This window comes from Chrysemys picta, chromosome 2 (genome assembly GCF_011386835.1).
Source record: "Chrysemys picta bellii isolate R12L10 chromosome 2, ASM1138683v2, whole genome shotgun sequence".
Lineage (NCBI taxonomy): Eukaryota > Metazoa > Chordata > Testudines > Emydidae > Chrysemys > Chrysemys picta.
Window position 1 is genome coordinate 174,040,057 of NC_088792.1, and position 1,153,433 is coordinate 175,193,489.

At 43.4% G+C, this 1,153,433-nt stretch overlaps 7 protein-coding genes and 4 long non-coding RNA genes across 27 annotated transcripts in view; 3 read left to right on the forward strand and 8 right to left on the reverse strand.

Moving 5' to 3' along the window:
- RPP40 (ribonuclease P/MRP subunit p40) overlaps positions 1 to 3,877 on the reverse strand; it is an 18,306-nt gene extending 14,429 nt beyond the window's left edge. Inside the window, exon 1 of one of the 2 annotated variants that reach the window (XM_005305977.5) lies at positions 3,608 to 3,877. In XM_005305977.5, coding sequence (XP_005306034.2) covers positions 3,608 to 3,733 — 126 coding nt within the window. In that variant the 5' untranslated portion in view covers positions 3,734 to 3,877. The remainder of the gene's footprint in view (positions 1 to 3,607) is intronic. The other variant, XM_042860575.2, reaches the window with a different exon arrangement.
- A 35,177-nt stretch (positions 3,878 to 39,054) lies between these two features.
- PPP1R3G (protein phosphatase 1 regulatory subunit 3G) lies at positions 39,055 to 48,693 on the forward strand. Its single transcript, XM_065584919.1, has one exon. It carries the CDS (start codon positions 39,777 to 39,779, stop codon positions 40,761 to 40,763), a length of 987 nt encoding a protein of 328 aa, XP_065440991.1. The 5' UTR covers positions 39,055 to 39,776; the 3' UTR covers positions 40,764 to 48,693.
- Positions 44,749 to 198,917, reverse strand: LYRM4 (LYR motif containing 4). Of its 5 annotated transcripts, none has more exons than XM_065584908.1 (4): positions 198,783 to 198,917; positions 161,528 to 161,648; positions 133,246 to 133,319; positions 50,993 to 51,363 (listed from the first exon to the last, which is right to left on the reverse strand). In XM_065584908.1, the coding sequence occupies exons 1-3, from the start codon at positions 198,866 to 198,868 to the stop codon at positions 133,311 to 133,313; spliced, it is 216 nt and encodes a 71-aa protein (XP_065440980.1). In that variant the 5' UTR covers positions 198,869 to 198,917; the 3' UTR covers positions 50,993 to 51,363; positions 133,246 to 133,310. The 5 variants fall into 5 exon arrangements, with proteins under 5 accessions (XP_005306033.3, XP_065440980.1, XP_065440979.1 ...); XM_065584907.1 differs by having other exon boundaries at positions 133,196 to 133,319; XM_005305976.4 differs by lacking the exon at positions 133,246 to 133,319 and having other exon boundaries at positions 44,749 to 51,363.
- FARS2 (phenylalanyl-tRNA synthetase 2, mitochondrial) lies at positions 198,261 to 578,347 on the forward strand. Of its 8 annotated transcripts, none has more exons than XM_065584913.1 (9): positions 198,262 to 198,463; positions 201,294 to 201,387; positions 210,398 to 210,533; positions 292,569 to 293,204; positions 316,831 to 316,990; positions 334,348 to 334,479; positions 422,168 to 422,328; positions 463,231 to 463,382; positions 570,324 to 578,347. In XM_065584913.1, exons 3-9 carry the CDS (start codon positions 210,528 to 210,530, stop codon positions 570,460 to 570,462), a joined length of 1,386 nt encoding a protein of 461 aa, XP_065440985.1. In that variant the 5' UTR covers positions 198,262 to 198,463; positions 201,294 to 201,387; positions 210,398 to 210,527; the 3' UTR covers positions 570,463 to 578,347. The 8 variants fall into 8 exon arrangements, with proteins under 8 accessions (XP_065440987.1, XP_065440985.1, XP_065440986.1 ...); XM_065584912.1 differs by lacking the exon at positions 198,262 to 198,463 and adding an exon at positions 199,004 to 199,139; XM_065584914.1 differs by lacking the exon at positions 201,294 to 201,387.
- On the reverse strand, positions 297,730 to 318,815 carry LOC135981620 (uncharacterized). Its single transcript, XR_010598736.1, has 3 exons — positions 318,778 to 318,815; positions 304,024 to 304,153; positions 297,730 to 303,698 (listed from the first exon to the last, which is right to left on the reverse strand). It is a non-coding gene; the product is annotated as an uncharacterized LOC135981620 (long non-coding RNA).
- LOC135981619 (uncharacterized) lies at positions 425,800 to 437,420 on the reverse strand. The gene is made up of 3 exons (XR_010598735.1): positions 437,298 to 437,420; positions 435,465 to 435,637; positions 425,800 to 427,185 (listed from the first exon to the last, which is right to left on the reverse strand). It is a non-coding gene; the product is annotated as an uncharacterized LOC135981619 (long non-coding RNA).
- LOC101940359 (uncharacterized) lies at positions 437,637 to 443,094 on the reverse strand. Its single transcript, XR_509885.3, has 3 exons — positions 442,904 to 443,094; positions 439,740 to 439,896; positions 437,637 to 439,505 (listed from the first exon to the last, which is right to left on the reverse strand). It is a non-coding gene; the product is annotated as an uncharacterized LOC101940359 (long non-coding RNA).
- A 114,620-nt stretch (positions 578,348 to 692,967) lies between the features above and the next one.
- Positions 692,968 to 700,147, reverse strand: LOC135981621 (uncharacterized). Its single transcript, XR_010598737.1, has 2 exons — positions 696,480 to 700,147; positions 692,968 to 693,378 (listed from the first exon to the last, which is right to left on the reverse strand). It is a non-coding gene; the product is annotated as an uncharacterized LOC135981621 (long non-coding RNA).
- A 751-nt stretch (positions 700,148 to 700,898) lies between these two features.
- On the reverse strand, positions 700,899 to 711,320 carry NRN1 (neuritin 1). Of its 2 annotated transcripts, none has more exons than XM_042860574.2 (3): positions 711,083 to 711,320; positions 705,629 to 705,773; positions 700,899 to 702,063 (listed from the first exon to the last, which is right to left on the reverse strand). In XM_042860574.2, exons 1-3 carry the CDS (start codon positions 711,279 to 711,281, stop codon positions 701,832 to 701,834), a joined length of 576 nt encoding a protein of 191 aa, XP_042716508.1. In that variant the 5' UTR covers positions 711,282 to 711,320; the 3' UTR covers positions 700,899 to 701,831. The 2 variants fall into 2 exon arrangements, with proteins under 2 accessions (XP_042716508.1, XP_005306032.1); XM_005305975.5 differs by lacking the exon at positions 711,083 to 711,320 and adding an exon at positions 710,367 to 710,567.
- A 55,678-nt stretch (positions 711,321 to 766,998) lies between these two features.
- Positions 766,999 to 1,067,637, reverse strand: F13A1 (coagulation factor XIII A chain). Of its 4 annotated transcripts, XM_065584922.1 has the most exons (17): positions 1,067,515 to 1,067,637; positions 1,025,648 to 1,025,794; positions 1,021,753 to 1,021,887; positions 865,005 to 865,184; positions 853,158 to 853,346; positions 827,647 to 827,898; positions 816,319 to 816,437; positions 811,580 to 811,687; positions 808,718 to 808,892; positions 803,457 to 803,595; positions 796,132 to 796,235; positions 793,165 to 793,253; positions 792,088 to 792,241; positions 788,938 to 789,225; positions 783,585 to 783,745; positions 775,204 to 775,340; positions 766,999 to 769,842 (listed from the first exon to the last, which is right to left on the reverse strand). In XM_065584922.1, exons 3-17 carry the CDS (start codon positions 1,021,754 to 1,021,756, stop codon positions 769,689 to 769,691), a joined length of 2,253 nt encoding a protein of 750 aa, XP_065440994.1. In that variant the 5' UTR covers positions 1,021,757 to 1,021,887; positions 1,025,648 to 1,025,794; positions 1,067,515 to 1,067,637; the 3' UTR covers positions 766,999 to 769,688. The 4 variants fall into 4 exon arrangements, with proteins under 4 accessions (XP_065440994.1, XP_065440993.1, XP_065440995.1 ...); XM_065584921.1 differs by lacking the exons at positions 1,021,753 to 1,021,887; positions 1,025,648 to 1,025,794; positions 1,067,515 to 1,067,637 and adding an exon at positions 895,980 to 896,107; XM_065584923.1 differs by lacking the exons at positions 1,021,753 to 1,021,887; positions 1,025,648 to 1,025,794; positions 1,067,515 to 1,067,637 and adding an exon at positions 868,904 to 868,971.
- On the forward strand, positions 1,003,112 to 1,041,623 carry LY86 (lymphocyte antigen 86). Its single transcript, XM_005305973.5, has 5 exons — positions 1,003,112 to 1,003,373; positions 1,028,767 to 1,028,853; positions 1,029,904 to 1,030,032; positions 1,035,695 to 1,035,747; positions 1,040,081 to 1,041,623. Exons 1-5 carry the CDS (start codon positions 1,003,253 to 1,003,255, stop codon positions 1,040,162 to 1,040,164), a joined length of 474 nt encoding a protein of 157 aa, XP_005306030.1. The 5' UTR covers positions 1,003,112 to 1,003,252; the 3' UTR covers positions 1,040,165 to 1,041,623.
- Positions 1,067,638 to 1,153,433: the final 85,796 nt, after the last annotated feature.

The window sequence follows — 1,153,433 nt, forward strand, 5'->3', positions numbered from 1 at the left end:
GGAACAAAGAGGTCAGTGCTCTTTGCATCTATGAACAGTGGATCTCCAACCAGATGGGTTGATGATGCTGAGAAGTAGCTGTAGGTGAGAAAACTGCTTTAGACAAAGCATGGAGCCTGCTAAGGTTATATATAGCTCAGAAACATGTTATACTTTTGTTTCATTTTTAACCATTTTCTGTTTCTATTATCTCTGCTTAATTTCACTTAAATCTCTGGTCTTAATAAACTTACTTTTGCTTTATTATAAATTCATCTCAGTGCTGTTATAATAAAGAGAGGTGTGCATCCTCAGCAGAACCAGCAGGCAGGTGTGTAGTCTGTCTCTTTGGTGGCAGCAGAGTTGGTAGTTCTGTCAGCATCCAGTGACAGGGGCTGGATGCTGCAGAGAGATGCTTCTAGAGAGTTTGAGAATTGTAGTACACCAAGGATTAATTTGCAAGGCACAGTCTTGGGTGGCAGAATCCTAAGGAGTTTTTTTGGCTAGCTAACAGGAGACTGTGGTGGCAGGGAACTGTCACACAGAATAACACCAACCAAACCTTCTTTTGCTAAGGCAGAAAGAATAACAGGTGACTTATAGTTCTGGACCACTGTAACTCCATTCCTAGGACCCTACCCCCTACCTGTCCCCTGACTGCCCCGACCCTTAACCACACCCCTACCCCCAGACAGACCCCCAGGACTCCCATGCCTATCCAACCACTCCCCGTCCCCTGACTGCCCTCAAGACCCTCTGGCCCATATCCAACCCACCCGGCCCAGCCCCCTTACCACGCCACAGCTCAGAACAGAGTCCCCATCAAATCCCACCCCCTGGACATCCTCTTGACCAATGGCGTGATGGCACTTACAGGGCGGGCGCAGAGAGCGCCAACCAAGCTGGAGCGCAGTGGTGGAAGAGTGCTATGACTGATGTAAGTCAACAAAGGTCATGTGTAGCACTGGGGAGGCGGTGATTGGCTGGGCGGGGGTAAGAGGGTTCTGTGTGGGGCAGTCTGGGTGCAGGCAGCTCAGTGGGGGATCTGGATGTACAGGGAGATTCCAGGTGTAGGGGTAATGGGAGTCTGCAGGGGGACCAAGTGAAAGTGGTTGGAACTCAGCGGGGGCGGGGGGGAGATGTCTGGGTGCAGGGGAGGTGGGGTTCATTTGGGTGGGAGTCTGGTGTAGGTGGTTGGGGCTCAGTGGGGAGGGTGTCTGGGGGTGGCTCATCAGGGTGGTACAGATGCAGGGGAGGTGGGGCTTGTCAGAGTGAGGGTTTGAGGGGCCTGCTTAACAGGGGAGCCCCAGCTGCTGCCAAGGGGATCTGCACGCTGGGTCCCCACTTCCCCTATCCCCTTCTCTTCCCCATCCCATGCCCCTTCCCCACCGTTCCATCTCCTCCGCATCCCACCCCCTTCTTTCCCCCCTGCCTCTTTTCCCCTGCCCCACAACTCACTGTTGTACAAAATGAAGGATGGCTCCCAGCACACTGAAGGGAGCTCAACCAGCCCTAGGACCCAGAAGGTGGTGTCCAGCTGCAAAGTCCAGGGAGCTGAGCAACACCTTCTTTTTTTCAGCGGGGCTGCAGCAACTCTGTGTTCACAGAAATGGGGGGGGGGGGGGAGAATGGCGTGACCTTGCACCCCATGTAGCCCCCCACCCCTCACCTCTATTTGGGGGGTAATGCCCCCAAACTATGCCATGAACATTACCAATCACACACCCCTGTTTCTCCTTCATTTTCTGCAGGGAAGCAAAGAATGCTGCAGGAGGGGGACCTGGACTGTTTTCATTCCCCCTGGGGCCCAGGAGTACCCCACACAGACCCCCACTGCCCAGCACCATCCCCAGAGACCCAGTGCCCCCGCCTGCCTGCCCCCCAGCCACACTCACTGGCCTGCTGGGCGGGGGCTATTTGCCTTGCCTGGGCTGAGCCAGCGTCACAGCTGGGGTTAGTGGGGGAATCTGAGTGGGAGGGGCCTGCCCCCCTCATAACCCTCTTGCCTGGGGCCCAGACGAGCCCTCCCCCCATGCTGGCCGAGAACGACCCGGCCCCTGCACTGGTCCCAGGTGGCTCAGTCCTGGGAGGTGGGGAGGCATGGTCTGGGAGTTCTAGCGCCGCCCCCCCACAGCTCCCATTGGCCGGGGTTCCTGGCCAATGGGCTGGCAACCGGGTCAGCGCTGGGAGGGAGGCAGCGGGCAGTGTTGCCTCTGCTGAGACTCTCCCTGCATGCAGGGACGCTGGGGAGGGGGGAGCTGCCCCCGAAGTGAGAGCACCCCGGCCCAACCCACCCTGCTCCCTGTCCCCCGACTGCTCCCGCCCCTTGTCCAACCCCCCTCAGGCTCCTAGTAGCGTCTGGCTCAGCGTGGAGCCATACACACAGCCCCGAGAGAGCACGCAGCCCCGCCCCCACAGCTCTGACTGCCCTGCATTAGGGTGTGCACGGGCACACCTGGCACACCCCGTGCGCATGCCTATGTCTGGATTGAAAATCTATCAAGTTTTGGAGTTTTTCCCTCTTTGCTTTAAAAATCCAGCACTCTGCAAAGAAAAAAAAAAAGGAGGGGGGGGGAAATAGTCACACAACTTTATTCATCTATCTGTGAAGAACTGTCCCAAGAGCTGAGCTGAACTGAAATAATCAATGGAGCAGATGTACATGGAAAAATTGGCAATACAAACCTTTATACAAAAAAGAGGCTGTTGCTCAGCTATTTTAATTTTAGATTTTTTTTATTTTTGGAAGAGGAAGGGAAAAAGAGATCATCGTGTACACCACTTAGTAGATTTTGGGTTGTTAGTATTTCAGTCTAAGGCCATGTCTACATTACAGAGACTATAGCAGTATAGTTGTCACTGGAACTAGGCCAGCATAACCTGTAACATAAATGCAGCCAACACCAACTAAAAGGGTTTTTCCCTTTGGTGTAGGAACTCCACCTCCCCACAGGACAGGAGCGAGGTTGACGGGCACCTTCCGAGTGGTGTCTACACGGGGGTTAGGTCAGCGTAGCTATAGGCTCGGGATTGTTCACACTCCTGAGTGCCACAGCTGTACCACCCTAAATTTTAAGTGCAAGCCAGGCCTGAGCCCTTGTCTACACTAGACAAGTGCACCAGCCCCACGAGCAGCCTTACAAACTGAGCAGAAACAAGGCGCCCTCGTGGCACCTTAGAGACTAACAAATTTATTTGGGCATAAGCTTTAATTTGTTAGTCTCTGGGGTGCCGCAAGGACTCCTGGTTGTTTTTGCTGATACAGACTAACACGGCTGCCACCCTGCAACTGAACAGGTCAAACTGGGGATGACCCCTAATGTCGGCCTACGCTTATAATTCAGGTTGCCTGCCCTACAGTCCCTGTACCGCAGATGGGGCAGCAGAGCCGCGTCTACACCAGGGGCTTGCCCCAGCAGAGGGGTTTCTAAGTCTGCTCCATGAAACCGGGGCACATTTGTAGCCAAGGGCCAGGCAGCTCACAGGGTGCAACTAGGAAGTCGGCCCCTGACAGGCACCCGGAAGCGGGGCTGGGAGGGAGACACCGAGCCAGGTGGTGAGGGGGCCCCTCCCGCTCGCTCGCAAAGAACCCCCGCACCCCAACAGCCACCAACCGCCCCGCACTCACGCGGCAGTTGTAGGCGTGGCTTCGCACGTGCGCCGCGTGCCGGGAGCGCTCATGGCGCAAGTGGCTTTTCTCGCACACCAGTAGGTGCCGCGGGGTCTCGCGGAGCCGCCGCAGAGGAACCGACATCCCGAATCCACGCGCCGCGCAGTAGCCGCCAATAAGGAAGCAGCCGGGAGCCACCTCGCCTCCCCCCCACGTCACGCAGCGGGAGGGGCCAGGCAGGCAGGCGCAGGAAGAGGTGGGGCAGTGCGCTTACTTCCGGCCGCCTCCCAGATGCAGAGCAGCTGTTTCCCGTGTAGCCTCAGCTCCTGCTACCCGTGTAATTAGTGAGCGAGAGGATGCGCATGCGCAGTAATAGCAGGCGAAGCTGCTGCTGCCCTCTCCATGTGCAAAATGGGATAAAATAGGGGCAGAGGGGTCAGAGCAGGGAGAGCAGGGTTGGGGTACTTGGATGCTGTAGCTGGGTGCAGTAACCCACATAGGGCTGGGCATGTAAGGCACAATGTAGCCCAACATCTAGATCAGGAGTCAGCAACCTTTCAGAAGTGCTGTGCTGAGTCTTCATTTATTCACTCTACTTTAAGGTTTCGCGTGCCAATAATACATTTTAACGTTTTTAGAAGGTCTCTTTCTATAAATCTATAATATATAACTAAACTATTGTTGTATATAAAGTAAATAAGGTTTTTAAAATGTTTAAGAAGCTTCATTTAAAATTAAATTAAAATGCAGAGCCCCCCGGACCGGTGGCCAGGACCCGGGCAGTGTGAGTGCCACTGAAAATCGGCTCGCGTGCCGCCTTTGGCACCCATGCCATAGGTTGCCTACCCCTGACCTAGATAATCTGTGTCAGAAGCTGCTTGCTGAAGAGCCTATTCAGGGCCTGTCCTACCTGTCCCCCAAGGTTTAAACATTTTTGGATCTGGTGTTGGTGTTTGCAGCCTTGCCAGCCACTAGTATTTAAGAATCACAACAGGCTGAAAGAATCATGAGATTTGCTTTACAGTCGTGAGATTGTTATTTTTTAAAAACGGTGTTCTTTTTGTCATCTGGTTTGTGAGCTTTTAAGGTGGACTTGGGTCATGTTTTCAAGGATTTCTTTGCAACTATCAGCCTTAGAAACTTCCTTTTTGCAAGATGAAAGTTGAGATTTTCACAGAATGACTTGACTCCAGCATCTGGAGGTTTAAGAAGAAAAATACAAAATATTGCAAAAGTTGTGATAAAAATTGCAAGCATTGGCAACAGGGAGTTAATATTTTCACTTAAAAAATTAGGAGTCCTTGTGGCACCTTAGAGACTAACAAATTTATTTGGACATAAACTTCTGTGGACTAGAACCCACTTCATCAGATGTATGAAGTGAAAAATACAGGAGCAGTTATAAATACATGAAAGGATGGGGGTGCTTTACCAAGTGTTAGGTCATCCTTTCATATATTTATACCTGCTCCTGTATTTTTTATTTCATACATCTGATGAAGTGGGTTCTAGCCCAGGAAAGCTTATGCCCAAATAAATTTGTTAGTCTCTAAGCTGCCACAAGAACTCTTCGGTTTTTTTTTTTTGTTCTTTTTTTTTTTCTGATACAAAATAACACGGCTACCACTGAAACCTATTTTCACTTAATCACTGACTCCAGGAGTTGAAGCTTTAAGAAAAACACAAACTATCTTAAGACTCACAATAAAATTATTACAGCAGGTTTTAGCAACCTGCTAAAGAGTTGATTCAGTATAGAGTTAAACATTTTCACCTGTGGTTTTGATGTTTAAAAAAATTGTGTCATCAGTTTTAAAGGGGACAAAAAGCTAATTGTCTCACCAAATGCAAAACAGAGAAGTGAAAGGGATTGGCATGCTACTGGGACAATGCATCAAAATCCATCCATGATCAATGTGTCATTTGTATTTTTAGACCTGATTCTCCATTGCACCTTCTGTAGTCATTTATATCAGTGCAATGTGAATTCAAAGTGGGTGTATTATGCTGTCCCATAATCAATTTTGCATTCATGTCACAGTGGGGTAAATCACTACATATGGTATGGGGTAAAGGAAAAATCAGGTCCCCAGCATGAGTGACTGCTACACTGACAACTTAGGCCACATCACTACCACCTCCAATTTACATCCTCCTAAACACTGGATATATAGTTGAAGCCTCCAAAATGTGTAGCAAATGGCTAATGTGCCTATTTTGTGCCACACTGACATAAAATTGTATGGTTACAGCTCTGAAATGATACACAGAGTGAGGTGAGAAAGATGACACGTTAAGTGGCATTTTAGCTAGAGTGGAGCAGCAAATGGGGAGAAACAAAGGAGCATAATACTGCTATGAGAGATGGTGAACCTGCAGACAAAGGAGTGGTAAGTGTAAAGAGAAAGAGAGAGCACCAGGACTACGGATCAGACACTTGATGACAGATTGGATATGTGGGAAATAACTGAGGAGCATCATTGTGGAACCCCACCCCCTACACATCATTAATAGTGGTACATGTCATATACCCCCCTTCACACACATATAAGTCCCCATTGTTGACAACTGTACATTGCATAGGAAATTGCCCTCATACAGACCCATGCATTGATAATGGTACAATCCACAGGAAGCCATACTGGCACTAAATACATCCTATAGCAGAGTTTCTCAGACAGGGGTCTGTGAGGGTATTTCAGGGGGTCCACAAGTCATGTCCAGGGCCACCGGCCCTGCTGATCAACTCTTCTCCCTCCCTCCCAGTGCCTCCTATAAGCCGCGGAACAGCTGTTCAGCCACATGCAGGAGGCGCTGGGAGGGAGGGGGAGGAGTGGAGACAGAGCACACTCAGGGAGGAAAGAGAGGGGCAGGGGTGGGGCCTGGGACTGAGCAGGGGGCTTGGAAGTCCATGAAAAAAATTAAATAAAAATGGGGGTCCTCAGGTTGCTAAAGTTTGAGAACCGCTGTCCTATAGGATTCCCCAGTCCCCCAAACCACAGATACAGGAACATAGAAACCTCTCTCTCTACACTGATAGTGGTAGTCTGTTCCCCCACCCTCTCATGCTCATAGACTTTAAGGTCAGAAGGGACCATCAAGATCAGTCTGACGTGCTGCACATTGCAGGCCACAGAATCTCACCCACCCACTCCTGTAATAGACCCATAACCTCTAGCTGAGTTACTGACGTCTTCAAATCATGATTCAAAGACTTCTCTGCAGTAAGCACAGTGGTAGTGCTACATAGCACTCCTGCTCCAAACACACACTGATAGCAGTGAAGCCTGCAGGACAACTCCCTCATTAGCAATATGTTCTAAAGAGCAAATGGGGAGTGGCAATTGGCTGTAGAATGCTTAATCTGGGCAGTTGCCTTCTATCAGCTTTGTCCTCCCTCCCCCCGTCCCCCAGGATTCCCACCATGTGCTAGTAAAAATGGCTGGATAATTTAAAAAGTATTTGTATTCTATGTGACACTTGTCAGCCTCCTGAGGGATGTGGCAGGACCCCACTGAAGTGCTGAGCAAACAGTGGTCATGTGAGGCACTCACAGCATATATTGGCACCATGTGGGATGTTTTGGGGACTATGGACACCTTGAGGGATATGTCAAGCAAACAGGGATGTTTCAGGGTCCTGCTGGATGTGTTAGGCACCTAATGAGATGTGTCAAGCACCTTGTCACTGTGGCAGACACCTCACAACCCCGCAGAGGAAGTATCTGGATCCCGAGGCCAGGGCCAGCTCCAGGTTTTCTGCCGCCCCAAGCGGGGAAAAAAAAAAAGCCGCGGCAGCGCGATCGCGCCACTCCACTCTTTGGCGGCAATTCAGCGGCAGGTCCTTCGCTCCCAGAGGGACTGAGGGACCCACCGCCGAATTGCCGCCGAAGACCCCGGACGTGCCGCCCCAATAGTGGCTGGAGTGCCGCCCCTTGGTACTGGCTGCCCCAAGCACCTGCTTCTTTAGCTGGTGCCTGGAGCCGGCCCTGCCCGAGGCGCTGTCCAGTGTGTTGGAACTGCATGAGACAGGCCAATATGCATTGGGACTCTGTTCAGGTGTGTCAGAATCCTGTGGAGACTTATCAGGACTCTGCGTATTAACATGCCTCCAGTTTTTGCAGGATTTTACAAATAACAATGCATTTCCATTTTCCTGGTCTCACACCCTCAATAGGGTTACTCAGATGGTAAGCACAGTGTTTGATGGCAAGTGTTTGCAGCATTAGGCCATCAGTTTTGGCTTTTCTTAGATCCTTTAATGATGGAGAATATGTAAAAACCTTGCCTTTTCTATCTGCTCCCTGCTCACCCTTGCTCACTGTATCTCCCTTGTCCCCTGGCTTGCTGTCCCCTCATTCACTTTAGAACAGTACAAAATAGCAAATGAGACCATATCCATAGGTACCAAGTCAACCTTGCTGCTGTTTATGCATGTGCAAGGCTATCAAATTTATATAGCACCGTTTACTTAAAGTGGCTCACAGAGCTTTCCAATACATAAATAACAGAAAGAGGACACAGAAGACTGTGTCTTGACATAAATCCAGTAAGCTGTAAAAGCTGAGTTTGGAAGAAGCCTGAGCTTTTATATCAGTTCAACAGCACTAGCTCCTGAGCTAACCAAAAGCATATGTGAGATGACTGGTCTAGCAGCATTAGCATGCTGGGCTGTTACTCTGTGAAGGTCATGGCTCAGCATCTCTGGCTTTTTTGGCTACTGTCCAGGCCAGGACTATATGAGATTGGTTCCTCAGCCCCTTTAGCGGGGCTAAGGGAAAAGTTCCTTCAGCTTGCTGGACTGATTTTAAGACACAGACCACAGTTATGTCATTTGCTCAGCAGCTGTAGTGTGCTGGATATATGTAAAGGGCCAAGTTTCTGAGATTTCACTAGTTCACCAGCTTTAGCTTGTTGGACTGATGTAAATAGTTAGATTTCTTTAAGTTCACTAGCTCAGCATCTCTAGCTTGCTGGATTGTGATGACAAACCACAGGCCTCTGGGAGCTGACTGGCTGTGCAGTTCTACGGTACTGGGCTGGTACCAAGATACAGGACTCTGTTAGGGTCACTGGCTCAGCACCTCTAGCTTACTGGTCTCATGTCAAAAGTAGGCCTGTGTGACATCCTTGGCTCAGCACCATTAGCTAGCAGGACTAATATCCAGGCGTAAACTTCTTTGAGGTAACTACCTCAGGATCTATAGCTGTTAGACTGATGTGCAGGCTCAGGTCTCTGAAATTACTAACTCATCAGCTATAGCTCGTCAGACTGATGCCAAAACTCATGCCTCCTTAAGGTTAGTAGCTCAGCATTCTTAACTTACAGAATTTATATCAAGCCTCAGCCCTCTGTGACATGAGTGACTGTGCTCCATTACTATGTCAGGCTAGAGTGTTCTGTGGTTATGGTAAGGTCTAGGTCTCTGAGATATCACTGGCTCAACACCTATAGCTTGCTAGGTGATGTAAAGAGGCAGGTCTTTGTGAGGTCTGTAATACAGGAACTTTAGATTACTGGTCTGATGGTAAGGGAGAAACCACTGTGAAGTCACTAGCTCAGCATCTCTGGCCGCCTAGGTTGATTTTATGGCACTCATTTCTGTTATCTTGCTAGTCTGATGACAAGGCTGTGAGCTCACTGGCTCAGATCATCTGGCTTGATAGGCTTTTGTTAAGATACAGACCTCTGAGGTCAGTAGCTCAGCAACATATTTAAAGGAAGTCTGAGATTTGCACCTACATTGACTGTATAGTTATCGCAATTGCTTGTACAAATTTTGTAATTATACACAAAAATGGATATTTAGGCATCCAACCACTCGCATGTGTAATCACAGTGGTTTTCTAATTTAAAAATTGTACCAATTACATTTGTCACTGGCTAATTCACAAAGTCTTTTAAAAATACAAAAAATAGTTGATTATTAATGTCAACTATACAGAGAGACTCCACTGCAAAATTCAACTATATGCACAGAGATAGCCCATTATCAACCCCACAGGCAAAACCTGCATGAACAAATAGGCTTTACATTATCCCATGAAGATCAATGGACGTGGGCTGTGAGAAAATTCATGCCTCTGAGTCAAATAATCTCATTGCACCAGAGGAGAAATCTACCTATCTGCAGCACAATCCATAGTCTTGTGTTTTTTTTCCTTTCCCCTCAGTTCACCAGACAAATGGACTGCATTAAAAAGTAGGTATTTGCAACAGTTACCATACAGTGGTCTCCAAGATACCATAGTATTTACCTATGCTTAAATAGGCTATATTGGTGCATGGAAATTGGTGAGAAATGTTGAGTTTTTAATGGCTATTACTATATTTCTGTATTTAATTAGTGTGAGGTTTCTGTGTATTGTGAAAATGGACATTTTCTTATCTTAAAAGTTAAATAATTTAAACCGCTCAACACTCAGAAATCCACGCCAATCTCCCTAGGGATCTCAATCCACGGTCTGGGTAATGCAGTTATACAGCAATTCAATTTGTTATGTTTGAAGAAAATTATAGGCTGTAGGCAAGAGGAAATGCCTTGAGGCAACATCCATGGTAATAGCTTGGAGTAAGGTGGGATTTGTGAAACGTTGCCTGGCACTGGTGAAAAGTTGATTCTGTTTTCTATAAAGATGACTGGATTTGGAAATAAAAGCCCGATCTTCACATTATATGGAAACATTTTTTTTGTTGCAGAAGCCAACTGCCTCTTCCATATATTTTTTCATCTTTGAAAACAGATCTTTATTTGGTTTTTCAAAGCTGGAGAACAGTGAATGTGTGAGGCTGCAATATAGAACAGAAAATGGGTTTAAAAGGTGACATGCACTTTTTAATTTCTGTGCATTCTGGAGTATCTTCTGTGATCAAAAGTCATATATATATATAAAAATCCTAAAATTAAACCTTACAAATTATTTTCCATGTTTACTTTGAATCTGGTGTATGTTTCTAAGCTGCCATCAAAACATTCTTGCTTCCAGTCAATGTTTTTCTCTCTCTCAAATATTGTTGACTGAAAAAGAAAAGGAAGGAAGTTGCCTTGAATCTTCTAACCTTGGCCATCATTAGTGGTGTTTCTAAAGAAAACATCTTGTTTTGCATTTCTGTATAAGCTCTGCTATACTTCATAAAACAGTTACAGACCAATACATCAGGCTGCCTAAGACTGTTAGCTAAAAGGAATAAAATATGAAAAATCCATCTTTGGTTTTTCCTTTTGAGATTTTGAAACTGAAAAATGGCATTTCACTCGATCATGGTACATTTTCTTCAGACTCCTTACTCACTTCTTCAGAGGCTTTTCTAGGAATTCTTGAGGAAGTGGGAGGAATTGAAAAATGGCTAAGCCTTGGTTTCCTTTAATACTCTCAGACTCAAATGTTCAGCTCAGTGACAGATTGTGAAAATGGCCTCACTGTTCACCATTTTCTAGCAGGTTGCAACTCGATGCTAAAGAGTTGGGATCTGTACAGTTAATGTACTCAAGGAACCTAAGAGGTGTTGGTAAATAACCATAATTTTTTGAACTTTTGCTGACGCCAACAAAAACATTTTCTCAAGCCTGGAAGAGTAGTTAACACTAGCTAACCATGGGATGCATTGCCTTTGTTAATTTCACTGTGACTTGGGAGTTAGAATAAAGAGAAAGGAGCTGTCTGGCTAGGAAACCTCTCACTCTGACCTTGTGACCCTTGATCAGTGGTGAGCAACCTGTGACCTGTCAGGGTAATCCGCTGGCAGGCCCTGAGACCGTTTGTTTACATTGACCGCCCACATGCACAACCGCCCGCAGCTCCCAGTGGCTGCGGTTTGCCGTTCCCGGCCAATGGGAGTTGCGGGAAGCGGCCGCAGGGACGGTCAATGTAAACAACTCCCATTGGCCAGGAATGGCGAACCGCAGCCACTGGAAGCTGCGGGCGGCCGTGCCTGTGGATGGTCAATGTAAACTGTCTCGTGGCCCATCAGCAGATTACCCTGACAGGCCGCAGGTTTCCCACCACCGCCCTCGACAGAGTAAGAAAGCAGAAAATGGGGAGGAGGTTATCAGACAAAATCCATTCACAGGAGAGTGGGAGTGCTTGTGATCTATCTTTGTGTAGAAATCTCGGCCTCCATCTGTCTTTAAAGGGTGAGATTGTGGTTGGTCTTTACTGGGCATGGTGGTTGTCAAGGCTGAATCCCCATTCTGGCACTTTGAGTACAGAAGGTGGGGGCCTGCAAGGATTCTAAAAATTAATACTTGCCTCTCCAGGCTTGTATTAAACTCCCAAGGTTACAGCTTTTCTCTGACCTTGGCTTGGTAAACGCTGCCACCACTCAAATGCAAAAAAAACCCCTGAGACCCAGGAAGGAGCATTTGGGAATTTCTCCCTGTGGGGTACCCTCAAGCCCTTTCACCCCCCCTCCGGGGAAAAGCTGAGAAAGAAAACAAAGGAAATTAGCAGTTGCTACCAGCTAATTAAACAACATATGCACAAGCCTTTTAGGACACCAAAAATCCAATCCTGTTCTTAAAAAAGGTAAATTTTATTAAAAAAAAAAAACATTTGGAACTTAAGCGTTTGCTAGATTTTAAAAGAGCAATTCCAAAAATTAAGCACCCAAAATAGCTTTTGGGGATTCAGCTTAAAGGTTACAAGCAAACAAAAGCATCTGGGGTTAGCACAGAGGAGATCCACAAGCCAAAAAAAAAAATAACAACAACCTGATTGGGTCTACCTAAACATTCCATATCCCAGGGGTGGCCAACCTGTGGCTCTGGAGCCACATGAGGATCTTCAGAAGTTAATATGCGGCTCCTTGTATAGCCACCGAGTCAGGGGCTGGAGCTACAGGCGCCAACTTTCCAATGTGCCGGAGGGTGCTCACTGATCAACCCCTGGCTCTGTCATAGGCCTTGCCCCCACTCCACCCCTTCCCGGGAGGGGGAGGCACTGATCGGTGGGTGGCTGCTAATGTATTTCTGTGGCTCTTTGGAAATGTACATTGGTAAATTCTGGCTCCTTCTCAGGCTCAGGTTGGCCACCCCTGCCATATCCCAATAAGTCCTGCTAGGTATGGAAAATAATTTTTCATACCTGGTTTAAACCTTACACAGCATTCATATTTATAGCATTGCTGCTCTGTGTCCCTGCAGCCCAAAGAGACCAACAGACAAAGGGAAAGTTTCTTCTTCCATTTTAAAAAGTTCTAGCCTTCCCATTGGCTCTTTTGGTCAGGTGTCCACTTTTTTTCTTTACCTGGGGGACTTTTTAACCCTTTACAGGTAAAGCAAGTAAAGAACAGCTATCAAAAGGGATTTTACAGCTAACTGGGTGGCTGGGTGTCAATCAAAGGGAGCAAACCCCCGCCCCCTTTATTTATCACAGTGGTGGTAGAGAGTTGCAAGTCACCTGCCTTTCACAGCACAGTTGCATGCAGTCCCTGCATTCAGGGTAGCACAAGGCAGGGGGAGGGATAGCTTAATGGTTTGAGCATTAGCCTGCTAAACACAGGGTTGTGAGTTTAATCCTTGAGTGGGCCACTTAGGGATCTAGGGCAAAATCAGTACTTGATCCTGCTAGTGAAGGCAGGGGGCTGGACTCAATGACCTTTCAAGGTCCGTTCTAGGAGATAGGATATCTCCATTAATTTAATTTAAGTTTACACCTTCAGTGTGCCCTTAGATACAAGTTGTCGCGGAGGAGGTAGGACTATGGCTCTATTCTTCCACATTGCCTTGGGAGTGGGATCAGCACACAGGGAGCAGTGTACTGCATCTCACAATGGGGTGGAATAGCAGCTATGCTTCCCTTGTACACCAGGAGGCTCTGAAAGACATTCTGTAAGATGCCTCCTGGTGTTCCACCAGGGCAGTACACGGCAGCCCTTAAATGGCACTATGGAGCCCAAAGCAGACCAAAAATAAAATAATGCTACATTTCCTCCTCTGCACACATTTTTAAAATCCATGTTCAAATGTAAACAGCATTCAAAACTATGTGCTTTTCCTGCTGAAAGAGTTATTTTCCATCTCAGTTAATCACATTTTTAGCATCCTTAGGGAAGATACCAGCTTCCAGTAAGTCATCTAATGCCATTAAAATGTTGCAATTCCTGCATCTATTGCTTTAATAATGCTTGTTATGCTGAGATCTATTTTTAATAAATATTTTGAGAGAAAAACACTGACATTTTCCTTTAATAATCTATTGTGTTACATTCCAAAAACATTCAGTTGTTCATAAAAGGCCCATTACTGCAGTTCTTTCTCATGCAAAGCTCCTATTGGTGTAAGAGACGTATTTTGAATGAGTACGGACTGCAGGATTTGGCCTAAAAATTTTAGCAGGGTTTTTGAAATACTGTTTTTCAACGCAATGCCAAGATCATGTTGCTGCATATCTCCATCAGAGCAATACTGAAAATGCTGCCAGCAGAGTAAGAAAGCCATAGAGACAGAGGAGTGTGGTTTCTCAGCCAATAAGAAACCTTTACACTTGTATTTTGGACTTAGTTCCTTCACTATTGGTATGCACAGCTTTCCTGAGTTATCTAGCCTGCTGTCCGTGGCTATGTGGTGCCCAGGTATTAAAAAAGCAATAGGTGTGGAGTTTCTTGAGACCTGAATTCCAGTCATCTCTCTTCATGTTAACCTTAAAACCTAAGAAGTAACTACAAAGCAATCCAGAACTTGTAATAATTTAGTACAGCAGCTCTCAAACTTCATTGCACCGTGACCCCCTTCTGACAACAAAAATTACTACACAACCCCAGGACGGGGGACTGAAGCCCGAACCAGCCCATCGCCCCGCCACCCTGGGCTGGGGGGCCAAAGCTGAAGCCCAAGGGCTTCTGCCCTGGGCAAGGAGCATGTAACCTTAGCCCACCTGCCTAGGGCTGAAGCCCTCAGGCTTCGGCCTCAGTCCTGGGCCCCAGCAAATCTAACACCAGCCCTGGTGACTCCATTAAAATAGGGTCCCGACCCACAGTTTGAGAACCCCTGATTTAGGGGAACAGGCCCTCGTCTAAGATGAGCAAAGCAACACTTTACCAGTCTATTTTAGGTTTTCAAAAGCACCTAATGGATTTAAGATCCTAAGTCCCTTTTTCAAACATATCTTAGGCACTTAGGTCTTATTTACTCTTAATGAGACTTAGGGCCAAACCTGAATGGTTCTGTGACCCAGAGCAGGGAATTGGGCTTAGCCCCATGGGACAGGAGTCACTGCTGCTGCGGGAATGCGGGAAAGGCTTACTCTCCAGCCCTGTGTGAAAAGACACCACGCATACACCTGAAATTCACTGGAGGCAGACAGGGTGGTCACCCCTTCAGCCACACTACTGTATTTAGGCACTGAAGGGTGGGATTTTTCAAAAACCCCTAGGTAACTTAGCACAAGCCCCACTGATGTTAGGACCTGGGTTTCTAAGTCACTTAGGCACTTTTTAAAATCCCACCCTTAGGTGCTTAAACATGAACTTTGGAGCCTAACTGTAGGCTCCTTTTTAAAAAAAATGTTGGTCATGGTCTGTATACAAAACCACTGATGTTTAAGGCTTAAAGCATCTTATATACACATATGTTCTTGAAAGGGACCCTCTATGCACGCATCTCCTGCCGTCAGCTTTTAAGTAAGGGGATTGTTGCCTCCACAGCACCATCACCCCCTCCCTATGTGAGGAAGGGATTCCATGGGTATTTAGGGCTTAGGGGTAAGGAACAGGGAACTGGCTACATTTAATGGCATTGTTCCATGTAGAGCCACTGAATTTTCATGTGGAAATGTGGCAGAGAACTAATATAGCTGGGAATTGTATTGATTTCCCCTGGGTCCGCCCCCCCTACAAAGGCCACTGAGCAGCCACATAGGATCCAGTTAGTGGAAGCAAAGCTTCTATAGGGACTGTGATGCCATGGGAGGGGGAGCCATGGAGCAGTGCAGAGGCAGAAGTCCCACAGATGGTAGGGTCCTATATCCACAGGGCTGGGTTGCCCTGTCCCTCCAATCCCCAAGATCTATCAGACAGGGAAGTGTCCCAAATGCCTTTCTCTTAGGGGATGCTTAGTGAGAAATAATGTGAGGGGACTGTTATGGAGTTTTCCTATCTCTCTGGTCCCTTTCAGCAGAGAAATCTAGGGGGTGTGCATTTGTAGTTTTATTTCATTCTTGTTTTACTTCTATTTGTTCCCAGTTTGAATGTATGGTGTTTGTGTTTCTTATCCCTTTATGCCGTTTATAGTGATGATTAAACTACTAAAAATCTTCCTGAGAACAAGCAACTTGTAAATTTGGGTACTTAGAACAAACACGTTTCCTGTAATTGGATTTAGTCCAAATAGCTGAGTCAATCACAAAATTTCCTCTGGGATATTTCCCATGGCAAAGCGTTGTCTGAGAACAACAATAGCATAGAAGCTCTGATTGTATTGTATAAATCATCTCCTTACCTGAGGCTCCCACAGCTCCCACATCACCTGACCTTGAAACATAATCTTCTTCTGGTAAAACAGTTGCCAATTGGCACGTGGTGCAAATTTAGTATTTGTTTTTTCAGTCTGAGTCCTCACATTTTGTCTGCTAGCAGAGCTGTGTTCAGCTCTTGCCAATCTTGCTATTTCAGGCCAAACATTTTGGGGAACAGGCAATTCTTTGTATGTGCCCAGAGGATTTTTTGTTTGTTTGTTAGTTTTATGAAGAAGCTAGACAAGAAATGAACTGCACCATCCATCCATCCAAGAAAGCAAGATCCAGCAGTTCAGATAAGCTTTTTGAAATGTAATGGGAAGATTCAGAACCATCTAAGTGGAATGTTGAAAGTTCACTATATTACTGTATTTACCTACTGTGCAGGTACATTGTAAAGTTTGACAACTCATTGCAATTCAGTGCCAATAGTTTGTCCCTCTCTATTGTTTAAAATGAAACAATATTAAATAGGGAAATGGCAGACACTTTGGATCAACCAATGAAACAGAATAATCAGAGAACCCATTGAAAATGTGGCAGAGAACATGTGTAGAGTTTGATACGATTTGAAGGCATTAAGCATCTTTGAATTTGAAAGGAAGGCAGCCTTATAGCTTAGTGGAAATGCTCTATGTTAGACCCAGGATAACCTTTTGCTCTTGGATTGGAAATAAGGAAGCTTGGGCTGGTAATCGTGTTCATCTCCTGTGAAAGGTCTAGTGTGTGTCATTGAACAGTGACTTCTACAGCTAATTAAGAGATAGCATTTAAGATTAAGCAAGTCCATTTGGTCTTCTGGAGTGAAAAGACGGTCATGACATGAGATGAGATCTTGAGCACAGAGGGCACAAAGAGAAAATGGGAATGAGAAGACATGATTCTGCTTGACAGATAGGGATATGGAGGAAATAAAATTGTAAAGCAAACTTTATTTTAAAAAATTTGCTGCAGTGTCTGTAGAAGCTACTGTAATAGCACAGTGAAGAAAATGTGCACACCAGCACAGCCACATGGGCAAATTTGCTGCACTCTCAAATTAAATGGAGTTTGGAGAGTCATAGAGGCTGCACAAACTGGATGGTTTTCTGTGCACTCTGGTGGGGTTTAGGACATATGCAGAACTTCAAAAATGTTGTTTAATTGTCACAATCCACCTATAAGGGAGATCCACCATTTTACGGATGTGGTAAAATGAGGTACAGAGAGGTTCAGGTGATTATTTTCAAACATGGGCATATAAGCCTAGGCATCCAAATAAAAGTGGTCTGATTTTTAGAGGAGCTGAGCCCCCGGTGATCCCACTAAAGTTAATGGATGCTGCTGGGGCTCAGCTATACATTCAGTTACCTAACATCTAAAAATGTTGGCTACTTACCTTGAGCAAAGCCACAGAACTGGAGCTGGGATTAGTTCATTGCTCTCAGACCTTTACTCAATAAATAAGAGCATGATGCCTCTCATACTTTAAACTGCCCTCCCTGGGACTTAGAGGAACTAATTATACAAATAAGTGCGCACCAACATCAATAAGGGCTCCACAATCTGGCTGTAGGACCCTAGTGTAGACCAGGCCTAAGCTTACTACCCTTACTCACGTTGAATTGTCTCATGCTCCACAAGTAGCCCTCTGATTTCAAAGGGACTACTTAAGTAGTACTAGGACTGTTAAGCGATTTAAAAAAATTAATCATGATTAATCACACTGTTAAAATAATAATAGAATACCATTTATTTAAATATTTTTGGATATTTTCTACATTTTCAAATATATTGATTTCAATTACAACACAGAATACAAAGTGTGCAGTGCTCACTTTATATTTATTTTTGATTACAAGTATTTACACTGTAAAAAAACAAAAGAAATAGTATTTTTCAATTCACCTAATACAAGTACTGTAGTGCAATCTCTTTATCATGAAAGTTGAACTTACAAATGTAGAATTATGTACAAAAAAACTGCATTCAAAAATAAAACAAATGTAAAATTTTAGAGCCTGCAAGTCCACTCAGTCCTACTTCTTGTTCAGCCAATCGCTCAGACAAACAAGTTTGTTTACATTTGCAGGAGATAATGCTGCCCGCATCTTCTTTACAGTGTCACCTGAAAGTGAGAACAGGCATTCTCATGGCACTGTTGTAGCTGGCGTCACAAGATATTTATGTGTCATTTGTGCTAAAGAGTCATATGTCCCTTCATGCTTTAACCACTATTCTGGGGGACATGCATCCATGCTGCTAACAGGGCTGCTAACAGGGGAGTTTGAGTGGGAGTTTGCAGGGGGAGGTGAAAGGGGAGGCAGGAGGGCGCAGCGTGTTGTGTGCTCTGTGTCCCCAGGAGCTGTGGGCAGAGACCGCGGCAGCCATGAGCCAAGCAGCAGCAAACAGAATGCAGATGGCTGCATGTGGAAGCTGTGGTATGTATATAGTTCTAGCAGGTGAGCCGGAACAGAGGTATGTGTGCATGAAGTGCCGCCTAATAGCGTTACTGGAAGAAAAGATTAAGGGGTTGGAGATGCAGGTAGATACCCTGGTGGAGTTTAGACGGGGGTTCGAGCAGCTGATGGAGGACAGACAAGGAGGGACTGAAGGGGAATGCTCAGGGGTGCAGGTGGAAGCAGAGGTAGAGGACTGTGAGGGGGGAATGTTAAGGGGAGAACAAGGGCAGTGGAAGCATGTGACCGTGAGAAGCAGGCCAAGGAAAAGGAGGGCTAGTGAGGGGGAAATAGAACTCAGGAACAGGTTTGGGTGTTTGGATAACGAGGAGGGGGGGCAGCAGGTGGTGACTGAAGGTGGGAGGGTGAGGAAGAAGAGAAGAGCAGCTAGTCCAATAGAGACAGGGGAGGAGTTGATGGAGACAGCATCAAATCTGGGCCCCCAGAGGATTCAGGAAGGCACAAGGGGGAGTATAAGGGAAGATAGGAACAGACACAGGTTAGGACTAGAGGGATCAGAGAATAGATTAGTAGATCGCACTGTTGCCAGGCGACGGCAGGTGTATGTGATTGGGGACTCTTTACTGAGGAGATTAGACAGGCCTGTGACCAGGGCGGACCCAGAAAACAGAAGGGTGTGCTGTCTACCGGGCGCAAAGATACGCGATGTGGACCTGCGGTTGAAAAGGATACTAAAAGGAGCAGGTAAGAACCCCTTGATAATCCTTCATATAGGAACGAATGACACGGCTAGGTTCTCGTTAGAGAGAATCAAGGGAGATTATGCCAGGCTGGGTAAGACGCTCAAGGAGATAGAGGCTCAGATTATCTTTAGTGGGATTCTGCCTGTTCCTAGAGAAGGGCAGCAAAGGGCTGATAGGATTGTGAGAATAAATAGTTGGCTAAGGGAGTGGTGCTATAAGGAGGGCTTTGGAATGTATGGCCACTGGGAGGCTTTCGGGGACAGACAGCTGTTCTCACGGGATGGACTTCACTTGAGTAGAGAAGGAAATAGACTTCTGGGAGGGAGGCTGGCTCATCTCATCAAAAGAGCTTTAAACTAGGAAGTTGGGGGAGACGGTTGGGAGATGTACAGTTAATATCCACGCCAGATTCCAACATTGAAAAGGCGAGTGATGAGATAAGAGGAGATATAGCCGGGGGGATGGGATTGGACATAAGAAGGAGAGGGGGGATGAACAGTAAGGGGTCTGTAACAAATTGCATTACTAATGGGAGACAGGCTAAACGGCATACATTAGGATGTTTATACACCAATGCGAGAAGCCTAGGTAACAAAATGGAGGAATTGGAGCTCCTGGTCCGAGAATTGAAACCGGATATCGTAGGAATAACTGAAACGTGGTGGAACGGCAGTCACGACTGGAATACAGGTATGGAAGGGTATGCGCTGTTTAGGAAAGACCGAGACAAAGGTAAAGGTGGGGGGTGGCATTGTATGTCAATAATGAGATAAACTGTAAAGAAATAATAGTTGATGGAATAGATAAGACGGAGTCTGTCTGGGCAATACTCACACTGGGTAAAAGAACTACTAGAGCCTCTCCAGGGATAGTGCTTGGGGTGTGCTATAGACCGCCGGGATCAACCCAGGATATGGATAAAGAACTATTTAATGTGTTTAGGGAAGTAAATACTAATAGGAACTGTGTAATTATGGGGGACTTTAACTTCCCAGATATAGATTGGGGAACAAATGCTAGTAGCAATAATAGGGCTCAGATGTTCCTAGATGTGCTTGCTGATCAATTCCTTCATCAAGTGGTAGCTGAACCGACGAGGGGGGAGGCCATTTTGGATTTGGTTTTGGTGAGTAGTGAGGACCTCGTTGAGGAAGTGGTTGTAGGGGACAACTTGGGCTCCAGTGATCATGAGCTAATTCGGTTTAAACTAAATGGAAGGAGTAACAGAATTAAATCAAAGACTAGGGTTTATAATTTTAAAAAGGCTAATTTTAACAAATTAAGAGGACTGGTAAGGGAAGTGGATTGGGCAAACATATTAATGGATCTAAAGGCAGAAGAAGCCTGGGATTATTTTAAGTTAAAGCTGCATGAGCTGTCGGAGGCCTGTATCCCGAAAAAGGGAAAAAGGTTAGTAAGCAAGAGATTTAGACCGAGCTGGATGAGCGACCGTCTCAAAGGGGCGATTAGGAAAAAACAGAAAGCGTACAAAGAGTGGAAGAGGGGAGGGATCAGTAAGGAAACTTACCTTAGTGAGGTCAGAGCATGTAGAGATGGAGTGAGAAAGGCCAAAAGCCGTGTAGAGTTGGACCTTGCGAGGGGAATTAAAAGCAATAGTAAGAGGTTTTACAGCCATATAAATAGGAAGAAAGCAAAGAAAGAAGAAGTGGGACCGCTGAAGACTATAGCTGGAGAGGAGATTAAGGATAATCTAGGCGTGGCACAATATCTAAACGAATATTTTGCATCGGTGTTCAATGAGGCCAATGAAGGGATTAGGAATATTAGCAGCGTGACAGAGGGGGATACAGGAGGGGGGATTACCGTGTCCGAGGTAGAAACCAAACTTGAACACCTTAATGGGACTAAGTCGGGCGGACCGGATGATCTTCATCCGAGAATATTGAAGGAATTGGTGCGAGAAATAGCAGGACCCTTAGCGATAATTTTTAATGAATCTGTAAACTCGGGGGTTGTTCCGTTAGACTGGAGAATAGCTAATGTGGTTCCTATTTTCAAGAGAGGGAAAAAAAGTGACCCGGGTAACTACAGGCTAGTCAGTTTAACATCTGTATGTGCAAGGTCCTGGAGAAAATTCTGAAGGAGAAAGTAGTTGAGGACCTTGAGGTCAATGGCAATTGCAACAAATTACAACATGGTTTTACCAAAGGCAGATCGTGCCAAACCAATCTGATCTCCTTCTTTGAGAAAGTAACGGACTTATTAGATAAGGGAAATGCGGTGGACCTAATATACCTTGATTTCAGTAAAGCGTTTGATACTGTACCGTATGAGGAATTATTGGTTAAACTGGAAAAGATAGGGATTGATATGAAAATCCAGAGGTGGATAAGGAACTGGTTAATGGGGAGACTGCAGCGGGTCGTATTGAAGGGTGAACTATCAGGTTGGAGGGAGGTCACCAGTGGAGTTCCTCAAGGTTCGGTTTTCGGACCCATTTTATTTAATCTATTTATTACTGACCTCGGAACCAATTGTAGGAGTGGGCTGATAAAGTTTGCGGACGACACAAAGCTGGGAGGTATTGCCAATTCAGAGGAGGATTGGGATATTCTGCAGGGAGACTTGAATGACCTTGTGAATTGGAGTAACAGAAATAGGATGAAATTTAATAGTGAAAAGTGTAAGGTGATGCATTTAGGGATGACTAACAACAATTTTAGTTACAAGCTGGGGACGCATTGGTTAGAAGTAACGGAGGAGGAGAAAGACCTTGGGGTCCTTGTAGACCGCAGGATGACTATGAGTCGACAATGTGACGTGGCGGTGAAAAAAGCCAATGCGGTCTTGGGATGCATTAGGCGAGGTATATCTAGTAGGGATAAGGAGGTGCTGCTTCCGTTGTACAAGGCACTGGTGAGACCTCATTTGGAGTACTGTGTGCATTTCTGGTCTCCCATGTTTAAAAAAGATGAACTCAAACTGGAACGGGTACAGAGAAGGGCCACTAGGATGATCAGAGGAATGGAAAACCTGTCGTATGAAAGGACACTCGAGGAGCTCGGGTTGTTTAGCCTGACCAAACGAAGGCTGAGGGGGGATATGATTGCTCTCTTTAAATATATCAGAGGGATAAATACCAGGGAGGGAGAGGAATTGTTCCAGCTCAGTACTAATGTGGACACGAGAACGAATGGATATAAACTGGCCGTGGGGAAGTTTAGGCTTGAAATTAGACGAAGGTTTCTGACCGTCAGAGGGGTGAAATATTGGAACAGCCTTCCGAGGGAAACGGTGGGGGCGAAGGACCTGTCTGGTTTTAAGATTAAGCTAGATAAGTTTATGGAGGGAATGGTTTAATGGGATAACATGATTTTAGTCAAAGGAACAGCGTGCCATCGCTGGTAAATAGTATAATGGCTAATGAGGGTCTGGCTGGAGAATCTTGCCTACGTGCTCGGGGTTTTACTGATCGCCATATTTGGGGTCGGGAAGGAATTTTCCTCCAGGGTAGATTGGCAGAGGCCCTGGAGGTTTTTCGCCTTCCTCCGCAGCATGGGGCAGGGATCGCTAGCTGTAGGATTCTCTGCTAATTGAAGTCTCTAAACCACAGGATTTGGGGACTTCAACAGCAGAGTCAAGGGAAAGGGTAGGGACGGCTTTGTGGCCTGCATCATGAGGGAGGTCAGACTAGATGATCATAATGGTCCCTTCTGACCTTAAAGTCTATGAGTCTAGGAGTATGCTGATGACGGGTTCTGCTTGCTAACAATCCAAAGCAGTGTGGACCGACACATGTTCATTTTCATTATCTGAGTTAGATGCCACCAGCAGGTTGATTTTCTTTTTTGGTGGTTTGGGTTCTGTAGTTTCCACATCGGAGTGTTGCTCTTTTAAGGCTTCTGAAAGCATGCTCTACACCTCGTCCCTCTCAAATTTGGAAAGGCACTTCACATTCTTAAACCTTGGGTCAAGTGCTATAGCTATCTTTAGAAATCTCACACTGGTACCTTCTTTGTGCTTTGTCAAATCTACAGTGAAAGTGTTCTTAAAATGAGCAACATGTGCTAGGTCATCATCTGAGACTGCTATAATATGAAATATATGGCAGAATGTGGGTAAAACAGAGCAGGGGACATACAATTCTCCCCCAAGGAGTTCAGTCACAAATTTAATTAACACATTTTTTTAACGAGTGTTGTCAGCATGGAAGCATGTCCTCTGGAATGGTGGCTGAAGCATGAAGGGGCATATGAATGTTTAGCATATCTCGTGCTTAAATACCTTGCAATGCTGGCTACAAAAGTGCCATGCAAATGCCTGTTCTCACGTTCTGGTTACATTGTAAATAAGCAGAGGGCAGCATTATCTCCTGTAAATGTAAACAAACTTGTTTGTCTTAGCGATTGGTTGAACAAGAAGTAGGACTGAGTGGACTTGTAGGTGCTGAAGTTTTACATTGTTTTGAGTGCAGTTATGTAACAAAAAAAAATCTATTTTTGTAAGTTGTACTTTCACGACAAAGAGATTGCACTACAGTATTTGTATGAGGTGAATTGAAAAATACTATTACTTTTATAATTTTTACAGTGCAAATATCTGTAATAAAAATAATATACACTTTTATTTCAATTACAATACAGAATACTATATGAAAATGTAGAACATCCAAAATATTTAATAAATTTCAGTTGGTATTCTATTGTTTAACAGTGCGATTAAAACTGTGATTAATTTTATTAATTGTGATTAATTTTGTTGAGTTAATCGCATGAGTTAACTATGATTAATCGACAGCCCTAGTAGTAACTACTCATTGTGAGTAAGGATGGCAGAATCAAGCCCTGTTATTCTAGATCAGGGGTAGGCAACCTATGGCACGCGTGCTGATTTTCAGTGGCACTCACACTGCCCGGGTCCTGGCCACCAGTCTGGGGGGCTCTGCATTTTAATTTAATTTTAAATGAAGCTTCTTAAACATTTTAAAAACTTTATTTACTTTACATACAACAATAGTTTAATTATATATTATAGACTTAGAGAAAGAGACCTTCTAAAAATGTTAAAATGTATTACTGGCACGTGAAACCTTAAATTAGAGTGAATAAATGAAGACTCGGCACACCACTTCTGTAAGGTTGCCGACCCCAGTTCTAGATATAGACAGTGATCCAGGTTACACTGGAACTTCGTTAGGGAAATTGGAACTACTTTTATCAGGCAGGCTTATACACTTAAATGAGTAACAGTAGTTTCATGATAGACAATAATTTGCTGAAGAATTTAAATGGTGACTGCCTTTTATTCTATTAGTTTTTGATTGAGTACAAAAATACATGATGAGTGAGGGAGAGAGAGACTTGTGATCAATAATGTATTATCAAATCGCTGGCTTCAGGTTTGCTTAAAATAATACTCAAATTGTCAGTACTGAAGCTGCCAATTCAGTTGCCAAAGGACTCTGCAGTTTATTATTTTAATTAAAAGACTCTCAGCCATGTTCTGCTTTCATTTACAACTGTGTAAATCTGGAGTAGCCCTGTTAATGTCAGGAGAGTTATTCAGGATTTAAACCAGTGTGACTGGAGTAGACTATGGCCCTCTGATGTTGCAAACATGTCACTAGTATAGAACAAAAACCAACAGACCAGTTGTTCACTGTAACTGTTTCTTTATGCATCTAAAGTGTGTGCATGTGTATGTGTGTGTGAGAGAGAGGGGCATGAAACTTTTCTTGTTGGTGTGCTATCTCGCTTTGAAAAAACGAAGTTATTTCTGGGCTCCATGCAATATGGCCTCTTCTTGAAACAGTCCTATAATACAACAGGCTTAGTTGTTCAGTTTAAAGCAGGTAAAAGGTAAACAGACCAGTTTTGGCATGAGTATGCTCCATTTATAAGGGAGATTTCTGAATCTGTCATGTTAATATATTATGGATAGATTAGAAAGAATCTACTGAATGACTGCAGCACCAGCTGTTGCTATTAGTCTTATCAGTTAAAGTAAAAAAGAAATAGGAAGAAATATTGGTGTCATTTTCTTTTTAAATTAGGTGTGTGTAAGGCGCTTGCAGATGTCCCTTCGTCCGTCTGGAAGGGAGATCATGCCCCCTCGCTACAAGTCCTCTGGACGAGCACAGTTCAGGGGCGAATTAGCATTGGGGGCTCTGCCACTTGGCAGGGTTACACAGTACTGAGCCTAGGGGCCCTGGTCCTCTGACCAGACAGGGCACCGAACAGTTAGGGGGCTCTAGCCTACATTCAGGATAGAGCAGCAGTGTCTATAAGCCCTGACCCTCCAGCCAGGCAAGGCAGCAAGCAGTTAGGTGGCTCTGGCTGGTATTCAGGACAGAGCAATAACAAGTCTATTAGCCCAGGCCCTCAACGAGGGCAGAGCAGCAAAGTCAGGGAGCTCAGGCCTGTACTCAGGACAGAGCGACAATGAGTCTCTAAGCCCAGGCTCCCAAACAGGGTGGAGCAGCAAACAGTCAGGGTCCTGGCTCTGATGGACCCAGTGGTGAGCTGGAGCTGGTTCGCACCGGTTCACAAGAACTGGTTGTTAAATTTAGAAGCCGGTGTAGAATCAGTTCCTAAAGGGGCGGGTGAGCGAGCAAACTCCGGTCCGCAGGCCACATCCAGCCCGCGGGACTGTCCTGCCCAGCCCGCCTGAGCTCCCAGCAGGGGAGGCTCCCCTGCCCCCCCCCCCGCTTCTCCCCCTCGCAGAGCCCCAGCACGCTGTGCTGCCGGCACCAGCGTGCTGGGCAGCTCTGCAGCTCCTGCCGCTTTGAGCGGCATGGTTAGGGGGTGGGGCTGCAAGCCCCAGCGGCCGCGCGGCATCCTTACACAGCAGCATGGTAAGGGGGCCGGGCCAGGGTTGGGAGGAGGGGTTAGATAAGGGGCAGGGAGCGGTGGGAGGGGATGGGGGTTCTGGGAGAGGCGGTCAGGGGACGGGGGGCGGGTTGGGTAGGCATGGGAGTTCCGGGGGTCTGTCGGGGTGGTGGAAGGGTTGGGGCAGTCAGGGGACAGGGAGTGGGGCGAGTTGGGTAGGGGGTGTGGTCCTGGGGGGCAGTTAGAGTGGGGGGTCTTGGGAGGGGGTGGTCAGGGGACAAGGACCCGGGGGGGGGGTTTGATGGGTTGCGGGTTCTGAGGGGGGCAGGATGTGGGTTGGGGTCGGATGGGTGGGCGGGGGGGAGACAGGCATGTAGGGCTTGTACTCACCGCGCGGTTCCCTACCGGGTCTTCGGCGGCACTTCGGCGGGGGGGGGGTCTTCACTCGCTCCGGGTGAAGTACCTGCCCCCGAAATACTGCCGAAAACCCGGAGCGAGTGAAGACCCCCCCCATCGCCGAAGTGCTGCCGAGGACCCGGTAGGGAACCGGTTCTTAGGATTTTGGGAGCTCATCACTTGGATGGACCACCGACAAATGAAGGCCTCTTTGTCTGTGGTGGATCAGGCTGCCATGCCAGAGGTGGGATAGTAGGATACGGGGACGTAGGCCCACCCGACTCCACTGCATCCTAGCCCAGGGCCCTAACTGTGGCAGAGTGGTCTGCCACTGGGTAAGCAGTGAAAACTGGCCGCAACACGCTGGCCAGCTGTCAGTCTATATTCGAACTATATTCGGCTCCCCTGGGCTACTTCCTACACTCCCATTTGAGAGGGGTCCCAGGGTCGCAGTCTGCCTCGCTGGGATAAACAGCTAACAGCAGTCGCAGCAACTCCTTAACGTCGCCAGCAACCAGCAGTTCTGGCAGTCCCTCCAGATCTCGGGGGCTGCAGTGGTTGCTGTCGGGTCCAAGCTCCAGCAGTGGGTGAGAGACGTTGTTCTCCTCTGGCAGCTCCTCTCCAGCTGAGTGAGCCGGCCTTTTATATTTCCAGGTCCTGTCCCACCCCTCTGCTTCCGGAAGGGCAGATGTGGGTGTCCCGGCTCTGCCCACCAGCTCGCAGTGTCCGTCTGGGAGAGAGGCCACGCCCCCTCGTTACAGTGCAAAAATGCATTCTAATTTTCAGACGCAAGCAGAAAAGCGGGACCAATGAGGACTAATATTAGCTCAGGACCAGCAAGGGGAATATATTTTGTAAAATATATTATCAAATTTTTATTGTAGACATATAAACCTGATGTAAAATATATCTTCTCTCTATATGGCTAACGAAGGTTTAGTATATGCATAATACTTTGCACTTCTGTAGAGTTTTCCTCCATAGATCTCAAAGCATTTTGTAAAGGTAGGTAACATTATCTCCATTTTACAAATGGGAAAACTGAGGCATATAAAGGTGAAGTGACTTGCCCAGAGTTAAACAGCATGTCACTGGCAGATCAGGGGATGAAACACAAGTCTTCTGATTCTCGGGTCTATGCTTTTCCCACTTAACCATTTAATCAAACAAATAAATAAATAAATAAATTGTATACTGAATAAACCAGGTTCCTATACATATGTACTGCATAATAAATTAACAAAACAGATAGCTATGAATATAATCCATATAGTTTATATATACAATATATATCTATATCTATTTTTATTGTTCTCTCAAAGTGACATGTTTGTGATATTTAATATATTTTGCATAAATTACAATATTTCTTTACAATAATTTTCTTCTATATAATAAGCATCAGTCTGGCAAATGTATGGCCCTTTCCCCCCAACTTGCGTAAACAAGAGTGCAAGGGCATTTTTGCCTAAATTAGTGGTGTAATTTCTACACTAGTTTAGGTAGTTTTGAATGCTCTTTTCAGCTGCTTTTCTTACTTCATGACCCCTCCTACCAGCTTCATGCCCTTACACTTAAGCCTCCTCAATGAAACTGCCTATATTCCGCTGAGTGTAAAAGAACAACTTCAGCTCATTGATCCAATTTCCTTGCACCTAGGCAGGACAAGGTTGAAGGGCCACCTAATTGAATATACTTTCGCTCAGTGAGTTATTTTTCTGACGACGGGATTTAGTCCTATATTGTTCCCTCTTTGAGGGAGGGGCTGTCTTAATATTATTTGTTGTTATAGTGCCTAGTACAATAGGGGCCTTATTTCTGATTGGGGACCTTCAGTGGTACTATGATAGAAATAAGTTATTGTAGGTGGGACTGGTAGCACAACATATTATTAAGATTGTCCAGTACTTCCCATTATAGACCCTGTTTTCGGATGCTTATTACTTCACAAACTTTAACCTGTGGGGAAAAATTTTCCATGGTGGCTGTCTGCCTCATGATGATTTTGTTTGGAACATTTCAGCTAAAATAGTTCAATCAGTGGGGAACGGGAGCCAGTGGGGATGGGGAAGGCAGGCAGGAGGATTGACTGGAGGCCAGGAGAGAGAGAGACAAATCAGATGGGGAGCAGGCAGTGGGGATTGGGAGTAGCTGGGCAAGGAGATGAGGACCGGGAGATGGATCTTGGGAGTCTGGAGGGGTTAGGCTAGGACTTGCTGGGCAAGGAGACTGTAATGAGAAGTCTGAGGAATGGAGACTGGGACTGCCTAGGTGAGGAGACTGAGACTGGGATAAGGGGCCAATAGAGATAGGCAGCAAGGAAAAGAGTGAGATTTGTGGATAAAATTGGGTCAGGATTGAGTACTGTGACTGCTGAGCTTATGGAGACCTTTAAGCTTCTGGGGTTAAAAGCTGCTTAGAATCAATCTATTGCTGAAGACAATCACAATAATATTCTATTGCCATAATCCGTCAAATACTGCCTTCAATCACACCTATATGTACCCACACTGAAATCATTAAGGTTGCACTGGCATAAGTGAGGGCAGAATTTGGCCCAATATTTTCTTCATTATTGTCAAAGAAAATTTACAAAACATAATACAACCAATATATTACAGTTGCATCTACGATGAATACATGTTTACCAAGGCCATGAAGCATCATAGCAGTTAAAATGTAAATACAATAATGAGTCCATCTACCTATAAGGGCAGATATGTAACCCAACAGAGGACATATCTCATCACTGCATAGATCATCACTTTCTATTTAAGATTTATCTTCAGTATTTAAACTTTCCTTATAAAATAGCTTCATTTAAAGCTGTGATCTCTCTGAAGAGGGTTCCAGGCCAGCGAAAGAGTCTTCAAGCATATATTAGAATTCTACTTCCATTTCAACAAGACGTTTCTGCTACTCAAAACATTTTCCATTTAATGCCTTTCTTCTATACTTTTCCCCATCTTAGGTTTGGAAACCACCTGGGGAGAGATTTTTCCTTACACTAAAAACTATTTATGATCAAAGAAGGGCCCATGACAGTAGCTCTCACTGCTAGCACCACAATTCTTACTGGGCATGTTGCGTACTTCTGCTTGTTAGAGGCCGTCACTGGGGAAGGAGCCCAATCTTGGAGCTGAATGTGTGGGGATCTTGGTCCCCAAACTGGTTCTTGCTCCCTCACAACCTCTTGAACAAGAGAGGACAGGGGAATTTTTACACCCCTGTTAGTCTGGCTTCTTTAACTGGCCATTACTGTTCATCCTCACACCAGCTAAATCCTGATTATGATCCTTTAACAGCACTTCAAACAGGTCATCTTCCCTTTGAACTCTCTATCACCACAAGCTAGTGCGGACACAGGGACTGCTGTGACATGGCCCTGCAATGGAAGAGAACATGGATGGCTGGGGTTATGATTCTACATTGGCCTAGCTTGATCATAGTTACCGTACTTTCTAAAATAAATTCTTTGCACATTAGAAATGTATGGGCTACTGACAACAGATCTTCTCCCATATTTATCCTGATACGCTCCTCAGGACGCGGGCTCGTAAACCCATTAATCTATCCAAAATTCTACCTCTAACTTCATTGAGGAGTTGAGTGGGTGGTGAAGATGATATCTTTAAAATTAACTAATTGAATGTTCAAGCTGCTTGGAGTCCAAACACATCCCCCTTTGATGCTCTGCCCCGAGCTGTCTGACTCAGCAGGTAGTTTCTACTTCAAAAGTGCTCCACTACCATGGTTGCTGTTCTTTGTAATAGTGGGAGCCTTTGAAATGCATGTGGCTCTGTGACAGCATGTCAGAAAGCAGCATTTAAAAAAAAATCCTCCTATGCTGAAAACATTTTTTCAGTAGTTGAGTGTATTTTTTTTTGCCAGTCACTCTGACAGACCTTGTCATAGAGCTGTGCCCTTTTCAAAGGCTCCTGCTACTTGCACAAAACTTCATGAACACAGCTGCAAATCTCCACCAGAAGGAGTCATTTTTACATAGATATTTCTCTGACCACAATCACATTAGCTGATTGAAAAGTCTGACAAGCATGACTTAAACAAATAAGGTTTTTAATATGCTACGTACATGGGAAAGTTTAAATAAATATCTCCCAAAACACAGATACATAACACTGCAATTTAACACCACTAAAATAATCCAAATATGCATAAAATTGTAGTGAAATTAAGATTTGTGCAAAAGCTATTTTTGTTAAATTTCAGTCAAATTCTGTTCTTAGTTTAATTTTCCCCAAAGTGCTTGGAATCTGTTGCACACTGTTTTTGGGAAACAAAGGATAATGTGATAATTCCCCTTTTTATTATGTATTTGTTCAGCACAAACAGTGTGCTCAGTTATGTGCAAGACACAAGGAGAAATCCCATTGGACTTCAAGAGGGTCAGGATTTCACTCAAAATGAAGAGATTCCTTGCCCTATTGCCACATACATGGCACAAATAACAGAAGATTTAGAATCACCACATCATTATGGGAAACGCAATCATTGCCATGAATCAGAGAAATAGGATATTCATAAATTCAAAGTACTGTATCTCCATTTCTCACATATCATTGTTAATGTGAGTCACTAGTTAAAGATGGATGGAACACTTCATAATACTTGGCAGCCCTAAAGGATGAGAGATTTCTGCCATTGTCTGAAGGGCTCCAGTAAAATTTATGAGGTTTTGTCTCCTGAACATCTGGCAGAAATTCAGATTAAATCCCTCTCAGTCCCTTTGGAAACTGTAACAGTTTCTGCTATGCCTCTTAAGGCATACTGAACACTTTTTAAGTTCAATACCCGCTTCTTCAAGAACAAAACCAATCTGTGACTTTATGTATTAGAGCTATTCAATTTTGTTTAATACAGAAGAAAACTAGTTTAAAAATAAGAAAATGTTCTAATAAACTCTCTGTATAAGCTTCAAAACAGGAAGGAATACACATATATTTAAATAATCTCTAATCAAACAGTATAACCTGGAAAGATCTGTGATACAGGTTTTACACTGGAATATAGCAGAAACTCATAATCTGATGGAATCTTTACATCCAATACTTGGAAATCCTCACAGACTGATAAAACTGAAACCCTAGAATCTTAGCAAAGATACAAAGATGCTAGCTTTGCAGATAACATTCCCATAGGACATGAAGCATTAATAGTTTTAAAATAATTTAAGAGGATATTAATATCCCCACATGCCATCTACATAGGAATGACAGATCTGTTAAAATTAGCTGTCCTGAAAACAAGAGTATTCATGACACAATTTTATCTCTGGAAAACCAGCTTAATGCAAAAGCATACATTTTCAAAGTTGAAATCCCAAGCCTTAGTTAAATATGGATAAAAAAACAGTTCAGAACTAATGCTGGAAGAATCTGAAGTGAGATGTGGGAAGAATTTGAAGTCAGATTTGAATATTCATTCTGGGCACAAACTCTCTCTCTCTCTCTCTCTCTCTCTCTATACACACACACACACACACTTCACCAGGACTTCTCTCATATGTATGTTAATATTACACAATAGTTATCTCATTAATGTTTTCTGATAAGCCTCTGTCATTAGGGATTTCCTTAGACAAGATGTTAGGGGGGAATTGGTGAGGTCACTGAAGAGATTTGAGTCTTTGTAACCTGTATGTTTATTAATAGAATATCTTCCTTGGGACTGCTGGGAAATCTATCAATTTAGGATGTGGAGATTGAAGCCATGATTGAAATGGTTATAGAGGAATAATCAACAGGCTGCTTCAATTGACTCCTGATTAAATTGGATGGTTATCTGAATCAGTGGCAACTGAGTAAGCAAATTTAATTTTCCAGTCTAGATATAGCTCATCCCTTCTCCAGGGATTTGAAGCTGGATGACTGTAGACAAACAATTTTGTCTTCCTTTTGTGTTCATGTGGTGGTTACTGATTCAAACAGATTTAACTGTTTGTTAAACCACACATCCAACTGCAGTGCTGCCTCCCAAAGGACTGGGCCTCTGGACAGGGCATCTGCAATAAAGTTTTACTTTCATGGAATAATGTAACCGATTCAGAGATCAAACATCGTGGGCTACTGAAAATAGAATTCCTAATGACAGTTCTGAAACGAAAGAACTTCTCATATTTTCCTTTCATCAGTACATAAATTACCTTCATTCTGTTGTCTGGAATAAAATGTATGGTACACGTTAGCCCTGAGATGGCTACAGTATGAGGGAATTAACTGAAGCCACTCCAGACTGTTAACAGGCTGTTTCTATTCTCCATTTTTTCTCCTAAACCAAAATAAGCTTTGTCTTGGAAAAGAGACACACAGACATTGAGGCAATAAGATAAATGAAAGGTAAAGTGAATATGATATTTTGAGTCCATCCCTCCAATTGTAAAAGGGCTTCTTAAAGCAAGTTTACCAGACTCCCCGCCCCCCACCCCAAGGGTTTATAGATGATTTTCCCTCTTAAGGCAAGTTTACCAGACTTTTCGCCCCAAGGTTTATTGATTCCCTCTCCCCTCCCCAGTGCAATAGTAAATGTTGCAAGATACTATTATATAACATTTCAGCTGAATAGGCTGGCAACAAAGCCACTAAGTAACTTACTATAACACAATGGCTAGGTCCCACTGAAATCCCCTATCCCACTTTAATACTTTCAGATGATTTTCTTTTCTCTGTTGGATTCACTGATGGAGAACTGGATATATTTTTACTATCCCTTAACATGAAAACTGGAGCAGTCAAGAGACAATGTTACAATCCAAATAAAAATAAATTAATTAATGGGGATATCCCATCTCCTAGAACTGGAAGGGACCTTGAAAGGTCATTGAGTCCAGCCCCCTGCCTTCACTAGCAGGACCAAGTACTGATTTTGCCCCAGATCCCTAAGTGGCCCCCTCAAGGATTGAACTCACATCCCTCTCCCCCCTCCAGCCACTGCCAGGACGTCAAGTTTTGTAAGGGTAAGTGATTTGGTTGGGCCGACAGAGGGAGACACAAAAACATTAAGCCCTGATCCCTAACTTCAGTGGGCCTGCTTCATGGTAGTAAAGTTAAGTATGTGCCTTAGTGTTTGCAGGACTGGGGAGGCTTAGTTTGCAAATATTTTCCAAACAAGCCAATTTAAGTTTTTTAATCTCAAAGGCTATGATTCAGCACTGCACTTAAACACATGAATTTTCCCACTGTGTTCAGTGGATGAAAGTTAAGCAGTTGCTTACTTTCTTTGCTGAATCAGGGCCATAAAGTACTAAGTTTGTTTTTTCCAAGAACAGATAATAGTTGCCAATGAGAACTTTAAAAATGCAAAAGCATGAGGGGTTTTTATATTTCACTTCCAACGAGGGAGGGGGAGGAAAACTGTGTTCTGAATCAGCCTTATTGTAATTATTTATTTGTATTTCAGTAGTGCCTGGAGCCTCCAAACAAGCTTGGGCTCCATTGTGCTGGGCACTGTACAAACAGAGTATGAGGTAGTTCCTGCCCTGACAAGCTTGCAGTCTAAGGCCCCAATCCAATAAATGCTAACCATATGTTTAATTTGACTCAAATGCTTCAAGTGAAGTATGCAACTAAGTGTTTGCAAGATCAGGGCTTAAACAGATAGACAAAGGAAATATTGCTATTGCCATGTTACAGATGGAGAACTGAGGCACTGCCAGATAAATGACTTGCCCAAAGTCTGTAGCAGAGGCAGGAACTGAATCAAGATCACCTGAGACTCAGTCCAGTTCATTAATCATAAGACTCTTCTTCCTCTCAAACTTCATAGTGCAACCTCCATTGCTATTGCTCTCTATGACGTTGTTCAGATAATAGACAAAAATGAATCACCTTCAATGACAAAAATTCTCCAGCTGAACCAAAGATTTTACAAAAATAATTTGATGAATGAGTAGGCTTTGAAAAACCATTGATCAGATTTGTTTATGCTCTTGAACAATCTAGTCTTGTGAACTATCACTTCTAAAATTTTTATTTCAAAGAGTCCATTTGGAAATGTTTTGAATAGAGAACATATTAAAGGCCTGGGGGCAGATCCTCACAGTTCTAGCAGCTATGACAATTTACATCAGCTGAGGATATAACCCTTATACTTAAGAGTTCAAATTCTACATGCTTTGGGAATACTAACAAACAACTTACCCAGCCCTCAGAATTTTTAAATTCCCAAGCTCTCCATAACTACCTGATTGAATGCTTAAATAGATTTTGATCCAATATTAATTCCTACTGCCTTACTGCTTGCACAAAATTCTTATGAATGGCAATGCTCTTTGCAGACCAATTTAGCACAGTCATGGGGATATTATTAGGAGAAATATAGATTATTCATTTCAATATGCATTACCCTGCATTTATCAGAATTAAAATTCAGCTGCTATTGTACTATCCTGCGTTTGGTTAGATTTTTCTGGAAGTTTTTCCTACAATCCTCTCTATTTTTTTTACTAATCTAAATAGTTTTGTGTCATCAGCAAATTTCACCGCTCCTTCCCCTAACAAATCATTAACAAACATATTAAATAACATGTAGCGCAGCGAAGGCAGAATGCTTTTGTGGAATAAGCATAAAATGAGGAGTTAGGGAGGTAGGTCTAGACACAGATCCACAAATGAGTATTTAAGTATTTATCCGCAGTGGAACAGTCATTGGGCCACACAGAGAGAAAGACTCTGTAGTCCAGTAGTTAAGGAACCCACTTGGGAAGTGGGAAACCCAGAGTCCAGTCCCCCTCCTCACATCACTCTTTCATTATTTATTCATAGTGGAACACTTCAACAGGAGATACTGAGGGAGTCTCATATCAGATTATTCCATATCTGGTTGGAGCACTCTCCAAAGAGGTAGGAGACCCCTGGTCTTTCTCCCCCTCTAGCAGAGAGGGGAGAATTGAACCTGGGTCTTCAACATTCCAGGAAATGTTCTAGCCATTGGGCTAAAAGTTATAAGATGGGTAGCACTGCCGCCACCACCTCCTCCTCTGGTGACCAGATTGTGAATGAAACCCAAACCAATAGGTGGCCTCTGAACACTCCTACCGGATCTGGCCCAGCATGTGTCTGTCTTCCCCCGGTTTGTGAATTGCTCTGGAGTTTGGGGGGAGATAGACATCTGGACAACTACAGTAAGGAGGCAGTGCACATGCTCACAGACAGAAACATAGGCACTGGGGAACTTTTACCCTGAAAACTTGGGCACCTACAGGGTTTGGCAGGAGCTTTCTGGATTGCAGTGGTGCCTAAAAAAACAGAGATTTTGGCACCTAAATCTGGGTGCCTAAGTATCTTTGTGGATCTCACCATCTCTAAAATGGGATAATACTTTTTTGATTCATAGTGGTATTCTGAGAATTAGTTACTCTGTACAGAATTTTTAATTTACAAATAGCATTATTATTATTATTATTATTATTATTATAAAATTGTTCTTTAGGTCCACCAATAACTTCCCAGCCTATATTCATTTCCCTTTACTCAGATTAGTAGGACGTAGTTTTATCCACAATTCAATATTACCAACCCCAGGTGTTCAAAAATCATGAGTCAGGACCCCCAAAATCGTGAGATTTTTTAAACCTCAAGATTTAAGCCAAGTATATAATAATTTGGGGATCTTTTTATTTGCCTTTGTTATTTGAACCTTTAAAGATAATGGTTTATAACTTTTCTCCATAACCATGATATCTAGAAATTTACTTTTGTTTAAAAATGAAAGCTGAGTCTTACGTTATCACCTGACTCCAGAAACTGGAATTTTAAGAAAAAAAAACATCAAATACTGTGAGAGTTGGCAACACTGCAATAGGATTTTCTCCTTTATCCTGTGTTTCCCCCCAGAAACAGTCTCCCTTTCTTGGGAGACCTTGTCAAAAGCTGTTTCAAAATTCAAACAACAGAGCCAGTATTTTATTTTCGCATCTCTTTCAGAGAATTCTAACAGTAAATCAGCACAAATTTAGCCTTACAGAAGCTATATTGATCTGACCTTACTGAATATATGTATAGTATGTATAATATTCCATACCTCATTATTTAGACACATTTTATTCACTCCTTGTTACTTTGGTTTTGCTCTTCAGCACACACACTATCACTGCCTTGAATATAGTGTTTTTGAACAGCCTTCAGATAGATTCTATGGATTATGGCCCAATCCTGCAAGCATTTACATATATGCTTAACTTTATGCACAAGAGTTATTCCATTGACTTCAGAGGGACTTCTTAAGTGTGTAAAGTTAAGCATGTCTGAAAATGTTTTCAGGATCAGGGTGTAAAGTGTGTCTTAGATACATTTTCAATGGTGTAACTACACTGTAGTTGCACATGTAGTACACTGGTATAAATCCTTAAGGTAACTAAACTGCACTGGTGCAGACTGGGGTTTGCACCAATATGACTTAACCTGATCATTTCAGTATTTTAGTTTGCCTTTCAGCCTATTTTTAACAGTTTATCAGCCTTTCAGAAGAAAAAACTCCACTCTTATATGTTACGGTGTTGTCCATTGCTGACTCCCATTCTTAATCCATGATAGCCAAACAATGTATCCTGAGCAACAGTGACCATCTGTTTTTCTAGTTATTCTCTGAACCAGTTCCTGTGTCACACACAAGACTAGGTTGAGAATTAGTTCTTTCTTGCATGCTCCAGAATTAGTTACTGGTAAAAGCTGATTACAATGACAGAAGTTACAGAAGGAATCAGGTTATTGGGAAATTTTAAATAACTTATCTTAACATTAGTGGTTCTAATCTTCAATAGCACAAGCTTGCACTCTTATTCTTGTGGAAATATCCTTTTAAATGAATGAACTATCTAGCCCTGCTAGATGACTGCTGCTAAGACAGTTAATATTTCAATGGTGTCCATTTGTCTTTAATACCAGATGAGATGAATGGGAGCAGTTTGCCTCTCTCTGAGAGACAGACTGCCCACAAAGTAGAATAGTATCTCATCAGTTCACCTTTGGAAGGTTATTTTTGCAACTGAAATGAAATTGAATTAAAAATAAATCTTCATTTCTTCAGAAAATTATCTTGATAACAGAAATCTATTGAGAGAACCTAAATCTCCAGAAAGTGATATTACTTGCATGTGGATTTCTAGTTTCTCTGTCCTGAAAAAGGTGGGGTGGAGGAGAGGAATTGTACGTTCACCAACAGAACTATCTAAAGATGACAGCTGTAACATGTACTAAGTACACGTTTAATTTTGGAAAACTTCTCAGATATGCAAGGGTATTGACTCCAAAAATCCTACTCAAGTCCTTATTGTGGTGCTGTCATTTAACATGCAGCATTCAGCTAAAAATGGCCTACAGGGGGGAAAAATGTTTGTACTGTTTTTGATGAAATCAAACTTTTTCTGTTTTTTTTTTTTTTTAACATTATAAACTTAGAAAACACTATGACTAAATTTTCAAAAGGGGCCTGTGCATCTTCAGACTCTTTGGGCATAGTTTTCACAGGAGCACAGTATTGCCAACACTAAGGCTCATTTTCTCAAAGGCTCCTAACTTCTATTGATTCCAGTGGAAATTAGGAGCCTAAATGCTTTTAAGGATCTGGGTAAGTGTTATTTAGTGTTAGTAATTATGAGGATCTAGAAACTTTCTTAAAAAAATGAAAGCAGAGGTTTCCATATAATCACATGCCTGTAAAAGAAAAACATCAAATATCATGAGACTTGTGATAAAATGGTAAAAGTTGGCAGCACTGGAAGCACCTGCTACTCATACAGACTTCAACTGGACCTGCAGGGGCGCGGCACTTTTGAAAACCAGGCCCAAGAGATCTCCAGCTGGGCACCCAAAATCAAAGGCCATTTTTGAAAAATTTTGGCCCAAGCATTAGTGGAGAACTGGCAGGATTCTGACAGTGTTCCACAGAAGTGAAGTATGTGGTTAAGTTCCACAACTTAACTGAAGTAGGAAATCTGTTTTAAATGTTTTGATTCTATTTCTATTTTACTCAAATGGCCTGATGACAAAAGTTTTTGTTAAAGATTCAACACTCTCTTCAATTAAGGCCAGCAGAAAGATCCGAATTAATACCCCCAGTAAGTTCTCTGGCAAAAAATCAGGAAAACTAGATGTACCCGTCCTGATATTTCTACATTAAAAAAATCATAAATAAAAACTTTAAAAAGCAGTAACAGCAAATCCCTTCCCCCAGGCCTCTGTGTATCACAAAGGCAAAAAAAAGGACACCTTTAAATTGCTTTTTGCCAAGACACTTTTAATGTCCTTGCCAAGAAGCTGCTGCATTTACTGTATTGAGGTCAATCACCTATGCAGAGAGCCTGTTGCAGGACCAGATCTTAAATTATTTTTGCCTCCCCTATGGTAGCATCATAGATTCCCTGAAGTAGTATCAAATCTGGTATCTGGAATGTGAGACTAACTATGGGGTAGCTTGGACCATTGTGCCCTTGTTTTATACAGGCAATGGCCTAGGGCAGTGGCTCTTAACCTTTCCAGATTTCTGTATCCCTTTCAGGAGTCTGATTTGTCTTGCATACCCCCAAGTTTCACTTCACTTAAAAACTCAGACATAAAAATACAAGTGCCACAGCATACTATTACTGAAAAATTGCCTACATTTTTACCATATTATAAAATAAATCAGTTGGAATATAAATATTGTACTTACATTTCAGTGTATGGTATATAAAGCAGTATAAACAAGTCATTGTCTGTATGGAGTTTTGGTAGGCCTGACTTCACTAGGGCTTTTTATGTAACCTGTTGTAAAACTTGCCAAATATGTAGATGAGACCTGCATACCCCCCCCAAACACATACCCCTGGCCTAAGACACTGCAATAATGACAATAACATTACAGCTGCATGGGGTGAAGGGCATTACTGGTTGACCCTGACAGCTCTAGAGGGGCTCGTGCTTGGGAGCAGGAAGCAAATCACAAGACATCTCAGCGCCCTGCAGGGAAAACTCGGTGGGACGCTCCTCTCTCTGATACCACTTTTGGACTCCTCCTGTAGCTTCTGCTGTGGAGACGGCAGCGCCACCCCCTGGCTTGGAAGCCGCGGATGGGCGGGCAGCGCCTCCCGCCGAGGTGGGCGTGTTCGGCCAAACACACTACGCATGGAAACTTCTCCGAGCCTGTCCGCGGCGCTGGGTCCGCTCTGCCCCTTCGCCCCCTGGCTCTGGCAGGGCTGGGGACGTGGCTGGCAGCCCGCGGCTTAATTTCTCCCGAGGGTCCGTCCCTGCCGCCAGGAGCTCATGGGGGGACACGGTCGCGCCCCCCACCATGACTCCGCTGCAAGGCAAAGGCGATAAAACGACCCCACCGCCTTAGCCAGAGCAAGCCCCGGCCGGGAGAGGGCCAGCAGCAGCCGCGGAGTCTCCCGGGGAGGGGGGCGAGGGCGACATGCCATGGAAGGCCGGGACTCCGGACTGCTGGGCTTGGAGCAAATGCTAGCGCCTTTCGGGGGCCACCAGCAAGAGAGGACGGCTCGGCTGCTCCCGCGGGACCCCTGGCGAGGCAGCTCCGCAGAGCAAGAGCAAGAGGGGGCGGCGGCTGCGCTGCCTCTGCAGGAGCCCTGGGGCGAGCCGCAGCGGGCCGGAGCCTCTCCCCCGCCGGAGGATGGGGAGCTGCTGCTGGGGCTGCGCCGCCGCGGCGGGCGGTCCCTGTCGCTGCCCGCTAGCCCCAGCCTGGCAGCCGCCGGGCTCTTCCCGCCGCCGGAGGAGGGCAGCCGGGACTGCTGCACCAAGTGCAAGAAGCGGGTGCAGTTCGCGGACGCGTTGGGGCTGAACCTGGCCAGCGTGAAGCACTTCAGCGCGGCGGAAGACCCGCAGGTGCCGCCCGCTGTGCTCTCCCGCCTGCGGCGCCTGCCCCGGGAGGAGTTCAGCGCCGCGCTCGGCCTGGGCTGCAGGGCCCTCAGGCCGCCTCCCCCCCTGCAGCTAGTGCCCGACTTCCAGCCCGCCGGGGAGGTGGCAGCGGCCGAGCGGCTGCGGCGGGAGCGGGTGTGTCTGGAGAGCCTGGGCCGCCCCGCGGCGGCCCTGGATGTGCGGGGCACCGTGCGGGTGCTGAGCTGCCCGGGCCCCAAGGAGGTGACGGTGCGCTACACCTTCAACGAGTGGCGCTCCTTCCTGGACGCAGCGGCCCAGCCCCTGCCCGGCCCCGAGGGGAGCGACCCCCCTACCGAGCGCTTCCACTTCAGCCTGTGCACCCCGCCCGGCCTGCTGGAGGGCTCCGCCGTGCACTTCGCCGTCTGCTACCGCAGCCAGCAGGGCGAGTACTGGGACAACAACGGGGGCAGCAACTACACCCTGCGCTGCTGCCGCCCCGCCCCCTGGGGGCTCCCCGCAGCGCCCAGCACAGACACCGGCCAGGGCGACCCCACCGGGCCCCTCTACTGAGCGCCGCCTGGGACAGCCGTGAACCACACCAGCATTCCCCAGCCTGGGGCAGCTCCTGCCTTCAGCTTAGCTCGGCAGCAAACCAGCATTACCCAGCTTGGGAGCAAAAGCAGCGCCTTACTCTGAGCCTAGCTTGGGGGCAAACAAATTGCAGGGAGCCTGGGGCCAGCCACCCATTGTGCCGAGCCTGCGGTGGGTGGGGTGTGGTAACAAGCAGCCAGCTATGAATGTCCTGCCCTTGAACACAGAAAGGGAACACTCTGTGCCAAGCCAAGCCTTAGCTGTCAGAGACCACTGCAGTGTGTCCCATCCCTTGTACTTGCACCCTAGAACAACTCAATACCACTTTCCTGCTGCATAGTCACTGGTTTCTGAGCCTTCCATTAGACTGTGGCTTGTTTTGTTTAATTAAAAAGCTGACTGGGGCAGGGGCCTCCTACCATTAACCTTAAAGTTGTAGAAAAAGTGAGGTCTGACCTGTTGGTTTCGGTATTGTTAATTCACTATTTTTGTAAAGGAAATGAACTCTCAGGAGCTGCAAGAAATCAGCACAGTTTCCTCCCACAGACTATTCTCTTTAAAGTTGGTTAAAGAGAACTGGAAACAATCTTTTTGTGATTTATTTTTTTAAAAATATTTGTGTCTAACTTGAAGATGGTGCCTTATATGAAGTTTCCTATTTAATACACTGAATTTAAAGAGAACTTTAAATCCAGTGTTGTGACTGTGCTATGTTTATGCATTAGGCATTTCTCTTTAGAATGACAGATAATGCATGCACTTTCCCTTTTATGGGTATGTAGGCATTTCCTAGAAACAGGGACAGATGTAGGCAAAAACGGAGTTGTTATTATGACTTGCAGAAATCCAACTCTTTTTTGAGAGGGAGAACTGGGTGAGGGTCAGTCCCCAACCCCCCTAATTCTTAAGTCTTGATTCTGCAAACACACAGGTTCAAAAAAGAATTGGATAAATTCATGGAAAATAGGTCCATCAATAGCTATTAGCCAGGATGGGATGCCATCCCATGCTTTGGATGTCCCTAGCCTCTGATTGCCAGAAGCTGGGAGTGGATGACGGGATGGATCACTTGATGATTGCCTGTTCAGGTCATCCCCTCCGATGCACCTGGCATTGGCTGCTGTCGAAAGACAGGAGGATACTGGGTTAGATGGACTATTGGTCTGAACCAGTATGGCTGTTCTTATGCTTAACTTTATTCATGGGAGTAGTCAATGAGGCTACTCAAGCACTTAAAGTCAAGCACCTATGTTGTTGCCTGACCATGGAGGAACTTAAAGGCTTAAGTTCAGTCAGTAGTCTTCACATATTCAAATGAGGGGCCTAATTCTTTCACCCCTTTCCAAAAACAACATAATATGACAGCAGTCTTCCACCCTATTTTTAATTTAATGGAGTCCATAATATAACTTTCATGTGTGAACACTTTCTGGTTTACTTGTGTCCCATCTTTGCTGTAGGTTTGGAGGCCCCGAATGACTTCTTTCCTTGTAAGTTAGTGCACTTTAACATTGTTCAATGGCTAATGCAGTTCCCACGTACCACAGCCTTGTTTTATAAAATTCATGTGTAGCTCTGGCTAATCTTTGTTAAATAGAGTCTTGCCTAACACACACACACACACACACACACACACAGGAGTTGCTTTTTCTTTCTAATGAAAGATCTAGACATTTAAAATAGTGATGGTTTTTCTAACGGTATGTCTATGCTACAGGTACTAGAGCAGCACAGTTGCAGCGCTGCAGTTACACCTCTGTAGCACTACAGTGTAGGCCAGGGGTGGCCAACCTGTGGCTCCGGAACAACATGCAGCTCTTCAGAGGTTAATATGCGGCTCCTTGTATAGGCACCGACTCTGGGGCTGGAGCGACAGGCGCCAACTTTCCAATGTGCCAGGGGGCTGCACACTGCTCAACCCCTGGCTCTGCCACATACCCTGCCCCCACTCCAGCCCTTCCCGCCCCCTCCCCTGAGCCTGCCATACCGTCACTCCTCCCTCTCTCTCATCCCTCCTGCATGCCACGAAACAGCTGAACGGGAGGTGCGTGGAGGGAGGGGGAGGCACTGATCGGCAGGGATGCCGGTGGGTGGGAGGCGTTGGGAGAGGGGTTGGGGAGCTGATGGGGGGGCTGCTGTTGTATTACTGTGGCTCTTTGGCAATGGACATTGGTAAAGTCTGGCTCCTTCTCAGGCTCAGGTTGGCCACCCCGGTGTAGGCACTACAGTGAAGAAAGGAGTTTCTGTTGCTGTAGTAAATCCACCACCCTCAAGGGGCACTAGATAGGCTGACGGAACAATTCTACTGTCAATCTTGCTGTGCCTACAGAGGCGGTTAGGTTGACCTAACTACATCACACAGGTGTGAAATTTTCAATAGTATGATGCCCAGTTGTTACATGGATTTTTGTACAATTTGGCATGGGTAAATATTTTTGTTACGGATGACTACCCGAGGAATAGTTTTATGAAGTAGAGTCAGGTCTTCATTTATTTTCACTCATTAGTGAGGCTCATGGAAAATTGTTTCCTTCAGCCCTCTTCATGCTATATTCATGTAGGTATTTATAGTACCTTATTCTGTGTAGTATGAAAGTATTGTTCTAAGTGTCATTTGTCAGTACACATTTGTAAGAGACCCCATTCGCTAACATCTAAGTTAGTGGTGTAACAAGCCGGGCTTTGGAGCTGTGCTCTGGCTGCAGGCAAAAACCTGCAGCACCATTGCTCGGGAGCTGCTCCACGCTCCAGCTCCGGGCTCCGCTCCAAAGCCCTGGTAACAAGATAAGTAGCATGGAAAAGTATAACTTTTTACATTTAGATGACTGATATATGTTGTTTAAGTGCATGGAGCTGTAATGTATAGAACTGGATGCTCCAAGGCTTGTCTACATTATGGAAAGGTAACTTTAATGGAATACTCAATTACAACGTGATAGTGCCCCCTAAAGGTTAAAACAGTTATATTTTGCAGTGTAGACAGGGTCAGACTCTGTTAGTGAATCACACTATAACCTTGAACTTTGCAGGTCTGTGAGCAGCATTCATGGTTAATTGCTAAAACATGGTTTAATCCTGTCTGAGCCACAGGAATAAATCGTGGTTCACCTATGTTAGGGCACTACAATATTGTAAGTACATACAATGACACATTAGACTTTCAGTGTGTATGAGGCCTTTTTAGCATAACGAAAACACCAATTTTCAATGGAATTAATTGGGAATGTTTAATTACTCAACTCGACCTATATTCTTGTAATACTGTACAGTACTTCAAAATGTGTTTGAGGTTGTACACAATAAGTTGTATAAATATAAACTGAAAGAGAAATCCCAGTAGTAATTCTACAAGTTAAGTATATACTCCCCCCAGATATGCACCGAGTCCATATATTTTAAAAAGGAAAATAGTGAAATGGTTTACTGTCTCCAATACATTAACTTCTTTAAAAAATATGTAGTATAAACAGGATACTACATAGGAAAATGTGAGCTGATCTAGTTTCTTAAGATGGTAAAGACATAAAACATTAGATTGTTACTACTTGAAATTTATGCTATTACAGCTGAGGTATGATGCTAAAAGTATTGAGCCCAATTCTTCACTGAATTACATTATAAAAAGAATAATTAAAAATATATTTTTTTAAACTGACTATTAAAGGTTAAATCTATCCCAAGCTGGGGGGGAGAGAGAGAGAGCGAGCAGAGATGCTAGCTGGTATGTCCAAGAATCCTGCTGTCAGGGCAAGATTATTCACAGCAAGTCAGAATGTTCTCTGGTATGCAACAAACTCTGGCGAAGTTTTGCGGAGTTGGTCTCCAAAATGGCAGAACTTTCCAGAACATTAACTTAACATCCCATACCTTATACTTATTCAAATAGGAAAAGATAGGTATTCTTGATCTGTTCTTCCTTGGTTTTGCTGAGGTCTGAGATACAGAACTGTCTCAACTCCCAAGAAAAGCAGTTAGGGTGCTGAATGAGTTATAGATATTAACAAGCATTTAAAAAGTATGAATATAAATGACTTACCCTCTAAATTAATGATGTTTCACATCCATGGTATATGTGATATGAGCTCACCAGTTGCCCAGTCATCCCTATAGCCTTTCAGGAAAAACGGTAGAGTGTAACTGTTTAAAAAAAAAAAAAAAAAAAAAAGCGGAGACTTTTTTGTTTTCCTTTTAAACATCATAAAGGACCAAGTCAAGAAAGCTGTTCTTTACCTTTGCTGGTCACCTTTAGAGTAAAAATCCCCACCCCGCCCAAGCAGTCTAAAAGTTCAAGATGTGAGCAGCACTGTTCTCCATGGCTAAAATGCTAAATATTTAAAAGTACTTTTTAAATTACAGCTAGCATATCTATACCTACCTACAATCTTGCTGACACTACTACTAAAAAAAATTCTCCTGTTTTGACAATAGACAAGACACCTTTTTCAATATTAAATGCTAAAGTGCCTTTTTTTTTTTTTTTTTTTTAAAAAGCACAAATAGGATGGGGACTTTCTCTTTACTGAGTCACACATGCTCAATTTTCAGCAAGACAGTATGTTGCACTTCTTTCAGCTGTAGATTTCAAAGCACTTTTCAAAGATTCCATCAGCATGATTCTAAGCATTCTCACAGATGAGGTAACTGAGGCCTACAGAGATATAGTGACTTGCCAAAGATTTCCCAAGAAGTCAGCGTCAAAACCAGAGTTAGACTCCATGTCTGAGTGCTAGAACCTATGCGTAATCCACTAGACGCTAGTGCTGCTGGTATATGTAATAAGTTCAGACTGGATAGATATGTTTATTAAAAATCAAGTATTTCTAACACCATAAACTGATGGTGGGACTAAGCAAAATGATAACTGGGTTGACACATTGTATCACCTTAAAATATCTGTTGCAGTATGTGAAGATTTTCTAAAAAACTAATTGAAAACATGAAATCTTAAAGGTTGTAAGAATGTTTGGAAAAACTCCAGTTCTGTGGCTCTTCAGTATGTGCAGATTTCTATGGTCCCTGTGGATTACACAAGGTTTTCTAGGATTAAAGGAAGAAATATAACCAAAGGCTTTTATAGACATTTGTAAAACAACAAATAGTGCATCTGAACTTTTTTTTTTTTTTTTTTTTTAAATTAAAGGGTTAGATTAAATTGCTTGGGCATGAAGGAAACCAAACTAACACACGTTAAATTTGGTTTAAGCAATTTGATTTTTGCAGCATATAGGAAACATTTATTGTTCTTTCTTTGTATATTTAAACACACGCAATAGGAAACTTCTCTCTAATAGTTGTACATGATCAAGATGGGTTGATAGAAGAGTAGGAATTTCAGAAAGATAGTGTGAAGTTAAATATAGTTTAGTGCTGTCAAGGTCTACAAAGTTGCATGTAAATTACACTTGCTGCCTTTAAAGTATCAATTTTGAAAGGCCTGGGATTTCAATCTGAACTCTTAAGGCTGGATTCTGCTCCTATTTACGTCAGTGGGACCTGGAACTGGACCAGTGTATTGAATGAAGGTAGTGGAGGTGATCTGGACCAGAATTCTTAGTTAAAATTTGATTACCTGTTTGGTCTATTTGAAAATTGCTCCCCAATGCAGGTCTATGGCAATACAGAATTGTCATGAAAATTCACCTGTCCAAGCACAAAATGTATTTGCTTGCCCTTCAGCATGATAATGAAAGACCTTTAATACTTGTCTGTTTTAAAAAAAAAAAAAAAAAAAAAAAAAAAAAGCTTGTTCTCAGTGAGAAGAATTTCCAAAGGCTGGTATAAATATTTTATGTACTTTTTTTCAAAAGAAGTCTTGTAAATTCCTCAGTGGTCTTCATAGTTCTCTTATACTGGATGTAGAACAGTAATTGTTTGAATCCATGATTTAGCACTGTGGTATCTAAGCACTGTACAATTTTGAGAGTTCCAAATCTTTTCTTTAGATTAGTGGAATATGTTCATTTTAAGGAGGAAGTGGATTTATTTCTTCTTTTGCCCTCAGATTGAGCAACTCTGGCCCATATTCTCTCCTCCCCCCCCCCTTTTTTTTTAAATATGTAGAGGGGAAAAAAAGCAACGTGTTCTAATTGGGTGAAAGAATTCTTTTCTTCCACTGGAATGGCCAGTGGGGTTGCAGCCCTAAATTAATGGCTCTCCCAAGATCTGTGGAGATTCTGCTGCCCTGCTAGCTGTCTGCTCCAGGCAGCATGGTTCTTCCCTCCCCTCTTCCTTCCCGGTGGCTGCACAGTAGCACCTCCTAGGTGGAGCTCACAAGTGCTAATGCTGCTTCCAGTAGCATTAACATTCACCCTAAGAGTGAAATCCTGCATCATTTCAGTCAATGGGCATTTTGCCACTGATTTAAATGAGGCCAGGATTTCACCCTAGATATCTATGGAGTGAGCAGGGGAACATTCAGAGATTAGCTGGCCACTCCCTCTCAGTTCTGTCCTACATACCTGTGGAGAAATGGAGATCCTTGCCAGAAGTTTAGTGGAGGTGCTTCTGCGAAGTGTTAAGGAGGTATGGGAGTGTGGCAGGAAGTGTGCTGTGGAGCTGGTGCTTCTAGCCTTCCACAAAAACATGCTCTCCTGTGTGTCTTACATATTAGGAGGCACAAGTAATGTTGTTAATGACACGCACTAGGCTAGAAATAGTTGGTACAGTTTTGCTAGAGCAGAGTCAGTTTAACATCCCTATGTTGATGGCATGTTTAAACAAGAACAGTATATGTGATCAGCAGGTAAAAACCTCGGGTCTGCTTCACCTCACCATGGCCATACTGCTGGTAGTTCCAGGCCTTTTAAAATAATCCTCTAAATGTAGTAGGACTATCTAATCAGATGTCAACAGGGTTGTAGAACTGCCTGTCCTTTAGACAGTTATTCATGTTAGGGCAGTTCAGAGGTTGTCTTCTGCTCTTTCAGAATACTGTTTGCATTTTTCTATTAAAAGCTCTTATTTGACCTTTGATATATGTAAACAGCCAAATTTTGGAGCATGATAACTGAGCCATATCATTTCCAAATCACTAAAGTCAAAGGTTGCTGAGATCAGGGACAGCTGAAGGTACATGTGTGAAGCAAATGATCTTTCAGTGTCATGCTACAAAAATTAGTATCTTACTAAGTAATTTTAAGAATTATTATTACAGAATTAGTAAGAGTTCTTAACATTTTCTTCTGCTGTAAATCAAAAACAAATATCCCTTTTGGAATAGGGGAACATGAAATTAAATCACTGGGAACCCTTTTACCGACAATGTTCACATATTTATATTGTTTCCATTGCTCAGACAAAAATCCAGTAAACAATTTCATTGATAACCAGTGAAAATAGAATATCAAAAAAGGGTATTTTTAAATGAGCAGTGGGAAGTACAGTAGTACATTTTCATTCCATAGTTGATAGGATTACTTTCATACAGTATTTGACAATAGTTTTCATATACAGGGGATATGTTATCTCAACAAATGCAATACTAAGCATTATGCATTTAACAGAGAATATTAATGGGTCTCTTGTTCCAGTCACATGTAATAGATTTGCACATGCTACTATCATTAATATTAATAGAAGATACACAGACTGTGCATCAGTGGGGGAAACATTCTTGTTGTATACACCTGCTCCAAGGAGCATCCTTAAATGCACTAATTGTGTTGCAATTTACAAGTAATCATTGTACTAGATTATTTCATTTTCTAACTTTGCACCTTATTAAATAAAATAAGTTTATATCTTTTGTATAACTGAAGTTGGTTAGTGCTTAAGGACTGAACAGTCTCCTTAGGTAAGCTTAGAAACTAAGCAATGTAGCCATGCTGTATAAGAAGCCCATGGATAACTTCTTGAAGTCTTATGTAACTGATTCCTCAAATGAAAAAATAAAATGAGCCTTCTCAACCTACTTTGTATTACACATTTCTATGCACAGAGGCCTCCGCTCTGGCATATCATATGTACAATATGCATCCTTAAAACTAAAAGTGCCCCTTTGCAGGCTAAGGAAAATTTGACTGATGAGAGACGTAAGGTAGGTCTATACTGCAGTTAGACACTGGCGGCTGGCCCGTGTCCGCTGACTTGGGCTTACAGGGTTTGGGGTAAGGTGCTGTTTAATTGCAGTGTAGAAGTTTGGGCTGCAGCCCAAGCTCTGGGACCCTCCCATCTCACAGAGTCCTGGGCCCAGGCTCCAGCAAGCCAGAAGGTACACAATGCAATTAAAAAAGACCCTCCGCACGAGCCCTGTGACCCCAATTCAGCTGGCATGGTCCATCTGCGGGTTTAATTGCAGTATAGACATACCCTTAGAAGGGTTGTAGTAACATTATACATGTATCTATACTGTGTCTCACAAAAGACACTTGTATAATTTTTATTAGCAATGCAAATGCTATTAAATGCTTTAGTGGCACTTAAATCTGTCCCCCCTTGTCCTTTTACCATCAATGCTAGTGTTCTAATTAGCTTGGTTAGGTGTATTTTAGGATTTTAAAGTGTTAGTGCCTTGTTTTTAAACTGTAGTCCATGGCATTCTGCCTAGTTTAAAAAAATCTATTTTAATAAAATGATATATTAATGCTGTAGCAAAGTGATCTATTTGCTGTATTTATGTATCTAACAAATGCAGAAATACTACAGTATCTGCTTTCCATGTGAAAAGCAGTATTAAGGCAGGTTTGTAGTCTTAAATACAGTAGTGGCACTTTATTTTGCATACTCTTTGCATAGTTAACAGAATGCTATATTAAAATACAGGTAATTCTACAAAATTTTATAAATAAGTTTTGGGAATTAGTACTTCTAAACTAATCACTTACATGCTTAGTTCTGTCATTTCAGTTTGATACTCTCTCTTTAGTTTACAAAAGAAATAGAAAGTATGCCCCTTTGCCTCCACAAATGCAGTTTCTTTAAAGGTAACAGGCATGGTCCTAGTTTAAAGTTCTGTCTACTTCATATAAAGCTCTCGCTGTACATTGTGCTGAAGCTTTATACTGAGTAATTTTGCTGTACATTCTAGTGGAAAACATAATAGCAAACTCGGAGCACTAAAGTGAATAAAACTTGATTTTAAAAAAGATTCCATTCTCGTTTAGCACGCTGTCTTAACAGGTGTAATTTACTTTTCAAATAAATTAAAAAAAAAAAAGGGGGGGGGGGCATTTTAAAGCAGTTCAGGAATTTTCTCTCCTGTAGAGCTCAGGAACATTGCAAGAAAGGGGAATCTTAAGGTGAAGCTACTGAGTTGTTGGCTTAGGAGAATCTCTTAAGAAACCCCACCTCTTTCAATATGCTACTCAATATGTGCATTGAATGAGGCCCATAAATAATTACAGAAAGCTTTAGAAATGTCTGTTTGCTATTGGCTGTATTTATTCAGTTTAACAAATGGATGTTTTTAAAAATTACTTTTTTTGTGGCATTACTGTAAGTAAGTGAAGGTGACTAGAATGCAATAAGCAAACCACCTTGGGACTTTCACTGGATCTAGTACAGAATGGGCATAAAGACTGAACTGCCTTCAGCCTCTAGAGATAGTCCCTGGAAAACAGGCATGAGACACTGAGCCAGCGTGTAGAAACTTGCACTCTCAACAGAAATTAGAAAATATTTGTATGAATTCTGAATTAAATATACCAACCTCACCATTCACACTCAATTATCTAACTTTCCAAGTATCTGTAATGAGGGTAATATACAAAATTTTTGTATAACAAAATATACTTTGTTCCTTTATATTGCCAGTTGCAGTTTAGTATATTAAAATAAGGAACAGTGATGAAATTTTATTTTAAAAATTCTGAAGTCTCAGTAACATGAGGCTTAAATTCTATTACTAAGCTATTAACTGAGAAGTGAGATGAGACTGGTTTTAAATGAAAACACACAATCTAACCTTTGATATTTGTAGGTGTTGAGGTCCAGGATATAACAAAATATCTTTGTTGTACTTAAAGGCCTCTATCAAATTTCACATGGCTTTAATGAATAAATTATTTAACACGAATTTACCCACACCAGGTCCATACAAATTCAGCTATTTAGTTCATTCACTGTAGGCTGCGTATTTCTATATTAACTGGGGCTCAATGTAAAAAGTAATTTTAAACAATTGTATCATTGGTTGAAACATAATTGGTATCCTTTATGAGCCAGGTAAGTTAGCAAGATCACTGGGAGAAGAAAATATCTTATTACAAGTATTCGGTTCATGGAATTTTATTGTCAAATAAGGCCAAGAAACAGTCTCATTACACATGAAATACTAGCAACGCGGATATTAGGAATACATTACACGCTATTGTAGGCTTAGCAGTACATTTTAGTGCATGAACCATGAGAAGAGAAATTCTAGACTGTTTTGGTTGCCAAAACTGAGCATTTCCAAAGCTTTATCTTTTACTAGACAGATAAGTTTTTCAAACTCAGGCAGGGTGCATACACACTATGTTGGATGTGCAGCACTACAGAATGCTGAGGATGGTCCAACGGTGCTAGATGATCAGATTATCTCTGTGTTTTCTGGACTCTCAATAACAAGTTTCTGGGTTGAATAGAGTTGACCAATGGTAACCTGAAATAAAACAAAAAATATTTCAGAAATGACAGGCTTGGAGGGCCAATGGGGCATTGCTTCAGCTCTGTAAGGGAAGTAAAAATGCACAACTGAGAACAAAAGTGAAAGTAGGCAGTCTGTATTCTTTCCGCAACATTGTTCGTCAGCATCAACCCAGCCAGCAAAAAATGATAATGCATAAAATAGCCACATACTTAAATTCTCAACACAGTATTGACAATGTAAGGAAAAAGATATGCATATATATATATATATATATACACACACACACACAATAACTACAGAGAAAGGAAATGCAAAATATACTTAGACAAATAGAAGGGAACATTATAAGAATTTTTTTGGGTGGAGACTAATGCACAGTAGTTTGTTTATCCCTTTGGTATTCACAAATTAATTTGCCTTAAAATTAGTTGAGGGGGATAGGGTCCCCTGCACAATTTGTACATCAGTAACATATAATGGGTAGAAATAGCTTCTTGTTCATAACATGCTGTTCATAACATGCTATTCATACCCAGGATCTCTGTGCTTTATAGTTAAGTAGTAAAACATTACAGACAATGCTAAATTGATTTTCGGGGGGGGGGAACTTTGTCCATCTGCCACTCACCCATAGCTCTCACCACACCCCTCTTCTGCAACATAGCATCCACCCTCCTCCTCCTCTTTCCCCCATCCTTGTTAACATCATCCTACTAGTATTCCTACCTGCTCCTTCCAGATTGCTCCCTATTCCCAGTGACCCCATCCCCTGATCTCTCTCGCACCCACTCTCATCTCCTCCCTTACTGTTCTCCATAACCTCCCCCCTCCTCTAGCTTTTCCCTCTCAATACAAACACACTTTAATTTCTCTCATCTGGAAAAAAAACACTCCTTGACCCCATTTGCTTCTCTAACTACAACCCCATCTCCAAGCTCATTGAATGTGCTGTTTACAATCATTGCTTGGAGTAGTTCTCCTCTAATTCCATCCTAGACTCTCTCCATTCCATCCTCCACCCCTTGCACTCCACTGAAATCACTTTAGACAAAGTCTCCAATTACCTCTTCCTAGCCAAATCTCAGAACCAGTTCTCCATCCTCATCCTCCTTAACTTGTCTGCCACCTCTGACACAGTCATCCATGGTCATCATCTTGAAATCTCATCCTCCCTTGGTTTCTGTGATTTTGTTCTCTTCTAGTTCTCCTACCTCTCTAATCACTCATTCAGTATGTCCGAGGGAGGACTGTCCCTCCTCCAACTTTCTGTGTGATTCCGCAGGGCTCTGTCCTGGGTTCCCTTTCTCTTCTCCCTCTGCCATTATCTCTTGGTGATCCTATCCATAAACACAAATTCAACTATTTTCTCTATACTGACAACTCACAGATCTTTCTCTCTCTCGTCCTGTCCAAAATAAAATCTTGGCCTATTCCTCTGACATCTCCATATGGATGTCTAGTGGTCAGCTCAAGCGCCACATGGCTAAAACCGAGCTCTTAATTATCCCCCCTAGTTCTTCTCTGCTTCCTCTAACACAACAGACAACACTACCATCTTGCCTGTCACTCAGGCCAGTAACCTGGGTGTCATCTTTGACTAGGACCTCTCTCTGGGTCCTCACTTCTAGACTATGTCTAAATCTTGTTGATTCTGTCTGCGTAAGATCTCTAAAATACAGCCTTCCCTATCCAAATGACAAATGCAGCCATGCCCTGCTTATATCCATTAAAAAAGTTGCTGCAATGATCATTTTCCTAGCCTGTCGCTTTGACTCCTTTGCATCACTCCACTGACCCCTCTTCTCTATTGCATCAAACACAAGCTACTTGTCATCACTTTCAAGGCCCTTCATGGCCTATCCCCACCCCTCCCTATCATCTCTCATTCACTACTGAGATGTCAACTCTCACCTGTGACTGGCCCAGAGTGCCAGCCTCCATCACCCATTTGTTAAATTCTTGAACATGCTTTCTCCCATGCTGCCCCTTATGTTTGGAAGGAGCTCCCTCCCCCCATCAGCAAAGCTAACATTATCCTCCTTCAAACCCCATGTTGCCATGATGCCTACACAATTAGGCTGTTGGTATACTGAGACCACTGCCTGTTAATATTGTTTGTTTCCTTGTACTCTCCTGTATGTCTGCATCCATATGTTGTCTTGTCTCATTCTTAGACTAAGCTCTTTGGGTGCAGGGTGTGTTTGTACAGCACCTAGCACAGTGGGTTCATGGTCCACGAATAGGACTCCTAGCCGCTACAGTAATCCAAATAATAAACTTTCTCCCTATTGTTTTATGTGTTAATTACCTTTGAGCTTGCTTTATAAACTCTGCATACAGTCCCAGTGAATCACAGCCACCAGTGGGACAGAGGGTAGCAACCAACTGACATACAGAACAGTTAAGGGGTAGAGGAAGTTTAGGCTAAAGAAAGCAGCAGAGGCCAAGATTCTTTTTAAAAGGAGTTTACAGTTTGGCTTCTAAATCCATATTCAGCCAACTAAATAAGTGTCCTGGTTTTCATAAGACAGGACACCCATTCGCTCCCATTGAACTATTAACGTAGAAAAAAAAAAAAAAAAAAAAGCTCAGCTTGTGGTTACTGAAGTAGGACGAAAAAGATGGCATAATTTATAAACACCATTTACACCTATGTAGAGAGTATTACATAGAATCTGATATATTACAAAGTATAATTGACTGCATTACTTGTGACAGTGCCTCAATGCAGCATGAATCTAAAGAGCAATATAAAAGTCAAAGTTCAATGTTTTAAACTTGTATTAGCTTACTTAAAAAAGAAAAAGCTAGCAGCTATTAAGTTATATTTTGCTATCCACTCCCCATACTGTCACAAATGCATCTTTGCATACATGTTGCCCTTCTAAAAAATGAAGAGTCTCCTCTTGATAGATAGCCTGGTCTGAAACTTGTAAAGCACTGGATTTTAGACTGACTATTCACTGAAGGGAAGATTAATGTGTTGTTCTTAAAGGAATAGCAGCACTTCTCGGCAGCAAACATTCCACTCCCTTAGCATACAGAATTAAGTCAACAAAAGCCCATGAACAACACTGATTAACAGGGAGTAGATGTGGTATATAGAGTATATGAAAAGAGAAACCGATTACGCAATTTAGGAAAAGCCATATTATTTCACAAAATGAAAGAAAAATTAGACCCCTAACAAATGTAACTTATATCAGGCAGACCACGCAACATGTGAGTTATGTGGCAGGCTGCAGAGTAGTAATTATTGCTATATTATAAACCATGCCATGACATTTAACTAAATTAATATAGTTGAATATTTTAGGCCAAAATGTTCAGACTTGAGGGGTCTAAAATTAGGCTCTGAAATCTATATTCAGGCTCTCACCTAAGTGGCCTGTTTTTTGGCAGCTCCTGCTGATTTACAATGTGCTTATCAGCATGAAATTAAATACCTAACAAGCCTTAAAAAAATGTTTTGCAACTAACATATCTGTCCTGGAAGAAAGGAGAGTCCTACACTTGACCAGAGCTCAAAGAGCCGGGAATTCTACATGAACTCAATGTTGTTCATTGGCAGCCATCCAGCACAACAGGCAGTCCAACAAAGTTGGTCCAATGAAAGATATTATCTCACCTACCTTGTCACCTTGCACAACAGGGGAATTTTAAAGTTCTAGGACAGTATAAAGAATCTGTTTTCTTACTTACATCAATTTTGGGGAATGGAGATTTCATCCTGCCATGAAGAAAAGCAAGGGGGATGAATTCCCAGCTGATCCGTGCTGCAATTTCAGCTTTGGAGGCCTCCTTAGTTGACACAAATCCCCCCACTAACTTCAGCCTTCCCTCCACTTTGCTGAATCAGGTTTTCAAGAGGCAGCACTTACTGCTATGTCAGTGACTTCTACCAGATGGTTCAATTCAGCTTTGTAAGAGATGTTTGGTTTTAAAGTAGCGGCCTGGGGAGCTTTAAATATTAACATTTGTGTTTGTATCACTTGGAGGTGGGGGAAGGGGAAGAGAGAATGGACTGTTAAATCCCAACCAAATCTACAGTAGATGTTTTTGAGGTTAGTTAAATAAACTGGAGAAGAATTTCTCATTATAGCTTGGTCACAGGTTCAGCCATTACAACTTATTTTTTAAACTGTCAACAGATCACTCATTTTCTGTTCTGGTTTTGAGATGAGATTTGCTGTCTCTCTGAGCTCATATCTAAAACCTTGCACTGCATTTTTAAAATAATCTCTGTATGCTGTCATGGATTTAAAGGCTCTTATTATATACAAGGCAAAGTTTGTTTTTTCCCTCTCAAAAAGGTTAATTCCTCTTCTGCTTGTGTCTTATATTTGGATACCAGGCCCTCCTCTTCCCTCATTTTATTAGAGGACTTTGTCAAGATCTTTGTACAATCTGGATGGCGATGTCCCAAGGCTGAACTGCAGTTTTTCCTTTGTTTCAAAGGAAGAGGCAGGGGAGGTTGAACGTCTGACTACTGAGTCAGGCAAACATCTAAGGTCTTGGCCACGTGGAGCATATTCTGTTTCCAGCATTCACTGGCCAGCCGTGCATGTAACTGCACTGGTGAAAACCTCTTATGTAGAGATGGGAAGTTGTGATATTCACTGGCACCCCAGAGGACTGCCACTGTAGCATGTTGTGGCTTCCTTTGCTTACACTAGGGATTCGTACTGGTGGTGCTATTCTGGTGGCTAGCAACTCAGGAAAATACCCAATGTATACATGACCTAAGATTCAATATTCCCCTTCTACTCTCTTGGGGAATAAGAAAGCTAATAAATTAAAGCTTAAAAAAATTCACTAAAAAGTTAAAAAACAATATTTCTGCTAAGCAGAGCTCTTCTACCTGCTAGAGCCTGGAAGTGAAGTAGTGTGTTCAGGCAGGGCAGGCTTCTTTGCAGGAGGAGAATGTCAAAAATGTAGTTCTTTTCTGTTCACCTGTGGTAAGAGGTTATCTTATCCACTGTTGGAATGGCTGATTTGGATATATGAAAATCTCCATTTAAGACATACGTGTTGACTCATTTTCCCAATAAATGTACACAGACACACATTTTAGTGTGCACTCAGCCCTAAACACTATGCCACTGCATCTTCAATAATCTGCCTGCACTTTGTATGATTTTCTTGTGGTTCCAGAATTTATTTCAGAATATTTTAGGTTAAACTTCTAAACCTCAGTTCTTCAACCACTGTTAGCCTTGAACTTCCAATAAGATGATTAAAACTTTGTACACCTCTGATCACATACACTTTAGACAGAACAGACACAAATTCCTTTTATACTTGCTGAAAAATTAAGATGCTCCCCCCTCCCCCCACCAATATATCAGCAGGACTGCAAGAGAGTGTTTAAACATATCAGTTTTAATTCATTAATTCGTAAGGTCCCAATAACTTCTTCTACAAAGATATTCTGTTGTGCCGATTCTAATGAAAATGTTTTACTAGTGTTATGTTATTATCGCACACTGATTCTCACAAAGCATGAAAGAGTTAAATGGCTATTTACTGAGCTCTTTCTTCACCAAGCATGTTTGTAATTTATACACAATGAGACATTTACTCCTTTGGTAAATGGCTGGAAGCCAATGTACAGAGGTCAATGTCACAGTATTTTCATCACAGTTCATTTACCACAAGCGATGTTTGCCTAGAAAATCCAACCATTTGCTCCACAAACCTCCCTTCAGTTTTTTTTTCCCTTTGTATAACTGGTGGTATAATTTACACTTTAGTCCTCCAAGAAAAGTTATAGAATAAAAAGCATTTATGAAAGTATCTGTGGGAATAGAAGACCAAAGTGATGGTAGAGATACACTTCAGATCTGAATGAATTACTTGATGTTTAAATATTTATATAGTGCCAATAATGTGCTATGCACTTTATCAACAAGTACGATGACAGCCTCTCTACCCAAACAGTTTACAATATAGAACTGGGCCACCATTCAGTGTGATTACACAGGATTATTTTATCCTTCTCCCCAAATATTTGTAGTTAGTTAGTGTGAGGGATATATTATCTTGAAACAGTTTAATCAATGAAAAAACAAAATCAGTAAGGATGACCACAGTAGTTAGAGATGAAAAATATCTACAGCATCAAGTTCTTTCCGTTGCATATGCAAGATATAGTCCCTGACAGAGGACAGATCAGATATAAGATAGTATGAAACCATACTTGATTTTCCCCCCACACCAGCAGATTTGGCAAGTGCTGTAACGTAAGTAGTATGGGGCTAGGGTAAAAAGACTTATCAATGGGCAAAACTGACAGTAAGAAAAGGAAAGAAAGTTGCTGAATAGTAAGAATTGATTGAATCTCTCCTTCCTATAACTCCCAAACCATTCACAGATCATTTGGGTGTAGCAGAATAAAAGCAAGAAACTTTCTTACTATTCCTGGTTCACTTGAACACTGATCTCTCCCTCAATCACAGCTGGCTACAATGATAAGAGGAGGACCTAGTGTGGAATGTTTCACAGCTATAAAAAAGGTTTAGTAGGATAAATTTTTCTCAAAAATAATAGAATTCTAGAAGAAAAGTATCTTAAAACAGAGTTAAGTATAAAAATATATTGTCACAGAAAACACCATTAGTAGAATGCTGTAGTTTTTAATACTCTGAAAACTAGAAATTCAGAAAACCTGTTTAAGGTGCCAACAATATCTTAACTCTACCCACTCCAAAGAAGATATTTTTTGTTTAGTGAGACTGTGGACCTGAAAGTCAAATGGTTACAGTTCTAATTCCAATTTTGCCAAAGTCACTTTACGGTGCAATTCTCTGAAAAGTGACTACTTCAAAAATGGCACCTTACTCAACAGTCCTGTGTATATTCAAAATGTCCATTAACTTTAGTCATTACAACATTTTTACTCTCTTAGTTCTGCAGAGCCAACACAGCTGAGAGGGTGAACTGGATTCTATTGTTCATTAGAGTTGTAACTGATTGGAACTTAGGAAATAATTGTGCAAAATGTCACTAGTGTCACAGATAATATAACTTGGACTGTAGAATCTATCTTATTGGTGGTGATACGAGAGAAGAAAAAAAAAACAGCTTGACTCTCAGATTTGAGACAAAACTGCAGAGTTGGAAATTAGACATCTCACATGTAAGCTGAGTGTATTTTTATGTAAACCACTGAGTTTGCTGACAAACAACTGCACAGTGCCATTTTTAGTCATTTTTCAGAGCAAAAATCACACCTTTAAGAGCCCTACCTGGGAAACTTACTGGAGTACAGGAAAATATCTTTTCCCCACTGATTAATTTCTTTTATTGCCTATCTCCCTGCCTGCAGCATCATTAATGCCCATAGAGCTCCCCCAGCGCTCTTTATTTTCCATCCCGTCCCCAGCTAAATTAATGCTAATGCACTCAAAGATGTTTTGCTCCTGTTTAAGACAGTGAGAGAGGGACTCATCCGTTTCTGGATGTTACCAGCACTGCTATAGAAAGTTAAGGGAAATAATAAGCTCTGGGGACACAAACAGGACATCCAGACTTAGAGGGAACCCTTCGTGGAAAGGATATGAGGATTCAATAAACAGGAGGGAGAGCTAGCTAAGAGCACTAAGAGCATGTATGTATAGGGTTCATTAGCCCTTTTCAGTTTGGGATTTTGTATCAGGGTTTGCTACTGAGAGGGGTTTACTGGCCACATTACTGATGTGTGGAGAGATCTTCCTTGGAGAAAGCATTCAAACTCATGCACTACCAGAGCCCTATGGAGGAGACGGTGTGGGAGAAGTGTCTTTCAATTCTTCTGGGCCCTTTTGGCAAAGCCTTGAAGGCTTCACAGCCTTGGGCTGAGAGCCCTTCCCTAACACATGGAAGGCATTTTTCATTCTTCTCTGATGTGAGGATCATAGCGATGTAAGAGGAACATTTGGCATTTTCCCAAGCAGATCTGCCAACTTTAAAAGTGACCCAGAAACAGACATTGCAAACAATAAACAAAGACTTTTGAGTTTATACTATAACTATTAAACTACCCAAGGACTATTTACAACTAAACAACTACATGTAAAACTAATATGAATGTGAAAAGGAAAGGTTGGCTCCATGACTTCACCAACAGATTGAAAGTGAGGAATTAACAGACCATTAAAGTGAGCACGGTATTTAAATCCCTTGGTCTACAGACCGCTGGACTTGAGGGACATGTGTTTTACACCCAGCTGGTAACTGTGATGTTGTGCAGTCTATATGGTTTTATAAAAACTTGATAATAAGTCAATATAATGTAACTGAGCTGGTTTTAGAGAAAATACGGTAATAAGTGAATGTAACGTAACTGGGATATGCTTCATGCAAAAGGTCTCTTGTAAGGTATCATTACAAAGCTTATAATCTACTGAGTGTGATCATCTGATTTGTATAAATGTACCACTCTTGTATCTAAAACTAGAAATATAAAATGTAACTCTGAGGGCCTATTGTAATTGTGTAAAGTGTGGACCATTAATGATGGTTTGGAATCTTGATGACTCCCATTGTCTGCAGATGGCTGTATTTACCTGTGAGTCTTCCTGTATATGTGTGTGCTGGCAAGTGAGTAATGAAGTCTTGCAGTGACATGTGATCATGTCACCTGAACTGGAATCCATCTTTAACCTGGTGCTTTTCCAGTGAGGGGGGGTGGAAACCCAGAGAGACAAAGAGTTCCCGCCTTATGCAAAAGATATATAAAGGGGGGAAGAGAAGAGAGAGGGGGAGAAGCCATCATGAAGAATCCCCTAGCTACCACCTGAGCTGCAACAAGAGCTGTACCAGGGGAAAGAATTGTGCCCAGGCCTGGAAGGTGTACAGTCTGAGAAAAACTTACTGAAACATCTCTGAGGGTGAGATTATCTGTATTTAGTTTGATTAGGCATAGATTTGCGCATTTTATTTTATTTTGCTTGGTGACTTACTTTGTTCTGTCTGTTACTACTTTGAACCACTTAAATCCTACTGTCTGTATTTAATAAAATCACTTTTTATTTAGTAATTTACTCAGAGTATGTATTAATACCTGGGGGAGCAAACAACTGTGCATATCTCTCTATCAGTGTTATAGAGGGCGAACAATTTATGAGTTTGCCTTGCATAAGCTTTATGCAGGGTAAAACGGATTTATTTGGGTTTAGACTCCATTGGGAGTTGAGCATCTGAGTGCTAAAGACAAGCGCACTTCTGTAAGCTGTTTTTAGGTAACCTGCAGCTTTGGGACAGGAGATTCAGACCCAGGGTCTGTGTCTGGAGCCAGACGGGAGTGTCTGGCTCAGCAAGACAGGGTGCTGGAGTCCTGAGCTGGCAGGGAAAACAGAAGCAGGGGTAGTCTTTGCACATCGGGTGGCAGCTCCCAAGGGGGTTTCTGTGATCCAACCCGTCACAGTAACTACTGCTCAAAAAGGTTCTGTGGCCACATGACTATGTGTCCAGCACCTACAGCAGGGCTCTGAGGAGCCAATATTTTTGGAGACCAAGCTACTGCTGGTAAAGAACCCCTTTCCCCCAAACTCACTTATAAGACAGCATTTTAAAACTGTATTGTTAAAATTAAGAAAAATAAAGCAAAGACTATCAAATAACTTGAAATAACCATTAAGTTTCTCTCCCTGTAAATGTTACTTCTTGTTATTCATACGTGGTTTGAATATTAAAATTTACTGTAGATGGCATGTCTGGAATTTAAAACCAAAACCCAACATCAACTCACCCCAAGCAACTAACTATTTGCTTATGGAATAATGCAAGTAATCGAATCTGTGACATATGGGTACATTTGCTATATATTTTACTTAATTAATAAACAAATTGCATTAAAAATAGCTCCCAGACATAGTTAGAACGTTTCCTTTCTGTCCACACAGGCAAAAAAGGAACCTTATTACAATAAGTACTTATTACAGTTGTGTTCAAACATGGCTATTTCTCAAGCATAGGAAAGTAGAGGGGAGGGCAGACAGGGAAGGGAAATAAATGAATTATCAACTCTGGGTCATTTTATTAGTCAAGACAACTAACATATAAATGAGGACAGGAGCAGAACAGTGTAGAAATATGAGCAATGCCATAAAAAAAACGGTTACCTACCTTTTCGTAACTGTTGTTCTTCAAGATGTGTTGCTCATGTCCATTCCATTCTAGGTGTATGCGCGCCCAGGTACAGAGTCAGAGATTTTTGCCTTAGCGGTATCTGTAGGGTCGGCAGTAGTGCCCTCTTGAATGCCGTGCTCATGCGTTGGTATTTTAGGCGCCGCCGACCTTATGCCCCCTCAGTTCCTTCTTGCCAGCAACTCCAACAGATGGATAGGACGATGGGTAATGGAATGGACATGAGCAAAACATCTCGAAGAACAGTTACGAAAAGGTAAGTAACCATTTTTAATTCTTCAAGTGCTTGCTCATGTCGATTCCATTCTAGGTGACTCACAAGCAGTATCCTCAGAGGTGGGCTTGGAGTTCACAGTCTAGCAGCTTGCATTAATGCTCTCTGAAGCCAGCATCACCCAGCAGGCCTGGGACAAGTACATAATGGGATGTGAACGTATAGGCGGATGACCAGGTGGCCACCCTACAGATGACCTGGATAGCCATTTGGGCTAGGAAAGCTGCCGAGGAGGCTTGTGCCCTGGTTGACTGGGTCGTTACAATCGCTGGAGGTACCACCCTTGCCTGATCGTAACAGCAGCGAATGCAGGCAGTGATCCAAGAATAAATTCTTTGAGCGGACACTGGACAACCTTTCATCCTGTCGACCACCATGACGAACAATTGCGCCAACTTGCGGAATGGCTTGGTCCTTTCAACGTAGAAGGCTAGCACCCTCCTGACGTCTAGCACCTTGGCCAGGTCCGTCGCCCAGCTTAGCATCTTCAGTGCTGGTCGGCCTACTTGCTCTTTGGCCGCTGGGCCCGCTTCGGGCAAAGATGACTCTACTAGGGTCTGGGACCCCATACTGCTCCCAGGAGTCGGAGGAGGATCCCTAGCTGGGCTAGGAGGTCCGACCGCAGCAGTACTCCCAAGCAGCTCCGGGGAAGGCATGTGGCCTGACACAGGTCCTTTGCCTGAAGCCCCCTTTTTCTGTGGTGCCGATGGGCCTGTTGACTTCAACCGCTTCTTAGGCACCACGGAGGGGGAACGGTGCCATGTGGGTTCCGGTGCCAGTGATTTGCTGCGCGCTGCCACAGAGGTGCTGGGTGTGGAGTCTGATCGAGAGGGCTCCGAGGCAGGATGAAGCACAGCCTCCATGAGGAGGATCCCGGATATCCTGCTCCTTCTGAGTTCAAGGGTGAAAGTTTTTGCAGATCCTGCATTTGTCCTTTCTATGCACTCCCCCAAACAGCTCTCGTGGGTAGTGGCGGGTTTAGAGTTAGTGGGGCCCTGTGCGCAGCTTCATTTTTGCCCCCTCCCCCACCCCAGGACCCAGTCAAGAAAAAGAACATTCTCTCTTATCTCCCTCCCCCATTTTTCATTCTTTTTTTCTTCATCCTCCTCCTATATTATAAGTAATATGAAGTAAATGAAAATAAAGTGAGGTACCTTGATTGTTTTTGTAGTCTAACTTTTTTTTCACAGACCACTTGAAAATTGTTGAGGGTCGTGGTAGACCACTTAGTGATCTTTCCAAATGTTGTTTGTACCATTAGCTAACTATTGTAAAGTGCTTTGGATAAGAGCGCTTTATAAAAAAAAAAAACCTTAATAACCTTTCCTCGGTCCACCTGAATGGAGTTCTTGGACCATAGTTTGAGAACTTATGGTCTAGATGAAAGCTTGTATTTGCATTATGCTAAAGTGAAAAATGTGTACAAATAAAAAGCATAGATGACACATGAATGGAAAAATAAAAGTTAACTTCCTCTGAAGAAACTTATTCAATTTGAATTTTTTTTTCAGATATCTTTGTTTCTACACTTTTTCTATACAAAATCGTCACGTAAGTCATCGTAAGTAATATTTTGTAAAGAGGCACTTTCAATTGTCAATATTGCCGAACTTGTCAAATGTTCCTGACTCATTGTATTTCGCAAATAATTTTTAACTTGTTTCAATACAGAAAAAGAAGGTTTACCAGAAGCATTTGTGACAGGTATCGTTAAAAATATTTTCAGAATGGTTTCTACATTTGAAAAGATTGACTGCAAATCGTCACGTAAAAGTCTATACAAATCAACTGGTGATCTTGAAGCACAGACCTCATCATTTTCAATAAAATGAATTAAATGTTTCACTTTATCTTCAAAAAGATTTGTGTCTATGTTCTCTCAGTCGAATTCACTTAATTTCTTACTGTAGTGACTTTTTGCATTTTTGTCCATACTGCTGTCAAAAAAGACGCAAAATAAATCAACAGTTTTCTTTAGAGATTCACCTCTACTCTGCAATTGCACTATTATTGTGTCACAAATAACAGTGACTGTCTCAACAATGATCTTCTCTTTCCCTTTTAAATTGATTTCATTGTCTCTAGTTTCACCGAAAAATAACTTCCTGCTTTCTTTACGCTTCTCACCAGATATATCAGATAAACCTATATTTTCTGTTAATGTTAGTGCCTCTGCTTCCACCGAGCTATAGTCATTTTGAACTTCCATGACAAAACTTTTAACTGAAGCTAACAATTGTGCAGCATTCATAAATTTGTATCAATCTTTTGCAGCAATTTGCTGATGGCATTAATTCTTTGAAGTAAACAGCTCCACAAAAAAGTAAAAACAGCAATATCATACTTTTCAAACTTTTCTGCTAAGGATTTTGCTTCAGTTTTCACACACCGTTTTTCAGAATTTGATGTGGCTATGTCTAATAAGGTTTTTTTAATATCATCATAGCTCATTTTCAAAGCCAAAACAGCATCTGCACGAGCAGACCACCTGGTGTCACAAATTCTTTTGACTGTCAAATGTTTTTTAATTTGTCTGCACCAAGCGTGATTGTAGCATACTCCACCGATGCATGGAAACTAAAAAAAGGCATACACGTTTTGAACTAAGTAAAAAAAATGTGTAGATCCCACACAAGATTTGGCTGCAGCGTTGCAGATTAAATTTAAGGAATGGCTGGAAAATGGTATGAATAAAGCAGAGGTGCTTGCATTGCTCAGTCTTGCCTGTAGACCTGAATATTTTCCTGCCATATTTGCGGCATTATCAAAGCTTTGCCCATGACAACTTTTGATGTCCAAACCTAAATTTGCAATGATTTCTAAAACAGTTGTCTCTAGACCAGGGGTGTCAAACTCAATTGCACAGGGGGCCAAAACTCAAAACTCGCGGGCCGAACAGTATAACCATTTATTTAACAGACTAAATATTTATGTTTTTTAACCATTAATATGAACCAAAATACAGGATATCATTCCAAAATAAATACATTTCAACTTAAAATATTTTGCTCTTCATAAAAAAATATCCTGTCAATACAATACATTCAAAATCTGTACATGCTGGAATATTAAAAAATCTGAAAATATAAATAAAAAATTGAATTTAAAGCAAAAGTATAATCATAACAAATCATAACATTCCATTTTCTTGTCCTATTTAGTCAGAGCCTGATACTTGGAGTCTTTTCTTTGCAACAAGTTCGTTTATGTTTGGGGTTAGGTTCTGTGTTGTGAAGATTCTCAGGATCGATTGCAGGTGTTCATCAGTGAGGCGACTCCTGTGTGACGTTTTGTTAATTTTCATCACAGAGAACAGCTGCTCGCACAGATATGTGCTGCCAAACATGGACAGGATTCGAGCCGCATGTTGGCGGAGCTGCGGCATCGCTTCAGGAATGAAGCGAGTGAACTGTGCTGGCCCCGCAGTGTCGTACTTTGCCTTCAGTGTCCCGTTACATTGCAGTTCTATCAGCTCCATCTGCATTTCTACAGGTGCGGTTTCCACATCGACTGCAAATGGGTTGCGAAGCAGCTCGAAGTTACTTTTCTGTGCCTCAAAGTCACTGAAGCGCCGTGCGAACTCAGTGCGCAGCGCGCTGAGTTTTTCAGCAAAGGTGGCATTTGGGAAAACTGTGGCACTTTCTTGGTTCCGTATTACTTGGCAACAGGGAAAGTGAGACAAGTTGCATTGGTGCATTTGTGTCTCCCATAAGCGCAGCTTCACTTGAAATGCCTTCACTGCATCATGCATATCGGTTATTATGTGCTCCCGTCCCTGGAGTTGAAGGTTTAAAGCGCTAAGATGCGACGTTATGTCAGCCAGGAACGCCAACTCACATTTCCACTTTTCATCCCGCAGAACTGTGCAGTCTTTCCCCTTACTGTCCATGAACTGGCAGATTTCCTCTCGCAGCTCAAAGTGTCTTTTGAGAACTTTTCCCCGACTTAGCCACCGGACCTCCGTATGATATGGCATATCGCCAAACTCGCTATCTATTTCCCGCAGAAAAGACTGGAATTGGCGGTGATTTAAACCGTGGGCTCTGATAAAGTTGACGGTTTGTGTTACAGTGTTCATCACATGATCCATTTTTAGGACTTTATCACTCAGCGATTCCTGGTGTATGATGCAGTGATACACTGTCAACTCACCGGCACAGTTCTCCTCCCGCATCTTTGAGCGCATCCTTCCCACCAGTCCATTTTTTTCACCACACATAGCAGGTGCGCCATCTGTTGTAAGTCCAACGAGTTTTTCCCACGGCAGTTTCATGTCGGTTACACTTTGAAATACATTTCCAAAGATGTCTTCTCCTTTCGTTGTCCCGTGCATCGATTTAATGTCCAGTATTTCCTCTGTTACGCACAAATTGGAATCCACACCACGGATAAATATCGCCAGCTGTGCAGTGTCAGTCGCGTCAGTAGTTTCATCCACGGCAAGGGAGTATGCAACAAAATCTTTTGCTCTTTCAATCAACTGTGTTTTCAAATCAGTCGCCATCTCACAAACCCGATTAGCAACAGTGTTTCTGCTGAGGCTTACATTTGCAAACGCTCGCGTTTTATCTGGACAAAGGACGTCGCACACTTTCATCATACAATTCTTTACGAATTCCCCCTCGGTAAACGGCCGTCCTGATTTGGCGATCTCTTCGGCCACAATGAAACTTGCTTTCACAGCAGCTTCACTTTGTGATTTTGCTTTGGTGAAAAACGTCTGCTGGGATGTCAAATTCTTCTTCAACTCCTCTACCTTTTGTAGCTTCTGTCCTGCGCTCAGGTTTTTGAATTTGTTCTCATGTTTCGTCTCGTAGTGCCGTCTTAGGTTATACTCCTTCATTACAGCGATATTACTCCCGCAAAGGAGACACACTGGTTTACCTGCAATTTCAGTAAACATATACTCATTCTCCCACCGGCTTTGAAAGCCTCGGTTTTCAGAATCAATTTTTCTCTTGGCCATTGTTGGGGTCTAGCTTTGATTTGATATTAGCGTTGTATACATCAACAAAAACAACAAGGAGTCTGGTGGCACCTTAAAGACTAACAGATTTATTTGGGCATAAGCTTTCGTGAGTAAAAACCTCAGCGATGCATCCGAAGAAGTGAGGTTTTTACTCACGAAAGCTTATGCCCAAATAAATCTGTTAGTCTTTAAGGTGCCACCAGACTCCTTGTTGTTTTTGTAGATACAGACTAACACGGCTACCCCCTGATACTATACATCAACAGACTGCGAACTTGAACCACGGCTTGCCGTTGGCAGCAATTGCACTGCATCATGGGATTTGTAGTGTGTGTTATTGGGGCGTCATATCACAGGGCCATTAAAAACAGATATATAAAACGATTTCGCGGGCCGGATATAATTGTATGGCGGGCCGGATGTGGCCCGCGGGCCTTGAGTTTGACACATGTGCTCTAGACATTCAGAAGTGTGGAATTTTAGCGGGACAAAACAAAGAAATTGCTCTACAACTTCACCATTGCCGGTCACATATCTTAAAATTAATGTTAATTGGTCTACATGGCTCACATCTGGTGTTGAATCACCTTTTACGGAATAGTACTTGGCATCCTTTATTTCATCAGTGAATTGGTTTCTGAGCTGCTCTGCTATTATAGCGATGAATTCATCGTAGGTTTGGTGCGTTAAAAAGTTGGTCTTCTCTGAGCCATAATACTGATAATTTTTCAAATGTTCTTTGAGAAAATCATCAAATTCACTAAAATATTCAAGGTAGGTTAAAAATTACCTTTTTGATTTGACAATGACTTATGTCTTCTTACAGGTAGTCCCAAAGAAGACAGAGTTTGACCGTGGCAACAACATGTCTCAGCACTTTCCTCCAATAAGAACACTCCTTTTCAAACTGAGCCTATAACACAGAATCAATTCTTCCAGATAATTTACACCTTTGAACGAACTTACACATAGCATTAATATGAGCTTTGGAAGTTTCATGATCAGCAACATGTCTTGCAACATTTCTCCAATTAGAGTGCCCATCGACGAATGTTTGTTTTCCTTTACTATGGTCAGGGAATAATTTGCAAACATAACAATAGACTGCCTTAAGGATTTCTGAAAAAAAATCAACCAAATTCTCACTTCTGTTGTACCATTTTTCTGCATCTTCAGAAAATGGGACTCATGAAGACCTTTAAATTGCTTTCGTCCTGCAATCTCATAGACTCAGAGATTTTAAGGTCAGAAGGGACCATTATGATCATCTAGTCTGACCTCCCGCATGATGCAGGCCACAAAAGCTGACCCACCCACTCCTGGAATAATTCTCTCCCTTGACTCAGCTGCTGAAGTCCCCAAATCATGATTTAAAGACTTCAAGTCGCAGAGAATCCTCCAGCAAGCGACCCCTGCCCCATGCTGCGGAGGAAGGCGAAAAACCTCCAGGGCCTCTGCCAATCTACCCTGGAGGAAAATTCCTTCCCGACCCCAAATATGGTGATCAGCTGAATCCCGAGCATGCGGGCAAGATTCTCCAGCCAGACCCTCCAGAAAAAGTTCTCTGTAGTAACTTTTAATATCCCATCATTGACCATTGTTACTAATTACCAGCGATGGCACGTTATTGACCTATTGACTAAAGTCACGTTATCCCATCAAACCATCCCCTCCATAAACTTATCAAGCTTAATCTTAAAGCCAGAGAGGTCTTTCGCCCCCACTGTTTCCCTCATACTCTTTGCTCAAATTTTCCATATTACCTACATTTTTCGGTTTATTTACTAAGAAATATTCTATCATATCCAATTAAACAAATTTTGGCCATAATGCAATGTCTTCAGGGTAGGTTTCTTCCCTTACTTTGACAAAATTATCAATATTTTGTAGTTCCATTGTCACTTCAGAGTCCACTTGTTCAACTTTTGCAGTCGTTGTGGTATCCCCACAAGTCAGCAAGTGATCAGATAATTCAGGTGTTTCCTTGCCCATACTTTGTGATGAATGTCCACTACTCAATACTTCAAGCTTTTTAAAATAAGTGACAAACTGCCTTTTTGCTTAGCTTTGTCTTCTTTGTCTTTTTGACTGCCAGACTCAATGTGTCGCTTCATTACTGCTAAAAAACTGACTTTGATTTTAGGTAGATTAAAAATGTGTGAAAGAGCAAGGGCGTAGCCAGGGGTGGGCTTGGGACCACCCAATTAGATTTAATGCAGTTAATCCCGCATTTTTATCAGGATCTGTAAAAACGGGATTTTGAACCATTACATACTAGTGACAAATCACGGGCACTGTTGTAAAGTGCGGGGGAGGGTGCTTTTGTTCAATTGGATAGTTGTTCAAGCAGACAGACTTTGCTTGGCAAATGACGATTTCCCTTAGTTGCTGTTATGTTATTGCCGAGACAGCGAAAAAACGGTGAAGCAAAATTCTTTGCTAGATTATTTCAAAAAACCACATTTAGAGCACAGTTTGTAGAATGCAGAAAGCCTGGACCGCTTCATGACTTGCAACGCTTATTAAATTCAGTCATTTGTCAGATTTGTCCTGCATTCTGGGGCCCCCTATCATTGGGGGCCCTGTGCCACCACATAGTTTGTTTCACAGTAAATCCGCCACTGTTCGTGGGGGTGACTAATGGGTATTGGCCTGCTGCACGATGAGCCATGGCTTAAAGCCTGGGGACGGGACATGTCCTGCTCCGAGGTGAAGTCCCAGCTGGGACTTTTACTCCTAAACAACTACTCTAACTCTTAAATTAAAGGTTTGACCAAGTACCTATCAACTAACAACAAAGGAGACAGACCAATGGACTGTAAGAACCACTAACATTCTTGCGATGCAAGACAAGGTGCTCCGACGAACCGTCACTGGCAGTAAGAAGGAACTGAGAGGGCGTAGAGCTGGCAGCATCTAGTATACCGACGCATGAGCACGGCACTCAAGAGGGCGCTACAGCTGATCCTACAGATACCACTAAAGCAAAAATCTCCTACAACTGTGCACATCAGCGCGCGCACACCTAGAATGGAATCGACATGAGCAAGCACTCAAAGAAGAAAATAACTTCCTTTGGCTCTCCTGATTTTGTATTTTTAAAAACAATTTGCTGAAAAATGCCATCTCATGAGGGATAACAATCTTTTCTATGAATTGTAGATGATGAGCTGAAATTAATTGATGAGTAACAGATGGTTTAACACATTAGAACACTTCTTTCTGCATTCAAATGCAAAAGCGTTTAATCCTTTTCTTTTTAACCCTATAGTAAATGTGCAGCAAAAGAGGGAAAAGCAGGATAGCCTCCTCTTGGTACTAGAATCTGAGGTCATTTAATTTATGTCCTTTTATGCCTCTTTATGATGTATAAAAAGACCTTAATGAGGATGTGTATTTAAAAATAGATTTTTACATTTTTTTACATTAAAAAAGTCAGGTTTGTCTATTCTGCTAGTTGTAGGAGACTCCATAGATGATTAAAGAACTGATATTTATATCAGAGGAATCACACAATTAAAACTTAATTGAAAGGGAAAACTCTGAAGCCAGTTCACTTGCACCTGCATATGGCTCTGGTGAATTTGGCCCCAAGCCTCATATAAAAAAAATTCCTATAAAAAGATTATCCCCCCAAAATTTAATGTAGAATCCAATTTTCTTTTATTAAAAATCTCTCTCCTTCTCTCTCTCTCTCTCTCACACACACACAATAGTAATGTACAATGAAAGTTGATATATGAACTAATTACTAAGACACATCAGAATAATCTATTTACTTTTAAGATCAAGAGACAGTTATTTATAACCTATACCCAGTATCTCTCCTATTTGACTGTATTTGCCAAATGCTTATATAAAACATATGTGACAATGGATTTTATCATTGCATATTTGTTTTAAAAAAGTAATAATTCAAAGTATTATTTTCCCTCCCTGAAATTAGATATACGGTGCACAAATATATGTTCAGAATGAATATTACTCACAATTTCTGTACGTCTGTTTAATGTAATTCTGTATTCACTGGATGAAAGCAATAATTTTCTAAATACCTAATATCCATTTCTGATGTGAAAAAGAAGATATACACATCAAGTTTAACACACACTAAGTTGGCCAAAAGCAGCAAACCAGAAGTTCAGCAGAGACTGTTCAGTGATTTGCCAAGTTTCAGTTTGTGTTGATGTTAAATATGTTTCAAAAACACAGACTTGTTTTTATTTGCTTAGCAAAGAAAAACATCCCTGAGCTAAAACCAAATGTTATCAGAAGAGGTGTGAGTGGGCATTTGCATACATAAGTTATGCCAATTTAGTAGAATTAGAATACTTTTGAAACATTTATGATCTTGAAGACCCTTTCCTCATTTCCGGTGATTCCATTTCTGTTTCTGTGGGAATGGAAACGGAAGTGAAGGAGAGCCAGAAGCAGAGAAGTTAGAATAGAACTCTTGTAGGTTTTTAGTAGCTGAGGCTGAGTGCTACAAATGCTGTCTTCCTTGCCAGAAGCACATACAGGCATTTGGAGCCAAAAAAACTGTTTAAAGCTTTCCGGCAAGAGGTAGGACAAACTATAATAAAAAAGAACTACTCCAATATGTTTTTCTCCCAATTCCTAGATGTAATGATCTAAAAGAAAGTAAACAGGCTAACAAGTCCAGACTTGCTATTTAAGTGCTAAGTATTATATTTACGTAGTTATACAGGACACCTAAGCAGCTATAACCTTCATGAGGCAATCAGATGCTGAATTACATAATACCCATTTAATGCTTGAATCAGACCTTTTGCAGTAACAACAAATAAATCGCTCAACTATTGTACCTGAACAGTTGTATGTAATATCTGTACACAGTGAACTAGGACATCAGTGCTTTTACCCTGAAATATTGATTGTTTCATAGAAACAGAGGCTGGAAATGGAGAAGTATTTCTTTTTTAAGCACCCAGAAATGTGCTAGCATCCTCACAAACAGAGACACGGCCTCTGCTCCAAATTAAATCTAACATGATGCAACAAATGAGGGTGAAATAGAGAAAGAAGAGCAGCAGAGAGATAAGGAGACAAGATTGTAGGGTCACGCAGTAAAAGGCATGTGTCAATCCTGATGGTTCAGCTCCTTTATTCTTATTATTTGCTAGTTACATTTCCTTCCTTCACATCTTGTAGGCTTTTTGGCATAAATCCTTAGATACTACAGTGATGGGAGTTATAAAAAAAATCCTAAAACTGATAGATGGAATGTGGTAAGGGAGGTGGCTTAACAAATAGGTTTTGGGAGATTCTTTAAAGCATAAAGGACAGAATAGGGCAGAGGTTCTGGAGTTTGCCTGCTGGAGGGAGAAAAAGCATGGGCGCAGTTTGGAGGAAGGATGGGGCGGGGGTCATTGCCCACCCCCCTCCCCCACTGCAAGCCTGGGACAGGCATGGAATTTGCCCCGGCATGTGCAGCCCGTTGGCCTGACTGGTGCTGCCCCCCGAAAATACAGAGGTCAAACTACACTTATGAGAAAAAGAGGCATCCATTGATGATGTGAAGGAGGATAATCTTTAAAACAAGACCAGATAGCAGGTCAAATATAAACAGGGACTGAGTGAAGTTCGGCCTCAGCAGCAAGAATAAGTAGTTTAAATTTGATGTACATCTGCACAGGGAGAAGATCCATCTACAGAGAAAACTTTGCCCCTTTAAGATCTCTTCATCCCTTCTTCACTTTCCATATCTCTCTCCTTTGTTCCTATTTGCATGTTTCATTCAAAAATGAGAGAGTGTAAGAGCTGAAGCTGGGTGAAGCCTGCCTTCACAGAGCAGCTCGATTCCTTCAGAAACCCACAACTCATTATAGGCAGGCTGTCACTAAGTGACCAATCCCATCTGGGAAAAGGGAGCATCTTACGGTAGGCTTCAATCCATTGAACATAAAATATGGAACAAAATAATAACTTGGCTGTGCAGCAGGGTATAGCAAAAACTATACAAAATATGGAGTGCCTCCAAAATATGGAGGAAGCTGGGGGTAGCACCCTTTACAAGCTCTCAGATAACACGATGAAGAATGCAGTATAACAGGTACTCAGATAAAACTGAGGAGTGTAATGTAAATGCCTTGATAAATTATATACAGAGGAACCTGTGTGTTCGAATACCAATACAACAAGATTAATGAATGACAATGGGGATGCCTTACTTTTGTGAATTTGCCTATTCATCATTTTATTCAAATAATACATTTGTATATATTGTAAAATACACCCTAATGTATTCTGCACTGTGACTAGCTGAATACTATATGAGAATACAGTCACGGTACATACACATCCTAAGTTGGCATCCTAACAGGAAAATGATTCAGCCCCAAGTAATGTCTCTCTAGACCATTAATTATGACAGACTATTTGGGTATGAAACATTGAACAAAATCCAGTCTTTGGGGATTTGTGTAAATAAATAATAAATATGCTTATGCTTTTGGAGAAGAGAGAGAAAGTAATTTCATAGCACTAAAAGGCATTCACATACGGTGAGCCACTATGGATCTGAAAGGAACTGGCACTTTCACAGTGAATAGCACTCAAAATGTAAAGACTTTCTTTTGACAACATTTCTATTTGAAGTCAGATATTAGAAATGCGGTGTACTGGAAGGATCAATTTCTCTATCCTTTTCCTCACTCCCTTCTATGTGATAAAAGGAAGAAGCTGATTGCTGGTGAGGGCTGCAAACCTGAGCTATGAAGTCCATTCACACAGCAAAACAGGCTGCATGATGATTTGTGTGGAGTCACTGTCATCCAAGACATTTTCATGACTATGTTTTATTTCTCCTCTTACCTCAATTTTACTGCATACCTTATATTCATCCCTGTCTAGTTTCAGGAAACGTCTGTAAAATACCCCATTTTGAGGGTTATCCCAAACCTTCTCAACTCATGAAACACAGCTGGCCTTGAAAGTCTCCACAGAATCCACATGTGAACTGTTCACTATAGAACATCATATCCCCCTTAAGTTTTAATGTGTCCCCATTCAACAACACACAGGACAATCTGATTATCCCAAACAATAAAAGACTTTAAAATAAGTTTAATAACTGTTTCTTCCCCATCCAGATTTGCTGCTTTATTTCCACTCCAACAAGAAATAGCTGAAAATGCCTTGCATCAAATAGATCTGGGCATAGTTTATGGATTATGACGACTACAAAGCAATTACATTCAGTTTATCCTCAAAAATGTGGTAGGCATAGCAGCATGTTTATGACAGCAATAAAATATCTTCATCATCACAGTCCAATCCTACCATCATTGAAGTCAATGGGAGTTCTGATGATCCAACGCTTATTCAGACTTCTCTGATTCAATATGAATTAAAATAAACTTTAATTTCATTTTCACGTCATTTTTAGGAAGTGAGGGGCATTAATATTGATGGCTCTTCACAGCAGATAATTACAGTACTTAGAACATGTTCTTGTGTATATCCCCTCCCCCAATCACACACACACAAAACTGTACAGTGAGACAAAATATTTTTTTTAACAAAACCCCACAAATACATAAGAAGTGGAATGAAAGCTCAAACAGCACACAAATAATATTGGGTGCAATCCTCCAACATATTCGCATACTCACTTCTTACTGAAGTCAGTGGGAGTTGAAAGCACTCAGCTCGTTGAAGGATCATACCCATAATCCAATAAATAGCATACAGGTAACAGAAATATATCTCTACCCTGATATAACATGAATTCGGATATAACGCAGTAAAACAGCGCTCCGGGGGGGGGGGGGGGGGGGGCAGGGCTGCGCACTTCGGTGGATCAACGCAAGTTCAATATAACGTGGTTTCACCTATAACGCGGTAAGATTTTTTGGCTCCCGAGTACAGCGTTATATCGAGGTAGAGGTGTATAGAGTACAGTAGAACCTCACAATTACGTACACCAGAGTTACGAACTGACCAGTCAACCAGATACCTCATTTGGAACCGGAAGTACACAATTAGGCAGCAGCAGAGAGCAAAAAAAAAAAAAAAAAAAGGCAAATACAGTACTGTGTTAAATGTAAACTACTAAAAAAATGAAGGGAAAGCAGCATTTTTCTTCTGCATAGTAAAGTTTCAAGCTGTATTAAGTCACTGTTCAGTTGTAAACTTCTGAAAGAGCAGCCATAATGTTTTGTTCAGAGTTACAAACATTTCAGAGTTATGAACAAACTCCATTCCCGAGGTGTTCTTAACTCTGAGGTTCTACTGTATACACTACAGAATTGTTAGATTTCTATATGGTTAAACAAAATGATTAACCGGGGCTGGGGGGGAAGGGGTATGTGAAAGCTACTGACTCAACAATCGTGATAGGTTCATGTCGCCTTTACTTAATCAGCTTCTAAATAAAACTAGTATAAGCATATTTAAGGCAAATGTATTTCCTTTCAGGAAGAAACTGTTTGCTAGTTTTATTTCTGGTGGTGCAAGTCATTATTGAATAACTAAACTGAAGTATCTATTTAAAAAAAAAGAAGGAAACATTTAGATTTAATTTTAATTGTCTTGAATCTTATCTGACAAACTCATTATACATAAAAGGTAAGAAAAAAATCCAGGTAGCCCAAGAAACCATTATATGTTGCTAGAAATTCACATTCTCTGTCTTTCATGACTGGCATCTAAGCTCCTAGAATATTTCACAAGAAACATTTTGTGTCAATATTGATGATGGCATACTCTGAGGACAAAGATATGCAATGAGCTATCAATTATTATAGAAATGTGTGTGTTTGCCAGAAATTAATTTGGGCACATGCATAAAATCCTGAGCAAGATACACAGACCCATAATGGAATCTCTTTAAATAAATACACTTAAAAAAAAATCTTCTGCTTGTTATGTATTTAAAACTTCACATTGTTCTACTCTGTGATCATCTGTGCCTCTTTTATTATAGAACAAGACTACCATTTATTACCAGGACACACAACAAAGGCTTCTCACTATGTAGGAGTAACAAAAACTTTCAAAGTTTGTTTAAAAGAAAAAATAGTCAAGAATCCTCCTACAATATATACGCTTTTCCAAAATCTAGGGCATTAGAAACTCCCCTTTTTCCTTTCTTCAGAAAAGTAGAGGCCTGGATAGAGCGAGAGATTAAATTGGATTTTAAAACGTAATACTATTTATAAAGTTTCAGTCACTCTCTCTCTCTGGAGTAATGTTGCTAAACCAAACGTCCCTTTCATATTTAATTACAAGTTTGGGCTTTTCCCAATGCAGATTCAAATTCTCTCTCGACATATTACAAAATTAAATTAGAAAAAGAAAAAAAAACAACTAGCATTGTTTGTCTTAAGAAAATACAGACTCTAGCCATCTTCCCGTTTCCAAAGCTGAGGCTTGCGTTAACTCATGTAGACTCTGACAGATTTGTATCTTTAAAAAAAAATTATGTCTGTAAGGGTCTCCATTCAAATATTTTCAGATCAAATCACTGCTGTTGTGGCTACTACAGTATTTGGCTGATCTGCAAGTATGTTAGGAATGAAATCAAGTTTAATTTCAGTGTAAAACAGACTTCTTTTTTTTTGTGTGAAAACAGATTAACAAGCCCTGGTCATCTGGTCCCTACATATTCACACATGAACAATTTTCTTCTTTATCTGGATTTGCATGATGTATGACAGATGATTTTCTTTGCTCATATTTCACTCTCATTTTAATATTACTAAATCCTATTTCTGAAAAATGACATGAGCCAAAATGTGCTCTTCAAGCAGAACTAAGGAGTAAAACTTTGGAAAACAGACCATATCCTTACTTTCGTGTTCTCAGAGAGAGACAGACTCAGGTAACCTCATTTACCCCTTTGGAACTAAAGACTGTCATATTTGGAATTTCCATTAGGAAAAAAATAGTGCCTGGGGTTTCTAGAAGTTATCTGTATACGTAAGATTCTTCAAAATCCCAAACAAGGAACAAATGAAAAGAAGATACATCTGTAGAGCTCAGGACATCAGTTCAAAACCAGACCGGGGTTAGAGACTAAAAGTTGTCACCATATGATGACCGTATTCTGGAGGATGTGAGATGACTTTGCTGGTCTCAGTCCAGTTCCCAAAGACACATGCCCACATCTCAGAAAGCATTACTACACGTGTCATGCTTTATTGGCAGCCTCAGCAGAGGCCAATGACTTGATCAACATGGAAACTGAACTGTCTTTTCGCTTCCTGAGACACTCCAGGTCAGGGAGGTGGCACCTGTGCATTTATCTATCTACAGTACTCATATGAGCCCACAAGCTGCAATGTCCTCACAACACCCTTGTGAGGAAGAGATTATCTCCATTTTACAGAGAGGAAACTGAGGCACAGAAAGACTAAGTGACTTGCCTAAGATCACAAAGGAATCCTGTGCTGAAGGCATGGAGGATGAACCTGGAGTCCTTAGCCCCCGGGAACCAAACTAGCCACTAGACCATTCTTCACTGAGGGAAGCTTACACTTGTCCTGTTCTATATCTGTTCCATGCATATATTACTTCATTTTCCAGTGCTGTCTTCCCAGCTCTTTTCATGGACATTAAAAAAATTAATGAGAGAAAAAATAACTATTTGCAAATCCTCCAGCTTTTGAGCATGGAGATGTCAGTGTTTATGTGGATATAGGGTATAAATTATATTAACATGACTAACTGGAATAAACTATAACAGCACTTTTTCTTCATTTTTTTGGCTGCAATTAAATTGTTGGGTTTCACACAGCTGGTTAGAGCTAATTCTGTACAAGGAGTTCTTTTGGATAGTGTAGGTGGGAAACATTCAGTGATTGGTTTAATTAGTCTTTCCTCTCTTTGGAAGAGCAGAGGCTAAAAGAAGAGGGCTTGTTTCAAGAGAGAAATACAGCACAGGGAAAGACTTTTTATGAAGGTTGCCCTCTTCACTATACTGGTTTTCCCAACTCTTCCATACTTAGTCTCACACTGGAATATAGACCTGCCTTGGAATTTCCCAGAGCAGGTTGCAACTGAAAATGAGAGATTTGTGAGTATTTGGAGTAAGGCTGGGAAATAATCTTATTCAGTGCAGAAAATAATGTAGCATTCTAATTGGAAAAAACTCCCACATGATTGTGGGAGTGCTGATGAGGGTTTTTGTTTCTGTGCACCCATCTGGTGGGATGTGGGTGGATTCTTTGGAAATTACTGAAAAGTCTGAACGTAATGAGGCAGGTTCAAGAATACAATATTATTGACTTCTTATAGGTTACATTACAGCTGCCACCTAGGATCATTTAAACATTACTGTTCTTAATATGCCGAGTGTCAACCAGGGTTTAATAACCCAAAATGAAATCTAAATAGAAACTTTAAAAATTAGCTTTAAGGAAGAAACCTTTCAGTAACATCCTGCCAAATGGACTAGGCTTTTCGAAGATCATGAACATGGAAGTACAAACACCTTATTCCTAACTATGCAGTAAAAGTGTGGTTTGCAAGATACACATGACCTTCCCAATATCAGTGAGATAAAAGGTTAAAAGGTCTCGAAGGCCCAGACATTTTATATTTACTCACACTACACAAAGTCTGGAATAACAGCTGGAGCTTTTTAAACACACTCCCTTTGGATTTATTACAGTAACAATAAAATCAGCAATTAACCCCCCCACACACTATACAACATCTAATGAACATGTCACACACCCCGCCACCAATTTTGCCATAGGAAGGCAGAGATAGAGAGAGGGTACCATTAAATGACCCACAGGGAAGTTGATAAAAAAAAAAAAAAAAAACAAGAATGAAAATCTAAACTTGGCAAGTACTTTAAAAGGAATTAGGAGAGACGTGAATTAGCCAATTAGTGGGGGGGAACTGTGTTTGAACTTGAGGAAAAGAAGCAGTTGTAAGCGTAAATGGGCATAGGTTTTCTCATTCCCACAGTTCTTATTATTTAGGAAAACATGCATAATGATTTTTATACGTGTCTATGGATTATTTTTTTGGCAGCAACATATGCAATGTAGGATTGTTTCTATGGACAATGTTAATGGTGACTTTAGCCCTGTGCTCAAGTCCTAAAGGAAGTAGTGCTGGAACCCCATAGATGGGGGAAGCTTGCTCTGAGTGGGGGAGGGCTGAGGTGCCTACTAGGGGGAGCAGTGGGAGGCCTCAGGAGGGAGCTGAGGGGACAAGGGCAAGCTAGAGTTAGTGGGGTGAACTGGGAGGAATATAGATGCAGTGGTGGAGCTGGGAGAGGCCCAGGGGAGCAGTGGGGCAACTCCCCGAAGAGCCCCTTCAATCCTCACCTCCCCGCACCTATGCCTGGTGTGTGTGTGTGTGTGTGTGTGTGTGTGTGTGTGTGTGTGTGTGTGAGTGAGTGAGTGAGAGGGGGACTCTGATGTCTGTGTCCCTGCTACTGGGCTCCAGCTCCTTCCCATGTGTCCCCAGCTCCCTCCTTGCTGATCTGCTGCTAAGTGCCCACCACCTGAGCCCTGCATCAGCACCTGACGGCTCAGAGGAGGCTCTGCAGCCAGGGAGAGGAAAGGGGCTGGTGCAGACCAGCTCACTTCAGAGGGGCCCTGGCATCAGGGCCCAACTCCTCCCACGGAAGCTGGGAAGCAGTTAGAATTAGCAGAAGTACCAGAACAACAGCTCCCAAAAAGGTGCTGGAACAGTATTCCAGAACATTCCAGCATGATTCGAATGCTGCTTTAGCCCATGTTTTGTCAAACATATTTGAGGAAATACCCAGTTTAAGTAGTCAAAACTTCCCATAACTGTCCTCATTCCCTGCTCACAGGGACGTTGTGAGGATAAATACATGAAAGATTGTGAAGCACTTTGAGATTTGTTGATGAATTTTCTATACAAGAGATACGTATTATTATTTTCCAGTGATATCAGTGGTTTAATGTCAAGGATCAGATTGAAGATATATGTATGTGACACAGCTAACATTAAAAACAGCCTATGCTGGAGGCCAAATAGTATCACTAACAAAACACCCCTTCAGAAATCTTACATTATAATAACCCTCACATCATTAGAATTTGTGAATCCACTGATCAGCAGTCTGCCATCAGAAAAAAACAAAGCATGTCACAGGGCCTCTTAAAATATTTATCATCATTCTATTCTTCTTTGCTTTTATTCTGTACCTTTGGAGTCTATTCTGAGTAATCACAAAAACACACCGTAGAGTATTCAAAATGCACTCTAACAGTAACTGCCCCCAACATCAGCTACAACATACAGGTTTAAATATTCAAACAGCTGTGTGTATTTTTTATCTGTATAACTGACTGACATACATTGAAATTATATGGCTAAGGAACACCTTAGTGTTCGAAAACATTAGTCACTGATGCTATTGCAAGATACTATGTATTGTAATACAGAAAAACACACATACAAATGCTTCTCTGTGCGTATTTGTTTAATGTATATAAACAATGGACTCTACATATAATTTAACTCTATTCATAGCACTGTGAAAGGGAAAAATATGCAGACTCTGTCAATGTACAAATTGCAATTCTGGCTACAGTGAGGCTGTTCTATAGAACATGACTTCATACTATAAAATATTTCTCTCTTTTTCGATGCATCCTTATTCCCTATGCAGAATACATATGTTTAGGGGACAATTTCCCAAATGTATGCATGCACATACATTTGCATATGCCTGATGTATGCACACATACTCAATACATGAACACAAATTAGGGTTGCACAGATAACTTAGATAGCTACAAATATAGGAATGCATCTAACTTTGAAAATTTGGCCCAGTGTAGAATAAAACACGCCTATGCCGCACATACACAGACATGTACTTGCAGTGAGACTCTGATACATTTAAAAAAAAATTAAAGTAGATTCAAAGACACCTGCCCCAGACACCGCTGCCAATTTTTGTCTTTACAATCACATCTCCTAGATATTTTTTAAAAAATGGCTCTCTCCTCCCCCCCCATTTTAAAAAAACCCATAAATAACATAGTAAACTGACCATGAACAAAATGCTGTCAAATGCACAAAATAAACAGAAGAGATAGAGTTTTTTCCTCTAATTTCTTTCAGTGTTAGTAATCTTTGGTGTTACTTACAATAGTGGGTTAAAAATTATTGGACACAACTTTACAGTGTTTCTTTAAACTATTTAGGCACAGTGTACGGAATTATATATAAGGAATATACTTTTTAACAAATATTTAGCAAGGAAATGGGTACCTATTAAATGCCTGGCTGGCCCATTAAGAGTCAAATGGCTGACCCATTAAGAGTTCTTCTTTGGTTAATCTGGACTGACCCAACCTTAAAACCTATTTAACAACATTACATAGCTCTGCACATACTCAAGCAAAAGTCATCAATGGGGAAAATATAAAAAGGCTTAGCCAGTAGATGGCAGTGTGGCACTTTCCAAGTCATTCCAGCAAATCCTGCTTAGAAATAATAAGAGAGTAGGTAGCTGTTTAACTGGTTAGTAGGGTTGCCAATCCTCCAGAAGTGTCCTGGAGTCTCCAAGGAATTAAAGATTAATCTTTTATTAAAGATTATGTCATGTGAGGAAACCTCCAGGAATAAGTCCCACCAAAATTGGCAACCCTACTGGTTATTGTATAACTGAGGTATGTATTTGGCTACAGCTCAATGCTACATATGCACAAACGAATAAATAAAACATACACGGTGTATTTGCATTATCATCCCAGCTCTATGAGTCTTCCCTGCTCTGCTTTCCAAATCCAATCAGCTCCTCATAGTAGAGTTACAACCCTGTGTTTTACAAGATGTGCTTTATTTGATGACTAATGTCCCATATCCAGCAAGGAGATACTAGAAAGCATATGATTAGTTTAAAAATATTGAGGTCCCTTCTAGTCCTATACTTCTATGATTCTTTGACTTTCATGGCACTGAAAGCTGCAGCAAACTTCATGAAACTATATGGTGGCAAGCAATACACAAGCAAACATTCAGGAAATCAGCTTTCTTTATTTAATTATACTCCCTACACACTCCCAACTTAATTAAACTGAAGTTAAGGTTACATAGATCAGAGGTTAGACTATTATTTTTCAAGAATGGCAATGTGAAAAAATCAAAAAACCCTCAAATGTTGCACAACTAATAAATGTAGAATTAAGTTGTACCTCTCAGGCAAGATACCAGTTACCTTAACTCCACCCATCTTAATGATGCCAGCCCACTATCTTCTTTTTTTGCATGAAGAGTATTGTTTCATTCATACGTGTCTCCCATACTAATTTGTCATCACAATAGTTTTTGCTTTTTTCACACAAGTGCTCTAAAAGCACGTTCATGACCTGTGATATTTATATATATTTATTATTTGCTAGCTCTGTGTCTCATGATGAAAAGTCTGCTTTCAGTATGGAATTTGTCTATTCAGAAATTTACAGAATTCTCGCAGCACAGCAAAGAAAGTTATAAGCAGCTTAACGACTATGAGACTGAAGCAGTCTGGTTGGTATTTTTTTTTTGTTCCCCTCGGACCTCCCCAGCAGCTGCAGTTCCCCGCATGCCCTGAGGGACGGAGGTGGCAGCACGCAGGAAACTCAACACAAGCCTGGGACTGAGTGTTTCTCCCTGTGGATCCCTGAGCTCTGAGGGGTAGGGAGTGTCTGGACTAAGGGGGGCCCATGGCTGGGCTCTGGGGCTGGAGGAGATTCACGTGTATTAGCAGGGTGGGCCCACGACTGGGCTTGGGGGGAAGGGGCAGAGAAACAGGAACTGGGTTGTCATAGGGGTTTCTTTAACTCTCTACTTCTGGAGGAATTTTTGTGTCTGTATTGTTACAGAAATACTTGCTGACAGGTATTTTGAAATAAATTACCAAAATCACTGAAAATGGTATTTTTATATTGTGTTATTTTGACAAATAAAATTTTCAGAATTTTGCAGAATTTTAAAATATTGTGTGCAGAATTTTAATTTTTTTGGTGCAGAATTAAAAAAAAATTTTTTTTGCGAGAATTCTCCCAGAAGTAATGCAAATACACTGCAGTATGTGCCTGCAGCTAACTTTACTTTAACGAAGGTTTTAGTGAGTGAAATTCCTTAGTTTTTTTAAAATCACCGTAACACAGTATGCAGGAGCAAAGGAAACTTATGATGTGAGCTTTCCCCTCTCTTTTCTAAAGTCTGCAGGACATAAATTACTGGACATTTTCTTTCTACAACAGAGGGGACCATGTGGCAGTGGAACAGGGGAAAGCAAAAAAAATAACTACCCGTAGTTGCAACTAGTGCAACCCACAGAGGAGCACAGAAGACCTTCTAGGAAGCGGAACTGGGTGAGAGCTGGGCTTAGGGAAGGAGAACACCCTTCTTCTCTTTTCTTGTGGGCTCCCTCAGTTCTGCAGGAGGAAAAACCCAGAAAACTCTAGGTTTCAGAGTAGCAGCCGTGTTAGTCTGTATCCGCAAAAAGAAGAACAGGAGTACTTGTGGCACCTTAGAGACTAACAAATTTATTAGACTACAGTCCACGAAAGCTTATGCTCTAATAAATTTGTTAGTCTCTAAGGTGCCACAAGTACTCCTGTTCTTCTTTTTGAGAAAACTCTAGCAGGCTCACTCGGGGATCTCACACCTTTATGAGTCTTAGGAGGATTGGTAGCCATCCTTGCAAGCCTTCAGATAGAAAAATGACATTGCTCCATTAATAAGTCTCCCTATAGACTGGGTTACATTTTGAGCTCCGTCTATGACAGACAAAGCCTGAGGCCCAGATTTTTAAAGGTATATAGTTGTTGCTGCCCTCAGCATTGCAATACCTAACTAATTTAGGAACCTAAATCTAATTTTCAAAAGGATTTTGGCACTTAGGATTCTAAACCCCATTAACTGTTGAGGGAATTTAGGCTATTAAGTGCCTAAAACCTTTTTGAAAATTAGATTTAGGCTCCTAAATCAATTAGGCATTGCGACACTGAGGGTAGCAATGACCAAATACCTTTAAAAAGTTGGGCCCCCAAGAATTACTTATTAGGTTTCCAGCAGTTATCTGACATGCTATACTAAGCTTGCCAGAAATGACATTCCCCAGAGACGTTGCTAAAAAAAGTATTAATAACTTCTGTCAGTTCATATTAATCAACTAAATTTTGGCACTGGTCATTAGCTAGGAGACTTCAGTAAAAATAGCTTCTCTCTCTCTTCTTTCTTCCTTTTTATTTTTTTGGTGACAAGTAGCAAATATAGTTAGACTTTTGCAAATGTGTTTAACAGCTAATTTTACAATATAGTAATTCAGGAATTCCTTGTTCAATTTGTTTTAAATTTTTAAGAAAAATTCAGCTAGGAATCTAACCTTCCCATTCTGAGACCAAAATTGGGCTTATACCAGAAGCTCTGTAGCAATCTTAACTATGGAACAACTTCTGCCCACACTTTTAGTGAAGGAGAAGCTGCACCAGAGCAGAGATTCAATCCCATAGTTCCACGAGGGGAGGGCAGCCCTAAAATCCAGTCAGGAGAAGCATTAAACTGCCAATTGTCCCAGGCCTTTTTTAACAACCTGACCACACCTCCTCTCTGACCAGGCACCTGGGTAGACGTAAGCTGTGCTGATGGATCCCAAAAAATAAACCAAATCTGTAATCTCTGATTGTGGAATTCCAGACTATGGGGCCTTGTTTGTATCACAGATATTTTTTGGCTCTGAACAGTGGATTTTTAGAGCTGAAACGCTCCATACTGATACATTCAAACAGTAGTTTTTCAGAAAACATGTTATCTTGAAACTACTGCATCTGCAATTTTCTCCATAATTCCAATTAATTAGCAGACAAAATTATGGAATTACTGACTTCTTCCTGCCACTTCTGAAAGCAGTTTGTCAGATTTTTGTGGGATCACTACAGCAATGCTATGCCAGGACAATAACGTCTAGAGCCCACCAGTCAAAAACCCTCAACTTAGCAAAAATGATAGAAAAGGTGTTTATTAAAAAAAAAAAAATGAAGAAAAATTCATAAATTGATGCACAGGATCTTCTACAGATCTCCTATAGGATCTTTCTCACCTTGTCGGAAGCTTACAAAGAACAAGAACTAGAGTCCTTTAGTCTGCAAGTATTTTGTCAGATATCATGGGCTTCATCCTAATGTTATGACAGATAATGTGACAAGTGGGATTTATGTGCCTGTTTTGGGGGAGGAGGTAAGTGCTGCCAACATGAATAGCAGCAGCTGTGGAGGAAAGCATGACTTATTCTGCTACCCTGAAGCTGAAATTAATCAGCAACCCTTCCACCAAGGCAGCAATACCCAGGCTACAAAATGCCATCTATGGAGTACCAGAAGTCATTAAAACAAACAGCCCACCACTAAAAAGTGTTAGATTTGCCAGGAACCTTGGATTTCAAACTAATTAGACCATTCATTGGTCTGGGCTTATTGTTGTTTTTTCTTGTTTTGGAAGAAAGAGGTAAGATATTCATTAGAAGTCTGAGGCAGATGGATGTTCCATTTCATGAAGGATTTCAAAATTTAGAAAATTTGCTCTGTTCCCCTGATAGGAACAAAACGAGATATTCCAAAACTCTCCACGAAGGAAAATTCAGAAAATGATTTTTGTTCTGGGTCAAAACATTTTGCTTTGACACAGCTGAAATGGTTTGTTTTGATTTCTATTTTTTCAATTTTCTATTATCATACATACAAAAAAATTTGAAACAAAGTCTTTTCAAAATGTTTCATTTGGACGTTGTTGGTACTTCTCTAAATTTTTTTCTGAAGAGAAATTCTGCCAAAATAGACCCGATTTCAAAGTGTTTCCATTCCGATGAAGTATGGTTTCCTGGAAGCCACTCTGACCAGTTCTACCATTAACTGCCTAAGGCGAAATTAAAATAATTTCATTTCAATGTGGCTTCAATGCACTCCTTATGGAAAAACTTCAGCAGGCATTATCTCCCCAAATGAGAAGGGAAGAAGCATTTGATGTATATCAATCACCACACCAACAAGGACAGCAATACTTGGAGACTACTGGCCAAATTCTGCCCACAGATACATGCAGAAGCTCCCCAATGACTTCAGTTAGTGCCATATCAGCTCTCATCCCCTAACGCCCCTATTCTACTTGCGCTACATTGATGACATCTTCATCATCTGGACCCATGGAAAAGAAGCTCTTGAGGAATTCCACCATGATTTCAACAATTTCCATCCCACCATCAACCTCAGCCTGGACCAGTTCACACAAGAGATCCACTTCCTGGACACTACAGTGCTAATAAGCGATGGTCACATAAAAACCACCCTAACTGCTATACTTACCTACATGCCTCCAGCTTTCATCCAGACCACACCACACGATCCATTGTCTACAGCCAAGATCTAAGATACAACCACATTTGCCCCAACCCCTCAGATAAACACCTACAAGCTTACAACTACAATACCCACCTGCTGAAGTGAAGAAACAGACTGACAGAGCCAGAAGTCTCCTACTACAGGACAAGCCCAACAAAGAAAGTAACAGAACGCCACTAGCCATCACCGTCAGCCCCCAACTAAAACCTCTCCAGTGCATCATCAAGGATCTACAACCTATCCTGAAGGACGATCCCTCACTCTCACAGATCTTGGAGACAGGCTAGTCCTCACTTACAGACAGCCCCCCAACCTGAAGCAAATACTCACCAGCAACCACACACCACATAACAAAAACACTAACCCAGGAACCTATCCTTGCAACAAAGCCTGTTGCCAACTCTGTCCACATATCTATTCAGGGGACACCATCATAGGCCCTAATCACATCAGCCACACTCTCAGAGGCTCGTTCAGCTGCACATCTACCAATGTGATATATGCCATCACGTGCCAGCAATGCCCCTTTGCCATGTACATTGCCCAAACCGGACAATCTCTATGCAAAAGAATAAATGGACACAAATGAGATGTCAAGAATTATAACATTCAAAAACCAGTCGGAGAACACTTCAACTTCCCTGATCACTCGATTACAGGCCTCAAAGTCGCAATACTCCAACAAAAAAACTTCAAAACAGACTCCAACGAGAAACTGCAGAATTGGAATTAATTTGCAAACTGGATACCATTAAATTAGGCTTGAATAAAGACTGGGAGTGGATGGGTCATTACACAAAGTAAAACCTATTTCCCCATGCTAATTTCCCCCCTACTGTTACTCACACCTTCTTGTCAACTGTTGGAAATGGGCCATCCTGATTATCACTACAAACGTTTTTTTTTCTGCTGCTGATAATAGCCCACCTTAACTGATTACTCTCGTTATAGTTAGTACGGCAACACCCATTTTTTCATGTCCTCTGTGTATATATATCTTCCTACTGTATTTTCCACTGCATGCATCTGATGAAGTGGATTTTAGCCCATGAAAGCTTATGCTCAAATAAATTTGTTAGGGCTTGGCGACACTGGCACTTTATACCGCAATAAAGCCTCCCAGAGCGCTCTACCTTACTCCCCGTCCACACTGGCAAGGCACGTAAAGCGCTCTGACTCCCTCGCTAGAGCGCTCCTGGTACTCCATCTCCACGAGAGTGATAACAGTTGTTGCGTATTGGCTGAGATGCCCCAGGGCCAGTGTAAATGGGGAGTTAAGTTACAGCGCTATGAGTGACCTCCAGAAACGCCCCATAATCCCCTTAAGTCAAGTGGCCTCTCTTCTCTTTGTTGTGAAATCGGCTGAGGAATGCGGAAGTGCCTTTTCAGAGCTCTGTTTCAGACAGCGGCTGCTTATCTGCAACGGGGCAAAGCAAACGTTTACTGAGTGAGTGAGTGAGAGGCAGGTGGGCTAGGGGGATCTGAACTTACAAGATAGCGTGCTGACACACTCTCAGCACTCCAAAAAACCCACTCTCTCTCTCCCCCCACATACAAACAACACACTCCACCCCACCCCCCTCATTTGAAAAGCACGTTGCAGCCACTTGAACACTGGGATAGCTGCCCATAATGCATCGCTCCCAATGCCGCTGCCAGTGTGGACAGACTGGAGCATTTCCCGTAGTGCGCTCTCCGAATGCTGGTTTAACCCAAAGCACTCTACAGCTGCAAGTGTAGCCATGGCCTTAGTATCTAAGGTGCCACAAGTACTCCTCGTTCTTTTTGCTGATACAGACTAACACGGCTACCACTCTGAAACCTATAGACTATACACTTATCCCTGGCTTCCAGGAGATTCATGAAGGCAATGTTAAGCAGTGTCCAAAGAGGAATCTTCTCATCCATATGCAATTTCCTCAAGGACAATTGTATGTAGTATTTACATTATGCACATTTTTGAAAAGAAGATGATTTGCTAGTTGATAATTTGCTGTAAAGGGAATGGCGTTTCAAGGGAGAAGGCTTGGACCCTAAAAGGAAAGTAGCACTGATGTGTTTATTAACGTCATCCACAAAGAATTCCCGAATGACAGCAATGTTCCTATTTGAGGTGTTCTTTCCCCCTTGCTAGTCTCTTTTGGAACTCCAGTTTTCTCTAAAGGCATTAGTAAAGTCAAAGGCCTTTAAATATACATGGAGTATCTGTACAAAAGACCTATGCTTATCCAGTCATTCTTCTTCCTTTTTGTGCATGTAGGGAGTGTAGAAGTCATGAGTTAAAATGGCACACTGGATCCTGCAGGAGAAGTTCCTTGTGTATAAGAAATGAGTCGAACATTGAAAGAATCATAGGAACAAGTTTGCTTCAAGTTTTGGGGCAATTCTAATATTATCTGAACTGGTCTATCCCTCCTTGCTTGCACATTAGAGGGCACAGCATTAAATAAAATAAATTCTGTGGCTCAGGAATGCTCTTAGTCAGCCTTGTGAGAGGACCAGTGATCTGAAAACAAATAGCTAAGTAGGTTTTATATAGCAAGATGGCTAGGGGATAATGTAGATGAACCAGTGGCTCTCCCTCAATTTTTGTCACCTAAATAAGAATTTTACATTTTCACTACACAAATCTAAACACAGACGTATGGTGGAAAGTTAGAACTCCTCAGATGAGCAGGCTGGGAAGTACCCAGAGAAGTAGGAAACTTTCAGTAATTACTCAGCCCAAATCAGATCGCAGTGATGATCATGAGAAGGTCATCCTTTCTGAATCAAAATTACTGCCTATTTCAAGTGAAATAATTGTATGAACCTTCACTTATTTTAGTATCAAGAACATGAGAAACTATATCTTTGTTCATCTTCACAAGAAAAATAGAAAGTAACTATACTTTAATTACAGTAGGAAGGAAAATTCTGGAGCTGAATTTGCCATTGAACCAAGAAATATATATATAATACAGTTAAGTTAAAAGGTTGTGCATTAACTAAGTGATGAGTCTTGGGTCTGAACGTTCCCCACATGGGCTCCCCACCCCAGGTCCGACGCGTCGGACACCAGCTTCACGGATGGGGGTCGGCCCCTGAACGGAACCCCGTGGAACATGCTCCCCGGGGAGGACCACCATCACAGAGAGGCGATCACCAGTTTGGGCACAGTGAGGACCTTGTCCATCCTGTCTCTGGACTGGGAGAACACTAAGGCCAACCAGAGCTGCAGGGGCTGCATCCTGAGTCTGGCATGGCGAACCACATATGTGCACGCCAACATATGACCCAGGAACTGCAAGCACGCTCTGGCTGTGGTCACAGGGAACCTTGTGACCGTGCTGATGAGCTCCCTTAAGGTTTCAAACCTGTCCGGTGGGAGGGAGGCCCTGGCCGACGCTGAGTCCAGAATTGCCCCAATAAACTCTATGTGCTGCACCGGGACTAACGTGGACTTGGTGTCATTTACCAACAGGCCAGAGTGGCGCATGTGGACAGGAGGAGCGCCACGTCATTCTGCACCTGCGACCTGGAGCTGCCCTTGACTAGCCAGTCACCCAGATGGGGAAGATCTGGATCCCCCGACATCTGAGGTAGGCCGATATCACAAACATATACTTTGTGAATACCTTGGGGACATTGGACAGGCCAAACGGGAGAACTGTAAATTGGTAGTGCTCCTGCCCAACCATGAAACGGAGGAAATGTCCGTGTCCCTCGAATATATGAATGTGGAAGAACGTGTCCTGCAGATCGAGGGCGGCGTACCAGTCCCTGGGATCAAGGGATGGGATGATGGAAGCCAGAGAGACCATGCGGAACTTGAGCTTTACCATGTACTGGTTCAGGCCTCGCAGGTCCAGGATGGGCCTGAGCCCCCCTTTGGCCTCCGGGATGAGGAAATAACGGGAGTAGAACCCCTTGTGTCTGAACTCCGCTGGCACCACTTCCACTGCTCCTAAGCCAAGGAGCTGCCCCACCTCCTGCTTGAGCAGGGCCTCATGAGAGGGGTCCCTGAGGAGGGGTTGGTGGGGTAGAGGTAAACTGGAGGGTGTAACCCCAGGAGATGGTGTTCAGGACTCTTTGGTCTGATGTCAGCTGCGAACACTCCAGGACAAAAGCACACAACCGGTTGGAGAAGGGAAGCTTTATTGTGGGTGGATCCCTGGTATGAACTGGTAAGTCGCCCCTGGGCATCCCGTCAAAACTGACACTTTCCCACCTGTTTACCTTTGGAGGCCCCAGGTTGGGGTGCAGACTGGGATTGCCTCTTTGGGCGTTTTTTTAGTCCCTTGACTTTTTATAAGGGGGCTCATATTTAGAGTGGGTGGCCTGAGTGGGAGCCTGCTGCGGTTTAAATTTGGTCCTGGCTGGGGCCAGGACATAGAGACCAAGGGTCTTCAGTGTTGTGCGAGAATCTTTCAGGCCGTGCAATTTCATGTCCATCTGTTCCGCAAACAGGGCCTTGCCATCGAATGGAAGGTCCTGTAAGGAGGTCTGCGCTTCGCTGGACAACCCAGACTGCAGGAGCCACGACGCCCTCCTCATGGACACCGCAGACACTCATAGACGTTGCAGCCATATCTGCGGCATCCGAGGCAGCCTGAAGGGCCGCCCTGGCAGCAGCTCTACCCTCTTCCACCAGAGCCTTGAACTCTTTTTTGTCATGCTCTTGGAGGGAGTCCTTGAATTTGGGCAGAGAGCCCCCAAAATTGAACTTGTATCTCACCAGCAGGGCTTGGTGGTTCGCCACCCTCAGTTGGAAACTCGAGGATGAATAAACCTTTCTACCGAATAGATCCAGTCTCCTCAAGTCCTTATTCTTAGGACTAGGGGCTGGTTGGCCTTGACTCTCCCTGTGGTTGATCGACTCGACCACCAGGGAGTTGGGGACAGGGTGGGTGTACAGGTATTCATGCCCCTTGGCGGGCACAAAGTACTTCCGCTCTGCCCTCTTAGAGATGGGGGGCAAGGAAGCTGGGGTTTGCCACAAGGCCACCAGGGCTGGTGCTGGAAACAACTTCCAGACACTTAAAACAAAGGAAGCTTAACTATCTACTATTAAGAAGTGCTAACTACTGATAACTGCTAACTTACTAATGACTGCTACAACTGTGCTAAGGGATCTGCGGAGCCAATAGTGGCGGTGCCCCTGGTACCGGCAGAGACATAACATCCTGGGCTGCTTGCAGGGCCTCCGGTATGGAGGGCACCTGAACGTCTGGGGAGGTCGGCTCAGAGTGGGCTGGGCTACTCCGCTCAACTTGAGTCGGAGGCCAGGAGGCCGCTGGGGACTGAGAGCTGCCCAACGCAAGTCTGGTCTCTCCCCCGGTCTTGCTCCGGTGTCTCAGCGGAGAAGACCTCTTCTTAGCCTTTTTGGAGTCTCCTGTGGATGGGGAGTGGTGCCGGCTGGTGGAAGGCACCGAAAGGTCACTGCACACCGACGCCGTGGAGCTTGGTACTGACTTGGAACAGCGCAATGGTGTCGGGGCCGAGTCCATCAAAATGGCTTGGAGCCGAATGTCCCACTCCTTCTTGGTCTGAGGCTTGAACGATCTACAAATCACAGGCATCGGCTGCTTGCAAGTGTCGCACAACTTAAAACCCGGGGCACGCCCCGTCCCGGGCGCACTAAACTAACTCTAAACTAAACTACTTCTAACTACAGGTACTACTAAGAACTAACAGAATCCAAGAGGGAAGCTACAGCAAAGCTGGAGCAAAGCAGTTCCAATGCACCTTCACTGGCAGCAAGAAGGAACTGAGGGTGAGGGGAGCACACAGTGCCCCTTATACCGCGCCACTCCAGGGGCCACTAGGGGCGCTCTCCTACGGGTACTGCTAGGAGAAAAACTTCCGGCACCAGTGCATGTGGCGAGCATGCACACCTATTGTGGAATGCACATGAGCAATCACTTGAAGAAGAACTAGAGGGAATATTCTTTCCTATTCTAGTATTCTTTGCCTCCTCTCCTGGAAACATGGAAGCCAGCACATAGCTCTCTGGTTCTAACTCCTTTTTTTTCTTCCAGAGCCTCCTTTTTCTGGATCAGAAGAGAAAGTAAGATACAAAGTATAGGGATGAGGAGAGGAAGGGTCTGGTGCATGGGAGGCCAGAGGCCAAATCCACGCACCTGTACCCTACATCAATCTGGGCAGGTTCACAGCAGCAAGAGAAGTCTGGAGAGCATGTTCCAGGATATCCTAGGCTCACTGACAGGGCAGATCTGCAGGAACTTGTTTCCATTCTCAAAAGGAATAATAGCTGTGCATATCAGATTCCTACCCTCTCCAACCTCACAGACTTGATTGTCTACAGCTGGTCTCCATTTTTGAAAATTTGCCCTTCTTTTTCTGCATTTTTTTTTTAATTCCTCTAGTGAAACTACTGTATAGTATCCAGAAACTCCAAACATACATAATTTGAGAGCATCTTTTCTGTAGGCCATTTTTTAACATTCAAAATTAAAAACAAAACATTTAAAAAGCTGTAATAGGGAAGAAGGAGGGCAGGGATATTGAGCGTGGGGTGAAAATGTGGCCTAGTGAATGGTTGGGAGCATGGAGGGCAGCATGAAGGCTAATGGGGTTCTCATGGGGAATATGGGGGAAGAGAACAGCTCTGCAGAGGCTAGAAGGGGACACTTCTAGCCATACAAGATCCAAGATATTGAGACCATAAAATTGTCAATTTTAAATATAGAAATGATTTTTTAGGTAATTTTTGAGGGTTTTAATTGCTTTCAGAAAGCCCTTTACAGTTGGACCTATGGTAAACAAGGCAAAGAATCACCAATACATTTTTGTAAGTTATCTAAAACTGGTCAGTTAGTTTCTCTATAACATATGTGGCATATACCAAATGCATGATGGTGTGGTGAAGTAAAAAGACTTTACTGACAGAATTCTTTTTAAAGGCCATAAACAAAGTTGACTATTTTCCTATCCTTTTTTGTTTGTTTGTATTTAATAGTGTGGTATATTTCTGTAATTACAGATCTATAAGGAACATTTTTTAAAATAAACCATGTTGATGTGTCTGTCCTTTAGACACTTCTTGGCACTGGACGTACTCAGCTAGTGAGTGTACCCAAAGCATGTTGTACAGTAGTATACAGTAACTCCTCACTTAACATCCTCCCGCTTAACGTTGTTTCGAAGTTACGTAGCTGCTCCATTAGGGAACATGCTCGTTTAAAGTTGTGCAATGCTCCCTTATAACGTCATTTGGCTGATTTTATAAGGGAGCACTGCACAAGTTCCTCTTCTCTGCCTCCTCCCCCTCCCTCCCTTCCAGTGCTTAGGACTTTCTGGAAGGGCGGGAGGGAGGGAGCGAGGAAGCTGCTCCCCCCCCCCCCCCCAGGCAAGCAGGGCCACTCGGAACACAGGGGCTTTAGGGGCAGCAGGGCCCTAGGCTAAGGGGGGCACAGGGCCCTGGCCTGCAGCTCTAAAGCCCCTTTCGGAATGTAGCCCTGCGAGCACAGGCTGGAGGACTCAGGAGGAGCAGGGGCAGCCACGCAGCCAGCGGCCGGAGAGAAGCGGCGCTTTCCCCTTCAAAGACGGCCAGAGAGAAGCGGCGCTTTCCCCAGTTGGAGAACACTTCAATCTCCCTGGTCACTCGATTACAGACCTAAAAGTCACAATATTACAACAACAAAAATTCAAAAACAGACTGCAGTGAGAGACTGCTGAATTGGAATTAATTTGCAAACTGGACACCATTAAATTAGGCTTGAATAAAGACTGGCAGTGGATAGGTCATTACACAAAGTAAAACTATTTCCCCATGTTTATTCCCCCCACCCCCTCCACGGTTCTTAACACCTTCTTGTCAACTGCTGGAAATGGGCCATTTTGATTACCACTACAAAAAGTCCCCCCCTCCACCTGCTGGTAATAGCTCACCTTAACTGATCACTCTCGTTATAGTGTGTATGGTAACACCCATTGTTTCATGTTCTCTGTGATATATATATCTTCCTACTGTATTTTTCACTGCATGCATCCGATGAAGTGGGTTTTAGCCCATGAAAGCTTATGCTCAAATAAATTTCTTAGTCTCTAAGGTGCCACAAGTACACCTGTTCTTTTTGCGGATACAGACTAACATGCCTGCTACTCTGAAACCTCTCTTACTAAGGGTCCCTTCTCCCCAACTTGGCACTGACAACTCAAGTCCATAATAATGTCAAGTTCCCTTTCACTATCAAATGTCTGAAGGGCTACAGAATGAGTCTTAAGCAAACTGGTCTTGAACTGGGTCATGGAGGAGCATGTCACAAAGGCATCACTCTCCCCATGCGCAAGTTTTGGGCTCTTAATGCATGTTTTCCTGCTCCTTTGCTTTCTTGCCAACATAATTTATACAAGGAGTTTGAAAAAGAATCTTGATAAAATATTAACAACTGTTATGTTCCTGCACTGCAGGGACGTTGGGCCAAATTCAGACCTAGAAAAATTGGATGCAACTCTACTGACTCTTCACACATGCACGAAGGGTATCAGTCAGTCAGGAGAGGTGAAGTCAGGTAGGAACTATTTTATGTGGTATGCTCTCTCAGCAGCCCTGCCCATGAAGTTTCATCCTCTTACAACACATCTGAATAGTGACTTCATAAAGGACGTGTGCCAAGATGGGAGCAACATTACACCAGTGTGGGGTGTTATTAGAGGGCCCTAGATTGCTTTAGTAGGGACCCTAAAGCAAAAATGAAGCCAGTATAGTCTAAACGACTGCGTTCAATAACAACAAAGGCCCATCTGCCTCCATGAGTTAGGTAAACATTTCTCCATGAACAAAAACAAAGGCAGGGATTTTGAGGAGGGGGGGAAAACTGCGACTGAAGAGGAAGAATCCCAGTTGCTTACTTAATGCACCATCATCAAATTATTATCAACACTTCTTCAGCAACAATAAGTTTATTAGCACAACCAGAAGTATAAACATAATGAATATTTTAAAAAGGGCAATTTAGACAATGTTTTAATAAAATGGAGAACAAATGGTAATTAAAAAAAATTCTGATATAAAAAGATACCAGCACAAATGTCCAGTAAATTTGAAATGACCCACTATCCCAAAACAGGAAGATCCTTTGAAGGAGGACCCAATGGTTGGAGGGGTTTAACCAGTAGCAAAGAAAATACTGCACTTAAATGCTCGGGAATATTTGACATTAATGTTAATGCCATTATTTTATATCCACCAAGAACTATCTCCCTTGTGTCATAAATGCAGAGAATCAGTTTTTAGAGAACATCGAACGTATTTTGCTTCTCCTATAAAACAAACAAAAATCTCTATAGTAGAGAGTTCAGATCTTCAAACCAATATTTTTAGTCAATATACATATGAAAGTTTGAAATGACTTTACAATGCCATTTGGTCTTTCCACCACCCAAAAAAACTTAATTAGCAGGAATATCGATTTTATTCTATACCATTCAATCTTATGAGCTTATGAAATATGAGCCCATCAACTTAGCACTAACCCCACCACGACCACCCACCCACTCACACACACACTTTAATAATGAAATAGCAACAAAGGGGGAATGTATTCCCACATCTACATTTGGTCTCAGTAAAGTAATACTTTGAATTTTTAGCTGGATTTTTGCTGAGCCAGTCATTTATTGTATCTTATCTTGCCACATGAGCCACCAAGCACTCCTTGAGATGACATGGTTTTATTGGCACCACTGAGGAAGACTGCCTGGTTCAAAATATGCTGCCTGGACTATAACAGAGTCTGGGCGTAAAGCAAACAGTATACAAGATCTGACAGTCTTAGGGTTACCAGCCCTCCAGGACTGTCCTGGAGTTTCCAGAAATTAAAGACTAATCTTTAGTTAAAGATTGTCATATGATGAATGCGCCAAATTGGCAACCCTAGACAGTCCTTCCATTTCAAGGGGTAAAGCAGCCTAGGCTGGATGCAATTTTTAGAAAAAATGATAGAAAGATAGTCCCTGTTCACTCAGAACACACCAAAATATTGTCCATAATGGTTTGCAATTATTGCAATAGTATTGGAACTGTCTAGCTCTCTTCTTCTCCTTCTCTTTTACATTTATAGGAAACGTTGAGTGCCTTCACATTCTTAGAAGACATGATAAATTCACATTAGAAGCGTAATCATTACAGTTAGCAGTAAGTGGCCATCTGTTAAAAAGTTTTAAAAAAAATCTTCCTTAACATTAACGGTTACAAATTCAAATTCATAGATTTGAAGGCCAAAAAGGATCATTGTGATCATCTAGGGTACGTCTACACAGCCCAGGTCAACAGACATGGGTTTCTGCAAGTTGCATTAGCACTCTAAAAATAGCTGTGTAGACAGTACTTTGAAGTTGTGGCTCAGGCTGGCGCTTGGGCTCTGAACCCACCCCCTTCACGAGGCTTCAGAGCCTGAGCTCCAGCCTATGGTGCAACTGTCTCCACAGCTATGTTTAGCCTGGCAGTGCGAGTCTGAATCTGTTAACCTGGGGTTAGGAGGCACACTGCCACAGGCTGTGTAGATGTAACAAAAGTCTTCAAAACAGAGACCCTAAATTCCTGCAACAAACCCATAGCTTCTGTTTCAGCGATAGCAGATCTTTTAGAAATGCTGTATTTGCAACTGTTTATTTGTATTAGAAAAAAGAAAAAAAGGTTGTCTTTCAATCACACATTTAATAATTAAAAATATTTTCCCCCATTTCTCTAATGGATCAGCATTTTAGTACATTTAGAGAGTACTAGTGAAGACTGCTCACATTTTATAAAAACACATTTAACGTGTTCTTCCAGGGTTGTTTTTTTCCCAGGAAAAACTAGTTTAGGACAGGGCTCTGGTAAATACAGGCTTAAACGGGAAACTGCGAAAAATAATAGAGTAAGTGTCCAACAAATTCAGCAAGCAAAGAAGAAATCTTTTCAAACTTTGGATACATCCATTCAAAACTGAGGAACAGGCTCCGCCTATCCACTAAATCAAAGTTGATCTTCTGCTACAGAATGTGGCATGGCCAAATGGACCTGGATTGGTAATCTGCAACTGCACACTCTGATTACTTAATGCTTCAAGCCTATGACTACGCCTTATTGTCATTTTCATAAACTGAAATGTGTTTGACTTTTGTTTATATAATATTGAAAACTGAAATGAGTCATGACATGTATACTTTCCTTTAGAAAATACTGAACCAAAATGTACACGACATTCCAACTTTCAGTATTAGAATTACATATTGTAGTACTACACCTCCGGCAGTTTTACTTTTCATTTGCACAACCCTAAATTAATCTATGAATCTACTGCCTTATGTAATCACAATTAGAATATGTAACAAAAACTAAGTGTAATGTGGTGTGCATTAACAAAATGATTTTAAAAATAGAAAATGCCTTAAACGGACTAACTAATTTTTCCCAAGGTGATAAGAAAAGACGGTTACTCACCGTTGTAACTGTTGTTCTTCGAGATGTGTTGCTCATATCCATTCCATTAGGTGTGCGCGCGCCGCGTGCACGATCGTCGGAGAATTTTCTACCCTAGCAACACCGGCGGGTCGGCTGTGGAGCCCCCTAGAGTGGCGCCTTCATGGCGCCCCCTCAGTTCCTTCTTGCCGGCTACTCCGACAGTGGGGAAGGGGGGCGGGTTTGGAATGGATATGAGCAACACATCTCGAAGAACAACCGTTACAACGGTGAGTAACCGTCTTTTCTTCTTCGAGTGCTTGCTCATATCCATTCCATTAGGTGACTCCCAAGCCCAACTTAGGTGGTGGGGTCGGAGTGAGACTTTGCTGTGTGCAAAACCACTGATCCGAATGCAGCATCGTCCCTGGACTGCTGCACTAGTGCATAGTGAGCTGTAAATGTGTGGACTGATGACCAAACCGCAGCTCTACAAATGTCCTGGATCGGAACTTGCGCCAGGAAAGCCGTCGAGGAAGCTTGGGCTCTCGTGGAGTGAGCAGTGAGGTGCGGTGCTGAGACACCTGCCAGGTCACAGCAAGTCCGGATGCAAGACGTAATCCAGGAGGATAGGCGTTGTGAGGAGACCGGTGAGCCTTTCATTCGGTCGGCCACTGCAACGAAGAGTTGCGTCGTCTTTCTAAAGTGCCTTGTGCGGTCAATATAGAAAGCCAGGGCCCTGCGTACGTCCAGAGAATGCAAACGTTGATCCTGGCGAGTAGCATGTGGTTTAGGATGAAAGACCGGGAGAAATATATCCTGGTTGATATGAAATGGAGAAACCACCTTAGGGAGAAAGGCAGGATGTGGACGAAGCTGCACTTTATCCTTATGGAAAACTGTGTAAGGGGGCTCGGATGTAAGCGCCCTGAGTTCAGAAACGCGCCTTGCTGAGGTGATGGCTACGAGGAAGGCTGTCTTCCAGGATAGGTACAGAAGTGAACAGGTGGCCAGTGGCTCAAATGGAGGACCTGTGAGCTTGGCGAGAACCAGGTTGAGGTCCCACGTCGGAACGGGTTGACGTTGTTGTGGGTACATCCGGTCTAAGCCCTTGAGGAATCTAACGACCATCGGGTTAGAGAATACCGAGGATGCGAGTTCCCCTGGGTGAAAGGCTGATATAGCGGCCAGGTGAACTCTAATTGAAGATATTGCCAACCCCTGCTGTTTTAGGGAGAGGAGATATTCCAATATGAGAGGAATAGGTGCCTGTAACGGGGACGTGGCTCGTTGTTCGCACCAACAGGAGAACCGCTTCCACTTGGCCAAGTACGTGGCTCGTGTTGAGGGCTTCCTACTGCTCAACAGAATCTGTTGGACCGAGAGTGAGCATTGTTGCTCTGCCTGGGTGAACCATGGAGCAGCCACGCCGTGAGGTGAAGAGATTGCAGGTCGGGGTGACGCAGCCGGCCGTGGTCCTGAGAGATGAGATCCGGACATAATGGAAGCGGGATCGGTGTCTGAACCGAGAGTTCCAACAGTGTGGTGTACCAATGTGGTCTCGGCCACGCTGGAGCGATCAGAATTACCTGTGCCTGGTCTCTGCGCAATTTGAGCAGTACCTTGTGGACCAGAGGAAACGGAGGGAAGGCATAAAACAGGTGGTCTTTCCAAGGAAGGAGAAACGCATCCGAGAGGGAGCCCGGAGCTCGACCTTGCAGGGAGCAGAACACGTGGCACTTCCTGTTGTCTCGAGATGCAAACAGGTCTATCTGGGGAAACCCCCACTTCTGGAAGACGGAATGTATGATGTCCGGACGGATAGACCACTCGTGCGTCTGAAAGGACCTGCTGAGTCGGTCCGCTAAAGTGTTCTGGACTCCAGGGAGGAACGATGCCGTGAAATGGATTGAGTGGGCGATGCAGAAGTCCCACAGGCGAATGGCCTCTTGGCATAGAATTGACGAACGTGCTCCTCCTTGCTTGTTGATGTAAAACATGGCCGTGGTGTTGTCGATGAGAACTAACACACAGCGGCCACGTAGGAGATTGAGAAATGCCTGGCACGCCAGGCGCACCGCCATCAGTTCCCGAACATTGATGTGCAGGGCTAGCTGGGGTGCAGTCCACAGGCCCTGGGTATGGTGTTCGTTGAGATGGGCGCCCCAACCCAGAGATGAAGCGTCTGTGACCAGGTGCAGAGAGGGTTGTGGGGCGTGAAATGGCATCCCCTCGCAAACCACACTGTGATCTAGCCACCAGGTGAGGGAGGTCAGGACCGAGTTCGGGACCGTGACCACCATGTTCAGGCTGTCCCGATGTGGGCGGTATATCGATGACACCCAGGTCTGGAGTGGGCGAAGCCGAAGTCTGGCATGCCTGGTTACGTACGTGCAGGAAGCCATGTGACCCAGCAGGGTGAGGCACGACCTCACCGTGGTAGTTGGGAAGGCCCTGAGCCCTTGAATAAGGCTCGTGATGGTACAAAAGCGGTTGTCTGGCAGGATGGCTTGTGCACGTCTGGAGTCTAGGACTGCGCCGATGAATTCTATTCTCTGGGTAGGTTCTAGAGTGGATTTGTCCTTGTTGAGTAGGATGCCCAACTCGTTGAATGTGTGCACTATTATGTGGACGTGAGCTCGAACTTGCTCTTTGGTGCGACCGCGTACCAGCCAGTCGTCTATGTACGGGAACACCTGTATCCCTTGCCGACGAAGGTATGCTGCCACGACAGCCATACATTTCGTGAACACTCTTGGGGCCGAGGATAGGCCGAAGGGCAGGACTGCAAATTGGTAGTGCACCTTGCTTACCATGAATCGCAGGAAGCGTCTGTGAGGCGGGTAAATTGCGATATGAAAGCATGCGTCTTTCATGTCGAGGGGGGCGAACCAGTCTCCAGGATCGAGGGAAGGGATAATGGCCCCCAAAGAGACCATGCGGAACTTCAACTTTACTACGAATTTGTTGAGTCCGCGCAAGTCCAAGATGGGTCGCAGACCCCCTTTGGACTTGGGGATCAGGAAGTAGCGGGAATAAAATCCCCTGCCCCTTAACTCTAATGGAACCTCCTCTATGGCCCCCGTCAATAGGAGCGTGGAAACCTCCTGTATAAGAAGTTGCTCGTGAGAAGGGTCCCTGAAGAGGGACGGGGAGGGGGGGTGGGAGGGGGGGAATGAAGAAAACTGGATAGCGTATCCTCTCTCCACCGTGCGAAGGACCCAACGGTCCGAGGTTATAAGGGACCAAGCACGGTGGAAATGGGAAAGGCGATCCCGAAAGGAGGGGGCTGGATCCTGGGGGATGACTGGGGCGCCGTCCTCGACCGCACCTTCAAAAGTTCTGCCTGGGGCCTGAAGGTGGCCTTGGTGGCCCCTGGTTCTGACCGGGTTGAGGGCCAGTCCACCTTCTCCTACCACCTCGCCCCCGCATTCTGGCAGAGTCCTGTCTCTGACGAGGCGGGTAGAAACGTTGAGGCTGGGGCCTAAATGGTCTGCGCTGGGGACCCGCAACATGCATCCCCAGGGAGCGCATGATTGTTCTCGAGTCCTTGAGGCTCTGCAGACGAGAGTCCGTCTTGTCTGAGAACAATCCATGTCCTTCAAAGGGCAGATCCTGTAGGGTTTGCTGCAGCTCCGGAGGCAAACCCGAAACCTGAAGCCAGGAGATCCTCCGCATAGCGATACCTGAAGCCAGGGTTCTCGCAGCCGAGTCCGCTATGTCCAAGGAGGCCTGCAAGGAGGTCCGAGCCACCTTCTTACCCTCCTCTACCAAGGCCCCAAACTCCTCCCTGGAGTCTTGGGGAACCAATTCCTTGAACTTCCCCATGGAGTTCCAGGAATTAAAGTTATAGCGGCTCAGGAGCGCCTGCTGGTTCGCCGCTCTAAGTTGCAGCCCTCCGGCTGAATAAACTTTACGGCCAAACAAATCGAGGCGCTTAGCCTCCTTCGATTTGGGCGCTGAGGCCTGTTGACCGTGGCGCTCCCTTGCATTCACTGATGACACCACCAGTGAACACGGCTGGGGATGGGTATACAAGTACTCATAGTCCTTTGAGGGGACAAAGTACTTTCTTTCCACCCCTCTCGCTGTGGGTGGGATAGAGGCAGGAGTTTGCCAAATCGTAGTGGCGTTAGCCTGGATCGTGCGGATCAGAGGCAACGCCACTCTGGATGGGGCATCCGCAGAGAGGATGTTCACAATGGGGTCTTGCACCTCCACTATCTCCTCCGCCTGAAGGTCCATATTACGTGCCACCCTACGTAATAGGTCCTGGTGTGCCCGGAGATCAATCGGGGGTGGACCCGAGCTCGTTGTGCCCGCCACTGCCTCATCTGGGGAAGATGAGGAAGATGCCTCAGGTGGCAAGGGATCCAAGGGCGGGGCCTGGTCCAATGAGCCTTGGAGCGGAGCATCACCTGCCCCTGGGTCCAGGACGTCAGGTGGTGTGGGCACAGAAGCCTCCATGTCCCCTGGAGGAGGGCGAGAGATGGTGGACTCTGGGGCCCTTCGCTCAGAGTGCACCGAGCGAGAGGCTGATGGTGGTGGGGCCCCTTGCGCTTGGTGGTACTCCCACGGGGTCCAAAATGACCAGTGCGAAGGTCCCTGAGCGGGATCCTCCGCTACCTCCTGCCAGTGGCCCATGTCCGGATCATCGGCCTGTCCCTGAGGGGGGTATGCCGATCTCGATGCCCCATCGGAGGAGCGGGACACTGATCGAGATGGCCATGGCGGTGCCGACCGCGCCGAGACGAGCTCCGGACGGTACGGTGCCGTACGGTGCCGGTCCAGAGATGAACGGTCCCTGTGCGGTGCCGGCGAACGGTGCCGAGATCGGGATCGGTGCCGATGACCGCGTCGGTGCCGGGAGTCCGACCTGGACCTGGAATTGGATCTTGAATAGGCCCGGTGCCGGGAGCGGCCTCTCGACGTCGAGCGTCGATCGTATCGGTGCCGAGAACTACGTCTCGATGTCGATCGGTGCCGACGATCATAGCGGTGCCGAGACGTAGAGCGGTGCCGCGACGATGATCTTGGCCGCGAGTACGACCGGTGCCGAGGTGATATCCGGCGCCGGGACTGCGAGCGGCGTGGGGACCTGCTTCGGGACCTGGACCGGTGCCGTGGTTCCAGCCCCTGCGATGGAGGGCGCATCAAGGCAGGTTTCCCCCTGGATTGGACCGGACGAGTCAACGGTGCCGACGGTGCCGGTGGTTGGGGCGGTGCCGGCTCCGTGAGATCGATCAAGTCTCTCGCCGTCGCGAAGGTCTCTGGGGTCGACGGGAGGCACTGTATCACCGCCGGTCGCGGTGGTGACCCTGTCTGCACCGGACTCAACGGCCTCGGAGCCGGAGTCGACGGTGCTGGAGGCACCTGTTTTCGGTGCTCCACAGGCGGACGTGGCTCTACCCCCGGCACCGGGGGAGCCGGCGTCTTTGGCACGGCAGTCCCCGTCTTATGGGATTTTTTATGTCCCGGGGATGATGAGCGGCGCCGAGGCACTTGTTGTGAGTGCGGTGCCGACGAGGTCCGGTGCCGTGGAGGCTTGTCCGACGTGGTCGGAATGGTCGGTGCCGCCGGGGCACTGCGCACCAAGGTGCTAGGTGCCGGGGCCTGACGCGCCGATGGAGCGTCCGGGCTAAGTGCCACCTCCATAAGGAGTTGCCGGAGCCGAAAGTCCCGCTCCTTCTTGGTCCTCGGTCTGAAGGCCTTACAGATCTTGCACTTATCTGTCTGATGGGACTCTCCCAGGCACTTCAGACACGAGTCGTGCGGGTCACTCGTTGGCATAGGCTTAGCGCAGGAGGCGCACTGTTTGAAGCTGGGAGCCTTGGGCATGGGCCCGGCTACGCGCAGGGGGAAAAAAGGGGGAGACAACCCCCTTAATCCCCTTTAACTATATAACAACTATTAACAAAGTGAATAAACAACTATCTAACTATATACAACTAGAACTATAACTATAACTGTGAATAACGGATAAGCTAGGGAGAGTGGAGAACAGCTACGCCGCGCTCCACAGTTCCAACGACCGTCAGGGGCGGTAAGAAGGAACTGAGGGGGCGCCGGGTCGGCTGGGGTATATATTCAGCGCCATGAAGGCGCCACTCTAGGGGGCTCCACAGCCGACCCGCCAGTGTTGCTAGGGTAGAAAATTCTCCGACGATCGTGCACGCGGCGCGCGCACACCTAATGGAATGGATATGAGCAAGCACTCGAAGAAGAACCATGATTTTAGCTGGTAAAAACCACCTCTGGTAAATACTGAGCCATCTCTGCTTGAAACTGAATGTATCTTTCAGTTTCATAGAGCAAAAAAAAAAGCATGAGTTGGATTTAAATAAGTCCTATGTAAAGAACTTAAAGTAACTACCAAAATCCTGGCTAATATTTGACAAGATACTGCATGGAACCACCTCACTGCTGTTCAATGATAACGGCAAAATATAACATTTGAAAACTGTAAGCCTCATGATTATTAAACTATCAGACAGCATGTCAACTGTTAGGGATTAAAAATCAGCAGCCAACATAATTAAAACACACCAATAGACCTACAACCACAGTGTTAAATTAAAAAATGAATGCCACAATTGTCAACAGTGGATGCTTAAAAACAGGATTCAAGTCCTTATTTTGGCACCTAAACAAACAGCCTGATTTTCAAATGTATTGAGCCACTGAACTTAATGGGAGCTACTGGGTGTTCAGTTCAGTACACGGTGTTTATTTGGGATCCAATTTTTAAAGCACACACGTTTGAAAATCTTAGCATTAATAGTTGATTAGGGACACAAGCCTGCATTCCTTGTGCATCTGAAACTCCTACCGAAGCCAATTAGAAGTTGGGTGTACAAGGAATGCTGATTGGGTACTAGAACAATATTTCAGGCAAGAATCAGTAAGTGCATTACACCAAAATACTTCCTTCCTCTACTGGAATGCATGACATTCTTTTCTGATCTCTTAATTTTTTGATAAAGCACTGAACAAAATAAATTATGAGCCAGAATGAAAACAGTTCACTGAAATGTTAAAGAACAATTTTAGAATATACAACAGTATGTGCAACAGGTAGTAGTCATTACAATGAATCTAAAAACCAGCACAGCTATGTCCAAGTTGATAAGAGGGCATAACATTTTTATCTGAATACTGCTCCTGAAAGAGGCTTTCATTCTTAGATTATTCTTCAATGCCCCCGAGGGAACACAATGGGATCACTGATTCTTAGCCTCCTCTGTATACAGTAACTCGGGTAATTGTACAAAAAAATAAATGGCAGTATCACTTGTAGAGTCTAGTTGTTGGCTTTTGAGTTGAGGGGGAATTTCATCAAGTAACATCCATTTTAAAACATGATGGCTTGCATTAAGTGAAGCATATAGTAAGCGCCTCATTTGCTGAATTGCCAGACTACAGCCCTTCGTACACTTTGGGTTGCCAACTTTCTACTCGTACAAAACCAAACACCCTTGCCCCGCCCCTTCTCTGAGGCCCTGCTGGGATCGAGGGGTTTGGAGGGCAGGAGGGGAATCAGGGCTGGGGCAGGGGGTCGGGGTGTGGGAGGGGGTCATGGTGCAGGCTCCAGGTGGTGCTTACCTCAAGCAGCTCCCGGAAGTAGCAGCATGTCCCCTCTCCAGCTCCTATGCGCAGGTACGGCCAGGCAGCTCTGCGTGCTGCCCCATCCATGGGCTCCGCCCCCACAGCTCCCATTGGCCACAGTTCCCAGCCAATGGGAGCTGTGGAGCTGGCGCTTGGGGTGGGGGCAGCATGCAGAGCCCCATGGTTTCCCCTACCAGTAGGAACCGTAGTGGGGACATGCCACTGCTTCCGGGAGCTGCATGGAGCCAGGGAGCCTGCCTTAATTAGCCCTGCTGAGCTGCTGAACAGACTTTTAACAGCCCGGTCAGCAGTGCTGACCGGAGCCGCCAGGGTCCCTTTTTGACCGGGCATTCCAGTTGAAAACTGGACACCTGGCAACCCTATCTAAACTAAGGGCATTTTCTAAAAACATCCCACTACTGCCAACGCTGATTCAATTTCACTCGTGTTAGCAACACTGCTGGGCACCTGAATGGGCCACTGGCGGTGCTGCTGTTGCTATTATAAACACCATCTTGACTGGACCTCCCCTAAGCAGGGCTATGTGACAAGTGGTAGTCAGTGTCTCACACACACCAGGGATCCCAGTATTGCTAACAATTGTGAACCTGAGCAAGTGTTAGCAAAAGTGGGAGATTTATTTTTTTTAAAAAAAGGCCCTAGCACAGACATGGCCATTTGACACGTTTCTTAGAAGCAGTGTTTGAAGTCACAGTGCAAGATAGCAATGTGATACCATCAAACACTTCTGTCAGGTTGTTTCAGTATTTAATTTTATTTCATTTCTTCTAAGTATATTTTTCCCCTCTTTTTTTATTCACTGCATTGTGAAAGTTAATTCTGAATGCTGGACCTATAAGAACTTGCTCCTTTATGTGATTTATACCTTTAGGGTTCATTTTAGGCCTGGCAATGGAGTCATTAAGGCTGCTAATTGTCTCTTTAGCTCCTAATAGCTGTATTTGAATGGATGTAACATGCTGCTTGTACTGAATCTTACAGCCATTTACCAGTGAAACTCTAACGTATGCATCTCAATTAGTAGAATATACCATGAAATTAATATGTAGGACATGTATCTTCATGGACCTAATTAACAAGCCAGCAAATAATGCAAACACAGATCATACATTACTTCGTTATAAAAATAAACAAAAGCACCTACTAAACAAACAGCCTTTAGCTTGGCATTGACATGTAAATATTTCTTAATCTTCTACACTTGCCATTTAACAAGCATTACCAGTTTCAGCAGCAGCCAACACAGAAAATTCAAAAATTCATAATTTGGAAAAATAATAATACCTCTCAGCTTTACAATATTATCTTTCATCAGAAGATTTTAATGTACTTTACAACATTAAGAAGGCCCTACGTTTTCAGTTTTTCTTGTGTTTAAAGTTTCCTGGGAATTTATCAACGTTTAATACAAAAATTAAAAAAACAGTATAAATTTAATGCAAAAATCAACTCCAGAGTTTTCTGGGTAAATATCAGAGTTAATATGGGGGGACCGGCAGACAGGGAGAAAAAAACACCAATAGAGAAAAGTAAGTGCACTTCTGACCCAGCTCCTGGCTCTGGAAGAAGAGATGATGGCTCAGTAAACTGGGCAGCCCAGGTTATTGAACCACCTTCTCTTCTCCCAGTTTGGGCCTGGAAGAGGCGGAGGAGGTGAGGTGCTATCTCCTCATGCTGTCTCCTCCACGTCTTCTGCTTACAGCCTGCTCCAGAAGAAGAGATGGCAGCTTGGTTACTCTGGCCACCCAGGTTACAAAGCTGCCATCTATCCTCCTGGAGAGGGGAGCCGAGTCTGGGGAGTTCACTGATGTGCACATATGCATGTGCGTGTGTGAAAGTGTAGACTAATTTATTATTAACATAAACAGCGAACTAATGTAATGTATTGGATTTTCTAACATATAATGAGTATTTTCACGTACTTGAGTGGTCCAAAACTGGGATGACAACTTGTAAAAACCAAACCACAGTTTTTGTAAAACCCAGACATTTTTCGGTAAAAATCAGTAAAGAACAAAAATGTGCGAAGGGCCTTGAACATTAATTAGCCTTGCCTCACAATAATGCTGTGAGGTTGGGGAGTACATAAGAACACTTTAACTGCTCCTCAATAAACTTTCTTGTAGAAAACCTGAATACCTGCACGTAAACAAAAAGTAACTTTTATAGGCAGGTCTGCTTGACATTGATAAGAATGTTGTCAGCATCATGAGCTACTTTTAGTTCCTGCTGATCAAATCCTTATTCCAGTCGCAGAGTCAGGAAACACAGGGCGGACAGATACAGTTTGAGAACTGCAGCAGAGGACCACAAGGAACACACAAATGAAGGTAAAATGTTATTAATTTTCCTAAAACAATAATTACTGATTGAGGATTTTGTCCTTGCAACTCCATCTGTAGACTTAGTCCATTATCAATAGTACAGAAAAAGAACAGCACAAGAGACAGACTAAAAATTTCTAACTTATATACTGTTACACTTTCTCCTGACATGCAAATAACTTGCATATTAATAACAATTAAACATGCAAAAGGAAAATAAACCCATCAAAACGCTGGCCAAATTTTACAAACTTGAACCTAAAGTTAGGCACCTAAATCCATATTCGGCACCTACACAAGGAGCCTGATTTCAAAGGTATTGAATACTCATAGCTCTTACTGTGGTCAAAGGGAGTTATGGATTCACATCACCTGTGAAAATCAAGCAGTTTTATTTAGATTTCCCAACTGTAGGCATCCAAATGTAAAAATTGTGTTCAACAGGAACTGAGGGAACATATCTCCTCAGAGGAGCTGTTCTGCCTCACAAAATGTACTTTTCCAGGCAGCATTTACACAAGCAAAGTGAGCAGCTGGATATCTAACTATCAGATTTCCATCTTCAAATCCAAGTTCTTGGGTGTGAAAATGTGCATGTTTGAAGCTAGTGCACATAACCAGATAGGCAACTTTGGATATTTGGTCATTAAATAACCTGTCTTGGTTGGAATTTATTGATATAAGCTTTTATTAGTCTCTCAAATAGGTAACTGCTGGCTGTATAAAGGGGTACCACTGCATGGCTCTGTTGTTTTGTCAAGGCATCTTATTGCTGGAAGTTTTTTTGCATTTTAGTAAAATATGTTACAAAAATTCTAGCACTTCAAAATTAACATGTTTTCTAAGTCAAAATCTTAATTAAGCAAAAGGAAATCCAATGTAAAATTATGATTATGCATTTTATTCTAAATTAAAATAAATAGTACTTTTCAGCTATACATTATCTTCCATGCAATCACACAGCCATTTACAAATTTTAATAAATGATTCCTCATGATCACCCTGTTTTACAGATGGGGAAACTGAGTCTCAGAGAGGTCAAGTGGCTTGCCCAAGGTGACACAGGAAGACTCTTGGAGAGCTGGGAGCAAAATCCAAATTTCCTCACTCTGAGTTCTGTGTCACCATAACCACTTTCTACCTAGCCTTCCTCTCAACATGCAAAATGTATGAACCAAACATAGAACTGGAGGGGAGAATACTTTATGGAGACAGAAGGAGAAGTATTAAACATGATCCACAATATTTAATTTTCTCACATTGGGCCAAATCTAGCATATGTTAAAACCAGTGCTTAATTTGTAATGAAAGAGGTGCCGGGGCTCAGCCCAGGCACAAATTAAGCACTGATGCACCCTTATCCCACAACCAATACACCCAACCCTGCTTATCCCTCATCCCGCACGCACTCCCAACCCTGCCTATCCCCCATGTACCCCACAACCCATACGCCATCACAAACCCCCGTGTTCGGGGGGTGGGAGCTGGTGCTTTGGTTTCCAAATTGGGCAGGGGACGCGGGAGAGCAGTGCTGCCCTCCTCAACCTCAGCCATTCCCATTGCTCTTTCAATGCGTGTGTGTGTGTGAATTTTCTGCCCCACCCGATCCATTATTCCTGTACAAAGAGGCTGTGGGCCCCGCCACCTGAACCTGGATTGCTCGGCTCTCAGCCTGGATCGGGGCACCTGCCCAGCTGAAATCCTCTGAGCACCCCACCCCCACGCAAGGGGGTCCAGGATCGGGCCCAGCTCCCACCTCCTCCTGGTGAGGGTCCCCTGAGGGGGATGGGCCAGGCAGCGCCCGTCCCGCCAAGCACAGCTGCTGCTGGGGGCTGTGGTAGCCAGGATTGTGGGCACGATGGGGGGACAGTGACCCCTGGCTGGAGTGCAGTGCTGCCTTCCTGCTGGGTGCATCTTGTGCACCCCACTCTAGCTGCTCTGCCTCCCCCGGCGGGGCCCTGCCAGCCTCCTAAAACTACTGCCCTCCTGCTTTGGTGCCCAGCTCCCCTGTCCTGCTCTGTGCCCTGGCTGCATGGTCATTACCCCAATGCCTAATGCCTCACCTCTCTCCTCACTGCCAGCACTGGGGAGTTGCTGCCTCTCCTGGGCCTTCCAGAGGGCAGCAGCCTGCTCGTGGGAGCTCCCCACAAAGTGAAGGAGGCGCTGGTGCTGGCGGAAGCACTGCTGGGGGGTGGCATCCCTGGACCTGAAGGACTCTGCTGTCCATGATGTGGGAGCTCAGTTTGTGCCAATTTAGCTGCAGCTGCACTTGCTGGGTGTCAGGCAGGCTCAGTGAGCTGCTGGCCTTGCACAGGGTATGTGGGCGAGGCGGTGGCACTGGAGCCTGAGGGAGAAGCGACTGCAGCCCCCGGGCAGAAAGTGCGCTCTGTGGCCAGCATGAGCCTCTTGCTGCCTGTGCCAGGACCGGTAACTGACCTGGCAAGCCCAGAGATGCCAGGGCTCAGATCTGGCACAAATTAAGCACCGGTTAAGGCGAATAAGGCTTCTCCTTTGAACCTACACTAGCAAAACCTGGACTCCACTAGTGGTAGGAACAGTGGAAGTGCTTGTGTACATTAGATTCACGCATTTTAAGAAAGTGTTGTCCAAGAGATATGGATTCAATAAGACCGTTAACTTGATAGACCAGATGTTATTTTGTAATGGTTATTCAATGTAGAAAATTCCTGTTCTCATGTAATAGTGACAGCTCTCTGAGATCCATCAAGAGCATGTCCTGTTATTATTTTGTAACCCTCCTGATTTACACTGACTTGCGGAGCTGAAGTAAACAGCAAATTGAATTTTGTATGGTTAATATAGGCTAGTTATCACTACACAGGTTCTGAATGCATTGCATCAGTGTTCAACATTATTATTTTTTAAAAGAATATTCTCTACCATGTAATTAAATATTTATAGGTTCAATTTTAGAGTCCATACCAAAGGTTACACCACTGTAATTACATCATCATGAATTCAAGTGCTTCAGAATGTACAGAAATGTTTAATAATTTTACAAAGTAATATTATTAGATCTGCCATGCCAGCCACAACAAATATAAAACATTTTTCTTTTATTGATTTTTTGGTTCAAGTTCTTACAGACCTTGCTTCCTTCATTCTAATGTGACCATTAAGGCCCTTAATTTGCACAAGACTTTTTGAAAGGAACAAGGAGGAATTCTGCCACCTCAAACACAGCTGATATGGTGCTTTTGGTAACAATTAGGGCTTTCCTGCTGCTTCTAAGCACACCTATTTGAAATGAGCTCAAGCAATAATGGAGGCAGCAAATGTTTGTAGCTGCTCTAGTTTTCTTAAAATGAAATTAATAGATTCTTAAAAGAATGGGTTAATCTAATCCCAAATGGAAAGGAAGTATCTTGTACTATACACTAAACAAAGAGCAAAATTTACTAGAATCATCCGAAGAAGTCCACGAAAGCTTATGCTCTAATAAATTTGTTAGTCTCTAAGGTGCCACAAGTACTCCTGTTCTTCTTTTTAATAAATGATAAGTAAAATGTACCTTCTCTTTTCAGGATGGGTTCTAAGATTTCTGGTCCTAAGCCTTCATACCACACACTTGTCATAACTTGACAAAAAATGTTCTTTATTGTCTTCATTCTTAAAGACTGCCTCTTATAAAGAAAGAACACTTGTTTATGTGGATTGTTATTTGCTGGCTCTGTTCCACATTCTCTGTGGAAATCCATCTCTGTAGAAGTGCTGTGCATTTCATTCCTGTCCTTGAAAGGAGTATGTAGGAAATGTACATAGACAGAGATTTGTTTTTAAACACTTGTCATTTATGACCAAGAATTATAGTAACTGAGAAAGAAAGAAAGAAAGAAAGAAAGAAAGAAAGAAAGAAAGAAAGAAAGAAAGAAAGAAAGAAAGAAAGAAAGAAAGATCAGAGTTACTGTCTTCTTAATACTTCAGAAAAAAAATGTCAAAGCCAGAAAGATCAAGAGCCTTGCTATTTGAAATTTTTTAAATGATTTACTGGAGTCATGGTTTGACAAGCATTTTAAAAAATCTATGCCCTGCTTTGTATTAATAATACTTTTTTTTTGGTGCTGGCTATAAAAATGGCAGTATGCATCCTGCTATAAGACAGTAAATCCTGTATAATCAAAAATAACTTTCCTCTATTGGTCTGCGCTGTTGGTGTTGTGACAAAAAATATCACAGTATTCTGTTACCCCCATACTGGACAAAGTTTTTCACTTCTGCAAAAAGCACAGAAACAGCTTGTACATTTTTGGATTGCATAGTAGAAGGAAGTTGAGCAACAGCTAGGAGTCTACCAGAGTACTGCAGAAAAAGGAGTGAGAGGCTGAGGAGATTGAGTGAAGAGAAGAATATTCATTATAAATATCTTCACATCCATCAGAGGATGGAAGATTATGTAGGAAATCAAAGCTGAAATAGAGGGACCATAAAATAGTATGGAGGCAAAATGCATGCTATTTAAGACTGGTGGAAGAATGATCATGAAACACGAAGGCTAGGAGAGAGGTGGAATTGTCTGATAGGAATATTATAGTGTCTATAGGCAATCTGGTTTTAATAACTCTCTCACCTATCAAAGGCAAACTTGTGAAAAATCTGTTTTTATCAATAATTTCTAGGCTACTCTGAATTATTTACATGAATGTAACATCTATTTGATATTCTTTTTAAAAATACTATAAACTAACAAATTATAGTATGTGAACTTTCATTAAAAAAGTTAAAAGGGAACTGATGAGAAAATCACAGTTCTTGTTATGACTATTAGGTAACAATGAGAAAATTATTATCCCAAACTTGAGAAGAAATTGATCATAACCTCAGCTTCAATGCTGCACATAATGAGCAATTTCAGGAAATCATGAAGCATTTCACACTAGATATTCTGCTTCAGAGAGATTTAATCTCACAGGTCCACAACTAGGCCTTGACTTCACTAGGGAAAAAGTTTTTCTTTTTAAACATGTGGTAGCTAATGTGGTAATTCACATGTGGTAACATCCTAGTGGACAGCTATAGTCTTCACATGTTAGTAGGGTGAGGAAAACCGTCAAAAAGTTACAAGCAATCTGCTAATGACTATAAGCATCTATATGAAAAATGATCTGTTAATGACAACAAAAACCCTTACAGGGAAAACTGCCATTGCCAATTAGTGCTATTGACTTTGTCTGAAAACTACTAAGTATTATGTCCAAGTTACCGCAGATGACTTCCCAAAAAAATGAAGAAAAAAGTATGACAAGGAGGCCATTGCCATTTGCTCAGACAATCAACAGGAAGTGAAAAAAAGTGAGAGAACTGCTCAAGTGCACTTACCTTGAAATTCTGATGTCTGGCTGTTCAGCACACACTATTTAAATTTTGTTGAGAAAGAATTAACACTTAACTATCCTCAAGCACATTGTGAAAGTTCAAAAATTCTTTCTCAGACATAATCAGGTTTGTGGTTGCTGATTTAAAAAGGAAGATTGTTACCACAAGCTTCCCACTGGTAGAATACTCAGGAAGACTGATTATATTTGCATCTATCTATTATAAGTATGTTGAAATTTGCCCTTAGCAGGAAGAAGTCTTTGGCTGAAATATAACAAACAGCTTACACAAGGCACTCTGTAGAGCTACTAACACATGACTCCATTTGTGGGCTTTTTCACTTTTCTTTTCCAAGTGACTTTTTTCAGAAAACATACAGTTTTTCCAACTGACCGAAAATCAGAATAGCCCTGCCCTAAGGTGCACAAATAGGAGATTTCACTCAGTTTATTAGTTACCAAGGTCTTCTTCCATAGCTACTGGTCCTGAAATCTGTCAGATGCATTATTTTAATGACGCTTTCATCAGTATTACCAAAATTCCATTGCGTTGAGCATGGACAAAGGAAGCAACAATAGTTTGCTAATGCAACATGTGAGGAAATGAGAGTATACTGGACAAAAGCTCACAAATATCAGTTGCGTTTTAACTCTACTGTACCCCTAATTTACAACTTTGGCTGCATCTTGACAGTGAAAATGATGTGTGTGTTTTGTTTGTTTAAAGGGTACATCTTCACTATCCGCTGTATCAGCGGGTAGCAATCGATTTATTCGGGATCGATATATCACGTCTTGTTAAGACGTGATATATTGATCCCCGAACGTGCTCACCGTTGACTCCGGAACTCCACCAGAGTGAGCGGCGATAGCGCAGTCGATGGGGAAGCCGTGGCTGTCGATCCTGCGCCATGTGGACTCCAGATAATTTGATCCAAGATACTTCGACTTCAGCTACGCTATTCGCGTAGCTGAAGTTGCGTATCTTGGATCGACTCACCCTCCCCCCCCAGTGTAGACCAGGCCAAAGAAATAGCTAACATAAGATCTCTATCTTGTAAAATCCTAGCAAGAAAAGGCAAGTGGTAGTTTTATCTCAATATAGCTGGTCGAGGAAAACCCAAATGTAAAACTACCACTTGTCCTTTTACTAGTGAAGACTCAGCTACAGGCCAAATCTTGTCCCCTTAAAGTCAGCTACAAAACCACCACTGACTTCAGAATGAGCGAGCTTTGCTTATGGATTTTTTTTAATTTAATTTTTAATTTGGGTTATGGATTTTTTTTTAAATTTCTTACATCATTTTTGGTTAAGATTTATAGGTGCAAAACCACAAAGCAAAATGCGATCACTCAACTTATCTTGTTTGGCTCATATTTACTAGAAGCACACATCCACCTCAGTTGAGTCAAACTGTGTACTTCAAAAAATATACAGGTGCCTAGAAAATAAATGTAATCCAAGGGAGAATTCATATGGAAGTTTCTGATTTAGGAACTTGCCTATTTGCGGCAGTTTATAGTTCTATTTTTGAAGAGCCAAAAAAAGCAACTACAAAATAAACAAACCCCGCCACAATCATACTAATAAAAAGAGTTCTTAAGCGTGAAAAGGGAGGGATTTCAATCAGTAAGACTGCATTTCCACCTTTTCATGCTCTCTGTATGTGTATATATATCTCCTCAACATATGTTCTATTCTATGCATCCGAAGAAGTGGGCTGTAGCCCACGAAAGCTTATGCTCAAATAAATGTGTTAGTTTCTAAGGTGCCACAAGTACTCCTGTTCTTTCTTCACTTAGCTTAACAATCTATGTATTATTCTGATGGCTGATCATTGCTACATAGCTCTGCCACGTAGTGCAATATAGTCAGCCTTTTAATCCTGCAGACAAAAAATGTAGGGAGTTTTCGCTTCTTTGTTATAAAGGTAGCTTTAAGAAACGTTCAGAAATACATCCAAAATTAATCAATAACTAGTAATATAATGGATTGTAAATCATGAATGCTTGAATTAAGCTCAAGGTTGAAAGTAATACACAACACACACATACCACAGGATGAAAAGAGGTTCAAATATTATTCACTAACTATAAAAGGCTGTATTTAACCAGTTGCTTCTTATAAGTTATTTTTGCATCACAGAAATAGGTCAAATTCTGATACTTTGGTCTTCTAGCTAAAAATTCTCTTCTCATCTGGGTTTACTGTATGCTTCAAATCAATACATTGGGTTTGTGATATAACTTTATAAGATTGCATTTTGGCAGTGGTGGCCAAAGACAACAGTAGTGTTGCTAGTTGCTTACTGTGGGTGGCTGGCAAAAGACAAAGCCATTGAGAATAAATGTGTAAACTTGGATTGCATCTTCTTTATTGCTGATAACCTCATTTCATAACTGCAGAAATACATGTTGGTATTCGGCAACAGTTCCATTTAAAAACAAAAGTATCATTGTTGTAATGCATATTACAGAAACGTGACTCCCCAGGTGAATCTGATGCATTAATAACAACTATAGAGGCTGTCTAATGATTTTTGCAGACATGTAATGCTATTTTCAGCCATCTGTGCTACTCTTTCTTTCAGTACAGGTTTGCCAAAGCTGTAACAACATTTTCTGTGCTTTATGCCATTACACGTTTGTTAATACCAACACACCAATGAAGCATAACAGTGGTGTCACAAATACTGACTGCTGAACTATCATATTGGAAGGCACACAACTGTCTTTTATATAGCTGTAGAAAGCTGGAGTCTTCTGGCAGTGAGATACTCTTAGGCTATTCTCCTTCTCAATCTCATGGTTTTCTCTTTAGTAATAAAGATGATTCAGGAGGAAGCATGTCTAAGTGATTAGGAGCTGGGGTGCAATTCCCTTCCATGCTCTGGCCCATACTCCCTTTAGGACCTTCAGCAAGTCATTTTCTCTTTATGTACCTCACTTCCCCTTCTGATCTTCCCTTCTGCACTGGGGTGTTGTGAGGACAAATAGATTAAGATAGCAAATGCTGAGATAGTAGGGCCTCGTAAGTATATAAGATAAATAGATTTACAATATGCTGATTATCGGGTCCCGGATCTGATTCAGAAAAGAGCAGGAAAAAATGGGCATAATATACACTGAAAATGTGAGAACAAAGGTCAACATTTTAACCATAAGACTGCCAGGAATAATTCATAGAGGAAAAATGTAGAGATTTCCCCATAGGAACAGATCATGATTGATTGACAGGTTGCGTGTGAACTGAAGTTGACACACCAGTCCTCCTGATTTTTTTTCCTCAATTGATGAACAAAATGAACAGCAGTTAAAGCAAGAGAGAGAGAGAATACAGAGCATGGTTTAAATATGTTTATCCAGATCAACAATGTTCATATGAAATAATGCATCCAATTTTAGTTGCCTATCTAAAAATAAGACAGCTGAGAATTACAAGGTCCAAAGAAGGATAACACAGATGGCCAGAGGTGTATTGGGATTTACATATGAAGAATTCTGCATTGCAGAAGGATAGGATTAGTTAGCCTGGGAAGGAGAAGTGTTAAAGGGCAAGAGATTGAGGCATTTATGGAGGATACAGTTAAAAATGATCAGTTCTTCCTTTCTGCACTGTCCCATAATAAGATAACTCAATAGCTTGAATGGCAGGTGAATTTAAAATTAATAAATAGAGTTCACTTCTTCAAAAAGAGAGCTTTGTAATTCACAGTAGCAAGTGCTCAGATCTAATGCTGTAGGGGTCATGAAAGAACACCACTGCCATTATGTCTCTAATCAATTATACAATGTACATAACTGTATATTATGTACGAGTATTTTGGGGTGGGGGAAGAGTAAAGGGGGGATAAAGCACCAGGCAAGATACTGGACTTGATGGACCACTGGTCTTCTAGGGAAAATCCCATGTTTGTATTACATACGGTACTGGAAAATTTTGTTAATTGAATAATGCCTATGTTGAGTGCTTTTTTAAAAAGTTGTACAGCAGGATTTTTAGTAATATAACAGTATACATGTCAGAAAGGGTAAATCTTCTTGAAAATGATTACCTGCATGAGCTCTCACCATATGTGATAGAGGGGGCATGAGCTTGAAACTTTCTGGATGGTGCTGCGATTGTAAACTACTTATGTCCTGGTACCCCAGCCAAGAACATATGTGCAGTGCAGCCTGAAATGCAACTGTGTCTGTGGTCCAGAAGATGTGACCTCAACGTGTCAGAGATAGAGACAAGTTTCCATGATGTCAGCTGCATCCTAGCAACTTTCTCCATAGATTCTCCACCGACTATTTGGAAGATGAAGATGCTGACAGTTTGGAAGATGCCATTCTAAAAGGGCCACCACAATCATTCTCTCCTTTGGATGACTCAGTTACCAAGTCTGTGGTGATTTAAAGAATGATGAGGATTTTCTGGGTAGACTTACCAAAGCTCTGGACCTGGAATTGTCAGAGGTGTCACAGCCGCATATCTACTAGGTCCCCCACACAAGGGGTCCAAGTACTTTCATACTCCCCTGTCACAGTTTTCTTAATGCCTTGGCAGCCCATGACACAAGATGGTTCCCCTTGCTCATTGGCAAAGTAAGTGGCCCTCCTGAATGTAAAATAATTCCTGTCTGGTTACCCTTCAAAAGTGTAAAGCTAGTTACCAAGCTGTGCTTGCCAAGTACACCTTCCTTTCTTGAGACATACAGCTCCTTTGCATGATCAGCCATTACATGAACTTCTTGGCTGAGAGCTTCTAGCTTACCAGTTTAGGCACAGAAGTTAGTTGAAGATTTATCATTTGAGAGTCAAGACCTGTTTAGTGGGAAAGCAGGCGTCTCCACAAAAGCTGAAAGACTCAAATGCCATTTTAAAATTCCCAGATCCATATACTACTTTAGCCACAAAATCCTTAAAGCATCTTCTGGCCCCAGAGGTCAGAATGCCTTCCCAGCCAGAAGCACACATACCAGTAAACTGAACTCCTTGAACCCAAAAGGGCAGGATCTTTCACCAGAGATGAGCATCTATATTTGGTGCTTCAGACTCTGCCACATTGGGTACAAGCACTACCTTTCAAAGACTCTCAAATCAACCTATTTCAGAACACATTTCAAGCCATCAAGCTGCTCTTTTTACATATAAAAGTTTGTGATTCTCCTTGTGTTACTGGAAAACTAAAAAGCCTCTCCTTATGTTGATGGTCACCAATGATTTCTGCTACCAGTAACAATGTTTGTTTGTTTGTTGGTTTTTTTTTGGTCCTATGCTCATCAGGTTGCAAAGTCCCCTTTCTCTATCATCACTTATATTTGAGCCCTTCTAGTTTATTTGGTAGGTCTAAACAATCTAATAAGTGAGTAATCTGTTACACCAATGCTCCAAAACTAGCCTTCTTCCTCCTTGGGCAGACTGAGCACCTGTCCTGAACTGTTGAGTTGTCTTGAAGACCTGCACAACAACGGTGCATTTCCTTGGTCAATTAATTGATCCCTATGTAGCGATCAAATTTCTTTTTATGCCTACAAAGTGCTTTGGGATCCCTTGAGAGGAAAGGCGCTATCAGGTAGTATTATTATTAACTTCAACTCCATTCAAATCATGAGAGGAAAAATCATTTTACCAAAAATTGTTAGTCTTCTAAAAAGCAATCAGAAACAATAGACAGTAACATAGAAAAATAAGAGTTACTGAACAGGTTCCTTCTAATGTGATGAGGTTTTTTCTTTCAGAAATGTGGTTCCAAATTGTAATGGTTCCATACAGCTCCTGTCCCATATGTTCTGCAAATACTGATAAGTAATGTACAATACTTGTCTCCAGGTGAATGTTTTTCTTTTTAGTCAGTAGCAGGTGCTTCTCTGCATTTTCTGCTATTCCAGATCCCAATTAGTGGAACAGACATTAATTAAAAGCAGAAACCACATTCTATGGCCTTCTAACATGTGGGGAGATCTGTGTGGAAAGGACTATTGTATAATGCCATTAGAGCTTCCTGTGCATTTTTGTAGGGTTTCTTCAGATCACCACAGGCCATTAACATTTCACTTCAGGTGAGTAATGAACAATGACTTCTCCAACCAAGAAGTACAAATGTGTTACTAATGGCAACCTCACCTTTAAATACAAGCACCAATCTCCTGAGCACCCCCCCTTATTTTTTTTAAATCAATTATCAAGATTTGTAATAAGAAAGGTTCTCTCTGGCATCACCTTGAGCTGTTAATGAATTAAGCCAAAGTGAAGTGCTACTCAGTGAAGTTTTCATGAGGAGCTCTGCTTAAAAATAAAAATGAAATCTTTACTCAGGAAGCAAGATATATTGCTTCGTGCTTTTCTTTACCAGAACATTTCTCATAATTGGAATAGTGCTAATTGGATATACATTTTGGATTCCAATTTTCTTTAGTTTCCCACAGAGGCCGTACCATTACATATGTATTTTGTCACTATAATTGATCAACACTACAATGCTGACCTGTAAAGTCAACATAGGAACCTTAGTTACACTAATGGAAATAGCATGAAAAACCATGAAAAAGTGCACCTCTTTCAAATCAGCAAACTAAGCAGCAGAAGCTAATGTATCTCCTTCAAGCAGAAATGCATCTCTATGGCCCATGCTTAAAAACACCACTCTCATTTATTAGCTTCTAAACCATTCCAGGATGGGCGAAATTGATGCAGCTCTGACCATCCACCTTTACCTCCAGTATAGTATTTATATAGCACCAGAATGATCTAATATCTATACTGAACCCTGAACTATAATATATCCATAATTTATGCCCGGCTTCTAAAGGAACAGGGCATGTTATTTCACAAAGGAGAAAGTAATAAAAGCTTAAATAGTTTTGTATAGCAGGCTACTCGAAACAAACTCAATTTATATTGATGTACAGCAATGACTAAAAGGCAAAGGCTAAAGGGAAAAGAGCCCTATTCATGGGAAATGTCTTATAGCATGCGGTGATAATAAAAAATACAAAAGATCTTTAGGCCCCAAGATCAATTTATTTTTAAAGCGGTTATGGGATTACTAAAGAAAAAGTCAAACTACAGTGGAATGTTTCATTTCCATCCCTGCCCTCCTCTCTGCTCTCATTTCTCACCACTGCCTACTTCATTCTACCAATTAATCCAACCTCATCCCTACTCCCTTTTAATTTCTTATCCTCTGTCTTCCATTCTTCCTCCCACTATATCCCCCATCTCCAGAGCTTCGTCCTCACTGCAATCATCAGGTACCCACCAGTATTCCCTCTAAGCCTGCATGTCTGCACAAGAGGCCATCAAGGGCTGATTAGTGCAGATGCGCACACAGAGGCGTAGCCACAGGGGGTGGGGGAAGTGGGGTAAGGTGGGGGGACAGTGATGGGGAAGCTTGGGGGTGCAGGGCTACGGTGGGGAATGACGCCTCTCTCCCCCAGCCCCGGGGTTGCGGCAGGGGAGTCCTCTCTCCCCGCTGCAGCCCCGGGGCTGGAGGAGTCCTTGGGAGTCAAGAGACTTTGGCTCTGCCATTGAGTTTGTGTGTGGCCTTGGGAAGTCACCTCACCCACACTGTGCCTCAGTTTCCCTATTTTCCAAATGGGAATAAAGATACTGACATTCCTCTATAAAACACTGAGATTTATAAATGAAAAGCACTAAATATTGTTGGCTTTTAGATTTGTGTTTTAAAAGGAAATTACCAAAACTAGGACTAATGGAAATATTTTTGTGACTGTTTTTGTCTGATTTCCAATTACAATTCCCTGTTATGGATTTAAACCTCCCCTAGCAGTGTTTGAAAAGCTTTTTGTGGGCAGGAAGACACGTGGTTTATCTAGGGGCTTGACCCTGAAAAGTATTATTCATATAGCTGTTATTTATGTGAGCGGCCTCATGAAATGAAGTGAGAGAACTTCATGTCAAGTTAAAGTTTGTCTGAGCCCACGTTTGTAAAGTGCTGTGTAAATTTACAGGGCTATGTGTGTTTCACTGTAATAACCAAGACATTGGAACACTGTATGTGTGCCTGAAAATCTGAAGGTGAACTTGACTGTGCTACTTTAATTGTCCAAGTAAAAATATAAACAACATGAAGGTTGAATAGTCTATAAACCTTTTAAAATGCTTTGCACTGTTAATACAAGATGATGGTAGTAAGGGGAATTTGAGTGTTTTTAAAAATGATTTTGAGCCTTAAGGTCCTGATTTAAAAAGAAACATTTATTTTGATTTCAAATATTGCAGTATTATATTTTACATTCAGATGAGACCTTTACAGATGAAGCCCTGTCTGAACATTAAATATCTCAAGCATTTTGCGTAAGAGGAAAAGATTCTTCCTATCCAAAATTCCCCTTCTTTTTCCAAACTACTGCACAATGCTCTCGGCCTAGCTGGCTGCTGACTTTTCTCCTCAGATATGGCTGCATCTCGGTGATGCATTTATATGTATAGTTTACGAAGCATGTACTGATCCTTGTGGAAGGAGGCTGTAGGAATGAACAGATAGGTACTGCAGACGTCACCTGAAGACAGACCTTCCTTAAGACCCAGCTAGGTACTAGCAGTAGGACATTGTGACATCTTGGTGGGATAAGGGCTGCTGTGAAAGCACAGAGGTGATGGCGCACATCACCTCGATATCGGTGCTGCACATAACAAAATTCATTCCACACATGGATGGAAAAAATTAGAGGGAACATTGGTACCCATTGCCTCTTTTTCAGGCTCTCCCCAAATCTGACTTCTTCCATGAAGCCAACAAACACTAACTCACCATAATGCTGTAACTATCCTATGAGAGGCAGGGGAGAAGAAGGGAGATCTATCTAGGTAAGAATCATCTCCACCTGTCTCCTAGTGTGTTTACTGCTGTTCATCTATTTATATTTTAAACTCTCAGTGGCAAGAACACATTTTTCCCTGGGTTTTATGCACCCTAATACTTTCCACCAATTCCATGCATTGCTATTTACCACTACTTTTTGCTTATGGGTTTTAAAGGAATTTTTAGATAGGACAGTGTTCCGATCTACGCCAACATGAATTATTTTTTCAAGTCAAAATTTGAGACACAGTATTATAAGATGGCATAAAGTATGAATGTATTACATCTATACATTTGCTTCAATCATTAATATTGTAAGAAATTCTGTGCTCAGAAGAGAATCTGGCAAGAAGTTTGTTACCCAAATTGTTGATGGATGGAATTGTTTAGCTGCGTACTGCCTCAAAGAAGGTTTAGAAATTCATAATAAAAGGGCTCAGGAGGTCAGAAAGACTGTTGTTCCCATTTGACATGGAAAGACAGAATCAGCAGACTTCTGATTCTAGCAGAGTAAGATGCATTAGTTGAGAAAGCTCTCTTACCTATTTATTAAATGGAAGAACAACTGTAAATGCAATCTTAACATTGCATTGTTAAAATCACAATAAGTCAGGAAATGCAAGTGTCAAAGTTTTAATAGCAATGTAAATCAAGCACCTTAAACATTTTGCATGTTTTTAGTTTTTCAGTGCAGTTGCAACTAATTTTGTTTAAATTAATCTCTTACTCTAAAAAATATATGGTTTATTTCCAGTACATGCAGCAGGAATTAAATGTTTACCAAGCACTATTCTGCATTTTCCTCCACTACTTTTAAGATCATATTTTACCCTTGATCTTTGGGCTGGTCTACACTGGAGGGGGAGGGGGGGAAGGGGGTCGATGTAAGATACGCAACTTCAGCTACGAGAATAGCGTAGCTAAAGTCGACATATCTTATTTCGACTTACTTCGGGTCCTCACGGCAGGGGATCGACAGCCGCGGCTCCCCTGTTAACTCCGCTACAGCCACTCGCCCTGGTGGAGTTCTGGAGTCGATGGGAGCGCATTCGAGGATCGATATATCGCGTCTAGACAAGACGCAATATATCGATCCCCGATAGATCGATTACTACTCACCGATTCGGCGGGTAGTCTGGACGTACCCTTAGTGTGAGACCCCCACTGGCATCAAAGGAAGTTCTGCATGCACAAAAAGAACTGAAAATGGACTTTACAGTGCAATATAAACAGACTTCGTGGTGTACACGGAAAACATATTGTCCAACAGATAGATAACCTACATATTCACATTAAATACCTGTTTAAATACTGAGAAATATATATTTTATTATTTAATTAAAAAAAAAAAACAGACCGGGTCTATACAAATGTAAAAATTAATCAGTGGACAAATGTGGATCTGGGGTTTAGTATGGTTATTTTGTGGCCGTAGTGATCCATTTCCCACAATAAACAGACTTCAGCACCAAATGCATTAAACATTATTTCCAGTTACAATCTCACATTTTTGCCAAGCTTCATGACAAAACATCAACTGACAACATATAATCCTCTCTCCCCACCACTATGCAACAAGGGATTGATCACTTACAAAGAATAAGTTCTTTGCACTAATTTTGACAATAAATTTTCAGTTACTTAGTGATCTTAAAATGTAAAAAAATTCCTCTCTATACAACTTTAGATAATTGCTATGTCTGGAACAGGAAGGGTAAATATGCAGGTTAGGAAAACACCAACACTGTCTTAACTGAAGGGAGTAAACCTGAAAGAATATGATCCTGCAATGTGTGCCTTTATTGATATAATAGGTGCTCATTTTAAGTGTTAGTCACTGCTAAAATAATTATTTGTAGTGCTGAAGGTTAGACTCACTGAGAAACTCAATCAGTAAAATCTTACATTACATTTGTCTTCCGGTAACTAGTCCATTGCATCTTCCTCTAGAATTACACCTCTGATCTATTTTCTGGGACCTCAGCAGGGTGTTTTCATACTCAGGCTATGAAAGTGCTTATACAGCAATGATTGATGCCCTTATAGAGAGCTCTTACAGAAGCACTTTGATTTGTTTAGGATTTTTTGGTTTGGTCATTCAGCTCTAATGATCCTCTTGAAGTAACTTGATGATGCTTTATAACCACAATTCACTGACACACAAGTACTTTTATGCCAACATGATGACCATTAGTGTGAAGAACGCTTGTTTAATTTACATCCAGAAACAATCACAGGTTTTACTGCAGGAATCTTAACATGCCATTCCAGCCCCCTGAACCCTCGCCCACTCAGTTTAAAGCATATTTTATTTAAGTCTGGAGAAACTTTTTAGAGCTGGTTGCCAACTGCCATATTAGAACTCACCATGTTACTTCATCCATTAACTAAAAAATTACCCAGATATCATTAGGTGTTAATGTAGCACTGGTATAGAAATTGGCTTTCAAAGTCAACACTGTATGGATTCACTGGGTCCTGATGCATTCAGATTTAGCCTGTTCAGCATTATAATGGGAAGACTGGGCCAGGTAGGATAATGTTGTTGGAAACTTATTGTTCATTGTCAGTTACACACTTGAGCCACAGGAGAAGCCTTGAGTTGTTATGCATGGAGAAAGCAGGGAATCATCTCAGCAGAATAGTCTAAAAGCAAGGGGCAGGGACCCAAATGTTTGTAAAAGGCCACATATCTGTACTGCTGTGGAGACAACAAAATCAGAAATAACTAAATACAATGGTGTATATTTTTGTCTCTAGGCACAGAACATTGTTCTATTAGAATTAATGAGAATGTGATACGTATGTTGTAAAGGAGAATCTGTTTTGCGGTTTAAGAACTACAGATGACACATATAACTGAGTGTACGGCTGATTAATATCTCAAAGCTGCCAGTCATCCTTATCCACCCTACCACATTGGCAATGGAGAATGGCATGGTGGAGGAGCACATGGTACGTAGTCTTGCTCAAAGCACATCTAATCTAAAACAGTGCTGTGAATGCCTGTGCACCATTAGGAAAATCTGTGTGTATGGGTATGAGATGTGTTACAGGTGTGCCAAGGGAAATCAAATGGTAGTAAACACAGCAAGTTTCTTTGGAGTAAAAATTGCCACAGCATCTTCATAAATATTTGCAGGGAGTTATTGAATGGACTATTGACTACACTATTTTTTCTCCCCTTCTGTATCCCATACCAAACATCTTTGCATCTTACCTAACTCTCTTTGGATGCAGAAGTTAGAATTTTCTCACACTAAATACTAGGGAGGGCCCCAGCATCAGGGTACAAAAGCTGCACTTCACACTTACTCTCTTTGAAGAGGCTTTCCTTACTTCTGCTTATGTTCGAAGAGTTTGGTCCACAATCTGACACATGCTTTGAGATTCTTTATGTGAAAGACACTCTAAAAATCTAAAGTTATAACATTTTTAGGATACTAAATCTATTCCAAGACCGACTTTTTTGTATTCACTGTATACTTTTTCGAAGAACATTCTGGGCGGATAAGAGAATTAATCCATTAATGTATTAAACAGAACTGGTGTAATCAATAGTCGTACACTCACTGAATATTAGAAAAGTAAAGATTATTCACCTTATGCAGTAAGTGGAGTTCTTCAAGATGTGTCTCCTTGTGGAGGCTCCATTTCAGGTGCATCCCTTGGGCGTCTAATCATAGATTTTCGGTAGCAGTGCCTGTTTGGCCATGCATACACCCTACACATCCTCGTCCCATGCACCAAGGTTATTTAGAGCTATGTGGGTGAACTGCCCTCAGTTCCTTAGCCACCGCAAAGTCCCTCAGAGGAAACTCCTAAGCAGAGGGGAAGGAAAGCAGGTAGAGGAACACCCCTCTCTAAGAACTCCAGTTACTGTACAAAGTGAGTAACCTCTCCTTCTTCGAGTAGTGTCCTGATGGGTGCTCCACTTCAGGTGATTACTGAATAGTACCCTCAGTTGTAGTGGGGGGAGCTTCAGAGCAGAGTCAAAAACTGAAGACAAGAGTGCATTCCCAAAGGCAGCCTCTGAGCTAGAAAAATGGACCATGATATAATGTTCGCTAAAGCTATGTACTGAAGTTCAAGGTGCAGCCTTGCAAATCTCCACAATGGGAACATGCTTAAGCAATGCCACAGAAGTAGAAAAAGACCCTGTGAAATCAGCTGACACCCAAGGAGGAGGCTGTATATCAGCAGATTCAAAGCAAGAAATAGTACATCCAGAAAGCCGTCAGGTGAGTCTCTGGATAGAGACTGCAGACCCTTTGAACCAGTCAGCAACTGAAATAAACAGTCTGGGAGACTTTTTAAATGACTTGGTTCTGTCCAAATATAAAGGTAATGTCCAAGGTGTGTAAGGCAGCACCTCACAGGTTTGATGTGATTTCAGAAAAAAAATCTGGAAGTTGGATGATTTGGCAGATGTGAAATTCTGATGACACTTAGGGAGAAATTTAGATTGTGGACGTAAAGCAAACTTGTCCTTGAAAAACTCTGTAAAGGGTGGGTCTCCCATTAAAGCCCCCCTTTCCTTAACTCTTTGGGCAAAAGTAATGGCCCCCAAAAGGCTGTTTTAATGAATAGGTTAAGAAGAGAATACGTAGCCATCAGTTCAAAGGGAGATCTTATTGGATCCCATGCAGGGATGAGTTCTCTAATCTGAGGAAAACAGTTTCCCAACTCCTTTGGTAAATATTACTGTAATGGGATGAGCAAATACTGAGAATTTCTTCTCCGAGAAATGGAGGGCCGTAACATCCAATAAGTGAACTCTGATAGAACTCATAGATAATCCTACTTTTTTAAAAAATTCCAGGATATAGTGCAGGACAGAAGAGAGAGAGAGAGAGAGGAAAGAGCAGATGAAAGATGCTACTGGTCACACCAATGGTGGAATCTCCTCCATTTTTGAATTCCTTGTAGAATTTTTCCTACTGTTGTACAGCAGCTGCTGTACCTCTGCAGAACAGGAAGTCTCTATTCCTGTGAACCATTAAGGAACCAAGCCTGGAGGCAGAGAATTCCCAGATTGGGATGGAGAGTCTGACCAGCATCTTGTGAGAGGGAATGAGGAATGGACAGAAGACTGATCACTGGACAAAGGTCAAGGTGAATTAGGTAAGGGTACCAGGCCTGTCTGGGCCACATTAGGACTATTAGTATGACTGTGGCCAAACTCCACTCTTGAGCAAAACTGTCTGCACTTCCTGTTGGTGGCAAAAAAGTCCACCTCTGGAAACCCCCGGGTCAGAAAAAGATGATTGAGAGTCCAGAAGTATAAGCCCCACATGTATCTTGGGAGAAGTGCCTGCTGAAAGCCTCAGCTGTGGTGCATTGTATGCCGGGAAGGTAAACTGTTGAAATGAGGACATGATTGTCCAGACAGCAGTTCCATAGCTTTATTGCTTTGGCACAAAGAGAAGAGGATCTCACCACCTGCCCTCCCCCTTGTTGATGCTCCCACACTATGGGGCTGACCTAACAGATTCTAGTTTTAGGAAGCAATTGTGTACATTCTGCAGGCAGGCTCGGGAATATGATTGGCACTGGCTGTAGAGGAAGTTATACTGTCATTTCTCTCCTCCGATCAAAAGCAGCAAATGTTTGCTTTTCTACAGCTATTGAGACACAGAGGAGACTCAGGAGATTAAGTATAACTGGTGAAAAGCAGCAACAACCAGTGTTCTCGTTGAGTTGTGTTTCCCCTTCCCTCCCACCGTATAAGATAACAAAATACAGATCAGTATGGATGCTAAATACTGGCTAGAAATACAGATTGGAATAATATTCAAAGTGAAATGAAGAAAGCCAGATCTAATAATTGCTGTCACTTAGTGTTATATCGAGGTAGAGGTGTATAGGAAACACTTGGCCTCAGCAGTAAGCTCAGTTGCTTCTCTCGTATCCCTGTGCAGCCTCTCAGTTTGATTCCTGACTCCTTTTCCCATGCATGAATGACTAAATTACAACTTGATATAGAGACCATGTTTGACAGTTTGCAAGCAGATTTATTCCCCATGGTTAAGATTCATCAGTCCAATTCCTCTTTGAAATAACTAATAATTCAAGTCTCTGACATCAGAACCATCTCACCCAATATAATCTTGTTGAGATCATAGCCCTGAACTATTAAATTGTAATTTATCACTAGTCAACACAGAGCATTGATTACTGTAACTTGTAGGAGAGTCTGAGGGAAGATGGAAAGTAATTGTAAAATAAGCAAATACTTTTTATCATTCCAATATATTTGTTTAAACAGTGGTAGAACAAATATGCACAATGAGAAGGAAATTCCTACTGTTATTTCAGGAATGCTCTAAAACTATTACTTACGGTGTTAATGTGGACATACGCCAGTTTAGATAGGATATAAACCACTGCTCTCTAATTTGCTCTTTTCTTCAATGTTTTAAGTTAATTTAGTATTCTTGAAAGGTGCTTTATATCCCTGGGGACTAAAGTCCTCTTTTTATTCACAGAATAATTACACTACTGGCAGTAGCATCATAAATTATTCACATTATCCTGACAATGTATTTATAAACCTGATCTGGAGGAACCAACTCAGTGTGAGAGGTGAAATTAGTTTTTATGCTTGATAATTAATAATACTTAGTTTTTATATAGCTCTTTTATTTCTTTGTATTTGTTAAGTATTTAAGTAGAAAATTTAAAATTGACATTTCAAAAGGTCAGTGAAAAACATGAAATTAAAACCTCCAATCTGTTTTTTCTGCTTACTGAGCATGCACTTTGAAATGCTAGGAGAAAAGTGTATGTGTTTGTGTGACTTATTTCACTGAGGTAGGGCCTGGCTGGAGCCAGCTGGCTTGTTCTGGGAAAAAGCAGCAACCAGACTGGTATAGTCCTGGCTGTGACAGTGATGTGTGGCATTGAAAGTGCTACAATATCAACTTGGTTAGCTTGTCAAAGGCATCCTGGCACTGCTATAATGTATACATAACTTCCTTCAAACTGTAGGGTCCCAGCTGGCATCTTCGCTAGTAGTTTCAACAGAATGAATGAATGGTGTGTTGGGTGGAAAAGATGGATTCTGAACCCAAACTCCTGGGCTGCAACATGTGGTAGGGGTGACCTGATGGATCTACTGGTACATAAAACCAGTGCTTAGATAGTGAATACATGTTATATACGTTGGCATTTATTATAACAGGCACTTGGTTATACAGTAGTTACGGTTGCAGAATAGTTTCATTAGAACCCCTTCCCTTCCTCCCTCACTAATAACTTTTATAAATATTCACCATTTTGGTTGACAAATTTCAGACTTGATCTGTTCTCAAAGGAATAAGTCTAAGAAAGAAAAGAATAAGAATCTGTTCTCAAAGGAATAAGTCTAAGAAAGATCCATTCAGACATTTCCAAGTACAGCAAAAACAAAAAGCAAACGATAGAAGAACACTTTCCCCATTTAAAAAAGTTTGCAACCACACACACACACAAAAAAAGGACTATAGCAATTATGGTTGAAATATGAAACTTGACATGTATACAGATCCTCCCTGAGAACTAGATAATGTCACTTGAATGTATTACCCTTTGTTATTAATAGGTACTATAGAATATACTGGATGTGCAATGTGGACAAATTAATACAGCTGCAGCAATCTTTAAAAAAAACAGGAAGTACATCGCTACCTCGATATAACGCAACTCGATATAACACGAATTCTGATATAACACGGTAAAGCAGTGCTCCCGGGGGGGGGGGGGGGGGTGTGGCTGCGCACTCCGGTGGATCAAAGCAAGTTCAATAGAACGCGGTTTCACCTATAACGCAGTAAGATTTTTTGGCTCCCAAGGATAGCGTTATATCGAGGTAGAGGTGTACTAGAAGTTGAGTGTGTGATCTCAATATCCTGATGTGGTATTATTAACACTAGCTTTTTTCAATGTAATTACATTTAAGGGGGAAGCAAAGTTTCTGTTTAAGTTTATTTGATTACATGACAATAAAGGGACACTGTCAACTTGAAATCAGTTTTTTAAAAAGTTAAAAACCATACCAGGCACTACTCTTAAGTCGCCCTGCCAATTTTTAAAATAATACATTTTTTTTTAGTTTCTCTCTCTCAGCTGTTGCAGTGTGAAAGATCCACACAATAACACAGGAAGCCAGCTGAATGAAACTGAAAACAAAATATTGTCAAACGCAGAAAGAAAAACATTTTAAAAAAATAGATAAAATTTTTCTTTAACCTCTTTGTTATTTTAATTGTAACAGTCACAAAGGTAAAAAAAAAGTCAGAAATTTGATTTAAGTTAATGCTGTTGCTTTAACATTTTTGTTGATCAGTATTTATCTATAAACGTAATGCGCAAAAGCCTCTGAAATACCCTCTCTCCATGCTCTTGGCAACTGTGTTTACCCACATTGCCAACAGATGCCAAGCTACAAGGTTGCTTTCTGAACATTACTGCTAATAAGATGACATGATTATAACTATGTATATGACCAGTATACATAGTAGACACTGACAATTTAATATTCTGCTTTTATATGTCTACATTTGGTAACGCACCAGTAAGACAGGTGAATCAAGAGTCAAAGCCCATTATTCACCACCTGTACAAACCATGAGCTAACTGCATCAACATCATGCAAATCAAGACTTGATCCTGCACACTGGTGTCTTAAAAAATGCCAGCTTAAACAATAACCCCCTGTATTAAGCTAAATTTAATCATAAAAAGTGTGTCAAATTAACTTTTTCCAATACTTAAAACTCATCTGTTAAATCTCCCCTTTAAAAGCATTTTAAGTATACTTTAAATATAACGATACTGTAATTTTCCAACACATGAGTAAAGTTTCATTAATACTACTGATTTGAATGCATTGCTGAGAAGAGCAGGTTTTAGTTCTGTACATCACTTTTAACAACCAGATAGCTGACGATGCTTTTTGATGTGATTCCCAGTGATTCTAGTAATCAGAGTCAGGTAGATTTAGGAGATTTTCAGATCAGTCATCAACAGGATGAAGATTACACTACTCCAGGAGCAATTCATCAAAAATTAAAAATTCTGCACACAATATTTTAAAATTCTGAAAATTCTGCATATTTTATTTGTCAAAATAACACAATATAATCATGCCAGTTTCAATTATTTTGGTAATTTATTTCAAAATACCTGTTGGCAACTATGTCTGTAACAATATAGACAACAAAAAAGGGCCAGGAAATGTTTTTTGACAAACAGATTCCTTACTAGGCATATTAATACAGAACTCTGAGTAATAATTCATTTAAACTACAATACAGAACTGTACTTCCCGGACCCCTCAGAAGCAGTGCAAACGCTTGGGGGAGTCAGGAGTAATGAAGGAATGGAGGGACAGGAAAGTAATTGCTGGAAGGAGTCTGGGTGTGAATTTGGAGGGTCGTTGGGTGTGGGTAGGAGAAGTATGGAACAGGGGTTTTTTGGGCGGGGAGGGATTGTTAGGGAGCCTCCATCATACAGATCCTGTCTGATCCCTGACCTCTTTCATTCAGTCAGGCACATCTGCCCCTGACCCCATGTGTCCCTGCACCAAGGGTGCCAGAGCCTTCCCAAACATGGGGGCACTGGGGCCACCCGCCCTCATGAGGCCCTGCCCTTGCCCCTCCTCTCCCCCCGGAGTTCCCTCCTCAGCCAAGCTGAGCTGGGGAGCCTGCTCCTCCCACCTGGGGTGGCCAAAAGCAGGCCCCACACCCAGGGCAGGTGGAGGGACCAAGGCTCCCCACAGCTGCTCTCTGAGCTCTGGCCAGGGGTCGGGTGGCCTTGGAGCCGAAGCCCGGCCATGATAAGAGCCACGTGGGCAGCTGTGGGGAAACGTGGCGGACCCTTCGAGCAGCCCCCGGGCTGTGTCCTCGCCTCCCCGCCCAGGGCAGGTGGAGGGTACGCAGCTGCCGTGGAGTCTCGGACCCTCCACTTGCCCTTGGCTAGGCGGGAACACGGGGTGGGGGCAGCTCTCAGCCCCCCTGCACCACGGGCACGTGGAGGATCTGTGTGCGGGGCTCCCATATCTACCCGGGCTCCATGCTGGCATGACCGGGGGGTGGGACCTCTGGGGAAGAGAGCAGGCCCTGCTCCAGCAAAAAGTGGGAGGGCCAGGCCCGTCCACTTTCAAAAAGTGGGAGGGCTCTGCCCGCCCCCCCAGTTCCGGTGCCCCTGCCTGCACCCCCGATCCCTATGTGTCCTTGCACCCCCACTCAGCCACCCTACCTCACCCCATCCCCATGTATCCCATCATCCCCTCTCCAATCCCCATATGTCCCTGCACCTCCCTCCCCGTCCCCATCTGTGTCTGCACCCCCACTCCCATTCAGCCTCTGCTTCAGTCCATGCCTCCCCCAACTATCCCTTCTGAACAGTGGCGTAGCCAGGTTCTAAGAGCATGGGGAGCGAACACATAAAAAAAGACGCCACCCACTGCGAAGCAGCGAAGAAGAAAAAAAAAAGAAAAAAGAAAAAAACAAGTCTTGCCGCCGAAGACTGAAGAACCCGCTGCGCCGAATTACCCACCGCCGAATTGCCACTGAAGACCCGGAGCGACTGAAGCACCCGCTGCTGTATTGCCGTCGAAGACCCAGAGCTGCTTGTGGGAAACCCGTGCTGGATTAGTCCTCAGCCAAGCGCAGCCGGAGTCGCAAGGTAGCAGGCACCCGACAATGGGCACAGGGAGGAGTGTCACCCAGCTGCCACAAAGCGAGGGCGGGGGGAGCAGGAGAAGCACCGGCCGCAGGAGCCGCCGCCGCAAGATGCACGCAGCGGAGCCCAAAGTGAATGCCGCCAAAGACCCGGACACACTGGGATGTGCCGAGTGAGTGCTCAGGGGAGTGGCCGCTCCCCCAACTCCCTCCCTAGCAATGCTACTGCTTCTGAACCCCAGTTTGTGATCCTGTAACAGCCCCATGTGCGCCGTGCTGTCCATTCCCCCATATACCATGCCTCCTGACCTAGCCCAATGGACAGGGTGCTGTGAGAAAGGCAGCCGCTTTGTCTTTCCTATCCCCAGCTGGGGCTGCTCCTATCTGGGAGCAGCTGCTCTCTGTTCTGGCACCATACTGGCCCCTGGTGGATAAAAGGAGTAACTGCAGCACCATTCTGACAATATTTTCTGTTGGGGGGAAAAAATTCTGTGCGGCACATGAATTCTGTGCATGCGCAGTGGTGCAGAATTCCCCCAGTAGTATTGCATTCAGCAGGACTAACACAGCCTTTGATAACTTGAAACAGCAAAGCTCAATGTTCATAAACAACCAACCCCATAAATTGACCAATGGCAGGAAGAATCCCACTTCTAGCTCATTTCTTTGCTCTGGTTGTGTGAACAGCCCTAGTATTAAAAAATAAATTAATTTTGCAATAGCCCTTCTATATACAAATAACTTTTTTCTTTAAAGTCCTTTTCTCATCATACCCGGCTAGGTGCCTCAGTGTGCATTGTGCTGGATGATGTCAAAACCACCATGCAATTTTCCTTGGTCATGGAGTAGGTCTGATAAGTGGCTTTTTAATATTATATTGCGCTTTTCCCCCTAAATTTATTTTATAAATATTTTATATGGTGTTGAATATGAAATAAATTAAAAGCTGTGCAATATAATAAAGAAAAATGCCACTTACCTAACCTCTCATAACGTAGTCTACAGAGTTCAGAGAGGTCTGTCTCTCACCAGCATGCTAACATGCTGGGGTGTCGGAATAGACCAATGAACCAGTCATGAGACAATGAAGAATGTCATGTAACCTAAAAGGAAAAAAAAATATATAAAGGTCTTTAAAAAAAAACAAAGGGGTAAAAATAAGTGGGCGGATTCTTGGGGGTTGTTATAATAATTAAATTATAAATTAAAAAATGAATTATAAGTTATAAATTAATACAACTGGGCATTCATCATACATACATTACTGAAGTTGATATTTTAGCAATGTCATTTGTGGTTCACCTTGAATAATTCTACTTTTATTAGTTCAGTGTTTTATTTTTCCTTTTAGTGAAGCAGAAAAAAGGTTTAATTTTCTAAATCAACACAATTCCTGCAACATTTTCTTAAGTGAGCTCTTCACGAAGAGATGTTTTTCTAAATGTGGCTATAAGTTTCCCAGTGATCAAAAGAGCAAAACCAAGCAGTTTGATGATTCCAATATATTCATTTTTAATCCATCTACATCTCATCTAAGGGGAAGATTCTATCAAAGTAAGGCGTCAAAAACAATTAAGCTGGGCTACCAAAAAAATTTGATTGTAAATCTAAGTGTGTTCTGACCTGAAAGATTCTTTGTAGTGACCCCTTAACTCCTGGAGGAATTCGGTGCATCTGCAGATGTGCATAATTCATCTTTCCCCCATAATTTCCCCTCCCCCCGCCAGGATAAAATACATTCTGTACAAGAAGTGCTGCAGTTCTGCCTTTTGCCCACCAGAGTCTGCTGTGGCGCCAGAACAGCAAACTGAATGAACACAGATGGCTGTTTTGGTGCCACAGTGGCCTCTGAGGGGCAAAAGGCGGAACTGCAGAACTTCTTGGACGGAATGTATTTTGTGTGTGGGGAAAAATTTTTTCTATGCATGCCCAGTGTTGCAGAATTCCCCCAGGAGTAGAAATTCATCACAGCACCCTGCCCATGGAGCCTGGTTAGGACAGAGTGGGAACACAGAGCTGCTAGGGAGTCACAGACTGGGGTTCAGAATGGTAGTAGGGGGACAGACTGGAGTTTGGGTGTGTGGGGATGGGGTAGATGTGTCTGATTGAATGGGAGAGGCTTGGTGTTAGCCAGGGTGTGCATGGGGGAAGCTTCCCAACTCCCTAACAACGCATCCCCCCCCCCCCAAAAAAAAACAAAAACAAAACTTCTCCCACCCACACCCACCAGGTTCACTCCCAGGCTCCTTCCCTCTCCCTCAGCTCCTCTGTTACCCCTGACCCCCCAAACCTTTGCACTGCTTCTGACAGGTGCAGGAAATACAGCTCTGTACTGTAATTTAAAAGAATTACTCAAAGTTCTGTATTAATATGCCTAGTGAGGAATCTATTTGTAAAAAAAAAAAAAAAAAAAAAAAAAATTGTCAGAATCTTTTTTTGTCTGTATTGTTACAGACATACTTGCTGACAGATATTTTGAAATAAATTACCAAAATAATTGAAATTGGAATGTTTATATTGTGTTATTTTGACAAATAAAATATGAAGAATTTTGCAGAATTTTCAAATATTGTGTGCAGAATTTTTATTTTTTTGGTGCATAATTCCCCCAGGAGTACCCCTTTGACACTATTTATGTGTTCAAAGATGCCATAGTAAAAATTAAAATTTCATTTAGATAGTGTCCCAGCCTCAAAGGCTTGTGGGTGTTTAATACAATACAATAAATAAAATCTACTAATAAAAGACAACATGGCCCAATAGCTGCAGAAGAGAGGAGTGCAGGCAGAGACAGAAAACCATGTCTTATCACACGCCCTAGACTGCTTTTTTACATAAAAATTATGTATTGGAAAAACAAAAATCACACAATACAATATTCAATCATCTTGACAAACAACAATATAATATGCGGTATCGTTAGTGCTATAAAAACAAAGCTGTTGGGAGATCTGGTTCAAGTTTGCCTTCTTAAGTATAGCCAAACCATCCTTGAATTGTATTCAGTAATCATGCTCCACAGGCCTCTAAAGCCCAAGACATCATTTGGCAAGATGTTAAAAACTACTACATTCCTTCCATCCATATTCTAACTATACTATAATCTGTTAGTTCCAACAAGGCAGGTCTGTCTGTCTCGTCTTTATTTCAAGTGTTCACAAGAACTAGAACAACAATTAAGCAATCAGCAATTGTGAACAACGTTATTATGCAGGAAGAACCTCAAGGATCCAAAGATCTCATTGCACAGCTAGTATCACACCAGCAGTCCTAGACTCTTTTTTTTATTTACACCAGCTGAAAATCCGGCTTTGATGGCCACTTAAATGGTAGAATTATGTTACTATATCTATGGTTAGGTCCCGTGATGGTGCTGCTGGTGTAGATATGCTTAAGGTTGGCAGGCTGTCTGTGGGCGAGGACTGGCCTGCCTCCCAAGGTCTGTGAAAGTGAGGGATCATTGTCCAGGATGGGTTGTAGATCACTGATGATGCGTTGGAGAGGTTTAAGCTGAGGACTGTAGGTGATGGCCAGTGGAGTTCTGTTGGCCATCACCTACAGTCCTCAGCTTAAACCTCGCCCACAGACAACCTGCCAACCTTAAGCATATTCTCACCAGCAACCACGCACCACACCATAACAACTTTAACTCAGGAACCAACCCATGCAACAAACCTCGATGCCAACTCTGCCCACATATCTACACCAGCAACACCATCACGGAACCTAACCAGATCAGCTACAACATCACCGGCTCATTCACCTGCACGTCCACCAATGTTATATATGCCATCATATGCCAGCAATGCCCCTCTGCTATGTACATTGGCCAAACTGGACAGTCACTACGCAAGAGGATAAATGGACACAAGTCAGATATCAGGAATGGCAATATACAAAAACCTGTAGGAGAACACTTCAACCTCCCTGGCCACACAATAGCAGATGTAAAGGTAGCCATCTTATAGCAAAAAAACGTCAAGACCAGACTCCAAAGAGAAACTGCTGAGCTCCAGTTCATTTGCAAATTTGACACCATCAGATCAGGATTAAACAAAGACTGTGAATGGCTATCCAACTACAGAAGCAGTTTCTCCTCCCTTGGTGTTCACACTTCAACTGCTGGCAGAGCACTTCACCCTCCCTGATTGAACTAACCTCGTTATCTCCATACTGATTTATACCTGCCTCTGGAAATTTCCATTACTTGCATCTGAAGAAGTGAGGTTCTTACCCACAAAAGCTTATGCTCCCAATACTTCTGTTAGTCTTAAAGGTGCCACAGGACCCTCTGTTGCTTTTTAAAGATTCAGACTAACACGGCTACCCCTCTGATACAAATAACTTGTTCAACATCATAAAGCCTGGCAAAGCTGAGATGAAAACTTGGTGGTCGGACTTCCAGTCCTCTTTTCGACTACATCACCTGGCATAAGTAAGTGAACCCAATACAATCATTTCAAGTAGCAAGAGCTTCCACTGGGGGGAGGGAGAGGAATTCAGTGGCAGGGAAATTGCATCAGCTTGATATCCATAACACTAGCTTAATTTTATCAAAGCTATATAAGTGGTTTTCATCCTCAAAGGATGAATACTTTCCACTATTATGTTCTTCACATTTATTTTTTAGCAATGGTAATTGTGTTCTGTGCATCTATTATTTTATGTTGGCATTTAGCATAGATTGCTTCAGGAATATGACCACTGGGTGTACACAGATTCCAGAATTCCTAATAAAAAGACAGAAGACTGTGCCATGGGCTACCTGAGCCACTGGGGGAGAGGGGGGGAGAGTGGGAGGGGAATGAAACAGAATCAAGAGGCACGTTAAATGGAAAAATTATTACCAAAAATAAACACAGAACTACTTTACCAATTTCTTCACTGCAGCAGTGAGGGCCTTAAAAGAAATACATTCAGATGAGGAAGGACCACAAGCAAATGATGAACTCGATTTTAACAAACTGCCAAAGCCTTTGCGAATACTCAGGAAAAGGTGCAGTAAATTTAAAGCACACAGGTACTATTGCTCACTGATTCTTCCCTTTGTATACATACATATGACCATCCAATAAGGTGCATTATATTGGCCAGATTTATTGTCCAAAAATATTACTGTGGAAAACATGTCTCTGTTTAGTTAATATGGACTCCAGATTAAATAAAACCAACCAGGGAGTCATTATCCACTGTAATTTTTCAAGATCTGGTTTTAGAAAATGATGACTGAAAACAGAGAAAATGTCCAGGTAGGTTTGTTTAAAGTGACTTAGAATTCATGTGGTGTTCATGCTTTCCGCTTATATCACTGCATATTTATGCTTTCTTTGGTTCACTTCTTGGTGGCCCATAGTAGAAGGGAGACAAAGTAGCCTGTGTGGCTACACACTATGGAAAGATGGAATGCAAACATTAATTGACACCGCTGGATTTTTTTTTCCCTGGAACTTTCTTTTACTTATGAATTTCACTGCTAATTATTCCACTGATTTATCTCTAACTGTATGCAGTCACAATCCAAATAAACCTTCAAAAGTCAAATAAACCTTCCCTCCCCACTCCCCGAAGTTACTATGTGCTAATATAACTACAAATAAACATGGATGAGTAAAAAAACAACAACCAGAAACCAAAACCTGAATTCAACTCAAAGTTCTAAAAGTAGACTATGATTTCTACAAGATGTGCGTTTCTAAAGAATGATCACAAACTTCAGTTTGCAACAGTACTCCGTAGTGTTTTTATTATGAATATGTGTTTTCTACAACATGGGTTTTGGAAACAGCATCTCAGCACGATTATAATCACAGGTTTCTGAACATTATAAGAGAGCATAGGAATATTGATATCAAATGTGTCATCATGTCAGACTCCTCTTCTCAGGGTCTGAATCTCCCCAAGTATGTTGCTGCCCTGTTAGGTCCACAAACACATTTATATGTGGCCTGGAGACATAAGCTGGGGAAAACTGCCAACTGGATTGAGGCAGATGTGGCTTTACCAGGTCTTATAGCGATTTGTCTCTTAGAGCATTGTTTCTGAACCTGAGTTCTTGAGTCTGTTTTCTAAAACTTGACTTAAGGAACAATAAGCTCGTGCTTTCCTAAAGAGAAGAAAGGGGAGCAGACTACTTCGACAACTGTGTCAACTAATAGTGCTACCATTTTCCACTCTTGGGTATTGTGTCTTTTCAGGCTTGAACTAAGATGATTAGAGGATGGAAAATTTTGGAGGAAAACAGAAAAAGAAAAGGCTGACCATACATAAGAGGCTCTGGGTGAATTAATACACAGCACAGAGTGAAGAAAGAAGAAAATGCCGAGTCTGAGAGAAATATGTACAATGATTTAGGCATGCAGATAGGGCAGAAAAAGTAGCTCCTTTAGGCATGCAATACTTGAACATGCAGACTTTTCTGAGGCCTTGGCTACACTTACCGGCAAGTTCGACGGCTGGAAATCGAACTTCTGGGTTCGACTTATCGCGTCTAGTCTGGACGCGATAAGTCGAACCCGGAAGTGCTCGCCGTCGACTGCGGTACTCCAGCTCGCCGAGAGGAGTACCGCGGAGTCGACGGGGGAGCCTGCCTGCCGAGTGTGGACCAAGGTAAGTTTGAACTAATTCGAAATAAGGTACTTCGAACTTCAGCTACGTTATTCACGTAGCTGAAGTTGCGTACCTTAGTTCGAATTAGGGGGGGTAGTGTAGACCAAGCCTGAGTTTGAGTAGGAGCAGAGGGCTGCACTAAAGCAGATGGAATTTTCACAATTTCATTTGCAGTCCACCTTTAAACTGATCAAAGGGTGAATTATGATCCCATGAAAGACCAACACAAAATTCCAGTGGACTTCTACAGGGCTTGGATTTGGCCCTCCTTTCACCAGTCCAATGATCTATTTTATTTTACTATTTGGTATAACTGCACTTGATTCTTTTAACAACAGAATTGTTCCCATAACAGAGATCATTTAAATGCGCTCCAATTACATATAGCAATTTTCCTAATTTTGATTTATACTGACTGCCCTGTTAATAAGCAATTATCAAGCAGTACAGTGCCTGTATTGCATTCATTTTTAATCTGAAGATACAATATTTTTAAAGGAAGATTCAATTTACCAAAACCAAGAGGTCAAAACTGGGCTCAGCGGGTGGGGGAGGGGGGCAGAGAAACAGAAACTAGGTTGTCATAGAGGTTTCTTTAACTCTCTACTCCTGGGGAAATTTGTGTGTGTGTCTGTATTGTTACAAACATACTTGTTGACTGGTATTTTGAAAGAAATTACCAAAATAATTGAAACTGGTGTGATTATATAGTGTTATTTTGACAAATAAAATTTGCAGAATTTTAAAATATTGGCACAGAATTCCCCCAGGACTAATATTTGTATTAAGATACAGGGTCATATTCCTTTATGAGTTTGAATTTAATTATGAGAATACTTAGAGCTTGGATAGGCTTTTTAAAATATTGAATCCAGGCAAATAAAACAAATGATTGGTAGGCCTTCCACCTAAAGGGAGGATGTGTTTCATTGATGTTATTAGACTTTGTATAATGCTTTGGGAATTTTCAGAATAAAGATGATAGAGATATGTAAGTTATGATGATTGGGATGCAACAGTCAATCTATCCTTATTGTCAAAACTCCTTTTAGGATCTATTTAGGAATAACCAAACTATCTGTAAGAAGATGTGCAAGCGAGATACTGAGATATTGAGCTCTCAGGTGCAGGGGCTAGGTCTAAATTGTTTAAATTTGGGCCCGAAAGTTGGGCTCCTAAATCCTTATTTAGAAATTTAAATAAGTGGCCTAATTTTCAGAAGTGCTGAGTGGTTTTCATTCAGGTCAAACATTAGACACAGCTAGCTTCAGAATAATGGACAAATGCATCATCTGAAATCCTGCAAGAGGGCTGAAGGAAGGGTCCTGTCAGGAAACTATTTAAAACAATATGTGCTAAATAGCATCTTAATCAAGTAATTTGTTTAGCTTAACAAAGGATAGCATGATTGATATTTTTATGGTTAATACAGCAAAAGCTCTTTTATCTGGCACTTCACCAACTGGCAAGCTCTATAAACCAGCATTTCTGATCTGCACTGAAAGTCTCGTTTATAATGTGGTTGGTGTGGGGCTAGCAGGGGGCTGGGCTGTGGGAGAGGCTGCGGGTGAGCTCTTGAAGGGAGTTTGGGTCCTGGAGGGGGCCTAGGGCACGGGGCTTCTGGGTTCCGGATGGGGGGGGGCGCTCACCTCCGGTGGTTCCCCATCCCCACTGTTGCTGGCGGAGGCACAGCCAGATGGCTCTGCAGGCATGCTGCCTCCCTCCCCCCTCCCCGAGTGCTGAATCTGCAGCTCCCAGTCCATTGGCCGGGAACCGTGACCAATGGGAGCTGCAGGGGGCAGCTCCTGCAGACGGAGGCAGCGTGTCTGCTTGCAGAGCCGCCTATCCGTGCCTCCGCCAGGAGCAGCAGGGACGGGAAGCCGCTTGCAGGGAGCCACTGGAGATGAGTGCCCCCCCATCTGGCACCCTAAGTCCCCTCCCATGCCCCAACCCTCCTCCCAGACCCAAACTCCCTCCCAGAGCCCGTGCCCCGCAACCCCTCCCACGCCCCGCCGGATCCCTCCCCCCCACTCCAAACCCCTCCCTCTGAGTTAACCAGCACCCCCCGTGCCCGCAGCATGCCCGTTAAAAAAGCTTTTACTGTATGTAGTCCAATGGATTTTTCAACATTCAGGTTTACTTTAGAATGACCTGACTCAGCCAGAGGGAAAACTGGTTTGGAAAATGTGAGTTCTTTAGCCTATATTGCTGTAATCTCAATACTGAACTTCTGAAGTGTAGAATCAATCAAAAATGTTAATTTAAATAGAAATTCTGTCACAGCAATGCTTAATTATTAAATTCACAAAGCAACAACTTGATCATCTGCCATGCTGATTCAGGGGAATCTTAACATGTCTTAGACTCCAACCACAGTAGGGTTCCAAATCAACCTTCTTGAAGTTTTTTGGGTCAGTAGCGTCCTTTCATCTTGGAGGCATACTGCTTTTACTAGTCGTATCACATCTCTACTACCAAAAATGAGTACCCCCAAGCAGCAACAGGAATTATAAATTAAAATGTGTATGCCATAAATAAGAGCAATAAATAGTTATTGATCAGGAGTGATCTCAAGATGCTTGTCTCTTTGCTGGCAGAAACTTCAAACACAGTGAAAGTGATGATTTTGATCACTGGGAGTTCATCCAACATGCAGGCACTGCAGTGTACTTTGTACCAGTAGGGTATGATCCATGACCAAGAGTGTGGGACAAGAGTAATTTTTAAAAGTGTGTGGGAGGGTGAAGAGAAATAATAAGCAATACAGAAATAGGGTGAAAAAGTGACAAATAAGTGTGCTCTTTCCTTACTACTAACAAAAGTCTGATGCAGTGGTGTAAGCAAAAACCTTCATTTTAAATTTCAAAACTCACTGCATATTCAGAATCCGGGTGTAACACAGGGAGGTTCTAACAGATGAAGGGTGCAGTTAGGGAAGGACAGATTGCAGGCATTTTGGATCAAGGATTGTATTTGTAAAACATCTTTGTTTGATGCCGAGAAGAATGGGAGACTGATATTTCATTGAAGGTCCCGAGTGCTACTGTAATAAAATAATCATAATGTAATGCAAATACAGTATTTTAAAAAAATCTCTGCAATAGATGAAAAAAGCTGGCTACAACGTGGGCAGCCTGGCATACAACACTGCATGTTACCCATATCAACCAAATCTGTATGTTTATTTAAGACTGCATGTTAGAGGAAGGAGAGGAGAAAGTTGTATCTGGGAATTAGGATCCAAACAACAGTGCCCTAATTATGGACACTACAAACAAAAATAAGTGAAACCAAATTCATGTTAACACGTATGTATCAACTTACAGTTGTATAACATATGCAAAGAGCAATGATCACAGTGTTTCTGTGCAGCCATTTATTCACTGCAATGGTCTATGCCCAGACTAATATTCTACTAGTAGATTCATGAATGTCAAACATAAACTTGCTTTCCACAGGACAAGAAATATCAAATTAATTATTCTACCAGGCTTGGCATGGATAGCAATAATTTACAGGAATAGGACAACCAGGTATGTCTCAATATGCAGAAGAATGTTTGTGAAACACATTATTATTTTAGCTGGTTTCCCATGACTATCCCATCCTCCACACCCTTACAGAAACTCTTGAAATATCTGTCAATTTGCTACGCTCGGAGAGTCAAACCGACATGAGATGAACCAAGCCCTTTGTGTTTAGAAATAACATCCTTTACTTAAGAACTTAAAGGCAGGATCCAGTGCTCAAAGGTTGGAGCAGATTTAAAGAAAGGAAATAAAAGTCTCCAATTATTCCACAAGAAGTCTAACTTATCTTTTATTTCTTTCGCTGCAAAGGATTCAGGAAAGCATCACTGTAAAAGCATTTTAAATGAGAGGCAAATGGCATTTAAAACAGCTTCATTTCCTATTTAGGGTGGACTTGAGAGACGAGGGGAGGGAGTATGTAGGAAGGAGCGCGGTTGAAGAGAGAACTAAAAGCACAGTAGCTGGCACTTCTGTGCAATAATACTACCAGCCTGCTGAGAGCAATTACAATAACACAGACAGCACTCGCTTTATTGTGACCTTATTGAATTAACTTTGAGGGGAAAAAACCCTGAGATTCAGCAGGGAATTTATTAGAAAATTTTAATGCCAACTTAACTTTGATCCAAAGGCCTCAATATTAAAGGTCATATCTATTACTATACTGTGGGAAACTTTGGGTCTCTGCTCCTGTGTTCTACCCTTCCCTATCCTTGTTTTCTTTTATAAAAATAGGTCAGAACTCTCTCTCTCTAAGTTTCATGACACTTTTATATTAGAAACACAGTATCAATGTCCGTGTTTTACAGTAAAAGCCAGGAAGTAAAATAAAGAAGTCTAATTTTTACAATTTCAAATGAAATCTTAAGCAAGCAAGCAGCAAATAAGAACTGAAAAAATTAAGAAACTAAATGAACACTTTCAGTACTCTGAATTCATTACTGCTGTTTAGGTACACAGTTTTTAAAAAAATTCAAATCAATTAACTGGCCATAAATAATGAACCATATTCTTCCAGTACTCACAGTAAACTATCATGTATCACTTGTGTCAAACCCCTGTGGACTTCAATAGGAATGGTAAATGCTCTGCACTAAATCTAAAGATCAAACCCTTTATCTGGTAAACTGATACAATTACCCCACCCCCACCCCTCAAAAAAAAAGTTGGGAATAGGTATACTTAAAGTCTGTGAATATGAGTTTTTCAAAGGTTTGGAACAAGAACTGTCTTTTTGTTCTGTGTCTGTACAGCGCCTAGCACAATTGGATTCTTGTCCATGACTGGGGCTCTTATGGAGATATACCTATCTCACAGAGCTGGAAGGGACCCTGAAAGGTCATCAAGTCCAGCCCCCTGCCTTCACTAGCAGGACCAAGTACTGACTTTGCCCCAGATCCCTAAGTGGCCCCCTCAAGGATTGAACTGACAACCCTGGGTTTAGCAGGCCAATGCTCAAACCACTGAGCCATCACAGACATTTTGTACGCTACTGCCATGCAAATAAATAGTATCACCTCCCACAACATCATGATGGGAACTGCAGGTACTCAGAACCTCTCTCAGGTCATGCATGTATTGGGCTGCTTACATGTTACCCCCTAGAACAACTACTGCTGATAGATCTGCAGGGCTGATGGGTATTTACTTGAAAAGAAAATACTCAGCTTTTCAGCCTGAGAGTATGGAAGAGACAGAGAGATGGTCTGTGCTTTTATTAATGGGTATCAAAAGGCGGTGAGAAACAAGAAGCCTGCTGTTACATTGTGCCGCTCCATTTCAAATGAGTGTGTGCATTAATAAAATGGGAAATGGTGGTACACTGAATCAAGCAAAGAGGCTTCATCATTAATGTAGGGAAGGGAAGTCTAGAGTATTACTAAGAAAAGGGTAAAATGTGCAAGCGCCTAAGTGATTTAGGAAGTTAAATATCATTGACTCTGAATGTAACATGGGCTCCTAAGTGTCCAAGTCACTTTTGAAAGTAGGACTGACACATTTCTGAAAATTTCACTCAAAAGCATGAAGCACCAATACTGGGTGAGTACCAGTGTATGGCTTGTAGCACACTTTGGGGCAAGAGACTCATGTTCACTTCTTAGCCTGCAAGGCGGTATGCAATGATATTTGTTACAGATTCTCATTTCTCAGCAGCCTCTATGTCATCTCTTAATACAATTAAAAAACCAGGTCCAAGCACAATATTCCGACTAACTCGGGCTTCAAAACATGTTAATACATCAGGAACAAAAACTATTGTTATTATTTAGGACCTGCCTATACTGTACTGAAAAACATACTTGCTGAACTGGTTTAAAACGAAGTTCATGCTACTTTGATTTTAAACAGTGCTTTAGTAGCCAATGTGTGAAATACTGTTTTTAAACTTAATTTAAATAAGATTTCACCTTCTTCGTTCCAGCCACACAAAGCATGTTTAAGATAAATTAGTCTCACATTTAATCTGAGTCAATCTGAAGGGTTTAACATGTTTCAAACCAATTTGGTAAACACCATTTGAGCCCTACTGTGAATACAGGTCCTTATTTTCCAGCTGAGAGATACATGCCTTTGACTCTAGATCTGCTTTCTCCACACAAGGTCCCCACAACACATCCTTCTGTACAGCCAAGAAATATACATAATCTGCCATGATACAGTAAATGTCAACTCCTTTGCTTTCTAATTTGCTTTACTCTTGATAAAAAGATTGATTAAACATCTAGGTTTTAATGGGCTTTGATGCAGTAACCATTATAATTTAGTTCCTTGGAAGGCTGTCTTGCCAATGCCCTCTCATTTGAAAAAGACGGATTCTTTTTATTCACTATTTTGAACATTTGTGTAAAAGTACAACAAGCCAGCAGAATGGCTGCCAGAATAGTAAACTGAACTTTACAAGATTTTACCATTTAGTCTTATGTTCTTTATGCTATTTAACAGCCTCTTTTGATAACAGAAACCTTTTAACATTATAGTGCATTAACAGTAAAATCTCTTGCTCTCCCCAGAGTGGGTTGTGTGTGCCATTCTTTAGAGAGTTAGAAGAGAATATTGAATACAGGAACTGGAGTCCCAGTTTTCACATTGATTCAATCATGATAGGTGGGACATGCCAGGCCTCCACAATAATATTCAGTTCACTATGATGGCAGCTGTTTTGTCGTTTCGGTTGTCCATATGTTCAAACTAGTAAATAAAAAGAATCTATCTAGAACCAATATTTTTCAAATGAGAGAACCTTGGTGTTACACTTCAGGATTCTGAGGAACTAACATTACAATGGTTACTGAGTCAAAGCCCATTAAAGCCTGGGGGACCTGTTCCTGTATCACTGAAATCAGTGGGAGCTCTGCCACCGATTCCATAAAAATCATTGCCCCTAGTGAGAGTGGTCTAATCTCTCACCCCGGTGAGTGTAACTGTCTCTTCTCTGCCCTCTATGACTCTCACCCAAAATGCCAGTGTGTGCTCTGACCACCCACTAAACTTTCCACTTCCTCTCTGCCCCTTACTAAATGAAATCCCTCATCTACAGGGACCTAGATAATCTTGATATTTCCTACTCTTTCCAATACTTTCATCTTACTCCTTTCCCATTGTCACTTTTTCTACTCAACTTTGTGCCTTTTATCAAGCTGCCACTATGTCTAGAACAGTCTCCCTGTTCTCATCCACAGTATACTCCCCTTCTCTGCTCCTTCAAAGAAGAGATCTTCCTGCAACCTCCTTTCCCCCTTTTTGTCATCATTAATAATCTCCTTCTTTCACTCCTGAATCACTGTCTCATGTCCTGGCTTATGCATTTGTTGTTTTAGTTTGATTTAGATAGTCAGATCTTTAAGGGAATGAATACCTCTCTCTTGCGCTGTGTAAAGAACCATTTAAATCCATAGCACTACAAATGATTTATAAATAACAAAATAATGAACAATATCTTCTATGAGACATGGAGAACCCTGAACTCCGGTCTTACTTACTTTTTTTTAAAGTTTGTAGTTTTAAAGTCTAATAGCAACATATTCTGTTAATGATTAGGATCTTGATTGTTTTTTGTATATATTTACCTTAAAATCTCTAGTTTACCTTTAAAATCATATGAGCTAAATAAAAAAAATCATGAAGCATAAAATTAAGAAGGAAGTAAATAGCTGCTTCATTGGCGCTATTTTTCCTCCTACTTGGTGCTCCATGTTATCGTCTTGTCAAGTGTTCAACCTTCTTCACCTCTTTCCCCCATTTCTTTTTTTCCATTCTCATTAGACATGTCTTTAATTTGGTAGCTGTCCTCAGGACAGCATTTTGCCAGGTCTCTCATTCAGATGATTGTCCTATGTGCAGCTTATTACTGCATGAAGCTAGTGGGGATAGAAGAAAGAGAATGGATGGCCTTAAGATACGAGACTGGGACTTGGGAGATTTTGGTTCAATTCTCAGCCCTGCCAGAAGCTTCTTATGTGACCTCAGGCAAGTTACTTAAGCCCCAACTCAGGAAAGCACTTAAGCATATGCTTAATCATAAGCACGAATGGTCTCATTCATTTAAATAAGACATCTCACATGCTTAAAGTTAACTGTGTGTTTATCTGCTTATCTGGATCCAGTCCTTAATCTCTCTGAGCCTTATTTCCCATGTGTAAAATAGGAATAATAATTCCTTTTCCCCAGCCTTTGTCTCACCTAGTTTATAAACTTTTCAAGGCAGGGACTTTCTCTTACTATGTTTATGTACAGCACGTAGCACAATGGGTTCAAAATCTTGCTTGGGGCCGTTAAACTAGCCCTTAAAACATTTGCTTCCTCCTTCCTCATAATAGTATATAATGTCTACGGCAAAAACCATCCTACTGCCATTTCAATGGATTGGTTCTTTAATGTTATTTATTCTACAGTACATGACTTTACATACCAATTTTTGGACCTCTTCCCACACAGCACATACAAATCACACCACAGCAATTTACAATATATCAAATTGCTTAAGGAGACTTTTAAAAGTCTAATGTGTGAAGTTCACCATTGGCGTGATTTATTATTGATGTTCCACTGTTATAACTTGACAATTAAGAAATATTGATAAATGTAAACACATTATTGATGTCAATTAAAAAGCACAAGATTGATTAACCTCCCAGAGGTGCACTGGCACAAGCAGTTGGAGAGTAATGACCATCAATAAGCATTCACTACTGAGAAATGCACAGGGAAATTAGGTTGCTGGGAGACAAGGTACTTTTGATTAAAATTAAAATCATTAAAACAGACAAGGTGAGCATTGGGTCAACATTAAAAGTAAGCAAAGCACAAACAAGGTGCTGTAGTATTAACATGAAAGGTTAACTGGTCAGGTCATATGGTGCTCTGAGTAACCATATTACCTGACAAAATGGTTAAAATAACCCAGATCAATGCATTTGGATATAAAATATGCACATCTTGTGTGTGTGCACATGTGCCTATTTACATTTATTGTGTACACACATGACAGTATATGTACACACTATCTAGCTGGCCAGGGAAATAATAATAACTGTTCACATTCCTCATGTGAACTCACCGTTTAGATGATGTATATACACAGTGTACATACAGGACAAAAATGTACACATCTGACATACCTGACAGAGACATGAATGTGACCCAAGCAACACAGAATTTAAATGTGACCAGAGTAATTTGGACTCCATTATTCTTTGTTTTTTTTTACCTGCTTTTGGAAATAAGGTACTGGCCTAATGCCTTCCATCAAGATGAAGGGCATTGCAGCTATTGCTTGTAATGATCAAAAAAAGAGCACACCTCACTAGATGCAGAGCTGAAAAGAGAAGCAGTGCAGCATTACCCAGGAGATTGTGTCAGTATTAATTAAACTTCTTCCTGTACTACAAGTTATTTGGAAGAGTCTTCCTTGGTTAGAGTTTCAAAGGTGAGAGACTGACATACAGATATTAAAAACTGATGGCTTTCTTCCCCAGACCTCTACCTTCATCACAATACAACATCAGATAAAACACATTTGATTAATTTCCTACCACTAGTAAGGTAGCACATACTCTCTCCGTTTTCAGCCACTGCTAACAAATGACAGAGATCAAACAGAATTTGGATTATTTTATAAATTATAAAATTACAACGAAGAAGGGTGATAATTGAGGGTGATAATCGAGGATGTGTTGTCCGATAGATTTTTATGGAAAAACACTGCCAAAATGAAGCCCTTTTTAACCGAAATCTAACTAACTACATATCCTGCTTTTTTCTTTTTCTTTTTAACTGGTTAATGTTTATGGGTTTCATACAAGAAATTAGCTTTGTATAGAGATTTTAAAATAAGGCATTGGTACCTAGTATACTGGGATAGGGAGGATGTTCCAGGCAGAGGGGGAAGCAGCAAAGGCATGAAAATAGGAAGGCAAGAAAGGGAAGGGTGAAGCTGAATTCACTGATAATGCAAACAAGGCAAGGGAGATGTTGTAAGAAGTGATGTAATTAGAATAAACTTGTGCATAGTCTTGAAGGCACAATCAAAACTCTTGGACTTGCTATGTTAGCAATGGGAGAAACAAATGGAGTGAAGAAAAGGATTTTAGTGACTATATTCTGGATGGACTGGAGGGGAGTGAAATGAAAGTTGAGGGAGGGGAGCACAGCTATTGAGGTGGGAGAGAACTAAGACAAGGATAAGCATTTTTAGCCATAAAAACCGAGAGGAAAGGTTGTAATGTTGAGCTGCAGGGAGGCTGGATGCCTGAATGTATGGGGAGAAAGAAAAGAAAGTTATTAAAAAAAAAAAAAAAAAACACTCCAAGTTTGCAAGCCAAGGTGACTGGGGGGATAATGATTGTGTCAACAACTTCAGCCTGAATCACAGATTGAAGTTCAGGAGTGATACAATACTGTCCCAGAAAATCTGAAGCCCTGGATAAATGCATTTTTAAATCTGATTCTGGAAAGAAACATCTTTGATCAGTTTACGATACCACCAAGCCTGAGCCTGCTTTCTTTCAATCACCAATTTTAAAAAAAGACCAAGCCCTACTCCCCCACCCTCACAGAACTCCAAACCAAACCAAAAAAAACCCCACCATATCAGTAGAGAAACATAGCAAGTTCCATTTTTCCAGCAAGGACTTATACAATGTTTTATCCCCAAATATATTATTGAAAAATTATGACCAGGTCAGATTCATATTCAGGTATGAATATAACTTATAATATAAATGTGAGCCTTGTGCAGAGGCTTTTTTCCCCATTAGCAACAAAAACAAATCACCACCCCACCTCTTTCTTCTTGGCTACTCTTGGTGTGACGTGGCAGTCTATATGATTTTATAAAAATATGCTAATGAGTGAATATATTGTAACTGGAATATGCTTCACGCAAAATGTCTCTTGTAAGGTATCTTTACAAAGCTTATAATCTACTGAGTGTGTTCCTCCTATTTCTATAAATTTATCACTCTTGTATCTAAAACTAGAAATATGAAATATAACTATAAGGGCCTACTGTAAGTATGCAAAGTGTGGGCAATTAATGGTGGTTTGGAATCTTGATGGCTCCCATCAACCAGGACAATTGACTGTGGATGGCTTTGTTTGCAGGCAAGCCTTTCTGTGAGTCAGGCTGGGAGGAATGAAGGCTTGGGGTCTTACAGTGACATGTGATCATGTCACCTGCACTGGTATCCATCTTTAACCTGGTGCTTTTCCAGTGAGGAAGGGTGGGAACCCAGAGGGACAAAGGATTCCCGCCTTATGCAAAAGATATACAAGTGGGCGGAACAGGAAAAAAAGGGAGCCATCATGAAGAATCCCCTAGCTACCACCTGAGCTGGAACAAGAGCTTTACCGGGGAAAGAATTGTGCCCAGGCCTGAAAGGTGTCCAAACTGAGGAAAAAAAACTTACTGAAGCATCTCGAAGGGTGAGATTATCTGTATTCAGTTTGACTAGACATAGATTTGTGTGTTTTATTTTATTTTGCTTGGTGACTTTGTTCTGTCTGTTACTACTTGGAACCACTTAAATCCTACTTTCTGCATTTAATAAAATCACTTTTTACTTATTAATTAACTCAGAGTATGTGTTAATACCTGGGTGGGCAAACAGCTGTGCATTTCTCTCTATCAGTGTTATAGAGGGTGAACAATTTATAAGTTTACCCTGGTAAAACAGATTTATTTGGGTTTGAACCCCATCGGGAGTTCGGCATCTGAGTGTTAAAGACAAGAACACTTCTGTTAGCTTTCAGGTAAGCCTACAGCTGTTAGGGGACGTGGTTCAGACCTGGTCTGGGTTTGCAGCAGGCTAGCGAGTCTGGCTCAAACCAGGAAGGGCACTGAAGTCGTATGCTTATGGGGCAGGAAAGCAGGAGCAGAAATAGTCTTGGCGCATCAGTTGGCAGCTCCCAAGGGGGGATTCTGTGATCCAACCCGTCACAACCACTCCACCTCTTTCTTCTTGGCTACTCTTGGGAGTTGACTTGTGATTGATAAATCCAAAATTCTCCCATAAACACTCTGCTCTGCTGAAGGGCTGGCCCCTCTCATACGCCACACATTAAAAGGTGAGAATGCTCAGCTTTAAGATGGACACAGTTCAACATCAGAAATTCAGCTTTACAAATCAGAACCACCTATTCCAACATAAAACTGGATAGTCAGATTAAAACATGGTACAAACATAGTGAACTGTAACGAACAGGAGTTATTTCTACCTACTATTCCTCTGAAAAGTTTTATATTTAAATTGAGTTATGAGTGCAACTCCCACTGGTGGTTTCATTTGGAAGTAATCCAGATGAAGTGCTGCTGCAGCAAAAGGCTGGAAGTTGTATTTATCTGCATCTTGACACTGGACACAGCTAAGTAGGAAGTACAAGGGGATAACAGGTAGACAATCGTACCACCAAAAAGTAGAAATGTGCCTATTTTCATGGCCTGTCCTGCTTGTAATTTACAAAAATGGAATTCTCCACGGATTCCAGCCATCTTGAAGAGCCACCGGCCTGCTGAGCTGGTGAAATTTAGAGCTGGCTAAGTGCAAGCATGCCTCTAGTACCAACACTAACTTCCTCCACCAACACATTGCCAAACTCACTTCCTCTCTCCAAAATGAGCCACTTTCCTATAGACAGTCCTCTCTCGCACACACGATCAAAGGCTCACTGACTCTGTATAGTGCTATGTTGTTATTATTCATCTGTATTGTGGAAGTGCATAGAGGTCCTAGGCCCACTGAGCTAGGTAGAAATATATATGAAAAATGATGCTTGCCCTAATGATCTTACCATTGAAGTATAAAGGTGAGACAACAGACGGAGGAGCACAAGGTAAACCAGAAACAACAGTGGTCCGCATGACAGGCAGCGGTCTCGCCACACCAGCTGCCTAACCACGGTCCAGTTTTTTGCAGGCATCATGGCCAAGGAGAGTTTTAAGGAGGACGAGGTTGCTTTGTGGATTTTGATTGCAAGAGGAAAGGCGGAGTAGTGGGACACTTATTTTCTCCTTACCTCCCAAAAGCCAAACTCTCCTTGGTACATCTCCCTCATACCTACCACCACCAGGCTTTGCTGAACCCTTCTGTGAGTGTGTACCCTCCCCACCACCTTGAAAATCTGGTCACCTTAGTAAGCGAAGTTGTGTATGTCCATAAAATGTTCAAAGCACTTTTATATTATTGTAAACAATCTTTTTAAAAGGTCAAAATTATACATTTTACAAGCAGCTGGTGCAAAAACAGTCTCATTTTTCATAGAAATATTTGTTACAGATGTAAAGTGCTTGTTTTCAAAATAGGCATTTCCATTGTAACACTTATTTTGGATGGACTGGATTTCACCCTTTAACTCTGAATTGCCCTTGTCTTTGATGGCTGGTGTCACAACCTAAAGGTTACTTCAATGTAGGGTCTGTTTTTGTTTTTAATAAATATTACATATAGAATCTGTCACTTTGAGTTTAGTCACAGAACAAACTGCAGCAAATCATTTGTGATAATACAACCTTGTCTTCCATCAAGAGTGTCAGATTGAAAGCCTAAAGACTAACATTGCCCTGGAGACTGGAACAGGTGTAACCTAGAGAGCGATATCACCTGAAGAGGGGTATAATGTCTGTTACACTTCCTGCACATTCAGATGTTTGAAATTAAACTGTAGTGACAGCTCTGGGCTTTTGCATCTGTTACAATATTGCATATTCTCTAATGCTATACTATATGCCAAGATAAAAACTATTTGAGAAGACTGGTCGGAAGTAGATCTCACCTTGCTAATAATGTTCTGTGACGGACCAAACATTAATCCCTCTGGATTTTTGTTCAAAGTTATCAAAGCATGTTCAAAGTTACTCTTACTTCAGTTCACTTCCTGTATCCCACCCTACCCCTTTTTTCCAAAGCTATGACCAGCTAAAAGACAAAAAATGTGCATATTCTTACATTATAATACAAAACACTATTGTAGCTATATATCTAATCTCTCCCCATTTTAACTTCAGGTTCCCTTTTCTCCTCTTGCAAAATTCTAGAATTAGATTTGTTTTGCCTTACTCCTCTTTCCAAGGGACAATATTGAAAATTTAGCCGTTACAAGGCTTTTAGTCACTTTTTCATTCTATGCCTCCCTGTCTCACTGGATGCTTCTAGGGTGCCTGCATAAAACAAGGGCAGTTGCATTTCAGACAGATCTGTATCTCTTGCGTTTTCTTTTCAAATGAACTCAAACTTAAGTGCAATTTGAATGAAACAAACAAGTTTTGCTCGGTTTCAAATAAAAATCATCACAAGCTTGAATATGTAAAAAAAATCAAAGACAGGTGAGCCACATTAATTGCAAACCAAGAGGAAGATTGGTCTTGCAATTAAAGCATTGGACTGGGACTCAAGAGATCTGGATTCAACTCCCAGCTCTAACACAGACTTCCTGTAAGACCTTGGGAAAGTCTCTTAATATCTCAGTTTCTCTTCTGTGAAATGTGGATATTGTCATTCACCCCCCCCCCCCCCCCCTCCAGTGATTTGTCTATTTATACTGTAGGCTCTTTGGCGCAGAGACTGTCTCTACTGTAATAGAAATAAATAACAAATCTCTGACAACAAAAATCATAGGTAAAGTGGTAATGAACTGCCAAGAGAGGAAAGCCATTAGTCAATATAGTGGAGAAAAGCAGACACACTTTTTTAACTCCACTGAGATCCACAGGGCTGGGAGAGCTATCCAAAAGAACAGAATAGAAAAAAGTAATAAATATTAGGCTTTAGAAAAAGCCGATAGGGATGGGTTAGCATGTTGGTATGCAGGAGAGCTGGGTTCAGGATGAAGTTTGGGGGCTTCCATTTCCCAGGCCAGCAGAGCTAGGGAAATATGCTGAGTCACCCTCAAGAGAAACGGTGGAAGCTTACTGACTATGGCTCTGCTTGCTGACTTGCAGAAAGGCTCTTGGAGAGAGCAATGTGCTTTTGTTTCTGGGTTCCACATAAGGAGATAAACAACATACATGGTTCTGAGGAAAGGGCAGAGAAAAAGAGGGAGCGGGGAAACGATGAAGATGAAAGTCAAACATAAGCTTAGAAGAAAATAAACAAATAAATGCCCACTCCCTTCCCCGGAAATATACTCCATCCAAACTGTAGATTATCTGGAATAACAGGGGAAAGCAGGTTTTCCATTCAGAGATACAGAATTTACGTTAGCAATCTTATCACTCTATGTTGCATGGAGTTTTTAAATTCCAGGGAGATAATTACAGGCACACTGAGATATGTTTCTTTGTACAGTTTAGAATTATGTGCAAGAGTTAAAACGTTAAAATAAAATCAATTCAGATGAGCCTGTTGAAGCAAGCAGTAAATTCATTTGCCATCTTTACATGTTTTTTCCAAGTAGCAAATCTGATAAAATGAAACCTCATTTGTGTACAAAGATAATTTGCTGTCAGTAGGAACAGAAACGTTCAGATTTTTGGTTCATGAACCCCCAGCATCAACAGTAATCAGTGCAAAATTTTCAAAAATGTTGTGGGTGTTCAAACAACCTTTTGAATGTGGGGTTCAAGGCTCTCTCCAACTATGCTGTGCTCTTGGCTACACAATTGCCATTACATAACCAAAGATATTATATAATTTTGCAACTCTCAACTAACAAGGGGGAAAAAAAAACAATGTTTGTCTTATTTATAGCCTTAAATTAAAATTACTAGCAAGAAGTTTCATAGTCAAGATTCTGCTGCTAAGTGCATTCTGTCTCTAATGCTTAGTAGTCTAAGGGCTTGGCTACACTTGCAGCTATAGAGCGCTTTAAGTTAAACCAGCCTTTGGAGAGCGCACTATGGAAAGTGCTACAGTCCGTCCACACAGAGCTGAAAGCGCACTGGCGGGGCCACATTTGCAGCTGCATTGGGAGCGGTGCATTATGGGCAGCTATCCCAGCGTTCAAGTGGCTGCAACGTGCTTTTCAAATGGGGTGGTGGTGGTGGAGTGTGACAGGGAGTGTGGGGAGAGAGAGAGAGAGTGGGTTTTGGGGTGCTGAGAGTGTGTCAGCACGCTGTCTTGTAAGTTCAGATCCCCCTTCCTCCCCTGCCTCTCTCTCATTCACTCAAAGCAAACATTAGCTGTTTGTTTCTCAGACCAGATAAGCAGCCAGCACTCCAAAACGGACCTTTGAAAGGGCACTTCTGCGTCCTGAGTTCACAACAAAGACAAGAGAGGCCACTTCAGTTAAGGGGATTATGGGACATTTCCGGAGGTCAATTAGAGCGTTGTAATGTTACTTCTCGTTTACACTGGCACTGAAGAGTCTCACCCAATACGCAACAGCTGTTAATCCTCTCCGGGAGGTGGAGTACCAGGAGCACTCCAGCCAGGGAGTCAGAGCGCTCTACGTGTCTTGCCAGTGTGGATGGGGAATGAGGTAAAGCGCTCTGGGAGGCTTTATTGTGGTATAGTGTGCAAGTGTAGCCAAGGCCTAAGTAGCTCTCTTGGAGGGTGAGAAGGTCTATATGATGGTGAACTCCAAATCCATTAAAGATTTTGTAGACTGGACCCAGCACTCTGAATGCTTAAAAAGTACATGCCCACTTCTGCCTAAAATATTTTACCTGCCACGGCTGCAAGTAAAACTAAGATTATTAGAACTGAAAGTTCAGAGGGGAAAAAAACCCTCATTTCTCTGTTATATTAGTTTGTGTCTGTATGATGATTGTTCCCCCCATATAGTCAGCCAGCCAGCCCCGTTTGTGTAAAACAACAGGAAAATGTGGTAAAACCACAAAAAATTGTCAGTGGGATCCAAAAGCAAGTGCAGTAGCTAAGCAAAATTTAGTTTTTGCTTTTCAAACTGACTACACTTCAAATTGTCTGCACCCCTCTAACAGTCTCTAAGAACCCGTGAACATTAAAAATAAAATGTTGAATACAACAGCACATACAGTACTAAAAGATTGCCATTTAACCAAAACACTTAGGAGGTGCTGAAAGAACGAAAAGATTCAAAATATTCTATGTTTCATTTTTTATGCTGGAGATATATTATTACTTTCGTAATAATACTAGTGCTGTTCTAGTACATTCATCAGCCATAACTTCTGGTAACACCAAGTCGGTGCTTGCATCCATAACACTGCTAAGGAGACATTTTGGCAATGACTGAGTCAAGAAGGTCAAGCACTCTGGATATGCCCTACTGCACTGGATATAATGTGACTCAAAAACCAAACCATTAATCCAGGAGAATTGTTCTAACAGTAGAGTATACACAAACAGAGGTTCTAACATGAAATATACTTGTCAACTAATTGCAGTAAATTGCAATGGAAAAACCAAGACTGTTACAAGATTAAGACAGGTGTGGCAAAACCACATGACTGGGAGATAGGAACTCCTGAGTTCTAATACAGGATCTGACAGTGACTTTGGCTGTATCACTCAACACTGCTTCAGTTTTCATCTCAATGAAATGGGGATAATGCTTACCAACCCCAAAGAATACTGCAAGGATTAGAAAAGGTTCATAATATGCTGTGAATGTGAAAAATATTTTAAGCGTTTTGTACTTAGTATTATAAGCACAGCCCATTAAATAGAATTGTCATAGCTCATAAACGTTCTTCTTACAGTTCCATTCATATACATAAGAAAGGAAAGTCAAACAATTCAAATGATATTAAAGAGAGGAGTCATCACTGTCCATCTGTTCACTCAGAGCATGGCTATACCTGGAAGACAAGTTAGCACTAATCAGGGAAACCCTCACATAGTGCTCCTCCAGAAGTTTATGATGTATTGTTGGTCACCCTGCAAAAGAATCTTCTGTATAAAGCACAATTCTCCTCAGTTTGGACTACTTGAAAGAACAACAAAAGCAATGAGGCGTCAAAACCTTTTTACTGAAGGGTATTTCAGTGATATGATGTCAAAACAAGAATGATTGGTACTGTAGTCTTCATATCTGTTGGGAAATCCAGAATAATTCCTTCTTAAATGTAGAGCTAAAAGACTAAAGCCTTCCAGTTTCAGTCTAAGGCTAAAAAGAAGTATTTTGTAGGATGAAAACAAATAATAATAAATAGCTTTGTGTATTAAAATAGGCATTTAACCAAAACACACTGGTCCCATACAGATTTTCATTTTGGTGCAGTGAAAATCAAAGGCTGTTGTGATGTCATTAAGAGAACTAGCTAGGACTTGAACACATACAACACAAATGAGCTTCAAAGTGGCTTGTATAAACCCTCAATCTAAACAAAAACAATATTTTTTCAGGGAAGCGTCTCCAATCCCCCTCCTGTTCAAACAGTAGTAATAGTTCTTCAGAGAAGTCATGGGAGCATAAACAGAAACAGTTTGATAAGCGAGTGGCAGACACCATATCACACTAGTGGTGACAGTAGAACTCATTCTGTCTCAATAACCACATACAAAGGATTTTACATTAAAGTTACCCTGCTTGTCTAGAGCTGACTATATGCTGGCATTAACAGCTGCAACTTTTCCACTCTTTTAATGATGACAATACGCTGGTCACAGTGTATAATCCCCTTCTCTGCTGTTAGCACACTAGATACAAGAAAAACCTCCATACCATGTGCTATGGGCAGAAAAGAATCTGTGATCTGCTCCCTCCCTTACCCATCCTATTTTCAAATCAAACCAATAACTAGGAAAGTGTGGGAAGACAGAGGTTGAGATTAATGTTCCTCCATGCTTTTTAGCTTTATAAAGCTCCTTTTAAAACATTCAGGAAAATACTGTGGTAACTGACATGAAATGACAGTAATCTGTCACTATTTCACATTTCCCACTAGACTGATTCAAATTGTTATTTATGAACCTTATACTTCAGTGGTCACTTTGATGACTAAACCATAAATTAGCATGTAAATTTGATTTCACAGTAACAACAAATTGTCAGCAAGCTGGGATATTATTTAATTTCTATCGACATGCAATGAAAAAGTCAGCAACACCAGATGTGCTATATTATAATAAATCCCCAAACTTACAAAAATGCACACTACATCTAATATTTGCTTCATTGCTTTTGTGTTTAAAAACAAAAACAATTTGTATATGTTTTATGGTTGGTTTTAAATATAAACCCATTATTTTATGTCAGTTCACGCCATTAATTAAATTGTTCAATTAAAATAAGACTGAAAATAAACAATCAAGATGTTAGAGAAATGTGAGTCATGCAAAAATTGTGTTTTTCATGGAACAGATGATTGTAAGTGCAACACAGAATGGAAGAGACTCTAGGAGGTCTCTTGTACTTTCACCTAATTTACATGTGTACTTTAGGACAAGGCAGAGACTTGTTTCATAATATTTTGAGCTTGCTTTATAGATGAAGTGCTGCCAGCATTGAAGTATATAATTTGTTCCACAAAAGAACACTGACAATTACTTTTGCTTATTTAGAAATACATTTTTCATTTGGTATAGAGACTAATTCAGCTTCAGTTATCCCAAATATCAACATTCAAAGCCCCCCAAAGCTCAGACATCTCTGAAATTCACTTGCTAAACTCATTTCCTTCTATTAGATTATGTTTTTAAAGAGAAGCCTCACCACATACCATCTGCTATTATTTTTATTCCAATAAAAATATATCTATATATAGATACATAGGCACCCTTTGACAGTCAGACTTAGAGAGATTCTATCTTGTCTAAAAGAAGAAAAAATCTAAAAGGGTGACCAAAGAAATGCTTAGATAAAATTAACACTTCCAAAATAGTGAAAATATTCCATATCTGACAAGAATTTTCCCTTCCATTTCTACAAAATCCCCTGCTTTTTAAATATATTTTCCCATGAAATTTTACACAGAGTGATTTCAAAATGCAATCGAATTTTTGAACCAGGAGGTTGGCTTAGAACATGAAAGAAACCCCTTCGAGAGTAAAAGCGCTTAAAAGCTATAGACTTAGCAACTGACTTAGGTCTTCCTATAGCAAATGTAAAGGTGAAGATAGTCAAGACAAATTAAAGAACAAAATTGAGAAACAGACAAATGGTTTTGGAGAAGAGAAAAATATAGATCTCTAAATGATCTTGCTGATTTACAATGCATTTAAGTTATGTGTATCAAACCATTACAAATTAAGAATATTTTTAAATTTAAATATAAAGAGGGAGATTTTCAAATGTGAAAATCCAAATTGAAAATCAGTGGGAGTTGAGTGTAAAGCTACGATTTAGTGGCAGAAGTCACTGCCCGTGGAATCATGGAGTTGCGAGGTATCCCCGCCACCTCTGGCAGTCCCTGGAGCTCCAAGCTGCTGTAGGCGGCAGGGTACCCCGCAGCTCCCGGCTACCGCAGGCAGTGGGGGCCCCGGAGCTGCCAGTGGTGGGGGAACCCCTGAGCTCCTGACCACTGCAGGCAGCGGGGAACCCCCTGAGCTTCTGGCCGTGGGGAATCCCCACAGCTCCTGGCTGACACCAGAGGCGGGGGAACCCCACAGGCAGCGGGGACCTCCTGGAAATGCAGGCAGCAGGGGTACCCTGCAGCCCCAGTGTAGCTGCCCTGCTTCAGGCAGTGTGGGGACCTGCAGATCCCCATTTTGTCAGGGATATTTTTAGTAAAAGTCACGGACAGGTCACGGCTTCTGTGAATTTTTCTTTTTTGCCTGTGGCCTGTCCGAGACTTTTACTAAAAATATCCATGACAAAATCTTAGCCTTACCTATGTGCCATTTGTGCCTTTGGAAATTTCCCTACAGGTGGAATTGTGTCTTTATATGCCTGAGCCATTTTCACTGGGATCTGCATGTTCATAGCTGAAGGCAAAATATGGCCCTACAGGATTATTTCTAGATTAAATTAATTTTTTGTGAATACTTCAGAGCAACAAGGTGAACAATATTAATGGATTAAAATGGTTCTGTTGATGTCATGACAACAGTCATAACCATGTTCTGAGTAAACTTTAAACACATGTTTTCATAGATCCAAACAAAGACTGGATGTTCGTGCTGTGACAATGTCACTTAAAAAAATATAACAACTGTATTTGCTAGTGGCTATCTGGTCCCTATTATTTTATAAACAGGACCAAAAGAGATAGTGGGAATGTAGAACAGAGATTAACCGAACTTTCCACTGTTATCTCCCTGCTCCTTTTTTTTTTAGGCATCAAAACAACAAAAGTACACATTGAAGGACCTAACCAATTTTGTGTGTTCTTTCATCAGCTAGGTTAGAAAAAGTGCTTTCTTCCTTTCCCCACCATGTCAACTGACATGAAATAAAACCCAAGACCCAATTCTGCAAAGCCCCATTGAGATTTTGGAGGACTGGTCACATAAATATTATATGGTTGAAGTACAGGACTCAGAATAAGGAGAGCTGGGTTTTATTCCAAGCTCTGTAACAGACGTACTGTGATACCTTAGACCAAATCACTTAGGAACAAATTTTCCCAAGAATGGCCTCTAAACATAATTGCCTCAATTTGAGGACATTGAACTTGACATAGGCAGAACCTGAGCACCAACAGTTCCACTTAGGTTAATGGGACCAGTGAAAGTGGGGTCATAGGTGTGTCAAGTTGGATACCTAAATGTTAAGGCATCCAAAATTAGAAGACACTTTTGAATTTGAACTAGTTGCGGCTTGCTGGCGCCAAACAGCAGGTCATATGAGTGGGACATCTTTCCCCCCCATGCTTTTAAAGACCAAACCTTCTTTCAACAAATAATATTAGAAGTATTCTTCTGCTGTTATTGAATGGTTAATGGTTGACTCCACTTAGCAAGCGGTCTTCCAGCTTTTTAATTTAGGGCTGTCCTTTGGCTCCATAAAGCCCGCAGCCTCAGACCCTCCCTAAAAATAAATTTGGGAGAAATAAATTTGAAGAATTTCCTTTCCTTGCAAAGAAAGCCAACAAAATGTAAACAAATGTAAAACAATCATGAGGCTTGAAAGAAAATGCTAAGCTAGGCTCCATTTCTGAAGTAAGAGGCTAGGGGGAACTTAAAGATAAAACTTCTTAAAATACATTATGTATAAAATTAATCAGTTAAGTTTGATGTGTGTTCCAAAGTATCATCTCGCTACCCTCCTTAGCCCTGTGCACAGTGGTGTGAACACAGTGGACAGGAATCAATAATATCCGGAGTGCAAACAAGCAAAAAATATTTTCACAAACTTATTCAAAAATGTTAAGATTGGATATGCTTCTGTTTCTACACCCTACTGGACTGTGCTTCAAATTGGGCAAAAACAGAGTAAAGAAAGCTTAAGCTACTGGCACTCCCCTGAGCATATTAACATGCCAGTGATGAGGGAAGGAAGAAAAGAAGGGATGAGGAGATGGACATAGAGCAAGAGAAAACACAACACAGGGAAAAGCAAAGACAAAACACATGGCAACAGAGGACTGAAGAGCAGAAAAAAGAGGGACAGCAAAGGAGTTTAGAGAACAGTATGTAGAATCCATTAGTACTAATGGGACTCATGTTTAAATCCTTCCAATCAAGGAGAACTGAATACTGTGCCAGTCACTCACTCCCTCACTCTGCCTCCCCACCATTTGTGAACAATAATACTTGTACAGGATCTCTCTCCCCATTCCGTAAACTGGCATGGGACTTATACCCTTAGAGGAGAAGAACATGTCATTCAGCATTTTACAATTCTTAAGTAAAAGAGATGAACTAAAGTATGCTTACCTGCCGATGAATAATCTCTAGGTTTGTTCTTGCTTTATTCACTAGTGTTTGTATTTCTTCTGAATCCTTTAAATGTTTGTTTTCTCTGAAGGCATCTCTTATCCTTCTGATGGCATATGTTCTAGACATTATTAAAAAAAGCATCCGTAAGTGTTTTGACATCAAAACAATTTTTAAAGTGTTTGGCTACTGAAGTAAATGCTGTTGAGGATATTTACAAACAGCTGTACACACTAATCGTCCATTTATCTGCTTCAAACTTTATATTCTCTCTCTCTGTTCAGGTTAAATCCCATCATGCCCTAGTAAATACTATAAAGCAATGGTCAGGGCCTTGAACTGTAGAACCAGCTTTACTAGAACTTAATGTGGAAGAACTTTGTGCCTCATATACTTCAATTTTCTTCATGTCTACGTCATCTCTGAGATGTATAAACATTTCTCTATGCCAACAGACTGGGAATGTTATTATAGATTATAAACATATTGTGGAATCACAAATAAACTGTAGAATTACTCCTCTACACACCCTTACCTAATGTGTGGAAAGAAAGATGGTGGTTTCATCACTGGAAACAGAATCATTAACAATACCACAGAGAAACACAGAAAGCCCCATGTTGTCTAAACTTTCTTCACCAAGGCAGTTTTTGTTTGTTTGTTTGTTTGTCTGTTTTCTTTAAAGTTAAGTACAACTACCTGGAGGGTCTTATTACATGCTCTCTGTTTACTTTTTTTAATACTAAAGGTCTCCTTGTAACAATATGAGTAGCCATAAGAAAAGTCCAATCATTATTGCTTTGCCTGTTACTGCTATTAAGATGCAGCACTGCTTGGCACTACAAAAAAAAAGCCTGAAGTAGCACAACAGCACTACTTCTGCTGGAGGCTAGTTATGAGTGCTACAGAGCACAAGGATATTTCAATCATCTCTTTTCTTGTCATATGAACCACAAGAGTGATTTGAATCAGTGCACTGATTCTTGTTCCTGGCATTCCAAGGGTCATCAGGCACAATGCTAACCACTGCATACATCAATTTGTAACCTGAAAGTCACCAAAGGTGAGCTGTTGAATCAGCCATTCAAAAAGGTGTTTTATTTTTCTCAACGTGCATTTTGCTTTCCACTCGAGGAACAGTGCCCCTAGTCCCACTAACAGGTGGGAAAGAGGATGTGGCCTCCACCCTTGCAAGGCAACATAGAAAAGTGTCCAAAACTTTAGGTCCCAAGGACCATTAGAAACACAGATTAGAATTCTCTCTCCTTATTTAAAAGCCAACAAATAATCTTGGTACAATCTGCAATGAATCCCTTAACAAACACTAGATGGATTTCATTTTTGTTAAAATACACTCCCAATTGACAGTAGATATTTTTATGAGAGGCCAGCTTATAAAAGGTATTTGGTGCATGCTGATCCTTTTCAGGTATCTTTGTAATTCACACTAATATTGTCTATCACCATTTAAAATGCCTCACACCAATAAAAAGAACAGGAGTACTTGTGGCACCTTAGAGACAAACAAATTTATTAGAGCATAAGCTTTCGTGGACTACAGCCCACTTCTTCGGGTTCTTTTTGCGGATACAGACTAACACGGCTGCTACTCTGAAACCTGTCACACCAATAAACATATTTATCTCAAACTTAAACATTTTGCTCAGAAAGAAAAAAACAATGAAAACCACTCCAATAGCTTAATATTTTCAAAGATTACTTTTCATCTCATACAAAAGCGAAAAGCAAGCTTCAGGTCCAACATGAAAATGTTGGAAATCTGATCATTAACCCCTTCCTCCACCCCAAATATATATATCTAGAGAGAGCAAAGAGAATATTCTTAAGAAAAAAGATTAACAACCTGCTTCACTACCATACCATTAGATGGTGCCATCCAGCTCTTAACGCAGTTTCCATGAGGTAAGTGACATATTTTTGTAAGAGCTCATAAATAATACATTTCAATCACAGGAACCAGGGGTGCTTATGGAGTGCTACCCTGCTGCCACAAACCAGCAGATGGTGTGTGCTTTTAATTAGGGCCTGTTCACCTATAATGTGACATGGATGTGTGTGTAGTTAATAGAATTTATTAAATATGGAAGCTCATTCTTATTTGCAGCTGGTGTCCTAGAAAGATTTTGAGGGGAAGCTGCTTAGTTATTCTGGGGCAGACAACCAAAAAATGTTGAGATTTCGTTTAATTTTGTTGCTTGATAATGAATGACTGGATAAGGAAAATGCTCTTCATCCGGGGTGCGTGTGTGTTTAAATATACTCTATTTCTTAAAAGGAAAAAAAAAAAAATCAGTGGCTGTTTCCTGGAAGATATACAATCCTAACGTACACTTTCTATTTTTTTAAAAACTGGTGTTCGTTATCCAGCTTTATTCTGCAAACACTCATGTGAGTGACTCTACCAAGGTGAGTAGGCCCCATTGGTTTTAATGGGAGTAATCACATGCATGTCTGTCAGTTTGGCCCCAGATTGCTTTTGCTCTTTTATATGTACGATGGATTTATTATCCATTTTCTAGTTTTTCACTCAATACACCAAACACAGTTGTTTAGAAAGAAAATTGATGTATTTAAGAACTGGCACAACAGTTCACATTTACTGTCTAAACACTGTGTATGGCAAGAAATAAACATGTATGGGCAGCAGACTCAGGGCCATCCTTACCCATACACAAAGTACGCAGCTGCCTAGGGCACCAGAAAACTTGGGGCACCAAATTTCCTGGTGCCCTGCCCAGCTGCGTGCTGCTCCAGCCTCTGCCCCGCCTCTTCCCCAGGCCTCCCACCTCTGCCCCCCGCGGAGGCCTGGGCCCTCCCCCCCCCACACACAGGGGGGCTGCGTAGGGCCCCACAATAGCTAGGGACGGCCCTGAGCAGACTTGACTAAAGGATTACCCAGTGTTATCTTTTCCTTCTCTAATTTCTACAAGCCTGTAAATCTGTTAGCTGCTGTTTTATATCCCAATCCTGCAAAGACTTATGGACATGCTTAACTGTAAGCATGTGAGGAGTTCCAACTAATCAACTGGACTATTCACGTGCTTAAAATTAAACATGTACTTAAGCTTTTGCAAAATTGGGGCCTAACCTAAACATGCAAATACCTGTAGTAGGAAGACAAAATTTTGTTGCAATTTACTATTATTAAAACTTTCTATACATCCTTGGATGGAAAGTGCTATATCTCAGTGCACTCTACAAAAATTAGTTAGCTTCACAATACCTCTGTAAGGCACTGAGGAAACAGAAGTAGAGAGTTCAAGTGGCTTGCCTTAAGTCACACATGAAGTCTGTGGCAAAGCCAGGTACAGAACCTGTATCTCTTAACATCCAATCCTGTATGTTAACCATAAGCTCGTCCTTTCTTCCTTTTTGGGAGGTATAAGGTAAACATAGTTTCCAAACCCAATCTATTCTACTCTTCCAACATTTGTGTTAAAAAAAAAAAAGTTAACATATATTTTAGCCCTTCTCAATGTAACATCTTCTACAAAAGATAAAAACTGATTGTTTTGTACAGCCTCAGTTCTGAATCTTTATCTTCTTCTCATGCTTCTAGGTCTTAACAATGCTTATACAAAAAGCCACCAGTAACACTATGGCTGCAGTACCTCTGCAGGTCTCTGAACAACAGAGCCCTCTTAAAATTATAGCAACTCACATACTGTACGTAGCAAGAAACAAGGATATGCAGAAACATGGATAGCATATGCCCTCTCTTGCACACACTTGTTTTTCTCTTGAGAATAGCTACTCCAAGGAAATCCCTTTGTTTGGCTCATAGTGAGTTGCAGACTGACTACTAATTATCATGATTACATTGATTCTCAGCACAGCACAAATTCATCTGTATTCTCATATGGTACAGGATTTACAAGTGAGAGGGTAGAGTCTCTGTATAACCTTTAATAAATAAAAATAAAAATAAACTCATCCAGGCATAATAGTTATTTGTAGATATAATACCTTACACCTTTTGCTCCTGTTGATTCAAATGGGTCTTGCAGTATGTGCTACATTGTCAGCCAGAGCAAGCAGGTTTCAGAAATGACACAGTTGCTGCAACAAAAATAGCAAGCTAACTGCAGTGCAATCTCTTGCATTAAAATTATCATAATGGGTGTTGGAAACCATCACAATAAATTAATGCAAAAGGCCAGGAGAACAAGAAACAAAAAATATAGGGGGTTGGGGGAGGAGGAAGGGGAGGAAAGCAGAATTTGTCCACAGCAATTGCTGAGAGTCTATTCTAGGTAAATTACACAAGGACAGAATTTTAACTCTCCCCTGGAGTCTTTTTGGGATGTCCTTTATGGCCAGATTTTTAAAGCTTTGATTTTTGCCCATGCCCTACAGACCACTGAAATATTAAGCCTGATGCTTTGGGGAGCAATGCTGCTTTACTACTCACACTGTTGTCCTTAGCCTGGTTACTGCTTGCAATTTTATTATGTTTTTACCTTTGGGAAACTCATACCCTCCTCCCCCTCCCTGAACTACTTATCCTCCAGGAGCGAATCTCCACTACAGATGGCCACTTTAGAAGAGCTGGTTGGAAAATACCAATTATTTTTTGTGGGAAATTTCAACCTTTTTTTGTTTTTGTTTTCAAAATTTCCCACATAAAAAGTTTGTTTTTGAAGTAAAACTGAAACTGAAATGAGTTTTCAGTTAAAACATTTCAGTCAGCTCCAATGCTCACAGAAGGGAAAAATTAAATAACTTCAATGCAGAATTAGAAGGTATTTTCATGCAGAAATTTCGGTCGCTCACTTCCCCTCACAGTTTGTTGGGGAGCCCTTCAGAGAGAGCGTTTATCATACACCTTGATGATTATTGTTCTGCCTTTTTGAGGCATTCGTTTGTCAACCATTCTGTTTTCCTGGGGATGTCTTCTCTTTCTGCCATATCAGGAACTGATTGGAAGGTTACGCACTGGGGTACTGCATAACTACCAGAATTCATGCTCTTACCTCACACCACTAACTAAAAATAACCTTTTTAGAGCTTGGGAAGTTGCACCAACATGTCAGGACCAAGCAATGAGAATTATGAAAAAAGATTTCTTTAGAGAAGTAGAATTACAACATATGTAATTTTTCCTTAACCACTTCTGTATAGTTCTTTGAGATCCTTGACAAAGAGGTATTATATTAGTGACAAGTATTTACTAACAAACAACCAGGAGCAGCGGAAACTCAATCTGCACTTCCAGGAATGGGAAAAAGTAGGAGACTATGAAAGCAGTTTTCAGGTAATTTTTCAGTGTCTTATTGAAATCATTTTATCATCCAAGTGTAGCACCATTTTAACAGAAACTGTCCTCCCTTCTACTTTACTGCAGATATTGTCTGGAATTGTTGAACACATACAGTTAGTTGGTAACCACAAACCCAGAATAAAAATCTGTATTAAATGTAGTCCCTGTGCTCTATTCTGCATGCACACCTTCCCTGAACCACCTTCTGCGATCTCTGCTTATCTGCATCTGTCATGCAATTAACATCCAATTAAACCAAAAGTATAATGTAGATGGTTAATAGTTTCAGTACAGAGATTTGAGGCCAAAGGCACTGCAGCTACATGGCTACACAAGGTGTTAATCAGGTAGCAGCTGCACATAAGTAGAAAACATCGAAGGTGGTTGTGGTTAATGTGGAAAACAGTTCCTGTGCAAATGCATTTCAAGATACAATGTCATAGGCAATGGGCACTAGCTACCAGCTTTTCAAATCTTGGACAGTACTGGCCAAAAACACTAATAAAAACAATAGTTTTCTCCTAATGCACACAAATTTACCTTAAAACTAACTTTTAAAACTTCGGCTTTTGCTATTCCCTAAAATGCAGCTCAAGTATCCTTCAATTTTATTAGGGTAACCATTTGTCCGGATTCTGCCGGACATGTCCGGCTTTTTTGAGTTAAAATTGCGTCTGGGGGGAATTTGTAAATGTCTGGATTTCCCCCCCCATGCAGAGCGCGCGCGGCTGACAGGGCAGCCGGCTGGATCATGCCACTCGCACGGGGCTCTGGCAGCCAGAGCCCCTGCTCCGCTTCCCCCTCCTCTCCTCTGCAACTTGAGATCACTCCCCTCCTCTCCCCCCCTCCCTGCATTCGCAGATCGCCGGCCGGCCGTTCGCCTCGGGCCTCCGGCAGTCTGGAGCTCCTGCCCCTGCTCCTACTCCCCCTCCCTTGCTGCCCAGCGCGCCGCTCCGCAGCACTCTGTTCTGAGTGGCACGGTAAGGGGGCCAGGGGGTGAGAGAAGGGGCAGGGAGGTTCTGGAGGGAGCAGTCAAGAGACAGGGAGCAGGGTTGGATGGGTCGGGAGTTCGGGGCGGGGGGCTGTCTGGGGGTGTAAGGTTTTGGGCAGTCAGGGTACAGGTAGGGTCCTAGGGGGGCAGTTAGGGTGGGGGGGTCTCAGGAGGGGGCAGTTAGGGGACAAGGAACAGGGAGGTTTAGGTAGGGGGTGGGGTTCTGGAGGGCAGTTAGGAGCAGGGGTCCCAGGAGGGGGCAGTCAGGGGACAGGGAGCAGAGGGTTTTAGATGGGTTGGGAGTTCGGGGGGGGGGGGCGGGGAGTGGTTGGATGGGGTGTGGGAGTCCCTGGTGTCTGTCTGGGGGTGGGGGTGTAAATAAAGGTTGGGGCAGTCAGGGGACAGGTAGGGGGTAGGGTCCTAGGGGGCCAGTTAGGATGGGGGGAGGGTCTTAGGAGGAGGCAGTCAGGGGACAGGTAGGGGCTAGGCTCCTAGGGGTCCAGTTAGGATGGTGGGAAGGTCTCAGGAGGTGGCAGTCAGGGGACAAGGAGCAGGGAGGCTTAAGTAGGGGGTGGAGTCCTGGGGGGCAGTTAGGGGCAGGGGTCCCAGGAGGGGGCAGTCAGGGGACAAGGAGTGGGGGGGAGGATTGGGGGTTCTGAGGGGGGCAGGAAGTGGGAGGGAGTGGAAGGGGCAGGGGCAGGGCTAGGGCAGGACGGGGGCGGGGCTCCTCCCGTCCTCTTTTTTGATTGTTTAAATATGGTAACCCTAATTTTACTGTGTGTCAATTCCTCTCAAAATAGCAACTTCCAAGGAGTGAAGTCTGAACCATTGCCTGCCATAGAAATACTGAAATTGCAACAGGTATAGATCAGAAAATAATTGCTGTTTTGGGATTCAAATATTCTTATTAGAAAATACTCATGCAAGGTCAAATTTACATATATAAAATCACTGCAGTTTTTCTTTAAGTCTTAGGTACAAAAGATAAAAGAACTATTTGTTAAAATGGAGTGCAAAAAATGAGTTGAAAACACTGTGCATAGGCACACTTGTTTTTACTACACAGCACTTTTCCTTCAAAATAATTCTGGTCAAGTAATAATGTTAGAGAGTCTCAACATTTTGCATTTATCAGTACTCAAAACTTGCTAATGGTTTAAGTCATCTTCCAAAGGAGGCCTTATAAATGTGCTGACATTTCCCCATATCTATTATTGTGAACAAAAATAATGTCTTAATGGAGCATATCACAGTTATAAGCCAACAGACTGCTAAAGATAATGGCACAGCTATTACAGATTGTTATTTAGGATGATCCAAAACACTGGGGAAGAAGCAGTGATACAGAATCCGAACAAACAAAAGAGACAGATCACATGGGAAGAGGCCTGAAGGTTAGAGAGTACTGAAGGCTTCATCAATATATGAAAAAAGAGAGAACACAAAATTACATTTCTCTATCAACTAAAGTTGTGGTGAATAATAAGTTATGTACTGTAGTATCTCACGTATAGGAAATCCACTCTGGCGAACAATTATAAAATAAAAAGATTTTCCAATTTTATCATGCTTTGACTTAGGGAGACGAGGCGCAGTGTGATGTAGAGAGAGGATGAAACATTTACTAATTCAGCAAAGTCTCCCTTCTAAAAAAACTACTGTTAACTTCTTCCATTTATAGTTTGATTCTCTTTTTCCCCCTCACTGATACCTATGGTCTTGATTTACTAAAAGTACTAGCTGCCAGGATCTCAGTTCATATGGGCAAAACATGAACTGGAGGGAATATGCTCAGCTATATTTACATTCTAGAACAACATCTAGTTCAAAAACTGAAAGCCTCAGGGACAAAAAGTCTGCTGAAGATTCATTTTAAGTTACCTGAAACTTTTATTGCTTGGCCAGATATCAGTGCAGACTTGAAATATAACAAATTACTCCAAAGGAAAGGAATATCTCTTTTTAATATGTTTTATATTTCATAATTCTTTAAAGTCTCATTAGAAGTCACCAACAAGGGTCAAACAGAAACTTTTAACAAACAAATATAACAGTTACCCTATGCAGACATTTTAATGTAAAGTTAAATTTGAGAACTTAATATAAACAGAATCCTAGTCAGGCCAGTAACCATATCTAGCTCTCCCCAAGTACTCATACTTCACAGTTAGGGATGGCGTAGTGTCTTGTGGAATTTAATCCAGGAGCGAACAGAATGGTGTAGGTGTAATGTTGTTTTATTATTATTTATTATTAGCAGAGCTCCAGCTCACAAAGCTCCCACACTAGACAAACTTCTAACAGTGCCGGGGCTCTCAAATTACAATACAGTAAAGATATCTGGCTGTAATATAAAAGTCCAGGTCTACTCATTGAACAAAGACTTGGGGAAAAAATCCTCTTTTGACCAGTACGTGGATAAATTTATATGGCAAGTTTGGGGTTTTCATCTAAAATAAAATCAGCATCAGTTTCTAGTCCTTGTAATTCCGAAGATATGTGGATTGTAAACGTGGACTGTAAATCAATGCATGAGAGCCTTCCTGAATTTACTAAGAGAGGACACCTTCAGTGCCTTTTTTTTTTTTTTTTTTTTTGGCTGCTCCTGCTGGGGAAGGTTCTGAGGAGCAGCAGAGACAAGCACTGCAAATATTTCATAGAAGAACAGGCTGGGAAAGGGGTAAAGCAGAGAATACCTGATTCCTCACAGCAGCCATGAGATGGAGTGGGAGATAAGTGACAGACTTGCGTCTTCATTCTTTGAACAACAAAGCATTTAGTTTTTCAGACACCCACCAGCCAGAGGTAGACATCAAAGACAAAGTCCGTAGGCCAGGCCCAGGGGGGGCAAAACCCTGGTAGGCATCCCAGCATCTTCCTCCCTCCATCTTTTCAATCTATTCTGGTCAGTAGTTTTAGAACTCCAAACCTCTCCTAAAATGTCTTGCTTTTGGGTGATTGGTGGTGAAATCTGTCTACAGAACATCATTTGAAAGAATGCTTGGTCAAAAAACAAACAAACAAAACCCTCTCCCCTTCTAATGGTAAGCTAGTATCAAATACTAGATGATCAATAGGATATTAAGAGATGTATTTGATGCACATTACATCATAAATCGAGACCCACTATATATCATAATATGCATCAATATGACCGAATTTACGTAGCAAATGCTAACAAGTTTGAACATAAGAACAGCCATACTGGGTCAGACCAAAGGTCCATCTAGCCTAGTATCCTGTCTTCTGACAGTGGCCAATGCCGGGTGCCCCAGAAGGAATGAACAGAACAAGTAATCATCAAGCGATCCATCCCCTGTTGCCCATTCCCAGCTTCTGGCAAACAGAGGCTAGGGACACCATCCCTGCTCATTCTGGCTAATAGCCATCTGAAAACTAAAAACCTTCTGATTTCTAAAGCAAATCTTGTTACTTTATTATGTTCTATTTCTCAGGTTTATTAGATCAATTAAAAAGTTTGAACTTTTAAAAGTATCCTGTCCAAGTTGAGAGAGCAAAAAAAGAAAAGTGAGAAGACTTTTCTAACGTTTATATTTTTATAGCACCATAACTCTGAAACAGCTTCCCTGAATTTTCTTTTATTTTTCTAAAAAACTGAAAACTCCTCCTCCTACTTGAACAAGTTCAGTGTCTGGCGAACCCAGGGGAAGGACTATTTTTTTAGGCTAAATGGTTGCCTGTTTTCAATTTCAATAAAGAGAACACCAAATACTATCTGATCAATACTGCCCATTCTATTCATAGCTGGACTGCTCCAATTTGGGGAATCCTCTGAAACAACTTCTAAAACATAAATTGTTGATTGCTATACTTAATTATTTTTAAAGAATGAAATTATCACTGAACTAAGACTGTGCTGAAACTTTTTATGCTTAAAGAGAGTGCTTTTGAGAAAGTTAAAATCGAGAAAGTAGGAAATAAAATTTCAGAATAGAAGGACTCCTTTAATTTTAATTGGAGTTGCTACTGTAACTCTGTATTGTAAAGGTGGAAAAGAAAAATGCTTTACTAGCACAGGACCCAAGTGAACATGTCATTCAGTTAATGAGGCACCAGTCTGGGAACTGCTGCAGGGGCTAGAAGTACAATTTGCCACAGATGAAAAGTGTCCTTATGGCCTGAAATGACAAATAGCTCCAAACTAAGGTTTCGTTGGCACAGATGCTGACAGGGCATGGGATAGCTTAGTGGTCTAATTATCAGGTTTGGAATATCTAGAGTCCTGGAACTACAAGTTCAAATCCTGGTAAGACTGATTCATCCCTTCATCCTTCTGAGGCACAGGAATTAATATCATTCAGTTTGCATGTTCATCTTTCTGATGAGTCCTTGAAAACAGAGGTCCAATCTGCTGTACATTGTCATTAAAAATTCCATTATGCTTTTTGTAAGAACAGAATTTTACCCGGATGTCAGACAAAATTTTCCTCTTCCACAGTTGCATACTCTGCGCTGCCAGCTGCCACTCTCCATCCTAGAGGTGGCTGCATTTCAGCGGTGATTTATAAACATCATATAGCTGGTAAAGCTCTTTGGGATACTTTGGGATGAAAGGAACTATGTAACGTAAAATAATAACATAACACATTTCATAGTCTGCTCACAGACATCATGCAAAAATTTATTTGGAGGAAGGGAACTTCTCCTCAAACTCCTTTCTCCTGTCCCCTCCCATCCTACCCTCTACCCCGACCTTAAAAATCAGACAATGAGCAGAGATGAAAAATCATGGAAGCATGCCCTCTGGAATGGTGGCCAAAGCATGAAGGGGCATACAAATGTTTAGCATATCTAGCACGTAAATACCTTGCAATGCCCGCTAAAAAAGTGCCATACAAATGCCTGTTCTCACTTTCAAGTGACACTGTAAATAAGAAGCAGGCAGCATTATCTCCTGTAAAGGTAAACAAACTTGCTTACCTTAGCGATTGGCTGAACAAGAAGTAGGACTCGTATGCTCTAAAGTTTTACATTGTTTTGTTTTTAATGCAGTTATGTAACAAAAAATAAATCTACATTTGTAAGTTGCACTTTCACGATAAAGAGATTGTATTACAGTACTTGTATGAGGTGAATTGAAAAATACTATTTCTTTTGTTTATCAGTTTTACAGTGCAAATATTTTTAATAAAAATAATATGAAGTGAGCACTGTGTATTCTGTAATTTAAATCAATATTTGAAAAAGTAGAAAAACATCCAAAAATATTTGATAAATTTCAGTTGGTAGTCTATTGTTTAAAAGTACAATTAAAATTGTGATTAATTTTTTGAGTTAATCGTATGAGCTAACTGCGATTAAGTGACAGCCCTAATTATCACCAGCTATGTAAGTTAGGGAAGTATTTTACAGACAGAAGAACTGAAGCACAAAAAGGTTATTACAGTAACTCCTCGCTTAACGTTGAAAAATGCGACTTAAGCGAAACGATGTAAACTAATCCAATTGCCTCATAAGAATTAATGTAAATGAGGGGGTTAGGTTCCAGGGAAATTTTTTTCACCAGGCAAGCAGGAGGCTCCCGGGAACAGCTCCAAGGCAGAGGGCAGGAGCAGCACATAGCAGTGGGGGGAGGGACAGCTGAACTGCCGGCAACTCATAGCCTGCTGGGCGGCTGCCGCACAGGGAACTTAGGCTAGCGGGGAGCTAATGGGGGGCTGCCGGTCCATCCTGGTTCCAAGCCCCCACCAGCTAGCTCCAACGGGCTGCTCTTCCTGCAAGCAGTGGACAAAGCAGGCGGCTGCCAAAGAACGTTTTATAACAGAGCATTGCACAACTTTAAATGAGCATGTTCCCTAATTGATCAGCAACGTAACAATGAAATGTTAACCAGGACGACTTTAAGTGCAGCACATGTTAACCAGGACGACTTTAAGTGAGGAGTTACTGTATTTGTCCATGGTCACACAAATGAATCAGTGGTAGGGCTAGGACCAGAACCCTGACTCGTGACTATATCCCATGTTCTAACTGCTGGTCCTTGCCCTGCATGTCCAGACTAAAAGGGTTAACCATTCAAATTCGTATCCGCATATTATCAACATTATTAATAATAAGAATTACGGCCAAGATTTTTCTTTAAATCTCTATTTCAATGGGAGTTGCATGGTCAATACTTTTGAAAGTTGGGACACTTATTTAGATGCCTAAAACTGAATTTAGGAATTTGCTTTTCAGAACCCATTACTCAAAATCTTGGCTAATTTTTTTATGTTAATCTTTGTTGTAAATTAATCATCAGTGAAAATTTTCACATTGTAAGTTGTTCAGGGCAGGTAAGATATATTGTATCTATAATCTCTGTAAGGCACCTAGTTTATATGGACATTACAAATAAATAATACTTGTAATTTCTCATTAAACCATTCACCTTCAAGCCCATATATATTTAATGAGAAATTACAAGTATTATTTATTTGTAGTGTCCATATAAACTAGGTGCCTTACAGAGATTATAGACATAATATATTTTACCTGCCCTGAACAACTTACAATGTGAAAATTTTATATATATATATATATATATATATCTGTAAGAAAATCATGGGCCATGATTTTGTTGTGGAACCGCAATTTTTAACACACACTGCAACTTTTTATATTTGTTGCAAATTTGAGTGGCATTTTGAAGCCATGCGCCAGGTCAAAATGCCACTCACTCAAATTTGGCCCAGCCATCCCTCAGAGGGATTGGGGGGGGGGGGGGTGGAGGAAGGGAGCAAATTTGAGTGAGAGGTATACTGACCTGGCACACAGGGTTGCAACATCATTCACCCTCAATTTTGTGACTGAACTTTTTGAAAAACTCCCATTTTGCATGTATGTTATGCCTTTATATTTTGCTGCATTTTTTCACAAGCAATGCAACATGTCTAAAATGTTTTACTTCAAATGATTACTTGCCAAACTGTGATAAGGAGGGGCTGTTTTGAATTATACAAATGCTCTGATACTCTATTGGCATTTTTTTTAGTATTTTCTATTTTTGTTCTTGAATAGATACTGTAAATCCATTTTGAAAGCAACTCAATAAATGAAATATGTCAGTGTTACTAGAACTGACTGCACCAAAACCAAAACTTTAACAAACTGTGGTCACATCTTTTGAAGCAAGAAGTCATGACTTTCTTATAGCCTTACCTAAGTATTTTATGATTATAAAATTACTAGTAATTACTTGGCTTAGAAAAGTATTACAATATTCTAGATAAGAGAGTGAGTTGCAAGATATTTCCTGAAACTGTCACTTTCAGATATTAGTTTCAAGACCAATTCGGGATGCTTCCTGCTGACATCCAGAACATAATTCAAGATGAAATGCACTAGGAAGTATTGTGGTTTGTACTATGTCCTAAGCACTTCAGCCGAGCTTTATTGACCTAAAATGTTTTCTGGAAAGGAAGCAATCCAAGATAGCTTAGATAAATGAACTGTACTGATTACACGAGAAGACACATGCTGATTTATGAAAGGATTCTTCCAAAAAATCTAGGTGGAGATTCAGATCAAAAATATATCAATTAATATGACAGTCTCCTAGTAGAAAAAGAAAAAACAAAAACAAAAACAAAACTTGGATCGGCTGCTCTCAAAAGTGATTAATCCATGCCAATAAATGACAGCTTCTGAACCTTCTGCTACTCTTGCATTGCTCTTCAAACACTGTCTACAGAAAAGCATTTTAATGCAACAGATAGAGAACATGTAAAAATCACTGGGTATACTAAGGCCTTGTCTACACTAAAAAGGTTTTGCCAGTGTAGCTATACCAGCAAATGGTTCTGGCAGAAGACAATTCGACAATTCTACTGTACAGGTGCTACCAGATACCAATGCACAAAAATATAGGAGATAAGTAAGTGTGGTAGTACCTTCAAACTCATAATGGCAGATGTGGTTGAGAGAAACCAATTACTGAGAGCAAGTAAAACAACTAGACAGTCTTGAAAAAAAGGAAGAAAATTCATGTTACCAGATGTACCTTGAGCAGCCCAATGTTGGAGAAGAGATCAAGAAAGATTTTTTGAAAAGAAATGAAGGGTGTTGTTTTTATAGATAGGCAAAATGAGTTTAAATTAAAAGGTGAAATGGATATGCTCTTGGAAGACACAGCTGTCCAAAACATGCTACCCAAAATGAAAACTGAGTCTCAGCTAGAAAGTTCAGAAGAGATGTTAGAATAATACAAGTGTCACGTAGGGAGAATGCTTTGGAAAAAAACTTTCCCATTTCTGAACATCTGTTAGTTTAGTATTGTTAACTACTATACTTGCCCCCCAGCATGATCAAGTTTAAAAGCCTTTATAATAGAACAAAGCTTGGGGCAGTATTCTGAAGGAACTAATAGCTTAGTAGTAAAATACAGATTGAAAGTGCATCACACAATGTGTTGATAAGCAACGATCACCCTCAATGATTCATGGTTACAAGAGATAGCAGCAAAATTTTGGAATTTAAACTTTAATAAACTAAAGAGAGCATCTACAGATATTTGCACCTTCCTCTCAACCTAGGGCCAAATTCAGCACAGCACTTAAGCCCACTCTACTCTGCCTTGTTAGGTCTCAGCTGGAGTATTGTGTCCAGTTCTGGGCACCGCATTTCAAGAAAGATGTGGAGAAATTGGAGAGGGTCCAGAGAAGAGCAACAAGAACGATTAAAGGTCTTGAGAACATGACCTATGAAGGAAGGATGAAAGAATTGGGTTTGTTTAGTTTGGAAAAAGAGAAGACTGAGAGGGGACATGATAGCAGTTTTCAGGTATCTAAAAGGATGTCATAAGGAGGAGGGAGAAAACTTGTTCACCTTAGACTCTAAGGATAGAACAAGAAGCAATGGGCTTAAACTGCAGCAAGGGAGGTTTAAGTTGGGACATTAGGAAAAAGTTCCTAACTGTCAGGGTGGTTAAACACTGGAATAAATTGCGTAGGGAGGTTGCAGAATCTCCATCTCTGGAGATATTTAAGAGTAGGTTAGATAAATGTCTATCAGGGATGGTCTAGATAGTATTTGGTCCTGCCATGAGGGCAGGGGACTGGACTTGATGACCTCTCGAGTGAATCTATGAGCAAAAGGATGCCTGAAACAGAGAAGAAGGCATCTCTGATGAGCTCAACCTTAGAGGGACATAACATGTTACTTTCGCAGGTAATTCAAACCAAATGAAGTCTCAAAAATAAATGAGATTGTATGAACTTCAACAATATTAAGTTAGCAGTCACGTCAAGTAATTTAGTTATGGATACTACTATAGACAGAACAGCTGCAGGGAGGACCGTGAAGTTTTCTAAAGCAATGAAGACCTGAAAATAATAATTAAAAACCCATTGTCTGGGACAGACAGAAAACAAATTAACTTTCAGTGTCTGAGGGTGGGGGAGGGACACTTCTGCTTTCTGCTACATTATTGAAGATATCCCCTAAAATACATTTTTAAAAAGTTAACATCAAAACTTTAGGAACTTGTTAGCCCTGAAGGAGTACAAGCATTATTTTACAGATATCAAAGACAAAAGCAACAAAGAATATACAGCATCCTCTCCATATATTGCTGCCATAGGTCTTTTGCAGATAAACAATGAACCCAAAACTAAAATGAAAAACACTTTTAAAAATAAGACACAGATTTGTATAGTGATGCCTACATAAAATTAGTTGAAATGTGGCAGAAAAATTATATCTATATAAATTCTTAACCGAGTGAATACTGTACTTTTGGACTGTATATACTTATTAAGAAAGCATATGCTCTATCTATGATCTTAACAGCTGTGGAATGATGATGATATGCCTCTGTATGAGCTAATAAATTAGAAATGGACCTGAACCAAAATCATGGGTCTGAAAAGCCCCAAAACTGGGTGGGTGGACTCAGAATCCAAACTCACATCAGGATCAGAATTTTGCAAATGATTCATATTTTTGTAATGGATTCAGTCAAAACACATAATCTGAATATATTCAAACTTTCGGGTGCTCAATGTCCACATAGAGATTTTGAAGCTCAGGCTTATCTCTATATAATATTTACAACATTATATTATTTCAATGCCATTTCACTGTGCATGGAAACAACCATTCTGAATTTCTGTCAACTAAAAACAAAAACAGATCAACCAGATCATCTTTCCATTAAGTTCAAGACACAAAGTCAGTGTAACTCAACAGACACTAATTCACAAGAAGTCATACTAACAAAGCTGTGATGCATCCCATCTTCCACACTGATTTGTCCATCTATTTAACCAGCAGTTTTCATAGAACAATAATTTGGAAAGGTCAGAAGACCTGAACCTCTAGGTACCGTATTTTTTACACATGCACTTAAATTCTACTTTATTTTGTATTTGGGCTCTTCTCAGTTAGTAGACTACAACACTATGTTATCCGTTGCCAGTTATCAAAAGAAAGATACAAAAAAACCCCACCATGATAAAGGAAACAGCCTTGCATACCACTTCGTAACAAGCATTATCTGACTTTCCTTCAATACCTAATATATTCTTAGCCCGTGTATGCTAGCCATCCCTGGGACACAGCCAATTCATTGCACGGGGCCCAACTAAAGTTTCCTTAAGGTTTATTTTAAGGTTTTTTTCACTGCAGACAACCAGTTTTCAGAAAGTAGGTGTATATACAATCCCTTCATTATATCATATTAAACACTAAACTGTGCACTGAGAAAGTAATTAATAAAAGCTTTTTAAAAGGGGGGAAAGCAATAAAATGTAGTGGGGAAAAAATAAGAGTAGAAAAAAAGCCAAGTTTCCATAGATCCAAAAATTGGGGATACTTCAGCCAGAAGGGAACCTTCAGAATGATTTGTGGCTTCCTCATTCTGATCTTGTCAAGGAGCTTTGATATTAAGGGGAGTGGGTGAAATACCCTTAAACTTCATATAATGGCTCAAGAAAGCATCCTTCCCCTCAGTTGAGGCTGGAGCGGCAGGGAGTGGGGAAGATCATGGGTCCTGAAACAGAATGCAGAAAGTGTGGCTGGCATCCTGTGTGCAAGCCAAATCAGTGGCGGCGCAAATATTCACATACCCATAAGAACACCAAGAAAATAAATTCCATTTTTCTCATCTCAGCTCCTATTGGTGGAGACAACTAACCAGAGTTGTACTTCTCTTGTAGCCAGAGTTCAAAGGGACAGGATTGGATCTAACCAATGAGCAAAGGACCACAGTTGGCCAATCCTGGTGCACTCTGCCATCTTGCATGCTGGCACAAGTTACTGTTGGCCTGCTTTTCTAATGGATCTAAACATGCTAACTGAGCAGGTTGGACTCCATAGACAAATCTTTTTCTTCTTCAGAGAATTATGAGCTGTCTCATCATCTTAGGAAGATCCCTGGAATCAGGTTATAACCCACTGCTTAATAAGTAAATCAGTTCAATCATTTTTCTGAGTGCAGCAGAATACAGAAGGGGAGCTTCAGGCTCTGAAAGTGAGAAAATGAAAACTAACCACATACCACAGAAGAATGCAGGGTGAGGAAGGGGAGTGAAGTTGATCTTTCAATGTTGCAGAGCTATCACTACATTACAAAGTACTTCTCATCTATTAGAAATTATACAGATATCGCTATTTACACAAATCTGTGCCAAAAGCGGTGATTTTCTATTACCCTCATTAGTTCTCAAACTCTACCTCTAATTAAATTTTACATTAAAAAAAAAAAAATGTTCAACTGTGCTATGTAAAGAAGGTAAATAGTGTTTCAGATTACAAACATATCAGATTTCCTTGATTTGGGAGCCTTACTAAAATAACAAAGTCAATTATCAGTCCCCAGAGAAAAACCCACTTCATTGTTTTCAAATTATAGCTAACCATTTCTATTTTTCAAAGGTTTGGATCCCATTTTGTTTTTCCAAATTACTACCATAAATATTTTAGGTTCCTCTCTGTCCCAGTGAAATTCTGTAAACTTGCCAAAGCAGAAGTGTGAATGTGTTTTCATTTGGTTTTTAAAGAGAAATATATTTAATTTTACAAGGAAAGGATAAAGGTATTGGAATGACATTCAATGATGCCTTGAAGTCCAAGGAAATGGGTCCTGAATAGAACAGATTGATGGAACCATTTTCTGTTGGAAAAGCATAGGGGCTGGAGGAGGAAAAGCAACACAGAACATGTAGGACCTTACATAAGGTTTCTGCAGAAGGGCAATGACTGCGAAATTTGTTATCACCTCTGTTCAAGGAAATATGCCATGAACATTTTGTAACTAAACAAATTACACGAAGAAAAACCTAGGTTTGCATCAATGATTTCTGTGCCAAACGGGAATAGGACCTGGGAGGGCCCCAAAATCTACCACTGCTTGGAAAGAGGCAACAATATATGTAGAGAAGGAAACTAAAGAAAAACAAACAAAAAATACCACACATCCCTCATTTGATTACCTATCTTTATTGCACTGCAAATTGTTCAAACAGCAGGAAAAGTATTAAATCACAATATTTCATTGTCATGGTACAGCTAGATTTCTGGGGTGGATAAGTCAAAATAATACTGTGGGAGCAGAATTGACAACTCCCCACTTTCTAGCTTCCTCAACTCAGTTATAAGACTACCTGAAGACAGAATACAACACATTCCTGAAAATGCCATGTTTCAGATACATTTTTAACATCTCCATGGATCACATTTTGTTCTAAATGTACAGTATCATGCTGCTGACAGCAGGGAAGATCTTGTCAATCACAATCCCATTTAGGACAACCAGCAAGCAAAATGTATAGCACTACTCATCCAGCACGGATGTGTCACAGATGAAGCCTTTGTGCAGTTGTTAATCTAGACTGGGGATAAAAGGTGAAAAAGAACAAGTGAACAGAGATTCCAGTTTGTCAGTGCCTAACAATAAAGCAAGATGTTTCACTTTAGCTGATCAAATCTTACAGCTTGGGGGGTAGAGGGGATGAAATGCAATTTGAATACTATTTTTAAAAGGGAAAGGGATTGGGGGAAATGAGGTAATAAATAGGCCAGCAATGGTCACAATATTTTTGAAACAATATATACATTTATTTGAAGGATTGTTTAAAGGTAGAAAGAGATTTGTTAAAGGCCAGCAGTGATTTCAACACCCATCTGCCAACTTACAGCCTGTTGTACATTTGAAAAGTTGCTAATTGATGACAATTGGTGTCAACAACAGGTGCTGCGGAACCAGTTATTAACTGATTTAGCCCTAAGTTCAGAACCAGTTCTGAACATGAGCTTTCCAGGTCTAAACACCATTTTCTGGTTTCAGTCATAGCTCTTATTTATCTAGATATGTCAGACACTACATAAATATCCGAATGCCTCATAATCTTAAATGTATTCATCTTCACCACACCTCTGCAAGGTAGCAGGAGGTATTATCCCCATTTTATAGAGTTAGGGAACTGCTGCACAGGGAACCAGCGTGCCCAAGGTCACAAAGGAAGTCTGTGGCAAAGCAGTGAATCAAATTCAGGTCTCCCAAGTCCCAGTATAGCACCCTAACCATTGGACTATCTCTTCACCTCTGCATAAAATCCTTGTACACTATAGCAGACCCCAGTCTTCTATGCTCTTTCTTTTTCCACATGAACTCCAGATGTTTCAACTCACACAAATGATCTTTAAACTACAACACTCTCAAGGCCCAAGAGACAACTAGACTGCAGTGAGAAGCTAAGGAATCTAAAGCCCATTCTAATGTATAACAGCTGTCAGTGAGTTTATCAAATTCCTAACTGCAAGGGGAATTGTTTCATATTTCTTTTTACTAGTCAAGTTTGTTAAAAAGGTTACATTTTTGTAGTGCAGCTAGTTAAACTCAGCCTAGACTCTAAAAGCACTTACTGTGATCTTTCTGCATCTATATAACCAGAGAGACAAAGGAGCTGAGGCAATTTATTTTATTGGACCAACTTCTGTTGTGTTGTTTTTTTTAATTTGATACACACTTTTTTTTTGTTTTTAGATAAAATACAAACATATAACACAACCAAAACATATATAAACACATACACAATATGTGTACCACTATATACCTTGCAAAATTCAATGTTCATTATTTGTAAAACCTGGAAAAACAAACAAACAAAAAATCTGCAGCCACAGAGGTCATGCAGGGCATCAATTGTTGAAGTGACTAAACAGATAAATAAGTGAGAACATAACCTATGAATATCAGGATACTAAACTGCAAAAGTATGCAATAGTTTCATGTGTGATTAGACATACTAATATTTTTTCCAAGCATTTCTATTAGATAGTCATTTTTTCCATTAAGGTAATAGTACAGAGCTCACTAAGACAGTCTGTGTATGAAGAATTGCAGATTTCCATTTTCTCAAAATAACTCTTTGGCCACTAAAATAGTTACTGCAATCCATTTCTTCATGTTAACTGGTAATACCAACTCATCCAGTACCCCTAAAATACAGAAGCATGGAGAAGGAGAATAGATGGAGAATAGCAACACTTCAAGCTTTTGAGAGAGAACTAAATATGGTATTCCAGAACATACACATTTTTTGACAGGTATAGAGAATGTGTGAAAGGTTGGCATGGGGCTGTTTGTATTTCCAACATTCACTGTGTGTTGCTAATCTAGCCTTAAACAAATGTCCTGAAGTCCAGTAATAGTTAATATGTTCTGGAAGAATTGCAAGGATAAAGAACTAGAAGAATCTTTCACACTAAGCCAGATATCCTCCAAGGTTTCTGTTGTGATAGCAAGGTGAAGTAATTTTCCCCATTTTTCTTTGAGACTGAGATTTTGAGGGTAATGCAAAGCATTAAGCCATCTATAATATTTCTTAACAAGTTCTTTTAGAGGTGAGACCAATTTGTCCCCTCTCCTTGCATGAATCCTTGAGCATAGCTGCTGAAAGACCGAACTGACACATAGCGGTAGTTGATATTTTTTGCATATGTAATTGGAGTCCAGTCTATCATCTTGTATTATATATTTATTTTTTTGTTAATCTTTTTTCTATCCAAATTATCTTAAGTGTAGGGCTGGTTTGATCCTAAGGCATGGGTTATCCCATAGTGATTCAAGAAGAGAATTAGTAAGAGTGAATGCTGTAATCATCTTAATGCATTGTAGTATGCCCCATGTAGATACAAAGATTGGATTTTTTCCTTAATGGTATTGGTAGCATCTTAAGGTATATAAAAGAAGAGGGGGAACCAAATGGCATATCTAACCTTTTTTTTTATCTCAAACCAGGCTGGTGTACACAGTTACTGGAGGGGAACCATGTTACTATAGGATGCATTTGGAATGCTAGATAATATAGACACAAATTGGGCAACCCCACATCTCCAGTTGCCCAGGATTTTTTAAGGTCCTTCTGTGACAAGCAAAGTTGTTTTTTATCCCATATAAATTGCATAACCCTATTTATTTGAGCAAAGAGAAAGGTAGAGACTTTGAAAGACAAGAGGCACTTTTGCTGGTAAGATTAAGAGAGACAAGCTTTTGACAAAAGCTTGTCTCTCTCACCAACAGAAGTTGGTCCAATAAAAGATATTACCATGCCCACCATGTCTTTCTAATATATAATCCATATTTATCAAAACAATTTTGGGAAGATTAGGACAAATTTTAACACCCAAATAAGTTATTTCCTTGCATATTTGAACAGGAAAATTCTGAAACTAAGAAGGATCTGGTCTTTTGAATATATTCATTGCTCGTGATTTATTCCAGTTAATGCAAAAACCAGAGATCTTTCCAAAAACATCAGCTGCATTCAATAATGATGGGATTGATGAGAATGGATTCTTCAATTGTACAAAAATGTCATCAGAATATAAAATAATTTTGTATTCTTTCCTGTTTATAGTTACACCTTCAGGGGCTGAGTGCTGACGTATGTACATTGCCAGTGGTTCAACGACGACATTAAAAAGGAAGGGTGAGAGGGGACAGCCCTGTTGTTGAAATGTGGGAGAAATAATTCCATTAGCTGACACTGAAGCGAAGGGAGATTGTATAATGCACCTGACCCAGTTATTGGTCCAAATCTGAATTTTTTTTTAGGACAGCCATTAGATCAGGCCATTCAAGCCTATCAAAGGCTTTCTCTGGGTCTTCAGAACATCTGGCATCTGAGCTTGCTGGACAAAGTGAGAGATTTTTCTCATATTATCAGCAGCCAATCTTCCTTTAATGAAACCAATCTGATCTGTTGGTGTATAATTGATGGGATGATGGCATTCAGTTGTGTCACCAAAACGTTTGCAATTATTTTGAATCTGTGCTCAATAGAAATATGGGATAGAAGTCGCCACAGTTGCAACCATCTTTGTTCTTAAGATAGTTGATTACAAAATGTTTTGTAGAAATCTGCTGGAAAGCCATCCATCCCAGGAGCCTGGCTGGAATTCATATATTTTTTTAATTGACTGTTTTATCTCGTGTTGTGCTAGCTTTGTCCATAAACAACACTTGTTCTGAAGTTAGGGTAATAAAGGTAGGCCTTCAACGAAATTATCAAATTTATTAGTCAAATTGGTTGTCTGATTTATATAAAGCTTGATAGAACTGCTTAAATTATTTATATTTATTGGTTCAAGGATGGCATTCCTGCCTTCATGTAATAAGGAGGAAATGTTGTTGGCTAGTTCCATGTTAAGTCTTCTGGCAAGTAGTTTACTTGCTTTATCTCCCATTCATAATATCTTTGATTGACCCTGTTGAGTTTAAATTGGACTTGGCTGGATAAGCATTCATTATATTTATATTTTGTGTTGATTAGAGAATGTAGGATCATTATTTGGGTCAGTCTTATGCTTTCTCTGCAACTCATCTATTTCCTTATCCAGAAATTCTAGTAACTTGAGTCTCTTTCTTTCTTCTTTAGGGAGGCATATTTTATACATTCACCCTTTACAGTAACTTTCATAGCTTCCCACAAGATGGTATCTGAGGTAACTCAGTGCTTATTTTCTTGTATGAAGTTAGAGATGACTGAAACAACTGTGGAACAAAACTTTGCATCTTTTAATAGCAGAGTGTTCAGCTTCCACCTGTAAGACTTCAATGATGTGTAACCTGCATCTATGTTAATCATAATTGGCGCATGATATTAAATTAATATATCATCAGGAGCTGCTTCTGGGCACGCTGGAATCAATTCTGAAGACACACAAAAAAAGTCAATTCTGGAGTAAGATGAATAGTCATGCTCCTTAGGGTGTCTCGATCGCCGTATCCCTTTTAAAATTAAGTTCATTCATTAATCATGAGGGTTGGCCTATTGTGTTTTGAGAACTCAGTATCATGCAATTGGAATACTATGCTAGTTAGACACCTGGATAAATCCAATCACCTCCCAATATTAGAGGAATGTCTTTTTTTATTAGAAAGAATGTATGCAATGTCTTTGAAAAAATCAGAATTACCTTCACTTTGATTATACATGCTTCCTAGAATTAACTCTTGATTTGAAACAGCCTTCAAGACGAACATATCTTCCTTCAGGATCAGACCAAGACTATATGCATTGAAAATTTATACTTTAATGAATTAAGATGGATATGCCTCTGCTCTTAGAATTCAATGAGGAATGAAACTCAACACCCATCCACATCTTCTTGATTCTACTGACATCTATTTGTGCTAGATGAGTTTCCTGCAATAAAGCAACTTTTTTTGATCTGAGGTGTCTCAGGATTTTAATTCTTTTGGAAGATTGATTAAGTCCCCTGACATTCCAGGAGCACACACTAAGAACATTCATGGCACAATTTTAAAAAGATATATTAAGGTATATAACCTTAAGATACATATTTCCTCATTGATATTTAAAACCACATCTGTAGGATATGGTCTGTATTTATAAATATTAGATACTGGTTAGTTTTGAATGATTTTATGCCTTTAATTGAGCATCTATGAGTGTCAGATATACAAAAAGATCTGTAATTAGATTTCATATGTCTTCCAAAATATATTTGCAACAGAACACACACAAAAATTAACAGACTTAAAACAAGCCAGTGTGGGCATGTTCAGATCCTTGATGGCTTCAGTTCCATTTGCTCCTCCTCTCCCTATATTATCGAATAATAGTCTAAACATCTCTAAATACAAATTATTTGAAGTCAAATATTACCTTGTAAATACCATTCGGTATTCTAGAAGATGTATAATGTATTCCTATGTACAGAAGATTTTATGTACATTTGCCAATATGTATATGCAAATACATAGACTCATCACATGTAAGTTTACAATTGATTTGTTAAATCAAATATAAATTGGTAAAAAAATCTTAATATGAAAAATTCAATATAAAAATCATATTCATAATATTTCAAATGCCCTGCACAAATTGAATAAAAACGAGTGCAATTTAAGGTTTAGGTTACAGTCTACAAATCAGAAATGTTGACTGTTCCATATGACCTGTGGCCACCAAAACACAATCTATCAGAGACAGAGCTAGTGAAGAGACTGTCTATCCATGCAAATTGTGATGGTTAGTGCAGCTAATACATCAGTCAGTAGATGGTGCTATAAACCCCAGCTTGGTTTTAAACTGTTACTCTATGCATTGCAGTACTATACAGTTGTTGTTATTATTGTATTGCTCAGTTCCAAAGGAGATCAACAGAAGAGTTCAATCTATCTGGTTATCTGCTAGGAGCTGGAAGATTATATAAGTGAATAATACCATATCTACAAGGATGCATAGAAAAAACTGATTTTTAAACTTGTTGAGGTATGTTTTTCATGATGAAAAAAACCATACTGCTATTTTTGGTCAAATCTTATCTGTCTTTGAAATGTCTGCCAAGCTTCAGAGGGGGTTTCGCAAAATCTTGTGGCGCCTGCTAAATTTATAGTGAAAGTGGATGGGTACTTGATGCTGTATCTGACATTGGTCCCCTCAGGATTTGCTTTATGCCACTGAATGCAGCCTTCTTTTTGTTAAGCTCAGCTGAGAAGTCTGAAAAAAGAAATTTTGTGGACTTTGTAGGTCAGGATTTCAGCTTTTCTGGTAGCATTCATTAACATTATTTTATCATTAAACTTCAGCAACTTGAAGACAGGTCTGGGCTTGCCAGACTGCTGCCTTCTAGTACCAGGCATTCAATGAGCCCTTTCAATATCTACTGGGGGCAGCTGGGGGTCCAATTTAAGTACGTCAGGGAGCAGCTTCTGAAGAAAGCTGGTAATATCCTTCCTCTCTAGACCCTCAACAATACCCAAGAGGCAAAAGTTGTTTCTTCGAGATCTGTTTTCTAGGTCATCCTGTTTTTCTTCCAGTTGGTGTAGTCTAAGAATTAAGGAGGCAGTTTCTTCTTTAATTTCCCTGATTTCAATTGCAGTCTTTGGTAGCTCATTTTCCAAGTGAGCTATTCAGGATGCTATGTCACATACATCTTTAGGCCTTGGCTATACTCGGGACTTCACAGCGCTGCCGTGGCAGCGCTGTGAAGCGCAAGTGTAGTCACGCCGCCAGCGCTCTATCGCAGCGCTGTATGTACTCCACCTCTCCGAGGGGAACAGCGTGCAGCGCTGCAAGCTCAGGGGTGTGTGTGTACAGCGCTGCAACTTGCTGCGCTCAGGGGTGTGTTTTTTCACACCCCTGAGTGCAGCAAGTTGCAGCGCTGTACACCGCCAGTGTAGCCAAGGCCTTAGAGAGGACACAAATATCTTTTGAGATAGAATTCCTCACAGACCAACTGGATTCATTCAGTGCTGTGATATCCTGGTCTAGATTCTGCTGTGGCGTCCTTCAGCTGCTTAGATGATTCAGGCTTAGGTCTTTTGTTGTCCACCATTTTTTTCACTGAAATCCATAGTCAATAGTTTGAAGTTTATCCAGGGGAATAATTTAAACTTTTATGACAGAAATTTATTGCCAAGTTTCTAGGAAAGTAATTATTAGAGTTGAATTGATATGTGGGGAGTGAGGAGGTCCAAAATTAGGAAACAAGCTTCTTCAGCTCTGTGTAGCTTAAAAGTTTGTCTCTTTCACCAATAGAAGTTGGTCCAATAAAAGATTACCTCATCCACCTTGTGTCTCTAATATTCTGGGACCAATGCAACAACAACACTGCAAACATCTATATAACTAGGGCCCTACCAAATCCACGGCCATGAAAATCGCATCACAGACCATGAAATCTGGTCTCCCCCCATGAAATCTGGACTTTTGTATGCTTTTACCCTATACCAATCAGATTTCATGGAGGAGACCGGTGTTTCTCCTGACTCAAAAGGGAGTTGCAGGGGGGTCACAAGGTTATTTGGGGGGGGGTCACGGTATGCCATCTAGCTCTGAAGGCAGTGCCCCACCAAGAGCAGCACAGAAGTAAGAGTGGCAATACCATATTATGCCACCCTTACTTCTGTGCTGCTGCCTTTGGAGCTGGGTGGCTGGACAATGGCTGCTGCTGACTGAGGGCCCCACGCCGCAGGTAGCAGCGCAGAAGTAAGGGTGGCAATACCATACCATACCATCCTTACTTATTCACTGTTGCTGGCAGCAGCTCTGCCTTCAGAGCTGGGCTCCTGACCAGCAACTGCAGCTCTCCAGATGCCCAGCTCTGAAGGTAATGCCGCCGCCAGCTGCAGCACAGAAGTAAGGACAGCAATACCGCACCCCTCCTACAATAACCTCGCTACCCCGCTGTGACACATGGCTAGAAAGGGTTAAACATCCTGCAAAATAAATTACTCAAATTCAACCCCTAAAGACATGTGGGGAGAAAATGTTTGTGTTTTTGTGTATTTACGTATATATGGGTAATGGTCAACAATGTAATCAACAGTCCCTGTCTATGCTGTATTCTGATAATTCAGAGATCAAAAGAACATCCTAGCATTTAAATTAATTGTAAACACAGGATCTCTCTGTATCAGGGTGGATAAAAAATCAATTATTTTTTTTTTAATAAAAAAATTGATTTTTTAAATTTAAATAGGATTTTTTTTGATAAAATGCTTTTTGAGGAAAAAACCTTTCTAGAGATAGTTTTAATTAAGATACATTATAGCTCAAAGATATCTCATCATGGAATAGGGATTATAAATTCTATAGTATGAGAGAATATATTCATGTAATGTTTAAGAAAAGTTTTGTAAATGAGTTCCAATAGTTCATGGATTAGGGACTCAATTTTATGGGGTTCCAGGGGCTTCTGTATAGATTATTTAGCTTAATCTTTCTATCTACCCAGTGGGACTCAGTGCTAAGTCTAGAAGATACCATCAGAGATTCTTAGTTTTGGTGTTCTCAAACTGTGGATACGTGTCTCCAGAGATAACATGCTTGTTAACAGCAAAAATGTTTTTAAATAAATAAATAAATATATAGGGGTGAGAAATAACAGACCGTAACCTATTGTCCCTCTGCAAATTTGTGTACACAGAGTCAGTCCCTTATCTCTCTCTAAAAGTGCAAAGTTTCAAAAAGTTCAATGAATAGAAGATTGTTGGGGGCGGAATAGATCTGGACAAGGAGAAGAAGTCTTGAGATAAATGTGAGAAGGGAGGGACAGGCAGTAGAAACAAAAGTGAAACTGTTTGAGCAGCAAGTCTTGAGGTCTTTCTGAGTCTAGCCTTCATTGATTTGAGATCTACCATACCATTCTCTCACTAGAAGGGAAAACCTATAATGGCAGCAGGCCATAAAAAAAAGAGACCCAGTTTGGGTCTCATCTATCTCTGAGTTGTGAAGAATATGTATTAAGGTTAAAACAACCAACAAGAATGCACTTTTATGTAGAAATCCATGATTAAATTGAGTCTTCTTCAAATCCACCCTGCTCTATATTCATCTCTCTTTGAAATGTATATCAAATCATCAGTGAATGGTGGAGGAACAGGCAGTTGTCTCATGTCTTATATTAATTCGTATAGCTAAGTATCGGTGATGGACCCATTTCAAATACGCCCTGCTTACCTATTTGTTCCAAGAGAGACTTCAACTGGTCAAGGAAGACCTGAAATTGTATAAAAGATCCTTGGGGCCTGATCCTTTTTTATCTCAGATCTGACTGAGGTTTCATGCAGGGGAAGCCTAAGCCACAAGGACTGAGATTACAGTTCTGACTGGACCACCTGAAATATAAACATTGTACTATAACCTATGGACTATTTCTGAAAGAACTCTTTGCAACTACAAAGCTCACCATCTCTGCTATGAATCTGAACCTCAAGAATTGAACTCACGTCTGTATGTATACTGATCTTTTAACCATACTCTCTCTCTCTCTCGTTTTTTAATAAATTTTAGTTTAGTTAATAAGAATCGGCTGTATACATGTATTTGGATAAGATCTGGAAGATTCGTTAACCTGGGAGGTAATGTGTCTGATCCTTTGGGATTGGTAGAACCTTTTCTTTTATATGATGAAATAAGATTTTCAGAAATCTTATTTCATCATATACATTTTATATGATGAAATGATAAAATTTATCATATTTGATTTGGGTATTTGGATGGAGGCCTGAGGCTGGGTTACTTCAAGGGAACTGTGGTGTTGGCTTCTGGGCAACCAGTGAGGTAACAAAGAAGCTGTTTTATGCTGTCTTGGTAAATCTAAGTATTTAAAATATCCACCAGCTTTGGGGAAGCAAGACGAAGACCTAGGACAGAGTACGCCCGTTACTCAATGAGGGGGAAAGACAGTAACAGAAAATGTGAAAATGGCAGAGGTGCTAAATGACTTCTTTGTTTCAGTTTTCACCATGAAGGTTGGTGGCAATTGGACGTCTAACATAGCGAATGCCAGTGAAAATGAGGTAGGATCAGAGTCTAAAACAGGGAAAGAACAAAAATGACTTAGGGCTTGGCTACACTTGTGCTTTACAGCGCTGCAACTTTCTCGCTCAGGGGTGTGAAAGAACACCCCCCTGAGCGCAGCAAGTTACAGCGCTGTAAAGCGCCAGTGTAAACAGTGCCCCAGCGCTGGGAGCCGGGCTCCCAGCTCTGTAAGCTAATCCACTTGTGGAGGTGGAGTACCTGCAGCGCTGGAAGAGCTCTCTCCAAGCGCTGGCGTGTGACCACACTCAGACTTCAAAGTGCTGCTGAAGGGGCACCCCCGCGGCAGCACTTTGATGTTTTGAGTGTAGCCATGGCCTTAGACAAATTAGATGTCTTCAAATCAGGAGGACCTGATGAAATGCATCCTAGAATACTCAAGAGGCTGACTGAGGAGATATCTGAGCTATTAGCAATTATCTTTGAAATTTGCAAACACCTAGAAGATAATAAGGTGATAAACAACAGTCAGCATGGATTTGTCAAGAACAAATTGTGTCAAACCAACCTGATAGCTTTCTTTGACAGGGTAACAAGCCTTGTGGATGGGGGGAAGCGGCAGATGTGGTATATCTTGACTTTAGTAAGGCTTTTGATACTGTCTCCAATGATCGTCTCATAAACAAAGTAGGGCAATACAACCTAGATGGAGCTACTATAAGGTGGGAGCACAAACTGCAATTTGCAAACACCTAGAAGATAATAAGGTGATAAACAACAGTCAGCATGGATTTGTCAAGAACAAATTGTGTCAAACCAACCTGATAGCTTTCTTTGACAGGGTAACAAGCCTTGTGGATGGGGGGAAGCGGCAGATGTGGTATATCTTGACTTTAGTAAGGCTTTTGATACTGTCTCCAATGATCGTCTCATAAACAAAGTAGGGCAATACAACCTAGATGGAGCTACTATAAGGTGGGAGCACAACTGGTTGGAAAATCATTCCCAGAGAGTAGTTATCAGTGGTTCACAGTCATGCTGGAAGGGCATAACAAATGAGGTCCCACAGGGATGGGTTCTGGGTCTGGTTCTGTTCAATATCTTCATCAATGATTTAGATAATGGCATAGAGAGTACACTTATAAAGTTTGCAGACAATACCAAGCTGGGAGGGGTTGCACATGCTTTGGAGGATAGGATTAAAATTCAAAATGATCTGGACAAACTGGAGAAACGGTCTGAAGTAAATAAGATGAAATTCAATAAGGACAAATGTAAAATACTCCACTTAGGAAGGAACAATCAGTTGCACACATACAAAAGGGGAAATGACTGCCTAGGAGGGAGTACTGCAGAAAGGGATCTGGGGTCATAGTGGATCACAAGCTAAATATGAGCGAACAGTGTAATGCTGTTGCAAAAAAAGCAAACATCATTCTGGGATGCATTAGCAGGAGTATTGTAAGCAAGACACAAGAAGTAATTCTTCCGCTCTACTCCGCGCAGATTAGGCCTCAACTGGAGTATTGTGTCCAGTTCTGGGCGCCACATTTCAGGAAAGATGTGGACAAATTGGAGAAAGTCCAGAGAAGAGCAACAAAAATTATTAAAGGTCTAGAAAACATGACCTATGATGGAAGATTGAAAAAGTTGGGTTTGCTTAGTCTGGAGAAGACAAGACGGACACGGGACATGATAACAGTTTTCAAGTACATAAAAGGCTGTTACAAGGAGGGAGAAAAATTGTTCTTCTTAACCTCTGAGGATTGGACAAGAAGCAATGGGCTTAAATTGCAGCAAGGCGGTTTAGGTTGGACATTAGGAAAAACTTCCCAACTGTCAGAGTGGTTAAGCACTGGAATAAATTGCCTAGGGAGGTTGTGGAATCTCCATCATTGGGAATTTTTAAGAGCAGGTTGGACATATACCTGTCAGGGATGGCCTAGATAATACTTAGTCCTGCCTTGAGTGCAAAGGACTGGACTAGAGGACTTCTCGAGGTCCCTTCCAGTTCTATGATTTCTACGATTATCTACCCCGTTCTTTGCAGTTTGTCCTAATTGAGTGACCTCAGCTGGCCCCCACTCAGACCCCGGTCAACCCCCCCCCCCAACTCCTTTATGGGTCAGGACCCTTAAAATTGCACCACCATTAAATTTCAGATTTAAAAAGCTGAAATCATGAAATTTATATTTTTTAAAATCCTATGACTGTGAAATTGACCAAAATGGACTGTGAATTTGGTAGTACTCTCTATATAACCAGGAATAAAGATATTGTAGTCTTTATTATGGCTTACAGTTCTGTTGATGCATGAAAAGAAACTGGCTCACTCTTTCATTAGATTCATGAGCTTGTGCACTGATACATACAAATTGATGGCCAGGCCACTATTAGGGATAACCCAAATATCCAAGTCTTTCAGCCTAAATCCAAAGATGAGAACAGGCACATGAACAGCTCTACTCACCACCAGAATTTGTGTTAGGCCTTTGGGGCACTAGAAATGGCCAACTGCTCAAATAAATTAGTGTCCATTGTTGGCTACGGGATTGAAAGCAAGATAAAAATATCACTAATTTCTCAGCACTTTTTTCTGCACAAGTTGATGGATCATTGACATACTGTGCTGGTACCAGCTGTTTCAACACAGAATTGATGTCATCATCGAAACGGGACCCAGTGATACATTAGATACAAGCAACATTCCATGATCAACTCAAGAACATTAGCCTTATTCACAGGAGATCTGGCACTAGCCAATCAAAACTTACTCAGGAGAAAGCTGAATGACAAATTCCACTTTCCAAAAACAAATACAAGTCTCACAACATCCTGGTGAAGTAGGTGAATATATCACCTTTAGAAATGGGTAAATTGAGGCACAGACAATTAAGTAATTTGCCCAAACTGGAATCAGTGGAAGAACCAGGAATAGAACCTGGAGAACTTAACTTCACTAACCTCCCATGTATCAGAAACCTAGAGAACATCTAAATCAGAGGAAGTCCATAAACACAGTCTCAATTTAATCTCTTGATGTTATAAAATCAGCCTTTTTAAAAAATAAAAAAGTCAAAGATTAGCAGATCAAATTCTGGTAAACTGATTGACAAGGCTGATCCACAGAATGGAGAAATCTAAGTCCCAGTTTTCCAGTTTACCTTGAATGATATACCAAGTGTTCACCAAGAGGAGATATAATTGACTGATTTTAGATACTTAATTTATCCCCATTATTCACGTAGGGTCAGAAAGATTTACTACATATAAACAATGGATCAACAGATAGCTTGTGGCATTCTGTTTTTGCATTATCAGTTTTAGTCTATATCAGACTATTTTACAAAACAGAATAAAACCAAGGTCTGTAGCACTTGTATCTAACCAACAGGGGAGAAAGTAAAAAGTAATTGCTAAAATATGCAAACATGTCAGACACTGATGCTACAGATAGGAGAAAAGGGATAACAAAAACACCAGGAGGATAGGCTGGAAGCACAAAGAAAGGAGGAGGAATGGGGAGATGGAGATATTAAAACAGATGCAAAATGTGACGACTTATTATGTTTCAAAAAACAAAACAACACAAAAAGAACCAAAACAACTGGCAGTTTGCTTGGAGCAGAATCAGAAATTTTAGAACATCCAACCAGAGGTAGATTATTGATTTAAACAACATTCAAACAGAATGCTACAACAATTTTCTCTCATAAAAACATTTTTCTATAGCATGAAAAAAAAGCAAGATTATTAGTTATTTGAGAGAGTACAGAAGAATTTTTTTTAATATAATCTGTATGATCAATTTATTACCACCACCCAATTCTATGTTTTAGCTGGCAGAATCTGATAGCCTCCTTGAGTAAGTGCATGTGGATTCATGCTTTTCATTGATTGAGAACTGGTTAAAAGACAGGGAACAAAGGGTAGGAATTAATGGTAAATTCTCAGAATGGAGAGGGGTAACTAGTGGTGTTCCCCAAGGGTCAGTCCTCAGACCAATCCTATTCAACTTATTCATAAATGATCTGGAGAAAGGGGTAAACAGTGAGGTGGCAAAGTTTGCAGATGATACTAAACTGCTCAAGATAGTTAAGACCAAAGCAGACTAAAGAACTTCAAAAAGTTCTCACAAAACTAAGTGACTGGACAACAAAATGGCAAATGAAATTTAATGTGGATAAATGTAAAGTAATGCACATTGGAAAAAATAACCCCAACTATACATACAATATGATGGGGGCTAATTTAGCTATAACAAGTTAGGAAAAAGATCTTGGAGTCAATCGTGGATAGTTCTCTGAAGATGTCCACGCAGTGTGCAGAGGCGGTCAAAAAAGCAAACAGGATGTTAGGAATCATTAAAAAGGGGATACAGAATAAGACTGAGAATATATTATTGCCCTTATATAAATCGATGGTATGCCCACATCTCGAATACTGCGTACAGATGTGGTCTCCTCATCTCAAAAAAGATATACTGGCACTAGAAAAGGTTCAGAAAAGGGCAACTAAAATGACTAGGGATTTGGAACGGGTCCCATATGAGGAGAGATTAAAGAGGCTAGGACTCTTTAGCTTGGAAAAGAGGAGACTAAGGGGGGATGTGATAGAGGTATATAAAATCATGAGTGATGTGGAGAAAGTGGATAAGGAAAAGTTATTTACTTATTCCCATAATACAAGAACTAGGGGTTACAAAATGAAATTAACAGGCAGCAGATTTAAAACAAATACAAGTAAGTTCTTCTTCACACAGCGCACAGTCAACTTGTGGAACACCTTACCTGAGGAGGTTGTGAAGGCTAGGACTATAACAGCCTTTAAAGAGAACTGGATAAATTCACGGTGGTTAAGGTCCATTAATGGCTATTAGCCACGGTGGGCAAGGAATGGTGTCCCTAGACTCTGTTTGTCAGAGGATGGAGATGGATGGCAGGAGAGAGATCACTTGATCATTGCCTGTTAGGTCCACTCCCTCTGGGGCACCTGGCACTGGCCACTGTCGGTAGAGAGGATACTGGGCTAGATGGACTTTTGGTCTGACCCGGTACAGCCGTTCTTATGTTCTCAAGGCTGTTTATTATTTGTTTTTCACAATTTGGGGGTCACAGTAAATCTTTATCTACTCTCAAATTCCCCACCAAAGACTACTTCCTTCCTTCATTTCTCCTATCTACACTAGGCAGGAAAGGTGTGATCTTTTGTTTTATTTTTGGCATGCATAAGAAAACCCCTCAGCAAGATTAATTTTTATAATATGCAAATCTGTAGGGAGCCCATGATATCAGCTGATAATTTCAGTAAATGTTTACAAAGCAAATGGACACCCACCTCAAGTTTAATATAATAAACTATGAACAAGTTCCTCTGATCCTTCTGAACTTTGGGATGCAGGGCCTCAAAAATCTGTAAGCAGTTTCTTTGGACTACTCTCTTTACTCTGGTCTTATGCCTGCAAATGGTCTCAGAGTGCAGCAATTTAACCCTCAATCCTTCATTCTTGGCCCATCTGGCACCTTCTATAAAGGACCAGACTTTTAGGGGGAGAGCAGGAAGCACAATGTTTTCCTTTTATAAGATCTTTATGTTAATTAAGACATTTTTAGTTCTTCAGTGTTTTCCTGTTCTTCTACAGGTAAACCCTGATTCTCCAGATCTTGAATTTATCCAAATTTGAACTAAAATCAAAAACTATATTTTACACTTGTTGCAAGTGTCTGCTGAGACCTTTGTAATATTGATGTTTATTTTTTACTTAAAACCCAAGAAAAACACACCTATGCAACAAAAGAAGTAATTTACCAAATAAAAACACACAGATGCTTCTTATCAAGTGTATTGCTATTAGACACCTCAACATCACCTTCCACCTTCTGATTCTTTTCCTACCATCTTAAATCACACTTTATTCTTTAGACCACATGCATGTGTAATACAGCAGACTAGCAGACATGAAATTACTTACTATCTACTAAATTATCTCCTGCTATTAAAACATGGCCCACATATCTGGGCTTCAGAGCACTCCATAATTTTTATTGCCAGACTCTGGAGATGATCCTGTGCATTATTAGTCTAAAGCCTATCAGTAGCAAGCTCTGTAACTCTGAAACTAACATTACCCTTCACAGTGATGGCAGCAAAATAACTGTGGATTCAGAGAAGGAACTGTGGTATCGGGAGACCAAGTACAGAATATGTTTATGAAAACATTTACATTGCCATTCATAAATAGGCAAGACAGAAGAAATACAAAAATATTCGACTCCATGTTTGACTCTAAATGTAAATATTTCGGAAAAAAATTTAAGACTGTAAAATAGGGAGACAGTAGCAGACGATTCATACTCTGTGCATAGACTCATAAGCAATAGTATATGTGCTTAAAAAATCCTCCCACTAAATCCATGAAACAGTGAGTTTAACTTTTATCATTTTGCCCTTCAGAATAAATGTAATTCCTTATGAAGTTTGTGCTAAGATACCAACCACAACACCACATTATGTGAGCCCTAAAGATGCTGTAGAACTGTTTATCTTAGAACAGAAGAAACTACCAACACATTAATTTTCGTTACGTGCTCATATACTTCATTGATGGGTGTCTTATAAAAAAAAAACCCAGCAGGTAGAATTGTTTTCTTGTTCCCAGATGGTCTGCAGGCAAGTGCTGCTGTTTGCGTATTCTGAGAAGTTGCCATTATTTTTAGTGTTTTCAAACTCATAAATATAGCAAAAATTGTATTTAGACAATATTTTCCATTTTACAGTATTTAGAGACAGACTCATCAAAATCAAGACATTTCACTGAAGAAAGGGAAAGATTTCATCTCTACATGAAAACTTCCAAGAATCCAATATAAGTGCACATCTTATCATAATTTCTACGCTTTAAAATGGTTAACATAAGGGTGATACATGAAAGTAGGAAGGACCAGAATTGAAAGTCTTATCTAAAATAAAGCAACAATTCCATTTAGCTTCATATCATCATTGCTATATAGCAGAGGTGGGCAAACTACGGCCCGCGGGACTGACCTGCCTGGCCCCTGAGCTCCTGGTCGGGGAGGCTAGCCCCCGGCCCCTCCCCTCCTGTCCCTCCTCCCCCGCAGCCAGCGCTCTGGCCCGCCGCTCCTGTCAGGCAGTGCGGGCGGCAGGGCTGCGAGCTCCTGCTGCACTGAGCAGCGTGGTAAGGGGGCGGGGAGCAGGGGGGGTTGGGTAAGGGGCAGGGAGTCCGGGGGGGGCAGTCAATGGACAGGGGGGGTTGGATAGGGGGTGGGATCCTAGGGGCGGGGGTCCCAGGAAGGGACCGTCAGGGGTCAAGGAGCAGGGGGGGGGGGTTGGATGGGTCAGGAGTTCTGAGGGGGGCAGTCAGGGGGTGGGAAGTGGGAGGAGGCAGATAGGGGACAGGCTATTTGGGGAGGCACAGCCTTCCGTACCTGGCCCTCTATATAGTTTCGCAACCACAATGTGGCCCTCGGGCCAAAAAGTTTGCCCATCCCTGCTATATAGTCTTATCATCAGTACTGCTGAGGAGCAGCCCTATATATTTAGTAAATGAACTGGATAACTATAAGCAATATCAGGCATACAGCTAGCCAGTTGTGCCCTAGTAATCTAGACATGCCCTCTTGGTGGAATGCCAGGGTCTGAGGGACCTGGCGTCAAGCCTTCCCATAAACCCCATACAAGGGGGGGGAGGGGGGGTAGAGAAACAGCCACATGTCCAACACGTGGGGTGGAAAAAAAGTGGCTCAAAGGATGGAACCGAATCTGTGTGCCCTTACTCTGAGAAATACAGGGGGCTCAGATATGCCTGAGAGAACCTGCCCTCTGCTCCCACCCAATGCAAGGATGAGGCTCCCACTGGAGTAACAGGTGTTGAGTTCGGAACCCAGCTGTGCTCCTCACACCCAGTAAAAGTAAGTGGGCCTTATACAGGAAAAACTGGTTTGTCCCACCCTAATGCATAAGGCCCGAGGAAGAGAACCTGGCCTGTACCTCCAGCCCAATAGAACGGATGCGTGGAGCGGGGGCGGGAACTAGCCTGTAGCTGCCCCCCCGGGGGGGGCCTGGAACCTGAGCTGTGCCCCCCGCCACAGAACACAGATCGGGGGGGGACGGGACAGAACCTGGCCTAGGGCCTCCCGCTCCTCCAAAACCCAGGGACCTGGGGGGACCCCGGCCTCCCCCACCCCCCAGCAGGTTCCCGGGCACGTGTCTCCCCCGGCCGGGGCCCACCTGTAGCCGTAGGCGGTGAAGCCCTGGCTCTCCCGCAGCAGGGCCCGGTACAGCCGCAGCACCTGGGCCCGGCTGGACGCTGCCATGTTGCTGGCACAGTCGGGTCCTCCCGCGAAGGCCCCTTCGCCCACCCGCCCGCGCAGGAGCCTGAGCTCAGGGCGGCCGCCTCAGCCCCGGGCGGGGGCGCGGGGACCCCGGGGCGGGGCGGAGACCAGGGCCGCCCCCTGCCCGGGTGCGGCTCTGCCGCTCGGCACCCAGCGCTTCGGTCCCGGCCGGCGGCCTCCGCTCGCGGCGTGTCAGGCGGGGCTCGGGCAGCTACAGCGGCAAGCCCGCGGGTCGAGAGAGCCGAGGGGGACGGTGAGTGGCGGCTGGGAGGGCCCCCGCGGGGCCCCACGTGGGGATACGGTGCGGGGCGGGGGGGACAGCCGCTGCAGGGGCCAGAGGCGCTTCCCAGGCTCGCTGCCGCCGCGTGGTTCCCCGATGTGCAGCCCTGCCTCTAGCGGGCTGCCTACCGGCCATGGGGATGGGCGTTCACAGCCTCCCATGGGGGGCTGCTCTGGGCCTGAGACATCCCCAATCTCCCACCCCACCTCGCGTTATGAATATTACTGTGTTCCTTATTGATTTATTTAGGGACTAAGAGGGTGTTCACCCCAGATTGCACAGTGAAGTGCTCAGAACAAAGACCCTTTACTCTGCCCCCTGCCTGCCTCCCAGAGGGTTAAAGTGGGTGGAAGCTGTGTTGTTTTTGTGGATACGGACTAACACGGCTACCCCTCTGATACTTGTGTTAAGTGAAAAGTTTTCTGATGAATAGTGAGCATATTCCCCCCACACATACACACACCTACCAGTTCAGGAAAAACTGGTCACCTCTTTGACCTTTTTGCTATTTTTTTCAGGCAGTATGATGTTTTTATCCATTTTATAAATTATAACTCCTATCGAAATTGTGTTTCAAGGTGCTGTCTAACATTCTCATTGCTAAAAGTTCAGTGACTATTTTGATCAAGATTTTGGCTAAAAATATGTGGTTTTTTTTGTTTTAAAAAGTCTCAAAGTTTCATGGAAAACTGGTTCCTGCAAAATGGAAGCTTTCAAAATATCCCACAAAATCTTTTCCATTTTTCAACCAGCTCTACAATCTTCATTGTACATGTTCACTTCCTGTTAAGCAAATGTTACATAGTGTTTGCTAAGTCCTTAGAAACCAGAACGATCTGTTCCATGCACATTATTAATCCTGCAAACAAAATATTGAAAAGAGAGACTTTCCCCTGCACATTTTTGGAGCGCCTAAAACACCCTATTTTTGTGCTTTTACTGCTTATTTACTAATGCACATCAGATTTATTCTGCTGTAACTCTAGTGATACTACTCTTGATTTGTACTGGTGGGAGACCACAGCGAAGCCTACAGGCCCTGTCAATAGTGAGGAAATTTTCCTGAAAAATTAAACCAGCTTTAAATTTGGTTCAGCAAGGGTCTGACTGCAAACCTGATTGCGGGATTGGGGCAGTCTTGCAAACATTTATACATATGTGTAAATATTTGCAGGATTGAATCCTTACTCATAATTATTTGTAAGTTTCCTCCTTTAGATCCCAATCCTGCATTGAGAACCATGCAGGTTGACCCCTGTGCCCACCCGGCACTCCATTGACCATAGGTGCTGAAACTAGGGGTGCTGGAGTGCTGTCGGTGGTTGCCATCATATACAGGGTTTACAGTTTGGATCAGTTTGGCTCAGCACCTCCACTATACAAATTGTTCCAGCACCTTTGCCACTAACCTCAACAGGAGTGTGTCTCTCTGGTTCTCAGTGCAGAATCAGTGTCTTTAAATGGCTTGTGGTAGACTTCTCCGTCACATATTTTAAGGGTACTTCTTAACCAAAACATAATATCCTGCATTTGGAAAGTTGAACCTAATTAGACTTTTAGAATTGTTAAAGTTAAACGCATGTCCTAAGGCAGTGGCTCTCAACTTTTCCAGACTACTGTACCCCTTTCAGGAATCTGATTTGCCTTGTGTACCCCCCAAATTTCACCTCACTTAAAAACTACTTGCTTACAAAATCAAACATAAAAATACAAGTGTCACAGTACCTATTACTGAAAAATTGCTTACTTTTTCATTTTTACCATATAATTATAAAATAAATCAATTGAAATATAAATATTGTACTCACATTTCAGTGTATAGTATATAGAGCAGTATAAACAAGTCATTGTCTGTATGAAATTTTAATTTGTACTGACTTCACTAGTGCTTTTTATGTATCCTGTTGTAAAACTAGGCAAATATCTAGATGAATTGATGTATCTCCCCTGGAAGACCTCTGCATAGTCCCAGGGGTACGCGTACCCCTGGTTGAGAACCACTGTCCTAAGGCTCCAATGCTGCAAACACTTGCACACCAGAATAACTTTATGAAAATAAGTAGCCCTGTTGAATTTAATAGGACTGCTGTCATGCATAAAATTTCTTGTGTTCTTAAATGGTTGCAGACTTGAGTCCTTAACAGACAAACCCAGAAAAAGTGCAGGGGAAAGGGTGTAACATTCATACCACATGGACAGACTGTTGGCAGCCAGAAGTCAGGTTAGTTCTTCGTATTACAAACCCATAGGGGCTCTTTGGGTTGAAGTTGGGAAGAGGAAGGGATTATTGAAGTGAAAGTTGAGAAGGCAATGTGAGAGGGAGAGGTTGGGCAGTTGAAAGGTTGAGTGGTAGGAGAGGGGCAGGATGATCCTGAAGTCAATAACTAATATCAGTCCAATATTACTTGTACTTCTTTGAACTGCTCCCAAAGTTCAGTAATTTCAATCATAATGGCCTATGGCTGATTCAGACAATGTTGCCAAACCTACAGTCACAGGAAGGCTCCACATTGTAGGAACACCCCAGATTATGGGCATATTTGGTCATATGTCGCCGAATCAATTTGCTGTTATTGCAGGACCCTTTGGGCATTGCTGGCACCTTGGTCTCTCCTCTTCTCCGTTTATTGCACACAGTTTAGTTTCATGAGGACTGAAATGCTTTGGTCTAACTAAAGTTGCGCATCCTGGGATGCATAAACCAGGGAATCTTGAATAGAGTAGAGGTTATTTTAGTTCTGTATCTGGCACGGTGTGACCCCTGCTGGAATTCTGTATCCAGTTCTGGTGCCCACAATTCAAGGTTATTGATAAATTGGAGAGGGTTCAGAAAAGAGCCACAAGAATATTAAAGGGTTAGAAAACATGCCTTTATGTCAGAGCTCAATCTATTTATCTTAACTAAGAAAATGTTAGGGAATAACTTGATTACAGCCAATGAGTATCTACATAGGGAACAAATAATTAATAATGGGCTCTTCAGTCTAGCAGATAAAGATACAGCATGATCCAATGGCTGGAAGTTGAAATTAGACAACTTCAGATTGAAAATAAGGTGTAAATTTTTGGCAGTGAGGGTAATTAACCATTGGGAAATTTACCATGGGTCCTAGTGGATTCTCTATCACAGACAATTTTTAAATCACGATTGGATGTTTTTCTAAAAGGTATGTTCTAGGAATTATTTTGGGAAAGTTCTATGGCCTGTGTGGTACAGGAGGTCAGACTAGATGATCATAATGGTCCCTTCAGGCCTTGAAAACTATGCATTCTTTGGGCTTAATATGGGGATAGTGAAATGTAATGGCCTGTGATGTGCAGGAGGTCAGATTAGATGATTGGATGATCCCTTCTGGCCTTAGCCTGCATGAATCTATTAAGTTATGATAATGTGATGACTCCTGCTTGTGGTCTGGTGTCACGTGTTGTTGAGTATGATTTGCTTTGTGCTGTTTGAGAGCTTTGAGGCAGGGTGATAGCACAAGGACTCTTGGGGGAAAAATGTCCCTGGGAAGTGTAGCAAAGGTTTCCCTCTGTCTCTTTCTGTTTAACAGGTAACTTCCATCCACCATTTTCCTCATTCTTTCCACAAGGACATACACCCTCTCCTGCAACTGAGTTTACATGGGAGTTTGATAGGTGAAGAGAGGTCATGCATTTCATCTTGCAGTTGTGGGCCCAAGATTTTGCAAGAGGCCCCAGCTTTGTTGGAATTGGCTCTGACAAAGGGTATATGTTACCTGTTGTCTGCACACACACAGCTCCTGGACAGCATATGGCTCATGGAATAAACAGTTAACTGTGAATTATGAGGTTATAATTCAGTTAGTACGTTCTCCTCGTTTATTTAATAAATGTTAGATTTACCCTCCTCTGCTCTATGGGTTATCACTCCTTTACCACAGCTGCACCATCAGCCTCCAGTTTTCTCCCATCTGTATTGTAAGCATCCAGATTTTTCCAGACCTGCAAATAAAATGGCTCCAACTTCCAGCTCTGCTGGTAGTTTTGTCACTACTAACGTAAGGTTGGCATCGTAGTTCATATCACACCAGTATCGATGATTGATTTTTTTTTAATATAATATCACCAATATGTATTATTTGGTGTAGCAGTGTTTCTAACATTACAGTGTATCTATTATATGCTATTTAAATAGTGAGTTTGTCTTCAGAAAAGGTGTATTTGTGGTGCACCATTTTCACTGATTAAACTGATATTTAACTGCACCTGTGCTTGAGTTTTTTTAATTCTATCAGCTACATTTCTGATCCAGTTTACAGTGTGTTTATAAAATAATGCGTTGTGTGTAAATAATACAGATAAATACCACAATATTGACTGGAGAATAATCTTTCTGTGTGTATAATTTATACACTGTACACACACAAGTTGTTTTATTTTGGCTATCCTTTGGGTCTTGTGGAAAGCAAGCAAGCAATTTAAAATAAATTTCATTTTTGTTTAATTACATATAGCACCTTCTCAAACATTCTTCTTTGTTAAAAACAAAATTAAAATTGTTCTAAGAAACTTTAAATTGTTCTACAGAAATGCAATTAACTGAACTTTCATGGCCAGCACCATACTCCTTGGGGCTTCCTTGGTAGCTGTAGGTCACAGAATGAGGCATTGTAGGCTGGTTGTGTGAATTAAGGGAATATGAATAGAAGAAACGAAGGATTTTTATTGTCTTTGTGCCATATACCTCTCTTGTTCTGGGCAACGGGGACACTAAACACATTTAAAATGGAATTTTCCATTTTTATTTGCAGATTCTTTATAACATTCTTCCTAAAATTCTCAGAGACAACCACACTTTTTGTTTCTTTATTCATATATTTTAAGGAATCCTAAAAAAAACCTGCAGTCTTCATTTAGCCAGTAAAATCTAGTTTCGAAGGCTTGGGAAAGGTTAGGTAAGTAAAAGTAGATTTACAGGCTAGTGCAGTGATGACTCCATCTCAGTTTAGTTTCCTTTCAGTCATTGGAACTAGAGCATTGGTCACTAAGCTGTGGGGTGTGCCCCCTAGGGGGGTACAGAGGAACGTTTTGGGGGGTGAATGGCCGGACCGGAGTCAGCCCCACGGGATGCAAGGAGGGAACATCATCTAGCCCAGCTCCGGCTCCAGCCGCAGCTCCACTCCACCAGGGCCGCCCAGAGGATTCAGGGGGCCTGGGGCAAAGCAATTTCGGGGGCCCCTTCCATAAAAAAAAGTTGCAATATTCTAGAATACTATATTCTTGTGGGGGCCCTTGCGGGGCCTGGGGCAAATTGTCCCGCTTGCCTCCCCCCCCCAGCTCAGCCCCAGCTGCAGCTCCACTCTGCTCCCTCTCCTCCAGCTCCGCCCTCATTCCTTCTCCATGCCCACGCCAGCTCCGCCTCTAGCCCCAGCTCCTCCCCCATCCTCAGTTCTCCCTCCAGCTCTGCCTTCAGCCCAAGCTCCTCTGCTGAGCCAACTGTGCAGTAAAGGGGAGGAGGGTGTGGACAGATTCCATTATGGGTAAGAGGGGGTGTGCCAGGAAAAGTTTTGGCACCATTGTACTAGAGGTTCTATTGCTGTCATATTGATCTCCAAAATATGAAAGAATTATGAGGAAGAAGGCAAAATATATTAAAGCAAACCTTGTTTACAGGAACGCTGTCAGTTTGAAATCTAATCTAGTCATTAAATAAATTATTTTAAAATAATTTCAGGTACTACCCGTGCTCCCGAGTCCAACTGATAATTTTTGTGGTTTTACAATCACATGCCCTATTTTTAAAATGTATTTCATTTTCCTGTGTCAGTATGAAAGCCACACATATATGCAAAACAAACAAAAGACAAGTCAGAAGAAAGTGATGCAGAAAGTGCAGTCAACTGCAAAAGTAAACTAAAAAAGGCCATTTCCCCCCTTTTATTTCGGTTATAGTAATTGTAGATGACTTGAATCAAGCAGTAGGAACAAGATTCAGACAGAAGTGTGTTTTCTTTTTTAAGTTGATGGTATTGTTGGATAGAGTGATTAATTTTATAAATTTGTTTTGCTTTTGCTTTTCTTGGAAGCCATGTATTGCACAAAAATAAGTGCTGCTCATCTTCAACATATGGGCCCTGATTCTTATCTTACTCAGCTCACAGATTTAAATGGGACCAAGACTGGTCCACTTGTGTGTTTATATAAACTGTGCTTTTGCTTGCTTGCTTGTTTATGTGCAAATATGGGGGCAAATTTAGTGGTGTGCATAAAATCCTTAGCCTAAAAAAACCTAGGCAAATTTCTAGGTTTTCTGAACATTGTTGGTTGATACCTTGATGGTGTTTTATTGTTATATATTATTTAGACAGCAGTCTTTGCTGCTTGTGTTCAGGTTTGGAAGAAGGAAACCTGGCTGGCCCTCTCTTTGCCTTATATCTTAAGATAAATGAGCAATTTGAGAATGATGTAATAACATAAGCATCTGGCGTACTTGATAATATTCTAAATCTGTAGTAGCAGAAAAATGAATTTGAACAAAATACCTGCCGAGACTATAGAACTGTGTGAAATGGAACAGCTGTTACATTCTCCAGGGCATATTTGTAGCTTTGTCATATGCTGCCTAAATTATTCTTTTCGGTATATCATTTCAGCTTTATGACATGGCACTCAACACTTTGAGAGAGCATGTGCTTTCCTGTTATATTGTTATTCATGTTGATTATTTTTCTTTTGGGGTTGGAATGATAATTGATTGTCATGATATTATCATCTTTTTTAATTACTGTTTTTCAACTTCTAAAAACTTGATAACCTCTTTTCCCTCCTGCTGCTGCTCTGATTCTCCTAAATCTTAATCACTCTTGCTTCTTGATCGCAATGATAGACAGTTCCACTCAGAGTTAGGTTCTGCCCTTGTTTGGATTCTATATCACCCATTGAAAATTAGGAATGCAAATCAAGGCAGAATTTGGCTCTCAGCCAATATTATCATAGTTGATTATAATTTAAAAAGTGTTTTTCTGTTGCCCACACTGGGTAGGATTATTTCCTCATAACAAATGGGTGTTCTGAATAACTCTGTTTCTAAAGTTAGTAATTTCTTTATATCCCTGTAATTGCCTACAGAAACAGAACTGAATGGGGGTGGGGGTAGCTTTCAGAAGCACTTAAGTGACTTAGGAGCACAAGCACCTTTGAGTTTCAATAGTAGTTTTGATCCTAAATCACATAGGCACTTCTGAAAATCCCACCCTAAACTTTTTACATTGGAAGAAATAACAAGAGAAAACTCTTCCATCTCTCTGATCCCACAGGAGAAGTTCTATTTATGTATGAATCCTATTGCAGGATGTTGATCACGCTTTTTCCTGCTTGCCTTGTTTGGTTTTTTTATTTTTTAATTGTTCTGTAATGTGCTGGGTTAGACTTGTGGTCCATCTTGTTCAATTTACTGGCTCCAACAATGGCCAGCTTCAGAGGAAAATGCGTGAAACCCCAAAGAAGTCAAATGTGGGAGAATCTCCTCCCATGAAACCAACTATTTCAAAATCTCCTCCCTAAAACCTAATCTTCAAAGATTGGATTACAACCTGAAGCATGAAGCTTTATATCCCTTTCAAAGTGCTGGCATTTGTTTATTGGAAACCATGAGCAGGGGCTTGAACTCCTAGCTTCCATGGCCCTGCCCTATACCCTTACCATGAAGCTACCATCACTGTCTCTATTAAGTGAAATTCCACTTGGGTGCACAGGACCCTCTGTTGCTTTCTATTAAGTGAATATGTGCTGAAGATTGGGCTCTTAAAATCTTGCACCAAAGTAGGTTTTCCCATGGCACAGGCATTTCTGCAGGAAATTAACTGGGTCTTGATGTCTGTCTGTCAAGTGCTTTGCAATCCTTGAATTAAAAGTGCTAGAGATAGTTTTGTGGTGAAAGGATTACACTGGAACTCAGGACATCAGAAGATATATATTAGCATATTTGCAATCCTTAAGGATGCTCACTTTGTAGTATCTTTAAGACTAACAGACGTATTGGAGCATAAGCTTTCGTGGGTGAATGCCCACTTCATCAGAAAGTCTCCAGGTTGGAGAGCTCTTTCTTGATGTTTTTCTGTTTGCTGTATAGGATGCTGATCAGGTGGTTCCTCAGTTTCTTTGATAGTGTATGGCATAATCTCTCACTGTGGTCTGTGCAGTATGTAGATAGCAATGGATTTTTCACCTTCAGTCCATTTGTCACCTCCAGTCCTCGCCCACAGACAACCCGCCAACCTTAAGCATATTCTCACCAGCAACCACGCACCGCACCATAACAACTCTAACTCAGGAACCAACCCATGCAACAAACCTCGATGCCAACTCTGGCCACATATCTACACCAGCAACACCATCACAGGACCTAACCAGATCAGCTACAACATCACCGGCTCATTCACCTGCGTCCACTAATGTTATATATGCCATCATGTGCCAGCAATGCCCCTCTGCTATGTACATTGGCCAAACTGGACAGTCACTACGTAAGAGGATAAATGGACACAAGTCAGATATCAGGAATGGCAATATACAAAAACCTGTAGGAGAACACTTCAGCCTCCCTGGCCACACAATAGCAGATGTAAAGGTAGCCATCTTACAGCAAAAAAACTTCAGGACCAGACTCCAGTTCATTTGCAAATTTGACACCATCAGATCTGGATTAAACAAAGACTGTGAATGGCTATCCAACTACAGAAGCAGTTTCTCCTCCCTTGGTGTTCACACCTCAACTGTTAGCAGAGCACCTCACCCTCCCTGATTGAACTAACCTCATTATCTCCATACTGATTTATACCTGCCTCTGGAAATTTCCATTACTTGCGTCTAATGAAGTGGGCATTCACCCACGAAAGCTTATGCTCCAGTACTTCTGTTAGTCTTAAAGGTGCCACAGGACCCTCTGTTGCTTTTTACAGATTCAGACTAACACGGCTACCCCCTGATATTTGACACTTTGTAGTAAATCTGAGAGATACCACTAACCTTAATACTGGTATTGTTTCAGATATTTTTTGTGGACAGAAACCCTGCAGGCAATGAGGGTATTTTCATTGCATAGTCATTTGGCATAATGAAATCTTGATGACAAACTTAATTATAGAAATCGGAGATGGACTTGGCTTGTTAGGTGTTCTAGTCTGTCACTGCATCAATTCAGAACTGTTTTCTATGTTATACTTTTTAGTGTTTTGTCCAGTCATGAATAACCTTCCCTTCCCTTGAGGAGAATATTCCCCTGTATAACAGATCTCACCGTTAGGGAATGTTTTCTCATATTTAGCCTAAACCGTCTCCTTTTCTAATTTAATCGCATTACCTCTAGTTATATCCTTCAGAGACAATCTATAAACGATTTCTCTCTCTCCTTGGTGATTTACGCTATCATCATATTTTTCCATAGTTGTCATTCAGCCAAGCTAACATATTTAGTTAGTTTCATTTTTCTTCCTATTTTCTTCCTATTTCTTCCTGATGTTGAGATTTAGAATAGAAAGCAAACTATAGTTCTGGAAAACAAGAAATGATACTTTATTTCAGAGTGACTGAATTTGAATTTTGCTGTGGCTCAGAGCCACCACTTTATTCTTGGCTCACTCAGAATATCTGACCCAGAAGTTAATCACAAGTAGGATCACAAATCTTTAAAAAATGCTGCCGTGATTGCAGTTTAAAAAAACTCTTGCTATACAATTTTTTTTAAAAAGCTTCACTTTTGCCATGGACGTTAGTTACTCTATGATATGTTTCTCTCCAGGCTTTTGTCCTGTTTGTTGGCATCCATTTCCTATAGGTGTAGCTGATGAGTTTCAGGGACCATATTTTCATGCTCTAGTTGATTCAGTGATTCTCTAGGCAGACCAGACAGTACTATGCCCACCTACAATGAGAAAATCAAAAAGTGTAATACTTTTCTGTCATCTGACCCACAACCAGTATCTGACCCACAACCAGGATCAAAACTTCATTTTATTTAAAAAAAATCAACAATATATTGTATTCCATACATTCAGGGAATTATAATAACAATAGACTTCCAGCAATAACTTATTTGCAGTCTTTCTGGAATTGGTATTCTTTCACTATTCTATACAATATCACCTTTCATGACTGCAATGCCTGTGGCCATGGAACCTGCAGTATCCACAGTCAGGACATTAGTGGAAGACATGCAATTTAGTAGAAATTCCTGAGGGTCTGGGAAGTCTCTCAGAAGCATAAGGGTAGACGGGTGTGGGTAATACTCTCTATATCAGGCCTGCACAACTTGTAAAGCGGCGAGGGCCATATTACTCCAAAGAAAACAGCTGAGGGCTGAACCCCCCCCAGCGCTACCCAGCCCCCCTGAAACACAACACCGCCCACAGTGCCGCCCGCCCCGCGGAAACAAGCCCCAGCACTGCCCAGACCCCCCGAAACTCCCTCCCTCAGCGCCGCCCGCCCCGTGGAAACAAACCCTCCTTCCCCAGCACCACTGGGGAAGCGGGGGAGGGATAGCTCAGTGATTTGAGCATTGGCCTGCTAAACCCAGGGTTGTGAGCTCAATCCTTGAGGGGGCCACTTAGGGATCTGGGACAAAAATCAGTCCTTGGTCCTGCTAATGAAGATAGGGGGCTGGACTCAATGATCTTTCAAGGTCCCTTCCAGATAGGATATCTCCATTAATTTAAAAAACAGCAGTATTGAACCTTTGTAATATGTTATAGTGGGCTCCTAAGGTAGTATAATTAAGGTAAAAGAAAAATGTCTTTTAGCTAGAAGTAGAATAAGATCTTCCCCCCACTTTGTAATCAGTTGCCCTGTTGAATGAATGAGGAAGGCATGGAAGGCAGCACCTACAGACAGCTGCAACCCTTGGAGAGGGGATGGGAGCCAGACCAGATCAGTAGATCAGGTCAGCCATCAAGTCCCTGCTTGCCTCCTCAACCTCCCTCCCCCACCGCCGGGTCACCTGCAACCCCGCCACTGCCTGCCCGCTCGCCTCCTCAGTCCCCACCCCCTCGGCTCACCTACTCACCCCCCACCACTGCCCACTCGCCTCCTTGGTCCCCCCCCCACCCGCCACTTGCCTACTCACCCCCCGCGGGCCGCACAGTGAGCCCACCTACTCACCTCACACGGGCTGCACAGTGAGCCCACATGGGCCGCATGTTGTGCAGGCCTGCTCTATATATTCACTATCACCTCAAAAAGGACGACTTTTTTTCTTCTTCTCCTCTCCCTAGGCTTTTATCCGCAGATGATACTGAATTTGTGTCTCAAGCCTTCTGAAGGAAAGGCAAGACCAGAACAGTAGGTTGACCAAAGCTTACGGACAAAGGAAAGGAATTAGAACTGAGAAGAGGACACCTCTTGATGCAAGTAAGTATTTAAATTCACACAGAAATTGAGCTTTCTACTACTCCTTTTCCTCAGCTATCAGCCATTTAGCATGAGTATTCTTGCCTTCAGGAACACACTTTCTCAGATTCTTCTTTTAAAATAGAAAACTAAGTCTGTTTTCATATTTGGAGTACCATGCCAGACTCCTGCCTTTGGCCTTCTTATAGTGTTAATGATTTCTTCATCCCTAATACTTTATCAAAGGAAGTAATGGGATTCAGGGTAGTGGAGGTACATAGGTAAGGGACAGATTCTGCCACATTTACTCATGTTGATTTGTATCTTTCTCATCAAATGGTCCTATTAAAATCAAAGAAACTACTTGATGAATAAGTGACTCAACATGAGAAAGGATAGCAGAATCTGGTTCTAAGTCAGAGGTGGGCAAACTACTGCCCGTGGGCCACATCCAGCCCATGGGAGTGTCCTGCCCAGCCTCCGAGCTCCTGGTCCTGGAGGCTAGCCGCCGACCCCTCCCCTACTCCCTCCCCCCCCATCCCCCCGCAGCCTCAGCTCACTCGCTTTGCCACCGGTGCAATGCTGTGGGCGGCGGGCTGTGAGCGCCTGGGGCAGCGCAGCTTCAGAGCCCGGCCTGACCCAGTGCTCTGTGCTGTGTAGTGGTGGCGGCATGGCCCTGCTCCATCCGGGCGGCGCAGCTGAAGCGCTGCCAGCCACCAGTGCTCCAGGCAGCGTGGTAGTGGGGCAGGAGGGGGGGGGGGTTGGATGGGCCAGCTGGGAGCAGTCAGGGGCAGGGGTTCCAGGGGCAGTCAGGAGACAGGGAGAAGGGGTGGTGGGATGAGGCAGGGGACCTGGGGGGCCGTCAGGAATGAGAGGAGGGGTTGGATGGGGCAGTTGAGGTCTGGGTGCGGTCAAGGGACAGGGAGCAGGGGTATGTGGATAGGGCAGGGTCCCAGAGGGGCCATCAGGGAATGGGGGGGGTGGGGGCAGGTAGGAGCTGGGGCCGGGCCACGACCCTCTCCCCTAACCAGCCCTCCATACAATTTACGAAACCCAATGCGGCCCTCAGGCCAAAAAGTTTGCCCGCCCCTGTTTGCCCGCCCCAATCAGTAAGTGATTGACTGACAAACCATAACAGATACAGCAGTTAGAATTTAATGTAGGATTCTCTAGGGAACATTGGAGAGAATTGAGACTTTCTGCTTCAGAAACGTTGGGGTGTGGGGTATTTTTTTTCCCAAGTATGCTTCCAAGATCTATCTTGACATCAATTTTTGGCATTATACTTATTTTGTTTTTCCTTGCTTCTTAGAATTTTTCTTACCTACAACTTACAATTTTTATGCAAGTGATTTGCACACTTATTTTCCTTTTATCTCTTTTGGAGATGCTGCCTTGTGATGGGTCTATGTTTTTTAGAATCTATAAAATCAGATGCAGAGTGAAAATAACCAAATCAAGATTTTTTGTAAAATTTTCATCTATGTTTACAAAATGAAATACAAAATTTCTATTGAACTTTTTATTTTTATTTCTTGGGTCTGGAAGGGTATTTATAGTGCTTTCATCACTAAAGTTTCTAAGCACCATACTATATAGCTTATTGCTTTTTCTTTTGCTTTCATTGTAAAGCATATCTTTCTAGAAATGTTGGCATTCGTTCACTTTTATTTTAACTTATTAATGGCTGTCAGTGGGCACTGAGCCATTACAAACATAAAAGAAGACAGAGTCCCTTCCTTGTGGAGTTCATGATCTACAGATGGACAGATACAGCATACAGATCTCAAAATAGGAGGTGACCAGGAAATGGTCAAATATCTAATCTATATGGAAGTTATTTTAAATATGAAAAGCTACCTGTTTCTTACATTGGCATCACGGAGGAAGTGCATTATGAACAGGGAGGGGGATGCTGCTTGGTGAAGAAAGATTGGGTGGGAATTTCTATATGTTTTTGCTGTTCGTGTTTACAGTGTAGTTTATTCTCTTCCTTCCCCATCCAGTCCTTTTTTCAGGAAGGCCGGTGAAATCTAAACTCTCTCTCACTGTGGTATAGACATTTTATTCATGCATTTTTTTTTTTAGTCAATTACTATAATATCCAAGCTATAATTAATGGAAAAATCCATTGATTGAACTAAGACTTGCACTAAGGATAGGGAAACATACTTATTCTGATTTCTTTTCCCAGACTGCCTGTGTAGTATTTTTTTATTGATTTTAAATGAATACTGTTTAAAGCCTTACAAGGTCTGACTTCTCGTTATTAAAGTGATTTACTTTTTTTCCTTATTATCTCCTCTGTTCATTTGACCCTGGTCGTCTTATTGTTCTCACTTCTCATTTCAAAACCCCTGGTGATTGAGCCTGCAGGCTGTGTGTGGAAGTTGATTCTTAAACATGTCACAGACTGCAGTTCCCCAAATGGTTATAAAGAAAAAGCAAGAGGCAAATCTTACTCTTTAGCTCAGATTGTTCTAGTACATAAAGAAATGCAATGTTTATTGATTGTACTTGTATCATAGGGAGCCCAAGGCATAATGACACTAAGTGCACTTCATTAATAATAAAGGATGGATTCTTTGATGTTATATTCTGCTTTTCTTGGCCTACTGTATCTTCTGTCAGCCAGCAAGGGACATTTATCTTGGCTGGAAATGTGTTCTTTTTGTTTTTGTTTTGTCAAGAAAATGTCTCCAAGTACAGTTGCTTTTTTGTAAAGATAAGTATGTTGAGTTCCTCTCATATTTTTCACTAATGCTGGCATTGGAAGTAAATATTATTTTCTGGCATCTGGGGCATAGAAGAGTTCTCTGAGATGATTAAAGTGTGTTGTTTCCTGGAAGCCTTTCAAGCAAAAGTTCTTCTAGGGTGTTTCATTCTCTGTGCTGTTCCTGGAGGAAGCAAATCAGTGTTATCAAGCCCTCTAGGGTTTGATGCAGGACTAGCATTATGGACAAATAAGACAAGCATCTATTTTGGGAGTCTTGGAACTCATGGGTTAAGATGTATTATCTTTTCCAATAGCAGGTACAAAGGTAGAGGAAACTATTATTATTATTTGTATTGCAATTACTTCAGACTTTTCTACACCCTTTGACAGCAGGACCAGAAGGACAAATGACTTCTGGCCCTATTTCTTATAATCTTTCTCTGCTTTGGTTGGGACCTCACACATCACTGGGTTGGCCCTGCTTTGAGAAAACTAAAGAGATATAAGGCCCCTTTAACATGTTAAGTTTGATAGTGTTCAAACATGTTTAAAAACAATATTGTCGTGACCATGCTATAACAATTTGAACTTGCATGGATGAATGAGACCACACTATGCTCTAGCCTTGACCTGTTATAGAACCAAAGTACAGTTGCTTCATGTAATTAGAACAAGACTTGGTCCCATTGATACAGGTAAGACCAATTCATATTATATCTTGGCCTGTGTTTAATAGTGTAGATGGAACTTTACTTTGAATAATTTTATAAAATGCCTGATGGACCTTTTCTCAACAACGTAATTTCTAGCAGCACGTTATGACTTCCACTTGGAAACTCTCTGAAGAAAATCATATTTCTTATTATAGTTTTTATCCTCCCTAGATAGGCCAGAAGTGTAATTCTGCAGTTTCTTTAATGCAAACATGACAAATATTTCAATAATCTAAACAGAATATTTATAACACTGCTACTCTATCTGTGGTAACCGTGTTTTCCCCATCAGAGTTTAAAACTGGGGAATATTTTATGGGAAATTGTTATATTTTGCTCATGGGAAATTGCTTACACAATGCATGAAGATATATTTTCTGAATTATTTTTAAAAAGTGAATATTAAGGCCCTGATCCTGCAATTTACAACGTACAGGAAGACTCCTTAACTGGTTCAGAGCGTTATTAAAGTCAATGGGGCTCTGTGGAGGTACAACCACCTTGCCAACCTGTTGTAAATTGCAGGTTCTAATGAAATATGAACTGAATAGTTAAGAAATACGATAAATAAGTTTATTAAAAAGGCTGAAATAAAAGAAAACAAACTGGAAACGTTCAGCAGTGGAATCTCATTTTGTTTTTATTTTGCCTTGTGAAGTTTTATATTGCCATGAGACTGACTTTATTGAAATAGATATTGTGATTATTCGAGCCTTGTTGACAGAGCCATTCTACTGCTTGTGAATCTTTATATGTTTCCAACTTCTGATACTGGTGGAAGGGAGTGGAATGAACTCTCAGTTGGAAAACCTGCCTTGCTTATCTCCTTATTGACTACTGCACTTTGGATTAATACATTTGCCCTTGTAAAGGTATTTTCTCTGCCTGGTTAGCAGTTTGGGATGGAATATGAATTACAGTAGAGACTCTTTAAATAGATCCATTTTGCTTCAGCATACTGTGTATATACACTATTTGTGTAAGTCATCAGGTTTGATTTTTCTCCTTGTGGAATGAAGAGCTCTTTATGCTTGTACCTCACATTAGAAGAAATGGAAGACAAATGCCTGAATTACTTGCATGTTGATGGGAGAAGACATACCTAGTATTGCATTAGTTTTCAATTCACTGAGTCAACAGAAAAAAGGCACACTATCAAAAATGGGGAATTATGCTCAAACACTAAAGCCTTCTTGTATTATGTTAAAAAAAGTCAAAGTAAATTTAATTTTAAAATTATGACTATATATTTGTTTAGTACAAGTTATGGGCATCGCTCTAAACGTTTCAGCTACATGGACTTCTATTAAGCAGAGGGTGAACCAACAGCATGTTAAAAACTAGGTGAGTCATACAGACTATCATAGCAACAATCATAGCTGGATGAACTTATGGGAATCATTCACGATTCCTAAGCAATAGTGTGTAGCTCATCTACATCTTACTCAACATTGTTTCATAGCCTCATATACAGTGGGCTAGCAGCTGAGTTTAAAAACAGTGTTTAAACCTGGTTTCAGTATAATTAGTTTTTAACACACTTTTTAAAGAAGGCCTTAATGTTGGGCTGGATCACCTCTGCATGCAGAAACACTCACAGGAGAGGGTGTGATGAAGGGGTTTTTCCCCTTGTTGTGTTGTATGTATGTGAGTCTTACTGTTTTGCATGAATACTGCGTGTACCTCAGTTTCCTGGTGTATTACACCAATGCCTAGGTAGTGGGAATAAGGGTGTATGACTTTTGCTGAGACCCCCAGGGGCAGGTGAGACTGCTCAAGCTGCCTGCACGTAAGCAATGGACGGTGCCCTTCGTAACCTGAGAAGGGTTAGGGATAGCTCAGTGGTTTGAGCATTGGCCTGCTAAACCCAGGATTGTGAGTTCAATCCTTCAGGGGGCCACTTAGGGATCTGGGGAAAAATCAGTACTTGGTCCTGCTAGTGAAGGCAGGGGGCTGGACTCGATGACCTTTCAAGGTCCCTTCCTGCTCTAGGAGACAGGATATCTCCATTAATTTTAATTTAACCAGGAGGTGGATGCGACCAGGTGACACATTGCCCAGGAAGCAAGAAAAAGACTACAAGAGAGGCAGTGGGCGTGTTGGAGGTTGGGCCGCTGGAAGCGGGTCAGTATCCTGTTGGGAAGCCGGAGGGGGCACCCAGGGGGGACCAGGCCCTGGGTTCCCCCAAGATGGTCTTTGGTGAATGGTCCTGCTTTCTGTTCTAACAAGCTCTGTTCTACACTGTGTTCCTGTCAACTAATACACGTTCTGTTTTACATGCTGGCTGAGAGTCACTGCTGACTGCGAAGTTGGGGTGCAGGGCCCTTCCAGTTTCCCTAGGGGTCCCATCCAGGTGGACCCGCTGCGGGAAGTGCATGGTGAGAACAGGGGTGCTGAATGCTCTGATGTCAGATCCAAGAAGGCCATAGCCAAAAAGGCTTCTTGCCCTGGACAGCGTGCCCTGAGGGGTGTCATGCTACCCCAGAGGCCTGTCTGGCTTCATACAGAGCAGTTCCAGAGCATCGGACCTGTGACACTGTGACAGAGGGCTAAGTAGGAGGAAAATACACCTCTACCCCGATATAACGCTGTCCTCGGGAGCCAAAAAATCTTACCGCGTTATAGGTAAAACCGCGTTATATCGAACTTGCTTTGATCCACCGGAGTGCACAGCCCCATCCCCCTGGAGCGCTGCTTTACCGCATTATATCCAAATTTGTGTTATATCGGGTCACGTTATATCGGAGTAGAGGTGTAGTGCAAGGTTCTTTCAGAATTTTCCTACCACTATTCTCTTTGCCATGAGATGAGGATTGGGGGAAGCAGAGTTTGGAAGTCACTCCACCTTTTGTCATTGTGGATCTCAAGAATCTCTGATGAAAGCACTTGCCTCCTTCATGGAGACAGGAACCTTTAGGAACAGCTGCTTCTCTGCTAGTGCCTGTCTGTCTGGCAGCATTGTCCTTACTGCAGCTGCACAGCCATTGCCTTCTGTTTCTCTGAGTAGCTGCTGAAGAGGAGACCAAGAGTGACATCATACAGGATATAGTAGTATTATCTCCTTCTGAGTTTTTCACTTGCTGCTCTGGGTTCTCGGATGAAAGAAGCATTTCATCTGTTTTTCACCCTTGCCCCAGCTCCACCTCCAACCCTTTCTGGAGTTCCAGTTGACAGTCATCCATATATCATGAGGAGAGAGGAGACAATACAACCGGGAAGGCATTCTTTTCTCCTCAACATTTTTGATATTTTCCTGGAGTGCGGAAAGACGCACACTGGTCAGCCAAACTGTTTTATAAAGTTTTGTTGGAACTGTATTTAAACACCTTTTTTCAATTTAGATCATGGCCTACTGTAGATGGAATACAAGGTTTTAGACAACAAAAACAACATCCTTCCTGTCATGAGTTGACAATTGCTGTGCTTACATAGCTAAGAATCTTGCTTCATTTAAGAGACAACAGTGTTTTGGTATGAATTTCCTATGCTATGCTCATTAGGCTTTGACACTGTTTTCTGTTGAGTGGTAACAGATACTGGTGGTGCTGAATGCCTAAATAGAGATTTGACTAGAGTTTCAATGGGAGCCTTCGTGTTGACTTGAATTGGATCAGACCCTAAGGCTATGTCCACTACCAGAGTAAGTCAACCTAAGTTATGCTACTCCAGCTATGTGAATAATGTAGCTGGAGTCAACGTAGCTTAAGTAGACTTACTGTCTACACTGTGCTGGGTTGATGGGAGATGCTCTCCCGTCAACTTACCTTACTCCTCTCATTACCGGTGGAGTGTACTGGAGTCAACAGGAGAGTGCTCTGCTGTCGATTTAGTGGGTCTTCACTAGACCTGCTAAATCAACTCCGGATGCATTGATTACAGCAGCATCGATCCCGTGGTAGTGTACACATTGCCTAAGTAACTAGGTAGCCATGTCAAGAACTGACGAACTCACAGAAATACAGCAATGAGAACTGAATCTCTCCTATTTTTAAGGTTCTGAAACTAGATGATGTCTTGATTCTTAACCTATGTCACCATTAATGAAAAATTAGTGTGAATAAAAATTGAATAGATGATAGAATTCAATGGTGTTTTAAAAGTTTAATTGAGATAATAGGAGTCTTTTAATTGACTACAGTGGGCTTTGGATGAGGCCCTTATACATGTGATTTAATTAGGGGCAAGCTTTTGCTTTGCTGGTAAGTTTCTTTTCTGGTGGCCCAACTAAAGGTGAAAATACCATCTGTATAGGTGGAATAATGGCTGGCAACTGTAAATGGAACATATTTATATTATAATTATATTATATTATATATGATATTCCTATGATATTACAACATAACTAGAAATATCCTACGACTGTGCCTACTTTAAATTTAGGTTAGTGTATGTCTACATCTATTTTTTGTATTGCTTGCTGATTAAATATTAACCAGGGAGACTATTAAGTCACATGTGGCAATATTTCACTGACACAAGGAGCTATTTTATGCTAAAGGACGGGGCAGTTAAACAATGTGACTTTATTCTGGACCACTTATTAATAGTTAGAAATTTTCCATACTGAACTTAGATCTGACCTCTCAAGAAAACAATAACTCCAAACCAAGAGATAGTTTCAAGATGCTGAAATGGTTCCCTGTTTTATTAACCTTATCCAAGAGCAAAGCAACAACAAACATATTATAAACAGTAATGCTGACAGTTATATTTAACTTATACTGTGATGTTCTTGCCTAAGGGTAAAAAGGAAGTCCTCTAATACAAAATGCCCATTGTATTGTGTGTGCATTCACCAGGGAGCAGGTTACATTTATCCTGCATAGTGTTGTAATCTTTTTTTCTGTTTCTTATTTAGATTATCTTGAGCAACATAACACCACATTTGGAAGATGAGTAGTTTGGTTTGAATTAAGGAGACAACTTTAAAAATAATCTTAACTGCCATATAGCATGGAACATATGCTATTTCTGAGGAAGACATTATCTTTCAAAATAAAAAGACATGCACACTAACCACTATGATAGGTGAATGTCTATCATTTGCAGTGATTTGGAGGGGCATGTGATAACATACAAATATTTTCACATGCTTTAGGACAGCGGTTCTCTCCAGGGGTCTGAGCCCCCCAGGGGCCGCGAGTAGGTTTCTGGGAGTCAGTCAAAATAAACCAGAGAGCAGGGCCAGCATTAGATTCACTGGGGCCCAGGGCAGAAAGCCAAATCCCGAGCTCTGCTGCCCCGCTGACGAGTAACTTAGCTTCATGGGACCTCCTACAGCATGTGGGCCTGGCAAGTGCTCTGCTTGCTACCCCCTAACGCTAGCCCTGGCTTTTAATTTACTGAAAAACAGTTGTTGTGGCACAGGTGGGCCAAGAAATTTTTATAGCATGTTGTGGGAGGGCTTCAGAAGGAAAAAGGTTGAGAACCCCTACTTTAGGGAACAATTTAGGACTAGCAGGAAAGATAGATTAGGTGACCTAATTGCTCTCTGCTTTCTCTGAATTCTGATTCATTAGCGTATATCGGTCCTAGTTCTGCATGTGCTTTTAGGAGGTGGGCAGGGCAGGCAAATTATTAATTTCTCACTTGCTTTTATGTTTTAGTGCAAATTATGAACTTTTTAAAATTGAAAATTCTGTTTCTATCAGGCATGGGGTAGAGAAGTAAGGGAGAACTTGAGTGCGTTCCTTCAGGCCAATGTTTGGGTGTTAGATGAGGATAAAACAAAACAGCAATATATTGTTTAATTTAATTGTTTAATTCACTGGGGTTCTAGTAGCTGCTGAAGTGAGCTATAAGTATTACCTTGAGACTACCTTGAGGCAATGTGCTCAAATGGACAGGACAGTAGGAGTCAGGGGAGTTGTGTTCTAGTCTGGTCTCTGTCACTAACCTAATGTGTTACTTTGGCAAACTTTTTCACCTCCCCATGCTTTGGTTTCTCCAGCTGTGAGATGGAGATAACGGATCAGATTTTCAAAGGCACAAATGGAAGTTAGGCATCCAATTTCCATTGGGATAGGAGTCATGCACCTAACTGCCCTTTGTGCCTTGGAAAATTTCCCCCAATGATACTTACCTTCCTTTATAAAGTGCTTTGGGATTAACAGATGAAAATCACTGAATAACTGAAATATCTATTATTATTATTATGATTGTTACCTTAATTAGTTAATGGAACAAATTCAGTATAGCTTAAGCATTGGTTATTCCCCCTTTCAGAAAAGTAATTTGTCCCAGGTGGAAAAGTCATCCCTGTGGAGTTGCCCAGCTACCCCTCCTCGCCCCACTGTTTGTTTGTTTGTTTATTGCGCCAAAATCTGAAACATTTTCAAGTTTGGGGTTTTCAATGAAAATCCAAACAATTGTAGTAAACTTTTGATGAAAATGAAAGCCATTGTGGGAGAAAAAATAAACAAAACCAACCACCCCACAAAAATCCATTTGTGACCTGCTCTTGTAGATAGAATGTTTGGTTGATGTGTGATTTAATTAATGGGACTTGTCCGCCCCTGGTACCTTTGCATCCTCTAGTGCCAACGTGATATATCTGAGTTAGGGAACAAGGGCATACTCTTAATATGAAGGTACTAAGAACGTGACCATGCATTACTGAAGTTAATGGGAGTTTTGACATTGATTTAAGCAGGAGAAGGCCCTAAACTTAACATTTTACCCAGAAAGCAGATGTATGGCTGATATTGGGAAAGGGGGCTCTAATAACCAGACACCTTTGTAGAACAAGACTACATATTGTAAGGATTTACTTTGCTGGGCTACTCAGGAAGACCTACAGGAACTCCAGCAGTAATTAAGATTAGAAACATCCTTGCAGTGGTCATAAATATAATGGGAAGAGAGGGTATACAGTACATGCTTAAAGTCAGTGAAAAATCTATATGTGTCCAACACACAAGAAAAATTTGTTGAAAAATACATTTATCTTTGTGGAAAAGCAACACCGTCGTTCACTAAGATCAATGACGTTTATGGCCATCTTCTATGTGAGTGTCAGTTGCACAAGTGAAAACTGCTTGGGAGAAATATATAGTTTTAAATTGTACAATCAATTCTTCTAAGATTTATAGGAGGCAGGGAATGTAGAGAATTGCGTAACAATACATACTTACGGACTCATTCTTCCCTTGGTTTGTACATGGTCCATCCTCCTTCATAAATGTGGCAGATTTCCTCAGCTGTGCATCCTATGTAGTAGTGCAGGGAATTACCATTAGTCTTTTGAACTGGCTAACCATATCCTCCTAAAATCATTTTGGAAATATAAATCCAAAGTTCTGTGTTTTAAAAAATAAAGTGTTGATGCTTCCTACAGTTACTAATTATTATTGCTACTGATATGGTATGTGCTTCCAAATGTGAACTTATGGCATTATTGTACTTAAAGGAAATTGTTGTGAAGCCCTGCCTGACCCATATAAATATTTTAAACAAATAGATCTGCTGAAAGCATGTGAGTAGAGCTAAGGGAATTCTATTCTTTTATATTCTCGTAATGAAGGAAGGAAATTTATTAGGGTTAGCCAGATGGGCACTACTCATTTTTGGCATTCAGAGATAAGTCTGAAACACCTCCAGACTCTACAAAAAATGATAACACCATGGCAGTGCTCCAATTTTATTTTTATTCCTCTCAGACTAGTTAGTCACCTGTCTTTATTCTCATTTAGAACCATCTGCTGGCTTTTTTTGCTGCTTGCCTAGGTTCTTTGGGTGCTCATCATTCTAAAGTCAACAAGGGGACCTCCACAGGAGACTAATGTAGAGTCTTTGTGTGCTTGGTGTTTATAGGACACATGGAGATCTTGTTTTTGTGTGATTCTCTCTTCTGTTTCTGGGTTTATCTGCCCCAGATTGCCCTCGTGATGTCATGCACAATACTCAACTGCACTGAAATTCGTTCTTCAGGTTTGCTTTCACCTTTTAGCTGGTGGTCACAAGACAGCAGGAAAATATCAGATTTTCATTCAAAAGTGATGTACCACACATTATTTAAAGACACTTGTATAAGTCCATTCAACAATGCATTTCTTCTGTGAGGGAAAAAGTCATGTTTATTAGGAAAATCTAATATTGTGAATGTGCAATATAGAAATATAGAATATATAATAGCTAATTGTGTAGCATCAACCCACACCTTTCTCAAAGTTGTGAGTGTGAATTTTTCAACCAAGTCAATAGTTCTTTCTCAGACAAAGTTTGATGCCTTTTCAATAAATAGTCCATAAAGTGGATTGTGTGGTTGACTCAATTTAGCATGGGGTTGACCTCTTAATCAGGGTTTATTATTCAAATATAACAGAAAATGTGAATCACCTATTTTTCTTCTTTTTTGAATTTTATTTATGAAGATCATTCTTTTAAACAGAAATCTTATAAACCTTGTTTTACAATTTAAATAAAAATACTTGGTATATATGCAAACACACAATTCTAAATTGGTCTGTGTAAATCCCTAATGTTGTATTGAGGAGGCTTGCTACCAGTCACTTTCTTCAACTTTGTGGTCTTAATCACATATTGGGATTGATGCTCTCCTACTCTTCTTCTCCCTCTTTTTTCATATCAGTTGATGATATCAGTTAGTCTTTTATTATCTCATGTTTAGGTCCAAATTTCTGTCCTAGATTTTTTTACTAGATTGTCCTGAAAACTCTGTGTCTTATAAAAGTCCTACAGAACTGATCACTCATCTCCTGGTTCTTCTAGAATTACCATAGCAAGGTGGCGGAAGGGGAATGACTCCCTTCAGACTATTGACTGATATGAAGAAATTTGAGAACTTTTTTTGACTACTGATGGAGAAACCCCTTCAACGATAGTCAAAATAAAACTTGAAATTCAGATATTAAAATAAGGAAAATAGATCGGAGAAAACAGGATAAAAAGCTTGCAGAACTTTTCAATGGGGAGATAACAGGTTAAATGCCTAATCTGTTCTATTTTGACTGAGTGCTAATTAGGATTTGGTGTTATCCATCAGATTTCTAGTCTGACTGTTTTTTGTAATAGTGCTTAATGTTTGGCAAAGCCAGTCCTCCCTTTTGCCATGACCTTTGTAAAGTAGATTGCTTAATCCTGGGTTTCTTATTTTCCCAAATGAATTCGTTTCTCGAGGATTGCCATTATCTAAGAGACTCCCTGGACTAAAACACTGCTCTACAGCCAAAATGCTTCTGAAATAAATGTAGTCAAACTTTACTAATTCTGGGTCACTGAGAATGAAAATGATGCTTAAAATTGTTGATTGGCTCTAGTTTTCAAGATATGCTATTGGGTCAGTGTATATACGACCCTTGACTTGGGAATGGCGGAGGATAAGTGAGTTATAAAGGGAAGGGATCTCAATTTAAACCAGAAATGACTAAAATACATCTTTGACTGGATCTATGAATAAATCTATGACTGGGTTTGGACAGTACTTGCTTTTTAGGCAAAACAATGAATGATGCAAGCTGAAGCTGGTATTGCATCATACATTATATGAATTGCATCATGTTATTCCTAGAAGTCATGGATGATGCAATCATAACGAAGCTTACATCACTCTGCTGAACAAAGTGCCCTATATCAGCTCTAGAAATCATACAGTGTCATGCTCTCTTATTTGTCAGTGTTTGATTTTTGCAAAGGGACACATTTCTGTTTAGCCAAAGTGAGCAGAGATGCCTCGTACTTGTGTGAACAGTGCAGATAACTTCACTGTTGTTGTGAAGTGACTTTTGCATCACAAAAGCGCAGTATAACCACTATGGTTAAGAAAGCCTATCACCTTTATTTTGGCTGCAAAATTGGAGATCAGGACAAGAGGTGGGCCCCACACATATGCTGCAACACTTATGCAACAAATCTTCGCCAGTGGTTGAACAGGAAAAGGAAATCTATGCCTTTTGCAGTGCCAATGATTTGGAGAGAGCCAACAGATCATACCAGCAATTGTTACTTCTGCGTGGTGCCTCCAGTTGGGAAAGGCGTGTCAAAGAAGAAAAAGTGGACTGTGCATTATCCAAACATTCCATCAGCTATACGCCCAGTACCCCACGGAGAAGGACTGCCGGTTCCTGATGCACCAGAATCATTCTCACTTGAGTCAGACGAGGAAGAGGATGAAACTTCTGGCCCTCAACCATCAATGTCACAGGACCCACATTTTCTCCCATCCTCCTCCTCTGAACCACACCTCATAACACAAGGTGAACTGAATGACCTTGTCAGGGATTTGGAACTACCCAAGAGTAAGGCAGAGCTGTTGGGCTCCAGACTACAGTAGTGGAATCTCCTGGCAGGTGATGTTAGGGTTTCCATGTTCCGTGACCATCAACAGGAGCTTGTCCCATTCTTCTTCATGGAAGGTGATCTTGTAGCCTGCAACAACATCGATGGTGTGATGGCAGCCCTCAACATCGTTCACGATCCAGATGAGTGGAGACTGTTCATTGATTCATCGAAGACGAGTCTTAAAGCTGTTTTACTGCATAATGGCAATGTTTTGCCATCAATTCCAGTTGGTCATGCAGTCCATATGAAGGAAACCTATGACAACATGAAACAACTTTTGCGGTGCATAAACTATGACCAACATCAGTGGCAGCTTTGTGGCGATTTGAAGGTTGTTGCTCTCTTGCTTGGTCTGCAGACTGGATACACAAAGTACTGCTGTTTTCTATGCGAATGGGATAGTCATGCAAGAGATTCCCACTACATCAAGAAAGATTGGCCACTCCGACAATCATTGGAGCCTGGGAGGAAAAGTGTTCAGCATCCACCACTTGTTGAATCAAGGAAGATTTTGTTACCACCCTTACACATCAAGCTGGGTCTGATGAATAACTTTGTCGAGGCCATTGACAAAACACAAGCAGCTTTCAAGTACCTCCATGGAAAATTTCCATCGTTAAGTGAAGATAAAGGAAGGTTGGTCCTCAGATTCGTGAACTTCTTTGAGATGATGCATTTGACCATGCATTGCGTGGCAAGGAAAAGACGGCATGGAAAACCTTCCAGTTAGTGGCAATAAATTTTCTCGGAAACAACAAGGCAGACAACTACAGGATGTTGGTGGAAAACCTCCTCAAGGCATACAAAAGCCTTGGTTGCAACATGTCACTAAAGATACATTTTTTGCACTCTCATCTAGATTTTTTTCCACCGAACTGCGGAGCAGTGAGTGACGAGCACGGCGAGCGATTTCACCAGGACATTGCAACAATGGAGAAACGCTATCAGGGCAAATGGAGCCCATCAGTGCTTGCAGACTATTGCTGGACAGTGACAAGAGATGCTCCATTTAATGAATACAAGAGACAAGCCAAGAAGCACCGAGTAGACACTGAATAGGACTAAACTATGTACATAATAGTTTTTTGCCTTTTGTTTCATAATAAATTTTATTTATATAACCCTTTTGCTGATTTTTAAAGTGTTACATAAACAGGAGAGGTGAAATATTATCATGTAAAGCAACCATAAACACATGAAAAGACCTAGGTTTACAATTTATGATTAAAACTCTACTATCTACACAATATACATAGACATAAAATGTAAAAACTTAAATATCTTAGAAACAGTAGCCAATCAGTTGTTTTAATTGTCATATTTGAATTCAGCACATCAAAATACATAATAAATAGCACATTTTATCTCTGAAGCAGACGACTTCTCAAAAATTGTAGACCAGTGAAACCTGAAGTGTTTGGAAAAGGAAGTGATTTCATTTTAGTGAAAGTGAAGTCATTTTAACTGCTGCAGTTTTGCCCAACCATTAAATTTTATATTTTGACCTGTTTTTCCAGATCTGTTTTGATTTTCTTAATCAAAGGAGTATAATTAATATTATATAAGTCTTGTGTGAATTACCTAGTTTCAAACAGGAATAACTGGAGCCATATAATGAGACTGTTATACTCTCCACACAAAAGGAAAAGGGAATTGTAATTAAATTGTCTGATTTCTTGTGACTGCATTAGTTTGCGTCCTGCTCCTGCACCCATTGAAATCAATGGGAGTTTTGCTATTTACTTCAGCAGGACAAGTGTTAATCTATTAGTTGCTTGCATATAACAGTTTATTTTGAAGTTTCTCTCAGACTCACTTCAGGTTGTGTGTGATGGTTGACTTACCCTGACTCTGTGTCTGAATGTCAGCATCTTAATTTCCTCTCTGTTGGTACCACAAAGTGTGCCCCCTCCACATGTTGCAGTGTAGGTCCTCTTTCTTGGGGCTGTTTATTGGAACATAATATAAAGGTACTCAGCACTTGACATTAGAGCAGGGTATCCCAGGACATTTTAGTTCTTCTTAAATCTTAATTTCCCTTGTGTCAAGAAGTCCATTTGCTCCCTTTCCCAAGCTTCCTTCCCAATTACCCTTGTGTCAGGGCTTTAGGTACTAGTTCTCTTGGGCTCTCAGCCATATGCACACACACTCGCTCTCTTATGCCTGTAATTTCTTTAGAACCTTGCTGGGAGATTCTGGAATGTCCTGCTCCTCCTGTTTCTCTCCTAAGTCTCCCAACAGCCCTTTCCTGGGCTCTTGCCCCCAGTTCCCTCTGGGCATCTCTCCTCGTCCCAGTTCAGACCTATGGAGAGCCCTAAACCGGATCTGTCTCATCCCCTAGCCTCCCCAAAGTGAGCAACAGGCCTGCCTTTTGTTTCTTGCCTTGGTCATAGATAAGACATCTCCTGTCTTTCTCACTGGTTACAAACAACTGCAGCCAGCAGAAGGGTTAACTCCTTCCATTCCACTCCAAGGATTGGGTCAATACACCCCACCACATTTGCTGTATTCAGTCACTCATTCTTCTCTTCATATGTATCCTGGTGTTTGTTTCTGCTGCAGTGTTTTAACAAATAGCCATTGTCAGCAGTGCAGAAATGGCTATTGTAAATGTCAGAAGACAGGTTTGAAGAGATAAAGGGTTCAGTGGAATTACAGTTCTACAGGTTTTTGTTTTGTTTTTTTAACAGTAGGATAATGCCTACCTAGGGGCTTATACTAACAGTAGATCACTGTAATCTGTTCAATCAGCAGTGGCTTGAGACCCTTGGGAACTGATGTAAACCTTAGTAAGTTGTCAGCAGTTACAGCTACTGGGTAATCAAGTATGAAATTTATAGATATTTACCTTTTAGAGGGTTTTTGTTGTGTTTTTGCAACTTTTCTGCAGACCAATTTGCCCTTGGTGAATGATGTATTCTACCTGTGAACTCCTAATAACAGCGTCTTTCTCTGCAAAGTCGTTCTGTTTGAATGCTTTGTAGAGACTTATGTTGTGTGAGAGTTTAAACTACGGTAAATAGACTTCAGCACTGACTGCAATGGTATATCATTTGTGGTGGAAAACCATATCAATTTAGTTGTACTCAGTTTGATCTCCAGTGGTATTTTTCTCAATGTCAGTGCAAACAAATTACCGTACATTTTCCCTTGCCTCCAAGAAAAACTTCCATAAAGAGAGAAATGTTAAACGAGCCCAGGCTTAAACATTAAAGCTCTGAACCTGCAAACACCTATATATGTGCTTAACTTTAAGTATGTGAATAGTTCCACTGATATCAGTGGGACTACTCAAGCATATATCTATGTATTTCAGGATTGGGTCTTAAATGAGTCTGTATTTCATTAGTTTGCTGTAAGTTCTTCTATCATGTTTGCTAAGGCCTTGGCTACACTTGCAAGTTAGAGCGCATTAAATCAGCCCCGGGCTCCCTAACTCCTGAGGTGTCCACACTGGCAAGACACTTAGAGCGCCTGGACTCTGCAGCTGGAGCGCTCCTGGTAATCCCCCTCCACAAGAAGCATAAAGCTTTCTGTGCCCTGGCTGAAACGCCTGGGTGTCGGTGTTGACGACATGTTGCATTACTGCACTGTGATTGGCCTCCGGAAACATCCCATAATCCCTTGAAGTCAAGTGGCCACTCTGGTCATTGTTTTAAACTTGGCTGCAGGCGTGTGGATATCCCCTTTCAAAGCTCTGTTTCTGACAGCTGGCATGCTTATCTGCTGCAGGACAAAGCAAACCATTACTGTGGAATGCTGCTGCTGCTGAGGAAGGTGTGTGTGTGGGGGGGAGGGGGCCTGATGTCAGGGTTTCCCCTGCTCCTGTCTGAACTTACAAGACAGCATGCTGACACACTCTCTGCCCCCCAAAACACAGTCTCTCCCGCCACATAAACGCAACACACTCCCTCTCACACTCCACACACACCCCTTTGAAAAGCACGCTGCAGCCATTTGCACACTGGGATAGCTACCACAATGCACTGCTCTCTGTGGCATTGCAAGAGCTGCTAATGTGGCCATGCCACTGGTCTTGCAGCTGACAGTGTAAACACATGGCAGCGCTTTCCCTGCTGCTGTCTCCGAGGGCGGGTTTAACTCCTGGCACTCTACATCTGCAAGTGTAGCCGTACCCTAAGTATTCCTGCCTGCTTGTAAACTGTGGAGAAGTTTGGATTCAGACTTTATGACTTGCCTCTACCTCTGTAATGGGTCTGAACAAGACTCATGACATGAATCTTTGAGAACATTTAGTTTTTTATTTACATCTGAGCTTTGCAGCCTATAACTCTAGTAAGAATCACATGTTATTTTTCACTTCATCAAGTGATCCAGCCTCTGTCATCCAGTCCAGCTTCTGGCAATCAGATGTTTAGGGACACCCAGAGTATGGGATTGCACCCCTAGCCATCTTGGCTAATAGCTGTTGATGGAGCTAACCTCCATGAAATTATCTAATTCTCTTTTGAATCCAGTTATACTTTTGGCCTTCACAACATCCCCTGGCAATGAGTTCCACCAGTTGACTGTGTGTTGTGTGAAGAATTACTTCCTTATGTTTGTTTTAAACCTGCTGCATATTAATTTCATTTAGTGACTCCTAGCTCATGTGTTATGTAAAGAGGTAAATAACACTTCCTTATTCAGTTTCTCTGCCCCACTGATGATTTTATAGTTCTCTATCATATCTCCCCTCAGTCATCTCTTTTCCAAGATGAACAGTCCCAGTCTTTATAATCTCCCCTCATATAGAAGCTGTTCCATTCCCCTAATCATTTTTGTTGCACTTCTCTGTACTTTTTCCAATTTTAATATATCTTTTTTGAGATGAGGTGACCAGAACTGCACACAGTGTTCAAGGTGTGGGCGTACAATGGATTTATATAGTGGCATTATGATATTTTCTGTCTTATTATCTATCCCTTTCCTAATGATTCCTAACATTCTGTTTGCTTATTTGCCTGCTGCTACACATTGAGCAGATGTTTTCAGAGAACTAGCCACGATGACTCCAGCATCTCTTTCTTGAGTGTAACAGCTAATTTAGAACCCATCATTTTGTATGTATAGTTGGGATTATGTTTTCCAATATGCATTACTTAGCATTTATCAGCACTGAATTTCATCTGCCATTTTCTTGCCCAGTTACCCAGTTTAGTGAGACCTCTTTGTAACTCTTCACAGCCAGCTTTGAACCCAGCTATCTTGAGTAATTTAGTATCATCTGCAAACTTTCCACCTTACTATGTATCCTTTTTTTCCAGATTATTTATGAAGATGTTGAACAGCACTGGTCCTGGAGGTGGGGGGCACTATTTACCTCTCTCCACTGTGAAAACCGACCATTTATTTCTGTCCTTTGTTTCCTATCTTTTAACCAGTTACTGATCTATGGGAGGACCTTCCCTCTTATCCCATGACTGCTTAGTTTGCTTATGAGCCTTTGCTGAGGAACCTTGTCAGAGGTTTTCTGAAAGTCCAAGTACACAGCCTTATGTCTAGTGATTGATATTGCTGACTGCTGTAAATTGTAATTCCTATTTATTCTTCAAGGCAAGGTCCCATTTCAGGAAAGTATCCCAAATTTACAAACCCCAAGCATTCAAAAATCATCAGTCAGGCCCCTAAAAATCATGAGATTTAAAAAATAATACATTTGGGTCGTCTTATTTGCCTTCTGCTTTTTGAACATTTAGGGTTCATAATTCAAGCCTTTCTTCACAACGCTGAGGGCCAGAACTTTGTTTAAAAAAAAAAAACAGACTTAAGCTGAGATTCTCATGTTATCCCGTAACTCCAGGAGCTGGGGATTTAAGTAAAACACCAAATATTATGAGACTCTCAGTAAAATCGTGAGAGCTGGCAACACAGGAAGCACATAAACATGTGCTGAAATTCAAGCTTGTGCTGGATTGAGTTAATTATGTGCTTAAGTATTTTTCTGAATCAGGACCCAGTGGAGGGCTGAGCAAGCTCCCACTTCATTTTCTGGTCCTCCGGTGAGACCTCCAGCAAAAACAGAGAAGGCAAACATTTATATTCCTGATATTTCTAAGGTTTAAAAAAAGTGGTAGGAAAAAACCTCTTTAAAAAAATACTTTTTTATAGAGAAGAAGCAGCAAAAAAGGGCCCCAAACCAATTGATTTTTCTTACTTTTGAAGTTCACCTATCAAAATCTTGTGCGTGTCAGCACTCTTTGTAGTTCTATAACTTTAGAGGTACTTTCTCTGAAATAATTAGTGACAGTTTATGGAGTACATGCACAGCTACTTAAACATGGGTATTATAATGTAAAACACTGCTATTAAAGTTTATGGTGTGAAGATAAAATGGGTTGTATGGTTTTCAATTCACTTTTTGAAGTATTAAAGCATTACAGCTTTTGTACCTCCCATGTGAGAGGTGAAAAATGAAAACCTGTTCATTAGACATGGATATTATTTAAGAATGAGAAGTAACTGCACATTCTCATTTCTTCTGAAATCACTGATTGCTTGCAGATTTTTCATAGTTTGTTAAATGACAAAAGGAACAAGAATTAAGCTGGAACTGCAAGATGGGTAGTGAAGCAAACCAAAGTAGGTCTTATGACACTGGGAGAATAGACGGAGTAGTGTGAAGTTCACTCTAGTTATGGGATGTATGTGATACCTATTTAAGGGCTGACTGGGGTGGGAGGACAATAACAACAAAAGTTAATCTGGAAACGATGTCTTGTCCTCAAGGTGAGAACGGCCAATGAGTGTGTTTTGGTGATGTCTTGTTTCTAATTTGTTTTTTCAGTGAGTGCATTGTCACTTAATGAATAGTTTTAGATAGGAATTCAGTAGAATCGGGTAAAAAAACCCTTATTTAGACGCCCTGAACACCTTCCTGATCCCACGCATCTTATTCACCCTAAGAGGATTTGCTGTGGCAAAGGTGCCCCTCAGCAAGGCAGACAAGATCGTCTGGAAGCTGGTGAAGAAGTGGCTGTTCCTTCCCCAGAGAGCCAGCAACGAGCTGGTCTACATCGCCCACAGGCATGGCGGTGCCAATGTCCCCCGCATGGGTGACCTGTGCGACGTCATGGTGATCACCCACGCCTTCCGCCTGCTGACATGTCCCGAGGAGCTGGGAGTCCGGGTGCCGCACATCAGATCCGACGACAACACCATCATCACCCCGAGCGCCAGGGGCTTACTGGAGAGGACTCTGAAGGCCGCCATCCACTCGCTGTACGTGGAAACCCTGAAGCGTTAACCAGACCAGGGTAAAGCCTTTGAGTTGACCAGCAAGTGGGACACCTGCAACCATTTCCTCGCTCAATGGAGCTGTCCGCCACGGGAACCAAGACAAGCGTTGCAGGAAGTGCGGCTACTCCGAGACCCTGCCCCACATCCTGTGCAGCTGCAAACCCCACTCCAGAGCCTGGCAGCTGCGCCCCAACGCCATCCAGAACCACCTGGTGAAAGCCATCGCGCCACGCCTGGGGGAGATCTCCGTGAACTGCACCATCCCCGGTACCGACAGCCAGCTACGAGGCCCAGAAAAAGATCATCCTCGTTGATGTCACGGTCTCCTTTGAGAACAGGACCCTGGCATTTCGCGAAGCCCGAGCTCGTAAGCTGGAAAGTACGCCCCGCTGGCTGACACCCTGAGAGCGAAGGGCTACGAGGTGCAGATGGATGCCCTGATTGTCGGAGCCCTGGGCACCTGGGACCCCTGCAATGAGCGTGTGCTGCGGACCTGCGGGATCAGTCGATGCTACGCACAGCTCATGCGGCGCCTCATGGTCTCAGACACCATCTGATGGTCCAGGGACATCTACATCGAGCACATCACTGGCCACCGACAGTACCAGGAGGCGTGAACCAGAGTGACATCGTTCTCCCACTACGAGAAAGGGACCAAGTGACCTTCTCCGTTGGATCATATGAACTGGAACCATAAACTCCCTGAACATTAAATCTCACCAAATGAGGGTTAATCCATCCTCATCATCATATCCACTCATTATACTCCACACCCGAACATAGCCACTCTATGAACTTCATACCGTCGTATCTCAATGCCTGTACTTTGACCCATCAACCTTTTACCCCCAATCGGGGATATTGCAGATTATGTATTCCTTATGCCACCTGATCTTAAACCAAACTTTGCACCCTCAATAATCTGTACGTTATCCCCTGTTAACCAGAAACTTCTATGCTCAAACTCTGTTCACTTTTTTTAACATCATCTTAATAAAATTTTTAATTCTAGAATGAAGGGCTCAGTCCTGCAAGGTGCTGAGCACTCTGGTCCTGATCTAGCCAGCAGCTTAAATATGTGCTTAATTAAAACACAATGGGACTACTCCCAGGCTTAAATGATTCAGTGCCACAGTGCTCGACATTTCAAAACGGAGGAACTAGGAAGTGGCAGAAAGTAGAGTGAAAAGAAGACCCTACACAATGTTTGAGTGGATAGTAAAGAAGGTCATCAGGGAAAGAGGGTAATTTGAGTAAAGTGGACCACAGAGAGAGAGAGAAGTTTAGCAAAGTGATGATGCTAGCTGTGAGGAAATTGTGAGTTGTGTGTGTGTTTACTGGCTAGTGAGGAAGGAAAATTATGAAACGCACATCAAATTAAAACTTTGAAGAGAAAAGAAATGATAAAAGAAGAGAAACAGGTAAAACTTAAATGAGAATTTGATTACTAAAAAGATTCTAGGGGAAAAACAGTGTGGAGATGCACTTAAATGTGTCTGTGGAAGAATATATAATAAAGATACAGGGAGAGAGAATAAAATAAAAAGGAGGTAGCATAGAAAGTGAGTTTGTTTTTACTTTGTAGAAAGTCTGGTAGAAATAAATGAGGACTCTGTTTATCTCCCTGTCGTGCAATGTTGGGTTTTCTTCATTCGTATTCACACTTCTGGCACTGTTTGCTGACACTCTCTGGGTGGAGGTGGGGATGGGGGCATTAGCATGATGAGCTTTTTTTTCCCCTTAACGTGACTCAAGATTTACATTCTATATGGCAGTTTTTTATGACAACGTGTTGGCATCTACGTAGGTGGTGTTTGAGTTAGTATTTATTTAAACATTTAAATGAAGAAACCAAATACAGCCATGGAGAAAATGGTATATTATCCCTCATTGGAAACAGGTGGTCAGTTACTTGAGTGCATATCCTACAGCTCCTTTTTACACCATAAGGAATGGTGACCACAGGTCAGGGCATTTTGTGGGAAGATGAATCGTAGTTGGATTACAAAATCTGTGACTTGATCTTTGTTTATGAGTATGCCACAAAGGCCGGGCATGGTGGTTAGAGGTACTTCAGGCCCTTGGTTCCACACTGTTCTTAAGTAATCTAGCACAGTTTAACGTCACCACAACCATTCTCTGGTTAAGCAGAATGAATACAACCCTGAGGAAAACTTTAATTCCATGCCTGATCTGGCAGCAGTTGCAACTGCTGAGCGTTGTAAGGGCTCACCTCTGTGTATAGGAACCGAGTGCACCATGGCAGTATTTGTGGCTTGTTATATGCAGGATTCTGAGTCCAGAATTGGAAATTGATTCAGTCCATTATTTTGTTTTTCTTCTCTTAACTTAAAATATTTACTAGGCAGTAGTCATGTTAAAGGAACATTACAAGGGATGGAGTTAACTAGCTCAGAGCTACCCCTTTAAACACTGTATTGTAAAACTTCCAGAAGTCCACATAACATATGGCATTATCACTTTAGTCTTTAGTACACCGTGGGCACAGGCTTCTTCTTTTCACTTTTGGATTAGATTAAATATAACGTTGCACATGCTTGCATCAGCCAGGCATGATTATTTCCAGAGTAAACGATGGCAAGCAGAAAAGGTTGAATCCTGAATTACCACTGTGACAAGCTGAAACCCTGGGACATCACCTGGTGTGCTGGGATGCCACTGAGTCAGACTATTCTGCCAGGCTGGGTCCCCTTTACCAGGCCTTGCTGGGTTAGGCTCCCCAGCCTTTTCCAGCCAAGCACACAGGTAGGGCCACACCCAGCTGCAGAGAGAGACAGAGATCCGCTCTGGGAAGATGTCCCCCCCCCCTTGGAGTACAAACCAAAACTTATATGAAATTCGCCTCTTCCCTCAATGTGGAGGAGGGTGTACACAACTTCTTCCCCCCCCCCCCCCCCCCCGTTAAAAATCATATAAACTGGGTTATATTGTAAACCAGAAATAAATGTATTAACTATAACAGGTATTTTTAAAGTAGTTAAGGAGATAGCAGACAGAACAAGGCAGATTACTAAGAAAATAAAACGGAGCATGTAAACTAGGCTTAATACACTAAAGAAACTGATTACATGCAAGTTCTCACCCTAAACGTGGTTCTAATAATCTTCTTCACAGGCCAGACACCCTTCCAGCCTGGGTTCAGTTTTTTCCCCCAGTTCAGCCTTAGTTGTTTCCAGCAGTCATCTTGGATGGGGTAGCAGGGGAGAATTGAAGACCTGGATTACCTCACTCCTCACCCTTAAATAGGATTTGCATAAGGCGGGAGTCCTTTGTTTCCTAGCTTCCACTCTTCCCCCCCAGCTTCTCGTGGAAAAGTACAGAATTCAAGGTGGGTCCAGTATCAGGTGATATGGTCACCTGCCTCTGTAGGGCCCCTGTAGCCATTCTTCACAGGCTGACCCAGATGTTCACAGGAAGACTAAGCTCTTTTACAGTCCATTGTCTCTTGCTGATGGGCCATCAGCTCTGTCTGGCTTTTTCATTGCTGTACCTTAAGTGTTAGCAGTGGGCGTCACCCAAAGTAGCATAGTTGAAATACAGATACATAGGCAATATTCCTAATTTCAGTTACAGAAAAGATACATGCATTCAAATAGGATAATCATATTCAGTAAATTATAACCTTTCCAATGATACCTTACAAGAGTTATATTGCATAAAGCATACCTTAGTTATCCTACCACAAGCATATTTTCATAAAGAATATGGAGTATGTCACAACCACATTAATGCAAACACGTTTTCATAAGACCGTGGGTCTATCTCTGCTCCTGTTGAACACCATGACAAAACTCTCACTGGGGACAGAATTGGGCCTGTTTCCCAGATCGTGGTGGCTCATCATTGTAGCATGTGATACATGGGTCTCTGTGGTTAGTACGTTGAGCAAATGGATACTTAAATCTATATAATTTACAATAGCATTTTCCAAACTTCTGAAAGCTGAGCCTTTCTTCAGGAAAATGAAATCGGTAGTGTCACTTTTCAACCCCTCCATGTTGTTGACAGAGCAGCATGGGGGAAGCTTGGAATACGACTGTTCCATTTCTCTTCCTTCCCCCTAGCCCTCCACTGGACAAGCAATTGATCAGGACACACCATACACTTTGGGAAAGGTTGATAAAGTATCACATTATCATAGTCTCCAGATCACTTTAAGTGGTGCACCGCATTTATGTAAGTTTTATAGAAGTTTTATTTTTCCCCACTGTATAATGGAGTATAGAAAATGACCACTTAATAATTACTGTCTTCCTAGCAGGGCAGAATCTTATCCTATGTATTTAGTATGGTGGATATAGATAAATGTAGCAGCATGTTACCCAAACTACTCAGCGATGCTTGGCATGTATCTCAGATTAGAATTTAAATAAATACAGTACTGATCCCAAAAGTCCCATTACTCTTTGTTATGAGTAAGGCCGTTAATCCTTAGGGCTGCAGGAAATAATGAACAGGTATTTCCTACCATCACTGTCTTCTGCTACATTTATTTATTCAGGTCTGTCCTGTGTGGGAATGAAAGTACCCCAATATTTTTTCCCCTTAGTTTGCTAGCTATTGATCACATTCCTTTATGGTGATACTGTGTCCCGGGAAATGAATGTGCCGATTGTCATTGTTTCTGGTTGAGGCATTCCTTCTAAGGCACTGGTTAATCTCATGTATCGAAACCAAGGGATAGAAGGCGGGGGAGGGATAGCTCAGTGGTTTGAGCATTGGCCTGCTAAACCCAGGGTTGTGAGTTCAATCCTTGAGGGGGCCACTTAGGGATCTGGGGCAAAGTCAGTACTTGGTCCTGCTAGTGAAGGCAGGGGGCTGGACTTGATGACCTTTCAAGGTCCCTTCCAGTTCTAGGAGATCGGATATCTCCATTAATTTAAGTTAAGAATCCACACTCATAAGAAAGCTTAATTGTCCCTTGCATCTGAAGAAGTGAGGTTCTTACCCACAAAAGCTTATGCTCCCAATACTTCTGTTAGTCTTAAAAGGTGCCACAGGACCCTCTGTTGCTTTTTACAGATTCAGACTAACACGGCTACCCCTCTGATACTGTCCACATATTGTTATTCATGTAGTGCACCTCTAGAAAGCTGTGTTGTTCTGCTGTTGTTAGCATCCAGTCACCCAATAAACCCTGCTTTTCCTGTGGTAATATACTCACACCCACACCCACAGTATCCTGCAATAAGGTACATAGTACTTCTCAGTCACAGTTCTCAATGAAATTTATTATTCCCATTCCCATTCCACAGATGCAGTAACTGAGACATGGAGAGTTAAATGGCTTGCAAAGAGTACAGAGCAAATCAGTGTCTGAGTCATGAATAGATTACAGGTTTCTAGCTTGCCCTTTGTTCGATGAATTTTAGCTTCAATATTCCTAGAGGTACTTTTAATTTGGATGCTACAAGTATGAGAATACTGTACCATGGATTTAATTTACCAAGTGTTAGTCAAGTCTTGACCCTGAAGTTGTGTGAAGGTTAAGTGGGTATTGAATATGAGAGAGAAGCTAAATGAAAAGGAGAATACAGTACCCCTGCTTGAAATTGTTTTTTCCTTCCACTTGCTTAACCAGCCCCAGCCCAGGTTAATTGAGAATGAGAACTCCAGATTGTGAGCTTTACAGCGCAATCATCTCTCCTGAGAGCACCTTGAGGAGGCTGATGGGGAAGTCACTAATAGAAGCATTCCTACTTGGTGAATGGGGGGAGTGCATGAGAAATCAATAAGATGAGGTAAAGTACTTGCTACGTCATCAGGCTGAAGCTCAACCATGTGTTCACGAAAATAAGACAATGCAGTAGTGCTGGAGAGAACGGAACAAGGCTGCTGCTTGTTCTACAGTAGATTGTCAATGTCGTGACTTATGAAGAGGCTCTTGCTCATATTATCCTCATCATGACTACCATGACCCTTCTGTGAGCAAAAATTGAAATTAATGTCTCCTGAAAGAAGAGGTGCAACTGTTCCCAGTCTGACAAGGCATTTGGAGAGTTTTACTGAGGAAGGCATGCATGAACATAAGAACGGCCATATTGGGTTAGACCAAAGGTCCATCCAGCCCAGTATCCTGTCTGCCGACAGTGACCAATGCCAGGTGTCCCAGAGGGAGTGAACCTAACAGGTAATGATCAAGTGATCTCTCTCCTGCCATCCATCTCCACCCTCTGACAAACAGAGGCTAGGGACACCATTCCTTACCCATCCTGGCTAATGGCCATTAATGGACTTAACCTCCATGAATTTATCTAGTTCTCTTTTAAACACTGTTATAGTCCTAGCCTTCACAACCTCCTCAGGCAAGGAGTTCCACAGGTTGACTGTGCGCTGTGTAAAAAAAAAAGAACTTCCTTTCATTTGTTTTAAACCTGCTGCCCATTAATTTCATTTGGTGGCCCCTAGTTCTTATAGTATGGGAACAAGTACTTAACTTTTCCTTATTCACTTTCTCCACACGACTCATGATTTTATATACCTCTATCATATCCCCCCTTAGTCTCCTCTTTTCCAAGCTGAAAAGTCCTAGCCTCTTTAATCTCTCCTCATGTGGGACCCATTCCAAACCCCTAATCATTTTAGTTGCCCTTCTCTGAACCTTTTCTAATGCCAGTATATCTTTTTTGAGATGAGGAGACCACATCTGTACGCAGTATTGAAGATGTGGGCGTACCGTGGATTTATGTAAGAGCAATAAGATATTCTCCATCTTATTCTCTATCCCTTTTTTAATGATTCCTAACATCCTGTTTGCTTTTTTGACTGCCGCTGCACACTGCATGGACCTCTTCAGAGAACTATCCACGATGACTCCAAGATCTTTCCTTATTAGTTGTAGCTAAATTAGCCCCCGTGGAAGTCAGCGGCCTCTGATCTTTGACATGGTGCAGTGCATGCTTATATCACCAATCTAAGCTTTGGGAGAAAGCAGTTCTAAACCTGTGATTTACTCAATAATTAAATAGTCCCAGATGTTAAAAACCAGTTTTGCTGTGTAAACAGTTGAAAGGAACCCAGCTTCTTTCTTTAAGTGCTGGTTTGTGCTGAAGATTTAAAAAAGATAATACTTGAAAATAAATTAACTTATATTGTCAAAAGACTGAGGGGAAAATGGGTATAATGATTTCCTCTAGCTGTCTTCTGTTGATTTTTTTTTTGTTTATTTAGATTATAAGATCTTTGGGGCATGGACTATATGTATGTGTAGTGCCTAGCACAATGGGACCTTGATCTAGGTTTTGGCTTTTAGCTATTATTGTAATGTAAATAATAATGCTAATAAACGATTCTGTGTGAAGTGAGGAATATAGGCCACATAGTATGCCTTGGGTACATATCCGTACTTTTATTTAAATATCTGTCCACAAGCTATTATGTCACATATGTATGGCTCACCTAGGGTGGCCTGGGTCGAGGTTACAAAAGCTAATATGCTTGTCACATCACAGAAGTCAGTAATCATCAATTCAAATGATTATTGTTACAGGTATTACTCCATTGACTTCAGTGGAGTTTCATCCACTTATGCCCATGTTGCATGGGTGCAAATCAAGAATTATGGACTACATTATGAACACATGACACAATAAATTTAATCCTGAGTGTTTACAGTGTTTGGAAGGGTAATACAATATGTAATAATTACTACAGTCCTTGCCAGCTCATATGGTGAAGTGGCTACTACAAGTTAATTCATCCAGTAGAGGTATAGAATATGATCTGCTAAAACTTTGGACACATCATGGGTAGGGCCCTACCGAATTCATGGCCGTGAAAAACACATCATGGACTTTTGTGTGCTTTTACCTTATACTACACAGATTTCCTGGGGGAGACCAGCGTTTCTCAAATTGGGGGTCCTGACCCCAAAGGGAGTTGCAGGGTGGATCACAAGGTTATTCTAGGGGGTTGCAGTATTGCCACCCTTACTTCTGCGCTGCCTTCAGAGCTGGGTAGCTGGAGAGCAACGGCTGTTGGCTGGGCGCCCAGCTCTGAAGGCAGCACCCTGCCAGCAGCAGCGCAGAAGTAAGGGTGGCAATACCATACCATGCCATCCTTCTGCGCTGCTGCCTTCAGAGCTGGGCAGCTGGAGAGTGGCGGCTGCTGACTGAGGGCCCAGCTCTACAGGCAGCAGCACAGAAGTAAGGGTGGCAATACCATACCATGCCATCCTTCTGCGCTGCTGCTGGCGGCGGCTCTGCCTTCAGAGCTGGGCTCCCGGCCAGCAGCCTCCGCTCTCCAGCTGCCCAGCACCTCTGCCAGCAGCAGTAGTGCAGAAATAAGGGTAGCAGTACTGCAACCCCCTCTACAATAACTTTTCAACCCCACCCCCACAACTCCGTTTTGTGTCGGGACCCCTACAATTGCAATACTGTGAAATTTCAGATTTAAATAGCTGAAATCATGAAATTTACGATTTTTAAAATCCTATGATGGTAAAAATGACCAAAATGGACTGTGAATTTAGTAGGTACCTAATTATGGACTTGTATGTTAGAGAGACAAGGTGAGTGAGATAATATCTTTTATTGGACCAAGTTCTGATGGTGACAGAGACAAGCTTTTGATCTTACACAGAGCTCTTCTTCAGGTTTTCAGGGCTTATATGTTGTGAATCTAGGTCAAAAATACATCAAATGGATAATCTAAGGATTTCAGATCAGGTTCTGGAATACGTAAGAAGAATACCTTTGTCATCTTGTTATTGAATGATCTTATTCATAGCCTACCAAGGTAGAAATGTAGGATGATAGGTGGCTGGAAAGGAAAATATGGCTGTTCAGTTACTGACCCTTCCCTTTCCAGCAGAAGCACTGCTCCGTGCCTAAATACATGTGGCTTAGAATTAGTGAGTTAGTGATTGCTGTTGAAGCTGAATTTTGTCAGCAAAACAGTGAAAACTTTCTCAAAAACCAGCAGCTCACCTTCCCTTTGCGATAACAAATTCACTAACTTCTGAGTGACCTTGCTCCTCTGTGTGTGTTTGTGTATATAGGAATGAAGGGAAACTGAGGGAAAGGATGACTTGCTTTGGGAAGTTATTCTCAGAAATTTGTTGACAGGTGGCCTCTACATTATTTAAGAACTTCATGCATGTTGCTTCCTCTTCAATCAGATGCTCTCTGGCTTTACTGAGTGTATTTATGAATCCATTAATAGCTACTACTTAAATCTTCATGTCTCACACATGCATATTGAATATTGATGTTACTGCTGTGGCCAAAGCTGACACGTAGGAAAAATTGATCTAATTAAATGAACAGATGTCATTCAGATGGTGAAAGACTTTTCTAAACTCAGCTCTGACCGTTCTGAACAAATACTTGCAAAGGGAAATTAACATTTTTATTGACAAGTAGTTATTTATCTTTTAATGTGACCTGTTAGTGTTCTGCAGTATTGCTACTACTGCTGCTTCATCTTCTGTCTGATATAATTGGAGGGCCATATCCTTTTAGCCTTACACATTTCAATAATGTTATTGAAGTCAATAGAACTATGCAGACTGAGGGAGAAAATATGACAAAAGGAAAAAGGTGCAGTGTGCGCTTGTATGTATAGTGTTTTATTAATCAGATGAGCCTATATGGAATTTTATCTCCTTTTATCTCTCTCATATTCTTGCCCTGATTTTAATGTGATTTTACTGTGTGAGAAGCACTAAAAGAAGTGTTTTGATCAAACTTTGTTCTAATTATTGCAAGCAGTCCTAATACTTTAATTACTGAGAAATCCTGTGTGAATTCTCCTGTCTAGCAGTCCTCCACCCCACAAAGCCTGTGTACCACTTAAGTTAATAAATAAGAGATTATTTCCTTTCTCAACACCCCCCCCGCCCCCAAAACAAACAAAAAACCAACTCTATCTTCATGAAAGGCTTCATCCTGCAAAGTGCTGAGTGTCTCCTGGGACATGGTAAGTATCCTCTGCTCTCCCTGCAAAGTTTGTTAAACATGCTCAGGACTGCAGGCTTTGGCTGTAAAAGTGGAAATGCTATCGGAAGTTGACCCAAGTCAGTCATGACTTCTCACATTGTGTACGAAAACCTGTTAAAAGGGTCAGGCATTTTAAACTGAGATAGTCTTTGACCAAAATTCTCAGGTAAGAATACCTTTCCCCCTACCTCCCCCCAAACTTGAAGGTAATTCAGATCTGGACCAGAACTCTGTAAGTGATATCTGTCTTTCTAGTGGGCAAATCAAACCCCTGGATTCAAATACCACCACAACTATGGGATAATTTTGTCTGGATCTGAACTTTGTGGAGTGGACCTTCTCTACAGATTATGTGCTTAGCTCCTGATGCAGTAAAGCACTTACAAGTGTGCATGTCTTTAAGCATGTGAGCAGTACCATTGACTTGTACTGGACTACTCACATGCTTAAAATTACACACATGATTAAGGCTCCAGAAGGAAATTCAGGAAAGCATCCCTATTCAGGAAAGCACTTGGTTAGCTTCAAGCACGTGCTTAAATTCCACTCAAGTCAAGAAATGGATTTCAATGCATTTAAATCAGTGGAAAAACTCTCATCGACACGGGCTTTGAATGAGGCCCCAACTGGTTCACTAGGGCCTTAGTAAGTTGTGTACTTGAGCCACATGAAACTTTTGTAGTGAAACCCACAGCCAGACTAATCTTGCCTGGTATTGGGCTTTGCTGCAAACCTGACATTGGGGCTAGCTTCACAGAGATCTGAAATGCTAGACTGAGTTTTGTCAGTTTGTTTTTGGACAGAGACAGCGTAAAACTGAGTAATTTTGAATTGAAGCCAGGCAAAACTTGGCAGTTTCAGCTTAGTTTTGCTTTGTGTTTTTCGGAGAGGTTGTTAATAAAAAAACAAAAAACAAAAAAATCAAAGTGAAATTCAGAGGGGTTTAGGTCACATGAACTCCTGTGAGCTCAAATCCCAGAACTTCAGAGTTCTAGTTGTACAATATTAAATTTCAGCCATGAAGAACAATGCATATGTCTGCTCCTTTTTGAATGTATAAAGAAAACATTTAGAATATAAGTGAGCAGAATAGATAGATGGTATATATGGTTTGATAGAAAAGTTTTATTGGTGCTTTTTTGGAATAGTCTGCATAAGCATAAGAACCTTCACTACCTGTGAGTAATAGGTGGCCATCACAAACTTTGGCTGATAAAACCTTTATACCACACCTCTACTGTCGTATATTCTATATACAGCATACCACATATATTTTACAGGTAAAAAAGTATTTAGAATGTTTTATACTTTTTTATTGGTACTATTTTTCATTTCCCTCCACTTGTAAATCAGATTCCCTTAGTTACTGTGAGTTCAGTTGTATATGGAAAAAAGGAAGAAATAACATACCAAGTAGAAACCTCTAAAAATTACCTCAAATACATTTTCAATGTCTAAACATGTTGATTTTAAGAGCTAATGTCTTGGAAATTTACAGGTGTTAGAAGTGCTGTATGTAGAAGCTTAGAATGCACCCATTCCCCAATGTTAAAAATATTTTATTTCTAGTAGCACTATGAGATGCATGTTACAGAGTCAGCATTTCACAGATTCAGAACTGCGAATTGCACATCCTGCCCCCCAGACCAGGGTAATTCTGGGGGAGTGTGATGGAGTGGACTAGGTCCGGAGGCTCCCTGCTGGAGGCCTCGTGGCCCTGCTTCATCCTGCCCCAGAAAAGAGCAGAGGAGAAGTCCTCCAGGCAGCCAGTCAGGGGCCAGAAGGGCCATAGAAAAGGAAGCAGCAGAGGCAGAGCAGTCAGTTGCTTCCTGGAGCTTGAAGAGGGAAAACCGAGTGCCTGGCTGGCTGGAAGAGCAGCAGGACTGCAGACAGCTCACTGCAGGGAGGCTGAGCCAAGGGGACTGAGTACAGAACCTAGCCGGACAAGGCAAGGGTACCATGATGGGCCCTGCTGGTCTGATTGAAGACCGAGCCCAGGCAAGGGCTGATGAAAGGACACCAACTGAGGGTACCAAGATGGGCCCTTGTTGTGCCTCCGGGGAGGAAGCCTTGGTGCTATGGCCCCATATCAGGTGACTGTATACCCTGGAAGGGGGGACAGTATGTGTGACTTGGCCCGAGTGCTGAGTCACTGAAGACCTGCTGAACTACCATCAGCCAGGGGGCGCTTGTGAGAGGCAGGTGCTACCCCATTGTAAGAACAGCAAGGAAAGCAGACTCGCACCCAACCAGAAAGAGGGCACCCACGAGAGGTGAGTGCCAATGCTGTTACTGGAAGGAAATTCCTCATTTTGTGTAAAGAGATGAAAGCCAAGAGATTCTATCTGGTCCAGACATTTGCATTATATGATTAATTTATTTGTATCTGTGACAGGAAGGCCCTTAACTGAAGCACTGTAGGAGGATTTGGAAATATTGCATGGTTAGTTGGCTTCCAAAAATCAAAAATTAGGCCATATCTACGCTACAAACTTTGGTCGATGCAAGTGACATCAGCATAAAGCCTCCATGCTTGTGGGCATGCATACTTGGTTCCTTGGTCGGTTCTGTGTATACTCACCAGGAGTACTTGTGTCGTTGCACAGTGTGGTGCACCACGGGCAGGTATCCCAGTGAGCAACCTGTCACTGTCCAGCACACTGTCTTTTTGGGTAGTTTTGGAAATGCATGGTGCGACAGAAACGAGCTGTGCAGGTGTGACTCGGAGCAAGGGGTCAACTTCCCAGTGTGCAGCTGTCTCCATCCTCTATTGTCATCTATATCCCATAATTTTTGTGCCTTTTTACAAATCCCAAGAAACCGCGCAACCCATCCACTGATAGATGCATAGAATCTGCACAGTTCTGTACTATTGTCATAAGTCTTGCAAGCACAAGATGCACAATCCTCTGGTATTTGCAGAGCCTTAAGAAGAACCGAATTGGTGGGGGACATGATGATTCCTTGGAGGACAGATTGCTGTGGGTCATAGTGAGAACCAATTCAAGGTTGTTGGTGGTGTTCATGGAGCAGCTGCAGATGGTGGAAAGCTGCTTCTGGGCCTGAGGAAACAAGCTCTGACTGGTGAGATCATGCAGGCTTGGGACTATGCACAGGGGCTGCAGAACTTTTGGATGCACAAGGCCACATTCCTGGATCTTTGTGCCAAGTTCTCCCCAGCCCTCTAGCAAAGGGACACCAAAATAAGAGCACCACTGAGAATGAAGAAGTGAGTGGCGATAGCATTGTGGAAACTTGGAATGCCAATTTGCTACCAGTCAATGGGAAATCCTTTTGGAGTTGGGAAATCCACTGGAGGGGCCACTGTCATGCAAGCATGCAGGGCCATTAATTGTCTCCTGCTACGCAGGACTGTGACTCTTGGCAATGTGGACGACATAGTGGATGGATTTGCAGCAATCGGGTTCCCAAATTGCTGTGGAACAATAGATGTCACACGCATCCCTATTTTGGCACCAGAGCAGCTTGCCAAACAGAAAGGGCTACTTTTCTATGGTTAGGTAAGCATTGATAGATCACTGCAGTTTCTTCACTAACATCAGTGTGGGCTGGTCAGGGAAGGTGCATGATGCTCATATCTTTAAGAACACTGGACTGTTCAGAAAGCTTCAAGCAGGGACATTCTTTTCTGATCAGAGCATTACCATTGGCAATGTTGAAATGCCAATAGTGATCTTGGGGGACCCAGCCTACTCCTTGCTCCCCTGGCTCGTGAAGCTGCACACCACACCTTGACAGCACCAAGGAAAGATTCAACTGCCAGCTCAGCATGTGCAGAGTCACTGTTGAATGCACTTTTGGTCGGTTGAAGGGACGCTGACATTGTTTACTCACAAGATTGGATCTCGGTGTAAAAAACCTCCCAATGGTAAAAGTTGCCTGCTGTGTACTGCATAATATCTGTGTAGCCAAGGGGGAAAAATTGCCGCTGGGTTGGAGGGCAGAGGAGAAGTGGCTGTTGACTGAGTTTCAGGAGCCAGAAACAAGGGCTATTAGAAGAGCTTATGCAGCTGAGGGAGCCTTTGAAAGAGCATTTTAACAGTGAGCCACAGTAATGTATTTTATACTGTGCTCTACCTCGCCCTGCTGTTTTGGGGCCTGTTAAGAATTGTGTGGTGCTTGGTGTACATTGATGATTATAACACTGTCCATGCTCTTATTAATTTTGAGGTGCTTGCTGTAAATTTATTATTATTACACTGTGTTTGTCACTGATCCTGTAAGTTGTGTCAAACTGTACAATAACAAGTAAGTGGGTGCTTTCAGCAGTGCTAGGCGTTCTGCAGCATATGTGGTGAACTAATAAAGATTAATCATTTTCAAAATATAGGTAATAGAATTTTATTCAGTAACAAAACCAGTGCAAATTAAAATCTGTGCAATTTAAAAGCAAATATGATAAAACCTTAATAAATTAATGGAACAGAACAAGGGGAAAGAGTGTTCATGTCCATTTTTAGCTACACATATGGCAACTGTGGCTTTCACAGGTCAGTGCATATGAAGCTGTAGTTGTCCCTAATGTCCCTAGGAGTACAGTGGTGGGGGTAGGGATGCAGCCCCTGATGACACATGGAATGTTGAAGGGGGGTGAAGAGAGGTGCTGTAATGCTGGTCTCCATGGACTGCAAAGGGAGGCAAGCCTGTGACTGTTGAACATGTAGATCCACAAGAGGCTGTAGCACGGGGGGAGGGATAGCTCAGTGGTTTGAGCATTGGCCTGCTAAACCCAGGGTTGTGAGTTCAATCCTTGAGGGGCCCATTTAGGGATCTGGGGTAAAAATCTGTCTGGGGATTGGTCCTGCTTTGAGCAGGGAGTTGGACTAGATGACCTCCTGAGGTCCCTTCCAACCCTGATATTCTATGATCTGTGCTTGCTGCCAGAGAAGCCCCATTATGCCCTGGTGTATCTCCCTTCTGGGTCTCCTGGGACTTTCTCCTGTCTGCTCTTTCCTTCTCTAGGCTGTCTAAAGTGTTCACCCTCTAGGCCCTCTGCTCACAATCTGATGCAGCACTGGATTGCAGGATCTCACTGAACATGTCATCCCAAGTCCTTTGCTTTCTCTTTATCTGGCTCAGGTGCTCTGCAGATGTGGAAGGGGGACCCCTGAAGGCCACAACAGTAGCAGCTGCAGATAAACATTCAGAAGTGTCATAGTCAGTATAGTCACAACAGAAAATGAACTCCCTTTGCTTTTTCCCCTAAAGTTTTAAACAAGACATGCTTATTGACACTTACACTTTGGAGTGCTTGTGCACCATTTTTCACAGGGGAAGATTATTTTAGCTGATATCTCACTCCTGAGGGTAACAAAGGCACAGAGAGCAGCTGATGTGGTGTCCCGAAGCCACCCAGACCCATATGCTGCTAGCCTGTGTACTGCAATGGTGTCTGCTGAAGTTATCACTGACTGGCATGGGAAAGTGTCCTACTGCGGAGGAAGAAATAAGGCTTCCATGGCTAGAAATCTTTAGGAGAGGATTGCAGAGTACCTTCCTGAAAGTTTCATTGAGATCTCTCAGGAGGATTCAAGGGACATCCCTGTGTACATAAACAAATTGCTCCGCATGGACTCCTTTGCTATGGGCAGCAGATATCGCAGGCCAGTGGAGGCTAAACCTCGTCAAAGAGCCAGTCATGGCCCTGCCCACACTCCGACCCGAGGCCCCCTCCTGCCTCCCACTCTCCACCCCCCCCCCCCCCCCCCCGAAGCATGGCATGCAGTTCTTGTAAAAGCAGCAAGTCTGCAGCTCAGCACTGGATCGACTGTTGTCTCCCTAGCCTTCTCATATTCCTGATGAAATTCTTTTGCTTTCATGTGGCACTGCTGCTGGTCCCTGTCAGACCCCTTCTCCTGCATCCCCTGTGCAGTCTGCTCGTAGATGTCCATGTTTCTGCAGCTGGTCCGTAGCTGTGCTTGCACAGCCTTTTCTCCCTACAAGCCCAGGAAATCCATTATCTCCTGTCTGTTCCAAGCTGGAGCACGTCTGGAGTGTGTAGCAGACAGTCAACTGGGCAGTTGCCACAACAAGGGAGCACGGCTACGTGTGCTCCCCAAGCTGGACAGTCAGGAAAAGGCATTTCAACAATTCACTGGAGCTTTAAAGGGGAGGGGGATCTTTCTGTCTCTGTGACCCTGGGAAGAGGAGTTCACAGCTGTGACCAGAGCAGTCAGTGTTGGGCATTGTGGGACAGCTGCTGGAGGACGTTAGAGTCAACGTAAGTAATGCAGTACCTTCCAGTACCTAGGAAAGAAGAAGAATTAGAGGAAACAAGAATACAGCCTAGGGAGATACAGACAGGAAGCTGCTGCTTGTCAAGTAATTGCTTACCTGTCATCTGCCTGTGAGACTCTTGAAAGGGGATTTCCTACTTCAGGGAATTGATGAAGAGAGAAGTTCTGTTTCAGTTGTTTCTTGATGGTGTCTGTTTTATCAGCTTAGTATACCCTCTATCTTTTATATGGCTGAGGCAGTGTGTTTTGGGGAGGTGACCCTCATGACACCCAGGAGGTGGTGTTCATGCCTTGTTTCCAATAGAAATGGCTTAATTCAGTACCTTAAGGGAGGGTGTAGGCCATGCCATTTATTAAATTATATTTTACCTCCAGGCCTTTCTTCCTTTGAACTCTGTCCCTTCTTTGAATCAGTTTCACATACAACCACAACAGATCTTTTCTGCTCTATTTTGAAACAAAGTTTAATCTTCCCTTTTCCCAGCAACTATGCTGACACCTTTTTTTATACAGTTCTATCAAAAGTAAAGTTGCTTTGTGAAAGGAGTACAACTGTTTATTTTTAAATAAGTTTATATTTTTTTAAAATTACAGAACAGCAAAACCTTCTAAATAACTATTTGTTGATAGACTGTAATAGAATAATCAAAGAAGTCCCTTGTCTTTACTGTGTATTGTTTCTGTTCTAGTGCTGGGATATTGTTATATTTCCCCATTCTTATGGCATCATGTATCTACCTGAAGAAAAAACAACAACAAAAACCTTCCTTTAGGGAATTTATGCTGTTTTCCACCCCCTCCCTCCCATAACCCTTCTTATGGTTCACAGTGGTCACATGACTGCTAGCAGCCAACTAATAATTAAAATAGAACTGTTAATTGATTCTGGAATCATACAGAGTTTGAAAATGCTTTTTCTTTGAGCACACCACATTATGTGCTGCAGTAAAATTTCAAAATTTCAGCTATCTAAGGGTACGTCTTCACTACCCGCCGTATCGGTGGGTAGCAATCGATTTATCCGGGATCGATATATCGCGTCTCGTTAAGACGCGATATATTGATCCCCGAATGCGCTCCCCGTCGACTCTGGAACTCCACCGGAGCAAGCAGCGGTAGCAGAGTCGACGGGGGAGCCGCGGCCGTCGATCCCGTGCCATGTAGACTCCAGGTAAGTCGATCTAAGATACTTCGACTTCAGCTACGTTATTCAGTGTAGACCAGCCCTAATCTTAGGTTTTTCAATTTCTGTAGTATCTGAGTGTTGCCTTTTGGATATGTTTCTTTTTTAATTAATAAAATAAATGACTGTGTATCTGACATTTATTTGCCTTTTGCGTGGGAACAAGATCAATTTATGTAACATCTGTCTCTTGTGATAGTGCTATATATAACATTAGTTAAGTTAAAATAGCTAAATTAGATTTCTTAAATACTAGATGCAGGAGTAGAAGGAGTTACCTCCTTCTCCCTTTTAGAGGTGTTCTAGGGAAGCACCCTAATTTCTATAAAAAGCAACAGAGGGTCCTGTGGCACCTTTAAGACTAACAGAAGTATTGGGAGCATAAGCTTTCGTGAGTAAGAACCTCACTTCTTCAGATGCAACTGACTCAAGACGAGCAGTGCAAATTTATTAATTGGTTCACCACTTCATCAAAGGAAAGTAGATATAAACCAGCCTTTGCAAAACCTGAGCAGATTTACCGCACACTTCAGACAAACTCACTGGTAAAGAGAAACCGTTAAACAAATGTATTGACTCCAAAAGATTGACTTTTTGCCTATCACTTAAAATCTGAGTTAGTTACCAAAATAAAATAAAATATAAGGATGCAGTTTAAACTCTCAACCCTATTAGACTGGGCAACATCTAGATTAAGCAGTTTTTCTCACCCCACTGGATATTGCAGTCCTTAATATACGGGTTTGTCCTTAAACCTGAAAAAAAAGAACAAGGAGTCTGGTGGCACCTTAAAGACTAACAGATTTAAGGTGCCACCAGACTCCTTGTTGTTTTTGTAGATACAGACTAACACGGCTACCCCCTGATCCTTAAACCTGGTCCAGTCTCCTCTGTTGGAGTCTTGTCTTCTTCTGAGGGTCTTTGTTGCTTGCAGCATAGCTGAGGGCAGGAGAAAGGCCAAGCCTGGACCCTCAGTGTTCAGTTTTATACCCTGAGTCCCATGTGTTTGGGGAACACACAAGTCCAGGCATGTCTGGTGGGCATTACTGAGGCCTTGTGTACACTGGCAAGTTTCTGCTCAGTAAAGCAGTTTTCTGCAGTGTAACTCCTGAGGTGTACACACTGCCAAGCCACTTAGTATGCAGAAACCGTGCAGTTGCAGCGCTGTAAGAATACCACCCCAACAAGAGGCGTAGAGCTTTCTGCGCCCGGGCTACAGTGCTGCGGTGCCAGTGTAAACACCCTGGTAGATTACAGCGCTGCTATTGGGCCCCGGGAGGTGTCCCACAATGCCTGTTTTCGCCTCTTTGGTCATCAGTATGATCTCTACTCCCCTGCCCTCAGGTGACCAACCATCATCCCCACCCGGTAAATTCCTTTGGAATTTTGAAAGTCCCCTTCCTGTTTGCTCGGTGACACGTGCAGTGATCTCCATGCATCTTTCCAGGTGGCCATGCCTGCTCCACGCATCAGCAATGCTGAGCTGCTGGACCTCATCGGCATTTGGGGAGAGGAAGCTGTCCATTCCCAACTGCACTCTAGCCGCAGGAATTATGATACCAGTGGACAGATTTCATGATGCATGACAGAAAGGGGCTATGACTGGAACACACTGCAGTGCAGGGTCAAAGTGAAGGAGCTGCGAAATGCCTACCACAAGGCGCAAGAGGCAAACTGCCGCTCTGGTGCTGCACCCACAAGCTGCCGGTTCTACAAAGAGCTGGACGCGATACTCGGCGGCAACCCCACCTCCACTGCGAAGGCCACTGTGGATATGTCTTTCCCCATTAACGGTAACTTTCCTGTGCCACTCTGTTATCACTGGGAGGCGGCGGGAGGAAGAGGGGAGGACCATTGCTGCACACAGGCGAGCCGCATCAGTGTCAGATTCCCTGCTCACCCTCAGCAGGAAGATATCTTCCATAATGAACACAGCCTGTGGAAAATGTGGGGACAGTAATGATTATAAGGCGCCCCCCCCCACAGTGCTGGCTCTCCCCAAGAGCCAAGTGCCCAGTATACAGTATGGCCCTGGAACACTGATTTCCCCTACCCCTGCGGTTACTCACCATTTTGGGGGTCTTGAGGCTCCTGTGTGCTTGCCTGGGGTCAGCCAGTTAGTGACAGGTGTGTGAATAGTGGCTATGTTTTAAATCACTGAATCAATGGTCAGTGTGTTGCAAACAATACTGCTTCTGTAAAATGTTGCATTTTGGCTTCACAGATATGACCTTGGGAGCCCAGCCTCCCTCTTTGTTATCACCGGCTGAACGGTTGTGCAGAATTAGAAAGCGACCACAAAGAACTAAAGAGGACTTTCTGTGTGATGTCATGATGCACTCTGCGGCTGAAAAACAAGAATTGAACGAGTGGCGGGAGACAGCGAGAAGAGGGACCGAAAGGAGAATGCGGCGCACCAGAACGAAGCCATGGAGCAGTTCTTAAACGTTATGGAGCGCCAAGCGGACACGCTCCAGGAGCTACTAGCATTGCAAACCGAGAAGCTCTGCGCCCGCCCTCCCCTGCAGCCGCTGTTGCAGAACTCTTTCCCATGCACCCCCCACCGCCAACACACTCTTATCAACCTCCGGGCTCCAGGCTGTACCCGCTGCATTCCACTTCTCCCCCGTCACAGTCCAGCCCTGTGGACTTCCAGTACCGACTGCACTCAACACCTGTCCCTCTGCTGTTTAGCCCTGCTGAAGTACAGTCCCCGCTGCACTGTACTCCAAAGGACAAGGTTGCATATGATACCTGGACATACACAAATCTTTAACCATCCTGGGACCCCACCTCCTCCTGGGACCCTCCCTTCCCTCATCCCCCACAGTGCTAATGTGTTTTTTGTTTGTCTCTCTCCTCAGGTTGTTATTTTTTAATAAAAGAATTATGTTGGTTTGAAAGCAATCTTTATTCCATTAAATGAAAGCAAACAGAGCTCTGCAAAGCAACACGCAATTTTCTTAAATTATCATAGTGCATCATCTGCACCAATCACCATCACCTCCTAGCATTACAAGTACTGCACTCCCGAACATAGAAACAAATTTTAGTGGCTTTCAGCTTCGGATTGCTGCCTCAAGGCATCCCTGATCCTTAGGGTCCCGTTCTGTGCCCCTCTAATAGTCCTGGTCTGTGGCTGTTCAAATTCAGCCTCCAGGCACTCAGCCTCAGCAGTCCAGCCCTGAGTGAAGCTTTGACCCTTCCCCTGACAAATATTATGGTGTGTACAGCACATGGCTATAAGCATAGGAATATTGTCATCGGCCAGGTCCAGCCTCCCATATAGGCAGCGCCAGCGGGCCTTTAAACGGCCAAAAGCACACTCAACAGTCATTCTGCACGTGCTCAGCCTCTTGTTGAACCACTCCTTGCTGCTGTCAAGGATCCGCATGTATGGCTTAATAAGCCACAGCATTCAGGGGTAGGCAGGGTCTCCCAGGATCACAATGGGCATTTTGACTTCCCCTACGGTGATCTTCTGACCTAGGAAGAAAGTCCCTGCTTGCAGCTTCCTGAACAGGCCAGTGTTCCGAAACATAAGTGCGTCATGCACCTTTACGGACAGCATGCGTTAATGTCTGTGAAATGCCCACGGTGATCCACAGTGCCTGGAGAACCATAGAGAACTACCCCTTCAGATTAATGTACTTGGTGGGTAGGCGGTCTGGTGCCAGAATTGGAATATACGTGCCATCTATTGCCCCTCCGCAGTTAGGGAAGCCCATTTGTGCATAGCCATCCACAATGTCATGCACGTTGCCCAGAGTCACAGTCTTTCGGAGCAGGATGCGATTAATGGCCCTGCACACTTCCATCAACACACATCCAACAGTCAACTTTCCCATTCCGAAGTGGTTAGCGACCGATCAGCAGCAGTCTGGAGTAGCCAGCTTCCACAGTGCAATCACCACGCGTTTCTCCAATGGCAGGGCAGCTCTCATTCTCATGTCCTTGCACTGCAGGGCTGGAGCGAGCTCATCACACAGTCCCATGAATGTGGCTTGCTTCATCGGAAAGTTCTTCAGCCACTGCTCGTCATCCTAGACGTGCATGACGATGTGATCCCACCACTCAGTGCTTGTTTCCCAAGCCCAAAAGCAGCATTCCACTGTGGTCAGCACCTCCGTGAATGCCACAAGAATCTTGTGTCGTAGCTATTACATGTGGCGAGATCAATGTCAAACTGTTCTTGCCTTTGTAGTTTAAGGAATAACTCCACTGCTATTTGTGACATGTTAGTAAGAGTGAGCAGCATATTGGTCAACACTGTGGGATCCATTCCTGCAGACCGAAGAGGCAGAGCACACAGTACACAAACCACTGAAAGATGGTGCAAAATGCGGACGGAAGCATGGGGATTGCTGGAATGCAAAGCAATGCATCATGGGGTATTGGGACAGAACCCGGGATGCACCGCGACCCTCTCTGCCCTACAAGTCTTAGTGGCAGAAGAGGAAGAGATGTTCTGTGGGATAGCTGCCCAGAGTGCACTGCGCCGAATACTGCTGCAAGTGTCACAAGTGTGAACACACAGACAGCTGACAGTGTGAGAACACAACAGTGGTTTCCCTTCAGTGCTCTCTGAGTGGTGCTGTAACTGCCGGTGATGTAACTTTGCCAGTGTAGATGTTATACCAATATTATAAAAACAAGCAGGATCTTATTAAGAGGGATAAGGCAAAGATGCCACATTTATTGTAAATATACTGATAAAGCAAAAGATAAAAGTAAACAATGTTGTTTGACTACTTATTTCTTATACACACACACACACACACACACATATATATATATAGAGAGAGAGAGAGAGAGAGGTTCATTCACACAATCATTCATTCAAGTTCTGTATAGGTGTTATAGTTACCAGCCTAGAAGTTGCTCATGCCAAGTTACTGGCCAGGTATCTTGATCATGAGGATGGAGCCAAGTCTGTGTCAGATGCACCTGATGCTCCTGGAGGTTGGCAGCAGAACCAGAGACTCAGTCATCAGTCTGTAGAGTCCATTCTTATAGGAATTAATTCCTATGTTAGTCAATGGGAGCTGTTTCATCCTGCTGTTGCTGACTCAATCAGCAGATGGCACATTCCTGTCCAAAGTGGCACATTCCTGGTGGCTCCACACTGTCCAAAGTTTGTGTTTCTCTCCTTCCAGGTGATGGGGTGGATCCCAGTTTACCCTCTGGGGGTTTCTGGTCATCCACTTGACACATTCTTCGGCCGATGGATACTCCTTTTCTAGGCTGGCACCTCCCTAACCATTTATGAACATCAAGCATTCATCAACATACATTCCATATCTTAACCATATTTTAATTTACTGTCTCCACCACTTTCGGGGTGTGTGCTAATTCATTTGAAGCTCCCGGCCCTTTAATCACAGAGGGTGGGGGTCTGTCCTAGCAGCCATTGAATGAAGTGAAAGTCACTTAACAGCTTATAGTGTTTGTTTACATTGTATCAATTACTTCAAGAACAAAGTCAATTAACTTGTTTGTAAGTTTTACATAGTAATAAAGTATATTTCACAGGATAGATATAATCAATGGTTTCTACAGACAGTAGCTTACAAGTTTTAACAGAAGACCCAAGAGATTTTTGTACTTGGTGAAACTGTTGGATTTTAAAGTGTGGGGGACAAATTATGAGGGGGTCACTGTCACTTGGGGGAATCACTGTTAGTACCTTCTTTAATATCCCTACATAGACATAGCCTAGCAAGGTTGAGCAATTCCCCTGGTGTGGCCTCATGCAAGTGAGTCATTGAATTGTAGCTCCCCTGCTGGACAATGGGTTGTTGATGGGTTGTTTAACACCCCGCTTGGGTGTTGGTAACTTTCCTTGATGTTGCCTCAACTGTTTTTATTATGAAGAGCAAGTTTAAGCTTTGTTTTCACATTCATTGTTTGCCTGGACTGCTCAAGACCTGAATGCTTGTGTAGGAGGAATGCTTTGAGCTGGCTTCTTAAATACCTTCATGCTGTTTCACATCTGACACTCCTTGATGAAACATAGGAGCCTTGTCTTATAACAGGCTTATTCAGAGTGATACAGGCTACAAAAGTGAGATCTTGGAAGAGTGTTGCCGTTTTCATAATGTAATTAAAATACTGTAATGATAAATAATAATAATAAATAGTGTGTAATAGGCATGTCATAAAAACAAATGTGATCTTTCCAAGATCACTGCTTTTATAATTTATACTCAGGTAAAGGAGACAATCCCTGAAAATATTCATTTTTAGGAGGGGGTTCGCAAGACTTGACATTTTAGTGAAAGGGGTTCACAGATTGTTAAAGTTTGGGAACCACTGCTCTATACTCATTTTGTGCTTCTGTCCCTTTTTCCTCCCCAGTTATCTTTTGTTTTAATTATTTTCATTACAATTTGTTTGAATGCCGTTAGCCAAAACTTTCAGAAGTGCCCATTAATTCTGGCTTCCTCAATTTTTGTGTGCCCAGTTTGATACTACTGTGTCAGCGTTCAAGTCAGTGGGATTCATGGATGCCCAACAATTCTGAAAATTAGGTCCTAGTCATTGCAAGTTCCATACCCAGCATTTAGTGGATGCTTCTGAAAATTTGCATCAGAATAGCTAGAGAGAACACAGCTCAGGTACAGGTCTTAATGATTCCAGAGCTTGGGGTTGTTTAGTTCCTGGGATTTGGCTGAGGTCCCTCTCTTGTCAGTTGTATATTGTAATAAAGTATACTTAATATGTACTATTCAGATCTCCAAAAAAGCATACAGGATACATTAAATTGTACTCTCTTTATATATTTAATTATGTAATGGAGAATAATTTACAATGCAGTAACATTTCATTCATTGCGGGAGGAGCTAAATCTAAATACAGTTGCACTACTATGGCGCACACACGCTCGCTCTCTCACACACACACACACACACACACACACAGACACACACACACACACTCCCCCTGTGTCGTCCCCCAGCCAAATGTCAAACCCAATGGCTTTGAAACAAATGCTACTCAAAGTCTGCTGGTAACTACAATAATGTACCTAGTAGAGTGCTGATTAATTTACTAGCAATTTTGAGAAAGATGGTAGAGGTTAACATTGTGTAGGCTATACTGATTATATTGAATCTGACTCCACACACCTGGTGGGACTTACTTGAATATATGATGTATGTACAGTAGTTACTTCAGAGGTTAGTGTGATACTCTTTGAATCACGATTGCATTCAAGAGAACTATATGGAAACTTGAATGTATTTTAAACACTGATGTATGAATGTACCTTGAACTTAGTATTTTAGAATGTGACTCTTCAGAATATATGAATACAAATTATGAGCCTGAACCCTGCAAACTCTTAATACTAGGTGAAATTTATCCCTGTGCAGAGGAACAGCAGAATGTCTATGTGACTCTACTTCACTTGTTTGACTAGCCCTGTGGGTAAGCTCCCTGTCTTTCTACAGTTTAATGCTCAATTTACTGCCAAGTTAGCAAAGGCTTAGCAAAAAATGCAACAGGGTAAATGGCCAATTTAAATACCTTTGTTTTATCTGCAAAATGTTTCACTTTACTTCAATATAAATAACATTGAAGTAAATGAAAGAACATAGAAAACATTTGACATATTAAAAATATTTAACAAAAGAGAAAGTTGTGGTTTGTAGTTTCAATTGGAATAATGTTATCTGCTATGTAAAGTAACCTGACTTTTAAAACAACGGGATAATAATTTCCTTTCTGCCCTGTACACTAGTGGATCTTATTTACTCTTTTGAATTACTCTCTCAAATGAATGTAATACTATAAAAAACAGAAGGCCTGAAATGAGTATAACATGAACAGTAATAATGCAAGCTTCTCACTTTACCCTGCCTATGGACTTATAGTCTGAGCAAGTAAAATCACCTCTGGGAATGAGAGACTACTTCAATTTTCTATTTATACATGTTTGATGTTTGGCTTCTCCAGTATGATTGTGCATGAGGTGCCAGTTGTAGTGATGGTTTGTGAGAGGTCATTTTGCAATGTTTTGGTTTGTGATTCAAATTTTCTTCCCCGGATCCAGTTCTTTTTGTAACTGACACTGAAATTTTAACGTGTCTCTTTACTGTCTTTTCCTTTGAGCTTGTGCTGGGTTCTTAGAAATTGTCTACAAAGGAGATGAGCATTGAATCAGTTTCCACTTTCCTTAAATTGTAGAGTCTGCACATATCGCTTCTAAACTTTATTATGCCATAGCTGACTAAACATTTTATTCAAATAACTTGCCTTTAAAAAAAAAAAAAGAGAAGAGTTCATTTTCAAACATTGCTTTTTAACTTTGTAGAAACAGATTTAGACAGGTTCATCTAGTCTGTTGATCATTATTTAGCAAGCCTTCCCTCCGTGGAGTCAGGGAGTAAACTACACACTGAAAGCAATCAGCAACATCTGTAGTCAATCTAATTACTTTATTCTGCCTCTCTTCAGATGACAGAAAGAAGAATTGGAGAAAGAGAGTTTTCAGTTCAGATGCCATTTTGTATGCATGTATTAGAATGGCAGAAAATTAAATACCATAAAGATGCAGGAAAGTGGCTTGAACTTTAAAAATTCCAACCATTTCATCTTGGACTTTCATTCTTGCTGTAATTATCTTAGTGATTTTATTGTAGTATTTCCCAGCAGAATTAAATTCTCTGACCATGTCCACATAAATGACAAAGACAGCCATTCTACCTGCAGTCTTTTATGGGTGATTATAGGGGAAATAGTCACATAATTTAGATCAAGAGATTTATGAATTTAGGGCCAGATTTTCAACTCTTTATTTACATTGGTGAGGAGTTATTCATTCAAGTAGCCCAGTGGCTTCAGCTGAGTAATTTCTTACCAGTGTGTTTAAGGGGTTTGTAATCTGTCCCCAACTAATTTATGACCAAAAATAAATTATAAAATGTAATTACGCAATTACTGAGCTGTCATGGTGTGGGGTCTGGTGTAAGAACATGAATGGGACAGAACAGAATTCTGCAAACACTAATCCTCTTACCAAGCATATTAGATCTTAAACCATTGATTAGTCCTGCTGATTTCAATGGGACTGAGCTTGATAGTGTTTGTCTGATTGCACCTTCTAGTATAGTAATTTGGGACCAGATTCTGAAGCCCTTCCACTGAGTAGTACATTACTTCACAGTTGGGCCCCTTTGTTTGCGTGGGACTATTTACAGAATAAAATGCTACACTATTGGTAGCAGTGTCAGAATCTGATCCTACCTGGGCCCAGAGACTTTGGTAACAGATTCTTTAATATATTGAAAAAATAAATTATATTAATAGACATGTTAAAACTTTAAAACATTAAATAAAATTAACTATTTTCCTACAGTGATGGAAACCCAAATGCATTAGCACTGTGGTAGCATGGAAAAACTATTGATTAAAATTGGCTATTAATAAAAGTGAACTCTTGAAAATCGACTAGACTAGTGACAAGTCTACTTTCACTATTCAAGCTGAGTGAAGTGAAAAAAAGTAAACAAAGAGCATACATTACATGGTGAAAAAAGTACATTAAATTAAAAATGGGGTGGAGGGAAGGTTTAATCATCTGAATTGCTTCAATAATAAAGATAAAATTGCTTTGACAATATGGAAACAAGTTTGCAAATATAGATATGCATACCTAACTCGAGAGCTCACAAATTCCCAATTATTAGGTACCTGTCTAATATATGCATGCATAAGTTAAACATTTGAGAATGTGTATATCTAACTTTGAAGGTCTGGTTATGTGTTCTTGTATAAATTCCCAGCCTGTATATGAACATTCAGCATTTTCATCCATAAGTTAGGTGCACACGAAATGGATTTATGTGGTTTTTCTCAGTTAACTTTAAAATAACACCCACGATTCATATCTTGACAATTACGGTACCACAAGCAGGTGGGGGAGAGGGAAGAGGGAGCGTTTTCTGGCTTGCTGGGGGAAGCAGTATATCGCTTTAAGGGTGGGGAGGCGCGAGAGGCACAAATGCTGCTACAAAAGCAGAGTGGGTCAGAATTGCAATGCTGACTTATACCCCAGGGACCAGAAGGGCTGGGAAGTTGATAAAAGGCAAGCCTGGTAGAAGCCCCTTTTCCCTGGGCCACGCAGAGCAGCACCCAGCCTTGGAAGTGGCAAAATACCAGGTTTGGATCAGGACCTGCTGTGGGCATTGCACTAGCTGCTTCTTTCTTGGGGGGCTGAAAGGAATTTTTCCTTCACCGCCAGATTGGCCAAGATGCAGTATGTGTGTGGAGGGGTCACCTTCCTCACAGCAGGCTCGGGGGTGTGGTTGTTACGGTGAGTAGGGAAGAGCATTAGGCTATGATGTCACAACTCATTCTGTAAGTGTAGGGCAGATGTCCAGTGCAGGCACTCTCTAGGGAAGGGACACAGTAACTGGATAAATGGCCTGTTAAAGGAGTGGAACAGAGGCGGGAGTGGTGGTTCAGAATGCCTGTGACTGGTGCAGCATGGAGCCTGCCGGCTGCCTTCTTTTATAGCCCACCTTAACCCTCATTTGAGGTGGGGGGATGGTAAGGTCCCAGTAATGCTGGGGACCAATGAAAAAAGAGGGGGCTGGCCGAAGCCTCCAGGTAGATATTGAAATGATCATGGAGTTACCTGCACTGTACACTTTTATCTGCCATGTAGTCCCAGACATCTAATAATAAAGTTGCAGCCTGATTAAACCATATCCAGTGTCTCCTGTTCTTTTTCCAGTATAGCTGGACAATGTCCCGTAGGATACAGTATGTGTTTGATAGGCCAGATGCTGTTATAACAAGTAGTGAACTACACAGATTTTCTCTAATACTTTTGATATAGTATTTATTGTGAACACATATAATGGTGTAACAGCATGAAAATGAAGATGATTTTTTTAAAAATAAACAGGATGATGACAATACAAATATAGAGGCCTTTCAGGGAGAAGGGAAAAGCAGTAAATTTAAAAGAATTCACCGTGAATATGTCTATAGTGTGGTATCCTGTGCCTAGGTTATAACTTATAAATCAAGGTGTATAGTGAGTAAAACAATTCTAAAATGTCACTTCAGTGTAATAGGTCTAGGCAATAGTGCTTGGCACTTCAGGAGCTTATAATGTTCATATTCCTATTGCTGTCAAAATCTGCATTGCTGCATGCTATTTAGGCAATGGTTATATTTTCCTTTCTTGGTCTGGATTCTGTACCCCTTACTCACATTGAGTAGTACCTCACTCCACAGTAGCCTACTGCTTAATCATAATTGAGGGTGCCAGATTCTGTCCACTCCCCTCCCCCTAGTTTAAAAACAAAATTTTCGATGTGTTTCCCAAGACCCAGCTTTCTTCTTTCTAGTATGGGCAGAATGCCATTGCTGGACTTTTCACACATACAAGGAACTGCAACCATTATCTCCCCAATTCTCACATAACTTTACTGGCTCCCCATTCATTTTAGGATTTAGTTCAATATTGTGCTCTTGCCTCATCCTCTGGTCCTAGCTAGGATTATTACTTAGTATTTGTTTAGCACTAACAACAAATATCTCTCTCCACTACCCTCCCAGTTTCTTCTGTTCATCTACAGTAGCTGCAGTATATGTAAATGTTATGATTTTATCCTCTCAGTACTATATATTTACATTTCTAAGGCAGTCTGCCTGGATGCAAAGGCAGTTGCCATTTTGTGAGGCAGAGTTAATGCATCTTTTACAGAGGAGTCACCCTCTCCACTCTTTTATTCCATTTGTTCAGTTTCGGGTTCTCTTTATTTTAATCTAAGGACTTGATCTTGCAAACTTCTGAGCACTCTGGAATCCATCAAAGCACTTAAGCACATTCAACCTGCTCTGCTGTATCAACGCCAGAATACTGAGCACCATGAGGGATCAAACCCTAACACTGATAGCCTATGGTTGTGGTTTGACTTTGTCTACACCAGGAAAACGGGAGTGTTCTCATCTTGAATTAGTTAACTTGAGTTAACTAACGCGAGGTAAAATTCTAGCAAAGACGAGGCAGCTTTTAGTTTTCACATGAGTTAGCAGGTTGAGTTAAAGACTCGGTGAGGCATAAATAACACTAGCAGTGTTCTCCTCTATGTCATTTCACACAATTTTGCTATTCTTGATGTGAAAGCCTTCTGCACAGCAGATAATCAACTTGGAATATCCTTCTTATACCTATCTGCCTCAGCAGCTCTCCATCTCTCTTCACTTCTCATCTCAAAGCATATTTCTTTTTCACTAAAGTGTCTTTTGATTTATTTCTCAAGCTCATGTCTCTTGATGGTACTAAGTAAAAAATAAGAATAATAAAATTTAAGTCTGTGAATTTTTGGGGGATGAAATTTGAGTCTGACCCTGCAGTCCTTGCATGCCTTGCCTGAGGAATGTACAACTGGGCCTTAAAAATTATATAAAGCCTAATACATTATGTTAAGTGCAAGAACTTGTACGTGGAAGGCTGCTTCATCCATAACACTGCAGTATTCCCTATTTGTCCAGGACAGTTCTTAATAGTCAGCTTAGTCAAGCTACTTTAAACCACTTCAATTTCATCGAGAGTAGCCATTATTCTTGTTAAATTGTTTCTAGTTTAAAATACTTTTAGATGATTGTTCACATCATTATTTTTCATTAACCAAGCAATTTCTTTCGTCGAAAAGTCATTCAAATTTAGGTTCACTGTGAAGTTTTTTTTTTAAAATGCTGACATGAATAGTTGGTAAGAATGACATTTAAGATTAAAGAAAAAACATTCTGAGCATTTGAAAGAGAGGAAATTAATTGAAAACCAGTTGGAAACAAACAACAAATGAAAAACGACATGTTGAAATACAAGGTGAGTGAGGTAATATGTTTTATTGGACCAACTTCTGTTGGTGAAAGAGACAAGCTTTTGAGCTATGCAGAGCTCATCTTCATGTATGATGAAATACAATATTTCTGAACTGGAAGCTGATGTACCTGATGGGTATAAATAATATACTTTCCTCATAAGGCAGAGTTTCTTAAAGTGGGGGCGCCACTTGTGTAGGGAAAGCCCCTGGCAGGCCGGGCCAGTTTGTTTACCTGCTCCATCAGTAGGTCGGGCTGATCGCGGCTCCCACTGACCGCTGTTCACTGCTCCAGGCCAATGGGAGCTGCTGGAAGTGGCGCGGGTCAAGGGACTGACTGGCCGCTACTTCCAGCAGCTCCCATTGGCCTGCAGCGGCGAACTACGGCCAGTGGGAGCCGCAATCGGCCGGACCTGCGGACGGGGCAGGTAAACAAACCTGCCCGGCCCGCCGGGGGCTTTCCCTACACAAGCGGCGACCCCAGTTTGAGAAACACTGTCATAAGGCATTGCAAGGCTTAATTAGTTAATGGTTGCAAATCACTTTGAAATCCTCAGGCAAAAGGTGCCATGTAAGTGCAAAGTATTACTATTAATAATAATAATAATACTCTAAGAGATCATAAATAATGTCTGTGACTACCACCCATTGCAATCAATGGGAATTAAACCAGTGAATCAACACATATTTGAGTCTTTCAGAATATGACACGGGGATCAGTTTAAGTTGCACACAAATATGGCTACATTTGTCTGGATAAACTGGTATTCATTAATACATTTTGTCTTCCAGCAGTATCTTTTTCTGAATGAAATGAAGGGTTGCATGAAAGGAATACCATATCTGTTTTTTTTCCGATAACACAAAATCCTTTCTCATTTGTAAATTTTCCTTGTAAAAAAAAAATATTTTGAAGCTCCTGACTAATTTAATTTCCATGTGCATCTGTTTAGTTTCAGATTTTAATCTTCTGATTTGACACAGCAGACATCATTTTGCCTATTACAAATGCATTATGATTTGTGAGAAAACCATTCAAAAATGGTATTTTTTCCATTTGTATTTCTGGCCAACATGGGATATTTTTCTTATGTTCTGTGGGTTTTCAATAATCAAACAGCTTTTGACATGACAAAACATCTTTCATCTCACATTTGTGGAATGTAGTATAGTAATTTATTTGCAAAAATATCATTAGTAGTCATTTCTTAATTGAATCGATTATGAAATCTCATCTTGTATTCTGAGTGAGTGGGTTGTGGGGGTCTTTTCTTTTGTAGATAATACCTGCAATTATAAATGCCGAATTTAGTAAGCACTTGTTTGTCAATTCTCTCATTAATTTATTTATTTACTTTTCCCAAAGCATTCTTTACAAAGGTAGTAGTTTCCGAACACAGACCAGACAGTCAGTGATTTTTTTTTAGATCCTAGTGCATGATTTTGTATCTCATATTGCTTGCCTCTTTGTGCAACTGCCAAGCTTTCTTGCATAATTTTCTTGACAAATGGCTTACTCATTAATATTTCAGTCCCACTCTTACCGACCCATAGAAGCTGTATGCCCCAGGCAGGGAAATACAGTTCCTTCTGGAAGAACATTCTAATGTTTTTTTTAAACACATTGTCAGAACCTATGACAGATAAATAGGGCTGGTACTGTTCAAACTAAAGATGGCTTCTTTTTACATATGTGATCGTACGTTTACTAACTGAGTGATACTGTACCTCGGCAGCAGCAGTAGCATCTCTGCTGCAAATGTTTATATGTTCTGTGCTGCTTCTACTCTGAAGCCTGTTAGATTTATCGATTCTAAAATAAAATCCATAGAGAAATGTGGTTGTTGAAATATACATAGTCCTAGTAAATGCTCTGTCCATTCACAGATTTTCATTATTTCCATAATAGAGATGGAGAAAGGAGCAATGTTGGAGCAGGGTTAAAGTTAGGAAGTTGAGATCAAAGATGCATTAGCGCTAGTGCTGTGGTTTGGCTCAATGGTGAGATTTTGGTTCAAAATGGCAGCAAGTACAGGAGCTCAATTGATATGAGAATTCTACCATCTTGAATGGTACAATTTTCCCATTGGGCTACAATTGGGCTTAAATCTGACAATGAATGGGTATTCTAATGAGATTTTGACTGCATCCCAGTTGGTACCAGGGAAGAGATCCCTTCCTGTTTTAAATCCCAATAGGAGCCAGAGCTGAAGGGGCAGGTCCAAATTCCGGGATTTGAATTTAGATTTGGCTCAACTCTTACTTCTAAGAATTGTATATTATGAAAATAATATTGGCATATGTGTGGTTAAAGCCTGGGTGTGTAGGATGGGGGGGGGGCAGAGCCAGCTGTGAGTTAATTAATTCCCCATCATCATAGAAAACACAGACGACTGAGTGAGTTGGGAGGCGATTGAGAGAGACTAGGAGCTGAGAGAGTGAGTTGGGAGGCTATTGGGAGAGAGCAGGAGCGAATAGAAAATCAGAAGGCATTTCTTCAGGTTCCTGGCAGACTTGATGAATACGTGCAAAGCTGCATCTCTACTTTGTCCCAGCTGAATTAAGCTGCACTTTAGGTGTGTTTGGGGACAGGGTGCGACCGGTACCAGGGTTACCCAGGGTTGTGAGGCACCTCACCACCACGTGCCCTTAGCCTTGTCTGTGTCTGCTGTGGATCAGCTCCCTGAAATCACCAGCCTCTGGTAACACAAGCTCTGCCCTCCAGGGCTCCGCAGGCCTTGCTCTCTCTGTACAGGTAGTTCAGAGGCACACACCAACCTCTGAATCCTCTGAGTGTCCCTCTGCCGGGCTTAGCCCCTGTTCCATTGAGCACTCACAAAACTCCTAGATCCACTATTCCCAAAGGACTAGTACACACCAGCCGCAAGAGTCAACTCAGGATCACCTCTCTGGTTAGCACCACAGCACTTAGATATATTTATAGTGAAAACAAGGATACGTGTATTATCGAACAGAGATTCAAGTGCTAGTAAGACTATTGGAAACAAATGGTTACATATAAAACAAAATTGGTTTCTAGTGACTAGACTAAACTAAAAAGTTGTCCCCTGTCTCAAGAAGCTTATCTCACTCAAAATTCTCTCCTCCAGGGGGGGAGGAATAGCTCAGTGGTTCAAGCATTGGCCTGCTAAACCCAGGGTTGTGAGTTCAATCCTTGAGGTGGCTGTTTGGGGATTTAGTTGGGGATTGGTCCTGCTTTGAACAGGGGGTTGGACTAGATGACCTCCTGAGGTCTCTTCCAACCTTAATAATCTATGATTTTCAGCCAAATCTGTCTGAGACCCTTCTTTCATGAATCAAACTGTCTGTCTGTTTATTTCCTAGGTGAAGGGTGCCAGAATGACCTCTTTGTCCCCCAAATATACCAGAACAGACCTTTGATCTGCACCTCAAAAGAGGGCTCCTCCTCACCCCTACTGTTTTTCTCTTTTTGTTTTTCTCTGAAATTTTCACAATACTTCATTAGCAGTTGGTTTAGAGTTGGGAGTGGAGGCCTATTTTGAACCATACAATATGTAGTTAATGTATAAACAGATGAATAAGTAAACATTTTGTGCCTAAAAGAAAAACTGTTTTTCACTTTTCCTGGTGACCGGTTCCTATACACAGACTTTAACATAATTTTTAATCTATATACCAGGAATGGCCAACTTACTGACCCTCCAAGCCACATATGACAATCTTCAGAAGTTTGAAAGCCAGAGCGCGCCTGCTGGGGCTCGGAGCTTCAGCCTTGCTCCTGCTGAAGCCCTGAGCCCCAGTAGGTGTGCATTGTGGGGCTGAAGCCCAGAGACCCCTCTCCCCACTAAGCAGAAGCTCCTACCCCACCACCCCGCTGCAAGGCAGAGGTCCCGAGCTCCCCTCCCCCAAGTCTGTTATGTGGACAGTGAGGGATGTGCCACACTTTAACTGTAAAAGAGCCACATGCGGCTCACAAGCCATGGTTTCGCCACCCCATATATGTACGTAACTCCTTACACAGCTGTACATGTTTTTTGCAGTGTTATCGATGACCAGAATGGCACCGGCTTTTATTTGAGACCTCACATGACACTCACTTTGGTGAATTAGAATGTACATACCAGACCCAGGGGATTCCTGTAACTCATCTGCATCCCTTATGACCTTTGCCACTTGGCATCAAGAGGTCTCTGGGTCACACTGGGCTAGAATATTTTTTACATTTCAGATTTTGTGGTAAATTTCACTTCCCAGGTGTATGAATTTTATTCAGGCAGGTGAATCTATCGTGGACTAAACCCCCATAGACTAACCTGTCACAGTACCCCTGATCTGGAAAAAGACCTCAGTGTAATTGAAAAATAATGTTTTGCACAGATAGGAAATGTTGTATTAATGTAGTTTCAATAAATGGGCCAAAGGTGTTAATGTAATTCCATCACCAGCCAACATTAATCAGTGTTAAACAGGGCCTGGGGTTTGCTATATAGATACCTCAGCCTGCTTAGTATCATGGCAAACATCCTTTTAACTTTTTATTAAAGATAAAGAAAAGAAGGAAAAAACAGTTAAAACGTTTGAAAAGTAAAGTATTAAATAAGGCTTTGATTTTAACAACATCCCTTGTTCCCTTTCCCCTTAGTTGGAGAGAGATTTTACAAGCAAAACCCCATTGTTTGACAGTCTCTTAGATGGTATTAAAGATGGCAATAGCTGTCCTTTTGGGGAAAAGAGAAGTTAGTTGAGATGGACTAGAGCTGTTACTCTCGTTTTTAAAATCCGATCCCATTTTATTCCATGTGGTGGTTGGGATTCAGCTGGAGCTGGTAGAGGTGGTGATGTTATCTGGATCTCACTTTCTGCTCTGGTCTGGTCACGGCATCTCTCAGAATTAGGATGATGAAGGCTTGGGGTCCCATGAGATGGTGGGAATGGCAGGCATCATGGCGAAGCTTGCTTCAGTTGCCTCTGTCTGTTCTTTCCTGTTTCCTCATCCAAAGTGTCTCTCTTTAAGGATGCAAAATAGGAGTGATAGGTGGAATAGCCCATCCCCCCATTATTTTGTCCACCAATGAGGCCTAGTATCCGACACATCAATTTTGATTCATTAATTTCCAGTTCCACAACATCTGTTTTTACCAGGCATGATTTTAACGTAGTTCTTGAACCATATCTGTAGTCGCTTTTGTTTAGACTAATTCAGCCTTTCTGTCTCTTTTTCATACCTTTTCCCATCAACATTTGTTGTTACGAGTTTTATGATATGATATATGAACTTTCACATAATTTTTACAGTTGAGCTCATATTTAGAGTAAATTTGTAAGCCTAATTATCACAATAGAACTGAGACTCAACGTATTTGCAAGGCTAAGATAGGCTTTATGGGGCATTTATGATACCTCTGTCCTCCTCTTGTTGTCCTCCTCCCCTGTCCATTATAAATTTAATAATGTAGTAAGGATTTTTTAAAATGTTGATTGTATCTCTCTCCCCCATTCTTTTCTTCTTAGGTCTCAATCCTGCAAATTGATCCATGAGGGAAAATCCCTGTGCCTGAATAGAGTCCCATTGACATATCAGTTTATAAGATGTGGCCTTAAATTGTAAACTCTGTAGTCAGGGAGTATGTCTTTTTTTGTATTTTTTACAGTGCCTAGCAGTATGGGGTGAAAATTAATGAAATATGCCACTGCACATTGAGATGACTAGTGTCTAATTCCTAAATAAAGTAAATTAATTTTTGCCCATATAAATGCTTCACAGTGGAAACTTACTCTTTTTGCTTAACAAATACATCAGGATAACATAGTTGAATTTCAGATGTTGAGAAAATGTGCCTGAAAAGATGATAATTTTGCAGGTAGACTTTATGGCCACTTCAGCTGCATATTTACTAAATAACAGTTCAGATCTGAAGAACATTTATTCAAAGAGAGCAAACTAGATATAGTCTGGATTAAGGGTGGTGAGAGAATAATAATAATAAAGTACTAGAAAGACAATGCTCCCCCATCAGACAAGGAATGAAGGGCTAGCCTTGTTCAGGATGCGTTTCTTGAAAGAGTGACGTATCAAAGGCAGGACACAGGAGATGTGTTTGAGAACGCGTAGGAACCATTTATGAATCATCTTGTTGGATATGAGATCAGTGTGTGAGAATATGTAATACTATTATGTATGTTGAGAATATAGCTATATAGTAAAGATTTAACATTAAAATACGCACTTTACTTTCAACCATTTTTGAGTTTTGGGATTGGTATTTCTGATATTCAGATAATTCAAAACCAGATGGTTTTTACATAAATCATATAGGTGCTCTTGAAAGTCCCCCTCTAAAGCTCCAAACTTGGAATGTAGCTAGTCTTCAATGAAGAACAGACTCTATTTAGTTTAGGGAAAAATTCAAGGAATAATTTCCATTTTTAGCAAAAGAAAATTGCTTACTGTGCATTTGGGGTAAGAGATTTTTCTTAACAGTTTAAGCTATTCAAGAGAACATTTAAGCCAGTTTCTGCATTAATGCTCTGCTGTTCTGAATCTGTGCATTCTCTCCATTTATTTCAAATATTGCATCAGGAGGGGACCTGAAGATTTTGGGGCCTTTCTGCTGGGGCCTAAATTTTTTAATTTCACAGATTATAGAGCTTGATACCTTTATTGTATTGTACTGGGTGCTGGAGTATGCACAATTTGAATTTGTGGCGATCTGCTGGTTGACTTCTGATGCCATTTGAAAGGTGATCGTTTCTGCCTGTGCCCCCCTTGCCCTCTGTTTCAAATTTGACACTCTCTAAATGGTACAACAAATTAGATGTGACTGTGTAGTTTGATGAACACAAATTCCAGTGTACCAGCTCCACTTTCCCAGCTGCTAAAACATACTTTATTTAGCTCATGTAATTCATTTAGAACCAAACATTGTCAATATTTGAAATGTAGATTTAATGCAGCTAGAGTTATAACAGAATTATAGAACTTGTGGCCCTTTTGACCACACTGGAAATGGATTTTAATTCAGCTGAAACATGAGAAGCAATTGAGAAATGTTATCTATTTAAATTAATGTGCTTTAATTTATGGATAAACCAGAACACCTAAATGATGTGAATAACTGGTGGACTGTAGCTGTCCTAGGTATGCTTGGTGGATAGCATCAGGAACGAAATAATGGAACCTGCAGAATAATCCAATATGATATGAAGAGGACACTTGAATTGTCATCAGTTATAGTATCCTACCTGAAATTATATGGAGTTTGTACTTCTTACTTTAACATTGTAATATACAACTATTGGTGCCCATGCAGTGCTCTTGCAGAACAATGTTCTGTTCTCCCAGGAGATGCTGCACCATAGGGTTTGACCTCACATGGTGCAACTTTCTTGTAGTTGAGGAGGATGGTGGTGGAGGAAAGCGAGCTTGAGATACATGGGCCACTTTCTCTGTGCCTCTCAATGTTGATGTGTGTAAAACAGACATAAAAATACTAAACTTTGCTAAGGAATTAGACAACTGGATTAGTTACAAGAGATGGTTTGATTATTCTATTCCAAACTTTAAATAGTTCTTACACATAACAGCAAGGAGAAATATGATGGTTGTTAACCTTATCCAAGAAAACATTTTATAATTTTCCTCTTTCAATATTGCAAATGTTTCCAGTGGTATCATCATGATTAATGTGGCACTATAGGAAAACAGACAACAAACTACCCTATAGCATCTTGTTTTGGTTACAGAAACTGCAAAAAGGGGATTTTGTGTGTTCCTTACAATTTATGGCTGCAAGTCTATACATAGACTGTTAAGGAGATGAACTCTGAGTACATGAAAGAATTAAGTCTTTTTTAAAAATCATTTTATCCTGCCTTCTTCCCATACTTTAATACAATTTTTTGAAGAGCCATGGGAAATGTTAGATGTCCTCAGTAGGATCTGAGGGTGCTCACCACCTGATAAGATTGGAGCCTAAGGGTATGTCTACACTACGAAATTAGGTCAAATTTATAGAAGCCGGTTTTATAGAAATCGGTTGTATACAGCCGATTGTGTGTGTCCCCACATAAAATGCTCTAAGTGCATTAAGTCAGCGGACCGCGTCCACAGTACTGAGGCTAGCGTCGACTTCCGGAGCGTTGCACTGTGGGTAGCTATCCCACAGTTCCCGCAGTCTCCGCCGCCCATTGGAATTCTGGGTTGAGATCCCAATGCCTGAATGATGCAAAACAGTGTCGCGGGGGGTTCTGGGTACATGTCGTCAGGCACCTTCCCGTCCATGAGAGCAACGGCAGACAATCGATTCGCGCCTTTTTACCTGGTTTACCTGTGCAGACAACATACCACGCCAAGCATGGAGCCCGCTCAGCTCAGCTCACCGTCACCATATGTCCTCTGGGTGCCGGCAGACATGGTACTGCATTGCTACACAGCAGCAGCTAATTGCCTTTTGGCAGTAGACAGTGCAGTATGACTGGTAGCCTTCATCGGCGATCTGGGTGCTGGCAGACTTGGGGCTGGCAGACGTGGGGCTGCATTGCTACACAGCAGCAGCCCCTTGCCTTTTGGTAGAAGATGGTATATTACGACTGGTATCCGTCGTCGTCGTACTGCAGTGGCTGTCAAACATGGGCACCTGGGCAGTCTCGACGATGATGGCTATCAGTCGTAGTATGCTATTTTCTGCCAAGCACCCAGAAGATGCCGAGGGCTATCAGTCATGCTGCACCGTCGTCTGCCAACTTAAGATGTAAAAAATAGATTTGTTCTGTATTCATTTGTTTCCCCCTCCATCCGTGAAATCAACAGCCTGCTAAACCCAGGGTTTTGAGTTCAATCTTGAGGGGGGGGGTCATTCTGTGTGACCGTTGTTTGTGTTTCTCCCTGATGCACAGCCATCTTTGTTGATTTTAATTCCCTGTACCTGTATGCCATGTCATCACTCGCCCCTCCCTCCTTCCCTCCGTCCGTCAGATACTAGTTTCGCGCCTTTTTTCAGACCAGACGCCATAGCACTGGGATCATGGAGCCCACTCAGATCACCGCGGCAATTATGAGCACTATGAACACCACGCGCATTGTCCTGGAGTATATGCAGAGCCAGGACATGCCAAAGCAAAACCAGGACCAGCCGAGGAGGCGATTGCAGCGCGGCGACGAGAGTGATTAAATTGACATGGACATAGACCTCTCACAAGGCACAGGCCCCAGCAATGTGCAAATCATGGTGTTACTGGGGCAGGTTCATGCCGTTGAACGCCGATTCTGGGCCCGGGAAACAAGCACAGACTGGTGGGACCGCATCGTGCTGCAGGTGTGGGACGATTCCCAGTGGCTGCGAAACTTTCGCATGCGTAAGGGCACTTTCATGGAACTTTGTGACTTGCTTTCCCCTGCCCTGAAGCGCCAGAATACCAGGATGAGAGCAGCCCTCACAGTTGAGAAGTGAGTGGTGATAGCCCTGTGGAAGCTTGCAACGCCAGATAGCTACAGGTCAGTCGGGAATCAATTTGGAGTGGGCAAATCTACTGTGGGGACTGCTGTGATCCAAGTTGCCAGGGCAATGAAAGACCTGGTGATATCAAGGGTAGTGACTCTGAGAAACGTGCAAGCCATAGTGGATGGCTTTGCTGCAATGGGATTCCCAAACTTCGGTGGGGTGATAGACGGAACCCATATCCCTATCTTGGCACCGGAGCACCAAGCCACCGAGTACGTAAACCGCAAGGGGTACTTTTCAATGCTGCTGCAAGCCCTGGGGGATCACAAGGGACGTTTCACCAACATCAACGTGGGATGGCCGGGAAAGGTACATGATGCTCGCGTCTTCAGGCACTCTGGTCTGTTTCGAAAGCTGGAGGAAGGGACTTTCTTCCCGGACCAGAAAGTAACCGTTGGGGATGTTGAAATGCCTATCGTGATCCTTGGGGACCCAGCCTACCCCTTAATGCCATGGCTCATGAAGCCGTACACAGGCAGCCTGGACAGTAGTCAGGACCTATTCAACTACAGGCTGAGCAAGTGCCGAATGGTGGTGGAATGTGCATTTAGCTGTTTAAAAGCGCGCTGGCGCAGCTTACTGACTCGCTCAGACCTCAGCAAAAAGAATATCCCCCTTGTTCTTCTTCGAGTGCTTGCTCATATCCATTCCATTAGGTGTGCGCGCGCCGCGTGCACGATCGTCGGAAAATTTTCTACCCTAGCAACACCGGCGGGTCGGCTGTGGAGCCCCCTAGAGTGGCGCCTTCATGGCGCTGAATATATACCCCAGCCGACCCGGCGCCCCCTCAGTTCCTTCTTACCGCCCCTGACGGTCGTTGGAACTGTGGAGCGCGGCATAGCTGTTCTCCACTCTCCCTAGCTTAGTTAGTTATTCACAGTTATAGTTATAGTTCTAGTTGTTTATAGTTAAATAGTTTTTAAAAAATTGTTCATTTGTTCTAGTTTAATAGTTCAAGGGGATTAAGGGGGTTGTCTCCCCCTTTCTCCCCCGGCCGCGGGGCCGGGCTCATGCCCAACGCTCCCGGCTTCAAGCAGTGCGCCTCCTGCACTAAGCCTATGCCCACGAGCGACCCGCACGACTCCTGTCTGAAGTGCCTGGGAGAGTCCCATCAAACAGATAAGTGCAAGATCTGTAAGGCCTTCAGACCAAGGACCAAGAAGGAGCGGGACTTTCGGCTCCGGCAACTCCTTATGGAGGCGGCACTTAGTCCGGACACTCCATCAACGAGTCAGGCCCCGGCGGCACCGGCCATGCCGACCACGCGAGTGGCGTCGGACAAGCCTCCCCGGCACCGGACCTCGTCGGCACCGCAAGCACAACAAGTGCCTCGGCGCCGGTCATTATCCCCGGGGCATAAAAAAGCCCATAAGACAGGGACCTCCGTGCCGAAGACGCCGGCTCCCCCAGTGCCGGGGGTAGAGCCGCGTCCGCCTGTGGAGCACCGGAAACAGGTGCCTCCAGCACCGTCGACTCCGGCGCCGAGGCCGTTGAGTCCGGTGCAGATAGCGTCTCCACCGAGACCGGCGGTGATACAGTGCCTCCCGTCGACTCCAGAGACCTTCGCGGCGGCGAGAGACTTAATAGCTCTCACGGAGCCGGCACCGCCCCAACCACCGGCACCGTCGGCACCGTTGACTTGTCCGGTCCAATCCAGGGGGAAACCTGCCTTGATGCGCCCTCCATCGCAGGGGCTGGAACCACGGCACCGATCCAGGTCCCGAAGCAGGTCCCCACGCCGCTCGCAGTCCCGGCGCCGGATATCACCTCGGCACCGGTCGTACTCGCGGCCAAGATCTTCGTCGCGGCACCGCTCTACGTCTCGGCACCGCTATGATCGTCGGCACCGGTCGACATCGAGACGTAGTTCTCGGCACCGATACGATCGACGCTCAACGTCGAGAGGCCGCTCCCAGCACCGGGCCTACTCAAGATCATCTTCCAGGTCCAGATCCGACTCCCGGCACCGACGAGGTCATCGGCACCGGTCGCGGTCCCGGCACCGATCGCCGGCACCGCGTAGAGATAGAACATCTCCGGACCGGCACCGTGCGGCACCGCAGCCCACGGGATTCGCCTCGACGCTCTCGGCACCGCCATGGCCATCGAGATCGGTGTCTCGCTCCTCTGAGGACCTATCGAGATCGGCATACCCCCCTCAGGGGCAAGCCGAGGAACAGGACTTGGGCCATTGGCAGGAGATAACAGAGGACCATACTCATGGCCCATCTCACTGGTCGTTCTGGACCCCGTGGGCGTACCATCAGGCGCAAGGGGCTCCAATAGCTTCGACCTCTCGCTCGGGCCACTCCGTTAGAAGGGCCCCGGAGTCCACCATCTCTCGGCCTCCGCCAGGGGGCATGGAGGCTTCCGTGTCCGCACCACCTGACGTCCTGGACCCAAGCGCAGGTGATGCTCCGGCCCAGGAGCAGGGAGACCAGGACCCTCCCTTGGATCCTGTACCACCGGAGGCATCTTCCTCTTCCTCTCCGGATGAGGCAGTGGCGGGCACATCGTGCACAGGTCCACCTCCAATAGATCTTCGGGCTCACCAGGATCTCCTGCGTAGAGTGGCCCGTAATATGGACCTGCAGGCGGAGGAGATAGTGGAGGTGCAGGACCCCATCGTGAATATCCTCGCAGAGGATGCCCCATCGAGGGTGGCGTTACCCCTGATCCGCACGATACAGGCGAATGCAACTACGATATGGCAAACTCCTGCCTCCATCCCACCCACAGCGAGAGGGGTGGAAAGAAAGTACTTTGTCCCCTCCAAAGACTACGAGTACTTGTATACCCATCCCCAGCCGTGTTCACTGGTGGTGTCATCAGTGAATGCAAGGGAGCGCCACGGTCAACAGGCTGCAGCGCCCAAATCGAAGGAGGCTAAGCGCCTCGATTTGTTTGGCCGTAAAGTTTATTCAGCCGGAGGGCTGCAACTTAGAGCGGCTAACCAGCAGGCGCTCCTGAGCCGCTACAACTTTAACTCCTGGAACTCTATGGGGAAGTTCAAGGAGTTGGTTCCCCAAGAGTCCAGGGAGGAGTTTGGGGCCTTGGTAGAGGAGGGTAAGAAGGTGGCTCGGACCTCCTTACAGGCCTCCTTGGACATAGCGGACTCGGCTGCGAGAACCCTGGCTTCGGGCATCGCTATGCGAAGGACCTCCTGGCTCCAAGTTTCGGGTTTGCCCCCTGAATTACAACAAACCCTGCAGGATTTGCCCTTTGAAGGACAGGGGTTGTTCTCAGAGAAGACGGACTCTCGCCTGCAGAGCCTCAAGGACTCCAGGACAATCATGCGCTCCCTGGGGATGCATGTTGTGGGTCCTCAGCGCAGGCCATTTAGGCCTCAGCCTCAGCGCTTCTACCCCCCTCCGCCTCGTCAGAGACAGGACTCGGCCCGGAGGCGAGGGCGAGGTGGTAGACGAAGGTGGACCGGCCCTCAACCCGGTCAGAACCAGGGGCCACCTAGACCACCTTCAGGCCCCAGGCAGAACTTTTGAAGGTGCGGTTGAGGACGGCGCCCCAGTCATCCCCCAGGATCCAGCCCCCTCCTTTCGGGATCGCCTTTCCCATTCCCACCGTGCTTGGTCCCTTATAACTTCGGACCGTTGGGTCCTTCGCACGGTGGAGAGGGGATACGCTATCCAGTTTTCTTCAATCCACCCCTCCTCCCCCCCCTTCCCCGTCCCTCTTCAGGGACCCTTCTCACGAGCAACTTCTTATACAGGAAGTTTCTACGCTCCTTGCTATGGGGGCCATAGAGGAGGTTCCAGTGGAGTTAAGGGGCAGGGGATTTTATTCCCGTTACTTCCTCATTCCCAAGTCCAAAGGAGGTCTGCGACCCATCTTGGACTTGCGCGGACTCAACAAATTCGTAGTAAAGTTGAAGTTCCGCATGGTCTCTCTGGGGGCCATTATCCCTTCCCTCGATCCTGGAGACTGGTTCGCCGCCCTCGACATGAAAGACGCATACTTTCACATCGCAATTTACCCACCTCACAGACGCTTCCTGCGATTCGTAGTAAGCAAAGTGCACTATCAATTTGCAGTCCTTCCCTTCGGCCTATCCTCGGCCCCAAGAGTGTTCACGAAATGTATGGCTGTCGTGGCAGCGTACCTTCGTCGGCAAGGGATACAGGTGTTCCCGTACCTAGACGACTGGCTGGTACGCGGTCGCACCAAAGAGCAAGTTCGAGCTCACATCCACATAATAGTGCACACATTCAACGAGTTGGGCATCCTACTCAACAAGGACAAATCCACTCTAGAACCTACCCAGAGAATAGAATTCATCGGCGCAGTCCTAGACTCCAGACGTGCACAAGCCATCCTGCCAGACAACCGCTTTTGTACCATCACGGGCCTCATTCAAGGGCTCAAGGCCTTCCCAACTACCACGGTGAGGTCGTGCCTCACCCTGCTGGGTCACATGGCTTCCTGCACGTACGTAACCAGGCATGCCAGACTTCGGCTTCACCCACTCCAAACCTGGGTGTCGTCGATATACCGCCCACATCGGGACAGCCTGAACATGGTGGTCACGGTCCCGAACTCGGTCCTGACCTCCCTCACCTGGTGGCTAGATCACAATGTGGTTTGCGAGGGGATGCCGTTTCACGCCCCACAACCCTCTCTGCACCTGGTCACAGACGCTTCATCTCTGGGTTGGGGCGCCCATCTCAACGAACACCATACCCAGGGCCTGTGGACTGCACCCCAGATAGCTCTGCACATCAATGTTCGGGAACTGATGGCGGTGCGCCTCGCGTGCCAGGCATTTCTCAACCTCCTACGTGGCCGCTGTGTGTTAGTTCTCATCGACAACACCACGGCCATGTTTTACATCAACAAGCAAGGAGGAGCACGTTCGTCAATTCTATGCCAAGAGGCCATTCGCCTGTGGGACTTCTGCATCGCCCACTCAATCCATCTCACGGCATCGTTCCTCCCTGGAGTCTAGAACACTTTAGCGGACCGACTCAGCAGGTCCTTTCAGACGCACGAGTGGTCTATCCGTCCGGACATTATACATTCCGTTTTCCAGAAGTGGGGGTTTCCCCATATAGACCTGTTTGCATCTCGAGACAACAGGAAGTGCCACGTGTTCTGCTCCCTGCAAGGTCGAGCTCCGGGCTCCCTCTCGGATGCGTTTCTCCTTCCCTGGAAAGACCACCTGTTTTATGCCTTTCCTCCGTTTCCTCTGGTCCACAAGGTACTGCTCAAATTGCGCAGAGACCAGGCACAGGTAATTCTGGTCGCTCCAGCGTGGCCGAGACAACATTGGTACACCACACTGTTGGAACTCTCGGTTCAGACACCGATCCCGCTTCCATTATGTCCGGATCTCATCTCTCAGGACCACGGCCGGCTGCGTCACCCCGACCTGCAATCACTCCACCTCACGGCGTGGCTGCTCCATGGTTCACCCAGGCAGAGCAGCAATGCTCGCACTCTGTCCAACAGATTCTGCTGAGCAGTAGGAAGCCCTCAACACGGACCACGTACCTGGCCAAGTGGAAGCGGTTCTCCTGTTGGTGCGAACAACGAGCCACGTCCCCGTTACAGGCACCTATTCCTCTCATTTTGGAATATCTCCTCTCCCTAAAGCAGCAGGGGTTGGCGATATCTTCAATTAGAGTTCACCTGGCCGCTATATCGGCCTTTCACCCAGGGAAACTCGCGTCCTCGGTATTCTCTAACCCGATGGTCGTTAGATTCCTCAAGGGCTTAGACCGGATGTACCCACAACAACGTCAGCCCATTCCGACGTGGGACCTCAACCTGGTTCTCTCCAAGCTCACAGGTCCTCCATTCGAGCCACTGGCCACCTGTTCACTTTTGTACCTATCCTGGAAGACAGCCTTCCTCGTAGCCATCACCTCAGCAAGGCGCGTTTCTGAACTCAGGGCGCTTACATCCGAGCCCCCTTACACAGTTTTCCATAAGGATAAAGTGCAGCTTCGTCCACATCCTGCATTTCTCCCTAAGGTGGTTTCTCCTTTTCATATCAACCAGGATATATTTCTCCCGGTCTTTCATCCTAAACCACATGCTACTCGCCAGGATCAACGTTTGCATTCTCTGGACGTACGCAGGGCCCTGGCTTTCTATATTGACCGCACAAGGCACTTTAGAAAGACGACGCAACTCTTCGTTGCAGTGGCCGACCGAATGAAAGGCTCACCGGTCTCCTCACAACGCCTATCCTCTTGGATTACGTCTTGCATCCGGACTTGCTATGACCTGGCAGGTGTCTCAGCACCGCACCTCACCGCTCATTCCACGAGGGCCCAAGCTTCCTCGACTGCCTTCCTGGCGCAAGTTCCGATCCAGGACATTTGTAGAGCTGCGGTTTGGTCATCAGTCCACACGTTTACAGCTCACTATGCACTAGTGCAGCAGTCCAGGGACGATGCTGCCTTCGGATCAGCGGTTTTGCACACAGCAATGTCTCACTCCGACCCCACCACCTAAGTTGGGCTTGGGAGTCACCTAATGGAATGGATATGAGCAAGCACTCGAAGAAGAAAAGACGGTTACTCACCGTTGTAACTGTTGTTCTTCGAGATGTGTTGCTCATATCCATTCCAAACCCGCCCCCCTTCCCCTCTGTCGGAGTAGCCGGCAAGAAGGAACTGAGGGGGCGCCGGGTCGGCTGGGGTATATATTCAGCGCCATGAAGGCGCCACTCTAGGGGGCTCCACAGCCGACCCGCCGGTGTTGCTAGGGTAGAAAATTTTCCGACGATCGTGCACGCGGCGCGCGCACACCTAATGGAATGGATATGAGCAACACATCTCGAAGAACAACAGTTACAACGGTGAGTAACCGTCTTTTATTGCTGCTTGCTGTGCGCTTCACAATATCTGTGAGAGTAAGGGGGAGACATTTATGGTGGGGTGGGAGGTTGAGGCACATCGCCTGGCCACTGATTACGCGCAGCCAGACACCAGGGCAGTTAGAAGAGCACAGCAGGGCGCGGTGCACATCAGAGAAGCTTTGAAAACGAGTTTTGTGACTGGCCAGGCTACGGTGTGAAACTTCTGTTTGTTTCTCCTTGATGAACCCTCCGCCCCACCCCCCCACCTGGTTCACTCTACTTCCCTGTAAACCAACCACCCCACCCTCTCCTCCCCCTTCGAGCACCGCTTACAGAGGCAATAAAGTCATTGTTACTTCACATTCATGTATTCTTTATTAATTTATCACACAACTAGGGGGATAATTGCCAAGGTAGCCTGGGATGGGTGGGGGAGGAGGGAAGGAAAAGGACACACTGCAGTTTAAAACTTTAACTCTTATTGAAGGCCAGCCTTCTGATGCTCGGGCAATTATCTGGGGTGGAGTGACTGGGTGGCCGGAGGCCCCCCCACCGTGTTCTTGGGCGTCTGGGTGAGGAGACTATGGAACTGGGGGAGGAGGGCAGTTGGTTACACAGGGGCTGTAGCGATGGTCTCTGCTCCTGCTGCCTTTCCTGCAGCTCAACCATACGCTGGAGCATATCAGTTTGATGCTCCAGCAGCTGGAGCATCGACTCTTGCCTTCTGTCTGCAAGCTGACGCCACCTATCATCTTCAGCCCGCCATTTGCTCTGTTCATCCTGCGATTCAGCCCGCCACCTCTCCTCTCGTTCATACTGTGCTTTTCTGTAGTCTGACATTGACTGCCTCCACGCATTCTGCTGTGCTCTTTCAGCGTGGGAGGACATCTGGAGCTCCGTGAACATGTCATCCCGAGTCCACCGTTTTCTCCTTCTAATCTTCAGTAGCCTCTGTGAAGGAGAAACATTTGCAGCTGGTGGAGGAGACGGGAGAGGTGGTTAAAAAAGACACATTTTAGAGAACAATGGGTACACTCTTTCACGTTAAATTTTGCTGTTCACATTACACAGCACATGTGCTTTCGTTACAAGGTCGCATTTTTCCTCTTATATTGAGGGCCTGCTGGTTTGGTGTGAGAGATCACTCACGCAGTGCCAGGCAACAGATTTCGACTTGCAGGCAGCCATGGTAAGCCACAGTCTTTTGGCTTTTTTAACCTTCTTAACATGTGGGAATGGTTTCAAACAGTAGCGCCCTCAATTTCCCATACCAAGCACCCGTTGGGTTGGCCATTTAAAATGGGTTTGCAATGTAAAAGGAGGGGCTGCAGTTTCCGGGTTAACATGCAGCACAAACCCAACTAAATCCCCTTATTGGGGATGATCACTTCACCCCTCCCCCCCCCCCCCACCGCGTGGCTAACAGCGGGGAACATTTCTGTTCAGCAGAGCAGGAAGGGGCACCTCTGAATGTCCCCTTAATAAAATCGCCCCATTTCAACCAGGTGACCGTGAATGATATCACTCTCTTGAGGATAACAAAGAGCGATAAGGAATGGATGTTGTCTGCATGCCAGCAAACACCGGGACCATACGCTGCCATGCTTTGTTATGCAATGATTCCAGACTACGTGCTACTGGCCTGGTGTGGTAAAGTGTCCTACCATGGTGGACGGGATAAGGCAGCCCTCCCCTGAAACCTTTTGCAAAGGCTTTGGGAGTACATGAAGGAGAGCTTTCTGGAGATGTCCCTGGAGGATTTCCGCTCCATCCACATACACGTTAACAAACTTTTCCAGTAGCTGTACTGGCCGCGATTGCCAGGGCAAATTAATCATTAAACACGCTTGCTTTTAAACCATGTGTAATATTTACAAAGGTACACTCACCAGAGGTCCCCTGTGTGCCCTCAGGGTCTGGGAGCACGCCTTGGGTTAGTTCGGGGTTACTGGCTCCAGGTCCAGGGTGATAAACATATCCTGGCTGTTGGGGAAACTGGTTTCTCCGCTTCCTTGCTGCTGTGAGCTGTCTACATTATCTTCATCCTCATCTTCCTCGTACCCCGAACCTGCTTCCCTGTGCTCCAGTGACGGAGTCATAGCACACGGTTGGGGTAGTGGTGGCTGCACCCCCTAGCATGGCATGCAGCTCCGCGTAGAAGCGGCATGTTTGCGGCTCTGCCCCAGACCTTCTGTTTGCCTCTCTGGCTTTGTGGTAGGCTTGCCTTAGCTCCTTGATTTTCACGCGGCACTGCTGTGCGTCCCTGTTATGGCCTCTGTCCTTCATGGCCTTGGAGACCTTTTCTAATATTTTGCCATTTCCTTTACTGCTACGGAGTTCAGCTAGCACTGATTCATCTCCCCATATGGCGAGCAGATCCCGTACCTCCCGTTCGGTCCATTCTTGAGCTCTTTTGCGATCCTGGGAGTCCATCATGGTTACCTGTGCTGATGAGCTCTGCATGGTCACCTGTGCTCTCCACACGGGGCAAACAGGAAATGAAATTCAAACGTTCACGGGGCTTTTCCTGTCTACCTGGTCAGTGCATCTGAGTTGAGAGTGCTGTCCAGAGCGGTCACAATGAAGCACTGTGGGATAGCTCCTGGAGGCCAATAACGTTGAATTCCGTCCACACTACCCCAATTCCGACCCGCTAAGGCCAATTTTATCGCTAATCCCCTCGTCGGAGGTGGAGTAAAGAAACCGGTTTAAAGGGCCCCTTAAGTCGAAAGAAAGGGCTTCGTCGTGTGAACGTGTCCAGGCTTAATTCGATTTAACGCTGCTAAAGTCGACCTAAACTCGTCGTGTAGACCAGGCCTAAGTGTGTGCATGAAGTACAGTCTATTTCAAAAGTCTTTGTTGTATAACAAATTTGATGTTTCTGGTAGGACTGCAGGCCTGTTTTGGAGTTTAACAAGATGTCTGTGTTCTAAACACAGGGTTTAGTTTGAAAAAGCATTCAAACCGCCAATATTACGGCACTATAAACCACTTCGATGGTGTCCTATTGTAACCAGTGGGGAAAAAATACAGACATGGTCATGGCTAAAACAGTGAGAGTTGCTGTTGTATGCCTGCACAGTTTTCAAAACTAAAATGCAGGGCTTTGCTAAATTGCTAAGCAGACTGGTAAATGTCCAATTTTAGCAACATAGCATATGTTATAATTTTTATTTTAGCATATGCTGTGTTAGTGGAACTCCCCTCCCCACACATACTGTACACAAAAACTGTCAGATCACAAGATGGTGGCAGTCCAACTTTTCTAATATTTTCCATAGCACTTCAGAATTTTTCATTAATTAAATATTCTTGGACAGGAGGCAGGATAAAAGAGCTTTAAAGATTTTTGGTTTAAAACCTTTCATGTACTCAGAGCTTATATACTTACTAGCTCATCTGTATTCCTGTAGCCCAGGGGTCGGCAACCTTTCAGAAGTGGTGTGCCGAGTCTTCATTTATTCACTCTGATTTAAGGTTTCGTGTGCCAATAATACATTGTAATGTTTTTAGAAGGTCTCTTTCTATAAGTCTATAATATATAACTAAACTGTTGTTGTATGTAAAGTAAATAAGGTTTTAAAAATCTTTAAAAAGCATCATTTAAAATTAAATTAAAATGCAAAGCCCCCCGGACCGGTGGCCAGGACCCGGGCAATGTGAGTGCCTCTGAAAATCAGTTCGCGTGCCATCGGTTGCCTACCCCTGCTGTAGCCACAAGCTGTAAGACAGGTCATACAGGGTGTGAGGTCAAAGGGAGCTGTAAGGGACTGGGGAATTGGTGATCTGACCAAGTGGTCACAGCTGGGCTGGTGTCCACAAACCATGGATGGCCACAAGGCGCTAGTCAGCGAGCAGGGATAAGAATTATTGTTAGAGCTGGGATTGATAAACAAGAGTCACAATCAGGCTGGGTGTGATGGGGTGGACTAGGCCCTGAGGCCCCCTGCTGGAGGCCTTATGGCCCCGCCACACCCCGCCCCAGATCAGGGCAATAGAGAGGTCCTCCAAGCTGCCTAGAGTGGCTGTGTGGGAAGCAACCAATCAGGGCCCAGCAGGTCAGTATAAGAAGAATTGCAGGGCCAACGGGAGTTCAGTTCCTTGCTAGAGCAAGCTAGCTGAGGGAGCTGAAGGACCTCGGACGAGGTAGTGTTGCCAGAAACCAGGGAAAGCAAGAAAGAGCTCTGAGCTAGTTGTGGGGACTCGATCAGGACAAAGCTCTGAGGTAAGGGTGAAGACGGCGCAGGGAATTAGAGCAGCAGTGTGACTTAGATAAAGGGACACAGGGACAGCTGCTATCTACAGGGTCCCTGGGCTGGGACCCAGAATAGTGGGCGGGCCTGGATCCCCCCTAAGCTCCCATTAGCAACAGTGGGGTAGTGGCCTGGACATTGAGGCACCCCAAGAGGGGGGAACTGAACTGCAGCAGCCCCGCTCGAGAGTTGTCTGGAAAGGCCCTAAGTGGGAGAAAACATTGCTTCCAGGGAAAGAGCCCTGGGGCACTGCTCTATTCTGGAGCAGGGACAAACATTACAGAGGGCAGACTGTGCATGACTTGGCTGGAGGGCTGTTGGTGAAGGCCCACCACAAACAGGTAGAGAGAGAGTGCAGGTTGTGACATGAAAACACGTGTTTCTACAGTGTGACAATATGATCCCATCAGCCCACCAAATTGTTCATTGGACATACTCCAAAATCCCTGTTGTGTTGTTATATTCTGCCTGCCTATATTCTCCTAGTTGTTGAGTTCGTGTCTGTGGTGTGCTGCTGTTGTGTTCTGTTAAAAGCCTTACATGTTGCAGTATGGGGATGGTTGTTTTCAATGGTGGATGGACGGTGACTCCTTCATATGCAAGTCTAGATTGTGCCTTGTGTGGTATGGGTATGCAAGGGAAGGGGAGAGGGTGCAATGAGCATCTTCCCCTTGATTTTTAAAAGAGGGGCCAGGTACAGTCTCAATGTTTGTGCTCTTAGGTCTTGATCCAGAGCCCACTGAAGTCAACAGGACTCTGTCCATTGACTTCAGTGGGTTTTTGATCAGGTCCCTGGTGTGCAAGGACCCAAGGGTTCTAGCCTCAACAGCAGTACTAAAAACCTCAACATGGGGGGCAGGATGTGAGAACCGGCCCATGGCCTTGACCTCCCTCCTTCCACATCAGCCAGAAGAGCTGGTCTAGCAACAGCTTTTTTTCACCTACAAGACTGTTATTGTTTTGCTTGCCATGTTTGTTAGTTGACAAGCAGTCTTTTGCTGTCCCTAAAGCATTGTCCCTTATTTTCCATGTGGTTTCCCTTATTTACAGCTAACAAACGTGGTCAACCTATGCGTGCCCCTACTCCTCAGAACCCATGTTAGAAAAGCTTGATATTATTTAAAAAAAAAAAAAAGAGAGAGAGACTCACTCCTTCTCTCTATGTTGGGTGCCCAGATATTTAAGGACACTTGAAAAAGGAGGTGGCAAGGGGAATGGAGGTATTGTCAATTTAGTGCAGTATGCATAGAAATTAGCTCTGAACTGCTGTTGAATTCTGAGCACTGTGGATAGGTAGCTAGAAAAAGAAAGCTAGATATTTAAACTATATTTTTCCTGAACTCTATCTAGAATGCTACTAGAAATAACAGTCTATTGATTACAATTGAAAACAATTACGGTAATTAGAGCGTCTTTAACATTAGATATTTGTTAGTGCTAAGATAAGGAGATTTCTTATTTTCCAGTCATGCTGCCCATCTTTGTGGACATTTCATTTGGGTTTTTGTTCATAGACATTGAATGATTTAACACTTCCCCCTCCCACTCCTTTTTCCCAAATGTCACTTAGCCACAAAATGAAATTCAGTGAAACCAGAAATCTGCACACTTTTATTTGTCTAAATTAATTTTATAAGTAGTGGAGACAAACTGGGGACCAATAACATTTTTCTGCTATATCAACCATCCTACTAGCTGAGAGCTAATGGAAGACATCTAACTGTGTTTGTGCATGCGCGTGTATGTGTGTGGTGTGTGAGAGAGAGAGAATAACTGCTTTTAAAGCCAGCTATGTACTTGTCCAGTGATCACCCTAAAAAACTTTCAAATTGTGTAATATAATGTCATAGGTCCTCATCCTGCAACTTGTTGCTTGCAGAGGTCTGTCCGGGTGTTGTAAATTGCAAGATCGGATTTTTAGATAATTAAATAACTTTCTTTACCTCAGTGTTCACAATAATCTAGGAATTATTGCCTATAGTAAGTATAAGGAAATTTAGGTAATTTTGCATATACCTAGGTAATTTTTTCTACTTATCTAATGCAAAAACAATATGTTCTTCTTCAAGTGATGGTCCCCATGTTTATTCCACTGTGGGTGTGCATTTGCTCCATGCATCTGAGACTGGAACATTTTTGCTAGTGCTGTCCATTGGTCCACACCTCTGCCTTTCTCCTCCTCATGCTCCGAGCCAAGGGCATAAGGATTGTGCAGATTGATTGCCTTTCCAGTTATTTTCTGCCAGGTTTGATCTCCGACAGAATCCTTCAGTGTTCTCAGCATTTGTTACCTTCTTCAGTATTTTACCTGTAAGTAATTGTAAGTAGTCTTTATTAGTTTGTTTTAGTTAAAGTACACTATCCCTGAGGATATCACCATTATCCTGGATCCGGAGTCTCTCATCTTCTCAGACCCAATCCTCAGGAGAGACCCTGACAACACTGGTCCAGGACCACACAAAGGAGAGAGTCACTCTCTGGTTCCTTCAACCAGCCGTGGCATCACATGATCCATGATGCTGATGGCGCCACCTAGGGAGTTGAAACCTATCTTTTTTTCCTCTGGTGAATCGGACATTAGCAAGAGAGCATCATCATTTCCGCCAAGGCAAGAGGTTAGCTCAGGTAGAGGATCCAGAGTCCCTTGGGCTCCCTCCTGATCTTCTAAGAGATACTCCTGGGGGAATTCTGCACCAAAAAAATTAAAAATTCTGCGCCAAAAATTTTAAAATTCTGTGCACAGTATTTTAAAATTCTGCATATTTTATTTGTCAAAATGACAATATAATTAGGGCTGTCAAGTGATTAAAAAAATTAATAGCACGATTAATTGCATTGTTAAACAATAATAGAATACAATTTATTTAAATATTTTTGGATGTTTTGTACATTTTCAAGTATATTGATTTCAATTATAATACAGAATACAAAGTATACAGTGCTCACTTTATATTTATTTTTGATTACAAGTATATACACTGTAAAAAAACAAAAGAAATAGTATTTTTCAGTTCACCTAATACAAGTACTGTAGGGCAATCTCTTTATCATGAAAGTTGAACTTACAAATGTAGAATTATGTACAAAAAAACCTGCATTCGGATGTGCGAAAGATTTGTATGTCCCTTCATGCTTCAACCACCATTTCAGGGGACATGCATCCATGCTGATGGCGGGTTCTGCTTGATAACAATCCAAAGCTGTGCAGACCAACGCATGTTGATTTTCATTATCTGAGTCAGATGACACCAGCAGAAGGTTGATTTTCTTTTTTGGTGGTTCAGTTTTGTAGTTTCCGCATCAGATTTTTGCTCTTTTAAGACTTCTGAAAGCATGTGCCACACCTCGTCCCTCTCAGATTTTGGAAGGTACTTCAGATTCTTAAACCTTGGGTTGAGTGCTATAACTATTTTTAGAAATCTCACATTGGTACCTTCTTTGCATTTTGTGAAATCTGCAGTGAAAGTGTTCTTAAAACGAACAACATGTGCTGGGTCATGTGAGCATCCGAGATTGCTATAACATGAAATATATGGCAGAAAGCCGGTAAAACAGAGCAGGGGACATACAATTCTCCCCCAAGGAGTTCGATCACAAATGTAATTAACACATTATTTTTAAGGAGCGTCATCAGCATGGAAGCATGTCCTCTGGAATAGTGGTTGAAGCATTAAGGGGCATACGAATGTTTAACATATCTGGCACTTAAGTATCTTGCAATGCCAGCTACAAAAGTGCCATGCAAATGCCTGTTCTCACTTTCTGGTGACATTATAAATAAGAAGAGGGCAGCATTAACTCCTGTAAATGTAAACAAACTTGTTTGTCTTAGCGAGTGGCTGAACAAGAAGTAGGATTGAGTGGACTTGTAGGCTCTGAAGTTTTACATTGTTTTGTTTTTGTGTGCAGTTATGTAACAAAAAAAAATCTACATTTGTAAGTTGCACTTTCACGACAAAGAGATTGTATTACAATACTTGTATGAGGTGAACTGAAATACTTTCTTTTATCATTTTTACAGTGCAAATATTTGTAATAAAAATAATATACACTTTGATTTCAATTACAACACAGAATATAATATATATGAAAATGTAGAAAAACATCCAAAATATTTAATAAATTTCAATTGGCATAATATTGTTTGACAGCGCAATTAAAATTGCGATTAACTGTGATTTTTTTTTTAATTGCGTGAGTTAACTGCGATTAATCGATAGGCCTAGTGATAATATTATATACCCTGTCAAACTCAGAGTTGTTTGTGAACACCAAACTTCTTCATCTTCTTGGTTACTGATATACCTATAGTTGCTTCAGTAGATAAATTACTGGAGATAATTCCGGAACAAGCCTGAAGAAACGATAAAGAATATGGAAATATTGAGATTTAAATAAATTCTATATTGTCTTCTGCAGAGCTGGTTTTGGGGTTGTGTAACCCAGGCCCCTCTTGATTTTAGGAACATCATAAAGAACAATCATAGCTTTTATTTAGTTATTTTTAAAGTTGGTTTCTAGTCCTTTTTCCCTGGAAAGGTAGACTTGAAAGTGTAAAGCAGTTGCTAAGACTGAAAGATTTTTCATAAAGATCATGGTTTACTTATTAATTCCCACTACAGCAACAGTCTCACAGGACTGGTCTTAGTGCTTATAAAACCTGTGGCCCTGTATTCACTACATCTTAAGGGAACACAGACCAATTAATGGTTTTGGTGCCACCTGGGGTGCTTCTAATGGAGTCAGTGTCAACACAAACTCTCTCCTAGCTACCTTCCTGCTGTTGAGCCAGCTCCTCTACTGATCAGCCAGGGTAGCCTCTGGCCACAAGAGTCAGCTTGATCTAGTGTTCAGAGTTTTAGACTTGAATACTGTCTTTGACACAGACTCCCTTTGTGCCCGTACCCAAGTCTCTTAACCTTAATATCTTTGTGTCCCTCTTCTTACAATGGAGACAGTGGTGCTTACTTACCTCACAGGAGTCTTGTGATAATGTTTGTAAAGCACTACTAATGGTATATAAGTGCTAACATTTCCATGAATGAGCACAGAAACTTAGGGTATGTCTACACTACGAAATTAGGTCGATGTAATAGAAGTTGATTTTTTAGAAATCGATTTGATACAGTCGATTGTGTGTCCCCACTAAGCGCATTAAGTTGGCGGAGTGCGTCCACAGTACCGAGGCTAGTGTCGACTTTCAGAGCGTTGCACTGTGGTAGCTATCCCACAGTCTCCGCTGCCCATTGGAATTCTGGGTTGAGCTCCCAATGCCTGCTGGGGCAAAAACATTGTCGCGGGTGGTTCTGGGTACATGTCATCAGGCCCCCCCCTTCCTCCCTTCTTCCCTCCCTCCGTGAAAGCAATGGCAAAAAATTGTTTCTTGCCTTTTTTCCTGGGTTACCCGTGCAGATGACATACCATGGCAAGCATGGAGCCTGCTCAGCTCACTGTCACCGTATGTCTCCTGGGTACAGCTGATAGATGTGGTACTGCATTGCTACACAGCAGCAGCTCCTTGCCTTTGCAAGTTAGCTAAGACGGTTAGCAGCCATATTGCACCGTCTGCTGCTGTCTCCTGGTTGCTCCTGGCCGGCCTCGGTGAGGTCAGTTGGGGGTGCCTGGGCAGACATGGGTGTTCATGGCCGGTGTCGGTGAGGTCAGTCGGGGGCGCCTGGACATAAATGGGAGTTACTCTAGGTCATTCTCTTCTTTAAGTTTCGTCTAATGAAGATTCAGTCCTGCCTGGAATATCATGCGAGCTGGAGGCTTTTGCCTCAGGCTGCTCTCCCAGCCGGCAGCACTGCGCGGTTGCACCTACCCCAGCCTATGCCTTCCTCCCATGGCTCATGAAGCCTGGATAGTAGTAAGGAGCAGTTCAACTATAGGCTGAGCAAGTGCAGAATGGTGGTAGAATGTGCCTTTGGACATTTAAAATCTCACTGGCACTGTTTGCTGACTAGGCTGTTTGCGAATAGAAGAGCACAGCAAGGCGCGCTGCGCATCACAGAGGCTTTGAAAACCAGTTTAATGACTGGCCAGGCTTCGGTGTGACAGTTGTGTTTCTTCTTGATGCAAACCCGCCCCCTTTGTTGATTTTAATTCCCTGTAAGCCATGTCGTCAGTCGCCCCTTCCTCCGTGAGAGCAACTGCAGACAATCGTTTCGCGCCTTTTTTCCACGGAGATGCCATACCACAGCAAGCATGGAGCCCGCTCAGATCACCACGGCAGTTATGAGCACTGTAAACACCACGCACATTATCCTGCAGTATATGCAACACCAGAAACTTCAAAAGCAGGCGAGGCGGCAACGGCAGCGCGGTGATGAGAGCGATGAGGACATGGACACAGACTTATCTCAAAGCACGGGTCCCAGCAGTTTGGACATCATGGTGGTAATGGGGCAGGTTCATGCCGTGGAACACCGATTCTGGGCCCGGGAAACAAGCACAGACAGGTGGGACCACATAGTGTTGCAGGTCTGGGATGATTCCCAGTGGCTGAGAAACTTTCGCATGTGTAAAAACACTTTCATGGAACTTTGTGGCTTGCTTTCCCCTGCCCTGAATCGCAAGAATACCAAGATGAGAGCAGCCCTCACAGTTCACAAGCGAGTGGCAGTAGCCCTCTGGAAGCTTGCAACGCCAGACAGCTACCGGTCAGTTGGGAATCAATTTGGACTGGGCAAATCTACTGTGGGGGCTGCTGTGATCACTGAGCTGCTGCTATCAAGGGTAGTGATTCTGGGAAATGTGCAGATCATAGTGGATGGCTTTGCTGCAATGGGATTCCCTAACTGTGGGGGGGCGATAGATGGAATGCATATCTCTATCTTGGGACTGGACCACCAAGGCAACCAGTACGCAAGGGGTACTTTTCAATGGTGCTGCAAGCACTGGTGGGTCACAAGGGATGTTTCACCAACATCAACGTGAGATGGCCGGGAAAGGTACATGACGCTTGCATCTTCAGGAATTCTGGTCTGTTTGAACAGTTGGCGAAAGGGACTTACTTTCCAGACCAGAAAATAACCATTGGGGATGTTGAAGTGCCTATAGTTATCCTTGGGGACCCAGCCTACCCCTTAATGCCGTGGTTCATGAAGCCATAAACAGGCACCCTGGACAGTTGTCAGGAGCTGTTCAACTATAGGCTGAGCAAGTGCAGAATGGTGGTAGAATGTGCATTTGGACATTTAAAAGCATGCTGGCGCAGTTTACTGACTTGGTTAGACCTCAGCAAAACCAATATTCCCTTCATTATTACTGCTTGCTGGGTGCTCCACAATATCTGTGAGTAAGGGGGAAACATTTATGGCAGGGAGTGAGGTTGAGGCAAATCACCTGGCCGCTGATTACGCGCAGCCAGACACCAGGGTGGTTAGCAGAGCACAGCAGGGCACACTGCGCATCAGAGAAGCTCTGAAAACCAGTTTCATGACTGGCCAGGCTACGGTGTGAAAGTTCTGTTTGTTTCTCCTTGATGAAAACCCGCCCCCTTGGTTCACTCTACTTCCCTGTAAGCCAACCGTTCTCCCCTCCCTGCTTTGATCTCCGGTTGCAGAGGCAATAAAGTCATTGTTGTTTCAAATTCATGCATTCTTTATTAATTCATCACACAAATGGGGGGGATAACTGCCAAGGTAGCCCCGGGAGGGGTGGGAGAGGAGAGAGTCACCGGGTGGGTGATGGAGGAGAGGAGGAGGGAAGGACAAGGCCACACTGCACTTCAAAACTTATTTATTGAATGCCAGCTTTCTGTTGCTTGGGCAGTCCTCTGGGATGGAGTGGTTGGGTGGCCAGAGCCCCCACTACCACGTTCTTGGGCGTCTGGGCACAGTCTTTTGGCTTCTTTAACCTTCATAACATGTGGGAATGGTTTCAAACAGCAGCGCCCTCATTTCACATACCAAGCACCCGTTGGGTTGGCCATTTAAAATGGGTTGGCCATTTAAAAGGAGGGGCTGCAGTGTTTGGGTTAACGTGAAGCACAAACCCAACTAAACCACCACCCCCAATTCTCTGGGATGATTGTTTCACCCCTCCCCCCACTGCATGGCTAACAGGCTTTGGGAGTACATCCAGGAGAGCTTCATTGAGATGTCCCTGGAGGATTTCCGCTCCATCCCCATACACGTTATCAGATTTTTCCAGTAGCTGTACTGGCCACGAATGCATCCCAAGTCTTCAGGGCAAATTAATCATTAAATACGCTTGCTTTTAAACCATGTATTATATTTACAAAGGTACACTCACCAGAGGTTCTTCTCCGCCTTCTAGGTCTGGGAGCCCGCCTTCGATGGGTTGGGAGGGTACTAGATCCAGGGTGAAAAACAGTTCCTGGCTGTCGGGGAAATTGGTTTCTCCGCTTGCTTGCTGTGCACTATCTTCAACCTCTTCCTCCTCATTATCTTCCTCGTCCCCAAAATCTGCATCCCTGTTGCGTGAGAATCCATTGACGGAGTCCACGCACAGGGCTGGGATAGTTGTAGGGGCACCCCCTTGAATGGCATGCAGCTCATCATAGAAGCATCATGTCTGGGGCTCTGACCCGGAGCAGCCATTTGCCTCTCTGGTTCTTTGATAGGCTTGCCTGAGCTCCTTAAGTTTCACGCAGCACTGCTGCAGGTCCCTGTTATAGCCTCATGCCCTTGGAGATTTTTTTCAAATGTTTTGGCATTTCGTCTTTTGGAACGGAGTTCTGATAGCACGGATTCCTCTCCCCATACAGCGATCAGATCCAGTACTTCCTGTTCGGTCCATGCTGGAGCTCTTTTGCAGTTCTGGGACTCCATGGTCACCTGTGCTGATGAGATCTGCACGGTCACTTCTGAGCTCGCCAGACTGGCCAAACAGGAAATGAAATTCAAAAGTTTGTGGAGCTTTTCCTGTCTACCTGGCCAGTGCATCTGAGTTGAGAGTGCTGTCCAGAGCAGTCACAATGGAGCACTCTGGGATAGCTCCCAGAGGCCAATACCGTCCAATTGCGTCCACACTACCCCAAATTCGACCCAGCAAGGTCAATTTCAGCGCTGATCCCCTCGTCGGGGAGGAGTACAGAAATCGATTTTAAGAGCCCTTTAAGTCTATAAAAATGGTTTCGTCGTGTGGACGGGTGCAGGGTTAAATCGATCTAACGCTGCTAAATTCGACCTAAACTCGTAGTGTAGACCAGGGCTTAATCTCTAGAGGCATTACAGCCCTCAGAATCCTTGTTTGTTGACGAATTATCTCTTTAAACACTTCAACGTACAGCAGTTATGTCTGAACCCAGCACAATAAGGCTCTGCTACTGCAACCAGAGAAAGCGAGGGATAGCCAATGATACTGCTTTTATATAGATTTAGTCATTTATATTTGACATCACCACCAAACCCCCCCATCCCCAGCAAAATCTTCCATTTCACTGACCTTCTCCAAAATCGTAAGGCCTACCCTCTGCATAGTGGTATAATCGGCATGGACAAGAGTCATTTGCATTAGAGTGGGTTTGGAAACTTGTTTTGCAGATTTTCCCAAAAATGCTAAGACCAGTTCTGTCCATGTGGAATTTGTATAGAGAACCTTAGATAGTGTTCCATTATGAATTTAATATGTTGGTTGTCTGACCTTACACAGTTGCATAATTGGTATGACTGGTCAGACTGCCTTTTTTTGTTTTCTGTTAAATAGAAAAAATATGTACAAAAGTATAGTTTGTAATGCATATGTTACGTTTGTATGCTATGCTGTGAAATGACCTAGGTTTCATCTCTAGACTCCTTATAGGGGACAACATTTTGTTATAAACAGTGCAAAATATTACATTTGCTTCTTGTTTGTTGTGCTGCTGCTGTTTAATCCTGTAGTTTGTTTTGAGAATGTACAACAATATGTTAGCACATGGAATATTATTATAAATGAATATCTGATTGACAAACATATTAAAATTTACCACAATTTCTCCTGTATAATATGTTGAGTTATTGGGGTGGGGGGTTAAATTGAATATAAAGAATATTAAATAAAAGGCCTATATTGCTTTTATTTAAGGTACTTTAAAGACTACCGTCATCTTTAATGGGGACAGAATCAGGCCCCAAATCATTAATACAAGGGCAGGGTTGGTGGTGGTTGGAGAAGATAATCTAGCTGGAATTGGGTCATAAGATTTTTCTGTAAAGTAGTGGACTAAAAACTGGACTTCTGTCCTATTTAACAAATTGATGTTTCGCTTTTCATTATCATTAGACTGTTTTCAATTCCTACCGCAAGTCTTGACTATTATTATTTTTTTTTTTGCCTTTTTTCTAGAGCCTCGGAGGTATTGTGATGGCAGCATCTTGGAATTTCATGAGAGTAGTTCATTATTCCAAAACTGTTTTGTCACAGGGAGTCCAGATAGGAGGAATCACCAGTGATTTGGGGCATGCCTTGTCCAGGACTATAACTTCAAGTTTTGTTGTCAAAACACCCACATCAAATACAGTGGAACTGCTTGGTAAAGCATACCCTCGAGATGACTACAGCAATGTCACAGAAAAAATTCTCTCCAAGGTGGGAAAGAACTTGCACAACCAACGATACCACCCTTTGTGGCTGATCAAAGAGCGAATAAAGGATCATTTTTACAAGCAGTATATAGGACGCTTTGGGACCCCACTCTTTTCTGTTTATGATGATCTGTCCCCGGTGGTTACAGTGGAGCAGAACTTTGACAGATTGCTTATCCCACAAGACCACCCCAGCAGGAGGAAAGGGGAAAACTACTACATGAATCACATTCACATGCTAAGAGCACATACGTCGGCTCACCAGTGGGACTTGATGCACTCAGGGCTGGATGCCTTTCTAGTTGTGGGAGATGTCTACCGCCGCGATACGATTGATAGCAGCCACTACCCAATCTTTCACCAGATGGAAGGAGTGCGGCTCTTCTCCAATCATGAGGTAGGAACTATTCACAATGCTTAGCATGACTCTAACAAGCAAGGAGTTTCACGGGTCCCTCCATTTGGCTAGTATCACTTTATTTGTACTGTAACTGCAGCCTGTCAAGGAATTTCCCCTTTCCAAAGGGTTATTGTTTCTAGCCCTCATACACTGCAGAATGATGGGCCTTACAACCATGCCATGATGACATATGGAAAAGCTATATTAGGCAATTTGTAGAGATTTCTAAAGTGTATTATTTATAATATTTTCCTCCAAGGCTGTTCAGTTTTCCTTTGTGTGCCAAAGGAATCTTATTTTGGCAAAGGAATCTTGTTTTACTGGTGAAGAGGTTAAAAAATCAACCCAATGTCGACAAATATTTTAAAGAACATTTCTAAATATAGTTGTTTCTGTAAAATATGTGGCATACACATGCCAGCTTGGTGTGGTATAAAGATTTTATCAAAACTGTCTTGGAATAACTCGCAACTAGAATTTTAGTTTAATTTTTTTAAAAACAAAAAATGGTCTTTTTAAAAGAAAAATCATGAAAATCTTTTTTTTAACCTTCTGTTTTAGTTTATGGTTTTCAATGTCAGGGTTTGGAGATTTTTTTTTTTTTTTTCGTATTTCCAATTTTGATTAGTCAGCCCAGTCACATGGTAGAGTTTTTCAGAACTGAAACAATTAGATAAAAAGTTTTGATTTTGAAATAAATAATTCCTTTTTCAAACATTCAGATTTTTTTAAAATAGAAAAATTCAATAAAAAATCCACATGAAATTTTGAAAAATGAAAAAAAAAATCCTATTTGAAAACTAGCAAAATGAAATGGTCTTTGGAAATAAAAAATAAATAAATAAAGGAGAGCAACTAGCTTTACTTACGACCTGCATAACTCAGTTCATCCATGCCAAACCCATGTTGAGAACATGTTTTTACCATCCGCTTTGTTTCATTCACACGCTCAATCAATATGTCAGTAATTTAGGGCAGTAATTGTTACAGCTAAAATTGAAATGCATTTTCTGTTCTAACCATCACCTTTTCTGAGTTGCTTCTAACTTTCTCAGAAAAATTCCTTTTGTACTGTAATTTTCTATTCCTAGTCTCGTCCCAAAGCCATGTTAAGGATGGCTCTGTACAGCTGACACTGCTACAAGCTTGTGATGCTTATACAGTAAGCTCAGCAGGGCGCAGAAATGCCAGTCAGCAAGCCTTTAGCAAATGTCTGAGATTCCTGAGTTTATATATTTCACTGGCAAAGCTTATACACACTGTGCATGCTTAAGTGCCATTGATAAGTAATATATTGATATGAGATTCTTAAAAGGGATGCCAATATGTGAAACGGTTTGCTTGTTGGAATAGAATAGTGATTGGGGTTGCTTAGCTGAGGAGGTAATATGAATGAATATAAGATGTGTGCATATAAGGTGGGAACACACGTATAAAAAGTATATATTTGCATTAGGGAAGTGCCACTTGCAGTTGCACAGTCAAGGTTGGGTTGGTTGAGTTGAGTTTAACATTTAAAGAATTGATTAACCACTTAGGGCATGTCTACACAACAAAATTAAGTCATTCTACCTTACATTGACGTACAGCCACTGCAGTAATTACATCGCTCGTGCAGGTCTACACTTGTGTCCGTGGTGCACGTCCTCATCAGGAGCACTTGTGCCGATTGTACTGTTTGTGTGGGGCATTGTGGGATGGCTTCTGAAAGCCAGTATCAATTGATGTAAGCAACGCAGTGTGTACACAACGCAATGTCTACGCCTCTCATAGAGTTGCAGTTATTAAGTTGACATAGTGGAGCAGTTCTATCAACAGGAGCAAAATTTTAGTGTAGACAGTTACATAGTTAGGTCGACATAAGGTGCCTTGCATCAATCTAACTCTGTAGTGTAGACCAGGCCTTAGTTATATATGAAAAACACATTTACTCTTTGAGTACAGAATGAATTTTCTGAGAATTTGAGTAAATTGGTTAATTAATTTATGGACTAAAATTAATTTAAGAATGGTTCCTTTAAGAAATGTAGCACCCATTTTCAGATTAGTTTTCTCCTGAATGAGCTTAATAATGGAATTAAAATTCACAAATATCTTGTACAGAGTTACATTTGAAGACCTTTTTTAGTATTAATGGTAACTTTTCCCCATTGTTTTTCATAACTGGAAGTTGCTCCTTTAGCAGGCACCGATAAATATTGTTTTACTATAGAGAATTCCACATAGAACTGTAGCTGTGTGTTTTTCCTGTATCACGTAGACAGGTATGGAGCATCTCACTGCTCCCAAGAGATGAACAATAAGCATAGGGTTTTCAATTGATAGTTTTATATCATGGGAAGTCTTAGAAGTATGACTGAAAGTTTCAGGGTCAGACAAGATCCTAGATCCCATGATTACAGACATTGAAATGAGGATCCAAAATTTGACCACATTTGGACACTCCTATGAGATACGGAAAAAGGCATCTCTTCCTCCACAATCTCTCCAACAAGTGTCAGAGCCATTTTAAATTTTGTTTAAAGTCAGGAAGGGTGAGAAAGAAAAGCCCCATACCATTTCCCATTCACCTCATTGCAGCCTTTAATAAGAATGTTACTTTCTCCCTGTTTTCTCTTTTCTTCACCATTTTTCTCAGGAGAACGATTGGGCTGTTATCACAGAATGTTAACATCCAGTTCATTATATGATTTATAATGATGTGCTAAACAACTTGTTTGGAAAAGATGTTCTCTCTCTCCCTCTTAAATTTGTGTTGGAGACTTTCAGAGTAGCAAACACTTAATAAATATGTGGCACATAGAAAGTGTAGGGCTGGTGGAGAGGAAGATTGCACAAAATTCACCTTGTAGAATTCGAATACTTTGTTTTACTCTTGAATTTCATGATGAGTATTGACGCAGTACATTGTAATACATAACACTTATTACAAACTTCATCACAAGAATAAAGTAAGAGTTCTAATTCCAAAAACTAATTCAGTGATTTCATTGTGTTCAGTAGGGCCTTTCCATGTTCTGTCTTGGAATTGCTAGGTCAAGAGTCCCCACTCCCTAGATGAATACACAGGGGCTAGTCAGTTTGAAAAAGAGTAAAAAGCAGAGATGTTACAAATATATTATATGTCTGGGCATGCACGTATAAATGCTACCACAGTCCACAGAAGGAGCATGAATGCCAGTGGTAGCTATCGCTGCCCTAGGGCATTCTGCTACACACCATGGCAAATAGGAATGTCACAGTACTGCGGATAGAATCCACTTCTTCCTGCTGCTAGAGCACAAGATCTTACAAATTAAGCTGAAGGAAAAGCTTCATTAGCTCATACGATATGTGTACGCTGCAATTGATGCCAGATGGGGTGTGATTGCAGCATATGTAGACACATGTGAGCTAGCTTTGATCTAGCTAGCTTGAGTACTAATAGCAATGAAGCCACAGCAGCATGGGCTATACAAGCCTGCTCCAGACCCTGGTTATGTACTGAATGACTCACCCGCCCTGCTGCAGCTCCTCTGCTGTTGATTAAGGCCAGCTTCGGTATGTATCCTTAAGTTTAGAAGGAAGGTCTCTGATGCAGAGTTGAGTAGATCTGATTTCATGCAGGCAATGATATACATTTAACACACTAGCCAGTTCGTTCTACTACTTTGCTTTTCAGATTTCCACAGTCATTGTTTGTCCTCCTTCCACCTGGAAGCAGTCAGATAACAGGAAGTGCCAAAGGTCCCATGGCATTTTGAATTTAAAATACACAGCTAATGGTCTCCATCGTTTGTGATATCGAGAGAGTAAACATGTTTGCAAAAAGCTTCAGTTCAGCTTGAATGGGCATTTTGGACAGGATAAGAAAGATTTAATGAACCACCTCTTTTTCACAAACTCATGTCAAACTGTAATCAAGGCGGATTTTGAATAGTACTGCTGTTTGAGTGAAACATTCACATCACTCTTCCCAAATATTTTAGAATAATAATAATGGGGATTAGAGCTGGGAGAACTATTATTAGTTTGGAAAAAAAAATTACCTTTTATGTTCATAAATTAACCATTTGATTTTTTTTAATGAATTTGTTCATTATTCAGAATTATTTGACGAATACTTTATTTCACCATACTCTGATGTGTTTGCAGACTATTTGGTTCAGTTATGTCTTTGATTATTTGCTAATCCTTATTCATAGTGTGTGAATGATCACTCAAATCACATGGTATTATGTCTGCTCCCTGGTTGGATGAGTGATTCTTTTATAAATAAGAGCAGAAAAATCTGAGATTTCAAGATCGCCATGCAACCAGCTCCATTGTGAAGCTTTCCAAGACTACTCATTCACAGAAATATTAGAGACTCATTTTCCAAGTACATTCTTGTTCTAAAAATATTTTTTAAATACACCTCTACCCCGATGTAACATGACCCGATATAAAACAAATTAGGATATAATGAGGTAAAACAGCGCTCCACGGGGGCGGGGCTGCGCACTCCGGCGGATCAAAGCAAGTTCAATATAACGCGGTTTCAACTATAATGCGGTAAGATTTTTTGGCTCCCGAGGACAGCGTTATATCAGGGTAGAGATGTATTCATAGAAATGGACACATAAAACTAATTATGAAACAGTCATGGACACAATCAAAGCACATTTGCAGTTTTTATTCAAACATGTTTATTAATTTTTTTAATATTTGCCTAAAGTATTGTATGAATTAATGCTTATGAAGGGAGGTAATAGAAGTGGCAGGAACTAGAATACTGTAAGGCTCTGCTAATGCACCTCAATTCTGAATGTAAAATACGCTAGTTATTCTTATTCTGACTCACGCAGCAGCAAATAATTTTTTTTTAAGATATAGACAAAATTTGCAGTATGGGCTGCAAAGACAACACAATGCTCATTTTCATTTTTGATCTTTAATACTACAAATTAAAATCCAAGACTATAGAAATGAAATATTGCATATATAATGATATCCTCAATAAAGGTCTAATCAGGCATTCTTTAGTGTGGCATGTTTTGTATTAATACAGTGGATCAGGGGAATGAATATGGCCATTATGTACTGAAGATCTTGTTAAGACAGCAACATGAAAAAGTAAAAAATCAAAACTGGAATTCAGTTTCTTCTGTAACAGAGGAGAGTGAGTGATGGATTTGAGAGTCTAGAAGAGACAGTTTCTGTTCCAAACAGTGTGCAGTCTGCTATGTGAAGGAGGTGTTTGGTGTGTAGTGGGGTTTCATTGGAAGGCATCTCCCAGAGAAGGGGAAAATAAAACTAAAAATACAATTTATTATGGTTTGTTCCTTTTCTGAAAAAAGGACCTCAGTGTGTTGTCTACACTCACAGCACTGCAGTGGCATAGGTGCACCGCTGCAACTGTAGCACTGAGTGAAGACACTGCCTATGCCGTCGGCGTAGGTACTCCATTTCCCTGAGAGCCGGTAGCTATGTCGATGGGAGAAGCCCTCCCACTAACATAGTGCTCTCTACACCAAGAGCTCAGTTGCTATAACATAAGCAGGTAGTATAGACCAGGGCTCAGAGAAGATGTCTCTCATCTGAACAGAGTCTCCGCCTATCATTTTTTATCTATATATACAAATATATAAAATCTCATGATTTTCCATCTGTCATGTGATTTGCAAAGTCTTTGGATTAGCAACATTAGCATAACTCCATAGTAACTCTAACTCAGGAACCAATCCATGCAACAAACCTCGATGCCAACTCTGCCCACATATTTACACCAGCGACACCATCACAGGACCTAACCAGATCAGCTACAACATCACCGGTTCATTCACCTGCACATCCACCAATGTAATATATGCCATCATGTGCCAGCAATGCCCCTCTGCTATGTACATTGGCCAAACTGAACAATCCCTACGTAAAAAGATAAATGGACACAAGTCAGATATTAGGAATGGCAATATACAAAAACCTGTAGGAGAACACTTCAACCTCCCTGGACACACAATAGCAGATTTAAAGGTAGCCATCCTGCAGCAAAAAAACTTCAGGACCAGACTTCAAAGAGAAACTGCTGAACTTCAGTTCATTTGCAAATTTGACACCATCAGCTCAGGATTAAACAAAGACTGTGAATGGCTATCCAACTACAGAAGCAGTTTCTCCTCCCTTGGTGTTCACACCTCAACTGCTAGAAGAAGGCCTCATCCTCCCTGATTGAACTAACCTCGTTATCTCTAGACTGATTCTTGCCTGTATATTTATACCTGCCTCTGGAAATTTCCACTACATGCATCTGACGAAGTGGGTATTCACCCACGAAAGCTTATGCTCCAATACATCTGTTAGTCTATAAGGTGCCACAGGACTCTTTGTCGCCTTTTAGCATAACTGCAATAAGACTAGAACTGACCATTTTTAATTCTGATCCCCAAAGATTTATTCATACTTTTCTACATAAAAATGAAAGAGAGATGCACTCCTTGATGTACAGGGATCAATGTGTACAATTCCACACATACTGAAATGTTTGATTAAGCCCCCCTTAGATTTCATGTATTTTAGCTACCAGAGGGAGCCAATACAAACTCAGTATCACAAAACATTTCAATTGACAACAAATGCTAATTAAAAATTACATGTCTTAGAGCGTTCAAAATATTTTTTCTCGATTATACCAAGCTTTGTATAATTTTGGTGCGGAATAGAAACGGCGATGTAGTAATTCTTCCTCCAGTTCAATATCCTAGCTCCATCAGTGGTCAAAGTCCCATAAAGTACACTGATGCTAACATCTGAAGGCTATAGATAGGGACATTTGGAGGGAAAAATAGGGATACATCTGTAGTCTCCATTGAAATGTATTGGAGCAGATGGTGAATTTGTTGCTAAGACACAATGGAGAATTTTAAAACTTTGCTAAAAATAGGGATTCTCTCTCCAAATCAGGGACAGTTGGCATCTATGTATTGCTCCTAATTGTGCAGTTCTGTATAATTGTGGGAGAATTACTTCCTGACCACAGCTGGTGGTTTGTATATCCTCAAGCATGAAAACTGTTATCCCAGGTAATATAACTACAAAGGCTATTCTTATTTATAGAAAAGTCTCTACTTTTTTTTTTTTTTTTGGTATCTTACTAAGATGTTCATTGTAATTACATCCCATGACACTAAACTGGGAGGATAGGTAGATACGCTGGAGGGTAGGGATAGGATACAGAGGAACCTAGACAAATTAGAGGATTGGGCCAAAAGAAATCTGATGAGGTTCAACAAGAACAAGTGCAGAGTTCTGCACTTAGGACGGAAGAATCCCATGCACTGCTACAGACTAGGGACTGAATGGCTAGGCAGCAGTTCTGCAGAAAAGGACCTAGGGGTTACAGTGGACAAGAAGCTGGATATGAGTCAACCGCGTGCCCTTGTTGCCAAGAAGGCTAACAGCATTTTGGGCTGTATAAGTAGGGTCATTGCCAGCAGATCAAGGGACGTGATCATTCACCTCTATTCGACATTGGTATGGCCTCATCTGGAGTACTGTGTCCAGTTTTGGGCCCCACACTACAAGAAGGATGTGGAAAAATTGGAGAGAGTCCAGCAGAGGGCAACAAAAATGATTAGAGGGGCTGGAACACATTACTTATGAGCAGGGCCAGCGCTTCCACTAGGCGACCCTAGGCGGTCGCCTAGGGCGGCAGGATTTGGGGGGCGGCATTTTGCCGTCCTTGGTGGAAATTCGGCGGTGGGGGGGTCCTTCCGCTCCGAGTCTTTGGCGGAAATTCGGCGGCGGGTCCTTCACTCGCTCCGGGAAGTGCCCCGAAGACGCGGAGCAGAAGGACCCCCGCCGCCGAATGCTCAGAGGAGGAACGCTGCTGCCTAGGGCGTCAAAAACCCTGGCGCTGCTCCTGCTTATGAGGAGAGGTTGAGGGAATTGGGATTGTTTAGTCTGCAGAAGAGAAGAATGAGGGGGGATTTGATAGCAGCTTTCAACTACCTGAAAGGGGGTTCCAAAGAGGATGGATCTAGACTGTTCTCAGTGGTACCAGATGACAGAACAAGGAGTAATGGTCTCAAGTTGCAGTGGGGGAAATTTAGGTTGGATATTAGGAAAAACTTTTTCACTAGGAGGGTGGTGAAGCACTGGAATGGGTTACCTAGGGAGGTGGTGGAATCTCCTTCCTTAGAGGTTTTTAAGGCCCGGCTTGACAAAGCCCTGGCTGGGATGATTTAGTTGGGGATTGGTCCTGCTTTGTGCCAGGGATTGGACTAGATGACCTCCTGAGATTCCCTTCCTAGCCTGATATTCTATGATATTAATTATACTGTATATCATATAAAAAGTCATTTCCTTTTATCTGTTTTAAATGTTGTCTCCTAATTTAGCCAAGTGCCCTTTTGTTTTTGTTTTATAGATTGAGATAGATGGGAACATCCAATTAGCCTTCTCTAGGGTTACCATACGTCCGGATTTTCGTGGACGTGTCCAGCTTTTTGGTCCTCAAATCCCCGTCCGGGAGGAATTTCCAAAAAGCCGAACATGTCCGGGAAAATAGGGAGGCATGGTATGGGGACGCCGAGTGCGAATGGCTGCAGCAAAACTTACAACTCCCGCGATCTGCCGATCTGCCAGGGCACAGAGGTGGCAGGTGGCATCCGAGCGCGCAGCCGCCTCCTCCCCGGGCTCCAACTTTCCCGGCTCCCGCCGCTCTCCACTGTGGCGGGGGCCGAAGCAACTTCCCCAGCGCAGCAGCAGTTGGAGCCCGGGGGGCAGGAGGGAGGAGGGGGAATGCGGGGTGCTCAGGGGAGGGGGTAGAGTTGGGGCGGGGACTTTGGGGAAGGGGTTGGAATAGGGGTGGGGAAGGGGCGGAGTTGGGGTGGGGCGGGGGCGGAGAAGGGGCGGAGTTGGGACGGGGCTGGGGCCCCCGTGGAGTGTCCTCTTTTTTCAGTGTTGAAATTTGATAACCCTGCCTTCTCTGGACAATTATATTTTCTACACACCTCTATTTTCTCTTCTCTCCTCTTGTTTTCCCCTTGCCATATTAAAAAGTGCGGGCCTCATTCTGTTTTCCCTTGCAGTACACCAATGTAAACCTGAGTAAGTTCTCCAAAATCTGTGGATTTACTCCAGTGTAAAAAGAGTGTCAAATAATTGAGTCTTGTGAGTCAATTCAGACTTTCATCAGATGAAAGCCCCATGCTGCCTCTAATATATTTTGTTTCCCATTTCTGAACCATATCTGTTTCAGCTCTCAGATGTCTGTTTAGAGAATGAGGCCTATATTTTCTAAAGTGGGCACATACTTTTGCATGTGTCTGACTTGCACTTAAACAGCTGCTAAAAGTGCACAAGTTGGGGTTATGTGCATTCATTGGTACATGTGCTCTCAAATCTCCAACTTTAGCAGCACATGTGCTTTTTTAGAAATGTGGGCTTAAGTGACCAAAGTTGAATATAGCATTCCATTTCAGATGCACCATTGCTTTATATATTGTGGCATTTTCCATGGCCAAAATATTGATGGCCTTATTTGTTCTTTTTTCAGGTGTGGTTTGTTTCCCTCCACGCCCCTACCCCCCCCATCTGTATTAAGGCCATATTTTCCTCATGGGGGTGTTGTGAGATTTATTGTACTTATGTTATTATTCATGTAATTAATGTTTAAATACATGAAGGGCCTCAGGTTTTCTTTCAAGACAGTAGGTTATAGATGGGGAGGAAGTCTGTACATTTTCATTTTTTTTGGCAATAAGCAGTTTATCTGCCATAGTTAACTGAGAACACAACTATCCTGTATAGCTCTAACAGCAGGATTTTGTGAGAAGACCCTTGACAAGTAGGTAAAAGGAATTAGCAGCATATCTAGGTCTGTGATTTTTAAAAAATAATGTGTTTAACAGAGTTCTAAAAACCTTGAGGTTTTGAACAAGCCCACTGCTGATGATACCGGGGGCTTTGCTGGCTGGCCACATTCCTGAGAGCAACCTGAATGGGTCGCGGGATCAATGTCATTTAACTTTATGGGAATTAGGTAGCCTCACCAGCAGTTTGGTCTGTGTGTCTGATAGTGGTAGATGTGGAACAACATGGTTTGTTTCTCAGATTCAGATTCTCTCGCCTCCCCCCGTCCCTCCCCCCTCCGCCCGACTTCCTAAATACCAGTTGGGAAAATGAATATGTTTTGAATTGAAGAAAAGGGAGGCCAGACATTTAAATATTATCAATAGAAGCATTTTCTACTGTAGAAGCTTCCCAATATTTGATTTCTGATTCTCAGCTGGTTTTCTGTGGAATTCATATTTTGACACGGAGGTTTTGCAAAGCACGTTGTTTGAAAATACCAGTAGCTAAGGTGAGTTTATGATCAGATAACTTCAGTTATTCTGGAATCTATTACCCTGGAAAAATAGGGATATATGAACTGCTACTATTTGAATTGTGATGAGATTTTGTGTCACTTCATATTCATTCAGCCCTTCATCAACATCGGCTTTCTTTTCCAGATCCTTAAAGTAAAGCCTGTTGGGGAGAAAGTAAGTTGTAGTTAATCTTAATTTTGTCTATGAGTGTCAGCTCAAAGTGTGGGCAGTTGAGACATGTCTTCTCGTTTTCCATCCAGTGTGTTATAGGAGGAGGATCAAAACAGTTATATAGAGTTATCAGTGAGGAAATTTAGAATTTGGAGACTCCAACCCCCATTGTTTGGGGACCACATGGAGCGCCCCGTGGAAGTCTACTTTTTGTTCTAAGTAATTTCTTAAACAATGTTACTGGTTTTTAAAATAATCTGTTCATGTGATTGGAAGCATGACAGGAATGAGGAAAGGTAAATATTTCAACTTACCTTTTTCATAATGGGAATGAGGTGTTGCTCCCCCACTTGGTCAAAGAACCTCAAAATCTAGGAACACAGTAAGCCTCAGATGTGAGTGCAGAGCAGGACTGGCTGGCATTGTCTGAGCCGTGGCATCCAGCTTAAAAAAAAAATTAGAGGATAGTAGCAGTACAACTTTCTTAATGTCCTCAAATTTGTTCTGGAGTGATGCTCTTAAGGGATTAAAACTTCTTTATTTTTCATCCTCACTCAATCAAGGGCCTCTGTTAAGATTGCCAACAAGGGTTCCAGTCAATGCCAATTTTGTGATGTAGGGCTACCACTTAAATGTAATGCATATTCATGATTGGCAGGGGTTGGACTATGCATTCTTATCCACATGAGTGGCATCTCCTGATTGGGGAGAAGGGACAGGGAACAGAAGGGGAGGAGATAAAAGAGGAACAGTGACATGAAAGAAAAATGTTTTCAGTGGACATTCCCTCTGTAATGGGCGCTTCTCCCTGGCTAACAAGTCTTGGCTAAAATATCTATCTTATTGTGCGGTACAATGGATGAAAAGACTGATTTAAAAATAGGCTTCATTTGGTACCAACTTCCCACAGGAATGTGAACATAAGAATGGCCATACTGGGTCAGACCAAAGGTCCATCAAGCCCAATATCCTGTCTTCCAACAGTGGCCAATGCCATGTGCTTCAGAAGGAATTAATAGAACAGGCAATCATGGAGTGATCCATCACCTGTTGTCCACTCCCAGCTTCTGACAAACAGAGGCTAGGGACACTCAGAGCATGGTGTTGCATCCCAACTTGAATAATTGTTCAGCATCCCAGGGTTAGCAGGGGCACCCAAACTCGAGTCCCCTTATTTTAACACAGGTTGGCAGGATATTCTCTGTGTGGGGTCCAAGATTCTTGAACCCACCCTTTGGTCCGAAATAGCCAAAAATTTGGTAACTTTCCAGGCACTCTGCAGAAGACACCTGTTTGTCAAGGTCTTGGAGAAGGCTGAGGGTGTGCTTCCTAGATGATGAAGTGCTACAGCCTATTGGCTGGTCGAGTTCCTGTAGAACTTATTTCAGTGCGGCTGAGGTTTAATTTAATTGTACATATTGTATGATTTTCACACTTTTTGGGGCATGCAGGCTGAGCCTCACCTTGTTACCATCTTCCCTCCAGCACAAGGGAGTCCTGCTCATACTAGCTAGGTGTAAGCTCCCTAACCCAGCCAGCCCTGTCCTTGCCTTGCAAGTTGACAATAAATGCACCCCAGCTCCCAAGTCCGTTAAATGTATCCCCCTGTGGTATCCAGCTCCTGATCACTGGATGCCCACAGAAATCCCAGATCCTCTGTTTTCAAAGGAGCAGCTTACAGGTTTTACCTTAGAGCGCTGTCCCTGTATTATGTACAGCACTTGAGTTAAATTATAAATAAAGCCCCACTTAATATGCGATACTGTGGATCCCACAATATTAAGATTCCACCACAATTTTGATTTTAATTACTTTGCACAGTACACAATTTTGCATACATTTTGAGGTTTGCAACCACACTTTTTCCCCATTAGTACAGTAGCACCCCATTTATCCAAGCTGATAGCAGCAGGACTCCTGCGGTCACCCCCACGCATTAATGACTGTAATATAGTTGCAGCGAAATGTCTGGGTATAAAAAAAAAAATAAGCAGGCATAATACTTGAGTGTTTATATCATTCCAGCAAATTTTTCTTAAAGAAATAGGTCTTCTCTTGCTTTTCCAAATTACCACAATTAATAAAGGTCCATTATTACTGATCTGCAATTTTCCATGACTTGTCTGCAATTCAGCTGCAATTATTTGACAATCATCCTGTGATTCAAGTAGGGCCTTAATTATAAAACAAAAGGAAATTTATTTAAGAAAGAAAAGAGATTCAAATAAAAACCGGTATGAGAGATGGGAACAAATGGTTACATATTAAACAACATCATAACATGCTTTCTAGAGACTAAACTTAACTAACAAGGCATTCTCCTGTCTCCTACAAGATAGCTTACCCCATGTTCTTTCCCCAGCATTTGCAGCCAGTTTGGTTGAGTCCTCTTCTTGTAAGATCAAGCCTGTAGGCAGTTTGTCCCACCAGATTAAAGGAACCCCGTGGTTCATCTGACCCCTAGAAATAGTCCCCCAAATCATAGTTTTAGTTTGCAAACAGGATAACCGCCTGTAGTTTATTTTTTTCCCTGTGTGCTTCTTTCATGCTGATTTGACTTCTCTTTATTAGCTTTTGACTCAATATGTAAATGGGCCTCCGTTGTAAAGGTTACAATACTTAATTTACACATAGCCAGAGAGAGAAATGTTTCTGGTGGAATGATTCTGGGGTGTGTCACTTTACGTGTTTTAAGAACATAATTTTTGTACAGATACATAACTCCACAGATATCATCTGTACATACATCTCACAATGATTGTGATGAACAGTATGACACGGGCTTTCATTAGAGACCTTACATTATGCTGTTTGAGCTGTAAATATCAGACTATGGGGATCTCTGTCACCCTTATGCACCCTTTATGCCCTCTGCCAGTTAACATAATGAGGTCCCTGGGTCACAATGATTAATTATGTTAGAGCACCTAGGACCTTGGATAGGCATCTTTATTATTTTAAATATAAATAAATAAAATAAATGTTTGGAACTCCCATCTTACTCAGAAGTCAGTTCAAAATCAAAGTATGTATTTCAAGACAAATTTATCAAACAGATGTACCAGCTTCTTTAATCAGGAGACAAAAAGCAAGTTTCATCCACAGGTGTATTTGAAAAGGTTTAGTTTGTTAAAGAAATGAAGAATTATAGCATTATGAACCTGAAATCCATCATTATGAGTCTGGTACCCTTTGAATATGATAGCTTTTTCTATGTTATTCCAAGCGGCATACTTAGTCTTCCTTTAAAGAAACATTTTGGCTAGATTTAAAAAAAAATAAAAATAAAATTTGTTTCCTGTATTTGGAGGAATGAAGACTGAAGCTTCCAGAGATTAAGAAAGCTGAGCAGGCTTACTGTCTGAAATGATTTTTGTTGCTCTCTTCCCAAGCCAAAAGCTTGTCAGTGAGCAGCATAGAGTACTCCATTATTAACACACTGGCTCATGCATCTTCTCAGTGATTGACTCTGCTTAGATTGGGTGTGATTGCACAAGTTTTGTTGTGTCAGAGACTACTTGGGATGGCAGGAAGTTTTCTTGTTGATGCACCAGCTCCAGATAAATGTCATTGCTAATCCATCAGTTTATAAAATACAGTATATTTTAAAAAATATGAAAATGCTTCGATATTGGTAAGTGGATTTAGAGTACAGCTGCTTGTTTATTTATAGGGATATTGTCAAGATTGGTAAATCAATTTTTTTTCTTGTGTCTTTTAGAAAACTATAATTTTGTATAGGAAGAAGTTTAAATTTTTTTATTTTTTCCTTTCACAAAAATAAGTTATTAGCTCAATACATACGAATAACCTTTCAATAATAAACCGATGTGTAAATATGGTAGAAAAATTGGTAAGGAAACAGATGTTTTTAACTTTCCAATTGGCTATGTATTTAAAATCAGAGAGGAACAGTAGGCAGAATACTATGACATTGTCAGTGCCCCTTTTAATCAGGGTTTCCTTAATCTTTGCCATCCTAACATCACTGATAGATTAGGTGTTCTCTATTAATCTATGTAGAGTTGACCAAAAATTAGGGGGGAAATTGAAATTTTTTCTTAAATGGAAAAATGTCACATTTTTCACAAAAATCAAAAATTGTTGGTGAGCTCCAAAATTGTGTCTATTTATCTAATTAGTCTAATCTAGGTTTTTATATCAGATTCATCACCGTGGTATCTGAACATCCAAGTGACAGGTAGATATTCTTAAGTAGTGTATTCAGAAAGAACTTAGACTCATTGGAGCGTTGAGTGAATATGCTGAAATGGAATTCTCACTCAGTTAGAACAAGGGATACTATACAACTCCCTTTACTGTGAATAAATGGCAATTCTCGGGTTATTTGTTGACCATACAAGGTATGTCTACACTGCAGCTGGGAAGGTATACCCTTGCGGTAATGGGACTCAAATTAGCACTCTAAAAATTGCAATGTGGATGTTCCGATTTGAGCGGAAGCTCAGTCTCTCAAGCCCATCCAACCTCTAGGCTTCAGAGCCTGAACTCTGTTCTAAGCCAGAGCAGCCACATTGTTATTTTTAGCCGCTAGCTTGAGCCCCACTAGTGCAAGTCTGTCTTCCTGGGCTGAGAGGCTCGCACCAAGCTGCAGTGTAGATGACATACCCACAGAATGCTGATTATTATTATTTTTTTTGTTCTCTCCCTGGTGGAGGGTACTTATTACGTAATCTTAACACAGGGATTTGCATAATCACTATACAGCTGGTGAAAAAAATTCTCTATAACCATATGTGGATAATGTAAATTCCTTCATTTTGATTGGCTACTGTAAATCCCTGCCAATAGAATTGGCTTCTGACCTGAGAAGTCCCTCTTCGTAAGCACACAATAAGTATGGCTAACTCAACTTCTAAGCCCTTCTCCCATCTAGTCACCCCACCGAGCCCCATATTCTAATTACAGTTTAATTAAACAGGAGTTTCTCTTGGTGATGAAGACTAAGCCTTCCATAAGGGTAAAGTGGAGTAGGGAGGAAGACAGGCAGACTGTGAAGAAGTGCTGTGACAGGGCATCCATAAATATAAGGAGCCAGTCAGAGCACAGGGTGTATTGCTGGGGAACACATTACAGTATAATGAAGGTATCACTTTCAAGTAAACTTGTTAGTAGCTGTTCCTGACCTAATGAACATTGAGACAAAAGGATTCCATTATCACCTCCCATGTTTAAATGCCTCATTGTATCAGGGCCCTAATGTGTGTAATTTTGCTTATGCCAGGATGCTATTTTGATGAACACCTTGGATTAGCTGGACAGAAATCTATTTATCTAACCCAGGTTTTTATACTGCATTCAAAACCATGTTATCTAAGTGCCATGTTTGTTGGCAAGACAAGAGATGTCAGGATTTAAAACAATATAAATTCAAACATGTTGTGATGGGTTTCCCCCGGGGTGCCACCTGGAACTGGGGTACCACTGAGCCCCCTGACCACCAGCCTGGGCTCCCTCTCACACTGTACTGCTGTGACAAGCTACAAAGCCCTCCAGCCTGTACTTAAACCAGCATACGTATAGGTAGGGGCACACCCAGCTGCGGTTATAAGTAGGCTCTCTGACCAGCCCCTGTATAGGAAGGCTGCTCCCAGGTCCTCAGGCATGTACCCCCTCTGGAGTATAAACTCAAAATTATACCATCTTGCGCTGCACAGGGAACTTCACAGCGTAAGCTCATAAAATTTGCCCCCTCCCTCAATGTGGAGAGGAATATTCAACAGCCTTTTGCCCCTGAGTTTTGATTCCCACACAATGGTTTAGATAAAGCAAAAACAAATTTATTGACTACAAAAGATAGATTTTAACTGATTATAAGTGATAGCAAACGGATCAAAACAGATTACCTAGCAAATAAACAAAAAATGCAAACTAAGCTTAATATACTAAATAGATTGGATATGAATTAGCAGATTCTCACCCTAAGAAATGATACAGGCAGGCTGCAGGTGCTTAAGGGGCAAGCTACACTTGCTTTACAGCTTGGAATCACCAGGTGTTTCAGTCACAGACTAAAAATCCCTTTAACCTGGGTCCAGCACTTCCCCCAGTCCAGTCTTTGTTCCTCAGGTGTTTCTGGGAGTCTTCTTCTGTGGGGAGTGAAGAACCGCAGATGATGTCACTCCTTGCCTTATATAGCTTTTGCATATGGCGGGAACCCTTTGTTCCAGTATGTCCAGACCAGTCTGTGGAAAAACACTGACATCCCAAGATAGAATCTAGAGACATGGGGTCACATCACAAGTCTTTGTAGAGTCGTAGCAGCCATTACTCGGAGGCTGTCTGTAGCGTTCACAGGAAGGCTCCCCAGGTGGGCGATAAGCTTCTCCTAAGGCCCATTGTTTTTTCCTAATGGCTCATTGCCCTGAATAGGCCCTTCCCCAACCAGCCATCTAGACTGAAAGCGTCTTGTCTAGTGAGCATTACCCAGGTGTAACTACATTTGAAATACAGACACATAGTCAATATTCATAGCTTCAGATATAAAAGTGATACATGCATACAAATAGGATAATAATATTCAGCAAATCATAACCTTTTCAGTGACATCTCACATGACTTATCTGCCATAAAATGCATCATAATTATGTCATAATCATATAATAACATCACTATGAAGAATGTGGGGTGCAGTGTCACACATGTTTACTAAACTCTTAGCTTTTGCTTTAATACTGTTACACAAACATTGAATCACACACCCAGGTTTAATTAAATAAGGGTGGGCTACAAACTGTTTAATTGTTTTAAACTGGTCAACTTTTTGATGAGAAAAAACAGGTTGATCAATGCTATAAAAGATTTTAAAGAAATGTAGCCCCATTTTTATTTTTTGTATAATAATTAGTATCTTCTGGCCATCTGAGGTTACCAATGTTGACTTACTTCCTGCTATTGCCTATTCTGATCTGACTAGTACAGTGGTTCTCAAAGCCGGTCCGCCGCTTGTTCAGGGAAACCCGCTGGCGGGCTGGGCCGGTTTATTTACCTGCTGCGTCCTCAGGTTCAGCCGATCGCAGCTCCCACTGGCCACGGTTTGCCGCTCCAGGCCAATGGGGGCTGCAGAAAGCACATCCCTCGGCCCGCGCTGTTTCCCGCAGCCCCCATTGGCCTAGAGTGGCGAACCACGGCCAGTGGGAGTCGCGATTGGACAAAGCTGCGGACGCGGCAGGTAAACAAACCGGCCCGGCCCGCCAGGGGTTTTCCCTGAACAAGCTGTGGACGGCTCTGAGAACCACTGACTAGTAGACATCATGCCATATGGTTAAATCACCTAATTCCTCCTTCCTTTTTAATGACTGAATTAGCTGGCTGTACTGATACATACTGGAAGAATGTGTATCTGTCCTGCAGGATAATGCAATATGTTTGGCTTTCAAAATTAAATAGAAAGACTTCATGTCATGACACAAGATAGACACACAGTTGTTTATTACATCACTAAACCAAACCTTTATTCTTCTGCTTGTAAAATTAAGTGGACAGGTTATAATAAAATGGTCTGTTTTTCACAATCTACTCTGAAAGAGTAAACATACATGACATGACTGCAGCTTGGACGTGCTAATGTTGTATGTGAAATTATTAAAATATATCCATGTGATCTGATGCAGAAGTTCTCTGGCATAAAAGTTTAGAATAGGCACTAAAATGGGTGAGACTGTAGGTCATTCTCCATCCTATTCAGTAGTTAGCTTCCCTGGGCTTGTTTACACACACACACACAAGTTGCACTGCTTTACTTATACTGGTATAATTAAAGCAGTACACCCCTCCTAGTGTGGACGTAGTTATACTGGTAAAAATGTGCTTATACCAGGATAGCTTAGGCTGGGTCTACACTACCCGCCTGAATCGGCCGGTAGAAATCGACCTCTCGGGGATCGATTTATCGCGTCCCGTTGGGACGGGACAATCGATCCCCGAATTGACGCTCTTACTCCACCAGTGGAGGTGGGAGTAAGCGCCGTCGACGGGAAGCCGCAGAGGTCAATTTTGCCACCGTCCCTACAGCGGGGTAAGTCGGCTGCGATACCTCGAATTCAGCTAGCTGAATTTGTGTATCTTAAATCGGACCCCCCCCCCCCCCGTAGTGTAGATGTAGCCTTATTCTGGTACAGGAAGGGGAATAACTATACCAATATAAGGCACTTTTTGTAATGATATAACTTGAATCCACATTAGGACTTGTACCGATATAACTATAAAAAAGTCACATCCTTGAGGCCTTAGTGAAATAATTATACTGTTACAAGAACTGTGTGTAGATCAGGCTTCTATGGAACATGCCAGCAAGGATGCTAATTAGTGCATATCCTAATGGTGGCATTTTGCAATATGGCAGCTTGCCAGTCAAGAACTACATTTAATCCATTTCACATATGCCAGTACAAAAGATTTCCCTCACCCCCAGTTAAATTAGTGGAGCTGCATGTGATTCCCTTGGAAGGAGTAAACAAACTGACTTGGGCACCAGGCGTCCCATCAAGCTGCAGAGCTCCTGGATGATTGAATTTATGTATTTTAAGAGGTTTTGTGAACATGTTTTAATGTTATATCTGAATTAATAATTAAGTGGCAAAAAATGACATTAATGCAGAGTTAAGGTTGCTTGGTGGTATATTGTCTCCTTGCAGTAGGTTGAGTTGAGGAAAACTCAAACTTATGAAAACCAGGAAATGCACGGTTAAGGTTGCACAGTTAACTCTACCCTTTTTCGTCAATGCCCCAGTACGCCCCAATACACACAGACCTTTATTCTGCCACCCCCACAGTTGCTGAAATGTACAACCTCTTTCCCCTCCCCTACCACCCATCGCCATTTATCCCACTTCCCAAAGCTCCCCTCCCTTTGCTGCAGCCCCAAACCCATTCCCTCTATTTCCCCACTCCTCCACCCTTAATACCACTCTTCTCCCAGGAAGCATTCATGTCTAACGTTTCCCCAAAGACTTGGATTACATCCCCCCATGACTCTCAAATTGTAGCAACCTCCAGTCACTTAGTCCAAAACTCCTTGTGTCTTAGGTGGGAGCATGTGATTAATTTATCCTTAATGATGATAATTGAAGGGTGAATCAGTCATCCATCTCAACGAGGTTTGAGATTCATCTAATTATTAGTACCTCTAAGTTCAACAGTATAAGACAGCAGAAGAGACCATTTGGATTTTAGAGCACTTACAAGAGTCAAGTTTTAAAGCACATAAAGTGGCAGGAATGGAACCCTCTAGCCATATTGGTGCATACACACAGTAAAAAAAAAAAATGTATATTTTCTTAAATACTATTATCAGTGTGGGTTCCCCAAAGATTTAGTGGTGCTGTGCACTACCTTGGGTATAACTTGACAGACTGTGACCCACATCACTTCAATAGTTTGAGGTCTTGAGGGAGGGGGGTTGGGGGGGGGGAAGAGAGAGAGAGAAGAGGTGACTTGAATTCTGCACAAAAAATTCCCCAACTGGGTTTTGGTTTTTCTTTCTTTTCTTTTCTTTTTTTTTTAATGGCTGTTTTTTTCCCCCCCAGGGTTCATATCTCTGCAGCTCTTAGCTTAAATGACCCCAGATTACACTACAGTTTTAGTGTTCTAGCTCTGTGTGAGTTGGGAATCACAGCCCTAGCTCTTAGTGTAGACATAGCCTTAGAGTTTTAGATGATTGATCTGTGCAGCTAGTGGTAAGGTCAAGTGGATGCTGTGGTGGAGACAATTTGTTTTGTTTGGGCAATGCAGAAAAAATGCCAGCGGGGAAAAGGGTGTTTTTTAACTTTCAAATAGTCACTTGCAAGATGAATCTCTTGTTCTTATTTCAAAGCGCAATAAATAATTTTTAAAGCTGCTGCCTTTCTTTTGGTTAGAGTGATGAGTACTCATTTTATTTGCTATTTTCTTTTTTCCTCTTTTCCTTTTTTCCTGTGACATGCTGAACACAACATAGGAATCTGACGTTGGGTTCTTTTTTCTGTTTCCCAACCACGTAACTTCCTGACTTGTAATATTAGACCAGTTCAGGTGGTACTGTAGTGGGTTTTTTTCCACTCACGGTCCCAATCTTGGCTGCTAATTTTCCTAATAATTAAATTCAAACTTCCCCTGTTCAGCATTACATCTGTGATATTTGTGCTAGAAATTAGCCTTGATTAATTGTGACCTGCATTTGAAAGTCAGCAGTGGTTTATTAGAACTTCTAAAAAAGCATTTTACAAGGTTTTTTTGTTTATTTATTTTGTTAACTCTATGGGCATTCGTGAACTGTTAAGGATACTGTTCATAGTACATTTTGAGTTCAAGACACGTTTGCTGGGATAGATCAAATGGGCCAATCACAATGCATATTTTCTGTGCCTTTGATCGGCTGAGTATATCTAATGTAGTCAGGAGGGTCAGTAGAAGCCATTTCACTTGGTTTCACAAGGGGAGAGGTTGACCTGGAAAATCAAACAGGCAGGAAGTGGGAAGAAGTACATCTGCTGGTCCCTATGTGTCTCTGACACTAACAGGCAGTTGCCTAGTACATTGTTACCTTCTGTGATTCTCTACTTATTGTGTACTGTCTTGTTTTATATTTTGGTTCCCATAATAATTATAGGACAGTTTTATAATAACTTTGATCTCAGAAAAATGTACATTGTTGCATCAGAAGCCTGCTTCTTTTCCAGTTCTTGTGAGACAGCAAACACTGCAAATATCAGAAAAGTGTCAACATTGACTTTTGCTTATGGATTTACAAGAAGAATTGATCATGGGAAAACTTTCTGAACATCAGGGATTTGAATCCATGCAAACTGGTTATGATGCACAATATTTACAAGGCTGTTTGTTACCCTACTTGAAAGGGTTTGCATTCTGCTGCTGGGCATCTTCAGTATAACAGCTTCATGTCTACATTAACCCTGTAGCAAAGTGAGCTAAAATTGCGACTTCTACTCCATAGCTAGCTGCTGTTATGGGCATGAGTATGTTGTATTATGTAAACTTCTGTTCCAGGAAAAGTGTTAACCTCCAAGTTTCCCCTTGTTCCATCTGTTAAAAGTTCAAGGAATCTACCATCAATCTTTATTACCTGAGTCATCAGGCTGGATGAGAGGGGCTGTGTACACAAGGATATATGTGCATATTTCTTTGCCCTCTCTCCACCCGTATACCCGTATATTTATTGTTGTCATGCCTCTCAGCTTTCAGATCTTCCACAGTGTGACACCGGCAATCAAATTGTTTGACAGGTGAGAGATATACAGATCACCTGTGGTTGATTACACTTTGTGTGCCTTTATTGAGATTTTAATGGTTTTTAACTTTAAAACCTTGTTTTAAGTATGTTTTAAAGTAAGTAATTAGTTTAAAAAAAAAGAAAACTGGAATAATAAATAGGTCATCGGTAGGGTATGATTCCTGGATTTTCAGATCCCAAGGACAGCGCTCTATTACTCAAGCTACAAAGAATATATTATTTTTGTTGTGGACAAGGCATGCCAGAAGGACACTACACATATTTAGCAATTGGGTTACACAGCTGTTTGGTAGGCAGTGCAGTATATTGAGACTTGGATTCCTGAATTCTGTTCCTGGCTCTGGGAGGGGAGTGTTGTGTAGTGGCTAGAACCGTGGCTATAGACCAGATAGACAAGTATGCTGACTGGGCATAGTAATTTGAAAGACAATGTGTCTTGGGTCTTCTTTGTTAGAGACCTGGGTTCTATTCTCAGTGCTGCCTGAAATGACCTTGTGCTGCCTTGCAGTTAATTTATTTGTAGAACAGGGAAAGCAATTTGACTGCCTTCTATAATGTGTATAAACTGTGCTGAAGAATAAGAGTGGTGAAGTATAGAAATATAAACAGCAGTAAGTAGAAGTGAAATCTGAACTTCTTGCTTTCAGCTGAGTGCACTTTCCCATAGGGTACAAAGTACTTTGTGGAGGGGAGTCTCTCACACACACTCAACCACCCATCCCGCCTGCTTCCCTTTGTGGTGCAATGGAAGAGACAATTGGATTCAGCCACTAGGTGATACACATGAGAGGTCTGCTGATTTTTAGGTAATCCATTTGGAAGGCAGGTGCAATATTAAGGGCAGGCACATTCTATTGTGGCTATTCTAAATGTGGCTTAAATTCTAGCATGACCTGCAGGTCTCTTTGGGAAGAATCAAAGTGTTTTTATTAGGGATGGGTCAATCACACAAAGTTTGAGATCTTGGAAACTATTTCTGGGTTTCCAAAGCTAGCTTATGTTTATAGTCTTTCATTTATATGAAATTTTTTCATAGATTTTTATTGAGTGTTTTAATTTTGAAAATTTTTTCAAGCTACAACAAATTTTATTATATATTAATATTATGATATAACTTAGATGTACTACACTGTGTTCTCTGTTTTGGGTACTCTTATTTATCATGATAACTTCTGAAGTAACAAAATGGTTTAAAAATTTATTTGTGACTCTCCCATCCCAAACAGATTGATTTAATTTGTTACTATAAATAAACAGATTTATGAATCTCTCACCTACAAATAGATTTCTGTAATTAGTAGCTATAAATAATCGTAGTGTACAGAATCAAGTTGTAAAGCTCAGTTGATTGAATGTTTGATAGTTCATCTTACTGTTTAAAGAATGGAATTTGTAACAAATTTTAAATAAAAATAAAAAAACTGTGAGGTTTCAAACATCATGTATCTTTCAACTAGAAACTCCAGCTCCTCTTACATTTTTCCTTACTTTTGGTTACAGCTTTGAAGTGTTTGACTCTGCTCTGGAAAGTGATTTTTAAGATGCAGTGTTTTTATTGCCTCTTGATTTCCATAACAAATATGCTCAGTCTATAAATAAATAGATGTTTTTCTAACTGCTATCCCTGCAAACTCAACCTGGGTCTTGAGAGTCAGGCTGGGTTTTTTTCTTGTATATTTGTTGGTATCATCGTCCATAATAAAGATTCTTCAGGAAAAAAATATGCCCACAATTACACCAATACAAAACCATAATCTTTAAATTTCCATTTCATGCTGAAGACTCAGCAGCTGAACTCCTTACTAGAGTCAATAAAACTTCATTAAAAAGTCACTAATACAGAACAATGTGCTTTGTTTTATTGGTTTAGTTGTTCAGCAACATCAAAGATGGAGAAAGTTTACAGTTGTTTGAGCAAGGGCATCGCACAGCACACAAGCAGGAGACACACACCATGGAGGCAGTGCGGCTGGTGGAATTCAATCTAAAACAAGTGCTCACAAAGCTTGTGACTAATCTCTTTGGTGATGGTAAGTATTGCAATGTGGTGTTAGACCCTTTCACCTAGTCTACTGGTGGGCAGGCATGGATCCAAGTTTTTGAGAACGGTTATGCAGCATAATAAAAGAGAGAGAGCCAGGGAGAGCTGTTGGGACCTGTCATGGCACTAAAACAGCTGCATTTGTTTTTAAAAAGTCTATTGATTGCTCTTTTTGATATAATCAGTAATTTTATATACAATTACATATTGTGTGTATGTTATTACATCCACTCTGTCCAAGAAGTAACATGAAAGTTCCCCATAGCTTAATAAACTAGACTCTGTAACTGAGTGGAGGCTGTCCACCATTTGCTGTTTCGAGGTTATAGAGTGTGTGTGTATGAATAAGAATGGTTTTTAATAACAGTTACTATACTGAAGTTTATTCTGCAGCAGGTTAGGGGGAGGCCAGATGAACATTAGAAAAAACATTCTTAAATAAATAGTTGCTAAACCTGCAGACTGAAACTTTAAATTACTAGATTCCCTACTCATTTTGATCTATCAATGAGGTTATTCTCTTTCTCCCTCCCTCCCTCCCCATTTTTCGGGAACATAAAGACATAGCGTATGGTCAGGAACTTATAAGAATTAAGTCCTTTTCCTCTCTCCTGTCTTTCACTCTCCAGCTCTTCTCTGATTACTTCCAGCTCAGTTGTCAGTGAAAACAGAACAATAAAGTAAGGTGGCACCAAAGGAACAAAATCCGTGCTATGTAGTTTATTATGTAGACATACAATATGGGCACAGTGCAAAAGATCTTGGATAAGTTCAAATAAATTCTGCCTGTCACAGCATTTATCTTTGAATGTTTATTCTGCTGTCCAACTTATCGTATGTTTTTTGTTTACTTTTCTGCCTCAGAAACGCAAATGTCCCTCAGATTTTAATTTTGAATTTGAAATGGATTTTACTTTGTTGCTTCTGTAGAAAAATGATGTAATTTTTCTTTTTGTTGAAATAGAATTATACTGTAAGGTCCCACATTCAGTTGCTTAAGGTCCCACATTCAGTTGCATGCTCTCTCTCTCTCTCTCGCTCTCTCTCTCTCTCTCTCTCTCACACATACACACACACTTTTGTTTATTATTGCTGCTTTTCATAAATCACTTAGGTTGTATTCTTTACAGATTATGAAGTCGGCAAAACCTCTCAGTTGAGTTACACATTCTATCAAGTGGGATAACAATTCATAAGCACTGGAGCTATAGCAAGCTTCTGAGGTATCTTACTGCCATACATGTCATTAAATAACATAAGTTGCTTAAAGTCTATCCTTTTGTGAAAGCTAAATGACTATATCAGGTCTTTATTTTATCTCTCGAAGTCTTTCCTCTGGTTTTATTGATCACTGGCAAAACAATCATAAATATTAGAATAGGAAAAGACCTAGAATATTAAGTCATCTTGTTCGCATTCTTGACAATATATGATGGTTCCTTTTGTTACATTTTCTAGTGTTTTGTCTTGTCGAATTTTACATTTCCCAAATTATATGCCTTCCACCTCTTCCAATAGAAGAAGGAAGCTTGTCAGGGAGCTTTTCCGGATATTCAGCCTAGATTTCCGCTTTCTTAATTTCCTTCCGTTCCTTCTAGTTACTGTGTATGTCCTCTCGTAATACAGTAATTAATTTCTCTCACTCTGCATTTATACTCTTCAGATGTTTGAAGATTGTTGTGTGCCCACTTAGTCATCATTGCACCAAGCTACACGTACTACGTACCAAGCTATTTTAATCTTTCCTCATGCAGTAAATCAGTCTCTCCTGCTTACCGATCTTTTTTGTTGCCCTCCTTTGAACTCTCTTCAGTGTCCAGAGCTGAATGCAGTATTTCAGGAGTGGGCTGACCAGAGAGGAACTATTATTTTTTTGCTCTGTGACTTGTTGCTCTGCATAAATAGCCCAAAGTTCATTGGCCTTTTTTGTTGCCACATCTCATTGTAAACTCATAACTAATTTGCTGCCAAGTACTTTCACCTTTACTCCTTTGCAGATTCCTTCCTCACTCAATATCTTTATTTCAGATTATTTCCCCCTGATCTGTTAGATTGCATTTTCCTAAGCCAACTCTCATTTTATGTGTTGCCCGTATTTCTAACCACTCTAGGCCCCTTCATATTACCTCTAATCTTTGCAGAACTTTCCAGTTTATTATAATCAGTGTTGTTTGCTACCATTTCTGACTAATTAGTGAAGATGTTAAGTAAGACTGATCTAATACTGACCCATTCAACACCTCATAAATGTCTTTCCCCAAGTCAGTCCTGATTATGTGGGTCCTACATAAATGCTGACTTTTAAAAACAACCCTTGTGCTGAAAAATGTTCAGCACATTCAGCTCATTCGTGCCTGAGTTCAGGACAGACATATGAAACAACAAATGGAAAACTTTGGCATGAATGGAATCCTGTCATTGCAATGGAAGAAATGTCCCTCCCCTGCATGAGGATGGAATGATCCTTATGGAGAAAGTCCCATTTAAAGATACAAAACTGGGAAGAATTCTGTACAACTTGTATGCCCTTTTGAATAATTGACCAGTCCTCAAGGTGATTCAAATCAGTTCAAGTGTCCAGCTGTTCCCCTGTCACCAGTCTCTACAGAGAGATGTATTCTTTAGAGTTCTTTAGAGGCTGTATTACCATACAGAATTTATTTTGCTAATAAGGGACATAAAAGGACCTGTGTCCAAAAATATGCTTGTTTCTGTACCTCTAGTATAGTAGGAACATATGCTTCTGGGAGTTTGGACACATCAGAAGGCAGAAATGAGATGTCAGGCAAGGACATTGCTAGTTTGGTCCTGTAGCATCATGGGAAGCTGCCACCTGTCCCCACAGCAGGTGATGAGTGAAAATGAATGTGTTGATTTCTGCTTGGGCTGCTAGCTACATGGTGGTTTCCATAGTGGTTATAGTATGGGCTACCATAATTGGTGTTCTGCTCATGAACAGTAGTGGGGGGCAAGTGTCTCCCATGTGGAGACTAACTGCAAATTTAAATATACTGGTGAGCATATTTAGTATGCCTCCAGTTATGTGGTATGCTGCCTCTAAGGTGTTCAGCCCATTTCTCTTTGCAGAATAGCCATTTCTGCTATTTCCCTGTCAATTCATAAAAAGAACAGGAGTACTTGTGGCACCTTAGAGACTAACAAATGTATTTGAGCATAAGCTTTCATGGGCTACAGCCCACTTCATCAGATGCATAGAATGGAACATATAGTAAGAAGATATATATACATACAGAGAACATGAAAAAGTGGAAGTAGCCATACCAACTGTAAGGGGCTAATTAATTAAGATGAGCTATTATCAGCAGGAGAAAAAAAACTTTTTTAGTGATAATCAAGATGGCCCATTTTAGACAGTTGACAGGAAGGTGTGAGGATACTTAACATGGGGAAATAGGTTCAATATGTGTAATGACCCAGCCACTTGCAGTCCATCAACTAGATACCATTAACTTAGGTTTGAATAGCAACTAGGAGTTAATGCAGCCTGCTCTCCTCATAGAAGGTTGACCAATATTCCACAAAGCCAAAAAGTGCAACTCTACACCACTCGCCATCAGTTCATTTCCAGAATCTTCTGCCTTGTGTCTTCCTTTGCCCGTGGGGCAGGAAGAATCTCTGAGAAGATTTCTTGGACATTCTTCATCACACTTCCAAGGTCACTAAAACAAGCTATTTTCTGAGAGATCTTGGCATGCAGTGCCATTAGTGCTGATATGAACCATCACTAAAGGACCCTTGTTCTTCCACTTCAAAAGTCTATCCAGTCTTAGAGTGGCTTGGCTCTGGGAAGACAGTAGACCATCCTGTTTCCAGTCTGTCCCTTACAGAATGTTCTTCTGATTCTTCTGAGTATTGAATCCCCAACAAGGACCGTCTGTCTTCGTTGGAGGGTTGGAGATCTCTTCATTGGCAAGCTTCATTTTTCTTACAGGTTGGACTGAGTTGCCATTGACATGTGTCCCATTTATTTCTCCATTCCCTCAGACCAGCTGGATCTTGAGAGCTGGATCCTGGACTTGGTATGGATTGGAAATTTCAAGCTGTGTGGAATTTCTCCTGATCCTTTTCTCTCTGGTGGGCACAGCCTGCCCATCCTCATCTTTTTCCACCCAAGCAAAATGTCAGCTTCACCTCTTCCCTTTTGGAATTATGAACTGCCAAGCCTACTCTGACTTCCTTTCTCTCTCTCTCTCTGACTCTTTGATGGCTACCTCCTTTCTTCCTTGTAGCTGGGATACAGATGTTTCCCAAACCTAGCTGTCCAGAAACTCCTCAGCTTCTCTGATTTTCCCTAGCATCTCTATTTACTCCTCCAATCCAAGAATCTTTTCTTCCAGGACAGCCACCACCTTGCCATTCATGCACAGCAAGTTCCTTCTAGCTTCAGGCAGGAAAGAAGATATGGCACATCTGTTTCAGGTTGCCACCACTGTTCCAGCTCTGGCCATCTTGAAATTGCACATAAAGCTGAACCTGGAAGGAAAGCCTCTCACACTTCTTGACCAGTCTCCCTCTCCAAGCTCTCGTGTTAACTCCCTTCATTTGCAGCTCTTGAATTCACCTAGCAAGTTATTCTTCTTCGAGTGATTGCTCATGTGCATTCCACAATAGGTGTATGTGCTCGCCGCGTGCACCAGTGCCGGAAGTTTTTCCCCTAGCAGTACCCGTGGGGGAGCGCCCTTAGCGACCTCCTGGAGTGGCGCCTCTATGACGTGGTATAAGGGGCGCTGCACACTCCCCCCACCCTCAGTTCCTTCTTGCCACCAGAGAAGATGCTTCGGAACTGCTCTGCTCCAGTTTGTCTGCAGCTTTCTTCTAGAACTCTTCTTCGATCATCGTAGTAGTACCTGTAGTTGAAGTAGGTAGATTAGTTTAGTTTAGTGTGCCCGGGTCAGGACATGCCCCGGGCTTTAAGCTGTGCGACACTTGCAGGCGGCCGATGCCAGTGAGTGATCTGCCAAGCCTACTCTGACTTCCTCTCTCTCTTTACGCCAATCTCTCTTTACGCTGTCTGGGGGAAACCCATCTCAGTGATCACTGCAAGATTTGCAGGTCTTTCAAGCCTCAGATCAAAAAAGAAAGGGACATTCGGCTCCAGGCTATCCTGATGGAGTCGGCGTCGACCCCGACTCTGGTGCACTCCTCCAAGTCGGCACTGGGTACTGCAGTGTCGGTGAGCGGCGACTCCTCAGTGCCATCTACCAGTCGGCACCACTCCCCGTCCACGGGGCATGCCAAGAAGGCTAAGAAGAGGCCTTCTTTGCCACAGCAGCAGAGCAAGACCGGGGGAGAGGCTAGACCCATGTTGGGCAGTCCTCGGTCCCCATCGCACTCCAGGCCTTTGGCTCAGGTCGAGTGGAGTAGCCCAGCCCATTCGGAACAGGCTTCCCCTAGATGTCCGGATGCCCTCCACACCGGAGGCCCTGCAAGCAGCCCAAGACGTTATGTCAAGCCACCAATGGGATCTCTGCAGTCGCCCCCTGCTCGGTACCGTTTGTGATCGAGGGAATGTTCCCGACGCCGTTTGCCACTCAGCGACTGCCCTGTGCATAGTCCACTCCGGTCACCGTCGACACCCACCAGGTTGTCTGGCTGGGTTCCAACTGACGGGCTCCTGGCACCGCTCTGCCTCAAGGAGCGGGCTCCGTCGAGACAGAGAGAGATGGCACTGAAGGTCCTCCTCTCCGAGGGGCTCCTGTAGCCAGTTGCGACACGGATGTTGATGCCATTCCTGTTTGTCGTCTCACTCCAGGACCCCGCCACTACACTGCTCCCGCAATCCCGGGCGTCGATCGCCGGCACCTCGCCGTCGCGGATCTGCCTGCTGGAGCCGATCGCGGAGCAGCTGCTACCGGCGGTACCATTCCTCCATGTCGGGATCACGGTCTCCTGGTCGGCACCGTTCCCGCTGCCGCTCCTCCTGGTCCAGGGACTGTGACAAGTCATATGCCAGTCTGGCCTCCCTTCGTAGCTGTTGATCAATGAGACAGGCCAGTCAGGCTGAACAGCCTGCTCTGCCGGTGCCACTGCAGTGGCATTGGGCTCCATGGCCAGCACCGTGGTACCAATGGGCCCCGTGGCCACTGATGCAGCCCTCAGTGGGGGCTCGCTCAGTGGCCAGAGCCTCGGAACGGCCATCGGCCACTCTTTCCCAGCCTCCTGGGAAGGAGTTGATGGGACGTGCCTCTTCAGTTCCGTGCCCGGAAGTCGACCAAGTGGTGGGACCCCCGGTACCGGTGGGTACGCAGAGTACCGCTCCTGCCTACTCACCCTCCCCTGATTAGGCGATTACAGCCCCTCCTCCTTCTGTCCTGCAGGAGGACTCTAAAGCCCACCAGGAACTATTGAAAAGGGTGGCATTAATCCTCAACCTTCAGGCTGAGGAAGTGGAGGGACCCTTGGACTCCCTCTTCAACGTCCTGTCGGCCTTGGTACTGGGCAGGGTGGCTCTCCCACTCCACGAAGGGGTGGCAAAAATTTCAAATGCCTTGTGGCAAACCCCAGCTTCCTTGCCCCCCATCTCGAAGAGGGCTGAACGGAAGTACTTTGTGCCCACCAAGGGGCATGAATACTGTACACCCACCCTGACCCTAACTCTCTGGTGAGCGAGTCAGTCAACCACAGACAATGGCAGGGCCAACCAGCCCCTACTCCAAAAAATAAAGACTCAAGGAGGCTGGCCTTATTTGGGAGAAAGGTTTATTCGTCTTTGAGTTTCCAGTTAAGGGTGGTGAACTCTCAGGCTCTCCTGGGTCGGTATGAGTTCAATCTGTGGGGCCCTCTACCCAAATTCGAGGACTCCCTCCAGGAGCGTGACAGGAAGGAGTTCAAAGCTCTGGTGGAGGAGGGTACAGCGGCTGCCAGGGCAACCCTGCAGGCAGCGTGGGATGCGGCAGATACGGCTGCACGGTCCATGGCTTCCGCAGTGTCCATGAAAAGGGTGTCGTGGCTCCTGCTGTCTGGGCTGTCCAGTGAGGCGCAGAACTCCCTGCAGGACCTCCCGTTTGAGGGCAATACTCTGTTTGCGAAACAGACGGATGTGAAGCTGCACGGTCTGAAAGATTCCCATACTGGGCTTAAGACACTTGGCCACTATGTTCCGGCTAGACCTAAGTTTAAGCCGCAGCAGGCTCCCACCCAGGCCACCCGCTCTAAATACGAGCCCCCTTTAAAAAAGTCATGGGACTATAAGAAACGTCTGCAGAGGCAGTCCCAGTCTGCCCCCTAGCCTGGGTCCTCCAAGGGTAAACAGGCAGGGAAACGTCAGTTTTGACAGGACGCCTGGGGGCAATCTACCAGTTCACATCAGAGATCCACCCGCAATAAAGCTTCCCTTCTCCAGCCAGTTGTGTGCTTTTCTTCCGGTGTGGTTGCAGCTGACCTCAGACCGATGGGTCCCCAACACCATCTCCCAGGGCTACACCCTCTACCCCACCCAACCACCCTCTGCCTCTGTCACTTCTCGGGGACCCCTTTCACGAGGCCCTGCTCGTGCAGGAGGTGGGGCGGCTCCTTGGCTTAGGAGCGGTGGAAGTGGTGTCAGCGGAGTTCAAATGCAAGGGGTACTACTCCTGCTATTTCCTTATCCCGAAGACCAAAGGGGGGCTCAGGCCCATCCTGGATCTGCGAGGCCTGAACCAGTAAATCTCAAGCTTCGCATGGTCTCTCTGGCCGCCATCATCCCCTCCCTGGATCCTGGGGACTGGTACGCCGCCCTCGATCTGCAGGACGCGTACTTCCACATTCATATATTCGAGGGGCACAGGCGCTTCCTCCGTTTCACGGTTGGGCAGGAACACTACCAATGTACGGTCCTCCCGTTTGGCCTGTCCACTGCTCCTAGGGTATTCACAAAGTGCATGTCTGTGGGGCGGCCTACCTCAGAAGTCCTGGGGTCCAGATCTTCTCGTATCTGGGTGACTGGCTGGTCAAGGGCAGCTCCCGGTTGCAGGTGCAGGATCGTGTGACGCTCCTCCTGTCCACGTGCACCATCCTGGGCCTGTTGGTGAACAACACCAAGTCCACGTTAGTCCCGGTACAGCGCATAGAGTTTATTGGGGCAGTTCTGGACGCGATGTCGGCCAGGGCCTCCCTCCCACTAGACAGATTCAAGACCCTGAAAGGACTCATCGACACAGTCACAAAGTTTCCTGTGACGACAGCCGGAGCGTGTCTCCAGCTCCTGGGTCACATGTTAGCGTGCACATATGTAGTTTGCCACACCAGACTCAGGATGAGGCCCCTCCAGCTCTGGTTGGCCTCAGTGTTCTCCCAGGCTAGAGACAGGATGGACTGTGCCCAAGCCGGTGATCACCTCCCTACAATGATGGTCCTCCCCTGGGAACATGGTCTGCGAGGTCCCGTTCAGGGGCAGGCCACCATCGGTGGAGCTTGGGTCTGACGCTTCGGACCTGGTTTGGGGAATCCCTGTGGGGGACGTTCAGACCCAAGGTCTGTGGTCTGCCCAGGACCTTACCCTGCATATAAACTTCAAGGAACTCAGGGCAGTCCAGCTGGCGTGTGTGGCCTTCTGCTCGCACCTGAAGGTCAAAGTGGTCATGGTTCTCATGGATAACACGGCCTCGATGTTTTACATCAGCAGGCAAGGCGGGGCCCACTCCTCTTTCCCCGGTTCTGCTCCGGGGGAGGCTGGGAGTGGGCACTATCTCTGATGCCTTCCGCCTATCCTGGCCAGCTTCTCTATGCCTTCCCCCGGTTCCCGCTGATCAGCAAGGTCCTGGAAAAGATAAAGATGGACAGGGCCCGGGTCCTCCTGATTGCCCTGATGTGGCCCGGGCAACATTGGTACGGGACCCTCACGAGCCTGGCGATCACCCCGCCGTGGCCGTTGCCGTCCCGCCCGGACCTGCTGTCCCAGGACCAGGACCACCTCCTCCACCCCAACCTCGTGGCACTCTATCTCACAGTGTGGCTGCTCAATGGTTAGGCCGGGAGGAAAGGACGTGCTTGGAAGAGATTCAGCACGTCCTCTTGGAAAGCAGGCAACCCTCCACGTGCCGAGCCTACTTGGCAAAGTGGCCTCAGTTTTTCCCGATGGGGGGCTGAGCGGGGCGTTTCCCTCGTGGTTGCCCCGATCCAGCTCATTTTAGACTATCTCCTTCACCTTAGAGCCCAAGGCCTGGCGCCCTCGTCCATATCGGCCTTCCACCCGCCGGTGCAGGGGCACACGGTATTCTCCCATGCTATGACTGGCCGATTCCTTAAGGGATTGGATCGTCTTTTCCCGTGTTAGGCCCCCAGTCCCACAGTGGGACCTGAACTTGGTGCTGGCTCGGTTGACGGGTCCCCCCATTGAGCCTTATGCTACATGCTCCTGTTCGCACCTCTCGTGGAAGGTGGCCTTCCTGGTGGCGATTACATCTGCTAGACTGGTCTTGGAACTCAGGCCCTGACCTCTGAGCCCCCGTACACGGTGTTTCATAAGGATAAGGTCCATCTCCACCCACATCCTTCATTCCTCCCAAAGGTGGTCTCCGCCTACCACATGTGTCAGGACATTTTCCTGCCGGTCCTCTGCCCCAAGCCCCATGCGTCCAGTGAGGAGCGTTGCCTCCACACGCTGGATGTGAGACAAGCTCTGGCTTTTTACCTGGAGTGGACTAAGCCGTTCAGGAAGTCCTCGCAGCTGTTCATCGCCTCGGCCGAACGCATGAGGAGTCGGCAGATCTCCACTCAGTGGCTCTCCAACTGGATCACCTTGTGCATCCATACCTGTTATGACCTGGCAGGAGTCCCTCCGCCGTCAATTGTGAGGACACACTCAACTAGGGCGCAAGCCTTGTCGGCTGCCGTTTTAGCCCATGTCCCCATTCAGGACATTTGTTGGGCTGCCACATGGTCTTCAGTTCACACATTCATCTCACATTATGCGATCGTCTCCCAGACCAGGGAAGACGCAGGGTTCGGCAGGGCTGTGCTCCGTCCTAAGAGTTTGTGAACTCTAACCCACCTCCAACAGATATAGCTTGGAATCAACTATTGTGGAATACATATGAGCAATGACTCGAAGAAGAAAAGACAGTTACCTTTTCCATAACTGGTGTTCTTTGAGATGTGTTGCTCATGTCTAGTCTACATCCCGCCCTCCTTCCCCTCTGTCGGAGTTGTCTGGCAAGAAGGAACTAAGGGTGGGGGGGGCGCGCAGTGCCCCTTATACCGCACCATAGAGGCGCCACTCCAGGGTCGGTAGGGTGCTCCCCTACAGGTACTGCTAGCATGCACACCTATTGTGGAATAGACATGAACAACACATCTCAAAGAACACCAGTTACGGAAAAGGTAACTGTCTTTTTTTTTTATGTCAAGTCCCCCTGCTTAGCGAAGCTCATCTCTTCCTCTCCTCATTAGAGAGTGATTAGCCACTCAGAGATTTCAAACAGCAGGGATGATCAAAGCACCACAGGTCAGAGCCACACACCCCTTACGGAAGCTCCAACAAACTGACCTGTATCAGCTGTTTACCCATGGCCCAGCTATGCAGCCCGTACACAGAGAACAAATGGTCAAACAATGCACAGACGGACCAAATGCATCACTTGCCATGGCACATGACCTCCAATCACAGAGTCCACAGCTGTGCCTCTCCTGTTAGCTGCCTCCAGCATTACCATCTAGAAGAACTGGAATGATCTGAACGTGATTATGCTGAAAAGTAGATAGATTATTCTGAAGGTAGGCCACCTTCATTGATGAAGCAGCAAGGGCTTTTAATCAATTATTGTTAACTGGTTTGATAAGAGTTGTGGACTCCGTAATTAGGCTCACTGATAGTATGGAAAGAGAATCAGCAAGGATGTTCTAAATAATAGCAAGCTGGGTAAAGATATTACACAGTCACATGTGCTAGCAAATCAATGTGTGATGTATGTCAAAAGCCCATTTTGTGTGGTAGGTCAAAGTCTAACCCTGGTATAAATAGTCTGTAAAGTCAGGCTCTTCTGTTAGTAAAAAATCTGCATAGCTCCACTGAAGTTAATGGTGTTACACCAATTTACTGTACACCAGCTAAATTTCTGTCCCTCAGTAAGAATGTGGCTATAATTGGAAAACACAATGTGGTATTTAGTAAGTCTTTAATTTTCTTTTTCTTGGTGGCAGGCTGTCCAAAACGGTAGTTGCTGTCCCTTCTAAATTATCTCAACATCTTTATTAAATTCTCTTCCATAAAATATATGTTAGCTTGCAGATATTTTTCAAACTCATCATATTCGCTTACCAAATTCTTGAATCTTTGTACCAATAAAAGAGTATAGGAAAGCCAAGTGGGAACTAATATTTCTTTCACTGTTAGTTCTCAGTGCACTGCCCTTGAGGCTCCTGATACCACATGCATTGTTCTTTTCTTGCTTCTCTTCTAACATTGTTGTAACTAGACCTTGTTGGAAAGTTCATTGAGATCTATAGATGAAACAGTTACACAAGAGCTAAGAATTATTGTTCATAGAAATGTAGGGCTGGAATGGACCTCAAAAGTCAATTCCTCTGTGCTGAGGCAGGATTAAGTATACTTTAGATCATCCCTTACAGGTGTTTTCTAACCTGTTCTTAAAAACCTCCAATGACAGGGATTCCACCACTTCCCCTAGATTACTTGTTCCAGTGCTTAATTATCTGTATACACTTCTACCTTGATATAACGCGACCCGATATAACATGAATTCGGATATAACGTGGTACAGCAGTGCTCCGGGGGATCAAGCACTCCCGGATCAAGGCAAGTTCGATATAACGTAGTTTCACCTATAACGTGGTAAGATTTTTTGGCTCCTGAGGACAGCGTTATATCGAGGTAGAGGTATAGTTAGAAAGTTTTTCCTAATATCTAACCTAAATATTCCTTGCTGCAAACTAAGGCAATTACTTCTTGTCCCACCCTGGGTGGACATAGAGAACAATTGTTCACTGTTCTGTTCATAACTTACTTATTAAGACTGTTTTCCGGTCCCCCCTCAGTCTTTTGTTCTCTAGTCTAAACATGGTCAGTTCTTTCAATCTTTCCTCATAGGTCATGTTTTCTAAACCTCTTATCATTTTGGTTGCTCTCCTCTGGACTCTCTCCAATTTGTGTACCTCTTACCAGTCTAACAAAAATCTCATTTGGTGGTAATTTCTGAGAAAACATAGGATAAATTAGATTTTTGGTCCACCCAATTTCTGCCAGTTGTCACAAGCAGAATTAATAGAACATAAAGGCCATACTGGGTCAGGCCAAAGGTCCATCTAGTCCAGTATCCAGTCTTCCGACAATAACCAATGCCAGGTGCCCCAGAGGGAAAGAACAGAACAGGTAATCATTAAGTGATCGATCCCCTTTCGCCCATTCCCAGCTTATGGCAAACAGAAGCTAGAGACACCATCCTGCCCATCCTGGCTAATAGCCATCAGTGGACCTATTTTCCATGAATTTATATAGTTCCTTTATGAACCCTGCTATAGTCCTGGCCCCCACAACATCCTCCGGCAAGGAGCCCCACTGGCCAACTGTGTGCCGTGCGAAAAAATACCTCCTCCTGCTGCCCACTAATTTCATTTGGTAACCCCTAGTTCCTGTGGCATGAGAAGGAGCAAACAACATCCCCACATCCACCTTCTCCACCTCAGCCATGACTCTAATGACCCCAATCATACCACCCCAGTCGTCTCCCTTCCAAGTCGAAAAGTTCCAGTCCCACTAATCTCTCCTTATATTGAAGCTGTTCCATACCCCCAATCACCTTTGTTGCCCCTCTCCGAAACCCCTCCAATTCCAACATATCTTTCTGGAGATGGGGCTACAAAGGAAAATAGGAAGTATTGAAGTGCTGGCTTAATTTAGGAGAGATGTAAATTTTACATACACAGGGTTAAGCAACTCCTGTTCTCAGTAGTTTCCTTCTGTGAATATTTCCTTTTCTTCCAGAATCCTTTCCTAAACATAATCCTACTAGGAACAAAACAGTACATAGATGTGTAATCTCTGGAGAATGTCTGGTACTCTGTTTTTGCTGATTCTTTTTAGTACCACAGCAATGGGTTGCCTTAATGATTTTTATTTTCAGTGCCTTTGGCTAAACATTTTCCTTACAGGACTCAATTAGGCTACCACTGACAGATTCTTCCTTTAGCTCAGTATTTAGCAATGCCACCTCTGTTGAATACTAATATGATCTGTGAAATTCCTTACTGGCATGCATTACTCAAAAATAAGAATAATCCTCCATTTACTCACAGGAGGCCTAATCCTTTAGATACTGCAGGACAAGGGGCCCAATCCAATACCCAGTGAGAGGATTCCCATTGACATCAGTGGGTAGTGGATTATTACCATGAACAGTCCCTTTTGACATAATGAAATCAGTGGGTCTACATGTAGTTAGTGTCTGAAGGACCAATTGCTTGGTTAAAGTTCTGTAAAGTCCTATTGGACTTTTGCAAATTGTATGACTGATTTTTGGAGCCCTCAGCCTTTTTAAAATTTCTGGAAATAATCCTTTGTGTCTGAAATTTCTCATGTGCAATCTCTGATCATAATAGTTTAAAAAGAAATTAAGCCTAATGGATAAGCAATAAGTTAAATGAAGTTAGGTGTTTACATCTTGGTATAGGACTGGAGAAATGGAAATAAAAGTTGTTAAAATAAATAAATGAAGATTGATACAGTATTGATACAGTTTCTCTTATACAGTACTTTTCTTTTTACTATCCCTTCTCTGTTTTCTGTACTTTTTATGTTATTTCTTTAATTTTGAATATAAATAAAAAATAAAAAATGAATATATGTTACAAAACACTCGGTTAGTGTTCTAACTAATCCTAAATTACAGGTAATTTGTATATATTTTCCACAGCAATCCTAACTCTTTGAGCCTCCCTGTGGATCAGAACACTGGGTAACATGATGAACTCTGTGACAAATAATGCAGTATAATCTAATGCAAAGGAACTGCATTCTATACAGTGTCTGATACCCCAAAGGGAGTGTTCCTTGAACACCAAAAAAAACTTATTTACATACATCAACGGTTCAAAATTTAAAAAACAACCCCCCGGCCCCAAAACCCCTCATGTAATAGAATCATTTTTTCACCTTCCTGCTTTTCATTCAGTCCTTAATCATCTGTCTTTCGATAATGTTCTGAAATTGTATTTACTTGATTAAGCATCATAGAAATGATGTCCCATCCAGCCCTACATTTCTGTGATTCTATGATTCTTAATAACAGAAATCAAATATCTGAACATTAGCTGAAAGGCAGATTATTAAAAACATATTCTACTGGAGCTTTCTTTTTATTAAGTACAAAATTAGTTGAATATTCAACGTAATTCTTACTGCCATTGCAAATTGTGCAATCTCAATGAAAATTAAATTCACATATGTGCATATGTATACAAAAACTGCGATGACTTATATCAGCCTTAGGGTTAAGATTCTAATTGCACAAAGGTCAGGAAATTCAAAGTTATGATTCCCACAGTGACTATATGTTGGTCCCTTTTGTATATATGTAGTGTTCTCTATTACAGTATATGGGGATAACTTTATTGTCTTCATGCATATATATACTGATTTCATATAGACTTAACTATACTGACTTCATGCATATATAAATATATTATCACCATATAGTGTGTGTGTATGTATCTATAAATAAAAAAACATAGTACAAATATGGTAATTCTGATCATCACTTTGAATTTTCTGATTTTATAGGAATAAAAAGTTAATCTTCATCCATATAAGTTCTTGAGGTTTATTTTTAAAAGCGAAAAAGAAAATATGCAAGTGCTAATGTGTTTGAATGGCTGTCTGTCAACAGCATCCGTTGTGGTGTTTCCTAAATGTTGAACGTATTTACTGCTTTGGCTGTGTCTATGTACACATGCATGTGTTACAGTGTAATGTGTGTGTATGAATATTTACGTGCAAAAATGTCATTAGCCTGCAGCTAAGGCTGAAATAATCTATCAGCTAAGACTGTAAGAGAATGTTACAGTTTTAAAAAAAACAAAACCAAACGTTATAAATTGTGGAAATTCCAAGTTAAGTTTTCTCTTTAAAATTAAAAAAATCATCTATCGCATGGAAATATATAGTTAATGTCTCCCCAGCAAACTTCACTCAGTCCAGCAGAATCATAGAATATCAGGGGTGGAAGGGACCTCAGGAGGTCATCTAGTCCAATCCCCTGCTCAAAGCAGGACCAATTCCCAACTAAATCATCCCAGCCAGGGCTTTGTCAAGCCTGACCTTAAAAATCTCTAAGGAAGGAGATTCCACCACCTCCCTAGGTAACCCAATTGAATTGCTTTCCCTTTCTCATTAGTGAACATGAATTAAATCAAGTTTGAACTTAGCTTCGTTACTTCGAGTGTTTTAGCTTGCATCCCCACTGCAAAGTGGGCAGGTTATCAGCATGAGTGAAAGCTTCACTTGGGGTTTAGCATAGCCTCAAACAAGCCAGTTAGCCCAAGTTAAAAGCACCACTAAACTTGTGTGCATGGGAGGGAGGTGAAGGGCAACACCCGAGTAAACTCTGCAGTGAAGAGAGACCCGAATTAGGGTGACTAGACGGCAAATGTGAAAAGTCGGGACGGGGTGGGGGGTAATAGGAGCCTATATAAGAAAAAAACCCAAAAATCGGGACTGTCCCTACAAAATCAGGACATCTGGTCACCCTACTCTGCATCTCTCTGTGCATCAGCTCTCAGCGATAAAATGGGATAACAATACTTCCACACCCTGTCTGTCTTGTCTATTTAGGCCTTGATCCTGCATTGTAGGACCCTGTTGCACCCATGTGGATCACAGTGTAGGACTGGGGCCCTAGATTGTAAGCTGTTTGGGGTAGGGACTGTGTTAACTATGTTTGTACAGTGCCTAATATAATGGGGCCATGATCTCACATGGGGGGCCTCTAGGGTGCCATTTTAATAACAGTCATTAATAAGGTTCTAGTTTCAGCTATTTTTAATTAATGTAAGTGCAAACATTTCCATCAGAACATTTGTGGAAGCTGTTTGGGGGGGTTCCCTGCTTGTGTTGCTCAAAAATGGCTGAATCACATTTGCTTAAAAAAAGGGTGGGAGGCTTAAACTAAACGTGGAAAATTTCAACCTAAAATAATTTGTTTCATATAGTTATTAGTAATGGAAAAAGTGAGGGGAAGGGAATTGGAATAGAAACTGGAATTCAACATTGGGATCAGTTTGGCCCTGATATATGCTGATGCTTACAATAACAACAACTATAAACAAACAAAAACATATCTAAACATCTCCCCCCCCCCCCCCCCCGTAAAATATTTGGGATCTACTGTAATCAGGATGGTGTAGTATGCTGTAAAGGTTTTCTTGGCACAGTTTTGGGATGATATGTATAATATTGCCAAACTCAAACATTCAAAATTCATGAGTCAGGGTTGCAGAAATAATAAAATTAGCTTAAAAGTCATGAGATTTGAAAAAAATTAAAAGGCTCTTGAGCCTTTCATGTTTTCAAGCTTTCTTCTGTAATTGTCAGGGCTAGAAAACTGATTTTTTTTTTTTAATGAAAGCTGAGATTCTCATGTAATCATGACTCCAGGAACTAGGGATTTATGAAATGAACCAAAAGGGGGTCATGACAAAATGTCAAAAGAGGGCAACACTGCATGCATAGCTCACTTATGGATTCCCCACTTACGAGTATTGGAGTCATCCCAAACTCATGCCACTGATATCTTGGGTGTTACACCACATTGCACCATCATGTATTCTCGTATGTGTAACCTAATAAAATATTCATACACAAACACGTACAGGGAAAATAGCTTTATTTTTAAAACAGGTTAAGATTATTATGTTTGGGGGGAAAAACGGGGGGGGGGGGATTTATTTGCCTAAATTGTCATTAAAGAAATAACTAAAATTGTAAAATAATAAGAATAATAAAAACACAACGAAAAGGGTCAGCTTTATTTGAGGAGCTTAGTCATTTTCTGTTACAGAGAATAACAAAATTACCTACCGTCCCATGATCTTGGCTCATTTTCCTTCTCTGCCAGGTGGTTGCTGGAATTTGACAGGTGATTGATTTGGTTTCAAAGGCTGCCTGAATTGCACAAAGTGTTTTTCATATTAGAAAAGACATGGCCATTTTTTCACAAGTTTCAAGATTTATTACCTTGCACAAAAGTGCTGCAAATTAGTTTGTTCGCTATTTATTTTCTCAGGATTGCAGTAATTGGTGTCATTAACTGAAGGACAAGTTTTACAAAGGATTGGAGGGGGTAGCCTTTTAAATACTTACTCTTTTTATTTATTTATTTTTAAACAATGGTACAGGACTGGAAATTAGATGGGTAGACTGCTACTTCCCGTTTACACACCCTTCCTTTGAGATGGAGATCAACTTCCAAGGAGAATGGATGGAGGTGCTGGGCTGTGGGGTCATGGAGCAACAACTAGTTAACTCAGGTACTGAAACTTCTCTGCTTCATTGACATCTCTATTAGCAAACATTTCCAGCACAATCAGTTTCACACTCTCCAACTCCCTTTTCCCTCAGTGTACTGCGCACACACATCTCTGTTAGCAGAAGCAGAAAGACTGCAGACAGAATGTATGCTGCATGCTGTGAGGGTACCAAGCTAGCCAGCTAGCTGGAGCCCAAAAACTGAAACCGTGTCTTTTTTTTTTTAGGGAATTTGGGGGGAGGGAGGACCCTTAATTTTAAAAGATAAACTAATTAATTGACAGACAAATTCTCCTGTCTTTCAAATCAAGCCTAATTTATTCAAATAGTTATGATTAAAAAATGCTGTTAGCAAAACAGCACACACATAGGAGAACACTGTGGCATCTTAGCTACCGCTATGTGTTAATTGGGTAAATATTCTTCTTTTATATGTTGTTTATTTGTAGTGATGATCATGTACTGTTTCAAGAGCAACAGCAATTAATCTAATTGAAATTACAGAGATATGGTTGGTTGCCTGACATGAGTTATCCTTTAAAGATTACAAAAAAGGAAAGAAAAAGATAATGGGATTACTTTTCAAGTATTTTCAAATTCACTATTTCATGGCCTTGATTTTTGGAGGGGATGGGAACCTGCAGCTCCCCCGGAATAAACAGCAGTTGTCGTTTACTACGTATCAATGGCCCTTTGGAATACTACTCATGTATTTTGTGCAAATGGGGAAGGCTGCTGCCTCCAGGTGTTCCTGTTATGGTATATTTAGTATGTTTTGTTGCTGTAGGTTTTCTTACGCTATTTCTGGCCTGGTCTGCACCTAAAACTTAGGTCAACCTAGCTACATCGCTCAGGGATATGAAAAATTTACAACCTTGAGAGACGTAGTTAAGCCAACCTACGCCCCAGTGTAGACAGCGCTACCCCCTTTCAGAAAGGTGGATTACCTACAGTGATGGAAGAACCCCTTCTGTTGCTGCAGTAACTGTCTATGCTACAGCAGTGCAAGCTGCAGTGCTGCAGCTGGGCCACGGTTGTGTTTCTGATGTAGACATACATCTGTCTTTAGTAGACTCTAAATTCCTCTTTTTAAATATTCTTTGAAGTAGGGATTTAACCTGGGTTTCTCACATCCCAGGTGAGTGCCCTGACCACTAGTATGGAGTCAGTCTGTCTCTGGCCCAGTGAACATTTAATTATTTATACAAAGTGGGACAGCTCCAATAGGAGACACTGAGAGGGCATCATCCCAGAATAGTTAATACCTAGGAGCTTAGGGCGCCCATCTTGGATGTGGGAGACCCAGGTTCAAGTATTTTTGAAATCTTGAGTTTTTACGGGATGGGAAAACAGTTTCCCATCAGGTCGGTTGATGATGATGATGTACAGACCAAAAGAGTCCTGTTAATTTCAGCTCCATTCAGAGCAAAATGCATTGCGGGTGGGGAACAAAAAGGAAGGAATCAATGCTTGTCAAACAGAAAGAGACAAAGTTGTTGAGAAAAGAAGACGTATTTTGAGATTGCTCCGAGGATATTACAAATTGGAAAAAACAAGTAGGAACTGTGAAAAATTTTAAAGCTTGAAAGTGTATTAACTTCTCTGGTGAGATGTGCTGGGAGGCTAGAAGCTTGTTTTTAATTTGAGGAGTCTTTTTATTTACTTGTGATTCAAGATGCAGTAGGCTTTCAATCCCCTACTTCCCCCAGCTTGTTCAGAATTCACTTTGCAAATAGAAGTGCCTAGGCTTAGCACTAGTATGAAACACATACCAGCCACTGAAACACTATAAAGCTCCTCTTACTGTCTTTTGTTGTTTAGTTAAAGATTAAATGTACAGGACTTTACAGTAAACTTAATACAGACAAAACCAAAATGTTGTTTGTTTATTTATTATGAAATGTGGCTTGTAATTACTGCATATGACTTGACGTAGCCTACACACGCAATAGTTGCTACTGTCCCATTCACACAGATTTCAGAATATCCCCAAAGTGCCAACTTAACATTTATTTTTGATGGTGCCTTGTCTATTATTATGACTCCAACTCATAGATTCTCAGAATTTGCTATGGTGACAAGCCTCCTGCAAGACAAAGTTAAAAATCCTTAGTATATTGCCCTGACACTATGACCAGAAGGGAAGTACTTCTCATGGCTATTAGAAATCAAAATTGTGTCTCCTAGTTCCTTCATCTTGATTGCTGGGAGGACTGGAACTTCCTTTCCAAAGTCTCCACCCCATAGTGCACAGAGGGCTGCTTTTATGGTTCCATCTCTTCCCTCTACATAAAGGCTTGTCAGGACTCAATTTAAATTGATAGATGATGATAAACATTGATTTCAGCTGACACACTGAAATTGATGAAATGCATATCCATCCGTACAAGTTTGTGCGAATGCAGCCTCCCACTTGGGCCTATAGAAATTGGGTATCACTGGCCCTGCAGCAGCAGCACAGTACACCCTCTGCAGCCCTGCACACAGGAGAGAGGGAGTGGGTCTGTGACAGTGGAGCTGCAGAGGGCTCTCTGCACAGCTGCAGGGCCAGTGACACTGGATTCCTGCAGGTGGAGGGTGTGGGGAAGGCTATGGTCCTGGCAGGGCAGAGTAGAGACCCCTGGCCAGGGCTGCAAGGTGGAGGATGAGCCCTCAGCTGTAGGGGACAGAGCCATTCATCAGCAGAGTGGCTGCCTCCACAGTCGGGGGCTTGTCCTTCTCCTCCTTGCAGTCCCGGCCAGGAAGGTCTCTGCTCTGCCCCGCTAGGACTGTAGCCTGCCTTGCACCTGCAGCAATCCAGTGTCACTGGCTCCGCTGTCATAGTCCCACACTCACTCACTAGCCACGAAGTGCAGGGGCTGTCCCCAGGCAGGGACTGTTCAGCAGTGGGGTAGCCTTCCCCATGGGAGAGAGCTGAGCTTTCTCCTTTCAGCCCTGGCCAAAGGCCTGTGCTCTGGTGGCCTGAACCGCAGCCTCCCTTGCATCCTGTGTCCGGATATCTTGGGCCTCTCAGTAGCACAGGGATCCCCCTGCTGCTCCATTATCAGTGCCCTAATACTACCCCCATCCTTACTTCCCCCTTAATTTCCTGCAACTGTAAAAATAAAAATGGTTAAAAATTGGGAAAAAAATTGTGGGGAAAAAAAAATGGAATTTTACCAAGCCTATCTATAGGGTATCATGCTTCTCCAGCACCTTTGAACAGTGCTTTGTTTATCAGCCTGCCCATATGCAAGGGGAGAGATCTTCATCTTTTCCTGGGAAGTGAACACCATAGTTTTCATATGGTTTTTGTCATTGTGTGCCTCAAAACTTCACCGAGAGTACTTGCCTATAAATGAAGCTACATTATTTTCACAGTTATCACAGATTGCATGGAAAACATGAAATTGACTGCTCTATGAAAAACATGAATTTAAAATTTCCCACCAGTTGCTCACTTATTGTGAAAAATGCTAACTCATAATCGCCATGGGAGATATTCTAGAACTCAGCACAGTAGAATTGAATGGAATTTAAAAACCAAAAAATAAAACATTATTCATTTTTGGCTGGCTAGACCACAGCTGGGGAATATTTCAGTTAGTTTGCTTTGTGTGCCAGTTCAGAGGCTAAGTGCCGAAAGATCCTTTTCATGTTATGCTGCGCTGCTAACTGATAAGCACCAGAGCAGAAACAAGGGAGTTTGCATTCATACAGGATGCTGCAGCAGAATGAACTTAAGATGAACAAAACCTTTCCTACAGTAAAAATTTTAGAATGTGTGTTTAAGCTGCTTTTATTAATGCGTTTTTTTGAGCAATTTATATCCAAGTTTTCCTTAGATACACTGAAAATTGTGAAGTAAAGCTCCAAAATAGTAAACAATGAATAGAAACTATTTATTTATTTATTCCTAACAAAACACTTCTAGCCCCTTACAAAGCATTTTTGGTTGATGTGAGCCATTATTTATGAAATTTTATGTTGCCCAGTGAAATTTGCCTTTTTCTTCCATAAGAAATGGCACTTTTCCATGGGAAAAAATACAGCCTTACCTACAATTACTTCCCCCACTTCGTATTATTGCTTAAATGTGAAGTATTTGTTTGTGGGGCCACCAAAAGCTATCACTCAGAACTAAGTTGCATGTGCGCAGGGCTCTGTTATGGATATATTTTAAAGAGGCCCTGAGGATGCCACACATTGGATGATTTTTATGCAGTCTTTTATTTATTTTTTATGTATTTGGGCAGAAATATAGATGAGCTTTATAGGCTGATTAAAAGACAAGTTCCCTGCCCCAAAGCTGTTAGGCATTAGAAGTGAAGTAGTAATACTTCATCTTGAATGGTCCCTTAGAATATGTGCTAACTACTTATGCTAAAGCTAAACTATCTGTTTAGCTATGACACTCTTAGTACCTTTCCCAAAAGGGAAGAAGAGCTCTGTGTAGCTCAAAAGTTTGTCTCTCTCACCAACAGAAGTTGGTCCAATAAAATATATTCCCTCACCCATCTTGTCTCTCTAAGGGCAGGTCTTCACTACCCGCCGGATCGGCGGGCAGTGATCGATCTATTGGGGGTCGATTCATTGCTTCTAGTGTAGACGCGATAAAATCGATCCCCGATCACGCTCCCCGTCAACTCCGGAACTCCAGCTCGCGAGAGGTGGAAGCGGAGTCGATGGGGGAGTGGCAGTGGTCGACTCGCCACCGTCCTCACGGCCAGGTAAATCGCGTAGCTAAAGTTGCATATCTTAAGTTGACCTCCCCGCTAGTGTAGACCTGGGCTAATATACTGGGACCAAAACAGTTACAACAACACTGCATGGGTCTTGCAATGACAGTTCTCCTGCTTGTAATATCTTAATACAGTTTCTTGGCAGATAACTTGAGGATGTATCAAATTCAAATGATCTTGCCAAATTATTTAAGATTTTCAGTTCTGAACATTTAGTCTTGAGTGAAGAATTCCATTGTAGCTGTAATGCCCTATGGAATCTGGGATAAACTATTGTTTTCCCAAATACTCTCTTCTACTGAAGATGCTTCTGATACTCACTCATCTTTACAGAGCATCACAGAAATGTAGAGCTGGAAGTGACCCCAGGAGGTCATCAAGTCCAACCTCCTCCGCTGAGGCAGGACAAAGTAAACTTGGACCGTTTGACAGAAACCTCTCTTTGATTTCAGTCACCTTTAAATATAGAATATGTACTTAAAAACAGTCAAATTTGTGCAAGAGCAAAAGCTTTATTAGCTTCATTCACTGCCCACTTTCCTGGTCTTCTGGCTTTTATTTATTTATTTATTTTTGTCTTTTTTATATCAAAGAAAAGATTCCACAGTCTTTGTCTCTCTTTCCTGACAGCATAACTCTCAACCTGCTAGGTCTCCAGTGTCTGACATTGACCTTCAAAATGTGTTACAAAGAACCCAAATGACAGAGACAACAAAAATAGTACATTAAATTTGAAATTTCTGAAATAAAATAAGATTCATTGCTTTATCTTGTATAGGGTTGTTTTAGTGTCATACCTCACTTTCAAGGTTCAACTGCTTCTGATATTAAGAAAAACTATGCCAGATTTCTTCACCCAGGATTCTAAAGCTGACCTCAGCCTTATCCTAAAGCCTTATCCTTGACGGGATATGGGGGTTGTTCATTCTTCATACCTATTCAGACCTTGGTCTGTGTGTTGAGGTCAGTCAGGGTGCCCATTGTGATGGTGTTTGATTCCAAAATAAAAACCCTGAAGTGTAAAAGGGAGAGGAGAGATTGCAGTGTTATTGATTGTTTAAAAGAAAATTGTAATGCATATATTAGGAAGACTACTCTTTATAACCCCACTGAGGATATGGTGCCAAACTTTGCCTCCAGGTCTTTGGCCTGCCTATGTAACTAGTTTTGAAGTGATAAATAATGCTGAGGACAGGGCAGTCATACAGCGCTATCTGGGTTGCTTGGTAAACTGGGCCCATTTGAACAAAATGTGCTTAATACAGCCAAATGCAAAATTATGCCTCTAGGAACAAGAAATGTAGGTCATACCTATAAAATGGGGGACTGTATCCTGGAAAAAAGTGACTCTGAAAAGAATTTACAGGTTATAGTAAATCAGCAACTCAATGTGAGCTCCCTACGTGAAGATGTGGCAAAATGGTCTAATGTGGTCCAGACTTGTATAAGCAGGGGAGTAGTGAGTAGGAGTAGGGAGGTGTTTGCATTTCTGTGTATGGCATTGGTGAGACCATTTCTGGAATACTGCATACAGTTCTGGTATCCACAACTTAACAAGGATGTTGAAAAAGTGGAGAGGGTGCAGAAAAGAACCACAAAAATGATTGGAAGGCTAGAGTAAATCCCTTATAGTGAGAGATGTATAGAGTTCCATCTGTTTAGTTTATGAAAAAGAAGATTGAGGGGTGATTTGATTACAGTGCATAAGTACCTTCATGGGGAGAGAATACTGGGTACTAAAGGGCTTTTTAATCTTGTGGAAAAAGGTATAACCAGTGGTTGGAAGCTGAACCAAACAAATTCAAATTAGAAATAAGGTACGAATTTCTAACAATGAGAGTGATTAATCATTGGACAAACAACCAAGGGAAGTGGTGGATTCTCTATCTCTGGATGTCTTCAGATCAAGACTCGATACCTTTCTGGAAGATATCTTGTCGTCAAATTGAGTGAAATTTATAGGTCTGTGTAATACAGAAGGATATACAGCAGGTCAAACTTGATGATTTTATGGTCCCTTCTGGCTTAAATTCTATCAATATATCTAATCTATCTAAAACACAAAACCTGTTTCCATGATGTAGAGATTTATTTCAACTGTTTAGAAAATTCTTATTATTCCCAAGGCACAGAGTAAGGAATGTAGTTACATGTTCCCCTAAGGCTGAAGTTAGTGATGCAGAACGTTAGAAATTTACTGTAGTGCAAACAGAAAGAGCTAGATAGAAGGAAATTCAGTATCATAATTAGTATAAAATCTTGTTCTAGATTTTTTTTTAAATTTCATGTTGTGTGGGGTGTTTTTCCTAATAGTAAAACTGTGTATTTAAATATTATTTATATTAAAATTCATGTATAAAAGTCATATTAATATAAAGGTATGGTTACTATAATTAACACTCAACAATTAGAAAATAAGTATTGAAGCTTTTAAGCACAACGTAAGCTCTTTGGGGTCTTTTGGTTTTGTGTTTGTACAGCCCCTAGTACAATGGGATTCTGATCCATGATGAGGTCTCCTAGGCTCTACTGCAATACAAATAACAATGAATAATAATAGTAATAACTAGTAGGATGTATATTTTTGTAATTAAGACTTTTTGAAAAACAGTAGTTCTAGCTCTAGATGTAAACACTATCCGATATCTCACACCGAGTGCTTGTGAACCATGAGTAAGGCTGAAAGTCTGTCATGGAAATCAAGGATTTGGTGACTTTCTGGGACCTCTGTGACTTCCAGGGCTGCCCAAGCAGCGGCTGGTGCTGCTGTCCCCAGGAGCAGCCCCGGAGCAACCCCAGAGCAGCAGTCTTGGTGCAGCAGCAGTTCCGGGGACCACCCTGGGGACCATCGGAGCAGCTTTCCCTCTGGACCTCGGAGCAGTGGGCAGCTGGGGCCAGTCAGCCCCCGCCACCAGAGTAGGGGCCAGCCGTTGGTCCCCAAGACCCACCAAAGCAGCGGACGTGAATTTTTTTTTATTACCTGTGACCTGTCCATGATTTTTACTAAAAATCCCCATGAATAAATCTTAGCCTAAATCATAAGTGCTGCTGTACTGAAGCTGCTTGTGGGGAGAGTTGGCAAGGCTTGTTGCTGCACATGTATCTCCTGCATGTATCTCCAGTTCAGAAAGTATCATTGGCATAGCCGTCAGAGATGGCCATTTGCCTGTTTTTTGAGGTTGAGGATGAATGCCGTGGATATGAGGGGGACTTGGCAGAGAAAATGTCAGTTGGCTAAAATGGAAGGGAAGGGGATTGCTCCGACTTCAGTGACAGCATGAGGCCTTTGACAAGGGTATGGAGAAACTGTGCACAGTTTGCATTCGTTTGTATTCTAGGTTCAAACATTCCTGTGCAGTGCTGAGGTTCAAAGGAATGTGTATAACATCTTGCAGTTACAGTGAAAGCACTTTTGCTGGCAATTTATTGTTGTCAGTCCTTATATATTCAGTCCTAAGATTGTTGTGAGCGAAGACTAATGAGCATGATAAAGGGTCTTCCTCATAGACAGAGAAACCCAAAGAAAAGAGTTTGCAGTAACTAAACTAATTTCACTGAAGCAAACTCTTCCTCCGAGAGGTTTTAAGGCAGAAGCATATTTGCCACAAAGTATTGTTTGAGGTGGAAGTTAGATGCTAATCCTCAAAATGTCTGTTTTCCCTGTTTTAAAACACTGACAGCTTAGGTCCAGCATTGAATTCCCGTACTTCAAGTGTTATTGAGCCCAGTGCTGCCATCTTCTGCACAATACGAATTTTACCATGTGTAATCTCAGCTGTAGCGCTCTACACATCCGATCATTTTATTTATTTATGTTTGACACATGCTTTCTAAAGGAAAACGGCAGCTCCAGATTCTTAACCTTTCAGTTGTTTTAGGCTCTCGTTTTGACACCTCCAAACTCAGTATCATAAGCAGTGAATTAGTAGCTAATGGAAAAACCTTGTTAATTCTGCCTTGTAGGGACAGTTTTACTTGTTTAATTTATTATTATACTCTGAGTTAAATCTTAGAGATGTAGGATTTTGATTTATATATCAAGCAGTGGGAGGGCAGGGAGTTTGGGGGAATGGGAAATTTAATGTCTCATCCAGCTCTTTATTTTGGGTCTTGCCTGATAAATTGCTTTAAAATGTTTCAACAGATGGTGCATATGGCCTATCCAATATGCAAACTCAATGTGTTCTACCTTTCCTAACGTCCTTTGGAGCACTAACACTGCGGGAATCTTTAAATATTTAAATGTGTGTATGTATGTATGTATAATATAATAGAGAGGAGTACACATACACACATCCTTACAAAACCTTTAAGTCAGCGGTGCCCAAACTTTTTACCTTGCCCCCCACCCTTAGCCGACTGCCGCACCTCCCCCCTCCTGGAGCTGGAGCCGGGAGTGGGGCCACGGGGTTGGGGAGACACGGACAGGGGTAAGGAGGCCGAGGCTGGGGGCGGGACCAGGGGCAGAGCTGGGTGGGGCTCCCTCCCCGCCCCCAGCCGCACCCCCTTGAATGTTCCTCTGCAGTCCCCTCGGGGGGTGCGCCCCATAGTTTGGGGACCTCTGCTTTAAGGTGAAGTTAAGGTTACAATTGCATATCAATGATTTGAGCACGTAGACACATAAAACGCCTCCAGTGTTATGATGAATTAAGGTTGTACTTCTCAAACAAGGCATCCCGAGTAATGTAACTTTCCCTCTTGAGTCTCAGTTGCCCCCATCACAAATATTTTAGTGGAAAACAAAATCTCTTTTTATCCAGTGACTCTCTACCTAAGTTACTTCAATGGCCCGCACAATGATATCTGAGCGCTTGGCAATCTTTAATGTGTTTATCTTTACAACACGCTCTCTGGACGTCAGAAGGGTGCTAATCTTTTACATTAAGCAGACCAAGCTGTTTTGTAAGTTGACACAGTTGTTTGTCGCAGTGGCCAACAGGATGAAAGGTTGTCCAGTGTCTGCTCAGAGAATTTGGTCTTGGATCACTACCTGTAACCGCTACAGCTACAATCAGGCAAAGGTGCCTCCTCCAGCGATTGTGACCGTCCATTTAACTAGGGCGCAGGCCTCTTCAGTAGCTTTCCTAGCTCAAATGCTGATCCAGGATATCTGTAGGGCTGCCACCTAGACATCCGTCCACACGTTTATGTCTCATTACGCGCTTACCCAGCAGACCCAAGACGATGCTGGCTTTGGTAGAGCAGTGTTGCAAGCTGCATGACTGTGAACTCGGAGCCCACCTCCAGGGATACTGCTTGTGAGTCACCTAGAATGGAATCGACATGAGCAAGCACTCAAAGAAAAAAAACAGTTACCTACCTTTTGTGATTGTTTTTCATCGAGACATGTTGCGCATGTCCATTCCATTACCCGCCCTCCTGCCCTGCTGTCTGAGTTCTGGTAAGAATAGGGTGACCAGACAGCAAATGTGAAAAATCAGGACGGGGGTGGGGGGTAATAGGAGCCTATAGAAGAAAAAGACCCCAAAATTGGGACTGTCCCTATAAAATCGGGACATCTGGTCACCCTAGGTAAGAAGGAACTGAGAGATCATAGGGCCGGCGACACCAAATATACCGACGCGTTAGTATGGCACTCGAGAGAGCCACAGCCGGCCCTACGGATACTGTTTAGGCAAAAATCTCCGACAACTGTGTACATGCACGTGCACACAATTAGAATGGAATGGACATGAGCAACACATCTCGAAGACAACAGTTATGAAAGGTAGGTAACCATTTTTTCTTCTATTTCTGAGAATAAATACCATCCTAATTCAGAAACTGGGCTCTTCATGCATCAGTCTCATCTCCTTACTATTAGTGGCTGGGACTGTCACTGATATTATTGTAATTCAGAGTTTCCTCTTAAAAAAAATGTTAAGATGAATTTACTGAATTTTGTTTCAAAACATTGATTGATGCAAGATAGAATTGGGGACTGCAATACTAGAAAAGTTATTGGAATGTATTGAAATAAGGCTCCAATCAGGAATTCTTTTTTGATTGTAACAGTTGAAAAGTATTTAGCTAATGAATTATTCCAAAAGAACAAATAGATTTAGGGGAATCCTTTCCCTGTCTCATATTAGTTCAGACTTTGTTAGCACACACTTTTCACTAGAGACAGTCAAAGATAAACTCTGACTGAAATTTCTTTTACCTCAATTAAATGAATTCTTTTCACGATACTACTGTAAGGCTGATGGCACTAACTAGAATTTCCCAGTTATGCTAAGGCACATTATCCAAGCTCCGTTTTTTTAGAATCAAGGCCAGGATAACAATTCCTCACTTTCATGAGCACTAATTGGGAGAGTTCCAAAGATTTTATTCTGTACATATTTGCACTTGCTATCCATGTTAACAAAAAGAGCTTTGGAGGGGAGATAAAATCTCATGTTTCAAGGCAAAAGCACATTCCTACTAGATTAGGATGAAACCTTAATTGGGGGGGGGGGGGCATAATATCTCATCTCTGCCTACAGTGAGGTTTCCTGCACCTGTCAGCGGTAGGATACTGGATTAGATGGAACATGGAGCTGAGCCATTATGGCAATTCATGTGTTCCTATGTACTGTTTATGTGTATAAAAATGCATATGCTGTGTCTGATCCAAAATGACACATTAAGAGTACAGTTTACCCATCTAAAGATGTGTTAGCTGTAAAAACAGCTATATAAAATATGAGTGGAGTTAATCTAGGGCTGGGCTCCTGCCAGTTGATTATTCAGAATTCTGCTTCTCAACATTTCACCAGAACTAGGCAAAATCAGCATCTCACTTCTGTTTTGGAGTCATAGTGACTTCTGGTAGCATCATGCTTTGAATTAAAAATAGGTAGATGTGGGTGCAGCTGGTAGTTAGAAATGGAAAAATGCAGGTTATGTATTCTTAGAAAACTTAAGTGTAGAAAAGAGTAAAAGCATTATTTGGTGTTGGGGCAAAGCTTTGAGGACTGGGCAAGATTTTTTTTTTAAATCACAGTATCAGTAGAAAATTGATATAATACAGATTAAAAAATCTAGCGGTTTGGCAGGCATATAATGAGGGTTAAAGACTAATGCAATTAGAAAAAAGTTAGATCCCTTTTCCGACTACTTTGTTTGTACATTGTCTTATTAGACTGTAAGCTCATTGGAGCAATGACCTGTTTTGCTGTCAAGCTCCTACCACACTTTTGGCTGTTACATAAATAATAATATTAAGAAGCGTGATGTGTGGTCACCAAACTAAATTTTGATCTTTTCATGTGCTATAGTTTCAGAAGGTGTGAACTTACAGATATGCTAGTATGGTGGCCTCTTTAAGCACTGGAGCCTATGTTTGTTGCACCTGTTATTTGTCCTTAAGGTAAATGTATTAGAGAAACACTGTCTCTGGATACCTCAAAAGACAGAGAGCCATGGTTGTGTGTGTGATTTTGTTTAGACATCTTCTGTTAAGGATTAACCCCGTTTTACAGATGGTGAAACTGAGGAACAGAGCAGTGACATGGCTTCCCCAGTCACCCAGCAGGACAATGGCAGACCACAAATAGAAACCCAGTCTCTTGAGTCCCAGTCCATTGCTCTGTCCGCTGGGTCACACTGCCTTCCCTCCTGTCGGTCTGACTCTCAGTAGTCATATAACACTGGTATCGATGGAATAGCTGTTACACTGGCACTTTCTGTTTGGAATTCAACATTCACTCCCACTTGCAATGGGCATTTCTTCTCATCTAGATTTCTATCATATTGTTGCTTTCTAATTACTTCAAGGGGTAAATTTTCTTTGGCTCAAGAAGCTTGTTAGATGTTGGTGTTAAGGTTTTAGTCCTTCTACCCAAAAGTGTCTGAGTTAGTGGAAAAACAAAGCATTGTGTTGCACTATTCAATGTTAAGTGTATATTCCTTGAAACCATGAGGGTGTTTAAAAAAACAAATTCTTTGCCTTTGTACAGACTTTTCTGCTAACTCAGTAGTTGCTGCCTGGCATGGGCTTAGTTTTGTGTACTGCGTGAACTGATATATGAAAGAGGATTGCCAAAATGAGCCATTATCTGTTATTAATTCATTTGGAATTGCATGGTGAGCAAACTCCTTTTTACAGTGTTACACTACAATTAATATGAATAATACGAATAATATCAGCAGCTAAACTAGGTTTGAGAAAAATGTTATCAGTCCTCATGCTTCAGGACAGTCACTTACTGCCTGAGATGATGATGAAGAAACTTCACGTATAGCCATGTTATCGCACAATTATGGTTTATGGAGTTTACAACTTCCTCTGGTAGTGGTCTCTGTAGCTAACAAAATATCAGAGTAGATGGACCATTGATCAGATCCACTATGGCAATTCATATGTTCTTTAAAATGATCAGCTCTTCACCTCAATACTCATGGGGCTGATTATTTCCCATACTCCAGTGACTGCCTTCTAAATGTTTGATCTTGTATTTCTTTTATTCTAGCTGCCCAATGATCTGCAGTTTCATAGTGTATCTGCAATCTTTTTTCATGTCCTAGCAATTAGTATGGTAGTTCTACACATGCAGTATTTACTGGGAAGTTATAGTTATTTCCTGCATTGAATGGTGATTAGAACTTGGGAAAGGCTGGCTTGCTTGATTGTAGGAATTGCTTTTGGTTGGTTGTGGTTTGTTTCCATGCAGTAGTTGCACAATTAACATTTATAACTCCATTGAACTGTTAACGTAGATCTGCATTAAAACTGTAGAACAGGATTTCCTTAAAAAAACAAACCAAACCCACAACTGGCTACGCAGATGGTGTCGGAGAGAAGGCTTTGGATTCTTTGACCATGGGATGGTGTTCCAAGAAGGAGGAGTGCTAAGCAGAGACGGGCTCCACCTAACGAAGAGAGGGAAGAGCATCTTCGCCAGCAGGCTGGCTAACCTAGTGAGGAGGGCTTTAAACTAGGTTCACCGGGGGAAGGAGACCAAAGCCCTGAGGTAAGTGGGGAAATGGCATCCTGGGAGGAAGCACAAGCAGGAGAGCACAAGCAGGAGAGCACAAGAGGGGAGGACTCCTGTCTCATACTGAGAAAGAGGGACGATCGATGAGTTATCTTAAGTGCCTATACACAAATGCAAGAAGCCTGGGAAACAAGCAGGGAGAACTGGAAGTCCTGGCACAGTCAGGGAACTATGATGCGATTGGAATAACAGAGACTTGGTGGGATAACTCACATGACTGGAGTACTATCATGGATGGATATAAACTGTTCAGGAAGGACAGGGAGGGCAGAAAAGTTGGGGGAGTTGTGTTGTATGTAAGAGAGGAGTATGAGTGCTCAGAGCTCCGGTATGAAACTGCAGAAAAACCTGAGAGTCTCTGGATAAAGTTGAGAAGTGTGAGCAACAAGGGTGATGTCGTGGTCGGAGTCTGCTATAGACCACCAGACCAGGGGAATGAGGTGGACGAGGCTTTCTTCTGGCAACTAGCAGAAGTTGCTAGATCGCAGGCCCTGGTTCTCATGGGAGACTTTAATCACCCTGATATCTGCTGGGAGAGCAATACAGCGGTGCACAGACAATCCAGGAAGTTTTTGGAAAGTGTAGGGGACAATTTCCTGGTGCAAGTGCTGGAGGAACCAACTAGGGGCAGAGCTTTTCTTGACCTGCTGCTCACAAACAGGGAAGAATTAGTAGGGGAAGCAAAAGTGGATGGGAACCTGGGAGGCAGTGACCATGAGATGGTCGAGTTCAGGATCCTGACACAAGGAAGAAAGGAGAGCAGCAGAATACGGACCCTGGACTTCAGAAAAGCAGACTTTGACTCCCTCAGGGAACAGATGGGCAGGATCCCCTGGGAGAATAACATGAAGGGCAAAGGGGTCCAGGAGACCTGGCTGTATTTTAAAGAATCCTTATTGCGGTTGCAGGAACAAACCATCCCGATGTGTAGAAAGAATAGTAAATATGGCAGGCGACCAGCTTGGCTAAACAGTGAAATTCTTGCTGATCTTAAACGCAAAAAAGAAGCTTACAAGAAGTGGAAGATTGGACAAATGACCAGGGAGGAGTATAAAAATATTGCTCAGGCATGCAAGAGTGAAATCAGGAAGGCCAAATCACACTTGGAGTTGCAGCTAGCAAGAGATGTTAAGAGTAACAAGAAGGGTTTCTTCAGGTATGTTAGCAACAAGAAGAAAGTCAAGGAAAGTGTGGGCCCCTTACTGAATGAGGAAGGCAACCTAGTGACCGAGGATGTGGAAAAAGCTAATGTACTCAATGCTTTTTTTGCCTCTGTCTTCACGAACAAGGTCAGCTCTCAGACTGCTGCACTGGGCAGCACAATACGGGGAGAAGGTGACCAGCCCTCTGTGGAGAAAGAAGTGGTTCGGGACTATTTAGAAAAACTGGACGTGCACAAGTCCATGGAGTCAGATCCGCTGCATCCGAGGGTGCTAAAGGAGTTGGCGGATGAGACTGCAGAGCCATTAGCCATTATTTTTGAAAACTCCTGCCGATCGGTGGAGGTCCCAGATGACTGGAAAAAGGCTAATATAGTGCCCATCTTTAAAAACGGGAAGAAGGAGGATCCGGGGAACTATAGGCCAGTCAGCCTCACCTCAGTCCCTGGAAAAATCATGGAGCAGGTCCTCAAGGAATCAATTATGAAACATTTAGAGGAGAGGAAAGTGATCAGGAACAGTCAGCATGGATTCACCAAGGGGAAGTCGTGCCTGACTAACCTAATTGCCTTCTATGATGAGATAACTGGCTTGTGGATGAGGGGAAAGCAGTGGATGTGTGATTCCTTGACTTTAGCAAAGCTTTTGATACGGTCTCCCACAGTATTCTTGCCGCCAAGTTAAGGAAGTATGGTCTGGATGAGTGGACTGTAAGGTGGATAGAAAGCTGGCTAGATCGTCGGGCTCAACGGGTAGTGATCAATGGCTCCATGTCCAGTTGGCAGCCGGTTTCAAGCAGAGTTCCCCAAGGGTCGGTCCTGGGGCCGGTTTTGTTTAATATCTTTATTAATGATCTGGAGGATGGTGTGGACTGCACTCTCAGCAAGTTTGCAGATGACACTAAACTAGGAGGCGTGGTAGATACACTAGAGGGTAGGGATCAGATACAGAGGGACCTAGACAAATTAGAGGATTGGGCCAAAAAAAACCTGATGAGGTTCAACAAGGACAAGTGCAGAGTCCTGCACTTAGGACGGAAGAATCCCATGCACTGCTACAGACTAGGGACCGAATGGCTAGGTAGCAGTTCTGCAGAAAAGGACCTAGGGGTCACAGTGGATGAGAAGCTGGATATGAGTCAACAGTGTGCTCTTGTTGCCAAGAAGGCTAATGGCATTTTGGGCTGTATAAGTAGGGGCATTGCCAGCAGATCGAGGAATGTGATCGTTCCCCTTAGTCGACATTGGTGAGGCCTCATCTGGAATACTGTGTCCAGTTTTGGGCCCCACACTACAAGAAGGATGTGGAAAAATTGGAAAGAGTCCAGCGGAGGGCAACAAAAATGATTAGGGTTCTGGAGCACATGACTTATGAGGAGAGGCTGAGGGAGCTGGGATTGTTTAGTCTCCAGAAGAGAAGAATGAGGGGGGATTTGATAGCAGCCTTCAACTACCTGAAGGGGGGTTCCAAAGAGGATGGAGCTCGGCTGTTCTCAACGGTGGCAGATGACAGAACAAGGAGCAATGGTCTCAAGTTGCAGTGGGGGAGGTCCAGGTTGGATATTAGGAAACACTATTTCACTAGGAGGGTGGTGAAGCACTGGAATGTGTTACCTAGGGAGGTGGTGGAGTCTCCTTCCTTGGAGGTTTTTAAGGCCTGGCTTGGCAAAGTCCTGGCTGGGATGATTTAGTTGGGAATGGGTCCTGCTTTGAGCAGGGGGTTGGACTAGATGACCTCCTGAGGTCCCTTCCAACCCTGACATTTTATGATTCTATGAACTGTTTGTCATTCAATAGCCATTTTTTACTATGTTCTTCACTTTACCTATTGCAAAATTGGGATAATAATTTATCTACTTGACATATCGTTGTAAGGCTTAATTAATATTTGCAAAATGCGCTTAGAGTCTCAGATGGAAGCCATCTATAAGTATTCGAATGATCTAGCTAGTGTGTACGTTTCCTGCTGCTCTCGACTGAGAGAATCAAAACTGTTTGCATCATAGGCCCTGTATCAGCGAGCTAATGGAGATTCTTCTTTAGCAAAAGGGGTAGGAGACTGCTTTTAGAGTAGGAGGATCTGAGTTGTTGTAGTCATTATTTCTGTTGCCACACTGCTTTTGGAACCCACACAGGGATTAGGGTCTTATTGTTCTTGACACTGTACCAACAAATAGTCCCTAAATCTCACGATCTAAGATTTAGCTAATACATAACCAGTGAAGAAGGTGACAAATGTGTGGGAGGTCGATGGGTGAACAAGGTGACAGTAGTACAGGTTAGCAGTCATGGTGGTATCAACTGTCAGAGTTGGTCTAGCCAGAGCTCTGTTCCTGATCTTGTTGTAACCAGGATGTGCAGCACCGTGACATGTGGAATCTTAGGGGGCCATGTATTGGAACTATTATTTTATTATTGCAGTTTGTATTATTACTCTTTTCAGTTTCTTGTTGACTGGCATCATTTAAAGAGAAACACATCCACAAGGATCAGGCTGCAGGATTCAGTTTTAGTTGAACTGATAAAAATTTGAGACCATCTTCTGCCACACTGAACCATTTTGAGAGAAACCCAATTTTTTTAACAGTTCAAAAATCCATTTATAGTTGTTTCTTAGAAACACTAGAGGGTTTTGATATATTTTCAGTAGTGCTCCATAATGTTTTTGCATAGCAGTGTCAGTGCTTAGCTGGGTGGCTCTGTTCCTTTGCTACACAGATCTTTATTCTGCTTAACACCCCTCTCTTTGCACCAGCTGTGACTTGTAGTCATCAAGGTAACGAGATGGCAATTTTATTGCTGCTGCAAATCTTTCTGCACCAGAGACTTAGGGGCACCTACAGTACAGCAGCCGCAAAGCCAGCAACACCAGTTGTGAAGGCTCTGTGGGAACAAAGTGAGACTAATCCCTATTTCCATCCCCTTTAGTGCTAACTGCTCCAAGCAGAGAAAACCCCCTCTCTCCTCCCTAGCATGTCAAAATCCGGCAGCGAGCTGCTAATTGCCTTTACAGTGATTCACATGCCATCTGCCAGTGTCAGGATTTTTTTTTGTCATGTTTGGTAGGCTTTAGAAGGCAGATCCCCTAACTTGTGCAGGTCCTGTGTCCATGACACTGACGCAGTACAGCACAGTAATAACAATGATTCTACCACATGCAGAAATTAATCAAGAAACAGTTTACATGTTGTTGCCCTTTTTTTTCCCACTGAGAGAAGAACGTGCAAAAGTTGCTTCAGTTGTATTCCATAAATCCTCTCCCTCCCATCCCCCCCAAGCAAAACAAACTTTTGATTGTGAGAGAGAGAGCTGTTGAAAAATAATAAAAGTTTGAAGGACTATTTTGTAAATGTAAACCATGGCTCATAATGACTTGTACAGAAGATTGTCCTGCACGATGTCTTAGAGCAGTGGTTTTCAAACTTTTTTTCTGGTGACCCAGTTGAAGAAAATTGTTGATGCTCGCGACCCAATGGAGCTGGGAATGAGGGGTTTTGGGTGTGGGAGGGGCTCAGGGTTGGGGTGCGGGGTGGGGCTGGGAATGAGGGGTTCAGGGTGTTGGAGGGGCTCTGGGTTGGGGCAGGGGTGCGGGATTGGCGTAGGGGCTTACCTCAGGCAGCTCCCGGTCAGCAGCACAGCGGGGGTGCTAAGGCAGGCTTCCTGCCTGTCCTGACACCATGACCGCACTGTGCCTTGGAAGTGGCCAGCAGCATGTCCGGCTCCTAGGCGAATGTGCGCAAGCGGCTCCGCGCGGCTCTCGCCCACAAGCACCGCCCTCCCAGTGGCCGGTTCCCGGAGCCGGTGCTTGGGGCAGGAGCAGCGCATGGAGCCCCATGGGCCCCCCCCAGCCTAGGAGCTGGACCTGCTGCTGGCCACTTCTGGGGCGCAGCGCAGTGTCAGAACAGGTAGGGACTAGCCTGCCTTAGATGGACAACACTGCCGACGGGGCTTTTAATGGCCCAGTCGGCAGTGCTGACCAGAGCCGCCGTGACCCAGTGCCTTACATTGCGCGACTCAGTACTGGGTCACAACCCGCAGTTTGAAAACCCCTGGCTTAGAGGAGGCTCTGGGAATGTCAGAAGCACTGCATGCTCACAGCTATGCTAGAGGAAAATAAAGCATTGGCCTTGTCATAACTTATCTAATAGTTACATCAGAGAGCTGGTGCCATGACTGTCACAAACAGGCCATAAGAATAGGATTTTTTTTCATTCCCGTATGATGAGAACCAGAAACTAAATAAAAGTTTTTTGAGGCTGGTGGCCCAGGAAGTGAGTGGGCTCTACTTTTATTTAATCTCTTCTTCCTTTGCCATGAACTCTTGTTTGTTCATTTACTTTCTTTGGGGATCTTTCCACTATTATTATTATTATTTATTTGCTATCAATAACTAATATTTTATATGCATTTCTAAAGCCTTTGGGTGCTCTTTAGACCTCTGTTTTAAAATGGTCTTTTCCTAGGACTGATGGTGCAGTGTCTGGATCTGGTGCCTCCTGACTTCCACATTCCTGGGCGTGACTTCTTCTGAAGGACCTGCTGCATGCGTCCTATAAATAGGCCTACGTAACAGTTAATACATTAACGTACAGCGGGGAAAGGGAGGAACATGACCCCACTGAGTGCATCCAGAGGGTGCAAACTGGGTACCGAATGTGACATTTTCTATGAGCACAGATAGGCTCCAGTGGAGGGCGCCACACACCTCATTTAACATAAACTGGCCCGCGTGCCGGTGAATAAATTCATTTATAAAGAGAAGTCACAGAGGTGACTGAAATGTGGGCCTCCTGTTCCCCAGGCAAGCACTCTGCCAGCTGAGCTAAAGGAGCAGGTCATGTAGCTTGGATTGGCAGAGATGCTTTTATGTATTTCCCACAATTCCTTCCAGACTATTATGGAACTAATCCCTTCTGCTACTGCACGGTCCTGGGTGCTGTTTTTCTTTTGCTTTTGAGCAACAAAGAACCTCTAGGGATTTTTTGTTTGTTTGTTTTATTTCCTAGAATCTCAGAAAGAAAATTGTTTTTATGTGATCTGGTTCACTTATATTATGAGGTGATTAGAGCAGGGCTTCAATCAGCGGGAGGACTCCCTAAGGCAAGGTCTTGTCCCACCAGTGCCTGTAGCGTGCCCTGTCTGACACTGGGGCGACTGGAGAATTGAGCTGAGAGAGGCTGCAGTATGGTGCAGCAGATGAGCACCGGCAGTTGCCATGGAAATCTCTAATACAGCTGAAATGCAAAGAAAGGGCACTTGCTGAAGCACACAGGCTCAACATAAAATGAATGAAGGACAAGCAGAATGTAGAGCAGGCCTTCAGCTAGTGTCCCAGATGGGGTTTTAATTTCCTTCTCTTTCCCCCACCAAGCATCCCCACCAGATCGTGCCTTAAAGAAAATAAAAACAAACTACTGAGCTATCAATATACAGTCTAAGTACATCCCTCCTATCTCCATCCAAAGGAAACCGACATATATTAATGAGGGTATAATAGGTGTAGGGGGGGAGTGTGGTGGCCTTTAAGAAGGAGTGTATGCCTCTTGCCACTGGGCTTTGGTGAGTGTCATGGGATTTGTCTGCAGCATATGCGCTGCTGTTAATGATTGAAAAATTACCACAGCAATTAGTCATGGATCGCTGAAGGCAAGGCCCCCAAACACTGTGGACAATGTGATTAAATCCATGTATGTGACAATTAACTCTCTTGCAGGTTTATCTACCAAGGAGGTGGGTTTTGGAATGGGAGGGGGGTGGGCAAAAAGTGACAGGAAAGAATAATGCTGCAGAATGGATCCGATACAGCTGGCACTATCCATTTTAATCTGACACTGAATTAATCACACTCAGATTAATCCTGTTCTTATTGTACCATTTCTGTTGCCCATTTGTTTATAGTCTCTTTCATTTATGAACAGTGCAGAGGCATGACTGATTTAATTCCTGCCCGTTCCATGTTTTTAAATTTAAAAATCAAATCCTTTAGTTACGCCTTGTTTTAGGTGGTCCAAGGTGCAATTATCTCATAAAGACTAAGAAGACTCCAGATGTACCATGTCGTGAATCCCCTTATGTATTACAGCTGAGTAAGTCTCAATAAATATTTGTTTGGCCAATATTCTGCCTGAATAGAGAAAGATTCCACTTATGTTTGTCTATACACACACACACGTGTGTGTGTGTGTGTATAGTGTGTATATACACCATATATAAAAAACATATAATCTATGTAACATATACTATGTTGCTTGTGTATATGTGTACACATACACTACAGTATGTTTGTTCTTGGGTTTCATATTTCATATTTGCTGACAAAAGCTGCCTTTAAATAATGCTTAGAGATTGTGACACTAAATGGAATAAACTAGGAACTTCAAAAGCCCAGGACTCACACTCTGTCCATAGCTCATGCTGGTGTCAAGAATGGAAATGGAAAGTACAAGTGGTTTGATTTAAGGAAAAGGTGGCTTTCAAATTGGGGATTGGGAGTATTTTTTTAAGAGCAAGAAACATAAATGTTCATGAAAGGAGAAAGTATTCAGTTTACCCAGTTGACAGAAATTGCTCTGCAGATGCACATTTCAGGTCACACATTTTTACAATCTAGGGCCTGATCCTCAGCTTGTGTAAATTGGCATAGGTTCATTGAACACTATACTTTTATGCGAGTTGAGAATCTGGCTCATATTATTTACTACTACATGGATGAATAATTAAAAAAAATACTTAGACTGTACTGTATGGCTTCTTGGTACAGTACATTTAAAAATAGTTTGATCACAATGGTTCTGATTGGCCCCCTATGAAGGCTCCCATATTGATAAGGTGGCATCTCCAATAAATTAGATTTGACCAACTTCACCCATTGTAGTCAAATTGTAATCAAACTTCATCTCATCTTCTGTCCATACAGTGTCATCCCATCTTCATGATTCATTGTGATGTTATTACTTGCTACTTTTAAAGGAAGGACTTTTAACCTTTAGTTTTCCAAATGAACCCCTCTTCAAGTTGACTCGCCTGAATTTGTATATAGGCTCATTATAAAAGGAGATTTGATTTTTTTTTACATGATGCCATTATGGTTTATCATATACTTGTAACAATTATAACTCATTAGCACTGAAACTGTCAGTCTAGACGTCATGCATGTCCTTGCATTTAAAGTCCTAATGATAAGATTGGACACAGTTAACTGTAGTCCTAAACATAATTGTTTAAAGATACAATGCTGTTTCCATTTAAGTCACTGATTTCAGTGATGAAGGTTCAGGCCTCAATTCAGAAACTTTCCACACCACAATAAACGTCAGCCCTACATTGTGTGCCAATAACTTGAAAACACAAAAACAAGCATACTGATTACAATTTTTTGCAACATTTTAAAACCATTGTTTTTGCACTTTTAGAATTTAAAAGCTGCCAGAGACGACAAAATTCATTCCCCAGTTGAGCCCTGAAGTATGAAGAAGTTAGAGCTGGGAAAGTCCTATTAGATCAGTAAAGCCCTGCAAATCTTCGGATATTCACTTTATATCCGCCGATATCCATGGATGTTGATATCCGTGGACCATTTTTGCAGATTGCAGATGGATGCGGATCAACGTTTTTTATCTAAAGCACTGCAACTCCATGGATAGCCTCTTTATACCCACAGATCATTTTTGTGGATTGTAGATTGGATGTGGATACAAATTTTGTATCTGCACAAGGCTCTCCTGATCAGTGAGTCTGTCCATCTGCAGGGATAGGATATTGTCTCTGGGTAGAAGACATGTTCAGTATCAAGTTCATACTCCAAGATGGTCCCAAATCAAAACCTAGGAACCAAACACTCCTGACTTTTATGGAAGTTTGTGTCAGATTTTAAGTTAAGACTTTGCACCTCAATCTCATCTCCATTGATACTACCTGTGATCTTAGCCAAAAAAGATGTCGTTTAGTCAGAAATATATATTTTTTAAAAGTCAAAAAATAATATTTATTGTAGTGTAAAAGCTGTTGTTGCCTGAAGTAAAGAAGCAGAAATGTAGCTCTTTTTTATTATTTCTCAGTCATTTCATGTTGTATATGATCTTGGTTTGGTTTTGGTTTTTAACATTTTTTTACTGAAAATTTTCAGGACAACAGTGAACATCATAAGTACGTTGGTCAGGGAGAGCTGAAGGCTGGAACCCCATACGCAGACACTGTGCGATAAGACAGATGGCACAAGTGTAATATAAGACGATAGGCCCGATTTGACAATTATTTGGCACACAAAGTACCCATGGAAGCCCTAGAGAGTTGTTGTTGGTATCGTGACGAGGATCAATCATAGGATCTGGCCCTATAGACAATGAGTTCAAATAAATATTACATTTAGTGCAGATCCATAAGAGAGGATTGCCAACTATCCTGAGGAGTGAGAATAATAATGTCCATTCAACCAACGTAAAAAAAACTGGCTGTACATATGAGTTTCAGTGGTATGAAATACTAACAGTGAGAAATTAGTTAAATGTTTTTTTTCTTTTGTTTTGTTTCTTTTTATTATTAATAATAACATTATTATTTTTATTTTTCAACATTATCGGCTGCTTGTTGTTAGATTAGCTGTTATGGAACAATAGAATAGCCTGGATTTTTTGTGTGCCTTGTTTTGTTTTTCACAAATGCTAAATTCAGTAAGTCAACCCAGATCGATGTAGGAAGTGAAAATATTTTCAATCACAGACAGAAGAGAATTCATTAAGATGCATCACCTTTCAGAGTGAACCTTCCAGTCCAGACAGCTGTTTGTTCCAGTGCAGGGGAAAAAAACGAAGCCAACAAAAACTTATGAAAATTGTTACATGGCATCACCTTGCCTTTGCTCACACCACCTCCTCCCCTCTTGACTGAACTGAGGTTTTCTTATCTATTCCTTGGCATTTGACAGCAAAATGCTGCACATGTCCTGAACCTGAACATTAAATACACTCCAAAGGATCATATGAAAGCAACAAAAAGAATATTTAAACACTAGTGGGGAAAAATACCATGCTATTGATAACACAATATTAACATTAATTTGATGCAACATATACACAGGAATGCAAAGGGCCTGTTTGTGACATTAAGTACCTGCCTGGATGGGAGACCGCATGAACTGCACTACCCTGTGGAGAGCTCTGTGCGGCTTTGTATGTTGACAAATATTGCTTGCCAGAGATTTCTCTGCTTCCCAAGAGTGCAGCCTTGGGAGGGGGCAGCATGCTGTTCTCTCAGTAACCAGCTACCTCCACTTACTAGTGCAGGTTTGGGTGAGGCCATGCAGCTGACCCAGGGGGCAATGGCAGGCAGCAGCCCCTATGCTCAGGAGAGAGTATGGAGTGTATTTTTACTTGGCTCCTGACACCCTTTCCCATACTCTCTCCTGTGAATCCACACAATTGCCAAGCATAGACTCGCCCTAAATGTGGCCCAGGAAGCAGAAATGGTTTGCTGAGCAGTTGTTGAATTTGTTCGGGATTTTTTGTGTGCCCCCTTGTGGAGTTGGGTCTTTTGCAGAAGGTGCTGTGTCACTTTGAAAAACAGGAATCTCCCAGTCCAAGAGCAGGTTTTGCACTGCAGAGCAGAGACACTAAGACTAGGATGGCAGTCTCGCTGCCTCCAACAAAGGGCAGTACAAACAATTCAACAGTTTAAATTAATGGACTTCTTTATTTAAAGAACTGTTTCCAAGAGTTTGGATCTCATTCCCAAAAGGATACATAATTTGCAGGGGTTTATGGATACATCTGAAGGATTTGTAGACTGATTTGGAAATAGAGCTCATCCACCATTTTAGAAGCAACAGTGTTAGGGTTACCATCCGTCCGTATTTCCCCGGACATGTCTGGCTTTTGCGTCTCTAAATAGCCGTCCGGGAGGAATTGGTAACAAGGTTTTTCTCCCTCGCCTCCCTCCCTCCCTTCCATGCAGAGTGCGGCTGCTGATTGGGCAGCTGGGCCGATTGACCCACTCCCATTGGCCTCCAGCAGCCAGAACCCTCCCCTGTTCCCCCCTCCCTCTGTCTGCCCTGTGTAACACACAAACCGACCCACCGGGCAGCGTGTTTTGCAAACACGTGGAGCCAGAATGGTAAGGGGAACCCAGGGGGGCAGTCAGGGAGCGGGGGAGTGTTGGATGGGTCCCTGGCCTCCAGTTGCCACCTCTCCTCCTCGCGTGCCCCCCCGTGAGCCCCTCCCCACCTGCCTCTCCCTTGTCTGCTTGTACTGCCAGAGCCAGCAGCAACTGCTGTCTGCTGCCCCCGGGTCCTAGTGCCCCCATCCACTAATGGGAGGACAGGCTGCCCTTACCCTGCCCTTCCACCCTAGCCCCGAGCCTCTCCAACGCCCAAAACCCCTCAGCCCCAGCCCTCATCCCCCCACACCCTAATCCTCTGCTCCATCCCTGAGCCCCCTCCTGCATCATGAACCCCTCATCCTCAGACCCACAGCCCTCACCCCTGCATCCCCTCCTATCCCCAAACCCCCTCCCCCCTTCCCACACACCCGTCCTGCCTTCAAACTCCCTCCCAAAGCCTGCACCTCCTCCCTTTGCACCGCCTCCCACCCCCAAACTCCATCCCAGAACCTTCACCCCCACCTCCTCCTGCACACCCACCCCCTGCCCCAGCCCGGAGCCTGCACCCAGCACCCAAACTCTATCCCAGAACCTGCACCCTGCACCCCTCCTGCACCCTAATCCCCAGCCCAGGACCTGCACCCCAGACCTCCTCCCCCCATCCAACTCCCCTCCCAGAGCCTTAGGCAAGTGGAGGGGGGGTTCTGGGCACCACCCAAATTTCTACAACCCTGCCACCCATGCGAGTGGATAAGGGTCGGGGCAGTCAGGGGACAGGTAGGGTCCTTGGGGCAGTTAGGGTGGGGGGTTCTCAGCAGGGGGTAGTCAGGGGACAAGAAGCAGGGGGGTTGGGTTCTGAGAGGGGCATTCAGGGTGGGAAGTGGGAGGGAGTGGATCGGGGCGGGGCTAGGGCGGGGCTTCCCCCTCCCCCCCCCCCCCAGCGTCCTTTTTTTGATTGTGGAAATATGGTAACCCTAAACAGTGTCACACTTACACTGTTGATGTTGCTGGCCTGATGTGGGCCAGAAAAGAGATGAAAGTGCTAGGTCCTTTGACTTTAATGAGGCTATGGTGATTTATACGAACTGAGGCTCTGACTCTTTTTTTCCAGGATGGGTGAGATAGAGAGTAGGCTCTGGGTGAAATAGCCGAGACTTGCTCGTGTTTTTGTAGGAAGAGAATCTTTAGATCTTTCTTTGCTTTACTAGGAAAAAGCCAATTGAATTGGTACATTATGGAGGACTCTAGTGCTCTCCACCCAGACTTCCCAAGAATGGGAAAAAATCTCTCACCTATGCTTTATACTGTGTTAGTAATTTTTAGTTCACTCTGTTTTAGTAATAAGTTTCTTAAAGGTGCCACCAAATGAATTAATGTAGAACTCTAAAACCATTATTTTTCTAGATGAGACAATTGCTTTCTATGAGTCAGCTATGAGACTTCTTAGGAAAATTGAAGTGGTTGTGGAAATGCATGGCTGTGAATATTTTTTTTTCAAATCTGATGAAGTGATGGAAAATTTTACTGCAGCTAAAACATAGGAAAAGGTTGTGGGTATTGATTTAATTTGTGCTTGAAAAGTCAGGTATGAAGTCAGAGACTGTTGTATCAGAGTTCTCTAAAGTTATGGAAACAATTTAATATATGCTCCTTTTATTTATTTTTCATTAATCTATATATGCTTCATACATGCATGTGCAATAATATATTTGAATGGATAAGGCCTGTTTATTCATGTGAAGAGATTATCTGCAATCTTTTGAATGTTTTTTTATTATTATTATTACATACTGCAAATCTCTAATAACAAAGCCAATATGTACTTTTGGTTCTTCTTCAGCAAATGGTAGCAATATTCTAAAATCACTACTACATAGGATTTAAGCTATTGGTAGACAAAACAGGCTGGAGGGTGGGCTTGTGAGTTCTTCTTGGGCCATATCCATGTAGAGCTAGCCAAGTTTGTGTTGCTCTTGATTCCTTATTTTATGTAAATAATGTGTCATTATTGTGGTGTTCTTTTTCAAATACTGGTGATCTCTACAGAGATCAATCAGTTTGTATGAGTATATGAATTGCCATTAGTATCTTTTTAATTTGTAATGCACATAGACTTTTTTGTAGTGACTCCCTACTCTTTGCTGTAAAAATAACTGAGTATTGCAGCCTTGCTAGAAGGCACTAGCCATGTGAGTTTAGGTTATAGCTTATGAAACCTGCTAAACTTTTACCTACCTTATTACAGAGGAGCTCAATATGTCCAGATTCCACGATCAGTTAAATATTGTGCGTAGATGAATTTGTTACAATGTTTCTTATCATTCGTATTTGCCTATATGTGTAAATCAAATTTGGCGCTCATAAAGGAAATATTTAGAACTCAGTGCATAAAAATATATTAAATATACTTTACACACTTGCTCCTTCTAGTCAAGCTGACATACTAACATAGACCCTTCCAGGTAGAAGTTGTTCCTTTTTCCAGTCAATTAGCTAGCAAAAAGTGTCTTAAAAACCTTCATATGGTAGCTTAGTGCATCTTCCTTTTCAGAATCTGAATATGCCACCTGCCTTTCATAGCCCAGGGGAGTCACAAGACTGTGCGTGTGTGCCTGGTCACACCACATGGTAGCATCCTCATGCTGCCAGGCTGATCTGCTAATAGCCAAGGGAGAGAAGGCGTTGATGCCTGGAGTGAATGAAAGTGCTGAAGCATTACAAAGTCTTAAGCAGTAGTCACCTATTTATTAGACAGTTAATTTTGCCTGTGGTGTTATATCAGTAGAGAATAAAAGAAGTGGGACATATTGCATATTCTTAATTGGACTCATAACTGCAAGATGTAATTACTAGCACAGTTTTTCCTTAAAAAAAAAAAAACACACAGAAGGACCAAAGGCTGAGTCTTTTAATCATTTGCTGCCAAGCAAGTTGCATTTTACATTCAAACAAGTATGTCTTTATTTTTAATAGGAAATAGAAAATCCTTCCCCAACATGTTGATAATACGTGTTAGTGCCAGCAGCTGGTTTTGATAACTTCAACAAGCGTTTGGTATAGATAATGGCATGGAAGATGATAATTTTCTCTGGACTATGAAATCTTTTGTTTGGTGTGCATTCTGGGGAAGAATAAGAGATGTGAAAGAGGAAATGATCTGAATTTTCTATAGCTTTTACTTTCACAATGAGTTGGGAATTATAGCTGAATACACAGATTTGTGCTTTACTTCTGTATAGCTGGACAGATAGCTATGAAGTGTGTATATGTGTAGTGGTAAGACAAATGGTCAATAGTGGCAATATCAGTGTGATAAATTGTTGAGCTGTGTGATAAGCTTCATTTATCATCATGCATCTTTGACTGCCTCATCTGCACTCTACCCACTAATTTAATCTCTGCTGGGACTATGTCTAAGAACCTAAATGTCTGTTCAAATCCCTCGCAGAGAACGTCTTTATTTTTAAATAAAACAGTCCTATAAAAAAATCATCCTTCTTTCCTACCCATGAAAGAGTTCACCCCAAAATGACATTACTCAAGCCAAAAGAGAGACCATGTTTAATCCAAGATCAAGGAAAGATTTTTTTTCATCTGATATGTCATGGTCCATCACGCCTGGTAAGAAGTTGCAAATGTGCAAGGAGAGGTTAAAATAAAAACCGGTATGTGTATGGGCAGAACTTCAGCGGTTGCAAATTGTCGTGGGCCCAAGTGACAATTTATACCAGCTGAACATCTGTCCTGTAGCCTCCTTCTCTCTCTCTCTCTTAGTATGCCCTCACACACAACGTCGAATTCTACTGCAAGCTAATTAAAAATAGATTATATTTCAGTTATGGTTTAATAAGATGTGTGCAGTGATATTTTTGCTATTTATTTATATAGTGACATACGTATGCATAGCATTTTGCAAACGTATAAGAAAACGAGGTCCTTGTTTACAATATATGCACATACCCCTGCAATTGGTTCCATACAGGGAGGTTTTTGCTCTCACGTAGAGTCCTGCTGATTTCAGTGGGGTTCTGCATGGGTGGATCGATTGCAAGAGCAGGACCTAAATTATTTATTTGGATTTAAATAATAATGAAAGACTCCTAGTCACAAAATAAGACATTTCAAATGTAACAACTAATAGAATTAAAAAAAAACCACCTCATTAATACCATCCTTTCTCCCTCCCCCCTCCCCCCCCATCTTCCCACTCTTTCCATTCCTCATACTGTCATGTTCTGATGTCTTCCGTGCCTGCCCATCAGTCTCTGGGTGGAGTTTAAGTTGTTGGTTATGACCTAATTGGCCTGGGACCTGCCTGCCTGAGAGGTCATCTCTCTCCCTGTGCTATACTGCTACAACTGGGCTGCTCAAGGTGGACCCTCATATTATACAAGAGAGGAGGTAGCTGGAAGAGTGTTTTCTGTGAGGGCTCCAGGTCTCTGGACCTTGCTTCCTGTCTTGGTCTGAGATAACCTCAATTTGGTGACCTTCTGGGTACACTACAAAAGATATGGGCCGGTGGGGATGGGGTGGGAGGAGGGGATGTGGAGTAAACCAGGGGTTCTCAAACAGGGGTTCGGGACCCCGGTCATGAGGTTATTACATGGTGGATTGCGACTGTCAGCCTCCACCCCAAACCCCGCTTTGCCTCCAGCATTTATAATAGTGTTAAATATATTTTTAAAGTGTTTTTAATTTATAAGGGGGGTTGCAGTCAGAGGCTTGCTATGTGAAAGGGGTCACCAGTACAATAGTTTGAGAACTACTGGAGTAAACTGAGGGTGTGTTTCCCACAATAATGAAGAGGTGGAAAGGAGTTTTTGTAAGTGCCTTGCTGTTGTCTAAGAGCCTGTTGATTTGATCATTATAATGCTGTGGGGATTTAACAGTATTATTAATAGTGTTTTATATGGCCTCTTAGCTAACAGTTGCAAGTGTTTTTCCCTTGTAAAAAGTGTTTTCTTCTTTATATCAAGAAATATATGTAGTTGTGTGCTGAAATGAGTTCATTTTTGTAATGAAGCTTGTCTGCAGCTAAGGGATCAAATAATAAATATCCCCTTCTGCTAAAAATAAAACCAGCGTGGGTAACCTTGAAAATAATTCATTTGTAATTTATTTCCCAGCTTATCCAATGATTTAGCATGGTTATGTTTGGCTGCTGCTGCAGTGCAGGACTTAACTAAGAGACAGGACAAGATTCCAACTGTGCATGAAGAAAGCACCTGAATTTGAATTTCAGTTAATTCACGGAAAACATAAAAATGCCATGTTCAGAGGACGGATACTGTTGTTTATGCAGTTATGCAAGAAGACTGCAGAATAAATGATTGGCTTGTTCTACTACATTGTATTAAAATCAGAAGTGATTGTGTCATTAGCTGACAAGTCATGAGTGGCCTGAATTCTTTAGTCTGCTACTATGCAAAACTGCTTTGAAGATTACTGGACTGTCAGTTATGTCTCTCATCTTTCTTAACATCATATTCAGGTTGCTGTTAAAACATTACTCACCCTGTGATAATTCACTGAGCTATCAGTCCCAAGTATTTGTTCAGCCAGAGGGTGGGGAGGGAAAGGTCAGACCACAAAGGAAAATATTCTACAGTCTGAATTTCAGAGTAAATTACTGTTTTACTTTTGTTTATAAAAGGGGTTATAGTCAGAGCTATATTGATTAGCTTCTCCTTGTGTGGGCTCTTAGTTGCTAAGCAACAACTCTGCTTTGTTTCTTGTATAGAATGTAATAGTGGTGTTGGGAGGCCAAAATATAGGCGCATAGGCCCCCTCAGGTGTGTTTCGCTCCTCTTTCCTGGTGAATAGGTACAGACAAGCCTATGTATACCCATACACAGCACTTATCCAGGTGAAAGCATCAGGTAACAGGATGTTGGAATACCATTTTCATGACAATTGCAGTGCTGAAAATTGAGGTTCTTACCATGCTGAGGTTAAATCAAGGGAATCAAGGGTCCGGATTTTGTGCTACCCCTCTTAGGAGTTGTGGGGTTGAAGGTGGCTTTAAGCACCCGTTGTACCTCCTGGATTTTGGGGTGTTCTGGGCACCAGCGAGGCCCTCCATGTAAGTTAGAGCAGGGGCCGCCATAATCCAGCTGTGCATGGGCTGCTCTTCAGCCAGCTGTTGCGAGAGTGCAGACCACTACACTACACGCCTCTGTGCCAGGAAGAATCCCCTGTAGGACTGCTCTTCCTTCATAGCCTCTATACATCACTGGGACAGTGCAAAGGGGCTGCCACCGGAGCTAGGATCTGGCCCAGTGTGTTTTAATATTGTACCAAAGCATCAGAAACTTCAGTAACTCATAGATGCTTCAATGAGCTAGCAGCAAAGGAGCAACTTGGAGAATTCTAAACGAGAACACCTACAACTGTCAGAATGTAGAGGAGACATTGAGACTTCAGATACATTCAACTGAAAGGACTTTGGGAAGGGACGCCTAAGTTAAGTCAAGCGATGAAGTTGCTAAAGGAAAGGAATGAGGGAGAGAAGACCTAGATCTAGAGTGGATGACTGAATCGAAATGATTAAAAAAATGAAATAAAACAGGTAATAGTTTTTAAAAAATTTGAACCAGAATGGAACCCAGAAATTGCCATGGTATCCTGTCTCTGGATGTAGCTGGTATCTGCTTGTTTAATTGATTAATTTGTTTGCATTTATAATATATAACTGTAGGTGCCCATCCTATATCCCGAGTGTTTATCCCATAGATTAAACCATACAAAAGAATACACAAGGACTCTCCATGAATTTAACCACTCAAACCCTCAGGCCATTCTCTGCTCAATAGCCTCAGAATTAATGATTATTGCAGCAGACCCAGAAGGCTGTTGTTTCAGAGGATGGTACTCCCTCCCCATCACAGACACACACTCTTTCTCTCTTAATAATGTTTTCTCACTTGGATCATGAAAGGCCCATTAGAAGCACTTTTCTTACTCATGTCTCAGTGTGTTCCTGTTCCAGGAATTTCAGACTGTTCAGTTCTCTAATTCAGTTTATTGGCCCTTGTACTTATAATATGGAACAGGGAGAAAGGAGCAATTGATCACTTTTCACTATATCGTCAATCAAATCATCTATAACTCTTCTCCTTTTTGGGTTAAATAATGCTTAATTTTGCCAGTTTTTGACATATATTGAGTTGCTGCCCACACTTCTCATTTTTTTTGTTTGCTTTTCCATGGGCCAAAAAATATTGAAGAGTTTAGTTTAGTCATGGGGGACATTTTTCCTGAGGTACTGAGTGTGAAAAGTTTATTTAAAAACATTTCACAATTTCCACAGTGAAGGAAAGTTGGTGTACTTCATGTGTCCTTACCAGAGGAAAGGATATTCTGAAGTCTATGGACACTGCTGGTAATTAGAAACTTAATAAAAGATTTACATGAACTAAATGGATTTCCCTACACGCAGGATGTTATTTAAATCTGCAAGAATTAAGATACTTAATATTGATTGATGCATAAATAACCTATTAATATTTTTATGGTGGCATCCACTCAGTGCTAGGCACTTACCAAACAATCTAAAGGAACAGTCCCTATCCTGAGTATCTCACAAGCTAAGGTTAGACAGACAACTGATCAACTAAGAGGAGAGATTACTCACACAGCGTACTTTAATAAAATAACTAGCTTTCAGTGGATTTACAAAATGCGTTTAAATATGAGTTGCGAGTGCAGGGGCTGATATTTTATTACCTTTGGGGACTGGGTGTGTAGGGCTTACGCATAAAGAAAAACAAACAAGACATGGATTTTAAAATGAGAAGTATCAATATCATAGCAATAGCTCAGCCTGTGCAAAGCAATCTCTCTTGGTGTCTGTGCACCGCCCAAGACTTTGCTTCAGACTCTTCAAGGTATGTCTGCACTGTAGCTAGGAGCTACAGTCCAAGTAGACAGACGTGCTAACTCCATGCCAGCTAGTATGCTAAAAATAGCAAGTGAACATTGTTGTATGCATGGAGGCACTGGTTAGCCACCCTACCTCGAACCCCGGTAGTTGGGCAGGCTTGTACTTAGGCAGCTAGCCCATGCCACCACCTATACAGCATCATCCACTCTACTGTTTTTAATGTGTTAGTTCAAGCAGAACTAGAATGTGTCTGACTACCCGGACTGAGAGGCTTGCTTCCAGCTGCCGTGAAGACATATCCCAAGTATCCCTAGTCATTCAGCTTCACCAGGGTAGAGTCCTTGGTCATGTTTTTTTCTTTTAAGCTGTTTCATTGGTTAGGTGCATTCGGGGACGGGGAAGAAATCTTTAAAAAGAAAGGCCTTGAATAAAAATGGCGCTGTGGGCTTTGATGTTAAATGTGCTGCCTTCTCTTTTTAGTTTACCAGCGAGGTTTCTTTCCAGTGGAGTGCTGCCAGGTGTTTTAGCCAGAGCATTGTATTTGCTAGGTCTTGGAGACTCAGGCTACCAAGGTACATTAAGGTGAACTGTTTGAGTTGTTGAATTATTTAATTCAACTGCCGTTTGTGCCTATCTCAAGCTCAAGCATGCAGTAAAAACAAAAACTGTACCTTAATATAACATGTATATGCTAACTCTTAATGATGGACCTTCTTAAATACCTTCCCAATTATGGGAATAACTTTATTTTGACTTCAGTGCGCTTTGGATCAAACCCGACAGAGAGAGAGAGACACACACACACACACTCTCTTACTTTTTCCAGGGGGGCATGGCAACATTTGGGGATCCTTCTAGAGAGATAGAAGATTTGGGGCATAGGTTCCTGATCTGCTGATCCACAAAACCCACTTCAATCTGCCATTGGAAGCTAAGTTGCTGCTAGAAATAGCCTCTTTTCCTTTTATACTTGTTCTGCATCTCCTCTGATGTTAATATCTCTTGCATGACTGTTTTTTGGGGGGGGAGAGGAGGAGGGGAAGAGTACTGGGCTACTAAGCAGTAGACTCAGCAGGTCAGATCCCAAGTTAGCATAAATTGGCAGAGCGCCATTGACTTTAGTGGAGCCCCGTCCATTTACATCAGCAGAGATTCTGATCCAGGAGGTTAAACAGACTTCATGATTCTCTGATTTATCCTGGATTTATCAGTCTTCTCCACAGAAGGGTATGTAAAATCCACTGTTTTTCCTTGTGTTGCTTGTCAGCACTTGTTACCATGCTCACATACCGCAGTAATGAATGCAGTATGAATACCTGGAAAGAAAGATTTTATTTCAACTAAGGGTACGTCTTCACTACCCGCCATATCGGTGGGTAGCAATCGATTTATCCGGGATCGATATATCGCGTCTCGTTAAGACGCGATATATCGATCCCCGAACGCATTCACCGTCAACTCTGGAACTCTACCAGAGCGAGCGGCGGTAGCGCAGTCGACGGGGGAGCCGCGGCCATCGATCCCGCGCTGTCTGGACCCCAGGTAATTCGATCCAAGATACTTCGACTTCAGCTACGCTATTCGCATAGCTGAAGTTGTGTATCTTGGATTGATCCCCCCCCTCCCCCAGTGTAGACCAGCCCTAAGTGAAATAGTTAACGTGTGGAGGCGTAAAGTGCTACGTAAGCCCCAAGTATTGTTTCTGTGGTATGGAGGATGGTGGGTTGCAATATGAATTAAACTGTTATTGTTAGCCGTCATCTGGGATTATTTCTAAAAGAAAACAATAATCTTGTCAAACTTTCCTGCTATTTCATGTTATCCTCCACGATCTCTTGGATGTCCTCTGTGGAGAAGGAATAGGAAGAAAGGAAGTAAGGGATGTTTTATTATATTATATCTTAAGAACAGGCAGAGGAGCTACTAAAATAATGGCCATTACAAAACTCTATTGATCAGAATACCCGAGAAAGATATGTTACAGGCCAACCAAATAGCCTAATAAATTTAGACAAAATCTTTATTAAGAGAAGCTCAGTTTGTAAATATATATCAACGAGGGAAATAACCCCCCTTGATAAAACAATGTAATTTAAAAATAAATAAAAAACTCAAAAGCCAGGAAATTCAAAGTTAAGGTTACACTTTAAGGTGGAGAGTGTGGAAATACAAAGTTAAGATAAAGTTTGCCAAATGGTCATAACTCCGCTCTACTATCCATGGCACTCTGTATAGTTCCATCCATCTAAAATAGATGCATGTCAACCTATCACAGCTCACTGATATGTTTAAAGTTGGATACTTTGGCAGATCTTCCAGGAACCCAGGAGTCTGGGGACATCTTAAATACTTGGGCATTTCATATGGAGCCACAGATATTTGAAAGCTCTTCCATCAAAAGAAGTTATCGTAAAAATGAAGCTCATATTTTTAAAGTTCTTATAATCAAAAATTATTTTGATTTGTAAGATCATTTTGATGCATTCCAATACTTAAAAACAAGTGTAGGAGAGATGTTTACATGGCTAGTAGCAAGTAATAGTTGAACTCCCATGATGTAGCTTGTTGCTCCTGTATAAAACTTTCCAAAAGAAAAGAAGGTAGTTTAGTTTAATAATTTAATGATTTTTTGAATGACTCTTCTTGTATGTTACAAAGATATCCAAGTGTTAGGCCAAATAGAACAGAAAAATGTAAAGAATATTATGTTCAAGAATACTCTAGATTTTGGGTAGGGAAGTCACTATAGAATTTTCCAAATTTCCCTCAACCCTCCTCCTCCCTTCATGCAAACACGTATTTCTATTAGCCCGGGCATTGTATCCTAAAGATCATGTCAGACTAACATGATAGTTACAGAGATCTAATTACAGATTTGGGCCTGGGTCCTGTAAATACTTATGCCTTTGTGCTCAGTTTATTATTTTTTTCATTAATTATTCATACCACAGATCTGAAGGACATCACCAATGCTTTAAGTGCTTGCTCACCTTCCTCATACCTCCACACACACACCCAATTCATTTGACCAAGGCTTTATTCAGAGCATCCCTATTTTGACAAAATCCAACATTGTAATGCTTTGAAGAAGTAATAAAGATCAACGCCACACCTTTTTACTTGGATATTTAAGCTAATTCCAATTTGCAACTATCATGTATTTTGATATTTGCTGTAGCCATAAATAAGAATTTGGGACCAGTTTTTGATCATAAGCAACATTATGATTAAGCAGCATTAATCCAGAGTAATTTCACTGGGATCAGTAAAGTTACGCTGGATTCAGACCCAAATAACTGAGCTCAGAATCTGACCCTAAATTAGATCTCTTCAAACTTCAACTCGCAGTGGCTCCTGGGAGAAAGGAAACAAGAAACTAGCTTTGAAACAACACATAAGGGCTGGACATCAAATCAAGAGTTAAACTCCAAAGAAAACAAGTCTGAAAGAGGTAAATGCCTCTGCATTCCATTTGTCCCTGCTTACCACTTGTTGCTAGGGTCCCATCTTCATAAATTATGTTCATTTTTCTGTTTCTGAGATGAGGCACTCCTTTTTTTCTCTCCGTAATTGAAAGGTCTAGATCTCCTCTTTCTTATAGTGTTGTCTATCAGTCTCCATATTCAACAGATTTAGGATTCCTCAGCAACTGGAAGGAACATATATGAATGGTGTGTACTAGAGCTTCAGTTTCCTATATTATGGAGGAGTAATGTATATTGCAGCCAGTAGTTGAGTCAGTGCAAAATGGTTATGCTATAAAATTTATGAATTGGTAAGCAGAGTGTTTCAAATGTCCAGTCAGCTATGGGCCCTTATTCAAAGCTCTTTGAAGTTGGTGGGAGTCTGGCCATCAACTTCACTGGGTGTTAGATCAGGTCCTATGAGCTGATACGCAAAAAAAGCAAAACAAAAAATTGATCGAGAAGAAATAAAGAGAAAAATTAGAATAAAATTGTAACAGGGTGGTCTGCCCCTTTAGAGGCCGGGTTGGTGGAGAGGGAGGGCTGAGATTAGCCTGTCCCATTCTCAGGTGGAGCCCTTCGTCAGTTTAAGATCATATGTTTGAGACTGGTAGTTTGCAGAGTGTGTTATTTGAACCAACTAGGAAGGGGGTCAGGACTCTGAGTCATGTGACTGCCTGCTGGGGAGTCTAAAACCATGCCAGCTCAGCCAGGAAAAGCCTGGAAAGGGGAGAGACAGGCTCTTCTGTGGTAGCACCTGAGTGAGGCAAGCAAGGGGACAAGTCCCTGCAGCCTCTTGGTCAGGAGAATCGCTTTGTTTTGTGTTACTCATTCATTGCATGAGGGCAATAAACCGCGCCCTCACGCAAGCTCCTGAAGTATGACTTGGGGGTAGCACCATTCTTTCCTGGGTTGGTGAGAGAGCCCATCAGCCTACACATGTGTGAAAGGAGCAGAAAAGGAGATGGAGCAAAGAGAAAAGGAAGCCAACAGCACAGTGAGAAGATAAAGGCTCAAAATCTGTTGCCTAATGGTGATCCTGTTCAAGTCACCAGGGTTGTTTGCATGCATCTGAAGAGAATTTGGCCCATTGATAATAATATATATATAACTGCTATCTAGGGCTTGTTTTGAAATCAGTTATCAAACTGAAAATTTGAAATTGAGCTGGAAATGTATAATAATAATATGTTTGTGTTAGTATATGCAATATGTATGAGGCAAAGAGTATAAGGGTTTAAGGGCAACAGTACTAAAATCTTGCCTGAGGATTAAAATAGTTCTGAGATTTTATGATATTGCATGAAAGGGTTTATGACCCATTGACGCAACATACTATAACTATAATCCCAATAAGTATTGCAATCTTCAGGCAATGTTTTATCATTGCTGCCCTCTAACTCATAAATATTTGTAACGAACAGAGGGAGAGAAATTGACTGATGGAATAAATTATTATTTATTTATTATTTGTATTATGGTAGTGCCTAGAAGCCCCAGTTGAGAATGGGGCTCCAGTATGTTATGCTCAAATACAACGTTAGAGACAGTCTCTGGCCCAAAGACCTTTTGTTCTAAATTGACAAAACAGTTAAAGGGTGTGAGGGGAAAGAGAGATACAGAAAGGGTCAGTGACTCGTCCAAACTCAGAACTCCTGATTCCCAGTTCAGTGCAATGGACCATACTGAATGCATTATGGTAATGTGTGGCATAAAAGGGTTTATCACACTTTATAAGTGATGAAGCCTTGCTGATTTATTCCCCTTTCTCCAGAAACTGATCTACTTGTGAGGGAGCGGGGGCAAGACTGTGAGGGGAATACTTAACTTCTTTTCACCAGCTCTTTAGGGGTTATTTGCTAATACTGCAGATTCCTCTGAGCATGCTTTTGATGAATGATATTGAGCAAGCTTTGTATTTTTAATTTTTACATCATGTTATGTCCATCCTTGCCCTTTTTCTCTCTACTCTGACACACGCTTAGTTGTGAAATGACAGACCTGCCGCTGTTTCTAGAATTACTTTCTAGACCTCTTACTATCTCTTTATCCTCTGTATATATCTCCAAAGCCTCTGCTTTTGTATCAGAAATTCTCCTAGTGCCTCTGCAATCTGGCATTGACCTTCATTTGAGGAGTGGGATTTAAAAAGCGGAAGTTTTAATGTCAGGATTTATAACAACAGTTAGGCTTTCTTTTAAAATGTGTCCGTAATTCAAAACACTTAAATGTACAGCTTTTGTGTGTCTTTATTACCACCCTCTCTTTTTCAGAGTCTGTCCCTTCCTTTGCTCCTTTGTCCTTGATATTTTATGAGGGTTGTGCCTGTTTTTTCTGTGTTGGAGATTTGAGAGAAATGATTTTCTGCAGCACTATAATGCTTGTCAGCGCTTTCCAATCCTGAGTTTTAATGAACAGTTTAGTTTCTTTCCTTTGCTCTTCTTTCTCTGCTGTTTTACTGCTGTGCTAGAGCTTTCCCAGTGTGAACAAGGGAGTGCATAAAAGAAAGAGACAGAGAGGTAGATTTTCTCTCTTTCCTTCCTGAATAATTCTCTCGGCCTGCATTTATCCCTACCTCCTCTTTCTCCTTCCTTTCTTTTGAGCAGAGATCCTTGTTATTCTGGCCTTTGAGAAACCTAAAAGTCAATGCCATATCCCTAAGTCTCTTCATCATCTTTTGTGTAGCTGTATTATAATAACAATAATACTTAACATTTGCATACTCTCAACCCTCCCCTGCATAATCAGCTTTATAACAATAATAGGTCATATTTGGAGACAGACTGAGCATCCTTGACATCACCTGAGTTTGGTGGAAGTTATTAGTGCTTCAGAACTCCTCAAGGTTTGGTTCCTTCCTCACTTCTTAGTGAATGTACTGCTTTACATATGCAACACATTGTGTAAACATTAAGAGTCAAACTCTGCCACCCACCATTATTTTCATCTTGTACTATCTTACTCTGCAAGTTACTCCCTTGGTTTTGATGGGATCACTACCAGAGGAAGGTGCCACTCCAAGTGAGAAAGGGTGGCAGAATCTGACCTTACTTAATTGTCACAACACCCTTGTGAGGAAGGTAAGCAAAAGTATCTTCATTTTGAATTAGGAAGACAGAGGTCAAGCCCAAGCCCAAGTAAGTGATAGTGGTGCTTTTAGAATTTGGGAGTCCCTGACTCCCAGTCCTATGCTCAACTTTCTAGATCATGTTGCCCTGCAGATAAGCCTGTGTGGAGTACATGCACCAATCTCTCCAAGCTAGAGGAGAATATACCTCTTACTGTAGAAGCTGCTAAAGTACTGGTACCATGAGCATTTCCCCCATATCTGTATTAAGTAGCCATTTGAATGCTAGCAGCAGCAAGTAAAGATTCTATGGAGACAGTGTGAGCAATGCCTGTGTTACAGAGGTCAAAGAGCTGCATCATTCCTCCTTAGTCATTACTGTGCAATGCACAGTCCTATATGTGGACTACAGCGTTGAAAATGGTACCCTGGAGGGGGCAGGTTCCAGCATTGTGTGTGTAGAGTTTTCTGTCTTTGTCATCGCTCTTTCCTTTAGCTCAGTGTTGACCTAGTTTATTAGTGTTAATTTTATTAGTGCATCGGCTTCATTTTTGTGATTATTAAATGCTTTCGGGGCTTCATAATTTAATTATTTCAGTGCTTTTGTTGATATAATTGAAGCCCAAATGAGTGTAGCCGGAAACATACTTTAGTCTAACCTGATAAAGCTTGAATAGTTAAACCAATTTATTTTTTTTTGCAACCTTGTGCTTATGTAACTTGTTTAGTGGTTAAAGCCTTATTTTTTGGTTCTGGAAACAGTGACATCTCCCTCTGTTATGCCCCATTCCACTTTTAAAGTCTTTAAAAAGCGTTTGTTTTTTGGTTCTTGTAGAACATAAACAGAAGTCACCCTAACTATTTTGCTGGCTAGGATGGAAAACGTTTCACGTCCCTTTCTTCTGTGTAGCTGAGCCACCAAAAAACAAAACAAAAAGAAAGCAGCAGCAGCAGAGTGGCACAGCAGTATGATGCCCTTTGCAAGTTGGTGCCCAGAGAGACCGCCCTGCTCGCCCACCCCTAGAACTAGTGCGAATATAAAGAATAATGTACCCATCCCGACTTCCAATCTAAGGTTGCAGTTCAATCAAGAGGTCCATTAATCGTGAGAATGAACTTTGAGATGTTTCTTCAGATCAACAGAATTTAAAGATGAAATAACACTTTTAATTTGTAAACTCGTCATTTTAATTACAAAAAGTTAAAAGTAGCCTTTGGAACTACAGTTGACTCTGAGTCTCTCTGCCTACATTCTGTGGTTTCAGAATCATGTTATCTTATATTTTAAGACCTCACACTCAATAAAGGAGAGACCGACTAACAGAATGAAAAATAACAAAGTATTTTCCCCCAAATCTATCATTTATGAAAGGTTTCAGTGTTATTAGTAACAATCAGTTAAAAAAAAGAAATGCCATTTACTTTAGTTTCTGTACTTTTCAAAGGGTGCATTATTCAATATATTGTTAAAATATCTTGTCCCTCCAGTCTTTGCCTTCGTCCCCTTTTCTTCCCCTCACCTCTGGTTTCTTCCTCCTGTGTCATTTGTCCTTTCCCTTCTTCTTCTCTTCTGGTCCTTGCTTCACCCACTCCTTCACACCACTCCTATTCTCTTCCTCTTATTTTTCCTCCTGGGTGTCCTGAAGGCCCTTCCTTTGGTGCCTCTTCTCTTATAGCTTTATTTTTTTTAGCTGTTGTGAACTGGAGCTGGCCTTGCTATGACAGAGTGATATTTCTTATGGCTGCAGGAAGTTTCTTACGGCTGAAGGGATAGATAGGCAAAATTACTCTTGGTGGGCTGATGCACTTTAATGCTGGCTGGGCTGGCTGCTCACAGAGAAATGATTCCTGCGTGTAACCTGAGGAAAAATAGCAACCCTTAAATAAGGCCAGATCTCCCTCTTTGGGCCTGGGATGTGAGTGGGATGTTCAACTGGACTGGGTAGGGAGGCAGGAGGAATAGTGGCACTATCCCCTCATCTGTGTGCTGGCAATCTGCAGAGAGGACCCAACCTCCATGGGAAGCCACTGCTGACCAGCTAAGAGTCTGAGGGGGAAGAAAGTGAGATTGGGGCGGGGGCGGGAACAGTACTTGAATTATGAGAATAAGTAGGGGCGGCCCTGAATGTCAAGTGGCTTGCTTTAACGTAAACAGTAGTGAGCAGTAAAGGGGCCATAAGACAGAAGTGAGGTAGCCCCAAAGGGGACTTGCTCCCCCAGACCTCCATAATTCAAGCATTAGCCAGGAAGCAGCTGCACTGTAGGCTTCTGCTACACCAGTGCTCTTTCTTATGCCCCAGTTTCTGTGGAGGGTTCCCATGTGCTCTGCAGGACCTTGGATCAAACCTTCCTGGGCTTCACAATGTCTGGAGCTGCAAAGCCATGGTTTTTTCCTTAACGTACCTCTAGTAGCAGAGTATAAATAGTTCTTGAGGTTAATAGTCAGCAATCATGCCTGGTCCTAGAACGGGAGACACAAGCATGAGGAAAGCTCCTTGTATACCTGCACAATGGCTTGCCACAGTCCAGCTCTAAGGGTACTTCTACACTTACCGGAGGGTCCAGCGGCAGGCAATCGATGTTCTGGGATCGATTTATCACGTCTGGTTTAGACGCGATAAATCGATCCCGGATTGATCCCAGAAGTGCTCGCCGTCGACGCCGGTACTTCAGCTCGGCGAGAGGAGTACGCGGCATCGACGGGGGAGCCTCCCTGCCGCGTCTGGACCCACGGTAAGTTCGGACTAAGGTACTTCGAATTCAGCTACGTTATTAACGTAGCTGAATTTGCGTACCTTAGTCCAAAGTGGGGGCTTAGTGGGGACCAGGCCTAGAAATGAAAACACTCATTTTCCTAAGCCTGTGACACGTCTATCTTTTATACTCTGTAAGTCTAATAATGTGTCACTGGTTATATTAATTAACTTGTTCTTGTCAGCTAAAGTAATAACTTACTGTGTTCTTGTCATAGTTACAAAAGTGTATATTTTACATGTTAATGGGATAGTCATAGTGCCATTAATAATGGGGATTTAAGATCCCCCTAAGAGATCCTTAATGGTGGGTGGGTTACAGAGGTATGTTGGAGCTCTTACCTTGTTCGATAGTGTGATACCTAGATCTTCCCTTCAGCAGAAAATTGAAAATCTGAAATTTGATACAATTTACACCAGGTACAATATGAAACAGTGTTAAAATTTCAAGGGTGCTGTAGTACACTGGCAAGTTTACATTGCTATGTTTTGATCCAATGAAGCATACAAGTCAAAGTGCAAAGATATAATTTCTAGGCATCTGTGGTGTTGGGTTTTTTTTTTTTCTTCATGATCTGTGTTATCAAAATTCACAAACGTGATTCTATTTTAGTTTTATTTCCTCAATGTAACTCCGAACACTAGAGGAGTAATAATGTAATACTGTATACATGGCACTTTGAAACATCACCAATTATTTTCTGTAATTAAAACTGAATTGGAAATATCCACACCATTTCTATTTATCTTACTGATGTGCCTTTCAGTTCTGTGATAAATATCAGGAACAAGACAAATAAGGATCTGGGGGAGTATATGGCCCAGGGGATTAGTAATGGAATTCAGAGCCTTTCACTGCTAGGTGGCCACGTTGAATCTGGCTTGGGTTAGTAGTGATGAAAAGTCATTGTCTGATAGCTGTTCAGCATTGTCTGATAGCTGTTCAGTGACCTATGTGAAATGGATTTGTATTCTCAGGCCACTTTATATCACCAATCCCATCAGAACAATTGTCAGAGGTCTGTACGTTGGCAGTCTCAGCAGAGGCTCCAAAAACTGAGTGGGCCCTCAGCATGTCTCTGCAGCCCTCCGCTTCCCGCAGCTCCCATTGGCCTGGAACGGCGTACCGCAGCCACTGGTAGCTGCAGGGGGGCCGTGCCTGCGGACAATTAATGTCAGTAAAATGTCTTGCGGCCTGCAATCAGATTACCCTGATGGGTCACGTGCAGCCAGCAGGCCACAGGTTGCCCACCGCTGCTATAGATAAAGGTCTATGTAGCACAAAAAAAATGTTTAAGTTCACTCACATCCAGATATGCATGTGATCATATTTAAAATTTTTGAGATACAGCTATTAAACAGTTTGAATTAACCCAGAGTGGCTCACTCATGAGATAGCTGCCAAAACCTTAATGAAAAGAAAATATGTAATAACATGTCTAAGAACTTCATGGAAGAGTCAAATCATGATTTTTTTTTTCAATTGAAAGCAATATCTGGCATACAAAATTGTCAAGGATTCAATATGTAATATTCATGCTCAGCTATGCTGAATAATTGACATGGCAAATAGTGTTTGTGATAAATGGAACAAGACAGCAGTCTATATAATGTTTTTTCAGAAGGATATTCTCTTGCGTGGAGGGTTGAGCAATTTTCTTTCATGCATAAGGTAGACCTCAAAAAAGGGAGTTCCCTATGTCTACTCCAAGATGAGTTCAGATTGGCAGCTAAGGGAGAGATGGCCAGAATTAAGTAAGGAAAGCTTATTCAGGAAAGAGATGTTGATTGACTTATACATGATGAGAATAATAGACCTCTACCCCAATATAACATGACCCGATATAACACAAATTTGGATATAATGCGGTAAAGCAGTGCTCTGGGGGGGCGGGGCTGCGCACTCCGGCGGATCAAAGCAAGTTCGATATAACACGGTTTCACCTATAACGCGGTAAGATTTTTTGGCTCCCGAGGACAGCGTTATATCAGGTAGAGGTGTACCTGTAAAAATTTAATTCTTTTAGTGGTTATAGACCTAGTAGAGATGATGCCTGCATATGCTATTAATTTATCCTTTTATTTTCCAGTAGTTTTTGTTTCTGTATTTTAGACCTAGTGACTGATGCCATGTGATGTGTGGGTAATAAATCATTTATAAGAGAAAATTGTTATAATAACTGCATGTTTTTACATATGATTGTTCTATCCTGGCCCCAATCATGGGATATGTGTCAGGGTTACAGGTTATATGCCTGTCATGTGGCAGGAGTTGAATCCTTCTGGCCCTAGTGATGACCGTTACAATTGTCATTTTGTATGTTCTCAGCATATTGTATATGTGTTAACCCTTGATAATAGTACTTAGCATTTGTATAGTGCTCTCATCCAGAGATTCCAAAGTCCTTTACAAAGAAGGTAATTATGATTTCCATTTTACAGATGAAGAAAGGTGAAATAATTCATTCAAGGTCATATGAGTCAGTGGCATATCTTGGAATGTTATCTAAACTGTCTCTGCCTCTGAAGCAGAGCTGACTCAGAGAGCAGAATTTTGCCCAATTGTGTGTTCTAAAGTAGCTTCTACCTGTATAAAGAGAGTCAAGGAACTTGTCATCGGAGTACAGCATAATTTTCAAAGGAAATCTGAACAGAAGAGGCCATGATTGCAGTTTGGAGGAGGGTTTTTTGACAAGTTAAAACATTTTGTTTAATAAATGAAATGTGAGTTCGCTTCAAGCTCTGGTGCTTAGACTGACTGAAACATTTATTGTGTACAGGAGGAAGGGCAAGGGAAATTGAACATTAAGCGTGACCCCTCTAATGTGGGATAAAAATATCAGAACAATGAGTACAAGGAACAGTCTGTTCTTGTTTTCAACAATGGTAATAATATTGCATCATTGAAATATAATTTCATTTAGTCAGTTAAAAGGTTATTAAGCTGCTATCATGGTAAATAGGACATTAACATTGAAAATGAATGTCACTGATATCATTGAAATAAGTTCTTGCCGTTCCCTTAATATCTCTTAAAAGCTCAGCTGAATGTTTTTGATCGGTCTAAGATTTGTAGTTTTAGGAATTATATTATATGTGCGTTCATAAAAAGTCTTTGAGAACATTGCTCATTTTAATGCTTACTTTGCCATAGTATAATGTATTTCCCAAGAATATTGAATTAATGAACATCTTGCTGCATTATGTACAGATCTGTCCATCCAATTAAGTATTTTATATTGCTGCATTTGGAAACAAATTGCTTTTCCTCCCCTACCTCTCCCTACTCCCCACCAAAGTCAACTCTAATTTAGGGATAATATAGCTAATTCTTTTTTGAGTGGTGGTCCCTGTTGTATTCCAAGGAGCAATAGAATGTATTCCTCCACAATATCAAGGGACAGGTTTTTTACTCAACTTACTTCCTCATACCCAAGAAGAAGGGTGGGTGGGGAGACCAATTCTCAACCTCCACCACTTCAACCACTTTATTCACAAGCTAAAATTTTGCATGGTCACATTCGCAGCAATAATTCTGTCTTTAGAAAATGGCATGCGGTTCATTGCTTTCGATAAGAAGGATGAATGCTGTCATGTCGATATTCATCCTGCCCACAGATGATTTCTCAGATCTGTGGTGGGCTCCGACCATTTGCAATACAGAGTACTACCATTCAGGATAGCTACTGCCCCCTCAAACTTTACCAAGGTATTTTCTGAGGTAGCAGCTCATGTCAGACCTCATGGCCGCCTTGTCTTCCCATTTATCAATGACTGACTCCCCGCCACCAAATCTCTCCAGGAAGCCTTAATGTCAACCTTTATGATTCTCTGTCTCCTTTCCTCATTGGGAGTCAGTGAGAACATTGAAAAATCTGTTCTTACCCCAATGCAGTCTTTGAACTTTGACGGGGCAACCTTGAACTCTCTCACTACAAGGGCCTATTTGCCCACAGATAGATTCCGGACCATGAACGATATCATAGCTCACATCACAAGCAGTCCTCAAGTAAAGGTCAAAACATCTCTGTCCCTGCTTGGCCACGTGAACTTGTGCAACTACATCACTCCATTCGCAAGACTCCACCTTTGTTACCTTCAAACATGGCTACAGTTGGTTTACTCCCAAAGCCACCATTTTGTGAACCTCATGCTGACAGTTTCTGCCAAGGTACTGTCTTCTCTCCTATTGTGGACAAATCCTCCTCACATATGTGTAGGGGTCTCCTTTCTCCCCTCTTCACTGGGCAAGACCATCATTACGGACCTGTCCCTACTAGTCTGGAGAACCCATATGGGCAACCACATGGCACAGGAAACGTGGACATCTTGAGAGGCTAGAATGAACATCAATATCCTGGAACTATGGGTGGTATAGAAGACATGTGAGTCCTTTCTTCCTTTTATCCTCTCTCACCATGTCCTTGTAATGTCAGACAATACTACGATGGTCTTCTACATCAACAAACAGAGGGAAATAAGATCTGCCTCCCTGTGTGCAGAGGCAGTCAATCTCTGGAACTGGTGCATTAGCAAGCAGATCACCCTGTCTGCAGCCTACCTTCCGGGGATGCAGAATATGCTTGCAAACTCTATCAGCAGAGACTTTGTGATTGACCACAACTGGGAACTTTACAACCCGGTGTTTCATGTCATTTTCACCCAATGGGGGACCCCAACCAGGGATCTGTTTGCTTCCCAGGCCAATAGCAAGTGTGCCACATATTGCTCCAGGGGATCCCTAAGTTACTGCTGCCAGGGCGACGCTCTCCTCCTTCCCTGGTCAGACCAGTCCAACTATGCCTTCCCTCTACTATTGCTTCAGCCATGAGTTCTATGCAAGATCCAACTGGACAGGGTGACAGTCATCCTGATCTCCCCTTTATGGCCCAGACAGTTTTGGTTCCCCAACATTCTGCACTTGTTGTCTTGTCCCCCAATTACCCTCCCAATATTCCCCGAGCTCCTGACCCAGTGCAATGGCAGGATCAGACATCACAATCCACTACTGCTTCACCTCAGGGTGTGGTATTTGGATGGTCGTCAGCCCTAGAACAAGTGTGCTCCTCGGCCGTGCGAGACATCCCCTCTAATAGCAGAAAGGACTCCACCAGGAAATGTTACCAATCTAAATGGAAACGCATCTCATCCTGGACACAGCAGAGAGGCGTTCTACTGAAAGCTATGGGTATCCCACTCATCCTAGACTATATCCTATATTTGAAGACATCGGGCCTATCCCTCTGTTCCTTGTGAGTCCAGTTGGCAGCTATCAGTGCATTCCATCCCCCTGCTGAAGTCTACTGTGTTTTCGCACACCTGCTAACAACTCTAATCTGGAAAGGCCTGATAATAACTCCCCCCCCCCCCCCCCCCCAAGATAACACCTCAATGGGACTTGAATCTTGTTCTTTCGGTTCTGACATGGCCCCTCTTTGAAACCTTAGCGACTTGCTCCATGTTCCTCCTCTCCAAGAAGCTAGCCTTTCTCGTAGCCATCTCATCAGAAGAAGGGTTGATGAATTGGTGCAATTATGGCAGACCCTCCATACATTCTGTTACACAAAGATAACGTTTATTTACACCTGCACCCCAATTTTATCCCTAAAGTGGTTTCAGAATTTCATCTTCACCAATCCATTCACTTACCTGTATTCTTCCTGAGACCACACGCGGGTCTACAGAGGAGTATAGCTCCACTCCCTAGATGTTCGACAAGATTTGGCCTTTTACCTGCAGGGAACCAAACCATTCAGAAAGTCCCCAAGCTGTTTGTCGCTGTAGTGGAGAGAGTCAGAGGTCATGCCATCTCCAACCAGAGAATTTTGAAATGGATATCTGGTTGCATTCTACTTTGCTATCAGTTCTCAAGCCTCCCGCCCTCCCACGGGGGTACGAAGACACTCCACAAGAGCCATGACTGTAGCATCTCTTCAGGACATACCCCTCCTAGACAGCTGTAAAGCGGCCACATGGAGCTCTGTCCACATGTTTGCAAGACATTACGCTCTGGTACAAGATTTGGCTGCTGATGCCTTATTTGGGATGGCAGTTCTCTGCTCAACCCTACTGTTCTCATCCTCATTCCCCCCACCTATTAGGTACTGCTTGACAGTCATCCACAATGGAATAGTATAGAAACCATCACTCGAAGAAAAAGAAGAGGAGGTTATTTACCTCTAACTGGAGGTCTTCAAGATGAATGATCCCGATCTGTATTCCACTACCTGCCCTTCTTCCCCTCTACTTTGGATCTTATTTGATTCACAGTGGAGAAGGAACAGAAGAGGCGGTCGGTCTGCCCCGCGGTTTATCACCTCGGAAGTACAAGGAGAGCCAGGGCTGATGCGTGGGCCAACAGATACTACTTTCAGATTCTCCAACTCCAGGCACATGGTGTGCATGCATAACCCACAGTGTATAGGGATCACACATCTCAAAGAACCTCCAGTTACAGGTAAGTAACCTTCTCTTCTTCTTCGAGTGATTGTTTATGTCTATTCCACAATAGGTGTGCTTGCTCGCCATGTGCACCGGTTCTGGAAGTTTTTCCCCTAGCAATACCCGTAGGGGAGCGCCCCAGCAACCCCTGGAGTGGCGCCTCCATGACGTGGTATAAGGGGCGCTGCATGCTCCCCCCCCACCCTCGGTCCCTTCTTGCTGCCAGTGAAGGGGCTTCGGAACTGTTCTGCTCCAGCTTGTCTGCAGCTTTCCTCCAGAACTCTTGTTCGTTCAGTGTAGTAGTACCTGTAGTTGAAGTAAGTTAGTGTAACTTAGTTTAGTTTAGAGCGCCTGGGCCAGGGCATGACCCGTGACCCGGGTTTAAAGTAATGCGACACTTGTAGGCAACCGGTGCCAGTGAGTGATCCGCACACGGACTGTTTACGCTGTCTGGGCGAAACCCATCTCAGCAATTGCTGCAAGATTTGCAGGTCTCTCAAGCCTCGGACCAAGAGGGAAAGAGACATTCAGCTCTGGGCTATCCTGATGGAGTCGGTGTTGACCCTGACTCCGGTGCACCGCTCCGAGTCGGCACCGGGTACCGCGGTGTCGGTGCGTGGCGACCCCTCGGTGCCATCTACCAGTCGGCACCACTCCCCGTCCACGGGACACACCAAGAAGTCTAAGAAGAGGGGCTACCGTCTCCGAGGGGCTACCATAGCCGGTCACAACACGAATGTCAACGCTGTTCCCGTTTGTCAGTTCACTCCAGGACCCTGCCACGGCACAGCTCCCGCAGTTCCGGGCATTGATCGCCGGCGCCTTGCCATCGCGGATCCACCGCCGGAGCTCATCGCGGAGCAGTTGCTACCGGTGGCACCGTTCCTCCATGTCGGGATCGCGGTCTCGTGGTCGGCACCGTTCCCGACACCGCTGCTCCTCCTGGTCCAGGGACAGCGACAGGTCATATGTCAGTCTGGCCTCCCTTCATAGTCGTCGATCGATGGGACAGGCCAGTCAGACTGAACAGCCTGCTCTGCCGGTGCCGCAGCAGGTGCAGTGGCACCGGGCTCCGTAGCTGGCACAGTGGTACCAATGGGCTCCATGACCCCCGACGCAGCCCCCGGTGGGGGCTCGCACAGTGGCCGGAGCCTCGGACCGGCCTTCGGCCTCCCTGTCCCAGCCTCCAAGAAAAGAGTTGGTGAGACGTGTATCTTCGGTTCTGTGCCTGGAGGGCGACCGAGTACCATGCAAAGTACCACACCTGCCTCCTCACCCTCCCCTGATGAGGCAATTACAGCCCCTCCTCCTTCCGTTCCGCAGGAGGACTCTAAAGCCCACCAGAAACTATTGAAAAGGGTGGCATCAAGCCTCAACCTTCAGGCTGAGGAGGTGGAGGAGCCCTCAGACTCCCTCTTCAACGTCCTGTCCACCTCGGTGCTGGGCAGGGTGGCTCTCCCACTTCACAAAGAGGTGGCAAAAAATTTAAACGCCTTGTGGCAAACCCCGGTTTCCTTGCCCCCCATCTCTAAGAGGGCTGAACAGAAGTACTTTATGCCTGCCAAGGGGCATGAATACTTGTACACTCACCCTGCCTCCAACTCCCTGGTGGTCCAGTTGGTCAACTACAGGGAGTGGCAGGGCCAACCAGCCCCTACTCTGAAAAAGAAAGACTTAAGGAGGCTGGACTCATTTGGGAGAAAGGTTTATTCGTCCTCAAGTTTCCAGTTAAGGGTGGTGAACCATCAGGCTCTCCTGGGTCGGTATGAGTTCAATTTGTGGGGCTCTCTTCCCAAATTCTAGGACTCCCTCCAGGAGCGTGACAGGAAGGAGTTCAAAGCTCTGGTGGAGGAGGGTACAGCAGCTGCCAGGGCAACCCTGCAGGCAGCGTCGGATGCGGCAGATACGGCTGCACGGTCCATGGCTTCCGCAGTGTCCAAGAAAAGAGCATCGTGGTTCCTGTTGTCTGGACTGTCCAGTGAGGCACAGACCTCCCTGCAGGACCTCCTGTTTGAGGGCAATACTCTGTTTGCGGAACAGATGGACGTGAAGCTGCACGGCCTGAAAGATTCCCACACTGCGCTTAAGACACTTGGACTCTGTGTTCCGGCTCCAGCTAGACCTAAGTTTAAGCCTCAGCAGGCTCCCACCCAGGTCACCTGCTCTAAATATGAGCCCCCTTTAAAAAAAGTTACGGGACTATAAGAAATGCCCGCAGAGGCAGTCCTGGTCTGTTCCCGAGCCGGGGTCCTCCAATGGTAAACAGGCGGAGAAACGGCAGTTTTGACAGGATGCTCGGGGCGACTTACCCGTTCAGATCAGGGATCCATCTGCAATAAAGCTTCCCTTCTCCAACCAGTTGTGTGCTTTTCTCCCAGAGTGGTCGCGGCTGACCTCGGACTGATGAGTCCTCAGCACCATCTCCCAGGGCTACATCCTCCAGTTTACCTCTACCCTGCCCAACCACCCTCCGCCCTCGTCCCTCCTGGGGGACCCCTCTCACGAGGCCCTGCTCGAGCAGGAGGTGGGGCAGCTCCTTGACCTAGGAGCAGTGGAAGTGGTGCCAGCAGAGTTCAAACGCAAGGGGTACTATGCCTGCTATTTCCTTACCCCAAAGGCCAAAGGGGGGCTCAGGCCCATCCTGGACCTGTGAGGCCTGAACCAGTACACGGTAAATCTCAAGTTCCACATGGTCTCTCTGCCCTCCATCATCTCCTCCCTGGATCCCAGGGACTGGTACGCCGCCCTCGACCTGCAGGACGTGTACTTTCACATTCATATATTCGAGTGGCACAGGCACTTCCTCTGTTTCACGGTTGGGCAGGAACACTACCAATTTACGGTCCTCCCGTTTGCCCTGTCCACTGCTCCCAGGGTATTCACAAAGTGCATGTTTGTGGTGGAGGCCTACCTCAGAGGTCGTGGGGTCCAGATTTTCCCCTATCTGGATGACTGGTCCAGGGCAGCTCCCAGTCGCAGGTGCGGGATCACATGATGCTCCTTCTGTCCACTTGCACCACCGTGGGCCTGTTGGTAAATGACACCAAGTCCATGTTAGTCCTGGTACAGCGCATGTTTATTGGAGCAGTCCTGGACGTGACATTGGCCAGGGCCTCCCTCCCACTGGACAGGTTCGAGACCCTGAAAGGATTCATCGACACAGTCACAACGTTTCCCGTGACGACAGCCAGAGCGTGTCTCCAGCTCCTGAGTCAGATGTCGGCGTGCACATATGTGGTTCGCCACATCAGACTCTGGATGAGGCCCCTCCAGCTCTGGTTGGCTTCGGTGTTGTCCCAGGCCAGAGACAGGATGGACAAGGTACTCACTGTGCCCCAGCCGGTGATGCCTCCCTACAATGATGGTCCTCCCTGGGGAACATGATCCGCGGGTCCTGTTCAGGAGCAGGCCCCCATTGGTGGAGCTGGTGTCCAACGCTTCAGACATGGGGTGGGGAGCCCATGTGGGGGACGTTCAGACCCAAGGTCTGTGGGCTGCCCAGGACCTCGCCCTGCATATAAACGTCAAGGCTTGGACCAGGGCAGGACGGTACAGCTCCAGGGTCCTACGCTGGGAAGTTGGTGGTTATTTTGGCTGTAGCCTCTATTTTTGGTTCACATGCAGTGGCTGGTCAGCGATCCTGCATGTAACTGCAGCTGGTTGTGTCCCTACCTGTGTATATCCTGGTGGAAGTGTAAGACCAGGAGTGTGTCTGCAGCTTGTCACAGCAGCACAGTGTGAGAGGGAGCCCAGCCAGGTGGGTGAGAGGGCTCAGTGGTACCCCAGTTCTAGGTGGCACCCTGAGGGGAACCCGTCACACATCCCACCTCTGCAGACACAAGCAATATACTGTACCTTGCTCCTAGAACTTCAGAGCCTGGGAACTGAATCGGTTGCAACAAACTGAAATCTCTCAAGCCCATCAGACTCTCCTTACACACTGAAGGTGCTACATTTGTTTAACTCCACATATAATTTCTTTAGCATTTATTTTATCATGACCCAAAATGTCTCTGAATGAAGAAATAGAAAACTGGTGTAAAATGAGTTTATGGTGTACTAGGCTATACTGACTCCCTCTTCTTCAAGATCCACTAACAGTGAAACCAGCGCTGTTCCACTCTGCAAGCAGGGGACCATTTGAGGGGGAATTGTTTCACAGGAGTTATGCACCCTAGGTAAGGCACTGAGCCCTGTCCAAGGAATCTGCCTCATGAAGGGTGTGACGTACTAGGATACAATCCAGACTAATGAGTAGCTGTGTCACCCCTACCCTATAACCTGCCTTTACAATGCCTTGCTGCTGTAGCCTCCAACCTGGACTGCTCACAAACAGCCTCCTCACACATGTAAGTCACTCCCAGCTATGTCAGTGTGGGTGCTGCAGCCAGCCAGCCAAACCTTGTCTCTTACCAGCCTTGGTTATGCTGCAGGGGGACCCCAATACACCCCCAGCTCTGGATATTCCCCCAGAAATATATAACCTGTCTTGCCCTGCCCTCTCCTGGACAGCACAAGTATATTAAGTCCATTATTACCAAGTGGAGTTTCCCAGACACTTCTGTTTGAATACACTGGATTAGATAAAATAGTAAAACAAGTTTACTAACTACGTAGAGAGAGATTTTAAGTGAGTACAGGTAATGAGGCATCAAAGTCAGAAATGGTCACAAGAAAATTAAAGGTAAAACTTTCTACTGGTCCTAACGTAACAAACTACATTAGATTCAAAGCAAAGTTTTCTCACTACATGCTTTCAGCAGTCTTACTGACTAAACAATTTAGGTCAGGACCCATCCCTCACAATCCAATAACTGCTTCCTTTGTGTCTTCAGGGCCAGTGAATGTGATGGGCAGGGAGAGAAGGGTGTGTGTGTGTGTGTGTGTGTGTCTTGTGCTGTCTGCCCCTCCTTTTTTTAGTCCTGTCCCCCCTTCAAGAAGCATTTCCAGCTGGGAGCAATGTCACAAGCAGTCTGTCTGGAAGGACTCTCCATGCTCATTCTTTGCTAAGATGTAGATTTTTGCTTCTGCCCCCTTTCCTGCCAAAGAGTGGCCACTTAGCAGGTAATGGTGCATCCGCCTTTTTACTCCTGGCAATGGTGTCAGCTTGTCCTTTGTCTCCGAGGAACTAGTTTGACCACTTCCCAGACTTATCTGGAAAACATGCTTTTAGTCAGGATCTCAGCTTGTGTTTATAATTTCACATATAACGCTGCTACGTGCATTTTGCCATGATATTATTGATCAGCAAATTAAGAGTTTATAAATGATACCTCATAAGATATGCCTTATACAAAAATTATTCTAATGTGTGTAAGGTGTGAATACAGGGGTGCATTCTATCACGGAGGATCCTCCAGTGGTGGGATTTGTGTGGAGCCGTGGGACTGTACTTCAGCCATTGGATTGAAGGAGTGTCTTTGGGGTACTTCTGAAGTAACTCCACAGTTGTGACGTGTGTAGTGAATTTCTCTTCCCTGCTCCATCAGGCATCTGCCAAACATGCAGTCTGGCTGTAATGTTTTTAGAAAAACTAAACTCAAAATAGAGAATTCCTTGGCTCAGATAGTTTTTCATTTGACAAAATATGAAAAACTGAGTATGTGTTTAATATAAAATCTCATGTAGATCCCACCTTATTTTTTTTAACATATGCTATGCAATCCTGTATTTGCTCCCTTCTGAAACTCAGTGCCGATAACGTGGAAGGGAAGTAATTCTTGGTTTTTGTTCAACTTTTTGCTGTTTTTGAGGACTTGTGAATTAAAGCTAAAAGCTTTAGCCATATGGATACTTTATATTGCTGTGACTGTGGCAATGTACAGAAACTGCTGTCTGTAGTTAGTGACAGCATTGCCAACCTAAGCAGTCAAAAAGCATTTGTCAGGTCCCCCAAAATTATGAAGTTGGCGTGAAAATTATGAGATGTTTAAAACCAGTAAATGTGGGTTTCTTTTTTTCTGCCTTTTGGTTATACTTGAGTCATATATTCCAGCTTTTCTCCAAATCAAAAGGGCTAAAAAGTTATTTTTTAAATATATGAAAGATGAAATTCTCATGACCTTGGGAGCTGGAGTTTTTAAGAAAAACACCAAGTTTCACAAGACTCACGATAAAATCATGAGATATGGCAACATTGTAACGGGGCAGTCAGTTTCTTTCATTCCTGCGTATAGCTTTGAAACAGCTTAGTTCTGCCCCTGAAGATTATGTTGAACCAGGGATCTATGGAGCAGCTGAGAAGCTGAGCCCAGACCCACAAATATAAAAAATATAAAGGGACAAAGCACGTTAGTACAGAAATGGGGTGTATGTGATCGTGTACTATGCCTGTGTGAGGCCAGGAGTTTAAAGGGATTAGGAATCCTTGTTCCAGGGTATGTGAAGATGGAAAGGTTATTAGGAACCCTTGCCCGGAAACAATTAGGGTCCTTTATCCTACAAATTAAAAGGAAGAGGAAATTGACTTCTGGGGCTGGACAGCTTGATAGTTGTGCTGTAGGGAGACAACTGTCCAAGGAGGACATACTTCTAAATCATTGGGAGTTTATTTAAAGACCGTTAGGGTTTACTCCCCGCCCCCTTTTTCCCTGAGGAAAGAAGGAATCAGATACGGGTTGTTCAAATCTTATTTTAGAGATTCTATCTCTAGCACTTTCCTTCTTCCTCCAAAGGCTTGTATTTGTGTAAGTCCTAAGAAGAGGTTTGGAAATTTTGTTCTTTTTTTCTTGCACAAGGAATGAACAATTGACTGCTATTTTATTTAAACCTTCCTGTGATGGAGTGGGTTATATCTGTATCAGATTATGACTTCTATTTTTGTACCCTGTCTTCCATTTTGTGTGCTGGCCATTTTATATTCTGTGTTGAAAAACCAGCCTGATCTTGACAGGTCAGTCTGTTATACTGCATTCCAGATAGGTGCCCAGCCCAGGAAATATGCTTGATGCCTAGTTGAATGACTGTGACTGAGAAGCCATCACAGAGTAATCTAGGCAGGGCCTTCAGCTTTCATTGTCTCTCAACTGCTGACCCAACAGCATGGAACAATGAACTCTACACAGAAGCCTGACTGGGGGGAAGGGACTGGAGTTTATCAACCTGGGCACATGGCAAAAGGGGACAGACACAGTGTTTAAGAAGGTGTGTTTCTCTCTGAAAGGGAACCAACCTCTGCCATGTGCAAGAAGAACTGGCTTGAGAGGGAGAGAGAGTCAGGAGGCAGGAGAGACCCAGTCTGAAACACTAACAAGACCTTGGACTCTCAGAAGGGGTTAGATTAGACTAGAAGTGGGGTGAAATCAGTGCATTCCAGGACTTTTGTTATTTTAAATAATATCTGTAACTCTCTAGTCCTTTTAAGAGTAACGTAACAGGGGTTAAGAAATTCCTTTGCTAAATCTGTCCCCCTTGCCTTCCTGTCATATTGTCCCTGAAAGCTTTAAACTAGAATTTCAGAGTGACCACAGCCTACATGAAACTCTGAGGGAGCATGTTATAAACAACTAGATGGGACTCGGGAGGTCTGAGACACTGGTTCCAGGGTCTGGGGATGACAGGACAGTTGAGATCCATATCCCAAGGAAAGGCTAAGGCAAGGGGGATCAGCCTGGGAATGTGCCTTACTGACCCAGAGCTAGAAGCTTGGCTCTGCCCAGACACAGCTGGCTTAGGAACATGTGGGATCCAGCAGTTGAGTCCATTCACAACAGACTGATGTCCATGCAGAGGGGACTGGGCCAAGTAATGACATTAGTTTCTGTGCAAAAGCCTCCTTTGAAACTTTGGGTTCAGTATGGCAGAGGGCAAAGTTTTGAAGGAGGCTTTCACAAGGAAACTAACCACTTCAGCCTAAAGCAGAGTGGCTCTTTTATTTAGACTGGGAAAGATGGGGAACGAGCATGAATTATAAAGTCCATAAGAAGGATCAATTTGTGAACGTATGCTTCCCATCTTATGCTCATCTTAAGAAACCAGAGTTGGTGTCTTTGCTGTAGAGAGATGACCAGATGCAGAATGGGGTGCAAGCCCCAATCCAGGACCCAAAGATTCAGGAAATGTCACTTGGCTGGGGCCACAGCTGTCAGCCCTATGCATGGCTGGGGCCCCTTCTGTCAGCCACATTTATGGCTGGGTCTCTCTCTGACAGCTCCGTGTAGGGCTGGCAGCCCAAGCCCCGCCATGCACGGGGCTGAAATTTTTGATTTCCTCCAAAAGGAAGCATTTTGGAGGGAACCACAAATTCTGCATTGCACAGCTGGCCCCAGGGACTGCCCAAGCAGCAGAGTCATGGAGGCTCCCCAGAGCAGTGGCACCTCAGGCCCCCCCAGCTAAGATGTAGTCAGGGGTATGTATAGTAAAGGTCATGAACAGGACACAGGCTGTGAATTTTTGTTTATTGCCTGTGACCTGTCCATGACTTTTACTAAAAATACCCATGACTAAATTGTAGCCTTAACAATGATTATGATGACCAGTGGGCTTCTCCCAGTTGCCACAAAGAGGTTCCCAAGTCACAATAATTAAGCCATGTTTTGTGAAATTTGTATTAAAGATACTACATTGGTCCTTGTAAAAAATGTTATTCATTCACTTCCGCTTTCTTGGTTACTTTACAGTGGGTGCTCACTATAAACCCTGAAGAGCACTGTTATATTGATAGTGGTAGTAAGTGGTGAGTTTACAAAGAGGTGTTACTCTCTTAAGGTATGACACAGAGCAACTTAACAGTATGACTGTCCTTAAAATAAGTCTTTTTATGAGGGAGAGTGTATACAAAGCCACCTTTCCAATGATATCCTGAAAACTGCTGAAGACCCATCTATTTAAGTAATAGGTCAACTACTGCAGGTTACATAACAAAAAATAAATGGATTTATCTAATTATATGCAAAACTATAGAAACCTCTAGGGCAGGGGTGGGCAAACTTTTTGGCCCGAGGGCCACATCTGGGTATGGAAATTGTATGGTGGGCCATGAATGCTTACAAAATTGGGGTTGGGGTGAAGGAGGGGGTGCGGGCTCTGGGGTTGGGCCAGAGTTCAGGGTGCGGGAGGGGGCACCGGACTGGAGCGGGGGTTGGGGTGCGGGAGAGGGATCAGGGCTAGGGCAGGGGGTTGGGGCATGGGAGGGCTCAGGGGTGCAGGCTTCGGGTGGCGCTTACCTCAAGCAGCTCCTGGAAGCGGCGGCATGTCCCCCCCTCTGGCTCCTATGCGGAGGTGTAGCCAGGCGGCTCTGCACGCTACCCGTCCGCAGGTGCTGCCCGTCCGCAGGCACTGCCTCTGCAGCTTCTATTAGCTGCAGTTCCCGGCCAATGGGAGCTGGGGGTGGTGGTGGCGCTAGCTACCGCTAAACGTAGGAGCCAGAGTGGGGACATGATGCTGCTTCCAGGAGCCTCAGCATGCACGTGCGGAGTGGCCTCTTACCCCGCTCCCCGGCTGTAGCACGGGGAAAGCCCCAGACCCCACTCCCCAGCGGGAACTTGAAGGATGGATTAAACTGGCTGGAGGGCTTGATGTGGCCCCTGGGCTGTAGTTTGCCCACCCCTGCGCTAGGGAGACTCTTCCATTATAACATAACATCCTACATTTTCACTTTGTTAATTCTAAAGTTGTGACCAAGAAAATGTTCTTCCTATTCTTAGTATAATAGTCACGTCCTAAAATTAGTAGAGTACTTTTCCTTGCAAGGAATTTTAATATTATGCAATAGTAGCAAATATATCCAAAATATAGTAAATAAACTGTCAGGAAACATTTATCACAAAGTTTAAACAATATCTTCTGACTCCACATTGCCATGTTCATCCACAGATTAGTCCGTCATTTTCCTCACACTCCTTTCCCCCGCTCTTGCCCCAAACAGATATCACTTATTTTTATGAGAACCCACAACATAACGGGTTATAACAACATGTTTGTGCATTTTCTTCCAGAAAGGACTGTTTAACAATATTCAGTAGTCTTTGTCCTTAAGTTAATATACCTCTACCCCAATATAACCCAACCCGATATAACACGAATTCGGATATAACGCAGTAAAGCAGCGCTCCAGGGGGACGGGGCTGCGCACTCCGGCGGATCAAAGCAAGTTCGATATTTACTATAACGCGGTAAGATTTTTTGGCTCCCGAGGACAGAGTTATATCGGGATAGACGTGTAATACTAATATCTGGAATAGCTAAAACCCATCTAGACTGATATCTTGCTTTTGTCTGGCTGCTTGCAAAATTCTGCCTGATTTAATCTCAGTACCACCTATCTAGGGTCATCAGGGTTCCTAGGCAGCGGTATGCAATAGCTTTTCTTTATGTAGACTGGCTCTTCTTTAAGAGTTAATTCTAAGGTGACAGACGCGTCTTTTTTTCCCCGTATAAGTGATTAGACCCTCCTTCTCTCTTCCAGCTGGAATCCTAGGTATCCAAAGATTCCAGGAAAGGAGTTGGGCCTGTAGTATTTCTCTTTGAGTTTCAGAAGTCAATATTTAGAGTCATAGAATATCAGGGTTGGAAGGGACCTCAGGAGGTCAACTAGTCCAACCCTCTGCACAAAGCAGGACCAATCCCCAGACAGATTTTTACCCCAGTTCCCTAAATGGCCCCTTCAAGGATTGAACTCACAACCCTGGGTTTAGCAGGCCAATGCACAAACCACTGAGCTATCCCTTTGCTCCTTAGTGATTGATGCTTTCCTTTCCAGTCACTTTTCAATAACATTGATGTTGGAGTCCAGGTTGATGAGTTGCATAGACATATTTTCCTATTTGTCCTCAATGCTTGAGACAAAAGGTTGTAAGAGAGACGTGTGTGAGGTAATATCTTTTATTGGACCAACTTCTATTGGTGAGAGAGAGAAGCTTTTGAAATACATAGAGCTCTTCTTCGGGTCTGGGTTGTAGTTTATCTGATTTAGCATTTGTGATTTCCCACAGAGATAAGGCAGCATAGTCTTTTCCAGTGTCTTGACATTTTTGTAAGATTATCCTGAATTGTGATAAAAAAAGATGGCTCTGGGCAGACTGCCTGCATAGTGCTGGCCTGTGGAGCAGAGTAGTTCTGTTTTTCATTTTTGTTCTGTTTTGGCATTTTACATTTTTGTATATTTTAAGTCTCCGGTATAACAGTTCTTCACTGGATCTTAATGATTAAAGCAAATCACTCCATGTGGGTGGACCCCTGCACCTGCATGGAGCTCAGTTGGGCTCCACCTCGGTGCAGGGGTCTGGCTGCCTAGTTCTCATTGCAGAATCAGGGGCTAGATTGGTAAAAATCAGCTGAATTGTGAAACATAAGGCACCCCGTCTTGGCACTTCTGTGAGATGCAGTGGCTCATAACTGCATTTGCACCCCCTCCCACACAGTTTTAGAAAAAACATTTTACTAGACAATAAAAATAAAACATGCCATATTGGAAGTAGAATGGTAACAGGTGAATATGGTATACTGTTGTTTCTGGATGTACTATCTTACACCATCTTTTTAAAAAACAGCTAAAACAGCAGAGTTATCACTCAGCTGAGCTTTAACATGAAAGGTAAAAGACAACTATTTATGAAATAAAATTTGATTACTAATGATTATATTTATAGGTCTTGAGATGTGACTTAGTGACTCACAGCCTTTTGAAGGTTGTAACTGCTTTTTGGATGGTCACTGAGCATCAGATGGATTTAACTGCTACTCCTGAAATAATCAGACCCAGCTTTCTTTTGACGGGTACTATTTAACAAATAGAGCAATAGCATTATACCTTCCTTTCACTAATAAAAGCCACAGTAGTAAGGGAGAGTTTGCTGCTGGTTCTCACCGGTACCTTCAGAGATCATTATGAGTTTCTGGGATGGTTCACCTCTTTGTGCTTTATTGAATGCTTTTTCCTGTCTTACTTTTTATTAACCCTTTAAAACAATGTTGCAAAATAGTTAAGAAAATTAAACCAACCTGGGCAAATATAGTAGCACCCCTAAACCATGATGATATTATATTATACTTGACACAGCCAGACTATGCCAAACTGGGTATCCCCAGTATTCCTCCTATTCTGTAACACCCTTTCTCCTCTGCTAAATGCCTAACACTGCTTTCCTTTCTTGCCAACATATTTAGTCAAGTGCAGTTATTTTGTCATAGAGCGTATGGAACATGGAGTTCTGATGATCTAGAGCAGGGGTGGCCAACGTGTGGCTCCGGAGCCACATGCGGTGCTTCAGAGGTTAATATGCGGCTCCTTGCATAGGCACCGACTCCGGGGCTGGAGCTACACGTGCCAACTTGCCAATGCTCACTGTTCAACCCCTGCCTCTGCCACAGGCCCTGCTCCCACTTCACCCCTTCCCCCAAGGCCCTGTCCCTTCCCGCCTCCTTCCCCGAGCCTGCCGGGCCCTCGCTGTTCTCCTCGTCCCCCAGACCCTCCTGCATCCCGCGTGAGGCACAGGGAGGGAGGGGAGGTGCTGATGGGCAGGGTGGCTGGCAGGCAGGGCAGGGGAGCTGAGGGGGGGCTGCTGATATAATACTCTGGCTCTTCGGCAATGTACATTGGCAAATTCTGGCTCCTTCTCAGGCACAGGTTGGCCACCCCGATCTAAAGCCCCTTCTCCTGCTTTATTTCGGGGAAGGGAGAGTGAGGAGTGTTGGTTGGTTATTTGGCAGCCTGTTTTCTTTGAAGAGTTTCCGTGGGATTACTGTGCAGACAGTAATCAGTCATAATATTTAATTAGTGTACCATGCTTGATGTACAGTTGTGCAAATCTACCATGCTTTCTTGCTTGGCCTGTGTTGATTTAAAGAGAGAAAAAATCAGTAAATTCAGATCTTCCATTTAACCTTGTAGATTTCTCACACTGGGATCCTCTGTGTGATTCTGTGAATCTTGAGCTCAGAAATTTGGAAACATCAACATATTACACTGATTCAGGGCCGGGGGGGGACTTTTTAAGAGCAATGCACTGGGAGGTCAGACTTCCATATGCAGTCCTGCTTCTCTCCCTCACTCATTCTGTGACCTTGGGCAAATCACTAAAGCTTTCTGTGCCTGAGTTTCCCCAGCTACAAAATAGGTATAATAAAGAGCTATTTACTTCAGCTGAAATGATCATCCGAATGTATTGTAAATATTGACTAAGGCTTTCTAAAACATACACAAAGAAATGAATAAATGAACTGGCAATTTTACTGGATTTAGCATAATCACTGCACTATTAGATTAATATGTCCTCTGTAAAACAATGTAACATTTAGTCAGATCCTTTTGTCGGTAGAGATGGCCCTGTGGTGGGCTGGATTCTTATCTGATGTAAATTGGCGCGGCTCCATTGATGTTGGTGGAGGTATACTGATATATACCAGCTGACAATCTTGCCCAGTGTTTTACAGCTTTCCTTTCTCCTTTTAGTTCTCCTGCATTCTGTTTTCTCTCCTGTAATAACAGTAGTTCATTCTTTGTCTCATGCACAAGCACCAGTCCAGTCCAGTAGTTCCAAGAAGATTACAAGATTGTTTCATGTCCAGAAAGGTTATATTAATCAGAACTTGTGCTTGTAGTTTTTTCCTTTAAAGAAAGTAAATATTACTTTTAATTTAAATTAAAATTACACATACATACTGGGGCAGAGTTCTTTCCTAGTAAAACCCTATCTATTTCCATTTGATTTTTGGGGACCAAAATGAACATTTGCTGGAACTTTTTTTAAAAAAAATCACTGCCATCCAGATTCCAGCATCAAAGCATCTGTTTCATTGTAGCATATCATGCAGGATGTCTTGTTCAAGTATGAAGCTTTAGGTCTGTCAGGCATGAACAAGCATCAAAGCAGATCTCATCGGTCTTGAGACTATTGACTGGATGGATTAAATAAACATTGTAGATAAAGTACTTGTAGTAAATTCCTACCTACTGTGTGAGATAATTGCACAGGTGCATCTTTATTTATCTAGTTTTGTTTTGATGACTGATATTTTAAGATGCTCATGCAAAACAGGAAACAAAGGTAAAAGCCATGCTTGATAACTGAGGAACCCTCTTGTCATAACTGCATGTATTACCACCGAGCCATTGGTATGCAACGTATCATAGGACCTAGAGAGGAAATTTAGAGGATGACGAAGACTTCGTTGGGTTAATAATACATGAATACCAAGTCAAATGTGTAACTGTATTGATTTGACTATATTTGCATCCTTAGAAATATGTAAACTGAAAAGCATGTTTATGCAAAAGAAATTGAGAGGTACATAGCAAGTTCTGTACTGGATCAGACCAGTGGTCCGTTTGGTGCATTGTTCTGTCTGATAATAGCCAGTAACAGGTGCTTCAGTGTAAAGTATAAGAAACCCCATAATAAACAAGTATGGAATAATCTGCTCGCAAGGGAAGCTTCTTCCAATCTTAAAGCATGAGTAGAGTTTACATCCCTTATACAGATTTCTTATCTAATGTAATTGTGGATGTTGTTATTCATATATGTCTAGTTGTAGAGGTATAGAGTTATGGATAGCTTTGCTTGTTTGAAACACCCACAGTGTATTTTGACAAAAATTAACTTTAAGGAATTGAGTTCTTGATTCTTTTATTCTCACAGTTTGTTGCAGCAAATTACTTACAAATAACTTCATTAGATTAAGTAATTTGAGACTATATCATTACAGTTTTATGCAAAGAGTTTATTAATGCAACATACTGGCTTACAATTTTAATACAATAATTCTGGGAATTAAAAAGGTTTTCATAGTTGGATCACATTACATATGTGACATGCTTTATGTAGCATTTCTCAACTCTGGTAATGCTGTTGTGCTGTTAGGGTATATGTGCAGTTAACCTTGTTCAGGGAATGTAAAAGTTACATCTTGTGTTAACATTAATAAGCCTAGACTTTTGCAAAAGTGTGGTCTAGCAGTTAAAACATCAGTCTGGGAGTCAGGAATTTTGGGATATATTCCTAACTCGGGGATTGATATGCTTTATGACTTTGGGCAAATTACTTGTGTGCCTCCATTTCACCACCTGCAAAATCAGGGTAATAATAATGTCTATATCACAACAATGAGACTAGAGTCATTAAATGTTGCTACCTCTGTACGTAACAAAGAAAAAAACTAGTAATAGCCTGATTTGTAGGGCTGTCAAGAAATTAAAAAAATTAATCATGATTAATGGCATGATTAAAATATTGCGTGATTAATAGCACTGTTAATAATAGAATACCATTTCTTTAAATTGTTTTTGATATTTTCTACATTTTCAAATATGTTGATTTCAATTACAACACAGAATACTAAGTGTACAGTGCTCACTTTATATTTATTTTTGATTACAAATATTTACACTACAAAAAACAAAAGAAATAGTATTTTTCAATTCACCTAATACAAGTACTGTAGTGCAATCTCTTTATTATGAAATTTGAATTTACAAATGTAGAATGATGTACCAAAAATAACTGCATTCAAAAATAAAACAATGTAAAACTTTAGAGCCTACAAGTCCACTCAGTCATACACAACTATGAGTTTCTGTAGTGATTGTTGTCAACCCTCAAACAAGAATGGAAAAGAAGATGTAATTAAGAACTGTCTGGATGTTTTTTTAAAGCCTTCTTTTAATTATATTTCAGATAATAAGAAAGATGCAGTTTGATGATGAGAGTAAATCTTAAAAGGAACAATAACTCCTTTCTCTAATGCTTAAAATAATTCCTAGTGGAAAACAGCATTTCATTAATTGTCATTACATCGGAATTACAGAGTCTGACTTTTTTTTGTCATTCATGTATTTAAGTGACAGTGGCATTATTTACTCTAAATTAAGTTCTGTGCACAACAGCATCAAATTAATTACCAACTATGTAAAAAGAAACAGAGAACTAGTAACTTATTTTAAGAAAGTAATCTTTTTGGTAAGGATGCTAAAATGCATTATTTCAACTGAACAAGAGATGATTTTATTAATATATTCTTTCCTCACAAAGAACAAAAGATGAGTTGACTTTCCTGTTAATTTATTTAAATATTTTAGCAGTGAATTGAAATAACCAATAAGGAGAGCACTGACCTTTCACTTACATAGTACATACATTGGGAATTTTTCCATTAAAAAACGCTTATTAAAAAGTAGATAAGGTTCCAAAGTAAAGTACTCAAAAGTCACTAAATATCAAATTTCAAGCTGCTTGTGCAACCTTAATTAGCCCCCTTGTGTGTATGTATTAGGATGTACTCTTTGATTGCATACATGGTCACATACTATTTTTTCCACTGGATCCTTGCCTCATTCAATGCATAGGATAGACATTGCTCAGTGAATAAGGCAGCTTTTCATTAGTCCATTTGTCTAGGAACTTATTCAAAGCCCATGGAAGTCAATCAGATCTTTCTATTGACTTCACTAGGTTTTGGATCTGGTGCCCAGTGTATGGGCCCAGTTTTGCCTCAGTCAGTAGACACTGTCCAACTTCTTCTTTACTATTCAACCTGTCTCATTCACCATCCAATCTGTTCACTGAGTGAGGCGGGTGTTCTGGAGAAAAATAGTAAGGACCAGATTCTTATACCCTTACTCGGATCGAATGGTATCTTTCTCCCCAAAGAGACTGTGCTTATGGAATAAGGTACAGTTCAGCATGAATTAAGATTTTGTCTTTTGTGTCAATACATAAGATTGTGTGATAGCACAATCTATTATGAAATCTGCCCAACACTTCCCACTATAAGATATTGCTTTCAATTGCTTATAACTTAACCAAACTTTAACTATTTGAGCTGAAATTTTCTGTGCTGCATGTTTGCCTCAGGCTGAATTTTTCTGGATATTTTCACCTGAAATGCTTGAGGTGTTTCCAATGATGATGATGGGGGGGGGGAATATATTGTTTTTCCCACGTTAAAAAAAATTCTGGCGACCTTTCCTTTGAAAACCCCTGATGCTTTGGAGCAGGGACTTGAAATTTGGCAGAGAGAGGGGAGAGGTGTGGCCTCAGTATCAGGGAGGTGCCTTTTACACACATCCCTGTGAAAATCCACACAAATTTGGTCAGCTTGTAAGCGTTTGAAAATTCACCGTTCACACATACTCATTTGTTGCAGAATTTGGAAGGTGTGTAATGAATGAGGCAGGGAATAGCAGGAACAGAAAGGACGGTCTCATGGTTAAAGCATTTGAATGCCGCCCTGGAGAATTGGATTCCATTCTTGTCTGCACTACAGAGTTCCTCTGTGATTCTGAGCATATCACTTAAATCAAACTTTTCACAGGTGGTCACTAATTGTGTGTTCCTCATTTTCTGGGTGCCTGACTTGAGACTCGGGAATCTGATTTGCAGAAATTCAGCTGCAACTGAAGTCAGTGGAAGCTGCACTTTGAACATATGAAGTGATAGATAGTGCTCAGTACTCTGAAAAGTCAGGCCCTAGGCATCTCAAATTGGGAACCCCAAATTAGTGGATACTTTTGACCTTAATGTCTCTGTGCCTCAGTTCCCCATCTGTAAAATGGGGATGATAATATCTCCTCATCGACAAGAGTGTTGTAGAAATAAATTAATATTTATGAATGACTCAGTGATGAAAGGAAAAGCTCTTGAGAAAATTAATAATTCTGTCTTCTGAGCAAGGTTTGAATAGGGTGCAGTAAATAAAGCCTGAGATGAAAACAAAATATTGAATAGTTGCTCATTAAGTGAGCACCATCCATCCTGTGCAGTGGATGAAGCAGGAGTCCTGTGGAAAAGATAGGATGGGATCATGTAGTTAAATACTATATCATACTGCATAGAGACAAGGAAGCTTAATTAATATTGCATAGGCAGCCTTAATTCTGGCAGTTCTTAACTTTTGAGGGTTTCACTTTTCAACTTTAATAATGTTTGTTTGATGTAGTTTTTTGTGTGTAATAGAATTCAAAGTTTTATTGCAATACATATGAACAAGGTAGCAGACGCAAGATTGTTCAAGTAACGTTAAATCTGACATTTCCAGAATTTTAATTGCTTCACATTGCAACTTTTACATTCTTTTAGTGTCTTCTTTATGGAATTTTCTGGGGATTTTTTTATTTTGAAGAAAATAGATAAACTTTATCTTGCATTGCTATTTTCTAAACAACAGAACAAGCCATCCTGCATGATATGTACACTAAATAGAATGAGGCAGGGGTCATATGGAACTGTCCTTTGGTACACACTTTTTCAGATTACTGTGTGATAAAGTAAATCCTCCAGGATGTGTAGAGATGCTACACTTTCTGTACACTCCTTAGGCAGTCTTTGGACTTCCTGTGATACTCTCCCTACTGGGGGCAGAAACAAAGCAACCCAGGACAGGGCAGTCGCAGGCTGCAACTACCCAGAGTGGTAGTTTGTATGTTATAGGCTGACCAGGTGTCTGGTTTTCGACCAGAATACCTGGTCGAAAAGGGACCCTGGCAGATTCGGTCAGCACTGCCGACTGGGCTGTTAAAAGTCCGGTCAGCGGTACAGCGGCGCTAAGGCAGGCTAGTCCCTACCTGTCCTGGCTGGCACCGCGCTGTGCCCTGGAAGCAGCCAGCAGGTCCGGCTCTTAGGTGGGGGGCCATGGGGCTCTGTGTGCTGCCCCCGCCCCAAGCACCGGCTCCGCTGGTGGTGGTGGGGATGGGGCCTGCGGGTGAGAGCTATGTGTGGAGCCTCCTGGCCCCCCCGCCTAGGAGCCGGACCTGCTGGCTGCTTCCAGGGAGTGCGCAGTGTAGTGCCAGGACAGGCAGGCAGCCTGCCTTAGTTCCCCCCGCTGCACCACTGAATAGGAGCCGCCAAAGGTAAGCCCATGCTCCAACCCTGAGTCCCAACTTGCTGCCCCAGCCCTGAGCCCCCCCCAAACCCAGAGCCCCCTCCTGCACCCAAACCCCTCATCCCCGGCCCCAACCCAGAGCCCGTACCCCCAGCCCAGAGCCTCACCCCCATGCACTCCAACCCCCTCCCACACCCTGAACCCCTCATCCCTGGCCCCAGAGTCCACACCCCCAGCCCAGAGCCATACCCCCTCCCACATCCCAACCCCCGCATCAACCCGCAGCCCCCTCCCACACTCAAAATCCCTTGGCCCCACCCCTCAGCCTGGAGCCCCCTTCTGCACCCCGGAGCCTGCACCCCCTCCTGCACCCCAACTCCCTGATCCAGCCCGGAGCCCCCTCCTGCACCCTGAACCCCTCATTTCTGGCCCCACGCTGGAGCCCGCACCACCAGTTAGAGCCCTCACCCCCTTCCCCAGCCCAGTGAGTGAGGGTGGGGGAGAGTGAGCCACCGAGGGAGGGGGAATGTAGTGAGCTGGGGCGGGGCCTCAGGGCAGGGGCGGGGCCTCAGGGCAGGGGCAGGGCCTCAGGGCAGGGGTGCGGCTAGGGTGTTCGGTTTTGTGCGACTAGAAAGTTGGCAACCCTAGTTTGTCACCTCATTGGTTTACAAAGTTCTGTTTATAGTCAAAAGTTTACCTTAACACCAGCCTCTGCTCATCTGTGCGGTATTACAGTTACATTCTCTACATACCTGCATGTTAAAATGTAATTCTTCTCCATTTTCTCATGCATGCAGTTGTAATTCCAATAGAATGTTGAGAGATTGCCTATTGACTGTCAACTCAATTTACATAAGCCCACATGTACAATGCCAGTGGAGCATTGTCATATCATTAGTTCATTGTAAAATAATAACCAATGTGCATGTGTGATCTAATAGGGAACATAAATTCTGATGGAAGCGGTTGTAGAAACAGTAAGGTATTAGAAAAGGTTTGCCGGTATGGGTTATAGCAGTTCCCTGAATGAACTAAGCCAGCGGTTCTCAAATTGTGGGTCGGGATCCTAAAGTAGGGGTCGCCAGGGCTGCTGTTAAACTTACTGGGGTCCGGGGCTGAAGCAAAAGTCCAAGCCCCACTGCCCAGGACTGAAGCCCTCAAGCTTCGGCACCTCCCCAGGGCAGGGGGCTCAGGCTTCAGTCCCTCTTCCTGGGATCTTGTAGTAATTTTGGTTGTCAGAAGGGGATCGTGGTGCAATGAAGTTTGAGAAATCCTGAACTAAGCTATACGGGCAAAAGGTCTTTTCTGACAGCATACCTGTATTGAAATTAGGGCTTTTTCTGATATAGAAGTATCATTTAAAAAAAAAACATCACATCCCTAACCAACATTACTCCACCAGCAAAAGTTTCTAGTGCACATCTGGCCTACGTGTTTTTAAATCCTTAACACTGCCCAAATGAAAACATTTTCACCAGACCACTGAAAAGCATATCTCCCATCTGGGGACTGTGTTTTGGACCATTATTACTGCCTAACAAGGTAGCATTTTGTTTTTAATTAACAGCCAAAAAAAATAAAGTATGTTGTATTGGTCACCTGTAATCTCTGGAAAAATATTGTGAATAAACTGGGACATGTTGCCATTGATATCTTTTTCTAGGAAAGCTGATCAAGATTCATAGATTCTAGGACTGGAAGGGACCTCGAGAGGTCATCGAGTCAAGTCCCCTGCCCTCATGGCAGGACCAAATACTGTCTAGACCATCCCTGATAGACATTTATCTAACCTACTCTTAAATATCTCCAGAGATGGAGATTCCACAACCTCCCTAGGCAATTTATTCCAGTGTTTAACCACCCTGACAGTTAGGAAGTTTTTCCTAATGTCCAACCTAAACCTCCCTTGCTGCAGTTTAAGCCCATTGCTTCTTGTTCTATCCTTAGAGGCTAAGGTGAACAAGTTTTCTCCCTCCTTATTCATGTTCTCTAGACCTTTAATCATTCTTGTTGCTCTTCTCTGGACCCTCTCCACTTTCTCCACATATTTCTTGAAATGCAGTGCTCAGAACTGGACACAATATTCCAGTTGAGGCCTAACCAGAGCAGAGTAGAGCGGAAGAATGACTTCTCGTGTCTTGCTCACAACATACCTGTTAATACAGCCCAGAATCATGTTTGCTTTTTTTGGAACAGCATCACACTGTTGACTCATATTTAGCTTGTGGTCCACTATAACCCCTAGATCTCTTTCTGCCGTACTCCTTCCTAGACAGTCTCTTCCCATTCTGTATGTGTGAAACTGATTTTTCCTTCCTAAGCGGAGCACTTTGCATTTGTCTTTGTTAAACTTCATCCTGTTTTCACTCACTCATGCCCGTCACCCCAATCAGGGTATGGGCCGCCAATCACAGATCTCCAGAGTCCTCTATCCTGGGCCATTTGCTCTAGCTTGTTCCAGGTATAGCCCATTGAAGGTCGCGTCGCCAGGTATTTCTTGGACGGCCTCTTTTCCGCTTGCCTTGGGGGTTCCACCGCAATGCCTGTCTAGTGATGTTGGTTGGCTGCTTGCGTAGTGTGTGTCCTATCCAGCCCCACCTTCTCCTTCTAATTTCTTCCTCTGCTGGAAGTTGACGGGTCCTCTCCAAGAGGTAGATGTTGCTGATGGTGTCTGGCCAGCGGATCTGAAGAATCCATCTAAGGCAACTATTTATGCTTGGACAACACGAAGCCTACTCCCTGTGTGTGGGGTGCGTCGCTCTCTTCATGTCCGGAATACAGCAACAGCTCTCCTGTCAACAATTGTCTCTGTCCAGCTTGCGTCCATCTTGTCTCGCTAATGCCTAGTAGGGTCAGGTTGTTGCTCCTCATCTCTGCTGCGACCTGAGCCGTCTTTCTTGACTCGTACATGGTCCTCACATTCCATGTACCGATGGTAATCCTCCTAGTTGCAAGAAGGGTAATCGGCTTAGTGGCTTCCTCACGACTTTCACCACCCAGCGTCATGTGTCTTCGAGTTGAAGGCCCTTCTTTTTCCAGGCAAAAGTCTCTGTTATCTCTTTTGTTGGCATTTCTGTAGCAAATTAATTTTTTATGGGGTGGAGTTGCTAGCCCCACGCCCAACCCTCCTCCTTTATCCTGACTTGGGACAGGCAGATGGCCCCAAAGGACCTCTCTGGTGGAGTTTCATCCTGTTTACCTCAGACCATTTCTTCAATTTGTCCAGATCATTTTGAATTATGACCCTGTCCTCCAAAGCAGTTGCAATCCCTCCCATGGTATCATCCGCAAACTTAATAAGCGTACTTTCTATGCCGATATCTAAGTCCTTAATGAAGATATTGAACAGAGCCAGTCCCAAAACAGACCCCTGCGGAACCCCACTTGTTATGCCTTTCCAGCAGGATTGGGAACCATTAATAACAACTCTCTGAGTATGGTTATCCAGCCAGTTATGCACCCACCTTATAGTAGCCCCATCTAAATTGTATTTGCCTAGTTTATCGATAAGAATATCATGCGAGACCGTATCAAATGCCTTACTAAAGTCTAGGTATACCACATCCACCGCTTCTCCCTTATTCACAAGACTCGTTATTCTATCAAAGAAAGCTATCAGATTGGTTTGACACGACTTGTTCTTTACAAATCCATGCTGGCTATTCTCTATCACCTTACCACCTTCCAAGTGTTTGCAGATGATTTCCTTAATTACTTGCTCCATTATCTTCCCTGGCACAGAAGTTAAACTAACTGGTCTGTAGTTTCCTGGGTTGTTTTTATTTCCTTTTTATAGATGGGCACTATATTTGCCCTTTTCCAGTCTTCTGGAATCTCTCCCGTCTCCCATGATTTTCCAAAGATAATAGCTAGAGGCTCAGATACCTCCTCTATTAGCTCCTTGAGTATTCTAGGATGCATTTCATCAGGCCCTGGTGACTTGCAGGCATCTAACTTTTCTAAAAAAACCAGGAGTACTTGTGGCACCTAGGTGGTACTCCTGTTCTTTTTGCGGATACAGACTAACACGGCCGCTACTCTGTAACTTTTCTAAGTGATTTTTAACTTGTTCTTTTTTTATTTTATCTGCTAAACCTACCCCCTTCCCATTAGCATTCACTATGTTAGGCATTCCTTCAGACTTCTCAGTGAACACCGAAACAAAGAAGTCATTAAGCATCTCTGCCATTTCCAAGTTTCCTGTTACTGTTTCTCCCTCTTCACTGAGCAGTGGGCCTACCCTGTCTTTGGTCTTCCTCTTGTTTCTAATGTATTGATAAAAAGTCTTCTTGTTTCCCTTTATTCCTGTACCTAGTTTGAGCTCATTTTGTGCCTTTTGCCTTTCTAATCTTGCCCCTGCATTCCTGTGTTGTTTGCCTATATTCATCCTTTGTAATCTGTCCTAGTTTCCATTTTTTATATGACGGCTTTGTATTTTTTAGACCATGCAAGATCTCGTGGTTAAACCAAGGTGGTCTTTTGCCACATTTTCTATCTTTCCTAACCAGCGGAATAGCTTGCTTTTGGGCCCTTAATAGTGTCCCTTTGAAAAACTTCCAACTCTCCTCAGTTATTTTTCCCCTCAGTCTTGATTTCCATTGGACCTTACCTATCAGCTCTCTGAGCTTACCAGAATCCGCCTTCCTGAAATCCATTGTCTCTATTTTGCTGTACTCCCTTCTACCCTTCCTTAGAATTGCAAACTCTATGATTTCATGATCACTTTCACCCAAGCTGCCTTCTACTTTCAAATTCTCAATGAGTTCCTCCCTATTTGTTAAAATCAAGCTTCCTCCCTAGTAGCTTTTTCAACCTTCTGAAATAAAAAGTTGTCTGCAATGCAGTCCAAGAATTTGTTGGATAGTCTGTGCACCGCTGTGTTATTTTCCCAACATATATTTAGATAGTTGAAGTCCCCCATCACCACCAAATCTTGGGCTTTGGATGATTTTGTTAGTTGTTTAAAAAAAGCCTCGTCCACCTCTTCCACTTGGTTAGGTGGCCTGTAGTAGAATCCTAGCATGACATTACCCTTGTTTTTTACCCCTTTTAGCCTAACCCAGAGACTCTCAACATTTCCGTCTCCTATGTCCATTTCCACCTCAGTCCAAGTGTGTACATTTTTAATATATAAGGCAACAGCTCCTCCCTTTTTCCCCTGTCTAGCCTTCCTGAGCAAGCTGTACCCATCCACACCAACATTCCAATCATGTGTATTATCCCACCAAGTTTCAGTGATGCCAACAATGTCATAGTTGTATTTATTTATTAACACTTCCAGTTCTTCCTGCTTATTACCCATACTTCTCGCATTTGTATATAGGCATCTAAGATACTGGTTTGATCTTGCCTACCAGTTTTGCCCTGACCCTCCTTTCTCTCAGCCATGATAGCCCACACTCCCTTTTGTTTCCGACCCATCTCCCAGGTCTCCATGTTAACCACTTACCTGTGGGCTTTGCTCACCTGTCCCCGTCGAACCTAGTTTAAAGCCCTCCTCACTAGGTTAGCCAGTCTGTGTCCAAATAGGGTCTTTCCCCTCCTCGAAAGGTGAACGCCATCTCTGCCTAGCAGTCCTTCCTCAAATAGCATCCCGTGGTCAAGGAAGCCAAAGCCCTCCTGGCGACACCATCTTCGCAGCCAGGCATTCACCTCCATGATGCATCTGTCTCTGCCCGGGCCCCTACCTTTGACAGGAAGAATCGAAGAGAATACCACCTGCACTTCAAACTCCTTCACCTGTACTCCCAGAGCCCTGTAGCCACTCTTGATCCACTCAGTGTCACACCTCGCAGTATCATTTGTGCCCACATGGATGAGTAGCATGGGGTAGTAGTCAGAGGGCTGGATAATCCTCGACAATGCCTCCGTAACATTTCGGATACGGGCCCCCGGCAGGCAGCATACCTCCCGAGATGAAATGTCAGGGCGACAGATGGGCGCCTCCGTTCCCCTCAGCAGAGAGTCTCCGACCACCACTACCCTACGTTTCCTATTCGCAGTGGTGGCAGCAGACCTCCCAGCCTTAGGGGTACGAGGCTTCTCCTCCTTTACTGTAGGGGGTGATTCCTTCTCTCCTGTATCAAGAAGAGCATAACGGTTACCTGTTACCACGGCGGGAGGGTTCGGAGCAGGGGTGGAGCACTGCCTGCTGCCAGAAGTAACCAGCCGCCAGTGTCCACCCTGAGCCATCTCCTCCTCCACCAGTGGTGTATCAGCAGTCCTGTGTACTGGGACAGCTACCTCAGCTTTGTCCACATGGACACTGTCCAGGAATTGCTCGTGGATTCGGATGCTCCTCAACCTAGCCACCTCCTCCTGTAGCTCTCCCACCTGCTGCCTGAGAGATTCCACCAGCAGGCACCTTTCACATTGGATGGTCCCCCCAGCCTGGATATCAGTAAGTGGAAATTGCAAGTTACAGTCTCTGCAAAACCACACCAGGATCTGGGTAGAAGCATCCATGCTCAGGCGCTCTGTCTGGCTACAGGCGCAGGTGGAGGAGACAGAAGCAGTGCTGGCACAGGTGTTGCGGGTCTTCCTAACCATCTTAAGCCTCCCTCTGTCAAACTCCCCTGTCTGCAGCCCACTGTCCGCTGAAAGGGTTGTTTAAGCAAGAAGTTTTGAATGTAGTTAGGTTTATAGGTTTTAAAGGGAATAAAGGGAAACGGACAGAACCCGCAAGGGACGCCCGCTCCCCTTCCAAACTCCCTTGCGAAACTCCCTGTTAGCAGCCCCAGATGGTTGGGATAAAGGGTGAAATTAAAGCATAGGTTGAGAAGAATAAATGTGAATTGGTTTTTGAAGATGTCAGGATTATGGTGAAAAATCCTGCCAGTGGTCCTAGAGGAGAAAGCAAATTCTTTAAGTTTTCTTTACTGTAGGAATGTTGCAAGGTGCAATTTTATTTGTAGATTACCCTCTGCAATTCTTAATTGCATATTTCACTGTTTCTATATCTGCTTCCATCATAATTTATGTTCCCCGTCTGTTACACTGAGTGAACATACAGTTTGCAGAATTTGCAGCCAAGGTGTTATTTCCATGAAACATATGAAGGGCCCCAAACAAAACCTCTCATCATGGTTTTGTAAGTTTTCTTATACATTTCACAGTACTTTCCGGTGTTGCATTTGAGGAAGAAATATAATAGAGGCTCACAAGAAAAGATGCTAGTTTTTCATTTTGTGGTTCTCTTGGCATGACTATACTTCAAGATGTTACAAAATTTCCATTCTTGTTAGGAAGTCATAATTTAGCCATCAGCCATGTGCTCCTGGCTGACACTGGGCATTAAAAAAATATCCCAAAGGTGAATACAAAAAAGAGAAGGAAAGGAAAACAAATCAAGCCATTTCGAAGTTACAACTGAGCCTTGGAGGAGTCAGGTAGATTCAGGCCTCCCACCCCAAATATGTCATGCCACATGGTTCTATCTGCTGGTGGTGGTGCTGCTGTATTAATTTGCAGAACAGTCTGTGACTAAATATACTTCTGTTGTTGTATGCGGGGTAGTTGTAGACATGTCGGTCCCAGGATACTAGAGAGGCTTTTGAGCCACAAAGAGCTAACCTGAGGAAGAGCTCTGAAGCTTGTCTCTCTCGCCAGCAGAAGTTGGTCCCGTAAAAGATATTACCTCACTCACCTTATCTCTCTCTATATACTTCTGTTAAGCAAGGACAAGGAGGTGGATGTGACTTCCACTCCATAGCGGAGGGGCTGTACCAAAAAAAGGCAAAAAGCGCTACAGACCACTTTGTGGAGCATGAGGAGAGAAGGCAGAAAGGGACTGGGAAAGGAGTTAAGCAGTATTTTCACAGTATTGCCAAACCTGAGAAATCCAAAATCCTGACAGATGCCACCAAAAAGCACGCATTTGGCTTAAAAATCACAGGAATTTTAAAAACTAAATATGTTGTGTGGGGGGGGGGGGGTTGACTCTCACTGCTGATTTCTTTACTCTTAGTGGAATTCCCCTTGATGGCGGGGGTGTGAAGTGCTTGTTTTAGGATGAAAGTTCAACCTGAAATGGACACACAATGCCCCCTCTTCCTCATAATGGGAACGCCAATTTCTCACTCCTAATCCCTGGGTGACATCTTTTTCTTCTCTGCCTCCTTCGCCTCCTCCTCACACTTTCCAGCAATCACCCTCACTCTTGCACCCCTACCCCTAGAAGATGAAGCCTATCCAGCTCCTTTTGCCCGTTTATCTACATGAAGTGTGAAATTCACCCTCTATAGGCGGTTTAGGCACTCAGCATAGAGATGTTTTGGGGAACGGTTACGGTGGGATTTTAAAAAGGATTCAGTGACGACCTAACTCTGTTGCTATTGAAGTCAACGGGAGTATTGTCACCTTTGACTTCAGTGGAAATAGGGTTAGGTCAACTTTGAGCACCTTAAAAAATCCTCCCCTTTGAGCAAGGTCAATCACAGCGATGCTGAACTGTGCTTGTAAAAGAAGAGTTAGGCCAGTCAGTACGAACAGGGCCGTAACAAACTGAGCCAAGTCTATGTTCAGTGCTACGCTCTCAGCACGTTCAATTATTATTTTCCCTCTTTACACTTTTAATGTGCATATTGATAGTTTCTCTGTATTAATTTACACCACACTATACTACACTAAATACAGATTTGAGCCAAAGGTTGGTTTAATATGATATGGTGCACATATAAATTGTACAGATTCTTTGAAATGCAGATTATGGGAGTTCTCTTTTGTTATATTGTTTTATTTTGTTAATGATTTTGTGTTAATGTATTGTGTTTTGGAAAGAATGAGAAATTCTGCACTAACGGTCTATGAAGGAGAGCTGTGTATGTTACCATGTATTCATTTATTTATAAATGAAGACTAAAAAAGAGCACCTGTCTTTTGCTCTAGCTGTGCCTGACAAGGTACAGTGATAAATTAGAGAACTCCTACAATACCCTGTTTGCCAAGCTGTCCCAGCAGCAAAAATAATATTTTACATCCTCCTACCCTGCCAGACTGAAAATCTCACATCCCAGGTGATGTTTGAGATTCAGCCAGAGTTGGAGGAGGTGAAGATGTCTTATGGGTCCCTACCTCTGGCATGGTCTGGTTAGGACACCTCTTGGGATCAGGACGAAGGCCCGATGGTGCCATGTTAGATCCTGAAGTTCCAGGAGACAGTGGCTAGGATTTGTTGTCAGACAGCTGCTTCTTCTGTAGCCTCCAGTTTTCTCCCAAAAATCTCTTTTATTTTTAAGGACCTCAAAAGGGGGAGTGACGGACAGAATAGTCTATCCGCTTATTATTTTTTCCACCAATTAGGCCAATTTCTGACACCAATTTTGGTTTATTGATGTCCAGTCTCACACTTCACTTGTTTACCAGGCATGAATTTAACACAGTCCTTAAGTTATATCAGTAGGTCTTTTTGTTTGATCTAATTCAGTCTTTCTGTCTTCCTTTTGCGCCTTTTATCAGCAACATTTATTGTTATATGTGATTGGAATATTTCATAAATTGTATAGGTCCAGTTATTATAACAACACTACCCCTTACTCAGGGCTGTGTACAAAGTACACAGTCTTCCAATACTGTTTCTGTGTGTGTTTTGTAGATACAAATAATTGTTGAAATTTAAGCAGTTTGTCAACCATGGAAATCCAATTGTGAGCACTTTCCACTGGGTACCCTGAAGTAAAGTATGCACTAACAATATTTGAAAGAGCCCAGTAGAATGTGATGTACTCAGTAGAACTCTCTTTCAAAGCTTGTAGAGTCTAATCCCATATAATGCATATTTCATGGGAATATATTTTAAAAATAATTCGATCCTTGGATAGCACAAGGGACCTATTGACAGAAATGTTTATGGCCAAGAGTGTACAACTGTTGAAATTTTTTAGACAGAAGATCAATATGTGGGCACAGCTTCAAAAGCCGATAATACTTTCTCTGGTCCCTGAGGAGAGCCGTTACAATTGTTTAGTGCAAGAACTGAAGGAGTATGTCTCTGATGAGAAAAAGAGAAAATCAGGGTTAGCTGCTGTGAGCAGAGATTTTTCAGAGCACAATGAATAACTGGTTCTTTAGATGTGGTTGTACACTTTGTTCTACAAGAGAGAAATTAATTTTATTGGTGTATCAGTATACATTTGCTATCATGTCACAATCACTTTAAATAGTTATGAGTAGTGCTGGTCAGAACTTGGGATTTCCAATTTATCAGAAATTTTGACATTTCAAAATTTGGTTTTGTTCCAAATTTGACTGAAACCAAATTTTTCAAAATTTATCTCAAACTCAAAATTCTGAAAAAATTTTATTTCAGCAACACTGACCCAGGGTGTTTCTGAAACAAAATGTGCTCCGCAGGACTGGCAACTGCTGACTGAAATTGAAATTCTTGTCAGTTGCACTGGTGCTAAAAGAATGTCAGTTTCAGTCAGTGGCTGCTAGGGCTCCAGGATTTGTGAATCCAAGGTAGGTCTGCAAAAAGTCCAGGAGTTTCAGGCCATGAAAGCCTGTCCGAGGCCTCCAGGTTCCCAGCGCCACACCAGGGAGCCTGGAAGCCCTGAGAGCCTGGCCTCAGGAATCTAGTTCCTGAGAACCCTAGCTACACCCTGATCTTCCAGGATTGCCAGGGTCTCTGGTAGAGAGCCAGAAGCTGAACCACAGTTAGAACAGGTTCTCGGCTCTGTGGCACAGTTTGCATTTGACAAACCAGTATTTTCCGACAAAACTTCTTCAGTGGCAAATTTCCCACCAGCTCTAGTTATGAGCCTGGGCAATATCGTTTCAGACTGGGAATTTCTTTTATAATGCTGCCTTCAGAGCGGTATACAAGTAGTAGCAGGAAGATGTTAATAATGTTTTGCATATATGTCAGGCCTTTTGTCCAAGGATCACAAAGTCCTTTATAAATGTGGGCATTATTTTACAAAGGGGGAAAGTGATGCACAGGGAGATTATGACTTTCCAAAGACCAACAATGAGTGAGTAGCAGAGTTGTCTCTGGAACCTAGAATTTATTATTATTGTTTATTTTATTACAGTGGTGCCTCAGAGTTCCAATCATGGACCACAATTCCACTATGCTAGACGTTGTACAAATATAGAGCCACAAGACGATCCCTGCCCCAAACATCTGACAATCATCAGTAGCTTGCAACATCCAGTCCCCTGCTCTAACCCATATACCATGTTGCCTCCAAATATATTGATCAAAATTTGCACTCATTATATATAACCTGTTTTACAGATTTTTTTATGTTTTCATTTTGAAAGAAAATCTCAATCACATGCTAAATGGTATTTGGTGATGTGTTGTGTATAAAGTGTTGCATTTCAATCTGTTAGCTACTTTGACAGCCCACACCTAATATAAGGATAAAATACAAGCAAGTAATTGAATCAAAATGTGATGTTCTTTTGGATTTAGCTATTGTGCGGTACTTGTTTCTCTTTGAGAAAATCTAGAAAAGACCACCCTAGTAAAACACAAAACAGCCCAGATTAATGATGGTGAAATTTTGCCAACAAACTTGCATCTGGGCAATAAACTTGTTTGGAGTGAATTTGTCCAGCTGTAGTTTATACCCCTGATAAATGAGGTTTATAATTGAATTTCTGAACACTGCAGTACCTCTCATTCTCTCCAGCCAAATGGCAATCTCTTTTATATTTATAATATTTTTTTCTTCAGTTTATATTATCACTCTCTCTAGGGGCACTTTAAAACATACAAAATCCCCAGAGCTACCTACGTTGACAAAATGTTAGCAATGCAAAAAGGAACTCAACATACACGTGCTGAAATAAAGCAACGTCCGACCCATTAGGCAAAATCTTGGGAAGTAGATAGGCAATATGCTTGGAAGGTCAGCAAATTTGGGTTTTATCAGATGGGTGGAATTTGCTTCCCCCATGTCATCCATTGTGGATGTCCAACCCCCAGACATACAATTCTAAAGACTTAAAATTTGAGCATCCCAGCTATTCATAACTTTAGCGTAAAATACAAGGAGAAAGGCAATTTCTAAGGTAGCTGGGACATAGACCATAAAGGGCTTTGGGTTCAAAACCAATATCTTGAATTGCTTGTGAGAACTGAGTGGAAACTTTATCCAGCTGATGGAGCTTGAGAAAGTTCTGTTTATGGCAGTGTTCATTTATATAACTTAGAAAAGTTTTCTGAGATTTGGGTAGAATCGTGGTCCTTATTGAAGTCAGTGAGAGTTTTGCCACTAACTTCAATGAGGCAGGGTTTCATCCTAGGACTTTAGAGAAGGTAGTTTGGGGGGAAAAGGGAGGAAGTGGAGTCAGTTTAGGAATGTGGAAGCTGGAAAAGGTGAGAGCTGTGGGAAGGGAGAAATCAAGACATGGAAAAGGTAAAAAAGTGAAGGGGGATAAAAAGGAGAATTGATTGGGTGGGAGGGAGAATTTTCTCCTCTTCCCATTTCTGCCATCTCCCCCATCCCCCTTTTGCCATTACCTCTCCTCTTCTTTTCTGTTATCTATTTCTTCCTGCCCAAGAACTTCTATAGAAGCAGGACCCCTTTCCAACTTGGCTATTTAGCCTGGTGAAATATTGGCAAGTAAGGATGATATGTGTTAATTACTTATTAGAAGAGAGTTAATAGGAGTGATTGTTTCCCTTGGGAGTTATTCTTAAATAGGCTCTCCTTTTAGTGTGTACAAGGCTATTTTGATTATGGAAGAAAAATAAACATAAATATTAAAAACTCAGTCAAAGTCTTTAAAGTTCTTTTATTTAGTTTTCAAGTGAAGCAAACAGAACAGATCAGTCTGACACAGGAGACAAAGCTATGTTCTCAAAGCAGTTATTACTGTTAGAAAATTATTCCAAATCTGAGTTTAAAAAAAAAAACAGTTTTTTTTCGCCTCATATGGTAGGCATAATTGAATGTTTACTTCTTTTCTGGCATTCCTGAAGAGTGGCTTATGTAGCATGCAGAGTCTGAAAGACACATCCTTGTTTAAGGAGGTAATTTAAACTGGATTGCACTCAGGAGCCTGACGCATCAATTTAAAGGAGTTAGAAGATAATATGAATAGTTCTGATTTTCGTTTTAGATGAAGAGATCAGTTCAGCAGAACTTTGATAAGTTTTCAGCATCAGTTGATTAACATTCCATTCATCTGACCTCATTATAGAATGCTTTTCTAATCCTGTTCCTAGACGCATCTATATTAGACTGGTGACTTTTGCTGTGTTGGCATTTCCATTATAGCACCCTTTGTCCCCAAACCATAATGGAGTTTTACCCATACCAGAAAACCATTTTTTTAAAACACTAGATTAAAAATGATTTCTTTCTAACATGGGTTAAACATACTTTATCTGATCACTGTGGCCTTCATTTAGAATATGGATCTTAGTCCATGCTGACTAGCCAAACATTGTTTAACTCTTGTTTTCAGAAACCATTATAAAACCAGTGCTTATTAACAATTCCTTAGCACATGTAAAATATGGACCCAAGTCTTTGTTTGAGGCATTTCTAACTCAGCTGTAGAAATACATATCAGCATGCATGCAAGATTTCAGCCTGGAGAGGAGAGCTCTTTCTTTAAATTAAAGAGAATTCTTCTCAAATTCCTCTTAACAGTTTTTATTCTCCTCAGTGCTGTGTCTCCATCTGATCTACCCCAGTTGGTGCAGTTCTTCACTGCCTGACACCTGTGTAGTCCGTTACACCCGTGTAAATAGAGTGCAAGATTCTATCATTCTGATTTGACAGCATTTTACATCCACTTTGCATTTGATAGCATTTTACACCCATTACTCAGAAGAAACACAATGGAGAATCAGGCCCTGAGCCTTTAGCTGAAATTGGAGCTTGAATGAGGATGACTGGCAGAGAGTCAATGCACATAAGACTGGGATAATGCTTATACATTCAGGGACGCAACCAGGAGAAATGGCACAGAAGTGTATCAGCTCTGTTGATTGAGGAAGTGTGTTTGTGATTTATCCCTCATGTTCACAATTTGGAGGTTTTATTAAATCTTCACCCCCTACTGGGTAACAGCTGTAGCCAAGACTCTTTTTCCTCATCTGTGCTTGGCAAGAAGAATGCATCCTTTTCTTTCTAATTCCTACCTTGCATTTCTCACCTCAAGATTAGAGTACTGTAACATGGGGCTACATTTTAAGCAATGTTTCATGCAGAGAGCTCGTTACACTTGTGTTCTGTAGTATTCTCTGGCTGTAGATTAGTTTCTGAGGGGAATTTATGTCATAATAGTTGGGTCCTGGCTACGTGACAGTCCACATCTCTACCTGCAGTTTCAGTCAGTAAAGGTGCTCAAGCTAACAGTCAATAACAATCTTTAAACGGGAGGAGTGGGGGAGGAATCAGGTCTTTATCAACTCACTCCAGTCCTTAGTCTGCCAGATTTGGATTCATTGATTTACAGCACACACTGTACCCAAGCTGCTTTACACTCCTGATACCGCTTCAACCTTAAGATCAGAGTTTAGTTCAGTGGTTCTCACCCTTTTTACCATTGTGGGTCGCACCCAATACTACCTGTATGGCCCTGAGGGGCCGAAGCTCTGTGCTGATTGGGACGCAAGATGAGAACCACTGGTTGAGTTTCTCTCACCTCTCAGTAACTGCAGTAACTGCCCCGTCTCATAGTTCCAAGACTCAGTTTAATTGTCTTGAATAAAATAATTCCTTACTGGCAATTTTACAGAAGTAATAATAAGGAATAAGAAGTAGTAATAAGGAAACTGTATAATAAAAGGTAGTGTAGGTATAAAAATAAGCATGATTGAGATGCATATGAGAGAATTATCAGAGGGGTAATCGTGTTAGTCTGGATCTGTAAAAAGCAACAGAGAGTCCTGTGGCACCTTTAAGACTAACAGATGTATTGGAGCATAAGCTCCATAACCATTCTCAAAACTACGATACCCGCACAAGGAAATAAGGAAACAAATCAACAGAGCCAGACTTGTACCCAGAAGCCTCCTGCTACAAGACAAGCCCAAGAAAGAAACCAACAGAACTCCCCTGGCCATCACCTACAGTCCTCAGCTTAAACCTCTCCAACGCATCATCAGTGATCTGCAACCCATCCTGGACAATGATCCCTCACTTTCACAGACCTTGGGAGGAAGGCCAGTCCTCGCCCACAGACAACCGGCCAACCTTAAGCATATTCTCACCAGCAATCACACACCGCACCATAACAACTCTAACTCAGGAACCAATCCATGCAACAAACCTCAATGCAAACTCTGTCCACATATCTACAACAACAACACCATCACAGGACCTAACCAGATCAGCTACAACATCACCGGTTCATTCACCTGCACGTCCACCAATGTTATATATGCCATCATGTGCCAGCAATGCCCCTCTGCTATGTACATTGGCCAAACTGGACAGTCACTACGTAAAAGGATAAATGGACACAAGTCAGATATCAGGAATGGCAATATACAAAAACCTGTAGGAGAACACTTCAACCTCCCTGGCCACACAATAGCAGATGTAAAAGTAGCCATCTTACAGCAAAAAAACTTCAGGACCAGACTCCAAAGAGAAACTGTTGAGCTTCAGTTCATTTGCAAATTTGACACCATCAGCTCAGGATTAAACAAAGACTGTGAATGGCTAGCCAACTACAGAAGCAGTTTCTCCTCCCTTGGTGTTCACACTTCAACTGCTAGCAGAGGACCTCACCCTCCCTGATTGAACTAACCTCGTTATCTCCAGACTGATTCTTGCCAGCGTATTTATACCTGACCCTGGAAATTTCCATTACATGCATCCAATGAAGCGGGCATTCACCATGAAAGTTTATGCTCCAATACATCTGTTAGTCTTAAAGGTGCCACAGGACTCTCTGTTGCTTATATGAGAGAATGTTAGGCTGATCCTAAAATTAAGTTACAAAGTAAAGTTTAAATCTTACCTGATAGAAAAGTCTTATCTCACCCATAGCTTTAAAGCTTTCTTTCCTCAGAAAAATGTATATCTCTGTCCATAGGTGTAAGAAAGGATTCAGTAGCTTTAACCCCTGGGCTTTGGCAGGTCAGGATATGTCTCTCAACTAGAGTATAGCACCTTCTAGTCCAGCCCAAAGAAGATTAAATTATTTGTAGTTGTTTGGTACAGAAATTAAGTGAGTAGAAAGTGTTAGAGTGGCTGAGCACTGTGATGGTAGTGGGCTAAAGTCTGGAGAATGGTGTTGTATTGGTCATATATTTTTCCTTAACTTATGATTTCTTTGGTGTTTCAGTGTCCACATGTTTGTGTTTGAAATACATTTGAGCAATCTTCGTTCTAAGTTAACAAAGATTTGTAATGGAGAATGTCTTGGTGGCATTTGAGTGGTTGGGGGGGGGGATTTTTCTTTTAATTTGTATAATGTATTTATCTATGAGGACTGAGGACCCAGGATGGGAGACTGACCACGGGGCCGGAAAAAAGGGCTTCTTTAAAACTGTGTATGGGGCAAGGAAGCTTTCAGTGATGCGTCTCTGCTGAGTGGTTAAATCTTTTCACATGAAGCATCAAGAGCCTGGCAGCCTGAAAAGCTTTGAGAGCCAGCTGGAGAAAGCTTGAACAGATGTTCAAGCTATCTCCATTGGCCTGTGACATTTTAAACAAAGAAGCTATGATTGCTTCACCAGCTCCCCGGTTCCCTTAAACCTGCTGCCTGACCAGATTCACTCGTGAGCCCTCAGCTTGTCTCCATCCCAGTCACTTCCAGCTCCCTCGTCACTTTCTCGTGCCCATTTGCCCCCAGCAGTTAATTTCTTGTCAGTATAGGTGCTTACTTTTTATTCAGGTACATTTTATATGTATCAATTCTGTAGTGATAACTGTTGTACTTGCAAGAAATATTTGTTTTTAAAAATGTATATGCTTTGACCCTGATTCAAGCACTTAAGCATGTACTTTAAGCACATTAGCAATCCCGTTCAGCAAGCATTTAAGAATATGCTCTAGTCCTTGTGACTGTACTAGGACTATTCATATGCTTAATGTTAAGCACATGCTTAAATGTTTTGCTGACTAGGGGCCTTATCATTTACAAGTAGAAAACAAGACAGCAGGGAAGGGACACAGCAGGAGGGGTGTGTTCTGAGGGTGCATAGGGATTTGACAAGTTCTGTAGGGTAGCCGGCTGAGGAAAACATTGTTATGTATGCCTCGTAAAATTCATAAAGTCTTCAGGAAAGCAGTTTCCCACCTGTGGGCTTCCTAGTGTTCAGGAGATCCAAAAGACAAGTTCTTGGAGCAGGTCCCTGTGGATAGGTGAGCCATTGAAGTGCTGAGCTTGCAAAGTAGTTGCTTGGATGAAGAATGTTTTCTCAGTTGGCTACCATATGCGCATACTGCAGAAGTATGCAATGGACCCATTCCATGTAAAAAATAAATAACTGACATGAAATCACAATATTCACTGTAAAAATACAGTGTATGACTAATTAATTTGTCAAATAATATGTTAAACTTTGCTGAATAAACAGAAATGGTTGTTATTAAATTGTTCATAAATCAAAATATGCACATTAGTAACATTTAAAAACAGTCTAGATCAAGACCTTCTGCTAAAATTTACACATCAAAAAACATACACAGTCATCAGTTCCATCAGATTAATTTGTCACCTTTGTTAGTTCTCTCTGCTCAAATGAGCAGTAGTGAAACAGTTAACACTGTTGGCATTTAAATTGGCATCTTTAGGTTTCAGAGTTAACTCCTCTATTGAGACAAGCAGTGGCAGTTCATACCTCTCAGAGCTATATTCTCAGTCAGTCTATTCTGTTTTTATTATGTATTAAGTAGTGCTCTGAGGGTAAATCAGGGCCCCATTGTGCTAGGCACTGTACAATGGTGTAAAATCCTGGCCTTTTTGAAGTCAGTGGAAGTTTTGTTGTTGACTTCAGTATGGCTGGGATTCTATCTGTGGTCCCTGACCAAAAAAGTTTATCATCTAAGGAGGCAAATGACAAGAGAGCAAAGGGATACAGTTCAGGAAGACCACACTTTAACACTGATTTTCCTTTGGTTCATCTTTTCTTCACATCCGTAAGGACTACAAACATAATTATTTGTACATTAATGGTTGGATTCTGGAGCATCCGTCTGCTGAGAGAGTAGATTATACAAATTTCTCAGTTTTTAAATACTTATACCTTTTAAACTAATCAACAGTCTTACATCAAAATTCTCCAAAAATTAATTCTACACGAAAAGAATAAGTGCTTTACATTTGGGGAGGGCACACTATCATGTTCAAAGCAGAAAAGCTTAAAGCCTTGTGCGAAGCACAAACCCCAGTGCAACTTTATGGAGTCACTATTGTGTCTTGTTTCAGAGTGATAGCCGTGTTAGTCTGTATCAGCAAAAAGAGTGAGGAGTACTTGTGGCACCTTAGAGACTACCACATTTATTTGGGCATAAGCTTTCGTGGGCTAAAACCCACTTAATCAGATGTCTTGGTAATTAACACAGTCATCTGTAGTGGGTTCCAAATAACTTAGCAGCAGCCTTAGATTTCAGTTTCCTTTATTTTTTCAGTTTGAGTTAAAAAAAAAAAAGTCACTTGGTGACATTTGTGTCTTTGTGTCTGCCGTTTATATGATATAAAAATTGGTGTAACCAAACTTGCAAAATTCAACCTTTTTAGTGTGACATATATGCAAAGACTGCTTCTTATCTTGTCTGCTTTCAAAGAACCTGAATGTGTACTTCACTCTGTACCCGAGAACATCCTAAGAAGGATAGAGAAGGGTATTTATAGTTCTGACTCTATGGATCAGGGGTAATCAGTTATTTTTTGCCAGGTCCAAATTTCTTGGTCAAGGTATTGTCAAGGTCCAGACTCCAGAGAAAATAATACAAAAACAATAATAATGTTTTAAGTAATAAGTAAATAAAAAGATGTTGCGGTCCGTTCAAAAGTGTCTGGCGGTCCAGATTTGGCCCACGGTCCGCCTATTGACTATCCCTGCTATGGATTATTCTTTATAAAATGGATTAACCTCCCACTGCAATGTCTGGAAAGTGCAGTGTGAGCCAGTTGATAACACAGATAAAGCGCACAGGAATCCTGCTGAGGGACTCTGTATTCTAAGTAACATAAGGAGGTTCAGGTTAATTAAATAAATCAAAACAATGATTACGCTTCTTTTCTAATTCTTGTTATGTCTGCCTTCAAGAATCCAGGACTATGTGATGTTCCTCTTCTGCACTAATGGGGACAGTGCACCTCGGGCGGTAGCAATTGCCCTAATTACAGGAAGGCTCTCATGGGCTCCCTGCTGGAGTTTTCTTCCATGGATGGCAACAGGGATAGAAATCAGGAAACAGAATTCTATAACCAGCTTCCTGTGTGAACTGGGGCACATTTCTTAGGCCAAGGTTTTCAAAAATGGAAGCTTAAATACACATTTAGGCAATTGCTTGATTGTTTAAAAGGGCTGAGCTTCAGTGGGAGCTGTTGGGAACTTAGCACTGTTGAAAATCAGGCAGATGTCTATATGTGGATTTTGGAGTCTAACTTTAGGCTCCGTTTTTTTAAAAACTTACTCTAATATCTTTCTGCCTCAATTTACGCTACTGTAAATAATGAGGATAAGAATATTCGCCTTCTTGACAGGGGTCTTGTGTCATGAACATCTGCAAAGATCTGAGATATCCTCACATACATAGTGCTATATAAGTACAAAGAATTATTAATTATTATTTAACTGCTACAATAACAGAACCTTGCTTATCTGGGAGTAACAGCTTTCTCCAGGTGCAAAAGCCTCTGCTGATCTAAGAGCTGTCTGGGTAGAGGTGTTGTTATTAACACTGGCAGTGTCCTAAATCCCTTTGTTCTGTAAACAGTTGGTCTGAACTGATCTTACTCTCACCTTGAAAGTGACTGTTTTGATCCTCCCAAATGCTGGTGACAGTGCTAACTCTGCACTGGCCTCACCTATCAGCCCAACTAAAATGCTTTGGATCGTAAACCAATTTTTGTATGTATTATACAGCATAATTGAATAAAATATTAAGTGTTTAACCTATAAGCACAATAGAGGAGTAATGTAAAGGAAGGCAGTATACACTTCTGCTAACTGTGTCTTCAAAGTCTAACTACAGCCAGAGAACCATGTGACAAGACTTTCTGGTCACAAGCCTTGCTTACTTTTGAACTCGGTCATGCTTCCTCGATCACATTTGCCACTGACTTTGATGGGATGAGGATCAGGCTTTAGCTCCATCATTGGACAATTACTTTCATGCTTTTTCCTTTCATGCTTCTTTAGCATCTTCCTTGGGAAAGAGTTGGGCATTGTATTAGCAATTTTTCATGTGCCACTCTTAAACCCTTGGATTTTTATCTTTGTTTATTGCAGCTGGTGCTGAGGAGAAAATTGGCTGGGCATTTGGCCTGGGATTAGAGAGGCTGGCCATGATCCTCTATGATATCCCTGACATCCGCCTGTTCTGGAGTGAAGACGAACGCTTCCTGAAACAGTTTAGTGTGCCTCAAATTGACCAAAAAGTGCATTTTCAGGTAAGATAGATAGATATATAATTTTCTGTCTGTAGGAGGGATTGGTCATTACCAAAGGAGAAGGGATGTTATATCAATGATGGAACATTTTTATTGAACTCTGGATATTCAGAAAATCATTTCTGTTCAGGACAGCACTGACGCACATGCTTACGTGTTTTTCCAGGATAGGAATGGATTCAAGAACGTGCTTAAGTGATTTCCTGAAGGAGGGTTGTAATTCTGTGTTGCTTTGAATGGAAGCTGCCTCTAAAAATACTGTAATAAATTCCCAGATCCTTGCTTGGTGTTACAGCCATGCTATGTACATTCAAGTCACTGGTAGTTGCTTGGCCAACCCTCCACAAAACAGTTTGGAAATGTGACCTGCTATCTTCAATGTGTATGGGGGTATAGCTTTTAATGATACTTAACAAGCACAAGTTTCCTTTGCCCCAATGTATCAGCAGCATTTTCCTCCAGCCTCTTCTGTGGGTGAGTTGCACGCTGGGGTTTCAGCAGCACTTTTGTAGTAACTCTGCCATCAAAACCATCCTAACGTTTCTGTAGCTGGCAGACTGCCACAGCTGCAGTAATACAGCAGCTGAACATGAATTGATTGAAAGGCACTGCTACATTCAGAATATACTTTACCATCAGCATGGGGAAGGTCAAGTCAACTGGCATCATGCTCCAGTGGAAGGGGTTACCGAAAAGCTAGACTAGCTACTGAAATTTTACTGGGTGTCTCTGTAGGAGAAATTAGATAATAATTGTTGCAGTACTATGTCAAGGTGGGAAAGGTGGACTTTAAACACTAGTGTCTTTACTATTCCTCTCACTTAATTTGGGAACCAACGTGGGGTTTTTTGTTGTTTGAAAGTAAATATAATATTAAAAGATAAATTACAATAAATCTGAATCATCTGTTGAAACAGCTCTCACATTTGTACAATCACCTAGCAATGAAGATGCATTGGCATATAAGATTGGGGAAAGGCCACCACAATTCTCCTGTGAAATACTGTAAAAAGAACCTACACAAGAGCAAACCTAAATATTCCAGTGTGTTCACAAAGATCAAACTCCAGCTGGAGGTTTGAAATACCCAGACATCCATTCAAATACAGTACGCATACTTACAACTCCAACTTTCCAGGAAGGAGGAGCTAGTCAAAGCAAACCATGAAAATGACGGACAGAACTCAGTCAAAGCTGAAAAGCCTAGTGAAAAAAACAACTTTTTTTTCTTCTCTCTAAATGTTATTGTGGATGTGAGGCTCCAGATGATGAAATTTATCTTATCTAATCTAATCTATTTCAGAATTTTACACTATCACCCATCACTTGTATCTGAGCACCTTCCATGTCTAATCATTAGGAATAGGAAGGCCCTGTTGGACTTCATGAATCTTTGGTACCCCTCCCTTCACAGGGTCAAAACTCTGCTTGAGGTAGGGTTTTCCTTTGGAGAGGGCAGTTATTAGGAGTTTAGGAATAAAAGGAGTGTTTGAATTGAGTGTGTCACATATGGCTGAAAAGCTTCTCAAAGAGGAAGGCCTTGCAATGTTTCCTAAAGATAGTTAGACTTTGGATTTGCCTGATTTCTTCTGGTAGCTTGTCACATAGCATTCAGTTTAATTCAGATCAGCATCATGCTTATACAGAAGTTAGAATGATAAAATAATGTTTATTGAGAGTTTTGAATTTCATTACAAGTGTTTTACTTTCCTTGACCAGATTTAACAGCAGCTCTTCTTGTACCATCATTAAATGAAGCTCTTCAAAACATAAAACATAACACTTCCGTGATGCTCAGACTATTCCTTCAAATTCCTCTATGCCAGTACCAAAAAAACAAAAAACAAAAAAAGAGGTTTCTCTCCTCTTGAGATAGATGAAAATGGTCCCTATAGTAACAGTCAAAAGTCGTTCTCCATGTGAAATCATAGAAATTAGGGATCTGAGAGGAATTTGACTGTATTAGGCAAAATTCTGTCCATTTTAAAATACTCCAGTGCCAGGCCGTCTTCCACATCCACTGGCAGACTATTTCACAGTCCAACAGAGTTTAGTACAAACATTTTCCTGCTAGCTTGTGACTTTTTTTCTTTGCTCCATTTCATGCCATTGCTCCCTGTTTTACCACCATGCACCACCTTAAACAATTTTCTCCTCATCTTAGTGCTCTTCTATGATTGCTTCACCATTCTTCTAATACTTGTAGATTGTTATAGTTCTCTAAGTCAGCAGATAGCCAACCTAGAATAACAAAAAATGCATATTTAGTTCTGCCTCTATAAGTGAATCCTCAGACATTCAGTGATTTCTTCTGGGGCAAAACCATGGCAATTTGGCTATCTTAACTGTGTGAATTTCCATACTTTAAAATGTTTGCATTGTTAACTGAATTCCTTAGGCTTCTAATTTCAACTGGCTGGAGTGCATCATGAGGCCTCAATCTCTATAGGCCTTTGGAGGCTTGTGAGACCACAAGGAAACTAGCAGCCCTCCACCCCCACTCAAGCCTTTTTTCAGGGGCCTCCCTAACCCTCAGCTCCCACAAGCCCTAGAGAGGCTCAGCAGGAGGCCCCTAGCCTCCATGTATTGTTAGTTTTAAAAGGTTAGTTGGGCTTCCCGCACCTTTCCTACTGCAAGCCTTAGGAGGCTCACCAGGCACTGAACTTCCCTATGGGCCCAGGTGTGCCTGTTTAGTCTTAGGCCTGGTCTACACTATGAGTTTAATTCGAATTTAGCAGCGTTAAATCAAATTAACCCTGCACCTGTCCACACAATGAGGCCATTTATTTCGAAATAAAGGGCTCTTAAAATCGATTTCTGTACTCCTCCCCGACGAGCGGAGTAGCGCCAAAAATGATATTGTCATTTCGAATTAGGGTTAGTGCGGCCGCAATTCGATGGTATTGGCCTCCGGGAGCTATCCCACAGTGCACCATTGTGACCGCTCTGGACAGCGATCTGAACTCGGATGCATTGGCCAGGTAGACAGGAAAAGCCCCGCGAACATTTGAATTTCATTTCCTGTTTGCCCAGCACAGGAGAGCATAGGTGACCACAGAGAGCTTATCAGCACAGATAACCATGCAGGCCGATAACCGAAAAAGAGCACCAGCATGGACCGTATGGGAGGTACTGGATCTGATTGCTATATGGGGAGAGGATTCAGTGCTAGCAGAACTTCGTTCGAAAAGACGAAATGCCAAAACTTTTGAAAAATATCCAAGGGCATGATGGAGAGAGGCCACAATAGGGACTCAGAGCAGTGCTGGACACCGAGAAATGTTATTGTAAAAATTACTAAAAATATTTGTCTTAGAGAAACAAGAAATGATAGGCCAGCTGTTACTAATTGTTTCTCTTGCTGCCAACTCCGAGGTTTGGCTCCCACCACTGCTTTAGTCAAAGGGGTTCTTTAAAGTTTCTTAGGGGACACCACACCATGATTAAGAGCAAGCAAAAACATCACAATTATTAGCCAGTGTTATTTTATTATTAAAGAAGGGAAAAGAGGATGTCAAACAACATGAGTGACTGAACACAAATGATAAGCTGGTTACTTCCATTACAATCTCTTCTGTATGTTTCTCTGTGGAGAGCTTTTAACAGAGATTATGCCCCACAGAGTGAACACCTCTGAGGAGTGCTTTCCCTTTGGTAAATTAAGATCAAAGTATATTGTTTCCCAAAATTATTGTGACTCCAGTTTTAGTGTCCGATTAGATACTTAAAGGCTGTTGGGTCCTGTCTAGTTAATAATAATAAATAAGTTTATAAATGGGCAAAATAAGTAATTTTAACTAAATCCTATGAAATTGAAGGAAATATTTTAAGTCAGTTACTTAGAAGAAGCCATATAAGGAGCTGTCTTCGAGACAGGCCAGTTACAAATATTAAGAATCTTAAATCCAATTAAATCCCACTATTTCTCTGTTTACCAGCGTTTAGCCTGTCTCCTCTCCAGGAATATATGGTCTAATCCAATGGCTCTCCACCTTTCCAGACTACTGTACCCCTTTCAAGAGTCTGATTTGTCTTGTGTACCCCAAGTTTCACGTCTTTTAAAAACTACTTGCTTACAAAATCACACATAAAAATACAGAAGTGTTACAGCATACTATGACTGAAACATTGCTTACTTTCTCATTTTTACCATATACTTATAAAATAAATCAATTGGAAATAAATACTGTATTTACATTTCAGTGTATTGTATATAGAGCAATATAAACAAGTCATTGTATGAAATTTTAGTTTGTACTGACTTTGCTAATGCTTTTTATGTTGCCTGTTGTAAAACTAGGCAAATATATAGATGAGTTGATGTACCCCTTGGAAGACCTCTGCGTACCCCCAGGGGTAGGTGTGCCCATGGTTGAGAACCATTGCTCTAATCACTTGATGATTAACAAGAGACACTGTTAGTCTTTTAAGTTATAATAGCAATTTCATATTCCAATAAAATCATTGCAAGAATTTTAAATCTAGTGTCTTGGCAAGTGTCTTAGTTAACTTCCTCTCACCAATCCATGTTGAAGTGTTGGGAAGCTATTCCTTGAGTTGGTTTCTTGAGTCTTTTCTGTTTTTCTTATCTGTCTGTATCAGCTTGCTTGTAGAGATGAACAAGATGTGATGAGTTGTGGAGTTCTTGTTGAAGCAGGGTAGCAGAGGGTATGTGTACGGGGGGTGTTCACTTCTGAGGGTTTTTTTATACTCTTTCCTTCCTACTTCCATGAAAGTAAGAAAACACACCTGTTGTTTCAGTCTTATGTAGATTTAAAGTTAGTTGCTGTCCTCCTTTCACTGCTTCATGCCTTCAGAGTTGGCTTGAGTGACACCTTCATCTCCTGAACGTGCAGTCTGAATAACGAATAACAACATTTTTTTAACTTGCCTTTGTTCTTCTTCTGTCAGAAAAGCATCAAATGACTTTTAAAGTTAGTTTTAACTCTTTCTTTTTATTCAGTCAATTTTCAAAGATATTCCCTTAGTTCCATCAGAGTTTAATTGAAGTTGAAATTCTGTTTCAAATAGGTCCAAACACTCCAGTTCTCTCTGTTAAGGTCAGCTCTCAAAGTAGACTTTTAAAATTAAATTCTTAAGGTTTTATCAGAGAAGGTATTGTCTTTTCTTTTTACCAGTTTTTGGAGAGGTTCTTCTTCACAAGTTTGATGAGGGATTGCTAAAGGATTATCAGGAAACTAGTTTCCCAATTAATATACATATTTCTGTACTTAAATGGCTTCTTATATTAGTAACCAGTTATGACATCAAATGACCTTGCTATATTTGTCCATGAAGTATGTCACTATTTACATAGCAATGGTATTAGGAGCATTTATTGCATTTAATTAATATATTTGCAAGTATGCATTTCAGAAAGGTGTTTGCCATTTCAACATTTAAGAAATAAACAAAAGGTTTTAAACACTTCCAATGACACATGTTTATCCTAGAGGCTTTTTCTGAATACGTTTTTAGAGTAATTATAAAATTTATTTTAATTATGATATTTCTAGACTTCTTTGTATGGGCTTACTTATATTTATCACTTTGATAACACACCCTACATTTTCTAGCCCATAATCAGGTGTCTTCCTAAAACATGATTTTTTTATATGGTTTGTCTTCTTGAAATAAGTATTACCTTTGTATCAAGCCAATATCTTATAAACAGGAGACTTGTCCCATTCTTTGATAACTCTGATTTGTTTGTTTGCTTTTTTTGACTAAATAGGTTCTAGATTTATAATTTACTGTTCGCAGTCTGATTACAATTTGTAATTGCAGACTCATATCTACATTCTATACAAAGCACAATAATTAACATGTATATAAATCTTTCAAAACATAGTATAAAAGAAAATAGCATAGAATGTTAAAGCAAAATAGAAGTTATAAAACTGCATCCCAAAGTTGGTGTAAACACACTTGGAGGTAATAAACATTTTATGGCTATAAAGACATGTTTATCTTCCCTGATATTTGCTTGCCCTTGGGAGATAAGGTAGATGATAACGATACATATATCATAAACTTCAGTAAAGGCACAGGCAAGTTTAGTGACATAATATTTTAAAAAATATAATTATTTTTATTTCTTAATAATTATTTATTAGGCTAGTTGGCAGCTTCCCTAGCCCTTGGGCCTTTGGTTCCCCCAGCCTTATGGTGCTCCTCCCTCCCCGCCTTAGGGCCCTCAGCCCCAAATGATCCAAAATAGGCTCAGCGGGCTTCTCACTAACAAACCGGAATAGGCTTGTTGGCAGGGTAATAAAGTAAAATTTGGTTTTTGGCTGCACTTTGTGGGGTTGCTGCTGGATGTCTTTTCAGGGATCCCTAGCCTATGAGATAAGCACCCTTTTAATTTTTACAAAGCCAACTAAATAATTTAAGAAGGAGTTTGTTAAGGGACTAAAACTCCTTTTAGGAATTCTGGTGACTTGGGATGGTCTCTGAGGAGTCTCGTGAGCAGTCAGGATGTGATGCTGAAAGCTCGCTATGAGGTTCTTCTTCGAGTAGCTGTGGTTGCTCTGCATCAGGATGTGCGCGTGCCCATTCACTCTTGATCGGATGTTTTCATCAGCAGTGTCTGTGCCCTTGACATCCTGGTGCTCCAGTACAAAGGTATAAGGAAGGGGGTCGACCCACCACCACACCAGTTCCTTCTCAACCACCTGCAGCTTGAGATGGATCATTGTGGTGCCTATTAGCTACACCCAGCTTGCTACCTTTCTTGCTTAATCCTTTCTTTTCAAATTTCTTTTATTTTCTGTTATTAAGAACACCTTCCCTTCTTCATTTGTGAATTCTGGGCCTTATTTTTGTCCCTTAGTCCTTGCTCTGCAGCCTTGAGTATGGGTTATGCCCAAGACTTGGACTCCAAACTCTGCCAGACCTGCCATAAGTCTTTTCCCCACAGCAGTGGCCATTCAAGCTGCCTTTGCTGCCTGAGATAGATTCACTCTCCCTCCAAATGTATGATAGGCTCAGGATTTAAAAGCAGCTCTAAGAAATTGAGGGATAGATAATAAAACAGAAAATATCATGCCACTATATAAATCCATGGTATGCCCACTACTTGAATACTGCAGCAGTTCTGGTCGCCCCATCTCAAAAAGATATACTAGAATTGGAAAAGGTACAGAGAAGGGCAGTGAAAAGGATTAGGGGTATGGAATAGCTTCCAAACAAGGAGAGCTTAAAAAGACTGGGGCCATTCAGCTTAGAAAGAGACAACTATGATGGATGGCTACACAATCATGAATGATATGGAGAAAATGAATAAGGAAGTGTTATTTACCCCTTCACATAACACAAGAACTAGGGGTTCTCATTGCCGTGAGATGTTGTGAAGGCCAAAAGTATAACTGGGTTAAAAAGAGAATTAGATAACTTCATGGAGCCTAGATCCATCAATTCTATTAGCCAAGATGGTCAGGGATACAACTCTGCTCCCGGTGTCCCTAAACCTCCAACTGCCAGAAACTGGGACTGAACGACAGGGGATAGGTCACTTGAAATTGCCCTGTTCTGTTTATTCCCTCTGAAGCATCTGGCATCAGCCACTGTCAGAGACAGGAGACTGGGCTAGATGGACCATTGGTCTGACCCAGTATAGCTGTTCTAAAATTCCTGTTAATGGAGAACCCTCACAGACTTATGGGGTCTGATTCACCCCTCTGTATCGTGTATCTGGTTGCTCAGAGAGCTCCAGCGACCATCTCTACTGCAACGGTAAGCAAAAATCCTGGGAGCCCTTCAGAACCATCCAGACTCTCAGAGAAGAGAAGACCCCATTCTCCGGAACAGGATAAAAGAAGAGGAAAGTCACAACCTCAGTCTATGTTTCAGGAGACCTTGTGTCCTGATTTGGGTACCGCTAAGCCTCTCTTCCCTTCCAGTAGAGAGACCACAGCATTGGCTAAGAATACCATGCCACATACTGAGAAGCTGTCAGGTAAACAACCTAAAGCAGCACCAGACTCAGTGCCTTTGAAACATAAGGTCTCCAAAGCCAAGCTGAAATTGTTGTCAGTACTGTCATCTGTAGCCAGTCGTGAAGAGTGCACCTTTTCATCAGAACATAAGAATGGCCATACTGAATCAGACCAATGGTCCAACTAACCCAGAATCCTGTCTCCTGCTCCAGCTTCTATGCTGCATCTATTCCCCACATTCACCCTTATTGGGATCGTCTCTCCCATTTCCTAACTTTCTGGGAGCTCATCACATGGGATAGATGGATCTTGGAGGTGATTTCTACAGGCTATTCCATCCATTGCAGCTTCTTCCCCCCGCCCGTCCCTCTTCAGGAAGCCTTCTCATCAGGATTTTTTGAGACAGGATGTACAGTGGGGATGATACAACCTGTTTCACTATACTTAGTTGGGAAAGGGTTCTGTTCCCAGGACTTCCTGATCCAGAAGAAAAATAGAGGGTGGGGACCAATTCTGGACCTTAGGGCTTTGAACACCCTTGTCTGCTGTCAGCCATTCAGAATAGTAATCCTAGCAGTGATGATTCCCTCTCTGGGTCCAGGAGATGGTTTGGTTCCCTCGACCTTCCGTATGCTTATTTTCATATTGCCATGCTCCCCTGGCACAGATGTTTGCTTGTTTTATGGTGGTCAGGGACCACTACCAATATCATGCCCTACCCTTCGGTCTCTCCACTGTCCCAAAGTCCTCTCAGCTGTTGCAGCCCATCTTCACCAGCTGGGAATAATTTGTCTTATCTTACCTAGATGATCAGCTCCTGAAAGGTCTCTCATTTCTTGAGGCACCAACTGCAACCAGCAAGGCCCTATTTCTATTCCACTCACTGGGCCTCCACTTCAACACAGAAATGTTTACCCTCAAACCCACTCAACAGACAGACGTCATTGGAGCCACGGTAGACTCCATCACCATTAGAGCATACCTGCCGAATGGCAACATTGCAACAGAGCTTGCAAACCACAGCAAGGGCTTGCCTGCAACTCCTAAGACATATATGGTAGCTTGTATGTTTGTGACACCATTAGCAAGACTACACTCTCGGTGTCTTCAAGCCTGGCTGATAACTGTCTCTACTCCCAACAACCAGTCTATCCAAGCAAGTATCTGTACCTCAGAGGGGCCTTGATTCTCTAAATTGGAGGAAGGCTCCACAAAGGATGTGCATGGAAGTTCCATTCCTGCTGCCTACTCCCACAAGAACCAACAATACAGATGCCTCCTTGATTGCCTGGAGCGCACACTCCCAAAACTTCACAAATCAGGGCAAATGGACCCCTCCCTATCAACATATTAGAGCTCAGAGTGATTTGTTACATTTGCCAGCACTTCCTACCACACATCTGGGGCCACCCGATCAGAATAATGCTGGACAATAGAGCAGCAATGTATTATATCAATCAACAAGGAGGAGTGAGATCTGAGTCCTTAAGCACCAAATCTGTGAAACTATGGAACTTGTGCGTTTCACACAGGATTCAGAGCTTAGCGGTTTATCTGATAGGACTACCAGGGCCGGCCCACAACATTTTGGTACCTGAGGCGGGGAGCTCAAATGACACCCCCATGTCCCCTCACTTGGGCCAAAACTTTGAAAGGTCTCAATTCTGCCTTCTTCCTGTTCTACTCCTCTCATGGTACTGCTCTGCTACCTACCCCAATAAAGGAGAACTAACAACTTAAAATGCCTTGTTCAAAAATGTTAAGTAACACTTAACTTTCAAACGCCTGAACAGCAAATGTAACATTTCTTGTCTGCATAGTAAACACTGTCATTTTTATCCGTTTGAATAATCAAAGCTTTCCGTGCCTTCTTGGTTGCAAAGATTTGAACTGCTTCCTGCTGAAGGTCCACAGTCTGGGCCATGATCTGTTGAGATGGTTGCAAGTCCAACAAGCCTCTCCTGTGTCATTGTGGAGCGTAGATGTATTTTTATTAACTTCAGCTTGGAGAAGCTGCGTTCTCCATTGGCAACTGTTACAGGAAGCGTTAGAAGTATGCGCAGAGCAACAAAAGCATTTGGAAAGAGGGTGGTCATCTTATTTGTGTACATATATTCCAGAACAACCTTTGGAGTTGATCCTGCTGAAATGTATCTTGAAAGGGCTTTCAGTTCATCACCTAAATCACTCGCATCAATGTCGCGCATGTCATCATGTGTCAACACTGTCTCTAGTGCCCTGCATTGCTGGTGTAGGTCTTCTTCAGGTATAGTGAGGAGTTTTGGAATATCATACAACATCCCAAATATACCGCTGTGTTCCTTGAGCTGCATGAAACATTCTTCAACTGACTGTATTGCACAATCTAGCACCTGGTTAAAGAATTCAACTTTGAATTGTTGTTTGGGGTCTCTTATGGAATTAATCTGTGCCTCGTAATCAAAATGTCTTCTTCGGTGACTCTTGTATTCTTGAATGGGTGGGAAAATAGCTTCAGTGTGAAGTTCCTCTGCCAACTTCTGTGCACTCTTCAGAACATTTTGAAATCCCTCATCTGACCGGTAAGACTGTAGGTATGACTTTGCTTTGTCCAGTTTTTCCATTGCTCCAGATATATCAAGGTCAACACCTTGGAGTCTCTTGCTTACAACATTTATTTCAAACAGTATGTCATGGCACAACACTAAGCCACACAGAAATTTGAAGTTATGTATGTTCCTGGTGATTCCATTTCCCTGTGTCACTGTTCTCCCAAAAACAGTTCCTGTCATAATATTATCTTCCATAATGGCAACTATGGCATCATCTATCTTCCCAATTTGGTGTTTGATAGGCTTTATCGCCTCCACTGGACTTTCCCATCATGTGGCACTCAGTGGTTTCAGTGTCAGAGGGGATGTTCCCAGATGTTGCTTCAAAATTTGCCATCGATGAGTTGATGCAGAGAAAAATACACACACCTCTACCGCGATATAACGCTGTCCTCGGGAGCCAAAAAATCTTACCACGTTATAGGTGAAACCACGTTATATCGAACTTGCTTTGATCCGCCAGAGTGCGCAGCCCCCCCCCCCCCCCGGAGCACTGCTTTACTGCATTATACCCGAATTCGTGTTATATCGGGTCGCGTTATATTGGGGTAGAGGTGTAGATGCTTTGAATTACATTAAAAAATTCAGCAGCCTCACTAGAAGCTGATGCTGCATCACTAACCACCAAGTTCAATGAATGAGAACTGCATGGGACAAAAAAAGCTCGAGGGTTTAACTCTCGGATCCGTGTCTGCACTCCTCTGTTCTTTCCTTTCATGTCGGCACCATTATCGTAGCCCTGACCTCTCACGTCAGTTATCGCAATTCCTGTATCTTCCAGCTTTTTAAGAAGCACATTTGTCATACTAGCTCCTGTAGTATCATCAATGTCAGTAAATTCTAGAAAATGCTCTCTGACAGTCACCATTGCAGGGACATTTTCACTAGGTTCTGTTGTTGTTGATGCAAAACGCACCATTAAAGTCATTTGTTCTGTATGGCTGATGTCAGGTGTGCAGTCCAGAATAACAGACTTCAGATCTGCCACAATCTTCTGTTTGACTTTTGTTGCCAGTAACTGTATGATCTCATTTTGAATTGTTTTTCAAAGGTAGTGGTGTGTGTACATTTCTTGGGTGGTGACTCTTCTTAGATGCTCTTCGAGTACAGCATCAAACTCAGCCATCAGCTCCACAATTTTAAGGAAGTTTCCATTGTTTGGCATATACAGCTGATCTGAAGTGCCACACAGTGCTAGGTTTTGGGTAGCAAGCATTCTCACAATGGCAATGAGCCTTTTCAGAACATTTTGCCAATAAAGAGACTCTGATGCAATCTTCTCTTGATGCTGATTATCTATGATGGCCTTTAACCTTAGTCTAATCTCAAGCTCTTTCCACCTATGGAATGCTCTCTGATGATTTGCTGCCTTCTCATGGCATGCCAGATTTCTAGCCAGATTTTTTCAGTCCTTTGTTCCTGTAGAACCCAATGTGGCTGGAACATTAGACTGGAAGAGTTTGCAACAAAAACAATATGCAGAATTCTGGGTTTTTGAATACATAAGCCATGGCCTCTCCACTTTGTCACCTTTGGGGATTTCACGCAAGTAATGTGTTGGATGGAAACTTCTATTTTCATTGTCTTTGGGGAACATGAAGTTTTTTTACCTGCTGTGGCCCATGCAGTACAAGGAAGTCCCTCAGGCTACTGCTCAAGTGGGTCCACAGTCCTGGGTCATCTAGACTTAAGGAACTAAACTCAGCAGCAGCTGTTTCTTGCGCCTCCACCACACTCTTCTCTGATCTACACTTTTCTTCAGGAATGTGCATGGTTACATCCATTTGAAATGCAGATATGGATGCTGCAGTAGCTGCCAAGTCACCGGCACTCTAACTGGAAGATCAAGCATCTCCTCACCACTCACATCCTCACTGGGGCCGGAAGGCTCACTGTGAACATTTGTGGCTATGTATCTCAGGAGAGCTCCTTCCTGCTTAGATAGAAAAGCTTCCTTTGCTTTCTTTCTTTTTCTGAATGCTGCCCCAGAGGAGCGTTTTCTTCTTTCACTCATGACTGCTGTTCTGTGCCAGCTATAGTGGCTCTCAATACTCAATTGAAGGGGACAAATAAGCAGGCTGGTAGCAGGGCCTGAGTGAGGGAAGATATCAGCATCTTAAGGGCCTAACTGGCTCCTACTACTTCAGTTGACTGCCTGTTCTCCTCAAGTGGATTCAGGGAAACAGAAAGCTCCCTGAGAAGCTGGTGTTTATCAGTCCAGGCTCCTGGGGGTGGTAGAGAGGTACATAAGAGGCTCCTCCTCCTTTCTCTTCCTGCAGCTCCTGCTGCTTTCTGTTATTCCCTCTCACCTTTTCTCCTGCCTGCCTGTTATGTCTCTTGTGCCCTCCTTCCTCCAGCACAGCACTCCACCATCTTTGTGCATCTAGAGCAGAGAGAATACATATGCACCAGCAGCAGACTCAATTTTCTACACCCTAGTGCCCCCTCCTCCCCCAGTCTGGCATCTGAGGCGGCCGCCTCAGTTCGCCTCATGGTAAGGCCAGCCCTGAGGACTACACAACACAGTGGCGGAATCCCTCAGCAGGCATTTCCACATCAACCATGAGTGGGAGCTGAACAGTGATGTGTTCCAAGAGGTATGTCTTACCTGGCGTCATCTGCAGATAGATAGATCTCTTTGTGACACCATCCAATGTGAAGTGCAGATGATTCTGCTCAAGGGGAGAGCACTGCCACAACTCGACAGGAGATGTCCTAGTCATTTCTTGGCCTTGTGTATTGCTACATGCTTATCCCCTGCCACCTTTATTGCTCAAGGTCCTAGAAAATTGAAACAGGAGGAAGTTTTAGCCATCCTCATAGCACCCTCATAGCTAAAAGTAGTGTGGTTCCCAGAGCTGGTTTGCATGTCTGTGCAACCACCCTCTCTGCCTTCCTCTAACAGCAAACTTCCTCATCCTGGAGTCGGGATCCATCATCCACTCCAACCTCTTGGAGCTTCACCTCAAGGCATGGCTTCAAGATGGCTCTCTGGGATGGAACAAGACTGCTCCCCAGAGGTATAAACAGTACTGCTTCATAATATAAAACCCATGACAAGGAAAACTCCTGAAGAAGTGGAAACCTTCCAGATTTCATGCAGCCACTGATCTATACCTCCTCTTGAGTCCTATTTGACACACATTCTTGATTACCTCCTGAATTTAAAAATCACAGGCTTATTGGTGAGCTCCATTAAGGTTCACCTAACTGCTATCACAGTTTTTCACACACATGCCCTATCATGTGGCTTTCTTCACCTACCCAAACACTGAGGTTTATTAAAGGTCTGTTCAATCTCTATCCTCCTGTTAGGGAGCCAACTCCATCATGGGTCCTCTCAACTTGGTTCTCAGTGTGCTGAGAAAATCCATGTTTGAACTCGTGGGAACCTGTTCCCTCCGTTTTCGGTCCTGTAATACCTCATTCCTCAAAAAGAACAGGAGTACTTGTGGCACCTTAGAGAGTAACAAATTTTTCTCTAAGGGCTTGTCTATACTTACCGCGCTGGTTCGGCGGCAGGCAATCGAACTTCTGGGTTCGATTTATCGCGTCTTGTCTGGACGCGATAAATCGAACTCAGAAGTGCTCCCCGTCGACTCCGGTAATCCTGCTCGCCGCGAGGAGTACGCGGAGTCGACGGGGGAGCCTGCCTGCCGGGTGTGGACCGCGGTAAGTTCGAACTAAGGTACGTCGACTTCAGCTACGTTATTCACGTAGCTGAAGTTGCGTACCTTAGTTCGATTTGGGGGTTTAGTGTAGACCAAGCCTAAGGTGCCACAAGTACTCCTGTTCTTTTTGCGGATACGGACTAACACGGCTGCTACTTTGAAACCTCTCATTCCTCAAAGCATTCACCTCAGTCAGAAGTGATGGGGAACTTGCAGCCTTGATGCCTGATCCCCCGTACACTGTTCTATAGCAGTGGTTTTCAAACTTTTTTTTTCATTTGCAGACTCCTAAAAATTTTCAAATGGAGATGTGGACTCCTTTGGAAGTCTTAGACATAGTCTGTGGACCCCATGTTGAAAACCACTGTTCTGTAGCAATACGGTAACACTATGTCCACACCCTTGCTTCCTACCTGTTTCTTCAGAATTCTACATTCATCAGGAGATTCAGATACTGGTGTTTTATCCCAAGCCTCAGTCTTTAAGAGAAGAAACAAGCCTCCATACACTGGACATAAAAAGAGCTCTTGCCTTTTACCTCCACAGGACAAGGCCCTTTAGGGCTTCCCCATGGTTTTTCATCTCAATTGTGAAATGAATGAAAGGACATCAGGTTTGCACCCAAAGATTGAACAGGATGGATCTTAACCTCTTATGAACAACAGGGTTTTACTTTCTTTTCAGAGTGATTGAGCCCACTGAGGCTCAATCTACCTCTGCAGCTGCACTGAAAAACTGCTTCATATCTCATACATCTTCAGGGCAGTCACCTGGTCTTAGGTGCACATGTTTTCCCAGCAGTATGCTCTTGTGCCTGCTTCCAGAGTGGACATGGCTTTCGGTGACACTGTTCTACAGTCTGTACTGAATCCACCTCTCGGCACCCTCCTCCGTATTGTGGTACTGCTTGGGAGTCTCCTGAGGTGGAACATCCATAGGAACAATACTCGAAGAAAAAGAGAGGTTACTTATTTTGTATAATAATTGGAATTCTTTGAGGTGTGTCCCCCTATGGGTGCTGAACTACCCTCTCTTATCTTGAGCAATTAAGAGCTGAAAACCCATATACTCCTTTTTAAAGGGTTAATAACTGTTCAGATGAGATTGTAATCAAGTAATGTATAGTGCCGTTCTCTAGATCTCAGCTGGGGGAATCTAATAAACTAATTTTTATCTCTTCTTTCTGTCATTTTGCTACTAAGTGGCAAAACCAAATTAGTAGACTTTTTAAACTTTGATAAACCCTCGTACTTTTAGGGTATCATCATTAAGGAACCGTTTGTCCAATTCATATCAAATTTCATAGAAAAATTGTAGCCTGGCTGCAAACCTGGCCTTCCAATGTGGAGGCTTATATGATTTTTCTGATGGATATTAGAGGAAAGCCACTGCGGCATTTTCAGCCTAAGTGAATGGAAGCAAGGTACAACAGAAATATTGAGAGCCTGTCCTCACAAGCTTCCCAGCCCAGTTGTGCAGACTCCAGGAGGCATGGATTCATACTTTCAGTGCTTAACTGAACCAAACTTTCGAACCTTTGGAGTTTACTCTATCAATTCTTATAAATGGTGGTGCATAATTTTCAGATTATATTTTTCCACTGTTCATTAAAACGTTCTTCAGATAGATAAGATCATCTCATTGGAAAGCAATAACCTTTAATATTATCTGAGCTAAATATGCTCTCATTCAAACATGGAATTTAATTTGAACACATTCTCAGGACTTACAGTATGTGTTCCTTGCATTAGTAAAGAACACTTTAACAGCCTGAATTTGTCAGGCTTGTACTCTGTCATCACAGTCGTTTGGTGTTTGAATGCAAGCAGTAGTGTGTCAAGAAGCTGCTGGCGGAAGCTGACAACTCGCATACCCTTGTGCTCACCTGGCACAGCAGTCTGAGAGTATTTTTCCCCATAGATGAGACTACTGTGTTGACCTGGATTAACTAAATGGCTCAACCTATAACTTGTCATGTCACGGGAGTATGGAGGATCATGGGAAGTTATTGCCCTGCAGTCACTAGCATTTGTTGCCTATGTTCAGAATGTAAGGCAGGTAGGAGGTAGGACCTGGAATGTAAAGGGCAGGAAAAACGGAGCACCTGAAGAATATGATATTATAATTAAAGGAAATCACTTGGACCTGTTTATAATAATAATAATTAATACCTAGCTCTTCTATAGCGCCTTTCCTCAGCAGATTTCAAAGTGCTTTACAAAGGAGATCAGAGTCATTATTCCCATTTTACAGACAGGGAAACTGTGTGATTTGATCTAGTATATTATGTGATATCTTCATTCGTCAGAGCAACTAGCGTAGTTACACATGCAGATAATGACCGCTTCCTGAATTGTTCTGAGCTGGCGTTCTTGTGAAAAAGACCTCAGACGTTGGCACCTCACACAGGGAAGGGTACAAAAATAAAATGACATTTGGGGAGGGAAGAGGAGAGAGATTCATATAAAATGCTGCACACCTGTAGGTGCTGACAGATGGGTTCTGTTGCAAAGGCGGTTTTCTGGAATCTCAGTTGTTTCATTGCCACACTAAGCAGCATGTTGTTTCAGTCTTGTAGGAGTATTGTTCTTCTGCACAAAGTCAGTTTCATTTCCCAGTGGCTGCTTGTTTCGTTATTTATTTCTATTGCAGCAGAGCCTAGGGTCCCACCTGAGATCAGGGTCCCATTGCACTAGGCATTGCACAGACACTTAGTAAGAGACCTTACTTGAAGAGGCCGACAAAAAGTGAAAGAATGGAGGTGTTGTTATCCCCATTTTACAGAGAGAACAAGCAACTTGGGAAGATCACACAGGAAGTCTGTAGCTGAGCTAGGAATCTAACCCAAATCTCTTGAGTGCAAATTCAGTGCCTTAACCATAAGACCATGCTGCTTCTTGGTGTGTTGTATTGTCAAGACATAACAATATTGGGTTTCCTGTGGGGTTGTTGTTATTGTTTTTAAAGTGGTGTGGACTCTAAAATAAGGAAAAAAGAGTAAGAATGTTTATGGATCCTTGACATTATACCTCTGTAATATACAGTGTTCTTTTCCTGTCTCCCTTGGTGGCTGCTGCGCCTGTATACCTCCCCCACTCCCATTTGTCTTCATTGAGTGTTTTGTGTGAGTAATGACTGCAGGATCAGGCCCATAATCTGTAATAGAGTTCTGTTTACCCAGTTTCCCAATTAGCACCTTGTTCACTACACACCTGAGGTTTCTTGCTGCTCCACACCATGCAGCTTTAAAACTTCTTATTACGCGTACACCACTGGGTAGTCATCAATTTCTTCAGACAAGTGAAATGTCCCTAGGCTGATACCTTAGGAGTGGTGGCCACTGGGAGATGGAGGACTTGTTCTAGAAATCTAGGGGAGACCAAAAATAGAACAAACTGACAAGCCTAAGGGAAAACATTTTCAAAACGTAAGCAGCTTTGCCTGTGTGTTTCTAGTGCTGTCTCAGAAAAATAAAATCTAAGGTACAAGCCAGCCATTTCAGCCAGTTTGAACTGATTATGTACTGTGAAGGGGGTGGGTCTAATGATCCACCATTAGTATGCTGCTCTGTATAATTTACATTTATCTTCTTAGTCTGTGATTAGCTTTATTTCCCAATAAAAAAAAGTAAATAGATTCACTGGCTGTTGCAGTTTCAGATATTTTTCATCAAGATAGGGTAACTCCATGCTTAAATGGTTATCCATTTATTATGTTTGCTTTCTAATAGTACATCTATTAAAGGCAAATATGCAACCATTAGTATGTAAATTGAACTTGGATGTCTGAATATTTGAGCAACAGCCTCAAATGTGACTTATTGGCTAATTAGTTTTATTGTAATTGAAGATGTATACAGAGCTCATGTTTGTAGATACATATAGAGAATACGTGATGGTGTGGCATAAAAATTTTATTGGCATAAATTTGGAAATGCTGCATTTCTTATGAGTGAGTTTTGCAGATCACCCCAAATGAGTATCGATAAAATTTTTACACCACCCCACACCGTTGGGTATTGTACATCATCTTCGGGGGGGGTGGGGGGAGGATGGAACACTCTCTTCTTTTCTCACACTAATGGGTGGGGGAAGGGAACCACTGACACTTTCTACTGTCAGCTCAGAATAAGGAGACCTCACACTCAGCCTTTCATTGGATTAGAAACCTGTCAATCATCATGGCATCTAGCATCATGAGTCATGGCAGTAGGTGCAAGATGCTGAGCTCTCTGGCCTCAGTCCAGCAGAGCACATAAGCACATGCTTAACATTAAGGTCATGCGTAGTCCCACTGAAGTCAGTAGGATTACTCATGTGCTGAAAGTTAAGCATGTCCTTAATGGGTTGGATGCTTGTTGGATTGCGGCTAGAGAGCTCAGCACTTTGCAAGATTGAACTGAGTGCTCAGCATCTTGCAGGACTGAGCTCATGGTAAGCAGAAAAATGTTTTTAAATGATCCTGAGTAAAATCATGACAGTTTAATGCGTTAAAAATGTAAAATAGATATTTGAAAGCCTTTGAAACCACTTGGTATCACTGAACTGCATGAGAGAAAGGTATTTCATCAAGCCGGCCTTTGGAGGAGAGTGTGCAGAACCTGCCTTCTAGCCCTGACTAAAGAAGGGTAATTAAAGAAGGTTAGAGGATTGGGAGGGCCGGCTGGAGGGGGGAAGGGAAGAAAAGGGTGGTTTAAAAATGGAGGAGAGAGGGGGAAAGAAGTGAGAAGTAACATTGAAAGGTAAAATAAATTAGGTGAGCGGCAAAAGAGAAAAGCAACATTTCTAGAGCGGATTCCAGAGAATACACAGAGTGAAAGAAATGATGAAAAGATTATTCAAGATATAGAATGAAAAAGAGAGGCAATAGGGTTTTTGCCTCTATTTGTGATTCATAGATTCATAGATTCTAGGACTGGAAGGGACCTCGAGAGGTCATCGAGTCCAGTCCCCTGCCCTCATGGCAGGACCAAATACTGTCTAGACCATCCCTGATAGACATTTATCTAACCTACTCTTAAATATCTCCAGAGATGGAGATTCCACAACCTCCCTAGGCAATTTATTCCAGTGTTTAACCACCCTGACAGTTAGGAACATATTGGCGATATATTGGCAGTTTCCCTGTTTCTAGTAAGTAAACAAACAAAAAAATTGGAAAATCTTCCCAGGCTTTATCCAGTTCTGACCCATTCAGGGGTGCTGGAACAATTTGTATAGTGGGGGTGCTGAGAGCCATTGAACCAAACCCTGGATATGATGGAAACCACTTCAAGCCGGAGGATGCCGCAGTACCCCTAGGACTCCTAGTTCTAGCACCCGTGGACCCATTTGCATGTGATAGATCACACTTATTTTCCTTGAAGAGGCAAATGGGAGGCCACAAAAATCAAGGTCGCAAGCCATAAAAGGAGAACCTGTCCTTTTAGATATCATCTCCCATCACAAGTCAAGTAGGGAAAGAAATTGTCTGATTTAGAATAACATAGATTTATAGTAACACTCTTAAAATTGGTATAATCTCCCCCAGAATGTCTGCAACTCAGACAGTGGGGGAAGAAGGGGTATGAGCTGAGGGGTGAAAACATTATGCTTTGCTCCAGAACTCAAAAATACACCATGCAAATTTAGTTTTGCATTTTCAGGTGTGGAGGTAGATGGGGGTTTAATAAAGGGTCTAAATCAAGATCACCTGGGACCAATAGCTTATATGCTAACAAATCATGCATGATTCCAGTAGTGATTAGTGTTGAAAAATTAATTACCATGGCAACTCTGCCATTGAATCTGAGAATCCATTTACAGTATCATAGAACCGCAAGTTCAGTAGTGCAAAAATATACCTCCTGGAATTGTATCCAACCTTTCAATTTAATGAACGTTCCAAACACCTTTAAAACTTTTTTCTTTTTCTGCATATTATTAACTCCTGGTTCCACTGGATGTTTCCCTCAGCTATCAGTTCTTGATGCTGTCTCTATATTGCCTAAGGGCCAAATTATGTCTGGCCCTGTGCAGACATGCTAATCGGTGTGGAGAGAAGATGTAAGGAGCCTCGAACTACCAAACCTAAAATAGCTGTTAACTCCCGCTCCTGGAATATCTCAGGATGTAGCCCAACTGCCCTAGGCGCGTGTGCACATCCACACACACACCCAGTCTCAGTCATGCCTCTCCAGTGGTCCACCCTCGTGTGTACCCTGAATTACTGTTTCACCCTTTGGGAACTTGGGGACAGTTAAAGCAAGTACCACACAGACTTAATAAAGGCACCTCTAACCACACAAACTGTACTCACAGACAAAGCACCAGAGTTATACAGATCTATGGAAAAATAACAAACATCTGTGTGCAAGACCTTCCCTCAGATTCCTCACCCCTCCTGAGCGTCCTTTGGATCGTAGTCACTGTCTTCCACGGCGTCCAGGATTCTTCTGCACCTCCGGCTCCTCCTGCCCAGTCTTGTCTTCTGCATTCCCTTGCTGGAGAGAGTCTCTGTTTTAACAAAAAGAAGAACAGGAGGACTTGTGGCACCTTAGAGACTAACACAGCAGATTCTAACTTTTGTCTTTGCCCTTGTCTTTGCCCTGTCTTTTTTCCATTCATAGCAGCCCTCTGTGTTTGTTACCCTAGATCAGAATCATTAGCAAGTCAATAGTCTTTGGCTGGCAATTTCAGCACAACAGGAGCATGTCAGCTGTGCTCCTCTTGAACGTGAACAAAAAGGGCAGCAGCAGGTCTTGATGCCTTTACTGTTTGGATAAATATCAACGATTGGGCTATCTACATCCATTGTCTGCCTTCTTGCAGAAGTGTAACCCCTCCCCCCTGGACTACGTTAACTCTTGTAACCAGGTAACAGATATCATGATAGTAGACCAACAGTAAATATACATTAATTTAAAAAATACAGATAATCTCCCATATTCTTCACAAACATGCTAAATAATTCTTGATTATTTACAACCTTAAAATATCCACAAACTCTTATATTCCCATCCCCTCTGCTTAATTATCACATGTCAATAGCTAGAGTGATTTTTCCAGTTTCTAGTTATTTTTATAGCAGTGCTGTGACTGAGCTCTGGAAACTAAAGATGTGAGCTGTACCTTTTAGATGCACTGAGTTCTCTGCTTTGTGCTCTGATATCCCAGCTAGGCATTTCATTTTAGAAGGAAAAAAACACATTATCTAAATATGAACGGAGCAATATCCTTCTCCCAGTTGCTTGCTTTCCTTACATAGTGGCCTCATAAAATGCAACTATCTCCTCAGGTCAGAATATATTGCAGAGTTAAAACAGCTGTAATTGTAAGTAACTCTAAAAGCTGGACCAATTTCTATATTTTCTCACTAAGGAAATTAATTCTCTGCTGTGATGAAAACCTGTAGTCCAACAGCCATATGCTCCCCTGCCTTTGCATACTTGCTAACAGTCTCAGACAACATCCCAGGATTGTTTACAGCTTGCAACAGAAAATATCTTTCCATCCCACCTGATACCAGGAGCTGTTCTCTGTCTTGGCTGAACAGTCAGCCAGAAATCAGCAGCTGAAACCTTTCTCCTCAGCCAACATGTTCACTCAGTGCTTTCATTTCTTTGTGACTACTCCCATCTCTGCTTCTGCTTATTTAACAGCACAAACCACAGCAGGGGAGTTAACACAAAGCCGTGAGGGCAATGAGTAGTCTGGGCAGGGAGAGAAGTCTGCTGGCCAGATACTTCAGTCTTCCACTCCCACTTCCCCCACCTTGAAGACTCAGAACCTCTGAGGAGAAGTCTGAATGGAAGAGAGAGGGAAGCCTGAGGAAGTAGAATGGGTGGGAAGAATTTGAGGAAGGGGAGAAGGGGGAAAACTTAGATGCAAATGCCACCCACCATCTGCTGAAAGTCTTGAACCCTCCCCCCCAACCCTAGGTCCCAATTTGTAAGAGTGGCCTTCAGAGGAAAAATGCACCTGTGCATTGTGGGCCTTGTCCAAAGCCCATTGAAGTCAATAGAAAGGCTCCCATTGATGCTTAAGGATTTGGGATCCGATTCCATGTCTCTTTCTGCACCATGTAGCTGCAATCATTCCTCCACACAATTAATGTGCCACAAATAATCTGCAGATATCTGCGGATTTGCAGGGCTCTACACTGGGGGCCAGGCTGAGGCTCTGAGGCATCCCCCCTGCCAGAGCCTGGTTGAGGACAGCTGCATGGGCAGCTGTAGGGAGCCCGTGAGCAGTTGCAGACCCTCCACCTGCCCTCGGCTGGGCGAGCAGCCTGGGGGGCGGGAACACAGCTGGGGGCTGCTCTCAGCCCCCCACCCTGCCCCGTCCTGCGGGCAGGTGGAGCATCCGCCACGTCTCTCTGGCTGGGCTCCACACTGGCCTGGCCAGGGGAAGCGGGCAGACCTGTAGAGCTGCCTTGGGGCTGCTCGGGCCCCCCCACGCAGGGCAGGTGGAGAATCCGTCGCAGCTCCCCACAGCTTCCCGCCTGGCTCTGAGCCACGGCAGACCCTCCATTTGCCCTGGGCAGGGGCCCAAGCACCCCACCGCCTAGTGTCCCAGCCCTTTCCCCATGTTCCTGCCCCCCAGCCCCCTGCCAAATGTCCCAGCCTCCCCACTCAGTGTCCCTGCCCCCAGCCCCTCCGCCCAGGGCAGGAGGAGGAACCCAGGCTCCCCACAGCTGCCAGCGTGGCTCTCCCCGACCCGGTTCCAGCCAGGGGGGAGGCGGCTTGGAACTGCAGCCTGGCCATGGTAAGAGCCAGGCAGGCAGCTGTGGGGAGCCGTGGCGGCCCCTCCACTGCCCTGGGTGTGGGGCCCAAGCAGCCCCCCGCCCAGTGTCCCTGCCCCCCAGGTTCCCCGCCCAGGACAGGTGGAGGATCCGTGCCGCAGTTCCACACAGCTGCCTGTCCGGCTCTTACCAACAGAGCCCTGCGCGGATACAAAATTGGTATCCACATCCGCGCTGCTATCCACCGAAATGGTCCACACCTATAAAGCAGATACCCACGGATTTGTAGGGCTCTACTTGTAAGTTACTACTGTTCTAAACAGCAGAAACTTCCACTACATTCTCTTTGATTCCTATCAAAAAGGTCACAGTTGTACTACCTACTATGGGGGGCTAGGGACAGCACAGCAACTGCTAGGGGAGACCCCAGGACACAGGTTTTGGCTATATTTTTTTCTGTGCCTCTATAGTCCTCCATATTTGGGGTGTCAGGGCAGTATACCTGGCTTCAAATCTTTGCAGCCAAGTATAATATCCCTTTCATATCCCCTCCAGATTCCTGAAAAGGACTTTTGAACAATAACAGAAGAAACTGAGCCAAGACTATCCATTCCAGATTTTACCCTCAGCCCAGAGCATTCTGGATCCAGATATTAGCTGTTTAGTCATTACTGGGTGAATACTCATAAAATGCAGACATGATAAATAAGCCCAATAATTACATCCCTCAATATCAATTTAAAGAGATCCCCAGTAATCTGGGACATACCATTAGGAACTTCCTTTCAGTGCATCTTTACACAAAAAGTAGAGGCTATATGGCCCTAATAGAATTTTCAGTTCAACAGTGTTTTTCCCCTCAAAATAATAAGGTCAAGAAAAAAGGAATTAACAATTCCAGTGCTGACATATTCACTGTAGTATTGCAGATGGAATGGTGCAATAGACAGATTTATTTTAAGTCATATAATTCTGCTACTTGTATTTTTTTAAGGTGAAAGCAAATGTAACCAAACAACAGTACGTCTGCTACTTCTTAAATGGGTACTTAGCAAAAGCTTAAAGGAGCTTTAAAAATAAATGCACTGCAGTGCTGTCTGATCTCTAAACCTCAGACATTCATAGTTTGACTAGTTGAGATTCTTTAAAACAAATAGCTCACAAATGAATAATTCTGCTGCAGAATGCATCAACCCCGTCTTTATAACATCCTAAATAGTGAAGCATAATGGATAGACAAAGTGCTTAAATAAACCATGGAGCAATTTCCATCAGCAATATGTTAAAAACTCATTTTAAATTATTATCAGATGATGGGATAAACACAGAGTTTTAAAATAATAATAGATTTAGGGCTGATTGCAAGAGGCTCTGAGTACCAACTACTATCGATTTCAGTGGGAGTCGTGTGCTCAGCACTTCTCAGGGACAAGTTCATTACTCTCTATAAAGGCATGGGTATGTGGAAAAGTCTCCTGTGGTACTGGTGGGCCTGTAACATTTTATGTCAATTCTTACTAGAATAAATTCCAGTCTAGTGGATAAGGGATTGCACCCGGAGTTCAGTGTAGCATCTGGGTTCTATTGCAAGCCCTGTCATTGAGCTGCTGTGTGACTTTGGGCAAGTCACTTCACCTCTGTGAGCTTCTGTTTCCACTCCTGTTCGTAATTGCTCCATTGTTATCTTGTGTTCTCCCAATCTGTTTTCTGTATCTGCCTGTTGTCTCTGATCTTATACTTAGGCGATGTCTACACCTGCGATGGCATGTACAGTACAGCTGCATGCCACAGTGAATATCAGGCTGTGTCCGCACTTGTCACTGTGGTGCGTATAGGGTGACCAGATGTCCCGATTTTATAGGGACAGTCCCGATATTCAGGGCTTTTTCTTATATAGGCGCCTATTACCCCCCACCCCCTGTACTGATTTTTCACATTTGCTATCTGGTCACTCTAGGTGCGTAGTTACACATGGCAAGGAAAGGCTCCAGCAGTGGGAAATGCTCTGGCAGTTTCTCGCTGCTGGAGCCTTTCTCTGCGGCAGGGTAAGGCTCTGCCGGGGGGTGGCAGCAGGGAAAGGCCCTGGCAGCAGAAAGATGCCAGAACCTTTCCCTGCTGCCTCCCCACTGCCAGAGTCTTACCCCACTACCGGAGCCTTTCACTTAGGCGGGGAAAGGCTCTGGCTGGGGTGGGGTGGGGTGTAAAAATAACAATGTTAGACATTGGCGGCACTGCTTGTGCATGTAGAGAGCTGTGTTGGGTATATACCATGAGGTTTTGGCATGTAGGGCCCTCTGCTAAGCTGTGCTTTATCGTCTATACTGCTGTTTATACTTGTGCTAGCTGGGCATGCAGTGACCGTGCTGTACACGTTGCCGTAAGTGTAGACGTACTTTTAAATTGTAAGCTCTTTATGTTCTGTGTTTGTAAATTGCCTAGCACAATGGGACCCTGATCTCTGGTTTGGAACCCGTAAGTGCTACCACAATAATAATAATAGTACTATCAATGATACATTTTATGTATGTGAGCATGCATAGACATTTCATTTGTGAATAAACATATATATATTGAGAGAGAGATGTGAATTTATTTAGATGTATGTGTGTGCATGTATATACATTATAAAATAAAGAAAGAGAGAGAGTTTTTAATACCACTCTATGTTCCTTTTACCCATGCTCTGGGAGAAGAGTATTTTGGATTCTATCAAAGATGAGTTTACTTGATGGCTATTTTAACATTTGTGGAAGCATTTTACACAAAAATACGTCTTGCAAAGAGCTTTTGATAAAGAGTGCTCTAATATCCATCCACAAATCCCATTCAATCATCATGATTAGCCACAGCAGCTCAGCTGTGAAAGGTATCATTAGAAAATGGGAGGGGATTGTGCATGTGTTTGTATGGATGTAAGTGTGGGCATGAACACCATTGGATGTATATGGTGTTAATAAAAATCTGGTTTTTAGCTACTTCTTCTCTGATCAGAATAAGAATTAGGCTACAGAGAAAAGCCAAACAACAAAGGCATGGTATGGGGGAAAAAAAAGCTATATCAATATTGTAATACCCTTCTCCTGTTTCCTTTGTCATTCCAGAATGTGGTACAAGTGACACAGTAGTCCCTGCAGGGAACAAAACGTAAAAAAAAAAAAAAAAAAAAAACCTAGGATCTTGTAGACTGGAGAGGGATTGTTTGCAATTTCACTTAAAAATAAATACATTAATTACCATTGATTACTTCCATCCTGTAGCATCTTCACACAGATTTAAAGTCTAGTTTGCATATTTGTTTCCAAGTTAAACATATTCTCCTAATACAGTAATATTGAACCCATTTTCCTATTGGTGCTTTGAAAAGTAGAATGGAAAAACCTGTTAGCTCTGGTGTTCAGAGGTTCTGTTTATTCATAAATGGGGGAGGGAGCACGTAACATTTATACTTTTGTTAGATTTTGTTGTTGATCATAAAAACATTTTATTCTCTTCATGCACTTTTTTGCCCTGGTGTGTTGTTGGGTTAAGAGGACTCCAGATTTCTATGTCACTTTGAGGGAAACAAGGACATTGCTTTAGGAATGTTCGTCTTCCTTCTAAAAGGAAATTAGAAAAGCTTTTCCCTCACCTTTTAAATAAGAGAAAAAAAGTGAAGACTGTCAGTTTAGTTGCTTTCCTTCACTTACAGCTTCTTAGGCTGGACATTCTTTTAATGACCAAACATTTTGCTATTAGTTTTGAAGCTTCCCCCCAAACAGAGGAAGAAGTGTTGCCATTCTAGTGGCACTGGAAATCTCCATTAGTATTTCAGAGCCATCACTGATATGCTCAGACCACAAGTCTTAGGGAGCATAGCTCTTATGGCACCATATATAGAAACATTTCCTAAGCAATACAGATCAGCTCGTGTCTGAGAGATTTACAGGGATGGGGGCATTTTCCTCCCATTTACTAGAAAGGCTCATTCCACTAGAGCTACAGCAATGTCCAGGGCATTGTGTAAAGCTGCATCTGTCAAGGAAATATGTTGCACCATCACTTGGAAATCTCTCTGCTGTTTTTTTTTTTAAACATTACAGCTTGCTAGAGGGCATAGAGGAGCTTCTACACATGCTGCATTTGGCCACAGGGTTCTTGGTGCAGTAATTCCTGCATATTCGGATCTCCACGGACTATTGGTGCAAGTTCCACTTGGGTGTTGTGGAGAAGCTACTGCTTAGAAAACCGCTCTCCAAATTGGTGGAACGTAATGAGTGGAAAGGGAAATGTTCTCAACAGAATGTGCCCAGTGATATTTTTCTTCTGAGTTAAAATAAAATGTTGGATGTGATTTGTTTATATTGTTAAGCTATATATTTAAAAGAATGTCTTCCTGTTGCTTAAGTCAGTTTTCTAAGACTTGCATTTTTTATTTATATATAAAGCTCTGATGGGAATTGTTGATAAGTGCAATATTTTATCCCACTGAGCGATTTATCTTGGGGTTGTTATTAAGCATAACAAGAAAAAGTAGGTACCAAAACAAGAAAAACAAGAAAATCTGACATCTGAACCTGAGAGATGCTGACCCCGGGTTACCATCGACTTTGGTAGAAGCTGCAGGTGCTCAGCACCTCTTAAACTCAGGCCCGTAGTATCTGCTGATAAATTGGTTTTTTACCGAGTATATCAACCAATTGCCAGCTCCCCCCAGGTATGATAAGTAGTTCTTAGAAAAGTCCAGGTCTGAGACTTAACATTATATGTATATGATATTTCTTGCTTAACTGTTTGCTTTTTATGCACCTTTTCCCACCCCTGGTTGCCTTCTACCCAATTGCAATGGATCCAGTGCAGTTCTCTTTGTGCGGAACGGCCTGTGGAGACAATGTGCAGAAGGCAATCTCTAGCCATTAGTCAGTACTCCCATGGAGAGGGGTACAGTAGGTATGGAGCTGCTTCAGTAGCAGCTCCAGAGAAGCTTATGCTCACACTCGGCCAGGTGGGGAAAGGATTCTGTTTCATTGCATAGCAGATTTAGATTAAATCTCATGAAAAACTTCCTAGCTGTAAGAACAGTAGGACAATGGAACACACTGCCTAGGGAAGTTGTGATAGCTCCTTCGTTGGAGGTTTTCCAAAGGAGGTTGGCTAGCCATCAGTATTAGATGGTTAGCCACAACAAATCCTGCATCCTGGCAGGGGATTAGACTAGATTACCCTTGCAGTCCCTTCTAATCCTGTGGCTCTATGATTTATTCTCCCATACCTCTATGGAAATCCCATTTACTTAGTTGTATTTGGGGACCAGAATTTGTCCCCAGAGATTAGCTTCTGAGAAAGAGAGAGTCCATTCCATTTCATATCCCCTTCCCTACTGGGAGAGCCACCTCCCCTGCCACTTGTGATTGCATATGATCCCACAGCAATTGCTTAAATGGGCAAATAATATTAGAAAAGTATGGATATGCTTGTAGCTGTCTTTTAATGATATTTAGCTGCTTGAAACCAGGAGGAGAGCTAGAATCATATAACCAACTAGCTCTGCAGACCGTAAGTGCTCCTCAGACTGGAGTTTGGGAACCACTGGCCTAAGAGAAAGGCACATGAACAGAATGTATATGTTCAGGTGGTAGAGTTAATGTTGCCAGAGGAGCCCTTGTCAAACGTCTTCTCCATTCCAACATTTTCAAGAGGTTTGTAAGAAACCGAGAAGATGCGGGAGGGAATTTTAAGTCACCTGTTAGTCTTGTCTGTCCCATGGCATGGGCTGTTTATTTTTGCTTTGCCCAGCACTGAGCACATTACCAGTAATTAACAAATACTAAAAATGTTATTTATTTATTTGAATTGGGGTGGTGGTTGGCGGGCCATAGGTTAGAAGGGAGATCCTGGTTGTAGTAGGGAATTTCATTGGGAGGGGGTTTGTTAGACATTCACTGCATTGTGGATATGCTGTGGAGCGGGAGATACAGAACCATTTATAGTGCTGTAACAAGCTGAATTTTAAACCTATCCTCAGAAGTTAGTTCCTCCTGGTCCCTAACTCTCTGCTTCCCTTGTCTTAACATCATCCAGTTTGTTAGTATCCTTCTGTAACTGAGCTGCCTCCTGACCTGATAGTAGTATAGCCAGTGTACTCTCACCTGTGATGTCTAGAGAGGGACTGTCGCCTCCCTGCTCTGTATCTGTATACCCCCTTGGTATGAAGTGTAGAACCCGATCTTTTTTACAGCTGTTTCACATTTCAGACTTGTATATAATTTGCTGGCCGCTATCCCTCTAAGATTCTTTCTGCATTATTGCTTTCCAGGTTTCTTTCTTATTGAACTATCTGTGTTTCAAATTATTTTCCCCCAGACATATTTTCAAATTGAATCTTATTTTGTTTTTGATTTTTTTCTGGACATATTTATAATCTCTCTGGAACCCCTCTGTCCTTAGTGATATTCAAACGCCTTCTAGTTCAATATCCCCTGTGAATGTCGTTAACATGCTGGTGCCCCTCTATTCACATCAAGATGTTCATTTACACTGGCCCCAACAACTGATTGAATTTTTTTTAAAGTATACAGTTAAAATATCTGTAACTGAAACATTGCTCGGTGTTCCAAAAGACTAATTGTACTTTCACTAAATGTCCTCTGACTAGTAACGTAACTGTGACACTTTGCATGTTGGCTACTGCTCTTGGGAAGTTTTCCGAAAGAGCACCGTGTGTGTGTATATTGCAGCGGTGCGTGTGAGAATTTCTGTGCTGTATACAGTGTAATGTTGATGCTTTAGTTAAGGCTAAACTGGCCCTTTCGTTTATGTATTCCCCTCTATTCCCTTCCCCCTTCAATTTTTTTATAACTTACTAGAGGATAAAAATGACTTTGTAGTAGAAACAGAAGTGATTTTTTGTATGTGGAAAGTTCCCTAAAGTCCATTCAGCTTTTTGAATTATCTGACCCTAGAGATCTGTTTAAAAAGCAAGGTGCTTTTTGCATTCAGAGAAGTAAAACAGTAACAAGTTTGATTAAATTTAACTTTTAAAATAACAAAATTGTTGTTTAAAATAGTGTAATGAATCTGAGCACTGTTTATTTCAACTAACTTTAGAAAGGCACAATAGCCTGCAATGTTATGGACTTTCTCAACTCCTATTTAAGCTCATTCTCAGAGCCACAAGTAACAGGAGAGTGTGATTAGACAATTGCCCAGGATCTCATTGCAGAAAGTCTATATAACTTGTGAAGTGTTTGGGCTCTTAGGACTTCATCCCACTGACTTCTGTGGGACTGCACTTGTGCAGAAAGTTGAGGGTTCATGCCCTTATTTTAGAAAATTACTAGGTTTTGTACCCATATCTACACTTTGTGTGGTTGGCCCTTAATAGTACCAAAGTTTGAATCTCTAAGTATCAGGAAAGGATGACTCTTAATTGAAAAGTGGTAGGTGCTAGGTGAAGGGCTGGGTGGTATTATTATTATTGTCTCGGTTGTTATTAATAATAAATTCCTTGAAGCCAAATCAGGATATGACACAACCCATGTACTTTCAATGCCCAGCTTCTTAAAAATTCCCTTTATAGGCTCTGCGTCAAATTCTGCTTTTATTTACACCAAACAATTTACAGATGTAAATCTGGAGTAACTCCATTGAATTCAGTTCATTGTTGTCACACGGGGTCTAATTTGGCCTGCAGAATATTTTATATTTGGTGACAATGCACAAGCAGGGAAGAACTTCTAGATGCCAGGTTGAGTTTGCAGGGACGGCAGTTGGCAAACCCATCTTTCTTATGGGCAGGTTGAGCACATTTGAACTGGAGTCAGACACACAATAATTATGGAATGCCACAGTGCCATTTTTCCAGCCTCTCCTCAGATTATAACTGAACTTTAATTCTGTATGTTCTACTCTTGTGCCAACATGAACTTGACATTAATACACTGTAAGGATTTTTAATACGTACTTGTCAGTAAAAAGTATGAATTGTTCCCCCCATTGTGTTATTTTGTGTGTGTGTTTGTGCTGGTCCCTGAAATGACAGCTGGGGAACAGTTTTACTTTTAAAATATTAAACGCATTAATTGCTGTGCCAAGCAGAAGCTCCCAGGTCAGACGATGTTTTAGATTTCTTTTTTGTTCAGTGCTTTGCCAAGATGCACAGCATCTGTCCATGGGTGCCTGTGTCCATGTGGTGGTATGAATACTGTACCTTACCTTCTTTTTCCAGTTGTTATGATTATTAATCTCATAAATGTTTTATTAAATGTCTTAACATGGATCAGAAAGGATGGTTCATATGTGGGTGTGAAGACTGGTCTGTTGTGGGTTATATGTGGGAGAGGGCTATTACTATTTTTTAATATACAGAATTTTCAAGGAAAGAGTGACTTCTCTCTTCTGTGTCTAAAGACAAATAGTTGACAGCCGGGCAGCAGCTATTTTTTCTCAGACTATCTCTGTAATTTGTCACATTTTTTCCCAGATAGCCACATGTTAAAATATTATCTAAACACACCATTTAAAAAGGTATATTTACTATGTTCTGTCTAGAATGACAAACATGCACGGGTGCTCAGTACAGTAAGATATTGTTTCAGTTCTACAGCCTTCAGTTTTAGGAGCGCAGCCCTCCCTGATATCTCATAGGTTTGTGCATTCTGCCCTCTCCTCTTCAGTGTTTACCAGCCCCACTGACTACGCATCTGAGTTCTGCTAGAGCACCATTCTTCTTGTCGGTCCTTGCTGTGGTTCAGGCAGGCTGGAGCTGCTGAGATATACTCATCTATAACACTTTGAACTTCCCTTCAGTTGTTCCACATGTTAATCCTTCAATGTCATATTGAACACCACTTGCCCTTTCCACCTCCTCTAAGCTAGGTGGCTGCTTCTGTAATGAACCATAACCGCATCAATGTTCGGGAAGGGTGCTGTTTGCCGTTGTTAGGTTTGGGTTTCATTGTGACAAAAGAACAAGAATGTATTTGTTTCATGCTGTTTGTAATTATTTCAGCAGCAATGGAGTAGGTGGCTGAATGGGATGGGAAGAAGTTAGTTGGAAACCTAGGAGCCTAAACAGAACACGTCTTTTTAAATGTTCTCCTGTGTTATACCTGCAGGGAGCGTGATATACGATATCATCATGTTATCAACTCTTACTTTCAAAAAGCCCTTGTATCTGGTAGCTTCTCCTGCTAAGACTTACCTCACCTGGGGAGGAGGCAGTGTTGTGGCTAAGGTACTGAGCGCTGATTCATAATCACAAAATATTTCCTTATATTTTTTTTATGGAGAGGGGGGAAAAAAAAAGTGATTGCCAAGATCAGAAGCAGCAGCTATTTGTAATCCAACGTTGCTTTAATTGTGTGGACTGCTGCTGACAAACAAATCAGCCCTTGCTGCCAAATGTGCAATTGTTCTTCAGGGTATTGATCTCAGGAGGGGAATCTGACATTCCCTTCTCTGTATTACCCAAGTGAGGGGGATATTAACTGTTATAAATGGAATGGAAACCTGGATATTGTTTGATTGATGCAACGTGTTGGTGAATATCGGCATTCAAATCAGTAACCGAATTAACAGACAAATGCTTGTTGTGGTAGGATCTGGCTTTAATTTGGGTTCTCATCTGAAACAGAAGGGCAGTGTCAGCATTTTTTGTGTGTTGTTAAATGCAGCTGAGGAATCAAAAGTTCTGATCAGCCACCAAGTACTAAAACTATGTCTGGGGTCCCTGGCATTTGTAATGAACAGAGCTGGGTTGAAAATGGGGGCGTCTCCATGGAAATTTTCAACTTTTCAGCAAAAAATAAAAAACTGAAAATTTTGGCTTGATAATACGGCTGCCAAACCTCCTAGAAGTTGTAGTCCATGTGCCCCATGCCCCCATTCTCCACTGTGGGCTGGGCTCCCTGGCCCACACTACATTCACTATGCTTGTTCTTGGCCGAAAAATGAAGTAAACTGGGAAAAATTCGTAACATTTCCTTTGGCTTTGGTGGAGTTGTCAGAGCACAGTAAAAAGGGTGTTTGTCATACTTAATTGTTTTTCAAACACTTCTTTGGTATTCATGTTCCATGGGGCAGCTCCAGGCACCAGCGCACCAAGCGCGTGCTTGGGGCAGCAAGCCGCGGGGGGCGGCTTGCTGATTGCCATGAGGGTGGCAGTCAGGCTGCCTTCGGCGGCATGCCTGCGGGAGGTCCGCTGGTCCCGTGGTTTCGGCAGCAATTTGGCGGCGGGTACACAGAAGGCACGGGACTGGCGGACCTCCCGCAGGCATGCCACTGAAAGCCACCTGACTGCCGTGCTTGGGGTGGCAAAATACATAGAGCCGCATGTACCTCATATAACAGACCTTCAAATATAGGGTAGGTTGTGCCTGGGCCTTGCTATAAGGAAAGCCATTGCTATAAGGAAAGCTGCACAGGTGTGCTGAGGAGGGAGCAAACTGCACCATCCAAAGATGGTACCTCATGTCTGCTCCCCCTACATCTGGGTTCCTCAGTTAGGGATCCTGCCTCTAGAAGCACAGTCTCTCCCAGAGCTCCTTCTGGGAGAGTAAAGCGGTGTGCTACCCCCAAATCCAGCCTGTTGGTTAAATTCCACAGTCTAGCCCACATATTCTCAAGCATTGATTTGAATGGGTAATGAATGGTGTGGTCAGTGAAATAACTCAGGTTGTATGCTGGAAAATGGCCTGATCCTGCAAGGTGCTGAGTTTTACTGGGAATTGAAGGTATTTTGCAGGACCAGGGCCATACTGTATATATTTGTCTGTGACATCAATTTTTTTTTTTTGCTTGTTTGTACTTTTACCTCTTAACTGGAATATAAAAAAGAAAGTGAAATTTGATGGGGGGAGGACCCTCCCTTAATGGAACATTATGACTAAGAATTTACACCCATGACAGCCGAGAAATGCAAAGTTATGCTTTCTGCAGCAACTGTAAATTGGCTACGTTGGGCATAAATATGAAAGCATAAATTTAACAGCATATTCACTAATACAAAATACTACCATATGTGCAAATGGATCAAGCTACAGTTGCAAATTTGAATTTCATGTCTGTTGTGGGTGTAAATTTCCAACCATAACAGTGGATTGGTGTAGCTTCAGCACTGAATGTATTGAGAAAGGGTTATCTGTTACAGGCGTGAGAATATTATGTCACATTAAAACCCTATGCAGTTTATGTACATTTCTCCAAAATACAGGCAATGCAGGACTATTAAAGCTGTGGCCGCAATAATGCTGATAGTTTTCATTTATTTATTTTCTGGCTAGAACAGTGATGACAGTAACACACAGTTGGCTTTTTTAATAGTTTGACTGTTGTGGAATTGCTAACCCAGTTTTTGGTGCATTAAAATGGTATTTGTTTCACAGCTGTCAAAATACAAGTTAAGCTTTTTTCCCACTTTTTCAATTTACAGTTCATTGTGACTCTTTCGTGGTGTCATTTTGTCTCCGCAGGAGCTGAGAGAGAGAATTTTAGTGAAACACCGTATCAAAAAGTTCCTCTCCTGTTCCCCTCAGCATGCTGCACTTTGATCACTGTATTTGGAAAAACATATAATACTAATGCAAAATATTTGTGAAAAGCATTGGGCAAAAACTGTGCAGTGCTACCAGCTTTTTAGAGTTTTAGGCTAGGATGAAATATTGGTTATTGGTACTGATGTGTCATCTTCACTCCTAGCACTAACCCTTCTTTGTTCTCAGACAACATTTTCCCCGAGGACAGGAAGGTACCATATGCAGGTCTTTCTCTTTTGTAAGTAAAGTAGTATCTTGTGAGGCTTCTCTTTTATATGACTGGAGGAAATCTTGGTTCAGTTTAGTTGGCGAATCTATCACCAGGTTTCTCCTGCAGATTTGGTGACGTAAGAGATTCTAAGGACTTGCATTTGGTACTTAGTCGCCGAGGTGGTTAGGTATATCAGATATACCTAATAAGTATATGTAGATATACTTTACAGGTTGGCAGAGCAGGATGCCCAGTTCCCCATTTCATATGACAGTAAGTACCATGCACTTGGCTGCAGTGTTAAGATGCATTTTGTTTATTTTTTATTAGAGGGCAGCCAGAAAATGATTTATGGTTTATTGTTGTTCTTGATCTCTAACTGTAAACATGTATCATTGGGCATAGATCCTCAAAAGCGTCTATTGTATTTAATAATTCAATGCTCACCCTTAAATACTTTCCAATTTTGCCTGGTTAATTACATAATGTTTTCTCAGGTATTTGCAGTATTCCCTGGAAATACCTTGTGGATAATGTAGTCATGTATCTAGTTTTATCTAGTTTTCTGAGACTACTGAAAAGTGTGAAAGGTACATGTGCTGTAATATTTGAAAATGGAGGTGTGTAGAGATAATCTAAAATAGCACAACTATAAAGCTCATTATATAGAAAAATGTCAACTGAGAAAAGGAAATAGCATAGAGTTTGCAGCAGTCATGCCGAACCCGCAAAAAAAATGCAGAAATTGGGCTTATTTTTGGCTTCATTGGCTTGTGAGTTGCTTGCTGGCTAGTTTTTCCTTGTAGCTTGTTGCTTCTTTTTTTTTTATCAGCTCCCGGCAGGCAGGGGCAAGCAGGGGCACGGGAGTGAGAGAGTCGGCCCACCACAGTCCCAGACTGCACACCAGAGTGATCTAGTCACATAGGGTGTTGGGGTTCTTAGGGATTAGCTTGTTTTGGCCTTGTTTTGAAATGGGCTTAGCTTGTTTTTTGGCTTATTGTGAAAGTCGAGGTGCTTATTTACTACATGAAAGTTGGCAACTGTGGTTTGCAGTGCATCACCAGAGCTGTATAGTAATCCTGAAAAATGTCTGACCATGTTCTGCAAATGGTTCTACAGTTTCTCAAGCCTCTCAAGTTACTCTCAAATCTTAAAAACAAAAAAAGTTCATATGTGGGGTATGTGGCAGGGCCTAATACTCATCTGTGTCCTGGGACTGTCAGGAAAGAACTGCATCAAGAAACCCTGGCATTTAAAACTGGGAGTCAAGGGTTAGCAAGCAGGGCTTAGCTTAGAAGCTACTGGAGCCCATTAGCTTCTGAGGAAACCTGCCTGGAGTATATCGAGGGAGGAGGAAGAGGCAATCAAGAGTCAAACAGCAGTGTCGAGGGGTTTGCAGATAAAACCACTGAGACAACTGTCAATTTCTATTAAACCTTGAGGAAAGGGAGTTTGGGGCTATTGTTTGCCTTGAACTTGAAAACGGAAGGAACGTTGGGTTTAGGAAAAGCTCTGAAGATGGTTGGAATTTTCTTCTTGGTTTTATTGGCTGAAGGAACACTTGCCCCCACAAGCTGTGCAGCGTACTACAATTTTATTTCTTTTTGGATTAGAAAAAAGCATATTTTTCTTGTAAGTTTTGAACATTGAAGTACTCAGTTATAAATGTTACAGAGGGGCAAATTAGTCTGGATACAAGAACTTCCTCACCTCTAACCCTTTGCTCATCTTTTGAAGTGTGGAAAAGTTTGGTAAAGGACTTCCCACATCCCTGTGTGGAAGTAGAGAAAGACCTGACAGGGATTTGAAGGGGATTTCAATGCAAACAGTCCCCTCTGTGAGCAATTGTCAGGCTAAGCTGTAACCCTAATAACGCGAGATTTGTAGAAGTGAGGATTGTGTGAGGCGAGTGGGAAAGAACTGTGTGAAAAGTTGTTGCAACCTTGAGTTAGATAAGTATGGAATGTAGACTATAGTTTAAATTGGTGAGAAAAATAAGATATCAGGATGACCTATGTATAAACAAAATGCAGCTGTTGCACATTATTGTTTGTAACAAAAAGTATAAATGCTTGCTGTAATTGTTTGTCTGAAGAGAGACCTGTTTAGCTCTCTCCCTCCATGCAATTGCTAGAGATAATAAAGTATCTGACTTGCTGCACCCAACCAAAGGAGTGAGAACTCTGTTTTCTCCAACACCTGTCTCTAGGATGACAGAGGAGGTTCCAGCATTTCCCTCTTGAGACCTTTTCCCTAGGATCCTCTGCTTATTTTGTTGCCTTTTTGCAAGAGGAAGAATGGCTCCCCTCTAGCATTTTCAAGAGGTGTGAGGCTCATTTCTGTTTCTCGCCTGAGTCTTGAAGGACTCGGGGGGAGGTAAAAGGGAAAACAGGTTAGATGGCCTCCTCTCATGTATTTGGGGAGTAAAGGAAACCACCCGTTTGCCAGCCAGTTCAGGGTTTTGTGCTAAGTCACACACAAAAAACCCACAGTCTCATAAAATAACAAGGATTTGAGATTCTGTGGTATCTCAGTTAATGAACCTGCACATCTGGATGCAACAGGGCCTATTGATGCTATTGGGAACTGCTGGGCGCTCAGCACTTTTGAAATTCAGGTCACTTACTTAGGTGTCTAAATATGGATTTAAGAGCCTAATTTTGGGTTCCCAGTTAAAAAATCTAGGATTGTCCCTTTTATATGTCCACCATTTGTGGGTGGGGATAGTGGCCTACCATCTAGTTTTACAACTATTTAACCAACTGCACTTTTGAACTAGGTAGTCCACATTTGGAACCAAACTGGGCACTGACTTCATACCTATCCAGTGCCATTGACTGCAGTTAGGTGGCAAAGAGTGACAAGAATATAAGACTATTGCCTTTTATCTTTGAACATACTGGAGTTTTCTATATTGTAAGTCTTGAGTAAAAGAATACCTTTTACCAAAATATTAAGGAGCATTGAGGTATCTGTTAACATTTTGATAGTGTTTAAACTATATTTGTCTGTTTGGAGATAAAAGGCTCATACTCTTTCCAGCTCTGTTTAAAATAATAATAATATATTTGTTAGTCTAAGGCAGTAATTTCATGGTTTGATTAATTCTCCAAGGATACATTTAGGATACATTTAGTTTTCCTGGAGACTTGGTAATGCAGATCCTGTAAATGTTTATGTCCATGAGTAGCTTTACTATGTACATAGTCTCATTGAGTTCAGCGGCATTACTCACATGAGTAAGGTTACTCTCAAGTGTTTTGGAAGGATCTGGCCTTGTAAATCTGAGTTTAGCTGAGAATAGTATTAATAGTCCACTCCTGCGTCCACTGCAATCAACGGCAAAAGACTTGAGCGTGATTGGGGGTGTTCAGCACCTTTCAGATTCAGTGCATTAACGAACAGCATTTATATGTATTTTTTGCAGTATCGCTGTTTAACATCATACTTCTAAGCATGAAATACATAGCTACCATCTGGATTAGCTGCAGATTGTGTTCGTATTTATTCCAGGCAAGTCTCCTGCTTGTCTCAGAATGAAGGACCTGATACAGAGTTGTGATTTCAATGGGTTTTGGATTAGTCCCTAAATACCTTGAAATTAGTTCAATAAGTTGCTACGGTTCTTTGGTAGTGGAGAATGTAATGTAATGTAACTTGCGGGTAGGGTGACCAGATGTCCCGATTTTATAGGGACAGTCCCGATTTTTGGGTCTTTTTCTTATATAGGCTCCTATTACCCCCCACCCTCTGTCCTGATTTTTCACATTTGCTGTCTGGTCACCCTACTTGCGGGGTGAGAGGGAAATATGTTAAAATAGGAGTCCTGTCACATTGGTATCTTTAACAGCATAATGTTCGTTAACTTTGTATTAACACAGTAAGTCTAGGGTGTCTCCAACATCCACAGCTCTGGCTGTGGTGTAAGAGGTGTATTCCTTTTATTCATTTAGAGTTGGTATTGTCTCAAGAGCTCCTGTCTGATGGCTTTATTGTGTGGAGTTTTGAATTGGTATACAGGAGATGAATTTGTTTGACAAGTTTATTCATGTAACAAGTTGGATAATCATTTGTGATTCACAGTTTGATTCACGGGGGTTATTAATTTAAAACTTGCACTATATTTCTTATCAGATATTCATTGAAAGGTTTACACTGTACGTAACAGGATTTGTATAAATCTGGGCACTGTAAATTTGTCCTACTAACAGGTTTATTGCTCTATCAGGTATTCACTTAGAATTTCTCTGTTCTATCATAAAACATTCCCAATCATAGAATACATTTTTTATTGAGATAATGTACTGTACGGACCAATGCCTACATATGAATTGTTGAATTTGTATAAACAAAATAAGAAAAGCAATTTACCCTTGTAGTACCCAAAGAACCTGTATATATGTAAGATGCAACGTTTTAGTGGGAAGGCAGGAAGTAAGACGCTTGCCTCCCATCACCTTGTGATGGTAGCCCCCACTGCCCACTTGTTACATTTTCAAACAAACAGCTTTGTGTTTTCTCCCATGTTGCCCAAGATACTTTAGAAGCATTCCGTGCAAACAGCAGTGAAGCTACCTCATTATCCACCTTTGAATTCATCTTCAAAAATCTCCTTTGCTTGATTCCTACATTAAACTTGACAACAGTTAGTCTGCTACTATACAGAGACCACTACCTACTATGCTGACCAATATTGTCTCACTGTTTACTTGCAGTCCTCTATGTGTATCCGTTTGTTGTCTCTTGCCCTGTACTTAGATTGTAAGTCCCTTGGGCAAGGACTGTCTTTTTGTTCTGTGTTTGTACATCACCTAACGCAATGGGATCCTGTCTGTGACTAGGGCTCCTAAGTGCTATGGTAATACAAACAATTAGAAAGTTAAGCAGGAATAGGAGAAGAGAACTACTGCTGTCTGGTTCTGGTTTTTGTTCAAAATAAGGATTGATTTAAAGAAAAAAATCTCATTAAGGGCCAGATCCAAAGCCTATTGACTTCAGTGGGCTTTGGCTTGGGCCTTAAAAGTCCAATGCCTGTAAACATTGGCCTCATTTTGTTCCTCCCTCTGTGATCTTGAAAATATCAGGGCATGTTCTCCTGACTACTTAGATCATGAGACAGGGACTTCTAGTTTACAGCAAAGGTGACACATTTACCACTGCATGCTTAGAGAACATATTGTAATGATTATGAAAATATTAATTATCTTAAAAATAGTCTGTATTTTTTAATCTTAAGGGTTTTATTATAACTAAAACCAATAGAGGAAATTAACTGATACCCCAATTTTTTGAGTCTAAACATGTTCTTTGCTTTGTCTACAAATAAGAATGCACCAAGAACTGTAAATCAGACTGTTTTAGCATTAAATTGGACATTGCAGAAGATAAACATAAACATTACAGAAGATAAATGAGATAAACACGGTAAAATACACTACATGGAAATGTTATGCATGAATGTGATAAGTATCTTTTGAATATGTGAAAAGAACTGTGTAAATCTTTAAACTGATTCTACCTTGAAAATTACTGTGATGAAATGGCCTCCTCTTATTGAACAGATCTGCTCCATCTATGTGTTTAAAGGTCATAAATGTTGACTAAAGTGACAAAAATAAGTTCTTACTACTCTTAAGTAGGTAGACCTGTTCTTATGTAGTTAGACCTAGAGCTGTTAGACCTGCAGAACCAACACATCTAAGAAAGAGGCAGATGAATTCTATTCCTGCTCACAAGTAATTAGCAGAATTAATGTTTATTCTAACTGCAGAGCCATATTTTATTTTTTGAGTACGCCTGTTCAATCTCATTAAAGATAGGGAAGGATTGCACAGTGTACCTGCATTGTTTGCCTTACAGGGCCTTGGTTGCTAGTGGTGATGTGCAAGAAGGAATTAAGGTTGAATGAGTTTGCGGAAATGGCAGCTAGAAGAAATATCTTTTTACTTGTAAACTGAGCAAAGGAGGCACTGAGACAATGAACATTGGAACCCCACAATGCCATTTTGAGAGATTAGCTTTTCAGCTTACAACTGCACTTTAGCTGCTTGACAATTCAGTTTGTGCTTCTAAAAACAGTTCACAAAGTTTTGAAGGAATTAACTCTATGAAAGCTTAGTTTACATGTTATTACAAGCATAAAATAGAATTTTAAGTATCTCTATCCAAATCAAACATTTATATAGATGTGTGTGTGTGTGTATGTGTATATATATATAATATATATATATATATATATTATTATTTTATTTTATTTTTTAGCCTCTCAGCAAATATCCTCCTGTGATAAATGACATCTCCTTTTGGCTGCCCTCTGAGAAATACTCTGAAAATGACTTCTATGATTTAGTCCGAACCATTGGAGGAGACTTGGTGGAAAAGGTTGTCCTCATTGACAAATTCACACATCCCAAGTAAGTAAAGCTCTTGAAATATTTCTTCCCCATTGTCAGATGATAATATGTGTTATCTAGAAAAATGTATAAAAACATGCTTGGTTATTACAGTGGCTGTACATTTACATTTTCATAGCTCCAAAATGTTTTCTACAGCACTGTTTTCAAAAATGGGTTTTATTTTATAAAAACTTTATTTTCCTTTTAAAGTTTTGTATGAATGTATGAATTTATGCTAAGGAGGGATAATGCTGGCTGAAAACCAACTTCCCACATAGATCTGCCAGTGTACCTCACCCACAACTTCCCCATTCTAGTCCTAGACTGTTGAGCCATGACTGCTATTTGTTTGTTTGTTCCCTCCTTCCTTCCTTGCGGTCTGGTCCACACATGTATCCTGAATGTGCATGACAAGAATAGTATTGGGTAATATACGAATATTGTTTATATTTAGTGTGTGGGAGGAGGGAGATTAGATTTTGCTCTCTTTTCTATTAGCCAGCCATGTAACTGGAACATGGCATCAGAATTCCTTCCTGTTAGAATAGGAGCACAGAAATTATCATACTGGAAAAAAAGAGTGGTCCATCTAATATAGTCTGTTATCTCTAACACTGACAAATGCCCGATGTTGCAGATAAAACTATTTTTGAAATCATCCTTCACACAGTTTAAACTACCTTATGCCCTTTCAAGGAGGGTAAGAGGTAAAATTTTATTAGCTGAAACCATTTTAAAAATTGGGTTTTAAAAATGGTTTATTTTCGGTCTTCTTTTGTTCTTGTAGGTTGGTGGGGCTGTGAATCTAATTGTGCAATATTATCTCCAGTGTGAAGGGAAATTTCTGACCTAAACCTAGCTGATAATCAGTTTATGCCCTGCATCCTGCAGGCTTTTCCTACCACAATCAGACATTTGACCCCATTGTTCTCTTGAATTTGTTGTACATTGTATGCTGGATGGATCAATTATTTTTCTGGCCTGGTAGTTATCGTGGTTCAACAGGTGAATAAGTTTTGGTTGGTTGTTGGCATTTTCCTTAAAGTGGGCTTGGCGTTGTATGAAACAGAATTTCATTTATGCAAAGAAATGGATGTGGCACTTGAATTTATGGAGTCATCTAAAATCTCTGCATTTCTAGTCCCTGAGCGTTCCTAACATTTAAGTGTTGTCTCCTGCTATGAACAGGATTTTCAATTAATACCTCCAGACTGAAAGTCAAATATCCAGGAGAACAATATAGTCTATGATCAGATAATGAGTGCACCTCACCATAAAGAGAAATAGGATTATTAACTATGGAGACTGTGAAGAACAAGTTTGTTGCAGCCATGCACCGCATTGTCAGTTATCACAAGACAATGTATAGACCTGAAAACTAGGCGCAATGGTGTTGCTAAAAATACATTTTAATTGCCAGTCTTCATATCAGTGTTGATACAATAAAAGAAGCATCAGAAAGTTGTTATGTAAAAATGGGAAAGACCTGTCCAGAACTAGTCTAACTTCCTATATGCTAATTCTATGTTTTTACTCTAGGTAAAAATGTCTGTTCCATTGACAGTTTTTGTGTTGGTTGCTATCTTCTCAGGATACTGTGATTAAAAATGTGGTATTGCCTTTGTTGCTAACCATTCTCTTTGGGCAAAATTCTGAACTCCCATCATGCAGCAGGGGGTGAGCTAAGGTCTCTACAGAGGCTGGGGATGGAAGAGTCCTCTGTCTCCATGTTGCTCTATGGCTACTAGTGCAGCCTTGAGGCTGCAGTAGTCCCCTCACCCAGCATGTTCCCTCACTTCAGGCACCATGGCCTAGTCGTGGCCCAGCTGTCCTTGTCTCAGGACCTCCCAGCCTATTGCCATCTAGAACCCCTCCATGCTAGGGTGTAGGAGCTTTGATGGTGAGGATCTCTGTAGCATGTAAAGGCTGCAGGTTCCTGCATAGGGTCTCCCCTCCTTCCCCCATGTGTGCTGCTCCCACCTTGTCCTTTTTATTTGGATCAAAGCCTTCCACATCCTTTTTCTGCTTGTAAATTATCTGCAGCACATTTAGATTTTTATGAATGTATTTGCAATTCAAAATTACTTGATTAATAGCTTATGTGAACATATTTGTCTATTCAATGGATTGCTTGCAAAACTATTCATTGTGAATATTGTTTTCAGTATTGAGCTATGACTAGTCCCCTCAGTCATATGTTATTTTTTCTGCTAACTGATTGAACGACTACTTGCATATCCATAATGCAAGATGTCTGTGCAAATACTTCATTAATACATATTTCCACAAGTATTTGTGACATTTTCCCTTTTCTCCAACATGCTGGTGAACAAAAATGTTTTCATGCAAATGTTTTCAAAATCGAAAAGGGTTGTGAATACTTAGAATTTTATGGAACGTTCCAGAGTGGACAGCAGTTGGTAAACATTTCCAGATGTTCTGCAGTACAATGGTGCTATCCACGTCCATAAATTCAGTACTTGTTGTATGAGATAACCTATCCAATATTTTTGAAATTCCATGAATAGTTAAATCAGAAAGTGGTCCTCCTTTTATGGTCAAGACTTTGCTAATTTCGCAAAAGAAATGGGTTTTCACAGAGGAAAAAAATGTTGTCCAAAAAGCAGGCAAATAGAGGAAAGATGTATGCCTCTCCTAAGTAAGCAAAATTGCTGCCATCCAAAACATTCCAGTAAGAAGAGTATATGAAATTGCTGAGACATTAATATCAGTAATGCATTCATGCAGAGATGATATTCCAGTGATGATAATGAGAATGCACATGCCTGAAATAATAAAAGAAACATCAATCAATAATGCCCAAACTTCCAACAGAGACCACAAAGTGAAATAAAGTTGACAATATATATATATATATATCATAGAAAATAAGCTGTACTGTCTCATTTTAAAACCAGAAGACATGACATGGGTGAAACAATCAGTTTAGAACAAAAAAAACCTCTCAATTTTATCCTGTATCATTATGGGTAACAATAAGGAAAGGTTGGGAGAACAATACGTAGGAATTCATACTGTTTAAAAGAGATGTCTAAAAGGGATAGCTCAGTGGTTTGAGCATTGGCCTGCTAATCCCAGGGTTGTGAGTTCAATCCTTGAGGGGCCTATTTAGGGATCTGGGGCAAAAATCGGTTTGGGGATTGGTGCTCCTTTGAGCAGGGGGTTGGACTAAATGACCTCCTGAGGTCCCTTCTAACCCTGATATTCTATGATTTTATTCTAAAACAGAAGTGACTGAATGCTGATCTTTTGAAAATGAGTTGAAGGCTATACCAGCAATGTGTTTTCTCAGACTTAAAAGTTTTAAACTAGTGTTGCTAAATAAACTGCAGAGTGTACAGTGGCTCCAATACAGTGTGGCAGTTTGGAAAGTGCACCAGCATAGCCACCTCTGGAGGATTGCATCTGAACAGGGAAGTCCTCCGGTGACATATAGCCACTGTAGCAGCTCCTAGTACAAGTGATATGTCTTGGGAGGAATGGGTATGGCCAGGACAGCCCATGATTGGTGGAACATCCTATTGGCCTGGCTGATGGCAGGGATGGATAGGTGGAGAAGAGGCTGGTGGCAGGTTGTGGGCACAAGGGCAGAAGGATCTATACCACTAGAACACACTTCCCTTCAGAACCTAGAATTGAACCCAGAAGTCAGAGTCTCTGTACTTCTCTGGTTAAAGCCACCTTTGCGTGCACTTTCCTGCCTGAGCAACACATCTCAGCCCAGCCCCTTTGCATACTCCATAATGGTGCAGGACACCATGGAATCATGTGTTCTGAAAAGTTTGATCAGTCTCCTGTGGATAAATTTTTCCAGTACAGGATCCCAATTTTAAGTTTGACACACAAATTCTCCCTGTGAGATTAGTAGGAAGGTACAAAGTGTAACAGCGTTACTTTCCCCTTTAAGGGCTAGAGGCCGCAGAGCCAGCCTTCCCTAGTTACTAAGTAGACACACCTGAGCAGGGATCAATACCAAGGATCAGAGTCCAGTTCAGGTTTCAGTGTGTGGGTCAAGAGGCGAGGTCCAAATCAAGCCGAGGGCGAAGACGAGGGTTCAAGAACAGGGAGCAGGAATGGTCATGACCCTGTTACATGGAGACTAGATGGGTGAGGTAATATCTTTTATTGGACCAACTTCTGTTGGTGAGAGACATGCTTTTGAACTTACACCGAGCTCTTCTTCAGGTCCTGTTACATGAAAGAAATATATAAAACTGGAAACCAGAAATGAACTTCTCAGTGGTATTTAACAAAGTAAATTTTTAATCAGAACAATTAAAAATACCCTGAAAAGGCAGTATGGGAAAGTATAAGCAGGAAATTTTCTTTTGCTCCCTTTCACATGCAGTGTTAAAAAGACGGCCAGGGAGTAGTGAAGGAAGGTTATTCCTGTCTTTGAATGAATTTCTTGTGTACTTTCTGGACACAGTTGTACATTTGTAAATGTGTAAATCAGGGATGGGCAAACTACGGCCCATGGGCCACATCCGGCCTGTCAGACCTTTTAATCCGGCCCTTGAGCTCCCGCCGGGGAGCATGGTTGGGAGCTTTCCCCGCTCCGGTGCTCCAGCCGGGGAGTAGGGTCAGGGGCTTGCCTTGCTCTGCTCCACACAGCTCCCAGAAGCAGGAGCAGCCAGGGGACTCTGCACGCTGCCCTCACCCCAAGCACCGGCTCTGCAGCTCCCATTGGCCGTGGTTCCCAGCCAATGGGAGTTGCGGGGGCAGTACCTGCGGATGGGACAGTGCGCAGAGTGGTGTGGCCCCGCCTCTGGAGGGGGTACGGGCCGCTGTTTCCAGGAGCCACTTCAAGTAAGCGCCACCCAGACCCTGCACCCCTGATCGCCCTCCAAACACTTTGATACCAGCCCGTAGCACTCTTCTGCACTCCAAACCCCTCATCCCCAGCCCCACCCCAGAGTCTGCACACCCAGCCGGAGCCCTCATCCCCCCCCCCCCCCCCCGTGCACCCCAATCCCCTGCCCCAGCCAGCCCTCCATACAATTTCCATACCGAGATGTGGCCCTCAGGCCAAAAAATTTGCCCACCCCTAGTATAAATACTAAAATAGGAACTACCACCATTTCAAAATGTCCTGGATATAGAATAATCAGATGGCCAGTATCTTGTCTGATCCTTTCTCCACCCCTCTTTGCCTGCCATATTAATTGATAAAGGGGGCAGATTTGTAGTGGGGTAGGGAGAAGTCAACAGATCCCATCTTCTACCACAGTCTGTCACATTGCTCCCATACCTCCTGATTAGATTGTATAAAAGCCAATCTATTGTACATCTCCTTATTTTCTCTTTTCTTGCCATACTGTGCTTCCTTTCCCCTGCCTCCTCCCCCCCCAAAAATGCAGATCAAGCAATACAAACACAAATACTTTTAGAGCTTGGTTCTTTAACAGAGATATTTTTCTGTTGTGTTTTTGTTTTGCTTTCTGCAAGAGGTGAATTACAGTGGAATAACACTGAAACCCTGTTTGCTGCTAGTATTACACAAATTAAAACACAATTAGTTCAGTCCCTGAACTCCTTGTTCTTCATCCTGAGTACATTACAGTTTGCTGAGGGATTCTCTGAGATTACTTTTAACTGCTGACCTGGCAGAGTCCCAGTTGTAGTTTCTCTGCAAAGATCACCAGAAGAGCAGAGACGGCTTGACAAGAGCTATCAGAGGATAGAGGCCCCCTTTTAATGAGCTGTGTGCTTTAGTGCTCTGGAGCTTTTCATTTCTTTGGTCAAATAAACGGAAGACTAATATTTCTGCATTAAATTAATAATTTATATCAGGGTCTTTTGAAGACTATTGGCTGGCTTCTGGCCCTTTTCATCAACCCCAGTAATCGAGTAAGCCTCTGAAGATTACACAGTGGTTTGTAAAAGCCGGCGAAGGCCCCATGTCTCCTCTCCCTTTCCTCCCACACAAAATAGCACAACTTACTCTCTTCAGTGAATGAGAAGCTCTCCATGTTTCGCTTTTGTCTCATAGCCCTCAAAATGACCAAAAAAACCAAAAAATTGCTAGTAATGAAGATGGTTCCTGGATCACTCATGCATTGGCATCCACTCTTGGCATGCATACACCAAAGATCAGTGTCTTTTGGCTAGCAGTGTCCTTTCAGGTTGTGTTTGTGTCTTGGGCATTCTTACACCCCTGTGACTGAGGATGTAAAGGGCAGAGCAGGCCCAACTGCCACTCAGTTCCTTCTCATCACCCATGGCTGCAAAATCTAACTCCTCAGTGTCCGCATCTTCTGTTTTCCTTATCTGTGAATAATTATGTGTGTATTAGCATTAGTTAGGTAGTTTATCATTGGCAGATAAATCGACAGCCTTTTGGAAGTTGTTCTTTTTGTATTTTTTCTTCTCTGATCAGAGAAGTTGAAGTCTCCTAGTTTTAAGTATTGCCCCTCTTGTGAGGCAGCAATTCCAGTAAAGGATACTAGCACACAAGGTGATTTTTCTTGTTAGAGGAAGTACATAGCCCTGACAAATCTGATGTAATTTAGCTGGACTTACCTCCTAGTGAAGACAAGCCCTCAGTTTGCTTCGTTTTTTACATATGGGAATATCGTGGGTTTGAAATTTCAACTCTGACTCCAACACTATAGGGTATGCATTCTGCTTGCTGTAGAAAAGATTGCAAATTGGGAGGAAAGAGCAGAATGGTGGCAGAGAATAAAATCCATGTGCGGAGAAATAAAGTGAAACTGGTTCACAGAGGGGACAAGATTGAAATCTTTAGACTGTGAGGGTGAGAAGAGAAATCTAATTAAGTAATAAATAACTACAAGTAGGCATTATGTGCTAACCTAGAATGTTGGGTTCTATCTCAAATTTATAGAACATATATCTCTTTAGCTAGAAAATCACTTTTTTAAAAAAAATTGAATTGTCCTTGTGTGGGAGGGGAAGCATGGATTTAAATTACAGGGACAATATGCATGAACTTCAAATAGATTTGAGAACCCCAAAATATGTGAAGTTAGTAAAATCTCAAACTAGCGAGGCTCATCCATCTACTTCTATCAGTCCAGCGTTAAAACTCAGCCATAAAATATTCTCCCTGGGTTGAAACTGGATTTACTTCAAAACCATCCCCAGCAATTGGGCTAGCAGTCAAAAGACCAGAAAAGCTGAAATATGCAATATCAATTATCCACCACTTTAAAACTGTCTAAAAGCATATTTACATGATAGATCATAATAGCTATTGTAATAATCTACTGGATTAATATTCATTTTCACATTTGGTACATATAACTATAGTTCATATTTAGATGATAGACTATAGTGGCCCAGAAGGACACACTGAGGTCCACTGGGGACATTATCCAATAAAAAAGGAAGTCTATGATAGTGTAGGTATTGTATGGATTTAAAAATACAGAAATAGAAATTGTCATACCAGAATATACCAAGACACCATCTGGTCCAATATCCTGTCTATAGAATTGTCCAGTACCAGTTGCTTCAGAGGTGCATGTAAAATCACCATGCTGTCCCAGATTCTGCAGGTCTATGATTCATGGTACAATTTCATTCTGACTCCATACTGGTGTCACCTTGTGTTCTGAAGCTTGAGATTTGACAGACCTTATAATTTTAGTGCAACTGTAGATACTACTCTTATTTTTAAAATCTTACTAAGCTTATTTGCCTGGAAGATTTTCAGTGGCATGGAGTTTTTGATACACTATGCAAAGTATTTTAATTAGTTTTTTAAAGTTACCTTTTAGTTACCCTTTAGTTAGAAGTTCTTGGGTCACAGCATTACCTTGGACTTGGCAATGCTGAACTGAATCTGAGGATTACTATGTTTTGTGAGATCCTGGAGTACTTAAGTCCTCCCTAGTTTTGAAAACCCTAACTAATTTTGAACTATCTCGCTATTCATCCCTACTACTCAGTGCTACCTCTGATACTGTAGTTTTCTGAGTAGATCTGGGAGTAGAAGTACAGACTTGCTGTGTGGAACTTTGGACAAGTCACTTAACGTCTTTTTTTTCCCCATCTGCAAAATGAGTATGATAATACCTTAATTAATGTTTGTAAAGTGCTTTAAATACTCACCTGTAATGGTGTTAAGTAAATGCAAAGAATTAGGTTGATAAATTAGTCTCTATATAGCCTCTATTTGGTATTTGCTTAGAAAAAAGTAATTTTTCATCACATCAGTACATTAAAAGGTATAAAATGGACATCTGTTTCTTCTCTCTACATTTACTTCCAGCTTATGCTGGTTGTATATTTTTAAACTGCTTTTTTTATTTTATTTCATTTATTTATTTATTTTGGTGAGCTGTGTTCTTTCTATTCAGGTTTTTGGTATAAAAGTATAAATACACAATTTACATTCACCCTCAAAATTACTTAAAATGTAAAAGATGCTTTGCCATGCTTTTAGGTGTTATGCCTAATATAAATAATAGAAAGTTACGAAGATGGATCAGTTGCAAATGGCTAACACAGACAGTACGGTTAACATAAACATACTGCATTAGAGATACCTAAATTTTAGAGGAGTTTTGATCTTTAGAGAAGTCTTGATCCAAATGCAAGCTTTGCAGCTCAGGCCCATCTCTGTAACATATAGCTCCTAAAGGGTGGTTAGTGCCTTGAATCCCATTAGCCATCTGGAGATGCGGGTGATCAGAACCTTACAGGACTTGGTAATCATTTTTGTAGACCAGTAACTTTAAACAATTCATTGTTAGTATAGAATATATCCACCAAGTACAAAACAAACAAGTTGAAAACATTGTGATCTCTTCCAGGAATGCTGACATTTATTTGTTCTGAAATTACGAAAACATGTTTCCTTGGTCTAAATGTTAACATTTTCCAGCATAGAGATAATTAACCTTTCAGCTGTTTATTGCAGTGGATCGACTTTTTAAAAATCCTTCCTAGCATAGAGTTTTTTTCCTTACAAAAATTAGTTCTGGAGCCATTAAAGATGAAGGGCAGAATTAATTATTTAGGGCTAGATTCATCCCTCTTCTGCGAAGTTACAGTAAGGGGTGAAGAGGGGCATAGGGACTTTCTCCCCTTCCCTCCCATATAAATAGCATTATAGAGTCTATTCCTAGCCTCAAGGCAGTCTAAGAAGTGCCCGGCTACCATGCCAGCTGGCACTTCACAGCTCCAAGGGGGCATGGTCTGCAGGTAAGACCAGAAGCCCAGAGCTCCTGCTGGCAATTACATATACTGTAAGTTGTAATTCAGGGCAACTGTACCTGTATTTTCCTTTAGTGATTCAGCAAGGGCACACAGTCACAGGCTTCCAGTTCCCTAGCCATTGCCTTTCTTGGGTGGAGACTTGTCTCTCTCCCTTCTGGCCGGGTATTGCCATGCTAAACAGCTTCCTGTCTTCACTGTTTTATTCCTAGACAAAGACAGACTGCCTAAGCAGACCTGCTTGCTTTATCTTCAGAGACTAATAGCAGCGTCACTGCCCACAGTTAAGCTACCACACCATTCTTCTAAGCAAGTATATTTGATTATTAAAGTAAAAGGACTACAAAAAATATATTAAAAATATTCTTTGCTCAAAACAGGAACACTCATGAGAAGTTTAGTCCATCATTTACACAGTTCAGAGGTCTTTGAACTGGAGTTCTCAGGAGCGGGTAACAGGTATACAATTGGTTTCTCTTCCCAGGGCGTAGTTTCAAAAGGATGAATTTGAAGTGGGTCATTTGTATTCCCCTAAATATTCCTAGGAATGCACAATACACATGCACTATCCCCAACGGTCCTGAAAAGTTCCTAATAAGAGATTGCATGAGTTCTGTCTTTCTGCTAAAGAAGCTCTATAGAATCACACAATAGTACACAAACATTTGCATTTTCAATACAATGGACCCTAAAGGTATTAAGTGTAATTCAATAAGGTTTAACTTAACTCCATAAGGATATTGTCATATCTGTCACACTGCGATAAACAGTATGCAGGAGCAAAGGACTGCTGTGCTCCTCGTGAAAGGTTTGCTTGGTAATTTTCTGTGGCTCTCTGACTGGAATCATTGTGCCTTGCATGAGTAGAATGATTCTTGTGACAGAGAAGTGGCTGCAACGCCGGCTCTAGGCACCAGCAAACCAAGCACATGCTTGGGGGAAGGCACAATTCCAGGGGCGGCATTCTGGTTTTGGGGTTTTTTTTTGCTTCGACAGTTGGTGTTTTTTTTTTTGCTTGGGGCAGCAAAAAACCTAGAACCGGCCCTGAGTGGCTGACACCAGTACTACCACCCCATTCCTGCCTCGCCATGCAGCTCCCATAGGGAAGGGTAGAATTTTTCTCAATATATGCTTAAGAGGAACTTGAGACCTTTGGGGTTTAAAGTAGGTGTTACTGATAAGTATCTGAGCCACTTCACAAAGCTAAATTAATATAAGACAAAGCAAGTGCATTATGCATTAAACAGGAGACTTAATTTAAGGGCAGAATGGAAGCTGTACAGAGCAGCTGATCCTGCTAACTTTAAAAAATAAAAAAGTTATGGACAAAGATCCGAAACCGGACAGAAAAACATTTCCTCACTCCTCCCATTCTCTATGGCATGTAATGAGTTTCCGTCTTTATGGCTTTGGATATAACACTATCAAGGGGTGTTGTCTCACTGAATCTGCTTACAAAGCCTTTTTCTAGTTTATCTTTTCATGAACATATTCATATCCACTATAATGCTTCTCAGACTCCCATAACGCCTACAGTTATGTGCTGTGGGAGACAGCTCTTGTGGGAGATTCTGTAGAGCACTAGATCTCAGCCTGTGGACCACAAGGGGAGCCACTCACCTGCAACTGTCTGGAGGCTGGAGCCTGCTTCTATCCCTTGTGTCCTGTTGTAGCTTATTTGTTTAGCCACTTTTCACCAGCCCATTGCATGCTAAAAGTATCCAATTAATCACAGTACTAATTCCTGTGAAGTGCTTTGGGAACTCTTGCAAAGGTTTCTGGGATGTGTCTGAGGATTGATTGTTAAGGACTGACTTCCAGATAACATAGTGAGAAAAGGTGAAGCTCTCCAGCTGTAGCTTCTTACAAGATTCAGTGAGATTCTGGCTATCCCTTTTCTATATAACAGAGCAATATTCTGCATTTGCCTGAATAAGTGAGTCCACATGTTCTTCCATGTGGCTCATGCACTTAAGGTTTCCTCTGTTACCCATGAAAGGTGATTACATTTCTAATGGAATATCACTGGTGATATATCACACTTCAGGTGTTTTTTTTTTCCCCTAATGGAATCCTATGGTTTCCTCTTTATCTTTTTTCCTTTCTTCTGTACCATTCTTCCCACAAGTTATCATGTCTTAGCCCCCAACCTCCAACCAAAGAAGAATGATGGGACTCCTACTGAAGCCTGTTAACAGTAACTTTTTTCTAATAGTGAAAAATGTCTTTTGCTGTGTACTCTCAGAAGAGCCCTGGATTGCATAACAGAACATAGCCTGACCCAAAATGGATCTGAATACAGTGGTTTGAAGGCAAGCCATTAAGAATTGTTATTTGTATGCTGTCTGTCAGAATGTTGAGAGTGGGAGGAGAGATTTGTGTCTTTCTTTCCTGATTGGTTGATTATATATTGCCTTTCCCATCAGACAGTCTGCAAGGAAATTGGTGTCAGAGGTCTAGAGTAATTCTGCACTGTTTCTCATGCTGGATTTTTCAAATGGGGGCTGGATTCCAAAAGCTGAATGATCAAAAAAAGTAAAATCTGCAAATGCAGGTGATTAGAGGGAAAGGAGGTACAGTCCTGAGTAACTTTTTCCTTTTATAAATGTTGCATTTAAAACATAAGAGCCAATATTTGCAAACATGATAAATGATTTTTGGGGGCAACCTGACACGTTAAAGGAATCTGAGTCATAGAAGTGTGATGCTCCACTCCTGAGAAAATTAGGCCCTTTTCAGATGTCTCAACTTGAGTAGTGAAAACTGAAGGCACCAAAGATCACTCATCACTTTTGCAAATCTTGGCCAAAATTTATAAAAAGAATTCAGGGATATCCGATGATTATTATGAGAACAATAATTTACATGTGTTATTTTTACTGTATAATTTAGATGTAGGTGTTTATCTCTATAGTCATGCTTTTCATCCAAAAGCACTTCAAAGTGCCTTGCAAATGCAACAAATATCTATATGCCATACAAGGATACCTGCATCAATCACTGAAACTTAGACCCTTCTGGGATGGAATATGATAGCTGATTAACACATAGAAGGAGATGTGGAATAATATAGAAATTACAGATAGGATTTTAGGTAGGTTATTAGCCCAAAGGCTAATTTACCAAACTAGAATTTTGCCAGAAGCTTCTGCTTTTCCAGCAGAGAGTTAAATGAGAATCTTCGTTTTATTCCAAGTTCTGCACATGACTGGCTATGTAACCTTACATAAATATTAAGCCTTTCTGTTTGTAAAATGTAGATGATGATAGTGCTGTAAATCACTTTGAAATCTTCAGATGAACAGTCCTGTAATAGTAATTTTATATGAAGCTGATATGGGATTTAATATCTATTGATAGTATTTGTATTTATAATATGATTTCAGTAGTTTGATGTAACCATATTAATTTTTTTTCAGATCATTATAATCTCCCCTCTCCTGTTAATTATTTTTAAAAACAAAAGAAAAAATTGCCACAGGATGTTTCATTAATACATAAACTCAGGACCTTGGTATTGTCTTATCTGAGGGTATGTCTACACTACAGGATTACTCCGTATTTACAGAATTCGATTTTTGGCAACCGATTGTATAAAGTTGAGTTCATGCGGCCACACTAAGCATATTAATTCGGCGGTGTGCATCCATGTACCGAGGCTAGCGTCGACTTCCGGAGCGTTGCACTGTGGGTAGCTATCCCATAGCTCTCCCATAGTTCCCGCAGTCTCCCCCACCCATTGGAATTCTGGATTGAGATCCCAATGCCTGATGGGGCCAAAAATTTGTCGCGGGTGGTTATGGGTAAATGTCGTCAGTCAATCCTCCCTCCATGAAAGCAATGGCAGACAATCATTTCGCGCCCTTTTCCCTGGATTGCCCGGACAGACGCCATAGCACAGCAACCATGGAGCCCGTTCAGCCTTTTTTCACTGTCACCGTATGTCTACTGGATGCTGTTGACAGACGCAGTACTGCAGCACTACACAGCAGCATCCCCTTACCTTTGCAAGTTAGCAAAGACGGTTACCAGTCATACTGTACCATCTGCTGCTGTCATGGGTGTTCCTGGCCGGCCTCGGTGAGGTCGGTCGGGGGCGCCTGGACAAAAATGGGAATGACTCCCCAGGTCATTCTCTTCTTTAATTTTTTTCTAGTGGAGAGTCAGTCCTGCCTAGAATATCAAGCAAGCCTACTAAAGAACCAGAGAAGCAAACGGCCGCTCCGGGTCAGAGCCCCAGACATCCCACAGAAATGATGAGCTGCGTGCCATTCTAGGGGGTGCCCCTACAACAACCCCACCCGTTGCTTCCCTCCTCCCCCACCTCTCCTGGACTACCTTGGCAGTTATCCCCCCTTTTGTGTGATGAAGTAATAAAGAATGCATGAATTTGAAACAACACTGACTTTATTGCCTCTGCAAGCAGAGATCAAAGGGGGGAGAGGAGGGCGCCTGGCTTACAGCGAAGTCGAGTGAACCACCATTCTGCACTTGCTCAGCCTATAGCTGAAAATGGGAATCTGTGATAAGCACTAGGATAGAAGCACTGAATCTCCATTTGTGTGTGGGCCTTTGGTTGACGCTGGTAAAATACAAAATGTTCCAGGATAGGTATGTTGGGGGACAGTTCTAAACGGCAGCTTTATTTTTTTATTTGCAGCAAAAAATATCTGATTGTGAGCCCTGGGAGCAAGGGGTAGGCTGGGGTAGGTGCGACCGCGCGGTGCTGCTGACTGGGAGAGCAGCCTGAGGCAGACGCCTCCAGCTGGCATGATATTCCAGGCAGGACTGAATCTCCATTACACAAAACTTAAAGAAGAGAATGACCTGGAGTCATTCCCTTTTTTGTCCATGCGCCCCCGACCGACCTCACCAAGGCCAGCCAGGAGTACCCACAGGACGACGATGACGGTTACCAGTCATACTGCACCATCTGCCATCCGCAAGGCAAGGCAAGGGGATGCTGCTGTGTAGCGCTTCAGCACCGCGTCTGCCAGAAGCATCCAGTAGACATACGGTGACCGTGAAAAAAGGCGAGAAACTATTTTTTACCTTTGCTTTCATGGGGGGGTGGGGGAGTGGCTGACGACATATACGCTGAACCACCCACGACAATGTTTTTGACCCTTCAGTCATTGGGAGCTCAACCAAGAATTCAAATGGTTTTCGAAGAGTGCGGGAACTGTGGGATAGCTACAGTCGTCAGTCACCCCTCCCTCCGTGAGCGTCCATTTGATTCTTTGGCTTTCTGGTACGCTTGTCTCAGCTCCTTAAGTTTCACGCAGCACTGTGTTGAGTCCCTGTTGTGGCCTCTGTCCATCATGGCCTTGGAGATTTTTTCAAATGTTTTGGCATTTCGTCTTTTGGAACAGAGTTCTGATAGAACAGATTCATCTCCCCATACAGAGATCAGATTCAGTATTTCCTGTTAGGTCCATGCTGGAGCTCTTTTTTGATTCTGGGACTGCATGGTCACCTGTGCTGATCAGTGCTCCACGCTGGGCAATCAGGAAATGAAATTCAAAAGTTCGCGGGGCTTTTCCTGTCTACCTGGCCAGTGCATTCGAGTTCAGATTGCTGTCCAGAGTGGTCACAATGGTGCACCGTGGGATAGCTCCCAGAGGCCAATACCGTCGAATTGAGCAAATCTCCTGAGCAATTCAGCCCCACTCAGAAGCGGCAGTTTTGTAATGCAAAGCATTGGGTTGTTGGGGGGGGGGGGCTAGTTGGGCTTTCCAGGGCTTCTGGAAACCTCAGGTTAAAATTCTATCACAAAGCTGAAGAATTGGTTTGGGATAATTTTCTTGTCTCACGCTATCAATGTGGGCTTTTATACAGCATCCATCACAGTTGTAAGTTGTATTGGAGTTCATACATATCCATCCCACCCCAGATACTGCTAATTCATGCCTCTCAGAGATGGTATATTTTTGGGGCTCATAAATAACTTCTCACAAACATAATTTGCCATAACAAAATACATTATCAATATTCTTGTGTTGCATTCAACATATAAACATTTCTACTTTCATCTCATCTATTTTATCTTATCTCTAATACTCAATTCATTATCATATAACAGTTTGAAGTACTTACAGATCCAAACTAGATATACCTTACTATTGTTTTATTATTGTTTGTTTGTTTTGTTTTTGTTGGGGTTCTAATTACAAGATATATCAGTTTTAACATATACAGTGAAATCAGATGTACTTAACTAGTTAATTCTATTAGTTGAGAGAATGCTGATATATATAGCACAGTATAGCTGTTTATTATTACTGTATTATTATTTATTTATTATTATACATAAAAAGAAGCACATTTAGGAAAGAAGTGTAACAAGAATAAGGTTGAATGCTCAGACTGTATATGAAAACAAACAAAAGTGAGTACAGCCAAATCAGTAAAGTTGTTCCAAGTTTGAAGGGTATGTGCTAAAAGCCATCCAGTAGTCTCTGCTGATCAGAGGATCAAATGGATGAACTGTTATTAAACAATTCAGAAGAAACATATGTTTGATGACCCAACTGTATTTGCATAGTTTACTTCCAGCAGAGTGCAGTAGCATTTTAGGAATATGCTGGAACTTCCTGATTCAACAAATTTAAGAACTACCTTGTTGAAGCACAATCATAGAGGGAAATTATCAGGTGAGCTAAGATGCTGTGCCATTTAAGCTGTGCCCGAGAGATTTGAATTAAAAAATAAAAGCACACATTACCTGTCACTCTTGTTGAGCCACCATTCTAGCATATTCATTTGTCTCAACAGTTTCCTCCAATTCTCAACATATCCATGATTTTTCATGACATTTGAAGTTGATCATCACCAGTTGGGCTTCTTCCTATTAATAAAGAATTGGGAACTTCCACCCTGGATTAAGTGCAGTATTTAATATCTTTGTTGTTGTTAACTTCCTTTGGACAAAAGAATAAAGAAATTTCAGTCTGATTTATTCTCCTGCTATAACCTTCTACAAGATGTTAGATTGTCAGATTTCTTATTCGGCACCCGTGCCACTTTTCCCCACACACGCTCCTGTAGGTCTGTATTAAACTAATCAGTGCCAGCACCTGAAAGGGTCCTATATCCTGACAGGAGAACTTTGAGCAAATGTGAGAAATGAGATTCTCTTCCAATCATTTCTTTCTTTAGACAAACAGGTTGTGACCTGATTCTCCACTGCTTTCTCCCAGTCTTAGCCCTGGTCTACACTACGAGTTTAGGTCGAATTTAGCAGCGTTACATCGATTTAACCCTGCACCTGTCCACACGACAAAGCCGTTTTTTCGACTTAAAGGGCTCTTAAAATTGATTTCTGTACTCCTCCCCCAACGAGGGGATTAGCGCTGAAATCGACCTTGCTGGGTCGAATTTGGCGTAGTGTTGGGTAGTGTGGTCGCAATTTGACGGAATTGGCCTCCGGGAGCTATCCCAGAGTGCTCCATTGTGACCGCTCTGGACAGCGCTCTCAACTCAGATGCACTGGCCAGGTAGACAGGGAAAGGCCTGCGAACTTTTGTATCTCATTTCCTGTTTGGCCAGCGTGGCAATCTTCAGGTGAGTGCAGATTTCATCAGCAGAGGTGACCATGATGGAGTCCCAGAATCGCAAAAGAGCTCCAGCATGGACCGAACGGGAGGTACGGGATCTGATCGATGTATGGGGTGATGAATCCATGCTATCAGAACTCTGTTCCAAAAGATGAATTGCCCAAACATTTGAAAAAATCTCCAAGGGCATGAAGGACAGAGGCTATAACAGGGACCCGCAGCAGTGCCAAGGGAGAGTTGACTGACGGCATGGCTTACAGGGTTGGCTTACAGGAAATTAAAATCAACAAAGGAGGTGGGTTTGCATCAAAGAGAAACACACACAACTGTCACACAGAATGGCCCCCTCAAGGATTGAACTCAAAACCCTGGGTTTAGCAGGCCAATGCTCAAAACAATGAGCTATCCCTCCCCGCACTATTCCAGGCAGGATTGAATCGCCATTAAACTTTTCAAAGTGCCCCTGACAGACCTCACTGAAACGATTGTCGGCCGTTGATTTCCTGGAGGGAGGAAGGGGGGAGCAAATGAATACAAATGAATACAAAATAAATCTGATCTCTTTCTTGTTTTGATCCACTCCATCTCTTTTATACATCTTAGGCTGGCAGCAGACGGTGCAGTATGACTGCTAGCCATCATCGTCTCCTGGCTGCTCGCCAGAAGACGATGCAGTACAAATGCTAGCCATTGTCGTCTCCTAGCTGTTCGCCAGAAGACAGTGCAGTATGACTGCAGGCAGGACTGAATCTTCAGGAGACGAAACTTAAAAAGAGAATGACCTGGAGTCACTCCCATTTATGTCCAGGCGCCCCTGACCGACCTCACCGAGGTCGGCTAAAAGAGCACCCAGGAGACGACGACGATGGCTACCAATCTTAATGCACCATCTGCTGCCAAAAGGCAATGAGCTGCTGCTATGTAGCAATGCAGTACCACGTCTGCTAGCACCCAGGAGACGTACGGTGACGCTGAGCTGAACGGGCTCCAAGATTGCCATGGTATGGCGTCTGCACGGGTAACCCAGGAAAAAAGTCTCAAAACAATTGTCTGCCGTAGCTTTCACGGAGGGGGGGCCTGACGACATGTACCCAGAACCACCCACGACACTGTTTTTGACCCATCAGGCATTGGGATCTCAACCCAGAATTCTAATGGGTGGCGGAGACTGCTGGAACTGTGGGATAGCTACCCACAGTGCAATGCTCCGAAAGTTGACACTAGCCTCCGTACTGTGGACGCACTCTGCCGAGTTAATGGCCTTAAGTGGGGACACACACAATCGACTGTATAAAATCGATTTATAAAAAATCAACTTCTATAAATTTGACCTAATTTCGTAGTGTAGACATACCATTACACTGGTGTAACTCCTACAGACATGCATGGCGTAAAGCTGGATAACAGCGGTGGCTCGGGCCCTCACTTTTTACCATCTTTCCTGTTGATGGACATTTTCATCTAGTCATATTGACATTCAGATCCTTGTTTTCCACTTCTCCTCAAATCCATTATGACAATACAACTGTAGGAGCAACTCTCTTAAAGAAGTTAGATCTCCCTTCACTTCACCTGCGTTGTTGAGAAAGCTTTCAGGATGCTTTGTCCTTAGCAATTCCAGACAATGACATAACAATCTCTCCATACGTCTCTGGACACAATTCCAAAATTAAGGACTGTATAGCCATGCAGTATTCTGGAGAGTTTGTCCAAACTCTCAAATCTTTCCAGCACCTTTGTGGATATTGCACATCAAAATGTTCAGCTTTGTGTTTGTGATGATGAGATATGAAATAATTATAACTTTTCTTTGTGCTGTTGTGTGCTTGTATTATTGATCTGTCCAAAGCATTTCATAAGTGTTGTAGGAAAAGTGATACACAAAATAAAGTTGTGTTTTACTTACTGATACTACCATGTTAGTTAAATTAAGGTGTTACGACAGTGATTGTAGTTGTCTAAAGGCCCATCCTGCATTCGGTGGCGCCCAAACCTGTTGATTTCAGTGGAATTTGTGTGTAGGAAATGCAGGATCAAGCACCAAGAACTTCATCCAAAGGCCGTTGAAATCAGTAGGAGTCTTTCCATGACTTCAATAAGTTTTGGATTATTTTCTTTCCTCCTAAAACCTAATCTGTCTGCACTAAATATTTTCTTTCCTCCTAAAACCTAATCTGTCTGCACTAATTCAGTCATTTCTCTTCTGGCATCCTGGCCTTCCTTGCTACCACACTAAGAAATATAATAGTCATAAAAATACACTTGTTAGTCAAGAGGGGCACACTGTTATTTGCTCAGTAGTATAAAGTAGTAGTAATTATGAATAATTGTATTACAGTAGCTTCTGATCTCAGCCATTAGGTTTTACACATAATGAGGAACTACAAATGAAATGTAGGTACTGCAGTTTGTATCTGCCCTTTACTTAGCCACCAATTCCATTCTTTTCATGCCTTGTGAAAGTAGCTTCTTCAGTATGAAAGCCTAAGGGTATGTCTACACTACAGGATTACTTCTAATTTACAGAATTCGATTTTGGGCAACCGATTGTATAAAGTCGAGTGCATGCGGCCACACTAAGCACATTAATTCGGTGGTGTGCGTCCATGTACCGAGACTAGCGTCGATTTCCGGAGCGTTGCACTGTGGGTAGCTATCCCATAGCTCTCCCATAGTTCCCGCAGTCTCCCCCACCCATTGGAATTCTGGGTTGAGATCCCAATTCCTGATGGGGCAAAAAACATTGTCGCTGGTGGTTCTGGGTACTGCCTCACCCCTCCCTCCGTGAAAGCAGCGGCAGACAACCATTTCGCGCCTTTTTTTCCTGGGTGAACTGTGCAGACACCATACCATAGCATGGAGCCCACTCAGCTCAAGACAGCAGTAATGAACATTGTAAACACCTCGCGCATTATCGTGCAGTTTATGCTGAACCAGAACCTGGAAAACCAGGTGAGGAGGAGGCTGCGACTGCAGCGTGGCAACGAGAGTGATGAGGACATGGACATGGACACAGAATTCTCTCAAACCGCGGGCCCCGGCGCTTTGGAGATCATGATGTTAATGGGGCAGGTTATAGCCGTGGAACGCTGATTTTGAGCCCGGGAAACAAGCACAGACTGGTGAGACCGCATAGTGTTCCAGGTGTGGGACGATTCCCAGTGGCTGCGAAACTTTCGCATGCGTAAGGGCACTTTCATGGAACTTTGTGACTTGCTTTCCCCTGCCCTGAAGCGCCAGAATACCAAGATGAGAGCAGCCCTCACAGTTGAGAAGCGAGTGGCGATAGCCCTGTGGAAGCTTGCAATGCCAGACAGCTACCGGTCAGTCTGGAATCAGTTTGGAGTGGGCAAATCTACTGTGGGGGCTGCTGTGATGCAAGAAGCCAAAGCAATCACTGAGATGCTGCTACCCAAAGGTAGTGACTCTGGGAAATGTGCAGGTCATAGTGGATGGCTTTGCTGCAATGGGATTCCCTAACTGTGGTGGGGCGATAGATGGAACCCATATCCCTATCTTGGCACCGGAGCACCAGGGCAGCCAGTACATAAACTGCAAGGGGTACTTTTCAATGGTGCCGCAAGCACTGGTGGATCACAAGGGACGTTTCACCAACATCAACGTGGGTTGGCTGGGAAGGGTTCATGACGCTCGCGTCTTCAGGAACACTACTCTGTTTAAACAGCTGCACCAAGGGATTTACTTCCCAGACCAGAAAATAACTGTTGGGGATGTTAAAATGCCTATAGTTCTCCTTGGGGACCCAGCCTACCCCTTAATGCCATGGCTCATGAACCCATACACAGGCAGATTGGACAGTAGTCAGGAGCTGTTCAACTACAGGCTGAGCAAGTGCAGAATGGTGGTAGAATGTGCATTTGGATGTTTAAAGGGTCGCTGGCGCATGTTACTGACTCGCTCAGACCTCAGCCAAACCAATATTGGCATAGAAAGTACGCTTATTAAGTTTGCAGATGATACCGAACTGGGAGGGATTGCAACTGCTTTGGAGGACAGGGTCATAATTCAAAATGATCTGGACAAATTGGAGAAATGGTCTGAGGTAAACAGGATGAAGTTTAACAAAGACAAATGCAAAGTTCTCCACTTAGGAAGGAAAAATCAGTTTCACACATACAGAATGGGAAGAGACTGTCTAGGAAGGAGTATGGCAGAAAGGGATCTAGGGGTTATAGTGGACCACAAGCTAAATATGAGTCAACAGTGTGATGCTGTTCCAAAAAAAGCAAACATGATTCTGGGATGTATTAACAGGTGTGTTATGAGCAAGACACAAGAAGTCATTCTTCCGCTCTGCGCTGGTTAGGCCTCAACTGGAGTATTGTGTCCAGTTCTGGGCACCGCATTTCAAGAAAGATGTGGAGAAACTGGAGAGGGTCCAGAGAAGAGAAACAAGAATGATTAAAGGTCTTGAGAAAATGACCTATGAAGGAAGGCTGAAAGAATTGGGTTTGTTTAGTTTGGAAAAGAGAAGACTGAGAGGGGACATGATAGCAGTTTTCAGGTATCTAAAAGGGTGTCATAAGGAGGAGGGAGAAAACTTGTTCACCTTAGCCTCTAAGGATAGAACAAGAAGCAATGGGCTTAAACTGCAGCAAGGGAGGTTTAGGTTGGACATTAGGAAAAAGTTCCTAACTTAACAGGGTGGTTAAACACTGGAATAAATTGCCTAGGGAGGTTGTGGAATCTCCATCTCTGGAGATATTTAAAAGTAGGTTAGATAAATGTCTATCAGCGATGGTCTGGACAGTATTTGGTCCTGCCATGAGGGCAGGGGACTGGACTCGATGACCCCTCGAGGTCCCTTCCAGTCCTAGAATCTGTGAATATTCCCATTGTTATTGCTGCTTGCTGTGTGCTCCACAATCTCTGTGAGAGAGACCTTTATGGAGGGGTGGGAGGCTGAGGCAAATAACCTGGCCGCTGATTACTCGCAGCCAGACACCAGGGCGATTAGAAGAGCACACCAGGAAGCGCTGCGCATCAGAGAAGCTTTAAAAACCAGTTTCATGACTGGCCAGGCTACGGTGTGAAAGTTCTGTTTGTTTCTCCTTGATGAAAACCTGCCCCCTTGATTGACTCATTCCCTGTAAGCAACCCACCCTCCCCCTTCGATCAGAGCTTGCCTTCAAAGGAAATAAACTCACTATTGTTTAAAAATCATGTTTTCTTTATTAATTTATTATAAAAATAGGGAGAGAGCTGACAAGGTAGCTCAGGTGGGGTTTGGGATGAGGATAGGAGGGAAGGAAAAGGCCACTAAAAAAGTTCAAAATAATGACAGCCTTTTGGTTGGGCTGTCCACTGGGGTGGAGAGGGAGGGTGCACGGAGCCTCCTCCCCCCCCCCGCATTCTTACACGTCTGGGGGAGGGGGGAGGGTGGTTATACAGGGGCTGCAGCAGCACTCTGTGATCCTGCTGCCATTCCTGAAGCTCCACCAGATGCCAGAGCATGTCCGTTTGCTCACGCAGCAGCCACAGCGTTGGATCCTGCCTCCTCTGATCTTCCTGCCGCCACCTCTCATCTCGAGTGTCTCTCCTCTCCTCACGTTGGTCCCTCATGTCCTCACGTTGGTCCCTCATGTCCCCACATCCTTCCGGGCCTCACGTTCACTGGCATCTTTCCTGTACTTTGATACCGCGTCCTTCCACTCATTCAGATGAGCTCTTTCATTGCGGGTCAATTCCATGATTTCAGAGAACATTTCGTCTCGCATCCTTTTTTTCTGCCGCCTTATCTGAGATCACCTTCAGGACGGAGGAGGTAGGCTTGAAAAATTTGCAGCTGCAGGAGGGAGGGAAAAAAGGGAGAGAAGTATTTAAAAAGATACATTTTACAGAACAATGCTTATACTCTTTCACGGTGAACAACACTATTCACATTACATAGCACATGTGATTTCAGTACAAGGTTGCATTTTGCATCTTAATATTGAGTGCCTGCAGCTTTGGTGTTAGAAATCACAGATGCAGGTCCGGGCAACAGAATTCGGCTTGCATGTGGCCATGGTAAGCCATTGTCTTTCGGCTTCTGCAGCCTTCAGAAAAGCAGCGCCCTCCTTTCCCACATACCAAGCAAAGCCCATTGAGTCTGCGGTTTTCCTGTTAACATGCAGCAGCAGAAACCAAACTAACCCGCCCCCCCATCCAATTCTCTGGGGTGATCGCTTTATCCCTCCCCCCACTGCGTGGCTGGTATCAGGGAAGATCTCTGCAGAAACCAAACTAACCCCCGCCCCCATCCAATTCTCTGGTATGGTCGCTTTACCCCTCCCCCCACCGCGTGGCTGGTATGAGGGAAGATCCCTGCTAGCCAAACGCAAAAAGCTCAGCGCCAATCCCCCCCTCTTGGCTAACTGCAGGGAAGGATTTCTTTTCAGCCACAGGCAAACAGACCAGTAGGAATGGCCACCTCTGTCCCCATAATTAAATTCCTGTATTTCAGCCAGGTTACCATGAGCGATATCACTCTCCTGAGGATAACACAATGAGATAAAGAACGGATGTTGCTTGAATGCCAGCAAACACCGGGACCATACATTGCCAGGTTTTGTCATGCAATGATACCAGATTACTTGCTACTAGCATGGCGTGGTCAAGTGTCCTACCGTGGAGGACGGAATAAGGCTGCACTGCCCAGAAACCTTCTGGAAAGGCTTTTGGAGTACCTCCAGGAGAGCTTCATGGAGATGTCCCTGGAGGATTTCTGCTCCATCCCCAGACACGTTAACAAACTTTTCCAGTAGCTGTACTGGCCGCGAATGCATCTCAAGTCCTCAGGGCAAATTAACCATTAAAAAAAGCTTGCTTTTAAATCATGTTTTATATTTACAGAGGTCCCTTCCATGGCTTCATGATCTGGGATAATGCCTTGGGAGGGTTGGGAGGTTACATCAGTCAGGCTGAGAAAAAGATCCTGGCTGTTGGGGAGAACGGAGTGCTGTGTGCTCTCCGCAAGCTCGTCTTCCTCCTCCTCCTCCTCATCTTCCCCGTCTGCAGAATCCTCAGGCATGGCTGAGATTACCCCCTTCTTGGAATCCACAGTCAGAGGTGGGGTAGTGGTGGCGGCCCCCCCTAGAATTGCATGCAGCTCAGTGTAGAAACGGCATGTCTGCGGCTCTGCCCCGAACCTTCCGTTTGCTTCTTTGGTTTTCTGGTAGGCTTGTCTGAGCTCCTTAACTTTCACGCGGCACTGTAGTGAGTCCCTATTGTGGCCTCTCTCCATCATGCCCTTGGAGATTTTTTCAAATGTTTTGGCATTTCGTCTTTTGGAATGTAGTTCTGCTAGCACGGAATCCTCTCCCCATATAGCAATCAGATCCAGTACCTCCCGTACGGTCCATGCTGGTGCTCTTTTTCGATTATCGGCCTGCATGGTTACCTGTGATGATGAGCTCTCTGTGGTCACCTGTGCTCTCCTGTGCTGGGCAAACAGGAAATGAAATTCAAAAGAACGCGGGGCTTTTCCTGTCTACCTGCCCAGTGCATCCGAGTTCAGATTGCTGTCCAGAGCGGTCACAATGGTGCACTGTGGGATAGCTCCCGGAGGCCAATACCGTCGAATTGCGGCTGCACTAACCCTAATTCGAAATGGCAGTGTCGATTTCGGCGCTACTCCCCTCGTCGGGGAGGAGTACAGAAATCGATTTTAAGAGCCCTTTATGTCGAAGTAAATGGCTTCGTTGTGTGGACGGGTACAGGGTTAATTCGATTTAACGCTGCTAAATTCGAACTAAACTCATAGTGTAGACCAGGCCTAAGAGTCCAAATTTCTATGGCCTCACAGAAATGAAAGGCAGATTCATTCTCGTTTTTTTGCACTTAAGACATAGTGCTTCACTATGGGGATTGTCTGATCAAGTATATGAAATGCCACATTAGGCTTTCTAGATTTACCCTCAGATATGGCAATTCATCTAGTGTTTATTATGATTTTATATCCAGCAGTATACTGCAGAATACAATATTTTGGAAGGGGTGAAGCATCGTTGTAGGCTTTGGTCCTGCCAAACTAGACTTGCATGTTTATTGCCTTTATACTAAGTTTTTGTAAGCTCTCTTTTTTGTATGTCTAATAGAGTTCTTGCCTGGTGTTACTTGGAGTGTTATTTGCAAGTCACTGGCTGCTTTAGGCATTGGTATGGTTGGCAGCATTTTCCTCTTCAGAAACTCTAATGCCCTCCTTTTGAACTCTGCTGTCTTCAGAAAATCTTGTTCTCAAAAAGAGTAAATTTGCAGATTTGTAATGCAGTGCGCTCCATAAGGTTGACCATACATAGCAGCACTAGGACATGAAAAACATGCACTGTTCTTGCTTTTGTTATTGACTGCAGTATTTTCCTGGATGCTCAAAAATTAAAAAGATTAAAATGTTTATGTGTATTAAAAGATGAAATGGGAGAATGAAAGATAAACACCAAAAAAATCCCAAAGAGATCAGGGAGTTTGGGATAGAGCATTAGGAAGATTGGAAGTGAAATGACAGTGAGTTTGTCACAGTGGCTGTAAAATTTGGGGGTTTTTTGGTCTAATCTAGGTTGCTCAGAAAACCCAGCACATTCCTTTCAGCGTAATAGTGAACCTAACCCTGACATTTGTTATCCTTAGACATAAGTGCTGGCTGAAAATCTGTAACAGAAACATAGGAATTGCTATATCAGTCAGATTAGTGGTCCATCTACTCCAGTGTCATGTATCCAACATTGGCTAATACTTGATGCTTCAGAGGAAGGTGCAAGAAACTCCATAATGGACAATTATGAAATAATCTACCTGTAGGAGAATTTCTTCCTAATCCCCATCAGTTAGTAATTGATTTATGTCCTGAATCACGAGGGTTTATTCCGTGCATACTTTTTAAAATCTGATGTAACTGTGTGGATGTTCTTATTATCCATATCTAATCATGTTTGAATCTTCCTAAGCTCTTGGCATCGACGATGTGTTGTGGCAATGAGTCCCACCGGTTATTTATCTGTTGTGTAAAAATGTGTTTCCTTTTTATTGGTTCTTTCCATTTCATTGCATTTTGCTTTGTGTTATGAGAGTGTGAGCTCTCAACTTATTTTCTCTGTACCATTCATTATTTACATAACTCTATCATGCCCCCTTCTTATTTATCTCCTTTCTAAACCAAATAAACCTAATCTCATCAATCTCTCCTCAGGCAGAAAGTCTTTTCATGACTAATATTTTTGTTGCCCTTCTTGGGACCCCTTGTTTTCTGTTACATTTTTAGATGTGGTGACCAGAACTAAACTCTGTATTCAGGATGAGGACATACCATTGATTTTTATACAGGCATTAAAATATTTTCAGTGTTATTTTCTATCCTATTCTTAGAGAACATCCTAACATTTTGTTTGGGGTTGGTTTGTTGGTTTTTTTGGATCACTTCCATATTTAGCAGATTTGTTTTCATTGTGCTGTTCATGATGTCCAGGTCTCTTTTTCCTGCACACTTTTCATCTGCAAATTTTGCCACCTCACTCTTTACTCCATATTCCAAATCACTAGTGGAACTGGTAGCAATTCTTGTCTTTACATTGTGTAACATTTTCCATTATAAATTCTAGTGATCTTTTTGAGAAGGTCTGACACCTCTACCATTTGCAGCAGGTCTTTGAAGTTCAGCATGGGAAAGACCTTAGGTTAGAGAAGTGCCTTTGTTGCCTCTCCTCTGGTTTTCCATTCAGATTTTGCTGAGATTATATAAACTGTTAAATTTCCATTTTCCTTTTCACTTGCATTCCTCAGGAAAATTTTGGGAGCATGAACATTCTAAGGCCAGTCCAGTGCCACAACACCAGCAGACGACAATGACATTTCACTGGGAACACACCTAGGAGCTGCCATAGCAGATGTAGTAGAGGCTTTGGGGAGAGAAAGCCAGGCTTTCTCCCAACCCATCCCCTGGACCCAGCACATGGCCCTAGGACCCCCCATATTTGTGATGATAACTTTCTTCTGCTATCAGTTAGGTCATGTATTACAAGCAGTAGAGGCATGTGGTGAAGGGTTAGGGTTCAAATCCTGCTGATGATGCATGAGCAGAGGTCATTACAGTTGTACATAACCAAATTGTTTTTTACCTTTTTTCTGTAAAACAAGGAAACAAATAATGAGGAAATGATATGCAAAAATCTGCTCGTGCAATCTTAATTCGGCCCCTTGGGCATACGTGTTGTGATAGTTTTAAATGACATGAGCCCCAGGAAATTACAGGCCCCCGCCCCTGCTGAGGACAGATGCACTAAGGCAGTGGTTTTCAAACTTCTTTTCTGGTGACCCAGTTGAAGAAAATTGTTGATGCCTATGACCCAACAGAGCTGGGGATCAGAGGTTTGGGGTGTGGGAGGGGCACAGGGCTGGGGCAGAGGTTTGGGGTGCAGGGGTGAGGGCTGTGGGGTGGGACCAGGAATTAGGGATTAAGGGTGTGGGAGGGGGCTCAGGGCTGGGGCAGGAGGTTGGGGTGCGGGAGGGGGTTGGCTCTGGGCTGGGGGTGCAGGCTCTGGGGTGGGGCCAGGGATGAGGGGTTTGGGGTGCAGGAAGAGGCTCCGGGTTTGGGGGGGCTCAGGGCTGGGGCACAGGGTTGGGGCGCGGGCTTACCTCAGGCGGCTCCTGGTCAGCGGCACAGCAGGGGTGCTAAGGCAGGCTTCCTGCCTCTCCTGGCACCGCAGACCGTGCTGCGCCCTGGAAGCGGCCAGCAGCAGGTCCACCTCCAAGGTGGAGGCAGGCAAGCAGCTCCGTGCGGCTCTCACCCGCAGGCACTGTCCGTCCCTCCCAGCTCTCATTGGCTGGTTCCCAGATAGGATTGCGGAGCCGGTGCTCAGGGCGGAGGCAGCGCGTGGATCCCCATGGCCCCCCTGCCTAGGAGCAGGACCTGGGAGCAGCACGGTGTTGGAACAGGTAGGGACTAGCCTGCCTTAGCCAGACAGCACCGCCAATGGGACTTTTAAAGGCCCAGTTAGCAGTGCTGACCAGAGCCACCGTGATCCAGTGCCTTCCATTCCGCAACCCGCAGTTTGAAAACCACTGCACTAGGGGATAGAAGTAAGGTTGCAAGTGTAAAATGGCATTTCCTAGCTTTTGAGTGTTTAACTTTGCAACCTAAATGTTCTTTCAATGTCAATTTAAAAAAAAAAGTATTAATCAATATATTAAGCAATTCCAGTTCTGGTACTGATCCTTTGGGTACCTATGGCCATGTTGAAAACTGATCTCTTATTCTCTGAAGTCTTTTAACCAGTTTCTAACTCATTACAATAGTTTATTTAGATTACAATCACATTCAAAATCTGTTGCTGGCCATGCAAAAATTCTTGGAATCACTGGTAGAAGCATATTTAGGAGGATTTAAAAAAAAAGAAAAGAGCCACACTTCCCCCCTGGAAAGCCCTCTTGTCTGTTTTTTAAGTCTTGGCTTCAGCTTCTTCTCCTGTCTAGCCCCTCATCCCTTTCTTGGTTTTCATTTTCAATTATTTTTGTTTATGTTGAGCTGCTGCCTGCTCAGCTGCAGCAGAGCTTGGTCTTGGCAGCCAGCCTTGTGTTTTACAATTCTACAGCTTCTGCTGCTTAGAGCACGTTGAAAACTGCTTTGAAATAAATCCATGTTGGACTGAAAGCAGCATCTTTGTTGTTACCCCCTCAGAATAATTTGGTGCTATAATTGAGATTCGTAGTTGAAGGAAATAAACATGATTTCTGATATATAGACAGACAGAGAGACACCGTTCAGAGATGTATAAACATGCATGCACAGCTTTGCTCCTCTGGACTATAAAGAGTTTTTGAAACATGCATGGGGGTGGAGGAGCACTGGATAAAGTGCATAGGGGCTGCACAGCAGCAGCGGCAGGAGTCAGACTTCCTCCCAGAGCTCCCAGGAAGCAGAGCACAGTAATAGCTCTGCCCTTGACATGGGTATGGTGTGTTCGCTCTCCCAGTGTGCTGGCTGGGCAGAAGAGGGGTGGAGCCATGGCTCCACATTCACCTTGTCCCCTTTTGATAACTAGCACCAGCAGTGGCAAAAATAGGAAGCTGTGGCTCCACGCCCCAACTGCAGTGTTGCCTGCACTTGCATGGGTGCTTTGGAATAAGGGCACCTCTCCTGCAGGTGGCTTAGCTATTTTTCCCCCCCTCTTCTATTTGAAATTAGCTGTTTGACCTTTAAAAAATGTATCTCTAAACCCTGACTGCATTAAAAGCAGTTGCTGCAGAGACACAATGAGTGTTTAAATCTACTTTGCAGTCCTTTAATTGAGAAACAATGAGGACACAGTAACTTGAGTTTTTTTTTTCAAGCCAAGAGCATATTGTTCATTGTGGTCTATTGTGTTTGATAATGGTTCCAAATATCTGTCTGAATTCAATCAGGAGGCAGCCTGTGGTAAAGGTAGAAAGGCAAGAGGATGAAAAGAAGGTGACAGAGGAGGGGGTGACTATAGGGTTACCATATTTCAACAATCAAAAAAGAGGACGGGAGGAGCCCGCCCTAGCCCCGCCCCCATCCTGCCCTAGCCCCATCCCTGCCCCTTCCACTCCCTCCCACTTCCCGCCCCCTCAGAACTCCCAACCCTCCCCCCAACTCCTTGTCCCCTGACTGCCCCCTCCTGGGACCCCTGCCCCTAACTTCCCCCCAGGACTCCACCCCCTACCTAAGCCTCCCTGCTCCTTGTCCCCTGACTGCCACCTCCTGAGACCTTCCCCCCCATCCTAACTGGCCCCCTAGGACCCTACTCCCTACCTGTGCCCTGACTACCCCAACCCTTATCCACACCCCCACCCCCAGACAGACCCCCGGGACTCCCACGCCCCATCCAACCACTCCCCACCCCCTGACAGTCCCCCCCAGAACTCCTGACCCATCTAAACCCCTCTGCTCCCTGTCCCCTGACTGCCCGCTCCTGGGACCCCTGCTCCTAACTGCCCTCCAGAACCCCACCCCCTACCTAAGCCTCCCTGTGCCTTGTCCCCTAACTGCCCCCTCCTGAGACCCCCCCCCACCTGTACTCTGACTGCCCAAAACCTTACACCCCCAACCCCCAGACAGCCCCCCCCCGAACTCCTGACCCATCCAACCCTCCCCCCTGCTCCCTGTCTCTTGACTACCCCCTCCAGAACTTCCCTGCCGCTTCTCCGACCCCCTGACCCCCTTACTGTGCCGCTCAGAACAGAGTGCTGCAGAGCAGCGCGCTCGGCAGCAGGGGGAGGGGAGCAGGGGGCAGAGCTCCAGACTGCCGGAGGCCCGAGGCGAACGGCCGGCTGGCGATCTGCGAATACAGGGAGGGGGAGGGAGGGAGAGAGAGGAGGGGAGTGGTCTCAAGTTGCAGGGGAGAGGAGGGGGAAGTGGAGGAGGGGCTCTGGCTGCCGGAACCCCGTGCGAGTGGCACGATCCGGCCGGCTGCCCTGTCAGCCGTGCACGCTCTGCATGGGGGTGAAATCCGGACATTTACAAATTCCCCCTGGACGCTATTTTTAACTCAAAAAAGCCGGACATGTCCGGCAGAATCGGACGAATGGTAACCCTAGGTGACTAGAAATACAGTTGATTTGCAGTTAGCAGTTTCCTGTATTCTGGCTGTCCAACTTGTCTAGTGGGTACAGAGGCAAAGAGAAATTTTGTTTATGAGAACACTGAGGATGTCTTCAAAAAGCCATCAGGGTTGAGATGTCCATGGTGCAGGCAAGGAGGAGCAAGTCATGCCCCATAGGCTTCTGTAGAAAGATTCATTTAGTGCAGCTTGATGGGACCTGGGTAATGGCAATATGGTTGGAGATTAGATTGAGGAGTAAATGATGGATGAACTGCATAGTCCAAAAATGTTGTATACAGCTGTTAAGTCTGTGTTCTCAAGATCAATAGCTGTCATAACAGTGAGTAGGTGTCTCCATCCTCCCCCTTCACCTCTCATTGCAGCCTGCTGTTATATAGTAGCACCTACTGAAGAAGATTAAATGGCATAGATTATATTTGAAAGATGAATGGAAACCTTTTTTATTTTTTTTTAAAGAATGACTTACCACTGCAGTTCCCTTCTGCATGTGGGGATCAAGGGTTGCCAACTTTCTAATCACACAAAACCAAACACCCTAGCCCTGCCCCTTCCCCGAGGCCCCACCCCCCACTCACTACATTCCCCCTCCCTCGGTGGCTCACTCTCCCCCACCCTCACTCACTTTCACTGGGCTGGGGCAGGGGGTTGGGGTCCGTGAGGGGGTGAGGGCTCTAACTAGGGGTGCGGGCTCTGGGGTGGGGCCAAAAATGAGGGGTTCAGGGTGTGGGAGGGGGCTACGGGCTGGGGCAGGAAGTTGGGTTGCAAGAGGGGTTCAGGGTTCCGGCTGGGGGTGCAGGCTCTGGGGTGGGATTGGGGATGATGGGTTTGGGATGCAGGAGGGGGCTCAGGCTGGGGGATGGGGCCAAGGGATTTGGAATGTGGGAGGAGGCTGCAGGTCCAGTTCCTAGGTGGGGGGGCTAGGAGGCTCCGCGGAGTCCGTGCGCTGCTCTTGCCCGCAGGCGCATACACACACACACACACACACACCAGCTCCCATTGGCTGCAGTTCCTGGCCAGTGGGAGTGTGGAGCCGGTGCTGTGGCGGGAGCAGCGCGCAGAGTCCCATGGCCCCCCCACGTAGGAGCCGAACCTGCTGGCAGCTTCCGGGCATGGCATGGTGCCAGGACAGGTCGGAACTAGCCTGCCTTAGCCCTACAGCACCACTGACCGGAGCCGTCAGGGTCCCTTTTCTACCAGACACCTAGCAACTCTATCTACATGCCTCAATGTACTGCATTTTCTTTAAAAACAAATTAATCTACATTTTCCTCCCCGTGTTTTTAGACTTCCATATTTGTTCCCCTAAAATTACTAACTATCCATTTCCACACTCATTTCCCAGCAAGTTCTGACTTGGGGATATCACTGTTGTCACTGGTCAGTGGCGGAGTACAATGGACTGCCTATGAGAAAGTATATCAGTTTTATGCTAACATTGAGTGAATCTATAACTCTCACAATTTATGGCTTTAATTCTATGAGATTTTAAGATTCGATAATTTTTGGCTCAAGCAGTTAGCCAATATTTTAGGCCTTACCGAGTTATTTCCATTAGCAGAAAACGATGATACAAGTTAGGTATGTCTTTAGTGCAGTCCTGTTTATTTACACAGAATGTACACAAAGTCCTAGTTCCCTGAGCTCAGCAGGAAGTTTCCTGGTTCACAGTGTCCAAACCTGTCTTTCCGGTGAGTCTTATGCCCCAAAGATCTTGTCTTTACTCCCAATCAGGGCCATGCTGTTAGCTGGTTTTGTTTTGATTTTCTTCTTCTCCCAAACACAGCTACAACTAATCGATCCCTCAGACCTTGCATTTGCAGTCAGTCTCCAGGGAAACCCCTCTGCCAACATGGCTTTTAGCTTCTGTTCAGGCCTACCCATGCTAGTCAGTGCCTTGGATAGTAGCTTCTATTTTTTCAGCTATTGCTACAGAAAAGGGCATTTAATTGCTCCTTCTATTTAACCTGAATGAAAGGTGCTTAATACACCCATAGACTTTAACTAGGTCTATAACTAATGGCAGCCATTAACACCTTCCAGTATTAAACAGGAAGCCATAGAGATCCACTCAGTGCTTAAGAAAATTTGGCTTATATATTTTGAAACTGGCCAGACTTGTGTAAGTGGAAATCATGCAGACATGGGGCAGGGAGAAAATACAATTTACAGAAACACTTACGGAAAAGTCCTGTAAAATTGCCTAGAGAATGATAACCTTTTTGTAGAATTTTTGAGACAAACTAGAATTCTATAGCAGGGATATATTTGTTCTATAGTATGACTTAAAACTGTATAGAAAACATATCACTTTGTATTAAATTATGGAAGGTTTTGGTGTAAGTTCTGTAGAACCCTGTGAAATTCTGTAAAACTGGATTGCTTCATGCCTAAAACTATTCTATAATTTGTTTTCCTAAAGAATTCAAGATTATTTCAGTAATGTTTAGTATTCAGAAGATAATAGTACCTTTGAACCTTTTGTTAAACTCTTCAAATTGTATATGCCAAGGCCTGGTCTGCACCTAAAATGTAGGACAATCTGGTTACATTGCTCAGGACTGTGAAAAATTTTGCACCCTAAGCCGTGTAGTTAGATCGACTTAACCTCCAGTGTAGACCTGGCTGGGTCAATGGAAGGATTCTTCCATCGACCTAGCTACCACCTCTCAGAGAGATGGCTTACCTACATCAATGGAAAAAACTAGGGCTGTTGATTAATCGCAGCTAACTCACACAATTAACTAAAAAAAAATCGTGATTAAAAAAATTAATCACGATTAATCACAGTTTTAATCGCACTGTTAAACAATAGAATACCAATTGAAATTTATTCAATATTTTGGATGTTTTTCTACATGTTCAAATATATCGATTTCAGTTACAACACAGAATACAAAGTGCACAGTGCTCATTTTATATTATTATTTGTAATTACAAATATTGGCACTGTAAAAATGACAAAAGAAATATTATTTTTCAGCTCACCTCATGCAAGTATAATCTCTTTATTGTGAAAGTGCAATTTACAAATATAGATTTTTTTTTGTTACATAACTGCACTCAAAAACAAAACAATGTATACATAAGAACGGCCCTACTGGGTCAGACCAAAGGTCCATCTAACCCAGTATCCTGTCTTCTGACAGTGGCCAGTGCCAAGTGCCCCAGAGGGAATGAACAGAACAGGTAATCATCAAGTGATCCATCCCCTGTCGCTCATTCCCAGATTCTGGCAAACAGGGGTTAGGGACACCATTCCTGCCCATCCTGGCTAATAGACATTGATGGACCTATCCTCGATGAATTTATCTAGTTCTTTTGTGAACCCTGTTATGGTCTTGGCCTTCACAACATCCTCTGGCAAGGAGTTCCACAGGTTGACTGTGCGTTGTGTGAAAAAATACTTCCTTTTATTTGTTTTAAACCTGCTGCCTATTAATTTCATTTGGTGATCCCTAGTTTTTGTGTTATGAGAAGTAGTAAATAATACTTCCTTATCTACTTTCTCTACACCAGTCATGATTTTATAGGCCTCAATCATATTTCCCCTTAGCCATCTCTTTTCCAAGCCGAAAAGTCCGAGTCTTATTAATCTCTCCTCATACGGAAGCCATTCCATACCCCTAGACATTTTTATTGCCCTTTTCTGAACCTTTTCCAATTCCAACATATATTTTTTGAGATGGGGCGACCACATCTGCACACAGTATTCAAAATGTGAGCGTACCATGGATTTATATAGAGGCAACATGATATTTTCTGTCCTATTATCTATCCCATTCTTAATTATTCCCAGCATTCTGTTTGCTTTTTTGACTGCCGCTGCAAACTGAGTGGATGTTTTCAGAGAACTATCCACAATGATAGATAAAACTTTAGAACCTACAGGTCCACTCAGTCCTACTTCTTGTTCAGCCAATCGCTAAGACAAACAAGTTTACAGGAGATAATGCTGCCTGCTTCTTATTTACAATGTCACCTGAAAGTGAGAACAGACATTCACATGGCACTTTTGTAGCTGGCATTGCAAGGTATTTACATGCCGGATATGCTAAACATTCGTATGCCCCTTCATGCTTTGGCCACCATTCCAGAGGACATGCTTCCATGCTGAAGACGCTCGTTAAAAAATAATGTGTTAATTCAGTTAATTTAGTTCTAAAACTTCATTGCACTGTGACACCCTTCTGATCACAAAAATTGTTACACAACCCCAGGAGGGGGGACCAAAGCCTGAGCGCCACCACCTCAGACGGGGGGAAAGGGTGAGGGCAAAGCTCAAGCCGCACCTCCCTTTCTGCAGGGGTGGGGGGAATCAAAGCCCAAAGGGCTTCAGTTCCCCGCAGGGGGCCTGTAACCTGAATCCCACTGCCCAGGGCTGAAGCCGAAGCCTCAGTCCCGCAGCCCAGGACGGAAGCTCTCGGGCTTTGGTTTTGGCCGCAAGTGGTGGGGCTCAGGCTTCAGCTTTGGCCCTGTACCACAGCAAGTCTAACACTAGCCTTGGCGACCCCATTAAAATCGGGTCTCGACCCATTTTGGGTTCCTGCCCCACAGTTTGAGAACCCCCGCATTAATTACATTTGTGACTGAACTCCTTGGGGGAGAATTGTATGTCTCCTGCTCTGTTTTACCTGCATTCTGACATATATTTCATGTTATAGCAGTCTCGGATGATGACCCAGCATATGTTGTTCGTTTTAAGAACACTTTCACTGTAGATTTGACAAAATGCAAAGAAGGTACTTGTGACGGTGCCCCCCATAAGGCTTTATGGAATATGCTTATGAATGTATATGTGACACAACTGGAATATATTTTAGGCTACATATGCCATATAACATATCTATGTAAAGGTTACGATCTACTGAATGTATTCATCCTATTTGTATGCATGTATCATTTTTGTATTTGAAGTTATGAATATTGGCTGTGTACTGGCTTGATTTTAACTAGCCTAGTAGAGCATTTGGTCAGCTTCTTGACAAAAGTGCAAATTAAGTGCCCAATCAAAAAACACTTAAGCCAACAATGAACTTGAAGATGCCAATCCACATCTGCGCCTTCCCAGGAATGTGGCTTGGCTGGTAAAAACTGAGTCATGCATGGATACGTGGCTTGCCCATGTGACTCCAAAACTCCATCTTGGAGCTGGACTTTGCATAAGAGTGAAGAGGGGGTCTCCACTCGCAAGAGAAAATCTATTTAAACCCCTGGGAGACCCCTCCATTTTGTCTTCAGCTGGCTAAAGATACCTGAAAGAAACTGGAACAAAAGACAGTAACTACAGGGGGTGTGAGTGATTGCTGGACCCAGACTAGTGGGAGACTAGTCTGTAAAAGGAAGCTTACTGGAACTGGTGAGGTTTTATTTGTATTCAGTTTCTTAGACATAGACTTGCGTGTTCTATTTTATTTTACTTGGTAATTCACTTTGTTCTGTCTGCCACTACTTGGAACCACTTAAATCCTATTTTCTGTATTTAATAAAATCATCTTTTACTTATTAATTAAATGTATTAAACCTGGGGTGGCAAACAGCTGTGCATATCTCTCTATCAGTGTTATTGAGGGCGAACAATTTATGAGTTTACCCTATATAAGCTTTATACAGGGTAAAACAGATTTATTTGGGGTTTGGACCCCATTGGGAGTTGGACATCTGAGTAATAAAGACAGGAACATTTCTGTAAGTTGCTTTCAGGTAAGCCTACAGCTGTTAGGGGACTTGGTTCAGACCTGGGTTTGCAGCAGGCTAGCGGGTCTGGTTCAAACCAGGCAGGGCACTGAAGTCCTAAGCTGCCAGGGCAGGAAAGCAGGGGCAGAAGTAGTCTTGGCACATCAGTTGGCAGCCCCAAGGGTTCTGTGATCCAACCCGTCACAGTACCAATTTGAAATTTCTAAAGATAGTTACAGCACTAGACCCAAGGTTTAAGAATCTGAAGTGCCTTCCAAAATCTGAGAGGGATGAGGTGTGGAGCATTCTTTCAGAAGTCTAAAAAGAGCAACAGCACTCTAATGTGGAAACTACAGAACCTGTACCACAAAAAAAGAAAATCAACCTTCTGCTGGTAGCATCTGTACACTTTCTATTCTGTCTTTTAACTGAAATCAATATATTTAAAAATGTAGAAAACATCCAAAAATATTTAAATAAATGGTATTCTATTATTGTTAACAGCATGATTAATCATGCAATTAATTTTTTTAATCGCTTGACAGCCCCCCAAAAAACCCTTCCATCAATATAGGAAAGGTCTACACTACAGTGCTACAGCAACGTAGCTGCAGTTGTGATTCTGAAGTGGCTGTAGTGTAGACATACCCCAAGATTCCTACATCTTCCTTTGTCTCCACACACTCAAATAAAATCCCTTTTCCAAGATGTGTTTGGCTCTAATGGACACTTTGTGTTCTCTGTAAATTGTCTATCTTCTTATTTCTGTTGTCTTTCGTGCCTTTCGGTTGTAAACCTTTCAGGGCTGGGACCTGTTATCTGTTTTCAAGTCACCTACTATTTATGGCCCAATATAAATGATTAGCAATAATAACTGTAGAGTTAAACGATCATTGTCACATTTAAGTAAGCCTTAGAAATATGCACGTTCACAAAACCTCATTCAACTGTCATATAACAACTGCCTTTGCACAAAACCTTCCCCGAGTAAGGCCACATATTACAATCCTTTAAATCAGTGGAACTACTTACCTGAGTAAAATTTGGCAGATTGGGCCCTGAATAACTAGCTTGGATTTTCAGTTGGTTATTAATCCCAGGAAGTGCTTTGTACCAAATCAATGATTGCTGTTTTCAACTTTTAAAAAGGTAGGAGAGGTTGCTCATATTTATGTGTATGGGTGATGCAGTTTCAATTGCTATGTACAGGGCACTTCTAGAAAAGCTGCTCGAATCATCTCTTAATGTCTCATTAATCTTGTAATTCTTATATATTTCCTTGCCCTTAATGCTGATATTTGTATGCACAGAAACAGAAGCTTTTCCCATTGCAATCAACCTGTTTCTCCTGCCTGAGTCATTCCATTACACCACTGGCTTAGAATTTGTGAGATTAAAGAAACTTCAGCGGTGTTTCTGAATTGTGATATCAGAAACACTGGGGTTGTGGCATTACTGAATGAATTAGGCTCGTAAATGGAAGAATAAGATGAGTTGAAGCGTGAATGGTATCTGTTTAGTGAAACACCTTTCCAAACAGCAAGGATGCTAAATGGAAACCAAAAAAAATTGCATAATAGTTTAATGGGATATGAATAAAACACTTTGCCAGAGCATGGCAATGGTTCTGTAAGTGCCTGCTGCTTTTCCTGTACTAAAAGAAGACAGTAGCCAGAGCCTGTTTTCATCATAGACAAAAGAAATGATTGCCAGGAAAGCTTTCAAAGCATTGTGGATTTCTTGATCCATATGAATCCGATTGACTTAAACAGAATTAACAGGAGTGAACCTTTAGACAACACTTGAAATTGTAATCCTAATTGCTTCTTGCTAGATTCACAGCTGTATTCTTTCTGAGTATCATGAAATCCTCAAACAAAACTCTAGTGCTTGACACCTTATGGGCCTAATTCTCTACTGGTGTAAATTGACGCAGTTCTGTTGACTTCAGTAGAACTGTACCAATTTACCCCTGCAGACAATTTGGCCCTACATTAGTGCTTTAATTTTCTTCCATTTGTGCTAGCAAACTATATAAATGTAAAAAATGAAGAATGACTCCTTAACAATTAAATCCTCAATCACTAAATTATGACCAGATGGCAAGATTGATTTTTGTTTTCTTTTGAGTACACTAATGACTCTATTTGTTTGATGTGATAAATCAGCTAAGTACCCATCAGAGCAAAAAAATTTAGGGACAAGTAAATTCGAACTTTTTAACAATTGGGAAAAAATGACTGATGTAAATACAAAAATTATTTCTCAGTTGTTACAGGCTTTCACTAACAGCTGAGGGTTGTTGTTTTTTTTAAAGGGATCCTTGTTTATTGGACAGTGTCACCATTCAAAGTCATTTTAAGCACATTTTAAAATATATCAGAAGTGTCATTGCCTTTACTGTTCTTCTGCTTCCTTTTCTTTTTCAAGGTCTCTATGTGCAGAAACTGTTTTATGGGGGATCTTTCTTATGGTGCAAGAGTTTTCTCTCTGGAATATCACCATCCCACCCCAGGAAACCTATTAGATTTCTTTTAAAATTACTTTACAACTTACTTGTTAGTGAGGTGGAATTAGTGGGAGTGGGGAGAGGGAAAAATCTGTTTCTCCCCCCCCCCCCCCAAGGCAAACAAACTTTTGAGTGTTGACCAATGTACTGTATGTAAAATGCTGAGTTAATTTAAAATAATATACTTACCCTCCCAATGATAATGATGCTTAGCACTCATCTAATACTTTACATTTCCAAAACATTGTATGTACATTAATCAATACGTACAACACCCCACTGAGAGAGGAAGTATCATTATCACTATTTACACAGTGTGGTCAATGAGAACAATGAGTTTGTTTCAGGAGGCCAGAGAAAGCAAGTTAGTGGCAGAACTAGGGTATTCCCAGCTCACTTGATTGGTTCACTGGGCCATTGCTGCTCCTCTGTAATAAAAAAAATAATCCTAATTAATACCCTTTAGATTTACAAAATAATGGTTTGCATAATTATGTCTTTATAGTTTTGGACCTGCCTCTTTTCTTAATACCTCAGAAGTCAAGTATTTCTGTATGATCAATTGTAACAGTGTGTTACATTAGTATGCGTGAGGGAGACATCATATTGCCCTCTACAGGGTGCAGCTTATAGAAAATATATCTATAACTGCTTTACTAGAATGTCTGATTAATGGGTTAAGGCTAGTATAGATTAAATCCCTGATCTTGCAAGAAATGCTGTGGCACCTGTGTAGAGCCTCACTAGGACGACCAGACAGAAAATGTGAAAAATCGGGACCAGGGGGTGGGTGGTAATAGGAGCCTATAGAAGAAAAAGACCCAAAAATCGGGACTGTCTCTATAAAATCGGGACATCTGGTCACCCTAAGCCTCACTGAAGTCCATTAGGTGGGATGGAGGGCCCAAATGATGAAGCATACAAGATTAAAGCAACAGAGAACTGGTATAAAACTTTTTTTTAAAAAGAAGGTACATGCCAATACTCATATAATACATTCAAGTTTATCTGATGCATTTTGTCTTATGAGATACATATGTATATACAATCAGCTCTAAATAGATCTGTGTATATATGATATGATATATATGTACACTGTATTGAATGCACAAAAACTGAATCTATATACATTGAATCTAATAGCCGGTAGAAACAAAATGTTCATGGTATATCACCATAGTTTAAATGGTAACTTTTTTAATAAAACCACAACTCAGTCTTAAACATATCAAATCCGGTTCAAAATTCAATATGTACTTGTTTTACCCCATATTCTTGCCCCACATCCCCTCACTGCATTACTTGCTCACACTTTTCTTCTAGACTTGGCCTCCTTTTCGTAGCTTGAAGGTGTTGTTCCTTCACTTAGGCTGCTGCAGCTATCTGAAAATCTCGTACCTTCCTTCTTCCCTCTGAACCATTGACTCACTTACAGTCTCCATATCTTTTATTAAAACACTCCTCTTTTTAACTTTATCTGCAATGGACTTTCACTGGAAACTGCATGAAGGGTGCGACATAAAAAATAAATTGTATAGTATCCTTTCAAGGGCAAACTAACTTTGCCAAGTGTGATTTTTTTTTTTAATGGGGGATTTGGTTCTACCTATTTAAAATTTCAGAAAAAAATCCATCTTTCCTTCCCCCTCCACTGCCACTTAAATAGCTTTAGTAGTTCTGTATTGACATGATGAGTCAGTCTAGTGTTAATCCAGTGCCGTGCTGCTACTGGATCTATCAAAATCAGATTATGTATGATGGGAACTAAAATCTTCCTTGGGGGCAAGTTCTGCTGAAGACTATCTGTGCTGCAGTCTCACCAGGATGGGTGGCCTATCTCTGAGGATTCAGCCATTAAATGTTCCTTTCTTTGGAGAGAGATCCATTGAGCTAGTGCAGTTATTTTCAGTGTCTTCTATACCATGATCTCAAGTTACAAAAGAAAAAACATTTAAGAACACCCCTCCTATAAAAGAACAAAAAACATAGGTGGTTGGGCACCTGCAGTCTTCCACCATGGCTGATGTCACTGAACCGTCTTCTTTAAATGTGTGCTCTTTGATTTCCTTTAATCACAGGGTCGTTCTAGTTGGAACAGGTTGCACCTATGACTAGGGCAGAAGTTTCCCGTGCTTGGTCTCAGCCTAAGAGTTATTTTGAAAGTTTGAGCAAGATCTGTTTCAGCAACTGTTTCTGGGCCTTTGAAAATCACACTATATTGTAAACTTAAAAGACTCCTGTTATGTTCTGATCATAAAATTTGTGTGTGAACAACACAAAAATGGCTGAAGCTAGTAGGCTTGATTCTCCACCACTATTCATTTGTGTAGGTATTAACACCTGTGTAAAGTGAATGCTAAAATGCAACCACTTCGATTTTGGTAATGTTTTGCACTCACTTTGCATAGGTGTAAATGACTGCATAAGGTGCAAGGTGGTATAGAATCAGACACAAAAACTTCTGACTTCCCTTGCTTTGAAAGTAGTATCGAGACTTTAAAATCAAGCCAAATTCAAAGATAATTGATTCAGCATTTTCTAAGTTTCAGTCACCAGTTCTTCAGCCATTTTCAAGATCTCAGTGTACAAAATTTATGAGTGGGACCTATGGGGAAAGTGTTTGGATGATAGTCTGATGTGGATGTGACCCCTTAGTTAAGAATGCATGTTCTGACTGCAGAAATGAAGACGCTGATCCTGCAAATGCTTAATCACATCCTTAAGTTTACTCCAATGAGTTAAGTGGTAGCAGTATCAGGACCTTAATTCCTTAGTTTTAAAGTCATGAATATTTGAAGTTGCCAAGTTAAAACTTCCATGTGGAATTAAAGAACCAACTGCATTTCAGGAGACGTGCAATTAAAATCGCACAAGAGATTCCAGTATGAATTCATAGACTGATAAATTCTAAGGCCAGAAAGGATCATTGTTACCATCTAGTCTGACCTGCTGTATAACACAGGTCATAGATATTCCCCAAAATAATTCCTAAAGCAGTGGTCCCCAACCTTTTCCCTGGAGCGGGTGCCGGACGACTAGCCGCCGAGGACCGTGGCCGCTGGACAAGCAGCCACTGAAATGCCGCCGTGAAGCAACAATGTCAAGAGGCATCGCCGCCGAAATGCCGCCATGAAGCAGCGTCATCAAGCAGTGTCGCTGCCGAAATGCCGCCGAAATTCGGTGACATTTCGGCGGTAGTGCTTCTTGATGTTGCCGCCTCTCGGCGGCATTTCAGCAGCTGCTTGTCTGGCAGCCAGGAGGCGGGCGCACATGAATGCTCCAGTGGGCACCATGGCGCCCGCAGGCACCGCATTGGGGACCCCTGTCCTAAAGCATATATTTTAGGAATACATCCAGTCTTGATTTAAAAATTGCCAATGATAGAGACTCCACAATGACCTTTGGTAAATCCAATGGTTAATTACCCTCACTATTAACAATATATGCCTTATTTCCAGTGTGAATGCATCTAGCTTCAACTTTCAGCCATTGGATCGTGTTATACCTTTCTCTGCTATATTGAAGAGCCCCATTATTAAATATTTGTTCCCCATGTAGGGACTTATAGACTATGATCAAGTCACCCCTTAATCCTCCCTTTGTTAAGATAAATAGGTTGAGCTCTTTGAGTCTATCGCTGTAAGGTATGTTTTCTAATTCTTTAATTATTGTTGTGTCTCTTCTCTGAACCCTCTCCAATTTGTCAACATCCTTTTTAATTGTGGGTGCCAGAACTGAACACAGTATTCCAGCAGCATTTACACTAGTGAGAAATACAGAGATAAAATAACTAGGGCTGTCAAACTTTTTAAAAAAATTAATTGTGATTAATCACAAGATTTAAAAAAATAATTGCAATTAATCACAGTTTTAATTTCATTATTAAACAATAATAAAATACCAGTTTAAGTTTATTATAAATATTTTGGATGTTTTTCTACATTTTCAAATATATTGATTTCAATTACAAAATAGAATACAAAGTGTACAGTGCTCACATTATATTATTATTTTCATTACAAATATTTGCACTGTAAAAAAGATTTAAAAAATAGTATTTTTCAATTAATCTCATACAAGTACTGTAGTGCAATCTCTTTATTGTGAAAGTGCAACTGGAATGGTGGCCAAAGCATGAAGGAGCATACGAATGTTTAGCATATCTGGCACATAAATACCTTGCAATGCCGGCTACAAAAGTGCCACACAAACACCTGTTCTCACTTTTTGGTGACATTGTAAAGAAGAAGGCAACATTATCTCCCATAAATATAAACAAACTTGTTTGTCTTAGCGATTGGCTGAACAAGTAGTAGGATCGTGTGGACTTGTAGGCTCTAAAGTTTTACAATGTTTTGTTTTTGAGTGCAGTTATGTAACCAAAAAAAATCCTACATTTGTGCCCAGCCCTGGGGGTGCTGCACCCCCGTCCTGCCCCAGTCACCACTTCACCCCCGGACCACGGCTCTCCTTCCCCCATCCTGTCCCAGTCACCCCATTTGCACCCTTGGAGAGCAGCTCTCCCTCAAACGTCCTTCCCCAGTCACCCTTCCACCCCTAGAGCCCTTCTCAGCTGGTGGGGGAGTGAGGTGGAGGAGAGCAGTGAGCAATGGGGGGGGGCGGTGGGCGGGACCTCAAGAGAAGAAGTGGATCAGGTGTGGGGCCTCAGGAGGAAGAGGCGGGGCAGAGGGCAAGGGAGGTTCCGGCACTCAGTGTCCAATTTTCACAAATTAGAAAGTTGGCCACCTTACATATAATGACATTATTTTGTTAGGAAAATTGCAAAGATTGATATAAATTAGCCATAATTTTTTTGTTTCCTAATTGACCAGAAGCCATTCTATTGAAGTTAGCTGTTTTAGAAAGTTGAGAAATATAAGACTAACTTGAAAGTACTGGTACCATGGGCCAGTGGGCCCGTTAAAGTTAGTTTTGATCTTTAAATAAGTTAGAAAAGTTTCTTTGCTGAATAGCTGTCCAACCATATGTATTTGATGGCTTTCCCAGTCTTAAAGCTCTCTGGTTCACAGTTTGGGTTAAGATTTTGATTATTTGCAAAGGGTGTCATTGGCAAGGGAAAGGAACTTACGTTATCTCTAGTTTTATCCCAGACCCATAGGGTAAGCTTTGCTCAAGCATGTGTATAAATTTCTGAAGAGTGTGATTTTTTTTTAATGAATCCAAGATAGCCTATCAATATTTACGCTGCCACAATTTTCTTGTTCAATAAATACCCAGTGTTTGGCTCCCAATTCACTAGTGCATTGAGCTAGCTGGCTTGTTAATACCATCAAATATTTGGAACAGCTAGATCACCCTGTTAAATGGGTCTGTACAAAGTATATGCACTCACTATTGGTGTTTTCTTATTCCATATAAATTCTAGCATCTTCTGTATTCCTGCAAGGATTTTATTTGGGATGATTACAAGGAGATTTTGAAACAAGAAAGATTTCCTTGGCCAAATGTTCATTTTGACTGTGACTGTTCTTCCCAACCAGGAAATTGCATACTTGTCTTAGCATTCCAGATTTTTTTTTCATTTGATGAAATAGTGGTTTGAAATCACAGAGCTCTTCCATGTTGTTTGAGATTTGAATTTCCAAATATTTTATAGAATTTGTTACTCATTTGTACCCACCTGTCTTCTGTAGGAATGATATTTCAGAGTCTAGCTAATTTATAGTTAGCATTTCAGATTTGGCAAACATTGCTTTAAATCCAGATGCTTTCTCGAAGTCATGAATTTCTTTAGATTCAAATTTTAGGACAATATTTGGTTTAGATAAAAATAATATTACATTCTCTGCATAGAAAGCTAAGTTCTTATGTGTTCCTGCAAGTTTTATTCCCATGACAGTCACTGTTCCTTATCTTCTGTGCAAAAGGCTCCATGGCCAATGAAAAAAGCAAAGGACACAATGGAAATGCCTCCTTCATCCCTCTGTGTAATTCAAACATGGGAGATTCAACCCTATTAAGTTGCACAGCTCATTTTGGGCTGATATAAAGAGCTGGGATCCATTTAAGGAACTGGGGGCCAATGTCCATGTGGGATGGGATTTGAAGAAGGAAGTTCTACTCTAGTTTATCAGAAGTTTTCTCTAAGTAAAGTGATGATAAAAGAAATTTACCTTTTTTTTTTTTATAAGGCATTATGGATGATTCCAAGTACTCTTCGAATAGTGTCTGACATTTGTGTGTCCTTAATGAATCCAGTTTGATCTGGGTGTATGTGAACTGAGAGTGTGCACCAAATCAGCTAGCTAGTATTGTTTACTAACATCTTTGTCATGATTCAACAGTGATAGGGGCCTACAAGAGCTGTATAAAAGTACTGTCTTTTCCAACTTTAGGGAGAACAACAATAATAGCGTCTATCATAGCTTGTGGAAGTTCCTACCCTAACAGAATGCCATTGAAGGTACACTCAAGGGACCCATTAATATCTCCTTAAATACTTTGTAAAATTCAGCTAGAAAGCCATCAGTTCCTGGAGCTTTACCACTTTTCATATTTGCTATTGTCTCTAAGATGACTTCTTCTGTTATTTCTTTATCTAACATTTCTTTATCAATGTTGTTGATCTTTGGTAAGCCTGCTACTTCCAGATATTTTTGAATAACTTCAGAATTTGGAATATCTGAGAAACAGAGGTTTTTATAAGCAGCAGCAACGGTAGCACATATTTCATTAGGGTGTGTAACTATCTTTTGCTGATTGTCTTTAATTGGTGGAATAATATGTTGCTCTTGGATCCCTTTAAGTTTTTGAGCCAAGAGCTTATCACATTTATTTCCTTTTTCATAAAACATCTGTTTTGTATACCTACGGGCTTTTTCGGTGGCATCTGTCTTCAGGATATTCAGTTTCCCCCAATATTAGTTCATTGTTGATGTACTTTTTTGAATCTGTGTTTTTACATAAATTTCCTTTCTGATCACCTATCTTCATTCACAACAAAATATGGAGGGATCAAAGCTCAAATGGAAAACTGTGCAACTTCAGTGGAATTACTCCCTCTATAGACTGCTATAACAGAGAAAATTAAGCCCACCCTGTATAAATGCACACTCTGCTTCTGATCCTGCACAGAGTTATGCACACTCTTCATTTTAATCACAGGAGTAGTCCTCAGGATTACTTACTAGTTTCAAGTTCAACACATGTATAAATTATTGCAGGATTGGGGTCTATGTGTTCAATTGTGATAAAGTTATATATGTGGGCAACATTACTCATTTGAGTAGTTCCACCCTCCAGTATTTTGTCCTAATCTCAGGGATCCGTGTTAATACTTTTAATACAATGATTCTCGGGAATATAGTGTAGGCCTGGCTTGACATGAGTAACTGGACATGGATGAGGCCTCATTTCTTGGGAGGATTAGGAAGTAAATGGATCAGCAGGCTGGAAACAAGAATGTCTGTACTAGCTAAAATAAGGGGCAACACCCAGGGAACCATTTACAATGAACAGGATAACAATGGATAAAATAAGCCTGGAACGTAAGATGAGGTAAAGAGTAAATTCTACGTGGACAGTGCATGGACTGAGCATGCTGTGCAGGGGTTGGTTCCTACAAAGTGACCAAACCAATCCCAAAATGTTAAATGCAATGTATAGCAAATGCGAGATAATGTGTAAATGTACTTAAAAGAAGAGGTTTGCTGTGTAACTGTGGATGTGTGGTACGCCCTATATCCTCCCCCGACACTTGAATCTGATGAACTCAACATAGCTTTGCTAAGGGCCAGATAAAGGAACCTGGGTGACAAGATTAGATTTAGACTGAATTCTTGGGGAACCAAGTGGAAGAGATCTTGGGGGAACCCCATATAGTAAGTAATATAATGACACTTACAAAGTCAACTTTGGTAGAACATACTCTACAGTATAAGCCTTATTACCATGCATTAGATGATTTATGTATAGTTTTATAGTAGAGCATGTAAAAATTTTCTGATTGGAGCTATATTTCTGATTGTGAAAATCTCATTTTGCTAAATTGTCTGTTAAATTCTTTAGAAGCACTTAATGTGATTTAGCCCCTGCCTTTATTCTTCATTAACAAGGGAAGATCTTATTAACCCAAAGATCCTATTAAAAATTATACATCCCAGCTGGCCTAGATGATTGTGTCTTTGGACACTGACATTGTAACATCACTTCTTCTGGGACTGCTGTGGTTTCCTCCAGTTAATATTGACACATTTGCCCTAGGTCAAATATTGTCTAAATTGTAACACCAAAATATAGAAAATCCATGTGAAAAAACAAAACATTGATCTGCCTCTAATGGACAGAACACATCTGTTTAACTGTAAGATGACAAAGTAGTCCGTGCTAAGAGAAAAACAATGTTGCTTATCTTTAAAGGAAGCTCTCTGCTGCTAATAGTGTATTGAGAAGCATTAAATATAAATAAAAATAAACCATGTGTGTGTTTGTGTACCCACTCTGCACCCACTTATTTGCATGTATTTGTGTATATATGTATTTGTGTAAATGTGTGTGCACACACTCATCTATAACTACATTTTAAAATAACTGTGGCTGTAGTGATGTAAATGTAAGAGGAGATAGGCTCTTCTTTCTTTGTACTGCGTCTATAATTGAAGGGGGTTCTGTTGTGACGGCTCTTAAAGAATGAGTAACGCACACTGTGCTCACTCTCCCTCTCTCATATGATATATGATATAACATTCATATAGACTGACAGGCTTGATTCTCCTCTCATTTATTGTTGTAAATCGGAGTATCTCCGTTGAAGTCAATGGACATACACTTGTGTAAAAGTAAGAAAAGAGAATCAAACTCACCGTATTTGTTTTGCTGTTTGCATGTGGAAAACATAACCTAAAAAATTGTCAATTCTAGAGATGGGCCTGATCCAAACACCCATTAATGTTGGGTTGTTTGAAGTCTGGATCAGAATTTTGTGAATGTTGGTGTCCCAAAGCATACTCAAATTTTGTGGTTTGAACCCATCTCCAATCCTAGTTCTAAGAACCTCATCTACTTATCCGCTTCAGACCTCAATTCAGGATTCCATGTTTCCCTTGCAAGAATTAAAGACATTTAAGTAAAAATGGGTAAATTGATTTTTTTCCAAACTGTCATAGAGTGGCACCCTCTAGTGACCTCAAGATTGACCCTCAAGTGCCCCTTGCCTTAGTTTCCCCACTTGGACTACTCTGCAAACTTCACCCATAGGCTTTTTCTAGTCAAAAATACCCCTCCTTCGGGTCTGGGTTTATTAACATAAAATAAACGCAGAATAAAAGTGCAAATCCTAAATCCAACAAAAGTCAAAACAAACTAAAGTTTCTCTTCCCACTCCTAGGTCTTTTCCTGCCTGAGGCTTTTCCTGCTTTGGCAGACCACTGTCAGGCTCTGCCTGGCTGGAGTCTTTTCCATCTTGCACCCCTGGAGTCTGCTTTGTTTCAAGTCTCTTCAAGTTCATGTATTTACCCTCTTATTAGGGCTTCGCCGAGGCCTTTCCTGCCTGTAGTCTCAATCCCAAGGCCCAGAACTCTCTGCTGGAGGCTGTTCACTCCTAGCAGCCTCTGATCTCACTGAACGGTCCTTCATCCCACTCCTCCAGTTCCTGGTCTTTATAAGAGAACCATGTGATCTCTGTTCAGGTGTGCCTCTTTAATAATCAGTGTTGGCTCACCCCAGGATCGTAGCCCTTGAGGGGCAAGCCATGTTACACAAACCAAATCTTTAAAATGACCCACAGCTGCAATCTGGGCTCTCATTTCCTTCTTTTTAGACATATGCCCACAGTCTTTTGGCTCTCTCCTTCCTAGCAATTCCATTGCCTTTTACCCTCCTCAAAGACTCTGTCTAACACATACGGGCCTCCAGCTCCCTAAGCATGACAGCCACGTACACCTTTGAGATGGGTTTATCAGGAACGATGAAGACTGGGAGATCTGTTAATAGGTCCAGTACCTGTGCGGTAGTCCCTAGTTAGAGCTCACAGGCCTGGGAGCCAGGGGAGTTGAGTTCTTATCTTCTCCTTATGGAAAAGCCTTAAGAGATTTCTGGTACTTTCTTTGTCTGCTTGTTCTAGTAAGTCCATGGGAATAGCTGTTATATGATATTCCTGGTCCAAGCTGAACTTTCTCAGATTCTTGGGGAAGGTTCTGTAAGAGCTCAGGGTCGAGGCTCAGCTCTGGGTTATTTTTTTTTTAATTGTATCCAAACTGCCTGACATGTCGCTAATGTTAGAATTCTAAAGTATATTGCTGAATCTTAGTTCTCTTGAGATCCAATTTAGGCCTAAACCCTGCCTTTATTTGCTGGATCTATGCTGGAACTAGTGGGGAGGAGAAGTGTGCTGCCAGTGCTGTGCTTAGCAGAGCCATGATGATAGCACAGGGTGGAATTACTAGGCTGGGTGAGGATAATGTGTGGTGAGGTACACACTGCTGCAGCTTTAGAAGGAACACTCCTAATAAGTAACACACAACAGCATACACCTTGTGCAGCTGGCCACACTTCATAGCTAGCATATCATTGTCCTCTTGTGGCTATCAAATGAACGCAATAGCTGGGCCTCGATGCTGCTGTAGTTATACTGGAGGGGAGCATCTTCCTTCCCACCATCCTCTTCCCTCACCAGTGCAGCCACACAGACCTGGAGGGGATTTTCCCACATGTAATTGCATGGACATTTTATTGAAAACTGCAGAACTCTAGTCCAAATGCTGAAATATGAATAGGGTAATTTCAGTAGTGCATCTCAGAATGGAACAGAATCTCTCAAAACCACAGCAGTGTTTCAAGTAATTTGCTCATTGTTCAAGGATGGCACAGTACTGTATATTGCAAACTGATTAATCCACCACTACACAACTGATACATTCTTGATTCAGATGCAAACTTTTCTTTTATTTAATTTGTAGAGAGTGTCAGCTAAATATCACCTGGGATAACTATTATACATTTATTCTTTTTCTATTTTGCTAATCTAACAATTGCTAATTCTTTTTCTCCTTTCTTTTTTTGTACAATAAGTCATGACTTGAACTGCAGGCTTTGTTTAAGTTGCTACTCCCTGAAGGCATCTTAAACAGAGCCATGTTGCATCAGGCAGAGTAGAGGTAGCCCTCTTTCTATTCAGCCTTTAAGAGCATTAGAATGGTAAAATGGCTGGGTTTGGGAGCAGGGTCAATCAGACAGTATCGACATAATCTAATCCAGTAAATGGGTACAGCAATTTGACGATCAGATCTCATAGACTTTAAGGTCAGAGGGGATCTGTTCCTAAAATGGAGGAGTTCCCAAGAAGAAGAAACTTCCAGACATGATTTCTCCCTAGAAGCTTTTGTGGTTTCTATGTTCAAACTTCTTATGAAAGATCATACAGTATAAGGAGAATTGCTGTAGTTGTCCAATTAAACTTAGAAAAGAGACTCTAAAAATGACATTGTAGAGTTCTCTTTCAGTTATTTGCATATTAAATTTGCTCAGTTTACATATCAAAAGAAGAGTGTATTTCTAACTCCCAACACTGCAGAGTCAACCTGTGTTCTATTAATATCAATTAATATTAATATTTTGTAATCAGAATTTAGCAGACAATTTTGTGAATGATGTATGAAGGAGTAAAAGCCAACTCACTTTTGCATAACTGCAATTTTTCATAGGGTTCTGCAGTGTTAACAGGTATAAAATGTGGCTTTCTTGGACAAGCAAACAGATATGACTAGCAGTTATGTTGAATAAGTAGGTGCTGTTTGAACTTGGTCACTTTTCTGGCCATAAACTCCAATCTTGACTGGAGAAATTGGAAACCTAAGAGGTAATTTAGCTGCTCCAGTAAGGATAGGTATCATCAACCAGATTATCTGCTGCATTAGGGCCACTTTTAAACTTGCTGTCATTGTAAAGGCCTGGGAAGATCACCCCAGTGTAGTGGGATCCTCTGGTAGCATAGAGCCACCTTAATGACTCCTGTGATACACCCCATTTCCTGCAGCCAGTGTTTGGAGTGTAACCAGGAGAAAGGGATCATAGCTTGGGCTTCTTGGCTGCTGTAATTGCCACTTAGACCTAATGGCAGCGGGTGTACATTAGAGCAACGTGCAGACTGCTCTAATTTAGGGCACCAGACCATTACACGGTCAGCCCAGGATTAAGGAAATAAAAAGTGGCTCAAATCTGCTTTTGTCCTCATGCCCTTCTACTGAGCTGTGCTGAGAACTCAATCACAAATGAGGATCCAGACCTGTGATGGTAGCATAGGAGTAATGATGCTGATCTTTCCAAAACCCTGAGCACACACACAGACTGGGCTGCGTGCTGATGTAATTAATAAAACTGCTGTGACTTCTCTCTAGGCAGCCTGGTGCCTCAGTGCTTTACCCAGCAATATGATTAACATATGGAAAAAATTATCAAGGATTGCAAGTGGTGGGACAGAAATGGGACCAAAATTTCATAGTGGAGACAAAGATCTGTGTGCACCCAACTTTGTGTATGCAAATCAGTTTGTGCACATGTAAGTGGATAATGACATGAGCAAATGTGGGTGTACATACGCATATTTTTCACCCTGACCATCAACTGTAGCTTTTTGAAAATTAGTGCCTTAGTATGTGGCAGAGAAAATGTGGCATCTGAAAACCCACTTGCAAGATTATCTAAATATTTTATTTCCTCGTAGGAAAACCCTGCATAGACCCAGCCCCTTCCTACATTAATCTTATTACAGCCTGATGATTTATGGAGAAAATATCATGTGGCTTTTATGTTGTGAGCAACAGATGAATGATTGCTTCTAAAGTGTTGCTGTTTAGTGAGATATTAATGTAGGGATAATCCATTTACATTTTTACTGCGGAAGTTTTGCAGTGCTTTGGGGATTCATTTATCCTTTGCATTTGCAAAATAGCCTGTACTGAAATAAGCTAAAATAATTCACTATGGAAGAACACAGTAGGTTTCCAGAAAATAAACACTTTTTAAGGTTTTAGATCAAAAGATTGATAAAAAAAAGTGTTACTAGGTAAGGAAATGATTTTTATAGGTTTTTGAATATAGTTTTCATCATGTATGTTGTGAAGTAGGTTAGTTTATTCCATGCCATGTTCTGTTTCAAACACTCTGTATGCATGTTGACTGTATTTTTGCATTGACCTACATTTTGCAGAACTGATTACATTGTGCCATATTAGAAAGTCTAGTGTAGGCATTTTTAGGGGGGGAAGTTAGAATATAATCAGAAGATTGCATGTGAAAAGAGTGTACGAAGTTGTATACCCTACCAATTAAATTTCAATTTGTGTTAATCTTAAATTTACTCAGTACCAAAGTTTATGATGAATCTGCCCTATCCCATCTAGATTCTATTCCAGATTCCCTCTTTTGGAGGAATTGTGGACAATTGGATGCTAGGATACATTTATGGTTTGTTAGTGAAAGATAATAGGTCAAATTAATTCCTACAGTTACGTATGTGTGCACATGGCATGCCCTGTTTCCTCCCCACCCCCAAGAGTCTGCAAGGGCAGGTGCACTGATTCACTCTACCTCTCTTTCCCCCAGCAGAGTTTCTCAAACTGGGGGTCCTGACCCAAATGGGGGTCGCAAGACTATTGTAGGGTGGCTGCGAGACCTGTGGCTGATGGCCAGCGCCCAGCTCTGAAGGCAGCGCTGCTACCAGAAGTAAGGGTGACATGCTATGGGGGGGGTCTTCACTTTTTTGGAGGGAGTCATCACAGCCTGAAATATTTTCATAGGGGGTCCCAGAAAAATAAAGTTTGAGAACCCCAATCTTCTGCAACATGAACACTGTGTAATCTAATTTATAAATGAATATCGTGTTACAGTAGGTTGTACTTTAGCACTGTTAGAAGTAGATGATGATACTGGTCAGAATGCACTGTTATTAGCAGCTCACATTACCTTCACAGCTAGTTATGAGGGGAAAGAGCTAATCCTGTATTGGTCACATGGCTTAGTAAAAATTGGGGAAGGTGTAGTCATAGGAAAAATGTTTAGCCCACAACATGATACTTATGACAAATACTTGGTCACTTAGCTGTTTGATCCCTAATAATGAAACAAGTTAGAATGGAAAGCTGATCTCCTTACTGAAAATTTTATTCCTTTTTTATTTTTTCATGTCTTGGCTTTCTGTAGGGAAACTTTAAAAATTCTTGTAGTTTGACCCATGTGACCTGCTCTGCTCTTTGCCTTGGTATAAAAAGTACTTCAGTGAAACTGGTTTATATTATTCACGTTTGACCTGAATAAAAAAAAGTATCCTGCCAATAGATTAATGCTTTGTTAAAGCAAGGTAGTAGTCATAGTTATTCTTTAAAAAAATTCCTTACTTTTCATTTTTCTACTGTACTCCTTAAATTAAGTCAGATAAAAGACATGGTGTATGTGTGCACTGTGATCCTTGTGTGAGTATGCATGGGCAGGCAATGGTGCAACCCAAAGTGCGGCCTGTCACATTACAATTCAGTATTTTCCGTTAATTGCAACGTAGTCTCGTGGTGAATAGATCTTGCTGGAAACAGTTGTAAGGGACTCCCTAACAAGCACACACATATTCTTTCAAAGCAGCAGTAAAGATAACCTGCAAAAGTTTGAGCTCATTTTTGCTTTTTTTCAGTGTATAAAGAGGGCCCCAAAAGTGATGGGTTTCCTAGCCCCTTTGGCCTATTCAATCTGTCCCTCCAAAAAATAAAAGAAAATTATGGGGCGGGGGCAGGGGTGAAAGTAATATTAAATTCTTACCAGTATGAGGGCCAGCTCCGGCCCCCAGAAGGGGCAGGGTCTCTGGAAGAAGGGGCGGGGCTGGAGGGGTCAGCCTCCCCCAGCCAGCCCGTCCGCGCTGCCTGGCCCCCGTCGGTGATTTAAAAGGGTCAGGGGTGGCAGCCAGGAGCCCTGGGGCCTTTTAAATTGCTGGCCCCAGGGCAGCTGCCCCTTTTGCCCGCTCCTGTCAGTGGCCCGGGGGGAAGGGGCAATGATGTTAAAGCGCTGTGGCGGTGCTTTAACGTCATTGCCCCTTTTGCCTCCCCTGTCGGCGACCCCTGCTGGTAGGGTTTAATGTTGCTGCCCTTTCTTGTCCTAAAATGCTTATTTCAGGACGTGATATTGTAGACATTTAAGTATGAGTTTAACTCTATGCATATGAGAAGTCCTACTGAAGTCAACAACTCATGCGAATAAACATGCTTATAGGAAGCTTTCCTGCCAGTTTGACAAGCCTCTAAATACCCAGTGATGCCAAATTTAAGTCAGTACACTTAAACTTATTGTTATATTCATCATTAGTAAGAAGCTACAGTAAACTGGTCAACTCCACTGATATCAGTACAACAGCATCAGTTTACACCAGCAGAGCATGTGGCTGTACGTTTGTTCCTTAAAAGTAAATGGTGTAATTTTGGGGTTGATACACTTTTGTTTTCATCCCCTGCAAAAGGATTAAAACCCTCCATTATCCAAAACACTCAATTTAACTATGGATTATAATTCACTATATGTGTCATGATAACCAGGGCCGGCTCCAGGCACCAGCGAAGAAAGCAGGTGCCTGCAGCGGCCAATAGAAAGGGGCGGCAGTCTGTCCGTAATGGGGGCGGCACGTCCGGGTCTTCGGCGGTATTTCGGCGGGCCCTTCACTCCATCTCTTCCTCTTCGACAGCAGCTTAATCAGGTTTTTCTTTTTTTCTTTCTTTCTTTTTTTTTTCTTCGCCGCTTGGGGTGGCAAAAAAGCTGGAGCCAGCCCTGGTGATAACGTCTAGAAGCCCTAAACAAGGGTCAGGGCCCCATTGCGCTAAGCACTGTTATGTACATATACATAACAAGAAGATGTCCCAAAGAACTCATAGTTTAAGTATATCGCTACAAATGAATATAACAGACAGGAGCATAAGGTAACAGTATGGTGACTGTGGTGAAGTAATGAGCCGTGGTCACAGCATGCCAGCCGCGTAGCCATTACTGAGTATTTTGTAGGCATCACAACACAGGTGAGTTAATTATTATGGCGCTGTCTGCTCCATAATAACATTGGAGATTTAAGGTGCAATATCTCAAAGATCTACCAGGAGAACAAGTGCCTTAAACCACTGGATAAGGCTTATTACTAACTTTCTAAGGTCTAATAATTTAATCTGACACTAGTCCATGTGATTTTATGTACCTTTTTTCTAATGAGACTTAAACAATATTGCTCCTCTTGGACCAGAGACCAGTGGAAAAGAAGAGACTGTTTCGGGGTAAAGAGGGAAAGACTTATGGCAGGTGCTACTGTTTTGAGGTTTATTTGTTTGGTTGTTGTAAAAAAAAAATAATGGTGGCTGTTTGAAAGCTGCTTAAGATCTTCCCTTGTTAACGAAGATTTGTAATGTTAGAAATAGTCCTGGTGGAGATGGATTATAGGATTGAGTGCAAGTGATATAGTGAAAGGGGCTAAAGTGCAGTTTATCACATGGATACCACCATGTATGTGAGAGGGGTGCTATGTATGTGTGTGATATAGATATAAAATATGCGCTTTTTAAAAAGCAAATATTTTGCCTCGGGAATTCACCAGATTACATCGACACAAAAAATTACTTTAGTACAATCCATAATGCACCAAATGGCATGTATTTTTTTAGCGAATAGGAGAGAATACACATGGGCCTCCTTTCAATAGCTTTATTCAATAGCTTTATACCCCTGCAAATTATCTCTTTTCCACCGGTGTTTGAATTCGATAGAGTGAAAGGAGAAAATGAGGAGACTCAATGCAGGGCAAGGTGCTTGGCCACTGCTACTGCTCTATCCCTCACTGGTACCCATGAGTGGAATTTGGCCCCAAGGACAAAACTCGATGTATATGATTGTTCTAATGCGTGAGATCTTGCCCGCTGCTTGTCTCTGGGTAGCACTTTGGTTGGCACAACAGTGTTTTTTACTTTATTTAGTAAGGCCACAGATCAGTACTGCAAAGACCTGATTTTAGGTCGGGCAGAGGAATCAATCAGTACCATTTTCTGTCTTTTCGGCTTGGTTAACACACTGGCCATGTCTATACTAGAAAAAATGGAAATGTAATTCATCGCCAGTGAAGCTTTGGCAGTGGTAGCAATGGTGGAACCCAGCAAGTATACTGAGTATGGCATTTTTAGCACTGTTGCTACTACTGATGGGGCTATACCAGTGGAGAGTCCCAGATCCACATGTTGCCAGTATACACACAACTTTGCTGGGCACAGTCACTAAAACAAATGTGTCCATTTTCATTTACTCCATTCAGCTACTGGGCTTCAATTAGTCCAAGGTAACTTCCAATTTAATTTTCTTCCATGTACACAGTAAAGCTGCCTTAATAAGCTGCTCTTTGGAGCGATTGCTTAGTGGAATGTGGTTACAAAAGGACTAGGGAAGGTCATGGAACTGTAGGCATCTGTGTTATTAATTAAATACCACATATGCTATGTGTTAGGATCCATTCCCCTGACCCCTTCTTCAACTGTAAACTCTCTTAACTCTGCTAGAATGTCAGTCAAAGTGGGTAAGTGGCACAACGGTTGAATGTCCTGCCCTCTCTGCAGTTTGAAATCTCGTTTAGAACTCAAATGCAAATGGGTGTTGTGGTCACATCCCAGACCCTAGTGGACATTTGTCCACATAGCAGAATCACAACAAACACAGTATGATCAGTCATCCCTGTTCACACATGGCCTGGCTTAAAACTCACTGAAGTCAATGAGAGTCTTTCCATTGACTTCAGTGGGCTTTGGATCAAGTCCATAGTCCCAGAGTGTAGAAGTAAGCATGTAATAGTGCTCACCTGATCCCTGCTAGCCATGGTGCAAATCTGAGATATTCTTCCTCTTGCTAAAGCTACAAACCTGTCCTAGAAAAGTCACTAAGAGAGGAAAGAGCAGAATGGGCTTCAGTTTCTTTGACCTTTCTTCCTGAATGTCTCACCAGCAATTCACCCAGACCGTGGCTAAATTTGAGCTCCTTATTTGTCTTTCTAAACCCTCTGCACTTCCCCCGTGCCCTACTGCTGTTCATAACACAATTACCCTTCCTGCCTCCCAGGCCCTCAAGGTGAAGGCTGTTGCAGCTGACAGGGCAATGTGCTGCTTGTGCCCCTCCCCTCCACAATCCCATGTAAGAACCTGGAATAATGTGGCTGCTACTGCTCCTGCTTTCTTTTAGCAACCACAATATCTGTGAGAGGAAAGTTTTTGAGGGAAGTGGTATAATAATAGCCATTTAAGAAAACGAAGGATTGCTGATGATTATTAGAGATGTACTAACCTTAAATGTACACAGGTTAGTGGGAATTCACAGTGCATTCTGATGACGGCATTTTATTAACAAGTTGCTTCATATTTTAATGGTTCATTTGCATCAAGCAGTTGAGGTGCTGTTATGCTTGTTACTCATCTTTATAGAGTAATACAATAAACACTAAAGGAATACCTCAGGAAAATTGACCGTGCAAATAGATCTGTCTCTTGGCAGATCTAACTTACTCTCGGTTCCAACACATTTTTTTTTTATAATGTGCGTTTCACTATTTTGAGCAGGGGAATTGGAAATCTAATTTAAGCCTGCACATCTAGAGGTACAGTAACGAATTACCTCTGTTCCTTGATGGGTGGCAAGTTTTGTGACATTTAGCAAAGACATTATTAAGATGTGGTACGTTGCTATTCCTATATTGGAACACTATGTGGCTGAGCTATAGTGAATTCAAGCTGAGGAAGTTCTAACTAGAACACACTGTAGTAGAGAAAGCTGTTATGTCTGCATTGCAGCAAAGAAGCATTAGAGTTAATGCATAAATTAAGCTGTTGCCCTTTTCCCCCGAACTTTAACCCACTTGAAGAGACAAAATGAGACTTTGTGGTTGTGCACATTGCAGATTTTATTCCTTTTTGATATAGTCTGTGTCCCTTGACCTACTTCACCTGTAGAGCTTAAGTATTCAGCCTCTTTCAGGGTGGTGTGTAGCAAGTGGGGAGGGGAGGTGCCCCCTTCACTCCAAGCCAGGTGCAGAATTGCTGTTCAGCAGCCCACACCAGATACCTGCACTGCCTGAGCTACTGGATCCATGTAATTGTGGATTTGAGACTCATTTCTTGGCCTGTTCCCAGTCCACCCCCTGTGTGGCCTTTTACAACAGTCTATCTAGAACGAACATTGAGACCTTTTCCACAGCATGTAGGGGGTCAGCCCATAGACAAACACTTCAGCCTCTATGGGGGCCATAAGTAGTGCAGAGAGCCCTGTACCAGTAGGGTTACCATATTTTGTGCCTCCAAATGGAGGACACTCCCCGGGGGCCCGGCCCCGCCCCCAGCCCCGCCCACGCCCCCCCCCACGCCCCAACTCCGCCCCCTCCCAAAGTCTCCGCCCCCTCCCCTGCTTCCCGCGAACATTTAATTCGCGGGAAGCCTGAAGCAGGTAAGGGGGGGGGAGGAGGCGCGGCCCAGGCTGGTCCCCCCACGGCTCCAGCCTGGGTCGGCTCGGGCCCTGGGGTGCCGGCCCCGACCGACCACCCCCCCGGCTCCCAGCCCCGTGGGCCCGGCGCACCCCCCGGCTCCCCGACCCCGGCTCCCGGCCCGGCGCACCCCCCGGCACCCCGACCCCGGCTCCCGGACCCCGGCGCACTCCCCGGCTCCCGGACCCGGCTCCCCGACCCCGGCGCACTCCCCGGCTCCCCGACCCCGGCTCCCAGCCCGGCTCCCCGACCCCGGCGCACTCCCCGGCTCCTGGCCCCGGCTCCCAGCCCGGCTCCCCGACCCCGGCGCACTCCCCGGCTCCCCGACCCCGGCTCCCAGCCCGGCTCCCCGACCCCGGCTCCCAGCCCGGCTCCCCGACCCCGGCGCACGCCCCGGCTCCCCGACCCCGGCGCACGCCCCGGCTCCCCGACCCCGGCTCCCCGGCCCCGGCTCCCCGACCCCGGCTCCCCGACCCCGGCGCACCCCCCGGCTCCCCGACCCCGGCGCACGCCCCGGCTCCCCGGCCCCGGCTCCCCGACCCCGGCGCACGCCCCGGCTCCCCGACCCCGGCTCCCAGCCCGGCTCCCCGACCCCGGCTCCCAGCCCGGCTCCCCGACCCCGGCTCCCCGGCCCTGGCGCACGCCCCGGCTCCCCGACCCCGGCGCACGCCCCGGCTCCCCGACCCCGGCTCCCAGCCCGGCTCCCCGACCCCGGCGCACCCCCCGGCTCCCCGACCCCGGCGCACTCCCCGGCTCCCGGCCCCGGCTCCCCGACCCCGGCGCACTCCCCGGCTCCCGGCCCCGGCTCCCCGACCCCGGCGCACTCCCCGGCTCCCCGACCCCGGCTCCCCGACCCCGGCGCACCCCCCAGCTCCCCGACCCGGGCTCCCGGCCCGGCGCACCCCCCGGCTCCCGGCCCCGCGCCCAGCCCGGCCCCCTGCACCATGCCCCCGGCCCCGGACAAAGAGGCCCCGGCCGAGCCTCCCGATTTTCCCGGACATGCCCGGCTTTTGGGGATTTCCCCCCAGACGGGGATTTGAGCCCCCAAAAGCCGGACATGTCCGGGAAAATCCGGACGTATGGTAACCCTATGTACCAGCCTTCCACAGCTGATTCAAATTCACCCTTTGTGAACACATTCTACGGGAAATCCTTAAAAAGGGTTAAAAACATAAGGATTTTGGCTTGCTGTTTTTGTGTGTATGCTCCCCTCAGCTGTCTAGCTTGGTGAATTAAAACTTTTACCCTGTTCCAGACATGAGTTATTGAACTTCTTCATTCTGATGCTTTCAAAACACAGGCAAGAGTCTATTCCAGGGGTCAGCAACCTTTCAGAAGTGATGTGCCGAGTCTTCATTTATTCACTCTAATTTAAGGTTTCACGTGCCAGTTATACATTTGAACGTTTTTAGAAGGTCTCTTTCTATAAGTCTATAATATATAACTAAACTATTGTTGTATGTAAAGTAAATAAGGTTTTTAAAATGTTTAAGAATCTTCATTTAAAATTAAATTAAAATGCAAAGCTCCCCAGACTGGTGGCCAGGAACCGGGCAGTGTGAGTGCCATTGAAAATCAGCTCGCGTGCTGCCTTCGGCACACGTGCCATAGGTTGCCTACCTTTGGTCTATTCCTTCATTGTTGTGCTTTGATTTGGTAAAATGTTAAATTGCATGGTTCGCTTTTTATTTAGAAAATGGGAGTGTTTTGTTGTTTTGAATATAACCATAAGGAGACATCTTTAGATCCTGTTTGCAACAGAATTAAAGTTAATTTGCAGAAGATTGACACTAGATCTAAACCAATTGGTTCTGACTTGTCTCTGCTGTGTGGATCTGTCTGTCTGTCCTTCTGGAGAAAGAGAGGGAAAAGTAATCCTTTCAACACAGATGTCCCCAGTGTGGGAATCATGAACAGGAGTCAGGGTACTAAATGGGAGTGGGATCCCAATTATGTGGGAGGGGGATCTCAATATGGAAAATGAAGTCACCATATGGAAACATGGACAGCCACTTCCCTAATACAGTTATCAGAGGATACATAGGGCTAGTGATGGTGATTCCTTAAGTAGTGCTTAATGCTGCTTTTGGCTAGCATTTCAGCACAGGGTACAGCAGTTCTTAAAGAAGCTATGCCGGAATTTGATAACTATTCAATTTATCATGAGACCTACTGCGCTCATGTAAAAGAAAATGAAACCCTAATGAATGCTGAGTAAATCTGTACCCAGAACATTTGGATAAATAAAAATCAAATAAAAAATCCCTAAAAGAAGAATTGGTGCAGGTCTCATTGGCACTTCCGAACTCTGGGGTTGTTTTATTTTTTTCTGTTTTACTTCTCTTGTTTTCCTCACTACTCTGTGTTAGGGACTGCTTGATATCATCACCTTGTACCCATATCTGCTGGGGAAACAAATCTGTCACAGCTGTTTCCTGTCAATAACCTGTCATGAGTTAGCAGCATGTGCCTAGCTCAAGTAATGCAGGATAATGTAGCTTTCACTGATTAAACCCACTCTTTTCATTACCTATCAAACAATGAGCCAACATCTGGAAACCAAATGTAGTGTCTGAGATGGAATTTATAACTACTGTTTGAAGTCACAGTATCAGAAGATATATGGGTTTAATAGACTTAAGAAGCAGCTGATATCTAGAAAACTGAAAACATTTCTCTTTTTAAAAACACTTCTCATATGTTTTATATTTTCCAATTCTGTGTTTTTGTTGTTATTATTTTTATTTATTTATTTAGGACTTGGGATTTATTATTTATATCGCCAAGACACTCAAAATGTGCTAGTATATACCCCTGTAGGAAGACAGTATCTACCCCAGAGAGTTTACAGATGGGACCAGCTAAATAGAAAGAAAGTAAGTGACGGGAGAGAGGACATTGAAGGGAATGAGGAGGAGGCGGGACAGAGCAGATTAAAAGACGGTAAGAAGGGCAGGTGTGGATTGAAGCTGAGTCTATGAGGGAGTTGGAGAGCTGTAGCAAAGGGCTGAGAAAGACGAGGCAAAACTATAGAAAGTTCTCTGAATGTCTGAAGGTTCCTGCTTTGGCTATTTCTGTAGTTGCCCCTACTAGCTGGACTAACAAAGTGTAGTTAGATTAGGAAAGTGACTATCTAAAAGTGGCACTCAATGGATGGCCTCAAACTATGCATTCAAAGTGAAATAGCTGATTTAGGGATAGTTTTTATTCCAATTAGCACTGCAGAGCCAACACAGAAATGGGAAAGTGCGTTGCATTCTGTTTTGACTCATGCATCTTTATCAGTATTATTAAATAAACTCCAGTTGCAAGATTACTAGGATTGATGTATGAACAGGAAAGAACACAGATGTCTTTCAGATCCAAGGAAGAGTTTGTCGCACTGTCAATTAGAAAAATCTTTTTACTTGTAAGAAGAGAAACCAATGAATCACAATAAAACATGGATCTTACGATGTAATTTTACAGTCACTGTTTGGAGCAGAACTGCACTTCAACATTATTTGCCCTTAAGGTGTGAATAAAACATTGTGAGTTAAAAGGTAACATGCTCACCCCTTACGTGCCTGACCCAAGATCTTTGTTTACATAAAACTGTTGGCCCAGATTTTCAAACCTGAGCCTCTAAAATGAGAACCCTAAGTCTCGTATAAGTGTCCTGACTTTCAAAAATGCTAAGCACCCAGCAACTCCCATTGAAGTCAAAGGGGTTGCACAGGTGATGTTGAGAGCATAATCTGAAGACAACGTGGCTGCACGAATGTAAGTAACCTGCATAACTTTTATTACTAGTAATGATGATTGCAAAAAGAGAAATAAGAGCCCATCTTCGTTCTCAAAGAGTAGGCTGAGTTTGCAGGGCTGGCAGTTAGGAAAAATTAACATCTTTTTATTTGTAAACCAAGAACACTTTATTCTGAAATCTTTAATATATAAACAGAAAGACCCATGTTACCATTCTAGTCACTTTTCAGAATAGAGCCACATTTTAACATTGAACCGTCTGTCTCAATACAATATTACTGACGTCCCTCACAGGCCTGGAGAGGATTAATTAATTAGTTAATGTTTGCACAGCACGTCGAAGATGTAAAGCATGCATAAGTGGCCAAGTATTGCTATTAGCTTCTGGGACACAGCAGATTCCTGCAACTAAATGTGTCTTTTGTTTCTACAATGAACTTTAAAGCAACCCTCAAATCAGTTGAGGTCAGTGGGTTAACATCAAGAGAATGCAAAAAAGCATTCACTGCTGTTTTCATTTTTTGTCAGTGACAAGTCACCTGACAGTACCTTTCATATCTACCACTGTGCTACAGGACAGGTTTATTTCAGGAGGAAGTCAGAGGGGCCTGCCTAGAGATGTTTTCAGTTCACTGAAGCCATTTGTTCTTGCTTTTTTAAGTGAAAAAGTGATTTTGAGCACATTAAAAGCACTGGAGGTTGTGGATGGATGTGTCAAATGTTACCAAAGCAGTTGTATCCTTTATGCCACAAGCTCTTCAAGCAAAGAGGATCTTAACCCTAGCGTGGAAGAAGCCTGTGCCCCATTCTAAGGCTTTTCTTCACTACTGGGGTAAGTCGACCCAAGTCATGGTACTCCAGCTATGTGAATAACGTAGCTGGAGTCAACATAACTTAAGTTGACTTACCCCAGTGTCTTCACTTTGCTGCATCAACTTCCCTTACTCTTCTCGGGGAGCTGGAGTACCGGGGTCAACCAGAGAGTCACTCTGTCATCGATTTAGTGGATCTTCACTAGACCTGCTAAATCAACACCTGCTGCATTCATTGCAGCAGCATCGATCTCCCCGGTAATGAAGACAAGCCCTAACTTACATGTTTCTCAGCAGAGGAAAGGCACATACCCAGACACCCCTTCAAAATGTATGGTTATACCAGTATATGATTGGCAAGCAACTGAACTTGGTTTCATGGAATGTAATTGTTTGGGGCTGTTGTGTATGTTTTCCTTCACAAAATAAACATGCTCACAACATTTTAAATTTAAAAAAACCCAAACTCCCAAGGATCTGCCCAAACCAAATCTTCAAATCCAAGTTCTCTCACACTCTGGTAAATTTCGGGTCCAGATCCAAAATTTACAGATTGTCTTTATCTATTTAATGGTCTGAATTTAAACCTAAAACCCCCCACAAATCCCTTGGGAAAGTATGGATTTGAAGTTTGTGGCTTGGGCCAATCTCTTTACCCCTCCCACACCCAAAAAAAAGGCAAAAACAAAAAACAATCACGAAAGCCAAACTGGCAATAACTCGTATATTTGAGGAGAACATGTACTGGGCAAGGAAGAGAATAACAAAGAGACAGAAATTTCTTGCCAGCAGAAACAGAATACATAAGTGAATTCAGTACATACATATCACATCCCAACCAATTTACAAACTCTTACCTTGTTCAGAATAATATTAAAAGGAGTTTCATAAATGATGTTACATAATGATTTTAAACACCACTGAGCATCTAGTGTAGGTGGAGTTTAACTTCTTTCAAAATATATTAGTGATCACCATCAACCCTAGCATAATATATGTCTGTCTAGATGAATTTATTATTTTAGGTATTATAACACATCATTATAGCTTTCCCTTAACATTTCACACTGACATCATCTTAAGGGCTTGTCTACACATGAAATTAATTAAATGAAAATAGAAATTTAATGAAAATTAATCCATATTAAAATAGGATTTGAATTTAGAGCAGATTAACTATTCCAGATTAATACCATGAGTGGAAGGCTATTCTAAGATAAATACCTGTGTAGGCAAGCCCTAGTATTACATAAATCCATTGTGGGAACAAAGTGCATAATCCTTACTGTTAATTGGAAGATGCAATTTGATGCCAGCATCTCCATTCGGATCAGGAATGGAAGATATGCAGAGATAGTAAGTATTGGGTTGGCAGGGATTCACATTAGTGTAGGACTGTCTCACTGCTGCTGCTGCTTCATATTTTCCATTCTCCTGCAGACTAGGAGGGCTTGGCACTACTTCTTTTTATTGGCTTCCTCTGGGGGGAGGTATGGGAGGCATTTATAAAGTCTGCGTCCATTTAACCTCTTTTAATGTAACTATCCAAAAAGGCCAGAAAAACATATCTGTTTGGGAAAAGGGGAGAGGGGAATCCAGAGAGAATGACCATTTTAGTGTGCTCTTGTGCCCTCAGGATGTGATGTTTAAACTCTCCCTCCACTGGAGAGATGGGAAGCGGTGCTCCTGTAACCCAATGCAGTGAGTTTTTAATTTTAGACTCCAGTGTGGCAGCATGGGGCTTTTGAGAACGAAAGGGCAAGAAAACAGAATTCAGAAGCATATTGCTCTCTCTCACTTGCTTTTCTAAACAAGGCAGTTCAGTCCATATGCTTAAAAGTTTGCTTGGCTATTTGCCTGACACTGCTAATTACAGACAGTACGTAAGAGTAAGACAATCCGGGTTTGTGCAGAAATGCACTGGAGTCAGTGGTGTATGTGTACAAATCCTATTCATTGGTGGTTGTTTTTTTCCCTATTGTACTTTTTGAGCAGTGTTTCCATCAAATTCTGGACTATAATAATAAGAGTTGACATTTTTATAGCTCCTTACATCTGAAGGATCACAAAGAGTCTTACCTACTTTAAAAATTGATATACAAACCATATATGGGGATCAGATCGCTTCATCCACCTCTGGATCATAGTAGCCTCTGAGCTGAAACACGAGAATTGTATAATGGCATCCAGCAACACCACAAAACAGCACAGGAAAGGAAGCAAAGAGGTATGACAAAAGCCAGCTGAATCTGCAGGGATAATGTATGTGGGCAGAATATAAAAGTAGAAACTCAACCGGTTTACACTGGTAGTTTCTTCTTGTCTTTCACATCGAGGAGGGTGGGATTTGCCTCCCAGGAGAAGTAAGGAGTTTGATCCCCTGCTCCAACATTTTCCCCAAATTCTCTGCAGATATCAGGGGCATTCTTGCAGAAAGCCATTGTCTCCACCAGATGTATTCACCTCCCCCGCCACCCTGGCCAGAACACTCTCTGTGAGAGCCATGCTGCCAGGGATTCCCTCTACTCCTGCTGCCCCAAGATGCTCCCTTAAGGGGCAGAGGAGGATGGTACACAAACTACTGCAGTGCAGCCTCTGGCTACAGTAGCTCAAAATGTTTTGCCCAGTTGATAAGGGGGAGAAGAGATCTATCAGAGCAGCTCCCCCCTCCACCCATAGTGCAGAGACTTGAAGGAATGAGAGTGTGCCAGAAAGGTGGTACACCCTGCTTCCTTCCCCCAGATGGAGCCATAGGTTTTTGGCTTCCTTCTGCTCATAGAAGTGAGCACAGGGCCCTTGGAATTTGATCGGCACACCAGAGTTCACAACCCTTCTGCAAATCCCATGGTATGTTCAGTGGCCAGCCATAAATGGTCAGAAGATCTAATACTGAGCTGTCTAAATGGTGGCAGTACAGAGCTGGGGATATAGGTCTGTGCTGACTCAAGGGAAGAGCGTCATCTGCTGGTTCCCTATCAGCACTTCCTATAGTACCTACTGTAGGTGCTCCTTGTAGATCTCCCATCCACGTACTCACTGAGCCCTGCCCTGCTTATCTAATGATACCTGACAGGATAACAGCAAAAGCGGGTATGGCTGCAGCCTTATAACCTGCAATCTGTATCTGAAAATCACATAATAAAAATTACGTACGTTGTATGCTAAGAATCTGAAGAAAGGGCATAGAAAGCCTACTATCAACCCTTAATCTTTATTCTTATACGCCAGGATACTTCTTTGTTGTGCTACAACAGGTTCTCTTCCCTGTCGAAAGTTAAAATAGCTCTTGTCCACCATAATATGGATACTGCTTTCTCTAGATAGTTGTTTTATTGTAATGAAAAATGCTGTTATGTTAACAGTAGGAACTCTACTTTCTTCCCTTTACTGAACTGATCAGAAATATGATGTTTAATCAAAACAAATGCTGATGGCAAAATGATTCTGTCAGGAAATACCTGAGCCACCATCTTTGAATCCTGAAAGCTGTATCTCCTCAAACAAAAGGATGGAGAATTATCAAGGCATCTGCTCTGATTCCAAACACAGTTGTCAGTCAGTCAAACGGAGAGAACACCTTACATGGGTGTATAGTCACAGGAGGCTTGGCCTAGTGCAATGTTCTTTCGTACACTTGATATAGGCCTACTGACCCTCACCTCTGTGCCTGAAGGGGGAGCACACTGACTTGTAGGAAAAAGTACCACCTACAAAATCACTGTACGTCAGAGTCCATAACAATTAGGATGGAGCTGACAAAGTTCTACCAGATTCGATATTTTTCTTGTTTATTAATGCAGAAGCTGTATGTTTGATTACCCCTGAGGAAATTTCACCTACGTCTGTCATAAATAACAAAAAAATCAGCAAGGCCTGGCCTTTTCTACAATATCAAAATTGATTTTGCCTTTGACTACAGTATATGCCTGCTCTCCTTAAGTGCCCTTTTCAGTTAAGTTTTTAAAAATGGAACAACAGGCACCTGCAGGATGAACACTGCAGTTTTTTAGAACTGCAGGAAAAGTAAAGTGCACCACACATACAGCATCTATAATTCTCAAGGCCAGCACTTAGTCATCAGTCTCAACACACAGTAGATTTTTCCTGTCTACTGCTCTCCAACATTATTGTAATAAAAATAGATAGAACTCTGATTTTTCATGCCTGATATTGAATTCTTATCTAGGGCTCTAAACATGGACTTCCTTTCTTTTGGAAGATAAGGGACTTCTGAAAAATACATTTGAGTGGTATTTGTGCTAAGGTCTTCTTTATAATTCAAGCAAAATCTAGTATCTGTTACATTTATCTGCTAGACACATAATGACCTATTTCATGTCAGTTATCACAATGAGAGAATCATTCACAAACCATACATTGTTTATCGCATAGCTTCAAATTCTTCTGCCAACAGCAACAATCATTTTGAAGAAGCCATTCTTTCTTCAAGAGTGACATAGTCATTTTAGCTTTGGAAAATACCCACGTTTCAAACTCATGCAAAGCAGAGAGATGCCAGCTAAGAAATAATGTGGTAATGTTCAGAAATCCCTAATGAGGCAATGTCATCACAGCTGTTTTATCAGTTTAGCAACGCATTTGAGTTTTGGTTCCTTATAGGTTATCCCTCAGTTTAATGTAACATTGGTACCTGCACATCTTCCTCTGCACACAACATGGAGCACAATCAGATTTCATTGGGAAAGAATAATAGGGTCTGCTTCTGCTCTGGCAGTTTTGGTATTACTCTATACTGATATTATTCTAGTCTGGCATTACTCTACTGACCCCTGATTTACACTGGTGAAATTAAAAGATAGAAAATGGCTACAATTTTCAATAGTACCTAAATTACTTTTGAAAATTTTACCCAACATCTTAAATGTGTTCACTCATTGACAAGTTATTTAGCTTAGAAACTAGACAGCAGTGGATGGTATAGTACAGTCATATATGCTGTAGTTGTCTGAAACTAAATCTGAAATCAAATGCAATTCACCAGGTTTGGGGTTTCATTACAATCCCAAAACTTGGGCCAATTTTGCAGGAAGAATCACCAACGTTCATAAACCTTTTTGTAAACATAAGCTAAATTTTGAGAGCTCTTGGGCAGATTTACATTAGTGTGTGGATTGGGAACAGCAGGTAAAAATTCAATGTTTTGATTTTGGCTGAGATTCGCTTTGAGCTTTTTTGGGTTTCTTTGCACAAAACCCAAAAGGTGTGAACCCATGTGAATGGGAACAAGCTGTACATAACTCCCTATGAATGAAAACACCATGTTTTATTCTGCTGTAATACATACCTGCAATATTAATGTTTTGCCTGGTAGACATTTTTACAATACTACAAGGATTTCCTGAAATCTCATCACTTCTACCTAGCCAATGATGCTTAACATTCTCTCTGAAAAAATGCATTCATTTACATTCCTTGAATCTGCCATATTTCCCCATATCCAATAATTTCCTCTAGAATCTGGCCTCCTCCTCTCTATTGAGTTAAATCTAGGGGTTAAGCCTTTGTTAAATATTGAACCTACACACTTCACTTTAACTGCGCTGGCATATGTAAACTGTAAGTGACTGGAAGTGTTTTGTAATATATTTATAGAAAAGTGTCCAGGGAACAGAACGATGGTGCTCTAGGCATTCCGCAGTGGAAGAAACAGATCCATGCATGATGGCTCTCCCTGCATATTGATTTGGAGATGACAATTTACATTTTGAAATAAACACACAAAATTGCAAGGTGAAATTCGTGTTGGGAATAACATTTCCACTTCAGTTATACCTATGAGATCATTTTCATGTAATTCTTATTTCCTCTCCCCATTTCCCCACCCCACCCCCCATTCATAATTTAAAAACTGATTCGGTGACTATAACTGAAACCACCACTGGAGATTTTCCAAGTAGCTGCCTTGTACACTACAGGCACATTAACACACTAATTTTCCTCTTCAGAATTTAAACATGCACAAAAATCTGAGAACATAATGCATTATACATGGCATCCTAAAATCCATAATGCTCCATAAATGTGTGTAATTCAAAGAACCATAGAAATCCACAGAAGACTGACTGATGTTAATTTAAGTGAAAATTTTTAGTACTCTAAACCATTTTAAAATTACAAGGATATGATACAGAGACAAAGTATGATCAGAGGCAAAAGACAAAAAAAATATCTAGCAAGGTGGGAACCTTCCCCTCTGTTTTTTTGATGGAGGCAAAGTTTTTGTCCAAACATGGGATTTTCCTTGATCCATCAAAGGCAGACACTAGGGAGACTTTTGACTCTCTATTGCCCAAGACAATGACTACCAGATGTCTTGTCATTTGAAGATACCTTTCCCAGAATGTAATTCCCTTATAACAGTAGCAGCTTTGATCATGCGCCTCACCTTATAACACCTTTGTGCATGATAAACAAACATTCTCCCATGAATCTGAAATCTCAGTCCATAATCAGTTTGTAGGGAGTACTGAACTTTGGCATATCCTGCCATCTCTGACAGAGCTAATTGTACAAACTCTGGGACATTTTTAGTCCCAACTAGAATAAGATGCAAGAGTTCAGAGGTCACTTGTAAGCTGGGCACTACTGCATAATGGAACTCTGTGCTAGTCATTAGCCTCCTGATTTTCAGAGGTGCTAAGCTCTAGCATCTCTCATTAAAACCATTGATGTCAATGGAAGCTGCAGGTGTTGAGCACCTCTTAAAATACAGCCACAGGATCATCAGCCTTTTTAGAATTAAGTTTCCAAGTGCAGCATGGACTGTACAGCCCCCAAATGCTTTGCAAATTGTAAAATTTACACATGTATATTATAAAATGTGGTTTGAAAACTGACCTCCATAGTTCTCCTCAAGAGCCTTCCTTAAGAGAACATCATTAATATCAAGGATTTATAGCTGGCACTATTTAAAAAAAATCAATATTTACTGAGCTGTGATATTTGACATAGCCTTTCCTATGCTAAGTCAAGGGAGTACGGGAATACTGTGATAAAGTCAAATGCCTTTGTATTTTACGTGTAGATTTTTTAAACAGCCCCCGCTGTATAATCACTGAGGTTTGAGCAGAATAATTCAGTTCTCTTTCCTTTCAAGAAAATATAAAACCGAGATTGCTAAGGCTTTGGAAGCCTACAGCTTTTGCGTCTTTTAATTATTTCCCCTGTCTCTAATACTGTACATTTCTTTGCATTTCAGTTGTTATTTGAACTAGCAACATACAATTGCCCTATTGATTCCTGCTATGAAAGGTGCTGGAGGCTACCACACCAGATGCTTTTTCTTTGGCAGCTGCCATTTTCCTGTTGCACAGCTAGATGCTTCTCTTTTTCTTCTAGCTCACTCTTCCCTCAAAAGGACAACCTTTGTTGTGGAATCTGAACCAACTCATAGCTGTCAGAACTCACATTCAAGGGAATGTAAACCATGGTTTCAGGGAAGGTACATTAAGGATTTGAAGTTCTTATCTGGTGCTGTTTTTATAGTTTAATTTAAATGTCTTTATATTTTACTTAGCAGTGAGAGCCAACATTTTGGTAGCCCTGAAGGAAAACAAGCCTACTGCAACCAGAGCTGTCCTACAGCAGTAACTGTAATTGTGTAAAATCCTAAAAGTATGAAAATTGTCGTGACCACTAAAGCAATTTGCTTTGTGCAATGAAATCGACTGTTAGAGCTGCACTGATGAGGAGATAGGCTGGCAGCACTTGAGAGGAAGTGGAACAGCAGGTAAAAAGTTGCTGCCAATCACTAAATACAATATTAAAAATCTTGCTAGGTTAGTGAAAAAGAAATCCTGGCCAGGAAAGGTCCACTGATGTCTCTGTACAGGCTGCTAGTGCTACCATGTCGAATTATTGCAGATTTGGGGATGTGAACAAATGAGGACTGGCAGGAAGCTAGCAAACTCCTTTCAAATGCCTCCTGAATTTTCACTCAGATGGCTCTTTGTTGGCCTGCTGTGTATGAAGTGATTTGGTGGCCTCTGTCCAATACCTAGCGGACAAGAATCCACATTTCAAAATCCACCGTCACGCTTGGCCCCTGTGTTAAGTATCAGCAGGCCACCAACGGTTGTCTGTTAAAACTGATTATTACACACAAAGATAGTTCCTCAAACTTAGGGTTGAGTCATACTGGCAGTGCAGTGTAGGGAGACACTTGCATTAGCACTGCCCTTGTGGTACCTCTTCTATTAACAAACACAAGAATTCACTGCGATTTTCAAAAGTGCTCAGCATTGGTCTAACTCTGGGAGTTTTCAGGTGACTTTGATGGGAGCAGAGTTAGGCCAACATTGAGCACTGTCCCCACCCTCAGTTTTCAGGCTGGGCAGTCTGACACTTTCCAGAGCTTTAATGTCACAAAACTAAAGTACTAAACAAATAAAGATTTTTAATTATATAATGTCAGGCAGCTACTCCCTGTGCCTTTCCCCAGCAGTCCTCACAGGCTGCAATGCCCCAGCTTAGTCCTTCACCACAAACTGTAGGATTGCAAAGTCCATCATCCACTGATTTGCTGCCACCTGGTTCATTTAATGTCTTTTCATTGTTACCAGTTCCCTAGTTCTCCATACCACATCCACTCACCTGCCTGATTTTCCCTCCTCCTCACCCTTCCCTGTATCTGTGCATGCGCCCATAGTCCTTACTCTCTCCCCATCTTTCCTCTCTGTTCCTTATACCTTCCCTGTTGTTTTGTCCCAGACCTCCTCATCCCTCCATTGAATCTCTCCAACTCTCACATCCAGTAGCCACTTCCCTTACTCTTATCACATGGAACGAAAAGGGTTATGGGGAGCGGGAGGAAACACGATAAATTGCCCAAAAAGAGTTTTAGGGGCAGATCCTTCGCTGAAGTCAATGGAGATGTACTGATTTATATCAGTTGAGGATCTGGCCCTTAGTTTGTATTTAAAATAAAGGAAGAAGAGTCCATTAGCACTCTAGAAACTTCTGTATTATCAAGGTGTGCACATAACGTACCTGAGTAATCACATTTCTTTTACTACAACCCCTGTCTTCCCTGTGGTCTCTCTCTATTGTTGGTGCATCATGTCTGAATTTAAGCTGTATATTGTAGAGGCAAAGTGTGTGTTTGTACAGTGCCTAGCACAATGAAGACCAGATCCTGATTGGAGTCTTTGAGTGCTACCACAGTCCAGATAATAATCTGCACAACACAGGAATTCGATATGAGAGAACTAGCCAAGACATCTTCTCTGCTCTGGAATTCTTGAGCTGTGCAGAAGTGGGGTGTCACCCCACAGTGATGTGGCCATCACAGCATGCTACCAAGTTGTTAGTAAATTATATACAGAGAAGAAGAAGATGATGATGTAGGGTGGTATAATGTTTGTCTGCATGAGTTCGGTTATGTCCTCGTCGGGTTTGGTACATCTCTGCCTGGAATTGGAGGGTTATAAAAGCTCTCTGAATTACTAGGGGTCCAGCTGCACAAGTCTCAAAGGGAGCCATGGAAGCCTCTTAAAATGGACTTTGAATTGCTTTTCCATGTATGAAAACATCATACTATTGAAGTTGAGTATTGTGGATCCTTCTTGGACTAGACCTTGTGTCCCCCACTGGGACACTCCCCTTTCCAATGGTGTAAGGCAGTGTACCCGAAAGTAGAATTTGCCCTGCATTTGAGATGCCGGCCCAGATTCTGATCTCACTCACTCCAGAACAACTCCGTTGACTTGAGCAGAGTTACTTTGGATTTGCACTGGTGCAGCTGAGATCAGAATCTGGTGCACATGAGCTATATTGTTGATGGTGATAAGCCATAATAGAATCTGTCTCACTCTGCCATAGCTGCATAGGCTCTGCAGTGCCAACAGAAGTAGAAAGTAGGAAAGGGGCCATGGATGAGAGAAAAATGCCTAGGCCTCCTCCACTCATAACCTCCCTGGAGAATGCCTCCTCATACACATGGGCTGAGTTGCTGGGCCAGCACTCTATTTTTAGAAGCAGTGTTCTTCTCTTCACACACACACACACACACACCCAGTGGCTCTGCACAGGTGAGTTGCTTGAAACAGGTCCAATGATGGAGCTTGCAGGACCACCTGGTTAACATTCAGCCACTGTATTGAAGATTTGGGGTAATTTCTATCTGGCAGCATTCACCCCCTCTCTAATATCGCTAAATCACTCCTGCCAGGGATAATTTATCCCTGGATCTTGAAAAACATTTTCGAAAAGATTTTTTTTTTCTGTCGAAATGGATCAGGTTGTGCCAGGTGCCTGGTATTTTCCAAATGGTTATCTGACAGAGACCACCTCCGGATATCCTTATGAGATCTTTACCCCTGTCCTTTTCAACTGACACAGTCACTGAAGACAGTGCTGTACTGTGAATACACTGAGCAATGTATAAACATTTCCAGCAAGTGCTCTTAGTGGAAGTTCCTTTGCCAAGTAATGCCTCGCTCCCTGGTGATGGTTATGAAAAATTATTTTTGTTCATATAGGGGAACAAATGAGAAGAATTTTCAGTCCCTCGCCCTTATTCACTGCAGACCTAGGACACAGACTATGGGAGAGGGGTTTTTGTGTGTGTGTGTGTGTGTGTGTGTGTGTGTGTGTGTGTGTGTGTGTGTGATCAGCTGATAGTACATCTAAACAGTTGTGACCAAATGGCACACCGTCTGGGTTGGCTAGTGGAAGAGGCCAGTGGTCGGAACATTAAGCTATGATGTAGGAGGTAAAGAGGTGAGAGTAAAAGAACAGGGGAAGCATAGCAGTGCAAGAGAGAGGGGTTGAGTTGTGCGAGGACAAGTGCAGAGTCCTGCACTTAGGACGGATGAATCCTATGCACTGTTACAGACTAGGGACCGAATGGCTAGGTAGCAGTTCTGCAGAAAAGAACCTAGGAGTCACAGTGGACGAGAAGCTGGATATGAGTCCACAGTGTGCTCTTGTTGCCAAGAAGGCTAACGGCATTTTGGGCTGCATAAGTAGGGGCATTGCCAGCAGATCGAGGAATGTGATCCTTTCCCTTTATTCGACATTGGTGAGGCCTCATCTGGAGTGCTGTGTCCAGTTTTGGGCCCCACACTACAAGAAGGATGTGGAAAAATTGGAAAGAGTCCAGCGGAGGGCAACAAAAATGATTAGGGGTCTGGAGCACATGACTTATGAGGAGAGGCTGAGGGAACTGGGATTGTTTAGTCTCCAGAAGAGAAGAATGAGGGGGGATTTGATAGCTGCTTTCAACTACCTGAAGGGGGGTTCCAAAGAGGATGGAGCTCGGCTGTTCTCAGTGGTGGCAGATGACAGAACAAGCAGCAATGGTCTCAAGTTGCAGTGCAGGAGGTCTAGGTTGGATATTAGGAAACACTATTTCACTAGGAGGGTGGTGAAGCACTGGAATGCATTACCTAGGGAGGTGGTGGAGTCTCCTTCCTTGGAGGTTTTTAAGGCCCGGCTTGACAAAGCCCTGACTGGGATGATTTAGCTGGGAATTGGTCCTGCTTTGAGCAGGGGGTTGGACTAAATGACCTCCTGAGGTCCCTTCCAACCCTGAGATTCTATGATTCTATGATTCTAGGACATGAGGAATGGAGGCAGAAGAAGAGGAGGGTCAAAGACTCTATGTTGGACACCGCTGCTAAATAAAAAAATTATTTACTCGACTTTTATTGATTAGGGAAAATATTAAAAATTAAAACATCATAGAAAATCCTGTATTTTGATTAGTCAATACTGTCATAATTTGCATAGGTGCATTATGTGATGTCAGAGCTTAAATTCTCTTGAAATATTTTCTGGAGCCCCCCACACACCACCCCTTCTCTGCCTACAGGGCTTCTGCCCTGCGGCGGGGTGGTGGGGTTAGGGGCTTCTGCCCTGAGGGGCAGCAGGGCTCCGGGCTTTAGACCCATGGGTGAGAAGGGGTGCCAGTGGGAGAAGGGCTTCAGCCCTGCAGAAGGTGCCAGGAGGAGGGGCTTCAGCATAGTCATAGTTCAACTTCTATATTTGGGGGGGTCAGGATCGGTGGGGGGTCTGGATGTGGGGGGTGGGACTTGCGGGGGGTCTGGGTGTGAGAGGGCTCCAGATGAAGGGGGAGAGGATCAGCGGGGTGGGGGTTCAGGTGCAGAGAAATTCCAGGTGCCTGGGGTGAGGCTCAGCGGGGGCTTCTGGATGTGTGTGGGGGTCTGGATGCACGGGGGCCACCCCCCGCAGCTTAGTCAGGACTAGCAGCTGAGCCAAGCGCAGAAGTCCCCCAGGAGTAATTCACTCACTCACCTGGGCTTGTCACTGCTGCACAGAGGCCTAGAAAGCCCTCCCCTTCCGCCACAGGGGGGAACTGACCTGCTAGCAGAGAACACCTGGCTGGCGTCACTGCTGCCCCCTCCTCCCCGCACCAACCAACATTCCTCTGCAAGAAGGAAGCATCAGGGGAGGGCTGACAAGGGAGAAGATATGTAGGTGCCCCCCCCCACATTGCTTCTCCACCCATGGGCTTCAGCCTCATCCCCCCGGGAGAGGCGCTGGGGCTCAGGGCTTTAAAATATTTACCAGACTCAACTCTGGACAGCTCTGGCTGAATTTAAGCCCTGTGTGATGTACTTCAATTAAAAAAACCTAATAATAAAACACCGCCACTTATATAACTCTTCACATCCTCCAAGTGCTTTGCAATACAAACTATAGTCAATCCACACCAGGCAGGTAAATCTCGTTAGCCCTCTTTCATAGATAAGTTAATTGAGGCTGACAGGATAAATACTGTCACCCGAAATCACAGAGAGGGAACAGTAGTATCCAGTAGTTTGGACCTGTGGTGTCTGTTACTTGTCTATTGTCATTACTTCTGACCAATCAGAAAGCAAGATTTGCTATAACCACTCTATAATAATATTTATACATGCACATATTTGACTATTCACATTTATGTATCACCACAAAAGCATGGTTTTATATATCAATATCTACATGTAGATGTATAGATACGAATCACTGCAAGGGTTCTGCTGACAGAACACAAGCTGCAGGCCCCCATGGCAGAAAATTCACCAACAGCAGAGTGACAACAATGCAATGCAGGGAACACTGTGCTGTTGCAGATTCCATCTTTGGAATGAGCCCAAATGGTGAAAGTCAGACTAGGAACTCTTGATTTCTAATCTCAGCTCTAGTGTGGGGCCCTGGACAAGTCATTTATGGCTCAGGTTTCATAACTTCTGTTGGAGTCAGTGGGAGCTGGGAATACTGAGCACCTTTGAAAATCAGGCCATTAATCTTTCTGAGTCTGTTTCCCTAGCTGTAAAACGTTCAGAAGGTTTTTGAGAGAGACAAGATGGGTGAGATATCTTTAATTGGACTAGCTTCTCTTGGCGGATGGTAAAAGCTGTTGAGCTACACAGAGCTCTTCTTCACGTCAAGCCCCAGCTTGTACTTTCCACTAACAGAAGTTAGTCCAATGAAAAATATTACCTCACCTACCTCATTCTCTCATCTTGGAACCTTATCCTGGGCTACAACAATACTGCAGTTGGGAAAGTTTTGTTGTTTGTCAGAAAATAAAGGCTTGTGGGGAAAGTCTTTCCCCATGTCACGTCTTTAAAACGATTCATACAACAAGAAACTTTCAAGCTTGAACTAAATATTCTACCTACATTTTGATAAACAGAAATGAGATGATGTTTAACATTTTCTTTAAATCATGGGATAAAATCATAGCCCCATTTAAGTCAATAGGAATTCTGCTAGTGATTTGAATGGGGCCAAGATGTCTATCTATAACATAAACTATATGGCAGTCAAAATGTGAGATGGACATTTTGAGAGTTAAGAGGGAGTTTGAAGGACAAATTACTGAAGACATAAAATCAGATAATTTCTTTAAGAATATCAGAAATAGGAAACCTGCTAAATTATTCTAGATTACCAAGAAGTAAAAGGAGCAATTAAGGATGATATGGATATTGCAGAGAAACTAAATGATTTCTTTGTATCAGTCTTTTCCACAGGGGACAATAGGAACAGACTTGTAAACAGTAGCTCTGAGGTAGACAATAAAGATGAAACCCTGTCAGAAACAGAGGTATGAAGGAAATTGGTGCTAGAACAAATATTTAAATTGCAGCAAATCACCAGGACACAATCTTGAAGGAATTTGAGAATGAGGTGACTGGGCTGGTAATAAAATAATTCAATCTCTCCTTAAATTTAGCTACTGTACCAGAAGCAAGAAGGGTAACAAATATTGTACCTATTTTTTAAAAAGGTAGAAAAATGTTGGAAACTACATGCATGTGAATCTCATTTCAGAACCAAGTAAACTGGTTGGAAATAGTAGCCATAAAATATGTAGATGGATGTGACCTAAGTGGAAATAATACACATCTGTAGGAATATTCTGAGGTAATCGTATGCACTGATGCATTCTAAATATATTAAATTTAGGAATAAAAACCCTGGAAACACCCCATTTGTGGCTCAGTGGGAAGTAAACTCCAGATTTCCCGAGTCCCATCCGAGTGCCCTATCTACTAGCTCAATCCTTTCTCTCAGTGGGAATTGTCCTAAAAACAAACAAGGGTTTAAGATGCATTAAAGAAAGAATAAACCATAATACTGGAAATATTAAAAAGCCATTATATAAATTGATGGTGCGTCCACACTTTGAGAAGTGTGTTCATTTCTGGTCACCGTGTCCTGAAAAATATTTAGCTGAAAAAGTCCAGAGAAGGGAATTAAAATGATCGGAGGTATGGAAACATGAGGCAAGTGAGGAGATTATTAAAAGATCAGGACTATGTAGTTTAGGGAAGAGACAAATAAGAGGTGAAATGACAAAGGAAAGTAAAAATAATGAATAGCATAGAGAAGGGTGGTTGCATGCTGCTACTCACTGGTTCTCAAATATAAGGGGGACACTCAATGCAATTAAAAGGAAACACATTTTAAATTGATAAAAGGATTTTTTTTTACAGACGGCATAAATAATTACCTACCCAAGATGATATTGAGCCAAAGAGCTCCATGGATTTTTAAGATTAAATTTATGTTTGAATAAATATCAGACTTTGTGCTTCAGGACACAAATCCAGTCACTAACGGACAGGAATTAGGAAGAAACTTCCTCCAGAGGCAAGATATTGTATACTTGGCCTTTATGGGGTTTTGTGTACCTTCCCCTGAATTAACTGGTACCGGTCACTGTCTGAGACAGAATATTGGACTAGATCAGTGGTCCCCAACACGGTGCCCACGGGTGCCATGGCGCCCACCTAGTGCCTAGCAGGGGAGAGAAGTCGCGGCTCCGCGCCTGACGTGGACAGAGAACTCAGGCTGCGGGCACGGTGTTCTCTGTTCCCGGCAGGCGCGGGGCCCGCCTAGTGCCCAGCAGGGGAGAGAAGCCGGGGCCCTGCGCCTGCTGGGGACAGAGTACTCCAGGGCTGCGGGCGCCAGTGTTCTCTGTCCTCGCGGCTTCTCTCTGGCTTCTCTCTTCTCTCTGGATTCATATATTATGTAATATTAAATATGATGTTTTTTGTATTATTTAATGTACAAATACAAAATAAGCCTTGAAAAATTGTTGGCACCTGCCACACTCTTCTGAAAACATGAATGTGCTAATGGCCACAAAAAGGTTGGGGGTCCACTGGACTAGATGAATCATTGGTCTTATCCATTTTGCTAGTTCCTATGTTCTTATAGTCCTACATTAAATCAGTAAATCACATATAATTCCAATATTTCACATATACCATCAGAGTTTCTTTCTTTGGAATAATGAAATATTAATTTTTAACTGATTTGCAGATGATTAACCTTAAGATCAAAGCAGCATACAGTTCTTCTTGGCTGAAATTAAACCCAGAGAGCCAAGATCATCTCTGGTGTAACTCTACAGTACTCATTGGCATTGCACAAGGGATTAATTGGGCTTGGATAATTTAAGAAAAGGTTATTTTTATGTAGAATTAAAAGCTGTTTGATGAATAGAAGTTACATGAGTGGAAAATTACACTGGTATGTTCTACTATGTAAGTACAAAATATAGAGCCAAAGATTAATGAAAAAGAAAAGCCTCTGTGAAAACACAGTAGGGTGCAGATTGTAATACAAATTGAAGGAAGCATAGATTCTCAGCTGCCATGCTGTTCTAATCTTGGAATAAGAGCCTTATGATATTCATTGATTGGCAGCAAACAATGGTATATGTTGTATAGGCTGAATACTGGCACCAGATACATGTGCATCTGCCATTGAAGTTAAAGGCAAAATTTGGCCTTCAGTTGCTTTCATCTACAACCTGCAATACCTTCTCACAATATGGCATAGCATTTATATATATATAAAATTATGAATATACTTCAATTAGCATTTTTATTAGCATGAAATAACCTTCATTTTCATCCATCTACTCTCAAGCACACATACAAATACAAATTCTGCAGCAAAAATGTTGAATTTTGTAATATCTTGGAAAAATGCCAGATTCCATGGCTGCACAATCACAAAGTCCATGAGGCTCTGCGTGAGATGACTGGGCAATTTAACCTTCCAGAGCCATTGTTTCAAGCTTTGCAGAAGCTTAACATCTATAAAATGAATACTGAGGTTCTGGAGCACAATTCTGCAGCAAGGGGCAAATTCTGCAGTCACAAAATGCACAGGACCCTGTATACAGTTGGCAGGTGTATAATAAAATTTAGGTTTAATAAACTGTTCTGGTGACATGTTACATTTTAGATACTTGGGCATATACACCTCTACCCCGATATAACACGACCCGATATAACACGAATTCGGATATAACGCGGTAAAGCAGTGCTCCGGGGGGGCGGGTCTGCGCTCTCTGGTGGATCAAAGCAAATTCGATATAACGCGGTTTCACCTATAACGCGGTAAGATTTTTTGGCTCCCGAGAACAGAGTTATATCGGGGTAGAGGTGTAGTTTCAAAGTAGCCATGTGACACCCATTAAATTTATCCACCTACACTATGGGTTTAAGATACTTTTTTAAGACAGAATGGGTAAATAGTAGCTATATAACACATGGCCTAACTGATACATGTGAAACTCAATAGTTTACCATTTTGGACCAGATCTTCTGCACTGTTAGGCCATAGCAGAGTGCATCTCAGGAGGAAGGGTATGGCGTGTTTACATGCCAAAGTGGCTGTAAGCCACCTTTGCTTTCTTCTAGAAATCCCGGGCTAGCTGAGTGCTGGGCATGTCTCCTGGCGCAAGGTAGAGCAGCCTCCAGAGCACTGTGTGTGTTCATCTGCTGTTAGTCCCAAGGGAGCTGTAATTGCAGCCAGGGATTGCCAGGACATAAGGGACCCTGGCTATGCCTCCTCCTTCCCCAGCCACACCCCTGTCCTGGCATCATAAAACCCAGAGTACCATCTCTGTGCTGCTGGATAATCCCACCTCCTCCATTGGGGTGATCTTTTTGTGATTGGCTACACAGGATTTAGGTACAGTATCCCCTGGTTGTATGATACAAAGGGGGCCACATCACAAGTTTAAGCCATGCCCACGTGGTGTGGTGCTATGTTTCCCCCTGGTGGTGTCTAAAGCCAACCAGAGATTGATGCGCCTGCTACATATAGCCTTGGCTAAAACGTGGTGGTCTTTTTACCTCAGGCTGTAGACGCTCATACATTAAGATCTATAGATCCCAGCTTCAATCCCCACTGCTGATGACCCACCTAGGGGCATTTGTGTTACACAGGGGAAAATCTGGGCCTTCATTTTTTGATAGTTTACTGAAAGGAATCCTTGTCATTTCCTTATAGAAACAGAATACCATCAAGGGCATGACATACCAGAGCTTTCTCTTCCTGAAGGGACTGCATACAGGCACAGAGCACACGGACTCAAGTACAATAAAAATAGAGGAGTTTTAAAAGTCTTCAGTAACACCTTTATCTCCTTCAGATCACAGACTAGTTTCCTTCATTTAATTACATAGATAAAGTTTCCAGTTAGCTTTCTTTGTAGATGAAAGTTAAGTTTCCTGTTGGGGGTTTCCCCTTGGTCCCTCTGGAGCACTGATAAACCATCATTTCTACTTCATCTAGCAACAAGAGGCTTCTGAAAATAGCACTGGCATTTTGAAGTTGTTCTTTTTTTGATGTTCTATTATACTGCACTTTTCAATGCTCACAAATGGATTCAAGAGGAAAGATTTTTCTCCCCTCCTCACCCCCCCCAAAAAAACCAAAATTACCAAAATAAAATAAAAAAATCCTCTAGTGACTTTCATCTGATTGTGGTTAGATTTCTTTTTCATAAACACTAACCTCATTAGAAAGACATTTGTGCCTAATTAGCTATAGAAATTATTCATTTTAAATACAACTTGTAGTCTTACCTGTTTTCCTTTAGAGGGGATTTTCTCCTGTTTTGCTTGGAGTGACAACAAATCAACAGGCCAATTGAAAATATCATTTCTAATTTCTAATTGGAGTCACTAAAAATGTACTGCAACTTTGCAAAATTCTACTGGCCCATAGTGAATTATTTTTTTTTTGATTGGCAAATAAAACATCATTAGGGTTTTTTATTATCATCAATCATTATAGTAGAGGGAAAGAAGTAAACTAAGGTCCTGGATAGGTCCGTTTTCACAGCAATTTTCCAAACTAAAGGAAAGGGTATGATCCTGTGAGTTGAAGAGTGCCCTCAACTCCCACTGACCTCAAAAAGAGCTGAAGGTGATCAGCAAACTGAGGTTCTTATTGAGTAAAGTGTCCATAGTGGAAATAAATTTCAGTATCCTCCCAAAGCATTTTTTGTGTGCACATCCTCCCAAGAAATAGTCGCAATGCAATTTCTGTTTCTGAGTGTCTGACAAAAGTGTACAGCATAGAAATTATTCAGACTGTAAGCTTTCAAATACTATTAATTAAAATAGTTTTTACCTTTCTCCTCCACCATCAAATCATTATCTTGGTTGATTACTGAGTCCTGGTGTAGGCCTACATAATGTCAAGTGGGCTTACATCAAATTAGTCAGAAAATTTGAATCACGAATAAGGTGTCTGACTGCTTGCTGGAAATCCTAACTTTGTACATATTTTTAATGTGAAAAACTCTGTTAAAAATAAGTATTCAGACCTTCATGAATGTAGATTTTGTTTATTCTTTTTTTCAGAAGAAAAGTGTGGAGTATTCCTGTCTTGGTTTAATTGTAATTCTTCAATATTAACTTAGTTCCCTCTCAAGGATAAATTGTGATCTCTATTGTACATCTAAAGGGTATAGAATTCAAAACAGCAGGAGAGTGCTCTGTTTACAGTACATATGGCTACCAGCAATTAATGTGGATTTTACAGACTGTTTATTCTGTTGTGCTGCTAAATAAGTAAGGGGGACATTGTAAAATATAATAAAATAACCTTGAGATAGAGCGCACATGTAGAAGGAAATGCTCACAAGTGTAGGACACACACTCACAGTGCATCTTTCCTTTCCCAGTTTTTGGTTTTGCCCCAATAGGTTTTTTGTTTGAGTCATATAATTTCATGCCTAATTCTGCAAGGTGCTGACAGATAGGAGCTGAGAGTGAAGGACCACTTTGAAGGATTAGGCCCTCAATTTCTCAGTTTTATTTATGCCTTCAAAAAAGGTCACTTAGATAGGAAAGTGGAGGAGCTGTCTGAAATGTCTGCCTCTGTGTCATCCTGCTGTAGATTAAACCCATGTATTCAGTGAAATTAGAATGATGCAGTGCGTTCAGTATCTGCCTTTTTCCAACAGAACTAGTAGTCCTAGTGGAAAGAAAACCTGTGCAATGCTAGCTGCACAGACTTCTCATATGGCAAACCAAAAATAAAAAATCTCGAGGGCAGCCCATTGGAACAGATGTCTGAAACCTTCAGGGGACACCCTTCTCCCAAAAATGGTCAAGAACTCCTCCACACACAAACATACACTCTCCCATAAGCAAATTTTTCTGGAGATACATCTGACAAATAATTCCCCCTTCTCTGCTCCATGAAATGAAAATCTGCTGCTTTGCTGAATCGGGATGGGCAAATTCCTGCTTTAAACGTGAGCTCAGTCTTGTATTGCCTCTAAAACATGTTTTCCTTCTATGCTTCATTAAACAGCCTACTTCGGCTGGAATGCTTGACAAGACCTATGATACTCCCACATAGCCCAGGTGCATTTTGTTGGTATCAGGTGTAACTCAAGTAATTTAGTGTCTGAAAGTGCAGGTCAGATGTTTTGGGCCTGAACATAGTGTAAATGGGCTCCCATTTTTAAAAAAGAATACCAATTTATTTAAATGGAAATTTTGGAGAGAATCTTTATACATCTTTTTGAAAAGCCCTTATTAATCCTTTGATATGCTGTACTTCTTATCTGGGCAAACCTGACCCCTTCATCTGTGATCACAAAACACAGTGCCTGCAGCAGAACTATTATACTATTCCACTGCATTGGTGGAGGGAGAAGTGTGCTGGGAGCCTGCTCAGGGCCGGCCTGCCCCCACCCCCTTTTTTATGCCAGAAGATTACTCTAGAGGGGCTGATAAGGAAAAGGGGGGTGGGGGCAGGCTCAATTGTGGCTCCACCAGCCCTGCTCCTTCTCCACAACTGTGTGGGTCTTTCAATCATTCCTCGCCCCTCCATGAGGAGAGAGGCAGAGACAACACCCATCACTGCTGCTCTACAGGATGGGATAGGATCATCTCCCTCCCCCCCCCACCCACCCACCCCCCATAAGCATATCCTCCTTGTACACAGCCCTATTACTTGGTCTGTGTGCAGAAGGAAGGATTTGGCCCATAATTTTGACCACTTCAGGCCACCCACATCTCCCTTACTCACTGAAGTCTCTCCATGTGAAAAGCCAATGGAGTTTGCACCTTTTCCCCTCTGGTAAAATCAGTAGATATGCCCCTACTTACAGCATGTCTGAACTTTCCCCATGATCTTCTAGAGTGATTTATTTAGTGGCCTACAGGGAAACCACCCCTTCTAATCTGTTCCCTCAATACTGTGAACATTCCAGGACACATCCTTGTTCCCTTACTCACGTTGAGAAGGATCTCACTTTGAGTCCTCTCACTGATTTCAGTGGGACCACTCAAGTAGTAACGTACTGCTCTGCATAGGTAAGATATTAGAATCTGGCCCGCAGTAACTTCCCAGCCAGGGAATATATATTTCTCCTGCTTCCTTCCCACCCATTACAAATAAATCACTGGTCTTTTATGCATAGATTCTTCACCAGTTTAAGTAACAGAAGAGTATCGTTTTTAAATATAACTTGACTACTGTAAAACTGATCATTTTCACAGCCAAAGTGATTTTGCTCTTGTTGTCTAACAGGAGCGATCAATATGCAAAGAAATTATTTTTGCAACAAAAAATATTAGCAATGCTCTGTAAATAAAGGGGATGCTAACATAGCAAACTAGTGATGTGATTATGCATCTAGTGAAGCACATACTTTTCTTTAACACTGTTTAACAACTCGGTATCATATAACAGATGTACATTTGCACTTTGGGATAAATGTACCCAATAAAACAGAATATCAAACGATTTACAACCTTGTTTAAAACCGAGATGCCAAGTGTTCTGGACAATCTTGTCTCTCTGAAAATGTTGGGGTTGTCCCCAGCTTCTTATGAGTGGACTTGGGAGCTATTAGCACTTTTCATCCCCTCCCTCCAGACAGCAACTATACTATCTTTGCCCGTCCAATTACAATAAGCTTTCTGAAGGGCCTTGTCAGAATCTTTCCTCCATTGCTGAAACTAAGCCTGATGTGGGACCTCAGCAAATTCCCCATTTAAGCCTTTGCTCTCATGTCCTTTCACTTATCTTTCTATGAACATTGCCTTTCTAGTTGCAATCACCTCAGCCAGATGAGTAGTCATATACTGTCTTCCATGGGGATAAAATTTCTCTAAGGTTATATCCTAAATTCAGTCTGAAGGTGATCTCAGAATTCCATCTGAACCAAGTCATCCACTTACCTGTCTTCTATCTGAAGCCCCATCCCCACAGGGAGGTCCATCCACTCTCCAGATGTCTGATGAGCCTTGGCTTTCTACTTACAGAGGACACAACTCTTCAAGAAATCAATTTGTTCTATTCACTGAACATATGAGAGGAGAAGCAGGCACCTCATAGGAACATTCTAGGTGGATTTCGGGCTGCATCTGCTTTGCCCTGAATTGACAGATAACGTTGCCTCACAGAGTCTGAGAGCTCACTTGATTAGAGCTGAGGCTGCCTTGATAGCTTCACTTGGAAATGTTCCTCTTCTGGAGAGCTGGAGAGCAACAACATGGGGCCTTGTGCACGCCTTTGCAAGACATTACGCCCTAGTACTGTACAGGCTTCTACAACTGACACCCTCTGCAGCAGAGCAGACCTTCAATCTGTGGTACAACTGGGCTCCTTGCACCCTCCTCCTCAGTGAATACTGCTTGTGAGTCACCTTGAATGGAATACACATAGGGACCGTCCCTCAAAGAAGAAGGATGGGTTACTTACCGTGTACAGTAGCTGGTGTTCTTTGAGATGTATGGCCCTACGTGTATTCCATTACCCACCCCTTCTCCTCTGCTTGAGATCCTTATCCTAAATTTATTTGCAGTAGAGAAGGAACTGGAGAGGCAGTTGGTCCACACTGCCCCTTATGCCCTTGTTTCAGAGAATTAGGAGGAGAAGGGCACAAGCACAGACCAAAAGACACTGCTAATGAAAAATCTTCTGGTCTTCAGCTACTGTACAAGGTAAGTAAACAGTGTTTTGCCTTACAAGATGTGTGTTTACAAAAAAAGCCCTTTAAGAGGTCTAATCAGTGCTCTTTCACACACAATCCAATGTGCATCTGTTGTTCACACGCACAAGACAGAAAATAAAAAATTGTTTAGAGCCACTGAGCCCTGCATATTCTCTCGGTATTTTAATTCAAAGTTATTTAGAACAGGTGTCTCTGTAATTGTGATACACTGGAGATACTTGGGTTCAATAACCCTCATGATTACACTTCCACCTTTGTGGTGCAATGGTTTAGTCTTTGTACACTGGCCAGTAATTTAAAGGAAAGTAAAAGTATAGTGTAAACACTGGCTGGTGGAAGACCTGAGAAAGGTGTTTATTTCCCTCCCTTATTTATACATTATTGGGATAGATTGTGAGGATTGGGGCCTGGAAATGCAGGGGTAAGAGTGTATCTTTGCTGCAGTATATCTGTGCTTCGGTCCAGGCTCCAGGGCCTGGGAACGTAAGTTAACCAAGCCAAGTGTGAACCTCCACACTTCTAAGCCATGCTTAAGTCACACACATGTAGCTATAGCCACACTGGTGCTGCACTAACCTAGGTTAGGTGCTAGGACTTCTGGGATACATCACATGGTTCTTAGCACGGCACTAAGCTGTGCTGTTCTATGCTATGAGTCTGTGGTCAGCTAGGAGCACATTGGTGGGCATCTGTGTTCAAGTGCTGTGTAGAAATGTAGCAGGCCTCGTGGAATGGGGTTTAAATGCTGAATGGGCATGTATAAACTTGTAGGTGATTTCTGTTGCAAAATCTTGCCACAGCTCATCTAGCACACCAGGGGTAGCATAGTGGCATAGGCCAACAACAAGGGGCAGCAAAGAAGGAATTATGCTCAAGGAGGCAGCAACATGTCATCCTTCTGCCTTTTAGGAAGAACTATGTCCCAGGGACCCAATCTAGTCCTATTGTTTGTAAAGGTGTGTGGTGTGTTGGTGGTTTCTGCATTACTAACAAGAAACACATTCGTAAAAGGGTCTCTGATGAATCAGCCTCCCATGCTTTCAACTAAACGAACTGCTAAATCATCCACAAACCTCCACTCACATTAGCCAGTGAACTTGTGATTGTAAGAGGAATGGCAAAAGTTTTGCTTCCAGAATGTCTGTTCTGAGGTACACTGGTGCATCCATTTTATCATCAGGCAATTTGTATTAATCCAGTTTTTAGAGATATTAAAGAGAGTGAACAAAACACTACAAGAGGGGATGATAGTGAAGGATAAAGAGATGCAAAAACCTATTGTTCACCACAAAATATGATACTGTAAAGGTATAGTCAGTGTATCGGGTGTCTCATTCATAGAGTGAATTCTTTCTAATGGTGATTTTGTGGTTGTGTGGGTTGGGAGAAAATTAATCTGTTTCCATGTAGTTAAAAAAGAAGCTGCATCAGGTGTATTTCAATAACACATATTGAAGTTGTTCATAGTGGGACAAACCCTGATGTACTCACTCAGTCAAAGCTCTCTGACTTTGCCTGAATAAGGACTGAGTAAGAATTTCAAGATTTGGCTCTAAATCTGAAGTTAAAGCCAGGTGCAAAGATGTGAAAATGTCATATCCTAAGGTAAAATTTACACTTATGAGCCCAGTCCTTTGATATGCTGATTTCCTCAATTTCCACTGACATCAGATGGCTCTCAGTAAGTTTCCATATTGGGCCCTAGAAGTACAATCTTCATAGCCCTTATGAGTGCCAAAGCAGAGGCTGTAGTGTCTTCTAATAAAAATCCTAGATCCCCCACCTCTTTGTGGAATATCCTGCACAAAAGTCACAGAGCAGCATTTTAACTTCATTTTGGACATCATCGGTTTGTATCACTAGTACAGGACAGTTGATTAGTACTTTATCATTTTTGCCCATAACCTTTATAGGTGTTGTCACATCAAAGGTTGTAGTTTAAAATAATAATAATTGTCATTGGACTGACTGCTCTTCTCAGCATCATAACTATGATAGATCAAAGTGGACAAGCTATCCTTACCTGTTAAGGTTTGACAGAGGGTGACAGATCAACTGCTAGTCTCGTCTCTATGGTCCAATAAACTGCACATTTATCCTGCTCATAAGTTCCATAATGGACTGGAAATTGCTTTCTCTTTATTGACATATTTTATTAAGGAAAGACTAAGTATATAATATATGACTTCAATAAATATATTATAAAACATTTATAGACAAGATTTTACTATTCTTAATTTTACAATAAAAATTTTATTCCAGCATACACTGTTACCCTCATGCCACCCAAATTAACTTTGGAAGGCTGTGCAATGTAAGAGTAATACTATTTAATAAACCCGGTCCTGCAAAAATGCTGCCTTAGGATTGCTCACACGCATAAAGTTAGGCACATGTGTTAAGTGTTTGAAAGACCTTGTAGTTCATTCCATCTGAGGATCTCAAAGCTCTTTACATGCACTAGCTTATTAAGGCTTTCAATATCTTTGTGATGGGTGGTGTTAGTGCTGCGGAGAGTTGTTAAGGCTGTTAAGTTGTTACAGCTGCTCAGTGCTGCTGTTCTTGGAGCTCCGTTGTCAGCTGCACGAGTAAAGAGTGCAGCGTACCAATTCAGCAGATCTCAGTGTTATTCATAAGAAAGACCACAGGCTCAGTATAGTGATGAAGGCACTCAACCAGGGTGGTTGTTAACAAAGCACGGTACTAGCGCCCCATAGGAGCTACAGGTATACTAACACATGTATGCCTGCAACAGTGGTACCTGCTCAGTCAGCACACCAGGATGCTGTCCCCTCAGCAAGTACCAATATGCCCCTCCTATGACTTCTCCGTTTATTCATTGATACAAACAAGCTATGTATGACCCTCCAGATATTGTTAGTTACCATCCTTTTACCTTGTACCTGCTAGTTCAAACAATACATCCTTATCCATTATCCTGTCATCCCCTCTTTATCTTTACAAGGAGTCAGTGTGTTCTTGTCCCATCTCTTAGGAATGTATTTATGTAGTCAAGTATCAGGGGGTAGCCGTGTTAGTCTGTATCTACAAAAACAACAAGGAGTCTGGTGGCACCTTAAAGACTAACCGATTTATTTGGGCATAAGCTTTCGTGCGTATAAACCTCACTTCTTCAGATGTATCTGAAGAAGTGAGGTTTTTACCCACGAGAGCTTATGCCCAAATAAATCGGTTAGTCTTTAAGGTGCCACCAGACTCCTTGTTGTTTTTGTATTTATGTAGTTACTTGAGAGATCTCTGTGTTCCTGTACCATCCTCTCCAGTCAGGAATATGCTTATTTGGTGTTAGCTAATACCTGGTGCATTGCTATTTTGGCAAGACCGGGCCTATTCTTGTTCACAGTCTTTGGTTCATACTGTTACTTATGCTTAGGGCACCAGCAATTGGTTAATAAGTATCTTTATCCCCACTGAGGCACAGGAAGATAAAGTTACATGTTCAAGATCATACAACCAGTCTTTGTCAGCAGCAGACTTCCAAAATCCTAGGCCTGTACTCAGGGCTTAAATTCTCATATATTATTTCCTGGAGCCCCCACTCCACGCCATTCAGCTGCAGGATTGGGGGGTCTTGGGGCTTCAGCCCCTCTGGGCACACTGCGGCTCGCCTCTAGGGTTTGAAAATATTTACCGGAGTTCCACTCCAGAGAGCCCCAGCTGCTAAGCCTTGCCTGTACTTTAATCTTTAGACCATGCTTCTTTTTCTCTGACAGCTACTGTAGCCAGATAAGAGTGCCATTGAGCAGGGACTAGCATCATGGCCTACCAGATAAAGCTGTCCTTCGCTCCCTCTCTCTTTAAAACTGTGTGGTTGTACGTTATGCATTTATTTGCTGGCCATGAGACTTTGAGTGGTATTGCATCAAATGGAATAGAAGGGTTACTACCTGTAGAAAAATAGGACCTCCCGAAAAGACCTATAGAATTTTTAATAGAAAATTATTAACTTGCTATGAAATTCTATAGGATTGTATTTGAAAACACTTATACAAAAGAGAGAATTCTCTGTTAATTTCTGTATAACTGCTATAGAATCCTGTTCAACTGCTATAGAACCTAATTGGTATAATTTCTATTTAATTCTTTTCTATAAAGGAAGACTATGTGGACAGTATCTTGTGCTAATAAAGTAGCGAAAGCTTCCAGATTAGAGTCTGCAATGCGCTGCTTTTCGAGCAACTGCATTATAACTTTGCCAATTTGTAGGTGATATTCCGAAACAGGACAATGAGGTCTAGAGAAGAGTCAAGGCTGAACCTTGTTCTTTGGCAGGCTGAATGGCATCATAAAGACTAAGATTTCTCTTTTTAAAAAATCTGACATCTGTGACCTGCCAGAAATGAGATATGGATCACAAATATGGGAACTCACCCAGAAGATGGAACAGACACTAAAAACTAGCCTTCAAAACATGAAAAGCATGTGAAGAGACTGGAGAAGAAACAATTGGAGCAGAGAGAAAACCAAAATGAAGGGCATCTGTAGGACTATGAAGAAGTTAGAGACAACCGTCTGGCCATGTCTCAAAAGAAATAGATGTAAATTAGAGAAAAGACCTATTACTATAGATCAGTGTCCATCCCTCTTGCTACGCAGTGTAAGTAATGAATGCATCCTTTTATTGTTAGGAATACACATGCTTTCATATCACAAATGATTGTAGACTAGAATACACTTTCTAGTAGTTGGACTACACTTCCAGTGGCATAGAAATCAGTGTGAGCTGCCAGCCTTGAACATGGAGTGTAGCAATGAATAAGAGTTGCCAGGATTGAAGATAGATGTAAAGTAGTGGTCTCTGTCTAGGTACTTACAGGGCTCCCATCTGACAGTGGTATCTGAGCATCTCCCAGGACCCCTTACAAGCATGTATACGTCATTAAAAGCAGCATCTAAGGTCTGCTTGATAGTAATCTCAGAGAAAAGCCAAAAATGCACGATCAGGGTAAGGATGGAATAATACGATTCCTCTCAGATTTCTTCGTTTGTTATTGGGAGCTCTTCCTTTTCCAGAAAGATGCAGCTGTGTTTTTTGTGAAGTAGTTGCCTTTTGCCAAGTAGCAGAGACCAAGGTTTCTTTGGCCAGTTCCTGCAGTCTCTGTGTGAGTTCTTTGATTTATTTCCATTGGCATTGCATAAGGAAGTAACAGATGCAAGTCAAACACACAGCAACCAAGTAGGCATTCTGTAGATCTGCTAATGAGAAAAGCAGAATTACAGTGGTTTTCATTAAAAAGTCAACATTTACCCACAATGGTACTGCAGCTGCTACCAGTCACAGGCTTGCAATTGCTATGGCATCTGAGGTACTGCTAGAAGAGTAAACATCAACTTTTTCTACTGATGACCATACTAGGACACCTGTAAAGGAAACTCTCCTTGTATATGAACTACACTATATGCAGGGAAGACATCAAATTCCATTTTACTAGAAAATCTATAAAGAAGTGTATTTATTAGTAAATACCCAATTTGTCCCACCCAGTTGGTTAATTTGACCCTTTTCTGACATTTTATAAAATAGCTGAAGCTGTGCATTTCCTCCTTCACACTAGGAGGGATGAGTGAGCTGCTGTTACTCACTGCTCCTTATACAATATATCTGCTCTGTAGTTGCTGTACTCTACTGACAGTTGAGTTGACACTTGAGACTATGCAGACTGCACTGGCGCGGTGACTTAAGAATCTAGGCATAACTGCTTGGAGGGATCTGCCCCCTCCCTCGAGGACACTTGGCACTGTGTGCTAGACTGTGGATCAATGGCAGGGCGATTCAGCACAGTCACCTGGGATGTGCCGAGCACTGCGTTATTGATTATTCTGGATAAACTTGGTGCCCTGATACAGGAGCTAGAAATCATAACGGGGGACACTCGATCGCTCTCCATTTTTTAAGATGGTTGGTTTGTGCCAAAGGATGCAAGTCATCTTTGAAACGTTTTTTTTTAAATATAAATGTGACATTTCTCCCACTAATCATCCTTTTGCCAGGTAAAAGATAATGGAGGCCTCAGACTAATTCAGCCCCAAGCTTTTGCCTGAGCAGTGGCTCCTGAATGAATTATTTACATGGTGGAGCTTTTGTAATTTAGGCTCTTTTTACATTAAAAGCTGAACTCATTTAGCATCTCAATTTGATTGTGAAACTGTCCTAAGAGGTGAAAGATCAGTGATTTATATGTAGTGCCCAGCATCCCTCTCCCCGTCTTCATTTTACACCGAGATGGTGTCACACCAGATACATCAGTGCAATGAACCTACTGTGTTTTTCTCCAAACATTAAAAATCCATGCTAATTTCATGCCTATGAAATCTGAATCATGGGACATCTTTAATTAAAAGATAAATGGCAAAATAATGTTATTGTGAATGCTTTATAATTGCAATGAGTTAATTTTTAATTATTCATTTTTATTCTTGAAAACCCATATATATGCATGCTCATTTCCTTTTACATTTTAATCACAAGGAAAACACAGTCTCTAGAAATATGGATTTCATATTCTATTCAAAGCAACACAGTGTTATAGGATAATGACTCTACAACTTCCTGAATCCAATTAGCAGCTTTGTAGAGCCTTATTCAAAATATCTTATAGCAGAGTTTCATAGGAGCCTCACTTTGATTATTTCACATTCACAATCTACCTGTTTATTAAAGAGCACAGACATTGCATTCTATCAGCAAATGACTGATTAACAGTGTAGCTTATTATTATGAAGGCTTTTCTTTTTCTCTCTCTCCCTGGCCACTCCACTTAATACCTGAAAACCAAACAGTCAGCCGAGGTCAATGTTTCGAGACATGCGGGAGTATTAAAAGCAATGATCTGGAAGAGATTCATTTTTAATGGAAGTCATTTCTTATGCATTGCTGCTATATTCAATTAAATACTGCAAGAGAGAGCTTGCAGTTGCAGATCCTGGAAAGATATATCTGCATTACAGATCAAATTGTAGATCTTCACTCACACAGAATCAAATTTACTCTGGTGCAGAGGGCCCATGTACACATCACTTAAGCCCCGCTTAACATAGGGCTTGACACAGGGCTTAAGCGGTAGGTTGAAACTAGCACAAGCCCCCTGCCCTGTTATGAATTTCATTTTTGTCAGCTTAGGCCTACCAATAGCTATTTTAACTCCTCACCCCTGTCTATGCCCAATTACACACATTTATTAATTTCCCAACCAACCATGTTTATCATCGTTTTACAGAAATAGGATTTCACTAGCTGCTTCTGCTAATTAATTTTAGAAACTTTCCCATCAGGGGAGTCCTCATTCTTGTTCTGAAGACAGTTGACCAGCTCCTCAGCTGGTGTAAATAGACATGACTCCATTGACTTCAGTGGAAACAAACCAATTTACACCAACTATGTTTTGGGGTCATAAGGCTGTTTTTCCTAAATCTTGTTTGAAACTTGTAGTATGATTTTTCTGTCTGTAAACATTTTGAACAATGAGATTTGCTGTATTTTAGTTCTGGTGTGAATGTAGTGAATTGTTAGCATGTGATTATCAGCAACTAACCACTACGTCAAACACAACCAATCTTGGGAGTAAATGAAAAGACACGTAGGCTCAAATGAAAAGCCCAGATTGTGAACTTTGGACAGTTTGCATCTGGATCTGGACTTTGTTGCTGGCCTCTGAACCTGATTCCGATCACACACTAGTTTCACTCTTTTGATTCATATGGAGTTTTTATGATTTACACTGGGTTTGCACTGGTAAAATCAAAATCAAGACCTGTATCTCTGAAGTGAGCTAAACCAACCCCTTCCTCCCCACAATCCAAAAATGTCCCAAATTTGGGAAAGTTCAGATCCAGTTTAGCATTCTCTGATTATGGCCCATCTCTAAATTAAAGGAATGTCAGGTACGTTTTGTCTTAATGAGTCTGTCATTAGCCTCGCATTTCCTCTTCCCCTCAAGTCCCCACAGGCACATGCAAATGCACCCTTAACCCCTCAGACTGATCTTTCCAGTTTGGTGGTAAGTGTGTAGTATATAATTGTACATTGAGGAAAAAGTAGAGGGCAAACTCGATTGACTTTAATTAGCTTACACCAGGGTCACATTTGGCTTAGTGTTGTTCAGTTATGTACCTGTAATTTCAGAAAGAGGATCTTATTCTTCATTTTGTAGCACATCACTTTTCATGGAAATCTCACTTTCAGAGATCCTGGTATGTGAGGCCAAACATCATAACCTGCAAGATGCTTCATCTAGTACATGATGAATGTCAAGCTCTTTCCATAATTCTCTGTTAGGAGTTAACCAATCACACATCAATAGCTTAGCTTTTTTTTAAAAAGATGGAGAAAATGCATTTCCCAGACTATATTTAACAGTCTTCCTCTATCCATTCTCCAATCTGTGGAACAATATACTGTACCTCCCTCAAATCAATCAATTTACAAAGCATGACCCCGCTAAGATACTTTTTGTTACAACACAGGGCCCCATCAAAAATAGTTTATTCTATACTCTGTAACTTCAAATTTAATGAAAGTGCAAGAGAAAATGTATGAAGTGGCACTCTCTGTCATGTACCTTTTATGAGACCCATTCACCCCGATGGTTACTCAATAAACATCTGAATTTTTGGAAAATTGGGTGTGAAACAAACAAAACTCAGGTCTTGTTAACCTATAACCAGTATAACCTTGCTAACCTAAGCAATATTGCTACAGTTAATATACAAAATAGCCTTTGCAAGCATGAGCGTGTGTGTGCATATATACACGTGTGATTATTTACACATATGCAGAGGTTAATTATTTGTATTAGAATAATGCACAGAGGCCCCGTTCTCTGATGTGTGAGGCATATACAAACATAAAATGAAAGCCAGTCCCTTCCTCAGAGCTACAATATAAACATGGAAAAGACACAGTAGGTGGCTGTAACACAACAGAGTGGGACAGGAGAAGGCAGTGTGGCTGAGAGGATTGGGCACTGAACTTAGACTTGGAAGATCTGGGTTCTGTTTCAAGCTTGGATGCTAACCTACAGTGTAACATTGGCCAAGTCACTTTAACTCTCTGTGCCTCAATTTCTCTATATGTAAAATGCAGATCACGATAGTGACCTCCTTTGTCAAGTGCTTTGAGACCTATATATGAAAGTCATTATAGACTACAATACCATGTATTATTGTCATACCGACATGCACAAGAAATCCTTACAATTTCTTTTCATTCAGATAATTAGTACTAAAATTAATGAGACACACAGCGGAAGTTTTGATATGTAAGTGGTATGTTAGTTGTGGAAGCAAGTGATAAACTGCATGCATTAGCAGCTTTAGACTGCCTCACCTGCATGCTGCCCATGAATCCATTTTCTTTTCTTCCTTTGTAGCAGCTGGCACCAGTCAGTTTTCCCCATCCGCAATTTTCTTCCTTTTATTATGAGGACATCAAGTAGCCCACTAGGAGTGAATGCAGCTGTGGTACCTGGGGTGCATCACTGAGAATAGCAATGGAAGTGGGAATTTTGGGGTGATTTAAATTTTAAAGCACCCCACAAGATTTTTGAGCACATCTTCAACTGGTATAAATTGTCATAGCTCTAGTCACTTCAGAGGAGTTAGGCCAGTTTACACCAGCTGAAGATCTGCTTGGGAACTATGGAGTTATGTAACTGGATAAACAGGAGGAATATTTAACAGCTAGACACTGTTTTGCTGTGCACTAGCAATGGTCTAACCTACTGGCCCTGGGTCTTCCTTACTTGTGGACTGTTTCTGAGTTGTCTTCCCGAGGCATCGATTGTCAAAAAAACAGTCAGGTCCAGTTTCTTGTGACTGGCTATGTGGAACGGAATTGTCCTCAGGGAAGGAAAGTATTATCAAGGAGAGGAATCTCTGTAGTTCTGGTTAGCAAGATTAATCGCCATAAAAAAATGCCCGTTTTGAAAAAATATTTTCTTTTATGGGGAAAAGGGAGAGTTTAAAAAAAAAAAACCCAAGTAAATAATAAATAAAGTCAGCTGGAAAAACCACGTAATTACATGTCTTGCTAGAAAATCTCCACTCAATTTCAAAAAGTAAGTTGACAGGTGGAAAAAATATAAATACGAACATCTTATAGACTTTCCTATAGCCCTGTGAGATGCCCTGAGGGGAGCAGGGGAAATATCCTGGCTGCATAGATTTTGATTCTTTTGAATGTTCTGTAATTTCTATATCAAAAAAGGCAAAGGAATTTTTTTTTAGCCTAAGGGTATGTCTACACAGCAAAAGAAGACCTGTGGCGGTGAGTCTCAGAGCCAGGTCAGCTGACTCAGGCCTGTGGAGCTTGCGCTGCAGGGCTAAAAATAGCAGTGTAGACACTCAGTCTTGGGCTGGAGCCCTGCTCTGACGCCTAGCAAGGGGGAGAGTCTTGGAGCCAGGGCTCCAGCCTGAGCCCAAATGTCAACACTGCTATATTTAGCCCCTCAGTGTGAGTCCAAGTCAACTGACCGTGGCTCTGAGACTCGCTGGCATGGGTTTTTTTGCTGTGTAGATGTACCCTAAGTGTTTCCTCACTTCACACGTCCCTTCCTTTCTCTCCCTACTGTCATGCTCATGTTAGCTCATCTTGTCCTTCATCTCCACCACCACCAGCCCCTATTTGCCCCCATGGTCAATTTTAAAGAATGGCATTTGCATGACACTTGCAAAAATCACACGTTTGATTAGTATATCGCTTTCCTTGTCCCTTTTGCTGTCTTGTCTATTGCTCATGGGTGGACTATGGCCACACAGCAATCCATTTTGTTCATGAGATGCTTTACAGCTGACAGAGAGGAAGGATGGTCCAGTGGTTAGGGCACTAGCCTTGACTTGGGAGTCCTGGGTTCAAGTCCCTGCTTTCAGTGTGACCTTGTGCAAGTCAGTTAGTTTCTGTGTCCTTAGTTCCTCCTAATATGTAATTTAAAAAGAAAAAATGGGGGAGACATAGCACTTCACAGAGGTGTTGTGAGATAAATCCATTACAGGTCGTGAGTTCTCAGATATTCTGGCGATGAGGGTCCTATAAGTACCTAAGATAGACAGCTCTCCCTAAATTCTTGTGCACTGGTTCACACTATGGGGCCTGATCCTGATAGGTTTTGTCTAATTAAACCTAGTTCTTCTGATTAGGTATTATTTATATTGCAGAAGTGCCCAAAGGCCCCAGAATGGAAAGCCCATTAAGGTCATTCACAAACAAAGCTGTAATTGGTGTGAAATACCCTTTGTGTATTAGTGTGTACTACTGCTCTCCACTTACTGTTCACATTATTAATGGTCTTAAAGGAATGGCTTGGCCGTTTAGTACTTTGTTCTGCAGTGGCATCTGAACATAGTTGCTTTCTTATCTATCCCTATTTCATAAAAGATGTGCATCTGTGATGCCTGTAACAGTCACTGTCTATTTTTGATCAAGCCGGGCATACCATTTCTGGTCACGAGATCTGTTGTTTTTATACTGTTGGAAGTGACCAACTTTTGTTTTTTTTTATTACAAGACACTTTTTGGCAGAACTCTCTTCAAGCTTGGAATTTGGTTTTCAGAGTTAACGAGGTGATGGAGTTTTGTTTAATAGAAAATGCCCGAGCGCCTGCTGTCACACTGATCCAGCCTGGCTTCTGAGGAGGATGAAGTGTTTTCACTCTTATAAATTCCCTTTTTAGTCCTTTATCAGATACATTTTTAACTTGTCAGCAATATTATTTTTAGTAATACTTTTTGTAGCCTTTAGTATTAACATGTAGTTGACTAAAAACCCAACCTCCTGCTAAATATTTATACCTTTTTTTCTTTGATCTTGTATGAAACAGACTAAAAAAGTATCCCACTGCACATTTTTACTATAAATGCTTCATACAGCATTTAGAAGAGTCCAGTTCCATCTCTCTTGTAGGATTTGTTCTGATTGTTGAGAAAGCATGTCACTCTTGGGTCCATGTAGATGGTAATTCATTTGCCAACAGTTGGAGAGTTTTGAGCTGCCCTGATGTCCAATGATAGGATAATCATTGCTATTTTCACAGGATCAAACTGTGTTTGGTCCCCTGCACAAGTGTGTAGAGATAGAAGATTCAAGGCATCTTTCTCCCCTTCTCTCCCTTGCATCCTCTGAACTGGGGACAGGTAAATATGGTGTCTGTGTGCTCAAGGAGTGCAAGAACTCTGCAGGGCTAGTGTAACTGCCATCACTAACTTCTGCAGATGGGTTGTGAGCCTATCCCACCTCTGTACTAGCCAACAGCACTGGCTGTACACAAAGAGGAGTGGGCACTGCATCCTCTCTTACAGTAGTGAAGTGGTTGTGCGCTACCAGCACTCAGCACAATGCCTGCCAAAGCTCCCAGGAGGGTCATAGACCTCCATGCATATGCAACAATCCAATCCATAACTAGTTGGGATTTAAGAACCTGAGGGAAATGTGACAGGAAACCAGAACTGGGAAGTGAGAACAGGAGAGTTGGTCAAAAAATGGTTTCGTTCCTCCCCTCCATGGAAAATTTTGATTTTTCTGTGAAAATTTAAAAAAGAAAAGTTTTGGCCAAAACCCAAAGTATTTGAATTCAGGATGCTGCCAATGTGCCTCATGGGAGTTGTAGTTCATGCTCTCATTTTACGGCTGGGCTTCCTGCCATGGACTACATCTGCCATGATGCACCACAGTCTCCCCTCTTGGAGAGAGGAGACGGTGTACCATGGAAGTAACTGGCTGTGCATCATGGGAACTGTAGTCCACCCAAAGGGCCTGGACCAGAGAGTAGAATGAGAGCATGAGGTAACTGAACCACATCTCCCATGAGGCATTGTAGTACTGTATCCAAATCGGAATACTTCTGTTTTTAACAAATATTTTTCAGATGTTCAGGTTTTTGATTAAAAAAATCCATTTTTTTTTCTTAGCATGCAGACGCTTTTCATAACAAATTTAGTTTTGTTGAAAACCCAGTTTTCAGTCAAAATAGTTTTTTACCAGCCCTAGGGAAAAGTGATGCTCAATGAAACTGTGAGCTGCACATACAATCTCTCGTTCTGTTTTGTCTGCAACTGAACGGTGGATCTGTCTTTCCACCCATCCACTTTCTCTCTCACCCAACATCCAGTCATTGTGTTATATAGTTCTAGTGCAAAATTAAGGGTCCCAAATACTTTAACCAAAGAACACTCCTCTATTTGCCATGAAGGTACTGTTATTCCTGTGGATATTGTGATGTGTATATTTTTGTTGGAAAGTTCTCTTCGTCTTCTTTCTATTTTACTGTCACACAGCCTGTAATGCTTCATCCCTGTCACTGTGAAAAGGCTTGAAGGAAAGATGGGGCCTCACATCATGTTCTGAGCATAGCAGACTTGGGCACATCCTTATCTCTCTGAAAGTGAGTTCCATAGCATAGTGCTGTTCACTGTAAACTCTCTGCCGCTGGCTTCTGAAAGTGTCAGCTTCTATGTCAGCTTTGACGTGTCTCATGGTTACAGTAGTATGAATTACTGATGGAAAGACAGCCTACTGAGATTCTATCCTATTGTGAGTATTTACAGATTAGGACCAGGATGTTGAACTGGGTCCAGAATTGGATGGTGAGCAATTGGAGGTTTTAGGGTACCAATGTAATATTTTCTTTCTTTCTTTCTTTCTTTCTTTCTTTCTTTCTTTCTTTCTTTCTTTCTTTCTTTCTTTCTTTCTTTCTTTCTTTCTTTCTTTCTTTCTTTCTTTCTTTCCCTTCCCTTCCCTTCCCTTCCCTTCCCTTCCCTTCCCTTCGCAGGAGGTGCTTCATGTTGGAGTTTTCTAGTGATGATCTTCCTCAGCCCAGTTCAGAGTGACCTGAAGTTACCCAATGGGGCCATCTCATTTCAGCAACATCCTAGTGTAAATCCAGATGCAATGGATTCTTCGGTATCAGCATGAGTCAAATGCTGTTGGAGTTTGATCAGCCCCACTTAATCAGTGACCGGGGTCTCCTGGGAGCCAACTGAGATCACTCAATTAGGGTGAACTGCAAAGAATGGGACAGACAATCCCCAAAGCTGGTGGATATTCCAATACTTAGATTTACCAAGCCAGCACAAAACAGCTTCTATACTACCTCACTGGTTACCCAGAAGCCAACAACACAGTTCCCTTAAAATAACCCAGCCTTAGGCCTCCACCAAGACACCCAAGTCAAATATGATGAGGATTACTTAAAATCTTATTCATCATATAAAAAAGTTCTGCCAATCCCAAAGGATCAGACACATTACCTCCCTGGTTAATGAATATTCCAGCTCTTACCCAAATACACTCTTACAGCTGATTCTTATTAAATAAACTAAAAGTTATTAAAAAAGAAAAGAGAGAGAGTATTGGTTAAAGGATCAGTATACATGCAGACATGAGTACAGTTCTTGAGATTGAATTCATATTCGAGATGGCGAGCATTGTAGTTGCAAAGAGTTCTTTCAGAATTAGTTCATAGGTTATAGTCCAATCTTCATGTTCAGGGTGTTCCAGTTTAGGACTGGGGTCTCAGCCTTATGACTTAAGCTTCCCCTGCATGAAGCTTCAAGCAGGTCTGAGATGACAGGATCAGGACCCAAGGATCTTTTGTACAATTCCAGGCCTTCTCTTGACAGGTCGGAGTTTTTAGGCGAACAGTAGGCAATTATAGAGACTTTGAAGTGGACCTATTTCCTAAGCATCACTGGTAATTAACATTAACATTAACAGATTAACATAAAACAATTGCCCATTTTCCATCATTCTCAGGTGACTTGCTATACATTTCAAAGAGAGATGAACACAGCGATATCCTGTGTTTACAGTTCATTTAAATGTTAATATTCCCTTTTGATCTCTGAATCAATAGCTATAGTGACAGAGAAGGAACTGTCTATTTACATGGCTAATATATGAGTACACACATACAATTAGTATCACCTCTAATTTCTAACAATATAGGTTTGCATTTCAAAGTTCTAGCCTATGTACCATGGAATGGCCCTAATTACCATTTATATACTGTTCTAACATGTCTCTACAGGTTGACTTTGTGTCATTTAGCCTGCAGGATGCTTAACCCTTTCTGGCCATGCGTCACACCTTGCCTAGGAAAGGGAGATTGGAGATGGACTGGTAGCTGGTGTGGGTTGTAGAATCCAGCATTGGCTGCTTGAGAGCTGGTCTGAGCATTGCTTCAGGGTGGTTGGTGGATTGCCTTCAATGGAAGGATTGGTTATTTTATTCAGAAGCAAGCGTAAGTGCTCTTCACTGGCGTTTGCCATCCATGATGGGCAAGGGTCCGTGTCACAGTTAGTGGTTTGATCATCCCTCAGAGTTTTCATATTTTCCTTTGGTATGAGGAGGCAGACACCTGTGAGTGAGGGGCTAGGTTTATCTAATCCTGCCTCAGTCTGGGGAGATGGACTAGGTGACCTCTTGAGGTCCTTTCCAACCCTACATTTCTATGAGTCTGTGAAACTCCATAGTGCATGGTTCCTGTTTTTTGCATCAGGTCTACTTCATTCATGCAAGGCTATCATGGGGCTTATGGGAATTCAGTTAATTTTTCAGCAAAGAAGGATGAGAGCTCTTTACAGAGCGAGGTGCTTGGATATGTGGATGGGTTGAGGCATCGGGGTTGATAAGTTAGTGTTCTACACAGTATAGGTCAGGTGGTCATCATTACACCAAGGAGAAAGAGGGTTCTTTTAGCTTCTTGCACAGCTTGGTATATGTTTGCAAGAATTCCTTTGGCTTTTGTTTGTGTATTATGGAATGGGTTTTTCACCATGATGAAAAAGCTTTCTGCCTTCCTGTTTCATCTGACAGAGTTTCCATAAACCATGATGATCTATGGAGATGGGGAAAGAAGGTGTTTTGGGGTCAAAGCATTAATGGTTGTGGACACCAGATGGTTGTATTGCTCCGCCAGACTTTCAGTGAATCAGTCTGGCAGCTGAGTGTCTTTCTCTTCTAGGGCATACGTATGGTGTTCTAGTAAAGTGGCTTTTTTATTATAATGCAAGAATCTCTCTTTCTTCTTTCAACATCTAACTCCTTAAATGCTACAGCTGTATAGACATGGAAAATCTAGATCCAAACTTCCTCAACTTCAGTGTGTTCCCATACTAGACTGTGGTTCAGACCCATCTTTATGACTGTATAGAAGTTTGTTTATTAATGATTGAGGAGCTAAAAAGTTTCAGAATTTTTGGTGAGTTCCCATTAGCTTAACTAGACACAATATTAGGCATAAATGTGTTTTGCTGTTGGAATCCATAACATACGTTCTTTCTGTCTCCTAATAACCAGCCTATTGATGTATGACACTATATTTGAAATTTAGCTCTATATTAAGATCTTGATTTAAAGAAAATTAAATTGAGAAATTAGGAGGCTCAGAGATTGGTAATGAGGTACAGAACACTCATCTCTGTTTCACCAGTTCAAATCTAGCCCAGGTTAGTAGCGAGGAAAAAGTCATTATCTGACTAAAGGCTGTAAAATAAATTGTTAATAATCTCAATCTAGCTCCTAGTACAGTGGTTCTCAAATTTACCTTCCGCCACACAAGTACATATACCAATAAAAAAAAATCAACATGCAACTCTTACTAAATATTAAAAACAGTAAGGCATTGATTCAAACAGAGTCAACGATCCGTTGTAATAAAAGCAAAACTGTGATTGTGGTTGGCGCTCACAATTAAATGTTCACACCATTTCATAGCAAACAGATTAACGTACGGATGGCAATGACTTTGTATAATGCTATGCAATCTTAACAGAAAGACATGAAAATGTACAGCCCCATCTAAGGACCTGTTTGTCTGGAGGAATCAGCTTTGCTACTTGAGGATTGGCCTGCTAAACCCAGGGTTGTAAGTTCAATCCTTGAGGGGGCCATTTAGGGATCTGGGGCAAAAATCTGTCTGGGGATTGGTCCTGCTTTGAGCAGGGGGTTGGATTAGATGACCTCCTGAGGTCCCTTCTAACTCTGATATTCTATGATCCTGCCATGTTCTATGACCGTACTTATTCATTGCAGTGGGTAAAATGTGTACAGTAATTCTTTTTTCCCTTAAAGCTTCTCACACACCCCCACAGTACATTCCATGTCCCCCCTAAGGGGGACCCACACCCTAGTTTGAGAACCTCTGCCCTTGTAGATAAGTATCTGCCTCACTACAAAAACTTTATTTTTTTACAACCACAAGCATCAACTTTATTTGGCAGCCTCAACCGAGCTGCCGTGGAACGAACACCCTTGGAGACAGGACTACCTTTCTCCTGGATGAGGGCTGAGCCATGTTGGAAGGGCAGTGCGATGGCAGCTTCCAAGCCCATTCCCTATACAGTACGTTCTATGGATTTAATAGAGAACTTTATTTTCTAGCGCTCTCAGTCCAGGGTCTTTCACCAGCATCAAGTTCACTTCAAATAAACCAAAATGTGGCCACTTTTCAAAATACGCTATAGGACACAATGTGACATGGGCTATCTACATTTGAAAGGACTGATGAGAGCGCAGCTTTGGATAAGGCCTTTTATTCAGTGAATTACTGGTTGCTGTATTCCATGTCCATATTACTATGGTAATTGAATTATTTGCTGTTGACAGCATGGTATATTACCCAAGGCTTTTGCCATTTTCCATGATGTTGTTCCTAGCAAAGAGCACTATTTGTCAATTGTAAATTTTATAATATGACATACACTAGTTATGTATACGACGGTTGTGGTGTATGTGGTTTGAAAGCATGAAGCTGAGTGGAAGGAACATTATCTGTTGCCTGTAATGTTTCATACTGTATCTTTGTTTGTTTGTTTTTACACTCCAGCCCTATAAGAAGTGAGTAGAGTGAGTGGGGAAAGAAACTTTGGCTGGGCTGAGAAACACTTTCAAGCTGAGCTCTTGGTGAGGTGGACAATCTGGTCCTGAGAGGCACTAAGCCTGTACGCAGCACGCACACACACACTTCCCATTGATTTGGTCATCAGTCCTTTGGTGGGAATAAATATCCCATTTCTCCGATGTCAGTGGGCGTTCACCTCCACAATTACACTGTGTAGGAAGGGGCTTAAGATGGAGGCTGTGGTGAGTAGGTAGCATTACAATAGTAGTCTTTTACTCACTCTGTCAGTGTGGGAGATTATCCTCCTTGCTTTCCTGTTCCCGAGAATAAATGTTGCAGGCTAGATAAATATCCGTGTCTGTATTATCTCTGTCCTAGGTACATAGGTACTGACTTTTATTTTTCCCTGGGGGTGCGCCACGCCCACTCCACCCCAAGGCCCCACCCTGCCATCACTCCGTCTCTTCCCACCCCCACTCCGCCCCCTCCCCAATGTCCCTGCCCGCCCACTGCTCTCCGCCCTCCCCCAAACCCCTCCCCCAGCAGGCGAATAGCTGATCGGCGGGGCCCCACCAAACAGCTGTGACTGGTGGATTCTAGGTTTTGATAGTCCTTTGCCCTGATTCTGATCTAACACTGGTTTTACATTGACTTAAATAAAGCTATTCCTGAATAAGTAAGGGAAGGAAGAATCAGGTCCCTTACTGTGTGTGTGTGTGTGTGTGTGTGTGTGTGTGTGTGTGTAATATACCTTCAGGTTGGTTGCATGCAGTGAAACTAACCTGTGACTGTAACACTGGGGGACTCCAATTCCTGAAAAGCCATTGTCCATGAGGCAAAGCTGTTCCCACCAAAAATGCATGAAAAAATATTAGATATTGTTTCACTTCAGTGTTCATTGAATGCATCCATGTTTTCTCTTGTGGCATCAGAATACATCACTGTCTTCTTGCTACTTTTTCCCTTTGAGCAGTGCTTCACTGTATTTATTGTGCTTCGTTACCTGACAGCTGCAGGCTGGTGCAGAGTCGAGTGTGACAATAAGATCAATTAAATCCTAATGAAAGGAGAAAGAGGCTGTGTGATTGTAAACCGTATGGGATTGTCTGAAGGTGCAGCTTAGGTAAATAATGTCCACTGCACTCAGTGTTAATCCTCTATGTTTGTTTACCTAGCGAAGTGGCTGTCCCAGTTCTGTGGCTTCAATTTTTAGCTGTCTGAAATATAGATGTGCAGACTCTAACACGAGGCTGCCTGCAGCATGGCATTCAGGGTGGACTTAATTAGGCAGGAGGTTCAGCTTTCTGAAGTTTATTGTGCATCTCCGATTGAACAAACATTTTTTAAAAATCGTTCTGCTCCTAATTAGTAACAATCTCCCAGTAATCCCAGCTAAAAAGAGGGGGAAAGAAGTGTAACATACAAGCAAAATTATCAGTGTGATACTAGTCCCATCTTAATAGTTACTTCTTTGTTTGAATCGTTGTTTGATCTTAATGTTTTTTAAATCAACCACACTCACTGCGATTCCTCTACAATTCAGCCCCTCTCCTATTGCTCCCACACTAATTCCCACTTTCAGTTCTGGCTAACAAAGCACCATGCCTGCACGGCCACTATCCTCTCCTCATTTAAATTCCTCCTGAAGACGCACTTCTTCTGTAACACCCACAAAAAGCTCGTTATGTCATTTACAGACCTATTTCATGTCTCTGTGTCATGAAAGAACTGCTCATCTGCATTGGGAGAGGAGCTTGAGTGGTGAGAGGGGACAGCATAAAGACATGGGATCCAAAATAAGGTGGGGTTTTTTTAAACCTGAGGGTTAACTATGACCAGTTACGCTTCTAAACACTTGCCCTTTTCCACACTAAGGGCAAAATTGTAATCACATCACGTTAGCTAAAACATAGTTACATGTTCTCTAATGCGATACATTTTCCAGGCCTCAGGATCAGGGCCAGAATTACATCATTTTTAAAGAGCCTTTCAGCCAAGGGTCTCAAAAACACGTTGTATACAGTTATTATCGAAGCTGCAAAATGTGAGATTGCAGAAACCCCCATCTACTTCCCCTGCTGGACAGAAACCTCTCCTGACCCTGTCCCTTCAGTGCATCCCTGTCAGGTCCTCACACCCCTCTCCCGCTAACCTCGGACACGCCCCACAGTTTGAAAACCTCTGTCATACAGTATATTTCTGATTTCTGTCTTAGCCCCTCCCCCCCATCTCCCTCTTCCCCTCTTTTTCCTTTTCTTCTAAACTGGGGGAAGCTCAAGTGTCTTCCTCTTCTACTTTCTGATATCTTTGAGCTTAATTTAAGCTGTTAAGTGATATGTATAATAGTACTGTCAGTTCCATTGTTGCAATTCCTTTCCAACAGTGTAATCGTAAACTGCTGTTTGGTCTCTCTGGATTGCTGGTGACATGCCCAACTACCAAGCACACATGGTATACTGCTGTGGAAGTATGTTGTGTGCTACATGATCTCAGGACAATATGCGCTACTGATGCTTACTAAGGTGTAGGTAGCTACATAAAGGAAAGGAGACGTCATTCTGTTTTCTATGTACTGCACCTTCAAATACAAAGGAATGTTCACAAAAGCAGCTGTGAAGCAGTTGCCATTTTATTTTTCATTTGAGATACGGAATGTAAGGGTTCACTAGGCACACTTCTTTCTCTGTCCCACTATCTCATGTGGAGACTTTACATTCGTTCTTTCTTTGTTTTCTGTGATCTGAAATAAAAATAATCTGGACTGAAAAAGACATGTTTTGCTCTTTGTGTTTGGAAAAACACTAGCATCCCTTCTAGTTGGAGCTGCTAGTGGTTGCTACAACTGAGCTGAATCAACATGGAGTAGAGATTTGTGAAACATCTCACCCTGACTAACGGTGTTACTTGCTAGCACTGTAAGATTGCCAGTTGTTCTCCTGCTTCTGAAACCGCAAGACACATTAGACTGAGATATAGTGAGAGAAACCCCTTGTTTTCCTAGGTGTCGGTGTTAATCCTTACACTGTCGTGTTCTGTTGTCTTCACTTTCCATTGGAATGTCAGCACAGTGACGTACACAGGGCATGTGTCAAGCTGACATATTTTATTCAGCAGTCAAGTACATAAGGACATAAGAATGGCCAAACTGGGTCAAACCAAATGTCCATCTAGCCCAGTATCCTGTCTTCCAACAGTGGCCAATGCCAGATGTCCCAGAGGGAATAAACAGAACAGGTAATCATGGGGACACCATTCCTGCTCATCCTGGCTAATAGCCATTGATGGACCTATCCTCAATGAATTTATCTAGTTTTTTTTTTAACCCTGTTATAGTCTTGGCCTTCACAACATCCTCTGGCAAGGAGTTCCATAAGTTGACTGTGAGTTGTGTGAAGAAATACTTCCTTTTGTTTGTTTTAAACCTGCTGCCTATTAATTGCATTTGGTGACCCCTAGTTCTTGTGTTACGAGAAGGAGTAAATAACACTTCCTTAGTTTCTCCAGAACACTTTTCAACATGGCGGAATGGCAGTAGGTGAAAAGTTAGGTGATGATCCATCAGAGAAACAAGTGAGATTATGAAATGGATTTTACTTAAATCCTCTGTGTAGATTTAAATTACATTCAGTTTTGGCTGTCTGGATTGTGTATTTTAGCATTATATTGATAATTTAAACAATAAAAATAAAATAAGATGACAAGACAAAAACACTGGGATGGGGAAGTGTGCTGTGGTGTGTGTGTGTGTATGAATGTGTATTAGCCCTCTTTTTGTTTATTTTCCAGGACAAAGAAGGTCAGCCATTGCTATCGTATCACTTACCGGCACTTGGAGAGGACTCTGACTCAGCTCGAGGTGAACCGCCTTCATCGAGCCATAGAGGAATCGGCGGTACAAGAACTGGGAGTGGAGGGTAGATTCTAAAATCCTTGCGTTGCCTGTCACAATCACTGTGGATGTTTTTTTTTTTTGTAAAGAAAGAAAGGAATTTTGTGGCGAAGCGTAGAGTTTGGAAGCCTTTTGATAAATGGGCAGTGGTAGAACTTTCAGATCATAAAGATTACCACTGAGAAATTGTTGACAAAGCATTTGTCCTTTATTTTAAGAAAGGGAAGGGGGAGCAGTAATGTAAGATTTCCCTCCTGTTACATTAAGAAATACTCTGCCTGGTGGTTTTCTGTGTTGTTAATTGGTCCCTGGGTTCCATTATAGTGTAAACACTTGGCATTATTTCTGTGTTGACAGGGTTTTCCGTCCACGTCATGAGTGAAGCAAAACAGAGGTACATTTTAGCGCTAAATAGAAAAACTGTTCATTCTTTCTTTTCTCCCCCTTCTTATAAAAAGGGCACATTCTGCGTCAAGAAAAACTTTCATGAAATATACCTGCAAAGTTTGGATCTTGACCCAAGTTGATTGCTCTTGGATTTTGGTTTGGCCTATTCTAAAGGAAGGGATAGATGTGGAGTGTGACTCTGGGTGCAAATCAGAACTTTCCCAGAGTGCTGGGTGTTTGGATGTGGCCTCTGGTGTGGGCCCAGCTGTACTCAGACCAAGCCAAAGAGAGCATCTCCTCTTGACACTTCTAGCTGCATGTGTTTCACATGCAAAGTGTCTGCTTCAAATCAGTGTTCCTAGCATGTGTACTATGGCAAAAATTTCCATCGCCCGCATCATCAGCCAAAGATTGATATCGCTTGGAGGTGGAAGAGGGAAGTACTTGTTATTACAAGGCCCTGAAAAGCAGAAATATGCAGGTACTTGAACTCCCATAATGTTGTGCTTCCTAACAGAAGTCATCTACTGAAAGACATGACCCTGGAGGGAGAAAGCGGGTCTTTGATGGAACCCCTTTCTAGTTCAGTCACTTTATTGGATGCTTACTTCTTTCATGACAGGTTATAATAAGCAAATTTTGGCAGTGGAATGACACTGGAGGCTTGTGGAAATTTTCAAATGGTCTGATAAATACTTGATGAAGCACTCAGATGCAGAGACAGTAGTGCGAGCGCATGTTCTTGCCTGTAAAGATATTTAATATGATCTTTCAGGTAACTTACAAATTTGTTGGCTCTGCAAGGAACATTGCTTTCTCCAGGGAAGGGAGCAGTAAAAACCATGCACTAAGAACCATCCAGCATTGCTTTATACCCCATCACGAGACTAATGTGCAATAAACATGTACTCAACCAGAAGAAGCCAGCAACTAGCACAGATGGAACATGAACTGAGAGCTCATTGTAATTTCATTATTCAACAGACTTCACTGTATAAACAAATTTTAATCTAAATCATTGTTGCACTATCTAAATAACTTGATTATAAAGATAGTATGCTAGATTTTTTCTACAAGGCAGAGTAGGAGCCATTTACACACCAGAAGAACCTACTTGGTGATCTTTAAACAAAAATCTTTTTAAAGAGCAGGTGTCCTTAATTGTCTTCCATTTCATTTGATTCCCTCCTATTTTTAATCTCCGCCCCTTTTAGAATTCTCATTAGGGACTACTACAATGAAAGGGCTTTTTCAAAAATTGCACCAGAGCGGTGATTATTCCTTGGCACAGCCAAGTTCAGGCAATGCTGCCACCTGGGGACCCCAAATCTTACATGATGAAAGGGTGGTGTGATGTTCAGCAATCACGTTACACGAGGAGGAGAGTACAAGCTGCTTCCTGCTGTGTGAGAGCACTGAGGTAGTACCTAGAGACTTTTGGAGAAAGATGACATCTCCTTTCTTATTATGACCCTGGCTGGGGCACATTGCAAGATTCTCTCTACCATTCAATAGGGAAACCTCCATCTACTGCTTCCCAAACCCCTTTACTCTGCCTCCTCCCTCCCCTTCCCCCCATGCACACAATTTCTTAGGGCAAGATTGATTTTCCCATGGGATTGATCCATCAATATGTGTGGCATAGAAGTTTAAGAAAGGTAGTGGGGAGAAAATTGGACAGTGAACCTTGGGTCTCATGCCAGAGACGTGAATTTTCACTTCACTATTGGTCTGGTTTCTTCATTTAAAAAATGTCTGATACCACTGTCTTGAATTTTTTTTCCTTAATAAAAGAGTATCTCGTAAAAGCTGCATTGTTTTGGACCCTTACTGTAAAATACTGCAGTAATATTTCATGAGGGATGAGGGAAACTCGGAGAACCTTCCAATGGGAAGACAAAGTTCTTAATGCTAAGTGTGACGGGTTGGATCACAGAAACCCCCTTGGGAGCTGCCACCTAATGTACCAAGACTACTTCTATTCCTGTTTTCCCTGCCAGTTTAGGACTCCAGCACCCTGTCTTGCTGAGCCAGACACTCCCGTCTGCTCCAACACAGACTTAGGGTCTGAATTACTTGCCCCAAAGCTGCCCGCTTACCTGAAAACAGCTCACAGAAGTGTGCTTGTCTTTAGCACTCAGATGCCCAACTCCCAATGGGGTCTAAACCCAAATCAATCTGTTTTACCCTGTATAAAGCTTATACAGGGTAAACTCATAAATTGTTCACCCTCTATAACGCTGATAGAGAGATATGCACAGTTGTTTGCTCCCCCAGGTATTAATACATACTCTGAGTTAATTACTAAGTAGAAAGTGATTTTATTAAATACAGAAAGTAGGATTTCAGTGGTTCCAAGTAGTAACAGACAGAACAAAGTAAGTCACCAAACAAAATAAAATAAAATGCGCAAATCTATGTCTAATCAAACTGAATACAGATAATCTCACCCTCAGAGATGCTTCAGTAAGCTTTTTCTCAGACTGGACACCTTCCAGGCCTGGGCACAATTCTTTCCCCTGGTACAGCTCTTGTTCCAGCTCAGGTGATAGCTAGGGGATTCTTCATGATGGCTCCTCTCTCCCTCTGTTCTCTTCCACTCCTTTATATATCTTTTGCATAGGCGGGAACCCTTTGTCCCTCTGGGTTTTCACACCCCCACACTGGAAAAGCACCCAGGTTAAAGATGGATTCCAGGTCAGGTGACATGATCACATGTCACTGCAAGACTTCATTACCCACTTGCCAGCACACACATATACAGGAAGACTCACAGGTAAAACACAGCCATCTGCAGACAATGGTCCTTGTTAATGGGAGTCATCAAGATTCCAAACCACTATTAATGGCCCACACTTCACATGATTACAATAGGCCCTCAGAGTTATATTTCATATTTCTAGTTTTAGGTACAAGAGTGGTACATTTATACAAATAGGATGATCACACTCAGTAGATTATAAGCTTTGTAATGATACCTTACAAGAGACCTTTTGCATGAAGCATATTCCAGTTACATTATATTCACTTATTATTATGTTTTTATAAAAAACATATAGACTGCACAACGTCACACTAAGAACCTCATTCCATGTCGTAAAGCTTCTAAAAATGACTTCTTCCATCTGTGACTGGCTAGAAAGCTTTACCCTGCTTTGCTGAAGGATGACTTAGCTACAGTGATCCATGCCTTCATGACCTCTAGGCTGCATTATTGCCTCTCATTATACTTGGGAGTGAACAAGTCAACCGTGGTGCAGTCTGCAGCATCCAAACTCTTCAGCAGTACCAGTTACCAAGAATATATCCACCCTCTATGTTAACCATGTATAGGCCATATTCAAGGTCTCATTTGTTCTCTATGAGGCTCTCCATGGCGTTGGCCCAAGGTACCTAAGAGTCTGCATCTCTCTGAGACCATAGTCTCTCTTGACAGCCACATTCTACAGGATCTCTGAAACTGTCAACCTTCGGGGTTCATATGGAAAGGTGGGAAAGGACAGAGCTTTCTCTGACGCTGCCCAAGACTATGGACACTTCTTTTGGTGGAGGTAAGCATGACTAGATCATGTTGCTTTCAGACCAAAATGCAAAACTGACTTTTTTAGCTGAGTTCTTTCACAACAAAAAAGAAAGAAGGCGGCGATGGAAAGGGGGTTGCATGTCTTGCAGAAAAAGAACTCAGATGTCTTCAGGAGAGAACTAAATTAGATCCATGTGAAAGATTTTGAGCAGGGCCGGCTCCAGGCACCAGCTTAGCAAGCAGGTGCTCGGGGCGGCCAAGGGGGTGGGGCGGCACCTGCGGCAATTCGGGGGCGGCAGGTCCCTCACTCCCTCTAGGAGCGAAGGACCTGCCGCTGAACTGCCGCCGCCAATCACGGCTTTTTTTTTTTTTTCTTTTTTTTTTTTGCTTGGGGCGGCAGAAATGCTGGAGCTGGCCCTGATTTTGAGGCTTGTGTAAGGCTATCAGATGCCATGGTTATCTGACAGCAGGGTATAAAAGCTTAGATAGATTTAGATTAAATAGGCCTTCTTCATACACACTCTGGTATAGATGTTATCTGGAAAACTTTTTAGGCAAGGACTCGCTGTTGCCGGTGACTGTGGCACTTTCCATTCTCATAGAAGCAGACCTCAGATCAGAAGCAATAGGGTAAGATGTTTAGACTTCTACCTTTTGGAAATCTTGCCCTTTCCTTATTTTTGTGTCTCCCGTCCCTGATTTTATACAAATAAGTTTGGAAAAGTTCATTGTAGGCAGCAGAACTTCTGCTCTGTTCTTAGAATCATATCAACAAAAGAGATCAACCAGTAACTAGTTCTAGGCAGCATGACTCTCAGCTGCCATCAGAATAGCATTTGGCAATTGTATGTAATAAATTATTATAGTGCAAGATATACTTTACTGTTCAAAGAGAAATTATTTTAATAGAATCTCAGAGTCTGGTCTGCTATAGCATGCATGTTCTGTAGAAAACCCTACCAAAGAGGACTCCACAGGAAAAACCCCGTCTGACTCTGCCAAAAAAATGGCTGCATCTGTGCCTCTCATTTTGCCCTTCTGATAAAGCATGTAGGTCCAGGTTGATGTGAGCTACATCATAACAGCAGTCATCACTGAACTGGTGGACCTCAAACAAAGTAGGGAGTGTGATCTCCTAAATGCCCAAGTTAAATAATGCCAAGCAAAAAAATTCAAGAGGAGCAGCATTAGGTTAAGAATAATACTTGGCATGTGCATAGCACTTATTCAGCAGGGTAAGTGGCATATACCAGGCCATTCATTTCATTGTGATCACCTGTTGGTACTTTATTTTTGTCTGACATTAGATTTTAGATCAGTAACTGTTAAAAAACAAAGTTGCCTTGTAACATGTTGCATCAAAAGTTTAGGATGTAGGGTTGGTTGGGGATTTTTATTTTTGGTTCACCAATATGTACCATTTTAATGTTTCAGAGATAGTATACTGCAGTTCCCATTGTTTTTCAGAATGATTACCATGGATCCTGACTCTAGAGATTAAAGAGATTATAGAGATTTTGTTTTAACACCCAGAGTTGTGTCTTCCCAGCACGCTGATAGCAAATTTACAGTGCAGTTTGGTTGGTCTGGTTTTTTTGCTCGTTGTAAACATGTTACAATGGAAAACTATTGTGAATTGTCTGAGCAGCAAATTGCCATGCAATCACTTGAGACTTCACTGACCTCTCCCATAAACTAACACTACCAATAATGATAAAACAGTAGTACTAATCTGAAAACTGCCTTGTTCAGACAACCTGCAATCAGCAGTTCATTAATCTGGTTTGGTCATTTACCTCCCAATTGGAAAGAGCAGATTTCCTCAGTCACCTTAACAGATTGGGGGCTGTACTTATTTTCAGCATAGTTATATCTGCTTGCTACTCTGTGTAGTTGTATTGATTGTTACTAGAATTGATTTTCTTTTTTACTGGGAAGCGGACGAGATCAGAAACAGTATGTCATATACTCTAGTCTAGGAACAAATGGCTTCGTTTTGTTTAATATTTAACTCAAGTCATCATTTCCTCAGTAGTCTCCTCTCTAGACCGTGTTAACCCTTCAAGGCATTTTCTTTAACAAGTTCTGCAGAATGAAACAGTGACAACACTGTTCAGAAGTGGCTATTTTAGAATGTATTTCTATCCAGAGTTAGTATTGATATATAGTAGGGCCCCCTGATGCTAGGCACAATACACACAATTAGCAACATAGACTGTCCCTGCCACAGAGCGCTCACAGTCTAGGGGCTTGTCTATACTTAAAAGGCGTAGTGTTTTAACTAGACTGGTATAGTTAAGGTGGTACAACCCCCCCGAGTGTGGATGCAGTATGGGAAGGTGAATAAATATACAAATATAAATCACTGTCATGCCAGTATAACTGTGTCTTCACTAGGGCTTCTGTATCAGTTAAAAAAAATCATAGTGTCAGTGTCAGTATAGATAGTGTCAGACAGGACACACCAAGTGGACTAAAGAAACAAATTATGTGGATTGGATAGGAGAATGAGGAAACAAAAGAAACAATGCAGCAGAAAAGCAGTTAATATTGGGATACCTTTTATTGTCCTTCCCCAAACAAATGGGCTGCTATCCTGTAACCACTTCATTTACACACTTGAGTAACTTCATACATGCAAATGTTCCCCCGAAATTCAGTGAGAGAGTGTAAACTGGGTGTTGTTAAAGATTTAGCCCAAAGTATTTCAGACCTGCTTGTTTATGTCACTAAATCATCCCTGTAAATTGTTACCGATCTGGAGGGGAAATATAAAACGCTTAAACAGCTGCATTTTTTTAAAGCTCAGGGTGTTGTGTATATTTCGCCTGCTGTGTGTTTTTGCTAAGAGAAAGTGCTGTATATAAAATGGGTTTGCTTTCTGTGAAAAGCAGGCCTGTATTCTCACCGTAGTACTGCCAGGGATTTTTCTCTTTGTGGTCACCCGGTGGCTGGAGGTGATTAACATGCAGTTCAGGGAATTCTCTTTCTGCCCTTTTCGGTGAATGTTAATTTGATGGGCAGTACTGCAGTAATCCAGAGCAGGAGCTGGTTAGCTGGACAGTAGATTGTTCTCTTTTCTTTTCAGTGACTCAGCTTGATTTCCATGTCTGCCACAATGTAATCCAGCCCAAGCAATAACTCTCTGTGTCATTATGTACTGTATGTAGATGTTGGCTGTGACGTTGCACCCCATAATGCTTTATGGAAATTTGCTTATGAATATATATATGACATATTTGGAATATGTTTTATGCTACATATGCCATGTAACACATCTCTGTAAAGGTTAGGATCCACTGAATATATTCATCCTATTTGTATGCATGTATCATTTTTGTATTCGAAGTTATGAATATTGGCTGTGTACTTGTTTGATTTTAAGTAGCCTTAGTAAGGCATTTGATCAGCTTCTTGAGAAAGGAATTTGCAAGTTAAGTGCCCAATCAAGAAACGCTTAATGGACAATGGAACCTTGGAAGACTCCAATCCACATAAGAAGTCTACCTGGGAATGTTCAAGGTAGCATGTGAGCAATGGCTGCCACCTGTAAAAGTTCTGAGTCATGCATGGACATGTGACTTGCCCATGTGACTCCAAAACTCCATCTTGTAGCTAGAATTCTACACAGGGGGAGGGAGGGGTCTCCACCCACAAGAGAAAGTCTATATAAAGTCCTGGGAGACCCCTCCATTTTTGTCTTCAGCTGGGTCGAGAGATAGCCTCTCCACCCCCAAAGGATACCTGAAAGAAACTGGAACAATGGACAGTAACCACAGTGGTGTGAGTGATTGCTGGATCCAGACTAGAAGGAGGCTAGTCTGTAAAAGAAACCTATTGGAACATCTCTGAGAGTGAGATTTCATCTGTAATCACTTTCTTACTGTATTAGGTTTAGACTTTCATGTTTTATTTCATTTGGCTTGGTAATTCACCTTGTTCTGTCTGTTATCACTTGAAACCACTTAAATCCTACTTTTTGTATTTAATAAAATCATTTTTACTTATTAATTAACCCAGAGTATGTATTAATACCTGGGGGGGGGCAAAGAGCTGTACGTATCTCTCTATCAGTGTTATAGAGGGCGAACAATTTATGAGTTTACCCTGTGTAAGATTTATGCAGGGTTAAATGGATTTATTTGGGGTTTGGACCCCATTGGGAGCTGGATACCTGAGTGTTGGAGACAGGAGCATTTCTTAAGCTGTTTTCAGTTAAGCCTGCAGTTTGTGGGACGTAGTTCAGACCTGGGTCTGTGTTTTGTAGCAGGCTAGCGTGTCTGGCACAACCAGACAGGGTTCTGAAGTCCCAAGCTGCCAGGGAAAGTGGGCTCAGAGGGTGTCTTGGCACATCAGTTAGCAATCCCAAGGGGGTCTCTGTGATCCAACCCGTCACATTGGCAAGCTGCATATAATAATTTGGCACCTACATAGTAATTTCATCCAAAATCACAAAGCACTTTACAGCTGCAAGTCAGTAGCATTATCACCATTTTACAGATTACAATACTGAGGACAGGGGCGGCTCCAGACACCAGCGCAGCAAGTGCGTGCCTGGGGCGGCAAGCCATGGGGGAAGGCCTGCCGGTTGCTGTGAGGGCGGCAGTCAGGCAGCCTTCAGCGACGTGCCTGCGGGAGGTCCGCTGGTCCCGCGGTTATAGCGGCAATTTGGCAGCGGGTACACCGAGAAGCCGCAGGACCAGCAGATCACCCGCAGAAATGCCGCTGAATCCTCATGACCACAGACTGCCTACAGGCATGCCGCCGAAGGCCGCCTGACTGCCGTGCTTGGAGCGGCAAAAAACATAGAGCTGCCCCTGACTGAGGCTTAGGCCAGGTCTACACTAACCCCCTGATTCGAACTAAGGTACGCAACTTCAGCTACGTGAATAACGTAGCTGAAGTTCGAAGTACCTTAGTTCGAACTTACCTCGGTCCACACGCGGCAGGCAGGCTCCCCCGTCGACTCTGCGGTACTCCTCTCGTCTAGCTGGAGTACCGCAGTTGACGGTGAGCACTTCCAGATTCGACTTATCGCGTCCAGACAAGACGCGATAAGTCGAACCCAGAAGTTGGATCGCTCGCCGACCAACTACCGGGTAAGTGTAGACCTACCCTCAGAGAGATTAAGTGACTTCAGTTACAATAGTAAGGAGTTCTGGAAGGTATAACCTCTTGCTTCAAGATATACGCCAAACCTAAATTGAGGGTGGTTGGAAAGAAGCTATAACTGCCTACCTCCGTTTTTTTGCCCCCTCCTCTGAAGCACTTGGTATTGACCACTGTTAGAGACAGGATACTGGCCTAAATGGACCACTAGCCTGAGCTGATAGGTCAGCTCCTATGTTATGCCATGGGTCCCACAGTGAGTGAATAGTAGAGATGGGATAAGAACTCATGACTCCTGATTTCCAGCCCTGGGCAGTACTAACTAGACGATGCTGCCTCCCACTGTTCCATATCTGACTGTTGTATTGTATACAGAGTGAATTACACTGCATGGCTTTGAGCAGGCACATGACAAATAATTAGGTTGCGTGTCCAGGATTTTTCATTTTTAATTATCATTATTTATTAATAAAGGTGTTTACTTGTTCCTGCGCCAAACTCTTTCTCAAGGGACAGCAGCGAAAGTGAGAATAATTTAGAGTTATATGTAGGATGATCCAGCCGTAGGAACTGAATACACCCCCTTGATAATGTAAGTGCATTTCTCTGCGATCAATAGGTTTGCTCGTATCTGAAACCTTAACTATCTTCTCTGGACCCGATCCTGGACTGGCATAAATTGGAAAAGCTGCCATGGTCGATGCCGGTTTAGCTCAGTTGAGGATCTGCCTCTGTACCCTGATGTCACTTCAGGGAGTTCAGCAGTTTGACACGTGTTCGCAACAGGAATTGGTGGGGCTGAGAACTTCTAACAGCCCCTTGAATAACAAATTAAGAATATATTCCACCCTCATTACAAGGCCCTCCTGTGGGGAGCAAGAATTCTGAGCATTAAAAAAGAAAAGAGAAGATGATTGTAATGAGTGTTGTTAAATGAATGAGTGTAAAGTGACTGAAAGCCAAGCCAGGGAGCACTATAACGAGGGAACCTGTGTGAGAATCTGAGCGTACAGTCCTGTCGCTGCTGCCCACTTACAACAATTTAACACAAAACTATTTTTTTTGAAAAAGTTCATTGCACATCAGCAGCTCTATACATATCAGTGTGTGTTTGCAATCTGCAGGGCTGGTGTGCTGTGTGTCCTGCATCCTTTTTCATTCATCCCCACATACTGAATGCTGAAAAATGGAGTTCGGTTGGGAAGGCCATGATTTCCTATATTATCTGGTCAGGCTGGGTCTGATCCGCAATTTCTCACTGTGGAGAGGTGCTCAGCATCTCTCAGGAGGTGTTTAGCGCCTTGCGGGATTGTGCCCCTATGTTAGTGCTGCAAACTTACATAACTGTCTAACTCCAGTGATCTCTTTCAAAATATATGTCTATAGATCAAAACAGGGATGAGAACCTTACTTATGTGGCATGGATGCAAAAGCAAAGACATTGTTTCCTGTACTAGATATGATTAGAGACTATTCTCTTTTGCAGCTTTGCTCTGATACAAGGAGAATCATCTTTTTTCGGAGAGAAATTCAATACTTTATGATGCTTCCTGCTGTCTGAGACCTGTGAACATTCTTCCCTTTTCAAAGAGCTATCGAATTCTAGCCAGCGAACCTCCCTTTCCCACTCAAGAGCTTTTTCCTTTCAGCCTGAAAGTGAAAGACTTTCAGGAATCTGTTTTTAGAATACTTTGGAATACCTGCTGATAACAATCAGGGTCTTTTCTCTCCTCCTGGGAGTAAAGGTGACATACAAAAGAACCCAACTTTTTCCAAAAAACTTATCATTCAAACTTCCTAATTTAGGTTTAACCCCCCTCCCCCAACCTCTTTAGAAAATGACTTTGATCTTTAACAGAGGGCAAACCTGTGAGGTTACCACATCTCACACCAACAAGTCAAACTGGTCCCTCCCCCCCAAAAAAAATTGAGATTGCAATATAGGGTGACCTTATTTCACTGAAGAGTGTTTCTTTCTTACAATATTTCTGTCTTCCTGGTAATAATTTTTTCTGACTTCTTTTCTTCTTTAACTGGCCACATTTAGAAATAAACTATACGGAATCATTGACCTAACTGCAAATGTGAGATCTTTCTTGCACTTTGATATCACCTCTCATCTAAGGATCTCAAAGCACCTCACTGAGAATTAAGCCTTACAAGACCAGTGAGAGGTAAGTAACTATTATACTCTTTAACAGAGGGGTAAACTGAGGAACAGAGAGGCAAAGTGATTTGCCCAATGCCAAACAGCAAGTCTTAAATCCAGGGACCCTAATTCCCCGTTTCTTGATCTAACTGCTAGAATTGACTCCCTTTCTTTGGGATGGCTCCTGCAAGCTGCTGGATGTCCTGACCAATGCACTGCACCTCATAGAATACATTTGCCACCTTGCAGCATTGGGCTCTTTGTCACTATTCCACTTCCCTGCATTGCAGTGACACTAAATAAATCATGCTGCATGTTTTCCCCTCCGGAACTCCTCAGATCAAACCAGAAATATAGAAAAGTCTGAGAGTTTGGGGTTGGGGAGCAGATAGATGGGGGTGGGGGGATTCTGCAAGGACTTTAACCCCCCCCCTCCTCTAGAAGCACATGCCGAGTGAGGACAAAAGGGCCAGTTGGCAGCATATTTACAGATCTTTATTCCTCCATGGATGTGCTTTCTGCAAGGTCCTCCGCCTGTGGTGCATGAACAAAACCTACATCAGGAGCCAAGCAACTGCTGCCTGGGGCTTTAATGTGCTCAGCCTTTCAGCAGATTTACTGCTCCAAACCAGGACCCGTTAGGAGCCTTGGAACTACTATAAGCAGTGAAATAAAATGCTTAACAATAACTCTTGCAACTCCAGGAGTGTAGCTTGGTACATGATTGTGCAGAGAGTTATTGTGGTTCTATTCACACGGATCATTCTCCCTATGCTATAGGGCGAGGTACAGTGCCGCTGTGTAAGTTGGTAGGAGAGAATAATTAATCGAGGCTCTTCCTTGTGGTGCCCCAAGAACTAAGATTCACAGGGATGCTTGAAAGAAACATCCTCTTTGAATGGCTGGCGAGACCATTTAAAAACCAGTGAATGAAGTTATGTTACGTCGTGTGATGGGATGGATAAAGTCGACACTAGAGAGCGAAGGGTGCAGCAACAACTCTGAGCATGGGAAGCCCCACCCCAGCATGCCTGCTGGGTATGCCCCAGTTGGAAAGGGGGTTTAACAAGGAGCCTTCTAGCACAGCAGGGTGGCAGGCGGAGAAAGACAAACTTGAACTCGCTGCTACGGAAGGGTTATGCCAGGAGAGTATCCGCAGGAGGACTGCGGCACAAAGCTGGGACTCCCCAGGGTGCAGAGGTTGCAAGGGACCAACTGCAAGGCACGATGTTGCCCCAAGGAGGAACAGAGCAGTAGGAAGAGACCCATGGAGGGCGTTAGCTGGACCACAGACAGCAGATGCCTTCCTTATGGTGCCTAAGAAGGCTTCTTCGTCGGAACCCAGTGGAGTGAGAGGGCCCGGATTCCCCCTACCCCTATTGCTATTCAGGGGTACTGCCAGGAGTGGCTCCAGGCACCAGCGCAGCAAGCACGTGCCTGGGGCAGCAAGCCGTGGGGGGCGGCCTGCCGGTCGCTGTGAGGGCGGCAGTCAGGCAGCCTTCGGCAGCATGCCTGTGGGAGGTCTGCTGGTCCTGTGGTTTCGGTGGCAATTCGGTGGCGGGTACGCCGAAGCCGCCGGACCAGCAGCTCACCCACAGAAACGCCGCCGAATCCGCGTGACCACGGACCGCCCGCAGGCATGACGCTGAAGGCCGCCTGACTGCCGTGCTTGGGGCGGCAAAAAACATAGAGCTGCCCCTGGGTGCTGCCACATACTCTAGCCGCTAGGTGGGGACCCACCGCTTCTCACACTTAGCTAGGTATCCCCTGTTTCAATGTTGTCAGCACTACCCCTGTCAGATATAAATCCCACACTAACCTCTGCTATCAGTGCTAGGCCACAATACCAGAAAGTTATTGACAAGTTGGAAGAACATTAGAGAAGAACAGCAAATATAATCATGGGGTAGAAGGGCTTGACGGATCAGTTCAAAATAACAGCTAGGTACAGCTTTGCTAAGCACTGACCAAGGGGTGTGGGGGGATATGAACATGCACAAATATTTGAATGGTGTAAACACCAAGTGGAGAGAAATGTTTAGTGTGATGGACCAGGATATAACTAGAGCTAATGGTGTGACAGTAAAAGGCTGAATAGCTGGAAGGATTTGCGGGCAGTGAGATGTATTAGGCTGTGGAATAGTCTCCCAAGGGAAGCAGTGGAAGCCCAGCTATTTGGACCTTTTTAAAACTAAACCGGACAAAGCATTAGAAAATGTACTCTAGAGAACAGTCTTTAATTGGCAGGAAGCTGGACTGGTGATCTAATAGGTCCTTTCCATTTCTAATGTCTATGATATTATATTCTCTGTAATGAGTTTTGACTATTTCTAAGCTCAGAGGGGAAAATGGAGACAAAATTGAAAGAAAAGCTCAGCAATGAGGAAGAATAAAAGCCCTGTAAGTGAATGTCATGCTCACAAAAAGTTCCAGATTGACAGCATCATGGATGGACTGTTCTCTAGGCCAGTGGTGCTATTCAAAAATAGCATTGCAAATGGGAATGTGAAAATCGTTACGTTGAAAATGATTAAGATAATGGCATACTATTATAGAGCTGCTTTTGTCTTGAAGGATCCCAGACTGCTTTTGTGTGTGTGTGTGTGTGTGTGTGTGGCTTCACCCATCACCGAAATTCAGCAACCTCTGGACTAAACACTATAGTTTAACAGGAAACAGAAACCCTACCTACACAACAGCTTAGGCTGGGAAGTGAAGAATAACTCATGTAATTGAAACTATGAGGGAACTCTTTTAGGTGGACTGATTGAGTTTCTTGAGAACCTGTCTGAGGCTGACAAAGTTGGTACTTGGCCTTGTGCTCCCTCCTGAGATTCCTTCAGGGCTGAGCCAGGGAAAGAGAGGGTTCTTCTGAACCAACATGATCCTAAATATAATCCCCAGAGTCCTTCTGTGGCTGTCTTCAAAGGTTGGTATGATGTCATTCTATTTGGATCAATACATTTTTTGTTACTGTGGCCTACTTTGTTCACAACTTCTTTCCTTTTGGGTATTTCTCTCTTTTATTGCAGCATCTGATTTTTCTGAGGTGTTGACTCCCATTTTAGATTAGTTGTTGTGTTTATATTGTGGTGCATGCCACATTACTGGAGATGACGGCTATAGACAGAGTCAGCCAACTCATGATTTGATTACAACCCTTGTGTTTTTCTTAAAGCCTCAACTCCTGGAGTCATGTGATTACATGAGAACTTTTCTTTTCTTTTCTTTTCTTTTCTTTTCTTTTCTTTTCTTTTCTTTCAAGTTTCTAGTCCTCTTGATTGCAGAGGAAAGCTTGAACATGTGAACCGTAAAGGCTAAAAAAAACAGACAAGCTAATTAAAAGAATCTGAAACTTGTTATTGTTTTAAATCTTATTATTTGGAAGCCAATCTTATGATTTTAGCCTGATTCTTCATTTTTGAATGCTTGGGGTTGGCAAAAATATAAACAGTTGGGAATTGGCCAGGACACAGAGGTTGCAATACTCTTAAGGCTTGTCCTCACTAGGAAATTAGGTCATGTTAGAACCCATCCTAGTGCTTTGAGATCTTCAGATGAGAAGTGTAATCTAGCATGAAGGGGACAATCATGTATATAACATGTCAGCTGCTCATGAATAAACCCTGTTGGAACCAGAGAGTGAACCTTATGAGTAGGTGACATGATGTTAAAATCAACTTGTCACTGTCTACACTGATTGCAAAGTCATGTTTAGCATTGGGTTCTTAAACATGATGCCTCAAAATTGCGTTTTAACTCAATTTAATTTTCTAGTGAAGATGACCTGCCCTCACTTTTGTGTGAAGTGCCATTGTATCTTGAATGACTAAAGCTGCCTGGGCCCTTTGTAAACAGAACTAGCTGCATTATTCATTACAAATAACATTCATTTTGGATTTTAGCCCCCTTTTTTTAATCAAATCATGCACAAACTAGTTCTGATTTTCTGTGAATGCAGAACTTAAGTACTTAGTAGGGCTGGTCAGAACTCAGAATTTCCATTCGGCGGGAAATTCTGAAATGAAAATGAATTGTTCTGCATCAGAATGAAAGCTCAGACTTTTGTAATTTCCTGAGGAATGGGCGGAGTCAAGAATTTTTATTTTGACTTTTTAAAAATGAAATCGCTGAGACTCCCCACACTTCAGCTGCCCACCTAGCGGCCTACCAAAAAGCAGGGAGCCAGGAAGCCCCGACAACCGCAGCCCACGATGGGTCTCCTGGGGTCACTGCTCTGTGGCAGCCCTCAGTGCGAACAAGTGGGCAAGAAACCAGGCGGAACCTGCCTGATTTCTGTCAGAAGATTTGGCAGTACAGACATGAATAGTTCTGATGGGAAAATGTTCCACTGGCAAATTTCTGATCAGCTGTAGCACTTAGGCGTTAGGTTAGCACTTTACTTTTAATGGGACTCAGGTCCCTAAATACCTTAGTGACTTTTGAAAATAGGATTTAAGCTCTGAAGTCACTTAAGTGCTTTAATAGGAAGTAAAATCTGGCTACATCTGCTTTGCTTGATAGAAGAATGTGATCTGACATTAAGTCCTGGTCTACACTAGGAGTTTACTTTAGTATGGCTCTGTCTCTCAGGGATGTGAAAAATCCACACCCCTGAGAGACGCAGCTATATAACCTAGCCCCCCAGTGTAGATCTGCTCTAGGTCGATGGAAGAATACTTCATTCGACTTATCTACTGCCCTTTGGGAAGGTGGATTACCTAGGCCTGGTCTATGCTACATGGTTAGGTTAATGTAAACTGCCTTGCATCGACCTAGCTGGGGAAGTGTCTTCACTTCAATTTGACTCCTGCTGACATAAATGCCGCTCTATGCCCTTTTAGTAACACCACCTCCCTGAGCGGTGTAGAGTCACGGTCGATGCAGTTAGGTTGATGCAGTGTCAATGTAGACACTGCGTTGCTTACGTCAACTGTTACTGACTTTCAGGAGCTGTCCCACAATGCCCCACACTGACAATATAATCGATACATGCGCTTCTGGTGAAAACAGCCCAAAGAGTCAAGTGTGCGCACACACAAGCAATTTAATAACTGAGCTGCCTGTGTGCTGATGGAAGTTAGGCCAACATCATTTTGTAGTGTAGACATGGCTCTACTCCAACAGGAAAATCCCTCCCATCTCCATGGAAGCACTACAGCAGTGCAGCTGCACCACAGCAGCATTTTAAGTGTAGACAAGACCTAAGATACAGATCCCTTACCTGTGTTCTCTGGGAAGCTGCTACTAATGTATGGCTGGGGGAAGGGAGGCGCATTCAGTAGGAATCTGGCAGTGGAACCACAAGAAAGGACCCTTGAGTATTTGGCATGTATAGGACAGAGGTCAGAGCTTAAATGGTAAGTGCAGTATAGAGAAGTGGAGGGATGTGATTGTAAAGTCCAGTTGTCAGGTGTCCAGCAGGTAAAAGAGCTCCAAGCACTGGTGTAAGCAGTGTGATCCAGTGAGTTAGGGCACTGGACTGCGAGTCAGGGGACAGAGGTTCTGCTCCAGTGGTGCCACTGACCTATTGTGTGACCTTGGGCAAGTTGCTTTTATTTTTCTCTCCCCGAGTTTGGACGATACTTGCCTGTCTTTGTTAAGCACCTCGAGAGCTTCAGGTGAGACATTGCTAGCGAAGAGTTAATTATTACCATGCAATTAATGAGACAGGTCAGTGATTACCGTCACATCGAAGCACATCCCAATCACACAGGTACAAACTACCATATCTGGTACAATACTGTGAGAAGGGCTATTTGGGAAACAGGCACCTGAATTCAGCCGGTTGCCATGGTGACAGCATAGATTAATGCCACAAGAACAGAGAAGAGCAATATATTGTGCAAGGGATAACTTTTTGTAGCCAGGCTGCACTTTGAAATATCTCTGACTTTCTGGGTTCCTGTGACACCAAAACACATAGCTGAGCTCTCAGTTTTCCTTGGTTTAATTCTGTTTCTCCATCTCACCTAAGATGAACAAATATCTGCTAGAAGATAAAAGTTCATGATAGGGTGTAATAGTAAATACTATGGGCTGAATGGTCTCTGATTCTTTTGTGGGTGCCATGAACAAGAGGGAGCTTAAGGAGCTTCCCCTTCTCTAAGCGCCTCCCTCCTCCCCTCGGGCCAGATGTGAAGAGCTGATGAGCGCCATCTACTGACACATTATTTACTAAGGCTCAGATCCACAAAGATATTTAGGCTCCTAACTTCCACTGATTTCAACAGAAGTTCGGAACCTATGTGCCTTTGTAGATCAGCGCCTAACTCTTTACATGTATTCAGATATACAGCACCCCTGTAACACAATTTCAGGCCCTGTTCTCTGGGATGTGCAGGGAATGCTCCTTCCAACCAACCTGGAGCACAAACTATCCCAAAAACATCAAAGGGGAAGCAGGGAGGGAGCCCTTCTTCCCCTGCACTGGCCAGTAGAATTGGTCGGACACAGAGAGGCTATGTTGCACCATCCTAAAGCATGATGTGGTATGCGTGCTCCCCATGGGCTTGATAAAAAGCCCATTGATGTCAGGGCCTTTTAATTGACTCCAGTGGGCTTTGGGTCAGGCTCCATGTGCACCAGGGGGAAACATGCTTCCTGAGGCAAATTCCTACCCAGGGGGTGGTGCATCAGAGAAGACACATCTTCTCTGATGTGTCTCAGGGTACAAAGTGCCCAATCTGGCCCTGTAGAGAGTCAAATCTCAGATTAAACACGAGGAATGTGTCCCATATCGAAGAGAGAAGCAGCCATGGGTAGGCAGGATCTCAAATCAGGTGGCTCCACACAGAGAGAACACTAGAAACAATGGTAGACCAAATGCTGAAGGCCTGATCAAACATACAGCAGTTACCAAGGAAACTTCACTCTGTAACTGATTAAAAAACTATGAATTTCTGCTGGATACATTGGTGGCAAGAGTTCAAAGAGGGTTCAAAAGGCAATTTAACTACTATGCTCTAGAATCAGAGTTGCACCTTCTAGTCGGTGTCCTCTTGTATTGGGCTTTGGTAGCTTGTTTTCACTTAAAAGCATGCCCATATTTTTTCTCTTGATTCTAGGTAGCCCGTGGAGTGTCAAATGTCTCAGCTGTGCACTCTCAACAGGGCCCTGATGACAGAGCAGGCTGAGTCATAACAGGATGAATATTGTGACTGCGAAGAAACTAGAAACATAAAGTCTTAAGCCTACACACTTAACATGCCATACGACTGTTGATGCCAGTCAAAGGATTTCAGAGCCTTTCAAATCCCCAAACTAGATGCTACATGTGTCCCATACGTCATAAAACGACATCCCAGTGTCTCCGATTTACATCACCCACAGTAGGTGTGTCAGTGCCTTATACATCAGCCTCATCTCTCAGGCTGGATCTCTGCCAATTTTAGATTATTGCTGAGCTCACACTGACGTATCACCAGCCCCGGGGTTATTCTTTAGAGTTTAAAAAAAATAGTAGACTCTTGCTGAGGATGTCATAATTGTCCAGTGCTGCATTCTGATTGGCCAGCCGGGTCTTTAGCATGAAAGCCACAGCCATGAACAATCTCCCAGAAGGCCACTGTGGAAAGTCATCACTGAGGGGGGGAAATCCCGATGCCTTTTCTGTTAAATTGTGGGGCTCTGAGGTTGGATGACGTAGGTGTTAACGGCTGCCTTTGGAGAAGAGTACTAGGGATGCTGTTGTGAGGGTGGGAAGCAAAGTGAGGGGTTGAAGGAGAAACAGTGACTATTTTGTATTGCTCATGCTCCCCGAAGTGCCAAGCTCTCCATTGCTTTTATTTCACTTTCTAAAGTGAAAACTAATCTGAAATCTGAATGCCAAATTTTGGCCCCAACCGTGCAACAGGGTTTGCATGGGCAGATTCCCATTGAACTCAATGAGGCTCTGTGTGGATGCAGAGTGGGTTGCAGGACTGGAGCCTTCGTTTTTACAAAAAGAAACTGTGGGGAGAGTATCTGAAACACGGATTGCTGTAACTAATCTTCTGAAAGGTGGAGTTACCCACACAAAATTCTCTGTTACACACTCTAGGGGCACCCACCGTTACCCAGTTCCTAGGGCTCAAGGTGTAACCCTCTTAATTTAGGCACCCACCCTTACCCTTCTGTGGGCTCAGGCATAACCTTACACTCTAGGGCACCCCCCTTACCCTGTTCCTAGGGCTCAGCATAATTTTCTGTGGGTTTGCAGGACCTTTTACCAGTGAAAGAGCCTTACAGAGTAATATGTTCACCCTCTATTGACAATTACCAAGCAGAATACATATGCTAAGTATACAATGCTATGCTCACCAATCCTGATCAAGCAGACAAACTTTCCCTGTTGGCCAGGCAAGGTCGGTCTCATCTGGATTCTGGTTGCTGCACGTCACAGTCGTGCAGAGGATTCTTAGCAGCTCTGATCTTTGGCTGTGTCTTGGAGATGAGTTGTTCTTCTTCCAGGTCTTTCCTTCTTCTTATTCTTCTATTCCTTCTCTTCTGGTCTCCTGTTTGGACCCCAGTTTATATAGTGAAATTTAAGTTCTGCTTAGCTATACCATAACCAATTATTTTACTACCATTTTACTAACCAATCCTAACAAAATTCTCTAATCAATCATACTCCACCACCTTAATTCATTTATACCTAGCAAAATTAGTTATGTAACAGACAGAAACAATCAAAGAACCAGAGAGAGATCATACAGACAAACAATAGGGAAGTGAAGACCATAATGACAAAACAATAAAGAAATGAGGGTTTCACAGCCACAACTATTGAGAAGTGATTTCTTGCCAGACAGGAGGCTATCAAACTAAGTGTTCTTTAACCATCTTAAGATCTGTTTCTTTATCTGGTGATCGAGGTGCTATTAGGACGGGGTCTCCTTCTTAACAGCCTATTACAGTGTTTTGATGTCATTTAGATGGAATATGAGAATGTGACTTCCTGCTTCTCGGCTAATGGCTGCTGCTCTTTTAACCAGGCTGCCGACGAAGGCCTTATCCTGACAATGGGAGAAGGGGTTTGGGCAACCTTAACAAAAGGGGCGGGGCTTAGGGCACCTTAACAAAAGGGGCGGGGTCTAGATAAGCTTACAAGAAAAACAGGATTAAATTGATGGGAAAGACGTATATATATTATGCAAATAGTACAAAATAGTGGGGAAATGGTCTTCATAACTTTTATTTTTCAGCACTATTTTCTCTTATTTGGCTAGCAACTTATTTTGGCCATGGACGAATATATTGCACAAAACTCACTGACCCTTTTTTTTTTAAAGCTTAAAAGCAATTAGGTTAAAGAGCCATAATCTAATAGCAATAGAGCATCAGAGATGTGCAATTAGTAGGTTATTGTCATACTTTTTGGATGGCTGATGGCTGAACATACTTGCGGTATGCACCAGTAGTGCAACATGGTGTTGTCATGACCCTGGGATCATTTTAATTGTTGGAACACTGCTTAGATGGTCAGATTGTTTCATTTTAGACCTATCCATCCATTTGGATGTGGCTCTAGTATTTGCTTTGCTCTTGTAATATTGTAGTCTGCATTTCTCAAGGTGTAATGCTATAGTCAAAACTGGTTTTTAATTTGTTACATAATGAAAGATCAGAAACATAATGACCATCTTTAAAAATAGCTTCTTGGATGCCCTTGCTCTCAGTTTGATTGAACTTCATGACTCAAAGCAAAATTGTACCGAAACCTCTGCATTTTAATCAACTTGCTTCACACTGAATACCTGAGCCGAGGCCTACTCCTTAATTTTTGATGTCTTCTGGTCAGTCCAGTAGCCTGAATTCTCCAACCTAACATATTTATGGGAAGGAGCCCACCAGCTGATTCCAAAAAAAAGTTGATTCATTACATCCCTGTCCCAGTCACACTGACAAAAAAAATATCGATTGCTATATTTGTGCCTGGCCTTAACAGTTCTTGCATGGAAGAGAAAATAATTACAATTTCTAGTTAGAAATGGAATTTGTACAAGTGGATTTTTTGCCAAAGGCAAAATAATACATAAATACCCTTCCCTGCCCTTCTAGCCTTCTCTTCTAGCTGCAGGAAGCTAGTGATTTTGTGGATGAAGATGTATGAAAAATGCTTTTATTGTGCTTTTAGGAAATGGATTTACAGAGCTCTGCTAAACCAAGATTCCAGTGTAAATGGCATCATAGCTGGTCACACAGATAGCACGGCGTAGGCAAATAAATAGTATTTATTGAATGGCGCTGCAATTTATCACATGGATATTGCCACCACATATGTAATAGATTATGCAGATTTCTCCCACGTGTGAGAGAGAAATGTATCTACTCTTATTCATATAGTGAGGGCTACGGTCTGCTTTGAGATGCATGCATGTGTCACTGATGTCAGTATAAGCCATAAAAACACATCTAAGAGCAGAATTTGGCCTACAGACAGAAAGATGTTATGAAATACATACAAAGCATATGAGAAAATATGTTAAATGATACATACAATATGCTCCACAATAGGTTACGCAAAGTGTTTTCTTTTCCTTTGGCTGAAGAAATCTTCTCCTAGAGACAACCTATGAAACATCACAGCTAATGATAGAACTTGATCTGGCATTAAGGAGATAATTACCTACCTGAGGGTTGGGATCTGTGAGCCCTTTGGCTCCCAGGATATTTTCATAGTCACCATAATAACAAATAACAGAAAGGCACCAAAAATTAGTATGCCAAGTGATAAAGAACAAGGATGCTCAAATGCTCTTACTCATGTACAGTCGGTGGGAACCAGTGGAAATAGCCCTATGTCAGTCATTTCAAATAAAAAGTTTTGGTACTACAGAAAGGAATTGGAACAATTCCTTTTCTCCCCCAGTTATTTCTGTATCACTTTAACCCCTTGTGCCCCCATGCTTTGGATTGTCTCCACCAGCTCGTTATTCATGGAGGAGAATAAGGTCCCAATCCAGCAAAGTCCTTTAGCACATCCTATTGATCACAGTGACACTAGTGTGGCACTGAACTGATATCAATGGGACCACTCATGCTTAAAGACATGCACGTGGTTTGCTGGATTGGAGCCGGTGTCCTTCTGTAAATTACGGCGTATATCTGCAGTACATCTCTCTCAACAATGTTATACAGAGATACAGTGGCTATACACACATTTTATCTGTGTGTATATATAGAGATATATTATAGATGTATGATATTTTTTACAACCTTGTCTTGATTTTTTTAGTTGGGGAGGGGGGGAGTGGGTCTTGAACTTATGCTGCAGAGGTATTGCTTTGGACTAAGGACATCAAGCCAGAAAAACAGAGACTGAAGAAGTAAAAGGAGTAAGGAGAGAATGAAAGTTGCCGTAGGGACAGGGCTATACGAATTCAGATAGGGGTGGGTTAGGCTGAGTGTTATCAGTGATGATGAAACATGGCTGACTGTGGTAATGAAATATTTATGAATGGGGAAATGATACTGCATTCTGGAGTGGAGCACCGGGGAAAGTGAAATTTCAAGAATAGTGTAATAGCAAAGCCCTCCATTAATTATCAGAAGCAAGCTGTAATGCCGGTTACTATGGCAACAGTGTCCCCTATGTATTTTGCACCATTCTGGGGGGGCTGCTCCCAATTTACTGTGGTTCGCTGTATTTATATTTTGCAAGGATTTTTGTCGTTGATCTTGTCTGGCCTAGCCTGTGAATGCTGTGCATAACCAACAAGAAAGGACTTGGTTAATTTAAGATTATAGGAGTATTGGCTAAAAGATAGGGAAAGGCTTTAATTAGAACTATTAGGACGATCTTTTATTCTGCATAGAGATACGGGTGTCCCTTGCTGGAAAGATTCCTGTACACAGAGCAGGATATTAATAATAATACATAGGCCTGGTCTACACTACAAAGTTAGGTCAAGGAAAGCAGCCTTGCATTGACCTATTTGTGCAGGCGGCTACACTTAAACTTGTAAGTGCCTTGTTATGGTGATACGGTCGCACCACCTCCCTGAGTGGCATATAGCCATGGGAGATGTGCTGAGGTCGATGCAGCATGAGTGTAGACGCTGTGTTACCTATGTCAACCCTAACAGTCCTCCAGCAGCTGTCCCACAATGCTCATCACTCTCCGCTCCAGTCACAATTGTGACCTCCACTGCCCACAGGTCACAGATACTGGAAGCCAACCCCTGCCCTTTAAAAATCCCATGACTTGCCCAGCCTGGTGAGCAAACCTAGCAGCTCTCCCTTGTTGTGTGCAACTGCCCAATAGACTGTGCCGGCTACACCCTCCAGATGTGCTCCTGCCTGGAGTAGACAGGAGATATTGGATCTCCTGGGCTGTGGGGAGAAGAGGCTGTGCCAGCACACCTCCGATTCAGCCATAGAAATGTTGACATCTACGAGTAGATTGCCAGGGGAATGCAGGAGAGGGGCTACAACAGGGACCAACAGCAGTGCCCCATGAATGCGACGGAAATGTGGCCAGAGAGGCCAACTGTAGATCTGCTGCCAAACCACAAACCTACTGCTTTTACAATGAGCCATACTTGGAGGAGACCTCCCCAGCTCCCCACAGAGCACCACGGATACCACCGAGGAGCGAGATGCAGACCCCTGCCATGAACAGTGAGGAAGTTGGAGAATGGAGGACAGGTGACTTGGGGGTTCCAACTATTCCACAAGCCAGGACTTGTTCAAGATTCTACTACAGTCCAGTCAGTCCCAGCAGCTGAGCCAGGGTGAGCCCAATGCCAGGGAAGGAACCTCAGGTAAGTGTGTGAATGCATTTTCCATTACAACGTTTAAATGTACAGGTGGTGCCTGACCCCAAGTTAACAGGACACAGGTATCGATTTTTCATTCATTTACTTGTACTAGAAGCGGGACAACAAAAAGAGATACAGCTTTTGTCTGCTTTTCATTCCCTACGGGATTAGGTGGGGGCGGGGAGAGGAGCAGTTTGTTTATGTAACCAGGATGTCCCTTGAATCCTCCTGAGAGATCTCAATGAAACTTTCTTGGAGGTACAGTACTCTGCAATCCTCTCCTGAAGGTTTCTAGGGAAGGCAGCCTTATTCCTTCCTCCGCAGCAGGACACTTTCCCATGTCAGTCTGCAATGACTCTGGCAGGTACCATTGCAATAAACAGGCTAGTGGCATATGGATCCCGACGGCTTCAGCACACCAGCAGCAGCTTTGCTCTCTGTGCCTTTGTTACCCTCAGGAATAAGCTAGCTATAATCACCACTGCCTGTGGAAAATAGTGCCACTATTCAGTGCTCTGTACTTGTACCCATGGAAATAGGGGCCAACATTTTATTGTTACATGCAAGCAAATAATTCCTTTCTCATTTCCCCACCCACTTGCCCCTGGCAGGCCACACTCACTATGACTGTAACTGGAGAGCGGTGCTGACATGTCAGTAAGCATGTCTTGTTTAAAACTTTAGGGGGACAAGGGAATGGACTTCTGAAGCTTAACTTTCGCTTTCTGTTGTGACTATCAGGGGCGGCTCCAGGCACCAGCGCACCAGGCGCGTGCTTGGGGTGGCAAGCCATGGGGGGCGGCCTGCCGGTCGCCGTGAGGGCGGCAGTCAGGCAGCCTTCGGCGGCATGCCTGCAGGAGGTCCGCCGGTCCCGTGGCTTCGGCGGCAATTCGGCAGCGGGTACGTCGAAGGCATGGGACCGGTGGACCTCCTGCAGGCATGCTGCCGAATCCGCGTTACCAGCGGACCTCCCGCAGGCATGCCGCTGAAGACTGCCTCACTGCCATGCTTGGGGCGGCAAAATACATAGAGCTGCCCCTGGTGACTATACATACAACGGTACCTCTGTGTGTTTTATCTGCTGCTGTTGTGGTCTTGAGGGGTCCCCCCTTAACACCCCTGGAATGCCTGACCATGATAAGGAGGAGAAAGAGAAGGACTTGAGAGGACATGTTCTCTGAGATCCTGCAAGCCACTCCTGCATCAGACAGTGAACAGAGGGTCTGGAGGGTGAGTATTTCAGACAGCCTAGCCCTCCATTCACAGTCCGATGCAAGAGGGCAAGAGCTACAGGAGAAAGGCCCAGGAGTCCCCGCAGGAAAAGGAGAGGGAGATGCACCAGCAGCAAATACAGATGCTGCAGACTCTGGTTGACCTATACATTCAACAAGCATGGGCTCGCCTCCCTTTGCAATCAATGGAGAACTTTATTTTATCACCTCCCTACACCCCCCCAACATTCAACATGGCATTAGAGGCCACATCTCTCCCCCTACCACTCCACACCAGGGGACAGTAAGGACAACCACAGCTTCCCATACAAAGGCCTGTGAGAACTGCAGTTGCTATATAGGTAGCCAAAAGGGACTAAAATGGACTTCAGTGTTCTTTCCCCTTAAGAACATAAGAATGGTCATACCGGGTCAGACCAAAGGTCCATCTAGCCCAGTATCCTGCTTTTGGCCAATGCCAGGTGCTTCAGAGGAAATGAACAGAACAGGTAATCATCAAGTGATCCATCCCCTGTCACCCATTCCCTTATTCTATTCCATTAATTTCTTTCAGAAGTTTTTATTTTTTTTAATTGCACATAGTTATTTTGCACTGGTTTTGGTATGCAATAAAATTCTGTTTTTTGGAAAATAATTAATCTATATTACTTCACAACAAATGCTGCAGAATGCCTAACACTCCAGAACACACAGGGTCAGTGACAAACACAGTGTAATAATTATACATGTACAGCAAGCACTGAAAAATTAATAGGTGCATTAACAGTCAGTGTTATATTTATAAATGTACACTAAGCACCATACAATTCCTAACAGTCGTCCACCCCCCAAAATTAAAAACAACAACTTCAGGGTGAGGTAAACACAGCCCACAACACCACACTACTGTGATTGACTGCCGAAGTGCCTTTCAAGGCTACTTTACAGGTAGGGAAACCGAGGCACAGATAACTTACATTAGTTGCCCAAGGTGCTGTAGCAGATCAGTGTCAGTCATGCCAGGAATGGAACCCAGGGGTCCTGCATCCCACTCCACTACCCTGTCCACTGGCACACAATGCATTCCCTGGACCTTAGCTTTTTCAGGAAAAAATACACTGCAGATACTAAGGAGAACCGGTTGAGCATTTGCAGTGTGAATGCAGTATTAAAAAATGTTTGTATTTGATTATATATGTTAGATGTTCTTAAATAACATACAATTCAACCAAAATAGCTAGCAATCGGAGTCCTAGCCACCTTGGGAAGATCTACAATGGAGAAATTCTCAAACTGGTTTGGAAACTGGTTCAGTAAAAATGAACTAAAACTGGGTCTATGTTACAGCTCTAACCGGTTTTAAAACCCTTTAGAAAATTTTCCCAGTGCAGCCAGGCTCCTAAAGTCAGTTTCTGGATCAGCATGCATGAATCATGTATGGGGAATTATCATGTGTTTATATAGTTTACGGGAGTCTATGCCAGATACCATGTTGTCTGAAATGAATATGATGAATGGATATAGAATCATAGAATCATAGAACTGGAAGGGACCTTGAGAGGTCATCTAGTCCAGTCCCCTGCACTCATGGCAGGACTAAGTATTATTAGACCATCCCTGACAGGTGTTTGGCTAACCTGCTCTTAAAAATCTCCAGTGATGTAGATTCTACAACCTCCCTAGCCAATTTATTCCAGTGCTTAACAACCCTGACAGTTAGGAAGTTTTTGCTAATGTCCAACCTAAACCACCCTTGCTTCAATTTAAGCCCATTGCTTCTTGTCCTATCCTCAGAGGTTAAGAACAATTTTTCTCCCTCCTCCTTATAACAACTTTTTATATACGTGAAAACTTTTATCATGTCTTCTCTCAGCCTTCTCTTCTCCAGACTAAACAAACCCAATTTTTTCAATCTTCCCTCATAGGTCATGTTTTCTAGACTTCTAATAATTTTTGTTGCTCTTCTCTGGACTTTCTTCAATTTGTCCAGATCTTTCCTGAAATGTGGCGCCCAGAACTGGACACAATACTCCAGTTGAGGCCTAATCAGCGCGGAGTAGAGTGGAAGAATTACTTCTCGTGTCTTGCTTCAACACTCCTGCTAACACATTCCAGAATGATGTTGGCTTTTTTTGCAACAGTGTTGCACTGTTGACTCATATTTAGCTTGTGAACAACTATGACCCCCATATCCCTTTCCACAGCACTCCTTCCTAGGCAGTCCTATTTCCTATTTTGCATGTGTGAAACTGATTGTTCCTTCCTAAGTACTTTGCATATGTCCTTATTGAATTTCATCCTATTTACTTCAGACCATTTCTCCAGTTTATCCAGATCATTTTGAATTTTAAGCCTATCCTCCAAAGCACTTGCAACCCCTCCTAGCTTGGTATAATCTGCAAACTTTTTAAGTGTACTCTCTATGCCATTATCTAAATCATTGATGAAGATATTGCACAGAACTGGACCCAGAACTGATCCCTGCGGGACCCCACTCGTTATGCCCTTCCAGCGTGACTGTGAACCTCTGATAACTACTCTCTGGGAACGGTTTTCCAACCAGTCATGCACCCACCTTATAGTAGCTCCATCTAGGTTGTATTTCCCTAGTTTGTTTATAAGAGGTTCATGTGAGACAGTATCAAAAGCTTTACTAAAGTCAAGATATACCACGTCTACCGCTTCCCCCCAACCACAAGGCTTGTTACCCCATCAAAGAAAGCTATCAGGTTGGTTTGACATGATTTGTTCTTGACAAATCCATGCTGACTGCTACTTATCACCTTATTATCTTCTAGATGTTTGCAAACTGATTGCTTAATTATCATATATATAAATATATGATAAACAACCCATTTATGATAAACAAATCATTATTTTCATAAGCACACACTTCAACTTCTTCCCCTCTCCCTCAAATTAAATTCCTGTTATGATTTCATCTTTGCTCATATATCTTACTGCCATTTAAAGGCATAACTAAATTGACTTGACTTAAATCAGGGCTAAATCTAGGAGTTCTGGTTGCCCTCTAGTAGCCTGTTATTCATAAAATAGGAGTCGTGCTTGCCCTTCTGAAGCCTAGTCTTCCTATTTTTACCCAGCACTTTTTGAATGATGGTATTTTGGTGTGCAATAAACAACAGAGTAGCATAGTGCAGTGTAGGGAGGTTGAGACTCATCGATGTGGCGCCGCCTGCTGATTGACTCCTGGGAATTAGCTCTTTTCCAGCCCAAGAGCGCCTCCTGGTGGCTGGTGTCTCACCTGCCTCAGGCCCTGTGTCCCTCCCGGACCCCGGTGCCCCTTTCCCTTGGGGTTCTGCCCCACAGCAGTGCCCCCTTACTCTGGGTCTCCCCTCCCCAGGGAACCCCCAACCCTCTATACCCACCTTGCCTCAGTGGCTACTGCTAGTCATCATCTAGCACCCGCTCACTAGGGCAGACTGCAGTCTGTAATGGCCACTCATAATTGACAAGGGGGTTGGACCAGCTGCCTCTGCCTAACCCTGGGCTGCCTCTCTGCAGCCCCAGTACCTCTTTAGGCCCTAACCAAGGCCTCAGCCTGGGGAGTTGCCAGAGCTCCCCAGCTCCTCTTGCCCTTTTCTCCAGCCCTGCTCTACTTCAGGTCCCTTGCTCCCAGGCAGCTAGCCCTTCCCTTTCCAGGGCTACAGTTAAAGTCCTTCAGCTCCTGGCCCCCCAGCCCTCTTATCAGGGCCAGCTGGGCCTTAATTGAGCTGTCCACATAGACTCATAGACTCATAGACTTTAAGGTCAGAAGGGACCATTATGATCATCTGGTCTGACTCCCTGCATGCTGCAGGCCATAAAACCGTCCCTACCCCTTCCCTGGACTCTGCTGTTGAAGTCCCCAATCCTGTTTTTAGTGACTGCAATCGGCAGAGACCCTCCTGCTAGAGATCCCTGCCCCATGCTGCGGAGGAAGGCGAAAAACCTCCAGAGGCTCAGCCAATCTGCCCTGGAGGAAAATTCCTTCCCGACCCCAAATGTGGTGATCAGTAAGACCCCGAGCATATAGGCAAGAGTCTCCAGCCCGACCCCGTTAGCCATTATACTATTTACCCACCATTGCTTGGCTTTCCTTGACTACTATGTTTTACCATTAAACCATTCCCTCCATAAACTTATCTAATTTTATCTTAAAACCAGACAGGTCCGTCGCCCCCACCGTTTCCCTCGGTAGGCCGTTCCAATATTTCACCCCTCTGACGGTCAGAAACCTTCGTCTAATTTCAAGTCTGAACTTCCCCACGGCCAGTTTGTATCCATTCGTTCTGGTATCCACGTTAGTACTAAGCTGGAATAATTCTTCTCCCTCCCTTGTATTAATCCCTCTAATATATTTAAAGATAGCAATCATATCCCCTCTCAGCCTTCGCTTTGTCAGACTAAACAACCCAAGCTCCTCTAGTCTCCTTTCGTACGACAGCTTTTCCATTCCTCTGATCATCCTAGTGGCCCTTCTCTGCACCCGTTCCAGTTTGAGTTCATCTTTTTTAAACATGTGTGGTCAGCTACTCCCTCAGCTGCTCTCACTCCTTTGATCCCAGCCACATCCTTCTCCAGGGCTGTTTTTAACCCCTGTTCTGCGGGAGTGGGACAGCGGCCCCACTACATGCAGCCTTCAGTTGGCCGATGAATGGCTGAGCTAACCCAGCAGCAAAGCCAAGGCTGAGGCTGTCTCAAAGGAGTGACAACAGTGTGAGAATTCCTTTCCTTGACTTCAAGGCTTGAGCCATCCAAGTTCTGCACAAGTTCTGCCTTGAGATCACAGAGATGTTTCAAGCTCCTTGACTAGTTGGCATAGCTTCCCACATCCCATCTACTGAAAGTCCCACCCCCACACTCCACACCAAGCCTTCCTAATACCTACTTTTGTGTAGCCCTCTGACATGGCCATCTCCATTATCAATGCCCCTATCAGTTCTACAATTTGAACTGTACTGTGTAGCATGTGCATCTGCATTGATTTGGAGCAAGGTCCTTGTCTTCTAAAGGGCTCAGTTTTGCCCCCGAGAGGCACAGCTCTGAGTATGGGTCAATGCAGAGCCATGTTGTCACAGCTGGAGCATAGAGAGGTGTTGTGCCTCAGAGAAGCACAATCCATCACAGAATTCCTCAGTGCAAAGGGGAAGTGTGCCACTCCTAACCCCCTTCAAAGAGTTCAGCATATTCCCCCTATACAGCCAGCTCCACTGGCCAGTATAGAAAGAAATGGGAATAGAATTAGGACCTGATCCAAACCACCTCACTCATGTAAGATTTTTACACTTTAGTCTTGATACCGTCTTTTGTTCTCCTGAGATTCCATTTCCCATCTAGCTTTAATTTTTAGTACATGTATCCATCCAGTATAGTATGAGCCTACAAAGGAACCCTGTTCGTACTAACGCTACAAACGAAGACACCCTGGCCCAACCTCCTCACCGTCTTTGGAGCCTTAAACACCCAGAAGTCTATATTCACTGGAGTTTCTTTACCTAGTTAATTAATTGTCAGTTAACTTGAGGTAGTTAACATGTTTGTAAAGGGTAGTCTGCACAAGCCTCATCGTCACTAGGAAAAAGAGTGTGTTTTTACCATGTTAACTAAGGCTGTGTCTACACTACAGACTTTACAATGGCACAGCTGTACCGCTGTAGCTGCACTGTTGTAAGGTCTCCCATGTAGCTGTTCTATGCCAGCAGGAGAGAGCTCTCCTGTCAACATAATTAGACCTCCCCCAACGAGCGGCTGTAGCTATATTGGCAGGAGAGCGTCTCCTGCTGACGTAGCGCTGTCCACAAATGTGCTTTTGTTGGTGAAACTTTTGTCAGTCGGGGGTTTGTTTTTTTCACACCCCTGACCAACAAAAGTTGTACTGACAAAACTACTAGTGTAGACAAAGCTTAAGAGGTGTTGACATCCTAGTGTAGACAGGGCAAGTCGTAGTTGAAATATGTCAGCTGATTTAGGTAAACCTAGGCACCCCCTTAAGGTTTACCTTACTAGCTAAAACGTGTTAATATACAATTTGCTCTGACTACACTAGGATTGTAACTGATGTTAGTTAACACATGTTAAACCCATCTTTTGGATTCAGATGGTACCAGACAACAAATGTTTATCTTAGGGATCTATTTGGGATAAACTATAGATTTTTGTATCATGTAACAAACATTTGGGAAGCATCCAGGCTACCTTCGTATGGATGGTAACTGGCAATCTATTGACTCAAGAAAAAAACTCTAGTACAGGCATATCCAGAGAGGCATGAGGAGGGACCAGTCTCTTAGTTTAGGGGAGCATGGGACTGTGATTGTACCTGGTTGCCATGCAGGGGAACACAAGAAGAGAACCCTTCTGGTGCCTTGACCCTTTTGCACAGCCACTTAGTAGCTGGACACAGTCTAGCCCTGTGTGGTTTGTAAAGCTCCAGACACACTAAGAGCCCTCTAAATAATGAATAACAACAATATGACTGTATGAATTTAAAAGAATAGAAAGTATAGGTAAGGAATTAGGACTTGGACCCCGCACTCACGTGAGTGAGATTTTGTAGGTGGTACTGTCTTTTGTTTCCTAGAGATTCCATTTCCCTTCTCCTGGTTTTTGGTTCTGTTCAGTGCATGCACCCATCCAGTATGGTGTGATCCTCCAAAAGAAACACTGTTTGTACTCAATCTGTGAGTGAAGAAGCTTCCTTCATTAACTGAGGGATTTTATGTCTGTGCTTCTGCAGTTTCTTCTTTCTGGTGCAATTCTGTTCAGCCTCTGCAGAGATTACTGGGAGGCACAAGGGAACTGAAAAACCTTAGTCAAGGGCAAAAATATTTGGATTCAATCAGCAATAAAAGGAGTCTCTGAAAATTATAGACATTTTCTGGAATAGCTGTTTCCTTTGTCTGCAGCGTTTCTGACATTCAGTTCTGAATTCCCCCAAAGTACAATTTAAAATACTTTAATATTTGAAATCTGGAAATCCTCTGCCTAAGGTTTTAATATTGTTCCTGGCTAGCTGTGATGGGAGGAGTTTATTCTCATCAGCATGCAAATCAGTAAGGTCTATTAACATTAATGCAAGTTCTTTCCTATCAAGATGCCGTTATACCCCTAAGAGCAAAAGAAGTCAAAGGTATTCATTAAGCCAGCCCCTATTCCCAAATTCCAAATAAGTAGTGCTGTGGCAACATTATACTTGTATGTCCTGATACAAATCATCCAAGCCCTCTGTGTCTGTGGGCTACTTTCAACAAACCGGCAGGAATTTTATATAAACTCCTGTGGGAGGAGATATAAAGCTAAGACTGCAGTTCTGCTTTTTTAAGTTCACTTTTATCCTATTTCCAGAAGCAGGTTATAAGCCACAAACATTGAATGCAGAGCTAGGCTGGAGCCAAGTCATAAGATCTGATTTGGCCTTATGAGCTAAAACACGAGATGAGCTATTGGAGAAGACTATATACACATGCCAAAAAAGTGCTACTGTGTCTAAGGTCACTGTGACTATGAGGGAGTGAAGAGATGCCAGCATATTCTGCCCTTGGCTCGTCCTTGGCTTCAAGTTTTCACTTATGCCCATATCTTTCTACTGAATCAGGCAGGGGTGTGTGTGTGTGTGTGTACGTGCACGTGCGCACACACACACACACACACACACAAAAAGATATGTTTAATAAGGTTGGATGATTTCTGGATCTGGAAGTACATATTTAGATGAGGAATAATATTGCTATAAAACAGTGTGAACTTAGTTTAAAATGATGCTCAGGCTGTTATTTGATATGATTTTGTGTGCTGGCAAAATTCTGCTGGAGTGAATTATGAGGCACCCCAAATACCTGAAGCTTAGAATACTAAGTGAGAGAGGCTATAAGTTGTCATACAGTTAGTTAGGAACAATGTCCTTTATGATCCTGTAATTCATTGGCAAGAAACATCACATAATTCAGGGACATTTACAAAGCCCTCTGGTGTCATTCTTCAAAGTTTCACGACAGCTACTTCAGCTTTGACTCTGAGCAGCATTCTAACTTCAAGTCCAACTATTAAATGGCATTGCCAGCTTGCTAGATCCTTGACTCAGCTGTTCCCACCTGTAATTAGTTATGTACTTACTGTTACAAATAAAAAGAAATCACAGAGGAATTTTCCTTATTAGAAAAATTCACAATGACAGAAGCATAATCAGCATTAGGAACAAAAAATCCTGTTTGTTTCATCACCCCGAAGCTTGTCAAAGCCTCACCTTATCCTTTGCGATTCTTTATTCTCTCAGAATTATGTCAATACCAGAGGTTGGTCCAAAGCAAAATCCCAGTACTGTATTCACCCAAACCTAGGATCCAGACTGTGTGGCAGGGGGCGGGGCCCAGCTCTGTTCAAATAGTGGTGAAACGAAAAGGGATATAGGCCAAATTTTTGAAAAATGACGAGTGATTTTGGTATGCTTCAATTTTTACGTGTCACATTTAAGACACCTTAAACCTCTAGTCAGAAAGTGCTGAGCACTTGTCCTCTGAAAATCAGGCCCCTTTCCAGGGTCTCAAATTCACCAAAATTGCTGCTTAGCCACTTTTGAAAATCTAAGCCAATAGGCTGCTAAGTTTCAGCCCGTTGTATTAGATATGAAGTACTTGCATTTAAGTAAGTGATGACAGTAGAAATTTGCAATATTAGTCCTTGCTCCCACTTGCATGCCCTAACGTCCTCTCTCCCTAACAGGGCATTTATTAGGGAGCTAACAGGATTAGCCAACTGATCTCTTTTTATAAGACACACTGGGTTTTTGGTGCTGTTGTTGCATAATCACCTCTACCTCCTGCTGAAGGGTTCTTTCTTCAGAGCAAACACTGAGATGTTAAATATTTTCTATAAAGAGCTATTTATTAACCAGAGAGGGCTATTTATGTGTCTTGAGCTAGGAGTAAGTGCCTGGATTTAAGGGGAGGAAAAATCAAATCTTCCAAGGTTAAAATTAGCTGTTAGATTGCAAGGACAAAACCACCTGAGGTTTCAGCCCTGCTGCTTTTAATGGGCAAATGAGATATTTCATGTGCAATTGCCTAAGTGACTATTGAAACAGATGCCATGTTCCAACAGCACCTTCGGCAGAAAAAGTGACATCTCAGCAGGGAAAGTAAAGCAGTATGGCTGGTGAAATTGCAGAAGAGAACAATGGATTCCTTCCATGATGCAATGGAACACTTACAATGAAGTGAGTATTTCAGTTTAGCATAAGTGCCCCGTCATTAACTATTCATTGTAATGTACTAATCAGAAGGACCTCACTGGGTACTCGTGCACTTCCTCAGAAGCCCCATTGTACTTCAGAATCCTTGAAGCATTATCTGAGCTGAGTGCTAGGAGCTGAGACTCACGGTGCTTGTCAATACAGTAGTTGTGCTAAAGTGCTATAAAGTTCCAATGCACTTTCCTGTTGTCCATTAATCTCCTGCATTCTCTTTTAATTCTGTCTAAATCAGAATGGGAATTTTCCCATCATGTCTGTTCTAAATCACAAAGAACTAGTGAGCATGGTATCCTGGCTCCTCTGAGTTTGATAAACATGCCTTTGTTAGGGCTTAATCCTTGAATGCTGCTGTACCAGCTATCCAATAAAACATGCCCCCACTCTGTGCCTCAGGTTTTGTCTACATTTGTTTCCAGTCATTCAAGCACCAATGGAGCTGCCCTAGTTCACACCTCTAGCATAAACTCCGGAAGTGGGATACGCTTCACCAGTGCAAATAGCAGCTTTGCCCGTTCAAAGTAGGAGCTGCAAGCTGCAGTTACACTAACGGCAGACCATTAATGGCTGTAACTGGGGCAAATCTCCAGTGTAGACAAGAACTTAAGAACATAAGAATGGCCAGACTGGGTCAGATCAAAGGTCCATCCAGCCCAGTATCCTGTCTACTGACAGTTGCCAATGGCAGGTGTCCCAGAGGGAGTGAACCTAACAGGTAATGATCAAGTGATCTCTCTCCTGCCATCCATCTCCACCCTCTGACAAACAGAGGCTAGGGACACCATTCCTTACCCATCCTGGCTAACTTTCTGAATTCCCACCCTTTTCTAAAACATATTAAAATCCACTTCTTTTCTATTGTCTTCATTCAGTGAACTGCAAACCAGGTCTCCTCACCTGTCCTATTGACAGTCTTTCATGTCCTTTACAGCTCTCCTGGTCTCCTGGCACTATGGAGCCTCATATCTCTGTGCTATGTGTCCTTTGCATTGTTTTTAACCATGTACCTTCTGAGTGAATAATATGACTGAGGAGTTGTACAATTTAAAGTGTATAGTTTTGTGCTGTTGCATTATGTACTCATTACATACCAGCAATAGGGCACAGGGCTCTCTGCAGAGCTGAAGTGGACATGTACAGGTCAGTAGCCAGGGCGTGTCAGTCACTGGAGGTGTTTGTGAGCCAGCTGGCAAATATTAAACTTGTCCATACTGGAGCAAAGTGTCTCTTGCAAAGTACTGGATGTAGGGGTAAGAAATAGCTTATAGTGTTTTGCAAGGGCCACTGTATATAAGTCTGTGTATCTAAGCACTCATAGTGGTTCAGCACCTTACAATCACATAATGCATTTATCCTCACAACACCCCTGTGAGGTAGGGCAGTGCAGTTATTCCCATTATTCCACAGGTGGGAAACTGAGACACAGAGCGACTAAAGTCACAGAGGAAACTCTTTTGTCAGAGCTGAAGATCTCCTGAGTTCCAGTCCGGTGTCTCTAACAGTTTGTTCTTCTTAAAGGAGATATTCAGATGAGTAACTGGGCACTGTAAACTGAGAATTTGTCAGTGTGCATCCCACTGATGTTGCACGTGCACATTCTATGACTTGTGTGCATACACACCATAAGTGGGATCCACACAGACAAAACATCTTGAAGAACAAGTTACTGGAAGGTAAGTAATTGTTCATGGGTTCAACTCAGCTAACTGAAAATCTCTCCCATATCTCCAGTGACTTCCAACCCCCCCTCCCATGACCCCAATGACAAGTATCAACCCCCTTCAACTGCAAAAGAAAAAGAAAGCTCTTACACTCTCTGTTTCCAAGTGCCCCAATTCCTCAGCTCTTGAAACCCTCTTGCATTCACAGTGACAAGCACCTCATCTCTCCAGTGACAAACAACCTGACACCTTCCGTAAATGCCCAAATCCCCCATGATCACCCTGAGCCCTGCACCCCAACCTGTTCCCAGTGTTTGCTACCATGCTCCAGATGCAGTTCAACTATGGGCATGGCTACGCTTGCAGATGTAGAGCACTGGGAGTTAAACCCGCCTTCAGAGAGCGCAGTAGGGAAAGCACTGCAGTTTGTCCACACTGAAAACTGCTTGCACACCGGCGTGGCCACATTTGTGACACTTGCAGTGGCATTGGGAGCAGTACATTATGGGCAGCTATCCCAGCATGCAAGTGACTGCAATGTGCTTTTCAAATGGGGAGGCTGGGGGTGGAGTGGAGTGTGACAGGGAGCGTGTTGTGTGTATGTGTGGGGAGAGAGAGTGGGTTTTGGGGGGCTGAGAGCATGTCAGAATGCTGTCTTGTAAGTTCAGACAGCAGCAGACCTCCCCCTCCCACCCGCCTGTCTCTCTCACACACAGCATTCCCGGCTGTCAGAAACGGAGCTTTCAAACAGCATATCTGCATTCCTACAGTGATTCAAAACAATGACAAGAGTGGCCACTTGACTTAAGGGGATTATGGGACGTTTCCAGAGGCTGATCAGAGCGCAATAATGCAACACCTCGTCCACACTGGCGCTGCAGTGCTCCAGCTGGGGCGCAGCAAACATTATTCCACTCGCCGAGGTGGAGTACCGGGAGTGCTCTAGCCGTGGAGTCAGAGCGCTCTACGTGCCTTTCCAGTGTGGACGGATAGTGAGCTAGGGCGCCCAGGGCTCCTTTATTGCACTGTAACTCGCAAGTGTAGCCAAGCCCTATGTCTACCAAAGGATTTGCACATCGGGCTTTGCACAAGGCCTAGAACCTGACTTCACATGTTGCATGTGTACTATATGAACTGTGTACCTGCCAGATTTATATAAGCCAAACGACTCCACTGTGTACTTGAAGGGGGAAGATCACATCCCTGGTGTAATTCCACCGAAGATAACAGAATTATAGCAGGGGTATATTTGGCACAGAACTTAATCTGATGAGAGGAAGAATATCCACTGCAAACAAGTGCTGAACTGAATTCTTAGGCAATCATGAAGGTTATGTTTTGAGGGTGAAAGAGGGTTCTACATGACCTCCAAAAGCTACCTTCTGTTCTATTTTTGAGGACTGGCTGTTTCATTTGGACTTGTGCTCTGTATTTGACTGTGTAGGTCTCACCCTCCCTTCAAATAAATCCTGGGTTATATGGTTAGCCATGAAGTATGTCTTGTTTTTCAATTAAGCTTACAACTTCTCATTGGCTGTTATGCTAGAAGGGCATCCCTGATGAAGGTTCTAATTAACTTAAAAAGGTGATTCCTAATTTTAGACACTACTGTTGTATGAAGAATAATACTTCCATTTGACAGAATTGTGGTTGGGTCCTCTGATGGTGTCACCAGAGTAGATAAGGGGACAGAATAGGTAACGAGGTTTGCTACAGAGATTGGTTCCTTGGTTGGTGTGGACTAGCCTGCCTCCCAAGGTCTGTGAGAGTGAGGGATCATTTTCCAGGATAGGTTGTAGATCGTGGATAATGCGCTGGAGAGGTTTTAGCTGGGGGCTGTATGTGATGGCCAGTGGTGTTCTGTTATTGTCCTTGTTGGGCCTGTCCTGTAGTAGGTGATTTCTGGGTACCCGTCTTGCTCTGTCAATCTGTTTCCTCACTTCCCCAGGTGGGTATTGTAGTTTTAAGAATGCTTGATAAAGATCTTGTAGGTGTTTGTCTCTGTCTGAGGGGTTGGAGCAAATTCGGTTGTATCTTAGGGCTTGGCTGTAGACAATGGATCGTGTGATGTGTCTTGGATGGAAGCTGGAGGCATGTAGATACGTATAGCGGTCAGTAGGTTTCTGGTATAGGGTGGTGTTTATGTGACCATCACTTATTTGCACTGTAGTGTTGGGGATCCCACACCAGCCAAAGTAACCACTTTCAGTTGCTGTCTCATGCCAGGCGGGTGGGTGTGCCTATGCAAACAAGATCAGCCCCTGAAGTTCTTTTCCACACTCACCATAATTCACCACCAGATGTCAGGGTAGAGCTCATCCTGACTCTGCTTACATAAGAATCTGAAGTGCCGTCCAAAATCTGAGAGGGACGAGGTGTGGAGCATGCTTTTAGAAGTCTTAAAAGAGCAACGTTCTGGTGCAGAAACTACAGAACCCAAACCACCAAAAAAGAAAATCGATCTTCTGTTGGTGGCATCTGACTCAGATGATGAAAATGAACATGTGTCAGCCTGCACTGCTTTGGATTGTTATCAAGCAGAACCCATCATCAGCACGGAAGCATGTCCTCTGGAATGGTGGTTGAAGCATGAAGCAACATATGAATCTTTAGTGTATCTTCCAATGCCAGCTACAACAGTGCCATACGAACAATCTGTTCTCACTTTCAGGTGACATTGTGAACAAGAAGCAGGCAGTATTATCTCCTGCAAATTGTAACAACCTTGTTTGTCTGAGTGATTGGATGACCAAGAAGTAGGACTGAGTGGACTTTTAGGCTCTAAAATTTTACATTGTTTTATTTTTGAATGCAGTTATTTTTGTACATAATTCTACATTTGTAAGTTCAACTTTCATGATGAAGAGATTGCACTACAGTACTTGTCTGAGGTGAATTGAAAAATACCATTTTTTTGTTTTTTACAACGCAAATATTTGTAATAAAAATAAATATAAAGTGAGCACTGTACACTTTGTATTCTGTGTTGTAACTGAAATTAATATGTTTGAAAATGTAGTAAACATCCAAAAATATTTATAATAAATGGTATTCTATTGCTGTTTAACAGTGTGATTAATCGAGATTAATTTTTTTAATCGCTTGACAGCCCTAGTTAATACACCAAAGGCGAGAACCACTAGGTTTTGGAACAAGGGTAACCATGATTTAAAAGGACTACCATTTTCTAAAGTTCTGGTTCAAAATGCTTTAGTTAGCCAGAGTGCTTTTGCATTGTTTGTGTGATTACTGTGGTACAAAGGAAAGTAATATGTTCAGAGGCTACCCTGTCAACAATAAGGAACTTTTATATTGCTGGAATGTTTGGCTGGTGTTATCAATGCAGATTGAATTTTGAAAGTTATGAACAGCTGTGTTACAATATGAGAAATATAATAAGATTTTCTGGTGAAAATATTTGAGTCCAGGCGTTCTCAATAACCAGGACAATGCTGCTTTTAAACATTATGTTGTCTGCTGATTTGTATGCGTTGTGGTGAATGGTTACAGCCTTCGCTCTGCAGGTGCACTGAACCTGGAAGCAGCATTACAAGACTCTATAAAAAAGCACAAGGCCTAGGATGTTGTTCTTTTAATTTAGTTAATACCTAATTGTGCAGAAGAGCTAACTTATTAGAGAGACTTTTTAAGGTGTGGATGCTGTCAGCATTCACTTGAGTGCCTTGGGGAAAAAAAGGTTAAGACCAACAAGAGGGCGTAAGAACAGCTGGGTACCTGGGCAGTGGGAATATTGGAAATTTTCCTGCTACTTTTGCTTTATGCCTGTAGATTCACAGATTTAATTGCAAGTTATAATTCGAACAGTTAAATCCCTAACTGGTATTGGGTCTCATGTTTTCACTGAGCTGTTACCATCCTGCATACCATTTTGCCCTACTAGGTCTGAAAGAACAGGGCTGGCTACTAGTTCCAGAGGCACAAAAATGATACCCATATTTTTCCAATGGCTTTTGGGGTGCCCATTCTTGTTGGCTCAGAAGCATCATACATTTAGAACATTTGCTTAGCTTGTAAACTCTTTTGGGCAGAGGCTGTCTTTTTACGACATGTATCTATAGCACATCGCATGATGGCGTCCTGATCCTTGGTTGGGAGCTTGGGTTGCAATGCAAATTAACAATAATTAATGTGTGTGTTAAGAAATATTTTTGTTTGTTAAAACATAGAAGATTTTTTTTTTAATTGCAGTGCAGGTAGTGCTCATCTAGCACCACAGAATGGATGCAGCACAGACAGCAGCAATGCAAACTTCCCTACCAAAGTGCTTGGATCCTGAGCTGAGGGAGTCACCTCTCGGGCCCAGAGGGCCATTTAGTCCCATGCCCAATTCTGCCTTTCACTTGTCAATCAAGACTTCCAGCAAAGACACCGTTCTGAAGGTGGCTGTTGTGCATGGTCACTAGAAACTCAACAGAGAGGGCACACGTATTTCTCGTTGCATATTTAACAGCCATCTGCAGTTCAATATTGAGAGCTACCTAGAGAGGTGCTATACACTACCAACCCTCTGAGCCACTGAGTCCTCAGTCCTTGATATATGATTATACTTTATATATGTTTTATAAGGCACCATGTAATTGAAACTTACTATTATTTTTTGTCACATTTTATAGAGAAAAGAAGAAATTGTAAGTTTCTCAGGGCAGGGACTGTCTTTGCTGGTGTCTTCTACAGCCCCATGCACATCACAGGGAGTTAACTACTGATAATTAACTGATAAATAATATGAAGCAGACAGTACCCAGAAAGTGATTAACTTCTTCATGCTTATGGAAAAGTCCTATAAAATGTTATAGTGATTAAAGGCTTATTGACTACAACGGCAAAGCTTGCATTAACTTCAACAGTGCAGGATCAGGTCTTAAATCCATAAGGTTCTACAGAAATGTATAATAAAAATCACTCTAAGAACTTGTAGAAATTCTAAACTTTTTATAGGTTCTATTTTTAACCATCCCATCCAATTGCAGAGCAGGAATGGGTTAATTTTCTATTCAATTCTGAAGGATAGTCTAAACAAAGAAGAGACAAATTATGATAAAACTTTTCTATAGGCAGGTAGTTTTTACCCTAGAGGAAGAGGAGCATAGAGCTTTCAGGCCATGAGTGTTGAAGTTGGCAAACACTTGTGTATCAGACTCTCTCTCTTCAAAAATTAAGCCATACCTAGAACTCTCCTTTGGAGTAAGGTGGCTGGTGGAGAATTTCTCTGAATGTCTTATCAACCAGCTGCTGTTGCATGAATGCTGTCCAGCATGACAACATATAGTCAGCATAAGAAATATGTGATCACATTATGAATATAGCCAAAACACATACTGCTTTATAGATACCACTGCCAATAATAGATCTGTAATGTCTGTAGATAGCGCTCTCACAAATGTAATGTGTAATAATGCATGCTATATCAAAGATATATTCTTTTAAAGTATCTCTAATTATACAGTCAAGTAAACTCGAGCCTTCTAATATTTAAAAGTGACCCAGAAAGGAAAAAAAAAAGTAGTGCCCTTTTTTACTTGTGTATGATTCATTAAACACCCCTTGAATTTTTTTAAATGTTTTTTCTGCTTGATGTTTTACCTAAGAAATATCTGGAATATTAAGTCCTGCTTTCCCTGTTTTGGCTGGAAGATTATTTGTATGGCATATAGATGTGAACTGCTGGTTTTCTCTGCCATTAGTTTTTTAAAGGGACAGACGTGTGGGATCCTTAATGAAAAATAGCCTAAGTGTTTGAGTTAAACAGGTGTGAGCAAAAATAAAAGAGTTTTGAACGGTCTAAATGAAAATCAGGTAGCATTTCCATGGTATTTTTGAGGTCAGAAACCTACTACTTCTCCAGTGCTAAAAGGCAGCAGGGGCTGGTTCTATAGAAAGGTCGCTTGTTAGCTAAATCCTGTTCCTTGCTACTTTTTGTTTCTGAGGCTAGGTCTACACTGCGGGGGCGGATCAATTTAAGATACGCAAATTCAGCTATGCGAATAGCGTAGCTGAATTCGACGTATCCGATCCGACTTACCCCGCTGTGAGGACGGCGGCAAATGGACTGCCGTGGCTCCCCCGTCTACGGCGCTTACTCCTACCTGGGCTGGTGGAGTACGAGCATCGATTCGGGGATCGATTGTTGCGTCCCAACGAGACGCGATAATTCGATCCCCGAGAGATTGATTTCTACCCGCCGATCCAGGCGGGTAGTGAAGACAAGCCCTGAGAAATGAGCTCACTGCTGTAAATTTTGGGCATCAAGTCTGTCAGGCATTTCTCATGAGACATAAACACTTTTGTTATTTTTAAATAAAACAAGAGATGACTCCAAAGTGACCACACCAGGTCAATGTTGTGCCCTATAATTGACTTGTTTCTATATGTCATAAAAGTATGTTATGTTATATTGTCCCTCTCAGGCCATATCTACACAATGGGTGCTACAGTGGATAGCACTGCTGTAACCCCACAGTGTAGATGCAGGCTACAGCAACAGAAGGGGTTTTTCCATCTCTGTAGGAACTCCACCTCCCTGAATGATGGTAGCTAGATCGACGGAAGCATTCTTTTGTCAACCTAGTTGTGTCTACGCTGGGGTTAGGTCAGCATAGCTAAGGCACTCAGGGGTGTGGATTTTTCACATCCCTGAGTGCCGTAGCTATGTTGACCTAAGTTTTACGTGTTTTGAGTTGTGTCAGCAACTCCTATGAGGCCTAACAAACTCACTGCTTCAAACACATTGCTGTCATAGGATTTTTCTGTAAAGAAGGTTGTGTGAGGTATCAAATGAAAGCTTATATTATACTGGTCATCATAAGTAAGGCTAAGATTTTGTCACATATATTTTTAGTAAAAATCACGGACAGGTCATGGGCAATAAAGAAAAATTCACGGAAGCCCGTGACCTATCCGTGACTTTTACTAAAAATATGCATGACAAAATGGGGAGCTGCAGGGTCCTCACATCACCTCTGGGGCCCCCAGCTGGGAGCTGCCTTGGTATCCCCACCACCCCTGACTCCCAGCTGCAGGGCGGCCCATGGCAGCCGGGAGCTCCGGAACACTCCGGCTGGCTGCGGCGGCTCTAAGCTCCAGGGGTGTCCCACCTGCCCACTGTGGCTCTAAGCTCCTGGGGTGCCCCTGCTGCCCGTGGTGGCTTCAAGCTCCCAGGGGGCCCTGTGATTGCTGGGAGCTCAGGGCCCTGCAGTTCCCCACAGGTGATGGGGGACCCTTCAGTTCCCAGGCGCTGCAGGCTCAAGTCACAAAAGTCTCTGGAAGTCACAGATTCCATGTTCTCTGTGACAAAATCGTAGTCCTAATCATAAGCATTGTGTGAGTATGTATGGGTGATCATTAAGAAATTATTTGTATGTACTAAAAATACGTTTAAACCATGTAACCAGTCCGGGTTGATAAAGAAGTTTGTCCTAGACAAAGGAATGTTGATTTACCTGCCTGCCTAGATCTCTGAGGTAAATCAAGCAGTGTAAAGGCCAGGTTCACAGAGGGGAAGTGAAATCAGCATGGGAAGAGACCAGAGGCTAAAACTACAGGGGTTTGGTGTGTCTCTGGGGTAAAAACAATGAGTTTGGGGGAAATATAAGGAGAAGCAAAGGACATTTTGTTATTTATTTCACTGAGGAACACTCTTGGCAGAGTGGAGTGATTCATGACCATTATGGATCCTGGTTTTGACTGAAAACCAGCAGGCTCTGCAGACAGACTGGAGGGTGAAGAAACTGCTTTAGCCAAAGAAGTGAGGCCTGCTAAAGTTATGGTTAGTCTCTTAGAAGTGTGTTTTTCTTTTGTAACCAATTCTGTTTCCACTATCCTTACGCGATATCACCTAAACCTCTGTTCTTTATTAATAAACTTTTATTCTTGCTTTTATTATAAATTCATCTCAGTGCTGAAATAGTAAGTAAAGTGTAAACCCTCAGCTGAACCTAATAGGCTAGCATGCATACTGTTGCTTTGGAGACAGCGAGCTTGGTAATTTCTGTGAGTATCCAGTTCAGAGGCTGGATACGACAGGGGAATGCTCTTCAAGGAGGTTTGTGGTTGGGGTGCACATAAAGTTAACCTGCAAGCAGAGGTGAAAGTAAGCCGGTACGGGCCGGTATGGCATACCGGCAAGAGCCAGTACACCGTGCCGGACTGGACCGGCTTCCCCGGCGGTGATTTAAAGGGCCCAGGGCTCCAGTGGCTGCGGGGAACCCAAGGACCTTTAAAACGCCGCCGGAGCTCCGGCAGCAGGGCTCGGGTGGCACTTTAAAGGGCCTGGGGCTCCCCGCAGCGGCCAGCGCTCCGGGCCCTTTAAATCCCCGCTGGAGCCCTGCTGCCCTGGGGTAGCGGCCGCAGGGCTCCTGTCATAACTATAAAGGGAAGGGTAACAACCCTCCTGTATACAATACTATAAAATCCCTCCTGGCCAGAGACACCAAAATCCTTTTACCTGTAAAGGGTTAAGAAGCTCAGGTAACCTGGCTGACACCTGACCCAAAGGACCAATAAGGGGACAAGATACTTTCAAATCTTGGGGGAGGGGGAGGCTTTTGTTTGTGCTCTTTGTTTTGGTGTTGTTCGCTCTTGGGACTAAGAGGGACCGGACATCAATCCATGTTCCCCAAATCTTTCTGAACAAGTCTCTCATATTTCAAACTTGTAAGTAACAGCCAGGGAAGGCGTATTGGTTTATCTTTGTTTTCTCAACTTGTGAATTTTACCTTTGCTAGAGGGAGATATCCCTGTTTTGCTGTAACTTTGAAACTAAGGCTAGAGGGGGTTCCTCTGGGCTCTTTAACTTTACAGGGTAATCAGATTCATTTTCCATCCTGATTTTACAGAGATGATTTTTACATTTTCTTTTTAATGAAATCCTTCTTTTAAGAACCTGACTGATTTTTCCGTTGTCCAAAGACCCAGGGGTTTGGGTCTTTGATCACTTTGTAACCAATTGGTTAGGATATTATTCTCAAGCCTCCCCAGGAAAGGGGGTGTAAGGGTTTGGGGGGATATTTTGGGGGAAGAGGAACTCCAAATGGTCCTTTCCCTGTTTGTTGTTAAATCACTTGGTGGTGGCAGCGTACCAGGTTTTAACCTAAGCTGGTAGAAATAAGCTTAGGGGGCTTTCATGCTGGTCCCCATATCTGTACCCTAGAGTTCAGAGTGGGGAAGGAACCCTGACAGCTCCCGCAGTGATTTAAAGGGCCTGGAGCTCCGTGGCGGCCAGAGCCCCGGGCCCTTTAATTCGCCCCGGGGTTCCCAGCTGCCTCTGCAGCTGGTAGCTCTGGGGTGATTTAAAGGCCCTGGGGCTCCCAGCCACAGCCAGAGCCTTTAAATATTAAAAGGCCCTGCCTCTTCTGGTTGAGGCCATGGCCCCGCTCAGGACTCCGAGGTACCGGTAAGTCCTTTAAGTTACTTTACTTTGCCTTGCAGGCAGGGGTGAAAGGCTGGCAGAGCTTCTGAGGAGATGGTTTGAGTGGCTAACAGACTGGAGTGACAGGGAGCTGACACCCAATTTAGCACCAGCAAGTCTCTCTCTCTTGCTGAGTCATGTGGGGTAACAAGGTGACTCAATCATGGGTGCCCTAAGATAATGTTAGGGTGTATTCTCTTGATCCACAGCTTGAGACTGCTGCAACGCACCAGACCACATTACTGCTTAATAGAAATCCTGCTTCCCTCCCCTAGCCCAGTCACAGCACTTTGCTCCATCTCTGTCAGAAATGTATTAATGGACCAAATAAATAAATTCCATGGGGTGCCCTAATACTATTTTAATATGGCTTTTTAATTTTAAATTTCATTTTACCCAGTACGGTGTAAATTCAAAGTTTATAAAAATTCCCCTTTGCAGAATTATAATGCTAGCCAGGAAACAGCTCTCCTTGGAGATGCATTGCGATACATTTATCCAGGCTGAGAGAAATGGAAAATGTTTGAAAAAGTTAAGCACATACACCACTGACAAGAACATTCAGAACAGTGATTCCAACTCCTGTCTGTTTAACATTCTCGACTGATGTTATAGCAGGGGTATTTAATGTGTATTTTAATGAACATATTTCCATTTGGCAAGTGAACATCAACACTCAATAGATGTTAATTAAAATTATGTAAAGTGTGACCTTGTGAAGATTAATTGATGTTAGTGAAAGCTTAGCTTTCTTTCTTTTTATTGTGACTTGCCTAAGTCCACAAAAGGATACTGTAGCTTTTAAAGAAACATTTAAAGACAACTCATTAAATCTCAGGTTTTCTAAGTCAGCATTTTACTTTTGTAAATAAATAACTTGACCCTAGAAAATGAGTTGTTTGAATAGTAAAATAAAAATAGGGTGGGATTTTCAAAAGCACCAAAATGACTTAGGAGCGTAAGTCCCATTGAAAGTCAAGAAGACTTGTGCTCCTAAGTCACTTACCTACCAGGACTGTCCAAGTTCGGGTGGCTAACTTGCACCTTTGCTGATGCTGCAACATCCACACTGCTATTTTTAGTGTGCTGCCTTGAGCAGAGCTAGTGCATGTCTGGCTACCTGTGCTGGGCTGGGAGGCTCGTTCTGAGCTGCAGCATCAACTTTTATGCTGAGACCCTGTGACAGGATTCGTGGGGTGCAACCTGGAACTGCTGTGCCCCCTTACCTCTCCAGTCTGGGCTGTCTCTCACACTGCTTTGCTAGTGACAAGCAGCAAACCCCTCCAGGCACCGCTATCACTCAGTACAACAGCATGTGGCGCCCCATACCCAGCTAAATTGCATGAATGCTCCCTGATCCACTCACAAATCACACAGAGGAAGGCACCAGCAAATCTCCCAAGCCACCAGCCTTGCACTCCTAGAATATACCATCTTGCCCTGGTCAGAAGCCTGACCAGTGTAAGTTTATTACCCAGTCCTCCTCTCCCTTGATGTGGAGAGGACACAAACTAGCCTTTGTAAACTGAGCTGAGATTTCCCAAGCACTTCAACAAAAATGCACTGTTTTATGTAAAATATAAAACAAATTTATTAACTATAGAAAGATAGATTTTAAATGATCATAAGTGGCAGGCACAAAAGGTCAGAGATAGTTACCAAAGAAAATAAAAGATAAGTGCACAGTCTAAATCTTAAACCTTATTAGACTGGGCAGTATTTGGACAAGCACTAGATGTTATAGTTCTTAATATAAAGGCTTCCCCTTTAAGCCTGGGACCAGTCTCCTCAGTTCAAGTCTTTGTCTTTCCAGCGGTTCTTATTGCTTCCAGTGTATGTGGGGGAGGATAAGGGCCAAAGCATGATGCCACTGTCCCCCTTTTATATCCTCAGTCCATGTGCCTAGAAAACAAATCCATTGTTTACAACTCCCCTGCTGATTAAGGGTCACTTCACACCCTCCTGGGAGTGGATCACCACCCTTGTTGTTCCTGGGGAACCAGCAGTAGAGACTCTCAAACCTACAACCTATTTCAGTAATAACCATATCGCAAAATCTCATAACTTCACACACTCACGATATATACATTTGGACAGAACAATGGTTTTCAGCGGATCAGGACTTTTCATATATCTTACATGGCATATGTTGTATGAAATATATCATAATTATACAACGGGGTGAATATTCCAGAGGTTGCTTTGAGATACAGAGTGGCACAGTCCCACAGACATACAGGAGAATCAGGGCTTTGCTGAGAGAATGTAAGGTGGTTCTGTTTTGTTCCTGAAATTTAAGATGAAAGCCTATCTAACTTAGCTTGTAGCAAAGCATAAGATTAGGCAAGACTATGTATGCATGGAAAATGTCTGGTGTTTTAAAAATCCTTTTTTCCCTCCAATACTTTGTTCCAACTACTAAATAAAAATGTTTTGTTTTAAGAAGGCTGTTGGTCAATATCACTGGCCACAGGTTCTAGAATGGAGGAAATACAGGTGTCTGAAATCCCGGAAGACCTGCCGGGTGACACACAGTTGCTGTACCTGGGTCCTGGTTTAGGAGTCAAAGAATTGCAAAATCCGCCCTGAGGCAGGTATGGGCAAGAGGCTGAACAGCTGAGTGGGTGCACCCAGAGATACCAGAAAGGGGACAGAGGTGAAGCTAGCCCTGCAACTGAGAATTAGGCATTTAAATCAAAGCCCCATCATGCACCATTGAAGACAATGGGAGCAGGACTGGGGAGCGAGTGCACCAATTTTCAGAGGTGCTGAGCATCCACAGCTCCCAGCTACGTCAATGAGAGTTGTGCCTGGCTGATCAATACCTTTAACAATCAACAGTCTGTTAAGATCCTGATCCTGCAAACATGATTAACCACAAGCTTCTGAGTAGTCCTATGGAGTTCAGTGGGACTGCTCACCTATTTCAGGTTATTCTCATGTGTAAGAGTCTGCAGAATCAGGGTCTGGATTTGGATTTGTGCCTAATTTAAGCACCCAAGTTTTAAATTAATTTTTCGCCTATATGTTTATTTTACCACTTTAAAATTGTCTTTTGCCCCAACGGTGTTGTAGCTTCAGTTCTTCTCTACTGGGATCTTTGTTTAACTCTGTGGGGTCATGTGCCCCTCTAGGCCCGTGGTTCCCAAACTTTTTAATACTGCGGCTCCCTTAAAACTTGGTGGCTCCCTATAACCAAATACCACTTCTTTAACCAACTCAGGACACTAGATTGAAGAGAGACTGGTTTATGCTTCTGTGTTTCCATCTGGGGCACATTGCCTTGCTCTTCTGATACTTTTTAGGTTTCTCAGCTGCACTGTTGACAAAGGAAATAAAAATAATGTAAGAACAAAACGAAGCCAAAACAATTTAAGAACACTCCAGTGGATTTATCTAATAATGTCCAACCTCAGAACAAAACATTGAAATAAATATTAGCAACAGGAACTAAAAGCAGGTGCAGTATTTCTCTTACGCTACTTATAGGATAGCAGCTGTTATCGCTTCTGGAGCCTTCCAATTTTCTAGACTAAGAGGAACAAGTCATTAAGCCCACCATCCCTACAGTCACAGGGAGCTCATAAAATGAGCTTTGCCCATCTGATCTGAATGGATGATCTTGCCCAATGCTTAATTCACCAAGAGTGAGAGCCTCACTCCCTCTCCTTTATGTGATGTAAAAGAGGCCTGAAAACCCCCATGTCCGCCCCAGGAGGTATTTCTTGGCAGACTGGTACTCAGATTCCAAGGCCAGAGGGGACAGTTGTGATCATCCAGTCTGACCTCCTGTTTAGCACTAGCCAGAGAACTGCCCCAACATCATTCCTAGAGCTGATCTTAGAAAAACATCCAATCTTGATTTAAAACTTGTCAGTGACAGAAAATCCACCACAATCCTTTGTAAATTGTTCCAGTGGTTAATTACACCCACATGTTAAAAATTTACACTTTATTTCCAGTCTGAATTTGTCTAGCTTCAGCTTCCAGCCAGTGGATTGTGTCATACCTTTCTTTGCTAGACTGAGGAGCCAACATTTGCTCCCCATACTGGAACTTATAGAGTGTAATCAAATCACCCCTTAACTTTCTCTTTCTTAAGCTAAATAGATCAAGCTCCTTGAGTCTATCACTGTATGGCATGTTGTGTAATCCTTGAATCTATGCCTCTTGAGGACTCCTTTCCAGGACCACATGTAGGGGGTATTACTGGGGAGATCAGCAGCACAGAATTTCAGCTCAAGGTCCATTATAATATTTTATGGAGGAAAAAACAACAATCCCATTGCTCAGGGCCTTATTACGTAATGAGCAAAAATTCTGGGCTAAATACAGAATAAGGGCCAGGTTAATGGGACTGTTCACAGTGTGTGAAGTTAAGCACGCTCCTAAATCTTTGCAGGATCAGGTCCTAATCATTAATATCTCAAGTATAGAATCTTTTGCCATAAATTTGCTGCAGCACCAGATTTACCCTGTGCAAAAATTGTTCTGTTTTAGTTCAGTGTCATGGGACCTATTCCCAGGCATTTGCTGGCCCATTAATTGTTTAAAAATACAACAGTCCAGTAGATAGAGCAGCAATAGGAAATTATTTTAGACCTTATGAGTCTGAATCAGCAAAATGTGTTGGGTCAGACAATTTAAAGATGTAATAAAATCTTTTCTTATATAGATAGATCAACTCATTGTGTACAATTCTTCATACTTTTCTATAGTCACCTCTATACTGTCTAAAGCAGGGTTGGGTAAACTTTTTGGCTCGAAGGCCACATCTGGGTATGGAAATTGTATAGCGGGCCATGAATACTCACAAAATTGGGGATGGGGTGCGGGTTCTGGCTGGGGGTATGGGCTCCGGGGTGGGGCCAGAAATGAGGAGTTCAGGGTGCGGGATGGGACACAAGGCTGGGGCTCTTGGGTGGGGTTTGGGGTGTAGGAGGGTGCTCTGGGCTAGGACCGAGGGGTTCGGAGGGCAGGAGGGGGATCAGGGCTGGGGCAGAGGGTTGGGACACAGGGGGGTGAGGAATCCGGCTGGGGGTGTAGGCTCTGGGTTGGGGATGAGGGGTTTGGGGTGTAGGAGACTAGGACTGAGGGGTTCAGAGGATGGGAGGGGGATCAGGGCTGAGGCAGGGGGTGGGAGCTGGAGGGGCTCAGGGGGGCAGGCTCCGGGTGGCATTTACCTCAAGTGTCTCTCAGAAGCAGCGGCATGCCCCCCTCTGGCTCCTACGCAGAGGTGCGACCAGGCGGCTTTGCATGCTGCCCCGTCTGCAGGCACCACCCCTGCAGCTCCCATTGGCCACAGTTCCCAGCCAATGGGAGCTGCGGGGGTGGCACTTGGGATGGGGGCTGCATATAGAGCAGAGCCCCTTGGCTGCCCCATGCATAGGAGCCAGAGGGGGGACATGCTGCTGCTTCTGGGAGCTGTGTGGAGCAGCCCCAAACCCTGCTTCCTGGGTGGAGCGCCAGAGCAGGGCAAGCACCAGACCCTGTTCCCCAGCGGGAGCTTGAGGGCCGAATTAAAATGGCTGTTGGGCTGGATGCGACCCGTGGGCCATAGTTTGCCCACCCCTGGTCTAAAGAAGGAGGCAGAAATGGACCCACACCTCTGAGAAGTGAGAAATATGTAAGAATCATTAAAAATGTATATAGATTTAGGGGGTTATTGTGTGAGGTTTTCTTCCTGTGTATTCAGTACAGTGCTGCATTTCAGCAGACTGATTTAAAGTTCAGTATATCATCTGGTAGCTCCAAAGGCTAACTTGAACATTTCCCCAAGGGCAGGGAGTTTTCTTTTCCTGGGAATTCACACACCACCTGGCAGAATACAGTTATCAAGAATGTGGAGACTCACTATCCTATACATCTTATAAGGCTACACCTGGCAGGTTTAGAGAGGGAAGAGAGTACTGTGCATTACAGAATTTCCAGCCGAGTAATGGACTCAGGGGAGACAACCAAAGATGGGTCCAAACCAAAACCCCAGATCCAGACAAGCCCAATCTTGGTAGAAGCTCAGATTTGATCCAACATTTGCAGTTTGGGCCTCTCTAATTCTAACAGACTCCTGAATTTGAGGTCCTCTCTCAAACTTGAAAATCAAATGATTAAAATAATTCATAATATTTTACATTTATATACAGCCTTTCAGTCAGGAGACTCCCTACCTGCATTACCCAACCAGTTAGGAATTGTCTCCCTGCCACTCCTGAAATATAGACACTGCAAAGGAATGTGCACAGAAAATGTGCACAGTCCTGTGTAGCCTTCAAAACAGTTCAGGAGAAGTGAGGATAAATATTCAATCCATTTTGAAAGCACGGGGAGACTTTAGAAAGACAGAGGCGAGCTTCCTCATTTCCTCCCCCTAGATTTTTTTTTTTTTTTTAATGGGAGTAGGTAATCTGTGCCTAGTTTTGGAGCCTTACAGCATCACTTCAAACTCTCCTTGGCTGATTTACCCAGAGATCATGAGACTTGTTGTTATTAATTTAGATGGAATATTTGGGCCAAAGAAGTTAACATAACCCAGTCACTGTCACCATTAAACAGTTCTAAACAAGGTTTGGGGTTTGGTATTGTGACAAAGTTCCTCCTCTATCTTGGTGGGTCCTGCGCTTATTGACGGATTTTCTTGCCTCAGAGATTCACCATGTGGGTTGGGGAACAGCCCAGAGACCTTCCCCTCTGGAAGAACCCACAGCCCAGGTCAATTGGGAGGTTTGGGGGGAACCCAGGCCCTCCCTCTACTCCAAGTTACAGCCCAGGGCCTTGTGGACTGCAGCTGTCTATAGTGCTTCCTGTAACAGCTGCATGACAGCTACAACTCCCTGGGCTACTTCTCCATGGCCTCCTCCAAACACCTTCCTTATTCTCACCACAGGACCTTCCTCCTGGTGTCTGATAACACTTATACTTCTCAGTCCTCCAGCAGTACACCCTCTCACTCTCAGCTCCTTGCACCTCTTGCTCCCAGCTCCTCACACCACAAACTGAAGTGAGCTCCTTTTTAAAATCCAGGTGCCCTGATTAGCCTGCCTTAATTGGTTCTAGCATGTTCCTGATTACTCTAGTGCAGCCCCTGCTCTGGTCACTCAGGGAACAGAAAACTACTCATCCAGTGACCAGTATATTTGCCCTCTACCAGACTCCTGTACCCCACTGGTCTGGGTCTGTCACATATCCCTCCCCCCCGCTCAATGCCAAGGGGTTGGGCAGCTTGGGACGCCAGACAGTGCACACGTGACAAGCCAGCGGCATTGCCATGACGGCTCCCTGCTCTGTGTTGCACACGGAACGGGAAAGGTTGGAAGGATAAGAACCATCTGGTCACCCTTGTGTTCTTCTCCTTGTTTCGCTGTATCCATTGAAGAGGGGCATGGTCGGTCACGAGGACAATTCTGCGCCCGAGCAGGTAGTAGCGCAATGTTTCCATGGCCCATTTTACAGCGAGGCATTCTCTCTCCACCACTGCATATTTTTGTTCCCTTGGAAGGAGTTTCCGACTGAGGTATAGAATTGGGTGTTCCTCCTCCCAGACCATCTGTGATAGAACGGCCCCCAACCCTACTTCCGATGCATCCGTCTGCAGGATAAACTCCTTGGTGAAATCAGGGGCTATCAGTACGGGGTTATTGCAGAGGGCAGTCCGTAGGTCTGTGAATGCTTCCTCTGCTGCGTCAGACCGTCTCACCAGATCAGGTCCACGGGCTTTCACTAGGTCTGTCAGAGGGCTTGCCCTTGTGGCAAAGTGGGGGATAAATAGTCGGTAATACCCCACCACACCTAGGAACGCCTGGACTTGTTTCTTGCGACTTGGTCGGGGCCAATTTTGGATGGCCTCTAACTTGTTCACTTGGGGTTTTACCAGGCTTTTCCCACAATGTAGCCAAGATATTTGGCCTCTGTAAACCCTACAGCGCACTTGGCAGGGTTTGCTGTAAGGCCAGTTTGCCTGAAGGTATCAAGGACTGCCTCCACCTTCTCCAGGTGGGTTTCCCAATCTGGGGTATGAATGACCACATCGTCCAAGTAGGCAGCAGCATAACTGTTATGCGTGCATAATAGCTTGTCCATGAGGCGCTGGAAGGTAGCTGGGGCCCCATGTAGTCCAAAAGGGAGGACAGTATATTGAAAAAGACCCTCTGGTGTAGAGAACGCAGTCTTTTCCTTTGCGTCTTCTGCAAGGGGAATCTGCCAGTACCCCTTTGTCAAGTCTAGGGTAGTCAAGTACCGGGCATTACCCAGACGGTCCACTAGCTCATCTATGCGAGGTATGGGGTACGCGTCAAACTGGGATACTTCGTTTAGTTGCCGGAAGTCGTTGCAAAATCTTGTGGTGCCATCAGGTTTGGGCACCAGCACGATTGGGCTGGACCACTGACTGTGGGATTCTTTGATTATCCCCAACTCCAGCATTTTTTTTTACTTCTGCTTTTATTTCCTCCCTTTTTGCCGCTGGCACCCGATAGAGCCTCATTGTTACTCTGGCTCCAGGGTTCGTGACGATGTGGTGATATGTCTCGGTTGTTTGACCTGGTTTTAATCGAGAACACATCTTGGTTCTGGAAGATCATCTCAGACACCTCATTCTTCTGGTCTGGTGTTAAATCGGGAGACACTCTCACCTGTTTGGAAGGCTTGTTTTCCTGGGTTAGGTCTTTTTGGACCGTTGTGCATGCCTCTTGTGCATGCCAGGGTTTCCGAAGGTTAACGTGATAAATCTGTTCTTGTTTTCTGCGTCCTGGCTGCCGCACCTTGTAGGTTACTTCCCCCACGGGTTCAACCACCTCATAAGGCCCCTGCCATTGGTCCAGAAGCTTGCTTTCTGCCATGGGTACCAACACCATAACCCGATCCCCTGGTTGGAACTGTCGCACTTTTGCCTGGTGATTGTAATGGGTTCGCTGGGCCTCCTGTGCCTTCTCCAAATGTTCCCATACAATAGGGGTAACCCTAGCTATCCGGTCTTGCATCTGCATTACATGCTCTATTGTATTTCTCCCCTCATTGGGTTCCTCTTCCCAGATCTCTTTGGCGATATCTAGTATGCCACGGGGGGTGATGCCCATATAGTAACTCGAAGGGGGAAAACCCAGTTGAGGCCTGTGGTACCTCCCGGATAGCGAACATAAGGTAGGATAGTAGGGTGTCCCAATCCTTCCCGTCCCGACTTACCACCTTCCTTATCATAGCCTTGAGGGTTCGGTTAAACCTTTCTACCAACCCATCAATCTGCGGATGGTAGACCGAAGTTCTCAGGGTATGTATATGGAGCAGTGTACAGAAGTCCTTCAGCTCAACGGGTAGTGATCAACGGGTAGTGATCAATGGCTCCATGTCTAGTTGGCAGCCGGTTTCAAGTGGAGTGCCCCAAGGGTCGGTCCTGGGGCCGGTTTTGTTTAATATCTTTATTAATGATCTGGAGGATGGTGTGGACTGCACTCTCAGCAAGTTTGCAGATGACACTAAATTAGGAGGCGTGGTAGATACACTAGAGGGTAGGGATCGGATACAGAGGGACCTAGACAAATTAGAGGATTGGGCAGAAAAAAACCTGATGAGGTTCAACAAGGACAAGTGCAGAGTCATGCACTGCTACAGACTAGGGACCGAATGGCTAGGTAGCAGTTCTGCTGAAAAGGACCTAGGGGTCACAGTGGACGAGAAGCTGGATATGAGTCAACAGTGTGCTCTTGTTGCCAAGAAGGCTAACGGCATTTTGGGCTGTATAAGTAGGGGCATTGCCAGCAGATCGAGGAACGTGATCGTTCCCCTTTATTCGACATTGGTGAGGCCTCATCTGGAATACTGTGTCCAGTTTTGGGCCCCACACTACAAGAAGGATGTGGAAAAATTGGAAAGAGTCCAGCGGAGGGCAACAAAAATGATTAGGGGTCTGGAGCACATGACTTATGAGGAGAGGCTGAGAGAACTGGGATTGTTTAGTCTCCAGAAGAGAAGAATGAGGGGGGATTTGATAGCAGCCTTCAACTACCTGAAGGGGGGTTCCAAAGAGGATGGAGCTCGGCTGTTCTCAGTGGTGGCAGATGACAGAACAAGGAGCAATGGTCTCAAGTTGCGGTGGGGGAGGTCCAGGTTGGATATCAGGAAAAACTATTTCACTAGGAGGGTGGTGAAACACTGGAATGCGTTACCTAGGGAGGTGGTGGAGTCTCCTTCCTTGGAGGTTTTTAAGGCCCGGCTTGACAAAGCCCTGGCTGGGATGATTTAGCTGGGAATTAGTCCTGCTTTGAGCAGGGGGTTGGACTAGATGACCTCTTGAGGTCCCTTCCAACTCTGATATTCTATGATTCTATGATTCTATGATTCATTAGCTTCAACATAAATGGGGTTCCTTGGTCGGTTAATATCTCCTTCGGTAGCCCCATTCGGGCAAAGATCCCCACCAGCTCTTTGGCTATAGTTTTAGAGGCCGTGTTCCGCAGGGGGACGGCTTCTGGGTAGCAAGTAGCATAGTCCAAAACAACAAGTATATATTGGTGGCCCCGAGCTGTCTTCTCCAGGGGTCCCACTAGGTCCATGGCTATTCGCTCGAAGGGGACCTCTATGATGGGAAGGGGTACTAAAGGTGCCCTCAAGTGGGGACGGGGACTGTGCAGCTGACACTCTGGGCAGGAGGCACAGTACCTCCGCACTTCTTCATGTACTCTGGGCCAGAAGAACCGTCGCAGGACTCGTGCCAGGGTCTTCTCTACCCCCAAATTCCCCCCAAAAAGATGACTATGAGCAAGACTTAATACAGCGTTTTGGTGTTTTTGAGGTACTAGTATCTGCTGTACCTTCTGCCCCTGTACTGGTGCAACCCGGTATAAGAGATTCTTCTTCATTATGAAGTAGGGTCCTGGTCCCTGGGTTTTTCCTTCCACGGGGACCCCATCTATTTCAGTCACCTCCTTCCTAATGTTGTCATGCCTTGGGTCTTCTGCCTGGTCCCGTCCAAAATTTCCTCTCCCGGGGCTAATCTGCCCAAGATCTAGGGGCCCAGTCTCTGTTGCCTCTACTGGTTCAGAAGCATTAGGGTGAGGGTCAGACTCAGGTGCTTCTCCCTCCTGCGTAGCCTCCTTTTCAGCTCCACCTACCTACAAGAGCGACCCTCTGGCTTTGGGTGAGTATTCACGTTCCCAAGGCCTTAGCTGCCCTTCTTTTCCTTTTTGTCTTTCTACTCTGTCTGGGAGTAGAGAACAAATCTGGGGATATTTCAGAGAAGATTGGGGGTTGACAGTCTGCTGTGGATGCCTCACCAATTTTAAGGGTCCCCATCTTTCTCCAATCCCCCTACTGGGAGTAAGTTTCCAAACCCTGGGAAGTCCCTCCCTATGAGCACCAGGTATGGGAGTTTAGGGACTACACCTGCTGCTACCTCAGTAGTGTTCCCTTGGATCTCGATTTTTACTGGGGATGGGGTAGTAACTAACCGTCCCATGGACACATGTTATCCCATACGTTTAGCCTGCAGCAGCTGACTACGCTTCATGAGCTTCCCTGAGATAAGCGTGATAGCACTCCCCAAATCAACCAGTGCCATGGTCCCTACCCCATTTAGTTTCACTGGTCTGGTATACATATGTGGGGTTAGTGAGACCCCCACAAGGTGGATTAAGGAGCATGGATCTGCCCAGTTCCCCAGGTTACACTGCATAGGCTCCTCAGCATTGGGACACTGTGCAGTTGTGTCCCCACTCCCTGCAGGCATAACATCTGTATGGAGCCCTAAGCATTCCCCAGTCTCTTGGTTTGGGCAGTCTAACATCACGATCCTCTTCTCTCTGTGCTCCGAGTCTTTGTGGCCTCTGATGGGCCTTCAGCCTCTCTCTTTTTCCACCTGGGCCCTCCTGGTGGCCAAGTCACCCGAACTTTAGTGCTTGGTGCTGCTAGTTTAACCCGGGGTGCCTCTTCCTTAACTGGTCGGGTCAGCTCCCTCGCTGTCCTTCGCCTCTCTATCAGAGCGACAACCTCGTCATAGGTGGAGGGTTCGTTCTGGCTTACCCAGGCACAAAGGTCAGGTGGTAGTCCCCTCATGTATCGGTCGATGACCAGAACCACTAGTATCTCTTCTGGACTCTGGGACTCTGTTTGCAATCACTTTCGTGCGAGATGGATGAGGTCATACAATTGGGACTGCAGGGTTGTGTCTTCCTGGTACCTCCAACCATGATACTGCTGGGCCTGCACTGCTGTCGTTATCCCAGATCTGGCCAGGATCTCTGCTTTCAGCTGGGGGTAGTCTGCTGCAGCCTCTTCAGGCAGATCATGGTAGGCCTTCTGGGCCTCCCCACACAGGAATGGGGCAAGGATGCCAGACCACTGATCTCGAGACCAGGCCTCCCGTAGGGCTGTCCTCTCAAAGGCCAGAAGGTATGCCTCTACAGCATCCTCCAGTGTCATTTTCTGCAGCCAATGGCTGGCCCGTATGAGCTGCTTCCCATAATGGCCGTGATTCAGCTCTGTAAGGGACTTTACCTGGTTTACCAGTTCCCACAACATAGCTCGGTCTTGAGCAGCCTGGTCCATCAGCAGGCGATTAGTCTCTTGCTGCAGCCGCACTGCCTCCTACTGGGCAGCTGCCTGGACACGGGTAACCTCCTGCTGGGCTGCCGTAGCTTGTATCAGTGCCCGCACTACGTCATCCATTGTGGTGAAAAAAAATAAACCCTCTCCCTTTTTGTTTGTTTGGTGGTTGTTGTTTTAAATCACCCTCCTTCTTCCACCACGCTGTACACCCCGAGATCCCACTTCTGACATCAGTGTGACAAAGTTCCTCCTCTATCTTGGTGGGTCCTGCACTTATTGGCGGATTTTCTTGCCTCAGAGATTCACCATGTGGGTTGGGGAACAGCCCAGAGACATTCCCCTCTGGAAGAACCCATAGTCCAGGTCAATTGGGAGGTTTGGGGGGAACCTGGGCCTGCCCTCTACTCCGGGTTTCAGCCCAGGGCCCTGTGGACTGCAGCTGTCCATAGCGCCTCCTGTAACAGCTGCATGACAGCTACAACTCCCTGGGCTACTTTCCCATGGCCTCCTCCAAACACCTTCCTTATTCTTACCACAGGACCTTCCTCCTGGTGTCTGATGATGCTTGTGCTCCTCAGTCCTCCAGCAGCACACCCTCTCACTCTCAGCTCCTTGTGCCTCTTGCTCCCAGCTCCTCACACTTGCACCACAAACTGAAGTGAGCTCCTTTTTAAAACCCAGGTGCCCTGATTAGCCTGCCTTGGGGGGGAGGGATAGCTCAGTGGTTTGAGCATTGGCCTGCTAAACCCAGGGTTGTGAGTTCAATCCTTGAGGGGGCCACTTGGGGATCTGGGGCAAAATCAGTACTTGGTCCTGCCTAGTGAAGGCAGGGGGCTGGACTCGATGACCTTTCAAGATCCCTTAATGGGATATCTCCATTAATTTCTATTTCATTTCTAATTTCTTAATTGATTCTAGCAGCTTCTTCTTAATTGGCTCCAGGTGTCCTAATTAGACTGCCTGCCTTAACTGGTTCTAGCAGGTTCCTGATTACTGTAATGCAGCCCCTGCTCTGGTCACTCAGGGAACAGAAAACTACTCATCCAGTGACCAGTATATTTGCCCTCTACCAGACTCCTGTACCCCACTGGTCTGGGTCTGTCACAGTATACAGAGACCTCAACCTGTTTAATACCTTAGCAACCACACCATTACAACTGGAAGGACCACCTCAGACACCTCACTGGGGTACTCCAGGCCCTTAAAGCAGCCGGCCTCACGGCCAACCCGGTGAAATGCCATCTTGGACAGGAAGAGGTGACCTACCTTGGGTATGTAGTAGGGGGAGGGAAATGCGCCCCCTAGTCAATAAGGTACAAGCCCTTATGGATACGCCCATGCCCAAGATGAAGAAACAGGTGCGCCAGTTTTTGGGACTGGCCGGGTACTATCACGGCTTTGTAACAGACTTCGCATCCATAGCTGCCCCCCTTTCAGACCTGACAAAGAATTCTCAGCCAGGACAGGTACAGTGGTCTGACCGTGCGACAAGGCCTTTAGGACTCTGAAAGAACGGCTCACACGGGAACTGGTTCTGCGACACCCCGATTTTTCAAAGGAATTCATACTCCAAATGGATGCTTCAGAGGTAGGCTTAGGGGCCGTAATCTCCCAAGAACTGGAAGGGGAGGAACACCCAGTACTGTACTGGAGTCAAATTATTTCCTCAAGAACAACACTACTCAACGATAGAGAAAGAGGCCCTGGCCGTGAAATGGACTATTGACACCCTGCGCTATTATCTCCTGGGGAACACCTTCAAATTGATCACTGACCATGCCCCCCTCAGGTGGATACACAGCATGAAGGACGCGAACCCCTGAATCATGCGCTGGTACCTGTCACTCCAACCATACAACTTCCACATGTTTCATCATCCGGGTAAGACTCACGCTAACGCAGATTTCTTTTCTAGACAGGGAGGGGAGGAAGGGGAGATGGACCGCCCCTGGGGGTCCTTCTTAAGGGTGTGTGTGTGTGTGAGAGACGGGGTCTGCTTACCCAGCACTAGCCCAAACAGGGTTAAGCCCATGTTATTGACAGCGGAAGTCCCACCTCCCTGGCAAGACTGGCATGCTCCAAGTGCTCTAGTAGTATAAAGGGAGGGAGACTGGCTCATTCTGGGCTGGAGGCCGCAGGGGAAGGACCTGCCTGGGAAGCTCTGAGTAGGGCTAGCCACAGCCCCTGACTGCACCGGGAATCAAAGCCATCCATGGCCTGCCTGCACCCCGGCAACTGGAGGAACCCTTGGAGACGACTGGCCCTGCTGAACACAGAGGACCCAACATCTCATGGGAAATCCCAACACAGACTCTGGTAGGAAGTGACCCAGGGCGGGTGACCGAGTGGTACCTCCTGCCCGGGGAAACTCAGCATGTTTCGGTAGGACCCCCCCGCTGAGTCAGTGGCAAGCTGCTATGCCACTGTTAGGGCCCTGGGTCGGGGCCCGGTGGAGTCAGGTGGGCCTGGGCCCCCCTACCAGGGCTGCCACACCCCATAAGGGGCGCCCCAATGCTACAGACTCTGGCCATTAGGCCAGACTGCCCTACGCCAAAGGGCCGCTTTGTAGATTCTGGCCACTAGGCCACACTGCCCTGCACCCCAGGGCGGTGCTGTAGACTCTGGCTGCTAGGCCACCCTGCCCTGTGCTGAAGGGCTGCTTTGTAGACTCTGGCTGCTAGGCCACGCTGTCCTGCGCTGCACCCAAGGGTGGTGCTGTAGACTCTGGCCGCTAGGCCACGCTGCCCTGCACTGAAGGGCTGCTTCACAGACTGTGACCGATAAGCCACGTGGCCCTGACCCTAGGGGCATGGACCGCCACAGGGTGGCAGCTATGATGGTGAAGTTAGGTACAGCAGACAATTTTTTCTCCCAAAGTTCCTTTCTTTAAGGATCCCAAAAGGGAGTTATAGGTGGAATAGCTCATCCACTCCTCATTTTGTCCACCAGTTAGGTCTAGGTTCTGACACCAATGTTGGTTCACCAATGTCTGGCCTCACACTGTTCTTGTTTACCAAGCATGATCTTAAAACAGGCTTTGAATTGTAACAGGAGGCTCTTTTGTTTGGACTAATTCAGTCCTTCTGCCTCCCTTTCATACCTTTTCCCAGCAACATTTGTTATGAGGGGTTATTGTGACATCTTACGGTCTTTAAAAATGAGGATCAGCTGTGACAAGTGGATGACAATTCTTTTTAAGCAATAAACCCACGAGATGTTACTCTTGCCCTGAAGATTTAAAAAAAAAATTAACTGTCATTATTTGCTTTGAATCTGCTCTACACAAAGCAAACAGAGTTTAATCCAGCAGAATCTGTTTTCAGTATATTCTGCTCTTTGTACTACATACAGTACTTAGCTGAGATATCAGGCAACTCTCCTGTATAGGAGCTACAGAATAAAATTCCATGCTGATAGTCAAGTGCTTGTCTAGAGCTAATTTATCAAAGAAAAAAATTGCTGTGAGGTATTAGTGGGTAATGAAGCCTCACTCAACCTTCCCTTTTTATGTTTTTATTCTCTTCAGCGTAGAAACCAAGTGACCGTCGCAGTTGCTGCTTGTCTTTAGGCCATACAAATCTTGTTTTCTGTGGCATTAACCACATTGTCTACCACTGGAGTTAAATTTCTGGAAGCCAGGAAAAAAAGAAAACCTCTTACATGCCTGGGAGAAATGTTTTACAGGGTAAGGCAAACACTCAAAAAAATAAAGCCTATGATATGAGGCCATATGATGATGATAAGGTAGAGTCGTGAAGCCCCTTGTGGAGGCTGCTGTTATGGACATCAGCACTCTTACTTACACATACACATACTCACACAAAATCATCATTGCTGTGTGTTACTGTAAGAGGGTCCAGACTCACCCCTGCAGCACCTCCTACTGGTCATCCAGGGAATTAGCTCACCAGCCTCTGGAGCGCCCTTTGCAGGCTGGTGATCCGCCTTGTCCTCTGCTGGCACCTGTGTCCCTCCCAGGACCCAGTGCCTCTATTACTGGGATGCTGCCCCCCAGCAGTACCCCACAGATCTGGGTCTCCCCTCCCTGGGGAACCCCCACCCATTATCCCCACCTTGCCTCAGCACTAGGCTACTGCCAGTCACCAACTAGCCCCCGCTCACTGGGCAGACTGCAGTATAGGCCACTCAGCACTGGCAAGGGGGATTTGGACCTGTTGCCTTGGCCTAGCCTTGGGCTGCCCTCTGCAACCCCCAGTACCCCTTGGCCTTCCACTAGGCCACAGCCTGGGGCTTTCCAGGCTGGAGCTCCCCAGCCCTGCTCCACTCAGGTACCCTATCTCTAGCTTGCTGTAGCCAGGCCCTTCTCTCTCTGAAGGTAAAGAGAGAGTCAGAGTTTCTGGCTGCCCTGGCCTTTAGAGGGCCAGCTGGGCTCTGATTGGGGCGTGGCCCCAGCTGCAGCCACTTCCCCCAATCAGCCCAGCTTTTAGAGCTGCAGCCCTCCTCCAGGGCTATTTTAAACCCCTCAGGGCAGGAACGGGGTAGCCACCCCGCTACAGTTACAATCAGCTCATTCCTTTGTTTTGAGAATAGTGGGTCAGACATTTGTTTGAGGGTACATCAGTTTATTTTAAAATAGAAAATAATAATTAATAATAATAATAATAATATAAACCAATTATAATAAATATAAACTAAAATCAAGGAACCAACCAGACAGGGGTTAACTTTAGTACTTTAGCCCAGGAATTCTTAAGCTAGAGGGCACAAACAAATATCAGGGGGTCAATGACCATCCTGCCCTTCCCATATTGCTAAATGGGAAGGACGTGGTGTGAGTGAGATCCTGGCTACCTGGGTGGGAGGTCCTGGTATGAAAAATGTCAAGAACTGCTGCTCTGTCACTTTGTTTGTCGTCATTCCCAATTCCCCATCCCTTATCTGTAAATTATAACTATTATACTGATCCTGCAAGCTACTAAGTACCACTGAAGACAATAGCCATAGCAGACTCTTGGTGCTACAGAAACAAATTATTCTTATTACTTATAATAAAACAAGGTGGGCCAGGTTTAAATTAATTAGGTTCAGCTTCTCCAGTATGATGGGTGGACTGCAGTAGACACAGCAGTTGACTTTATACTTGTGTGCAGAAGATGTCTTTTTATTCTGTCGATATGCACACACATAACTCCTATTAGCAGTGCCTGAACTGGGAGGGGAAGCTAGAGGGCAAAGTGATGACAATAGAAGTGGTGGCCTGACAACTTTTTCTCTGCCTCCTTTTTCCTTTCATTAGCTGAGAGCCGTGAAAATGGTGGCATGGTACAGCCGCCTGTTAGTACCCCAGCCCCAAATTCAAGCACTTGATGCTTATTAAGTTAGACACCTTTTAGTTTCTAACCAGAGATATGAAAAATATATAATATATCCGTCATAAATATTTACAATATACCTGTCATAAGCATTTAAAATGCACGGCAGCATCACATTTTCCAGGTAGTATATTATAGCATTCATTTTATTGTTTCTGCAGAAGTAAGCTTGGAAGTGAATGGTTTTTTATGGAGATTCTAGTCTTTTAAGAAAGTTGATTGATTCCGTTCATCCTCCAACAGACTCCCCAGCAAAACAATTTCCCCTTAATTAAGTAATATGATGTAAATTACATGGTGAATGATTTAATAAGGGAGGAAACGTGGCAACCAACAGCAACAAAAATCTTTTAAGAATAGTGGCGTGATTCTCCGGAAAAGAACAGGTAAGGGAAGAGTACCTTACAACATGGTGTTAGGTGGCACTGTGCTGCTGGGAGAGGCTTTTTTGGGGTAGGGGGAGGGGAGAGACTTAAAACAGAGGTCTTAACCATTTGATAACCCCACTATTATGTTAATTGGATGTGGTCAACTTTTTTTTTTTTTACCTTTAAAATGACCTTTAAAAAAATTATGGGACATTTTTATTTTTTCTTCTGAAATGGTCCTTTTATCTGTTGGAAAACTGGAAAAGTTCCATGAGAATGTTTGAAAGAAAACCTTCCCTGCCAAAAAAAATGTTTCTTTTTGATACTTTTGCAGAAAATATGAAGTCACGAGCACAAGCCGCAATTCACAAAAACCCCAAACCCATTCATTCTATTCATTATTTTGGAAATGGAAAGGTCCAAAATCTCTTTCCCTGGACAGAAGGATGCGTTCTCCTTTTCACCCATCGGTATGTTGAATTTTTGGCTTGTAGTCAGTAAAATACTAATATATGACCCTTATCATTTTCATTCTCCATTAAAAACCTCAGGGCATTTGAACAAAGTTATTTACAACCATTTAGATTTCCTGTAAGCTCATGGCCAAAAATGCATCATGTTCATGACACGTTCAATCTACCTTTGTCATTAGTTGGTACTGCCTTACCAACAAAAGTCCTTTTAAAAACACACACAATTTATATGCGAGACATGTTGCTTACATTAAGTAACACCTGCACTAGACTTCTGTTCTCTATGGGTATGTCTACACTACCCAAAAAAAAAACAAAAAAACCCCCTCAAACAAAAAACCCACAACAGCAAGTCTTAGAACCCAGGTCTACAGACTCGGACTTGTGGGGCTGACGCTATGGTGCTAAGAATAGCCATGTAGACAGTCCCACTTCGGCTCTGAAACTCAGTGGAAGGCACGTGGCTCAGACCCTGAGCTCCAGCATGAGTGAGAATGTCCACACTGTTATTTTTAGCACTGAAGGGTGAGCCTGAGTTTGTAGACCCAGCTTCTGAGACTTGCTGCTGTGTTTTTTTTTTTTATTATTGTTTTTGCAGTGCAGATGTACCTCAAATGTCCAAGAGACTTTCATCTCTAGTGGCAAAGAGACTAGAGGCTCTTCTTGTTTCATCCACACCTTTGTAACCTATGTGCTAGACTACTGCAACAAACTCTACCTGGGACTATCAGTGAAAGCTGGGAAGAAGTTAACAGGATGGAGCCACCTGCTTAATGAGTGCTGCTTTCTATGTTGAATCCCTTTTTGCCACTATTTGTTCTATTAGTCTATCTAGATTGTAGGCACTCTTCAGAGCTGGGACTGGTTCAAATTCCATGTGTTTGTGGCTTGTGCATATCTAGCACAGTGGGGCCTGATCTCGGTTGTAGCCAATGTAATACAGATAATAATACAAATAATAATGACAATGAAGAGATGAGAGAAGTCAGCTTGTTTATTGTATATTTGTACATCTCTAATCCTGTAGAGGCTTAAGGTGAAATCCTGGCCCCAATGAAGTCCGTGGGAGATTTGCAATCCAGCTAGGGCAGTATTTCACCCATAAACACCTTTAGTACCTTTACTCCCATGAGTAGTCCTTCTGAATTCAATAGTGCTGCTTATCTGAGTAAAATTATTTCCTTGCCTAATACTTGCAGGATTGGGCCTCAAGTTATTATTGATTATGTGATTCCAAGCCTTTTATCTTTAAGATTTTATTTTAATTTTATGCTTGATTAGTACCCAGAGGCCTTCAAGCAGAGGGTATTGTAACAATAAAGAATTGTTATTGCTGTTGAATTAGATTTGGTTGTCCTTCCAGTTAATAATAGCACATGTACAACCATAATTTCATCAATTATCTCTTCTTCTGCATTTATTTTTTAGAATATGTGTTTTTTCCCTAGTTCACTTCCCAGTAGGTTATCCTGCTACTTTATATACTGTACTAGGGGCCTTATCCTGCCAATATTACTCAGGCAAAACTACCACTAGACCAGCACATGAACAAACTTAAAGTGTGAACACAGGTAGCAATTCTTCCAGCATAACCTCTGTGGTTTTGGGATGAGATTCGCTTTTGGCGAATGTTAAGATCTCCTGAATAAAATCTGCAGAATTGTGCCCTGTTCCTGGTTGTGACCCAGGAACCTCACTGTGTCAACTGGCAGAGGGCACAATGGGTGCTTAGAGTTAGATATATGTATAATAATTCACTAAAGGGTGAGAGCTCTGCTTAAAGCCAGTCATCATAATCACTGTGAAATGAATGTACCGATAACATTTAAGGAGTTATGTACTGAAAATGTTGTTGTTAAGGCAGGTAACCAGGAGGTGAGCTGTCTTGGACAGGTTCCTTTCCAGCAAAGGGTAATAGATGTGTATCTCACTGGCTGGCCATGTGCGTATCTTGTGTCTCACAATGTAAATCTGTTTGCATATTGAGCCTGATGCTAATAAAAAAATTGCAAAACTGACAAGAGAGGAAACCAATAAGCTGGGTGTGTCCAGATTACGGAAAAGAACAAAGGACTGTCCTGGTATATCTAAGGCTACCAAGAGACACGCTGAATCTTTCACCAAGGAAGCAAGCTGACAGTGTGACTTGTCTCATAAATGGAAGATCACAGCCAAACCTGGCTGTAAAACATTTTGGGCAAATATTGCTCTATTAGACAGAAAAGTATCTTTTTAAGTAAAGTCTAGGTATGTGTAATATTTTATATGTAGCCGTTTGTATCCAACACTTCTACTTTCTATTGCTTGAATCTCTAATGAATAAAAAATAAACTTATTTGTTTTCACTATAAACGTATCTCTGTGTTAAGCAGAGCAGTGACTGGAGGTGGGACTGGTAAGCTGGGGTGTACTGCTTCTTTGGAAGTGGTGAATCTGTGAATACAGTCAGTGTGCAATGGAACAGGGACTGCACACTCCAGGGAGCCACTTGGAGGGCTTGGGGTTGGAATGTGCCTGCCGCTAACTTGGAGAGAGATAGCGCGGCCTGCTTAGGTCTAGAGGGGAGTGCTTGTGTTGCCTGTAGTTGACAGAGGTGGGGAGCTGACCCCGGCAAGCACAGACAAGGCTTCCTCACACTAAGGGCAGGTGGTAGCGAGGTGCCTCACACCCCTGGCTACCCGCCAGGGAAATGTTACAGTGATACACAAATTGGATTTTTGTTGTCAACAGATTAGTTTCTGTCTGCTTACAGCTGACAATGTGGTAGCATTTTACACCCACATTGCCCACTAGTTTAAATAGTGGGAAAAGATGCTTGGCAATAGGACCACTTGGGTGCCATATTCGTGATCCATTTTGGTCCCTGATTACTGGGAACACATAAGGAACCAGCATGAGGCTAATGAAGAAATTGCTTCTGCATGGTCTCTTTAGAAAAAGAGAAGATTTTATAGCTTTTTTTTTTCTTTGCATCTTTACTAAAAGATGCCCTTGGTGATGTCTGTAAAAAAATACTGCTTTTATTATTAGTAGCATTCAACCAATCATTTCTACTAAATGGTTACACACATTTTTGTGTGTGTGTGTGTGTGTGTGTGTGTGTGTGTGTAAGAGAGAGAGAGAAATATGACACACATAAAATGTCCTGTCCAGAGCTGTATCCAATTAGTATTTGAAGATTGTTAATAGATTCAGTTGTACTCTTTGTTGGTGCTCTGATTTCTTAGCTGAATTATTTTGCAATAGGATAAACCCACTATTTGTACACCTAAATGAAACCGAATGCTAACAAATTGAATAACTTTTATTCCACCTTGGGTGATAATTTATTGCCGCAAATAAAAATCCTTAATTAAATTTGGTATAGCCAGGTCTGTTGATGCTATACGTTAAACCATTGTGCCACATGGCTTTAATGATTATTTTTCATTTCATAACAACGTCTTGTTATTCTTAGATTAAATTGTGTTTACTAAGGACTGTAGAGCCAATGAGTTATTTCAATTCTGGAGTCCTTTAGGATCCCACAGAGATTTCGAATAGAGCTTCTCTGAAGAAGTACTGTTTATTTATAATTCCTCATTAAATAATCGGAGATTGAAACCCCTTGTTGTTGTCCTGGAAATTGATGCCTCCATTCAGAAGTCTCCACACCAGAATCTGAAAAATGGAAGGAGGGTGAGGAGGACAGCAGTACATTTATCACTATCACTCAGAGTTTGGATCCTGATCAAACTGCAAGTGGATTTTTTTAAAACGAAAAATAACTACAGTGTTATCACTCTCAGGGGAAAGTGAGGGCTGAGGGGCTCAGTTATGGCTCCCAAGAGGCTGGGCTAAGCTAAGGGAGAAGGCGGGGAAAGGCTCCTTCTGCAACAAAGGGAGCCAGTTTGTCTTCCAAGCTCAGCCATCGTGGTGATTAGGATGTATCAGGGCGATGGCCCCATTGTGACACCGTTAGGACACCCCTTTCTAGGATACTAGTTCTTGTGCCTGCACTGTTGTGCTGAGGGGAAGAGAAACTTCCGTGTGCCCTCTCAGCACTCTAGTATGCCCACCTTATAAATGTACCTTAAGGACGCAACATATCTAACCAGTAAAACCAAAGCAAGTGTCTTGAAAGGCCATAAGTGTGTCTAAGGAGTTATATTATTCTCTTGATATACACATGCCATTCCCACTAATTATAGGCTTGTTGCAGAAGAAAATATCCCAGGGTATGTTGTTTGTTCATATGTAAGGACTGGAAACAGGGGTTGCCACCTTTAACTGTTTATTTTGAAGAAAAAAACTTCTGAATTGTGATATCAAGCTATAAATCTCATTCAGAGGAAGGACATGGCTCCTCCACAGACTTCCTGTGGGACCTTGGGCAAGTCACTTAATCACTCTGTGCTTTAAGTGCTGCTGTAGCACAAATCTTTATTGTCCAGTGACCCAAAGTGTACTGGGTGCCTTACAGTGCTGATCAATTTCACATGGTCCTGGCTTTGAAGAGCTTGCATTCTGATTTCACAGATGATGTAGTGAAGGGGCAACAAATGGGAGGAGGGGAGGCAGGGCCCCCCAGAAATAAGATCACACGGTTACCCAGCATATTTCTTGTGATTGTTGTGTCATGACACAACAATCACCTTTCTGTGTCTCATGTGGTCATTGGAAAATAGGTCTCCCTCCCCCTCAGAAAATGTCAATGAAAATGGAGGAGGGGGCAGTTTGTCAATGTTGCACAGAAAATTTTGACTTTTTAAAGGACATTTTTCACCAAAAAAATCAAATTTTTCTGCAGACAGACTCTGTGAAAGTTTCCATTGAGTTCAAAACCCAATTTTCAGTCAAAGAAACAGAAAATTTTGATGGAAAATTTTGACTAGCTGCAAATGCAGCCCCAGTGTGTCACAGGGTAACTGGCCCCTTTAGCAAGGAGTGGAGGGGTCCAGCGTAGGTGAGTCTCAGAGTTAGTCAGTGGCAGGTGAAAGCTGCCTGAGGGTAAAGGGATGCAGGAGACCTGAAAGAGCAGTAACTGGAAACTGCTGGTGACAAATTCTGAGGAAAGGTGTTAGGAGGACAGGCTAGAGCTGGGGTTCCCTGTGGAGTTTGGTTTGGGTGGAGGCCCCTCAGAATGAGGGGAAAAAAATCAGCTTGGTCAATACAAGCTGGGCCCAGAAGCAAGGGGCTAACTCTTGGGGGAGGTGTAGTATGCCCTGTCAAAGAGGCCTAGGGAGTGTAACACTGCAGGGAGTTCTTTGGCAGAAGAGTTGATGGTGGGGGCTACAGGAGGAACCCAGGAACAAGGGGTTGGTGCCAGAGGGAGGTTCTCCTGAGTAGGGGCAGGATTCACAGGTGAGGAGTCCTGGTGAGTGGAACACTGAGGGGAGCCCTCGGGTGGGAGACCTGATTGAGGCTGCAGGAGATGAATTGCAGGAGAGCAAGGTCTTGGAACTCTCAGGTGGATAGTCTTGAGAGCAGGGGCCTGGAACTGCAGCTAAAGGACCTTGGGACAGAAAAGTTAATGACTCTCGGGTGGGTGACTAGGGAATGGTGATCACTGAATGGGATTGGAGAGCTGCTGCACTGTATTCTTATTTTACTTTGAGAGGAATTTTTTTCCTGTGATGGATCTGGACAGTGGAACTTTCTATGAATAAAAGTGGTTGAATTTGCCACTGACAGATAAAATATGCCTTTGAATGGGTGGAAGAAGGAGAAACTGAGGTAGGTTGCACACGTGTTGCCAAAGTTAGCCACAGGAGGTGTTGAGGTTTCCTAACACAATGCAATGCTGCATCATAGTGACAACATATGGGACCAGAAAGTTATTTTAGGGTCCTTTAAAATTTTGCAAGTTGATCTATAGTTCCTGGTACCAAGTATCAGAGGGGTAGCCGTGTTAACCATACATCTGAAGAAGTGGTTTTTTTTACCCACAAAAGCTTATGCCCAAATAAATCTGTTAGTCTTTAAGGTGCCACCTGACTCCTCGTTGTTTTTACAGTTCATCTTGTATAAAATGGGACAAGGCTGGAATAATGTGCATTGGGGCCAACCAAGTTTTCCTCTTATTTCCCCCCCAAGTATTAATAATACTTTGAATTCCTAGGATGGAATATGTACAAAGAATTTAATGAACACTAGTTAAGTCAGCCTCCCAACATCCCTGTGAAATAGGTAGGTATTATTATCCCTATTTTCTAGCACAGTAAGAGACAAATTAGAACCCATGTTTTCTGACTCTCAGCCCAGTGCTTTACCATGAAGGCAAGGCTGCTACCCCTTCATACTTGTGAGTGCATCTCTTTCTCATGCACTCCTGCTCTGATTCTGGTTTAAAGCTGTGTGACTAATTGATTTGTTAAAACACTGACTGTTTTGAAAATTAACAAGAAAAATCATTTTGGGTCAACCTGAAACAATTTTTTTTTTTTTTGGGAGAACTGATTGTGGGAGGGGAAGGGAAAAAAAAAATCTTTGTATGACCTGAAATGAAAAGTTGTTTCATTTTTGATAGGTTTCAGAGTAGCAGCCGTGTTAGTCTGTATCCGCAAAAAGAAGAACAGGAGTACTTGTGGCACCTTAGAGACTAACAAATTTATTAGAGCATAAGCTTTCGTGGACTACAGCCCACTTCTTCTTATGCATCCGAAGAAGTGGGCTGTAGTCCACGAAAGCTTATGCTCTAATAAATTTGTTAGTCTCTAAGGTGCCACAAGTCCTCCTGTTCTTCTTTTTTCATTTTTGAGCTTTTAAAAGCCATTTATTTATTTTTTGAAAATGAATTTGAAATAAATTTTGAAACAGTCATTTCAAATTGAAAAACTGAAATGTTTTATTGAGAAAGTGTCACAACAAAATGCTCAGATTTTTTCTATTTTTCATTTTTTTAACAAAAATGATGTGAATTCAACACAAATTCATGAAATGTTTCAGTTGACAGAATTCATTTTTAGTGGAAAAAAGCTTCTGCCAAAAAATTTTTTCACCCAGCTCTCTTCCTACTTTCATTCCTGTTCCTTCTCATTCACTCTGTTATTCACTCACATGTATTCAGTCATTCACTATCAGTCACCATCTCATTTGCTTACCTCAGGAGAGCAGGAAGTGGTGATTCAGCATTCAGGGCTAAGTGGTTCCCGTCAGTAGGCACAGCAGGACAGAAAGGCAGCTGTTCAGGTCTGTGGAACTCCTGCTAAGTGGCATTAAAGTTCTGCATGGTGTCTGACTGCCTGTGTGTGGCCATGCATATACACTACACAGAGATGACAGGTGGCATCAATACCTCTCTCATGTCTCACCTAATCACTCTTCCAATGTCCTTCACTCAGGCCCAGATCCTGCAAGATGCTGCAGGATCTCAACTCTCTTTGAAGTTAATGAGCTTTGAAAGTGCTCAGTGCCCCCCAGGAGGCACTCAGGAACTTGCAGGATCAGGTCCTTACTCAGTCATTCATGCCTGAGATGTTAGGAGGGTGTCTCACTTCCAGGGTTGTCTCAAACACTTTGGATTCTCAGCCATGAGTACTGTAGTTGCCATTGCTGAAATTACTGTAATTGTGAAAATGATGTTGAATAGAGTAGGTGAGAAGTAGACACACATGTCCTGAAAAGGCAGGCTGAAAGGAAGATAGTTATTGAATTCTAATTCTGTTGTCCTGATTCACCTACAGTGGTACCATGTTTCCTCTATCTAGCTATCTGTGGCTCTCAACCTGTTTACCATTGTGGGCTACATATGCAGCTCTCTGTGTGTTATGTGGGCTGCATCCACACAATATACCACCTCTATGGCTTGGAGGATGTTACATGGGCCACAGCTGTGTGCTGATTGTTCTGCAAATGGCTCACAGGTTGAGGACTACTGATTATATTGTGACAAAGTTCCTCCTCTATCTTGGTGGATCCTGTGCTTATTGGTGGATTTTCTTGCCTCAGAGATTCACCATGCGGGTTGGGGAACAGCCCAGAGACCTTCCCGTCTGGAAGAACCCACAGTACAGGTCAATTGGGAGGAACCCAGGCCCACCCTCTACTCCGGTTTCCAGCCCAGGGCCCTGTGGACTGCAGCTGTCTATAGTGCCTCCTGTAACAGCTGCATGACAGCTACAACTCCCTGGGCTACTTCCCCATGGCCTCCTCCAAACACCTTCCTTATTCTCACCACAGGATCTTCCTCCTGGTGTCTGATAATGCTTGTGCGCCTCAGTCCTCCAGCAACACACCCTCTCAGCTCCTTGCACCTCTTGCTCCCAGCTCCTCACACTCACACCACAAACTGAAGTGAGCTCCTTTTTAAAACTCAGGTGCCCTGATTAGCCTGCCTTAATTGATTCTAGCAGCTTCTTCTTAATTGGCTCCAGGTGTCCTAATTAGCCTGTCTGCCTTAACTGGCTCTAGCAGGTTCCCGATTACTCTAGTGCAGCCCCTGCTCTGGTCACTCAGGGAACAGAAAACTACTAATCCAGTGACCAGTATATTTGCCTTCTACCAGACTCCTGTACCCCACTGGTCTGGGTCTGTCACAATATGCACATTTGGAATGTACACGCATGTAGTTACACAACAAAGAAATATTGTATCCTGATTAATCCAACCAAATGGAACAATGAAACTAGTCAAATGAGGTACAAGAAGCGACAAAGAAGCAAGGTAAAGAAACTTTTCAGTTTAGTTTAAAGGGCACTGTGAAACCATCAGATTTGTAAAAACTATATAGTGTGTAATTTATCATGTATCTGAGTCAAAATAACACTGCTCTACAGCCAAAATGCTTCTGAAATAAATGTAGTCAAATTTTACTAAATCTGGATCACTGAGAACGAAAATGATGCTTAAAATTGTTGATTGGCTCTAGTTTTCAAGATATGCTATTAGGTCAGTATATACGACCCTTGACTTGGGAATGGCGGAGGATAAGTGAGTTATAAAGGGAAGGGATCTCAATTTAAACCAGAAATGATTAAAATACATCTTTGACTGGATCTATGAATAAATCTATGACTGGGTTTGGACAGTACTTGCTTTTTAGGCAAAACGATGAATGATGCAATCTGAAGCTGGTATTGCGTCATACATGATATGAATTGCATCATGTTATTCCTAGAAGTCATGGATGATGCAATCATAACAAAGCTTACATCACTCTGCTGAACAAAGTGCCCTATATCAGCTCTAGAAATCATACAGTGTCGTGCTCTCTTATTTGTCAGTGTTTGATTTTGCAAAGGGACACATTTCTGTTTAGCCAAAGTGAGCGGAGATGCCTCGTACTTGTGTGAACAGTGCAGATAACTTCTGCTCTGTTTGTGGTGAAGTGACTTTTGCATCACAAAAGCACAATATAACCACTATGGTTAAGAAAGCCTATCACCTTTATTTTGGCTGCAAAATTGGAGATCAGGACAAGAGGTGGGCCCCACACATATGCTGCAACACTTGTGCAACAAATCTTCGCCAGTGGTTGAACAGGAAAAGGAAATCTATGCCTTTTGCAGTGCCAATGATTTGGAGAGAGCCAACAGATCATACCAGCAATTGTTACTTCTGCATGGTGCCTCCAGTTGGGAAAGATGTGTCAAAGAAGAAAAAGTGGACTGTGCATTATCCAAACATTCCATCAGCAATACGCTCAGTACCCCACGGAGAAGGACTGCCGGTTCCTGATGCACCAGAATCATTCTCACTTGAGTCAGACGAGGAAGAGGATGAAACTTCTGGTCCTGAACCATCAATGTCACAGGACCCAAATTTTCTCCCATCTTCCTCCTCTGAACCACACCTGATAACACAAGGTGAACTGAATGACCTTGTCAGGGATTTGGAACTATCCAAGAGTAAGGCAGAGCTGTTGGGCTCCAGACTACAGCAGTGGAATCTCCTGGCAGGTGATGTTAGGGTTTCCATGTTCCGTGACCGTCAAAAGGATCTTGTCCCATTCTTCTTCATGGAAGGTGATCACATAGCCTGCAACAACATCGATGGTGTGATGGCAGCCCTCAACATTGTTCACGATCCAGATGAGTGGAGACTGTTCATTGATTCATCGAAGACGAGTCTTAAAGCTGTTTTACTGCATAATGGCAATGTTTTGCCATCAATTCCAGTTGGTCATGCAGTCCATATGAAGGAAACCTATGACAACATGAAAAAACTTTTGAGGTGCATAAACTATGACCAAGAGCAGTGGCAGCTTTGTGGCGATTTGAAGGTTGTTGCTCTCTTGCTTGGTCTGCAGACTGGATACACAAAGTACTGCTGTTTTCTCTGCGAATGGGATAGTCGTGCAAGAGATTCCCACTACATCAAAAAAGATTGGCCATTCCGACAGTCATTGGAGCCTGTGAGGAAAAGTGTTCAGCATCCACCACTTGTTGAGTCAAAGAAGATTTTGTTACCACCCTTACACATCAAGCTGGGTCTGATGAAGAACTTTGTCAAGGCCATTGACAAAACACGAGCAGCTTTCAAGTACCTCCGTGGAAAATTTCCAAGGTTAAGTGAAGCTAAGATAAAGGAAGGTGTCTTTGTTGGTCCTCAGATTCGTGAACTTCTTCGAGATGATGCATTTGACCATGCACTGCGTGGCAAGGAAAAGACGGCATGGAAAGCCTTCCAGTTAGTGGCAATAAATTTTCTCAGAAACAACAAGGCAGACAACTACAGGTTGTTGGTGGAAAACCTCCTCAAGGCATACAAAAGCCTTGCTTGCAACATGTCACTAAAGATACATTTTTTGCACTCTCATCTAGATTTTTTTCCGCCGAACTGCGGAGCAGTGAGTGACAAGCACGGCAAGCGATTTCACCAGGACATTGCAACAATGGAAAAATGCTATCAGGGCAAATGGAGCCCATCAGTGCTTGCAGACTATTGCTGGACAGTGACAAGGGATGCTCCATTTAATGAATACAAGAGACAAGCCAAGAAGCGCCGAGTAGACACTGAATAGGACTAAACTATGTACATAATAGTGTTTTGCCTTTTGTTTCATAATACATTTTATTTATATAACCCTTTTGCTGATTTTTAAAGTGTTACATAAACAGGACAGGTGAAATATTATCATGTAAAGCAACCATAAACACATGAAAAGACCTAGGTTTACAATTTATGATTAAAACTCTACTATCTACACAATATACATAGACATAAAACGTAAAAACTTAAATATCTTAGAAACAGTAGCCAATCAGTTGTTTTAATTGTCATATTTGAATTCAGCACATCAAAATACATAATAAATAACACATCTTATCTCTGAAGCAGACGACTTCTCAAAAATTGTAGACCAGTGTAATCAAGGATTTTGTATCAGCTGAGTAGAAAACCTCTGGTTTATAAATTTCCCACTGTAAGAAATCCTGCCCAGAAGGTATGGGAAGATAATTTTGTTTAGTCAAGAGGCAGTCTTACTATGGAAGCATATAAGAAACCACAACAATCCCAGGAATTCTGCAGGTGTTCTCCTGTGATGCACTATACTTAATTTCCAGATCCTTCAAACACTTTTCTCTTCCATCACTTGTAGCTGTGAAGCAAAAATTTGGTTTGAAACACTCCTGTGTGTGTTTGGGGGAGGTGGGCCTGCAGGATTTTGGACAATTATCAGATGGATGAGTTTTATTTACAGTAAAATAGCTGGTAGTATTCATTGCTGATTACTGCTCTTGTTTCTAAACTCTTTTGACCCTGTATGCCCCCTTTACTTTTCCCTGGCTGACAGCTCCATTTTGAAGTCAGCCAAGCTAAAATTCTTCATTCCATCCATTGGCCTCCACCTCCCCATCAATACCATAGGAAGCAGAAACCAAGGAATAGTTCAAAGCACTCTTCTTTGACCTCCAGAATAAAGCTATTAACCAAGAAAGGGCACAACACCTTCAGGCCAAGATTCCCTTTAAGGTATGTCTACACTACAGTGATTGATCCAGTGGGGGTCGATTTATCGTGTCTAGTCTAGACGCGATAAATCGATCCCCGAGCACTCTCCCGTTGACTCCTGTACTCCACCGCCACGAGAGGCGCAGGTGGAGTCAATGGGGGAGCGGCAGCAGTCAACTCACCGCGGTGAAGACACCATGCTAAGTCGATCTAAGTACGCTGACTTCAGCTACGTTATTCACGTTGCTGAAGTTGCGTAACTTAAATTGATCCCCCCCAGTGTAGACCAGGCCTTAGTCTTTTTTCCTAACTGGCTGGTATTCAGTCAGACATGGCCAAATGTGCTACTGTATAATAAGATGTTGGGGCTCTAAGAAAGTGTCACCTTGTGTCCAAAAGTAAATCTTAAATATCTTATGGAGAATGGGTGTAATTTTTTGCGTTGCTTTTATTGTATTTTGAAATGGGATATATAATTACATTTGGCAGTAGGAAGGAGTCAAGAATAGGAATGAAGCCATAAACTGGGCTGCCCAAGACAACAACTTGTTGTGAGCTTATTGCTTTGACATTCTCTCTCTTATTTTTTCAGACTACAACCCATTGAATTTGATTGCTTTGGCCACTCTCACTCTTTGTTGCTGGCTCCTTGCCTAGCTTCTGGAATACACAGCCCTGCTTGTATATGTGCCAAGTTCACTGTCACAGACCAGTGGAACTCACCAGTATCGTCCACACAATGTGAAAGTCTGTATCCTCTGCTAGGTAAGTGGTGCCTGAAGAGGGCCTAATATGGAAAGAGAGGACCACAAAATCAAAGTGAGAGTTAAAGGAGCTCGGTTTTATCAAATGGGTATTAAAAGCCAACAAACATGGTAAATACCTTATTTCTCCCCCTGCTCCTCCCCCCAAAAAAACCTAAAAGGAAAAGATTTCACATGAAGAAAAAGAGACCAACAAAAATCTAATGCTTCCCAAAATTATTGTTATAGGAAGTTTATATTGAGATGTGTCAGGACTCCCCCCACTTACCATGCCTCGCTCCGGATTTTTAAAAAAACAGCCAGTGGACACCCAGTGTGTGAGTGTCAGCTGCTCTCAGCCTGTTGACACCTGCTTCAGGCACTATTGGTTCAAGCTGTCCACAGATATGTAAACTGACCCGGTTTTCTTAATAGAGTTGATTCTGAAACCTAGAGTCATCACTGCTATTTCATTAATGATCATATTTACAGAATCATCCAGCTAGTATGTTTATCCATCACTTTGTGAAGAGATGAGTAGTGGGGCATGAGCAGCTGGGTACCTGCAAGGACTGATGGAGATAAAGGAGGAGTTCAAAATTTAAAGGAACCTCTGCCCCTCACCTCTAGGGGGGAAGAATGGTCACAACCTCCTGACATCTGTTTGTGACACTCCCAGATGTCATGACCCTCCAGGCTGAAGACCCCTGTTCTAGAGGGGAAGCAAGTTTTATTTAGAGATGAAATGTTGCTTTATATGATGGTCAGTTTTGAATGTGTGAAAGGGACAATCACAATAGCTTATTTTCTAGAATACATATAGTTGCATGAGAAAAAGTAGGTTTCTCCAGGAATAATCGTCACTGTTATTACTATTGCTACTGCAGTGGAGCTGGGAATCAGGGACCTACTATTTAATGTAGGCACTGTACACATAAACTCTTGGAGGAAGGGACAGTTTTCTATCAGCTAAGTAGAGTTCCCCCCATGGGGAAACTAAGGCTCCATTAGAGCCAGGGAGAAGCTGGAGGATCCTTCAGTGCAGATTGTCCAGCAGCCCTGGCCATATGGAAGGTCTAGATCATGCCTACAACCATGAAACCTTTCTCTAGAAGCATCACTGTAGATGCTAGGTTATTTGATGAAGCTGCAGTAAATGAACATGGGATATAAGAATGCAGTTTAATTTTATGAATGCAAATGATGGGTCCCCATCCTATGAGTTTTTACTCAGCAAAAGGTTACATCCCTTCCAAGAGAATAAGGGTCTATCACTCAAATCCAATAGATTCCTCCAGATTTGTATGAATCTCGGTGCTCTGCCAAGATTTCAGGGTATCTGCATAGGGGTATAGAGTCATGCTGCCAGAGCCATTGGAACCTTGCTTGGTAGCAGGGGTATGTGCAGGAATAAAAATTTGACCCCTTTTCGGAGGGGCACTTTGTGTCCATGCCCTACCCCCAGGGCCAGAGGAGTTCACTCTCCCTGCCCTGGCCGAGCTCGCTTTTCCCACTCCAGCTGCAGGGCCGGAGGAGTTCTGTGCCCATGCCGATTATTGGGAGGGTCTTGCCCCTGCTTGCCACACCCCCTTATGCATGTCCCTGCTTGGTCCAGAGAGATGGCTCCTGAACCTGTATTACCTTTCTGGAGGACTTCCCTCAGGTTGCCAGGAGGTATAATGTGTGTCCCATGTGACTCCACCAGACCCAATTTCTCTCTCCTTCTTCTCTCCACACACAAGTTCCAGGATCCATGAGATCCTTTTCCAGATCCATGGAATGGGTGGGTGATGAGGCCCTCTCTCCTTGACTTCCAGCCTGGAAGGGACAGATAGATATGTGGAAGAACCCTGACCTTACCTATAAGTTGTGAAAAAAGTTGTATTGCATGTGCATGTGGTGTTTAGGTAATTTTATCACACATTTTCTGGTTAGGCTGAGAAGTATGGAGTTAGATGCAGTGACTCAAACAGCTACAATAGCAAAGATGGATAGTTGCATGGTTAAAGCATTTGGCTGGGAATTAACAGATCCTGGTTCTGCCACAGGCTGTGTGTGTATGACCTTGAATTTAGGCTGCTTTCAGTGCCTCAGTTTCACATGTATCTAGTGGGGATAACAATACCTTTCTATCTCGCAGGGATGCTCATAAATGAGGCTCAATTTATTAATGAGAGTATGGGGGAGTGATAAATTAAGAGGATAGGTCATGAGATCTGGCTTGTGTGAGAAATTGGGCACAAACAATATGCATTTTAATATGGCCACACGTAAAGTCATATGTCTTGGAACAAAGAAGAATCAAATGCCTAACTCAGTGTTGGGCAACCTGCTGCCCGCAGGCCACAGGCGGCCCATAAGGGTAATCTGATTGCAGGCCGCAAGACATTTTGCGGACATTGACCATCCGCAGGCACCGTCCCGCGCAGCTCCCAGTGGCCGTGGTTCTCTGTTCCCAGCCAATGGGAGCTGCAGGAAGCAGCAGCCAGCATGTTAAGGCGAGGTTAGATAAACTCTTTTCAGGGATGGTCTAGGTAAACTTGGTCTTGCCTCAGCACAGGGGGTTGTATTAGATGATCTGTTGAGGTCCTTTCTAGCCCTACAGTTTTATTATTCTAAGTAGGCCATATTTACAAGAGGAGGACTCTATCCTGGGAACCTGTGACTCTGAAAAGGACTTGTGGAGGTCATTGCGGATAATCAGCAGAACATGAGCTTCCAGGGTGACACTGTGGCCAGTGAAATCCTTGGATATATAGGAGAATCTTGAATAGAAGCAGAGAGGTTATATTACCACTGTATTTGGCACTGGTGCAACCGTGTTTGGAATACTGTGTCCAGTTCTAGTGTCCACAATTCAAGAAAGCTGTTGATAAATTAGAGATGGTTCAAAGAAGAACCATGGTCAGCATTTCTGGATGTCTTGTTAAACAATAACATTTTGCCTTTCTTTTTGTCTATACATTTGTTAAAAGTGAATACAAGAACCACTTGCATTAAAGAGACACACTATCAAACTAGAAACGGAATTCATTTTTCATATTTGACTGAAGGGGTTTCAGGTCCCAAACCTTACTTTGAGCCATCTGCTAATTTTTCTGATTTTGCAACCGTATTTTCCCTATCTTTAAGGGCCCAATCCTATAAGCTGCTAAACAACTCCTGGAAGTGCTGAATCTTTCAACGTCCATCACTGGAGTTGTTCAGCACTTGGCAGAATCAGGCCCCAAAGTGCTGTCAAATATACAGCATAAACTAGCTGTCTAAATGCAGAAGAATGTTGAGACAGAAGTGTGATTTTTATATTGATGGTGTCCCTTCAGTGTTTACACTAGCCCTTTCTAACAAAATGGCAGCAATTGAAGCACATATGGACTTCTAACAGTGATTCACCAAAGGTAAACATTTCTATTGTTGTTTTAGATCACCAGTCTCTGTAATGGCCTTCATTCTAAACACTGTTTATTATATTTAGTTAATTGTAAATATGAAATGGAATGAACATGAAGTGTGTATAAAATTAATACATGTCATTATCTTGCACTATTGTAGCCCTCTATCTAAGATACTTCTATGGCTTTCATCATCATCACAGTATCTGAGCACCTCATAATCTTTAATGTAGTCATCCTCACAACACCAGCCCTACAAGGTAGGGAAGTGCTATGATCCCCATTTTACAGATAAGAACTGAGACACAGGGGGCTAAGTAAATTGCATAAGATCACAGAGGAAGTCAGTGGCAGAGGATGAACTTGAACCTATGTCTCTCAAGTTCTAGTCTAATGCCCTACCACTGGGCTGTCCCATAACTGTAACCTCTCTCCTTTGATTGTTTTTGTCTCTTGCTATGCTATGTCTAATTTTAGGGCCAAATCCTTCTCACCTTATCCCCATAAGTAATGAATCAGTGGGACTACTGGCATAAAAGGAGCAAGCTTTGTTCCCAATTCCACAAGCATTTGTGCATGTGCTTGGCTTTATGCACATGAATAGTCAGATGAATGTCAATGATGTAGTCGTATTGCTATCAGTGGGACAACTCATGCATGTAAACGTAAGCACATGGGCAAGGATTTACAGGATCAGGGCTTAGATTGTAAAGTCCTCAGGGCAGGGATCTGTCATTTTTTCATTTGTCTGTAAAGCATAATGCAGAACTATGGCACTGTATCAAGAATACATAATATGCATAATAATATTTTGTGTTTCCCTCCCCAAGAAATATATGTTGCTGATCATTAAAACTCACTGAAATCTTCAATTACTGAAAAAAATAGGTGATACAATGTAGGAGCTGAGAATCAGCAGGATTCTGTGTGGCTTCATTTTTCCATGCATGCACCTACAACAAATTGATTTGCTACAACCCAGTTCCAGACATCACCTTATTTCAAGTACAGTTACCTAGGAAACCACAGTATACTGCTGGGACAAGCTGCCCACTTCTGTTCCTGTTTAAGCTATTAAAACACATCAACTCTGTCCAAGAAGAGCAGCACACTGATTATTTCAGCTTCTAGCAATTTCATCATTTATTTTATATCGATACAGTCTAATAATGTATATACCTGTGTGTGTATATATATATATATACACACACACACAAATATGCCTATGGATAGCTATCTATATTATATAATATAGGTTGTACCATTGACTCTGAGACTACTGATATTGTGTGTGTATACATATCTATTCTATGTACACCCACCCACCTACACACACACACACACTAGCTCATATACTATGTGTAGGTGGGTGTACATAGATATGTATACACACACAATATCAGTAGTCTCAGAGTCAATGGCACAACCTATATTATATACACACACACACACACACACACTGTGGCAGAGCTTAAACCTTGTCCCCGCACTTCTAGGCAGTATATGCTAGCCTCAGTGGCTCACTGTGATCCTCCACATAGCCCTTCTCTCTCTAGGGCCAGGGTTACAGTCTACTGAGCCCTTTTCATCATAAGCCAGCAAGGAGGTTGGTGAGAGAACTCCCACAGTCTCTGTTGTCCCTAGGGACTTATTTCAGAACAGTTTAGCCTCCTGTCCTGACAGGGGCCTGACTTCCCCTCCCAGGAGGCGTTTCTGTAGCAGCAGGTTGGGGGGAACCCAAGGCTACCCTCTACTCCAGGTTCCAGCCCAGGGCCCTAATAGCAGCAGCTGTTGGCAGCCGACTTCACTGCCAGAGTTGCAACATTTCCCTGGGCCACTTCCCCACAGCTCTCCCGCTTCTTTCTTCTTCACCCTTACCAATGGCTTGAGGGTGTCTTCATTAACCAGCCCTTCAATCACACTTCCTCTCCCCTGGCTCTCTTCAGACCGACTGGAGTGAGCCCTTTTGTAGTATCAAAAAAGGCCTTAATTAGAGTCAGGTGTTCACATTACCTTAATGGCCTCACCTAACTCTTTGCAGGTTAATTGGAGTCAGGTGTTCTCATTAGCCTGGAGCACCCCCTGCTCTGGTCAGTCAGGGAACAGAAAACTGCTAATCCAGTGCCTTCTACTGCTTTGTTGTAATCCTCTCCTTAGGCTGGGGGGAGGTCCTTTAGCAGTGGGCTTTGCCCGCCCACTTCCTGGATACCAACAGGACTACTTTGTTGTACGCAACCGGCCTGGGTCTATCACAATACATATAGATAGACATTGTGTGTGTATATACTCATGCGTGCAGTCAGTGAGACCACTTCCATAAACTGCTACAGCACACAAAGCCATGGCAGCAAGTTACTAACTGATCTTCTTAGCCTGTTTTTTGAAGAGTATTTTTCCAGGCCCCTCCTTCAGCTACCAGAAAGTGTTCAGAGTCAGTGGATGGACTTAATGCTTCCTTTTACAGAGAAGAGAGAATGAATGGGCATGCCACAGATGGGAAGACAAACCCTGCAATGTAAATCTCTCAGACTATTTTGCTCTGTACCATAGCTTGTGTTGCCACGTGCAGGTGTTGGCTGGACTTTTGTCCCCATCTTTCAGAAACAAAAAATATTTAGATTTTTCAGCAGAGAAAAACAAAACAAAACAAAAGTCCAACCATTTCGTCTGAGGAGATGGAAATAGGCTAAGAAGCTGCCCTCAGTCAACAAAGGGAGAGACCTCTAGCATGATGCGAAGCTATGCTTGTGGAGACAGCTCAATGTCTACCCTGAAGATTACTTGTTGGAAAAGATCATAAGTATCTAATCCTTTTACCACTCTAGCTAGAATCCAAATAAATATCAAGGCTAAAATGCAGGGAAATAGGGGCAGGAGGAGAGTGAAATCTACTCCTATAATCCAGCTGCAGCCTGCAGAGCTGCAATGCAGCTCCCCAGCGGCTGGAATAATGGCTACAATTCCTCTGCACTTTCATAGGATGTTGAGAGTCACTGCACCAGTATAAGCATGGATCCTACAGCCGTTCCCCTACCCTGACCTGCACCCATCGCCAGGCTCTGTGCCGGCTTACATAGGCTAATTTATAGACTCAGTCTGTGGCAGATAGAGTGTGCAAAGAAACTCACAGTTGTGACTGATCCACTGTTGCCTACCTCTCCCCCATCCCAGGAAGCTGTCTAAAGTGGCTTAAGGGGTGAAGAGAATCTCGTGTGGCCCTTTCCATCGAGGTGAATTTGACCCCAAATGAAGAATAAAAGGCACAGAATGGCAGTAAAGTGCTCTTAAAACTGCAGCCGATTTTGACATTCTTACTCTCACAGCCTGCTCTTCGAATTGCACATCCACCAGGAATATTTACAATCACTGTGGAAGGTTTAATTGAGACATGATCTCGCTGCCTTGACTTAGTAATTTGCTGCCTGAAATGGCTCCTGGATGGTTACTAAGTTCTCACTGAGATGCCATTGTGAAGTACATCTGCCTTGCCAATTACATGTAACATCACATATTAATTGAATGTTTTTTTTTCTTTGCTTCAGCAGCTTCTTTAGCATATAAACGGGCAATTCCACCAGGTGGCATTCTCCTGTTTCATTTTATGTTACGGTAGGTCACTGGACAGCAGCAGGTGTTGAAAGATTTTCCTGTGTGCAATCAGCCCCACCCCTCACCATTGCTTTTTCAGGACATCACTTAAGCATGTACATAAGTTCTGTTGTGGATTGGGTATGGAAATCAACCTTACAGGGTAATCAAACTTAAAGAGCTCAGAGGATTCCCCTCTAGTCTCAGGTTCAAAGTACAGCAAACAAAGAGAAACACTCTAGTAAAAGGTACATTTACAAGTTGAGAAAACAAAGGAAAACTAACACGCCTTGCCTGGCTATTTACTTACAAGTTTGAAATAGGAGAGGCTTGTTTAGAAAGATGTGGAGAACCTGGATTGATGTCTGGTCCCTCTCAGTCCCCGAGAACGAACACTCTCCCAAACAAAGAACACAAACAAAAGCCTTCCCCCCCCCAAGATTTGAAAGTATCTTGTCCCCTTATTGGTCCTTTAGGTCAGATGCCAGCCAGGTTACCTGAGCTTCTTAACCCTTTACAGGGAAAAGGATTTTGGAGTCTCTGGCCAGGAGGGATTTATAGTACTGTACACAGGACAGCTATTACCCTTCCCTTTATAGTTATGACACGCCCCCCAAATCACAGATAGTGTTGGATGTTCGGTTCCACACTGGCTGTGATTTCTTCCTGGAGTTCTAGGAGAAAACAGAGTTAATAAGACACATGTACCTTTAGACATACTACTGATTATATAAAAACTAACAATATGTTTCATTCCAAGAACAATTGTTAACCAGTTAACTCTGGGAAACTTTCCCGGGAAAGTGCATCAGCCACTTTGTTAGAAGCTCCCGAAATGTGTTGTATTTCAAAATCAAAATCTTGGAGAGCTAAACTCCACCGAAGAAGTTTTTTGTTATTTCCCTTGGCGGTATGAAGCCACTGTAGCGCAGCATGGTCTGTTTGTAGTTGGAAACGCCGTCCCCAAACATATGGGCGTAGCTTTTCCAGCGCGTACACAATGGCGTAGCATTCCTTTTCACTGATTGACCAATGGCTTTCCCTCTCAGACAGTTTCTTACTGAGAAACACGACAGGATGGAATTCTTGATCCGGTCCTTCCTGCATTAAAACTGCTCCCACGCCTCGCTCGGACGCATCTGTGGTTACTAGGAACGGTTTGTCAAAGTCTGGGGCCCTTAGCACAGGGTCAGACATGAGTGTTGCCTTAAGCTGGTTAAAGGCCTTTTGACACTTATCAGTCCACTGAACTGCATTTGGCTGTTTCTTTCTGGTTAGGTCTGTCAGCGGGGCGGCGATTTGGCTGTAGTGGGGTACAAATCGCCTATAATATCCAGCCAACCCTAAGAAGGATTGGACCTGTTTCTTAGACTTTGGAACCGGCCACTTTTGGATAGCATCCACTTTGGCCTGTAGGGGATTTATAGTTCCTTGACCCACCTGGTGCCCCAGGTAAGTCACTCTGTTTTGGCCTATTTGACACTTTTTAGCCTTAACAGTTAGTCCTGCCTGCTGGATGCGCTCGAAAACTTTTTCCAGGTGCTCCATGTGCTCTGCCCATGAATCAGAAAAAATGGCCACATCATCGAGGTAGGCAACTGCAGATTCTCCCAATCCCGCTAGGAGACCATCTACAAGTCTTTGGAAGGTGGCGGGTGCATTTCGCAACCCGAAAGGAAGTACATTGAATTCATACACCCCTGCCTGGGTGACGAAGGCTGACCTTTCCTTAGCGGGTTCATCTAGTGGTACTTGCCAGTACCCCTTGGTTAAGTCCAAAGTAGAGATGAATTGGGCATGTCCCAATTTCTCCAATAGCTCATCTGTGCGTGGCATTGGATAGTTGTCAGGACGAGTTACAGCATTTAGCTTACGGTAGTCCACGCAAAAGCGTATTTCCCCATCTGGTTTGGGAACTAGAACCACTGGAGATGCCCATGCACTCTTAGAGGGGCGGATTATACCCATCTGTAGCATGTCCTGGATCTCCCTTTGTATAGCCGTTTTGGCATGAGGTGACTCCCGGTAGGGTGGGGTTCTAATAGGGTGAGCATTACCTGTGTCAATGGAGTGGTATGCCCGTTCGGTCCATCCTGGAGTGGCTGAGAAAATTGGTGCAAAGCTTGTGCACAGCTCCTTGATCTGCTGTCGCTGCAGACGTCCAAGGGTCGTGGAGAGGTTCACCTCTTCCACGCCACCATCCTTTTTTCCTTCATAGTAGACACCTTCAGGCCACTCCGCATCATCTGTTTCCTGGGCTGTAAACTGGCAAACGTTTAATTCTCTGGAATAAAAGGGCTTAAGAGAATTAACATGGTATACCTTAGGCTTTATGTTGGAGGTGGGGGAGGCTATGAGATAGTTAACAGCTCCTAGGCGCTCCTGGACCGTGAATGGTCCTTCCCACGACGCTTCCATTTTATGGGCCTGGAGCGCCTTTAAGACCATGACTTGGTCTCCTACCTTGAAGGACCGTTCTCTGGAATGTTTATCATACCAGGCCTTTTGCTCTTCCTGAGCATCCTTTAGGTTTTCTTTAGCAAGGGCCAAAGAATGTCGGAGGGTGTTTTGTAGGTTGCTTACAAAGTCTAGAATGTTTGTTCCTGGAGAAGGCGTAAACCCCTCCCATTGCTGCTTCACCAACTGTAATGGCCCCTTAACCTCACGGCCATACACAAGTTCAAATGGTGAAAACCCTAAACTGGGATGTGGTACAGCCCTGTAGGCAAAAAGCAACTGCTGCAACACGAGGTCCCAATCATTGGAGTGTTCATTTACAAATTTACGTATCATGGCCCCCAAAGTTCCATTAAACCTCTCCACCAGGCCATTGGTTTCATGGTGGTAAGGGGTGGCAACCAAGTGATTCACCCCATGAGCTTCCCACAGGCTTTCCATGGTTCCTGCCAGGAAGTTAGTTCCCGAATCTGTAAGGATGTCGGAGGGCCAACCTACCCTGGCAAAAATGTCTGTTAATGCCTGGCACACACTTTTAGCCCTGGTGTTGCTTAAGGGTACTGCTTCCGGCCATCGGGTAGCAAAATCCATGAAAGTCAGTACGTACTGCTTTCCTCTGGGTGTCTTCTTTGGGAAAGGACCCAGAATATCCACAGCTACGCGCTGAAATGGGACCTCAATTATGGGTAGTGGCTGGAGAGGGGCTTTAACCTGGTCTTGGGGTTTTCCCACTCGTTGGCACACCTCACAAGACCGGACATAATTAGCAACGTCCTTGCCCATTCCCTCCCAGTGGAAGGACTTCCCCAACCGGTCTTTGGTTCTGTTCACCCCAGAATGGCCACTGGGATGATCATGGGCTAAGCTCAAGAGCTTTACCCGATACTTAGTGGGAACTACCAACTGCCTTTGAGGATGCCAGTCTTCCTGGTGCCCACCAGAAAGAGTCTCCTTGTATAAAAGTCCTTGTTCTACAACAAACCGGGATCGGTTAGAAGAGCTGAGAGGCGGTGGGGTGCTCCGCGCCGCCGCCCAAGCTTTTTGAAGGCTGTCATCTGCTTCCTGCTCGGCCTGGAACTGTTCCCTTGATGCTGGAGACATCAGTTCCTCCTTGGACTGTGGACTGGGGCTTGGTCCCTCTGGAAGCGATGCAGGTGCTGGGGCTGTTTCCATTGACTGTGAACCGCTGTCCGCTGGAGCACTATGTGGTAACTCAGGCTCTGGCTGAGCCTCTTGGGTAGGGTTATCTGCTGCTTCTGCCAGTTCAGGCTCGCTGGTGCCCTCTGGCATTGGAGTTGTAGACGGGTTTGCAAGCGCTGGACTCAGGGCTGGCAATGGTTCTGGTGCTGGTTGCGTTGCCAGTTCCGGTTCTGGGACTGGCTTTGGCTGGGTCTCTGGGATTGGATCCACTACGGCTGTTGCAGTCGTTGGCAGAGGATCCAGTTCCACCACCTTTGTCTGGGTCTCCGGTAACACAGACGGGGCCCTGGTGGACGGCTCAGGAACAGGGATGGGGGTGAAAGCTTGCTTAGCCTGGCTGCGGGTGACTATTCCCACCCTCTTGGCTACCTTCACATGGTTGGCCAAATCTTCCCCCAGCAGCAGGGGAATGGGATAATTGTCATAGACTGCAAAAGTCCACATTCCTGACCAGCCCTTGTACTGGACATGCAACGTGGCTGTAGGCAAGGTTACAGATTGTGACACGAAGGGTTGAATTGTCACTGTAGCCTCTGGGTTGATGAGTTTGGGGTCCACTAGGGATTGGTGGATAGTTGACACTTGAGCCCCAGTGTCCCTCCAAGCGGTAACCTTCCTTCCGCCCACTCTAAAGGTTTCCCTTCGCTCCGAGGGTATGAGAGAGGCATCTGGGTTTGGGGATCTTTGGTGTGATTGGGGTGTAATGAACTGTAATCGGTTGGGGTTCTTGGGGCAGTGAGCCTTTATATGTCCCAGTCCATTACATTTAAAACATCGCCCTGCTAAGGTATCACCGGGACGAGGTTGGTTGGTGGAGACTGGTGTGGTGGGGTGAGAAGGTGTCTGGGGTTTCCCTTGGGATGTGGGTGGGGCCTTGGGTTGTCCCCGGTGGTAAGGTTTTGTTTCGGCTTGCCCCTTCTGATATTCGCTCCAACTGCTACTAGTTTTTTTCTTTTCTGCCACCTCCACCCATTGGGCTCCAATCTCCCCCGCCTCAGTTACAGTTTTGGGCTTCCTATCTAGGATGTACCTTTCTATTTCCTCAGGAACACCCTCTAAAAACTGCTCCATTTTTACTAGGCAAAGCAGATCTTCCAGAGATTTAACATTTGCTCCTGATACCCAGGCATCACAATTTTTGTCAATGTGGTAGGCATGACGGGTAAATGACACATCCGGTTTCCACTTTAGGGCTCTGAACCGCCGACGGGCATGCTCGGGTGTTAGCCCCATTCGGAGTCTGGCCTTGTTTTTAAAAAGTTCATAACTGTTCATGTGTTCCTTAGGCATTTCAGCCGCCACCTCTGCTAAGGGTCCACTGAGCTGCGGCCTCAGCTCTACCATGTACTGGTCTGCAGTGATGCTGTATCCAAGGCAGGCCCTTTCAAAATTTTCTAAGAAGGCCTCAGTATCATCGCCTGCCTTGTAGATGGGGAATTTTCTGGGATGGGAAGTGGTACCTGGAGGGGGGTTGTTAGCATTGGCTGGTGCATCCTGCTTAGCTTTTGCCACTTCCAGTTCATGCTTCCTTTCTTTTTCTCTCTCCTCCATCTCTTTTTCTTTCAGCTCCATAGTTCTCTTGTGAGCCTCCTCTTTGGCTTTTTCCAGCTCCATCTCTCTTTCATGGGCCTCCTTTTTGGCTTTTTCTTCTCTTTCTTTTAGCTCCATCTCTCTCCTGTGGGCCTCCTCTTTGGCTTTCTCCTCTCTGTCTCTCAGCTCTATCTCTCTCTTGTGGGCCTCCTCTTTGGCTTTTTCTTCTTTGGTAGTCATTTTCCTGTTTTCTTGTGCTGGGTCACCCCCTTTGCAGTTGACAAACTGGGAAGCTCTCAGCTCTGGCTGCTGCAGAGTTAACAGTAACTTTCTAACTAGATACTCCGGAGGATGTAAAAAGAAAAAAAAAAACAATTCAGCTTGTAAATACCTTTTACCAGTCATTTGCTAATTGAACCCTTCTCTTAACAAAGGACCTGTAAAAAAAACTTAACACCTCTGCCTTCAGGCAAGGAGAGATAAGATATGCATCTATCTACTTCCAGCTCGGCTTTCCAAGCAGCTAGAAGGAAAAAAAAAATCTCACTGGCTTTTGGGTTTAAAATGATCCCACCGCTGCCACCATGTCAGGACTGAGATCCCCACTTTGAACTTTAGGGTACAAATGTAGGGGCCTGCATAAAAACTTCTAAGCTTAATTACCAGCTTAGCTCTGGTTCGGCTGCCACCATTTTCAATGGATTCCCTCCCTGGGAAACCTTGAAAAACCTTCACCAAATCCCTGGTGAAAACAAATCCAACCCCTTGGATTTAAAACAAGGGGAAATTAACCATTCCCCTCCTTCCTCCCACCAACTCCTGGTGAATCAAGATCCAAAACCCCTTTGGATCTAAAACAAGGAAAAAATCAATCAGGTTCTTAAAAAGAAGGTTTTTAATTAAAGAAAAAGGTAAAAATCATCTCTGTAAAATCAGTATGGAAATCAACCTTACAGGGTAATCAAACTTAAAGAGCTCAGAGGATTCCCCTCTAGTCTCAGGTTCAAAGTACAGCAAACAAAGAGAAACACTCTAGTAAAAGGTACATTTACAAGTTGAGAAAACAAAGGAAAACTAACACGCCTTGCCTGGCTATTTACTTACAAGTTTGAAATAGGAGAGGCTTGTTTAGAAAGATGTGGAGAACCTGGATTGATGTCTGGTCCCTCTCAGTCCCCGAGAACGAACACTCTCCCAAACAAAGAACACAAATAAAAGCCTTCCCCCCCCCCAAGATTTGAAAGTATCTTGTCCCCTTATTGGTCCTTTAGGTCAGATGCCAGCCAGGTTACCTGAGCTTCTTAACCCTTTACAGGGAAAAGGATTTTGGAGTCTCTGGCCAGGAGGGATTTATAGTACTGTACACAGGACAGCTATTACCCTTCCCTTTATAGTTATGACAGGGCCTGATCCCATATAATGCTGAGCTCTCTCAACTCCTTCTGAGATGCACAGGTATGAGAACAATGAGGCTCAGGACCTAAACCCACGTAGATTGTTTTGTCCACAAACAGTTGTCATGCAGCAAGACACTGGATTTGTACGTAAAACACACCACATGGCAGAAGCCCCACCATTTTTTTTTAAAGCTTTCCCTAGATTGGCCCTTTTCATGTTCTGGGATGCAGTCCAGCCCAGTGAAGGGTTGTGTCATCACCTGCCCAATAGCCCTGCTGGGGTAATGCTCTGCTGCTGCATCTCCCTTGTATGGATGCTCCCAACCAGTGTATGAGCATGCACAGGGTGTCTGGGTGACAAGCAACACTGGGCCAGCAGCTCTGACTCTGGCAGCCTGGTTGTCATACCATAGCCACACTCTGGCCTCAGACTTGGTTACACTGGGCAAAATGACCCCAACACCTCCCAGTCTCAAATTTCCCCAACATTTGCAATGTCCAGCCCTCTCCTGGACCACTCAGAGGAATAAGGTTTGTTTGTGTCTCAAGAAACAACCTGAACAGCTTATCCTTTTAGCTGGCCTTACCTATCACTTCAATTCAAACACAGCACTGGGTTGGTTTAGATTAAAAATGAAACAAGTTTATTAACCAAAGGAGATGGGATTTTAGATTAATTCAAGGATAGACGGTAGAGTTGGAAATGGTTACATGCAAATAAAAGTGAAAAATGATTTCTAGAAACCAAAACTTAACAAAACCACAGTCTTGGGTCAAGGTAAGATTCTTATCACACTTCCTTCCAGCAAGAGGATTGACTACCCCACTGGTCAGGATATTCCACAAAGCCCAAAGTGCTTTGTTCCTTTGTCTCCTTAGGTGAAAGATCACTTGGGGTTCTTTGCCCCTCTCTCTCATAGTCCAATGAATCTTTGAAATGGATTCTTCTGAATGCTACTCCTCAAAGTAAAGCGCATTCAAGCTGTGAGAAAGGAGACATGGAATCTGTTGGTGAAGGAAGTTCCATGCTAGTTTCTTCCCCCGCTGGTGTTTGCTAAAATAAAAATTGATCTGTTTCCTGCAATCTGCTCCCTCCCTCTTCCCCCCGCCACGATGCTGAGTGGTTATCTCCTCCCTTTGTTGGCTCTATGGTTTTGTTTACCTTTTATGGAAATTGCATTCCCATTGTCTCTTAATGCACGTTGGAAATACCTTCATGGTGGCAGAACCACATTCTTTTGTCTAGGGTAGGGTAACTTCAGCCCTGCCTGACAGGCACATATTAAGAACATAATTCCCAATATGTTTGTAATTTTGGATTTGTCCTCCATACATATACCACGCAATAATACTAATGATCAGTGTGTTATTAGATTTCTATTGATACCTTACCTGACACTTTTAGATACAGGTTATGACTGTAGTGAGTTGGTGTTGCACACTGACCTGAAACTCACTACCAGATACCAGTGAGCCCCTTGCCCTCTTGCATTGGGATTCTGTTGGGGTCACAGTCCTGTTATTCAATTCACATCACATGGGGATTAAGCTGCATGGCTCCCATTAAAATGAATGGAAACCATGCAGCTAAATCTCAGAATCCCTTGTTGGAAAGTTATTCCTTTGAATCCTGGAGAAAGATACTTATGGGTGAATCACTAAACTGCTACTTTAACTGCTCCAAATATTAGCTTCCCTTACTGCCGTGTGAGCTTTCCTATATGATGCAGAGTTCTGCCTGTACTGTGCATAGGGTAGTGGAGTTTGCAGTGCCACTCAGCTCTGGTGATAAGTGAAATGATTCCTAACCAGCAGTACTGCTCACGTTGTCAGCGACTCTGACTCCAGGCCCACATCAATGGAGAAAAGTATAAATAAATACGTATATAAAGTTATATGAATCATATAACATCTTTCATTTCAAAGGAGTTCCCAGATGCTTTAAAATCAAGGCAAACTAATATGCAAGCTATATACATGCGTCCTTTCACTCATTGCCTCTAGGATGAAACATGGCATTTTTAACAGCTCACAGCAATTTAGTATAAGACAAGAACAATACCTTATCCAGTCAAAACCTCTGGAATGCATGCCTCATTTGTTGGGACAAAGATTCATTCAAGCTGAGGGATTTTCTTTTATGAAGGATGTCCCTAGAAAGAATTGCTAATCTTGACTGTAGTAACTGCATCAATTCCTGGGACTAGTCAATGGAAACGGATGTAGCACACATTCAAATAGAATTTTCAAATGGCTCTATGCATTGCTTTCCTGGCTAATAATACTTGCAAGGCTGTTTTGATTCTTCCATATATGTGTCTTGGAGGATAGTATCTTTACTCTGATGGATTTCTCATTCAAGATATTGTAAGTGATTGAAAAAAGGGCCTTGGCAATAGCTAAACTTCTGACAGTTCTCTGAGATGTAAAAGCAACTGATGGCTGAGAGAAATATTGATGATAGCTGCATTTGGGCCTGTGTTACTCTGCTGCTTCAACATCATTAAAGCTTGATTGCTTTTTTGGCACAATTATAAAATTAGTGGAGGAAGGGAAAGTGGTAGGTGTCGAACACTTATATTTCAGTAAAACATTTACTTCATTGATAAGTTGATTCAACACTGCTTTGATATGAACAGCGTCAGGTGGCTTGAAGACTGGCCAAAAGGGAGTAACATTTGTGAACACATTTTTTTTTCAGTTGCTGACATTGTGTAGGTGACAATAAAATAAAATAAAGTGAAAACCCACCCTGCACGTTGCCACTTGTGGAAACTACTTTGTTCAAGGGTGGGGTTTGTGCTCCTTTCCCCTTGAAATGAGCATAGAGTTTGGCTCCCTGTCCTGGTTTCCTTGGGACCCCTTGATCTCTAAGCAGATCTCATCAGGAGTAAAGATCCAAGCTCTTTAAATGGTGTATAATTACCTGTATTATAGGCAAAAATTGATAGCACTGCATTTTTTCACCCTATTTTCAGATGTTTATAACTACTAAAATTTGTTTGGTCTGAAATTTTCCATGCCAGGTGTCTTCCTCAAGCTGAATCCTTTCAGGAAGTTTCAGAAAAAATGGTTCAGCCATTTCTGATAGGAGGTTAGGGGAAAATATCTTGTTTTGCCCCTGTTAAAAACAATTCTTACATCCATTTAATTGAGAGGCTCTGGCCTCTACATGCTTTGTAGCAGGGACCTGAAACTTGTTTTTTGATTTTTTTTTAATTAGGAAATTACATCGAAAAAGTATGTTAAAAGAACATTAAGGTTGAAAAGTCAAGCCCTCAAAAGTTAGAATTAAAATTTGTGCAAACCTTAGTTCGGCCTTTCTGTGTCTATGCATTATAATACAATCTTTAATTATATGATTACATGCTATTTTTTCCACAGGATCACTGCCTCATTTAGTGCATGGGCTGAATCTGCTCTCTGGATGAATCAGGGTTTTGTAGTGAAGGAGACTGTTAGATTCATGCCTCATTTGTTGCAGAAGTTGGAAGGCGTGTAGTGAATGAGGCAGGGAACAGCAGAAAGAGAAAGGGTCCAGATTTGCAGAAGTGCTGAGCGCTCACAGCAGCAAATGAAGTTGACTGGAGCTGGGCTTTGAACACAAGCATTAAGTACTCGGAAAAATCAGATCATACATGCCTCAAGTTGGAGACCCAAAATTCTTGAAGATTTGACAGTTTGGCCTTAGTCTCTCTGTACCTCACTTCCTTATCTATAAAGTGGGAATAATAATCTCACCTATTCTCACAGGAGCATCATGAAGCTAAAGGTTTGTGAAGCACTCAGACTCTAGTGATGAGTACCGTAAAAAGACCCATGAAAAAGTTAATAATCTTGTATTCAGTGCAGGATTTGATTGATGTACATTAATTAAGGCCTAGGGCCTTATTTATTCTCATTCAAAGAAATGTTGATTAATGGCCCTTTCACTGAATGAGGAGGAGGTCCTGGGGAAAAAAATAGTATGTGATCATGTAATTAAAGACTATTGTAATTACAGCTGGGTAAATAATGGATTTTTGGGTTTGGCAATTAAAAATAAAGTTTTGGGTTGACCCAAGAATGAAGTTATTTCAAATGTTTTGTTGAATCAAAGTTTTCTTTAAAAAAATTGCTTTGGGTTGAATTAAATGTTTCATTTTATCCCTATTTTGTCTGACCCAATGAATTTTATTTTAATTTTGATCATTTTAAAAAATGTTTTAAAAAAATAAATAAATTCAAAGGAAATTTCTAAATGAAGTTTCATATCCAGAAGTTTCATTTTGAAAATGGTGAAACAAAACATTTTAATTTTTCAGATTTTTTTTTCACCAAAACACCTTGGTGAAATTGACATGAATTTGCAAAATGCGGTGGCATAGCCAAATCTGCCCTTTTTGCCTAAAAAAGTTTTAGTTAAATAATTTTGCACCCATTTCTAATCGGAATACATATATACAAGATAACCAGATTAATTCTGACATCTCCTAACTTTTGAGCACTTGACTTTGTAATCTTAACTTTCTTTTAATGTAGGTTTATTGGTTGTAATAATACCTAGGTGCATTGAGGCCTTCAAGAATGCTTAATCAAAATCACCATTTCATCTACCCTGCTATTCCCTCCAAAATAATTAAAAGCTACTACAGGAGCAGGTAGAAAAATTAGCTAGCAGGTGTACTAATTAAGCGATGCATAGCACTAGTTATATTTTATCATATCTATCTGTCTGTGCTGATGCCACTAAGTAGTTCGGGAATTTAATCATTAATAACTTTCTCATTCCTAAACCAGCACTTTTCAAATCCATGTCACATGCACTTGTCCTCACTGAAGATTAACTATACGGCATGTGTGAATTTTTAAAAGAAAGCTAGTTTTGAAGTTATAAGAGAGCAGAGGAAAAAGAAGAGAACAGTTTTTACAAAACAAAAACATGCAGATTTTTCCACAGCCTCATAATTCAAAACCCTCTTGCCAGATGTTTTTAAAGACTCGGCCCCGTCTCTCCCCTTCCCCCCCCCCCCCCAAATTACCCCTGAATTGGATCAGGGAGAATATTTCGTATCAGTCATTTGTTATATGACATTTTGCCTCCTTTTCTGTTAATAATTCTTGAACTATGAGTTGTTTGTGAGCAATTAATTATATTTGCAATTTGAGCTGTTTTGACTGGACACTGGTATATCTCTGTTCCTTGATTGGGTGAGGGTAGAATCAATTAGCAGGTCTTTGGTGTGAATCCTCACAATTACTAATTCAAAATTCAATTTCTGCAAATAGTCACAAATATTAATTTAACAATAATTGTTTCAGCAAACAATCTTGGGAGTAAACTTACACCCCAGAGTGAAATCCTCCCTTGTGCACCTCTTAAGTCCCTCTTAAACCCTATTTTAATGGATTGTAGACCTTCTGCTGGCTCTCCACACAGGGATGAATTTCATTCAGAAAGCAAACACAAAACGGATGAAATAGCAATCCGTACATTCATTTAAAAACAATCATTTGAATATTTGTGTAAGTTTGTTGCAGTGTTTGTCTATCCATAGGCTGGATTAAAACTAAGCATTAGAATTTTCAGCCTGAATAAAGCTTCTTTATGCAAGTTAGAAGGATGTTGTTTGTTACTAGAATTCTGTAATGATATGATTTGTTGTTACAAACACTTCAGCTACCAGGATTTGTGCCACCAGGAGGTCAATCTCCTTTGCTGTCCACCAACATGATACAGACACTCCTAAATTCGTAATGTTGAAAAATCAAATTAATCAATAAATACACAAATCCAGTTTATATAGGAGGGCAGTTACCATTTCATGGCAATTTGGGTTTTGTACAGTTTCTATTTGTGATTGTACATTTCAGTTTTTACAGATTCTGGGTTCAGGATTCAAGCTGCCTTTTGTCCATATAAACCTATGTCCAGGGTCCTTGAATCAGAAGGTTGCTTCTGGTGCCTGGGAAGCAAGTTGCAAATTTTGGAATTGCGAACTCTCCACATCCAAGTCTGGCAACCTGGACTTGAGCTGCATCCACATTGCAAAATGTCTGTGCTCTGACTCACATCACAGAGAAACTCGGTCTCTGAACCATCCCACTAACAGGGTCTGTAGGCCTGAGTGAAGGGGGGGTGCTGGCCTAGGTCAGACTAATTTCTATATGGATGGAAGGGGGACTTGAACTTAAACCTGATTTAGAGCCCATGCTTAATGTGCTGTGTAGACATACCCCGAGGCAGTCACTCAAAATGAGCTGACATCCAAAAGGGTGCCCTTTTTTACTGAAAAATGTACTGATGGTCAGTTTTCTTTTTGTTTTTTAAACTGATTGTCAGTAAAAGTTTGCTGATGAATAGTACCCCTGCCAAAAATACCCCTCAGCCTTGGCTGGCAACCCAGCCTGAGACGTCTTTGCCTAATACACTAATACATGAAAAGTATTAATGTATTTGCTTTAATACTCAGTTTAGTTTTTTTAAACCATACATGTTTGTGCCCAAGACATCATTTCTTGCTGATAGAAATTCAGCAGCTCCTGAGCTAACATCATCCTTCCCTGCTCCTCCCTTGCTGTGGCGGGAGGAGGGTCAGTCATATGCTACTGGTAACAGATTACTCTCATAAAGGTCACCCCCATAACCCTGCCCCTGCTCAGCTGTGCTGATCAGTATGTTGGGAGGTTGGGGCCAAGACCCTGTCCCTTTCCACCTACTCCTAGACCCAGGGATTAGGGAGGTGGCTATGTAGGAATATGGCCTGGGGAGCCTTACTCCCACTTATGCTCCTTCACAGCCATGATCTGGCCCTAAACCATCTCCTTCTCCCATTTCTGAGACTTCCCATTCTAGCTCCATTTCCACTTGCTTCCCCCCTTCTTCATATTGGCCACCTTCCTCTGGCCGATGCTGCTTTTTCTGTTGTAGAAATATACCTCTTGTGAGCCCACACTATGCTGCATGGACGAGCCTGCTGCTAACACTTGGCAGTCACTTCACAGTGAGAGCTGTAGGGAACCTCCATCGCTGTGCAGCCATCTGAACCTCATTTTAAAGATCCCCAAGGCCCTTGCAAGGCTTGTTTCTTATTAGCCCCATTTCTCTCTCTTGTAGCTGATTTTGAAGATAAAGGAAGTGGAGCCTATTTAAAATTCACATGTTACTATCTGGGACACAAAGTCTAGTGTGTAGTAACACAAATATTTCTTTGTCACACTCTCAAACAACAAGAATTCGTTTCACTTTACACCAACTCGATAAGCAGAGCTGAACTAAATTTTAACATGTGGCGGAGGGTAGACATCTGTTACATTAAAGATGTCATATGTGGATCTAGGATATTTTACTAAAAAGATTAGCAGTGCTGTTTCTGGCATCACAAATTACCCTGATGTTCATGCTGTGGAAGTGCTTCTCGTTCCCAGTGTAGCTGCTCCACCTACCACTGTAACATGAGCGCAGAGCAACCGTCCTACAACAGTGGGGGAAACAGTAAATGTCACAGAAACCTTTCCAGAATTTCTGTTTGCAGTGTTGTTGCCACCCTGTCAGTCCCAGGATGTTAGCGAGAAAAGGTGGGTGAGGTAATATCTTTTATTGGACCAGCTAATCTTGATGACGAGAAATGGGGCTCTTTCACCAACATTAGCTGGTCCAATAAAAGATATTACCTCACCCACCTTGTCTCTCAGAATTTCTGTGGCATTGGGGGTGTATTTGGAAGCTGTGTGTGTGCTTGAATGTCTTGTAACACGGTATCCAGAAATGGAATATAAATGGCATCTGAACTCATCTGCGTGGCATCCACAGGCCACACAGACCACTTTCTACAGGGGGGGATAGAGTGTCTTTGGGTATGTCTACACTACGAAATTAGTTCGAATTTATAGAAGCCGGTTTTATTGAAATCTGTTGTATACAGCCGATTGTGTGTGTCCACACATAAAATGCTCTAGGTGCTCTAGTCGGCGGACCGCTTCCACAGTACGAGGCTAGCGTCGACTTCCGGAGCATTGCACTATGGGTAGCTATCCGACAGCTATCCCACAGTTCCCGCAGTCTCCGCCGCCCCTTGGAATTCTGGGTTGAGATCCCAATGCCCGGATGATGCACAACAGTGTCGCGGGCGGTTCTGGGTACATGTCGTCAGGCCCCTCCCCCCCCCGTCACAGCAACTGCAGACAATAGATTCGCGCCTTTTTACCTGGGTTACCTGTGCAGACAACATACCACGGCAAGCATGGAGCCCGCTCAGCTCAGCTGAGCTCACCGTCACCATATGTCCTCTGGGTGCCGGCAGACGTGGGACTGCATTGCTACACAGCAGCAGCTGCTAACTGCCTTTTGGCGGTAGACGGTGCAGTAGACTGGTAGCCTTCATCGGCGATCTGGGTGCTGGCAGCCGTGGGGCTTGCCATTTGGCAGTAGATGGTATATTAGGACTGTTAACCGTCCTATTACAAGTCGGGTCATCGCACGTTAGCAGAGTCTTCCCCGAGCACCCGATTGTGCAATAGGCCTGAAGACCATCGTCATACACTGCCAAGCGCCCAGTATTTGCTGCCAAGCACCCAGAAAGATGCCGAGGGCTATCAGTCACGCTGCACCGTCGTCTTAAGATGTAAAAAATAGATTTGCTCTGTATTCATTTGCTTCCCCCTCCCTCGGTCAAATCAACGGCCTGCTAAACCCGGGGTTTTCAGTTTAATCTTTGGGGGGACCATTCTGTGTGACAGTTGTTTGTGTTTCTCCCTGATGCACAGCCACCGTTCTTGATTTTAATTCCCTGTACCTGTACGCCATGTCGTCACTCGGCCCGCCCTCCCTCCTTCCCCTAGTCCGTCAGATACTACTTTCGCGCCTTTTCTTTGAATTCTGGGTTGAGATCCCAATGCCCGGATGATGCAAAACAGTGTCGCGGGCGGTTCTGGGTACATGTCGTCAGGCCCCTCCCCCCTCGTCACAGCAACGCAGACAATAGATTCGCGCCTTTTTACCTGGGTTACCTGTGCAGACAACATACCACGGCAAGCATGGAGCCCGCTCAGCTCAGCTGAGATCACCGTCACCATATGTCCTCTGGGTGCCGGCAGACGTGGGACTGCATTGCTACACAGCAGCAGCTGCTAACTGCCTTTTGGCGGTAGACGGTGTAGCATGAGTGATAGCCGTGGGGCTGGCAGCCATAGGGCTGCATTGCACCAGCTCCTTGCCCTTTGGTAGGCGATGGTATATTATGATTGGTACCCATCGTCGTCGTACTGGAGTGGCTGTCAATCATGGCCACTTGGGCAGACATGTTTCGATGATGATGGCTACCAATCGTAATATACTATTTTCTGCCAATTGCCCAGTATTGTCTGCTAAGCACCCAGAAGAGGCCGAGGGCGATGCTGGGTGCTGGCGGACGTGGGGCTGGCAGACGTGGGGCTGCATTGCTACACAGCAGCAGCCCCTTGCCTTTTGGCAGACGATGGTATATTATGACTGGTATCCGTCATCGTCATACTGGAGAGGCTATCACTCATGCTGCACCGTCGGCTGCCAGCTTAAGATGTAAAAAATAGATTTGTTCTGTATTCATTTGCTTCCCCTTCCTCCGTGAAATCAATGGCCTGCTAAGCCCAGGGTTTTCAGTTTAATCTTTGGGGGGACCATTCTGTGTGACAGTTGTTTGTGTTTCTCCCTGTTCCTGTACCTGTACGCCATGTCGTCACTCGGCTCTCCCTCCCTCCCGCCCTCCCTCCTTCTCCTGGTCCATCAGATACTACTTTCGCGCCTTTTTGCTGACCAGGCGCCATAGCTAGCACTGGGATCATGGAGCCCGCTCAGATCACCGCGGCAATTATGAGCACTATGAACACCACGCGCATTGTCCTGGAGTATATGCAGAGCCAGGACATGCCAAGGCAAAACCCGGACCAGCCGAGGAGGCGATTGCAGCGCGGCGACGGGAGTGATGAGGAAATTGACATGGACATAGACCTCTCACAAGGCACAGGCCCCAGCAATGTGGAAATCATGGTGTCACTGGGGCAGGTTCATGCCGTGGAACGCCGATTCTGGGCCCGGGAAACAAGCACAACTGGTGGGACCGCATCGTGCTGCAGGTATGGGACGATTCCCAGTGGCTGCGAAACTTTCGCATGCGTAAGGGCACTTTCATGGAACTTTGTGACTTGCTTTCCCCTGCCCTGAAACGCCAGGATACCAAGATGAGAGCAGCCCTCACAGTTCAGAAGCGAGTGGCGATAGCCCTGTGGAAGCTTGCAACGCCAGACAGCTACCGGTCAGTCGGGAATCAATTTGGAGTGGGCAAATCTACGGTGGGGGCTGCTGTGATCCAATTTGCCAGGGCAATGAAAGACCTGGTGATAGCAAGGGTAACGTGCAGTCAATAGTGGATGGTTTTGCTGAAATGGGATTCCCAAACTGTGGCAGGGCCATAGACGGAACCCATATCCCTATCTTGTCACCGGAGCACCAAGCCACCGACTACGTAAACCGCAAGGGGTACTTTTCAATGCTGCTGCAAGCCCTGGTGGATCACAAGGGACGTTTCACCAACATCAACGTGGGATGGCCGGGAAAGGTACATGATGCTTGCATCTTCAGGAACTCTGCTCTGTTTCGAAAGCTGGAGGAAGGGACTTTCTTCCCGGACCAGAAAGTGACCGTTGGGGATGTTGAAATGCCTATCGTGATCCTTGGGGCCCCTGCCTACCCCTTAATGCCATGGCTCATGAAGCTGTACACAGGCAGCCTGGACAGGAGTCAGGACCTGTTCAACTACAGGCTGAGCAAGTGCCGAATGGTGGTGGAATGTGCATTTGGACGTTTAAAAGAGCTCTGGCGCAGCTTACTGACTCGCTCAGACCTCAGCAAAAAGAATATCCCCATTGTTATTGCTGCTTGCTGTGCGCTCCACAATATCTGTGAGAGTAAGGGGGAGACCTTTATGGCGGGGTGGGAGGTTGAGGCAACTCGCCTGGCCGCTGATTACGCGCAGCCAGACACCAGGGCGGTTAGAGGAGCACAGCAGGGCGCGGTGCGCATCAGAGAAGCTTTGAAAATGAGTTTTGTGACTGGCCAGGCTACTGTGTGAAACTTCTGTTTGTTTCTCCTTGATGAACCCTCCAACCCCCCCCCCCCCCCGACCCGGTTCACTCTACTTCCCTGTAAACCAACCACCCCACCCTCCCCTCCCCACTTCGAGCACCGCTTGCAGAGGCAATAAAGTCATTGTTTTTTCACATTCATGCATTCTTTATTAGTTCCGCACAGAAGTAGGGGGATAATTGCCAAGGTAGCCTGGGATGGGTGGGGGAGGAGGGATGGAAAAGGACACACTGCATTTTAAAACTTTAACTCTTATTGAAGGCCAGCCTTCTGATGCTTGGGCGATCATCTGGGGTGGAGTGACTGGGTGGACGGAGGCCCCCCCACCATGTTCTTGGGCGTCTTGGTGAGGAGGCTATGGAACTTGGGGAGGAGGGCTGTTGGTTACACAGGGGCTGTAGCGGCGGTCTCTGCTCCTGCTGCCTTTCCTGCAACTCAACCATACGCTCGAGCATATCAGTTTGATGCTCCAGCAGACGGAGCATTGACTCTTGCCGTCTGTCTGCAAGCTGACGCCACCTATCGTCTTCAGCCCGCCACTTGCTCTGTTCATCCCGCGATTCAGCCCGCCACCTCTCCTCTCGTTCATATTGGGCTTTTCTCATCTCCGACATTGACTGCCTCCACGCATTCTGCTGTGCTCTATCAGCGTGGGCGGACATCTGCAGCTCCGTGAACATATCGTCCCTCGTCCTACGTTTTCTCTTTCTAATGTTCACGAGCCTCTGCGAAGGAGAAACATTTGCAGCTGGTGGAGGAGAAGGGAGAGGTGGTTAAAAAAGACACATTTTAGAGAACAATGGGTACACTCTTTCATTACAAGGTCGCATATTTTGGCTTGCAGGCAGCCATGGTAGGCCACAGTGTTTTGGCTTTTTTAACCTTCTTAACATGCGGGAAAGGTTGCAAACAGCAGCGCATTTCCCATATCAAGGATGAATTGGGTTGTCCATTTAAAATGGGTTTTCAATGTAAAAGGAGGGGCTGCGGTTTCCCGGTTAACATGCGGCACAAACACAAGTAAACCACCCCCCCCACACACACACACACGATTCTCTGGGATGATCACTTCACCCCTCCCCTCCACCGCGTGGTTAACAGCGGGGAACATTTCTGTTCAGAAGAGCAGGAACGGGCGCCTCTGAATGTCCCCTTAATAAAATCACCCCATTTCAACCAGGAGAGCTTTCTGGAGATGTCCCTGGAGGATTTCCGCTCCATCCCCATACACGTTAACAGACTTTTCCAGTAGATGTACTGGCCGCGATTGCCAGGGCAAATTAATCATTAAACACGCTTGCTTTTTTTTTTGTAATGTTTACAAATATTTACAAAGTTACACTCACCAGAGGTCTCCTGTGTGCCCTCAGGGTCTTGGGTGAGTTCGGGGGTTACTGGTTCCAGGTCCAGGGTCACAAACATATCCTGGCTGTTGGGGAAACCGGTTTCTCCGCTTCCTTGCTGCTGTGAGCTACCTACAGTACCTCCATCCTCATCTTCCTCGTTCCCCGAACCGTCTTCCCTGTGTGTTTCTCCAGTGAGAGAGTCATAGCACACGGTTGGGGTAGTGGTGGCTGCACCCCCTAGGATCGCATGCAGCTCCGCGTAGTAGCGGTAAGTTTGCGGCTCTGCCCCGGACCTTCCGTTTGCTTCTCTGGCTTTGTGGTAAGCTTGCCGTAGCTCCTTAATTTTCACGCGGCACTGCTGTGTGTCCCTGTTATGGCCTCGGTCCTTCATGGCCTTGGAGATCTTTTCTAATACTTTTCCATTTCTTTTACTGCTACGGAGTTCAGCTATCACTGCTTCATCTCCCCATATGGCGAGCAGATCTCGTACCTCCCGTTCGGTCCATGCTGGAGCTCTTTTGCGATCCTGGGACTCCATCACGGTTACCTGTGCTGATGAGCTCTGCGTGGTCACCTGTGCTCTCCACGCTGAGCAAACAGGAAATGAAATTCAAACCTTCGCGGGTCTTTTCCTGTCTACCTGGTCAGTGCATCTGAGTTGAGAGTGCTGTCCAGAGCGGTCACAATGAAGCACTGTGGGATAGCTCCCGGAGGCCAATAACGTCGAATTCCGTCCACACTACCCCAATTCCGACCCGCAAAGGCCGGTTTTATCGCTAATCCCCTCGTTGGAGGTGGTGTAAAGAAACCGGTTTAAAGGACCCTTTAAGTCGAAAGAAAGGGCTTCGTTGTGTGGACATGTCCAGGCTTAATTCGGTTTAACGCTGCTAAAGTCGACCTAAACCCGTAGTGTAGACCAGGCCTTTGTCTTCTTCTACTCTCCAAGAGAGAAGATGGCAAAGTTCTAAAGATCAGGGACCATATTATGTCATCACATTTTAAACAGAATTATTAAAAACCAAATCTTATTAGAGCCACACACAAAAAAACAGGATTAAAAAATAGTGGCACAATGTGGCTCTTGATATGCTTCTCATCCATCAATTCTGATTGTTTGTTTGTGGGCAATACACTTTGTTCCTATTTCCTCAGCATTGAAACCCCACTGAGAAGTATAATATTGACTAGAGTAATTGGACTTGTCCCTTTTCCCTCCTTGTCAGTTGGCCCGGATCAGCTAACTTGTTTGGCCTGACCAACATAATTGGGCCTATAGCACAGTGTTTTTCAAACCATGGGTCGCAACCCAGTACTGGGTCACAGCATATAAGGCACTGGATCGCCTTGCTCTGGTCAGCACCGTGGACCAGGACATTAAAAGTCCCGTTGGCGGTGCTGCCGGGTTAAGGCAGGCTAGTGCCTTCTTTTTCCGACACCGTGCTACGCCCCGGAAGCTGTCAGCAGCATGTCTGGCTTCTAGGCGGGGGGGCACAGGGCTCTGCGCGCTGCCCCCACCCCAAGCAACGGCTCTGCACTCTCATTGGCCGGTTGCGGGTGGGGCTCGGTACCTGCGGGTGAGAGTTGCGTGAAGCCGCTTGCGCACCTCCACCTAGGAGCCAGACCTGTTGCTGGCTGCTTCTGGGGCACAGTGTGGTCCATGGTGCCAGGACAAGTGGGAAGTCTGCCTCTGCACCCTGGCTGCACCACTGACCAGGAGCTGCCAGAGGTAAGTCCGTGCCCCAACCCCTGTGCCCCAATCCCCTGTCCCAGCACTGAGCCCCCCGCAAGCCGGAGCCCCTCCTGCACCCCAAACTCCTCATTCCCAGCCCCACCCCAGAGCCCTGACTCCCTCCCGTACCCCACCCCCCTCCCCCAGCCCAGAGCCCCCTCCCACACCTCAAACCCCTCATCCCCAGCTCCGTTGGGTTGCGAGCATCAAAAATTTTCTTCAACTGGGTCCCCAGAAAAGAAGTTTGAAAACCACTGCTATAGCATGTTCATGAAGTGTTTGTAGTGAGTGTTCTTTTAAATATTCAGTATTTGGAATTCGGTGACTGAATTGTAAGAAAGGTCACCTAAGTTACATTGTGTGGTTTCAGTTCCCTGGTTGGATATCCTGACTTTTTTAAACAGCAGTAGTGCCTGATGAAATAATTGGGGCATTGAAGCTCTCAGAGCGAGTGTGTGGACTGTAACTGTGGGTGTCCATTAAAGGTTTCCAGCTACATAATAAGCATGGAGATAGTTGAAGGAGAAATCTGTGGCAGCACAATATCCCTCTGGGATGAGAAAACAGTGAAAGGACATAAGGAAGTTGGTTACCTGGGAACATAGAATGTACCGTGCAGAATTACACTTAGGCCTGGTCTACACTCGAAAAATAGGTCAAAGGAAGCTGCCTTAAGTTGACTTGTTAATGTACATGTCTACACTACTGGGTCCTTTACGCCAACCTAGGTCTCCTTTAATGTCGACTTCTATAATCCACCTCTGTGAGAGGCAAAGTGCTTAATTCGATTTTCATGGGTCAACTGCGAGGTAGTGCAGATGCAGCGTTGTGTAATTCAACTTAATTGGCCTCCAGGTAGTGTCCCACAATGCTCATCTGTGACCGCTTTGGAGATCATTCTCAACTCTGCTGCACTGCAACCAGGTACACAGGAAACAGCCCTTCCCTGCTAAAGCCCCAGGAATTTTTGATTTCCCATTTCCTGTTTGATCAGCATTGGGAACATGTCAGCTTGAGCATAGCTGATCATGGACACTACATGCCCCAAATGTGTTCCAGCCTGGTCTGCACAGGATGGAGGTGCAGGGCCGCCCGCGGGGGGGAGTGGGGCAATTTGCCCCGGGCCCCACAGGGGCTTCGCGAGCCCTGGCCCAGCGGTGGTCTGGGTCTTCGGCGGCATTTCAGCAGCGGGGGGCCCTTCAGTGCTGCCGAACATGCGGAGCGACTGAAGGGCCCCCCGCCGCCAAAATGCCACCAAAGACCCAGACCGCCGCCGGGTTAGTACAAGCGCCGCAGCTCCCCCGCTTTGCCCCAGGCCCCCTGAATCCTCTGGGAGGCCCTGTGGAGGTGGTGGATCTCATTGCTGTGTAGGGAGAAGAGTCTGTGCAGGCAGACCTCTGATCCAGCAGAAGAAACGCTGACATCTATGCAAAGATCGCTCGTGGAATGGGGGAAAAGGGCTACACGAGGGACACACAGCGGTGCTGTATGAAAATAAAAGAACTTTGCCAAGCATACCAGAAGGCAAGGGAGGAGAACAGTCATTCTGGTGCTGAGCCCCACACATGCCAGTTCTACAATGAGCTGCATGGGTTCTTGGGGGTGACCCTACCAGCACCCCTACAAGCAATGTGGAAACCTCACAGGTGTGTGAGTCTAGGGACAACAAGGAGGACGATATGGTGGATGAGAAAGAGGAGGAGGAGAATGGGAGACAGGTGAGCGGTGGATCCATTCTCCCCAAGAGCCAAGAAATATTCTTAACCCTGGAGCCCTGTGGGTCACAGGACATCATGGTGGTCGACCGTGATGCCAGGGAAGGCACCTCTGGTGAGCATACAGTTACAATGGAAGTCCAGTTAAACTTTAGCGGGCACACACATTCGGTGGTGTTGCATGTTTACTGTGAAGAAAAAGTGAGGTGCTGTGGTTCTCTGCTTACAAAAGGCCGCTCCAGCTACGCAGAGTGTGGCCCCTGGAAAAGAGTGTTTATGTGGACTGGGATAGCCCGGGAATCCTCAATGGATATCTCTAGGAAACTTTCATGGAGGTACTCTGCAATCCTTTGCAAAAGGTTTCTGGGCAGGGCAGTCTTATTTCTTCCACCATGGTAGGACACTTTCCCATGCAACTCCTGAATTAATTCTGCTGGCATCATTGTGGTACACAGCATAGCAGCATAAGGATCGGGTCTATACCCAGACGCTTGCAGCATCTCCTTCCTTTCCGCCTCTGTTACCCTCAGAAGACTGATATCACATAGGGTCGCCTAGGGGAAATGGGGGAAGTTCTCATTAAAAGTGCTCTTACAAGAAAAAAAAGGGCATATGGACCCACCCAACCCCCTCACATTCTGGATCGCCAAACCATGCGGCTGCTAATGTGCCTTTTCTGTGCTCAGCATGGGTTGGCAAGTAGTTTAAAGTAGCTGATAGGGAACTGGGGCATTAGAGATTCTGCAATTTGGGAGTGAAAACTTCCCCCCACACACACACACCCCGTTTGTAAACAACTTCTCGTGGTGCTATGGGGAAGGGCCATTGTTTGACTAGCTACCTCTGCTCCTGACATGAGCCTGCTATAAACTTCATTAAAAGTGTGGTCACCCATGACCCCGGGGTGCCTACTCACCACGGCTGGAGCAGCAAAACAGCACAGTGAACGGTTACAGATTCTGATTATGTTAGGGCTTGCACCTAGTGTAATAAGTTTTTTTTTTTTAAATGAAAATGGCCTTGCTATGGAAACATTTTATTCATGTACAATGGCTCCTTTATTTTTTCCCATGACTGACAGCTGGAAATGTGTCCTTCAGTGTGTCATCAACACCTGAAAGCAGACTTTCGCTGATTAGAAGGAGGAGAAAGAGAATGTGGGAGGACATGTTGACTGAGATAATGAATGCCTCTGGACAGCTGACACAGAGCTCAGAGTGTGGAGGATTTCATTGTCTGAGAAGTTAGACATGGACATGGAGAGCAGGAAAGCTTCCAATAAGCAAGAGCGTGCGGTGCAGGATGAGATGCTTTGGATTATGAGGGACCAAGCAGACATGTTCAGGTGTCTGGTTGAACTGCAGGAACAGAAGCAGGAGGGTAGAGTCCCTCTGCAGACCCTGGTGGACAGCCAGCCAGCATCGCCTAGTGCAGAATCACCCTCCCCCAAGCATTCCATGAGGCTTGGGCAAAGAGTCAATTATCCCTTTCACTTAACTCAGGGGGAAGGTACAAGGAACAGAAGGTGCCCATTCACAGACCGTTGATGGTCTGGAATGCAGTGTTATGTTACACAGCTGAAAATGTTTCTCCCGTTCCAACTTTACAACCCTTTTCCCCCAAGGTTACCTTTTTTTTTCTGTTCTCCCTCTTTACTTGTGTTTGTTAAATAAAGTAAATGGATTTGAGAAATAAATATTTTTTATTGAGTAGAGGCAGTGGGCTTGAGTGGGGGTTGACTTTACAGGGACAATGATACAAGGTAGGTGAAGGTTTAGGAAAGACCAGGTAGACAGCCAGCTCACATTACCGTGACTCATTACTGAAACGACTTTTCAAAGCCTCACGGATACGCGGCACCCCTTGCTGTGCTCTTCTGATTGTCCTGGTGTCTGGCTGCTCAAAAATAGCGGCCATGTGATCTGTCTCAACTGCCCACCCCTGCAGAATATTTCCCCCCCTTTTTTTCACAGATATTATGGAGCACACAGCAGGCAGCTATAACCATGGGGATGTTCTCCTCACTAAGGTCCAATCTTGTTACTAAACTTCTTCAGCACCCTTTCAAACGACCAATGGCACATTCAACCACCATTCTGCACTTGCTGAGCCTATGTATGGCCAGTGTATGGCTTCATGAGCTAGGGGAGCAAGGGGTAGGCTGGGTCCCCCAGGACATCTATAGGCATATCAACATTGTCAATGTTCATTTTGAGGTCTGGAAAGAAAGTCCCGGATTGCAGCTTTTTGAACAGACCCGAATTCCTAAAGATGCGTGCGTCATGAACCTTTCCTGACCATCCTACATTGATGTCGGTGAAATGCTCCCAGTCATCCACCAGTGCTTGCAACACCATTGAAAAGTATCCCTTTCGGTTTATGTACTGTTTGGCAGGTGGTCTGGTGCCAAGATGGGGATATGTGTGCCATCTATCACCCCACCGCAATTGGGGAACTCCATCACAGCAAAATCATCCACAGGGCTGCTTGCAGGACATCACTATGTTCCATGCGGCAGACCCTACTTCGGCTCTGGAAATACTGTAGGAGAAGGCGCAAGGTGTTTGAGATGCTCAGAGCAAGAATGCACAACTGAGCAGGTTCCATGCTTCTGAGGTTATGGCGTACGCGCGGCAGTTTTAAGGCACGAAAACCCTGAGCACAGTGCATTGCCATTGAGCACAGTGCATCATGGGATGCTGATGCAATGTTCCCATTCTCCCCCGTGTCAGTGTTTTGGTCCCATGAGGCATTGCACAAACTTCCCAAAAGACACTGTAGCAAGTTGCACTTTGGGATAGCTACCCACTGTGCACTGCTTTGTGCATCGACGCAGACACTGTGAGTGAGGACTCACTCCATCGAGACAATGAGCATGGTGTGGCCATGCACAATCAACTTAATTCAGAGGCTCAAGGTCGCATTAGATAAAATTGACTTAATTTTGTAGTGTAGACAAGCCCTTAGAGTGGAAAGGTATTTTTGAACATGACTCATCCCTCAAAAACCAGCTATAGCAATTCACATTTATATAATGTAAAGAAAGCAAACAGCAGTCAATGTGTGAACAAAAAAGATGCAGAGGGGAACAAATTACTGCAACGAACTCTCTGGCTCCCTTGAAACTGTGGCATTGGCACATTTTCCCTATCCTGGTCCTCATGGGGGGAGGCCAAAAAAAAAAAGGCAGTGGAAGCCAAAAAGCTATGGGGATTCATGCCCAGAGATTCTGGCCAGTATCTCCCACTTAGTTCTCCACTGCAGCACACCCTAGCCACTGCAGAACCAGTAGCCATGTTGCTATTGGCTTCTCTGTTCTGTGACTGTGAAAGGAGGACAGAGAAAGAGACACAGAGAGAACAGCAATGACTTATGCTGTGGAAGCATTCATTGTGTGACTTCCCTGTGGTTTTGAGGGGTGCTGATTGCTTAGTGTAGATCCTGCCCCTCTGCCAGCCTACTTCTTCCATGTGGCCTGAGCCACACAGATATTTTGCAGAGGGGAAAGGTTGAAGAAGAGGAAAGGGGCTGTTTTCCACTTGGCTCTTTTCCTCTTCCCAATGGGCCCCTCCCCCCAAAGCATTCTCTGGATATTTGCTCCTCTGCATGGTGTAGGTTTGAAATTGTGGGGGATGGAAAGTAGAAGTAAAGGACATGGGGCCCAGCCGGAGTTACTTCATTGCTTGTGGATAGCCTGTCTTCAATCTCACTGATGGATCTATAACCTGGTAATCGCTCTTTCTCATTCATTAACCTGAATGATATCTACTGTAGACATACATATGCACATTTATAGCTATCTCTGCATATCACACAAACACACAGAGCACTGGGCTGTTTATATCACTGGGTCCTTCATTTGTCCCTTTTGGTCTCCTTTCACTTTTCCCCGTATAAAATGCAATGTTTCTGTAGAAACTGATGCCAGTGGGATGGCGCAAAGTTTACAATAGTCCATCTATAGAAACAATGATGTAAACAGATGTTTTCCCCAACCTGCTCCACAAATACAATCTATACAGTATATAAACCCCCAATTTACCCCTTGCCTTTGATTTCATTAACAAAATAAATAAATAATTCAGCACAAACCGTCTCCCCTGGTTTGACTGTGCGGAAGGTTCCTCCCTTAGGACTGCTCAGCCCACACCTTAAATCCTGTTTCCCACAGTGAGCCACTCCCATATATGTAAGCTAGGGTAATGAGTGTCCTACCTCAGGGCTTGTCTACACTTAAAGGTGGATGAAGATGGAGATAGGATGTGAATTTAAAGTGCAATTGCTATTCCTGAATAATTCCCTGGAGGGACACTCTTATTTTGGATATGAGTGTCTACATATGGAGTCAGTCAGGAGCAACTGTGTGTCACTGACCCTCAGTGAATCAGCAGAAGCCACATAACCTTTTCTCAAAAGGATCAACTCCTGCTGATAGCAGTAGGGTATTTCAGGCAAATAATGGCAACATGTTATGAATGGTTTGAAATGTACAGGTTAAGAACATAAAAACGGACATACTGGCTCAGACCAAAGATCCATCTATCCCAGTATCCTGTCTTCCAACAGTGGCCAATGTCAGGTGCCCCAGAGGGAATGAACAGAACAGGTAATCACCAAGTGATCCATCCCCTGTCACCCATTCCCAGCCTCTGGCAAACAGAAGTTAGGGACAACATCTATGCCCATCTTGGCTAATAGCCATTGATGGACCTATCCACCATGAATTTATCTAGTTCTTTTTTCAACCCTGTTGTAGTCTTGGCCTTCACAACATCCTCTGGCAAAGAGTTCCACGGGTTGACTGTGCGTTGTGTGAAGAAATACTTCCTTTTGTTCATTTAAACCAGCTGCCTATTACTTTCATATGGTGACTCCTAGTTCTTGTGTTAGGAGCTGGAGTAAATAACACTTCCTTATTTACTTTTTCCACACCAGGCACGATTTTATAGACCTCAATCATATCCCACCTTAGTTGTCTCTTTTCCAAGCTGAAAAGGCCCTTTCTAATCTTTCCTCATATGAAAGCCATTCCCTACCCCTAATAATTTTTGTTGCCCTTTTCTGTACCTTTTCCAATTCCAATATATCATTTTTGAGATGGAGCGCAGTATTCAAGATGTGGGCATACCATGGATTTATATAGAGGCAATATGATATTTTCAGTTATATTATCTATCCCATTCTTAATGATTCCCAACATTCTTTTTGCTTTTTTTGACTGCCGCTGCACATTGAGTGGATGTTTTTAAAGAACTATCTACAATGACTCCAAGATCTCTCTCTTGAGTGGTAACAGCTAATTTAGACCCCATCATTTTATATGTATAGTTGAAATTCTGTTTTCCAATGTGCATTACTTTGCAATTATCAACAGTGAATTTCATCTGCCATTTTGTTGCCCAGTCACCCAGTTTTGTGAGATCCCTTTGTAGCTCTTCGCAGTCTGCTTTGGACTTAACTATCTTGAATAGTTTTATATCATCTGCAAATTTTGCCACCTCACTGTTTACCCCTTTTTCCAGATAATTTATGAATATGTTGAATAGCACTGGTCCCAGTACAGACCCCTGGGAGACACCACGATTTACCTCTCTCCATTCTGAAAACTGACCATTTATTCCCCTTTGTTTCCTGTCTTTTTTTGAATTTCTACCATGATTTGAGAAATGGTAAATAATGGTTATGATGATCAAATTATTGGTAAAAATATATTCGTACCACACCAGTGCTGGATAACATCTAAAAATAAATCCTAGTATGTTTTCAGAGAAAGTCAGCAAATTAAAACGTATCTGACATACCACTTCTGCTGCAAATGAAAAAATGAAAACAAAAAGCTAGTTCAGACTTGTCCATAATCTCAAGTGACCAGTAATTATATTGCTGCTTGTCCAAGTTGTTAGGTGTTCTTTTGTATCTATGTTGCCTATCAGGTTGGAAATCCTCATCTTATTTATTTTTGGTTTGTTAAATGATATGCAGGATAAAATGCCCTTATTCTGCAATTACCACTGATGAATGCACATATTCAACAATCCATCCAGGAGTGTCCTTCATTTCATAGCCTCATACTTGACTGGCAAAGCAGTTCACCTCTTTTGATTTTTGTCTACTCATAACGCATCAAAGGGTAGTACTTATGATTCACAGATGCATTTGAGCATGGCACTCTTAGAAAAGAATAGAATTTGGCTTTTCTATAACTGTCATGCTCTAGGTATATCCCAAAGCAGTTAAAAATAATGGGTATCTTAACAAGGAAAGAAGTGAGCAGAAATAGGTCTCTGATCTTTTGTTCAAACACTGCAAGAAAAATGTCTCACCAGGTTTAGTAGTGACTATTTTGCACTCGATCCTATCAGCTGACTTAATGAAAGACAAAGCAAGCTCCCCTGTCTACTAAGCAGTTATGTCCACATTTGGCTGAAGTTGCAAAGGAGAGATAACTACCAACAGGAGTCTGGCTAGGACAATAGCTAATGAAGAGCAACAGGTTTTATAGAATACAGCTACCTGCTGCCTGAAAAATCACATCATATTTGATATAATTAAGCATATCTTCATATCAAAGAGAAGGGAAATGCACATCAGTGTTTATTCATCTTCACATCATTTGAAAAGAGCATTAAAACCCCAGTTCTTCCTCCCAAAATGGTCTAATATAATATCCCACAGTTTTTTTCCCTGTGCAGTCAATGCACTCTATTACACTCATTCTGCTTCAAAAATAGCCATGCGTTCTCCACAAATCTAAACCTCGCCATATTTTGAAAAAATTCAAAGGTGGGTGAGGTTCTGTGGCCTGCAATGTGCAGGAGGTCAGACTAGAGGATCACGATGGTCCCTTCTGACCTTGAAGACTATGAGTCTGGGTCTAAAATTTGCAGTTAACCTCTATCTGCACAATGGGCCAACCCCAAAACGTTATGTTTGTGTCTCCATACCAGGAATCCCTCCATGGCTCTGGAACTGCTGAGCAACCCTCCTCTGTCTGAAGGCAATGCAAACAGCATGTGTTTGGTACCTTTGAAAATCAAGTGCACAGGGACTCAAAATCCTCCAGGGAGTGCCACAAATCCAAGTAAAGTTCCTGACTGTTACGTTTTTCATTGGGATGTAGAAAAAACATGTTTAGCCAGACAGCTTGCTAATGGTCATTCAAATCCAGGTGCATATACTACAGAACATGATTTTTTCCAGATGTGATCAGTATTAATTTATGCTCAAAATTTATCCTCCAGAGGTATATTTCTCTGATGATATAGCCTGACATACAGTTGTATTTTTATGAGCCTAAGTACTTTCGTTCACACTACTTGCCTAAACAGGTGGCTCTTGAGACTGACTCTATTTTGGGACAGTATCGTACCAATGGAGCTGAAATGTGCTGCAGAAACGGTTGCCAGGTGCTTAAATAACTAAATGATGCCACATTTCAGCATTCCACAGAATGGACCCAAGGACTTTATTCTCTGAATGTCCAATATATAGTGTGGCTAAATCAATTTTGCCCACAGCTTCAGTGGGTGAGTTGCAGAATCAACATTTAAAACCAAATTGTGGCAGATCTCTGTATGCCACTAGACAGCTTTACTGTACAGTGGATGGAAACATTCTGCATAAGCAATTGCCCTTCTCTTGTGTTCCCTCACACATGGGTTTCTAAAGCAGTTACCGTAAGTAATCTGAGAAATATAGGATTAAGATTATATCCCTTTCAGAGGTGAAAATACTGCAGCTACGCTGCACTGTAATAATCTCTTTGTGGATTCCCAAGTCCTGCAGGAAGCCTTGCCAGTCTGCAGGCTGGCCCCAAGTGCTGGATTTTTACATTGGGATCTTTGAGTCAACTGAAAATTGTTTTATAAACACATGTATGTGAGAGTGTAATTTACAAGTCAGAAGGAGATAGAAGAAGGGAACTTTTGGGAGAGGAGCCTGATTGTCATGGGATTGGAGACTTTGTTCTGGCACAGCAAGAAGCCAAGAAGGAACTCACCCTTCACTTAGAATGGGGAAGGCATTGCCTCCTCTGATGTCATCCCCCAGCGTCTAGCTTCCATGTAGAGTAGTCAGGGGTCAGATCCTTGCATCCCATCTCAAGGGAGGGAGTGGTTGTGCAGCTGGCACACAGGGCCAGCTTTTCTCTGGTGATGCCCTCATTTCTGCAGAATTTAAGCTTTCTAAAAAAATGAAATTCCTAAAGCCTCATTTGAGATAAACTTTGCAATAAGCCCTAAATGCAGGGCTGTTGATAGAATCAATGAGTCTGATTCTCCCCTGTGGTAAGTTGCTCCTTTTCTGTAAAGCCAGTGGATCCAGCCAGCTGGGGAGTCACTGGGGGTAGAGGAGTCCCCATGTTATGCCAGCTCTCTGTTTCACTTCCTTCTTGGCTTCTACTGTGGCCATGAGAAAGGAGGATGGTGTGCCACTCTGCTCCTGCAATCTCCAACCAGCATAATGTCCCCTGGGGGCCATAGCCAGACATTGTAGTTCAGAATTGACCTTAGGCTGTTCTAAACTATACCAGAGACCAGCCTCAGGATTGGCTTCTTTGGTGCACACCCTCTGTCCCATGGCTGTGCCTAGGATATATTGGCTACAGCGGAAAATTTAGCACAGTAAGTCTGCTAAGTGTACATTTCTCCCATTCATGTCAGTGGGGTGTGGACTCTGAAACCTAACCCTGGCAAGTTAAATGACAACATTAACTATTTCAGTACTGATCATTTCAGCTGAAATGTCCAGCTGTACCGATTTTTTGAGTAGTGTCTGGCTTGTGGGCAGAATACTATTTATTTTTTTCATCACTCCATCCCCTAAATAATGTTCATAGTATCTTCAAAACAGGCACACATATATTTAGTTTGTACAAATCTTTGCCCCAATCTATGATAAAAATCTGCTGACTCTTCACTGGCCACGTAGCATTTAGACATTTATCTCAAGCCTCCAATGTGAATAATGAACCACTCAAGGGACATATTTGTTATTGTTCAAAGAACATGTGATTTTACTTAAGTAAACTCTATTATCTGTTCATATACCAGTAACATCATTGGCAACTAATTTGAGAGCATTTATATTCATAAGTAATAATTCTGTTTCTGCCCCCACTTAAAGATGGAGAAATCTGGTTAAAGTTGATAGGTAACCCTGGGGCTATAACCAAGCTGGTTAGAGCTGGGTCCCACATTATATCCGCTTCAACTCTTAGGGCTTGTCTTCACTACTGGGGTAAGTCAACCTAAGTTACACTACTCCAGCTATGTGACTAACGTAACTGGAGTCAAGGTAGCTTAAGTTGATTTACCCCGGTGTCTTCACTGTGCTGCGTTGATGGGAGATGCTCTCCAGTCGCCTTCCCTTACTCTTCTCAGAGAGCTGAAGTACCGGAGTCGACCGGAGAGCGCGCTGCCATCGATTTAGCGAAGTGAAGACTTGCTAAATTGACCCCTGCTGCGTTGATTGCAGCAGCGACTGTAGTGAAGACAAGCCCTTAGACAGTGCATGGCACAATGGGTGCCTGGGTGCTGCTACTGCAATACAAATACATTTATAATAATTAATCATGGAACATAGAAATGATTGTGAAGGCAACTACCTTAACAATATAACTCCTAATACTGTGAAAGCTTATTTGAAAATGCCACAACCATTTCTGATTCATGGCCTGATTTTGTTCTCCTTGTGAACATTAAAGTTCCTATAGACATGATTGTTGCCCTCCAGGGAGTTTGAGTCTGCAGGTCTGAGCCCTCAGTGAGGAAAATATTTGCCTTTTGCTTTGAAGTGAGAATCTGAAAGGAAGTTCTGGACATTATTCTTTTTTTAAATGAAAGTGCTCAGAGTTCACAATAAAATCTGAACAGCCCCATCAACTGAAATGATTGACCTGTCCTGAAACCTGTTACTTTTCTTCCTTACTTTGCCATTGTGCATTCCACTGTGTCTCTTATACCTGGCTGGTTTCTAGTCACTTTTTATTATAAAGGAAACTCAGCCGTCTTTCACTTAGTGCTCTGCTTTTCAGATGGTCCTTGTTATTAAAGCTGACCAGATACATTGTAACATCCAGGTTGTGGTGAATCCAAACATACTATGTAAAAACAACAGGAAAAATAAATATTGATCTTGTATTTCAGTAGAGGGAAATACAAGTGCCTGGTTTACTTGCTCTATGCCATTCATTATTTTATATCTAGCTGTCATCTCCCATTATTCATCTCTATACATTAAACAATTGTCCTATACTCAGGGCCGGCTCTAGGCACCAGCACTCCAAGCATGTGCTTGGGGCGGCACTTTCCAAGGGGGCAGAACTCCGGCCCCATTTTTTTTTTTGCTTGGGGAGCAAAAAGCCGTGCGCCGGCCCTGAGCGGAGGTGAGCTGTGGCGGTGGGGGGCGAGGGGAGGGCCGCAGGAAGTAATCCTGATGGGGGACAGAGGAACTGATTCCCCCCCCCAGCTCACCTCCACTCCGCTCCGCCTACTCCCCTGAGCATGCCGCCGCTCCGCTTCTCCCCCCTTCCTCCCAGGCTTGCCGCGTGAATCAGCTGTTTTGTGGCAAGCCTGGGAGGGAGGGGGGAGAAGCGGAGCAGTGGCGGCGCACTCAGGGGAGTAGGCGGAGCGGAGGTGAGCTGCGGCGGTGGGGGGAGGCGCGGGGAGAGCCACAGGAAGTAACCCTGGGGGGGCAGAGGAACCACTCCCTCCCAGCTCCCCCTCCTCTCCCAATCGCGCCGCCGCTCCGCTTCTCCCCCTCCCTCCCTCCCTCCCAGGCAAGCCTGGAAGGGAGGGGTAGGAGGAGAAATGCGGTGTGCCTAGGGGATGAGGTGGGGCCGGGGATTTGGGGAAGGGGCAGAGTTGGGGCGTGGCCGGGGGTCATGGGAAAATTTTTTTGCTTGGGGCGGCAAAAAACTTAGAGCCGGCCCTGGTAGGAGGGGAAATGCGGCACGCTCGGGAGAGGAGGCGGGGCCGGGGATTTGGGGAAGGGTGGAGTTGGGGCGGGGCTGGGGGGCACGGGAAAATTTTTTTGCTTCGGGCGGCAAAAACCTTAGAGCTGGCCCTGCCTATACTTCGCAATCTCTCCTCACATGGAAGTCCCTCACTGGGAATTTTGTCTGAGTATGGACTTTGGGATAGAACTTCAGCTGTGGAGAATGTAAACATGGTCAGAGGGAAATTACTCTCTTCATTCCTGCACATGACAGTCTTATGCCTTTAAGCAGGATGGTGAGTTCTCCTGTATAATTTTTGTTAGTATTAATAACTGTAGGAATCTTTTTTTCTTTAGGTTACTCTTATTTTATTAAGATGGAATTATTTTGACTCCTCAGTGAAGGGTCTTTTTCTGTTATTTTTTGCTTTTCCTCCACTACAGTATTTCTGTGGAAGCCCTTAACTCCTTGATCTTCACTCCAAACAAGTGCACATGATAAAAAGGACTTGATTTTCGATACATCAGAAACCGGAGGCTCTCTGCAAAAAAATGCGTGTGCAATTGTGTGTTTAATTTCTGCCCACAGTTACTGTGCTACATCATCAGCTGGTGTAAATTGAGCTGCACCATTTATACCATGTGGGGATTGAGTCCACTCAGTCTGAGTATATGAATGGTCAGATGCCTAATTGGTCATTTGTATATGCAAGTATGAGATTTGCATGCACAGTCAGGGTTTGTCTATCCAAGAATGTTAAGCCAATTTAACTAAAGGTACAGTTTTAAACCAATTTAGTTAAACTGGTGCAAAAGGCTGTGTTGGACACTCTTATTTCAGTTTAAACCAGGCTAATTTTGGTTTACTTGAAGTCATTCAGGAACAGCTTTAAAGATAAATTGATAGAAACCACTCCAAAACTACTCTAAAACCAAACCGAGAGTATCTATGTAGGGGTTTATACCAATTTAATTAAACCAGTGCAAGTTTGTGTGTAGACAATGCCTCAGCATCTGCTCACAGAAATTAGGCATTCAGTTGCCCATAAATTTCTGTACATGTCCCTGAGCTTCTGATACTTTGAAAATCAAGTCCCAAGCATCCTAAAAATGAAACAATAAAATGAATCAGCTTTTGAATGGATCCTGCATTCCTTATACACACAGAGTTTCAAGTCAGTGAAAGTTTTGGCCCTCTTTTTCTTATCTGCAATATGCATTAATTTAATGGGGGAAAAGGATGAGTGAAGAGTAAAGTAACACTGAAATCTGTAGAAATACAAGAGCTCAGTAACCAAATGACAGTAATTGTATCAGGTGTAAAAGTACAATTAGAGACATTGTATTACTGACACTAGCAGTTTTTAATAATATATACTATAATACTGTTGACAGTAATAAACATTATGAGATATAAAATAACACAGGAAGACAAATATTGAACTTGTAAAGCAGTGGTATTAAAATCACTAAAGTTTGCTTAAGAGATTTTATAATATAAAATTAAAGAACAGGGAGTTTTGAGAAACACTGAGGACTAAAAGAGCCCCAATGCAGCCATGAATACATCGTTGGGTATTCAAGTACATACCAACCCTTCTAAAAATACACCACAGTAGTACACAAAGTAATAGCTTCAAGCTCTACTGTAACACTATCATAAATCGTAGCAGGCATTACTGTAGAATACATATGGGGGGAGTGGTGACACATGCAACACTATTCTCAGTGAATTCCTGGGGTCCCTACTAACTTTTGTGTGAGGGCTTACTATCTTCTAGGAATTGTTTTTCTCAGCAAGCTTTGTGGGGCAGGCTCTTTAAACTGGGCAGAGCCCAGGATTTGCAGCCTTAAAGTGGCCATTTTGTAACAGATAATTCCATCTTTCTCTCTGCCAGCTGGTAAATTCACCCCTCCCCTCCCCTCCCCCCAATTTTCCAATTCTTGTTGCTGAAGTGATGGCACCGTAGTATATTTTAATAAGAGAAATGAGTTTAATGCCCTCTCTATATAACAAAATTAGAGCTAGTTACTAGTTCTCACAAATGGATGTGTCCACTCTCAGCCCTGTGCTCTTGGAGAGAGCCCTTGATTTAACTGGGACTCTATGTGGGTGCTGACTCCATTTGCAGAATCTAGACCAGCTGCAGGATCTAGCTGTGAATTGGTGTAGCTCCACTGTAGTCAAGAGTCAGTGTACACCACCTGAAGCTCTGGTCCACCATTTTTGCTTTGGTTTCTTAGGCTTTGTCTACATTACACTTACTACTTATGTTTCAGCGTGCGTTAACGCAATTGTAAATTGCAGAATGGATAAGGAACAAACATAGGGTGAATCCAGTGCATGGGCTGGTCCTTGGCTACTCTTGTTGTAACTTTGTAACAAAATGAATTTTTCAGCTGTCTAAGGAACCCCGAACACTGGCTTCCTTGTTAACACTAGAAGTAGAGACATTGTTATGCACGTGAGAGAGATTGCAATCCCACATTAAGTTAATGTATCATTGTGGCTAGGGGTTGTATGCCATTCCAGGAAGGGAGGGTTGCCACAACTCCTCCAGGAGAGAGAGAGAGAGAGAGTGTGTGTGTGTGATTAAGGTGAATCCCTTATGTTATAAGCACCTCCAGAGAGATACCACCCCTTAGAGAGGCTTGCATCTAGTGGTTCAGACTGGGTTTTCAGAGAACAACAGACAAAGGAAAGGCTTTTGGCATTAAAAAGGCTGTGTTTGAACTGACCCAGGGCCATCTTTCTAATCCAGCAAATGGACAAGGCCTTCTTTCCAAGGCGGTCCCAACCCTCACAGAAGGGTTGGAAGGACTTTGGCCTACTAGAGCTGTCATAACTATAAAGGGAAGGGTAACAGCTCTCCTGTGTACAGAACTATAAAATCCCTCCTGGCCAGAGACTCCAAAATCCTTTTACCTGTAAAGGGTTAAGAAGCTCGGGTAACCTGGCTGACACCTGACCCAAAGGAACAATAAGAGGACAAGATACTTTCAAATCTTGGTGGGGGGAAGGCTTTTGTTTGTGCTCTTTGTTTGGGAGTTCGTCCTCTCTTGGGACTGAGAGGGACCAGACATCAATCCAGGTTCTCCACATCTTTCTAAACAAGTCTCTCCTATTTCAAACTTGTAAGTAAATAGCCAGGCAAGGCGTGTTACTTTTCCTTTGTTTTCTCAACTTGTAAATGTACCTTTTTACTAGAGTGTTTATCTTTGTTTGCTGTACTTTGAACCTGAGGCTAGAGGGAGGTCCTCTGAGCTCTTTAAGTTTGATTACCCTGTAAAGTTATTTTCCATACTGATTTTACAGAGATGATTTTTACCTTTTTCTTTAATTAAAAGCCTTCTTTTAAAGAACCTGATTGATTTTTCCTTGTTTTTAGATCCAAGGGGGTTGGATCTGTATTCACCAGGAGTTGGTGAAAGGAAGGAGGGGGGATGGTTAATTTCTCCTTGTTTTAAGATCCAAGGGGGTTGGAACTGTATTCACCAGGAGTTGGTGGAAGGAAGGAGGGGGAATGGTTCATTTCTCCCTGCTTTAAGATCCAAGGGGTTTGGATCTGTATTCACCAGGGAATTGGTGAAGAGTTTCTCAAGGCTTCCCAGGGAAGGGAATCCACTTGGGAATGGTGGCAGCGGACCAGATCTAAGCTGGTAGTTAAGCTTAGAAGTTTTCATGCAGGCCCCCACATTTGTACCCTAAAGTTCAGAGTGGGGAAGCAGCCTTGACAAGAGCACATGAATGATGCCTGGTATATTCTTATGTTTTCTCTGTGATACCTTTACTGTAAGAACTAACATGCTTGCTTAGAAAGAGCTGGGTGGTAACTGGTAACTGCTGGCTATACACTGATCATAGCATCTCCGAGAGAAAGCAAAGTGCAGGTATTGGCCTTTTGGCAGACTGGCTTGCTGGGAATATCACAGTGTGGGGAGCTGTGCAGCCTTAAAAATCCAGATCACAAGGGAGTTGGACAAAGGTTCCTGACCAGAGACAGTTACTGGCCGGAGACCTGACTGAGAACTCCTGGAGTGGACCACAGGGGTGTATGTGGAAGAATACAGGTGTAGTTACCCTGAAACTGTAACAATGCACCCAGGCCACCAGGTTTAAATATTTAATATCAGGCACACAGATCCCTATTTAGACACCTAAATGAGTGGCTGGATTTTTAGAAATTCTGAGCACTTGCAACTCCTACTGAAGTCAGCAACAGCTGTGTATACTCCGCACAAGGTGTCTTTATGTGTCTAGTGTAAGGCACTAAGTTTGAAAAAACAATTGACCCCAGCTGAAATAAAGGCATACCAGTTACATTTCTGCACTGTGTAATATTGGTGCTTGTCTTCTTTTTTCTCCTTTCCAAGTCACTGAATTAGCTGGAGACAGCACAAATCACTGGCACTTTAAAAAATAAAATAACCTTTGGTACACAACCAAATAAAGAGATCACCATAGTGAGATGAAACTTCTGAAGATGAATTGAGTCTCTATAAGAAGATGCCACACTATGTCTCTTGCAAGCAAATCAATGACATAGGGTGAAATTGGCCCCTGAGCTGAAGGCCAGCACCACACCCTATGTCTCACTTAATTTCAAAATAAGACTTTGGTGAGAAATAAGTGGCAAATGGCCCTTGTGCTGGTCTTCTGCACAGGGGTGAATAGCATCCAAATTGCCTTGTATTGTTTTCTGTTTTGTACCAAGCAGAATTTAAAAAAATCTATGAAGAGGCATCCTTCACCTTTTGTTTCTTGGTGCCACTTCAGCACCAGAAAGAAACTGGAGTTCAAGTCTTGAAGCAGAATGAACAACAATAACTGTATCTAGCTTCTTAAATAGGACTTTTCATCCAGAGATCTCAAAGTACTTTACAAAAGAGATAAGTACCATCATCCCCATTTCATAGATGGGGAAATTGAGCACGGGATCTGAAGTCAACAGTGGAACAAGAATCATCCTTCTATCATTGCCCTGCTACCGGGTAAGGAAATTGAGGAACATAAGTATAAATGAAAAGCAGAATTTGCTTTGCATTATTTGCAACCGGGACACTGTCTGGTAGGTTAGATTCTAAAATTAAGTTTTGTTAAAGAAACAAAAGTTTTACAAAACTCATGATTCATAGACATATATTCATGACTAAATACTTTTCCAGCTAAATCTAACCTAGCTTGGGGTGGGGTGTTGGAATGGGAGAATTGTTATTGTTTTGCTTGAAACATTCCCTTGCAGTGCAGCAGCTAATGCAGGAGAACCAAAAAATGAAGCTGACCTAAAGCCACAGTGAAGTGGACTACTAGACTCTTTTCAGTTGCCAATCTGAAGGAAGTGCAAAAAGAGCATAAATACAGAAAAGTCAATTCTATTTTTTTCACTTTTAATAATCTCAGGGGTTACTAATATCACAGATGAGGACAGGTGTTGTATTATAAACATACGTGATATGACAGTGCCCTTTTAAGAAAAAAAATGTGGTGGGGCTAGAAATTGTACCTACCAGATGTTGAAGAAAAGCCTGTTGGTGGATACTATACTGAAGAGATGGTTCAAGGACAGTTAACTGTGATGAAAAAATTACTGCCGAGGTTAGTGTCTGTCTTTGTGGTGGTGTTGTTGTTGTTGTTACTTAGCCCTGCCTAGCAGAGTGGTGAGCTTGCATATCCAACATTTTCCAAAGTGTTCTGAGCTTGATATTGCTGAAGGACTGTCACTTCTCCTCACATGCTGATTCTACGTCAGAGTCTCTCATTTCCTGGCAAGAAACCCGTCCTGATGAATACAAAATTGACCTTCATTACATAAGTAAGTGCCTCTTTGTACATTTTTCATGTTACCTAATGGAGCGGTAACATAACTTATGAGGGAATTAAATCCTAGAGGTCAAATATCATAGAAAAGATACAAAGGACCTACAGACATTTAAAATATTGAGGTTCCTGATCCTGGAGTCTTTGCTTGGGTAAAATTCCCATACCTCAAATCCTAAATGCTTACATAGGCAAAACTCACATTGGCTTCATGGGAAGCTTTGCCTGAGGAAGGGCTTGGTAAGGACATCAGGATTGGTCCCTTAATCCCTGCAGCAGTTCTGAGTCCCTTTGTGCCTCCAGGGACAGCACCTGTAGGCAATAATCTCTATTGTCTGATGCCGTAGGCAATCTTCTCAAATTAATAGTCTCAGATTGACATCAGAAACTGTTAACTATGACTTCCCTTGTCTTGCTTTTGTCTCGGGAGGAGGCACAGACTTTTATAATTTAAACAAAACACTTTTTGAACAAATTCTCTGTATCACAATGGAGGTGAAATTCATCCCATTGTGTCCAGCCCATACAAAGGCCCTATGTACCACTTATTAAATGCTTCACATGGATGCACGGGGCTTTGTGTGGGCCTTCTGCTTTGGTGGGTGACAAGATACCTATGACAGGTTTCAAAGTAGCAGCCGTGTTAGTCTGTATGTGCAAAAAGAACAGAAGTACTTGTGGCACAAAAGCTTATGCTGAAATAAATTTGTTAGTCTCTAAGGTGCCACAAGTACTCCTGTTCTTTTTGAAGATATCTATGAAGCACTTATGTCTCACTTAGCACCTCCCAATAGAATTTCATTGGGTTGAGTGGTGTGTAGGCCTTTGCACGGGGGTGAATTTCATCCTGAGGTAAATTTTTATTTGCATGAACAACTCCAACTACCTTTTTTTTATTAGGCTTTAGGGGATTGAAGGATGTCTACCAATTTAGTAGAGCAACCACTATCCAACAGTTGAAACATATTCCATTTTTGTCTTGCTGACATACTCCCTTTGCTTTGCTGTTCCCTCATTCTCTCCACCAGCTGTCTGGCTGTTATAGTGATCTGGAGTGGTCCATTTTATCCATTCGTGCCATGCAAATGAGTTCTTCTATTTTCCAAACAAAATATTGAGTATGAAATGTCCCAGACATTAAAAATCTGTCCAATAAGTGATATATCCAGGTGATGATTCAGGCAGCTGGTATTAGTCAAAGTAATTTATCATCGGGTGACAACATGCTGATGACACATAATATTAATACAACACCAGACCAATTGATTCAGATGCCAATGATGCACTTTTTAATCTAAGTCCTGTGAATTAGAACTTCTGAAACCTGGTACATTCCCAATGCATTCAACAGATGGAAAACAGGCAGTCCGTCCATTGGAGCAGTGAGGGTAGAAAATACAAGTTAACATAGAAATGTTTCACAACTTATCCCCTGCTCAGTGCCTTGGTACTTGTTCTTTAGTATCCTGGTTTGGGGATTGTTATGAGTCTGTTTCTAATTCTGCTTGTCTCTAAGCAAGGATGTAAACAGGCTTTAGCTTCATTAGCGCGCACCTGTATCTCTCTCCCTCTCACACAGGCACACACATGCCATCTTGTAATTTTATTGGGTCAGATAACACTGCAAATCATGATGGTACAGGTTTTTTATTCAATCATGTTGTAATATTACAGCCACAAAATCTGGTGTCTTACATGTGGTTTACAAGACAGGTCACTGAAGTACTCTATTTTCAGGTGTAGGGCTGTATCCCCACAGGGTGGAATTCATCCCTGTACAGAGGTGCAGCACAAGGCCCATGCACCACTGAAGTCCCAGAGCTTAAGTGGGATTTCAGTGGGAACATCAGTCCTGTGTGGGCACTCTGCACAGGAGGGAATTGCACCCATCATGACTGCTGGTTTGTTTCCTTTGGTTGCCTCCTTTTTTTTCCAGCGCAGACACATGTCAATCACACTCTGTCATCAGAGGCTTACTTCCTGTTAAGCCAAAGGCACCAGCTGAGCAGGAGAAGGACACCTGACCTACCTGACCCAAGATAATGCAGCACTGCTGGCTGGAAAACCACTCCAAGGGCCTGGTGTGACCGTCACTCAGGTGGCCACTGTCTCCAGCTGAGATTCTTATGGCACACCCAGTTACCAAATCCTGATGGCCAAACATAGCCCATTCCTCACCTCAAATTGCTTTGGATTCATATAGTGTAAATAGGCTGGGTTACCCCAGACTAATGACTCCTCATCCCTGTCAAAATGTGTTTTCACCCTGCACCTCACTGGAAAGAAGACAACTTGATGCCTCCTGGTGCTATTACCTCTAGAGTGTCCCTACACAGGCCTCTCCACAGCCTCCTGCAAGCTGTGCTTAATTTGCAATGAAAGAGGTGCTGGGGCTCTCAAGCAATTTTTTGACCTTCATAACTGACAGTGCAAGTCAAGAGATGCTGGCGCTATGAACTGCCAAGCCTAGAGGTGCCGGGGCTCAACCCTGGCAAGCCCCCGGCACAAAATAAGCACTGCCTGCAAATAGGAGGAGCAGCTAAAGCAGGAGAGCTGCAGATAACAAGAGAGAAAAGGAAGAGCCAGAGGCAAAAAGAGGTTGCATATTTGGAAAGCTTGGCTGGACTCATCACTATGTTACTCCAGCTTTACACCTTTGTAGCTCCATTAAAACTCATGACCTTATATTAGCATAAGATTGGATGGAGTAACACAGTAGTGAATCAGGCCCTTTAACTTAAAATGTTCAGTTCCCTTCAGGGGGGACCTCTAGGCCCCACTGGCATACAAAGAATATTATGAATTAATTAATAAATACAGGCCTGATTTTGCCACTCCTATTCAGGCTGCTTAGTACCTTCCTCTGCTTGTAGCTCCACTGATTTCACTAGGGCTGCTCTCAGAGCACGAGAACAGCTTGTTGATTTAAACAGGGCTACGTGGGAAGTAAGGTAAGTAAGAGGGAGCACAATTCAGACCTTAATTATTAATAATACTGTGTACATACAGGTTAATGTACCCTGCACTCAGACAGCCTTGCATTCAAATGTTGTTGATGATTACCTGGTCTGTTCATTCCCTCTGAAGCACCTGGCATTGGCCACTGTCAGAAGACAGGATACTGGTCTATATGGACCTTTGGTCTGACCCAGCATGGCTGTTCTTATGTTCTTATTCTGAGCAATGGACATATACCACATTTCCCTATTCATTCCCCATGTGCTAGCAGGTTGGTTTTGCAATGTTGCACATCCATCTTTCTCTCTGTCTTTGCATCATGCAACAAGGCTTTGTTGCCAACCAGGAAAAAATTATGCTCATTTCACTGCACGGGATTTGAAGTGGAGCAGATGGAGAGGTAACCGATGCATTTTTTAACTTGGCTCAATTTTCCATCTTTCAAAGGCGATCCGAGGCAAATCTGAATAGGAAGCAATGTACAGCCTTCAGTGCTCAGGTGGCTGGTTAAAAGGCAGAGGTTGGCGAGGATTATTCAGTGAGAGCAGCCTGTTACTAAATACGAGTTTATCCAGAATTCATAAGGAAGGAGACAAGCTTCAGTGAGTCTCAGGGGACAGCAGCCTGCAGGTCTGATGTTGCTCACAGACTGAACTAGGACAAGGATTAGGGCCTGCAGATCTGCTCTGACAATGAAAATAGCGGCCCCAGCTTCTGCTAACTTCATTTACCTTGCAATTTAGCAAAGAAGGGCACTTGTTGGGTTATTTCTGTCCCTTTCGGTTTTGAATGAGCATTTGAACTCCTTTGTTTGGACTTTAAATTTTCCAGCTCCTGTTTGCCTAGGGGCTGGAAACTGGTGTGAGGTTTCTAGAAAATTGGACACCTGCAGCTTTGAAAGCAATCTGCTTATTGGGGAGTGGAACCAGTGCAGCAGAGAGCATGGCTTGTTTCTTCTTGGCCTCTCCTGTCTTCTCTTTTTATCACTTCTATTATCATAAACATAAAGCCTTCCTGAGCTGGTGTGCACAGAAAGACGAGGTTAAACAAACCTGGTTTGCTTAGTCCTTTTCACCGGGTTTGGGTCAGTTATTTTCCTGTGCTATTTGGACACAGCTGAGGAGAAAAACTCTGGAAACACATGTCAGTATAGTCATTTCCGGATTAAAAATCAAACTGAAAATAGAAGAATAACATCCAGGAGGTTCAAGACCCTTAACATTTTCATAACCTTAAACACTGAGAAGGCTTTAGCCCTGCCACCATAATTTGAGACCACGTTGTGCTGTTTGAAGCTCCATAGAGCAGGGTTTTGATTAGCAATCAGTAATTAAATGAAGCCAGAGATCATTTGTTAACACATTATGTAAAATATTTATATTTTAAAGTGTCAAATAAATTCAGTTCCCACCTCCTAATTTTTAGTTTGTTTTGTAAGAAACTAACAAATATTTGTGGCGCAAAAGACTGGTGCAATTGCAGGTGCTACTACAATACAAATAATAAATAGCCACGATAAGAATATTAAGAGATTGAAATCCAGTTCTGCTGTTCCTCCTCTATCTTCAAGACAGTTACAGAGATGGAAGCTTAACTATTTCTCTCTATAACAAGGCCTGCTGCTAGTTTATTTACAAACTCCTTGACTCCTCATTTACTCACCTTAACTGACATCAGCTATTTCTAGTACAGAAATTCCCAGCTACATCCCTGGAAAATCAGAGGGGGAGTTCCTCATTTTGCACCTGGCCTTTTCTTTAATTTTAAGTGGAAAACAAATGAAACCGTCTAGGCTGTGAAGTTACAGGCTGATCTTGCTCCCACTGAAATCAGTGTCAAAACGCTCAGTGGCTTCAGCAAGGGGAAGATCCCATTTTGAAAGAATAGTTACATGGTTGTTAAAATCCATTCCTTATTCTATGCTACTAGGGAGGATGCCTTTGGTGATTCTTTATTAGCTTATTTTGCAGTCTCCTCTCCCTGATTTGGGTTGTTGTTTCTTCTCTCTCTGTCAGAAGGTTGTGTGGGTGGCTTATACATTTATAGAAAAGAAAGCTGGGTAAGTCATTATTTATAACCCACTTGCTTTGTATAAAAAATAAATATAGGCGATGCAATGTAGATTTATGTATAACATATGCATCCTTGTTCATCTTATTGCCTGGAATTACCCTGTCATTAGACAGTGATTTCTGAAAGCAAGCGTTTGTCAATTAGAAAGGCACATCTGCATGCTGGTGCATTTGGAATAACACCGGAATGGGAGATTTCCCGGGAGATTTTGCTTCTATTGAACAAATCCTTTCCCTTCTAAAACTCTAAGAAGATTGATATTAAAATCGAAACAATTTGCAATACCCCAGGAGAAAAAAAAATCAAATCAAATAACCCAGCATCCTAGTCTGTCACTGGCTCAGCCACTAACTTCAAAAACCATGTTTATTATTTCACCAGCCCTCTGTCTGCCGCTTCGTCGCCATGTAGAACTACTTTGTGTATTTGCTAAATATAGAGAGATTATTTATTATTCATTCATTCTAATTCGAAAATCTCTTGAACGCACTACTGAGATGGAAACCGGTCCCCTTCCCAAAGAGTTTGAGATTTCTTTATATAGTTACGCCACTATTGTTTAAAAAAAATCTGGAAATATAAAGCAATAAGAAGCCATTTTAATCCAGATTCAATTTGTATTTCTGTAATAGAATGGCACATCTTTGGCGTTTAGTCCTGCAGTCCTTATACATGCAAAACCTCTCTCTCTCTCTCAATGGAATCCAATCTATTTATTTCAGTGGAAGTTTTATCGAGTAAGAACTGCGGAATTGGGGACTTTAAACTATAATCACATGACCACATCCTGCTTGGGATAGAAAGTCAGTGGGATTGCTACAGCTAGCGGGATTTAGTTCCTGACGGAAATGGATGTAACTACTAGCAGTAAAAAAAAAAAAAAGACTCGTGCTTTTTTTTACGCTGGCAAAATTTCAGTGGGAGTCTGGCCCGAAGAAGGACCCGATTCTACTCCCACTGCAATCAATGGGAGTTTTGCTGTTCGCTTCAGTGGGAACTCTAGCGGGTGCTAAGGCAGTGCAGGGTTTGCCTGAACTCTCCCATTTCCTTCCCCCCTCTCTTGCAGCTGTCAGTTTGTGCTAAAAAAATAATAGCAACGTGGGATGTCATGATTATTTTAATAGCGATCTAAATTTTGATCATCTGGGAAAAGCCATTCGCAGAAAGCCCACGGTTCCCTGGCAGTGCCAATGTGGGAAAGAAGGGAAGGAAGGGAAGGAAGGGAAGGGTGGAAAAATGCCCATGAAAGGAGGCTGAGCTTTGCATAGATTGGTGATTTCCTCTCCCCTCCTCCCCCACACACATATAATGTATTTTATCATTAAAAATCAACATCGCTTCCAGTGCTAAAGGCGGCTGGCTCCAGTTCCGGGGCCCATTTGTTGCTGGGATTCAATACGTTTGGGAAATGCAGATTGGATTGCAACCCACTGTTTGATTTATGAACTGTTACGTTTGCTATTGCTTACCCATTACATTTCAGACTTTACAGACCTTGGGGGGGGGGGGGGAAGAGAGAGAGAGAATAATGATATGTTGGAGAAGGGGGATTATTACATTTCCCTCCCGCACCAGAATAAATAATATGTATGACTAGAATTGCAGAATCAAAATTAAACTCTGACCCCCTCCTCCCCTTTCCCTCAGCTTCCTCCCTCTCAGCAGGACTCTCATCTTATAGGTAGAAAGGATGTGTTTACTCCTTGATGTTTACCTCTCCATAAACGCATCAAAATCCTATAAATAGACAAGGTTATAGCAGCTTCTGCTGCTAAATCAATAGGGCCCAGTCTCCTGGCTATTTCAGCTGAGCTGTCTTATTAATTATGAAAGGACTCATCTGATCTCAGGCAGCAGCTTTCTGTCCCTCCTTTGCAGCATCTTAATGGTGGTTGCTTTCTCTCCCCTCCACAGCTATAAACGGTCCCCTTTTCAGCAAAATGGGTTAATTTTTTTAAAAGAAATCACTAAATACGTATGTAAAGACTATTGCTGTAAATAGTCTGCCTATAACGCCGCCAGCAATTGCTGTGCCAGCAAAACCCGCGCATGTGGATAAAGGGAAGGATAACCGGGGCGGATTTTTGACAAACGGCTGCAAATGCAGAAGTGCTAGACCTGGGAGCCCGTCCTGCATTGCCCTGGCACCCCGGGTTCCCACTGAAATCTGGCACTCACTCTAGCTGGCTTGGGCTGGTTCCCTCTGTAAGCAGTCACAGCAGATGAGTCCCACGTTTTAGAAAAGGAGTATTGTGTACTTTTTAAAGGGAGTTTTATAGCATGATTTTTAAAGGGCTATGTTAATTAGTTTAGCAATTCTATATTTTTTTGCACCAAGATGACGATGTTAATTAATTTAGCAGCTCTGCATTTAGCCGCTATTATATTAAAAGCCTGTCCGGTTAAATAGATATATACCATGCATATTTTACAAATAAAACGACACCCTCATTTCAAACAATAATTTTTATTTTATACTTCTTTCTATACTTGTAGCAAATTTTTTTTTGCTGAATTGGCTTTATAATAAACTCTTTTTAAATTACATCTTTTCTTTTAAAATCAAGGTTCTTTTTTGTCAAAATCAATATGCTGTATTTTTAGGTTTACATTTAAGCCCCCTTTTTGTGATCTATACTGTTGGATATTCAGGTATTTTACTGTATGTGTAACATCTAAAACAAGAGAAGAGGAGGGAAATTAAAGGCAGTGAACTCGGAAAGATGCTTTGACAACACCAAGTAAAGCTAAACTCTCAGCAATCTTAGCAGCATTCAATCCTTCAGTCATTAGATATAATCTCTTTCCTTCCTTCTTTTTTTTTAACTGTCCATTTCTTTCTTTTTTTCCCCCTCGAGGAATTTTTTTTTTGCAGTGGAATGACCAATAAACAAGCGACTGTGGAGGAAAGATGATAGATTGTGAGTTATTCACCATATGCTTCACACGTGGATATCAATCTTGGATTCATTTCCAGTGCCTTTTTTCTCAACTCATCGTTTTCTTTCATATTACAAGAGGAGCCCATCTTTTGTTGTTGTTGTTGTTGTTGTTATTATTATTATTTATTAAGATTATTAATATTAGGTGGCCCAAAGCCGTTCCTGAGATTCTTTTGCACAAAGGGCTCGGGTTTTCTATTTTTATTTGAAGAGACACTAAAGCTGAGGTCCGATTTTGGCTGTTTGTTGCTCATTGTTTGGTAACATTTGGCAAATAAAACACAAAATAAAGAGAGAACGTTTCCACAATCCTATATGGATGTTTCATCATCACAGATAATCACAACGGTCCCCAAAAAACGGATGGACACTTCCTCTATAAATCCAGTATATGGAGAGTGTGTGTGTGGGTGGGTATGTGTGTTCTACCAGAAGAGACCTCCTAGAAGGAGAACCAGGTCATTAACGCTGCAGAGAGAGCCAGCAGGAGCAGGGGGAAGGCAGGGAGGAGTAGGGAAGGAGCTGACCCGTTGCTTCCTCCGCATAGTTCAAATAAGCTGCCTTGAAAATCGAGGTTTTTGGATTCCCTTTTCAGTTTTTCCCAAAGATCTGTCGCGCCTTCCTGGCAATCCGTGAGGGCTGTGAGGGTGCAGGAATGGAAATCATCCCAGTACCTGGGGAAGGAGCAAACACAGGGGACAAGCGCCAGGTCACTCGCTGCACAAGAGGGCCCAACAACATACCAACCCCACGCCCGATTCCCTCCACCCACATGCTCCCCTTCCAACCCGCTCCTGATTCCGCCCCTCCCAACAGTTTCAAATGTGTGTAGCGATGACGGGTGCCTTGATGTTTGGGTGCCCAACCCCCCATTTATGCAAATCAGCCCCCCTTCAAGAAGTTTCCCCCTTGGGGCGCTGCAAAATTGAGACACCTAAAATCAACTGTGACTTTTTGAAAACCTTAGCCCTTGCTGCCTTCAGAATTGCAACCTTAGAAGAAGCAGCCCTACGCACAACCGGCTCGTTTTGCACTTAGGCTCTGCTCCTACTCCCAGTTAAACCAGTGGGTGTGGGGCCGTTGATTTCAATGAGAGCAGGATCAAGCCTTCAGTCAATAGCTCTGTTTCAGGATTTCCTCAAGAGTGACTGCGATCTTAATTCCTCCCCGTCCCAAACGCCCCCTAAGCAGGCGGCTTGCTTCCATTCTGAACGAGCAAGGAGGCTACAGCTGGCTTATTTTGTATTTACTCGGTAACGTTCTGTTATTGGCTTTTGCAAGGAGTCAGAAATCGAAATCTCTGCCTTTGAAGGGAGAGCGGCTGGTGTCCAGCGCATAGCCCCGTAAATCATAGGCAGGGGTAGGAGGTGTGCCTTTTGCATGCACAGAATAGCTGGACATCTTCCGGGGGGGGGGGGGGGAAATAGCCACAAAAAGCAAGGTGCCTATTATTAACCTTCCTTAACTGTCGGACTTTATTAAGGAGCGTGTTTCTTAGCTGTAATGATTATGATATTTATTTATTGCCTAGCATGATTATTGTTGGAAAGTGTTCTTTGGTTTTGATGCTGATGAACTGTATTATTTTGCGGTGAGATTTGATTTTACTCTTCCAGAACGATGGAATCGGCCAAAGTTTAAAGATCCTAAAGTAAAGTTACTTCACAGAAAAGCACCGCGTTCGTTGGTGATCCCATCTAGGAAAACCTTTCGCCGACTTCAGAGGGCTTTAGATCGAGCCTTCATTGCACAGAAAACCAGCCACCTCTCTGCAGAATGCCGAGTGGCTTTCGATCAGGCGCCAGGTCAGTGATTCTGAAATTACAGGGGCAGTATGCCTGTGATTTCAGAATCCTGACCTAATCCAAAGCCCCACTGGAGACAAAGGGGAAGTCTGTCCAGTGATTTAAGTGAGCCCAGGATCCTTCAGTATTTAGAATAAGAAACCACTCACCCCCGTGGAAAAAAATCCAATATTCCTAAACTGCTTTCCCATTTTTCTCACTCAAACCAAAACCAGATCTCGAGGCTAAATCTAAACTCCAAGCAGGATTGTCTCATTTCAGAGGAGACTGGCAGATCTCTCTGTAGTGGTCTCGGTTATCTAAAATCAGTGTGGCCGCTGTGAACTGTTCTCTGGTTTGTTTGTTTTTTCCAGGTAGGCGCTCGGTTTTCGGTTATTTTTTTAAGCAGTCCTGCAGATTCTAATTTATGAGCACTCTACACTGGTTGTAGACTCCAGTGTTTGCTACATTTGTAATAAATAATGAGATATTGAGATGCCAAGAAGGCTGAGAGTGTGCCTCTCCTGCAGTATTTCTGCTATAATTGCATCTCCCAAAGGAAAGTTAAATCTTCCCTGATCTTCTTTCAATACACATACTGGCACAGAGAAAGGGGGAGAGAAACCTCTACAGAAATCAGGCGCAGGCCGGTGGCACTGGACAAGAAGCTAACTCCTGAACAGTATCTAGGACAAAGGCTTTAAATTAGAACGATAGGGCCCTTATTTCTGTATTTATTCTACATGCAGCTCAGCAGGTACATTGCAGCTGGCCACGTACCGGCGTTGTAGACGCTGCAGATAGCAGCCTACTGTCGATCAGAAATATATAGACAGAAAGAGAAGTCACAGGGGTTTCACAACATTGTCTTTTGGGTTAACATGTCTTGATTTAAAAAATGTTTCCGTTTAATGTACATTGTTTTCTGACTCCTTTTTTTTTATGTTTCAAGAAAGACTTTATACTCCAATGACACCGCCTTGGCTTCTAAATGTGGCTATTTGCCGGATATTTCAGGATTATGCAGGAAAACAGCAATTAGGGAAATCCTATAAACGGATTTCTTTTTTTATTAAATTAAAATGCAAACGGTGCGTTACTATCTTCAAACAAAGAACCCCTTAATGGACAGTTCTTAAAAATGAAGCATTAGCTCTTATCCTCCTATTCTCACCAACAACCTTCATATGTCCCCAGTAAAGAGTCAGAAATGGGAGACAACGCTTTTTTAATGTGGGCGAAATAAATCAAGATTCACATTTCCTTAAGCAATGGACCCCTACCCAGGCGCTAGTCTGGAGTCTAAGCAAAACTCTGCAATGACTTCAATGGAAACTTGTGCTTAAGAACTCCCTGCCCGGTCTGGCCTAATGTTCCTTCCACAAGGACTGAAAGTTTGACAGCGAAACCATCTCAGTGTCTCAGCCTGCAGAGATCATTTCAGTGCCAGTCTCTCTTCAGACACGAGTATTTCTTCTACAAGCCCAAATCATTATTCACACCTTATTAAGCAATAATGTTAACTCTACAAATGAAACTAACTAGATCTGAATTATCGTGGAAAAATAACTCTCTCTAATAAGGCAGCAAGGTGCTATTTATTCATTATTATTAATTATTATTATTATTATTATTATTATTTCTCTGTATATTCGATTGCATTGTTGTCATCTTAATTTATTATGTTTAATTCCGGGGCCAGATTCTGATCTCTTTAATCGTGTTGCTTAGCAGATGACTTAAAAAACAGTCCCACATTTGTAGAGTAAGGAAATCAGAACGCGACCCACAAAAAATAAAGAATCAGGAGAGTCAATGAAGAATAAACGTAGCCCTAGAATTTCGCTGCTTAGGTGGTTTGCAGAAACGATCCTATTTTAAGCAATTCGTTAGCAACAAAACCGGCCTTTAAGAAGAGCCAGTACCAGCCAAATGTTGCCAACCCCATGCTGGATTTCCGACCTCCATTTTTATTAGCACCGGCACCACCCATGTAAATGACTGTTTGCATTGACAGCTAACGCTGGATGTCACACTTGGGGCCTTGAACAGATCAACTGGGAAGGGACCATCGACGTTACAAAAAAATGCAGAGGGCAAGAAAAAGAGAAGAGAAGCCAAAAGAATATATAGTCAGCGGGGAAACGAACTGAACGGCCCAGCTACAGCGCAGGTTAAATCGTTCCTCGCAGTACAGTTTTGCTCTTATTGGCGCTTCAGACTGCAGAGAAATAAGGACGGAGGTCAGGCCAACTCAGGCCATGGACAACTGAAAATAAGGCAGCACCTTGCAGCTCCATAAAATCCCTTTCTTTTTACGCAGAGAGCCACGCTCACAGCAGCAATTAGAGCGGGATTTTCAGCCCGGCCAGTGATATTTTCTTTTCGAATAACCACCCCGAATGTAACCCTGGCGATCCGTAACGAGGAATAACAACGAAATAGGAAGACCTACGAGCAGATCGTTTGGAGATTTCTCTTGTCGTCCAGGTCCTGCGGGTAGTTGGCCATGTTATCGCCCAGCCTGAGCAAACAGTCCGAGAAGCCCCTAAAGACCGCATCGCACTTCCCCGCTGCTCTCACCGCCTGCACCAGGTACGCTGGGGAACAGATCAGCACCACATCAGCCCGGACAGATCCCAACACAGTAACTCTGTACAGCACTCAACCCCCACATGTCTGTGAGCTACATTCAACCCCTCCCCAACCCGTCCCCCCCCCCCCCCACCACCATACACGAGGGATCAAAGTCGTGACCGTGACAGAAAGATCTGCCATTCTTGTGCACCCACCAGGTTGCAAACCGCTTTGCTTCCTTCTCAGCACACAAAGCCAGCTTTCCTGTTTGGGCATTTTCACCAGCAGACGGGATTAATTTTGAATGAGGGCAAGTGTGCTGAGAACAACAGGGTTAGAGTCAAAGGCATTCAGGGAGTGGGTTTGTGCCTTTGATTTGTGTGTGTGTGCGCGTCATTTCTTATTCCATCCCTCGCTCTCCCGTTGTATGTTTGAATCTAGTTTACAGTAGCGTGGCCCACTACAGTCTTGATTACCGTTAGGTTGTTTATTAAACGCAATTTTCAATTTAATTCTTTCCTTTCCCGGGATGCGTTTTATTGTTATAACATTCTGCTTCCGATCGTATAGACACACACGGACACTCTGATAAGGGCACTTCATTATTGCAGTATTAACTGGGTAAATAGCTGCGGAAAATGAAACCTCTCTGAGAGGAAAACATTCACAAAACACGCAAAGGGCTATGGCTCACGTATATTTCTCCCTCCGATGGTGCAACAGCGTGGGGTGGGAACGAAAAGTTTGTGGGTTGCAATCGCTAGTAAGATGAATTCTTCCACGGTTAAAATCTGTTCCTGGCTATATTTCCCATGTTGCACCTTTCGGATTTTGCTATTCACTGGCACACACTGAGACGCTGTTTGAAAAAAATGAAAATGCCCTCCTGTGTAATCCACCGATGGAGTGAGTGCTAGAGTCACAGACTAGGGGTGTGTGGGTAAAATTACTTCTCACCTATGTCGTAGTTTTGCAGCTAGATTGGTGCCAGAGAGACGCCTGTGGTTTATATGTCAGACTGTGTGTCTCTGGACATGTTGTCCATAGCCAGATGGATCGACGTGGAGACACAAGAGCATCATTTACCTCACTTCACCTCAGCTCCTCTATGTACCGCTCTGCCTAGAGGGCTAGAAGTTTCTGAAAACTGTCTAGCTATAGCTGAGTCCATCAACCAGGCGCTCTGTCTCTAGCCACACACAAAACTGACCCTGCTGGGAAGAAGGTGCTCCCTCTCGATCTCTTCCCCTTGCAATGAAATCCACACCGTGCTGAGGGATAGAGTGGATTTTCAGGCAAGGGGAAGCCAGGCTGTCTTGCTGGGAAGATTTTTTGTAAATACCTTTAAAGTGATATTAGCTCTAAAATCCCTCCCAGCCACTAGCCTCTCCTGGTGCAGTGGTGCTGAGGGGAGTAGGAGTGTCACTGTGGTTTGGTCTCTCTCTCTCTCTCTCTCTCGCTTTCTGCTTGCCTGCATGGTCAGGACTCACTCAATTGATTTGTCTGTTTGAAAAAAACACCACCACCAGATACAATTTCTGGCTGACTGGCTGGGATTCGGTAGCATACGGGCTATTTATCCCTATCAATCCCGCTGCAAATGAAAGGGAATTAGAGGCTTGTTGGTTTAATTGATCACTGGCTTGATCCTGAACAACAGAGCTCAAGGCTCTCAGCTGCTCCCTCCTCCCCTCAATGCAGTGCATCTTTAGCCACCTACAGTAATCGGGTTAAGGGAGTTGCCATTTTCACATGCTGCTTTCAGGAGCCTGCCCCAAGTGCTGGGGGCACACACTGGGTTGGGAGCCTGGGATTGCAACCGTAAGAAACTCTGCCCTAGAGATTCCCCTGGGGAGCGTGGCTGCTTATTTTTAAGGCGCTCCAATTACCAAGTAAGTGGCTGGCTCCAAAAGGCTCCGTTTCAACTCAGAAACCCCGTCACCCCTCCCCGTTTGATTCATCATTAACCTGATTTAGTAACCACACCCCTCACCACCACCGCCCACGCGCACGTCAAAACACGCGGGGAGGGGGTGGTGGTGCAGACATTGGCTAGGGTACAAAACATGCAAACAAATAGCAGAGCTGAGAACATCCCGAGAGAGAGAGAGAGAAAAGTCCTATAAAAGCCATCGCGATCCCTCCTTGCAAGCGAACGAGGAAGGCGAAAACGCCACTTCCAAGCGGCAAAATGCTACAAGTCACTCTTAAAAATATAGGCTCCCAAATGATCTGCCCTATGAATCGACTCCTCCCGGGCGCGCCAAGATGCGATGGCAACAATAATAATTCGTAAGTGCCATTGTACTGCCTTCGTGCTCGGCAGGAGAGGCCTGCTCAAAGCACACGGGGGCGCGTGAGCGAAATGACGTACAGTTAATGCAGTGTTAGCATGCTGTCCCTGTCCGCGGCTTTGGGGGCAACTGTGCTTTAAGAAACGAGACAGGGTTTTTCCCGAGTTACACAACAATGGGATTTCTCTTGAACTAGGTCGTTTGAAAGAGAAAGGGGAAAGTGCAGCCCGTCGGCAACGCATAAGGGCGAAAGGATCCATCCATAATTGATCCTTTTTGCATTCCTTAATTTTGCAGCTTATTCTCCACATTTAACACGCTCTTTAGCTCCGTCTACTCCCCGCATCATCTGTCTTTCTGTCTCACCTTCCTTCCTTCCAAGCTCCTGCAATCCCCGCTTTCTTCCCTTAGCCACCTTTCTTGTCAAAATGTCAGTGGTTCGGAGAGCTTCCAGCCATTCATAAGGACCAAGGCATTGGTGCAAAGATGTACATACATTTGGGGGGCACCAAACTAATGCGACAAACTTCCATTTCATACGAACCCTTTAGTAATTCACCAGAAGAGGTAAATACACTTCTACACTGGATGTGGCATTTATTCTCTTTACAAAACAGAGGTGGCACCTTATTTCAAAATAGTAATAAATACTTCGGCGTAAAATAAAACCAAACTGCTCCCCGAAGAGACTATAAGATCCGAAAATTCATCCCTTTCCTCACTATCCCGAAAATATCTACACTTTAATAATGTTTGAGGTCTGCAGCACTGGTTTTATCTGAACTTTCGAAATTCCTGCACGTTTTCGAACGATCTAGTGCACATAAAGTGCCAAAAATATGTAAAATTCACGGCGAATAAATGCCTCTCTTGGTAAAATTTCCTATCCTCACATCCTCCTCCAATCTCCAAATAAATAAATAAATAAATACATTTATAAAAAAATAAATGTAGTTTTAAAAAGGCCATGTGTCCTGAAAAATGGTTTTGCAAAGCGTTCATCATCCTTTGCAATTATTCTGATTGAAATAATGACATGAATTTTGAGGTTGGCAAATTCTAGCCACATTTTCCCGAGTTCAATGTTTCGTCTCAAGGGTTTCCTCCCCCCCCCCCATCGATGCGAAATTTATTTTCATCGCGTTTTGCCTTTTCTCCACGCTCCCCCCGCCCCAATGCTGCAGAGATCGGCTAGCGAGGAAAGCGACAGAGCGAAATGATTTTTAAATAGCAAAACTGAGCATTTTTTATTATGACAGAATTCCTTTGCAGAAAATCTTTTCAAGGGTTTCTCTTGTAATCTGCCAATGTATCGATAAAGGATGTGTTTTAATTATTTTTAATCCAAGATCATTTTTGGATAATGCTAGGGAATTTCTTTGGTTTTTTTTTTTTTTGTTATTAGTTCCTTATGCAGAATGAAAGGAGTTGCTAACTTAAAAGCTGTTTTAATATTTGTAACTGTGAAAATACTTTAGTCGGAAACATTGAACAAAATTTATCTAATAAACAAAACTTAGCAACAACAAAATCCCAAACAACAGTAAGAAAAAATACACATACACGTATATCTATCTATCTATCTATCTATATATATATACACACACAAACTAGGGTGGAGGGAAACCTGTGCTATTTTAAGTAACTCCCAAAGAATAGGCATTTTGCACCTCTACTTTAGTGACAGAGGTTCTCTTAGTTTACCCAAAATTAATTCTCAGGCAATAAGATTTAAATTTTGTTTTTATTTCACCACCACACTTAACAAAAACATTCACCGCAGCTGGGAGAGCCCTAACATACCAAAAGACAGCATTGCGACCCCTTTGCACGTCCCTGGTTGCCTGCAAATAAACTTTCCAGTTAGACCTCTCTCTAGCCATTTTGTTCCATTATCTCATCTCTCTGCCCCTCTAGGGAAGAAATAAATGTCCTAGCATTGGAACCACTGAATTGTCGGTGGCATATATCTAGAAAGAAATATGCATGTAATCGTTCCCGGGGAGGAGGGAAGGAAAAAGAAAGCAACCTAACCATTAACGAGCATTTCATCCGTCTGGTTTGCAATATGGAAGAGCAAAAGTGGTTCAAGAGGAATAAGAATTCGTTCCCTTTCCTGCGGAAAAGCTGTTCTTTCAGCGCTTGGCATCCTGAATAAACACGAACATGCCATTAAAAAGAGCGAGCGAGGAGAGTACATAGCCTGGTCCCTTCGCCGCGAATCATGCCAATCATTTCAGGTTATTTAGACATTCCGTTTCTGCATGCATCAAATGGGGTTTGGTGCAGACAACTTGAGACACAATTTGGTGGTCCACTTACCTATCTGTACAGCAAGGATCAGAGAAATATATCTGCCGTTCAACTTAAGTCCCATCCTACATTTAGTAAAACCATTTGCGACTGCAGATCTTTAAATAGTTACTTTGGAAAACGTGGGGGAAAGCTGAAAAACAGGCATTGCCAACAAGTTCCCAGCAGCGGAGACTTTGCAGACGAGGGGGAGATGGAGAAAGAGGGAGAAGGGAGAGCCGGGAATGGTTCACTCCATTAGCAGGGGGCGGAGGAAGTACAGCCTCACGCCCACCACCAGCCCTGACGTGAGGGAATGACACTGACGGATTCTTTTTTTTTTTTATGTGCACCTTGGAAGGAGAAACGCCATTTATAGGCAGCCCAGCCTGGATTTAGCCCGCTCTCTGCCATTAATCGCCACGAAATCTCCTCCCCTCGGTGAAATTCCCCCGGGCTGCTGGCTGCTGGCGTGACCCTGCAGGACTTTAGGGGAGCCCTGGATTCTCCACGCGCCTGCAACAGCCTCGACAACAAACAAAAGCCCCACCAGAAGGAGCTGGCCCGTGAGGAACTCCTGCCATCTTTATTAACACGTCCCCATGGCCAAACACTGCAGCAAGCGCCTGACAAGCAGGGCAGCTTCTGTTAAGCCTGGCGTGTGCGTCTCTCCCCCCTCTCTCTCCCCACTAAACAGCTGCGTCCAGCTTCCCGCCTCACACTCTCTGTATCTGGCACGCACCGACCTCTAGATGTGATCCTTGCGGGCTTGTCCTCACCCTGCAGCGCTGGCCGGTTCCTCAAGAGCAACAGGCGACATCGTGGGGGGCTAAAGCTTGGCCTTGAACAGGCTGCCAGCAGGCTGGCTTGGCTCTTTTGTGCTGAGCTTAAGCTAAATAATAACGAATAGCCCTGGGTATATAAACAACCCCAAATCATTGGCATTGCTCTGCCGATGGCATTGTTTTTACTTAGGGCATTGCTGAGGAGTGGCCTGCAAAATTGCCGCGCTCCCCCTCTTTTTATTGTGGAATAATCTCTCCACATGATTTTAACTCGCTCTCCAGCCCTCTGGGTTTTTTTTTTAAACGTATTATAAAATACCTGCCCCTTGTGCTGTCTGAATCTATGCAGCTGCATTGCTGCTTTGTTACATAATGGACGGGGCTGCAACTGGCAAATAGATGGGGAAAGCAGAAGTAGTTAGACCCCAACATTAAATCTTATCTCTGTCCAGGACAGTTGGGGCTTTCTGGGGATGCAGGCTGCTAGCACAAAGCGTCCAATATTATTTTAGATGGGAGGGGCATGACGTGTGTTTCCTCTTTTTAGCCAGGAGGTGCAAAAATAATACTTTCTAAGGCATGCAAATCCAATGAGGGAGGTGTTTGCAAACAGCGAACCTGTCTATCCATCGATCCCTCTCTCCTGCAGAGCAACAGGAGCGGCTAGGGAGAGATCTAGCCATCGATTTGTTACCAGGTGAGGATATTGAGGGGGCCAGAAAGGCCGTGGGGAGGTTTGCAGCGCTCCAGGAGACAGGAGGGAGGGGGGACAAGTAGGGGTATATTCTGCCGTGGAAGTGTCTCTCTCCCTCCCTGCGTGGGTGGGGATAGCACTGAAGAAACCCCCCTCCCCGTCCTTCCCCTCTCTGCAGCAGCGGGGATGGGAGACTGGCTTTTGCTGGATCTGCCGGGGTTGGCCCGTGCAGTGAGGAGTGGGCGGAGGATTCAGGAGTCTCCCCCCATCCCTCCCCTATCACGTCACCTGGATGAAGATGGGGAGGGCTGCTGAGCTGGTTAATCTCTGCCAGGCTGCCTGCCCTGAATCCTGAGGGAGACCAGGGCCTGCCTGCCGGATCTGCCTTTTTCTTTCCTACTGTGTGTATTAGGGCGGTGGCTGGGGCCTGAGGCAGATCAGAGCTAGGGGCTGCACAAAGAGAAGTGGATGCTGCGGGTCCTGCTCTGACCAGCTCCTTATTCCATCCTTGAGGGGGAAGGGGGGGGGCTTTCCTGTTATTCAGAGGGATGCTCCTGCCAGACAATAAGGGAGCTGTCCAGGCAAATCAGTGCCCTTGCAGTGCCATCCTTTCCTCCCCATCCCCATCCTCTCCTGGGGCCCTGTATGCTGTGCTGCCCTCACCACCCCAAGTGCGAGGCTCAAGGCATGAGGCCAAGGGAGTGGGCACATTTGGTGAGAGTCTGTCAGCACCCCTGCCTAGGCAAGGGTTTGAGCTCTGGCTCAGCTCAGTAGAGCGTGCATGTTGTTATCTTGGCTAACATACTGGGGACTGAACCCAGGAGCTGAAAACACCAGGCTCCACAGCTTGACCTAAAAAGCCTCCCTGTGGACTAGGCCCAAAATGGGGGGTGTATAACACACATTTGATCCTGGGGGGTTACACAGGTATCTTCCCCTAAGGGAGAGGGGGACCTGCTGCCAGTGCTGGGGTAGGCTACATAGGTACCTGCCTATGGCATTTAATTGTTAGGTGACGCTCCCACCTGGCCACCTTCCCACTAGGTGGGGCAGCTTCTCTAGGGGGAGTGTTTTCCTTTTAAATGTGGCCCACTTGCCCTCAGGTAGCAGTAGCTCTAGGATGCCAAAAGAGCGAGTGCTGGCTCTGGCTAATGCAAACTGAAAGCCTGTGTCTGCTGAGGGAGAAAACACAAGCAGCTCATGGAGATGTTCTGCTGCTGTTGCCTACCAAGGGCCTCTTTCTGCCCTGCATTGGATCCTGTGTAGCCACACTGAACACAGCGGCCCTAAGGGTTTCACTTGCTTGTAGTTACCAGCTCCCACCTAGCTTCTCCCCACCACAAAGTAGCCACTCCCACTCAGGTGCTACACCACAAAATTACCAACCCCTGCCCATGTCTTCCTACCACCCCTTCTCTCAGGGGTTCTCTGCTCGGTGTCCCCATCTGGTTCCCTGATTTTGAACCTATGACCGTCACCTCGCTCCCTGTTTTTTTATTAGTTGTCCCACGTAATTATTTGGTACTGGGTCCAGTGGTCCCTCCCGCTAGGCTGGGGGAGGGGCCTTTCGTAGTGGGCGGCTGAGCCCGCCCACTTCCCGGTTCGCCAATACGACCCCCACGCCTGTTCCTGTTATTGCCTTCGTTGTCCTCCAAACTTGGTTGGGTTCTGGGTTCAGTAGCTCCTCCCTAGGCTAGGGGAGTGGCTTTTAGCAGTGGGCGAGCTAGCGCCAGCCCACATCTCGGCGCTCAAAAGGACCCCTCCACTCAGCTCCTCTTCTCACCAATTAGCCACTCCTTCACCACCATAATTACTACCCCTCAGTCAGATCCACCCACCACAAAATTACTGCCCCCAAATCAGCTCCTCCCACCCCTGTTTCAGCAGCCAGTTGCAGGCTGGCTGATTTAGGCAATGTGAAGGCAGCTGTTGATTTTGAATCCCTCTGCTCCTAATGAGTAAATATAATTAAGTAGTTTTACTCTAGCAGTAGCGACTGCTGCATAGCGCAGTTCCTTATACCAGCAATTCCTGAGAAGCATTATTTAAAAAAGAACAGCCCTTCACTTCCCCATGGCCTTAATGGAAAAGGACTGAGCAATACGCTGAGAAGTAAGTAAGAGGGTGGGAGGCATGACAGTCTACAAGGGTCTGAAGGTCACCAAGAAGGGAGAGGGATTATTTAGGGTTAAGTGAGTCAGTACAACTAGGAGCAATTACATGAAATCAAGAGTAAGATGCAAAAACTCTTGATGGTGAGATCTGTTAATACAATAATACTAACATGCAATTAACCCATTGCACTTATACAACACCTTTTTATCCATAGACCTCAAACTGATTAACAGAGGTAGATAAGCAGCATTACCCCTACTTTCCAGATAGGGACACTGTAGGGGAAAATGTCTTTTGTCAGGTCCCAAAGTGATTTCATGGCAGAATTAAGGATAGAATCAGGTCTCTAGACTGCTGAGGAAAGCTCAAGTCCCTACATCACAGGTATACTCTCACAATGTTAAATAGTCTCTCAAGGGAAGTGTTAGAAGCTCCCTCCAGTAGCGATATTTGAATCTAAACTGGATTTAAGGCAAAAATGCTAATACAGTATCTGGCATTCAAATGTTGAGGTAATGGCTGCTCTAGAAATACCGCCAACAGACAGAGATAGATATACCATAGGGTAGAATTCTGCCATTGTTCCTGCAAAGATCAGTTAGATAGGTCTTTGATTTAGTGCATTAGCAGCAAATAAAAGGGGATGGATGGGCTGTAGGCTCATGGTGCTTGAATGGAAACATTGTACATGCTGGTCAGCCTGCAGCTGGGCTGCTTGTATTTTGGTCAGTGTGTAAAAGTACCCTTGGAAAAGCACCAGGATTGAAGGGAAGTGACAAGATCAAGAGTACAAGGACTGAGAGAGCTGCAGCAGGAGGAATTTTCATTTTCACTCCCATGCCATGCTGATAAAGGTTTGTGGTTGCTGGGTTGTTGTTTTTTTTAATCATACTTGTATCTCCTACTTTTCCCTAAGGGTAAACAAGGTCTAGCTGCAGGTTAGGGCTTAGCTAGTATGAGGTGTCTTGCCTTGAACTTACTTTTGACCATAGCACACGTAAAACTTGCTTTGAAAATGACTATATGACAATTTCCAACATGCAAATCAAACAGATTGTAGAGTTCTGATTTGTTTAAAATTTCAGATCCATGTTTAACAGTTCAGAGCTATCTGCACCTCTGACAAACTGGGTCAAAAATCTCTTGAGAGCAGGCTTTTCTGTGAGATATCTGGCATTTCTGTTTCTGGAACACAAGAGCAGTGGGTTTCCTGGTGTTCCAGCTAGAAATGATCCTAAGCCAAACCACCTCTGGATAGCCTTGAACTTTGGGGAAGTTCAGCTGTATCTGAACATTCTGTTTGCACTCTATCATTATAATGGACCGAACTGCCACTCCAGACCCTTCCAAATATAGATTCAGATCTGAACTTCATGGCTCAGGCTGTTGCTAATTCTGGTGCTTCCAGTTCTGGTTGAAACCTGGAAGTGTGAGGCCATGTGAACATTTAAAAAAAAAAAAAAGCACAATCAAACACTGTTTAAAGACTTCTGAATTTCAGAGTCTAAAAGGGGTCAAAGATCGAAGCACGATTCTGACACCTTACACGAATTGCTCTCTGAGTGGGATCAATGCTCGTGGTGGGGGAGGAAGCTGTACCCTGTAAAGTGGTTTAGTAGTAGTTGCAGTCCCTCTGCATGCTGTGGAGGTCAAGGAGGAATTCTGCTTTCCATTGTTCCTTGTGTAGCCCTGTTTCTGACATGTGCCATAGAGGTATGATCTAGCCCTTAGACTGGAAGCTCCTCAGGTCAGGAATCCATCTTTATCTCTGTTACAAAAAGCTATGCTTGTTGACAACTCTAACTGAATGAAATACTATTACTAATTGCATTCCGTACTGGATTACACAGTCTAGAAAGGACATATCTGTTGACAGCAAGCCATAGATAGTGAGGCTCATAACCTCCAGCTAGTTCTGTTGTTAGAGGAAGATGGCCAGAGACAGAAAATACAAACCAATATTGATGCCCAGTTGAAATTACCCCAATCCACTGTGAGATCCTAAAGACTTTATTTAAGTAGAAAATGAGCATGAACACACTGAAAATGTGACAGGCGGGGTTTAAGGAACACCTTCTAGATTGGGGGTGCAGTGGAATTGTCTGGTCACATATTTTAGGATTTATGTTACTGGCCAATCTTCAGAAAGTTAATTGAAAGTCCTGGTTAACCACAGGTCTAGTTTTACCCTTGGATGTGTATGACTTGTTGTATTGAACAGGAGTCAGGCAGGCATGTGCATCTGAGGAAAGAATTTGACCCTAATCTACATTAAAGTTGTGTCACATTATGAAATTGCTATGTGTGTGTATACACTGTAAACCATACAAATGCAAATCATTGTTAGCCAAATGAATTTTTATGAATGTAAACTGTTGTGGTGATTCAAAATGCAAAGCTGGGGAAGGCAGTGGGGAACTGAGGACCAAGAGTAGAATATAGAGTATTGGGAAATAAACTAGTTCAATGAGAGTTAGGCACCTAAATATCTTTGAGGAGCTGGGCCTGAGCACCTAACTCCATTAGGCTCCTTGGGAAAGCTCAGCCTACATGTATGTTTGTACTTTTTGAAATGTCTTTTGAAAAGAAATGTTGACTTACAAAATCTCACTTGACCACCGTAAAATTTTTGCCAGCCATGGTTGTAAGGAAAACAATGTCTCTCTTAAAAATACGCTCATTCACAACCAATCAGCAATCCTCGTTGATACATGTGGAAAACAGAAAATTCCAAGCAGGGATTGTTAATTTTCTTATCTGAAGGATGTTGCTTCTCACCAGCTCAGTCACTTCTTAATACAGTGTTGTAATGAGAGTGTTGATGAGCCCAACCGAGCTCAGAAATGAAATGTGAGCCCACAGTGTTCCATCCAGATGGAGAACACACCCACTTCCATTATGTTTGGCACAGAAGATATTGTTTCAGGTGCCCATGGACATTGCTAGGAGTGGGCTGGTTTCAGAAAAGCTGTCCCATTGGAAAACTGTGTCTCTGTCATCCTAGATGGGTGTTTTCTTTCAAGGGACGTATACCATGGATGAGAATATGAAGGTTCTATGGATGAGATGAACCCCAGTGCTTTCATCACAGACCTGAATGGCATAGGTGGGGCTGGGAAAGAACTGACATCCCAAACTGGATATTTTGTCTTAGTCAGCCAAATCCAGGTAGGGTATTGGATATGGAAATTTGGTGAGTTGAACGCATCCTGCCTCAGTTTGACATCCTTCTGCCATTCTGAATAGATCTTGTGGGCCAGCTATAGATCTCAATCACTTGAGTGTAACTCTGGGGTAGCTCCATTGGAGTTACTTCAGATTTATGCTAGAGTAACTGAGGTCGGACTCTGGCCCACAATGACATTTCCATTACAGGAGCTAGTTGCACAAGGTCTGTAACTGCACTATATATCAATAACAATCCCACACAGGGCTTGCTGCTGCTCCACTGAGGTCAATGGCCAAACTCCTATTGACTGCAGTGGAAACAGGGATCCCTTGGTGGATTAATATTCGGTTTCATTTATTTATTTTATTGATTTGACGACTGTCTATTGCCATAGCAGCTATTGGCCTTCAGTTAAAATAGGAATTCAGCAACTGAAATTCCATTCTGAGTTTTCTTTACAACAGTCCATATGATTCCTTCGAGAAACACATTAAAATAACCAGCTTTATCTGATGCCAGCTGTCATGAAAACCTACACTTATGCTCTTCTAAATTTTAATTTTTCACTTCATCAGCCCTCAGTAACATAACCAAAGTTACAAAGGAACTTCAGAGCTGGAAAAAAAATATCCATGTGTTAATTAGTTATGTGTAGTGTGAGGAGAGCACAGGCAATTTAGATTCACATGTGTGCATCTCAATGAACTTAAATGAGATAGTCATTGCCAGAAAAGTGCTAAATCTAGGGAGGAAAAATATATAAGGTAAAATTTTGCCCTGCAATACACTAATGCACATCTTGAAAGAGACGAGTAAATGGTCTGCGGTGTGTGATGCTCTCTAGAATTATCTTCTCTGGGAATCGATCTGGAAGAACACTAATAACCTGATTTTCAGAGGTGTTAAGTTCTGTAGCAGCTGCCATTGGCTGCAGACACATCTAGGAAGATAGAACTCATAAAGAGACATATCTAAGTCCCAATTAAGTCAATGGAAAGCCTCTCATTGACTTGACTAGGAGTTGGATGAAGCTCCAAGTGAGTGTGGCTTGACCAAAAGTGAACATTCCTTCCAAATTGTAAAGGTCCTTCTTTGTTACTCTACCAAAAATGATCATTGTTCAGAAACTGTATTTGGGTAAGTTATTCTATGTTCGATGTGGAACAACAACTGGACTAAATGGGTACGCATTTGTGTAGGCAAAAAGTAGCAGCATACTGTGCTACTTGTTCAGTGACGCAGTATTAAAGATGAATGACTCAACAGTCCAGAAAGCAAGGTCATCTGTCTAAGAGAGGGTAGCTGTTGATCACCATCACCTTATATTCTCTCTCTCAGCTAGATATTCCGTGGAGTCAGTCGTGCACACATTTACTAATCATGCACATGTCAAAATCTTTTCTCCCTCTCCAGCATCCCTCTGTCCTTGTTTCTGGCTAACCAAGAGTTTCTGAAACATCATAGTGAAAACATGGCAGCTGCTGCTTAGCAGGTTGCAATTAGAAATGTCAAGGACACGTCTGTGGGATTATGCCCGTCTCTTTCCTAGAGGGGTATGGCATCTAAATAGACAGCCTCTTTGGGGACTTGCCCTTAGAATCTTGCCCCATGGAGTGAATTAGTGTGGTAATGCTATGAGGGGATGAACATAGACATGGGTGGAAGGGGGCTGTGAGATTTTTGTTAAATTTTGTGCATTCAATCACTTCAATGAGCTAATGAACACATGAAGACCATGGCTGCCTTCGTCAAGGGCATTAATGATCTTTCCACAGGTTAAAACAAAATCCCTTGGGGTCTTTGAGACCACTGATCATTCTCTTGTCTTCTGATTTTGTAATAAACTGTGACCACGTACACCTTTAAACATCATATGCATCATTTGGGTTTGAGTCCTGGGACCTGCCGCAGTGAAACATAAGCTCCTTCACACTTGAGCTAAGTAAAATCTGCTTTAGCTGTGAGAAAGTAGAAAGATCTTGTAGTTGCTGGGGTCAACCATTAGTGGGAAATGTGATCATAGGCCCTAAGAGTATTACTCTGAAATGTGCTGAGCACCCTAGGATGTGCTGCCATAGGAGTTGAGGGCGCTCCTCACCTGAGAGGAGCATTCTGCACCTTCCAGGACTAACCAGCCAATCAAACAGCTAGAGGTGGAAAATAAACGTTGTCATGAACATTTTGTTCCCAGAGCTTTCCTTCCTGGGCACGATCGGGGCCATTTAGCTGCTAAGACCAAAGGGTCAAAAAACCAAAATATGTATTGCAGCTATTTCTCAGGGAGACACCAAGGAGAGAGAACTCTTTACTGAAGGGTAAAAAAAAGACAGCAGTAATTTTGACATCAAAATAAACTGACTCATTTTGAAAGCTGCCCTAAGTTCCCTCCCCTCACTCTGACATTCTCACCTGAAGGCCAGTGATTTATGACAGCATATTTCATTGGTTCCTATAAGGAATCTTTTTCAGCGCAAACTGCCATCCTCTGCCAGAGAGTGGCTTGTGCAGGTCCAGACGGAGGGAGGCAAGCTGCTAAAAGGTAGTGATTGCAGCACTGATCTCTTGCAGGCTCTGCAGTGTGAGGAGGTGGTTCTGCATCACAATGAACTTAATTGAACGAGAAATGACATTGATTTTCTTTTCAACCCTCCCTATTGCTCACAGCAATGGTGCTCAGCACCCTCTGCTCATGCCAACCTGCAAAGTCGCACAGTGGGCAGAGAAAGGAGATTTTTGTTTTTGCTACAATTAGCATTTTTTATGGATGAAAACAAAATGTAAGTTCTCTAGGCTTGGAACTATCAGTATGGAAAAGCATTGCCTGTAGAATAACAGCTTCAGGAGATCGAGGAAGCGGGTTACGTGAGAAATCCTAGCTTACTTTACACTCTTCTGGTCATGAAGTGAAATTGTTCTCAGCTTTACCTGTTTGTTGAAAGTTGTGAAATGGCACAATTATCAAACTATTGAAGAATCCTAAAAGGTCATGCTGTACCTAGACAGATAAAGGTGCATAAACTGCCTCAAGTCTTTAGGGAACAGGAAAGGAAAACATTCCATACTTTGATAATTGAATCATTGTCCTTTTTTTTGCTTTGTTAGGAAAGTATGTTAACACACAGTTGCACATTTGTACAGCTAGTGATTTTTCTATAGAACTTGTTAGACGCACCACAGAATATAATTATGCTGTTGCTGTTATTTGTAACAATATAGCAAATATTGGAGGTTTTGTTTTGGGTTTTTTTGTTCCCGCAGTGAAATTTTGTTGTTTTTTTAATTACAATTTAGGAAGAACATTGGGATATTCTGGCAAAAATCAAAACTCCCAACCGCAACACTGTAATAGGTTCTTTGCAAAGCACAGCTTGTCTTGTTTCTTATGTCACAGATTGTAAGATCCTTGTAGCAGTGACTATGAGCAGAGTTCTCAGTGTAAAGGGGCCATAAAGCTGATCTACCCAATCGCCTGAGGATTCCCCTCTGTAAACAAAAGGAATGTCCAGGTGGTGTGGAATTCCTTATCAACCCACTCCCAGCATTAGCACAGAGAGAGTTCCCCTATGCTGGCTCTGTTGATCCCTGGCTGTCAAAACAGCCTTGTGGCGCTATGGGCAGTTGGGTGCAATTGAGAGCAACCTTGCTACTGGGTTGGGCCTTGGGCTCAAGATTTGGCCTGTGCTACAGAATTTGGGAAACATTCATTTCCCTCCAGTTTATGTTTTCTTGCCGTCTGAGAAGTAGTCAAGTAGACGTATCTGCTGTCATAGAAGTTTTGTCAGTGGGAGGCTTCTCGGCCTTTTGGCTGAGGGGTGAAAACATTATCTAAAATCTAATTCATGAACATCACACAGATACTGTAAGCAGTATCTCCTATTGTAATGCTGTATGCTTGTATAGCCATGTTGCTATGATGCATGCACTCTATGTAAGGGGGAAAATGCACTGCAGACTTGTTATTTAAAATGGATGGTGAGCTTTACGTCTGGTTGTATTTCAAACAGACTTTCCGCTAATGGACTTGTCATTAAAGAGTTGAAATTCAAGTGAATGGTAATATTATTGCCGGCATTTCTATGAAGATACACAGACCTGGCTTGAACACTTTATGTAAACCTTTCATTCTGTTTTTCTGGTGACTGTCCACATTCGGAAAACATTTACAAAAAATCAGATCTGAAGTTTACATAGTGTCAAAATGAGCTGTTTGATAATTGATCCTAACTGAACCTGAATGCTTAATAATTCTGCTATTCAAATAAGAGAAAACATGATTAGTGATGACAATACAGTTGAAAACTCTTTCTGAAGGTTTAATCTGATGATTGCCAGAAGTACATTTCAGTTTCCTAAGGGTGAAATTTACAAGTGTATAGGCTACCAACATTGTTTAAATAGGACTGGAATTTCCCACTCTGAATTCAGGGGCAGGGTGTTGGGTATTTGCTCAAACAGGCAGCCATTCACTGTAGTAGCAACCATGATTCTCTGTGTACCTCATGTTCTGGAGGGTTTATTAAGGTCAGCAGATCTATGTTGTTTGCAGTCAGTTCCCTGGCCACATCCCACAGCTCAGATCCCTTGGTCCCAGGGAGAAAGCTGCTTTGAGGCTGAGGTCCAAGGCATGCAGGAGGCTAGCGTTCAGATACATAGTGAGCTACATTCACCAGAATACATTGGCTGCTTTGTCTCACTCTGACAACGCAAGGAACTGGAATCCTGGCTTTGTGGATGCTCAGCGTCATCAGAATTTTGCTGGCCAGAAATAAAATGAACAAATTTTCTTTCCTGACCCATCATGTAACAGGGGTAGTATCCCTCTGAATTTTCCTACAAGCTATTGGCATTGCTGAGATATCAGAGAGGGTAAAACCATCTACATAACTACAGTCCCCACAGTCATTTCACTGCATATTGGCCATTCTGCAGCAGTGGATTTGACTCTGAGTGGGAGTCACTCTGTTGACTTCTCTGCAGGTGGATTGGACCCTAAGATGGAGGTTTTCAAAGACACAAATGGGAGCGGAGTCCAATTCCTATTGACTTTCAATGGCAGTTGGGTGCTAAACTCCCATTTGTGCCTTTGAAACTCTCCCCCTACCTGCATAAACTGATTTTGCTTTTATTATAACTAATATGTTTTCTATTGTTAATGTTTTCAATATTTTCAGTATGGTCCATAACGACTGTATGAAGGGATAGAACCACTTTGCATATCTCAAAAGTCAGATCAGTATTCAGATATAATAGAACTAAAAGAACTAACAGTTTCCACTCTACTGCTTGTAAAAGAAGCTCTCAGTGACATCACCAATAGTGTTTATAAGTCTAGCAGTTTGACAGTCTTGAAATGAAATAAAGTGAAATGGTGAGGCAGAGAGCTTAAAAATAAAAATGTCCAATATGTTATGGAACCTCTAGTGATTCCATAGTGAGGTTTGCAACTAGTTTTCCATTGTAAGCCCAAATTTTCTAACTTTCTGAAAAGAAGTTGCTTTCCCTCTGCAATTTCTCAATTATTTTCTCTTGCCAGAAGAGGATTTTTGTGTTTGGAAAGTCTGATGTTAATTATAAAAGGAGTCTTGGAGATAATTCTAAACATGAGAAGGGTGTTTTGAGGTTTTTTTTTAGCATCTTATCTCAAAATTGGCTAGATGTAGAAACTTGGGATATGATTATTCAGCTTTCCTTAACAAAAACGTATTCCCCTTGATTGTTTTTATCAGGGATATTGGTTAATTGTTAGAGTCATGTGTTATGGGAGAGGCTGAGGGAACTGGGCTTATTTAGTCTGCAGAAGAGAAGAGTGAGGGGGGGAATTTGATAGCAGCCTTCAACTACCTGAAGGGGGGTTCCAAAGAGGATGTTCTCAGTGGTGGCAGATGTCAGAACAAGGACCAGTGGTCTCAAGTTGCAGTGGGGGTGGTCTAGATTGGATATTAGGAAAAACTTTTTCACTAGGAGGGTGGTGAAGCACTGGAATGGGTTACCTAGGGAGGTGGTGGAATCTCCATCCTTAGAGGTTTTTAAGACCCGGCTTGACAAAGCCCTGTCTGGGATGATTTAGTTGGGGTTGGTCCTGCTTTGAGCAAGGGGTTGGACTAGATGACCTCCTGAGGTCTCTTCCAACCCTAATGTCCTATGATTTGAACTTTTAGAAACTCTCTCTGCTCTGGACAGAGTTTTTAATCTGTTGGAAGTTTACATAATTACTGACATCCATTTTAAAAATAACAGTCCTAGCTGTGATAGGGTGCTATCTCTTCAAAGGAAGAGCATGCTGGTAAACCCTCACCAGACTATAAAATAAAAGAGGACAAATGAAAAAGTAGTATTGGGCAAGTCCTGGTGAAGAAAAGACATGCTGGACTCTTAAGACCTACTAAGAGAACCAATTTTAGAGGTATAGCTGATTTCTTTTTTTGTATGTTTTTCTCTTTTTTTTTGCTAATTAACTCTAGATCAGTACTTATATGGCCACCATCAGCATAATATCTGAATGCCTTGTAGTTATTAATGGATTTTATCCTCACAACATCCATTTGAAGCAGAGATATACTAGCTCCGTTTTACAGATATGGAACTGAGGCACAGAGAGATTATGTGATTTACCCAAGGTCACACAGAAAGTCTGAATTGAACTCAGATTTCTTGAGTCCCAGTCTAGTGCCCTTCCCACTCGACCATCCTTTCTACTTTGTATTTGGCTTCATTTGGCCCTGTATTCCTTGAGCCCTTGCAGCTCTTAGGCTAGCTAGAGGCGCCAGAAGAGCATGTATCACATTGGACCTCTTTGTTACAATGCTATTGTTACCCCTCTTGAGTCAAATGGTTGGCCAAACTTTGGGGTCTTGTGAGTTGTTTCCATTAGAAGGAGAAATTGATCATGGAGTCAGGTACTGTTGTAACGCAATGCTGTTTATTACAAAGAAAGTACATAAAGTTCTGTTTCCCTGAACCCCAGAGGAATCCAGACAGTGCTCCTGCTCACAGTTCCAAGCCTCTTTCCAGCCAGGGAGTTTTTGGGGTAAAATGCTATTTCTGCTTTCCCTCAGGACTGTGTTTTCAGTGCTTTTCTTGATGTCTGCTTGGCTTTTTTGGCTGCTTTTCTCTACCGGTTCTCTAGTTGCTTCTGAGTGCTTCTGTTCGCAGACATATCCACCTCCGTCAAACAATACCCGTGAAACCCCTCCGCCCACACAGCTCAGTTTCTAATCCCACCTGCGTGTGGCTGTGTTTTGGGTGGTGACTCCTATTGCTTCATCTGTCACTCCAAAAAGGAGCTTAACTGTTTCTTACATTACCCTGAATGAAGAGCATCTATTCGACCACCAGCTTCAGCCTTAACTCGTAACAGTGTCCTCTAATTGCTAAGGCTGAACATTTAGTCGGGTTTTTTTCACTATCATGGGCTATTAGAAGATCTTCTTCAATCCTCTTCATAGTTGTGCTCCCTCCTGTGACAGCTGCTAGCCATCCGAGCTTCCATCTCCTGTTCCTCCTTGTCTCTGCTGACACCACCGCAGATGCACATCTACCTGTCTTCTGTAGGGACACCTGGCAGCTCCATCTGCTCATCGCTCTACAGACTGCTCTCTGATTCCTGCTCTTTGATTCAGTAACTGCCCCACCAGTACTGCTAAAAGGAATCATCTTTCATTCAGAGATCTCAAAGCACTCTTCAAGGGCAATCAGTAAGGTAAGTACCAGCGTTCATTTCCTTGTAGGGAAGGTCAAGCAATTAAAGTAGTAAGCACTGAAATGTACATAAAAATGATGATGAACATACTGTAGATACACAGATTTAAAAGAGAGCAATCCAGAAACAGTTGCATGAATATAACAGAAGATTCTGAGGCTATGATATTACACTTCTACCCCAATATAACACGACCCGATATAACACAAATTTGGATATAACGCAGTAAAGCAGTGCTCCAGGGGGGCGGGGCTGCGCACTCTGGCAGATCAAAGCAAGTTTGATATAACGCAGTTTCACCTATAACGCGGTAAGATTTTTTGGCTGCCGAGGACAGCGTTATATCGAGGTAGAGGTGTGACACTTACACACACACACAAAATACAAAATCTCTTGTATATTCTATTCTAGGTCCTTGAATGTAGATGACTGTCTGGAATCACTAGGCAAAGTACTCTTAGTATTATTAGCCTGAAATTGCTTCCTGAGAAAGTGATTGAACTTAGAAAGTCAGAGTGGAGAATTCCACTGAGGAGTTACAGAGCTGATGAGGGACATAAAACCATTCATTACTCCTTGGGTCTGAGGAAAATTAGGCAGAAGTAGAGAGTTTATGTTGAACCACATTCTGAACATTTGAGGCACTAAGAGAAATTTGTACCAAATAGATAGTTAACACACTGAGCCTTACTTAAAGGGGAAGAAAATTGTGTAAACACCTAGGATTCATGACCCTTGGCTCCTTAGGGGCTGGGCTGGGCTGGTCCCTAATGCAAATTAGCTGTTCTAAGTTGGTCTCCAATCCCTTCAGGCTGTTCTGGCAACTGTGGTTAGAAAATGTAATGTTTGCAGGTGAAAGTGAAGGGAGGGTCTGTGACAGGGATACCCAGGCTTGGGAGTCACCTTGTTACTCTTCTGCTGCTAGCACGAGGGAGCAGGGCCGGCTCCAGGGTTTTGGCCGCCCCAAGCAGCCAAAACCAAAAAAAAAAAAAAAAAGCCGCGGCCGCGATCGCAATCTGCGGCGGCAATTCGGCGGGAGGTCCTTCACTCCGAGCCGGAGTGAGGGACCGTCCGCCAAATTGCCACCGAATACCTGGACCTGCTGCCCCTCTCCCAAGCGGCCGCCCAAGCACCTGCTTGAGAAGCTGGTGCCTGGAGCCGGCCCTGCGAGGGAGTCTTGCTTGTGGTAGCTAAATGTTAGCTCCCTGCCACGAGCAGCCTGTCAGCTACTCAAGCACTCTTCTTCAGGTTATGCCAGCACTGCCCTTGCCTTGCAGGTTAGCAATAGGGGCACTTCAGTCCCTGAGACCCCTTGAAGTGTTCCCCTGTGATATCCAGAACCTGACACTGGCTGCTCACAGAAACCCTAGATCCTCTGCTCCCAGAGGAGCAGTGTACCCCAGTTTTATCTTAAATCACTGCTCCTGCATAACGTACAGTACTTGGGAGCACTTGTAATAAAACAAAAGAAGTTTTAGTTAAGAAAGAATGGAAGTTCCACTAGAAACAAGAGAATGATGGGAACAGATGGTTATGATACAAAATAAAATAATTAAATGTGAACTAGGCCTACACTTATTAATAGTTACCTTTTCCTATCTAATAAAGTAGGTTTCCCCCCCCCAAAGTTCAGTCTGTTGTAGAGCTGGCTGGCTTCACAGAAACCAGGATCCAATCTTTCATGACATCCCCGCTCAACGAGATGTCTCCTCAGTTAATGGATACAGAGCATCTGTCTCCACTGTGTAATATACTGAATCTGTCTTTTGTCTTTATTCCCAGACAGGGTGATCCCCTGTCTGTTATATCATTCTTTTTTACTTCCAAGTGGGTTCAGTGTTTATAGTTTATCTTTGATGGTTTTCCATTGACTTTTCTGGGTTGTTGCAACAGTGGACAACTGAGTAATACATTATGTAATCAGCTAGCGGGTGACGGGTGACAACTCCCTCCCACTTGAATAGGCCATCACTCAGACATATAATTCCCTGGTGATTCACTTTCACACCGAGACCATTAGGGTGTAATTTAATATAGTTACATTATTCCTTAAATATTACCAGTACACACATCTCGCAATGATTGAGTAGTGACCTCATACGCTACCTTCCATGGATAAATACCATGGAGGTGGTGTATTAGATGAAGTGAGTTTGTCAAGTCCGAGACAGGAGTTGCTTGTAAAGAACTGTGAACCCTTTGCCTGTCAGCACCAATGGACCTCTGTGTCCCAGAGTCATTAAAAAAAGATGTAGCCTGAGCTAAATTTTGCCTGTCGATGCACATGTGTTGGCAACAAAGCACAAGATGTTAATAAAACCCTTGTTTACTGTTACAAGTCTATAGTTAAGTGTAGTGCAATATTTTGCATCAAGTTATCACTGGCTTGCTCCCATTGTAATAACCATCATTATAAAACTTTAGAATGTCTTCCAGGATCAGGAAGAAGGCCAGATGATCTTGGGGGATCCTGGGGTCCAAGGAAATGTCAGCCATGATGGTAAAGCTTGCTCTTTCCACTCCATCCAAACTCTTGCAGTGACCTTCAGATAAACAGTGTTCAAGAAGGGTGGCAGCCTCATCCCTTGAACACAAACCAATTTACCAAAGCACATTTTGGTGATTTCAGTTATAAATATTTCCTCCTGTTTCTCAGGTTATTGTCATGCCAATCTGTGATTTCAGCAGGAGCCTTGAACAACTTAGAGTACAGGCCTCTCCACAATAGTGTGTACATGTACGTACACACACACACACACACCCCTCCCACTGAAGCCAGTATAAGCCACATGTAAACATTTAGACCGGTCTAAACACAAAGTTGCACCAGTTTAACTATGAGATGCAACTCCAGCCATGGAGTAACTTTCTAATTCTTCTATCAAATGCTCCATAATTATGGGATCCATCTAATTGATGTTGAGCTTGTCAGTCTTGAGTTTCCCAATAGTCCTGATAGTCGTGGGCCTCCTCCCTCCAGGCCTGTTTTAGACAGTAAAACTAATCAAGTTTACACATTCATTGTAAAGTGAATGTAATTGGATTCCAAGTGAATTTAGGCTTGTGCAGAGTATCACAGTGAGAACTCAGGAGACTGAAGTGCTCTATTCCCACAGTTGGGATGGTTCAGGCAGCTCCAGCACAAGCTTTCCAGCATTGTCCCCCCTCACTTGCCCCAGCTATCCGCTCCCCTCTTATGGAGGTGGATTACCTACATGGATGGGAGATTCCCTCCTGTCAGCTTAGGCAGTGTCTACACTGCAGTTGAGCCGCTGGAGCATTTTAAGTGTAGGCAGGCCCTTTCAGTCACTTCTGCCCTGGGCTGGATTTGAACCGGTGATATAGAACTGAAAAGCTGTGAATCCCATCACTGATGCCCTGAGATGTTCAGTCCATCCATTCCAGGACAGGCAGGGATGGTGTCCCTAGCCTCTATTTGCCAGAAGCTGGGAATGGGCGATAGGAGATGGATCACTTGATGGTTACCTGTTCTGTTCATTCCCTCTGGGGCACCTGACATTGGTCACTGTCGGAAGACAGAATACTGGGCTAGATGGACCTTTGGTTTGACCCAGTATGGCCCTTCTTATGTTCACTTCCAGGGAAATCACTGAGGTAACAAAAATGTTATTGCCTTGAAACAACACCAGCCCCAGGACAAAACCCCTAGAGCTCCCTGTAGCTTTAAATTTGGGACCAGTTAGCATTCCTAGTGGAGCCCTGCTATCCAAGGGGATGTGGCCAAGGTCCTGCCTCCATTGTGGCTGCCTGTGTCTTGCTGTGGGACAGCATTTTGTACCTTTCTGCACACTCCTCCCCAGAGCTCCCTGTAGGCAGGATTCCTCAGGGTACTTCTGTTTGGCTGCTATATCTCTGCACTCCTCAGAGGAGCTGCATGGCATCAATTTGCTCTTTGTGCTCCTGTCCAAATGTGCTTTTAATCTAATAAAGAGACTACTGCAGGGATTACAAACCATAAAATGTGGCATTTTTTTTCCCTCCTGACATTCTATAACATTGCCCTTCACTCTAGCTGCCAAAAGCCAGCATCTGCTTCTCCCATTCCCCTGCTGTTTCCTGGGTATGCTGAAGGAGGCCCTGCTTTCTGATTACTGGGAGCACTTCCCCCTCTCCTGCACCTGCATCTTCCTTCTTCCATATTACTGCCCTTGCTCCATTTTACAAAGCCTGACTTAGAAAGGGATGGGAGAATTAACTCTTTCCTTGCCGGTACTATTTGCACACTAGCTGAGTTGGTGGGATTATGTCATAAGTAGTCCGCAGCCTCCTCATCTTTATTCTCCTTCCCCGCCTTTTTATCCTCTTTTCCTTTCATTCTCCAACACTTCTTCCTTCCCCATCTCACCTCTTCCCTTCATCTCTCTCCTTCTCACCCCCCTTTTTTTTTAAAGGCTTATGTCTTCTGCAGTCAGCACCCACAGCCATTCGTGGATGACCTGATCCCATGCACCTGGCCAGGTTTGTCAGTGACACACTTCCAGCAGAAGGCAGTGGTTGGCAGGACATCCCATGCCCATATTTTTAACCCTGAAGTCTCTGCGTTCCACTAAAGTAGTGTGTCGGGAACAGCTCAAAGGTTGCAGCGCGGATTGTTTTGCATCCCCTTATTTTCACTGAGCTGGCTCTCATCATCCAGTTCTGCAGCTCCTCAACATTTACCCCCACCTCCTAGCTCTTCACTCCTCCATAACAACCTCTGGGATACACAGCCAGCATGTAACTGCAGCCCGTTCCCTGTGGTAACTAGCACAGCTGCTAAACATACGCTGGTCATATTAACCGAGCCCAAATGGCCCCTGGGGCCTCAAGCAAACCCTTCCCACAACATCCACAAACTGAACTTACTGCAATAAATTGCCAATGAAAAGCATAATCTCAAAGGAGCTAGGAGTGTTAACTCTCAGTTTCTCCTCAATTTGAGACCACAGCTAGTTTCTCCTTCTGCGCAGTGTGTAATATCCTGGCTTGCAAGCAGTCCCATTGCAATCAATGGGACTATATGAGAGACAAAGCACTGTTATTCACTGTGAGTAGTAGTGGCAGGATCTGGCCGTAAGGCTTCTATTGAGCGCTAAAACTGATGTCCAGAATCTTTGGCCTCTAAGTAGACAGCTACGTGATGCAGCTGTAATTAGGCCTCTGAGTACTGAATATTGACACGCCTTCCTATCAGTTAAACTGGAAGAACCATTCATTTTGGCTGTAAGTATCTTGACTTTTAAAAAATCCAGTTTAATTATTGAATCTGGGTAAAATTCAGCCCAATTGAGAAGTGAATTCTTATCATCACCCTGATGGGCTGACTAAACTTCTTTCCCCTTAATGAGTTTTGTGATTGACTGATTTTATTTATTGTGTGTGTGTGTGTGTGTGTGTGTGTGTGTGGTGCTTGATGGTTGGTTACAAAGCAATTTTTCTTTACCTTAATTCTATCCATATAGAATCCTATTTATTGACAGCACTTCTCCCGTTAGCAACCAGTATCAGTGCCGGTGGTGCATCTAACTCATTTGAAGTGAACGTCACCTCTAAATGATGTGATATTATTTGGTGGGCCGTGTAGTGAGTCGGTGTGGCTCCCCTCCTGCCCAGCAGAGGGAGTGCCCTTACAGACACCCAAGTGGGCGGAGCCACCGACGCCTGTTCCCGCCCCCCAGAAGTCAAGGGGCGGGACAGGAATTATAAAAGCCGGCCGCCAGAGCTCAGTGAGGCCCCAGCCACCGCAGGGAGCAGACGTACGGCCGGGAGCTCGCGGCCGGCAGACCTCCGAGGCCCTTGCCCTAACTGGCCGGAGTTGCCCCGCGCCCACTACGAGGAGGAGCCACCAGAGCCTGTCTGCTCCTGTTGTTGCGTGGAGCCCTTGGAACTTCCCCACACCAGCCCTGAAGGCAAGACGCCACCCGAGCCCCTTCGTCCCTGCTGTTACCCGGAGGAGCCGCCTGAGTGCAATTGGCCGGATTTCCCCGAGGAGCTGCCGGACCTGCCACCAAGCCTGGGCCGAGAGGAACCCATGCTGGTGGACTGGACTGGGCCCGGTACCACGGATGAGGTAGGCCCTGAGGGGGAACCTGGAAGTACCCCGGGGGTAGCCGACCCCGGTCAGGCTGTAGACGCATATGAGCCGATGTCAGTGTGTTTCGGTCAGGACACCCCACTGACTCGCAGCGGCAGTGGCTGCTGCTAGGGCCCCGGACTGGGATGCAGTGGAGTGGGTGGGCCTGCATCCCCCCCGCCACCCCGCTCACGGGTGGCAGGCTTCCTGCTCACCCAACGCTCAGGTATAGGACCCTGGGCCTACCCTAATTGTTATATTGTTGCTCAGTCCCTGCACCAAAAGGCCTGAGCTCCTTAACTGTGGCCTTTTGCTCAGCCCCTGCCCCAAAGGGCCTGAGCTCCTTAACTGTGGCCTGTTGCTCAGCCCCTGCACCAAAGGGCCTGAGCTCCCTAATTGTTATATTGTTGCTCAGCCCCTGCACCAAAGGGCCTGAGCTCCCTTGACCGTTGTACCGATGCTCAGCCCCTGCCCCAGAGGGCCTGAGCTCTTCATCTACCCTAGCATTGCTCAGCCCCGCACCGGAGCTCCCTAAACTGTGTGTCGCTCAGTCCTGTGCCAAAGGGCCTGAGCCCTGACCCCGCGAACTATACCGCTTTTCCACCGGTAGTGAGTTGGTGTGGCTCCCCTCCTGCCCAGGAGAGTCGAACCCCGGCACGAACCTTCTACAGACTGCTATACAAGAATTTGGATAATTAGCTAGACTTATTTTAATCAAAGAGAGTAGCCTTTGAGCTGTAAAGAGAAGCTTTAATCTCAATCATCCATTCCCCCCCATCCTCTTTTTACATACATACCCAGCCTCCTAAATGCAACTTTTCTATGTATGAGAAACCCAGAATAAAACAGTTTAATTGAGCAAAACCACTCCTCCAAACATCCGCCATGAGGATGCTATGGCTAGAATAGCTGAGACGATTAGGGCAAACCTGAGCCTACATATAACAGCTCTCTTTGACCACCCAAGAGCATGCTTGCTGTCAAGACAGCCATTGTAGGCCCTCTTGCCTTGCCAAGATTTTTCTATGACATCGATGTGCCAAGAAGAATATTCTGCAGCTGATGTCAGAACCCAGTCTCTTTTAACAGACCTGACCATGCATGTACCCAGCTTTGTTTTATTCATGGGGCCTTCTGAACTGATTTCAAGTGGGCCAGGATCAATGCACAGCCACCCTTCACACCTGGGGCCAATGAGAGGATCCCATGTGTGGCTGGGGCCAAAGACAGATGTCACACATCCAGGGCCGGTGCAACCCATTAGGCCACCTAGGCGGTCACCTAGGGCACTAGCATTTGGGGGGCAGCATTTCGGGTCCTTCGGCGGCGACCACGGTGGCCGGATCTTCGGCCACCCTGGTTGTCGTCGGCATTTAGGCGGAGGGAGCTGGGGCAGGGGGGTGCGGGGAGGGCCGCCTGCAGCAAGTAAGGGGGGGGGGCATGCAGGGGAACTCCCCGCCTCAGCTCATCTCTGCTCTGCCTCCTCCCCTTAGCATGCGGCTCCACTCTGCTTCTCTCCCTCCCAGGCTTGCGGTGCCAAAGAGCTAATAAAACTGAATGATGATCTTTGATGGGAGGAGAGGGGTGAAAGCTCAGCTTTAAAATTTGTCCTTTCCTCTACTCAACAGCCCACACTGAATGAATGTAAAACATTCCATGACTCGCACTCAACAGAAAGAGGGAAATGACTTGTGCCACTGAGTCACCCGAGGCAAACGTCACTATCCGATAAATAAAGCAATTTATTTTTGGGAGGCAAAGTGCCTTTTAACTGGTAGGATCTGCACTACCGCTGCATGTTTCCAATTGTGTGGCTCCCTGAAGGGAATGTATTCTAAGAACACCAGTTACTGGTACGTAACCTAGTTCTCTTGTGCTTCAGATCACATGCTCTTTTTACCAGCACCTCTGTCACAGTAAAGCAGGAAAATCACAGGATGTGCACATACTTATAAAGCTGTTCTCCTGTGATTCTAACCTGAGGATTCCAATCAAAGTCCTTGGATTGCTCAGTTACGGATTTACGATGCCCTCAACCAGTCCTACAGATAAACACAGGAGAGAGGGGTTGTTGTTAATAAGAGGTCCTGAATTAGAAACCTTGTGATATGCTGCTAGCTCAGAAAGTACATCGCAACCTTGCCAGCCCCGTTAATAAACTTCAGTCACAGTGCTGACCTGCTGACAGGCTCGACAAGCTGCAGATGTCTTGCAGCTTTTGAATGAGGATTGGATGGAATGGAATTCGCCTACAGAGCAGGCAATCTCCTTCAGGGCAGGTGAAATGATTATTATTGCCTTCGCACCTACAGGCCCCAGTCTTGGAGCAGGGCCCCATTGTGCTAAGTGGTGTACAAACAGAGAACAAAAAGATGTTTCCCTGCCCTGAAGAGTTTACAATCTAAGCATAAGGCCTTGGCTACATTTGCAGATGTACAGCGCTGTGAGTTAAACCTGACTTCGTGCAGCTGAGTAGGGAGAGCGCTGCAGTCTGTCCACGCTGACAGCTGCCAAGCGCACTATCGTGGCCACATTTGCGGCAATTGCAGCGCTATTGGGAGCGGTGCATTATGGGCAGCTATCCCACAGAGCACCTCTTCTCATTCTGGTGCCGTGGGTTGTGGGAAGTGGGTGTGGGGGATTCTGGGTCCTGGCCCAATGCCCCGTGATGCATCGCTTCGCATCCCAGAAATCCCTTTGTTTCCATCCACCTTTGGCGCCATCTTTCAACGGTTTCTGTGTAGCGTGATCTGTCTGCGGGAAATGGAGTCCGAACTGCTGAGGCGTATGCTGATGAGTCTCGCCAGCACATCACGTTTGGCTATCGAACTATTCCTTAAGATCCAAAGTGACAGTGAGAGTGAGGGTGAGGAGTCAGATGATGCTATCGAGACGCGTAACGCGTACGACACGAAATTGCTTGTGGCATTCATGGACATGCTCAGCACCGTGGAACACTGCTTTTGGGTTCGGGAAACAAGCACCGAGTGGTGGGATCACATCGTCATGGAAGTCTGGGATGACGAGCAGTGGCTGCAGAACTTTCGGATGAGAAAAGCCACTTTCATGGGACTGTGTGAGGAGCTTGCCCGCACCCTGCGGCGCAAGGACACGAGATTGAGAGCTGCCCTGCCAGTGGAGAAGCGGGTGGCTATTGCAATCTGGAAGCTGGCAACTCCAGACAGCTACCGGTCGGAGTGGAGTGGGAAAGTCGACCGTTGGAATCGTGTTGATGCAAGTTTGCAAGGCCATTAATCGCATCCTACTCAGAAGAACCATGACTCTGGGTAACGTGCAGGAAATAGTGGATGGCTTTGCACAAACGGGGTTCCCTAACTGTGGAGGGGCAATAGATGGGACGCACATTCCTATTCTGGCACCACCACCCCTAGGATCGAGTACGTTAATCGGAAGGGGTATTTCTCTATGGTTCTCCAGGCGCTTGTGGATCACCGTGGGCGTTTCATTGACATTAAGACAGGCTGGCCCGGAAAGGTGCATGACGCACGCATCTTTCGGAACACTTGGCTATTCAGGAAGATGCAGGCCGGGACTTTTTTCCCAGAGCGGAAGATCACGGTAGGGGAAGTTGAAATGCCCATTGTGATCCTTGGAGATCCCGCTTACCCATTAATGCCGTGGCTCATGAAACCCTACACAGGGAGCCTTGACAGCAGCAAGGAATGGTTCAACTACAGGCTGAGCTGGTGCCGAATGACTGTGGAGTGTGCCTTTGGCCGTTTAAAGGCCCGCTGGCGATCTCTGTATGGGAAGCTGGACTTGGCCGAAAGCAGCATCCCCGTGGTTATATCCGCGTGCTGTGCCCTCCATAATATTTGTGAAGGGAGGGGTGAAAGCTTCACTCAGGCATGGACCTCCGAGGTTCAACACCTGGAGGCTGAATTTGCACAGCCAGAGAGCAGGGCTATTACAGGGGCCCAGCGCGGGGCTGCAAGGATTAGGGATGCCTTGAGGGAGCAATTTGAGGCTGAAAACCAGCAGTGATATCTGGTGCCCTGCACGGGAGTGAAGTGCAGTAGTTCCAATCTTTAGGAATCAGTGTCTGCTTAGCAGACAAGCAGACTTGCAGTGCCTGTTTATTTCCTGGGCTAAGGAGTCTTTTACTTTATGCAATAATAAAGAATGTTTTCAAAGCCAAGGAATCCATTTATTGAAAAGAAAAAGAAATTATTTATTGAAAAGAAACAAGGGGGTGGAGTGGGAAACAGTGCAATCACAGATTCGTGTATGTCCTGTCTGGTGTGCTGTGCAGTGAGTGCTGCACTTCAGGGCAGCTATACTGCATGGTGATGGAGGTTGAGTGCAGAGGGTAAGTGTCATGGTCTTCAGGGTTGGGTGGTGAAGATACTGGTGTTGGAGGCAGCGGGTGGCGTGAAGAACACGGAAGTTGGGGAAAGTGGGTTGGAGGTGACAGTGCGGCACAATGGAAAGAGTTTTGGGACAAGGGCTGTGTGTGTGGGGGGGTGTTTGCGGTACTGCTCCTCTTTCTGCATGGCTACCAGCTCCTGGATAGCATCTGCTTGGCGCTCCAGGATGCTGATGAGCCTATCAGTGCTTTGCTGCCGGTGCGCTGCGTTTTCCTGGTGGATCCTGCTTTCTCTCTCCCTCCAGTCCTATGCCTTCTCGTTCTCTTTAATAGATTGCCGCATCACTTCTTGCAGCATGTCTTCTTTGCTTTTTCGCGGTCTCTTCCTGAGTCTTTGCCGTCTCTGAGCAGGTGATAAGAGGGACGGCTGAGGTCTCAAGGTTGATGCAGCTGTATAGGCAAAACGTAACATTTAACAGAGGCAGCACTCTTTATACCAGACAGAGTAATGATCCTCCCCGCACTTAAGGAGTAGAAAACACACAGGGTCTACACAATAGCATAATTTTCCCGTCCGAAACAGAGCACACATATCCCACGGGAGCCTCAAAATGGTGAGTAATGGGGACTGATTGTTTCAGGGCTGCACTGTCCTCTGGGTTTCTGTGCCTTGGGGAGAGCCAACAGCTTCAGGGGGCACCTACACTGAACACTGTCCCAACATTTTCCACAGGAGTTCGTCCTGGATGATATCTCGCTGCTGAGGGTGACCTGGGAAGCAAGGGAGGGTCTTCTACTGCAATGCGGCTTCCTCCCTGGCCCATATGCAGCTTGCCTGTGTGCAGCAATGGTCCCCCCGCCCCTCGCGGCACAGTGGCGTGGACACGTTAGCCTGGCTGGGACAAGGACCATGGTGGCTCTCCCTATAAACCTGCGCAAGCGCATTGCACACGTTCTGGATGAGACATTCGAGGAGATTACCGAGGCCGATTACCGTGATGTGATAAACCACATCAATGCACTATTCCGCATCTAGGCATGCATGCCTAACTCTCCTCTCCCAAAGAGCCCGCACCTAAAAAATTCCTTCCCGAAAAAAAAAAAAACGCTTACCGGGAACCTGCTCTTCTGTTTGTCCGCCACCAAGTACCGGCCGCTGCGACTGGCTACCTTCCTCCTGGCTCGAGAAGAGCTCCTGGCTGCATGGCTCCAGGGATTCCGGGGTGTCTCCATCCGGCCCACCACCATCACTCCCGTTTTCCTCCTCCTCCTCCTCTTCCTCCTCCCCCCCCACCCCACCCCGGCTCTGAAGTGTCCAGGGTGGTGCTCGGAGTGGAGGTTGGGTTAACCCCAAGTATCGCATCCAGCTCCTTGTAGAATCTGCAGGTCACGGGGGAGCACCCGAGCGGCCGTTTGCGTTGCAGGCTTTGCGGCAGGCACTCTGCAGCTCCTTGACTTTAATCCTGAACTGCAGGGCATCCCGGTCATGGCCCCTTTCCATCATGTCCTTTGATACCTTCCCGAAGGTATCGTAATTCCTACGGCTGGAGCGCTGGGATTGGAGAGCTTCCTCCCCCCAAACACTGATGAGGTCCAGCAACTTGCCATTGCTCCATGCTGGGGCTCGCTTGGCGCGTGGAGGCATGGTCACCTGGAAACATTTGCTGATAGCACTCCACGCCGCGCCGGGCTGAGCAAACAGGAAGGGGATTTTTAAAATTCCCGGGGAATGTAAAGGGTCGGTCCCATGGTTGATTACCTGAGGCCAGGGCAGTAGAGTTTGAACTGATGACCAGAGTGGCTAGAACAGGCATTGTGGGATACTGCCGAATAATTCTGGAGGCCATTCACAGCGCATTGGGTGGCCACGCTGGCACCGCAGCGCTGCAGTGGCAGTGCTGCACTCGCTATTCCTCTCGGAGAGGTGGAGTACATGCAGCGCTGCAACCACGGAGATACAGCGCTGCAAATGCCTTGCCAGTGTGGACGGGGAGTGAGTTACAGCGCTGGGGGCGGCTTTACAGCGCTATAACTCGCAAGTGTAGCCAAGGCCAGAGGCAAGAGACACCAGGTGGATGCAGACAGACAGGAGAGCACAAGGAAATGAGACAATATTGGTCAGCATGATAGTCTGTGGTCTCAGCACACACAAGCAGCCTAATCACAGTCAAGGTTTTTGTTGGCATCCTGGTAGAGGAGAGTTTTAAGCGGGAATTGAAAGAGGACAATGAGGTGGCTTTGCAGATGTTTATGGGATGTTCCTCCCATGTAGGAGGAAGCAGGAGGGTGCTTGCCTGAAATAATAAAGTGCCAAGATTATTTTATATTGAAATGTTAATTTAGCCTCAAAAATGTATATGTAAAACTAACACCCATTTGTTAAAGTAGGTACAACCTGTGGTGGTTGCACAAAAGGTATGAACTAGCCTAGCTAAGAGGCACTGATTTCATTCTAGCCTTCATGCAAAAACACCTGTTTTGGGCAACCCAGACATAGAAATTGGGAACAAACCTATAATTTGGAAGGATTAGCTGAGCAGAGGTGGTATTTGGATTTCCCAATTAGTCAATGGTGAGGGCTTTGTCCCTCTTCTACTGCACAGTGGCAGCATTTACAACTAAGGGTATGTCTACACTGCAATTAAAAACCCACGGCTGGCCTGTGCCCACCGACTCAGGCTTGCAGGGCTCAGGCTGCAGGGATGTTTAATTGCAGTGTAGACTTCTGGGCTAGGGCTGCAAGCCTGAGCTCTAAGACCTACTCACCCGACAGGATCCTAGAGCCCATGGTTCAGCCCTCACCTGGAAGTCGACACTGCAATTAAACAGCCCCTTAGCCTGAGCCCTGTGAGCTTGTGTCAGCTGGCAAGGGCCAGCTGCGGGTATCTGATTGAAGTGTAGACATACTCTGACCCTGGTTAACATATCAGCTTGGTCTAGACATCTAGGACTGCCAGAGGCTCCAGAACTTCTGGGAGTTTTAGGAACATTTTATGAACTCTCCAGGTCCATGTCCACTCTGTATGCTTTGTTAATGAAGAGGAACTCCGTTAGTCTGGCATTCTTTGTGAAAGCTTGGGAAGGGGATGATCACTGCCCTTATCAGAATCGCAGTGCCAGAGAATATTGCATCATGTTAAAAATGTCTTTGCTCAATCCTCTGATGTCTGTTTGGTGTCATAATAAAGAAAAAAGGGACCCTGATGCATATGCCATGGGACTATCCAACAGTAGGCAGCTGTGGAGAGAGGTGGACATGAGAGTTACTATGGTGTTTGACTTCTGCAGCCAAATGGCTGCTGAAAATTATATTTTAGGATACTTACCTGTGAAATTCATTTTAACTCCACCCCAAGACTGTAGTTCTTGAGGGCTGCAGTGTTCACTAAAGTGCATGATTTTACAAAGATGGAAGAGTAAGCTTATATCTAGAATAGAGCAGTGGTATTCATAGTTAGAAGCCAACTATGTAGAGCGTACAAATGTAGAGATCAGTTGTATGAATTTGAAGATATTTGTACTGTATTTCTATATACACTTGGATAGATCTAATACTGCCCCACTCCTTTTCCCTCTGCCCTGGTCCCCTCCTTCTGTTTTCTCCCTATTCATGTACATCTTCTATTTTATTACTGCAACACCCACCCTAACGTGTTTTGTCTATGCAGTGTTGTCTTGTATTTGTCTAACTGTGACGAGATCCCATGGTGCATATAATATTTGGAAACATATGCAAGATATTTCTTTTTTCTCTTTGTACTTTTTATTGCCTGTTTCTTTACAAAAATCAATAAAATAATCACCAAAAAATGCACAACCTAAGGCGTTGGATTCTGGCCTCATTTATACCAGCTTTTCACCATTAAACTCCATGGACTTAACTGAAATTACTCCTGCTTTACACTGATGTAAGAAAAAGGATCAAGCTCATTGTTTGTTTTTTAATTTTTTGTTTACATTCCACTAGAACAGTAAACACTGTGCATGGGAGGAAAAAAAGACTTTGCTAATGATGTGGCATGAGAGTAGTCATTGTCTGACGATGACATCACACTGGTATCTGAATTTTACAGACCAATGTAAAACTAAAGATGTTTTAATAGAAACATTCTAACATGATGTTATAAAACCAACATGCCACAGTGTGATGCAAAGAAATCTGATTTTTGCAGTTCCACTGACAACTCATTTGTGCTCTGCTCCCATGTTTTTGTATCGCCGAGGATTATATCCTCACTCTACATGCTGTCAAGGCTGATTCCCCACTCTGGCACTTCAAGAGCAGAAGGTGGAGTCCCGCAAGGATTCTAAAAATTATACTGGCCACTCCAGGCTTGTATTAAACTCCCAGGGCTACAGCTTTTCTCTGACCTTGGCTTGGTAAACGCTGCCACCACTCAAATGCAAAAAAAAAAAAACCCTTTGAACCCAGGAAGGCATACTTGGGAATTCCTCCCTGTGGGGTACCCTCAAGCCCTTTCACCTCCACTCCAGGGAAGAGCTGAGAAAGAAAACAAAGGAAATCATCTGTTGCCACCAGCTAATTAAACAACATGCACAAACCTCTTAGGACACAAAAACCCAATACTGTTCTTAAAAAAGGTAAATTTTATTATAAACAAAAAGAAAGAAAATACATCTGGAACTTAGGCTATTGTAGATTTAAAAAAGGCAATATAATAATTAAGCATCAAGAATGGTTTTCTTGAGGCCCAGCTTAATGGTTACAAGCAAAACAAAAGCATTTGGGGGTTAGCACAGAGAAGTCCACAAGCCCAAAAGAAATAAACCTAATCATGTCTTCCTAGACATTTCCTGATCTACTTACATATCTGGGGTTTTCACTAAGTAGTTTCTAGGTATGATCTGATGATTTTTCATGCCTGGTTTAAAGTTTTTTTACAGCATAGTCCCAGCTCTGTCCCTGCTCTCCAGGACAACAACCACAGACAGAGAGAATTTTTTTCCCCCCAATTTTAAAAAGTTTTAGCCCTTCCATTGGCTCTTTTGGTCAGGTGCCCACTCCATTCCTTTTACCTATGAGCTTTTTTAACCCTTTACAGGTAAAGCAAGTAGAGAATAGCTACTAACAGGAATTTTGTAGCTAACTTGCTGGCTGGGTGTGCATAGACTCGTAGACTTTAAGGTCAGAAGGGACCATTATGATCATCTAGTCTGACCTCCCACATGATGCAGGCCACAAAAGCTGACCCACCCCTTTTCCCTTGACTCAGCTGTTGAAGTCCCCAAATCCTGTGATTTAAAGACTTCAAGTCGCAGAGAATCCTCCAGATAGCGACTCCCGCCCCATGCTGCGGAGGAAGGCGAAAAACCTCCAGGGCCTCTGCCAATCTACCCTGGAGGAAAATTCCTTCCTGACCCCAAATATGGCGATCAGTAGAACCCCGAGCATGCAGGCAAGATTCTCTAGCCAGACCCTCATTGACCATTGATGGCACGCTGTTGGTTAATTGACTAAAATCACATTATCCCATCAAACCATTCCCTCCATAAACTTATCTAGCTTAATCTTAAAGCCAGAGAGGTCTTTCGCCCCCACTGTTTCCCTCGGAAGGCTGTTCCAAGATTTCACCCCTCTGATGGTTAGAAACCTTCGTCTAATTTCAAGCCTAAACTTCCCCACGGCCAGTTTATATCCATTCATTCTCGTGTCCACATTAGTACTGAGCTGAAATAATTCCTCTCCCTCCCTGGTATTTATTCCTCTGATATATTTAAAGAGAGCAATCATATCCCCCCTCAGCCTTCTTTTGGTTAGGGTAAACAAACCGAGCTCCTTGAGTCTCCTTTCATACGACAGGTTTTCCATTCCTCTGATCATCCTAGTGGCCCTTCATTTATCACGGCTACCCCCCCTTCATTTATCACAGCTGCTTAGCTACTATTACTGTTATCTTCAAAATCTTCTCTTGTTTTAATATAAACAGCTTCACTATATGAGTAATCTACTGTTACACAGGAGTTTTATAGCAAGCATCTTTAAAATACATTTGTTTTGTCTGGCATTATGGGCCTGGTCCAATGACTATTGAAGTCAATGCGAACTTATGTTGCCTAATTAAAGAGATGCATAAGGTAGCCAAAAATCTAAGCTTTGGAGAAACATTTGTTTTACAAACTGTAACATTGTTAACTTTTTAATATTCATGTTCTAAATGAAAAGGTTTTGGTTAAGTTTAAATGTTCCCCTTCAGAGTTAGACAACTCCAAGATCACATCACTGCACTAGTGCATGAGAACTGTAACATGAACATGATCAGAAACAAAAGTGAAGCTGACATGTCTTTAAAATGGTGAAATGCATGAACAGTGATAAGCAAATTAGATTGTTAAAGGGTCAGATTCTTAGCTGAGATTAATTTGGTTTCAGTGGGGTTCTGCTGACACACCAGCTGAGATTCTACCTCTTAAAATTTTCTCAGCAGTAATAAGGTCTTAGGTTGGCAACACAAGAAAGTGAATTTTTAAAAAAAATATATTAACCTGACAGTGGCCCTTTAAACATATGATTAATAACCACAAGTAAGTGTCAGCTTCCCTTCCCATCCATGTCTTGAGGACAAATTCTTTGCTTCACAAAATTTTGGCAAATGCTTTTCTCCTTGGTATTACAAACGCTGTCTAATGGATGTGGGCACGGCAGATGATTCTATTTGTTATGAATGAATACTGCTTTGTTTGTTTCTATTCAGGAAGTTTGGTGCACTTTCTCTATCTATGAGTAAGAAGGCTCCATTCCTGCATCAGGATCTGCATTTCAATGGGACCCTGCTTGGGTCTGCTATAGGGATCCAGACACAGGATAGGGCCTTATATATGTGTAAAGCAGCAATAGTCCAGTTACTCCTTCTCTGCCCCCTACTGGCCATACCCTCACAAAGCACACACTATTGTGTTTCAGTGATGCGGTTTTGTCAGTCTTTTCTTTGACTCAAATCACTGCTGCAGTGTTAATGCAAGCTTTTGTTCCAGCCTATTGTATATTGATTCTTGTAATTATGCCCTTTCCCAAACTACATTACACACAATTATTGCTGGTTTAAAATGCCATTACACTGTGTGTGTCCTGGTATCAGGAAAATAAATAAAGGAGACTCATTCTGGAGAGCGGCCTGTACTTCCAGGAAGGCCTTTTATGGATTAGAAAGCCTGGGAGCATTTGTATTTTCTCATGTCACTGGTTATCCTCTGAGGAGATCATTCTGAACATCATGCCAAATACTTACTCACCTCAGCTACTCCTGTCCAGGATATCTCAGATTCTAAAGAGCAATGTGTAGCAGGAGTTCAATGTTCTAATCCCATTCTTCGTTCATTGGCTGGATTTATACACTGAACTCTTGGATCTTGTTTTGAAAATGGAGGGTGAAGTCCTGGCCCTACTGAAGTCAATGGGAGTTTTGCCATTGATTTCAATGGGGCCAGGATTTCACCCAGTGTGGGAGACCAGAGAAATGTTCCTCCGTGGGAGCGAAACGTGTGCTTTCCTTGTAGATACGGGAGAGTTGTCCTAGATTTTTTTTCCAGGTTAATTGGCTGTAATTTGTTTGATCAAATGCTTGTTTAACCCAGTTTACCTGGAACCCAAGTGCAGTTTTTAGGATCCAATTCTGCAGTTCTTACTCAGCCTGGGGGAAACTCCCCCTCTGCAAAGGGGCCAGTGCATGGCTTAAACCCTTGAGTTCAGTGAATGTAAGCAAATGCCTATGCCTTGTGTTGGCCCTCTGCACAGGGGTGAATTTCACCCTCTTTACTCAGTTAAAACTCCCATAGACTTCAATGGTATTTCAGGCTGTACTGTCCCCAGCTTTATTCTGATCCATCAGGTGTATAGCAAAGTCACACCCCAGTAAGGATAATGTTTTCATATGAACATGGTACCTAGAGTTTAAGATCTTGATTCAGCAAGGTCCTTAAGCACGGGCATAACACTAAGAATGTGCTTCATCCTATTGAAATGTATGGAACTACTTCCTGGCTAAAGTTAAGCAGGTGTTTAAGTACCTTGCTGAATGAGGGCCTAGCTGCATATAAGGATCAGTGTAGCACTGTCCTCTGTAATGCAATGTGAAGTTCTTCCCTGTGCTAATTGGCTGTACTAGGTCCAGCAGTCTGATTCCATGTGCCGTGAATGAGTCTCCATTGTCCATCCCTCTTAGTTTCGCACAAGTTACTTTCTACCTTTTGGTCCAATCCTGTGAGGTGCTGAACACCAGCAGCTCCCACTGACCTCTTGGGATCAGGCCCTTTGTTTCTAGCACCTGCAATGTCAAATCTGTCTGGTATCTGACTTGCTAGACAGGGGCCCTGGGGGAGCACAGTTTGTATCACTGATGGTTCCTGCTGAGGAGAGAGAGCAGAGGAGAAACAGGCCTGGAGTGTTCAGCTGCCAGCTGGACTGAGCCTCGTGGTTTAAAAATAAGCCTCCTTCCCCCCGCCCCCAGTTATCAATCTATTCTTTCCAATAGTGAAGATCATCCTCGAACTTCACAGCATCCCGTGCAGATTATTAAGCAGTAAGAATAAAATTCACCCCTTCACAGAAAGCCAGCACAAGTCCATTGCACTACCTACTCCTGGGGGCATTCTGTGCCAGAAAATTAAAAATTCGGTGCACATTTTAAAATTCTGCGAATTTTATTTGGCAAAATAACCCTGCATAATCATGCCAGTTCCATTCATTTTGGTAATTTATTTCAAAATACCTGTCAGCAAGTACACCTCTACCCTGATATAACGCGACCCGATATAACACGAATTTGGATATAACGCAGTAAAGCAGCGCTCCCGGAGGGGGGGGAGGGGAGAGCAGGGCTGCGCACTCCGGTGGATCAAAGCAAGTTCAGTGTAACACGGTTTCACCTATAATGCAGTAAGATTTTTTGGCTCCCGAGGACAGCATTATATCGGGGTAGAGGTGTATGTCTGTAACAATACAGACACACAAAAATTCCCCCAGGAGTAGAAAGTTAAAGAAACCCCTATGACAACCCAGTTCCTGTTTCTCTGCCCACTTCCCTCCCCCCAGAGCCCAGCTGGGGGGCCAGACACCCACAACCCTTCCCCCAGGGCCCACCTGCAGAGCCCCCCTGCCAATACACCCGCAGCCCCTGCCCCCCCAGAGCCCAGCTACAAGGCCCCCCCTTGCCCAGACACCTGTCTCCTTCCTCCCCCCAAGTCCAGGGAACCAGAGGGAGAAACAGCCTGATGCTTGGTCCCAGGCTTGCACAGAGTTTCCTGCTTGTCACCCTCAGGGCATGCTGGGACCCTCCAGCTGCCAGGAACCCTCCAGTTCCCTCCTCCTCCCCCAGCAGTGTCTTCTATGTGCAAGCTGGGCTCTGCTGAGTCCAGTGGCCCCTAGTGGTGGTTAGCAGCACTGCAGCCCATTTCTGTGGGAGAAAGGAAATTCTGCATGCACAAAGTTAATTTCTGCAAAATTCTGCATTGCACAGTGGCACAGAATTTCCCCAGGAGAATATCAGTCTCACTGATATACATCTGGTGGGTCTGTTCTCTGGTTGGCTGGCTGCTGTATCCAACCAATGACAGCACACTTTTCAAACTGGCATGTAAAACAACATTTGCACGATTGTTGGCTGGTTTTTCGATCTGTAATTCACCTTCAATGAATATTTATGCTTATAATGGGCTTAAGGGTCGGATCTAAAGCCCATCATGGCCATGAAGACTTTACATTGACTTCAATGGAATTTGGATCAGGCCCTTGTTGATTATTCATGCTAACACAGATCATTCACCAGAATATTCAATGAAATGAAAAAGGGGTGCAAACCCATATGAAGCGAATGCAGAAACAATTTTGAATGAATATTCATATATCTTTTTCTGTATTCTTCCAGCGCTAGTGCTTTCTACAGTAGCTGCTACTATAGAAGAGATTTCTGCATGCAAATAAACCATGTTGCAAATTCATTAGTGTAACTACTGCTCGGTTGCTAGCTGAGATGCTGGGTGTGATTTAGGGCAATGTGACACTTAGCAACAAACTCAGCTTTACTGAGCAGGTGGCTGAGCCAAAATAGTACAGGAGTTAGCAGTTAACTGAAATAATAACAAGCAAATAGCAGTCAGAATAGTCTTTATTTATTTGTTAAAGCAGCCCCGGGGAAGATCACCTGTGAACCAGGTACTCCCACATGAAATCAGATCAAAATACACTCAATCCAGATATCTTCCTCTGCACAGACAGGAAAGTGCTCTCGTGTTAAGATGATAGCGGAGTTTGACAAATAGACGAGTTACCTGTGGCACTGGAGAACTCATTTGTGTGTCTTGCCTGTTCAGTGGCTCTTTAACAAGTCAATCCTCAAGTCCCACAGCAGCACTTGGGCCTCAGGCTGCCTACCACATCTATTGCACTTGGTCTGCCCCCACTTTAAGGTCTACAGTGCTGTGCTAGTCTTGTGGCGCAGGTTTTTTGACTGACTGGGAGGCAGTGGCCTACTTCTTAGGTTGGTCTGTGGGAGAGTTTGTACCCACTCTGTTATTCTGGGGGCCTCGTTTCCCTCCTTCCCATTCACACAGATGAAATTCACCCCTGTGCAGAGGGGCAGATAAGGGATGGGTTAAGAAAAAATCATCCCACTTTTGAGGGCTTAAGTGATATACGGTCATTGTGCTTGTCCCCGGCCTAATGATGAATATTATCTAGGCATGGTAACTTCTACACCCCAGCACAAAACATGTGGCAGAGAGCGCACAGCCTGAAGCTGCAGTAGTGCTGCAAAATGCCCCAAAGTGTCACAGCCTTTACATTCTCCCCAGGGGAAGATCGTGCCGCTCCTGCGAGAAAATGATCACCCGACATGTTCAAGTACAAGAGAACTAGATTCAAGCAGTAGCAGAGCCAGCATCTAATAACAAAGCTAAGCATATCTGGTGCTATATATTCAGTTGTATGCTGTCTTTGTTACTTGCTGTTTTGTTTACAGTATTGGTTTCTGGGCTCAATGTTAGAGGGGAAGCAGAAGGTCTGGATTCAAATCTCTGCTGTTCAGTTATGGGGCCTTGAGTAAGTCACTTATAACTTTTCTGTGCATATGCAAAATGTGAATAGTAATACATATTTGTCATGAGGATTAGCACTTGTGAGGCTTACAATATGTTTGTGAAGCACATCGGGATAACTGTCTGAAAGCTTAGTGATCATATAGACGTGAGGGTGGGTTGGTGCAGTAGCTAATACTGCTGTCTGTGGGTGCTAGGAGCGGCTATGCTGGTGATCTATACCCTTGGTGGTGAATTCTGACTGCCATGGAGATCCCTGGTGCAAAGCCTGTGTACCTGGCCTTTGTACTAGGCTCCAGGGTTAGGCCAAGTTTTTCATCTGTGACTAGTGCTTTTTGGGCACCCAACTTGAGCCACCTGAAAGGGGCCTGATTTTCCAAGGGCAAGTGCTCAGCACTTTCTGAGAATCAGGACTTTTTTTAAAGGGGTCTCAAGTGGGGCATCCAAAATCACTAGCCACATTTGAAAATGTTGACGCTTTGTGTTTACAAAGTGCTGCATAAGGGCTAAGCATCATTATTATTTCCCCAACAAATCAATTGTGATAACTCAGAGGATTATGATTTCAAGTAGGGAGCAACAGCAGGAGCAGAGGAACGCTTACTGTGCGTGGCCCTTTTTTAATAGAAATGCCATTACCCATTATCAGTATATCATGGGGAAGGCAAATATAGAAGACACGACAAGGGTGAATAGTCTGCTTTGGTTATTTTAAGTTTTCCATAAGATGTAAGCAAGGCTTTAAACTCAGTCAGGCATCCACGTCACAGCCGCCAGGGCAGGGAATTCAACAAATGAGCAGAGAATCCAAAGGGCCAAGTCCCGGTGATGAGATGACTCACATCATGCAAGGAATATTCAAGTGTTCCAGTGAAGCTGAGCACAGAGCTCAAGCCGGGACACAGGCAGCAGTAGCACTCCTAAGAAAGCGGGAAGAAGGCTGTGCAAAGTCTCCTATAGGTATGAGGGATAATGGACCAAATTTGACCCTGCTGTAAGTGGGGATAGCATAATTTTGCTTACATCAGTGCTGCATTTGGCCAATGTTAGCTAGTTGTATGAATTTTTAGCAGCAGCACTTTTCATTTTCAAAGTGCCATAAAAAAATTGCAGTGAACACTCACAACACCTATGTGAGGAAAGTGGGCATTAGTCTCCCCAGAGTACAGAGGGGGGAGGAGAGGTACGTGAGGCATACAGCAGTTAAGACCTATATTTTCAAAAGTGGCCTCTGATTTTGTGTGCTTCCGTTTTTGTGGGCCCCAAACGGAGACATCTTAAAGTGGCCTAAACTTAAGAGGGCAGGTACGCAACACTCCCTGAAAATGATGCTCATTTCAGGTATCTCAAGATGGCTATCCAAAAATCGAAGCACGAGAAATGTAATTATATGGGTTACACTAGTGCCTGGAGTCCTCAGGCGAGTCTGGGCCTGCATTGTGCTAAGTACTGTACTAACACCAAGCCCCAAAGAGCTTACAATCTAAATAGATAAGACAAGGGGAAAAGAGGCACAGAGAGGTGAAGGGACTTGCCTGAGGTCACACAGCAGGGCAGAGGAAGAGCAGGGAATAGAACCCAGCTCTGCTGTGTCCTTGAGTAGTGCCCTGTCTGCTGCACCAGCATGACTCCAATTAATGGCTAGTCCTGAAAATGTCTAATTAAACACCTTGCTAAAGGCATTAATGGGTACGTTTAGACTGTAAAGAAAAACCCGTGGCTCCAAGTCTCAGAGCCCATGTCAATTGACTTGGGCTTGTGGGGTTTGGGTTGCTGGGCTTAAAATAGCAGTCTAGATGTTCCCAAATCTCCAGAAGAACATATGGATTAATATTCAGAATCCATGATACATAATGGATCTCACTACACATATCATTTATTTCCATGTTGAAAACTTGTCTGTGTATTGATATTTCAAAATCAATGTTAATTTAAAAGAAAATCAATCAGTAAAACTTGAGAATCAGTACACTGAAAAACTGAGTGTAGTAGAGAGAGCCTGGAGCACTGGGCCTGATGCAATATCTGAGGACTGAACCAGAGGCTGTGAACCAAAGTCAGGCCCTGTAGTCAAGCAGATGCTTACAAGTTTATTGTCCAGTACATGAACTTGGCAAAGTTGTTGCTAGTGTACTAGGCACTAGATATTTACGTAAATATATTCCAGCTAGTACAGATAACTTGAATGCAGACTTGTTCAAGGTAAATCCCGAGTTAACAGCATCTATTCCGGCCCCTCTATTTACATCTGTCTGGGAAAGGGAAAAAGTGCCAGATGAGTGGACCAGTGGGGTTACAGTGAAGATACCAAAGAAAGGAACTCTCAGTGATTGTAATAATGGGTGTGGTATCACACTTTTATCTGTGCCAAGCCAAGTATTGTGTAAGATCATAGTCCAGCGTATATCAGAGGCAGTTGGTAGCATTCTCAGAAAAGAGCAAGCTGGTTTTCGGAAAGGGTGTGGATGCACAGACCAGATCTTCACTCTACGAAACATAATAGAACAATGCTCAGAATGGCAAAGGCAACTCTACATAAACTTCATAGACTTTGAGAAGGCTTTTGATAGCATTCACAGGACCAGCCTATGGTGCATTCTGTGGGCATATGGAATCCCCCCCTGTATAATCAACATAATCAAAAGCTTCTATTCCAACTTTACATGCAGTGTTGATCACAGTGAGCTCAATTTTGAAGTCAAAACAAGTATGTCAGCGGTGTGTCATGTCTGCAATCCTCTTCAACATTGCCATCGACTGGATAACGCAGGGTACAACAGAAGACATGCCAAGAGGCATTAAATAGACACTCTTCTCATCCCTTGAAGACATGGACTTTGCAGATGATCTTGATCTCCTATCACATACCCAACACCATATACAAGAAAAAACAACTTGATTCAATGCATTCAGCCAGAAAATTGGACTGAAAATCAACTGCAATGAGACAGATATCATGACCTTTAATATTGCCTCATCATCACCAGTATGGATAGAGGATTATGTTCTCACCAGTGTAGAAACATTCACATATTTGGGCAGCACCATCAGCCAGGATGGTGGAACAAGCCTGGACAGCCGGAACAAAATCAATAAAGCCAGAAACACCTTCAGGAGCTTAAATACAGTCTTGAAATCGTCAAAATACAACACCAAAACCAAATTCAAGATTTATCAGAGCTGCATACTTTCAACATTACTTTATAGTGCAGAATGCTGGGGAATGAGAAAGTATGACATGTCCAAACTGTCTTCATTCCATACAACCTGCCTCAGAAAAATCCTCCGTACCTTTTGGACCAGAACAATCTCAAACCAAGATCTATTGACACAGTGCAGCCAAGAGGTTCTGAGCACCATAATTGCCAGGAGGCGTTGGAGATGGCTCGGTCATGTGCTTCAGATGGAAACTGATTCCATCACCAGAGTAGCAATAAGATGGACACCTGAAGGCAAGCGAAAATGAGGCTGCCCGAAAACAACATGGTGAAGAGCTGTGGAAGCCGAGCTGAAAAGCCTGGGGCACAGTTGGGGAACCATTGAAAGACCTGCCAGAAACAGACAGGAGTGGAGGAGTTTCGTTGCTGCCCTAAATGCCAGAGGCATAATGGGAACATGATGATGATGATGAGTACAGATACATCCCAATCTAGTACAAGATAAGATGGTTTGAGAAAATAATGAATAGGGATGTTTTATCCAAGATATCAGGAACAAGGAGAGGTAACAAACATGTAAGGTGGTGTGTAAATTGTGTATTCCAGTTGTTTGGCTCAGCCTATAAATGTCAGGGTACTTCACCTTAATCCTTTGCCCAGCCTAGGGGGCAGTGGACAGTCCCACCACTGACTGAGCTGAGTCCATTGTAACGAGCATACATGTGTTAGTGTAACTCTAGACATTGATCCAGAGAGCTAGTATTGTGCTTTGTTGACGATAAACCTGGCCAAATGCCCTCACCACTGAACCGTAACATTGAGGTCTTCTGAACTAACATGCTGTAGTATCAACTAATAGCTTGACCTAATCCATAAATTAGCGAACTAATTTTAAGGTTTAATTTCTTATTATTTTCAGACTTTGGTTCACAGCCTCTGGTTCAGGCCTTGCACCAGGCCCAGTGCTCCAGACTTTCTCTGCTACACTGAGAACCAAAAGAAAATAGCTAAGACTGGTGGGATAGGATAATACAAATTAATCTGGGGTGTGGCATATGCTGCAGAGGTTTGCATGAAGTTTAAGGGGAATTAAAAATGTTTGGGGGAAATACAAATCAAAGGTTTTCCAGGGACTAAAGCATAAGCAAAAATTTTCCTCTCCTGCAGTGTAAGCATTGGTAGGAATATGGAAACATTCTTTCAATAAGACATTTTGATGATCGATTGACGTACGTCTTAAGTGAAATTTCTGAGTTAAAGATAACACAATAGTGTCTGAGTTGAGCTTCCACTGCTGGAATCAAATTAAATGTATCAAAGATATAGTTAGACATCTGGGTATTGATTCTGGGCTAATCAAACGCAGATATATTTTCTGGCGTTTGGCTGGTACCGCTTAGTCAATAAAATGCAGGAGGCCAAATTCAGACCTGCTGTCAGCAGGTTCAAATCTGACTTCAGTGGAATTACAGGTTCTTGACTCGGGTCTGAATTAGGCCCATGATATTGTAGTCACTTGGGGGTTTTTTTGTTTTTGTTTTTGTTTTTTTAAAAACACGTTAATTTAGAAAGCATCATGTTAACCATGCTGTGTTATGCATTATGGACCTGAACTGGCTGGGTGCTAAGCACCTCGTGAGAGGTTTTGGGGAATCCTCAGCTCTCTTCGAAGTCAACAGGGTATTGATTGCTGAGCACCTTTCAGGACGTGTTTTATCACTTGGCTGTACTGGGTCCTAAAACAGCAACCACCTGACGGTGTTTAGTGCAGCTAGTATATACAGAATGAAGTGAATTACTTTACTTACCTATGTGTTCTAGAGAGACTTTTGTACCCATCTGTGCTAGACTCTGACCGTCTGCAGGAGGTCAGGCCTAGGTGATAACAATGATAACTTTTGGCCTTACAATCCGTGGATCTATGGAAGTGCAGTGGTGTTACTGAGATTGGGACTGGGCTGAATGTCCCTGTCATAAAGCTCTTACTATTGGGAGTGTCTAATATAAAGCCATGCTTTCCTCACTGTGAATTCTCTGTAGAACAGGTCCCTATAAGCCTGAAACGGAGTCAGTGTAGAATCTTCCCATTCTAATGCCTGGGAGCATATCGGTGCAGGAGCTCAGCAGATGTGGTGGGCCAGATTCTGCTCTCATTTACACCAGTGTGCAGCTGGAGTAACAAACTGGATTTTGTCAAAGGTACACTTACCGACATCCACATTTGAATCCGGGGCTGCGGAGCCCCAATTGACAGCTGTGTAAATGACAGCAGATTTTTATCCCTACATGTGTAGTATTTGAGCCCTGTGTGGATGTCAGAATAGTTTGCATGCCCTTATAAATGGTGGAATTTGTATCACTAGATCTCACCGCCTCTCTCTTTATGGTCTATCAAATCCCTGTAATATATAAGGTATTAGTGACGTGACAACATTTTATTTAATGTGCTGTGTGAGTCAATCTTGTGGTCAAAGACTCTTTAGCTCCATCTAGTGGCAAGAGAACTGAGAAACACTCTACATACCACGAGGGGGACCAAGATGGACCAAGACCCCATCAGGGTCATAGGTACTAAAGTAGGAAGCAGTGATGCTTGATACTTTCCAGCACACTTGAATCTGAAACTCTGCTTCTTGGGGTGCAAGGGTCGGATCTGTGAGGTGCTGAGCATCTTCAGTTTACAATGAACTGAAGTAAATAGGAGTCAAGGGTGCATTACTTTGTAGGATCAGCATGTCAGAGATCAGTGCATTTGGGTTCATGGCAACTAAGGGAGCCAACAGTCACAAGCAAAGGGGGATTATCAACTAGCTTTCTGTGAACTATGTGGCATATACAGAACCCATGATAATGTTGTGTACTACAAAGGTTTTATTGGTACATGCTTGGGATGAGCTGGGTTGCTCACTCAAGGCTTTTCCATTCATGAATAAGTGTGGATTACCCCAAACTCATGCTGGGAAAATCATTATACCACACAATCATCTATTCTGCTGTGTAATTATATATTTGTATGCAATGCTATATTAAAAGAACATTATTAAAGTTGCAATGTCAAGCCCTCCAAGTCAGAAAATGCCAGGCTTATGGTCGCCTGTGCAGCTTTAATTCAGCCTCCTTGTGTTTTTGCATTATGATACAGTCTTTCTTTAATTACATGATCACGTGTTATTTTTTCCACATGACTCTGACTTCATTCCGGGCACAGAGTGGATAGTGGTCACTGAATGAACAGCACTTCAAAATTTTATTTTCTCCTTATTGTTCAATGTGTGGCCCCAGGCCTTATTTTTTGCACACTATTCAAACTCTGCTCTGAAGACAGAATTTTTAATTTCTTCTCTGGGGCTCATCACTAAACTATCTGAGAGATTCACACATATTAATGAATTTATCTTCACAGCTCCCTCCTCCGGGAGATGAAGGGAGGATTATTATCTCCATTTTACAGACGGGGAACTGAGGCACAGAGAAATCAAGGTCAAAAGTGTCCACTAATTTTGAGTGCCCATTTTGAGACACCTAAAACCTGATTTTTTTTGCAGAGTATTTAGCATATGTGTAGCACTTTATGTGTTTAAAGCACAGCTCCAACATTGACTTCAGTTGCTGAGCACCCACAGCTGCATTTCTGCACATCTGACCCCAGGGTTTCAAGTCATGCATTCAGAAAATTGGGAAAACACAACTGGTGGCTATCTGTGAAAAGTCTGTTTTAAGTGACTTGCCCAGCATCACATAGGAGCTCTGTGGCAGAGGCAGGGATAGAGTCCAGTTCTTCAGGGGAGCATTCAACTGCAAGACCATCCTTCCCCCCTCCCCTGACTCATTCACTGCTACCCACCTTCCAATTTCTGCAACAAATGAACCTGGGGCCCTACAGACAACAGTCTCCTTCACTACACAACCCTGATTCATCCTCAGAGCAGATCCATTCTGTGGGGGGGAAATAGCATGTGATCATGTAATTAAAGATTGTCTTTAACTCCATTGGAGTCCTTGTCCAAGTCTCCCCCCAACCCAAGTCCTAGTGTCCTTACCCAGCAAGTCCCAGGTCTCGCCCCCAATCCCTAACTCTGAATCCTTTCCCAGCCAGTCCCAATTTCCTTTCTCCTGGCTCCTCATCCAATCTGTCTCTCTTCCCCACCCTGACCTCCAGTTGTCCTATCCCCATCCTCCATCCATACTGACTCCCAACCCCAGTCTCCCTCCTTGGGCTCCTCATCTTGTCATAGTGTCTTCTCCCCACCCCCAGCTCCTTGTCCCAGTCTCTTTGCCAGTCCCATTTCTTTCTCCCCATCAGCTCTGTCTCCTCTTCCGACTCAACTCCTTTCTCACCACCTACTGGTTCTCAATTCCAGTCTTCTTGCCCAGTCAGTCACAGTCTTCCCTCCCCACCTGGCTTCCAATCCCAGTTTCCCTCTTCCCTCCCCAGCCACAGTCCCACTCTCCTGCCCCCACCCCAACGCTCTTTGTCCCAAGCTAATGTCTCCCCTGTTTGGATGGAATCTTCAGGGAGTTTAGCTGCTAAAAATCTATGAAGTCTCTACTGAGTATGTGCAAACTGCAATTTTTTGAAGACTTACAACTTGGCCAAATGTATGTAGATTTTACGTGGACAGCAAAAGGCACGTCCTTTACACATAGGCCATTGCCCAGCCAAATTTCAAGTCCCTGCTGTACTACAGCACCTGAAAGAAAAGGTTGACAGAATATTTTTTAATATAGGCAAAAACAACCTATTTTTCCCTAGCCTCATTCTTGGAAGTGGCTAAACCATTTGGGCTGAAACTTTCCAAAATAATTCTGCATGAGGCAGACACCTGTCATGCAAAATTTCAGCCCAAATGGTTAAAGTTTGGCAAAGTTATAAGCCATTGAAAAAAAGGTCTTCTAATGGGAAGAGTCAGGCAACCTTAATAATAGGTAAAAAGAAGAACAGGAGTACTTGTGGCACCTTAGAGACTAACAAATTTATTAGAGCATAAGCTTTCGTGGACTACAGCCCACTTCTTCGGATGATGTCCATCTGCTTGCATTTGGAAAGGAAGATGATGTCTGTCTGTATCTGTACGAGTTTTTTCATGAGGTTGATGGATTTCCATTCCATATGGCTAAATGCAGTGCCTTGCATAATGACAGGTTTCAGAGTAGCAGCCGTGTTAGTCTGTATCCGCAAAAAGAAGAACAGGAGTACTTATGGCACCTTAGAGACTAACAAATTTATTAGAGCATAAGCTTTCGTGGACTTCTTCTTCCGAAGAAGTGGGCTGTAGTCCACGAAAGCTTATGCTCTAATAAATTTGTTAGTCTCTAAGGTGCCACAAGTACTCCTGTTCTTCTTTTTGCGGATACAGACTAACACGGCTGCTACTCTGAAACCTGTCATTAATAATAGGTGATGCCATCAGCCCTGCTGATAATAAATGATACAGCATACATGATGAGGTGATCTTCACACACACACACACACACACACAAACACACACCCTTTGGGATAGGCAGTATAGGTATGTGAACAATCATCTTGCAAATATCCACAGTAGCAGAGAATAAGCGATGTGAACTGCAAAATGGCTTTGAAGGTTTTTCTGTGATGTAGCAGTTGGCTCATAATGAAAACCCCGTAAATACTACTTTTCAATGATCATTTAGGACCCAGTTCTTGCAACCTTGCTCACATCTGGCAGCATCATTATTCAATGAGTAAGTCCATTGAATCACTCGTGCAGTAATACGCTACTCAGCGTGAGCAGTGGTGGTAGAATTGGGCTCTTAAGGGTTATTGGCAAAACAGATCACAACAACATGAATACAATCCAGTACAGCTGTTCTGCAGTACAGTCTTATTTAAAATCAAGGAAAGCCGCTAGAGAAAGACCATACAAAACAATTGGCAAGAAAAAGCTTTTGGATAATTAACTGCTGTAAAAGTTTCACAGAAAATACATTCTTTTGGAGCTGGCTTTGAGGCCACCTGTATAGCAAAATCCATTGATCTAGATGCTGCTGTGCTTATGTGTCTTGTTAACCATTGAAATCTTTTGCCTGCTGAAGCAGGGTTAGTTATCTCTCCTCATAGCTTTCACTCAGAGGTTTAATACCCCTACCTCCCTCTGCGCAGTATAGATAGCATTATAGGGAAAATAGCCCAGACTGATGCCACTCAGACATTCTGGTGAGCTCAAGCTGTATCTAACGGTGTCTGACTAAAAGCTTGTAGTTGATCTGTTTAAAGGGCTGGGGAGACAAACGCATTGTCCATGGATTACATGGGCTCCTTCTATCCAGCATTCCTACTGCATAGTCATTAGTGGCGTCCTCAGTTCAGCAGCAAGAAGAAACCTGTCCAGGTAAACTGAAATAAAACTAAACAGCACTGGTGTGGTTTCTTTGAGAACTCAGAGCCAGGTTTTTGGGGGCAGACTAATTCATCTGCAAAAAGTCCTCACTCCATTTTGATGGTCCAAAAGATGCACCTTCTGAAGTGGGTGAAACAGGATTCCTTTAGGGCTGGTCTACACTGGGGGCGGAGGGTGGGAATCGATCTAAGATACGCAACTTCAGCTACATGAATAGCGTAGCTGAAGTCGAAGTATCTTAGATCGATTTACCTCGGGTCCTCATGGCGCGGGATCAATGGCTGCGGCTCCCCCGTCAACTCTGCTACCGCCTCTCGCTCTGGTGGAGTTCCGGAGTTGACAGGGAGCGCGTTCGGGGATCAATTTATCGCGTCTAGACGAGATGCGATAAATCGATCCCCGATAGATCGATTACTACCCGCCAATCCGGCGGGTAGTGAAGACGTACCCTTAGTTGTTTCAAATGGAAGATTATGCCGCTTGGAAGTCTGATCAGTGAATTTCCAAAAGGCAGCTCATTACAGATCCTTTGGGCTCCAAAAAACCTGAAGGTCTGGACTAGCCCTTCTCAGCAGACTGGTGGGCTAAGTGGGAGGATAAAACTAAATCTGGCAGGTCCTAGTGCCTTCCATGTGGGGATCTTGTGCCATCCCAGTCGCTCCAGAGCCCTACTGTCTCCTTAATGCTCCCTAGACATTTGATGCCAATTAATCTATGCTATGAGGGCTTCTATAGCCAGCAGTTGCCAATGGGGACCCATTAAAGAGGCAGCATGGCACTGGACTAGGGCTCTTGAGACCTGAGCTCCATTCCTGGCTCTGCCACTCGCTGGCTGGGTGACCTTGGTCAAGTTACTTCACCTCTCTGTGCCTCGGTTTCCCCATCTGTAAAATGGGGATAATGATGGTGCCCACCTTTTGTAAAGCAGTTTGAGGGCTACTGGTGAAATGCGCTATCTAAGAACTAGGTATTATTATTATCAAACCATGTTTACGTGGTGCAGCAAGGTGCAGTATGGGGTGTGTTTTCTAAAGTGCACTAATATGCTGTGCATTAATTGGTCCATGTAGACTCTGCTGCATACACTACAAGTTCCCTAGTGCATTTTAACGTAATGCTCGAAACTAGGCCTGGATGAACCCATTGCTGGGCCCTAGGCAAATGTATACATCTGGGCCCCTCTGCTGGCCAGCTAATCTAGAGGCTCCCACGGTATGGATGCATTTATATTAACTCTGTCCTGGCCAGCAGAGCTGCGCTAGTGATCTATTAACCCAAGCACGTCTGGCTTCCTGCTGTCTGGATGTTAACCCTCTCCTATTCAGGTCAGTCAGTGACTGGCACCTGCTGCACTCCCCGCCATTCCTCTTCTAGCTGGCTCTCCCATCCAGGCACTCACTGCAGCTCCCTGTACTTGTAGCCAGTCCTGCAGGCAGAGCAGAGGGGCCATGGAGGCTGGGCAGGCCCCCGGTGGGGACTCCTGATGGAGGACACAACCCCCCCAAGCAGTGCTGGCCAGCCCTCTGTCATGATGGAGGGATGACTGGGCCAAATTTGAGTGACTGGCATTGCAACCTGGCGCATGGCATTGCAGCACTGCTCAGGTTGGATGCCCCTGAGGATTTGGCCTATAGGCAGTTGCCTGGCCCCTCCTGCCAGAAGCTAAGGGGCGGGACAGGAAGTATAAAAGGTGGAGCCTCTAACCCTGTTGAGTCTGAGCCAGGGAAGGAAACAGATCTTTCCAGGCCAATACAGATCCCCGGAGCTGAACCTGCACTGTGCCATGCCCTGCCCTGCCCTGCCCCTGGAGGAGAGCGAGCCAGGTGAAGAGCTGCCAGGACTGCCCCCTGCCGTATACCCTGAAGAGATGGGGGACAACCCTGAGCTGCAGGTATATTATGGTGGGAAAGTAGGAAGTAGCCCGGGGACACTAGACAAGGGGAGATAGATTCAATGTTTGTAATGGCTTGTAAGTATTCTCACACTTCTTATCAAACTGTCTGTACTGGGCTAGCTTGATTATCACTTCAAAAGTTTTTTTTCTCTTACTTAATTAGCCTCTCAGAGTTGGTAAGACAACTCCCACCTGTTTATGCTCTCTGTATGTGTGTGTATGTGTGTGTATGTATGTATATATATATATATATATATATATATATATATACACACATCTCCTCAATATTTATTCCACTCTGTATGCATCCGAAGAAGTGGGCTGTAGTCCACAAAAGCTTATGCTCTAATAAATTTGTTAGTCTCTAAAGTGCCACAAGTACTCCTGTTCTTTTTTAAGGGACAATGGATCTTGGGAGGCTCCAATCCACATAAGAAGTCTACATGAGGACATTCAAGATAGTAGGTAAATGATGGCTGCTGCCTGTAAAGTTCTGAGTCATGCATGGACATGTGACTTGCCCATGTGACTCCAAAACTCCATCTTGGACATGGACTTTGCATAGGAGAGAGGAGGGGGGTCTCCACCCACGAGAGAAAGTCTACTTAACCCCCTGGGAAACCCCTTCATTTTGTCTTCAGCTGGCTAAAGAGATAGCCTCTCCCCAAGGAAACCTGAAAGAAACTGGAACAAAGGACAGTAACTACAGGGGGTGTGAGTGATTGCTTGACCTAGACTAGAAGGAGACTTTTCTGTAAAAGGAAGCTTACTGGGTGAGGTTTTTATCTGTATTCAGTTTTCTTAGACATAGACTTGCATGTTCTAGTTTATTTTCCTTGGTAATTCACTTTGTTCTGTCTGCTACTACTTGGAACTACTTAAATCCTACTTTCAGTATTTAATAAAATCACGTTTTACTTATTAATTAACCCAGAGTATGTGTTAATACCTGGGTGGGCAAACAGTTGTGCATATCTCTCTATCCGTGTTATAAAGGGTGAACAATTTATGAGTTTACCCTGTGTAAGCTTTATACACGGTAAAATGGACTTATTGGAGGTTTGGACCCCATTGGGAGTTGGGCATCTGAGTGTTAAAGACAGGAACACTTCTGTAAGCTGCTTTCAGTTAAGTCTGCAGCTTTGGGGCATGTGGTTCAGACCCTGGGTCTGTGTTGGAGCAGACGGTCATGTCTGGCTCAACAAGACAGGGTGCTGGAGTCCAAGGTTGGCAGGGAAAGCAGGGGCAGAAGTAGTCTTGGCACATCAGTTGGCAGCCCCAAGGGGGTTTCTGTGATCCAACGTGTCACACTAGTGATGAGTAAATAATGTGCAGCTTCTTGTGGGGTGGCAATAGAATATTTACTTTGTCATGGAAAAGTGTGCCTCTTTGCCATCTCACTTTCATGCCATGCTACATCTGTTATGTGACTTTCATTAACTCAGTGGGACCCATAGTGCTGGTGCATACTGTTTAGAAAGTTTAAAAAAGATGTAACCATAGAGGGCTCGAACCCCAGGTGCAGCCGGGCAATGCTCAGCACACCTGGCAAGGGGCATGTAGTAGGCATTATGCCATTTTTCTGCCTTCCCCTCTCTTCTCTTCTATAATCCTGGGGGCTGTGGGAAGAGCAAGGCACTTTTGCTTTTCTCCAACCCTGTGGCCGGGTACATGGCTGCTCCGGGTCTCCAGTGGTATTTAGGGCTACTCTAAATTATGACCAGCTGCCACAGCCCCAAAGGGCCATTCTGCAGCTAGAGATTGCCAGAGTACTTCAGCCCTCCAGCCGTGCTCCCTTACCCCCTGGCAACACCCTGACATTCCATCTACTGTGGAGTCAGAAAGGTGGCAGTGCACAGCCTAGGCCAGGTGGGGGTAGCATAGAGCAGGTGGGATAAACCCCAACATGCTGGCCTGAAGCATCTCATCAGCAGTTACGGGCAGGAGCGTATTTACCATGAAACAAACTGTGCAGTGGCAAGGAGCCCCCAACAGCAGCGGGGCCCCCAAAATGCAGGACAAATATCTGACAACCTGCCCCCAAGTCCTGGCCAGCAGCACAGCAGGGATCAGGTAGGCAGGCTGCCTGAATGCCATGGCCGGTGGCCCCACACCACTCCCAGAAGCGGCCAGCTGCTGGCATGTCTCTGCGCGCCCCTGGTGGGAGGGGAGGCGGCTCTTCCCCGGGCAGTGTATGGAGACCCGCTGCCCCCCTCCCAACATGGGGTGCGCAGAGACATACCAGCTGCAGGGCTAAGGTGTCTCCCTGTCCGCTCTGCCTCCCTCCCTCCATCCCGCTTGGCTCTGGGAAGCCGCCAGCATGTCCCTGCAGCCCCTGGGTGCGTGTGTGTGTCTCCACGTGCTGCCCCCGCCCCAAGCTCTCACTCCACAGCTCCCATTGGCTGGGAACTGCCAGCAATGGGAGCTGTGGGGGTGGAGCCTTTGGGCAGCAGCATGTGGAGACCCCCTGCCTTGCCCACCTAGGAGCCACTGCCAGAGGGGTGTGTGTGCTGGTTGCTTTGGGAGCTGCGCCACCCAAGGTAAGCACTGCCCCTCTGCCCCCCTCCTGAACCCCAACCCCCTGCCCCAGCCAGAGCCTGCACCCTACACCCAAACTTCCTCCCAGAACCCACACCCTTCCTGCACCCCACCCCCTGCCCCAATCAAGGGACCTCACTTTAGTTTAATTTACTTCCCATTACTTATGATATAGGAGGAGGATGAAGGAAAAAAAAATGAAAAACGGGGGAGGTGGAGGGGGCAGGGGCAAAAATGAAGCTGCGCACAGGGCCCCACTAATTCTAAATCCACCGTTGGTTATGGGAACTAGGATACAATCACAAAAACTACCAATCCTGAGGCTAATTGGCAGAAGATAATCAGCTGGGTTCGGGAAGATCCCTTCTCCCTTCCCCTAGAAGGCATGTCTGCACAGCAGCTAGGTGTGATTCCCAGCTTGGGTAGATATACACGCACTAGCGCCCCTCAGGCTAGCGTGTAAGGCGGAAGCTCGGGCTAGCTGCCAGAAGACACTCCTGCCCAACCCCGAGGATATATATGAGTGGCTAGCCTGAGCCGCTGCCTGTTTTCAGTGCGCTACCCAAATGGGCAATCACACCTCGCAGCTGCTGTGGAGACCTACCCAGAGCCTATGTACATTCTAGTGCTCTGTAGCAGCTAAGGTTCTAGCTAAGATTAGTTGCATTATGATAGTTTTGCACTTTCCTCCAAAATAGCCATCAATGGCTGCACTCAGATGAATTTATAGGACTAGATCCTGGCTGTCCCAGAATAACTGCATGCACCTGTGTGCGCCGCCCTCCCCCCCCCCCACCCCCCCCCCCACCCCCCCCGCGGGTACTGACTAATGGACAGAGAGGGAGCCAGGATATTTTTCTCATCATTTGTAAGATGCTCACCTACTATTGGAATGATACTATCGAAACTTTCTTAGCCAGTTAATGGACCACTGGGCTTTCAGGGGGGTCTGGCAAATTGCATTTTGTGAGGGGGCTTGGAAATAAACTCCAGTTTAGCTGAAAGTGCATGGTTTACAACAGTACCCTTACGGTAAGTAACAGACCTTAAAAGAAAAATATAAAGGTTTTGTAATTCTTTTTTTTTAAACTTTTCCTTATTTGTATGAGCCTCAGTGCAAAAATGCCTTTATTATATGCTTTTCCATGTGACAAACCGATTTTCCCTATGGTTGAGATGAAAATAATATTTACGTAGTGTTTTGTTATGACACTTTCAAATTATATATCATCTCAGAATACCAAGGCATTTTTCCTTGTGCTCTAGCAACACTGATGTCAGCACAGCTCTGGGAATAGGGTTCATTAGTTAAAAGTTCTTCCAGAGCTTGTGGATGGAGCACAAGGTATTGTTTTTATGGTGCACAAATTGTGGCCGTTGCTTAATGGCAGATTTTTAAAAGAACTAGCTCCTGGGTCGTGCACAATTCCCCACTCTAAACACTAATGTCATGCTGTAACTTCAAATGTTTAGATTATGGAAGACTCTTCCACATCCTATTATAACAGTTTCAGAGTTGGCTCAAATTATTTGCTTTAAAATAGCAAATAAACCCACCAAACTTGTTAAAACTATGGGGGGAAATTTTCAGTCATGAATGAGACTTTGGTCTGGACGACACACAGGTTTCTACTGCTCTGACTAGTTCCGATAGGGGTGTGTGATTTCATTTATTTAACTGAAACAATATATCTGTGCAACTACAGCTGTGTGGAGGGTGGAAATTTGGTTTTGTGCAGGATTTTAAGATTTGGTTTTGTTCCAAATAGGCACAAAACCCAAAAATTTCAAAGGAAAGTTCATCTCCCCACCCTAAAGAAAACCTGTTTCTGGTCACTTGGAACGTTGCATCTTGATTTTTGCCTTTTTAAAATGTTGTTTTATAGTACAACACCGCATGAAAAACATTGATATTAAAATAGTTTCAAAATGAAAAATCAAAATGTTTTTTTGTTCTGAAAATGTCAAAATGGGTCATTTTGATGGTGCTGGAACTTCGCTTTCTGGTTTTCTTCTGAAATGAAACGAAATGCCAGAGCAATCGCCCTGCGTTCCTCAAGCGTGTCCATTTCAATGGACCTGCAGCTTCCAACCGAATATGGTTCTGTTGAAAATCCTCCAACCTGCTCTAGGTCCCGCCCCTAGTTTGGATACATTTCTAGCTTATTCCCCTTCCCAGATGGGAGCTGCCTATTGCTTTAACTGTACCAGCATAGTACAACTTTAGTGTGTCAACAAGAACTTATGCACCCAACTCCTATTGATTTTTTTAAATGGGAATTGGGCTCCTGTCTCTTGAGCCTTTGAAAATCTCCACCTCTAGGGTTACAGAGCTAAGAATACAAAAAGGAACCACAGCGCGTCAGGATTACTATTCAGTCCATAAACTGCTGATTCTTCAGCTATCTAAAATATTTGCCCATAATTATTATTTGAATATTACTATTCTACCCACTGTGCCTGTACAGACGGATTTAATGAATGGGCTAAACAAACCTAAAATGCACTTAAACAACATCAAATAGGCCAGTATAGGCACCTTTGAAAATGTTGCCCTAAATCTCATTTTCTAAGTCCCATGAGACTTAGGCTAACAGGTTCAAATATGCCTCCATGACTTAGTAACTTTTGAAATTAGGATGGAGGTTCCTAAGGAACCTAAAAGTCTTTTTGAAAATTAAATCACTTTGCAAACTAGGACTTAGGGGAAAAATTTCAACAGTGACTTTCTCTTTTCAAAGACAGTAAATAAATCTTAAACCAGTAGCTGGTGACTGTGTAAAAGGGGCACATATATTGCACCTGATATTAACCCTTTCATACGAGGAGGGGCTTTCCTAAAGCATAATATAAAAATCATCTGAACCTTGTTCCTGAATACATTTTTCTACTCATTTAAGTCAGACTCATGGCTAAATTGAACCTCACATGAACATGGATCCACAGACCAGAGCAGGCTCTCCCTATGCTATAAGACTGGTCACTTACTTACCAAAGCTGTATTCTGACTTTACAGCTGTTAAAATGATCATGTTTATGTTTTAACTCAAAGTCCCTAAATCACTCTTTTGGAGTAAAGGTGCCATCACTGGGGGAAAAAATGAAGCACCCACTGCTGTTGGTCTTACAGGGATGCTAAGTGCTGCTGCTTTTTCCTCTATACCATCTGCAGACTCTGCTCTCTCCTCACTATCACCACTGCAAGCTCTCAGACATGCTCTGCTGATTCCCCACTTTAACTATTGTAACCGCCTCCCCTCTGGCAGCTCCCTCTCTCCTTAGGTCTGTGCAAAACACTGCTGTTAAGCTGATGTTTCTTTCCCTTATCCTGGCTATGTTTTTCCCTACCTCCTAACATTCAGCACTAGTTTCCCTTCTTCTGTATTCAATTCAAGCTAGGGTTACCATTCGTCCGGATTTACCCGGACATGTCCTCCTTTTTGTGCTAAAAATAGCGTCGGGGGGAATTTGTAAAGCACTCACAATGTCCGGGATTTCCCCCTCCCCCGGCAGAGCGAGCGGCTGGGAGGGCTGCAGGGAAGTCCCGGGCTGGACTCAGGAGCAGCTGTAGAGGAGCCGGATCCGCCCTGCATTCTGAGCCGGCAGCTCCCTTGCAGCCCAGTCCGGCAGCACTGTGCAGGGCCAGACCGGGTTTTGTTGTGCAGGGCCAGGGACCGGGTTTTGTTGTGCTGGGGAGCTCAGCCACGTGTCCGGCTCGGCTGCACAGAGCCCAACACTCTGTTCTGAGCAGCAGGGTAAGGAGGTCAGGGGGCAGGAAGGTTCTGGAGGTGGCAGTCAAGAAACGGGGGGGGGCTTTTTGGGGGGAGTGGAGAAAGTTTTGGGCAGTCAGGGTACAGGTAGGGGGTAGGGTCCTGGGGGGCAGTTGGGGGGGGTCTTAGGAGGGGGCAGTTAGGGGACAAGGAACAGGGAGTCTTAGGTAGGGGGTGGGGTTCTGGAGGGCAGTTAGGAGCAGGGGTCCCAGGAGGGGGCAGTCAGGGGACAAGGAGCAGGGGGGGAGTGTTTGGGAGTTCTGGGGGGGGCTGTCAGGTGGCAGGGGTGGGGAGATGGATCGGAGCAGTCAGGGGACAGGGAGCAGAGGGGTTTAGATGGGTTGGGAGTTCTGGGGGGGGCTGTCAGGGGGTGGGGAGTGGTTGGATGGGGCGTGGGAGTCCCAGGGGTCTGTCTGGGGGTGGGGGTGTGGATAAGGGTTGGGGCAGTCAGGGGACAAGAGGCAGGGAGGCTTAGATAGGGAGTGGAGTCCTGGGGGGCAGTTAGGGGCAGGGGTCCCAGGAGGGGGCAGTCAGGGGACAAGGAACGGGGGGAGGGTTGGGGGTTCTGGGGGGGCGGGAAGTGGGAGGGGCAGGGGCGGGGCTAGGGCTGGGCTCCTCCCGTTCTCTTTTTTTCTTGCTGAAATATGGTAACCCTAATTCAAGCGTCTCATTTAACACATTCAGTGACTCTCCACCATGTCTACAGCCTGGATCCCATTTCTCTGACAGCCTGTACTGCTTCATATACTCAGCCCAAGCTTTTCCTCACTGCTTCATTTGTTTCATTCAGCCAATTCCGGCTGTGTGATGCCATGCAGGCCTTCTCTTACACTTGGAATACACTCCCAATCAACAGTCACACTCCACCCTCACTCTCCTCATTCAAACCTCGCTCAACCCCTAAGGCGTGCAGGCAACTGCAAAGTCTGCTACTTGTCAATTGTATGTTGTGCCTGTGAGCTCAATGGGGTCGGGATTTTATTTTGTTGATGTGTGTAATTTTGCTAGAGATTGTCCTGAGCCATGAAGTTTGGATCTATTTGGTTTTAGTTCAACCCATTGGCAAGAAGGCCTCAGTTGGCAAGTTCAAACTTTGATCCAGACTTCCCCAAAGTTCAGAGGTGTTGTGGCTGGGGTTTGGGGTTGGGCCCTGTCAAGGCTGGATCCCCACTTTGAACTTTAGGGTACAAATGTAGGGGCCTGCATGAAAAACTTCTAAGCTTAACTACCAGCTTAGCTCTGGTTCGGCTGCCACCATTTCAATGGATTCCCTTCCTGGGAAGCCTTGAAAAACCTTCACCAAATCCCTGGTGAAAACAAATCCAAACCCCTTGGATCTTAAAACAAGGGGAAATTAACCATTCCCCTCCTTCCTCCCACCAACTCCTGGTGAATCAAGATCCAACCCCCTTGGATCTTAAAACAAGGAGAAATTAACCATTCCCCTCCTTCCTCTCACCAACTCCTGGTGAATCAAGATCCAACCCCCTTGGATCTTAAAACAAGGAGAAATTAACCATTCCCCTCCTTCCTCCTACCAACTCCTGGTGAATCAAGATCCAAACCCCTTGGATCTTAAAACAAGGAGAAATTAACCATTCCCCTCCTTCCTCCCACCAACTCCTGGTGAATCAAGATCCAAACCCCTTGGATCTTGAACAAGGAAAAATCAATCAGGTTCTTAAAAAGAAGGTTTTTAATTAAAGAAAAAGGTAAAAATCATCTCTGTAAAATCAGTATGGAAATTAACCTTACAGGGTAATCAAACTTAAAGAGCTCAGAGGACTCCCCTCTAGTCTCAGGTTCAAAGTACAGCAAACAAAGATAAACACTCTAGTAAAAGGTACATTTACAAGTTGAGAAAAACAAAGGAAAACTAACACGCCTTGCCTGGCTATTTACTTACAAGTTTGAAATTGGAGAGACTTGTTTAGAAAGATGTGGAGAACCTGGATTGATGTCTGGTCCCTCTCAGTCCCGAGAACGAACACTCTTCCAAACAAAGAACACAAACAACAGCCTTCTCCCCCCCCAAGATTTGAAAGTATCTTGTCCCCTTATTGGTCCTTTAGGTCAGATGCCAGCCAGGTTACCTGAGCTTCTTAACCCTTTACAGGGAAAAGGATTTTGGAGTCTCTGGCCAGGAGGGGTTTTATAGTACTGTACACAGGACAGCTATTACCCTTCCCTTTATAGTTATGACAGGCCCATTTCTTTTGTTATTAGTGTAATTTGGGGGATGGCAGGGTGTGTATAGAATATATTCTCCATATAGCATCATATGTATAAATTAGGCCAAATCCTGACCCTTACTCACGTCAAACCCATTACAATCTCTGGCCCAAGTTCTGGAGTCCTTATTCAATTTTTATTCAGTGTGTCCTTAGGTTTAGCTGGGCAACTCTCTCTAGAGAACTTCTCTGTAGAGAATGGGGAGGCAACGGATCTAAGCATCCAGGGTTCTTGTATTCTTGGTTCTGCCTTATACCCTAGTCAAACTGCTGAACATCTCTTTGCTTCACTTAATATAAATTGGGCATAATATTATTTTCCAGTCTCCCAGGGATGTTGTGTAGCTTAATGTTTGTAAAGTGCTAAGTGTATATCTAGCTAACAAGTGCATATTTTAGAAGCTGGGATGTTTGTGAGGTTCCATTAGAAGAATATTGGCCATTTAAAGGGTTTCTGACACCAGGGAAGTCCATGGAGTCTTTCTGCTGTCACTGTGATCTGTCCTGCAAATGTTCACTTCCTTGCTGGATAAATGCATTAGGTTCTCAGCTGATAAACCGGGGAGCAAAGCAGTAGCTATAATAGTCACACTGGCCCTGGGAAAACATTTTAAGTAAGGAAAGGGCTGTCTCCTTGGTATCAGAGAGACGTTTATTGATGTGTTTCTTAAGCAGCCTTTAGCTTTCCCAGCCTTTTTTTTTTTTAACCCCTTAACAGATGCTATAAGTAGTGTACTATATTGCTGGATTGTAGGAGAAATGATAGTTCAGGAAACAAAACACAGGCTATGAGCTCTATTGCATAATCAGACTGTCTTTATTTTAAGTTTCTATTATGTTCTAATTATTAAAAATGCACAGAAGAAAGCAGATTTATACTCGGTAGCAAAATGTGGCTATTTTGTATTAGATACTGTAGAACTTAGCAAGGAACATATGATCAGTAAACATAACTTGCCGTAATGCATTGTCAGCATGCTATTAACTGCTAAACACACACAGAGGGCTCCTTGAGAGCCTTTGGACAGGTAAGAACAAATTTTCAAAAGAGGTAATGTAAGTTGTGCTGACAAAACATGTGTGAGCACGGTTGCATTAAAGCCCAGGTGCTAATAGGTACTCTAAGTATACACCTACCCCTTCCCCATGTGAACGTGCCCACTTAGGCATGCAATTGGTACTTATCTTTCAGTCCCATACCCATCACTGTAGTATGAGGTGTATACATACACATTTTGTATGTGCAACTTATGTGTCTCTGTATGAAAATTTGTCCCATATAGTCTAACAAAAGAGCAAGCGATCTGTCATTGAGAGAAGTCACGTAGGGGAGAGAAGTTCCTGCGCTTACTTGTCCTAAAGAAATTACTTTTACCTAGGTACAAGTTCTGTGGGTGTGGGGAGGGGAGGGATCATGGGGGGAAAGAAGAGGAGCATGGGACTTCAGAGGTTAAGGCAAACCATCTTTCTCTCATTGATCAGACCATAACATGATGTCACCTATAAACTGCACAGTAATGCTATATTATTTAATATATGTGAGGTTTGCACCTGCTTCCTCTCTTATCTCCCTTTAAAATGATGAAATATCCTACACATGCAGTTTGTTAGCATGGGCCGTGTCCTTTTACATACAGTAAATCTCTACAGCTTGGCAAGCAAAGGTTTTTACTGCAGATGCAGAATAATTTGAGACCCATCCCTCTCCCTCACACACTCGTTTTATAATGAATAAAATGCTGTGAAGTATTTCAGTAGGCATTCATAATACACACAGGAAAACAACGTATGTTTTGGGGAGGAAATGTGTATTTAGGAGTAAAATTCAAATCCCCTAGAAAAAATTTAGTATGACTCAGTGTCAGTCCCATACCTGTTTGGCAGCACTGTATCTCCTAGATCTCCTAAGTCACATCAACACAGGGCCGGCTCCAGGCACCAGAGGAGGAAACACGTGCCTGGGGCCGCACATGCTAAGGGGCGGCATTCTGTCCCTTCTTGGGGTGGCACAATCCAAGCAGCTTTTTTGCTCGGGGCGGCAAAAATGGTAGAGCCGGCCCTGCATCAACAACACTGAGAGCCACACCATTGCCCAGAATGCATCGGGGAGTACTTCCTTTTCAGTTGAGAAGCAGTGGTGCAAGACGAACAGTGAGACTGGAATCAATAGAAATGTCAGGAAGAAGCTATGGGTAGGATCAGTCTTAGAAATGGGAAGCCTGGGGTCCCATTCTTCTTTATGCAGGAATAATTTGTAAAGGAGAGGGGATGCTGAAGTCAGGTTGTGGAGTTTCCATCTCACCCTTCTTTCAGGGGAGGTGGCTGTACCCTCCCCCTGGAAGAAACTATGATTCCATCGTCTTACCCTGGGAATACCCAAAGATCTGTGCCAATCTTCATTGGGAGCACTCCCAAAACTTAAGAGGCATCTCCATGCCCAGCCCCACTGGCTCCTATTCGATAATCAAGAATGCTGCTCCTGCAAAAACCGAGATACCAGAAGTTCACTTGATCACAGCTGCTTCTTGAACCATCCTTAAAGGTTCCACAGCACAGAGGGGACGGATTCATTTGCACTTGCTTCCTTTGTGGGTGTGGGAGGGGTAGAACCCAGAGACTCCCAGCCTGCTGCCTGTCTACACCTTTTTAGCCCTATTTGCCCACTTTCCAGGTCTGTGCAGCCTAAACTCCATAAAGGTGCATGGAACACCTTCTGTCAGCAGTGGCTGTCTCCTATACACAAATGGAACTAAGGAATAATAAGGCCCCCTACTAAGTGTGGGGAAGGAGAGATGGTAGGTGTGGCAAGACAGAAGCCTTGGAACACAGTTGAAAGGTTATGACTAATAAACTGGGGGCTTGGTGCAATGATCCCTGGGCAGAGTTATGGTAGCCTAGGGACAAACAAGAGGGACGGTGCACTAGCAGCAGACAGAGTGGGGTAAAGACAAAGCAAGAAGCCAGTGTCTGTATGTATGGGAGGGCATAGCAGAGTGCTAATTGGGAGCAGCCTTGAGGTACCCAACCCTGATCAATCCTTTCAACAAAGTGGTCTGCTCTGTGAATTTGAAAACTTTAACACCACAAGATAAAACAAACCGTTAAGGTACATAAACCATGTTTTACCATAAGAATGTATAATTTTTTTTTTTTTTTTTGTTCAGTGAAATATCAAGCCCTAATTAAAACTAAAGTTTAAAGTGTTTTGGAGAATGGAACCTTCTCTCTCCCAGTACCACTGCAAAGGGGTATACATTCATGTGAACTATAAGAGTAATATGGCCTGAAGTTGCCTTTAACTAGTATTATCTTAATTTGGAACACTCATAACCCGATAAATGCATTCCCAACCCTTCCTGGTGTTTTCTGTTACTTTGCTTCATTGACATGTACATTTATTCGGAGATAGGACAATGAGAGCTGAAAATATTTCTTCACATTTTTTTCCTTATAGAACACTGATAAAAGGCTGAAGAAGACAATCTTGTTCACACAAGTGGTCTCCTTTCAACCTCTAGGTCCAGCTCGCCATAGACATGTCGTAGGGCATCACAATTCAGGCTTGCAATTAGCTTTCGAACTCCAGCTTGTCTTGGAAAACATTTTTCTTCCCAGGTCAAAGTAGAATTCTTTGGAATTTCCCTGCGGTTATAAAGCAAAATATCAATATTTTGACAGATTGGCAGGGTGAGATTTCCTCAACCTGACACAGAATTTGAGAAGTCCAGAAATGATCAATCTAGATTTTTTTTTTTTCATACTGCTCCCATCTCCTGGCCATTGCAAAATTGTTCTTACAATACACTTTCTAGGATTTTTTTCCAATCCAATTTTTAAATTTCCCCCAAAAAACTGGAGCTTCCCACACTTCCCTTGGCAGTCTATTTCTCAGTCAAATAGGTCTGACTGGTAGGAAGTTTTTCCAGCTATTCAATTTACATTTCCCCCCTTTGAAATTTAAACCCATAGCTTCTGTCAATCTCATAGGGTACTGATTGCCCTTATCTCCAATGCATCAAATTCTCTGCTGGTGTAAATGGGCAAAACTCCATTGAAGTCAAGGTGGCTACGCTGACATGCAACAGCAGAGAATTTGACCCATTATTCCGTGTTTCCGTGAGTCCATGAAATCTCGTTCAAAATTCTGAGCTTTAGTGTAAATTTAGTCTTTCAGCTCAGTTTTCTGTCATAAGTTATTTGGGCGAAACCTGCCCCACTGAAATCAATGGAAGTCTTACCATTGACTTCAATGGGACCAGGATTCCATCTAGTCTCTCTCAGGTGGCTCAAGGAATGTATATTCATTTTAGCATCCTAATAATCTGCACTATGCTGCCATAAAATAGTATTCAGCAGATTTTGTCTAGTTATTCAGTTCTTCCCCTTTCCCCTCTGGTCCTGGGAGGACCTGAGAAGATTATCTGTAGTTTCCAATGCGTATACTGAAAGCAAATTCATGTATGTAGTTCAAACAATTCCTTATTCAGAAATATCCAGCAGGAGGAGTGGTGATGGGGAATTGAAACACTCTGCAAGCTCACACTGCGGTAATCAGAGAGCATCTTGTCATTGTCCACTTTTAAAGATCACTTCCTTTTGTCCATGAAAACAAGCTGAAATGTTCTTAAGAGTCCTGCTGTTAGCAGTTGCACTGTTCCATTATGTATGGCTCCTGATTGCTTATAGTATCAACAAACTGCACTCTGTACTGTTCTTGATTTTCAATTTTATGCTAAGGTTTAAGTCACACAGACCACCACGTGCATCGGGTTTGTTTGTTTTTTAGGCAGTTTCACAGCCTTCTCCCTGTCCCTGTGTACAGATGTTGATACTGACTGTGTTTAGGGGAATGCAGCCTGCTTAATGGAACCAGTGGAGGATGTGAGCTAGGTATTTATAAAAATAAATACTATTTTCTTTAGCAGTAAGGAAGAGGATTATGAACTGCACACTTCTGGATTGTGAGGTTGTAGCGATCTGGGGCCTGATTCTCTCTTTTGTGTAAACATCTGAACAGAGTGAGGTGGCTTACTACCATGAGTGTAAGTAAAAGCAGAAGTCAGATTTGGTAACATTTTATACTGTGCACGGATGTAACAGACTACACTAGGGTTACCATATTTTGTGCCTCCAAATGGAGGATACTCCACGGGGCCCCGGCCCCCAGCCCCGCCCCAACTCCGCCCCCTCCCCAAAGTCTCCGCCCCCTCCCCTGCTTCCCGCGAACATTTGATTTGCGGGAAGCCTGAAGCAGGTAAGGGGGAGTGTGGGGAGGAGGCGCGGCCCAGGCTGGCCCCCCGGCGGCTCCAGCCTGGGTCGGCTCGGGCCCTGGGGTGCCGGCCCCGGCCAACCACCCCCGGCCCACCCAGCACTGCCGGCCCCCGGCGGACCGGCGCACCCCCCAGCTCCCGACCCCGGCCCCGCGACCCCGGCCCGGCTCCCGGCCCGGCCCCCAGGGCCCGGCCCCCCGGCCCTGCGACCCGGACCGGCTCCCGGCCCCGCGGGCCCGGCCCGGCACCGTGACCCCGGCCTGGCCCCCGGACCGGCACTGTGCCCCTGGACCCCGGCCCAGCACCCCGCACCGGCCCCGGCCCCGCACCGCCAACCCCAGCCAAAGAGGCCCCGGCCGAGTCCTCCCGATTTTCCCGGACATGCCCGGCTTTTGGGGATTTCCCCCCGGACAGGGATTTGAGCCCCCAAAAGCCGGACATGTCCGGGAAAATCCGGACGTATGGTAACCCTAGACTACACTAGGTTCAAGGCAAGGGAGAATCAAGGTTGTGATGGGGATTTCTTGAATAAGTCCCAAGCTAAGCACAAAAGCTTTTGGAGCAGCTTTAATGCATGCACCCTGCAAAAAACCAAAGCACACTGTTTAGAAGAGAATATATGCAAACTGCTCTTAGTACATTCCTTCTTTTCTTTTTTGTTCCTAATGAAATGTGTAACCTGTCCTCCTTCTATAACTGACTCTTCACCAAATACAAACTTACGATGGCAGACTGGTGAATTACACGACTTAGATGACGGTGCCAGCTAAAATGCCATTAGTTCAGAGTGTGTGTGGGAAATGTCCAATATGGGAAGCAATGAAGACATTACATGATCCTTCAGGTAGAAAAACTGTTTGTTATACATTGTCAGACATGGGCCAGATCCTCAGACGATGTAAATTGTCATAAGATTAAAGTTTAAAGTGTCTACATTTCATTGACTTTCAATGGGACTTAGGCTTCTGAGTCAATTGGGTTCTTTTGAAAATATTACCCATAACTCTAACAAAGTCAATGGAGGTTGAACCAGCTGAGGCTCTGGCCCTGTGTACTGACATTATAAACTTTCCTTCTTATGCAATGCTTGTTGTAGGCATGATCCTAGTGTAAATGCAATTTGGAGATTATTACTACCCTAAATTTGCCATTTCACATACCCTATATCTTTCTGATCAGGACCTGACTATACAAAACAACTCTTCAAAGCACATTGAAATCAATGGAAAGAGGCCTATTGATTTAAAGGGGCTTTGTATCAGGCCTGTAGCTGGTATGTTCACTCTTGAGGTACTTACATGACCTTGTCCCTACTGCAACTGAATGTCTTGTGGCCATTAATGTATTTATCCTCACAACAGCCCTGCGAGGTAGGGAAGTGCTGTTATTCCCATTGTACAGATGGGGAACTGGGGCACAAAGTAGATTAAATGATTTGTCCAAGGACCACAAAGAGGCTGAGGCTAAAAATTGGGAATAGAATCCTGATCTTCTGTGTCCCAATTTACTGTCCTATGCACTAAATCAGTCTTCCTCACCTCCATCACCTTTAATTCAAGCTCAGAGTTCTGGAAAAGGATAAAGCGACTTGAAGGAGGATCTGAATATTGCTGGTCCTAAATCATTTTAATAATGCAATTAATTGTGTGGCTAGTTGCTAGCTTTGAGACGTGTAAAGGCAATACCAATACCCCAACTACAGGGGCTGCAACTGTCAAAGGCCTTTGCACAAATCATGCTCCTTTCCCTACTCAGGCCCATGGCTAAGCATCAATATATAGCCCTATGTGACGTGCCTAAGTCAATGGGCAGAGGCAGGAAAAACAGCCTGGTCTCCTGACTCCCAGCCCAGTGCTCTATCCACTGGACCATACTGCCTGTTATCTCCATATACTAAGTCAGTACTATAAAAATACAAGAGCAGTTATAGACATTTCTAAATTCTTATCCTCCTCAATACCCCTCTCCCCAAACAATAACTAATTACAAGAGACCAAAGGGAACACCTCCAAAGCGAGATGGTCCAGTGATGGATAGAGATACAACCCCTCCCCCCCCACCGAAAACCAACTGATTTTCACTTTTTTGCAAATGAAGTCAAACTGCCCTAATTATATTTGCCTGGGAGTGAACTTAGTGATGAATGATTCTAAATAATGTGCTGAGCCATCAACACACTGCAGCCATTTATCACCTTGAATACATAGAGGCAAATGGGATTATTATTTAAATAAACTACAACTACCCATGGTTTGTCCCCCGTGTGCATGTGTGTAACCTGCAGCCTTTATCCATCCGAGGAAAGTGAAAATAAAATCTCCAAATGACATAGGCAATCATTTCCCATTTTTAAATAAGTCCTAGGACATTATCTTAAAGGGGGAGAGAGGAGGAGGGGGCAGAAGCTGTGGCTTGAAGAAAGCAAAGTATCCACTTGATTAATCATGTTTCCTGGTAACTCCCTTTCTTTGGATGCACCTGACAACTCTCACTTCCTTGAAGGTGAGAACAGTCAGCAATAGTTTTTAGAATAAGAAGGGCTGCAAAACAATGGGTGGTTTGCCATGATTCCCTAATAATTAAGGCCATTTTCAAAACTGGTATAGCCCCTGTGGAAGATCCTGAGCCAAATTCAGTCATGCCCTGAACTGTAGTGCATGTTACACACCGTCCAATGCCCTTGAACACGTATTTTCTACCTAACTCAAATCCAGGATCTGATGCCAATCATTTTTACATTGGTCCAAGTGTGATCAGAATCAGATCCCTGATGTGCAAATATGCTATCCTTTATGCTACTGCTGAATTACACCAATTTTTCAAAGGAACCAGGGCCTCAATCCAGCTTCTAAATTTGAGTGCCCAATACTGTGTGCCAACAGCAGAACTTGTGCATGCAAATAAGACTTGCATCCAAAAATCTTTTATGCACACACAGTTCTACTGTTTTCACACACACACACTACATCACACTCAACTGTAAAGTGAGTTCTGGGAAATTTAGCCCTTACATCTGGGAGCAGCTGTGCCAGTGATGAGATTCTCTCTAAATGAAACAAAAGATTGGCCAGCAACATAGGACATTCCTGTTTCTCAGACTTGAGGTCATTCTGCATCAGGCCCCTGCATTTCAGGACAGACCTATTTAGGGATGCTGTAGAGGCAGTTATTTACTCCCATGTTCAAGACAGTGATCCCCTCCATGCTCTGCAGTTTCAGCATCAGACCCATAGAGACAGATTTTTAAAAGGTATTTAGATTCAGATAGATGCTTTTGAAAATCCTTGTATGCACCTATCAGAATCTTTAGGTGAATCTTTTAAAATCTTGCTCTGAGTCAATGCGGGAGGCAGAATCCCTTTTTGGAACACTCTCCCTAAAAAGGGGATCCTATTTATGGTTTTACCACAAATCTTGAGTAGTGGGCAATATGTGGTTGAATAGTTGAGGCAGAGATTAGATTTGACACAAAGATGACAAATAAAAAAATAGAGTTGGCAATTACCCACACCACCACCATTTGCAAAGCCCCTTCCCAACTACCAAAACCCTCTAGTAACATTCACAGTGACAGACTGACCTCTTCCAACTGTTACTCCCCCTCCATCCATTACAAATCCTTAGAATAAAAAGCATATGCTTGAATTACAGTACATAGATCAACAGGGATAGTTACTTTGTGCTAAATCCCATAAGGGAATGAACAGCCCATTATTTCCACACTCTTCCCTACCTGAACATTTTTGTGGTTGTCCTCAGTAGGCCAGGTCCATCGAGACGTACCGAGACATTCACAAGCTTTTGGTTCAGTGGGTTGGTGAATTCTATTATCACAGACATTTCCTTACCAACTACCTTCTCTCCAGGAACCTACAAAACAAGGGAAGGATGTAGATAAGAAGAAAATTATAAAATCCTGGCATGCAGTCTCAATTGTTAGATGCACATTTAACAAAATGTGTGTTTGTACAGATGGCTTTTTGTGAAAGAAACAATGTAAAGTGAGCTATTAGTTTCTTGGGCTTGGTCATGCACAGAGAAGACTACCACTCCCCTCCCCGCACACAACATTTGAACCAAGTTTCTTTTCTTTGTGTTCACCTCTTTACAAATCAAAACTAGTTAAAATACCTAGGCCTGGTCTACACTAACCCCCCAATTCGAACTAAGGTACGCAACTTCAGCTATGTGAATAACGTAGCTGAAGTCGACGTACCTTAGTTCGAATTTACCGCAGTGCAGACGCGGCAGGCAGGCTCCCCCGTCGACTCCGCGTACTCCTCGCGCCGAGCAGCATTACCGGAGTCGAAGGGGAGCACTTCTGGGTTTGATTTATCGCGTCCAGACAAGACGTGATAAATCGAACCCAGAAGTTTGATTGCCTGCCGCCGAACCAGCACATAAGGATAGACAAGCCCCTAGATGCAGCTGGGGTGACTGTATGGGAAGTAGCAATGCATTCTTTATTGCACCAAATTGCAATGGATACAATGACCAGGCAAATATTTCACTGGTTTAAATGTGGGTTTTCTTGTAGTGAACTTTGCAGTATTCAGAGACTGAAGTAAGCTGAGGGGGGGGGGGGGAGAGAGCGCCAATCTTCACCTCATTTCTGCACACAATCTGTCCGGGAAGATTTCATAACATGTATGCTAGTGAGGATAACAGAACCACAGAAGGACCTGCTGTACAATTAAAGTGGAGTAATGCATACAGGTTTATTAAAGCACTATAAGAGACAGACTTTTATGTGTGAGGATGAGTTGGGGCCTTGATTATTATGAATACAAAGAGGGTTTTGTATTGAGGTACTGGACAGAAAGAAACCCTGTAGATCTCATTCTATTCTATTGCTGTTCTTACACTATGCCCACTACCTCTGTCCCTGGCATACTGGCTTCCAGACTGAAACAGTCTTTTCTGCCTTGTCACTTCTGAGGATCTCCTTAATTCTGTCCTTGTAGGGGGACCTCTGATTACATCACAGTTGGGAGACAAAGTGTGTCCCCACCTTCCATACACTTCAGTAAGAGAGGAGGATGCTCAGCACCCCAAATCACAGGGTTCGTGAACGAGAGAGGATGAAGAATGGGATCTTGTTTGTTTTAACAACTCTGCTTTTTTCAGGCAACGCATGAAGTTGTGCACAGCCCCTTGTTTGTAACAGCACTGTCATGGTTTATGTGTGTGCAGGGTCTTCCATTTTTTTTATTTGACTTAAAAGTACAAAGCTTGTAGGAATATGCAAACTTGTGGCTGTAAGACCAGCCAGCAGCGTGGGGTGGAACTTGGATCTAGAAAAGGGGCTTTACATCCTTTAGGTCCAATTCTTGGGTTTGAGCAGCAGAAAGCAGCAACAAAGCTGGCTTAAGTAGCTTCCTGAGGAATCCACCATAAATGTAGAGTTGGGGTGGTGGCGCCTACTCCAAGCCCACTTCCTCTCTCTGTCCCAGCTCCCGGTGTAGGAGGTGTTCCCAGGAGAAAGAAGGTGCCCCTGGGAAGAAAATGCTCCTGGTGCTGTTTATCTAGTCCCTTTTCTCACTGTGATGATTAGACACTCCAGAATGCACTACTAAAATATTTTTCCCTATTCCATACGATAAAATTAGGAGCGCTGGTTTGTGTCACTCAGGATCCTCTAAGGACTTGTGCACAGCTTTCCATTCTTTTGCACTCATCTTTAATGCTCTGGAGGGAATTCCAGCTCAGCCTGTTTTCTGTATATAACCTTTCTATTTGGCTGTTCTCAAAACCCCCTGTATATAAGAACAGGAAATGGATGCAGTGCAGAGGAGGTAAAACACATGGCTGATGTGCAATGATAGCATTAATAGCCACATCTGAGACAGTCCAGTCAAAAAGCCCTGGCACTATCAAGGAACCATGATGTGATTGGAACAACAGAAACTTGGTGGGGCAGTTCACATGGCTGGTGCACTGTCATGGATGGGTATAAACTGTTCAGAAAGGACAGGTAAGGGAGGAGAGGTGGAGTTGCATTGTATGTAAGAGAGTGGTATGATTTCTCAGAGTTCCAGTATGAAACTGGAGAAAAGCCTGTTGAGAGTCTTTGGGTTAAGTTTAGAGGCGAGAGCAACAAGGGTGATGTCGCGCTCTAGACCACCGGATCAGAAGAATGAGGTAGACAAGGCTTTCTTCGGACAACTAACTGAAGTTTTCAGATCACAGGCCCTAGTTCTAATGGGGGACTTCAAACACCCTGACATCTTCTGGGAGAACAATGCACAGACAATCCAAGAAGTTTTTGGAGAGTGTTGGGGACAACTTCCTGATAGAAGTGCTGGAGGAACCAACTAGGGGCCATGCTCCTCTTGACCTGCTGCTTACAAACAGGGAAGAATTGGTAGGGGAAGTAGAAAGAGGTGGCAACCTAGGCAGCAGTGACCATGAGAGGTTGAGTTCAGGATCCTGACGAAAGGAAGAAAGGAGAGTAGAAAATACAGAACCTAGACTTCAGAAAAGCAGACTTAAACTCCTTTAGGGAACTGATGGATCCCCTGGGAGGCTAATATGAGGGAGAAAGGAGTCCAGGAGAGCTGGCTATGTTTTAAAGAAGCCTTATTGAGGGCGCAGGAACAAACCATCCCGATGTGCAGAAAGAATAGCAAATATGGCAGGCGACCAGCTTGGCTTAACAGTGAAATCTTCAGTAAGCTTAAACTCAAAAAGGAAGCTTACCAGAAGTGGAAATTTGGACAGATGACTAGGGAAGAAAGGAATATAAAAATATTGCTAGAGCATGCAGGGTGTAATAAATAAATTAATGAAGATATCCTATCTCCTAGAACTGGAAGGGACCTTGAAAGGTCATAGAGTCCAGCCCCCTGCCTTCACTAGCAGGACCAAGTACTGACTTTGCCCCAGATCCCTAAGTGGCTCCCTCAAGGATTGAATTTACAACCCTGAGTTTAGCAGATCAATGCTCAAACCACTGAGCTATCCCTCCCCCCTCAGGAAGGCCAAGGCACAATTGGAGTTGCAGCTAGCAAGGGATGTGAAGGGTAACAAGAAGGGTTTCTACAGGTATGTTAGCAACAAAAAGAAGGTCAGGGAAAGTGTGGGACCCTTACTGAATGGGGGAGGCAACCTAGTGACAGATGTGGAAAAAGCAGAAGTACTCAATGCTTTTTTGGCCTCGGTCTTCACAGACAAGGTCGGCTCCCAGACTGCTGCACTGGGCAACACAGTATGGGGAGGAGGTGAGTAGCCCTCAGTGGTGAAAGAACAGGTTAAGGACTATTTAGAAAAGCTGAATATGCACAAGTCCATGGGTCTGGATCTAATGCATCCGAGGATGCTGAGGGAGTTGGCTGATATGATTGCAGAGCCATTGGCCATTATCTTTCAAAATTCGTGGGAATCGGGGGACGTGCTGGATGATTGGAAAAAGGCAAATATATTTAAAAAAGGGAAGAAAGAGAACCCGGGGAACTACAGACCAGTCAGCCTCACTTCAGTCCCCAGCAAAATCATGGAGCAGGTCCTCAAGAAATCCATTTTGAAGCACTTGGAGGAGAGGAAGGTGATCAGGAAAGTCAACAGGGCAAGTCATTCCTGACCAACCTGATTGCCTCCTATGATGAGATAACTGTCTCTGTGGATATGGGGGAAAGCGGTGGATGTGATATATCTTGACATTAGCAAATCTTTTGATACAGTCTCCCACAGTATTCTTGCCAGCAAGTTAAATAAGTATGGATTGGATCAGGCGTTAGCAACCTTTCAGAAGTGGTGTGCCGAGTCTTCATTCTAATTTAAGGTTTCGTGTGCCAGTAATACATGTTAGCGTTTTTAGAAGGTTTCTTTCTAAGTCTATAATATATAACTAAACTATTATTGTATGTAAAGTAAATAAGTTTTTTAAAATGTTTAAGAAGCTTCATTTAAAATTAAATTAAAATGCAGAGTCCCCTGGATTGGTGGCCAGGACCCAGGCAGTGTGAGTGCCACTGAAAATCAGCTCGCATACCGCCTTTGGCATGCGTGCCATAGGTTGCCTACCCCTAGATTGGATGAATGGACTATAAGGTGGATAGAAAACTGGCTAGATTATCAGGCTCAACGGGTAGTGATCAATGGCTCCGTGTTTAGTTGGCAGCTGGTATCAAGCGGAGTGCTCCAGGGCTCGGTCCTGGGGCCGGTTTTTGTTCAACATCTTTATTAATGATCTGGATGATGGGATGGATTCCACCCTCAGCAAGTCAGCAGATGACACTAAGCTGGGGGGAGAGGTAGATACGCTGGAGGGTAGGAATAAGGTCCAGAGTGACCTAGACAAATTGGGGGATTGGGCCAAAAGGAATCTGATGAGGTTCAACAAGGACAAGTGCAGAGTCCTGCACTTAGGAAGGAAGACTCCCGTGCACTGCTACAGGCTGGGGACCGACTGCTAAGCAGCTGTTCTGCAGAAAAGGACCTAGGGATTACAGTGGACGAGAAGCTGTATATGAGTCAGCATTGTGCCCTTGTTGCCAAGAAGGCCAGCGGCATATTGGGCTGTATTAGTAGGAGCACTGCCAGCAGATCGAGGGAAGTGATTATTCCCCTCTATTCAGCACTGATGAGGCCACGCCTGGAGTATTGTGTCCAGTTTTGCGCCCCCCCACCACCACCACAGAAGGGATATGGACAAATTGGAGAGAGTCCAGCGGAGGGCAATGAAAATGATTTGGGGGCTGGGGCACATGACTTACAAGAAGAGGCTGAGGGAACTGGGGTTATTTAGTCTGCAGAAGAGAAGAGTGACAGGGGATTTGATAGCAGCCTTCAACTACCTGAAGGGGGGTTCCAAAGAGGATGGAGCTCGGCTGTCCTCAGTGGTGGCAGATGACAGAACAAGGACCAATGGTCTCAAGTTGCAGTGGGGGTGGTCTAGGTTGGATATTAGGAAAAACTATTTCACTAGAAGGGTGGTGAAGCACTGGAATGGGTTACCTAGGGAGGTGGCAGAATCTCCATCCTTAGAGGTTTTTAAGATCCAGCTTGACAAAGCCCTGTCTGGGATGATTTAGTTGGTGTTGGTCCTGCTTTGAGCAGGGGGTTGGACTAGATGACCTCCTGAGGTCTCTTCCAACCCTAATATTCTATGATTCTAAAAAAACCCTCTGATACCTTCAAATTGATGTCAGTAGTACTGAAAAGTTTTCATGGAGTCCTACCCCTCCTCCCACCCAAAATTGTTTTCAATGAAAAAACAAAAGCCCTTAAAGTTAAAAACTCTGGCTACCCTCCCCATCCCCAAACCAATACTTGCTGTGGGTGGTGGTGGTGGACAACACCTCAAAAGTTTTCCACTGGGGATAAAAACCTGTTCTCTGACCACTTCTAGTCAGTAGTACTTTGTTTTTAACATTACTTCTAATAGTCTAAGGGCTTGGTTATACTTGCAAGTTAGAGCACATTAAATGAGCCCCGGGCGCCCTAACTCCTGAGATGTCCATACTGACAAGGCATGTAGAGCGCCTGGACTCTGCAGCTGGAGGGCTCCTGGTAATCCACCTCCACAAGAAGCATAAAGCTTGCTGCGCCCCGGCTGAAACGCCTGGGTGTCGGTGTTGACGACGTGTTGCATTATTGTGCTATGATTGGCCTCTGGAAATGTCCCATAATTTCCTGAAGTCAAGTGGCCACTCTGGTCATTGTTTTGAACTTGACTGCAGGTATGTGAATATCCCCTTTTACAGCTCCGTTTCTGACAGCCGGCATGCTTATCTGCTCCGGGACAAAGCAAACCATTACTGTGGAATGCTGTTGCTGTGAGAGAGAGAGAGGGGCAGGGAAGGGGGGTCTGCTGCTGTCTGAACTTACAAGACAGCATGCTGACATGCTTTCAGCCCCCCAAAAACCCACTCTCTCTCCCCGCACATACACACAACACACTCCCTGTCACACTCCACACACACCTCATTTGAAAAGCATGTTGCAGCCACTTGCACACTGGGATAGCTACCACAATGCACTGCTCTTTGTGGCATTGCAAGAGCTGCTAATGTGGCCACGCCAGTGCGCTTGCAGCTGACAGTGTAAACACACGGCAGCGTTTTCTCTGCTGTGGTCTCCGAAGGCTGGTTTAACTCCCAGCGCTCTACATCTGCAAGTGTAGCCAAGCCCTAAGAGATTGCTATGGGCCAAATAGTATCCTCACTTAGGGCTTGATCACCCCCATCCTGAAACAGTAAAAGGTAAGACTCCCACTGACTTCAGTGGCATAGGATAAGGCATTTAGGACCAAAATGTCAAAAGTGCCTAAAGTTGCAGGCAGGCACCTAGTAGGATTTCCAAAAGTGCCTATGTAGGGCACCTAATTTACTTAAGTGCTTTTGATCACAGGAGTTAACTCCATAAGAGTTGAGTTATTCTGGGTTTACACAGATGTAACAGAGCAGAATTTCACCATAGCACACTTATTAGTGTGACCTGGCTTCAAGCTAAATTTGAAAGAAAGCATTAATTGGTTAATTCCAATGATCTTTTAGCCAGACATAGAAAGCTCAAGAGGTATATATGACGACATATGGGGAATAGGATTTTTCACCCTTTCCCCTTACATAAGGATTAAGTAGTCACCCAAGTCACATATTGAAGTCTCCCAAGAAAGTTTGGGAAGATGAGACTTGCATTTCTCACATTTCTAAAATTAAAATTGAGCAGAAACCCCTACCACCTCTCTCTTGCATGCACTTGAAAGAAAAAAAAAACAAAAAGCAGGCCACCTATGTACATTACAAAGCAGCAAATAGGGCACAAAACACTTTTTTTAACCCTTTGCAGGTCACCTTAAGCTTTTATTGTTTATAGAATAGATAGTTATTGGGCAAAAACCTATCGCTTTCATTAATTATTCTTTCATCACAGAGGAGGGTGGATAAGCTATTTTGGAGCTTAACCTGGGGATTTTGTGTAGGAGGTTCTGTCTGAATACTGAAGGTATAGGATTATATATTTTTAAATTTGGCTACTGAAGATGCTCTGTAAAACAAAACCCCGTCTGAAGACAATACTGATAATCATTTACATTCTCTAATTAGACCATAGTGACACTTTTGTATTTCATGAGAGTTTTTCTGCAAACTTCTCAGTATTTTGAGTCTACGATATCTGTTCTACTTTCTCACCTTTTTTGTAGCTTGCCTGCTGTTTCACATGGATATAACTATGATGTTAGGACCTCAGAATTTGTGTGTTTATTTTAAGAAATACAGAATCTTAAACAATGCTGCCATTTGTGCTAACTCCATTATATTTTACAGCTGACCCTCCCTTTGAGATGACGTGGGGTAGTTCATAGCTATTGCTTCAGTCTGTCTGCAGGGTGAGGAAGATTGTTCTGTATCTATTCACATTTGGAAGGATAGTTATATAAACCTGTCTTGCCTGTGCCCCCACCATTTCCTTGTTTGCTGCTCCTCCTACCCAAGTAATAAGAGGGAAAGTCCTGCTCACTCCCTGAAGTCCCCTGCTGGAACATGTTCAGTGCAGATGGAGTCAGGAGAATTTAGCTGCCAAACTAACAAGTCTATCTGAACATGTGCAAACTGAGATTTTTCAGAGGCTCATAACTTGGCCTTCTTGGGTGAATTTTCCTGGGGATGGCAAAAGGCCCATACCTGACATCAAGGTGATGTCCCTACCAAATTTCAAGTCCTTCTCCAAAGCATGGAGGTGCTAGACCTTAACAAAACAGTTGTAAGAATGTTTAACATGTGCAAAACATATTTTCTTTTTTGCTGAGCCTTTCAAAAAAACAACAAATAAATTCAGCCTCAGGCACACCCCAACATGGAAAATTTCAGCCAAAATGTTAAAATCTGGCAAAGTTATAAGCAACTGAAAACAGGGTCCGAGTGGGATGCATGAGGCAACCGAACTAGAGGTGATGTGATCAACTCTACTTATTTTTATATCTGACCCTGTTTTAAGTTATTTATAACATTAGCTTTTAAAATTTGTTTAAAAAAAGACCCCCAGGTTAGCCGCCTAAGCGCTGGCCCAACCTGTAGATATACATAATAGAGGTCAGTGTGACAGTGATGCAGAATGTATGCTGAACTCAGGATAGTTGCTAGTTTCCTTTGTTGCAGTCCTGAAACTGACCTTGATGTGCAGCTTGGGGATTTGCAGCACAGAGGTCTTCTGCTTGGCCAGAATCTTTTTCGTTTCATTGAGACGTGCTGTGACGAAGAAATGCAAAGAGGCCTGTTCCAGCAGCTGACTCATGTACTCCCCCGATTTGATTAAGACCTCAGAAATTTTAGCTGATGGGAGAAACAACACACACAATAAAACTGACGCTTGAAAGCAGTATAGTTACCTATTAATACTTTCAGTCCTGCTGATGCCCTACAGACACAGTACAGATTTTCCCCCACTGAAGAGACTGTCAAAGGCACAAATGAGAATTAGGTGGTCAGACAAAAGTTGCGACCCCTCATTTTCTGCTAAAATTTTCATTGTGTCTTACCTCCCTTTCCCACATCTGTTCCTTTTGTCCTCACCTTGGGCAACACCTGTCATTTAAGATAGTCTCTATTCCAGAGAACTCAATCTTCTTAGTTACATGTCTGTCCAGTGCCCAGCATAATGGAGCCCTGATCCTTGACTGGGGCTCAGAGGCACTACCATAATATAAACAACATGTAATAAATAACTCCCATGGGCTTTTAATGGGAGAGTGAGGTGCTGAAATGCCCTTGGAGAATCTCCCTCTAAATGTTTACTTCTCTACTTCGTTCCCATACCACTTCCAATTATTTTTGTGGGTACCCATGCAGGCGGTAACAGCAACCAGTTGGAGGTGTGAATGCGCACAGTGCTACTGGCAAGGTTTCCTGTTCCTCAGCACAGAGCTCATTGCTGATGCCAGCTGCTGAGCTACATCAACGCTACATGCAGCACGCCACAAAGGGAATCTCTCAGCACTACCCCTCTCCCTTGAGAGCTTTCACTCTGGTCCTGGATCATAATTATTGAAAGGAACAACTCCCTGGGCTGGAATGTTAAGATGCAGAGAATCATTGATTTTAACTGTATTGAACGGCAACTTCCAGTCCAGCAAGGGTGTTAGAATTCAACGTGCAGAAGCTCACATAGATCATCTAGGCAATCGGTCACTATATATCTTGATTCCTTGCCTGAGCAAACTCCAGTCTACTTTTTCCAACATTAGTAAAAAGTATCAAGGTTTTCCACCCACTCATTATTCGTTTGTATTATCGTAGCACCTAGGGGCATCAGAGTCATGCTGGACTAGGCCCCCAGTGTGCTTGGCACTGTATTAACACCCATGAAATTGAATTCAAACTGGATAAATCACATTCACCTCTTTCCACTTTTGATCCACCTACATCAAAATGGGTTCCTAGAGTGGGTTTCAAAGCTATTCCCAGGATGACCACCTGAACTAGATTCACCAGGCCAGCCTGGAATTTTTTTGATGTGGTCCCATCTCCTGTAAATGAATTTCGAATCATATCTCAAATATTTAATTATAATCAAGACTCGGTGTTTATCTGTGCAAAAAATATTTGTTGTACTATAAGTGAAATGTATTTTACAATGGGAAAAAAAAAGAAACATTTCAGATTAAATTTAATCACAGAGAAAAAAGAATAATGGAATCTCATTTCTGCAGAGGATATGCTGGTAAGATGCCAATACAACTTACTGTGCCTGGGAAAGCCAAGGGAGACACAAAACTGAGCTGCCTAGCAGCCTTTCAAAAAAACAGAGAAAGCTAAATATAACCGAGTGGAAGCAATAGCACCTTTGAAGGCACTGGCAGGTTTAAGCTATTCAAATCCTCAAAGATGTTTTCAACCCCCACAGTTCCTTTAATCATTATTCTGAAAATCACGCACCCAGTTTCTGTTTGAAAACTTATTTTGCTCCTTTCAGCAGTGTAGTCTAGAAAGAATGCCTTTGACACATTTTGATCATATAGTGATATTCTATTACCTTCAAAACAGACAGACAGACACACACACTTCTTGCTATGTCACTAAATCTACAAATTCTACTCACATTCCTCAAAATACGTTAAGGCGATTCTGAGGGTTGCCAACATTGTATTTCAAAAATAAGGGACTGTTTTCTTAGCACCCTCGCCCCACCTGTCCTCCTGACATTATTATTATTATTAATAATAACCAGCAGTACTCACTTACATTTGCCAGAGCTATTTCTTGCTGCTTTTTGCAACACTCAGCAACTCCCAATCTTGTCATACAGAGATGAAAAAATAAGGTATGTCCCTTATAATAAGGGACTGTTGGCAACCCTAGCGATTTCCCCCTGGTATGCTAGCTTATTCTAGATGGAGGCCCCGTCTATATTCACTCATCATCATCAGTCACTAGAGTTTGGAATTTATTAAAACATTCCATAGCAGTTTTATGTACCATGCCACAGCTTAGCAAAAATGAGCACTGTGGCTATAAACGTATCCTAGTAAAAAGAAGAACAGGAGTACTTGTGGCACCTTAGAGACTAACAAATTTATTAGAGCATAAACTTTCGTGGACTACAGCCCACTTCTTCGGATGCATATAGAATGGAACATATATTGAGGAGATATATATACACACATACAGAGAGCATGAACAGGTGGGAGTTGTCTTACCAACTCTGAGAGGCCAATTAAGTAAGAGAAAAAAAACTTTTGAAGTGATAATCAAGCTAGCTCAGTACAGACAGTTTGATAAGAAGTGTGAGAATACTTACAAGGGGAGATAGATTCAATGATTGTAATGGCTCAGCCATTCCCAGTCCTTATTCAAACCGGAGTTGATTGTGTCTAGTTTGCATATCAATTCTAGCTCAGCAGTCTCTCGTTGGAGTCTGTTTTTGAAGTTTTTCTGTTGTAATATAGCCACCCGCAGGTCTGTCACTGAATGACCAGACAGGTTAAAGTGTTCTCCCACTGGTTTTTGAGTATTTTGATTCCTGATGTCAGATTTGTGTCCATTAATTCTTTTGTGTAGAGACTGTTTGTTAGTCTCTAAGGTGCCACAAGTACTCCTGTTCTTTTTGCGGATACAGACTAACACGGCTGCTACTCTGAAACGTATCCTAGTAAATTCACCTTAGTGCAGAGGATTCAAACAAGCGCCCCTGCATCATTTAAACTCTTTGTTAAGTGGAACAGGAGTACTTGTGGCACCTTAGAGACTAACAAATTTATTAGAGCATAAGCTTTCGTGGACTACAGCCCACTTCTTCGGATGCATATAGAATGGAACATATAATGAGGAGATATATATACACACATACAGAGAGCATAAACAGGTGGGAGTTGTCTTACCAACTCTGAGAGGCCAATTAATTAAGAGGAAAAAAAAAACTTCAAAAACAGACTCCAAAGAGAGACTGCAGAGCTAGAATTGATATGCAAACTAGACACAATCAACTCCGGTTTGAATAAGGACTGGGAATGGCTGAGCCATTACAAACATTGACTATCTCCCCTTGTAAGTACTCTCACACTTCTTATCACACTGTCTGTACTCGGCTAGCTTGATTATCACTTCAAAAGTTTTTTTTTTTTTTTTTTTTTTCCTCTCTTAATTAATTGGCCTCTCAGAGTTGGTAAGACAACTCCCACCTGTTTATGCTCTCTGTATGTGTGTATATATATCTCCTCATTATATGTTCCATTCTATATGCATCCGAAGAAGTGGGCTGTAGTCCACGAAAGCTTATGCTCTAATAAATTTGTTAGTCTCTAAGGTGCCACAAGTACTCCTGTTCTTCTTTTTGCAGATACAGACTAACACGGCTGTTACTCTGAAATTTGTTAAGTGGAATCACGGTGACTTACATGGAACCTAAGCACAGGGCTGAATCTGACCTGTGGAATTTAGCTTGGAAAACAGAGGGAGTGCTGAGATATTTGCAGATCTATACTGAACATCTAAATTATTGTTAAATGCTTCTCTCAGTTATAGGGATGCAATGGGATTGCAAATGAGAGTTTAGTCGAGAGTTGAAATTGATTTACTTTAATGGCTAGCCACGTATTTTTTATAAAGTTTGACAACTTTACAGGTGACATTTAATAATTGATTCAAAGCATTTAAATTGCTTGTTATAATAAAATCGGTTGGAACAACTCGATGCAGCAGAGAGAAAGTACATTAACAGTTACTGAGTACCCACAAACGAATCGGATGAGTTAGAAACAACCAACAAATAGCTATTGGCTCATCATATGAGACTGGAGTGAAAGTTTTGATTAGGGTCCATCTCTACTTTTTCATTAAGTGGACGATTATTTTATAGAGATTTACAAGCTCCAAATAGAAATTTACAGTTGTAGGGGAAAATCCTGCCCTAAGACGTGCAGAATGGATGAGAGGGAACTTTTTATCCCAGGCAAACAACCGGGTAGGATCTCTCCCTAACGGTCCAGAGAGGGCTAGAACATTGTATCACCAGCACAGCATGCCCCACAGGGTGCATGGTATCTCAGATAGGGAGTGTGCCGTCAGCTGGCTAGCGCATATGCTGTGGTCAGCAGCACACACTGGCCAGGGATGTATGCTGTTCCTTTTTAGATTGCCATAAATATGCACCTAACACTGTATTCCCATAGCCTGTCCTGAACCATCCTATGCTCTAACTCAGGGGTCGGCAACCGTTCAGAAGAGGTGTGCCAAGTCTTCATTTATTCACTCTAATTGAAGGTTTTGCATGCCAGTAATACATTTTAATGTTTTTAGGGCTCTTTCTATAAGTCTATAATATATAACTAAACTAGTGTTGTATATTAAGTAACGTTTTTAAAATGTTTAAGAAGCTTCATTTAAAATTAAATTAAAATGCAGAGCCCCCCAGGCCGGTGGCCAGGACCCAGGCAATGTGAGTGCCACCAAAAATCTTGCATGCCGCCTTTGGCACGCGTGCCATAGGTCGTCTACATCTGCTCTAACTGCACAATGGCTCTTGTGCCAGATGTGCACCCAGTGCCACTGTACTCCCTTCTCTTGTATGGCTCTCTCAGATAAGGGAAAGATTTTGTTTTTATTTTGTCATTGTAACCTCCACCTGGAGAACCAGAGCTTTCCCTTTCCTTTTAGAGAAATTACAAGATGGTCAAAGATGGGAAAATGATATCTTACAGCTTAACACCTGGGCCCATTCTCTCTCGCTCTCATTAAATAATAACAATCCTTATCACTTATTTCTTAATTCAGCGCTTTCAATCTGTAGAACTCAAAGTACTTTTTGAACGTGGATAAGCATTATCACCCCCATTTCACATATTGGGTATGGTCACAGGCAAATACATAGCAGAATGAGGAATAGAACCCAGGTTTCCTGACTCCCATTCCAGGGCCCTATCCAAGGTTATGTAATTTGGGCCTATCGCTGGAGGGAATTTCACTGGTGTCAGCACACACAGATAAGAAAGCAAACAAAAGGCCGAGACTTAAAGTTTTCCCCATCTTACATGCCAAGGGTTCCAGTGTCATATCAAAAGTATGTTTCTTGAATTCATTCTTCGTGACACCCGTATAAAACACAATATTGCCAGACAGATAGACTGTTGCAGTGTAACGGTTGCGGCTGTTGTTTCTGAAAGTTACAGTGACTTTGAAGTCGCTGCCAAGTGTGGCAGTTTCCACTTGAAAGTCCATGTCAACATCGGTCCCTGCCGGCTCCATAGTATCCTGGGTAGCCTGCTTTTTAACGCCATACATCAGAGCTGTCTCAAGGGCCAGTCTCTCTTCTTCTGTGCCTAGGACAAGATGGAAATTATGTTAAAAAAAACCTGAAACAAGGGGACCTAATTACCAGGTTCATAATGGTGCCACTTTCCCAGGGTCCAGATTTGTGTTTTCTGTATGGCAGTAACAAACACCCCAAAAAATCTTTTACAGATATTTTGAAATTATTTCTCTTTTTAAATTACTTCAGTGCTTATAAAAACTACCAGATCATGGGCCAGATCTAAAGCTCATTAGTCAATGAAAAGACTCCCCTTAACCTTAATGATCTCAGGATCTGGCCCTTAGGTTTCTGGAGATCTGCAGCTAGGTAGAGGACAATTTGAGCAGTGGCTGGGGTAATGTATGCTTCCCCACCAAACTGATCAGCTAATGTACTAAAGAGACCACATTTATGAGTGAGAGAGTAGTTCAGTCTCCATGTCCATTCAGTTCTTGGCCCCTTTGCTGAGACTTTCGACTATGGTACCAGTCAGAGATTTATTGCAAATAAAAAACAAAAAAATCACTTGCAATTTTTAAAAATAAAAATAGCAAATTCAACTCAATGATATTTGCCTTATTTGTTTTCTGTGAATTTTTTGTTCACAGAAAGACAGGATGCTCCAAATACTCATGCACATCTGCCGTTGCCTGAATATTTGTGCTAAAGCGTTCATTGAACCATGCTGATAGCTTGTGGATTTGGGAATCATCCAGTCATGAAGCAGAAATGCTACCATATGACGTCGGTGATCAGTCACACTGTGTGACTAGTGAAGTATAAGTAGTGAATACTTGAAGCAATAGTCAGATAATAATTACTGTGGTTCATTATCAACCTAAACTCAACTGACCAGTGGGACTTAGAAAGCAAAATCTCTGTACTCCAAACCATGCAGTCCTGGGTAAAACCTCTTATTTTGGATTAAAATTTTATTTTGCTCCTTCTCTGCTCCCCTAATATCACAAATGAATGGAAGAGTGTTGCTAAAGTAAATTAGTAGAGAAGATGGAAGCACACTACCTACTTTTGAGTATATCTGATTGTAGACACATGTCACAACCCTATGGACTTAATTTTTAGCACTGGAAACAGTCTCAGGGTGGTAGGACTGTGTGACACTCATCCCTTTTCTGTTTAAAAAAAAAAGCACTTACCAAGACACTGTATTTGACATGGAGGAAGCCCATAAGGAATTACCATCACCCAAGATGTGTCAGACCTTCTGTAGTGGATGATGAAAAATTAGCTAGTCCTTGTCTCAGCTCACCCCAATTGGTTGGATAAGAGAAGAGCCTTGCCTCACCCACTCTGCAAAATTCCTGTTTGCAGACCCTTAAAGAAACAGTAACTGATTTTCTCCCACATGCTACTTATTTCTGGGATCACTTCCTCTCCACCAATACTTTTTATTTCCTAGGGCTTTGCATACTTCAAAACCTCCCAAAATTTTAAAGGGCCATGCCATGTGACCTAGGATGGGCTAACCCCTAGTCACCACTACTCTTAAGGGTCAGACTACCCTGTCACTTCTGATGTGGATGATGAAAAACCACTTGTAAATGTCCTCTTCCAGACACACACAGTCCATATTAATGGTGTGTATTTTTATTTATTTATTTTTTTAACTATGGACAGTGGAATCAGACTGAGGGACTGGCACTTGGATTGCATATGAGTTCAGCTGGGTCTCATCTGCACAATAATTAATGAAGCATGACTGTGTATATTTGCCAGTACTCTGTTAAAAGGGACTTTAATAATTAGTTGTCTTGTAATAGTACCCAAAGGTTCCAATCAGGATCAGGACCCCATTGTGCTCACCACTGAATAAACAGGAAGACACAATCCCTGCCATGAAGAGTTTACTATCTCATTTACATTACATTCATATAGTTTGTGTCATGTCAGAAATTAACAGGAACATGGCAGAGCTGAACAGCACGTATGCAACATGCCTTTCTCCTCTCCCACAAAAAGGCATTCCACAAAACATTACGATGACAGAGTCCTGTTTAGACCTAACCTCTTGCTAACAGTAGGCAGGACAGAAGGCCCAGCAAACCTTTTAGCCTACGTAAGAATGTTAACTGCATTTTGGGAAAATATGATTATAATTCTTCATGGAATAAATATTTTTTTACTAGCTGTTTTGACTCTGGTCCTTCAGTACACACACACAAATGTGCTTCAGATAATGTTAGTCCCCAGCTGGGAGGATTGTCTGTATTCAGTGTAGGGAATAACTAAGGGGCCCATGTTGTCTTTGGCAACACCACACATTTACATCTGGGGCAAATGTATGGAATTATTATAGCAGAGTGGGACAGACATGATATGAAATGTCTTTATTGAAGTGCATACCTCAGAATGGTGAAACTTCATGGGGTAGGGTAAAGCATAAGGAGATCCTCACACTCTCTGAATGGATTGGCCTTAATGACGCAGGACAGATCTAGGTGGCATAAATCAGGACAGCTCCATTGACATTAATAGAGCCAGGCCAGTTTACACCAACTGAAGATCCGGCCTCCATGTTTAAAGCATTTGAGTACAGAATATGAGCGATCTTCGCCACAAAGTCTCACCTATTGTATTAAAAGCATAAATTCTTTTTGAATTAAGTAAATTCATCCATGGTTACCCTCTGGTTTCAGATCTATCAACTCCTATCCTAGATGGTTGAGTGACAGCCTAAGGAGATGTTCTTACAGAAGGATTTGTAATGTGTCTGAGGTGGAATTAAGATGCACCAAGTTTTCCACACTACTTGGAGAAAGCTGTGTGAGAACCCACCTTGCTAGAGGTTTACATCTCAACGACATGAGACCTATTTAAGAAAAATCTACATCAGTATATACACTTTGTTTTCCCGTGTGCAGTAAGTTACCTTCCTGGAACTTGTACTGCTCAGTAATGTCCTTGGTTCTATCACTCCCAATTTCCTTGGTCAAGATTAATTTCCCAATGTGGGTCTTATCAATGTGTTCAATCACTCTGGACCCATCTTTCATTGCTTTTGAGTAAACAACATCACTATTTACCTATAAAATTAAACAACAAAGCATTACATCTTCTGTTGGGTTTAAAGCCAGTATGTCTTCCCCTTGACTCTATGACACAATCATCAAGTCCTACTGATTTCAACAGGACGAGATACATGTTTAAAATTAAGCACATATTTAAACACCTTGCTGAACTGGGGCCCAAAACACTTCCAAAAAGGGCTTATGTTAATGATAATTTGGTAATATTTTAAACTAGCTGTCAGACACACTTGACATGTGGATTTCCTAATACAGTTGCAGGGCCAGAACTTCAGCTAGTGTAATTCAGCATAGCTCCATGTATAGTCATTGGAGCCAATTGTCACCTGCCGTGGATCTGGCCCACTGTGTCCTTTTGAATAATCAGTAGCTATTTAAAACACATTTCTGAAGACTGAGAAATGCTGGCAGCAAGTCTGGTCTTCATGATGCCTGTAAAGGTACTGTCCTGAGTTGAGGGGCCCCACTGTCCCAGCAGGAGCACAATTATTTTGCATTCTAGTAAAGCCCCACAATGTGTTAGGTGTTGTCAACACATATAGAAAGACATGCCCTGGTCCAAAGAGTTTACAACACCACCCAGAGCTTCAGAGCCCGCCTGCTGTTACAGTCCTTAATGAGAGGCAGGAGCTAATGCAGATTGTGTTATGGAAAGCAGCGACTAACTTTCTCTGCTGCTCTGGTAACTGTGGTTTAATTTCAACTGGAGCAACTTCTTCTGATTACTCCTTTGGCAAGCAGTGATTGGTGAATTTTATCATTCAAAAGTGTCATATCAAACCTACTGATCTAAATATAATTCTAGGATTTCTATTTTACATGGGTTGTATGGGAAATAACATTGCAGTCCATGTATTATACCTAGAGACTGACTTACTGTCCCATTTAAATCACTCAAAACACTTTTTTCAGGTACATACCTCTGCAAAAACAAAAGGAGCATCGAACTGGAAGCAGACATGACCATGTTTAATAGCTTGAACGGAAGCAGGGCCACATCTATACATACCTGAATTGAGAGTAGAGGGGGGGAAGAGAAATAAAAGGTTGAATTTGTTCTCTTTAACTTTAATTAAAGTTAATACCTAGAATGTGCTAGATTGGGAAAAAACAAGTAGCCAAAACCATTAGCTTAAAATAAGAACATAAGAACGGCCACACTGGGTCAGACCAATGGTATCCTGTCTTCCGATAGTGGCCAATGCCAGGTGCCCCAAAGGGAATGAACAGAACAGGTAATCACCAAGTGATCCATCCCCTGTCGCCCATTCCCAGCTTCTGGCAAACAGAGGCTAGGGACACAATCTCTGTCCATCCTGGCTTACAGCCATTGATGGACCTATCCTCCATTAACTTATCTAGTTCTTTTTTGAACCCTGTTATAGTCTTGGCCTTCACAACATCCTCTGAGAAGGAGTTCCACAGGCTGTGTGTTGTGTGGAAAAAAATACTTCCTTTTGTTTGTTTTAAACCTGCCTCTTAATTTCATTTGGTGACCCCTAGTTCTTGTGTTATGAGGAGTAAATAACACTTCCTTATTTACTTTCTCCACACCAGTCATGATTTTATAGACCTCAATCATATCCCCCCTTAGTCGTCTCTTTTCCAAGCTGAAAAGTCCCAGTCTTACTAATCTCTCCTCATACAGCAGCCGTTCCATACCCCTAATAATTTTTGTTGCCGTTTTCTGAACCCTTTCCAATTCCAATATACATGAAATAAAAAGATAGTTGGGCTTATGATACGAAGTAGAACCTAGCTCCTCTGCTGCAGGCATAATATTCCACTGGTATCTGTACTGCAAAGATAGCATATTATACTTGGTACATGCAGGTGCCTTTCGACTCATGTGCTAAGTGTGTGATGCAGCAACAAAGCTGTTCTTTAATGAAAATGGAAACTTTGCTTCCCTTCCACTTTCAGGGCCTCATGCTGCTACCCTTACAAACTCTGCTGGCAGTGAGACTACTTGCAGAGTGAAGTACTACTCAGTGTGATAAGAGTATCAGAATCAGGCCTTCAGTGTCTGAGGCTATTTAAAGAAGGGGGAAAAAAGGCTTTTATAACACTTCTCCCCTCCCCCGCAATATTTCCCCACTCTAGTTTTTTGATGTTCTAACCTCAACTTGCCCACAGGTGCACATGCATGCACACACACGTGTGCTAAATTCAACTAAGGTAAGATCATGGCCCTGATGCTTACTTGAAAACGGTGATGTTTTCATCTACCTTTTTAAAGTGATTTGGGAGTTTCTGAAAAGTGATGAACTGACAGAACTTGGTCCCTGTTCACCATGATTTCAGTGGAGTTATGTCTGTGCAAAACTGGAGTAACTAAGTGCTGAATCAGGCCCTTTTTCCGCTGGTTAGCCCCTGATAAAGCACCGACATGTTGCTCCACGTTTTCCATATTGCCCCACGAGCATGCCTCAATCCTCAGCCATAGGTACTACTTCAGAGGTCATTCAGTCCTTTCTTCTCTGCTGGGATTGTCAGCAACTGTCAATTAATGCCAGTTTTATGACACTGAGACCTGTTTGCTAGGAACTGGACTGATAGCATCAACTCATTTCACATGCTCTAGGCCACAGAACATGTATCTGTTGGTAATAACGTATAGCCACAACTGACCTAGACGGGAAAGGCTCCATGTTCTATTACCAACTCAGTGAACCATCCAGTCCCAAATCTGAAGCTATCTAACAGTTGGCACCTTAATGACACACTTTTTGCTTCACTGTTTAGCATAAGCCTCAACTGCTGGAAATGTCATTCAGTATGAGTTGATTTGAGTTAAAGCTGACAAGCCTGGAGAAGCTCAGTCTGTCAGAGTGTGAACCTAGAAAACATCCGACTGCTGCTGTCTTAAGGATCTATGTTTGAACTGAGTGAGGAGGAAATTAGGAAATGTAACAGCAATAGTGGATTTTCATTTTTCTCTACCATCTAGAGAATGCAACCACAGGAGTTTACAGAGGGAAATTAGCACTATGGCATATATTATATACATCCAAAATACTTGGTTTAAAACTTACATCCCCTCTCACGCTTCCACAGGGCAGCTCTCTTATCACAAATACATTTAACGTTCCTGGGGCTGGGTCCAAACTCCAGTGAAGGCAATTGGAGTCCTTTCACTGGCTTCAATGTTCTTTGGATCAGGCACCTTTCCCTTCCCTCACTCCACTGTGCTATAAGTTGGCTTGCAAGCTGGTCACAGGGCTCATGGAAATCAGGAGTCCCATGACTTCTCCATTTTTTTCCTTGAGCCCTTTGACTTTTGGGTGGCCGTGCTGTGGAAAATACCGCAATCTCTCCCCACCTTTGAAGCAGTCACTCAGCTCTGCTTATGCCATTTGCTGAGGCTGAAGGGCCAGGGCCATTCCTTTACTGAAGGGGGATGTAAATATGTCTGAGCCTATAACAATCAGTATCAAAATGTAGGACCAACACCTAAATACTATGGTGAGGGCACTTTAGAAATCTGATTAAATAAAGTTTGTGGTTTCATCAACATTTTCCATGTTTCACCTATGATTTTTTCAAAGTAATTTCCATTATAAAATTCCTATCATTCCTAGCAGTATGCACAGAAATTCTGCTTTGAACATGCTTTCAATGGGAAACAGTATGCAGTCCCCCGTTAACAGAAGTCAAGGTTATACATGGGTTGCATCAAAACCTTTTGGTATACTGCCTAACCCAACAAGAATGGCTGAATTATGGTATAGTGTGTCTTGTTTTCCTTTGGCCAAATTCTATGCCTGCTGAGATAATTGGTGCTTTTATATCTATTGCGGGAGAATGAGGAATACATCTCCAAATCTTCTCCACAGCCGCCGACTTCAGTCTAAAGACTAAAATACAAAGACTGCATGCAGGATTACCATCACTGTTTTCTTGAGGAGTACTATCTACGACTTGCCATCCTCCAAAACCAACGGGAAGATCAGGTCTGGTCATCCATGCCTCATTCCAGCAGTGATAGTTCCTTACATGGGAGAACAGACAAGAATATTCAACACTGAAGCATACAAATAAATATCAAAACAAGCCTGTGTCTTAATGACTCACTGTTGCAGTGAAAATCTCATAAGAATTTCCTGGGTTCAGCAGTTTATACGTTGCAGAGGACAGATCAAGCCAGATCCCCAGGCCCAATAATTTGGTGCCTGCTGAAGCTTGATGGGGAGCATCAGAAAGGTAAGTGTAAGCCTTCTTTGCAATCCCCTGATCCTCAAGCTCCCTGGCACCAGTTCAGTGCCAAGAAGCCAATTAGAGGAGCCTGAAAGATGCTCTAAATGGCACTTAATGCATAGGTCCCTAAAAAGAGATTCAGGCATCTGGGGATTGTTGGTGCACAGCTGTGCTCCTGCCACAACCCTTTTTTGTCAGCCACGTCCCCAAGAATGGGGGCTGTGAGAAGGGTGCCAGTCGTCAACTATCTCAGAGAATGCCTCTATGCAAGAGAAATCCCTAACTGCGCATGCACCCTGGTGTTAACACTGCTTTGTGCCTCTTGAATGGTATAAAGCAGAACTAGCCAGGCTGATGACTTGGTATATCTTAAACAGAGGTTTCAGTACCAACTATACAACTGGCAATATGCACAACTATGTTCATTCTGACGGGTAAAACAAACAAACGAGCTTTTAACTATGAACATCACTGGCAGGACTGTGTGTGTGTGTGTCTAAAAAGCATATGCTAACTGTGGTATTATAAATGCTGTGTATTTACCTTCCTCTATAAAGAACCCCTTTTTCCTCTGTGTAAAGTTGCAGGTGCAGGTTTATTAACTGACCCTGCACTGGATATAAAAAAATATTTCCCTAACTCCTTGTAGGTCATTTTTGAATGCTTCAGACCAAAGACTAAACTTTTTAAAGAGGAATAGTTGCATTAGTTTGCGGACAATACCAAGCTGGGAGGGGTTGCAAGTGCTTTGGAGGATAGGATTAAAATTCAAAATGACCTGGACAAACTGAAGAAATGTTTTGAAGTAAATATGATAAAATTAAATAAGGGCAAAGGCAAAGTACTCCACTTAAGGAGGATCAATTGCACACATCCAAAATGGTAAATGACTGCCTAGGAAGGAGTACTGCAGAAAGGGATCTGGGGGTCATAAAGCAAACATCATTCTGGGATGTATTAGCAGGAGTGTTGTAAGCAAGATACAAGAAGTAATTCTTCTGCTCTCCTCCACACTGATTAGTCCTCAACTGGAATGTTGTATCCAGTTCTAGGTGCCACATTTCAGGAAGGATGTGGACAAATTGGAGAAAATCCAGAGAAGAGCAACAAAAATGATTAAAGGTCTAGAAAACGTGACCTATGAGCAGAGTTCCCTCTAATTTTTTCACCTCACGTGCGGAATGAATTTTGTTATGTGCACCAATATGCAGGTGATGTGTCACACATCACCTGCATATTGGTGCATATAACAAAATTCATGTGGCGGGGGTAGGGCTGAGGGGTTCGGAGCGTGGGAAGGGGCTCAGGACTGGGGCAGAGGGTTGGGTGTAAGGGTTGAGGGCTCCAGCTGGGGGTGCGGGCTCTGAGGTGGGGCTGGGGATGAGGGTTTTGGGGTGCAGGAAGGTGCTCTGGGGCTATGGTGGGGAGAGTGGACTCCCCCCAGCTCTCTCTCCCCGCAGCAGCACCTGGGCTGGGGGGTTTGTGGGGGAAGAGGCATCTCTCCCTGCCGTGGCAGCTCCAGGGCTGGGACCGCATGATAGGCACCCTTCTCCCAGCAGGTCTGGGCCAGGGCTGGGTTTGGGGTTGGCTGGGCTGCCCGTGCCGCGACTGGGTTCGGGCCTGGCTGGGCCGTCCCACCTCGGCTGCAGCTGGGTTCAGATGGGGTAGGGGCATCCCGGCCGGTCCGGGCACCCCAGGCACGGCAGAGTTGAGGGCCGGGCTAGGTTGGGGCCAGGGGAGGGACACGCCCTCCCCCTCCCGCAGCAGGACCCCAGGCGAGTTCTCTGAGCGCCTGCATGGTGCTAAGAAGGCAGCTGCACAGCTTACAGGGAACTTAGCCTATAAGGGAAGATTGAAAAAATTGGGTTAGTTTGGTCTGGAGAAGAGGAGACTGAGGGGGGACATGCTAACAGTTTTCAAGTACTTAAAAAGGTTGTTACAAGGAGATGGGAGAAAAATTGTCGTCATTGACCTCTAAGGATAGGACAAGAAGCAATGAGCGTAAATTGCAGCAATGGTGATTTAGGTTGGACATGAGGAAAAATTTCCTGTCAGGGTGGTTAAGCAATGGAATAAATTACCTAGGGAGGTTGTGGAATCTCCATCACTGAAGATTTTTAAGAGCAGGTTAGATAAACACCTGTCAGGGATGGTCTAGATAAACTTAGTCCTGCCATGAGTCATGGACTAGATCAGGGGTAGGCAACCTATGGCACATGTGCCAAAGGCGGCACGCGAGCTGATTTTTCAGTGGCACTCACACTGCCCGGGTCCTGGCCACCAGTCCAGGGGGCTCTGCATTTTAATTTAATTTTAAATGAATCTTCTTAAACATTTTAAAAACCTTATTTACTTTACATACAACAATAGTTTAGTTATATATTATAGACTTAGAGAAAGAGACCTTCTAAAAATGTTAAAATGTATTACCGCCACACGAAACCTTAAATTAGAGTGAATAAATGAAGACTCGGCACACCACTTCTGAAAGGTTGCCAACCCCTGGACTAGATGATTGCTAGAGGTCCCTTTCTATGATTAGGTCTAACTAAAGGTCTAAAAAAATATGCAAAAAGCAATTTACGTTAGAATTTTCCAACTCTTCCTTGGTAATACTGCAGAATGTAGAGAGACCCCAACTGAATCACCAGTGCCGTGCTGCTAAGTTTTCCTTGGAGGTTTTCCATGTAAGCAAAAACTAGGCCCAGCTCTTAGTTTCTAATTAGTTCCCAGCCTCACATGCTATGGTTGCCCATATGAGAGGTCATAGCTCCATGGGGCCAGGTTCCATTGGTCTTGGAACTAGGGGTGCTGGGGTTGCTGCCACACACCTTAGCTTGAAGTGGTTTCTATTATATACACAAGCTTTACAGCTTGGTTCAATGGCTCGCAGCACCCCCACTATACCAATTGTTCCAGTGCCCCTGCCAAGTGCTGTTCCATGAGCCACATGCATTATGTTCAAAGGCATTTAAGTGGTTAATCTAAGCACTGAGAATTGAAATGCCCTCACTTGGCTGGATGCTTGAAAAAACACCACCAGGTCATCTCATTTATAATTTGTTTCAAAGATGAACAGCCCTAAAGAAAAAGATGGCTCTTGTAACTTTCTTTCTGAAATTTTATTAGAGCTCAAGGGAGAGCTCTAATAAACAAGGAGGAAAAAACCCAACACGAGTTTCTCGCAACAGCTTCAAGAATCAACCAAGTGTTTGAATTCTGTTATTGCCAAAAACGGGGTAGGGGAAGTAGCAATTTTCTTTGCAAATTATGTGTATCCTGCCAGCAGATATGACTAAAATTGCATTTGTGTAGCCACTGATACTTCCCTAATGCATGCAATATTAGCAATAAAATTGCAGCCAGAATGGATTGTTAAACTCCGACCAGTTCATTAATAATAGGTGAAAAAACAGAAATGGAGAGGAGTCAGTGGGATCTGAGGCTTGTCTAACAAGACATTTCAAAGCGGAAATAAATGCTTGGATCAGGGAAAAACTTGTCAGTTAGGAGAGTTAATGAAGCAGGAGTACAGAAAAAGAATTATTCAAGAAAAGTGACGCACACAACTAGAATTTTTGATACTGCGGCGTACTGAGTCATTCTCATAGAGCCTTTGGTGAACCGCTATCTGGTAGGTGGGTTTTTGAAAGTCATGATGATGCCATGTGACAAGAGAACCTCTGCCCTGAAGCACTTAAAATCCAACTTTGAATCAAACTCAGTGTTCTTGGCTTTGAGTGAGACAAAAGGACAGAATGTAAGAAACAGCAGGGAGGGAGCCATGAACGAAACTAATCTTATTTGGCGAGTAGACACTGCAATGTAATAACCTGACTGTAAGCTCTTTGTGGCAGGGACTGTTTTTTTTTTGTTTTTGTTTTGTATAGTGCCTGGAACAATGGGATTGAGATTTATATATGCTACTGCAATACAAATGATAAATAAGTATGATGACATTGGGTGAGGCTGGATAGATAGATATTCACTTGTACTGTCCCAGCTTTTGGGGGATTCTTCCATCCCTAAAAGGTAATCTAAAGTTCCTTCCAGCTCCAAAACATACTGGGCCACATGCTTGGCTAGTGAAGTGGGCTCTGTTCTATTGACGTCAATAGAGCTACGCCGCTTACTAGCAGCTGAGGATCTAACCCTATATATATAGACAATTATTTAAACTGAAGTTGTAGCTTTTATATCTAAACCAGCCAGAGACTAAACAAAATGATAGAAAAACTAATAAAAGATGACCATGTGGGTTTTATGCCTGGCAGACAATTTAAGAAGAGTACTTTACAGGGTTCATATGGTTAGGGACATATTGGAGGAGAGAGGACATTAGGATTGAGAATAGTGCTGAAGACCTGTCTTCCACACCACAAGAAATTTGGTTTTGGAGTGAGAGAGAGGGTGGAGCCTGAAAGAGTGGAGTTCAACACCTCAGAAAGGATCTCTACTGAGGCCTCCATCCTACACTGAGCTTGGCATGGAAGAAGCTCCTGCACTCACATGGAGGCTCATTGACTTTAAAAGGGATTGGGGATCATACTAGGATCAAGGCATGGTAGTAGGATCCCTTCAAGGTATATTCCTTACATATCTGTACATAATTAAAAGAAAACTAAAGTAAGGAGAAATAGTCAGTAATGACAGTAATCTGACCAAGTTTTTAAAAATAACTTCTGGAAAAGTCTGTAATTCTTTATATATGTTTTCATCCTGAGAAAAAGTGCTTTTTTCTAAAAATAAGTAAATGCATATCAGATGCCAAGCACTTGAGTGCAGCCCCACACCTAGAGAGGGGTCTGAACAAAAACCTGGATCCAAACATCCCTGAATTCTGGGGGTGTTTGAAATAGGAACACAGATCCATCTTTTGCAGCTCCAGGGAATAAAACAGTCAACTGATATAGATGTTCATAAAGGAAAGAGATCCTAACTTCCAGTTACCTAGGGATTATAAATAAATTAAAAAAGAAAACTCAATAAATTGTTATAAATACCTTGAACGTGTCGTCTTAAAAAAACAAAAAGCTACATTGAAATAACGTCAAGGATAAGACACAAACCATTTAAAGTCTGAGTTAGAGCTACCATAGAGTGGTACAAGGTAATGAAGAGAAAGGACACAGAGGAGAAATGGAAAGTGCTGTAAGATAAATTAATGTACGCCCAAGGGATTATGTGCACCATGTAGCAATAAATACATTATGAGGAGAAAGGGAAGAACAAGGAAGTTCCCAAAGTAATCAAGACAAAGAAAGAGGTATATAAAATGTGAGGTGTTAAACATTGCGGGCTAGTTCCTCAGCTCAAGTGAATTGGCACAGATCCCTTGTCTTCAATGGAGCTTCATCTATTTACACCCGCTGAGAATCTGTCCCTAGCTTCAGAGGAAAAATTGAACAATTATTGAATCAAGTGAAAAATATTGAAAAATGGTAGGAAAATGAAAAGGTGGGGGCAGAAAAGGAAAAATTCACAAGCGGTTAAGAGAAATGTGACTGAGTACAAAGGGAAAAAGAGCTTGATGAAGCTGTCAGTAGAGTGTCTAACATACTGCAGTAATACTTGGCTATATACACAGGGCCTAATTCCCCTCTCATATCAGTTATACATCACTGTATCTTCAATGGAGTTACTCTCAATTTATACCAGTGTAAGTTGCAGGAGAATCATACCTATAGAAATGTTCTGTCTTCTGATCATTAGAGTAAATGCTAAATTTTAATTTTGGAACCCTGGAACCCCAAAGTATAGGCTTCAAAATAGGTATATTACAGACACAGAACTACGTAATGTTGTTGTAGCTGTGTCGGTCCCAGTATATTATCTCACCCACTTTGTCTCTCTAGATACAGAACTATTTGTTTTCTGTGCAATTCCTATAGGATGGCACATGGGTGGTTCTGTGAGATGCACTGACTTATGCTATCATGAAAGAGAATTTTTCCTTGGAAATTGACATGTAATTCTTACATAGATTCCAAAACCTGGATCCTTCCCCGCTGACAATGGAACTCATGGGGATGCAATTATAATAGGCTCAGTCTTTTTGTCCTTGGGACAGTAGATTTGTTCCAGTTTTTATGTTATAAAGAATCCAGATCTTGGATTGTTAATGAAGCATCCTGATGAATGAATATTATTCTACCGATGAGGTGAAGAAATCATTCACACAAATCAGGAATATTAACAGTGGGCAGAACAAGAATCTACTGAATGTAGGAATGTGTATAGAAGGCAGATTCATTGCTCCACAGAAAGAGAGATGTTGTGGTATGGTAATCCACAGATCATTTCTGCTGAATGTAGCACTTAATCAATACATATTGCTGTTCTCACTCCAGACAGGAGAACGGGAAAGTTTGAGGGAGAAAACAGCAGAATTGTCTTCTGCAAACCTAAGGTGGTCTTGGCTCAAACAATACACTGATCAGATATCCTGTTATTTTTATAAAGCTAACAGAAGTATTAAAGAGACCTGTCCTGTATCTCTTAAAAATGTGTCTGATTTATTTTAAAGTTTGTCCAGCTGCAACTCTGGATGCAGGTACCAACTTTAAATAAAACATGCAAATAGGAAACTATCAAAAGCAACAGAAAATTTCCCATGACTTCAATGGACATTGGATCAGGACTTAAATCCAAGCTATGAAATCCTCCGAATACCAGCAAAATTAGAGAAACCCAACATATAGCAAGATTGGGCCCTCTGTTAGGTTTTCTAGAGTTCAGCAATTATTGCTATTTAAGTGTTCACCCTCTCTTCCAAGTTGCTTATATGTGTGGTACATTGAATGCTGACTCTTGAACTGATCCCTTGCCTTTTTCCATGTTGAGTAATTTACATTCATTGGCCTATTTATTAACTAGCTTTTATTTCACAGTTTGCAACTATGTCTTTCTATAATCTAGCAGTATTCTTTAAGGTATACAGCAGAGACAAACTAAACCTCGATCATCTGTCATGTTTTATGTGCACAGAGATGATAGGTTTGCTGGGACAGCTCACCAGATTGAGTCTTTTGTGAGTTTGGAGTCCATTTTCCCTTCTTCATCCACAAAGACATCCAGTTGTAAATTGGCATCATTATCATGGGCAGAGGAATAATTGGTAACAATTCTTCCAGGTATCCCTATGCACCTTAAAACTGGAGTGGAAAGAGAAAGGAAATGCAAAGGATGATATGAGGCAATATGATGATACATGGGCAAGAGGATGAGTAGATAGGATGGGTAGGTAGATTGGAGGAGATTATAGGTATACTGCAGGTAGAAGCAGGGTGGAGGATGGAAAGATCATTGGGGACTTTATTCTTTCAAAACTTTCCATTTGTAAAACACACACACACGCTTTTTCCTCATGTGCTAAGTGTAACAGTTAGCTTCCCCAAAAAACAAGACACAGTAGAGGGTAAACACTGGACCTTCCAGCAGTGATCAACTTTGAAGTGAATGGAAGACTTTATTAGAAAGGGCAACAGTTAGAAGGTTTCTTGGTTTTAAGTTTAGTTGGAATTTTCCAATGTTACATTTGGAGGAATCTAGAGAATCCAAAGAATATAACAGAAATCAATTGATATTGAGATAGAAAACTGAATTATTTACAAGTGTCAGAGTCAGAGAGTTTAAATAAAGCACATTACATAATTTGAACCAATTGCTCAGTAATAATACTTTGAACTTCTGTAATCACCTTTTATTAGACGATCTCACATGAATTAAAAAAATGCATTAAATCACAGAACATTTCAGTGACGTTAGTAATTGTTATCTCTATTTTTATGGATGGGAAAGCTAAGATGTAGTCAGGTTAAGGCTCTTGTTCAGATGGTCTGGTGCATCATGGGAGTCCCATGGCCATGGTATAGCATAGGAGATGGGAGTCCAGCCAGGGACGCACAGCTCTCAAAGAAGAATGCGGGGTAGGGGGAGGGGTGGGGTCTGAGGCATCTGAACAACAACTTCCATGAGACACTGCAGCAGCATTTCTGAATTGCTTATTTCAGTTTTCAGAGAAGCATTTGTGTTCTTCATTTTTTGGATGAAAAGCCAATCGTTTCCACAGAAGGCAGATACTGTTTTGGGGAGGAGAGAGGCTTGAAAACCCAATTTACTGTCAAAAAACAATGTCAATGGAAAAGTTTGGACAGCCCTATATGGTACTATTTTGGCTAATGTCAATAAAGAGCAACAGCACACATTTGTTTTAAATTGTTTGATGACAAATTACCTGGATGCATCTCATACATTCATCTCATACGTACTGTGGCAAAGAGTCCCGTGCTTCTTGGCGGATATAGTGGCCTCAGAAGCTCACTGAGGCCCTCAATATGACCTCCCTTTCCCAGTAAGGCGGCAAAGGTTACAGATTATTGAGCTACTTCCATCACAGGCCTGTATGGGAGATGGAATACCCACAGTCTCTGTTGCTCTTTAGAGCTCCTTAGGCACAGTTTGTTCTCCTGCCTGGATCCAAGTCCGTTTCCCCTTTCAAATGGATCTCTGTGGATCATGCGGGAGGGAAGAAAGGGGGAACCCGGGCTCACCCTCTACTCCAGGTTCCAACCCAGGGATCCTAATGATAGCAGCTGTTAGCGGCTTCCCTCCTCCACTGACACTGCTTTGATTCCCTGGGCCACTTCCCCATACTCCCCTTTTCCAAACTTCACCCTTACCTCAGGATACTGCCCTGCCCTGCCTTGCCCTGCCTTGCCCTGCCTTGCCTTGCCTTGCCCTGCCCTGCCCTGCCCCGCCTCTCACCTGGGCTCCTCTCAAGAGGACTGGAAAGGAGAGCTTTTAAAGCAGTATAAATGGGACCTTAATTGATTCCAGCTGTCTCCATTAGCCTAACAGTCTTACCTGACCCTCTGTCAGTTAATTATGCTCAGGTGCCGGCATTAGCCTAACGACCTTAACTGGCTAAATTGGCGTCAGGTGTCTTGATTGGCCTGGAGTAGCCCTTGTTTGGCTATCCAGGGAACAGTGACCTGCTCATTCTGAGGCTGATATACCTGCCTTCCACTACCCTCTTATATCCTTCTGGCCTGAGTCTGTCACAGTGCCTATGGATTACATTTCTTTCAAATGCCCTCCCAGACTTCCAGCACATGAGCGCCATCGGGGCTCATTGAAAATAATTAATCTGACTATTTTAAGATCAAAGACTTAGCTTACTTTTCTCCAGAATGTTTTAGCATTTTAAACCAGATGATTGTTTTGAATCAGTAAGGTAACCTTGAAAAACTGGATTGGTTGCAATTGCAGTCATAAAATGTTACAAGCTTCAAATAACTCAAAACTCAAAGCAATCGTTTTAGCTGAATTAGCCTTCCCCATATTCACTGTCGTCTTCTTGACGCTCATTTGCAGTGGCTCCTTTTCATGTAAGCAGCCATATGCTAGATATGCCACTGCCTAGCGTTTTAACTTGCTAGTCATCCTTTTTTTTTGTTTGTCATCTGGCTTCGTAACAACAATGCATGCGAGATCTCTAACTGAACTTGTTACATTAGTAGGCCTACCTTGCCAGATTCTGTCCTAAGATGCGCAATACAGGTGGCCCTGAATCTACATTGCATTACTTCAGTTTTATAAATAGGGTATAGCTAGAGGAATGCAGAAATGAATCAGTCCCAATAGGAGCTGTGCACCTGTGCTTCAGAGGGCAAAATTTGGCCCGCTGTGTATAATGGGATGTCTGCAATGGAGGAGGTTTTAGGTGTAGTGCAGGACTGAGGTGGCAGGGTGTCCTGGGGAAAATGCATCAGCCAATGGCTATAGAAATTTCAAATGGCTGGTGGTACCTACCAGCAGTGGCATGATCACAACACTTGTAGCATGTAGAAGATAAGGTTGTACTGGAGCCCTGCTAGTCCTGATATAAGTATGGTATTTGTTACAGTGTGTGTGTTTCAGATGGAGATGTATATCTAAATTAAAGATACACACACACTTCTCAATATTCAGAAATGAAGGTTTTGGATGTCTCTCTCTTTCGTAACCATTCCACAACAATAGAACTTCATGGTTTCAGATCTAGCTCTCTGGTTGATGCACTTTATAAGACATAATTTTTACTTTTGTTTGGGGAGTCAGTGGGCAGGAATAACGAATTTAGTACTTGTCAAAGGTGGAAGATTGGCAGCCCTCACAATTTAAGAGGCTTAATTCTCCACTGGCTATTCATGCTATGAGCAGGGCTATACCACACATTCTTGGCTACTACTTTTGGAGCTGTACTGGGGCAGTGATATGGTGAGAAATTTTAAGAAACAGCTGACTGTTGACAAGGCCATACAGTCTTCCATGCTAGGCAAGACCCGAATTTCTACTGCAAAAATCAAAGGGAACAAATATTTTCAAAAACCTTTCAGGTCTTCCTCCAGCGATCAGCTGGAGCTCTCAGAGTGGCATGGTCTCTGAAGATTTGCTGTTGCTTTTACTATCTTTGTTTAGGTTTATCAATACTTGCAAACAGCTGGTAATTGAAATTCCATGGAGAATTGACTATGATCATAGTATATTGGCTTTACTTTTGCTCCCAACCAGGAATCAACCCACTCCAGAAATCCACATATTCCTAAATTGTTCAGCAGCAGACACTTTGGGGAGGGCCAAGTCCTAGTTGATGTAAATTGGCATCGCTCCCAAAGTCAATAGAACTACAGTGATTTACACCAGGAAAGGGTCTGGCATATGTTTTCCCTTATCTTATTAGATCCAGAAAGGTATGGAACAGAAACAGATAATGAGGCATAATCTTAACCTAATTGCTCAGTGCATTAATCATGCAACTTCCAGGTCTGCCAATATGGGTAACATCACGGACATAAGAATATACTGCAAACAAAACTGATGTGCCTGTATAGGTCATGGATACAACATCAAAGAGAAAGTGAGAGGGTTTCATTGGGTTATTTTGTTTTTCTAATTTCTTCTTAACAACTTAAAAATGGAGTCCCAGACCCTTGGTTTTGGCCAATGAGTTTATGGCTGCAGCTCAGAATGAGGGGTTGCAAAGATGTCCTTTATGGTCATCCACTGATCTTGGGATGACTGTGTGCCACTCTGTCACCAGGCTGGCAATCATCTTAGTGGGCCAACAGAGAACTTGGGGATCAGTGGGGTTTAGAGAAACCCAAGCCATATCCTTTATACTCCAGCCAAGCCCCTTACACTGGTAGCAGGGACATTGATATAAGAAGAACAGGAGGACTTGTGGCACCTTAGAGACTAAAATTTGTTAGTCTCTAAGGTGCCACAAGTCCTCCTGTTCTTCTTTTTGCGGATACAGACTAACACGGCTGCTATTCTGAAACCATTGATATAAGAGCGGCTATGCTGGCTTTGAGCCTATAGAGGATCTCTGTACACTGGCATAATCTTCCTGGACCCAGTTACAGAAAACACTCTGTACTCCAAGATCTTGGCATGGGCAGAGTATTCACATGTCTCACAGTGCATATGTTTTTCTTGGCCTCTAGAGGCTAATAGTTTGACACCGGTATTGAGTGATTATTTGGTATGATGCTCCTACAGTTTCACTTGACAGTGATAGTTATGACCAGATAAGCATTGCTTTCCCTCACTGGGCTATGAAACCTAGAACCTTTCTGCTTTTGATGCAACACTGAAATTCTGATCTGATCGTTTAGTTTAACCTCTTGGTGCACCAGATACATGATACACCAAGCCAGTATTTTCCTCCACAGGGCTGGCTCACAAACTCCAAAGAAGTGTTGATAGTGTCAGTTATACAGAATATTACAGGTGCTGTGCCAATGCACCTCGGTCTTGCCAAGAAGAATCCTTGCTATTCCAGTCATTAGGTTTTCTTGAGCAAAGAGAGACTGTCAGTTGTGCCGTACAGTGCAATGGTTTTGTGATGTGGTCAGTTGCCCACAGTGGGTTTAGATCGAGATCACTCATTCATGATTTCCATCTCAGATTTCCAGAGGAAAACAATAACTATTCCATTTACAAAGTCTCCACCTGTCCCAATCCCCATCATGCACCCATTGCCCACACATCACTAAACACATATTTTACCAGCCATTTTAGATGCAAAAGACAGACTTTAGATAGCTAGAAGATTCTTGTAGAAGAGAAAAAAAAGTTGAAAACATACAATCATGTTCAAAGCACGGCTGTTTTAGCCATGTAATGGCAATAACTCCTACTATTTATTCTTGAACATTGTAGAGCCAACAAATATCTTAGATCTAAAAACTATCTGCACTAGATAAAAGTGCCACTTTTTAAAATACTTACATGTATTGAAGACTCCAGCAAAGACCCAGCACTGACCGTACCGCACTGGCATACCAGAGCTATGATATTCCAGTAGGATGTCTACACTTCCAGTCCAGGCTGACGGTGCTACTCCATAAGCATAAATATTGTCCCAACTGCCAGCAACCACGCCCTCATCATCTTTAGCATTGATCTAACGAAAAAAGAAATTTTGTAAATCTCCCTATATGTTAAGTATGTCTAAAATTTGACAAGGATAGAACTAGCTCCAATAGTTGGAAGTTGCAGCTAGACAAATTCAGACCGGAAATAAGTTTCACATTTTTTAGCAGTGAGGGTAATTAACCATTGGAACAACTTACCAAGGACTATGGTGGATTCTCCATCACTGAAAATTTTTACATCAAGATTGGACGGTTTTCTAAAAGATATGCTCTAGTTCAAACAGGAATTAATTCAGGGAAGTCCTCCAGCCAGTGTTATGCAAGTCAGTCTAGATGATCAAAATGGCCTCTTTCCCTTATAATTTAGGAATATCATGTAAGTTGTTTCCAAAACATTTCCCATTGTTTACAAAGAAGGAGAGCACTGGATTTTGATAGTGGCCTGCTATGAGTACATTATGGCATAGGGCAATGGATAAAATAATTTAAAAGATATAAAATGATATAAAAATGTAAAAAAAAAAAAAGTTATACGGTCTCTTCTATACAACCTTTGTACAAATACTTTTTTAGGGAGGGAGGTTATACTGTGTGTTAGAAATGTTGTAACCCTCTCCCACATTATGTTGTTTCTTCAGATGAGGTGCTTTTTTTATCATCCAGGAATTTCAACATTCTTTATCATCTTCAGAAGAATAGAAAGGCTAATTGATTTGCCTAAGGTAACACACTAAATCAGTGTCTGAGCTGGGATTAAGACTCAGAATTCCTGGTTTCTAGTTCTCTACTTTAACCATTTGGCCAAATACCTAGATCTTTTAGTCACTTGGGGTCAGTTTTTCACATTTAGGTGTCACTGAAATCAATGGGAGTTAGGTACCTAATCTGTTAAGGCTCTTTTGAAAAATCCCACAGGTGGACAAATGCTCAAGTCCAATGGTCACTGGACCAAATGACTGAAAGTTTCAATCATGTCACCAAATGATTAACTGGGTGGAACTGTTTTGACACAGACATCCTAAGCTGTCATTTGTTTGTCGTGGACTATTCATTTATATGAAGTGTATTTTCTACTGGTAGTTTAACACTCCATGGAAGTGTCACACTTGAAGTGGGACCTGGGGATGTACCATCCTCCAACGGGGGAGAAGAGGAGTAATCAAGTCGAGGACACATGATTCTTTGCCAGAAAGGGGGCGGAAATGGTGAAGTCAAGTCAAAATGCAACATATATATATTGGCAGTTTTCAATGGTTTACTATTAATAAGCATGCTCATTGGAAAGTGAATATAGACTAATAAGTGACTCTGAATCCTACTGAGAAATATTGGGGTTGATTCTCCTCTCACTTATACCCCAGTGTAAATCCAGTGACTGCAGTACAATTATTCCTGACTTATATTGGTGTGAGAGAAGAAACAGGTCCACTGTTATTTTTAGAGCTGAATCTAATAGCATGCATCTAGCACACACGAAAACAAGAAAGATTTTGCTGTGTAAGTTTTCTCCTGGTAAGACTATATGTGGAATTTTGCTGACTAGTGACTGAATTGATAGTCATTAATGAGCAATACATTTCCTAGTTAGTAGCAATCTGAATCAAATCAGTTGAGGCTGTGTGAAAAACCTCATTCGCCATATACCATTTAATTATGTTAATGCACAGCAACTACACTCTTGCCAAATAAATCACAATTTTCATTTAAAAGCTTTTGGTTGGATTAACTACTGTTTTCTAATTAGAAAATCCTGTGAACCCTGGGATGGAACAAGGTAAGTATTCAGTGACAAAACCAAAGGGTGAGGGGTTGCATCCAGTTAGCTGTCATGGGAGACATACTGTACGAGGCACATTTCAAGGACAGTGCAGTATTTTGATCTTTAATCTGTGCTATAACCAGTCATTAAAAGGCTACACTGTGGCTGTTAAGATGCAGCCCTAGGGAGAATGGCTGGGGGTGGAAAGGGGAAAGAGGGACACTGCAGAGTCAACCTGCACAAGCAGGAATCCTGAGAAGTACTGGGCACACATGCCTTAACAGGGGCTATTGCATCCTGTACCAGGGTGGCGTGTGAGCTCCTCCACCTACAGACTTGGATGGTGAAGGAGGTCCAGGGTCACGATTCTCACCCTTTGGGGTGCCTCGCACTGCTGGCAGCCCTGATCAATCTAATTACAACAAATAATTATCATCATCCCCATTTTACAAATGAAGAAACTGAGGCACAGTGAAGTGGCTTTCCAGAGGCCAAACACCAAAGCCAGGTCACAGTCGGAATGAACATCCAGGCCTCCTGACTCCCAGTCTAATCACCATGTTGTCTTCCCTGCTCCGGGAAGATGGACGTTATCCATTATTTGACCTGTTAAATACTGGCCTGGTGCCAGGTGAAGTGCCATCACATCAAGAAGTGCGATGTCTGAAAGTGGCACTTCTATCAGTGTGGTCCTAGTGTCAGACACAGATGATGGGCGGACACTAAGATATCATCCCTCCTGGAGTGAGACATCAATCATGGCGGTCTCTAGAACTCAGCATGAGCAATAAGAATAAGTCAGATCTGACCTTAGGGCAGTGCACTGGGATAGGAAAGTGAGATTCCACCTATTCAAAGTGGCCATTCATGATCAGCTTTCAAAATAGAAATAAAAAATTAAATAAATAAAAACATGTCATTTCCAATACATTCCGGGGCTTTATATTTATTGCATACCACTGCAGATCCAATGCGACTGATTTTGACTGGGTTCCCCCGCCCAGAGAGATCTAGTTTTGCTCTATCCATCAAGTGTAGGCAAGCGTCCAGAATGCCCTCTTCAAACTAAATAAAAGGAAAGAGAAAAAAATAAAAAATAAAAGAGGCTGCTTCAGTTGTTCTTCTGGAAAGCAAATAGGAAGCTAATATTCTTTGCCCCTACAATAAATTGATCAAGGTCATGTTTTAGTTCAGTGTTTAGATATACAGGTTGTTGGTTTTTTTGTTTACTAATTATCCACGTTGAGCAAGAAGTGTTCCATCGTGAGAAAATGTAGTCTTGCTTTCAAGTCAGTTCTGATCTAGACATTTAAAGGTTATGGCAACAAAGTAATTTTTATATTACATAACATTTTAAGTGGCTATCAAGAATATAATAGGAAATTCTAACAACAACAAGAAGAATGCTGATCTATTCAAAGAGAACTCCGTGTCCTTCACAAGTCCTAGACCTGTTGATTACGAGGACCTTTCTGACATAGCCACTGCAGTGCCCAAAGCTGAACGATGAATGCTTTACCAAAGTTAGGGCAAAGTCTCCATACTTTAAAAAGTAATATGTTTATACCTGTGTTTAAAATTAACTAGCTATCAGGTACATTATATTGATTAGCTCTGGCCTATGCAGTTTGGACTAAGAAAATGACAAGTGACCTAAAGCGGTCTTCTTTAAAAACATCGTCTAAAGACTCCAACTTCTGAAATCCAGTAATAACAAGCGCAGGAATGAATAGGGGGAGAGGTGCCTACATAGACCAGAATCCATCATCAAACAACTTGCCCTTTGGTGTAGTTCCATTTGCTTAGGAGAAATTGGATAGCAGCAGAAAATACTGCTGTCCCCTGGAAGAGGATAGGGGACAGAGAAATGCGCATTAATAAAATGATCAGCTTCTGTATTCACTGAAAATGCATATAACAAAGTTATATTTCTATTGCAGGCTGTGACATACATCAAAAGTTATGAACTACAAAGCTCTTCCTCACTCATTTAATTCCATACGAGCAATGGAAAGGCGCTATATACAATATGCATCCATTTCTTAAAGACATGAATATGCTATAAAGGTTTTGTTTTCTAATTGATCCACAATAGAAAAACTGAATTGATTATGTCAGCACCTATCTAAGGTAGTGATATATTGTTGCACTCTCTAATGCAGTATCAACCAAGAAAGTCAGTGTACATTTATGATCATTCAACTCCTTGGCTCTACTAACCACAATTGCACTAATTTGGTTTCTTTGGCATTTAACAGAAACTCATTATTAAATAATCAGTTATCGTCTTAGACAGGGCCGGCTCCAGGGTTTTTGCCTCCCCAAGCGGCGGGGAAAAAAAAACAAAAAAAACCCGCGATCGTGATCGGCGGCAGCTCCACCGTGCCTCTTTCTTCTTCGGGGGCAATTCAGCGGCAGGTCCTTCCCTCCAAGAGGGTCAGGGACCTTCCGCCGAATTGCCGCCAAAGAGCCCGATGTGCCGCCCCTTCCCCTTGGCCGCCCCAAGCCCCTGCTTGCTCAGCTGGTGCCTGGAGCCGGCCCTGATCTTAGAGTGCGAAACTGAGTTCAGTGGAGGTCAGCATTTCCCCACCAAGGAGCTAATGCCAGAGTCATATCGTCCACTGAGTGTTCGCACTGGAGATCAGTTGGATAATCTTATTGGTATGTATTGGAAATAATCCTGGACCAAGGATAGCTCTGTAAAGATACCCCTTTCTAAACAGCATCCTCACAACAGAGGATGTAAATCCTCTGGCTCACATCTGCTGGCACCAGCCCTGTCTGGTACAATTCACTCGGCTCTTGGCTTGAACTAAGGACATGTCACTTTCACCAAAGTCAAAAATTTGTTTTCTTTGCATCTAGTCATCACTGGTCTCAAAGACCTGATGCAGTAAAGTATATTCTGCGTTAAACCCTTGCCATCTACAGTTTATTAGGTACTCATTTAATTATTGCTGCCTGAAGATCTCAATCTCACTGGCAGAGAGAGAGAGAGAGAGAGAGAGAGGAATTGCCATCATCCTGGTGGTGTTAAGGCCCCCCTGGCCTTAAAAATCTATGAATTGACATAGTATGTGTTTAGAGAGACAAGGTGGGTGAAGTAATATCTTTTATTGGACCAACTTCTATTGGTCCAATAAAAGCTGTTACCTCACCCACCTTGTATATTATCCTGGGACCAATGTGGCTACAATACTGCAAACAATAGTAAGTGTTTGTGAAATAACTGGGTTAAAAGGACAAGAGAAGGGATAAATGGCCATCAGTATACCCTGGTGACTTCACAACAGCACAAAGCAGCCATAAACCAGGCTAGAGACCTATACTTCTCCACCTTCCATGCCAGTTATTTTGCAAAAACTGCATCAAACTCAATGTCATGTCTTCAGCGCTTGCTTTCAACTGCTGTCTAGCAAAAGATGGACCTGAAGCAAAACATAAAATCTGAAGATCTCCAAAATTTAGGAAGTGAATGGCTGCTTTTGCATTGCCATAGCAGTGCCAAGTATCCAGAGAATACTGCTGAATTTAGCCCATGCAGCATAAAGCAGTCACTCTCTGCTCGAGACAGCCAAGGACAAAAATAATTAAAAGCTGGATTCAAGACTGAGGTGTTTTGGCAGAGCAGTTTGGAGAAACAGCTGCAAGTAATGGAACTGCTACATGGAAAACAAAGCTGGGGAGGAATAGACAGACACAGAGATCTTGTCTCCACACAGACTTGCACTGGTTTAGTTAAACTGGGGCAAACCCCTGTGTGGACCCTCTTATTTCAGTTTAAGTTAAACCTGTTTCTAATTGACATATGCTAAACTGAAATAAAAGCTGGTTAAACCAAGATAAGAGTGTCTATAGGCCTGTTGTGCCAGTTTAACTAAATCCATATTGTTTTTTTAAAAATCATGCCTTAAATTAAGCTGGTGCAACTTTGTATGTAGACAAATTTGAGGACCTGATCATAATTTTATTTCAAAAAGCATGAAAATCACTGTCAATCTGAGCTCCCTAGTTTTCTGGGCAGACCACCCTTTCTGCCCAGATTTCTTCCAACCCTTGATTTTCCCTGTATTCCCTTTGGGTTGGGCTTTTCTGAGTGACTAGCAATTTACTCAATACAAGGGGAAAATCACCATCATGATGAAGGGTACAATTGTTTCCCCGTAGTCTTTTATTCCCAGTGTCGGATTTCCTCTATTATTCTTCCTGGGTCCACTTTTCCTGCCCCCACCCACTTTCTTACTTTCCAGAATGGTGCTGGCCATTTCTAAAATGGCAGCCACAATCTCCCCAGCACCTCATGGTCCTGTTTTGGAACTTCACCTCCCATTTTAAAACTTTCAGTTTGAGCAAAACATCCAAATGAGCAGTGTTTGAAACATGCTTGTAGGATATAATATATCACTATTCTCTATATACAAACCAAACCACCAATACTGCAAATATGGCCTCATTTCCTCCCCACACACACACCCCTCCATGGCCCTATCCAAGCACGGTGCCTGCCTGCATTTTAATTCACTCCCACCCATGTTCTTCATTCCTAACATCCATGATTCCTCAATTAAACCACAAATTTAGAAAACAACATTTTCAAAGTGACTGAATATTAGGCAATACCCAAATGAGAGGCAATTGTGGAAGTTAAGAAACGTTGTACACTTCATTTGGTTGAAAATTAGGAGCCCATCAATACAGTTTTCAGGCCTGATTTTCCATTGCCTTCAGTAGCTTATTATGCCTGTAGGACTTCAATGTTCGATATCACTTTCACCCAAGTTCCACCTGTGTTTCACTAAAGGAAAAGGACAGCAAATGGTGCACAGCAGTGGAAAAGGTTGGGGCCTCCAGGTTTAAATGAAAAAATGAAAGCACATGACACAGGTACATGGAACAACCAATATGTCCATGAACAAAGAGCCAAGTGTTTGAGAGAAGTCAGGGGAAGAGAAGGAAAATCAACCCATGCAACTTCTCACAGGGAAATCAGTGTTTATGTTAGGAAAGTTCCATAATCCAGAACTATTTTTTAAAAAAATCAACAAATCTTATATTGGAAAAAGTTTTAAGAACCCTCACAGCCTGTGTCAGGATAATAGCCCACGAAAGCTTATGCTCTAATAAATTTGTTAGTCTCTAAGGTGCCACAAGTACTCCTGTTCTTTTTGAGAATACAGACTAACACGGCTGCTACCCTGAAACCTGTCAGGATAATGTGTGAGAAGAGAAGGCATTTCCACTGAGCTGCTAGAACTAAAGAGAAGAAGAGAAAAAGGTACAAACTATGCCTGGAATTGTATTAGACAACATTTGAGGGCTATTTAATTTAAAAAAAAAAATGCTTAAAATCACTGTCCCCTTTTGTCTTGAGCCAATTGGCTTGATCCTGGAGAGGCAAAAATGCAGCAGAAGAAATATTGGTGCATTTCAGAAATGTCAGCTGATTCCTTTAATTCTCAATGGACAGCCTCTCAATATCTGAAATATGCCCCTAAAACTAGTCCTTTAAATATTAGATATTATGGAATTACTTGTCTGGATTAGGTATATACCCACTTCATGCAATATTAAAATGATGCCCACTGTGTTTCCCAGAAAGGGAGTGATAATGCACTCGAGAGCCTACAATCTGGTATCAATTAAACTAACTTGCAGAGTACTACTGGGGCCAGCCAGAGAAATTCTAAAGGGCTCACCTGACCATAATTCCAGCTTCTGGATTTTATATTGTTGATGTCTCCATGGAAAACAACACCAAGGTCATTCAGGACATACTCTTCCCTTTCCTTCTCGTCATCCAGAAACACAGAATCCTCTGCATCAGAATTTACACACAATAGCTATTAATACAGCCACTTTGTTTTTATAGTCAACAGATGTTAAAGCTACTGTATTCTAATCATCTTAAGTGAAAAGTGTCTTTTGTTCACCAGGCATAACGTTATTTCTTCCAACACAATACAAATAATAACAATAATAATTATAGCATTCACAGTTAGAAATAAGACATACAACTTAAAGGTATGCAAGATGAAAAATGCTGACGACTCCTGACTGTTTTTAGCAGGATCTGTAAAGCAGGATTAAAATGTCACATCTTATCAACCATTTTATGATTACTGTGCATCACTAATTTAAAAGGCTGATCGCCATGACGCACTTCTACAAAACAGATCAAAGACCAACAATTTCAAACCCATTAATGTTAATGGAAAATAGCTCAGTGTCAAGCGAGTTAAAGAAAAATCTGTACTGCCTTAAAAAATGATTACAGTATTTGGAGTGCAGGTTTTCCCTCATATTAGCTAAAGGGTTTGGATTCCTTTCCTGTAAATATGGGCGTTATTGTACATTTGGCCAGGAAATACTTACCTTTCCAAGAGGAAAACAAGTTGAAGAGTACTTTGTCAAAAATGTTTTAAGACATTTTCTAAAATGATCTCATGTCAATCAAGAGCAGATAGACCCTGAGCCTGCAAACACGCTCTCACAGGTTTAAAACAAATGAACAATTCCATTGAAGTCAATGGGACCCTCACATGCTTAAAGGTAAACATTGGCAGATCATCAGTGTAAATTGACTTAGTTCTGTTGACTTCAGTGGAGTTACCACACACCAGCTGAAGATCTGTCTCCCATGTGTAAAGGCTTGCAAGATGGGAGGCTTAGAGATATAATGTAATGGCAACCGAAATCGTGTGTCGTATGCAATGAAGTAAAAGCACAGCCACAGATACTAAATGAAATGAAAATAATGGCTTGTGGTATTGTGATACGAGGCAAGTATGAAACTATGCTGTGTCACCACTGTGCCGGTGGCTCTCCATTGTGCCATCGAAAATGAATAATAGGGTAGAGTGGACTATAGGGTTTATTTTAAATAGCCTACAGTTTTGAAGCTATTTAAATATTCTTAAATATATTTAGAAATTCTTACTTTGTCCATAAAACTGTAGCTTGGGTTGAAACTTGGGGTGAAATCTTGGCTCCCACACCTGCCCGGAGGAGCTCCGGGCTGGCTGAAACCCAGAGCACGCCCCCCCCCCCCCCCCCCTCGTCCAGAGGAGCTCCGGGCTGGCCAAAGCCCCCAGCCCTCCCACCTGTCTGGAGGAGCCCTGAGCCAGCTGCAGCCTCAGCCGTGTCTCCCCTCCCCTCCGCTCCCCAGACCCAAGCCACCCAGATATGTTTTTCATTATTATTAGGATTTCTATTATGTCAAAGCATTTTTAAATTTACTTTATGATTGTTATACAGATAACCCCTTTTACCAAAAAAGAAACAAAAAGAAACAATAATTAGAAAGACAAGAACGTGCAAAGCACCTTTGTGTTTTTATTCTGTTAGGTCCAGTAAAGAATAGAGATGACTGTGCATGATTTTTATTACTGAGTCTGCAAAAAAAACCCAAAACCTTACATAAATAAATTACAATGATTTGGATGTATATATGTGCATAGTACCTAATTAACTTTAGGAAAAATAAATAATTTTAGGAAAAAGTGTCAGTGCAGCCACCAGCAAGAGTTGGTAGCCGCACTCTGAGGCCACCAAAAAATTTGTTGTGAGAACCCCTGCGCTAATGGCTGGGCCAACCACAGACAGGTTTATGAACCTGCTACTAGCTATGCACTGAGGGTATAGTGACACTGCAAGTGAAGGTGTGACTGGAGCTCAGGTAGACACACTCATGATAGCTTTAATCTAGTGAGCATGACAGAAAATAGACATGAAGATATGGCTGCCGAGGCTGCAGTGCAGACATGAGTACGTGTACCCAGGGGACCAGGTGGGCTTTTATGGGCCACGCCGAAACCTGCCCAGCCACATCTTCACTGCTATTTTTAGCATGCTAGCTAGACTAAAGCTAGCAAATTGTGCCTACCTGAGCTGCAAATCACACCTTTGAATGGCGTGTAAACATACCCTAACAGACCTGGGTCTTTTAGCTCAGGCGGCAGACGATCACGTTTTTTGATTCCGAGGTTACTAATATAGATTTAAAAGTTCAAGACAGATCTTCAGATGGCATAAACTGAAACAGTTCCATTGTTTTATATGAGCTGAGACTCTGACCCTAAGGAAGTAGCTTGTCAAGTGAGTTTTTCCAATTTCTGATTCCTAGCTCTGAACAACTCCTGCATAGCACTTTGCCAATAATGTTGCAAACTTCACAGATCATAAGGTTTCTATAGCCTATTTGATTGGTGTTGATCTGCACAATTTGCAGTTTGAGCTACTGTATATATTTACTCACTGACCTTTGCGTTTTATTAAAATACCTTTGTAAAAAATGGGTGGAGCGGGAACATTTAAGGGAATGAAAATTGCATTTTCTTCCTTCTTTACTGATAATTTACCCGTTCAGTAGAGATAGCCTATGGTTTCATGACAGCAGATATTTCCTTTCACAGAATAAAAATATCCGTTGATCTTGTGGATATCAATACAACTGTCCTTGTTATTTGAAGATTATGTAATCGTTGCAAAAATCAGATGACTATTGATTAAATCCTTTGCCATTCTGTTTTTAAATATTTGTATTTTATTAAACCAAAAAAAAGAGAAAAGGATCTCTGCTTTCACTGGAAAGTGGAAATAAGCCCTAGAAACCAACTGCTTTGATTTTTGACAGCTTTCAATACCACTGGCACTGTTGAGAAGAAAACATGAGACATTTGTGAACTACTTTGATTCTAAGTCCTCTGCAGGTAGTACAATTCCACAATTATTCTGTGCTAGTGGAGGATCCCATTAATTCTGCTAATTAGGTTTTACCTTGGAAATAAATAATATTCTAGCAATGCTAGAAAAAAAAGTACTGTACTACATTTAATTGCCTGTATTTTACCTGTATGAAGATTAGAAAGGGTGAAATACACTTGGCCTGAATAAAGTAATGCAGCTAACGGGCCCTATCATAGGTTGTCTCCTTTGTGAGATCAAGCAAGGGAAGTCCACAGGAAGTCCCTCCCACCTTGCCCCCCTAATACACGGGCCACAGTAGCATACCCTGTACCCTCCTGAGCACAGGAAATGCCCTCTGCTAACCAGGGCCGGCTTTAGCAAGAGCGGGGCCCGATTCCTGGGGGCGGGGCTTGCTGCAAGCCCCGCCCCCAGGAATCGAGCCGCGCTCCGGCCAGGGTTGCCGGGCTTGGGTACGACCCGGAGCCGCGCTGCACCGCGGGGACCGGGCCGGGGCTGGGCCAGAGCCGCGCCGCGGGGACCGGGCCGGGGCCGCGCCGCGGGGACCGGGCCGGGGCCGACCCGAGCCGTGCCGACCGGGCCGGGCCGGACCCGACCCGAGCCGGGCCAGAGCCGCTGGGGCCTGCGTGCTCGGCGGGAACGAGCGGCGCCTCCCCGGAGCCCTTCTTGCGCCCCCACCACTCCAGCTTACCTTGTGCTGCCGGCCCGCCCCTGCTTCTTTTCAGACTTCCCGGGAATCTCTGATTCGCGGGAAGCAGGGGAGGGGGCGGAGCGTTCAGGGGAGGGGAGGAGGGGGAAGTGAGCTGGGGGCAGGGTGGAGAGCTGCAGCGCGGGGCCCTCTTGGCGCGGGGCCCAATTCAGCCGAATCGGCTGAATCGGCCTAAAGCCGGCCCTGCTGCTAACACTTCCTGAGAGAGTCTAGTCTCTCCCAAGAGGGCAGGGAGGAGGTGGGAGTTGTCCCCCATGCAGCTGATCCACTGCACAAGTGAGAGCCTAGGTTGCCTCCCTTTATAGGGTGCATCAACACGCACTCTCCATGAGCACTGGGGAACTCTAGCACTGTTGTGCCTCCCTGTAACCAAATGGCCCCCAGGGCTTCTACTGTGACAGTATAACTCTGTGTCTCTCCTAAAGCCACAACAGGGCCCAGAGTAAGCAAGGGTTAGTATGTGTGCCTGCAAAATCTACCCAACACATGGCCAAGTGCAGTGCACCTCCCCATCCCCCAGGGCTGCTACTCTAGCCTATGAGCTGGATTAGCAGTCAGAAGCCATCTACACCACTGGGGCAGTAAATTAGAGACTTCGGGTGAATTTCACCTTTCTGAAATCGATGACACTTAAGGTATGTCTACACTACATATCATCACCACTGAGGTGTATAGCTACACTTCAGTGAATGGCTCTGGGGGGGAGGGGAGGCAGTGGGGAAATGCCCGAGCCTTTTCCCCGCTGCCAGAGCCTTTCAACTGAGGCAGAGAAAGGCTCCAGCAGTGGGGAGGAAGCAGGAGACTACAGGAAGCAGAAGACTAAAAATAGCAGTGTAGACATGGGGGGCACTGCTTGGTCACAGAGAGAGCAGTGTAGGGTATATACTAGGGCTGTCAAGAGATTAATTGCATGATTAAAAAAATTAATCACGCAATTAATCGCACTGTTAAACAATAGAATATCATTTATTTTAAATATTTTTGGATATTTACTACATTTTCAAATATATTAATTTCAATTACAACACAGATTTATTTTTGATTACAAATATTTGCACTGTAAAAAACAAAAAAAATGTATTTTTCAATTCACCTCAGACAAGTACTGTAGTGCAATCTCTTTATCATGAAAGTTGAACTTACAAATGTAGAATTATGTACAAAAAAAACTGCATTCAAAAATAAAACAATGTAAAACTTTAGAGACTACAAATCCACTCAGTCCTACTTGCTTCTTGTTTACAATGTCACCTGAAAGTGAGAACAGGCGTTCGCATGGCACTGTTGTAGCTGGCATCACAAGATATTTATGTGCCAGATGCACTAAAGATTCATATGTCCCTTCATGCTTCAACCACCATTCCAGAGGACATGCGTCCATGCTGATGATGGGTTCTGCTTGATAATGATCCAAAGCAGTGTGGACTGACGCATGTTCATTTTAATTATCTGAGTCAGATGCCACCAGCAGAAGATTGATTTTCTTTTTTGGTGGTTCGGGTTCTGTAGTTTCCTCATCAGAGTGTTGTTCTTTTAAGACTTCTGAAAGTATGCTGCACACCTCGTCCCTCTCAGATTTTGGACGGCACTTCAGATTCTTAAACTTTGGGTCGAGTGCTGTAGCTATTTTTAGGAATTTCACATCTGTGCCTTCTTTGCGTTTTGTTAAATCTGCTGTGAAAGTGTTCTTAAAACGAACATGTGCAGGGTCATCATCCGAGACTGCTAGAACATGAATTATATGCAGAATGTGGGTAAAACAGAGCAGGAGACATAGAATTCTCCCCCCAAGGAGTACAGTCACAAATTTAATTGACACATTATTTTTTTAATGAGCATCATCAGCATGGAAGCATGTCCTCTGGAATGGTGGCCGAAGCATGAAGGGGCATACAAATGTTTAGCATATTTGGCATGTGAATACCTTGCAACGCCGGCTACAAAAGTGACATGCGAACGCTTCTTCTCACTTTCAGGTGACATTGTAAATAAGAAGCAGGCAGCAGTATCTCCTGTCAATGTAAACAAACTTGTTTGTCTTAGCGATAGGCAGAAGAAGTAGGACTGAGTGGACTTGTAGGCTCTAAAGTTTGACACTGTTTTGTTTTTGAGTGCAATTCTGTAATAAAAAAAAATCTGAATTTGTAAGTTACACTTTCACGATAAAGAGATTGCACTTCAGTACTTGTATGAGGTGAACTGAAAAATACTGTTATTTCTTTTATCAATTTTACAGTGTATATATTTGTAATCAAAATAATAATATAAAGTGAGCACTGTACACTTTGTATTCTGTGTTGTAATTGAAATCAATATTGAAAATGTAGAAAAACATCCACAAATATTTAATAAATTTCAATTGGTGTTCTATTATAATAACTGCGATTAATCACAATTAATTTTTTTAATCGCGATTAATTTTTTTGAGTTAGTCGCGTGAGTTAACTGCGATTGACAGCCCTAATATATACTTTAAGGTTCTGGCATGTCTTTAATCCACTTGCCTAAATAGTGCTTTACTGTCTACACTGCTATTTAGATCTGGGCTGGGGGGCATGCACAGTATGTACTTGACATGCTGCTGCAAGGAGTAGACATAACCATAGTAGTTCAAATCTGACCCGCAATTGCAAATCTAGGGGAAATTTCCTATGACACAAAGTTGGATTCACAATAGTTTATTTGAGCAGTTCAGGGCCATCCATTTATACCTAATCCTCAAATTATATATTCAAGGATGAGCGGAAGAAATTTGTAATTAGAGCAGCAAAAATGTGTATAACCCCAACAGCTTAAATATACTGCTCAGTTAGCAAAAGGCTGTAATGAGTGAAATGCATTACTTCAGCCAGGGAAGTTTTCAGCTTGACCGAATACAGTGTATAGCCCTATACGTAAAGCCTGAACCTGAGCTGAGCTCTCATTGCTAACCAAGAAAAGTTATGGGAACTCAGCACCTCCTGAAATCAGTTTCATGGTATCCAGATCTAAGATTACTAAAGGCACATGGTTTACCTAAGTATGTAAAAAACCTCTTAATCCTGTAGTGTGCTGAGAGCTTGAGTTGAGGGCACTCAACATATTGCAGGGTCAGGCCCTAAAGTATTAAGTATCAGGGGGTAGCCGTGTTAGTCTGTATCTACAAAAACAACAAGGAGTCTGGTGGCACCTTAAAGACTAACAGAGTTATTTGGGCATAAGGGTTTTTACTCACGAAAGCTTATGCCCAAATAAATCTGTTAGTCTTTAAGGTGCCACCAGACTCCTTGTTGCCCTAAAGTATTGTAACTGAATTAGTAAAGTAAAGATTGGTGGTTAGAGAGTCATATGAGAGAATCCAATGACTTTTAAAGCCAGCAGCTCCAGAACCTCTCTCTAGCTTGACTGATAAAGTATACATACTTGTCCTGAAACAGCAGACTATGCAAACCAGAAAAGTATATCAAAGCTGAACTCTTGTAACAAAAGATGCTATACAGGAAGAACACAAATATTTCACTTTTGTCTTTGAGGGAATCTCATCCAGAAACACGGACGTTTCTTCGAAACAATGAGCTGGAAAGCTGCTAGTGAAACAGACAAAACTTGTCCTCTAATCAATGTAAAAACACTCCCATTTAGTCAGGTCATTCTTTTCTCATTTTAAATGGTGTATTTCACCCAAAGGTTATCTACTAACCTAGCAAGTCAGCCTATGAGATCTTCATATCACTGCTTTCTTTGCTAATCAAGGATTATATTTAAGCTGCTGAGTATTTATACACATTGTTTGATCCATTTCACAAGTATCTTTTGTCAGGGTACAAAGGAAGGAGGGGCAGTCTATCTCACTTGCTTGCTCAAACAGGCTGGGGAGAAATAAGTGTAATAGTCAAAACTATTTAGAAACACGTGGCAAGAAACAAATAGAGATCAAAATGAAATCACGCCCTTGGATGTGCAGAAAACTGAACCTGTCACAGTCATCAAGGGCTGCGACTTGAAAAAATACAAAGCGATATCCAAACAGGCAAAAAGGGTCAGCGGCTGCGTATATAGTGGAGTACATGTAAGTAACAGACCAAAAAGAGGTACCCTATTCAGCACAGAGTCATCTAGGAAACTCTGGGATCAGCTGCTTCTTACTTGTTGTTCTACTCTTGTGGATTCATAATGGATCTGTGTACTTGCATGGTATTAGGAGTTTCGTTCCCCCATGGCAGAGCCTTATGTATCCTGGCCCATAGACAGTCATAGCTTCCAAGGTCAGAAGGGATCATTGTGATCATCTGGACCAGTGGTTTTCAACCTTTCTTCATTTGTGGGCCCCAAAATATTTTGAATGGAGGTGCCGACCCCTTTGAAAATCTTAGGCATACCTGTGGACCCCCAGTGGTCTGCGGACCACAGGTTGAAAACCACTGATCTAGACTGACCTCTTGTATAAAAGATTGTCAGTGATGGAGAATCCACCCCAACCCTGGATAAGTTGCTACAAAGGTTAATTAGTCTCTCTGTTCAAAATTTACATATTGTTTCCAATCAATTGGTCCAGCTTCAACTTCCAGCTACTGGATCTTGTTATACCTTTGTCTGCTAGATTGAAGAGCCCATTAATAAATATTTGTTCCCCATGTAGGTACCTTTATACTATAATCCAGTCATCCCTTAACCTTTTCTTTGTTAAGCTAATTGGATTGAACTCCTTGAGTCTATCCCTATAAAGGCAATTTTTCTAATACTTTAATCATTCTCGCAGTTCTTCTCTGAACCCTCTCCAATTTATCAATATCCTTCGGGTGTCAACATTATAAGCACTAGACACAGGATTCCAGCAATGATCACACCAGTCCCAAATGCAGAGGTAAAATAACCTCTCGACTCCTACCTGAGATTCCCCTGTTTATGCATCCAAGGATCGCATTAGCCCTTTTGGCCACTGCATCACACTGGGAGCTCGTGTTCAGCTGATTAGTCACCACAACCCCCAGATCTTTTTCAGAGCTGCTGCTACCCAGAATGGACTCCATTTTGTAAGTATGGCCCAGATCGGTGATACTCAGACTGAGGCTTGCGAGTCGCAAGTAGCTCTTTAATGCGGCTCCTGCAGCTCTTTGCAGCACATGATATTAAAACCCTGTGTGAGTTAATTATTAACCAATCTAAGTTATTAAGCAATCAGGGGGCTTTTATTATGTTGTTAACCAATTGTAGTTGATAAAATAATAATACTTGGTTAGTCATTTTGCTGTAAATGAAACAATGAATTCACACTACTGTGGCTCTTTTGGGTAATGTGATTGCTTTGGCTTTTGAACCTCTGAGGTCTGAGTATCACTGGCCTAGGTCCTTTGTTCCTAGATGTACACATTTACATTTAGCCAGATTTAGGAACATATTATTTTCTTGCACCCAGCTTACCAAGAGATCCAGATTGTTCTGCATCAGTGACCTGGACTCTTCATTATTTATCACTCCCTGAATGCTGATGACTGCTTTTGAAGGCAACAGCTTCAGCACTTCATTGCAGTTTGCAGCATGTCCTACTGGTTTCCTTCATTGATCTATTTTTATCTGATTTTGGTCTGTTTGGTCATATTCAACAGGTGTACATAGCATGATAGCAGTGAGTTCCTATAGGGCTGGTTAAGCACGTGACATGAAATGGTTGTGCATTCGTCATGAGGATCTGCTCGATGACTTGAGTTCTTAGGAGGATTCTGCATTGGGTTTGGCTCAGGATGATTGGGGGATGGCTGTCATCTTGGCCAACACACGGGGCATTGAACCAGAGATGTCCAGAACTAAAAGCACGAGCACCTACAACTTGAGCTAAAGCTCCCTAGCTGGGGCTGTAACAGACTCATATCATCTACAAATCAGGCATGGAGGGGGATCTGTTAACATCCACTCAGCAGTGAGTTATATTTGCATGCCTACATCTGGCTGTGACTCCTCCCACTTTTCTCCTGGCTGTGCACCTAGTTTCTCCATGGAGCATCTTCTTACTGTGCAGTTTTAAGGAACACAACTCTACACTGTTTTTCAGTACAGTTCATGATGCTGTAGCATCCTGTCCTAGCCGGGGCAGATTTACCATAAAACACACAGTGCCGTGGCACGGGACCCCCCAACAACAGGGGGGCCCCAGGGCTCAGCACCAGCGCCCGAGTGCCCGAGTGCAGGGGGGCTGCTCCACGGGAGGGGAGCTGCGGGGGTAGAAGCTGTGGGGGGCAGGAGAGCAGGGAGGGAAGCTCACCCGCAGCCTCAGGGGAGCAGGCGGAGGTGCGGGTGGAGAGATCTCCCCACACCTGCATCCCCCGCTCCAAATGGGAGCTGCCCCAGATAAGTGCTCCGCACCCCAACCCCCTGCTGCAGCCCTGAGCCCCCTCCCATACCCTAACTCCTGGCCAGACCCCCCATCCCCAACCTATTCCTGCACCCTAACACCCTCCCAGGCTCTGCACCCCCACCCCACTCCCACACCCTAACTCCCTCCCAGACCCTGCACCCCGACCCTGAGCCCCCTCCTGCACCATAACTCCCACCCAGACCCTGCAAACCCAGCCCACTCCCACATCCTAACTGCCTCCCAGACTCTGCACCCCCAGCCTTGAGCCCCAGGAGGAGAATGCAGGGAAAAAAAAGAAAAACGGGTGGGGGGCAGATAAGAGAGAATGCTCCCCCCGTTTGGGGGGGGCAAAAATGAAGCTGAGCACAGGGCCCCACTAACTCTAAATTCGCCACTGGTCCAGCTCCTTCTCTTCCCTCCTTTTTAGTCCTAATTCCACTTAACTAATGTCACTTTACTCAGGATTAATCATGCATCTTCCTAAACAATACATAAACTAATCATTGCCTATGTTCTCTTGGACCAGAGGCAGGTAATGAACTTGGGCCAAATCACTCCATGTACAAAACAAAGTGCTGCAGAGTACTCTATTAATAATGCCAAACATTTATAACAAAGTACGATGCTCCTTATTTGAGACTAAAGAAACTTATATAAATATTATGGGAAAGAGATTATATCTACCAAGAAGGAACAGTTCCAGGACTGCATTAAAGCATTAGATATATCAAAAGTTTGAAGCCATTCTAGATTCTGGATCTGTCTATATTTCAAGTTTTATCACATTGAGGCATAGTGCTCCTAAACTGTTTTGAAAAGGTGCTGATCGGAACTTGCAACTTATTTGTACTCCAAAAATACCTTGAACATAGAATTGACTTTGTAAAATGCATAGGTGAGCACAAATTCTGATTTTTATATGCACAAATAGAACACTGGTTTTAAACATTTAGTTCTTTGCACCCTGAACCAATGCCCACTGAAATCAATGGAAAGACTCATTGATCTCAGTGGGCCTTGAATCAGACACAGAGAGAGAGAGCAATCAAGCAGCTATCCAGGCTTCTAGGTACCTTTACCAAAAGTTAAAGTAAAGCCACCAGCTATTGCTCACTCAAACTAGAAAATAACCAACCACAAGTTAAAAAAATAAGAAGGCAAGCCCAGACAATAACCCCCCCCATCACAAACTTTATCACACCCCTGCTTCCCCAAAAGCCTGTGGAAACAGATGGGCCTTGCCGCAGAAGTATGAACATCTGAATATTGCACACCGCTCACCTGGGCACCAGGGATTAAAGAGTATGTAGGTGTCAGTCTCTGGGTTTCTCTTTGTCCGGAGGATGCCATAGGGAGTCAGGACAGCGACATAGAGGCGGAATTTCCCCACAATGCAGGTCGGAGCAGACATGATGGACAGCCTAATGGAACTGTCCTCCTTCCAGGTAATCTTGGCTCCCCATGTCCCGCTTTGCAGTTCTTCAACCAAAGGGATTGGGATGTAAGTGCCTTTGTTTTGCTGTGGATAACGACCTACAGTAATGGAAAGAGAGGAGGATCCTTCTGTGAATGTATTCGACAGCTTTGTAAATGCCTCAATTTAAGTCTCTCATCATTTCCTTGTGCTCCCTCCCCCCACCCCATGTGTTTGCTGCATCCACCAGTTGTCTCCTCTTCAATTTATATGGGACTGTCTTTGTTACAGATACAGCAGTCCTTAGCACAGCAGGGCCCTGGCCTGTAGGCATTGCTGCCATATGAATAATAGATAACACCACATCTCAGTATTGTTTAGATATTGCATCACACTTCTCCTGAACTCCAAACTGATCCTTGCCTTAATAAATCATAAGTCAGATCTTAGCAAGCTCTTATATAGATGACTGGAAAGCAAACGCACAGGGACAGACAAGTCTAATAATAGTAGAGTGAAAATATAGCATTTATGTACTTTGAAGTGGAGTATGCAGGGCATGTAACTGATTTTCCTTTCCAATTATTTTTATAATGCTGACGTAGAGATAGTCCCGGATCTGAACATCCCTACATTTTGGGATAACATAAATCCAGCTCTGGATCTGAACTTTATAACACAGCCCAGCCTCTGAGTTTCTACTATGCTTCCATCTGATGGATTGTTCAGGACCACATACATAGCCATTTTTGCCCTAACGTCCAGGGATGCAGCAACCCAGATACCTTACATATTCTGTTTATTGGTGCATGCAACAGAAGTAAGAATCCTGCTAAAGAAAAAGGAATTAGAAAGAAAAAACAAAAATCAATAGCAAACATAGGAAGCTGAAGTGCAGGACATCTTAAAAAGGCCATTAAAAATTAAGATGTAGAGGGATAAGAGATGACAGTCTTTTGGGTACTAACAATTTGGATCTGAATGTAGGATTGCCCTTTAAACTGGTGCTGGATTTGATCCTTCTTCCCTTTACAGTAAGTATTTTGCTTCCACTTTTGATGTACAGTAATTGTATAAACAAACAGCAGCCGATGACAGCAGAGCCAATCAACTAGCTTAACCTACACACTTGAAACCCACATACATGTACGGCTTTTGAAAATACCTTTCTTACTCTTTTGTAGGGGGTTGGTATTAATACTCGAGTGCGCATTAGACTTAGGAACCAGTTCTGCCATCCTGTATACACCAATGTGGTACCATTTAGAAGCTGAACAGGATCCACATTAAGGGAGGTGAGAATTCCACCAGCACAGAAGCAGCATGGGGCCTTTTGTAAGCCACCTTTGTCCCCAGTTCCCTGGATTCCAATGAGAAACTGCAGAACTGGAATTAATTTGCAAACTAGACACCATCACATTAGGCCTGAATAAAGACTGGGAGTGGATGGGTCGCTACAAGAACTAAAAAAAAAAAAAACTAATTTCCCCATGCTAATTTGCCCCTACTCTTACTCACACCTTCTTGTTAATTGTTTGAAATGAGCCACCCTAATTACCACTACAAAAGTGATTTTTCATCCTGTTGATAATAGCCCACTTTAATTGATTTGTCTCGACCCCCTACTGGGTAAGGCAACTCCCATCTTTCCATGTACTCCTATATATATATCTTCCTATTGTATTTTCCACTCGGTGCAGCTGATGAAGTGGGTTTTAGCCCACAAAAGCTTATGCTCAAATAAATTTGTTAGTCTATAAGGTGCCACAAGTATTCCTCGTTGTTTTTGCTGATACAGACTAACACTCTGAAGCCTCTCATGAGTTACAGCACAGACTCTAGCAGCCCTTAGATTCAGATGATTAATAGGAAATCACTGGTTGCATGACAAGAGAGCTGGTCAAAAATCCTGACAAATCTTCTGATCTGTGCTGTAGTAGGAGCTGTACTACTGATATGAAGATTATATTTGTTAAAGTGATAATGGCTAGATATCTTCTGCATTTGAATTAATATATATTTTTAGAAGAGACACTATCAGGCACTTAAGGACATGTTCAGCTTGAAGGACATGTGTTGTTGTATTGAAGTCAATGGGGCCACTTGTGTTTGAAGTTAAGCACATGCTGGTGAACTGGGTCTATTGTGAATAAGATTCCATTTATATATTAGAACTCAAAAGGGAAATAGTAAAGCTACATTACAAAGATATTAAGAATCGGATATTGCTCTGAACTTCATGAAGTGAATTCATTGAGTGAATTTGAAAGTAATAACAGTTCACTGAAGTTCAGAGACAAGGTCTCATAGCTGAATGTTATTACAGAAATCCTTATAAACAAGTTGGATTATTCAATAGACATCACTAGCAACTTCCAAACCATCTAATCCCAAGGAGCAGGGTAAATTGCTTGGTTTATTCAATTAAAAAGATAAGAGGAAAGTCTGAACTTTGTGCTGCTGAAAGTTGCCCAGCTGACAGCCTATTAAACTAAGGGGCAAACTTTTAAAGGTGTTTAGGTGCCTATGTGCTTTTCAAAATTCCACTAGGTGCCTAACTGTATCTTTAGGCACCTATATATCTTTAAAAAATATCTGGCCCAAGTCTTCCATTTATCCATAGAACAGATACAGCAGTACAAGCTCCTTTGCAGTGCCCTGAGATGTGCCTCATCCTTGATCTAAAGGGTCCTCTAGAGATGGGAGTAGACATTAGTCCCTGGCCCCTCTGAGATTTCCAAAAGGGTGCTACTGTGTGATGATATTTTTTATGAGGTGGGCGTATGTCCACCCGAAACTGAGCTGTGGCTACAAATAGAGAGATAAACAATCGTTAAATGGTAATGCCTTTGTTCACAGGCCAAATTCAATCCCCCACACATCCCTAACAATCCCTTGCACTGCCTAGTCCTCATTTTTCTTAGGGTATGTCTAATAAAGCGGTGCCGCAGCAGCACTTTAATGTCGGCTGTGTGGTCGTGGCTCCAGTGCTGGGAGAGAGCTCTCCCGGCGCTGTAATAAAATCACCTCCGCGAGGGGAATAGCTACCAGCTCCGGGAGCGTGGCTACCAGCATTGGTGCACTATCTACACTGACACTTCACAGCACTGAAACTTGCTGCGCTTGGGGGGGTGTTTTTTCACACCCCAGAGCGAAGAAAGTTTCAGCGCTGTAAGTGGCAGTGTAGACAAGGGCTTAGTCACGTTTGTCTAAAGACACCTGATCACAATGGAATTGTTCTTAGTCACTGGTTGTGTCCCCTTTGCTAACACTGCCATCAAAGTTGCTAATTATGGTGGTTTCCATAATGTGAACTTCTGTCCATTGGAACCTGGATTGACAGCAAATTCATTTCATATGAATCACCCTGTGTCCATCAGACAGTGACAAATTTTAGTGACCAGAGACCTGAACTGATTCAAGCCAACAACCTTGATGAGACTGGGGGTATGTCTACACTACGAAATTAGTTCGAATTTATAGAAGCCGGTTTTATAGAAATCGGTTGTATACAGCCGATTGTGTGTGTCCCCACATAAAATGCTCTAAGTGCTCTAGTCGGCGGACCACGTCCACAGTACGAGGCTAGCGTCGACTTCCGGAGCATTGCACTATGGGTAGCTATCCCACAGCTATCCCACAGTTCCCGCAGTCTCCGCCGCCCCTTGGAATTCTGGGTTGAGATCCCAATGCCCGGATGATGCAAAACAGTGTCGCGGGAGGTTCTGGGTACATGTTGTCAGGCCCCTCCCCCTCCGTCACAGCAACGGCAGACAATAGATTCGCGCCTTTTTACCTGGGTTACCTGTGCAGACAACATACCACGGCAAGCATGGAGCCCGCTCAGCTCACCGTCACCATATGTCATCTGGGTGCCGGCAGACGTGGGACTGCATTGCTACACAGCAGCAGCAGCTGCTAACTGCCTTTTGGCGGTAGATGGTGCAGTAGACTGGTAGCCTTCATCGGCGATCTGGGTGCTGGCAGCCGTGGGGCTGCATTGCACCAGCCCCTTGCCTTTTGGCAGTAGATGATGTATTACGACTGGTAACCGTCCTATTACAAGTTGGCTCATCGCACATTAGCAGAGTCTTCCCTGAGCAGCAGATTGTGCAATAGGCCTGAAGGCCATCGTAATACACTAACTGCCAAGCGCCCAGTATTTGCTGCCAAGCACCCAGAAAGATGCCGAGGGCTATCAGTCACGCTGCACCGTCGTCTTAAGATGTAAAAAATAGATTTGCTCTGTATTCATTTGCTTCCCCCTCCCTCCGTCAAATCAACGGCCTGCTAAACCCAGGGTTTTCAGTTTAATCTTTGGGGGGACCATTCTGTGTGACAGTTGTTTGTGTTTCTCTCTGATGCACAGCCACCTTTCTTGATTTTAATTCCCTGTACCTGTACGCCATGTCGTCACTCGGCCCGCCCTCCCTCCTTCCCCTAGTCCGTCAGATACTACTTTCGCGCCTTTTTTTTGAATTCTGGGTTGAGATCCCAATGCCCGGATGATGCAAAACAGTGTTGCGGGCGGTTCTGGGTACATGTCGTCAGGCCCCTCCCCCTCTGTCACAGCAACGGCAGACAATAGATTCGCGCCTTTTTACCTGGGTTACCTGTGCAGACAACATACCACGGCAAGCATGGAGCCCGCTCAGCTCAGCTGAGCTCACCGTCACCATATGTCCTCTGGGTGCCGGCAGACGTGGGACTGCATTGCTACACAGCAGCAGCTGCTAACTGCCTTTTGGCGGTAGATGGTGTAGCATGAGTAATAGCCGTGGGGCTGGCAGCCGTAGGGCTGCATTGCACCAGCCCCTTGCCCTTTGGTAGGAGATGGTATATTATGACTGGTATCCGTCGTCGTCATACTGCAGTGGCTGTCAATCATGGGCACCTGGGCAGACATGCTACTGTCTCGATGATGATGGCTATCAGTCATAGTATACTATTTTCTGCCAATTGCCCAGTATTGTCTGCTAAGCACCCAGAAGAGGCTGAGGGCGATCTGGGTGCTGGCGGACGTGGGGCTGGCAGACGTGGGGCTGCATTGCTACACAGCAGCAGCCCCTTGCCTTTTGGTAGAAGATGGTATATTACGATTGGTATCCGTCGTCATCGTACTGCAGAGGCTATCAGTCATGCTGCACCGTCGGCTGCCAGCTTAAGATGTAAAAAATAGATTTGTTCTGTATTCATTTGCTTCCCCTTCCTCCGTGAAATCAACGGCCTGCTAAGCCCAGGGTTTTCAGTTTAATCTTTGGGGGGACCATTCTGTGTGATAGTTGTTTGTGTTTCTCCCTGATGCAAAGCCACCTTTCTTGATTTTAATTCCCTGTTCCTGTACCTGTACGCCATGTCATCACTCGGCCCTCCCTCCCTCCCGCCCTCCCTCCTTCTCCTGGTCCATCAGATACTAGTTTCGCGCCTTTTTTCTGACCAGGCGCCATAGCTAGCACTGGGATCATGGAGCCCGCTCAGATCACCGCGGCAATTATGAGCACTATGAACACCACGCGCATTGTCCTGGAGTATATGCAGAGCCAGGACATGCCAAGGCGAAACCCGGACCAGCCGAGGAGGCGATTGCAGCGTGGCGAAGAGAGTGATGAGGAAATTGACATGGACATAGACCTCTCACAAGGCACAGGCCCCAGCAATGTGGAAATCATGGTGTCACTGGGGCAGGTTCATGCCGTGGAACGCCGATTCTGGGCCCGGGAAACAAGCACAGACTGGTGGGACCGCATCGTGCTGCAGGTGTGGGACGATTCCCAGTGGCTGCGAAACTTTCGCATGCGTAAGGCCACTTTCATGGAACTTTGTGACTTGCTTTCCCCTGCCCTGAAACGCCAGGATACCAAGATGAGAGCAGCCCTCACAGTTGAGAAGCGAGTGGCGATAGCCCTGTGAACGCTTGCAACGCCAGACAGCTGCCGGTCAGTCGGGAATCAATTTGGAGTGGGCAAATCTACGGTGGGGGCTGCTGTGATCCAATTTGCCAGGGCAATGAAAGACCTGGTGATATCAAGGGTAGTGACTCTGGGCAACGTGCAGGCAATAGTGGATGGTTTTGCTGAAATGGGATTCCCAAACTGTGGCGGGGCCATAGACGGAACCCATATCCCTATCTTGTCACCGGAGCACCAAGCCACCGACTACGTAAACCGCAAGGGGTACTTTTCAATGCTGCTGCAAGCCCTGGTGGATAACAAGGGAAGTTTCACCAACATCAACGTGGGATGGCCGGGAAAGGTACATGATGCTCGCGTCTTCAGGAACTCTGGTCTGTTTCGAAAGCTGGAGGAAGGGACTTTCTTCCCAGACCAGAAAGTAACCGTTGGGGATGTTGAAATGCCTATCGTGATCCTTGGGGACCCAGCCTACCCCTTAATGCCATGGCTCATGAAGCCATACACAGGCAGCCTGGACAGGAGTCAGGACCTGTTCAACTACAGGCTGAGCAAGTGCCGAATGGTGGTGGAATGTGCATTTGGACGTTTAAAAGCGCGCTGGCGCAGCTTACTGACTCGCTCAGACCTCAGCGAAAAGAATATCCCCATTGTTATTGCTGCTTGCTGTGCGCTCCACAATATCTGTGAGAGTAAGGGGGAGACCTTTATGGCGGGGTGGGAGGTTGAGGCTGATTACGCGCAGCCAGACACCAGGGCGGTTAGAGGAGCACAGCAGGGCGCGGTGCGCATCAGAGAAGCTTTGAAAACGAGTTTTGTGACTGGCCAGGCTACTGTGTGAAACTTCTGTTTGTTTCTCCTTGATGAACCCTCCAACACCCCCCCCCCGACCCGGTTCACTCTACTTCCCTGTAAACCAACCACCCAACCCCACCCTCCCCTCCCCAATTCGAGCACCGCTTGCAGAGGCAATAAAGTCATTGTTTTTTCACATTCATGCATTCTTTATTAGTTCCTCACAGCAGTAGGGGGATAATTGCCAAGGTAGCCTGGGATGGGTGGGGGAGGAGGGATGGAAAAGGACACACTGCATTTTAAAACTTTAAGTCTTATTGAAGGCCAGCCTTCTGATGCTTGGGCGATCATCTGGGGTGGAGTGACTGGGTGGCCAGAGGCCCCCCCACCGAGTTCTTGGGCGTCTGGGTGAGGAGGCTATGGAACTTGGGGAGGAGGGCTGTTGGTTAAACAGGGGCTGTAGCGGCGGTCTCTGCTCCTGCTGCCTTTCCTGCAGCTCAACCATACGCTCGAGCATATCAGTTTGATGCTCCAGCAGACGGAGCATTGACTCTTGCCATCTGTCTGCAAGCTGACGCCACCTATCGTCTTCAGCCCGCCACTTGCTCTTTTCATCCCGCCATTCAGCCCGCCACCTCTCCTCTCGTTCATATTGTGCTTTTCTCATGTCCGACATTGACTGCCTCCACGCATTCTGCTGTGCTCTATCAGCGTGGGAGGACATCTGCAGCTCCGTGAACATATCGTCCCGCATCCTCCGTTTTCTCTTTCTAATGTTCACTAGCCTCTGCGAAGGAGAAACATTTGCAGCTGGTGGAGGAGAAGGGAGAGGTGGTTAAAAAAGACACATTTTAGAGAACAATGGGTACACTCTTTCATTACAAGGTCGCATTTTTCCTCTGCCTGCCGGTTTGGTATGAGAGATCACTCACGCAGTGCCCCAGGCAACATATTTCGGCTTGCAGGCAGCCATGGTAGGCCACAGTGTTTTGGCTTTTTTAACCTTCTTAATATGCGGGAAAGGTTTCGAACAGCAGCGCATTTCCCATATCAAGGATGAATTGGGTTGGCCATTTAAAATGGGTTTTCAATGTAAAAGGAGGGGCTGCGGTTTCCCGGTTAACATGCGGCACAAACCCAAGTAAACCACCCCTCCACACACACACACACGATTCTCTGGGATGATCACTTCACCCCTCCCCCCACCGTGTGGTTAACAGCGGGGAACATTTCTGTTCAGAAGAGCAGGAACGGGCACCTCTGAATGTCCCCTTAATAAAATCACCCCATTTCAACCAGGTGACCGTGAATGATATCACTCTCCTGAGGATAACAAAGAGAGATAAGGAATGGATATTGTCTGCATGCCAGCAAACACTGGGACCATACGCTGCCATGCTTTGTTATGCCATGATTCCAGACTACGTGCTACTGGCCTGGAGTACATGAAGGAGAGCTTTCTGGAGATGTCCCTGGAGGATTTCCGCTCCATCCCCATACACGTTAACAGACTTTTCCAGTAGATGTACTGGCCGCGATTGCCAGGGCAAATTAATCATTAAACACGCTTGCTTTTAAACCATGTGTAATGTTTACAAATATTTACAAAGGTACACTCACCAGAGGTCTCCTGTGTGCCCTGAGGGTCTTGGGTGAGTTCGGGGGTTACTGGTTCCAGGTCCAGGGTCACGAACATATCCTGGCTGTTGGGGAAACCGGTTTCTCCACTTCCTTGCTGCTGTGAGCTACCTACAGTACCTCCATCCTCATCTTCCTCATTCCCCGAACCGTCTTCCCTGTGTGTTTCTCCATTGACGGAGTCATAGCACACGGTTGGGGTAGTGGTGGCTGCACCCCCTAGAATGGCATGCAGCTCCGCGTAGAAGCGGCAAGTTTGCGGCTCTGCCCCGGACCTTCCGTTTGCTTCTCTGGCTTTGTGGTAAGCTTGCCGTAGCTCCTTAATTTTCACGCGGCACTGCTATGTGTCCCTGTTATGGCCTCGGTCCTTCATGGCCTTGGAGACCTTTTCTAATACTTTTCCATTTCTTTTACTGCTACGGAGTTCAGCTAGCACTGATTCATCTCCCCATATGGCGAGCAGATCCCGTACCTCCCGTTCGGTCCATGCTGGAGCTCTTTTGCGATCCTGGGACTCCATCACGGTTACCTGTGCTGATGAGCTCTGCGTGGTCACCTGTGCTCTCCACGCTGAGCAAACAGGAAATGAAATTCAAACGTTCGCGGGTCTTTTCCTGTCTACCTGGTCAGTGCATCTGAGTTGAGAGTGCTGTCCAGAGCGGTCACAATGAAGCACTGTGGGATAGCTCCCGGAGGCCAATAACGTCGAATTCCGTCCACACTACCCCAATTCCGACCCGCAAAGGCCGATTTTATCGCTAATCCCCTCGTCGAAGGTGGTGTAAAGAAACCGGTTTAAAGGACCCCTTAAGTCGAAAGAAAGGGCTTCGTCGTGTGGACGTGTCCAGGCTTAATTCGATTTAACGCTGCTAAAGTCAACCTAAACCCGTAGTGTAGACCAGGCCTCGGTCTATTTTGTATCCTTTTACCAGTACGCTTAAGGCGATGGCTACACTGCAATTAAAAACCCAGGGCTGGCCCATACCAGCTGACTCAGAACTGTGGGACTTGGGCTAAGGGGCTGTTGAATTGCAGTATAGATGTTCAGGCTTGGGCTGGAGCCCAGGCTGTAGGACCCTGCAAGGTGGGAGAGTCCCAGAGCTTGGGCTGCACCCTGAGCCTGAACATCTATACTGCAATTCAACAGCCCCTTAGCCTGAGCTCCATAAGCCCAAGTCAGCTGGCACGGGCCAGCCACGGGTGTCTAATTGCAATGCAGACATGCCCCTAGCCATCTCAGACCTGGCAGCGTATTGCTTTATTAAATGTAAACAAGTAGCAAAAAAGAATTGCCTACTAAACATTGAATTCCTCTGGTAATTTTTAAATTACAGCTTTTGTCATTATCTTTTATCTCTGGAAGGTTTTGTTCCCAACTTTATGCCCTTTCTGGCACTACATGTTTTTAATCTAAGGTTGTATTTAGTGGCATCAAACACTGTCTGCCAGTCTAATAAATGAACTATAGTCCCTTCTGATTGTAAAGCATGTCTTTGATGTCTACACTTCAACACAATGAGGAGAGCTCCTCAGAACAGCAATGCCTCAAGGAAAAGGGCAATCCTATTCACTAGCTTCGGAGTTAAGTAGAGTTTAGGCAGAAGCTTTTGCACCTGATCACCCCTCCCTTTAAACCATATATGTGAGTGTGAGTGTACGAGAGAGAGAAAGAGAGAGAGAGAGAGAGAGAATGAAGATGTGAGGAAAAAAGAAGTTATGCAAATCAAAAGTTATGTATGGGTTCACTTTGACACTGTTTAAGATGTCTTTAGCAGATAAAGGCCTAATGTTAAATGTGAATTGATATAGTAATACAAAGTTGCAGGATAGAACTCAGTTACAATGTCTTTTTTTGGCCTGTAAGGCCTTTAGTTATTCTTCGTCATTAGGTAAGATTTTTCCCACTTCCCTTCTTTTTTGGCATGATTATCACTCAATTATTAAATGCACAACACTGCCTTCTGCAAGAATTTCCCTGAAATATTGCTAACACATCTACCTAAAATGCTTATATGGCCCTCATCACTATAGTATCTGAGCACCTCATAATCCTTTTATCCCATTAGTCATATTTTAGCCCTTAAAAATGTTGCCTACTGCAATTTGTTGGTGCAGAAACTGAATGAATTTGAAAGTCCACGAGGAGAAACTTGCTTGAGGATGGGTAGGTGTTACAGGTGGTTTAAGCAAGTAGGAGGAAGGGTTATATATGTGTGGGAGATGAGAACAAGAGAGGTCCAGAAGGGTAGCAGAAAGGTCTGGATGGGTGTAATAAAGGAGGTCCCTATTGCTGGGAGTCAGTCAAGATTTGTTAGAGAAGAAGCAAGAAGGTTTAGGAGTGGAGACGGCAGAGACTGCCAAGCAAGGGATGCTGGGAAGGTTCTAGAGTTGGGAGTGGTTAGGGTGCCTGTGCTGAGTGAAAAAGTTGGGGTTGGTTTGTCATCATTTGCAATGAACTGAGGGCTTGTGGGAACTGACAGAGTGATTCTGATGGATTATGCAATGCATAGTATGAATTCAGTCTTCAATACACATTTACATACTATTTTTTCCACAGGACCCTGGCCTCATTCAATACACAGGATGGATGGTGCTCACTTCATGGTATTTTACTTTCTCCTCATTATTCAATGTGTGGCCACAGGCTTTATTTACTCCACACTACTCAAACCCTGCTTTGAAGACAGAATTATTGATTTCCTCATGCACTTTTCTATGGCACTCATTACTATAGCATCTGAGCGCTTCATTAATGAATGATCACAAGACCATTGTGAGGTGAGAGGTTATTATGCCCTTGTTACAGAAGGAGAACTGAGACATGGAAATTAAGGTCAAAAGTATCCATTAATTTTAAGTGCCCAAATTGGGACCTAATTTTTCAGAGAACTTATTATATAGCATTTTCTATGTAAAAACACAGCACCTATTGACTGCAGTTGTGAGTGCTCAGCAATTCAACAAATCAGACCATACAGTCTCAACTCAGGCATCCAGAAAATGAGGAACACCCAGTTAGTGACCAACTGCGAAAAGTTTGGTATAAGAGACTTGCCCAGCATCACAGAGGAACTCTGTAGCAGAGGCAGGGATAGAATCCAAGTCTCCAGGGCAGCATTCAACTGCCTTAACCATGGGACCGTCCTTTCTCTTCCTGCAATCCCCTGCCTCATTCACTACACACCTTCCAACTTCTGAAACAAATGGGGGAGGGGGAAGGGGGAGTATGTAATTATGTAATTAAAGTCTGTATCATAATACAAGGAGACCAAATTAAGGTTGCCCTGGCAATCTTAGTTCTGTCATATTTTAACTTTTCAGTGCGTGTCTTTGTAACCTTAATGTTCATTTAACGTATTTTGTGTGTAAATTCTTAGTTTTTTTTTTTTAAAGAACCTAGCAAACAAACACCACACACCCAAAAAATGCCATCATGTTGACACCCACACTGGTCATCCGCAGGGCTGGAAGCTTTAGAGCCACCACACAAACCTCCAGCACTTGAGCTAATGGAATAACTGATAGCAATAGCAGGTAGTCATCCTCCAAGTGGATCAGCACTAGAGGGGGGTGAGCGTTTGGCAGTGGATGTCACAGATATTTGCTGACTTAGAGGAATGGTGAGACTCAGGGATCTTTGACTCCATTCCAGGATCTGGAGGGAGTTTGGTCCAAAGAGCACAGACTCTTCTGCCCACACCCCTTAAATGTGACCCCCCCTTCTGCCCAATCACCTCCAATCTGACCTTATCCCAGTCTTTCCCACCCATGGTTTCTCATCCCAGTCTCCTTGCCCAGCTATTCCTGATCCTGCCTTCCTCTTTTCCCTCTCTCCACTAATTTCCAGTCCCAATCTCTCTCCCTAGACAACTCGTCCAATCTCCAAGCCCCTCACTCCTGTCACAGTCTCTTTGCCCAACCAGTCCTAGTCTTCTCATCTGTTCTCAGTGCCCAATTCCCCCTCTCCACTGACACACCCATTTTCCTCCCTGGCTCCCATACCCAGTCACCTTCTCTAACCAGTCCCAGTGTCCTCTCCCCACAGGCTCCTTGTTCCAATCTACTTGCCCCCAATCCTGCAGATCAGGCGCTTCTCCCTTCTCCATTCAAATCAGGCAGCTTCTTCCTCTATGCTTCTTGGGCCCAGCAAGAGGTCATTGAGAGCACAGTAGAGGTACTCCCAGCTCTCAATTCAGATGGCCAGAACTGGCCTGACCTGGCCCAGAGCAGCCCTGAGGTGCAATTGCAGGGAAAGTCCTGGCTGGAGCATGCCAGTGGGGGTAGAATCTTCAGGGAATTAAGCTACTAAAATCTAAGACATCTCTACTGAACATGGCCAAACTATGATTCTTTAAAGGCTTAAAACTTGGGCAAATCTGGCAAAAGGCACATCCCTGACAAATTTCAAGTCTCTGCTCCAAAGCATATAGGTGCTAGAGCGTCACAAAAAAAAGGTCACCAGACTATTTTAGCATGGGCAAAAAAAACCAGGTACTTCTCTCTAGCCTCATTCTCAGAAATAGCCAAACCATTTTGGCTGAAATTTTCTGAAACAATTCAGCCTGAGGTAGACATCCAATGAGCATGCAAAATTTCAGCACAAATGGTTAAAATTTGCAATGTTATAAACAACTAATAACAAGGCCTTATAATGGGAAGTGTCAGGCAACCTTAATAATAGGTGATGCTACCAGCTCTGCCAATCATAAAATATTTTTCCCCTTAATATTTTTAAAAAGTGAATTTGAGGATTTGTGAAAAGCCAGATGGATCACACTGGAAACTTAAATTGTTTATGTACAAAACAACCAGTGGTACTACTAGCTCCATCATCTCACAGTCCCACTGACATGCCTCAGGAATCACCTCTGGATGTGAGAGGCAAGAGAAGTTCAGTCTCCAGGCTCATTCGGTCCTTGCCCTTTCTGTGGCCTGAGACTGACAACAGGAGTGTCAGCGATTGCACTTTCTGTGATGCGAACATCTGCCTACTAGGGACTGGTCTGAAACCATCAACACATTTTACACAGGGCACCAAAGGGACACCAGACAGCAATAACTTTTGGTCACTATTGATCTGGTCTGAATTTAAAACAAGACTTCTAAACATGAAAGGCTCACTCATCAATTATTACCTAGAACCATCCAGTCCCCTCCTAACAGTGCTTTGAAGAATGTTTATGGAGTAGTAACTCATCGTAATGCCCCAGAATAATCCCTCATTATAAGGAAAGTGCCTCACTTTGGTGCCAGCGTTGTCTCACTTCACTCACGGAACTCAGAAGGGACTACTCCCCTGAAGGCAAGTGGGATGTGGCCCATATTTGTACATTCAGGTCTCAATTGTGTGTGGCTTGTACAGGCTCAAGGGGTGGGATGGGATGAGGAGAAGGGCATTGTTTGCCACTCCTATGTAATAGGGTAAATGATGCAGGTGTGTGGCCATGACTTCACTCAGTGTTCTCACCCCATTCCGATACATGTTCTTTGGGACAGCTAGTATGGACAATAATACTCTGCGCTCTCCTGTGCTGGGAAATTGATTGTGCTTCTCCACCTCATGGGTGCACTGATGTAGGGCTCATTAAACCCTCCCCTGAGTCTAGCTCACTTACCTGACGGAGGCATGTGTGACGGGTTGGATCACAGAAACCCCCTTGGGACTGCCAACTGATGTGCTGAGACTACTTCTGACCCATTTTCCCTTCCAGCTTGGGACTCCAGAACCTTGCCAGTTTGAGCCAGACACACTAGCCTGCTACAAACCCAGACACAGGTCTGAACCATGTCCCCCAACAGCTGCAGGCTTAACTGAAAACAGCTTAAGAAATGGTCCCGTCTCTAACACTCAGATGCCCAGCTCCCAATGGGGTCCAAACCCCCAAAAATCCATTTTAGCCTGTATAAAGCTTATACAGGATAAACTCATAAATTGTTTACCCTCTATAACACTGATAGAGAGATTTGCGCAGCTGTTTGCCCCCCCAGGTATTAATACATACTCTGGTTTAATTAATAAGTAAAAAGTGATTTTATTAAATACAAAAAGTAGGATTTAATTGGTTCCAAGTAATAACAGACAGAACAAAGTGAATTACCAAGCAAAATAAAATAAAACACGCAAGTCGAAACCTAATACAGTAAGAAAGTGATTACAGATAAAATAACACCCTCAGAGATCAGAGGGGTAGCCATGTTAGTCTGGATCTGTAAAAAGTGACAAAGAGTTCTGTGGCACCTTATAGACTAACAGACATATTGGAGCATAAGCTTTCGTGGGTGAATACTCACTTCATCAGATGCATGCCCTCAGAGATGTTTCAAAAAGCTTCTTTCACAGACTGGATGCCTTCCTAGTTTGGCCACAGTCCTTTCCCTGGTACTGCCCTTGTTCCAGCTCAGATGGTAGCTAGGGGATTTTTCATGATTTCAGCCCCCTTTGTTCTGTTCCACCCCCTTATATATCTTTTGCACAAGGCAGGAGTCCTTTGTTCCTCTCCGGGTTCCCACCCATCCTTCTAAATGGAAAATCACCAGGTTAAAGATGGCTTCCAGTTCAGGTGACATGATCACATGTCACTGTAAGACTTCAAGCCCTCATTCCTCCCAGCCTGACTCACAGGAAGGCCTGCAAGCAAACAGAGCCATCCACAGTCAATTGTCCTGGTTGATGGGAGTCATCAAGATTCCAAACCACCATTAATGGCCCACACTTTGCATAACTACAATAGGACCTCAGAGTTATATTTCATTTTTCTAGTTTCAGATACAAGAGTGATACATTTATACAAATAGGATGGCCACACTCAGTAGATTATAAGCTTTGTAATGATACCTTACAAGAGACCTTTTGCATGAAGCATATTCCAGTTACATTATATTCACACTCATTAGAATATTTTCATAAAATCATATAGAGTGCAACGTTACAGCATGAATTTGGCCCATAGTTTACTGGGCCTGGGTATGCCAACACTGCCTAGTTATTTGGAAGTAAACAAATACTTAAGAGTGAAATCCTAACCTGTTTGAAGTCAATGGGAGTTCTGCCATTCAATGTGGCTGGGATTCCATCCTTACTGCTGGCTTGGGGCTTTCTCCTGCTGGTGTCCAATATCTTATTTAGTAACAGAATGTGCATTAAGGTACTCCAAAAACATGAGGAAAGGCACCTACAAAAACCACAGCCCAGCCTTTTGTACAGGGAGATAAACTATGACCATCCACCATCACATGAACAACTGCTACAAGCATATTGATTTAGAAGTAAAAGAATAAACAAGTTAAATTAAAACAAAGACCTGTGGTCACCTACACACGTATCCCACATAGAAATTCGCTCTGTTTAAAGTATGTCTTGGTTGCTTGGTATATCAACATTACCTCAAGGTCCTGTTAGTTACTCTAGTATGCTAGGCTTAATGCTGGATATAGTTGTAGAGCATAAGGGAGGAATTTACAGTGATTGTGGGGGAGAGAGGAAGGAAAGGCAGAATAAGGTTCAGTCAGCAACACAAGAGTAATCTTCCTCCAGTTAACAAGCTCTTTAAACAAAACCCTGCCAAATAGATACACCAATGTTGTTATTTTCAGCTTAACAAACATCAAGACAGTTCTGAATCAGGGAAAACTCTCATGGGCTTTCCTCCTCCAGCTCCATTGTTCTAATCAAGATTGAAGCTAACATGTAATTTTGGTTTAATTCATTGTATGTGCACCAGTGAGCACATACTGATATCAGTATTGCTCTGCAATTAGGGCATATTCGTTAACTACTGCTACAGGGCCAGCAGAGGGAGCGCAAGATGTTTTTGGACAGGTCCCACAAATCAGTGGCGATACTTTTGTTGGCAGACAGAGTAATGGGATTTTCTTTTAAAGATATATTTAGAATCCAGAAGATATTCCCCCACCTGCGCCAGAGTGCATTAGTTTAAAGATCTATATCAAAATGTGGGGGCCCCACACTATTTCGCAGTATCCCTTTCAGCCAAATTCTCATTAGCAGATATTTTAAAAAAGGGACCAGAATCTGTCTTCCTTTGGGAGACTTATTATATACACAGTGAGGTTAATATTTTTCCTGTTCGACTCATTCATTTTACCCAGATAGACCCTTCATACACAGCATAAAGAATCCATTTCCAAGCAGGTCCTGGAAGTATAATAATTGTGACAGGATGATAAATAAGTTGGAGCTGAGAGCCAGAGTATAGTAGCCTTGTAACAGAGGTAAGCCTTATTATAACAAACAGCCTAAGGATGGTAGGTGGGTACTCTGGGACCATGATCAGCTAACGTTCATGAATAATTTTTACAAACATCCAGCTGTCAAAAAAGCAACAAACAAAAACAAAAAACCAACCTTCCTGCCCCAAATGATCACAGAGGAACAAATCCTTGAAGATATTAGTCTCTCTAAGAGGCTGCCTTAGTGTCACATCTGGTTCCCTCCTAACTTCAAACAGCATCGCCTTTAGCAGGGCTGCATGCAGACTTGAAAACATTTTGAAAAAACACACATCAGCACAACTTTACCCAGATCTGACCACATTCCCTGGGCTAAAACCTGCTAAACACCCACTGCAGTTACTAATTCTTAGTTATTAAAGGCATTTAAAAAAAAAAGAAGCTAAGTTTTAAAAGTTACTGTTGTTGCATAGATGCAATTGAGCAACAGAATCTAGGTCTTTTTGCATTAAAAAATCCTGATTTTGTAAAAGGTCTCAGAGAATTCCTTTCCTATGCCTTTCTAGCTTTTGGCAAAGAACGCCAGGGTGAGAATAATATACCCTCAACATTATCATGCAGAAAACAAATAGATTTGTTGTTCTTAGCTAGCAGCTGGCATGCAGTTGTTTTTATGTCCTGGACCAATTTTAGGAAGTGTGTTCTAATGGTCATAAATAATTCTGGCTCCAAAGAATGGGAATTTCTTTAGAAAACAGAAACAATATGGGACGTGACACGGACTCTCTGCTCAGCCCATCATGCGTTCCTGTATGTTTATGAGAATCCATTCTTTTTAAAGGGGGAAAATATTTACTTAATTAAACCATGGCCTTTGATTAAACAGGCAGACAATATGCTTTGCCACAATGTCACAGTGACCGAGGCAGTCCTCTTTTGCATATTGTCATAATGACTGAGACAACGTGCTTTACCAGACATACTGTCGAGAAAACAGACCATCCCAGGCAATGTTCTCAAATAGTCAGAAATCTTTTCTGAATCCAATGGGCAAAAACGACTCCATTGGCAAAGTTCATCTCAGAAAGCACAAGATTTACTGCTTCTGTATTAAATGTCAAAAAACGTTCTGATCAATTAAGAGTGACATTTTTTTTCTTTAAAAATAGACTAAGGACCTGGGCTCTGGAAAGACTCCCATTGACTTCTGAGGGCTTTGGACCGGGCCACTAACACTGTAAGTCTTTCCTCATGCAAATACGCTCTTGACTTTCCTGGGAGTTTGGCCTGAATAAAGCATAAAGGATCAGGCCTTAGAATTCTTTACTCTTGACTGATTTCAAATGAGTAACAGTCCCTCTGAGCATTGCCCTATAAGGCTACAGAAAAGAGAGAAGGAAGTTTCTGCTCTAGTTTCAGAGAAATATTCCATGATTTATAGATGCATGGGAAGTGGGGGTGAGATTAGCCGAGAGGTCTGGGATTTATGACCATTTCTGAAGTGTATTGATAAATTAGAGGTTTATGATAACATTTATAGATAGACCGATATCTATGGATTTATGAAGCAATTTAAGGAAGGTATGACTAGCCCTAAGATTTACAACAATGCATAGAAATATCTCATTAGAATAAGGATGTACCATATAAAGTCATCAACAGTTTTGGTAGTGTACAGGAAACTACTCCTGGGGGAATTCTATGTCAAAAATTAAAAGTTTTGCACCAAAAAAATTAAAATTTCTGCAAAATTCTGCATATTTTATTTGTCAAAATAACACAATATAATCATACCAGTTTCAATTATTTTGGTAAATTATTTCAAAATACTGGTCAGCAAGTATGTCAGTAACAATACAGACAACAAGAAAGATTCCTCCAGGAGTAGAGAGGTAAAGAAACCTCTATGACAAACCAGTTCCTGTTTCTCTGTTATGCTTTTGTTGGGAACCTCAGCGTGGGTGTGTCACACATGCCAGCTGGGCACATCTTGGGGGAAAACTCTTCCCCTCCGGTCTCAGACACTCACTACCCCTTCCCCCCCTCCCTTCGAGTCCATCCATGGGGCACTCCCCCACCCGGCCCACACACCTGTAAACACTATCTCCAAGAGCCCAGCCACGGGGCACCCTCCAAGCCCTGACACCCTCAGTCCCTACCCCCAGAGCCCAGCCACAGTGTGCCCCCCAGCCCAGACATCTTCACCCCCTCCTCCATAGAACCCAGTCATGGGGTGGCCCCCCCAGCCAAGGCACCTTCACCCCATACACCCCAGAGCCCAGCTGCAGGGCGCCCCAGCCCACATACCCACACCCCTACCAGACGTGCTACAGAATTCCCCCGGGAATAGAAACAACTATGAAAAGTGAGATTGAAGGCCATATTAGCAGACCTAATCATACAATCGTTTTTCAAAGCAATCACTGTTAGAACTACCAATTCTAAATAAGCGCTCGTACTTGAGCTTTCACAGCACTGGTGCCAGCTTGGTTTTCTGCAGCAATATGCACAGATGGACAGATTCACCACAAGCTCCCTCCCCGACTGTGAAAAATCTGCTGTGGAGCTTCCAGTAGCACAAAATACCTGCATTTGCCCCTTCACCAGGCTGCCAGAAAGCCAACTCAGCCCCAACTTGACCAGAAGTGAATAAGTCCAGGATGTCTGGTGGAGTCCTTGATTCAGTGCATCCATTTTATAGCTTCAGCCAGCAAAGCTCCCATCAAGCTCCTAAAACTAGAAGAACTTAAGTTGCTCTTCCCCGGACAACCTATTCAACGAGGTGTTACATGTGAAACTTAATTACGACTGTCTAAAATGTTAACATTTACATTACTTCACTACTGATCATCTTAACAGAAAAATTCTGCTAAGGTACTGTATTCACTAGGTAGCTATGTGGTACAGTGTTGTGAAATGATGTATTTTTAAATGGAGCTGCATGAACTATTTGTAATGAACAATGTATTCAGTTAACTTCACTCTGCTTGGGAGTTGTTGGCAATCAGACTGAGTTTTTGCAAATTTGTTATTCATGAAATGTCTCTAGAGAACAAATTTCAGGCTATTGAGGGTAGCAAGGAGACTTTACCCCATGTGATTCATTACCAACTAAAAGGATTCTGCAATCCAAATTTAGCTTAGCTCATAGTCCTGTTAGCAATGCACAAACCAGACTGGAATCCAGTTCACTTTCCCATAGCGGCATTAGGTCTGCAACATTAGCAGGACTAAAGAGTAGTAAAAATTTATTTTAGCCAGGAAACTAAAAATGATAACTCTGAATACACGCAGGGACCAGTTGTCTGGAGTATACCAGTGCCATTGTTACTCAGTCATTTCAGTGGCGCTGGAACATTTTTAATGGTGGGGGTGCTGAAAGCCAGCCCCCTTACCCCTGTCCACTCCCCCCAGCCCCCGAGCTGAGGCCAGGAGAAAAGCCCCAGGCATGGGGTGGCCTCAGAGCACCGGGCCGGCAGCCGGGACCCCGGGTGCGCGGGGCCGGCAGCTGTGAGCCCGGGGGTGCTGCAGCACCCCCTGCACTCCTAGTTCCTGCGCCTATGAGTCATTTTTAAGAGCAGAACTGGTCTTTAATCTATTAAACCTCCATGCTGAATTACTATCAGCAAGAATCATCTTTACTAAACACTAGGGTGACCAGATAGCAAGTGTGAAAAATTGGGAAGGGGGTGGGGGATAATAGGCAGCTATATAAGAAAAAGCCCCAAATATCAGGACTGTCCCTATAAAATCAGAACATCTGGTCACCCTACTAAACACATACGTTCTATGTTGGTATCTACACAGCACTCACTAAGGGCTTGATCCTGCAAAGAGAACCCCCTGCAAGGTGCTAAGTATCCTCAACCTCCACTGAATTGACTGGGAGCCAAGGCATCTGCTCCTGCTGAGATTCTCAGCACCGCACAGGATTGAGCGTTAAACATCTCAAGCCCCATCCTGCAATGCATTAAATCTGCTGTAAAACCTGGGATGGTTTCTTTTGTGATGGTCTCTTATTTTTTTAATTAATTAATTAATTAATGGAGATATCCTATCTCCTAGAACTGGAAGGGACCTTGAAAGGTCATCAAGTCCAGCCCCCTGCCTTCACTAGCAGGACCAAGTACTGTTTTTGCCCCAGATCCCTAAGTGACCCCCTCAAGGATTGAACTCACAACCCTGGGTTTAGCAGGCCAATGCTCAAACCACTGAGCTATCCCTCCCCCCGGGAGGGATATTTGAGGGATATTTAAAATTTGATTATTTTAAATTACATGTTTGTGAATAGAGGAGAGGAGGATCTTTGCAGGTCATTACAGTCACCTGTAAGGCTGCTTAATATCCATCAACTTAAAAACTTTCAAATTTACAACATTCCTCTGAATCACCACTTATTTTCATGCAATACCTTTTACATTCTTATCTACCAAAGCTCTGGCTTGGGTTGCAATGATTTGCTGCTGCTGTCTGCCAAATTCCTTTGCAAGTACCGCTTTCATTTGGTAAGCCAGGTGCCTGCTTCCCAGGAACATGACACTAAATGCAAACAGAGTGGAGTTTCCTCATGGCAAACAAAATGCAGAATCTTTCAGCAGTCTCTGTTTGTTCCTAAGTATTTGTAGAGAAACCTCTTCCCCATCCCCTCAAGATCATTAAATATTGAACCTTCCACTAGAAGGAAGTAGCAAGAGGCAAACAGACTGCCAATAAGAAATGTCAACTTAGCATTCCTACATGACTTCCTCCTCCCATGTGTACTGTTCTGGTTTTTTTTGTTGTTGTTGCTGCCCACATAAAACCCCACCCCCACGTGGTTATAGAGAAACATTTGTTGGAGTGCAGAGTATTAAGCAGTGCTCTGGATTTCAGCTTGCTTAGTGCTGGCAGTGAGTTCAGTAGGGCTGGAAGCGTATCACAAGATAGAGTAGCAGCTCCTTGCTTGCCTTTTGGAAGCTATGTCCTGCATCATGATCAGAAAATGTGCTGCAGATCTGACTGCAGCCCAACAGCATCAAGTATTAAACAGTGTACTGCCATCCAGTATTTCATTAATCAAGGGATGCTCACTACTGTAAGTATTGTGAAATTCTGTCATCTCCTCAGGGAAAGACATCATGCGGGAAGAATGGCAACTCTGAAACACTGCACTCTGAATCACTAGGAGAAAAGCAGCTAAGTCTTCCTTCATAAAAACTAGCTCCTTGTTCTCCTGCTTACCTACAGCTGAGTGCTTCCTAAGAGGTGCTCGAGCGCTTTCAGTTCCCATTGCACCCTACGAACATGAGACTGCAAAAAAGAACGACATACGAGATGCTCAGCAAGAAATAGCAGGATGACTGAATATGGATTTAGATTTGTGGAAATAATTTGCCACTCATCGATAGGGCCGCACTGAGCAAGTCTGTCTCTGACTGGCAGAAGGTAGGGCTTTGTCCCACTCAACCAGGCAGACCACATACAGAGACTAGCATGTACTGCTGCCCATAAGCTAAAGGACTAGGTCCATTAGCTCATCCCTCTAAATGTTTGAGGTCACTATCATTTCCCATTGGGCTCCTGTTTAATGAAAAGGTTTGCTGTAGCTATTTGCTGGTGACTTCTCTCTGGCCTGGTCCAAACACAGCACTGGAGGGACTGACTAGGGTCAGGATGAGAGAGGCCAATGGCTGGGCTGAGCATTTGGAAGTTGGGAAATGCAGTGTTTGTGTCTGAATCACACAGAACACGCACTAGAATTGAGCCCAAGCCCCAACAGATGGATCTGGATTTCAAACACTCCAAAGCTTTAAAAAGAAAAAAAAAAGTTTGGCTCTGGGGTTTTGGTTTGGTTCATTATAAAGAAAGGAGTCGATTGCAAAGTTATGATGTGGAACTGGGTTTGTATTGCAAGCTTCTCCACAGTGTTCAGATCCATCTCTAATGTGAACTAGGGGGAAGTCTTTCCACTGACTTCAATGAGCCCTGGATCATAGATTCTTCTGCAATCACTGAAATACCAGACAGTGCCCCTTGCATACCAGTACACTATGCATTCCCATGAAGCCATGGTGTGAAACTTGGAAGATGTATGCTGGGAAAGAGCCCTGTCGATGCACATGTATACTTTGTTTTATTGCATTGTGTTATGTATGAGAAATGAATCTAAAAAGTTTCAGAATTCTTCAATAAAAAAATTAAAACAAATATCACTTTTAAAAAATTCTGAATTTTGTTTTATTCATCATACATTACACAATGCAATAACAAACAAACTTTCCATTTTTCACTTCTTCCAACTATAACTGTTTGTTTTAAAGATATAAAGGTGAATTGGAAAAGCCTTGAATTTAATTAAATCCCCCAAAGGACTAATAATCTTTGTGCATATTAAATTTTAAGGCACTTAGGGATGTTCTAGCCAATCAGCTCACTAGACTACCACAACATGCCTCCTAACCCTAACTGAAATGAGAAGTAACCGGGGGGGGGGGGGTGGAGGGCGGCGGAATTGCAGACTGCAACTTCTTCACCATGTATATGTTTAAAAGATAGAGTATGTCTATCATAAAAAGGTAACACATCTAATAAGTGGATACATGATCATAATCCAAGAGCAGAAAAAAATCAGTAATACAAGTTTCAAAATGCAGTTCTCAGGAAGGTATATTAAATGTCAATTCAAACCAATTTATACATAATCTATAACAGGAAGGAACAGAGACGTCTTAAAAAAATTCAGAGAGAACTCAGGGTGAAATTGTGACTTTACTAAAAGCCCTCTGTATGGGGCAGTGTACGACTCCGCTGTCCCAGAAGCAGAGTGGGAAGCAGTTTGTGACTCAGACCTGCAGTCTGCTTTCTCACTTTCCCCCTTCTTTACGAAGGACATAACCGGCAGCCTATCCCCTGTTTGCACTGGCTGGTGCATTGGGGGAGGGGATCATTTCCTCTCTCTGTGATGGAAGTATCTGGTGCAAGGGATCACCATATGCCTGCTTTTATTCTCCTGAGTAGTCATGCAGGATGACTCATGATCTGGTCTTTATGATTGCAATACCTTTCTGATTCCAAGGTTGCAATCTTTTTTTCCCTTGCCTAAGAATTTTCCAGTTTAATATATTGAGCAGTAAGTACACATTATAGAAATTCTCACAGTTCTATTGATCTGCTTTTCCCCTTGTGCATAGATATTTTTTATATTAACACACACATTTCTGCCATTTCTCCTGACTACGATCTCTTCCTCTTTTCTCTAGATCCTCCGAAATTGCAAGTACAGTAACTCCTCACTTAATGTCCTCCCGGTTAACGTTTCGTTGTTACGTGGCTGATCTATTAGAGAACATGCTTGTTTAAAGTTGTGCAATGCTCCCTTATAACTTTGTTTGGCAGCCACCTGCTTTGTCCACTGCTTGCAGGAAGAGCAGCCCATTGGAGCTAGCTGGTGGGGGCTTGGAACCAGGGTGGGCCGGCAGCCCCCCATCAGATCCCCTAAGTTCCCTGTGTGGCAGCCGCCCAGCAGACTATTAATTGCCAGGCAGTTCTGGTGTCCCTACCCCCACAGCCGTGTGCTTCTCCTGCCCTCTGCCTTGGAGCTACTGTCGGGAGCCTCCTGCAGGGGGTGGAGGGGAAGGTGGGTGCTGATGTCAGGGTGTACCCCTCCCCCGCTCCTGTACCCCATCTTCACAAAGCAGGGAGGGACATGACAGGGCTCAGGACTGAGGGAGCTTGCTGGCAGCAGCTGCTGTCTCAACTTGCTGATCTACTTAAAAAGGCAGTGTACTTAGAGTGGGGTCAGCATACTTAAAGGGACGATGTGCGTCTCTCTCCCTCACACGCACACAGTATGTCTCTCTCTCTCTCACACACACACACACGCACACACACGGTATCTCTCTCTCTCTCTCATACACACACACACACAAATGGGGTATGTCTCTGTCTCACACACACATGCACCCTCTGGCACTTTGGGAAGTGGTGCACTCCAGTGGGATAGCATGGATTCATCATCACATTCAGTTTCCACAGGGAATGTTTGCAGCCACTGCCATGCGTCTATTGTATCTCCTCCCTCCAATCGTGTTGCCTTGTAGAGTGTGAGGGTACATTAACAACAACGTGTTAACCCTTGAGGGCTCAGCCGAGTGCTAGTTCATCATTTAGTAGCAAGGCATTCCCTGGGAAATATCCCTCCCTCTTCCACCCTCTGACTGCACCACCTCAACCAAGCTTCACAATCATCATTGCTGTGTACAGAATTAGTTTGTTTAAAACTTATACTGTGTGTGTGTGTGTGTGTGTGTGTGTGTGTGTGTGTGTGTGTGTGTGTGTGTGTGTGTAATGTCTTTTGTTTGGCAAAAAATATTTTCCTGGAACCTACCCACCCCCCATTTACACATTTACATTCATTCTTATGGGGAATTGGATTCGCTTAACATCGTTTCGCTTAAAGGAGCATTTTTCAGGAACAGAACTACAACGTTAGCAAGGAGTTACTGTAACAAGTTTTTCTAATCTGCCCACCACCACTATCATTTTGCTGTTAAACATAAACTAGTGATAACATTGGCAATCCAATATAATAAAGTACAGCTTTTGAATATACATAGAGGGACAAACCCTGCTCACCTTTCTCATACGAGTAGTTCCATTGACTTATATGAATGAGTAAGGCTAGCCGGATTCAGGCCCTGTTTCAGCAAAGCATTTAATGCATATGCTTAGCTTTAAGCACATCCTACTGTCTCACTGACTTTAATTGAAGAAGATCAGGCCCTTAGATACTATATTATTTGGGACTGATATAGATATTCTATAAACTTTACTTTGCTAATACTACATAGCTCCTGTTTTGCACTTACCTATAAGGTATTCCACCCAGAACTGGTCCTTTTCAGGATTGTAAGGACGGTTGAAGTCAATTTGGATAAGGAAAGGCTGTCCACGGCGTACAATCAACTTAGGGTGGTAGTACTTGTCAGTATGGTGCTGCTGCTTGTTAACATCCTGGTCACTCTTGAACATGTGAACTTCCTTAACTTCCAGAAAATCTATGTAGACACACAAAGGGGGGGAGGGGGAAATCAATTTCTTTGTTTCATACTGATACCATATCACTTATGGGCTCTGATCCTACTCACACACTCACATTGAGTAGTACTTGGTAATAGCCCCACTGAAGTGGAGAGGAAAATTATCGTCCGATTGAGTTTTATACCCACTTGGCACATGTGTAAATGTCTTGTGGGGTTCAAGAGAGAGGAGAATCAGGCTCCTTATGTGAAATGAGTTACATAATAATCCAGTGCTCTTGGGATGAATCAGGGCTGTTTCACAAGTGAGGCTGTTGACTATATAGGTTCCCTGCCTCATTGGTTGCAGAAGCTTGAAGGTGCACAGTGCAGGAGGCTAGGGATTGCAGGATGAGAAGCGGGGTGTGGCAGGGGCAACGGATTCTTCCTAAAAGTGGGGGGCCAAGAGGCCCCTTCCCCTCTGTGGCCCCGCCCCTGCTCCTCCTCTTCCCCGAGGCCCCACCCCTACTCAAGCCGGAAGCCAGAGCTGCGCTGGGGAGCCCAGGCCCCTCTACCTGCCCTGGGTGGGAGGGGTCCGACAGCTAGCCCGCAGCCTGTGTCCCCGCCACCTGTGTCCCCAGCCCAGGGCAGGTGGAGGGTCCGTGGCTCCCCACAGCTGCCCGTGTGGCTCTTACCCCAACCTGGACCCAGCTTCCACCCTAGGGGTGGGGCCTCGGGGGCCTTGGGGGCTGAAGAGCCACAGCCGGGCCACGTATGTACGGATAGTATTTAAGGAGTTGTGTGTCTATGCTGAAAATTGGGTCCTTAAGGTCTTGGAGTTAAGGTAGATCACCAAAAGATCCCCGGGAACCATCCCAGAAGAGACATTCTCCAGAACTTGGGTTGAAGGAACAGGCTGGCTACATAGGGAAGCGGACCTCCTCCTCCTGGTGCTCAAGATATGAGCACCTGGATACTGGGCTCTTCTGAGCAGATGTCACCACAGCGTAAATATCACATCACAACAAAACAAGGCTGCCCAACCTGAGCTTGCTGAAAGTCAAGCTCTTTGTCAAATTGGAACAGGGATGGTTCAAGTGAATTAGGAATTCAACCTGAGCCCTGCACTACTCATATTTTCTAATGATCGGAGTGTTTGTTCTTGGCACAGCAGTGAGATGGTCTCCTCTGTTTAATTTCGGTCCAACAAGTTTCAAAATTGCCTCTGATTTTGGGTACCCAACTTGAGACACCTTGGTCAGCTGAAGGCACGGGTGTTGCATGTGGTCAGCACTTCTGAAAAGCAGGCCAAAGGTGGACTCTAAATTGGGGATCCAAAAACTGATGTATCCAGAATCAGAGGCCACATCTGTAATTTTTGTCCCTGCTTCTTTTGACCCATTTGCTTGGTTCACGGGGCAAAAATTCACTATAAACAATACTAACTTAATTAAATCATCTACTCAGGTAATTATATCACACCTATCACTGGGATACCTGAACTCCTTGCAGAAAATTTTCATGCTATTATCTCTAATTGGCTCACAGCAGTAGTTTGTTCCTAAAATGAGCCCTGGGCTAGAACAGCTGCAGCATTCATATATACAGGTGTATCTATCCCAAAACATTGGTGATCCTGGTAATTATAACAATGTAACTGAGTGGTGACCCTTTGGGCACAATACGTTAGAAATTTTCCCATACCTGGATGAAATCCCAATAGCTGAAGTTAAGAGACTTAAAGGTGGTCTCATGAATGATGCAGATACATAATGCATACTGGAGGCAATCCTATTGTCTCTGAATTAAATTTTAATTCAGCAACACAGAGAACTGTGGTTACCCAGTTGGGATGGGGGGCGGAGGGGGAATCTACTGCCTCAGATGCTATCATATTGGCCTATTATGGAAACACTTTAGTAAGGCATATCTCTGAATGCACCAGAGTGGAACATACTGGTAGTAGTCAGAGGGTTAATCCTATCGTTATGGTAAAACTATGTAACAAGCTGTTTCCCCATGTTAATTTTCACCATGCTTCACAGCACGTATCCCCCACTGAGCACTTCCATTCAGTTATGCTGTGATCTGAACTTGCATCATTCTGTCGCCAGTTGTATGAGTCAACTTTTCAAGGGCTCCTTCTGTTCTATCTAAAGCGCCACTGTGAGAGGGAGCTTACTAGGACTTTATGACAGAGGGATCCATATAAATACCTATTTAAGCTCCCATAAAGCTAATATTTTTTCTGTCCCATTTGCCTGCTATGGCTTGCTTGCTTTCAACATTCGTGCCGACAGAATCCTCTGTATTTTCCTTAGAAGGCAGATACCCTAAGTATATTGGCTTGTTATGCACTCAGCATTTTCCATTCATATGGCTAGTGCCCTGCAACGTAGGCGCTGACTCCGTGACAGGAGCTGGCTGCCAGTAGGTACTAAGCACCCACAGAAAAGAATTAGTGAGTGCTTAGTACCTACTGGCAGCCAGCTCCCCCCTAGACCCCTAGCGCCTCCCATCCGCCAGTGGCCCTGCTGATCAGTGCCTCCCCTCCCTCCAGCGCCTCCTGCCCACCGCGATCAGCTGTTCCACGGCGTGCAGGAGGTTCTGGGAGGGAGAGGGAGGAGCAGGGATGGGGTGCGCTCGGGGAGGGGGCGGAACTGGGCGGGAAGAGGTGGGGCGGGGGCGTAGGGGGTAGGAAGAGGCGGGGCACAGGAGTGGTGAGCACCCCCAGGGCATGGAAGAAGATGGTGCCTGTGCTCTGCAAGATCTTTTCAAAAACTTGGGCAGATTCATTTCTGTGTCTACACTGAAGGCATAGGCCTTGGCACAGAGCCCCAGCAGCAGAAAGTCTGACAGGAAGGGCAATTTCAGCTGTGGAGAATGGTAGCCTAGAGGGGAAGATGAGGGGGACCAGCTCAGCTCAACAAGTGGACAGAGCTAGCCAGGGAGGGTGTGTGGCTAGGGCATCTGGAGGATTTGCTGATAAGCTTATCCCTGCTGTAGGTTCCTCTGGTTTTGGAGCCTCTGGTGAAATTTAAAGCTGCTCCCCCACCCCCTTCTGAAACCCCTTTGGGTTCCCCCTTTCCTGCCCTATCTTCCCTCAAGGATATCTCCCAGGCAGGGATGAAGCATTTTTGTAAGCATACAGCTTTAAATTAAGCTAGTGCATGGCCTGCGTAGCCATTTATTGGTAGAGCAGAGTGAAATTTTGATTTCCCATATAGATGACAATGGGTTAACTGTCATTGTTAGACTGTCTGATGACAAGACAGAAAAATTGGGGGTTTATCTGGGGTTGTTTTGTGACTTGTGATAAACGGCCAATAATTAAAGTGGTTCCTTCCAGTAAAAACTGCTTTTTGCCAAGCTAATCTGAAAGCTGTATGTATTGTAACTTGACGGAGCTGAAGGTCAAAGTTCAAGTTCAGCTTGCAGCCATGTCTGGTCCCAAATCCTGCCTCCAAGCTGAAAGTAGGGAGGCATCGGTGCCTAGTCACCAGAGTACCTGGCTAGGGGTCTGCAGATCAGTGTTCTATTTCTGAGTGCCACTAATTCCCTGTCTCACTTGTGTGTGTCAGTTTCCTCCTCTGAGAAAATACGGTTAATACCACCCACCTTGGTAGAGTGGTTTGAGATGCTTGGGTGAAAGGCACTATATAAAAGATGTGATTTTTGTTAAAAAAAAAATCAAGCTCACCCCACCCCTTAAAGTCCATCTGGTGGTTGTTCTAAAGCAGACACCCACACCCCATAACACAGAACATCAGCAGTAAATGCTTCCAGTTACTACAACTCAATTTAAAAATGTTTGACATAAGGGGCAGGGCTTTACCTCACCACCACCCCATATAAGGAAGTTTTGTCTTCCTTCTTTCCACTCTGGATGTGCCTGCCCTTGCAAAAAGATCGTGGATCAGATCCTCAGTTGGCATAAACAGATGTAGTTTGAATGTGGCTGCAGCTATGCCAGTTTACACCAGCTTCAACAGCGCTATGTCAGTTCACACCAGCTGAGGATCTGGCCCTCTCTTTTGTAGACCTTTAACAAAGGTGGATTTGGGGAAACTGAGGCCCAGAGATATGCAAATGGCTCTCGCAAGGTCACCCAGCAAGTCAGTGACAGAGTCAGGAATTAGGCATCAATGGAGCTATGCACATTTGCACCATCTGGGTAGCTGACCCAGAATTTTCTTAAGCTTTCTGTGGGTGCTTTTGAATAGGGAGTGCCAGAACTGAACCTTAGACAGAAAATAGGGCCAGTTCATCCATTGATGTTAATGAGTAACACACAGGATATATTTGGACTAATGTTTCATTATCATTTCATGAAATAACTGGCAAGATGAATACCCTTCCTTGAATAGTCTATTTTAAACTACACAAACAAAGTTCTGAGAATTATAATTAAAGAAATATTCTCCAGCTGACATTTCCTGCTGAGATCAGCTATGTCATATAGACCCAGCCTGTTTGAAAAATACCAGAGATACTTGTGGTTACAGTTAGATAAATGACTATGCAAAAATGGCATCGTCTCACACCACTATATACACAGGAAACAGACTTAAGTTAGCTAACTTCATAACAAAACCATCCCCCCAGCCACTCCTGCTAGCATCAATGCAACTATGAAAGAATGAGCTGGATTCTATTCCACCTTACACACCCTCAGTCAAAAGGTCAACAGGATCTGCCTGTAGGATCTTTATTACTGGTCAAGATTGGACCCCTTGATTATCAGCTGTCAGCATGAGTTTCCAATGCTGAACTAGGAGAAAAAAACCACACCCATCTTTCATTTTAGGAATTTGTAAGCTAATGTTAAGTATCAGAGGGGTAGCCGTGTTAGTCTGAATCTGTAAAAAGCAACAGAGGGTCCTGTGGCACCTTTGAGACTAACAGAAGCAAGTCTTGCATCTGAAGAAGTGAGGTTCTTACCCACGAAAGCTTATGCTCCCAATACTTCTGTTAGTCTCAAAGGTGCCACAGGACTCTCTGTTCCTTTAAGCTAATGTTTGCACTTTCCATTGAAGACTACAGGGCCAAACTCACAGCTGGGTAAGCAGGTGTGGCTCTGTTCTAAACTGACTTGTGCTCCCTTACAATCATGTTGCATTGGCTTGGAATGCATTATATAAATTGCCAGGTATTATAATCTGATGAACAAATGTGATATGTAAGTAATTAGGGGCTAAAACAGACCACTGCTGTACGCTGCTCAAGTAAATCAGGTTTGCACAGAGGTTCTTCTTGGAAGCAGGGAGGCACAGAATCCAGCCTGCCCTCGCTGTGGGTGAAGGAGTTGTGGTCAGAGGATCTGTGAAGTAGCAGATTCAGAGTTCACACACTCATCCCTCACCCATTTTGCCACAAGTCTCCCTTTCCTATCCTGGCACAAAAGTGGGGAGATAGGCGCTGCTCTGCCGGGCAAGTGCAGTCCCCATTCATGACCTTCCTGCAGCCGAGAATCCTACCATGAGCTACTTCCTATATCATTGATCCCCTCTGCATCCCCCATTGCTCAGGCCACTGAATAAAAATAACTGTAGGCCCTCACAGTTGCATTAATGAAGGCCATGTACTTGACTTATTCCTTTTATAAGATTATTATTTACCAGGTACCGATTGATGAAGCTGTTTAAGTGTAGTTAAGGACTCACAAGTAAATCATAAAGATGCCGGGCTGAAAGGGGCCTCAAGCACTCATCTAGTCCAGCCCCTGCACGGAGGCAGGACCAAGTATTCCTTAAGACCATCCCCAACAGGTAATTGTCCAACCCATTCTTAAAAACCTCCAATGATGGGGATTCCACAGCCTCCCTTGGAAGCCTATTCCAGAGATTAACTAGCCTCACAGTTAGGAAGCTTTTGCTAACATCTAAACTGCTGCAGATTAAGCCAATTACTGCTTGTCCTACCTTCAGTAGTTATGGAGAACAAATTGATCACTGTCCTCTTTATAACAGCCCCTAACATATTTGAAGACACATCAAGTCCTGCACAGTCTTCTTTTCTCAGAGGTAAATATGCCCAGTTTTCGTAACTTTTCCTCATAGATCAGGTTTTCTAACCTTTTTATCATATTTGTTGGTCTCCTCTGGACTCTCTCCAATATGTGCACACTTTCTTAAAGTGTGGTGCCCACACCTGGACACAATACTCCAGCTGAGGCTTCACTAGTGCCAAGAAGAGTGAGACCATTGCCTCCCCTGTCTTACATATGACATTCCTGTTAATATACACCAAGGATTAGCTTGTCTTATTTATTTATTTTTGCCACTGCAGCATATTGTTGACTCATATTCAATTTGTGGTCCATTATAACTCCCAGCTCCTGTTCAGTAGTACTAGTACCTAACCAGTAATTTCCCATTTTGTAGTTGTGACTTTAATTTTTATAGTGTAGTACTTTGCACTTGTCTTTATTGAATTTCATTTTGTTAATTTCAGACCAATTCTCCAATTTGTCAAGGTCATTTTCAATTCTAATCCTGTCTTCCAAAGTGTTTGCAACCCCTCCCAATTTGGTGTCATCCACAAATTTCATATTTTCCACTCCATTATCCAGATCATTAATGGAAATATTGACTAGTACCAGACCCACCACTGACCCCCGTGGGACTGCACTCGATACACCTTCCTGGTTTGACAGAGAACCATTGATAGCTATTCTTTGAGTATGATCTTTCAACCAGTTATGCACCTACCTTATAGTAATTTCATGTAGACCGTATTTCCCTTATTTGCTTATAAGATTGTCATGGGGGACTGAGTCAACAGCCTTACTAAAGATCAAGATAAGTCACATCTATAGTTTCCCCCCATCCACTGGGCAAGTAACTGTGTCAAAGAAGTAAAATACGTTGGTTTGGCATGATTTGTACTTGACAAATCCATGCTGGCTATTCCTTATAACTCTATTATCCTCCAAGTGCTTACATATTGTTTAATAATTTGTCCAGTATCTTTCCAAAAATCAAAGTTAGGCTGACTGGTCTATAATTCCCAAGGTCTTCTTTGTTGCCCTTTTTAAAAGAGAAGTACTATGTTTGCCCAGTCCTCTGGGACCTCACCAGCCCTCCAGGAGTTCTCAAAGATAATGGTTCCAAGATTGATTCAGCTAGTTCCTTAAGTACTCTAGGTTGAATATCATCAGGCCTTACTGACTTGAATACATCTAACCTACGTAAGTATTTTTTTAACCTCTTCTTTCCCTATTTTGCTGTGCGTTCCTTCCTCCTTGTTATTAATATTAATTTTGCTATGTATCTGGTCACAAGTAACCTTTTTGGTGAAGACTGAAGCAAAAATAGGTGTTAAACACCTTAGCTTTCTTGGTGTTGTCTGTTATTAGCTCTTGTTCCCCCACTAAGTAGAAGGGCTATACTTTACTTTGTCTTTCTCTTACTCCTAATGTATTTATAGAACCTCTTCTTATTGTAATGTATTTCCCTTGCTAGATGTAATTCATTTTGTGCCTTAGCCTTTCTGATTTTTCTACTACATACTTGTGCGATTCTTTTATACTCATATGAATAAGGGTTGCAGGAGTATATCCTTGTCTTTTCTCATCAGCAGCTGTATGCTGCCTTGTGGGAAACCGATCTAGAACAAATCAGAGAGGGAAATGTCCGTTTGATGTAAAAATGCTCAAAATATTTCTTACTGCAGCCCTTATGGAAAAGTCCAATGGAATTTAAAAGGGATGAAACTTTCGTAGCAGTTACTCAAGAAGCCTATAGAATTAAACAGAGAATAGTAAACTTGCTCTAGAGTTTTTAAAACTGCTGATCGATCTAATAGGGAGTTGTATCCTTTCTGTGGATGGAGTTATGACAAACGTTGGGGTTTAAAATTGTATATAAAGAAAGTTTATCATAACCCCACACACAGAGAGGATACATGATAAACATTCTCTATAAAGAATTTTAAACGCCGCCCATAAAAAGGATACAATTCCTGATTAGAATGATCAGCAGGTTTAAAAACTCTAGAGCAAGGTTGCTATTCACTATTTAATTCTATGTGATTTTTCCATTTGGGGATCCTGAGTTCCCCATTTCCCACTATAGTTTGCTCTAGATCATTTTCTTACAGGCAGAGGCATACAGCCAATGGTGAACTAACAGAGCCCTGGTGGGGGAGGACAATATTTTGTCAGAGCCAAAGCACATTTTTTCCCTCGTGCCTGGAACATCTGCTCACCTCACTCCCTCAGATTTACCAACACTCCATTTATAACAAGATCATCATTAACTTATGTCAGGAAATCTCATGAATTTCCAGCGGAATGATGTTATGCAAAGCTGCTCTCTTATGGCATCTCCTCAATTCCCTCCCAATACAGGAACACTCCATATAAAAGTTGCAGCACCCCCTATTGACAGAAATTACATGTGGGACTTCTGTGGAGTTGGAGGAAGAGTGGAACGTGATGCATCTTTGTCTCAGCACTCTGATTCCTCTGACAAAATTTGGGACAATTCAGTGGGGAGTTTACTCCTATTTTCACCCTGCTTTCAGAAATAAGAGGCCAGGTCACTCCTTCTGTTATTTTCAGACCAGCACCTTCAAGAAACTAAAAAGGAAATTCATCCTATAGCTCCAGTATCTGTTTGCTTCATCTCAGGTCTTTATGAAGCTTGTGTCAAAGTGCAGCGATCTATGCCTGCAGAATTCCCCCCCCCTCCTTTCAACATCAAAAGTGTTTAAAATTAACAACTGTACATTGACCGTATGCAGCTGACCTGTGCCTTTACAACAAAAGTTGTTGTTGTGTTAGTTGCAATAGCCAAATATCTGCAAGGCTCCTGGTAATTGTATGCTTTAGACATCAGCATTAACAGAAAATAAAACTAGGAAAGGGTTACAATAAAAAGCACAGGGATGTTTAGAGCTTTCTACGGACCCCCTTGAACAGCTGAACCTCTTTGTTCAAAACAGATAGCAAGCAGCGGAGGGACAGCCTTGAAGCAAAATCCTCTTGATTGGCAGACATCAGTGTTGGACCAGACATTCAGGGCAAGCTCGTTTCATGTGCAAGAAGGAGCAATTTGATGACTTAAAACATTTATAAAGGAAGAATTTTAAACTTTTATGGCAACACATTAGCACAAGTTAAGGTGCTTTGTCAATAAAAGAAAATAGCCTTCAAACTTCATGACTTCCTAAAGAACAAGACAGAAATGGCTCCAGACTAGAAGAATTGAATTGAATCTCAGGTAGTTCTAGTCACAAAGGCACGGATCACTGGTAAGTCTTTGGATGGTGCAAAGGAGGGTGCGCTGGGTGTTTCCTGTCCATTGCTAGTAAGAGTGGACACAAGTAAGGATAAGTATTGGGCATATCTTCCACAATTGAGCAGCAGGAAGTTTCAAGCCCCCCAGACATATTTCTGCTGAACTCACCTGGGTAAAAAAGGGGCATGATATGGATGAAAAATGAGTGTGTCTGGGGAGATATGGACATCAGTCTAATTCTTAGCTGGTTAATAAAGCACTCAGCTATTAGCCCACCATAAAGCCTTATTCCTCCCACTAAGTAGGAGAAACTTGGCAAGCAGAGCAAAGGAAGGATGGTCCAGTGGTCAGGGTGCTGACCTGAGAGCTAAAAGTTCAATCCCTTCCTCTACCAAAAACTTCTTGTATGACCTTGTACAAGTCACTTAGTCCTCCATTTGTAAAATGGGGATAATAGCACTTCCTCTGTCACAGAGGTGCTGTGAATATAAAATCCTTTGGCGACTGTGAGGTGCTCAGATATTGTGGTAGCATGGGCATGGAAGCAGCTTAGGCAGAAAGCATGCTCATTGATGCAGGCCTCGGCTCCCTGGCAAATTCTTACCTTGTGCTTGTCTGCACAACACTGCACCTGCTCTGCGCAGCAAGCACCAACCCCAAAATGCAATACTCAGCCAGAGTTGTGTGTAAGACATGCTGGTCTAAAAAAATAAGAGGCCAGGTAATTCCTTCTGTTATTTCTGAAAATATGGTGAAAATAGCAGCAATTCCTCCCTCCCCCCCAGTCACCATCACACACCCTGCAGATCCTTTTCAAAGTGTATTATCCTGGCTATGCTAACTGCATTTTCCTCAGTTCTGCTGGAATAACATTGCTACGGAATAATGTGGGGCAAACGAGTCCCCTCAGAAGCAGTGAATCGTTCCAGGCAGATTCTCCCCTTCAGCACATTATGACACAAAAAAACCTCTACACTTATCTATTTAGAGGCAGAGTTCTAGGCCACCAACTTCCTTGCCTTGTACATTAATAATCTCTCGGCCTGCCAGCGAGGCAGGAGGCAGACATTTCAGACTTCTCACCACCTTTTACTTGCCCTGAAAGCTTTAATTTTGTTGGTGGAAAACCCCCACAAAAATCTTCCCCAACTCTACCCTTATACATGGGTTCTGATCCAAAGCTCCTCAAAAGTCAGTGGGAGTCTTTCCATTGACTTCAGTGGGCTTTGGTTCAGACCCACAACACAACTTCTCTAATCTTCCTCTCAGGCTTCCAAAGACCTTAGGCTTCCCTGCTTTTACTAATGTTTCTCCTTTGAGATCCTATGTATCCACGGTAGTCTGAGCTGGACCTTCCTATGTCATGTTGCACTGTGCTACATTATATCAAAACACAAACCAACATACAACAGCAAGGATGTTTGAAAAGCATAGCCCATGGTTCCACTCTTAACACAACAGTTGCTTGCCTGTTTTTAAAAGTGATGTTTATTAAAGAAACATTTATGTATTAGGATGGGAAGGGTGGGTGAATTTGTGGTTAAGGCACGGGATTAGGGTGAAGGAAATCAAGGCTACACAGTCTTCAAGTGCAACTAAAGCTCTCCATTCCTCAGTTTCTTCATCTGTAAAATGGAGATATTACTGCTTACGCACTTTTGTCATGTGTTTGAGATCCTTGGCTGAAAATTGTTGTAGGAGTTTCATGTATTATTATATCATACTGCCCTGGTTGCTTTGTAGAACTAGATCACCTATTAATTTCTGTTTGTTATAAATTTAGCCTCTTAAGATAGTGAATCATTCAAACGTCAATCCTGATTTCTTTAAATGTATGTTATTTATAAGTATTATTTTCATATTATTTTCAGCTGGCATGTGAACCTGTTTGTTCCAAAGACTTAGAATTGTTACTCAATGTTGTTTGACATATAAGTCACATGATATCAGTTCTGATCCCTGATTGTAAGCTTTTGTAACCAGGAGCATAACAAGCAATTTCTGGTAATTTTAAAGACTAATTCAAGATTTGCAAACATTTTCAGAAATAACCCACAATCATCTGAAAGCTTTTGAACAACAAATAATATGATCCCCACAAGTCACAATGAACTGAACTCAGTGTTATAGTTGTCAAAATATTCCTGAATCTGCCTCCTCCATCTACTATTTGACATGGTCAACCTGGGGCAGTCCACTTAATTTCTCTGTGCATCAGCTTCTCTGCCTGCAAGACAGAGAACTTCCTTTCCTCTTTCTGACAGGGATGGTCATTCATTAAACCCTGTAAAGGCCTTTGAGATCCTCAAATGAAAGGAGCTACAGAAGTACAACAAATTATCATTACCTAGCTTTGTTATTACAAGTGTTTTTGTTTTACTTCGTAGACATAAACAGAAGTAGGTACTGGAAATATAGAAAGGGTTCAACTCTTAAAATGTGCAGTACACTGTACCTTTCAGGTTAACTCCCCTAGGTACCAAACTAGTCATCTCCATGACAGGGACCTCATCTTCTTCAGCATTAGAGACGTTTGGGGGGAGGGCTCTTCGGCCACTCAGGCTAGGGGGAATTGTTTTTTTCTTCTCTTTGTCAGCCTGCGTTGGTTCAGACATTGTAACAGTGTTGCAATCCCCTAAAAGGAAAAAGGAGAGCAAGAGAAAAGAAAAGTGAGCGAGAGCCCCACGTCTAAGAGGGAAAAACAAATAACAGTGTGCAATGCCAATGAGCTACACATTTTCAGTCTCACATAAATAAAACAAAGGCAGAAAGCATCAGTCTAACGATGGATTACAATCCCCTGAGGCTTGGAAGGTATTTTGTGATTGTCAAAACATAGGAAAAAGAGAAGAAAGAATAAACCCAAACACAAAAGGGTTTGTCTGGGAATAGCAAGACTTTGAAACATTTGGGAGATTCCATGAGTTAGGATTAAATACATACATAACCCTCCAAAAAGGCATCACTGCAGATTAAGTGGTGAATTAATATCACTGATGAGTGAATCTCACAAATTCTCTACCCTGATTTAATACACACACACAAATTATATTGCATCATGAGTCCAAAACACTACAAAGTGTTTGAAATGAATGCTATCATATTTTGTATAGGGCTTCTACATATTTTATACAGACAAAATATCTGAAGATTTGCCCACAGACACCCAGACAATAAAATCACCTCCCACACCCTGCAGGTTGCAAGAAAAAGGGGAGAAAAACTTTCCCTCCGATTACTTCTCTAGAGTAAATCAATTAAAGGGAAATTGCAGATATTGGATGATAAGAGATTTCTCTTTGAGGTAGCATAAAGCTGATTTCACATTGTGTGTGTGTGTGTGTGTGTGTGTGTGTGTACACGCATGCATGCATGTGGCAATGACAAAGACACTGCAGCCTGCTCAGAAAAAATACTCAATGCTGAGAACTCAGCTTCTTCCAAATACCCATTCAGGCAGCATTTCAAAACGTGGCAATTATTTAATAGCATTAATCTTTTAAAGAAAGTGTTTAGCTAGCCAGGGTACCTTCTTTTCAGATGTTCTCTTTCCTGTTTCTGGTAGACTTTCTCAAGTGCAATGAAATCTGGAAATAGTTGGGGGCTCTTAAGTAACTGCAGTATATCCCCTTTCCTTCCCCGCCCCCCCTGCAGGGCTGGGAGACTTCCCTTCTTGGCAAACTGTCCCCACACCTCCTCCAGGCAGCAGCAACAGCTGCTGGAGCCGTGGGTGTCTCTCGCTCTTCTGCCCCACCCCCACACATATACATCAGAAGGATTTCAATATACAATTTTCAGTGTATATGGTAAAAGAAGTTTTGCCATGCTGCTCCATGTAGGGGTCTCACGCCTTAGCTGTGGCAAAGCAGGACTCAGCAGCACCTCGGGGGGGGGGGGGGGGGAGGAATAGCTATAAGACACCTTTACTGCTCCACACTCCTGGGGCTAATTCTGGAACTCCTCATTGCTGCACAAAGTTCTGCCAGGTGCACAGCCCCCAAGGGGATATTATGCCATCTGGGGATTGCCAGATTATAAAGGGGCATTCCCCTTTCCCTTGAGCATGCCCCTGAAGACAATGGCACAGATCTGGTCGTGCTAGCTCTATGCTACTTGGGCTCACCACACTCGGGAATTTCAACCAGCTGGTTAAACTTGCTGTATTGCCCCTTTGCACCACTAGAGTGGTGCACAGGGGCCATGTGGATCTGGCGCAAAGCTGGGTTATTTGTTTCACTCAGGCTACGTCTACACTACCCGCCTGAATCAGCGGATAGAAATCGATCTCTCGGGGATCGAATTATCGCGTCTTGTTGAGACGCGACATTTGATCCCCGAATCGACGCTTGTACTCCACCAGCGGAGGTAGGAGTAAGCTCCCAGATGGGGGAGCTGCGGAGATAGATTTGCTGCCGTCCTCACAGCGGGGTAAGTCGGCTCTGATACGTCGAATTCAGCTTGCGTATCTTAAATCGACCCCCTCCCCCCCGTAGTTAGGACATAGCCTCAGTCTTTAAATGCAGGCCAGATCCTTAGTTGATGTAAATCCATACAGATGCATTGAAATCAATTTACACCACTTGAGGAGCTGGCCCAGAGCCTCTATACTGTGCATGAACCAATTTCCCACATCTTGTACATTGAAGTTTTGTGCATGCAAATATCTACATGCACAAGTTTGCAAGTGCAAAATTAAAGTCACATTTATCAATCGGGGCCTGTATATTTGCAGTTAAAGGGCCACAGGTGGGGGAATGAAATCACCCTTCTGTCTCAACACCTATTAACTGCTCTTTTACAGAAAAATCCTAGTAGCAAAGTGTGCTCTGATCCCCTCAGCACCAATGTAACCCCCCCATTGCCTCCAGACACAATGATGCCCCCCTCAGCCCCACATAGTAAGAGTTTGTGGGAAGTAAAGGGGCAGAGAAAATGCATGAACTGAAGAGCAGCTGTTTTGTACGGTCAGTGCTCTTGCTCTTCACATGCATTGCAAGCAGAAACTCTCCTGGGATTTAGTCCTGATTGAATCAGCAGGACTGCCCATGCCTCACAATGGTGTGGGTGTCGCTGACACACCGCGACACCGGGAGAGTTGCTTACACCTAAAGAGTTGTGCAGAGGTCCCGGCTCAGGTGAGGCCAAATGGAACTCCACAAATGGCAGTTTTTAAAGTAGAACTCTAGCGCTTTTTCCATGTAGGGAGAAGCCTCTGCCAATCTGCCCTGGAGGAAAATTCCTTCCCGACCCCAAATATGGCGATCAGCTAAACCCTGAGCTTGTGGGCAAGACTCACCAGCCAGACACTCATGAAAGAATTCTCTGTAGTAACTCAGATTCCACCCTATCTAGTGTCCCATCACAGGCCATTGGGCATATTTACCGCTAATACTCAAAGATCAATTAATTGCCAAAATTAGGCTATTCCATCATACCATCCCTTCCATACACTTATCAAGCTTAGTCTTGAAGCCAGATATGTCTTTTGCCTCCACTGCTCCCCTTGGAAGGCTATTGCAGAATTTCACTCCTCTGAAGGTTAAAAAACTAATTTCGTCTAATTTCAAGTCTAAACTTCCTGAGAGCCAGTTTATATCCATTTGTTCTTGTGTCTACATTGGTACTGAGTTTATTCCTCTCCCACCCTGATATTTATCCCTCTGATATATTTATAGAGAGCAATCATATCTCCCCTCAGCCTTCTTTTGGTTAGGGTAAACAAGCCAACCTCTTTGAGTCGCCTTTCAGAAGACAGATTTTCCATTCCTTGGATCATCCTAGTAGCCCTTCTCTGAACCTGTTCCAGTTTGAATTCATCCTTCTTAAACATGGGAGACCAGAACTGCACACAGTATTCCAGATGAGGTCTCACCAGTGCCCTGTATAACGGTACTAACACCTCCTTATCTCTACTGGAAATACCTCGCCTGATGCATCCCAAGACCGCATTAGCTTTTTTCACAGCCATATCACATTGGCGGCTCATAGTCATCCTGTGATCAACCAATACTCTGAGGTCCTTCTCCTCCTCTGTTACTTCCAACTGATGCATCCCCAGCTTATAACAAAAATTCTTGTTATTAATCCCTAAATGATTCACTATTGCACTTTTCACTATTAAATTTCATCCTTTTACTACTACTCCAGTTTACAAGATCATCCAGATCTTCCTGTAGGATATCCCGGTCCCTCTCTGTATTGGCAATACCTCCCAGCTTTGTGTCATCCGCAAACTTTATTAGCACATTCCCACTTTTTGTGCCAAGGTCAGTAATAAAAAGATTAAATAAGTTTGGTCCCAAAACGACCCCTGAGGAACTCCACTAGTAACCTCCTTCCAGCCTGACAGTTCACCTTCTTAAATCCAGCTCCAGCAGTAGGGGAAGAAGGAGCAGAAAGCCTGCTTAGAGTCAGCTTTGCATCCCTTCCCCCACCTCTCACTCAGCTGTACTGAGCTCTGCTCTGGCGCAGCTGAAGATTAAGAGGAGGCCTAATTCTGATATCATTGGCACCTGATGTGTCAGGAATAACTCCATTAACTCAATGGAGTTACAGGAGGGTAAACTAATGTGAAGGGAGACTCAGGCTCAGTGTCCAGCTAGTGGCTGCTAGTTGGCAGCAGACACAATAATGTGCATACAAAAAACAGACATACTTGTGCACCAACTGGCTGGTGGAGATCACCCCTTACTTACAGCACAATGTATGTGATCATTTAATCAGAACAGACCACTCATCATGTTGCAGTGTGGATTAGAGACTGAAAAGATGGGCAGTTGGCATTCTGTCCCCCACACAGAGAGCTATTGCCTACAGTCCAGTAATGTAAATCAAGGATCAACCCTTCTGCTGGCATAACTCCACTGAAGTCATGCCTTGAGTTACAACTGTAGAGAATTTGGCAGTATTCCTACCCTAGCTCTTAACATAGCTAAGTACCTAATGGTAAAGAACTGGCGTCTTTACCTAATGGTAAAAAACTGGGGGGAGGGATAGCTCAGTGGTTTGAGCATTGGCCTGCTAAACCCAGGGTTGTGAGTTCAATCCTTGAGGGGGTCACTTAAGGATCTGGGGCAAAGTCAGTACTTGGTCCTGCTAGTGAAGGCAGGGGGCTGGACTCAATGACCTTTCAAGGTCCCTTCCAGTTCTAGGAGATGGGATATCTCCATTAATTATTATTATCAGCCTGTTCATCTGAAAATGGGAATTCCCCACTCCCTGGATGCAAATTGGAATTCTCAGCTCCTTGCTTTGCACCTTGTGTCATACACTGCATGCAATGTGGGTGTAAAATGCCAACTAGTCAGAATTCTCTGCTGACTTACATGAGTGGTGGTGGCTTTACGCCCACTTTGCACAGACGTAAATGACAACACAAGAGGAGACAGGATACAATCAGGGCCGAGGGTCTTTTAGTTTTATAAACTGCAACAGAATCCCCTTTCTCTGTCCCCCCCACATGAATAATGGGCATCATCCTAACAGTATTAGGAACCAGTACATGCTGCCATTGCCTTGGGACAACAGAGGATTGTCTGGGGATGGTTGCATTTGTTTCTAGTCTATGATTTCTGTATACTATGGCTCACTATCCAGCATTCCAGTTCCCTGAATTGTGGCTGCTGCACTGACATTACAAAAGCTGATATAAATATTGCTGATATGCCGTGTCTATCAGGGGCCTGCAACACAAATAAAAAATTCAGCCCCCAGAGGAAGTCATGCACTTCCCCAAGTGGCTGTGGCGCTGTCAGAGCTGGGAGGAAAGCTTTCAGTCACAGAGGGTGAGCAAACGGACGGAGTGGCACAATCACATTCAATCCGTAGTGCTTAAACTCCTGGTGGTTGCAATACCCCTCTGTGCCCATTCCCATCTTTCAGGAGACCTCTGGGGAGCTTTCACATGACTGGTAATGACACTGAAAGCAGAGAGACCACATTTGCAACAGCAGTGGGGCTTTGCATCCAGGGAGCGTAATGTTCTCTAGATTGCAATTTATTTATTTTGGGGGGAGTGATGCAAATTCATGCTTATGACAGCTCCAGATGGCAGGTGTTTTCTCCTTGCCGCGACTTCCTAGGAATGACTCTTCCTCACCTATTAGCCTGTACTGACCTTAATTTACCTTCCTGTGGAGCAGCAGCTGGATGGCTCAAATCTACTGACATCAGGGGTGATGCAGTAGGGTAAATGGAGAACAGAAAGCCCTGGTTTTCATTTACTGCCATTGAATGTAATTAATGATGCACTGTAAAGTCTGGTGATAGAGCACTCTTCTTTGTGAAGTTGCTACTCCACTGTAAACTGCTGGAAACCAATGAGTCAACGGCAGTTTCCCAGGAGCAGCCTTCACAGGCCTGATCCAAAGCCAGGTGAAGTCAATGTGACTTTTTTCCATACAGAGAAAGAATTTTTTCTTCATTTTTAAAGTTAAGCATGTGAGTAATCCTCTCCCATGCAGGGTATGTCTACACTGCAAAGTAAGTCCAGGATTAGTAGAACTCATGTTAGCAGACCCTGGATTTGTTAATCTAGGGTTTGAGCATCTATATTCATTTGTGACCCCAGTTTAGGAACGGTTGAACCCTGGGTCCCAACGTGAGGCTCCAGCATTTACACTGCATTATGAAGGCCCAAGTCCAACCATCCATACCCCAAACTTCCTTGCGCCCTCCTCAAAGGCTTTAGCCCTTTGTACATAGTGTAGCATGAGAAAACTTGACTATCCACCAAACTTGACTTTCCAGAGGACAAAGACAGTTGGCCCGTGAGATTGTGGGATGCTTTTGGTGGACTCCCAGAGCACAAATCCAGTGTGGCTGTATCTACACTGCAAAGCAATAGAGCTTGGACCCTGAGTCCTGGCTTGACTTAAGCTCAGACCATCCACCCCAATGGGGACCTGGGTCTGAGCCCTGGGTTAACATGATTTGTGTGTAGATGGAAGAGGCGTTAGGCTTGAGCCTGAGTTCAGACCCTGGGCTTACACTACAGTGTAGACATACCCTTAAACACCTGCTTGAATCCCATTGATGTGCTTAGCTGACTCAGGGCCATAAAATGTACATATCTGATGGAAAGATGGAAGCAACCTTTGCTGTAGCTATCTCTACACACTCCAACTATATTATGGAAGAGTCTAGTGAAACTGCTTCTTTGGCTTCTCCTAAGGACAGTTATCAAAGTGGGTGTTGACCATCTTTCTGTTCCAGCACTGACCAGCATCTTTGTACAGAGTAATTTATTAATTAAGGAAGTGTGCAGTTTAAGAAGGAGGTGCAAGGGTGAGTTGTAAACATCCCAATTGTAACATCTGAGATAGTTGGTTTGTTGTCGGTTGTTGATCTGGAGGGTTGTTAGGTTTTAGTCATGGGTATTTTTAGTAAAAGTCATGGATAGGTCATGGTTGACCTGTCCATGACTTTTACTATATACCCCTAACTAAAACTTGGGCCGGGGGGCTGCGGGTGTTGGGGTGGGAGGCGGGCGGCAGTGTGCAACCCGGGCCCCCGCTGAAGCTGGGAGGGGGGTGGGCAGCAGCACACAGCCTGGGATCCCCACTGGTGCTGGGGGGGAGGGTTGGCAGGGCTGGTAGGCACCCTACCCAACTCCAAGCGGCAGGTTCCTGTAGCTCCTGGGGCGGCTAGGGGGGCTCCGCACGCTGCTCCTGCCACAAGTGCCGTCTCCATAGCTCCCATTGGCTGGGAACTGCAGCCAATGGGAGCTGTGGGGGCAGCACCTGTGGGCGTGGTCAATGCGCGGAGCCCCCCTAGCCCCTCCACCTAGGAGCTGCAGGGATATACTGGTAGGAGCCGGGGAGCCACCCGCCCCCCACGTAAGCGCTACTATGCAGCCCAACCCTCTGCCCCTGCCCTGAGCCCTCTCCCACACACCCAAACTGCTGCTGCTATCTCTGCAGAAAGTCACAGAATCCATGACCTCTGTGACAAACATGCAGCCTTAGTCATAAGGAATTGAAAGGAGGTGCTGTTTCACTGTTGTGTAATTTTTTTTTAAACTATGAACTTTTGAATCATTATCCACATTTTTAACAGTTGTTTCATAATTATGGATGTGTGCAAGCTGCAGGCTTTGATTTTTACAAAGTCAGCAAGTTCTTTCCTGTTCCCACTGTAATCTTCTGCACTATGGTTTGCGAAGGATAATCTAACAAATGTATCCTAAACTCTCCCCATGTACCTATTTCTCAAAACTGTGCTGCAGTGCTTCCACAAATTTATTGACAAAATACACAGTAGCATACAAACTACATCACCTTTATATGACGGGGTTATTACAATGAGTCAGTTGTTTGATTAACTGAAGTTCATTCCTTCACAAAGCTGTTTGTTTATGCTCCAACTCTCACGGTTGGCCCTGTATACTTTGGTGTTTTAAAAAAAGAATGCATTTTTCCTCTTACCCTTAGGTGCTCCTCTTTTCATCACCCACCTAGCTCTTTCTATATCATTTCTTCATCTAAAAGGCTGTCTCTGAGTTACCTGCAGATGGTACTTCAAATGCCCTCCCTCATCTCTTTGCTACAGTGATGCAGTGTTGCCCACTACACACAGCTGAGACAGAACAAAAACACATTCTTTATGGAGAAACAGGCAAACAGAACCCCTACGGGTGATTATAAATGGTTTCGGTCAGGGCAGTTAGTTCATGGCACGGTCAGCACTTCTCCTGCGAACCTCCATTAAATGTGGTGCCCTAAATGGGCACTGATTGTATTAATTAGCCCATACTAATGACTTTGCATTTGCCTACACTTCCAGTAGTTTATGATTTCATTGTTCAGCATTTTTTGGCACACCTCTTCATTTTGAATCACCATTTCATTTAGAAAATGCTTCAAATCGACATTGTGTTTTGAAATCTTTATTTGAAATGACAATTGAAATGTTTCGTTCAACCCAAACAAAACTTTCTTTTTTGGTTCAGCAGGAAAAAAAATCAGTTTCGGTTTGAAACAAATCATTTTTTTTCAGATTTTTCAGTTTGGCCATCAAACTGAAAAATCAATTATTGACTCAGCTGTATAATAAGCCACCAAGATGTGTAAACAACAACCTCAGTAACTTAATAATCTCACTACTATAGCCCTTGTCCTTACAGTGCCCTGCTCCAGCCCTATTGTTTGTCACTATCTCTCATCATTTCTTGCCTAAAGTTTTAGGCCCCAATCCTAGGGTTACCATACGTCTGTATTTTCCCGGACATGTCCGGCTTTTTGGTTCTTAAATCGCCGTCTGGGAGGAATTTTTAAATATCTAAAAACATTTGGGATTTTGCCACATTGGTCGGAACGTCCTTTGTCCTGATATCAGGGACCACTCACCTCACCGCGCGCACCAAAGTCCCGGGGCTCGCTGGCGGCGCTTCCTGGGGCAGCTCCCGGCGCCCGCCTGCCAGCAGTGTGGGCAGCCCCTAGGCACAGAGGCCGAGGGGGTCTCTGCATGCTGCACCGGCTCCCTCCTGCCCAATCAGAGCTGCAGGGGTGGGGCTTGCAGGCGCTGGCAGCGGGCAGAGAGCCCTCCGCCCCCCCACCCGACCCTAGGAGCCAGAGGGACCTGCTGGATGCTTCCCGGGAGCCACCCCAGGTAAGCACCGCTGGGACTCCCCACCTCGCCCCCCCGGCAGGTCCCTCTGGTTCTTAGGGTCGGGTCAGGGGGGTGGTGGGCGGAGGGCTCTCTGTGCGCTGCTGGCGCCTGCAAGTCCCACTCTGCGGCGCTGGCAGCTCTCATTGGTGCTTTTCCCAGCCAATGGGAGCCACAGAACTCGCGCTTGTGGCGGGCGCAGCCCGTGGAGACCCCTCGGCTGCCCCGATCCTAGGAGCCAGAGGGACCTGTGACAGGAGAGGTGAGTAGGTGAGCGGGACAGGGTGAAGAGGCAAGCAACGAGCCAGCAGCGGGTGGGGGGGTGAGTAGGCGAGCGCGGGGGGTGGTGGTGGTGAAGAGGTGAGCAGCGAGGGAGCCAGTGGCTGGCTGGCTGGCTGGCGGGCAGGTGAGGAGGCAAGTGGCGAGCGGGGAGGATGAAGAGGCGAGCAGTGAGCCAGTGGTGGGCGAGGGGGCGGTGAAGAGGCGAGTGGCAAGGGAGCCAGCAGCGGGCAGGAGGGTGAGGAGGCCACATAATTTTTTCTTATATATACTCAATATAGACGACATGTAGCAGACAGAATATATAACAGTATAATAACACATTAATACAACACGAGTTGGTAGCTACTGGTGTAAATACCATTCTCCCTCCCCCCGCCCCAGAGTAGTGTCCTCTTTTTTGAATGTTCAAATATGGTAACCCTACCCAATCTGGCAATTGAACCCACCAGCATGGATACATGCCCTCATGTGGATTCCCCCCATTGACTTCAACAGGACTCTTTCAAGGCACAGAGTTCCATGCTGAAAGTCTTTTTCTCAACTGTAAACTCAGTATTAATTTTGTGAACTTTCACTGATACTATTTATCATAAATGCAATTTTTAACTATTTTCATTTTAAGCCATTTTATCCCATATGCGTAGGAGTACACTTAGATTTCTTTCCAAAATGTTATTGTTTTGTTTTTATTCTTTCAACAATATGTTAGAAAGTCATCAGGAAAACACCATTGTATTAATTATGTGAGCAAAGTAGGAAAGGCAACTGACACATCTTTTCCTAAAGTTCCCTTCAGTTGTTTCACATACCTCTGTATTGTTCTTCCAGACTCAAGAACATTGGCTGGTGGCTCAGCATACACAAAAGTAAGGATCATCAAATGCTGTTGATAAACATGGGTTGGATGTTATGTTTGCTTGCATCTTCACCAGGTGCTCCAGTAAATGAAGGTGACTTATCTGTAACCAGAGTTCTTCGAGATGGGCTCTGCATAGTCACACTCCTGGGGTCCTCCAACCAGTACAGGCTAGATGGTAGAACCTTAGCTAGCAGTGCTTGTTGGAGCACTCAGGTACCCATCCCCCCTCTTCCCTCAGCAAACATTCTGAGGCTGGAGGTATAAAGCAGCATGGGGCTGTGGTCACCTTAGTCGCTTCCCTCCTGATCCCACGTCCTTTGTAGTGTTTAGGATCCAAGGAAGAGGGGAAGGTGGATGGGGACCATGAATATGCAGAGTCTGTCTTGAAGAACTCCAGGTAACAGGTAAGTAACCTTCATGTCTTCTTCAAGTGACCTCTCCATATTGCCACTCCTGGCAGAGATTGGCTAGCAGTACACCTATCCTAGGAAGGTGGTCTGTGAAGTCCTAATATAATAAAGATTGGAGAACTGCTTTACCAAATTGTGCATCTGATCTAGACTCTAAATCTAAAGAGCAGTGTTTGGTAAAAGCACAAATGGAGCTCCATGTAGCTGCTCTACAAATCTCAACTAGCAGAATGTGTCTGCTGAATGCCATAGTGGCTTCCTTTGCTCTAGCAGAATGAGATCTCATTGTTTTCAGGGAGCAGAGACTAATATGCCTTCTGTATCCAAAAGTCTAACTCGTTTAGACAATGTTTGTGTAGCGATAACCAGACCTTTCCTTCTCTCTGTGTAACAAATGAAAAGGTTGGGCGATTGTCTAAACTGTTGGATTCTCTCTAACTAATAGAGTAAAGCTCTCATCATCAAGCATGTGTACTTGGGTCTTTCCCATATGACTACGTGGTTTAGAAAAGAATACCAGTAAATTAACTGTTTGATTAATATGGAATTTAGAAACTACCTTAGGTAAGAATTTAGGATGAGAGTGTAGCACTACTTTGTCTTTATGGAAGATAGTAAACATTGGTTCAGACATTAGGGCTTGTAGTTCATTTATTCTCCTTGCTGAGGCGATAGCTATGAGAAATGTCATCTTAATGGATAAGTAGAATAGCATAAATTCCTCCAAAGGGTGTTGCATACATTGAGTAAGCACTATATTTAGATCCCAGGATGATACAGGACATTTAAGTGGTGGATAGAACGTAAGCTCTCTTAAGAATTTCATTACTATATCCTGAACAAACCCTGGTTTATTATCTACAGGGACATGGTGTGCAGAAATAGCTGAGAGATGAACCCTTCTGGATGACAATGAGAAACCAGACATTTTAAGATGGAGCAAATACTCTAAAATATACTACATAGCTGCTGTATAGGGATCTACATATTACTACTGTTTGCCCATAATAAAAATATTTTCTGTTTATGTGCATAACATCTCCATGTGGATTCTAAGGAACAGGACTATTTCAAGTGTCTCAAAGTCCTATTGCCCATGTTGTTTGGTGAAGTGACTGAGAATCCAGGTGAGAACTCTGTCCCTTGCTGTTGTGACAGTAAGTCTGGGGATAGTGACAGGAGTCTGTATACTTCCCTGGACAGGTGAATGTCCAGATACCACTCTTGCTGGATCTAAACTGGGATTATTAAAATTATCTCAGCTCTATCCTGTTTTATTTTTTTCATCACCTTCAGAATGAGAAGGAAAGGTAGAAATGTATGTAGGAGATCCTGTCCCTAGTCTATCAGAAATGTGTCTGAGATAGATCCCTTGTCTCTCCCTGCTCTTGAGCAGAATCTTAAACATGTCTGATTGGTTTTAGATGCAAAGAGGTCGATGGTTGGTTGTCCCCACAATTTGAAGTTTTCTTTCACCACAGTAGTTTTCGTGCATTTGCAAAGGTTTTCAGATTAGATGATCCACAAGAATGTTACTTTTTCCTTCTAAATGAATGGCCACCAGGTAAATATCATCGCTATACATCAATCCCGAAGGCCTATTGCCTCCTTGCATAACTGAGGGGAATGAGCAACCCCTGCTTATTCAGATAGTATGGCAGTTCGATTGTCTATTGCTACCTGAACTGTAATGGATTTGTGGCAAAAATGACTTTAGAGCCTCTCTGATGGCTCTCATTTCCAGTACGTTAATATGCATCTTCCTCTCTGAGGGAGGCCGATGACCTCTTATTGTGACACTGTTGCTGACATGGACACCCCAACCTAGACTGGATGCATCCAAAGTGACTATTATTGAAGGTATCAGAGGATGAAAAGGTATCCCCACCATAACATTCTGATATAGTGTATACCACTATTAGTGTTCATAACGCTTCCCAGGAACCACCAATTTTTGACACATGCTGTATATGCAGGGTCTGTAATTGCTTGCTAGCCATTGCTGTACAACTTTCATTTGTTGTTGAGCATAAGGAGCCACAGACACAGTGAGGCTTTGAGACCCAGTAGTCTGCAGGAGAAGATTATCTGCTCCAGGGATTGTGGAAGTAGAGATATCACCCACTTTATTTTTACCTCTCTCTCTTGTGGGAAAAAAAGCTCGGCTGCTATCGAGTCCAATGTAGCCCTTATGAATACAGTCGTCTGAGTGGGTTCCAGGAGCAACTTTTCCCAGTTTATTCACAACCCCAGATTGACGAAGAGGGAGCATATTTGCATTATCACTGATAATAACATCTCTCTGAGTGATGCATTGACTAGTCAATCATGTAGATAAGCACAGATGAAGGTCCTTTGCTTCCTCAGATATGCAGCAACTACAGAGAGGTACTTTGTAAAAACCCACAGGGCAGTAGAAAGACCAAAGGGGAGGACCTTGTATGGAAAGTGGTCCTTTCCCATCATGAAATGTAGGTATTTTTGATGGGGAGGTCTTATTGAAATATGAAAATATGCATCCTTCAGATCCAGAGTTGCAAACAAGCCCTGTATAGAAAAGAAAGGGATTATGAATGATAGACACAACATGCAGAGCTGAACTTGCTGATTAATGAATTTAGTTTCCTGAAAACTAAAATGAGATGAAAACTCCCATCCTTTCTTGGTATTAGGAAGTATCTTTAAATAAAATCCTTTCCCTCTGTACTCATGTGGAATTTCCTCTATAGCCCCTGTTCTTATAACAGGCTCTCGTGAGATGGGTCCTTGAAGAGGGATGGTAGCGGGGGTTGGAAGGAGGGAGGTTTTGAATTTGGATAGAGTATACACTGAGAACAATTTCTAGAATCCACCTGTCTGATATTATAGATTGCCAGTGGTGACAGAACTGGAACGGGTGGTCCCCAAGTGGAATAGGACTGGTGTAGCGGATGGTTACCCTGCTCCTGCCCTAAGGGCTTAAAACAGCCCTGGGAGAGGGCTGTGGCAGGGAAAGCAGCTAATAGGCTGATTGGGGAAGCAGCCGAAGCTGGGCCACGCCCCAATCAGGCCTCAACTTGCCCTATATAAGAGGCTGGGAGCCAGGAGCTCAGCAGACTCCCTCTAGCTTCTGAGAGGGAGGGACCTGGCTGCAGGGACCTGAGCAGAATACCTGAGTGAAGCAGGGCAGAGGAGCTCGGGAGCTCCAGCCTGGAAAGCCCCAGGCTGCAGCCTAGCAGAAGGCCAATGGGTACTGGGGGTTGCAGAGGTCAGCCCGGGGTAGTCAAAGGCAGCAGGTCCAAACCCAACCTTGCCGGTGATGAGTAGGCTGATACTGCAGTCTGCCCCAGGGCGCAGAGGCTAGACAATGACTGGCAGTAGCCTTATACTAAGGCGAGGTGGGGATAGTGGGTGGGGGTTCCCCGGGGAGGGGAGACCCCGAGACTGAGGCGTGTACGGTCAGGGGGCAGCACCCCAGATAAAAGGGCACCGGGGTCCTGGGAGGGACACGGGGGCCAAGCGACAGCGGGGCACCGGCCTGCAGAGGGTGCTCCGGAGGCTGGATGAACTAATTCCCAGAGACAACCAGCAGGAGGTGCTGCAGGGGTGAGTCCTGCACCGTCACAACTGGATTGTATCTCTCTGTCCTCATGTCAAATGTGAGCCCGTAGTTGAGGTCCAGAAGATGATGTGGTTGAGGATTTTCTCCTACTATGGAGTTTAAAGAGTTTCTCTGCAATTGCTGTTGCTGAGAAGGATTATGGTGCTGATAGTAATGCCACCTTTGATAAAAATAGGCTGAGGAGGAAGAAAGAGGGTATTGTCTTTGATCCCTAAATACAGGTGCTCCAAAGCTCCTTCTGACAGACTGGAAAAACCATTAAGGACATTGCCATAGATTTAGTATTCTTTGTGCATTCTAGAATCATATCTGTCTTTGAGCTAATTAGCCTGCTGCGTCTCAAATGGGAGATCCTTAGTTTGCATCCTGGTCTCTGGTGGAAGTCCTGCTGAACTCAGCCATGTGAGGCATCTCAAAGATATGGCTGTGGCCACAGTTCTGGTGGAAGTGTCCAAAGAGTCAAAGGATGCTCTTAATCCATGTTTGGCAACATTGTGCCCTTTCCCCCAAGATTGCATTTGCTCGTTTCCTCAGGTCATCTTGGAAATTCTTTATAAATGTTGCCATTTTTCTTCAGGGAGGGTACTGTTAGCATGCCATAACTGCCTAATAGTTTGATACTTTTATGTCAAGAGTAGCTGACAAAAAGATTTTTTCTTCCCCATAATCCAGTCTTTTACCTTCCTTGTCAGCTGGTGTAGAATGAAATTGTTCCTCCTTTGATCTCTGAAGTGCAGTTTCTACCACCATTGGATTGGAGAGTTCAAAGATCCTGCTGGCCTCTAGCCATATTAATGGTCCTCCTCTGGAGAAAAGGAGGCTGGAAGAGATATGAATCTCACCTCTACCCCTCCACTCCAAACCCATTGGAATCGCCAAATAAAAATGTTCCACCTATCTCATTTATTCAACCACGACTTCTGATTTCTCGGATACTGTCAGAACCAAGAATGGATCCACAATTGGACACTGAACCAGAACCGGGGTACTTAACCACAAGTACGAACTTTCTTCCAGACAAGGATATGCTCAAGATCTAGACACACCAGGTTTTACAACCAGAGCTAAATATGGGATTTTGGTCGAATGGCAAGCTTCACCATGGGTAAGCCTTCCCCAGTGCAATACCAAGACTGTCCCTTTTATTTGAGGAAGTCTTCCCCAGCATGGCTCCAAGAAGGATTCCAGCCCTCAGATCCAAAGAAAATGGATCTGGTGCTACAACACAGAGAAGAGACCGGTCCCCGATGACTGTGCAATACACTTTACTGAGAGAGAAGGAACAAATACACAACCTCAGGAGTCTGATCTGAACTGAGGAGAAGTAACATCAACAGAGGAAAGTGTAGGGGTGACATCAGGTTCTTCTCCTCCATAAGATGCTATACTATTCCATAAGATAGTGGATAGAACATCACAAATACTGAACATTCCTTCAGTGTCCATAGAAAAAGCAGTGTGCCCAATATTAGTCATTCTTGGGACATCCAGGAGGCTTCTTTCTTACTGTACAGCCACACTGAAATAAAAATCCCGCAGCACTGAGTCTCCGAGCCTGAGTCAATTGGCTCGGGCTCACAGGGGTTGGGCTGTGGGGCTAAAAATAGAGGTGTAGATGTTCAGGCTCGGGATGGATTCTGGGCTCTGAGACTCACCCCCCTCACAGTGTTTCAGAATCCGGGCTCCAGCCCAGTCTGAATGTCTACACAGCAATTTTTAGCCCTGCAGCCTGAGCCCTGAAAGCCCAAGTCTGCGCACCTGGGCCTGCCACGGCTGTGCTGAAGGCATTTTATTGCAGTGTAGATGTAACCTTATAATCTTGCTGGACTTTTGCAACCAGCAAAATCATTGTGGTTGGCACCATCTGAAGTGGTGGAGATGGATCTGGGTGATGATATCATCTCTATCTATTGGTGCCAACCCTCAGATATGAGGTGGGTGGATCCTTCCTCTTAGGCTGGGAGGTTGGCTCCTCGCATTTAGCTTTTGGATCCAGTAACTTAGATTCCAAAGCAACTGGACCCAAGATATGACTCTTGCCAGGGAATCCTTTCCAATCTCGTTTCTTAGATAAGCCAATCCACAAGAAAAAAAAAGTTCTTGGATCAGACCTGACAGCCATGTATTTGAAGGAAAACGAATTAGCTGAATTTTTATGCTTGCTATGAATTGTTCACCTAACTACAGCTAACAACATGGCAGCACAAACAGGCCCAGTGGCCAACTAGTGCTATCCTCAAATGCTGAATTCATGGCTGTCAGGTTTCACACTTCTAAGCTCTTTCTACTGATTTCAAAAGTAAATATATAATTAGCCATGCATGCTACTTGTAATGCAAATGTTTCAAGCACTTCTTTCAGAAATATGCACAACAAAAATGAGAGCTTTGTGGGCACTGACAATATCAAATCCTTGGAAAGGGTATAAAGGCCATTTTTTGTTCTCAGTAAAACATAGCTCTTCTGAAGATGCCTTAAATACATGGAGGGAAACATCTGGAATAATCAAAATGATGGTCTAAACCTAGTATCAGAGGGGTAGCCGTGTTAGTCTGTATCCACAAAAACAATGAGGAGTCTGGTGGCACCTTAAAGAGTAACAGATTTATTTGGGCATAAGCTTTCGTGGGTAAAAAACTCACTTCTTCAGATGCATGGAGTCACCAAGATATCTTAACAGTCTTCACACCTGAGAGCTCTGAAAATATTACACATTTTCAGGACTGTAAACATTCCAAAAAAAAGATGTGTGATCTAGCTGCTATAACGCTGTCTTAATTATATACAGTGCTTAGCACTGGCTTTACAGCATATGAGTCATGGTATAAGCTTGTACTCTGCTGCTCGGCTAAACCCCACAGTAATTAGAAATCTCTGCAGTGAATACTCAGAAAACCACACCTTGCTATACTCCCAGTTCATGTCTGTTGGATTCATTAGGGGACAGTGGGTTGAAGGGTGCTACAACAGGATGAAGGGAATTGTGTTGGAAAATAAGAGCTCAGAATTAGTAAGAACATATAGTAGAAATGTCTTGAAATCTTGTGCTTTTATAGTCGCATTCATTTAAATTTACTTAGACGCTGGAAATAAATAGCTGTTTTCTTGTTGTTGTTTTTTTAAGAGAGTTTACTTCTAAATATAAAGGGGTGGTTTCCTATAAAGCTTAAATCTTCCACTGTTTGTTAAGGCTTTTAGACACTTATGAACAGGCAATTGAAAGAACTGTGCAATCGTCTCCACATCACAGAATCTTGTTCTTAAAAAAACCCTCACTTGTGAGCAAACATTTTTTAATTGTATGGAGCGTTTTAGCGGTGGATTCCCAGACAACGTGGCACAGGCTGCTTGCCATCTCTTCATCTTCAGGGCCTTGTCTCCTCCTTATGTCACACTGTATGTTGAGCTCAGTGAAATTAAGGGATGATAATAAGCACCAGATGCCTGATTTCCCCCATGCCCCAAAGGATACTAGTCATTCTCACTGAATACAATGGAGATGACTTGTGTTCTGTGTGGGGGGAGAACAAGGCCCCAGGTAGGCAACACTGCAAATAATTCTATTTTTTCCATTGTGAGTAGTCCAGATATGCTCTGGAAATCCAGCGCTTTCCAAAGAGTCTATTTTAAGAAGTACAATTGATCCCCAACTACATGTGCCTCAACTGATCGTATATATCGGAAAGACTGCACACGTGCCTTGTTTATAAATGCCTAGGAAACGAGCTCATTCCCAAATGTATGTATGGGGAATAACTATTATTAAAGAAGAACAGGAGGACTTGTGGCACCTTAGAGACTAACAAATTTATTAGAGCATAAGCTTTCGTGGACTACAGCCCACTTCTTCGCATCCGAAGAAGTGGGCTGTAGTCCACGAAAGCTTATGCTCTAATAAATTTGTTAGTCTCTAAGGTGCCACAAGTCCTCCTGTTCTTCTTTTTGCGGATACAGACTAACACGGCTGCTACTCTGAAACCTTTTATTATTAAAGGGCTTTCTGTGGCAGATGGACTGGGGGAAGCAGGAAGGTTTCTAGTTATGGAGGGGGGCTGAGAGAATTAATTCCCACCACACCTGCCCCTCTCCAATCTGGAACTCCTTCCCTCTATGCATCCTTCTAACATAACTCCCCTGTGCCCACCAGGCAAATTCCTAATAATCTTGTTGGCCAGCAAAAAGCAAGATGGGATTAGACTGGGAGCTGAAAGTAGGGATGAGGAACAAGCAGCATGGAGATTTCTTTGGAGAGGGAGGTATAGGTGGGAGGGGTGCTAGCAGAGGAAAGGGCGCTCATGCAAACACAAATGGCAGCTCTTCTTCTGGTACTTAATGGGGACAGGATAGTAGATTCATGCTAGATGCCTCATTTGGGGACAGATTCCTGCAGTCTAGAGAAATGAGCTCACAGCTGGGAGTCAGGAAATGTGGATTCTATGCACATCTTCCAGTAACTTGTATAACCTTGGATGAATCAATTAATCTCTCAATGCCTCCATTCCTTTACCTGTCCAAAGTGAATTAATAATGCTTTGCAACTTTTGTAAACAGCACTGAGATCTCTGAACAAAAAGCATTATTGGGCAGATTTTGAAAGGTATGTTGGTGCCTAAGGATGCAGATAGGAGCCTAGTTGGATTTTTAAAAGTGCGTAGGCACATAACTCTCATTGGTGGGCACTAGGCACTTTTGAAAATCCTGCTAGTCACTCATCTGTATCTTTAAGCACCTAATACCTTTGAAAATCTGGTCCTATGTAAATGAAAAGTATAATATGCATTAAAGGTTTCTAACTACGGTAAACATCCATATAACAAAGGTCTTACTACAGTGTTTCAGAAAGGCTCTTGATTAATTGAAAGAAATACAAATCATTTATGATATAATAATGTATTGTTAATTTCAATGAGCATGTTAGCAGACAAGAAAGACACTATTAATTCTGAAGATATGTATTTCATTGGAGAGTTATTACCTGCATGTGTCATTTAAACAGAAATTTTTTTGATGAGTTAACACTTCTGTAATCAAATATCAGTGCACTGTTATACTACAGTATGTTTTTAATTAGCAGTTGGTATTTATTTAAAATACAATAACTGTCTTATTAAATCAAAATGAAATGCAGATGAGGGAATTTTAATGTAAAGTATCATCCAGAGAACACTATGAGTAATGATGCTTGAATTCTACTGTTGCGAAACAGCATCTATCCAGACTAAAAGCAAACAAAACCAAACTCTTTGCTCACAGAATCATATCTTTTAGTTTTTACCAAGAACAAATGAAATAAGGGACCAAGCCCTAGCTACATTAAAGATCAAATTCAGTCTGTGAACCTCCATGACAGCTGTGCTTCTCTGGGTTAATGCAGATCACAAAGCCCCTCGACTAAGTGCATGAGAGCTGAGGACAAAGCATTCTCTGTTGAGGGGATCTGGTTATGGAAGAAACTCCCAGAGGAAATCAGGTGAATGCAGAGTCTAACCATCTTTAGGAAACATTGCAAAACCTTCCTCTTTGAGAAAGCCTTTCACCATCAGGATGACACCCACACAGAGCCATAACTTGCTATATTTGCGCCCGAGGCAAGAATATAAAATTGCGCCCCCCCCTCCTCTGGCTTTGCCACCACCCCCCTTGGCTCCTCCGGCCACGCCCCCCCTTGGCTCCTCCAGGCATGCAGCAACCATGCTGCGACCCCCCCATGCTCCTCCGGCCACGCCCCTCCCCAACTCCTCCCGACACGTCTCGGCCATGCTGCGCCCTCCCCCCGCTCCTCCAGCCACGCTGTGCCCCCTCCCCCCGCTCCTCCGGCCGCACCGCACCCCCTTGGCTCCTCCAGCCATGCTGCAGCCATGCTGCGCCCCCCCTCGCTGCTCCAGCCGCGCCGCCCCCCCCTTGGCTACTCCGGGCGCGCCACGGCCATGCTGCACCCTCCCCCCCCCACGCTCCTCCGGTTGTGCCCCCCTTTGGCTCCTCCGGCCACGCTGCGGCCATGCCACGCTGCCCCCCCCCTTGGCTTCTCCGGCCGTGCCGCCCCCCCCCTTGGATCCTCCGGCCATGCTGCGGCCATGCTGCGCCCCCCCCTCCTCCAGCCGCTCTGCCCCCCACTTGGCTTCTCCGGCTGCGCTGCGGCCATGCTGCACCCCCCCCTCGCTGCTGCAGCCGCACCGCCCCCCCTCTTGGCTCCTCCAGCCACACTGCGGCCATTCCACGCTGCCCCCCGTTGGCTCCTCCAGCCGTGCCCCCTTTTGGCTCCTCCAGCCACACTGCGGCCATGCTGCGCCCTCCCCATCACTGTTCCGGTTGCGCCGCCCCCACTCCTCCAGCCGTACCGCCCCCTTTGCGCCTCGCTCCTCCGGCTGTGCCGTACTGCCCCCCGCTCTGGCCGCACCACCACCCCCTCGTACCTACCTCCTTCGGCTGCACTGCGGCAGTGCCGCGGCAGCGCCACCTCCCCCCCCTTGCTTTTTTTTTTGCTTGGGGCGGCGGCAAAAATGTTAGAGCCAGCCCTGCGCTCCCCGCCCCAGCTCACCTCTGCTCCGCCTCCGCCTCCCTGGCCCTGAGCGTGCCGCCAGTTGCTTCTCTGTGCTCCCAGGCTTCCCGCGCAAACAGCTGATTTGCAGGAAGCGGGGGGCGGAGAAGCAGAGCGGGGTGAAGCGTTCAGGGGAGGAGGCGGAGCAGAGGTGAGCCCTTGCTCCCCTCCCCTTTGTGCGCCCGAGGCAAGTGCCTCACTCGCCTCGCCCTTGTTACGGCACTGCACCCACAATACTGTTATCCCTTTCTACCCAAAAGCCCTCAACTGAGCCCTCACCCAAAAGAGAAGAAAGTAAATTAATCAGATCTAAAATATAAAAAACCCAAACACCCTATCCCAACCAAGTGTTGACCCCCAAAAGGGAGCAGTGCCAGAGACTCCATGAAGTCCACTAGGGATACTGCTATTGATTTTACACTAAAGGAGCACAGAAACTGTGGTGTTGGATGGCAGAATAGAACCCTAAGATAAATAAGACAGAATAAAAGATTCCCCCACAAAAGTTGTCGTACATATCTGAGTGCAGCATTAGCGCTACTAAATGCTTTATCGCCAACTTAAAAAGTAGGGTTCACAAAAGAGCCATCTCAGTGATTAGACAGGGCAGCAAAGAGCTAAAAGTCAGTTATGGGCCCCCCGCAAAATTGAAGAGATTTTATGAAAAATATATGTGTGGCAGAAGCGAGGGCATATGACCCACCGTTGTTAAACATGGGTGATAAACTCTGAGTTCTAGCAGCACGGTGAAGTTGACTGAAAGAAGCTGGTGGCTGCTGTTAGATCTTGGTTAACAACGGGTTCGCAGATACATTTTGTGAACAAACACCAGAGAGCGGGAGAAAGAGAGAGAGGCTAAATTCTGCTCTCTGCTATCCTGTTTTGAAAGCAGAGGAAGTGGGGGTCTGTCCACTACAAATCTCCACTCTCTTTTCCTCCCTTCCCCAGGAGTGTTGGGAGGTGAGGGTCCTCAGCAGCTCGTAGAATTGGGCCCATGAACAGGAGCATGGTGTACCCTATCTGCTGCTTATTCATTAGCCAGCCCTCTCGTCTATCACTCTCATCAGCCCTATGGAGAGGATCCAGGGAAGAGAGGATTCTCAGCACCAATGTGGGTCACACTTTAGAGGCACAGCAAGGTCTGCTCCATAACACTCCCTTCTGAGATCCCACTCGGGCATTGTGTCTCCGCCAGCTTCCTGCACCAGCCACAGTTGGCTTTGGTCTCTTACTATTATTATTTATTTATTTGTGCCACAGTAATGCCCAGATATGCAAACCAAGACTGCGGCCCGGCTCTGCTAGGTGCAGCACAACCAGATAGTAAGGGATAGTCCATGTACCAAAGGATTTACAATCTGAGTAGAAAAGGCAGACAATAGGAGGGAGAGAGGAAGTATAATTATCTCCATTTTACAGATGTGCAACTGTGGCTCAGAGAGAGAGTTTAAGTGACCTGCCCAAGGTGGAAATGAGCCCTAATCTGTTGAATCCCAGTCCAGTACTTCAATCACAAAGCCATCCTTTCTCTCATTGTGTGCCCCTTCTTTGAAGAAATGAACTAAGACACTACAAGCCATTTCTAGGAAGTTGCCACTGCTGTTATCTCAACATCTGAATCCTAGATTTACGTATCTGAAAGAAAAATACAATCAACCCATTAGCCTTCCAGATTAGGATAGTAAAACCAAAATGGTCATGGACATTGAGTTAAATCTGGGGAAAGAAATTGAAGGAAAATGTCATATAGGATAGCAACCCCCAAAAGCATGTAAATAACTGCACTGCAATGTTCTATATAATAGGACATGCCTGGTCCCAGTTTTGGAGGAAAGGTGTGCCAAACAATGTACTGTTTCTGGAGGTTTGAAGGTTTCTCTGGCATATCAAAGCAAATCTTTTTGAAAGACCTCATATACAGCTTGTTTTATTTTCACTATATTTAGAGCAAAAGATGTACTTTCAGTCCAGATGAGTTGTATTTCAGATGAAGGAAAACAATATAGCAACTAAGGCCCTAAAGTTATGAGTTCTTACTATTTAAGAATTGCCCTGGCACTAAGGCCTTTTAGAAAAGATAGAACATTGGGCTAAGAGAATAAAAACCCAAGATCAAACAGCAAATTTCTTCAATAGTCGGAGGGAACTCAGAGTGGCTGCAGACTCTCGCAAGAGTGTACCACCGGTGCAGATAAAGAGACTTCTCCCTATTGCCTGTCTGTGAATTAATTAATTAAACATTAAATGAATATGGAATATAAATATTATATGATGTGCCAGATACAGCATTAATATAGGGAACTTGCTGGAATCTAACATTATTCTTAAAATGGGCATAAAATGGAAGTCAACTGGACAATCCTGTTAAGAAAGAAAGGGCTTGTGTTCATATTGATTTCTTTTAGTTTAAGTGATAAAGTGAAGAAGGCTAATGTTTGCAATCAAGCATGCTTATGCTATCAAGTTAGTGAAATACACCTGTGCTGAAAGAGGCAGTAAACGGAACTGAAACCAAATAGTGTGTGTATAAGGACACTTGATCACAGAATGGAATAATCAGAAATGTTACTGTTTGATTAATAATGCCCAGACTGAGCTCAGCCATATATACCAAAGTCCACCATTGTTGTTAAAATGTGGAGAACAGAAATGGAAAATGTATACAGCTGTTCCGGTGTACTGGAGAACAACAGCTCTTTAAGTGACTTTGCGTTGTATAATGGACTGTTAAAACAAGTTTAAGGAGCATCAGAGACTATGGAGGGACTTTGTATATATTACATGAACTTTCAACTGGACATTTCAGCAGCTAGCAGAGTGTTGATGAAGAATCTGCAACTTGTGCATGCATAACTGCAAAGCTGGCCCAGGGATGCACCACAAAAGGGCCACGGAAAGCGGTTTGCAGAGGTAAGTTGCTGACTGGATCAAACCAGCAAGCGTTCAAGGTATGTCCCAAGATTGTTGCATCAATAGATTTGGCCTACTTTGTCTTACACAAGCTGGTGAGACAAGATGTGCTCCCAAAAGCCAAAGACACCTGGAAGGGAGAATACTGAGGTCCTCGGCCTGCCACCCAGGAGTCCTCCTGGTGACATCAAGTGCCTATCTCAGAGACACACCTTTAACTGTCTCTTCCTATTTTCCAACAATACAGGGTGCCCACTAGCACACCAAGAAAAGAGTATAGTTGTGTCCATCCTTCGCTCCCCCTGTGTTTGCAGCATCAACTCCTGTTGTGAACAATAACAAAGCTGTAAGCTGACAGCTGAGCAAAGATCTGGTGATAAGTAACACACAGACTTTTTCTTGGGTGATGACTCAAATCAGTCAATTGACCATTTTCTGAAACTGGGTATCTAATTAATAAGGAAGTGTACATGCTTTTGCATGTGTGTTAAAGATTGTCACAGAGTTATAGTGTGTGTCAGTGTTTTGTAACAGGTTCCAATCAAGATTGTTGTAAGATAACTTTGAAACTGAACTTGGATTGTGGGACACTGTACATGTGTCTACCATAATTAATGGTTTCATACAGCCTTTCAGCTTCTAGGTGCATACCAACATAAAACAGATCAAGTGTACAAGCCTCTTGAACTGCACTCAGTCTATACAGTCTGTCATAAATGTAGGAGTTTAGGTAGTTAGGAGCATTAATCAGATCCTGGGGCTAATATCATTCATCAGGAAATAGGTAACAAGGGTTGACTACTAAAGGTCCATTGGGAAGGAGACCTTGGTGAATTGTAAGTAATTGATCAAATTATCTTGTGATTTAGCTTTGGATTGTTTTTTCTTTGCAGCTTGGATAACCAACTGGCACATGTGAGGCCATATTCCGAGGGACTCAGTCAAAAATTTTAAACAAAGTCACCTTCCCAAGACCCGAGATCGAGTATAAGTGTTGTTTTCTATTGTGGTTGTATGATTAGATTCCAAAAACCTGAATGGTTATATCAACCAACTTTCTAGCTGGTTCAATACCATTTTTGCCTTCTTATAGCCTATACTACTAGTTGCTGTTGTTAAGGTTAGTTAATAAAACTTGATATAACTAAATTAAACTCTCAATTCCTTTTCTTTAGTTAAGCAATTGAAATTAAAAGAACCCTAAGAAAGATGATACAGATAATCAGTTAAATAGTCGCTTAACTAAGGTTTGTTTTATACCCTTTCTTTCTTACAGCAAGAAAGAGAAAAATCACAGATAGAGCACAGCATGTTACTCTGTAAGAGCCATCTTGAATTGCTGCACAGCCACCCTCCCGCTCCCACACACAGACAACAACCTGGGCAACTCCTTACTTTTAAAGGTATAGCACACAAGACCAGAACCACTCTACATTCACCTAACCATCTACACTAATCATCTTTTTCTTTCTCCAGCAGCACATGTGGACCTTTAAAAAAAGCTAGATTGCTTCCTGAGTTAATGCAAAAATGTCCATGGAGCAAATATCTAAGTGGAAATTTATTCCTCAGTGAAGAGGGAGCAGCATGATCAAATGCTCTTTCAGTTTTTCCACTCACCCACACACCCTTATAGCAACATTGCAGGACTACAGCTGTGACACATGTCAAAATCCAGGAGGCCAGGATAAATGCAGTAACAGTTCCAGGATGCTGTGGGAGTCATTACTATCAGCTGCTATTGTTTTTCTCTGGAAACTATAGTTCACGAGCCAGTACAAAACCATATGCCATGTGGCATAAGTCAGGAAAATAACATGCCACCACTGCAATAATGTATGGACACTGGCAGATGACAGACACTGAGGTCAAAAAAATAAAGAGGGGCTAGTCCATGAAAGTTCTTTGAAAAGATTTCATAGCGTTTTTTAAATGAATCAAAAAAATGTTACGGGTAACCAATGTAACAACTTTAGAACAAGGGTAATTGAAATTATAGCAGCAACATGAGAGACTCAGATGCAGTGATGGAACTTTATACCTTATGGTCTTTACACTCACAGTGTCTGCAGTTGCTACCCTGGTTTTCTCCCTGGCATGACCCACAGAAAGAGCAGTGGCCCCAAACCCTACATTTTACAACGAGTGACACTGCAAGATTTGGTGATGACTGTAGCACAGTTTATGTTGACCCTGGGCTATTAAATCCCACTGTCCTAGGTACTGTACCCAGTCAGTTACTAGATATCCCAAACTAGGAAGGGATACAGCTGGTATTGCTTTGATCGTCTAGCTCAGTGGTTCTCAAACTAGGGCCACCACTTGTTCAGGGAAAGCTCCTGGCGGGCCGGGCCGGTTTGTTTACCTGCTGCGTCCGCAGGTTCGGCTGATAGCGGCTCCCTCTAGCTGCGGTTTGCTGCTCCAGGCCAATGGGGGCTGCAGGAAGGGCGGCCAGCACATCCCTCGGCCCGCGCCACTTCCTGCAGCCCCCACTGGCCTGGGACGGCAATCCGCGGCCAGTGGGAGCCGTGATCGGCTGAACCTGCGGACGCGGCAGGTAAACAAACCAGCCCGGCCCACCAGGGGCTTTCCCTGAACAAGCAGCGGCCCTAGTTTGAGAACCACTGTTATAGCTCATTCACATTGCATAGTTCCTTTAAAAACTGTGATCATGGAGCAACCTAGAAATAATTCTAGCTATAATTTTTTGTTGTTTTGCTAAGCCATGAATAAAGATGGTAACCCAATGTACTGAGAAATAATCCACGATTTCCTACCAATGCCAATGAATTATACTAACCTGTATAACTAAAGAAATGTGCACCTCCTAATACCAAGTGCTATCAAACAGGAATTTGAATTGTATATGCTTTGCACCTGCAGGCCTATCCATCTATTTAGGGCTTTGAAACGGCTGTACTTTTGTGCTTTACCTGCAACATTGTGAGGGCTTAGAGCAGTTTGTTTTCACTAAGTTGCTTCCTGGACTGTTCTTTTCCCCTAGTTACTTGCAAATGAGTCACTTATCTTCTTTGGAAAAACAAATCATTCTGGGCAGGGAAGGCAACATGCATTCAAGACAAAGATTTCTCTTTGACCCACTTTCAGAGTTCTTCATTCTGGACTTTCATATTTAATAGCCCAGTTAAAACACACACACGCATGCAAACCTCTCTTTGATTACATGTGGACGATAGCTTTTCCTCATATTTTGATAACCTAATAAACATCTCCATGATGGCAAAGTTTCAACGTATATTTTAGGAGGTTTTTTTATGCATTGAAAAAAAAGGGGGGGATTCTTTGCTGCTGTTTAGATTCCTCCCTTTGTGCTATCATTTCTATTAACTGGATCTGGGGTGTGTAATTTTTGAAGCTATGGTATTAAAACATTAGTAAATAAGCATTTTTGCAATGAATAAAAAATGACTAGAAATACATATTCAATTTTAAAAAGTACGGTACATTTAAAAACATGTGGATAATCTTGTATCATAAAGAGGGGTTCTTCTGGCCCTCCTTATTAATTCAAAACTCTCATTGATGTAATGGGAGTTTTGCCTGAGCAAAAAATGCATGATCAGATCCTCAGCCAGGCTGGATTAAATTTTCAGAGTGGTGCATGCATTGTTAGGATGGATGTGCAACGTCGTGCTAACATTAATGGGAGTTGCAGGCATAGTTCCCCAGGCATGTTGCTAAAAATGTCCTTCTGTAAGTGCTACAACCCTTTTTTTAGCTTAAAAAGGGTACTGGCTGTCCTGCAGAAGGGGAGCATCACGCTTGGTTGAGGTTGCAGAGCGAGTGCTCCTCTCTCTCCAGGAAGAGCAGCAAATGTCAGCTCCCCACCTTCATTTACACTTTGATCAATAAAGTTGCTGGCAGTGAAAACTGTCATGCATGGTAAGAAAAGAAACGGTTTCCCTCTAATGAAAAAGGCATAGGGCAAAATCCTCCTATATTTAATGTGGATAGGAGATACAGTCTAGCATGGCACTCTTACATTCTCACATTAAATGATAGTCATGGTGCTGACAGTATTTTTAAGGTTGCAAAGCAACTTTCATTGCATCAGATACCCTGACTGACATTACGTCATCTCATGTAATTACTTGAGGAGTAAGGTACTACTCAACATCAGTAAATATATCTGAATCTGGCCCATTGCAAAACCTTCTTTTCACTCACTCGTAACTGTCTGAAAACTACTCCATTTGCATGACACTTCACTTCAGCCCAAAGATCAATCATTCTGAAAAGTTTGCTAAAATTCTGCTTTCCCTTTGGCATTTCCAGAGGATGTTTTTCACTAGTTATAATATTTTTCATATTTTTTGAGGGAGGAGTTGTTTGTTTTGCATTCAGACAAATAAACAGGGGCTTGTTTTGAAGCCTTTAAAACATGCCCTCACTGTGAGCGTGCTTGGCAAGTTTGAAGGAACTTAGTTCAGACACTTGTGCTCCTAATGCTTTAACAAGAAGATCCCAGAAAACGTTTTCCCCACAATATAATAAACTCCATTCCTCATGGGGCTCCATGCCTGCAGAGAGGAGTGGTGTGGGACTAGATAATTGACTCATTTGTTTCCCTGTTTAAATAAAATGCCCTCTCAGAACCATAACTAGGAAGGGAGGTAACACCACAATTATACATTAAGTGCACTTGTTGGATATCTTTATACTATGTTCCTGAAATATATGCTAAATCTATTGATACTATAGTACAGTCTGTGTGTGTCTATGTGCATGCATGCCCAGTGTCTCCCTGAAGAGGAACCAGGTTTCTGCTCTTCTGAATTTTTAATTTTTTTAATATATAAGATTCCTGACCCCTGCTGCAATCTTATGCATTCCACAGACAAGCAATTTGCTCCTTAGTATTTTTACAAGCCCTACGGATAAGTAATCTCTGGTAGAGATAATTAAGCAGTCTAGCAACAGTGCAAATCCATCAGAAACAGGGAAATAACCTCAAGTTTTCCTTTGCTGTGCTAGTGGAATTTTAACAAGGGCTTCTCATGGCCTCCTACTCATCTCTTCCAGTGCATCACTGGCCATATTAGAAAACCGCCTGGGTCCTGATTCAAAGCTCATTAGAGTCAATGGAAGTCTTTTCATTGACATCAATGGGCACTGTATCAGATTCATACTATCCCTATGCATGGTATCCCACCTATGGCTAGAATGTGGTAGATGTATGTGTCTGTGCAAGCAGAGCAAAAGGGACCTCCCCCCAGTACCCAACACTTGGCTGAGCACAACCACATCTAAGTGAAAGGACCACATGAGGCTAGTGGTACTAGCAACCCAAAAGGGCATAAAGAAAGTGGGGCCGTAGCTGAAGCCCGTGGGCATTGACCAGCATGATGTGCCTTCTTAAAGAGTGACTTTAAAGTGCATGCCAAATGCCTCCTAAAACCCCTACTGGATTGATGCAGAGCTCCATACTGACCCCAGCACTGGGCCGTTTCTACAGTAGACATACCTCAACACAGTGGTGGGCAACCAGCGGGCCAATAGGGTGATCTGATTGCGGGACGCGAAACATTTTGCTGACGTTGATCGTCCCCAGGCACAGCCCCTTGCAGCTCCCAGTGGCCATGGTTCGCCGTTCCTGGCCAATGGGAGCTGCAGGGAGCGGCGGGCCGCAGGGACGTGTGGGCTGCAGGTTGCCTACCACTACCTTAACACAAGAGAGCTGGTAGTGCTTTGACAACTGAAATGGGGAGAGGAAGCAGAGGAGAAATGGAAGAGATGGTGGGTTTACAATAGGATCTGGGTTAGGGAGGTTGAAGAGAGTGGAAAGAGGGTGCTGGATAGGTTGAAAAGGTTTGGAAGTTCTGGAGAGCCATCTGGATTTATAGATACGTACTTGATTACTTGAAGCAAATCTCCAAACTTTTGGGGTGGGGTTTATTCAGAGCTAGGGCCCTACCAAATTCAGGGCCATGAAAAACATGTCACGGACCATGAAATCTGGTCTTCCCCCGCAAAATCTGGTCTTTTGTGTGCTTTTACCCTATACTACACAGATTTCATTGGGGAGACCAGCATTTCTCAAAACCCTAGTTCCTAGCTGAAATTATAGAACAGTTCTTTTAATCTACTCTCAGTTTTTCCTCTCTTCTAGTCCTTTCCACTGTATCATCGTATTTCCATTGATCCTTCATGCACAAAAAGCACCAAATTCTGCTCTTTCACCTGTGTTAATCCAGAGGATCACCATTAAAGTCAATGGAGCTACTCCAGATTTACACCAGTGTAACTGCCAGCAAAATTTGGCCAATTGATTCGAGAAAAGATTTGCTTAGTAGAAGGGACATACTGTACCTCTTTGCAGACTTTTATTTTAATCTTGCTTGAGTATGGGTGAGAGAGAGAATTTCGATTCCTAAGCACCTCACTCATATGCCTACCTTGCAATGATTGAAGTCAGATAGATGACAGCAGAAGACTCTGCTCTGCACACTGAGTAAAAAATGACTGAGGGTTTAGTGGGATTTTAAAAGGATGCAGATGGATGCTTGAATAAAAATACAGAAAAAGTTCCTGTGTATGAAAGAACAACCACATCATTGGCACATGACAACATTGATCTAACACAGACAGAGAGTTAAATTATGCCTCATCCTGGATGGGAGTAATAGATACTGGAGAGCGTAGAGGGAACCCTTTTCCTTGTCCGTTCCCTCTCTTGCCCTGGGCACCTATGCAGGAGAGAGTCACCATTTGGCTTCCAGTGCACAAGAGAGGAAAAGGACTAGCACTGTATCCTATGCTCAATGACCCCTGCAAAAGGAGTGCTTTGGGGCAGGATGTAGGCCGGGCCAGGGATATACCCCCACATGTGGCAGGATGATTTTTTAAAAGTGTGCAAAGGCCACTTCTTACTTTGCTCTGTCCCCAGCTCCCAGAAAGAGCTGCACTTAATACAAGCATAATGCCTTCCGGCACTGCTTCCTTAGCTAATTCACCTCCGTCCCCTCCAAAGCATGGCACAGTCTCACTGGAAGCAAAATTTGGCCCTGAAGATGTACACTGATGACATTACATTAATATACAGTTCTCATATTCTTCTATAAAACCCCAGGCATTATCATTAAACACTGTTATGCTGTGCTGAGTAATTCTTAATTCAGTTTTTTAGATAAGACATAAGACCAAGGTCCTGACCATCCACCGTCACCGTCATTAAACATATTATGGCACTTTTTGCACGTGCTTACCCTCATTCCTGGCCAAATTCCAATCAGAGTAATTACATTCTTCCGAGCATAGTGTTGCTTTGTGCTGTAAAACAACTGCCATATCCCAACTTGAAGCAGCTGCATTGCCATGTCAGGTGAAGCAATCCTTGGGCATAATCTGAAAAGCATTCGCTTTTAGACTCTTGTGGATGAAAGGTGCCATATAACTGTAAGACCAAAAATAATAACAACAGATATAACTTACGAGGTTGGGAATTGCAATCACTTGTGTGAATTTGCTGTACAACGCCAAAAGATCTGAAGCACATCTACTGTTATTGTGAGGGGGATATAGGCACAGATTCTGATTTCACATACAGTGGAGAAATTCCACTGCATGTTGAAGAATTGAACAGAGTTCAGAAAACTATTCAAGGGCTGGAGAAAATGCCTTACCCTGGGAGACATAAAGAGCTCAATCAAAGAGAAGATTTAGGGCTTGGCTATGCTTGCAAGTTAGAGAGCATTAAGTCAGCCCCAGGCGCCCTAACTCCTGAGGTGTCCACACTGGCAAGGCATGTAGAGCGCCCAGACTCCACAGCTGGAGGGCCCCTGGTAATCCACCTCCATGAGAAGCATAACTCTTGCTGCGCCCCGGCTGGAGCACCGCGGCGCCAGTGTGGACGCCTTGGTCTGTTAATGCGCTCTGATCGGCCTCCAGAAGTGTCCCACAATGCTTATTCTAGCCACTCTGGTCATCACTTTGAACTCTACTGCCCTGCCCTCAGGTGACCAACCATCAGAACCACCCTTTAAATTCTCTGGGAATTTTGAAATTCGCCTTCCTGTTTGCTCTGCAAGGCATCTTTCCAGGTGACCATGCCTCCACTCACCAGGCAATCTCCAGCATGGAGCAACGGCGAGGTGCTGGACCTCATCAGTGTTTGGGGGGGAGGAAGCTGTCCAGTCATAACTGCGCTCCAGCCATAGGAATTACGATACCTTCGGGCAGATATCAAGGGACATGATGGAAAGGGGCCATGATCGGGACGCACTGCAGTGCAGGGTTAAAGTGAGGGAGCTGCAGAATGCCTACCACAAAGCATGGAAGGCAAACCGCCGCTCCGGTGCTGCCCCCACCACCAGCCATTTCTACAAAGAGCTGGACGCGATACTTGGGGAGACCCCACCTCCACTCCAAAGAGCACCATGGACACTTCAGAGGCCGTAGCAGCCCAGAGTTCAACAAGGTTGATGCATGCAGCCAGGAGCTGTTCTCAAGCCAGGAGGAAGGTAGCCAGTTGCAGCGGATGGTGCTTGGGAAAGAACAAACACCAGAGGAGGTGTCCGGTAAGTGGCTTTTATTTTGGGAAGGAAGTTGTTCGGTGCGGACTCTTGGAGCGAGAAGGGCTAGGGCTGCGTACATGCCTAGATGCGGAATAGGGCATTGATGTGCTCTCTCACATCGCGGAAATCAGCCTCAGTGATCTCTTCAAAGGTCTCATGCAGAAAATGGGCAATCCGCTTGCACAGGTTCCTTGGTGGAGCTACTGTGCTCCTTGTCCCAGTAAGGCTAACATGTCTACACCACTGTGCCATGACAGGCGGGGGGACCATTGCTGCACACAGGCAAGCTGCATAAGGGCCAGGGTGGAAGCCGCATTGTAGTGAAGACCCTCCCTTGCTTCCCAGGTCACCCTCAGCAGCGAGATATCTTCCAGGACAAACTCATCCTGTGGAAAATGTGGGGACAGTGTTCAGTATAAGGGCCCCCTGCAGCTGTTGGCTCTCCCCAAGGCACAGAAACCCAGAGGACAGTATGGCCGTGAAACAATCAGTCCCCTTGCCCCTGTGCTTACTCACTATTTTGGGGCTCCTGTGGGTTATGTGTGCTCGCTTTGGGGTGGGCAATTTCTGCTATTGTGTACACTGTAATTGTCTTAAAGTACGGCCGAATCATTGCTCTGTCTGGTGTGAACAACGCTGCCTCTGTTAAGTGCTGCATTTTGGCTTTACAGATGCAACCTTGAGATCCCAGCCATCCTTGTTATCAACGGCTGAAAGACTCCAAAGAATCAGGAAGCGTCCGCGAAGAAGCAAAGAGGACCTGCTGCATGAAGTCATGCAGTAGTCCCATAATGAAAATCAAAAAGTGCAGGAGTGGTGGGAAACTGAAAGGAGGCTCCACCAGCAGAATGCGGATCGCTGGCACCAAATCACGGAGTGGCTGCTAAGTATCATGGAGCACCAAGCAGACTCGATACCGGCGCTCGTAGCAATACAGATGGAGCACATCCGCGCCTGCCCCCCCTTGCAGCCCTTGTCCCAAAACTCTTTCTCTTGTGCCCCAGGTCCCCGCCAACCTACTTTCCCCAACATCTGGGTTCTTATCGCCACCAGCTGCCTCCAACACCTATAGCTTCACCACCCAGCCCTACAAACTACGACCCTTACCCACTGCACTCAACCCCCATCACCATGCATTTTAGCCAGCCTGAAGTGCAGCACTCATTGCAAGGCACTCCAGACAGGAAGGCTGAATATGATAACAGGACATATGCAAATCTGTGATTGTCCCGTTCCCCACCCCCTTCCCGCCTCCCACACTGCACAGATGTGTCATGCCCTTTCTGTTTCCCAATCAGTTGTGCTTCTTTTCAATAAATGAATTTTTTGGCATTGAAAACATTCTTTATTGCATTAAGTAAAAGATACCGTAGACCAGGAAAGCAACAGGCACTGCAAGTCAGCGCATCATACGTAGCAAACACAGATGCCTACTAGCATTGGAACCACTGCACTTCACTCCCATGCAGGGCACCAAACATTACTGGTGGCTTTCAGCATCGAATTGCTCCCTCCAGGCATCTCTAATCCTTACAGCCCCGTGCTGGGCCCCTCTAATAGCCCTGCTCTCTGGCTGTTCAAATTCAGCCTCCAGGTGTTGAACCTTTGAGATCCAGGCCTGAGTGAAGCTTTCATCCTTCCCTTCACAAATGTTATGGAGGGTACAGCACGCAGATATAACCGTGCAGATGTTGTCATCGTCCAGGTCCAGCTTCCCATACAGACAGCGCCAGCGGCCTTTTAAATGGCCAAAAGCACACTCAACAGTCATTCTGCACCAACTCAGCCTGTTGATGAACAGCTCCTTGCTGCTGTCAAGGCTCCCTGTGTAGGGTTTCATGAGCCAGGGCATTAAATGGTAAGTGGAGTCTCCACGAATCACAATGGGCATTTCGACTTCCCCTACGGTGATCTTCTGGTCTGGGAAGAGTGTCCCAGCTTGCAGCTTCCTGAACAGGCCTGTGTTCTGAAAGATGCATGTGCCATGCACCTTTCCGGACCAGCCTGCATTAATGTCCATGAAACGCCCACGGTGATTCACAAGCACCTGGAGAACCATAGAGAAATACCCCTTCCAATTTATGTACTCAGAGGCTACGTGGGCTAGTGCCAGAATTGGAATATGTGTCCCATCTATCGCGCCTCCGCAGTTAGGGAAACCCATTTGTGCAAAGCCAGCCAGAATGTCACACACGTTGCCCAGAGTTACGGTTCTTCTGAGTGGGATGCAATTAATGGCCCTGCAAACTTGCATCAACATGATTTCAACGGTTGACTTTCCCACTCCAAACTGGTTAGCGACCGATCAGTAGCTGTCTGGAGTTGCCAGCTTCCAGATTGCAATAGCCACCTGCTTCTCCACCGGCAGGGCAGGTCTCAATCTCGTGTCCTTGTACTGCAGGGTGGGGGTGAGCTCATCACACAGTGGCTTTCCTCATCTGAAAGTTCTGCAGCCACTGCTTGTCATCCCAGACTTGCATGACGATGTGATCCCACCACTCAGTGCTTGTTTCCCGAGCCCAAAAGCAGCGTTCCACTGTGGTGAGCATGTCCGTGAATGCCACAAGCAATCTCGTGTTATATGCATTACGCAAGTCGACATCATCGTCGGACTCCTCACTGTCAGTTTGTAGCTTAAGGAGTAACTCGACTGCAATTCGTGACATGCTGGCGAGACCCATCAGCACATTCTTCACAAGTTCAGGATCCATTCCCGCAGACCGAAAGGGAAGACAGAGCGCACAGTACAAAAAACGTTGAAAGATGGTGCCAAATGTGGACGGAAGCACAGGGATTGCTGGCATGCGAACCGATGCATCACGGGGCATTGGGACAGGACCCAGAATGCCCTGCAGCCCCCCACCTCCTTCCCACAAGCCACAGCATCAGAATGGGAAGAGGTGCTCTGTGGGATAGCTGCCCATAATGCACTGCTCCCAATGCTGTTGCAAGTGCTGCAAATGTGGCCACGCCACTGCGCTTGCAGCTGACAGTGTGAACACATGGCAGCGCTTTCCCTGCTGCAGTCTCCAAGGACTGGTTTAACTCACAGCGCTCTACATCTGCAAGTGTAGCCATGCCCTTAGAGGTGACTCGTTTACAGTGTCTAAGCACCTTCATGTGGAGAAAACACCAGCTACTAAAAGGCTCTTTAATCTAATGGAGAAAGGCACAATAGGAATTAATGCATGGAAGTTAAAACCAGATAGATTTAATTAGAAATAAGGCACAAATTCTTTACAGTGAGGGTTATTAACCATTGGCACAAACTACCAAGAGAAGTGGTAGATTTACCATCTCTTGATGTCTTCAAAGCTTGCCTGGATGCCTTTTGGGAAGATACGCTTTAGTCAAACAGGTTATTTGGCTCAATGCAAAGGGGGTAACTAGGTGATACTCTATGGCTTGTGATGCACAGGAAGTCAGACTAGATGATCTAATGGTCCCTTCTAGCCTTAAAATGTATGAATCGATGAAGACTCTGGTCCATATAAAGTAAATAAGACATTCCAATCCTGCTTATACTAGAAGGACGGCACTAACAGTTATGGGTATATAGATAGTAACCCTCAGTAACAGCAGTTGTAATTCTGGGGACAATGGGTGACAGCGAGTATCAGAGTCTAGGTCAACTGACTCGGGTTCGCACTACGGGACTAAAAATAGCACTGTAGACATTAGGGCTTGGCTGTAGAGACCAGGTTTCAGAGCCCCGGCTCCATCCCGAACATCTACACTACTATTTTTAGCTTCATAGCCTGCACCCCATGAGCCTGTCGGTTGACCCAGGCTCTGAGATTCACTGCCACAGGGTTGGATTTATTTTGAAGTGTAAATGTACCCTCAGAAGTTGCAGATATGTTGTAAATGGACATAATGCATTCCCTTTGGAATACCTGAGGCAGGTTATTTTTTGACACAGTCTTTACTTTCCAAGATTTCGTTTGGTGACTGGCTGCTTGATCGTAACCCTCCACCAAAAAGAAAAAGTAAACTAACTGCTGTTTGCTTGGACATGGAAGAGTGTCTGGTTTGGTGCAGCAGCAATAAAACCTAACTATTGCTAATAGCATCCTCCAAAGCTGTCAGGAACAGTATTATATATGTATTTTTAAGCTTTATGCAGACAGCAGGATCAATATGAGCTAAATTTGCATTTCATAGCTGGAACCAAAACCACTTCATACCAATATAATAAAAAAAACATCAAAAGGACAATGAGACCCTCTGGCACATGTGTATGTTTTCTAAAACTGCACATAATGAGGGTTTCAGAGATGCACAACTCAACCTCCCACCTCATAGTTTTATTAGCCATTATCCTGCGTGAATCTGGAGCGACTGCACAGAATGCAGTAAAAAGCACTCATTTTTCACGTTTCTTCACATAACTGCCAAATTTATTACTGTAGTAAAAAAAGGACATTCTTTGAAATCCTCAGGGTGTCCTGGTTATAATGGTGCCAAATATGTTTCTCTTTTCATTAGCATTCAGGTCTCCACAGGGCCCACGCCAGCATCATCTACTTTTTCACTGTGCGTTTTGCAGATCATGCTGTAGCCGCACCCATTCTCATTTTATTCCAAACAACTGCTAACCAACTAGACATTCTGGGATGCTTTTTGCCAAAATGCAGTGAGGATTCTTGGGATGCACAATTCAGCCTCCCTCCTCAAATATTTAGTTTTGGGATGATGCTGAATAATTACTAATTACTGTGGTTGGCAAGAGCGTGGTAAAGCTTGGTGAGTTTGAATTTGCTGGAAGATTCTGGGAACAGGGTTCTCTTAGCATCAGACAAGCCATATGGACACTTACTGAGAGAGCTGACATTGCACTTGGACGTTGACATGACTATGCACTTTGGATGTTTAACCAAGGGCTCTGTGTGTACCTGTGGTGATGTGGAAGAACTATGGTCATGGTCAGTCATGTTCACCAAACAAATTACGCAGAAAATACACGGATGGTGAACCTGAAACTGACTGACCTGGGTCAACTGACCCTGTAAAACCGCCCAACCACAAGAGCTGACCTAAGAAGCAATTGATTGATGAGAGAATGATTGACGAGAAAGTAAATGTCAGCCGGCCTTCAGTCAGTCCATGTTGTCCCTTCCAAAATATTAATTAGAAAAAATACAGGTTATGTAATGCCAACGTAGCATATTTCAGAGACATGTGCCTCCTTCGAGAAAAGGATATAAGTATTGGGAAATATCATACGCTCAGCTCTCACCCCAATTAACATCTGAAGAGGCCTGTCATGCTGTAAGATGAAGGACCCAGGGTAGCCAACACCCTGCTACGATGGACTTTCAGGGACTTTAGAGCCAGAGGGTTTCAAGGTAGCCAATACCCTGCTCTGGGGATAATTAACAGACTAAGCGCTTGATAGGAGAAGAGACAGAGGCCTTCATTTACCTGCTTTGTTTGCCAATCAGGATACTGTGTAGGGCCTACACAGTTACAGAGGGATTATGCTTGGGGAATTGAGGCTTATTAGGAAGTAGCATTGTATAACCGTTTTCTGCCGGTCTGTGATTCTTTCAAATAAATAGCTTTGCATTGAAGACAAATTGAGTCCGGGTTTTTACTGGCACTAATACTGCAATCTCTGCCCAGCTGTGGGCCAATAAAGGTCCCAGCCCTTCATTTAGTTATCTGCAACTATCCTGCCTCAATCTGGCATTATCTCCTGCAACTCCATGAAAGTCTGTTTTTTTTTGAAAGGCTAGACACATTTGTTCATTGTTTGAATTCCAAAAGGATCAAACAAATATAGGATAAACACAGGAATCCTTGTCTTCTTCAGCAGGCTTTGCATATCTTCTACAACTGAAAAATGTAAATACAGTGATAATGCAAAGCAATCTACACTGCTTCTCTCATAGGCAATGGCAGAGCAATACACTTTACTTGGCCATTTATGGTGCCATATGAGCAACCTCTCTTTACGATCAGATGGCTCCTGAATGTTCAGATCTCCTTCATTTGCCACAGCTTTTTAGAGCAACAGAATTACAGACTCACATTGAGAAAGTTTGCAGCACATAAGCCTTGCATAGTTGATACCTCCACATAGATTGCACACATTTTTCCTTAACATTCCTTCAGGTTGGGTGTATGAGAGTAGAATATTTCAAAGCACTAATTATGCGATGCACTATGCTAAAGCACTATGCAAAGAGCTGTCTGTAAAGGACACCGGGGGCCCAGATCCTAAGTTGGTGTGAATCAGCATAGCTTCATCAACTTAAAATATGTACTGACAGGGAACTAAAAATGGTGCTCTTGCTGGCAGGACTGGAGTATTCATGCAGTGTTGGGACCCTGGAAGCATAGGGTCCTATATGCCCACATAATTTAAATAGACCTAAGGCATCACTGGCCCCTGAGAGGCACTTCTTAAGATCTTTAACTCTATACATACGTAGACAGGGCCAGATCCTAAACTGGTGAAAATAAGAACAGTGAGATGGAATTACACCACTTTACACCAGATGAAGATCTGGCCCACAGCAAACAACAGTAACTTTCTTGGAACAGAGACTGTGGGCTAGAACCTCAGCTAATGTGAACTGCATAGCTCCATTACTTCAATGCAGCTGTGCCAATTTACAGCAACTGAGCCTCTGACCCTATATAGTTGCAGGAAGGAATATTTATCTGGATTTCTGATTCATGGAGTGGGAGAAGGTCATGAAAGGCTGTGGAATCTCAGAAATACATCAGACAGGGGACTGAAACTGACTGAGGGGGTTCCCAGGCAGACAAGAGGCAACTAGACAGTCTGGTAGTACCCTGAGGTACTGGGTCAAATCATGCGTCTGCCCAGGAGAAGTCTCTTCTTCCCTCTCTGTTTCAGCCCCTAATAACAATATGGGATCATACAAGCATGGATCTCTTGCTTCTCCAGAGAATAATCAACCCTTCACTCTTTGCTTCAAGGACCCAGACCCCGCGGTCTCCTATATCTACTCTTCTCCCACTCCTCTATGAGGTCACAGAATGACTTGGGCAGAGGATTGGATTTGCCCTTGTATGATCTCTGTATTGCCCAGCATACCCTGATTTGCAGATCCTCTCCATAGAAAGGAGGCTCCTTCTACCCCAGGTTCCCTAGCTACTTTCACAGGGTCCCTTATACCAACAGCAGCAGCAGCATGAGCAGCAGCATTAACAGTATTCACAGATTGCTCCTTTTTGTGTTTATCATCCCAACCTAATCCTGATGGTTTAGTTTATGGAGATTTAACCCTTCAGAAGGAGAGAGACTCTGAAGTAACTGAGCCCACTTCAAGTTCATATGTCCTCCTACTTCTATTTTCACTTCAAGTGTTGTCTAAGTGTTTATTCCTCATGTCACCAGAGGTCTGCCAAGCCTAAGTGTCCTTACTGCAACATTGTAGTTGTATTCCAAGATTTATGGGCTTGCCATTAGCTCCTTGCAGTTTCATGCTTTTTCCCTGTAGACAATTAGGGTTGCCCTAGAGGTCAGCACCCCCACACTGAACATTTCTTTTAAATGCTCTTGATAATAAAGCTTCTTTTCAGACTTACTGTTTCAGTGTGGAGATTAAACTAGTTCTCCAGGCTGTACATGAGCCTCCATTTGACCTGAGGGAAACAGTTCCTTTGAAACGACTAATTCAAAAGGTACTTTTTTTGTTTCCTTTGTGCCATTATTTCTGCCCACTGAATTTCAGAGCTTGCTGCTTTATCCCCTAAGCCTTCATACATAGGTGCTGGAACTAGGGGTGCTGCTGCACCCCCTGGCTTGAAGTGGTTCCCATCATATACAGGGTTTACAGCTTGGTTAAATGGCTCTCAGCACCCCCATTGTACAAATTGTTCCAGCACCCCTGCTTTCATACCTTGTTTTCCTCAAGGACATGCCTAATTTGTGAACTTGCCTTCCTTTATTCACAATGTCCTTCCAGTTTCCTCCCGAATCAGGGATCTGTACTGCTCTCATTGAGATCTTCTTCCTGAGAAGTAAACCTTCAGTTTGGAAAGTAAGCCTTGTTTGTTTTCAGAGCAGCCTTTCTGAGAATTTTTCCAAACAATATAGTGTGACTATTAAAAAATCTCTAGGTAGGCATACAACACAGACTGAAGTCTAGATTCATCGTCAGCCCTAGCACAGAAAGAACTCCCAACCTCCAACGGGCTTCCACCAAAGAAGAGAAAGAGACAACATCCTCACTCAGGCTACCCCATGTGGAAACCCCCTGGTGTGCCTTTCATGTCAACAAACTCACGCTCACTGCATCATGCTTGAGTCTCTCCCTTGCATTTAGAGTTTTCCTTCCGGCCAGGTACTTCTCCTCTGTCTCAAGTCGTAAGTATCTTTAGGTTAAGCACTACGGCATTCCCATCTGCCACATTGACAAGAATCTTGAAGACATCTAGCCTGACACCCCAAAATTCTGCAGGCTCATTTTTCCCTCATGCCTTTCCAAGAATAACCTAAGCAAAATACAGTCAAATTAGAGATTAAACTTGTTCATCAGTAAAAATGCTGCTTACAGGTAAGAAATAATGTCTCTTCATTCAAGGATCTTGCTTTACAAGTCACCATCAATTTGAAATCTAATCAATTAACAGAAAGAGTTACATGTAATTTCAAGTACTGCACTTGACCCAGATTCTCCCTGCCAATTTTTGAGGTTTTACAGATACACTGTCCTGTATTTTTAAAAATATTTTTCTCTCCACTGTCATGTGAAAAAACCCAAACAACCAGCAAGGGATGCTGACTAGCTAGCTGATTAAACATGAAAAAGAGTGAAAGTGACAATACGCAAAGTGCTGTCAAATGCACAAACTGGGGAAAAAAACAGAAAATATTGAACTGAAATATCAAACTGCAGGTTGAGTTTGCTGTGCTGGCAGCTAGAGAAATATCTTTTGACTTGGGAAGTGAGTGTCTGCAGAGTCCCATTCTGCCCTCAGTTATCATCAGGCTGGCACAAATGAAGCTGAGGGCAAAACTTGGCCATTCCTATGGGAATAATTGAGAAAGAGTAAATATGGAATAGGGTCACTTTTCAGAGTAGAATTACTCTAATTAAAACAACTGCAAAACCATTTTTTTCCAGATTGAGAGAATCCACTCCAACCCTACCACCCGCCAGGTGAGAAATATCCAAGTCACTGCTTCCTGTTTCCATTCACTTCACAGACGCTATCATCTTCCCCTGTAACTTAGTTCAGTTGAAGAATGAAGGATTGTTGAGCATGTGACGTTCCGGAAACTCTCTCGTTTACAGCAGGGGATGGGGCAGCTCCCTTACATCTCTCAATATCACACTTGCTTCTGACCTGTGGCAGCAAGTTTTCTTGGGCATTGGCGAAGACAAGGCTGTCTGCCAGCCCCATTCAGCCTTGAGCCTCATCTCTTCAGGCTCAAGTATAAGTGGGCAGCCCATTCCACTCACCCTCTAGCCTCCACTATATTCACAGTCCCAATTGAGCAGCCTGCTTGTTCTAGCACAACAGGACCAGCATCTCCTCAACTGATAACTGGAGCTCTGCCTCATGAGAGCTGAGAATGGACTCCTCCAATGTGCAGTGGACATCAAGTGGGATCCTGCCATGCTTCTTGGAAGTCTGGTGGAGGTAGGCTGCTGGTGAGTTGTGGCAATTGGAGGGGGAGACTGGCCTCCACTGATGAACCAGTATGGAGGAAAGAAAAAAGGGAGAAGTCAGAACTAATAGGTTCATGAACCCATGGTGCCCATTGCTTAAAAATCCCAGTTTATACATTGTACAGGATGAAGGGCCTAGTCCTGCTCCCAGTGAACTCAGTAGAAGCCTAGGTAGAATAAGGCCTGATATGATATTTTATGCATCCTTAAGGAAAGTTATTCAGTGAGTATAAGATGAAATACCTATGTTCGGTTCCCTTTAACAAACACCTCAGGAGAATGACCCCCATTCTTATTTCAAGTAAACATAAAAAACAAATAAGCCCTCATGCCACACAGCATTGTTTTCACCTACATGATGGACTTTATTAGTCAAAACTTAGGGCACGGCTACACTTGCAGATGTAGAGCGCTGTGAGTTAAACCAGCCCTCGGAGACGGCGGCAGGAAAAGCGCTGCCATGTGTTCATGCTGTCAGCTGCAAGCGCAGTGGCGTGGCCACATTTGCAGCACTTGCAGTGGCATTGGGAGTGATGCATTATGGGCAGCTATCCCCCAGAGCACCTCTTCCCATTCTGGCACTGTGGCTTGGGGGAAGGAGGTAGGGGACCGCGGGGCATTCTGGATCCTGTCCCAAGGCCCCATGATGCATCGCTTCACATCCCAGCAATCCCTGTGCTTCCATCCACATTTGGCGCCATCTTTCAATGTTTTTTGTACTGTGCGCTCTGTCTTCCCTTTCAGTCTGCGGAAATGGATCCTGAACTTGTGAGGAATGTGCTGATGGATCTTGCCAGCACGTCACGAACTGCAGTTGAGTTACTCCTTAAGGTACAAAGTGACAGTGAGGTGTCCGAGGATAATGTCAACTCGCATAACGCATATGAAACGAGATTACTTGTGGCATTCACAGACATGCTCACCACAGTGGAACGCCACTTTTGGGCTCGGAAAACAAGCACTGAGTGATGGGATCACATCGTCAGGTAAGTCTGGGATGACGAGCAGTGGCTGCAGAACTTTCAGATGAGGAAAGCCACTTTCATGGGACTGTGTGCTGAGCTCGCCCCCCCACCCTGCGGTGCAAGGACACGAGATTGAGAGCTGCCCTGCCAGTGGAGAAGCGGGTGGCTATTGCAATCTGGAAGCTGGCAACTCCTGACAGCTACCGATCCATCACTAACCAGTTTGGAGTGGGAAAGTTGACCATTGGAATTGTGTTGATGCAAGTTTGCAGGGCCATTAATAGCATCCTGCTCAGAAGAACCATGACTCTGGGTAACGTGCATGACATTGTGTGGATCACTGTGGGCATTTCATGGACATTAACGCAGGCTGGTCAGGAAAGGTGCATGATGGTGCAGAACACAGGCCTGTTCAGGAAGCTGCAAGCCGAGACTTTCTTCCCAGACCAAAAGATCACCGTAGGGGAAGTCGAAATGCACATTGTGATCCTTGGAGACCCTGCTTACCCTTTAATGCCGTGACTCATGAAACCCTACACAGGGAGCCTTGACAGCAGCAAGGAGCGGTTCAACAACAGGCTGAGTCGGTGCAGAATGACTATTGAGTGTGCTTTTAGCTGTTTAAAGGGCCGCTGGTGCTGTCTGTATGAGAAGCTGGACCTGGCCGATGACAACATCTGCATGGTTATAGCCGCGTGCTGTACCCTCCGTAACATTTGTGAAGGGAAGGATGAAAGCTTCACTCAGGCATGTAACACGGAGGTTCAACACCTGGAGGCTGAATTTGAACAGCCAGAGAGCAGGGCTATTAGAGGGGCCCAGCACGGGGCTGTAAGGATTAGAGATGCCTGGAGGGAGCAATTTGATGCTGAAAGCCACCAGTAATGTTTGGTGCCCTGCACGGGAGTGAAGTGCAGTGGGGGTACAAGGGCTGCGGAGGAGGGGGAGGGCGCAGGTCTGCTCTGTCTGCAGTACTAAGCGCCTGTATTGAGTCCGCTTGGTGCTCCATAATGCTTATGAGCCGCTCCGTGCTTTGGTACCAGCGATCCGCATTCTGCTGGTGGAGCCTCCTTTCAGTCTCCTGCCACTCCTTCACTTTTTTATTTTCAGTAAGTGACTGCTGCATGACTTCATGCATGACTTCATGCAGCAAGTCATCTTTGGTTCTTCGCGGACGTTTCCTGATTTTTTGGAGTCTTTCCGCTATTGACAACAAGGACGGCTGGGATCTCAAGGTTGCATTTGTAAAGCCAAAATGCAACACTTACCAGAGGCAGCATTGTTCACACCAGACAGAGCAATGATTTGGCCATACTTAAAGACAAGTACAGTGTACATAACAGCAGAAAGTGTCTGTCCCAAAGCGAGTGTACATCACCCACAGGAGTCCCAAAATGGTGAGTAAGAACAGGGTAAGGGGGACTGATTGTTTCAGGGCCATACTGTCCTCTGGGGTTGGTTCTGTGCCTTGGTTATGTGCTTTGGGGAGAGTCAACAGCTGCGGGGGGCCCTGTAGTGGGGTGGCTGCCTCACTCCTGGAGAACCGGGGAAAAGCAGTCAAGCAAGGCTGATTGGGGAAGCAGCCACAGCTGGGGCTACGCCCAATCAGGGTCGAGCTGGCCCTGATAAGAGGGCTGGGGGCCAGGAGCTGAGGAGTCTCTCTCTAGCTGTGGAGAGAGAAGGACCTGGCTGCCTGGGAGCTCAGGGTACTGGGAATAGATCAGTGCTGGGGAAAGGCAAGAGGAGCTGGGGAGCTCCAGCCTGGCAACTCCCCAGGCTGCAGGCCTTGGGAAAGGCCAAGCAAGCCTGGGCTTGCAGAGGTGCAGCCCGGGGTTAGGCAGAGGCAGTTGGTCCAATCCCCTTGCCAATGATGAGTGGCCTTTAGAGACTGCAGTTTGCCCCAGTGAGCGGGGGCTAGATGGTGGCTGGCAGTAGCCACTGAGGCAAGGTGGGTGAGAGGGTTGGGGGTTCCCCTGGGAGGGGAGACCTAGAGCATGGGGTACTTCTGGGGCAGAACCCCGAGGTAAAGGGCACCGGTGTCCGGGAGGGCCCCGGGCCAGTGGCAGGTGAGACACTAGCCTGCAGAGGGCGCTCCTTACGCTGCAAAAGAGCTAAGTCCCAGATGAACAGCAGGAGGGGCCACACCGGTGAGTCTCAACCTTGCTAGAAAAAGAACAGGAGTACTTGTGGCACCTTAGAGTACTCCTGTTCTTTTTGCGGATACAGACTAACACGGCTGTGACTCTGAAACCTTGCTACAGGCCCCTATACTGAACACTGTCCCCACATTTTCCACAGGATGAGTTCATCCTGGAAGATATCTCGCTGCTGCGGGTGACCTGGAAAGCAAGGGAGGGTCTTCTACTACAATGTGCCTTCCACCCTGGCCCTTTTGCCACTTGCCTGTGCACAGCAATGGTCCCCCCGCCCCTCATGGCACAGTGGTGTGGACATGTTAGCCTTACTGGGACAAGGAGCACAGTTGCTCTGCCAAGGAACATGTGCAAATGGATTGCCCAGCTTCTGCATGAGACTTTTGAAGAGATCACTGAGGCCGATTACCACTATGTGAGAGAGCACATCAACGCCCTATTCCACACCTAGGCATGCACGCAGCCCTAACTCTTCTTTCTGCAACCCTCCTCGCCCCAAGAGCCTGCACCAAACAACTATCTTCCCAAAATAAAAGCCACTTACCAGGCACCTCCTCTGCTGTTTGTTCTTCCCCAAGCATCGTCCACTGCGACTGGCTATCTTCCTCCTGGCTTGAAAACAGCTCCTGGTCTGCATGCTGTGACGTTGCACCCCATACGGCTTTATGGAAATATGCTTATGAATGTATATATGACATAACTGGAATATGTTTTATGCTACATATGTCATGTAACATATCTCTGTAAAGGTTATGATCTACAGAATCTATTCTTCCTATTTGAATGCATGTATCATTTTTTATTCAAAGTTATGAATATTGGCTGTGTACTTGTTTGATTTTAAGTAGCCTTAATAAAGCATTTGCTCAGCTTCTTTAGAAAGGAATTTGCAAGTTAAGTACCCAATCAAGAAACACTTAATGGACAATGGATCTTGGAAGACTCCAATCCACATAAGAGGTCTACTTGAGGACATTCAAGGTAGCATGTGAACCATGGCTGCTACCTATAAATTCTGAGTCATGCATGGACATGTGACTTGCCCATCTGACTCCCAAACTCCATCTTGTAGCTGGGATTCTACACAGGGGGAGGGAGGGGTGTCCATCTACAGGAGAAAGTCTATTTAAACCCCTGGGAGAGCCCTCCATTTGGTCTTCATCTGGCTCGAGAGATAGCCTCTCCACCCCAAAGGATACCCAAAAGAAACTGGAACAAAGGACAGTAACCACAGGGGGTGTGAGTGATTGCTGGACCCAGACTAGAAGGAGACTAGTCCGTAAAAGGAAGCTTACTGGAACACCTCTGAGGGTGAGGTTTTCTTACTGTATTAGGCATAGACTTGTGTGTTTTATTTTGTTTGCTAATTTACTTTGTTCCTCCGTCATTACTTGGAACTACTTAAATCCTACTTTTTGTATTTAATAAAATCACTTTTTACTTATTAATTAAACCAGAGTATATATTAATATCTGGGGGAGCAAACAGCAGTGCATCTCTCTCTATCAGTGTTATAGAGGGTGAACAATTTATGACTTTACCATGTATAAGCGTTATATTGGGTAAAACGGATTTATTTCGGGTTTGGACCCCATTGGAAGTTGGGCATCTGAGTGTTAGAGACAGGAACACTAGTTAAGCTGCTTTCAGTTAAGCTTGCACTTTGTGGGATGTGGTTCAGACCTGGGTCTGTGTTTGTGGCCGGCAACTGTGTCTGGCACAACTAGACAGAGTTCTGGAGTCCCAAGCTGGCAGGGAAAGCAGGGGCAGAAGTAGTCTCAGCACATCAGTTGGCAGCCCCAAGGGGGTTTCTGTGATCCAACCCATCACACATGTATCTAGGGATGCCGGGCCATCTTCTGGCTCTGGGCCCCCCTCCTCCTCAGCACCTTTGCTCTTGCTTTCCTCCTCCTACCTTGTTGAACTCTGGGCTGCTACGGCCTCTGAAGTGTCCCTGGTGGTACTCGGAGTGGAGGTGGGGTCGCCCCCAAGTATTGCATCCAGCTCTTTGTAGAAACAGCAGCTTGTGGGCGCAGCACCGGCGTGGCGGTTTGCCTCCCACGCTTTGTGATAGGCATTCCGCAGCTCCTTCACTTTAACCCTGCACTACACTGTGTCCCAGTCATGGCCCCTTTCCATCATGTCCCTTGATATCTGCCCATAGGTATCGTAATTCCTACGGCTGGAGCACAGCTGTGACTAGACAGCTTCGTCCCTGCAAACATTGATGAGGTCCAGCACCTCGCCATTGCTCCATACTGGGGATCGCCTGGCACGTGGAGGCACGGTCACCTGGAAAGATGCGCTGAGAGCAGTCCATGCCTTGCTGAGCAAACAGGAAGGGGAATGTCAAAATTCCCAGAGAATTTAAAGGGCGGGACTGATGGTTGGTCACCTGAGGGCAGGGCAGTAGAGTTCACAGTGATGACCAGAGTGGCTAGAACAGACATTGTGGGACACTTCTGGAAACCAATCAGAGTGCATTAATAGAGCAGGGCATCCACACTGACACTGCAGCGCTCCAGGCAGGGCACAGCAAGTGTTATGCTTCTTGTGGAGGTGGATTACCAGGGGCACTCCAGCCGTGGAGTCCGGGCGCTCTACATGCCTTGCCAGTGTGGACACCTCGGGAGTTACGGCTTCTGGGGCTGATTTAATGCGCTCTAATTTGCAAGTGTAGCCAAGGCCTTAGCCACTGAGGCTGGGTCTACACTACCCGCCTGAATCGGCGGGTAGAAATCGACCTCCCGGGGATCGATTTATCGCGTCCCATTGGGACGCGACAATCGATCCCCGAATCGACGCTCTTACTCCACCAGCGGAGGTGGGAGTAAGTGCCATCGACGGGAAGCCACAGAGGTCGATTTTGCCGCCGTCCTCACAGCGGGGTAAGTCGGCTGCGATACGTCGAATTCAGCTACGCTATTCACGTAGCTGAATTTGCGTATCTTAAATCGACTCCCCCCTGTAGTGTAGATGTAGCCTGAGATCAGAACTAAATCCAACTCCATAAAACCTTTATCAGCTTCCCTGCACTGTTGGGGGCATCTCACAGATTTTGCTGCAGACATTCTATTGTGTAACTTATAGCCCAAACCCGTTAACCCATTTGAGGAGGTGGCAGCTCATTAAGAAGTGTTAGAGTCTGAGACCAGCTCCCTTACAACTTTTCACAATGCCTCACGCATCTGGTTAACAAGCAGCTTTGAACAGCATCTCACAGACCTGAGAAGAGCAAGGCAAAAAATTTGCAGAAGCAACACTTTGAAAAGCTCAATGTACTCTGCATGAAAGATCACAGTCATATCATATTGCTGCCACAGAACCAAGAAGGGAGATGCAGAATCCTATTGGTTTATCTGTCAGCAGAGCAATTAGAATGTATTTCAGAGGGTGAAAAGGCACTGAAATCCAGCCTGGGATTTGCCACAGGGGAAAATGGCTAGCTAATGACAGCTGTATAATCAGAGCCCTCCTTCCTTATACTGTTAGTTCACTACAAGATTTGAGACTCATTTCCAGTATGAACCACGCTTGAAAAAAATAAACAGACCCTGCATCCTCACAGTATCTTTCATCCGGTGGGGTTCCAAAACTCCTTAGACATTATACGCATACATAGGTGTGTGAGAGTGCATGCATGGGGGGAATGGGTACATATCTGTTTATGGGAGAGAATACGTGAGCTTGTGTTGTGAAGTTTTATAAAACAGCATTTCTCAACCATTCTCATACTGGTATCTTCTCCAATGTTTCCTCCCATCTAACTGAAATCTAGCAAAGCCCCCACCCCTCCCCATTCAGCAATATGAGGAGGGCAGGATGGTCACAACTACCAGATGCCTGATTGCAGCCCACTCTCTCCCGAAAACCCCTAAAAGATTTTATTGGCAGCCAATTATGATTTATGATCACTCTATTATTCACAAGGAGTGCAGCCATTTGTAAGCCATTAGGCAGGGCAACCCAAACAAGTGCCAAGAAAATCTTTAGGCACCATTGTGTATGATGTACATGTCAGATATGTTACAGATGAACTATTTGAGAAATATTTTGAAGAGTTTAGCATTTTTTATTGGACTATTTTGTGTATCATTCCACTTACCTTACTTACAATGTGTCCAACTGCACAGATCTTTGAAGGAGAGGGAAAGATATAAAAACATATTTTAAACCCCTCTAAAAGTGAACTGAAATAGTTTTCTAAATATAAATATATCCCAGCTTTACAATCCAGTATCTCAGAATCTTCTAGACACAAGTGCTGTGTGGACCATGATAAAGCTGAAAATCTCCCCTTTCCAATTATGCACATATTCTATTTCTAGATGCCCAGGGTACTGGACCTTAAATCAGTCAGTGTTACACAACTCATTATTGCCCATCCTGGGCTTCAGGGCAGCATAATTTTGTGGCAGGGGAGAGGGACATACCATATTTGGGGGACAGAAGGAAACATTTTGCAGGCAGATTGATTTTTTTTTAAAAGCAGTGAAGGGTGATGGTATTTGATCTTCCTTGGAGAATTGGCAAATTTGAGATTAAATCCCAGAGTAGATAGATTGAGTGGGAAGAATGCAGGTTAGGCCTTTAAAGGTGCATGATAAACCCACTTTATGACATGGCTCCACAATTTATCATGGATATCATCACCACATATTGGGCACAAGTAAATCTATAACTACAGATAGAATATGTGGGTCATTTCACCTGGCACTGAAATGCATTCAATTCTATGGCAAAACAATGCCGCTTTTTAACATTACTAGCTATGCACTACATGTCAGTTTAGATCAGGAAGTGAAGAATATGACATGCAACTGAAATTTCTTGGTGGGGACTGACTGAGTAGCAACATGGAATCTGGCTAGTCTGCAATGGGCAACACCATTACTCCTATTAAAAAAAAAAGAGAGAGAGACATAGGATCTTGTCATTACAAATGCTGCTGGTTGATAGTCAGAATTTCCTTCTAACAGGAAATTTTGAGATTTCAAAATCTGGTTTTATCCCAAATGGGGATGAAAAATTGTAATCTCAGAATTTTTCACAAAATAAAATATTCAAAAAGTAATTTGTTACAATTTTATCAAAACTTTTCAACTATTATATTGCTTCATCTACTTTTCATAAAAAAAAAGCCCTTCTTATTTTGATTAATTTTAAAAGGATCTTAATTTAAATATGTTAATAGAAGGAAAGGACTTTGTTTTCCCTTCATGAGTGAATTAATATGAGGGAAGTTCTAAGCAGACTAGCTGAAATGAGACAATATATACTGGATGTATAGGTTATATGCAATTTTTTCAGATAATATCGCTCCCCGACTTTGACACGCTTTCTCTTATTTTATATGTCCCAAATATATGGAGGTGAAAACCACCTGGTAAGCTGGGGAACCATATGATATATTGTAAAGCCTTTTAATAAATACATTTATCATGTAGCTTTGACTGCCTCACCTGCACTCTGCCTACTGATCCACTTCCTGGGATTTATTCTAACATTCCCACCTCCACAAGCAACTCCAAACAGCAGCTTTTTCCGGGGGGGGGGGGGGGGGGGTGTTGGGAGAGAGAGAGAGAATTTGAATTAACTGCCACAAACATGTTTTCTCCTTCTCACTCTAAATGTGGGATTTCCCCACTCACCTGCTTAAAAAAAAAAAAAATTACCCCAACCCGAGACCGAGGGTGGCTTTTATATATTTTGCCCTGCAGAAGTGGAAATGGGAACTTTATGATAATATAAATGGAAGCTGGGAACATGCACCACTCACTTCTACCCCTAGAAAGTCTTGAAATGTTGGATTTCAGACTCATGAAAGTGGGGTTATATTTACAGGATTTCATGGCTCACTCTGAAGAGCGGAACTCATCGTAACTAGGGCCATCTCTACACTAAGGGCGCAACAGTGCTGTCGCTATGGTGATCTAACACCTTGGTGTAGACACTTCCTACAGCAACAGAAGGGGTTTTTCCACCACCTCCCGGTAGCTTCGTCAATGGAAGCATTCTTCTATCGACCTAGCATCTACAGCAGGGGTTAGTGCAACATAGCTGGGCAGTCAGGGCCCCTAACTTTTAAGTGTAGACCAGGCCTAAGGGGATTGTCTTTATAGGCAGAGTGATATATATTTTTAAAAATATGTTTTCAAGAACTCTTTAAATGTTCCTAAAATCCTTTTATTGTGGCATATACAGAATACATTAAGATATGGTGTGGGATAGGGGTTTTTTGACACTATTTGAGATGATTCGCATAGTCCACCTGTGGCTTCACCACTTGTGAGTAATGCAGCTATTCCAGACTCATTCCTATGAAATTCTTTACATCACAGCATCATGTATTTCTTGTATATATCAAATATTTTATCCAGCACAATGCACATCAAAAGGAGTTGTAGTATGCAAACACTTTACTGCAGGGACCATCCTTGTGTGTAGAGAGACTAGCACAACGCTGCTTATAGGAGATACTGCAATACAAATAATAACAATATCAAAATCAACCCAAGACACTGGCTAACAATGGGCTACTTCCTGTTGACCACAAGGTGACTAGGTGGGATGATGGAAACAATTGCAGACCTAAGGATGAGTTGCTAGTCAGTCAACCAACTGGAGTGCCAGTGGTGGTATGAACTGTTATAGAGTTTATTTCCCTACACCCTGCTGAACTCCCCCATCTCACCCAGTGGTCAACTAATTACATTACAGTGTTGCCAATTTAGTCGTTTTCCAACTTCTCCCTGTCCCCCTCTCGCCCTCCCCCCCATAAATTCAAACACCCTCTCTAATTTCAATTCCTGGGAAAAACACTGGGAGGGTTGTCTCTCCAAAAAGCCAGAAGTGTAGCAGGATAGATGAAGATACACATATTTGGTCAAAGGGACTTGTGATGACCAGTGTCCTTGCTTGGCCACTTTTTGTATTTGACTGGCTCTGGGCAAGGCAACACAAAAAAACACCCAAACCCTACTGCGGCTTAATTATAACCTTCATGGACAAATGCAGAGCACTTGCATAGGAAGAGTGGTAGGTGCTATCTCATTATCTCCAAACTGATAGCTTGCCCCATTACCTCAGAGCTTATTGGTTTCTGTTTGGCTTGCTATCAGGGGCGGGTGCTCAGGAGAAGACCTACTGGACCCTTTAATAGATGGCCTCCCAAGTACTAGGAGGGTCTCAAGGCCCATCACCAGGTGAGTTGCCCAGAGGGGCCCAACGCATACAGGTCCAGAGAAGGGGTAAGGGATGTGCCCCAACAACAGGGGACGTAACAGGAGATGAAGTCAGAGATATAAGCTAGGATAGAGTTGTGCAGAGCCTTGAATGGTAGGACAAGAAATCTAAACTTGACACTTGAGCATGTGGGCAGCCAGTGAGGGAATCAAAGAAGATGGATGACACGACCTAAATGGTGGGTGAAGAAGATACGTTCAGCATCAGCAATTTAGAGAAATTGGTGGGGCCGCAGTGATGTGTGTATCGGTGTGACCAGAGAGGAGGAAGTTGTAGCGAGGGAAAAGATCTGAGCTGCAGGCAAACTGTAATAATAAATCGGGCCACATCCGTTCATTCAGTTTTTAGTAAGCCCTTATTGAGCAAAACTCCCATTGATGGGAGCTGATTTCAGTGGGAATTTTTCCTGAATCAGAACTGAGTAAGGACCTCAGGGTTTGGCCCATCTTAATTCTTGATTAAAAGAACCATGAAATCCCAGAACAGAAGAAACTGCTATTGGAAAGAAACACCAAGAACACAGATATTGTAGTCAAAAGTAATTTAAATGGTTTGAATTTTTACGTAAATCAACTGTAATTCCAGTTAGAGGCCCTTTAAAATGACTTGGTCCAGTATTCCCAAGGTGTAAAAGCCCCAGCAAATTCTGTCCAAACCTGATTAACTTCTCATTATTGGGATAAATGTATCCAATAAGCAATCACATCTCCTCTGATTGTCTCTATATTAGTTATTTAAAGACTATTAGACTTTTTTTTAAACAAGAGCCTTCCTCTGACTGATAATTTGAAAATAAGCACTTTGTTAGGCAGACTGAAATGCTACAGTCATATTAAAACACGTAAAGGAAAATATCAGTACAATGAAACAAAATGTCATCACCGTGCAGAACATTTCAGAGCTCTTTTTAGATATTCCTTTGGTCGCTTTAAACCAAAATGTGGGGCAGCTCCTGCAGGGTAGTCAGGAATCAGAGTTTACCTTCTGAGTCTGTATCTGAACCCCAGGGCTGGCAGAAGCTGACATCATATAGGTCAGGGGTCGGCAACCTTTCAGAAGTGGTGTGCCGAGTCTTCATTTATTCACTCTAATTTAAGGTTTCACATGCCGGTAATACATTTTAACATTTTTAGAAGGTCTCTTTCTATAAGTCTATAATATATAACTAGACTATTGTTGTATGTCAAGTAAATAAGATTTTTAAAATGTTTAAGAAGCTTCATTTAAAATTAAATTAAAATGCAGAGCCCCCAGACCGGTGGCCAGGACCCAGGCAGTGTGAGTGCCACTAAAAATCAGCTCGCGTGCCGCCTTCGGCACACGTGCCATAGGTTGCCTACCCCTGATATAGGTGGACAAGTGCCTCTTTCACTAACGTAGGACCAATAATAAATAAATAATAATAATAATAATATTACAGAGAAAGTAATTGTATTTGGATCATTAATTAAGGCCCTGACTTTGCCCTCAGAAAGCATGATTGCCTCTGAAGGCAGAATTTAGCTTTTGCTTAAGGGCTATGGGCCTGATCCAAAGCCTATTGAAATCTATTGATGCATGATCAGGCTCTTGATTATGCGAAGTGCTTAGTGCCTTCATCTACCATGGAAGTCAAAGGCAGCTGACTGTGCTTAGCACCTTACTAGATCAAGCTCTAAATCTCTATGCAAACCCTTTGAGGTTGGGTTTAAAAGGCATTTCCCTAGTGGAAATTCCATTAGAAACCTTCAGCTGGTCTATACTGGTTTCTACTGAAGGGCCAGTTGCCCCAGAACCAAGTGATCAATAAATCCATAGTTCTATTCTTAAACCTAGTTACCAACTCTACTGTTAGGAAACAATTGAAAATTATCAGCAGTTTATTGCTATTCTATTATGATTTCAAACTCTGCAGAATCAATTTGCATAGATTTGCAGTTTGTGAAGCTCAAATTCACATTTGAATTAATCCAGTTTCCCCATACTTGAATTCCATCATGATTCTGAAAGAAAGGATTGGGTTCAGTGGTTCATGCCTATTTGTGTAGGTTTGCACCAGTTCACTAGTTCACCAGAACAGAAAGTGATCACAGGCCTGGGCTGTGATGCAACAACAGAACTGTGATTTCAGGGAAATTAATTTCTTCTTCTAGGGCTAGAATTACAGTATGGGAAGTAAGACATAACAGCAACAATGAACCAGTGGGGAGAATTACAGGAAGAGTGTATAGGTATCTTCCAGGAACACACAGAGGTTATGGTCTGGTTCTGGAGCCAGAAAAGAACTCTGATCTTAGCTAAACTACTTTTCCCTTGTAAAACTAGGCTATAAATTATATAATGTGCATTTTATTTTAATCATGTCCCTTTCACAGCTTTGGCCATTTGCATCCTTTTCATCAGAAGGACAGAATTTGGGGGCCAGTTTAAAAAATGTGAGTAGGTTCTTATCACCCCACATTCCTTCTCTCTGAGACTAGAGTGTTCATTTTATGTTTGATCAGTGGAGTATTGAAATATCACATCTTTGCCATTGAAATTCTCTTCATGATGGAGAGGATGTGACTGTGTATAAGTTTCCTGTAATTTCACTCTCTCTCTCTTGGGTGATTGTTATTCCAAGCTCCATCTCCCATTTACTTTTGATTATTTCTGTCTCCTTTTCATCTCCTCCCAATATGACTTCTTAAGTGTCTGCAAAACTGGCATTAGGATAGTGAAACAGACACTTCGAGACAGGTTTGGGTAAAGCAAAGAAAGCCTCAGGCTTTGGGGTTTATTTGTGGTTAAAATAAATGGCACCACATTCTGAAGTCACCATCTGTTTTGTAACAGTCTGCTGATCGCAGCTCAGGTCCAAATAGCATAATACAACACAAAAACTCCAGCGAACTACCCTGGCTCTTATTTGTCTGCCTCCCTGGACTAGACTATCAGTTTCTCTTCTCCCCTACTAACCAGCTAGCTCTCTTTCATAATGTCCCCTTAGCTGACTCCTTAACTCCCTGTATGCCTGGTTCAGTAACTTTTCTCAGCCCCAGATGGGAGAGAGATCTGTAACACCAGGCTAGGCCAATGAGGATTCAGACCACCCTTGTCAATACCCTGTTGCCAGACAGTGGCACTAATACCTTCCAACACTTTACATGCTACCATTATGAACTACTTCCAGTGTACAGAAAGAGCTGAGGTGAGCCCATTCTCAGGGAATTCTGCACTGAGCCCTCAAAGTCATCATACTACTATTGATATTATTTCTTTTCTAGAGTTCTTGGGGTTTAATACTTCTAGATTACCAGATTCTTAGGGTACGTCTACACTAGTGGTCCCCAACACGGTGCCTGTGGGTGTGCATGGTGCCCACCAGGGCATTTAATTGCGCCCACCTAGTGACACGGTGTGAAAAATAATGCCCAGCAGGGGAGAGAAGCCGTGGCCCCATTCCTGCCGGGGACAGAGAACACCGGCGCCCGTAGCCTGCAGCCCTGGAGTTCTCTGTCCCCAGCAGGCACGGGGCCGCGGCTTCTCTCCGGCTTCTCTCGGCGCTGCCCAGAACTGACAAGAAAAAAAAGAAAAGAAGAAAGCGGCTCGGACTGCCGCCGCCCAAACTGCCAAAGTGCAAAAAAAAAAAAAAAAGCCGCCCGAACTGCCGAAGCAGAAAAAAAAAAAAAAAAAAAAAACCCCACTCGGACCCTGCCGCCCCAAGAACGGACGGAATGCCACCCTGTAGCATGTGCCGCCCCAGGCACGCGCTTGCTCCACTGCTGCCTGGAGCTGGCCCTGTATGTGAGTATTCTTCCGCTGCACCGATACTGCTGTTTTCTTGTGCTTTGCGATTTATTATTTTTTTAACATTTTGCCCCAAAATGAGTGGTTCAAATAAAAGACAACGTATGTATTATTTCAATGCAGAGTGGGAAGAATCCTATTGTTTTATTGAAAATAAAGGGAAATGTGTTTGCTTATTGTGTGGTGGTACTGTTGTAGTGCCGAAAAAACATTATGTCGAACGCCATTTCCAAACTAATCACGGCTCTTTCGACATTAGCCATCCACTTAAATCTGAGTTGAGAAAGAAGAAAATTAATCAACTCAAACCAAACCTATCTGCCCAGCAATCTGTTTTCACTAGACAAGTGGTAAAGTCTAAAAGTGCTACTATTGCTTCCTTTAAAATTGCTCATCTGCTTGCAAAGAAGAAAAAACCCTTTCAAGATGGTGAATTGTTGAAGGAAACATTTTTGACTGGTGCTGATTGCCTGTTTCAAGGATTTCCTAACAAGGGTGAGATTTTATTGGCAATACAAGACTTGCAGTTATCAGACAACACAGTTTTGAGGAGGATACAGGCAATTTCAAGCGACATGCAAACTCAGCTAAAGGATGACTTGGAAATATGTGACTGGTTTTTACTGCAGTTCGATGAGTCGACAGATATATCAGATACAGCGCAGTTGGCAGTTATGGTGAGGATGGTATTTAGTGACTTCACCATTAAAAGAAGAGTTACTAAAAGTATTGCCTATGAAAGGGCGAACAAAGGGTCAGGACATCTATAATTTATTCAAATCATACGCAACATCAATTAGTATGCCACTACACAAGCTGTCTGTGATCACCATTGATGGGGCACCAGCAATGATGGGCAGTGCCAATGGATTCATTGCACTCTGCAAGAAGAATGAATCCTTTCCGAACTTTATGTCTTATCATTGCATTATCCACCAAGAAGCTTTGTGCGTCAAAGTTCTTTCTTTTCAACACGTCATGAATGTCGTTATTAAAATAATTAACTCTATTTGAGCGAAACCTTTGCAACACTGACTTTTTAAGGCCCTGTTGGAAGATGTTGATGATAAACAATCTGATCTTATCTTGCACACAGAAGTACGATGGCTGAGCAAAGGTAAAGTTCTTGCACGTTTTTTAAGCCTAATTGAAGAGATCAAAGAACTTCTGAAGTCCACAAATCAGAACATCAAGCAACTAGAAAACTCCAGCTGGTTAATGGACTTGGCTTTTCTTTCCGACATCACTGAACATTTAAAATTGAACATTTTAAATCTTGAGCTCCAGGGAAAAGACAAACATATGGCTCAAATTATAGGTTCTGTAAAATCATTCAAAGAAAAACTGATCTTGTGGATGTCACATATGAAGACGAAGTCTCTCATACATTTCCCAAGTATGAAGAAAATGGTATGTGACTGTGATTTTAACCCATTACCATTTGATATCCACATTCAAACACTTCTGGAACAATTTGAAAAGAGATTTCAACAGTTCACCAGCATTGAGCCTGTAGTTGCCTTTCTTGTGAATCCTTTTACTTGCCAAATAGAGGTAACACAAATGGCTACATCAATTGCGAGTCTCATTCAAGTGAGAACAGAAGACGTGGAACTGGAGATTTTGGACCTTCAAAATGATATTGTTCTAAAATCCTGCGCAACAGATGAAAACTTTTGGAATCTGGTTGACCGAAAAAAGTTTCCTGCCTTAAAAAATGTAGCATACAAAATAAAATCTTATTTCGGTTCCACTTATCTATGTGAAGTTCTGTTTTTAACAATGAACATCATAAAATCAAAATACAGATCTTGGCTTACAGATGCCCATCTTGATGATTGTTTACGAATGGGAATATCTACTCTCCCAACTACGAAAAATTGGCTGAAGAAATGCAGTGCCAAAAATCACACTGACTTTATTAGAAAAACCATGTGAATTAATGATACCTATTTTCCATTAAGTGCTGATGAGCGCGTATGATTAACTTGTGTTTAACTTTTTTTCATATTTGTTTGTTTGTTTATTGAAATCCAGATACAAGTAACAATACAAAGACATAATTAACCATAATTAACCATAACTGGCTATCTATGTTAAAGTAAGAATAATAAATATATTTGGACCAGCAGTTCAACAATATTTTACTTTTTTAAAATAAATAAGATGAAAACTGTTTATGTTATTTATTTTGTAAAAACTCCTTAATTTTTCTTACAGGTAGATAAAAAAGAGCAAATTCACATGGTAAGGTGAAAGAGTAATTGCCGAATAATTTAATTAATACCTTTTACATGTAAAATTACCTTTTTTATCTTATGGATTCATATATTATGTAATATTAAATATGATGTTTTCGTATTATTTAATGTACAAATACAAAATAAGCCTTGAAAAATTATTGGCGCCTGCGACACTCTTCTGAAAACATGAATGTGCTATTGGCCACAAAAAGGTTGGGGACCACTGGTCTACACTGTAATTAGAGGTGTGACTGCAGCACATGTAGACATACCCAAGCTAGCTTTGACCAGGCTATTCAAATAACAATAGCAGTGAAGCCACAGAAGTGCGGGTTAGCTGACCGAGTACCTATCAGGGTCCAGGCAGGCTTGTACAACCCATGCCTGCCACCCATGCTCCCCCACTATTGTTATTCGAGCTAGCTAGATCAAAGCTACCTCAGATATCACTGTATGTGCTGCAGTCACACCTCTGACTGCTGTGTAGACATAGAGTCATAAGAATCCCTAAATGAAAAAAATCTAGATAAGGTCAGACTAAGTATCTATTCATCTAATTATTAGTATTTAGAGTTGAAAGCAGATGGAGACAGGAATCAGTGCACCATACCACAAATCCCCACATACAACCAATGTGTGATACTACAGTTTTGTTTTTTCTTCCATCTGCAAATATGGCATTTGCTTTTGGAGAACCCAAATCAGGAATGGCACCAAGTGCTATGGAGGTTGCTATTGTAACAGTTTCATACAAATTATGAGGGGGGAGGGCAGGGCCGGTGCTACCATTTAGGCCAAGTAGGCGGTTGCCTAGAGCGCCAAGATTTGGGGGCACCAAAAAGTGGTGCCCCCAATTTTTTTTTTTTTTACAGCGGCCGCTGCGCTGGGAGGGAGAGGGAGTCTGAGCCGCCGGCAGGCAGTCCAGGGGTTCCCCTGGGTCAGAGCTGCCGCATGGATCCCCGGGCCGGAGGGTGGGGAGCTGTTGTGGGGGGCTGTCTCAGGGTGGGGGGGAGCTGCCGCATGGCTCCCCGGGCCGGGGGGGGGGAGCTACCACGGGAGGGGGGCGCCTCAGGGCAGAGGGAGGATCTGCCGCCGGGGGGGTTTGACTCAGGGTGGAAGGGTGGCGGGGAGCTGCCACAGGGCTTGGGGTGAGGAGGGGCGCAAGGTGGAAGTTTCGCCTAGGGCACGAAACTTCCTTGCAGTGGCCCTGGGGGAGGTATAGCTCAGTGGTTTGCACATTGGCCCCCTAAATCCAGGGTTGTAAATTCAATCCTTAAGGGGGCCATTTAGGGAACTGGGGTAAAAATCTGTCTGGGGATTGGTCCTGCTTTGAGCAGGGGGTTGGACTAGATGACTTCCTGAGGTCCCTTTCAACCCTGATATTCTATGTCCCTGGGAATATCAAGCCGTATTTACAAAATGAGATTCATCAGAAAATCTGAAACTTTATTTTCTCCAAAATTGTGGTCACTAAGTAATTGGGTGATGTCTGAAATTATACATACTCCAAATACTTTTGAGGCAGGATACAGTAGGATGGGGCTCCACTGTTGAAAATGCTTACATTGCTTTACATGACACAATCCATGAGCTGGGGAAGGAGCAAGAAAGGACAATGATGAAATAAAAAATGTTGTATGCATCCCTTCCTGGTCACCTTTTACTTACCATTAACTTCTTAGTTACAGGGGAAGGGGATTTTACAAAGTAATCTCTTCCCTTCCCTCTGTGGGGTTTGTTGTAAATGACCAATGTTGTTCTGATGAAAAACAGAAACGTTGTTGGCTTTTCTCAATTTTCCCTCCTTTTCCAGTGGCAAAATGGAAAAATGAAGGAGGAGGAAGGGAAAAAAAGAGAGGGGATTGGAAACAATTTTTTTTCAAAAACTGATTTTTGATTTTTTTTTTCATTTTTTCATCAAAAGTCAAAATATGTCAAAAGGAATAAAAAATGTCATTTCAAGAAAAAGGACATTTCCTATATAAAAAAAAAGGTTTACAGGAAATGATGGAAAATTTTACCAATTCTAAATGCAGATGTGAATGCCTGCAGGGTTTTTTTAAAGACACAGAACTTGGCCTCTTTAAAAAAAAAAACATATTGTCTGATGTATTATAGAATCAGAATGAAATATTTTCATTTTACTCTGTCAAATGCGTTCCCCAACACTGATGAGTTAGAATACAGAGTCATCTAGACATTTAAGAGATCTTTATTATGACTGTATAGAGAGCACCATCATTGTACATGGTCCTGTAGAGTAAGAGGAGCTGTGTCAAACTAAAAGCTCTACCCAGAAAACAGCAATGTGAACACACAGGTACAGTGTATTATAATGCAAATCAGGGCAAACACAGAATAGAAGTATTTGAAGGCAGGTAGGTAGGGTGCTTGGTACATATTGATTGGAGGTGCTTCCAGATGTATGGGGCCACATGAAATCTGGCACAAAGTTGAGAGTGAGCAAAGGAAACAAAGGAGAGAAGGTTGGGCAAAGATTAGGAAACACGATGGATTGTAAAAGATTATGACAATAAGGATGGGAATTTTGGAAGGCCTTGAAAGTGAAGAGGAAACTTTATATACAAGAGTCTGAGGTCTGAAGAAAGGTATTGTGTATTATCCTTCAGATACCTGAACATTATTAATGTTTAACCCTTTTATAACTGTATGGATTTAGTAATGCATCTGAGAAGTCATTGTGTCTATAATTTTGGTTAATGCCACATAGTCAAAATCTACAACATACACACGGGAGTATATAAAGTGTACCGAGAGGAGTCTTTGCTCACTTGAGACATAAGTGTCATAGTAATCTGCTTCCCAAGTAGGTGGCAGGGAACTGTTGTATGGTACATGAGAGGTTACACCAACACCTAAGTGTTTCTAGAACATTCTATTAATCCCTTCTCCAAGCCATCTGGTTTCCTTCAAATAACTGAATAATTTGATCACTGTTCATATTCTTTCAGTGACAAGCAGCTTTTCTACCTACGTATCTGAAATTTTAGGAGAACTGGAATCAGTCAGAAATTGGGTGGGGGTTGGGGGTATTGTGTTTTGTTTACTAACGAATCATCTGAGTAGTTTTGTTCCAACTAAAGAATGTCATAATATTGAGCAAAGTTTCCTAGTATCTCACCTGCTTTGTTTGAATTCAAGTGTTGAATTTTTTTCCTGTCCATTGAAGCCTGATGTTTTCTTAATTGAAAGGTCAATAGCCACCATATCCTATGAGACAACTATTTTCCAGTAATAATGTTGCTTGGTTGATTCTGGGCTGTAATCTTACAAGAGTCACTCTTACCAGAAGGTGCCAGAATGAATAATCTGGATGCGCTTATTAAAAGCTGATGAGATGAAGTACATCATGTGACTATTGTTCTTACCTGTGTTTATGGTAGACTTCTGAATGAGAGTTTAAATTCACCTAACTAAAAACAAGTGTTTTCTCACTTGAGCATCAGTGACAGGTTTCAGAGTATTACTGACAGCTATTGTTCAAAAATTAAGTTCCAGAGTAGTTCTAAGAAGCATTTGAATGACTAGAGTTGGGGCTTCTGGCTACTATTTCTTATCAGACTTAGAATTTCCCATGGTGTACTTCCCATGCCACTCTAATTTAGCAGAAGAGTTGGAAGATTTGCTGGATTGGCATCCTGAAGGCACTGAGAGGGAATCAGATGGGATATACATTTCTGATACATGATTTACTTGGTCATGCTGTTGTCTGACAATTTCATGTTTTTAAATTTCTCTCCTCTGAGAATAATGATTGTTTTTCCACTTTAAATTGCCTCTTCTGATTTCAAACCTCCATATATTTATATTGCACCTCTCATCCACAGTGACTCCAAAAGACTTTAGAGACTTTGGGTTAAATGCAGCCCTTGTATAACTCTGACTTGTATGAAGTTACACCAGGGATGACTTTGGCCTTGCCTGTATAGCAGAGGCTCACAAACTTTTTTTTGCCATGCCCCCGCTTCAGAGATTCATGTCCCATACACATAACCCTTCCTCCACATTACAGGGAACAGTAGAGAGATAGCCCAGCCACCTAAATTGGCATCAGTGTGAGGAAGCAGGGGCTGGTGGGTGCTTGGGAGGGTTCAGGGAGTGGTGGATCCCTGCAGGAGCCAGAGGGTTTGGGAGTGGTGGGTACCTTGGAGGATACATGGGGTAGGCACTGGGTGCCTGCGAGAGCCAGGGGGACTTATTGCAAAAAATAATTATATCATTCTGGGGTGCACAAAAGGGAGTGTCATATGTAAGACACAGGAGGTAATAGTCCTGCTCTACTCAGCACTGGTGAGGCCTCAGCTGCAGTACTGTCTCATTTCTGGGCGCTACCAGGGCCGGCTCCAGGGTTTTGGCCACCCCAAGCAGCCAAACAAAATAAAACAAAACAAAAAAAGCCGCGATCACGATCTGTGGCGGCAATTCGGCGGGAGCTCCTTCGCTCCGAGCAGGAGGTCCTTCACTCCGCCAAATTGCTGCCGAACAGCTGGACGTGCTGCCCCTCTCCGAAGTGGCCGCCCCAAGCACCTGCTTGGTAAGCTGGTGCCTGGAGCCGGCCCTGGGCACTACACTTTAGGAAAAATGTGGCCAAACTGGAGAGAATCCAGAGGAACGCAACAACAAGTTTAGAAATCCTGACTTATGAAGAAAACCTGGGCATTTTAGAGAACCTGATAACAGTCTTCCAATATGTTAAGGGCAGTTATACAGGGGACAGCGATCAATTGTTCCCTATGTCTTCTGAAGGAAGGACAAGAATGGGCCTAATCTGCAGCAAGAGAGATTTAGGTTAAATATTAGGAAAAACTTTCTAACTATACGGATAGTTAAGTACTGTAATAGGTTACCAAGGGAAGGTGTGAAATCTCCATCATTGGAGGTTTTTAAGAACAGGTTGGACAAACACCTGCCAGGATGACCTTGTCTCAGACCAGGGGGCTGGACTAGGCTATGAATATACTTATGTATTAAATATTCAATCAATGTAATTAGAAAGATGATTTAAAGGCTGTTGCTATAAATATCCTGTAATGGATTAAGGCAAGATTCTTGGAGAACTAGGATCAGGCCCCCAGTTTGGATTGGAATCAGATTTAGGGAATATAGATCACTGGTTTCCAGCAATTAGCCACCTTCAAATGTGATCCGGTTCTGTGCGTCAATGTTGTGAGAACTGATCAGTTCTCAGGTGCCACTGGGAATCCCATTCTCCAGGAATCAGACATAGAGTCAAGGGTAGAGAAATTTACTGTGAACTAGGGGATCTTGGGGGAAATAGTCTGTTAGGAAAGCTCTTGCTATTTTGAAGGAACCAGGCCCTATTTTGTCTTTATACACCCATTTGTCTCATTTTAATTTACTCCCTTTAATGTGCACAGCTCACAGTCCAAGATGGTGGTTGGATTTCTCTTTGAAAGCTGAAGAACTTCTGCAGGCAGGGCAGCAGGCAGGCACATGGGGTATTTCTTCACTGGTCGGGGGGAGGGAGAAGGTGTGTTATTAAGATAACTCGGGTTAAAATGGCAGTGAGGACTCAGCAACTCAGCTTTTAACTCGGGTTAGCAGCTTGCGTTCCACCCCAGCCTTCCCTATAGGCTTTAGCTTGAGCTGCTAATCCATGTTGCTGTGTCTTCACTGCTATGTTAACCCCGGTTAGCTACCCTCAGTAAAGAACACACTTTTTGTTTTTGTAGTGAAGACATACCCATAGTCAGGGTTTAGGGGACCTGGGGAAAATATGAGTCACTCTGGTTTATTACCATTCCCTACCCTGCCTTTCCCACCTCCATCCCTCTCCCATTTTCCAACTCCTCCAATTCTCCTCCCCGCTTATTATTTTCTTTAACAACTTGATACACTATTTTATTTTAACTAATTCTTTAACAACTATACTTTTCTGTTCTCTTTTTAATATTGCTACTCGTGTTTATCTTGCTACTGACCCCCAGGTGAGGTGACCAAGACAGAGGCCGCACTGAATGCAAGTAAGCAACTAAACTGGGCAGGAACAGCAGGCACCATGATCATTTCCCCTTGTTCTGACCCCACAGAAATCCCCACCCCTTTGCTCCACAGGGACGGGGGCTTTGCAGGGTTTGTGGGTGGCAGAACAGAGGTGTTCTCCATGTCATTCTCCTATTAAAAGCAGCAGATGTGCTTGAAATATTATTAGCAGCATTTCAGTAGCACCCAGAAGCTCCAACTAACATGCTGGTCGTTGTAAAGTTACACAGTAAGTCCCTGGACTCAAGTGTTTATAATCTAAAGAGACGTGACAAAGAGGCAGAGAAAGGGAGTATCATTATTCCCATTTTACAGACAGAGGACTGAGGGACTGAGTGATTAAATGACTAACTGAGATCACACTGGGAGACTGTGCCAGAGCTGGGCTCCCCATGTCTGTTTGTTGTAATCCACCTGTTGACTAGTCCTATACTTGGTTGTGAATTCTTTGGGGTGGGGACCCATTTTTGTTATGTTTGTACAGTGCTGGCACAACAGGGCCCTGGCCTCTATGTGCTAATTCAAAACAAGTAGCATTAACTCTGTTCTGAACCGCACTCTGCGGTTCGAGAGGTTGCAGCAAATGATAGCACAGCTCCTGTAGAGCCAGTGCTCCCGGGGGAGTGGGAGAGCCAGAGAAGCAGTGAGGAAGTGCTGAGCCCCAGTGTGACTGCATTTTCCAGAAGGAAAATCAGGGGCCACGGGATTAAGATGCCTTTGTCTTCTTGATGCTCTCTAGCAGGGAAGACTGGCAGGAAATGCGACAAAGTCAGAGTTTCCTGGTCCCCTGGTACCTTCCTGCAAGGATTGCCAAGAGAGGGTATAATCCAGCCCCTAAGGTATCAATTCCATTAACTAGGAATCATCAAATTACGACAGTGTTAATAGCCACCTCTGTTATAAATACTATAAAATGATTCTTCTGGATTATATTCCAAGATTCTGCCACCTTTACTAAGAATGCCAGATAACTGAATTGGAGATTTAAAAAGGGCTGGAGGCTTGCCATGATGAAGAGAATTAGCAAACGGTCTATATTTCATAACAGGAAATCTCTCTTATGCATCATCCCACTGCAGGCCTTAGCAAAGGCAGAGTCAAGACTGAACTTCACACACACAGGCTCTCACGCAGAGAGAAAGCCAGCCAGGGTCGTATTTAAAAACAAAACCCGGAGTCTTTTTCAGATAGAAATATTGTAAAGTGTGTGCGTGACTGTGATTGTGTGAATGTGGAAAGCTCAGTGTAGGTAGATTAAAAGGAAAGCTGTGCAGAGGCAGAGATGTGTCGTACCATCCTGGGAGATCTTGGCTACTCATCAAATGAGACGTGCAGGTGGCGTGGGCGCTCTGCTGCCCAGAGTTATTTTCAACTGAGAATGGAGGGAGGGAGGAAAGGGGCACCATTTCAAATGGTGGGTCACACAAGGAAGATTTCCTGACTCTAACAAGTTTGTCACTGTCCCCGGCAGTATATTGTATTTAAATAAATACATGTCCTCCATGGGGTGCATTTAAAATGCTATTAGCTTTGTGACCCACCTTCAACCAACCAGCATGACTCCTCTGTTAAAAACAGAGCACAATAGGGGAGCATCTACAGGGTGGCAAATTCGAGTTCTGTAGTAGTTAGCTAGGAACCCAGCCTTTGTCCAGCAAAGCATAGCTGAAACTTTTCTTCTGGCTAATGATCGGATTTTCTCAGTGTCGAAATCTATCCATCCACGGAGCTTGACCTTTTGACAGTTTGCAGACCCATTTGCACATCTGCTGCTTTTAATAGGAGAATGACAGTTTGCAGACCCTTCCTGATCCCACTGGTATGTATTGTGGCTGGCCCAGAGGCATTGGAGGCATATATGCAGCAGCGTGGAAGATTTCATCCTCTCCAATGCCACTTGTTTGCAGGCAATATGGAAGCACTGCAATTATTGCATGTAGCTCCCCGACAGGTTCCCTTTCAGACCAGGAAATTCCAGTGGCTTAATTTTCTCCGTTTTTGCAAAGGTTTCGTTTCACTCCAACCCCATGTAGATGTTGATGTGTGGGATGCTCATAAGAGAATGAATTACATTTTCTGGCCCCAGATATTTGACACAGAGCAAGGTTTCAAAAGATTAACATTCCTGTGATTCAACAGGGACCTGTGTCCACTGACTCCGTGGCTACTGCTACAATGAAGAGATTAAAGATGGGGGACCTGGCAGGGATACACAGAAAACCACACACAGAAGACACAGCACTCTGAAAAATAAGCACCACATTGGTACATGCAGATTCCAAGCTATGACATTAAATGATACACTAGAATATTCTGAATTGGGGCACCTCGGTGAACAGTCAATCACCTCAATTAAGTAGCTGTCCTGATTAAAGAGGAAAAGGCATTAAAAACCCAGTCTGAATAGATTTTAGGAGACATAAAATATTGCACAGAATTAAAAATTCAAGAATAAAAATGATATTCACTGCCTTTTGTCTTCATTTAATACTTATTTAGCAGAGGTTAGAATGTAATATGAATTTAAGCACCAGTTAATGACTTGGCTTCAGCTGGATGTATGCTCATTAAGCAAAATTTATACTAATTTGTCCCGATTAAGCAACAGTCATTGCTATTCACCACCATTAGGTGAAATAAGATTTGTAGTAAAGGAGCCATCCCGATTCAGCATAGCCCTGTTATGTGGAGCACATGGTATCTGTGTCATCCTGGGAACCAACAGAAATATGTTTTGGTTTTTTAGGCTCCACAAAAATGTTTGTTGGTTTTTTAATTTTTTAAAAAAGATAAAACACTCCAGGGTCTCATACTATCCAGGGTCGCACAGCTACAGAGGCCTAAAGTCCACTGAATTACATGAAAAGCCATTGGGCTTTGGATCAGGCCCTGAATGAAGGCACTGGAGAAGCTCACTGAGGGATTTATCCCCACAAATCCCATTAAATTAGTGCAAGTTGTGTAGCCACATCCACTAGACAGCTCTGAAAATCTCAACCTAGACCTTTCTGTCTCACAGCACGCCCTAGTTTGGGTGATATTGCACAGAGTCATGATACATGATCACTTAAAGAGACAGACCACAGAAGAGCACTGACTGGTAGCTCTGGAGGAAACTGCCTGTCAGGTTTCCAGATGGAGCTGGTGCTGCAGCTGCCATGACAGACAGTGGAAAAGGAATACGGATACAAGTGGCAGAGTCTCAGAGGATGGTGAGTGTTCCTTGGCTGGGTGGCTGCTATTTCTGCTACAACAGGCAATGTCAACATCCTGAGATTAAAATTGCTAATAGCTGAATCACACAATATTTGAAGAGGTGCATTGAAAATTATTAATATATATTAGGTTGCATTACTCGTAGGCCCCAATCCTGCAAAGACAGGCGCACTGTGAGCAGTCCTATTAAAAGCCTTATGCGTGTGTTGAACTCAGTGGAACGACTCACACCCTTAAGTCTTTGTAGTATCGAGGCCTTCGGCTAAAGTGGTTCTCAACCCGCAGCCTGCAAGACACCTTAGGCCCAATCAGCAAACAGCTGTGGCCCATGTGACATCCTTAGGGCCATATAGGAAGTATATATATTCTGTGGTTGCGGCCCACATAACACATAGAGAGCTGCATATGCAGCCCACAATGGCAAATATGTTGAGAACCACTGGGCTAAACTCTCTGGGGCAGGAAACATGTCTTGCTATGTTTGCAATGCACCACGTAAATTTACAGCACTATACATTATTTTTAATATTAATTTTGATATCTCCACCTTTCAGCCCAGAGGTTGCCAGTATACTCTACAGGCTCATTACATCATCCTTGAATTGAAGCTTTTTTTTCTTTAGTAGACATCATTCTATCTATGCCATCAACACCGTGCAATGACTTTTGCCAAGGGAGGTATTAGCAAAAGCAGAATGTAATTTCCTGGCAAGAATTTAGCCAGAAATTTGAGACTAATACCACTGTTCTTGTGACTAGTGCAATGGGATGTTTAACAACTACTGCAATAGTGCCAAATCCCTCGGTTATACTGTCCATCGAAAAGACATCTTCTCCCTAGTACTATCTCAAGGAATAGAGCTGGTCAACATATCTTTTCTTAAAACAACAACAAAAGCCAAACAAATAAAAAACAACCCCCACCGCCAGGATTTTTTTTCTTTTTTTTTTACAAAAATAAATGCAGCTTTCCTACAAAAATATCCAAATTGAAAGATTCAGTTTTCAAACAATTTTAGTTTAAAAAAACAGTTTCAAAAACTGAAAATTTTTACTGAAACATTTTTGGTTTCCAGTTTCTTTGACCAACTTAAAAATTTCCACAAAAAAACCTGTTTTGGTCAAAAATCCATTTGTAGGGAATTGCTGGAATACAAATAAATAATAGCAGTTGATTGGGGAAGCATGATGATGCTTTCTCCTATTACTGAGGAGTTTCACCCATACTTTGTTAAGGCGGTATTTTTACATTCCCATTTGCTCCTGTAGTCCCAAATGGCTTAGTGGCCAAAAGAACATTTTTCTGTACTCGATCTGACCTTTCTCTCAGAATGGACCAGGACAGAGTTATCTTTGGAGTTCAGTTTGATGAGACTTTATTTCCATGACAAGCTATTGTGTTGATGATAGAAAATGTGGAAATGTATTAATAATAATGTTATATACATCCATACATTAGCCAAAATCTTTGGCATAATTTAGGCCTATGCCTTTAAAAGATGTCTAATAGCAGATGTTCCTCCTGTATTTTATACAAAGGAGATGTAGGTTGAGGGACTATTATAGCTATCTGACTAGGTTTAACCACAAACTCTTGCTAAGTTGTGAAGCAACTTCCTCTTTTACCTTTTTCTTTTCTATGTTTTATGCTTATAAGTTCATTATGGAGACAGCAGATCAACCTACAACATTTGGTGCAGTATTATAAGTTATGATTGTATTACCAGATAAATCTAAAAAGCAACAGTCAAGAATTAAGAAACTATATCAAAAATCAAAGTTATCTAAAGGCATTCTGCAACAGACCCCTTCAATTTGAGGATGTTTTATCGCCTAGGTAATCTGACCACAAAGACTGGAGATAATTCAGGCCATACTGTCTATTTTAAATAGAAATGTGATCAATTAGAAATATAGAACTAATCTTTAACAAAGGTATATGTAAAAGGGTTTTTGTATTATATTAAAGAAGCGGATACAGTCAAGTGGTAGGTTGAGAAGCCAATGTCAAGTGAAAATTTTAAAGATAACCCAATCAAAATGTGATAAAGTCTAAACCACCATAAGACCTGATTAACTGTATGACTGGCAGTTGCACAGGGAGAGGTTTGCATATGCAGCAATCTTACTAACCCTATCACTGAAGTGTAGGGAATATTCATGTACCCATACAGAGATGTATAATGTTGTTCTGTACTATTTTGTTAATCGTTACAGCCTATGGTATGGACCAAGCTAACAAGTCAACTGACTTTATGTTACTGCATGATGAGCTTCTAAACAAGGACAAAACCATCAAGGAGCATGAAGAGATTTTTCATAAAGGTTCTGATCTACCTTCAAAATGGACATCTCTGCAGATCACTAAAAGTGCTGATAGCAAGAGTATAAAGTTTCTTGCAAAGTTGGCCAAAGATGCACACCAGAGACCGGGCTTGAGGAAGCAGGTTGCTGATCACAACTTTGCCAGCAAGTGTTTATTGTATGTCCCAAGATATTTTGTACAAATGTATGACCTAACAGTTCTTACACAAACTGGTATAGCACAAGATGTTTTGCATGAAGACACTAGATTTTCCAGTGACAAAATTGCAAGAAGCTAAAGGATGATGAAACAGGATAAAACTTGTATAGTCAGACATTTCAAATCTTTACCAGAAGTATGGGTCACTTTCTGATTGACCATCATCAGCTTTGCCAAGAGGAACTAGGCCGAGTTGCCCAACAAAAAAATTTTCAGTTTTGTTCAACACAGTGCTCCTTGACCCCAAAACATGTGGTTGAGAGATGAGGATTGTCATCAGCAGACCGTCAATGGGATTTGTGCTCCTAAATCACTTAGGCATTTTTGAAAATCCCACATCTGATTCTTATTTACCTTAACAACATTAGCAATGGAACACTGTCTTGAACTGGGCTTGTACGTTGACACCTACTTTACAAGCCCCTTTTCATTCCCAGAGCTGGTGAAAAAGAGCCTTAGGTTTGGTCTTTATCACCAACTTATGTCAGTATAAACTACGTTGCTCAGAGGTATGGAAAATCCATACCCCTGAGTGACGTAGTTCTCCTGACCTAACCCCCAGTGTAGACAGTGCTATGGAGGACTTCTCCTACTGCCTCTTGGGGAGGTGGAGTACTTACGCTGATGGGATCTTCACTAAGCGCTACAGTGGCACAGCTATACTGGTGCAATTGCATCACTGCAGCACTGTAAGTGTAGACAAGCCCTTATGCTGTGTCTACACTACAGACTTCCACCAGCGTAGCTACATGAGGAAGTGTGAGCTCTGTCTCACACTGCAGAAGTGCAGATGCCGTTAAACTGTACTTTTGCCGGGATAGCTTGTTTTGCTAATAGGGGGGGGGAGGCGTAGTTTTACTAAAACAGAACAAAGTGCAGCTCCACATTATGAGCACTTTGATAGTATAGTATATTGGTATTCCTGTAGTGATAAAGCACTTCTGGTGTAAACATGGTGTTTGCATAAGTGAGAATCAGGATCTCATGTCTGATGCCCCCAACCCTGGTTATTCATTGTGGATGTTGTCTCTGTGTTCATATGTTTTTATTGTGGTAGTTATAAATTTGGGGAGCATTTTTGTTATTAGCATAACATTAAATATAGTATTGTGTTTTTGATTGTTGTAAAGGCTCCCAGAGGTTTGGGTGAGGGGCATATCTATATAAAACAACCACCACCACCAGCAACAACAAAGTCTAAAGAAATCACAACACAAGTTTTGCCTGAACTAAGTGCTACAGGGAGATCTGGTGAAATCACATCTATATGAGGGCTTTGTTCAAGGTACACACCACAAAGCAACAGCAAGGGAAAGAGGGAGCATACTAAGAGCAAGGGACACGGAGGCATTTGAGATCTTTGGCTGTCGCCTGGCATTATTTGGCTTTGCTGCTTTGAGGATACCTTTTCTTTTATTGCTGGATGGCATCATCCACTGTTCACCTAACATACCGTGGCTATGAAAATGCAGAGGTGTTCCATGATAAAGATTTATTATCCTTAATGTTTCTGTTTAAAGTTCCTGCAGTGCAGAAGGTTGCTTTGCAAACATAGTACTTTGGTGCTGCAGATGTATTTTCCCCTTGACTTTTATGTCAGGTTTGCTGAATTTTACAGGGATAAAATTTTATGCTACACCCAACGCTGCAACCCACAAAGTCAACCTCACTTACAAAAATCTGCCTGGATATGTTATTTTTTTTACTCAGAAGTATTCTCACCCTTCTCAGAAATAGTTCTGACAATAGAAAGAATTCTTAGTTTTGGATTTAATGGTGGTGATAACTGAATGTATTTAGGTTCAAAGCAGCAAGGAGGTGGCTGATGTGGTCAACCAAACAGAGCAGAAGGAAGCAGAAATATATTTTGAATACAATGTTTCTGAAAAAATGTCTCCTTGGCAATCACATTAACCTGAATGGCCAAAGGTGACATTTTACCTTGATGTTTGTCTATAGAATTTTATTTAACTGGTTAAATTGGTGGCCGGATTTTCAGACATGCTACACTCAACACTCCAAAAGGGCACCTAATTTAGACAGACCTAACTTAAACATGTAACTTTAGACAACCAGGCCAAGGTATCCAAAAGTGTCTAGTGATATTGGATGCTCAACTTGAAACACCTTAAAAAGGGCCTGATTTTCAGAAAGTGCTGAGCACCCTGCCTTTTGAAAATTAGTCCCCCTTAAGGTCAAAATTGGACACTTAAAAGCCACTTTTTAAAATCTCGGTACTGAAAAATTTACTGATTTAAAAGATGGACTTATTTAAGGAACATGTTTTGATAATAGCAAACATGAGATGGAAGTCACAAGAGATTATGTGAGAGGATATACATATATTCACCCTCAAAGATTATGTGTATATGAACCGACATCATGCATTTTTGACCCAAATGTCAGGAGTGTTAGGAAACAAGAGTTTTGGTTTGACCCATTATATAGATCAGGTGAACCTGAAAGTTCAGATCTGAGCTGAACTTCAGACTGAATCTGAACTTCCACAAAATTGAGGGGTGTGCAGAGATGGGGTTTAGTTCAGACCTATGACTAATGGGTATGGTGGGCAGAAGATTAAGAAATCTATACAAATGTACTATTACATTTTCATTTTCCACAAATTTTCCTTACATTACAGACTCTTTCCTTACATTAAGGAGTATGCTTTAAAAAGGCACAAGGTCCCACTGAAAAGCTGATGAAAAAGATCAGTCTGATGTAATACTTCAGTTTACACAAGATTTTTACATAAAATGATTCACTTCAGAAAGGTATTGAGCTTCTGCCGTAGGAAAGCAGGACTGTGTCATAGCCAAGAGCTGTGAGAGCATGCAGACAAAACCAAGCTGTTTTTTAAATACAGCTAGATTTTTAGAAATTTAACCATACATAATTGATACACGCAAGTCTAGAGCCTAAAAATTGTACTCGTCTTGCAGGAACTGTGGGCTTTTTAAAAACAGGAACTCAGTGTTATTTCAAAAGAAATTCACCCTGCAGAATAATACCCCCCCCCCACATAAAGCTGGTCAGAACTTTCCATCAAAAGTGATTTTTTGATACTACTTTCCTGAACCTAGCCCTCTCTGAATGACAAGATGGTGCAGATGTAAGATAATGCAGCAGGTTAGCACTTTAGTTCACGAGCTCAGGTTTTGGTTCATACAGTGAGTGAAAATGAGTTTAGTAAATTCATCCCAGTCCTTACTGGACATCCCAAAGCCATCCCAGAGTTTAGCATGCTTAGAACTTTCTGCTCTGGAGAGGTCCAGGATTAGCTCAGAGGGAACATTGTAATTTAGGGCTTGAGATTTTGGAGTTGGTGGAACCCTCATTGGAACTTCCTCTTCCTTCATTTTGTGCCTGCACAATATGGCTTAATCTCAGATGGGCCCCCACAGTGCAGCCATATCACTAGTTTTGGGTATTTTCTGTTTGACATGGAAACACAATACTTTGCCATCAATGAGACTCAGAAAAATAAACACCCGCTACAAGTCAATTTCATACAAGGTTGAAACACACACATGGTTATTTTTTCCACCAGTTGTTTCTTTGAGAACAGATGGTATTTGCAACTTTTGGGGATGTACCTATTTCTAATGGTTTATTCTTATACAATGAACTTAGTAATAAGGAAAACATTGCATCTGGAGCTGGGTATTTTATATGGTGTACAGAGTATGCAGTTTAAAATTATTTGGAAAATCATCTGCAGTGGCAAGCCACCAGGAGCTATGCCAGGCTCAGCTGAGTCAGCCCTCAGGATGCAAGGCTTCCTGCTAGTAATTGACAGGAAACAGTTTGCTTCCGGTGGTGCTGATTCAGCAAAGCAATAAATCATTGAAATAGTGTAATGGCAATAAAAAGACACAAATTAAAGTGATACACTGCAGAACCTCCTCCAGTATGTGGTACTGTCGGATGTTACACTGTAAAAACTGGCATAATCATAACATATTCTGTGGTAACTTACTTTGACCCCCCCCCCTTTCATCACACATGAAGAATGTGCATATTTTCGCTGAAATATTTAAGTCCCACATATCTGAACAGAGTCTCCCCCAGAACTGAAGTAAACAGATGAAAAATGGGGTACTGCTTTGGGTTGATGTTTCTTGCAAGCAGAGAACTGTTATGGACTGGGATGTAGGTGTTCTGGCTTAGTAGTCAGAGCAGGAAACAGTTCTAGAGGGCAGAGCGGGGAATGAAGCCAAGGATCAGCACCAAAGTCAGCTGCCAATTACCAGAGCCAGAGGTCAAGCCAGAGTCCAGGTCAGAAGTCTGAGGCTGGAGTCGGAGCCAGGACTGGTAACTGATGGTTGGAAGTGAGGTGTAAGGGCAGGAACTGCAGGACAGGCAGGAATAAACATGAAGCGGGAGCATGGTGGGAATAGGCCAAAGACAGAAGTGAGCCAGGAGCACAGCAGAAACCAGGAAAAGATTGGGTACAGGAGGCAGGCACAAACAGGGTCTGACCACAACAGGAAATCACCTTGTTGCTCAGACAAACTTTCCTGTGCCCCCTTCTAGCTTAAATCACGGGATTGGATCAAATCAGTGGTGCCAGGAGATCCTCTAATCTGGGATCCTCTGGATGGTGCCTTGGCTGAGGCTATAGTTCTATTAGCTCCTCAGCCCACCAGGTTTCAGCAGATGCTGGGTGGAGGTCAGGATGCAACAGCTGTCTGGGGACTCCCAGGCCTGTGGTTAAGACCTGGGACATCACATTAACCCTCAAAGAACTCAGTCAGCTGGAGACTGTCATGCCAATGGTCAGAAAGGGGCAGGTGCACATCTCCACTGAATCATTCAATAAAGAAACACAGAAAATGATATCTCCAATTTGCTCTCCACAGGTCTTAGTTAAGCCTTTTCTCTAAGTAGCTATAGCATGTACATTTTGTTCCTTGATTTATTTCAGTTCCGTTTTTCTATATAGTGAAGCTGAAATAACAGATTATGAGTAAAATCTTCAAAAGCGCCTAAGTTCCATTTCCAAAAATGACTTTGGCTTTTAAATGCCTAACCCATTGGTTAAAATGGGATTTAGGTGCTCTAGAAAATTTTACAATTTATTTTTTTAATTGCTGGCACTGGTCTAATGTTACTCACCAGTAACATTATTCTCACTCAGGCTCCCAATTCAAAACCAAGATTTCGCATTTCCCTGTGTGGTTGCCACCATCTTCTGGTCAATTAAGCTCTTCATCTGGAGATTGCCTGTTACTATAGGAAAAAGAAGAACCCATGAGAAGGAAGCTGTACTGCATGTGTGTTGTGAAATTTTGAAATCATCATGTTGTTGCATGAGGAAGCAACGTGTTGTTAAGCACAAAGCCTTTAGCCATGGCACACTGCCCTGATGTTGCAGTTATAATGGGAAGAATCTCATCAAGAGGAAAAACAGTTAAGAAGGGTGTAATGCACGTAAGCTGTTTTTTAAACCCGGTGAGGCAGATTGTGATGTTGTGTAAGTCTGAAGTAACTCTTTTGACATCAGGGGAGTCGCTTTTGATTTATGGTTGTGTAGGTTAATGCAGAATTTGGCTGAGAGAATATACAAACAAATTAAAACTTATGTTACATGTGTTGTCCATCATCAGCCTGATGTTTAGGGCACTGAAATCAAACAGGGCATTTTAACTGCTTTGATCCCTTACTGCTAATCAGAAAATCAACACGTTCAGCTGCTCAGGGGGAACTGCCAAATCAAAAGTGACAGGTCCTTGTGTGAAAATTATATACTTGAGTAATTTATGAATGAAAGTGACCGATATTCCTGTCACCTGCCAGAATTAATGCAGGCAGGCATCAGGCAATGTGCCTTCATATAACTCTGTTGATGAAGTGCATTTCTAACCTACAATAGCCCTGATAGATCAGTGGTGAATAGCTAACTGGCCAAAAATTGTGTTGCTATTTTTGAGATGATAATTGGGGATTACATCAGACAAGAAAACTAATTTAATTTGCTATAAGAAGAACAGGAGTACTTGTGGCACCTTAGAGACTAACAAATTTATTAGAGCATAAACTTTCGTGGACTACAGCCCACTTCTTCGGATGCTCCGAAGTGGGCTGTAGTCCACGAAAGCTTATGCTCTAATAAATTTGTTAGTCTCTAAGGTGCCACAAGTACTCCTGTTCTTCTTTTTGCGGATACAGACTAACACGGCTGCTACTCTGAAACCTGTTAATTTGCTATGACTGCAAGTCAGTTTTGACCTCTGATCCTGAGAGGTGATAAATTTGTACAGGAGCCTACTGACCAACTTCACCCATGTCAAAAAGAAGCCCTGAAAAGCAAAAGAAATCAAAAGCCAGACTTATTCCTAGAAATCTGCAGCTGCTTTACTTCAAACATCATAAGCAAAAAAACAATAAAAGCAATCAAAGTTACCCTTCCCAGCAAGTTACATGCTCAGTTCCTTCACTGCTGAGGCTTAGTGCCTCTACAATTAAGTTAAATATGCAGGTTAGATTGCAATGCATAGGCTTAAACTTGGCTGGACACCTATGAAAGAGTTGCTTGTCAAAAAATAAGTATGCATTCCCCTAAACTACCGAGATAAGTTTACCTCCTGACTCCGGACAGGTTATTTTGATTTTGTTTTTTCGACAGCAACTATAAGAACCAGCCTTACTACACTGGGCCAGATTGTTACCCTCACTTATACTATTACATGGTGCCTGACATTGAATTCAGTGGGACTATGAGAGTAAAGGTATCACAATATGGCCCTAAGTAATCATTGGACTGGAGCTTTATTACGTGGCCAAATGGGTTAACAAAGAGTACATACAGTAACTGATTGACCAAGGAGGATTTTTCACAGGGCAGTATGCAGGGGCTGGTTCCATGAGTCAGATAGATGCTTTCCTCTCTCTTCCACACACCATTTTATCTAATCTAATCTATCTATATTTTATATTAAAAAACCTAAGTTAAAAGAATGTTAAGGTTGAAATGTCCAGGGCTCAAAAGCTAGGAAATGCCAATATTAAGATTACCTCAAAAAAGCAACAGAGAGTCCTGTGGCACCTTTAAGACTAACAGATGTATTGGAGCATAAGCTTTCGTTGGTGAATACCCACTTCGTCAGACGCATGTAATGGAAATTTCCAGAGGCAGGTATAAATATGCAGGCAAGAATCAGTCTGGAGATAACGAGGTTAGCTCAAGCAGGGAGGGTGAGGTCCTCTGCTAGCAGTTGAGGTGTGAACGCCAAGGGAGGAGAAACTGCTTTTGTAGTTGGCTAGCCATTCACAGTCTTTGTTTAATCCTGATCCGATGGTGTCAAATTTGCAAATGAACAGAAGCTCAGCAGTTTCTCTTTGGAGTCTGGTCCTGAAGTTTTTTTGCTGTAAGATGGCTACCTTTACATCTGCTATTGTGTGGCCAGGGATTACCTCTGTAAAGCTTAATTTGGCTCCTGGTGCATGTGCATTATGAGACAGTATTTAATTACATGATCACATATTATTTTTTCCATGGGATGCCTGCCTCAGTCAGTATACTGGATGGAGATGCTCCAGGCATGAATCAAGATTATGTAATGGAGGACCCTCAGAAGTTGGGAGGTATGTACTGAATGAGGTAGGGGATTGCTGAAAGAGAAAGGAAGGCTTCATGGTTAAGGCAGTTGAATGTCAACCCAGAGAACCAGATTCTATCCCGGCCTCTTGCACTGAGTTCCTGTGTGATGCTGGGCAAGTCACTAATTGTGTGTTTCTCATTTTCTGGTTGCCCAGTGTGAGACACCTGGAGTCAGATTTGTACACATGCTGAGCACTCACCACGGCAACTGAAGCCAAAGGGAGCTGTGCTTTGAACACCGAGGATGTGTTTACACTAAATTAGACACCCGCTGCTGGCCTGTGCCAGCTCACTCAGGCTTCAGGGGCTCAGGCTAAGGGCTGTTTAATTGCAGTGTAGACATTCGGACTCAGGCTGCAGAATGGGCTCTAGGACCTTGCAAGATGGGAAGGTCCCAGAAGTCCGGCTGAAGCCTGAGCCCGAATGTCTAAACCACAATTAAACAGTCCCTTAGCCCGAGTCCCGCGAGCCCAAGTCAACTGGCACGGGCCAGCCGTGGGTGTCCAATTGCAGTTTAGACATGCCCTGAAAATGTTATGTAATGCTAAGTACTCTGACAATCAGGTCAACTGTGCCTCAAATTGGGCACCCAAAATAGCTGACACTTATGATAATTTTGACTTTAGTGTCTGTCTCAATTCCCCATGTGTAAAATGGAGATAACGCCACTTCACCTCACAGGCGCATTATGAGGGTAAACTCATTATTGTTTGCAAAGAGCTAAGAAGCTATGATAAGAATACTAAAACCCATGAGGAAATTACTGTGCAACGGCAGCTACACTTTTATTTTTAGCACGCTAGCTCAGTCCAAGCTAGGGCAGGTACGTCTACCCAAGCTGGAAATTACACCTCCAGCTCCAGTGTAGACGTGACACTACACATATTTTTTCCCAAACCATCTTTCGAGGGGTGGGGGTTGCTACTTAGCATGCTCATTCATACAACATCCAGGGATCTGATTTTCCTGGGCAGAACTGAACACGGTGCTTTTTAGTGTACATCTACAGTACATGTGAAGATGTGTTTTTAGCACAGGTTGGCATATCCATGCTAGCTCTAATCTAGCTAGCACTGGTAACAATAATGGTATAGATATGGTAGCAAGGACTTCAGCATAGGTTTGCAACCAGAGACCCTAGTTGCTAACCCAGGCCACCACATCTACACTACCATTGTTACCCATGCTGATTAAAGCTACAATCACATTTTCCCCCAGCTATGTAGACATAACATTTGGGGGTATAAGAGGATATACAAAGTTTACTAGCTACACTCACAATCTCATTGCAATCAATGGCAGCACTCCTATTTATTTCAAAGTGACCGGGATTTGTCCCTGAGAATACAATTCAGGTAAGAGAGAAATTAAAGGAATTAATGCATTAATCAAAACAGCTAAAAAGGAAGAAGGATTGTCTAGAGCATTAAAGCAGAAGCAATTTACTTTTGCCGGTTATCAGCATGACTACAACTGTATCTCATATGCCTGTTGATGCAATCATTTCTTTTTTAAATATCTCATCCTTATCACCAGTCTTCTCTGTTATGTTCATGGCGTACAAAAAGAAGTTAGATAAAAACATCAAATGGAAGGTTACAATGTAACACGTTTATTTCTTAGAATTTAGAACAATAACACCCTTTGTCTCTGGAAGTGGTATATGTGCCCCTATGCCAGGCGCAGGTGGGAGTGCTGAGGGGGGTGCGGTGATAGGTGGGAACAGAGGCAGGTGGGTTCAGACTGGCAGGGAATATAAGAGGGAGGGCGGCGCCACTAGGGTCATGTGTGCGCAAAGACATTATGTGTATATATGACTAATACATTTGAAACACACAAAACCAGAAGGAAGCATGTTGGTGGAAATCACAAATTCTGAGTGAAAAAATAAAATTCTGTGGAGAACATTAATTATGTGCAAATTCTGCATTGCGCAGTCGCACAGAATTCCAGCAGGAGTAAACAGTTCAGGCCCACTTCAACAGCAAAAACTTCATTTTAAGAGGTATGCTGGGCTCTGTAAACTAACAGCAAACAGTATTACAAAGATATTAGAGCCTGCATATAATTTTAACAACTCCTGTATTGTTGTTTAAAACAATATGTAGTTGAGTCCTCTTAGAATTTAGCCATTACTTTTGTGTGTGGGGAGAGGAGGGGGAAATTCACCATCTTTTCATATAGTGGGAACCAGATAAGGATTTATTCCATACAAAAAATGAATTGGTGTTTGTGTTTCAAAAAATGGCTATGGAAAGAGAAAAACATCCATTACACAGAGTGGCAAACAGACAAAAAAATGCATCTTCACAATATTAAAAAGAGCTAGGTTATCTACAAGTGATGGGCCTGTTTCCCCCCCACACAAAGCAATTACTGTATCTTCCTCTGTATGGAGTACAGTTGTCAAGTCTGACATACTGGTTTGATTACTGAGGGAATGAGCAAAACAATGTTCCCTGGCAGCAGAAAAGCCTTGAATTATTGCAGATGCCATCTTGAGCTATGTAGATACTTTCCACTTTGCCTTAGAAAATTTGCCAAAAAGAGGAATTACTTTGCCATAACTTCCTTTGTAAACAGAAAAAAGAGAGAGAGAGAGAGAGAGAGAGAGAGAGAAAAGAGAGTGTTTTTTCCCCTTTAATCAATGTTCAAAGATGTTAGCTGAACTCCTACTAATGTTTAACTTGGCATTAATGCATGGGTACGGGTCAGGTATGTTAATAATTCATATTCATACTAAACGAGATTTACCTACCTATATTCTGTATGCACCAGTGGGGAAAAAAGAGACCACATATATTATTATTACTGTAGCAGCCAGAGATCCCCATCAAGATCCGGGCTTCATTATGTTAAGTGCTGTACGAACACCAAGACAGATTCTTGCCCCGAAGAGTTTATTACATTCTAAGGCCTGGATACCACCACCATCTACACATTTGCTTTACGTTACTACAGTGAGTAGTCCCATTGATTTAAATGTAACAACTTGAGCTACAGACATTGGAGGTGGCATGTACAATAGATGTAGATACATGCTGCAGTGAAAAGGAGTTTGCATCCATACTGCGGTGTGTAGCTACAGGTGTCCGTGAAAGGCTCTGGCAAGGGGGAGGCAGCGGGAAAAGGCTCTGGCAGCAGGACACTATGCTGCTAAAATAGCAATGTAGAAGGAGGAGGCTCTGCTTGGGTGAGTAGAGAGCCATGTAGGGTACATAACCTAAGGATTCACAGGCATGTCTTTGGGTTACTTGCCTCAGCAGTGCCTCACCATCTACCCTGCTATTTACACCCATGCTAGGCTAGCCATGAATGTACTCTACTCACCAGCATAAGGAGAGTGCAGTGTAGATGTACCAATAGTGACAGATGAATCACGTATAATTATATGGTAAAAATGAGAAAGTAAGCAATTTCAGTAATAGTGTGCAGTGACACTTTTGTATTTTTATGTCTGAGTTTGTGAGCAAGTAGTTTTTACGTGAGGTGAAACTTGGGGGTACATAAGACAAATCAGACTCCTGAAAGGGGGACAGTAATCTGGAAAGCTTGAGAACCACTTATCTAGCCTGTTGAAAAATGAAGCTTCATAAGCTTCAATGTGAGAAATTTTCTCTTTTTAAAAATGGACATTAATAAAACAGTGGCACAAGTATTTCAGGTTACCATACAAACTGAAAAGTTGGGAACAAAGCTGACACTCTGCCCTTAATTCACTTACCGTCAGTGAACAGAAAATATCCTGTCAGCCTTGACTTTTCTTTGATGTACGCGAGTTTGTCAGACCTCCAGAGCCAGATTTTCAAGAGCTGCCTCAAAAACTAAACCTGTGATTTTGCACATTTTTGTAAGTGGCACTGGTGAAATCAGGTAGGTTTGTGTGTGCAGGTGGGAGAAAGAAAAACAGGAAAGAGGAATGGAAAGGTTTTCTTGAGGTTAAGGCACTGGGCTGGAACTCAAGAGACCAGAGTTCAGTTCTAACTCAGGTTTCTGGTGGGACAATGGGCCTACCACCTGGGGGCAGATGCTCAACTGGCGTAAATTGAAGTTACAATGGAACCATAGCAGTTTAGACCAGCCAAGGATCTTTCATCACATCTCTTGGCACCTTAATTTCCCCTTCTGTAAAATGGGGATAGTAACAGTGGTGTTTAATCAATTTATTTTCTAATCTTTGTGAGATGCTATGTGATGGAAACCTGTAATTTACTGACAAAGGGAGAAATGGGAGGCTGTAGGGAAGGACATAAGAGCAGAAAATGGAGGAGGAAAAAGGAAGAGAGGTAATAAGAATAATTAGAGAGAAAGAGCCGGTAAATAGAGGGAAGAGACATGATTTAGAAGAAAGACAGATGGAAAGAAGGGTGAAAAAATAGTGAAAATCAGGAAGAACTGAAAAGAAGACACAGAGATAGAGAAAAAACAGAAGATCCGTCACCATTTTACTCAGAGGGTCTGATTCATTAATGCTCTGTACCTTATGCAGTCACTTTCACCCAGGCAAAATGAGTGTAAAATGCTACCATTCTGATTTGCTAACCTTTTATACCCACTTTGCTTTGGAACACCCAAAATCAAATCGGTTTTAATACAAGTAAGTTTATAGACTTGCCCTTTATAATCCCTGGGAAAAATTCTGAACCAAAGTTTTCAGGGAGCACGTAATGCACATGAAGGGAATTTCACTCTTTGAACATTTATGAACAAAAAAAACATAGATGCTCTGCAATTTTTGACATATGTCAAACCATAAATAATTGACCATTATAAAGAGGGTGACATTTTGATTTTTTTTGAATGCTGGCAGAAAATTGAAACCCACTCTCACCAAAAATTTTGCATTTTTTGTAAATTTTTCCATTCCAAATAGGAATGAAAGGTCAAAAATGAAATTTTTTCATGGGGAGAGATTTCCAGAGATAGTCTATTTTGGGAGAACCAAAACAGAGTTTTTCAGCTTGCCCGCTGTCCCCCTGGAATGCTCTTGTCAATTTCATTCTGTCCCTGCAGGCAGACGGTGAAGTTGACAAGAGTTTTCTAGACAGGCTGCTGAAGGCTCTCCACCTTCCTGCCTTCCCTCCAGCCCAGCTGCTGAAGAGGACTGCAGGAGAAGCAGAGAAGAGAGAAGAAAAGAGCTGGTGTGCACAGCAACCTCATCTTCCCCCCATGCCTGTCTGCAGTCTAGCTGCAGCTCCTTAGCTGCACCCTGGAAGTCTGGTACCCATTTTGTTTTCTCCCTGCAGGCAGAAAATGAAATTGGCAAGAGACTTCCGGATGGGCAGCCGCAGACATTTCAATTTCTCTGATGGCACACTGAAAATTTTCAGCAGAAAATTTCACTTTTGTGATAAGTACAGTTTCTGGGGGAATAATTTTCCAACAGAAAACTCCCAGCCAGCTGTGCTTTCGTTCCCTCTAAACTGTCTCCTCTTTGCCCTGATATTCTGATGTGGAGGAGGAGAGCTAGGGGAAAATGGACTTGTTTAGGATTGGAGAAGTGACCTTCTTCTGGAGCTAGCACCACCTAGTACAAATAATGCAATAATGTTTTTTAGATTAGTAGCTCTTCTGGGCAGAGACTGTTTCGTACTGTGTGTCTGAACAGCGTTTAGCACAGTAGGGCACAATGTCATCTCTGTATCAGATGCCCTGCTCCATTCTAAATTCCCCTGCTCCCTACTGAGCCATTGGGCAAACAACTTATTTGATTCATGTTTAGTTCATTTTTTATTCTGGGAGGTTTAATGAGGCTGGAAGAAAACTCTGATAATCTGTACTGAATATGGTGGTGTGGGTGGAGAGTTGGTTCAATATTTCAATTTCTTGAGCTGGGGTATAAAATAGTAGGCCATGGATTCCCCCACGTTTTCTCCCCCCCTCCCTTCATCATCTATTTTTCTGAAGATGGCAAAAATGGCTAGAAAAGCGTCTGTTAATGGATAGTGACAAGTAGTTTCCTGTGGTCTTAAAACAAACCATCAATTACAGGCAGCCTTTTCAATTCTAGAGGGGAAAAAATTCAATACCATTCAGTTGGTTGCATGGTTATTGAGTGATAAGAAATCAAAGAGGAAAAAATATATTAAAAAGAAATGAAATTGTTGGACACTCTCTACACTAACAGTTTGGGAAAGCATTCAACTGAGACTTGGTTAACCAGTCTCCTTGAAAAAATAATGAACTTTCGCAATGCTACAGCCACTTGACCTGTGCATCCTTGTTTGTCTGAGCAACAGTTCTCACAAAGGAAAGAGTATCAATGTGAGAAGCAAGCTCTTGGCTTTAATAGATATTGCCACAAAGGGTAGCTTGACTAGCTTTTACAACCATGAAAAATCCACTTTATTTTTTATGTTAGCCTTTGAGCAATGACACATTAAGAAAGGGGAGACTTCAAATTAATTACCAAACTTGGTATTGTTTATCTACAAAAAGTATGATTTTTTTAGCTACTCCTAACATGGCAGGGAACACTTGATTTTTCTATGCCAGGTAATTGCTTCTGGCTTGCAGACAATCCCTAACAATAATCTCTTAACAGAAAACATTACATCCATGCCAACCACTGACATTACAGGCTTGATTCTCCACTGTTACGCACCAGAAGGAAACTGGTGACACTCCAGCGAAATCAAGAGAATTAATACCAGCCTAAAATTGGTGTAACTGAATGGAGAATCAGGCCTTAAGGGCCCAGTTATACCCTCTGATATGCATGAGCAGTTCCCATTGGCTTCAAGGGATGCTCCACAGTGCATGAGGAGAAAAGTGGGCTTTACTGCACCTAACTTTATGACTGCAAAATAGGCTCATGCCACTGCTGCAAGCAAAAAACAAAGTGCTTGTCCATTATGTTTGCACATGCACTTACATGTTTTGCACACAACAGGCCCAACCTGTATATTTCAGGTCCTAAAAAGCACTAAGGGGTAACCTTTTGGACAGTAAAATCCCTGGATTTGCAGAACATTTCTATCCGGCTAATTTTCAAACTAAGCTGCCTCATGCAGTGGAATTGTGTCTAGCAATGGATTCTCCCATTGTAATTGTCCCAACATTGTGCAAGGCAGTAGAAGAGAAAGTTGCCAACATTTTTTGTTTTAAATGAGTTCCCTTCCATAAGTAATTTACAATAGGTTTTTAAGCTGCTCTGAGATGCATCTCCTTTAGGAATTAAAAAAATAATAATAATAATAATTAATGGAGATATCCCATCTCCTAGAACTGGAAGGGACCTTGAAAGGTCATCAAGTCCAGCCCCCTGCCTTCACTAGCAGGACCAAGTACTGATTTTGCCCCAGATCCCCAAGTGGCCCCCTCAAGGATTGAACTCACAACCCTGGGTTTAGCAGGCCAATGCTCAAACCAGTGTCTTACAATTCAGAATCAGAATCTGAGAGTACTGCTCAGCTTCAGATATCTGTCTTCTAGCTGTATGTCCAACCTGCTCACCATTAGAGATGGGCTTTGGATCTGGACCCAAACTTTTTGGATCTGGACCCAAACTTTCAGAAGTCAGGGAGATTCTAGACCCAGAGGTTGTGGTTCAGACCTATCTGTAATCACATTCACTTTCCTATACCAGCAGAGGCATAATGCTTTGCTTTTTCATATACACGGAGCAACCAGCTAAATTTCAATCTGAATTAACCTAAAGCTAGAGAGAACAACAAAAAAGGAACAAACAAAAATAAGCTCTCACAGAGACAGCATAGCGTATAGATCTGCACCAGCTCTCTCTGAGACCATCACAGCTGCTGCACCTTGTACACAGGAAATTCAGAAGTGCCCTACACAAAAAACAAAGGGTATTACTCTTCCATAGCTAACTACAGCACAATAGTTGCTTTGGAGCAAAACAACAGGCACAAACCCAACCACAACAATCGTCGTTCTAGTTATACACAAGCCAGTTTATATTTTACAAAAACGATGGTTCAATTGGTCAGCTTCAATAGAGTCCCATCAGGGATTAATTTAGTTCTTCATGTGGAACACAAGGAAGCTGTTTCCATACTGTAGCTGTAAATGATAATGTCAAACTCTCTCAAGTGGAAAGCTGAGCAGAAAACAGAGGAAGTAGATGTGAGCACTGGGCAAGAATCAGTCTGGTACAACTGGTCCAAATTGACTTTCTGTGTTTGGAACACACTCAGTGGTAAGATCATTTCTCTAAGTGATGGAGTTCTGACTTTATCTTACATTTCTGTGCTCCAGCTGCAACACACTTCCCTGCTGACCGAAGCTCCCAATTTTGTGCTAATGGCATGACAGATAAAGCAGTGCCTGAAAAAGCCATTTCTGATTAGGACCATTCTCATTACTCGCCCCCAAACGGATATTGCCTCAATGAGATATGCCAGTGGTTTAAGAGGAATCGTGTCAGTTATTCTTACTATAGAATAATCATGGCCCCAACAAAGAGGAAAATATTTCCACATTGTATAAATATTTAATACAGGTGACATCTTCATGTACTGTATGTAGAAGAAAGGAAGGTGGGTTCTCTTTGTTATGGACCTCATCTTGAAATGTACTAATCACTGCAACTCCCCTTCCCTTTAAAAGGAATTGTTGACCCTCAGCACTTCTCAGCACTGGAAGTTAAAACATTGATAAATGCAAGTCTTATCAGTCTTATTTTTTAAAAATATGAACCCACAAAAAAATTGGTAAGACACTGTGATACCCACATTTGTGTGAGTAAAGGCTACAGTAACACTACTCAAGTACGGGCTGCAGGATTATGCGCGACGCACATTTTGGGCCATTCTGTTTAAAACTGGCCTCCCTTTTGCATCCACAAATCAGATACTTCACTGGGCACATGACAAACTGAGCCTGCAAGTTATGGAACCCACACATTTGCAGATGCAAATAGGAAGGCCAGCTAAAACTGGGTTAAAAAGTTAGGCCCTTAACATGATATGAGTTTGGCAGTTTTGGACCAGTTCCCAGGCAACAGGTGCAGTGCTTACAGTGGTCTGAAAATAGTAGGGATCTATCATAATCTGGGAGAAGCAGCTTTAGTGAGACAATGGTTAAAGAATGCCCCTGAGTGACACCACCTGATCTTTATTTTATTTTTTTCTGGGTCTCCTTGCAATACCCCTGTGACAGATATGGCAATTTCTTGCAACATCATTGAAAAAAACTTGCTGAACTCTGTGACTTTGTCCTCACCCACAACTATTTCACATTTGGGGACAATATATACCTTCAAGTCAGCGGCACTGCTATGGGTACCCGCATGGCCCTACAGTATGCCAACATTTTTATGGCTGACTTAGAACAACGCTTCCTTAGCTCTCGTCCCCTAACGCCCCTACTCTACTTGCGCTACATTGATGACATCTTCATCATCTGGACCCATGGAAAAGAAGCCCTTGAGGAATTCCACCATGATTTCAATAATTTCCATCCCACCATCAACCTCAGCCTAGATCAATCAACACAAGCGGTCCATTTCCTGGACACTACTGTGCTAATAAGCAATGGTCACATAAATACCACCCTATACCGGAAACCTACTGACCGCTACACTTACCTACATGCCTCCAGCTTCCATCCAGGACACCACACGGTCCATTGTCTACAGCCAAGCTCTAAGATATAACCGCATTTGCTCTAATCCCTCAGATAGAGATAAGCACCTACAAGATCTCTATCAAGCATTCTTAAAACTACAATACCCACCTGCTGAAGTGAAAAAACAGATTGACAGAGCCAGACGAGTACCCAGAAGTCACCTCCTACAAGACAGGGCCAACAAAGAAAATAACAGAACACCACTAGCTGTCACCTTCAGCCCCCAACTAAAACCTCTCCAGCGCATCATCAGAGATCTACAACCTATCCTGAAAGATGATCCTTTACTCTCACAGATCTTGGGAGACAGACCTGTCCTCGCTTACAGACAACCCCCCAACCTAAAGCAAATACTCACCAGTAACCATACATCACTGAACAAAAACACTGACCCAGGAACCTATCCTTGTAACAAAGCCCGATGCCAACTCTGTCCACATATCTATTCAAGTGACGTCATCATAGGGCCTAATCACATCAGCCATACCATCAGGGGCTCGTTCACCTGCACATCTACCAATGTGATATATGCCATCATGTGCCAGCAATGCCCCTCTGCCATGTACATTGGCCAAACCGGACAGTCTCTCCACAAAAGAATTAATGGACACAAATCTGACATCAGGAATCATAATACTCAAAAACCAGTGGGAGAACACTTTAACCTGTCTGGTCATTCTATGACAGACCTGCGGGTGGCTATCTTAAAACAGAAAAACTTCAAAAACAGACTCCAACGAGAGACTGCTGAGCTGGAATTGATATGCAAACTAGACACAATCAACTCAGGATTAAATAAGGACTGGGAATGGCTGAGCCATTACAAACATTGAATCTATCTCCCCTTGTAAGTATTCTCACACTTGCTTCTTATCAAACTGTCTGTACTGAGCTATCTTGATTATCACTTCAAAAGTTTTTTTTCTCTTACTTAATTGGCCTCTCAGAGTTGGTAAGACAACTCCCACCTGTTCATGCTCTCTGTATGTGTGTATATATATATCTCCTCAATATATGTTTCACTCTATATGCATCCGAAGAAGTGGGTTGTAGCCCACGAAAGCTTATGCTCTAATAAATTTGTTAGTCTCTAAGGTGCCACAAGTACTCCTGTTCTTTTTGAGGATACAGACTAACACGGCTGCTACCCTGAAACCTGAATTAAGTTTAATGATCTTTGGAGTTTGTTGCATTAAATGTAACAGTTATGTATTATTGTGGGCCTGGATGATCAAAGGAGTCTATTGAACAATGTGACACACACGAATGGGCTTTTGGGACCGTTCATGAGAAGTGGATTTCCTGAGAAATATCATCACCTGGGGAGATGAATGCAAATTCCCACCCACACACTTTAAGCATTGGGCAGGTGTCCACCACATCAGTAAACACCAGCATTACAGTTAGTGCTAATTGGCACCCTTTATTAGCAGCTTGTGCAGGGGCCATGGATCGACTGAACAAAAAGAAATATTGACTCATATGCTGAATTGGTCCCTACAGCTCAAGGTTATTGAGACACATGGGAGGGGGACTGTTAGGAAGCCTGCAATGTCAATGTCCCTACTGTCCCCTCTGCCATGGATTCAATTCCAGGGCTTTCCCCCAAGTACTAAATTCCCATGAAAATACATATGAAAATGGAAGGAAAGGTAATAGGTCACTCGTTCACTATGGAGCCTTCTTCAGACAACGTGGCAGCACAGAATGAAGTTACACACAACCAAGCCTGGCTGTATTTCCTCCACCACAGAGTAAACACAACAGATTATCTAATCTGCATTAGGTTATAAGGGAATTCAGGCAGGGATTGTGGGTCAAATTCAGCCCCGGGTGTAAGTGGAGAAACTCCCACTGAAGTTCACACTAGGCAGAGGGATTGGCATCAGCGGCGCTCACACTCTCTTAAGCTACTATGGAATTGGGCCTCACATGGTTTCAGCAGGATGTTGCTATATAAGGGCCTGACCAGCTCCCACTGAAGCCAATGGACAGAATCATATTGACTTCAATATGAGTTGGATCCGGCCCTATATGTTTATTTACAGCATACGCCAATAGAAAGAGAAGCTGTCAGGGCCAGGCCACAGGCAGCCTGTGTGCACTGGTCTGTTACCAAATTGCGTCAGGAGACGAGTAGCGGGGTCAGGGTCGAGCCAGGTCAGGATACCAGGGAGTCAGTGTCAGGTACCAGGTTACAGCCAGCAGGCATGTAGTGGAGTCAGGATCAAGCCAGGGTCAGGATAAGGAGCCAGAGTCTGGGGTCCACAGCAAGGCAAGGCTTGGAGCAGAAGCAAACAGGTGGTCTACATCATTGTTCAGAGAGCTCCCTATGCTGGCTTCCTGCACATATACCAGCATGAGCCAATCAGTGGGCTGCAGGGGGGGGCACCACACAGTCCCTGCTGGCAGTTCTTCCTGCAGTGTCTTCACAGGGTTCTCCAGTGGAAACCCAGGCTAAGCCTCCAGTAGTGATGCAGAAGCAGCAGCAGCCCAGACCCCCCATCGTCCGAGGTGCTAGTTCAACAGGTTGTTATAGAAGCCTCAGCTGGTTTTTAAGACAAGTTTAGGATTTCTGTAGAGGCAGGCTAGGGGCTGTCTGAGCAAATGTGCAGTTCTGCCCATATACTTACAATGGGCCTTGTCCTCAGAAATGCTGGGAATCTACAACTCCTGTTGACACCACTGAGGGCTGGTCTACACTTAGTCCGGACTTCGGACTAAGGTACGCAAATTCAGCTACGTTAATAACGTAGCTGAATTCGAAGTACCTTAGTCCGGACTTACCGCGGTCCAGACGCGGCCGGAAGTCTCCCCCCGTTAGGGTGACCAGACAGCAAATGTGAAAAATCGGGACGGGGGTGGGGGGTAATAGGATCCTATATAAGAAAAAGACCCAAAAATCGGGACTGTCCCTGTAAAATCAGGACATCTGGTCACCCTACCCCCCGTCGACGCCGCGTACTCCTCTCGGAGAGCTGGAGTACCGGCGTCGATTGTGAGCACTTCCGGGATCGATCCGGGATCGATTTATCGCGTCTTAACCAGACGCGATAAATCGATCCCAGAACATCGATGGCGTGCCTCCGGACCAGCCGGTAAGTGTAGACTAGCCCTAAGTGTGCTCAGGATTTCTCAGGCCCTCAGGGGACATAAGCCTATAATACCAAAGCCTGGTTTTGACATCCAACAGTACTATTTCCAGCAGCACAGGGCTCTCCCAGGGCACCTACAGCCCCAAAGAGAGATCACTTGATTTAGCAAATAAGGCTTACATCAAATAATATTCTTATGGAATTGTTTTTAGTATGAATTTAATGAACGTTCTTTTTTATTTATACCACATAACAAAGGAGTGTGGATTTCTTGCAGTGTACCATTTTGCAGCTCTAAGTTGGATAAGGTATGGCATCAGTTTTGGGGCCATTCCTATAGGGAAAATTGGTGGCAAATTTCAGTTCAGTTCCACACACATTCCTACCACCCAATTCTAGTGCCCATATACTCTTGGTTCTGAAAGTTTATTCAGTTCAGAGCAGGGACTGAAACAACATTTCTCTTTAACCATAAGCTGTGGTCTGACATCCCAGATAGCCTCATGATGGCATTGCACCCATTCACAGGTAGCAATCAGTACAGCACAGGTAGCATCAGTACACCTTTGTGCTGATGAATGGGTGCCAGCCAACAGGGAAGCCAAGATCTGCAGCCTGCAGAATCCTGCTGCAACAGCTCTCTCTTTGTCAGAGTTTCCTTTCTCTGAGCAGTAAAAGTACGGAAAGTCTGGATTTTGTTGGCACTGTTGGGTGAAATGTAATGCTCTGCACAAAATCAACAAGATGTTCACCCTGCCAAGAAACTTTCCTTCTATTACATTGCTGGAAGATATTCACAGCCTCCAAGCAATCTTGTTGTTATGACTTGGCACTATTTGACTGGATTGAGCAAGCCAGTCCCTGTGGCAAACTGCTTCATCATTTTAGAAAGTATGGATGTCATTTCCTGCCTGTCAGATGTTCTCCCAGATGTAGCTCCCTCTGCTCCTTCTAGAGAGACAACTGATACACACAGCCTTTCCCCGTACTTCATCCCTTAGCCAGAAGCGGATTACAGTTTTGTGGAGCCCTGGGCCAGAGCAAGTGGGGGCCCTCCTCACCCTCCTGCAGTCCAGTCCCGTCCCATCCCCCCACCCAGCACTCCTGTTGGGGAGCAGGGTTGGGGCATGGGGGCTTTCCCTGCTCCCCGGCAGGAGCGCCGGGTAGGCAAGTGGAGCGGGTCGGGGTACAGAGGTGCTCATTTTTCTAGGCCACCCAATTCGCTGGAGCCCCAGGCACGGACCCCACTGGCCCAGTGGCTAGTCTGCCATTACCCTCAGTAAAGTGTTTTGTTTTCTCACAGCATGGTCCACAGCACAGCTGCTCCTACACTTGTAACTTTCCACTAACTCTCTATGTTCTGATAGGGCCAGATCCTGCTCCCACTGAACTCAACGGGAGTTTGCCATTAGGTTAGTGGCAGTAAGATTTACCTTCTGCCCCAAGCCATACAGTACCTTACCTTATGACAACATTAACATACACTATTAACGAGGCAATAACCCTTTAAAACCCGTTTGACAATTATCTGCTGACCTACAGAGTTCTGAGAGCAACTTACAGAATGTAAATGGATAAGTACAAGAAGCAAGTCTATGCCAAAAAAAAAAAAGGCACCAGAAGAAGAGCAAACCACAAAAAGAGTGAATGCAGCCAAATCCAACAACACACTTCCCAGAGGGTGGATAATTGACAGAAGAGGCTCAATGGGGTATGCAATATCTTTTGCATGGGCAAATTTAAGAAAGACATTACCTTCTACCATTTCATGTGTAAACAGTTGCTTCCCCCACAAAACCAGATAGCATATAAATCTCAAAGCCCATTACTGGTTAAAACTAACACAAAAGTCAAAGCAAAAACTTTACTGTCTTTAGCTCTTCATAGTAATAAACTATTATTAAAACCTAAATAGATGGGAGGGGAAATGAGGGAGACCCTTGAAAAGCACCAGATGATTTCATTTTAATAATTGCATGTATATTTCCTCATATGTTTTTAATGTATCTAGGAATCACAACTAAGTCAGTGTGTTCTTTACATCACGCCTAACAGAGTTGAAAAACATATCACAAAAGCAACCTCTCTCAAGAGCCAGATATGCAAACAGATTCTGCTGCAGCATTGCACATAAATTACAGAACAAAGCCCCCTAGCTTTTCCAGAGTTGTTGACCAGCTTTAATTGTCTCGATTTTCCATACGCAAACAAATGGCATTGCTAGGGCGTTCTGCAGATCTCTGCCATCTACACACCAATGTATATAACATGTTCGGTGAGCGAAAGCAGATAAGCAACATAAACCTGGGTAACATTAATGCTGGATAATGGAAGATGAGGAACAAGAAGGAAAGCGTCATGTAAAGTGTTATGGGCTAAAGATCAGTGAGGGGAACTTGTGTAGGGTAGCCAAAAAAAGAAGGAAGAAACATGCAAATATATAAGAGGAAAGGAAACATGATATCAAAAGATACAAGAGGAAGATTTTTCAGGGGGGAAAAAAAGACTTGGACACACTGGTTCCGTTTCTAGTTCAGCCACTGCCTTTCTGTATAAGCTTGCCAAAACTCGCAAACGTGGGAGCCTAGGTTAGACACTTAGTAAAAGTGGCCAGATTTTCATATGCATCCGAAGAAGTGGGTATTCACCCATGAAAGCTCATGCTCCTATACGTCTGTTAGTCTATAAGGTGCCACGGGACTCTTTGCTGCTTTTACAGATCCAGACTAACACGGCTACCTCTTTGATACAGGTTTCAGAGTAGCAGCCATGTTAGTCTGTATCCGTAAAAAGAACAGGAGTACTTGTGGCACCTTAGAGACTAACAAATTTATTAGAGCATAAGCTTTCGTGGACTACAGCCCACTTCTTTGGATGCATACAGAGTGGAATAAATATTGAGGAGATATATATACACACATACAGAGAGCATAAACAGGTGGGAGTTGTCTTACCAACTCTGAGAGGCCAATTCAGTAAGAGAAAAAAAACTTTTGAAGTGATAATCAAGCTAGCCCAGTACAGACAGTTTGATATGCAAATACTCACCAGCAACCACACATCACTGAACAAAAACACTGACCCAGGAACCTATCCTTGTAACAAAGCCCGATGCCAACTCTGTCCACATAGCTATTCAAGTGACATCATCATAGGACCTAATCACATCAGCCATACCATCAGGGGCTCGTTCACCTGCACATCTACCAATGTGATATATGCCATCGTGTGCCAGCAATGCCCCTCTGCCATGTACATTGGCCAAACCGGACAGTCTCTCCGCAAAAGAATTAATGGACACAAATCTGACATCAGGAATCATAATACTCAAAAACCAGTGGGAGAACACTTTAACCTGTCTGGTCATTCAATGACAGACCTGCGGGTGGCTATATTACAACAGAAAAATTTCAAAAACAGACTCCAACGAGAGACTGCTGAGCTGGAATTGATATGCAAACTAGACACAATCAACTCAGGATTAAATAAGGACTGGGAATGGCTGAGCCATTACAAACATTGAATCTATCTCCCCTTGTAAGTATTCTCACACTTCTTATCAAACTGTCTGTACTGGGCTAGCTTGATTATCACTTCAAAAGTTTTTTTTCTCTTACTGAATTGGCCTCTCAGAGTTGGTAAGACAACTCCCACCTGTTTATGTTCTCTGTATGTGTGTATATATATCTCCTCAATATTTATTCCACTCTGTATGCATCCGAAGAAGTGGGCTGTAGTCCACGAAAGCTTATGCTCTAATAAATTTGTTAGTCTCTAAGGTGCCACAAGTACTCCTGTTCCCTTTGATACAGATTTTCATAGGTGCCGAGCACCTACAACTCCCAATGTCTTCAGCTAGAGGTGCAGATGTTCACCACCTGTGAAAACTAGTCCTTTTTTTTTAAAGGCACCTAGAAGTAGCCTGCCAAATTCCTATTGAGATATTCAAATTTAAAAATGTGGCCCTATACAATACATATAGTGCCTCCCTTTCCCCATATGTAAAATACATACAATAATTCATGAGAGCACTCTGAAATCTTTGGAAAGGCATTAAGTGCAGAGTATCTGTAGTAACATTAATATTAAAAAATAGTGAAAAGGTGAATCAGAAGAATAAAGAAGAATCAGACTGCTTTGTACTGACATTAAATAGAAATTAGTACATGTATGTATGAGTACTTATTTATATGGCAGGGACATATTATAAGTATATAAAGTATCATATATAAAAACAACCTATTTGTGAACAACTTCAATGTAGAGACAAGAGTTTACTGTAGCAACCAGCATGTATGATCAAATACATTTACAGTGTACTATGTATGAGGGGAGTATGGTCTCATGAGCTGAGCAAACTCGTGAGTTCAGATCACAGCTCCAATCCCGATTTACCAGGTAGTCTTAGCTATGTAGTCACAGGCTGAGAACGTAGCCAATTCATTTCTCAGTCAATCTCCTCACTGGTAAGACGGGGAGTGACTGTACTTCCATACAGCAGAGAAGTGCTGTGTTGATTTACTCATTGACGTTTGTAAAGTCTTTGGAAGACTATATAAATGATTGGTCTCATTTCTATCTCTTTCCAGCAAGGTGTTCGCCCCTAGCAGGGGGCTCCATCTCATAGTGTGTAACATACTTGAGCTGCTGCACACAGGACAGGCTAAAATGCCTATCGTGTATTCCATGGCAGGTAAACTGAGAGATTGTGAACAGCAAGGAGCCTGACCATAACACTGAAGGTAGGACAAGTTTGCATTGGGATCCAGATTTTTCAACTTGAGCTCATATTTATTAACAAGCTTGCATAGAGGTTTCACCCTGCTGGTACTGTAAATGCTGTTATTGCAGAGAGGAAATGGAAATTGCCTTTCAGCTAATTCAGAGTTGCTTAGGGTTACCATACGTCTGGTTTTCCCCGGACATGTCCGGCTTTTTGGCAATCAAACCCCTGTCCGGGGGGAATTGCCAAAAAGCCGAACATGTCCGGGAAAATGCCGGCTGGGCACTTCCCCTCCAGCGGCTGCTCTGCTCCTCCCCTGACTCTTCGGCTCTGTTTAAGAGCCGAGCGCTACGGGCTTTGGGCAGCCCCCATGCCTCCGGACCCTGCGCAGCCGGAGCCCGGGAGGGGAAGTGCCCGGCCGGGGGTGCAGGGTCCGGAGGCATAGGGGCTGCCCGAAGCCCAAGCGCTACCGGCTTCATGGTTTGCCGGGCAGCCTCCAGACCCTGCGCCCCCGGCTGGGCACTTCCCCTCCCGGGCTCCAGCTGCGCTGGGGAAGCGCCGGCTGGGGGCGCAGGGTCTGGGGGCTGCCCGGCAAACCGTGAAGCCGGTAGCGCTCGGGCAGCCCTTTTCGCGTAGCTGGGAGTGGGAGGGGGGAGGGGGCGGAGTTAGAGTGGGGTTGGGGCGGGGAATGGGCAGAGTTGGGGCGGGGCTGGGGTGTGGGAAATGGGCGGGGCCAGGGCCCCGTGGAGGGTCCTCTTTTTTTATTTGTTAAATATGGTAACACTAGAGTTGCTGCTTCTTTGGGATTTGAGGCCTTTACTCTCCCGTACGCAGGACAGAGTCACCACATCATAACAAAGAAATGCAGGGCTTGTTCAGATTAGTGAAATTTGCACAGGTGTAACGTCATCAGTGCAGAGCAAACTCCTTATATAGACCCTCTACACCAGTCCAAGCCGTGGCTGAGCTGTACCATGTAGCTAACCCAGTGGAAAAAGACTCCCATATGTGCAGAGGCTTATACAATACAGTGGTACTTGCCCTAGACATACAGTGCTATGATTTTTAAAAAAGAGTAAGAGTGACAGAGAGTGACTGACTGAAGTGTGTGATTTTAAAGAAATGATTTAACACCCATAATTCATTAATACAGTTTGCCAACTACCTATCTGGAAAACAGTAATATGATGACATACTTCCTGGGGCAGCATCCAGCATAATCATTTAAGTCCTGTAAACTCTGATGCATGCAAAAAAACCTGTATTTTATTTCTGCTAAGTTTTTGTCCCCTTTTCTGCAGCTTTACCTTTCTTTAGGAGTTATGATCGAGATACATTTTGAGGGTATCAACTCGAAGCTCAGAGGAAACTACGCTCTTTGGATTGATGTCGCACTTCTCGTTTTTTAGCCCCTCTCTTTCTTTGGAAGATATCCCAATGGGAAATAACAAAAACAACAAAAACGTTTTTTTTCTCAGGGATCTTAAAAGAGACATAAGAAAGATGAAATGACCATCAACAGCTCCCGGGGCTGGGACTGGGAAACAGAGAAGATTCATGACTAGGTCTTAATGCATCAGCTTCTTTCCACACATTCAAAACCCACATGAACACCAGAACCCACGCAGGCAGAGCCCTTGTGAGCTTGAGTACTGTTTAAATTTTTAAACAGTCTTCTAATGGAAACAGATATCCTACTAAAGGCTGTACTAGTCCCCATCTACCAACATAATGTTCACACCACCTCAGCCGACTGAGACTCTCTTTTTTATCATTAGAATCATTCCCGCTTCTAGTCTCTGTAAGGTAAACATCAGACACCAAACCCAAAAAGATGTCATTGTTTCTCAGGAGGGATCTCCATTTGGTCCACCCATATGGAATTGCTTCACTAACAGTTCCAATTTCATCACCAGCTGCACATTGTCAATTCTCCTCCTCCAGGATGGGATAGTTTTCTTTTTAACTATTCTAACTCTACTTGACTCAAGGCTAACCATGCAGCAATTACTTGGTTCTGTCCAGTGGCTCAGTGAGCAGGAGACACAAGAGACTCCTTTGTTCGCCCAAGGAACCTTTTAGGGGCCAAATACACCTCACCCTGCACAAAGCTCAAATAAACAGGATTTGTGCCAGGGAATCCTGTGGAAGGAGTCCTCCCTTCTAGGCCATGCTACACCAGTACAGCAGCTCCACTGCAGCTCCTATCCTGATGCAGTGTTTGCTGTGACCCTTATATACAGCTGGTTTGGCCTCTTAGGGTAGGTCTACACTGCAATGTAAGGCCAGGGTTAGTGGGACTTGAGTCAGTTGACCCAGGTTAGGGATTGAACCCTGGACTTGAGTGTCTACATTGTCTTTTAAACCTATGTTAAGACTCTTCTAACCTGTGCTCAAACCTAGGGCTCTGGCATCCACACACCAGTGCGCAAACCCAAGTCAAAGGAACTATATCCCAGAGCGTCCCCCCGACCCTGAAATGTGGCATCTCCAGCCCTAGGACTGTGGTGTACTTTACTGCCTGCTCTGCACATTACTAGGAAGCAGCTCACTTTGCTTGATCAGTTCGCTCTCCAATGCAAACCTAGGAAGCTCTCTGATAGTGTGCTTGAAGATCGGTGATCAGAAGAGAATAGATTAATGCAGACCTGAGCTGCTGCTGTTCGCCAACGGGTGGGTTGAGGTGGCTTCTGTTTTCAATAGAATGGATTGGAGATTGTTGGGAGTGGACTAAGGCAGCTGTCCCATGGAGTTGTGGATTGCATCAGGCTGACTCCCAGGACCCAAGTCAAGTGGGGCTGCATCTACAAAGCAATAGAACTTGGACCCTTGGTCCTGGGTTAACTTGAGCTTGGACCCTTCAGCCCTGGAGGGCCCTGGGACCTGGGTCCGCTCCCTGGGTTAGCACACTTGCAGTGTAGATGCAAGGGGGGTTAGGCTTGAGCATGGGCTCAAGCAAGGGCTTACTTTGCAGTGTAGACATATCCTCACATTGCCCCACTGACCACATTCCCACCCTCTTATATCCCTCTCCCCGCACCACTACCTCTATGATGTTGCAGATGACGGCCCCACAGAGTATTGTCATCTGCCTGCTGAAGCTCTGTCCCACAGTGGCCTGCTCCCCCATTCCTCCCTGCAGCTGAACCACCACAGTTCTGCTACCTATGAGGCCCTAGGGCCCTATGCATGCATGAGTGGGGAGGGGAAGGCGGAGGAAGATATAGTGGAATGATGTATATAGTTTGAACACTTTTCTGATTTAAATGCAACTTTAAAAAAAGAGCACGGTCAAGGTGTTGCTTCATGCATTATGCAAAGATGCAAACCAAAGGGATAAATAAAATCAGTGGGTTTGGGCTGCAAATGGACTGAGTATATTTTAAAATAGGAAAATCAACATCAGCTTTTTCTTTGTTTTTAAGACACATCCTGTTACTTCCTCTCCTCCCCCTCTTCCTTCAGTTTCTCAAGCTGTTCAACAATAGGGAAGCCTTGCTCATAACAGGCCTTGCTCTATGCCTGGAAATAGCAGTGACAAATAGGTGGATATTTTTTGTTTTAGTGTTATCGTAGAAAAGTTATTGAGAATATTGAGAAGTTATTGAGAAAAAAGACACCACACAAAAAGCTACATAATGGTGTTAATGGCAACTGAAGGTTATAAGTGATTAGGTTAAATCTGGGTCAGTGGTTTTCAACCTGTGGTCTGCAGATCCCTGGGTGTTCACTGACTATGTCTAATATTTTCAAAGGGGTCCGCACCTCCATTCACATTTTTTTAGGGGTCCGCAAATGAAAAAAGGTTGAAAACCACCGATCTTGATGTTCTTTTTTCCCCTCTGTTTTGGATTTGGTGGCTGAGGGTAAGTAGGAACACTGTTTTTGTATCAGTTACTCTAATGGCACTAATGCATAAAATGAACGTGGCTGATACGGAAAGTGTAAACAGCCTTAAAAGTGACCTGAAAAAGAACACTGTGGGGATTGCCCATATTTACTACTTTATGATGATTGTTCTGAGTTTAATGAAGTACTTGCATGAATAACTGAAGAAGGTCAATAGCAAAGGGTGCTGCGAACTCTTTCCACACGCAGTGCCACTGGCAGGCTGGTAAGAGTCAGTGTGGGCATAAGGAAAGCTGAATGAGTGGACAGTGATTATACAGACACACAGCTACCGGTATACCAAGAGCACACTAGCATAGTAATGGCTGAGAAACAGATCATAGACTCATAGAACTGGAAGGGACCTCAAGAGGTCTTCTAGTCCAGTCCCCTACACTCATGGTCGGACTAAGTATTATCTAGACCATCCTTACAGGTGTAACCTGCTCTTTAAAATCTCCAATGATGGAGATCCCACAACCTCCCTAGGCAATTTATTCCAGTCTTAACCACACTGACAGTTAGGAAGTTTTTCCTAATGTCCAACCTAAACCACCCTTGCTGCAATTTAAACCTATTACTTCTTGTCTTCTCCTCAGAAGTTAATGAGAACAATTTTTCTCTCTCCTCCTTGTAACAACCTTTTATGTACTTGAATGAGATGTCTATCTGTAAGCTTCCCTGTACATATCTACTCCATACTTTTCCAGGGTCTCCCTCACTCATGAGCAAAAACTGAGCTTTGCAACATTGCAGCAAGTGTTTATGGTGACTTGGAGACATTTATTATTTACCAGCATCTCAGGAGGCCAGAGCTAAGAGCTGCCCTGGGAGCAGCCTACGTTTTATCCACCATATGACCCTGTTTTCAGCAATTCCAACAAGGACTTCTGTCACTAGTGACAGGACTGAATTATGTTCCGTGAAGTAGGTGATGAGTTACATTAAAAAGCTTCCAGAGGAAATTAATTTCCAAACGTGGGCTCCAGCTAGTTAAACTTTGTTCAGAAATGCTGCATTTTATTGCAAAAACTACAAGGAGTCTGATGGCATCTTAAAGACTAACAGAGACTTCTTCAGTGAGGTTTTTTACCCACGAAAGTTTATGCCCAAATAAATCTGTTAGTCTTTAAGATGCCACCAGACTCCTTGTTGTTTTTGTGAATACAGACTAACATGACTACCCTCTGATACTTGACATCATTTTATTGCAGTTTGCCTTAATGAAGAAGGAATGTAGTTGACTTGGAGGAGGTGGGGGAATCTTTCAGCCGCCTTTTCTCTGTCGATCCATGGGTGGTGACAGAGGAAACAGTGGAATAAAAACATCTAGCTCAATTAGCTTCTATCTACTCTGATTTTGTTGGTTTTGCTGTTACTGCTACATTTACTGCTATACTCTAGCTGAGAACTAATCTGGCCTACTTCTAATGCAATGCTGTACATATGACATCCCTATTAAGTCCAAGGATAAGCTGACTAGCCAATAGCCCAAATACTGTGTACTCAGAATTCTGTCCTGGAGCTTTTACAGAGCGGTAGATCTCTTCTCCCTTCCATTCCCTCAGAGTGCAACAGGTTCCCACTGCTCCCATATATCTCCACAAAGTTTCCTCCCCTGATTTTACTCTGACAGACATACCAGAATGTGGGTTTCCACCACTCTGTTGGATTTCGTCTGTATAGAATGGAAGCTCTTTGGGGTAGGGACTGTCTATTAAAATATATATCTACAGCACAATGAAGGCCATATCTCAGCCTAGGCCTCTACATGGTATTATAATAAAATAATAAGACAATCTATTAAAATCATGCAATTTCTGAGTTCTCTTACATGCTTATGAGTTAGGGTGACCTACTATATTTAAAGACAGGAGCTGCAGAGTGCCATTTAAAGTGGGGGACCATAGATTTGCCCCCCTCAGCTGACCCTCCTCTTCCCCTCTCAGGTGCCCTTCCCACCAGCAACCTGACCACCTCCTCCCCAGCCTATGAGCCCCTACATCCACACCCTCCAAATTTGAATGAGTGGTGTAACCTTGTGCGTGAGGTCGCTGTGCCACTCAGGTTTGGCTGGGCCAAAAAGTGGTCAGGCCCTGGCCCAGGGGCCCCATATGGGTGCACAGGGAAATAAAGAAAAAATATGGAAAACACAGGAGAAGATTTTTTTTTGAAGGGTCACCACACCACAATGTGTTAATCATAGTACGAAAATCACACATTTGCATCTCAGTGCAGGATCCTTTGCATGAATATTGCTTGAAACTATACTTTGATCTGATCAAATGCTTCTTAGTAGTTCCTTACTGGATGCATAAGGAAACTGCGAATTGTATGATGCAAGGACTTCACAGGATGGGATTGCCTAGAGGGGGTTTTTATTTTTATTTTGTTAAGAGAAAGAATATAGAAAAAAAAAGAAAAAACCTGAAGCAACTTCACTTTATAGGCCTTTGATGCTGTGTGTGCTTGCAAAATGGTTGGCAATAGCATATGGAAGTTGTAAAAAACAAAAAAATCTGTGCTCAGATATATCTCAAATCCATAGCTACATAGGCACATAGATTAGTACAGGCACAGCCACTGGCAGGAAAGAAAGAGATATGTTTTCCCTGCCCAGCTTTTTAGTATAGTAAGGATGTCTCCATTAATGTAGATGCAAGACAAAACGGTTACCTACCTTTTGTAACTGTTGTTCTTCGAGATGTGTTGTTCACGTCCATTTCATTTTAGGTGTGTGCACGCCCACATGCACAGTTGTTGGAGATTTCTGCCTTAGAGGTAGCCATAGGGCTGGCTGTGGAGTGGTGCTCCCATGGGGCGGTATATCAGGTGCCACCAGCCCTACACCCTCTCAGTTCCTTCTTGCCAGCAACTCTGACAAAAGGGCAGGAGGGTGGGAAATGGAATGGACGTGAGCAACATGTCTTGAAGAAACACAGTTAAGAAAGGTAGGTAACCGTTCTTTTTTCTTCGAGTGCTTGCTCATGTCGATTCCATTTTAGGTGACTCACAAGCAGTATCCACGGAGGTGGACTCAGAATTTACAGCTTAGTGGCTTGCAGTACTGTCCTATCAAAGCCAGCGTCGTCCCGGGCCTGCTGGATCAGTGCATAGTGGGACATAAAAGTGTGGACAGAAGACCAGGTGGCCGCTTTACAGATGTCCTAGATAGGCACATGGGCCAGAAAGGCTGCCAAAGAGGCCAGTGCCCTGGTAGAGTGTACGGTGACAATCGCTGGGGGCAGCACGTTCACTTGGTTGTAACAGAAGTGAATGCAGGCAGCGATCCAAGAAGAAATTCTTGGAGTGGATACCAGGCATCCTTTTCTCCTGTTGGCCACTGCGATGAACAATGGCTTATGGAATGGTTTGGTTCTATCCACATAGGAGGCCAGAGCCCTCCTGACATCTAGGGCATGTAGCCTGCATTCCTCTTCTGACTTATGCAGCTTCAGAAAGAAGACCAGTAAGTAAATGCCCTGGCTGCAATGAAACTCAGAGACTAAGTTAGGAAGAAAAGCCGGGTGCAGCCTTAGCTGGATCTTGTCTTTGTAGAAGACCGTGTACAGTGGCTCCGAGGTGAGCGCCCGAATTTCGGATACCCAATGGGCCAACGTCACCGCAATCAGGAACGCGACCTTCCAGGAGAGGAGAAGGAGAGAGCAGGAAGCCAGGAGCTCGAAGGGAGGGCCCATGAGCTGAGACAGCACCAGATTCAAGTCCCACAGATGGACAGGGTCCCTGACATGCGGGTAGAGGTGCTCCAGGCCCTTAAGGAATCGGGCAATGATATCCTGAGCTAAAACAGACTTACTCTGTAATGGCAGCTGGAAGGCCAACATGGCCGCTAGATGGACTTTGATCAATGAGAGGAACAAGCCCTGGAGCTTAAGATGCAGGAGGTAGTCCAGAATAAGATGCAGCGAAGCCCACTCGGGACAAACACCTTTATCTGTAAGCCAACAGATGAACCATTTCCACTTGGCCATGTAGGTCGCTCTGGTGGAAGGCTTTCTACTCCCCAATAGAACGCGCTGAACCTCAGCTGAGCACTGCTGCTCCTGCGCGTTTAATCACACAGCAGCCAAACCAGAGGTAGCGCCGCCAGGTTGGGGTGCAGAAGACTGCTGTGGTGCTGGGACAACATCTCCAACCGGAGCCGTAGACGGAACGGGGTTGCTACCAAGAGGTCCAGAAGGGTGCTGAACCAGTGTTGGCACAGCCATGTTGACGCTAGGAGGATGATCCTCATCCTATCCTGTTTGAGCTTCATGAGGACCCTGGGCAGCAAGAGCACTGGAGGGAAGGTGTACATCAGAGCCCCCAACCATGGGAGCAGAAAGGCATCAGACAGGGCTCCTCTATCCATGCCCCCAAGTGAGCAGAAGATGTGGCACTTCCTGTTCTGTCTGGACACGAATAAGTCCACCCGGAGAGTTCCCCACCTGCGGAAGATGGAGCTGACCATCTCTGGATGAACGGACCACTTGTGCGAGATGAAAATGTCCTGCTGAGGCAAACTGCCAAAATGTTCTTGGATCCCGGAAGTAGAGCGGCTATGAGATGGAAGTCCTAGAGCCCAAGGGCTTCCTGGCAAAGAGTTGACAACCTGGCTCCACCCTGGCTGTTGATATAGAAGCCTGTGGCCATGTTGTCCATCAGGATCTGGACCACCGTGTCCTGTATGTGAGGTAGAAAGGCCTAGCAGGCCAGCCAAACCACCCAGAGTTCCCTGACATTAATATGTAAGGAACGATCGTGACTGGACCAATGGCCTTGAGTGTTGAGATCACCGAGGTGGGCTCCCAGCACATATCCGGGGCGTCAGAGATAAGGGTCACCGACGAGGTTGGGGCTGCAAAGGGAACAACTTCCAACATGGACGTGGGGTCCAGCCACCAGATGAGGGACCCCAGTACACTGTCCAGAATCATTACCACCTAGTCCATGCTGTGCCGGTTTGGGACATAGATGGACGGCAGCCATGCCTGAAGAGGTCTGAAGTGGAGTTGTGCACGCCAGACCACGTAAGTACATGCTGCCATGTGGCCCAGCAGCCTCAGGCATGTGTGGGTGGTGGTGAGCGGGTTGGCCCACAGGCCTGCAATGAGGTCCGCCATGGCCTGGAACCAAGTCTCAGGGAGAAAAGCCCTGGCCTGAGTGGAGTCGAGGACTGCTCCGATGAATTCTATGCGTTGTACTAGGGTTAAGGTTGACTTTGTCTCATTTATTATCAACCCCAGGTCGCAACAGGTGGAACAGACCAGGTTGAGATGCCTCCGCACCTGACCCAGAGACCAGCCCCTCATTAACCAGTCAGCGAGGTTTGGACATATTTGGACTCCCCGACATCTCAGGTAAGCAGCTACTGGAGCTATACACTTCGTGAATACTCTCTGGGCCAACGAGAGATCAAAGGGCAACACCATGAACTGGAAATGGCATCGTCCCAACATGAAGTGGGGGAAGCGCTGGTGCCCCGGGAAGATGGAAATATGGAAGTATGCGTTCTTTGAGTCAACAGTGATGTACCAGTCTCCCGGATCCAGGAGGGGATGATGGAGGCCAGGGAGACCATGCAAAACTTCAACTTCTAGAGGGACTTGTTGAGGTGACACAGATCTAGGATGAGTCTGAGGCCCCCTTTTGGTTTTGGAATTAGGAAGTAGAGGGAGTAGAATCCTCTGCCTTCCATGTTCCCAGGAACCTTCTTCACTGCCCCCTGGCAAAGGAGGCTTTCAACCTCCTGAACGAGGAGTTACTCGTGAGAAGGGTCCCTGAAGAGGGATGGGGAAGAGGGGTGGGAGGGATGATTGGCTGTAAACTGCAGGGTATAACCCGAAGAAACTGTATCTAGCACCCAGCAGTCCGAAGTGACCCAGGACCAGGCCAACCAGAAAGGGCGGAGGCAGTTCAGGAAAGGGAGAGTTGGATCCAGTACATCAGCTGGGGTGCCGTCCTCGAGGGTGCACCCTCAAAATGACTGCTTCTGACCTCCCTGACTCCTGGGAGGGTCAGGCTGAGCAGCCGTGTGGGAAGAGGATGGGTAGCATCTCTTAGGCCCTGTCCTTGTCCTTTCTCCTGTAGAAGCCAGACCTGGCAGCTCCCCAGGACTTAGAATGCATCGGAGGAGGAGGAGGAGATGGAGGGCGGGATGGCTTCCTGGACTGCTGAGGAGTGTGCAAACTCAGGAAGCGGAGGGTGGCTCAAGAGTCCTTGAGCCCATGGAGCCTAAAGTCAGTTAACTCAGAAAAGAGCCCAGAACCTTCAAACAGCAGGTCTTGTATTGTGGTCTGCATCTCCTGGGACAGCCCAGAAGCCTGCAACCAGGAGCTGTGTCGTATGGCCATTGCTAACGCGACCACCCTGGCAGCCAAGTCCATCGCATCCGAGGCCATCTGGAGGACTCCGCAGGCCACCGCCGTGCCTTCATTCACCAACGCAGCGAACTCTTGGGCACGATCCTGTGGGAGGGCCTTCGTGAATTTATTAAGGGAGTCCCAAAGGTTAAAGTTATAACGACCCAGCAGGGCCTGGTGGTTAGAGACCCTAAACTGTAAAGTGACTGTTGAATAAACTTTTCTTCTGAATAAGTCGAGTCTCTTGGCCTCCTTATTTTTGGGCATTCCGCTGGGGTAGCCCTGCCTGTCCCTTTCATTCACCGCAGACATGACCAGTGATGCCACGGAGGGATAATTATACAGATACTCAGAGCCCTTTGCAGGGATATAGTATTTCTTTTCCGCTTTCTTTGATGTCGGTGGAATAGATATGAGGGTTTGCCACTCCGATGTGGTTATTTTGAGCACCCCTGGGTGGATGGGCAATGCAATTTTTGCTGGTGTGGTGGCCGAGATGACATTGAAGAGGTTGTCAGCCTCTTCAGTGGCCTCCTCAATTTGCAGGCCCAGATCCTCAGCCACCCATTTAAGGAGGGCCTGGTGCTCCTTAAAATCGTCTGGGGGTAGGGTACTGGTGTGGGATGGTCCGGCCACTGCCTCATCTGGGGAAGTGGCCTGAGGGATGGTGTCACCCTCTTCTTTGTCATGGGAGGGCTCCCTCAGCGCCGGAGTATGGGGTGCGGGTTCCGCCTCCGCCCTGGTGCCATGCTCCTATTGTGGCACCGTCTCGTCTGGAAGGGCTGGGAGTACTGGATTGGCATCACCAGCACCCCTCACGGATTCCAGTACTGCCACTGGGGGAGCAACAGCCCCTGCTGCATCGGCACTGCTATTGGTGCCGCCTCAGTCTAACTGCGTTGGAGGGGAGTTGTCCAGCCTCGGCGACGAGCTGAAGTCGAGGTCCGATCCCAATCACTGCCCCTCAAGTGACCACAACGGGGCCATCGAGGCCTGAATCTGCCTACTGACTCTGGTTAGGCGAACAATAGGGTGATGGGGAGTAGCACTGCCTGCCGGAGGAGCGTGACCGACACCAAGATCCCAGGAGCGAGCCCTCCAGGACAGGAACCGATGATGAGGAGACCTTCTGGGAGAGGGTGTTCAGCGTCTAGGTGATCTATGGCCGGAGAGTCGCCAGTACCGGCAGTATGGGGAGCAGTGCTATGAGTCCAGAATCCCCCGCCAGTAGGAGGGGATCTTGATGGAGATCTAGGCCATCTGGCCAGTGAGCTAGGGGGCAGCACCAGGTCCCGAGGTAGCAGCGAGGGGGACTTGCATCTGCGATCCGGTGACCTGGGATGTTCCGCCAGTCTATGTTGCAGCACCCCGGTGGCCTTCCCCTTCAGTGCCACGAGTGGAGCCGTATCAGTCACCTGGCGTGGCACCTGCGGAGTTGGTCGGCCTTGCTCCTTGGCCGCCGAGGCTGCTTCAGGCCTCATCACAGGCTGGGAACACCTGCCACTGCCTGGGGTGAGAAGGATGGGTCCTTGGCAGGACTGGTGGGTCCGATCTCTGCAGTACCCCCGTGACTCCCCATAGCGTGCGCATAGCCTGACAGAGGTCCTTTGCCTGATGCTCCTCTCTCCTTCGGTGCCAAGGGGCTTCTTTTCTTCAGCACCAGTGTGACGGAGTAGTGCCAGGCCGAGTCCAGCACTGGACTTCGTGCCCAGACCGAAGTGCCAGGCGTAGGTGCTGTGGTGGAGGGTTCCAACACCGGAGGAAGAGAACCCTCCATCAATAATGCCCTTAAGTGGATATCCCGCTCTGTCCGGGTTCACAGGCAAAAGTTCTTATAGATGCGGCACCTGTCTTTGCGATGGCCTTCTCCCAGACACTTAAGACAGCGATCGTGCAGATCGCTGATCAGCATCGGCCTGCTGCATGATGCACATGGCTTAAAGCCCGGGGAGCGGGGCATGCCCCGCTCGAGGCTAAGTCCCAACAGGGGACTCTCTTGACTAACTAAAACCATCAACTAACTAACTACGAAACTATGTACAACAACAACAACTAAGAAGTCAATTGATAAACTGCTACTGTTCTTGCGAAGCAAGTCAAGGTGCTCCAACCAATCATCATGGGCAGTAAGAAGGAACTGAGAGGGCATAGGGCCGGTGACACCTGAAATACCACCGCATGGGAGCACCATTCCAGAGGGCATCACAGCTGGCCCTACAGAAACCACTAGGCAGAAATCTCTGACAACTGTGCATGTGAGCATGCACGCATCTAAAATGAAATGGGCATGAGCAAGCACTCGAAGAAGAATGTCTTCTCACTCTGGTCCCTCCACCCAGCTTTGCTGTGGATTCATCTCTGTAGATCAGATTCCAGAATGGGGAAGTGTTTGGTTAGATGCCATGGGAACCCACATACTTTACCAGCTGTGAGGCTCCTAAGGTGCATTAGAGTAGGGCTCCCCTACAGGAAAATTTAAGTGCCAAGCTGTCCTCCTTACCACCTGCAGAGCCTTTGCCTCCGCTTCTGAGGTGCTTCAGTATGGCATGAAGCACGCACGGCCTTCCTTACCCAGTATTGCCAACCCCAAGTGTTCAAAAATAATGAGTCAGGCCCCCAAAAATCATGAGACTGGCTTAAAAGTCACAAGATTTTTTAAAATAATGAATTGCAGGGTCTTCTTATTTATCTTCTGGTTTTTGCACAGCTAGGGCTTGTGTTTTTGAGCTTTTCCTTATAGCCAAGAGGGCTAGAAAGTCACTTTTTTTTTAAAGGAAAAGCTGAAATTCTCATGAAATAACATGGCCCCAGCATCTTTAAGAAAAAGATCAAATATCACTCACAAGAAAATTGTGAGAGTTGGTAACACTGTTCTCCTGAGCACTGTACTAGATTTTTTAAAACTCCAGTGCAAAATGTCAGGGCCAGATTAAGGCAGACCAGGGCCTTAGGTACAACTTGATTTAGGGCCCCACACCTGCAATAGCAGTGGTGGGGGTGAAGGGATGCTCCTCTCTCCCAGAGAGGCAGGGACAGCTGTGTGGAGTCCCAGAACCATTGGTTCTCAGAGTTAGCATCCCATTGAGATACACAGGCAGGTGACATCTCTCAGAGCTATTGCATCAGGTTGTCAGCAGACATCTCTGCACCAGCTATGCTTGATATGTGTTTTCAAACTTTTATTGCAACCGTGATGGTCAGAAGCTTACCTCTTTTTTTCAAATGAAAGGCAAGATTCTGGCTGTATCACTTGACTCCAGGAGTTGGGGATCTTAGACACTGATTTAGAGCTTATATGTTAATCTAGCCCTGCAATATGTGCTGTGCATGCAGTTGGCAAAGGGTCAGCTCTCTCTCAAATAAAAACTAAATTTCTCTGGAGCTCTTGAAGACAATTCCCTGCCAAGATTTTTTTCATGACAAATTTCCACTCTCTCCTCTTAGCCATTTCAGCTTTTTTTAAAAAAACCACACACACAAAATTTGTTTTTCTATAATGAGAAAAGTAATTTTTTTGCCCTCAATGTACATTTAAAAATGTCTGACCCATTATTGCTCAAACTAAACCATATACAGTACATTCATGCCCAGGAAGAAATCAAGCCTGGAAAATTTCAGTCTAGAATGTGAAAATTTTAGAAAAATGTATAAATAAGGCTAAAAAACAATCATGAGGTTAGAATGAAAACCATGAGGCCACCTTAACCCCTGCAGTCCCTACTACTTCTGCTGCAGTTTCATCATCAAATCTCTCTAAGTGTTTCATAGCAAATATTGTTGAGCAGGTAGCTGTCAAATGGGAGAAGGGGGTCATGGTAAATACAAGTCTTAGTACATCTACTTCTGATCTGACAAGAGATACTACTCTGAGACACTAGAGACTGGGGAACAGATTGCATTGCTCCTGCCTACCTTGCTGGTCTGCAGAATTAGACAGAAAAAACACAGAAGAGGCAGAATGTAATTCAAGTTTAGCATACACAATACTGCAATTAAGAGTATGATTGGGACGGTGGGAGAAAAATCTAAGAGTGGCAGCAAATAAGTGTGAAAACTCTACTGGGTCCTTGGACAGGTCAGATGTTTTGTCTGTCTCAGCAAGATGAAAGTCCCATGGGTACAGAGAGATGGGTGTGTACACGACCCTCAAAAATAAATCCATATGTGAAAAAAAATCCCTTCTTCCAATTAGGCTCTACCAGGCTATTTTTGCCTATTTGCATAATCTTATCTGCGTGCTGCAGGTTAATTCTATCTCCCAAAGACACCAAAATTGAGACGGACACACATGATGAGTGCATGGTGGTGGCAGATCAACTGGGTACGATTCCCAAGGAATTTCAAATACTCATAATGTTCAGATGAATTCAGAGTTTGTTACAATTGCTAGGTGGACAGCCCTAAAAGCTGTTCTCTAATCACAGAAAAGACATGGCACACTCTGCAGTAGTGCCATCATCCACCTATCATCATCATCATCACGTTCCTATTATGCCTCTGGCGTTTAGGGCAGTGATGAAGCTCCTCCACTCCTGTCTGTTTCTGGCAAGTCTTTCAATGGTTCCCCAGCTGTGCCCCAGGTTTTTCAGCTCGGCTTCCACAGCTCTTTGCCACGTTGTTTTCGGGCAGCCTCGTTTTTGCTTGCGTTCAGGTGTCCATCTTATTGCTACTCTGGTGATGGAATCAGTTTCCATCTGAAGCACATGACCGATCCATCTCCAACACCTCCTGGCAATGATGGTGCTCAGAACGTCTTGGCTGCACTATGTCAATAGACCTTGGTTTGAGATTGTTCTGGGCCAAAAGATATGGAGGATTTTTCTGAGGCAGGTTGTATGGAATGAAGACAGTTTGGACATGTCATACTATCTCATTCCCCAGCATTCTGCACTGTAAAGTATTGTTGAAAGTACGCAGCTCTAATAAATCTTGAGTTTGGTTTTGGTGTTGTATTTAAGCTTCTGAGGGTGTTCCGGGCTTTATCGATTTTGTTCCGGATGTCCTGACTTGTTCCACCATCCTGGCTGATGGTGCTGCCCGAGTATGTGAATGTTTCTATATTGGTGAGAACATAATCCTCTATCCGTACTGGTGATGGTAAGGCAATATTAAAGGTCATGATATCTGTCTTATTGCGGTTGATTTTCAGTCCAATTTGCTGGCTGAATCTGTGAAGTCCAGGTCTTCAAGGGATGAGAAGAGTGTCCATTTAATGCCTCTTGGCATGTCTTCTGTTGTATGCCGCATTACCCAGTCGATGGCAATGTTGAAGAGGACTGAAGACATGACACACCCCTGACATACTCCTGTTTTGACTTCAAAACTGAGCTCACTGTGATCAACACCGCATATAAAGTTGAAATAGAACTTTTGATGATGTTGATTATACGGAAAGGAATTCCATATGCCCGCAGAATGCGCCATAGGCTGGTCCTGTGAATGCTATCAAAAGCCTTCTCAAAGTCTATGAAATTTATGTAGAGTTGCTGTTGCCATTCTAAGCACTGTTCTATTACGTTTCGTAGAGTGAAGATCTGGTCTGTGCATCCACGCCCTTTCCAAAAAACAGCCTACTCTTTTCTGAGAACACTATCAACTGCCTCTGATATATGCTGGACTATGATCTTACACAATACTTTGCTTGGCACAGATAAAAGTGTGGTACCATGCCAGTTATTACAATCACTGAGAGTTTCTTTCTTTAGTATTTTCACTATAACCCCATTGGTCCACTTATCGGGCACTTTTTCCCTTTCCCAGACTGATGTAAATAGAGGGGCCAGGATAGATGCTGCTAATTTAGGATTTACCTTGAACAATTCTGCATTCAAGTTATCCTTGCCAGGAGCTTTTTTTTTTTTAAGGATTTGATAGCTTGAATAATCTCCTCCTTAGTTGGGGTGTCTGTGTTGATATCAAGATCTTCTTCTGCCTCCTGGATGTTTATTTCCTCTTTAGGTGGCTCCCTGTTCAGCAATTCTTTGAAATGCTCTCTCCAGTGCATTTCTTGTTCTTTTTCGGTTGTTAGTAGGTACCCTTGTTTGTTCCTGATGAGAGTTTTTGTTGGTGTCTGCCAATTACCACTGATAAGCTGCGTCATTTTGTAGACGGTTCCTTGTTCACCATGAGCAGCTGCATCCTCTGCTTGTGTTGCCAGATTATCAATATAATGCCGTTGGTCCGCTCTCACAAGGCGTTTGACCTCCTGATGTGCCTTGCTATACTGCTCATGGTATTTGTCCCTTAGCTTCTGGGATTTTGTGTCTAAAACTTTTTTCTTGGTTTTGGTTTCTATGGCATTCCATGTTCTGGGTGTAATCCACTCCTTCCTTCTCTTCTGCCTGTAGCCTAGACAGGTTTCACTACTCTCTTTATACATTGTTGTTACTTTGTCCCACTTCTTGTTGGTCTCCTCATCTGCATTCCCCTCCTTTTCGTTAAGGTCTGCAAGTGCTTGAAACCCGTTCTTTAACTGCAGAACGAAGGCTTTCTGTATTTCAAGGGACTTTAGCTTATCCATATCATAACGCCTATGTCCCTTGTTTGGTGAACCCACACTTCTCAGTTTTAGCTTGATGGAGGCTGTCACAAGGTGGTGGTCGCTGCCAACATCTGCTCCCCTTCTCACTTTCACATCTGTCAGTGAGTGTCGCCATTTGCCATTGATCATGATCTGGTCAATCTGGTTCTTATCTCTGCCATTTGGAGATCACCATGTCAGCTTGTGAATTTCACAATGTTCAAATAGGTTTCTGCCAATGACTAGGTCATTCATATTAAAGAACTCAACAAGCCTTTCTCCGTTTTCATTCATAGTGCCACACTCATGTCTTCCCATTGCTCTGTCATTGTTTGTGTTGTCCTTACCGACCTTGGCATTCAGGTTTCCCATGATGATAGTTAGGTCGTAGCATGGTATTCTCTCTAACTCCGCCTGTAGTGTAAGGTAGAATTTGTCCTTTACTTCTTCATCATTGTCATCTGTCGGAGCATAACACTGAATCAGGGTGATATTATTATGTTTCCCTTTCAGTCTGGCTCTCATAAGTTTGCTGCTGATGGATTTCCATTCAAGCAGGGAATGCTCCACTCCCTTCTTCAAAAGGATGGCAACACTCTCATGGTGTTATCCATTATCCCATCAGAGAACAGCAAAGTTTCTCCCGAGGCTGTTGTTAATCTTCCTGATCCCGTCCATCTGCTCTCGCTGACACCCAGCTGTAGCATCTCATCTCTGCTATGACCTGAGCTAGCTTCCCTGCTTTGTACATTCTCCGTATGTTCCAAAAAACAAGTTTGGTTTTTGTCTTGGTGTTGAGCACTGCAGTCTTCATGCCAGTGGCTTTCTTTCGGCTTTCACCACTGGCAGTCATATGGGTCATTGACTCCTGAAGGCCATCACACACAGTAATAGTTGATTTCTCTGCCGCTGTTTCCGTAACATATTTTGTTTTTTACGGGACAGAGTTGTTAACCCTGTGCCTAACCCCCAACCTGGAGGACCAGGGTCTCTGTTTTGTCTGGCCCCTCCCCCACAGACCAATCCAGCATGGTTGAACCTACCAGGAGCAAAAAGCTGCTGCCGACACAGACTCTGGGGATCGTTAGAGCACGCAAGCTGTCCCGCCACGAGAAGGCACGGATACCAGAGGACAGATCGTCCACCTACTGCCTGGTTAATGTGTATTATTAAACCTGACGTAAGGGCCGAGAGGCCTATTCAGTCTCTACACTCATGCTGTATTTGGCTTCTCTGATGAGACTTCTAGCAGAGGTGGCAAGCGGCATCTGTTGTGGTGGTTGGCCAATTTTATGATGTGGACTGTGCCCACTGGGAAGGGGTTGGAAGCCACCAACTCATTGCAAATAGGTCACAGGCCAGCACTCAGATGCCAAATTATCATCACAACCGACCTTGGCTGAATATGAACTAGCATTTTGGAAGTGAAAGGCCAAATTCTGATCTCCTTTACACTAGTGTATATAAGATCAGAATTTGACCTGAATGCTTTCCAGAACTCACCCTTCACCCTCAACTTCAGGCTCTATTCATGGCTGTTTAGAGTTTCTTTTCTTGTGAAGAATATTACTTTGTTTACATTCCCTCCAAGCCCCAGTAATGCAGAAACCATAGGCGCTGACTACGTGGGTGCTCCGGGGCTGGAGCACCCACGGCTGGAGCACCCACGGCTGGAGCACCCACGGAGAAAAATTAGTGGGTGCTGAGCACCCACAGGCAGCTCCCCGTGGCCCTGCCCCACTCCACCCCACCCCACCCCACCCCCCTGCTCCAGTTCACCTCCGCCTCTGCCTCCTCCACGAGCGTGCCACCGCATCCTGCTTCTCCCTGTTTAGCGGGGCAGGGAGGGAGGGAGGAGGAGGGGGAACGCGGTGCGCTGGGGGAAGAGGCGGGGCTGGGGCGGGGATTTGGGGAAGGGATCCAATAGGGGCAGCGAGGGGGCGGAGTTGGGGTGGGAACTTTGGGGAAGGGGTTGGAATGGGGGCAGGGCCAGGGGCAAGGAAAGGGTGGAGTCGGAGCGGGGCCAGGGGTGGCACCCACCTACGCCAGAGAAAGTTGGCGCCTATGGCAGAAACAGACAACCAAAGGCAATTAAGCAGATCCTAGGTCACAAGGTGGACTTCCCATTGGTTATGACTGATGTTGCATCTTTTGCTCTTTACACAGCAAAAATAATTTGAAGAAGCCACATTAGCCCATTGTGACATCAACAACTGTGTCTCCTAAACGTACACAAACACGCAAGGCCTAGTTACATATACACTGCTTCTCTGGCGGACTTCTGGCAACTTCTTCAACATAAAACATAGTGAATGCCACTAAAGGTTTCACAAACTATTTAAAGGGATATGATTCTATTCCTATACACTACAGCTAGAATGAAACACATCTATAGGCAAAAGGCATGATCAGCTCTTAAAAATCCAACATATTGTAGTAGAGGTCATGACGATATACTGCCATTATACCCTGAACAGGGATCTAAGATAAACCTAACTGTAATTAGAAAAACTCATTATTAGAGAGAATGATACAGTATAGTTGTTAGTTGGCATTGAAAATAAGCAAGCTGCTCACTTCCTTTTTATTAATTATTGTTGTGGTTATTTTAATGCACAAGTTTGATCCAAGCCATCCGTTAGCATATCTCTTACTGAAAGATCGTCCACTCGCTTTGAGGGCCTATTTAGACACTCTGACAGAGTGCAAATTAAACTCAATCATTCTCCTATAACATCTTTAAACAATTAGTAGAAATATTATTAGAGCATATGACTTATCTTGGGCCCAGAAATTTGTGCATTAAAAAAGAGCAAGTTGCTCCCAAAACACCATTTGAATGCAAATTTGAAAATATGCATCAGGAGATCAGCATAGGAAAAGAGCTTTTTAAAAAAATAGTCTTGGAGTTTTATTGTGAAGGATTGGAGAGATACATTTAGAAGTACCATCGTGGCTTAATAAATCTTCATAAATACCATTTATTTTGAGGGCAGGCACCCTGTCTCTTTAAATAGATTACATCTTGGTATAATCTCACAGGAACATTTATGTGGAGATTTTATTTAATGCAGTCTGTGATCTGTATAAACTTCACCATGGCATGAGTCTAACCAAGCACTGAGCAGAACCGGGAGTCATGTGGGAGCTATATTTGCTATATTAGAGTAGCACAGTTCAATATACAATTTTATCTGCAAGAGCCTGCTGGGAATTAGAGATTAGTCATATGGGGATCTTTACAGCAGTGAAGTTTATGAGGGGCTGACTCAATGATTTTGGTCTAGTAAACTGTCACACAACTGTCCTGTTACTTAAAATTGTGTAAGATTTAGAAAACAGGGACTTAAAGCACTAGAATAGGGCTTGAAGTTCCGGTGCAGGGAGAAAAGAAGGGCACAGAAAAAGTAAGTGAGAAACATAGAAAGATGTAAAGTGGGGTTTTACAGTGTTTGGGAAAGTGACTAGGAAAATGGAATTGGGGGTTCTATATTAAATTTTTTCTTAAAGACTCAATATCAAATTTGCTGTTTACAAGTCCAGAAAAAAAAATTTTTAATTGCCAGTCCTGAAAACTCCACTTGAGACCCACAAATCAAACTGTGGCTCTTTCTGCCTCTTAAAATTCCAGTAATGGAAAGTCTACCACTGGAATTTAGTTATCGGTTTTGGTTGAGATCTAGAATAGAATCCAGCTCATTCACCAATAGCAGTGTTGATCTGCTGCACTAGCAGGAGCAAGAACTCTTTAACAAGAATGTAAATAGATTTGATACAAAAATACATTGGGCCAGATCCTCTAACCTATACCAAGCCCAAATGAATAGACTTGGCATAGGACGGGAAGGGGTAGAATCCCCATCCCTGCCCCAAACCATGGAGAAGAACAAGAGCCACTCCATGGCTGTTACCCTACACTCCTTTGGGTGTTTCAGCCAAAAGTTCCACCATGTCTCAGATCCACCTTCAGACCCAATCCCAAAAACTCCTCTATTTGGTGGAACTCTGTAAACCCTAAGGAGACAGCCCCAAACCTGCCCTTCCCCCTAACGAGATGTACATGCCAGTGTGGAAACAGGACGGGGCAGGAATTGCCCTGCAGTAAGCGGACTGGTTGAGTAAGAACGTATTATTACATAGTCACTTTTTTCACCATATCTGCACTGAAGGCCATTCATGATCAGCACCAACTGCAACAGCCACTAATTAATGCTCATATATTAAATTGCAGTTTCCTTTACATCTTGGTCTCCATTAAGCTTCATTTCACAGCTCACAATTCTACTAAAGTACCTTAGAACTATCTAGGTGCTTATATGCCCCCTCATAACTGTAGTGTCTGAGGGCCTCCCAAATGCAAAGTATTTATCTTCACAGCATGACCGAGAAGAAGGAAAGCACTGTTATGTTTGTCTTTACAGATGGGAAACTGAGGCATAGAGAGATTAAGTCACTGAGTCACACAGGAAGTCTGTGACAGAGCCAGGAATTGAACCCATATCCATCGAGTCTCAATGCACTGCTTAAGCACAAGGCCGGCCATCCTTCCTCCTTCCTAACACTGAATACTAATTCCTAAGCAGATTTATTCAACATATTTTTGCTTTTTTCTGATCACGAACAGTTTGCAAAATTCTTGGTTAGTTTCTTCAGGGAACAATTCTTGTCCTGCTGATTGTCCACAAATTGCAAATATTTACAAGTCACAGTTGCACTGTGTTAGTGCCTCACCAGCCCCACCATACCTGAGATTATTCAAGTTGAGCACCATACTAATCTATCAAGATACTATAATCAGTATCCTGCAACTGTACTTAAGAGAAGTTTATTTGCCAAGTGGTGTTTCCTCTCTTCTTTGTTATGCTTGTGAAGGAGCACTTTTGTTTAAATGAGAAGACAAATGATTAAGTCTCCAGGGTCCCCCTCTTCTCTGCAAGCAAAAGTATTCATTGTACACACATTAATCAGGGAGGGGGAAGGCGAGAATTGCAGAAGCCCCTTCTTCAGATATGGTCAGGACATCACTGAAGGAAGGATCTGTGCAGGAGCAGCTGCTTCTATGCCCTCAGACTGTCTGGTGCACATCCCAGTGGGGAGTTCAAAACAGCAGGAGAGGTTCTATGATCAGAACAGCTTGGCAACCACAGTAGGGCATTGAGGGGCACTTTCAATATGCCCTTAATTAATGAGGCTTTAGCTAATGAGCACATGTGATGCTACGGTGAGTTGCAGTGACCTACCTAAATTTTTGGCCTATTGCCACCACCGCTGATAGCTACTAGTTGGTAATAAACTAAAAAGTAAAGAGCAGACTTATAGTAGCTCATACTTCTATATGTTCTGAGCTTGATTTTTATCCCACCCACATCAGGTTTCACTGATGGACTTCACAACTCCACTGTGGACTTTGACTTTTGGAACCCTGACGTGGTTCACACCAGGAAGTGAAACCAGCTGGATCCAGGAGTAGGGCTTGCAGAATGATCTGAGTGAAAAGCAATGAAGATCTGGTTTTTTTTAAACTTTCTTATCTGTGTCTCTGAGTTACTGCCTCTAGATCAGATATAAAACCAGAAACATTACAAACTCTATCATCTTAAATATTATTATTCCTAATTTACACCAGCATAAGCAAAATCAGGGTCAGGTATTTTATTTGTAAATCACACTAGACTTTGAGCTATCGCCAAACTCCTGGCCTGGAGACTTTTCTCATTTACATTACCCACAGACCAGCTATTGGCAGTCATAGTGCAGTATGATTAATATTCTGTTGGACACAATTGAACTAACCTTGAAGCATTTACATTTAATCAACCAAAATAGGCTGCTGACTCCAAACCCAGTATTCCAACAAGAATCATAAATCTCTGCAGCATAAAACTTTGGATGACAACACAGGAGTATGAAGTGGTACATGGGTTTCAGTCCATTGGTAACCAGTCATCAAATGGCTGGCAGGGATGGGGTGTAAAGAGAAAAATCATTACACAATCATTAAAATTAAAAAACATATGCCAGACAGAACTTAAATAATATGTATTTTAATATGGTCAAAGATAAAGTCATACAACTAGGAATAAAGAATGTAGGCCATACTTACAGGATGGGAGATTCTATCCTGGGAAGCAGTGACTCTGAAAAAGACTTGGGGGTCATGGTGGATTATCAGCTAAACATGAGCTCTCAGTGCAACATTGTGGCCAAAAGGACAAATGTTTATCCTTGGCTGTATAAATAGGGGAATCTCAAGTATGAGCAGCTAGGTTATATTACCTCTGGAATACGGTATCCCGTTCTGGTGTCCACAATTCAAAAAGGATGTTGATAAATTGGAGAAGGTTCAGAGAAGAGCCACAGGAATGATTAAAGGATTAGAAAATATACCTTATAGTGATAGACTTAAGGAGGTCAATCTATTTAGCTTAACACAGAGAAGGCTGAGTGACTTGATCGCAGTCTATAAGTACCTACATGGGGAACAAATATTTGATAATGGGCTCTTCAATCTAGCACAATAAGGTATAAGAAGATCCAATGGCTGGAAACTGAAGCTGGACAAATTCAGACTGGAAATAATATGTACGTTTTTAACAGTGAGAGTTAATTAATTAAGCAATCAATCAATCATTGGAACAACTTACCAGGGGTTGTGGTGGATTCACCATCACTAGCAATATTAAAATAAGGATTGGATGTTTTTCTAAAAGTTCTGCTCTAGGAATTATTTTGGGGGAAGTTCTGTGGCCTGTGCTATACAGAAGGTCACACTAGATGATCACAATGGTCCCTTCTGGCCTTGGAATCAATGAATCTAAGAACATTTTAGAGGCAATTACCTACACAACACTTGAATTTATCATAGGCACTGGATCTAACCTATCAACTGCAAACATAAGGCTTTTCCCAATAGACTGTTATCCCAGCATATTTCAGATAGATATTCCCATATAAGCTTGCATTTCCCAGGCTGAATCCCATTTTATTTCCTGCCCATATTTCCAACCTAGGTAAGTGACTTTGTACAGGACCTTATGATCTTGAAAAGTAGTTCCCATTCTACCAAGTGCCATTTTTAAATCACAGGGACGAAGAGTCAGGAAGGAGGGGTGATGGTCACTCAGAACGTAAGTGTCCTCCACTGGCTGAGGCGTGCTTGCTCACTATTTGAAGAGGTCATATAGGGACCAGTATATTAGGTGGGACATTCTAACCTGCCTTAGCACTCCATGTGCTCAGTATATAAGGGCATTTTAAATATGCCCCTGGTATTCTTTTTGGCTGATGATGAGCTATTCAGTGGAGCTTCTGGTTTAAAGCCCCCTAAAGGAATGTGCAATTATGCTCATTAATTGAAGGGTACTTTTTGGTGATGGATACAACAGCTGCTTCGGAGTTCCCTACTGTAATGTGCACACATTAACCACAAATTCTGGGGCACTGGTGTTGCTGGACCCACAGATCAGCTTGCAACAACTATTTCATTACGTTAACAGCTGGCAATGGCATGTTGACTTGGGATGGTGGTAGATGTATTTTATTTTATAATTTTGCTGAGATATTGGTAATGGCAGAGAATCCACTGACAATAGGATGATTCTAACAAGCAAAAACTCTATTTTATTGAAGAAACAAGAACAGATATAATGAAGAAACTTCAGAAATGAAACATTACTCTTGAGCTTTAACTTTTGCTTGTTTTCATTTTAAAGCAGTTAGACAGAGAGATTGGACAGTGAATTTTGTAATTACTAAGAAGGAACTGAAAACAACCCAGATCAACCTCCAGTGACTTGGCAAATAAGGGAAAGTTATGTGTAGTCTTTAAATTTAAAACAAAGAAACAGAGTTTTTCCTGGAATAAATATCTCATTGTTCAAGAAAGAGTAACAGAGTATGTATTCCCACTCCCCTCACGACAGAAAGGAATGGGTAAATGAGCAAAACTGAAGGCAATAACTGATCACCCATGCTTTGTAATATTGTTTTTTCCCTGTTCCCCAGCATATTTAAGGCATGAGGTCTCAGACAGGTCCAGAGGAGATGCAATCACCATCTTAATGGCTAGAGGGCAGAAGTATAGGCCCCAAAACTTTGGGGGTTTTAACATAGGATGAGGGTATGGAAAAGGTTGAGAACCATCAACTTTTTTGTGTAGTGCATGCACACACAAACTACACCACATGTAAAAGCATAAATATGGACATATGTCCGTTGAAGGGTACGAATGGGTTTTGTTTGTTTATTGTCAAGTGTCCATCTTCCAACGGATTAACGGGAATGCCTTACAAAAAACAAAACAAAACAAAATTACGCCACAATTTGGGCCAACCAAGGTACAAATAGTCATGTAAATTGGACAAAAGCCCTACAAAATGAGAGCAAAAGAAAAGAAAGACCTGGTCTAGAAAGGGAGACAAAAATAAGGTCCCACATGTACCGGTCTGATTACAAAGGCCTTTGCAGGGAGCAGCCCAGTCCATGTCTTCAGAGTACCAAATTCCACAGATGGGTCTCTTCCCAGCTGACCCTGTCCCCAGATGGAACCTCTGAGAAAAACAAAGCTCCAGAGCCATAAGGGATACATAACCAGGCACATTAAAAAGAGAAACTTGGAGAAATTCAGCTGGAATCCCGGCGTATCTTAGGAAATGGAACCCACTGCCAGGGCCGGCTCCACGGTTTTGGCCGCCCCAAGCAGCCAAAAAAAAAAAAGCCGCGATCGTGATCTGTGGCGGCAATTCAGCGGGAGGTCCTTCGCTCCGAGCGGGAGTGAGGGACCGTCCGCCGAATTGCCGCCGAATACCTGGACGTGCCGCCCTTCTCCAGAGCGGCCGCCCCAAGCACCTGCTTGCCAGGCTGGTGCCTGGAGCCGGCCCTGCCCACTGCTGAAAATGGTGTTCAGCCTTGGTGTGAGCAAAGCTGAGCATGTCTAAATAACACTGTGTTTAAAACACACTTACTGCATCTTGGGTAAAATTTTCAAAAGCACTTAAGAGACTTAGGAGTCAGCATCCCATTCTCAAAAGTGACTCAGGCAACTGGGAGCCTAATTCCTATTGGCTTTCAGGGAAATGTAGGCTCCTAAGTCACTTTTGAAAATGGCACTCAGGCTCTTAAGTCACTTAAGTGGCTTTTGAAAAATTCTCATCCCTTGTGTTAACATGAATTGTAAACTCTTCAGAGCAGGGACCATGAAATCAGTGAGAGATAGGCACCTAAGAGTATGTCTACATGGGATTAAAAAAGCATGGCTGGGCTGGATCAGCTGACTCAAACTGGGGGTGGGGGCACTCGAACTCCAGGGCTGAAAATTGCTGTGTAGATATTTGGGCTTGGGCTGAAGCCTAAACTGTGGGACCATAATCCAAGCCCTGTTCAGCTGACCTGGGCCAGCCGTGGCTGTGCCTCAGGGCTTTTATCACCATGTAGAAATACCTTAAGTATCTTTGAGGATCTGGGCCCATGTCTTATATGTTTATACGGTACCTAGCAGGAGGCCCCAATTTAGATACTATCAGAATATAAACAGTAAGAGGAAGATCAGTTTCCACAAGAAAAAAAAAGACAATGGGTGAAGCAGAGTAAAACCCCATGACTGAGCCCACAGACAGGCATGTATAATAAAGTCTGTTTCACAGTCAGGGGAAGCTGAAATTTAACTCTCATTAATAGTGCAAGCAGGTTGATGGAACAAATTATTACCCAAAAGAGATATCCATCAGCACCCAAATATTTTGCACATTTAAGTGTGTGATCATTTGAAAAGACCTATTTCCTGCACTTGGACTGTTAACAAGGGAGTCACTTGCGTACCTGTGATTGTGACTATTTACTATAATGTCAAACCCTTGGATGGAATCTGTTGGCTTCGTCATGGTATTGCAGTGTACAATACTACAATTTCCATACCTTTGAAAGGCCCTAGGCAAAATACTCAAGGTTGACAAGTGGCAGGGTGAAAGGACGTGTTGGGAAGAAACAATTAAATATTGATTTTTCTGGCCATGTGCATCAAGATAGATGCCAACACTTCATCCTCCTCAAGCTGGCCTGAAAAAAGGTGGCATCATCAAGTTTCAGAGGGTAGGAAGTGAGGTAGGGGCAAAGAACAGAGATGACAAAAGGGTCTATGCCAAGCATTGTCAAGAAACTCTTCTTAGCTCATCAAAAAGCTAAAGGTCTTTGCCAGCTCTCCAGGCTGGTGTAAAGTACTTTGCGGTGTACATTTAAAAAGTTGTTTCAATCAGTATTAACTTGTAGGTATAGGCATCCAAGCAGCACTATCACCCTTCCACGCTTCTGGGAGATGGTCATCTAACCAGGGTCCCCTCCACTCATGAAGCTGGAGGGAGCCATTGGGCCCTGATCCAGCAAAGCACTTATCTTTACATTTGTGAATAGTCCCTTTGACTTCAAAGGGAGAACCTGTGTTTAGAAGTTAGGCATATGCTTACATGTCTTGCTTATCCAAAGCCATCTATGCTCTGACCTTCTGCCTAACTGAGGCCATAAAATTTCACCCAGGGATTCCTGCATCTAGCTCAATAACTTGTGACAGCTCACTGTTGAGCTGAGATGCCACGGCAATGTTTCTAACTCATAAGACAATAGTCATAGACTCATAGACTCATAGACTCATAGACTTTAAGGTCAGAAGGGACCATTATGATCATCTGGTCTGACCCCCTGCACGCTGCAGGCCATAAAACCATCCCCGCCCCTTCCCTGGACTCTGCTGCTGAAGTCCCCAATCCTGTTGTTAGTGACTTCAATCGGCAGAGACCCTCCTGCTAGAGATCCCTGCCCCATGCTGCGGAGGAAGGCGAAAAACCTCCAGAGGCTCAGCCAATCTGCCCTGGAGGAAAATTCCTTCCCGACCCCAAATATGGCGATCAGTAAGACCCCGAGCATATAGGCAAGAGTCTCCATCCTGACCCCTTTTAGCCATTATGCTATTTACCTACCATTGCTTGGTTTTTCTTGACAACTATGTTTTACCATTAAACCATTCCCTCCATAAACTTATCTAACTTAATCTTAAAGCCAGACAAGTCCCTCGCCCCCACCGTTTCCCTCGGAAGGCCGTTCCAATATTTCACCCCTCTAACGGTCAGAAACCTTCGTCTAATTTCAAGCCTGAACTTCCCCACGGCCAGTTTATATCCATTCGTTCTCGTATCCACGTTAGTACTAAGCTGGAATAATTCATCTCCCTCCCTTGTATTAATCCCTCTAATATATTTAAAGATAGCAATCATATCACCCCTCAGCCTTCGCTTGGTCAGACTAAACAACCCAAGCTCCTCTAGTCTCCTTTCATACGACAGGTTTTCCATTCCTCTGATCATCCTAGTGGCCCTTCTCTGCACCCGTTCCAGTTTGAGTTCATCTTTTTTAAACATGGGAGACCAGAACTGCACACAGTACTCCAAATGAGGTCTCACCAGCGCCTTGTACAACGGAAGCAGGACCTCCTTATCCCTACTAGATATACCTCGCCTAATGCATCCCAAGACAGCATTGGCTTTTTTCACCGCCACGTCACACTGTCGACTCATAGTCATCCTGCGGTCTACAAGGACCCCTAGGTCCTTCTCCTCTTCCGTTACTTCTAACCAATGCGTCCCCATCTTGTAACTAAAATTGTTATTGGTCATCCCCAAATGCATCACCTTACACTTTTCACTATTAAATTTCATCCTATTTCTGACACTCCAATTCACAAGCTCATTCAAGTCTCCCTGCAGGATATCCCTATCCTCTTCCGAATTTACAACGCCTCCCACCTTCGTATCATCCGCAAAGGCGTGCGCAGCCCATTTCATTAGGGTGTGCACCCAGGGAGCACCCCCCAGCCCCGCCCCATCCACTCCCTCCTACTTCCCGCCCCCTGACTGCCCCCCTCAGAACCCTCAACCCCCCCTGCTCCTTGTCCCCTGACTACCCCCTCCTGGGACCCCTGCCCCTAACTGCCCCCCAGGACCCCACCCCCTATCTAAGCCTCCCTGCTCCTTGTCCCGACTGCCCCCCTAGGACCCTACCCCCTACCTGTCCCCTGACTGCCTCGACCCTTATCCACACCCCCGCCCTGGGACTCCCACGCCTATCCAACTGCTCCCCGCCCCCTGACAGAACCCCCAGAACTCCCGACCCATACAACCCCCCCGCTCCCTGCCTCCCCAACCCATCTCCACACCCCTGCCTCCTGACAGCCGCCCCCAGAACTCCCAACTCATCCAATCCCCCCCAGCTCCTTGTCCCCGACCACCCCCTCCAGAGGCCCCCCCACCCTAACTGCCCCCCAGGACCCTCCTTGCTCCCTGTCCCCTGACCCCTATCTACCCCCTGCCCCCTGACAGACCCCGGGATTCCCATGCCCCATCCAACTCCCCCTGCTCCCTGATTGCCCCCTCCAGAGACCCCCCCGCCCCTAACACCCCCGCCCGGGATCCCACCCCCATCCAACCCACCCTGCTCCCTGTCCCCTGACTCCCCCCACCCCTTATCCTACCCCCCTGGCCCCGGACTCCTTACCATGGCATGAGATGAGGCTCCTAGCCTCCCCACGGAGCCAAACGTTGCCCCGCGGAAGCACGTGCACCCCCGTCCCCCAGAGCACTGCACACACGGCAGCATGGCTCCAGGAGAGGAGGGAGGGTGTCTGCCTCCCCGCGGAGCCAAACACTTCCCCACGGGAGCATGCAGCCCCGGCCCCCAGAGAGCTGTGCGCGCGGTGGTGGGCTCCAGGGAAGGGAGGAACACGGGAGAGGGGCTGGCAGCTTGCTGCGCTCAGCCGGGCGCTCCAGCCTGGGAGCGCAGATCCCGCGGCTTGCCACACCTGGAGAGGGGGGCCATTTGCCCACCCCTGCATTAGGGTGTGCCCGGGCACACCCAGCACACCCCGTGCGCACGCCTACGACAATAGCTTGTGATATCGATTTTAAAGCCAACAAATCTTTGGGCCTTGTTCTAGATCTGAGAGAGAAGAGTCCAGTGATTAGGATCTTTTTATTTTAACTCTGGCAAACACCCATATATCTAGGGTGCCATGGAGAATTAACATACCGATGTGGAGGCCAACATGATTTTTTGGGGGAAGAAGGGGGAGGAGAAGGGGGTCGGGATTGAGGGTGGAAGAAAGAAAGGAGGGGAGGGAAATTAAGTTTATAATGTAGCTCAGCTGTAATCTTAATAATGATAAAGTGGTTGCAGCAGCTCTGAAGTTATAATACTATCTTACAGATGGGGAAGCTGAAGGACACTTTAGTGACCTGCTCAAGGTCATATAGCAAATTAGAACCTAGACTGCTCACAGTCCTGTGCTCTAACCACTAGACACATTGACTCGAGAGCTATTGCTACTTGAATTGACCCCAGGAAGGTTTCTATAGAATAAGATTGTAGATTTGTTTTTATACAGCTGTATTTATCAATTTAGGAATCAAATAAATTATCCATAGAAGTGACTATTTTAATTCCTTCTTTCAGGTCTGGTGACCCATACACACACTGAGCAGTATCTTGCTCTGTGAGGTGTCCCATTTATTTCAAGGTGACAAGGGTAGCAGAATATGGCCCTTGATTTGCGAAAGAGAAAGTTACAGCACAGTGTATCAGTAGTAACCAGAGAAATATACACCTGCTTCAAGGAAAGGAAAAAGCCATGATCTCCAAAATACTATTAATTGAGTTTTAATGCATTATAGGTTTGTTGAGCTATTCTGGAGGTTTCACCTACAAAATCAGACTGGTCCCTGGCTTTAAGAATTATAGAATCGTTGGACTGGAAGGGACCTCGAGAGGTCTTCTAGTCCAGTCCCTTGCTCAAGACAGGACTAAGTATTATCTAGACCATCCCTGACAGGTGTTTCTCTGCTCTATTTGTGGAATCTCCATCATTGGAGATTTTAAAGAACAGTTTAGACAAATAGTCTGTTTCCCTTTCCTCTGCACAGATTAATTAGATTTTTATTTCACTCATCATCATGAAAGAAAAAGGTCTTTTAAGAAGGCCAGTAAAAACCACAAAGGGCCCTTAGAGGATCTCTCCCATTTTCCCACATTGCCTGATTTTATTGTATTTTAATTGTAAATATTGGCATAACATACTCAGCCGCTTAAGTTCTATAGTGGTGATATTCTCCCTCATAGAAGTTGGCACATGCCTTGAAGAATGTAATAATTAACAATACTTTGCACTTATAACAGCACCTTCTACCCAAGACTCGCAAAATGCTCTACAAACATTAATTAGGCAAGTCTCACAACACTACACACAGGGTAAGATGAGGCAGAGGGAGGTTACATGACTTGCCCAGAGTCATACAGGAAATCACTGGATGAGCTAGGATTTAAACCCAGGGGTTCTAACTCAAGAGTCCATACTTGATTGCCACAGATTATACAAATGTTCAAAGTATGATCCTTTGTGCTGTGCTCCATAGGCTTGGCTCCTGCTCAGCACATCCCTGTTGGTAGGGCTCGGACTATGTCTACACTTACAACACTAAAGTGGCACCACAGCAGCTGTGACGCTGTATTGCTTCAGCGTAGACACTTACTACAGTGACAGGAGGTGTTATTCCATCACTGTAGCTATTCTACTCCCCCAAGAGGCAGTAGCTAGGTTGATGGAAGAATTCTTCTGTTGACCTATAGCTGTCTACACTGGGGGTTAGCACGACTTAACTATGTCTCTCAGATCCAAACCCATGAGAGACATGGCTATGCCAACGGAACTTTTCAGTGTAGACCAGCCCTAGGATATCCTACTGGATTCCTTTGGCTTGACTCCTTTTTGACTGGAGAAATACTGGTCTACACTAAAAAATTAGGTTGAGCCAGCTATGTTCTCAGGGGTGTGAAAAATCCACACCACTGAGCAGCCTGGTTAACCCCCAGTGTAGACAGGTCTAAGTCAACAGAAAAATTCTTCCATTGACCTAGGTACTGCCTCTCGAGGAGGTGGATTACCTGTGCCAATGGGAGAACCCCTTCTGTCAGCATAGGTAGTGTCTACACTGAAGCGCTTCAGCAATGCAGCCGCAGCACTGCCGGCTGTGCCGCTGTAGCATTTCAAGTGTAGACAAGCTAATCCACTTGTAATGTCAAAATGAGATGTTCCTCGGAGTAGATAGTGTAGCCCTTGATAATATCACCCACCCTCTCCTTTCTTCCATTTGATCAACAGTATTGACATTTAAATCATCATCATCATTAGGCATCCAAGTTTAGTCATCCTTTGAGATGAATAGGGCAGTTCACACTTCTCAGAACTACTGTAGGCATTGTGCAAACTCAAGCAGACATTAACAAATTACATTCACCACCTGCTGTTGACCTCGCCTAGCTACATCAGGGTAAAAACTGATAAGTAACTTCCATTAGCTATCCTGACATAAAAACACACCTTTTCGGCAGTGAAGAGAGACATAGGGCAGGTCTACCCTAGACATTTACATCGGCACAGCTGCACCAATGCAGCTGCGCTGCTGTAGTGCATCTGGTAAAGAAGCGTTGAGCCAATGGGAGAGAGCTCTGCCGTCAGCTTAATAACTCCACCTCCACAAGAGGCGCTAGCTACATCTGCAGGAAAAGCTCTCCCGCCAACATAGCACTGTCAACACCGGCGCTTAGGCCGGTATAACTATGTCACTCAGAGGTGTGAATTATTCACACCCTTGAGCAATGTAGTTATACCGAAGTCATTTTGTAGTGTAGACCAGGGCTTAGTTTTAGAGTCCAGCATTATCTCTCTCCAGTGTGCACAGAGATATAGGAACAAAATCAGAACTGAGACTGGACCTTAGAAAGCAGAATGTCTGTTCGTTTTATCCAGCCAATTTAAAGAGACTCCTCCCTTGAGTGGTGCACACTCAAGGAATATATAGCTAGACTCAAGCCCGGGAGAAAGTGAAAATAAAAGGTTTTCCTACATAAAAAAAAAAAAGATTTCTCTCAACATCCGTAATTAGTACATCTGATGAGAGAAGCAGCAAGGAAACAGCTTCAGGTTGAACGCATCACTTACTGACTCATTGCCATAAAGCTACGCTTCAACAGAATTCCTGGTGAACGGCTATGAAATATTCATCAGCTCATATTTGTAAATGGCTCAGCAACATACTGACTAAATGACCTCCGATGAAGCGCCCACATTAAAATGGAATAGCAGCCAGCTGAAACAAGGGAGCTACAAACTACACGTGTTTTGTCAGCATGGACAAGCAGCAAACACAAACAGAAGGAAATGTAGTTGGAATCATCATATTGACAGTGAGAAACAAATGAGGAGAGAGCCTGTTTATTTCAAGGAGACCGACTGGCAGTGCTGCCTACAGCAGCCATGAACGTGGCTACCTGGACTCATGTGTTCAGTCGTGTCCAGGTTTTATTTTCAGCCTTCCCTCAACATCAGAAAATTAACACAGCAGGGAGGGAGCATTCTTTAGTCTGTTCTCCTCTCTACACATTCATTGGTCGATCTTATTAACACCAGTGCGTGACACACCTCATGCACGTAGAGATCACAGATCAGTGACTTCCTAATGCAGGGTGCGATCTTGTGAGATGACAAATGCAGTCGGCTCCCACCGAAGTTAATAGGAATCAGGGTGGTTCAGCACCTTGCAGTATGTGCTCAGCTCCTTGCAGGATCAGAGCCATAGTTTGCATTCCTTCCCTTTGCATTTTGGAAGCTCACTCTTCTTCTACACACTCCTTGGACATATCAGACCCATAACTAGCATGGATGTCTGCCTACATACCTCTGTCCGTGCATTGGGTGCTTTTGAAAGAACACTGATACAGGGGGGTGCTTAGGGATGCGGGTTGTGAGAAAGTGGATTTTACACTGGCATTGTTCTTCGTCAACTGTCTTCATGCACGCTGATCATTTTGGGAGTTGCAGGAGGCAGGGGGTGTATCCTTTATCTCCATTTAAGTTCCCATTAGTATTCAGGATGTGAGATTTCCAAGGAGGTTTCCAGCTTTGCACTGCATTGCTAGTGACGGTTATTGCTTGTACTGGAAAGCTCCACATTGGAAATTGTGAGGCGAATGCAAGATAAATTGGGAAAACCTGCCAAGTGGTCTTAACACTCCACAATCCGCAGAGGCATCAGGGCTTGGCTTCCCCCTTGTCTTTTTATAGGTAGGTTCTCAAAATCAAACTTTAAATAACCTTTGATTACTTGCCCTAGGCTTTGCAGAAAGGTGAGACACTATAGACCGAGCCAGACTGGAGACACAGACCTTCTTTTTTTTAATTAAATGCATTGTGTTTGGGAAGATTTACATTCAGGTCAATAACTCTGTATTATAGCAAGATATACTGTACATTACCATTCAGAATTTAAACTAACAGTACCACCTGGCGGTTGATATAGAAATAGCTTTTCTTCCAGGGGTTTTTTTAAACACTAGTAACAACCTTAAATATTTATATCTAATGTTATTGTACATTCTAGTAACAACCTTAAATATTTATATTTAATGTTACTGTACATTGTAGCCCACCCAGCTACACACCATCCACTTTAACAGTGGAAATGCCAAAGGGGAAGAAAAAGTAGTCTGAACAGACTTCCAATATTGATCCCAATCCAAACCTTTTGCCACTGGCATTTGTAATCTAGGATTTAAGAATGAGGTGCTTGGAAGACTAACCGGTGTCTAAAAATCTAGGAGGTGTTGCTGGAGTTTATCTTCCACTGTTTATTTAAGGAGGTGAGAAAAGGAGAGGGACACCACATTCCGGCACAATTAGGTGCTGTTTGACTAATGACAGGCTCTGAAATGACTTGACTCCTTTTAGACTCCCAGTTACCTTCTCTTGATGTCCACAGATTTGGTTTAAAGAACACAAGATTGTTCGCACAGTGCAGTTGTGATCCATTGGTAGACATAGCCCCATACATTTCCAATGTGCTCAATTGCATGTACAGTAGATACTGAGGCAGCAGTGTCCAATAGTTAGAGCAAGGAACTGGGAACATTGGGGTTCTATTCCTGGCTTTGTGACCACCTTGGCCATGTATCATGGGGTGTAAATACTCCATCCTGTCCCAGCAACCAAGCAGCTAATGCAGATACTGCTGGCCAAGGCTGATTGGCAGACGCATAGCAGCTGGGGATATTAAAAGAGTTGGGAAGCAGAGGGACAGGGCAGATGCCAGAGGAGCAAGCGGGCTGAAGAAGGGAACTACTGCCAGCAAGCTGCTGAGAAGCCACACAGAGACAGCATGCTGAGAAGGGACATCCGGGCCAACAGGCTGAAAAGCCTACAGAAACCAGAGGAGATAGGAAGGAGCTCAGGGCACAGTGGGAGCTGATGAGTCCTAATTCTGCCTAGCTGGCTTAAGGGCCCTGAAATGGAACCCAATGGAGTGGGTGGGCCTGGGTTCCCCTACCAATCCCTGAGGGACTTAAGAACTGAGAGGGGTTTCCAGGCCCCCTGGACACCCGGACCAGTGGACTCTGACAAGAATAAGGAGAAAACCCACATATCCCAGTGGGACTCGGGCAAGGAAAACTGACTGACCGCCTTGCCAGAGCAAATGCTGGTGTAACACTCCGCATGGCCAAAAGGGGTGCTTTTGCATCAGCATACCAGCCTCACACCATCACCACCTTGATGCCTCAGTTTTCTCAACTGTAAAATGATTGGCAATAATTTACCTACCTTTGTAAAGCACTGAGCAGTGGCAGCTCTAGCTTTTTTGCCGCCCCAAGCACGGCAGGCAGGCTACCTTCAGCGGCTTGCCTGCGGGAGGTCCGCCAGTCCTGCAGCTTCGACGTACCCGCCGCCGAATTGCCGCCGAATCGCCGCCGAATCCGCGGGACCGGCGGACCTCCCGCAGGCAAGCCGCCGAAGGCTGCTGACTGCTGCCCTCACAGGGACTGGCAGGGCGCACCCCGCAGCTTGCCGCCCCTCCGCGGCTTGCCGCCCCAGGCACGCGCTTGGAGCACTGGTGCCTAGAGCCGCCGCCACTGAGTTCCTTGGATGGAAGGCAATGAAGAAGCGCAAAGTATTGTTATAGTTCTAAAGTTACTCCTGCAGTACTGTATTATTTGATCTAGTTGGTGGGCTGTTCCATGACAATTATACTTGGTCCCAGGGTACAATCCTGGCCAGTTAATATTAGGCCTGGTCTACATTTAAAATTTAGCTACAATGCTCAGGGGTGTGAAAAATCCAGATCCCTCAGCACCGTAGCTATGCCAACCTAATCCCCAGTGTAGATTCAATTAGACTGACAGAGGATTGCTTCCATTGACCTCACTACTGTCACTTGAGGAGATGGAGTTCCTACAGCAATGGAACATCCTTCCCTCTCTGTAGATTGCATCTACACTACGGGGTTATGCCAGCATAGCTATGGCACATAGCAGCACTTTGCCACTATAATCCCCACAGTGTAGACATGGCAGTTGATTTCCTTATAAAGGATTTTTAAAAGATATTGAAAGAGGTCCTTTAAAGAACATCTTCCAAGCAAGGGAATCGTAAGTTAGATGTTTTTAAAAAGCTTGTCTCATGCGACAAGTTGTAAAATCTAGTAAGGAAAAATATCTTATTGTGTTCACAAGTAGATCTAAACAAACATTTTTTGTGAAATCTCTTTTTCTGTGAAAAATGCAGATTCGAGTTAACTGAAAAAATTTGTGTCGATGTTGTCAAACTGGTCTGGTAAAAACCAAACCAACCCAAAACCAAAAAATGAAACGTTTCATTCTGAAGTTTTCAAAACAAAATGTTTCCGTTTTTTTAATTCAAAATGACTTTTTTTTTAAATTCACCTCAATTTCATAGAAAATTTTTAAAAATATAAAAAAAAACCTTTTTTTTTAAACTTTTTGTTTCACAGAACATTTTTAAAAAATTGTTTCAGGTTGACCAAAATTAACCTTTTTCTAAAAAAAAAAAAAATACAGTACTGTAAACAAACTAAAAAATCAGTTATTCACACAGTTATAATAAATTTAAGGGAAAACTCCTCCACGATATTTATTTTGGTTTTGGTTTTGGTTTTTTTTATTCAGATGTATTACAAGACACCTAGGCTAAAAGTTTCAGCTTTGGATGTCCAAAGTTAGATGCCTAAATATGAATTTAGATACCTAAGTGGCCTGTTCTTCCAAAGTTCTGAGCACTGTAACTTATATATAAAGTATTGATTTAGGTGTCTACCTTTAGAGCCTCAATTTTTAAAATTTGTGGCTTAGGTTGAAAACCCAGATTGGCCATAATTAACACAGGATGGCTTCACTGTGAGTGATCCATGACCTCCCTGAGCAGCTGCATGACCACTTGAAGAATGGAACTGTCCGCATCAAGAATGAAACTCATTTACACAGACGACACAGCCATTTTAAACAGGTTTCCCTCCTTGTGGATGCTTATCCATACCAAACCCAAACCTTGTAAGGGTCCCCCCCAGTAACTGTGTGACTGACTGGATAGAATTTCATGTGATTCTACTTAAGGTATGTCTACTCTGCAATCATGGTGCGTGAGTGCAGTTCGTGTAGACATCCCTGAGCTAGCTTTAATGTAGCTAGCTCTCAGGTACCAGTAGTAGTGAAGCTGTGGCAGCACAGAATTCAGTGTGAACTGTACAAACCCATCCAGAATCCTAGGTAATTACTTGAGCAGCTTCACTGCTGCTTTACCTAAGCTAGTTAGATTTTTCCCACCACCTGCCCCTCTTTCTCCAAGTCAGCTATAAAGAGAATTTGATCCAGAACAGAATTGACATTCCTCACATTAGAAAACTACTAGGGCACTATTGACTCTGCTCCATTTCTGTCAGAATGTCTCAATAAGTATTATTAAAGAGATACCTGTACGCTTGTGTATGTATTTCTTAGGCAGTGAGTGGTGCTGAATTTACTCCATGGAGGCAGCCATTTCCCCCTGAACATACAGAAAGTTCAGTTAGCTAAAATGGAGCCAGACTCCCATTGATTTCATCTGGAGAAGCAGCAGACTACAAAGAAACACAAAACAATATGCTTTAGTTCATCTGTCTCTGCTGTGGGAAGCTGTCATTTCTTACAGTCTAAGCAGTGCTGATTCACATTGATCCAAAGTTGCACATCATTGCTGCAATGTTGGCAAACAAATATAGTCCACCTGGTAGAGTGAATGGGTTTTAACACAGGCATTGATCCACTGCGGTTTTGATTCCAATACTAGTTTAAACACAGTGGATTGCCAAACAGCTGCTCTAGCTCATGAGCACACGGTCATGAAGTTGTTGCAGAAGAAACCGACTCCTGACATAATGAAGCCCACAGAGTGGATTGAAAGCCAGAGGCTGTGTTCTTAGCTAATTAAAGATTGCTCACCAGAATAATTTCACACCACATCACTACCACCAACATGCACAGCAAGTCAAACCACTCAGTGTTGGAAGGGGCAATGCAGCCACAGTGGAAGATCTGACAAATATTGTAATGACTCCTTCCAGTCGGTAAGAGTGCTCCAGAGAGGCCAGCAAAATCTTTCTCACTGGGATACAAAATTCAGAACAGGAGAATGTTTTTTCTATTTGCACCATTAGCTGTAAGTTGTTACTTTCAGCATTAGGAGATCTTGAAAGCCTGCATGACTCAAAGGTAAAAATTTCATTCTGGCCTTGAGCCTGTGAATCTTTGCATTGTGAGCAACCAGAGCTGACAACCGGTGAGCACAAGTTAAATTTATGCATTTGGTATAGTCTCTGCACTGAGCAATAGTAAGTCTCAATTTCCCTGCCGGCCTCTTCCGTTATTCACAAGGGCACAAGGTAGGAAGGCTGAGATACCAGCAAAGAATGGACGTGTCTGAAGACACTAATTCAAAATGGCACCTTCTTAACGTCTCAGTTCCTTGAATATATAGTTATCTCTGCTCATTTTAGTCACATCACAAACCTTGTGCTCCAAGTACAAGATGCACTTTTTTGTTGTTGTCATCTCTAATCTAACCACATAGCTGCATGCCCATGTAAAAATACAAAACAAAACACTACCCTGCACACATAATTCTCATGCTGGGGAGAGGATGAGAGAGAGAGCAAACCAACATGAGAGATGTTTGTCATATCACTTAACAAGCTACTGGAAGATGCTCCATACTACAGTCATGAGTGACAGTGCAAGAATCTATATAGAACAGAGTAGTGACAAGTGTAAGTATACTATTCTTTACTCCTGTTAGTGGCGTTGGCTCTGCAGGGCTCTCAGGGCAGGTCTTCACTACGGGGGGCGGGGGGGGTGTCGATTTAAGATACGCAAATTCAGCTACGCAAATAGCGTAGCTGAATTCGACCTATCGGAGCCGATTTACCCCGCTGTGAGGACGGCGGCAAAATCGACCTCCGCGGCTCCCCGTCAACGGCGCTTACTCCCACCTCCGCTAGTGGAGTAAGAGTGTTGATTCGGGGATCGACTGTCACGTCCCGACGAGACGCGATAATTCGATCCCCGAGAGATAGATTTCTACCCGCCAATTCAGGCGAGTAGTGTAGACCTAGCCTCAAAGGGAAACCAAGAGTACATCCACATTGCAGCTGGGGGTCCGAATGACACTTTGTGTACCCAGGCTAGCTATACTCACTAAAAATAGACATGAAGACGCCGTGGAGCTGGTTTGAGCACCATCTGCACAAGCCCACAGAAACTCCTGGGTACATACTTGCTTGTTTGACCAGACACAGCTTCTCATCCCACAAGTCATAGAAGTCTGGGAGGGCTGTTCATGTTTGAAGGAGTAGTCCACAGAGGAGATGGGATTGGTAATAAAACTCTTTCTAGGGGGGTCAGTGTGTCCCTTCCAGGATGTTTGTCTATAAAATACTTGTTATTTGGTACAACTTGGTACATTCCAAAGGCACCTACAAATGATTTTCAGATGTAACTGTTAGAGCCAGTGACAGGACGGTGTCAGAAAAGGGTGACTTTGCTTCATCTAAAGAGAGAGGGACTGTTTTGCCACATGGCCCCCTGTGCACGGTCTGAGTTCCCTGAGCTCATCCGCAAGGCCCCTGTCCTACCCAGGCCACATTTAAGTCTCTGGAAGAACCATTTGTCATCCTCCCTTCAGTGAAGCAGGATGACTTGTACCAACAAAATCCGTGCTTGTTGCTCTGCTTCCCCCAAGTCTGTTGATCCATGGACTGTGAGAGGGGACCATAAATGGGGGGAACCATCCATCCTTGCATGTCTGAAAAGCACCTACTGCATTACAGAACTGCTATGAACAAAAATAATTATTGAATATCCCACTATGGCAATGAATCCTATAATCACGCCTTGACCCAGAAGTATTGGGAGCATAAGCATTACTTGCATCTGAAGAAGTGAGGTTCTTACCCATGAAAGCTTATGCTCCCAATACTTCTGCTAGTCTTAAAGGTGCCACAGGACCCTCTGTTACTTTTTACAGATTCAGACTAACACGGCTACCCCTCTGATACTTGACAACCTTGACCCAGGAGACTAAAGAATAAGCCCTTTGACTAGAGCCGGATGGGAATTGTTTGATGAAATTGTTTTTGATTGGAAAATGCTGATTCATCAAAAAACAAAAAAAAAATTGTGGGACCATATCAGTTTTGATAAAATTTCATCAGAAAGGTTTCTTAGGCCCAGGACAGAATTTATAGTCAGAGACAGAAAGAGATTTCCCCCACCCCAGAATAGCCTGCAACTGGGATGCAGGTTCAACTCCCTGATCCACCCTCTCTCTCCCGTTACTACCACATCACACATGAGTGCCCTGACCATTGGGGTGGGGGATCTCTCTCACTCTAATTTTTTCACACAAAAAATCCAGAAAGTCTGTGGAATCGGGAATTTTTTTTAATCTCGAACATTTTCACAGGATGGGAAAACCATTTCTGACCAGTTAGCACTCTGATCCTTTTCGGAACACAAGCGAGAACACAAGCATCTTGAATTAAAGAATGAAATCCAAGACCAGCACCATTATGATCATTCATAGTGTTTGGCTTGAGAAGTCATGGTTTTGCTTTAACAGCTTCTATCCGTGACACTTTGCAAATTGCAGTAGCACTGAATATACAGGGACACTCCCGAGTTTCAACTGTTTGTAGTTCTTAGTGGGCAGAGCATTTTATTTTGAATGGTTTACACTGATGGTGTTATAATCAAAATTAACCACAGCCTGTACACAAGTAATTCCAGAAACAGTTTCCCTATCACGTTCCCTGGGTAATTTCTTTTGCTTTAATCAGACATCGCTATTGGGTGTGTTTGATCAATTGTTCGATCAAACCAAACAGATCTATAGCAACCCTGCCCTTGGCCAGGGTGCATGTTCTGCATGAAGCACAGTTGCCTGGGTTCTGAACCTGGCCACAGAGTACATGCTTTACTATTATACTAGTGCCTAAAGAATGCAAAACTAGACATGGGCCTGAACCACATGATTCAGATCTGGCTTTCATGGGGTGTATGGGGAGCCATAACACACACGAGTTTTTAACAAAGGACAGTGCCAGTTGACTTTCACCCTTACTAGTACATTAACATGAGTGTATATTTTAAAGATTCTGTGCACAGTGAACAGGACTGGAAACTTCCTTTAAGGAAAAAAGCTGTGATTAATCCCCCAAAAATTAGGGCAGGCAGAGGGTGGCATAACATCGGAGTTGCAGATCTTACTGTCCAGCTTTGGTCATTGAAATGTCTGTTTTTAAAAAAAGACATCCAGGTTCAGATCCTGGTCTGATTGAAGTCAATGGGAAAACTCCTCTTGACTTTAGTGGGGCCAGGATTTCACCCCCAGGAGTCGCAGAACCGAAGGGCTCCCGTTGTTAAGTATTACTTCCTAATAAACTTGTTGCATGCATTTTTGTTTTCTCAACCATATATGTGCTTCTTTTTTGTTCCCCCTGTAACGCTACTCAATGGCAGAGTGACAGACAAAGGAGAGAGCCACTTTTCTAAAGGCGAGTCTCATTAAGCTAACACACGTGCCACCTTGCAGGATTTGAAATAGGGAAGATGTGGTGAGTCAGCCTAATATTTTACCAAGCCACGGGGCCAGCGTCAGCCTTGGTTCAGCTCCACCAAATAGACTCGCACTTACCTGCTGCAGGGCTGAGTTTGGCCTGAAGGTTTTTCCCAGTTATGCTCCAGTCCAAAAAATTCCTGCTTTAGCAACTGAATTTTGAAAGCCAATTGAAAATCTTGATTCTCAAACCCAACAGATGTTTGCTGGAGCTAAAGCAGCCCTGGCTTCTTTACTGTGTATTCCTCACTGTCTTCCAGAATTGCCAGTTTACACGTGCCACGTTGTATGAAACAATTAGCCTGGATTACAAATTTACAATTTCAGTAGTGTGCATGTATACAGCCAGTACATATGCAGAAAAATCCGGAGCTCTGGCTTAAAAGAGAGGCAGAGGAGGAATGTTAATCAATGCAATGCCAAAAATAATTAAATCAGGACTCGAAAGGTGAGTCATCATTGCACACCTGAAATAATTTTTAGCACAGCCAAAAGTAACGGAATGCTTCCTGAAGCTGTGTTCCTAAGGCTCAGGCTCCAGGGGAATCGAGTCTACTGAACAACAAAGCTCTGTTCTCTTTAGCAAAGAAACTCACTGCTAAAATAAATGTAGTGACAATCAAATTCAGAAAGTGGAGCTTACGTCCAAGTGGAACTTAAACTCAGGGGAGAGGAGTGCCACATTAGGGCATTTTCTACCTCCAGACGTCACATGAAGCCAGCAACCCTTACTCACCTTGAGTAGTACCTTCCTTTGCAAACAGTCTAATTGAAAGTAAACTGCAACTCATACAGCAAGGTACTACTCACTGTGAGTAAGGGTGGGAGAATAGAATACTTAGTCCCGTCATGAGTGCAGGGAGTGGACTACAAGACCTCTTGAGGTCCCTTCCAGTCTAATGATTCTATGAATTTTGCCTACAGTGTTGTGCAGCCTGAAATGCCAAGTTAAGCTTGTCTTACACTCTGACCCCTCAAGTGCCCAACTACAGCATGAGAATGGAAGGTGGGGGGAGATTAAATAGTTATCTATCTAGTTCAACAAAGAATTAAGGCTGCCGAGTGGAGCTTTTCCAATGAGAAGGTGTTAGTAGATCATTCATCATTAGCTTAAACTAACATGAAACAGAAAGCAGAAGTCTGAACACACGGAACTAACACACTCAGAATTCTGATTAGCCACTTGCTTACACTACGTTGTTTCAAGCTGTGAGCCTGTATTGGATCATTTAATCCTTGTGCAGGCGGTTAATATAGTAACCTCTTACAGTTGTCACAGTCATTGAAGAGAGGAAGTGGAAAACTACCCTCCTCGCCTTAGTGACAAGAGAGAGAAATAATTACAGAGACCACCTCACCTTCACCATCATGAAGATGCTTAATGCTGCCATTCTCATTTTAGTCCTGTTTTATCCCAGTCTCAGCACAGAGTGGCCTACGCACACAGTCTGCAAGGAGAACAATTTGGAAATATATTACAAAAGTTGTGGTGAGATCTTTAAAATTCCATTTTATATTTACAGGGACAATAAAGTTGTTATTGCATACCAGGGAGGGTTCCTATTCCAGGTGATGGACGAAAGGGTTAAGTTTCTGAGCAAGCCCTGATTTTCTAGTTGGAATGAGCTTAGTCGTTCAGTTTTTTTGCTTCATAAAAACCTCCTGCTGAGATCAAAGATAACAGGGAGAGGAAACAAATCATGTAAATTCTCCGAAGATTAATAAATAGAGGTAATTTAGCACAAAAAGGTTGTGCAACTGGGATTTTTATCTTGAAGTTAGACAAAACCCTTTAATCTTCATCCTCCTTACCCCTCTTGTGAAATCAAGGCAGGAGGCTGTCATGGCACTGATCTACTGTTTTCCTAAGGTAAAGTTTGGCTGTGGAGGTGCATGTTTTCTCTTCTCCCACTTAGAGTGACAAGAGACGCAGTGTGACAGTAGGAAGGAATCAGACTGTTGAAAGCTGCTACCATGCTTAGCTAGACTGCAGCAGACATGCTTAACAGAGGCATTTCCTGTGGACTGTAGGTTTGTTCTTTAAATCTGTTGAAAAGAAAAGGAGCAAACGGCGCTGAAATAGCTGAAAATGAATTCGCTAAATGGTACTTCCTTTTCAAGTTGGTTGCTTTGCTGGCCTTGCGCCTCTTCTATCTTACTGATCTGCTTTACTACTGGGACAAAGGGAATTAGATTCACAGACGCCTCATTCATATTACGCACGTGATGTGAAAAGTGATTCATGGCAAATGAACACCCTAGAGTTTGTTTTTCCAATTCATCCAGACACAAAGGGTTCCCCATGAGGCTTTTTCTCCCCTGCAGCTCTCCTGCAGCTTTGCAAATCCATTAAAAATAAAACCAGCAAGTGGCAAGAGGAGTAAATAAATATTTGTAATAAAATCCTTAACCAGCCCATTCCTACGAGAACAAAATCAGGCTTCACGTATTATAAATGGATCTACTGTTTTAGGAAAAATTTAATTAGATATTGGATGGAAGCTTTGCCGTTACCTTTATTTTAACAATAATTCCATGTGTGAATTAATTCCCCCACCCCACCCCCCAACATGTCTCCGTTAACAAGTAGCAGGCTTTACAGAGGCAGTGGGCTAAATTTCGAGTTGCTTTAAATTGTGAGAAGAATTGCTTGCTGGGTGTATGTCAGTCAATGATTCCTCCACCCATCTCAGCTTATTAGCCAAAATGTGTTGATTTAGAGCATACACCTCAATTGCTGTTTCCCCATACACAGATACGTTCAGCCAGAATAATTATTTATATTGAGAACAGCAAACAAGAAAGAACATAATTAAGGTCCCCATGACAAAGCCCCATTCTGCACTCAGATCCGCGAGAATCAGGCATAGCTTTAGAAGGCAGTGGAGTTACACAAGTATAAAACCAATGGGAGAGCTAAGGGCACATCTAGACTTCGAGCTGGGGTGCGATTCCCAGCTCAAGGAGATATCCCCCACGCTAGCTCTCATCGAGCGAGCACACTCAAAACAGAATGTCGCTGCAGTGGCACGGATGGCAGGAGGAGCAAGCCACCCCGAGTACTTGCTTAGGGTCTCAGACAGGGGCGTACTCAGAGCAGCTCGCCCCTCCCTCCGCTCGCACCGCCATGTCTACACTCTGTTCTTAGTGAGCTAGCTCAAAACGATGTCTCCTCGTGTTGGAATTTACACGGCCAGCTCAAAGTGTAGATATACCCTAGGTTAGCTCCAAAATGTCTGGGCCTGATTGTCCTCTCATGGACACTGGGGCAAACCAGGACTAACTCCAATGAAAGTAATGACATTATTCCGATATAAGAGACTGGCATTGGTGAAAGGAGAATTGGGACTTGTGTCTCCACTGACTAGAGCTGATTAAATATATATGTAAACTTTTTTGGACAAAAAATGGATTTGACTAAGATTTTTCATTTTAGTCAAAAGTTTTGGGGTTTCAACAATATACTACTCCAGGGATATACTACTGGCAATGCAAGAGGCAACCTCACTTTTCTACATGCAGCCGTGTCAAGGGAGGGGGGCTCCCTCACCCTGGATTTCTCTTTGCAAGCAACCCTCGCGCACTCTTACCATAGCTTTCTTTATTTATAATATTTTATGCAGCTTCATGTCGTATCACCATAAAGTATTTCCCAAGGATTCTCATAGGGTGAAAGAGTGGGAAGAGAGGTCTCACCACTCTGAGATTCTGGACTTCTTTGCCCTTCCTTCCAGCCCTCCCCTCTCCATTCATATCTCCCATTTAACAGGCCCCAGCTGACGAGATGAATCCCTTTCTTAACTGGTTGATCACTCCTAATCAACTGTCTCCCAACTTGGCCCATGCAGGGATGCTTACAAAGTGCATAGATTGGTGAGCCCCCGCCCAAGCTACTCCCACTGTGTCAAAAGCCCCTTCAGCTATTCTCATCTTTCGTCTGTGTTGATAAATTGCTTTCCCAACGGACCTTCTGGTGCTAGGTCTAGAATAACTTTCAAGCCAGGAAACCTTGCCTGTTACACTGCATAGACTTATGAGATTCTTCAAATGCAGCAATGCCCAGAAACCACAGGGCTGCTTGTCATGTCAGAAGGATAGCTTTTCATGGTGTCAGTGTGAGGTCAAAGGTTCGGAATAAGAGCTTAAGTAGCTGCCTAGGCCAGGAATCCTGGACGTTGGTGGAGTGTGAATAATAATAAGTACTACTGTACATGACAGGCATGTTCTGCTGAATGGCAGAAGAACATGAAAGGTGAATTGCAAAGCAAAAGTGGAACATTCATTTTAACCCCACAAATCCAACTGGGAATATTCAGCCCAGAAATAAATGTTAGCCAACCTCTGTAAAACTCTTCTCCCTCATTCCCTCCCTCAGGGTACTTCCACTGAAGAAATCCCAGAATGCATCATTCTGTGACATCAGATATGGGTTACAATAAGGCTTAGGGTGAGATCCTGGCCCAACTGAAGTCAATGGGAAAACTCCCATTGATTCAATGGGACCAGGATTCATTCTGGCTATTTGTGATTTTACATCCTGGGATATTGACAATGCTGGAGGGAAAACTAAGTGGATTTCAGGAAGTGAAAGAAATTTTTAACTAAATTAATCAAGATTAATAGGGCTTAGTTCCAGCATATAAATCTGGTATTAAATGTTCATTTTTGCTTTGCAGTTCACCAAGTTGGCAACAAAAAACTAACTAAAGCCAAAATAAGGTCAAATGTTACTATGTTGAGTGCAGTATAAGACCTACACAGACAACTGAAGATAGGTAGAAGCAAAGAATAGCTCAATTAATGACAAAGAGCCATGAACTGCAAAAAAGGCACCAAAAAGAAATAAGAAAAAAAAATCCGGATCAGTAATTCCATAGTGAGCAACCTAAGATGAGAATGCGGTGGCCCAGAGAAGTAAATAGGCTGCTACACTGTCTCCCAGACGTAACAGCTAGTACTGTGAGCATGTGGGAAAACTAGGGATAACTATATAGTCTACCAGGGTATAAGTGATCAAAGTGAAGGAAGATCTATCATGACCACAAATTACTTCAGAAACCTTGGAAGACATATTAAGACAGAAATAACACAGGCCATCTTCTTGAAGATCCTTCCAATGCCAAGAGCAATCAAGAGAGAAGAGTTATACGGAGGACCAACTGATGGATGTGCCAGGAGTGTAGAGAGATTGATTTTGCATTTATTAGAATGTGGAACAATGGTAGATTGTGTTCAGCATGATTTACTAAATCAAAAAGTGATTTGGCATTCACTTGCAACATATGAAATAAGGCAAAAGGAATTTGGAAAAAATTAAATGTTTTAACATACTCAAATGCCTCTCTCATATGTAATATATATTCAGTGTCTACAGAAACAGAAGACAGGGACGAGATCCAAGGTCCATTTAGTTTTGTATCCTGTCTCCGACAGTGGCCAGTTGACCAGATGCTTCAGGAGAAGCTATAAGCGTGCTGCAGGAGGCAGATGTGGGATAATTTGCTCCTAACATTAAATCTCATCCCACTCTCCAATAGTTTGAGACTGGCATAAACCCTGAAGCATAGAGGTTTAATATCCCTTCCACAATTTTTATCATTCATTATATATGAAACATGTAAGAAGAACTCAAAGTTATCAAATGTGAAGCTTCACTCCCAGTTTAATCACTTGTTTATTACTTTGTAGTCTGTCTGAGTGCCTGTTTTATACAGCTTTTCAGGAAAATCAGGCTAGAAACATCATAATATTTTAAACTCTTTGACTAAGTGCCTGAGTGAAATGGCAATTTGACAAAGTGACTAAAAGCTTCAGTCATTTAATCAAGTGGCTTGTTGGACAGAATAGGCCAAATTCTCTCTCAGATTCCAGGGGGATGGGCACATCAAAGAGATAGAGTTAAGGCCATCCCTGGTGAAAACTTCATAGATTTCAGGGACTTGGATTAATTTAGTCCAATGACTGTAACATCGGTCTAGTCTCCAAATAGTTGAGAGTAACTAACGTACCCTCTTTGGGGCAGGGTCTGTCTCTCTGCTCTGTTTGTACAGCACCTAGCACAATGAGGTCCTGGTCCATGACTATTATAGGGGCTACAATAATACCATTTTTATTATTTGTATCTGCCTTGTGATTGGAAGATTAACTGCATTTTTACTCTTGGTCCCCTATGCATATATTCCTGGATATTAGACAATATTTTGTTTAAGAAAGGGATCACCTCCACAAGGGAGAGGGCTTTCAAGAAGCAAACTGCCTGGCAGACAAATATAGTCAAGTGATTCTTACATTGTTAACACTATTTTGCTGACTAAATGAAAAAGAGGAATCATAATAGGAGGGTTTTATCCAGAAATATGAAAGGAATCTGCAACACGAAAGTTTGACTCCGATCCCTTTGTACTTCAGAGTGACCTCTACCACAATAACGCTCTTGATCTCTTCAGTTTACATTTTAAAAGGAAATTCTCTGGGGGAGGGGAGGAGAAGGTAATGTAGTTAAGTGCTCTGAGCAGATTTCAGTGCTATTCAAGTGTCATGCTCCTACTCTGAAAGTGCATGCAAACAAAGCTGATGGAGCATAACTCTGACACACACACCAGCGGCTGCTTATAGTGTGTTTATATAACTGTAATTTGGTTAATTCGTGTTAATTAGCATTCTCAAGTGTTCCAAGGACACCCTCCTCAGAGAGTACACTAGGCCAGGGGTAGGCAACCTGCGGCACGCGAGCTCATTTTCAGTGGCACTCACACTGCCTGGGTCCTGGCCACCGATCCGGGGGGCTCTGCATTTTAATTTAATTTTAAATGAAGCTTCTTAAACATTTTAAATCCCTTATTTACTTTACATACAACAATAGTTTAGTTATATATTATAGACTTATAGAAAGAGACCTTCTAAAAATGTTAAAATGTATTACTGGCACGCGAAACCTTAAATTAGAGTGAATAAATGAAGACTCGGCACACCACTTCTGAAAGGTTGCCAACCCCTGCACTAGGCACTTGCTGCTGTAGATATCTAAGGGGGTAATGTATTTTCCAAGTGCTTTTATAACATAGTTTCTTGAAGAGTCTTATGGTGAGCCAGTATTTGTACAACTATCATATGTTGGTGTCAACACTTGGAGACAACTAGTTTCAGCTCATTGAACAGTCCCACCTAGACATACATACTCAACTGATTAACCAAAATCCAAAAACCAAGGTCCAGATTCCAGAGAAAACAATAATAAAAACAAATGATAATAATAAGTAAATAAAAAGATTTCAGAGTTCATTCAAAAAGCATTTGGCGATCCAGATTTGGCTCACAGTCCACTTATTGACTACCCCTGTTCTAGAGGATGGGATAGAGGTTTTTAACAACCCCCATCTCCAACTTGGAGTCTGGGGGCTTTCTGGAAAATAAAGCAATGGGTATATCAATTATTGAAGACTTCGCTTCCAGTATGTATTGAGCAACTACCAGGGAATTTCAGGGAATGCTTCAAAAGGATGATACAAAGTCAATATTTGGGTTGATATCTGGAGGGAGACCCAGACGTTATAGCAGGCCATCGGGCCCAACTTGGTTTTCTGGATAGCAGAAAGAGTGTTTAAATGAGAAGCTGATTTCACACCTCATATCCAGCTTTTTCTTTAATTTTTTCAAGTCAAATCAGGCCCAATGTTCATGAACTGAAATTTCAGGAGAAGGGTAAACAAACATATATATAATCTTAAATTCAATAGTCAAAATAGTCAAGTGGGCACATTTTATTTGCAGCACTCAGCTGCCTATCTGTAGGTATACCATAAAAGCACCTCCATATTTAGGAATATGAACAACCATTAGCTTTAGTTAGGAAGAGAAGCTATTGCTCTCCTCTTCACAATTTCTAAACTACTATGGAGGACTTAAACTGGAAATATTGGCTGGGAGCTCCATGGGCTAGCCATGGCTTTGGGCTCTATTTTCACATAGCAAATTTGCTGCCTATGCTTAAATGGGACAAAGTAAACCTTCATGTAGCTCCTCTATGGTCCTCAATTCTTTATGCAGGAACATGCTAAACTTCAGGCAGACGGATTTCTACAAGAGTAAGCTTAGTCCACTGCTCTGCCCTAAAAGGTTGCAGTTTTGTACCCTTTGTTATCAGTTTTCACTGGATTAGAGTCACAAATGGAAATACACTCTCCGATTACTCTGCATTTCTTTAATCTGACTGGGACACATTCTGATCTGAAAGGGTACAAAACTGCAACCTCTTAGGAGTGGACTAAGGACTCTTAGCAGTGGACGAAGCATACTCTTGTAGAAAGCCATTTGCCTGAAGTTTGGCGTATTACTATGTAAAGGGTTGAGGAGGAGCACAGTGGAGTTACAAGTAACTCTACTGACTTCAGTTGACTAGTGTAACACTAGTCAATAGAGTTACTTTGGTATAACTGAGTTCACAGTCTGGTCCATTGTGCCCCAAATAGTTAAAATGAACTGGCACATGAAATTGCAAACCCATTATCAAGAATTCTTAATGAATCTGTAAATTCAGGGGTTGTACCGTATGACTGGAGAATTGCTAACATAGTTCCTATTTTTAAGAAAGGGAAAAAAAGTGGTCCGGGTAACTACAGGCCTGTCAGTTTGACATCTGTAGTATGCAAGGTCTTGGAAAAATTTTTGAAGGAGAAAGTAGTTAAGGACATTGAGGTCAATGGTAATTGGGACAAAATACAACATGGTTTTACAAAAGGTAGATCGTGCCAAACTAACCTGATCTTCTTTGAGAAGGTAACAGATTTCTTAGACAAAGGAAACACAGTGGATCTAATTTACCTCGATTTCAGTAAGGCATTTGATACGGTTCCACATGGGGAATTATTAGCTAAATTGGAAAAGTTGGGGATCAATATGAAAATTGAAAGATGGATAAGGAACTGGTTAAAGGGGAGACTACAATGGGTCGTACTGAAAGGTCAACTGTCAGACTGGAGAGAGGTTACTAGTGGAGTTCCTCAGGGATCGGTTTTGGGACCAAACTTATTTAATCCTTTTATTACTGACCTTGGCACAAAAAGTGGGAATGTACTAATAAAGTTTGTGGATGACACAAAGCTGGGAGGTATTGCCAATACAGAGAGGGACCGGGATATCCTACAGGAAGATCTGGATGATCTTGTAAACTGGAGTAGTAGTAATAGAATGAAATTTAATAGTGAAAAGTGCAAGGTCATGCATTTAGGGATTAATAACAAGAATTTTTGTTATAAGCTGGGGACACATCACTTGGAAGTAACAGAGGAGGAGAAGGACCTCGGAGTATTGGTTGATCACAGGATGACTGTGAGCCGCCAATGTGATATGGCTGTGAAAAAAGCTAATGCGGTCTTGGGATGCATCAGGCGAGGTATTTCCAGTAGAGATAAGGAGGGGTTAGTACCGTTATACAAGGTACTCATCTGAGACCTCATCTGGAATACTGTGTGCAGTTCTGGTCTCCCATGTTTAAGAAGGATGAATTCAAACTGGAACAGGTACAGAGAAGGGCTACTAGGATGATCCGAGGAATGGAAAACCTGTCTTATGAAAGGAGACTCAAAGAGCTCGGCTTGTTTAGCCTAACTAAAAGAAGGCTGAGGGGAGATATGATTGCTCTCTATAAATATATCAGAGGGATAAATATCAGGGTGAGAGAGGAATTATTTAAGCTCAGTACCAATATGGACTCAAGAACATATGGATATAAACTAGCCATCAGGAAGTTTAGACTTGAAATTAGACAAAGTTTTCTAACCATCAGAGGAGTAAAGTTCTGGAACAGCCTTCCAAGGGGAGTAGTGGGGACAAAAGACATATCTGGCTTCAAGACTAAGCTTGATACATTTATGGAGGGGATGGTATGATGGGATAGCCTAATTTTGGAAATTAATTGATCTTTGACTATTAGCGGTAAATATGCCCAATGGCCTGTGATAGGATGTTAGATGGGGTGGGATCTGAGTTACTACAGAGAATTCTTTCCTGGGTGTCTGGCTGGTGAGTCTTGCCCCATGCTCAGGGTTTAGCTGATCGCCATATCTCCAGGGCAGATTGGCAGAGGCCCAGGGGTTTTTTCGCCTTCCTCTGCAGCATGGGGCATGGGTCACTTCCTGAAGGATTCTCTGCATCTTGAAGTCTTTAAACCACGATTTGAGGACTTCAGTAGCTCAGACATAGGTTAGATGTTTGATACAGGAGTGGATGGGTGAGATTCTGTTGTGCAGGAGGTCAGACTAGACCGGGGGGGCCAAACTTTTTGGCCCAAGGGCCACATCGGGGTTGCAAAACGGTATGGAGGGCCGGGCAGGGAAGGTTGTGCCTCCCCAAACAGCCTTGCCCCCGCCCCCTCCCACTTCCCGCCCCCTGACTGCCCCCCTCAGAACGCCCTACCCATCCAACCCCCCCTGCTCCTTGTCCCCTGACCGCCCCCTCCCGGGATCCCCGCCGCAACCGCCCCCGGGATCCCACCCCCATCCAACCCCCTGGGGCCCCACCCCCATCCATCCCCCCCAAACCCCTTTCAGAATGTGGCCCTGGGAACATGGGCGGAGGACTCAGGAGGAGCAGGGGCAGCTGCGCAGCCGGAGAGAAGCAGCAGTTTCCCCTTCAAAGTGCCACTTCTCTCCAGCTGGCTGCGCAGCCGCCCGGTGCTCCTCCTGAGTCCTCCAGCCGCGTTCCACGGGCTCCTGCAGCCCGCACTGCCTGCCTGCTCTCCTGCCCCCTCAGTGCAGCCCCTCCCCCCCGGGGGGGGTGCGCCGGTGCTGAGCTGTCCGAGTGCCCAGCCCTGGGTCCCCCTGTTGTTGGGGGGCCCTGTGCCAGGGCACCCTGTGTTTACTTGTAAATCTGCCCCTGAGCCGCGCCGCCCAGCCGGAGCCAGCACGGTGAGCTGAGGCTGCAGGGGAGGGGGGACAGCAGGGGAGGGGCCGGGGCCGTCCGGGAGCTCAGGGGCCAGGCAGGACAGCCCCACGGGCCGGATGTGGCCCGTGGGCTGTAGTTTGCCCACCTCTGGACTAGACGATCATAATGGCCCCTTCTGACCTTAAAGTCTTAAAGTCTATGAATACACTCACACTAAAACCTGCTTTATTGGCATCTTTTCAATGCTAAGAAACCAATCACAGGATTTGGCACATTGGATAGCTCATCATCACAACATCACTTAATCATCCTTTTAAAAAAAAAACAAAAAAAAACTATCCAAGCAATCTGGAATACTTTCACTCTGAGGGCTGGTCTATACTAGAAAGTAAAGTTGACTTAGCTATGTTGCTCGGGGGTGTGACGTAGTTAAGTTGACCTAAGCCCCAGTGTAGACAGCACTAGATCGACATAAGAATTCTTCCATCAACTTAGCTGCCACCTCTTCCTCTTAGGGCTTGGCTACACTTGCAAGTTAGAGCACATTAAAGCAGCCCCAGGCACCCTAACTCGTGACCCGTCCACACTGGCAAGGCACTTAGAGCGCCTCAACTCTGCAGCTGGAGCGCTCCTGGTAATCCCCCTCCACAAGAAGCATAAAGATTGCTGCACCCCGGCTGAAACACCTGGGTGTCAGTGTGAACGAGGTGTTGCATAACTGCTCTGTGATTGGCCTCTGGAAACATCCCATAATCCCCTGAAGTCAAGTGGCCACTCTTCTCATTGTTTTGGAATCGGCTGTAGGAATGCGGATATCCCCTTTCAAAGCTCCGTTTCTGACAGCCGGCATGCTTATCTGCTCCGGGACAAAGCAAACCATTACTGTGGAATGTTGCTGCTGTGAGTGTGTGTGAGAGAGAGAGGTGGGGGGAAGGAGGGGTCTGCTGCTGTCTGAACTTACAAGACAGCATGCTGACACACTCTCAACACCCCAAAAACCCACTCTCTCTCCCCCCACATACACACAACACACTGCCTGTCACACTCCACAAACACCACATTTGAAAAGCATGTTGCAGCCACTTGCACGCTGGGATAGCTACCACAATGCACTGCTCTCTGTGGCATTGCAAGAGCTGCTAATGTGGCCACGCCAGTGCGCTTAAATCTGACAGTGTAAACACACGGCAGCGGTCTCCGAAGGCTGGTTTAACTCCCAACGCTCTACATCTGCAAGTGTAGCCATGCCCATAGAGAGGTAGATTTACTACAGTGACAGACAAGCCACTGGAGTAAGTGTCTACACCACAGAGGCACAGCTGCAGCACTACAGCTGTGCTGCTGTAGCATTTCTAGTGTAGACATGCCCTTAGTGGAGTCCAGGTCAGCTACTCTTCCCATCCCCCGAAGGTCTTTGCCATATGAATTGAAAGGCTTCTTGAGGACCAAATATACAGTGTTTACACTCCACTTTTTTTTCTTAATTGAAGCAACAACATGAGCTGTCAGATATGAAGCAAATCTGTAAAGCATGGGATCATATTTTATAAACCCAGAATGCCTATCTTTGATCACTCAGTTGTACCATGCTAACGGGTTGTCTTCTTTATTAATCTTTGCAGCAACTTTAATTTTACATAACACCAATTTCTGCTTTTCCCATCACCCCAAGTTAAATCAGATTGCTGGTCTCTCTCCCTTGGTGTATATGTTATCTGTACATGGACTCTCTTTTTAATTAAAGGAAATAAGCTTGCTGGGAGCTTTAGCTGTTAGGGAGAAGTTAGTGGGTGGGGAAAACTCTTGTTTCCTGCTTCTACAGGGTAAATGTTAAATCATGCGCTTGATAAAAGAAGGATCTCTCTCCATTACTCATTGTTTTATGGCAGCTAGATTAAGCCAGATGCTTCATAATTATTTATTTATTTATCTTCCTCAAGCAGTCTCCTGCAAATTGCTTTTGTTCCTGAATTATTCAAAGCCACATGAAACCAGCTCACCGCTGGTCTTTTCTAGCATCGATTCCTAATGGACAACAATCAAAGAACTAGAGTTTCCCTTGAAAATGTTTTCATTTGCGCTATCCAAAATACCTCGGTGTGACAGTTTGAATGCCCATCTGGCCAAGGATCCCCAGAGAGATGACTGATCACATGGTGTCGGCCCTTCCTCCTTATTTCTAGTTGCTATATTGCATTAAAAGATAGTATTTCCAACTAACTCCTTTCCAATGTAGGCAATTGCTGTCGCTGTCACAGGGACATTAAGGGATCGCAAATGGTGGGGGAAGTAGTCCACAAGGCAATTAATATTAAGATATGGTTCCCTCTATGAAAAAGCATGGGACTACCCAGACATAATTAAACAATGCCAAAACAGTATTCTAAATTATATTTACAGAGTACAATGCATCAAGAAGAACTGTAAGGAGCCTGTGATTTTGTTAATTATTAAGACATGCAAAATTGGAATATTTTATGGGGGACAGGTTTAGTATTAAATAGATTAGCCAAAGTTATACCAGATATCGAGTAAGACCTTGAGATTAGCTCTTTGTTGTGTAAAGTGGAGGTCATCAAAAAGTACATCCACCCCATATTAACATTAAAGACCAAGAACTGAACAATGATGGTTCAGGAGCAGTCTCATGGTAAATTTACTGTTTAGGTGTACCACAAGATACAGCTTCTAGAGACCTTCACTCTACCTCATTTAGAGAATGTTGCACATATAGGCTTTAGTATAGCTCTCAACCCTCCAGAGACGCCTTCAGTTACCATGAGAGCAGGGCTTTCTAAATGGGAGGTGGGCTTCCCTGGCAGATGTACAATCAGTTTATAGGAACCGTCTAAAATAATCCAGAAAAAAAACCTCTCTAGGCTCTGACGTCTTCTCATCCAGGAGGAGGATGTGATTCACCGCTGTGCTACTCCAGTTTTATGCTGCTGTAACTTCACTGACTTCAGTGGGAGTTACAACAGCATAAAACTGGAGTAACACAGAGCTAATCAAGTCTGCTTAAGGAGGAGATTTTAGTGATGCTGACCCTGCTAAGCACTAAACGCCAGCCTCTCCTGGATGTTACTTGCAGAGTCAAGAGAGTTTCTTATTAGAGATTTGAAGAACCGCCACAAAATGAATTCCATATACTGGCCTTCTTTTCATCTGAAAATGAAAGACTTCTGTGAAATGATTCAATGGCAGGTAGTGCAGCAAGTCAAAGCAGTTTCCTTAAGGGTTATATGGCGCTGATTACAACTTATTGCCCCACCTCTGCGGCTGATTTCAACCCATTCTCGGAAAATGGGACACATCTGGTATATCTACATGCAGCCAGACACTGTTGTGCGTAATTAGCAAAAAAGTCTGACATCCAGAGTGCTGTACACATTTCTAGCCACAGGACCCTTTGTAGGAGTCTTTGGTTCTATTTCATACATGAAACAGGACCGATTCCCAAAGCACTATGGCAAGCATTGATGGTCAGTGACATACAGTGATACCTTCCATGTGTTCTTTAAACAACATGACTACACATTTGCCATGTGTGATTTATTCTCTCATCTGCTCCCCAGAGGGAGAAGCGTGTGGAGTGGAGGTTCTAGTTTTGGAACGATGGTTTTTGCTTTTTGTTTAATATAAACACACCTCTTGCTCCGTGTTTATGTTAGAGAGGCAACGTCAAAGAAATGGACCTTGCACTTGGAACAGCAAGTGATGCAGTTTGTGATGGTCCTTAGTTCCTGGGGGAGTTTGTTCCACAGTCTCAAACCACCTCCCTCTTCCCCCCCCCAGAGAAGGTTCAATCTCCCACACCGATGAGCTTTACTCTTATTGCTGAGAGTTCCATTGTGCCAGAGGAGCATAGTTGCTGACCAAGTTCTTTGTCCTGGAACTTTGGACGAACCTTAAATAGTCTGAACCCAGGTCATAGAGAGCTTTGAAAGTAAGGACTGAGTCCTTGAACTTCATTCAAAATTCTATGGGAAGCCAATGTAGCGAGTGGAGGATACGTTTGAAGAATCCTTCCGTCAACCTAGCTACCACCTCTCAGAGAGATGGATTTACTACAGCAACTGAAGAATCCCTTTCTTCACTGTAGTAAGTGTCTAAGCTGCAGCTGTGCTGCTGTAGCGTTTCTAGTGTAGACATACCCTTAACCTCAACCTGTTTTTTCAAGCTTTTATTGGCAACAATGAGGTCTAGAAATTTTCCCTTTTTCAATTCTGATATAATCACTTGACTCTGGGAGCTGGGACCTCAGGCATAAGCCTGTCCACACTCAATCCAGCCCTTTTGTACATAATTGCTATTTGCAGTATTGACAACCCCAAATGTTTGATACTCATGAGTCAGACTGGAAAAAATATAATGACATTAGCTTAAATATCATGAGCTTTAAAAAATATATTACATTTTTTAGGATCTTCTGGGTTTGAAACTTTCAGTTGCACATTTTCAGGCTTTTCTCTGCAACCAGAATGAGCGCTAGAAACTTACTCTTTCAGAAATGAAAGCTAGGATTCACACATAATCACTTGTCTCCAGGAGCTGGGGCTTTAAGTAATACACTAAATATCACACGAGTTTGCAGCACTATTGCAGCAGGGTGCACAGGTACTTTGCAGCCCCAAAGACATGTGACATTCCTCCCACTCCACCTCTGTGATGCCGACACGAGCCAAAGTGTGGGGTTTTGGAGACAAAACCCAGCAGGAATTCTGCACTGGGTTTCAGAGTGCACCCCCGAGCTAAGTGAAATGCCAAGCAGCACTTGAAGATTCAAGTTAGCAAACTCAGTGTTGACTGTGACTCTGAGGTCAATGTAGACCAGGACAAAGTGTGCTCAGCCTGGTGTCAGCTAATCATGATTAAACCCTTTCAGTTGCAGAGCTACCCAGGGTTTAATCACCATTAGCGGACATGAGTTTATACAATTTGTTCTGCTCTACACTGAATGCAAAGTCACCGTCAGCATTGCGTCAGCTAACTCGGTTCTTCACAACCATGTTCCAGCATGGTCCAGTTTTGGAGTGAAGGCAAGTCCTAAGTGGAGGTTCATCAAATAGAGTGTACATGTGCATAATCTGAAACTTTAATTCTGCTTCAACAGAGGCTATCTCAGTTCACTATGAGTGGGTTCCACTGCATTTCAAATCTCTCTCTGAGCGTTCAGGTTAATTTATTCAAATAGACATTAAAAGGGAAGTGTTGAGGGAATGCATAAATTATGGCATCCAAAACAGTTAATCATTCTTTATCTCCTTTGTTCACTTGGATGTTGTGAGGATTAGTTTTGTTAAGAGCTTTGAAGGTGAAAAGTGCTGTTTAAGTGCTAAGTATTTTTTCCCTCATGCTCATTTCCAGTTCCTGCAGCACTGTACTGTCCTTGTGTGACCCTAATAAAACCATTCAATACAATTGCATTGTTTATCGGCTCCCAAAAGTGTGATTTTGAAAGGCCAAAAGGTACCAGAATCATACTGGAGAGCTTCTGTAATGCTCTGAGATGTGCAGAGATGTGAACTCTGTCACACGAGCACCACAAAGCTCATGTGATTGCTGCCTCTAATCTGCTGCACTCATTTATTATAATGACTTGGAAGCAGTGGTATTTTGAGGCAATATCAGATTACTTCAAGGTGAAATTGAACCCAAAGCAAGGTCAACAAGAGGGGGGAAAAGACAAGCACAATTCTAGAACAGACCATCAAAATTATTAGAATAGACCTTTTTACACTGTGGCAGTCCAGTTTCTGCAATGCTGCAGGAATGCTGGAACAATTTGTATAGTGGAGGTGCCATTGAACCAAACTGTAAACCCCGTATATGATGGAAACCACTTCATGCCCAGGGGTGCAGCAGCACCTATGCAATGTTGTGTTAGTCACACTGATGTGAGGCCTGCTAAGGAAAACAAGACAAGACAAATACATCTTTTTTAAAAATGTATCAAGTGAATTTCTTTGAAACTCCAACCAACAGTATTTTTTGGATAGTCTCAGAGGTGAAAGTGGGCCGGTATGGGCCGGTACGGCGTACCAATAAGAAGTGGCCGCCGGTACCAGCCCGTACACAGGCCACGTTGCAGAGCTACCCAGGGTTTAATCACCATTAGCGGACATCGCTGCCTCTTTTGCTCCCATCCCAGGGCTGCCGATGGGAGGGGGGGGCAAAAGGGGCAGCTGCTCCAGGGCCCAGTGATTTAAAAGGGCCCGGGGCTCCTGGCCACCACTAGCACAGCAGTGGCCAGAGTCCCGGGCTGGCTAGGGGAGGCTGACCCCCACTCCTTCTGCCTGAGGCCCCGCCCCTTCCAAGGGCCCTGAGCTGAGCCCCCGTACCAGTAAGTAATTTACCTTACTTTCACCCCTGGATGGTCTACTCACTCTTCCAGAATAATCCAATAGAATTCACCTACTAGCTACAAGGAATGTCAAATGAGATTGAAATCCAGCACTATGGTGCCACTGCATGCAATGTGCCAGGCAGTCTATATATAAATACGGACTGCAAGGAATATCCCTATAAACATTCAGGAAGTAGTGAAATGAGAGAAGTGCCATTGCATCTGATTTGTCAGATCAGTGGGTAGTGTTCCAACTAATGGCTGATGAATAGCAGAGAGTCAACAGGGGTTCCAAATTCTAGCTCAAAAAGAGCCGTGCGGCCCTGCTGAAAGCTGCAATCTCAATGTTGAACACACTCAAAACCTCAGTAGCATCCGTGGGTCCTATTATGTTCAAAGAAGGGGACAGAACTTCAGCTGTAGTCAACCATTCAGACCAGCTGAGGATCTAGCTGAGCATTTGTACCTGAAAGTAGTCGTGTGAAAGTAGTCAGAAATACAGATAGGCTTGAACCCAAACCGCAGATCTAGACACCCCTATGCCTTGAGGAAGTTCAGCTCTAGTTCCTAATGCTGGGACTCAGACCCATCTCAAGCAAAAATATAAAGACATAAAAATGCCTATTTTTCCGTTAAGCATTTACTTGCAGAAAAGCTAAATGTTTTTGCAAAATTTCAATCATGATTTCAAATGTTGGTAACATATCAAAGCTGAACTGGAATAGCAAACTATCTGAAACCAGAAGAAGAGTTTCTAGCTTTAATTATGGAAGAGATAACAGATTGAAGGAGTGGGTGGAGGGACGACTGGGATCTGGGAACATACAGTACTGTGCACTATGAAGTGTTGCAGGAAAGGGAATCATCATGTATTTTATAGTCAAAAAGGTAAATGTTTTTGCTTTGGATATGTGAAAGACATAACATGTAAAAAAAAAATCAGTCTAGATGAGTCACTTCTGACTGAGGCAAACAAGAAAGAACGAGTATAAAGTCTCCATGAGACAAAATACATTGATTCCCTCTTGGAACATTGTGCATCTGAAAACCGAAATGGCAGCTGCTTCACAGTTGCTCCTGTAGGAGACAGGGGATTCCTCCACATTTAAAGGGTCAGTACAGAAAAAGCAGAATAGACTCTCCTTTCAGCTACATAGCTACCCAGGCACAGTAACATTTGCAGACATCTTTATTTAACAAAAAAAGCCTACTTTGGGTTCTCTAAGTTCCTTTAGCTGCATCCACTCTGCCTACTTCTCACTGGCACTGCAGCTCATCCTACCTTCCCCTTACTCAGGAAGAATTGCTACCAAGAGGTCCCATCTCAACTACAGAACTATCATGTTGGACTGTAAAGTCCTACACCCATGTACCATAGAGTGATGGTCAGAAATGTGTGTCCCCAACCCCAGTGGGAAGTTTTGACTTTTCAGCAAAAATTCAAAAGCCATAAAATTTCTTTTGGGAAATTCCACTGCACAGTCTCATGTGAGCTGTCGTTTGAGTGCCTCATACCTCCATTCTCCTCTACTGTCATGGTTTCTGGACAGACTACATCTTGCATGATGCACCACAGGCTCGCCTCTTGTAGAAGCATTGTGGTGTCTCATGGGAGTCCCATGGCCAAAGCACATCGTGGAAGATGTAGTCCAGCTGGGGATCCCAGTCCATGAAGGAGAACAGGGGCATGAGGCACTTGAACTGCAACTCCCATAAGTTCAATTTTTCAACAAAAAGTCAACCTTTTCCATAAAAAGTAGACACCTTTCACGAAGAACTTTGTTTTGTCAAAAACCCAGTTTTCCACTGAAAAACAGTTTTGACTAAAAAATGTTGACCAGTCTTCGTGCCATGATTCAGTTAGATGGTTAAAAAACAGACCAGTCCCATCTAAAAGAGCAATACCAAACTGTATTTGTTGCAATATCATTTTGTAACTGTGTCCCCATATGAAAACTTCAGTGTTGGAACTTTTAACCATTCAACCATCTGTAGCTCTTATGCAAGCTCAACACATTACAGAAAGCAGTGGCAGCAGCACCTAGAGTAACACTGGTTGATACATTTGAGCCACTGACTCCTGATTAGTCCAAAATCTGAGCAGCTGCTTCCTAAACTTTATCATCACACTTTGCATTAAATACAGAAGTGAGAGATTCGCTTGCAGAAGCAAAGAGGAAACCAACCCCTGAGAGGGGACAGAGAAAAGTGGGGAGGGGGCCCTAGATGCTTTAGAGAAAAGAGAAGTCTAAAACCATATCTCCCACAAGAGCAAGAAACGGCTCTTTTCACTTCATTGCAATGACTTTTGAAACCAAAGTTGCAAAATAAGAAGTGACAGGAAGGGGAAAAAAAACCAAGCCATCAGGTCCCTCTGACTCTTGTGTAACTATTAAACAGCTCCCTTGGCGCCATCCTCCTTTTCTAGTCCGTCACACAACTAAAGGGACTCGTTCATTGAAAGAAAAAACAAAATGCAGCTCACTGGCATGAAGCCTTGGGCAAATATCATTGCCTTTTTGCCTCACTGCTTTATTTGATAGTTATTTTTAAGAACAGAAATTAAGTTTTGGGTGGACCTTTGGAGAGCTTACATGCTTCCCTGGTCTAGGTTTGTTTGGGGTTTTTTTAGGGTACTCACCCATCTTCTCTTTACCGCCTCTTGCTTTTTCCTTTCCATTTGTGCATTTGAGTCACCAGGCTTCATTGCTCACAGGCTCCCGCCACACTTTCATCCCTGCTGGCCCCACCTTCCAGTCACACATATAGTTTAAACCTGTGGGGGGGGGGGGAGGACCATTTTAAAGACAGCATTCAAACTGGAACACAATGCACTGCTGCCACATCAACCCAGCCTCACAGAAGACAATCTTGACTCCAGCTTGGGGCGCCATTTCAGATTTTGATGGCGGGGGAGAGGGGGCAACTTTAACCATGATTCCAGGGGCTACTTAGGCACCTGAAAACTCTAGGGGTTTTTTTTGCAGATAATAATTTAGAAATTAGCTGTATCTCATTCCTATATAAAAAAAGAGAATTAAATATTAGACCCACTTAGCTCTAATACTAACATGTTCTCACATCTTATGTCAAGTCACTTAAGGGACACTGGTTAGGTTTAAAAATTTAATGTATATTTTTAATTTGTTATAAGGGCTTGTCTACACTATGAAATTGTCGACAAAACTTTTGTCTTTCATGGGTACTTTAAAAAGCCCCGCCACAAAAGACAAAAGTTTTGCCGACGCAAGTGGCAGTGGAAATGCAGCTTTGTCAGCAGGAGCACTCTCCTGCAGACAAAGCTAACGCTGCTCGTGGGGCTGGAAGTCTGCTGACAAAGTACCAACAAAGAGCATTTACACACGCTGATTTTTAGAATAATCTAGATTACTTTTCAGAGTAGCAGCCGTGTTAGTCTGTATCCGCAAAAAGAATAGGAGTACTTGTGGCACCTTAGAGACTAACAAATTTATTTCAGCATAAGCTTTCGTGGGCTGTAGCCCACGAAAGCTTATCCTCAAATAAATTGTTAGTCTCTAAGGTGCCACAAGTACTCCTATTCTAGATTACTTTCAATCATTTTTTTTGCAGTTCACCAAGCTTGGAATAGATCATTTAACTTTAGAAACATCCTAGTAGGCCAAGGCCCCGTCAGTTTATACTGCACCTGCCTGGGGCAGATAAAACACGACAACGGCCCAACACTGTAGCATTTAATTTCAGAAAGGAGAACTACACAAAAATGAGGGGGTTAGTTAAACAGAAATTTTTAAGGTACAGAGCCAAAAGTGAAATCCTTGTAAGCTGCATGGAAACTTTTTAAAGACACCATAATAGAGGCTCAACTTAAATGTATAGCCCAAATTAAAATACATAGTAAGAGAACCAAAAAAGTGCCACCGTGGCTAACCAACAAAATAAAAGAAGCAGTGAGAGGCAAAAAGACATCCTTTAAAAAGTGGAAGTTAAATCCTAGTGAGGAAAATAGAAAAGAGCATAAACTCTGGCAAATGAAGTGTAAAAATAAAATTAGGAAGGCCAAAAAAGAATGTGAAGAACAGCTAGCCAAAGACTCAAAAAGTAATAGCAAAAAAAATGTTAAGTACATCAGAAGCAGGAAACCTGCTAAGCAACCAGTGGGGCCACTGGATGATCAAGATGCTAAAGGAGCACTCAAGGACGATAAGGCCATTGCGGAGAAACTAAATAAATTCTTTGCATCGGTCTTCACGGCTCAAGATGTGAGGGAGATTCCCAAACCTGAGTCATTCTTTTTAGGTGACAAATCTGAGGAACTGTCCCAGATTGAGGTCGTCAGAGGAGGTTTTGGAACAAACTGATAAACTAAACAGTAATAAGTCACCAGGACCATATGGTATTCACCCAAGAGTTCTGAAGGAATTCAAATGTGAAATTGCAGGACTACTAACTGTAGTCTGTAACCTATCATTTACATCAGCTTCTGTACCAGATGACTGGAGGATAGCTAATGTGACACCGGCAGCGGAGCAAAAAAAAAAAGCCGCTGGAGTGCCATTCCCCCGTCTCCACAGCCCAGTCTCCACTCGACTCTATGGTGGCTGCAACAGCTGAGCTGCCAAGCCCACGTGCTGCGCTAGATCGCCGGGGCAGCCTGGCTCGCTTCCCGGCCGCCCTCCCCGCCCAGACCAGGCCGGGCCGGGCCGGGCCGCTCCGTGAGCCATGGGCACAGCGCAGGAAGCCCAGGCCTGCCTCGCGTTCTACCGGGGGCTCGGGTGGAGGGAGCTGCTGCGGGATCTCTGCCGGGCCGTGCTCACCTTCCTGGAGAAACTGGACTGGAGCAGTTTGCAGGTCCATACAGCTGATCAGCGCAAGCCTGGGAGAGAGGAGGAATGCGGCGTGCTTGGGGAAGAGGCGGGGCCAGGGCGGGGATTTGGGGAGGGATCCAATGGGGGCAGTGAGGGGGTGGGGCTGGGGGCAAGGCCAGGGTGGGGATTTGGGGAGGGATCCAATGGGGGAAAGAGGGGGTGGGGCTGGGGGGCGAGAGCCGCTCCAGGCTCCACCTGTGCGCTGGAGCGGAGGGCAAAATTGCTTGTTTGTCCAGTGTCTCGACTGAACATCGGTCGGGACGCGGGACAAACAAGCAAATATTGGGACGTCTGGTCACCCTACTCCAGAGGTGATCCCGGCAATTACAGGCCGGTAAGCCTGACTTCAGTACCAGGAAAACTGGTTGAAACTTTAGTAAAGAACAAAATTGTCAGATACATAGATGAACATAATTTGTTGGGGAAGAGTCAACATGTTTTTTGTAAAGGGAAATCATGCCTCACCAATCTACTAGGATTCTTTGAGGGGGTCAACGAGCATGTGGATAAGGGGGATCCAGTGGATATAGTGTACTTAGATTTTCAGAAAGCCTTTGACAAGGTCCCTCACCAAAGGCTCTTAAGCAAAGTAAGCTGTCATGGGATAAGAGGGAAGGTCCTCTCATGGATTGGTAACTAGTTAAAAGATCGGAAACAAAGGGTAGGAATAAATGGTCAGATTTCAGAATGGAGAGAGATAAATAGTGGTGTCCCCCAGGGGTCTGTACTGGGCCAAATCCTATTCAATACATTCATAAATGATCTGGAAAAATGGGTAAACAGTGAGGTGGCAAAATTTGCAGATGATCTAAAATTGCTCAAGATAGTTAAGTCCCAGGCAGACTGCGAAGAGCTACAAAAAGATCTCTCAAAACTGGCTGACTGGGCAACAAAATGGCAGATGAAATTCAATGCTGATAAATGCAAAGTAATGCACATTGGAAAACATAATCCAACTATACATATAAAATGATGGGGGTCTAAATTAGCTGTGACCACTCAAGAGAGAGTTGTTGGAGTCATTGTGGATAGTTCTCTGAAAACATTCACTCAGTGTGCAGCGGCAGTCAAAAAAGCAAACAGAATGTTGGGAATCATTAAGAAAGGGATAGATAATATGACAGAAAATATCACATTGCCTCTATATAACTCCATGGTACGCCCACATCTTGAATACTGCATGCAGATGTGGTCGCCCATCTCAAAAAAGATATATTGGAATTGGAAAAGGTTCAGAAAAGGGCAACAAAAATTATTAGGGATATGGAACAGCTGCCATATGAGGAGAGATTAATAAGACTGGGACTTTTCAGCTTGGAAAGGAGACGACTAAGAGCGGATATGATAGAGGTCTATAAAATCATGACTAGTGTGGAGAAAGCAAATCAGGAAGTGTTATTTACTCCTCATAACACAAGAACTAGGGGTCACCAAACTAAATTAATAGGCGGCAGGTTTAAAACAAAAGGAAGTATTTTTTCACACAATGAACAGTCAACCTGTGGAACTCCTTGCCAGAGGATGTTGTTAAAGCCAAGAGAATAACAGGGTTCAAAAAAGAACTAGATAAGTTCATGGAGGATAGGTCCACCAGTGGCTATTAGCCAGGATGGACAGGGATGGTGTCCCTAGCCTCCGTTTGCCAGAAGCTGGGAATGGGTGACAGGGGATGTATCACTTGATGATTACCTGTTCTGTTCATTCCCTCTGGGGCACCTGGCATTGGCCGCTGTTGGAAGACAGGATACTGGACTAGATGGATCTTTGGTCTGACCCAATATGGCCGTTCATATGTTCTGAAATCATCACATGTCCACTTGACTCCAGGAGCTGGGGCTTTAAGGAAAACAATAATTATCTCATGACAAAATCATGAGAGTTGGCAACACTGCTTTTATTTCTATTTAAAGGCTAGTTACTTTCCAAAAGTCTCTTAAACACAACACTACCGTGATTGAGTTGCAGTTCTCACAAAAGAATATTTAAAACCAAACAACAAGAAAATTCCACATTTTAAAGATTAGAAAAAAATTGAGACTTCTGAGGTTTATCAGTACCACTGCAGGCAGGAAAGGAAAATAAACAGGAACAGGAGCTCTGGGCAGCTCTTCCTCTTGAAAGAAAGTTGGTGGGTCAAATCTTCTACTCCTGAATCCAGTAAAACTTCTATTGCCGTCAGTGCCTCCACTCATAGATATTAACGTGTGCTTAATAACTATATACTTCATACTTAAATATCTGAGCCATCTTATCCAGGGATACACATTTTATACTCATTGGCTGAGGGACTACATTTTCTGGCATATTCTGAACAGTGCTGAGCACACAGATGGTGCCCAGTGAATAATACAAATCATGATAATAATCATCAACTTTATGGACTCTGTGGATGTAATTTCTATTCTTTGTTCTAGAATTGGCCTGGATACAGCTGAAACTCTAAGAATTTGAGGCATAAATACATCTGATACTTTTATGACACTTTCTTATTCCTTCCTTTTCTCGAACTCAGAACAAAAAAATGACAAAACAAAATGGTTTTCAGTTCAAATGTAAAATTGCACGGCAGCCATTGCTCTACAACCCAGCATGGGACAGAACCTGCCACCTCTTGGGAGTTAAGTGATCTCCTCTTATCTGACTCTCATTCTCCAGCCTTCCTGACCTCTGTGCTGCTTTTCATGCTGTCAACCAGGGCATCCATCCTAACCTCCTGGGACCATTTGCTGGAGTCTCAGAGAACTGGCCACCTTGGTTTTGCTCTCATCTATCAGAGTCCTCTTTTTTTGGCAGCATGCAATAGAGAGATAGCTCCTTATCCAGCAAACGAGCCTTTCTCTGAAAGACCTGAGTACTACTCCCCGCATAGACTTACTGCATGATCTCAGGCCAGTGTGTTAAGGACAGAGTTTCAAAAACCTTTTAAAAAGAACAGGAGTATTTGTGGATACAGATTAACACAGCTGCTACTCTGAAACCTGTCAAACCATTTTAGGCACCCAAAGATGCAGCTAGGCATCTAGTGGGGTTTACAAAGCACCTAACCTTCTAGGCACTTTTGAAAATCATGCTAGGTCCCTAAATACCTTTGAAAATCTGGCCTTTAGAATGAATGTGCCTCGGTGCCCCATCTGTACAATATACAGCACTGCTCTACCTCACCGAGGGGCTGTGAGGAGAAATAGCTTAGACCTGTGAAAACTGTCCCTATCCCACCATTTTCAGTTCAATAAAATGTCACCTACAAAGCCTGGGCTAAGGTTTTCAAAAATAGGAGCATAAAGTTAGGCTCCTAAGTCCTTAGCTAGGCATCTAAGTGACCTGATTTTCATTCACCAGGCAACTTCCCCTGAAGTCACCCATGGTTTCTGAAATGTTTTTAACAAGTTTGTTTTGGTCTACACCCAGGGTTCTCAAACTTCATTGCACTGTGACCCCCTTCTGACAACAAAAATTACTGCACGACCCCAGGAGGGGGGACCAAAGCCTGAATCTGCCCGAGTCCTGCCGCCTTGGGTGTGGGTGCCAAAAGCCAAAGGGATTCAGCCCCAGGCAGAGGGCCTGTAACCTGAGCCCCGCCACCAGGGCTGAAGCCCTCGGGCTTCTGCCCCGAGTAGTGGGGCTTTGGCCCCAGCAAGTCTAATGTCAGCCCTGATGATCTTATTAAAATGGAGTCGCAACCCACTTTGGAGTCCTGACCCACAGTTTGAGAACCGCTAGTTTATGCTTGCAGTTAAACCAGTTCAGCACTGGCTCAGCTGCAGTTGTTGTCGACACCCAGCATCAGAAATGGATATGTTGACAAAGCGTTAAAGTATTAAATAATTTAAGGACTGGCCAGGTCCTAATGGCTAGAAAGCAGGAATGTAGGGGGAGGGAGAGGATTTCAATTTATACAAGAGTCTGGTCAGTTTCATGCTGCTATTCAGTGATAGGCAGCAGTAAAACTGACAAGAATCATGTCAATTTCAGACAGCAGCTGCCAGAGTTTGTTGTACCCCAGCTCCCAAGCATCCAGCTTGGAGGCATTTTTCATTTCAGAAACATCATGTTTCAATGTTGAAAAAACAAATAGATTTCAATTCGGAAAAAGAGTTTTTGGCTTTTTGTCCTGATTCAGGATGAAAAAATTTCCAAAAACTTTCACATACCTAAATTAAATTTCCCAGCCAGCTCTATTAGGCATTACTGCAATACAAATAGAACAATAAATAATAATTATAATATTAATTATTATTATCTCAGTGGTTTGAGCATTGGCCTGCTAAACCCAGGGTTGTGAGTTCAATCCTTGAGGGGGCCATTTAGGGGTCGGGGGGGGAACAGTTGGGGATTGGTCCTGCTTTGAGTAGGGAGTTGGACTAGCTGATCTCCTGAGGTCCCTTCCACCCCTGATATTCCATGTATGTTCTATTATTAAGCACAAGTCACTGTGATAGAGGGAATGAGAGTTTAGGGACACTGGAAAGTGCAGCTGTGCAAGGACTCTTGTTTCAACTGAGTCCTGATTGCCATCCCTAAACTCCCATTTTGAGTTCTCTCCCCCCACAGCAGGTCCCAGCCACATTCTGGCTCAAAGCGAACGTAGTTGGGATTAGCGTGATGTCAGTGAAATAGGCACAGAGCAGTCTAATCCTTTAGCCACACGATGTCGGAGTATGGGGATTATGTTTGGGAGGATTTCAATGAAAATACGTGTGACTTGATTTTCATAAGGATTCTATTCTTTTATCATTATTTTTTATGAAGTAGAGTTCCCATGCATTGGAAATAAAAGTAAAAATCAATTGCCTGTTACCTTTTGACAGATCCTGTGCAAGATTTTGCTCTTAGCATCGATGGCTGTTCCAATATCTTAACCAATACTTTTAACATCAGAGCTGCAATGGTCTTAAGTAAGTAAAGTGCTGTTTTTGAGTGTTACAAATAAGATACTTCATTGTGCATGTATCAGTGTTAAAGAGGGTCTGATGAATAATAACCAAGTGCTTTTGATAAAACATGAGAGGGTTTATCGCTCTCATGCGAGGGTCCAGGGGATCAGACACAGATTGGGCCTCAGGAGGCATAGATTCTACTCTCAGTGTGTCTCTGACCTACTGTGTGACCTTGAGCAAGTCACTTCACCCCTCCCCACACCTTTGTTTTCCCTCCCACCCTTTGTCAGCCTGTTCACATTGTAAACTTGTTCGGGCAGGGGTTGTCCTTTGGGTATTGTCTTCGCTGCAAAGTTAACTCAAAGTTACTCCGGAGTTAGCCTAGCTAGAGAGTGAGAGCGGCCACACCGCAAAATAACACTTGAGCTGCTGTGGCCAAACTGGCCCTGCGCTCACTCGTGTGCAGCACTAAGACGTCTGGGGACATGTCTGTTTTCGGGGGTCACAAGCGAGACAAGTTTGAGGGTTATATTACAATCCTTGCACATGCTTGTTCACAACCCCTGACTGCAGGGTTTGAATCCAGTAGCCTCAAAAGGAAGCTACTCTTCATTCAAAAAGAACAGGAGTACTTGTGGCACCTTAGAGACTAACAAATTTATTAGAGCATAAGCTTTTGTGGGATATGCATCCGAAGAAGTGGGTTGTAGCCCACGAAAGCTTATGCTCTAATAAATTTGTTAGTCTCTAAGGTGCCACAAGTACTCCTGTTCTTTTTGAGGATACAGACTAACACAGCTGCTACTGTGAAACTCTTCATTCACTACATGTCTTGTTATCTACCACCAGGGACATTACAGGGCAATTTCTGTATCACAGAGTGTTCTATGGTTTCAGGAACTCTCAGTGAAATTGGGGCCTAAATAAGAAAAGAATAGGATCTTTTTAAAATAAATAATAAACTAATAATTTAATTAATTTAATTAATAAATTCATTATAAAATAAAAAATAATTGCTCAATTTCCAAACAGTTCTCTCCCTGAACTCTTCTTCTGTTTTCTGCGTAGGACAGAACATCAAAGAACTGTCTATGGACATTAATCTCATCATAAATGGGAAGAGTATCCTAGCCTACTCACAGAAACTCTGTGAGCCGAATAGCCGAAGGTTTATTTTCTGTGGAAAGAAAAAAGGAGGTAATTTTACCTAGCATACTAAACACTTGATGGGTGCTGAACACTGCAAGCAGGACACATCTGCTGTGCTGCTGAATGTACCACTACTTCCTAACATTCTGTTTACTTCAACAGAATGTTAGTGGATGACAGAAACACAGTAGGAGAGCATCCTTTTATTTTTAAAGTCTTTTTGCATAACGGGCTCACTAGCTTGTGTTTTAATGGCACAGAGGTCTGAGTGCTATATACATCAGAGTTCAAGGGGAATTTAGAAGGATAATCTATAACTAAATATATAATGTAAATAAGTAGCCTGGGCCTACACCTCTTATGTTCAGTAGCAATCTTATCTCAGCAAGACTGCTTGCATATCTGAGGACTATTGCAGGACTGTCTCCTATTTTTGTAAAAGCAAGGGCTGAGCTAATGAACAAGATTACTTGAGAAATGTCTCCTATCTCAAAAGTTGTGTTTCCTGTTCACTGATCCATAATCCTTTCATAGAAGTTGCGCCTGAGTAAGGATTAAAGACTGCAGCATTTGGACCATGATACATTTTGGTACCATCTAAAGTATTTGGTTTTATTTAAGGATCTCTAATAATAATAAATTCTTACTCTTCTTGATGCCATGCTCATCTCTTTGGGCTGATTTGAAAAGAAAGGCGGGTGGAGGGCAATTTCCTAGGGAGTTAAGAGAATGGCAGTTTAGTAAGTTAGTTTTGAAAGCTATTTTTCCCCAGTCACCTGCATCTCCATCAGCGCTATGATAATTCATTTCCTGTAGGGCTGTGGGTTTGGTGACCGCACACTGCACTGTTGACAAGATGACCTCAGGGGAATTGCTAAGACATTTCACACAGTACAGAGATATCAAAAAGAATAGCAGAGAAATACTGCACGAGCAACCAATTATGTAAATTCTGCAAACCAGATAGACAGAAAAATTAAATTCAGAGACTTTCTCAATAGTGTATTGAATTAAAAAAAAAATAAGACACCCACAGATCTACTGGAAGATTGTCTTCTTCTGACGAAGTGCTTAATAACACCCTGCAGAAAACGCATTAAGGAGAACTAGAGTCGACCCTGAGCCCAGCACAAGCTGCTGTTTACACATTAAGCCACACAGCCAAACCCTTCTGGGGTATGCAGATCCTTAATCTTAGCCTGGCAGGGAGATTGTTTTCACTAATTTAAGTACATCATGATATAAAACAACACTTGATTGTTTAAATAATGCCATGTATCTTCATTTAGAAGCTGCCCTCAATTAATGATGGAACCTTATCACACAGTTGTTAATAGAAGCCATGTTGTTTAATAGCCACTTTCATTGGGTAGCCAGGACTTTCCCATGCAATCCACAGAGGGAAGGGGTTAAGTTTGGTAGATGATGGGGCTCCAAAATTGAGATGTGGTATTTCTAGATAGTCAATGTACATTTTTACACTATGTTGTAATGCAGTTTGGTCTCCAGCCCCACATGGAGCAGCTCAAAACAGCCACATTTGAAGGCTGTGTCTACACTAGCACTTTTGTCAATATAACTTATGTCACTCAGGGGTGTGAAAAAACAACCCTCTGAGTGACATAAATTACACTGACAAAAGCGCCGGTGCAGACAGCGCCATGTCAGTGGGAGACACTCTCTTGCCAACATAGCTACAGCCGCTCGTTGAGGGTGGTTTAATTATATTGACAGGAGAGCTCTCTCCCACTGGCATAGAGCAGCTACATGGGAGACCTTACAGCGGCGCAGCTGCAGCGGTACATCTGTGCCACTGTAAGGTCTCTAGTGTAGACATGGCCCAGTTGTTAGCATTGTTGTTAAACTTGACCATTGCCCTGTGTAGAGAAGGCCATAATTTGAGCTGTCAAATATGAGGTGAAGGAAGTGTGAAGATGGCAGAGTGTTCTCTTTTTAGGGCTCAATTTTGTCAATTAGAGCCCCATCTTCATTGCACATTGAGTAACATTTGTAAAGCAAATTTTATTTGACCTCAGTTTAAATATAGTTGCAAGCAGGTTTTGGTTGGCCACTGTAGTGAGAACAAAGACTGTAAAGCTTTCTCCTACCCCGCTCCTAAAAAAGCCACAGGCTTTATAGTTTGTTCCATTTATAGATCTTGTGGATCTTTTTTGAGAGAACTAGGAATATATGGGGCTGGGAGAGAGGAGGGTGTAGTGGAAAGTAATTGAGGAGGAGTCGAAGGTGGCTAATAGAGAACATTTTCCTTCCTCTATTATCTTTTACTTCTAGATGAGCAACCCATGATTAGAACTGTCGTGTCAGAACAAACATACATGGATGTTTTACCAATATCTTCATTTCAATTATAGTATTTGTTACCTATCTTTTTACTTTTATTTAAACAAATTGTATAATGGTCACAACTGGACTAGCAAAGCTCACGAGGGCTCTCAAACATGATTCCGAACAACTTATGTCTGTTTCTTTGAGATCTAAACCTATTATACTCTCTGCTGTTCCAAAGAAGGCAAAGAGGTGAACTTTAGTAGTGAAAAAAATCATTGCTAAAGTCTTTGTGGTATTAAGTTTAGAGATGAGTTTCCTCTCTCTAGGGAGGAATTTTTCTGATCGTCGTTCATATCCCACACAAGAAAATAGTTACATAAGAGTTAGGGTTGCTCAAGTGCCCATCAACACAGTCACAAAAACCAGAAAAACCACCCATTCTGGTAACATTAGGATCCACATCCAGCACAACTCAGAGACCTTACCCAATTAATGCCCAAACACACTCACAAACTTTTGCGGCTGCACAAACTCGCTTTTTCAGATCCAACATAGGATGCTCAAAGCACACACCCAATTTCTTGCAATCACACTCAACCGAAAAACCTTAACTCGGACCTTAGTTACAAATGAACATACACATGTTATGGCTTGTGTGTAGAATGAGTTACACTTGCAGAATATGAGATGTGAAGTTAGGTATTTCTTTTGAGTGCAATTGTGAGGAAATGGACACGTATTCTCAGCAAGCAGCTACACCAAAGAGCTGGGTTCTGGTCTGATCTGCCATATGACCTTCAGCAAGAAACTCATCCTCTCCACCTCAGTTTTTCCCACCCATAAAGTGAGTTAAAGATACTCACCCAGCTCCAATATTTATAGATGAGCACTGTTCAGATCAGTTCTGAACCAACAGAATTCATGGCAGTTGTGCCATTGAGTTGAATGGGTGCAGGATCTGGCCCTAGAAGAGCTAAGTATTACTGTATGATTACTCACACAGAAAAAAGTAAAAATTCTATAAAGGTTTAAAGCCCAGAAAAGGAAGAGGTGGGTGCAGATGTACTGGGGCCTTTATATAGTGTAACAAGTGTGAGAATGTTCAAAGATTTTCAGCCTAAGAAAGAGTTGAGAAAGAGGCGTCAGAATTTCATTATAGGTGTTTTGTCAGAAATGAGAGGCAGCTTCACAAGAACAAGTAACTTGAAGTAATTCTCAGGAAATTCTTACCCGCTCCACTTCCTACTGTAAATTGCTAGAGACCTGTTGATGGCAGGGAGAAGGAGTAAATTACTTTTGTTAGGAAGTAAGAGTGAAAAGAATCCACAAAATAGAAAAGAAAGCCTGAAGTCAGCAGTACCTAGAGACCTTTTTATGATGTTCTGAAGACAATCTCTTCAGTCATGTTAGCCCTTAAGAGACGGGTTGAACAAAACAGCCAGTGTTCTTGGGACATTAACAGATGCTGTGACTTATTAGTATCTTGCAAATATGAAGATGGGGGAAATTGTTTACTGGAAAGTTTACCATGATTTGTGAATTGATCCCATAAATAAGATCAGTCTTTCACACTATATAACCTATGTGAACTCAGACAGGAAAGTTCCAAAGAGGCAATACTTTGCATTCGATGCACAACGCTAAGTGTTTGTCTTAGTTATAATTACGGCAACTAATTTATCTCATTTGCCCCCTACCGATAGGCAAATGCAAGGGTTTAGGAAGATGTACTGTATCAAGAATACTATGTTAAACTGGAATCCCAAAAGCAAGATATGCATTCAGTTGGATTCAGCCTTGGGAGACACTGTTTTCTGCTGTAGCCCCAGCTCTGTAAAGTCCATGGAGAGACAATCACACTGGTTTCAGGGTCCTGGTCTAAACAACACAGCCACCAAAGTGGGTGGTTCTGGTCAGCTAGGGGTTTGGTCATATTGATTCAGAATATCTCTTGGGAGCCTCCAGTAGCTGAAGATTAAAGCTGCTCTCATCCCCCGCAGCAGAGGCCCACATATTGGTGAAGGGGAGAAGAGTCTATTTCCCCATCTGTGAAGTGGAACTGATATTCACCCAGCTCACAAAAAAATAGAACTCGGGGGTGCACAGCACTTACCCTCCTACTAAATTCTAGATCGGCTTCCCCAGATGCCCCAAAAAATAGTACTGGTGGTGGTGGTTTCTGCTCAACACAGTAGTCCTAGGAATAGCTCCTACTGCTACCACCTCAAGCAAGAGTGTGGCCACAACACATGGGCAGGACCTCAGGGTCTCCTAATGGGGGAAGTACATCTACAGCCCAGGATTGCCTTAATCTAGCCCTGGTGGGATGGTCAAAGTTTGACTTATGGTGTAGTAGAAAAATTAGCATCTACCTTCACCAGGGAGATACTAGCATCCCCACACGTTCAGAAGCATGTGTGTTGTATGATCTTGCCTAATTCAGTTTCAAACATAGGCTTTGCAAAGCTAGGACACCGCCATTTCACTTTCAATCTCTTGCCAGTTCTGAAATACTCCAGGGCTGACTTCATTGACTAACGTGATCTGTGAAGAGTCTCTATCTCCAACTGTTAGAGAAGGATTCAGAGCCCATACTTCCTCCACTTTTGTCCTCTGCTGTTGTCTTGTTGGGCAGTTTGATCCTGGTTCCAAGCTGCCTGTCCCACTTGCTGCATTTTCCTTCTCAAACACAACCCACTGCAGGAGATTCTACAGAAAGGGGCTGCTTTCTGCACTGCACTGTTCACACCAGCACTTTATAAATAAGACAGCTCCCATCTACACCTCTGCTTCTGCAAATGCTTAAACCCCACTTTAATAAAAGAGGAAATGAAGGCAGAGAGGGCAAGTGACTTGCCTAAGGGGCCCAAAATGTCGACATCAACACTGGGATTAGAATTCAGGATATTTTAGCTGCTGACCCTAAATCCAATTCACTAGACTACAGCTGGCTCATGGCCTGGACTCTCCAGCTGCTTCACCTGTGCCATGGGAAGCATTTTCCTTTTCAAAGAGCTGTTGCCATGGTTGCTCACTTCTGCGCATGAAGCAGGAGCCTTAGAGTCTGAGGCTTCTCTGCTGCATCGAGTAATGACTCAAAATTTTAAAAATCTGCAAAACCCTGTTCTGTTTAGTTTTGCTAAACACCAGACAGGAATTATAGGCCCGGATTCTGCAGACACTGAAGCACCTGCACAACTTTACTCACATGGGCAGTGATTACACTGGGACTCTGAATAATCTCTCTTAGACTAAGAAGATCTCTCTTACACTTCTCTCAGAGAGTTGTTGTCCATAAAGCTTTTTTAAGTCCTAGAGCACTTGTCACCGGGGGTTTCAAAGTATTGCTATAAAATAGTGCATACTATCAGCTGCTTGTTTCCTTTGTGCATTGCACAATCATCATCCATTTGTTTTTCAGAACATATCTACTATGAAGGGCCTGTCACACTGGGAATCCATGAAATCCCCCAAGTAAGTTCCCTGTGGTTATGTCCTGAAATCTAAGAGTTACCTAAGAGCAAAAAGCGCAATAATAATGGGTGATTTCAACTATCCCCATATTGACTGGGTAAATGTCACCTCAGGGCATGACGCAGAGATAAAATTTCTAGATACCAACAGTGACTGCTTCTTGGAGCAGCTAGTCCTGGAACCCACAAGGGGTTGGGGGGCAGCAATTCTTGATTAAGTCCGAACTGGAGCCCAGAATCTGGGCCAAGAGGTAACTATGCCTGAACCAATCAGTAATAGTGACCATAATGTACTTACATTTAACATTCTCATAGAGGGGATAAAAGCCCCCCAAACCCTACCATGGTAACATTTAACTTTGAAAAGGTGAACTATACAAAAATGAGGATGATTGTTAGATGGAAATTAAAAGGAGCTATCACAAGGGTTAAATACCTACAAGTAGCAGGGGTACTATTTAAAAACACCATAATAGAGGTTCAGAGTAAATGTTTACCCCCAACCAGAAAAGACAATAAGAGGACTAAAAGAATGCCACCATGGCTAATAATCAGAGTAATGTTTAGAAAGACATCTTGATGTCACTGAGGATAGCTCTCTGAAAACTTCAGCTCAGTGAACAGCAGCAGTCAAAGAGGCTAACAGAATGTTAGCAACCATTAGGAAAGGGATAGAAAATAAGACAGAAAATATCATAATGCCACTCTATAAATTCAGGTGCCCCCACACCTTGAATACTTTGTCCGGTTCTGGTCGCCCAATCTCAAAAAGAATATAGTGGAACTGAAAAATGTTCAGAGAAGGGCAATAGAGATGATCAAGGATGTGGAATGGCTTCCATACGTGGAAAGACTAAAAAGATTAGGGTTGTTCAGCTTAGAAAAGCAACGACTAAAGGGGGATATGGTAGAGGTCTCTTAAATCGCGAATGGTGTGGAAAAAGTGAATAGAGAGGTGTTAGTTACCCTTTCCCACAATACACAAATGTGGGATCATTGTATGAAATTAATAGTCAGCAGGTTTAATACAAACAAGAGGAAGTATTTCTTCACACAATGCACAATTAACCCGTTGAGCTCATTGCCATGAGATGTTGTGATGGCCAAAAATGTGACTGGGTTCAAAAAAGAATTAGGTCAATTCATGGAGGATAGGTCCATCAATGGCTATTAGCCAAGATGATCAGGGATGCAACCCCATGTTTGGGATGACCCTAAACCTCTGCCTGCCAGAAGCCAGGAGGGAAAGACTCAACTGCCTTGTTCTGTACACTTCACCTGAAGCTCTGGTATGGGCCACTGTTGGAGACAGGATACAGTGACAGACGGACCATTGCTCTGACTCAGTATGACAAGTCTTATGTCCTTAAGAACCACCACATGGTCCTACCAGAATGTCCCTAGTACAGTAACAGATTCGCTCTTCTAGTACTGGAAGCTGGGGACATTCAGCAGGTTAGTTTTCCCCATATTTGTAGTTTGTCCCTCTAATACACTGCCCTGCCCTGACTCTTGCATTGGTAGCAAGGGAAGCAGCGCCTCCTGGTGATTCCTAAGAGGAAGGTCACCTCTGCAAGGAACCATTAGCACCACTGGAGGAATGCTTTCTATACCAGTAGTTGCTGCAAGGAGCTTAAACTTGCTGAAGTCTTAAGATGAGAGTCAAGGGTAGTGGGGAAGCAGAAGAAATGGAAAAAGGAAGAAGTGGAGAGGAGGTGAAAGGAGTTTAGACTAGAGGACACAACCTCTCTCTCCCCTCTTTTCCTTACCATCAGTCCCTCCCTTCTACTCTCATTGGCCTATTTTACCCCCTCCCCTTCCCTGCTTATCCATTATGCCTTTGGAAGTAGCATACTCCACACTGAACCAATCTCCTGCTTGAATTTCAACAGACAGGCACACAGTGCCAGAGATGCTGAAAGCCTTCTAGCCTCTGTTTACCTGCCCAGGCACAACTAAACGCTGTTCTCGGCCAGGCAAAGACACCGACCATTTGCCAAAGAGTTGAGGAGGCCAGTGGAAGGGGGCAAAGAGGTCTAGCTCAGAGTGGCCATTGGTTAAGAACTTGCAGGTGGGGAGAATCATGGCCACAAAAACTAAAGTGTACAATCCCATTAAGCAGTCAAGGACCTACTACCACTTCATTCTGCTCATGTTGACTAGTATATAACTCCATGAGACATTGATAAGCAACTTGGCCCATAAGTAGTCCCACTGACTTCAGTGAGACCACTCCTACAATAAGGTTCTTAAAGTGAGTAAGGATATATATTTCATAGATTTTTAAGGTCAGATGGGACAATGAGATTATCTAAGAAAACCTTCTATAAGAATCTGGCCCTGTGAGAGTTAGGGAATCCAGACCTAAATAAGAAAGACAGTCATTCTTCTCAGATTTTTTTATTTATAAAAATTCAGTTTTCCAAATTATCAAAAAGTTATAAAGTTTAAAGAAATCCAGTCATTCTAGAACAATTGGGACAGGTCACAGTAGCCCCATATCCATCCAAAAGACTATAGAGCACTGAAGAATTAATACATTTATAAGTAACAGAACAGGAAACCAACCTCAATTACCTAATAAGGGCCTAATTCTTCCACTCTGACCCATAAGTGGAATAAGGTACTACTCAATATGTATATGGGTGGCAGAATCTAGCTCTGATCATTATAAACATTGATCTAATATCAGCAATCTCAAGAGAGTCCAGAGGCGACACGCATGGGGAGAAGGCATGCGGGGTCATGTGCCTCCCCAGATTTCTACCAAGGTTTGACGGCCCCGTTCTGTTACATGGTGTGGCTGAGCCCCGCTCCCTGCATGGCAGCTGCTGGAGCCTATGAGCTGCGCCCCACGGGGAGAGCCAGAAGCAACAGCTGGGAGCCGCAGGGCGGGGCTGCTGCTTTCCAGGCAGGGAGACTGAGAGTAAGGGGGGAGGGACCTGCCTCGGGGGAGGAGGGCAGCGACTCGAGCTATTTTGGGGGTGGCCAAACCTTTAAATTTTGCCGCCCACTACCACTCACAGCAGATATGAGTTGTCTCTGAGAGACTCTGTTCAGTGGAATCCAGCATAGGCGCCAATTTTCCCTGGCGCCAGTGGGTGCTCGCAGCCCCTCGCCCCTGGCCCCACCCTGACAATCTTTCCCCGTGGGTACTTCAGCCCCGGAGCACCCACGGAGTTGGCGCCTATGGAATCCAATACAAACAAGGCTATATACTCAGGAGCCATGTTGTCATGGGGCCTCCTCCGGAACCTACACTGTACTGTCCCCAAAGAGAGGTTCAAGGCGGAAGAGGCCAGTTACTGTTGCAGAAATCCACATGGTACACAGAGGAGAATCCCCAGGAAAGCAATCAATTACTAGATGCAAACATCCGCCGCCTCAAAGCCAGAGAGCCCTGAACACCCAGAGAGGTTTCTATGGGTAGAGGCCAAAGGCAGCACTGCTCCCCCGAGCCTCCACACTTCTGGTAGGTTTCCTGCCCAGTTTCTGCAGAGAAGACCAAATGTGGCTCAAAAATCCAGAATTAAAACAAATTTCTGTATTAAGTCCTCCTCTCAATCTCTTAAGTGAGCTTAGCCACCTGACTTTCCCAATACTTCTGACTGTTAGGAGGAGACAGATGTTTTGACCTATGAAATTAGCATGTCCCCTAAGCCCAGGTCTACACATTTAGACCGTGCATAGTTTCTCTTCTACATTGGGCAGAGTGCTGATGTGAAATTGTCCCCAGAAGGAAACGTTATTGTTTCCACTTGTTTTGTTGGAACTAAAATACAGCAAGTTCTGTGTCTGTGTCATGTGTTTCTACAGATGATGCTTTTTTTTAAAATACCCAATTAATATGTTAACGTCTGTGAAAATTCATCTGAAGTTATAATAGTGCAATATTTGAACAATAAGATTAGAGTGGGATGAATCCCAGTCAAAAGAACATTTCTCCCACTCTGATTACACAGCAGCTGCAAAGTAAAGAGAAAGCCTTAATAACAAAAGCCAAGGTGCAATTGTTTCAGAAAAAGCAAAAAAAAAACTGCATGGACCTGAAAGGAATTTTTAAATATCAAAGAGTTTTGTTTCCCTATGGCAGCATTCACCAACATGTTTTAATTTTGAATTTGCTGCGCTATCAACATTTGACATGTACGAAGAGGGACATTTGGCAAGAAAAATGGGCCACACCTTTTACCGCCATTGAAACATATTTGGACTGGAAGAGCTTTCAGGAGGGGCATAACTATTTTAATGAAAAAGGGGTCTCTCTCCTATGAAGCGAGGCAGTTCTGTACTATTTGTGCGCTAATCTAATGTTTTGCTTTTGTTTCACACAGGGAGAGTACACAGTTTCAGTGAGGCTGTATAATGGAGATCATCTCACCGTTGCTTGTGCTGATTTTACCATAAAAAATAAATAATTTTTCCCCATATAAAGCAAAGAAGCGATCAGAAACACTTCATTTAAAGGGGCAGGTCACCAAAATAGTGCAAGCTTTGTAGCTAAGAAAGTTAGTTATATTCTACATCTACAGTGATATTGAAGGAAATAATTCCACTCAGAGGTTTGGGTGCTATTCTTGTTTATAATCTATTGCTTTTAGGAAGTCACTAGAACCCCAAGAGGTAATTTATCCTATGACATTCACTGTACTCCATTTGTTTTTGTTTCTATAATATATGGCTGCTTTAAAATAGCAAGAGTTTTAAACGCTCAAAAGCCTTCTAGTCCACTAACTACAGAACTGAATGAAACAGGCATTGCTCAGTGAGCTGTCTAGCAGGAGGAGATCAGAGCTTGGTGCTTGAACTCTGCCCTTTTTTCCTGGGCTACTGGAGGCAGGAGGGGACTTAGCACAGTGGTTCCCAAAAACGGGCATGCCTGCTAGAGCGATGGCTTTTGTGATTGACATTAGGCAGGGAGTTCCAACCACAGAACCCTTTCCTACCTGAACTTGGTGCAACGAATGTCTGTCTCATTTTATACATGCTGGATCCAATGATAGACTTAGATTGTCCCAGATTTCAATTTTGTTCAGTCTGACATGATATGGGATTTGGAGCAACCTTAGTTTAACTAAATGAGAGTCAGGCCAACATTATACCAGAGGAGAGGAGTTGCAATTACTGCATTAGGAGAAGAGGGCACTGGCACTGCCCAGGTCTTACTCTTAGAAATATATGCCTTGGGAACCACTATATTGCACTCAGTCTCTGGTGGGGAGGAGGGAGTGCCTCACATTATCCCTTCCAAATTCAGTACAGTTCAGTACCTAGCACAGGGCCATTTAAAAAAAAAAAAAAAGTAAGCTTCCAATATCTTACATTGGCTATTACAATATCAAGGTCAGGAAGGCACCCACCCCACAGTTAAACTCTCAACATGCACTTAACATTTGCAATCAATACAATATAATGCCACAAAAAGCTGCAGATACCATCTCATTTATTAACGGTGAAGAAAACCAAATTATTTATGCTCAGGAAGACATAAGGAAAGTAGGGAAAAGGCCTACATGATGTGGAAGCCTCTTCAGACATCCCGATTGCAGCATTCATCCACATACTTTTATAGAAGCTACAGCATAACCTCACTGTAGCCCTGTAGTGCTCAATGGGGATAGAACACCCCCAGCACTTTCTGTGTAGACTTTTTTTAATAAACCCATGAAAGAGAGACCCAAGAATGTGAACAGAAATATTCCACCTACTATTTGAGCAATCCTTGCGTCATATCCGTTCTCTGGAGTAACAGCACTCCACTCTTCGATTTTTTGGATTAGCTTTTTTGTTTTTTACGTCCTTTTTAATGACATGTGAACGACCCTGCTTATATGTTATTATGTCCATCTGCTTCTCAATAAAGTCATATGAAAAAGAGTCCTTTATGTTCTTTTTTCTGTTTAGGTATTTTGCCTTTGAGGTCCACCCAAAAGGTAAAGCAAAAAACTCATAGAAAAAGTTACAATTTCTTGCTTAAGACTTGAATATCCTCTCCTTCCTGGCTTTAACAATGCAGAGAAATATCAGGATAAGAGATATAAGCCATCTTCAATTCTCTCAGAAAGAACCATTCCCCAACTGTTGCCCTGAGATCTCATCAAAAGAATACATCTCTGAACTAACAGTGCCCCCTGATAAATAACCATTGTGTTCTGAGATGGTCCTCCATTTCCTATCCATGCGGTGGACCTGTTAAACCCAGTTTCACCAACTGTGTTCAAGTTTCAGGGACCTGATCTACACTGTGAAGTTTTACCATGACTGAATATAGTTGTGAATAACCATGTTAACTGACAGTGCTCAACACAAATTAATGGGCAAAGTATAAACTCGGACAAAACATTCAACATACTGACAGCTAATTGTGATTAAACCTTGTTCTGATCAGGGTTTAAACATAATTAGCTGACGCTATGTTGAACACAGTTTATCCTAGTTGCCTGCTAAACAGTACTCAGCATTATGTTAGTTAACTCAATGAGTCACAGCTGTGCTCAGCGACAATAAAGCTATACAGGGTAGACCTCTGAGGAAGTATGGGATATCAGCCCACATACAAACAGTTAGGCAGCATGGTGCGTGTGGATGTGCACACAATGACTATGTTGTGGAAAAGCCACCATGGAGACTGACTTTAACTTTTTGTAACCTGCCCAGAAGAAGGTATCACAAAAATGGATACAAAAAAAGTTCCAAAGCTTGTACCTTCTACCAGAAGTTGGTCCAATAAACGATATTACCTCACCCACCATGTCTCTCACAGAAAGAGCTGTATTTATAGGTTTTCCCCCCTAAATTTAAGCCCTCTCTACAAGACTCCTACATGGTTACAAAAGTCAGAACAAACTGATATGGAGAAGAAACCATCAAAATCGCATCTAGCAGTGTTAGTAGCACACGGAAATGTTCCCTATGTCCAGCTCGCTTCCATGACAAACCTTGCCGCTAAAATCCTATTGGATGGCCTTGCCTTCAACCAACCAACCATACCAGATGAAAAACAATCCCAAGGGCCTTCACTAGTTGAAACACCTCCAACTAAAATAGGTGTCCCCTATGACCTAGACATTGCCCGGGCTTTACAATCCAGAAGCATACCTCCAAAAATTTCCATTACCGGAGAAATAAATAAACTGGTCATCTCTTACTTAAGGTGTGGTACTACCTGTGTGCTGTGGACAATCAGTTACGCAATAAACTACACATCCGAGCAACACAATCTCATCTCCGGAAATCAGACTTCTATTGCCTGAGCTAAAATAGATCTCCCTTTGGTGTTAACTGTAGCAGGTCCCTTAGGATATGTTTACACTGCAATAAAACACCAGGCGCGGCTGGTCCATGTCAGCTGACTTGTGCTCACGAGGCTCAGGCTGGAGCCTGGAGCTTCAGCTGGAGCCTGGGCTCTGGGACTTTCCCCCTTGCAGAGTCTCCAGAGTTCGAGTTCCAACCCGAGCCAGAATGTCTACACTGCAATTTTACAGCCCCACAGCCCAAGCCCCGACTTGGGCCAGCCAGGGGTATTTAATTGCTGTGTATATATACCCTTAGCCTCTTGATGGACCAGCTACTAGAGGATCTCACACAAATACACATACATAAAGCCAGTACATCACACCAAGACCAGCTGAACAGTCCTTGGTTTCCGCACAAACACTGCTTGTCTCTTGCTGTCAGAGAGAATTATGTAAATGACTAAAAATAAACCCAAGTTCTTACTCCCCAAATAAAACTGGAAACACATTTTATTCCTGGGGGTGTACTCGAACCCTTTGCTCAGTTATTTGCTATCTAAGAACTAAGAGGCTTCCCTTGCGAACCCTGCTCCACAGCTTAGCAGCCCATAGCTGCATCTGCTTCCAGATTAAAAAGTGGCTCAGTCCCTTCATCCTGAAAAGCCCCTTGGCTTAACCCAGCTTCTCCTTTTATTTCCTGTTCATAATCAGCCTCAGCTGGGCCCCTCCAGGCTTGGCAGTTTGAGCAGTTTCTGCAGGACAGGGATTTTTGTCTTCTCTGGTCCCAGTATAGCATGTTAACCCCTTCATGTCCCAAGAAGGTGTGGGGCGCAGCCACACTGTGATGCCTGAATTAGAACAGATTTAGCAATTACAGCATTTGTCTTTCCAAAATAGCCTTAAAAAGCTAAATAAAGCTACCATAGCAACAAACAAGTTCTGATTATACCTGGGCTGTGTTAGTGTGAGAGCACATCCTCCAGTGATTCACAGCTCTAGAGAGGAGGAAGGATGCTTTCACAGAAACAAGGACCTGTGAACTTCCCAATCAGCTCTCCTGGAAGCCAGGAGGAGGAGGAGGCAGAAATAAAATCGATGGCTAGATTCTGTGCTCAAAGACTTCCCTGAAGGAACTGTGTGGGTTGGAAACAACTTTGGGGATTTGTGTAGTCTTCTGTTGTCTTCAAAGGTGCTATTCTTTTCTCAAAATGAGTGCATGTATTTTTAAGGATCCTTTTTAGACTCTTGAGTGTGTCTCTAAAGAAGGCTCTGGCTGCTCCATTTTATTCTTTCATTGGTTCTCTGGGACACAGTGGTGGGGGAGACCTCAGAAGGGTCTGAATCAGGATAATGGCAAATTAAAACATGAAGTTATCTTCATCCTAGTCCTATACACCACCCAGCTCTCATTGCAACAGAATAGCACACCCATATTCCTGATGAAGGATCCATGTGGCACCTAGGCCCCACTCTTTTAAGGAACTGCATGGGAGCAAACCTGTGCCTGTGCAGAGTCTCACTGAACTGAAAGGGGCTCCATGTAACACAAAGGTCCAACCACATGTGCTCCTGCAGGACTGGGGGCCTGGATGACACTGTGGTTGGCCCATTACAAATGCATAAAATGAATAGATGATGTGGATGTGGGATCTCCATGCCTCCAATGTTGTAAAGCACATTCCAGTTGGGAGCCCCAAAGCAACAGAAGGACTTCAGAGAGTGTGTCTGCACTTCGAAGACTAGCCCAGCACACAAAGCTAAGGACTAAAGGACACAAAGGTCTTGTCTAGATGGCAAGTTAATGCGTGACAAACTGGGGAGTGTATCTTTAGTGTACGAGAGTTCATACACTAACTGGCTGTGTGGACCCTGCTACCACACACCAGAAGTTCCTTGGTGCACTTTGACCTACTCCCATTTGAAATACGAGTAGGGCTGGAAGAGCAGTCACCACCCCTCTGTGTCAACTGCATAGGGTATTGGGGCCACTGGATCTGTGTAAAGGGCTCCCCTACTGCTACACCAACAGTTACCTGTGCCGGAAGTAATGGTGCAGAGGACTTGGGGTGCCCTTTCCATCACAGTTGATTTTCATCTATTTTGCAAAAATAAATAATTAAATAGTACTTGCCCCCAATGCTACAGATGCAAAACCTTCCCCTGCATGGCATGACAGAGCTGGCTGGAGGAGGTTATACACTGTCTCTTGGGTTCTGCTGAGAGGGGCCCACATGAATTGTTTTGCAAGGGTTACAAATTTGTCTCAACTTCCTGAAGACCCCCCCCCCCCCCCACTACAGTGAGGCTTATAATTAATATCACAGCATGGCTGTTGGGCAATTTGGGGCCATCTCTATATACATATCGTTTAAAAAACAAAACATTGTGTCATCAAGATTTTATACTATTTAGATGTGACTCATTGTACCATTACCACTTGGCCATCTTAGCCATTGTTTGTTCCACTTCCTCTAACCCTCCATCTGTCTGTTTTGTCTTCTTTAGTTTGTAAGCAGAGCTGGTCAAAACTCAGCATTACTGTCTCACAGAAAATTTTGGCATTCCAAATTAGACCAAAAACAAATCTTTACAAAATGTCCCAAAAAATGGAAATTCAGAAAAAAAATGTTTTGGAAAAATTTGTTTTTATAGGAAATGTCATCAAAATTATACACAAATTGGACAAATTCTGAAGCACAGTGAAGCCTGAGGTACAAGACCATGCTGGACTGACAGAGAAGTAAAATGTGAACAGCAATGACAAAAGAAACAAAGGAGACACAGTAAGTTAATGCCACATTTGTTATATGTTTTAAACCCATGAAATGAAAGAAAAGACATTTGTGTTTGAGGTGGATAGAAAGATCATTATTACAAGCCTTTTCTAAAAGGTATCCATCATCATTACTATTACCTAATATTAGAAGTTGACCCAGGTACTAGAAAACTGTTGGGATCAAGAGAAAATAACATTTTCACCAGTTGAGGGCCTCCCACATGCAAAACTAACTAGCCTGAAAGAATTGGAGACAAGCAATTAGTATCAGCCAGCAGACAATTGCCAGGGTGATTTCAAGCATCTCCAAAAAGCCTGAAGAAAGAGATCAGACATACAAGACACACTAAAAGAGACCAGGCCCTTGCTTAGATGGATTTCCAGTACAGTGGCAGCATTAGGCACCTGCAACCCATGCAATCGTTGGCGGCCCCGAGGCAGCCCCCTGATATGGTAACTGAGTTACAAATGAACGCAAGCCCAGCCCAGCACAATGATGCAGGGACGCAAGCCCACCCAGTGTCAATACTTGTAGGGGTCCAAGAACTGGGCTCTGCAGGGGCTCACCATGAGACAAATGCCACCCCTGTTCCAAAGGAGTGTATTCTGTTGGTAAGGGCCCAACTGCTATTTGGTCAGCCACTCATGAATATACAAGATGGTAAAACATCCTTTGGCATTGTCATAATGTATCCACTATCTGGTTATACAATAATCCTGAGGCTATTTTAGAGTGAGATGATAGTGGCTGGTTTCAGAAATTCAGTTATCACTGACTCACACATTGAGTAGCCACCCATGGGCTTTTCTTTTTTCCTCCTCTTCCCATTCTCCTCACTCTGCTCTGCCACCATCAATCTAACCACAGGACAGCATGACGCTGAGTGTGAAACAACCAGAAAGGGGCTCAACTTCCCGAGGGTTTGATCACGAGAATGGCTCTGCTGAGAGCCAAAACAAATATTTTCCAGTAACCCTGTGTCTTTTGTTTGCTTGCGTGGCTCCCATTTACTAGCTTTCTTATGGTAAATTTTACAGCTGGAGTTAGTAGAGAGACAAGGTGGGCCTATTGCTTCTCAATGCGCTGATGGTTTCTTCCTTATTTAGTATTTAAACACTTGTATTTAATATTGAATGTTCTCCATCCCTTCCAAGACTAGATTGTCACTTGTTTTCCCTCCCTGCCCTCCCTTTATCATGCTGAGAGCTGTCAGCCTGAAAAATTCTGGGATCTTTTGGGGGAAGAAGTGGTGGGGAATGGTGCACACATAGCAGCGGTTTTCAACCTGTGGTCCACGGATCCCTGGGGGTCCACAGACTATGTCTAAGATTTCCAAAGGGATCTGCACCTCCATTCAAAATTTGTTAGGTGTCTGCAATGAAAAAAGGTTGAAAATCACTGATCTATAGTGTTTAATTATTTAATGCTTGATATGCTTTAGTCACAATGCAGCTGGCTCTGTTTGATCCATATTAAGGATTCTTCTGTCCTCTCACTACTGAGCTAGATCCCAGTCCAGCAAAAACATAAGTGCTTAACTTTGCCTTCAATGGGACTAGTCATATCCTGTGCATATGTGCAGGATCAGGTCCTTTGTCCCCACATCAATCACATGATGCCAATAACTTTCCTCCCTCCCTCTCTCTAACCATCTCTGAAATGGAAACAGCAGTGGCTGTTGCAGTCCTTGTTATTTCAGGCTAGGAAACACTGCACACAAGTTCCCTGTACTCTTTCATCTCAATTTATTGAAGTTAAACCCCAGCTATTTCCCATTCTGAACGCCAGAAAGTGAAGCCAACAGAAAAAGTAAGTATTAAAAATGAAGACATCCAAACTGATCTTAATGTTGCAGAAAAAGTTCAGGCTTGAATCAATTAGCTGGAGACACTATTGTTTGTAGCCAATTAAAAATCAAAGCAGAACCAATTTACCCATTAATGGGGGTGTTGTGAAAGATGAAGAGGCTGTCAGTAGCTCCCTAGTTACAACATAGATTTTCTATTGCTTTGCAGAGATCAGATAAATGACTACCAAGGTTTTATTACTGATTCTATGAAGGGGGAGGGGGAATCTTGTCATGAAGCTTGTATTGCTTCATTGCAGCTTGGGCTGTTCTCTAATAAGTAGAAAGGGGACATCAAATTCAATCATCCCCAAACTTCAGGGAAGTTTGGATCCAGATCACAAACAGGTGATTCTTTTCCACCTCTAATTATTTTGTTAACACCCATAAATATAACCGCAGAACTGGAGAAAATAAATGCAGATCCATTTAAAAACAAATATGTATCTTGTACGTAATGTTTAAAAAGAAAGGTGGTTAGCCACTTTGCTGCAGGTCCTAAATGGAACTTCTGTGTAGTAATGATGGAATGTGGCAGTGGAATGCCAGAGCATTCCCTACAGTGCCAAATTCCTCTGGAATATCAATATCTCCAAGAGTCACATCTTCCTGTTCATCCATAGCTGCCATACAGCCTTGTCTATATTGTGGATTTGCCTTGATTCCAGCACTCAATGGCCAGCAACCAGCAGCTGCACTGGTGTAAACTCCAAGTGCAGACAAGGAAGGCAACTATTTGTACCACTGGAGCTTACCTTGGATTCAAGCAGAACTTTATGTAATTTTTAGATTATAGGACCATGCTTTTTTATAGCAGTACCCTCTCTAGCAAAACAGCTCTTTCCAGCCCCAACTAAAACCTTTGCGAAAGGAAGTGCAGCTTCCCCTCTGAATCCCAGCTGTAGTGAGGCTTTGCTCACACAGCTAACTCTCAAGAAAATGAGGCCCACATCCTGCTAACTACCACTGACAGAGCCTTGCTAGCCTTTTTTTTCACTCTGGTGTCCAAATCATAATGAGGGGAATCATAATGAGAGAAGGGAACTCCAGACTTTTTCCAGCACTTAGCTAACCTGACATCTACAATGGGTCACAAATTTTCTGACTGAATGTTTTTTCATCAGAAAATGCTGATTCCTCAAGAGCAAAAAATTTGCCAGAAACAAGTGTTGATTCGGATGAATTTTCATTTTAGAAAAAAAATATATAAATGAAGAATTTTGATAATGTCAAAACATAATATCTAGACATTTTCAGAATGGAATGTTTCAATTTTTCATTTCTCAATGATTTTTGGTTTGAAATTTATTTTATAATCAAATTTAAAAAAATTTAAATACTGAAATGGGAACAAAATGTTTTGATTTTATCAAAACAAAAAATTTCTATTGACCAAAACTAAAATCAGAATTTCATCCCGCAGATAATTTCACATTTTTTGTTTCTATTCCATTCAGGAACAGAAAAAAATTTCACACTCATGGAATTTCCCACAAAATAGAAAATTGATTCCTGCCCAGCTCTACTCAACTCAATACACCAAAGGTTTTTTCTGGCTGTTCTTCTGACTAGTGCTAGACACCTTTTCTTCCTCTTTACAGCTACATACCATTCAAGATCCAGTACCTGGGTGTGGAAGACTTTTAAGTAACTTATAGGATTCTACATCTTATGCTGCTATGTAATGATGTACATTCCGTATTCCAATTTGGTAACATCCAAGTCCTTATGTTATACACTATTCCAGTAGGTGGCAGTGTTAACCTAGGAGTCACTATGTATATTTTTTGTTTTGCAAGATTCTTCCTGGATACCTGACTTGGAGATTGTGAAAGGGATTTACAGTTTTAAAAATACAAATAAGAAATAAGAAGTTCTTAACTGCACACTGGTTTTATCATGGCCTTAGTGTTAACCTCTGTCTCTTGCACCAATGTTTTAAGGGCTTCCTAATTGATAATGAGAGATGTTTTATTAAATGTTATATGTTGTTATATTCATTTCTCCCCCCTCAAGTGATTCTAAAAACTTTTGTTTTGTTTTTAACCCTTTGATATCTGGAGCCAGCCTTCCCAGAGTTCTGTTTGTAACCACATCCTCACTGCACCCAAACACAATACATAAAAGGTCCTCTCTTCTCAAATGGATGTCTGGTGAAGGGGTGATTGCATGTTCCATGTCGCAAAGTATCTTACATTCTCAGTTAGGTACCATGACAACATGGCATAGTTACAAGTTTCCAGCTTTACAAGCAAAAGGTCTCTTACTTCTCTGTATCCCAAACTCACACAGAGTCAATGTATAAAAAAACTGCTGTGAAAAAATAGCAAAAGTGGTCTTGAAATCCTCTTACACCTAACCTTGTCAGACTTTTTCATAATGTAGCCCAAACCCTACTCGACAGTCTTGTGGACCACTTCCTCTCGCACTCACCATCATGGGGCCCGACCGCCCCCCCAAAACCCCGTTCCACTGAGCATCACAGGAACCGCCTCTCCATTTCATTCACCATCCTGGGGATCATCCCCCATTCAGCATTGTGTGGACCACCTCCTCGCTTGCTCACCATTCCAGTGACCACCTTCCATTTGCAATTGCACAGATCACTTCCCATCCCACTGGCAAATAAAAAGTATCCTTGTGGTTACTGCTGCTACGAAGTAGTGATATTGGGAACACATTTAATGTATTTTTAGCTTCTTGTGTATGCAATTTAGTAGCTAGAAACAATGGGAGGAAGGAGCTAGCACCATGTGACTCACTAGCTCTCCTAAGAGACCACCAGCAAATGCACTGTGGACAACTAACAGTCCGGATCATAGAATGGGAATCTGGGAACCCCTGCCTATACTAATTCTGTTTTCCAGTGCTTGAACAATTCTACAAACGACACTAATGTGTCACTTCTTTTCAGTTAAGTGGGAATGTTGTAAATGTTTCAGCAATTACTCAGCCCGCCCCTTTCACACAGCAACCCAGATATTATACAAATCACAGCAAAGATTGCAATGCCTAAATTTTCTTTTATTTATTTAAAAGTCCCCATAGTCAGTCACTCTCCCTGAAACCTGGCCTCTTCCTCCCCCACGTCCTCTTTTCTACTACAGCAACAGAAATGACCAGTCTGAGGAATTGCAACCTACATGCTGTAGTTTACCAGTACAGTCCCTGGTGATATCAGAAGTGTTCCAATTAAGAGATCATTCTGACTATCAGAGACTCATAGGAATATAATGTGCTGGGAGATATTTACTATTAAGGTATTAATTACTTTAAATCTCATCAATGTACATAGCATTAAGACATTTTCAAGCTGGTAAAAGAAGAGGGGTTGTCCCTGGTGTTCTGGCCAAAATCCAAGTCAAGGAAGTTAATTATATTCTGCTTACTTAAAATACCATCTTCAGTTTCATTACAATACACTAGTTGGGCCTGATCCAACACTCATTGAAATCAATAGAAAACTCTCTCATTGACTTCAATAGGAGCTGGATCCGAGTCACGTTTACTCCTTGGCCTAACCTGATGTTAAGTGTTGTTGTCCACGGTTTAACGGCTGCTGTCTGCTGCCCTAGAATGACTGCACTTCAGGAGTGGATGAAACAATCCCTATACGTCCATTACCTTCCATAGAGAAGTGGGAGGAAGCTCAATTAGCTAAAGAAATGTGATCCAGTAGATTAAGCCCAAAATATTGGTTTTCTTGAAAAAAGTTGATAAGGAACCTGAGGTCCTAATTCAGATAAGCTTCTAATGACTGCAGTGAGTGTCTCCCTGAGTAAGAACCAAATAAAAAACTGAATCAAATATGCAGTAAGGATCTCAGGAATTTGACCAGTGTTAATACAGGTCTGTCGCATCTTACGCACATTTAACATGCGCAATTTCAGCTTTATGCGGTCGGCAAAAAAAAAAAAAAGAGAAAAATAATTTTAATACTGTACTTGTAGTGCGGGCAATTCCGCCCGTCATTCAACTCAATGTAATTTTGACTATACGCGGTTTTCGCTTTACACGCTAACCATGGAACAGAACCCCTGCGTAAGATGAGACTCGCCTGTATATATTTTCAGAAAGTTTAATTGTGTTAGAGTTAGTTGTTAGAATTAAAATATTATCATTATGGTCATTTGTATTACTGCAGAGCCTATGAGTCATGGACCAGGACCCCACTGTGTTACACACTGTACAAACAAAACAATAAGACATTCCCTGCCCCAAAGAGTTTGCAATGTAAATACAAGGCAAGCAACAACAGATGGATAGACAGACGGTGGATGCAAGGAAACAATGAGACTATGTTGGTCAGCATGGTAGGCAGCGGTCTTAGCACACCAGCAGCCTGCCTAAATGTTGTCAAGTTTGTGTTGAAAGGTGATCTGTAAAGCATTTATTTTTAAATTGGGCTTATACTCTTTCTTCTTTAAGGTGGGCATAGGTGGTCTGAGAGGTATATGGAGGTATATTTTGTTGGGTTTTTTTTTTTTTAAAAAAGAGGGTGTAGAAGCTTGCTTGTTTTTTAGTTTAGAAATATCAAGTTTATAAGTGCAGTATTCTCTGGGTTTGCTGAAGGAACCAGAGGTTTCAGAGGATGTGTAATGAGAGCTCTCACACCTTAAATGAAGGGTGTGAGTGATGAAGGCTCAATAAAATCTTTCTCCAACATGTTTATTAGCCATCAGAGTTCAATAGTTTAAACAAAAACAAACAGCATCTTACATCGGTAGCTCTGAAAGCACTTTACAAAGAAGATCAGCATCATTATCCTCATTTTACAGAAGGAGAAACCTAGGCACAGAGAGGTAAAGTGACCCAGCATACCTGTGGTAGAGTCAGGAATAGAACCCAGGTCTCCTGAGTCCCAATCTTATGCTCTTATCCAGAAATCAAATTTCCCTTTAGAATCTGAAAGTATTTTAGGATGCACAAGTGAAAGACACCATAAAAGTGTAGACGTTTTGAGTAGTGTAGCAGCTATTAGAAGCAACCTGGAAGACTGAATTGTACCCAGTCCAATCTGAGTAATAGCAACATGTACCTGTGTTGCCCCAAGAGCAGGACAGCGATGGGAGAACTCCTCCCGTCAGCATAGGTAGTGTCTACACTGAAGCGCTACAGTGCTGCAGCTGTGCTGCTGTAGCATTTTAAGTGAAGACATACCCTCAGAGTCACAATCTGGTTCTTCTTTCCCTGTTACCCCAGGGGGAAATTAATTGTGCTTGCCCTTCTGCTGATGCAGATTACTTCTACCTCTGCACTGGCTCCAGTGTGCAGTTGGCTCCTAGTGAAGGTAGAGGGAGCCCAGCAGCCACTACTCTCTCTAACCTATGCAGGATCCAGTGATGCGGGTAAGTTCTCTTTTGTCCTTAATCCCCACCCACCCCGGTTCCCTGTGTGAGTTTGCAGGATTGCTCATGATTAAGGCCCAAGTGAACAAAGACTGTACAGTCAGATATTTACGTCAGCAAATACCAATTTCTTACCCAGACGCCGCTGGAACAGACAGTACCAGGTAACTAGACAGGTGTGGCTTTTATCGATTTTACACAGTCATTGAAACGAATTGCATTGAATCAGTTCCCTGGCAGTTATCCAAATTGTGATACTACTTTGTAGTTTCCATCTCAGCATCTCAAAGTGCTTTAAAAGTCGACACTAGAGACTTCAACTATTCCTAAGGATTTGTCTAGATTTAAAGGGGTGATGTTAGATCATGTTAGCTGGCTTGATCTAACACTTTCTAAAACCTTAGTCAAGACAAGCAAGTTGTACTTTATCATGTGCTAGCAGGTCAAACTATGTCCTGGGGGGCGGGGAAACTTGCTTTGGGCGGGTCTAAACTACTGCTTACATGAATCTAACTTATGTCGCTCTGGGGTATGAAAAAGACACCCCTCTGAGTGACGCAAGTTACAGCAACCTAAGTGCTATCCACACCGGCACTATGTTGGTGGGAGACGCTCTCCGTTGACATAGCTTCCGCCGCTCGCAGAGGTGGAATAATTATTCCACCGACGTCAGAGCGCTCTCCCATCAGCATAGAGCATCTTCACCAGATGCGCTGCAGCTGTACCGATGTAGCACTTCTAGAGCAGACCTGCTGTTTGTCTTGACTAAAGCTTAAGAATGGGTTAAATAAGCTCAAAACAGCAGCTAACAGGATTTAATAACATACTGTATAGTACTTTTAAACACTATTTTAGACAAAGCTCAGTTGAACCAGGGCGTTGCCTTGCATCTGGCTTAGCCTTATATGCTAGTGCAAATTGGGTACAAAATGTGCCATTCTAGTTTGGTAGAATTTTACACACACTTTGCACTTATGTAAAGGAACTTTCCAACAAAACAGTTTCTCCATCAGAAAATGTCAATTCAGTGGAACTGAAATGTTTTGCAGAAATTTATCAGTTTCAGCGAACTTCCATTGAAACACAGGCAGTGAGACCTCCACGCTGCCTGCCAGCCAGCAGTCTGGAAGCCCTGAGAACCTGGCCTCAAGCTGGAGCTCCCAGAGCTTCTTGTTCCCTGTCACACGGGGACTAGGAGCTTGGCTTCCAAGCTCCCAGATCCCTCATGGCTGCCACAGCTTCAGAGAGCTTGGAGGCAGGGCTCAGCAGGGAGCCTTGGAGCTCGGGCTCCCAAACTCAATTTTGTTCCAAAATTTCCAAAATGAAACATTTCGATTATTTCAGTTTTTCCCCCCAGATTTTCCTTTCCATGGGAAACTTAGAAATTTATACTTTTTTCCCCCTGAAACAGTGAATTTTTTTCAGAATTTTGAAATTTCTGTGGTACAGAAATTTTGACCTTTGACCAACTCTGTTAAAAACCTGTTTAGTTAAACCAGCCCAAACCTGTGTGACCAGGCTTATATGAGTTTACAACTGGCTTATGGCAATTTAGCTTGCATCGGCTATTTGTAAACTGACATACATGTGGCCATGAAGGTTTTCCCTGATTTGACTAAGTCAATATTTAAACCAATTTTAATTAAAACAGCGCAACTTAATTATATGCTCTTTGGGGCAGAAGCCATCTTTTTGTTCTGCATTTGTACAGTGCCCAAAAGAATGAGGTCCTAGACCATGATGAGGGGTCCTAGGCACTATCACAAAACAAACAAACAAATGAAATAGTAATAGTTAATAATAGAAACAATTCTTGCAAAATATTTTGCAGCTGATCTCTTTCCTTACTATTTCAACTGCTTAGTGCCTGTGGAGAGTCCATTCCCAAAAGCAGGTTTAATGCGGGAACATATTTGCCTCTCAATCCACAGATCGGTTTGATTTTAGCAAAACACTATGACTAACTGATAACTTGGTTCCCTTGAAACATCAGCAGCCAAACACGAGATTGGCATCATCTCGAAAACACCACGGCAGCTATTTTTTTATTTAAAATCATAATAAAAGAGGATTTTATTCTCCACATGGTATCAACTATAAGTCTGATTCCTTCTGAAAATATGATATACAGAGATCTGAAGCAAGGGAGAAAGTTACAAGCATTCAAGTGAGAAGAGAGAACCTTTGGATTTAAACTTTGTAGAAGAGAATGTTTGACTGCAATGAAGATGAGGCTGCAAACAGGACTACCTGGGTAGACTGGCTCACAACATCAAAGGATTAAAATAGGAAAAGGCCATGCAATCCCGCCCCCACACCCCTACTCAAAATTGATGAATCCACCAGTGTCAGGTATTTCCTTTCTCTAAAATTACCAAGCTGCTGATGTCAGTATCAAACTTTGTAAATATGTGACTTCTGGAGAAATATCAAATACTTCAAATACTTCCTAATTCCTCGGGGGAGGGTTGTTATCCATGGAAATACTTTCAATGTCTTTGCACCTGTAATGTGAACAGCTGCTGGGACGCCTTATTACTGTATTGCATGAACTGCTGTTCCCCCCAGCACAGGCAACATCACAGAGAACTCACTTTTGTAAGAGCATCGGTCTGGATCAAAATACCCAGAAGAAGCATGTTTTAATAATGCAGAGTGAGACTGTCAGTCACTCTAAGCGCCCCTGCCGAGGAAGAATTGAGATTAAGGTGCCCCTGTTCTCCCCCATGATAAGTTGTGACATGGGAGGGAAAGCAACCTCCGCAGAGTCCCTGCTCTCCCTCCCTCCCAGATGGGCAGGGAGCAGATGGAGCCTTGGCTCCTCCTATTACAACATACCAGCCAGTGCAGCTGAGTTAGCACACAGGGGCAGTAATCCGTGTCAGGCTGGCACATATGACTTCCCTCCCACACCTTCCCAAGAGCAAGGGAGGAACCATGGACCAGATTATGACACTTTGAGGCTAAAACCAGGTCTAGACATACAGTGCTGCAGCTGTGCCGCTGCAGCCCATCTGGTGAAGACGCTCTATGCTGATGGGAGACAGCTCTCCTGTTGGTATAATAAAACCACTTCCACAAATGGCAGAAGCTGTGTTGGCATGAGCTCTCCTGCCAACATAGGGCTGTGCCCACGAGCACTTATATCAGCGTAACTTATGTCACTGGGGAGGGTGGTTTATTCATATAAATTATGCCAACATAAACTGTAGTGTACACATAACCTAAGCCTTATTTCCTGGCCTGCAGCTGGGGCAGCACAACTATGCACTGCCCTACACACAGAGTCTGTGGCAAAGCCACAACTGAGTCCATAATGTGGAAGTGTTAAAGCAGGTAAATAATGCACTGACCCACTATCATGCAGGTGCCGGTGGTGAGGCAGGGAGCATACTATCCAAGTCAGATACGTTAAATTTAGATCTACATCCTCCACTCCACCAGTGTAAAACCGGCTTAACCATGGGGAACTAACTGCAAGGAGTCTGAGTGCATGTAGAAAACAGTGAGTGCTTCCTCTTCCTGTTCTCTAAACTCCCTGAATTGTCAGACAGGCAAGCCTATGGTTGTAGAGTGGGGGTGGGGGTGGGTTAATAGGAATTATTGGGGCAGCACTGGGACAAGAACACATTCATTGTACAACCACAAATGTATACAAATAATATGCAAGTTTTACACCTTTTTCATCATAATTTTTTTCCATTAAACTCTCCATAATGAAAAAGCTGACCTGCTTGTCCAGGTTCAGGGGCAATATAACTAGCATAACTAGTTTGGCATTCAGTGGTGCATAAAATGAGTGTAACATGCATGCTGAGAAAGAAGAGTGTAGCAGGAAAAACAGGAAGGTGTAGGATAAGGTAGAAGAGTGGGGCAATGGGTATGAGAACAGTGAAAACACTTCCTATTCTGCTAGGCCACAGACTCAGTGCTGACTCACTCTCCTTATATTTTATATTAAAAAATTAGGTTCTTGTTTTTCCTATAAGTCTCTATGGACAATTAGAGAGCTAGTAGGTATGTGACTCTACAAATACCCAAGGCAGCAATAGGTGATTAATTGAGAGAGGAAGCGATTTTTATTCAGATTATTTAAAACTCTTTGGGGCCTGATTCTCCTCTCATATACCATGGTGTAAATCAGAATGAACTCCACTGAAAACCATGGAATTGCATCAGTGCAAAAGTGATACAAGGTAAAAGAGTATCAGGCCTTTTGTGTTTTAACTCCTATTTAATCCAAATATCTAACACTTGGAAGAAAAGCTCTCTTTGTTAAATACTCAATAGCCACACGGAGGCACAACAGAGCAAGAAAAGGGAGCTGGTGGGGTAGAGCCAAGCATGGGAAAGCTTTTACTGCTTACACACACAGGTCCTAGAGTTAGCACCAGCAATGATAGCAAACAGAGAAAGATTAGCAACATTCCTACGGTGCTACTTCTCATCCCCAAGCCCACCATTTGCCAGAGATGGGCGTGAAGCAGCACCCCTGATCTGAATACCTCTGAGCTTGGGAGGGGTTGAAATCTGGATGAGAATCTTACACCATGGGCGCACCTGTAATATTTGAGGTATAAATCATATCCCTGTTGTGCAGAGAATTAACTGCCTGAGATCTGAGCTCGACAGTAATATTCAAATCACAGCAGGCTGTCTTGGCCCAATGCAGTGAGACAGCCAAAGTTTAGTCTAGTTCAAATGTTTTCCTCCTTAAGGATATGCCAAGTGATTTGCTAGTTCAGCTAATCTGAATTGGTGGTGGGGCAAAATAAGCACTTTTCCCTCTTAATTATAGTCTTTATATTACATGATTTGGGTTCCTCTTGCCATTGTTTGTAACACAGGATAGTACTGCATAATAGCATGTAACTTGATACTGCGGCAGGAGGGGCTGTTCAGCCAAAGCAAGCCCAAGTAGAAAACAGCTCTTCTCCTAGCCAAACAGCTGAACAGCAGCAGGGAAATCTCCCCATCTCCCCCCTCTTCCACTCAGTGCTGAGCTGTGCTAGCCACAGTAGGAAAGGCCAGTGGGCTGTCCCACACACTGTTCGTATGCAGCTAATTACGGCCATGAGAATCTTGTTGGCACGATTGAACAAACTTCACACCGGTGTGTCCTGACTGAGCTAAGCCTGTTATGCTTGGCGCACAGTCCCTGATTTGTGTGTTTGTTTATTTATTTATTTGCTTTAAGAAAAATAAAGAGAAACTGCCCCCGCGATTTCAGTTTTTAGTCACCAAGCGCCAACCATTGTAGCCTTCCCTCAGACAAAATTCCCACTGATTTCAACGGAGTGTTGCCTGAGTAGGACCCACAAAATCAAACCCAATGTCTCTCAACCCATATCTACACTACAGGCACTACAGCAGCACATGTAGAATAAATGCTTCCTACAGTGACACAGGGGATTTTTCCATCAGTGTAGAAACTCACCTCCACAAGTGACAGTAGGTTTCACCCCTGAGCACTGTAGCTATGCAGACGTAACTTTAAGTGTATGACCAGCCTAAAATAGGATGATATTAGCATCTTATGCCTGGGACAATGATCTTTCAGTACTTCACTGGCTACTCGTTGTTCTGAACTGGGTAGGGGGACGGAGGGGTTATGCCAGACAAAAATAAACTTTGATTTATATCTCCACCCTCAGAGGCCTACATGAGGGAGTCTGAATATGGAGCCTTGGGACAAATTCTGCCCTCATTGACACCAGTGCAATTCCACTGAAGTCAATGTGCTTGTGCCAGTGTCAAGTCTTGTCTGCAGACTAACTGCACCATTTTACTTTAAACTGGTTTAGTTAAAGCGGTGCAAACCCCTGGGTGGACACTCGCATTTCCGTTTAAAAGTGATTTACTTTTGTTTAGCTCAGACCTGATCCTAATCAACTTAAGCCAACCCTAAATAAATGTCCAAAAAGATATTTGTATTGGTTTAACTAAATCAGTTTTAATCACTCCTTTAGCCAAACCGGTGAAACTCTCCCATATAGTCAAAGTTTTAGGTCGGGTCTACACACACTGAACTAAACTAAAGATATGACTTTAAACTGATTCAGTTAAAGTGTTGCAAACCTCTGTGTGGACACTCCTATTGGTTTAGACCTGATTTGTAGAAGGGGTTACCTTACATCCCTCAGGCTCAGTCTACATTAAAAAGTTAGGCTGACACAGCTACGTCGCTCAAGAGTGTGAAAAATCCATGCCCCTGTGCGGCATCGTTAAGCCAACCTAACCCCCAGTGTAAACAGCACTAGGTCAATGGAAGAATTCTTCTGTCAACCTCGCTACCAGCTGCCCTCTTCTTGTTTACAAAGTCACCAGAAAGTGAGAACAGGCATTTGCATGGCACTTTTGTAGCCGGCATTGCAAGGTATTTACATGCCAGATATGCTAAACATTCATATGCCCCTTCATGCTTCGGCTACCATTCCAGAGGAGATGCTTCCATGCTGATGATGCTCATTAAAAAAAAATGCATTAATTAAATTTGTGACTGAACTCCTTGGGGGAGAATTGTATGTCCCCTGCTGTTTTACCCGCATTCTGCCATATATTTCATGTTATAGCAGTCTCAGATAATGACCCAGCACATGATGTTCATTTTAAGAACATTTTCACTGCAGATTTGACAAAACGCGAAGAAGGTACCAATGTGAGATTTCTAAAGATAGCTATAGCACTTGAACCAAGGTTTCAGAATGTGAAGTGCCTTCCAAAATCTGAGAGGGATGAGGTGTGGAGCATGCTTTCAGAAGTCTTAAAAGAGCAACACTCCGATGCAGAAACTACAGAACACAAACCACCAAAAAAGAAAATCAACCTTCTGCTGGTGGCAACTGACTCAGATAATGAAAATGAACATGGGTCGGTCTGCACTGCTTCGGATTGTTATCGAGCAGAACCCGTCATCAGTATGGACACATGTCCTCTGGAATGGTGGTTGAAGCATGAAGGGACATATGAATCTTTAGCGCATCTGGCACCTAAATATCTTGCGATATTGGCTACAACAGTGCCATGAGAACGCCTGTTCTCACTTTCAGGTGACATTGTAAAGAAGAAGCGCGCAGCATTATCTCCCGCAAATGTAAACAGACTTGTTTGTCTGAGTGATTGGCTGAACAAAAAGTAGGACTGAGTGGACTTGCAGGCTCTAAAATTTTACATCGTTTTATTTTTGAATGCAGTTTTTTTGTACATAATTCTACATTTGCAAGTTCAACTTTCATGATAAAGAGATTGCTCTACAGTACTTGTATTAGGTGAATTGAAAAATACTGGTACTTTTTTTTTTACAGTGCAAATACTTGTAATCAAAATAAATATAAAGTGAGCACTGTACACTTTGTATTTTGTGTTGTAATTGAAATCAATACATTTGAAAATGTAGAAAACATCCAAAAATATTTAAAATAACTGGTATTCTATTATTGTTTAACAGTGCGATTAATCACACGATTAATTTTTTTAATCGCTTGACAGTCCTAATAAATACATAAATAAATAAAAACACCTGGCTCTGATATAGCGCTTTTCACCAGCAGATCTCAAAGGGCTTTACAAAGGAGGTCAGTATCATGATCTTCATCTTACAGGTGAGGAAACTGACACACACAGAGGTGATGTGACTTGCCCAAGGTCACCCAGCAGGCCTGTGGCAGAGCCAGGAATAGGACCCAATACAGGTACTGATTCTGATTTCATATGGGGATTAAAAAAAAAGTGACATCATTAAGTTAAAGGAGTTAGACTGATGTGAATTAAATTAGAATCAGACCCGCACAATTTTGCTCCACTCCAAGTACTCCCTGGTCCACAACTTTCAGACAAACCATTTGTTCCCTTAACCAGAATTAGTGCCCTGTTTTCTCTGTCACTCATGAACTTTGTTCCACAGAGGGATACAGAATTCTTCATCAAAGAAGAGCGGACTAAGTCCAGTACTGTTCTTCATATTCTACCAATCATTAACTCTGCAGATGTCTTTCTGGTATCTTTCTTTTTTCTGCTATGTAGTCAGGATACCCCCACGCTGTTTTAAAAGCTTTCCTATTTGTTGAGAAAACAGAAAGAACTTTATAATGTTGATGAAGCTTTCCACAGGCACTGTTTGTTTGTTCTGAAGAGAGTAACACACTGTACCTTACTCCAAGATAACAGCAGAAGAACTCTTCTGCTTGGTGAGAAGTGTAATCCCTCTAAATCTACAAGTCAGACAGGGCACTGATAGCTTTCTGAGAACTGAACAGACATTATTACATGTCTGGTAGTAAACTAGAAGAAGTTGTTTCTGTGTAAGTTAGTTATCACAATAAAGAGTTTCACAAATAGATCTGTCTGAATTCTCTACAAGACGTTGGCTAGCCCAGTGATTCTCAGACTGTGGTCCATGTATCTCTGGTGGTCTGCTGAGAGCTGATTAGTCTCAAGGTGCTGGCTTGGCTCCTTTTTTCCAGCTTCTAAACTGCATTAAAAGACAGCTAAAAACACATTAAATTTTCCTAATAGGAAACACAAGCAGTTACCATATGGTAGGTGCCACAGGGATGTTATGTGATAGTCAATGGGAGGGGAGATATGTGCTGTTGTGAGGGGAGAAAGAAAGAGATCCTTAGTAGCATAAATAGGAGGGAAGGAGGTTCCTCAATACTCTCTCTGTAAAGTTGTGGTCCACATTATGAAAAGGTCTGAAAACCCTAGGCTAGATGGAAAAAGAAGAACAGGAGTACTTGTGGCACCTTAGAGACTAACAAATTTATTAGAGCATAAGCTTTCGTGGACTACAGCCCACTTCTTCGGATGCATATAGATGGATTTTTCATTGCATATATAAACAATACACGGTTACGTGACTCATAGCCAGAACTGGCCGTTAGAGGGCAGCATGCACCTAGCACACATATTAACAGTTTTTCTTTCAGATTACAGGATGTCCCAATAAGCAAAAACATAAGTATCATGATCTCCATCTTACAGGTGAGGAAACTGACACACACAGAGGTGATGTGACTTGCCCAAGGTCACCCAGCAGGCCTGTGGCAGAGCCAGGAATAGGACCCAATACAGGTACTGATTCTGATTTCATATGGGGATTTAAAAAAAAGTGACATCATTAAGTTAAAGGAGTTAGACTGATGTGAATTAAATTAGAATCAGACCCCCACAATTTTGCAAGGGTTGAGGAAACCTAAAAAAAGGAAAGAACAATCTCCCACTAGAAAAGCCATTCTTAGTTAAGCACCTACTCACAGAGAGTACAGTCATACAACATCACGTGTTAGGAATAAAAATGCTGTAATGTCTTATCTTTAGATGAGCCAGCCACCACCTTTCCCCAGCTCCTTAAGATATAAGGGAGAATTAGATCGCTGGCGAACACCGCTGGCTTAATGGCTGAATGGATGTCCTCAGTGAAATATTCACTCCATAGCTCCTTCTTGGGCTCAGGTAATGAAAATAGAAAGAAATACCCTGGCAGGCATTAACTGGCTGCAACTTTATTTGTTTTACAAGAAGCAATGAAACCTGGTTGCACCTCCTGGATATAATCTTCATTGCTTTATGCAATCCAGTTCTGACACTGACAGCTTGGCTGCTAAAGAGGTGTGTCATGCTCTGAGTACTGTATTAATAGACTGTCAAATAAGTAAACAATTGCATTTTCCCATAAAACAAATGCAGACTAATGCTGCTTCTTCCTTGGATAGGATAGGACTGTATGTCAATGTGATAGGTTGTTCCTTTATTCCATCTCTTTTCACCCACTGACATGCAATCCCATAGGTGAAGTGTCTCATGTTATGTATGTAGGATACACAGAATAGAAATAAACTGGGATTAGTGAGTAAGCAATGATTTTGTTCAGCTCACTAGAAACAGCATATTTGCCCAATCACATTACCAACATTTTTGAGAACTTTTGGAGCATAGATCAGAGATTTGTAGCATAATGTGATATAAATGATTTCAAGTGACAGACACACCCAGAAAAATCTTTTAGACTATGGGTTAAATCCAGAGGCTATTCATACACTGAGCCAGGAACAAACTGCGCACAATTTAACAGGAACATTGGTGGATGTCAGGCAGGGACCACATGCTGTTCCAATCAAGTACTGGGACACTAGTGAGCCATAGAATACCAGATGTGTTTCATGGTTCTGGTCACACAGTGCGAGTGCGACCAAGAATAAAGTAGGTGTGGCTAGCTCACAGGCCAGCTTCTTCCACAAACAAACAAAAACTCTGGCCTGATACAACCATAGACATACCTCATACTGATAATTCATCACTTACTACAAAACAGAGTAAAGCAGCACACTATGTGCCTGGAATGTCTTTACCTCCGCACACCCCAAGTCTACCAGGTGAGATGGCAGAACAAATGGAAGAGGACCCCCACCAGTTGAGGGCCCAGCTTGGTGAGAGGCCAGTGAAGAATGGAAAAGATCTCCCACGCACCCTGCAGCACACAACTGTGCTGGACAGAAGGACTGCTTGTTCTGACACCAAGCTCTCTGCCTCAGGAAGGTGGAATAATTAAACTACAGCTGTTCCTGTCCCACCCTCTACAGGTCAGTGGATTTTTGCGATGGAAGGCATGTCTACACTGTAATTAAAAACCCATGGCTGGCGCTGGCCCATGCTAACTGACTCAAGCTTGCAGGGCTTAGGCTAAGGGGCTGTTTAACTGCAGTATAGACGTTTGGGCTTGGCCTGAAGCCTGGACTCTAGGACCCCGTGAGGTGGGAGGCCCCCAGAGCTTCAACTGCAGCCTGAGCCCAAACAACGACACCACAATTACACAGCCCCGCAGCCCTAGCCCTCCGAGCCCAAGTCACCTGGCACGGGCCAGCTGCAGGTGCCTAATTGCAATATAGACATACCATTACTGGCTAGAACATAGGCCCATTATGGTGCATACCTCTGGAGAAAGCTCACTCTGATATCTACTTTACATTCCCTTTTGCATATAATGAGAATTTAGCCCTCACTGCATGTAAGGTACATTTTTTGAATGAGACACCACAAGTTAAACTCTTGTGAACATACATTCTTCTCATAGGAACACAGGACATAGGACTGAGAGGGACCTCCTGCATCACTGAGACCAGTGCCCTGCTCTCACAGGCAACCCCAGCATATAACCCCATTCATAAAATTAAAAGATCCATCTTAAAAGTAGTTAGTTTTTTTTGCCTCCACTGCCCCTGTTCTCAGGGCAGCCATATTACTTACAATGACTGCAACCTGAATATCTCCTGAAGGAAGATGTTGTCTTCTCTGCAGTCTGTGCCATGGGCTATGTGATAAACAATTTGGTCATTAGAAATATCAGTGCTATTTGGTGACTTGGTGACTTGCCTGCCAGAGGCCACAATGGCAGATCTCATGAATAAACTAGAAAAACTGCCACTGAGAGCCCACCCTGATGTTACCTTGGTAACAGTGGGGTAAGGAAGTGTAGGAGACAGGTCCTGGAAGCATGATTTCCAATGTATTTTACATGCAAAATAACAGTCTTAGTGCAACAGTAGGGTTGAAATGTTTAAATGTTCAAGAATAAGGAAAGTCAGAGTTATTGTTCCATAGCAACCATACGGTGATTTAAAAATCCTATCTAGTTTAATTAGGAAAAACCAACAGGGCTATATAGAAATGTAATAGGTGCTATAGAAATTGATGACAGAATTTAAGAGCGCCGTACAAGAATGTAGCCAATTATAACCTGTTCATCATCTCCATTTATCTGAAAAATAAACACATTGTCTTTGTCTCATCATGCCACATATAGCCTCTGTGAGTAATTGCATAATCTTACTAACGTTACTGCTCTCCTTCCTCCTTTACACCTCCCCACCTGCCTTCTTCTCCACCCACCTCACTCCCCATGCTAAATCCAATATTCATGGTTTTAACCCCCTTGGGCCCTGGAATTCTCAAAGGGGGTGAAGGGGTCACCCTTAGTGCCACATTTGCATCTCCTGGGTTCTGGGATGGGAACGGTTTCCAGCACAATTTAGAACAGTCCCAGGGGCTGCTCTAACTTATGCTCATCCGCAATAGCCACCTACGGTCTCTAGCAAAATCTCAGACCAGCCAGAATGTAGTTCACTCTGGCCACACACCTTCATTCCTCCCCCCAGCACAACCTGTCCTAGACCCCAACCAAACACGCTCCTACATTGGGGATGCAAGGGTGGGTGACATAGGGCTGTTCCATCAGATTCTACTGTACTACTATAGACTCTTCCTTTTGCCAGGATATTACCTGCGGGGGACATGCACCAGCTTTACAGGTGGTACATGCCAGCGGAGTTGGTGTACAGAGGATTCAGGGAACCCCAGAATCAGGGTCCTTGTCTTCTATCTGTACAGGGAGACACGTAGAGCTTTTCTGGCCGTGTTAAAATGCTAAGTCATAATGATTAGTTTAATATTTCAAATCTAATATTGCCTCAGACTAGATTTTCCATTGATTTTCTCTATTCCAGAGGTTTGGTGCATTTGCAAAAGGTGGCTCCCAGAGAGCACACACTGATGCAGCAGCACCATGACCTTCTGAAAGGAAGTAGAGTGTCCTTCCATCCACACCCAGCCAGGTCAGCCACTGGTCACTAGGGCCCACTCTCACAGTTGCTCAGCAGCAGCTATGACTTGTCATTGTCCTCCCCTATCTCTGCTCCTCTGCCCAGTGCAGCTCAACAGGGAGAGCTGGGAGGGAAGCACAGAGAGAGCGGGTGAAGAGGAGGAACAGAACCGGTGCTGATCGGAAACCTGGGGATGGGAGAAGAAAAATGTGCTGCTACAACCCCTTGCCCCACTAAGTCTGTGGTGAAGATGGTCCATTGCTAACAAGGAAGATTAACTAGCCCTCCACTGTCCCTGACTACTCCCAGGCTTGAGGAGGTAGAAACGGCCCCTACTCTTTAGGCCCTGCACTGAGATCTGGGAAATGGAAAGGGCTGGGATAGAAGTCACTGGGAATTATGGGTGCTCAGCTCCTCTGGAAAAATCAGACCACTTAGGTGCTTGAATACAGATGGAGATGAACTTTAGGCACTTAAGTTTGAATATTTTCCCCGAACTGACAGGGGCAGGAACAGGTCTTTAGTCTCCCACAAGTAACCCCGGCTGAGGGAAGATCCTCCACATTCCCCCAACTTCCTACTCCATAGGCAGGGATGGCCAACCTGAGCCTGAGAAGGAGCCAGAATTTACCAATGTACAGTGCCAAAGAGCCACAGTAATACATCAGCAGCCCCCCATTAGCTCCTCCCGCCCCTGCTCCCAGCGCCTCCAACCCACTGGCAGCCCCTCCGATCAGCGCCTCCCCCTCCCTCCCTGCACCTCCCGATCAACTGTTTTGTGGCGTGCAGGAGGCTCTGGGGGGAGAGGGAGGAGCAAGGGCACGGAAGGCTCAAGGGAGGGGGTGAAGTGGGGGCAAGGCCTGTGGCAGAGCCAGGGGTTGAGCAGTGAGCACCCCCTGGCACATTGGAAAGTTGGCGTGTGTAGCTCCAGCCCCAGAGTCGGTACCTATACAAGGAACCGCATATTAACTTCTGAAGAGCCGCATGTGGCTCCGGAGCCGCAGATTGGCCACCCCTGCCATAAGGGATAGAGGGGTTGCATCTTTGGAGCTGCCAGTGAATGCAGGAGGGCAAGTGAGACCAGGCAAAACCCCACCCCCCAGAAAATCCCTGCTGACTATTTTCTGACACTTTCCTTAACATGGATGCCATCTGGCAGGCTGTACTCTCCCTGGCTCTCTCTCAGAGAGAGCCTGAAATCTGTGCTGTGGAGTGGGCAGGATGAAAAAGAGCATAGTGAAGGACAGCCTACTGGAGCAATGATAGAGCAAGATGATTTGGAACACCTTGATAGAGGAAAAGAGGAAGGGAGGCAGCACTGCCAACTCTTGTGAGTCCTGCGCTCTTTGGTGTTTTTTTTAAAGCTCCAGATCCTGGAGTCTTGTGATTATGCAACAATCTTTGTCCGGCTTGTCCTTGTCCATCCTTCCTGACAAACGCAAGTCAACGCCACACCATTCCATTTTGTTGAGAGCACGTTCTTTCCATTTCTGGTCAAAGAGTTTTGTCATGGAATCAGCCCAGCACGTTTTCGGTCTGCCCAGTGGTTGCTTGTGATCTCTGGTGATCCAGTCACTGATGCGGGTTGTCCACCTATTGTCTTGTCTGAGGACTACATGACCTGCCCATCTCCACTTTGTGTCGTACATCGCCTGCACTACAACGGTCACTATTTGTTGCAAGTCACAACACAAAAACACTATCATCTGATGCAACAATCTTAGTTTTTATTTTTTTAAAGTAAGTTTCTGTCCTTCATGATTACATAGAAATGCTTGAAACCATAAACCTAGGAGATTTAAATATCAGAAGACAAATAAAAAGAACCCACAAATTTATTATTTTTTTAAAATCTTGTGATTTTTTAGACAATCTCATGATTTTTGAAAGCTTGAAGTTGACAATATTGATCAAGGGTAGATGGAAGAAGTAAAAAAAAATCAAACTAAACAAGATGTGTACCTACCTTCACCTCCAACATTTTGCTCATCTGTTTCTCCATTGTTGGTCTGTCTTGTCTATACAGATTGTAAGCTCTTTGGGGAAACGACTTTGCCTATCTCTGGGTTTGTACAGCACCCAACACATTTTCAGCTATAATATAAACAATAATAAAAATAATAAATACAAATAATTAAAGACGACCTAACTTTACCCACCTCTCAAATGGGTATAATACTGTTGTGAGAATGGATTGGTTAATACTGTACTTGCAAAGTACTTTGCACAGGAAAATTTTTGTATAAAGTGATAATTATTACAACTTTATAAATCTGGACCAGGGCTCAAGAAGAAAGGGGCTTTGTTTATGCAATTATAACACAACAGTTTAAGTTTCAATAAGAGATAGTGCATTGTATGCAATAGCACGTTTCTGTACTTTCCCCACACATGTTCATCTACATACATTGAAACTCAATATGATGTATAATATATAATGTAATCCCATAGCACAAATCAAGATTAATTGACACCCCTCTGTCCACCACAGCTGCACACATGGTCAGTACAGCACAAATGGGGGCTGTCTGCAAATCACTAAGTAGCAAAGAGCAGACCTTGGATTACTGTGGTCTACAGTAATATATCACTTTCCATAAAAAGAAAAGAACATTGTGCTCTCTCGCTCTCTTTCCCACCACCGTTTCACCCCAGCTAATCAGGTTGCCACAGCAAACTCTCTCATCCCCCAACACTTGCATTGCAGCATGAATATTTTTGAATCCTGGAGGAGTTCTACTGCGCAGTCGTAAAACAAAACCAATAGGGGAGAGGAGAGGAAAAGATTCTTTAACAAAAACCCCAGGAGGAAAACTAATAAAAGTGTAATGGCCATTCTTTACTAATGGCTTCAAACTACTCTCCTGGAGCAGAGACAGATGCAGGAGCACCAATATAAAACAAACAGCCAGTTCTACTAGAGCATGACTCTCTCCTTGAGTCCCCAGTATTGTCTAGAATTCCACCTTCTACCCTCCTTCGCCAAACCTCACTGAACATTTTAAACATTCTGTGTGAGTTATAGCCCATTTCCAGTGATATTAACAATTTAGGATGTATGTAAAAATTATCTTTCAGTACCAAGTCTAACTAGGTAGTTATATGGCCCTCATCACTATAATAACTGAGCACTTCAGAACCATTAATGGATTTTATCTTCATGACACTGCTGTGACATTGGAAGGTATCATACTCATTTCATAAATGGGGAATTGAGGCAGAGAGAAACTAAATGACAGGAAGTCTATGGCTGAGCCAGGAATAGCACCCCAGTCTCCTGAACCCCAGCCCAATGTCCTTCTTAACTCATTTTGTACTCATTCTAAGTACTGATTCATAGCAGTAGTAGTGTAACTATACACTGCACTTTCTACTAACATGCTTACCCTAAAAGGCTTACACATCAGAAGTCAAAACACAGACATATTACAGCTAGGGAGATGGATCTGGTTTCTCTTGAACTTGGAAGAAAATTCAGATCCAGGACTAAACTTGGTGGCTCAGACCCATTACAGAAGCCAACCAGAGAGCTGATATAATTCTGATCAGATTATGGACTGCCCTCCCTGTGTATCTCATCTGATTCACAACATTATTTGTTTACAAGAGGACAGAGGACCTATTTCTGAGCAAGATAGGCAAGACCAAGAAAGACAACATTCTGTAGTGAATCACATAGTAGTTCTTGTGCATTACAGAAAAGGTTTTCCTGTGCTTAGACATTTTCTGTTTAAACCTCTGTTTGGCTTGATATATGTGCGCGCACACACACACACACACACACACCATCTGTTGTCTCACATTCGTCAAAGTTATTTTGGTTTCTGAATTCAGAATATAACGTGCAGGCTCTCTGCTGTGCAGTGAAAAGAGAATTTTCCTGGCAACTCTACTCTTGTGTCACTCACTACATCTGACCCAAGGCCCTTTCAGACCAAATTTCCAAACATGCTAATCACCCTCAGCACTCTCCATGGATACATCCCTGGAGAAATTCTACATGCAGCAGATCTGATAAAAAAAAACAAGCATGTCAGCTTTAACTCTCAAAGTACTTTTTCCTCCAAGTTCCATGCACACACACACACACGTGCAAATGCCCCAAGTGTCAAACAGTCCTGTCCCTTCAGAACCTGTAGCAGCAGAGAGAGAGGTGGGGGTGTATAGCACAAGGTTTCACAGAGTGTAACTCTGAGTCTCAGGGATCAAGGGTTATGACATTTTTATGGACTTTTTTTCCCCCTCGTACATGAATATGAAGCAACTGTAAGAAACAAACATCTGGTTTCACTTTTCTTTTCTCCACCACTGTTCCCATATGACACAACCTTAAAACTTGCCAGTGTTCTGGTCCCTGACAAAATGAACTATTTGTGCCAGCACCCTGCCAGGAACCAAGCTCTTTCTAGATCATCACTGTGAGAGTATGCTGCACTGGAAAAAATAATACTTCCATCATCACTAGAACAGAGGGGCATCCAGACTTTGTCCAACCAACAGCTGCATTGGCAACTTGCCAGGAAGAAGACCAAGCCCTTCCTTTAATTTCCATAAAATAGAATGTATCGCAACCTTGTGGAGGTGCGGTCTGCAAAGGTCCCAGAGTGCAATGCTTCATCTTGAGCTGAATGGCCTAGCTGTATTTACATTCTGTGACCTGTAGTCTGCATGGACTGCATCTCCGTAACACAGATGAGGACAGCTGCAGACCACACTGTGGAACTCCCTGGGGGGTAGCCACACTTGGTGTAGCATTAGAAAAGCAAACTAATAAATACAGAGTGGGTGAGGTCCACCCCTCCTTACCTTTGATTTATGTTTAATGTTGCCACAACGGGATGGGATTCTATGAAGCAACATGTCATGCTTTCCTCATTTCAGAAACTTGTCTTGCAGCCTAAGATTTGTGGCCCAGATTCCCTTCTGAGGTCTGCTCTGTGCAGGAGAGGAGGGGGCCCATAAGGCAGCCAGTTATGGCTCCCTGGTTCTTATAGCATATCTGCAACAGCCTTCACCCCAGCATAGGTTAGAACAGCTTAGGAACTTCTGTAACTTAACCCAGTTGGTAACGGTCCCCAGGAGACCGTAAACCAGCTTGGGCTGGTGGCACACAGTTGTGCTCTGGCCCTGCCCCCCAACATGACCACTACACTAGAATCCAAGCCAAAGTTTGGATCTCCATTTGGATTTCAATTTCCCCAAAGCTCAGGGGTGTCCGGATGTATCGTTTTTAGTTCAGGCCAAATCTATTCAAAGTGAACTGTGACCCAGTAGAAAACCTGAAAGCCACTCAAGTTTTCCTCATGGCAGAGTGATACATTGCCATGCAGCAGAATTAGGAAAAGAAACTCAGAAGACTAGGGGCTCTGAGGCTTATCTGTTGAAGGTGGTCAAGTTCTTGTTTCCCACATATAAAAGACGGGTATATTGATATGGCAGAATTTGTTTCCATATGAACATCTTCTTCATCAGATTGAAGACAAAACTGAAATATGGGAAAGAATCTCTCTCTTATCCAAAGGAAACACAGATATACATATGATTGGCACATAGGACTGTTAGAGAGACATTATGTTTAGGGGCAGGGAAAGAGGTGGTTTAGCAGTCCTGGATGGTTTTGCAAATTGGGTTTTGTTGTTTATTCACAATTTGATATATAATAATAATTTTGTATCATTGTTTTAAAATCAACCGATATTTCTGAAAAACCCAGTAAAATGGCCATAATGCTCAAATACAGATCTGTGGCTTTGTTTGTTTCCTTAGGCTGGCCAGTTATCACTCTCTCCTCTCACATTCAAATCCCTTGAGCAGACGATGTGTATTCTTATTGATGCTACAACATGACAGGAGTGGGTTGCAATCTTTTAGACAAGATCTTCAAAGTGAATTCCCCTAACTTGTAAAGTTTATTCTCCAAAACTATTGAAAAGCACCAATGAGAGGTTAGGCCCCTACAATATCCATCACACTCCTACCTCCCATGCGCCTCACTTCATTTCTCCCCAAACTGGTGAAAGAGAAATACAGATCTCTCCAGCCTTCAGATAAGCAGCTCGTAGATAATAAGTTAGCACATTTCTTTTAATTTGGAATGCTCTGTACAGCTTCCTGGTACCTTTGGATTTAGGCAACTTTATCACAGTGAATAAGTACTTACACAGGGAGAAGATATCCGATAGTAGTGGAACTCTTTCATGTAACAGACAAAGGCAAAATAAGATCTAATAACTGGAAGGTACAGTAAAAAAAAAAAAAATTCAAACCAAAAATCAGACAACTAAACCATAAGAATAACTAACCATTTAATCAGGAACTAGCAAATTCATCATCACTTGGAGTCTTTAAATCAAGTATGAATGGCTTTCTAAAAGATATGCTCTTGTTCAATCACAAGTGCTTGGGCTTGATAGTGTTCTCTTACATAGTACAAAAGAATAAGTCCCTCCACTGTAGTAATTATAGAGTGAAAATCTACGGTCAAGAGGTCAGAATAGATTGTCTGGCCTTCAAAATCTATAAATCTATGAATATAAATGCAAGTTGCCACTGAGATGACAAATTAGTGGGCTTTTTCCCCTGGGATTAGAAAAAAGAGTTGGTAGAATCAGAGGCAGCTCCAGGCAGCAGCGCAGCAAGCGCGCGTGCCTGGGGCAGCAAGCCGCGGGGGGCGGCCTGCCGGTCACTGTGAGGGCGGCAGTCAGGTGGCCTTCAGCAGCGTGCCTGCGGGAGGTCCGCTGGTCCCGCGGTTTCGGCGGCAATTCGGCGGTGGGTACACCGAAGCTGCGGGACCGGCAGATCACCCGCAGAAATGCCGCCAAAGCCGCGTGACCATGGAACGCCCGCAGGCATGCCGCCGAAGGCCACCTGACTGCCATGCTTGGGGCGGCAAAAAACACAGAACTGCCCCTGGGTAGAATTTTCAGTGGCTGAGAATAGCCTGACAAGGGCTAACAACTTGAAATGACCGCAATATGCTGAGTATCAGTGGAGAACTGTTGAATACTCTCAGCTCCTATTGACGCCCCTGGGAGTTGAAGGTCCTCAGCAGAGGTGCTGAACACATTACAAAGGACTTAACCAAAATAAAGGAAGAATACACTGAACATTAGAAACAAATCCTAACAGCTTGGGCCTATAGCCAATTAAATTATCCTCTGAGGGAGGAGATTGAGGCACTATATGTTTAAGGATAGATGATTTAAAACTTGAAAAGCTTGTGCAAAGGGCAATCCCGCTTCATGCCAGGGGATAGAATAGAAGACCCAAGGCATCTTTTCCAGCCCCATTTTCTATCTTTGACGGCAAAGCATCCTTCTTGACTATGCCAGTTAAAAACACCACTCCCTACTCTAATTCTTGTTCTTTGTTTACTTTTTTCCATCTTAGCAACTGCAGAGAGTTGGATTAATCTGATATTTCCAAGCATGCAAGATCATTTTTTCTCTGAAGGCACTGGCGTGAATCTTAATCACTGCTTCTCTCATACTTAACACAAGAGTAGTGCACAGCTGGAAATATTGCTTGACAGTCCTCCATTCATGTCAACCTGACTCTCACTCTGATATTTATAAATTTACTGGGTTACAAATAACACTTCATCAGCGTTGTGCCAAAGAAAATAGGTGTGCCAGGTGCACTTCTGAAGAAAAAGCTATAGCAAGAGAGGAGAGGGGATAGGGAGATCATTTTAAAATCTCTCTGAAGCTGTTTAAGAGTAAATAGTTGAAGGGAAGTTTGGGAACGAAATTACTGTGGTGATGGGTGACAATATAAAACCCTATGGTAGATCGGAAATACAAGGAGGAAATAGAGAATGGAAAAGGGGGAAAGATGAGTGAGGAAAGGAGCACCCTATTTCCATTTAACAGTAGACACTGGTGTCAGCACATTGTATGACTGTGGTAAAGAGACCATACACCAGGAGAGTTGGGCTTCCCATATGTCCCAGTGCCCAGAGAACTTATGTCTGAAATAGCCTCATTTTTCATGTCCTCATTCAAAATGTTCCCTTCCAGCTATTTTTTTAAACTACAAAATGTTTGTTCAAGACATATTGCTACGCTGGTATAAAATTATTTGTTTCACGGCTTGTTCCACTCTCCTCACATAGTGAGCCTGTGTTTCATGCCAACCTTTGTTTAAAGCCAATGCTTGTCATAACTGTCAGGTGACATTGTTGCATCATTGGTGAGTCACTGAACCAGTCTAGTCAGTGTAAAACCCTTTTTCTGTCTCCCAGAGAAGGAAGAGGGAGAGTTTATGGTCCCTCTGTCCCTCCCTTCTGTCCTCAGCAGAACCACAAGGAGGAGGGAGCACAGAATAGAGAAGCCCATGGGGAAGAGACAAAGCTCAGCCTTTCTTTGATCTGTTCCCCTGCTTCAGACAGAGGAGAACAAAGGAAATAATCAGAGCACAAGCACTTGAGCAATTCACAACCCGTAAAAAATTCCCTAGTTTTTTAAACTGGGGCCAGAAAAAAGAGTCTAGTTTCTCACCAGCTTTCCTGTGAGCCAGGCCCTTATAAACGCCCCCCTCATCTTTTAATGTTCCTATTTATCTCATCCTTTTCTCTCCTGAGTATTCTCTCATTTGCTTTCATCACTTGCCCTGGTGCTCTCCATCCCTTCTATTCTCTCACACCTCCTCTTCCCATTCCCTTCCTCCTTTTCTTTGGTCTGCCTTTGCATTCCAATGTCCCTTCCTCGTCTGTCTCCCTTCATCACCATCAACATCCCTATCTTTAGAAGTCTGTAATAATTTTAAAACTTCTTTGATGCCTCTGGTGTCCCCTCATCTCCCAAACTGTATGCTGACTGGATCCTGGCAGAGATGCTGCGTCTTGCCAGCTGATCCACAGGAACCACAGATGCTTCTAGTCCTCCCAGTGGTCGAGCTGATTTAGTGGTGCAGAGAAGTCAGCAGATGTAACCACAGCAAAAACCAGTATGAGATTTAAACATGGGGCGGGGGGGGGGGAAGGGCGAGGTTTGAAAAAGGCACAGTATTGAAGTCCACTGGTACACATCAGGAGATGGAAATCAGTACAGCCAAAGTCCTTTCTCTCAAGGTTGTGGCAATAAAAACAATGACTAAAGCACAGAATTAAAGTGGGTGATGGGGATTTCCCAAGAGAGAGAATTTGCAAAATTTGCTTATAGTTCAAACTACTCGGAGTCGGAGGTAGGGCAAGGAAGGGGAGTTAGTGGTGTTAATTCATTAAACACGTTCGACATGGTGGTATTTGTATTCTTCCCACTCCTCCCAAATAAACAACCTCTCTCAAGCATCATACCCTGGTGAATGACATTAAGACAAGACATTGTAGAACACAGCAGACTACAACCCAAATCCTTTCCATTTCAGAAAAAGTACATCAACAGAACAACATGTGATACAAGAACCATTTGCACAAGGAACAAATATTTACCATCACTCTGGATGGCTGCTACACTGCATTGCATTCTTTTTGGCAAGCTCGACTAGGACAAATGTTCTTGGAAAAAGATAAATAGAATCCTGCCCTCACAAACTACTGACAAACACTGCAGGCCACTGAACCATGGGTCCTCACTGCTTCTCAGAGAGCAGGAGACCTACACTCGTGAGGACTAAACAAAGAATTGGCTTCTCAAGTATTCTGAGAGGACAAAGAGCTACAGTGTGATATAAATAATAGTTATTAATAACTAACACAGATACCCAAATACAATGAAACCTGCAATAAGGACCACCTCCAAGAGACATTCCCTGCTATTAACCAACCACTTTTAAAGAGCACCCTAGATTTCCATTGCAACATGTTTAACCTTTAATTAAATGCCACATCTACTAGACAAACTAATTTTTGCTGGCCTCTTATACTAGGTTTCACTACAGCATGTAAAGGGAACTATTATATGCTGCTCCATTATATTGAGAGTAAACTTTTTTGTACAAGTATTACAGATGGCAAGTAAAGGTTACGTAACTCTGCCATAATCACTTGACAGCAAGAACCAGGATTTCCTGGTATGCCAAAAATGGGATCTGCTGCTGCTACCTACAACAAGGGGATGGGGCTGCCAAGGGGTGTAACAGTTCTGGGTCATCTCCGTGCACCTCCATGTAGGGAGCAACAGATGTCAGAGCTGGTAATTTTCCTTCTTGCCTCAGCTGCTCGAAACTGCCTCAACTGGATAAATACCCGCCCAGTTCCTTCTTTGGCTAGTCAAGCACAACACGAGCAGCTGCCAGCTCCACTGGAAAATGTGCAGGTCTAAAGATCACCTGTGAGTGTGCAACGTCTGAATGAGCCATGCTGCATGTCTCTTTCATAGAGCTGTGCTGCTAACTTGTGTTTGAAAATGGTGACAGGAACTGCTGCTTTTACAGAACACAGCTGTTTGCAGTGCAAGGTGTCCAAATGCCAACCGTCAGAAGCTCAAGAGAGGCTCTTCCTCCACAGTGTCACATTTACTAGAGAGAGGGGTGCACCAGCTTGGGTAGAATAGGAGGCCATCCTCATCCTACCCATTTTTAGAACCAAACTGTACTAAATTCCCTCCCCCAATACTTTCTAGTTTCACTCCAGGACTAAAATCTGAAGTGTCAAAATACACCACGAAAGGCATTCTTGGATCATTTGCAGCTGAGGCTTGGCCAAATTCAGAGGTGATGTATCAGGTGGTATCAACTAGACTCTCCTACACTAACTCTGACAGTCAAATTTAAACCTACTTAATCTCACTGTACCCAAGCATATGCTCTTTGGCATATCAATTCCACAACTCTTAGAGTCCCTTAGGCAGCATTAGAGTGGGTAAAGTAGGACGAGGGGAGTCAAAGCACTGGGGAGTCTCAGGACTCGTCTACACTTAAAACGCTGCAGCCGCACTACTGCAGTTGCACCACTGTAGCGCTTCAGTGAAAATGATACCTACACCAATGGGAGGACGTCTACACTGGTGGTTCAATCGATTTAACTGCGTCAATCGGAGATGTGGATTTTTCACATTCTTGAGCAACATAGTTATACCAACCTAATTTCCTAGTATAGGCCTGGCCTAATTTAGTGGGTCTACAAGTCACCTCTGAATTTGGCCCTGGAGGCAGAATTACCACACCTTTCATGAGAAAGCCTGTTTTCCTGAGATTTACAGACCAGCTATTCACACTTAAGAAGTCTGGATAGCCTGTAAAGCATCCCAGCTTTTAACTGCTTATCCAAACTGAACGCGAACTCTAAATCTTTGAGGCTGCCCCATCCCTAGTCATGACCCAACTGCCTTATGATTTCATGCAAAGAAAAATTATAAACTCACTTAGCCAGAGCTGTGGTTTACTAGAGCTTGGAGCTCCCCCAGTTGCCATAGCAAATCTGAATTGCATATTCTCCTGCTTCCCTCCCCCTCACTTCTCCACCCTGTCGTCCTGTCTCTAGGTATTCACAAATGCTTCTGGCCCAAGTCACACTTTCTGAGCCCTCACAAGAATGTCTGATTTGCAGGCAGTTTATTCATGTGCCGTTAATTCCAGGGAAAAGAGTAGCATCATGTCATTATCACATTTATAAGTTTCACTGAATTGTCCGCATTAATACAGCAAGGCTCACGGCAATGTCTGATGCTGGAATGTTTTCTGAGCTGGGAGTGGCTAGCCCAGAAGCTTGTTTAACAAAGGCAGGGGAGACCATGTACTCATACCAAGTGATTCAGCTAATTTATTTGTAAGTGCTGTATCAACCAGGGAGCCAGAGGAGTGCAATCCAGTGGAGATCTAGAAGCAACAATAATCCTTGTAGTCCTGCATCCTCCAGTACTACGGTCTGCCTCTCAACTGTCTGTTTAAATGATTCAGCGAGCCTGTTTAATCAGACCCAGTTCCTGTCATCTGTAACGTCTGAGACATTATAGGGAATGGGTATTGTACTATGCATAATAGAAATCCATTTGAATAACTGTACTTTGTACAATACATTACCCACTTGACATCATTTACAGCAGGCAAGGGTGATGTTTTAGGGATCTTTTTCCCTGGTGGGTGTAGTGATTCATAGAGACAGAGTAGTGTGCTGTGTAGACCCTCTGCTTTTCTCAGCTATGAGTCAGAATCTTTGGGCCATAGGAGCATGCCTAAGATTCCAGACAAGCGCTCTTCCAGAAACCTCCTTCTCCCTCTGAACCTCTGCTCTGCCAGTATCTTTGTTAATGGATGCTCCGTACAGTGTGGGAGTGGGACAGAAAAGGGAAGGAAATGTAGAACTTCTGGAGAATCTGCAACCAAACCCAGATGTCTGATCAAAGGCTCTGATCAGTTTGGTCAATGATCCCCATACACACAAAGATGCTGTAACATAATTCCAGGATCTGTAGTGCTGGAAGTTTTTAATAGTAATATAAAAATTTATTGGCAGCTCATGTACTCTACTCGTGTTCTCCAAGATTGATCTGTCAAAGATGTATTTCTTTAAGCACTTTCAATATGCCTACTCACCATAGTCTCCTAAAAGAGATGTATTTTACAAACCTTTATGTCTGGCTATTTTATTTTTTTCTTCCAGTGAGTCAGAGAGCATGTGATAATTTCTTGTCTGAAATGGTCCCTTCTGGAGTACGTGAGGTGCAGTAAGTGGTTTTTCTGAAGTCCTTCTGCAGAGTTGTTCAGCATATTGGGAGTAATATGAGTGGTCAGAGCGTTATAGATGGTGCGACCTCTGGGGATCATGTTTTGTTTCTTGCATTTGCTCAGGAAGTAGATATCGTTGTTAAGTTTTGCTTCCTTTTTCTTCATGTTGCGGAGTTTCCATTTCAGATGCCAAGATTTTATATCTTCCACTATTGTATGCATGGTCCCAGGATATGAGAGAGACAAGATAGGTAGGTGAGGTAATATCTTTTACTGGACCAACTTCTGTTGGTGAAAGAGACAAGTTTTAGAGCTTACACTGAGCTCTTCTTACATCAAACCTGAAAAAGGGCTCTGTGTAACTCGAAAGCTTGTCTCTCTCACCAACAGAAGTTGGTCCAGTAAAAGATATTACCTCACCCACCTTCTCTCTCTAATAAGTTAACTTGCTTTTTTTAATAGCCAGGTTGCAACCATATCTGTATATAGAAAAGACATTTCTTGAAAACGAAAGCTGTGTGTGATCTGCGCAACAATCATGCTGTTCTTTGGTATCGACAATACATCAAATCACTCTCCCATGTACCCACACCAAAAGTCATATCAATCAACACTAAACCCTGAGCAAAAGAATGGCATAAAGCCAGCTAGACTTTAATACCTCAAAATCACACAAGGGCATTCCATAGCTGCAACTGTAAATAATTACTGCCTTATCGGCAGAACATCAGAACTGGGTTACAGGGGAAAGGAGAGTATAGTTGCTCAATCCAGCCAAATTGGAGGAGTATCTGGGACCAAAGTAGTGCTGCATGCAACTGAGAAAGGTACTTTTTTTTTCCTCTTTGAGGAAGCATGATTGATGAGGGGAGCTAAATGACTGATGTAGGGTGGGATTCTAATGGTGGGGGTGATGGGGGTTGGTGTTGCTGGGGATCAGATTGGATCAAGTACCCACCCTTTGGTGAACTGATACCCTAAGGCACTTTCCACAGATCATTTCAAAATCTGTAGACCCAGATACGTGGTGAACAAGTACCTGCAATTGCAGGAGAATCTCTGTACTGGCCTTGAGGTACAAATACCCATGCTGTGCTTGTGAAATATTCTCCTGGTAGCAACCCTGCGGTGTTTTTTCAGCGTGCTCCACGGGCTATTGTTGCCTAATACCCCTAAACAGTAATCAGAAGAATAGGAGCACCTTGCACCAGAGTCAGACATCAGCGTCAGTACTTGGAAAGCAAGGAGACTGTTCTCCAGTTCAGAGACTCAGACACAGACAGTAATAAAATACACTTTAAAAAAAAAGAGTAGACATCAAAGTGAGTAACCAAAGACCCAGAAACAAATGGATTTCACACTTGGTTAATTGCTTGAATTAATTAAATGGAAGGAGCTGCAGGCATGTCGGTATCAAACTGCTCACCAGCACAGATGGAAGCTCAACAATAAGTGAGAATGTCACATGAATCTGATTTTGTGGCTTGCACTATACATTTCCATCCCTAGCTCAGACTCAAACCCTGGCCGCAAGGTAAATGTCTGGATTTCATTTCTGTGGCCCTCTACAATGTGCTCAAATCCTTCAATATCAGACACGTTTGTGCCTGTTACCGTCCTACTGCTTTTGTTTTCCCTCGGGGAAGGTAGGGAGGAAGAAGAGAAGTTGTTGGGTTTTCATTTCACAACTCTCTATGTTAGCCACTTTTCTGCACATATGCCATAGTTCAGTCTCTCTCTCAAGTCACAGTACCAGGAACTGAGTGTTTACACAGTTCATTATCCTCTTTGCAGTTGCTATAGCAACCACAAGGGGTCAGCTTATAGAAGGAGAGGAAGTTCACTTTGGGGGAGTTCAGCTTTCCAACTACAGAATCAAGCATGGCTGAAAAACAAAAGGCCAGACGCTGGGAGGAAACACATTTTTAAAAGTTTCCTATGTGTAAAACCACCCAAGCTTTCTAAATCACCAGGAGATGCCACATTCCTTTCCCCTTGGCCAGAGAGATGCTCTGGTTTTGCAGGAGCTACATTTTCAACAGCCCTTCTCACTCAGATGCCTGTCAACATTTGAGAGTAGTGCAGTAATAAATCAATAGTCTCCGTGCCACAGTTTCATACATGCTTCTAAATTTGCACCCACAATTTGGTTGGCCCTGTTTGTGCCAGCAGGGCAGAACCTGGATGCTCAAAGGCTGTTTGCAGATATAAATAATGTAATTAATGGATGCAAATGATACAGGGCCAAATGTTCTCTGTAATGGAGTTATACCAGTAGAAAATTTGGCCCTTCATGTTCAGAGTTGTGGGTATATATTTAGGGCCACATTTTAAAAAGAAGACTCACAACAGCATGACTATGTTTGCACACATAATGATGACAGCATGATCAAAAATGTATATTTTAATTCCTTCAAAAATCAGAGGCTCCGATCCTGCAGTTCGCCACATCTGCATGGAGCCCCGCTGAAGGCAATGTAAATACAGATGCAGCAGTCCTCCCATGTGATGTCAATTGTAGGACTGGATATATCATTAGGTGCCTAAACTGCCATCAATCCTGCTCAACTTTGTGCACAAAGGTAGCTGGGATAAGATGGAGTCCAGCTGCACCTGTAACCCCTACTTCCCACTGTCCAGGTGCCCCAGCCCTCTGTGTCACTGCTGCTGACCAAATGTTCCATTCTTATTTCAACCTGCCCACTCCTGCCCACCCTTCCCAAAAAACTGAAAAATAAAAGATCCTTGAGATGGTGTCTGAGGAACTCAATTTTGCCCCAGCTGTCCTGTCCAGCTCCCCACTCCCCACGTCCCCCTTATGGAAGGGAGTAGGTGTTAGGAGGGTGTGTGCAGTGGGGACAGAGTTCACCCAGCATTAATGCTGCCCATGAGTGGAAGCCAGTGTGCCCATCAGCCAGTGGTCTATCATGGAGTGTGATGGAGTCAGTGCCGGGAACAGCATTTTAATGGGGAATAAATAATTCTTTGCACTTCTGGCCCCCCCATCTACATGGGGAAAGTGACCGTGTTCTGAAATCCTTTTCAACAACTGATTTCCTCGGTGGCTCTCACCAGCGTGGCTGGAGCAGCGGATGGACGGCGCGTGGGTCTACTCAAAAGGGTCCTGAAAAGTCTGTTTGCCAGAACCCTTTTAAAAGAAGCCCCTCCCCCTCTCCAGCAGCTGGCCCAGCTAAGTGAGCCCAGCCCAGATTTTCATTGATAAGGAAAATGGGTTCAAACCTGCTGAGTTTCCCAGCATAGCTGGGACCTGAACCCTCCCTCGGGCAAGGATTTCAAAGCACATATCCCCATCATTGTTCATTAACTAGCTCTCACACACCCTTAACCCCTGTGAGATGAGTGTGAGCAATAAAGGGATCCGGTCCCCCAGCCCTGGCCTGGGATACAGCAACTGTTTGAAAGGACAGGGAATGAGGAGAACTCCTGTACCCAACTGAGAATGCAGAGGGTGTGGAATGGAATCCCAGAGCTGGAGCTTGGCCAGAACACCAGGGTGAGCTGCCAACTCCTGCAAACAGGCTGACTAGAGCTTTAGTAACTGCAAGGAGCTGGGACTTTCCACCCAAAGGGTCATTTCTGTTCCCAGACTTGTGCAAATGCGTCAATATCAGGGTTCAGGATGGGGGTGACGCTCCTGGGAGGCTCTCATGTCCCATGTGGGGTCTGGTAGGACGCTTCCTCCCTCACACATCTGTGGGGAGCAGCAAGGAGCGGGGACATCAGTACATGAGGCCAAGAGAACTCCTCATTGTTTTTGCTGATGCAGACTAACACGGCTACCACTCTGAAACTACACAAACTGCATCTCTTGATTCTTGCTTTTCTTGTTCTGAAGCCAACAATCTGCATGGTGACCTGGGATCCCACACGGGCCTGGCTGGGCAGATTAGAATCCGTTCAGACCCCACTGTCTCTCGTATACCTCATCACACGAGATGATGCAACAATGCCGTGATGTTAACTGCTCATCCCTGACATACTTCACCAAAGGAGAAGATGCCACAGTACCTGGATGTTATCATCTCCTGCCTAGTCACTGCCCAGCAGCCCCACAGATGAGCAGAGAAAGGTGAGCTTGGAGAAGCCAGTATAAGTTCACTCAATAACCCACTGGAGTCTGCAAGGACAGGGATATGGAGAAAGACTGGAGGGACTGCAGAGAGAGGGTGAAATGACAAGAGACTAGAGTACAGGGCGGTGCCATGTGCAGTAGAGAGAAAACAAGTGATTGCCCAGGAAGAGGAAGAGGGATGGGAAGAGAATCCCTGGAGGAGAAGCTGTGAGACACTGTGTGAAAGACGACAGAGAATCATAATGGATCATGCTGAAGTGAAAAAGGAAAAGAACTACTGCAAGGGATCACACTGAGGAGGAAGAGAAGAGACAGCAAGAAATTGCACAGAGGAGGAGGACAGAGCATGAGAGAATGCACTGAGGAGGAGGAGGAAGGACCGTGAGATATTGTGTCGAGAAGGAGGAGAAACCACAAGGGATCACACTGAGAAGGAAAAGAGGGACCACAAGAGATCGTGCAGAGGAGTAGGAGGAGGCAGCACTGCTGCTCAGAAGAAGAGGGATGAGCATGAAGGTAGGTGCCACCACAGCTGAACCAAGAGGCCAGAGAGTGGCAAAACAGCTTTAGCAATACTTGAAGTCTTCAGATTCCCTGGCTCCCAGGCAGCCTGGTTTTAGGCTTTTTTGTGGGATACAGATTGGTCACATTGATTGCCTCATGGTGATGGAAAAGACCACATCCATGCTGATTCTTTTTGTGCCTGATCCTAAGCCCATTAAAGTCAACAGCAGTCTTTCTATTGATCGCTGCAGGCATTGGATGAGGCACTTTTGAGCCATCAGCTGCCTTTGATCCCAGTGATCATGAGGTGATGGCAATTCTGCAGATGCTGGCAGGGACAGACGTCTCTGCTCTTTCCTCTCCTAGAGGACCCAGATGAGCGGTTGCTCCTCTATTCTGAATTCAAGTGTTGAACCTTGGAGTTTTTACTCAGGCAAAATTCCCATTACTGTGTATTTATCTTACTGCAATGGGAATCTTGTCTAAATAAAATAGGGTCCATTGCACAATCCATGTGCACTATAATGAGGCACTTCAGTGTTAATAGAAATGTACAAACTAATATGGAAAAAGTAGAGCAATGATTTAGGAACAGAGACAATAAAATGCATAATTTGATTTAGCCACATCAGGATGGGAATCTTGCCATACTTACTTAGAATGTTGGAAAAATCTTTTCAACGTCCCTTAGTAAATAATGTATTAATCAAAACCACCCCCAAACAACCAGGCCAGAAATTGGTGGCAGTTCTGAAGGCCCTAATATCTCATCCCTCTAATCCACCACACAGATACCACCTGAGGGAACAGTGAGCAGCAACCACCTCACAGTTGCATTCATTCACATCAACAGATGAGTATTGGAAACATGTCAGCCTTCAATGGGACTACTCTCAGTGCATTTCCACTGCACCCTTCTTTCAATGGGGTGTAGTGTAGACACACAAGCAGTCCCCCTAGTACAGATAAAAACAGCATGGAGGAAGGTGAGGCATGAATAGGTGAGTAAATACACACTGGAGGATATGGGTATGTACTTAAGCACATAACCTACCTGGATTTCTACTTACCCAAGCTGTGCATCCCCATCTATGCTGCTATTTTTAGCAGTGTAATGGTCCTGCCACCTCCCCACTGCTGAAGTCTTTCCCTACCACAGGAAAAGTCTCCAGCAGCAGGGAAAGTCTCTGGAAGTGGGGAAAAGGCACTGGAGCCTTTCCCCCATTGCCTCTCCTCTGCCAGAGCCTTTCACTGACGTGTAGCTGTACACAGCAGTGTAGACCCAGCCTGCTTTCCACGCAGTATGTAGCTACACATACACTACATACGTTCTGAGGTATTGTGTACATTTATTTTTAAAAGGTAGTCTTTGGTATAACCCAACCATCCAGACATTTACTTCATATGTTTGTAACTGCACAGTAAACGCCATTTATAAAATCATCTCAGCCTGTGCCAAATGCAGGTAATAAAAAAGGACTAGTCAAGATACATGTAATGATTTTAAAATAGTGTTGCTGCCACTGCCTTATAGGAAACTAATTTTTTTGAGTTTACTAAACTGTAAGGATTATTCATATGGTATAGAAAAATTATCAGATAGGGAATAATAGTGAGAATATTATAATATCATCATATAAATCTATGTATGCCCTCATATTGAATACTGTCTTCAGTTCTTGTCACCACCTCATCCTAAAAGATATATATAGCAGAAGAAGAAAAGGTTGAGAGATATATGACCAAAGGGGTATGGAAAGACTTGGGGAAAGATTGTAAAGACTAAAGACTAAGACTGAAAAGAGGTGAAATCTTTGCCCCATTGAAGTCAATGACAAAACTCCTATTGACTTCCACTGAGCCAGTATTTCACCTTAAGACTCTTTAGAAAGGATCTGCATAAGAGGGGAAAGGATAGAGGATTACAAACTAAAGAATGGTATATATGTCAGTGAGGTGTTTATTTGCCCACTCTAACAATTCAAGTACAAGGGGGCATCCATGAAAGCAAAAGGCAACCAATTTAAATCTGATCCAAGGAAATACTTTTTTTTAAGATCATGAATAGTTAACTTGTGGAACTCACTGCCACAAGATAACATTCATATCAAGAGCTGAGTATGATTCCAAAAAAGATTATTCATTACATTAAATAGGGCCTGACATTGTTATAAAGGATATAAATCCTCACGTTTCAGAGTGTAATACCAACACACTTGGTGGGGATTAAGAAGAAGGTCCTTCTATGGGCAGGTTAATTCATAATTGTTCACTTTGTGAATCTTTGCACCTTGTTCAGAAGCATGTGATAGTGAATAGTATATAAGACAGGCTACTGCACTAGATGGCTCACTGGTCTAATCTGGTATTTATTTAATTATTAAATAATTACTAGTAATAACTCTTACCCATTAACAAGTGTTAAACCTGCCCTGTCTACACTAGGGTTTTAATATGTGTTGGCTCACAGTTTTAAAAACACATCTTTCCTCCTTGTCTAGACAAGTGCTTAGTGAGTGGTTTTTGTAAGGATACTTTATGCTGCTTTGGATACTTTCATTGGTGCTAGGACCTTCCTGTCACTTGAAATAATCTGGGTTTGGCAGAGATGGGCCACATGCAGGCCCATCTCTAGTTTTGATCTTATTTGTGGGCAGCCTCCAACTGCATCCTGGCAAAAGCACTTGAAAATAAAGAACATATATTGGTAATTACTTCATTTACTGTTTACAATTGGCTCGGCCTAAACTGCTATATGCATCCGAAGAAGTGGGCTGTAGTCCACGAAAGCTTATGCTCTAATAAATTTGTTAGTCTCTAAGGTGCCACAAGTCCTCCTGTTCTTCCTTTAGACTGGTCCATTTCCCTTTCTGTTTGGAGGCACTTTCTCTTTTTGGCTCTTATACACGGTTACAGTACAGTCATGTTTGGATTTCCAACTCTTAAATAATAAGCCAACAGGCTTAAATAATAAGACATCTCCACTGCAGTTTTAATTTTTAAACCATTAGAGAGAACATTTATATCATATGAGGTGTGGAACTCACCTCCCTTTATTAAAAAATAAAAAAAATCAACTACATTTCTGCTTGTACTTCTTGTCTGTGTCCTTTTAACACCACTCAACAGCTGTTAAATTGGATAATCTCCAGTTATCCTCATGTCACTAATTCAAATGCTAATTGCTCTCACTGCACCAGAGTTTATTCATCCACTCCAGGGCCGCCAGGTATGCTCTGTATGAGAAGGACGTTAAAGTAACTAAGCTCCCTCCTGGGATTCTGGAAGCATTTAAAGAAATAGTTCCAGATAAATTTGGAAAGGAGATAGTGGATAGAAATAAAGGAAAATAAGATGGGGAAGAAGCCAGTGTGGAGCACTTGCGTGTTTTGATGTGTCAAAAGTGATCCATTCATCACTCTGGCTTTTAGACGTTGTGCACCAAATTCAACCCTCAAAGGACGCAAGTGGGGATCAGAGTTTCATTGTCCTACATGCAGTATGCACCCACAGGAAGACACAATCCCTGCCTTGAGGATCTTACAATCTACTTTGAAACAAGATGCAACTTCATAAGAATAAATCGACATGCTTTCTATTAAATGGTTAACTACTTTGCTGTAGATGCTCATGTATGCATCAGGCAGGGCTGCCGGGGGGGGGGGGGGGGGGGGGAGCAAGTGGGGCAATTTGCCTCAGGCCCGGGGCCCCGCAGGGACCCCCATGAGAATATATTATTCTAGAGTACTGCAACTATTTTTTATGGAAGGGGCCCCCAAAATTGCTTTGCCCCAGGCTCCCTGAATCCTCTGGGCAGCCCTGGCGTCAGGCACAACGTTTCTCCAGCTGTGCTCACCTGGACCAAGTACCGAGTGGTCACCCTTGCCGTGCAAACATTCTATTGGAACTCTGGCACATTTAAGGAATACTGCCATGCTCCAGTGCAGCAGAGAAGAGACTGTGGAAGCCAGCAGCAAAGACCTCAAATTAAAATGACTTTCTATGGGCCATATCTTGCAGCTAGATCCCTGTGGGTGGACCCCTACACTCACACAGACCCAATTGCCAGATATGGTCCTAGATAAATATGTTCATTCAGATTTCAAACAGACCACCTGGTAGACTGAGTCTGGCACTGATCCCAGGGTAAAATGAACAATTCAAATCACCAAGCAGGACAACCCCAAAATACTCTCCTGTGAAGTTTATTCCTGCTACAGGAGTATCAGGCTACCCATTAATCTCTGTAATAAGTGTTATAGTGGTGTCTATTCTTGGTGGTTGGTCTGACTGAGCCAGAGGCAAGGGGGATCTGTTTAGCTTTCAATTTTTAAAGGATTTGTCTTCAACAGAAAGTTGTAGCCCTTTAACTATACTGGTGTATTAAAGCAGTACACACAATCCTAGTAAGGATGCAGTTGTATCAGTATAAAGCTATAATAAAAGGGAAATAAGTCATACTGGTGTATGGCTCCCTTATATTGGTATAATTGTGTCCACACTACGGGTTGCACTGGTATAACCATAAAGGTAAAGAAACACACCCCTAACCTAAACAGTTGTACCATCCCAAAAACTCTTTCCTTATGATGTTGCTAATAGCTTGTTTTCAAGGTAATACATGGATAGCAAGTTGAACCTGCTTCATGTGTTAGTTCCTCGCATTACACAGGTGCCACTGGAATACATGGTACCAGCTAAAGCAAAAATCACAGACCATATGGGGCATAACACATCTGTAGATTACATCTGCTGCCACAGCTGGCATTTCAGAAGACCCTACTCCCTCACAGGCACCTCAGAGGACCCCAACAGCCCCAGCCATTCTTGTGGCAATGTGAGAGTACGCAGATGCTGCATTGCTGCCATTTAAGTCTCTAGACAGACACGTGAGAGGGACAGGACAAGTCGGTATAATAATAACCTGGAAGGGAAGAAACAGAAGGAGAAGATGGGAGCAGAACAGGGAGTGGAAGAGGGAATTGGAGCCATGTATCATACCATTAACAGGCACATTTTCAACTGTGAGGCTAACACATCACATGGGGGGCTGGTGACTTGATCTTTGCTCCCATGGTTTGATGACAGCCGAACCACTCCATGGGATTACGGCCCCATAGTGTAATTCACAGATTTCTTTTGTTCTGCGTATGATTCAGATAGAACCAGGTTGCATGCCAAGGTGATGAAACTCCAGCCCACTCCCACAACGCTGGACAGATGCACTTTGCTGCTGAGCTAAGGGAAAGCGGAGAGTAGTTGAGGATGGGAAGTAAGGGAGTTCTCCCACAGAAATAAAGAGCCAAACTCTTAAGAATCTCAGAGCTTTTACCAGCTATTTTCCTAGTCTATCTGCAAGGTGAACAAAAAGGACAGAGTGCTAACCCTGTCCGCTGTCCATATAGAAGACTTGAGGTCACCTGTCGATTTGCCCTTCTTTCGTGTGATTCTGTGGCGTTGACGTGAAGATACGCACGGGCGATTTTTTATTTTATTCTCTATTGCTGGTGTGATAAAGGAGGATAGCTTCTTTAGCCCTGACCCCACAATGAACTCCATGTCAGTGGACCCCAGAGCCCACACCAAGCACCACTGACTAGGATCTGTCTGCCCGGGCCTGACTGCAGGAGCGTGGGTCTCAGTTTGTACTGTAACTTGTGCTAGAAATATACAGAGCCAGATTTTCAAAAGCACTCAGGACAAAGCAGCTCCCATTGTGGCACATTGGATAGGTCAATTAAACACCCACAGCTCGCCCGAGGCACCTGACTCAAGCTCGCGAGGCTTGAACTGTGGGGCTGTATAATGGCAATGAAAATGTTCAGACTCAGGCTCTGGGATCTCGTGAGGGAGGACGGTCCCATAGCTCAGGCTCCTGCTGGAGCTCAAATGTCTACACCACAATTATACAGTGCTCCAGCCTGAGCCCCACAACCTCAAGTCAGCTGACCTGGGCCAGACACTTAATGGCTGTGTAGACATACCCCTTGGGCCAGACTATCGAAAGAACTCAACATCTAAGTGCACCCCATCTACGGAGCTTTTTTGAAAATGTAGCCACTTAACTTGGGTGCCTATATAGGAGCAGAGTTATTTTGAAAGTCTGTCCCACAATCCACAGGGACGACAGTATTTTTTTTAAGGAAGCCATTTGCCAGTACATTCTGTTAATCTTGGCAGACGCTCTCAGTTCTTCCTCACTCTTTGAAAAGATCCTGTATTACAGCATGGCTAACCTCAGTATTGTCACCTCCCTCATTACTTGGTTTTCTTCTAGAATCCTTTTCAGTATGTCTTCTCCACAGTGGAATTATTTGAAGGCAAAACAATTTGTTAGTTGCATATTACAAAATCAGTTACCATGACAGTAACATGGGTTGCAGCCAGCAGTTTTAGTTGCACTATGTCTAAAATGGTAACCAAGTTGACACCCTTTTTATTTCCTCCTTGGAAAGGAAGTAACACGGTTAGCTCAATTATTAATGCCAGGGCCGTCCTTAGGCATATACAGCATACGCAGCTACTTAGGGCACCATGGAATTTGGGGCACCAAATTGCCCCAAATTTCATGGTGCCCTAGGCAGCTGCATCCTGCATATGCGGCATCACCAGCCCCGGCGACCAGCCCTATCCCTCGGCCGGCCTCCCCTGCAAGGGGCAGGGCCATCCCTAGTGGGGGTGTGGGGCCCCGGACAACTCCCTCCGCCCTACCTCTTACCCTTCCCCCCTGCTCCGCCCCAGCCAACTCCCTCCGCCCTGCTTCTTACCCTTCCCCCCTGCTCCGCCCCAGCGACCCCCCACTCACCGGCAGTGGCGGGAAGCAGAGCAAACCGGCCCCAGACCACTTTGCTCCGCCAGCTCCCAGCCGCAGTGCTCCACTTCCCACTGCCGGTGAGTGCGGGGAGGTTGGGGAAAGGACGCTTCCTGTGGGGTGGGGGGGATCTCTTCCCCTTAGCCCCCTCTCCCGAGCGACACGGCTTGGGCCAGGGCGAGGGAAGCGGAGCGGGCTGCTCCCTGCCCCCCACTAATCCCCCGGGCCACTCTGGGCCTGTGGGGCCCCCAAAAGTGGCCCGCCACAGCTCCTGCCTCCCAGACCCAGACCCCATGGGAGGGCTGCGTAGGGCACCCAAATGGCTAGGGATGGCCCTGATTAATGCTGGAACACTTTTTCTCCTGCAGGTCTGCTGACGACACCCTAAAAAACATGGATTGCCTCCTTGGTGTGGTTTATCTGCTGAAGGAAGTGATCCAGTCTCATCTACAAGTTGTCATCGGAATCTGTCTGGTAGCATTTAGCTGCAGTCTTGGCTTTCTTGTGTCAGGTGGGGGTGTTTCCTACATCAAAGTGGAAGTAAGAATGCTGCCCACAACTCACAGACAAATTGAGGAGCTCAGAACAGACACAAAGTTAAGCTTAAATTTGGTGCTTTGTCTTCACATATTACATTTTGCAGTTCCCAAGGGTCTTCATGGAATCCAGTCATATATTAGGTATAGTACAGAGAGGCGGTCTCTTACTCCTTTCGACTCCAATGGCACTTTATTCTTGGGGAGAGGGTAATATTTTAATATTGGGTTTTGTTGCAAATTTAATCACTCTTAGCTTCTAAAGAGCCAACTTTGAAGGCGACAGTTAATTATGAGGAGCTGATTACCAGTCAGGGTAAAGAAATAACAGAATTTGAAAACAGGATCTTGAAAGACTAGAAAAATGGTCTGGAAACAAAACAAGACTCAACCTGGAAAAATAAGCCAAACTTATGCCTTTGGGTACAATTATCCGAAATACACAACAGCAATGGGAGAGAGTAAAGAGATGAGCAACAAAAGTGGTTAAGGAGTTGATTTACAAGGTGAGATGAAAACAATTAAATAGTATGTCCAATTTGGCTAAGAAACTGCAAGCGGAAGGGAAGACATAAGAGTCTACAAATATTTGAAGGGTGTATACATCAAAGAGAGAACAGGATTATTTAGCATATTCAAAAGAGTAAGTAATGCATAAAGTAAAAAACAAGTAGGAGTAATGGTATGACATTTTATAAGTGGAAACTTAGGCAGAAGAGCAGGAAAAGCTTCCTGACAGAGATGTATTAGCATCTGGAATCATCCCCCAAAGGAAGTCCTGGAAGCCTCATCACTTGGCACATATAAGCTGGACTGGATAAAACTGCAAGTACTGGAAGGGCCTGATCCAAAGCCACTGAAGTCAATGGAAAGTCTCCCATTGAGTTCTGTGGGGTTTGGATCAGACCCTAAATATCAAGCAGGGAACAATCCTGCAATGGAGAGATGAACTGTCAGTAAGTGACTTTACAAAAAGGATCCAGGGTGGTAGTAGCCTGCACCAAATAAAAAGGAAAACAAGTGCAAAATTAAGAAGAAAATAAGGCATTCTGCTGCTTTAAAGCAACACGGCTGTCTGTGAAGAGCTGCTCTGCTTGGACCAACAGAGAAAGAGAGAGAGAGAGAGAGTCAGGAGGGTTGAGGTTTTCATTAGCCCCTGGGAGAATCATGGGAGTATCAATTGCCAAACAAAGACAACTTCACTTTACCCAGGGCAGGATATGTGTGGGTGAGAGAGAGAGAGAATGTGTGTGAGAGAGACTGTGCACTGTATTTTTAAATGTGCAAGAAGCCGAGCTGGAGAAGGCTGGAGCCAAGCAAAGGGCAAGGAAGAATAGCTACACAGCTAATACTGTTTTCCTTATTCTAATAAAGTTCCTTGTTCAGTTTTAGAAGTAACCAACACTCTGTGATTTTTGTTCACCATAAAAATGGACAGTGCACTGCTTCCTTCCCAAGAGCTCCCTAGTCTACCACCCCTTTCTATTAATACCCTTTCTTGGGCTGAGCAGCGTAAGACAGACCTTCTGCCTGGTTTTCATTGCATGCAATTAACCCCCTCCCTGCCTATCCGTGAATAGGGATATTCTGTCTCCAGATTCTATGGGCCAAAATCTGTTATCAGCTGCACCGGTGTAAATGTGGAATCGTTCCACTGACTTCAGTGGAGTAACTGCATTCACACTGTATAAGAGAACTGAATTTGCGTCTATGATTCTGTGAAACTTTCCTCTCTGACAAACAAATATTTAAATTATATTTTTAATTAAAAAATAATTATCAGTTGAAAGTGTGTGTGTGTGTGTGTGTGTGTGTGTGTGTGTGAGTACCCCTTCCCATACATCCACAAATTTCTGCAAGTAATCATGGAATTTGCCTTCCATCAGTCATCATTCTGCTTGTATGCATACTGTATCCCTTTACTCTTACCTTTTGTCTGTACTGTCTGTTTAGATTGTAAACTCTTTGGGGGAAAGGACATTCAGTCTCTAATAAACCCATATAAAACAATTTAAAATGAAGTTAAAGTTGACAGTATATTTTAGTAATTTAAAGGCAAAAAACATTATGGGGATGTTGCAATTATTCCCAAACCAAACATTACAAGCCTAGGAAATTCAGAGTTAAAGTTACACTTAAAAAAAATCCAAAGAGGCTAAGGTACAGAAATGCACAGCCAAGGTACACAAACAATCTTAACTCTGCCCTGCAGTGACACACAACCACACCATTATGATCAGGGGTGAAAGTTAGCCGGTACGGGCCGGTACTCCGTACTGGTAAGAACCCGCACCGGTCCATACCCAGCCCGTATTAAAGTGCTGCCGCGGCAGCGCTTTAATGTCCCTGCCCCTTTTGCCTCCCCTGTCGGGGGCCCTGCCGGTAGGGTCCATACCAGCAGGGCTGCCAATGGGGGGTGGGGGGAGGGAGCCGCAGCAACGGTAAAGCGCTGCCGTGGCAAAGGACCCTGCAGCACTTTACCATCCCTGCCCCTTCCCCCCCGCCCGTCAGTGGCCAGGGAGTAGGGGGGCAAAGGGAGCAGCTGCCCTGGAGCCGGCGATTTAAAAGGGCTCAGGGCTCCAGGCCCTTTAAATCAACATGGGAGCCCCAGGCAGCGCAGGCCAAGGGCTGGCTGGGGGATGCTGACCCTCAGCCCCGCCCTTTCCGCCCAAGGCCCCACCCCTTCCGGGGGCCAGAGCCAGCCTGCCCCCGTACCGGTAAGTGTCCTCAGTTACTTTCACCCCGATTATGATTAAGGGCAGTTTAGTGTTTGTTGTCCTCAATTAGATCAGCCGATTATTAAAGACACAGATTTTTTTCCATACTTTCCCCCCCGTTCAGAGTGTCACTACAGAGCAGAGTTAAGGTTGTGATACTTGTCATGGAACAAAGAAAAGGCCCTTGTCTGGCCTAAGGTTATTCCCCCCCACTGAATTTCAAAGGACTCCTGCAAGCTATGGCAATAGTAGAGCTTCTCAATAAGACTGCACAAATTGTAACATGGAAAGTGTTAATCGGTCTACATATAGGTGTTGCTCCCTGCTCACTCTAATGATAAGTCACATGCCTGATTAAATAGTGCAGGATGGATGAACCAATTGGGCTGAAATAAAAAAATACTGAACCTTCATCTAAGGTCAAAGGCCCAACTACTCTACACAAAATCCTTGTTAGCTGAACTTTTTTTTAAAAAGTGGGTTTTAAAAAGCCCTAATGTAGTATTGAAAATTACATTCATATACATCAGAATCCGGCTTTTTCCCATATACAAGTCTCACACAAGTTTTAAATGTTTCGGTCCCATTTATACTACAAATGTTCCACAACAGTCCAGCTGGCAGAGGCTGCTGAAGCACCATGTTGATTCAGCACATCCCTGGGTGGTCTGAGCTCTAGCCATGCCCACTTACTTTTGGGGCTGGCTTGGCCCACTGCAAGCCCCTCTAGTGCAAGAGATGATTTATAGCTGCTTTGTGTGGCCTCTACCTCCCCATGGTGGACTTTCCAGTTTGGGAGTCCTCTGCGTAAACCCTGGAGGAATAATCCTTCCCCTATCCCCAGTGCTCTTCCATTCTCTAATTTTATTTCCCAGCTGGTATTGGAAACTACCAGACATCAGAAGTTAGTATGTATCAGTGCATGTGGCAACATGGTATGTGTATGACCCATGTCCCAATAACATGAGCATGGTTATATGTTCCAAGATGAAACAGCCAGGGGTACTGGTCAGCACTACCACATTTAACAATTTCTTCCCCTACCAGTACCACACATATCCCCAAATAGGTCTTTGCCTCATCATACACACACCCAGTCCTGCAAAGTAGGAAAGAATAGCACCATGAGAGCCTACTTAGCCTTGCACACTAGTTACAGATGTGTCATCTTTTGGCTGTATCAGAAAAATCCCTCAATTGCAAAATACCTCAGACTAACATTTGGCAGCTCCTGTGGTTTTGCAATGTGTGAAACTCCTAGGTTTAATAGTTAGCTTTGCAGCAGGTGAGCATGTATTTTTGTGGAGGGCGAAGGAAGGGGTTTTTCTCTGACTTTTTATGGGGGTATAATCTTTGCACACGTATTTCTTTTACCTGTTTTTAAAACGCACAGAAAATAAAAGCAGAAACAAAACAAAAAATTATCGCATAACCAGTCACAGCCTTTGTCAAGGACGAGGGAACTAATCAAGTCCAGATTAGTGGGTGTACATGCTCAAATGTACATGCCGTTGTTTCTACTGAGTTAGCAAAAATCTGATCAATATCAAGAGACAATTATTCCCTAAGTTTGCCACCTATGTAAACCCACTGGAATAAATGAGGTTGCATGGGTGTAACAGAGGGCTAAATTTGGCCCCAAATATCAACGTGGCTGCGGATTTGTATAGCATTGATTGACCTAGAATCATGTTAAAGTGACTTGTCAGAGCTTCAGTCCAGACTGAAGCGACTCTGCAGAAGCTGTATTTACATAAGAGTGTGGGTGGCCTGAATTGTCATGATGTGTTTAAATATTTGGCACTTAATCACAGCTGTCCGCTTATTTGCACTTTTGCTGCCGGGCAGTGGGACAAACTTGGAATTAGCCAGAATAAAACGTATTAACAAGTTAACAGGGGTTCTAGGGTTGGCAGACCTTTTGTTTGCACAAACACACACGCACAGACTTCTAGTGAAGTTTGCAACTTTTTAAGGACCAGTCTGCACTTTTTTTTCCCCAATAGTGTTTCCTGACGTAGTTTTAACACATGTCAAGCTTAAAGGGGTTGTAGTTTTTGTTTTTACATTTAGTTATAACTTTACAACACTTACAAAATTATACATTTTACATGAAAAAACACCCTGCTCTTACCAGTTTCTAGAATACAGTATATGTATGAAAAAAAATTAGAAGGGAAAAAACCCCAAACAAGCTCAGCTTAAGAGAACCATTATTCAATTATTCTTCAGTCAAGCCAAAACCCATCATCCTCCCCATACAGAGATCTCAAGTAAGCATACAACCAAAAATAATTACAAGCAAAGCTCTTCATATACCTAAGGTAGTTATATACCCCCATTACAGTAGTATCAAAGCACCTCACAATCTTTCAAATATTTTTCCTCACAACACCCTCTAGGAGGTAGCAAAGCGCTATTATCTCCATTTTGCAGATGGGATAAGCGAGACTAAGTGACTTGCTCAAGGTCACACAAGCAGCCTGTAGCAAAGCAGGAAACTGAACCTTGCTCTCTTAAGTCTCAGGCTAGCATCCTAACCACTACACCACTCTCCCTCTCTATCAGTAGTGAATGCTGATAAACAGTAAAATACACTACAGTTATGATTTAATAACTGCAGCCAAAGCCACACACTGCTCAGGAGGGGGAATTTTCCAGAGAAACTCAGACCTGGGCTACACTACAAAGTTAGGCTGACATAAGCTGCCTTGCATCTACCTGTTGTGCATATGGCGACACTTAAATTTGTCTCCCACTGATGTAAGCACCCCGTCATGGTGACATGGTCACACCACCTCCCCAAGCAGCACTGAGACTTGGTAAATGTGCTGAGGCGGACGCAGCGTGAGTGTATACACTGCGTTATCTATCTTGACCCTAACAGTCCTCCAGCAGCTGTTCTACACTGCCCGATACTGACAGCTCTTGTCACAACTGTGAACGCCACTGCCCAGGGGTCACGGAGACCAGAAGACACCCCCCCCCCATAATTTTTGAAATGCCTTTTTGTGATTGTCCAGTTTGGTAAGCATACCTAGCAGCTCTCCATTGTTGTGTGCAACTGCCCAACCAGCCATGCTGGCTACATGCTCCAGAAGCACTCTGGGTTGGAGTAGGCTGGAGATATTGGATCTCCGGGGCCTGTGGGGAGAAGAGACTATGCAGGCACAGCTACAGACCAGCTGTAGAAACATGGACATCTCCGAGCAGATTGTATGGGGGATGCAGGAGAAGGGGACAACAGAGACCTGCAGCAGTGCCCCATGAAAGCAAAGGAACTGCGGCAGGCATATCAGAAGGCCAGGGAGGTAAACCATCAATCCAGTGCTAAGATGCAGGCTGGCCACTTTTCTAAAGAGCTGCATGCCATACTCAGCAGATACCTCACCAGCACTCTGTAGAGCACGGAGGATACTTCCTAGGAGCCCGAGTCACAGGCCCCTGGCATAAACAGCAAGGTCAAGGAGGTATAGGAGGAGGATGGGGGACGTACAGCTGGTGGGTTCAGCTATGCCACAAACTCCACCACAGTCTAGTCCATCCTGGCAGTCGAGCAAGGGCGAGCCCGATGCAGGGGAAGGAACCTCGGGTAAGTGTGTAATTGTATTTCCCATTACAGTACTGATGTTGCCCCCAACTTAACAGGACAGAGCTATCGACTTATCATTAATTTACTCATCCTAGAAGAGGTAGCAGTACAGCAAAGAGAGGTAGAGTTGTGATCTGCTTTTGATTCTTCTGGAGAATTAGGTGGGTTATGAGGCGCAGTCTGTTTATGTACACACAGATATCCCTTGAATCCTCCTGAGAGATCTCAATGAAACTTTCATGGAGGTACAGTACTCTGCAATCCTCTCCTGAAGGTTTCTAGCCATGGCAGCCTTATTCCTTCCTCCGCGGCAGGACACTTTCCCATGCCAGTCAGTGATAATTTCAACAGGCATCACCCCAGTACGCAGTCTTTGTTACCCTCAGGGGTGAGATAGCTAAAATCACCACTGCCTGCAGAAAATGGTGCCAGTGTTCAGTGCCATGGCCCTATACTCAGAGTTTTATGTAGCTGAGCAATTCCCTCCACGTTTCCTTCACCCCTGGCAGCCCATACTCACCATTGCTGGTGCTGTGAATGGCACTGTGCACAAGCACTCTGAAGTAGAAGTGTCAATAAGCATGTCTTGTTTAAAACTTTACGGGAGCAAGGGACGGGAATTCTGAGTCTCATCTTTCACTTTCCATTGTGACTATACTGACTATGGCACTTCTGTGTGTTTTATTTGCAGCTGCTGCCATTCCAGCCTTGAGGGGCCTCCTTTCCACACCCACGGATCACCTGAGCCAGAAGAAAGAAGAGGACTTGGGATGACATGTTCAATGAGATCCTGCAATCCAGTGCTGCATCAGACCATGAACAGGGAGCCTAGAGCAGGGGTGGGCAAATTACGGCCCGCGGGCTGGATTCGGCCCGCGAGCTGTTTTAAGACAGCCTGCGAGCTCCTGCTGGGGAGCAGGATCTGGGGCTTGCCCCACTCCGGTGCTGCAGCCAGGGCACCAGGTCAGAGGCCGCACCACGCAGCTCCCGGAAGCCACAGCATGGCCCTGCTCTAGGGTGCAGGGTCGGGGGCCACTCCATGCATAGGAGCCAGAGAAAGGACATGCCACTGCTTCCAGGAGCCCGTTGAGGTAAGCGCCGCTTGGATCCTGCACCCCTTAGCCTCTCCCCACGCCCCAACCCCCTGCCCCAGCCCTGATCCCCCTCCCACTCTCCAAACCCCTCAATCCCAGCATGGAGCACCCTCCTGCACCCCAAACCTCTCATCCCCAGCCCCACCACAGAGCCCACATCCCCAGCCGGAACCTGCACCCCTTCCTGCACCCCTACCCCAGCCCCAGCCCTGATCCCCCTCCTGCCCTCTGAATCCCTCAGTCCCAGCCCAGAGCACCCTCCTACACCCCAAACTCCTCATCCCCAGCCCCACGCCAGAGCCTGCACCCCCAACCAGAGCCCTCGCCCCTTCCCGCACCCCAACCCCAATTTTGTGAGCATTCATGGACTGCCATACAATTTCTATTCCCCGATGTGGCCCTCGGGTCACAAAGTTTGCCCACTCCTGGCCTAGAGGGTGAACACTGCAGACAGCCTGGAGAAGGATTTTTTTGCCTCTGTCTTCACGAACAAGGTCAGCTCCCAGACTGCTGCACTGGGCAGTACAGCATGGGGAGAAGGTGACCAACCCTCTGTGGAGAAAGAAGTGGTTCGGGACTATTTAGAAAAACTGGACGTGCACAAGTCCATGGGGCCGGATGCTCTGCATCCGAGGGTGCTAAAGGAGTTGGCGGGTGAGATTGCAGAGCCATTAGCCATTATTTTTGAAAACTCATGGCGATCGGGGGAGGTTCCAGATGACTGGAAAAAGGCTAATGTAGTGCCCATCTTTAAAAAAGGGAAGAAGGAGGATCCGGGGAACTACAGGCCAGTCAGCCTCACCTCAGTCCCTGGAAAAATCATGGAGCAGGTCCTCAAGGAATCAATTATGAAACATTTAGAGGAGAGGAAAGTGATCAGGAACAGTCAGCATGGATTCACGAAGGGGAAGTCGTGCCTGACTAACCTAATTGCCTTCTATGATGAGATAACTGGCTCTGTGGATGAGGGGAAAGCAGTGGATGTGTTATTCCTTGACTTTAGCAAAGCTTTTGATACGGTCTCCCACAGTATTCTTGCCGCCAAGTTAAAGAAGTATGGGCTGGATGAATGGACTGTAAGGTGGATAGAAAGCTGGCTAGATCGTCGGGCTCAACGGGTAGTGATCAATGGCTCCATGTCTAGTTGGCAGCCGGTTTCAAGCGGAGTGCCCCAAGGGTCGGTCCTGGGGCCGGTTTTGTTTAATATCTTTATTAATGATCTGGAGGATGGTGTGGACTGCACTCTCAGCAAGTTTGCAGATGACACTAAACTAGGAGGCGTGGTAGATACACTAGAGGGTAGGGATCGGATACAGAGGGACCTAGACAAATTAGAAGATTGGGCCGAAAAAAACCTGATGAGGTTCAACAAGGACAAGTGCAGAGTCCTGCACTTAGGACGGAAGAATCCCATGCACTGCTACAGACTAGGGACCGAATGGCTAGGTAGCAGTTCTGCAGAAAAGGACCTAGGGGTCACAGTGGACGAGAAGCTGGATATGAGTCAACAGTGTGCTCTTGTTGCCAAGAAGGCTAACGGCATTTTGGGCTGTATAAGTAGGGGCATTGCCAGCAGATCGAGGGACGTGATCGTTCCCCTTTATTCGACATTGGTGAGGCCTCATCTGGAATACTGTGTCCAGTTTTGGGCCCCACACTACAAGAAGGATGTGGAAAAATTGGAAAGAGTCCAGCGGAGGGCAACAAAAATGATTAGGGGTCTGGAGCACATGACTTATGAGGAGAGGCTGAGGGAACTGGGATTGTTTAGTCTCCAGAAGAGAAGAATGAGGGGGGATTTGATAGCAGCCTTCAACTACCTGAAGGGGGGTTCCAAAGAGGATGGAGCTCGGCTGTTCTCAGTGGTGGCAGATGACAGAACAAGGAGCAATGGTCTCAAGTTGCAGTGGGGGAGGTCCAGGTTGGATATCAGGAAAAACTATTTCACTAGGAGGGTGGTGAAACACTGGAATGTGTTACCTAGGGAGGTAGTGGAGTCTCCTTCCTTGGAGGTTTTTAAGGCCCGGCTTGACAAAGCCCTGGCTGGGATGATTTAGCTGGGAATTGGTCCTGCTTTGAGCAGGGGGTTGGACTAGATGACCTCTTGAGGTCCCTTCCAACTCTGATATTCTATGATTCTATGATTCTATGAAGGAAAGAACAGACAGGAGAAAGGCTCAGGAGACCCAGAAGGAAGAGGAGAGGGAGATACACCAGGGCATAATGGGGCTTCTCTGGCAGCAAGCACAGATGCTGCAGCCTCTTGTCAATCTACATGTTCAACAGTCACAGGCTCACCTCCCTTTGCAGTCCATGGAGAACAGCATTACGGCACCTCTCTTCACCCCCCTTCAACATTCCATGTAGCATCAGGGGCTGCATCCCTACCCCTCCCACCCTACTCCTAGGGACAACTACAGCTTCATATGCACTGACCTGTGAAAGCCACAGTTGCTGTATGAGTAACTAAAATGGACATGAATGTTCTGCCCCCTTGTTAAGTTCTGTTCCATTAATTTATTAAGGTTTTAACGTATTTGCTTTTACATTGCACAGATTTTTCTTTGCACTGGTTTTGTTACTGAATAAAATTCCATTATTTGGGAAATAATTCATCTTGATTAGTTCGCCACATATGCTGCAGAGTGCCTAGCAGTGCTGAAAGCACCCACTTACTTGTTGCTGTACAGTGTGACACAACTTACAGGATCAGTGACAAACAGTGTAATAATAATAATAAATTTACAGCAAGCACCACAAAATTAATAGCTGCATGGACAGTGTTATGTTCATCCATGTACACACAATTCTTAACAGGCCCCAAAACAGCAGGGCCAGGTAGAGCACAGTACACAGTGCATTACCATGGCTCACTGCTAACCTCTTCTGTCAATGCCTCCCTGAGCCTATTCCTCCTCACTGAGTTTTTCATTGTTCAAACTCGGCCAACACCCACTCCACCCCCATCCCAGCGGCAATTCTCCCCCTTCTGCTACACAGATATTGCGCAGGACACAGCAGGCAGCTATAACTATTGGGATGGTTTTTTCAGAGAGCACCAATCCTGTGAGTAAACAATGTCAGCATCTTTTCAACCTACCAAAAGCGCATTCAACAGTCACTCTGCACCAACTGAGCCAATAACTGAATCTTTCCTTGGTGCTGTCAAGGTGGCCAGTGTACGGCTCCATGAGCCGGGGAGCAAGGGGTAGGCTGGCTCTCCCAAAATCACTATTGACATTTCACTATCTCCAATGGCAATACACCAGACAGGAAAGAAATTCCATGCTTGAAGCTTTCTGAACAGTCCTGTGTTCTTAAAGATGCAAGCGTCACACACCTTCCCTGACCAGTCAACACTGTTGTTGATGTCAGTGAAGTGTCCCTGGTGATCTATGAACACCTGCATAACCATAGAAAAGTAGCCCTTTCTGTTGATGTACTCTTGGCAAGGTGGTCTAGTGCCAAAATGGGGATGTGTATGCCATCTATTGCTTCACTGCAATTCAGGAACACGACTGCTGCAAATCCATTCGCTATGTCCTGCACGTTGCCAAGAGTCACAGTCCTGCGTAGCAGGAGATGATTAACAGCCCTGCACACTTGCAGGACAGTGGTCCCCAGAGTGGATTTTCCAACTCCAAAGTGATTTCCCACTTCCTGGTAGAAATTCGAAGTTTCAGGTTTTCACAGTGCAATTGCCACTCACTTCTCCACCATCAGTGCAGCTCTCATTCTAGTGTCCTTTGCTGGAGGGCTGGGGTGAGCTCGGCACACATATCCAAAAACGTGGCCTTGCGCATCCAAAAGTTCTGCAGCTACTGCTTGTCATCCCAAGCCTGCATGATGATGCGATCCCACCAGTCAGTGCTCATTTCTCAGGCCCAGAAGCAGCTCTCCACCATCTGCTGCTTCTCTGTGAACACCACTAACAACCTTCAATTGGTTCTCACTACATCCCACAGCAATCTGTCCTCCAAGGAATCATCATGTCCCCCACTGATTCTGTTCTTCTTAAGGCTCTGCAAATACTGGAGGAATGTGCATCCTGTGCTTGCAACACTTACCACAATAGGCAGAGCTGTGAATCAGAGATGCTGGACAGTGAGAAGGGCCGCATAGGTTCATGGGATTTTTTAAAAAGGCATGAAAATGATGGGATATAGATGACATTATGGGATGGAGACAGTTGCACCCTGGGAAGTTGATTCCTTGCTCCCAGTCACACTTGCGTGACTTATTTCTGCCCCATCATGCATTATCAAAACTTCCCAAAAGACAATGTGCTGGACACTGGCAGGTGCACATTAGAATACGTACCTATGGGGCACCACAGTGTGCAATGACACAAGCACTCGGTGTGAGTACAAGGAGCACCAACACAGTGAGCCAAGCATGCACACACATGTGATATACTAACTGCGGCAGCTTTATGCTGCTGTAATTTGCGTCAGCCAAAGTTTGTAATGTAGGCATAGCCTTAGAGAAACAGGAAAACTCCTCCTGTCGCTGTAGTAAGTGTTAGGGTGACCAGATGTCCCAATTTTATAGGGATAGTCCTGATATTTGGGGCTTTGTCTTATATAGGTGCCAATTACCCCCCGCCCCGCCCACCCCAGTCCCAATTTTTCACACTTGCTGTCTGGTCACCCTAGTAAGTGTCTACACTGAAGCACTTTAACGGCACCACTGTAGCATTTTAAAGGTAGACATAGCCATAGTTATACACGTGGAAGCTGTTATATTGGTATAAAGGTACCTTATACCTGTATAGTTATTCCCATCCTCCTACAAGACTAAGGCTAGGTCTACACTACCCGCCTGAATCGGCGGGTAGAAATCGACCTCTCGGGGATCGATTTATCGCGTCCAGTTGGGACGCGACAATCGATCCCCGAATCGACACTCTTACTCCACCAGCGGAGGTGGGAGTAAGCGCCGTCGACAGGAAGCCGCAGAGGTTGATTTTGCCGCCGTCCTCACAGCGGGGTAAGTCGGCTGCGATACGTCGAATTCAGCTACGCTATTCACGTAGCTGAATTTGCGTATCTTAAATCGACTCCCCCCTGTAGTGTAGATGTAGCCTAAGTTATACTGCTGTCAGCACTTTTATACTGGTATAATTTGCAGGGGGGTTGTACTGCTTTACCTATACAGGTAGAGTTGAAGTAGTGCAACTTTCTAGTGTAGACAAGGATTTGCATTTATGCTGCCAGATTTGCCAACACATTCCATCTGCTTTGCACTGCTCTGATGACACACAGCAGCTGTAAACCTGGTTTAACTGGCCAGTTAAAATGGGTTTTGTGCCAAAGTGATGCAGAGTGGCCAGAGGATACCAGTGAATCTGGACCATTAGCTCTTGGCATTGTATATCCTGGTCAAGCTAGTAAATTAAAAATGTAGATGTGCTATGCCATGAACAAACTGTAGGGTGCCTGATTCTGATCTCACTTCTATGGGTGTAAGTCAGAAGTAACGTCACTGAAATCAACAGAATTACACCACTATTAAACCTCTGTTAGCTAAGGTCAGAGTCAGGCCTGGACTTTTTAAAAATAGTTTAAATGCAATTTAGTTTCCTGGTAATTCCTAGTCCCTCAAAGAAAAGCAGAACAATAGAACAGCCACAAACTATGCCCATGTATTCCGTGATTAATTAAAACCTTGTTTTTCTCACTGCATAAAGAACAAACCCAACCCTCTTGTGTTCTTCTGGCATATTTAAATTGTGAGTCAGAGACCACAGAGGAGATACTGCTTGCCTAGCCTTACAATGTTTGAGTATCATATGCCAAATAGCAATCACTGTGATTATTGCTCTGTCACTCAAGAGTCCTGTTATTTCCGCCTTCCTATGCATATAGAATATACTGCCTCATTGAGAAGGTGCAAGTAATTCCTGGTATATTTTAATTCTGTTTTCTATTTGTACTCTGATGGCACCCAGAAACCCCACTTGGGATCATGGTCCCTTGTTTATTCTTGAGGGATTTTTGGGCCAAAAAAATTAAAAAATCTGCACACAATATTTTAAAATTCTGCAAAATTCTGCACATTTTGTCAATAAATAAATGTGGAGGCTCCAGCGTGGCAGGGGGAGCACAGGCCACTGGCGGTATGGAGGTGGGAGATCGGTCTGCAGCCCTCCCTCCCCAGGATACGGGCTCGGCAGTGAGGCTGCACCTGACCCTGACACAGCACAAGGGCTGGGCTTGACTCAAACACTCTGGGGCACTGCCCCTCCATGCCAGGTTCACTGTGATAGTGAGTGAGATGGACAGAGTGTCACACACATGGCCACCTCTGGCCCCCAATTCAGGTGTGGGGCAGGCAGACTCAGCCCTTCAGTAGCCAAGTGTGGTGGGGCTTAGTGTAAGGGGATCCAGATGTGGAGTGAGAAGATTTTGTGTGGGGCAAGCTGGATGCGGGTGGCTTGGTGGAGTGTCTGGATGCAGGGAGGGATCCAGATGTACAGCGGCTTATGGGGGGGAGGAGGTTACAGGTGCAGGGGGAATGGGACTCCGCAGGGAGACCCAAGTGAAGGTGGTTGGGGCTCAGCAGGGAGGTGCAGGGGGCTCATTGGGTAGTCCAGGTGCAGGCGGGTTGGGCGGACGGGGGAGCAGCTCCCCCCACAGCTGGGAAGTGGTGGGGGCAGGAAGCAGAGAGGGAGGTGTATGGAGATTCCTGAAGTCAGGGGAGGTTTCTGGGGGTGAGTCTGACTTGGCCCTGGCCACTCCTTGCAGGGGAAGAGAAGTCCCTTCCTCCCCCAGCTCAGCCAGGACAAGCAGCCGAGCCCAGTGCTGGATAGGAGCCACTGGATGGGTGTCCGCAGCCCCCCCCCCCCAATCTGGCAGTTATTTACCTCTCCACCGGCTGCTCCAGGCGCCCAAAACGACATGCCTGCGCTGCTGGGGAGTGGCACGTAACCATTCTTGGAGCTTCCCTTTGCTTCCCCATCAGAAAGTCATTTTTCTGTGGGGAAGCAAAGAAATCTGTGAGGGACATGAATTCTGCATGCACACAGTGGCGCCGAGTTCCCCCAGGAGTACTTGTTCTGGGTGCTGCACAAACACATACGAAGACAAATTCTTTGCTCCAAAGAAGTAGCAATCAAACCAATGACACTGGAAGATGAGATTCCCAACAGTAATATTTCAAGGAGAGGCCAGAAAAACTTCCTCTTTGAAGGCCTGCTCTAACGCTCAATTAAATCAATGCAAAGACCTCCACAGACTTCAGTGGACATTGGATCAAGACCTCAAACATAATCATCTTTGGGCTCACTCTTGGGTTTTCTTCTAATAATAATACTTTAAAGATTGTATCAGTCCTATCAGACTTTAGAAAGAGAAATCAACTGAGTTCTGGAAGACACCCAAAAACTGTGAGAGGGGCGATAATGATCTAATCATAGGGGAGATAATTAAAGAGCATCTCTACGCTGAGAAGTGACATGCACACACAGCACTTTCTTACTCATCAAATCTACTCTTTGAGGCCTGGTTTACACTTAAACCTTACATCAACCTAACGATGTTGCTTAGGGGCATGAAAAATTCACATCCCTGAGAGATGTAGTTAAGATGACCTAAGCCCTGGGATAGACACTCGCAGGTTGATGAAAGAATTCTTCAGTCAACCTAGCTACTGCCTCTTGAGGGGATAGATTAACGACAGTGATGGAAAAAAAAACCCTTCCATCACTGTAGCAAGGGTCTATACTACGGCACTACAGTAGCACAACTGCAGCACCATTGCTGTGCCACTGTAGCCTCTGTCATGTAAACAAGCCCTAAGTGTATTCAGAGTCATATCTGCTCATATTTGTGGCCAAAATAAATTTTCACTCCTCTTTTCCCGTTAGCCCTGCAGAGTCAACACCACTAAGAGACAGTGAGCTGGATTCTATTCTTTCTTGTGTGTCATCAGAACAATTCACCAATTTCCAGTCAGTTCAAAAGGTGGGGGTGACTGTCAGAATACTGAAGCTATGAGTTCAGTATCCCTTTCAAAATATGCTGGGCTGTGATGTTGCCAGTCATTAAACAGGAGAATAAAACTATAACATCTTCTAACAACAAAACAATGAAGAGGCACAAGTTAGTCCAACACTACCCAAAATCCTCTTCTGCCCTGGACTTTTTCTTAAATGTCCCACTGCTGCACCAGTGGGAGGGCTAATGTAATCCAGCTGCCAGCATTTCAACTACTGTGTCAGCTAGGCCTGCTCAGAGCAGCATTAGGTGGTATAGTAATAAACGCATCACCAGCCATTCTCAGGAGTGCCAACTTCAACCATTCAAATATCACGAGTCTTGCCCCAAAAAGCATGAGATTGGCTTAAAGATCATGAGATTTAAAAACAAATAATAATAGTACATTTTGGATTCTTCTTGTCTTCCAATTTCTGAGCCTTCAAGATGCACTTGCTTCATGTTTTCAACCTCTTCTCTGCAACCATGAGGGCTAGAAAATGTACTATTTTTTTAAATGAAAACTGAGATTCTAATGCAAACTCATGACTCCCGTAGTGGGGGCTTTATGAAAAATACCAAATATCACAAGAGTCAAAATAAAATCAGGAGAGTTGGCAACACTGCAATTCTACACTAGCTCTCCTGCTATTGCTACCACCAATGGAGTTGTATTAGCAGGAGGTGCAAGGTTGGGGAAAGTTCAGTGCAGCTACAGTCAAAGATTCCAGCGTTGTACTAGTATGTTGTCTTTGCTGCTTCACTTTATTTTAGTTTAATATTTCCTACAACTAGAATTGCATCTTTCTTCCTAAGGTTCATGCTCATACTTGTACAAAGAGATCCCTCCACTGTCTTCCCCACCCTTCAGAGCAAAGGGTTAAGCAGCCTATTGCATTCCTTTCTGTGGTTTAGACAGCTGGGTTACAACTCGGTTATGCCTGGTTCTGAGGCATGTGAGGAGGAAAGAGATAATTCTGTGCTTCTAATCTTGCTTTGCAGGAGCACTAATTTTTGCCTCTTTAATACCTGCCAGTGGGAAAGAAACATCAAAAAAGATTTACTCACATCCTTATTGCATGACGGTAAAAATGATATAAAGGAGAAAAAGATGAACAATTCCAAGTGGGCCTCAGAGAACAAATGCAAATGTTACACTTCTAAATCTTTCTGCTTCCAAGAGGGAGAAGGGAGTTAGATTGAGTTTGTGGCTAAAATACAAGATTGAGTCAGAAGATCTGGGATTCTATTCCTGGCTCTGCTTTACATGTCCTATTTGACCTTGGACAAGTCACTTGATCTCTCTGTGACTCAATTTCCCCATCTGTGATGCTGGGATAATGCTTATCTACCATGTCCAGGACTCCGGGAGGCCTTTATTCATTAATATTTTAAAAGAGTTTTGAACTGTGTTATAAAAGCACAGTTTTATTATAATTATCTAAAAGGCCAGTACCGATGCCCAAAAAGGAACAGAATGTTTAAAAAATACATTTTCTATCAGTGTCTCCCTAACTCCTCCAACCCTTTAAAAGAATAGTTCCTGCAGTTAAAATCACCCAGACATCAATGCAGCAACTCTGTGGCTGCATCAGATATCCTCCCACTTGTAGGGTTACCATACGTCCGGTTTTTCCCGGACATGTCCGGCTTTTCGGCAATCAAACCCCCATCCGGGGGGAATTGCCAAAAAGCCGAACATGTCCGGGAAAATGCTGGCCGGGCACTTCCCCTCCCGCGGCGGCTCTGCTCCTCCCCTGACTCTTCGGCTCTGTTTAAGAGCCAAGCTGCCCGAGCGCTATGGGCTTCAGGCAGCCCCCTGGCCTCCGGACTCCAGCCGCCGGCCGGGCACTTCCCCTCCCGGGCTCCGGCGGCGCAGGGTCCAGAGGCATGGGGGCTGCCCGAAGCCGGTAGCGCTCGGGCAGCTCGGCTCTTAAACAGCCAGCCGCGGCGGCTCTGCTCTTCCCCGACTCTTCGGCTCTGTTTAAGAGCCGAGTGCTACGGGCTTTGGGCAGCCCCCATGCCTCCGGACCCTGCGCCGCCGGAGCCCGGGAGGGGAAGTGCCCGGCCGGGGGCGCAGGGTCCGGAGGCATAGGGGCTGCCCGAAGCCCAAGCGCTACCAGCTTCACGGTTTGCCGGGCAGCCTCCAGACCCTGCGCCCCCGGCTGGGCGCTTCCCCTCCCGGGCTCCAGCTGCGCTGGGGAAGCGCCGGCCGGGGGCGCAGGGTCTGGGGGCTGCCCGGCAAACTGTGAAGCCGGTAGCGCTCGGGCAGCCCTTTTCGCGTGGCTGGGAGTGGGAGGGAGGAGGGGGCGGAGTTAGGACGGGTTGGGGCGGGGAAGGGGCGGAGTTGGGTGGTGCTGGGGTGGGAAATGGGCGGGGCCAGGGGCCCGTGGAGGGTCCTCTTTTTTAATTTGTTAAATATGGTAACCCTACCCACTTGGGCAGCCTAACTCATGAGCATGCTTATATCTTCCTGATGCAAGCACTGAATGCAAGCATTCATCAACACTTTTGATTATCGTCCTATTGTTCTAACGCTGATCACAGCCAACTGATGGAGTGGAGTTTAACCTTCAGCCCAAAGCAGTGTTTTGAAGAATCAGGAGGAAAGCAGCATGTGGGGAGGTAGAGCTGTTGCAAAGGCTGTGCTCTATACTGATTAGCGAACTGGTAAGAGAGAGGGGTAAGGATTTCTCCAGGCTTAGAGGAAAGTTACAGATAATAGTGAAGAGAGGATGTCAAGCCTGGAACATAGCTCTGAGGGGTTAGGCAGGAGGAGCAGACAGAAGGTGATAACCATGACTTCTAGGGGCTGGGAGAAAAGCAGTGGATGAGTGGGGGACTTGAGCCAGGGTGGGTAATTCTGGAAGGGGGCACTAAAAATAATGTATCAGTTGGGTGTAGAGACAGGGGAAAGCAGTCCAGATGGAAATGACTCCCTAGGAAGGAGTACTGCAGAAAGGGATCTGGGGGTCATAGTGGATAACAAGCTAAATGAGTCAACAGTGTAACACTATTGCAAAAAAAAAGCTAACATCATTGTGGGATGTATTAGCAGGAGTGTTGTAAGCAAGACACGAGAAGTAATTCTTTCACTCTACTCTGCGCTGATTAGGCCTCAGATGTGTCCAGTTCTGGGCACCACCTTTCAGGAAGAATGTGGACAAATTGGAGAAAGTCCAGAGAAGAGCAACAAAAATGATTAAAGATCTAGAAAACATGACCTCTGAGGGAAGATTGAAAAAATTGGGTTTGTTTAGTCTAAAGAGAAGAGAAGGGACAGGACAACAGTTTTCAAGTACATAAAAGGTTGATACAAGGAGGAGGGAGAAATATTGTTCTTCTTAACCTCTGAGGATAGGACAAGAAGCAATGGGCTTAAATTGCAGCAAGGGCGATTTAAATTGAACATTAGGAAAAACTTCCTGTCAGAGTGGTTAAGCACTGGAATAAATTGCCTAGGGAGGTTGTGGAATCTCCATCATTGGAGATTTTTAAGAGCAGGTTAGACAACCACCTGTCAGGGATAGTCTAGAATCATAATAATTAGTCCTGCCATGAGTGCAGGGGACTGAACTAGATGACCTCTCAAGGTCCCTTCCAGTCCTATGATTTTATGATTTGGGGGCCATGAAGATAGGTAGCAACTACTGGGCTACAGCATTTGGAGGATTGGTAGAGGCTCACCAATTGAGGGTAGATGCAGCCAGAATCAACGCTGAGACTAGAGAAGAGAGATCAGCTCCTCTGCAAAAAGTGACCATGTAAATTGAAAATGCTGATAAAAAATAACAGATATAACTAGCTGTTTTCATCATTCCTGTTCTAATATTTAAAAGTATCACTGCTCCAGCTAGAGGTGGATTTTGTAGCAAATTTTGTAGCCAGGGAATCATAGAATCTACAGGGTGATATTTGTAAATTGTTATTAATATGACAAATACTAATTTTCTTTAAACTTTTTACCCCTTCTGTGCATCATTGTGCACTATGCATGTTGGATGAGGTGGCTGTATTACAGTGGTACTTTAGGTATACTTATATTTCCTGTGTACCCCAAGAGCCCCCCTGAAGTTTCGAAGTTCCGGATCCAAAGCCCATTAAAGTCAATGGGTGTCTTTCCAATTACATGAATAGGCTTTCGATCAAAGTGTTAAATATCATTATAGCAGGAATATATTTTACAGGCTCAGCAGAGAAGCCAAGCACTGAATGAAGATGAAGGCTGCACTATCCCCTCAGCCATCAAGGTTTCAAGGTTTCAAGACAGAGATGAGGCACACTGGGGTGGCCATGTGCAGAATCTCATTCTCAGTGCCGTTTGTGACGTCGTATCTCCAGGCCCGGTCAATCTAAATCCTTCAGGAGCAATACAATACATTCCTTAAAAACAACTTCAAAGAGCTATGAGGGAGACTTGCTAAAATAGCTAAAGCTGTACATTAGAGACAGGAAGAAGCAGTGCGCAATATATGTTCACCCTAAAATTGCAAAAGACATTAATTCTAGCATGCCTTGCTTCTTAGTTAAATTGAATGGTACCCAGTAGCCATGCTTGCTAGCATAACAACCTCCCTATAATGGTCATCAGCACAGATTGAACCTGGGATCATCAACACTGCAACACAGGCCTCTGTCACTTGAGCTGGAGGAGTAACTCCATTTGCTGGTAACAGTAGTAGGCTGGACCAGCCACTGGAGGAGAATGCGATGCACACACTTTTCCAGTGTGTTGCTCTAGGGTACAAACATAGGAATAATATTTCCATAGGCTGTACATAGTTTGCAATGCTGACCTACAGAAAATTCAGTATATGCCATTCCCAGAAATCCATATTAAGAAATCTATGCTGCTGTCTTAATCTACACACCTATTCCCATTGACTATCTTCATATACTGTAAAACAACTACAGAAGGAACCACAAATGTACCAAGCAATCAGAGATACAAGCTATCATTGAAGAAGTTCAACCATACATTTGTTCCTGTGCTCCTTATGCCAGACAGAAGATACAGGACAGCAGCAAAGATGTGAACCTTTTGTTATATCTTTCTTAACCTGCCAAGTGCAGAATGCTATTTGCAGGGATTATACCCAGAGCTGACAGCACACCCAAGTCCTTTCCCCAAGTTGTGCCTCCTGTGTGCCACTTGCTGGGCTGTTGGATTGTCAGCTGTTATTTAGTAGTCCAAACTACTAGAGTTACAAAATCTGGAAGACATAATATAACAAGCTGAAACTGGAGAAGCTGCAAACAAGGGCCAGCAGTCTCCTACAGTAGCTTGGGAAACGCAACCCAGTGGGAGTAACTGTTATTTAGGACAAGCCAGATTTTCAAAGCTGTGTACACAGCAAATGTAAATCTGCACATGCATAACTTACACACACAAACATCTAATATACACAATTGGCTTTGATGCACAATTGGCTTTGTATATGTGCAAATTACACAACTGCATACAAATATGGGGAAGTTGGGGCATAAATTAGGCATGCAGTAGTAGAAGTTGGGCTCAGCTAATTTGGAAAGACTGGTCTTGGATGTTTTCTGGTGACATCAGTGTCATAGTTCAGGGCAACTGCACCTATATGCCCCCTCTGTGGTCCCTCGAGGGCACTCCTTCTAGGTTCCCAGCTCCTCAGCCACCACTTTTCTTGGGCAGAGACTAGTCTTGCCTCAAAGGGGCAGTGTCTGCACTTTGCTTTCTCTCCAGAGGTTCTGAACAGTGCAATTGCCAGCAGTTATAAGTTACCACACAGCTCTTTATAAGCAAGCACATTTGTTCTTAAGGTGAAAGCATGACCGACAAAACATTAAAAACAATAAAAGAACCTACACACATGCTAAAAAGCTTAGCAGAGATCACCCCTAACTCCAACCTCAGGCTCCGGTAGGGGTCAGTCCTTCAAAAACACCAACTAGGTTTTCCCAAGTTCACAACTGTCTCAGATTCAAAACCAGAACCACCACAAGTAGGTCTGCCTTTCCTTTATACAGCTTGGACCTTTAATCTTGGCCTCACGTAACAAGTGATCAGCAAACAGAGGCCCACTCTTCAGGGTGTAACTTCAAAAGGCCGGGTTTTTGCGTAACATTCACCTCCCTTTAGATATTCCCCAGAAAACCACTTCACACTTATTGTCCCAAAAGTTCATTCTTGTCTGGCACATGGTTCAATAGAGTCCTCACATCTGAGGTTACATACAATCCCAACCCACAGCAATACGTCAACTATTCATTTGATAAAATGGACCCCAAAGATACTTAAACTTAATTCAGTAAGGTCTCCCAAGGATGTGGCAGGAAATTGCCACATCTGTCACAATCAATACATGTAATGGGTAGAGAAGGAAGAATAAGGATAGAATACCCCCTCTCCCAAAATTATTATTAATTATTATTATTATGGTAGCTCCCAGAATAGGGATTCTCAGCCTTGTTTTAATGATTCTCCTGCCATGAGTTATTTTTTTTAACTTGGAGGGCCCCCCCTTGCAAAACGGGACTTCCCAATGTAATATAGACGGAACTGGGGCCATTAATACATTGATTCCAATAAAGAGGATTCTACTTTAAATAAATCAGTCCTTTGATCCTGCTGTCTAACAGTGCATAGGCTAGGAAGCCTTTTAAATGCACATACCTTAATATCCACAAAGTTTTCAGGGCAGTATTTCTCAATTTCAGCATAGTAGAGTATAGTGCAGCCTGGAGCACAGGTCACTTGTTGGTTTGAACTAGAGTAACTTGAAGTCTTTAAATCAAGACATGAGGACTTCAGTAACTCAGCCAGAGGGTATGGGCCTACTACAGGAGAACCTGGGTGAGGTTCTGTGACCTGCAATGTGCAGGAGGTCAGATCAGATAATTATGATGGCCTTAAAGTCTCTGGTTCTAATGGGCATTGTGACCACATGAATGAGGTTGCAACACCACTCACTCAAATTGGCTGGCCACTTCTCTGTTAGGTGTTGCAACCCTATGAGTGAGTAGAAGTCTTGACGTGCCCGGCCCTAGGAACTCTGACATAGAATCATGGAGTTAGAAAGGACTGCAAGGGTCATCTATTCTAACCCCCAACATGCCCTGCCCCAGTTGAGAAACACTGTGCTAGAGGCCCCAGCTGAGACTGTGACCATGTTGTGCTCAGTGGGGTACAAACACATAGAACCGGACAGTCCCTAAAGAATCTACAATCTAAATAGACAAGACAAACAAAGAAGGGGAGATAGGATATATAATTATACCCATTTATGGGAATGAAGAACTAGTCACAGAAATTAAATGGCATGCCCATGGCCACATAGGAAGTCTGTGGTAGAGCCAGGATTGAACCCATCTCTCCTGGTCTCAGTCCACTGCATTACCCACAAAACCAGACCGGTGATGGTGTGCTCCAATTTGCTATAGCTTTTTTCAGTTTATTCCATAACTTCCCCTCCCCCATTCCTTTTTTCCTTCCTTCCCCCTTCCTCCAAACTAGAAGCAGTGACAAGTGTGACTGTGGAAAATACACCCATATCCACCCACCAGCATTTTGACCATTCAGCCATTTAAAATTCTTAATATAACCTAGCAAACACACCTTGCATAGTAGCAAGTGAATAAAGGCTCCTCAGTTTGAGTCAGAAACTGTATAATCTTTAGCCCTGCTATAAACTCTGAACACTCCTTTGTCGGTTTTGGTGACACACTTTTAAGTATCTCCCGCCTCCATTGGCAAACATGTTCCATCCTTAACACTGTAAGCTCACTGTACTGTGATAAAGAATGAATGGTCTGTTAAAAGGTATTTATTTAAAGCACCATCCACACCTATGCAATAAATAATTGAGAACAGCTTATGAGGCAAAGGTCTAATGCAAGTTTGACTGTAGTAGGACTATTACAGGAAGCAAAGGAAAAAGATGGAACTGGACTCATCCACATTTATAACTCAGAAGGTGCCATTCTGGATCCCTAGAAAAGGGATGGAAAACTGGAAATGAGATCATGCAGCCCCGACAAACAATACATTCATGTGAAGAGCTACAGAGCAACTGACACGTCAGTTGTTCATCCGGAGAACAGGTTTCACTAGCTTGGATTAAATGATTGCTTTGCTGGAGAAGTGCTTCTTGCTGCTATGAGACAGAAAGGAGGAAGAGTGAACGCACTGCTGCACAGGGGCCTGAACCAAAAGCCCAGATCCAAACACCATAAAACTTTGAGGAAGTTTGGACCTGCATGGAGTACTGGACTTTAAAGCACTCCTTTAAAGGAAGCATTTCAATGCCAAGGAGTTAAAATTGTTAATGTAAAAGAACACACCGTTGAATTATTGACGCTATATATTTTGATTCAGGTTACTGAGGCCAGATGGACTATCCAACAGACTGAACACATTTCTCAGACTGCTGCTTGTTATTCCTGCGAGCACACATGAAGTAGAATGCAGCTTCACTGCACCTGGATGTCTCAAAATACACGTGCAGCATTGGGAGACTCCATAGTATTTAGTGTAGTGCGTTCACAAAACCAACACTGATCAGCTCCCTTAGGATGTAATTGCAGTCTACTTCATTCCAGGCAATGAGCACATGCCAGGTTTTGGACACTACTGCTATCCTGTCGGAAGGCAACGTGGCAGAGAAAAAGATTTACAGGACAATGTGTAAAAACACATTGTAAACCATGCAAAAGTAGCATGTGAGGTGTGTTTCCCTCAGCAGTAACAAATTATTGTGTCTGTTATCAGCTCTGCCAACGTTATTGTATTTGCATCCTTTGGAGTCCCCAAAAGACATACTCCTGCTTGACAACCAAATCATCACACAAAAATATTCCACTATATTAGATACACAGCTTCCTAAGCTCATAGGCGCTGACTCTGTGGGTGCTCCGGGGCTGGAACACCCATGGAAAAAAATTAGTGGGTGCTTAGCACCCACTGGTAGCCATCTTCCCCGCCCCCCAGCGCCTCCAGCCCACCAGCAGCCCCACCGATCAACTCCTTCCCCTCCCTCCCAGCATCTCCCGCCTGCCGCAGATCAGCTGTTCCACGGTGTGCAGGAGGAGCTGGGGGAAGGGGAGGACCGGGGATGGGACATGCTTGGGGGAGGGGGCGGAACTGGGCAGGAAGAGGCAGGGCAGGGGTGGGGCGAGAAGCGGTGGAGAAGAGGCAGGGCCTGAGTGGGGGTTGAGCATCCCCAGGGAAAGGAAGAAGCCAGTGCCTGTAGAACTATTTCAACACGGAGTTGAACTTCCATTTCAGTGCAACAATACTGCACCTTTTCAGATTCTGCAAGGACAAACTTAGACCACAATATCCTGGGTGACACATCATACTGGACCCATCTTGAATCTTAAAGAGGCAGCAGCATCTAATGCAGTGGTGCCCAAACTTTTACTCTCACATCTCCCCTTACCAGTAATTGAATGTGTCCACACCCTCCCAGCCTTGGAGCGGAGCTGCAGCTGGGAGACGGGTGCTGGCAGTTGAGAGTGGGAGGCAGGGACCGGGAGCAGAGCCAAGGCCACAGCTGCGGCATGGGGTGGGGCCGGAGCAGAGGTGAGGACAGACCGAGGCGGGGTGGCGCTTTCTCTCCACCCCCACATGGGGGCTAGCCCGGGCTGTGCCACACACCCCAGACATTCCTGCCCCACAGTTTGGGGATCACTGATCTAATGAAGAGGGCCCTGGACTGAGACTCAGGAGACATTCATTCAATTTCTAGTTCTGCCACTGACCTGCTGTGTGACCTAGAGCAAGTCACTTCACCTCTCTGTGCTTCAGTTTCCCTCTCAATCATTGTCTGTGTTATCTATTTAGACTGTAAACTGTTACGGGAAATAATTGTCTCTTACTCCATGTCTGTAGAGCACTTAGCACAATGGAGCCCCAATATCAGTTGGGCTCTGTAGGCACTATCTTAATAAAAATGATAATAATTCCTATTATTTATTCTTTGTATTGGGGTAGCACCTAGAACTCCCAGTCATGGACCACGATCCCATTGTGCTAGGTGCTATACAAACACAGAACAAAAAGCTGTAAGAATAATCTTCACATTCTTCCCTGAAACTCCAAACATGTCACTCAGAATAGATCCTGTGTATTTGTGAGCAAACAGAGGTGATAATCCAATGAAAATAGCCCTATGTGCCCATTTCACGTGCTTGCCTCTTCGCTGGCAAAGAATACCAGAAAAGAATCCATGGTGTTTCAGAGGGAAAACTAAGGATGGGGAGGTCAAAAGAAAAAAATCTGCACCAGGTGTCCAAACTGGACCTCAGTTTCCCCAGTATAAGGAGCAAAGGAGGGACACAGACACTCCCCTCTACACCAGTTCCTGAGCTGAACTGAACTTCAGCGTATGGATAATTCTGGCACATGGTATCCAGAATTTTAAAGACTCCCCCAAATACAGTACTTAAGTAAACTAATTATGAACTACTTTAGATTTCCATTGAATTATACTCAATCGGAAAAACATGTTCTTTAATCATTATTCTATTTTTTAAATTATTTTCATAACTCTTTATGGCAGTGTATGAGAGTTGACAAACAAATGCACCAATGATCCAACCACTTAAAATGCATAAATGCACATACTCAGACTCAGTGGGCCAAATCCTTAGCTGGTGTAAATCAGTGTGGCTTCACTAAAGTCAAAGGAGCTACACACCAAATTACACCAGCTGAAGATTTGGTCCTATGTATACATTATACACACACACACACGCACACAAATATGCTAAAAGAACATTAAGGCTTCCTGTGAAACCTTAATTCGGCCCAGTTGTGCATATGTATTATGATACCATCTTTAATTACATGATATGTTTTCCACAGGACCCCTTACTCATTCCATGCACAGGATAAATAGTGCTCACTGAATGAGCAGCTAGTCAACATTTTGTTTTATCTTCATTGTTCTGTGTGCTGCCCCAAGCCTTATTTAATGCCCACTCAATTCAAACCCTCTCTGAATACATAATTATTAATTTTCTCCTGGGCTCTTTCATGTTTGCACAGGCAACCTTATTTCTGACCTTTCCTAACTTTGGAGTGCTTAATGTTATTTTAAGGTAAGTGTTGGGGAAAGGGAGGAGAGGGTGCCTAGGTTTAAAAAAAAATGAAAAAACAGAAAGTCTATCATGTGGCTTCATACTGACACCCATGTGGTTCATCAGCAGGGCTTGAACCTTTAGCTCCACTGCACAGACCCCTGTCACTTGATCTAATGGCATAACAGACAGCAGTACTAGCTTGTCATCCTCTGTGAACATGAGCACTAGAAGGAGATGGGACACATTTTGCCAGTGGGTTTCACAGATATTTGCTGACAACCAAGAAATAGTGAGACTCAGAAATCTTGGGTTCCATTCCAGACTCTGGAGACCCTTCTGCCCCAATCCTCCACCTCCAAGTCTGAACCCTTCTGCTTCTCTTCCCTCTAGGCTGTCATTGTCCTAATCCTCTCTCCACCCACTCCAGGTTCCTCATCCCGGCCCCCGTCTCCTCTCCCAGCCAGTCCTAATCTCCACTCTCGGCTCCCTGTCCTCAGCACAGTCTTGCCTGCAGCCCATCTCCCAGTCCCTGTCTCTCTCCTCAGTATCTTCATCACCATCTCCTTGCTCCAGTCTCTTTGCCCAACCAGTCCTCATCTGATCGCTCTCAGTCCCAGTCTCCTCCCAATGTCTAGCCCCAAGTTTCCAAGTCTCCCACCCTGCAGGCCATCTCCCAGTCTCATTCACTGTCATCCCCCACAGGTTCCTTGTCCCAATTTACTCCTACACACACACACACACACACACAGGAGAGACAGGCTCCCTGCTGAACCCCAGCTCATTCTACAGCAACTAGGAGCAGCGATCACAAGGAAAGTCCTGTTCAGCCCCTGAAGCTCTTGGCTAGAGCATGCTAGTGAACACTGAATCGTATGATTTAGCTGCCAAATTCTAACAAGTCTCTATTGAGCATGTGCAAACCGAGATTTGTCAAAGGCTTATAACTTGGGGAAAATTTTGCAAGAACAACAAAAGGCACATCCCTGACCCCAGGGCTGTCCCCCTGCCAAATTTCAAGTCCCTGCTCCAAAGCATGTTGCTGCTAGAGCTCCTTAAAGAAATGGTTGTAAAAAATTTTTAGCATGTGTAAAACAACGTTTTTTTCCTGCAGTATCATTCTCATAAATGGCTGGACCATTCTCGAGGAAACTCTTAAAACACAAAAGTCAGCCTGAGGCAAACACTCATCATGGAAAATTTCAGCCCAAACAGTTAAAGTCTGGCAAAGTTACAAGAAACTGCAAACAGGCTCTTATAATGTGATGTGTCAGGCAACCATAAGTATGACATTACTACCCGCCCCGCCTTTAATAACTGTAAAATGTATATGATTTACCCAGATGTGATGGCTCCCGTCTGTCATTTAAGCAGTGACAAACTAAACCTACATACAGCTATAAAAATATATTTGAACACACACATATATATTCTGCAATATACCTATGTCCACATGCACATGATCTGAGATGTGGACTAAAGACAAAATGAGTCAGCTTTTAAATTATGGGAACAAAAAAAGCAACCACTCATAAATATCTTATGTCTTAGAAAGGGGGCTAGATGGCACTGTAAGTTAATGAATGTACTAGCCTTTCACCTCTGGAGACTTCAGTCAATCTCTGCCATAAGTGGCAAATGAAGGAGTGTGGTATTCTCCAGGGCATGTTTTGTAGAGTTGAGTCAATAATTCACAATGATTAATTTATCTAACAAATGTCCCTTTTTCCTAAATAGGAATTGTCTTGAGAGTTATTTATGGATTTCTTCCGCAAATCATATTCAGTCTGCAAACATTTTGACATGCAAATATTATCATAATAAAACATAAGTTTTGCCTGATATTTAGCCAACATTTTCCCTCTTTTCATTCATCCAATTACTGCTAACTAACCGCCCCCACCCTTGGTCTCATGCTAATTTCCTTTTCATGAGCAACATTACCCCCTCACATGAAAACAGTGGTAGAATGGGAAGAGTAACTTAGACCACTGAAATGATGTTCGCTTAGCTGATTCTCTGATATATTATTCCCTCTAATAGGGCTTGATCATGCAAGGTGCTGAGCACTCTGGCTCTGACCTAGTGAAGCACTCATAGATGTGAGAATGTAATACAGCCAGTGCAGTTGGTGGGACTACTCACTTGCTTAAAGTTAAGCACATGCTTAATTGCTTTGCTGGATTGAGGTCAGAGTGCCAGCACTGAGCAGGACTGAGATCTCAAGTAGGATAATTACCTCGGGGGAGGTGCAGGGGTGAGGATCTGCAGGAAACTCAAGCCCAAACCCTCTGGAACTCTGACCATGCCAGTAGAGTACAAACACCCTCCAGGCAGCTACCAGCCTCCCAAGTCAGTGACTGGCTGGCTGGGGAGGAACACTTTATACCCCCGCAAAAATTATCCACCCACATATAGGCTTGGGGTAAGGCGTGAGGATATGCAATGTGGCAGCCTCGGAGTCACTGCTCCACTCTGCCTCTAAGAGAGTGGTGCATCTGGCCCCATTCTTAGTATTTAAGTGCTCCCCTCAGTGTCCCCCAGTTAGTCATCACTTAACAAAGATGTAAATTTTTAGCCCTTTTCATCTTTCCCCAGAGATCAATCCTGGCAGTTCCCTGATGGCCTTTGTTGTTCTTTTGTGAACTATCTTCATAGTCCCTGAATAACAGGAGCTCTTCCAGAGTAGTCACAAATGTGCAATAGAAATAATTCTGCCACGAAGCAAAGTAGCTGGACCAGGGTGGGAGGGACAACAAGAACAGGCAGAGAAAAAGAGAACTGAACTTCTTCTTCCTCTTCTCCCTTCACTGCTTAATGGTGTGTGCGTGAGAGACTGCAAAACAGCTGAGTCACATACTGAAGGTCAGAATCTAAATTCAGCCACTGATTGTCTGAAAGGCTCCTTGGGATTTGGAAATCTCCCTCTACCGTTTAAGGCCAGGTTGGTATGTGCCTACCTTCCCAAAGAGCAGGAATACGGAATGCTTTTCAACATGCTATTTGGAATCATTTGACTTTGTGAACAGGGACAATTTTCACACTATTTGGGTAACTCCTAGTTCCACCTTCCCAGCAGTAACTAACCAGAACTAACCCAGAAGTGTTCACAGGGGCTCAGGACCTCTCAGGATTTGGCTTAAAAGCAGGTAACTCTGAGAAATACTTTACTAATTGATTAATAAATGGATAACCAAAAATTGCTAGTTCCTTCTTTAGTAACATATGAAAAAATTATTATTATTTAGCACTGCTAGAGCAGCAGCACCCAGAGACCTCAACCAGGTGAGCTTATCCCATTGTGCCAGGCGCTGTACTAACATGTGGTAAACAGTCCCTGCCTCAAAGAGTTTACAGTCTAAAAAACAAATAAATGGGCTGATTGATGGGGGTAACAAAAATAATAGGCTATTTTAGCATCGCCAGCCATGTGCACCATTCACATTCCATCAGTAGCAGAAAGCACAATTCATTGCCTGCATATCCACTTACAGATGGCAATGTTCTGCAGGCACAGCAGCAGAGAGGAGTTTTAAGGAGGGTGAAAGTGCCAAGGGAGAAGCAAACAAGCAGGGAATCAATATTTGCATTGCTGGTGGAATGAAGAAGGGGTTCAACCCCATGATGCAATAATAGCATGGACAGGTAAAAGATAAGTATAGAAAATGTGTTCCAAGAGGATTAGTATTTCATATTATGCATGCTTGAGGTCAGGCTACTGTAAATCAACTTTTAATCATTTAAAAATAGATTACCCTCATGTCTCAATAATGCTTGTTCTAATAACTAATTTAATAAGCATTTTACCAATTATTTATCTTTAAAAGAATATAAAAATTCTTACACTGTATGTGTCACCATAGTACCTGTGCACCTCAATCCTAAACAGAGACAGAAAAGACCTATGGCTGACGGGGCCGGCGCATTGCATGGGACCGTGGAGCCCAGGCTCCAGCAAATTCAGGGCCCACAGGCTCACCTCCACCAATGTTCGGGGCTGGATCCCACCTACCGCCCCTGTCCCCATCCCCGAAGCATCCCTGCCTATCCTGGGCAATGGGCGGCTGCCCCCTGCAGCTCCACGCTGTGCTCCCTCACCTGCCACTGCTGGCTACAAGGGAGCGGCGCTGGGGGCAGGCTGAAGCAGCTGCTGTGCCAGCAGAGGGAGGAGCAGCCTCCCCACACACACACCAGCCAGTGACTCTGAGGGGGAGGCTTATCCTGGCTGGACCTCCTGAGCAGCAGTCTGGGGGGGGCTTGGGTGAGTGTTGTGCTGGGGGAACCTGGGGGGAGGCAGGGCCCCCCCTATGCCGGAGCTCACTTCTGCTGGCATGGAGAGGGCTGGGGGGAGTCCTCCTCTCTGGCACACACTCCAGCCCCGGGGCAGCGTGCTTGCTGCACCCCAAACTCCTCATCCCCAGCCCAGCCCCACACCCTGCACCCCAACCCTCTGTCCCAACCCAGAGCCCACACCCAGCACCCAAACCCCCTCCCAGAGCCCACACCCAAACTCCTGCCCAGAACCCAGACCCCACACCCCCTCCTGCACCCCTGCCCCAGCCCAGAGCCTACACCCAGCACCTAAACTCCATCCCAGAGCCTGCACCCCAAACCCCCTCCCGCACCCAAACTCCCTCCGAGAGCCTTAGGCAGGTGGGGGGGCGGGACTTGGACCCATTCTGGGCACCACCAAAACTTATACAAACCTGCTGCCCCTGATGGCTGAAGGTCATCTAGTGCACGGATCAACAACCTTTGGCATGTGGCTCACCAGGGTAAGCACCCTGGTGGGCCGGGCCATTTGTTTACCTGCCATGTCTGCAGGTTCAGCCAATCACGGCTCCCACTGGCCGCAGTTCGCCGTTCCCGTCCCAGTGGGAGCCGCGATCCACCGAACCTGTGGGCGCGGCAGGTAAACAAATGGCCCAGCCCGCCAGGGTGCTTACCCTGGCAAGCCGTGTGCCAAAGGTTGTCGATCCCTGGTCTAGTGCATCTCCCTGCCAATCAAGGATTTACCATAACCTTAAAACATGTGTTCGTGTTACCCTAGAAATGAGGTTTCCCCTAAAATAAAAAGTTTAACCCATCCCAGAGGACTGTACAGATAAAGGAAGGAGAACAAATATAGAGCATCTTTAATAATACAGGAGCCTACCCATGACACCAAATACCAATGAAAGACTGGGATATGCTGTAGCTTCCTTATTAAGATACAGGCTACCACCTGATTGTGTGTGGGACCTGAGCACTAAGGTGAAACACTGACCTTGACTCATATACAAGGCTGGCGCTATTCACCAGTGGAGGCTGGGAGGATTTAAGCCCTGACTCAGCATTTAAACATGCATTCAAGTCATCACTGATGACAAACCAATCTGACTAGATAGCATTTTACATGCATGTTGCACTGGTGTAAATGACTGCACAAGGGGTGGGAGGGATGAGCATGTTGTGTGCTCCTTTTTCCAAGGGCTTTGCTTTGGTAGCATTGAACAGTTTTTCATTTCAGAAACTAAAAGGAAGTGGGGACAGTCAGTCGGACATCAGGTGCTCCAATACCATGTTGATGACTATAAAATATATTAGATTTGCCTAATCTTGACAAAATCATCACTTGGCACTGACAATCTAGATAATACAGTTTACATTAAAATCCATTTGGCAATATGACAGCCAGGGCCGGCTCCAGGCACCAGCGAAGGAAGCAGGTGCCTGGGGCGGCCAATAGAAAGGGGCGGCAGTTCATCTCTTGCTGGGGCAGGCAGCGGCGGCACTTTGGCGGCAGCTCAATCGGCACACTTGAGTCTTCGGCGGCAATTCAGCAGCGAGTCCTTCACTCCCTGGCTTCCTCTTTGGGGGCACTTTGGCGGCAGCTCAATCGGGTTTTTCTTTTTTTTTCCGCCGCTTGGGGCGGCAAAAAAGCTGGAGCCGGCCCTGATGACAGCCAGACCTATTTTTAATATTCATCGTGCCAGGTTATATAGTCAGACGTAAAGGACTGCCAGCTGTTGTGTGGTGGTGGGTTTTTTTAAATGAACTGTGCTAGAATACAGTTTTGCTTTGGTTTGTGCTCCAGCTCGTTTCTTATATTTTATTAGTTTATTTACATCGCAATCTTGTATAGCTGGCAGATGGAAAAAATGCACAGCCGCAACTGACAGTGCACATATTTAATGTGCATCACTTATGTTTATCCTTTCAAATCCACCCTGGCCTTGTCTCCACCTGGGATATTCATTTTTGTACTTCTAAGGTATTGAATGTTTTGAGGATTTCATTTGTCACTTACTGGATAAAAGGAAGTGGAAAGACAGGTAAATGAGTGACCCCAGAATGATGGGATAGAAGGGAAAAGCCAAGATCTTTATCAGAACCACGAAGAACTAACAGAGCCTGCAGGGTAGAAAACCAGCATGTGTTTGTGTGGGGAGACTGAAGGAACACACTTAGCAGGAGTTTTTAAAAGGTGCAGCTTGCACGCCCACCTCTCCCTCATACCTGCTGTGGGACACACAGAGCCCTGGACACACCATCATTGTGCCTATATGTGTGTCCAGAAGCCCAATCAGGATTAGGATCCTACCGTTCTAAGCAATGTCCAAACACAAAGAGATGGTCTCTGCCCCAAAGAGCTTATACTCTCAGATTGTAAATCACACTCCTTTAGGGCAGGAGAGTGCTGCAATGCATGTGAGGGAGTGATGGTGGCAGCATTTTGCCTAGAGCCTGTGCAGGTATGGAAGGAAGAGGTTCTCTGCACCCTCTTTCCATCCCATCACAGACAAGTAGAGTGTGGCCAACTCACATGGTTTTATTGCTAGTGTCATACTATTTTGTATTTTTCTTAAAGCCCCAGGAGTCATATTATTACATGAGAATCTCAGATTCTTAAAAAGTTACTTTCTAGCCCTCATAGGGTGGAGAAAAGATGGAGAACATGAACCCTAAAGGCTCAAGGGCCAGATGGCAAATAAAAAGACCCCAACTGATTATTTTTAAAAAATCTCATGCTTTTTAAGCCAGTCACAGAAATGTTTGGGAACTGAATTGTGATTTTTGAATACTTGGAGTTGGCAATACTGCATGCAGGATTAGACAGAATTCAGCCCTTAGACTCTTGGGCAATAAAAGATGACATGGATGATATCAATTAGCTAAGCACCACTTGTATGGGAACTATAGACAAGTTTAAGAGAGTGGTTTGTGAATCCAGGCATGACTAATCTAGGACTTCTAGTTTATTGTGAAATAGCCAAAGTTGACTCATTTTTTTGTTGGCTGTGGCTATTCGTTCATTTCTTTCTGCTAAACACAATGTGCCAGGTACCATTCTCAAGACAGACCTCCAAGAACTGCCTGGATACTTCATAATTTTACATCCAGCTGAATAGTCTAGAGCTAGATGGGAACCAGATTTTTCATTTAATGGGAAAATCCACAATTTTGCATTTTTTCCATTCCAAACTGGAACCAAAACAAAAAGTGCAAAATTTCCTACACAATTAAATAAATAATAGTAAAGAGTCAAGAGAAATGTTTGTTTTGATAAAACTGAAATGTTACATTCTGGTTTTGACTTTTTTACCTTATGTTATATAACATAAGAAAGTTGAAACAAAATGTGATTTTGAAACAGAAAATTGAAATGTTCTGTTCCAAAAAGGCTGAACATTTTGACCTTCTCTAAACACTTTCAGGTTTTTTTTAATGAAATTTCACCAAAATTGACACATTTCGCTTTTGCTGAATCAGCACTGTCTGACAGGAAAATGTGCTCTGGGAAAATTTCCGAGCACCTCGAGAATGGACCTTTAAAGTGAAACTCCTACTTCAATAACAGCATATGGCAAAAGTGAAGGAGTTAATATGAGAAGCCCCTGTAAATCTAGGAAGACTATACCCATGATGTGCAAATTGGTGCCGCACATCAGGAGCAACCAAAGACATCAATCTGGAGAGATAAACAGGCATTGCGAATTCGTTTGCCTTGAAAGTCAGCCTTCTCCCCTGCCTGGGGTTAGCTCTGTTCTGCTTAGTTACAGCTGTGATGGCTGCCCTATTGTGAACCTCTTGCTGCTTGTTTATTCCTGGACTGAATTGTCACTTGGAAAATTTCTTCCATGGGGGAATGCTGCCTTTGTTGCCTTTCTAAAAGGAGTGGGACCTTTTATGGTTTTAAAATAAAACACTGCAGTGAGTGCAGGGGTGAAAGTGGGCCAGTACAGGCCAGTACAGGCCAGTACGGCGTACCAGTATGAAGTGGCTGCCGGTACGGGCCCGTACACAGCTAACGTTAAAACGCTGTCTCAGCAGCCGCTGGGGTGGGGGGCAAAAGGGGCAGCTGCCCTGGGGCCCAGCGATTTAAAAGGGCCCGGAGCTCCCAGCCACCACAACTACCGTGGCAGCAACCGGGAGCCCCGGGCCCTTTACATTGCTGCTGGAGCCGCGGGCAGCGCAGAAGGGCGGGCGGGCGGGCTGGCTGGGGGAGGCTGACCCCCAGCCCCACCCCTTCCACCTGAGGCTCTGCCCCCTTCTGGGGGCCCAGAGCTGGGCCCCTGTACCAGTAAGACTTTTATGTTACTTTCACCCCTGAGTGAGTGTCACCTGCTGATAAATAGCAATACAAACTGTCCACAAAAGTTAAACAGGCAGGGTGAGCGCTTGAGGGAAAGGCTGGTAATGAATGCTACAAGGAACCTCTTAACCACTGCTTCAAATCTGCCCCAGGTCTGGAGTGCCTGAAAACAGTTATCATCTCTCTACTCAGCAGAGTATGTGAAATGAGTTGTGGTGTCAGGCTAGCTCCTAATACATAGGGACCAAATTTTTAAAGGTATTTAAGCATCTAAACATACAAATAGGTATCTAGGTGCGTAGTGAGATTTTTAAAAGCGCCTATCTCCACCTTTAGGCACCTTAATATCTTTAAAAATATGGCCCAAGGGACCGTCATATAACCCATATAATCAGTTCCCAGTCAGCACCCTTGATGACAGTCTCCCGGAGCACATTGTAGCAAGTCCAAGAGATGTTGCTTTTTTAAAGGACACGGTTGATTCACGGCCCTGCTAAAGTATCACAAGTAATTTCAGCTGCCAAGGCCTGACTGTTTGGCAGCAGATAGCTGACATCAGCTGCCTCCACCAAAAAAAGCTTTGAAATGATATGAAGCACTGGGGTAGGGGAAAGGGAAGGAGGCAGGGAGAGTTGAAGGGGTGGGCCTGGGATCTTTTGGTGTAGTAACAGGCTAATTTCTGACTTGCTCTCTGTCCACGGTTCCATCTAATTACTGTTTCCTCTGAGCTGATTGGAAAGTGGGCTTGCATCTGAAAAAACTGTAAGCATCTTACATGTATCTGTTCCACTTAATCCCTAATAACTAGTGCCTGTCCCTTCATGAGGGGTGGCAAGAGAGGTGGGGGGAGGGTTTCCCAAGTGTGCAGCCATGTGGCAGCAGGGAGGGCTATCCGGCTATAACATAATTCATACACTTTCTGCAATAAGACAGCATAAATATTGCTCCTCTTCTGCCCATTTCACAACCTCCAGGCCTCTTTCCTCCTCCCCCTTACAAAAATAAAGAAGAGGGGAGGGGAGAAAATTTTGCTGAGCTTTGTTGTAGGTCACATCCATTTAAACCACTCATTTTCCCTTTGCCCTAATCCTGTCTTATCTTTCAGGAATTAGATCCAATTTCTGAAGAAAGAGTACTCTTGAGGGCCCTGCATGGTTTGCCCAAGAACTCAGAAAACATGTTTTGTATTGGGAGATACTTTATGTTCCCTCCTGAGGGAAGGAAGAAGGACCATTATGTAGCCATCCCAGCAGCAGGCGGGAGATTTTAAGCAAGCTTTTAGGAGCAGCAGCTAATTCAATGTGAGGGGTGCACGGTGACAAACGGCTCTGTTTACCAGCAGAAAGATTGTCACATCTGGAATTTACACAAGTTAGCCACAGTTTTGCTTTGCTCACAGCATTCCATAAAACATGTTAGCACTTTAAAGCTTTGTAATACAGACACACGCAAAGGGATTCATATAACCCTGCTGTTCTCACTACCACAAAGACACACGCACGCACACAGCTGTCTGTCGCAAAGCTGTCATTTCCCAGCCACCACCATGCTGCTAACTAATGTAAAAGCACACACACACACTGAAAGGAGAAATTCAAGTAAATGAAGGGTTATGAAATAAGAACTTTGGGCCTGGTTCTGAAAGTTCCACAATGTTCTCAGTTTTGTTACTGTCTTTAGGAGCTGAGGGCACTAAGCACCCTGCAGGATTGGCTCCTAATAAACAGTACCCCCGTATGAATATTAGGACATGAATATTAATCTGGAATAAAGTAGGGTTTGATTTAAAGCAGATTAACTATTCCAGATTAATTCCATGTGTGGACACTTATTTCTATGGAATCAGAGTGCTTTATTCAAAAATATCTTAATTCACATTAAATTAAAGTTAATGCAGAATCAGTGTCCACACATGGAGTTAATTAGGAATAGCCATTAGTAACATTACAGTGGTGTGAGGCTCCATCTGTGATTAGAGCACTGTTTATTCCAGGCACTGTATAGACACCTAGTAAGAGAAGTCTCACTGATGTCAATGAGACTACTCCCATAGCACCAGATTGTGATACCTTTCCTCACATTGAGTAGTACTTTACTCCACAAGCAGCCCTATTGGCTTCAATGGCAATAAACAGAGTGTAAGGCACTATTCAACCTGAGTGAGGATAGCACAGTCTGGTCCATAATGACCATTCATGTGAGTAAAGGATATGACAGTGATAATACCTAGTACATCCCTGGTATAATTTCACTGAACTGTAGTGGAGTTACACAAGGGTGAATTTAGCCCATTATGTGTAATGGCAGGTCTGCCTCAGGAGAGGACAGGAATTCTATGGCAGTCCAGATGGGATTATGCACTGTTTTTATAAATGTCAGAGAGCTAGCCTGCGTGTGAGTGAGACACTCTTCTTGCCAAAAGTATCAGATGCACAATACTCTTAAGCCTGGTGATTTATGAACAACTGATTGATAAATGTTATCGTTAATCCACTTCAAGAGAGAAGAACAGCCCTAAGCTCCTTTTTCTTCCTCACTCAGAGCCTTGGAAACAGAAAGAACCATTACTCACCTTCTCGTAACTGTTGTTCTTCAAGATGTGTAGCTCATATCCCTTCCAATTAGGTGTGAGCGCGCCGCATGCACAGTCATCAGAAAGTTTTCTCCCTAGCAGCACCCGTCGGGTCGGCTGTGGAGCCCCCTGGAGTGGTGCCTCCATAGCGCTCTATATCTGACCCTGCTGACCTGGCGCCTCCTCAGTTCCTTCTTGCTGGCTACTCCGACAGAGGGGAAGGCAGGTGGTTTGGAATGGATAGGAGCAACACACCTCGAAGAACAACAATTACGAGAAGGTGAGTAACCATTTTTTCTTCTTCAAGTGATTGCTCATATCGATTCCGATTAGGTGACTCCCGAGCCTGACCTAGGCAGTGGGGTCGGAGTTAAGGAAACGCTGATAGGAGCATTGCTCTGCCGAAAGCTGCATCATCTCTAGCACGCTGGATGATGGCGTAATGAGAGGTGAACGTATGCACTGAGGACCAGGTCCCTGCCCTGTAGCTTTCTTGGATCAGGGCTTGGGCGAGGAATGCTGCCGATGAGGCTTGTGCCCTTGTGGAGTGTGCCGTAAGTGCTGGAGCTGGGATTTTGGCCAGTTTGTAGCATGTGCGGATGCAGGATGTGATCCAGGAAGATATTCTTTGCAATGATACCGTAAGTCCTTTCATCCGGTCACCCACCGCTAGGAATAGCTGGTTCGACTTTCTGAATGGCTTAATGCATTCGATGGAGAAGGCTAGTGCCCACCGAACATCCAGGAAGTACAACCTCTGCTCATGGTTACTGGCATGAGGCTTAGGGAAGAAAACGGGCAGGTACATCTCTACCACGATATAACGCTGTCCTCGGGAGCCACAAAAATCTTAACGCGTTATAGGTGAAACCACGTTATATCGAACTTGCTTTGATCTACCGGAGTGCGCAGCCCCCCCCCCCCCCCCCAGAGCACTGTTTTACCACGTTATATCCGAATTCGTGTTATAGCGGGTCACATTATGTCGGGGTAGAGGTGTAAATGTCTTGACTTATGTGCAAATATGACAAAACCTTAGGAATAGAGGCCGGGTGAGGCCTAAGTTGCAACTTATCCTTGTGGAAGACCATGTAAAGTGGGTCAGAGGTGAGGGCCTTAACTCAGACACCTTGCATGCTGAGGTAATGGCGACTAGAAAAGCTACCTTGTACGAGAGATAGAGGAGGGAGCAAGTTGCTAGCTGTTCAAACAGGGGCCCCCAATTAGACTGGAGAGGACCATGTTTATGTCCCACGCAGGGACTGGCCATCTAATCTGGGGATGGAGGTGTTCCAGGTCCTTGAGAAAACATCCCACCGTGGGATTGGCAAATACGGAGCGTCCAGGTACTCCTGGGTGGAAGGCCAAAATGGGCAGTGAAGTGTACCTTGATGGACAACGCTGCCAGGCCTTGTTGTTTTAGGTGTAGGAAGTACTCTAGGATGAGTGGTCTAGGCACCTGGATTGGAGGTGTGTGATGCTGGGCACACCAGCAGGTGAACCTTTTCCACTTAGCTATATAAGTGGCCCTGATGGATGGTTTCCTGCTGCCAAGTAGGACCTCCCTTACATGTTCTGAGCACGGAAGTTCCATGGGGTTTAACCATGAAGCTTCCAAGCCGTGAGATGGAGAGACTAGAGGTCTGGGTGGAGCAGACGACAGTGGTCCTGACTGATCAGGTCAGGGTGGAGTGGCAACACAATTGGAGCATCCACTGACAGTTCCAAGAGTGTGGTGTACCAGTGATGTGGATGCCACGCCGGGGCCACCAGGATTACCTCTGCTCTGTCCCTGCGAACCTTGAGAAGAACCTTGTGCACCCGAGGGAATGGGGGAAAGGCGTACAACAGGCAGCCTCCCCAGGGTAGCAGAAATGTATCCGTGACCGAGCCTGGGCTGTGATTCTGGAAGGAGCAGAACACTGGGCACTTCCTGTTGCTGTGGGTGGCAAACAGGTCAACCTGGGGAACCCCCCCACCTTTGGAAGATGGAGTGTATGACATCCAGATGGACGGACCACTTGTGATTGTGGAAGGACCTGCTGAGGTGGTCTGACAGGTCATTCTGAGCCCCTGGTAGATAGGATGCTTCCAGGTGAATGGAGTGGGTTATGCAGAACTCCCAGAGCTAGAGGGCTTCTTGACACAGTGGGAGGAGGGGAGGAGATAACCGTGCTCAGGGAGACCATATGGAACTTCAACTTCATCATGAATTCGTTGAGTTCTCGCAGGTCTAGAATGGGTCGGAGACACCCCCCCTTTGCCTTGGGGATTAGGAAATAACGGGAATGGAATCCCTTTCCCCTTAGCTCCTAAGGAACCACCTCCACTTCTCCTATGGCGAGAAGCGACTGCACCTCCTGGATAAAGAGTTGCTCGTGAGAAGGGTCCCTGAAGAAGGATTGGAGGAAGGGGAGAAGCAGAATCCGAGAGAATATCCCACTTCTACCGTGCAAAGGACCACACTTAAAGGGCTTTCTTTGGGTTGCCGGTGTGTGCATACCCAAGGATTTCATTGTAGCCCTGGAATCCTTCAGGCTATGCAGCTTGGAGTCCTTCTGTTCAGCAAACGGCCCCACCCTGTTGAAAGGCAGGTCCTGCATAGTTTGCTTAACCTCGGCAGAAGCCCTGAGGCCTGCAGCCATGAGTTATGCCTCATGGCAATTCCTGAGGACAAGGTGCACGCTGCTGAGTCTGCAGCGTCCAATGAGGCCTGTAAAGAGATCTGTACCACTGCCTTGCCCTCGTCGACAATAGCCCCAAACTCCTCTTTGGACTCTGCTGGTATGAATTCCTTAAATTTCAGCATCGAGTTCCAGGAGTTGAAGTTGTATATACTTAGGATTGCCTGCTGATTGGCAATCCTCAATTGCAAGACCCCTGTGGAGTGTGCTTTGTGTCCGAATAAATCCAGGTGCTTGGCGTCTTTGGATTTAGGTGCTGGGGCTTGCTGCCCCTGCCTCTCCAACTCATTCACTGCAGCTACCCCCAGGGAACAGGGCTGCGGGTGTGTGAACAGGTATTGTACCCTTTAGAGGGGAAGAAATATTTCCTCTCCACCCCCTTGGCGGTGGGAGGGATGGAGGCCAGAGTATGATAAATTATCTTTGCATTGGCCTGGATAGCTTTGATGAGTAGTAGAGCGACCCTAGATGGTCCCTCCGGTGCCAGGATATCCACCCTAGAACCCTTGGACACTACCACCTCCTCGGTTTCCAGGTTCATATTCTGTGCCACCCTGCATACGAGTTCCTGGTGGGTATAGCTATCTATAGGGGGAGGCCCAGAGATAAAGGTGCCTGCCATAGCCTTGTCCGGGGAGGAAGACGAGGAGGCCAGAGGGGAAACTGGGTCTTCCTGACCTTCCTGGTCCTCCGGTACTCCGCCCTGCCTCTAATCCAGGGTCATCCCCCCCACGGTCAGGCTCAGAAACAGGGGTGGGTTCCGGGGAAGATGGTAGGGCTAGTAGCTCCTCTGCACCCCTCAGGGTGGGATGGCTGACCGCTGCCTCCGGGACCCTTGCCTCAGATGCCACCGAACAGGAGCCCCTGGACTGGGAGCCCTAGGCCTCACGGTACGCCCAAGGGGTCCAAAATGACCACGGTGCTGGCCCCTGCCACTGTGCGGGCCATGGTGCCACACCCTTGTCTGGTCTGCCCCACACCAGCTTGCATTGGGCTCGCTCCAAGACTTTAGACTCCGTCTCCAAGCCCGAAGACTTGGACCTAGACTGCAAGGGCCAAGGTGGTGCCGAGCGCTGCTGAACCTGGGAGCGATGCCGCGAGGCTGGAGGGCGGTGCCGCAAGCGGGGTCTGCACGATGACCTGGAACAGTGCAGAGACGAACTGCGCCGGGATCAGGACCTGCTGCGGAACGGCGATCAATGCCATGAACGGGACTGCTGGTGGGAGCTGGAGCAGTGCCGCGAGTCAGACCGGCGCCACGAGTGTGATCGGCGCCAGGACTCCAAGCGGTGCTGCGACTCCAAGTGGTGTCTTGTCCCTGATGGCACTGAGGGGCGGAGCACTGCAGGCTTTCCGCGGGATGGTGTCACAGGCTATGGCATCGGGGACTTGGCACAAAGGGCTGGAGACTGTGGTGCTGTCATGTCTATCGCAGCCGCAGATGTGTCTGGGGTGGAAGGCAGTTGTACCTCCACCACCACTTGACATGGTAAGTCCAATTGCACTGGACTCAACGGCCCCCCTGGCAGAGCCAAAGTCGACAGTGCTGGCTCTGAAGTTTTCAGCAGTGGGGACTCCTCCCTGGATGTGCCCCATTAGCCAGTTCCGAGGGGTTGGGTCCCAAAGTTGGGGAACCACTTTGTTTCCGGTGCCGCTTCTGACACAGGGAATGGGACTGGCACTGAGTCATCTCCAACGGTTTCTGCACCAGAGAGCGGCGATACCCCAGGTCTCTTTCAGAGTCCTTCCGCGGTGCCATCTCTGTCACTGCCAGGGCATATGCACCGATGCACTCAGTGCTGTGTCCTGCCGTGCCGATGCTGGTTGGACTCCCGACAGCGAACTATTAACACTATACCAACTAATAACTAACTAAACTAACTAAGGAAAAACAAACACTAAAGTAAATAGAACTAGGGAACCGTGAAGAGCTTGCTGAGCAAGACGCCACAGTTCCAATGACCGGTCACTGGTGGTAAGAAGGAACTGAGGAGGCGCCGGGTCAGTAGTGTCATATATAGAGCGCTATGGAGGTGCCACTCCAGGGGCCTCCACAGCCGACCTGACGGGTGCTGCTAAGGGAAAAACTTTCCGACAACTGTGCATGTGGCGCACGCACACCTAATTGGAATCAATATGAGCAATCACTCGAAGAAGAACATGGGACAATGTTGATAAATCCTGCTGATTGTGCATTATTTACTGAATTAGGTGTGCTGCATAAAAAGCAATGGGAGAAGTATCATGTGAATCAGTGGTGGGATATATGACCTTTTAAATATTTTCCTTTAAAAATCTGAACATTTAAATAGTCATTTCTTCTTCGGTCCCTGGCAGCCTTTACTTTATATTTGTCAAAGTGACTTTTATCTTTCTGAAAAGAAAAGTCAATTAAAATATTAATAAAAATATTTGGCCAAATTACCCTCTCAGTAACAGAGTAAAGCCAGTTAAAGTCAATGGCATTGCTCTAGATTTACACCACTGAGAGCAGAATTCAGTCTTTAGGAATGAATAAAAAGCATTCTGGATTATTAACTCTTCCTTTTCCTTCCATATATCATAGTTTACCATTCCTGAGTGCATTTTTCTCATTTTGTACACCAATAAATTACACTTGACCTAAGCCTCTCATATGCCGTCAGCCTGGCACATATTTTGAGTGACTGAGTTCATATAACCCCTCAAATATACATTGTACAAGTTTATCCAGGGCCACTGAATTATTGGCAGCATGAATGGCTGCAACATGGATGTACTACAGCAGCATCATATAATGTGCTGTCCTATAAAACATCCACCCTAGAGATAATCTGTTCCTAAGGCTTATTTTGCATGACCCCACGTGGCACTGATGATCTCAGATGAGGACCAAGCCAGGGATGTTTTCCACTTCATCACCATGTGACCATATTCAAACCAGTTGTCAGACTCCACATGCTTTCTAAGGGCATGACACAAGTATCAATGTACATGTCTTGAATTTACCCTGTACACAGACTGGGCCATTGAGACAATGGTGTTTTTACCAGGGCTCAAGTAGGCCCAAAGAGTTAAAATACGCCTGATTGAGAAAATTGTCTCCTTTGCTATTTGCAGGGCCTCACATGAGGCCTGAAGATGCAAGGACCAGGCCATGAGCTGTCGCTCCATCTAGTTCTTTCACCCTAGAATAGGAGGCATATCTCAGAGAGAGTCATAATTTTCCTGTTGTGGGAAAAGGATATAAGACCAGCCCAGAAGTGAAAGAACTTGCATAGTAGGATGCAGGGCACCCAAAAGCATGACAAACTTGCTTTTTTGGGTCTTAAAGACAGCCCTGATTGCCCTCACGCCACGTTGGGTGGAAGTGCAGTATTGGTTGTATCAAAGATGTAACCCATTACATTGGGTCAGTCACAGATGTAAACAGGGTATGCACAGAGATATTGGAGATGGAGAACTATTCTGTGTAGGTCACCTTGAAACAATATTATGCTTTCCCTAGAAATGTTTTTAAGAGTTAAAACTTTGCGGCACACAGGTCTGGTGTTTACAGAGTGAGCAGAAAATCAACTAGTCTTCAGCTTGTGACTCATCTGCCTAGCCCATCAAATGGAGAATACACTGTTTGAAATCTCACAAGTGACAACATGTTCCAGGTAGAAAACAGAACACATGCCAGCATTTCAAGGGTTGTCTCTCCACTAGTGTGCTGGGCTGAAGCAGTGCAGTGAGAATATGATATCAAGACAGGAACAGTCAGCTATCCTAAAATTATACCATGATATATCTATGCTTCGGTTCCTCTAACTGCTTTAAAAAAAAGGGAAGTGAAAGAGCACCAGAGGATGCTGCAAGTTTGTGCTGCAGTTATGACACTGTTCTGCTACTGTGTTTAAGGCCTCATCCACAGCCCATTGAAGGCAATGGGAGCCTTTCCAATGAAGTCAGGGGACCTTAGATCAAGCCCATTAGATCCTGCAGCGCTCTAGCAGTATTTTAACGTAATTTAATTAAAGTGGTACAAAAAGTTATGTGGACATTCTTATTATGGTTTGAGTGGCTAACCAAGAATATTATTATTTATTTACATTATTATAACAGCTATGCACCCCAGTCATGGACCAGGACTTCATTGTGCTAGGTGCTGCACAAACACAGAACAAAAAGTCCCTGCTTCAAAAAGCTTACAGACTAAGTAAGTAACTTTTACACTGAAGTAAGAGAGTGTCCAAATAGCCTTTTGCACCACTTTAGCTAAATGGGTTTAAAACCCAACTGAAGTTACATTGGTGCAACTTTCACATGTAGATAAGGTTATAGTCTCCAGGGCCAATATTTTCAGACATGGGTGGTTAAAATGAGTCTCTTAAGTGCATATTTGGGCACCTAAATAAGTGGCATTTGACAATCAACAGTTCTCACTGAAGTCAGCTTAAAATAATTTAAAATATTGGGCCAGATTCTGCTCAGATCCTAAAGAGAGCAGGAGGTGAGGAGAGCTCAGTATTCTGAGAGTCAGACACATTTATTTTGGGCCTAAATAATGATTTAGGAGCCTCATTTGTGGCATCCATTTAAAAAAAAAAATCTTGTCCTTGGCCTCTAATTGTAACAGCATGTAAAAAAAAGTTACACACACACTCTCCCATGCCTCCCCATCGCCTCGCTATTTTGCAGCAAATGTGTGTGGGAAGTCTATTTGAGTACACCTTGTTACAAAGCCTCACCACATTCTGAGTAAAACCATGTGTTGCCTGATAAAACAGACTTAAAGACTCATTATGAAAGTGTTGGCCTACAATATAAACAGTACCAACAGATGAGGCTTTAAGATGAGAAAACAGAAAGCACAAAAAAAGCTTCATGCTCCCTGTCCTCCTTGTCTTGAAAACACACTTTTCTTTGCTACATCAGTCCCTCAGATAACCTTTCATTTTCGGGGAGTGTTACCAAACTCATTTCAGGAGCAAAGATTATTTTTACAATTAAAACTGTAACTTCGCTACTTCCACCTCTGCACCATTTACCAATCCTGTGTAGGAGAAGGCTGACTATGGAGCCAGAGGGAATGTGCATATATCCACTAATTTCTTTAAGCCCAACCCACTTTGAGCGTATCTTGATAAAAAGCAAACTCTTCCTCAAAGAGACTATAGGCAAATTCTGCTCACAGGTGTAACTGAGAAGTCACTGGGATTGAAAGGGGTAACAGAGCAGAGTTCAGCCCTACATGCTGTTGAACAATCTAGATAAAAGTGTGTTTGCTTGTGCAGAGACTTCTGTCACACAGACATTATTGCACAGTATGTAACACAGAATGCAGAGGCATTAGATCTGCAGTTGACAGTTGATTATGCTGATAAAGAAAAAAGTTTCCAGATCCAAGAAGCATTCTGTAGACCAGACATACCATAGAGAAAACAGCTCAGAAATAAATTCAGTTCCACTTTGGACTTAAATAAACACCTCATATCACATGATCTTAAAGCACTTTAGAAATGATTTATTAAGCAAGCCTCAACACATCTCAAGTGTGTGAGGTAGCTATGAATTATGACATTCATTACACAGATAGGTAAACGGCAACACAGAGTTTAAGGGGAGCTAAGACTCAGACTTGCTAAGAAATCAAGTCAATGGGACCCATGAGCGCTCAGCATCTTAAAGGTGTCAAGGGTCCCACGCAAATTACTAGCAGAACTAGGAACAGACTCTGGGTACCCAAATATCACATCCGTCTCTCTCACACACCTCCCATTGATTTCAATGAGAGTTGCATATACACAGACATCATGCAAGTACAGTTGATGGAATGATCAGGACTTAGGAGTCCTGACTCTCAGTCCCCTGCTCTAACCATAAGACCACAATCATGTCTGATGAACATATAGTATCTGAAACTCCTTTCATACAGCTACTTCATAGAGAATTAAAAAAAATCTATTGCACAAACAGAAAACTCTATGCACTGCATATGGAGGCATATGATGGTTCTCATAAATGAATTGGTCCGCACTGTGGACCAATTCATGCTCTGTGAAAAAGCTCCCAGACAATAACTGTACTGTATGCCAGATCTAGGCATGCAAGAAGTCCTTTATTTCCTACTCTGCTTTCATTTAGGTTCTATCTTTTTTCAGAATGAAATAGTAATGGATTTTCAGCCTTTGAAAACAGAGCCAATCTACTTTTGCACCTTTCTCAGGATAGTCATGTGCAACTCCTATAAGACAGGGTAGCAGTGACAGAAGTGCCACCTCTGTCACTAGCCAGTGATGGATGTCCAATATCACTATCAACCATCCCCAATGGGATGGCCAATCCTCAGTCTGCCCTGGTATGCTTTATCCGGTAGTAAACTGTTAGGCCAGGATTGAGTCTCATTAAATGAATTTGGAACCCTGCCCTCTAGTCTGGAAGCTGAATTTCAACTCTCACCTCTTTTCAGCTTTTTTTGGGGGGGAGGAGGGGGAAGGTTGTTGCTTCCTTTCTGTCTCACATTCTCCTTCCATCCTTGCACCTTCCACTCAGAGCCGGATTTAGGGGCAGGCGACCCAGGCGACTGCCTGGGGTGCCAGGCGTGGGGGGGGCGCCGGGCTCGGGGTGCTGTTTTGGTTGTTAATGACAAAAGGGAAAACAGACTGTTTGAAGTAAAATGTAAAAACAGATTTACGGATCCTCGTGTGCAAATTTATCGTTTTATCTGACAAAGAGAAATCATCCACGCAGATGGTGCATCAAAGCTATGAAAAAGGCTACAAATGCATTAAAAAAATAAGCTACCGTATTCAAAAGTTTAACAAGTGGATGGGGGGTGCTGAAGATGCTCCTCGCCTAGGGCACCATTTGGTCCAGGGCAGGCTCTGCTTCCACTGTATCCTCATCTCCCAGATTGATCCAGGATCCTTTAAATTCTAACACAAGAATCCTTCCTCCAGCCTCTCTAGCAAGGTTTAACTTAAAATCAAAGTACTATATAGGTAAATAGTAAATGCAAATTAGTAGCCTCTCTCTTTTGCAATAAGTAGATAAAATTATCCTCCACACTTCTATAGCACCTTCCAGCCAAGCAGCCCAAAGTGCTTTACAAACAGATAAACTTAGCCTCCCAACAACCCTGCAAAGCGGAAAAATATCATCCACATTTTGCGGGCAGGGAAGCTAAAGTAAGGTGCAACATTTTTGATAGTAGTCATTGATTTTGGGCACCTCCATTTTTTGGATGCCCAACTTGAGACGTCTTGTCCCTGGCTTTTGCAGTAGGGCTCAGTAGCTGCAGATCCTGTTCCCTTAAACTTCATCTGGAGATGTGGGTGCTCATCGGCACTTCAGAAAATCAGAACCAAATGGCTTCAGATCAGGTTTCCCAAAACTGAGACACCTGGAACAAATGGCAACTTCTGAAAATCGGAGTTAAAATCACTTGCCCAAGGTAAAACAGTAAGTTTGTGGCAGAGGGAGAAACTGCATAGATCTCCTGACTACCAGTTCTGTTAATGATGCTGTGGCTCAAATACATTTTAATTTAAAGCAGCCACATTGTCGTAACAAACAATAATAAATAATAATGACTTTATTGTGGCTCAAAAAAAACTGCAAGATTTTTTTTAAAAAATATTATGATATTTTGAATTGGGAAAAAAAAAGCAGCATATATTTTCAAGAGCTAAAAAACGGTTACCTACCTTCTCGTAACTGTTGTTCGAAATATGTTGCTCATGTCCATTCCAAGTAGGTGTGTGCGTACGGTGTACATAGTCATCAGAAGGTTTCCCCCCTAGCAGTACCCATTGGGTTGACTGTGGAGGCCCCTGGAGTAATGCCTTCATGGTGGTGTATATAGGTCACTGACGACCTGCCGTCTCTTCAGTTACTTCTTGCTGGAGTACTCTAACAGAGAAGCAGGCGGATGGGTCTTGGAATGGACATGAGCAACACATCTTGAAGAACAGCAGCTGCAAGAAGATAGGTAACTGCTTTTTCTTCTTCAAGTGCTTGCTCATGTCAATTACAAATAGGTGACTCCCAAGCAGTTCCCTGGAGTCGGAGCTCATGGATTCACTGATTGGAGCACTGCTCTGCCAAAAGCTGCATCGTCCCTGGCCTGCTGAGTGATGGCATAATGCAAGGTGAACACGTGGATCAACGACCAAGTCACGGCCCTGCAAATCTCCTGAATAGGGACCGGCACCAGAAATACGGCTGAAGAGACCTGTGCCCTCGTGGAATGTGCAGTCAGAGCCGGGGACGGCACATTTGCCAAGTCATAGCAAGTTCAAATGCAGGACGTGATCCATGATGAAATTCTCTGGGATGAGACCTGGAGGCCCTTCATCCTGTCTGCTATTGCGATAAAGAGCTGCTTTGATTTGCTAAACAGTTTTGCCCTTTCGATATAAAAAGCCAATGCCCGCCTTACATTTAGGGAGTGGAGACTTTGCTCCTGGCTGTTGGCATGTGGCTTCGGTAGAACACCGGAAGGAAAATGTCCTGGCTTGTATGAAAATGGTATACCACTTTTGGAAGGAAGGCTGGATGAGGCCGTAACTGGACCTTGTCCTTATAGAATACCGTGTACGGGGGTTCGGATGTCAAGGCCTTAAGCTCGGATACCCTCCTGGCCGAGATTATAGCAACCAGGAATGCTACCTTCCAGGAGAGGTAGAGAAGCAAGCAAGTTGCTAAGGGCTCGAAGCAGTCCCCCGTCTCCCTCCCCCCATCAGCCTGGAGAGCACGAGGTTAAGGTCCCATGCAGGTACTGGGTGGTGAACTTGAGGGTATAACCTGTCTAGTCCATTGAGAAAGCAGCCCACCATTGGGCTAGCCAGCCGTCAACCCCTGGATGGAACACCGAGATCGCTGCCAGGTGAACCTTTAAGGACGACACCGCTAGACCTAACTGCATCAGCTGCAACAGATTGTCCAAAATTAAGAGTATTGATGCCTGCATCGGAAACATGCCCTTCTGTACTGCCCAAATTGAAAATCTCTTCCATTTGGCTAAGTAAGTAGCTCTAGTGGACGGCTTGCGGCTGCCAGGGAGGACCTCTCTGTCAGGCTTCGAGCATGCCAACTCCATGGGGTTTTGCCATGAAGCTTCCACACTGTGAGTTGGAGAGATTCAAGGTTAGGATGCTGGAGGTGGCTGGGATCCCGAATGATTACATCCGGTACCAATGGCGGGGTGATCGGAGTGGCTACTGACAGTTCCAGGAGCGTTGTGTGCCAATGTTAGTGGGCCCAAGTGGGCGCTATCTGAATGATTGACATTCTGTCCCTTCTGAACTTTGTGAACAAGCAGGAAGGGTGGGAACACATAAAACAGATGGTCCCTCCAGGGGAGGAGAAACGCATCCGCGATCGAGCCTGGGCTATGATTTTGGAAGGAGCAAAACTGCTGACACTTCCTGTTGAGTCTCATCATAAACAGGTCTATCTGGGGAACTCCCCACGGCTGGAAGATGCTGTTGATGATGTCCAGGCAAATGAACCACTCGTGATTGTGAAAAGATCTTCTTCGATGGTCCGCCAGCTTGTTCTAGGGCCCCGGAAGGTAAGAAGTCTCTTGGTGTATTGATAGAGCTATGCACAAGTCCCACAGCTTGAGGGCTTCCTGGCATAGGGTGGAGGACGCTCCTCTCCCCTATGCCAGGAAGCGTCCTCCACCCTATGCCAGGATGTTTTATATAAAACATCGCTGTTGTATATCAGTCATGATGGACAATACACCTGCCTTCCAGATGGGATTGGAAGGTTTGGCAGGCTAGGCAGACCACTCTCAACTCCCTCACCTTGATGTGAAGTGAGAGCTTCACCTGGGACCAGAGGCCTTGAGTTCTGAGATCCCCTAGATGTACTCCCCACCCCAGCGCTGATGTGCCTGTGACTAGAGACAGTGAGGGCTGGGGCCTGGAGAAGGGGACTCTGGCACATACTGTTTGGGTATTGAGTCACCACAGGAGGGACTTGATAACCAGGGGAGGAAGCAAAACTATCCTGTCTAGGTTGTCTCTGTTTGGTCTTTATATTGACGCCAGCCATGCCTGCCGCAGTCTGAGTCACAGCCTTGCATGTTGAACCACATATGCACATGCAGTCATGTGACCGAGCAGCTTCAAGAAGTTCCGTGCCATCGTGGTCGGAAAACTTTTGAAGCTCTCTATGATGGCACGAATGGCTCAGAAGCGAGACTCCGGTAGGAACGCCCTAGCTTGAGTGGAGTCTAAAACTGCTCCTATAAACTCTATCCTCTGGGTAGGGGACAGAGCAGAGTAGACTTGGGCACGTTTAACAATAGACCCAGTCTGCTGAAGGTCACCTGTGTCAGGTTTATATGCGCTTCTAACTGTGCCCTGGAGCTCCCCTTGACAAGCCAGTTGTCGAGATACAGGAAAACCTGCACCTGCTGTCTCCTCGGGAATGCGGCAACGACTGCCATGCACTTGGTAAATACACGAGGGGCTGCTGAGAGGCCGAAAGGGAGGGCTGTAAACTGATGATGAGTGCAGTTCACCATGAACCTGAGGAATCTTCTGTGGGCCGGACTATCGATATACGAAAGTATGTGTCCTTCAAGTCGAGGGCAGCATACCAGTCCCCCGGATCTAGGAAGGGAATAATGGCGGCCAAAGATACCATGGAAAACTTCAGCTTCTTCATGAATCTGTTGAGATTTTGCAGGTCAAGAATGGGTCTGAGACCTCCTTTGGCTTTCGGGATTAGGAAGTATCAGGAATAGAATCCCTTTCTCCTTAGCTCCTAAGGAACCTCCTCTACTCCTCCTATGCATAGGAGCAATTGCAACTCCTATACAAGAAGCTGCTCTTGAGAGGGGTCCCTGAAGAGGGGAATTGGAGAGAATATTCCACTTCTACCATGCGCAGCACCCCACAGTCTGAGGTTATTTGGGCCCATGCACGATAGAAGTGAGACAGACGGTTCAGGAAGCAGGGAGAAGGATCCGGGCTCTGGGCTGGTGAGTCGCACCTTCAAAAGACATGCTTGGAGCCGGAGGACTGCCTCGCCAAACCCTGGCCCTCGTTAGACGGGGAGGAGGCCTTCATCTGTTGTTCCTGCCCTGCTTCCTAGAGTAGTCCTGCCTGTGTTGTGTGAGGTAGAAACGAGGAGGCGGCAGCTGGGGTTTGAAGTGCTTCCTCTGTGAGGCTGGTGTATGTAGCCCCAAAGATTTCAATGTTGCCCTTGAATCTTTAAGGCTATGGAGCTTGGAGTCAGTCTGCTCTGAAAACAGACCTGAGCCCTCGAAGGGCAAGTTCTAGATGGTCTGTTGGACCTCTGGGAGGAGACCTGATGCTTGTAGCTATGATGACCTTCTCCTGGAGATGGCAGAGGACATTGTGCAAGTAGCCAAGTCTGCCGCATCCAGGGCAGCCTGCAAGGCAGTTCTTGCCACCACCTTGCCTTCCTCCACAACCACTGCAGGACCAGCTCCAGGCACCAGCCAACCAAGCACGTGCTTGGGGCGGCACCTTAGAAGGGGCAGCCAATGTTGGGGTGGCCGGGGGCGCTCGCGGTGGGTTTTTTTTGTTTGTTTGGCTGGGCGGCGCTCGAGGGATTTTTTTTGTTTTTTCTTTTTGTTGTGGCTGGGCAGCACGGGGGGGTGTTTTGGCGACGCAGCGCTCGGGGGGGGGTTGAGCGGCCCGGTGAGGCGCTCGGGAGAAGCGGGGGTTTGGGTGGCCCAGCCTGGCGCTCCAGGGGGCGGGCAGGGGTTTAGGCGGCCCGGCACAGCGCTCCGGGGGGTTTGGCCGGCCCGGCGAGGTGCTCCGGGGGAGGGGGTTTCGGCGGCCCAGCACGGCACTGGGGGGGCGGGGGTTTGAGCAGCCCGGCGCTCCGGGGGTTTGGGCGGCGCGGTGCTCCGGGGGCGGGGCTCGGTGGCGCAGCGCTGGTGGGGGCGGTGTTACGGCGGGCCAACGCTCTTCTTTTTTGCCTGGGGCGGCAAAAAAGTTAGAGCCGGCCCTGGACTACTGTGAACTCTGACCTGGAGTTGGAGGGGAGCAGTTCCTTAAACTTTGTCATGATATCCCATGAATTAAAGGTGTAATGGCTCAGGATTGCTTGTTGGTTGGCAATCCGAATCTGGAGCCCTCCAGTGGAGTACATCTTCCTGCCGAAGAGGTCCAGCTTCTTTGAGTCCTTGGACTTGGGTGTCAGGCCCTGCTGCCCTCTCCCTCTCATTCGCAGCTCCGGTTAAGTAAAAAGGTACTCATATCCCTTAGAGGGTACAAAGTACTTTCTTTCAGTCTTCCTAGCTGTTGGGGGAATAGAAGCAGGCATTTGCCAGAGAGTTTTAGTGGCAGCCTGGATAGGCTTTATGAGACGCAGCGCCACCCTTGAGGGGCCCTCTGGTGCCAAAATGTCCACCATGGGGTCCACTGACTCCATCACCTCCTCTGCTTGGAGCCCCAGATTCTGGGCCACTCTCTGCAACAGCTCCTGGTGAGCCCAGTTGACCATGGGGACTGGAGCTGATGAAGTCCCCGCAACCGCTTCGTCTGGGGAGGACGAAGAGGACGTGTTGGCGGCACCGGGCCTTCCTGACCTTCCGGCTCGCCGTGTTCGCCTTGCAACGCAACCTCCAGCTCGATGCCGAGGTCAGCTCCGGTGTCGAACCTGGTGTCAGCTTCAGTGCCACGGGGTGGTACGCAGTCTCCGGGTGGTAGAGTAGCCCGTCCCTCCAAGGCGACAGACCAGGAACTTCTGGAGAGAGGCCCCTGGGCCTGGTGATATACCCACAGGGTCCAGAAGGGCCATTGCACCGGCATCTGCCACTGCTCTAGGGTGACCAGATAGTAAGTGTGAAAAATCGGAACAGGGGTGGGGGGTAATAGGCACCTATATAAAAAAAAGCCCCGAATATTGGGACTGTCCCTATAAAATCAGGACATCTGGTCATCCTACACTGCTCTGGCCAAAGGGCACCATGGCAGAGACCTGTCATGCATCCTGCCTATGGTGGCGCTGCTCCAACCGGTGCCAGTTTCATCTGGAGACTGCAACTCCGAAAGTGGAGACCACAGCGGCATTGAGCGGGACGGTGCCGGGAAGCGGTGCTGGGAAGACGGCGACCAGTGGCGCAACATGGCCCATTTGCCTCTAGACAGAGGTCTTACATCTGGTGCTCCCTCTCTTCTGGCAGGGGACTGTGGTGCTATCAAGTCCCTGGCTGCCTCAAAAGGTGTCTGAAGTGGAGGGAAGGTCCAGCTCCTCCACCTGGCATTCCCTGACAGGGGAGTCCGCAGACGCTGGACTCGATGGACCCCTCTGCGGGGCTGAAGTTAACAGTGCCACCTCTGGTGACACAGGCATTGTGTACCCCAAAGCGGTAGGCGCTTCACTAGCGCTGAGTGCCTGGACCTTCTTGTTGTGGACGAGCACCCCTTGTCCATTTTCTTGTGCCTCTTGTGAGGCACCAGTGAGTGGGAATGGTGCCAGGCTGGCAGAGCAGGCTTCGGTGCTGGAGAATGGTGGCGCCGAGGGGCAGTGGGTACAGAGTCCTTCCTCGGCGCCAAAGCTTCACTAATTGAGGCTGGCCCACTCCACACCAAAGTGCTGGGTGCCAGATCCAAGTGGCCTGTGGCCGGCTGGGGACAAAGAGCTGCTTACATGAGCAGCTGATTCAGTCTAAAGTCCCTCTCCTTTTTGGTCCTAGGGCGAAAACCTCTGCAAATCATGCAGCGATTGGTCTAATGGGTTTTGCCCAGGCACTTTAAGCAGGAGTCATTTTGATCACCTTTTGGCATGGGTTTGTGGCAGGACCCAGATGGATTGAAACCCTGGGTCCGAGCCATGTCCCAGTCCCAGGGAAAGGAATCATTGTGGGAGGGAACCCCAAACGAAAACTTACTAACTAATCTAAAGTACTACACAAACACTAACTCTAATCTAACTATTTACAGGAATTGAACAAGAGAGTCCACTAGGAGAACCCTTGCCGAGGCAAGAGAGAAAGAATGCATCTCCAACAACCATCGCAGGCGGTAAGAAGGAACTGAAGTGGCGGCGGGTTGGCAGGGACCTATATACACTGCCATGAAGGCACAACTCCAGGGGGCTCCACAGTCAACCCGACAGATACCATTAGGGGAAAAACCTTCCAATGACTGTGCACACAGCGCATACACAACTACTTGGAATCCACATGAGCAAGCACTCGAAGAAGAAAAATCTTTATGAATTATGTTTAAGTAACTCCTTACCTTAGTTATAATCCCAGTCTGGTAAATACATTTTTTTTAAAGCAAGTCTTAAGGAATTTACCTGATGTCCCATAACAAGAATTTTTAAAATATGTACAGACATTTTTAAAAATAAAAAACTATTAAGCCCACAAGACAAAGGAAATTTGATTGAAGGACTGAAATCCAGGTGGACACAAACTGTGTCCATTTCTGCTTTCAGTTGTACTTATGTAAATCAAGATTAATTCCACTGTAATTCAGTAGTAACTCTGGATTTACCCCAATGTAACAGATCAGAATTTGACTCTCTAACCATAACTCATGCAATTGTTTTTAAATGGTGCCACTTAAAGCTAGAGTGTTAGCTTGAATTTTCACCCTTAACGCTAATCTTCCTTGCTTTTGTGGGTTTTAAATCAGATCCTCAATATTAATTAAATGTAGTTGAATAACCTGTGTCTGGATAATGAACATATAATTAGGCTCAGGAGAGAGATTACATGGTCCCTAGCTGGTACTACCTCTTTAGGACAAAGGTACCCAAGACACCAGTAAAATGTAACCTCTGTGCTTTTGCTAACAACACACTGCCTGTGAACTCAAGAGGATTATCTTACATTGGTGCTCTTGGGAGAGCAGTGTAGTGAAAGAGCCCTGAAACAGATAGCCTATAATTTATGTTCCAGTTCAGTACATTGGTGAAAAAAGGAGGTCTTTGCTCCAAATTACTGGGTTTCTTTTCCTTCTCTCTTTTTTAGTTTGTCTTTTTACACAAATGTGAAATTAGAAGAGCAGAAAGCCCTAAGGAACCTTGGGGTAGTTTGAAGGGAAAAGTGCATTTTCTTGTCAGAGTTCCACTTTTCATCAAGTCTCAATTTCCCCTTTAGGAACATGGAGAAATCTCTGAAATGATGCTAGATGCAGCCCCCAAATATAAGGCTAGCTCTGTCCCACCACCATTCTACAAATAGTGCTCTCTCTCTCTCTGCCCTGTTCCTTACCATACCTCATAGGTCTCCCAGGCATTTTCCCTTCCTGTTGCTGGCACTCCTCCAGTTGTTTTTAGGTTTTACAGAGGTAACCTTCCCAGCTCTCACATGCTAATGCTTTTTTCTTCTCTGTAGTTAAAATTACACCCAACACCAGCTCAGACAACTACATAAATATTGTGGAGATCTGACCCTTAAATATAAGCTTTGGCCTGTACTTTTCATTGAGTTCTTTATTTCTTTAAAATGTAGGTGGTCTCTTTAAAATAGTGTTTCCCAATCTGGAGGGCAGACTGGAGAGGAGAGGGACAGGACAAAACAACAAAAAACCACATACTACCATCGTGAGATTTCCTGTGGAAAAGTGAGGTAGAGAATGTCATGGGACAGTTCCAGACAAATCCAAACCCAAATCTTCTGTGAGCTGTGTGTTTCCATCAAAACTCCAAACCAGGCAAGTTTAACCAGATTTTGATGGAGAAGGGAGGTGAAGTTAGCACTGCCATATCCAGAGCAAGTTTGAAGTGGTTTATTATTATTATTTTAAAACATTTGGTTTCTCTGACCAAAATTAGCTTACTAAAAATAGAGGCCCATATCACTGGCTACTGGAAATTGGCATACACCAGTTGACAAAAGATGAGGATCTAGCCCATAATCTGGGGGGGGGGGGGGGGGGGGGAGAGAAACCTCCATGTTATGAACTCAGTGGAACTTTGCCCAAAATCTGCCTCCCTCCTCAATTTTTTTTCCTAAATCACTTTTGACTAGATAAAGGCCAATTTGTATCAAACTAGTGAGAGCCGGAAATAACAGTTTACTGTATAATAAAAGTGCTTTCACAATCTCAGCAGTAACTATGGCATTACTGATGCAACACTATCATTCTTGCACTAATCTAGAGAAGTCATTTTCATCACAGAACAACTCCACTATAAAACACAGAGCTTTGTTGTCATCAGAACTATAGTTTGCCAAGTGCATTACCGTGGAATAATACAGGACTTTCATTTTCTTTGGCTTTAGGTGGAGGTTCACTACATACGAATTCACTGCACTTCTAGGCTGGATCCAATGTTGCCAACCCTTGCAATATTATCACAAATCTCACAATATTGGTGTTTTTCTTAAAGGGCCACCTCCTTAAACCAATCTCATGATTTTGGGTCCCTGACTTATGGTTTGTGAATGCTTCAAGTTGGGGTTGGCAATACTGCAGCTCCCCAGCTGGCATAAATCAAACAACTCCACTGAAATCACAGAAGTTACATCATTTACACCCATGGAAGATCTGGCACTGCATGTGTAACTGCAATTACATTATGTTCATCCTTTAGTTAAAACACACAGCTGGATCTGAACTTCCCCTAGAGTTTGGAGGGGTGTTTGGAGCTGAGGTTTGGGCACAGGCCCATCCCTAGTTAAAAATCACTGTGCACTAGTCCATACTTAGATCAGTTTACTGAGAGTAAAGCTATTTCAGTATCCTGGCCACAGATGACTGAATCAATGTATGGCCTGAAACCAAGACTCACAGCCAAAGCATCAGCAGTGCAGGAGGAGCCTGCTTGGTGGGTATTCTCAGCACCACCCATCGCAATCTGTTTACAAGTTTTCATGATACCAGGTGACTGGCAGAAGCAGGTGCCTGGTTAATTCAACACTGGTCTGGGAGCCTTCCTTCACTGTCCCTGAAACCTTTTCATTTTGGGAAGGAAAACCCAAGGTCTCTGCACTCCATCCTGTAAACATCTCAGATCAGAACTGCCCGGGCAGATTGCTACATTTAATTACCGGTTTGTAGGGCCTGTGATTACGAATGATAGGTCAACTCATACTGTGAGTTAGCAAGGGTTTCTGATAAATGCTTTCTAACTGAAAGGATGATAAAGACTCCTATTAGGGCTTGTTTACACTTGAAATGCTACAGCAGCCCCACTGCCGCTGCGGCACTGTAGCACTCCAGTGAAGATACTACCCATGCCAACAGCAGGGCTTCTCCCACTGGCACAGGTAGTCCACCTACCCAAGAGGCAGTAGCTAGGTCAAGAGGAGAATTCTTCTGTCGGCCTAGTGCTGTCTACACCAGAAGTTAGGTCAGTTTAACTGCATCACTCAGAGGTGTGGATATTTCATACCTCTAAGCAATGTAGTTATACCAAGCTAATTTCCTAGTGTAGACTAGGCCGGAGGGTATGTCTATAGTAGAAACACTACAGCAGCACATCTGCAGCACTATGGTGACGGAAGAACCCCTTCTGTCGCTGTAAGTAATCCGCTTCTCTGAGAGGCGGTAGGTAGGTCAACAGAAGGATTTTCACAACCTCTGAGCGATGTAGCTAGGTAAAACTAAGCTTTAGGTGTAGACCAGACTTTTACCCTTTCTGCTCTTTGTCCATCTTTCTTGTCTATTTAGGCCTGGTCTCTGCTAAAAAGTTGGGTTGACCCAGCTACATTGCTCCGAGGTGTGAAAAATCCACCTCCCTGAGTGACGTAGTTAAGCAGACCTAGGGCACTGGATGAATTCTTCCATCAACCTAGCTACTGCCTCTTGTGGAGGTGGATTAACTACAGCGATGGGAGAACCCTTCCCGTCAGAATAGGTAGTAATGCCTACACAGCAGCGCAGCTGCAGCTGTGCCACTGCCGTGTTTCTAGTGTAGACAAGCTCTTAGATTATAAACTCTTCAGCACAGGGACTGTCTCTTACTATGGATTTCTACAGCACCTAGCATAATGGGGCCCAATCCTGGTTGAAGCCTCTAGGTACTACTGTAATAGTGTGGGAGTATGGGCAGTAGCCAGCTGACAAGCCATAGAGCACAACAGGGGAAATGAAATTTTGCCAAGAACACTAGCTCAAACCATCTTCCACATTCATGGACAGTAAACAGCACCTGGCCTTTTAAGGTCTCCTTCAAAACATGCCTCCCGCCACCGCCACCACCATACGGTGAACTACACAGTATTCAATACATGCATCATGAAAGACAGGATTTCCAAGAATTTTCAGTGTATACATATTTGGTTAGTGACCGTTTTACTGTCTATACATCTAAAAACAAATCTTTGCCTAAAGAAAAATATTTCCCAATGACAAGAATCCAGTATCTCAGAATGAAAGATGAGACTTGCACAACACAGAAGAGACTTATATGCTGAGAGAGAAAAAAATAAAACACTGCAGATTCCTGAGCAACAGAGGTTCAGTGATAGCATGATTTTTACTAAGGCGCATAGTGGTTCTTGTATTTCAGCGCATTTACTTCTGGTTTCAACTGGAACTAGAACAACTTGAAGTGGTGAGGCAAGTAAAAATTAAAATTAATTTTTAAAACAAAGTTCCCAAAACTTTTATAAATCTCAAGCACAGCTTGGGCCCTTTTGTTCTTCTTTTTCTTGAAGTGGTTTGCCTATCACTGATGCCAATAACAATCTAAGACCTGTTCTACTCTTGAAACTTTCACCAGTATAATACCACCCCTAGTGTGGATGCAGTTACGCTGGTATAAAGGTACCTAACACCAGTATAGTTTATTTCCCTTTCCTGTATGGGAATAAACTGTAACAGTATAAGCACCTTTTTACTAGTATAATGGCATCCACGGATGCTGGTCAAAGACCCAGATATCTTAATTTAAAACTTGCAAGAAAAAGGCCCAGACCCATTGCAAAGCTATGGGGTGCAGAAAATTGTGAAGGAAACATGAATATTCATGAAATGCCCTTGATGTTCCTGCCACACCACTGCTTCCTACTGGGTCCTGCTGGTGTCACTAAATAAACATACTATACAAACAATTCCTACAAGAAATAAGATGCTGTTGCCCCTTGTTCTCATACCTCCACCCGCAACCATCACCTACCACACTTCTACAGAAGCACCACTCTAATTTTCAGTGATTTTATAGGATTACATTTATGGGTGCATATTGTGTATCTACAGAATATTTGAGACAATTGCTTTTAAAATTATCTTAATTGCCATTACATTCAGTTTTCAGGATAAAAACATTTATCATGAAATGCAGGATTACTGGCTCTCTCAAGTACCTGGGTACCGAGCACATCACAAGGAGAGACAGATGGAGGGGAGGACGGGGATTTGCCATTGCCTGGCACCTTGTGTAGACCTGTGCAAGTCAGATTGGGAGTGTTTCAGCGGCAGTGAAGAATCGCACCTATAAAAGTATGAGGTGACATTTCTAATGGATGGAATCTCAAACAACAAAATCCAGCTTGGAACCCTTCTGGACAGGGCAGTGACTGAGTGGGCCAGGAGAATGAACTATCCCCTCTGTCTTAGAGGTGGTCTCTCCAGTCGAGGATTATGGAAATTGGCAGAGAAGTTTATACTCTTTGTATAACACTGCACATGCCATATCTAGTCTATTTTTAAAACAGCACTTGAGTCTCCATGGTTCCTGGAGCATTAAATTCACAAAGGACACAACCAGATGCCCACTGGAGCCAGTGGAAGTCTTTCCATTTACTTTAGTGGGCATTGGATAGTGCCGTTAAAGATCAAGTAGTAATTTGAGATATTTGTAAAAAGCTTATTTAGTCCAATCAGAGATAGGCTCAAGAGCATCGGCTTTAGTGCTGTGGATGGCTGGCTGAGCCTTAAGGGTTCTTGCTTTCCAACTTCATTCAGACGCATTGATGCCTGAGACTGCTGCCTACATAGCATATTATTTTGTTTTTACTCTATGACAAAGTAGAAATTTATTAAATAAAAACATAACTAAGGGCTCATCTACACACAAAAGTTGTATACTATCCTGGTATAGTATATTGGTATAGTTGAGCAGTACACCCCAAATCCCACACCTCCTGTGTGGATGCAGTTATACCAGTATAAATGTGTTATAGAGAGGTAAGAGAATAAATTTTACTGGTATGAGGCATGTTTACACTAGAGGCTGTCCCATATAACTATACTGGTTTAAAAAAAAATCACAACCCTAACCACAGTAGTTATACTGGTACAAAAATGGTGTGTAGATCAGGCTTAAATCCTGTATCTTCAGTACCAGGAGTGACATGGCACCTGCTGCTGGCCAAACACTAAAGCAGACTTCCCCAGTTAGCAGAATCCTCCATCTCAGTGTTTCCCACACTCTTAAAACTGGGCCCTGTTTCAGGAAAATAAAACCAATCATCACCACCCACCCCCACTGCAATCTTCATTCATACACCTTCTGCACCTCTCTCCAGCCTCAAACATACTTTGGGAATCATTGGTGTAAATCTCCATAATAATCCTCCCCTTTCTTCCATGCTTTGAGGAGCAGAAAAATAGTTAATAATGTTGATAGCTAAAGTATCATCATTAGCACCTATTGAAATTAATGGGACAGTACATAGCTCAAACCTATTGTTTCAAGGCTCTCTCATATCTGCATCAGTTACACATGCTTCACATTTTGAAAGTTCCCTCTGCAACTATAACAGCGACAGATTCACTTATAAAAACAAATGCTGAGACTCTGGAAAATAACGAAGAAGTCTCTCTGTGTCCCCCATCTAGTCCTTCATGCCCCTCAGGGAGATGCACCCCACGCGTGGAGAAACACTGCCTTATCAATGGCTGAACTTGCTGTGAGCATACACTACGCATCACTGCATTTCCTTGACCTAGAACTCTCATGATCCACAGGCAACAGTTTTATCACATGAACCAGAACGCAGCCTCCCTCTGCTCAAGCCCATGGGAACTGTGCTAAACTCATTGCAGGTGCAAGTTGGCACTGTAGTTTATATATCTTACAGTGTCATCAGCAGTTTGGTGTATACAGGGAATAGATCAGGGGTTCTCAAACTTCATTGCACCGCAACCCCCTTCTGACAACAACAAAAATCACTACATCATCTCAGGAGGGGGGACCAAAGTCTAAGCACATGCCCCGGGTAGGGGGGCCAAAGCCAAAGCCCAAGGTCTTCAGCCCCAGGCAGGGGACCTGTAACCTGAGCCCTGCCGCCCAGGGCTGAAGCCCTCAGGTTTTGGCCCTGGAGCTCGGGCTTTGGCCCTGGGCCCCAGCAAGTCTAAGCCAGTCCTGGCAACCCCATTAAAACAGGGTTGCAACCCACTTTTGAGAACCGCTGGAATAGATCAAAACCTGCCAAAGAACTTTAGGTAATACATTTTTTTGAAATACAAACTCTTCAAAAACATGTTTGCAAATGAGATACAGTGTCTAAGTCAAGATGTCAGATAGCCTGTTTTGTCCAAAAGAACAAATTCCTCTGGTAGCCACAGGAACATATCAGTAGAGTTAGTTGGAAGATCGTTGTTGAAATAGACATGTTCCCTTCAGAAGTATCAGTGTACTAACAGGAGGAACAGCTGTTTAAAATTACCTGGAATCACTTTTCTAGGGTAACACAAGGATACTGAAAAGAGCTGTTCCTCTAATTTGCATACTGAGTGCTTATCTTCTTTTCTAGATCTAGTGACAAACTGTTTCATTACAACACAACAAGGCATAGGTGCTGGAATTAGAGGGGCTGCTGCACCCCCTGGCTTGAAGTGGTTTCCATTGTATACAGGGTTTATAGTTTGGATCAATGGCTCACAGCACCCCCAGTATTCAAATTGTTCCAGCACCCCTGCAGCAAGGAGACACTTGGATTTAGAGAAGAAGATAAGATGTTTCAATCTGTTCAGTCACGTTTCAATTACAAACCCAAACAATTTACAAAATGTCAACATTTCCTGCAAAAACAGAAATTCCAAGTTTTGACCCACTCTACACAGGCCCATGAGACACCACTGAGCCTTCACTAGTGAGTGAGTCTGTGCTGACTATAGGCATGAATGTGCTACACTGACAATTGTTAGTAGTGGTCCCAATGTAAACACAAAGTCTAAACGGCATTTTAGGTTTGGCAATGAATGTCAGCCTTTCAGATACTGTTACTGTTAAGCTGGAGATTCTGTAAATATTAACCAATCACAAACCATGAGGATTTCCCCGCCCCCCTTAAGTTTCTCTCCTCTGCTGATGTACAAACCATATTGACCCAGCACACAGTTTACTTCACTGTTTTCTGACAAGTCAATTTAATGTTTGAATCCACCAACCATTCTTACATTTGGGCATGTTTATTTAGAGCTTTTGCAACTGGAAAGGACCTATTAAATGTGTTGCATTGGGCTACTGCCAATAGCTATTGTTTTCAAGATCTTTATGCATTGACACTGAAATGGGAAGAATGTGTCCATGAAACAGATACTGAATCATGTGTGTGTGTCTTCAAGTTTGAGACACCAAAACAGATTGAATGGAGGATGTCTGCAACATCAGCTTCCTCTGTACAAGCTTCTCCTCTGAAGATAACATGCCTGTCAGTCCTGATCCACCCAACTTCTCCATCTGATTTACTTAGTGCTTCCTACACAGTTAGACCATTTTTTAACTTTCTTACGGTAGGATTCCTAAAGATATGTAGTGAATCTGTGAACAATGATGTAGGCGAGAGAGACAGACTTATACATATGTGTATTTGAAGGTTATAACAAGCTGCAATTCACAAACACTGATACCTGGGTGCATTCTGATCTTTATCCATCCTCCCTGAAGTCCCGCCCTTGTGAAGTCCCACAAAGTTTCATCTGGTCACTTTTTCTAGTCAAGGCTTATTTGATGCCAACAGAAGAAAGTGAGACTAGGAGGCCTTGAGATGCATTGACATCAACATGCTGACGAGGCTCACCTCTGCGTTTCCTCTTCACTGGCCCGAGACCTTATGGCCTTCTTACTCCCTCAGAATGAGACAGGAACCTGGCTGAAAATGAACTAACTGTGACTCAGCTTGGGTAAGACTGAAGCAATGCTTGTGGGTAGAGGACTGCATTTAAGTGCAATGGACAGAGATGCTGCCTGCACTACCTATTGAAGATA

Excerpts from the sequence above, each read along its gene's own strand:
- PPP1R3G (XM_065584919.1), top strand. The coding sequence starts at position 39,777 with ATGGAAGGCCGGGACTCCGGACTGCTGGGCTTGGAGCAAATGCTAGCG.
- LYRM4 (XM_065584905.1), bottom strand. The coding sequence starts at position 103,295 with ATGCCCAAGGCTCCCAGCTTCAAACAGTGCGCCTCCTGCGCTAAGCCT.
- FARS2 (XM_065584909.1), top strand. The coding sequence starts at position 198,867 with ATGTTGCTGGCACAGTCGGGTCCTCCCGCGAAGGCCCCTTCGCCCACC. Across the intron at positions 199,140-292,568 it reads CGAGAGAGCCGAGGGGGACG|AGCCTCGGAGGTATTGTGAT; the intron begins GTGAGTGGCGGC and ends CCTTTTTTCTAG. Across the intron at positions 463,383-570,323 it reads GACAAATTCACACATCCCAA|GACAAAGAAGGTCAGCCATT; the intron begins GTAAGTAAAGCT and ends TTTATTTTCCAG.
- NRN1 (XM_042860574.2), bottom strand. The coding sequence starts at position 711,281 with ATGCCAATGATTTGGGGTTGTTTATATACCCAGGGCTATTCGTTATTA. Across the intron at positions 705,774-711,082 it reads CGCAAGGATCACATCTAGAG|CGTACCTGGTGCAGGCGGTG; the intron begins GTCGGTGCGTGC and ends TCTGTTCCCCAG. Across the intron at positions 702,064-705,628 it reads AATCTCCAAACGATCTGCTC|GTACTGGGATGATTTCCATT; the intron begins GTAGGTCTTCCT and ends CTCCTTCCCCAG.
- F13A1 (XM_065584921.1), bottom strand. The coding sequence starts at position 896,061 with ATGGCAGTTGTTTTACAGCACAAAGCAACACTATGCTCGGAAGAATGT. Across the intron at positions 865,185-895,979 it reads GAATTTGGCCAGGAATGAGG|GGGATTGCAACACTGTTACA; the intron begins GTAAGCACGTGC and ends TTTTCCTTTTAG. Across the intron at positions 783,746-788,937 it reads GACACTGGAACCCTTGGCAT|CTAAAATTTCTGAGGTCTTA; the intron begins GTAAGATGGGGA and ends TTCTCCCATCAG.
- LY86 (XM_005305973.5), top strand. The coding sequence starts at position 1,003,253 with ATGAAGATGCTTAATGCTGCCATTCTCATTTTAGTCCTGTTTTATCCC. Across the intron at positions 1,028,854-1,029,903 it reads CAGAGCTGCAATGGTCTTAA|GACAGAACATCAAAGAACTG; the intron begins GTAAGTAAAGTG and ends TTTTCTGCGTAG. Across the intron at positions 1,035,748-1,040,080 it reads GAATCCATGAAATCCCCCAA|GGAGAGTACACAGTTTCAGT; the intron begins GTAAGTTCCCTG and ends TGTTTCACACAG.